The 1,153,433-nt window shown below is 43.0% G+C and overlaps 4 protein-coding genes and 1 long non-coding RNA gene across 12 annotated transcripts in view; 2 read left to right on the top strand and 3 right to left on the bottom strand.

Annotated features, from left to right (window-relative positions):
• PLCB4 (phospholipase C beta 4) overlaps positions 1-126,928 on the bottom strand; it is a 322,471-nt gene extending 195,543 nt beyond the window's left edge. For 2 of the 5 annotated variants that reach the window (XM_054022802.1, XM_054022803.1), the window contains exons 1-3: positions 125,631-126,928; positions 99,107-99,166; positions 7,977-8,046 (exon numbers count right to left, since the gene is read on the bottom strand). The gene's annotated coding sequence lies outside the window, so the exon portion shown is untranslated. Of the gene's footprint in view, positions 1-7,976; positions 8,047-99,106; positions 99,167-125,442; positions 125,521-125,603 lie in introns of those variants that run through there. The other 3 variants (XM_054022801.1, XM_054022799.1, XM_054022800.1) reach the window with 3 other exon arrangements.
• A 75,711-nt stretch (positions 126,929-202,639) lies between these two features.
• PLCB1 (phospholipase C beta 1) lies at positions 202,640-829,735 on the bottom strand. Of its 3 annotated transcripts, XM_054022548.1 has the most exons (33): positions 829,422-829,735; positions 812,777-812,854; positions 659,549-659,617; positions 434,420-434,560; positions 419,859-419,938; positions 413,886-413,939; positions 412,823-412,898; positions 403,132-403,232; positions 401,137-401,303; positions 385,832-385,978; positions 375,947-376,104; positions 370,868-370,950; positions 360,189-360,273; positions 359,289-359,466; positions 352,157-352,227; positions 351,095-351,191; positions 340,075-340,159; positions 338,797-338,921; positions 336,250-336,404; positions 333,780-333,944; positions 329,833-329,932; positions 328,091-328,195; positions 327,124-327,233; positions 319,083-319,215; positions 314,544-314,597; positions 313,123-313,342; positions 309,491-309,668; positions 299,123-299,199; positions 298,928-299,017; positions 294,562-294,619; positions 290,188-290,274; positions 239,861-239,925; positions 205,929-206,013 (listed from the first exon to the last, which is right to left on the bottom strand). In XM_054022548.1, the coding sequence occupies exons 1-32, from the start codon at positions 829,518-829,520 to the stop codon at positions 239,887-239,889; spliced, it is 3,465 nt and encodes a 1,154-aa protein (XP_053878523.1). In that variant the 5' UTR covers positions 829,521-829,735; the 3' UTR covers positions 205,929-206,013; positions 239,861-239,886. The 3 variants fall into 3 exon arrangements, with proteins under 3 accessions (XP_053878521.1, XP_053878522.1, XP_053878523.1); XM_054022546.1 differs by lacking the exon at positions 239,861-239,925 and having other exon boundaries at positions 202,640-206,013; XM_054022547.1 differs by lacking the exons at positions 239,861-239,925; positions 829,422-829,735 and adding an exon at positions 744,331-744,423 and having other exon boundaries at positions 202,640-206,013; positions 812,777-812,847.
• An 85,397-nt stretch (positions 829,736-915,132) lies between these two features.
• On the top strand, positions 915,133-973,967 carry TMX4 (thioredoxin related transmembrane protein 4). Of its 2 annotated transcripts, none has more exons than XM_054021895.1 (8): positions 915,133-915,319; positions 933,192-933,307; positions 945,118-945,163; positions 946,818-946,946; positions 948,099-948,144; positions 953,545-953,646; positions 966,126-966,189; positions 968,978-973,967. In XM_054021895.1, the coding sequence occupies exons 1-8, from the start codon at positions 915,138-915,140 to the stop codon at positions 969,280-969,282; spliced, it is 990 nt and encodes a 329-aa protein (XP_053877870.1). In that variant the 5' UTR covers positions 915,133-915,137; the 3' UTR covers positions 969,283-973,967. The 2 variants fall into 2 exon arrangements, with proteins under 2 accessions (XP_053877870.1, XP_053877869.1); XM_054021894.1 differs by having other exon boundaries at positions 968,975-973,967.
• Positions 973,968-985,814: 11,847 nt separating this feature from the next.
• Positions 985,815-1,039,979, top strand: HAO1 (hydroxyacid oxidase 1). Its single transcript, XM_054024466.1, has 8 exons — positions 985,815-986,192; positions 997,220-997,371; positions 1,016,549-1,016,804; positions 1,021,925-1,022,100; positions 1,025,707-1,025,798; positions 1,030,925-1,031,083; positions 1,031,302-1,031,371; positions 1,035,201-1,039,979. The coding sequence occupies exons 1-8, from the start codon at positions 986,056-986,058 to the stop codon at positions 1,035,269-1,035,271; spliced, it is 1,113 nt and encodes a 370-aa protein (XP_053880441.1). The 5' UTR covers positions 985,815-986,055; the 3' UTR covers positions 1,035,272-1,039,979.
• Positions 1,009,682-1,016,867, bottom strand: LOC128835097 (uncharacterized). The gene is made up of 3 exons (XR_008444571.1): positions 1,016,813-1,016,867; positions 1,011,904-1,011,978; positions 1,009,682-1,010,219 (listed from the first exon to the last, which is right to left on the bottom strand). It is a non-coding gene; the product is annotated as an uncharacterized LOC128835097 (long non-coding RNA).
• Positions 1,039,980-1,153,433: the final 113,454 nt, after the last annotated feature.

Genomic DNA, 1,153,433 nt, shown 5'->3' with positions numbered 1-1,153,433 from the left:
TTAAACTGAGAGGGTAACGGACCAAAAAAAATAGACTAAAGGTCATTAACTTTTTTTTTTTTTGGCAAGCTGCCTAGCAGACTTAGGTTTCTATAATGAAAATATATTTACACACACACACACACAACATATAAATGTGAATTAATCTGCCTTCTTAAGGACAAGTTTAAAGAAACGATTATACATTAAAAATTAGAACAGGAGTACTTGTGGCACCTTAGAGACTAACAAATTGGTGCCACAAGTACTCCTGTTCTTTTTGAGGATACAGACTAACACGGCTGCTACTCTGAAACCTGTCATTAAAAATTAGATGTCTCTGACATTTGTATAGATGCAAATTGTATGTAATATTGAATAAACTTCCATCATTGAATTTTATTCAGGGACGGTTATGAATTTCCATTGATAATTGGCATAAAATTGGCACATAATTCTTTCAGGAGATGTGAAAGAAAAGAAAAGAAAAGAAAAGAAAAGAAAAGAAAAGAAAAGAAAAGAAAAGTGGGTAGATATTTTTAATAACATACAGAGATGTAGTATGCACTGTTGTTGTAGTCATGTTGGTCCCAGGATATTAGAAAGACAAGGTGGGTAAAGTAAATACCTTTTATTGCACCAACTTCTGTTGGTGAGAGAGAGAAGCTTTCAAACTTACCCAGAGCTCTTCTGCAGATCTAGTAATACAAGTGTAGTGTTTACTTTAGCTGCACTGATTCATTTGTTTTTAGCAGCACGGAGAGGTACACAAAGAAACATAGGAGCCAATTCTGCAAGACACACACACTCACTTTCAACTAGCACTTCTCAGGATCAGGCCCTTAATTACTCAGGGCCACTCCTACACATGCTCACTTGCACAAATCATGCCACTGAAGCCAGTTTATTTAGATCAGAAGAATTTTAGGCTGGAACCATATTTTGTTCTGCTTGTACAGCGCCTAACACAGTGAGGTACTGCTCCATGACTGGGGCTCCTAGGGGCTACTACAATATAATAAAATAATTATTATTCACATCACCAAGGTTTATGGGATCAAGGCCCTATGCGTATGTAAGACTTTGTTGGCTAACAAAATTCAGGGCATACTGCAAGGCTCACCTTGTCTTCCTCACTGCTAAGGAGCTGGTTGGTAGACATAGCTGAGTGGCTGCCATATGTGACTTTGATGTGGGGGTTAATTAACTTGCTATTTTCATGATGCCACTGGGCTATATGAATTGATCCGACTGATGGGTCCACTTGTTTATCAGAGTACTTTTAAAGAGATTGTCTAGGATTCCCAAGATCATTTTAATAATGAAATTGGTTTAATTGCAGAGAAATAAAAATCCACATAAATTACAAATTCAAACACACATTTATTAATGTTAATATAAACTACAGATGTGTTTCTTATGAAATACAGAGGCCTTGTTCCTGCAAACTCTTCCATGGTCTACCACAGGGAGTGGGGCTGGAGGCCACCTGGGGCCCAATTAATATTAAGTATTAGCCAAAGTTCTTTGCATATAAAATAAAATTCAGGTCCTTCGCATGGCCACTCCCAAACTTTAATGAGCAGAAAGGGAGCAGGACGTGGGACTGGTTTGTCTGAGGAGACAGGGGCTTACCTCACATCCCCAGCAAGATGCAGGAGATAGGCTAGAGTGGGAGTGTGTGTTGCTGCATTTCTCCTGCTAACAGGCAAAGGTTTGACATATCAATTCTAAGGACTGGGTTGGTGTCCAGCCTTGTAAGAGTGTGTTTAATGGAGGGAAGTAGTCTCTCCCCTCGTGTCACTTGTGTACAAGTGCCATGCACAATCCCAGCCTTTTTGCTCATACAGGGCAACAACTGCACAAAGACAGCACCTAGAACAACACCACCCTCCCGCAAGGGGGAAGGGTCCCGGAGCTTGGGCTCCTGCTTGGGCCTAAACATCTACACCACAATTAAACAGCCCCATAGTCCAAACTCCGCGAGCCGGAGTCAGCTGACCCGGGCCAGTCATGAGTGTTTATTTTCAGTGTAAACATGCCCATGAACTGGGCGACATGTTATTATGGGTTATGAGATTGGTAAGTGTGAACTCACCCTTCACTTAACGTAGGTGTAAACATAAGCACCGTCTTCGGCCTCGTCTACACTCGGAAATTAGGTCGGTGTAACTACGTCGCTCAGGAGTGTGAAAAATCCACATACCTCAGCAATGCAGTTACACCGACCTAACACCCGGGGTAGACAGCGCAAAGCCAACGTGAGAATTCTCCCGTCAACCTAGCTAGCACCTCTCCGGAAAGTGGATTACCTCTACCAGTGGGGGGAACCCCTTCCGTCCGTGTGGGTAGCGTCTTCACTGAAGCACTGCAGCTGTGCTGCTGCAGCCTTTTAAGTATAGACGAGCCCTAAAACCACCAGGAATACGTGAACCTATCCCGGAGCTTTTGGCTAAGTATTGTTTTGGGTAAGAGTGTGAGTGTGAGAAGAGAGATCACACAGAAACGGAGGTGAGACAAAACAGATGGAATGGGAAAGGCAGCCTGAAAAGCACTGAAAGAAACCTTGGGATATGTTTTTGGGTTGGGGATGGAGGCTGGAAAAAAAAAAAAACGCTCTTGGTGCTGTGAGCTAAAGAAGCAGTTTCCTGCTATTTGATTCTTTCTGTGTTCAGAGACACACCAGATAGCAAGTGTGAAAAATCGGGACAGGGCGTAGGAGGTAACAGGTGCCTTCATAAGACAAAGCCCCAAATATCGGGACATCAGGTCACCCTAGAGACACAGGACTTCGTACAGTCTTTGTAAATAAGCAAAACTGCATCAAAGAAATACCTGAATCCCACCAATTTCTACCGCCTGCTAGAATACCCACAGGGCCCCAAACTTGGACTAGCCGCACAGGTCAAAAAGGGAAAACAATAACATAGCTAATTATCAGTACTGAGCCAGTCTGTCCTCAGATACACCTGTAACCACACTGATGTCAGGGGAATTGCATGTGTGTATCCATGGGCAGCAATTCGCCCACTGTCCCGCTTTCTACCTATACACTTTTTTTTCCCCCAAAAGTGCTCATTATTTTTATGATAGCCTCATGAATCCGAGCCATGGGAACACACTGTCTCCAACACTTGTCAAGAGTACAAAACCTGCAGCCAGAAGTGACTTGGTACATTAGATTAGAGCTACAGAAATAAGCTGCCTCCTTAGGCTTGCCTCAAACTCTGCAAATTTGGCCCACTTTAAACCACCTTTCCTTCCTTTCCTGTGGCTGTTACCTCTGGCTATAAGAAATTGTGATGCAGCCGATGCCTTGGTAATTCCGTAGTTAGCCGGAAGGAGCAAGACATTGGTTCCTTCTCCCCCTAGAGACGTTTGTAAAGTACTTAGCCGTCCCCGGCTCTGCAACCAGAATCCCAATCACTGCTTGAAGCTAAGTATATCATGGTCTGGGGGTGGAAAGAAAAGAAAGAGAGAAAGAAAGAAAGACAGACAGACTACATTACCAGGTAGCATCTCCCAACCACCACCTTAAGAAAATGGCACACCTGTTTTTGCTTTAGAACAATGAACCACTCCACATTAGAGAGAAAAAAAAGGGGCGGGTGGGGGGAGAAGAGAGAAAAATCTTCCAAACCTCTGACCATTTATAAAAGAGGCACAAGGTCCTAGCCTCAAGTTAAGGAAAAAAATTTCACAGTAAGGTGATAAATTCAGTCTTCCTAAGCAAAGGCACCGGCCGCATCAACATTTTGACAGCTCTTGGTAGGCAATCCATGCTATAACATTGATAATGTGTCACGGCGGCGTTCATTCATTGCCTTCAATTTACAGTGTGGTGGTTAACAAGCAAACGAGCATCAGACATAAAACAGCTGAAATTAAACCTTTTAAACAAGGTAAGCAATAAACCCATATGCGAAGGCTTCTTGTAATAACATCAGCCTTAAATATCTGTCATTGCTTCTAATATTTTAATGGACCTAAATATTCTGCTAAACAGGTCTCAGCCGTGATGCAATGTTGTGTATTTGATTACTAGTCCCCTACTGCAAGGAGTCAGTCTGCTTGGCAGGTTTTTACACTTTGAAGGTGCTGCTGTCAGTGACAAAAGCCTATCTGAACACAGGGGATGTTCAAACGGGGTGTCACGTTAACAAATTGGAGAGTGTAAAAATGTCAAAACCAGCTACTTCCTCCTCAGTAATGGTTATTCATAGATTCTAGGACTGGAAGGGACCTCGAGAGGTAATCGAGTCCAGTCCCCTGCCGTCATGGCAGGACCAAATACGGTCTAGACCTTCCGTGATAGACATTTATCTAACCTACTCTGCATACGCAGTCTCTTAAATTTGGTCCTCCTGGGTCCCAAAACATTGTTAAAGGGATAGCACCAGATTCAGATACACCTTACATTTCTATTTCTTAGAAATAGTTTCTATTTTTAAAAATTATCAGAAGTGATTCTATTTGACTAATCTGAATTTTAAATAATTAGGGCCAAATTCTGATCTAAGAACCACATACACACACACACAAGCCAGTAATAACAAGCAGCATTTATCTACTTATGCACCTAAAAAATGCTCCAGAAAGCATTATATCTGCCTAGTTTTCTTCAATGGTAATCTTGCTTCTGACTCCTTTTTTTCCTCTTTGCTATGACTTGCCTATTTCAACACAATTTAGAACTCCATAGAGAATGGCAGTTTGTTCTTTATATCTCCCTGCTTTTCTGAGCTTCTGCAATTTGTTTGCAACCTTAGCATAGGTTATTGCGCATCTACCCAGTCTCTTCTGATGGGGAGGCAATGTCAAAATTGGAGATATTCACTAAAGTCCTATCTTTGAAGGTGATAGTGTTAGAAGAGTTATTCAAACAATTTCAGGTTTTCAATCTCTAAGAGATTATAGAGATAAATCTAGTCTATTCAACTGCTATATAGTTATGGCCTTCAGAGGAGAAAGAGAAAAATCTGAGGTGTCAGAAATCTTTACTAGATGTGGGGGAAAAAACCACTTCTTTTGATTTCCAAATAGTCACAGAGTAAAATTTTCAAAACTTCTTACATGACTGAAATTGAAAGTCAGTCAGTGAGATTTAAATTCACTTAGGTACTTCTGAAAGTGTTATTCATAGAACTGTGGATCCACATGAAAACCAAATAACTCTGGCAGTAGCAGAAGTAGGTGTAGGTATTGGAAAAGGAACAAAAATTGTAAGTGAATATTAATTAGTGCAATATGGTATAGTGGGGGGAGAGAGGCGAGGGGTAGTGATTAGAAGAGAACACTGGTCATTTGGATTCTTGTAATTTTTCCTAGTTCTATCACATGGATTGATGTGTGATCTTGAACATGTCTAGTTAGATTGCAGGCTCTCCAGGGCAAGGATCGTGAATTCCTATTTGTTCAAATAGCAGGAGTGCACTGTGGGTGTTAATGAAAGCAAATGATTAATAATAATAAAGGACTAATATGACAGATGCTATTGATTGTCACTTGTGTAGGAGAAACTGCAACCCACTGCTACAGATTATGCTCTAACATTGCCATTTGAAATACTGAAACCAACATTTAATAATTGTCATTTATTAGAAACTCATCAAAATGCAAAGTCCCACTGATTCAAAATGTTGGAATATTACAATACACAGAAATGCAGCACAATCACATTGGAAAACGTAAGTGCCACTAAGAACGTGAATGCAAATGTGTACATTTTGCCTTGAAATGGCAATCAACATGTTTTTTCTTATTACCCTCCCTTCATTTCCCATTATTCTGGCATTCCTGGGTATCCGTGCATTTTTCTAACCTTCAGAATGCTATAGCAAAATTATAAGTCACCTACGATGTCAATGATTCTGAGAGGTAATCTGAATGGACAGGCTGGAGTGGTGCGTTTTCTACTCAGTAAAGATGAATAGCACATGGGTATTCAAGCAGTACTGCCCATCTCATCTGCTCTCTGTCATTTAAACAAGGAGAACACCCTTGGATTCCAGTGAAGTTCACTGCTCCACTAGAGCCTCATTCATTGCTATTCACCTGGTTTCTGGAAGGGGTGTATTTCATCAGATCCTACCTGAATTCAAAGAAAGACTTTGGCTGCTGTTCCACAGTGGCTGGGCCATTGCTGGCTACTTTATCTCTTGGAAGTAATTCATCCATTCACAACTTCTGTGAGAATAACGGTTTGTTGCACCCAAAGCACCGCAGCCCCAGCTGTATTTCCAGGAAAGGGATATATTTCTTCAACCCCTCCCCATTCCTGATTTAAGTGCAGAGTATCACTTGCACTGTTTGGAGGGCGTGGGTGGAAAAGAGGAGGAGACAGGCAATACAGTGGGTTGGTATTTTCTGGTAGATTCATCGTTGGGGATGTGAAATGAGAGGGATTTGGTACTGGGATACTTGTGAGGCCAACAATTTTGTGGGTGTGGGAAGGGGGTCTTATTCTATTGGCTTCCCTCCTTCAATGCCTCTTTTCCAGAGCTTTCAGCTTTGTTTGGAGTCTCCAGCAAAACACAGGTGGCAGAAAGCCATATTTAGGACCATCGCCACCACCACGACAGGAGTCAGAGATTTGTTGGAGCCAGCGGAGGTGGGTCCATTCGGACCAGGGTTCTGATGGGACTAATCATTCCATTCTATAATGTTTAGGCAGAGTGGGCATCTCCGGGGGGCAAGAGTGTCTGAGTGTGAGGGCAGTGGTGATTACTGAGGCTCTTCCTAATTGTATTAGATTAATCAGGACCAAACTAGACAATTTCATGAGTGGGTTGGGTTTATAGGGCACCTGGCCACTCAGCGTGTGGAGAGAGATCCAGGTATGGTTTGGGAACCATCAGGAAAGGTGGCTGATTCTTTTTTAATATCCTGGATTTCTTCTCTCCCTGGCTAGGGACACTTAGAGGTAATACATGGGATTTACACTTTGTCCTGGTAGTCTTTTCCTGGGCAGGAAGCTGTTCCCCTGCAATAGATACTGGAAGGTGACTGAGCAGGTTGAGTAATGCTGCTAGGAGATAAGGTCACAGCAGACCAAAGATCTGTCTGGGTGCTTGAAATTTCTGGTTCCTGTTGCGACAGGCATAGAGAGACTAGGCAATTAGAGCTCTTCCAGACACAGGCCAAGTAGTCTACATTTATTAGTCCCATGGGTTTGTCATCCTGGTAGTTCCATGATGTTCACTGTGGGGTCACTGGTTAATAAAATCGCAACCACCCCTTTAAGTACAGAGTTTGTTGGTCTCAGCCAGAACTAGATGGATGTTTTGGCTGGGCTTTTGTTAGCTCAGCTTTCACAAGGCAGGTACTCAGGTCAGTATGAACCGAGAGAAAGCTGGAGGGGTGCCCTAGCTGTGTTGCATTCCTATTGATTGAGGGGTCGTGCCCTGCCTTTGTTACGGCAGTTTGCAAACAGAGTGGTTTTCGTTCCTCAATGGCTCCACAGGCAGCACTGGTGCCCAGCATGGTTTTCCATCTGCTTCCTAATTAAACCTCTCTCTCCAAGGTGGTCATCCACACCATCCTGACCTTCTGACTACTGCCATGAGATTTCCTCAGGTCTGGCCGGGCCAGCTACTCTAACTTCTGCTGCTGCAGAATGCAGTTGCCCACCTGCTCATCAGCATCAACAATGGAGAATATATAATATCTGCAATAGCTACCTATTCACTTCCCGGTGCAATTCAAGCTATTGGCATTGTTTTATAAAGCTCTGTATGATTTGAATCCTAACTACCTGGAAACTGCCTCTGTCTCAATTCACTGATCCTTTCATTCAGTTCTACATAAAATCTCCATACAATACAATCTTCAAGTACATATTCACCTGTACACAATGATTATTCCAGAAGAAAAAGATATGTCAAACCATAAACTTAAACTTCTATATAAAACAAAAAGCAAAAAAAAAAAAGACCATTAACTTTATATTTGCAACTGCTAGTCAGTTATCATTGCTAGCCTACAAGCAGGTAACTTACCAAAGTAGCTCTCGATTGGCTGGTTAAACAGCTGGACGGATTAGACAGATGTGATGGGAAAGTCTTCCTTCTGTGAAATAATAAAACAGATCAATAAGGCTGGTGCCATCTACTGAAATCTCCTATCGAAAAAACATCCCTTTGAAAGTCCAGAAATGTATGGTATCAAGAGAAACACTTAAAAACAAGCTTTGGTTATGCCTTTGTTAAATCATGGGAAAGTATTAGCTATATGTCTCTTAATGGAAAAGAGACAAATCACAACGGATAGCGATAGAAACTATGGATCACACACACCATTTACCACTGCATTGTGCCAGGATAGATTTCAACATAAATAAAGCATCCTAAATAATTAATAAAGATCAGAAAGCAGCACTTAAATAACACTGCCATATTTGTAGTCTTTCCAGAATAAATGTTAGCTGACTTTAATTGTAGGAGTTGCCTCATCACAACGGTGCTGAGAATTTCCCCCCATAAATGAAAATTAACTTTTCCTATGGAAAGGGACTGTACAATAATTAGCAAGTCTGTCCATGCCAATAAACGGTTCCTCAATCAGGGACCTAACAACCCTTCGGTAACAGACGCTGGCATCATTGGTACCCACATCCGACCCACATCTGCCCATGCTCTAGAGGCAGCAAAATCAGCCTCTTGAGAATTTGGGGCACTGGAAGAAAGATCCTAGCAATGTACACTGACTGTAAGGAGAAGTAAAGGAGGGGAAATCTTGGGTAATCTTTTCCAGGGCTTTGGAGCGGAACCCGGAGCTGGAGCGCGGAGCAGCTCCGGAGCAGTGGAGTTGCAGGTTTTTGCCTGGAGCTGGAGCGGAGCCGGAGCACAGCTCCAAAGCCTTGATTTCCCCATCCCTTGGAAAACAAAAACTAAGCTCCAACTTTTCAGTAGAAAAAACTGCAACCACCTTTCCCCCTCCCCCCAGCTTTCTGGGCAGGTAGACAATATAAATGATAATTTTTGAAGAGTTATAAAAACATAAAAGACATATATTATATACATTATGCCCCAGGACATAAGCACATTTTTAACAATACTTCTAAATAATTCACTTTAACAATGAGTGATATGGAGGTCTAGCCATGCCCATATGGTGCTAATTGCAATCGGATGCCCAGATAAACCAAGAGGCTGTTTTGTGGCCAGCAAATGGGAATTGCGGCACTTAGTGTGTGCGTGCTTGTGGTTAACTACATCATCATAAATTAAAAGTGTGTTATTGATTTAACCAACCATGGTGGACCACTAGTATCAGGCATCTGCCTGCTGCAGTGAAACTTAATTTATTTGTCTTCCTTTTTTGCGACCAGGGGCTGCTAACAGGGAGTTTCGCAAGGGAGGGAACTCCAGTTGCTAGGAAAAGGCAGGTATTAGTATGGGGAGATTCGATCATTAGAAATGTAGATAGCTGGGTTTGTGATGACCGGGAGAACCATATGATGACTTGCCTGCCTGGTGCGAAGGTTGCGGATCTCTTGAGGCATCTAGACAGACTTATGTGTAGTGCTGGGGAGGAGCCGGGGGTCGTGGTACATGTAGGTACCAATGACATAGGGAAGGGTAGGAGAGATGTCCTGGAGGCCAAATTTAGACTGCTAGGGAAGAGACTGAAATCCAGGACCTCTATGGTGGCATTCTCAGAAATGCTCCCAGTTCCACGCGCAGAGCCAGGTAGGCAGGCAGAGCTTCAGAGTCTCAATGAGTGGATGAGACGATGGTGTAGAGAGGAGGGGATTACATTCATTAGGAACTGGGGAAACTCCTAGAATGGAGGGAGCCTATACAGGAAGGATGGGCTCCACCTAAACCAAAGTGGAACCAGACTGCTGGCACTAAACATTAAAAAGGTTGTAGAGCAGTTTTTAAACTAGGAGATGGGGGAAAGCCGACTGCTGCAGAGGAGCATGTGGATCGGACAGAGACTTCTCTTAGGGGAGAGTCTATTGATAGAGAATCTCCAGGTTATAGTCAGGAGCAGAGGATGGAAGAGGATAAAGTAGCGGCCAGATCAGATGATAAACATTCACATAAAAAAGAATCTGACACATCAGAAAAGGGCAGACAAACAGTGACAAGTTTTTAACGTTCTTGTACACAAATGCTAGAAGTCTAAACAATAAGATGGGTGAACTAGAGTGCCTTGTGATAAAGGAGGATATTGATATAATAGGCATCACAGAAACCTGGTGGACTGAGAGCAATCAATGGGACACAATCATTCCAGGGTACAAAATATATCAGAAGGACTGAACAGGTCGTGCGGGGGGGGGGGGGGGGGGGAATGGCACTATATGTGAAAGAAAATGTACAATCAAATGAAGTAAAAATCTTAAGCAAATCCACATGTTCCATAGAATCTCTATGGATAGAAATTTCATGCTCTAATAAGAATATAACATTTGGGATCTATTATCAACCACCTGACCAGGACGGTGATAGTGATGATGAAATGCTAAGGGAAATTAGAGAGGCTATCAAAATTAAGAACTCAATAATAGTGGGGGATTTCAATTATCCCCATATTGACTGGGAACATTTCACTTCAGGACGAAATGCAGAGATAAAATTTCTCTATACTTTAAATGACTGCTTCATGGAGCAGCTGGTACGGGAACCCACAAGGGGAGAGGCAACTCTAGATTTAGTCCTGAGTGGAGCGCAGGAGCTGGTCCAAGAGGTAACTATAGCAGGACCACTTGGAAATAGTGACCATAATACAATAGCATTCAACATCCTTGTGGTGGGAAGAACATCTCAACAGCCCAACACTGTGGCATTTAATTTCAAAAGGGGGAACTATGCAAAAATGAGGGGGTTAGTTAAACAGAAGTTAAAAGGTACAGTGACTAAAGTGAAATCCCTGCAAGCTGCATGGGCGCTGTTTAAAGATACCATAATAGAGGTCCAACTTCAATGTATACCCCAAATTAAGAAACACAGTAAAAGAACTAAAAAGGAGCCACTGTGGCTTAACAACCATGTAAAAGAAGCAGTGAGAGATAAAGACTTCCTTTTAAAAGTGGAAGTCAAATCCTAGTGAGGCAAATAGAAAGGAGCATAAACAGTGCCAAATTAAGTGCAAGAATGTAATATGAAAAGCCAAAGAGGAGTTTGAAGAATGGCTACCCCAAAACTCCAAAGGTAATAACAAAATGTTTTTTAAGTACATCAGAAGCAGGAAGCCTGCTAAACAACCAGTGGGGCCCCTTGATGATCGAGATACAAAAGGAGTGCTTAAAGACGATAAAGTCATGGCGGAGAAACTAAATGGATTCTTTGCTTCAGTCTTCACGGCTGAGGATGTTAGGGAGATTCCCAAACCTGAGCTGGCTTTTGTAAGTAACAAATCTGAGGAACTGTCACGGATTGAAGTGTTACGAGAGGAGGTTTTAGAATTCATTGATAAACCTAACATTAACAAGTCACCGGGACCAGATGGCATTCACCCAAGAGTTCTGAAAGAACTCAAATGTGAAGTTGCAGAACTATTAACTAGGGTTTGTAACCTGTCCTTTAAATCGGCTTCTGTACCCAATGACTGGAAGTTCGCTAATGTAACACCAATATTCAAAAAGAGCTCTAGAGGTGATCCCGGCAATTACAGACCAGTAAGTCTAACATCTGTACCGGGCAAATTAGTCGAAACAATAGTTAAGAATAAAATTGTCCGACACATAGAAAAACAAACTGTTGAGCAATAGTCAACATGGTTTCTGTAAAGGGAAATCGTGTCTTACTAATCTATTAGAATTCTTTGAAGGGGTCAACAAACATGTGGACAAGGCGGATCCAGTGGACACAGTGTACTTAGATTTCCAGAAAGCCTTTAACAAGGTCCCTCACCAAAGGCTCTTATGTAAATTAAGCTGCCATGGGATAAAAGGGAAGGTCCTTTCATGGATTGAGAACTGGTTAAAAGACGAAACAAAAGGTAGGAATTAATGGTAAATTCTCAGAATGGAGAGGGGTAACTAGTGGTGTTCCCCAAGGGTCAGTCCTCAGACCGATCCTATTCAACTTATTCATAAATGATCTGGAGAAAGGGGTAAACAGTGAGGTGGCAAAGTTTGCAGATAATACTAAACTGCTAAAGATAGTTAAGACCAAAGCAGACTGTGAAGAACTTCAAAAAGATCTCACAAAACTAAGTGATTGGGCATCAAAATGGCAAATGAAATTTAATGTGGATAAATGTAAAGTAATGCACATTGGAAAAAATAACCCCAACTATACATACAATATGATGGGGGCTAATTTAGCTACAACAAGTCAGGAAAAAGATCTTGGAGTCATCGTGGATAGTTCTCTGAAAATGTCCACGCAGTGTGCAGAGGCGGTCAAAAAAGCAAACAGGATGTTAGGAATCATTAAAAAGGGGATAGAGAATAAGACTGAATATATTATTGCCCTTATATAAATCGATGGTACGCCCTCATCTCGAATACTGCGTACAGATGTGGTCTCCTCATCTCAAAAAAGATATACTGGCACTAGAAAAGGTTCAGAAAAGGGCAACTAAAATGATTAAGGGTTTGGAACGGGTCCCATATGAGGAGAGATTAAAGAGGCTAGGACTCTTCAGCTTGGAAAAGAGGAGACTAAGGGGGGATATGATAGAGGTATATAAAATCATGAGTGATGTGGAGAAAGTGGATAAGGAAAAGTTATTTACTTATTCCCATAATACAAGCACTAGGGGTCATCAAATGAAATTAATAGGCAGCAGGTTTAAAACAAATAAAAGGAAGTTCTTCTTCATGCAGCGCACAGTCAACTTGTGGAACTCCTTACCTGAGGAGGTTGTGAAGGCTAGGACTATAACAGAGTTTAAAAGCAAACTGGATAAATTCATGGTGGTTAAGTCCATTAATGGCTATTAGCCAGGATGGGTAAGGAATGGTGTCCCTAGCATCTGTCTGTCAGAGGGTGGAGATGGATGGCAGGAGAGAGATCATTTGATGATCACCCGTTCTGTTCATTCCCTCTGGGGCACCTGGCATTGGCCACTGTCGGTAGACAGGATACTGGGCTAGATGGACCTTTGGTCTGACCCGGGACGGCCTCTTTTATGTTCTTATGTTCTTAGGGATTTTAAGTTTAAGCATCTACAAAACTTCACTAATGTATATAATGGTATGCTGAATGCTGCTGATTCTAATACACATGCCAGTACTGAAATAATGTAAGGAATGGTTTGTGATCATGGAACTCTTTTTTGGGCCTTACAAACTACTACTGTACATACTAATTATTTGCTAATTGGTAGAAATTTATGTCTGTTTGTAAATTTCATTATTATGCATTTAAGCATTTAATATCAGATATGGATTATTGATATATATATTAAGCATTTTGAAAGTCTATATAGTAGGAATTGTGCAAAAACGTGTTAATGGTATCGTTCAATTAAAAAAACCTTGCTGGTTTAACTGAGGACAAAAATTGTCAGACAAGATTAATAACTGAGATGCCAAGTACTGCATGGCATAGTTATTTCAGTTTATACTGCAAGCTTTCTGCATACAGCTGTAAGTTCCTGCACAATGCCTAAGTAAATGGACAGAAGGACTAAGAACCAAGACAAATAAGCAGGGGTTGGGCTGAATGCAATTCATCCATATTTCAACCTGAGGACAGGCCACCTTCCATAGTGACTAATCAAGCCTACAGAATAGAATAACAGATAGTCCCTCGTCACACACATATCCCCACACCATATGTAGGGACACTCGATTTCAACAAGGCACTTCCCCCCACACCAGCCTGTCTCCAACTGCCATCCTAAAATTTGGAGCCACACAGCAGGGCGAGTAGAGGTTCAACTGCTTGGCAACTTCTCCCTTCGATCTCCCTGAACAGGGTTAGAGTTAGCATTAGGTGACACCCTCTGTACTCTGAAACTCACCTTAACTGATCACTCTCGTTATAGTGTGTATGGTAACACCCATTGTTTCATGTTCTCTGTATATATATATATATATATATATATATATATATATATATATATATATATCTTCCTACTGTATTTTCCACTGCATGCATCCGATGAAGTGGGTTTTTGCCCACAAAGGCTTAATGCTCAAATAAATTTGTTAGTCTCTAAGGTGCCACAAGTACTCCTGTTCCTCTGTACTCAGTGAATTTCACTCCTGAGACCTCAGACAAAGAAATGTTTAGATACATATCCAGGATCTTCTCATTTACAAATGAATGACGGTGCTATCAATTGAGTAGGAATGATTGTAAACACGCATTTCCTACCTCTTTCTGAATACTTGAGTATTAAATTATAAAAGAAAATAAACAGAGAAAGTAAATGGAGAGATGCTTAGGTTTCTGAACCACCAAAGACAACATTAAAATCTGTCCATGGTCTCCACTGTAACTTGTCAGCTGTACAGTATGCTGCAAACGGAAATATAGTGTTACTAAGCAAACTACTGGAGGAATTTTTCAGTGGAAAGGCTGCAGCAAAATTCCAGGCAGAGCAATAAGGCGATTTCTGTAATGGTGTGAAATACAATATTGGGATGATTGACTATTTTGGAAGATTAATACAAAAAACACCATTAATCATAGCTGTGCTGGTACTGGATTTTTTATTTTTTTTTTAAAACACATTCTTGAAAAATTCTTACAGATCCTGAGAGTTTTCATATGGCCGAAGTGTTTCTAGCCAGGAGAAGTTATAATATACTGGACTTTAAATCATATCTTTTTAAACCATCTTATCCCTCTCTCCCTCCATCCCACACACACTTTAGTTGTAATATGCTGTTAGCAGCTGTCATTTCACAAACTGCTGGAGGTAGGGATTAATGCCTTATAGCAGTGGTCTCCAAACTTTTTTGATCGCGCACCCCTATCAGTAAAAAAATTTTGAGCACACACCCCCTGCTGCGCCGCAGGACCGGTTCTACCATTTTTGCCGCCCCAAGCAAAAAAAAAAGCGCTCGGACTCCCGAACACGCCCAAACTGCCGAAGCAATGCTGCTCCGGCAGCGCTCCTCCTGCCGCGCACCCCAAAGGATCCTCTTGCGCACCCCACTTTGGAGACCACTGCCTTATAGCATGTAAAAACTGGGATTTCAAGATGCCTTCTAGCAGTAAAAGAATCAATTTCTAATTTCACAACAGCAGTTATAAAAAATCATGTCCAAATTGAAGTGAAGACGAAAGATGGTATTTAAAACAACTACATTTTATTGTCGAGTATCTGGCTACCTGCCAAGACTAGAGATGAATATGGTGTGCCGATGGAAATCTAAAAATCCTAGCCATTTGCTGGATATTGGATCTTGCAATTCCCACTGGTCCCTTGGCATGGCTCAGATTTATTGCTATTGGTCCAGAAGTGATGTACAAACTCCTGGTTCAAAGGCTAGTTTACTGTTAAATCTCTAGGGTGAAATTCTGGCTTAACTAAAGTCAATAGCAAAACTCCCATTGACTTCAATGGGGTCAGAATTTATAGCCTAGTATTTAAATTCAACATGCAATTTCATCCTAACCAGTAACATGAGAAGTTTGTATTCTTCACACAACAGCTACTTTCTAGATCGGGGTAGGCAACCTATGGCACGTGCGCCAAAGGCGGCACGCAAGCTGATTTTCAGTGGCACTCACTGCCTGGGTCCTGGCCACCGGTCCGGGGGACTCTGCATTTTAATTTAATTTTAAATGAAGCTTCTTAAACATTTTAAAAACCTTATTTACTTTACATACAACAATAGTTTAGTTATATATTATAGACTTTTAGAAAGACCTTCTAAAAATGTTAAAATGTATTACTGGCACGCGAAACCTTAAATTAGAGTGAATAAATGAAGACTCGGCACAGCGCTTCTGAAAGGTTGTCGACCCCTGGTCTAGATTGACTGGCTTCACTTTTCTCAGCACGTTAATTCTTTGGGCCAGCAGTTGTCTCTTACTTGGTGTTTGTATAAAGCCTGCACCGTGGGGACCTGGATCCTGGTTGGTACTTCCGGATGCCCACTGTCAGTAATCCCATTATTCTTCAACTAAACCCAGAGGTTTGCTATAGCATCTCCCTGAACACAGCAACCTGACGGAGATTATCTGGCTGTGTTTGAGAATGCTCTATGTTCTTCCCCCACGACACACACACCTTCTTTTAGCCTGGCATAATCCAGGAATTATCCACGCAACAAGTCTCCAGCTGCAAGATGGATCACATTCCATGTAATCACCGAATTTACATGCTGCTTCCTGGCCCAGAAGACCGATTTCTAATCAGCAGAGTACACCGTTTTCAAGAGGAAAGAGCTAAATGGACTGACCCAGAGGTGGGCACGCCATTAGTACCGTCCTGCGGAGAAGAGAGGAGACCCATAAAACTCCTCCCTCTCAAAGCAGAGTGAGCTCGCAAGAGCTTCCAACCACTGAGAGAGAGAGCTGTGGGATAAGGGTGCACGTTTTGTCAGATCTTTTTTTAAAAATAGATTTCATATCTTAAAACTTAAATCCTGGTCTAACAGAAGATAGGGTAGGGGTCACCAATGGAGAGATGGCTAAAGGGAGTCACTTCTGATTTAAAGGAGGAGAGTGCTTTGGTTGTCGGGCAGCTGAAGTTTGTGCTGACTGCCTCAAAAGAGCAGCATTCAGTGCATTACCTGAAAACTCCTCTTTTCCTTTACCCCCCATCCCATCCCGCCCTGCCACAGATTGTCATTCATGATGTCATATCAATCATGAGATTCCTTTGGAGCATGGCACCAGTGAAGAAGGGAACGCATAAATGAGATGTTTAGTGGCTAGCTCAGTTTTCCTTTTTGCAATTTGGTTTTAAACCCCCTTCCTCCCCCCAACGTTTGACCATTAATTATTTTATACATTAAGATGTAAAATGAGAAAAAACACTCCAAAACCAGGCCTGTATAAGAAAGGTCTTACCTGACCCCACGCCTCCAACCCAACAAGCTTGGCATATGGCCCAGCAGAAGCCCATGGCTGATGTGGAATCAGCACTTACTGCCAAAGATGGCATTGACTCCACTGGTTGGCTGGTCCCATTCAAGGAAGGGTCTAACATTGTAAGGACTGAGGTTGTGGCTGAGGAGGCAGGGACGCAGAGCTGCCATCCCCAGAAGAGCACTGGGAAGACTGTAGATCAGGCAGATTGTGATTTATGCCTGGGAAGAGGGTGGGGATCAGAATGGAGGAGAGCGCTCCTGCCCACGCACTGAGTTTGGGCACAAATGGCGTGGAGACATAGACCCAACTTCTCTCCCCTTCACAGCACCCCATACACAGCCATGTGAGGAGAAGCAGGGAGGCAGTGAAAATAGATAGGGGGCTTCTTATAATCTAGCCCCAAATGTTAGGACTTGGCCTGCAGCTGGCAAATAAGCTAGTTCTCACATATGGAACAGAAATTAAGGGTTAGACTCCCAACTGGTGTGAAGGCAGTGGAACTGCACGGATTTACAGCCGCTGAGGATCTGGCCCTACATTCGCAGTGGCAGAACAATGGCTTAGAACTGCAAAATGAATATTTAATAGAAATACAAAATCATGTTTACTCCAAGATCATGTTCATATGTGTGCTCTAACGCGTGAAACGAAAGACAAAATTATTTAGCACCAAATGTTTGGGTTTGTTTGTTTGTTTGTTTTTAAAAATACGGGCTGAGAACAGCCAATGTGCTTGTGATGGCATAGTATAATCAACAACAAAAGAAAACAATCACCAAAAATTAAGAGGCGTGTTCCACCATTAAATAAATGTCAGACTGAAGGCAGTTTCTTTTTTATAATTTCCTCTACATAGTCTTACTCTTTCACCACACATTTCAGCAACAAAGAATACATTGACTTGAAAAACCAAAACATTACAGCTTGCCTAGAGAATGAGAAATTCTAAATAGTCATATCTATCTATTCTCTGCTTGTGGGAATAAGGGATTTATCATTAAGTTTATTTTTCACTTCAGAATCCAATATATTATGTACTATTATTTCTTACTTCATTGCAACAAAAGGAAGGCTTTGTTTCTATTATTATTCCTTCTTATATGTAAAAATATTGAAGTCAAAGAGTTACTAATATTTTTCAACAGAAATTCTGCTTTCCTCAACTTGCTTGGTGACTGATGCATTTATCTTCTACCTACCATTTATACAGATCGTATTTTATGAGTATGTAATGGTAAACAACAAGAAAACCCCAACAGTTTGTTTTTATTCTCCAGATTGAGACCCAGTTCTCCTGCTTTTACAGTCTGCATAATCTCTTTGTTATTCTCATCAAGATATAAACTACAGAGACAGCCCAAAACCTGCATAACGTTTTGATAAAATTTTAGGTTAACATTTAAGCAACAGACACCCCTGTACCGTGCTCAGACTTCGTTAGAATCATGTCTTTTTTGTTTGTCAGTTCAGAACATAGGTCTGTAAATACGGCTGTATACAAATTATTACTTATCTTGATTGTATAACCAATCTAACCAATGATTTATGAAAAGCCCAGATGCTGACTTCTTTGCAGCTAGTGCACTGATAGGTCTAAAGCTTTGGTAACATCCCTCATTAGAACGAGTATATCCAGCTGAGACTTGGCTTCCCAGGGCAATGATAGATGTCTACCATGACAACACCATCTGAGATCAAAGACCTACTACATCATGCTGTGGAGTTGCCTGTCAGCAAGCTGTAATACGAAAAGTCTCTGGTGATTTGGACTTGTGCAATAAATGTTCACTTAAGTCACAGAAACACTGTATCATTTTAGATTTTAACTATAGAGATATATCTGTTTATACAATAACATACATATGGCCAGTAAATACTTATCTAAATGCTTCTTCTACAATTTAATAATGAGGCACACCACCAGATATTTTATAGTCTCTGATTAGTCTAATAAGGCCAAGTTACTGTAATTCTTTTCTTTTATCCTGAAGAGATTAAATCCTGCAAGATCCTGAGCACCATAGCTTTGATCCAGTAAAGCACATGCATAACTTTAAGCACAAAGTAGTCCCATGGACTGTACACTCAGTCTTTAAAGGGAATGAGTAACAATTATAAGGTCATTAGTAACTCAATCCAGAAGTAATCGTGTATGTGGCATTTTGGTCAAGAGCAGCAAGACTCAGACTTTAAGTTCAGAAGGGACTATCGTGATCATCTAGTATGACCTCCTGCACACTGCAAGCCACAGAACCTCACTCACTTACTCCTGTAATAGACCCCTAACCTCTGGCTGAATTACTGAAGTCCTCAAATCACGGTTTAAAGATTTCAAGTTACAGAGAATCCACCATTTACACTAAATTTAAATCTGCAAGTGACCGGTGCCCCATGCTGCAGGGAAAGGCGAAAAACCTTCAGGGTCTCTGCCAATCTGATCCAGAGGAAAATTCCTTACCGACCCCAAATATAACGATCAAGTAGACCCTGAGGATGTGGATAGGAGCAATTGGAAATTTTACCGATGTAAAATGTTACCCGTAGATCAGTCATGCAAGTTAAGGTTGGGTCACACCTCACCAGTCAAGGTGAGAGAGCTTTTTTGATGGTCCATCCTTGGGGCTGATTGATGGAACTCGGCCATTCAGAGAGTTCTGAGGGAGAATATTGCTCCTCTAACAGAACTCTCTATTGATGTCTTTTTATGCTACACTATCAATGAAGAGGCCTGTAAGTGTCCTCTTTTCCCAGCTCCTTCCTTAAAAGTCACCATATTTTACAGAAAATGCACGAGGGATGATGGGTAGAGCTCCTGTGGCAGAAATCTCCCATCAAACCTGAAGAACTGTCTCATATATTATTTTTAAATCTTACGGCTGAACAGGTGGCTAGGAAGAGTTCCTTAGCTGCCATCCTAGCATCTGCTGAAACTCAATCAGCAGATTTGGTCCAAGGAGTGGACAGCCTGACTAATCCAGGTTATAACACCCACCAGGTGAAAGAAAGACCCTCCTAATGTGTAGATATTACATACTTCTTTTCAGGAAACTCAATTATAGATTATGGACTGAAATGTCTGCTTCTGCAGAGAGACAGACACATTTCTACAGGGTACAAATACTAAGTTTTCTCTGATTCTGTTTAGGCCAGTGATAGTCAATATGGCCCTAGTAGAGCCCCTCAGTTTAAAAAGAACTGCTGGTGTGGTGCTCTCTACCTCCATGAGAAAATTTACTCATCACATGAAGTCAATTGGAATTTTGCCACTGACTTCACACCTGAGTGTGAGTTTCCCTGTTTTTATTCCTATTCCAAGTCTACACGTATAGGATGTCTCTAAAACCAACCAGCACTCATGTTACCATCTATCACTCCTTGTACTGTCCATCTTGCTATTTATTTAAATGCCATTGTCTTTGGAAGTTATACATAAAACTATGACACAGAATGTTTTCACATGTAATTGGGATGGCAATGGTTTTGCACCTGAAGCCTTTTTATGAATAAGAGTTCAGTATATAAATCAATGTGTACACACACATACCCACGAAAAATATATAATCTCACTACAGTCAGTGGTAACCAACCCAGATTAAAACTGAAACAGACTGAAGAAACTGATGATTCAAGACCATATTCTACGTATGGAACAGCCAGTGACATTTTATGCAAAGATCAAAGGTGGAATAAAGTTCTAGTATCACAGTTTGTCCATGAAGGAACACATTTTCCATATCAGCATTAAGATCTAATTTTGAAAAGGTCTTGGCTTCGCTGAATTTGCTGGGTTTGTTGTCACTGCATAGAATTTACAGGCATGCACATGAATGAATTAAAATAGTACACAACGGGAAATAAATATAAAGTAAAATAAGGAAGACGACTACTGTAGATTGCACTAAGAGATTAATGTGTAAATGGCCAGATACGGACAGTAAACCACATGGCCTAAATGTATTGCCTCCACAGGCAAAAATTGGATTCAATTCAGTGGGAGAGTTTTGCCCAAACAGAGACTTAAAGATTGGGCTCTCTATTAAAATGATGAATGTTATTCAGCAGCTAAATGGTCTAACGAATTTTTAATCAATGAATTAAATCGCATTTAAATCTTATGTTTATCTTATTTCAGTTTGTAACCATTATCACTAAATGTCATCAAAAACTTTATGGACATCTGCTGTTTACGATTACTTTCCCTGACAAACTCACACATTAGTGCAGAGTTGCTGGAACTAGTGGCGCTGAGGGTGCTGCTGCACCCCCTGGCCTGACGGGGTTTCCATCATACACAACATCCCTGTCTTAGTGCACACTGTGAGGATACTGCAGTTGTGAAGTGTAAGCCTATAAGAGCACCTGGCACGGTAGCGGTGATAATGGATTATCAAAGCATTCTGAATTGCCCTATTTAAAAAATGGGCTGGTGCTATGTACATGGAGGTTACTCATTGTAACTGGAAGTTCTTAGAGATTTGTGGTCCTGACCTGTATTCCACACCTGGGTACACATGCGCAGCATGTGCCCAAGTTGGGCATTTCAACAAACCAGTGTACGTTGACCCACACATGCACAGCAGCTCTCATCATGCACCCGACTGAGGGTATCAGAGGCAGTGCGGGTTGACACCACTCCAGTTAGAACATAAGAATGGCCATACAGGGTCAGACCAAAGATCCATCTAGCGCAGTATCCTGTCTTCAGACCAGGGCCGGCTACAGGCACCAGCTGAGCAAGCTGGTGCTTGGGGCGGCAGATTGTTCGAGGCGGCATTCTGCCCAATCCTAGGGTGGCACGGCCGCTTTTTTTGTTTTGTTTTGTTCTTGTTCCGCTCCGGCCGCCCTCTAGGGGGCGGCGGCATGGAGAACCAGAGCGCCCTGCAGAGCAGTCCTCTTCCTTCCCTCCCCGCCGACCAGAGCGGAGCCCTCGCAGCAGGCGGCAGGAGGCGGCGCAGCGGGAGGGGCCGCGTGGCAGTGCCCCTGCTGTGGCCCTGGCCGCTCCCTTCTCTCTCTCCCGCCCACTCCCTCCCCTCCACCCCCAAGCCGGTCCCCCTGCACCCGCGCTCCGGCCGCGCCGCAGGTTTTTTTGGTTTTTTTTTTTTGCTTTGCTGTTCTGGCCGCCCCATTTTTTTTTTTTTTTTGCTTGGGGTGGCCAAAAAGCCAGAGCCGGCTCTGCTTCCAACATAGGCCAATGCCAGGTGCCCCAGAGAGAATGAACAGAACAGGTGATCATCAAGTGATCCATCCCCTGTTGCTCATTCCCAGCTTCTGGCAAACAGAGGCTGGGGACACCATCCCTGCCCATCCAGACTAAAAGCCATTGATGGACCTATCCTCCATGAATTTATCTATTTCTTTTTTAAACTATTTTATTCATTTAGCATGTGCATAGTCTAGCCAAGCGATGGCATCTTCAGTGGCGTGATGCAGTTCTTAACTATCCTGAACCTAGTCAGCAGGCATTCATCGACAATGTGCGTCATTGTCTGTGTTGTGCCGCAGCTGCACAAAGGGCTGTCACAAAGGCCCCAGCGATACTGGTTGGCTGTACAGAGAGCTTACCCGGTCTGGAACCTGTTCAACAGGGACCATTGGCGACAGGACAGGTCAAAACCAGGCAGGCAAATTGTGGGGTCAGCGACGAAGGATTGGTTGGGGATTATAACAGATATCCATTCCTCTCGCCAAAGTGTTTTCGTCCTAACATCCTGGCATGGTGGACGAGACTATAATGGGTGACGTGACGGCAAACTTGCAACTGGTGGTTTAAAAAGGTCATTGTAGCCAGGCACCTACTTAAAGTGGCCAGAGCACCTTTGGAGAAACAGGTGCGAAGACAAGTGAGGAATGAATGGCATATGTTTAAACATGTACACCAGATCAGAAGCTGCCCAGCACCATTCACTGTAACAGAGCTGGAACAGACACTGGGTAGCATCAAGTGTGGAACAGCTGCGGGCTACAACAACATATCTCCAGAATTCCTGAAAAATCTTGGCCTCCGTGCTCGACTTTGGCTTGTGAAATTCTTCACCCACGTCATCAATGGAAAGGACCCAAGCAAAGCATCAAGCTATTGTCCCATATCATTATTGTTGGTGTGCTTCAAGGCACTGGAGCGCTTGGTCCTATAGTGCATATTACCTGACGTGGAGAGAATTTTGAGCCCTGACCAAGCCGACTTTCGCCGAGGCCATAGCACACGCAACCAAGTACTCGTGCTGACTACATTTGTTGAAAATGGCTTCCAGAGAAACTTGAAAACAGGCACTGTTTTCGTTGATCTAACAGTGGCATACGATACGGTACGGCACACTGGCCTTCTTGTGAAGGATTTATATAGAGACAATATGATATTTTCTGTCTTATTATCTATCTCTCTCTTAATGATTCCCAACATTCTATTCGCTTTTTTGACTGCTGCTGCATATTGAGTGGATGTTTTCAGAGAACTTTTCACAATGACTCCAAGATCTCTTTCTTAAGTGGTAACAGCCAATTTAGACCCCATCATTGTATATGTATAGTTAGGATTATGTTTTCCAATGTGCATTGCTTTGCATTTATCAACATTGAATGTCATCTGCTATTTTGTTGCCCAGTCACCCAATTTTGAGAGATCCTTTTGTAGCTCTTTGCAGTCTACTTGGGACTTAACTATCCTGAGCAATTTTGTGTCATCTGCAAATTTTGCCACCTCACTGTTTATCCCTTTTTCCAGATCATTTATGATGATATTGAATAGGAATGGGCCCAGTACAGACCTCTGGGGGACACCACTATTTACCTCTCTCCATTCTGAAAACTGACCATTTATTCCTACTCTTTGTTTCCTATCTTTTAACCAGTTACCAGTCCATCAGAGGACCTTCCCTCTTATCCCATGACAGCTTACTTTGCTTAAGAGCCATTGGTGAGGGGCCTTGTCAAAGGCTTTCTGAAAATCTAAGTACACTAGATTCCCTTTGTCCACATGCTTGTTGACCTCAAAGAATTCTAGTAGATTGGTGAGGCAAGATTTCCCTTTATAGAAACAATGTTGACTATTCCCCCAACAAATTATGCTTATCTATGTGTCTGACAATTGTATTCTTTACTATAGTTTCAACCAGTTTGCCCGGTACTGAAGTCAGGTTTACCGGTCTGTAATTGCCATAATCACCTCTGGAGCCCTTTTTAAAAATTGGAGTCACGTTAGTTATCCTCCAGTCATTTGGTACGGAAGCCAATTTAATGATACGTTACAGACTACAGTTAGCAGTTCTGCAATTTCACATTTGAGTTCCTTCAGAACTCTTGGATGAATACCATCTGGTCCTGGTGACTTATTCCTGTTTAGTTTATCAATTTGTTCCAAAACCTCCTCTAATGACACTTCAATCTGGGACAGTTCCTCAGAATTGTCACCTAAAAAGAATGGCTCAGGATTGGGAATCTCCCTCACATCCTCAGCCATGAAGACCGATGCAAAGAATTCATTATCATCTTTGAGTGCTCCTTTAGCATCTCAATCGTCCGGTGGCCCCACTGGTTGTTTAACAGGCTTCCTGCTTCTGATGTACTTAAAAAAAAAATTGAGACTTTGGCTAGCTGTTCTTCAAATCCTTTTTGGCCTTCCTAATTATATTTTTACACTTCGTTTGCCAGAGTTTATGCTCCTTTCTATTTTCCTCACTAGGATTTAACTTCCACTTTTTAAAGGATCCCTTTTTGCCTCTCTCTGCTTCTTTTACTTTGTTGTTTAGCCACAGTGGCACTTTTTTGGTTCTCTTACTATGTTTTTTAATTTAGGATATACATTTAATTTGAGACTCTATTATGGTATTTTTTAAAAGTTTACACGCAGCAAGAGCTCCACAACCTTCGCACCACGCAGGCAAGTCACCATGCAGTTCTCCCAGTCATTGCAAATCCAGCTATGTTTCTAAGGATCGAATCGCCCATTACTAATACCTGTCTCTTCCTAATAACTGGAGTTCCCTCCCCGGAGAGGCATCCTCAGTGCGAGAGGATATGACAACATCATCTGGGAGGAGGGTCCCAATTATGGGATAGTTTATCTCTGCTCCAGTTGGATGTTCTCCTTTCCTGTGACTTTCATCCTCCTCAACAGCCGTCAGACCAGGGGTGGGACCGTTCTACTGTGTTCCGGAAAGTCTCATCTATACACCTCTCTGTCTCCCTTAGCTCCTCCAGTTCAGCCACCCTGGTCTCCAAAGCCCATACACGGTTTCTGAGGGCCAGGAGCTCCTTGCACCGAATGCACACATATGCCACCTGGCCATAGGGCAGGTAATCATACATGCTGCCTTGGGTGCAATAAACTGGGTAGCCCCCACTCTGTTGCTGGACTTCTGCCTGCATTATCTTTTTACTCCTGCAGCTGGTTCCTTTGTTGTTGTTTTGTTTTTATCAGGGGGCGTTTGGCTTTAAGTTTAAAGAATGTTAAGTTTCTCTAGTCCCCTGGCTCACACTCCTCCCTCAACTCCCTCGTGAAACTCCCGTTAGCCGCTCCTGTTCGCTAGCTCCTCTGGTCGCTCTACTTCTTCCTCTTACCGCAGCCCAACCAGATCTAAAGCAGAGGGGACTGAGGATGGGTAGTGGAATACAGACAAGGACTACACGTCTAGAAAAACCTCCATTTGCAGTAAATAACCTTCATTTCTTCTTCGAGTGATGGTCCCTGTGTATATTCCACATGTGGGTGACTGTCACGCAGTGTTCAGACTGGAAGAGGGTGCGAGGAAACAGGCTGCAGAGATGGCTGTAGTACTGCCATTCCTACAGCTGCATCTGCTGGAGTTAGAATGTCATGTAACGTGAAAGTATGGACGGAACTCCAAGTCACCACACCGCAGTTGTCTTTCAATGCAATGTCCAATAAGCATGCCGGGGAGGCAGCTTGTGCCCATGTGGAACCAGCTGTGATACGCCCAGGAGAGGGAAGATTCACTATTTTGTATTGTTCTAAGACGCATCTAGAAACCCATTTCAAAATCCTCTGTGAGGATACGGCTTCTCCCCAGGCTCTTTTTACCAAGGCAACAAAGAGTCAGAGATTTTCTAATGGGTTTGGGTCTCTGTAAATAGAATGCCAGGGCACACGTGAATTAAGTCTCTTCTCCTCAGAAGAAGCGTGGGATTTCAGGAAGAATACAGGTAACTGTATTGATTAATTATGTGGAACTCTAGGTCAAGTTGATACATTTTTAAACATCTTTTGGGTCATCATATTTCCAGACTGCCTTGGTCTAAATTCCAAATTCTTTTCTGTCAGCCTTCTGGAGAAAAGTCTTTCAGTACGTTGGGGTGCTAACAAGACAAAATTGTTTTTCTATGTGGAAGCAAGAAAAATGTTAAACAAATGTTTATACATTCCTGTGACAGACTGGCCTTAGTCTGTCAGGGATTCAGGGTTGACAAAGAATAGAAATACTGACAAGAGGAAACCATACAAAAATTGCAAAAATCCTGTCACTTTATAGGCAGACAGAGACTGACTCAGTTTAACAACTCTGGTTTTGAAGAATTGACACAGAAACCAGGAGCTAGCCACCTTGATCCTCTCAGATGACTATGGTCTAGGTAAAATCAGAGGTGCATTTAAAGTGCTAGATTTTGAGATAGTTCCCCATTTCCCTATCTCCAGAGCTAGAAAGGAGCTTGTTAGATAATAACCATTGCTCAGAGAACTGAGACTATTACACTTCCCCAGTGTAATACTGACTAAACTACAGTATTAAAATGCCACCATAACCTCGACTACTAGGCCTGATTTAATGAAATTGTGACACACTTTCAACAAAAAAGAACTGGATGCAGTGTCTCTGTGACGCTGACTTGCCAAAAGGGAGATGCTTCTGACAGGGTGGGCCTGAATGGGGGGGAAAAGAAGAAAGAACTAGATAGACATGTAAGATATTATTACAGCTGTTTATTAATTATACAAGTATAGTTATAGTCTATAACTTACAGTATATAAAATTGTGTGACTGCCTCTCTATTCTTATTAAATCTTGTTTTAAATAAGGTGACATGAGTACAGGGCTTAAAGGCACAGTAGCGAGTCTAGAAAATCACCAGTTAATTCAACATTCACCACCACACCAACCTCAACACACATACCTTACCGTCCAAACATACACACCACAACTCTGAAACATGCAGAACCACCCCTGTACACACTCCCAATTCCTCGCTCCAACACAAAACCTTCACTTTTCCCTCCGCAAGATTGATTTATCATACCTGGAGTGTTAAAGATGACATGTTTTCAAGGCTATTTATGGGATTGAGCATCTAACTCCCTTCGGAATGCAATGGAGCTTGGATGCCTAACTCTCTGAGGTTGCTCGGATATAGCCAATTGAAGTCAATAACGGGAGGTTTTTACCTGAGTAAGAATGAGGCTGGAGTTGAGGCGTGATGTTTCACTGTGATTGCAAGGAACTACATTTGATCATTGAAAGCGGTTCTGTGTTAGGATAGAAGTTGTGTTTGCTGAGTAATTGAAGATTCAGAGTCCTCCAGGTGGTGTTAATCTGGTGGAGCGATGAGAAGTGCGGAAGGATTGTGTGGCAGTGAAGAACTGGCTTGATCCCTTAACTATTCATTGCCAGGTTTTTAATGTTTGGATTTTATTTCAAAGGAGAGTGCAGTATTGTTTCTGGATGTTAGCTGGACTCCACTGTAATACACTTTCAGCCTACGCTCTATTTAAGAAAGCTTTTTCTTTATGAAGTATACAGAGTTCATCACTGTCAGAGCTTGAATTCTTTGCAAGAGGAAGCACATGGTTTTGTTTTGGTAAATCTATTGATGGTTGAAATTCCTTAGTCCATCAAGTAGGCGGGCAGTCTTTTGCCTCAAGAAAAGTACACCTGTGAGCAAAACCTTTTCATTTGTCCTCCTCCACATGATCACTATTCAAATCCAAATTTTACACTGCCTTCTGGAGCCCAAAAACCTCAACAGGCCAAGCAAACTAAACGTGCACTCGGCAAGTCAGCATGGTGCAAAAGTGGGAAAAATAAATCCCCAAGGAGCAAAGGGGTCACGTAAATAAATAACCCTGGAACACCTTCTGCCTTTTCCCTCTCCCCAGCCCTTCCCAGTGGGACAACTGAGAGTGCAGGAGTGACTAGAGCTACAGTAACTCTCATGTGTGGCTGCAGAGGTAGAAGGACAAAGAGGGAACACCAGCATCTGCAAAACAAACCTTTGCCTGGGTCCCGCTCCACTTCTACCCAATATTCTGCTGATGGGTGGTCGGGAAGCCTCCTGCTACAATCAGGGTGGAGGTAGAGGAGGTGGGCTCCATGCTGCATCACCTAACTGGGGATGGGGCTGTCTCCAACACCTCTACTTGCCACTCGGGGCAAAGTCTCCAAGGAACCCTTTCTCCTTTGCTGAGCTCTGTTCATGAGTGAAGCTGTCAACTGGGATATTTTTCATGGGCCTGAAGAGGCCCTTTAAGATTCTTCCCTGGGGAGGTGAGAGGAGAGGCACATCAGCATGCCTTCTAAGATACCCTTGGAAGTGACAGAGGTTATGACTGCTTTCTACAGCCATTGTGGCTGTGCAGCTCAAAAGGCCATTTCAGACCGGGCAGGATCCTTTACCTTGCAAGTATGTTAGATAAAGCCTTTAAGAGCAGTTGAAACAACTTTAATATTGTAATTCTGTCTCAGAACTTTTTGCTTACTATTGTTATAACTGGCTTCCATAACTGAAAGAGAGAAAAAACACAGAAACGTTCAGTTTCTTTACTTTATGCATGTAACAGCAGCAAGTATACTGTCAGCTTCACTGGTTCCTGTCTGTAGTCAATCCTTCCAGTCCCGATCCTGCAAAGACTTTTACTCACAGGAGTTATTGTGAGAAGCTACTCAAGTATGTAAATAAGTAATTGCAACATTGAGTCGTTTGCCATTTTCACCTGTTTGCTTGGGTCTTACTTCCATAAAGTAACAGGGATGGGGAAAACAATTTAAAACAAAAGGAAAATGGGACTGTAAAACATAATAATTGGCAGGGAGTCTCAGAAGTACCTGAAATAACCTTTGTCTTTGAAATGAACTGGATTCCGAGTCGATGGTGTCCTTTTAAATGACCTACTCTTCTAATCAGGGGAAGAGTGCTGAATTGTCATTTCTTATTGACATAAGGTCCAGAATCTACGAAGGAGTCAGCTAATTGGACGTGGATGTGGATAACATCGATTCATGTTGCAGAGATGGTGATGGCTAATAGTGATGGATTGCAAACTGATGCCAGCTGAAAGATCATTGTTTATGAGGCTTCCTGAATACATTTGTATTAAAGTATGATGGATAAAATTTGGGCAGTATGTTAAACAAATTTAGACATTTTTCTTTTTGAACATTAAATGACATAAAATACATATGGATTGGGCAGGATTAATTTGTTTATTCAATTCTGTATTTTAAAAGATGTAAAAAGATGGGTACAGAGTCAAAAATGAAAGCAACCTAGGCTAATCCAGGGATTCATATAAATGACCACTTTGATTCTTTCTAATCTGCAACTGAAATGTCTTGCATGTCAGATTCCAGTGCATATTTCTGTTTTAGATTGTTGCAGACAGAAATCATGCACATAAAGGTCTGTTTAGATTTTTGGCAGAGAAACACATGGCTGTATGACCTATAGACTTGTCTACTGTGGTACATAAAGGAAGCAATTACAAAAAGAAGTGTCAAGACACTTAAATTGTTATTTTTTCTGTAAAATTCTGATTTCTCTTTTCCTTATGGAAAACAACATTATAGGGATAAAACTTCTGGTGTTCTATAGAAACGGACCTAAAATCCTACAGAATGTATTGGAGAATGATATCATTTGTATAGTTCCCCCCCTCCCCCATCCTATACAATTATATAGGAGGAATAGAATTCTTAAATTCTATAGGATGGTTCAAAAATCTGCATAAAGTCTATCACTGTCTATTAAACATCATAAGACTAGTCCATAAGTGTTGACAAAACAAAACATGTGTTCAATATAAAGCAAAATAATCTTTATATGGAGCATTCTGGGGCACAAGAGAGAGTCAGGAAGTTCAGTTTAAAAAAAACCCAGATTTTTAATAGGAAAAAATACTTTGTAAAACTCAAAATAAAAAATGTTGATGAAAGGTTTAATTTAAGTACAAGGAATATGCAAGCTGTTTTCCACATGGATTTTAATTTAACCCCTCACAGTATTACAAGGTTACAGCACTTTGTCACTGAATGAGGCCTTGTCTTCACTAAAAAGTTGTACAACTTTAACTCTACCAGTCTAGTTAAAGCAATACAATCTCCCTAGCTTGGATGCAGTTGTAATGGAGCTTCACACCATTATAAAGGTGTGCAAGTCACCTTAATACCGGTAAAACTGTGTCCACATTGGGGTTTGTATGAGGGCTTGTCTACACTGGCAAGTTTCTGCGCAGTAAAACAGCTTTTTGCACTCAAACTGCAGAAGTGTACACACTGCAGGGTGGATAAAAATCAATGATTTAAAAAAAAAATTGATTTTTTTTTTATTTAAATCAGATTGTTTTGATAAAATGCTTTTTGAGGGAAAAAAATTAAGATACATTATAGCTCAAAGATATCTCATCATGGAATAGGGATTATAAATTCTAATTCTATAGTATATATTCATGTAATGTTTAAGAAAAGTTTTGTAAATGAGTTCCAATAGTTCATGGATTAGGGACCCAATCTTATGGGGTTCCAACAGGCTTCTGTATAGATTATGTAGGTTAATCTTTCTATCTACCGAGTGGGACTCAGTGCTCAGTCTAGAAGATACCATCAGAGATGCTTAGTTTTGTAGTTCTCAAACTGTGGATTTGTCTCCCCAGAGGTAACATGCTTGTTAACAGCAAAAACAAACAAACAAATAATATATAGAGGTGAGAAATAACAGACCTCGACTCTATTGTCCCTCTGCAAATTTGTGTACAGAGTCAATTCCGTACCTCTCCCTAAAAGTGCAAAGTTTCAAAAAGTTCAATGAATAGAAGATTGTTGGGGGCGGAATAGATCTGGACAAAGAGAAGAAGTCTGGAGATAAATGTGAGATGTGAGGGACATATGCTTGTTTTGTTAAATATTGTGTTTGCTGTTGAAGAAAACAATGCAGAATACTTCACGTTGTTTTAGTTAAATAAAACAATTTCAACGTCTGTCTGGTGATGCTCTCCTCCTAATACAGCCTAGCAAGAAAATCCTCCAAATATTAATGATTAACCTATTGAATTGGAGATAGTTCACCTCCCAATGACTTCATAAATATCTGCTTCAATTACCTTTGGTAAATGAAATAACCAAACAATCATTCATTTTCTGATATAGCTGTAAAACTAATCTGAAAAGTTTTCAAAATAAATCACTGTTTAAAAATGTATAGTGTGTATCTTCTAAAAATGAAACCTACATCCATCTCTGAGTTGTGAAGAATATGAATAAGAATAACAACCAACAAGAATGCACTTTTATGCAGAAAACCATGATTAAATCGAGTCTTCCTGACTAGTGATTTAAATCAAATCCACCCTGACACACTGCCAAGCCACTCTGTGCACAGAAACTCCTCAGTTGCAGCGCTGCAAAAAAAAAAAAACCACCTCAATGTGAGTCGTGAGGCTATTTGCACAGCAGCTCCAGCGCTCTATGGCCAGTGTAGACACTTGATTGCTTTCTGTAGTGTAACTGGCCTCTGGTGCTGTCCCATAATGCCTCAAATGACCGCTCTGCTCATTGTTTTGAACTCGGCTGCCCTGGAGAGATGTGCCCCTCCCCTTTCAAATCACCGTTTCTGACAGCCCTTGTGTGCTGTGCTGATCTGCTCTGGGACACAAAGAAAAGCATTAGTGTGCAATGCTCATGCTGTTGAACACCGAGGGAGAGGGTGTGTGTGTGTGTGTGTGTGTGTGTGTGTGTGTGTGTTTTCACGGTTTCTCCCTTCGCCCTGCCTCAGGACTGGTTGCTTCCTCCCACTGTCTGAACTTACAAAACAGCATGCTGACACACTCTCTGTCTCCCAAAATACTTGTGGCTCAGAAACTTGCCAGTGTAGACATACCCTCAGTAAATAATCACATCCCTAACTGATCTGAATATACTGCTATAACTTTCGAGTGTAGGCTAGGCCTGAGAAACAACATCAAAATGGACTAGAAATCAAAATGAATCTGATTAGAAAAATTCTCTTTTCCAAGCAGAGCTGAAGTGCACAAAACAAACAAACAGAACCAGTGGTGAAAAATTAAATTGATTTTTAAAATGGTTCAGCTTAAATGCTGTTAAGTGTTATTAGGTAAGGAAAAATGTTTTGGTTTTATAATATGATTCTTAACCAGACTGTCCCTTTCATACATCTTTCCAATTAAAAATAAAACAGAATAAGAGTGAATGTATGTAATGCAAAGAAATCACACTAAAAGTTCAGCTAAATGTAACAGAAGCCTAATCAGTTTCATTCTGAAATAACTACTGATCAGTGATAAATCAGTCCACTTTAAGAACCAAAACTTCACAGACTGTGCAAGGGAGCGAGGGTGGTGGTGAAATGTCTTCTAGAGAGGATGAAATGATCCTCTCTTCCCTTTCCCCAGGCTAACCAGAACCCCAGTGGCAGCTCCAAAGGCACTGCTGCAGTCCACAAGTTGTTTTAAACAGTCCCAACTGCCAATCCCTCTACACAGGGGAATTCTGCCAAAGGATCAAGAACACCCACTGCTTTGGCTGCTGCAAACGCTCTGAAATGGAGGGCATTTCATTATCATCACATATCATTATCCTCAAATATAACTTGTCTTGTAGCAAACATCTTGGAATGCTCGCTTAGCTCATATCGTTCTATCTGTCTAATCTTCATCCTCCCACATCTCCCCTCCTATTATTTTGACCCTCAACTACATCTCTACCCTGATATAACACGACCCAATATAACACGAATTCGGATATAACGCAGTAAAGCAGTGCTCCAGGGGGGCGGGGCTGCGCACTCCAGTGGATCAAAGCAAGTTCGATGTGGTGGTTTCACCAATAACGCGGTACGATTTTTTGGCTCCCGAGGACAGCGTTATATTGGGGTAGAGGTGTACTGTGCCTTGTCTTTCATTAGGCCCCAGTCCTACATTAAGAACCACACTGGTGCTGCCGGGACAGTTCTAAATTCAGGGCCACAGATTTCAAGCTCTTTGAAATAGAGTCTGTTGCTGCCTGTGTGTTTGTACACTTCCCCAGCACAGTGGGGCCCTGATCAGAGTGTAGCTTTGGGTGCTACTATATTGCTAATAAACATTGCTTTCCCAATCTAGATTTCTGTACTGCACTCACCACAGTATTATCATTTGGTTTTTCTAGATCTTCCCACTGCCTGGCTTCTGAAAGCAGCGAAGTTCCAAAAGCATTCATTTAGGCGCAGTAACAACAGTTATTTTACATTTTGATTATCAAGGAAATGCGATCAGATTGCAGGGAGTAGTTATCTGTCTGCTAAATTTGTGCGTCTTCTAATGACTAGTCTCTTCTGCTGCACGGATGAAAGAAAATGTTACACTCAGAGGCACCTGAAAAAAAGCTATACTACAGCTTAATAAAACAATGAAAGCCTTCTGATAAATGGTCTCAATGACCTATCAAAAAATTCTTTTCGAGTAATGATTAAAAGAAAAACAAAGGCAGAAAGACAGCCTGACATACCTGATTCTGCTTGACATACATTCCCTACAAGACAGCAAAATGCAGTGAAAGAATGGCATGGGATACATTTTACACTCTGACACAAAAATCCCTGTTTTTAATAAAATCAGTAGTGCAACCAGGTCATTAAATCCAGTTCTGCTCTATATCCACTACCTAGAATCGCAGAACAGATCCAGTCATATTCATTTTGTAAGTAGATTTATTTTTTCTTAAATAAAGAGGTCAATGGTAGAAATTCAATCAAGAAATACCATCTTTATCATCATCAGCTAATACAGGCCCATGTATATGGACCCCTGCGCTCATATGAAGCAGGAATGGGACCACAGACTAATTAAGCACAATGGATGACTAATAAGAACATAAGAATGGGCATACTGGGTTAGACCAATGGTCCATCTAGCCCAGTCTCCTGTCTCTAATAGTGGCCAGTGCTAGATGCTTCAGAGGGAATGAAAGGAACAGGGCAATTATCGCGCGATCCATCCCCTCTTATTCAGTCCCAATTTCTGGCAATTGGAGGTTTAGGGATGCCCAAAGAATGGGGTTGCATCCCTGACCATCTTGGCTAATAGCCACTGATGGACCTATCCTCCATGAACTTATCTAATTCATTTTTGAACCCATTTATACGTTAGACCTACACAAACATCCCATGGAAATGAGTTCCACAGACGGATTGTGCAAAGAAGTATTGCCCTTTGCTTGTTTTAAACTTGCTGCCTATTAATTTCATCGGGTGAGTCCTAGTTCTTGAGTTAAGTGCAGGGGTAAATAACATTTCCCTACCCACTTTCTCCAAACCAGTCAGGATTTTATAGATCTCTATCATACTGCCCCCTCAGTCATATCTTTTCAAAGCTGAAAAGTCCCAGGCTTTTTAATCTCTCCTTGTATGGAAGCTGTCCTATACCCCCTAATAATTTCCATTGCCTTTCTCTGTACCTTTTCCAATTCTAATATATTTTTCTAGATGAGGCAACCAGATCTGCATGCAGTATTCAAAGTGTGAATGTACCATGTATTTATATAATGGTATTATGATATTTTCGCTTTTATTATCTATCCTTATTCCTAACAGTTCCTAACATTCTGTTAGCTATTGACTGCCACTGAAAATTAAGCAGATGTTTTCAGAGAACTATTCACTATGACTCCAAGATCTCTTTCTTGAATGGTAATAGCTAAGTTAGACTCCACCATTTTGTATATATAGTTGAGATTATTTTTCCACTGTGCATTACTTTGCACTTATCAACTTTGAATTTCATCTCCCATTTTGTCACCCAGTCATCTAGTTTAGTGAAATCCCTTTGTAAATCTTCACAGTCAGTTTTGGACTTAACTGAGTAATTTTGTAAGGTCTGCGAATTTTGACCCTTTTTTCCAGATCATTTATAAATATGTTGAACAGTACACGTTCCAAAACATATCCTTGGTGGACCCTCATATTTGCCTCTCTTCACTGTGAAAACTGACCGTTTATTCCTATACTTGTTTCCTATCTTTTAACCAGTTATTGATCTATGAGAGGATCTTCTCTCTTCTCTCATGACAGCTTCATTTGCTTAAAAGCCTTTGATGGGAGACCTTGTCAAAGGCTTTCCAAAAGTCTAAGTATACTATCAACTGGATCACCCTTCTCCACATGCTTGTTGACATCCTCAGAGAATTTAAATAGTTTGGCGAGGCATGATTTCCCTTTACCAAAGCTATGTTGACTCTTCCCCAATATATCCTATTTATATTCATGGAGGTTAAGTCCATTAATGGCTATTAGCCAGGATGGGTAAGGAATGGTGTCCCTAGCCCAGGGGTAGGCAACCTATGGCATGTGTACCGAAGGTGGCACGCGAGCTGATTTTCAGTGGCACTCACATTGCCCGGGTCCTGGCCACCATCCGGGGGGCTCTGCATTTTAATTTAATTTTAAATGAAGCTTCTTAAACATTTTTAAACCTTATTTACTTTACATACAACAATAGTTTAGTTATATATTATAGTCTTGTAGAAAGAGACCTTCTACAAAGGTTAAAATGTATTACTGGAACACGAAACCTTAAATTAGAGTGAATAAATGAAGACTCGGCACACCACTTCTGCCCTAGCTTCTGTTTGTCAGAGGGTGGAGATGGACAGGAGGAGAGAGATCACTTGATCATTACCTGTTAGGTTCACTCCCTCTGGGGCACCTGGCATTGGCCACTGTCAGTAGACAGGACACTGGGCTGGATGGACCTTTGGTCTGACCCCGTATGGCCGTTCTTATGTTCTTATCTAGGTGTCTGGTAATTTTGTTCTTTACTACATAGATTCAACCAATCTGCCTGATACTGAAGTTAGACTTACTGGCCTGTAACTGCCTCTCTCACATAAAGATGTATGAAAAGGGGGAGGGCGGGAAATCTACCATGACTAGAAATTTGCTACTGCGATCCATCCTGCCCTTTGCATTGCAAGACAGTCAGCACTGGAGAAAGAACAGTCAGCACGGTTTCAAATACAAGTACAGACCAGAGATGCATGGGAAAATACATCTGAAACCCTGCAGATCTTCTCCCCATTATGACTGTGGCATGCTCCTTTGGCCTCCCATCTTAGTAATCGCAACATGGCTGGGCTGCCATTGGTCACCCAGCAGCAGCTACGCTCAGTCCCTCACAAAGCACATTGCTTTATGGGAGGCGACATGCACCAGGGCTAATCCCCAATTCCTCGCCTTCTGCACTCCTCCGCCCTACACTTTCCTCGAGTTGCACCTGATACATGTGGTGGATGACCTAATGCAATAGTTCTCAACCCGCCACCCACAGGCCGCTTGCAGCCCAATCAGCACACAGCTGCAGCCCATGTGACATGCTTAGGGCCACATAGGTAGTGTATATATATTGCGTGGATGCAGCCCACATAACAGAGACCTGCATATGTGGCCCATAATAATAAATAGGTTGAGAACCACTGGCCTAATGGTATGAGACAATCTAACTACAGTTCTCTTCCAATGACTTCTGTGGGTCCTCTTGACCATAGTTTAGGTCCAGCACTCCCTTGTGTGCCATATAAACGGAGGAAACATATGGCCTCAAGTTATTTGCAGTGCCATTTTACCCTATTGTACAGGTGGCATTATAGTATACCCAATGAAGATATAGATATAACATGTATATCCAGGTGGGAAAACAAAAAATTTAATTTTTAACCAAAATTATCTCAATGGAAAACCAAAACTTTACTTCATAATATTCAAATGTTTACAGAAGAGATAGGACAGTGTCAGCAGATGGAGACTATTTTTTCCTTATGCGGAAATTGCCTACAGCAATAAATTAACTCCCAAACCTCAAGACCCCTGACACAATCAGGCTTGAATTAAAACGCGTACACAGAGGTGCTCCAGTGCAAGGAAACAATTTATTACTGTTTACTTTAAAATATGACACCTGAAATATTGCTTGGAGGGACGGAAGGGGCTGAAAAGTTCCACGTAAGCACTCAAAAGTTTTGTTTGTCAGAATCTGTTATTCCTGCAAAAACTGGTCTGGTAAATCTGTGAATTATAATGCTTACTTTCATAGAACGCCTTTCATCTGCGGTTCCCAAAGTGCTTGGAAAACACTAATTAGGTCTCAAATCACCTCTGTAAAGGAAGCATTATTCTCTTTCTGCAGAAGGGGAAGGTGAGCTGCAGATAGGTGAAACGATTTGTTCAAGGTCACTGCAGCGTGGAGCAACACAGACTTGTGCTAGCAGGGCTCATGGTAGCATGCTAAAAATAGCAGTCTGGATACTGCTGCACCGGTAAGGATAGCCACCCTAGCCTATAACCAGGGGATCGGTAGGTCCGAGCTGACCGTGGCTAGTCCAAGCCTCCACTGGTGCTGCATCGTCCACGTTGCTACTTTTAGCGTGCTAGTTCAATCCCTGCTATGGCGAGTCTGTCTGCCCAGGCTGGGAGGCTTGTTAATAGCTGCAGTGTAGAGATAGACCAAAAAAAGGGTCTGATCCTAAAAGATGCTGAGAAGTCACTGGAAAGTCACAGCTGCAGCGCTGGAAAGAGCATTCACAAACCCTGACTCCCATCTCCTGCTCTAACTCCCATCCCTAAGCCCCGCACATGAATTCTTTGCCGGTTTGGTTTTTGGTCACAGAGGGAACCGAGACGAATGGATACTCAAAGAGGAAAAAAATAGCACTCGTGGGAAGAGTAGTTTTTCAAACCTCATAGAAGATTTGCTTCAAGTTTTGGATGGCAGTTCGGATCGTTTCTGCTTACATCCAAACTGGTTCACCCAGATAAAACTGTTTGTTAAAGCTAAAGCAAACCCTGGCTGGTATAATTAAATGTTGTGCCTGGAAGGCCGGCACATCTTATAACCTCAAAGGTTTAAAATCTCGTTTTCGGCACCGATTACTTAAACCACTTTTACAAAATGGCAATGGATTAAATCTCATTCAAAACTGATTAAATCTGTACTGAGGTAAGTGGGAGTTGTAGCATACAATCAACTTCCATTTTTCCTGTGGATATTTACATGTTCTTAAGGGCAGCTTTCAATTCTGAAAAGTAAGATGTTACTTGCCAGCCTCCTCTAAGCTTAAATCATAAACTTCCCATTTTTGCCGTCAGTCACCTGTGTTGACGTACCGCACACATGAAAATCAAAAAGGTGCATTTGCAGTAATTTTATCTTTGATATCCAATCCCACCCAGTTCTGCACGGTTTCTGAAAGACACCATTACAAAAGTGAGAGGAGGATGTGAGGCAACAAGGTTACAAAAGACCTTTGTATCCTAAGAATGGAAGTGCAGATCATAAAGACGTCTGAAGTATTTTTAAAATTATATAATCACTGTGCAATTTATTTCACTTCAGTGTCCTAGCACTAATCCTAGCATTAATCATGGACTATATGCACACACGATGTCCAGCAGGATACTTACTATACACCTGAGACCAGATTTTCAAAAGAGCTTGGGGCCAGATTTTCAAGTGGGCAGCAGCACCCACAACTCGAGACAGATTTTCAAGACAGTTCAGCTCCCGCTGAAACACCTAAATAAGGGCCAGGTTTTCATAAATGCTCAGCAACCAGCAGCTCCCACTGTGATCCCCACTGCCAGATTTTCAAAAGAGCCCAGCGCATTTCTCTTCTGAAAATCTCCACTTACTTTTGGTGCTTTGGAACCGAGCTCTTTTGAAAATCTCGCCCATGAGCACGTCTCAAACACATATCAGGCCTGATTCAGATCTCAGTTATACCGATGCAAATCACGAGTAACTCCACTGTCACTGAGTTACATTAGTGTCACTGAGATCTGAATCAGGTACGACACTGGGAAAAACCTTACTTGTTTCTTATGTAAAGGCATCAGTAGTCAACTACTAGAATGTTTCCTTTGTTTAGGACATTCCATGTTCTGTAAGAGTTCAGGATAGTTAATATCAATCAGATTATGGATATGCTGTTCTTTATATTAACAATCTTTTCTGGTGCTCCAGTACCATGAAACTCTTATCTGTTGAAGGGTTTTTACTTACTAATTCTACAGAATGGCCTTTCTTGCAAACACTGAAGAACTGTCAAACAAATTATCTGCATTTTAAAAATATAAACAAAGCAATTAAAGCTTTTAGAAAAGGAAACAGCCTTTCAGTCATTATCTAAGTGGAAGTTAAACCTGTGGGTTCACCAACACCATAAGAACAATTATTAGATTAAATCAACAAGTGGGGAAAACAGACCTGTCACGCTGAAATTCCACCCAGGGGCGGGGGAGCTTTCCATAGTCTCTACCAGCAGAAATGCACAGAAGGGGAATGCAGCAGAGGCAGGAGGTGCTGAAGCTCGAGCGGAGATACAAACCCACCTTAAAGACTTCCTGGGCACTAGCTGGGGTGGGCGGAAAGTAAAGGGATAGCCACTAGGCCCAAAACTACCTTATGCAGATCCAGAGTCCACAAACTGATAGGAGGAAAAAACAGCTGCACCCCCCCAGGCCAGGCCAGCGGCTGAAAGAGCAGCTGAGGGAGGTGCTGCACATTTGGTCCACTGCCTGCCTACCAAATGGTGAGCCTCTCCATTCCAAAAGGATAGCTCAGGGATCAGCAACCTTTGGCACATGGCTCGCCAGGGTAAGCACACTGGCAGGCCGGGCCGGTTTGTTTACCTGCCGCTTCCGCGGGTTCGGCCGATCGCAGCTCCCACTGGCCAAGGTTCCTCACTCCAAGCCAATGGGGGCTGTGGGAAGCGGCGGCCAGCACATCCCTCGGCCCGCGCCGCTTCCCGCCACCCCCATTGGCCTGGAACGGCGAACCCCGGCCTGTGGGAGCCGCGATCGGCTGAACCTGCGGAAACGGCAGGTAAACAAACCGGCCCGGCCCGCCAGGGTGCTTACCCTGGTGGGCTGTGAGACAAAGGTTGCCGATCCCTGGGATAGCTCCTCCTTGGAAAAGGTCAGAGGCACCAGTTCAGTAAAGTGCTTATTATTAATAATTTTGGTAGTATCATAACGCCTAGAAGCCCACCGTGCTAGTACTGTACAAACACAGAACAAAGACAGTCCCTTAAATACATGTCTAATCTCAGCCAGCGAGTAGTCTCATTGAAGTCAAAGAGGATGCTCAGATGTTTAAAGTCTGCCAGATTTCAACACCTTGATAATTGGGAAGCTGAGAATAGGGGAGTAATATCCTTTATTGGGCCATCTTCTGTTGGTGAAAGAGACAAGTTTTGGAGCTACACAGAGCTCTTCTTCAGGTCACTAGTTGGGAGCAGAATACTGGATCTGGCATAACTTAGCTGTCCTTTCCAGGGTCAGTGCCTATGTGCATATTCAACCACAGAACCGCCACACCCCTCCGTTTAGCTGTCTGGAATGCTCTGCCACTTGGAATAGATCTGAGACCAAACTTATTTTCACTTCTGTCCCGATTACAGGTTTGGATCCTGTTCTTCAGAGGTGAAAGGTTAAAGTTTTTCCCCCATCCTGCATTTTTAATATACAGCAACTAATACCATTAAATTGGCAAAACCATCTATTTCAAAGCAATCAATCAAGTGTGGAATACTGAAGCAGTGAAAAAGAGTAAGGAGTGAAAACACTGCAGCAAAAGCTTCACTTATAATCATAGACGGTTTTACTGATTCCATTCAGAATACTCTAGAGGACAAAAGAGAAGTATAACAGATTTTCTTGGCCTCTTACCTAGCATTTTACTGATCGTATGGTAAAGGCATGGCACCTCTGTACTAGACACTTTTAAGTGGAGGTTAAGTGGAAGTTAAAACTACGTTCTGTGTATAAAATGACAGTAAAGAAATAAGTGATATATAATTTAAGTGCTCAATCAAACAAAGACAGTTTTTTTTTTAAACAACTTATTTTCATTTATTGGTAAGGGTTTTTTATATAATCTAACAGTCTTTGTAAACAGGAATTAAAATTCTGACAGCAACATAATTTCCTAGTTGGCAGAGTTATCAGTCTGTATTTTTCTTTTTAATTCCTGTATTCTTTAATTTTACTGTTAGGTAAAATAACCCCTTAAAAGTTAATGCATCTCCCATTCTGCAGTTAAAAAAGGATAATAAAAAACTGAATGCTGCTGTATTGCATCATTTCCCCATCACAGGACAGTTATCTATTAGTTATTATTTTCTGAAATGGATACAATTATACTCCAAGGTCAAAGCAGCCATACAGGGGTGAATTTACACTACAGGTTCCATTTTATGAACTTCAGAACTATCGCGCCTCAGATTTCCTGTTGGAATGGATAACATTGTGCTGTGAAGCTCTTAGTCCAATTATGCAGTCACTGCTTTCACATTTTGCAGAATGTATATTTCAAATGGTTGAGGGGACGTAGCGGGAGAAAGGAGAAGGTGGAGACAGTTAATAAAGGGAAAGAACTGCCTCAAAACACAGAACTCAGACCAGTTTGAAAAGAAAGGTGGGGAACAGCAACAATTACTTCAGAACGAACAAACTGTTGTGTGGCTTTGTATCTGTTTGACATTATTAGAGAGGTATAATGGCAGCCTCATTTAGATTTAGATACAAGAATATGCATTTATGTAATTTTCCCTTTCCCCTGAAATATATGTATCTATTTTGTTGAAAATATGTTGGGGAAGGGAGAACTGGAATTAACTCCATGAACAATTTGATAGGATCAGAGATAATAAAGCTAGTAACTGGGGATCAATTTTTGTTCACAGTTGCTCCCAAGCAGCCCCATCCCAGGATAAGGACAAAGCCTTCCGCAAGTTTTTAACTTGGCCCATCAATACAGGAATGTGTTAAAATTCAGTTGATAATGGCGGGGGAAAGGGAAGCGCACTAAAGAACACATTAAAAACCCTTTGGACATGGCAGCAGATTTCCTGAACTCATTTGCTGGACAACCCACCAGTGCTACTTGTTTAGTCTTTCAGATTTCAAGAAATTGAAGGTAGGTGGTGTTAACTGTATAAATGATCCTTTTAAAATTATTTTTGGCAACTCAAGACCCAATTTTCTGACCATAATACACACTTTTACTGCTGTCTACAAATAGACCATGGATTCATTTCCATATAAAGAGCTCTAAATACACCATCCATAACTAATGTACTTCATGTTAAACTAAGGGCCCTACAGAAACTTTACACACATGAGAAGTCCCAATTAATTCATTAAATCAGCCGGAGCCACTCTGCAACAATCCCTTTTGGCAACCTAGAAGCATTAATAATGGACATCAAAGAGTGTTCTGTCCAGCTCTTAATGGCTGAAGGGACAATAGATTTGACTGAAGGAAAGGGATGAAAACTAGACGGCAGAATAGTGGTTCTTCTCTGGAGGGTGACTTTCTGGCTTCACTGAAATTTATGAACGGTTTGCCATTGACAACAACAATGGAGCCAGGATTTCACGGAAGTATCATATTGAAAGAATAGATGTGTGTATTATACATAGATAAGATGTCATATTTTCAAAATCTGTTTCATGTGTTACAGTCCACACACCAGACAGGGGCCACATTTATATTAGTTCATGAAGGAGTCCACTTGCAAGACCAGTATGTAAGAGGTATGCTACTTAGATGCATTTACATAGAAATGGATTTTTGTTCCACAAGGAGAAATAATACTTATGGGACGCTGGTGATTTACGAACGTACATTTTTTGACCATCTACTGGCAAAGCTACAATGAGAGGTGTTCCATTGTGATCCAACCGGCTCATTGGTATTTATGCACCTAACTCTAATTCATTTCAATAGGAGTTAGGCCCCTAAATACCTTTGAGGATCTGGGTCCTTGTTACTGGTTTTGATTGCAAGAGCAAAGAAAGGGAAGAAAAATAAAATAAAAGACTACATTAGCTGTGTTGGCATGCCTGGCAGCAAATAATACATCTCCTGCAATAATACATCTACCAAAGACAGTGAGTGGTTGTTTAACATTCACTGAAATAGAATTCTTCTAACCTGGCAAAAAAAATCACAGCCCATAGAACACTAGGTTTCTTGACGCAACACAGAGACCCTGTCCCTAGTTACCAGCACCTGGCCTGCTAGACAAACTAATCGTCCTCTGTGTTCCCTCCTCTTCTCCCTGCTTTCACTACAATTTTCTAAGACTTAGCACATGCTTAACTTCATGCACTATGAGTGGTGCCACTGAAGGCAACGGAACTGCTCAGTATGAGTACATTAAGCACATGCACAAGTCTTTCCAGGATTGGGGCCAATATCTGCAACGGCCTAGCTCTCAAAGCAACTCCCCCTCTCCCTTCCTAGCAATGAATAAGTGCAATAAAAATAAAATAAAAAACCCAACAGAATGGGTCCTGGAAATGTGGGGTTGTGGGGGGTTTCAAGCACTTCATTGTTTCCTCCACGTCAAAAATACTGCATCAACAGGGTTTTTAAATCAAGGTATTTCAGCACTTCATAGCTAAGTCAAGAAGCACAGAGAAACATGAACATTTCTCAGACAAAGCCTTGGTTCTACACAACTTTGGTGTTATACACCCCACGTGGCAGAAAATCATGGAGTCCACGGGGTGGGTGGTCCCATGCTCCTTTCGTTGCTGTATCTAAGTGATCACACTTTTAAATACATAGATCATAGATGACATTAATGTACTAACACTAGCTTTTCACCCTTCCCCCCAAAAAACACTGCAAAGTTGCAGAAAGCTATGTGCTTTCAAAAAATAACAAAAAACCTGGACATACTCACGATGCTACAGTCAAACACATACGGATCTTTATTACTGCAAAATCAAGCTTCTTCAAAGAAAGTAAAGCGCACATACTTTATTAAGCTCAACGTAACTCACACATTTCATTGAAAAAAGAAATAGGAAATATGTATGATAGTTATAAAAGAGTGCAAGAAACTATGAACAATAACTTAGCTGAGAAAAATGCTTTCAAAAGCCATCCAACAACAGGTAGAGTCATGAGTGAGTGAATGATTATTTATGAAACTTTCAGCAAACAAAGTTAACTTTTAGAGTACAGATCTAAAGTGAAATATTTGAGCCCAGGTAATTTTTTTTAGAATTTTTTTATTTGACTGACGGCAGGTGCCATTTCCAATTATGACCTTTTAATACCACGATGCTATAGTAAACTGCAGGCACAGTTTGCATTATGGGAATGTAAGTATTGTGGAATTCTAAGGACTCCACACACTGCTCACATTTTGGCCTTGGCTACACTTGCGAGTTACAGCGCAATAAAGCAGCCCTGGGCGCCCTAGCTCACTCCCCGTCCACACTGGCAAGGGCACATAGAGCGTTCTGACTCCGCAGCCACAGCGCTGCTGGTACTCCACCTCGGCGAGTTGAATAACGTTCGCTGCTCCCCCGCTGGAGCACCGCAGCGCCAGTGTGAACGAGGCGTGGCGTTACTGCGCTCTGATCAGGCTCCGGAAACGTCCCATAATCCCTTTAAATCAAGTGGCCGCTCTTGTCATTGTTGTGAAATCGGCTGCAGGAATGCGGAAATGCCCTTTCAAAGCTCCGTTTCCAAGAAGCCGGCTGCTTATCAGCTCAGAGAAAAAGCAAACATTTAATGTTTGCTTTGAGTGAGGGAGAAAGAGGCGGGAGGAGGAGAGGGGGGTCTGAACTTACAAGACAGCATGCTGACACACTCTTAGCCCCCAAAAAACCCACTCTCTCTCCCCCCACATACACACAACACACTCCCTGTCCCACTCCACCCGACCCTACCCCTTTGAAAAGCATGTTGCAGTCACATGCATGCTGGGATAGCTGCCCATAATGCACTGCTCCCAATGCTGCTGCAAGTGCCGCAAATGTGGCCACGCCAGTGCGCTGTCAGCTGTCAGTGTGGACAGACTGCAGCGCTTTCCCTACTGCGCTCTACGAAGGTGGGTTTAACTCACAGCGCTCTACATCTGCAAGTGTAGCCATGCCCTTTGTTCTCCATGATTGCAACACCACTCTCTGGCACTTACTGGGATCTCTTGGATGAATTGCAAAGAATTCAGGCACTTCTAGGTGCTTAACTGGGAGCTGAGCTCTTCTCCAAATCCAGCCACTTATTTAGGTATCTACATGGGAGTTGTTGGGTACTGAGCTCTGTTGAAAATCTGGTCCTTTGCTTTTAAGTCAAACAGAAACTGGCTAATTACGTACATAAAGTCGAATCCACTTAGCTGTGCCTGGTTGGAATTATACAAGGATGTTTTTGTTTTAATCATCATATATAGCTGTAAAAAAATCCACTAATTTAAAAAATAGAGCAGGTCCTTAAAAAGATACCGGGGCTTTAAACAAAAAAACACAATGCAGTGAATTTTTGATGTGGTGAGCCATGCGCACAGCTCTTGTTAACAGAGTATAAACGGCATGTATAATTCCTCACATACTATACTGATCATGTGTCCCCATGGTGTGTGCAAGCAGCGTTACAGGGGTGGAGGAGCAACTGTTTTTCCTAGTGTCTGGCAGATTGTGACAAGGATTGTGTTAATTAATTTTAATAGCTTTTTAGTATTTTTTTCTCTTTATGTAAAGCATTCCCTTCCAAAGAGCTAGCTTCAGCTGGCTCTGTATCTGTTCAGCTACAGGTATATTTTAAAAGGTTCATCATAAGTTATATAAATGAGTCCCAAAGATACGGTTTTGACTAGATTTTCCAGCTCTACTGCTTCTATCAGAGGGAGTCACAGAGCACCAACCATCACAGGGCCTGGACTCAGTAAATACAATTGATTTCATAGAATCATTGGGCTGGACGGGACCTTGAGAAGTCATCTAGTCCAGTCCCCTGCACTCATGGCAGGATTAAGTATTGTCTAGACCATCCCTGACAGGTGTTTGTCTAACCTGCTCTTAAAAATCCCCAATGATGGAGATTCCACAATCTCCTAGGCAATTTATTCCAGTGCGTAACCACCCTGACAGTTAGGACGTGTTTCCTAATGTCCAACCTAAACCGCCCTTGCTGCAATTTAAGCCCATTGCTTCTTGTCCTATCCTCAGAGGTTAAGAACAACAATTTTTCTCCCTCCTCCTTGTAACAACCTTTTATGTACTTGAAAACTGTTTTCATGTCCCCTTTCAGTCTTCTCTTCTCCAGGCTAGACAAACCCAATTTTTTCAATATTCCCTCATAGGTCATGTTTTCTAGACCTTTAATCATTTTTGTTGCTCTTCTCTGGACTGTCTCCAATTCATCCACATCTTTCCTGAAATGTGGCACCCAGAACTGGAGACAATACTCCAGCTGAGGCCTAATCAGCATGGAGTAGAGCAGAATAATTACTTCCCGTGTCTTGCTTACAATAGTCCTGCTAATACATCCCAGAGTGAGGTTTCTTTTTTTGCAACAGTGTTATACTGTTTATTTAGCTTGTGATCCACTATGACCCCCAGATCCCTTTCTGCAGTACTCCAAGCAGTCATTTCCCATTTTGTATGTGTGCAACTGATTGTATTTGTCCTTATTGAATTTCATCCTATTTACTTGAGACCATTTGTCCAGATCATTTTGAATTTTAATCCTATCCTCCAAAGCACTTGAAATCGTCCACAAACTCTGTAAATGTACTCTCTATGCCATTATCTAACTCACTGATGAAGATATTGAACAGAAGCCGAACCAGAACCGATCCCTATGGGACCCCACTTGCTATGCTCTTCCAGCTTGACTGTGAACTACTGATAACTACTCTCTGATAATGGTTTTCCAACCAGTTAACATTTGGCATGTTAACTAAATCACAGAGGCCTGTATTTGTCCCCAGACGTGCAATTCTATGGGCAGAACCTGGTATCAGAGGCAGAGCTGGGTTACAAAATACTAAATCCAATGGCTCCCCAGTCAGACAGCAAGAAGGGCTCTCACTCCATACTCCACTGGTATTCACTCTCACGCTGTGACTGGGTTCAGGATTCCCCTCCCAAAGAGGGAACCTCCCTACCAGCTCTCAGAACCAGGCGCTACTCCTCAAAAGAAGGAGAATTCATAGGGGTGTGGGCTGGAGCGGATGCCAGAGGAGCTATAAACCATGTGTCCAGAGTCCTGGGAGTCACAGATGTCCGTAACCCGTGTTCCTGACCCTTTCACTCTGAGTCTGAAGAAAGCTTTGCCTGGTGGGAAAGAGGGTCACTATATGGAGACAAGGAGGAAGGAGCGGGTAGGGGTTAATATTATCATTATGAGCTGGGTGAAACCATTTTAGGGGTTGAGTTAAAACCTTTTTAAACTGATGTATGAATGAATCCTCCCTTTAAGTCAGTCATGAGAGACAGTGAAGGGCCACACCTAACACTCGGCTTAATAGAATCTGCCCAGGAGCTATACGGGGTGAGCAGAGGGTCTGAACGGGTATTGTGCCCAGTTTGAGAGTGGGGTAAGAGAACACTCAGAAGCTAAAGAGAGACTAGGGCCTGGTATACACTTAAAAATTAGATCAACCTAGCTACGCTGCTCAGGGCTGTGAAAAATTTCCTGTCCTGCACCATCCTTAGGTCAACCTAACCCCCAAGTGTAGAATTCTTCCATTGAGCCAGCTATTGCCTTTGGGAGAGGTAGCTTACCTAGATCCATGGAAAAACCCCTTCTGTCGATGCAGGAAGCATCTACACTATGCTGCCACAGCAGCACAACTGCAGTGCTATAGCTGTGTCCTTGTAGTGTAGACGTAACCTGAGTGAGAGAGACAGCCTGAAGGAGCAGCTGAAAGCGTGAGGCTCACCCTGGAAGAAACCGGAGGGCAGCGGGGGTTAGGCCAGGGATGCTCTAAAAGAAGCTGGTTCCTGTTATTTGATTTCCTCTGTGTTCAGAAACACAGGACCTTGTACATTCTTTGTAAGTAAACACAATTGCATCAAAGAAATACCCATCTATTGCCAACTTCTACTCCCAACTGGAACACCCACAGGGATCCAGACTGTGAGTACAGGTCTCCCCTGCCATGTATTGCATCCATCCAGGAAACACCCTCCCCAACTCTGGGCAGCTTTACCAGGCTCCAACCCCAGCCCCAGGCTCCCACCGCTGTAGTCCAGTTTGCGTGTGGACTACTGTCTCCCATCGCAGCCAGAGTACTGTCAAACCCACTTCCGCAAGCATCTCTCCCTTCACTGTTTAACCGTGTTATCCCATTTGCCTCTCTCCCACTCCTGTTCTCTCCCAACTCTGCACAACGTCACCTCACTTCCTTCGTCCGTCCTCGCTAGGGTGACCAGACAGCAAGTGTGAAAAATCAGGTCAGGGGTCAGGAGCCTATGTAAGAAAAAGACCCCAAAATCGGGACTGTCCCTATAAAATTGGGACATCTGGTCACCCTAGTCCTCGCTCCCAAGAGCCATGCGTAGAAGAATCCTCTTTCTGAATTATTAGAAAGAAAGAAAAAACCACCGAACACCATGACATGTGCAGAACCACAGAGCTAACTCCTGACCTTGCATGTGTAACCCTGGCTCCCCCATTAGCCCTGCCTTTTCCCTCTGTTTCATCTTGTCACATATATTGTAACTAGGGCTGCCCAACATTTTCGGTCAAAACTTGGTTTTGGTGGAAAATTGGGGTTTTGACTAAATGTTTTTTTGTGAAAAAGTATCGGCTTTCCATAGAAAACTCTGATGGGGGGGGGGGGCGAAATAAGGTCTAATAAACAGAATATTTTAATGTGGATAGGCTGCAGCAATGCCTCATGGGTGCTGTAGCTTGGTTATTCCATGTCCCCATTCTCCTGGGTGAGCTGGGCTTCCCAGCCAGACGACATCTCCCATCAAAATTTTCCTTTGGGTTCTTCTGGACAGGGACAATATCCTTTGCATTTGCCTGATTGGCACCGAATGCTTTTCTGAGCACTCAGTGAAGAAGAAGAAAAAAATGCCAACAAGCACAGAGAGGGAGTTACACAGCTCCAAGTAATTATTAACTAATTTACACTTTTCAGGCAGTATAGGCACTGCGTAGGAAGTTGACCGTGCTGCATACAATGGCAGTTCCTCCATCATGCTGCACAGACATTCTTGCTTTCTCCACCGTGCCCATCTGCCATGCAGACTTTATGCAACAGGGGGTGGAACGTTATATACCGTGTGTTGTAGCACATCCTTACAAGTGCACACCCTTGTGACATGGTACAGTGTCAGCTTCCCAGCTGCTCTTTCGTTGCTTTACCCAGCCTCCAATGCCTCCTGGGTTTCAATGACTTAGCCCTCCAGATAGCTCACTTTCAGTTCTACTCCTTCCACGGAATCGAAATCCATAACAAATATGAAGCAAAATAAACTCTTCCCTACTCTCCAGGTGATCTGCTAGGTACCAGACTTGGGCCTGGCCCACCTTTTCTCACACAGCGAGAGACCCACATCCACTCCTTCTCTCTGCCTGCTTCCCTCTGACTGAGAAGGGCTCCTCCTTTTAAGCGCCTCCTGCTCCATGCATCTCAGTTTGGGCTGACTGGGCCTTCAGTAGCCCATTAATCCATTCCTGCCTTGAATGAAGGCTTGCATGCCCCATCACACAGTCCTACATACTTATGCAAGCAAGGAGAGGAACACTGCGTACTGCCTTATCAAAGGCCTTTTCGAGGCTATTAACACCTTTCTGATCTCCTCCACATCATACATAGGCCCAACTAAAATTGGTGGTCATGAAAATGTCATGCAAATTGTAGTACATAAGAAAATGATACTTAAAACTAAATGTATTGACTTTAGAAGGCAGGTCTGCAGATTATTTCATAACCACTGCTTAAGGCAAATATTGAAGGAAACTACTCAAATTACTTTCACTTCCAAATGAATACAAGTACAGATTAGATCACTCAGCTCAAAATAAGTAAACAGTATAAAAAAAAGTTTTGTTTGATGCAAAAGGCCGGAGTTTGAGATGACCCAGGAGAGAACTCTTTTCATCTTGCCTTTTATTATTCTTAAAAAAAAGAAGAACAGGAGTACTTGTGGCACCTTAGAGACTAACAAATTTATTAGAGCATAAGCTTTCGTGGACTACAGCCCACTTCTTCGGATGCATATGCATATGCATCCGAAGAAGTGGGCTGTAGTCCACGAAAGCTTATGCTCTAATAAATTTGTTAGTCTCTAAGGTGCCACAAGTACTCCTGTTCTTCTTTTTGCAGATACAGACTAACACGGCTGTTACTCTGAAACTTTATTATTCTTGTAATGTAACTACTCCAAGCAAACTCTATCATCATATTTATTTATCATACACAGTGGAACTCATAGGGCCATTACCATATCCTTTTGTTAAAAGAAAAAGTACTTAAACTAAATATCTCAACAGATCTACATGAGATATAAAATTAGGCGACCCTCTACCAAAATATGCTCTTCAAAAATCATGGACTTCCATTTGCAGACTGGTTTACCAGCAGGCTTTCCAGATAAGTACCGAGGCCAAAGAAGAGATCTATTTATTAATTTACTTATCTGTTTCGTATTCAAAGCATTTTGATTCTTGCAGTATCCCTCAACAGAAAACAGCTCGTTTCAGTCATTAGGAGTTGCAGACACTGCTTCAAAGACATCCAGAACAAATCAAGGTACCCAAACACGGCAACACTAAACAATCTCAACAAATATCATCACATCATCATCATAATGGAAAACACAGACGACTGCTGTTATTTATACTTGGATATCCATTCCCTTTTTAGCTGCAAAATATCTCAAAGAACATTATCCTTCATATGACAGCATATGCCAAAAGGAAAAAGGATGACAAAAGTCCATAAAAAGTTACACAAAAAGCAAGTGATAATATTGTGGTGATAACTGGGCCTACAAACTTACCCAACTTGTGAGCTCAACTGTAAAAAGCATTTGAAAATTCATAAGATGTTACAATAACCTGTAATAATAAATGTTGACGGAAAAAAGGTATGAAAGGGAGACAGAATAACTAAATTAGTCCAAACAAAGAGGCCAAGTTGATATAATTCAAGGACTGTGTTGAAATTATGTGCGTTAAAATAGGAAGATGTGGAGCTGGAAACTGATGCGCCATTATTGGTATGTCAGCTATTAGGCCTAATTGGTGGGCCAAATAATGAGGGGATGAGCTAGTCCACCCATCGCTCCCTTTTTGGGTCCTTAAAAGAAAAAGAGGTTGTGGGGAAAAGTACAAAAGAACAAAAAGAACAGACAAAAGAACAATCAGAGGCTACTGGAGCGAGCTTTACAATCATTTGACCGCCACACCCATGGTTTCCTGGGACCCTCAGCCTTCATCATCATGATCCTGAGAGATGTCCCGACCAGAATGGGCCAGCGAGAAAGGAAACATTGCCACTCCTACCCGGAATCCTAAACACCACCTGGGAGGACATTTAACACCATCTTTGGTACCATCTACGAGACTCCCAAACAAATTTTCCTTCTAAAAACTGTCTACAGCTAAAGGGAAAGGGAACAAGGGATGCCGTTAAAATGAAAGCCTGATTTAATGCTTTACATGTCAAATGCTTTAACTGATTTGCCTTCTTTTCTGTATCTTTAATAAAAAGTTAAAAGGAGATTTTTAATGATGTGTTTACCATGGTGCTGAACAGACTCAGGTCTCGGTAAACCAAGCCCCAGACCTCATTTAAAACTGTTTAATATTGAATAGTGACTGGATTATGTTAATACATTTGGCCCATTTATTCCATCTAAATTAATACAACAGATTGTAGAGTCTTCCGTTTATTATTTGTTTCCCGTAGTGCTCACAATACATTATGTATTTTCCAAACATATAAGAAACCATAGCCCTTGACCTAAAGAGCTTACAATCTAAAAGACAAACAGATAAAGTATAAGGGAAGAGGTAGAACATATCAGTAAAGCATACAAGATGGCAGTTGACCCTGTTCAGCTATGTTTTAATAACACAGTGGATTTTTTAAAAAATAAAACATATAAAATACCTCCCCCACCCCCATCATCAGTCAGTTGGTGTCGTGTGAAGCTGAGTCTTTAGGCTGCAACTGAATGCAGAATGCGTAGCAGACTAATGTTTAGAATAATATCTGAACATGTCACTTCCTGTTCTATGAATTGTCTAGCCAGATGCTGGTGTGAATAGGACTGCAGAGGTTATGGTTTAGGAGCCTGTATGGAAGGAAAGTACTGCATGGGATTAGCCAGATGGCACCTGGTGATGTCAATACAGGAAACTACACCTCTACTCCGATATAACGCAACCTGATATAACACAAATTCCGATATAACGCGACAAAGCAATGCTCCACGGGGGCGGGGCTGCGCACTCCAGCAGATCAAAGCAAGTTCGATATAATGCGGTTTCACCAATAACGCGGTAAGATTTTTTGGCTCCCGAGGACAGCGTTATATCGAGGTAGAGGTGTAGTATCACTGGACAGACGCTTGTATACTTTTCACAAGACATAACAATCTACAATATTGGCTTCAAACGCACCATTGTTTCTCAGGGTCAATTGGATAATAGTAAAGAGGTAGTTAGTTATGAGTTAATACGTTATCAATGCAGTCTCAAAAGGAATAGATCAGTGAGATGGCCAAACAAAACTTTATTCCCTATCCACATGCAAACTTTAAACGGTGACTATCATGAGACACGGCAAGTGAGGGAGTTTACAAAGCACAGATTGCCAGTCCGCTTCCTAGTGATCACATGTTGGCGCTGTATATACAGATACTAGAGCACACCTTCATCTAGGTGAGGTTGGCATTAACTTGCACCCAACAAAATTTGCTAAGTATCTTCTGAACGTGGATGGCACAAAAATCCTTTACTTTGGGGTTTAGTGAATACCACCACCTTTTCAAAACAGCAGCTGGTGAGACGCAGAACTTTTTCCAGGCATTGCATCACAGCAGTGGAGCCAAAACTTGATGCAGAAGTTGCCGTCACAGAGTTAAACAAATACTTCCAAATTTCAGTGAATCAGAAACGTAGAGAGGCTGCAGTCTAGTACTTAAAGCCTGGGACTAGGAGTCAAGAAGCCTGGGTTCTAATCCTAGCTCTGAGAAAACCTCACTGTCTAGCCTTGCAAAAGATACTTAACCTCTCTGTGTTTTACCATCTGTAAAATTGGGGATAAGGCCACTTCATTGGACAGATGTGAGAATTAATTAATTAAGGCTTATAAAACATTTGGAGATCCTCAGCTGGAAGGCACTATCTGCATACGTATTAGTATCATCCACAATGCAGAACAGTCAATATCATAGGACCCTTCACGGTCAACCCAAAGGATCAAAACCAACACGTGATAAATAGGTAAATTCTGCCATGCCATCATACACAAATACACAAAAGATTATGCAAATCGGTTAAACTACCAAGCTTAACTTGTTTGACTTTCCCACAGAGGTAAGCTCTCCTTATTTAAATTTTAAAACAAACCTACCAGGATATGATAACTCCTGTATTAAATACTTAGGAGCTTTCCAAGAATTTTCAAGGTTTCTGCCAAAGCCACCACCTGAATGCCAAGCAGAACTGGCAAGAATTTGTAAATAAGAGCAGGGGACTCAACCATTTTGCCACACAATGAATAGGAAAATGGGTGAGCTGGATCAGGCAGCAGGTACAGGTGACTATGAAACAAGCTCTTTTCCTTGAATGTATTGATACTGCCACCAGCCTTCCTGGGCCAACAATGCCCTTTTGGTAGAAGAGGGAATTTAGGGATGGGAAAGAGGTCTTGGTGGCCACAGCCAGAGGGACACAGAACCACGTCTGACCCGCGTGCTAATACAGGTCTGATCCACTGTGGATCTCAAGCTCATCTGGCCACTCTACTTGCCAGAGGACTCACTGCCACTACTGATCTTGCTCCCCCTTTGAGCCAGGGCAGTGCCATTGGAACACCGATTCTCACTTTCAGGTGATATTGTAATTAAGAAGTGGGCAGCATTATCTCCCGTAAATGTAAACAAACTTGTTTCTCTTAGCGATTGGCTGAACAAGAAGTAGGACTGAGTGAACTTGTAGGCTCTAAAGTTTTACATTGTTATGTTTGTGAGTTTAGTTATGTAACAAAAATCCTTACATTTGTAAGTTGCACGTTCATGATAAAGAGATTGCACTTCAGTACTTGTATGAGGTGAACTGATAAATAATTTCTTTTATCATTTTTACAGTGCAAATATTTGTAATAAAAAATAATAAAGTGAGCATTATACACTTTGTATTCTGTGTTGTAATTGAAATCAATATATTTGAAAATGTAGAAAAACATCCACAAATATTTAATACATTTCAATGGGTATTCTATCGTTTAACAGTGCGATTAATCACGATTAATTTTTGTAATCACAATTAATTTTTGAGTTGATCGCATGAGTTAACTGCAATTAATCGACAGCACAGTTTCACTGAGCTGTAGATAGCTTGTTAGTTAAGGCAATACTAATTTAACAGAAAACAATTTTCAACGTATCTGTAAATATCCACTACATTATCAATATACTTTATGCAATGAACAGTCTCTTTTGGCTCCAGTAAATATTTAATCTGGTATTTCTCAGGTACAAGTTGCTAAAACTATTCTATCAATTTATTAAAAATACATATAATAAATCTTGAAATAATTTAAAATACAACATGTGACCAGAAAGCCAGTACACTATAGATGGTCATCAATGTAGTTAGTTCTTGAGAACCCTAATGATTGATCATAAGGTTGAAAAGCTTAACTGTAATCACAGCTCTTCTCCAAAGCTTCAGTTTTATAACAAGAGAGGGCAAAGCATAGGGGGATCATGAGAGCCCAAGTACTGTTCTTCTAGCACTTATGACTAAATACTTTTTCGCAGTGTTGTAGCCATGTTATTAGAGAAACAAGGTAGGTGTTACCTCTGTTGGTAATGGACTTATTACTTCTGTTGGTAAACGAGACAAACTTTCAAGCTTACACAGAGCTTTACTTCAGGTCTGGGAAAGATGGAACAGATTGTTAAGCATAAGTAGTTAACACATGTTGCAAGAGACCATTCAAGGTGAAGTGGCCAGTTAACAGCTCTGTGGTGGTAGGACAAAGTAGGGTTAATGGGTTATACACTTTGTAATGAGCCATAAATCCAGCATCTCTACTGAGTCCATGATTTTTAGTGTCTAGCAGAGTAATGAATTTAAGATCCCAGGCTTGTCTTTTGAAGGGGTTGTGAAGGTTTTCTTTGAAGATGAGGTCAGGCAGGGAGTGATCATGCCCATGGGCGACAGGGTGTTTTTGTCTTATCGTTTTTGTGAGAGTTCATTTGAGAGCGTAGAGATGGTCTCATTTTACCCACATAGTTGTTACTGGAGCAGTTAGTGGACTGTTTGAAGTACCCCATATTTTGTGATAGGCATGTGAAGGGCCCATGGATCTTGAAAGGTGTGTTGTAGGGGGTACTGATCATTGGAGCAGTGGAGCTATGGTCAGCAGGTTTTCTGTTGTTGTGGCAAGGTCTCATGCTGCTTTGAGTTAGTGTGTCCTGGTCTGTGGGGAGCTTGCTTCTGATTATGAGATTGGTGAGTTGCGGGGGTTGTCTGAAGGCTAGAAGAAGGGGTTCAGGAAAGATTTCTTTTAGGATGTGGTCCCCATTGAGTACGGGTTGTAACTATTTAATGACAGCCCCTGTGAGTTCCAGTGTGAGGTGGTAGGAAAACAAGTAGGGGTGTGCAGTTGGAAGGGTATTTTTTCCATATTGAAGCAGGTTCTCTTGGGGTATTTTGGTGGCCCCTTTCCATAATGCTAGTGGTCTGATGTGTTATTTTAAAGCTTTACGCTCAACAGCTTGAAAATGGAAAGACATTTTCCAGAGTAAACTGAACAACAAAAATAGCAAACAAGACTGCACTAAGCACTACTGCTTTTCAATGACTTTAGTAACAAAAATTGACTCATCTGGAAGATTTTATCGTTGTAAGTGAGCATTGATAGCTGTTATTATTAAGAGCAGAGGGATATTAAGAAGGCTATGACAGCAAAACTAAACTACTTATTTAAGCAGATAGGTGGCTAGAACCCAGAGGCCAGATGCTCAGCTGGTGTAAATTGTTGTTTTATTGAAGTCAATGGTGCCATGACAATTTACATCAGCTGAAGATCTGACCCAAGGTCTATAAATACACACAGACACTATAGAAATTCAAGTATGAACTCCATGGAGATATATTGCACCACGGTTTTGTAATCATGTGTTGCATCACAATGTGTCTTGACCTCATTTACAGAAACACCGCTAAGCAGTTTAGGTCCCAAAACTGACATACTTTAAAATGGTTGCAGTCTAGTAGTGAACACCCTCTGAATTATAAATACCTTTAGAAAACAAAACTAGAGAGAAAAATACATTACCTTGTTCTTGAGTTGCCACCTGGCTGGTATTTTAACATGTCCATTAATACTATTTCAGGTACTGTTGCCAGTAAACAACAAAAAAGTCAAACAAAGACCAAAATTTGCCTCACCAACTTGTGTGTAGCTGGCAATAAGGTGCTAAAGAATAAGCTTTTAGAAAGGACTTCAATTGGTACCATTCCACAGCCTCCATGGTCACCGATCCCATGAGCTTAACAGTCTTGCTAAGCTAGGCAACTTCGTTCTCTGCCTCTACAAAGCTTTTCCTTATAGATGGATGCATCTGTACGACAAATATTTGACTTACTAAGCAGAGAGCAATGGAATGGACAGAGTCTCACAAACAAGGACAGCTAACCAACTTTGCAAACAAAACACTTTTTTTTTTAAGATCATCTCTGAGTAGTAGATAGAAAGATCGAGCAATTTTTCCTGTTCCCTTCACCATATTTTTTGGGAGCGTACTTGGGGGGAGGGAACAAACCAAAACTGATATGCCCCAGAGTAAATAACTGGATAAACTGCTGTTTATGGGGAACACATTGCAGTCACAATATAGGGCACTCAGATTAACTAACAAATCCTATTCCAAGAGATGCGTTCTCATCACTGATGACATTCCAGGGAAAACAGCACAGATATATTGGCTCATGCGCCTGATAAACACAGGGAAACAAAACAAACCTCTCATGGACTCACAGACTTTAAGGCCAGAAGGGACCATCACAATCATCTAATCTGACCTGCACACTGCAGGCCACAGAACCTCACCCACCCACTCCTGTAATAGACCCTGAACCTCTAGCTGAGTTACAGAAGTCCTCAGATTATGATTTAAAGACTTCAAGGTAGAGAGAATTCACCATTTACTCCAGTTTAAACCTGCATGTGACCAATGCCCCATGTTGCAGAGGAAGGTGAAAAAACCCAGAGTCTCTGCCAATTTGACCCAAGGGAAAATTCCTCCCTGACCCCAAATATGGCAGTCAGTTGGACCATGAGCATTTCGGCAAGACCGAACAGCCAGACCCCCGGGAAAGAATTCACTGTAGTAACTCACAGCCCTCCCCATCTAGTGTCCCATCAAGGGCCATTAGGGATAAGTGCTACTATCAGTCACAGATAGCCTACAATGGCATGTAGCCAATCTCATCATATCATCCCCTACATAAATTTATCAAGATCAGTCTTCAAGCCAATTCGTTTTGGGTTTTTTTGCCCACACTCCTCCTCCCTGGAAGGCTGCTCCAGAACTTCGCTCCTTTGATGGTTAGAAAGCTTCATCTAATTTCAAATCTAACTTTGTTGATTGCCAGTTTATACCCATTTGTTCTTGTGTCAACATTGGTGCTTAACATAAATAACTCCTCTCGCTCCGTGCTATTTATCCCTCTGATATATTTAGAGAGAGTAATCCTATCTCCTCCCTGCCTTCTTTTGGTTAGGCTAAATAAGCCAAGTTAATGGAGTCTCCTCTCATAAGATTGGTTTGCCATTCCTCTGATCATGCTAGTAGCCCTTCTCTGCACCTGTTCCAGTTTGAATTCATCTTTCTTAAACATGGGAGACCAGAATTGAACACGCTATTCCAGACGAGGTCTAACCAGTGCCTTCTATAATGGTACTAACACTTCCTTGGTTCTACTGGAAATATCTGTCCTGATGCAACCTAAGATTGCACTAGCCTTTTTCATAGCCATATCACACTAGCGGTTCATAGTTATCCTGTGATCAACCTATACATCCAGGTCTTTCTCCTTCTCTGTTGCTTCCAACTGATAAGTACCCAGCTTATAGCAAAAATTCTCGTTGTTAGTCCCTAAGTGCACGACCTCGCACTTCACACTATTATATTCCATCCCATTTCTATTACTCTAGTTTTCAAAGTCATCCAGATCTTCTTGTATAATATTCCGGTCCTCCTCTGTATTGGCAATACCTCCTACCTTTGTGTCATGCACAAATTTTATTAGCACACTCCCCCCTGTGCCAAGGTCATTAATAAAAATCTTAAATAGGACTGGTCTCAAGACTAATCCCTGAGGAACTCCACTAGTAACCTCCCGCCAGCCTGAGAGGTGACCTTTCAAAAGAGAAAAGGACAAACTGCAGGGGTGGGGGAAAAGGTGGGATTGTACAAATAGAAACCGGAGGAGAGGGGGAATGTTAAAAGTATTTGCCAGTAGCCCTTTAATAGTATCACAATGGACAAATCTTTAAAAAAGACTTTTTTTCTGTCACAGTGAAAGCACCATATAGCTCTGTTCGCAAACTATGGGCCCAGTTCTACCCTCATCTGCATGTGCAACTCCCAATGAAGTCAATGGGAGTTGTAGGTGGGCCTGATGATAGAATAGGGCCACTAATGTAGCTGACTGTGGCTTTGATTCTACAAACACAGACCCACATAAATAACTTAATGCATATGAGTAGTCCCGCTGTTGTCAATGAAACTACTCACACAAGTAGAGTTATGCCTGTGTGTAAATGTTTGAAGAACTGGGCCCTATCTCTCTCAAATCAACGATACATGAAGGAAATACACTGACAGGCCTATTTTACAAAAGGGACCTCTAAGCAAAGATAAAGCCTTTTATCCCATCTGCAAGATTAATTACCTGATTACTCATTAGATATCTCTTTTGCCTTCCCCAAATAAAAAAAGTAACATGAATATTGGTTTTGTTTAAAATCAGATCCCAAATAGAGAGCCCAACCCTGCTCCTATTCAAGTCAAAAGGCAAATGCTCACTGACTTCAAAACAATAGTGGGCTGTAGTACACGAAAGCTTATGCTCTAATAAATTTGTTAGTCTCTAAGGTGCCACAAGTACTCCTGTTCTTCTTTTTGCGGATACAGACTAACACAGCTGCTACTCTGAAACCTTCAAAACAATTGCAGCCACACACAGAGCAAAGCAATCCGCACAGGAAGAGAGATGCCATTGGCACTATTCCCCTTTTAGTCTACAAATCAGCCTAACAGGAAATAAGGCTGAGTGAATAGCAATAGATCAGCCATATAAATATTCCCAAAGCACACACCATTACAAACTCAGGGCTTGAGAGAGGCAGGAATCTAAGGTATTAAAACACCTGGCATAAAACAAACATTCTTGCTCCCAAACTAAAACCAGACATGTATACCTAAAGAGGCAGCGGAAGTATTTAAAATGTGCCTTAGAATATGCTAGAACACTTCAAACAATATGTACCTACTCAGCTAAATTGCTAACCGTGTGTTGTGATGACAGCCTTCTTGCAATATTCCACTGCCATATATAGAGAAAGTGAAATCTCTCTTTTGCCCTACCAGCCAAAAAGAAAAACACAGTTAACCCAAGAAAGAAATCTGATTACTTCATCAAAGAGAAAAAAATTAATACAAGAAACTACTATGCAAAACTTACCTTGATAACCAACAAAAATTAGGCCATGTATTCAGACTAGTTTTCAGTAGAAAATATTGACCTAAAACCACTTCACATAAAAATAAAAATCATACGAGGATGAAAATAGCAGTATGTGCTAATTAGAAATATCAAAATTATGCATCACAAGGTTGTTGATATTTCTATCATTTGAATACTTACAGCCGTGTAGTAATCAGCAATACCTAACTGATGCAGATTAGTTAATGCTCACACTGATGAAACGTGATTTTTCCATGAATTGCCTTGCAGACTTCCCAAAATAAAACAAAAACCAAATCTCATTAACACTGGCAAGCTTCCACATCCTCCTACTTTCTAAAACTTAAACTACTAATATGGGAAAGGAAAGGCCAGAGGTTCTTTCGGACTCACAAAAACAGTAGCTCAATAAACTAAACTCAGTCATGAGTTTTATAGCTGAAAGTATTACTGCCTGCTACAATAAAAGTCCTTCAAAAGACTGAACAACATTCCACTTGAACCAAGACTATCAAGAACTACTGTTCCTTAGAAGACAGGTGCACTGTAATGTTATCTCTGCAAGTGGTGGAAAGGAAAGGGTTTCTGGAGAGCCTGGGCCTAAGCCAATCCTGACTACAGGGTGTGTCCCTCCTGGAGGAATCAGGTGAGTCCAGTATAAAAGAGGCAGGAAGTTACAGCGAAAGAATGAATAGCTCAGGAAGCTGTGACAGAGTCTGAGGAAATCTCTCCAGGTAGGGAGGCCTAGGAGAGACTGAGAAGGCCTGGGAGGAGGAAGAGAAACCCTGGATTGCGTGGCCTTCTGGGTGGAATCTGTCTTGGCGTCTTAGTTGTGTCTACAATTTATTTTAGATTAATATATTAATATATATATATTATATCAGCAACCAATGACCAAGAAGCAGCTGGAAGTGAAGTGTATTTGAACAGTCCATAAATTGTTGGGGAAACTGAGGCACGCGTCCTGTACTGTGACAGTGGGCTGCAAGGGAGTACAGCGGAGGCAGCTGGCCCGATTACAGGACCAAATACGCATAGTGACAGGAATGCTGCCACACACGCTCCGAAGCATCTCCCTAGTCTGGAACCTGTCCTTCCCTTCCATACAGTGTTCCCTTCGAAAGTAGCTTTTAGGTCCAAATTTGCACTCTTAAATTAGGGACGCAAATTGGGCACTGGAACCGGTCTGCAAGTGGAAATGGAAATTGTGTTTGTCTGACTGAACTGACGGGGAAGAGTACCCTTTTCTGTCCTCAAGTGCAGCTGTTTACATTTGAAAACAGTGTTTACCTGAAAATTATTTACGTGATCAATTGGAGAGACTGGCTCTTAGAGGAACTCACAGGAGATGGTACTGCACCTGGAGAAGCTACAGCAACAGAAGGGGTTTTTCCCGAGCCTTGCATCGATCTAGTTGTGCATGTGTCTACACCTAAATTTGTCTCCCACTGATACAAATGCCAACCTAGTATCGCCACCTGCCGGAGCACTGTTGAGCCAGGATCGATGTACTGAGGTTGACGCAGCTCAGGCTTTTTTGCCGCCCAAGCAGCGAAGGGGGGGCGGCGGGAGAGGGGAAGAAAAGCCATGATCAGTGGCACTTCAGCGGCAGCTCAACCGTGAGGGACTGAGGCAGGAGCACCGGGGCAGGAGCACCCACGGGGAAAAATTGGTGGGTGCTCTGTGCAGGTTTGTGGGATTTTCAAAATAGGGACCAACATTATGGAATAGGGATAGCATTATGGGATGAAGAAAGTTGCATGATGGGAACTTGATCCCGCAGCCCCAGTCACCCCTACGTGGCTCATTAATGCCCCACCATGCATTGCCAAAACTTCCCAAAAGACAGTGCACTGGAAGCGGGCGAGTTGCACACTGGGATACCTACACATGGTGCACTGCACTTTGCATCAACACAAATACTTCTGGTGACGACACGCGGCGCCAACACAAGGAGCCAAGTATGCATGTGCACAAGCGATAGACTAAAGTGCAGAGGCTTTATGCTGATGTTCATGTGTGGTGCGTGACTAGGTATTCTGCTCCCTTAGATGGCACAAAATATTTCTTCTCCTTTCTCTTCAGAGTGGGAGCACAGGTGGCTTGAGTATGCCAGACTGTCCGGGCAGTTCTACGATGGACTCCTAACTGGGAGACCAAAATGTCCAGTAACTTGTGAAGGTTATCCTGTACTTCAGGGTCATCTGGAGTGTATCAGTGATCCTCCTCAGGAGATCCTGGAACTGCCTGTAGTCGTCAGGTGGTGATGGCAAGGCCAGCGTGACCACCTTGTCTGGAGACAAAGATAATAACCACACCAGTGTGGGCCGTTCGATCTGATCTGGTTCTCCTCCTCCCACCATTTGGTCTTGGATGGGCTGAGGGTCTTCCCTGCATGAAGAAGGTTCCCTTGATTCCCACTGGCATCTGACGGATTTGGGGTTATGCAATGTACAGATTCCATGGACCCTAGTAAGGCCAAGTGAGAGGAATTGTAGAGAAATTGGGATGGTCCCCATGGAGGAAAGTACCTCTGGTTCCAAGCTGTGCAGTCCGTCCTATGAGAATGAGACACTGCCAATAATACCCTGGATTCTTTGTCTGGGCTAGTCCCTTGTCTAGATGGGGATGATGATGCCAACCTCAACTCACTTTTCCATATGAAGAATTTTTGCAGCACTTGCCACAGGGATGTTGTGCCATCACCAAGAGGAGGAAAGCGAGAGAAAGTGAGAGACTCCATTTGGGAGGCAAGGTGTTCCATTGGATCAAGAACGGAAGAAAAGTTGGCTTCAGGAGACACTCTTTTTTAAAATGTAGGGCACACTACAAAAAAGTTCCACCACCCCTAACCTAGGGCCTGGTCTACACATAAAAGTGTGATCTCAGTTAAACTAACTTTTATTTTTATTTTTTTTACGATCTTTATTATCCGTTTATAGCAAGTGTTTCATTCTTAGAGCACCTTCTCATGAGGCAACGTCTTTTTAAAGTAGAAAAAAGGGTGTGGGAATAGACACTTTTGGGGGCTCTTTTAAAAAAAAAATCAGTAAAGACACACTTTGCATTATGGGAGAGCTGGAATTTTTAATTGCATGCATGGAGCACAAAGTTGACAGGTTCAAAGAGATAAACTTGCATAATTATGAATGGTCTTTTTGTTCTGTTTTTGTACCTCGCATAATGGGGTCTTGTTCCATCACTGGGGCTCTTAAGTGCTACCACAACACAAATAATGGTGTTAGAAAAACACTCCTGTCTCTCACATTCCCTTACTACTGATCTGAGGTGAAGTTACCTATGTTTAGAGACTTTATCATTCTTAAAGCCCCTTCAATAGGCACGGAACAGGCACAGGAAAGCCTCCATAAATCCTCTGTGATGGACTGGGGTGGCTATGCACAGGATTCAGGAAGGAAGCAGCTGCAAGAGGCTGATCTGTAGTCTACAACCTGCCTATAGGTTACTGGGATGGAGAAGGGTTGGAATTCCTTCCCTGTGCCCCATTTAGTCCCCTACATACCCAATTACATAGACCGGCTGAGTAAAACCCCCGTTTTAACAACAGCTTCCAAGTAATGGGAAAATGATAGAAATGTTTTCCAGTTTATTTTCAGAAATTTCATTTTTTAAAATGTTGAGTTGTAAAATGAATACATTTTTTTTCCTCAATATCCCGTCTTCCCTGCCCCTCCACCCCCCACTTGATTACCTCTTGACTCCACACACAGACTAATGGCCTCGCCAGTAGCTTTTAAGGCACAGCTGTGGAAAATATTTCACTGTCATTGAGCTAACTAGCCTCCTGCACTGACTCTGCAAATTAGCCTCTGGGTATATCACACGGGCGGGCTGCTGGTTGCCTGTGTGTGCTTCCTTGTTCTCTAGGAGTTCACTGTACAGTGACTTCTTTTGCACATCTATTTCTTGGCAAATAAGATGGGTATAATTTTTTTCATTAAATCTAATCCATCATCTAAATCACTAGTTCCATCGTTATCCTAGCGCCCAGCTTCTGACATCAATTCGGTTATTAAAATAGTCCCAGCCTCCTCCCTACAAATAAACACAGCATGAATTTTTGAACATACAATGAGATTCATTAAGGATAATACCATCATTATGAACTGATCAGCTGTAGAGCTCTATTTGAGCTATCAACAAAAAGCCGTGGGGGGAAGGGAACAGTAGCATTCAGCCCTGTTTTTATGTAGGGGATTGCCACATGCCTGGCAAATCACCATAATCTAAAAAAGATCTCATTACATTATTTAGATTATAGCATCTTCAGGGCAGGGACCATCCTTTTGGTCTGTGTCTGTACAGCGCCTATAATAATGATTCATAACTGGGGCTCTTAGGGGCTACTTTAGGCCCCCACGTCCTTGAATGGAAGGCTGAAATCGTGGCCCAACTAAAGACAAGGAGAGTTTTGCCACTGAGCTCAGCGGGGCAAGGATTTCACCCCCAAAGTCATGACCACCATCCTTCTTGCCAAAAGTGCCTGACCGCAGCTCTTTTTCACGCCATTCATTTTTAATCAGCCAGCACAGCTCCTTTACCGAGCATGCTCCCCGTTCTCTGTAGCTGACTGCCCAGGAATAAGAGACCACGATCAAGACATGAACGTGAATTTCTCCCACCTGGCAATGTGTGAGAAGCTGGCATTATGTGAGAACACTGTCTATATCTATACATTCTATTTTACTAACTCTTTTGTATGAAGCAACAGAGGGTCCTGTGGCACCTTTAAGGCTAACAGAAGTATTGGGAGCACAAGCTTTCGTGGGTAAGAACCTCACTTCTTCAGATGCAAGTAAGGCATCTGAAGAAGTGAGGTTCTTACCCACGAAAGCTTATGCTCCCAATACTTCTGTTAGTCTTAAAGGTGCCACAGGACCCTCTATTGCTTTTTACAGATTCAGACTAACATGGCTACCCCTCTGATCTTTTGTATGAATAACTCAACAGCTGCAGAATTGTCATATCATCATTGTTATAAGAAATTGGATCTTTCAAAAGTACCAAGAAAGAAACATTTTCATTTTAGTGGGGGGGGGGGGGAGAGTGGGAAGCCACCTTATGAAATATTCATCAACTGGAAATAATCAAATCAATGTCCAATTACAGTTTTAAAACAATACAGTATTGCAAGGAAAAACAGGTGATTATTAACTTTAATAGGAGACTGCAGAAGCAATATTACCCCAGTGCAGAAGGCCTGTGTAAGGCATTATAAGTCATGTAAGCCCTTTCATGGTGCCTTTGCATTATGAATTTCATCTCATGTTAATATCATCTGACAGGGAAAAAAAATCAAATAAAATTGTATATAATGATCAATGGTTTGTCTTCGTTCTCCTATAATCTATGAAAAATTTAATCTTTTCAAAGTAATCTTGATGTATTTAGAGGATGGCTAGTCCTCTCTTTACAATCACAATACTTAAAAAGACCTGGATTAGCAAATACATTTTTATTTAAAATATTTCCCCTTCCTTGTGCTCCTTTTAGAGGCAGTTCTTTTTTCACTTTAGCACTAAAAGATAAAATGACGATGTATAACAGAATCTAAAAGAGGAACATTACAAAACCTCTCAAAATCACAGGTTTTGTTTTAAAGAGAAAACACTGGTTATTTTTCTATTTTAAATATATTACTTAACCCTTTAGAATATTAGCATTTCGTAAATGGACAGTGAATTTTTGTTATTAATCTACCAAGGTGTTCTTAGCGCATCAAAGACTGCCCACTCTTCTCTGAATCAAATACAAGATTCTAGTCCTTACCTTTAAGGCTCTTTGCAATTTAGCCCCCCCTATTTATTGATCCCTGAGTTTCATTGTGTTGCCCCTCCCTCTCTCCAGCCTCCGCACTGTATCTGTGCCAGCCTCCATAGTCATTTTGCTTCTCCAAGAAGCACCTTTGCATTCTATGCATAGAAGAAATGCAGTCTCCAAAACTGTCCAAAAACCACTAACCCATCTCTCCTATAAACCGAAGCCCTTTCTAGTGTGATGCCCACAGGCCAATCGATAATGGCTAGGTAGATGGCTAGTAACGACTTCTGATATTTATGTTATTTAAATCTTAGGAGCTCCCGTCATGGACCAGAACCCACTTGTGCTAGGCATTGTTAAAAAAAATTAAAACAACAAACAGAACAGACCATCCATCCCTGCTCCAAATGGCTTATTATGTAAGTAAACCTATACTTTTTTTTATATAAATTTGTAGACATCTAGCTGTGCACAGAGCTAGCCTATGTAAACGCAGTTTGAGAGGGAGTTTGCAAGAGGGACTCGTCATATAACTGCTATGGTCAGGAAGGGCCGCATCACCAGGCCCACACTGCTCCTGTCTTCTCCACTTGTACCTCTATTCAGACAGAGAGCCTGACCGGGTTTGCAGAGACTGTGGCCTGCATTTCCCACTCTCAGAAAGCCAGGCTGGGGGGACCGGCCAGTGTGAGAGGTGTCTGCTGGTAGAATCTCTCAGGAAGCAGGTGGGAGAGCAACAGGAGGAGGTGGCTAGGCTGAAGAGCATCTGTGCCCATGAGGAATTCATTGAGAATATTCATAGGGAGAAACCCCAGGCTAAGGAATCTCTCCAGCTAGAGAGGACGGGGGAGGAGGATATGGTTCTGTCACAGGAAGGACACTAGCTGCCGGTTACTTCTGGCACCAGGTAGTGCTCCACCCCTACTCCCAACCCACCCACCATAGTGATGAAGAACCATTATGCTGCCCTGGCAACGAGCGATGAAGAATCACCCCCAAAGCTAGAAGAGGAGAAGCCATGTACCCCCAAGGCTGGGAGGATCACAGCCACCACTCCCAGGAGGAACTGTAGGGTAGTGGTGGTTAGTGATGCTCTCCTGATGGGGACGGAGGCACCCATCAGTCAGCCTGATATGGAATCCTGGGAGGTATGCCACCTCCCAGGGGCCCATATCCGAAACATTACAGAGGGATTGTCGAGAATGATCCAGCCCTCTGACTATTACCTCATGCTATTCATCCATATGGGCACTAATGACACTGCAGAAGTGACTACAGGGCTCTGGGAGTAAGAGCGAAGGAGCTGGGGGCACAGATGTTGTTCTCTTCAATCCTTTCGGTCAAGGGTAGGGATTCCAGGAGAGACAGATGCATCCAGGAGGTGAATGCCTGGCTGCGAGGATGGTGTTGCCAGGAGGGTTTTAGCTTACTTGACCACGGGATGTTATTCCAGGAAGAAGGACTGCTAAGCAGAGATGGGGTCCACCCATCGAGGAAGGGGAAGGGCATATTTAGACACAGACTTGCTAATCTCGTGAGGACACCTTTAAACTAAGTTCGAGGGGGGCAGAAGACAAAATCCCACAGGTAACTCAAAAACATGGAGACCTGGGAGAAGGGGCAGAATCTGGGGTGAGATGGACTGTTATAGCAGGGATAAGAGACAGACAAGAGAGAACATGGAGGGAAATCAAATCAGTATCTTAGATGTCTGTATACTAATGCAAGAAATATGGGGAATAAGCAGGAAAAATTTGAAATGCTAGTTAATAAACACAACTATGACATAGTTGGCATCACAGTACACATGACCGAAATATTGGTATAGAAGGGTACAGCTTGCTCAGGAAGGACAGACAGGGAAAACAGGGAAGAGATGTTGCCTTATATATTAATAATGTATACACTTGGACTGAGGTTGAGATGGAAATAGGAAACAGACCTGTTGAAAGTCTCTAGGTAAGGATGAAAGGGGTAAAAAACAAGGGTGATGTTATGGTAGGGTCTACTACAGACCACCTAATCAGGAAGGAGAGGTGGATGAGGGTGGTTGTTTTTTAAAACACAACTAACAAAATCATCCAAAGCACAGGACTTGGTGGTGATGGGGGACTTCAACTACTCAGACATATGTAGGGAAAATACTACATCAGGGCACAGATTATCCAATGAGTTCTTGGAATGTATTGGAGAATTTTTTTTATTTCAGAAGGTGGAGAAAGCTACAAGGCTTTTTACATTTGATTTTGACAAATAGGGAGGAACTGGTTCCGAATTTGAAAGTGGAAGGCAGTGCAGGTGAAAGTGATCATGAAATAGTAGAATTCATGATTCTAAGGAATGGTAGGAGGGAAAACAGCACAATAAAGATAATGGATTTCAAGAAGGCAGACTTTAGCAAACTCCGGGACTTAGTAGGTAAGATTACATGGGAAGCAAGTCTAAGGGGAAAAACACTTCAAGAGAGTTGGCAGTTTTTCAAACAGACATTATTAAGGGCACAAGTCCAAACTATCCCACTACATAGGAAAGTTTGGCAAGAGACCACCCTGGTTTAACCAAGAGATCTTCAATGATCTGAAACTCAAAAAAAGAGCCCTAGGTCAAATTATAAAGGATGAATATAAACAAATAGCACAAGTATGTACCCCCCAAAAAAATTAGAAAGGCCAAAGCACAAAACGAGATTAAATTAGCTAGAGACAAAGGATAACAAGAAAAAATTCTACAAATACATTAGAAGCAAGAGAAAGACCAAGGACAGGGTAGGTCCATTACTCAATGAGGGGGGAAAAAACAACAACAGAAAATGTGGAAATGGTAGAAGTGCTACATGATTTTTTTGTTTCAGTTTTCACTGAAAAGGTTAGCAGCGATTGGACATCTAATGCAGTAATGCCAGTGAAAATTAGGTAGGATCAGAGGCTAAAATAGGGAAAGAACAAGTTAAAATTAACTTAGACAAGTTAGATGTCTTCAAATCACCAGGGCCTAATGAAACACATTCTAGAATGCTCAATCAGCTGGCTGAGGAGATATCTGAGCCATTCGCGATTATCTTCAAATAGCCATGGAAGATGGGAGAGATTCCAGAGGACTGGAAAGGAAATAAGGACAACCCGGGGAATTACAGACCAGTCAGCTTAACTTCAGTACACGGAAAAATAATGGAGCAAATAATTAAGCAATCAATTTGCAAACACCAAGAAGATAAGGTGATAAGTAACAGTCAGCATGGAGCGTCAAGAACAAAATTGTGACAAATGAACCTAATAACTTTTTTTGACAGGGTAAGAGGCCTTGTGAATGGGGGGAAAGCTGTAGATGTGGTATATCTTGACTTTAGTAAGGCTTTTGATACTGTCTCATATGACCTTCTCATAAACGAACTAGGGAAATCCAACCTAGATGGAGCTAATATAAGGTGGGTGCATAACTGGTTGGAAAACCATTCCCAGAGAGTAGTTATCAGTGGTTCACAGTCAAGCCGGAAGGACATATCAAGTGGGGTCCCCCAGGGATCAGTTCTCGGTCTAGTTCTGTTCAATATCTTTATCAATGATTTAGATAATGGCATAGAGAGTACACTTATAAAGTTTGCGGACAGTACCAAGCTGGGAGGGCTTGCAAGTGCTTTGGAGGATAGGATTAAAATTCAAAATGATCTGAACAAACTGGAGAAATGGTGTGAAGTAAATAGGATGAAATTCAATAAGGACAAATGCAAAGTACTCTACTTAGGAAGGAACAATCAGTTGCACACATACAAAATGGGAACTGACTGCTTAGGAAGGAGTACTGCAGAAAGGGATCTGAGGGTCATAGTGGATCACAAGCTAAATATGAGGCAACAGTGTATCACTGTTGCAAAAAAAAAAAAGCAAACATCATTCTGGGATGTATTAGCAGGACTGTTGTAAGCAAGACATGAGATGTAATTCTTCCGCTCTACGCCATGCTGATTAGACCTCAACTGGAGTACTGTGTCCAGTTCTGGGTACCACATTTCAGGAAAGATGTGGACAAATTGGAGAAAGTCCAGAGAAGAGCAACAAAAATGATTAAAGGTTTAGAAAACATGAGCTATGAGGGAAGATTGAAGAAAATTGGGTTTGTTTAGTCTGGAAAAGAAAAGACTGAGAGGGGACATGATAACAGTTTTCAAGTACATAAAAGGTTGTTACAAGGAGGAGGGAGAAAATCATTTTTCCTTAACCTCTGATGATAGGACAAAAAGCAATGGGCTTAAATTGCAGCAAGGGCAGTTTAGGTTGGACATTAGGAAAAGCTTCCTGTCCTGGTAGTTAAGCACTGGAATAAATTGCTTAGGAAGGTTGTGGAATCTCCATCATTGGACATTTTTAAGAGCAGGTTAGACAAACATCTGTCAGGGATGGTTTAGATAATACTTAGTCGTGCCTTGAGTACAGGGGACTGGAGTAGATGACTTCTCGAAGTCCCTTCCAGTCCCACGATTCTATGATTCTTATCACTATTGCCCTCATCTTCTTCCCCTGCTCTTTCTAAATCTTATCATACCTCTTGAACCTTTTTCTTAGGCTTCAGTCCTGTAAAGACTCAGACACATGCTTAAATTTACAAACAGTTAGTCCAGAACAGATCCAGTGTGTAAAGTTAAGCATACTTCTGAGTCTTCATATGATTGGGGCTTTAGATTGCAAACTGTTCAGGAAAGAGGCCATCGTTTATTCTGTATTTATATGGTGCCTTGCCCAATGGGACCCTGTTCCTGATACACATCCCTATGCACTACCGTAAACACAAATAATTATTTTTCCATATTTATGACGGAGAGGGGAAATGCACAATGTGGTGTGGTACAAAGTTTTTTTTAGTATAAATTTGGGATGTCCTGGATAACTCACAAGTGGCAAAGCATGAGTGAGAAGCCATTCCAAGTGAATGCCAAGAAATATTTTAGGGCTTTTTTTTTATTTTTATTTTTTTAAGTTTTTGACACGAAAGGTTATCACCTACCACTTGAAAAGCCAGGTGCCAGGTCCAGGCCTCAGAGGAAAGAAAACCTCCACTAAAAGTTACCTAAAATAGCTTTCCTGGGTCACAGGTTTAAGATCTCATATCTCAGGATCTCCCAAGGCCATAAATAAAAACTGAGCATCCTACTGAAAAGCCACGTAGCATTATTTACAATCATATAAAGCTCCTGCTCTTGCCCAGATTGGTTACAAACTACTGGACTGTCAACCTGCTTGTGTCCCACATGTAAATAACACACATCCTGTACCTCAGACCAGTGTAAAAACGGCAGGGTCTAAACAGTTTGATTCTATCCAATGTCACTCAAATTCAGTTCCACAAGCATACACACTGTTCTATAGATCTGCAGCATCCAGACAGTTAATAGTCTCATAAACATAATCGGATCTCCTCATACTTACATAATTCTTCAAACTTCATTAAGGTCGAAATGCTTTCAGGAAAAAGTCAACACCCTCACCAAGCAAATATTTGCAAATTAAAACTGGTTTCACTTCTCCCATATTACAATTTGCTGCTTAGTAGGAATCATAAAAAGTAAAGTATCAAGGAAATGGAACTCAGCTGACACTTGTACCCATTCCAAAAACAGTCCCCAAAATAACTATTATAAACATTTCATAGCTCTACTATTAGGCTTTAATATCTCTCATCTCTGGTTCTACGGAAACTCAGGAGAGAACTATCTCCTTTCCCCATAGATGTCTCATTCAAAAGGGGACTTTTATTCTATGACATGGAAGTACCCCAGGAGAGAGAGCGAGAGTGCGCATAACAGTATGTAAAGTCACCTCAGAGGTAATTGGTTTAAAATTTTAATGTCCTACAGATGGAACATAGGGTGACAAGTTATTATAAAATTAGATTCCTGGATATAGTGCACATCTAATGATTGAGGTGAGTGGGACGGGGGAGGGGAAGGTTATTGCTCTATATTTGAAAAGGTGAATCCCTCCTTCAGTAGAAGAGTAGACAAAGGAAATCAAGGACTGTATTCCAATGGAGAAATTACCCACCTGACCAAAAGGATCTCTGGAACAGCAGCATAGAACATGGGTAGTATTTATTAGCACTCCTGCCTGTTCAGTGTAAGTGAAATTCACCCCAGTGCGGAGATTGCTGGGGAGGTGCATAGGGGAGTAGTGAAGGAATACTGACCCCCAGTCTACAGAGCAGACAGAGCCTACCTCAGCCAAATTTTTGAAGTAACTTTCATGGGCCCTTATACCACCTTCTCCCTCCCTCCCTCAATTCCCTTCCCAGGGGAGAAGAGTGGAAATCCACACAGCCACAGGTCCCTCAGCCCCACTCCCTGTCCAGATTTGTCCACACCGCACCCTCCTGTCACGCTGCTGGACCCCTCTATCCAGCCCTAACCCTCCACGATGCAAAGGAATACACCAGCTCTACCACAAGGGGCCCTGCCCTCTTGGCCACAGAGCAGGGTGCTGGATTTGCCCTTTAACATAGGGCTGAAAAGGTGCAGAGCAGAGGGCCTTATGCAGGCCCTCCGCTCTGAGCAAATGTCATGTCCCATGCACATGCAGGAGCACCAGTGAGACAGCAGACATATATGGTACAAAAATCGGCTCTCACCTTCCCCTCCAGAGTATCCCAGCAGACAGTGCTGCGGCACTTAAAGAGTAAAAATCCTAAACTATCAACTTCAAAGCTGAGATGGGCAGAAATACGTGGCAGGAAAAGCCCACAAAGAGATGCCCATCTCATTGCATGCTCCCCCTCTGCCTCTGAAGAGTACTGCGGTCCCACCATTCCAAGCTGGGCAGGGTTGGAGATAGTGGTGTTATCAGTAACAGGCCATTTTCCATGGCATTCTCCCCGACTAACCAGTGGAGTTATTTACAGGGTGCCAACACGGAGCTCAGCCCTGCATAAGATCAAAAGGAAGGAAGAAACCCCATTTCTAGGAGCCTCAACTCTAAATTCTCTAGCAGGTAGGTACCACAGCTCATAGAAGCAAAGAGTGGCACAGGGCCTTAATATGCACAGAATGCAGTCAACCATATTAGCTTCCTATTTTCTAATTGCCAGTTAGTACTGACATGCAATTATATACAGACATTTATTATTTTATATTGTGCCAGAAAGCACTGCAGGCACTTTGCGGATAGAGAAGACAAGTCACCATGACCCGTTCGAAGTAGTTTGTTTTCAACATCACTTATTCTAATGCTTGTGGACGGCATATGTAGAGACTTGTATGATGAAGTCTATGTATGCATACACCTCTACCTCAATATAACCCGACCTGATAAAACACGAATTCAGATATAATGCGGTAAAGCAGCGCTCCGGAGGGGCAGGGCTGTGCACTCTGGCAGATCAAAGCAAGTTCAATATAATGCGGTTTCACCTATAATGCGGTAAGATTTTTTGGCTCCTGAGGCCAGCTTTATATCGAGGTAGAGGTGTATTAGGAAATAAGCCAAACTGTTAAGATGAAAGTACCCTGCATAGATATGTTCCATTCTTTTCAGCTCTTGTTGTCTGGATGTTCTGCCACAGAACTTATCAATAGATTGGAAGGTGCATTTTCATGGTAGACACCAAACTGCGAAGAATATTTAAAAGAACAGTGCGCACACACACGCACACACACACAATCACCAAGAAGTTAAAACAAGTTAGCCGGCATTTCTTTGGCCTACTTGAAGAACTTTATGACTAACAGGAAAACCTAAGCACCAGATTATTTTAACTCCCATGAAAGACAGAAAAGTACATATAGGATCAAAACAAAACAAAACCCCAAAACCCTAAATCAATGGCTAAAATGGAACCTAAGGAAATTACCCAAAAGCTAATTTCCTCCATTTTCTCCTTTTACGATATCTTAATGAAACTCTCCCCCACTCCCCCACCCCCATCGGTGAAGAGTAAAAGACACACTGAAGGCAAATGGAACTGTGAAAAATCTTAAAATAGGTCTTTCATGGCATGCCACATTCTTTACTGTATCAAACTAAAACAATGTTACATCATAGTTACTTTTAGCATTTTAAGTGTAGACAAGCCCTTAGATAGAGACAGCGGTTACAAATTGTCAGCAAAAGCAAGAGAAAAGAATTTACCCGTGATGGAAACTATGTTAACCACCATAATGGTGGCAACTAATTGCAATGGGTCATTTCAGAGGCATACTAACCTCACAGCAGCTTCCGCAGGCAGTGTACTTCACACAGGAAAATTGGGTGAAATCCTGGCCCCACTGAAGTTGATGATAAAATTCCCATTGATATCAATAGGGCCAGAATTTTCACCCCTTGCCTGCAGAGCTGAGGGTTATGAAATTGTTGTTTCACCCTGTGACTGAGTTCAGGAAGCAAATGGGTGCGCCTGCACTCTGATCACTCAGATGTTAATTAGTTCCCCTGGAGGAAGCTGACATGGGTGATTAGACAACCAGGCTGGCCGGCCGGATGGGATAAGAAGCCAACTACCCCATCAGACCAAGGCTGATAAAGAGGCAGGAAGGAAGTCCCAAGGGGGGAGAGAGGAGGATTAGGACTAGTTAAGCCCAATAACACAAAGGCCTCAATGGAGGGAGATGTCTGTTCGCCTCAGGTCTTGGGGGAGAGGGCCAAAAAGCACTGTTGGTGCGGTAACTAGATTGTTGCTTAGGGGTTGTTGTGGAAATGGTGGAGGGAATTTAAAATAAAATAGGGTGAATGCACAACCACTGGAGTCTGTGCAGTTTCTGCAGGGAAGAAGGCAGGAGAGAAGCCACGCCCTGTGACACACTTTTTTAAAAGGGGCAGGGCATGCCCCTGAATTTGCTGCCAGCTCTGCTGAACTAAGCAGCATATGGGATGGGGGAAGGAGAAAGGGTTGAGCCACCAGCCTACTTTGGAGGAAGTAACAACTGCTATTAGAACACACTGGAGAAGTCATGGAGAAGGAACCTCCATTTACCCTCTCTGCGCATTCTGGCATATCCACCTTAGACCATCGAAACCTGGATCACAACTTTGCTCTTCACAGCTCCCAGCACTTCCACACACGGGCAGATACAACCTTCGCTGTAATTTTTATTAGTGTTGCACTGTGTGCTCCAGCTAACTCAGTGTAAAGAATATGTGGAATTTGTGGTTAACACTCAGAAAAAATATTGTAGGATGTAAGGAAAATGTTCCATGTTTAGGGGCCTGAGGGAGCTCATCTTACCAAGGCTAACATCCCATTAATTTCCAAGTAAGTCGTGAAGGATTAGGGCCTTAATCTTAAGCAATATGGCTCCACTCCTGATTATAAAACCAGTAATAAAGCAGAGAGGTAACCAGTCTCTTGACACTGAGTTGCCATGCAACCAATTACATAAGTAATGTCATTTTGCAAAAAAAGACTGAAAGCAACAGTGCATTCAGAAATGCTAAGTGCAATTTAAAATGGCCATGACCTGAACGCTTACTCACCTGAGTTATAGGATCCAGCCCATTTATCCTGGGGGGAGGGGAAAATGTGCAACAAATTGCATTTCCTACCACAAACTCTCATAACCACCACACTGAACAAAGTAGTGCAAGTTCCTATTCTAAACCAGCACCTTTCTCCAGATCGGAAAAAAAAAAATGGAAAAATTAACTTGACATGTTGAAACTTGCACTGATCCTGACCCACTGCTTTTTTGTTGCCACTTACTGTTTTGTTTAATGTCTGATTATTTTTTTTCCTTTTTTCATACCAGCTTGCTAAGCAACAAACAGAACTTTCTCAGTTTGTCAAGTTGCACAATGAGGCAATTATAGTCAGCACACTAGCTCGTAACATACATAATAACAAATGGACCGTTCAGCCAATAAACAAGAAATATACTGTATTTTCTGGCGTATAAGACTACTTTTTAACCCAGGAAAATCTTCTCAAAAGTCGGGGGTCGTCTTATACGCCGGGTGTCGTCTTATAGGGCGGGTGCTGAAACTTCCGAGCCAGACTGGAAAATCTGCGGTCGCCGCATATGGTGGGGGGAGCTCAAAAACGGCCGCGGCCGCATCCCCGCCCTATGACGAGGTGAGGGGGCGCCTCACCGGGAAGGTGTAAGTGAAGGGCGGAGCAAGCTGCAGGCGTCCGGGACGCCCGGGGTATGGAAAAAAGAGCTAGAGCGGCGCTGTGCCCAGAAAAACACGCCTCTTTCACCCGTCTGGCCCACCCTTGTATCCTATTACCGTACCTCCTTCTCTGCCTCTCAGATCTCGCTCCTGAGGACTGCAGTGAAGCGGCGCAGGCGCGCATGTGCGAGATCTGAGAGGCAGAGAAGGAGGTAATAGGATACAAGGGCGGGCCAGACGGGTGAAAGAGGCGTGTTTGCGCTACCGCTCTGATAGTCTTGGAGACAGGGAGGGCTGGGCAGGCAGGGAGAGCTGACCAATCCAAGCAGGCTTTGTATACAACAACCAGCCAATCGCTTGCCGTGATTGGCTGGTTGTTGTATACTGGATACCACATACAGTACAGCACCAGTATCTGTACCTGTTCATACAGTATAGCACCAGTACATACAGTACAGTATACAAATGTCCAACAGTCAAAACCCCATCATGGCTCCACCAGCAAGAAGAAAGAAATATGAAGCCAGTTTCAAACTTAAAGTTGTAAACTTTGCCATGGAACATAATAACTGCGCTGCTGCAAGACAATATGGAGTAACAGAAAAGATGGTTCGGGACTGGAAAGCAAATGAAAAAGCATTAAAGAGTATGCCAAGGGGTAAGTGTGCATTAAGAAGAGGCACTCCACATTGGCCAGAACTCGAAAAACATGTAGCAGACATGGTGAATGAGCATCGCCAAAACGGTTATGTAGTGACACGAAATAAAATACATTTGTTTGCACTTCAGTGGGCCAAATCTAACCCAGATCACAGCAACAGATTTAAGGCCACTGTATCCTGGTGTACTAGATTCATGGGAAGGCATAATATGGTACTGAGGCAAAAGATGAAAATTGCCCCAAAATTACCTGCAGATCTTGATAGCAAAGTAAATAGTTTCCATCGATACGTAATACAACAGCGCACTAAACATGGCTATGCGTTAAGTAGTATTGGAAATATGGATGAAACTCCAATGAATTTTGATATGGTTGGAAATAAAACTGTCCATCAAAAAGGTGAAAAAACAATTTTAATTAAAACAACAGGACATGAGAAGTCCAGTTTTACAGTGGTACTAGGATGCACAGCTGATGGCGCCAAACTGAGACCAATGATTATTTTTAAAAGAAAAACAATGCCGAAATTCAAGTTCCCTGTTGGTTGTTTTGTACATGTGAATGAAAAAGGCTGGATGGATGAAGAAGGGGTAAAGCTATGGCTTGATAATGTATGGAGCAGGCGACCAGGTGGACTTATTCAAAAATGTAGTCTACTGGTGTGGGATATGTTCAGGGCTCATTTAACTCCCAGCACCAAGCAAATGCTTGCAAGACTAAACACAGATGCGGCAGTTATTCCTGCAGGATTGACATCGTTGGTACAGCCACTGGATGTGTGCCTAAACAAGCCATTTAAAGATCGCATTCAAGAACAGTGGAATGAATGGATGGTTATCGGTGAAAAGTCATTCACAAAAGGAGGAAACATGCGTGCTCCACAGTTGGATGTTTTGTGCAAGTTTGTCATAAAAGCCTGGAATGATATTGATGCAGAAACAGTAATCAAGTCTTTCAAGAAGTGTGGCATATCAAATTCATTACATGGTATGGAGGACGACTACTTGTGGCAAGATGAAGAGGAAGCCGAAGCTGAGACCACACCATCTGATACGGAATTCTATCCATACGATGACTGCCTTACAAATGTATCACAAGATGTCATTGATGTACTTATGATATCAGATGACGAACAGGAGGATTTTGAAGGCTTTTAAAGGGAAACTGTCACGCCAGCAAAACCTGTAAAAATACCGTAGCTTGTAGTTATGATGGGCGTTGCTAACTCACCAGGGACTTGCCCGGCACTTGCTCTCTCTCTCTTGTTTGTTATCTTCCTCCTATCATCATCAGTTCCAGTTTGGTTGACAGCTTAGAAAACAAACAGCATGGCAGCTCCCATGGGTTTATTGTCTTATCCTTCCTTTCAGCTTTAGAGTGAATTAGGAAAAGTTTAATCCACTTGCACTGTTTTATGTTTACATGTTTGATGACAAACAGCCTTATGTTTATAAGTGACAGTTTTCCTGCTAAGTACCTGCATGTCATAAGCATTTGAATTAAAATTACCATATTGAAATCAAATCTGTTTTTTTAATTTTTTTTGGTGTGCGTTGGAAGAGGGGTAGTCTTATACGGCGAGTATATCCCAAACTCTATATTTTAACTGGAAAAGTTGGGGGTCGTCTTATACGCCCAGTCGTCTTATACGCCGGAAAATACGGTAATCGCTGCAGGAGATCTATCATTACACCAGAGCAACATCTCTTAGTCTGTGATGCTCGGACTCCTTGCTTTTCATATTTAGAGATGTCATGAAAATCTTGTGCGTGAGAGAAAATAGAGGTAGAAAATAGTCACAAATAAAAGGCCCATCCATACTCTGATTATTTGCATTACAGAAGTCTCCAGTGGAGATCAGGGACCCATTGTGATTTGTACTGTATAAACACATAAGAGATAGCCACTTCCTCAAAGAGTTTACAAGGTCACAGGCAAAGGAAACGTAGGCACCAAGAGATGACCTTGAAATGCCCATGGTCAGTGGCAGAGCTAGAACCCAGCAGACTTAAGTTCTGTCCCTAGGCCACTGTCCTGTCCACTGGAGCACACTGCCTCATACAGCCCTTCTTCTCATGTTCTCAGTGGATTTGCTCAGGGGGGCTGAGGGTTGTGAGGTGGTGCCCAAAGTGTGCTAATAACAACAGCTAAACTCGCTTGTATTCACATCTATTTGTGTTAGCTCCACAAACACACCAAAATAAAATATTGCCAGTACATTAGCAGAAATACCACTATCACCACTAATTGCAGAGACAATGCATTCAGCCTAGACACAGAATCTTGACTCAAGACCTCTCCCTAATCTCATATAGTTTTGCCAACAACCTCAGTTGTCCATTCCCAACTAAAACCTAAAGGGACAAGGAGGAAGGAGGATGAAATAAAATACAGGAGATGGATAACTTAAAAAAAAAAAACGAATTTATTTAGGGCTGTATTAGAAGCCCATTAAAGTCAATAGGAAGACGACTCCCGTTGATTTCAGTGGGCTTTAGAGCAGATCCTTAGATAATAATCCTTCTTATCTATTATTGATATGGGGCAGATCCTCAACTGGTATAAACTGTCATGGCTCCACTGAAGTCCATGTACCCAGCTGCAGATCTGCCCCATTTACTCCGATCCTGCTCCACTGAAGACAATGGGAGTTCTGTCATTCACTTCAGTGAGAGCAGGATCAGGCCCTAAATCGGGTTGATAGCTAAATTTACACAACTGACAATAGCCTGAAAAAATATATAATCTCAGAAAAAAAAAATGAGCTCATGAAAAATAACCCTTCTGGGATTATCAATTAAGATATTTTAGCTTTCAAATTTAAAATAAATGGAAAAATATGTCATAGGAACCTCTGTAGGTATTCAATTATTATATTTTTATTGTATCGAGACCCATAATTGCACCTGGAAGGGAGGAAAAACTGGATCACATTGTCCCCGTTGGTCTAAAAGCAGAATTACCATCAGGAGACATACCTGACTCATTGGCTCAGTGAACAGCATTGAGACCTGTATCAGCGGGCTTCATATGGAAAAAAATAATAATTAGGGCAGTCAGAAAAATTACACAATGGCTAATTATTGTATGCAGTGTTGTTGTAGCTGTGTCAGTCACAGGATCTTAGAGAGACAAGGTGGGTGAGGTAATATCTTTATTGGACCAACTTCTGTTGGTGAGAAAAAAGCTTTTGAGCTACACAGAGCTCTTCTTCAGGTGTGGGAACGGTACTAAGATATAGCCTACTATTGTAAATACGGTAATAGGTTCTATAATAGAATACCATCTTTAATCTTTGGGACAGATAAAGCTATCTTTCAACAATGCCAAATATTTAAAACTTGCAGTTGTTAGAAAATTACTGCTATTTATATTCATTACTATGGTGCACATGTACAGTATGTATAGAATTTATAGAAACCATAATTCTTGCATGCAATCCTGCCTACATTCATTTTACCAGAGTACTTTTAATTTGACAAATATGGTTATGTGCAGCCAGCTAACTATATCTGAAGCAATGCAAATTTCTGTCATTTACTCCAATCTTTATAAAGATAACTTTTCTTCCACTTCAAATTAGAAAAACCCATCTCCCTCCAGAAGATTAATATACCGTATGTGTTCATCAGTTCAAACACAACCCATACGAAACATCTCAGGCAAAAAAAAGGTAGGCATTTTTCAAAATGCCTTTTTTTTTTTTTTCCTTTTTCAAAGTCTCTGAAAAAGATGCCCAGGTGATATATCCAGATAGCTAAGCCGAACTGACATGGTGCAGCAAATATTTTGTTTACCAGCAAGATTTGTAATTCAATTTGAGTACATTTGCAAATGTTAGCTTTTGGCCCTCCTAATAATTTCTGAAACAGTACACTAGATGCACAGTAACTGAGAGTATATTAGGATAATCAGTCCCAGGAGTAAAGCATTCCATCCAGTCTTTTGTTGATTTTTATCCTCAAAATTTACCAAAAGAAAAAGCCTTTTTCAAGCAATGCCAGTCTTCTGTATCAAAGGAAATCTGTCTGATTATGTAAGTGAGAAAATGCCATACTAATTTAATTTCAAGATATATTTTGAAATATTTGTTCTGATATATAATGTTTTCAGGAGTTCTCGACAGTGGTTTAAAAATGTTTCAGTCATTCAGAACTGTGAATTCATAATCTCTTTTCAGAGAAACCACTGTACCTATAACAAGGCAGATAAAAGATCGAACAGAAAAACAGAATTTGAGATTCATTTTTAAAAATTCAGTGGTTTTGGCCACAGATCTTACAAGTTTCTACAGCTCTGGAGCTTAAAATTTGTTGTCTGATGAATCTAGAGTCCAAATTGTTTACCACCCTGCTAGATACCATTGATGTGGACATAGCGACAAAATGAGGACAGGCACATGCACGGAATTAAGTGGAATTAAGTGGCAGGCTGCAACTTTTATTAAACTTTTAGCACAAAGGAGGGGCATTACCTGTCCATCACCCATACTCTCCTATACCAGGCAGTTAATTGGTTCCAGTGCAGGGGTTACAGGGCTCGTTCCCATATAACTTGTAACTGGCGCCAGGGTTACAGGGCTCCTTACCATATACCCCATAATGCAGGTTAGGTTCTCCTCAGCCTACCTCCCTCCCCCGCTCCAGGACTCCGCTCTCTCTCAGTCCTAGCATCCTTCCCCCTCAAAGAGAACAGAGCGTGCAGCGGGGTGGGGACCTCAGCCCACGAGAGCCACAAGGTCTGACTTCAGCCTGCAAAGGCCACAAGTTCTCACCTTATCCCATGAGCTCAAGGCCCATCACCAAAATCCCAGGCCTTCTACCTCTGGGAACTGTCCATTTTATTCTCTTAACCGCACTGGAAACTGGCCGCAAGTTGCAACAAGTAAGCAACAGCATGCAGTACGTTAATTAGGTACCACGTGCGTTCCTACTTGGTTCCCTGTGGCTCGCAAGCGCTGCAAGGAAGGCAAAAACTTCCCTGGTCTTCTGCCAATTGGCCCATGGGAGAAAAAATTCCTTCCTGATCCCCAAACAGGCAATTGGCTAGATTCGCAGCATCTGTCAGGCTGGGTTCCCATTCCTAGTTTGGGTGGGCTGCTAGAACGGCGCCAAAAGAGGCTCCACATGGTCCCTGTAGTGGGCTAAATCCTGGAAGCTGGGAAACGCTGTCCAATCAGCTGTCCCTCTCCCCAGCTGGCCAATGGGTGCCAGAGAATCCTATGGGAGGAGCTACCTAGTGTCCCTTTAGCAAGTGCCTCCCTCCCTTGTTGTTTGGACTGTCCCCCTTTCACTGCTGACCCCATGAATGTCCCCCACCCATTGATGCAGGTGGGTGGCATTTTGGAGTGAGCTTATGCTTCAGCAGGGCTTAATATCAATTGAAACTGAACCCATTTCAGCCTCAATCCCTCCGCGAAAGAGTGGGAAAAGAGGATGTTCACCTGAAGGATTGACATTTCTTTTAGTAGGGGAAGAGGCCATGGAATGCAAAACAAAAAACAACGCCCCAACCTTTCCTCCAAACATCCAGGGGCATTGTTTTTTGTTTTGCATTCCATGGCCTCTTCCCCTACTAAAAGAAATGTCACACTATCATCCCACCTCTGTTTTTATAAAGTCATCGATCCCCATGATATCCAAGCACCTTACTGGCACTAGAGCAAAAAACCCCACAAAACTCCAGAAACCACAAAGGATTGGCACCGTCATTCTCTGCCTCCAGTTGTAGGCAGGAAAGAGAAGTCCTACCTTTTGCAAGGTCTACACAGAGACATTTGTTAGATGAAAACACATGTAAATTATTTTCTAGCTTGCCTCATGGAGAAGGCCATCTCACTTCCCAGTACTTACGAATTGGGTTCGGTCCCTTCCTCGCTCTCTAGTTTTGTAGCTCTCCCTCCCACATCACGGTAATACTCGCAACAGAGAGACACTGTGAAAATTCTACATAGAGCTGAATATTATTATAAGAGATGACTTTGCACATTTATGGTGTATATGTTATTATGATAGAGGATGTTGCTGCTACACTGACTTTCCTTTTCAGTCGAGATCGCCTTGTTCTCAGACACTATTCTCCCATGTCCTTTCTACATATGTATTTACTCTTCTTCCGCCATGAATCCACACATATGATCAAGTACAAAACAGCATAATGATAGATCGTCTCAACTTCAGTGTGGTCACCAACAGGGCAGAATATGGGTATGCAAGCCCCCTATCAAAATTCATTACTAGCATGTATACTCAAGCAAAAAGGACTAAACAACCCATAAACAGGCACCATACCATCCTCAACTTTTTTCTACAGACAAACTAAGTGTTCCTTATGTCTGCAATATCATCTGATCATTCCACTGGGTCATATGTTGTAAGTATAAGAAAGAGAAGCTTTGATGTCGCTTGCAACACTAGGGTATGTATGGGGTTTTTTGAATAGGTTATTATTCTAAATGCCTTTAATCAAAAACAAAACAAAACAAAAAAAAACTCTTCAGCAAAGAACCCAACTGTAGTAAAAGCATCCTTTAAAATTCTCACTAAAATGGGTAAGCAGTAACAAATGGATACCATGGTCTGCTTAACTATCTTGAACTCATTAAACAAAAGTGTATTGAAGGTGCTTTTAAAATTAGCTAAGTATAAAAAAAAAAAAAAACTTGTTTGAGATCCCAATTCATTAAGAGAATACATGCAGAAAGTGAGTGAGAGGGCGGGTTGGGGGCAGTGTTCTTTTTTCCCTTTTTCTGTAAATGACAAAATTTAATGTTATTAAATTAATATTTTTTGTTTTGTTTGGATTTCGTTGTTGTTTGACGGGGGTTGGGGTTTTTTGCATTGTAAGAGAACGTGAGGTGATTTCGAAGCTATTAAACATTCCAGTGGATCATTTGTGGTACAAGTGATTAGCATAATTGGGGGCATACTTTATTCTGAGTTTTGCAAAACTTTCATTTCCCAAATGGGATAAATATGAAGTGGTTTTATAATACCAATAATGATCATTTCCTATGGGAAACTGCCAATTATAAGTTGGAGAAACAAGCTATACCGGATGTACATTTAGAAAGTGAACACACCTAACATATAGTTAAAACAATTAAAAACTACACTTCAAATATCAGTAAAAGTTTTCATTTTCATAAAGGTAAACTGCACGTTTTAGTTTAACGGCATCATTGTTGAGTCATTCATTCCCAATAATAAATATCTGACGAGTGTTTAAATATGGTATTTATGCTGAATGTTCACCTTTCACTGGCAGTAAAGAACACCTGTGGGAATCTGATTTAACGTTTAAACACTTGACTCAAGTTCACATCATATATACTCGCTAACGTTGAGTATCAGCAACAGTAAACGGCTACAGGGGAAAAAAACAGTGATTTAAAAAAAAAAAAAGAAGCAACAAAAATCAACCATAAGGATCAGCAATAAAATGTCACGTTACGCTGTTCTATTTTGTAATACTGATTTCCAGTCATTCTGCTGAGGTCACCAGTGCAACAGATAGAGTAAGGACCACCACCCCCCTGACTACCACCACCACAACTGGATAGCCAGTTCACGCTAGTTTGTGAGACTTCTTTCCCAGGGTCAATAACTAACATGCATCCTTGGGAGGGGAAGGGAGAGACAGGAAGATGATGGCTCCTCAGATATACACCTGGAGATGATTTCTCTACATGTCAATCTCACTCTTCCCATGCAGGACCACAGCAGCATCCCCCTGACCCCAGGTATCAGCAGGTTTAGGGATCTACGCATGCTTCGGGGAAAGAATGACCAGGCCAGGAGAAGGGGACTGGTGACTAGCACATCCGCCCTCCAGCCCTGCATTGTCCTGAGGCTATATTACCTTTCCTACTCAGTCTCCTCCCCACGTTTAATCTGGGTTCTGGGTGCAGGGGGCCCTGTTGAGGGACAGAGACACAGCAGATATCAGAAAGACAGTGTCTCTATGCGGATGACCCTGGCCTCCTGAAGACTCCCATCCAGATCCAAATATACCCTAGAGCAGGGGTAGGCAACCTATGGCACTCATGACAAAGGGGGCACACAAGCTGATTTTCAGTGGCACTCACACTGCCCGGGCCCTGGCCACAGGTCTGGGGGGGCTCTACATTTTAATTTAATTTTAAATGAAGCTTCTTAAACGTTTTAAAAACCTTATTTACTTTACATAGAACAATAGTTTAGTTATATATGATAGACTATAGAAAGAGACCTTCTAAAAACGTTAAAATCTATGACCGGCACGCAAAACCTTAAATCAGAGTGAATAAATGAAGACTCGGCACAGCACTTCCGAAAGGTTGCTGACCCCTGCCCTAGAGGATCCACTCCTTTAACTGGAGACAGCTCCAGGCCCTATTCAGCGGGGAGACCAGCCTGATGGAGTCTCCATGATAGGATGTTTGTGATGGATTTCCTCCTTGTGAGGCCATTTCCCATTGGTTTTAGAATGGGAGGGTGTGATCCAGCCCGCAGCGAGTGTCCATTCCATACAGTATCACCACAGCTACACTGCCTCACGTTTAAAGGGTGTTTTCTGTAGTATTCACTCTGCTCGTTACTGATGCTTTAGCCTTCATACGTTTTAATAAACATGCTTAGGGCCTGATTCCCATTTACACTAAAGCCAATTTGCATCACCTCAGCAACATAAAAGGATCCTCAAAGTGGGAGAAACATACAATTTGCTCCCACTTTAAGACCGCGTTATGGTTCCGAAGTGATGTAAAATGGTCTTAGTGCAATTGAGAATCAGGTCCGTTACCTTTTATGACCTTGCCAATATACTCCATAGTGATACGTCTACAGTCAGTAAATGAGCAAAACTGCTCATTTGTTAGAATTTAACAGTTCAAGCAAAAGCCGGCTCTTCATTTTTAACATTTTAGCAGAGTAAAAAATTCGCTTAGGTCACTGATTATTTATCTACATAATTTACAAAGAGGAAAAATATTATTCCAAAATGTCTGTGCAATAAATTGCCTAAAGAAGATGTGGGAAAAAAAATGCTCACTGAGGATAAATCAATGAAGAAAAAAAAGATCATTAAGGGTCAGAGTTACAAAGGTATTTAGGTATCTAGGCAACTTTTGAAAATCCCATTAGGCACCTACCTGCGTCTTTAGGAGTCTAAATACCTTTAAAAATCTGGCCCTAAGAGCCTCATCCTGTATTCCTCCTGCACCCCAAACTCCCAAGGAGTTAAATCAAGAATTACAGGATTGTATTTAGAAAGGAATGGCATAGGTGTTCAGGATGCTCACTTGGAACTCAAGAAACCCCGATTCCACTCCCAGTTTTGTCACCATACTTCCCACGTGATATGCAATATTGTGTCCACACTTCAAAAAAGATGATGAAAACTTCAAAGAGGTTCAGACCCGAGCTAGCAGAATGATTTCAGGTCTGGAAAATCTGCCTTATAGCGTGAGATTTAAGCACAATCTATTTAGTTTATCCAAGACAAGGTTAAGAAGTGACCAGATTGCGGTCTATAAGTACTTACATGGGGATGAGATTTCTGATTCATCCGGGGGAAAAGGGAAACTAATGAGAGCAACTAGTTGGAAGCTGAAGCTAGGCAAATGCTCTAGAAATATGATGCAAATGTTTAAACAGTGAGAGTAACTATTGGAACAACTGACATAATGGACCTGGAAAATTCTCCACTTGCAGTCTTTAAATCAAGACTGGATAGTCTTGCTAAAAGATATACAATAGCTCAGCCAAATGTTATATGCTTGATGCAGAAATTCCTGGATACGGTTCTTTGGCCTGTGTTACGCAGGAGGTCAGACTCGATGAAAAAAACGGTCCCTTCACCTTGCATGTGACCATCAGGCATTGCATGTACAGAAACTGGGCATGAGCTTTTGATAATTCGGGGGCTTGTTTACTGAGATGAGTGAAGCATTCCTTTCCTGCAACAAAAGGTGTTTGTTCTGCTGCTCAGTTTATATATATAAGACTCATTGCATAACAAATGTAAAAGGGTCAAATTCTTCCAAATCTACGATATTTGGAAAGAGTATTTTGCATTTTTGAAAAGCAGCCCAGGCAACCCCTCGGCATGTTAATTATCTGATAACCCAGGCAGCAATTCCAAAACCATTTTTCCAACTGCCAGTTCAGAATGAAAAAAAAACCTCATTGTCATCTTGTTTATAATATGGGCTTCCAAAGCCTGGGGCTCATCAAACAGTGAAAAGATGCACTTATGTAACGTAGAATAGTTTCACTCCCCCTCCCTTTTCATTTAAATGTTTAACAAAAATTCTGAATTTTGAAAAACAAATAATTAAAAGTGTCAAAAATATAAGCACATCTGAAAGGCGGAATTTGCATGTATTTTTAAGCAATACTCAGCATTCCATACATTTTGCCTGTTTAACACAATGTAACCAGATAGCTGCCTCCCCACTCCATGTACTCGAACAAGCCAGTCTTGGCAAAGGAACATTTATACACTGTGTTTCAGACCCAATAGCTCAATATTTGCTTCTAAGATCTGGCAGTTGCTTCTTTTTGGGAGTCACCTCCTCCTTTTTTGGCTTACACAACCTGTTGGGTTTAGAAAATTTACACGTAATCGATCGGAGTGGTTGTACACAAACAGAAAAGAGGAAACTGTAAGAATCATAGTCAAAGTTTTGCATGGCAATTCACTTCGCCACATAGATATTTACATAGCCAGTAAAGGGAAATTCTTATGCTGAGCAACACTCACGGGCTCTGATTCCAATTTTCACAGGCGTTGCAATCAAGGAGGATTTGTTTAGGTAAACAGTTGCCAACAAGGCAGGCTCCATAACTACTAAACACATGCCCTGTTTTCTAATCTAGGATTCCCGTTAAATGGAGCCACAACAGCGATGTGTGAACTGCAGCAGATAAAGTGGGAATCTCTTGGGGAAAAAACAAGGATTCTCTCCAGAAATGGGCAAACCACAAAAGATTTGCGGTTAGGGACTTAGGTGCTTAAATGCCACTTTAGGGCTTACGTCCAAAATTTAGGCGCCACTTGCATTCACAAAGCCACTGTTCAGCTGCTGCCTAACCCCAAAGGCATCTGAAGTCTCTAGGTGCCAACATTTTCACTAGTAAAGTTTCCATAGTGCCTAAATTTCTACTACTGGGTATGAGCACAGCCACCTAAGTCCTGAAACCATGAGGCAGTTCAGCCTAACTCATGCGTAAGCCTCTGCAGGATTCACAAACTAGATTCTTCCCCACCTACCACACCTGTGAGACTGGATCGAGAGCAGCAGTTTTCAAACTTTTTCTGGCAACCCAGGTGAAGAAAATTGTTGATGCCCATGACCCAACGGAGCTGGGAATGAGGGGTTTAGGGTGTGGGAGGGGGCTCTGGGCTGGGGCAGAGGGTTGGGGTGCAGGAGGGGGTCAGGGCTCTGGGCTGGGGGTGCAGGCTTTGGGGTGGGGCTGAGCAGTTTGGGGTGCAGGAAGGGGCTCAGGGCTGAGGCAGGGGATTGGGGTGCTGGGTTGGGGCAAGGGCTTACCTTGGGCCGCTCCCGGTCAGCAGCGGTGCAGCAGCAGGCTTCCTAGCTGTCCTGGCACCATGGACCGCGCTGCGCCCTGGAAGCGGCCAGCAGCAGGTCCAGCTCCTACGTGGAGGTGTGCAAGCAGCTCTGCGTGGCTCTCGCCCACAGGCACTGTCCCACCCAGCTCCCATTGGCCGGGAACCATCCAATGTTAGTGCGGAGCTGGTGCTCGGGGTGGCGGCAGCGCGTGGAGCCCCATGGCCCCACCGCCTAGGAGCCGGACCTGCTGCTGACCACTTCCGGGGCACAGCGCAGTGTCAGAACAGATAGGGACTAGCCTGCCTTAGCCAGGCAGCACCGCCAATGGGAATTTTAATGGCCCGGTCGGTGGTGCTGAGCAGAGCTGCCGCGACCCAGTGCCTCACTTCCCCCGACCCAGTACCGGGTCGCGACCCGCAGTTTGAAAACCACTGATCTAGAACTCATGCTCTTAGGCAGCCTCTGAGCACGCCTACTGGAAAGGACCCAGCACAAAACACAGCCAAGGAGAAGTACCCCCTCTCCCCGCATAATCAATAGGCAGGCGGTTAGGGAACTTCACCCACAGTGTAGGAGACCCAGGTTCAAATCCCCCCTCTACTGATATGGAGCAGTGACTTGAACTCAGATCTCCCACTTCTTGAGTAAATGCCCTAATTACTGGGTATTCCAGGGTGGGGCCCTCTCAATCGCTCTTGTTGAAGCTGTTCCACTTTGTATAAAATTTAGAACTAATGTTAAGCAAACACATTTGGGCTGGAAATCTATTGAGGAACGGCATTTTGTGAAATTTTCTGTAGTGCTTGGTTCCAGACAGGTGGAAATACTGTGCAAAACAACAAAAGAGCAGCTTCTTCCCCCCCGCCCCCATTATCTCAGTCGTTTTCTTTCTAACCTCAGATGAAAACAATAAAAGCACAAATCTGCAGCTGCCACGCACACGAGGTATGAACGTGGGCCAATTTGAAGAAAAATATCCACTGGGCAAATGATCTGGCAGTTCTCAATGATAGGGCTCAGCATAAGGGTTTAGGAGGGGAGAAGAGGAGAGACAGAAATGAATAAAATATTTTATCCAAACTTAATTGCCTACTGAATGAATTCTTGATTTTTTTTCTTCGCGTTTCTTACTTTTTTTCATTTTCTCTCCTATCTCTCACATCAGACCTTTCTGTATTTTTCTTTTTCTTTCTTCATTTATTTTGCACCTTGTCTCATATCTTCCATCATGTTTTTCTTCCTGCTTAGCCAAATTCTACTACAGTATTTATTCCTCTCTCCCTCTCTCTCTCTCACACACACACACACACACACACACACAAACTCTGCCCCCACTGAAATTAGTGGCAAAACTCCCACTGACTTCAATAGTGTCATGATTTCACCCACAATCTCAGGTGACCATGAACCCAGCCCTCCACCCCACACATATGGAGAGAATCTCTCAGCCCCCAATTACAAAAACTTCTACCGTGCTAATATGCAGACACTCAAAAATGTTTTCCCTTTCCAGATGTTTCCTTGGGCACTCAGTTCAAGTGCCTGAAGTTCATGCTTGTACCCTGGACATATATATGGTGCCTAAAATATCACAGTGATGGACACCTTACAAATAAATATAATATAATATAACAGCTATATGCTCATTTCCTGATTTAGACAACATTAGGAAATAACCCACTTGTCAGAGACTAAACCAAGGGTGGGGGGTGACATTAATTGTCCCATGTTATACAATGTATTGTGACAAAGTTCCTCCTCTATCTTGGTGGGTCCTGCACTTATTGGCAGATTTTCTTGTCTCAGAGATTCACCATGTGGGTTGGGGAACAGCCCAGAGACCTTCCCCTCTGGAAGAACCCACAGTCCAGGTCAATTGGGAGGTTTGGGGGGAACCCGGGCCCGCCCTCTACTCCGGGTTCCAGCCCAGTGCCCTGTGGACTGCAGCTGTCTATAGTGCCTCCTGTAACAGCTGCATGACAGCTACAACTCCCTGGGCTACTTCCCCATGGCCTCCTCCAAACACCTTCCTTGTTTTCACCACAGGACCTTCCTCCTGGTGTCTGATAACGCTTGTGCTCCTCAGTCCTCCAGCAGCATACCCTCTCAGCTCCTTGCGCCTCTTGCTCCCAGCTCCTCACACTCACACCACAAACTGAAGTAAGCTTCTTTTAAAACCCAGGTGCCTTGATTAGCCTGCCTTAATTGATTCTAGCAGCTTCTTCTTAATTGGCTCCGGGTGTCCTAATTAGCCTGCCTGCCTTAACTGGTTCTAGCAGGTTCCTGATTACTCTAGTGCAGCCCCTGCTCTGGTCACTCAGGGAACAGAAAACTACTCATCCAGTCACCAGTATATTTGCCCTCTACCAGACTCCTGTACCCCATTGGTCTGGGTCTGTCACAGTACATACATACATTGGATTGTATCCCTCTCCCACAAACCGAACCCTTTATGTGCTACTTGTCTTTGCATATTGTAACCTCTTCAGGGCAGGGACCATGTCTTCATGTGTTTGTACAGAATGGGGTTCCAATCCTGGTTTGTGGCTCTGGGCACTACTGCAACATAAATATCAAATAAAATAATCATATGATTTAAATTCTTTACATGACATTTTACGGAACACAATAAATTACCTCTCCTTCTTAAGGACAAAAAATAACTCTGATGGAAAATTATATAAATAATCCATTAACAAAACTGCTGTATAAGAAAACCTTCTCAGCCAAAAACAATAGCTACTTAGCTTCAATTTTTGTTCATATGTACAGGTTGACAGAAGCAGCACGCAAGCGCCCAAGGGAAGCATTAGGCCTTTAAAAGAACATCAACAGCTTTAAAAAAAGATCACACAGCTGGCTCAAAATTTCTTACCTAACTATAGGAACATACAAGATCACTAGAAACACAGGAACTGCCAGACTGGATCAGACCTATGGTCCATCTAGCCCAGGAGCCTGTCTCTGACAATGGCTAGTACAGATACTTCAGAGGAAGGCAGATGCAGGGTAATCTTCCTTGCACATTAGGTCTCATCCTAATTTCTAATAGTTAAAGATTGGCTGAATCCATGAAGCACGACATTTCTTATCCCTACCAAAATATTTGTTATCATTAATTATGATAACTCTGGATAGTCTCAGTAGCCATACAAGTCTGCGACATCCTTTCCCCCCACTTCCCCGTTTCTATAGAGTTCACTGACTTATATGAGTGCATCACAGTGTCTGGACTGTAGAAATATTTCAATAAAATAAGAATACGACTTTACAGTGGCATTACTTTAGTACATTCGACTCCACCTAAGATGTGCATAAACTGTCTGACAAACAATCTGACAACCCACTAATGACTATTGTCGCAAACCGGAAAGACCGCTTTGTCAGCCCATTTTGCAGACCTCACTGTGGTTTTCTCCCTTGGTTAATGGTTCCCACAGTCCCTCCTTCTCCTTCCAAAACATCAGTTCCTGATCTTCCTCCCCACTCACTCTGCAACTTGTTTACCCTTCTTGCCTTGTATTACCCCCCCACCGCCCTCCCACACACACACACACACCTCTCAGCCTTCACCTTTTCCAATGAGGCTCTGATAACTAGATTTTGTGGTTGTTAAACAAAACATTCTTTTAGAGGAAAAGTATGGGCAGGAACAGCAGGGAGAATGTGAAAAAGAGTGTTTCCTCTGGTTTTAGGAATAGTTTTTCTTTTCCTTCTCTTTTTTTTTTTTCGTTTGTTTGTTTTACCCTGTTGGCTCCAAGTTTTAATGGCAGAAGAGAAGTTTGAGCACTCTTGACCTAGAAATGTGGTTAAGAATAAGATGATTTTTCTTATGAAAACCTTGTCCATCTGAAGAGCAAAAAGGCAGCATACACGCTGCCTCAATAAACTGTATTTGTTGCTCAGGAACAGAGGCCGACTTGTTCGAGGTAAAGAACTCCATTTCCAAAAGCCAGGGACCTCATGCACAACGGATTAGATAGACTGCAGGAGTCAATGGACCTGATTGAAAGAATAATAGAAGGATTCATAGGAAGAATAGATGCTGTAGAGCCATGGGTAACTGAGATGGAAAATTCAGCCCCAGGACAAAATTACTTAATTGCAATGCTTATTAAAGACAATAAGAGGTTATCCAGTACTGTCAGGGATATCAAGACTATACCTAGGGTAAAAAAATTCCACTATTATGCATCTGAGAGTAATGAACTGGACGATTTGGCAGAGGATGCAGTGGTCTCTAGCCAAGAAATCTTAGTAGCCAATTCTGCTCTCAGATACTTGCCGTCACTTTCATAGTGGGAGTAGTTGCCATGTATCAGATAACAGAATTGGGTCCTTAGCATAGAACTGGGGAGCGAGTCTCTTAGGGACAGATCCTGGCCTCAGTTACACCAGCATGGATCCAAAGTAACTACACTGATGCCAATGGAGTTACTCCAGATCCACACTAGTACAGGGAGTACAGTTTGGCCCAGAGTACTTCTGCAATCCTGGCAAAAGGATTACAAAGAGATAAAAAACTCATCAGACTTGGTTCTCCTCACACTTGAACTGGTTTTACACCAATGTAACTCCACTGATTACAAAGCGGGATACTCCTGATTTACACCTGTGTGAGTGAGTGAAGACCAAGCAACTTGTTTGAAATACCATCAGAGCTTTATGAAGGTGCCTCAGTCTTATTCCATTGTTCTGAAGGCTTCCAGAATTATCAATGAGTTGGCCTTCCAAAGCTAACAGGTATTTTCATGCCTGTCAAAGCAATGAAAGGACTTGCCTCCACCTAAAAAAACCCCAAAACTGAATCAGGAGACAGTTTTGTACCAAGCATGGCTTCTGGAGTGGGGAGAGAATTACTATTCTTTTAAATTGCCAGAGGGCATCATGACATTTACAAAGGGTCTGAAGCATGGGGAAGGAGCAGTTACTTCAGTACTTCAGCAGTTACTAGACAGATAAAATATATATTGAAGCACTTGGAACCATTTCTTTCATATTACTGTATTCAATGACATTTTGCCAATGCTATCGTATGGTTGAGATTAGGGCTGTCAAGCGACTAAAAAAATTAATCCCGATTAATTGCGAAATAATAGAATACCATTTTTTTCCAATATTTTTGGACGTTTTCACATTTTCAAATCTAATGATTTCAATTACAGAGAATACAAAGTGTACAGTGCTTACTTTCAATTTGTTTTATTACAAATATTTGCACTATTAAAAACAAAAGAAATAGTATTTTTCAATTAACATAATACAAGTTCTGTAGTGCAAGCTCTTTATCATGAAAGTTGAACTTACAAATGGAGAATTATGTAAAAAAAACCTGCATTCAAAAATTAAACAATGTAAAATTTTAGTGCCTGCAAGTCCACTCAGCCCTACTTCTTGTTCAGCCAGTCACTCAGAAAAATAAGTTTGTTTACATTTGCAGAAGATAATGCTGCCCACTTCTGGTTTACAATGTCACCTGAAAGTGAGAACAGGTGTTCTCATGGCACTGCTGTAGCCGGCGTCGCAAGATATTTATGTGCCAGATGCACTAAAGATTGAGATGCCCCTTCATGTTTCAACCACCATTCCAGGGGCCATGCGTCCATGCGGATGATGAGTTCTGCTCAATAACAATCCAAAACAGTGTGGACTGACGTATATTCATTTTCATTCTCTGAGTCAGATGCTACCAGCAGTAGGTTGGTTTTCTTTTTTGGTGGTTCAGATTCTGTAGTTTCCGCATTGGAGTGCTGTTCTTTTAAGACTTCTGAAAGCATGCTCCACATCGCATCCCTCTCAGATTTTGGAAGGCGCTTCAGATTCTTAAGCCTTGGGTTGAGTGCTGTAGCTATCTTTAGAAATCTCACATTGGTACCGTCTTTGCGTTTTGTCAAATTTGCAGTGAAAGCGTCCTTAAAATGAACAACATGCTCTGGGTCATCATCCGATACTGCTATAACATGAAATACCTGGCAGAAGATGGGTAAAACAGAGCAGGGGATATACAATTCTCCTCCAAGGAGTTCAATCACAAATTTATTAACGCAGTATTTTTTAATGAGCGTCATGGAATGCTAGCCGAAGCATGAAGGGGCATACGAATGTTTAGCATATCTGGCATGTAAATACCTTCCAATGCCAGCTACAAAAGTGCCATGCAAATGCCTGTTCTCACTTTCTGGAGACATTGTAAATAAGAAGAGGGCAGCATTATCTCCTGTAAATGTAAACAAACTTGTTTGCCTTAGTGATTGGCTGAACAAGAAGTAGGACTGAGTGGACTTGTAGGCACTGTAGTTTTACATTGTTTGTTTGAGTGCAATTATAGAACAAAATAAATCTACATTTGCAAATTGCACTTTCATGACAAAGAGATTGCACTACAGTACTTGTATTAGGTGAGTTGAAAAATACTAATTCTTTTATCACTTTTACAGTGCAAATATTTCTAATAAAAAATAACATACTTTGATTTCAATTACAACACAGAATACAATATCTATGAAAATGTAGAAAAATATCCAAAATATTTAGTAAATGTCAATTGGTATTCTATTGTTTAACAGTGTGATTAAAATGCGATTAATCGGGATTAATTTTTTAATTGCGAACAGCTTCTTTGAGTTAATGCGTGAGTTAACTGCGATTAATCAACAGCCCTAGTTGAGATATCTTTTTGCATCCCCTTCTGTTTGAAGAGCGGTTTTGGTGAACTTTTCATTTGAGAAATGTTTGCAGGATTTTTCTTGTTTTTTTTTTCCAATAAGCTTTATGTCATGTCTTCTCTCAGATCACTCGGATGTATGAAGGAAACAGACTGAGCTTGAATACCTTTAATATTACAGGCCAGTTTTTGAAGGAGCCTTAAGCCATTTTGCAGCCACAATTAACTGCGGATGCAGAATCTTAAACCTAGATGTCTAAGTGCCCAATTTGTGCATAAACTCAAGTACATACATATCGAAACAGTCGCACAATTAATTGCGCCAACAAAAAAAAAAAGGAGGCATGTTTTAAAACAAAAGTTAGGCTCTCTCTCTCCGTCTGTGCCTTCATCACAAGAAGTGAAGTTGGAATCCCTAATTTTGCCTTCTCCCCTCTGAAAACAGCCTGCCCTAATTTCTGCCTTCCTGTACAAAGCCTCGTAGGGCTAAATCCTGCCCTGACTTACACCCCACACAACCTCAAGGAAATCAGCTGGCGTTTGGGGCTTAATGAAGTCAGTGAGGTTGTTCTGGTGCCATGTGTAGTTATGTTTTTCATTATTTTATTCAGAAATGCCAACCCCACAGACTTCCCCCTTCCCCCTTTTGTCCTACCCTCCCCCATACAGGAATGAAAGGAAAACCCCTGATCTACAGAAAAATTCATCTCCAACTGGTTGAGCTCTCCAATTCTGCCACACCTCTATGGAAGGGCAGCCAATCAACACTGCTGCACATGCTAAATGGGATTACTGGTGCGTCTCCATCCCAAACCCCCTTCTTCTCTGTTATGTAAACAAAAGATTGGGGCTGTTCCTGGATTGTGCAGCCCTTAGATCCCAGAACTAGTTCTAATACAAACCCCCAGGCATCATGGTGCTATATCCCACACTCCACGTGGGTGGAGAACTTCTCTAGCCACTCCGTGGGCTCCATATATGACCAGCAAGAAAAAACACTTATTCCCTGGGCCAGTGGGACCTCAGACTCTTTCCCTGCCCTGAGCCCAGGAGGAGAAAGGCAGACATGGACTCCACACCAAGGAGAGGAATTCAAAGCCCACACACCACTCACAAGCATGTCAATGCTACCGCATGTAAATTTATGTACAGTTTTCTCTCCATTGGTATCTATTGGCAGGAATGGTTATCAGAACTGAATCTGAATGTTCTGTATTGAAGGAGACACTGGCCTACTGCATTTCCAAGAGGAAGAGCAGTACGGAAGAACACAAAGGAGTACCAAGGGAACTAACTCATGATGGTCTCTCCTGGATTTTAGTACTCTATGTTTTTAGCATGTTAGCTACCTGAAAAAACTGCTTCTCTCCCTATGCAACTCTGAGATTTGGCTGAAGTGTTCTGCTAGTAGGGTGACCAGACAGCAAATGTGAAAAATCGGGATGGGGTGGGGGGTAATGGGAACCTATATAAGAAAAAGACCCCAAAATCAGGACTGTTCCTATATAACTGGGACATCTGGTCACCCTATCCGCTAGAGACCCCTAGATTTGAATGCTCTGGGGGAAGAGCCAGGGAATTTTTGGCAGAAGGCCCTTGAACCAAACTCTGCTCTCATTTTCTTGATGTAAATCTAGAAACTCTGGACTTCGCTTTCCCAAAGTCTGTTGACCTTCCGGATGTGGTGTAAAACTTATACCCAAATTCAGATGTGCCCGAACAGTGGTCTAAGTTTACACAATCAGAATAAATGGGTTGAATGTGGGTACAAGTGCTAAATACTGCCATCTGCACCCATCTGTGCAAAATGAGTAACTCACACCCAGAGAGAAAAAGAAGGGAGTTTAGCAAGAACAGCAACTTATAGCAGGGTGTAAAAAAAAAAATAAAGGCAGTCTCCCCTATCTTATCTTACATCGGCAGTTAGTTGTTTTAACCACAATAGATAAGTAACTTAGCCCAGCAATTATATCACTTTTGAATTCAGTCCTGAGTCTTCACTGGGAGATATCACTTACACGTCCCCTATCCCAAGAAAGAACCTGACTCCATCTGTCTACTCAGACTTTTGCTGTGAGGGTTGTCGGGGTGTGTTTATGTTAATCGATCATTTCCAAGGAAGAGTCTATTTTTGGTTGACGTAAGTTAATATTTTTGTGTTTAATTGTTTTAGCAAAGTGGACATGTGCCCTGAGGTGAATCACAGTGGGAGCATTTTAATAATTTAGAAACAAACAAAGCAACAGCGAGAACACATTGGGTCAGAGTGCAACAGTCCCCAAAATCACATTGCACAGTGTAGGGGTACACTGGACACCAAAAGGAGCTGAAGCCAGGAGGTAGATCACCCTCAACAGCGAATGCATTTTAATTTGATGGTTCAGTGTCAGAACCCACACGCTTCTAGAAGAAAAGGATAAATGGACACAAATCAGATGTTAGGAATGGCAATATACAAAAACCTGTAGGAGAACACTTCAACCTCCCTGGAACACAATAGCAGATTTAAAGGTAGCTATCCTGCAGCAAAAAAACTTCAAGACCAGACTCCAAAGAGAAACTGCTGAGCTCCAGTTCATTTGCAAATTTGACACCATCAGCTCAGGATTAAACAAAGACTGTGAATGGCTATCCAACTACAGAAGCAGTTTCTCCTCCCTTGGTGTTCACACCTCAACTGCTAGAAGAGGGCCTCATCCTCCCTGATTGAACTAACCTCGTTATCTCTAGCCTGACTCACTCTTGCTTGCATATTTATACCTGCCTCTGGAAATTTCCACTACATGCATCCGAAGAGCTTTCACCCATGAAACCTCATGCTCCAATACGTCTGTTAGTCTATAAGGTGCCACAGGACTCTTTGCTGCTTTTATAGATCCAGACTAACACAGCTACCCCTTTGATACATGCATAGCTCTGACACTACAAGTTGTTAGGTAACTATGCCTATTTACTGAAGATCAGTATTCGACACTGTGCTCAACAATTCACATCACTTTTACAATGACTAACCCCGACGACCACAAGTTACAGATAACGACGCACTAGATCCAGTTACACCACTGCCATGTCATCTGTTCATTTACCTTTTTTTAATTCTAACTTTTTGCAAGGAGCGTCTTCAAGCATGAGGGTTCAAGCAAGGTCCCATCCTTCTAGATGTTCACAGAGTCAGAGTTTAAGGCCAGGAGGAACCACCAGATCATGTAGGCTGACCTCCTGTATGTGACAGGTCACTAAATACCGCCCAGCCACCCGCACAATGAACCCCAAAACCAGAATTAGCTCAAGGGTATTACACCCCTGACTTTCTCCTCTAATATTTTCCAAGGCCCACCTCTTCAAATAATCCCACCCTCCAATCAGAAGCTTTAAATGCCTTTATAGTCTAAGGAACCACCTCAGTATCCATCAGATGCCAGAAGAGCCTCACGGAGTGATGCTGTTACACATTTATTAACTGCAGAAACATCAAAAATAAAATATATCTATTTCACACTCAATCGCAAATATTTCACCATTCTTTGCACTGAAATAAGTTCTATATTCAACTCGCATGTGGAGCATCATCCCCCTGCTTATGTACACTGATATGATCATGGACAGACATCAAAGGGGCCCACTTCAGCCACACGGATCAGCTTATGTGGAGGAGGCAATTCCACCACGTGACCTGGTATCACGTGACCTGCTGTTACACACAGTTTGGCGACACTTGACAGACTGGTGGTGGTGGTCTGAGTTTTTGGCCTACTCAGCCAGGAACCAGTCGTTGAAGCAGGACAGCATTGCTCGGAACTGCCTCTGACCGTTGTGCCCAGATGGCATACATCTCTTGGATGTTGGGAGCAAATATGGTAAAATCCTGGCTGCTGGTGGGGCACACCAGCAATATTCAAGGCTAGCAGCACAGGTGAGATTTTTCCCCTACGTGGAGATAAAATTAACCGTCAGGAATGGCAGGTGCTCACAAGTGCACAGAGGGGGGTTAATGCCCCTTTCCTGTACATTTGACACTTGAATGAGGCCTGGTGGTTGCTTCATGAAGTGGCTTGCTCAGGCCTGGGAATAAGATGGGTCTAGTAAGCCCAGGAAATGTTAGGATGCTATGGATTTGAGAATCAAAAAAGCGGAGGAGGCACCGACAGCCTAGACAATTTGGGGACATCTGTGGCACTTGCCCTCCGCCCCCATTCACCACTGTCAGGACCGGTTGCTTTTAGGAGATATTTTAAGGCTCAGTAAATTTGCAGCCACTTTGCCAAAAAAGCAAATGGTGTGTCCATGCTCATGGAGCTTTATGGTTCTCATTTCCAAACGGCCATTCTTTGCTCTGGACTAAGTTCCATTTTCTACTAACATGAACCACATGGCATAGCCGCATTGAGCTATATATTTTGAACTGGAGTCGTCTACAAACACAGTATACAAAAATGCTAAAAAGAAGCAAAAAAAGAAAAGACATCTACCTTTGTAAACCAACGATCACTTTGTAGAGGTTTCCATGGTGGAGAAATTGCTGCTCTCCCCTAAAAAGCAAAAAACAAAAGAGATGTTTTTTCAGAAACAAAGATACTACACATGAAAGTTCTCAAAGCTGTAAATTAAATATATAATAGAACATTGTGCCTATTTTAAAAACAGCAAATTCAAAGAACAATCATCGTATATACAAATTAAAAATCTAGTCTGCGCTTATCCTAACAAAATACAATAGATTATCCCAAAACGTTTCCCCCCCACTGGATGAGACTATGTGCAGTATTGCAGTTTACATCAAAACATTGTTGATTGGTGTTAATTTTACTTGGAAATTCCCTTATGCAGTGGTTATCAAAACAAAAACAAAATACGAGCCATGGCCTATGGGTGAATCTTTGACATGTTGTGTCAGTTTTTTCCAAAACATTTAGGCCAGACTGTAACCTTATAATGATGCTCAACAGTGCGTAGCTGTGCTGACCCAGAAGCAGGACAGGAATCATCTGATTTCAACTCCGAGGTTCACAATCCCTGCCTCCCCCTTGCTCTAGGGCAGGATATAAAGTGACTGTGCAGCACAAGCAAATACGCTAGAGGGGGATGGAACTAAGGCTCCATCCACTCCCACACCTGGCAGACCACTCCCCACCAGGGCCGGCTCCAGGCACCAGCCGAGCAAGCTGGTGCTTGGGGCGGCAGCTTGTAGGAGGCGGCATTCCACCCAATCCTAGAGCGGCACGGCCGCTTTTTCTTTTTCTTTTTTTCTTTTTCTTTTTTTTGTGGTGTTCCACTCCGGCCGTCCTGTAGGGGGCGGCGGCGCAGAGGATGGGAGCGCCCTGCAGGGCAGCCCGCGTCCTTCCCTCCCAGCTGACCGGAGCAGCGCAGAGTCCTCCCAGCAGGCGGCGGGGCCGCGTGGCAGCGCCCCACTGAAGCCCTGGCCACCTTTTCTCTCTTTCCCCCACACTCCCTCCCCGTCCCCCCGCTAGCCGGGGCACATCTGCAGCGCAGGGAGTCTCCCTGCACCCTGGCTCTGGCCGCACCGCAGGTTGGGTTTTTTTTGTTTTTTTTTTGCTTGGGGCGACCAAAAAGCCAGAGCCAGCCCTGCTCCCCACCCACTTGTGCAGGAAAGGAATTACCAGCCCATAGGAATGCAGCACAGGGCAATAAAGTGGTTCACTCCACCCCCTTACTCCCTCCTACGGAGAACAGCCAGGCTCCCAACTGAGCCTTCAGTAACTACCGATCACATTTTAATAGTTTCGCTATCTGCAGTATACCCCACGCAGTAGTTTCATTGCTTACTGAGTGAAACTGACCCCTTGAACTCTCTTGCGCAAAGTCAGGGTTTAAGCGGTGAGGAGGGATTTGCACAAATCTAGTGAATTTCACCCTATACGAATATTGTAAATTGCTTTTGTTTTGTTGTTAGTTTATAAAAAAAAAAAAGTCCAACAACAAATGCACCATACTGATTTGCACATCTAAATCATGCACACGCTGGAGAGCTCAAAATACAATGAACACTCATATGGGGGTAATTCCTGGAGTAAGAAGGCAGGGAAGGAATTAAAGGAATAGGTGTGGGAAGGGGAAAAAGGAAAATCTCTTTTCAAAAAACTGTCTGAATCTGGATTTAGATGAGACCATGATGTTATCAAAAGTATCTGAAGTGATCTAGGTAAATAACACATAGTTTAGAAACTGCTAAAATATTTATTTCCAGTCATGTTTAAACAGATTAATACAGTTCACTGTAATGACTCCCAATAAATCTGTATTAATAACTCCTAAATAATTGTACAAAGCCTACTTCTTCCTCTCTTTTAATTTAATCTTTTTCTACAAAGCAAAAAAAAATTAAATCACAAAAGTTATTGTATCCACTTGGCATGTCGTTGGGCCTAATTCTGAGCTGGGTCCTTTCAAAATCTTGAGGAAAAGAAAGTGATATAAAAAAGAAGACCTATGACTGTTTATCATTTATCCTATCCAGTTCTAATAACAATTTTTTACATTTTTTCACTATTATTACATTTTTAACTATTTAACACCAAAGTGGCCAGATCTGGGAGCGCATGATGACCAGAATCTCCTCGAAATTGCTCTAAAAATGAGGCTGCTGGCTAGTCTATATTTTGCAGGCAGTTGCGACTATTAGACATCTGCCCCCACATTTTTGTTCACTATACATCTTGCTGAAATGAATAACACTGCATTCTAAGCGAATATCACTCATTCAAAACTGCTTAACCATGCACAATAGTGTAGTGGCAGAGGACCCTGGTTACCTAGTTCAATACCCAGCCAGCAGAGAGCGCCGTAATGCCAAAGGTAAAAATAACGACACCCTAAGTGGCAGAGGTGACCACTCTCAGGAGATGGCCAGAGGCTATGTGACAGCAAGAGCAGCAGCGCGGCTGCGGAGGAAAGGCTGGGCAACCTAGGAGCTGTGACTGGCAGGCTGGGCAGAGACTTCCCCTCCACAGGAGTTCAACATGGAGGGATCCCAAGGAGACTCTTGCCTTTATACCCCAGGACTGGACTGCCCCTAGAGGCTGAATGAGGGACTGCTGGGTTGACTTTTTGTTGTAACCGTTAAAGCACTGAGCCTGGGGACATCTGCACCTTTTATTTCTGGCAGCTGAAGTAAAAGTAGCCTCTGCTACTCCAAGTGTTTATGGGAAGTAGGGGCTGGAACATCATGCCCCGACTGCAGGGGGCACTAAGATACAAACCATGCCTTCCCTCCACCAAGCTATGCAACCTTGAGGGAGAACCGCAGAGAGCAGCCAGCCACAGTCTCCAGCCATAGGGATAGGAGCAGCTCCAACTCTTTGCCTCAGCTTCGTTCCACACCTGCCTCTCCTACCTTCTGCCCTCCCTCTGTCCCCCTTAGCCCCTTCCCTTCGAGCTGATCCCTGCCTAACTAAACCCACCCTACCCCCAAAAAATCATGGAACTAATATGCCATTTGCTACCATCACATTGCTCACTCTGCTTGGGTGTTCTACCGCTTCCCCTGCCCTCAATCTGTGTGGTCTATTCAGACTGTAAGGGCCACGACTGTTTCTGTACAGCACCTAGCACAATGGGGCCCCATTCTTGGTTGGCTCTTGCACCACCATAATGCACACAATTAGTGATCATAACAACGCACAGCACCTAGCACACTGGAGTCCTGGTCTTTCACTAGGACTCTAGATATTACAATAATAATTACATAATCGTGGAGTGCCTACAGTGTTTGCCTCTGGGCTGATGGTACACAGACCACCATGCCAGGTATGCAAGGAGACCTGTACCACAGCACCTCACAGTCATACCCTGCACTCGTGTTGGTTACAATGATTTTAGGCTGTATTGTTAATAACAGTAAATCACTTGATTGAAGACTACACTGAATTCTCTCCAAGCTGCCAGAGGTGTACAGCAATTCCCACCAGAATTGAAACCATTCCAGAAATATAAACTGAGTCTGAGGGGACAACTGTTGAGGGGGCTGGTTGTTCTGTTTTCACTAAATATTGACAATGTGTTCTTCCAGTAAAAGAAAACAAAAGCTTGCTTTACTTAAAAAAAAATAGATCCAATTTCTCTGCTTATCCCAATGCACCTTTATATTGGTCTCACTACTGCACAATCACACACAGAAGACTAACCCAGTTTCTACAGTTGTTTCTAGGGACAAGTGAAATCAGCTCACAGCACAGAATAATTAACTCACTACTCAAAACATGCTGCTGTGGGGAAAACGATGCAAGACATAACAATAATATCTTAATATATAAACAGATCATTCCAACAGTTTGTAAAATACATGATGGATATTTTTATTCTACATCTACAGATTCTGGGCCAAATTCAACTCAGTTATACCAGTGTAAATCCAGGGTAAATCCATCCAAGTCACTTGCATTACTCCAGACTTAATGTATATAACAAAGCAGAATTTGTCCCAAAACTCCTATCATCAGTCATTTATAGCCTTTCTGGGGGGAAATTTCTAATGGGTCTGAAATTTCTTTGGGTCTGAAATTTCTAATGTTCCATTTCGGCCCATGACTGACATGTTGGGAAGTTTAATGAAAAAAATAATTCAGCTTCTGTTTCTTTGTATAAATAGAACTAAAGTCTATCTTTCACCAGCTTAGTATTTTTCAGAAGCTTGATTCTGCTCAGAAACTCCAATGGTCTTTTTAGTGAGATGGTAAACTCTTTGGGGCAAGGACTTTGAACCAGATTCAAGACTCAGTTGCACTCATGGAAATGCCGAGTGACCATGGATTTCAGTGACTGGAACAGCCCACAGCTGCTACTTCAAGTTTATCCTCACACCACCGTTGGTTGTAAAGTCGGTGCAGACGCGGACATGACCTAAGGGTACATCTACACTACAGCGGGGAGTCGATTTAAGATACGCAAATTCAGCTACGTGAATAGCGTAGCTGAATTCGACGTATTGCAGCCGACTTACCCCGTTGTGAGGACGGCGGCAAAATCGACTTCTGCCGCTTTTTGTCGGCGGCGCTTACTACCACCTCTGCTGGTGGAGTTAGAGCGCCGATTCGGGGATCGATTGTCGCGTCCCGACGGGACGCGATAAATCGATCCCCGAGAGGTCGATTTCTACCCGCCGATTCAGGCGGGTAGTATAGACCAGACCTAAGTAAGGTTCTCAATTCTCTCGTGCCATAAAGAAAAATAAAATATGGAGGGACAAATAAGTTGACCTTATATATCTTGCTACATACCAAGCTCTTCAAAGGTGGTCACTAACTATGTGTTCCTCATTTTCTAGGCGCCTGACTTGAGACCCTAGGATCTGCATTGCAGAAGTGTTGAGCACTCACAGCTTATAAGGGAACTCAATGGGAGCTGTGCTTTGAACACATATAGGGCTATAGACACCTAAATACGCTGTAAAATTGTGTGCCAGGCATCTCAGTTTAGGCATTCAGAAATAGTGGAAACTTTTGACCTTAATCTGTCTGTGCCCTCAGCTCCCCATCTGTAAAATGTGGAGTTGTGAAGTTAAATGAATTCATGTTTGTGAAGCACTCAGATACTAGAGTGCTATGGAAAAGCCTATGAGAAAATTCATGTTCTGTCTTCAGAGGAGGGCTTGAATACTGTGTACTAAAGAAGGCACCGGGCATAGGAATAGGGATAGGACATCAGGTCATACTGCCGGGTTCTTTTATTTTTGCCTGTATGATATGGGACATTGCCAGAGCTGATTTTTAGGGTTATATATGGGTATGTGATATCTGCAATCCTTATTAATGTCCTACAGCCATAGATGTTTAGCTTGTCTGTCCACATTATCCCAGAGAAACTCTGGAAAGAATGCCAGGCCAACTGGATTAGATTTGTAGCTTTGAAGACAGAGCACACATTGTGCCTCATTAAATACATTTCTCTCTCAATCTTACACAACACATAGCATTGCATAGCTGAAGTATGAGGGTTCCCATCCCTAGATAACCAATAGCCCATCTAAGGCTCTGGAAGCAAACAGCCAACCATCGCTAGCTGGAAATCATGACCAGACCCATTCAATTTAAGCCTCCTGACAGCAGCCTATGCATCTCAGCATCTCTGGAGCTTGAATTATGAAGGGCGGCTGACTTAGTGGGCCTTGCAAATGGATCCCATGGCACACTGCAGAACTAATCCCATGATTGCACAGCGTAGCACTGCGCACTGGGCCCAGGATTTGTGGAAAAGCAGGAGGGATTCTTCCGGAAATGGAAAGGCTGGACCCACAGTAGACAGGAAGAGGGGGAGAGAGGGTTACATCCTGGTCACTTAAAGCTACAAATCTAATCCAATTGGCCTGGCATTCTTTCCGGAGTTTCTCTGGGATAATGTGGACAGACAAACTAAACATCTATGGCTGTAGGACAGGGGTAGGCAACCTATGGCACACATGCCGAAGGCGGCACGTGAGCTGATTTTCAGTGGCACTCACACCGCCCAGGTCACCGGTCCGGGGGGCTCTGCATTTTAATTTAATTTTAAATGAAGCTTCTTAAACATTTTAAAAACACCTTATTTACTTTACATACAATAGTTTAGTTATATATTACAGACTTATAGAAAGAGACCTTCTAAAAACGTTAAAGCGTATGACTGGCACGCGAAACCTTAAATTAGAGTGAATAAATGAAGACTCGGCACACCACTTCGGAAAGGTTGCCGACCCCTGCTGTAGGACATTAATAAGGATTGCAGATATCGCATACCCATATATAACCCTAAAAATCAGCTCTGGCAATGTCCCATATTACACAGGCAAAAATAAAAGATCCATCAGGTCATACTGCCAGTCCATTCCCTATTCCTATACTTGGCTATATATACGGTCAATGTTCCCAAAATGGCCAAGACAATTTTCACCAGATTCACAGACTCTTCCTTTACAGTTTCTCTGTTAATGACTTTATGGACCCAAGATACGCTCTGTCTACTCACTGCTAGTTCTTTGATAAAGTGGTGCCAACTGGTACAAGCCCGTGGCCAGGAAATCTACCTCACCACAACAACATTAAGTCGCCATTCTGCTTCTTACCAACACTTATTCAAAGATAGACACTGCCAGATTTTGCTTTCAGGGGAGCTTACGGCTTTAACAAAGTTGAGCTCCTCACAGTTTTATATGCAGCTTTGGAGAAACTTCAGTTTCTTCCTGCAATGGAGGGTTACCAGGAACATTGGTCTGTCATCTGTGACACTTTCCACACACATATATCAATTACTTCCTCCCGTTCAAAGTCTTGCGCGACTTGAGTCATTTGGAATATTTCAAGTATTAACCCAGAGACTCAGCCATGTCCTCGCCCACACACAAAACCAAAAGGCCCCAGCACAAACCAGACTTATTAGGGCATTGGGCTGGCTACCACTGGTGGCATGAGCTCTGGTTGTCCTCCAAGAAGGTAAGCAAATTGTAGCATCTGACCCAGAAAGAGAAAGACATACACACTTGCGTAACGCCAGACACTTCTTTGCCTCCTGGCCTTCACATCCGAAGAAGTCAAAAACAGAGGGGCACTTAATAGTAGCCAAGTACACAATTTGGCCTGAACCACCTCTGTTACTGGTGATAATGCACCAGGGTTAGCTATTTGAGGATACCTTGTATAAGTTCCAGTTTGGAGTGGTAGGGCACAGCTAGGGGTGTGCAGTTGGAGGAGGTTTTATTTCTGTTTTGGAGCAGGTCAGCCCCTACTCAATGACAAAAATCTTTCCTGAATCCCCACTTCTGGCTTTCAAACAGCTCCCCAAACTCTCCAAGATCATCATCATAAGCAAGCTCCCCACAGATCAGGACACATTTGCTCAAAGTGGCGCCAGACCCTGCCAGAAAAACACATGCAAAACCAGCAGACATTTCTCCACTGCTACAATGATCAGCACCCCACACAACACACCTGCCAAGATCATGGGTCCTACACATGCCCATCACAACATGTGGAGTACTTTATCCAGAGCACTAAATGCCCCAACTATGTGGATGAAACCAGACAATTTCTACACTCTCGAATGAACTCACACAGGAAAACAATAAAAGACAAAAACGCTGCATCACCTGGGGGTGAACACTTTTCACAAAGCCATCACTCGATATCTGACCTATCAGTCCTCATCCCCAAAGGAAACCTGTGAAACACTTTCAACAGACAAGCCTGGGAGCTTAAATTCATAACTTAGCTAGACACTAAAAATCATGGACCGAACAGACACACTGGATTTATGGCTTATTACAACAATCTACAACAACCACTAACACGCTTCCCTCCTCCCCCCCCCTTTTTTTTTTCCTTTCTTTTTTTTTTTTTTGTCCTGTGACTGCAGATGTGTTAACGGACCACTCCACCTTGAACGGTCCCTTAGAATACGAGCTAACTACCTCTGCTAAACAATCTGTTCCACTTTATATTTAGCTGTGATGCTCAGAATACCTTTCCTAGACCTGAAGAAGAGCGCTGTGTAGCTCAAAAGCTTGTTTCTCTCACCAACAAAAGTTGGTCCAATAAAAGATATTACCTCACCCACCTTGTCTCTCTAATATCCTCAGACCAACACAGTTACAACAACACTGCAGACATTTTTGCTAAGTCATTTTTCAGGGTTGAACTGTGCTTTACTCAATCATCCAGAGTGCTGTGTTTTCACAGGCAGACATCAATTTCATATGCAGACATCAAATTCAGTTTGTTTCACTGTATTCCTTGTATGCAAAAATAAGGCACACCTTTTTAACAGTGAAGGTGAGTAACCATTGGAACAAACTGCCAAGGGAGGTGGTAAATTCTCTATCTCTTGATGTCTTCAAATAGAGACTGGATGCCTTTCCAGATAATCTGCTTAATCAATTAAGTTAATGGACTCAACACAGCTATAACTGGGTGAAATGTAATTGCCGGTGATATATAGGAGGTCAGATTAGATAACCTAATAATCCCTTCTAGCCCTAAAAAAAAATCTATGAATCTACGCAACCTTGCATCCCTGTATACAGGATCTGGATCAAGTAATATCACGGTCAGATATTTTCCCACTTACCTGAGTATCAGTCATATGACACAGTGTAGATGACAAATGACATGATGGTTGAAGTTACTCTGCATGACAGGTCCTTTTTTACATTTCCTTGTACAGACTGTAGCTTTCTACCTCGGCAGAACCAGTTTAAAGAGTGGCTATTCTAAACTGACATTAAAAAACTGAATGTTGTCTGCTTTTGCCAAAAGGAATACAGTGATAGAATCAATAGAAAACTCCACTTTCATAAACCACCTATGGCTGTACAAAGGACATATGTGCTCAGGCACATTGTGTGAAGTAAGCAAACTGTCTTACCAGTGTAAAAAAACACTGTATAGCTGGTGGGTATTGCCATTTGGACAGCTTGGCACCGATCTTGCAATTAACATAACACATACAGCGCGCGCACACACACACACACACACACACACACACACACACACACGCTTGCTGCACATTTCTCAGAGCAGCATCAGGGTGCATACGATCGATCTGAAAAGCAAAAGCTACTCTGGATAGCTATACAGAATGGGTTATGGACTGGTTGCATGACACATCCAGATTAGTTCCACAGGAAAAAGGATTTTTAATGGCTCTCCAGATGGGCTGGAATTTTAGGATTATTCTTACCGAAAAGCAGACTGACTGTAATGACAGTGATTGCATCCTTTTTAATGACGTTTATGAGCAAACCATTACTGTCTAATGGATTTTTAATATTTTTCTAAAATAAATGGATTCTTTTTATCACTCAAAATGTAATAATTTAAAGCAGGCAATAAGTAAGATCCTCTTTTGGGTAAAATAAACAAAACTGCAATACCACAAACTCTGATCCTAATACACTTTCAACATACCTCAGAAATACAGGCTAACATTTTATTTCTAAAATTTCCCAAAGACGTATATTCAGACAATTAACGTAAATAAAGGTAAAAATAATGAATAAGATAAAGGAGCTTTTGTCTTTAGACATAAGAACTATAGGAATGCACTATTCTCTCTACTTTTCCGTATATTCCAGCCATATGTCAAATTACTTTTCTTACACACTGTACTAAAGCTCTACAGATGGGCACCAACTAGTACAAGAGTAAATAAAATATTCTATTTACATTTCCTAAAGCCAAATTTAAAAAAAAAAAAACATTTATTTTTATAGAGTATCTATAGTCGTTCTTTAGAACCAAAATTATGTTAAAAAACGCAATTCAAAAATCTATGAAATTAGTCATTGAAAAAAGAAAGTTAGGTAACAATCCAAGGCTTCACTTATGAGCACTACAAACAATCCCAGCTCATTTGAGTGCAAATACTTTAATTCTGCTTTGGCCAATGAAATTCAATATTTTTATGAAAAAACTACAACACAGCCAAGAGTGAAGTTAAGGTGACTCATAATGCATTTGAAGCAGACAGTCACTTAGGGACAAATCCAGACCCTAGTGCCCAGCCTGACTGGCCAGGTCAGGTGTTGGGGAGATGTGGACAGGCTAGGCACTAGGGTAAGTGATAGGATAGGAAGGGAAAGAATCCTCCCTCGAGGATGCACAGCCATTCTGCATAGGGCTACTTCAGCCTACTGGCCAGCCTTAGTCCAGTGGAACCACACCAAATCCATAGCACAAGGGTGCTCCGCAGCAACCGAAGTGGGGGCTGGATCCGGCCCTTGCTGTAGGAAGTTTCAGGCACTAAAATAAAGTGCAGTAGCTAGAGTTTCCCGAGAAAGCTCTGCAAGTACAGGGTAATCTTTATCTTGATCACTGCTCAGTAGTTCTGTTAGGGATGCTCCTGTATTCCAAACACTGAATGTTCATCTGGGTTCACACTTTGAAATGTAGGCCAGCAGCAACTGTAACGTGGCATGTTCTGATCTAAATTTTCCATTACCCCTACCTTCTATATAGTACTGACAGTGAAAGAGAAGGATTAAGCAGAATTATTTTTCCCTTTTAATGTTTAATGGGACTACTACATGACATTTATCATTCAGGATACATAGCACTGTACAGAGTCACATTGAACAGAAAACTGGTATGGAATACCCGTGCCTTTCTGTACCCTAAGATAATGGGCAATACACATATGACCATATTAGGCATTTTCATCCAGAGAAGCTTTAATGCTGGTGAACATTTTCAAAGGTATCAGAGAAATTCATTCAGCTTTCACTTTTTTTGAGATTATCTTTGCTAATTCTAAATTGTCGGGCTTCCTCCCTCCTGGCCCCTCTTATCAGATCACACAGTGGTGAATTTATAATAATTTTCATGCCAGCAGAATATTACAGCACAGAATTATTACTTCACTGTAGGATCCCGGAGGAGCTGGTGAAAGGAAGTTTTATTCAAACAAATATTTTCAACAACGGCAAAGGGAACGCAGTAAAATTTAGTTTAATATATGTGTGTTGTTTCCATTCCCACCCCCCACCCAACCACCCACCCCTGACAACGAAGACTGATTTCATAGGAGTCTGACTCTAAGTGACATTACTTTATAATGTCCATCAGAAGCCAGAGCTGCCAGAAATTTTTATTTAAATGGATTCTACACAAAGTTGAAATTAAATAACAACTGGGTTAAACCAAACTAATTTTCTTTTCTTTCCATACATAGTCTACGAGAACATGTCTTTTTGTATATCCAGTTCCAAGTAAACACATTTTGCTCTGGTCAGCAGTCTGACATGCAAAAAAGCAAATCTTACCATGAATAAACCACGAAAATGTGTTTCAGAATAATTTTATCGTATTACAATTGCTATTTCTGAGCCTGACAGTCATCAACCTGCTAGAAGTGCCATTACTGTGAACTAGCAATATGGAAAGTAATAAACAAACAATGTGCCTGTATTACTGCTGGGTTAAAATTCACCGAAAGAATCTTAAAGTATATTAAATATTTAGCGTGGTATTTAAATATTAAACTGTAAGCACAACACCTTTTCTTAAAAACTCTGAAGATATTTCTGTGTATGAAATCTTCAGGTCAGGTCTATCCAGCCAGATTTTCTCACTGTCTGCTGATCCCTATAAACGAACAAAGCACGAGCCATCAGTTTAATTTCTTATTTGTTCAGCAAACAGAACTGGGTGTTACATATCTATGCAGCACATCCTCACTGTGCAAACACACTGAGCTTGATCCTGAAGACGTCATTCAAACAAAATTCTTTTTTAAGGTAGCCCGCTCCAGGCAGTTTCCAGCCAATAGCTAGCCCTGGACCTAGGGATACATTTAAAGGAATGCCATCAACTTAAAATTAACATTTCTGGCTGAAATTTGTTCACATGTACTATGGAATCCAATGGCCAGGCAGCTGGTCTTCTCTGACTGCTCCTTATTACTTTTCTGATTGTCTCGTTGTTCCCTTTTGCTCCCTCTGTCCATCAGGAGTATATACTTGTTGCCTTATCCTACACTTAAGACTGTAAGATCTTTGAGGCAAGGAGTACCTATGTATATCCAGTGCCTAGCAAAATGGGGCTTTAATTCTTGACTGGGGCTCCTTGGCTTTATAACAATACAAATACATAATGTTTTAAATAGCACAGAACCTTACTGTAGCTGAAAGGGCTTTGAGGGGAAAAATATTTTTTCTAAAAAAACAGGAGTACTTGTGGCACCTTAGAGACTAACAAATTTATAAATTTGTTCTTTTTGCGGATACAGAGTAACACGGCTGCTACTCTGAAACCTGTCATATTTTTTCTAGTTTGTTTACTTTATCTAACTGCATTTTGTGCCTGTCAGTTGTACTGTTTCCCCTGTGTAGTTATTTAATCAGTACCCAGCATTTTTGTGGGTCTTTAACACAACACGGAAGAGAAAAAACATTCCTACAAAGTAGAAAAATGTGACTGTAAAGCAACCAAAATTTGAACGGGGATTCAGTGGCAGGTTCAGTATTGGAGGGTATTTTAACTCATTGTTCAAACAGACTTGATTTCAAACTGATGTTGTCCCTTTAAGCATGTGCTGCTGATTCTAACTGTCTCGTTCCTGTTGCCAAACACAGAATGAATGTGCTCCTGAGTTATGTTCCAACTTGAAAGTTTACAAAGGGAATCCTCAGAGCTAGAACTAACACTGCATGAAGCACTTTTACATTTGTGCCAGAAGCCCAGGGTCACAAAACATTCGACTGCTCCATAAATGCAATATCCCAGACTATATTTCCCAAGCCCAAAGATACTGTAGCTCTGCAATTACTGGACCATACGTCAAACCAAAATCAGGTTGGTTTCCTAATGAAGGAAACCTGTAGGGGCCTTTAGTGGCATGTGAAATGTAAGTTCAACTAGTTTAGGCAATGCCTCGTCCCATAAATTTTGCTGCACTCCTGGTACTTTGCCCAGATGTGGTATTGTTCATATCCCTGAGCCTGTACTATTTTAATTTGCATAGCATAGTCAAGAAAAAGTTGAATAGGATTCCTTTCCCTTTGCTAACATACGTGGCCATAAACTCCTGAAACCCATATGGTGCTGAAGAGGAAGTCCCAGATACCTGGAATTTCAAGACACCCAATTGTTCTGTTCATGCTGAGAGCTGCTTATCTTTAGAAGTTTCAGCTTGCTGATCTGAACAACATAGGTACTGTTATCCTTTAACTCGCACAGAATATGTGGAATCTGTCCTAAGCTTCAAAGCAATGTATTTACTACCTCTATTGCGATAGTACCTAAAGACCCCCCAAAAATAAAAAATAAAAATAAAAAGAGCAAGGGCCCTGTTCTTCTAAGTGATGTGTAATAAATAACACAAATATAGTACTTGCCTCAGAGATCTTACAGTTCAGAATATGGAATGAGAATCCTCAAGGATGATTCCAACCTACATAGCATTCCTAAATTCTGATATTTACATTGTGCCTGTACTTTAGCAAATATTTGTAGAGATATGCTGCAAGTATGTGCATCCATTTCCTTGGTCACTTCACCTTTAAGAAGACTGCTGTGCATCATATCAGTAAGTCCCTCGGCCCGCGCCCATTCCAGCAGCTCCCATGGGCCTGGAGCAGCGAACCGCGGCCATTGGGAGCCGCAATTGGCCGGACCTGCGGACAGGGCAGGTAAACAAACCGATCCAACCTGGCAGGGGCTTTCCCTAAACAAGCCGCGACCCCAGTTTGAGAAACACTGCTTTAGCAGGAATAATGTGAGACATAGACCCAATATGGAGCTGTCAAAAATACAGTACACCGCTTTCAGCAAGACACAAGTTCTGAAGGCAAAATGAAGCATTTCATCTGAACAGACTAAAGATTTCCCTCATCAGGTCTCACAAGCTAAGAAAGGTTTGGCTTGGTCAATTCTTGAGCATGGAGCCCCCAAAGGGAAACAAAAGATGCTGATTTCTTCAACAGATGGTACTTTACTTCTGAGCCATTCCTGACCCAATGCCCTGCTACAGTGTTAGAGTCATTGTGTTGTTTGGAGGCACTTACTTTCAGAGGAGAGGCAAGAAAAACATCCTCGCCTCTTGTCCTCATTACATATCGCATAGCACTTTTTGAAAGAGTCAGGTTGGTTTTCCTTCCTCATGTCTAATTGTGAGGTAGGTAATTAAGTATCCTCTATTTTTTCTATGTAGCCTCTATGTTTTCTATTGAATACAGTTCCCTTTTTTCATTCTTTGTCCTACATTCTCGTGCAGTGCTGCTGTGTATCATTAAACAGCTGCTAAGTTATTAGCAGCACTTATTATACAGATATAAAATAGTACGTACATCCAGTAGCCCCGTTCATCTGAGGCTGTTAAAGCAATTTACAGTCAAGCATTAACCAAGCCTCATGAAAATCTGATGAGGTAAGTGTCGCTATACTCATTTTACAGATAGAAAGCCTGAGGCACAGAGAGACTTCGTGATTTGTCCAAATTCACACAGGACCATACTGTGGCCTGGCTAGCAGAGCAACATAAACAGAGGTAGCAGTAGGGAAATAGAGACAGGCTCCACAGATCCACTATGTCCTCACCTCACCCTGGCACAAGTGAGCAAGAGGGGATGGAATGGGGCAGGAAATGGATGGAAACTTGGCACTACCTCCAACATGCCAGGAGGCATCGCTGCACTGGCACATCGGGCAGCATACACTGCCCTGCGTATAAACATGGGTGCGGTTTACTCCCTCCCAGAGCAGCAGATGAACCAGATCACAATGTCCTTCCCTAGACACTCCACGTACAGTGCCATACTCTGCAGCCCATTACACCGGCCTGACTGTTATCTCACAATCTAGTCCAGAATGAGTTAGTAGAAGACTCCAGAATCGAAAACGAGCCCAAAACGCCTAAAGTTAGAAATCCAAAAAAAACAAAAATAAAAACCCACAGAGGCAGCCAAAATCCATGTGCACTTTTGAAAGCTTGGGGCTAAATGAGGACGTTAGACAGAAGCGCAGATTCAGAAATCCAACCCCCAGCATGATACCAATAAACCTAAAACAAAGGGCAGACTCTCCTAGAAGTTCCATTCTTCTTAGAGCAGACATGCCGTGGCGTAAAGTTGTTCATGTCAGGGCCAAATTATGCCCGCAGAATTGGGCTACATACTAGAGCACTGGCTGAGGTTACCTGGGTATAGCAGAATGTAGAATACGCTAATCGATATTGTTGATCATATAGAGCCAAATTTTACTGTTAAAACTTTATTCATGAAAAAAGTGCTATATACCAACTGGACTTTCTGGTTGCTCAGTTCAGCAAAGTACGTACTGCTTCCTGTACAATAAACTTGATTTAAGTCGTACAATATAAAAAAGCAGTGATGGTATAGGGAGACTTGGTCCACCTTCCAGTTGCCTTTAAGGAATGATTCATTTAAATGATTTTTTAAATATTAATTGACAATTGATTTCCTTTCTTTAACATGTGTAATACGCCTCTTAAAAACCAAAGAATCAATTCTTTTCATCCCACTCCACCTGCCTGACAGGTTTGCAAACATCTGGAAAAAAAAACAACTGAGCGGGTACATTAGCCATTGGTATTCCAGTTTTATGGATTACAAAAGTTAAGCAGTTTTAGAATAGAAATGATCACCATGCAAACTCTTCCTTTTCTGGAATGAACAAGATGTTAAAAGTTTTGTGAATCCTGCTATTATTATGCTTTGCCTAACAAACACCAAAGGTCTACACCTGTTAGCAAAAACGGATCTCTCACATTCAGATAATTTTCGCCCCTTCCTACATTAAGAAATAGGTTCTACAGCTTTTCATCAGAAACTGTGTGAACCAATCCCTCTGTTACCCCAAGTTACCTGTTTAAAATATTTGAATTCCTCATGAAGGTTATTTATGGTGTTTAAATTTAAATGCAGCTAAGAGGAAGAAGTTATCTTTTTTAAACATCAAACTTTAATAAGAAAATGGAAATAGAAAATAACCCAAAAACTGAGGCTAAAGAAATGCCAAGGTAATTTTGCATGACTCAAAATCTTTATTACATTTTGCTCTATTAAAATGATTTTTGCAAAGAAAACAACCCCATTATGAAGAACAGAGTATTAATGAAAGTTTCTCTGCAAGTGCATATAGAATATTCCCAAACTAAATTAAAATGGGAGACAGCCAACTTTTTAAATCTGTATAAAGTAACATTTAAACCAGCAATATCATCCCCTGTGTACCTGTCATTGCTGCCTTTGAATATGGAAAACAATTTTTCCAGATTTCCATTGCCTGTGCCTACAGCACATAGTACTAACTAGAGTCACTGAAGATTAGTCACTAAAATTAATTATTTCAAACTATTAATTGAAAGCTACTAGAGTTTTCTCATGATTTTAGTAAATCAGACAAGCCCACCGATGGTTTCCACATACAAGACATCCCAAAAATGAGATACACTGAATATTATGAAAATTACAAATGTTTTATTGTGGGTAGAGGCGGGCTAAATGGGAACAGAAATGAAAATGCAATGGGACTCTAAGATTTCGGGGAACCCCCTCACTACTACTAGGAAAAGCCCAACTAAGGCAAAGAGGCACAAATCAGTGCACATATTCCCTGACAAATTAATTCAAGTGATTTTGATGTTTAAGTGTTACAAAGATCATTTTTAAAAGATCATCATTCCCGCCGGTAACAAGGTTTTGCCTGTTTTTAACTTCATGTAATTCATACAGAGTCAAAACTACTCAGACACATTATTTTCCCCAAACATTTGTTTTAAAATACAGCAAGAATTGCCTTTTAAAAAATACACATGCTTACATGGCAAAGAGCCATGGCACATGTCAACTTTTATTTTGCCTTGTAGATTCCCATTTTTATAAATGAAGCCCTGCTCTTAACACAACCAACTCTTGTTGCCTGTAGTAGAAATGCTGGTAGGGACCTACCCAGAGAAAAAATTGTCACAACAAAGCTCTGAAATCCCCATTTACCTGAAAAAGCAGAATAAAAAAAAAATCCAATCAAGTTCTGAAATCACCACTTATCTCTGAAAGGCAGGGGAAAAAAATCCACGACTGAGTAAACCGACCTGGTGGAATGTCAGCATTGTCAATTAAAAACTCATATTCTGAAGCCGCAGGTCAGGGGAAGGCTAGGCATGCGAAATGGAGAAGCATCAGTGAAATGGAAATCAGTTGTCAAACATGTACACTGCGATAAAAAAACCCTGGCGCCAAGTCTCAGAGCCCAAGTCAGCTGACTTGGGCTCGGGCTACGGGTCTAAAAATTGCAGTGTCGATGTTTGGGATCGGGCTGGAGCCCGGACTCTCAAACCCGTCACCTCCCCAGGCTGCAGCTCTTTTATCACCGTATAGACTGAAGACCCTCAGCAGCAAGATATAGGACTTCCAAACCTATCTAGACTCCAGAAAGTTACTTTTGGAGGCTTCGATTCCTTAGTACAGGCTTCTTCTGTAAAGAAACGCGGCTTCTTCTAAAAGAACTTACCGCTTGTACAAGATGCCAGACTACCAGCAATGCAAACTTAGATCTTCTGCTTTAGCTGCATAGTACATGCAATATGGGCAGCACAATGTAAATTTCCCAAAGTTCAGAGGCAGGAGGAAATGGTGGAAGAGATACCTTTAGAGGCAAGAATGATCGGCAGGTCTCTGTCACTCTTTCTGTGCAACTGCTGAAAACGGTTTGGTCTCATCTACACAAGCAGCTGCACTGTTTTCAATCCTAGATCAGGAAGGTCAGGGAGGGTCTCTTACTTAATGTAATGGAGCCAAAAGCTCTGGCAGCAGTAGAGAAATGTGGTGTGCCAACCCACAGCACATCTATAAAACAAAAGGAGGGAGGGGATAGCTCAGTGGTTTGAGCATTGGCCTGCTAAACCCAGGGCTGTGAGTTCAATCCTTGAGGGGGCCACTTAGGGATTTGGGGCAAAATCAGTACTTGGTCCTGCTAGAGAAGGCAGGGGGCTGGACTTGATGACCTTTCAAGGTCCCTTCCAATTCTAGGAGATAGGATATCTCCATACACAGAAGTTCCCCCAGTGTTGCACCACCATTTGAATCAGACTGGTTTCAAAGTTAACCACCATGTGCTTCTCCTCTATGCCACTCTCCACCAGTGCAATGCCAGCGTGGATGCAGTTAATTTCCATAATAGTTCGAAATCTGCAAATACTCCTCCCTTTGCCTGGCTAGGTTATCAGCCCGCATTCCACCGTAGGGGTCTGCTCTTAGTCAGAGGCCATTTACATGTACAACGATCCTCGCGCTTAGTTGCATGCTGTTTTCACAGTAAATAACTTCTACTCTTTGCAAATTAATCTGATTCTATCGCCAGCATGTCTCAAAGGAAGCCATTTCATGAGCACATTGCCAACTGGCCCAAGGCAAATGTGCAGGCTCTGGTATTGGTCTGGGGATAGAAGGGTTCCAGGACCAGCTGAATTCAGTCACATGCAAAACTCCAGTGTATGACCAGGTGGCAAAGAGACCAACTGAGGGTGGGACAATGACAGGCAGTATTAGAGTTACCATACGTGTGGTTTTTCCCGGATATGTCCAGCTTTTTGGTAATCAAACCCCCGTCTGGGGGGAATTTCCAAAAAGCCGAATATGTCCGGGAAAAATACTCCCTGGCTTACCTTAGAGCGGGCGCCGGGGCTGCTGTGCTCCCTGACTCCTGGGCTCTGTAAGAGCCGAGCTGCCCGAGCGCTACTGGCTTTGAGCAGCCCCCATGCCTCCGGCCCCTGCGCCGCCAGCCGGGCACTTCCCCTCCCGGGCTCCGGGGGTGCAGGGTCCAGAGGCATGGGGGCTGCCCGAAGCCGGTAGCGCTCGGGCAACTCGGCGCTTGCAGAGCCCAGGAGTTCAGGGAGCACAGCAGCCGCCGGAGCCCGGGAGGGGAAGTGCCCGGCCGGGGGCGCAGGGTCCAGAGGCAAGGGGGCTGCCCGAAGCCGAGCACTACCGGCTTCACGGTTTGCCGGGCAGCCTCCAGACCCTGCGCCCCCGGCTGGGCACTTCCCCTCCTGGGCTCCAGCTGTTCTGGGGAAGCGCCGGCCGGGGGTGCAGGGTCTGGGGGCCGCTGGGCAAACCGTGAAGCCGGTAGCACTCGGGCAGCCCTTTTCGCATGGCTGGGAGGGAGGAGGGGGAATGCGGGTGCTCAGGGGAAGGGGCGGAGTTGGGGCGGGGCCGGGGGTGGGAAAGGGGCATGCCCAGGGCCCCATGGAGTGTCCTCTTTTTTTATTTTTTAAATATGGTAACCCTAGGCAGTATCCAGGACCAAGAGAGCGTAAAGGGGGCTGGAGTTCCTGTGGGTAAAGGCCCAGGACAACAGCATTCAGTCCAGCTCAGAAAATTTGCCCCTTTTACGATGAACTGGAACAAACCCTCAAGACTCCCCCCTTTTCCCTGCCTGAGGCACCTGCAGACAACACAGCAGTGCCATGCATTGCACTAGTGAGAGACAGGGAGGATACAGCAGAGAAAACCAGTGGGATGAGGAGCCGGACTCAGAGATGCCAGACATATTGCCAGCTTCCCTGGATCTCGAGACAGAAGCTGAGCTCAGCTGCAGGTGGAGAAATCAGGAGATGAGTGGCCCCTCTATAGCAAGAACGCGGGGTTTTATTGTAAAATGCATTGGCAGGAGCTGATTTTGCGGCTTTAGAGCCGTGGGAAGAGCTTCCTGGGTTCTTATGGCCGCCAGCATGAGTGAGGAAGTGTCCACCTCTGCCCCAGCTCCACCAGTCCCTTCCCTCTTCCACCTCACCACCACAAAACGCAACTGCCAAGGCTTCTCACTAGCCTGCCCTCTTTGGATCCCTATTATTCTTCAGTATCGCATTCCCCTCCCCACCCAAAAAAGTACCCATCATTTTCATCTTCAGGGCGGAAGCGCACCAGTCAACAGGGCTGACCTCACCATATGAACAGACTCAAAATGGGGAGGAATGGGGGGGAAGGTTTCCAAGAGTTACATAACACCTACAACATAAACACCTATGGGAGATCTTTACTACAAGAAATTACAGACTGAGCACTAAGGCCAAAATATTTACTTCAGCCTGCATGTATCAGCTCATATGCCAAGCTGCAGCACCTAATTTGCAGGGCTCTGATATACCTGCTATCAAATTTCATCCTTTCTGTCTTGTCATTTAACGCATGAAAAACATTCCTAGGCATACTTTCCTAGCCAAGTGATGCACAAGTAACACAGGCCATGAAATAGGCTGAAATAATTACACTGACTGTTTCTTGCTGCTCTCAGACAGGTCTCTACATCCACCAGAGAGGCCAATTAAGCTTAGCCCTCAGCACCAATCCTCTAGAGTTCTATCTGACACAAAAGCTCTCATCCAGCAGTCCTCCTATTGCCTTTCAATCAACTTTTGGGGCAACGTACCTTTCCCTCCACCATCAGAGAGGATCACACAGCCTCTCCTTTCATGGATCTGATCCCCCACTATCCTTGGTGCAAACAGCTCTACTGCAAATTTATGGCTTTTTCCCCCTACGCTCTCAAAAAACAGCTTTTCTTTCCTGGATAGGACCCTCCACAGAGGTTTTTAAGGGTCCAGTTATAGTGAGTACCTCATGGTCCCTCTTCCTTCCTTCCATTATGGCATTCATTTTCAATTCTTATAAGTGTTGTGAGTAAATTGTAATAATATGTCCTTACCATCTCTGGTCTAAAAGAAAAAATGACTCGCAGAAGGCACTGGAATTCTAAACTGGAACTAAAATTGTTACTTTTATTGTACTTCATGTATTTCAAGGGATGGATAGGCTATTGCTATGATTAGAAACGCTTTCATTTCTTGTTTTTCATTTTGGTGACCACTCCACCATACAGATGTCCTGAAGCAGACATGGGGGCAGGAACCAAAGCATGGAAAAACTTCCTGAACTAAGCAAAAGAAGAGGAGGGAAGACCTGTCCCCGGATATATGTTCAGAGTCACTCCTCATATCTCTGCACAGGTGCAAAATTCAAGATGGAGAAAAAAAAGAGGCTTGAGAGACGGGGCATATTCAAGCAGGCAAAGGGTAAGCACACCGGACTATCTCCAGAAAAAGACAAACAGGAATGGGAAACCAACAAGGAGCTTTTTTAGTGAATGCCTAAGGGAAAATGCCACCCGGACTCTCTTCATTCATCCCAGCCTCTCCTGCCCAGAATTCCATCATTGGGCTGCCCCTTACTCTCCTTCTTCACAACCATTCCAGTGTTTATACCACTGTGGAAAAGAGAATTGGAACACAAATGAGAGGCTTTATATATATGTAAAGCAAACCCCAGCTTTACCAATGATTTGCATACATTTTGGTGAGGAAATACTTGGAGGAAGGAACTGATGAGGAATGAGTACTTAAGAGCAGACTATTTGATATTCAAATTGTGCATAGGCTTCCTTTTCCAGAAATGTTTTTATTAAACACACACACACTAGATGTCAGGCTGACCGCAGTGCTTATGCAGGTTAATGATGAATACAAAGCAGTTGGTCCAGTAAAGGATACTACTTCACCCACCTTGTCTCACTAATACATACAGTAAAGAGAAAGAGCATGTGTGTGTGTGCATATAAATATATTCTGATAGACACATGCATGTATGTATACTCAGACACACATATATGCATAACAACAACAAGAGTATAATCCCACCACCAAACGGTCAGAAAAAATTATTTCATATCAGCCTCTGGTCTATCAATACACCAACTAACAGGGAACTATGCAGCTTCCACAAGGGTCATCAGTCTGCACAGGGAGCAGATTTCCTTCTCGTGGTCTGGTGCTGCAACTCTGAGGGTTAGCTCAGCATAGAAGTATGCTGCACCTAAAGGCTTCTTCAGGGGTTGGGGCTGGGTGCAGGACTACTGCAGCAAAAATTCCATCAGACACTGATTTCAGTCTTGGGCTCTCTACAAGAAGACGGCCGAAGGGCAGATCACCCGCCACCATCTTGCCTCAGGTGCCTAGCAACTGTTTTTCTAAAGCTCCAGAAGACACTGTTCTTGCTGGGCAAAGAGTGAGACCTGGCCTCCATTTTGAGAAAACACAAAAGAAATGGCACCAAACTATCCTAGTTTAGGGGTTTGTACTGCCACTCACCACTGTAGTAGCTCTACATCTTCCATATCAAATAAATTAGGAAATATGATGCCCACCTTTGCTGATGGCTATGATGGAATCTCTTGTGCTTCTTCCTTTTTGGGTTATTAAAAAACACTCTGCTTTGGGTAGGTCTCTTTTTTTGGAAGGGGTAAAAGGAAGGGTTAGGAAAGGGGAGCAGTTGATGCTGTGAATGCTGTTCTGGTTATGGAGTCAAAGATTTATCAGAAAGGACGGTTTCCCAGCATTTCCCAAAGAAAGTCAAATTCTGGATTCCTCTCATCTCCTCGAAGTTTTTCAATAGATAGATGCCCTCAACTGAAATTATTTTATCTCCGCTCTCATGCACACTTCACTCTGGGCTTTGCAATCGGCATTGTTCCAGAGGAACACAGCCGTCTCTGTGGCTTGTAGACGGTGATGGGGGTCTCTGACATAGCTGGGACATGATCCATCAATTGTTCCAAGATTAGGAACAAAGACCTAGAATGGCAGTGGATAAAGGACTGGAAGCCAGTGCAGGGACAGAAGCACTGGCTTGATGTGCTCATGGCAGCATAAGCCATGGAGAAGGCAGACAGCCACATCTTGTGCCAGATGAAACCCGTGCACTGTTTTCTCTCTCTCTCTCTCACACACACACACACACACACACACACTTTCAGATGCAAATTACAGTTATCCAGCCTGAAGGTGTCAAAAGCCTGGATCCCTGGGGCTACATCCTTATCCACAAGGAAGGGGTGGAGTTTCCTAGCAAGCTGGACATGAAGGTGTCACTTTTGGTTTTTGATGCTACCTGCTCATCCAAATGCAGTAATGAGTCAAAGAGGACCCAAGACTTTCCACCACTTTGAATGAGGGCTGTAAGCCTTCAAACGAAAGAAAGGGTCAGAGAACTGGCTAGCTCTTCAAAGGGTTCCCCCCGCCAACCAGCATGACTCTGATCTTGCCTACATTGAATTTGAGCCAGCTGCTCTTCGTCCAGGAGCTGATCTTTTGTAGGTATTATAACATCTTACTAGTGCCAGTGGTTGCAATAGTGGAGAATGAGATATACAGCCAGCTGTCATCAACAGACAGTTGGCAGCAGAGCCCATCACCTCTCACTCGCTGCAAGTGGTCACAGTGGTCCAATCCACCCTTTAATCTGAGGGTGGAACTGAGCCTTTACTATTGATTAGCCCAATCAGAAATGCTGTTTTGTGCAATTTTTGATAATGGTTACTACTAACAATCAACCAGTTTGAAGCATCCTGTAATTTTATGACTTAGGAAATTTGATTTCTACCACATTTTCCAACAATTCCCACAATACTGTAGGAGAGATGCTTAAAAAATATGGAGGAAGTCAGTCTTCCTAAAACAAATGAAGTACTGTTTTTCTTAGATAGGCACTCATTCATAAGATGGTTGGCTTCATCTTTAGCATAGCATTCACTTCAGTTTCAACAGCAAAACATTTACACTAAAATTATCAGAATTAGTTATTCTGCAAATGACGACCGAGAATGGGATATAATTCAGAAGGTAAAACCACAAATGAAAATGAATCATAAAGCTACAAGATTACAAAAAAGTCAAGCTAACGCACAGGACATATTGAAACAAAGTGAATAATCATGAGAATGTTGGAAATTATACCTACAAGAGTTAGAAATATAGGGTATTTAAATCTGATTTTAAAATAAAGTCATCACTTCCTACAAAAGCAGTACCAAATATTTAAGGTACATTAAACAAGAAACTGTTCTAATATTTCTGTTATAAGTATAATGCAAATGGATTTGACAGACTCATAGTAGAGCTCTAATTGCAAGACATTACTGGAACAAATGGCCAAAATCAGCAACAGAAGTCAGCAGTGTACATCAGGTCAAAAGAACTGGTCATTTATTTAAAGAAGATGGAAGCATAAGGGTACAGCTAGTGACTGGATTTTGGGTGGTATATAACAATGAGATACACAGCAGATAGATTTGTATTTCCTGCATTTGTAAGGGAAGCCAGGATGGAATTTACCCTTTCTTCTGTCTTTATCTCTTTTCCCTCTAGGTGCTTTCCTCTCAGTTCACAAAAATATAATACACACACACACAGAGAGAGAGAGAGAGAGCTTACAGAATACATTATGCATTTTATTTTTAAATTCACTGCATAAAAAATTCTGTTTTAGAACAAAGCTCTTGTGTGTGGGCGTACACCTATAAAATAAAAGGCATTGTTACTCCACCAGATAGAAATCCATACCCAGTGATCAAATCAGGCCTTAAAATTCTGTTTTGACAGCTACTTGAAGAGTTATATTTTCACCAGAGGTTTGACTTTTAGATGAATACCGGGTGTTTAGTGAGATCATCAAAAGAAGACTCAAACCTGATATTTGCAGGCAGAGTAATATTAGCAGTTGTAAAAAAGTTTCCATGTCTGAAATGCGTAATATTTTATACTTCCCGATCATTTTGTTCCTTCCTAGAATTAGAGGCCATACTAAAATCTCATTGTAGATGGCAATTAATCTTACCTGTGACATACTATTTTGGAATTTATTTTAATTACATTATTAAATTATCACTAACAGAAAGGAATGAGTCTGTTTCCAATTAATATTTATAAACTGCCTCTGTATGATACAAAAATGCACAGCCGTATATAATAGTAACCCTTCTGTTGTATAAGGGCCTAGTTAGGTACCTGTGACCTGGAAGAAAACTGTGAATACAATAAATGTTATACTTTTAGAAGTTAATTTACAGAAAACCTCTTCAAATAAATAATATTCCTTGTCTCGGTAAACACTTAATACACTAGTCAAGTAAGCTTACATAATATGATTGTCTATTTGTAATGACACCATTCATTCTATTCTTTTGTATAATTAGGGTCTGTTTTATTTTTCTGTATAATTGACAATAACTCAGATCCTTAACCATAAATTCCTATAATTTTACACTTTCAAAGGGAAGTTCAGAGAGTACTAAGCAACATTATACTATTAAGCAAACATACTGCACACATTATTTACAAAAAAAAAATGTAAATCATTTATCATATCCTCTGCTGATTGTTTTAAAGTTGTACACACACACACACACACACATCTCTGCATGCAGCATAAACCTACCTCTGAGAGAAAGATTTTTTTTTCAGCTATTTTCCAGAATTACTCTCTTTGGAAAAATATCACCTGAAATATCCATTAATCTCCTCTGTTCTTACTGTATACCAGCATAGCATCATTTTTAGAAGAACCATATTTGTATTTTACTTTCAGAGATAAAACGATGACTAAGGTTGGATAACAATAATTGACAAGGATAAACAGGATTAAGTAACAGGTGTCTGACTGTACATAATTCAAAGTCAAATACGTATAGTATTGCTGGCAAAATGGCAACCTTAGTCAACATCTTGGGTTAAAAGTTATATTATAAAAATATTATGTTGATACATTTATGTAAATTAGACTGGACTTTTTTTTTTTTTTTTTTACACACAGAGTTAACGCATGCATAGACACATATATTCACACACGTATTCTATTTGATAATAGTAGTGCTCTCTCTCTGTATTAAAGAATATAAAAAACCTTCAAAGGGTAGGCTCCCATTGTTCAAAACTAAGTTACTCTTCGCTAAAAGAGACACATTGGTCACACACCACACTGCATTGACACAATCCGGATACCCATGAAAAACTACAGTGATCCCCTCAGCTGGCAATAAAGATGAGAAGACGAATGTAATTTAAAACAAACAAACAAACAAAACTTGTCTTGTGTGCAGCAAGTGGAAGGATCCGTTCAAGCTGCGAGTTTGGGCTTGCAAAGATGCACTCCTCCTACCTACTCTGTCTGGACAGCCAGAACCCCAAGGTTATTGCCAGTGGGAAAGGACCAGAACTCATGTCAGTATCACTGAAGGAAGGGCTTTCTCCATTGCAACAAGCCTGAAAGAGCAAAATATAAAGAAACAATCATGCCCTCCCCCCCTTCTACAATCACACGCATTCACTCAGTCCCTAGCCTAGACGCGGCGGTGGAGGGACAACGTGCGAGGCAGGGACCGAAGCGGGGAAATGCTCCCGTCTGCCTGGCGATCGCTGCGACGGGCAGCCGCAGAGGTGCCGAGAGAGAGGGGCCGGCGGCAACCAACGCATCACCCCGCCGTGCGGGGCAGCCGGTGCAAAGCCCCGCTCAGCGCCGCACACCGGAGCCTACTTCCCCTACCTGTCCCCTTGCCTTTCAGCTCCCGCTCCGGAGCGCCCGGGCTGCGCGTGTGTCGATGTGTGGCGCTCACCAGGAAACGCATCTAATGTTTGCACCGCATCCTCCCCCCCCCCCCATTCCCTTTGCCCATGCACGGAGCTCCCCGAGCAAGCCCCACTCACAGCAGAAACCCCCCCGCGTCGCCTTACATCAGCTGCAGCCGGGAGGATTCCGGAGGGGAGGAGGAGGAGGGCAGCAGCCCCGGCCAGCCCGCCCCCTGTGCACAGGATGTGCTGGGGCTGAGCCGAGAAAGGGGGCGGGCGGGTGGCTTCCGCGCTCCGTGGCTCCTTGTTTGCACCTACTCCCCCCCGCCCTTCCCCGTCTTGCTCCAGGCAGGCGCGAGACACCAGGTCCCGGGGGAGGGTGCGCGCGCGAGGCTGGAGCTCGGCACTGGACTGGCGGCGGTGGCGGTGGCTCGTCCCTCCCCGGGGCTGGTTCCTCCCCCCTCTCCTCGGCGGGCGGCGCGTGCACACGCAGGGAACGCGGCGGGCCCGGGGCTCGGGTCAGTCCCCGCAGAGTGGGGGTGCAGGGCCCCCGCGCCGAGCCCGGCTCGCTCCTGGGAGGCCTCCCCCCGCTGCACCGGCCGAGCCGGCGCATGACCAGTGCAAGTGCAGGAATAGTGGGTCTGTGTGTGCACGGGCAAAGCGTGAGTGCACGGACGTGGCAGCAGGTGTGCATGGGCTGCATCACAACGTGTGTTACTCGAGGCAGCTGCACCGTGCAACACTCCCTGCATGTGTCTATGTGAGGGCATGAGCACAGTGACGTGTGTACTGTACTTCTGTGCATGTGTAGAGGCAGTATACGTGCGTGTGTACAACACAGGGTGTTGACGGAGCATTCATGCGTGGTTCCACGTGAACAGAACATGAGTGTGTGGGGCTATTTTCCTGGGCTTCAGAGGTTTGGAAGGATTAGATTTGTATCTGTAAACACTGATTTCCACTGTATGTACTCACACTGATGAAAAATATTTGCATTGATAATCCAAATGTACTGATCAGCAAAGTAAGGAACAGCTGGTTGAGGTATTATTCGAGTTTGATTAAAGGATATTTGCTTTGTGTATTGTGACATGTGATGCTGACAACTTTAAGCTTTAATGTTTTTAATCTCAACATCGTAATTAAATAATGGTTGGGTGATCGCTTGTTGCACCCCCCACCAATGTCCCACAACTGAACATTTAAATTGATAAATAAAAAATGCTTATAATATAGTTTTTTGTAACTGAGCATTGACGTCAATAAACATTGAAAAAATAACTATAAACATTGATATCTGTCACCCTTAAATGTTTATTTTATAATTTTATCAGGCATATATATATGTTGGCTGTGCACATGTAAATATTTTTGGTGTATCCATGTGCATGTGTTTACTATAGAGGTAGTTTTGTGTAGTATGTATGAGAGAGGACTTTGACTCAGTAGTTTGCTAGTCAGGTGTTCGAGGTTACACATGTCTTTTATTCTGTCTGCCACCCAAATAAATGTAAACTCTCTAATCACAGCCCATTGATTTTTGCCTTTTAGGTAGACTATTGTTACATAATATATATTTGAGTTCAGCTAGCTGAAATTCAGCATGCAGTATTTGAGTTCAAACAGTGCTGTTAAAAGATATAATAAGGCCCCTAGTTCATAAAACAAAAATATACAGCTACAAAGGAAAAAGAAGCATTTGATTTACTGTTTGGGTTCTTCTGGAGCCTGACAAATTGAAAGCAAATAGTTTCGCCAACCCACTGTATACTACCACCTATATTACAGGAAATGGTATTTATTAATGCCTGAATTCAAATTGAGAATGAGCAAAAGTTTTGAGATGACATTTTCATGCCTGGAAAAATAACATTCACAAACTCTACTACTATAATATTGAAAGCTTAATCACTATGTTCTGACACTGTCATAAAGTGGGCCATGAACTTTCTGATACTGTCCAACTTTGATTTTTTTTTTTTTTTTATTGTGCACCAAGTTACAATACTATTTTAAATGAACTTCAGCACAATTTGCTCCTCTATGCTTGGGCCTGTCGTAAGCACAGACTGTCAACAGTGTGGAATTCTTTCTGTATTTCATTTAGCTACCTGTAGTATAGTGTTATTATCTGACTGCAAACTACAATGATTAAGATTTGCATAGAGTTGCCCATACTGGGGTCCATAATATATCCTTCACTTCCCTGCTTAGAGCAGCTGCTTTTCATATTCTCAACTTTTTCTCTCTTGTAGTTGATTGTTTACTGAAGAAAGGCTTTGGTGGAAGGGGTAGAGGGAATAGAGAATAATAGTGAGTTTTGCAGCATGCTCTGAAAATCGTTTGTTTTGGTCTTTTGTTTACCTCGGTAGATAAAAGTTCATTTACATGGCAGGGGTTGGTTCTCAACTGGCAATGCCTTCTTTCCCACCCTCATTAACTTCAGCAGTGGATATATTTGCACTGGTGTAGAACAGTTTCTTTACTTGCTTTGGGTCCACAATCCGCAAAAAGGCAACCCACCGTATCCCATAGTGGTTTATGTCACAACATATTGTGGGATTGGTTGCACAGTGGAACAAGGGAAGGTGAGGATTGATGGTACTGTGGGCAGTAGATAGAAAGGAATGGTGAAGAGTGGTGGATTTAAGGCTGGCAAGGCCGTGAATGATGCAGATTGAGGAACTGGTTTGGAGAATTGCGAAAGGCTGGTGCTGGGTTTGAGCTGATGCTGGCTACTGGGAGTGTCTTTCTACTCTCCCAAGCAGCCCTTAGCTCGGGGCAATGGTGCTCCAAGGGTACGTCTTCACTACCCGCCGTATCGGCGGGTAGCAGTCGATTTATCCGGGATCAATATATCGCGTCTCGTTAAGACGCGATATATCGATCCCCGAATGCGCTCACCGTCGACTCCGGAACTCCACCAGAGTGAGCGGCGGTAGCGCAATCGACGGGGGGAGCCACGGACATCGATCCCGCGCCGTCTGGACCCCAGGTAATTTGATCCAATATACTTTGACTTCAGCTATGCTATTCACGTAGCTGAAGTTGCGTATCTTGGATTGATCCCCCCCCAGTGTAGACCAGCCCCAAGAGGCTAAAAGGAGCCCATACCACTGCCTCTACAATCTCCACTTCATCATCTCCACTGCACTGCTGAGCAATATTTGGGGGGCTGAGGAGGGAAGTGTTGACCTGAATTTATGGGCTAGTTTATTATGGCTCGCCACTGATCTGATCAGAAGATATTTAGGTTCTTGTCCCAATTCCAGCTACAGGGTTATAGAACTCTCGGGTTGTGTGGCAAGGACACTTACACTGAGGACAATACCAAATTGATAAAATCGTTATTAATATAGATGAAAGAACAACAAATGCTATTAAACACAGAGTCACAGAAAAGTAATACAATTCTGTGACCCCTGGTGGTAACAACATCTCTATTCTAAAAGATTACTTAAACTAACATACTCACACCCTTCCCTAAGGACGTGGTAGTAGGAGACAGAACCAGCCTCGTCTCTGGCATGCTTGAGGAATTGATGGTCCAGGCTTCCCAAGTTGGTAGGGATTTGGTTCGAGTGTCAAGTAGGTAGGCTGTATTGTGAAACTGAGCCGATAGCTTGATAGAAGACAGGTAGGCCCAACGTACCATGCCCAAATCCTATTTCCTCACCCAAATAAATCTTACTCTATAGGTTAACGTGTTATGACATATATTCATATATATTAATATCAATTATCTCATCCCTGAAACCGTTACCCTTGGCCTTACTTATGACTTCCATGTTCTGCGGTGTACCCTGCGGTTACCAGTCTGTTCCAGACCTATGATAAACATATTCAGTTCTTTGTTCGGTCCCCCCCATTCAGTCCCCCAAAGTCAAGAGGGGTAGCCGGTAGGCCATTTATCTATGCCAAAGGTTACAAACACTCAGACTAACTTGCTCTAGCTAATCATACAGGATATAGGCCTGTGGGTTACTAGCATTACAGCCAACTTATGAATAACCATGAATAACTTATTATGAATAGCATGTACTGGAATTCAACATAAACAAAACTCAAGAAAATAAGTTGACTCAATAATACCAGCATATGATAGCAGAGTAATATGAATCAAACCAATGAAGAAAACACAATATGCAATATAGCAAGCTAGCAAACTAGCCTTATGGGCTACAGAAGAAAGAACTTGAATGTGATTGAGTGGGGGGGGCAGGAAGTATTAGAGCAGGGAAAGCAGCAGGAACAAGAGAAAAGGAGAACATTGCACCTTCTCTGGCCTGCTTGACTCCCATCAGGTCTTAGGAACAACTGGGTGCTCCCTTTTCTTTCTGCAGTTAGGTACTCTCCACCGGATGCTCCCTTGTGATCCACTTCTTGGTTGTAGACTCTGTCTAAAAGAATTCAGTTACTTAGCTGTGTTGTAAATTGAGAGACCATCAGCCAGGCCCTGATTCATCAAGTGCCTTATGGATTAAGACCGTATCTTGAGCTGGTACCAAAAGGAAACTGGATACAGAGCACTATTGTGATGTTTTCTTTAGAGGTTTTCTTTGTATTAAAACCAGGCTGCTGCATACTTTACAAGCTGGAATTTCACTGCTGCCTTCCTCTTCAGTGTCCTTGAATGTCTTATTTCTTTTTAAACTACAAATCAAGATATTACTTAAAGCTTTAACAATGCAACACATTTTAATAATGTTTTCCCAAAGCAGATCCTGTCTGGAGCAAAAAATGAAGCAAAACACACTCACCAGTAAGAATTATGTACATTATATATGTGTGAGCTACAAGAGGATGTGTTACTTGGGATGCGTGCATTACAGAAGTAGCAATAACACTCGTCTTCTACACCACCCCAGTGTGTACTTTTTGATGCCAGAAATTTAGCACAGAAACTATTCTGGTTGTTTGTTTAAAAAGAGTCCTAACTATTTGATTGGTACTGATTTTTACATACCACCACCTCTAAAGCAAGGCTGCTTTGGTACCATGAATCTAAACAGGACAGGCCCCAAAGAGAAAGGGAAATGATATGCAATAAGTTTAGAAAATGACAAAAATAATTTAAAATAGCTTTTCTATCAATCAGAATGTCACAGTGTTAAGGCAAACATGGTAGTGTCTTTATAACCAGTTCAAGGAAGGTGTTTCATCCATAGGGAACTATATGGAAGAAAGAGCAAATGCAAATGTGGGACAAATAGGTGATCAAGGCTGGTATCATTGGCACAAGAGGGAGGATGGGGATAATGCAACAGGATATAAGATAAATTATGAAAGCCCTTAAAGATTACAAGTATCTTGTGTTTGAGGTGAAGGTGGAGCCAGTGAAAGGGTTATAGTTAATACTATTTCATTTAGATAGAAACAAGTAAATCTGAGAGATTTCTAAAGATAAATAAAAAAATGAATATGGATCCATAAAGTATTGTACTTCCTTTTCACTGTTCAACTTGCTGTGATACTGTCACTATCTACACTCTTTTGAAATCCACAGAATATTAGGTTACATTTGGTAAATCTAAAAGCCCAAAAGTGTATTACATCTGGACATGCCTGAAATCATACAGCCATAGCAGTGATGACCTCAGTAGGTCTCCTAGTCCAGTCCCCTGCACTTAGGGTGACCAGATGTCCCCATTTTATAGGGACAGTCCCGATTTTTGGGTCTTTTTCTTATATAGGCTCCTATTACCCCCGACCCCAGGGCCGGCGCAACCCATTAGGGTGCTACAATTTGGGGGGCAGTGACCGCAGCAGCATTTCGGGGCGGGACCTTCCGCCACCTAGGGCGGCAGAAAAGCTGGCGGCGCTCCTGCCCAACCCCCTGTCCCGATTTTTCACATTTGCTGTCTAGTCACCCTACCTGCACTGAGGCAGGACAAAATATTATTTTGCCCAGTCCTGAACATCTACATTGCAATTTTATAGCCCTGTAGGCTGAGTCCCGCAAGCTCAAGTCAGCTGACATGGGCCAGCCCTGGGTGTCTTATTGCAGTGTAGACATACCCCTTAGGAACTGTTCCACTGGTCCCAGATTGCTAGAGCACACTGCTCTCTGACCGCACCCTTGATTTATCCCATTGTTGCCCTAGCATGCCCTTTACGTTCGAGCATTCACAGTTGCCTTTGTAAGGTTGGTTTAAGTTCCTTTGTCATGACAAAGAACTCTTATTGCAGTTTGAAGATCTGGCCTAATATTTTCAGTATTATAACTCCTAAAAAATAACTTAGTAAAATACATTGACTGGCAATATTTAGGTAATTGTACACATGCTATAGGAATGTCTAGTGGAATCTTAAATTCAGCGAAAGCACAGTTCTGTTAGACATACTCCTCTGTTCTTTTACAGCCTTTCACCTTCCCGTGTCTCCTTTGTGACCTGACTTCTCTTACTCACTGTCAGGAAGGGCCATCATCAAAAGACCTGTTCTGGGGAGGTTGGCTGTGGAGTGGAACTAGAGTTACTGGCAACGGCAGCTTTAACAGCAAGTGGACTCAACATTAAAAGACCGTTGTAGAGTTGTATAAAAGGGAGGCTGTACTAAGGATCTGGAACTCCACCCTCAACCTGCAAGTGACAGGGGCAATCCTACATCATTAAGATGAATTCCTGTGTCCTGAGTAACTTCCTATTTGCACATTCAGATTTCCAAACACAATACAACGGACAGTGGCAGTTTCATTTATATTTCTCAACTAACGTCCTCCTTAGGGCACAGCCATTTGGAGCTAGAAATTGAGGACGAACAAAAACCAAAACACACACACAATTTAGTAGACTAGGCATGAGATAGAGAGCCTGAAAAACCTGCGTTCTAATCTTGCCTCCGCCACTCACATGCTATGGGCAAGTTGCAGCACCTCTCTGTATCAGTTTCCCCATTTGTAAAATGGATATATTAATACTGGTCTAACTCAGAAGTGATTGCGAGGATTAGTTAAAGGAAAGTATTACATAAATGCTAAACACTATGACTTAAAAGAGGGAAGACTCAGGAAAGTAGAAGCAACGTTGATATAAATTTAGGGCTAAAAGCCTGCATTTTAGATTTTTAAATTACTCCTAATCTACAGCATTTGGGGCATATTTTGTTGTTTTTCTATTGTTCCTTTGGCTTGCCAGCCACATGTAGTTTGGGGCAAGGGGAACCTCAGGAAAAGAGGAAGCAAGTGACCTGAAGATAAATCTATAAAAAATACTTCAAAACATTCCCACGTTTACCATCTGGTTCACTTACACCTGCTGTCTCCAAGATAGCTGCTGCTATTACTGTTAGACCCCTAGATCACATGACCATGTGAGCTAAAATACAGTAGTCCCAGCAGAGGCTAACTCAATCTGCACCGTATTTAGAGCAAAGGTACTTTTTCGAAGGACATAACCTGAAGCGTTTATAGTATATAAAACTAACACTTTACACTTCTGTGGCACACGCCATCTGCAGAGCTCATGCACTTCACAATCATTAATACATTTAACCACACAGCATGTCGATGAAGGAGTTTATGTTTAGCATTCTACGTATGGCAGCAGTTCCCAAACTGTGGGTTGAAATCCCAAATGGAGTCTTGCCATCAGCAGATGGGATCATGGCGAGCCCTAGTGTGCAGAGGGTGCCATTTTGCTCCGCACGGCATGACCGGGCATGCAAGGTCACAATGCATGGAGGATTAGGGTTACCAGATAGCAACTGTGAAAAAATGGGACAGGGGGTGGGGGGTAATAGGCTCCTATATAAGAAAAAGTCCCCAAAAACGGGAATGTCCCTTTAAAAAATGGGACATCTGGTTCCCTATGGAGGATGCTGTTTTGCTCTACAAAATGGCATTGTCCATATGGCGTGACCTCACATGTACGGTGCGTGTGAGGTCACACTGTGCAGAGGAAAGCATTTTGCCCTTCAAGGTGGCATCCACCATGCTGTCTGAGGTACCATGAGGAAATAATTAAAATGGAGTTGTGCCAGCAAAAAGTTTAGAACCCCCTGACCTATGGATAACCTAAGGCACATGGAGGTAAGGCAACGTTTTCCTGGGACCTCTGAGTGCTCAGTGACTGAAACTCAGGCTCTAGTTGTTTCAAGTTGGGCATGTAAAATTAAGTGAAGAATGTTGAAACTTTAGGCTTAAAGGACTTGGCCCAGGGCCCACAAGGAATCAGCAATGCAGACAGCTTGTACTACCATATCCTGAGCTGATGTGAATAGGCGTAGTTCTGCTGACCAATTCACACCAGTAGAGAATCAGGCCACAGATCTCTTGAGTCCTAGCCCTGGGCAGCCCTAGTCAATATAACTCTATTTATTACAGTTACATATAAAAGTACATTAAGGTTGCAAAGCAAAGCACTCAAAAGTTAATTAATGCCAGCTGTAATGCTGTCTGTACAACTTTCATGTGCTCCTCTTGTGCATATGCATTATAATAGTCTTGTTCAACGTCACACGGGAAGTCTGTGACACAGTCAGGAATAGAACCCAGCTCTACTGGGTCACACTGTGATGGCTGTAACTTAAGAGCATGTCCATCCTTTGCCTCATTCACTGTCCATCCTATGTGCTGATGGAAGCAGGATCCTGTGGAACAAATAATATAGATCCCACAATTGAGACTACCATTTGATTTCAGTGGGGCCAGGACTGCACCCTGTCTGATTTTCAGAGACTTATAGTACAGCCAGATCTGAATGTATTTTAATGGGAACTGCAAAAGGCACCTTCCTAACCCCAGGGCCATCCTAATGGCAAATTCCAAGCTCTGCTCTAAATCCTGTAGACACTAGAGCTCTTCAAATAAATGGTTGGAAAACAAAACAACTTTTTTTTTTTTAAACTAACTGGCTCTTGGAAATTGCTGAACCATTTTTGTTGGAACTTTCACACAAAAAAATCGAGCAGAAGCAGACTGCAATCATAGACTATTTTAATCCCGATGGTTAAAGTTTGGCAAAGTTAAAAGGACTGAAATACTTATAATGAAAAGTAGTAGGCAGCTTTAACTGTAAGTGTCACCACCAGCTCCCTTATAATAATGCTTTTCTAAACCGATTTTATGGTTAGGGAGAATGAGGAACAATTTTATTTTTAAAAAGTCCTTCTTGGACCTTTCACTTTCCACAACTGCAAATAAACGCTTGTGCCAGACCATTCATGAATTTAGACACTATAATTTGTATAAGCTACAGGAATTTACAATGTCCTAGAAAATACTTAGACTTCAGCTGAGGTTGCCTTGTTAAATGTTAGTTCCCTGGTAAATAAAGGTTCTGCTGATATCTGATTTTTTAAGTAATTATAAAATAAAATTACCTCTGAGAAACTGTCTTGAATAAAAATGACCTAAGTAAGCATCCTAAGCAGAGCCAGGAGGGTACTCGAATGTAGTGAAGAAAAGGAGATGCTGTTCTTTCCCCTGTCCACAAACACATATCTTATTAAAAGCATGCCCATCACTTTTGCATTCTTTACTAGCAGTAAATAGCACAGTGATTAGCACTGAATTCTTTACTAATAAAGGCCCTAATTCAGGAAAGTATCCCTATTCAGGAAACGTAGGCTTAATTTTAGGCATGTGCTTAAGTCCCATTAACTTCAATGGGATTTAAGCACGGGGCTAAAGTAATGCATGTGCTTTTCTGAATTGGGACCACAGTGAGGGTGTGTGTATATTCTTTGTTTAACACTATAGCAAGAAGCCAAGCAGGAGGGGTGCTGCAAGGAGGGAGATTTTCAAAGGCACCAATCCCAGTTAGGTGCCGACTTCTCATTCAGAGTGAGTGGGGGTTGGGCACCTACTTGCCATTTGCACCTTTGAAAATCTTCCGTACAATGGAACAGAGCCAGGAAGACAAGGTACTTTTGGGGTAATACTGTTAATTCTATCAGATTAAAGCTTCTTGGTTAGTGTTAGAAGAAAGTGATTGTGAGTCTTTGCCAGTTACATGACAAGCAGTGGAGACTAGCACGGACTATTGTCTTTTTTTAATTTTTTCCCATTTGTAACAAATTTATTAGGCTCATCTTCATTATTCATACAAATAGGCATGGCATTGATCCAGTATGTGCCTGGGCAAGACACTGATGTTTTGTGTATACAGCCAGAGGAATTTATTTGTGCATCCAAGACTTGCCGACCCTGCCAGAGTGAATGATTTTAGCTTCTCCGTTATATTTTCCTTAGGAAAAATATACATGTATATGACTCATTCAGCTGTATGTTGAACTGGCCAGTATTTTGTCCATCTCTCTTTTTAAGATTTCATGTCAGTTACCAGTGAAGTTTCCTATGTAGTTCTGATGACAAAAGCTGTTCCTTGCTTTTCACAGCACCTGAATTTACTTGTACACCCTCAATTTGCTGAATATCTGGATTCATTAGTACTGAACAGGGATGTGATGAATACACAAATCAGATGTAATGTGTAGCGGAATCTTGGCTCTCTGAATGCATTTGGAGTTCCTCATCTACAGACCCTAAAAATAACTATTCCTAACTCAATTGCAAATTTTTAACAAGAAAGTTTACAACAGTCTGAAATCAAATAATACAGGAAAATAAATGAAATTAAAAATAGAACCAGAAACCCATATAAAGGAATATTACACATGCAGCCAAATCATAGTGGAATACATATATATCTGTTGCAATAAAGCTGGGTCACTGATTAGAAACTTTTTTGTTTTAATTAGTATTTATAATCATACCTCTCTCTCAATTAGTAGACCTCAAAGGATTTTACAAACAAGGTCAGTATCATTACTAGCCATTTACAGGTGGGGAAACTGAGGCACAGACTTTCCTAAGGTCATCCAACAGACTAGCTGCAGAGCTGAGACTAGAACTTCCAACTTCTGAGTCCCAGTCTAATGCTCTAATCAGTAGGCTACACTGCAGCCCCCAAGAGTGCTAGCTACTTTACAGACGTGAGACGATAGTGTTCCAAGGATTTTCTAGTCTAAAAAAATAACTCAGCCAAAAAAGGCAGTGAAAAGGATGCAATCCAAGTTTCTTTAAATTTGTTTTTAATTTACTTATTAGATATACTATTTTTTTCTGTCTCTCTGGGGTTTATTCAGCATCCATCATCACCTATGCCTCAATCCATTTTGTTACTGTATTGGTTTACAGTAACAATGTTCTGCCTCATTGTCTATTATTTAATTTTTCTAGTACACTCTTACCTAATACAATAAACCAGCATCACCTACCTTCTTACCTGCACCTCCTTCCCTTTCCAGCGCTCAAACTCTTCCCCATCAAACATTCACCAAGGATTGTTCTGCTGATGTCACTGGCTTTACCAAAAGCCCCGATCCTCAAAAGTATTTAGGTGCTTAAATCCCAGGGAAATCAATGGGAATTGGGCCCTGTAATATCTTTGAGGATCTGGGCCAGAGCTCTTTGGGTAAGGGCTGTGCCTTTACATGCATTCATATCACGCCAAACAAAATTGGACCCTGGTTCTCTTCAGGGCTTCTGGGTGCTATAATGTGAAATAAGAATACAAATGGTATCTCAATTAGCCATCTAAAGAGCTTGCTATTTCAGTTGTTCAGACACTGGCCTGATTCTCCACTGTTTTGCACCTAGCCTCTTTGCAAAAGTGGGTGCACAATGCTACCCTTCGAACACGGTTGCCTTTTACACCTCTCTTGTACAGGTGTAAATGCTGACGCGTGCAAGACAGCAGGGAATCTTGCCTGTTGCGTTTCATATGGCAGCCACGTGCCTTTTGCTCATTTCCATTTGCCTTAACCTAACAATCTGCAACAAAGCTTAGTCTGTCGCTGGCCGACAAACAACTGCAGCAAGCACAAAGCCAGATGCCTGTGCGCCTGAGAAGCGTAACTATATTAATGCCATCCACCACTGATCCATCAGCAGGATATTACACGTGACAGTTACTGGCTGGAAAGTGGACTGTTATCAAGACGAGCCACAAGAAGTCCACAGCATCGGCTTAAGCACTTTTTCTCCCTGGAAGTGCTCTTATTTATCGCATTACCTCATTTTTCTGTGTTTGTTTTTAATTCATGCACTGGCAATGATACAGGGCAATAGTCCATGAATGCATAAGCTAGCAGTTGGTAGAACCCCAAGCAGCCGGCTTTTGGCAATAAATCTGAGTGTCAAACAGCAAACCACACTTTCACAGATTCCAGAGCCAGAAGGGACCAATGTGATCATCTAATCTGACTCCCCCGCTCACCCCTTCCCCTCCCCGCACCATGTAACAGAGGCCATAGAACTTCCCCAAAATAATTTTGAGAGCAGATCTTATCGAAAATCATCCCAGCTTGATTTTAAAATTGGAGGTGATGGAGGATCCACCACGACCCTTGGTAAATTGTTCAAGTGGTTAATTACCTTCACTGTTGAAAATTTACACCTTATTTCCAGTCTGAATTTGTCAAGGCTCAGCTTCCAGGCACTGGATAGTGTTATACCTTTGTAGTTTGTTAGGGACTAGACAGTTTAGTATTTGCTTGAATACTTACGGGTATTGTACTGTATGGTACAGCACTTATTCAGACCCAGGCCGGTATAAATTGCACCCAGGAAAGCCACTTTAATGATAGGATTGTGCCCTGCTGCTCCCTGGGTCAGGGCCGGCTCTGGCTTTTTTGCCGCCCCAGGCAAAAAAGCCTCCCGCCGCCCTCGGCGGGGAGCGCGGTAGGGGAGGGTGCCGAGCCCGGCTGCGGCCCTGCTCTCCCCAGCCGGCCGGCGCGCCGGGGGGAGGGCGGCCCCACTCTCCCCGGCCGGCTGGAGCGCCGGGGGGAGGGTGGCGAGCCTGGCCGGGGCCCCACTTTCCCCGACCAGCTGGAGCGCCGAGGGGAGGGCGGCGAGCCCGGCCGGGGCCCCGCTCTCCCCGACCGGCTGGAGCGCCGGGGGGAGGGCGGCGAGCCCGGCCGGGGCCTCGCTCTCCCCGACCGGCTGGAGCGCCGGGGGGAGGGCGGTGAGCCCGGCTGGGGCCCCGCTCTCCCCGACCGGCCAGAGCGCCACATCCCTCCAGGTGCCGCCCCAAGCACCTGCTTGGTCGGCTGGTGCCTGGAGCCGGCCCTGACCTGGGTGCACGAGGGGATGAGGGCCATAAAAGGGAGTTCTCGCTTGTTTAGGAGGGGGGCCCAGCTCCAGTCCTTGTGATCAGGCCAGGAAAGAAATTACTCCTGTCCTGCATCACGTGGAACATGAGACATCCCAGAGAGATGGAGATGGACCATGACAGCAGCCCTGGTCACTCAGGCAGTGGGGGAGAATGCTGCACCCCTCTGGAGGGCAGCAGCAGAAGAGGTGCATCTCTGGCACGCTGGAGATCTCAGGGTGGGATTGAGGTGGACTGAGATTAACTGGCGTGATGGAGCCCCATGGTTGCAAACACACACATACCAGAATCAGAAAACGAAAGGCAAAGGTTCTCTACTGCCCCTGCTGTAGAAATCTTCCCTTGCGTGCAGCCACCCAGTCCCCCTCATGGAGTCTTTCGCTCTGTAAAAGTAAGAAGAGGTTGCAATTCCCACACTGTGTATAGTACTCCATTTTTAAATACAAGAACTCTCCCTGCTTGAGAGGGGATGGGGCAGGCGTTGCTGTAACAGACCAGAATATTATCAGCAATAAAGTACATGTTTAAAAGCCTAACTAATAAAAAAAAATAGTTCCTGTGTTCCTCTGTCCTTCTTCCCCCTGCTGCTCCATTACCCACCAGCTACCACCACAATCTCCCCTCTAGACCATGGTCTGTTCTCTCCTCTGCTGGACAGGAGAAGGGAAGCACCTGTCTGTGTGGGGAGTAGTACAGGGATAGGTCTTCAAGGGTGATTCAGATGGAGTTGCACACCATCTGCCTGGCTTCAGGTGGCACTACAGGGAGTGGGGGAGGCACCTGTTGAGTCTAAGTGGCAGCTGCAGAGAGAGGGGAAGGGGTGTGAACTAAGTCATTTCCAGGAACGGGAGCCAAATTCATTGGCGTAACTCAACAGAGTTGCAACAAAGGATGCAATTGGCCCACGGGGCAGAAAAATGTGAGCACGTCAGAACCAACTTTCCAGTCCCAACAGCCACAAAACCAGGCTCATGCTGTTGCCCCTCCTGAAGGCCAGCTGAGAGCTCTGAACTTCCATATTTCTTCTGCAACTCCATAGTACTGCAGGCAGTTACACAGATTAAAACCCTGGGAAAGTTCTTGCCCCCAAACCAATTCTTTTCATCAGAGAGAACGTCGCAATTTAAACATGCCTTGAAACTCCAGTAAGGACCAGCCAACTGGAAAGTTTGATTTTTCTTTTAAACAGCCACTTGGAGAAATTTGGGTGCAAAAAGAGAAAAATCCTACTATTTTCTAAGCAGAAGGGGAAAAAAAACATTTTTCGGAATAGATTTAACTCAAACCTTCCAAAGATATTTCACCGCTGTGAAAGCTGTAACTGTTTAATCGTTATGTATGGGCACAGGGACTATGCCAAGGTACTGGCCACCTGTCAGTGACTTTTTCCTTCTGGTTAATGTACTTTACACCATGAAAGATTGCAATGTCAGTTTTCTTCTGTTCACGAGCCCTAATTTGGGTCAACCCGTATTTGGTGAGAGGAGACACGATCAATATTACCTAGCTCAAGTGTTCCAAAATCACGATTCAAAACACAAAAATCCTAATTTGTTTAAAAAAAATAATAAATTTGGGGTGCTTTTCATTTACCTTGAGCCAGGGTGCAGGGGGACTCCCTGCGCTGCAGATGTGCCCTGGGCAGCGGAGTGCGCGCCCTGGCTAGTGGGAGGGGTGGGGGATGGAGCGGGGAGAGAGAGAGAAGGGGGGCGGCCAGGGCTTCCTTCAGCTGCGACGCTCGCCACGCGGCCCCTCCCGCCGTGCCGCCTGCCGGGAGGGCTCCGCACCGCTCCAGTGGGTGGACAGGGAAGGACACGGGCTGCCGGGCTTGCTGCAGACCTGACACCGGCTGGGGCAGACGGAGCACGCAGCCTGCTCCCAGCAGGGTGCTCCCCTCCCCCGTGCTGCTGCCCCCTACAGGGCGGCCGGAGCGGCAAACCAAAAAGAAAAAAAACCCTGCAGGGCAGCCGAAGAGGTGAAGCATAAATAAATAAATAAATAAATAAATAAATAAAAATAAAAAAGGATTGGAGGGAAGCCGCCCCTTAGAATCTGCCGCCCCAAGCACGAGCTTGCTCGACTGGTGCCTGGAGCCGGCCCTAGGCTGAATGAAAGCTGAGATTCACATGCAATTTCTTGATTCCAGCACCTGCGACTTTAAGGAAAAAAACTCACCAAATATCATGAGACTTGAGATGAAATCAGGAGAGCTGGCAACACTGTTTAATAAATATCGGGTATGTCTGCACTGGGAAAATGCATTGCAGTACAATACATACAAACGCTTTCTAACGAACATAGGTCAGCAGAGGGAAGTGTGGTAAATTTTTACGGAAGGTGACTCTGCTGCTACTCCTTTCCTCTGGGAGCGGAAGGTGATAGGGTGCCCACCAGGGAAGAGTCTATGGCATTTGGGAGGCATTTGGTGAGGGGAAGGCTCTGGAAGGGGAATGGTGTTGCAGGGAATTGGGGAGTGTATATCAAGCCCCACCAGATGTTAGGGCCTAATTATTATTATTAATTATTTGTACTAGGTGCTGTACAAACAGAACAAAAAAACAGACCCCGCCCCCAGGGGATTACAATCTAAGCAGTGCTTAATATTCTTTGTGCAATATCCAGGACTATTTTTCAAGACAGCTTTTGGTGCCACAAAACTTCGCGAGGTAGCAAAGATTACAATCACCAGTGGACCCATTTCAGCAAAGCCAATTGCAAACCCAGCTTTTGCCTTAGTGCAGATAAAGACAGTTCTGCTTAAAAACATATTTGATGGTGGTGGTGAACCCTAGGATCCCGAGGTTAGTTCATGTGCTTTCTATCACGGTTCCTTGTCCAAGGATGGACAAGCTCACAGAGGGAAACAGCAGCATAGAGAGGCCAGTGAGATTTCCCCTGCAACATGCCACAGCAGCATCCCTAGTGTGGTTGGAGTTATTCCGTCCACAGCCAATGACATCTCCCACAATTGCATTTTCAAATGATTTTTTCTATCCCCTTTCCAATTCTTCCATTCCAAAATTCAGTGTTTCTGATCATGCCAATCCAGGCTTCAACAGAGCAAACCATTTTTAAATTAGGGGGGAGGGATAGCTCAGTGGTTTGAGCCTTGGCTTACTAAACCCAGCATTGCAAGCTCAATCCTTGACAGGGCCAGCTCCAAGCACCAGCTGACTAAGCACGTGCTTGGGGCGGCACCTTGGGGCAGGGTGGCGCTCGATTTTTTTTTTTTTTTTAATTCGGCGGCACAGTGCTCGGAGGGGGGGCAGGGGCTTCGGGTGGCGTGGTGCTTGGAGGGAGAGCGGGGGTTTTGAGCGGCGTGGTGCTCGGGGGTCGGGGGCTGGCGCGGTGTGGCGCTCGGGGGGGCGGGGGCTTTCGGCGGCGCTTAGAGGGGGCAAGGCTTTGGGCGGCGCGGTGCTTGGAGGTGGACAGGGGCTTCGGGCGGCGCGGTGCTGCGGGGGGCGGAGATTTCGGTGGCGCTCATGGGGGGGGATACAGCAGGGCAGCAAAAAAGTTAGAGCCGGCTCTGATCCTTGAGGGGGACACTTAGGGATCGGGAGCAAAATCAGTACTTGGTCCTGCTAGTGAAGGAAGGGGGCTGGATTTGATGACCTTTCAGGGTCCTTTCCAGCTCTATGAGATATAATATAAAATATGGAGATACACCTATTAAATTAGAGATGCAAAGTAGTTTTTAAAAATCCATTCTTTGAAATATGTCATAAGCCCATTGTGGCTGTACAATACACTATGTATTACACGGTGTGTCAACCCAGCTTTTGCACTGAATCAGAACGACTTTAAAGTAATGATTGGTTATTCACTTGCAGTTTTCCCTTTTCTTTTTAAATATTTATCTATGCCGACTTGAGTTTACATACCACGTTGTTGTTTTTTTTCCTGGTACATGACCATAGGAGTTGCTGTTGTGTAGCACCGTTAAGACAGAAATAAGATGGATAGACTTTGTTGGAAGTTGAAGAAACTACCCCATTTTGCAGATGGCTCTGTGAAAAGTTTGCTGGAAATTAGCCTTTCAGGCCTCCACCATTCAGCCTTTATGCAGGCAAAACTTCAGTGAGTTATGTCTGCATTAGGAATGCAGAATAAGGTTGTAAGTGAAAATAATCTTTGATGAAAGGCCAGAGATGGAAGCTGCAAGATGGATTGCTTCTTAATGCTGCCGTTTGTTAAATAAAATCTTCGGAGATATTGCACAGATGGTTAAGCACATGGCAGTAGCATTTGCAGAAGTATTAAAGGCTTTGATGTTCCTTATGGTATGCCTTCATATTCTTAACCAGAAGCACAAAATAATACTGTTTTTATGTTTAGTACCTTAAATGTGATCCTTCCAATCGTTAATTCAATAAGTCTTCCCATAAACTAAGCAGCTGCTTGGTAACACCTTCTTTTCCCCCAGCAAAGATAAAAGGAGAAACTTGTATCTGATGTAACAGTTCCATTAAATCAGAGTTTTGCTATTGACTTCAATGGGAGCAAGACCGTAATTTGCGGTGTATTTCAAGGATAATTTTGTGTTCTATTTTTCTATCCATGTTGGCAGTGACCCCTCTATTCAGGTCACTTATGAAGAGGCTCAAGTAGGGCTGGTACTTTATAGCTTAGTATGGAGAAGATAAGGCCCCCGCTTCAGAAGCTCACAGTCCATTTGAAGGATGGGGAAGGGAGGCAAAGTGGCTGAGTGGTTATGTCTGGCATGTGTCTCGTTAGGCCCATCAGTTGGATTTTATAGAACAGTTTATAACAGCCTGTGTTCAGTAGCTTCATGGAATATGTCTGCTTTGAGGAGGGAACTGAAGGGGCAAAGAGGGTGGAGTCTTGGTGGCCCAGATCAGAAGGGGATTTCCAGGTAGAGAGGATGGCATGAAAAAAGGCACGGAGGATGGTTAGGTGAGTAGTTTGGGCCAGAATGAGGGGGAGTAATAGACAGTGTGAGAAATACCTTCCAACCAGCCCCTGCTTTCATTTACACTCATGCATCCCCCATGGAAATCAATGGGAATTGTTTGGATGCAAGACCAGAATGTATGTGGGTTCTATGCACACCTGCCCAAATACATTCTTCTTTTCTCACTCAAAAAAATCCATCCCTTCTTTTCCTTCCTCCCCATCCAAAAAAATCCATTACGTCTTCACTATTCTCCCCAACACCTCCAGTTCAAACTCGGGGCCTTCAGTCAAGCCATTCAAAGCGGATACCCCAAGCTGGCAAGCCCCAAAAGCTTATGCTATGTCAGATGGGTCATTTCCACAGAACGAGGGGGAGGAATAGGAATGAATAATATGTTTGCAGAGGTTTTATAATCCACTGACTATTAATTTCTCTCACTCCCTCTTTCTGTAGAGTTGATCTAATGAGGCCAAGGCAACCAGGCTTTGCAGCTGGGTTGATATGAAAAAATAGTTCCAATAAATGTTTTTAAAACGCCAAACCTTTCCCCAAATCAGCTTCTCTCTAAAATACTTGGCACCAGGGTTTGAAGAATCCACTTGCCCTGTCGTTCATGGTGACTGGAAAGCTTGCCTGGCTGAGTGACATCAGCTTCTTCAGAATATACGCTTTCATTAATAAAAGCTCCCAGCCCGTATGTTTGAGAAATCTTTCTAAATGTGAGCCGTGTATAAACCAGTGCAGTGTCGTCTCCCTAAGTCTGCAGACAAATCCAAAGCCTCTGGCTTCTCTTGCTGTAGCTCTGCCAAGCAGTAGCACCGTGAGTTTAACAGGACTCTGTTCAATTTCACGGCTGCTGTTCAGAATTCAGCAGAAAGCGGCTGTGGCACTGTAAAGAACTATGTCACTTTCACACTGCCGCTGCCCAAGAAAGCTTTGAGCAGGAGGGTGTCAGACACTGGAGTTAGTCACACCCAAAAACAAATCAGGGGGAGGGACCAATGGGTAAGGAATGGTGTCCCTAGCCTCTGTTTGTCAGAGGGTGGAGATGGATGGCAGGAGAGCGATCACTTGATCATCACCTGTTAGATTCATTCCCTCTGGGGCACCTGGCATTGGCCACTGTCGGAAGACAGGATACTGGGCTGGATGGACCTTTGGTCTGGCCCAGTACGGCCGTTCTTATGACCTTGTGCCAGCCACAAGGCTCTTGGAAAAGTTGGGGACCGAGAGAAAAAGCACACTTCTTTCTTCAAGAAGAAAATTAAAACTTATCAGACGCCTACTGTGCTAGAGATGAGAAAAGATGAAATCCTTACATGGGGTCCAGGAACAGCACTCTGGTTCAAATCCAATCACTTTTCTCTTTTCCAGACACTGGGAAGGCCTTGGATTGTCATCTGGGTGCTGTCCCTGGGTAGTAGAGCCCCTTATCCTAGTTTAAGCCTTTGACTCTTATGTCTGGTTCATTTTTCCAATCCTGTTTATGAGGGAACTAATGGGAGTGAGAGTTGGGGGTGGGGGCAGTGGGACTGATTAAGTGCCTATTGGAGTAGGAGAGGGATTGATGTAGAAGAAAAAGTTTTTTTGGGGGAAGGGAAAGTGGTACAGGCAGAAAATATAGGGGACGAAGCAGAGAACAGTGTCTAAGGAAAAAGAAAAAGGATATATGGAGGTAGAGGGAGAGACAAAGAAAAAAAAAAAGAGGACACTACAGACACTGAAAAGAGAGCAGGAGAAGATGTACCATAATCTGTTATGGGGAAAATAAAAGCAGTGGAGTGCCTCTAGGAAAGGAAAGGAAGTAAAACAAAGTAAGGGACATACAGTAAATTTCATTTTAAAAATGTATTAAATAGAAAGCTGATTGAAATTATCTTACAGCCAAAATCAAGCTATAATTATTCAGTGTTGAGAAATGTCCCTTTACAAAATGTATTCTGATACTGACATACATGCAAGCTAATCAAATAGTTGTTTATAGCCTTAAGTGAAAAACAACTATTAATATTTGGACGATTCTGCAATTAACATTTGTACGATCTTACAGCTTAATGTGAATATATTTCAGTGCATTTGGGTTATGCACACCAGAGTTGTGTTACTAAACTTCATGGAGATTAGACATTATAATTGATGTTTACAGAAAAGGGCCCCGAGAAAATAATTTTCTGTTCCAATTTTACTGGTTTAAATTAAAGAATTGAAATAAGACCCTTTGTTACTGGAGGAATAAGTGGTGCATGTTTTCATGGAGGTGAGTGATTGTTTTCATTTTACTTTAGATTTAGAGGGAAAACTCTTTGTACAGATGAAAGGGATAATTTCAGGCAATGAGGTTACACGGTAAGGGCCAGATTGCTATCTCAATTACACCTGTCCTGTGTAAGTCTGGAGTTATGGAGCTATTCCAGATTTACACCAAAACTTGATGTAAGTACATACAAGAACAAAAGAATAAGAATTGTTCCCATTAGTTGAATCCTACTTCTATTAAAAGATATCCACGAGAAATGCCTTCCACATTGTCAGGTTATATGAATGTATTTTTGTGAGTGATAAGGCCCACATTTTTATGAAATGTGGAGATGAACATTGATGAGCAGATATACATTTCTGTGCAGTCTCCATCCAGTCAACTAAGCTGTCGACCAAGTATTTATCTCTTCAACTGTTAGTAAATTCACAGTATGGTTGCAGGCCATAGAGAAACATCTTATGACTATGAAAGGTCATAGCATAATTGTCCACATACAGAACTTATGCTTTTCTTATTTATCAGCGTGTAAACTGCCTCCAGACTGAATACTATCACAACACTGAACCTTCTGGTATGATAGGCTTGGAGAACAGAATTGCTTTGACACCATCTTTTCTTGATGCAGACACAATCCTACGCAACAAGGTACGAGCAACAACATTCCTAAAGATCACTACATTATTATTTTTTTAATTATTATTTGTATTATTGTAGTTCATAGGAGCCTCGTCGTGAACCAAGACCAGGGCCCCACGATGCTAGGTGTTGTACAAACACCAGTTGAAAGCTTAAAGGGACAGGGGAAACTCAAAGGCCAGTTATATTTATGTAGGCCCAGAACATTATTGGCCAAATAGTCAAAGCTGTGTGAAACTTTGCACCCATTTGTCTTAGGCATGAAAATCCCAATGTACTCATGCAACCTGAGGGCTGTCTGAGTATGTACATGATGATATTTCAGTGCAGTTTTTTAATTACTCAAGGAAGATAATATTTGTGATGAGAGACCATTTCAAACAGGGATATCACAATGTAAAGCCTTTGTATGTATGTACAGTACATCTTTAGTTCCAAGGGAGCAGGACTCAAGATCATCTATAAGAATATTTTTGGCTACCAAGTCATAAGAATAGAAATATACTAGCATGGCTATACTACTGGCCTCTGGATCAGGAAAATGATTTTGAGTGCACAGTATTGAGGGAGGTTAGAGAAGCAACAAAATATAATAAAATAGTAATAATGGGTGACTTCAACTACCCACACATAATATGGTCAAAGCAATTTCTCAGCACTTTAAATAATTGCTTCTTGGAACAGCTAGTTCTCTAGCCCACAATTGGAGAAGCATCCCCTGTGGACAAGTTATTCTATAATTATCCATTATTGGATTTCTCGTACCTTCCTCTGAAGCACCTCGCCTTGTACAGGCCATTGCCAAAGATAGGATACTGACTAGCCAGACCATTGCTCTGATCTACAGTAACTATGTTCCCGAAATATGCGTTGGAGTTCAATGGCCCAGAGCAGAGCAGGGCACGCGATCATTTATTTCATTTCTACATGTTTTTATGCTTTTAACTATAAAGTTGTTTGCCCTCATAATTTGTCAAGGAACCCGCCAAATATAATGTTGTGTTTACCTGAAACATGACTAACACCCCCTATACTTCAAATTTAGGAAAGTTCATAAGAATGTGCTTAATGCTTCTCTATTTCAGAAACAGAGCAAGTTCTTAAGCTTAAGGGCATTGATTTCAATGGAACTTAAGCACAGGCTTAAGTGCTTTGCTGAATAAGGAAGTTTTCCTGAATCAGGGGATTAGACAGCCTCATTCATGTTAATTACATGTTAATTCTGAAGACTAATGCAGATACCTGCTATCGCAGTTTAGGGCAACTACACCTGTATTCCCACCTCCATGGTCCCTTGAGGGCACTCCCTCTAGGTTCCCGGCTCCTCAGCCATCACCTCTCTGGGCAGAGACCCTCCTCCCTGGGAGTTTTTCAGGTTGCACAGTTCCCTGCCTAGACTGGGATATTCAAGCCAAACTGCCTAAAAGGCCAGTGTTAGCATTTTGCTTCCTCTCCAAAGGCTATGCCTAGTGTACTGCCTGTAGTTACAAATTACCACATAGCTCTTTCTAAGTAAGCACATTTATTCTTAAGGTGAAAGCATTACAGAGAAAATATACAGTATAGAAACAATAACAGAACCTGCATGCATGTTAAAAAGCTTACCAGAGGTCACCCCCAATGTCAGTCCTTCAAAACCCACAACTAGGTTTTCCCTGAGTTTACAAGTTCAGTCCATCTCAGAACCAAAACAACCACGAATAGTTCAGCCTTTCTTTATATAGTTTGGGCCTTTGATCTTGGCCTCATGTAACAGGTGATGAGCAGGCAATGGCCCACTGCTCAGGGCGTAGCTTCAAAAGGCTGGGTTTTTGCATAACCAGAGGTGGGGCATTTGCATTTATCTCCCCCTAGATATTCACCAGGAAAACCACTTAACACTTTTTCTTCCAAAAGTCCTCTCTTGTCTGCCACATTGTTCAGATAGTCCTTTGAATCCCAGGTCTCTCATCTGTCACAACTTCCCCCTGGAGAGGTTACATACAATCCCGGCCTACAATAATACACAAATTATTCATTGAATACAGTGGACCCCAAGGATACTTACAGTTAATTCAATAAAGTCTCCCAGGGATATTGCAGGAAATTGCTGTACCTGTCACACCTTTAACACCAGATTTTCTAAAAAATATAGCCAGGCAATTGCATGTGTAAAATGTGCACCTACTGGCATGCCAAGTTTGTGGGAACAGTTATTGCAGTCGCTCATGCAAATGGCCAAAGTGCATCAAAATGACCCTGGTCCTTAAATTGCTGTGCATAATTTTTCCCCACTGATTCAAACAGAATGTAATACAACTTCTAATTAAAATTCTGCAATGCAGTCCACTAGTACAGACTCTCTGCCTGTGCACCAAAGTCAATACGACTCCATTCAAGTGGAGGGAGGGATGTGCCAAAAAATTATATTGCAGGAACAGCATCTTAGTAATTGAACAAAGGCCTTATTCTACTCTTGAGACTCATGCTTTATTATATTGTAATTTGGCTCTTGCCACCGAGTAAATTTGACACCCCTCTTCTATAGGACACGAGGGAGCCTAGAACATCATAGAAATGTAGGGCTGGAAGAGGTCATCATGTCCAGCTCCTTGTGCTGAGGCAGGGCCAAGTAAACCTAGACCAGGAGTTGGCAACATTCGGCACGCGGCTCACCAGGGTAAGCACCCTGGCGGGCCGGGCCAGTTTTATTTACCTGCTGACGCGGCAGGTTCAGCCGATCGCGGCCCCCACTGGCCGCGGTTCGCCGTCCCGGGCCAATGGGGGCGGTGAGAAGCCGCGGCCAGCACATCGCTCGCCTGCACCGCTTCTCGCCGCCTCCATTGGCCCGGGACGGTGAACCACGGCCAGTGGGGGCCGCGATCGGCCGAACCTGCCACGTCAGCAGGTAAATAAAACTGGCCCGTCCCGTCAGGGTGCTTACCCTGGCGAGCCGCGTGCCGAACGTTGCTGACCCCTGACCTAGACCATCCCTGCCTGATGTTTAGCCAACCTGTTTTTAAAAACCTCCAGTGATGGGCATTCCACAACCTCCTCTGGAAGCCTGTTCCAGAGCTTAATTATCCTTATGTTTAGGAAGTTTTTCCTAATATCTGATCTATATCTCCTTTGCTGTGGGTTAAGCCCATTACATCTTGTCCTTCTTTCAGTGGACATGGAGAACAATTGATCACCATCCTCATTATAATAGTCCTTAACACATTTGAAGACTTATCAGGTCCCCCTCAAGACTAAGCATGCCCAGTTTTTTTTAACCTTTCTTCATAGGTCGGGTTTTCTAAACCTTTTAGTATTATTTTTCTTGCTCTCCTTTGGACTCGCACCAATTTGTCCACATCTTTCCTGAAATGTGGTACCCAGAACTGGACACTGTACTCCATCGGAGACCTGGCCAGCACCGAGTAGAGTGGGACAACTACTTCCCATGTCTTACATATGACACTCTTGTTAATACACTCCAGGATATTAGCCTTTTTTTCACCCGCATCACATTGTTGACTCATGTTCGATTTGTGATCCACTATAACCCCCAGATCCTTTTTGGCAGGACTGTACTACCATCTAGCATTTGATTTTTCCTTCCTAAGTGAAGTACTTTGCACTGGTCTCTACTGAATTTCATCTTGTTGATTTAAAACCAATTTGCCAATTTGTCCCAGTGGTTTTGAATTCTAATCCTGTCTAATGTGCTTATAACCCCTCCCAACTTGATGTCATCTGCAAATATATAAGCATACTCTCCACTCCATTATCCAAGTCAGTAATGAAAATATGAACCACCACCAGACCCAGGACTGACCCCACTAGATACACCCTCCCATTTTGACAGCAAACCATTGATAACTATGCTTTGAGTATGGTTTTTCAATCAGTTGTGCGCCCACCTTATAATAATTTCATCTAGTCCACATTTCCCTAGTTTGTTTATGAGAATGTCATGCTGGACTATGTCAAACACCTTACTAAAAATCAGTATATATCAAATATATTCCTTCCCCAAACCACTAGGCCAGTAACCCTGTCAAAGAGGAAATCTAGAACTAAAACCTTTAAAAAAAAATCCTGAACCATACTGACAGCAAATGAAAGCTATCAATGGTGGAATGAAATTCTGTTTCTAGCAACATTTAGTTGAGACATTCCAAATACCCTAATGAAAATTATCCCTATCATGAAGGTCATAAAAGAGGAAGCTCCAATCATCCATATTTGAAGTAACCAAAAATAGATACGTTTTTTTGTGTGGATTCTGTAGTTAAATATTGGCAGACAGAGGAAATAATTCTCAATGAAAAGGGCAACAAAACTTTTAAAAAAATCTAATTCTCAGTTTGGAGTGGATTAAATGTTACTATAGTCAATTGATTTTCCATCTATGGATTCCTAGTACTGGCTAGCAAATTTTTTTTAAAGTATCCACCAGGTTGCATCTGGTTTTCAGATATTCACATGAAGGTAATTTTGACCCCTCAGTTATTATAAACTTTGCCCAGCATTTTCAAAAGTTACTAGTGATTTTAGGTACCTCAATTTTTGACTGAACTTGAGACTTCTTAAAGGAACCTGATTTTCAGAGAACAAGTACTCTACATTTCTGAAAATAAGTCCCCTTTAAAGTGTCTCAGATTGGGCACCAGCAAGCGAGACTCCTCAAGTAATTAGTCACTTTTGAAAGCAATGGCCTATGTTTTGATTGCATTTATATGCATTTCCTCAGGTGCAGTGATGCATAAAAACTGGAAGGTTGTAAACCTCCTTCCCTAAATTTTACAAAGTATAAACTTTGTTGCTTTCAGGTTGTTTTATTTTTTAAACTTTGATGCATGGAGTTATCCTGATACGTTTTAAAATCATTCCAAACTCTTTGGCCTTGAACATAGATAAGTTTGACTGAAATCAGTCTTTAAATTGATTAAATTAAACCGATGCAAATCACAGCTTGGACGCAACGTTGGTTTCGAATTGGCATATATCAATTTAGCTTACTTCAGTTTACAATTGATTTATGTTGATTTAGTTTAATTTGTTAAATGAGAGCAACAAAGCACTAGAAGAGTCGTTCTCAAGAAATATTACTCATGGCATAATTAACGTTCACCTCGGCTTCAGCTGGTTATATATCCCCTTGGAAATTTTGGCAGGCAATGCTACAGGAAGACTTTTTCAGTCTGGTACTGAACTTTTGCTTGGATTTGGAATGCTCATTGAGAAAGATCCTTGCTGTTGACTTGCCATTCTCCAGCTCCCGCCCCATTACCATTCCTTTGTATTTATTCACCTCTGTGCTTCCTTCAGGATCCCATGATAACATTAAAAGAAAAATGCTGGAGAACAATTGCTATTGCATGAAAACCATTTGACAACAGTTCTTTATTGTACTGGTAAGGGACTGGTGACCCCTGTTTCTCAGGGGGCAGTTGCTGTAACATGTATTCGCCCTAACGAACATTTTCTTAAAAGAAATACTGTTTTTCACAATGCACAATTATCCTGTGGGACTCATTGCCACCAGGTAACACCAAGCCCTTGAATTTAGAAGGATTAAAGAATGGGATTAGCCATTTATATGCTTAATAAGAATATCTAGAGTTTGGGGGAAGGGATATAAATCGTCATGCTTCTGACTGATAGGGGTCAGAAGGAAACTTGCGCTGGTGGCAGGTTATCTCATAGCCACCTATTGCAGTGTTCATTGAGATTGAAAAAATGGATTTGTTTAGTCTGGAAAAGAGAAGACTGGGAGGGGACATGATAACAGTTTTCAAGTACATAAAAGGTTGTTACAAGGAGAAAGGAGAAAAATTGTTTTTTTTAACCTCTGAAGATAGGACATGAGTCAATGGGCTTAAATTGCAGCAAGGGAGATTTAGGTTGGACATTAGGTAAAGCTTCTTAACTGTCAGGGTGGTTAAGCACTGGAATAAATTGCCTAGGGAAGTTGTGGAATCTCCATCACTGGAGATTTTTAAGAGCAGGTTGGACAAACACCTGTCAGGGATGGTCTAGATAATACTTAGTCCTGCTCTGAGTGCAGGGGACTAGACTAGATGACTTCTCGAGGTCCCTTCCAATCCTACACTTCTATGTTTCTATGATTCCTGTAACTTCCTCACAAATAACTGGTATTGGCAACTGTTGGATACTCGAACTGGAGTAGATGGACCAGGAGTCTGATACAGAATAGCAATTCTAATGTTCCTGTGTTTCAGATCAAAATGTTTTTAGTCTTTAAGGTGTGCTTTTAAGTCATCTGGCACCAAGGGACGTGTGCAAAATGTGCATGCAATTCTACACCTAATTTATACACGCAATTATTGTCACAGTGTGCACAAACTTAGTATTGTTCTGTGGTTATCAATGTGCTATTCGAAATACAGTTATGATGGCTGCACACAGAAGTCTTGTATGTATAAATTAGACACACAATTGCACACCCAACACAGTAACTGAGATTCCTGGCCTTTTGAAAATTGGGCCATACTTTTACGGTGGGGTTTTCACATTTTATTTTGCCAAAGTAGTTTTTAGATCTTAATATAAGTGAAAAGCAACAATTTCTTTACATTATATTTTTAGTGAAGCTCAATATTCTTCCAACCGACTAATCAGAGAACAAATTATTCTCTGCCATATCATTCTTCTTTCTAACCTAAATACACCTGTCTCTGCTCACAGACCTGTCCCCATTGATTCCCCATTTAACATCCCCCATTTTCCCTATGAGGATCATTCATGTAGGAATCTAGGTAGGAAAGACATAGGTGGGAGACCAACTTCTAATCCTTTCCAGGTATTTCCTCTCTTTGTCTTAGCATTAACCCTGCCTGTTATCTTTAATGTTGCACCAAGAGTTTTCACTTAACAGAGAAGAAATCTACATCAGTAATGAAAGAAAAAAAATGTTTATCTTAATGCAATGTTAAGGTAATAAAATCAAGCTCGTGAGGAATTCCAAAAATGTTCTCCCTATGCATTAATTTCTCAGCATTATACATCTGATGTATTTTATGGTATACATGGTTAAGTGTTCAAAAGTCAAGAAATGACAAATTAAGGTTGCATGGGCCGCCTTTAATTACATGATCACTTACTATTTCTCAGGTAAATCATTTTAATACCATACAATATTTTTTAAAACCTTAGATGCATGAGTAGCATCTTGCATCTTATTTTTTCATTTTATATACTTATTTTCCTTCTCAAAATAATTCAGTGTGTCTGAGTCCTAGACTTTTTATACAAGTTCCCTTATCTCAGGGTTATATATTTTCAGTATCTTACAGAAAAATTTCATTTTTACTATTAAATCTATACTATACATTGCGTAAGTACATTTTACTGTGTGCTTTTCCTATAAATTAGTGTTCCTCTGCTATACACAGTATAATACATAAGTATTAGATAATACACATACATATAAAAGGTTATAGAAGAAACTGCATTATACTTAAGCATGCTTGAAGAGCCTTAACTTTTAAATTTCCTGACTTTTGACTGCTACACTGTGTGACCTTAACATAGTTTTTTTGCTGGCATTGCCTACATTCTTGGAAGAAAACTAATGGGAGAAAAAAGATTTATGAAAGAGAGAAGGTCATTCGCCAGGACTTTGAAGCTCTGCACATTTGCAAAGATATGGCAATGGCATATATAGATTCCATAGCGTGGAACTATGTAGTTAGAAGTCTGCCGAATGCCATGCTTGTGGTTTTTTTCTTGTGCACCTGAGCCAAAAGACCCAGTCCTGCACAGAGAGACCCCTGCCCCTACATGTATCCTCTTGCAGGATCAGAGCCTAAGGCAGCTTTGATTTCTACGAGACTACTAATCAAGTAAGGTATTAACCATGAGAAAGGGTGGTAGAACACAGGTCTCGATACAGGTGGATCTACATTAACTATCTTGATTATGTCACAAGACACACTGATGTTCAACCATGTATCTAAGGCTGGGTTCAAGCCTGTTTTAATTTTGGAGCACAGGAAATTAGCAAAGAGGGGGGGGGAAAGGGAGACAGGGGGGGGGAATCTATAGGTTGGGAGCTTTTTTGGATTATGTAACTAAGTATCAGATCTGGCTTATTACGTACAGTATACACAATGAATTACTTAGGCTAGCCTACTTTGGAGTGATTTCCCTTTAGAAATAAAATCCCAGTGATGGTGGTGAAAATATAGTACATTTTTTTAATAATGTCAGCGCCTATAAAGAATGGAAGTGAAGCGAATATATTCATACATCTATAGCGCTCTGGTTTGGCGCCTATTGTAATCAAAATCCAATTGAACCTGTTTTTATAATACAGCAGGAGCTCACTCTACATGCATTGTCTTTTGCTTACTCTACACAACAGCAGCAGATACCTGCCTGTGTTTTTAAAAGGTAAGATAATTGCAGTTATACAAGGACTTTAATTTCTTTGTTCTGCTGTATGGTATATTGCTTTGCATAGGGCAGAGAGGCTGGGAAAATTATATTTGAAGGAACAGGTTTCACCAGCTATGAACAATAGCTGGGGGAAAGTCTAGATGATCTAATAGGTGTTTTCCATTTCTAATTTCTATAAGTGAACGGACCATAAAATTTTTCAGTCATTTAAAGCATTTTGCCCTCCCCACAAAAAAACAAAACAAAAAACCAACCACACCCTATACTGCAAATGTGTTTTGTTAGGCATTGGTTTCATTTTAAAATGTGTTGCTGTTTAATATGTATTTACCGGTGATGCAGTCGATAATATAATTTAAAATGTAAAATCATTCCCGAGAAGAGAGAGTTATTAATGTCTGACTGCTTCCTCTTTTTGTCAACATAAATAAGAAACAGAAAACATCATTCACATTTGTACCCTGGGTCAATAATTGTAGATAGAAGTTTGGCATCATCTTCCTACTGATAGATGGGAAAGCCTAATTTTCTGCCAGGAGTGAAATAGAATAGTTAGTTTTGCCCAATACATTATAAGACTCTCTCATAATGCATATGCACAAGAGGACTGAATTAAGGTTGCACTGCTTCCTAAATTTTGCGTGCTTGACTTTGCAACTTTAACGATGGTTTAACATAGGACTTTTGGTGTGTAATATCAGTATACAATACATACGCAAAGAGAATATCATCAGTGCCAAAAACTAACTATAGGCAGCACTAACAGTTTCACTTAGAATGGCCCCAATTCTGCCACATTCACTCAGGTTGCCTTTTAAATCAGGGTTATCTTCATTCAGCAAAGGGCTTAAATCCCACTGACTTCAGAATGCCTTCAGTGGGACCTCCGTGCATGGTTTAAGTTAAGCATTATATAACAACTTTCCTGAAGAGGGATGGACTTAGACATGTACTTAAATGTTTTGCTGAACTGAACTCAGCATGTATTACCTGACACTGCAACTCGTCTCAGTAGTTTCCATGGGCCTACTCTTGGAGTAAGGTGCTAGTCAGCATGAGTAAGGGTGGCAGAATCTGTTTTTTGGTGTATTAAGTATTTGTGCAAATTTTGATTGAAATATATGACTGGTAAATGGTGTACCAGGCATCCTTTCTACCCTCACTGCTTCCCTTGTTTTATTTGGAGGGCCAGACCCTCAGTTTGTGTAAGTTGTCATGGCTCAGTTGAAGTCAATGCTATGACAATTTGCACACCCAGAGGATCAGATATATGAAGTGATTACTTTCACATTGTTGCTTATTTCATTTTGCATTTTGTCTGGAGAAATTATATTTGCATTAAAACGACTTTGAAATAAAGGAGGAGAGATCGTCTACAGAATGAAAAAAAAATTCTAAACATTTTAAAAATTCTGTTCCCCTTTCTCTTGGGGAATATTCTTGTGAAACCGCTGCTGTTCCCCCCTCCCCCCGCCCCGTTTCTCAGCAATATTTTACTTCTGCACAGTACATGGCATGCGCTGCCCCGCTTCACAGCGTTCTATTCGATTCAGTAACAGATTTAAATTTAGCCAATTTTCTGAGTGCAAATAGTACCATTATTCATGTGACCTTGTACTAACTCCCAAGCTACTGCCCGGTTCTCTTGATAATTTTCCATGCACGAGGTAGAGGATCTCGGAGGTCAATGTGAAAGGAAAGTGTTACGCAACTCTACGGGATGAATCTCCCAGGAATAGGGTCTCAGAAAGACACAAAAAATTAAGTCCTAATATGGCTACAACTTAGAGAACGTTGATCTGCTGGGTATTAGGGTACTTTGTATGTACATAGTATGCCCCCTACTAGCTAGCTGCTTAGGGCTGAGCCAGCCCTTCTAGTGAGCAGCCATCTTGGCCTCTGGTCACAAGGAGGGGAAGTGCTATAGCATGAGTGACAGCAGGTTCTAACGAACTAAGTTAGGGACTAATCTGAGCTCTGGTACTGACTCCATCAGGGGCCCTGTTAGACATAGGTGCCTAACATTAGGTACTGAAATCCAGAGGGGCTAAGCAATGGAAGCTGCAGGCCACCTTTCTTTCGCTACCTGATTTTGGATTAAAGTCCCTTACTTAATAGGCCCAACTTTGAAGATTTTGACCTTGACCTCTCTGTGCTTCAGGACCTATCCCTCTAACATGCAGATAATATTAAAACATTACTTCCCAGAGGGGTGGGACAAGTACACTTCTACCCCGATATAACGCGACCCGATATAACATGAATTTGGATAGAACATGGTAAAGCAGCACTCCGGGGGGGTGGGCTGCGCACTCTGGGGGATCAAAGCAAGTTCGATATAGGTTTCACCTATAACGCGGTAAGATTTTTTGGCTCCCGAGGACAGCGTTCTATCGAGGTAGAGGTGTAGTTAATGTTTGTAACGTGATATAGACTTCTTAAAACTCACCAGAATATACACAAATCCCTCCAGTGATGTGGAACCTCACAGCCCAACTAACTTGGACAACTGTCCTTTATAACACTTGTCATCATTTACACAGCTGTGCACAGGCCCCAGCAGATGCAGCGGGGTCATTTTTTTCCTGGAGCAAGACCCTACGAGGATGGGAACTAAAGTCCACCCACACCTCTGCCCAAACACATTTTACATAAATTATTATTTGTAAGAATGTGCAAGGGATTGCCCACAGACAAGGGAAGGCCCAATCTCTGCCCTGAAAAGGTGACAAACTCTAAGGGCTCCTCTACAACTATCGGTATACCCTATTCCTGTATGGGAAAATGAATAAGCTGTACCAGTATAAGTCCACATTAGGGTGTTGTATTGGTATAAATATTTGGGTAAAAGAAAAAAAAAACAAATCACACCCAAAATCGTTATAGTATTACAAAAATCTGAGTTTCGATTAGGACTAAGGATACAAGCAGCAAATGAAGGGTGGAGAAAAGAAGGGTAAAACTAAAGCTGGCTGAGAAAAATAAATACATTTCAAAAGTATTTGCATTTTGCAGGGATGGAAACAGTCCCAGTGTTTTTTGTTTTAAATAATTTTTGCAGTGTAACTTTTTAAAATAAAAATGTTTATTGAACCCCTTATAGAAAACTTTTTTCTGTAAATGAAGGTTCAGTAACTGTTTCTATAGCAGTTTTTATAATGCTTGATTTAAAAAAAAATCCTGAAAGTTTTTGCACAAAACATTTAAACGTCTTTGTGAATTTTTCTCATTTGGTAAAAAAGGCCATTGGTGGTTTAAAAAAAAACAAACCCATTAACAATGTCAATGAGTTCTTATATAAAACAATGGCATATACTCCTCTCTCCCTTCCTCTTTCCCCCTCCTTTCTTTCTATAAGTATCAACAATCTTCCCCTTGTCCTGGTCCCAGCCTTAATTAGTCGGTTAATTTCTTATAGGCATCACAGTAGGAGTTGCTCTTGAGATAACCCTTCCACAAAGTCATACAGGGAGATTCACCTTGCAAGGAGATTAAGATTTGGCTTGACAACTGTTGTCCCTGAGCAGAGATGGGCAGACAGTGGAAGGAGTGTTAATATGGATCTCCCTCATCCCCTTCTCTGTAATGTCCCTCAGAAACTGAGTTTGTTTGAGATGTCTCAAGTAATACTTAAATTCAGAGGCATGACCCAGTGATAGGGCATAAAAATGGGACTCGGAGTTATTCCTGCCTCTTCCACAGACCTTCTGAGTAACCTTTTGAGAGTCACGTCACCTCTGGGCCTCAGTTTCCCATTGCATCCTTTGTGAGATCTTTGGGCAGGAAGTTTCTTTCACTATGCATATGCACAACACTTAGCACAATGGGGCCCTCATCTTGACTGGGGGCTCAATGAGCTACTGTAATACACACAACAAAAATGGGCTTTGGATTCGGGTGAAAACAATGTGGGCTCAATCCCATAACCACAAAGAAACATTTACTAGAACCCCAACTTCACGATTCAAAATGTTGTCCATCCATAATGTAGGGTAATGCAGTGGGAGAAAGAGAAGCACTGGAGCCATTTGTGGAGCAGAAGTAAATTTGGGTTTAAAATAGGGGACACCTTTCCTAACGAGGGACAGTCTAGATGTAATTTCCTGGTTTAACAAAGATGGCAGTAGCAAATTATGCTAATATCACATCATCCGGTTAGTTACTTATCACCTTCCAAGGTCACCAGCCACCACTTCTCGTATCTTTCCTGCTATGATCTACTTGCCCTTCAGCTTTCCCCCATCCCCTGTTCTTATTTTCATTCTTTCCTCTTCTCTCTCCTTTTCATTGCCCCACCTCTGTCCTTCTCTCTACTCTTCCCTCTAGCCTTGTTGTTTAGAGACACACAGCTTGGTGCAAGCCAGTCTTCAGTCTGAGTCAGGGGCCACCAGGGAACACCCCCAGTGCATGAGTGGCACAGGACCAACATAGATGGCCCAGCCCACTGCAGTTCCCAGCATAGGGGCACGCTGCAGGCACGGCTAGCTAGCAGGTATGCTGGAGGCAAGTAGAACTCTGGAATTCTGACCTGTGGAACAGCTCACAGGCAGGCGTCAGCATGTTACAGCACTTCAGAGGAGGAAGCTAGTATGCTGAATGCCTAAAGTCAGACATTTATGATCCAGCCTCCCCTTCTGACATTTGAGCACCCTGGCTGCACACTTGGCAAGGTCAGTCACGCATGCACAGTGGCTGACTAGCCCACAGATGCTTGATCACCCTCCTATTGTAAAGGTAGGACTGAGACCAAAGACTAGGCAGAGATTTGTGTGTGCTAGTTGACTGATCTGGACAGACAGCAGTCCCAGCACACTTAATTTTTATGAATAAACGTGTGTGTGTATATATATAACACCATAAAATGACATGGAGCTTTATGAAAAACAGATGTTTCAGAGCCAGGAGAAAAGCACAGTGACATTAAAAATGTAGACTCTTCAGTGACTATAATACTGTACACAAATACCAATCCTGTGTTTTGCTTTTTTCCTTCACGAGGAACACTATTCCTTAGAAACGTTCTGGATCCCAGCAAGTTCCTACTCACTTCTACCCAAATACATGTCCTAAAACCTTTTCACGGATATAACTGGTTTAAAAATCAAACTAACCTAAAACACTGACCTGCTGTCCCATTTCCACTATATCGGTCTTCACTTGTAAGGATGGACCATACAAATCCAGCCTGTTGCTCTGCTAGGGAGCCCTTCCCCTGCCCGCGCCCGATGTCTCAGAACCCTTCTGCACATGAAGGCTGCTCAGAGGATTCAGCATTCAGATCCTGCTATCCTACACCCCTTGAGACAGTCCACATAGATGGTGTAACCACCTCAGTTGAGCAGCTCTCTAGCCAGGAAAATGGAATCCTTGCCTATTTCCTTCTCTGGTATCCAATGTCTGGGCCTGGCTACTTGGGTCTGCCATGGGGCTCTGAATTTTGCCTGATGTGGAGTGAGACAATTCTGTCTTTTGTCATATCAAACACCCTGCTCTCACATGCACGTTAATCTGTTTGCTAAAACGAACATGGTAGCAAAAGGTAGAGATTGTGGCTATTTTTCAGGGGAATCCAACAAGGATGAATTTAAGAAGGTTGTTGTTTCATACCTGGGTTTACCAAAACAAGAAGCAAAATCAAAGAGATTTTCTAGCTGCAGCTACGAGGTAGTTTTCGACAGAGACTATTTGTCTGTTGAAGGGCACAAGGCCTGTGCCGATAGATCTTGTCAATGCAAATGTACTAGTTACTATGAAGGATCTGGAATCTCTTGATGTCGCTGAGGGTACACCTACACTGCAGCTGGAAGTGTGCTTTGCATCTCTGGTAGCCAGACATGCGCTAACTTTGCTTGAGCTAGTGCACTAAAAATAGCAGCGGTCCACGTGGGTTTGTACTTGGGCTGCTAGCCTAAATCGCTACCTGAGCTAGTACGCATGTGGCAACCTAAGATGGGACATACGCTCCCCGCCACAGTGTAGACATAGCCTAAACAGAGAGGTAGGCTGGTCTTGTGGTTAAGGCATTGTACTTGGCCTCACAAGATCTGAGATCAACTCTGCCCCAGATTTCATGTGTGATCTTGGGCAAGTCATTTAATCTCAGTGTGCCTCAGTTTCCCATCTATAATATGGGGCTAATACTTCCTTTCTCCACTCCTTGTCTGTCAATTTAGATGGTAAACTTTTGGGGGCATGGACTGTTTCCCATTATGCAAGTATACTGCTCCCAGCACAATGGGAGGTTTGCCTCAGTGGGATGCAACTGTAATACGAGTGAACAACAATAATGGAGCTGAACAGTTATGGTTTGTTTCAGAGAAATTAATTGCTGGCGAGAATTTAAGGTTATTCTATTTATGTGACTATGCTAATCTAAAATCACTTGGCTTTGAGAGCTTTAGCTTCTTCTTTGCTAAAAAGTTTGCATAATTTACATGTAAGTGAATTAGAACATTTTCTATGCTGTTTGAGGATAGGAGAGAAACAGTGAAAATTTAGCCCAAGGATGATCCTCTCATTTGTGCTCAGGGGTTAGAAAGCTTCCATAAATTGGGATTCAGCAAGGATTCTAATCACATAGGGTATGTCCTCACTGCAAAATTGGCCCAAGCTCTTACCCCGGTGATGCCCCTTAGCCCCCTCCCGTCCACACACAAAAGCCTCACATAAGAGCTTTAAACCTGAGCTCGCTGGCAGAGCTGGGGATGCGGGTCAGAGCCTTGTTCAGCTTTCACTGCTAACCAGTCCACTCTGTAGCTAAGCTACTCAAGTGCTGATAGTCCTCCGGTGCCTTCCCATAACTTCCCTCTGGGCCCAGAAGGAAAAGACAAATTCTCTTAGGATACGTCTATACTACCCGCCAGATCGGTGGGTAGTGTTCAATGTATCAAGGATCGATTTATTGCGTCTCGTCTGGACACGATAAATCAATCCGCTAATCGATGCCTGTACTCCCACCTTGGCAGGAGGAGTAAGCAGAGTCGACGGGGGAGCTGCGGCAGTCAACTCGCCACCGTGACGACGGTCAGGTAGGTCGAACTAAGATACTTCGACTTCAGCTACATGAATAGCATAGCTGAAGTTGCGTAGCTTAGTTCGAACCTCACCCCCCCCAGTGTACACCAGGCCTTACAATTCACTGGGAAAGAATCAGAGTGGCTCAGCTCACTGCATCACAAAGAACTCCATATTAGTCCCAGCAAAGACCAGCGGGGGAACTCAGCACCAGCGAGGACACACAAACTTAAGTAAGGTTTTGCAGTGTGGCTGCTCACACCTGGGTTAGGCTAACCCAGTTGGGGATCACCTAGGCTAATTCTGCAGTGAAGACATCCCATTATAGTCTCAGCCTGTTCAGGTAGGTGAGGAAGCCATTAAGGAACAGAGAGCTGGAATGACAGAATGTGTGCAGTGTTTTGATTTGGCTTCAGAAGGAATTAAGAGCTCTCCCTTTCCTCCATTCTACACTGGCCAAGATTTTAAGGCAGCTAGCACAATTAAATGCTCGGCTCCCATTGAAGTTTGGATCTTTGCTTTCAGTGAATAACAAAGGAAGTCTGCACCCTATCAAAAGTTTGGTATTAAACATAACTAGAAATAGGTTACACAAAAATTAGTCATTATGTACACATCCTCTGCGTGTAAAGAAGAATAGATCCCATTATGTTAAATGTGCCTTTGCATTTCTGGGGACATAAGGAATTGGACTCAGGCCTAAATAAAGCCTTCTCTGCAATGATATTAAAGAGGCTGGTTTTACCTGAAAAGCTGTTTTTCCAATTGATTAGATTACCAGCTCAGAATTATTGGAGTTTAAAGTAATCTGTTGGCGACAAAGCCTACACTAAAAACACATAGTAGAATGCTTGTGTCTGCAATTTGAAAAGCTGACATTCAGGGCCCAAGTCAGCAGAAAAAAGTGCTGTCCCTAGCCCCAAATGACTACTTCAAACCCAGTACCTGTATATGTCTGCTAAAATTATCAGCAGTGAAATCATTACATGTGGAATGTCATTAGGTTTCAGAGTCCATATCCTAAATTTATTAGTCTTTAAGGTGTCACGGACTCCTCGTTGTTTTTGTGGATACAGACTAACACAGCTACCCCTCTGATACATGAATGGGGTAGATCATCTCTCCTTTAAAACCAAATTTTGATCTTAAGAGACATTGCAAACAATCTTTGTAAAGGGCATGACTGATGGCCCACACTCCTGTTTATTTCAGAGAGTTGGTTAAAAAAGCACAAGCTTATCGAATTAAGCCATTGTTAGAGCTCTACAACATCTCACTTGAAACTCAAATCATATTGTTCTGTTAGATATTGTGGCTAAAGTTTTCAACTGATCTGGAAAGATTTTAGTTTTATTTGTTTATTCATTTTTTAGCTTTCTATGAAAAACCAAAGTTTTTTCCAGATGCATTTTCATTTGCATTTCATTTGAGTTGTTCATTTGTATTCAAGTCAAATGGATGGAGACATGTTATATTCTGGTTCCCTGAATGGCTCATCTTATGGCACATGCTTAGGAGAATAAAATAAGCCACGGGATAATCTGAGTTAAAAAGAGCTAGACCTAGCAAGAGACATAAAATGTAATAAGAAGAGATTCTTTAAATATATTAGGAGCAAGAGAAAGACGAAGGAAAGTGTGTGTCCTCTACTTAGTGGGAAAGGAGAGAGAATAACAGATGACTGAAGCAAAATCAGCATTAAACACCTGAGCCTTCTTGATGTCATCACAAAAAAGGTTAGTGGTGACCAAATACTCACCACTATTAACATTAACAACAAGGGAGAAGGAATGGAAGCCAAAATAGGGAAAGAACAGGTTAAAGAATATTTAAATAAAGTTTGATGTATTCAAGTTGGCAGGGCCTGAGGAAATTTATCCTTAAGTACTTAAGGAACTAGCTGAAGCAATCTCGGGACCGTGAGCAATTATCATTGAGAACTCATGGAAGACAGGTGAGGTCCCAGAGGATTGGAGAAGGGCAAACATAGAATTTATCTTTTAAAAGGGAAACAAAGAGGTCCCTGGGAATTATAGACCAGTCAGACTAACTTTGATACCTAAAAATATATGGGAACAAATTAAACAATTTGTAAGCACTTCTAGATAATAGGGTTATAAGGAATAGGAGCATGGATTTGTCAAGAACAAATCATGCCAAACCAACCCATTTTCTTTCTTTGATAGGGTTACTGACCTAATGGATAGGATGGAAGCAGTAGATGTGACATATCTTGATTTTAGAAAGGGTTTGACAATCCCATACAACATTCTCGTAAGCAAATTAGAGAACTATAGTCTAGATGAACTTACTATAAGGTGGGTGCACAACTGGCTGAAAAAACATACTTAAGGAGTATATTAACAATATAATTAACAATAGTTCACTGTCAAACTAGGAGGGTGCAGCTAATGAGGTTCCTTGGAGCTCAGTCCTGGGACTGGTACTATTCAATATTTTCATTCATGACTTGAATAATGGAGAGTATTCTTAGGAAATTTTCAGATGACACCAAACAGGGAGGGATTGCAAGCACTTTGGAGGACAGGATTAGAATTCAAAATGACCTTGACAAGTTGGAGAACTGGTCGGAATTCAACAAAATGAAATTCAGTACAGACAAGTGCAAAGTACTTCACTTAGGAAGGAAAAATCAAAAGCACAACTACAAAATGGAGAATAACTGGCTAGATATCTGTGAAAAACCAAAGGTGTACTGCTGAAAAGGATCTGGGGATTATAATGGATTACAAATTGAATACGAGTCAACAATGTGATGCAGATGGATAAAGGCTAATATTCTGCGGTGGATTAAGAGCAGTTTTGTATGTAAGACACAGGAGATAATTGTCTCACTCTATTCAGCACTGGCGATGCCTCAGCTGGAGTACTGTGTCCAGTTCTGGGCATTGCACTATAGGAAAGATGTGGACAGATTAGAGAGAGTCCAGAGGAAAGCAAAAAAAATGATAAAAGATTTAGAAAACCAGACTGATGAGGAAAGGTGAAAAAAATGGGCATTTTTAGTTTTGAGAAAAGAAGACTGAGGGGGACCCTGATAACAGTCTTGTCTTCAAATATGTTAAAGGTGGATATAAAGAGGATGGTGATCAATTGTTCTCCATGTCCACTGAATGTAAGACAAGAACTTAATCTGCAGCAAGGGAGATTTAGGTTAGATATTAGGAAAATCTTTCCTACTCTAAGGGCAGTTAAACTCTGGAATTGGCTTCCAAGGGAGGTTGTGGAATGCCCACCATTGGAGGTTTTTTAGACCAGGCTGGCTTAACACCTGTCAGGGATAGCCTAGGTTTACCGGTTCTGCCTCAGCACAGGAAGCGCGACCTGATGACTTCTCAAGGTCCCATCCAGCCTTCCATTTCTATGATTCTAAGTAACTTAGGAGCCTAAGTCCCATTTTCACAAGTAGCTCTGGTACTTAGGCTCCTAAGTCCTATTGATTTTCACTGAGATTTAAGCTCCTAAGTCACTTTAGAAAATGGGAATTATGAGCTTTTGAAAATGTTACTCCTCGTTAGTTTCTCAAGGGAGCCTGCATTTAGTATGGTGTTGGATTAAACAAATATCAGGAAAAATGCCATATTGATTGAGGTTCATGATTTGCTGAAAACCCATCACTGCTAAAGAAGTCAAGGCCTGCCCCTGATTGCCCTGATCACCTGTGGAAAAAAAAAATCAAGCCAGAAACATTTCTAGTATCTCAAAGCGTTACAATTTTTATAACTAAACAGGTGGTGTTGTGCAATGCTGACAAACGCAGCAGGCTGGTTTTGCTGAACTATAATCGTTTTGCTAGAGATAACTGTGAGACGGACAAGGCAACTGGGTAAATAAAGCCTGTGACTTAGCAGGACAATAAAACATTAAAGCAAAAGCGAAAGATGAATAAAAGAAATGTAGCAATGCACCTCGGAAGACAATGAGGATACACTTTCACCTTCTCTCAGTGTATCTATGCTGAAAGCACAGGCTGTGGGTACCTCTCAATATCTGCAACCTTCACCTATGCGAAGTTCTTTGCTTGAGAAACATTTTTATACTAGACTTGGGTAGCTCTTTAACTCTGGCTTCCTTAAAGAAACAGTACCATGATCACAGCAGCACATTGAACATAAATCCTCTCCAGAGGCCTTCTGTAGGAACAGAAAGGCCTTTCTAACTTGACTAACTCTTTAACTTGCCCAACCAACCATAGACTTAGTCCAGGCTAAAGTTTGAAGGGCATCACCTTGCCTTTTTACTACAGAAGGCTACAGACAAGGTACTTCATTCATCTATCCCCTACTTTTTCAGTTAGTTCACCAGTGTCCTCTTATATCTCAAAAGTCCCTGTTTTCAGGGATCCCTGAAGAAAACCCCTCTTGCGTTGCCCTCATGTATTATAGGGCAATCCCACCATGATCTCAAGAGCCATCCTTTACCGTACTATAGACTAGCAAGAAGAAACAACAAGGAGGATTAAAAAGAGGTGGCTGGCAAGCCAGGAAACATACGTGCAGTCTCGATTCACATCCAGCACATTCTCATTAAGTCCTGTGATCAAATACAGTTGGGAAATTGGAGCAATAGCATGGTTTTCTGAACCAGCTCCTCCCTTTATAATCCTGCCCCACCATCAGGGAAGGCAGAAGAGGAGAACAAGAGAACTCCAGCCCATTCAGCCATAGGAGTGATGCCATTATGACGCACAGAAAAGAAAATGGCTTCCACTCCCACTGACCCTGCTTGAGCTACTCCACAGAAAAGAAAATGGCTTCCCCACCTGCAATAAGCCACAGTCCTTAGCCCACAAGGTAATTATTAAGGACAAATTCTACCACCCTATTTACACTGAGTAATTTCTATTTCCACAGTGCCCACTGGCAGAATCTTGTCCTACAGAACCACAAGTAATCCCTACACACTACCCACACCATAGGGCCCAGAGTTCCATTGGTGTCAATGGGACCACCCACATGCACAGGGCTTATTGGCGCAGGGAAGGGCTGCAGATTTGGCCATATAACTTTCTCGGAGAGATCCACTGCTGCATTATGGCAGGCCAGTCCCGCTCCCATTGACGTCAATGGGAGCAGGATTGGCACCAAAAAGAAAGGATTGTACAGAAAAGGAAAAAGAAAAGAGAAAATCTCTGGGCAGAAGTTGTGTCTTCTTGCATTTGCCTGTAAAGTACTCTGAATATCTATGGGAATATGGAAATAATAAACAGTAATAAAATCCAGGATGTCCTCCTGAGTGTGTATTTATATTAGATGGTATTGTTCTCTTATCCAATTGCTGATTACCTGGCGTTACTCCTCCTCTGCCCAGCCAACAATTCTCCTTCACTGCAATATACATAATTTTCACTACGGTTTCCTAAAGGAGCCTTGTCCCAGCATCAAACAGCAACTTGGGAAAGGGCTTGATATTCTAATTCTGAAATAAATCCGGAACAGAACCACAAAAGGTAGAGAAGCAAACAGAACTTCCTGCATCTCCAAGAATTTTACTGCAATGACATGTCTGCTTCTTAGCCCATGATTCCTCTGAGATAGTGCAGTGATAAACGCCACCGAGATGCCCACAAATGAATCAATACATCATGCATCATGACTACAATTGTTCAGAGGGAATATGGGATTACAATATCCATGTTACGGACCAGAACAGCCAAGAACAATTCTCCGCGCTCAATTCACAAGGAACTTTTATAACCTAGCTAACAAAACAAATCAAGTTGTACAGTTGGATAATACAGCAGACAATACTGCGTGTTTCATAGCACAGGAGATGGCAAATGTGGCATATTTAATATTTTGCATTGAAAACATATTGCTGAGTTACCCCACAAAAATTAACCTTCTGTAAGTGGTGGCACACGAATAAAATAGCCGCCTAGCTTGATGCTTGCTTAACACTAACCTGTTGAGGATATCCTGCTTGGAGACATTTAAATCCAACTCTTAATTCTATAGGACATTTCTGATTGAGATTAAAAATTACTGGGCACAATGTTAACTCTGTATTCCATACTGCAGAGGACCAGAAGCACATGGCTCAGTCTGGAAGGAAAAGGAACTACTGTGGAAGGTACCTTAGTGTTCTGTACTACAGTTGCAAATCAATGCTAATACCACGATGGTTAGAAAATTGCTTCTTTGCTTTCCACTGGGTGGTTGTGATGTAGTCTTTATTTCAAAACACCTTTGGCACTGAACAATATCAAAGTGTCATGGCCACTCAGGAGTACGAGTAATAGACCATTGTAAGACAAATACAATTGTCTAACACAATTGTAGACAACGCCTGAAAGCACAAAAGGAGTTAGCCACCCATTTTTGGCTCCACTAAAGCACAAAACTCCTGCTGAAACCCCATAGGCACCTAAAATCACTTGGCACCTAAGTTTTTGCAGTAAAAGTTCCCTAGGGGCCTATGTTTCTGTCTCTGAGCAGGCACACTGCAGTCTTTCTCTAGACACCCAGATGCCTAACTCCCTCCTAAGCCCCAGAGCGATTCATTAACTGGGGGGAAATAGACATTCAGCTGCCTAACTCAGAGGCCTGATCCGAGAGGCATGCTCTGAGACTGCCTACTGGATTGGGCCCATCAGGTGGGTACACAAAAGACAGCCGGGGAGGACTTCTCTCATATCTTTCAGCACGGTGGCTAGGGTACTCACCTGGGATGTGGAAGACCTCTGGTTCAAGTTCTCCTTCCACCTAAGGAAGAAGAAATGCTGTAACCATTGGGCAATGCGGTATTCTGATGTGGGGTTCCCTCAATTTCTCCCATTGAAGCTGTTGCACTCTAGATAAGTAATTAAAGAGCCACGGAAGCTAGGGGACTCAATCTCCCACTTCCTGGGGGCATGCTCCAACCACCAGGCATAGAGTCACTCTCAGGCTCCTGCCCTTCCTCTCTCCAAATGACTCTAACAGAGAAAGCATGAGAATGACAATAGCCAGGTGATTAGAGCACTCACATGAGAGGGGGAAGATTCTGTTCCTTCCCATCTCAGGGAGAGGAGAGACTCGAACCAGGGGTTTTCCACCTCCAACATGTGTAGTACCCTAAACACCAAGCTAACAGTTATGAGGGAAGTCATCATCCTTCTCCTCCTCCCACCCCATGCTTCTGGCTGAAACAGCATAAGGCTCCTAAATCCAAAGAATCATAGAATAGCACGGTTGGAAGAGACCTCAGGAGGAAAGCTAGTCCAACCCCCTACTCAAAGCAAGACCAATCCCCCAACTAAATCATCCCAGCCAGGGCTTTGTCAAGCCGGACCTTAAAAACCTCTAAGGATGGAGATTCCACCACCTCCCTAGGTAACCCGTTCCAGTGCTTCACCACCCTCCTAGTGAAAAAGTTTTTCTTAATATCCAACCTAAACCTCTCCCACTGCAACTTGAGACCATTACTCCTTGTTCTGTCATCAGGTACCACTGAGAACAGTCTAGATCCATTCTCTTTGGAACCCCCCTTCAGGTAGTTGAAAGCAGCTATCAAATCCCCCCTCATTCTTCTCTTCTGCAGACTAAACAATCGCAGTTCCCTCAGCCTCTCCTCATAAGTCATGTGCTCCAGCCCCCTAATCATTTTTGTTGCCCTCCGCTGGACTCTTTCCAATTTTTCCACATCCTTCTTGTAGTGTGGGGCCCAAAACTGGACACAGTACTCAAGATGAGGCCTCACCAATGTCGAATAGAGGGGAATGATCACGTCCCTCGATCTGCTGGCAATGCCCCTACTTATACAGCCCAAAATGCCGTTAGCCTTCTTGGCAACGAGGGCACACTGTTGCCTCATATCCAGCTTCTCATCCACTGTAACCCCTAGGTCCTTTTCTGCAGAACTGCTGCCTAGTCATTTGGTCCCTAGTCTGTAGCAGTGCATGCACACCATCCTCTAGATCAGTAATGAAGAAGAGTCCCAGCTGTGACTTGCAGGCAGAAAGAGGCACCTCTCTGCAGCTCCGGCTCAGCCACCTCTCTCAGTGAGAGGGATGGGGCTTAGCACACATCCCTCTGGTTGGCATCGCCCATTGGCTAGCTTAGGCAAGCTGGCTTTTACAAATCAGAGGCTAGTGTACCTGTGTCTCCATCTTAGGCATGTAACTCAGCCTTTGTATACCTCAACAATTTTCCCAAGTGCCAGCCTCCTTTTGTGCATTCAGGCTTAACTCCTTTCAGAAGCCCTTTATACCACATTATTCCTCTTGCTATATTTGGCTGATGGTACCCTATATTATCTGTTCTCTGCAAAGAAATGCTTAGAAACTAGCACTTCCTTAGTTCAAGATTTCATTCCCCGTGTCATGCATCTAATACTGCCTAACTGGTGCTGCAACATGTCCTTTCCTTAGAATTCTCTAAACCTCATGGCGGTCTCCTATTAATTTCTGTTTTTTTCCCTAAAAATACACGACCTAATTTCTGTGAGCTTTTTTCCTTTAATAACCACTATCTCTGCATTCTTGTCCCACTCTGGTTACTCTCCAGTACACCTTGATTTCTATACTAATCTTATTATATAAGAGAACCAGACCTGCACCTTTGATTTATCCAAGGCTGTTTGGCCTCACTACCTCCCTTGAGGGCACTAAAATGATGTTCCTAATTTGTGCCTGATACCATATGTCTATTGTAGCACACCAATCAATCGTTAATGTGCCAAAGGTAGTAATCCCAAGATATTTTCCTTCCCACATGCATAAGAGTAAATGCCTTTTGTTCTGTTTCAACCAGAAAGTTACTTTAATATGTTTCTTATAAATTATACCTTTCTATTATAGACACAAATCTATTGGGAAATACAGTAGTAAGTCAAGTTAGAAATTTAGGTCCATATTATACCCTCCTGGGTTAAACCCACATGCTGGAGCAGGATAGAGAGCCCAGAAAAATCTGTGTGTTTCAGCTTGTGGAATTCCTGTCCTCATTGGGGAAGCTGCTGTCTGGGATATCCTTCCTTTGGCATGGCGCTACCACTGGCCAATCCCAGCACAGCCACGTCCCCAACATGGGGAGGTGAGGGAGCAGCACAGAACAGGAGCTAACGTTGCTCGCAGCAGCTTTCACTCCAACCCTCTCACCCCACAGTGGTATCTTCTCCAATGTCAGAAAGAGCTGGATATAACATGGTTACTCCTGGACCATGAACACACCTCCCCAAACCTTCCAGAATCCTGAGCATGTGAATTTGCTGTTGAGTTTTCTACACGGATACATATGAAGGGAGAGCTAATTGCAAGTCCTTTTGGGACTTTATTTTTTATCCTATTTGCTCCCCACCAGCTTCCCAGCACAGTTTCCAAGGGTGCTATTCTCCCTGCTCATTATAATACAGATGAACCAAGCGTGATGCTTGACAATATCATATACCGGAGCTTTAATCTTTCTGAACCTGATTCAACACCCACAGAAGTCAAGGGAGCTTTACATTGGCTTTGATGGGTTTTAGATCAGGCTCTGTTTTTCCACAGACTATAAAACACAAAAGGTGGGATTTTCAGAAGAAATTGGAGCTGACACTGCTTCCATTGAAGCCAGTGGTAAATCTCCCAACAATATCAATGGAAGCAGAGTGTTTCTGGAACCCCCCAACATTTCATTTTAACCAATACCCTATTTTGAAGGAATGCGTAGCTAACCTATATGTCACTTAGCGCTCTTCGGCTTGCTTTTGAAAAAACAAAATATTAAATTAAGTTAGCGTTGTATGACATTTTATGTACATGTAGAATTTCACATGACTGAATCAAATTCTGTTTGAATGGTTTAGTGCTTATGTTCAAACTGTACAATTGTCTTTGATTAATTCTTCATGTAGTTCTGTTGTATTCAGAGAATAGCAGGGAGCGCTCACATAGCTAATTTGAACACCTGTAAATTCCCGTAGGTCTTGGCATCAAGTGTCTGTCTTAAATTGCAAAGGCAGTGAATTCAAATAGTGTATGACTAATGTTTCATATGTAGTTTGACATTTACATGATTAATACTTTTTTCATGCAGTTATATTAAGAGATCATGTGTATATCGCTGAGCTTGTTTTTCAAGGTCCCCCCCTCCCGCAACACCTTGATATACAATACAGAATTAGCTTCTCTTCAGTCCATTCATAAGAGAACATCTCTGCTGCCAGGAGCAAAACTTGAAACAATACAAAAACAAAAAAACCCCACCCACAATACATTAGGAGGTCCAGCTACAATGACGTCTGCAGTAATCTGGGGTGGTGCTACACTTACAACTAAAAAACAGTAGGTGGTGCAATGAGATGAACCACTATAATGCTCCAGTAGCAATGAAATTTGGAAGGATGTGTGTGTTATTTTCATGTTTATGGTTCCTAATGAGTCACGGGCACATTTCTAGGCTTTGCCCCTTGGAGCCTGTTCCTGTATTGTATCATTTGTCTGTTTGAGGGGTCCCTTTTACTACAAACTAGAGCTGCAGTAGAGCACACTGCTGGGGTGAGGAGGTGTTGCTGATGATTAAGACCGTGTCCCTACTTTGAAATATCCATATGCATTTAGGCCCCATGCCATCAAAGCACTGAAGCACCTTCTTAACATTGGGTAGAGGTGTGGACCTATTGACTTCAATGAGACTATGCATTATGTGCAGTTAGGCATGTGTTTAAATGCTATGCAGATGGGGCCCTTCAAGCAGTGGGTTTCAGCCCATGTGATCTTGGAAGGAGGTGGGCATGCACTCATTGTGCAGCCTGGGGTAGTTTAAGCTGATGATTTACAGTACTACTAAAAAGAATGTGCTCAGCCTATAAACATGTCCACCATGGAAACAAAGCACAGAATAACAGGGCTTGGTTTCTTATTGGGAATGGGCTTTATTGAGATGTATGTATCCACTTTTTACTAGGAACTTCATTTACAAAATGTATAAGCACCTCAGCACCACAGTCCCCTTTTTAAACAGCAACAAGCAGGAGTTGCTTCCAGATACCACATTGATGCATAACTTCGTTAGGAACATTTGTAGGGTAATTGAAAATGGAGTGCAGGTATTGGAGGCAACATCCCAGTGACAGATACCCTCCAGAATATAATCACTGCTTCCATCCACCTTCTCCTTTCCATTGCCCAAGAGACAATGCACTCTGGTTCATGACAAGACAATTCCATCTGGTTTAAATTCAGCAGCAAAATATTGAATATAGGCAGGGAATGTTTCAGAACCCATGAGGGGGAAGGGAGAGAACTGGCTTAAGATGGGATTCCCCAAAGCATTTAATGTTGGCCTGATTCTGCTGCTATTGAAGTCCATGGTCAAAGTCCATGGATTTTATTAGGAGTAGAGTCACCTCAATACTGAGCATTTTTGGAAATCTGACTCAGAAATTAGATTTCTGCACACCCGTACTTAGGTCACTGAAGTGGGAAGGGTCTAAAAAGAGTGCCAGGAAAGTGGGAATGCAAAATGGTGTGGTTTAGAAATAAATTTGAACCAGGGTATGCATGCTTACTCCTGGGGGAATGCTGTGCCACTGTGCATGCACATAATTAATGAGCTGTGCATATTTTAATTTTTTGCACAGAAAAAGCTTCTGCCGGAAAGTTGCTGCAGTTCTGCCTATTGCCCACCAGAGGGTGCTGTGGCAATAGACCAGAGCATCAGCTCCCAGCCAGCTAGGGAAGAGAAAGAGCCTGCCTTCTTCACAGCACCTGTTGGGCCAGGTCAGGAGACAGGGGCTATGGGGAGACAGACAGCATAGGGCTGTTGGGGGGGTCAGACAGGGGCTCATAAGGGGGGAGGGGCTGAATGGGAGAAGAGGCACAGGGCCACAAGGGGAGGGAGTTTCAGGGCTACATGAGGACAAAGAGGGAGTGGAGGGACACATGGGGACAGGTGGTGCAAGGACACATGGGGACAGAGGCAGATGTGCTTGATTGAATGGGAGAAGCTAGGGCTTAGCCAGGGTCTGCATGGGGGAAGCTCCCTAACAATCTCCCCCACCCCAAAAAAACCCCAACTGTTCCATACTTTTCCCACCCACACCCAACAACCCTCCAAGTTCACATCTAGGCTCCTTTCCAGCAATTACTTCTCTCTTCCTCAGTTCCTCCATTACCCCTGACTCCCCCAAGCCTTTGTACTGCTTCTGAGGGGTGTAGGAAATACAGTTCTATATTGTAGTTTAAATGAATTACTCAGCATTCTGTATTAATATACCTAATAAGGAATGTATTTGTCAAAAAACATTTCCTGAATCTTTTTTGTTGTCTGTATTGTTATAGACCTACTTGCTGATAGGTACTGTGAAATAAATGACCAAAAATAATCGAAACTGGTGTAATTATATTGTGTTATTTTGACAAATAAAATATGCAGAATTTGAAATTATTGTGTGCAAATTTTTAGTTGCAGAATTTTTAACTTTTTGCAAGCAGAATTCCCCCAGGAGTACATGCTAGAGTGCAGAGTGAATGTAGTTAGTATGTGTCCCAGCTCTTTCAGGGATTCACTTATCCGCCCTGGACAGGACATGGCTCCAAAAATTCTAGCTAGCTTAGTAAAAGCTAGGACTGCTTGAAAATTTTCTGTCAAAACTTTTTTGACAGAAAACTTAGTTTACAACTACATGAATTTGTGTGAAAAAAGTCTGCTTTCAGTGGAAAATTTCCATGTATTGTCAAAAAACATGAAATGCCTCCAACCTAAAAAGTTTTGGGGTTTTGGCCAAAACCTGAATTATTCTAAGTCAAATCATGTGACAGTACCTCATGGGAGTTGTAGTTCAGGTCACTGTAGTCTTATTTGCCTGTATAGGCCACACTCTCTGACTAGACTACATCTCCCATAATGCACTACAGACAGGTACGCCTATGATGCTGCTCTTCCCTTCAACAGGAGGAGAGAACATAGCCACCTTTTAAAATCTCCATTGTATCTGCAAGAGAAACTCCACAAAACAGAACAAAATTAGAAAGCCTCATTATATAAGCTCTCACATCCAGATAACTATTTTTGCTGAGGAAAGTCGCTTGATCTGCCATTATGCGAGATGAACACAGGCTCTCAGACTTGTAATTTCAGCTGCTGTTCTGGCAGAAGGGGGAAATCGCACTCACCTTCCCCGAGTTCACCACTGAGCAATTTCTTAAGAAAAAAAAAATCATGACGTTTGATTGCCTCTGTCTTTGAATTCAAATAAAGATAATCCCAGTCCTTTTACTTTTTCTTCTATTCTATTAATGATTTGGTTGAAAAGTTACCTTAGCCATTTGCTGGGGGAACACTCAGCATTCCTGCATAGATATTTTCCAGTTGATTGGTTCAGTATATATTGGACCAATGTAGTATACAGCTACAGTCATCTTAATGCAATACTAACCTGCATGGGGATTGCTGGGTTTGTAACCAGTGGTGGACATCGCCTTCCACTTCTGCAAAAATGACACTCCCTGCAGGGTACTAAGGTATTTTAGGTGACTATGACGGTTCCCGTGTGTGCAGTAGGACACCGTTATTAAGTGATGTCTCCTGTAGTTCAAGCTGACAGAGTTAATTCCAGATTCACTCATGCTGACAAAGGAAGCCATAGAAAAGTGACACCTCGCTGTGGCACTGAGGCCCCTTGCACCTTCTGATGTTAACAATCTTACTGGGGACGAGACACAGGAGAGGGCAATTAGATGAGCTACCTACTGATTAACTGAATTGCCCACCGAGGGCCTGCACTTTCAAAGTGCGCAGCACCCACAAATTGGGCATGGATGTTTCATAAGAGCTCAGCTCCCACTGAAAAACGTCAATGAAGTGGCCTGATTTTTCAGAGACGTTCAGCACCCATGTCATTTAGGTCCTTATCTGACGAGCTGGTTATGCAGGTGCCTAATTGGGAGTCGCTAGATGCTGAGCATTTCTGAAGATCTGACCCTGCTCCTTCATTCCTTGTGCACACACAAATTCTGTTGTCTTTGGTGGGAATTTTGGACCTGTAAGGAATACAGAAGTGAGGCCTTGATGCAGCATTCCCATTGGGCTAACCATAGTTCCACACTGAATAGGCTATAGTCCAGTTGCTGCAGCTAGGGTGACCAGACGTCCTGATAAAATCAGGACCGTCCCGATATTTGGCTCCGCCTTCCTCCCCCCCCCCCCACCGGCAGCACTCTTCGGCCTTTTTTTTTTTGCGCTCCATCGGTGGACACCCGCCCCCCACCCTCCCATCCCGATATTTTCTTCCTCTCATCTGGTCACCCTAGCTGCAGCAGAGGGGGAAGAGTGGGTTTGCCTCACTTTTATAAGGGTCCTTTAGACTCTTTGGTAAACAATGCTATATAAGTGCAAAGAGCTTTCCACGGGGCATTAGCAAAAGGAGAAGGGAGGACTAGAGCAAAGAGGGGAGGGAAATTAAAAGGCACTTAGAAGAATGCACAGATAAGATCCCGTTATATCTTATAGTCTGGTGTATATTAGGATAATGAATGAATTGTATAATCCAGTATATGTTCATGTAAAGTGTTATTTCAATAATTGAATTAATGACCATACAGAAAGGATTCTCCAGGAAGTTGAAGTCCGTCTACATAACCACAGTACAATCATCCATTCTGTAACAGAGCAGCTTTCAATAAGAAAAACGCAAAACAAGACAAAGACAAATAAAACCCAATCCATAACCTGAGCAGACATAGACCAGCTGAAGGATAAGTCAGCACTTCTGACTGTGGATAGTTACTGCAAGTGAAAATTAGTCCTCCCCTCGTTAGCTTGTAGTTCTCTGTGAGAGAGCTGCTGCTCCTTGTTCCATGGGGCATGCAGACCCTATGAATCTGAGGGCAGCTTCTTTCCAGTTTACAAGCCTCACACTTTAACATTCCTTCTCTCTTGTGGGGGTGAGGGAGAAAGATGGTTTTCTTTTGAACTAGAAAGAAGAACAGGAGTACTTGTGGCACCTTAGAGACTAACAAATTTATTAAAGCATAAGCTTTCGTGGACTACAGCCTACGAAGTGGGCTGTAGTCCACGAAAGCTTATGCTCTAATAAATTTGTTAGTCTCTAAGGTGCCACAAGTACTCCTGTTCTTCTTTTTGCGGATACAGACTAACACGGCTGCTACTCTGAAACCTGTCATTTTGAACTAGAAGAGCTGAACAGGACAGGTGAGAGATGAGGTGAGTAACTTTTACTGGAGTGATGCCTGGACAAGGTCTGCCTGTTGTAGGCTTTGTTGGCTGGGCATGGATTTTAAAATTAAATGTTATAGCTGATCACATTCATAGTAATTAAAACATACCAAGGTCATTGCCTCTATTCTGAATTTTTCTATTGTAATGGTCACCAACACAAGATACTTGTGTGTATGTGCACAATCCTAACAGTGATGAGAAGAGCTGGTGACATTCTTGTCTGGTTTGTGTAATTACCTCTGGGCCAGGGCTCTGCTAACAGTAGCTTAAAATTCACTTTGAGAGCAACTGAGGGCGTAAAACTCCATAGCTTTGGTTGGACGTATTCCTGGAGGTTTCATCACGACATAATCTTTAAATTAAAGATTAATTTTTAATTCCTGGAGACTCCAGGACAATCCTGAGGGTTGGCGACCCTATGTTGTGTATCACAACAGGAACAACTGTATTGAACCTAACAACATACGGACAATGCCACATATTTGTGTGTGCCAGGAGATGGCACTCTTTATATTAGGTATCCATACAGACACGTATGTACTGTCCTCTCTTTTACATAGCACTCCTATAAAGTGCAGAAAGAACACAAAGGAGACATGAGCCCCGATGACACAATTTCATTCCTATGTGATTAAAGCTTTTGGTGGCATTTGCTCAGCCATGATAACTTGTAAAATAAACGTTTTGAAAAGCAATGCCTGTTATGGAGCAATGTCGCTGAGATGCCTGTCAAGCACATTAGTGATTCAGAAACCCAGGGTGACATTCAATATTTGCTTGCCTAACATCAGCCATCCTGAAAAGTTTCATTTTTGTACCTTATTAGTGCAAATTATTCTTACAGCTGAAGTGCCTTTTCTTCTAGACTACAGATTGCAAATTGGGTGTTGGAGAAATCTGTCTGCACTCTGCTATGACAGACAGGGGAGAACACAGTGAATACATGTCTTCATTATGTCAAGGGAGAGTGCTTCTTGAGGACTTCCTTGTGCTCCTGACACTTTGCTGTGTCCTTATGGTAGCACTCAAAGCAAAAGAGGACAGATTTTATCTAGGAGGCATCTTTATAGCAATTTTAAGAACCATAAAAAATTGGCATATTTAATCTCTGTCTTCTACTTACAAGACAATAATTTTGTCAAATGGGTCCACAGGTGATTAGGCCACAAAGATTGAACTGCAATAATGTACATGAAGAAGATCTCGCAGCCCATATCGCTGACAACCAAGTGTGTGCTCTGTGCTTAGGCAGGGACCTGATGTTTGTTTATGTTGCTATTTTATTCCCATCTGCTACAGCACTGAGGATATGGAATAGTTTATTTAAGGCTAAGTTTTTTTCAACGCTGCTACCCATTAGTTGTGTTAGGCGCTTCTTGCCTGAGGCAGGAATTATATGTTCTAGAACTGTGCCAAATACGCTGCTTTAGGTCTGAGAGGTATTTGCCAACCCAGATCAGCAGGTTTCAAATCATAGCAGATAAATGGAGTTTATGGTTCGCACATGTAACGCCAACAGACCTTGGTTGGCGGCAGCTAAAGTCAAACCTGAGATCTCTGGAGCTTAATGCATGAGTTTCTACTGCCTGAGCTAAATGACACATCTATTAGCCAGGGCTGTAGCAGGCTCACCACTCTCTAGCCACCACTAGAGTGGGACAGAGTGCTGCACCAAGCAGGCATGAGTTACATCCATACCCAAGATTCCAGCAGTAGACCAAGCAAAAACCATTAGACATAGAGCCTGGATGTGCCCATCAGTATTAGGAGAGAGAAAAACCCTTTATTGCTCATGGATGCAAACAGCAGGTTGCCACTACCAGGAGACTGCAGGCGCTATATCCGCTCTGGGATAGAAGCGGCACTCCTTGACCAGTGTGGAAGGAGACATTTTGCATGTATCTTCGGAAGCACTGGGGGACTGTCCTCAGTACTGTTGGCACAGGCTTTTCTGGCACCCTTACTGGGTGTGCTGGGGGGAAAAAGCACGCCCCACCACTACCATGCCCCCCTCTCCCAATTTGTGCTCTGGAGTGCTCAGACAGCAACTGCGTCATCTTTAGACTTTCTTCAGGAGGAGCCACAGAGCGTAGCAGATACGCAAAGCCTTGAACTAGCCTGTGTAACAATCAGGAAGAACCCATATGGAAAACCATCCTGTCACTTGCTAAGTCTATCCAAATGCTATTTGGGGGAGCTCTGTTACTTATTCCAGTAACTGAAACAGTGCTTCCCACTTTGGAGGGCAGGCATGGCAGGAAATGTGGCTCTGTGTCCATTTTCTCCACTCAATCCTACACTTCCGTGCTGGGGAAACCACCCTGTAAACGCTTTTTGTGCGTGCACGTTGCATGTGCTGTGGCAGTATTGTTTCAGTAACAATACTTTGAAAGGGTAGTGGTATTGAACCTTGGAAACAAACTGCTTCATGTTAAACTGGAGAAAAGTCATCAGCCTTGTAGCACATTTTAAATCCTATTTATGCTGCAAAACATCAGATTTTTATTCTTTTCTAGGGTGGCTAAATTCCAGCTTAAAAAAAATAACTGGGGCGGGGAGAGAGGGGGCAATCTTCTCTCTTGCAAATGAGATATAAGCCCTGACGCAAATAGAACTCCCATCTGAACTCAATGGAAGCCCCATTTGGGTGAGGACCTCAACACTAGGGTCATAGTTGAGGGTCTTTTGGCATTTTAAAGTTAAGAGCTCTGCAATGCTGGTGATACTTGGAGTTTGAAGAACAGCTGTTGGGTACAGCTGGTGCAGTGAACCCACATGGAGGGTGGCTCTGCTCTGAAAAAGGACTTGAAAAAGGAGACCATTAGAATACCCTTTGTTTGTTTCTAGAAGTGTGCCTTTCCCTGTTTCTGAGGGCACAGGTGCATAAGTGAAACAATATCAAAATTAACTGACCATTAGCACAATCATTAAAATACATCCCACATTTACCCTTCAGGCAAAAACCTGGGTTAGTGGATAGGCTTTGCACTGTGTCCCGTAAGGCAAGGTAAGAGAGATTGAATGACTGCACCAAGCTCACAGAGAGAGAGTCTATAGCAGACCCACAAATTAAACCCACCAGTCTTTGGCATCCCAGGGCAGTGCTTTGACCACAAGACCATCCAAACCATGACTGAAATGTTCTTTAGGGGTGAGAAATCCATTATCTGAAAGTTCTTGATTCATGTCTAAATCCATCCTGTTTCAGTGCTAGGTTCACGCTCATCCAGCCATTGGTGGCTCTGTTGAGATGCCAATCCATTCCAATCCAGAAGGAAGGGATGGTAACGTGAACCAAGAAATACATTTTTAGCATAGCCTTTAACTTTTAATTGAATATATTTCTGTCAACAGAGCTTAAAAAAATAGTCCCCTCCTTACTTGCGGATAGGCTGCTCTATCGCTGCCTGTGTATTTAATGCAGAGCATATAAGATGATAAGTATTCTTAAACAAGTCATATGAAAAGCTGAAGGCATGAAAGCATTAACATATCCGAGGGATGAGTTAGGCAAGGCAATGCTCCTCTGCTCCTATTGATTTGGCCCACTCATCTTCTGGTGAGAACGTTCCACAGACTGACCGCTGAATTTGAGGGGGAAAGTGCTGAGTGAGGCAGTCTGTTATTTAAGATGGTTATATCATTTTTGTTAATAAGCACAGACGTTTCTCTTGATTTGCCACCAACATCCTTACGCAGTAGTTGGGTAATTTTTTAATTTCTGCTGAGCCTTGTTTACCTATATCTTCAGCCCAGCTTTTATAAACACCTGCTTTTGTAACAACAGCCACTGAAATCTGCCATGTGACTGAAGTATTATTAACCTTTTGTATCCTGGATCCATGTCGGGTTGCTAGGGAAGATAAATACAGAGCAGAGCTGCCACATTCCTGTATTACATGTTTAATGCATAGCGTCAGCTGCCAAGACTTAGTTTACTTCTCTAGTGATTTTATTGTGAGCTTCATTTTTTAAAAGCCCCCTGCTCCTGGAGTCATGTGAGGATGTAAGAATCTGAGCTGTCATCAGAAGCTGTTTGATATATCACATCAAGCCCTCATAATAATGGGCTAGCAGCAAACTCAGTACAAATAGCAAATAACTTAATTTTAAAAGCCTGGCAGATTTGAGGGATTCAGACTTGGGCCTCATTTATACTAGCAAGTTGCATTGCTTTAACTCTATAATGAAGCAGTATACCCTCTCCTAATGTGGATGCAGTTATATTGGAATGAAAATGCTTTATGCCAGTACAGCTATTCCCATATGGGAAGAGGAATAAATTAGACTGATGTAAATAATTTGTATGCAGGTATAACCACGTGCACGTTAGGGATTTTACCAGCATAAAACTTTCTTGATCAACACAGTAACACCAGTACAACTTTCACATGCAGACCATGCCTTAGCCATGTTCAAGAATTGCCACACCTCACCATGCTTTACTCGCATTGTCAGTTCAGAGACTGAGTGGAGAGAGAGGACAACCACCTTGGGTCTAACATTTAACAAGCGGTATCCGGAATGCTACCGTGAGTGCTCATAGCTGACAAACTTCCCCCCTCGACGCCCCCATCCACCAAAAATGCAAAGCACGAGGAGCAGCAAATTCAGAGTACAGATCCATCTCGATGACCAAACAGGTCACTGGAAAGATTTGGACAACCCGAATGGCCACATGACCAGAAGGTCAGTGAGCTTCAGAGATTGCATTAGTTAATGGATATTGAGTAAGTGGCAAATTTATCTGTCAAGGGGAACCCATGTTGTCTACCCTGAGCTCCATCCTAGATGGAAAGTTCAGAAACAGTTAGTACCTTCAAAGAAATTTCAGAATGCACGTGTGTGTGTACTATCTTCTTCTCCAGAATCTCATCTTTCATTAAAAAGAGGAAAACAAACAAAAATAGTCTCTGACTGTTATGATTGTGGAGAAGAACCTTGAAATTGCAATTTGAAAAGAGCCACAGCAGAGATTAGCCTTCAGCAAGGCAGGAACAATAGCTGAGAGTCAGGAACTGGTTTATTCATCTGAGGTGCTCACTCAGAGGCCTGTCATAGTAATTGAAATGTTAACATGGTTAAGGATTCGGTTTTTCATGAATAAAGGAGAGGGAAGGTCACAAGTCTGTGCAGTTTACTGCAACATGTCAGTGCCACATGTTGGTGGGTGGATAATACCACCACTCCCCTCCTCCCCCCATTCTCACGGAAGAGCCAAGGCAGAGCCCATGGGTATATTCTAGTCACATTGAGAAGGAGCCATACTTGGGACCCCAGTGGAGCCCAGCATCACACGCTCATACTTGTAATATCGACAGGTTATGTAGCATACTCACCACTGTTGCACCCTCTCGTGATGTTGCAGGGGTTTTCACCTCCTACAGCAGAGGTGGCCAACCTGAGCCTGAGAAGGATCCAGAATGTACCAAAGAGCGACAGTAATACGTCAGCAGCCCCACACTAGCTCCCCATCTCGCAGCACCTCCTGCCCACCGGCAGCCCTGCCAATCAGTGCCTCCCCCACCCTCCCCAAACCTCCCAATTAGCTGATTCATGGTGTGCAGGAGGCTCTGGGGAAGAAGGGGAGGAGCGAGGGCATGGCAGGCTCAGGGGAGGGGGCAAGATGTGGTGGAGTGGGGGTAGGGCCTGTGGCAGAGCCAGGGGTTGAGCAGTGAGCCCCCTCCTCCCCCCAGCACATTAGAAAGTTGGCGCCTGTAGCTCCAGCCCCAGAGTCGGTGCCTGTACAAGGAGCCGCATATTAACTTCTGAAGAGCCGCATGTGGCTCCGGAGCCACAGGTTGGCCACCTTTATCCTACAGGGATCTTACCTTTGCACTCAGCCCTCTGGCTGAGAAGTGACTAGTTTAAACCCCCTTCTGAGGTAACAAGCATCCAGGTACAGTTCAAAGGAATCACACTATCTGCTGGGCCCTGTCTTCAACCCTTTCCGCAGCTCACAGTCCTGCCCAACCACAAACTTCCTGAAGTTTCTGGTTCTTTAGTCCTTTACAGGAGCCAGCGTTGCTTGTCTGTGCCCTATAGCTTCTCCCTTCAGACTGGACTCTCCCCTTTTAGATGAGGCACAAGCATCCATTAAGTTCACCTGCTCCTTCCTTACTCCCTTGGTTAATGAGGTACAACTGTGCCACAATTGATTAACGATTAATCCCTTTCTAGGTTCTGATGGGTTTCACCCCCTCCCACTAGGCAATCTCCTGGGAGCAGTGTTTCTTGGCAATGTGGTGGAGGTTACTCTGTGGGTCCCCGTTCCCCCCATCTGACTCCTGGTGAGATGTGTCTATTTGTATGTTAATAACTGACTATTCATTTGTGGTTGTTTTTTTTGCGGGGGGGAGGGAGTGTCTTATATTCTACTGACAGTTGATTCAGTGAAAAGAGAAAGACGCAGCCATCGGTGTGACTATCAAAGTCAGTGGACTTAGGGTGATTCAGACCAGCTGAGGATCCGGCCCATGTTTTTTTATGTATCACACCTACTTTGATTGGGAGACAGCAGGGCCTAACTCAGTGGTGCTCAAACTTTTTCAGTTGTGCCCCCCCCTTACCATTAATAGACTCTGCCCACCCCCCATCACTACACAGTCAACGCTTCCTCCTCAGCAGAACTTGTGCTGAAGGCAGAGCAGGGGACAGAACTGGGGGTGTGGGAGGAGCTGGGGTTAGAGCCAGAGGGTGTGGGGTGGAGAAGGAATGAGGACAGAGCTGGGCCTGGAGGCAGAGCAGGTCTAGGAGTTGAAGGGGGGGCAAGGCCGGGGCAGAGCTGGTCTGGAGGCATGGTGCTCCCTCTCCACTGCCCCGAAGGGCTGGTTCCCCCCCCAGTTTGGGGACTACTGGTCTAGCTGGTAGTGTAGAATGAGGGGACCTGGATTCTATTCCTAACTTTGCCACTGACCTGCTGTGTGAGCTGAGCAAGTCACTTAACCTCTGTTTCCTCTCCCACCTTTTGTCTTTCTTATTTATTTTGATTACAAGGTCTTTAGGGCAAGATATATGTATAGCACCTAGCACAATTGTGGCTGAGGTCTCTATGGGGATATTATAATTAGCACTGTCAAACAATTAAAAAAATTAATTGCTATTTAAAAAATGAATCAATTAATCGCACTGTCAATAATAGAATACCATTTATTTAAATATTTTTGGATGTTTTCTACATTTTCAAATATATTGATTTCAATTATAAACACAGAATACAAAGTGTGAAGTGTTCACTTTTATTACAAATATTTGCATTGTAAAAAAAAGAGTAGTTTTCAATGTATCTAATACAAGTACGGTAGTGAATCTCTATCTTGAAAATTGAACTTAAAAATGTAGAATTATGTACAAAAAAATAAACTGCACGCAAAACAAATGCAAAGCTTTAGAGCCTACAAGTCCACTCAGTCCTACTTCTCATTCAGCCAATCACTCCGACAACCAAGTTGGTTTACATTTGCAGGAGATAATGCTGCCTGCTTCTTGTTCACACCCGTTCTCACTTTCAGGTGACAGTGATCTCATGGCACTGTTGTAGCTGGCGTTGCAAGCTATTTACGTGCCAGATGCTGAACATTTGTAGGCCCCTTCATGCTTCAACCACCATTCCAGAGGACACGCGTCTATGCTGATGATGGATTCTGCTCAATAACAATCCAAAGCAGTGTGGACTGACGCATGTTCGTTTTCATCATCTGAGTTGGATGCTACCAACTGAAGGTTGATTTTCTTTTTTGTGGTTCAGGTTCTGTAGTTTCCGCATTGGAGGGTTGCTCTTTTAAGACTTCTGAAAGCATGCTCCACACCTCATCCTCTCAGATTTTGAAAGGCACTTCAGATTCTTAATCCTTGGGTAGAGTGCTGTAGCTATCTTTAGAAATCTCACATTGGTACCTTCTTTGCAGTCTGTCAAATCTGCAGTGAAAGTATTCTTAAAATGAATATGTGCTGAGTCATCAGAGATTGCTATAACATGCATTATATGGCAGAATGCAGGTAAAATAGAGTCAGAGACATACAATTCTTCCCCAGGGAGTTCAGTAACAAATTTAATTAATGCTTTTTTTTAAAAACGTGCATCAGCAGCATTGATGCATATCCTCTGGAAGGGTGGCCGCAGCATGAAGGGGTATACAAATGTTCAGCATATCTGACATGTAAATACCTTGCAATGCCAGCTACAAAAGTCCCATGCGAATGCCTGTTCTCACTTTCAGGTGACAGTGTGAACAAGAAGCGGGCAGCGTTATCTCCTGTAAATGTAAACAAACTTGGCTGTCTGAGTGATTGGCTGAACAAGAAGTAGGACTTAGTGGACTTGTAGGCTCTAAACTTTTGCATTGTTTTGTTTTTGAGTGCAGTTATAGAACAACAACAATCTACGTCAGTAAGTCACATTTTCATGATAAAGAGATTGCACGACAGTACTTGTATGAGGTGAATTGAAAAATACTGTTTCTTTTATCTATCATTTTTACAGTGCAAATATTTGTAAGCAAAAATGATAATATAAAGTGAACACTGTAGAAAAAACAGTCAAAATATTTAATAAGTTTCAATTGGTATTCTGTTTAACAATGTGATTAAAACAGTGATAACTCATGCGATTAACTGCAATTAAATGACAGCCCTAATTAGAATAAAAATATCAACATTAGAGTTCAAAAGAGCAGGCTTAACTACAAGAATTCTCCTCAAAGGATTTATATTATTGTTTTAAGTGTTTATAGAACAGTACTTGTATCTGGAAACCATTAAAGAAAATCAAAATATGACAGATTTTAACTGCAGCATACCAGGGAGAGCATTTATCTTGATCCTAAGTCATTTTAGAACGTTTTAGATGAAAGAGCCTGACTTCAGTCTGGACCTTAGCTATGCAAAATGCTTATTTTAAGAGTTGACAAAGCATGGAATGTTTTTATTCTTAATTCAGAACAGTACTGAAATGTTCCAAGTCTGTGCAGATAAATCCGTGTACTCTTTGCTTCCTCACAGCATGTGTTCCACAGCAGTTAACTAACAAAAAAACAAAACAAAAAACCACCACACACACATTAAAGTCACTGAGTTGACAGCCTAAGAATTATAATAGAAGGCATCATGATGTACTGAATGCTCATAAGACAGTCAGGCAAATTTTAGAAGGGACAGTTTTCAACTACTTCTTCTCTGACACTCCCCAGTTACATGCACATTGAAATCACTTGTCAAAACCTGTCAACTGTTCTACAGAAATGCCTTTGGTCATTTACTGAAAGCCAGTCCATTGGTTTACATGTCCCTGGAGGAAAATGAAAGAGTTAAGTTTGCTAAGCTGTGATATCCCCTTAATTTTTTCTCCTCATGGGAAATGTTCTGTCACAGGACTGTCATCACAGATGTGCAATTTGAAATTTTCCAGAGGATTTAATATTAAATGCTCTTTCAAAAGAGTTGTGAAATCTGTCACTTTTTAAAAAATGGAAAATGGAACTATATTACCATTAACTGCTGGAGATGGGATTTCTCTGCACTGAGAACTAATGCAGAATACACTCAATGCAAACACACTAATCACCTCCTCGGTTCAATCATTTTGCCAGGATATATAGGCACATGTCCACTGTAATGATCTTGGGGTTCATTAAATAATGTGACAAAGCTCTGACCTTGTCTCAGTGGGCCCCACACTTCCTGGGGGATTACACTAGTCTCAGAGGCTCACTGTGACCCTCCATGTGGCCCTTCTCTCTCTAGAAGCCATTTTCATCAAGCCAGCAAGGGAGATGGGAAGAAGCAACCCTCCCTTGCACAGTCTCTGTTGTCTCAGTATCAGAGGGGTAGCCGTGTTAGTCTGAATCTGTAAAAAGCAACAGAGGGACCTGTGGCACCTTTGAGACTAACAGAAGTATTGGGAGCATAAGCTTTTGTGGGTAAGAACCTCACTTCTTCAGATGCAAGTCATCTTGCCTCTGAAGAAGTGAGGTTCTTACCCACAAAAGCTTATGCTCCCAATACTTCTGTTAGTCTCAAAGGTGCCACAGGTCCCTCTGTTGCTTTCTGTTGTCTCAGTGATTAATTGGAGGGGGGGGGGGGAAGTCAGGGCCCACCCTCTATTCTGGGCTCCGGCACCCTAATAGTAACAGCTATTGGTAGCTGACTTTTGGAAACAGGATGAGAACAATTCCCTGGGCCACTTCCTCACAGCAGCCCTACACTTCCACAAAATCTACTTCAGCCTTACCTCGGGGCCACCTTACTTGTGCCTGATAGGGTTTGTATTGCCCAGTTTCTCCAGCAATGTGGCTTCCTCCTGTAGCTCCTGACATATACCCCCAACTGACGAACTGGGAGGCTTTTAACTAGTTCCAGCCAGCCCTTGATTGGCTTCGGGTGTCCCAATCAACCTAGCTGTCTCCACTGCTTTCTAGAAGGATCTTAATTGACCCCAGGTGTCTTAATTGACCTGTATCAGAGGGGTAGCCATGTTAGTCTGGATCTGTAAAAAGCAACAAAGAGTCCTGTGGCACCTTATAGACTAACAGACGTATTGGAGCATAAGCTTTCGTGGGTGGATATGAATCTGACAAAGTGAGTATTCACCCACAAAAGCTTATGCTCCAATACATCTGTTAGTCTATAAGGTGCCACAGGACTCTTGCTTTTTAATTGACCTGGAGCAACTGCCATTTGGTTACCATGATAACAGGGATTTATTTAGCCTGGGGATAATATACCTGTTTCTCACTATTTTCCTATAGCCATCTGGCCTGGCCCCATCACAATAACAAACCGGTGAATGGGAAAGGAATAAACGTTAACAAAACAAATCAGAGAGCTTCTGTAGTGAGCTGCTGCACACAGCCATGCGGTGTTCCCAACTCTGCCTCCAGCAGGGCATATCTCCAAATTCCCACACTCACAACACTGTCCCCTATGAGGAAGCATCTCCAAATCAAAGTCTTTCATAAACATCTCTCTACATCCATCAGCCCACTGACAACTGACCCAAGAGCCATCTCAATCATGTCACTTAAGATGATTGTGAAGGCCGGTTGTTTACTTAGCTATAACACTTTCAATGGACGGAAGTTATTTCATTGCCACTGATAAACTGCTTTGATATTTGCAGAGTAAATGTCTACATATATATATATGGAGAGATATACCTATTGCATAGAAGTGGAAGGAACCCTGAAAGGTCATCAAGTCCAGCCCCCTGCCTTCACTAGCAGGACCAAGTACTGATTTTGCCCCAGATCTTAAGTGGCCCCCTCAAGGATTGAACTCACAACCCTGGGTTTAACAGGCTAATACTCAAACCACTCAGCTATCCCTCCCCTGTTGGGAATTCAGGAGGGAAAGAGAAAATGGATTTTTTTGGCCTGAAATAGCTATAATCAGTTACTCTTCTGTTCACAACTAGCATAAGGGTTTGATCCTTCAAACACTTACTCACATGAGTGAGTAGCCACACTGGAGTTAAAGAATACATCTACACAGTTAGGGAGTGAGCCTCCTAACCTGGGTCAAAGACTCAGGCTAGGGACGGTCATACTAGAGCTGTAACAATAGTTATGTAGACAGCGCTTTGAAGTTGTGGTTGGGCCTGGAGTGCTGGCTCTGAAGCCTAGAGGCCAACCACACAAGCCTGCATCTAGAACTTTTTTGCAGTGTTGATCGAACTAGAACATGGGTGGGCAAACTACAGCCCATGGGCCACATGCGGCCCATGGGACCGGCCTGCCCGGCCCCTAAGCTCCTGGCCCGAGACGCTAGCCCCCGGCCCCACCCCTGCTGTCCCTCCTCCCCCGCAGCCTCAGCTCACTCACTCTGCCACCGGCGCAATGCTCTGGGCAGCGGGGCTGTGAGCTCCTGGGGCAGCGCAGCTGCAGAGCCTGGCCTGACCCGGTGCTTTGTGCTGTGTGGTGGCGGCGGCAGCATGGCCCAGCTCCAGCCACTGGTGCTCCAGGCAGCACGGTAAGGGGGCAGGGAGTGTAGGATAGAGGACAGGGGAGTTCGGGGTGGTGGTCAGGGGATGGGGGTGTGGATGGTGGTTGGGGGAAACAGGGGTTTGAGTGGGAGCAGGGGGCAGGCAGGGGACAGGGAGAAGGGGTGGTTGGATGGGGTGGGGGTACCAGGAGGGCTGTCAGGAATGAGAGGAGGGATTGGATAGGGCGCTGGAGGACTGGGGGCAGTCAGGGGACAGGGAACAGGGGGGGATGTTGATGGGGCAGGGGTCCCAGAGGGGCTGTCAGGGAACAGGGGGGTTTGAATGGGGCAGCAGTCTCGGGGGGGGGGGGGGGGAGAGCTGGGCCATGACCCCCCCTCCCTTAACCAGCTCTCCATACAATTCACGAAATCTGATGCAGCCCTCAGGCCAAAAAGTTTGCCTGCCCCTGAACTAGAATATGGAGGAGCTGGACTGCCAATCACCTACCCACTACTTACACCACCACACCATTAAATAAAGTGAGGGGATACGCCAGTGTGTTCTCATTACTACTATTTATTAGAGTTGTCTGGAGGAGGACAGTTTCATTTTGTGGCAACTTGAGGTTTCACAGTTTGTTTTCATTCAACTATGGAATGAAAACAAAACCTTTGGAATGTTTTTCTGAAACAGATGTGTGTCAAAATGGTGGTTTTCAGATGGAAAAACTGACAGCCCCCCCGCCTTTTCTTCAACTGCCAGCAGTAAGAGGTAGAAGTATGGGATAACCACCAATCCTCTCTAGGTTGCATATATTTACCTGCTATCTGTGCAGAAATGCAACCATACGTGCCAAACGGTAATGGACACTATGCAATCTGAGCAACAATTTAAATAGTTTTTACTTGCTATAGCAGATAGCACATTCATTATGTCACCTGTTAAATGATGAAAATGCTCTTTAACCATTTCTACTACATTTTGGTGCAAATGAATATGCAGTGAATTGATAGCAGGTCTCTTGGCAGAAATGTGTTTAAAGTTGTGTCAGAAGAAGGTGCATAGCCTAAATCTATGTCTACACTATTGCTGTAAGTCGACCTACGCTACACAACACCATCTACATGAATAACGTAGCTGGAGTCGACGTACCTTAGGTTGAGTTACCGGGGGGGTCTACACTGTGGGGGGAGGGGGGGCTGTGTGTTGGTCGATGGGAGGTTTTCTCCTATCGACTTACCTTACTCTTCTCATTGAGGGTAGAGTACAGGGAATCGACTGGAGAGCGATCTGCAGTCAATTTGGCAGACTTTACTAGACCTGCTAAATCAACTGCAGGTGGATTGATCTCAGAGCATCGATCCCTGCCCTAGTGTAGACCTCATGGCAGCAGAATTACCAAATAACCAAACAAACAATGCAAAGGGCTTCAGCATAGCCACATTGGGGGCTAAATGGAGAGGAGACACACTGGTAAACTGACATAATTTAATGTGAGTGGGCCTGGTCCTGCTCCAACTGAAATCAAGTCAATGGGAATTCTGCAGTGGACTTCAGTAGGAGCAAGTTTGGTGCCTGGAAGTGCAAGAGGGATTTGGGGGTGGCAGGGTGGGGAGGTGGAGAGGAGAGGGTAATAGTTGGAAAAGTATCCAGCAGGAGAGTGTAGGATAAAGCAGGGAGGTTTCCTTCATTTTACACCCTTTAGTTGATAGAGACTGTAGCAGGAAAACCAATCTAGGTACCTAAGTTGTCATGAGTTATGATTCTTGGTAATTCTTGCAGAGCCCCGGCTTTTGAAGGCATGTAATTATGTGAGAATCCGCTTTTTTTTTTTTTTTTTTTTAAAAGATAAGTTTCTAAGTTTGCAGAAAAAGCTTGAGAATGTGACCTCTAAGAGCTACAACAGAGAAGAAAAAGAATGCCAAGATCTTAAAACACTCCCCCACAAACCACACCCAACCCCCCCCTCCTGATTTTAAAGCCAAGAACATGGGATTTTGATGTTTGATTTGGGAATGCTTTGGCAGAGGGTCTGGGGGGGTGTGGAGAGGGAGGGGCAACTCTAACTACTAAAGTGTCTCCTGCAGGATCTGAGCATCGTAACCCTTAATCTCTTTCAACGTGCAAGTTATACCCACTTGTACTATAGATTCATACAGTTTAAGACCAGAAGGAACCCAGCGACCCCTCTATTGAGCCCAGGAACTTGTGTTTGTGGTCATGCCGACAATCATTTATCTAGCCCCCTAAAACTGGCCCTAATTCTCTAAAGGCTATGCTACGTGATTCATTTGATCCACCAATATTCTGACCTCCTATCAGATTTGGAGAGCTCCAGGCATTCTCAAAGATGGTGTGGTTTGGCCTAATTTGGCCAAGCACATATATATTCTTGTCCAACCCTCTGAAAATAGGCAGATCAGATGGCAATTTAATAAGTATAAATTACAATTGGCAGGAATAATTTATGCCCTTGAGCCTCTGTCAGCTAAAAATTAGACATCTAAAGGCAAAAATCTAATTCTCAGGAACGTCACATAGATTAGTAATGCACACAAGAGGATTTGGAGGTCTAGAAATGAAGGGATTGTACTGATCTATCATCGTAGTTTTGTCATTAATGACAGATACAATAATATTCTTCACTTCACAGATTGTTTCGTAATTGCCATGTGGAACTGAGCACGGCAATAGCTCAGACTTCTGCAGCATGGGAGAAATGCTAGAGAGCAGTGGTGCTCAATCTTTTTTGGGCTCAGGACCCATTTGTAAATGTTTATGGCCTGTTGCGTTCCAGGAAATAGCCTGGGGTGGTTTCAGTCGGCTCCTGCACCCTGGGAGGGTTGGGTCCTGCCCGGAACTCACCCAACAGTGATGGCTCTTATGCTGTGGGCTTGTCTGGGCTTGGCTCTCCGCTCCAAGCATTGCAACCTTTTTCAAAGTCCATTGTCTTTGCTAATGGACCATCAGGCCTGCCTGGCTTTTTGTTGTTGTTGACTAGTTGAGGGTGACACCCAAAGTAGCACATTTAAAATACAGATACATGGTCAATATTTCTAACTTTAGATACAGAACTGATACAGGCATACAAATTGGATAATCACATTCAGTAAATCATAACCTTTCCAATGATCTCTTACATGAGCTATCTTGCATAAAGTACATCTCAGTTATGTCATCCATATAATAAGCATATTTTCAAAGAGTGACTGCAGACTGCCACATGATAACCCCCTTCTACTCTCACTTCCTGGCTTTATACAAGCCCTGCCTCCTCCTGCCCAGATGGGTTCAATATTCAATTAGTGAATGTCAGGGACCATCCCCCCCCATGCAATCAACCAGGTTAATTAGCCCCTTCTGAGCCACCTTTACCCCTTCCAGAGTGCTGTGGGGGTGAACATCCCATCACAAGCTGTATCAGAGCCAGTGTGAGGAAGAAGAATACGGATTGCCCGGGTGCTTTAGCAGCACCTTGGTTTAAGTAAGTCTTCAGTTGATTTACAGACCAAACAAGCACGGGGTGGCAGGCAATTCATGCAAGCTTTCTGGGTTCTGAAATCCTGCTATGGGCAAGCTGGATGGAGTAAATGGACTCTATGGAAGTATGGCTGCCCAGAACAGAGGGGAGGAAAGATTATTTGGCTAAGAACAGAATAAAAGACAACTTATGTGCAATAGTGAGGATCTGTCTAGACTGCAGTCACTGGGTGTGACTGAAGTTGGAGCAGATATTCTGAGCTAGCTTTATTCTAGCTAGCGCTCAGATCCTGGAGCGGTGAAACCGCAGCAGTGTGAATCACAGCAGGTGGTACAAACCCACCTGGAACCCTGGGTAATTACTCACAGGGCTAGCCTCCGCTGCTCCAGGGTCACTGTGCTGGGACCCACGCTAGCTAGAATAAAGCTAGCTCAGGAATGTCTACTCAAGCTTCAGTGACTGCAGTCTAGACCTGGCTTCATGCTGACCAGAAGAGAGGGTCCTGTGGTTAAAGCACTGGACTGAAGAGTTTGGGTTCAGGGCCCAGCTCTGCCATCCATTGGCTTACCCAAAGTCACACAGGCATTTCATTTCTCTGTACCTCAGCTGAGAAATGGGGATAAAACCTCTTTAGACTGTAATCTTTGGGGAAGGAAGTGTTTCTTACTATGTCTTGGTACAGTGCCTAGCACAATGGGGCCTTGATCTTTGGTGGGGCCTCTAGGGGCTAGTCTAGTGTCAGTGACCATGCTGAATTTGACACAAGTGAGCTCTGTACAAAAGAAATATACGTTGTAGAAATGTTATCAATATTGTAAAGGAGCAACAGGAGGCAGAGGGATTCAGAGTTGCCTAGACCAGCCTATGTTACGTTTTAGAGCTCTGCTTTTCAGAAGACCCAAGCCTCCAGACTAGCAGCTCTGAGAAATGTTCACCTTCTGAGACAACAGCCATACATATTTTGCAAAAACCAGCTGGGTATTCCAACTGTAGTCAGAGAAACCTGGTAAATCTCAAGTCACTGTAGGTAGAGAACAAGCTACTTCTAAAGTTAATTTCATGTATTAACTGAACTAACTCCTAGTGGAGTTTTCCCCACATGCTTTAGGATGAAGGATGTACACTTACAAATCAGTTTAAATAGAGAATAAAGTAGTCTCATTATCCAAAGAATGAGTATACTACAGCCATGGTCTCTGCACCTAGTCCTGCCAGTAGACTTTTTTTTGAGGGCATGGCCTTTGGTGGTAAGAGTAATTTAATCTCCATGCCCATTGCATTGGCTTCTGATGAACCTGCCAGCAACAGGGGCAGCTAGTGCCAATGAAATGAAGAGCTTTTAAAAATGAAAGTGTCGCAGGAGACGTTTGAAACCTGCCCTTGGTAAGCAAAATTTAGCAGAGTCTCCTAATGGCATCTAAAAATAGGTCCTAATTATTTACATGTGTATTGGATGCAAATACAAGTATATATTAACAGTGAGTTTGTCACACTCAAACTAGTACACATTTGCTGTAATACCTAGTGTCAGTAAATAATGGACAGAACAAGCAGAAAATGTGTAAGTGTACTAATATCGGAGGGCTAGAGTCTGATACAATTACTTGTTCAATAGCACTTCAGTCTCACTAATCCCACTGACATCAGTTGGACCAATTGGAAAGTAAGATTCAACCCAATGAGGGTATCAGAATAAAGGCTCTGAACAATGGTCCTGCACTGGGATCAGTGTGAGCCCATGCAGAGCCCTGTTGACATCAGCGGTGCTCCATAGGTGTGCATGGCTGTCCGACAACATGCTGCATTTAAACAGGATTGGGGCCTAAGCAATGTTTTCATAGTAAGTCAGCTAAAAAAGAAATTCCGTTATTTTGATACCTCAAAGTTATTAAACTCCCTGACTTGCTATCAGAATGATGGACTGGGAATTTGAGAGACTTCAGTTTTGATTTTTTGAACTAAGAAAATAGACAGAACATTGCTGTTCATAAAAGGACTCCAGTACAGAGAGTGCGACACAGCTCTAAATTGGATTTCCTAGGGGGGCAGGGAGGGGGAGGGTTGGAGAAGCAATTTTATTGTTATCAAGGAGATACCTGGATGTTTCTTTCAAGTTACAGGACTCTAATATAAAAAAAAGGAATATCAGCAAGAGGTATGAATCCGAGTGAACTAGAGTTAAGTATAAAACCAATTAGTGTGTGATGGTCCAAGCCACTGGGTTATTGTCCATGCGGGCGCAAAAGGGTACAATGCCATTGACATCAGTGGCATTGTACCCGCTTACACCAGTGGTGAATTTAGCCCAAGTGAATACCTGGAATAAATAGCCACTCAGGTCTAGAAACAGTCATGGCTCTCATTTTAATTGAATACTGTCAAAGCAAACTAATGAAGAAAGTAAAGGAGGAAAATTACTTGCCCAGATGTAAATGTAATCTGAAAGTCAATGCTAACCCCTGGAGATACTTGACACATACACAAAGTTAAAGTGATCACCATATCTGGAGTTAGGAGCTGGAGGGAACTGCCTTTCCTATTGACAGTCCCACCTTCCTCTGGAGTTCTAAGTGCCAGATCTGCTAGATGGCTAACGTTCTGATAGTGCACAGGTCTGTCGGTGGTACCTGATTCTTCCTCATTGTCTCAGTTTCCGAGATTACCTTGGAGAGGTGAGGCTATTATAAAATACCAGCAGATCTCAGTGATTTGAGAGGCTAAAGCTTGACTGACTCACTACAGAGAAGCCAAGGCACAAAAAAAGTGTTCAGGGACAGGGTAGGAATTGGTCTCTACTTCCTCCCACAGATATGTGGATGCAACTGTAGAAAATTGACGCATGAAGGTATGAAGAGAAATTCTCTTGCCATCTAGTTCATATAACGGAGAGTTAAGTTCCCCCAGTTTATCACCAGCCACAGAGTAAGAAAGGTAACATTGAACACAGCAAGGTTACAAACGCAAGAAATATATTTCACCTTGTGGCAGAGAGAAATAACTATCTGTGCAACACCAGTTCTTTAACTATTTGCACACATCATGCTCAGCAACAGAGAACCAAGTTCACTATACTGATATGAGAAGCCTTTACCTCTTAACACTACATACCCAAAATTGGTTATCTTAGCCATGATTAACCTAAGACTTGGGCCTCTTATCCCACACAGAATTCCATGTTGGCCTTCTGTCATTACAGTATTTCTCTTGGTTTATAAATGGGTCACAAGACACCTTTCATGCAATTATTTCCTTGAGTCTCCCTGCAGCCCAATCTGTTTTTCTCTATACAACAATTTAAGCCTCAAAATAATTCAGAGAATGATTTGGCTGCCACATTTGGCCTCTGCAGCTTTCTTTCTGAGAAAGCAAAGCATGGGACCCCAACAGCCCCCTTTGTAAAAACCCAGGGGAATGAAACTACCTCTGAACCTGCATGGCAGGGGGGTCCCTCATGGATCTCAGCCATCTGCACTCCTTTCAACCTCTCTATGGCATTGGCAACATAGGGCAGATGTGTCATGGCACATCTGGGCTTTGCAAGCCACATTGGTTGTTGCAGAGTATGGAAGAGGAGGTCACGCTGCTTTAAGCAGCATTGACTAATATTCCCTTCTTTCACACCCATTTGGCTGGTGTAGGGAAAATGGCCATGCCAATCAGAGTGATTCTTCTGTGGTTCCACCACTCTGTTTCTTTGAGATGTCCATCCTCCCTTCTCTCCCCTCCCCATTCCCACAGAGAGGTTCTGGGAAGGGAGAAGAGCTGGCTATGCAAGGAGGGGAGGGTGGGTTTGTAGGGGAAAAAAAACCCCATTCATTGTATCTGAGGATCCAGGGGTCTTGAACTGAGGTTTGTCAGTCTCCAGGCAACCTTTGCCTCCCAGCCACTATCTAGTAGCTTACTAGTAACTACTGGGTGAAGTGGTTAATGGAACCCTAGGCCCACCTGAGGCATTGCCCATAGTTCTCCTGCTTGGCAGAAGCATCCAGCCCCACCGACTGGGCTGGCTGGGATATTTAGGGAGGCACAGGAAAGGGTCTGTGTAATTGGGTGAATTCCTGTCTGGCTTTTCCATCAGATCCTGCCTTCTCAACTAACTCCTCATCCCTGCTTCCATGAATAGCACCTGGTTCCTGCTTTCCTGCCCACTTCTTGATCCCTGCCCCTTGCCTCTGACTCCGACCCCTGGCTCAACTCCTGACTCTGACCACTAGGTCTGGTCACCCAGTCCTAATAGTATCTGTTGTTCTACTCCACATGTCCCCCACTGCCAGTTTCTACAGATTTCTGTATGTTTGTTCCCCTCCATGCCACTCAGAAGAATGACTGTAGGGGGCTCTAATACATTCTTTTACCAATGGCAGTGTTATCTAACAACCATGGGGAGGAAGAATTTCAAGGACAAAAAAAACAAACAAACAAACCTACACTACTTAAGGACAAGGGGGTATTTTGGGTCATGGTGTAGAGTATTAGAAGAAAAGCAGGACTTGTATTTGTCAAACAGTAAATGCAGCTTTTCCTATCTGTAAATGTCTCTTCCTAAAAAGAGCAGGTCTGGCCCTTCCCCACAGGACAGGGAAGCAGGCTTGAGTAGTCAACAGCACCAGGCCCAAAAGAAGCATCCCATTGAGGTCACATGCTCTTATGCAAATCATTGACAGCCTCCAAGACCATTCAGTAGTTTATAGCCAGGCCTCTTAGGCAACCTGGAAGATGAGAGCCTTCTTAGCCTGGGTGCTCTGTCTGTAGTTCTGATCTATGGCAATGGACCTGACAAGCTATGGCTTGATGACAGAGATACTTCTCACCACAGGTTGTATGGTGATCTTGATTCCCTGCAGTAGGGATAGGAGAGGAAATAGGATTCTTCTCTGCTCCCCTCAAGTGGTCATGATAACTAAGTCCAGTCAGGCCTAGTGGTTCTATATCTCAAACACCTACCTTGTCCCAGAGAGAACATTGAGACACCTCCACAGCCCCATGAAAGGATACCAATACAAAGTCAATAGGTACAGAGTTATACAGATCGTAATATTTTTATGAACTAAGACTTCCCACATTCACCACACATTTGTTGCCCAATTTTGTAAATCTCAAAAGGAAAATCACATTTGATCATCCATATTTTCAATATTCCTATCCTTTGTTTTTATTAATTCATTGAGTCCCATATCAGCGTTTCAGTTATTTTGCTCAGGATTCATGTCAGACTAACTGGTCTGTAGTTACCCTGGTCATCACACGTGCCTTTCTTGAAGATTGGCACAAGATTAGCACTCTTCCTGCCTTCTGTAATTTCCATGGCATTCCAAGATTTATTTAAAAAAAAAAATCAGTGGGCTAGAAATCTTCTCATGCAGCTCTTTCAGGACTCTTGGGAGCAAGTTATCTGGGCCTGCCAATTTCAAAATGTTTACCTCACCCTGCTCATTTCCAAATACAGAATGGAAATATTGATTGAACATTTCTCCCTTTTCTGCATCATCAGTATAATTTTATCATCTCCAGCTAGTAATGGGTCTATACTATTGCTAGGATTTCTTTTGTTCCTAAGAATAACAGGGTTGGCACCCACCTCTCACGAGCAGCCCTCTTGGCCACTGGTTTCTTCAGTGACTCAGCCTTCCGGCCAAGTCACGTATACTGTAGCTGGAACAGAACAGAAACTCCTTCCAGGGTATATAGTCTTTACCGTCCACCAAGGCTTCCTCCCAGGAAACACTGCCCTCTAGAACAACCCAAGAGGGTCCATCGCAGTACCCTTACTTGGTCTGGCTAGGTTACAAGGTCAGTCCTTGCTTGATCCCCACGGCCAAGCAGGAGTTCCTTCTTAGCTCCCCTGGTCTTCAGCAGCCCTCCCTGGGCTCAGTCCTGCCCACACTGAGCTGTCCATGGTCCTGCTGCTCTGCCAGCCAGCCAGGAGCCCACTCCTCTCTTTTCCAGCCCCAGGCAACAACTGACTGCTCTGCCATTGCTGCTTATTTTTATATGGCATTTCTGGCCCCTGATTGGCCACACCATCAGCCCCTCTGATTGGCTGCTTCCCCTGCAGCCACTCTAGGCTGCTTGGAGGATTTCTCATCTCCTTCTCTGGGGCGGGGTGAGACACAGCCGGGAGGCCTCCAGCAGGGGACCTCCGGACCTAGTCCACCCCATCACACTAATATACTTAGACTCCTTATTGTCACTGGCCTGCCCAGCTATGGATTTTTTTACTCTGATGTCTTTAGAGTCCTTATCAATTTTCTACACTTTGTAACTTCGAGTTTTATATTGATTGCTATTTCCCTTTCCCCCCTTTATTTTACTTGCTGCCTTCACTTCAACACTGAACTAGTAGGTGCTTTAGTTAAGATTAATTTCTTTTTGATTGCGGACTAGTGATTTATTTTGGTCATCTAACAAACATGTCGTAAAGAGCTCTCACTACTTAGTCATATATTGCTGTCTAAATTTTTCCTCTCAATTTTTCTCATAATTTTTCTCACTTTTAGGAAATCAGCTCTTTTGAATCATCATATATATAAAACTGGTTGGGACTGTCCTTTGTTTGCCCATAATCAGAATAATCAGGTCATGATCAGAGGTGCATACACAGCCACCAACTCTTAGTCCACTGATTAATACAGCTTTATCGGTCTATAATAAAAACCCAAAATAGTTACCTCATGTTGAGTGCAAGCCTTTTTTGTTAGAAAATCATCTATAATGCTAGTGATGTTTTGACACCGGCAGCATGTGACTTCCAATGTCTAGTTCCCAAATTGAAGCCCCCAACAGTACAATTTTTCTATGCACATTTTAAAGATAAGTACTTAAGGAGTAATTAATCCTCTTCTCTGGTTTGATTATCTCCAACAGATCCATACCTGTACTATCTCCTGAGCTTTGGAGCCATATGCATTCAGGTTCCTGTGAGTCTCAAGTTCTCAATAATTCTAAAAAAGGCAATGATGTCTTCGCTATAGAATACTGCCCACTACCTCTTTTACCCACGTTGTCCTTCCTTAATAGGTTATACCTGAACATTCCAATCTTGTGAATCACCCACCAGGTTTCAGTAATACGTGTATCAATTTTTTTCTCAACAATCAGCTTCCAGTTCTTCTTGTAGGTGTTACCCAGCCTCCTAACATTGGTATACAAGCAATTACAATGTCTTCTTTTCATATTCTGTGCCACATCAGTTCAATTTGTTCACAACATGCATAGTTTGTGCCACATTTGCCTTCTTAACACCCTCCCAGCTGCTCCAGCTAGCCTCCAACAGAGAAGAGCACCCACCGTGAGATGCAGACAATCCTGTTTGTTCAATGTCTTCTTCCATTGAAACATGGCCCAATATTCAACAAAACCTTCAGTGTCACAATCACGCAGCCAATTTTTCAACTCTAGTATTTTATGATTTTTCTTTTCTCTTGTGGGACTGGTAGGATCTCCAAGAAGATCACATGGACTTTATTTTTCTTCAGCTCTCTTCCAAGATCCCTGAAATCCTTTATGATCTATGAATTGGTTCCAGAAGACGAAAGAGATGCCCAGCTACGTCCTAAAATAACTACCAAACATGAGGGATATGGTATAGTGTTAGGGTGACCAGATGTTCTGATTTTATAGGGACAGTCCCGATTTTGGGGGCTTTTTCTTATATAGGCTCCTATTACCCCCCACCCCCATCCTGATTTTTCACATTTGCTGTCTAGTCACCCTATATAGTGACAACAGCACAGAAACAGACATTGCCCAGGTGCACTTCTTTGATGATTACCTGTCTCTTACTAACGCTTCCTACTGTAGGCTGGTTTTGTTATAGGAACTTTTTCCCCCCAAAAATGACTTTCTGAGGGCTGGCCCTTTAAATTTTGCAGAGACAAGTAGCTGCAGCTCTAAAGTGGCCATTTTTACAAGTGGCTGCTGCTGGCTGCATCTCCTTCTCTTCCAGCAGGTAAGTATTCATCTCCCTAACGCTCCCTAACGTAAGCAGAGTAAATTGCTTCCAAAGGGGGGAAAAGAAGAAAGCCTTAGGGTACAGTCTAAGAAGCAATCAACTGCCCCTCGCTCAGAATCCTGTGAATCAGCAAAGTCGTAAGGGTGGTAATACCACAACCCCCTTACAATAACCTTGTGACACCCCCCCCCCCGCAACTCCCTTTTGAGTCAGGACCCCCAATTTGAGAAACCCTAGTGTCCCCCATGAAATCTATATACTATAGGGTAAAAGCACACAAAAGACCAGATTTCATAGTCCGTGACACGTTTTTCATGGCTGTAAATTTGGGAGGGCTCTACCCATGAGAATTCTACATCACTGGACCCCAGGGGAACAGAATGTTGGTTTTTCTGCTCTCCCATGGCTTCTTTGACTTTTCCCACAGTGATCAGTGTGCTTTTCTTCTGGCCATTACTTGTGCCTTCCTCTTTATTTACTTCTTCCCCTCCTTCTTCTTCAACACCATCACCCTTTTCCAGAGCTATACTTCTTTGACCTTTATTCCCAGGCTGAGATGACACCTCCCAGCTAATCCTTTACTATTTCTCTAAACCCATGTCCCATCTATCATCCATCCTGTCCGCCTGAAATTCTCTCTCATAGTTTCATGCCTACCCATCTGGCTTCTCACTAACCTTTATTCCCACCTGCCACTCTCCCCCTTCCTGCCTCCCTTCCTCTAGACTATTTGCTCCATCTTCAGGCAATGCTTTAGCACCTCCTTGTCTTTACCGAACCTGGTTCTGTGCTTCCCACTCAGCATCTCACTTCTGTTAGTGATCTCTCCTCACCCTCTAGACACTGCCTTTGTCAAACACAGCTTACTTTACGATCTCTTCCTCCTTGAATTTCTTCATTCTGGACACCATTTGCTCTCCTGCCACATCACTCACTCGCCCCCCCACCCAGCCCATCACTTACTCCTTTCATGATCTTCTATTTATTTCTCTCCCTTCTTTGTGGCTCTCTGCCTCTGCTTCTCCCGGCCTTGTTCTGATTCCCTTCAGTCAATTCCATAGTCTCTACTTTCCCCATCTCTTTGCTCTTCTCACATAATTCTACATCTGCCCCCCTATCCCAACCTTCTTTTCCTCACACATTTGCTACTTTGCATTGTACCTTTTTGCCTTGGGAGACTATTTTAATAAATTAATTAATTAAATCAATTTTATTGTATTTCCCAGAGATTTATTTTGTACAGTAAATTCAAAGGTAGATAAATACAAAGAGGAAGGATGAATGCCATATTATTGGATTCCCTTCTCAAATCTCAGTGCAAGGCTTAGCAAATGAACATTTCATAGAATCATAGAATATCAGGGTTGGAAGGGACCTCAGGAGGTCATCTAGTCCAACCCCCTGCTCAAAGCAGGACCGATTCCTAACTAAATCATCCCAGCCAGGGCTTTGTCAAGCCTGACCTTAAAAACCTTTACAGAAGGAGATTCCATCACCTCCCTAGGGAACCCATTCCAGTGCTTCACTACCCTCCTAGTGAAAAAGTTTTTCCTAAACCTAAACCTCCCCCACTGCAACTTGAGACCATTACTCCTTGTTCTGTCATCAGGTATCACTGAGAACAGTCTAGATCCATCCTCTTTGGAACCCCCTTTCAGGTAGTCTTCTCTTCTGCAGACTAAACAATCCCAGTTCCCTCAGCCTCTCCTCATAAGTCATGTGCTCCAGCCCCCTAATCATTTTTGTTCCCTCCGCTGGACTCTTTCCAATTTTTCCACATCCTTCTTGTAGTGTGGGGCCCAAAACTGGACACACTACTCCAGATGAGGCCTCACCAATGTCGAATAGAGGGGAACGATCACGTCCCTCGATCTGCTGGCAATGCCCCTACTTATATATTTATAAGTATACATTTTAACATAATTTGAAAAACAGTTATGGGTAGAAGAAAGGGAGTCTAGTCTCATTTAACTTGCACATGCAGTTTTTGTAATTAGCTTAAGTGAACACACACACAAACACACACACCTTGAGCTGAAGAATAAATCACTGAATCATGTAATAACTGTTCTATAAAAGCTTGCCATGTAACATAATAACTTTCTTTCTAGAGAGGCAATGACAAAGCCCAGTTTCTTTCATGTGCTTTGAACTTTGGCAAATAATTTTTCTGGTGTGTGCAATTTTCTTTTCTCCTCTCTGTAAAGAGAGCACTGAGAACATGCAGGAAAGATTCATTATCTACTTCTCATTCCATTACCCGTCTAGTCACCAAAGGGCTTGGTAGTTGGAAGTGAATTCTTTGAGCCAGTAATAAACAAACATAGCAACAGTTTTGTGTTAAGAAAATTTTTATTTGTCCTTTGGATCCGTGATGAAAGCACATAAAATTACAAATGGAAGAAACATCATGCCACAAAATTGCATAGAATTCTTACAAAAATGTGAATTATGCATCTGAAACAATCAGATTGAGAAATGAAAATATGTACATGTTAACCGAAATATTTCTCTTATTTTTTTTAAAGCAAATCACCAAAGTCCAATCAATCACAGACACTATTAATACAATGTACAAGAGCAACATTGATTTGAAAGAAAGGCAAGCAATGTCCCTTTAGTTATCTTTTAATGAATACATAATAATAATTAATACATGAGCATTAATTAACATAATTATGAACATGTTAAATCCAAAATGTCCGGCATTTCATTAGAACTTTTAAAATTCTGCTTATACTGCCCAAACCAATCTATTCTCAGTAGTGTAAAGATATCTGAAGTGCACAATCTAGTTTAATATAGAGAGTTCTATTCTATACAACAGAAAGGTCCACAGTACAGCATTTCCACACATTCAACACATAACAAGGCAAATACATAAAAGGCACAAGACTTGCACATCATAAAAACCCTTTTTTCGTTATCTTATTTAGTTCAAGTAATATGAATATTAAATGATATCTGTATCACTGTAATAATCTGAACAATGCAAGGTGTACAGTATTACACACTACCCTACAACTGCAAAAAGTAGCACTGTACAGATATAAAAAATGTGAGTACAGTAAATGGTCAAATACAAACATACTGTAAAATGACTACAACTGATAGTATACTTAGTCCAACCATAAACTTTTTAAAATATAAATAAAAGGCTAATTTGTATTTGCCCAAGTCTATTTGAAAACTAATGGTGAATCCCTGGCTACCCTGAAGTCCCTGGAAGTTTTACCATAAACTTCAGCGGAGTCATGATTTTTACCCTAAGGCAATGATTACTATAATGCAATAGTCTTCAGTATTGTTGTGAACACTGCTATTCGTATATCCTTTCTATAATTTCAACAACCTATGTAATTTTTAGTTTATAAAATGCAGCATTAAATTTACCATTCTAGGTTTTTATCGAATGATTAATGCCAATCTTCAAAGTGCAAAAGTAGACTGATTTTTCTAAAATCAAGCTGAAAGTCAGACTGTTGAGTTCTATGGTCATTAAATTAGTGTAATCATCAACCAGAATAGTTTAATCCAAAATATGATCTCCAAAGAATGTGCAATTTTTCTTTTTGCCTGCTCTAAGTTTAAAAAAGAAACATCAAAATACTGTTTGTTTTCTAAGATTTGAACTTATAATATATATACACATATAGTATTTAACTCAAAACTTAAGCTTGATCGGTATTTATTGCTTAAATTTAAATAAAATAAGTTACTTAAAATACTAAAATCCTGAGGGAAAGCAAGTAAAGTAACTTAATTGCTATTCTTTATTAAAATGCTTTGCTATGCTACTATTAGACCATTTAAATTTATTTATTTAAAAATACAAATTAAGGCCCAAATCCTGCAAACATGTATGCGAGCATTATTATCCACGGAGTAGTTTCATTGAATCCAATAGGATTATTCATGTGTATAAAGTTACTCATGTGAGTGCTTGCAGGACTGTGGCCTAAATATGAGCTTGTTTCTTAGTTACACTAAGGGCCCCACGGCTCTGGTACTATAAAGGGGCCTTAAAGAACAAGTAAATTATATTTATTCTCACTTTAAAACTGCTTTACATGACGGGAGCAGTATAAAGTGGCCTTAGGGTAAATGAGAATCAGGCCATATATATGATCATACCCATATCCTCTTTTATAGGGATGCCAAAGAATAATATTTTTCTTTCCCTTTTCAAATATCCCGATTTTCTGAAAGTCTTACTAATTATTTTAATATAGATTTCTGAAAATATGCAGTTTATTTCTCTCATGCATATCATACAGTACATAAACTTGGATTGTTCTTCTGTTAAAGTATGCATATATGGATTAATAGATATTTGAAATAACAGGGGTGGGGTTTTTAAATCTGCTTTTAAACTTCAGATATTAGTAAAACTGAACTGCAGAATTAAAAATGATGAAAGATGTTCCTAAATGTTCAAATCCTGTAGTTTTAAATTTTTTTTATAACCTTATCAAATTCAGTAAGCTTAAAATATGATACTTAAAATCAATACTTTCAAGTCTGCAAAATATATATCAAATTTATTTGCTAAATGTACTTCAATTTACAACACCAACAACATAAAAAGAATCTTATGATTTAATGTTTGTTTAATATCACTATAACCCAGAGGTTACAACCTATAAAGGTTTTCTATTCACGTATCCCTGAAACTTTTCATTTTGTCACGAGAGCAGACCGACTGCAAATACATACATGCTCTGTGTGTATATGGATGTATGTGTGTGTGTGTGCATATATATGTATATGCTCAAACATATATGCACTCACACAAATGCACAACATACACACACACTCTTTCTCTACACAGACGAAGTCCAACTCTTGGTTTTAAACTTACTCTAATCACCACAGTTCCAACGAAGATTCTTTTTCAGCAGCAAATATATTTCTCTCCACATGATAAACATAATATCAAGACAGCAAGCCACCAGTGCTTGCAAAGCTAAAAAGGATCAAATGTTTCAGTGCAAATGTAACATGATGACACAGCTGTCAAGGTGCAGTTAGAAAGTAGGAAACAAAAATGATTAAGTATTGTCATACAATTCCGTAAGATCAGTATTGGTTTGGGATGCTTTGCACTGGCACTTTAAAAGGAAATCGGTGCACATTTGTCTGTGTACAATACTCTGGTCTTCATTAAACTATCTTAAAAGTGCATATGGCCTGAAAATTACACGTTGTATATTGGGGTGGGGGAGTATTAACACATTAATTCCCTATGTTCACTGCACTAAGCTTTAGTATAATAAAAAAAACGAAGAATGAGAATGAAGACCTTTGCACAATATCTTTATAAAATGTTTCTTTTTAAAATGTGCACTTCAATACAGATGCCTCCTGCATTCAGAAGCTGTTCTATGGCAGCTCACAACAGGAAAACAGAGAATGGGCACCATGGGAGTGGCATGCCCTGGCACAATAGCTGTTGCTTGTGGGCTGGCATGGGTAGTTAAAAAGGAGTATCAAACACTTTATCTGGATTATTTTCTTCTGTTTCCTCTTCATTTTGCAGAGGTTTATGGTTCAGTTTTCCACTTTCAGATGTCAGGGAGGAAGTGGCAGAACTGTGGTCTCCATCTTCACTGATTTTCCCTTTCATGGCATCCTGTACAAACTCCAGAATTTCCAGAGGGAGCCTTTTGAATTTGTCTTGATATTCCTGATCAAGTTCACCTTGTAACTGGAACAAAAACAAAACAAAAACTGTCTTAAATCATTTCTGATGGGAACAATAACCTACAGTATGGGGACACTACAAGCAGGAGGAGGAAAACTTACAAACTCACCTCCATTTGTTATTTTTACATGATTTGGGGCTAATTTTCAGTTTGTAGCTTTAGGGCTATACCTACGATACACTTAATAATGATCAGACACCTATTAATTATCACGCATCCACTGCAAAGCTGAAGGCAAATGCAACCATTTTTACATTTTTTAAATTTTGTTACGACACTCATAGGCACCCAAATCCTGCAAACATACATGTGCTTAATTTTAATTCTGTGAGTAATAAATAATAATAATACCTAGCTCTTATATAGCACTGCTCATCAATAGATCTCAAAGCGCTTTACACAGGAGGTCAGGATCACTACCCGCATTTTACAGATGAGGAAACTGAAGCACAAAGAAATTAAAGCTCAGATCCAGAAAAGGCACCTTGAAAAATCACTGGTTTAGGTGCCAAGGCTCCCTATACAATGCATGGGGAAAGAGATAGGTGCCTGAAAATGCTAGCACAGTAGGCGCCTAAGTTAACAAATATGAGATGCCGGCGAGAGGGGTGTGTCCTAATTCCTGCCCCTCTCACATAGGTCGGTGCCTAGCTCCCCTTGTGATCCATGGCTGGGAAACCTTCCCTGGAATTCTTCCTTGCAAGAATGGCAGTGCCTGCCTAACTCCATACAAAACAGATGAGGGGAGGAGAAGGCCTCCCGTATAACCTTTAGCCCAGTGATTAGGGCTCTCACCTGGGGTATGGGAGACCCCTGTTCCACTGCTCCCTCTGTGGGGTGAACAAGAGATGCCCCAACCAATGGACTACAGAGGCATTCTCAATCTCTCTCAGGCCCAAGGCATTTTTCATTATTTATCCAAAATGGAACGGCTTCAACAGGAGAGACTGAGCCACGTCAGAATGTCCCACCGCACAGGGGTTCAGCCCTTCCCTATACAAATCCCTCCCTCTCATCAGGCAGAGGGGGAAAGTGAACCAGGGTCTTTCACATCCTAGGTGAGTGAGCTAACTGCTAGGCTAAAGGTTATCAGGCAGGCGGAAAACTGGTCTTTAGGTGCCTAAGTCTCTTTAGACTGGCATGCTCAAGGTCACCAGCAGTAGAGTCGGCAATAGAAGCCTGAGTCCCAGTACAATGCTCTGTCCACTAGGCCACACTGCCTCCCTTAGTCCTACTGGCTTCAAGAAGACCACTCACTTCACTACAGTCAGGCTGTTTTTGTCAGGGATATTTTTAGTAAAAATCACGGACAGGTCATGGGCAATAAACAAAAATTCACCTGACCGGTCTGTGATTTTTACTAAAAATATCCCGACAAACTGGGGAGGCAGGAGGGTCCAGCATCCACAGCAGCTGGGAGCTCTGGGGTCGCCCCGCTGCCTACTGCAGCTGAAACACTGCAAGGTCCCCCCGCCGTGAGTGAAATGCTGCAGGGTTCCCCACTGCGGCTGGGCTGCTGTGGGGGGGCTCCACAACGACTGGGCAGCTGCAGGGAGCCCAGTCACCCATGGCGAGTGGGAGTTCTGGGGTTCCCCTGCTGCCTGGAGGCGAGGAGCTGCTTGGGACCCGCTGCCAGCAGCGTCTGTGAGCTGCGGGGTTGCCTGCTGACAGCTCCAGCCCTGGGGCAGAAATGTCATGGAGGTTTCTGGAAGTCACAGATTCTGTGACTTCCATGACCTCTGTGACATAATCGTAGCCTTAATTACAGTTAAGCACATGCTAACCTCTTTGAAGGAGCAGGGCCTTAATTCGTGTTTAGCTAAAAAGTCAGGTCCTATGAATGTTCCATAGCTTCAAATCACAAACATTTTGTCCTAAGAAACAATATTGGAACTTTTGCCAATTTATCTTGGTTGGAGAAACATTAGACAAAACTCGGCAAACTTGTCCACTGGAGTAGAGAGAGAAAAATAAATTCTTAAATTACATCTTTTATGGCTAGATATTCAAGTGATCACAGACAAGTTATATTATCAGACTAATGCGGTGTGTGTCTTGGACATGTGCTATCACAGGATGCAAAAGGCATGCGGCAGGGAGAGTGATGCAAATCTGGCTTTCTGCCTTCCGGGAGTTGTGGGACCTCTTGCCTTATTTATCTGGATTGTCTGTTTTTCAGGACCCATTCTAGGATCTGCATGTTCCACACTAATGAAAAACAACAGTGCATATAAAGAACTGGAGAAAAAGCCGGACTTTGCAGCATGGCCAAATAAGACTGGCACAAAAGGGTAGGGTTGGGGTGAGATCCAAAGCAAAGAACCCCTCTCAGACAGCACCCAGCCGGCACCCACCTGCTCTCTTTTTTAATCTGAGGGGCTCTAACTTGAGCACTTCTGCTAACTGTAACTGCAGCAATTTTCAGGGGTCTCTGAGGCGATCACATCTCAAACTATGTTTTGTAATTAGGGGATTTATAGGATGCTGAGTTCCCCTTAACCTATTCTATCCCCCTGAGCCCATCCAACAGGGCTTCTGGTCCCCTTCAACCTACTGAAACTGCTGTCACACGGTGCAACAGTCTCTTCCAACCTCAATGTCAGGGCCTCTATCTTCATCTTCCTTGACCTCTCTGCAGCATTTCATACTGTCATCACACCCTCTCTCGACCCCTTGGTCCAGCCATGTTTTCCTTGACTCTGTCCTCTCCTGGTTCTCCCCCCGTCCCTCTGACTGTCCCCTCAGTGTGTCTTTTGGTGGGTCCACTCTTCCTCTCTCCTTCTATTCAAAGGAATGTCCTGAGGTCCCCTCTTCTTCGGGTGACCTTATCTGCTTACTTGGCTTCAGTTAACTACGCTATGGCAACCTCTCGCAAATCTACCTCTCTGCCCTCAACTTGCCTCCATCATGTCCCACATCTCAGTCTGTCTCTCTGACACTTCCTCTTGGATGTCTCACCATCAATGTAAGCTTCCCATGACCCAAACTGACCTCCTTATCTTCACTCCTAAACCCCGGCCACTCCCCCACTTCTTCGTTGCTATTGACAACACCATCATCCTCCCTGTTACTCAAACCTACCACTTCCCAGCTTGAATCCATCTCTCTAACTCCTTCCTCTCCCTACATACATGCAGTGTCCAAATCTTGTAGCTTCTTCCTCCTTAGTATCTAAGATCAGTCCTCTTCTTTCTATCTCTGCTGCTAAAATGCTTGCTCTGGTCCTCATCTCCCATTTTGATTACGGTAACCTTCATCTCTGACCTCACGACAGCCATCTTGCCCACCCCCAATCCATATTATTGTCCACCACTAGGGTGACCAGACAGCAAATGTGAAAAATCGGGATGGAGGTGGGGGTAATAGGATCATATAGAAGACAAAGCCCCTAATACTGGTTCAGTCCCAATAAAATCAGGACATCTGATCACCCTAACTGCTGCTGACAAGTCTGAGGAGTAAATTATGTATCCCAGATTTCAAATATGTATTTGCATCAGTCTTATTTTGCCATGGCCAGTTACCACTTTGATCACTCTTCTCTTATGCAATGCCTCCTCTTTTTCTTGTGCCCCTTCTCCCTACCCTCTCTCTGTCTTTAAGGGACTTTCCTCTGAGATCACCTAGAAGAGTGTGGGCGCTACCTGAGATAAATTAATGAAACATATAATAGCAGTAAGTTACAGACTAACACTTTGAAACCCCCCTGGCAGCCAGTGAGGATTACAAAGCACTATTATGGTATGCTCTCTGCCTGACACACTACTTAACAACTGGGATGCTGCATTGTGTGCTAGTTTTCATTTCAGAATGGTCTCAATGCACAGCATGGTGCAGAATGCATTACAATATTCTACTCTGGAGGAGACCAAAGACAGGGATATTTGCAGCAAGGGCCACATCCTAGAGAAAAAGGACAGTCACGTTTCACCATGTGTCAAAAGTGCTCTTAGTCACAGCTAGTTATCCAAAAGCAGACCGACATCTCATGGAACTGCTAAATTACAAAACCTGTGCTGCATATGGCAGATGCCATCACTTTACCTGGTTTATCAATTCTATTGGTTGCTTCCTCCAGCCTACCAACATTCCCTTTCTCTTCTCTATATCTAGCCTTCATTCAGTTCACAGTCTCAGACAACCTCTGGATCATTTGTTCAACTTTACCTACCAAGATCAAAGCAACAAAGCTGTAGAGCTGGGCATGTTATCACAGTCCACGTCTCCTCATTAAGCCTCATACTTCTACTCAGTGGACATGATGAAATAAATCCCTGTGGTTACCCACATAAGGGACCCCTTCAGCAGAAGAGCAGCTGGCCAATACTACCCAGTGGGCCCTCTCACGCTCAAAAAAACCCTCCATCCACTCCTTCTGGGGGGGGGGGAGGGTCTCAGATATGTCAACTAAACCATGTGGTCAGTATTATGAAAGGCAACCCAGCAGATATAAAAGCAGCAGTATGGACACTTTTTTTAAATCCATAAACTTTATATCCATCCATAATAGATACTACTAGATAATACTTAGTCCTGCCACGAGTGTAGGGGACTGGACTAGATGAACTCTAGAGGTCCCTTCCAGTTCTACGATTCTATGATTATGAGGAGGAGATCACTGACTAATTCAACCAGTGCCTGGTTCATATCTAAGTCTAAAATCTGACTGATTGGTGTCAAGGCAATTCAGAAACCACTGGAGTTTTCCTGCCACGAACTTCTCAAGGATTTTTTCCAATAATAAGTAGAAACTCCCCAGAATTAAGTCAATAGCTGGCAAGACTATCAGTGTCAAGCTGTATAAGCAATCATTTCTTAAGATCCTTGTTTTATAGGAATCTCCAAAGAGGTGTAGGTGTTAATATTTGTTACAGATACTCTTAGGGATGAACTCCACATATGGAGATTATTAGCATGCATTACTTTCCTAACGCAATGCTTATTGAACTGGGACACATCACAATATTAGTAACCTTAGTTAAGAACCAGGAATCAACACATTTCTATAAACAGCAATGTGATGTACAGAACGCAAGGTTTTCAACTTAATCTGGCTATAAATAATAAAATATTTCATGTTGTAGGACCTACAATACCTACAATGATACCGCTTACTGCGGATAATGGGATTAGTGTATTGGGGAGACACCCAAAGCATGACCAATGAAATGGAAATCACGGTCACATCCCTGACAGGTTTATCATTCTGAGCTGCTATTTGTATTACTCCCAGATTTCCAGATGCCAAGGCCAGAAGGGACCGATGTGATCATCTAGTCTGATCTCTTGTACAACACAGGCCATAGAACTTCACCAACATAATTCCTAGAACTAAACAGCATCAATATGACTTATGAGTGAGGGTGATGGTGTTCAGATCGCTATTACATTTGGTGTAGGTTCAAACCCAAATTAAGACCAGGGTTGAGTTTTGGACTTAAGGGTACTAAAATCTTGTGAGATTTCTGCCATTTTAGCTCAAAACCTGGTGAAAATGACGTGTAGGATATTGGCTATAACCAACCTGGGAAATAGGCCTTTTTCAATTTAGGATCTGACCTGGAATGGAGGCAGAGCTGGATCTGAGGAATTTGGATCTACACTCCTGTGAAATAGACAAGGGTTCCAAAAAGAATTTCCAATTTTGGCCCATCTCTAATCATATCTTATGATATTCGTGGAAGTCTTACTCTTGCAGATATAAATCAAAAGGATACCTAGCATAATTACTTGTTCTCCTTGAAACTGTCTCTCCAATATCATATTTTGTTCAGTGAGCCAGGTATCTGAAAAATCATGCAAACTATAATTTTTGCAGGGCAGGTTTAAAGTTTCTGTGTGTGGTTTCTATGACTTTTATCCATCTAGGTCAATTATGGAGATCCTGAATTCTCATTTTGACATACATCTCTGAATGATTCAAGATGTAACCTAGATTATCAATAGTATTCTCAGATCTGCTCCATGGGTTCTTGCTTCATAAGCCTTTAAAAAAAGACTTCTGTTAATTCATCCTTCCTCTAGGAACTCTAGTATCTAATATGTGTAAATAAAATAGATTGACCTGTACTTTATTCATTTTTGGTAATAAAAGGTTGCTTATTAATGGCTTTTATTTATCAAGGATTTCTAAACTTCATTGGGATTTACCCAGAAAACTTCAATTGCTTGTCTAGATCCATAGCTTCATCTGCTCTCAAGCCACGGAGGGTTCCCAAACTAACTACATGACACAGGACATGCGGTGATCTGGATTCTGTTGTGAAATTTCTTGCAACACTTAGAATACATAGCCCTTCAGATTCTTCAGCTGTTTATTCTTGTGCCATGTGAATAACGTAGCTGGAGTCGACGTAGCTTAGGTTGACTTACCCCGGTGTCTTCACTGTGCTGCATCGACGGGAGACGCTCTCCGGTCGACTTCCCTTACTCTTCTGGGGAGCTGGAGTATTGGAGTCGACCGGAGAGTGCTCTGCCGTCGATTTAGCGGGTCTTCACTAGACTCGCTAAATCAACACCCGCTGCATCGATTGCAACAGCGTCGATCTCCCATGGCCATACACCAGGTTCATGCCAGCACAGGAATTATGAGCGTATGATTTCTAGCCTAGAGCTCAGTCCCTTGGACCCAACTGCCTCTCAGCTGGAAAATAAAAGTCTTCAGGGTTCTTGGTTAAAACCACTGTTTGAAAAGGGTCATGGAGCAAGGAGAGGTCTGAGCAGCACTGCCTGGGAACACAGGAGTGAAACTAACATGAGTCATTCAGCTTAAAGCAAGGAAAAAGCATTAAGGAAAGAAAATAAATGCTGTGATTTATATAGTTTATAATTTTTATGTTACGTATGCCCAAAATTAGTTTTAAACTTACTAAAATGTAACACATGCTAGGAGGCCTAAAAAAAGCTGACTAGGGTCAGACAGAATTACCAAGCATAGAAGCAGAAACTGTGGTTTCAAACTTATTCTGACCAACCTCTCTAGACCTCTGCATACTTCCAGCATGATCTAATGAACTTCTGCTTCCACCAAGAACAAAAATAACACGATCACATGAAAAACCCCAGCACAAGTTACCAGGAGGATCGTAGTTCACATGGAGTGTATTGGGTAAAGAAAAAAAGATGAATCCCCACCATGCTGAACAAGACCAGATACATAGCACTCAGAGTTATCTTGTTACTGAGTTTAGAATACTGATTTCCTGTCAGTTCTCAGTACTTGAAATCCAATTTATCCCCCACGCTCTTGCTGGTGAAACTGTTTTTCATTTCAGGTAGCGTGAAGGAAATGGCTGGGGTAATTTGTTATAGGAATCAGATCATCGCATAATAAAATACTTTAGTTCTCAGAAGCACAACATAGTTAAGAAAATCTCGGCATTAGTCTAAACACATGGTAACAAATCGGCAGCTGCATACATAGACACCAAATTCACGGCCATGAAAAACACGTCACAGACTATGAAATCTGTCCTTTTGTGTGCTTTTACCGTATACTATACAGATTTCACAGGGGTGACCAGGGTTTCTCAAATTGGTGGTCCTGATACAAAAGGGAGTTGCGGAGGGGTCACAAAAGTTATTTTAGGGGGTCATGGTATTGCCACCTTACTTTGGTGCTGCCTTCAGAGCTGGGGGGGCTGGAGAGCGAGGGCTATTGGCCAGGCGCCCAGCTCTGAAGGCCGTGCCCCTCCAACAGCAGCGCAGAAGTAAGCATGGCAATACCATACCATGCCATCCTTATTTATAATTTTAAATGGGATTTTTCCTCCAGCTTCTTTGAACTCATTTTGAAGAGCATAGAAAAAAATTCACTTCCCGGCAGAAGCCAAGCATGAAGAATGCAAGCCTTAAAGGCAAATGTTTTGAAAACTTGTGTCTAAAACTGTTTTGTATCCATAACAATTGTAGGCTCTAGCAAGCATCCCGCATAATATTTAATTCTATCCGAATGTTCCCATCTGCCTTTTGGTTGACTGATGAATGAAGCAATTAAATTAATTTCTTCCACGCATTGTGTGGGATAAACGGCATTCATTTTGAATGGAGGTGATATAGCAGTGACTATATTGATTATTAATAGAAGTGTGATTGCACCAGCAGGTGGGTATAGTAAACAAGTGGTGACTTCTGAGTGTTTTAAGTTCACGTTTCCATTTTCACAAGCCACTAGGAATGACAGTTTGTTTCCTCAACACCAGGGAGCTGTTAAAGCTGTGGATCAGGAAAACCATACGTCTGTAACAGAACTAGAGTGCCTGAAACCACTTTATATTTACCCCCACGCTTCTCTGAGCCTGCTAACGCTCCACATACTTGTTTTCATGCCTGCAAATGTTTCACCTACGTGGCCAAAGACAATTTTGAGTAGCAGATTTGGGGCTTTTATGCCCGTATCAAACAACACAGACGCACTACGTCTGCAACCTCAATTTAGCTTCCAAAATAGTGCATGCAGGACTCCCAGATTAAGGGGACAGAGAGCAAACGTGCTGCTGCTCTGCGGCTTTTCATTTTCAGAGCTTACTTAATTAGAGAGCCGTTCGAGAGGGATACGGAATTAAAGGCTGAGTAGCAAGAATTGTAAGAAGCAGATGGAGGCTCACTAGCAGTGAGAGTGAAATTGAGGACCAGAGCTTAGGGATCAAGTGATCTATAGGCAACCATTTTTTTTTTCTTTTCTATTTTGAAGCAGCAAGAGTTTCTGACTAAGGGCCCTGCTATTCCTGCCACCAAGCAGAAGCCTGTTGGCATGGCAAGGAAGTGTCATCTCCATGGCATTGTTCTCCTCCCCGGTCTCCTTCTTGACCCTGCTGAGAACCGTCTGTGGAGCTCAACCGACTTGGAGCTCAATGCTACGGCAGGTGACAGCAGAGGGTGGGAAGGGGAGAAGTTGGAGGGACAGATGTACCCGAGCATCGTATCCCACAACCCTGCAGGATTTATGTGCTCACTCACGGCCTATTCAGTCAGCATTCATTTATGCATTTCCTCCCTCTGTGATGTGGAACCTGAGAAGAGTACTGGGGCACTAGCTGGACAACACAGCTCCAGCAGCAGCCAGGCAATCAAGGCGCTGGGGTGGGAAAACTGGGACTGGCAGCAGTGGGGAGGCAGAGGTCCTGCTCAGATGACCCTTGTGCCTCTGCAGAGCTCAAAAAGCTCACTGGGGGGAGGAGAAAACACAGGGCCCCATGGAAAGGATGCAAAGAATTCACGAGGGCAAAACTCTCCTCCTTGGGCTGTGGCACTGAACTAGGGAATTACGTTAGCCTTTTACTCATGTTCATAAGTACTGTACATGGTCCCTGATCAAGAGCAGTTACTAGCTGTATATGTGCAGAGATAATTAGACCCAGGTGAAACACAGTGCTGGTGAAATAAAGAGTATCTTTTTGTAGTAAGTGCAAACTAGCACAAGAGCAAATGGGCCCCACGTGTTAACATCTGGACTTCACAAGCTACACACAGGCAATATAGATAAGGATGAAAAGAAACCATTCAGGCCACTAGAGAATCATCTCCGAAGAACCTGGTACGTGCAGTAATTAGGGAAGACGTAAAGGCTCTAACAATGATGGTACAGAGACAACTCGGCTATGCATTAGACTATGTACGTGACCGATGATACGGGCACTTCTTTTAATTGACTAGGAACAGCACAATTCTCCCGCTGATGACTGCTGCGATCCAAAGCTCAGCGGATGCTCACCACCACCCTTCCAAATCACACTCAGCGTCCTAGGAAATGACCAGTCCCAAGGCACTCCGATTCAACAGCAGCTGCAGCAAGGGTGGCAGGGGAGAGAGCAGGGCTTGTCAACCCCAGTGCTCCCACCAGGCCAACCTCCAGCTGCCTGGGAACATGGCTCCTGGTAGCGTACCTTTCCCATCGCTGACAGCATCAGTTGAGCGCACGGGCTGCCGCGCAAGCCACAACCTCTGCTCTGCTATTGTTAGCGTGCTAGCTTGAGCAAAGCTAGCACAAGTCTCTCTTCCTTTTGGGTAGTTTTGGTAGCCTGTGTTATACGGGAGGTCAGACTATATATGATCTAGTGGTCCCTTCTGGCCTTAAATGCTATGACTATGAGCTGGGATGGAGACTTGCTCCCAGCTGCTGTGTAGACATACCCTTTTGACGGGGCCAAAACACAGCAGTAGGGGCTGCTATATGAGTATCCACATCTTTGGAGCATCCGCCAGCATTGTCATGATGCCTCTCAAGTATATGTCAGTTGCCACCTGCTCCATATCCCAATGTTAATTCTCATGCAAGATCCCTCTCTGGGCCTTTTAAGCTGTATATCTGGAACTACAGTACTCTTGTTTTCTGATTACTATTTTGTGTACTTGCAGTTTAACTGTTTGCTTTTGTAGCTAGAACGCTTTCTTAAGCTGTCGGTGATTTTTTTTTATGACTATAAATATGTGACCTATGTATCTCATGATACAAATAAACAGAGAGAATTTGAAGTGGTTTGCAAGGGAAAAAAAATCCCACCTCCCTGAATATGCATGATGACGTTGGGCCAGATTTTGCTTTTTACACCATCGTGAAACTGAAGTAAGTTCACTGAAGCTACCTATGGCCACAGTCTTCTCTATTTCACTGGAGGAAATCCAGATAAACTCCACTGACATCTGCCTCTCTATTGCCACATTCTGTGCTCTGTTTCCCTGGTGAGGATCATGGGTAAGTAGCTCCTCTGACATCGCTCAACAGAAGCTGCAATATAAGCTCTGATTTAGTTCTTTCATAAAGTGCCATGCACTTTATGGCACTGCATTAAAGAATAACAAAGTGATTTCTCCATTGCCTTCTAATGATGGCTATTTATTCCCTTCCATGGAACTTCCAGTATGCCTCCGAACAGACAGCTGACTATCAGACAGCAGAACCCTTCTAAAGGGTATCATTACTTTAACTAGCTGCTCAAAAGTGCTTAAAGGTCCCTTGGAAACCCTTTCTCAGAATTAAATCTTGAGATTATGACGGAGCCAATGTATTCCAGAAATGTTTCAAGTCCCTTGCCTGCTCTCTGCAATCTGAAAGCTGAATGGCCTTACTGCAGCTAAGGTGAATGTCTCTTGAGTGCAGTGGGATCTATAGGGTCAGTTATACAGTCTCTGTTGCCTAAAAGCACTGCTGTTCTGCAGGGGGAGTGGTTTGGTTATTTCTGGAGGGGAAGAGATATGTAGCAAGACAGTAAAGCTTGGAATACTCTTCTCTGGAGGCCGGAAATTACAAGACATAATAGGCGATACAAAGCAGCAGTAGTAATAATAATACCTCGCTCTTGTATAATGCCTTTTCAACTTTAAATCTCAAAGCACTTTACAAAGAAATCACCGTCATTATCCTATAAAACTCTAAAATGCTCTGATGGCAGCCAGCCACTCTTGGGGCTCCCTTGCAATTCTAAACAGGTATCTGAGCACAATTAAACAGTGCTTTTCAGTTTTTGAACTTTAACTTCATAATGCATCATTCTAGCATGGCCTGTCCGAATCTCCGTGTGGCATGTACACAAGCCCCCATCAGTACCACTGAATATCCCCTCTGAGCGTAGCAAATGGCTGACTTCTGGTGGTGTCTGGCCACTTCCTTCCACCGTGTCATTCTGATCTATGCTATATGCTCCCCAGCAACCAAAACCTTCAAGCACCCTCTACAGCAACAAGAGCTCTCACGGCATAAAAAAACCCAAACCGCGGCAGCAAGGTCTAGAGACTTGGGCTCATAATGGTGTACACTGTTATTTTTAGCAGCATAGCACAAGCACAAGTGTGTAGACTTGGGCTCTGAGACTGCCACAGGTTGTCTGTTTGTTTGTTTTGCAGTGTAGACGTAGCTGAAGATTTTGCACCTCAGAGTGCCGTCCCATTGGTGGAGGGCACACAGCAAGCACAGTACATAATGTTTATACCTATTATTGTTGGAGAATTGTGTGGGATTTTAGTGCTTGGCTATTGTTGACTTGAATGGTAATCACGCTGATCAAACCCTATACAGCTCTTTGACATTTTCCCTGCTTAGCGGCAAGATGGGCCCTGATGTGTCACTACACTTACACGCATCACGAAGGAGACTCTGCAGCACAGAGTTTCTTTGAAAAGTCTGGTCTGCAAATTACCGAGCAGCCGTTCTGTTAATATCTTGTTAAAAATGAGTGTTTTTAGACTAGAAACCAGCCTCTCTATGACTAAAGATCAAAGTGTCATTGAAACCCTTTTCAAGTAGTTACAGATCTGTAATCCTTTGCAACGAAGGAGGGTGTTCTGAAAGGTTTCTTAACTAGCTAGCCTGGATTTTCACTCCACGTGACCGGAGTTTCTTTACTGAATCTCACCCCAGGAGGTTTCTATTGATCTGTGGCACTTTAATGGGCAAGCCACAGTTTTCTCTCACAGCAGCCAAATGAGACATTCTATTCAGAGTCTGACCTTGTACTGATCAACGTGATCTGTGAGACCCTGATATTAACCATCCAAATGTGCATGTGAGGATTACAGGTATAGCCAAATGCTCAAATCAGCTAGAAAGAACAGGGTAATGCACTTCTTTTACATGGCAATACCAATCATGTTTACAGATGGAATTGCTACAGAGCATTATTCAGTACTGTGATTCTAGCAGTGCTCCTTGATATATCTCTCAGCTTAGTGGCACACGGTAGAATTGCCACATTGATTAACAACTCCCTGTGTCCTTTTGAACCACTGCTCTCTTCTGCCTCTCGGTGTTATCTTCTATCGTAAATTCTGTAGCGCCAAAAGATTATTTTAAACATCATAAACAAGGGAAACTTTTTGATAAAGTAACCTATCTTTTCCCCATCCCTCCACCTACCTATGAGCCTTGCACTTAGCAGACAAGTCTTGGTGCGCTTTGTTTAAAAAGATTCTTTGTCACATAGCTGTTTACTAAAGAAGGTTTCTAGTAAAGTAAATATTTTTTTTTATTGAACAGTTGCATATGTTAATTGGAGATATAATTAAATGTCAGACCAGCTCTCTCTAGGACGGTGTTCACTAGTCTGGAATACTTTTAATTTTTTTTTCAAATAAGCTTTTTATTAACTTTTCTCTATCAAATGGCATAAAACCAAGAATAACTAAGAATAATTTTGCCCACTATGAAAACAAAACTACCTCTGGGACAAGACTCAACAACTGTTCAGCACCCATGGCAACACTACACAAAAAATTAGAGCGGAAACATTATAGATTTTGGGTACAATTTTCAAACATGCCTAAGTGACTTAGGAGCCTAAACACCATTTTCAAAAGAGATGTAGGCACTTAGGAACCTAAGTCCCATTGACTTTCAATAAGACTTAGGTTCAGAAGCCAAGATTTTTAAAGGTATTTAGGCATTGCTGCACTAGGCATTGCAACACTGAATTGATTTAAAACCTTCAATCTCATTTTCAAAGAGATTTAGGAACTTCAGTATCTAAATCCCATTGACTGTCAATAAGAGTTTGGCTCTTAAGTGTCTCAATCACTTTTGAAAATGAGATATAAGCCCCTAAATCAGTTAGGCATTGCAACTCCGAGAGCAGCAATGTCGACATAGCTTTAAAAATCAGGGCCCTAAGCCAGATCCTCACAGGTATTTAGACTCCTAAATTCTCTTTGGACTCCTAACTTCCATGGAAATCAGTGGAAGTTCGGAGCTTAAAGAGAAGCTAGGAGCCTAAATACTTCCAAGACTCTGGGCCTAAGTGCCTACATCACTTTTGAAAATAGCATTTAGGTTCCTAAGTCACATAGGAACTTTTGAAAATTTCACCTTTTTGTAGTATGGAATTTTACAATTTTGTATGAAACAGTTTGAAAAACTATAGCATCTGGAGCGCCAGACAGGTGCTGATAACCCGATATAAATAAATGAAATTAAATAGCCACTATGCCATGTAGTAGTACAGAATCTTCACCAGTTGAAAGTACAGGGAGATTTTAATTTTTTGAATTGGTCAGGATGTAATTACCCAAACTGGAATTTGGCCAAGACACAATTATCTCATGTGTTTAGTTGTTTGCCTGGCTTTCCTAGAGTCTGGCTGAGTTTGGATGCAAACTACCCAAGAAGCAATCCAAGAAAATAGGAAAACTAACATCTGGCTTTTCAGGTGAGGGGCATGTCTGCCTTTTGTTTCTGTGGTTTGCAACCCAAGAATCTTCTTGGAGGATGTGCTTGGATCATTGTTTCTGAAGCAGTAATGGCGAAAGTGATTTTTTTTCTACTCTGTAGATTGTTGTATATGTTTTTGTTACCTTCAGGCTGAATTACTGTAATGCAACCTGCTAGGGACTTGAAGACCATTCGGTTTCATCAGCTAGTACAGCAGGAGGCTCTTTGCTAATTACTGGTGTTTCACATATGGAGTGTTTTCCCCAAGTGCTCTACAGACTGCACTGCCGTAATTAATTCATGTAGCAATGCAAAGCATTAATTTTGACCTATAAAGCCTTTTTTAGTTTAGGTCTTAGGTATTTTAAAGACTGCCATGGCTTTCCCCATAGATGAGATCCACTCGTGTACTCAATATGGTTATCCCCATGTTGGTTGCTGTAGGGGCTGGAGGGCTAGGTTTTGCTGAGGGGCCTGTGACAATGGAATTCACTACTGCTTTTAGCCTGTTTACTCCTGGGGGAATTCTGTGCCACTGCGTGTGTGCATAATTAACGAACTACACATATTTTTATTTTTTGCGCAGAAAAAAGCTTCTGCCGAAATGTTGCTGCACCTTTTGCCCACCAGAGGACGCTGTGATACAAGAACAGCAGCCGCTCTCAGCAGAAAATAACTTCTGCAGTTCTGTCTTTTGCCCACCAGAGGGCGCTGTTGTGATAGACCACAGCACCCATGTTCAGCCAGCTAGGAAAGAGAAAGAGCCTGCCTTCTTCGCAGCAGGCCAGGTCAGGTCAGGAGACAGAGGCTATGGGGAGACAGGCAGCATGGGGTGCTGGGGGAGGTCAGACAGGGGCTCATAAGGGCTAGTTGGGGAAGACAGACTGGGGCAGGGGCTGAATGGGAGTGGAGGTACAGGGCCACAGGGTGATGGGGGAGGGGATGCAGAGCTACAGAGGGACTGAGGGTGGCTGAGTGGGGGCACAGAGACACATGGGGACAGGGGTACAGAATCACATAGGGATGGGGAGGGGGTGCAGGCCACATGGGGATGGGGGGAGTGGGTGTCTGGGTGGGGGTGGAGGGACACATGGACAGGGGGTGCAAGGACATATGGGGGTGCAGGAACACATGGGGACAGGGGCAGATGTGCCTGACTGAATGGGAGAGGCTAAGGGTCAGCCAGGGTCTGCATGGGGGAAGCTCCTTAACAATCCCTCCCAGTCCCCCTCCAAAAAACCCCCCTGTTCCATACTTTTTCCACCCATACCCAACAACCCTCCAAGTTCACACCCAAGCTCCTTCCCTCTCCCTCAGGTCCTCTGTTATCCAACTCCCCCAAGCCTTTGCATTGCTTCAGAGGGGTGCGGGAAATATGGTTCTGTATTGTAGTTTAAATGAATTATTACTCAGAGTTCTGTATGAATATGCCTAGTAAGGAATCTATTTGTCAAAAAACATTTCCTGAATCTTTTTTGTTGTCTGTATTGTTGTAGACATACTTGCTGACAGGAATTTTTAAATAAATGACCAAAAATAATTGAAGCTGGTGTGATTATATTGTGTTATTTTGACAAATAAAATATGCAGAATTTGAAAATAGTGTGTGCAGAATTTTTAATTTTTTATTGCAGAATTTTTAATGTTTTGGCACAGAACTCCCCCAGGAGTATCTGTTACAGCCAGAGCTTGCTGGCTTTCTGGGCGCACTGCAAGGCCTATTTACTCAGGCTGTTTCTAAACAGATTGGGTTTTGGTCTCCTTTCTCTGCAGTGGGATTGGGGGCCTTAGTTAAGGTAATTTTTTGCTATGATATGATAGATCCTGATCAATGCAAGGAGTGGGCTGAATGTTAGACCTTTACAGAGACCCATTAATGTCACTAGGACTTTGCTTAGACATATGGGCCTTCCAGTATGGGCCTCGTTGTGGGATTCAGGCTTTAGACTGTGGTGTTGATACACACTAGATATAAATGATGTAGTAAAACAAATATAGGGTACCACATTTACTTACGTTCCTTGAAACGAACTGAGGATTGGGTTTTCAAAAGCACTCAGCGTTGGCCTAACTCTGCTCCCTCTGAAGAGAGTGGGAGGCAGAGTAATTGTCCCTGTATTCCCCCTCCTCCCCCACCAAAAGTAAAACTTCCCTATTTTGCCCTCTGCACCTCTCAGTGGTGCAGCATTTGTGATGTTCTGTGTTTGAGTTTAGCAAACAGATAAGGCTCAGACTCCATTCACAACCTCATGTAATGGAACCTCCCTTCCCCCTACCGCACCATTCAGGTTCTTGGAACCTCAATGCTCCCATCCTCCCATCTCTACACCTGAGAGAGGCTTGAAACCAAGCAGGAGTTAGTATAGCTAGAGACTGAGGTACAGTATCGGCTGGGTGTTTAAAATACAAGCCTGACCTCCCTCAGTCAGGTTTGTTTACAAACAAACTCCGATGGCGAAAGAGGCCTTCCCACAGTGGATGGAAAATGCTCCCATCCCAGTCACAGTGATTGTACCCCTATTACTTCCACGGCCATTAGAGCACTGCAGGAATGCTGTTCCCTCATTGTGTGTCTTTGTTTTCTTCCTTCTTTTTTTTAAATCTCGAGCTGGGGACACCACCTTGGGGCCACAGTCCCTTTAAATTATTCAGTGTCATTCCCAATTGCGGAGTCTGGCTGGGCAGTCAGACCATGGCCTTGGGGAAAGGAAGATCTGGAATAACCCATTAGGCATTCTGCAGATGGGAAATTCCCCTACTTCGAATTAGGAACAGCCATCACAGCTGCCAGTGGAACTTCTGAAGCTCAGCAGTACAGAGGGACTTTATCCGCGTCTAGTCACCTGTACTTGGGTACCACTGAAGAGCAGATGAGCAACCCCATAAGGGCCTGATCCAGCACCCACTGAAGTGGATAGAAATCTTGTCATTGACCTTAAGTATGCACTTGGTATGATGTTTCCCCATTCAGACTCCTAGTTCCATTTTGAGAGGATTTTAGTCTAGATCCAATATATTTATGTCCCTTCATCATATACATCCACAGTTGACATTACACAGCATATTCTATGCAAGTGATGGGCTGCATACATGTAAAAAATGTCTGCTAAAATAATCTTGCCTGAGAGAGCTGTAAGACTTTTCTTCTCTACTTAGAATCCAACTCTGATGTCAATTACATGTGCTTTACGCTGGTGTCATGCTACCAAGCTGAATGGAGTCTCTCCTGATTTACATCACCATAAAGGAGATAAAAATCAGGCCTCTAGACTTTGCATTCTTTCTGAAAAAATAGAAGTCTCTGAATATTTTAGTTGGGTGTAGTACATGGATAAAAGGGATAATGCATAATGGCATTCTACCTTCTGCTTTTGTCAGGTAAGCTATGCAATTCTAGATTGATGTAAAGAACAAATGTAAATTATACTGAGCCTTTAAAATGGTTTTAAAAAATAGCATGACAATCCATTCCCTTCTAAAAGATTTCATAAAGCCGATTCAGGACTTAAAAAAAAAAAAAAAAAAAAAGCATTATTTAGCATGAAAAGACTATGATAATTTCATTACATTAACCTAAATTCTTCAGGTTCAGTGTTGTTAGCTTTTAAAAGGGAATTATTCTTTTTGAAACAAATCCCACCAGAATTCTTCAACCCTGATGGATTTGGAAGATAAGAAGAGTGAGCTACAGTACTCTCAATGCCCTGGAAGGAGGAGGAGTACCTTACCATACATGGATATCCCCTATGAATTGTACCACGTATTAGTATCGGTTGTATTATTTATGTCACCGTAGTGCTTACAGGTCCCTGCTGAGGGGAAGGGTTGCTCCTCTGGAAAATGGTCCCTGGCAAAAATGTTCAAATACCGGCAATGATGCAGTTTTTGGGCCCAGAGACTTCATTGAAGTTGGACCTGCTTCCTCCAGCCTGCACTAGGTTGAAATTTGGACCACTTAGGCTATGTCTACACTTGGACCTGGAGGTGTGATTCCCAGCTCAGGCGGATGTGGTTGTGCTAGCTCTCATTAAGCCAGAGTGCTAAAAACAGCAGCGTTGTCGCAGTAGAACAGGCAGCAGCAAGCAATGGTACAAGCTAGCCATGCCGAGTGTGAACCCCCTTGGTATGTACTGGGGTGGCTAGCCCATGCTGCTGCTCGCCACCGCCTGTGCTACCCCAGCTACATTTTCTATGCTAGATCCATGAGCATGTAGCAGGGACTCAAACTCTCAGCGCATAGTGAAGACAAACCCTTGGCATAAACCCCTCAGCACAGTCATTATATAATCAAGCCAGGAATAAGCATGGACACTCCACAGACTTGAGTGAGTTGCCAAGTGCTTACATTAGATCTGGATTTGGCACCCCTGTCTCTGAAGGTGACTGAATCCACTCACCTGGCCACTGCTGCTGCAGAACCAGTATTTGTGTGATGCTACACTTTGCAGTAGCGGCCCACCCATAGGCTCTGACTTTTATTTTCCCCTGGGGGTGCTTCACCCCCACTGTGGCCTGAGGCCCTGCCCATTCTCCTGAGGCTCCATCCTCACCCCACCTCTTCCTGACCCTCCTCCAAAGCCCTCTGGCTGCACGCTTCTCTCCACTCTCCCCCATGTGCTTCCCTCAGCTACCAAACAGCTGATCAGCCACGCCTCCGAACAGCTGATCTATGGTGACTCTGAACAGCTGATTGTGGCACCACCGAACACAGCTGGTAAGTGCTGAGCACCCACTATTTTTTCCCATGGGTGTTTGAGCCCCGCAGCACAGACAGAGTCGGCACCAATGGGCCCACCAGTCACTTACAGGAAGAGGTGCCCTGGCAAGCACCAGTTTAGTACAACTTAGTGATGCCACAATGGTGAGTGGATTAAAAATCAACAGGGATATATAACAACATGTAAAACATGCAAGTTATGCACAGGGCATGTTTACATAATGTGTTCCCTTGTCTTCCTGTCCCTTCAGTTCTTCCAAACGTCATCTCACCCACCCGTTTTGCCTGGTCTTAGTTTGTAAGTTCTTTGAAGTAAGGACTCTTTTACTGTATGTTTATACAGTGTCCAATATGACGGGGTCCTGATTCTGATTGGGTGCTATTACCATACAAAACTATTAATGACTAATTAACACATATTTGATACTAATCATTAATAACAATTCCTAGTTTAAAGGTAGAGAATGCTGGAATGACAGAGGGAGAACTGACAGGGAGGAATATGAACAGGATCAAAGAGAGTCCCTGCATGTGCAGAGAAGGAAAGGGAGAATCTTTAATTCAGCTGTACTTTGATTGACAGCAGCTTGCTAATTGTTCAGTGATTCAGACAGAGGGCAAGGGAGTCTATCTAGCTTTTCTCTCTGCATGCAAGTCAGATCCCTAAATAATTCACATTTGTTTGCAAGTTATTCTCGCAGAAGGTGTTGAATTGTAACTGTTTAAGGGCAAGTGACAGCTTGTATTTTATTTTCTGAACAGACAAAAATTAGAAGAGACAAGGTAGACCTAAATATATCAGGATAACCCCAACATGAGCAGGCTAAATATTATCCCTTCAGGATATTATCTGAAGCAGATGTATGTCTGGAGTTGAAGTGCTGCGCATATTTTGCTTAAAATTTTTGTCAGGGCTTAATGCCCATATTATCCAGGAAAGTTCAAAAGCTGAAAAACATGTTTTTTCCCGAGCAGATCTTATAGTTTCTAGCAGAGATTAAAGTTGCAAATTCAGATCGAGATAGCAGTAGAGAGGACAATCACACCCCACACATCCAGTAGTTTGGAGATTTAGATTTAAGGGATCTCTAATTCCCCTGTGCCATTATCCATGCGGATGGGCAAAGAAGCATAAAATGAGGTGGAAGCCCCAAAAGGAGCAGAAAGGGGAGAAACAGCGGTAAGGCATGACTCCCCCACTCATCCCTGGGACCTGTGGAGGCCCTCTATGCTAAATCTGTGCATGGTCAGTGCTCAGCGGCTCATGAGGGTGGAGGAATAAGAGGGTGTGTCAGGGGAAGGGATAGAGAGGAGGAGAAGCTGCTTTGTATGGCGTACTCCCCTCTCTGACTGGCAGAATTTCGGTTACAATACAGAGGTGAAGCTACTGCTGTTCCAAAACGTTTTACTGCCTTTTGCTCCATGCTGTGTTCACTCACCCATGGAAGGGGAGAAGAGTTTAGGCACAGCAGGCTGGCCAAGGGCAGCATGGATGCCAAGGGAGAAAGAATGGCTGCTAGACATTAGTACAGAGGAAATCCTCCATGTCGTTGGGACTTTCTTTCTCTACAGATCCATGAGGTTCAGAAGCCACCACTCCTGCTTCTTCCATGGTCATCCAGGTACTAGGAGGAACATGTAATACAGATCCTCAGCTGAGGCCTGATCCAAAGCCTATTGAAGTCAATGAAAATCTTTCCAATGGTTTCAATGGATTTTGGATTCGGTTCCTGGAGTAAATCTGGCATATTCTCATTGAAGTAGGCCAGGTTTACTCCAGCTGATTAGGTGGCCTGATGTGAGGTGAACCCTATGGAGTTTCTCCAACTCTTCTGTCCCCTTTGTCCAAGATATACCACAGGAGGGTACAATGTGGTCCCTAGGAATTTCCTTTGCTTTCTGTCTGAATCTAATTTCTATTCTTGACTATTTGTAACTTTAAGCTTGTTAAGTTTTGTTCTGATCAACCCCTCCCCTGCTTCTGTGCCCCCCTTTTTTTCAGATGCCAAGAATGTCTGTTTGAAGAGGAATTTATTTTGCTAGACCTCTGTTACTGTTATCACACTTGACATCTCCCAAGTGCATTTAAAGGCTCTTTTAAGTTCATGCAACTTTAGAATGTATTCTGTGATGACAATTCTGACCACAATTTATCTGGAGACAAGTTGAATGAATACTAAAAAAAAAAAACACAACCTGCCATGATCACGTTATTTTGGGAATTTTAAAATGTTGGTTGGTTGGTTGGTTAACAGCTCTATTTAAAATACACCCAGATTGCACAGTTTTATTTAGGATACCAGAGAGTTATCTTTTTCTTCGGGAAGAGCTCAAGTGATGATAGGGAAGTATCAGCTATAAGATGAGTGTAGTTGTAAATTTAAAAAAGCCCCTTTTTTTAAACTATGACATGTAAAACGTTATCTTGGCTGACCCATCCATGAACATGAACTTAGAAATGTAGAAAAAAGGCATGCAGTATTAGAAGTAATAATTATGACTGAATAATTAAATTATTTTACTACTTTTACAATAGTGATAGGATTATTCTGAATTAGTTACATAAATTGTTCCTAAAATTTCCTAACTCTTATGTTATTTAAAATTTCTTACACATCAATTAGTTTGAAATAATAAGACTTTAGGCTATCCATTAATTGCAGCACTGTAGACATGACCTGTATTTAACGTTTTGCAATGAAAATTAAGCTGAAGTAACAAAGAATCTTGGCTAACAGAAAAGGTTTCTTCAGCCATCAGATAACAAAGAAAAGTTAATGGGAGCAATGAATACACAAGAGACTCTGTCATTTTACCATTTCTGCTGTTACATGCTAAGACAGATTGCTTCAGCTATAAACTTTTATCTATAGATGTTTAACAGATATTGTTTATTTTCCATGTATTCTTTCCAGATTATACAGTAAAACTACTTTCAGCCAAAAGTCCAATGCTGAAAGAAATATATTATTAATGTAAAGGGAGGCCAGCTTCATAAATAAGTCCAAGGACTTATTTGTTTGAGAAACATCACTTAGAAGATCCTGCAATAGATTACTCCTGGGAGAATTCTGTGCCACTGCGTGTGCGCAGAATTCATGTCCCCTGCAGATTTCTTTGCTTCCCTGCAGAAAAATGACTTTGACAGGGAAGCAAAGGGAAGCTTCAAGAGCAGTCACACATCACTCCCTAGCAGCACAGATACATTATTTCAGGCACCCGGAGCAGCCTGTGGAGAGGAAAATCACTGTGGGGCTGGGAACACCCCAGCCAGTGGCTTCTACCCTCAGTCAGCCTCAGCTGCTAGTCCTGGCTGGGCTGGAGGCAGGAGAGGACTGGACTTCCTTTTCCCCTGCAAGAACCCATCCCCAGAAACATCCCCCAGCTGCAGGAAGCTAGGCATCCTTCCCTGCTTCTTGCCCCCATCACTCCTCAGCTGTGGGGAGATGGGTCACTGTATGGGGAGCTGCTCCCCCCATCCACCCCAACCCCCATGAATCCCAACCTCCCATACCCAGACACCCCTGCCAAGCCTCACCCAGTACATCCAGAACCCCCCCCCGAGCCCTCCATACTCAAACCCTACCCCACTGCACCTCAACACCTGCCTCCAGACCCCCACTCTTGTACTCAGACCACCCCCTACTGAGCTCCCTGCACTCAAACCCCCACTCTGACAAGCCCCACACCCCTGCACCACCCTGAGCCCCCACATCCAGACCCCTACACCACTGACCCCCAATTAGCTGCACCCAGACCCCCACCCCAGCAAGGCCCACTTTCCTAGCATCCAGACACCCCCGCTGAGACCCCCACACCCAGACCCCTCTGCTGAGCCCCAACCACCTTCACCTGGAAGCCCCTGCAGAGTCCCATTGCCCCTGCACCTGGACCCCCCACTTCCAACGAGCCTCTGTGCATCCAGATCCCCCCACACCTAGACCCTTCACTGAGCTGCCTGCACCCATATTGTCCCACACAGAATCCTCTCACTCCACCCCTGGATCCCCCCACACTGAGTCCCTCCACACTTGGATCCTGCCTGGTTGAGCCTGCCTGCCTTACATCTGGTGTACCTGGCACAGAGGGGCAGGGCCCCACGTTGCTTCTGGGTCTTGTGCTGTGTCAGGGTCGGGTGCAGCCTCACTACTGAGTCTGTGTCCCAGGGTGGGGTGGGGCTGCCGGGTGTTCTCCCACCTTTGTGCAGCCAGTGGCCTATGCTCCCCACTCCCATGCTGGAGCCTCCTCATTTATTTATTGACAAATGAAACTCACAGAATTTTGCAGAATTTTAAAATATTGTGTGCAGAATTTTTTATTTTTTGGTACAGAATTTTTAATTTTTTGGCACAGAATGCCCTCAGGAATAATAGATATGTAAGGTAAATGTGGATAGGGGATCTTTAAATGGTTCAGTCAGTGTACTTGCTTTTCTGTTAGCTAACAGAGATGGGTTTATTGGAGAGACACATTGTCTACACACATGGGGAATTCACAGTTCTTAATTTTTATCTGCCTGCTGTTGTGACTCACTGAGAAGCTTTTAAACTGCCTTGATCTCTTTGAAAAAGAAGCCTTAAGACAGCTTAAGTTCTCCTTCCTAGCCAGCCTTCTGCTTTGTTCATGTACTGAAGCCACATTCTAGCATCTGTGACATCACAACTGGTTTCAGTCTAGCAACTTGTAATGTCACACCCCATGAATTGCAGCATCAGTCATCTGGATCTGACTGCTTACACAGAAGGGGAATTGGAAACATTAAAATATTATAAAAAGAAGAGAAACTAGCTCAAGATGAATGATTAGGAAGGCTGGAAGAGGACACATGAGAAAACTGCTCTCCTCTCAATTATTTTAAAAGCAGTGTAATAGAATATGTTATAATCAGGGCCACTTGTAAGCTGGCCATGCAGAATTCATCCTGTGCCACAGAACTGTGCTTGAGGATCTCAGCTTTCATTTTTAAAAACTGTTTCTAGCACTTGCTATTGCAGATATACACTCAGGTGATGTTTTAAGTTAAAACCTATGCAATGATGCCTGTCTGAGTCTGCAGAGAGCCTGAAACAATTGCTCTAAGAGATGTGAATTGTCCCAATTCCCATGGACTCTGCTACTACAATTGGCATTCTCCCAAGATACTGCGGAATTTGCAGTTTTGTGCCTGTCTCCTTGCCCAGCCCTGCCAAGATCTGCCTTGTCTTCTCCAGCTTTGCCCTCAAAGCAAATTAATTAAATTACAGTGCATGCTTCCTGCACTGTTTGATGGAGCCAGGCTTTGGGGAACCAGGATGGGAGTCCAGCTTGTAGGCAGGGAGTGTGGGAGCCAGAAGGGTAGACTAGTGAGCTGGGCCTGGGAAGCCAGGGAGATAAGTTGATGAAGTTGGCTACCAGCATCCCACTTCTCTGGCATACATGAAAGCAAAGAGGTAGTCAGCCAGGCCATCTGGACAACACCACAGGAGCCAAAGCCTAGGGAGTGGAGCTGGGTCGGAAAACACAGCAAACAAAACCCATCTTTAAAATAAAATCACGGTCAAAAATAACCGTGGATGATTTTTTCACCAATGAGTATTTTCAAGCATGTGCCATGGTTGGTTCGGTGGGGGTGGGAATAAATGGTGATAGGGTAAGTTAACAATGAAGCAGAATTTAGGGATTGTTGCCAGAGAATTTGGTCCCATTGTGCTACTGAGGACCTTGTGTATTGAGAAAGTGATTGACGGTGGGTTATCATTCTCAGAATGTTCCCTCGCCTCAGCTCCATTCAACATTCTATACTGATACCTCCAATGTGTTTTAACAGCCTTTTCTGCAGCAGTATCCACTATATGCAATAAAAGGCACATTACTAAAAGGACAGTGGAGGAGTTTAATTCCCGTAAATGTCATTAGTTCTAACAGGAGTACTGACTCTAAGTCCTAAACGCTGCACTGAAAATTTAGCCTTTGTAGCATTTCCACAGAAAGGACTATTTTAGAAGAAGGTACCTTGGATTGTGAATTCTCTAGGGCACCGACCATATGTTTGTTCGGGTTTGTACAAATTGTGGAATGGAATGCTCATTCTGATTGGTACCTCTGGATTCTACCGTAATGTACCTATTGAATAATAACTACTGTAAGATTTAATCTTTACTAATAACTTCTGAAACACTGAAGTTCAGTATCAACTATTTGCAGAAAGAATCCCTCCTACATATTTCATGGCATGAAATTTATTGATGTGTTTTTAACACCTACTTCATGAAAATAAAGATGTCAGAATGTGATCTGCCAAGTGCAATATTATTCCCATAAGCCATGCTGTAACTAGATATAGAAGCTGACACTACACCAGGCAGACTTCCAGCTCCAAACAACAGCAACTGCAAATTTTAGCCTGCAGCGCTGATTCAGGGAAGCATCCTGATGCAGAACAGCGTTCAAGCTTGTGGTCAAAACCCACTGAAGGACTTTAGAATGTGCTTAATGTTAAATATGGGCTTCAATGCTGTCCTGAACAGAACTGATTTATGCATGTATGTAAAAGCATTCCTGAAACAAGGCTTCTGGTATGAGTAAATTATGGCAGGACTCACTAGCTGCTAGTAGCCAGGCTCACGATACGGGCTCGATTCTTATGAGACCCCATGTACAGTGCAGACTTGTGACTGTATCTCCTCCTATTCTTTCTTAAAATCATCAAATTAGCCCTCTTACCACAGGCATCTGTCAACCACAATGTCGTTAACCTGCGGAAAGAAAATTCCCCCTACACCTATGTGTAGCAGAATACAGTGAATCGCTGCATGAAGTTGTGCAACTAGATCTGATGAATTCAGCCAGACATGCCTAACTACCATCAATGCTAACGAGAGTTATACATTATATTATACATTATATATACGAGTGGGCATACACTTTGGCCATGAATTCTGTTGAAGCAAAACCTGATGCTATCTCATGTGGGAGTAAGGGCCATGTGATCCCCTGAAAGGATTCCCATTCCTCTCCCTCCTTCTGTATAGCTTGTCCTCTTTCCATCTTGCAGAGAAGCTATTGGGGAGAGGGTGAGCTTGGGGGCTCAAAATGACCCTTACCCTTTGGTTGTGGAGGCCTGGGTGGCCCAAATTAGGAGATACAGATCAGGGTTTGGCTCGTGTTTGGGACAGTACTGAAGACAGAGAGAGAGAGAGTCTAAAGGAGCAGCTGAAAGCACTGGGGCTATCCGTGGAAGAAACCTGGGGAGAGATTTCTGGGTCAGGGTGCAGGCTGAAAAGAATGCTCTTGGTGTTGAGAGCAAAAGAAGCTGTTTCCTGAAATTTGATTACTTTTGTGTTCAGAAACAGTTCAGTTAAATGCTGGTACTGTGACAAAATTGGCCACAAAAAGAAGGATCCTTATAAATTTATGGCTGTCACAAGGGTCTGGTGAAAACCTCTCTCCCAGTTTGGGAAAGGGGGGAATACCAATCTGAAGGGGCAAAGCTTGGAATACAAAGATCAGTCCCAGAATTTTTGTTTAAATGTGGGCCATTAAACAACAGTAAAGGGAGTTGGACTATCGAGTCTATAATAGGATTTGTAATGGTATAGGGGTAATTGATACAGGCTCAAACATAACAGTTATTAGCCCAGATGCTAAAAAGTCTAAGAATCCCAAACTGAACCCCCTAATTGGTCTCCAGTGGAGACAGAGACTGGGGTCAGGGAACCAGTTCGAAAACTGGGTTTGAAGATTGGACCTCTGAAATTGGAGCAAGAAATCTGGATGGCAGAAACAGTGGGTGAGCTAATAATTGGCTTGGATTTCATTGTGGCTAATAACTGCGCAACCAATGCCAGGCATTGGTATCTTACAAATGGGTATCTTACAAATTCAGTCTGTGGAAATTCCCTATAAAGATATGGCCCATGTGAGACAAATGGTTTATAAGCAACTGGTTTGCAGTGAACTAATTGTCCTGCTCCAAAGGGGCAGGAACCATTGTAACAGCCACATGCTGTGGGAGCTTTCCAGCAAGGGCAAGATGCGGAGTTTTGAAATCTGTTTTGAGACCCAGGGTCTTGGGGGAATCTTAGCTGCTAAAGCTCTTGTGGCTCTGAAACAAGAACTGAGCCCCGCTTGTTTGTGGCGGGTTTCTGACAAACAGCCAATTGTAAACAAAGGGATGCAGTTGCCATATGTGAGAGATCGGGTAAACATTGGTAGAGAAGATAATTACAAGAGGAAAGGGAATAAAGGTGAACTCCAAGAGTTTCTATTGGATTCGTTCCAGCTCAGTATAACACACTTAAATGGGGACGAGCAGAACAGTCTACAGTACTTTCTGGTAAAGAATCAGGAGTTGTTCTCCTGATCTAACAAAGATATATGTTGTATTGCACTGGTCAGCCCCAAGAGTGATACTGGGGGGAACTAACCCATTAAACAGCAACCTCACCTACCTGTAGCTACAGGGAAGGAGCACTACAGGGCATCAAGGAAATGTCTCAGGAAGGCATAATCAAGTCTTCAACTAGTGCTTCGGCCTCACCCATCAGCCTCATTCATAGTTCTGGTTACGAAAAAAGATGGCACCCCAGTTTCTGTGTGGACTACAAAAAAATATCTGAAGTCACTTTAAAGGATTCTTATCTATTATCATGAATGGACGATACCCTGGATGCTATAGCAGGTTCAAGCTGGTTTTCTCACACTGACACTTAAAAGTGGGTATTGAAAGTGGATCCAGAGGAAAAAACTGCTTTCACAGCAGAACAGAGCTTGTGACAATTTAAAGTGATGGCTTTTGGCTTGTGCAATGCACCAGCCACACTTGAGAGGCTAATGGAGAGGGTGTTACAAGACTGTCCCTCTCAGCTCATCCTGTTTTACCTGTAGGATATCCTGGTGCTTGCGAAAACATTGGAGCAGGAACTAAAACATTGACAAATGGTCCGTGATAACCTGAAGTTGGCCAATTTGAAACTGAGCCCAAAGAAATCAGAGTTGTTCCAAAAAGAGGTCCTCTACCTTAGGTACAAAATCAGCGAGGGAATTTCCACTGATAAAAAGGGAAACTGAGGCTGTATAGAGCTGGCCAATGTGCCAGACACTCACAGATGTGCCATTCTATAGGGCACTGCTCCTATTATAGAAGGCTCAGTGGTGGGTTTGCCTGTATCGCAAAACCACTGCAGAGGTTGGGTGAGAAAGGGAGCCATTTCAGTGGTCAACAGGGAGTGATGTAGCATTCTGAGAGCTGAACCATTGTTCCTGCTCCTGTCTTGGCCTAGCCATGTTTCAAAACCCATTTCGTATTGGACACGGATGTTGGTGCTTATGGTCTGGGGGCAGTACGGATGCAAGAACACAAGGGACTTAAGAGGGTGGTAGCTTGTTACAACAAAATCTAAATTCTCCTGAGAAATTATCGCACCGCCTGAAAGTGGTTAAATTTATAGACCATTTCCCGCACTATTTGCATGGGAGGAAGTTTATAGTGGCTCTTTAAAGTCACAAGTCCTGAGGGATAGCTTGCCAGGTGGCTGGAGAAACTGCAGTACTATGATTTTACAGCCACACACAGGCCTGGCCATGAGCGTGATAATGCTGCAGCCTTATCCAGACAGCCTTGTTGGGAGGCTCATTACAAATGCTGGCCCAAGCAGGTGAGCAAGGAACTAGTCGCTCAAGAAGATGGGTGTGCCACTCTTCCTCTAATTCGCAGAAGTACTCATGTTCCTGTTTCATCCACTAGAACAACTGGGATGGGGCTAAAGTATGCATCCCAGAGCAACTGAAAACTTCTCAGAGAGGACCCTGATATCAGCAGGGCCGGCTCTAGGTTTTTTGCTGCCCCAAGCAAAAAAATTTTTGGCTGCCCCCTAACCCAGCCCTGGATTCCGCCCTGCACTTCCCTGCTGCCCCAGTCCTGGGTTCTCCCCTCTCCCTCTCCCCCACCCACACCCCCTGCTGCCCCAGTGCTGGGCTCCCCCCTTTCCCTCCCACCAGTGCCCTCCCCCCACCCTCCTGCTGCCCCACCCCTGGGTCACTGGTAACTCGCTCCCAGAGCGGGTCATTCAGCAGGAATTTTGGATGTGCACAGAACACAGACAGGATTGGTTCCCGCATGGTTACAGAACTGCAGTAAAGTGGAACAATTTTCAGCTTGTGTGATTGGAGGATATCTGGATGCATATTATAAGACTGTCCTACATAAATGAGGAAAAGTTGAGGTGCCTTTATTATTCTTTTGTTCCACTCTTTCTTTCTATGGGGAATTTGCCAATGCAATATCACTGTCTTCCTTTTAAACAAATAAAACTGAAAAAAAAAAGGCAATGGAACCGGGGCCCGAGCCGAGCCGGAACCGCTGGGACCGGGGCTGGGGGTGCTTGGCCGGAGCTGCTCGGCCGGGGCTGGTGGGGCCGGGGGTGCTCGGCCGCTGGCCGGAACCAGGGCCCGAGCCGAGCTGGGCCCGAGCAACTGGGGCTGGGGGTGCTCGGCCACCGGCAGGCGCCGCTCGGCCATGGCTGGGGGTGCTCGGCCGCTGGCTGGCGGCCGGAACTGGGGCCTGAGCTGAGCCAGAGCGACCGGGATTGGGGGTGCTCGGCTGGCGCCCCAGGGCACGAGCCGGGCCAGAGCCGCCGGGGCCAGAGCCTTTTGGCTGGCCGCCGGAGGAAGCCGCTTGGCCGGGGGGGCTGGACTGGGCTGCGTCTCATCGTGCCCCAGCTTACCTGCTGCCTGCCTGTTTCAGGCTTCCCGCGAACATTTGATACGTGGGAAGCAGGGGAGGGGAAGGAGCAGGGGGCGGAGCGTTCAGAGAAGGGGCGGGGTTGGGGCGGGGCAGGGAAGGGGCGGGGTTGGGGCGGGGCCTGGGTCCCTTGGAGTGTTCTCTTTTTCAGAGGCTCCGATATGGTAACCCTAGGATAGTGTGTGATTGGAAAATCAACAAATGCATCTACCCTGGAATGTAATGTCCCCTCACAATATCACAGTAAAAGCTGTCTGGTCACAGTGGGAAAGCTAAAGCTTTAAAGATGAAATACTCTATAGGAGATGGGGAAAAACAGCGAGTGATGGACACAGGTAGCAGCTGGTGTTATTATTATTAGTGTTATTTCTGACTTTCTAAATGTTAGTTGAGTTATTTAAAAAAAAACTGAGCTCTAGTCTAGCCCTTCAGGTTTTCAGGAAAGAAGATAGTACATCTCCTAGAAGCAGAAATCAATATCCTCATGACATTTGCATATAAACAAAGAACTTTCAGCTCCCTGGCAAACTGTTGCCAATTTATTGCTGCCATCTCCTGTAAATCACCCAGACTGTTCCTTCTGCACATCATCAGGATACCGAGGTATTTATTATGCTCTCACAGTACCACTTGCTTTTGTTGCAATAAGTTTGTACATGAAAATGCTTGTTCAGTGCTTTCCTGTATATCGATAGTTGAACCTAGAGCTCATGACAAGCAAGAACCAGCCCTAGGAGTTTTGTGGCCTAATTCTGCCAAGCTGAGAGAAGAAAACTAAGCACTATTTAGAGTGAAATGTCTGCTTTAAACACATTGTGTTTCACAAGTTAATTATTCTCTTTGCAAGAGATCTTACAACAACTAAAAACATTCAAATAAGAGATTATAAGCATGCAACAGTATGTATAGATACTAGGGTTGCCAATTTTCTAATCACACAAAACTGAACACCCCTGCCCCGCCCCTACTCCAAGGCCCCACCCCTGCTTGCTCCATCCCCCACCCACTCTTCCCCACCCTCACTCACTTTCACCAGGCTGGGGCAGGGGGTTGGGGTGCAGGGGGTTCATGGCTCTGGCTGGGGGTGGGGCCAGGGATGAGGTGTTTGGTGTGCAGGAGGGGGCTCTGGGCTGGGCCAGAGGGTTGGGTGCGGGGAGGGTAATGGCTCCAGCTGGGGGTGCGGCTGGGGATAAGGGGGTTGGGGTGCAGGAGGGAGCTCTGAGTTGGGCCAGGGGGTTGGGGTGCAGGGGGGGATGCAGGGTCCCGGCGGCGTTTACTGTGACTCCAAGGAAGCAGCTGCCAGATCCCTGTGCATGGGCGGCCAGACGGCTCTGTGTGGTGCGCGCTGCCTTTACACCCGCAGGCACCACCCCACACAAGTCCCAATGGTCGTGGTTCCTGGCCAATGGGAGCTGCAGAGCCGGTACTCAGGGCAGGGGCATCATGCAGAGCCTCCTAGTCCTTGGCCACCTGAGCTGATGGCCAGGGACCTGATGGCCGCTTCCGGGAGCAGCACGGAGCCAGGGCAGGTAGGGAGCCTGCCTTAGCCCTGGGACCTTGCTGTGCCGCAAGCCAGACTTTTAACGGCCCAGTTGGTGGTGCAGACCGGAGCTGCCAGGGTCTCTTTTTGACTGGGCATTCTGGTTGAAAACCGGATGCCTGGCAACCCTAATAGATACGTGAAGACTATGGTAGCATCCATGTGGTCAGAAGACAGATCATGCACATCAGAAAACCAATGTGACTCAAATTAAGGTGACATTTTAAGCATCAATAAACATATACATTATTTATTATTTCTATTACAGTAGAGACTAGAGGCTAGGGCCCCAAACTGCTGTCATCATGGCAAATCCCAAAGGGATGTAGCCACCTTGCAGACTGAGTGCTACCTGGATCGATTTCTAACTAGTTCCTGAAGATGGTCCCAATATGGTAGGCTCTATATGAACATATAATATCCTCTACTTCAAACAGGAGTTAATTCATTGAAGTCCTATGGCCTGTGTTATACACAGATGACTCAACTGGTCCCTTGTAGCTTTGTAATCTATGAAGCTGTGAAGAGACTGTCCCTCCCTCAAAGCTTTTACAATCTAATTGTAAGTCAACAGAAAACAGGTGGATAAAACAACACATGGGGGAGCACAAGGAAGCAATGAAATGATAGTGGCCAGCATGGAAAACAGATCAAAGCAACCAAGATGTCTAACCACTATTGACTTTGTTGTAGCCACCACAGTAGAAAGGAGTGTAACTCTAGATCCAAACAAGATGTGATCCTGAGCTACTGATAGCAAGGATTATGAATTACAGAAAGTGAGAGGTATTTATTTTCAAGGCGCATAAGAATCTTGTGTTAAAAATGTTTGAGGAGAGCTACAGAGATTGCAGTAAATTACATCTTCTCTCCCTCCACTACTGCCAGACCACTTCCCCATCACAGATCTCTGTCTCAGCAGTACCACCTTGTGTGGCCCAATCACCTCCTTCTTTAAGATTAGATGTCTGAGGTCCTCCTCCAAATATCTGTAACCATCAATTGCAATGCCCTGCATTTTTAAAGATTACGGGATAATTTGTGGCTTTGCCAAAGCTCTGAGCAAGGGGCAACAACATGTGGTTGTGCTTTCCCAGAAGCACACCAGTAACTAGATTGTGACTTAGAGTCAAAATCGGCATCTTGGAGGGCTGGGGTGAGGACCTGCAGAAGACTGACAACTGGCACAAATTGCTTCACTTGTGTGTGTTCCACTCACTTCTCAGCCCTCCTCTTCCTCTCTGTTTACCTGTATGGAAGGAGGAGAAGTAGCGGTTCTGTGAAGGCTGTTGCCCCTTAATCCTCCGCCACCATCTGGCCCTAAGACACTGAAAATATCTATTGTATGCAAAAAAAGGTAAGTGCCTTCCTAGCGATTATCTGAAATCCTTTACTACGGGAACTCTCCAATGGGAAATTATGTTCTGTTACAATACTTAGTCCACCCCCTTGCTAGTCCCCCCCAAAGCGACAGCACTTCAAAAGAACTTGTTCTTATTCCATCAGCAAGACACAAAGCATATTAAAACATTCAGAAAGGTAGAATCAGTATGGCAAAAGATCAGCACAAAGCAAACTAAAATGACTGATTAATAATCAAATCAGTTTATTTTCATCCCCTAGACAGAAGAAAACCTGAGATCCCATATACATCCGCATCTACAAGCAGCTGTCCCATGCTTCTTTCCTCCTACACAATCATATCCTCACTGCTCTGTGACACACAATCAAACTCTTATCCCTTCTGCTAGGGCATTTTTGGCATCAACCCTTCTATAAAGCAAATTTAAAGAAAGAAATTATTTTCTTATACTCTACTTTCATCTTTCCTGGTGGGTGTGCCTGTCTTTTCCTCAGTCTTCTTCATTTCCACCAGAATAATTTCCCCCTTTTGTCTCTTAATCTCTCCTTGTGCTCCACTAATTTCCCGTTCCTTCCCTTTCACTGACGTAAATTCATTCTGCTTGCCACAATTTTCCCTACCTCTCCCATCCCCTGGTTACCTCTCTTCACCTCCCCCGTCCCTATGACCTGTTGCCTTGGCACTCTCTTCTGAACCCTATTAGCTTGTGCTCCTCCCTTTTTCCTATCAACAAGGCTTGAATCTCCCCTTCCCTCACGCCTCTAATGCTTTTCGTGCCCCACTCTGTCCCACTTCCCTTCCCCTCTCTGATGCTGCCAGTCCTTGATGCCCTCCTCTGGAGACTTTAAGTCCCCTCTTCTCCTTCCCCATAATCTCTCTTTGCTTTTTCAGGGGACTTTCCAGTAGTCTATGGGAAACAGGGCTTTAGCCTTCTGTGGGTAGTCTCGGGGGAATAGGATTTTGGCTCTGACTTCCTACAGTGGGGTAGGCTGAGAGATGGAACAGAAGATGCTCAGATGATCAAAAGGGCAGTGGAGATGGCTGCCTGAAAAACTTTTATAGTCATGCTGCTACATGCATCTCCTGATCACTGCATTAGAGGTGAGGCAAAAGCATTACAAACAAAACAGTGGGGTGGGGCGTGATGCGAAGAAGCCACAAACTGCTTTCCCAGTCTAAAAAGAATATAACCACCAGTGGCAACATACATTACGCAGCCAGCAGATAATAAAAGGGCTCAAAACCGTCAGAGATTTCAGTTATCAGGTGAACCAATGGGAAGTAAACTGTGGATCCTACCAACTCATGTTTTGACATGAAAAATGAAAACAACATTAGCATTACTAGATAAGAAGGGGAACGTTTCACTCACTTTCACTATAGTCTCATATTCCATTTCTACTTCTGTTTTTCCTCTACTTCTTGTTCTTCTATGCTCTTTAAAACAAAACCAAGGATCATTTCAATTTTAGGTGATTAGCAATTACTCTAAACTAAAATTACATAATTTTGTGCAGTACAAAAAAGTAACCTCTCTTTTATCTAGGCACTTAATGAACAACAGAAAGATCACTCTGCCCTTCTAAGTGCTGGCTCATTAATATTTGACCAGTTGGTAGGAACACATTAGGCAGTGAATTTGACCAGTTGGTAGGAACACATTAGGCAGTCAAACCAATCTAGGAAACATAATCTGTCACTCTTTATTAAAAGAGGACAATGTTTCAACATGCTTCTGTGTGGGAGATCTGAGCCTGGGTGCAGCTGGAGCTCAGACACATTGAAGAAAAAATAATTTCCTCAAAAAAGAGACATATTCTTTCGATGGGGGGGGGGAAGTGTATTTCCATAAGGACAATGGCAACCAGCCATGCCACCTCTGGTTCCTATTGGAAGGAGTATCTAAGGTCACTACAGAGATATCACATCAGTCTCTGATCATGCCAGATTTCTTAAACTAAGCGGGATTGGCCTTAATCAGTTCTTAGATAGGAGATCTTCAAGCAAAACCCCAGAATGCTTCAGAAAGTGGTGCTAGAGAATCAACAGATGGAACACTTCCTTTTGAGTCATTATTGAACCAATGCCTGAGCAGAGGGAGCTTCTGGGCATGATGCTGTTGGTGGTGACGTTTTCGGGATAAGGTATAAAACCAATATTCTGATCCACCAAAAACAAACAAAACAAACTGAAACAAAACCACCTAAATTTGCATTTGATTTCCAGTGTCAAAATTCATATTTGGGTCATTTAAAAGAGTGGCAGGATTTTCATATTACCCCACCCTCTTAGCAGGCATTGGAACCCTCCAGAGAGCTGCAGGTTATTTATTGTTGACTCTCTGGGACAGGTGTAGCTCATTATACACCACCCCGAATGTAAAGGGGGTAAAGGTAGCCTTCAGTAAGAGAGTACAGGCCTGGGTCAGAGAGGCCCCGAAGGAAAGAACTCTAGCCTAGAAGCATCCAAAAAACTCCAAGGGGTCCACGTAGGACAATTACCTTGAAGGTTATCTTTTTGTTAGTAAAACTATACTTCAGAAAGGTAACTTTTTGGTGCTGACTAAAGTGTAGCTTTTATTTGGAGATGGATTAGAACACCATCAGTTTACAAACAAATATATGTTCCCTACTAAAATTACTTTTCCACTTGCGATTGGCAGTATATTCTTCATCTATTGTCCTAAACTGTTGTGTAGCATTGCTGTATGGTAACAGCTGATATTTTACCCCAGCAGAGATTGCAGTGGTGAGTGATGTGATTGCTGCATGTTGATGGGAGCTGCATGAATAAGGACTGCAGTTCTAGTTCTGTTTGTAGGAGTTAAAACTTCATGGCTATTTTCGCAGTACAGTGGGTGCTATTAAAACCTTGGTGTCTACCACACCATGGCGTACATGGTGCTCCATATATTCAGAATAGGAAATATTACCGACACCACTGTATATTTTAAATACATGGTGACACTGGGCCAAAGTCAGCCCTGGTATGATAGCTGGGCACAAATTAATGAAAGTCAATGATGCTTGGCCCTAGATGGTTGTCTGTTAAGTTTGTTAAGAAAGCATCGAAAACAAACTTTTCAACTGAAATAGAAAGAAATGAGTAGCACAAAGGTAAGAGTTTTCATGTTCTATTATAATGAAAATAATAATAAAGTTTCTGTAACTTAGCAGCTGAAGTAATACTTAAATTTTTTCACAAAATGTTTCCCCTTAAAGCATTTTTGTAAACTGATCACAATGACCAAGTCACTTCCTGGGCAATGGTGAAGAAGGAGAACAATGCATTTTATGCATTGTGTGCTCATCTTGCATTCATTTGGATTTATAAATGTCTTGTAATTGAAACACAGTGGAGAAAAAAATCATCATCAACTAACTTAATATGGCTGGATTTGAAATGAAATTAATATGTAACAGAACTTACAAACCCTCCTATATTGCATCACAATGAAAGAATAAAAACACTTTATCTGTTTTCCCCTTGAACTCTCTTTCACCTTGGGCTGTAAAGTTACTACATTAGCAGTGACATAGATGGTGTTGTAAGTTACATGTTGGGTATAAGTTGGTCAGAAAATGGGCACTCGTGATAGTGGAGTTTGCAAAGTAAATCCATAATATATGCGGAGGGAGCAGAATGTGGGGATTACAGCAGAAAAAATGTAGCAGCGAGAAGGTGAAATGTACAGTGGGATGAGACGGCTGCTTTATTGTACATATTCCCTTGTTACTTTTCCTGGGGCACTTTAATTTCTGGCCCTTTTGGCCTGGAAGTTACACTTGTTTTGCATACCTGCTGACGAATAAATCAGTTGCAGTTGCATTAGTTTAGCACTTGCACCAGTTTTATGCTACAATTATATGTGAGGTTTAAGTTACATTACCATTTTGTCACTGCAGAATTTGGCCTAATTGCTTCCAGGAGAGTTGCATCCATTACATAAGGTCTGAATTTGGCCCCTGGAATTTTCCTTAAAACAGACCTTGCAGCACACTAACTTCCATCCCAGGGCTAACTTATTTACTTTGTTTAATACTCTTCCTGTTCCTTACTTCAAGGATCTTATTTTTAGCCTACCTCCTTGTAAGCGCACATTTGCGTTTGTGAAAAGGCGTGTTTGCTTTGCATGCAAGCGATCCCAATTTTACATACTCACAGGGCTAGGTATTCCTGTAGCCTTTTTTGTTCACAGTTGGGGATCTGGGGTGTGCCCACGGTGAGGGGCGTGTGCAAAGTATGTGCACATTTGCGAACATGCAAATAACACCTAGCTGGAAGCTGAAAATCAGGTTCAAAATGGCTAATCACTTCGAAAAAATAATATCCAAAAGTGACAATAAAACAATTCTCCTCTGCCATACTTGGGATTTTCACCTTCCTTATTAGCAAGTACCCAAAACACAGTCAATCAAATGTAACAGAGATATCTGTATAGCAGCTGTAGCTAACTGACAGCCTGAATTCCCTCTGTGATATAAAGTTACAACATATGACACCCTAGTTCAAATTAAGGTGGACATAATTCAAATTCTACAATATTTTCAGAACTTATATTATGTATGTGTTCTGCCACTATTGCTATTTTTTTAATCCAATTAGCACGAGCATATCAGACATTATAAATCATGTGTTGCACACACATATTTACCACAGAGTGCTCGCTTGCTATGGAGTTCCAGTCAGCGAACAGAATTGTCTTGCAGCATAAGAAAGAGATAGTCAGGAAGAAACACAAGGATTAAAATGAACTCCGAATTTGAAGCTCTTGATTTCATTTGTTACGACTACATTTATTGTATTGTAAGTTACATGGACCTTGTCTTTAAAAACCAGCAACTCCTTTATTCTAGCAAGGAATAGATTTTAGATGCCTTTGTGCATGCACAGTAGTCATGTTAAATGGCTTTTGGTGAAACATTTTAAATCTGCAGATAATTAATGCAACACAGACAGAACGTACTGCTTCCCAAATCATAAAAATGCACCTGAATAGCTATTAGTCACAGTAATGTTCAGGGAACATCACAGAAAGAAGACACTATGCTTCTGAATGACGGACTAGCTCTTAGGAGATCAGAGTCAAATGAGTATATTTTTTCTGTTATCCATAATTAATTTGCAATGCTGTATTTTCCCAGCATTTATGTAGAGAAGCCCTACTACTATCAAGTACAAAAATCATTCAATGCAAGATAAGCATTTAAAATGCAAAGGTTATAAACATGTTTCAATTTATCTGACAATAGTTAATGTATGGATGTCCTGTACTGTCCCAAAGTCCACCAAAAAGAGTGTTTTACATTTCTGGTCTCAAAGTCCTTCTAGTGGTCCACCCTCCTTCTCCTCTCAGACTTGTCTGAGATCTGAGACTGAATACATTGAGTTTATGTTCGTAACTGCTTTTTATAACTCATGTTATACAGCAGATGGGGAGTACAAATCTGTCAAAGGCTTTGTATGAGTACCTTCATTGTTAAGCATATTTTTTTCATCATATTGATTAGAAACTTGATTAGGCTTTTTGTAATTTTTTCTTTGATATTAAGTAGAGCTGAATCATGTTCATTATAATCTAAGCTCCAATCTTGCGAATATTTACAACACATGCTTAACTTTAAGACCATGTCTACACTGAGCAGCATGGAACCACTCGTGCTTCAAGTCAACCTCGTGCATGCTGTCTTTGTAGAACTGGGGCCTAAAACAGCATTCCAGGACAGCTCAACCTCCCTTCGGTTCATACTTTAAATTGTTTAATCGTTTTGCTGAGCAAAAGTTTTGTTTTCAATGAAATTGAATCATTTTCCTACATAGTTAAATTTATCCAATTGTTTGAATTTTTTTTTTAAATATAATTTTGCATGGCCTGTTTTCTCAGTGTTTGGATTTTTGCAAAAAAACCTCAAATCTGGGAATAGTCAGTGTTTCTTGGGAGGATCAGCGGTTCTAAGTATCCTGTGAATGGCATGGTGGATCAAGTGCGAGCCTAGAAGCCAAGTGGTCCTGAGTTCTTTTACCATCTCTGCCATCATCTGCCTCTAATAATACTCTTCAGTAAAGAAGCGCTCTACAAATGTTAATTTGAAGTAGATAAATCGCCTCATTTCTAACAGATGAGGCTCAGAGGTGAATTAATATGCCTGTGGCCATGTAGAGGGGTTTGGCTCTCCAGGGTGGCGGGGAACCACACCGCCGCGCTACTTCCTTTCAGTTGTGATGGGGAATTAGCTTGGCTGCAGGAGTCTCTCGCCGTGGTAGCAGTAGAGGCAAAACACAACAGTTATTCACGCCCGGTTGGCGGGCAGTAGTGTGTCATGGGCTCAGGTCCTCAGACAGTCAACACACTGACATAGGCAGCTGTTCCTCTAGTGAGCTCTGGGGTTGGGCTTTTATACTTCCTGTCCTGCGCCTTGACCTCTGTGGGGCGGGCGCAGGATTCACTGGCTCCGCCCACTTTGGTGTTAGGAGAGGCTTGTCCTTTTCTGGGGGGTCGGGGAACTACACCGCCTCTCTACAGGCCATGAACCAATTTCTCAAGAGAGTCTGGTGGGCCTAGAAAGAGACACATAAAGGGCTAGATGATCCGTGTGTGATCTAGACCAGGATGATGTAACGCTACCACTGGAGCAGCACAGGAGGGTGTTTGTTGTGATTTGGGGCGGCACAATCTCTCTCCCACTCACCTTGATGCTCCAGATCCGCATATGCTCCCTGACACATGGGTATAAGTATGCTGTCAGATGGGCTGGGGGAGGGGTGGGGTGGAGTCAAGGCTCCTCCCGTTTCTCAGCCACCTGTACAAGGGCAAACATAGCTGTTCTGCAGTGCCTACTTCCCCTCCTGTATCTTATGCCCACTTTGCTCCCTTGTGCCAGTACACACGACAAGCCACAATCTGGCGTTAAGTCATTATTGATACATAAGTAATTTCCTTTGTTAGCTGTATATCAGCCTGTGTTTTATTAGGGCCTACCCACAAAAGAGGGAAGAGGTGTTCCTTGACAAGAAGTGTAAGAGATCCATGGGTAAAAAAATAAATAAATAGGGTGTCCACCTGTGAATGCAGTGTTCCAAGACATGCTGAAAAAGCTGATGGTCAGTATCACTATCCCCATTTTACAGATGAGGAAACTGAAGCATCTGGTGGGGAAGTGACTTGCCCAACATCACCCAGCATTCTAGTGGCAGAGCTGAGAATTGCACCAAGGGTTCGTAAGTCCCACACCAGGTGTCCTAGCCACTAGGCCACAATGGCTCCCAAACTTACTGTTTGAGCAATTTTAAGGTCAAAGAATTCACACAAGTAGTAACTAATGTGGGGAACTGACCCTGGGAAATGGGTTTGGGCTTTGGTTAATTTGTTCTTATTGGAATCAATTATTGTTAAATATTATTTTTCTGGGTAATAAACTCAGGAGTTCTCAAACTTCATTGCATCGCGACCCCCTTCTGACTACAAAAATTACTACACGACCCCAGGAGGGAGGACTGAAACCTGAGCCCGCCTGAGCCCCACCGCCCTGGGTCGGCCAAAGCCAAAGCCGGAGTCCCACCGCCTCAGGCAGGAGGGCAAAGCTGAAGCCCATGGGCTTCGCCCCAGGGAGGGGGCCTGTTACCTGAGCTGCGCTGCCCAGGGCTGAAGCCCTCAGGCTTCAGCTTCCGCCTCACGTGGTGGGGCTCAGGCTTCGGCTCTGGCCCCAGCAAGTCTCAACCAGCCCTGGCGACCCCATTAAAATGGGGTCGCAACCCATGTTGGGGGCCTGACCCACAGTTTGAGAACCGCTGGGCTAGAGTGTAAGTCAAGTGCAGTGCATAGCTACGCTGCCCCAAGAGCAAGACAGGAACTGAATGTGACTCCAGGGATCACAATCAGCTCCCAAATTCCCCCTTTGCTCCATGGGGGAAGTCATTTGTTCAGGCCCTTTAGCTGGTACAACTTACTTGCCCCTCTGGGCTGGCTACGTACAGGGAGGAATGTGACTCTCCCCACCTATGTACGTGGAAAGTGGAGCAACAGCCCAGTAGCAGCTGTTGTCTCTCCCCGCTTCTCAGTGTGATGTGGGTAATCTACATGGGGATGTAAGGAGATCCATATGCCCCATTACTTCCCTGCTTGGGCATGCAACTCACAGCTGAGGCCTGTATGCTTTGATCTCCAAATCAAATCTCCAATTTCCCCTGCTATCTCTATGATGAAACAACACATTTTGATTTGGAACATTGGGGTTCAGAAATGTTGCTCGCCCTACCCAAGATCCTGTTCCTGTGTAAATCTGGAGTGACTCCACTGATATCACTGACGTGACTCCAGGTTTACATCGGTGCAACTGAGATCAGAATCAGACTGGACTGAGGACGCAACTTGTCTAAGAGTCTCCATGGTCTAGTGGATTTGGCATAAATTTAGCAGTCTGACATTCTAACAATCCTGCCTGTGCTACTGTGTGACTTTCAGCAGATCTCCTGACCTCTATCAGCCACAATTTCCCCATCTGTAAAATGAGCTGAACTATATTTACCGACCTCAAACTTAATATGGTTTGTAAAAAGCTGAAAGTTAAAAGCATTGATAAGGCCACTATGCTGCAGAGGTGGGGCTAAAACGCAGCCTTTCTAGATCATTATCTTATGCTCAAAATGCACCAGACCATATGGTGTTGCTTTTTGGGGGGAGAGGGGTAGTGGGAGCTTCTTCTGTGAAAGGATTTAGTCCAATGCACCTCCTCAATGAGGTTGTACCAGAAAGAGCCTTTTGCAGTTCTCAAATGCCGTATCAAGAAAAATGCTGTCTCCTCAAATCAAAATTTGACGGTTTCAAAATCACAAACCAAATGAACAGAAGAAAAAACTTATATGCAAAAGATTTTTCAGCAAATCATCATTATTTACTTTTATTTTGCCAGATTTAGTATATAAGCCAAATTACGGTTTTCAAGGTGCCACATGGGCAAGTCCCTTCTCCATTCTATATATTGTATAAGAAGCGATTTTCTTCGTTTTTAACCACACATTTTCAGCCGCATTCTCACTGAAGCCAAAGTTAGCCTCATTCAGATAATATATTGAACGGATTCTGGTAAACTCATGCTGACTTAATATCAATTTGCGGAGTAGAAAATCCTGCTAATATTGAACGAATTCAGTACAACTGTGCCTATTTCAGATCAATTTACAATAAACAATTTCCTGTCAATTTAAAATCACAGATTTCCCAATCCAAGCAGCATTTAATTCTAAAGAATTACAGCACTCCACACAAATGGTTTTCAATTAACCCAGCCAGTGGTATATAATTCTATGTTTACAGTCTAGTTCCACAGTTTGTATGAACAACAAATCTATACAACAAGGGAATTTGCGGACTGAATACCTCCACACAGCCAATTTCACTTTTGAGTAATAGAGAATCAAAGAATGACACACTTACACTTTTATATACAGTCCAAGGGAGATCTGATTTCTTATTGGGCTGGAACCCCGTGGGACACAGGTGTGTATGTACCTCCCCCTTCCTGGATGCCCCAATTCCAGCTTCTCCCAGCCTTGCAGCAGAATAATAAACAGTTCTGCTGCCAAAGGGAGATCTGCAGGTTCAGAGGTGGCATCTCAGTTTGACCCTCACTGGCCCACGCTTTTGGTCTCAGGTTTCAACAAAAATACTTTCAACTGACTGAGTGTTTTAAGAGAACACCCATCCCTTTCTTTTCAGTGTTGTGTTAAGCAAACAGACTCAAAAGACAGTGGAATAGAAACTAGAAAAAAAGTCTGAACTTTGAGATCCCTGCCCAGTGCTTTGACTGTATTGTCTCTGCACATTCACCCATATAAGATATGCAGCTCCCGCTTAGTGTCAGGACTTTGGGAACCTCCAGGACAGAGAACCACAGAAAGGTTCTCACCAAACTTCCAGAGCAGAATGTATAGAAGGGCCATGCTATCCTAATCATATTAGCTCCTTCCTCTAAACCTCAGAGTTCTAGGGAAGAGCTCTGAGGAAGAAGGGACCATAGGCAGGTAGTGTGGACATGTAGGAGTAATACCTGAAATAACTAGTTAGTGGTGAATAAGCTTTCTTCCTTCTCTAATTATTGCCTCTGCATATTTCCCACTGCAGAAGATGTGAGGGAGATTCCCACACTTGAGCCATTCTTTTTAGGTGACAAATCTGAGGAACGGTCCCATGTTGAGGTGTCAATAGAGAAGATTCTGGAACAAACTGATAAATTACCATTTGGTCCTGGGTGACTTATTAGTATTTATTCACCCATGAGTTCTGAAGAAACTCAAATATGAAATTGCAGTACTAAGTGTGGTATGTAACCTATCGCTTAAATCAGCTTCTGTACCAGATGACTGGAGAACGGATAAGGTTATGCCAATTTTTAAAAAGGGTTCCAGATGCGATCCTGGCAATTACAGGCTGGTAAGCGTACTAGGCAACTTGGTTGAAACTATAATAAAGAACAGAATTATCAGACACATAGATGAACATGATTTGTTGAGGAGGAGTCAATGCAGCTTTTGTAAAGGGAAATCATGCCTCACCAATCTAACAGAATTCTTGGACGGGGTCAAACAAACATGTGGACAAGGGGGATCCAGTGGCTACAGTGTACATGGACTTTCAGAAAGCCTTTGACAAGGTCCCTCACCAAAGGTTCTTTGCAAAGTAAGCTGCCATGGGTAAGAGGGAAGGTCCTCTCATGGATCAGTAACAGGGTAAAAGACAGGAAACAAAGGGTAGGGAGAAATGGTCTGTTTTCCAAATGGAGAGAGGTAAATATTGGTTCCCCGAGGGATCTGTACTGGAACCAATACTGTTCAACATATTCATAAATGATCTGCAAAAAGGGTTAAACAGTGAAGTGGCAAAATTTACAGATAATATAAAATTAATCAAGATAGTTAAGTCCAAGGCAGCCTGCAAAGAATTACAAAAGGATCTCACAAAACTGGGTGACCGGGCAACAAAAAGGCAAATGAAATTCAATGTTGGTAAATGCAAAGTAATGCACATTGGAAAACATAATTCCAACAATACATATTGTGACAAAGTTCCTCCTCTATCTTGGTGGGTCCTGCACTTATTGGCGGATTTTCTTGCCGCAGAGATTCACCATGTAGGTTGGGGAACAGCCCAGAGACCTTCCCCTCTGGAAGAACCCACAGTCCAGGTCAATTGGGAGGTTTGGGGGCAACCCTGGCCCGCCCTCTACTCCGGGTTCCAGCCCAGGGCCCTGTGGACTGCAGCTGTCTATAGTGCCTCTTGTAACAGCTGCATGACAGCTACAACTCCCTGGGCTACTTCCCCATGGTCTCCTCCAAACACCTTCCTTATTCTCACCACAGGATCTTCCTCCTGGTGTCTGATAACGCTTGTGCTCCTCGGTCCTCCAGCAGCACACCCTTACCCGCTCCTTGCGCCTCTTGCTCCCAGCTCCTCACACTCACAACACAAGCTGAAGTGAGCTCCTTTTAAAACCCAGGTGCCTTGATTAGCCTGTCTTAATTGATTCTAGCAGCTTCTTCTTAATTGGCTCCAGGTGTCCTAATTAGCCTGCCTGCCTTAACAGGTTCTAGCAGGTTCCTGATTACTCTAGTGCAGCCCCTTCTCTGGTCACTCAGGGAACAGAAAATTACTCATCCAGTGACCAGTATATTTGCCCTCTACCAGACTCCTGTACCCCTCTGGTCTGGGTCTGTCACAATATGTAAATTAGCTCTTACCACTCAAGACAGAGATCTTGGGGTTGTTGTGGATCGCTCTCTGAAAACATCTGCTCAATGTGCAGAAGCAGTCAACAAATCAAACAGAATGTTAGGAACCAGTAGGAAAGGGACAGATAATATGTCAGAAAATATCATAATGCCACTATATAAATCATGGTATGCCAACACCTTAAATATTGTGTGTGGTTCTGGTCACTCCATCTCAAAAATATATTAGAAATGAAAAAGGTACAGAGAAGGGCAACAAAAATGATTAAGGATATGGAAAAGCTTCTATACGAGGAGATGTTAAAAAGATTGGGGCTGGTCAACTTAGAAAAGAGACTGCTAAGGGGGACATGACAGAGGTCTATAAAGCAAATTGATTCTTATTTTATATACATCTCTACCCTGATATAACGCGACCCAATATAACACGAATTCGGATATAACGTGGTAAAGCAGTGCTCCAGGGGTGGGGGTGGGGGCGGTGCTGCACACTCCAGCGGATCAAAGCAAGTTCGATATAACGCGGTTTCACCTATAACGCGGTAAGATTTTTTGGCTCCCGAGGACAGCGTTATATCGGGGTAGAGGTGTATATATATCTTTATATAGTTTATTTACTGTCTCTCTCTCTCAATATATATATAAGGAAAGTAAATATTCTCATTATTTAGGAGCTTTCTGATTTTTTCAGGGATGACTTTGCACAATTGTCCAAGACTTAGGAGAACTAGAACAAACACTGGATTCCTTGTAGGTTGTGAACGCTGAAAAGACAGTAAGATTTTGGGCCAGATCCTCAGCTCTGTTCAGGGCCCTTTGTACTGGCTAGGGAAAGAGGTTGCTCTGGTGTCAGGAAACTTTCAAATGGAATAGAGCCAGCTACAGCAGCACAGGGACCACATTGGAGCAGGGCTGGGAAAGGTGGCAGGTGATCTCTAGTCCGGAGATCCGTATAACTGCTCCACTGGGACTGGAGCCAGATGGCACAAGTTAGTGCAGTTTTAGGCTGCTCTGCCCTGGGCTGGAGCCAAATCATCCAGCAGTAGCATCAGGGTTTGGAGATGCACAAGGGTGATAAAGTGATGAGTTATATGTGGTACTAATGCAGATACATTTTAGGAATCGTGTTTATTTCATTTGACTTAATCCATTAATAAATGCAATTAAATTAAGCAGAAGAAAAATTAAATAAATATAAAAGGCTTGGTGTGTGTGTGTGTGCACCAGTGTGAATTGAGTTGTGGAAGCAGAGAAAGAACTGACAAAGGGTTTTTAAAAATGTCAGACTGAGTGGCTTCCCTTTCAGGCACTCAGATATTTCTTATTTTAAAAGTGAAAGTTAATCCTGATGGAATTGTAAATTGGATGACTGAAAACCCACCAATGTTCTCGCTTCAGGGAAAGGGTCTTGAATAGAGCTGCAGAAGTTCTAAGAGCCCCTACACCCAACACTAAAATAAAAGTGTTTAGGTACGTTTGCTTGAATTCTGAATGATTATTCAGTTTGGCAATCTGTGGTCCATTTTATTGTCTATTTGTGAACTTTGCTTTGTGAGCAAAAATACTTTCCCAAATGTTTGAGAATGGCTGCTCTTTATGGCCTCTTAAGGACAGCATGTGCTTACATTTAAAGTGCTATCTTGAATATGAATGCTTTCTTGAACTGAAGTCTAGATGAATACCCATCATTGTATGTCAATTTGTACTTGAGCATGAGATTTTGTTGGTCAGTACTTGCTATTCTACTGCTTAAAAAGTTGCAGTCATTCAGGGTGAAATCCTGGCTTTGCTGAAGTCAATGGCATAATTCCTATTGACTTCAATAGGCCTATGAATCCCCCTCCCTGACCCCCCAGAGTACAATCCACTTCTGACTGAAGTCAGTGGAAAGTCTTTTAACTGACTTCAATGGGCGCTCAAGGAGGCCCATAATGCCATATGATTGGGGGCAAACTCACAAATAACAGTAAATAATCTAAGTGAGCCATTCACAAATAAATAAGAAGCTGAAATTTGTTCAAAAATGGTTAGCTGAACAATTAAAAATAAAGAATAAATTACTAAAAAGGTCTCTTTCCAAATTAATTCCAAGCAGAAAAATGGTAAAGTTCACTGGACATTTTATTCCATATGAATAACTGGGCTGCTTGTTCGAGAGGAAAAAGTAAATCTGGAAGCCTTAAATAAAACAAAACCAAAACCCCCATAAAATTTAAGTCTAAAGCAACACAAATAAAATGAGAGTATCACTGTCATTACACATTTTATATTTCTGTATCAAAAATATTCCACGAGGCATTCTAGACTTCCTCTGAGCCACATCCATCAGTAATTGATATGAATACATTTCTCAGTGGTTTTAATAATGAAACAGATGTTTACTCTTCTTAGAAGAAACAATTATCCCTTATATTTGAAAAAGTGACCTCCAGTGGACAACAATGCCCCTGAATATTATAGTACAGTCTTTGCTGCTCTTTCCCTGTTTAATTCCAGACTGCTTTCAAAGAACCAAATTCTATTCACTGCCCTCATGTGAGTAGTGTCATTGAAATTAGTGTGTGAATATGGTAGGAGCTGTTGGCCTGATACAGGGCTCCAGCAACCTTTCAGAAGTGGTGTGCCAAGTCTTCATTTATTCACTCTAATTTAAGGTTTCGCATGCTAGTAATACATTTTAATGTTTTTAGAAGGTCTCTTTCTATAAGTCTATAATCTATAACTAAACTATTGTTGTATATAAGGTAAATAAGGTTTTTAAAATGTTTAAGAAGCTTCATTTAAATTTAAATTAAAATGCAGAGCCCCCCAGACCGGTGGCCAGGACCCAGGCAGTGTGAGTGCCACTGAAAATCAGCTCACGTGCCGCCTTTGGCATGCATGCCATAGGTTGCCTACCCCTGATCTGATATTTAATATACGACAGTGTTTGTTGGCAGTGAATACATGGGTAAGGCTGAGTTCCAATTTCCACTTCAACTTTCTTGTAACCTTCTCAGACAAATTCTTTTTCAATGCTTGGGATCAGCATAAAGGAGATTTTATTTATTTATTTTTAATTGAGTACAATTGGGTCAAACATTTTTTAAATGGGAGAAAAATGTTTTCCCTTTATGTTCCCGTTGAAATGTTGTGCTTTCATCACCCTAACAGAGTTGAAGCTAGAAACCCTGAAATGCCTATATTTCATAGTCATCACTGGCAAAGGAAACACGATCCAAATTTGAAGACAATTAGCTTATTATAGTTGAACACACATTTTTCAGCCAAATAGTCACACACAACCATCTGATATTTTGTATTCTGTTTTTGTAAGGGCTTCCTTAATGAAGTGGATTAGATGGTTGGGAAGGCAGAATTCAGGAATCCGCATGGTCTCTTCAGTTACGGGTGTAGGTTTGCCAAATGGTAAACCCATGATATGGATGGCATGGAACCTTGGAAACTTATAAATCTGCCCTCTCTCCTTTATATTTTCTCCCTAAAAGTTTTTTATTTCTTTTTAAAGAAGCATTTACTCTACCAGTGCATTCACACTGTGAAAGGCTCAACAATCTCCATAAGAGATTATGGGATCTAGTGTTTAGTGGACAGGCCTGGGAGTCATCAGAACTGGGTTCTAATCTTGCCACGGAAACTATGTCCTCTGTCACTTATGGCAAAAATTCCAAACTTGGGCACCTAAAGTTAGATATTCAAATACAGATATAAGACTCCATTCCAGCATAACTCTTAAGCACACATTCAAAGCGGTGACGTTTGGGTTGGAATCGACATAAGGGAATTCTATTTTTTAAAACTGATTTCTTTTGGCATTAAAAAAACTGAAACATTTCTATTGGTCTTAGGGTTTGCAAAGGCTTTAAAAAACAAAAAACGTGGGGCAGGATTTGATCTGAGAGTGTTACGGTCAAGTTAACGGTTTTAGTTATAGGTTTTCTCAGATTTCAGTGAGTTTCATGGTTTACGTTTCAAGAGATGAGTTACTTCCCTGCCTCCAACAGTGAGCTCTTTTTTTAGTCCATTACTTTTCAGTGTTCAAAAGAACGATGGCTTTCACTCTAGAACATGTCTTGGATAATACCTGGAAATGTCTCTCTCCCCACACCCTTTTTTATTTAAACAGCAATCAAACACAAAGGATAATTTTCATCTTATTTGGTTTCCTTGTGCTTTTTTGTAACTCACTTGAATTTCAGTGAGCCCTTGAGGCATGCACTGAAAATCCAGATTTATGACTATTGGTTAAAGCAATTGCTGATTTGAAACTACAGATAGTTATCAATGAAAAACTGCAGACTGTTTAACTGGTATTGACAGTTGTGGCCATATATCCTGAAGGTTTCCCAGCATTAGAAATCGTGCAATGCCACTTTCGGTTTTATCCTTAAAATGTACTTGTGAATGCAGGTAACCCTCCTGTGGTCTCTGCTCAATGGACCAATACTGTTACCAAGGTCACCTTTGCAGAGTTATATTTGCATCCAGCTGACGTTGATTCATGCTGCCAGATGGCTAAGGACAAAGCACAATCGTTCAACACAATGTGTGACCTACTTACATGCCTAACAATCTGCTGCTTAATACTTAGTAAAAGCGTGAAGGCTTTGATTAAAATTTTAATTTTGTTTCTTAGTTAGCTCACATGTGGCATGTACAGTTTGCATGCCGGATGCATCTGTCCCAACAGGGCAAAGATATGGGGTCTCCAACGTATTTCTAAAGCAGGAGGATACGAGTTCCGGAAGCAGCTGAGAGGACAATGAGACGGAAATGAAAGCAGTCTCTGTGAGCAGTGAGCATGTGCATGAGGCAAATCATGGGAGGGGAGGAGGAGAAGGAGAAGCAGAAGAACCTGGCACTGAGCAGCAAAGCAGAGGAAAGTGCACTTGTATTCTTTCTCCCTTTCCCCCTGCATAGTGTTTGCAAAGCAAATTCCAGAAATACAAAGCACTGGCTGACTAGTGAATATTTTTACTTATTAAAGTTTTGTGAGTCACAAACACTACTTGAAAAGGCCTAATTTTTCTCTCCACTGACTTTAATGAAGCTGTCTCCATAGCCTTGCAAGCACTGAAACCATCTTCCCAAGAAGCAAGTGCAGTTGCCAGACAGGTTTCATCTAAGCCACCCAGCTCTAAAAAAGCTTTTATTTCTTGTACCTTGTCATTTACTGTCAGCTGCAACCTCTGATGTATTATTTCAATGACACCATTCAAGGAAGCTATAAAACATGTCATTTTGTGGGGAAGGTAAGGTGATCTTAAATTATTTTTTTACCTAAGGTAGGTATGGAACATGACAATCCATCTACTTTGGATACTTCTCACTAGTTCTGAGCTGTCCAACGTACTGTCTATTTATTGTATATTTATTTATTGATAATGAAGAGTTCAGCACAATGAAAGGGAATCTACCTGAAATTAGACAGATGGTCTAAAATCTAGGATCTTGTTCAATCCTTCCCTGGAAAAGCTCATGGGAGGAGGTTTAGGATTCTTTGCAAAGACAGCCTTGTGGAATTTCCAGGAAGTTGTCTGGTTAGGGCCGAGAGGGTATGCAGTATTGCCTTTCAGACCTTAGAAAAATCATAGATTCACAAAGGCATTCATAAAGGGTCTGATCCTGCTCCCACTGACTTCAATGGGGCAGGTTCAAGTCAGACACGGTTGTTATTCTGTGCCTTGCAACTCCGGTCTACCCTTTCCCACTATTTGCAGCGCTTCCATAGAAGGCATGCTGCCATTGGCTGAGTGACCTGTGGTTGCCCAGTATCAGTGACTGAGTGGACTTCATGGGGGCTAATGCTGTTGAAGCAAGTTACAAGAACAGCAATAAAATAATCCTTTTCCTAAAGTGCGCGGGAGTGAGATATAGCTGATTGTATTTATGCAACTCCTGGACACTCATCAGATGAAAGCATGCTCCAATACTTCTGTTAGTCTTAAAGGTGCCACAGGACCCTCTTGCTTTTTACAGATTCAGACTAACACGGCTACCCCTCTGTTACTCATCAGATGGTAACTAAGTCATGAAAAGTCAACTTACATTACTGCATTAAAGCAGCTTCTGTATTGCTTTAGATATTGAGTTATCTTTCATGCATATGTAAGGTACTCCTCTAGGACAAGGTTAAAACCATAGGGAGAATGGGGAGCAAAAATGGAATGTACATCTCATTCATGCTGTGTACAGAGACAGGCGGGTGGACAGACAGATACAATGGGAGTGATAATTCTGAGGTTTAAAAACATCCCCTATCCAGTATTTAAATTTTCACTCTTCCAGCTTCCTAGATGCAGAGCCTTTTAGATCTTTGAAAGGCGACGAGATGTCCCATATGATCAGAACATTTATATGCTCCATATAGATGATATGCAAGGGAAATGAACAACAGGCTATCAGTAAGCCTGGCGTAAAGCAATGACATTCCAAATCTATATTGTGAGTCCGGTTTCAGTAATCTACAAAGATCGGTTAGCCTGAGGCGCTTTACACAAAATGGAATGACTCTTCCCAGATTAAATCCTACTTAGGGAAATGGATTCAGTTGCTAAGGTAAAATTCATCTCTCCCCCCTATGTGGTAAAGGCAGAAAACTGAGCCAGAATGTACTGTGTGATTCAAGAGATGGTTAAATCCTGTGCCACTGCAACGAGTGCACAGGGGTGAGCAGGACGGGGTGTGCACCCCTGGGTGACGTGCTCAGCTTTGTGGGGGGATCAGTACATGACAGCGCGGGGTTGACGGCAAGTTATGCTGGATTTTATGACCCCTACTCAGATCCTCTCGACCTTCCCCCATTCAGTGAGGAGGGAGATGGTGAGGCTGTGGCAATGGGAGGACTCCTCTCCTCACCCTCCCACTAGCAACCAGCTACGGGATGGTCTTCACTGCAAAGTTAACTTGAGTTGTAACTCACAGTGACTGGCCCAAGACCAGGTACAGGTTAAAACTCGAAGGAGCGCAACTTGTCAGCTGCTAACAGGTCCGCTCTGTAGTATGAATGCAGACTAGCAGCACTAGTCCTCCAATGTCATCCCGTAATTCCACTGATGTTCCCAGAAAGGACAGACTATTTCTCCCACAGTGGGAGAGAATTCATAGACCATGTAAGCTCACTACAGCACTAAGAACGAGGAGCTGGGCCCTTAGAAGCCTTAGCGCCACACATAAGAGAATGCAGTGTCATTGTAGACACAGCAACTCAAGCGCTATGCTGCAGCTTAACTAAGGGCAGCTTGAGACCCCCAGTCTCATGGAGAACAATGGGAGATGGTGGCCATTTCGAGTAGATCAGCGTGTACAATGTAGTCTATGTACAAGATTTCAGGGAGTTTTAACTATATGGGAAGTTTAAAGGCTCTGCATTATTTTGTTACTAAGGTCATTTTGGACAAAAAGAACATCTGACACCACGTGCTAACTTTCTTAAAGGACACATTTTAAAATTAATTTTAACTAGTAAGCTTATTAACAAATTCTCAGAAAAGTTATTCTGTACTCGAAGTAAATTTGTAATTTTGTAATTTTGGGGAAGATATATTTTGTTGTTTCACATATAACAGAGTATGAATCCCTGTTTTAAATACAAAACTAAACTCGCCCTCAACTATGGAATGGCAAGTGCCTCCGTAGTTAGTGAGGTTTGCTGTCATTTTTTTTATACAGCATCACATGATTTGAAACTAACATATTTGGTTAATTGTAGTGTGTAGCTGTGTTGGTCCCAGGATATTAGAGAACAAAGGTAGTGAGGAATCTTTTATTGGACCAACTTCTGCTGGTGAAAGAAACAACATGCCTGAATATCTTTAAAAATCTGGGCTTTAGGCAGTAAGACACTCAGTTTTTTCAATATTTTGGTCTTTAGAACATAAGAACGGCCATACTGGGTCAGACCAAAGGTCCATCTAGTCCAGTATCCTGTCTTCCAACAGTGGCCAATGCCAGGTGCCCAAGAGGGAATGAACAGAACAAGTAATCACCAAGTGATCTGTCCCGTCGCCATTTCCCAGCTTCTGGCAAACAGAGGCTAGCGACACCATCCCTGTTCATCCTGGCTAATAGCCATTGATGGACCTATCCTCCATGCACTTATCGAGTTCTTTTTTTTGAACTCTGTTATAGTCTTGGCCTTCACAACATCCTCTGGCAAGGAGTTCCACAGGTTGACTGTGCGTTGTGTGAAAAAATACTTCCTTTTGTTTGTTTTAAACCTGCTGCCTATTACTTTCATTTGGTGACCCCTAGTTCTTGTGTTAAGAGAAGGCATAAATAACAGTTCCTTATTTACTTTTTCCTTAACATATTCTCTGGTTACTGTATAGCAAATATTGCCCCTTTTAATTCGTAAGGGCTTTTAACGTTTTAGACTTGTAGCTTGATATAAATTTCCTTCCCAAACAGCTGAAAAACATGCTTGAAAGACTAACGAAATGTGTTACTCAACCCAAATTAATTTGCCTTATCTCTAAATCATCTGACTCCAACTTTGATTGAATTAGAATTCATCTGATTTACAAAAATCCACCAGAAAAACAACAGCAGATGTGGAGTAAGGACAGCACAAAAAGTATAAACAGACTAAAATATACCAGGACAACAATGCCCCTTTGTACTGCTAGTTAGCAACTGGCACCAAACTATAACAAGCACATTGCAGAACGTGCTGCACTCCCATGTTACTGTCTCTACTGAGGTCTGGAAATTACAAAAGAGTGAAATATTACCTGCTTGTTGATATTTAATCAGGATCTAATTATGTAATAGAAATTACCCTTGAGAAACAATGCTGAAAGACTCACTAGTACAAAAGCCAGGTAAAAAAAACAAAAGTTTCTTTACAGATACTTGTGATGTATAGCAATGTCCTAGTGACAAAAAATTCCAAAGGAAGAAAGGCTAGGAAGGCATGATTTCAACCACTTAAAAAAGTTCTTATGAACACAGAACTAAAATGACTGCAGTCCAAAATTCTCTGTTGGTTACATTAGAAGTATTGCAAAAAATCAAAATTGCTAATATTCAATATTGAGCACCAATAATATTGCATATAAGTATCTAGAAGTGATTTTTTTTCAAAAGTATATAAAATATATAGGTGCTTTGCAAAACAAGATTTAAGCTTAAAATGTTATCCTCTTATCTGTTCTGTTATTACAAACCAAACCAAAACATTACAAGAAAATAGCCATTTATCATTTGGTATATACTTAACTATAAAAACACATGAAGAATTTATAATCTGTGCACCACAAATTTAGAGTGATATGTTAAAAATTAATGTCAAACTCTCAAACTAAATGAGCAAGATTATCCCAAGTCCTTTCTAAAAGTCTGACCACTGGTTTACATTTTTTCTAAGAATTACAGAGTAAAATACCAAATATAGCAGACATATGTTTCACACAATAATAATATCACATGTGTTAAAAACACTTTTACAAAATAAGGTAAGACACTGGCTTGATAGTTAGTCTTGTAATATGCTCTATATTTAATAAAAACAAACAACAACAAAACAAACAAAAACCCCACCCCTATCTTTCTGTCAAAGAAGTAAAAACCAGAAGAAGTGCTGTGATGTCTCCAGTAATTTTAACATACATAATTCCTCAGTTAGGGATTGTGCAAATGTCATGAATTCTGAGCCTGTTTAACTTTAAAATCAACAAGTACAAAGCCTCAAGGGATATTAGTGCTACAGTCTCTCTGAATTGCTATTACTTGTTACTGCCAGATAGTCTCCTAGCAGCTTTTCTTCATTCACATGTTTTGCCTTCCTCCCAAGAGAGATGACTGTTCCCAGCATTCCTGGAAGCTTGGTAGTTTGACACCTCAAAGGCAGTACACTACGCTTCTCTTGAAAGTGAAAAGCTCACATTACAGCCCTGAGCTCAAGCACATTGAGATATACCTATCTGGTTAGAAGTAACGGAATTGGTTAGAAGTAACGGAAGAGGAGAAGGACCTAGGGGTCCTTGTGGACCGCAGGATGACTATGAGTCGGCAATGTGACGTGGCGGTGAAAAAAGCCAATGCGGTCTTGGGATGTATTAGGCGAGGTATATCTAGTAGAGATAGGGAGGTCCTGCTTCCGTTGTATAAGGTGCTGGTGAGACCTCATTTGGAGTACTGTGTGCAGTTCTGGTCTCCAATGTTTAAAAAAGATGAACTCAAACTGGAACGGGTGCAGAGAAGGGCGACTAAGATGATCAGAGGAATGGAAAACCTGTCGTATGAAAAGAGATTAGAGGAGCTTGGGTTGTTTAGTCTGACAAAGCGAAGGCTGAGGGGGGATATGATTGCTATCTTTAAATATATCAGAGGGGTTAATACAAGGGAGGGAGAGGAATTATTCCAGTTTAGTACTAATGTGGACACGAGAACGAATGGATACAAACTGGCCGGGGGGAAGTTTAGGCTTGAAATTAGACGAAGGTTTCTGACCATCAGAGGGGTGAAATATTGGAACGGCCTTCTGAGGGAAACGGTGGGGGCGACGGACCTGTCTGGTTTTAAGATTAAGTTGGATAAGTTTATGGAGGGAATGGTTTAATGATAAAACATAGTAGCCAAGGAAAACCAAGCAATGGTACATGAACAGCATAATGGCCAACAAGGGTCAGGCTAGAGACTCTTGCCTATATGCTCGGGGTATTACTGATCGCCATATTTGGAGTCGGGAAGGAATTTTCCTCCAGGGTAGATTGGCTGAGCCTCTGGAGGTTTTTCGCCTTCCTCCGCAGCATGGGGCAGGGATCACTAGCAGGAGGGTCTCAGCCGATTGAAGTCACTAAAACACAGGATTGGGGACTTCAACGGTAGAGTCCAGGGAAGGGTCTTGTGGCCTGCAGCATGCAGGGGGTCAGACCAGATGATCATAATGGTCCCTTCTGACCTTAATGTCTATGAGTCTATGAGTCTATGAGTCTATAACTCTATTTAGGCCAGTTGCTTTGTGGCATATTCAGCTTACTTGGGAGTTCAAACAGACTGGCATCTGTAGTCATGAGTTTAGAGAAATTTGGACATGGAAGCTCCTCTAGAGAGCTGGGATTTCTATAGCCACCAGATTAGAGTCAAATGAGAAGATGAATGAGCAAAATATAAATTCAAACAGGTGGTCTTGCAGTGACACATATCATCACATGCAGCTGTAGAACTTGGAATCAGAAGCAAGGAAAAAACTGATGCAGAATACTTGAAGGTGAAGTCTTTGAGAAGGTACAGTACTGCTGATGGCAGAATCCCTTAAGCTTTGGAGTTATTGTGTATGTGCGAATGACCTTCCCCTTTGTCATTCTGAAATTATATCCTGATAAGGACAACAATCAGCCTAGGCATCATAAACATGTCGGCTTGGTTTACAATAACCTTATCTTTGGAGTAAGCCCTGGATTTTCACCATGGCAGTCTAGGTGTACAAGTCTGCTGTCGGGAGCCATATCAGTATTATAAATCAGTACCTTTGAAAAAAACGGACCGGCATGGTTATTATCCAGCTTCTCCTCAACAGTAAGGGGCAACAGTCATGGACAGAATCAATAGAGGTGAGATATTCTTAGTAGTTTTGCCACGGTCCAACATTCAATGGGCAAGTCTTTATCCAGCTTTGAATCAGGAGTTATCCTTTAGCGTCGTCATCTCAGAAATCAGGGTCACCTGTATTTATGTCCTCTGGAGGGTAGAAGTATCATCTCTAATAGCCAAGGAGGTTTTTGACAAAAGTATATAAAGAACCATGGGCGATGGGGATAGATGGGGCTAAAACTAGCCAAACTATGGTAGGAGGGATTGGCAGTGGCTTAACAATAAGACTTTGCCACTGGTGGGCACGGGGGGGAGTGGAGGGTGGAAGGAAGACTTGTCAACTTGGGCCTCCACAAAAGCTTTGGTAATGAAAGAGTAAACATCAAGGAAGAAGAAGGGAAGGATGGACACAGACTATGGGGTACAGTGAACACACAGTGTTTAAGCTGTTTGCAAGAGCTCCACTTTATTCAGCATCTGGTTCCAATAAGCATAAAAACAAGATCATCAGAGCACCCCGTCCAGACACTTAGCCCTTAAAGGCGCAGTCCCTGATACCCCACAGATAAGGTTTGGACTGGAGGCTTGTAGGCAGCTGAGAGAAGCAGCTCTTTTCCATTTCCTGACCTTCCAGCTGATGGGCTGATAATAAGGGAAGTCCTAGTCTTCAGCCAATTATGGTTTGGAGCCCTTAGAGCAAGAGTTATGTAGAAAGCCTGTGTCATTGGGCTGCACTGCCTGACCACAGGCAGAGGATTTACAGGATATCTTCATCTTCTCACGTCAGTCGGTCCTAAAAACTGAACCAACTGAGAAATGCCTAGCCAGGGTACAGAAAATTCTAGAATAACACGGATGGGAGAATGAACTCCTGCTCTCCTCCTTGTCTAGACAAGAGTGAGAGAGATGCGTCTGTGCCCAGCTCCGTGCCAGAAAGTCAGCTAGTTCATTCCTGCTCCCTATTATTTATTTGTATTACCCAGGACCCCTAGATGTGACCCAGGACCCCATAGCGCTAGGTGCTGCACAAACACAGAACTAAAAGACAGTTCCTGCCCCAGTGGTCTTTCAGGCTAAGCATAAGACAACAGACAACAGATGGATACAGACAGATGGGGGACGTACAAGAGCTGAAGAATGACGTGGCATTGCTTATTTTTACACAAGGTTTGTATGCAGTATCATAGCTGTGTGTAACACTGGACAAATAAACAGGAACTTGCATTCTAATTTCTCATAGTTGGATAAGATTAAAAAGCCCAACACCTAATTAATTAAGGAGTGATGGAGAGTTACGGACAACATTGTAGTGGGCGTCTTAATTTTGTATTTGACATCTAGATGTAACGAAGGAAGGTGCAAAAGAAATTCATAGGCAGAAAAAAAATCAAAGAAAATAGTGGTTTTTTTGGTCATCAAAAGATTGATTGAAAGCATCGCTTTTGTTTACAAGCCACATGGGATTCTCATGGGCTACAAAATAAAACAAGGGGCCGATAGCATGCTACTATGACCAAATGATAGAAACGAACCTGTGAAAAATATGGCTTATTTTTACATAACTTTATAAAATTAGGTAAAAAAATAAAATAAACCATATTTTCACAGCGTATACAATTTTATAAAATAATACTGCATAATTGCTTCCAAGTACACTCTCTTTCCTCTTGGGAAGGGAGCATGACATAGGCAACAGGCTTAACCTCCTGGGAAGGATTTCACAACAGCAGAACACTCAAGAGCAATCCTTCTTTTTCTAATGAACTGTCCAACACAGCAGCCCTTCCAAGCACTCTTACTGAAGTCAAACCCCAAAGAGTGGCAGTGAATCTCTGACAAGGAAAGAGAATAATAGCTGCAAATTGGCTTTAAAGAGTCAAATGTGAAATGTTGGGGGGTGGGAAGATGAAAGGAGGAGAATCTCATATCTCTGGCTGGGACAAGGAGGAAACCCCAGGAGAGAATATTGCACAACTATTGGCACAGAACATTTCACTCTCATCAAGATATCTCTCATCAAGAGGGGTATAGTCGGCAGCTATCAAGAGGGGTATAGTCGGCAGATAGATGAAGTGGAATCTGTTAATCTGTTTTGCCCTGAGGGCAGATTTTGATATGGGACCTAAGCATGTGTTGTCAACATTTGTGCAAATGTACAGTGCGTTTTAAGGGTTTTATATTTTCACAGGCTTATGCCACAAACAGGAACTGGGTTTCCTTGGCACAGACTTGCAATGGAAAAACAGGACCTGCACCTGTAAAGCCGTCACAAAGCTTAACGGAGAACATTGTTTTCAATGCAAGATGTGCAAAGCTGAATACTACTGGGAGAGCAATCAGTAAGTCCACAGAGAAAGAACCCTCATAGGTGTTCTCTGCATAATGGACAAGTCTGCCAGCAGGGCGGACAGTAGAATTAATAGAAGAGTAAACGGGGCTGAGGAATATTAATTCAATGTGCCATCAACACTCAGAGCAGAGGAGAAGAGTGACTGCAGAAATGCAAGAGTCTTGCAAATCTTTGAGCCAACCATAGAGCGTACCAGAATTAGATGATTATCTGCACAAGGTTAGGGGTAGCATTTGATAATTTAGGAATGCAAATACGGGAAAAAGACATGGGAAGGGGTCAAAACCACTGGGGTGAACACTCATTGCCAGCAGCACTACTTGTCAAGGTGAAAATTAGGAAAAACGTGTATCCTGCTCTACAAGATATTTAAAGGCGCCAACCTTTCAGCAAAAGCTAAAATTAAAGGTCAAATCCTCAAAAAGGGCCTCAATCGGCCTGTAAGTCTACATGCATGATTACTTGCAAGTGCAAGTATGATGTGTAGATACAAATCAAATAGTTTGGGCAGTCAGGAGTCTAACTACTGATGCGCAGACATATACCTTGTCTGTGTGAGCAAATCTGTATGCACAAGTTATTGTGCATATGATACAGTGTGCCCAAATCGAGATGCTGTGGTAGGAAAAAAATGACTCTCCGATTTAATAGAAAAGTAATCTAAAAATAGAAAATATGTTTAACTACCATTACAGTCAAAAGAGAGATTGGTGTCAAGTATCAGAGGGGTAGCCGTGTTAGTCTGAATCTGAAACTGTAAAAAGTAACAGAGGGTCCTGTGGCACCTTTGAGACTAACAGAAGTATTGGGAGCATACGCTTTCGTGGGTAAGAACCTCACTTCTTCACTTCTTGCATCTGAAGAAGTGAGGTTCTTACCCACGAAAGCTTATGCTCCCTATACTTCTGTTAGTCTTAAAGGTACCACAGGACCCTCTGTTACTTTTTAAAAGAGAGATTGTTAAAGTAACCAACTGTTAATCTGAACCCTTCTTATTAGAAGTTCTGAGTTAATCAAAACTTTACGAATGGTCCCACACCCAGGAATGGCATATGGTAACCATGGGTTGCTGGGTGGCAGGGGTTGGGGAGGCCGGGAGAAGGCGGTAGGGGAGAGTTTGAAGTATGGGGGTTAGGTGGGGGTTCTGGGCGTGGGGTGTGGAGGATGGAGGAGAAGCAGCTCCGTAGCAGGCAAGGTGTAGGGGCTGAAAAGCGGATGGTGGGCTTTGAGGGAACTGAGGCTCCTTCTAGTGCTGGGCAGGATGCCATGTGGTTCAGTCCAGCAGCAGGAGCACAGCCACTTGGATTGGATTTCTGCTTTTCTGCCCTAAAAACAACAGCCCCTCTTCTCCAGGAGAAGGGCTACTGGCTCTCTTGCGGGGCCCAAGTGTCTAGTTTCAGCTGAGGATGGAGATCCTACATGCTACTGTCCCAATACACAGGCCAGGACAGCAGCACCACAGAATGCCTGTTCATAATACAGGGGTGGCCCAGCCAAACCAGACTAGTGGCAGGTATGGGGAAGCAATTCCTGGCAGCTTCTCCAATTACTCCTCTGCTTACTCCAGCTGCTCCCCATTTCTCTGCTGCAATCCTTCGTCAAAGCTCCCTGCTGTTGATCGGTTTAGCTGGAACATCGAGCAAGTGAGATGGATAAATCAGACTTTGCCTGATTAGTCTGTCCTAAGCCGCTTGCAGGGTATTGTCAGACATTTACTGAGTGCTCATATTCTTTTAGAGACACATTTACCCTCCAGTAAAGATCTAATACCTGCAAACAGTGGAATACTTTATTGCATTCACCCGTTGCCAACACACTACCCTACAAATTCCTCTTCAAAGCGATAGTGACAGCCTGCTGGGACCCAAATCTGACCCATTTAAAGTTACTCTAGAAGCGTGGAAAAAGGCCTTTGGATTGTAAGAAGATTGCTTCTAGGGACCTGGAAGTAGGATAAAGGGGATGGATGGTTTGGGAACCATGTGACTAGTGCTGGCTTGGAAGAAGAGGGTTTGGTAGGACATGACACTGACTGAGGGGACCCCAAACATAGAGTAATAGACTAAGACCAGAAGGGACTATCATGATCATCTAGTCTTATCTCCTGCACACTGTAGGCCACAGAACCTCACTCACCCACTCCTGTAATAGACCCTTAACCTCTGGCTGAGTTACTGAAGTCCTCAAATCATGATTTAAAGACTTCAAGTTACAGAGAATTCACCATTTACACTGGTTTAAACCTGTAAGTGACTCGTGCCCCATTCTTCAGAGGAAGGAGAACCCCTCCCCCGCCCCCCCACAGCCAAAGACCCCAGGCTCCCTGAATCCTCTGGGCGGCCCTGTGTACGACTAGCCGCTCTTCTCTGCTTCCTTGCCCTCCCGCCTTCTATTACTGCCTCCTGGGCTCCTTCTTCATTTTCCAACTCAGTAAATCTGTTCCTGAGCTCTATTTCTCCTTCACTAAGTGGTCACTTCCTCTGTCTTGTTCTCATAGTCACATGCTTCCACTGGCCACTTTCCTCACCCATTGGTCTATCCTGTTTCTCCAGTCCAGCTTGCATCCGAGAGTCTTGACTTTTCCCTCAAGCCTCCTCTCGCCTTCCCTCCATCATCTGCTCAAATCCCCTTCAAAACTCAACCATAGTCTCCACCTGCATCTCCAAACCTCGGATCTCCTCTTCCATCAGCTCTATCATCAGGCAGTACTTCAGACAAATGAAGCTCTTTTTGGGCACCCACTACAGGATAATGTAAACCCCACAGCTTCCACATCCAGTCATCTTCATTATCTCCTCTATTCCTTAGGTCACTACCACTGCTGCCCCTGTATCTGCCATAGCCTCCCTGCCTAAACTCCTGTCAAGGAAAACAAAAAACAAACAACACCCCGCCCAGCTGCACAACAAAAACAGAACACCCCCCCCCAACTCCCCTGTTTTTGAACATTCTAGCCTCTTCCTCCTCCCCTGCCTACCTTGACACTGAACTTGGGCCAGCTGACTCCATGCTAAGCCTGAATGCATCTCCTACTCTTCTTCTCCTTTAATTCTGTGGGCAAGGGAGAGCAAGGCACAATCTGCGATGCCCCCTATCTCCTTGCAGTAACATGTCCAGAATTTGGATTAATATATTCCCAAGGCCAGAAAGGATCATTAATCTGATCTGCTGCATAATACAGGCCATAGAACTTCCCTGAAGTAATTCCTGCTTCAGCTAGAGCATAAGGGACCATAAGATAAGGGAAATGCGGTGGACCTAATATACCTGGATTTCAGTAAAGCGTTTGATACTGTACCCCATGAGGAATTATTGGTTAAACTGAAAAACATGGGGATCGATATGAAAATCCAGAAGTGGATAAGGAATTGGTTACTGGGGAGAATGCAGCGGGTTGTATTAAAGGGTGAACTGTCAGGTTGGAGGGAGGTTACTAGTGGAGTGCCTCAAGGTTCGGTTTTGGGACCCATTTTATTTAATCTATTTATAACTGACCTCGGAACCGATTGCAGGAGTGGGCTGATAAAATTTGCGGATGATACGAAGGTGGGAGGCGTTGTAAATTCGGAGGAGGACAGGGATATCCTGCAGGGAGACTTGAATGAGCTTGTGAATTGGAGTATCAGAAATAAGATGAAATTTAATAGTGAAAAGTGTAAGGTGATGCATTTGGGGATGACTAATAACAATTTTAGTTACAAGATGGGGACGCATTGGTTAGAAGTTACGGAAGAGGAGAAGGACCTAGGGGTTCTTGTAGACCGCAGGATGACTATGAGTCGACAATGTGACGTGGCGGTGAAAAAAGCCAATGCTGTCTTGGGATGCATTAGGCGAGGTATATCTAGTAGGGATAAGGAGGTCCTGCTTCTGTTGTACAAGGCGCTGGTGAGACCTCATTTGGAGTACTGTGTGCAGTTCTGGTCTCCCATGTTTAAAAAAGATGAACTCAAACTGGAACGGGTGCAGAGAAGGGCCACTAGGATGATCAGAGGAATGGAAAAGCTGTCGTATGAAAGGAGACTAGAGGAGCTTGGGTTGTTTAGTCTGACAAAGCGAAGGCTGAGAGGGGATATGATTGCTATCTTTAAATATATTAGAGGGATTAATACAAGGGAGGGAGAAGAATTATTCCAGCTTAGTACTAACGTGGATACCAGAACGAATGGATACAAACTGGCCGTGGGGAAGTTCAGACTTGAAATTAGACGAAGGTTTCTGACCGTCAGAGGGGTGAAATATTGGAACGGCCTACCGAGGGAAACGGTGGGGGCGACGGACCTGTCTGGTTTTAAGATAAAGTTAGATAAGTTTATGGAGGGAATGGTTTAATGGTAAAACATAGTAGTCAAGGAAAGCCAAGCAATGGTGGGTAAATAGTATAATGGCTAACGGGGTCGGGCTGGAGACTCTTGCCTATATGCTCGGGGTCTTACTGATCGCCACATTTGGGGTCGGGAAGGAATTTTCCTCCAGGGCAGATTGGCTGAGCCTCTGGAGGTTTTTCGCCTTCCTCCGCAGCATGGGGCAGGGATCTCTAGCAGGAGGGTCTCTGCCGATTGAAGTCACTAAAAACAGGATTGGGGACTTCAACAGCAGAGTCCAGGGAAGGGGTAGGGATGGTTTTATGGCCTGCAGCATGCAGGGGGTCAGACCAGATGATCATAATGGTCCCTTCTGACCTTAAAGTCTATGAGTCTATGATAACCTTTAGAAAAACATTAACTGAGGAGGGGGTGTCTGCAGTCAGAGAGGTGGCAGGCAGTACAGCAAATCCAGGCCAGAAACATCTGGACCAGAATTCCGAATGAAGGAAAAAGAGGCAGGGAGCCACAAGGGGAAGGGGAGAAAGGGAGAAAGCAAACAAGGAAACTGTGGTGGAAAGGGGGAGCCACGAGAGAAGGCTCTAAATGTGTCAATGGCTGATGGTAATGAAGCAGGGACAAACCCATGTTTCAATATAATTCAGCCAGAGCGCTCAAAAAAATCCCCAGGAACTAGGATATCAGGTTAATCTAATAAACACAGAAGCTCACAAAAGAGCCTTATTAGTTTCAATTAGCTAAATAGAAAAGGACAGGACTGGACGGGAAAGCAGATTTGTGTTCAAGCCGCTAAAATGGCCTTTACAAAGTACAGGAGGTTTTTTTTAAATTAAAAGCTATTGTTAAGCAATACAGTTTATACGTCTGAGAGATACACAGACATTGCATGGGGGGGTGAGATATCTATATGATAAACTGTGGAGGCATGCGAGAAATGGATTTATCGTGTACTTTTGATGCCTCACCTGTCATCTCTCCCACAAAATCGTTTTCTTGTGACTAAGTCTTACATTGTTGATACGGCTCTGGTCCTTAGAAGTAGATGGAAATGGCTGGGTAATTATTCAGACATTCCAAAGATCTCTCATGTGGGGTCAATAATTACTTTAGCTTTATGCTGGGATAACAGAGAACAGAATTCGGCTGATAGCTAGTTGGCTGTGGACTGAGGTCCCCTTTAGAAAAAATAGGGTTCATTTTACAGATGGGGAACTGAGGCACAGAGCAACTGAGTAACTTGCCCAAGGTCACCCAGGAAGTCTGTGGAAGAGCAAAGAATTGAATGCGGGTCTGCTGAATCCCAGTGGCCTAATGAGTGGCCTGTCCTTCCTTCCAAAAAATAATTTTCACTTCTGCCACCAGGTCTTCCCCATAATTTTAATCCAGAACCTCTGGCACTATAGATGAGTCATATTTCAAGAGGACTAGGCTAGCCATATTAGTTAAATTGTACACGCACCACTAATTGATGGTGTGTGACTATTAATTGTGAAAGAAGTTTACAATTTAGGGATATTGTACCCAAAGCTGCTACTCTGACAGCAGCTGTGTTGAATATGGTTTTCCATCTGCGCTTTGTAAGGAAGTGAGGCCTTCCATTTCAGATGTGTCCCTTACTAAGGGTTTGGCTACACTTGCGAGTTACAGCACATTAAAGGAACCCCATGCACACTAGCTCACTCCCCATCCACACTGGCAAGGCACGTAGAGCGCTCTGACTCCACGGCTAGAGCGCTCCTGATACTCCACCTCGGCGAGTAGAATAACGTTTGCTGCACCCCCGCTGGAGCGTTGCGGCGCCAGTGTGAACGAGGTGTTGCATTACTGCGCTCTGATCAGCCTCCGGAAACGTCCCATAATCCCCTTAAGTCAAGTGGCCATTCTTGTCATTGTTTTGGATATGCCCTTTGAAAGCTCCGTTTCTGACAGCTGGTTGCTTATCTGCTCCGAGACAAAGCAACCATTACTGTGGAATGCTGTGTGTGAGAGAGAGAGGCGGGGGGTGGGGGAGAGAAGGGGCGGTCTGCTGCAGTCTGAACTTACAAGACAGCATGCTGACATGCTCTCAGCCCCCCCAAAACCCACTCTCTCTCCCTGCACATACACACAACACACTCCCTGTCACACTCCAGCCCACCCCCCGCATTTGAAAAGCACGTTGCAGCCACTTGCATGCTGGGATAGCTACCACAATGCACTGCTCTCTGTGGCCGTTGCAAGAGCTGCTAACGTGGCCACACCAGTACGCTGGCAGCTGGCAGTGTGGACAGACTACAGCGCTTTCCCTACTGCGCTCTCCGAAGGCTGGTTTAACTCAAAGCGCTCTACACCTGCAAGTGTAGCCATGCCCTAAGTTTATTCATGCCTTTGTCTCTTTAAGATTAGGCTACTGGAGTGTGCTCTTCTTTGGGGTTACACACTGAGACCATTCAGAAGCTGAAGATAGTCTAGAATGTGGCACCCATTTATTAAGCCCTACTTTACATAGGGAGCACATGACACCAGTGCCCAATGAGCTGTACTAGTTGTCTGTGGTCTTCAGAGTGGAATTCAAGGTGAGGCTATTTATCAGTAAAGCCATATGTAGTATGGGTCTCAGTTTGGGTTACCTGAGGCTATCATATTATTCAGCTTGATCTAATTAATGCCTTCTGAAACTCTAGTCAAGACAAAGCGATTGATCTTTAGTGTGTGACAAACGGGACAAATTAAATCTAGGTTTCCCTTTAAGCTTTAACTCAACCAATTTAGCATGTGCTGCAATTAAAGTACAATTGCTGGGACTTGTCAAAAGTTCTAGAAGGTGTCAGGTAGATGGAGCTGGATAACTTCATCTGACATCACACCTTTAAATCCTCCTCTAGGCAAAGCCTAAGAGACCACCCCTCTCCTCATGTTATTCTGCTGCAGTTGTGGTTAGTGAACACGTTGCTCCTTCAATATAAAAGAGATCCATGAGAGCCCACTGACCCTAAAATGTGCTTTCCCACTGAATACGCCACAGTCTGGATTTGTTATTTCCTGGACATGCTGCAAAGCTCATCTCTTTTCCCCTCAGGTATTTGGGGAGGTTCAGAAGTAGACAGGGTTGTTTACTGGAAAGAGATAATTAAATTGTGGGGACAGTGATAGTGATAGATTTAATTGACTAATGTCATTTTCTGATTGGGAATTTTTAAGCCTTCTAAGGGGTGCCCACGGCTGGAGATGAGCACTTCTATTATTTCTTTCAAAATTAATCTAAATAAATAGCATCGATAGCATCTCCACACGCATGGCATATATATGTGTTTATATATGTGTGTGTGTACATGTATATACACACACACGTATATGAATGTACACAGAGTATATACAGTAGATATTTTTTATACTCTTCCTTCTAGCAGGCTTTGAGACACTAAAAAGAGGGGTTACCAAGGTTACAGATAGCAGAATGACTCATCGACAGTGCTTCAGCTATTAATCTTTAGCAGGTACAAGATGCAAGCAATCTGAGTTTTATTGTAGTGGATTAAAACTCCCACCCACAAATCACAAATGGATAGTTCATTCAAATCATTCACGTAACAGCTGCTCTGGAGCTCACTCTACTGAAACTAAAGAATCATTCACTGGGGAATTCACAAGGATTTCTCTTGCGTTTAGGCTATTCACAGTCCTAGTAATGTCTCCCTGCCTCCAAACCGGTTGTGTTGTGAATGAACCCCAAATGCATGCTAATATTTCGTTAGTGTCTTTTATTGTAGGACACCTTTGTAATTTTGTTCATTCATTTTCATTTGGTACTTGTATCCATGGCATGTAAATAAAATGGGAGGAAAAAGAGCAAGGGTCCTAATACTGCATCATAGATATTTGCTTTGCTGTTTTCACCTCACCTTAACTGAGATTGTTTTCTGTTGCTAAGCAGAGTTTACTAGGTTTCCCCTATTTATAAGTCAAGTGTATTTGTTCCACTGACGTCATGGTGCTACTGCCTGTCTGCCCTCACCTTTGCTTTAAGGAAGGAACGAGGGAAACAAAACAAAATTTATTATTAGACGTAGTCATTGTCTCTAAGTTGTGACATTATAGGGCCATGCCTTTGAATCTAATCAGCCTTGCTCTAGCTCATTTTCAGTTAATATTCTTGCCATTAGCTACCAGGTCCCATTCCCAATCTGTCCAGCATACGATCAGCAATAGAAAGCAGCAGAAATCCTCCGAAGTAGACTGTCCAAAATGGATAAACAAAAGCAAATATTTTAATTCGGAAAAAGAAAACAACAAGACTGCTTTCTGGCAGCAGCTGGGATTTTTGGACGCTGAGGACTGAGTGCCCTAATGACTGGCAGTAGGGCCCTAGACTGCCGTGAAATATAATATGAAATTACATTTAAGCTGTAATTGGCAATTTCTTTTATCAGCATGACATCCAAAGCTACTGAGCAGAGCTTCCAAGCCCCCTGTTGTCACACACACTCTGTTGCACATGCCCACCTCTCACATGTATTTGATACACATTCCATGAGTGCTTTTCCTTATATAAGCCCTATCTTGCATACCCTGAACAAAAGACAGCAATTATCACAAGGACTCGGCAGTTCACGGCTAAGCCACCATCAAATCTCAAAGCCAGACTCTAATTGTCCATTTCCTCATCTTGTAACTTTGACTATAACAGCAAAACATCACCAATCAAAATCTAAGCAATAATAATAATAATGCATTAGCAGAGTATGTTCACCAAATTGCATAAACTCAAATTAAAACTGTAGCCAGGGTAAAGCCCAAGTTGCTCAAGGCTCACAGTCTGCAGAACAGAGCAAGCAAGACTCAGAGGTGCTGACTCCGTGGCTGCTCCAGGCCTTGAGCACCCACAGAAAAATAAACACCCACCAGCCACAGCTCTTCAGTAGCCCTGCCGCTCAGCTGTTCGGCAGCTGGCAGGAGGTGTTTGGGGGAGGGGGCAGAGCGGGGATGGGAAGAGGTGGAGCGAGGGTGGGGCCTCGGGGGAAGGGATGGAGTGGGGGTGGGGTCTCGGCGCAGAGCAGGGGTGGAGCACCCGCCCAGAAAAATGAAAGTCAGCGCCTGTGGCGAGACTGGCTGTACGATAGGAGCAATTACGGTGTGTTTTTTCTGTGTTGGATAGCTGACATAAATTGAAATCTAGGGTAGTAAAAGAGCAGGGATGAACAAAGCAATAGCAGGTATGCTTCCCCCATAGGGTCAATCTTGTGTAATTTTTATAACACTCAATCCATTTCTCCTTTGCTGTCTAAAGTCTCTGCTGATTTGCAGTTCTAACCTGCGTCCTATGTTCAAGGTTCAACTCTGTGGTTTCCCCTCTTTGGTTTAACCCCCATTTCAGTCCTGTTTTCCCTTCCAACAATTAACTGTTGCCATAATGTTAAATATTTCTCACCTCGTTAGAGCTGGTAATTCTGGGGATTCGGTTTCTTCTTTTTGACTGACAAGTTTTTCATGGTAGGGCTCTAGACAGAATTGACTGATCGTTTCCTTGATTTGATAAGAAAAGAGACTCAGGAACATGTTGTACTCCCATTGTCATCTTTTCACTTGGCAGTTCTTTATGCATCTCCTCCCTTTGGATTTTGGTTGCAATCTCTTTGAAAGGATCTATTTGGTTAAATTTCACTAAAGGGCTACACATTAACGATTTAGGCAAGAACTGCCAGTTTCATATACGTATCCATCATCTGGTGGCCTTCTCAATTCGTTTGACTGTGATCAGGTCCCCTCTGCATCTTTAAGCTCCAGATTCTGCTGCTCTCAATCACGACTAGTCACTTTCTCTGTGTGTAGTCCCATTGAAATGAGGCTCAATCCATTTCTCCTTTGCTGTCCAAAGTCTCTGCTGATTTGCAGTTCTAACCTGCGTCCTATGTTCAAGGTTCAACTCTGTGGTTTCCCCTCTTTGGTTTAACCCCCATTTCAGTCCTGCTTTCCCTTCCAACAATTAACTGTTGCCATAATGTTAAATATTTCTCGCTTCGTTAGAGCTGGTAATTCTGGGGATTCGGTTTCTTCTTTTTGACTGACAAGTTTTTCATGGTAGGGCTCTAGTCAGAATTAACTTTATTTGATAAGAGACTCAGGAACATGTTGTACTCCCATTGTCATCTTTTCACTTGGCAGTTCTTTATGCATCTCCTCCCTTTGGATTTTGGTTGCAATCTCTTTGAAAGGATCTATTTGGTTAAATTTCACTGAAGGGCTACACGTTAACGATTTAGGCAAGAACTGCCAGTTTCATGTACATATCCATCATCTGGTGGCCTTCTCAATTCGTTTGACTGTGATCAGGGCCCCTCTGCATCTTTAAGCTCCAGATTCTGCTGCTCTCAATCATGACTAGTCACTTTCTCTGTGTGTAGTCCCATTGAAATGAGGCTGGAAAGACTGGGCATTCAGCCTGCTGGAAAGTGCTATCCTGCTGGGTTTGTATAAATTGTTTACATACCTGTTTCCAAGTCACAGATAACTAGGAAGAAAATGATCTCAAATGCTTACGGATCAATGGCCTAACGTAGTTTTTCTCAAACTGGGGTCTGCAGACCCCTGGGGGTCCGTGAGGGTACTTGAGAGGGGCTGGCAACCCTGCTGATCAACTCCTCCTCCCTCCCTCCCAGTGCCTCTTCATGCCGGGGAACAGCTGCTCAGCGGCGTGCAGGAGGCACCCGGAAGGAGGGGGAGGAGCAGGGACAGGGTGCGCTCGGGACAAGGGGTGGAAAGAGGCGAGGAAGAGAAGGGGCAGGGGTGGAGTGGGGGTGGGAAAAGGTGGGGTTGGGCATTGGGGGAGGGGTGGGGGCAGGGCCTGGGACTGGAAACAAGATGACTGTCTAGGGAACAAGATGACTGTCTCCTTACACACCTATCTATAATGTATGGGGGGGGGGGGAAATGTGTGATCATGGGGGACTTCAATTTGAGTGACATGCGGGAGGCCTCATGATGTCAGTACTAAAACATCTTTGGAGTTTCTAATTATAATAGATGACAATTTCCTAACTCAAAAAGGGTTGCAGCCAACATGAAGGAATTCTACATTTGACCTTGTCCTAACAGATAAAGAGGAACTGATCACAGAACTAAAAGTTAATGGTAGCTTAGGTACAAATGGTCATGACTCGATCACATTTATAATTTGCAAACAGAATAAAGTAGATCAGTCATATATATAGTTGGTGCTTTAAGGGGGCCATTTTTACAAAGATGAGCCAAATCAGATGGGAGGAAGAATTTAATATGAAATTGTGATTGATAATTGGGAATCATTTAAGAACACCTTACTAGATGCCTCAAAAGCCACAATTCCACAATCAAGGAAGATGGCTGTGCTGATTAAAAAAACAACCTGGTTTAGAGGAGAAGTGAAGGCAGCTGAAAAAAATAAAAGTGAAAATAATATATAACAAATGGGAAAAGGGAAAGTTGATAGTAATGAATATAACTCAGAAGTTAAGAATTGTAGAAAATTAATAAGGGAAGCCAAGGGACACCAAGGAGAAATTTATGGCCACCAGAATTAAGGACAGCGAGGAGTTTTAAAATATATTAGGAACAAAAAGAATCCTCACAATGGTATTAGTCTATTACTAAATGAAAACAGTAGAATTATAATGCTGTAAAGGCAGACATTTTCAATTAACATTTTGGTTCTGTATTTGGACAAAAAACAGATGCTGCAGTCTCCTGGTAAGAGTGTTACCATTCCACTAGTATCTCCGGAGGATGTTAAACAGCAGCAACTAAAGACAGACGTTTTAAAATCAGCAGCTCCAGATAACTTGCTTCATACAGTTTTAAAAGAGCTGGCCGAGGAGTTCGTTGGACCATTAGTTTCAATAAGATTTATTTTCAATAAGTCTTGGAGCACTGTGGAAGTTACAGAAGACTGGAAGAAAGCTAATGTTGTTCCAATTTTTAAAAAAGGGTAAACAGGATGACAGAGTTAATTATCGCGCTGTCAGAATGACATCAATGCCAGGCAAGGTAATGGAGTGTCCGATATGGAACTCAATTAATAAAGAACTTAAAGGAGGGTAATGTAGTTAACACAAATCAACATGGGTTTATAGAAAAAAGATCCTGTCAAACTAACTTTAATTTTTTTTATGAGATTACAAGTTTGGTTGATGAAGGCAATCGTGTTAACATAATATACTTAGACTTCTGTAAGGCATGACATTTTGATTAAAAAACGAGATATAAAATTACACATTACGTGGATTAAAAATTGCCTAATTCATAGGTTTTAAAATACAACTAAAAGGGGAATTGTCATCGAGTGGGTCTATTTCTAATAGGGATTGGCCTTATGCTATATAACATCTTTATCAATGACCTTGAAGGAAACACAAAATCATCATTGATAAAGTTTGTGGATGACACAAAAATTGGGGGAGTGGTAAATTATGAAGAGGACAGGTCACTGATTCAGGGTGATCTACATCTCTTGGTAGACTGGGCACAATCAAACAATATGCATTTTAATATGGCTAAATGTAAATATACAAAGAACAAAGAATGTAGGCCATACTTAATGGATGGGAGACTCTATCCTGGGAAGCAATGACTCTGAAAAAGATTTGGGGGTCGTGGTGGATAATCAGATGAACATGAGCTCCCTAAAAGAATGAATGTGCTCCTGGGATGCATAAACAGGGGAGTCACAAGTAGGAGTAGAAAGATTATTTTATCCCTATATTTAGCACTGATGTGACCCACTACTGGAATACCATGTCCTGTACCCACAATTCAAGGAGGATGTTGATAAATTGGAAAGGGTTCAGAGAAGAGATTAAATGAGAATGATTTAATGGTTAGAAAACATGCCGTACAGTTTGTTGAGCTCCTTGAGTCTATCTATTTAGCTTAACAAAGAGAAGGCTATGTGTGACTTGATTACAGTCTATAAGTACCTACATAAGGTACAAATAGTTGGCTCTTCATTGTAGCAGAGAAAGGTATAACATGATCCAGTGGCTAGAAGCTGAAGCTAGACAAATTCAGATGGGAAATAAGGTGTAAATTTTTAACGGTGAGAGGAATTAACCATTGGAACAATTTACCAAAGGTCATGGTGGAGTCTCCATCACTGAAAACTTTTAAAGCAAGATTGAATATTCTTCTGAAAGTTCTGCTCTAGAAATTATTTTTTGGCAATTTCTATGGCCTGTGCTATACAGGAGATCAGACTAGATGATCACAATGGTCCCTTCTGGCCTTACAACTATGAATATTTTAACTAGGGAAACAAGGACTGGTAAAAAAGGGATAAAATTGAGGAATCAGAGCAGAGAAGAAAAACATAATGTAAGGATAGACAACAGGAGAAAACAAAGGAGAAAGGGTGAAAGAAAGAGAAGAACAAAGGAAAAACAGTATAACTGATGGAGAGGCAAAAGGTTGAAACAGAGGAAAGTCAAGGAAAGATGAAGATGGTCTGCCTGTCAGCACCAGCATATACCTGTTACAAACAGGAATCCTCCCTTCCATTTTTACCTGGTCAGAAAGCTAGTAGTCACCGCTTGAGGCCTCCAGAATGGGTGGATTAAATCAGGTGGTAAAAAGGAGAGGTACTTATGCCAACTATCCAAGGAGTTTGAGGTGAAGATCAAAACCCAGAGGCTATCCACCCACCCTTTTATTTAAGCATTGGAACACTTTCAGGTTGAATCTGTTTCACAGGAATCTTCCAAGAGACGTTCTTTGGACCCCTCACTAGCTTGGAAATTTTAACTCTGCAGCAATTTAGCTCTTCATCTTTCCCATCCTTGGTGCAGAGTCCATATCTACCCGTGTCTGAATTAGGCCTGCCTCTCCTAACTGACACCATCTTCTCCAGGTGAAGATCAGAAACCTCCATGTCTATAGGCAAGAAATCATCCAGTGGTCCATCCCAGAGCCTTATGTGCCCAGTCACATTCCAAAACTTCTCTGAAGTTAACTTTCCTCCCCCCGCCCACCAAAAGGCTGTGGAATCGAAAGTGTAGGGAATCACTAAGACCACATCAATCATCACTGAAATGTCAACTTTCCTCCCCATCATTCCCACAGATCCCCATCATTCTCTGTCAGCCTCTGATGGAAGAAGCAGACGGGAAGAAAACTTGACTATAAGTGATGAAAATCATGAGCCTATACCCTGGCTGTGAATGAAAGAGAGAAAACTCAATTCTAGCAGCCATTAAACCCTACCTTGCCAAATGATTTTGACTATCTCTAACAAACAACAACAACAACAGCAAAACCCTAGTCTCTGCAGACTGGCGTGGAAAGAGAAAAATACATAATTAGGTGTACATTTCCTAATTTTGTAAAATGTTTATATATGACATTGGTGGGAGCTGCATAAGAATCTAAAGGTTAGATACCCAGTGTGTGCATTTATCTATATCTATATCCTCTATACAAATATAGATAGGTATAGATGTAATTGTGTGTGTATTTTATATATATTTTACACATATATATATTACACACACACAATTTCATTAAAATAACATTATTAAAGTTGCAAAGTCAAGTGCTCAATCATTGGAAATGGCAGAATGTTGCCTGTGCCACCTTAATGTGGACACGTATGCATTATGATACTGTCTTTAACTACATTATCACATTTTACTATTTCCACAGGCCCCTGCCTCATTCAATGCACAGAACGCACTGTACTTACTTAATGAGCATCTTCAACATTTTTTTCTCCTCATTGTTCAGTGTGTGACCCAGGCCTTTTTTTACTGCACACTATTCAAACCCTGCTCTGATGACAGAATTATTTATTTCTTCATGGGGTTTTCTATGGAGCTCATCACTATAGTATCGGAGTGCTTCTGCGTATACTAATTTACTTCCACAATACCTCTATGAGCTGAGGGGATGAGGCCGAGGGGATGAGGGCGAGAGATTAGGGTCAAATGTTTCCACTAATCTTAGGTGCCCAATTTCAGACAACTAGGACCTGATTTTTCAGACTACTCAGCATTATAAAGTACTTTATATGGTCAAAGCCCAGCTGCCAAGACATTGGTGACAGGTGTGGGTGCTCAGTAGAGCCAGTTGGAAATTTTCTGACGAAAAATATTTCTGTTGGAAAATGCCAGTTTATCAAAAGCGAAACCTTCCACAGGAATGTGTTGATTCTGATATTTCTTTTGCAGGAGCCAGGAAGTTTCCTGCTGGCTCATCTGCTTACCTTCCCAGCTCCTAGCAGGCACCATGATTTCTGGGGCTCCCAGATGCCAGGCACCATGGCAACTTACCTGGAGGCTCCTGTGGAGCTGAGGAACTCAGGGCTTCCAGACTCCTGGCAGGCTGCTAAGCAGTCAGAAAACCCTGGGAACCTCAGCTCCCTAGCAGGTCAGGTGCCAAGCTACCAGGGCTTCCTGGGAAGCCAGGAACCTGGAAGCCCTGACTGAGCCTTGCTTCCCAAGTGCCCCAGCTCCTTGGTGAGCCAGAGCTCCCAGCTGTGGGGAGCTTGGAACATGGGGACCTTATTTCATTTTGGAAACACTAAATTGTTCTTGCTGCAGGTGTTTCCATAACAAAATATTGCAGACTTCCAGCTCCATGAGAAATTCTGAGGTTTCGGATTTTTGTCTCCATTCTATGTGCAAGTTTTAATGGACTTATAGCTATGGAAATGTCACAATATTCTTGATATCTTTAGTTAGCCTTAGTTTGGGGAGTCTTCATTTACTATGATTTTTAGCTTATTGGAGTGTTTCCTTATATATATATCAACTTAAAGCTACAATATATATTGCCACGGTAGTACTTATATAGACTACCTTAGATCTTGATTTTAGAGAACTGCCAGATTTACAAAATCCAATCATTCCAATTCCTTCCTCCTCTTTTGGGGCCTGATCCTGCAGACATAAGCATATGCCTAAAGGAACTACTTACATGCATAAATTATACGTGTGCTTAAGTCTCTGCAAGATTTGCATTGATTTCTCTATTAGTTGATTATGCAGTATTAGTCTATGTATTTTTCCTATTTCACCTCTGTTTTGATCTTTTAGACAAGGTTACCGTAATAAATATTAATATTTATTAAAAACTATGGCCATTAGTTTTGTAATTCCTAACCAGCCATGAAGTATTGTGCTTCAGTCCTTGAGTTTACCTCACAGCAGCAGTTAAATAATACAGATATGGTAATTCTGATGCACAGGGATGGATATAGCAAAGAGTTCTGTATGGTTGCAGGGGTCCGTCTTTGTGGAGCTCATTCTTGGAGCTGCACCATGGTTTGAGATTACAAAGCGCTTACAATATATGGTACTTATTTTAGGGGTAATAAACACTATGTTAATAAACACTCGGTTCCTGAGCTCCACAGGGAGGATGGGAAAAGTCAAGGGTTTTGAAACAAAAGGCAAGATTAGTGAGGAAAATGATTTCAAGTTTCAAAGAGGGATGTCATAAAGAATGGAAAGTTAACAGTGAATATTAAAAACTATTCAAACATTTCCTGTTAGGGCCCTTTCAATTATTTAGCTTTGGTATGCAAAAGTAATCCCCTTTGGAGAACTGCACTTGTTCTTCTCTCATGAGGCTTTCCTTCTGGGGTTTAAACATCAATGAGGTCTAATTCAGTAATTGGAAGCTTTTGTAAACATTCTGTCATGAATCTCTGCAAACTCATAATCATGTTGTCATCGAGTTTCCATATCCTCAGGGCAGCCCTTCACCTCAGTTTCCCCAAATAAACTTCACACAGACTTTCTGTGGACAATAATACACCCTTCTTGGGGCCTGCGTTTATTCATATAAAAATAAACTCCAAATAAAATGCCAAGTCCCAAATTAAAGTCCAACTAAAGTCCACACAAAGAAAAATTTCTCTTCCTACTCCAAGGCCTTTCTGCCTGGGCCCTTTCCTGGTTTGACAGGCCACTCCCAGGCCCTACCTGCCTAGAGTCTCAGCCTCAACACCCAGGACTCTCTGCCGAGTCTGAGCACCCCTACTTCATGACGGCCTCTTGCTGCTCTTTATAGGGGGATCGCCTGATCCATAGCCGTGATCAGGATTGGCTGGCCCCTAAGCCTCCAGCCCTTGTTGGACAAGCCACCCTGCTACACACATCAACTCATTTTTATCATTTTCAGTTCATCTTTCTCCAGAGGTAGATGCATTAACTTCCATGCAATGTATTACACAGAATAGAGATCCTGGCTGCTTTGGATAAACACGGAAAATTCCACAGAACTTTTTTGTACAGCCAAGTGTATGCTCCTGAATTTCAATGATGAAATGATTACTATATGTACATAGCTTCTAAAAAGCTTTGAGATTCCTCAGTGTAAGTGTGAGATATCTTTATAGCATTATCCTGCTTACATCAGTTGGGTATTAAATAGGCAATGTTTCTTGACCTGGGATCACCTTAGCAATCTACAGCCCCTAATCGTATTGCCCACAGAAACAGTTTTGTGTTTGGGCACCATCACCAGCCTCTCTCTCTAGGATGTTATCTATTCTTGGGATGGGCTTTGGCAGGAAGAAGCTATATGTCCACCTTCATGTCTCCTTCCCAGTCTGGTTTTCTCTTGAGTGAAGGGCAAGGTGAGTTTCATCATCTTTTCCTTTCTATGTCAGGGAGACAATAGTCTTGGGAACAGTTAAACATGCACTAGCATCAAAATCAATAATTACTTTATATACCTTTTAACAAATCTTTTATTATCACGTTTTTATTGCTGGCATTTGCTAGGCCCACCACTGTGAGAAAAGATACCTGAGAACTTACGTAAAGATGAATGTTGGTCATTTCAAAGGACTGGCCATTAGGAAGAATCAGCTATCATCAGAGGAGATCTTTTTGTAAGTAACTGCATAATGCTAAATAGCAGAATGCTCGCTGCTTTATCCCTTACAACCAATGGAGCGGATTCTGGCCTCCAACCCAACCCCTATATGCTACTCTAGTGGCATACAGGGGCAGTAAGGCACTGCATTGTCTGGCGAGAACTACCCTACTGCAGGAGCTAGGAGGGCTGAATATGAAGCTCTATGCTGTCTCAGTGGAAACCCCCAGTGTAGGGGGCGGGGCTGGATGTGTGCAGGAGGACCAGAAGAGGGAGTCTCCATGGTGTTGTAATTCAGCACTGCTCTAGTTGAAACCACGGGCTGTGTCACCCCGAGTTGTAATTCAGATGGTACAAAGATGGCTTAGTTACCTTTGCCCTCAACTCCTCCCAAGCTGCAGCATCTGTGCTTGGCCTCCTGTTGGACACAACATCATATCTGTTCCAATGTTTCCAGCAGCGGACTGCTGCCTAACGCAACTGATGAACATTCACCTCTCACTCAGAAACCGCAATTTACACATTATAACAGAGACATCTTTGGGTTTTGATTCAGAATGTTATTTTTTAAAATTTGGAATAGGAGAAGTGAGAATGCTTAAGAAAGACTTCAAAACCCCGGAAGGGGCTCAGAAATATGTTAGGTAGCCAGTTGAGGTGGACACTGTCTAACTTGCCTAGACCCTTACAAAACAATGACCTTCACAAATCAAACTTTTCAACTACTTGAAATATACTCTGGACCACATGCTGCTCTCAAACTCACCAGTGCATTCAAGAGTGAGTCAGCTGAAATAAGATTTACATTGGTGAAAAATGAAAACAAACTTTGGCCTTTCAGTCCTCTCAATCTCAATTCCTTACAGCTCTCAAAAAATTAGATTTCCTCTGGCACCTACTACAAGGAACACTAACACTAAATACATGTCTGGAAAAATGTCCTCTGTGGAAGAAAAACAGTTTTCTTAACATATCCCTTCTCTAGTTTGCATTAAAATAATTACTTATATTTTCTTGCTACAAGGGGTCTGTGACATCCTTATTAAAAATAAATGAAGTTGCAAGTCATTAAAATAAAAGTAGAAGCTTTTTGCAAATTTCCATTGGAAATTTGTTGTAGGCATTTGGGCTATTTGATTTGAAAGCTAGAATTCCCAAGTGACACATGTGTGCACAGTATCATCACAAAAAGAGATTTAATTAACATACTGAATATCACTTCAGATTGTTACATGTATCATTTGTGACCTGTTATCCATCTTTAGAACTGTAATGTATATTGTGCTGGAAACATAAAGTTATTAAAAGAGGGGATCTATATGAATAAAAAGCATATAAGAAAGCTCCAGTTTTCACTCTTTTCACTTGTGAAGGCCTCTCTGCTTATTTGTGACTGAGGCTGAAGACTATGGGCAGGATTCTGATCCCACACTGGTGACGATTTGGAGTCATTCCACTGAGTTTTACTTGAGCAAAACCAGTGTGAGATCCAGACCAGCCTATTCAATGACCACAACACGTAGGAAAGCCTACGAATTTCACCCAAATGTAACACAAAACTACACACAAACATCAGAGCTGAGATATTCAAAGCTGCCTAGAGGATTTGGATGCCCATTTCTTAGGGCTTGATCCTGTGAGCACCTGAGAGCAGCTAAGCCCATACTTTGCTTTAAGTTAATGAAATCAATGGGACTATTCATGTGCTTACAGTTAAGCATGTGCTTAAGCACATTGCCAGATTGAGACCAGAGTGCTTAGCACCTTGCGGGACCAAGCCCTGAGGTGGCTTTGAAAATCTCAGCCCAGGGAAATTTCTTTTTGTAAAAATATTCTTTTAAAAGGTTTGCAGTTCATTGAGACTGAGTAAATGTCATGCATGCCTCTGTGCTATTGCCTACTTAAGAAGGCATAGAGACCGTTAACTTGTATGACTCTGACGGATTTAGATTTACAAGCCTAGAAAAAAAGTTGAACAATGAAAAAAACAGTACATTATTTTAAATCCTCTTTATTCCTTCTGTGTTTTACTGCTAGGCATTGGTATAATTCATGTACTTTAAAAGCTGCAGGTTCTTAAAAGTTGCGAAATGTCTTTTTCAAATCTGGAGGGATTAAAACTATCCACTGCACAGCAAAGACTGTTTACCTCTGGGAGTGCAGGAAGGGGGGATTAAGATGGGGAACACTTTAAGAAGGCCGCTTCCTCCATGTCAATATGAGTCTATAATATCCAAGGTCTTTGTGAAGCCCTGCAAACTGAAATCATCACTTTGCAGAGCTCTATCCCTAACATTTTTGAGTGATCCCGTGCAGTAGAAACTTGAACGGGTCTGACAGGAGTTGGATAGAAGTGTGTCTAGCCCAGCTGGTCCTGAAAGGAGGATTGGCTTCTTACCAGGGCACTGAGTGGAGAAAATGGGGTACGGGTTTTTGTGCAAAGTGCAATGACCTGAAAACATATTGGAAGAGCCATAAAACTCCCTGGGAATTGCTTTCTTTCCCCTGAATTGATTTAAAGTCGCAATCCTGGGCTCTGAGAATGGATAAAGACGTACCTAAAGTAATTTCAAAAGTTCTGTGAATCATATTCACTGTACAGTGACTATTCTCAAAAATTAGAGAGAGAATCCTGCTGACCTAACTTTTATGAACAGCCCCATTTAATTCACTTACAGTATTTGCAGAAGTAAAATGAATGATTTGAAACAAAAACCACAAAACGGGTATTAGACAACCAAGCTGTCGTCTACAAAAAAGATATTTTAAGAATGTCTGTGACTGCAGGAACCTTCCCCCTTCATTGTGCTTTCAAATAATTGAATTTAACTACTGCACCTGGCGGGGGGAAGAAGTCATCCATTGTTTTTGCAAGGCATTGTTTCAACAGGATGATGACGCTGGAGTTACAGGAGGATTATTATTTCAGAGTTGGAGTGGCTCATTACTTTGCTCCTTGAAAACGTGTCATTTTAAGTCCCCATAAATTTTTCAGGCACGGCCCTGGTATAAATTATTGATTAGGTATAGCAATGTATACACACACTGGGCGCAATTAATAATGCATAACAAACTGTGAGATAATAAGCTTGTGTTTTTAAATTATTTAGCATACATCAGATTCTTATACTAGCCTCCATTTATACACCATTTTAAATGAAAAGTACATTTGCTTTTAAGATGTTTTTTGAGGAAAAAATCATAAATGTCGTAGGTGAAAGTCATGCAAAGCAATTTAGCAAGACACACTAGGTCATCTCTCTCTCCTCTGATTCATGTAAACTGAGCATAAGCTGTGGGACCATGAACAGAGATGATTACATCCTCCTTACAGTGCTGGGACTTCTTTCCTCCAGGCACTGAGGTTGCCACTGAAGTTAATGGAAAGATTCCAGTCAACTTCAGCGGGAGCTGGGTCAGGCTTTAACAGGACAGGAGTCTCTCCTGTTGTGCTGCCATTGGATTTCCTCTGGCACGGCAGCATGGCATATGTGACTCCTACAATGGTGGTGAGAGTGGCAGCTGGTCGTAGAGCTTATCGGCCATATTGAAGTGGTTTGCGGCAGCTTTATCTTGCATAGAAAATGTCCAGCTCTTATAGAGGGAATCATGCCATGCAGAGTGACTGCTCTCAGACTCCACCCCCCCATTCATGTATGAACTATGGCATGTCATGAGAAAATACTGCTTAGCTGCATTTCTCTGCTATATGGCTTCCCCAGGCCTTTTCTACATAATCTATGGCTATTCACATACCTCCTAAGTAAAAGGGATATAGAGCCCACTGTTTGCATCATTCAACTAGCTTTTGGGGTAAGTGCTATGAATTGAAAGGAAAAAGCAATAGGAAAAAAGAATGCTCCAGTCTGAGACTGGGAGTCTGGAGTTCTAGCTACAGTAAGTGACTTGCCCAAGGTCATACAGAAGGTCTGTGGCAAGGCCTTGCCTTCCATATGACCTTGGGCAAGTCACTTACTGTCACCGTGCTTCGGGTTTTTCCATTTGTAAATAATAACAACACTTACCTACCGTATATACGTGGGACCGAATGAGTTAACGTTTGTCAAGTGCTTTGAGGTCTTTGAATGGAAAGCACTATAGAAGTGTAATGTGTTAATAATAATGTGCTCTACTGGATTGAGCTAAATGTTGCAAACTGGAATGGGCCTGATTCTGAACCTGTCAACATCCATGACAAACCCTCATTGCCTCCAGTGACAGGGTCCATTTACTGTAACAATCAATTTTCATGCAAAAGAATTAATTCCTTCCCATCTCTCACACGGATGGAGTTTTGCCATTACAATGCAATGTGAGAGGAGGGGCTGGAAATGCACTTAATTTAGGTTTAAATGGATGAACAGATTATCCAAAGCAAAGACACCGAGATAAAATGACCATGCCATCCTCAAGTCCCTCAGTTATACTTCGATATCACAGTACCACACATGCACTGCAGTAAGCGTCCCAGATCACTCTTTGCCCCGAATGTACTGAATTCCATACTGAAGTGTAATGAGCTGTGTTCCTACAGTAGCCCTCAAGAATTTACAAGAGAGGCAGCTGAAGGGGAAGAAGAGAGGGGCAGAAGAAGGCTTAATGTAAATGAATGAAATAAGGAGAGAAGACAAGGAATGAGAATGGGGAGAAGAGAAGAGGGGTTGATGAATAGGAAGTGAACAATAGAAAGCAAAAAAGAGAGCAGGTGAAGGAGAGAGGGGAAAAAAGGAGCAAAAAGAAATAATTGGACTGATGGGAAATGGTACTGTCAGGGAGAAGACTGTGGAGGCAACTATCACATAGGACAAAGGTGAACCACCCTCAATTGTTATAACTAATCCACCTGGTCAAGTTATCTACCTGTTTTCAGTGGTCAACATCTGATGTTCAAGAGGAAGGCATCAATTAGAAACCCTAATGGATTCCAATTGCTACGTGGCTTTCAGTGTATGCATTTGTAGGAGAATCCTTTGAACAAGCTCTCTCTGACATGCGTTCTATCACATAACACTCAAGTAGAGGGCAATCAAGGAAGGATAAGGCTAGGATATTTACTGTTCCACACATGAGCACATAGTCTTTGAATTAACAAGTGAATTAACATAGTCTTTGAATTAACATTGTCCTTTGCCTGGAGGCTCTCCCACATTAGCTTGTTGGAAGTGTTTGGTATGTCCTCACACACACATATATTAGAAAAACATCCATGAGATTATTAAATTTCTAGTCTCTGCAAGACCAAAGACGAATTTGTGATCAGAGGGAGTATGGTATTATACAGATACAATGTGAAATTCTGGTTCCATTGAAGCAGAACTCCCACTGACTTCAAGGGGAATATAGTATTCAGAGGGACCGCTCCCATCCCTTTCTGCTGACAGCATCAGTTCAGGAATCAAACAAGAGTAGATGGGAATTTCAAGTTATTTTCAACTATAAACCAAGCAGCTGAAAAAGTAAAAAGTAGCCCTGTGTCTAGGACTTGTTTAGGGGAAAAAAATCTGCACTGATTTATTATTCTACCGACTTCAGTGGGGTATTTAAAGGTGTAAATCAATGGTGAATGAGGTCCCTTGGTCTAGAAAAATTAAAACCCAAAAGGCCATTATCTGTGGCATACCTTTCTACAGGATTTCTGCATTTTTAAAAAAGATATAAAACCTCAGCTATTTAGGGCAAAGTTCTCTCCAGTTTTCTAGAGAATTTACAATACAGGAAATTACAAACTTAGCAAACTACCAAGCCCTGCTGCAAACATAATGGCTAAGACTGCAATAATCTTTTTGTCTATGACTGGGCACTGCATGTAAAGTCATAATACAACAAGTTTTGTGAGTCACTGCTAAGTAGCCAAGTAAAATGATGCATGGCTGAAAGGGTGTCCCCAGTGATATTATTGGCAGGAGCACTCAAAACTAATGCTATCCCCTAAACATATTAGACTGTTTAGGGACTGATCCTGCATTGCTTATGTACCCATAAACTCCCATGGACTTACATTACCATTAATTTTGATGGGAGCTTTGGATACACAAATAATGCATGTCGGGGTACTCAGAGAAATACATCTGGAAAGGTTACAGAGTCCATATTTGTGTCTGCACCTTTCAAACATCTACAACTGGGGAAACTTTTGATCTACTACATATTAATGCCCTACTAATAAGGGAGCTTGGCTTTGAATACAAAGCAAAAAATAAACTGTTTATAAAATGAATTGTTGTTTTGCACTAAATCTTTTGGCCCAAGTAAAAGCTATGCACAGTCCTGAAATCATTTCCATTATGCGGTAAGGGGTAGGATGCAGATTCCATGGTGCACTACGGAGCACAACACTATGCAGGCTCTCAAGGCAGGACCTTGAAAGGGGAGGTTACAGTCATTGTCAATGGGTCACTGACTACAGAGAGGATCTAGCCGAAGCCCATATAAAGACAGAGTTGCCTCGTGCCCTACCCTGAGGTTGTGGATATGAATGTGTGTGGGAGGATTCCAACCCTGCCAGGCCTGCACATGATCCTTCTCTCTGCATGCAAGTCATACACTTGTGGTAGGGAGTGAGTCCAGATTTCAGATCTGCTACCGCTTTACTAAAAAGTACAGTAGCAGCCTTGAGATTAAAAAAGGAAGGAAAGAAGTTAATTAAGAATTTGTATTTTCGCATTATATTTGTGCACTTAAATTCTATTAATGTAAAAAAAAAGTTAGCGCTATTCCTAAAGAGAAGCTGGTGATCAAACACAAAAAGGAAGCATTTTGAACGTTTAAGGAAGATATATATTCTGATCCCAGATACCATGGCATAACTAACTGTTATCTGTTATTATTATTGTTTTTATAAAGTTTATTTTTAAAATCAAAGTAGAAAATTACATGAACAAAAATATGTAATTTTTAGAAATGTACTAAGTTTATCATTTATCACCCATTAGCTGTTAAGATAGTTACTTGATCTATTCTTTTGATATTTCACACAAATGGGAGGCCAACACTGATTAACTACCATCAAAATTAAAATTCCTTATTACTGCCAGTTTAACTGTAATACAAGCATTGAAACATTAGTCTGTAGACAGACCAGAAATTAAAATTGAAGTCTGTAACATACTGGATCTAATATAGGAAACATGAAAGCAGAGATGACCAGAATGGTCCATGAAGAATTAGACCAGGAAGAACACTCTGTTGAATGACACCGTATTCATGTACAATAGCCTGTTGATATAATTATGACTTCCTGAAACAAATCTTACAACATTTTGGGGACCTGAATATGCTCCACTGGAGTCAATGGATTCCCATTGGCTTCAGCAGTAACAGGATCCAGCCCACAATCTCTAAAACAAAATGAACGAGAGACACAGAGAAAGAGATTTCAGAATACTACATAATCTTAGCTGACATGAAAGAGAATACAAAAGATTCAATGCACAAAATCCAGTGTAGAAAATTCAGCAAATATGCCATGTTCAACAACAGCGTTTTGACATATCTCATTGTTTTTCCACAAATGGAAAAACATCTATGATCATCATCTATTTTTACAGGCTGTCATTACTACCAAGAACGCTTTGAGCTAAGCAGGCTAAAAAGATATCTCTTTTTTTTATGCAAACTGTGTTTTGTTTTTGTATTGCTAAAGAACATTACAGCAAAGGGCACACTCTGCTGGTCAGAAGCACCCTTTATACCAGGTGTCTTTTACAATGACTCAAAAACAGATCTAACTACAGGGGATCAGGATCTGAAGTGGTTAATCACTAGCAGGTTGCTATCTGACTTTTTTCATAATCTCAAATATTGGGGAACTTGTCTATGACACTCTCACTATGTGCAAACTACATCACACTTCTCAAGTATCAGATTGATTGGTGCATACAGTAGGAACATTTGCTGAAAAAAGTTTTTAAAAGCATTATGTCACTGTTCAAAACTCTTTACCTTGGGCTTTTCATCCAGTATTTGCTGACGAATCTCCTTGTGTTTTTCTACAAGTTTCTCCTGTCTTTTACTCTGAGCATCTTCTAGCTATAAGAAAAGAGCAAAAAGTTCTGTTTCACCCAGTACACAAATCTGCTTTTTTCCAATTAAAAATATTACAATTCTCTAATGACAACTGTAAACCTTTTTAATACAGCTGTGTAATCCTCTTTTTGATATGCACCAATGACTGCTGTTGTTGGCAATAGTTCTTCTACGCAGGAGCGGCGCCAGGGTTTTTGGCGCCCTAGGCAGGGGTCCTTCCGCGCTCCCGGTCGTCGTCGGCAATTCTGCGGCGGCGGGTCCTGGAGCAAGTGAAGGACCCACCGCAGAATTGCCGCCGAAGACCCGGAGCGCGGAAGGACCCACCCCGCCGCCGAAATGCCGCCCCCCCAAATCCTGGCGTCCTAGGCAACCACCTAGGTCACCTAAATGGAAGCGCCGGCCCTGCTTCTACGGGTGCCTACACCGCACACTTCACAGGAGAGACAAGGTGGGTGAGATAATTGGATCAACTTCTGTTGGTGAGAGAGACAAGCTTGTCTCTCTAATATCCTGGGCCCGACATGGCTACAACAACACTGCATATAAACTTCACAGGAGGCATTCAGAGTCAGACTGCAAAATATCCGTGACAATGCAATGCTCCTAAAAATAATATTTTATTGCAAACTTTGATCCCCATCCTACAAGAAGCCTTGTATGGCTAATTCCTGCACCCAAAAGGAACTCTTTGCAGGACTGGGGCCTTGAATAAGGAAACATGTTCACAAATTTTTGGCTACAGTCCAGAACTTGGGCCCTGGTTCAGCAAAGTACTTAAACATGCACTTGCCTTCCATGGAAATGAAACACATGCTTAAAGTTAAGCATATTCTTAAGTGGTTTCCTGTACTGGGGCCTTTGTGAGCAAAAATGACCCAGCTGTTGGATTAAAATAGTTCTGCACTGAAGACCTAAAGAAATTCATGGGAGTTTATTTTGCATATTTTTTATTTGAAAACATTTTAATCCACATTTCACAAAGCAAAATTTGGGGCTCAATACAACATAAAAACAGTCAAAATCATAAAATAGCTAACATTTTCTCTTGAATTTCCATGAAACAAAAGTATTTTATTTTGCAGAGCTCTCCTTTGAATACTTATGCATTTCAGCAGTTCTACAAACCTAATAAGGAATAAGGCATATGCTGTAATTAATTGTTTTTTGGTTCTCAGAGTTATTTAAGCCATCATTGCATTCTTGAGACTGCAAACCAATTTACAAAAATGTTTCTCCAATACCTGAAGGCAAGAGGCCGTACATGGTTTCCATGAATAAAAACTGCACAAAGATCAAAATAAATCTAGATTCAGATAAGAAAAATAATTTAATTCCCCCGGTCACTGATTGTTCAAAAAAAGACATAAAATTCTAATTTCATATACAGTAATATACAAATAATCTGTATGGCAGATGCACAAAAAGTTGAAATTTTAAAACCTTCATTTAAAACTTTAGAAAAAATGGTTACTCACCTGTACAATAACAATTGTTCTTCAGGATGTTTTATGTACTTATACATTCCACCGTAGGTGTATCTACACCCAATGCACTTAAGTCAGAGACTTTTGCCAGCAGTGCCACTAGGCAGTACATGCCTAGTGGTACCTCTATTGGAATCAGGATATAGTGGGAATAAAAGCCTTTCCCTCTGTGCTGATAAAGAGCTTCCTCTATTGCGCCCAGATCCAAGAGACTGTACGTCTTGCATTAATACAGCCTCGTGAGATGGGTCCCTGGAAAGGGATGGGGAAGGTAGGGTGGGAAGTGAATTGGCCGAGAAGAGATTTCTGTCCATGCACTGTAACAGGAAGGTAGGCAGTTTCCAAATAGGCAGCCGAAACTTTGGAGATGATTTACTGTCAGTATGCTGTCTTCGACTGTGATGCCAAAATGACTGTTTTGAAGCAGAGGTCTGGTGAGAAAGGCCTTCTGTGGACAAAGCTGATGGGCAACATCTAGAAGGCTTAGATCTCTGTCTAGAATGATCTTAAAGTTCATATTGTCCCTGTGGTCTAAAATATTTCCTCTTCATCACTGGGGTACAGATATTGAGAGAGCAAAGAGTCGCACAGGAATCTTCACACGCACAGCATGAACATCAGTCTTTCGAGAAAAGAGCTTAGTGCCCTCAACTGGCAAGTTTTCGACTGTATTTTGAAGTTCCCTTGGGATGCAGGAGGCTTGTAACTAACAAGAATACCTCATTGAGATGGCTGTCACCATTGAAAATGAAGCCATTTCAGCTGTGTCGATAGCCATTTAGAGATGTCTGGGCAGTGAGGTGACCTTCAGAGGCTATAGCCAAGAACTGTTCTTTATAGTCCTCTGGCAACTTATCTGTGAATTTAGAAATTGCCCTCCAATTAATAAAGGAATTCTTGGCCAATAAAGCCTGACAGTTTGACACACTAATTTGAAGGCTTATGGAGGTATAGGCCTCTCTACTGTATAAATCCAGTCTCATAAATTCCTTGTCTTTGGGGGTAGCCTTGGGGAGCAACTGCCTCAATTGTTCATTCATCACTGTGACAACTAAAAAATCTGGGGTAGGGTGAGTGAAAAAATAATCGTGTTCTTGCTGGGAAACCTGATATCGTCTATCCACACATTTGGCAGTGGGTGGAAGTGAAATGAGTGTCTGCCAAAGGGTCTTAGCAGGTTCCAGCAGGGTTTCGTTAATGGGAAGGCTGACCTTTCCCAGTCTGCAGGATATCTAATAGCTCATGCAGATTATCTTGCAAAAGTTCCACCTGTGCTCCTAGGGAAGCAGCCACCCTCCTTCTAAAGTCTTGAAAGACCTTAAAGTGCTCAGGCAGAGCTGAAGTTGACTCAAGTGCGATGGACTCATCTGCAGAAGAGGAGGAATATCTTGGAGTTCTTCTATTGGGTCCTCTTGGTCTGGGTACTCCAAAGCCGGGTGACAGGATTTCGTGGTTCCACAGGAGCTTCACTAGTGGCTACAGGAGTTGGAAGAGGTGACTTCCTCCTGGATTGTGTAGCTGATGGAGTCCAGAGGGCCTGAGAGCAGTCTAAGAGGCCAAAGGGACTATAGCAGTGTTTGCAATGTCTGTGGTGGAGGGCACCATACCAGGGCATCTGTATGAATAACTCATCTTGCTCCATGGGTCATGCATGCTTAGAGTGAGATCCGTACGGAGATCCGAAAGACCTCAGAGATAAAGGTCTATCATTGTCCGAGTCTGATGAGGAGGAAAGATAACTCTCTTTTCATTGAATGGACAGGAAAGTCCAGTGGTTACTGGTGGAGTCCTGGGCACAGGAGATACACAGTGCTGCACCAAAGGTAGGATGAAGTATCTGACGGTGCTGGTGGAAGCAGACAAGCACCAACAATGAAAGTAAATTTTCTGTTGCTGGAGATGGTATTGGATCCACCAGTGCTGGGGTTAAAGATCTCTCCAGTAAGGGAGAAAGCACTGGTCTTGACAGCCCCACTGGAGCTAGCATCAGCGGTGCAGCCTCGGATAGTGTACAGGGAGTGTTGAGTGGGCACCGGCGGACTTTTAGCACCATTGTTTGAGATGAGGGGTGCAGCCTATCTGCCTCAAAGTTCTGAACCTGTTGAGGAGACCGCAGGAGAGGAAGGAGATCTATGATTCTCACCCGAAACTAGCTTTGGAGCCATGGCAGCTGGAGGGGCCCTCCTTGTGGAGGAAATTTCTGCTCTCTCGTCATAGGGATCAGGCACTGAACAGGGATGCATTGCCTTTTCAAGAAGATACACCTTAAATCAGAAATCCCTCTGTTTCTTTGCCCTCATGGGGAATGAGGTACAGATACGGCATTTGTCCCTCACATGTCCCTCGCCTAAACAAATTAGACAACTATTGTGCCTGTCAGTGATGGGGATAAGGGCCCTGCATGCGGCACATTTCCGCCCGGCAAAACCCCCTCCACAAAGCCTAAGTAACTAAACTATAACTATACTAAGTGAACTATAACTATGTACAAAGTGAGGAAATCCTTAAGTTGGCTAACCAAGGCTCATGAATGCTGGGGAACTCTAAATATCGCCATGGGTAATGAGAGGGAACTGAGAGAGCAAGGTGGCGTCTATGCCCCTTTTATGCCCTTGGCTCTGTGCATGGGGAGGGAATGCGCCCCCTAGTGGTACTGCTTGCAAAAGTCTCTGACTTGAGTGTGTTGGGTGCACGTACACCTACAGTGGAATGTATATGCTCATAATCCACGGATAATTTCCAGTCAAACGGTAATCTGTAAAAGCTGAAGTTTTACAAACAATATAAATACAACAGACTAACGTACCCTCTTTATGTACTGCACCACTTCCTGGATATACGATCGAATCATTTCCGTCTTCTCCCTGGGGACAAGGGATTAACAAGTTATTGCAGTCGACAAAATTACATCAATACGTTTGTCAGTTCAGATAAATCAATACCCAATGTGATAGACTCTGCCTTGAAGAGACAGTTCTGTCTGTCCGTCCATTTCTAAAGTGTCAAATATGTTAGAATCAGGGTGTTGGAGTTGTATCTTCAGAAACATCCCGAAATGTCCAGATCTGTGACTTCCTGCAATGAAATTATTTTCTCTTGCTTGCCTTTAAGCCCTGATAATGTCAGGCAAGTCCTGCTCTCAGTTAGTCCTTCTGCTGTAGGATATCGTTCCTGCTGTGGCTTCTATGTGGCAGCAGTGTTCGTTTTAGTGTGAAAATGGAATACCAAAGAGAACACACAGGGCATCGCCTGGTACATGCTACCCAACATGTTATATTATGCAGCGTTCCATGTCAGCGAGCAGGTACTGTGAATGAAATCCAGCCTCACTGAAGTCAATGACAAAACTCTCAGCGACTCCAGTAGGGTCAGGATTTCACCCCATAACTTTATTACATAAGCCATGGAGTTCTGGATTCAGTTGAAACATTTGAATTTTAGAGGTGCCTATGAATATACTACAGTCAAACCCCGCAATAAGGCGCCCCGCCATAATGCGAAATCGCATATAATGCGATCACAATTTGGCCCCAGTTTAAGACATACAGTAATACAGTATGTACCAGTGGTCCCCGACGCCATGACGCCTGCCGGGACATTGATGTGCCCCCACCTAGTGCCAGGCATGGGAGAGAAGCTGCGGCCCCGTGCTTGCCGGGGACAGAGCACCGGCGCCTGCAGACCTGGAGCTCTCTGTCCCCGGCAGGCGTGGGGCCGCGGCTTCTCTCCAAGCCGGAGCAGAGCCGCGGCCCCACGCCTGCCGGGGACAGAGAACAACAGGGCTGCGAGCGCTTCTCTCCCCTGCAGGGCATTAGGTACTAGGGGCACTAAGCAGCGCACATCAATGCACCGCCTTGGGGACCACTGAGGGTTTGAAACCCCGCTATACTGCGACCCCGCATTTAGCGCGATCTAATTTTTTGGACCCCAAACATCGCGGTATAGCAGGGTTTCACTGTATGTAGGCATTGGATAGGGTCTAACTCTACAATGGCAGACAGCCTGGCAGGCCAAATGACGGCTCACAGAGCTTCTCTGCTAACGTGATAGTTTAGCTGGTGATGTGCTGCAATATTTTAGGGGTAGGGCACGGCTGCTTGTCTTCTGCTTTTGAACTGCATTGTCTTGTTCTGCTCCACAACAATGCTGCCGTGCCCTGTTGGTTAACCTCTCAGCTGCCACACTGACTGGGAACAACAAAAAGAGGTTTCTACTGGCCTATTTCATCGGTTTTCTTTACAACTCCTTTAAGGGAAGGCAGGAGAACTTGGGCAGGAACATCTTAGCAGCTTCATCTGCAGTGACCTTTTAGACAGATTTTTTTCAGGACGGCCTGGCCAGAGTCAGCACACACTGCCATAGACACGTGCACCATAGCAGGGGCAGTGCACATACATTAGAAGTCAGTGGGACTTAGGCTCCAAAGCCACTTATGGGCCTTTGAAAATTTTACCTGTTGCAATATAGGCCCTGATTCCGTACCATTAAAATGAATGGGAACTTTGCCATTGACTTCAACGATCGCAGTATCAAGCCCACAATGAACATGCAGCTTATTAGAGATGATGGCATGTAGTAATTTGAGTATATAGTGTAAGATGTTTCTTTATTGTTTGTGAAGTTCGCAGAGGGGGGAGAAAACTGTCCCCAAATGATGGCGTAGTTGCAATATTTCAATAAAATCAAGGAGCACTTAAGAGGTTAAACAGAATTTTGAATGGCTTGGTAAACCTATCTATACATAAGGGACTAAAATATGTTGCTTCCAGGCAGCTATGCAAACCCTAGAGACAGGGAAAAATTAAGGATAATAGAAAAATTAAAGCCTGCAAAGCTTGGCACAATATATTAATCTGGGCATGTTCTGATTTCCCACATTTGCGAGAGAGCAGCCTCAAATACCTACTTGCACAGGAGGTCTTGATGGGATCCACTGGGTTTGCACACAGGTCCTGCTATCTCTTTCAGTGGGGAGGGCAAACTGTGTCCACTTGTTGGAACAGCTGGGGAGAAATATAACGAGTTTCCTGCTCCTTTTGCTGCCTCCACTGGATTTACCTGGGCAAGGAGTTTGAGGGAGCCTGCTCAGGGACTTTTGTCTGCCTCCTTTTGAACACCTACATTGATATTTCAATAATCTCTCTACAGGCAAATCATTTCACGTTGCAATTGATTTTACTGTTAGAACATTTTTCATAATGTCTAACTGATTTTTCCCAATTTTGTTTCCGTGCCATTATGCCAACTTTAACCACCTTAAATAATTCTTCCCCTTTTACACTATCACTTATTATTCCCATTTTGTCATCTTCTCTTTAGGCTGCTTATTACATTCCTCTAATGTCTGTTCTCAGGTCAGGCGCGGTAGTCCTTTTATCTCTGTAGCCCATCTTTCATTTCTATCAATAAAAATATGTATTTCTTTTCCCTACAAGAAGAAGCTCCAAACTATACACAGTGGTAACACTATATTAAACACTGTATAATCATGGCTTTGTGGAAAAGCTTGGGGGTTTGTTTTGTTTTTTTGTTTGCATGGGTTTTTTAAATTCTTTTGCAGTTTTTTTTTAAAATTTGGTTTTAAATATTACAAAGCATCAGGATCTTGGGCAGAGTTAGGCAGGACTAATGGCAGGAGCTCAGTAGGCAGAACAAACACCGGAGTTCAGAGTCAGTATCAGAGTCAATAGTCAGGCCAAGGGTCCAGCTGTGGACAGAGCTAGGGACAAGTCGGAGATCAGGCTGAGGGTCAATACTGGGTAGCAGGGTCCACGTGGGAGTCAAGGTCCAAATCAGAGCAAAAGTCAATACCAGGACTCAGGAACAGGAAATACAAAGTGGTCACAGTAGCTAGCTAGTAACCCACACTGGACACTTCCTGAAACACCGCTTGGGTTTATATAGAGCAGTGAGCCAATCAAGTGCCATAAAGGTGCCACCTCACAAGCCCCTTGAGGCGGGACTTCCTGTGGTTGGTGTCCGGAGCGGGTCATGGGTAGGGATACACAAACTAGTTACAGCTGTTCCTGGGTAGCAATGCAGAGGAGTTTGCTGTCTAGCAACTCTACAAGCCTGGGTTTGAGACCCACTAGGCCCTACACAAAGATTGATAACTAATAATAAATACAGTAGTGCAACCTAAAATGTTCTATTCTCTCTTTGAATTATTTGCCAAAAAGGAATTGAGGAAAACAAACAAATCCTATGTACTGCACACTAGAGGAGGATATAGCCCACTTACCCAGATATATTCTGTGCTTATTTGTGAACCACAAATCAAATCAATATTTTTGCACCTTTTTACAGATACTGCACCCACAGAACCCAATTCTTCTCACTTCCACTGTTGAAAAATCAGGAGTAACTGCACGTTGGCTAAAGCTAGCATGAAAGAAGGATTGATAGCACAGGATCTGAGGTGACATTACAAAACTACCACAAACCCTCCATTATAACTATGCTCTTTGTTTCATTCAGAAATGAGTTAATAATAGGTAAAGTTAAAAAGAAAGGAAATTCCTACCCAACAAACTCTGTTAAGGTGAAATGAAAGCCTCAGGAACTGTCAGTAGTTTGAGTGCATGCTATCATTCAATAACATTAGAATTTTTTAAACATAGGAAAAGATAATATGCAGGTAAGGTTGCATTTCTCAAACAAGGCACCCAAACTACTTGAACCCTGCACTCATGGAGGGGCCAGACTGCCACATTCCTTTCCTTGTATGCTGCATATCGAAAATGGCCCACAGAACATTCATTTTATAGTGTGTTTTAAGGGTCTCTCTCAAATCCAGGCCTAATCCCACGAACACTCCCACACGAGGCACTTTACAATGTTGATTTGAAGCCAATGGGCTTATTCACCCATATGTAGAAGTGTTTGTGGGATTGGGGCCTAGGTGTGCCATTCTGTCACCACACTGACCTTGGCTCTTTTCATGAGGATTCTCTCATTTGACACGGAGTGCAGTGCAAAAGCGCACCCCTTCAGCTCCACTACATGTGGAGGAGAGGTTTGGATTCATTCAATAGGAGGTGGCCTGGTTCCTTTGGTGATCCCTTACTGCCTGCATACTGATCATTTAGTTGAGGCTTTTCTTTTGATGTCACATGGACCAAATGTCCTTGAACCTCTTCATAAAATCGAACACAATTTTAGAATACACTTACTCGTCCACTTGATTTTTATCCTTGGATTTAGCTTCCGTGATCTTCTCCTGTCTCTTCTTGTCCATTTTCTTCTTTAACTCCTTCTTTTCTCTACAGGAAAGAGAAATAAAGATAAGCCTACACACACATACATATTTCAACCAGAAGTTAGATGCTGAAGAAGATTTAGTTAGTTATATGAGAGTAGCTTCTTACTTTTCACAAGTCTCTTTCAGTTTCTTTAACTGGCTGCTCTGACATTCCTCTGCCACATCTGTCAGCTTCTGAATGAGCTGAAAAAAGCCAAACAATGGTGAACACGTGCAAATGTTATATCATCACCAGTATGTATATGTGATTAAAAGTTAGTAGCAGTTCTATCAGTTAAGCATGGATTGTCTTCTTGAGGACTGTGGACTTACACATAAAAATTTCATTAGCTTTCAAGTGTTTTCCTACTTATGAACAAGAATAATTGTGGTCATTGATAAATTACAACTGAATCTCCGTGCCTTTGTCTAGTTCAGTTTCTCTGCAAGTGTGGTATACTGTTGCCATGAACAGAACGCTGTTATTTGTAACAATTTTGATTTTGGTGTGGCCAGGTAGAAGTAATAGATTCATGCACATTGGGTTAGAAATAATAGATTCATGCATATTGGGTCTTTGCTCATATCTAGGAAGCAAGGACTACAGGTTAAAACACAGGTCTGGGAGTTAGAAGATCTGAGAGCTGGCTCTGTCAGAGACCTGTTCTATGACTGTGGGCAAATTTAAGGCCAAATTCTGTTCCCACTGAAGGCAGAAACAAAATCTCTATTGACTTCAGTGAGAACAAGAGTGGTCCCTATTAACAAAAATGCCTCAGTTTCCCCATCTGTAAAAGGGGGAATAATACTTTCCTACATCATATGAGACTAACTTCACAATATTATGAGTCATAAAAGGATCACTGATATATTTCACTTGAAGACCACTATAGTTTAGGAATAATTCAGTAAAATAATCAGATACTATACAGAGAATGTATAGTAAAGGGTAGTTCATAGACTCATAGACTTTAAGGTCAGAAGGGACCATTATGATCATCTAGTCTGACCTCCTGCACATCGCAGCCCACAAAGTCTCACCCACCCACTCCTGTAACAAATCCCTAACTTATGTCTGAGTTACTGAAGTCCTCAAATCATGGTTTAAAGACCTCAAGGTGCCAAGAATCCTCCAGCAAGTGACTCGTGCCCCACGCTGCAGAGGAAGGCGAAAAACCGCCAGGGCCTTTGCCAATCTGCCCTGGAGGAAAATTCCTTCCTGACCCCAAATATGGTGATGATCAGTTAAACCCTGAGCATGTGGGCAAGACTCACCAGCCAGCACCCAGGAAAGAATTCTCTGTAGTAACTCAGATCCCATCCCCTCTAACATCCCATCACAGACCATTGGGCATATTTACCTGCTAATAATCAAAGATCAATTAATTGCCAAAATTAGGCGATCCCATCATACCATCCCCTCCATAAACTTATCAAGCTTAGTCTTGAAGCCAGATATGTCTTTTGCCCCCACTGCTCCCCTTGGAAGGCTGTTCCAGAACTTCACTCCTCTGATGGTTAGAAACCGTCATCTAATTTCAAGTCTAAACTTCCTAATGTCCATTTTATATCCATTTGTTCTTGTGTCCACATTGGTATTAAGCTTAAATAATTCCTCTCCCTCCCTGATATTTATCCCTCTGATGTATTTATAAAGAGCAATCATATCTCCCCTCAGCCTTCTTTTGGTTAGGCTAAACAAGCCAAGCTCTTTGAGTCTCCTTTCATAAGACAGGTTTTTCCATTCCTCGGATCATCCTAGTAGCCCTTCTCTGTACCTGTTCCAGTTTGAATTCATCCTTCTTAAACATGGGAGACCAGAACAAAACATAGTAAAATCCAATTTTTATTTCCTATTTGCAGAGAACAAAAGGAGGGTATTAGGTATGAACCCTCTCCTAGAACTACAGAATAACAAAGTATACAACTAAGACAGAATTCTCATTTGTCTATGAAGCAAATTTTCATCAGAAAAAATAAAGCTCAGAGGAAACTATCAGCATGTTTCTTATTGAGAAAGTAATTATCATGACCCTTCAGAACTGAACAATTCAGAAAATGTAACCAAGCTTGGGGAACCATCATTATGTGTCTTGAAATGTAAATGTAAGCAGGAAAATGAGTTTACAGACAATATGAAGCCCCACAAAATAATTACATACTAGTCCAAAATGGTTGTTTGTATAAAAGTAATACAAATTTTACATTCCAAATAAAAAGATTAGACACAGCCCATTTTAGACATAGCTCATTACCGAAACCAAGGGCGGCTTCCTGAGGACTTTGGAATAATTATATAACTGCTCATCAGTGTGAACAAGGGGTTTGCTTTCTGGTCCTCCAACTGCAAACATAAAGGCGCATTGCATATTACTCTGCTATAGTTAACCTGCGGTATGTTGTGTAGCAAGGGTTCATGGTGTATTTTTCACATACATGCTTTTTTTGCACTATTTGTATGGCAGGGACACAATACTTCAAAATGATACGGATATGCAACTAATGCTACAGGAAAAATGGTATGATATGACTTTGTGTTATCTGAAAAATAGCTAGTGATCACATAAACACAGACCAGACTATAAAGCCCAAGGGGGTAGTGATAAGGATCTGAACGCCTCCTTAACTTTGGCATTTCCTCTCTTTGAGTGCGTAACTGTGCAATGTTCTCCTCACATCTTCTTGTCAGTGGAATGCATCACACAATATTGGGAATTCCAAGTTCTTACCAAATCCTCCTGTCGTTCAATGATGATTTATCTCTTAAGAGTGTGGGTGTGAGGAAGAAAGAAAGGCGAAGGCAAATGAGATAGAGAAATCTTGAGAGAGAAAGCGAGAGCCAGTCTTGTGTCTGGCCTGGAAAGGAATTAGAATGCTGACTCAGCTTCAGGACCTATTCAAACCTGCCATTAGCAGAAAGTGCCAGTGAGAATCAATTCACTATTTATCTTGAGAGATAAAGAAATATTGCTTGGGCAGAGGTGATTCCAACTTTTAAGATGACCTCAAACCGGCCAGGAGAAAAATCAATTGGAGAGCATTTCAGAAATAGCGAATACCCACAATGGCTAGTAATCGTCACCAAAAGCAGTTAAATTCCTCTTGACCTAGGGGGAATGACTTTCCTCAATAGTTTTTCCTATGCAGTATATGTAACATGACAAAATCAAGAGATAAGAGAAAATTAATGACGACAAGAGAAATAAAATCAGTGGGCGAAATTTGGTTCCTGCTCATACCCAGGCCAGCCCACTGGGCTTAAGGGCAACAATTGGCCCCCGGCCAGGAAATATTTATTTATGGGTCAGTTAAACATGCTGGTATTTCCTAACAGGGATGGCTCCAGGCACCAGCTGAGCAAGCAGGTGCTTGGGGCGGCCAAGGGGAAGGGGCGGCATGTCGGGCTCTTCGGCAGCAATTCGGTAGAGGGTTCCTGTCCCTCTCGGAGGGAAGGACCTGCTGCCGAATTGCTGCCGAAGAAGAAAGCGGCACGGTGGAGCTGCCGCCGATCGCGATTGCGGCTTTTTTTTTTTTCCCCCTTCGCCACTTGGGGCAGCAAAAACCCTGGAGCCCGCCCTGTTTCCTAACATTTGAATACTTGACTTGTATCCTTAACATTTGTTTAACATAGTTTCTTTGTTTTGTTTTATATATTGTTTTACATATATAGCCTATGCACAAAATTGTAACCATGGTACCTAACGGAAAGTTTGAAGAGCCTCTTTTATTAAGCTAATTGAGGATGAAGAAAAGACTGGGACATGCTAAATTTTTAATTAACCTTAACTCAGTTAACCTTAACTCAGTTAACCTTAACTCAAATTAATTTAGAGATTTACTTGTAAATAGGGCTGTTGATTAATCGCAGTTAACTCGTGTGATTAACTCAAAAAAATTAATCGCGATTAAAAAAAAGTAATCGAGATTAATCGCACTGTTATACAATAGAATACCAATTGAAATGTATTAAATATTTTTGGATGTTTTTCTACATTTTCAAATATATTGATTTCAGTTACAAGACAGAATACAAAGTGTACAGTGCTCACTTTATATTATTTTTGATGACCAATATTTGCACTGTAAAAATGATAAACAAAAGAAATAGTATTTTTCAATTCACCTCATATAAGTACTGTAGTGCAATCTCTTTATCATGAAAGTCCAACTTACAAATGTAGGTTTTTTTGTTACATAACTGAACTCAAAAACAAAATAATGTAAAACTTTAGACTCTACAAGTCCACTCAGTCCTACTTCTTGTTCAGCCAATCTCTAAAAAAAACAATGTCACCTGAAAGCAAGAACGGGTGTTCGCATGGCACTGTTGTAGCTGGAGTCGCAAGATATTTACGTGCCAGATGCAATAAAGATTCATATGTCTCTTCATGCTTCAGCCATCGTTCCAGAGGATATGCTTCCATGCTGATGACGCTCGTTAAAAAAATAAGGTGTTAATTAAACTTGGTTGTCTGAGTGATTGGCTGAACAAGAATTAGGACTGATTGGACTTGTAGGCTCTAAAGTTTTACATTGTTTTATTTTTGATTTTTTTTTTGTACATAATTCTACATTTGTAAGTTCAACTTTCATGATAAAGAGATTGCACTGCAGTACTTGTATGAGGTGAATTGAAAAATACTGTTTCTTTTGTTTTTTACAGGGCAAATATTTGTAATAAAAAATAAATACAAAGTGAGCACTGACCACTTTGTATTCTGTGTTGTAATTGAAATCAATATTTTTGAAAATATAGAAAACATCCAAAAATATTTAAAAATGGCATTGTATTACTGTTTATCAGCACAATTAATCATGATTAATCTTTTTAATCACACAATTAATTACGATTAATTTTTTTAATCGCTTGACAGCCCTACTTGTAAATTCTCAGAAAATCCAATCTATACTCAGAGAGTACGCACTGAAAGTTTGTTGAGGATATACAAAACAAGGCTTCTTTAAGTGCAAAATCAAACTCCAACCTTAACTATGGAGTTCTGAACAGCATCTCCGTAATGTGAAATGAACAACTGCTGTCCATGAATGCAGCATAAACACTTTCTCCGTGTAATCACACATCTCCCATTCACCAAGACAAGTTACGAACAATCAGATATGTGAGGGCATTCCATATGTATTTCACACAATGAAAGAACAATGAAGAGACAACATGTTTGAACTCGATAGTTTTAGAAAATGGCAGTGTCCCTGAGAGCCTTTAGGCCTTGATCCTGCAGAGAGTTTTGTAGGCAGATCCCAGCACTCACACAGAGCTCCTAATAGGGATGGGACCTTAATTTGCACAGTGTGACCCAATCAAAATCCCTGGTATTACAGCAAGCAAGGAGTTAGCTTCAGAATTAAACCTCACACAGTTGTAACAGGCAGAGGGCATGTCCACACTACAAATGCTGTATCGGTGTAGCTGCACTGATCCAAATGCAGAGGGGAGAAGAGCTGAAGCCGTGGGAGGATGGGGGGGAGAAGTAGATTAAGCCAAGGAGATGCAGAAAGGAAACTGGGACTGGAGGCTGGCAGTGGAGGGGAGAGAGAAACTGGGGCTGGCTGAACAAGGAGACTGGGACTGGCAGTAGGAAGTGGAGCCTGGGATTGGTTTGCAAGGAGACTGGGACTGGGATCCAGGGAGAAAACTGGGATTGGCCTTGTCTACACTACAGGGGAAAGTCGAGCTAAGCTATGCAATTTGAGTTACATTAATAGCGTAACTCAAGTCGACGTCGCTTAGATCTATTTACCGCAGAGTCCACACTATGCTATGTCGACGGGAGAGTGATCTGCAGTCGATTTAGCAGGTCTTTACTAGATGCACTAAAGCAACCGCCGATGCGTCGATCATCACATGTCGATCCCCTGGTAAGTGTAGACAAGTCCTAAAGTGTCTTTGGGTTTCATCGTATTAAATGCAAAGTTTATTTATTATTGTGGGCCAGGATTCTATGTTACCTCTGTAGGGGGGAGATGTGATGTGAGGCATGGGAGTTTAAAGGACTATCCTAAAAATGTGCCAGACAAGAATGGACAATAAGTGTTAAGTGGATTTCCTGGGGTACGCCTAGGGGGAAATTAATGAAAGTTTCCCACCTCTGGTTATGCAAAACTCCTGCCTTTTGAAGCTATGTCCTGTGGCTAAGTCTTTGTCTGCTGATTGCCTGTTCCCAGAGACTGGAGATCAAAGGCCCAAGGGATATAAAGAAATGGCTGAACTGCCCAGCCTGGCTTCTGGTTCTGAATCTGAGACAGCAATGACCTTGCAACACTGGCGAAAACCCAGCTTTGGGTTTTGAAGGACTGACATCTACCAGAGTCCAATGTTGGAGTTGGGGGTGACCTCTGGTAAGCTTTTTAGCAGGTAGGTTCTTTTATTGTTTTTAATATGTTTTCTCTGTAATGCTTCCGCCTTAAGAATAAATGTGCTTGGTTAGAAGGAGCGGTGTGGTAACTCATAACTGCTGGCAATCACACGGTTCATAGTAATCAGAGAGAATGCAAAGTGCAGACCTTGGCCTGTTTAGGCAGTCTGGCTTGCTGGGGATATCATAGTGTAAAGCAGGCAACTGTGAAGCTTTAAAAAACCCTGGTCAGAAGAGAGTCAGATGCAGGTCTCTGCTCAAGTTAGGTGACGGCTGGGAGCCAGAAGCCTAGAATGGGTGCCACTGATGGACCATGAGGGGGGAAACAGGTGCATCTGTCCTGAAACTGCAACAGAGGGAACAAAGTAAAAGGGAAAAGGAGGCAGATCAGACAAGGAACTCAGGTGGGAGGGGAGAACTGGGATAAGGGTCGCAGAGATCGGACGAGGAGCCCGAGGAAGGAGATTGGGACTGGAAACCATTTGGGATGGAGAAAGAGTCACACAGAAGGCCACAGTGAGAGAGAGACAGACAGATTGGATGAGGAGCTGACAGCAGAGAGGAGGCATCGCTAGGCAAGGAGTCTGGGGACAAAGTGCTCGGGGGGAGGTGGAATGTGGGTAACTGGAAATGGGTAAATAAGGAGAATAAATAAGGAGATTGGGACTTGAGGAGACTGGATGGATCAGAGTAGGACTTGATGGGCCAGGAGACTGGGATGAGACACCTGAGGAGTGGAGACTGGGACGGGTTGGAGCAGATGAGTCAGATAGAGTCATGTTTGGGGAGAAAAAAAGCAGAAAAGTTTATACCTCTCCCCCATGAGACACTCCCTTCCAGAACTCTGAATGGAACCCAAGATTCCTGAGTCTCACCGTTTCTCGCCTGTCAGCAAATATCTGTGAAACCCATTCATGAAGGGTCCCATTACCTCTAGTGCTGGGCCGTACACAGCACGACAACCCACTCTGTTAGCTGAAGTGGCACAGGTCTGTAGCATGAATCTAAAAGTTCCAAACCTGCTGTTGATCCATGTGGTGTCAATACGATGGAATGTCTGCTTTTTCGGTTTGCTTTTTTTTAGAAAACTTGGGAAATTACACTAAAAAAAGCTACATTCAAAGAACATTATTAAAGTTGAAAAGTCAAGCACCCAAAAGTTAGGAAATGCCAGAACTAAGGTTGCTTGTCCAACCTTAATTTGACCCCCTTTTACATATGCATTATGATACAGTCTTTAATTACACAATTACATTCAATTTTTTCCACAGGAAAAAATATCTATATCTTCCTGAAAGGTATGAACATATCAACAAACTATAGCAAAAGGATACATCAACACGAAAAGTTCCCACCTAAACTTTTATAGAAAATAAACTGAAGACATTTTATAAATGAAAACTACTGATATTACAGAAGGGTTGTTTACGTTGTTTTTTGACAGATGAATATTAAAAATTACAACAGCTATCTGTACTGTATAGAAGCAGCCAAATTCTGTTGGACTTGCACTTCAAAGAACCTTACTGCATTCGCTGGGGTTCCGGGGCAGCCACTCAGTGTTTTTAAGCACAAGTTTTTTCAAAAACTATTTTTTAAACAAGAGTCTGCATTACAAACTGCCCAAGGTCTACAGTGCAAAATACAAGCCAAGTCCTTGATCCAGCAATCCCCAAAAGTGGATCTCTGTGTGGACCCAATTGCAAGTTAGGGACTGAGGGTGAAATCCTGGCCTGGTTAAACACAATGGCCAAATTCCCATGGACTTATATGGGGACAAGATATCTGCCCTAACTTTGATGATAAACTACAAAAGAGGCAAAGATGACAAGTGCACTCCTACCCTTTCTTGCTTTGCCAGTTAATTTTTATTAGCTCTGTGTTTTTCAAAAACATATAAGTATTCAGTCACTCTATTAGACTTACGTATATAATCAAAAATAACTCAGTATATTAAATTGTGTGGATTTTTTCACATCATGCAACATCATACATTTTTTGCTTTTCATGACATTTGATGTATGTTGGAGTATGTAGAGCTTTTCAGGTACAAGAGAAAACTTATCTCTTTGTGAGGAATGAACAGAAAGAGAATTTCTCAATTACTTTAAAGACAACGTATTGCTTTGAATGCTGGCAGAGAGCCAAGACAAAGGATTTTAAAAGTCTTTATCGCTAACATGTTATATCAAAGGGAAATTTTCTAACTGCAATTTTTTCTAAGCCTGAGCACTGTAGCTACTTGAGAAATGATGGCAGACTAGGGCATAAGTGGAATACATCTGTAGCCATTCTTATGTTGGGCTATGTCACCTTGAGGGTGAGGACTTGAGATAGGAAATTACAAAGTGTAACTGCAAAGACTACAACTTGCTGATTAGCTGCTAGCTGGAGCATAGAAGGAAGCTAGAAACACATAGTTTCTCAACGAAACAAAGAGATGGAAACAAAGAAACAAAGGGATGGAACAGACAACTAAATAGGTCCTCTGTGTAAGATACCTAGATAGTTCCCATCACTGTAGTATCTGATCAGCTCTCATCTTTAATGTATTTATCCTTGCAACAACCCTGTAGGTAGGGAAGTTCTATTATCTCCATTTTACAGATGGGGAACTAAGGCACAGAGAGGCTAAGTGACTTGCCCACGCTCATACAGTTAGTCTGTGGTATAGTAGGGAACCCAACCTGCATTTCTAGAGTCCCAGACTAGGGCCCTAACCACTGGACATTCCATCTCTCCTTCTTTTGCCTCTGTTTAACTTGTATAAGTCTATCAGTCAGAATGTTCCACCCACACCATAGACCTGCCAGAGCTTAACTTCTATTCTTGTTTTGCTTACTGCTGACTAATAAGATCATTGTGTGCCTTATCAAAATACCCCGTGTGGTTACAGTTTTCTTGAGGCTTCTCCATCTCTGGCCCAGTCCTTTCACTGATAATACAACCTACAGAGGCAACTGTCAATCAACGAATAACTAAAACCGCTAAGAAATTTTTTTTCCTTTTCCTATGTCACACCTTGTGAGCAGGATTTTCAATAATAGTAAATACCTAGCTCTTATATAGCACTTTTCATCCATGTGTCTCAAAGCAGTTTACAAAGGAGGTGTGTATCATTGTTCCACTTTTACCACCGGGGAAGCCGAGTGCTTGTGGTTGGTATAATTCTGCTCTGGTTGAAATCAGTGGAAATTTTACCATTGACTTCAAAGGGAGCAGAGTAGAGCAATGCTGAGTGCATTTGAAAATCTCCCTTGGTATATTTATATAGCTTATACAAATATTCTTGGAAGCCATGGAACTGCTTTGGCATTCCATTCTCTATCTTCTGCTTGCTCTAAACGTTTCATAGAAATCGATACACTTCCATGAAAAGTTTTAGTTTTGACAAACTGGCATTTGCTGTAAAAAATCCCTGACCAACTCTGCGTGTAAGGCTGGATTGTCAGTTTACAATCCACCCCGAGCAAGAATCAGTGCATAGCTGTACAGCTGCAGGAGTAGACCAGCCTATCAGGCACAATTCCCTCCCTGATCGCTCCCTTGCTCCACAGTGGAAGCAGTAGGTTTACATTCCCTTCAGTGCTCACTAGGGTGACCAGACAGCAAGTGTGAAAAATCGGGACGGGGATGGGGGGGTAATAGGAGCCTATATAAGAAAAAGACCCAAAAATCGGGACTGTCCCTATAAAGTCGGGACATCTGGTCACCCTAGTGCTCACTCAGCTCTGCTGGCTGGAGTGTTCAGGTTGGTGAGGAGGGACAGAGTTTGGCTTCACCCATTTCTGGGTGGTCGGAGGAGAAGCAGTGGTCTCTTTCCCACCTCCCTGTGATGCTGGTAGCCCAAGCAAGTGAGTAAGAGTCAGTCTTACGTGTGGCGTTTGACTAGTTTATTTGTGTGGTTTCATGCCCAAGTCACCATCTATCATTGGCCACCGTTTTGTTTTCACTGAACACAGAATGCACACTGTGGATCTGGATAAATTAAGGCTCAGAACTGGAGTCCGGGAAGGGAAGTGCAGGACAAAATGCAACTGAATTAATAACAATACCTAACTTTCATTAATGACTGAGAGAGCCTCAAAAAAGAAGTGTAAGCCGTGTGTCTTTACACTTACCAGCTTAATATGTTCTCGCTTCTGATACTTTTCACTATAATACTGTTCTTGTCGGAGATTGAGCAGCTGCTGTTGTTGCTTTTCCTTCAGTTCTATTAACTTCTGGGTCATTTCTGAGTCAAGGGCAGCCAGTTCTTGTTCAATAGTTGAACTGTGATCCGGGCTGCCAGTTTCACATCTGCAAAGACATACGGAATACCGATAACTCAATACAATAGGGACAGTTAGTACAATTCCTATTTTTTTCTTTCTTTTTCTTTTCTTTTCTTTTTTAGCCATTGTCTAAAGTAGTAGCTGTAGCCATCAAGAATGTATAAGTCTCTCTGTGCTGTATATGCTTACTAGTGCAATTATACGATTTACCACACACTTAAATGATTGGCTGGTTTCTCCACTGATTTCCATTTTCTATGCAAAATGAGTGTAAAACATGTAATATTGTGGTGGTGGTGGCGATAGTGGTTTAAACTCAATTTGCACAAGGTGCATTGCAGTGCAGTGGAGAATCAGGATCAATATCAATAAGTAATAAACATAATCGCCAACATTTTCCCAAACTGCGTGTAAGTTCACATTTATGCACCTAAATAAGTGGCTTGATTTTCAAACTAGCCCAGCCCTCAATGAGAATAATGGGAGCTCTTGGGTGGTGAGCCTTTTTGAAAATGAAGTCACCTATTTAGGTGCCTAAATGGGGATTTAGGAACCTAACCTGAGGCCTGCATTTATAAAAAGCCTCACCGGTGTTTGTTCAGGAGCTAGGAACATCCCTATATCTGCTAACTTACTCTCCTTTGGAAGTTATGTACAGTGAATGTGTGCACATTTGTGTGGAAGTATTTAATGAACTGCAGAACTGTGGACTTCTGTGAAAAAGGAAACTAGCAGAGGGGTATGATTCTGAGTAAGGCAGCACACAGAAGCAAAGGAAAAAATAAAAAAAGAATCTAAAAACCAAACTCCCTAAGAAGCAGAATGAGATTTTGGTCTTGGGAAAGAAAGATAAACGAACAAGGGCAGGGAAAGGGATTGATGAGGGAGCAGTGAATGGTGCATGTGAAAGTGAGATAAACAGTGCATAAAGTTAAAGGATTAAGGTAAAATAATAACAATCTAAACAAAAAAAAATTAAACATGAAAAAATATGCCCTGATCCATATTCCTACAGATTTCTGTCCTGCATGTTGGCATTGGACCATACAGCAGATTACAAATTTCTGCATAACACAGCTGACAAACAGCGCTAAAGAATTTTATCGACTCAAACTTTGGCTGTTCAAACTTTGGCTGTTTTCAGAATGTTCAAATTCTAAGTCACTTAAATATGGGGAGGCTGCTTTAGAAGTACAAAATTCCTATTACATTGAATGAGGGTTCTGTCATTGGACAATCATAAATGGCCAAGTTGCCTTCTGGGAACGATTTGTGGGCTAATTCACTGCCAGTTACAATCAGAGGTGTTGTTATGGACGTCAGAGGCCAGAAATCACTCCTGGCTTTTTCTCTCTGCTTGTCTCCCAGAGATTTTTTTGTTTAATGTTCATGGTTTTCATATTTTAAAAGCTATGATGAATTGCAAGTAGTAAATTGTATGAAATAATAAAAAGGACTTAGAATGTAATGGTGATTATTTGAATTAAATGAGTTGCAGAATGATGCTGTAATGTTTACTACATTTAAATAAATTATAATTAAATGAAAATGCTGAATAATTGGGATGAACTGAAATCTACCAAAAGGCATCCCTGATTAAGCAGCTTCAACTGTGGTATTATTAGCATCTAATCCTACATAAACTTAGGCACACGAGTAATTATATTTTGCGTAAGTGTTTGTAGTCGTTGTTTTTAGGGGTTTTATTGATATATAGTTCACTGCTACATGCACAAGCTGAGAGTATTCGAAAGATTTAGTGAGTCATAGTACATTTCCCACATCAAATTGACAGAAATAACTACACTGCCCATACCCCTTTATTTTCTAACAAACTAAAAAAAAAAAATCACTTTCACAGAAACAAAAAAATACAGGGCAATGGAGGATTGAAAAGTAGATGGGGCACAGAAAGGGACTGCATAAAGGGAAGGGGCCATAACATCTTGCCCAGATCTACTTACAATAAATCAATCATCACCACTAGAGAATTCATATTTTGAAATTTATTTGAGTACTTTCCGCTGTTAGTAAATCTATCAGGTGTTCGATTCAAGGAATAGGTCTAATTCTTAGTATTCTATTAACAATTCTTTCCAGGGTTCCAGTTTGGAGGCAGACACAAGTTAACAATGGCCCTCCTTGCCACAAATAATAAAACAGGACCAATTTTGATTTTCATCTCTAGGGTTGCATCTTTAGAATTCACCCTGTGGGACCTAGAGCCATTTGTTTGCTCGGGTTGGGCCAGAGCATGGGTTGTCCTATTTGTCTCTGCAGGAGAGTAAAGGGGCATAAGGTGGTCTCTTATCTCCCCCCTGTGGACTACATGCATGAGTTACAGTATAAAGGAGAGGGGGCAACAGCAGTTTCCCCGGGGATACTCCTCCTCCTTCCCTGCAGAAAAGCAGGGAGGCATGGGAAGCGTGCGGCACCTTGCAAAAGCACATCAGCTAGGACAACTGTGCCTGCTAGGAGACGCAAGTCATCTGTGCCAGTAAAGAGCTGATGCAGATTACCTCCTGCCTGCAGCAAGGAGGGAATCAGGGATTGAATTGTGACTCTGTAGTTATGAATTGGTCCCTGGTCTGCTCCTGCACCTAGGTGCAGCCTCTTACTCAGGGCATGTGGGAACTCCACAATCAAGTGTGTGCTATTTGTAAAAGAATTAGGGTGACCAGGTTTCTGAAAGAGAGAACGGGACACTGCACATGGCTGGTCCAAGGGCCTCTCCTCCACTCCCCCCGTGTGGGCGGCACCAAACCACGCGCCTGACCCCGCCTCCTCCTCCCTCTCCCCTCCTCCTGCACAAGGCTATCACTGGTCATTAGTGCCCTGCTTGCCTTCCCTCCCTCTCCCCTCCCCCCCCCCCAGCTGTCCTTGGTCGCTCCAGCCTTGCCTCTCCCCCTGCACCGGGCTGGCCTCGCCCCTCGCCCCTCCGCATGTTCCTCCACACCGCACTTCTTTGACAAATGTTGGCCAGAGCAAAGGGGTCAAATGCCCACTTTTGCCACACACAAAAAGGAACGGCTGGGGCAGGGTTTAAGAAAGGGGCTGTCCCGGGCAAAACAGGCCGTATGGTCACCCTAAAAAGAATGGATTATCAGAACAACTGAATCCCAGGAGAGCACCATACAGATGACAGTGGGTTTCTCAATACACAAGTAGTGTGTCCCCTATTGTATAGGGAAGGTGATATATACAAGCAATCTACCATGTAAATTGGGACAGTCTTCTCTGGTTGTGAGTAGAGAACAAATGCATCACAAGGGGGGCTTCTATCCATTGTTGCAGGTCCCACCTTCATTTCAAGATCTCTGCCCTCATTCAATCTATGAATGTCATGGCCTTTGTTTTTCATCTGTACTCTTGTGCTATCTCCACATACTTGTTATGTTATCAATTACGAGTAAATGGATAAAGATCTTTTGTATTAAAGGAGAGGACACTAACATACCTTCTCATACCAGTTAACATACCTTTTCCTACTTTCCCTTTTTGTGTTTTTTTCTAAGACTGCCCTACGACGCAGGTAGTCGTTCTGGATTTCGTTGTATTTTGCAGTGTGCTCTTTGATCAGATCAGTGGTTTTCTTGTGGTGTTTCTTTACAAGGTCCTTCATTTCTTTGTAGTGCTTCTTCTGAAGTTTAACAAATGACTTCTGTTGTTTTAGCTCCTCAATAGTCTGTGCTTCCACTTCTGCAACAATAATCACGGAAACTGCATCATTTTTCTCTGATTGAAATCCTTATGGAAAAGAAGCCAAAGCTCTGGATGGGCCTCCAATTATAAAATTTTAAACAGTGCAAGCCACTGTATTTAACTGAAATCCAAAGATAACCTCAAATGCAGTTCTGTCCTAAGGTACGATGCAGTCCATGGGTAAATACTGTTACTTGTTCCTTTCCCACTCCCTTCTCTAGGCAACAGTTTGCATAAGGACACATTTCATACCAGTACACAAGGCTTTAGCTGTGCTACACTTTGACAAATTACTTCTATTTTCAGTTGATTGTCCAGGAGAATTGCAAAACTAAAGCTTCATGGACCAAATTGAAAATATACCTCTTACTATAGCAGAATCAATGTACCCTTCAAAGAAGTTGAACTAAAGGGCTTCTCAGCTTTGGAAGTGGAGAATGGACTTGATGTCCTCAAGAAACTAAGCCAGCAATGACATTCAACTAGGTACGATGAAATACAAGCGGTGTATCTTATTTTTAGGAGTTATGCCATTGACTTCAGGACTGGGCTCTACATTGCACTGATAGCTACACTATCATGGGTGCATCTCCAAAATCTCCAGTAAGAGCTCTAGTGTATGCAAGGCGCTGGCATTAAGCCATCTAAGTCTGCTCAGAGCCAATCTAGATGACACGGTGGTCAGAATACTGGTTCCTTCTCTGCATTCAGACTCCGAATACGGATGCTCCCCGGGTTACGCAAACCCGACTTACGCAAATCCGGACTTATGGAAAAAGTTCTGTAAGTTCCGTAAGCTTTTTTTTTTGTGTGTGTAATTGTCGGGTTATACGTTCCCAACTTACGCAAAATTCGACTTACGCAAGGCTTTCCGTGCATAAGTTGGGAAGTGTCTATACTCCCACCATTACTGGCATGGACGGTAGTGCAACAGTGGGAGATATTAAGAAAAAGCTCCCTGTAGGGACCCAATCCTACTCTCATTGTAGTCAATGGGGGGGTTGCCATTCAAGATGCAGGATTGTGTCCTAAGGGAACAAGTCCTGGTATGTACATTTGCCACAAAGTTCTTTCAGCAATAATCAGACAATGAAAAGTCTAAACCAGGTAGCCTATTTTACGAAATGTACGTATCCCTGGACAAAACCGTAATATTCATTCAGAATATGCTACTGCATAACACCTGTATTTTTATTACCTGTTAGGACACTCTGAATAAGATCTTCTGTTTTTGCAGGTGCTTTCACAGAACCTGGAAGTAAAAGATAGTATTGATTTCCATTCTTTTTAAACAGAAGTCACGTGTTGCCTGTAGAAAATTTATATATATTCTATATCATTATCGCAGTTGACATAGCATATACAGTTGTGTAAACATTCTGAATAATGTGAGGAAATATATTTTTAGGTACCTTTCACACTGCCCAAGAGTAGCAACATGGATGTGTATCCCAGTTCATAGATTATGTATTAATTATATTGATTACTTAAGAATTCCAGTTATCACTTTGAGGGTTGACAGGTTCTTGTCCCAAGATCAGGCTCAGTATTAAAATTACTGTAGAGTTGGGAACCCTGATGTACACAGTTGCAACACTCACACTCTAGGAAAACTTCTGTATTTACAATAGTTTATTAATACATTTAGCAAAGTCACAAACACTCCAGCTCAGTAAGGTAGATGGATATAGTACAGAATGTCCATCTGCACATCCATATACTCACACCATTCCTTGCAGAACAACCTGAAATGTTAGCCATTATCTTCCTCATCACCATCACCTTCCTCATCCTCACCAGTGCCATCATCCTGGCATCTCCCAAGGACTACACCTCTCTCTCCTATTGCCCGCAGGCTGGGATGCAACTTGTATAATATGTTACGCTGACGCCACTATGCCTAATGCACATTCAGTAGGGGTTTCTCCCCTCTTCCTTATTTGTATTTCCTCACCATACTAATGTTGAGGTGCCCTTCTCCTATTGGTTAGTATACTAATGATCTCAATTTATTATCATATATGTCGATTCGTCGATAGGGCATTCTTGTGGTCAGACATCTGCGAATGTTAGCTCATGTTCATGTAGTTTTGGTAAATTCTGAGAAAATTTCCCCTTAAACACTTTATTCTCAGTTCCCCAAAACTTGGGGGGTTACCACTGGGCCATTTATCTGTGCCAACGTTCATAGGCCTCAAGCATTATGCTAAGTGCTGAAGCTAATGTCGTACAGGCCTTTAGGTTCCTTGCATTACTGCTGAATATAATGAATGTGGAATGTAATGAAAGCAAGACAGTGAATATAATAAAGGCAAACTAGCCGTATGGTCTATAGAGGCAACACTTGTATCAACACCAAACAACACAACACAACATAAAACACCCTAGCCACCTCACTTTTCTTATGAGAGGGATGCCGCTGAATTCAGTGGGACCAATCGTGTGAGTAAGGTAAACACGATTTGGCTCATGGTTAGTACAACACTGGTACTTTAAGTGACAGTTCAAAATTGCTTTAAAAGGGTCTGGTACAACTCCTCTGAAGTTTGTGGAAGTTGGATGGGGCCTATGATGAACAATCAATAATTAAATTGGAAATAATGTAGTTTTAGAATTCTTTTAAAAATAGATATATCAATACAAATGTATACAGGCCTCCATTTTCAAAGAATGAATTTTAAGTGTACAGGAAAAGGTAAATACATGCACAAATAACTGGAAATATTTTTGTAAAAGCAATTTAAGAGTCTACCGCACTTGGACATAAGGAACTGTTGTGCAAACGACCTTGACCATAATGGAACACTCAGCTGCACAATTACAGAATACTTTATTATTTTCAAAACTCAGGAAAAATGTCTATGCTTGCATCTGTGCCCCCTTCTTTATTAAAATACATGTCCTCTCCTATTTAATTCTTCCTTTGTGTGAGCAAATTGCTTCTCAAGTATCATAGGCCCATAGCTAAACCAATAAAAGTGTAGGCGTGGGTGTTGAGATGATGGGGCAATTGTTTTGGAAGACCTGAGACAGGAGTAAAAATGTACATTTACCAGGATAATGTGCATGGGGGGTATTATTATTTATTTAGCATTAACAATGCTTGTGCTGTATTAATATATGAAAATGAAGACAACCCTTAAGACACAGCAATTTAAGAGACAGAGGCATGTAAATATTCAATAACAGAAGACTGGTCACCCTGGGACATCCAGAGGTTGGGATAACAAACTCACTTCTGGAAGAAGTGAGATTTTAGAAAGCATATGAAGCAAGGGACATGTGTACTTTACTGTAAGACTAGGAGATGTTCAAAACATATTGCTATTATGCTTATCAACATAGAGCCAGGTATCAAAAAAATGCTCAGCACACAATATCGGGGTCCGATTTTCTACACAGCTCAACTCCATTTAGGCACCTTCATGAAGTGGCCAGATTCTTCAGACGTGTTTGGTATTCCATGGCCCATCGCGTTAAGTGCTGCACTGGTACTTACAATTCACAAGCAAATTCCAGAGTAATGTTCATACTGGATTCTGCTCATTGCCTCTCCAAAGTTCAAGGAGCCCTTGTCTATGAGTGTGTTTTATTATTATTATTATTTTATTACAGCTGTCGATTAATCACAGTTAACTCATGCGATTAACTCAAAAAATTAATTGCGATTAATTGCACTGTTAAACAATAGAATACCAGTTGAAATTTATTAAATATTTGTGGATTTTTTCTACATTTTCAAATATATTGATTTCTATTACAACACAGAATACAAAGTGTACAGTACTCACTTTATATTATTTTAGATTACAAATATTTGCACTGTAAAAATGATAAAAGAAATAGTATTTTTCAATTCACTTTATACAAGTACTGTAGTGCAATCTCTTTATCGTAAAAGTGTAATTTACAAATGTAGGGTTTTTTTGTTACATAACTGCACTCAAAAACAAAACAATGTACAACTTTAGAGCATACAAGTCCACTCAGTCCTACTTCTTGTTCAGCCAATCGCTAAGACGAACAAATTTGTTTATATTTATGGGCAATAATGCTGCCCGCTTCTTATTTACAATGTCACCTGAAAGTGAGAACAGGTGTTCGCATGGCACTTTTGTAGCCGGTGGTGCAAGGTATTTATGTGCCAGATATGCTAAACATTTGTATACCCCTTCATGCTTCGGCCAACATTCCAGAGGACATGCCTCCATGCTGCTGATGCTCGTTAAAAAAATAATGTGTTAATTAAATTTGTGACTGAACTCCTGGGGGAGAGAATTGTATATCTCCTGTTCTATTTTACCCACATTCTGTCATATATTTCATGTTATAGCAGTCTTGGATGATGACCCAACACATGTTCGTTTTAACAACACTTTCACTGCAAATTTGACAAAATTCAAAGAAGATACCAATGTGAAATTTCTAAAGATAGCTACAGCACTTGACCCAAGATTTTAAGAAACCGAAGTGACTTCCAAAATCGGAGAGGGATGAGGTGTGGAGCATGCTTTCAGAAGTCTTAAAGGAGCAACATTCTGATACAGAAACTAGAGAACCCAAACCACCAAAAAAGAAAATCAACCTTCTGCTGATGGCATCTGACTCAGATGATGAAAATGAACATGCGTCGGTCTACATTGCTTTGGATAGTTATCGAGCAGAACCCATCATTAGCATGGACGCATGTCCTTTGGAATGGTGGTTGAAGCATGAAGGGACCTATGAATCTTTAGTGCATCTGGCATGTAAATATCTTGCAACACTGGCAACAACAGTGCCATGAGAACACCTGTTCTCTCTTCCAGGTGACAGTGTGACAAGAAGCGGGCAGCATTTTGTTACATAACTGCACTCAAAAACAAAACAACATACAACTTTAGAGCGTACAAGTCCACTCAGTCCTACTTCTTGTTCAGCCAATCGCTAAGACGAACAAATTTGCATGCAGTTATGTAACATTTATCTCCTGCAAATGTAAACAAATTTGGTTGTCTAAGTGATTGGCTGAACAAGAAATAGGACTGAGTAGACTTGTAGGCTCTAAAATTTCACATTGTTTTATTTATGAATGCAGTTATTTTTTGTACATAATTCTACATTTCTAAGTTCAACTTTCATGATAAAGAGATTGCACTACAGTAAATTGTATGAGGTGAATTGAAAAATACTATTTCTTTTGTTTTTTACAGTGCAAGTATTTGTAATAAAAAATAAATACAAAGTGAGCACTGTACACTTCGTATTCTGTGTTGTAATTGAAATCAACATATTTGAAAATGTAGAAAACATCCAAAAATATTTAAATAAATGGTATTTTATTATTGTTTAACAGCGCAATTAATCACACAATTAATCATGATTACTTTTTTAATTACACGATTAATCGTGATTAATTTGTAATCACTTGACCGCCCTATATTTTATTATTATTATTTATTATTTCTGTCTTCAACTCTTGTATAATCATGACCTGTTTCACTCCAATGGTGACTGCTTTTCAGGCATAAGTGGATACAGTATGTGAAGCCTACAGATATACTTCTGGAAGAAAGAGGCTATTACTAATGCTGTGAAATAAATAATAATATGTGTTAAAACATAGGACAATTTTCCCCTACTCATTTTATATAGCTTTTTTTTAAATGCAAAGCACACACAGAAAGTGTTATTCAGCCATTTCTTGGTTTTGTTTTTTAAATAATTAATGTAGGAAAAAAGCGTTTAAGTCTTTTACCCGGGGCTGGTTGACTATGGACAACCTGAGTTGCTGGCTTCGTTGTCAGAGAAGTGGAGTGACTTAGTCCATTTTCTGCTGGTGTTGGTCTGGGCTCATTATTAGCTTCTGATGGTGCATCCCCCTGATCAACCTAAAGATACAGAATATTTTACATTACTTTTCCAAATAGGTATATACATAATAAATACATGCAGGGGGAGGGGGAGGGAGTTATTTATTTCCAATCCAACCGTCTTGCCTCTTTTGATCCTGAAATTTCGTACAGGTTTTAAATACACTGCTCTAAAAGAAAAATCTGGACTTAGTAGCTTCAGTTTTCCACTGTATTGCAGTTCATTTTTGCAAGTTAACTTTCAGAAATACAGCACATATCTTTCTGAACAATTATTCTGAGTGTATTTTTGTCTTGTATAACCTCAGAAAAAATTTTTTTAACAGGATATAATTCAGCTGAATAGTTTCCAGCCACAAAACAGACAGGTAATTTACCCATTTATAATATGTATTAGTTAGCAATATCAGAGGTAAAACTACATAGAATCAGCATTGTGCTGCATCATAAAATCCTTCTAGAAGTAAATAGAAGATAGCAGGAAAATACCATTCAGATCCCTATTATGAACAAAATATGTGTATGGAATGGCTGCTAAATTTCATAGCTAATTTTACTAGACAGTGTAATTATTCATCAACTCTCAAGACATGCACACATACTTCTTATCCCCAGGATATAATATTCTCATAACTACACTCAACAGAGAGCATATAAACAATACCTCCATCCTGCTGAACTCTACATAAATGTGTCTCTGGTATCCAACTCATCTAAGCATTTTCCACAGCCTTTTCCTCCTTGCCAGTTCCCTTATGAATCCCTTACAGTTACTCTTGTGGACGTTAGGTTTACAAAGACATACAACCACTCCATGCTCAGGGAGGAGGAGGAGGGACTCACAGCACTGGTAAGCTATTTGGATTTTCAGACGGCCAAAAAGAGTACGAAGAACTGGTTGCCATGGCACCAGCTGAATACAGTCCTGGCTTGTTCCACAGGCTGCTTCTGTTTCACTCTTTGAGGATAATCAAATTACAAGCAGAAGCAGGAGACAGCTGTCAGAATATCCGTCTGCCACTCTCTCAAGAGGCAACACAGGTTCTGGTATAATTGTTTTACGCTAATTACACGGCCAGTTTACTGCAACCTGGCTCAACAGTCATATACCATAACACTTTGTGTACTGTGAAGGGATCTCTGCCTCAACATCTTAGGGTAGGTCTACACTTACCTCCAGGTCCGGCGGTAAGCAATCGATCTTCTGGGATCGATTTATCGCGTCTTGTCTAGACGCGATAAATCGATCCCGGATCGATCCCGGAAGTGCTCGCCGTCGACGCCGGTAGTCCAGCTTGGCGAGAGGAGTACGCGGCTTCGACGGGGGAGCCTGTCTGCCGCGTCTGGACCCGCGGTAAGTTCGAACTAAGGTACTTCGAATTCAGCTACGTTATTAACGTAGCTGAATTTGTGTACCTTAGTTCGAAGTGGGGTGTTAGTGTGGACCAGGCCTTAATTCTAACACAGCTATACAATGGGATACAAGGATATCACCGCCATTGTGTCTATCAGGAGATCCAATCTATTCCAACCACTTCGTTTATCTCATGCATAAGCAAAACATGATCTGAACAGTGATGTGCATGTCCACTTTCATTCTAGAATGATCCTGTTTTTGGTAGAAGTCTTGGCTGGTTTTATTTTTTTCTTCTTTAAACACTGTTAAAGGAAGTCACGTTCAATAGTTTAATAAAAAATGCTCTGCTAGTGAGAACTTACACTGCATGAATGATTAATAAAAAATAAAGCTAGACTTACAAGCTTGCATCCCAGCTTGCAAATTCATGCCTGGAAAGTAAGGAGCCAATTTTGTGTGTGCAAGTGCACATTTTCTTTTTTGCCACCAGGTTGATATATGCTAATAAAATTCAAGTAGCATTGCACCTTGTTTTCAAACGATTAACATGGCTGATCAGTTTTGGGCACCAGAGATATTTGCTTCCAGAAACTAAATCGCAAACATGAGACAAGTTCAGGTAGAGTTACCATACGTCCGTTTTTTCCCGGACATGTCCGGCTTTTCGGCAATCAAACCCCCGTCCAGGGAGAATTGCCAAAAAGCCGAACATGTCCGGGAAAATGCCGGCCGGGCACTTCCCCTCCCACGACTGCTCTGCTCCTCCCCTGACTCTTCGGCTCTGTTTAAGATCCGAGCTGCCTGAGCGCTATGGGCTTCAGGCAGCCCCCCCCTTGCCTCCGGACCCCAGCCGCCGGCCGGGCACTTCCCTTCCCGAGCTCCGGCGGCGCAGGGTCCGGAGGCATGGGAGCTGCCCGAAGCCGGTAGCGCTCGGGCAGCTCAGCTCTTAAACAGAGCCGAAGAGTCAGGGGAGGAGCAGAGCCTCCGGCCGTGCCGGCTCTGCTCCTCCCCTGACTCTTCGGCTCTGTTTAAGAGCCGAGCGCTACGGGCTTTGGGCAGCCCCCATGCCTCCGGACCCTGCGCTGCCGGAGCGCGGGAGGGGAAGTGCCCGGCCGGGGGCGTAGGGTCCGGAGGCATAGGGGCTGCCCGAAGCCCAAGCACTACCGGCTTCACGGTTTGCCGGGCAGCCTCCAGACCCTGCGCCCCCGGCTGGGGGCTTCCCCTCCCGGGCTCCAGCTGTGCTGGGGAAGCACCGGCCGGGGGCGCAGGGTCTGCGGGCTGCCCGGCAAACCGTGAAGCCGGTAGAGCTCGGACAGCCCTTTTCGCGTGGCTGGGAGTGGGAGGGGGCGGAGTTAGGACGGGGTTGGGCGGGGAAGGGGCGGAGTTGGGGCGGGGCTAGGGGGTGGGGAAATGGGCGGGGCCAGGGCCCGTGGAGGGTCCTCTTTTTTTATTTGCTAAATATGGTAACCCTAGTTCAGGAAGTGAACAAAGAGCCATGTTTTGTGTAACAAGCAATTGAATCTTGTTACAAAGCACTTCCTCTTCTCATAATTCATGACTACCCACAATTCTTAAGTGAATGTGATTTTCCCTTAATGGAGAATATCACAGGTTATCTTTCTTAATACATTATGCATTCCATCCTCATATTTTACGTTTTAGTAGCGAGGTATAAAAGGAACATTAGTTTACAGGGGGTTGGCAACCTTTCAGAAGTGGTGTGCCGAGTCTTCATTTATTCACTCTAATTTAGGGTTTCGAGTGCTAGTAATACATTTTAATGTTTTTAGAAGGTCTCTTTCTATAAGTCTATAATATATTACTAAACTATTGTTGTATGTAAAGTAAATAAGGTTTTTAAAATGTTTACGAATCTTAGTTTAAAATTAAATTAAAATGCAGAGCCCCCCGGACCGGTGGCCAGGACCCGGGCACTGTGAGTGCCACTGAAAATTAGCTCGCGTGCTGCCTTCGGCACGCATGCCATAGGTTGCCTACCCCTGGTTTACATCCTATGCTTTGTCATGTCTTCAGTAAAAGACTGTGCTTACTCATCAAAGGTTAGTGTTCAGCAGGGAAGAGCAGTCTTATATAGATGCATAGGATTGGATTTTGTTCTACTATACACCAAAAAGTGGCACTGTAGCTACCTTCCACTCTAACCACACCTGATGTAAGGAGGAGGGGGGATCATCTCAGAAGATCCCCTATGCCTGACCTGATTCTTTCCTGTAAAAGGGACTTTATGCCAGCAGCATATGTAAAGGCAGGATGCCTTGTGCTCTGACTTATGACAAGGCTGGGTGACTTCGAATCAGTTAGCCACAATCGGCTCCTTGTAGCCACCACTCTCCATCCTGTCTGGATGTAGTGGAGATTTCGGGATTACAGTCTCTGTTCACTCATGTCTGTGCATGTCAATAGCAGAGGGGTCTTTAGGAAGGATCTGAATGAGGAGAGAGTAGCGGCCGGGGTGCCAGCTCAGAATGGGTATTCCACGAGGCGGTGGCAATGGGCAAAGACACAGAGATAACCATGAGAAGTGGGCAAACAGGACACTGAGGTTGTTATCATTGGCAGAATGCCAGTTGTGGGAGTGTGGGAGGGGGCTCTGGGCTGAGCCTGGGGCAGGGGGTTGGGGTGCAGGGTGCGGTTTCTGGGAGGGAGTTTGGGTGCAGGAGGGGGCTCAGGGCTGGGGCAGTGGGTTGGGATGCAGGAGTGGGTTCGGGGTGCGGGCTCTGGGAGGAAGTTTGGATGTGGGAGGGGGCTCAGGGCTGGAGTAGGGGGTTAGTATGCGGAAGAGGGCTGGGGTGCGGGCTCCGGCTGAGTGGCGCTTACTTCGAGTGGCTCCCGGAAGCAGCCGGCATATCCAGCTCCTAGGCTCAGCGCTGCCCCAGCCAATGGGAGATGTGGAGTCGGCGCTCGGGGGAGGGGGAGCAGCGCTCAGAGACCCCCTGGCCACCCCTGCGCCTAGGAGCCAGAGGGACGTGCCAGTCACTTCCGGGATCCGCGTGGAACCAGGGCAGATAGAGAGCCTGCCTTAGCCCCGCTGCGCCGCCGACCAGCCTTTTAGCGGCTTATTAAAATCTCCTGGACTGGTTTCAGTAGCCACAGAGAGATCGATTCCGATTCCGGGAAACTCCCGGCCAATCCGGGAGGGTTGGCAACCCTACCTGTGGCATGGCTGCAGGGAGAAAGGCACAGGGACTAGTTACATGGCTCTACACCCGATGAGGACTTCCTCATGCCCAGGAATCTCCAGCTAGGGACCTGTGAGTGACTTCTGCTCCCTTTGTGCCATATAAGCAAAGGGAATGGAATGGGACAGAGTACCCATAAAATTGCTTCCTTACAAACTATTTTACACAGGCACATAAAAAAGTGTACTGGACTTTTATAGCTGTATAGCTACAATGCACAATTAAAGTATTAAAATGCTTCTAATTTTACAAAGTTTTTTTCTGGGACACAGCATTTTAAATATAGTAATTCTAAGGTTTGCAGTGAAGGAAGATCTGGACTCATGTAGCTGCCCGTGATCCAAAATTGAGAATTCATATCATGTTCAAATGTGGTTCTTTTCTGAAAATAAAGTGCTACATATTGCAAAAGAAATGATCAATTCTGTAGCTAATTCCCCTACTTGGCTGGTTTATTCCTGGATAGTATCATTCCAAACCTGTATCTGATTCAAACTGAGTACAATTAATTATTAAGTAATTTCTGTGGTTGCTAGCTTATGATTTTTCTGATTTTCACACCTGAAGGTTAAGCTCTAATATCTCATTGAAAATTTGTCTATTTTCCTTCATCGACTGCTGGCAAGAAGCCTGATTAAATACATCAAAGGGAAAAAAATTCTATGCTAGGAAACCACTCATCTTTGGACATAAAAGATAATCTTACAAATATAGCCTATATATTTGAAACTCCATTTAACAAAATTGAGTGTATACACGTGTGTGTGCACAAATCTGGAAGTTCGACATAGAGTTACCCTTGCAAGTGTGATTTTTATGAGCAAACATGCACGTAGAAAAGTAACATCCTTCACTCTGAAACCTTTGCCCAAGAAATTGAAAACAACAAGAACACAGTATTAAAAATACACAAAAGTTCAGGAATGAGAAAAATACATTTTTAGTGCTCAATCCATTTCAGATTGATTACCCAAGATGTATGTGTACCAAGACATGGTAGGAATGGGACACTTAAAATGAAACTTAATGTTGCAAATTTGCATGTATCTCCTGCCACTGCATCAGTTTTGCTAGTTTTACTGATAAACGCAATACCACAATCATGCCATTTTCCTCCTAAAACATACTTCTCTCCCACTGTAAAGTAAGTGCCTTTGCCCGAAGAGATTTCAAGCTGTTTGAAGTATGAGAGCATTCACCAAAACTGTTTGCAGCAATTTAACTTCCCATCTTCCTGTTTGCCTTTAATATGTACTTTCTGACAATATTTTTCTTAGACTAACAAATAAGTGATAATCTTGTCCAAATCAAATGCATATTCACTTTTTATGCAAAAACTTACCTCTAGATGTGCTTAACAGATTATGTTAAAAAAAGAGTTTTCTACTAAAATAGAATCTAGTATAGTATTGTCCTAGATAAACTTCTGAAATACTATTGAGTATTTCAATGTCCTCATTCAAGCAAACTTGTGAAACTGTACATAATAAAGAGACAAAGAGGCAAACTGTTGGCCAAGGAACTGTAATGACTAACTCATTTAATCTTATTTGGGGAGTGTATTCTTGGTTACAAAAGCGAGTTCAGTTGAGCTTTTATACCTTTGAGAATGAAGGATCCAGGAAATAGGGAAGGGGGCAAATAAAGGACTGTGGAGACCCTGTTTCCCTGTCTTCCAGGAATCAGGACTTAACTGCTTGTGCTGAATACCCTTTAACTCATGTGACGGACCTAGAGTATGACACAGGAATTGTTTAAAATCTAATGTTGGGATTTTCAAAGCCATTCGGGTGCCCAATTTCTAGTAACATTAATGAGAATTGGGAAGTCAAATTCCACAGGTGGTTTTTAAACCTCAACATAAATAAAACTATAATATGCATTTACCACTGAAAATCAGTGCATAATTGTCAGAGGCCCCCAGGCATGCACAATAATGGACATATGTCTACATATGTTTGTACAATGACTGCACCTGCACAGGCAAATGTGAGTTTAGTCTTATAAATCCATGGTACACCCACATCTTCAATACTGCATGCAGATGTGGTCACCCCATCTCAAAAATAAACCATATTGGAATTGGAAAAGGGCAACAAAAATGATTAGGGGTATGGAACAGCTTCTGTATAAGGAGAGATTAATAAGACTGGGACTTTTCAGCTTGGAAAAGAGATGACTAAGGGGGGATATGGTAGAAGTCTATAAAATCATGACTGGTGTGGAGAAAGTAAATAAGGAAGTGTAATTTACTCCTGCTCATAACACAAGAACTAGGGGTCACCAAATGAAATTAATAGGCAGCAGGTTTAAAACAAACAAAAGGAAGTATTTCTTCACACAACGCACAGTCAACCTGTGGAACTGTATGCCAGAGGATGTTGTGAAGGCCAAGACTATAACAGGGCTCAAAAAAGAACTAGATAAATTCAGGGAGGATAGGTCCATCAATGGTTATTAGCCAGGATGGGCAGGAATGGTGTCCTTAGCCTCTGTTTGCCAGAAGCTGGGAATGGGTGACAGGGGATGGATCACTTGATGATTACCTGTTCTGTTCATTCCCTCTGAAGCACCTGGCATTTGCCACTGTTGGAAGACAGGATACTGGGCTAGATGGACCTTTGATCTGACCCAGTCTGGCCATTCTTATATGTTCTTAGTGATAAGTGCTTATGCAAACAAAGGCACAAAGATGAACCATTGAAAATCTGGCTTCTACAAAATTACAGTTAAACTAGAGTAATAGGTCTGAATTCTCATTCACACAAAGGACTCTACACCACTCTGGTAGTTTAATGGAGCCTTATAGTGGATGTAAAGGGGCCTTTGTGTAAATGAAAATTGGGCTCATAATGTGGAGACATCAGAATTTGTGCAGCAGGTGAAGAGAAACTCTCCTCCTGTGAAGAGAATACAATTTTCAGAGACCAAAATAGAAAGCCCTCAAAATTCCTGCAAAATTTGTAATATTTTCAAAGAAAGCGAATGATATAGTCCTCTCACTGGGAATTGGAAAACCACACGATCAAAATGATAAACAACCATGAGGGTCTGTGGTTGGTTGTTTTTCCCCCCCCCCATGTTGTGTGACATCCAACACTTTTTCACTAAAGATCAGATTCTGATACCCTTACTTCATTTGACCATGCATAATCCTATGGACTTGAAGAGGATCCCACATGGAGTACAATGGACACAAAGTAAGTGTATCAAAACCTGGCCCTTAGATAATGGGTGGGATTTTGAAAAGTTCTTAAGTGACTGATGAGCACAAGTCCCACTGACTTTCAATGAAGTTCTAAATCATGTAGATGCTTTTGAAAATCCCACCAAATATGATGAATTTTCAGTGACTGAAGTCTCCCTTACCTCTTTCTTTACCTCTTCTTCATCCTCCAGTGTGAGTGCTGCCAGCTGTTTAGCTCTTTGTTCCATCAAGTTTACGTATCTAATTGGATTGGATAATGCTTCAATCACATCTGGAAATGAAGTAAACATTTCAGGTCAAAGTTAATCTATGGTTTTAGAGATCATTAAGTGTTAAGAAGGTGCATAGTTTTTCTTGAAATCTATTATTCAAAGTTATCACTTGGACATCAGAATCTTCAGTGAATGTGTGACTATGCCGTCATACCAAAGGCATTAACCGTGAAACCCCATTTATGGAAATATACATTCCGCACATGTCTAGGCCAATATGTAGGTGAGAATTTTAATCCCTATTTTATTACTGTGAGAGGTATTGGGGGAAGAAAAGGTAGGAGAAATGCTGCTGCTTTGAATGAGTTTATCTCTCCTATGCACTGTGTTTTTAAATTTATGTCCAAAACACTTGGAGCCTGGGATGAGCACTCTTTGGGGGCAGTTTTAGGATGGGATTTTGTAGCCTGTTCAGCATTGGCCCAACTCTGCTCCCACTGAAGACAATGGTAAATGGTAATGTTTAGTTAGGACAATGCTGAGCGCTTTTGAACCCTTACGTTCACACTAATATTTTTTTAATTGCACATTTGCAATATGATCTTGAAAAAACCACCCAGGTTTATAAATGACTCCAAAAATTAAGTTCATCATTTTACTTTGAATCTCACAGTCACTGCATATTGTTTAGATTACAAAATCCCAAGACTCCTGGCTTCTTTAGGGCTACCCAAAGTCTGCTAGGAAATAAGTACTTAGGCCCCGATCCTTGACTGTGATCCGAGCAGGCAGCCTGCAGACTGTTACACCAGTTTTATACAGTGGTGTTTCAGGCTCTCTGTCACAAACAGATTGAGAAGGTTCCAAAGACTTGTGTATTTAATTTTATCTCTGTAGTTCATAGTTTAATAGTTACCTGCATAAGTATCGGGTACGTAGTCTTTAACGTCTATGTACACAAAGACTGCTGGCAACATCAAAGGCTGGTTCCGCTCATTCCTCAGACAGATGTAGTGATACCCTGGAACATAAGAGCAGTCCAGTCCAGAATGTAAACTCTGTCCAAGGTAATTATATTATTATTCATTATTTATATAGTGCCCAAGTGACCTAGGCGCTTTAGAGACTGTGGGAAGGCAAATCCTTACTCAGAAAAGTTTACAAGCTACGTAGACAACATACTGACAAGGGAGCAGGTGAAAGGTGCAAGACAGCACTATTAAAAAAAATCTTTTCCCCTTTATTTTTAAACTATTGACTAATTTCTTGTTCTTTGGCTCATGTCAATCTGCAATTTGATTGGAGCTGGGTGCATTTTTTATGGCGAATATCATCAAATGAAATAAATTTGGGAATTTGACATGAATTTGCCCAATAGTTTCAGCCAAAAGTAATTTGGGGATACCAAGATGCCATTCACAAAATGGCTGGAGGAGGAGGAGATGGTGGTGGTGCTCTCCTTATAACTTTTAGCTAAATGCTTAGGGCACTCATTGGAGATGTGGGAGAGCCAGGTTTAATTTTTCCCTCTGCCTGACGTGGAGCAGGGATTTGAATGTGGGTCTCTCATATGGCACACAAATGTCGGTGTTAGTGCTAGCCTCTGTCTAACCACCATCTGCTCCTCCTCCTCCGGCTGTTTGGTGAATTCAGCCCTTCACACATGCTTGAAACAAAATGTTTTGGGTCGAATGAAACTTGGTTTCTTTGACCTTAAGTGATTTTTTTCAATGTGCCCAACTTTTTCCACATTTTTTCATTTCAGTTCGACCTGGACTGAAATGATTTTTCAGAAGTGCCAGCGAACAAAAGAAATCAGTTATTTCCCTAGCTCTAATTTACATAATTCTTTGAACTTTTCGTATTGTTTTCCAGTTAGTTTGGATTGATTTGGCTTTGTAACCCTACTTTATTTTCATTTAAAATCTTTATATGTACTTCCGGTCAAGATAGTCAAAGAGCTGCAAAGTTAATTAAAAGGAATCAGGATGCCGTAATATGCACACAACATGAATACCTAACAATAAAAAACCCAGAGAACACCAGAACAAATGACATGGCAACATATTTAAAAAGACTGGGGAGGGGGGATGAATCCTTCACATTGGCTAAAAATTAAAATACACCTACAATATGAGCATTTGCAGGCAATTTTGAAAGTGTGAAAAGATGAGCCAAGCTGACTATCCCGTGAGAGCATGTTTCACACCCTCAGTGTTTCCACCCACCACTGCTAAAGCTCTCTGAGCAATCGACCTCAGAAACAATGACTGAAAAGGAGAAATGTCAATGAGGACTGTCACTCCCCTTCTTTCGAAATGGCTATAATTGACCAGTAAACGCCATCAACTGAGTTGTATGTTTTAGTTCTGTAGGTTTTCTTGTTTCATTCTAGATTTAACTTTGGAGCGATTTGGGTGTTTCTCTTCTCATGGATGGTAGAAACATATTCAAAATTATTTACTTTTTTTTAAAATGCAAAGTTATAACTAAAGCTGAAATAATACAGTACCAAATTCGGTGACTTTCTCTATCGGCTGCATATGCTGGACAGAGCCTCAGATGCCATAAATCAACATAGCTGCATTGAAGTCAACAGAGTCACGCTGAGGGTCTGCCCTGTTGGTTCTCTTCACTAAAGAACAGCCATAATCTTACCTGGTCGAATTGCTGAGACAGGCAATATCCGATGTCCAATAAACTTTCCTCCTTCTTCATATACGGCTATCCTCAAACATGCCAGAGAAGGCAGAACCACCTACAGGGACACATTTGGTACAGTTATCGGTTGTCTGCTATAAATAAGGCCAGGTCTACACTAACCCCCCCAATTCGAACTAAGGTACGCAACTTCAGCTACGTGAATAACGTAGCTGAAGTCGACGTACCTTAGTTCGAACTTACCGCGGTCCAGATGCGGCAGGCAGGCTCCCCCGTCGACTCCGCGTCCTCCTCGCGGCAAGCAGGATTACCGGAGTTGACGGGGAGCACTTCTGGGTTTGATTTATCGAGTCCAGACAAGACATGATAAATCGAACCCAGAAGTTCGATTGCCAGCCGCCGAACCAGCGCGTAAGTATAGACAAGCCCTAAGAAAAGCTCCTTCTGCATACAAGGCATATAGCCGAGCAGAAAGATAAGGCTCTAGTGAGCTAATAAAGAGTTCTATAGCCATACTAGGAGTTTGCCATAAAACAGGTCAGAGGGCATATGACCCGGGTATGAAAAGAATTCTGAAATGATCATGCTTCAGTCAAGTAACAGGTGGCACCACCTCTTCTTTACAGGCGAATAACTCATTGATAGGGAATGTCTAGAACAGCCAAATCTGAAGCTGAGAACTTACCTCTACATTTTCAAAGCAGCATGTGACTCTTTCGCATCATGCCTCTCATTAGGCCTGAATGAGGCTTTGAAAATGTAGAGTTTAGTGACAATGTAAGAGGTGAAATCATGAGTGTCACTCCGAACCGATGTGTCCTAAGGACGCCTTAATTAATTAAGCAGGGCAGTGATAAGCACATTAGTGCTGCTAAAACCATCAAATAACAAATCCATCAATTGGTGCGTTTTAAGAGGGAAAAGTCTGAACAGGTTGCTAGACCTTAGTTATTTAATTACATAAAGCATCCTGACAGGCTGAATAGATTGAGGCAGTTTAGCATGTTTGCATAACGCCAATAACAGTACCCTTCATGAGTGCTTTCCCTTGCATGGCTACACCTAACAGAGCTCTCCAGTGCTATAGCTAGTGCTTCAGAACACCTATGCTGCCTTTCACGGATCAGGCAAACGATGTTTACTGGACAGGTGAAGCCAGGGCAGAGTTGGGTATGCCTGGGATGCTAACCTTAGCCTCAGGGCACGTCTTCACTACCCGCCGGATCGGCAGGTAGCAATCGATCTATTGGGGATCGACTTATCGCGTCTAGTGAAGACGCGATAAAATTGATCCCCGATGGCTCTGCCGTCGACTCTGGAAATCCACCGCGGCAAGAGGCAGAAGCAGAGTCGACGGCGGTGCGGCAGCGGTCGACTCGCCGCCGTCCTCACAGCCAGGTAAGTCGACCTAAAATACGTAACTTCAGCTACGCTATTCACGTAGCTGAAGTTGCGTATCTTAGGTCGATCCTCCCTCCCCCCGTAGTGTAGACCTAGCCTCAGTGAAAGGATGGAAAAGTCCTTCAGGTTTGTACTAAGTTCCCAGGGTTGCTACAATGGATGGACCTTGGCGGTGGAGGAAGAAATATATTAAAAGACTATAATAGTAGTAGGCCAGAAAGGAACCTGCACTAACTTCATAAACAAATACATGATGTGATTTCTTTCGAAAGAGAGATTGCTCTGGTGATATATTAAATAGCGTGTCTTTCTCCAGGAGGACGGGTGATTTGGTAGGAAATCAGTCTGCCTGTGCGAGAAGGATTAATCTTTTCCTTTATGAGGTAAGATAAGTGAAAGAACTGAGCTTGGAAGGCCTGTCCCTTTCGAAAGCACTTGTTCATGGGGATCAATATTCAAGAGAGCGGGAAGGCCCAGGTGAGCTAGGGCCTAGATTTACAAAGCAGAACGCAGTCAAAGAGGAGCTTGCAGCTCCCGGTCCAACAAGGAGTAATGAGACATTTCCTATCACCCAGCTTATTTCTGGCAACAGACACATCCCCCAGTCCTTATCCCCGGCCCATGGGGATAGTACAGGGTGTGTGTCACAGAGCTGTTGAGCACGACATCATCAAATATTAACCCTACAGGACTCTCCAGTGGGATGTAGTCTTTTGTCGATTGGCCATGACCCACGGCTGTTTTTTCTGCAAGCCATCAGACAGAAGGGCTTGCTTGCTTGAGTAGAGTCCTAGAAAGGCAGTCTCTGATTTCATCCTCAAAAGCTCTGTGCCACTGGACCTTTTCTGCTGACAAGAACAGGGACCCAGGAGTCTGGACTGTTCATGTCCCAAAACAAGGCCTATTTGAAACCAAACGCGTGCTTGGCTTTGAATGAACATTCTTACATTGTCTTAAATTTTAGTAAAGGCCCAAATCCCACAAGTAACAGACTCTACCTTAATTCCTACCCAACCAAATGGTACTGTAAAAAATATGCATCATATCTCATTACTGTGTCGTAGAGAAGCCATGTATAAATAAACATACGTGTTGTAAGGCTGGTTAAACATGCATCATTTTCTCAGAACACACTATCTAGAAATCAGTGTTTTATTTACTGGATGTTTATATTTCACCTAAAAATATGTAGGCACTTAGTTTAACCGCCCACTAACAACAGATGATATGAGTTAATCTTCAAATCACTCCGAATAATAATCCAGGCCCATTATGAGCCTGGAGGCTCCCAAACATTATGGTAAAACCGGTAACAGAAATAAAATATATTAATTAAAGGCCCATAAGAACAACAACAACAAAATGCTAGTGCTGTTTCCAAAATCCAGCCCCGGCAGAACGCCAAAGGGAAGGAGATCTGCAGACAGAGCCTTCAGGTGAGGGAGCCCTACTGCAACTCCTAGAAAGCTGAGTTTCAGGCACTGACTGTGCAAGTGCCTCCATGAGCTGTAATTGCTGTCATGGGACGTCAGGAAAAGGCAGTTTCTCTACTTGATCCAAGACTAATTAACTGCATTATCCAGTAAACTAAAAATAGACAATACTACAGCTCTCTTTAGGAAATTGGCTGCATTCCCATTTATAAAGCACTGTGAGATACCAATGCTGCAGGGGCATGATTCTGAAAGATGCTTAGCACCCTCAGCTCCCATTGACTTTGCAGGATTGGGTCCTCTGGGTAAAATTTTCCAAAGCACCTAAGTAACTCAAGAGCCTATGTCCCGTTGTAAGTGAATCGGATTTAAGCTCTTAAATCATCTGGTCCCAAATTATTAAAGGTATTTAAAGGTGTTGCTGTGCTCAGCATTGCAATGCTTAATTGATTTAGGAACCTAAATTTTCTAATCAAAAGGGATTAAGGCACTTAGGCATCAAAATCCCATTGACAGTCAATAGGATAGGCTCCTAAGTGCCTAAATCACTTTATAAATGAGACTTTGGCTCCTAAATGCAATGCTCAATGCAGCAACACCTAAATACCTTTAAAAATCTGGGTTTCATGCACTTTGGAAATTTTTGCCTGGTATGTACAGAGGCCCAATCTTGTGTCAATGAAGCCAACAAAGTTACATCAGTTGACTCGGGGGAGGGATAGCTCAGTGGTTTGAGCATTGGCCTGCTAAACCCAGGGTTGTGAGTTCAATCCTTGAGGGGGCCACTTAGGGATCTGGGGCAAAATCAGTACTTGGTCCTGCTAGTGAAGGCAGGGGGCTGGACTTGATGACCTTTCAAGGTCCCTTCCAGTTCCAGGAGATGGGATATCTCCATTAATTATTATTATTATTATACTGATTTCAGTAGGAGCTGGCTTGATTTCACTGGAGCAGCAGGGGTGGGCTCTACAGGATAGCGGTTTCAGAGTCTCTTAAACTATCTCTTCAGCAAATGCAATCACTCTGATTTTCTGTAAAACACAAAATTAACCTAGTGGAAAGCAATAAAATAATCACTGTGCTCTGTAGGGAAATAAACATCACACCAACCTTCTTAAATACTATGGGTTCTTCTTCCCATACAGGATTAACAGCATTGCCTTGAGAGGTCTTTGTCTTTAAAGCTTTTCGTCTTGTATCCACAGGCAGGCCAAACATGTCTACTTCTACATAAATACCAACTTTTTTATCCGAAAGAAACTGACCTGAAATTATCTAGAAAACAAAATAGGTGTGTTTGTAAGTGATTAATAAAGACAGCTTAGTGGATTCTGAAATTTCTGGCTGAAATTCAGGCTGCAGTCTTTCTAGTGATGGTATAGTTCTCTCCTAAATAAACCCCAAACTCAAAGCAAGCATTCTCTAATATTGCAAATACAGGACTGTAACATAACGTTATGGTAAATAAAAAGATAAGGTTACACCAGAGCTATGTCTAGTGATGTTGCAACAAAGGCAATGATAAAAGAGCAGATGCACTTGTTTCGCTTTTGTCTCCTTCCAGCCTTTTTTTTAAAGGTTGTTGATGAATTCCCTGAGTAACAAGGAACAGAGGGATATTCAGCCAATGTCAGGGGATCTTAAAGAACCTTGGATTTGCCCGAAGTATGCCAGCTCCCATTCATTTGTGAGGCCTCAGCATGTACCATGCCATGACATCACAACTAGCACAATCGCTACTGGACAGTCAGAAGGAGCCAACTTCTGGCAATTGCCACATTGCTCTTAGGGACTCATTCCTGCAAAGTGCTGAGCATCCCCCGAGAGCTCCTGAATGACCTCCATTTAGATGTGGTCTCAAAGCTGCCAGCCATCTCTTTAACACATGCCCTCACACCTCTGCTTTGCCACCGCTGACTTGTGCCTGCAGCCTCAAGGTGGATATCAGTTCCCTCCTAGTGAACAAAACAGGATATTTTGTGGGTGGCTTCTGGACAGGAGAGATGGTTTGGCTGAATAGACCTATTAATGAAATAAATTGGTTTTGTAACTCTGGGTACGAAACCATGACTTTTATAACTTCCTGAGCTCCTTGCAAAAACAACCCTATTATTGTATTAATTGACACTAAACAGCATGCTCTGTTGCTCATCTCAGTGCAAGTTAGCATTTAGCATGGACTAGGGATGTTTTCAAGGTTATACAATTTGAAAGACAGCACCTCATAAACAAAAGCTTAAAAATCTTCAACCTCTTCTTAACTACATCAGTTTCCTGGTAAGTCTTATGCGATGGAAAAGAAAAGAGTTTGGAAAGGAAGTTAAAAACAAAACACAAGAAAATTTACTTAATAGGCAATATTCCTTCAAAATTTGAGCGTCTGTTTTTTTAGGAATTTAGATACCGTGGAGTTTAAAAATGAACTCTGCCCCACTACAAATTAAACGTATCTCATTGTCTCAATTTACAGTATGTCTACACTGCAATTGGAGATGTGACTGCAGCACATGTAGACATGAGTTAGCTCTAATCTAGCTAGAGTGAGTACCAATAGGGTAGCCATGGCAGCATGGACTTCAGCGGGGGGCTAGCTGTCCATGTAAGTGTCCAGGGTTCTGGGTAGGCTTGTACAGGCTATGCTGAAGCCTGTGATGCCGCACCTTCTTGTGGTTGGTACCTGCGATGGGGTGTACAAACCCCATACTGGAAAGGTACAGGTTAAAGAGATGCCCTGGGCCCAGGCGGCTCTGCTGCACCACACTTGCAACACCCGCACAGGCTGGAGGAAGAGCTTACGAAGGGGAACACAGTCACTTAGTGGCACTGGCAGGCAGGCTGTGGAGGTGAGCTGACCTATACTCTGAGCTTGTGAGAAGGGGCACCATGGAGCTCTTGCTGCCTGAGACCTGGCTATGGTGACCTGACCGAGCCTACAGAGAAGGGACCGGTGACTCTTTGAAGGCCAAAGACTTTATTTTTGTGTTTTAGTTCTTTACTTTAGCTGGTGGGAAAAGAGGGGCCTGGTAGGAAGTGACCCAGGGAGACAGCCGCATAGCATTTTAGGGTGCAGGATTTAGCTGCCTACCACTGGGTCCTGGATCGGAGCCCAGTTGACAGGGTGGGCCTGGGCTTCCCTACAAACCTCTGCAGAGGGGCAACTACAGAAGCCTATTCCTGAGGTGGGGAATTTACTTGGGGGGGGGGAGAAGCCCCTGAAGATAAAAGGGTCTGGCTGTGCGATCTTGACCCAAGGGGTAGAGTCCTGAGCATCCTGCTTAATCCTGAAGGCTCCCCCACTGTTGGACTCTATACATATCCTGAAAGGGACAGACTTGAATACATGACCTGGCTGGAGGGAGGAGTCACCAGAAAGCCAGACGACTGCAGGGTGAAGCAGCAGTAAGAAAGGGGGATGCCCAGAAGACAACCTGCCACACCCTGGCCTGACCACTAGGCTGCGCTGGTGATGAGCGTCCCTGCAGTGTGGACACACCTAAAGGAGATCTGTCAGGGCTCCAGATAAACCAGAAATATGTCCAGGTTCTAACATAAACAGAATTTTCAACAACTGTGTACATACCTTCACAGACAAGGTGTTGGCTACTATTCCATCCACAATACTTTCAGTAAATGGGTCAAAATGTTTGTCTGGTCTTCTCATAAACTCTGGCTTTAGCCTGTAACCACTTTTGCCATTGTATTCATACATCCCCATGTTTATTTGCATAGACAAATCTAAGCAATAAAAATATCATGAGGAATTAACTTCTGGATAAGTATCAAATATACAAAAAGAAGTACAGCTGCAGTAATATGACTAAGCACAGTGTGAATAAACAGCTATTTCTTGAGCACTGCTGTCACTTAAACCTAGGGTTCAGGAAATCTTTCACTGGAAGACTGAAGTTTCACTCACACAATCCTCAGTGGCCACCATCTTGGATTCTCTCTGTAAGAGGAGGGAATTCTCTAGAGATGTTCCAGAAGATGTGGAGTAACATTTTCAAAAGAGCCTAAGGCCTAGATTTTAAAGGTATTTAGGTGTTGCTCTGCTCAGCGTTAAAGAGCCTAAGGGCTGGTCCACACTGGGGCGGGGGATCGATCTAGGAAACGCAACTTCAGCTATGAGAATAGCGTAGCTGAAGTCGACGTTTCCTAGATCGAACTAAGTTTACTTACTGCGGGTCCACGCGGCGCAGGCAAGCTCCCCCGTCGACAGTGCTTCCTCCTCTCGGCGAGCAGGAGTTCCGCAGTCGACGGCGGAGCGCTTCTGGGATCGATTTATCGCGTCCAGATGAGACGCAATAAATCGATCCCAGAAGATCGATCTCTACCTGCCGAATTGGGTGGGTAGTGTGGACCAGAGGTAAGTGACTTAGATGGCTATGTCTCCTTTTCAAAAGTGAGTTAAGCTCCTAAGTCCTGTTGACTTTAGGGTGACCAGATGTCTGGTTTTTGACCGCATCACCTGGTCGAAAAGGAATCCTTGCAGCTCCGGTCAGCACCGCTGACTGGGTGGTTGACTATCTGGTTGGTGCTGCCGCACAACGAGTCTGGCAGGCTCCCTGCTAGCCTCCACACTTCGCAGCTTCTGGGAAGCAGCCAGCATATCTCCACTCTGGCTTCTAAGCATGGGGCAGCCAGGAGGTTCCGCATGCTGCCCCCACCCCAAGCGCTGCCCCCGCAGCTCCCATTGGCCAGGAACCGCAGCCTGTGGCTTGGACTCCACACTAAGCCACCTGACCCACCTCCACGTAAGAGCCGGAGAGTGGACATGCCGTTGCTTCGGGCAACTGCTTGAGAAAAGCACCACTCAGTGCCTGTACCCCTGACTCCCTCCTAGGCCCCAAGCCCCTGCCCCAGCCATGATCCCCATTCCGCCCTCCAAATCCCTCGATCCCAGCCAGGAGCACCCTCTTGCACTCCAAACCCCTCATCTGCAGCCCCACCCCAGAGCCCGCACCCCCAGCCGGAGCCCTTACTCCCCCCACACACATTCCAACCCACGTGCCCCAGCCCTGATCCCCCTCCCGCCCTCTGAACCCCTTGGTCCCAGCCTGGAGCACCCTCCTACCCCCAAACCCCGCATCTCCAGCCCCACCTCAGAGTCTGCACCCCCAACCAGAGCCCTCACACCCCCACGAACCCCAACCCCCGCCCCACCCCAGAGCCCCCTCCTGCACCCCAAATTCCTCATCCCCAGCCCCACATCAGAGCCCGCACCCCCAGCCGGAGCCCTCACCCTGCCCCGGATCCCAACTCCTTGCCCCAGCCTGGAACCCCCTCCAGCACCCTGAACCCCTCATTTCTGGCCCCACTCCGGAGCCTGCACCCCCAGTCAGAACCTTCACCCTTTCCCATACCCCAGCTCCCTGAACCAGCCAGGTGAAAATGAGCCAGTGAGTGAGGGTGGGGAGAGTGAGCGACAGAGGGAGGGGGGATCAAATGAGTGTGGGGTGGGGCCTCAGAAAAGGGGCGGGGCAAGGGTATTCAGTTTTGTGGGAGTAGAAAGTTGGCAACCCTAGTTGACTTTCAATGAGACATAGGCACCTAGATGTACAATTTCCCTTTTGTGCACGCACATGCAGGTGTTTGTGGGAACAGCGAGCATGCATTTCACGGGATGCACCCATTGGGCCCGCCTACGAAAATCTGGCCTTGTCATTATGTACTTTGCCAAGAACAGTTGAATCCAGGTGTTATTGCAATAAAAATGATTAATAACAATTATCTCTGGAGACTGAGGGAAAGTTAGTTATATTTTCAGTTCATTACACAACATAAAGGTGCTGCTTTTAACATGCAAATATTTGCAGGCCTACATATGAGATACTTTTATTTTTTCCAATACACAGAAAACCATTTTTACATTTCAGAAACTGCAATATGGTAACGGTTGGTAAATGACGGCTCTTTAAGATGACCACTGTGTGCATGTTGAACTACAGTATAATATGCTAATGAATTTGAGAATAACTTGGGTTCAGTGATAGGAATGAACAAACAGCTTTCTAGAATTGGTCAATAGCCCAACATCTTTTATTGAACAAAACAACTCTCTTGGCTTCCAATCACAAAACCTATTGAAAAAGTACAGCCACTAAACCAAGGAAAAGCTGAGACTTACCTACAGTTTGGAAGTTAAGAGCAACCAGTTGACAGCCAGCATTCCAGAAGACTTGTGGCATGTAGTTTGAGGAATCTACACGTGTTCCCTTTGGATAAATCCTGCTAAGCTGCCTTTTGTTATATCTAGGTGGTGAATGGTTAAGATATAGAACATTTGGCAAAATAACTATATATACTTTCAGTCATTAAATGTAGATGTTCTTTACAGAACAACAGTAGGTTGCTTAGTGGAGTTCTCCAAACATACTACATCCACAGATTGACGTTCTTGGGAGGGCGGCTAGCCTATACACATACTCAGGTGTCTAAGTTGAGGTTATAAAATGATACATGACATACTTTTCTTTTGTTCCTGTGAGGGCTAACAGACTCTAAAGAAGCAAGGGAAAAACATGGACAAGTGTGGATCTTAGAAGACAATATATTTGTAACTACAGTTACACAGTAAAAAATCGAATATGGTCCTAAATTGCTTCTACAGAAACAAACCAAAGCTGGACTGAGGAAAGCCGAGTTAAGAAGTAACTGCTCTCCTCACATGAGTTTCAGATCTAGCCTCCACATAGAGAAAGCAATGGTGAGTAAACTGATGTAGCGAGCCTGAGCTTCAAATGGCCACTGCACAAATTTTGGATATGGGAATACATTGCAGTCTAGATGTAGAAGTTGCTCTCAGTTAATGTTCCGTAAGGCCATGTTGTACCTGGATCCCTCTTTGTGAATTGCAGGCTTCAAAAGAGACAAGGACATACACTGAGAGTTGTTAAACTGAAATGGACTCCCCTTTGGTTATTTTTCTCCAAAAAAATAAAATCAGTGTAGTTAGCTCCTGGTAATCAGGGAAGAATCAACTGTGACCAGGAATCAAACTCCCATATGACTATGCAAAGTACTGAGTTACCCAGATGATCTCTCTCTGACAAATTGTCCTTTGTTTCAATTTATCTTCTACCATTTTATATAACAAAGTACCATTGCTTTGTTTTCTCACCTGCTCACTAATGATTTGACTCACTCTTCCTCCCCAGATCTTGAATCTGTATTTTAAGATGATCCCTTTTGCCCCTAATCCACATCGCAAGAATTCACTCTCAAAGCTCAATAAGGTCTCATCAGATGCCAGCTCCCTTTGCTAATGGAAGAGGTAATCAAGTTAAAGTTAGGCTAGGTTCCAAACTTCCCAAACTCATGTCTCCAAAGCCCAATGAAGAACCATAATGGCTTTTATTCAGATTTACAAAAGCACAGAATGCATCTTTCTGAATGCCAAGGATACTCCACGAATTCCACTGGAGACTTCGTGAGTTGCTCAAGCCCTTTGGTTTCCACAAAGGAAGACATTTCAAAACTCCTGTTGCGTTCTGTAGTTCAAAGGGGGAAAACAGTGATAGATTAGAACATTGTTGTTTGCTAGGTTGTCGTAGCCATACTGGTCCCAGGATATTGTAAGACAAGGTGGCTGAGGTAATATCTTTTATTGGACCAACTTCTCATGGTGCAAGAGACAAACTTTCAAGCTGACATATAGTAGAGCTGCAAATTAATGGGTTCATCGCAGTGCCTATATTCCATCTGCTATTCAATGACTTACCTATTTCACATCACCATTCATATCATCAAATGATTTCCAAGATTTCCTTTTTCCATTCTTTTTAAAATATATTTAAAATTAAAACGCTTGACAAAGCCACATGTTTGGGGAAATTAAAACCACAAATAAAAGGAAAACAAAACAATGTTTCTGAGCCAGTGAGCCTCCAGAGTTTGAAAACATTCATTAGGTTAGACACAGCTCTAACCCCACACTTTAACAGCTGCCAACCCCAGCTTTTACTACATGGAGTGCTAGGGGGATGACTGATCTCATGAACGGGGAGGGGAAGCGCTGAGGTAAAATGCAAGCGCACACCGGGGTGCAAACATTGTCCAGTTCTCTCCTGCTTACTGCAGGGCTTTGCTAGCTTTTCCAGTATTTCTTCCGGTGGCATCCAAGACGAGGATGGAAAATGTCAAAGAGAACAGTCAGAAGTACAGTGACCTGTCAACTATTTTAATCGCCCATTTTCTTGCTGTTCAGGATGAATAAAAAATCAGCACACGCTGAGCGGCAGTGGCAGTCATGCTATTCCCATAGTTATGATTTCCACGACATGAAAAGCAGAGTGCCGGCCTTGTTTACTGAGGGACAGTAAAGGTGTTTCATTCTAGGCAGAGTGCAGCATTAGTAAATCTTATCAAGGACTGGGAAAATGGTGCAAAACGATAATGATGCAGAAACACAGGCAGCAAAAATCTCTGGGAATAAATCAAAATACATCGTGGCTGAAGAAATGCTGCTAGAATTTGGGTAGTAAATTAGGGCCAAACCTTTGGATTAACATCTGGAACAATATACCAAAGGTCATGGTGAGTTCTCCATCACCGGTCGTTTTAAAATCAACGTTGGAAATTTTTTATTTCTTAAAGATCTGCTCTAGGAATTATTTTGGGGGAGTTCTTTAGCCTGTCAGACTAGATGATCACAGTGGTCCCTTCTGGCCTGCAGATCTATGAATTTGAGAAGGATGCCTTCTTTTCCTCTGAAAACTTTTAAAAGTTCTCAGAGATCGAGATCATTTTAGTTGTCCAGGCATCTCATGAGGCAATTAGTTGGGATGGACACATGAGCTGCTTAAAAGTTAACACATTTCTCTACTCGGTTTGTGCAAGGATGCATTTTTAAACATCCCTAACCGTCAAACCAATGCATTTGTCAATATATTTGATACACTCATGATAGACCATGGCCCAGACTTACAAATGTATTTATGTACCAAAAGTTGCAGATAGACATCAAGAGGGATTTTCAGAAGTGCCTAAGTGAGTTAGGTGCCTAACTCCCTTGAAAGTCAATGGGAGTTCTGTGCCTAACCTGCTGATGCCCTTTTTGAAAATCCCACTTGATGCCTATCTGCAACTTTTGGTACCTAAATATCTTTGTAGATCTAGCTCTATGCATTTATAGCAAAAAAAAATAAAAAAAGTTCAGGCTATAAGGTTCAGAGGTATTTTCCTTGGATAAAAGCGTGAGAACAATTGTTTTGACATGGGAACATGCAATTCTTTTTCATTCTCTCAACTCAAATAAGACTCAAAGTGTGAACTTTAAAAAAGAATCACCTAGACACACAAACCAGGGACAGTTTCACTTTGAAAAAATGAATGTTTTGTAAGGACAAGAGCGTATGAAAACAAGGTTTAAATAAGGAAACTGTTTCCACACCTTAGCCACGGCAGCATAATAGTGAGCACTAGAATAAAGAGCTGTCAGGAATAAAAAGGACTAGACTTCTTTGCACAGCCCTTGCTCATGCTATGGAGTTTGCTACCGCAACAGCCCACAGGTACAACTGCTGACAACTGGGTGTTAAAAGTGAGAGAAATGTCATGATGAAGGGTATGATTTTGGCATGGCCATTGTTAGTAAATTTCACAGCAGAGGTGTGGGGAAAAAATGGTAAGTCATGGAAAGGTTACCAAAGAATGCAGTACACCTTGATATAGTGGGAGTGCTGAAAACTGAAGCCCAGAGCATGGGGTTTGGAGAGTAAGTCCACCCTGGATTCATTCTATTCCACAAGGCTGGGTCCAGCTCCCCACTACCGGCATTCTGACCTGGCACATAGGGTCACAGTGCCACTCTGGTTTGGCCCATCTGCTCCTCCTTCTTCTGAGGGGTGGATGGGACAAATCCAAGTGATGTAGCCTAGCACAATGCCACTAGGTTTCGGGCCCAATCAGATGTGTTCTTACAGCCATTGCCAAGATTCCTTGGAGTTTAATCAAATCCACCATTTGCGTGACTGCCGTGACAAATCTGTAGCCCAAGTTGCGATCCATTGTATAATGGATATGACAAATCTTATGTTGCTACGTTCCTACAGCCACAATAAAGAAATGGCTGATAAAGAAAGTTTGCTTATGTCTCAAATAGGAACATGGGAACTGCCATTTAGAATCATCCCAGTACACTCTCTAACCCAGTAGGCTGTCTCCTACGGTAGGTGTGCCAGATGCTTCAGAGGTAGGAGTAAATAATCCTGTAATGTAATAATCTGTCCATATAAGAAACTTCTTCCCAACTCCAGGCAGTTAGAGGCTGGCTCATGCTCTGAAGCAAGAGAGCTTATATCCCTTCTAAACGGTTTGCCTAATATAGTTGTGGATGGTCTCACTTTCCATAGAAGTATCTAGTGCTTTTTTAAAAAAAAGTTCCTGGTGTTATTGGTAGCTGTGGTAACGAGTTCCATAGAGACCATCAGGTACCCATCCACCAGGAAATGCTGGGCATCGTAGAAAGAACATTTCAACCATCAGCTCATGCACAGGAAAAATGCATGAGCCTGACTAAAAAGATTGCCCCAATAACCCAGTAAGGGTGAGATTCTACGCTATCCCTCTAAGGCAGTGGTGCTCAACCCATGGCCCAATCAGCACACAGCTGAGGCCCAGGTGACATCCTCAGGGCCATACAGATAACATATATATTGTGTGAATGTGGCCCACATAACACACAGAGAGCTGCATATGTGGCCCACAATGGTAGATAGGTTGAGAACCACTGTTCTGAGGGTAAGTCTACGCCACAAAAAAAGACCTGGGGCAGCAAGTATGAGAGCCCGAGTCAGTTGATCTAGGTGAAAGGGCTAAAAACAGCAGTGGAGATGTTCGGGTTCGGCTGAAACCTGGTGAGGAGGGAGGCATCTCGGAGCCTGGGCTCCAGCCCACATGGGAATGTCTCTACACTGCAATTTTTAGCCCTGTAGTGCGAGTCCCGAGTCTGCTGATCTGAGCTCTGAGACTCACTGCCATGGGGTTTTTTTTGGCAGTGTAAATATACCGTGAGAAGCAGAGCACAGAACTCGCAGCACACGAGTAGGAGGCTTCTGGTGGCTTTAAGCCACCTTTGCATACAGTTGATTTTAGACAGTTGCAGAGACTGGAGAAGCCCTCAGTGTAACTTAGGTCATCCTCAGAATCTCTCCAAGTTACAGCGACCTGGCAATGCTGCCTAGAATCTCTGCAATGCTATGTGCTGTGGCCCGGTCCCCATTCCCATCCCATGGGCTGACCCAGAGTTTTTAGGGATCCTTTACACTGCTCCAGACCTCTGACCTGCTGTAAAACAGTCACAGCGGGAGGGGAGAGACAGCCTAAGCTCATGGCTTGATTGGGCTAAATGCATAGAGCTGGCTGCAATTTGCATATTTAACTTAAAAGGAATAGCTCCCTTTTGTGTCTGTTATTCCCTCTAGTGAGACGTGTGCACAGCGTTTCTACGCACCAGAATAGCATCCTGAAATGGAAAAGCCGGGTCAAATCCCCTGTGGCTTAAGTAAGTTCTCCTTTAAATTTTCCCCAAATTCGTTTTGCACGAGGCATGGACCCCTCAGAAAAAAAAGCCTTTCATTCTCGCAAATTCCAAGCCATGTTGCTTGCACAGAGGTGGCTACAGTATTGAGAGCTGATTCCCATTCACCAAATGCCTTGGCACCTCTCTTGAAATGAAGCAATTAGTGAGTGTCTGTGACATCTGAGTGAGCTCTGTTGCCTCACAAAGCTCTCCGAGGCAAAATACAAGCCAGAGGCACAGTGGAGGCCAATTGACCTAGGTTGGTCTTAGAAGTAATTTTGTTGCAGTCACCCGTGGATTGAAGAGCCTGGCCTGCTCTGTGCAGTCAGAACGAGAAGCCAAGTGGAAACAGGCAAAAACTGAACAGGAGTTTTCCCTGCTCCTGCAGAGAGAGAACAGAGTAGGAGAGAACTCTCCCCATCCTTAGAGGGAGCCAGAAGGTGAGCACCACCCCCCACAGGTGAAGGAGCTGTATTCGCGAGCACAGCACAGGGGAAAGAGAGCTGCTGGTAAGAGAAGCAGCAAAACCAGATGGTGGGAACTATTCTCGGGACAGCCTTATAGGCTCAAAGGCACCAGGATCACTGCAGTTTCCATCGGGTGTTAAATCTTCACTGAGTCCTCACTCCTTTTGCAGTACCGCTGCCTGCTGCTTCACCACACCCCTTGGTTTCTTTCCACACTTAAATCATTGTGGTTTTTGCCCACGCTGCCCCAGGCCACCACCTTCTCTTTATTCAAATCCCTCCTTAGCACCCACTGCTTTGGTGAAGGCCAACAACGCTAATGCAGCTGGCTGAGAAATGCTCCCACGCACCTGCCATAAAAAACAAAACAAAGCCTGGCTGTGCTCGGGGTAGAGACCATCGTACAAGCTGGATTGTTTCAGCTCCATGCTCCTTGCTGCTGGGATGGGTGCTTTGTGCACTGTTCAGCAGCAAGCTACTGGAACTCACTGAGGTCTTCTTCCAGCACCCTCTTTCTTTAGGAACTACTAGCCAGACACCCCGAAGGCCTCTCAATACTATCAGTCACAGCCTTTAGCTTCTAACGGGGACAGAGTCCCTGTCACGCTCTGTAGATGTTCCCCTCCAACAAGAAATACCTTCTCTGCACTCATCTTCAGCAAGCCGAGTCCCATTGTAGTCCCTATCTTATATAGAGATGGAGGCCTTGTCTGTATTAGCATTGCGTTTCACATTTCCCACCCTTGCTCCAGCCCTATCGATGGGAACACTGTGGAGTGTGTGTGGGGTGGCTAGTGTAGGACTAGCCACCGGTATTGTCATCGAGGCAACAGAACAGTTTGGGAATCTGAATAAGCATCCAAATATCCAAGCCCTTCGAAGTTCCTTCTTTTACTAGTTAGAATATGGGTTCTGTATGAATCAAACAAGATGAGTGAACTGAAGCCTGTGAATCTCTATGCCAGTGGTTCCCAAACTTGTTCCGCCACTTGTGCAGGGAAAGCTCCTGGCGGGCCGAGCTGGTTTGTTTACCTGCCACGTCCGCAGGTTCGGCCGATCGCGGCTCTCAGTGACCGCAGTTCGCTGCTCCAGGCCAATGGGAGCTGCTGGAAGCGGTGGCCAATACGTCCCTCAGCCTGTGCTGCTTCCAGCAGCTCCGATTGGCCTGGAGCAGTGAACTGGGGCCACTGGGAGCCGCGATCGGCCGAACTTGTGGACGCAGCAGGCTTTCCCTGCACAAGTGGCGGAACAAGTTTGGGAACCACTGCTCTATACATTCCACACCGGGAAGGTTTCCAGAGCCTTCATGATAAAACATCATTCCTTTTTATTTTATTTATTTTAAAGCTACCCCCATGTGGCTATTCAACTTCCATATGACCTCAATGGAAAGTCTGAGAAAGACAGAGCCTTCAGGTTCTAATGCTCCCAGGAAAGAAAAGCAGCATTTCTTTGTCTTCTATTTAAAACGTGTTGTGTTAGGGTTTGTGGCATTTGGCATCTTTTAGCCATGCTTTACCAAAGGGAAACGCCCATAGTAATGGAGGAGCTGGCAACTGCAAATGATGTTCGCAGTTCTGAAATGGCTCGGCATTTAATCAGCTGTACAATTAATAAGAAAAATGATGATGATAATAATAACAACAGGTATTTTTGGTCAAGTTAGGAAGAATAGAAATTGGCCATATAAACAGGATAAGTTCTGCGCAGAGACATTTATTTCCGTAGGGATGCTTTGCACTTTAGGGCAAGGGTCTCAAATCACTTGACAAAGTTTAATTCTGCTTTACATCACCCTTGGGAGATAAGTATTATTGTCCCCGCTTTTATAAATGAGGAAACAGATATGCAGAGGGTAAAGAGAGCTGCAGTGTGAAAAGGAGTGGGTGGGAATGGATCTGTGCTGTTCTCGGCAGGGTGCAGCAATGTAAACCATCAGTTTAAATTACTGTACTTTTAAAGTTTTAGTCTGTTGAACATTAATATCCTGTTGGATTGTATGTGCTGTCATTATATGTGATTTTATGAAGTATTGCTCTATGTATTACTGACATATATTGTGAGGTTGGGAACATCCATAACCAGTCAAAGGAGTAGCCATCAATAGCCAGACAGCATTAATAGCTCATCAATATCCATCAAGAAAAGAATCCACTATCCCAGAGACTCCTATAGCATGTAGGCAATGGAGACTGCTTGACCAATGGGGACTGCCTGATCCTTCCGTCATAGCAAAGATCTTTCCAGCAACCTGAAAGAAAGTATAAGAGAGGGGAAGTGACATCATCACTTGGCATCTTCCCCCCGGGAAGAATGTCTGGAAGACAAAGACTATGAACGGGAGAAGGGTGGTCCCAGGCTGGAATGTAGTCGTAGCCGGTGTATTGACAAACTGTACCTGCTTGTACCATCTGTCAGGATGAGACATTGTTTGATTCAACTCTTGCTTAGACTAAAAGTTTAGGATTTAGAATGCGTATTTACTTTTTATTTTCTTAAGGTAAACTATCTCTGACCTTTATATGCCTATCACTTATAATCTGTCTTTCTGTAGTTAATAAATCTGTTTTATATTTTACCTAAAGCAGTGTGTTTTGGTTGAAGTGCTTGGGAAAACTCAGCTCAGGTTAACAAGGGCAGCTGCAAGTCCACTATCCTTTTGTTGGAGTGGTCAATGAGGTAATGAGCTTACATTGGCCAGGCTTCTGACTAGTGCAACACGGTATAGTTCTGGGATACAAGACTGGGAAGCTGAGGGGAATTGGCTGGAAGTTCCTTATTGAAGGATCATGAGTGACTAGGAAATCATGTAACTCAGTTGGTGTGTCCCTGCTTGTGGATGGCTGTGTAAGTGCAGTGCCTATCAGAGGTTTGTAGTTTGACATCAGCATCACAATGTGAGAGGCAACCCAAGTTGGTGGGTTCAGAGGACTCAGCTAGTCACAGTCCAGGTTGCACCCTGGAGACCCCGTCACAGATACATGCTGGATTTTTCATAAATGTGACTCCTGGTGCGGTATCTTATTTGAACTTTAAAAATCTGCTACCGGCAAAAAACAGAATATTGAAAATTAAGACCTTTACCCTCCTCTATCGCATCGGGACCCCGGAACTCAAGAAACCCAGACCCAGCTGACCTGGTGTTACCGGTGTGCCATCTTGAAACTGGCCCATGACATCCCCGCCGAGGGCTACCTGGGGCACGAGAAGACCCTGGCCTGAGTCCTGATGCATTTATTTTTTTTGGCCCTGGGTGCATCAGGAGGTCAAAAACTGGTAACCCATGCCTGAATGCCATCTGGCAGCCCAGTGGGGGGTACCAAAGTCTCTCCTGGTCTCCTTGCTGGTGATGGAGGTCCCCTTCGAGTGGGTTGCCATGGACCTCGTTGGACCACTCCTGAAGAGCACTGTTGGGTTCCACTACATTCTGGTCCTACTACCACTGAGGAGTACAAGCTCCTGACCTGCTGGCAGGGGCCATACGAAGTATTCTCTCAGATGGAGCCGGTAACGTATGAAATTCGGCAACTGAACTGACGGAAGAAAAAACAACTATACCATGTCATCGTGGACTATGCCACCAGAAGCTATTCCGATGCAGAGCACCACGGCCTGGACCATTGCGGGAGACCTCCTGAAGTTTTTCGCCTAGGTAGGCTTATCCCGAGAGATTCTCACCAACTAGGGCACCAACTTCATCTCCTGGCTATTCCGGCAAGTGTGTGGGCTCGTGGGGGCCACTTCCGTCTGCCACCCCCAGACCAACGGACTGGTCAAACTTTTCAATCAGACATTAAAGGAAATGCTGCGCAAATTCTCCCTGAGAGAGCTGAGCTGGTGGGACCAGCTAACTCCACCCCTGCTGTCGGCCCTCGGGGAGGTGCCTCAGTCCTCCGTGGCGTTCCCCCATTCAAGCTACTCTTCAAGTGCCGGCCCCAGGGGTTGCTCAACCTGGTGTGTAAGACCTGGGAGCACTCACCGTCGCTGGCCCAGGGACTCGTACAATATGTATTCCAGTTCCAGGAGCGCCTGAACCATGCCAGGACTCTGGCGAAGGAAAACCTGCAAGCTGCCCCAGGGATCCAGGAGTGATGCTATAACCAGGGGGCACAGTCTCGGATCTCTGAAGCTGATGAACAGGTCCTGCTCCTACTACCTGCTGAGGAGTACAAACTCCTGGCCCACTAGCCGGGGCTGTATGAAGTAACTTGTCGGGTAGGGGCCAGTAATGTATGAAATTCAGCAACTGGACAGGCGGAAGAAATAACAGTTCCACCATGACAACCTCCTGAAGACTTGGCAAGAGCAGGAGGGTCTACTGATTGCCCCTTCCTCTCCTGAGCCAGACCTGAGCCTGCAGCTCTCTGTGGCAATCAGCCCCGAAGAACCACGACTCGGGGATACCCTCACCAAGGAGCAACAGAGGCAGGCTTGAAGCCTGTTGAAGGACTTCCGTAAGACCTTCACTGCCCTATCTGGCCAGACCACTCTTGTCCACTAAGCCATTCTGACCAACTGGGGGGGGAGGGGTGATGGTTGTGAGGTGACACGGTACCTCCCGTGGTGTGACCCTGCACTTTTGAATTGACTTCCAAAGGGTAAACAGGATCTCTAAATTCGATGCGTACCCAATACCCTGTATCAATGAATTGCTTGACTGCCTCGGGGAAGCTCGCTTCATCACCGCCCCTCACAAAGGGCTGCTGGCAAATCCCCCTTAACCCAAGCTTGAGAGAGAAGATGGCGTTTGCCATGCCAGCTGGGATCTACCAGTTTATCCGGATGCCCTTCGGTCTCTATGGGGCCCCGACAACCTTCCAGAGGCTGATGGATCGCCTCCTCCTGCAGCCGCAAGATTCCTACGCTGCAGCATATCTCAATGACATGGTGATATACAGCCAACGCCAGGAGAACCATCTCAACCAGGTGGTAGCTGTCGTATGGGCCCTGTGGGCCTAAATGCCTGCCAACCCAAGGAAGTGTCGATCGCATGGCAGGAAATGACATACCTAGGATACACACTGGGCTGAGGACAGTCATGGCCTCTCATTGGAAAGGTCCAGGCCTTGCAGGCCTGGTTACCACCCACCATGAAGCAACAAAGGCATCAGTTCTTGAAGCTAGCCGGCTATTCCCTCTGACGCTGACAGAGAGGAACCGCTCAAAACCTCTACAGGGAGTATAAACGTGCATCCAAGAGAGAATTTAGTATTAGAAACAGGCAACTTGAAGACAAACATCTTATTATAAGTTGGACCAGTACACACACACACACACACAATGTTAAAACATGTTTTCAATGTTTTATAATGAAGCCGTGAAGCTGGTTCAAGATAGAAAGTGATGTAAAGACTTCTTGCAGCCCTATTATCGCTGTTGAGCTGATGGATGGGAATCAAAGATATATAAATATATACATACATTGACTGAACAATGACGTTTTAAATATTTCAATACATTTGTTTGGGGGAGTTACTTAATTTGCTTCTGATGAAGCACTTGTCATCACACTCATAGCAACTGCAATACAAGGATCAGTAGATGTAAAATCTTGTATAGAGATAATGGATTTAGGCACCCATAACCCTGGTCGTCAAGGGCCTCCATAAATCCAGGATTTAAAAATTAAAATGCGATACACTGCTTTAACAAACAAGAAATGTCAAGAACATGTTGTCTCCTGTCAAAACCTCATGAAAAAGGGCAGGGAGATGGTAGGGGGTTCTGCTCTTAGACAGGAAATGCTGCTGCTCTGTTTATTAACGATGCTGCAAAGTGCATTCCCAGCAAGACTTATCAGTGAAAAATCAGCAGGGGATGAAGTTATAGCCCAGACTGTGGCAGAAAAGATAGATTGACATGAGGGGTGGGCTCTGTGTTTATACTTTATCTGTTATATGTGCAATGTGGGCACAGCGTAAAAGCACTTGCTGTTTCACACTCAATGCTCACGATCTCATTGTTCAAAAGTCAACACTACGCCTTGCTTTTCTGACACTGTTTATTCATGGACATTTAATTTGATGCGCAAAGACTTTTTCAGTTCCAGAAACTTTGTCGAACCTGCCGCACACACTGCGTACCAATGTTTACCATAGACAAAACTGAATGTTTAGACCAAAGCCTATCTCAAAATGAATGTGGATCTACTGTTCCTTGATACATGTGTGTGGTTCCTAATACACTTAACAGGATTTATGCAATGCACTAAAGAGAGAAATGCAGAGAGTCATCAGTTCTCTAAGCACTCTTCTCCTATACCTATCGGGACAGATCCTCCAATGGGGTCTACTTGACTTCCATGGAGATATGACAACTGAATTTACACAGGTTGAGGATCTACCCCATATGTTCAAATAATTCCAATTGAGATAAGAAAGCGACCTCCTAAGTAATTCCCAGTATAAAATGATGCTATGGATATTTAGATTACTTACTTTTTGATATCTCAAATGACTCAAACTTCACTGGCTGTATGTAGTTCACCAGGTTAGACATTTCTTCAGTGGCCATGGCTTCTCTGCCAGCAGTGCCCTAGAACAAGGATACAAGGGAAGGCTTTGTGTTTAGTGCATATCAAACGTCACTGGTGGGATTTCTATAAAGTAGACTTTTTATATCTAAGACTCCAAGTGCCCGTTACCTGCCACAGCAAAGTCAATGGGAGCTTTACCATTTACTTTAGTGGGTGTGGGATCAATGTCCAATAGATCATTATTCATTTGTATATGCAGATTATCTGGCCTATTTCCCTTTGATATGTGGCTTGGCTTATCCCCTGTAGGCTCCTCATCTAGAGGAAGGGAGTCATTTTTGTTTGTTTTTGTCAACAGGATGTTAGCCAATGAAATTCACGCTGAAAGACGTGAAACTCTGGGAGGGAAGGAGGAATTTCAAGGGGACAAAAGGAAATACATGTGAAATAGTCTTAACTAGCCTTGTGTTAGTTTCACAGATTTATGAAGAGGAGACCTTACCACTCTATTTAAAAGTTAAATCACATAGCTGATATTTTAAGACTTTATAGATGCCTGTAAGATCCCTTGGGAACAGACTGCATTATCTTATCTTCTGAAAAGTGCTGAGCACACTGTGAGCACCCATATAATTGAATAATAATAAATGTGTCTCCTACAGATTTCAACACAGAGCTGTCACAGCATAGTTATATATAAGCTTGTATATATAGAGATATAGGTATACACATATACACACACACACACGCACACACACACACATATAATAAAGAAGTAGCTGTTTAAAACTGATTAATTATATCTTATTTTACTAAGTTAAAATATGAATAAAGTGAGCAACAATGTACATGTGTTGTTTAAGAATCCTTTTAAGATTATTGGCAAATATTTCTAAAGTTCGTATTATGTTTTAAGTGCATGTTTTCCTTTTTCCACTAGATGGCAGTCCAACACTTAGTAATGCAAGCCAAATTAAAGGATCAGAATCATTCCAGCAATATTTCAAAATATTTAAATCCTTACTTCATCCGTTGACGATTTTTTGCAGTCATCATCATAGTCATCGTCATCATCACTCTCGATCTCTGCTTCTCCTGCAATATTTTAATTACAACACAATTGTTGGCTGAAACAATGATTATAATACCAAGACTACTTTCAAGTACTGTTGCATTTTAGGGCAGGGATTCTCAAACTTCGGGTTGGGACCCCTCAGGGGGTCGCGAGGTTATTACATAGGGGGGTCAGCTGTCAGCCTCCATCCCAAACCCCGCTTTGCAGCCAACATTTATAATGGTTTTAAATATATAAAAACATTTTTTTAATTTATAAGGGGGGGGGTCGTACTCAGAGGCTTGCTATGTGAAAGGGGTCACCAGTACAAAAGTTCGAGAACCACTATTTTAGGGGGACTGCCTCTTATATAAAACACCAAATTCACTGTCTTGAGTGGTTTAGCCATCCTCAACATCGCTGACTTACTTTGGGGAATTTGCCTATCAAACAAACAATTCCTTTGTATCTTAGTAAAGGACTTTTGTGGTCAACAAAACAGTGATTCAGAACAGCAGTTTAGATGTTAGAATAATGAACTAAAAAAAAATGCTGCATTGTGATAGTCCGTGCATATACAATATCCTATATTATTAACCAAGGATAGTCCAATGGTTAGGACTTGGGCTGACCTGAGTTCAAGTCTCTCCTCTGCCACAGATGTCCTGTGTGATGTTGGGCAAGTCACTGACCTTTTTCTTTATGCCTCAGTTCTCCTTCTGTAAAATGGGGATAATAGCACCTCCCTACCTCACAAGGGTGTTGTAAGGATAAATACATTAAAGATCCTGAGGTGGTCAGAAACCATGGCAACGGAGACTATATAAGTACCATTACTTAGACTGTAACCTCTTTGTTTGTACAGTGTCTAACACAATGGGGCTGCATTCTCCATTAGCCCTTATGCACTACTGTAATAAACTTTGCTAACAACAATGTACTTATTCAGTAAATAATGTTTTGGGTTAAATTAAAACATTTAATATTTTTATTATCATAATATATTGAAAATTGTGAAGCAGATACTCAGTGGCTATAAACTGTCAATAGTTCCTTTGATTTCAATGGAGCTATTTCACTGTTTCTGTCCCTGCATGACAAGTTTCAGAGTATGTTTTCCTAGCAGTCAGCTCTGAGGTGGCATATCACGTACATACCAGCAGAGGACGGTGCAAACTAAACAATGTGAAGAAGCTGCTCAAATAGCATTCTTTTACTCAAAAAGTACTGGATGAGTAGATGAGACTGAATCACACAGATTTTTAAGCCTTGTTCGCAGTTATTTTATACCAATCAAAACCCTATGGGCAAGACAGATTAATTTGTTACTCAATCAAAGAAACATTTTCCCTCCAAATAGTGCTTTCAGGAAACAATCACGTTCAACAAAAAACGCAGCTTTATCTTTCTTCCTTAGAAATTTCTACTGTAGGTTTTACTTTCAGAAAGAAGCCATCAAAACTGAGCTTTAACTTACGCAGCAGATGCCTACATGGACCTGCTAGGACAATATGTTTTATGACAGGCTGCATAAATCTGTTTATTTCACAACCTTTTGCCCACGGTTTTCACTTTTCTCGGTTAGCCACGGCAAAGCAATTTTCTTTTGGCACCAGGAACGGCTAACATCTTTGCCTGCTGCAAAACCAAACTGCAATGTGAGAATTTATCCACAATGCCACAATCTTCCTCCTTGGGGGGGGAAGAGGTAATTCAGTCCCGATTCTTCGTCTCAATTCATGGCCTGATTCAAAGCCAACTGAAGTCAACTTAATGACCCTATTGACTATGTAGAACACATATAATGAAAGCAACATGGGCTACTTTCTCAACTGAGCTATGATTCCCCAGGCTGGGTTTCCTCCCAGACACTGGTGTTGATATGTCATGTCTTTATTCACAAAAAAATCTTTGTCTTGAACATTTCATTGAAGAAAATAACATGATTGCTCAACAGTCTCAGGGGATAGCTTGGGGAACTTTAATGTATTGTTAAGAGCCTGAAGTGTTCTCACTGGATTTCCAGTAACAGCCACTGGCGATGAATCTCTTAATTTATTCATTTAGATTAGCAAAAAGCACTTCCTAGAGTCCATTAAAAGGGAAGACGAGGCAGATTATGGCAAACTTGCCCTGCGGAGATTAGTATATATTGGTGGCACCCATTGGTTTGCAGCTTATTACTACCAGACGTGTCCATGGAGGGAAATCGGCAACATATTACCGATTTATTTTAAAAGGTTTAACTGAAAAATCCCCGGTTAGATCAATTCTCACTTCCAAGGGTTCTCCTGGGACAGCATAAGCTGCAGCTGTGGAACACTCTGTTTGCCGGAAGCTGGGAATGGGCGACAGGGGATGGATCACTTGATGATTCCCTGTTCTGTTCATTCCCTCTGGGGCATCCCCTCTTAGGTACATGTACGGGTCTACAAAAAAATACTGCAAATTAATACAGCTTTAGAAACTCTGGGTCAAATCCTCAGCTTGCCAGAGCTCCACTGACTGTTGTAGTTCTACTGGAATTTACAGCAGCCGAGGATCTGGATTTATGACGTTAGACGAAGCTACAATGAAAACCATGGCCGGGGGGGGGGAGGGGGGAGGATAGTTGAACAGAGTCTGACTACAGATATTTGAGCACCATGTATGCAGTCAGATAAGAGACGGTGCTAGATACTGGGGTTTCCAAAGAAGCCTAAGAGAATTAGGGGTCCAATATTGAATGAAATTCAGAACCGCTTTAGGCCCCTTTGCAAATCCCTGTCTCAGTGAATAAAAATGTAAAATTTGCTTGTGCAGCTCTGTTAGCAGTCTAGACTGCACCAATATAGCTCAAAAAATTGGAAAAAGTCCAGCGGAGGGCAACAAAAATGATTAAATTAGCAAAAACAGGGGGCTGGAGCACATCACTTATGAGGAGAGGCTGAGGGAACTGGGATTGTTTAGTCTGCAGAAGAGAAGAATGAGGCAGGATTTGATAGCAGCCTTCAACTACCTGAAAGGGGGTTCCAAAGAGGATGGATCTAGACTGTTCTCTGTTGTAGCAGATGACAGAACAAGGAGTAATGGTCTCAAGTTGTAGTGGGGGAGGTTTAGGTTGGATATTAGGAAAAACTTTTTCACTAGGAGGGTGGTGAAGCTCTGGAATGGGTTGCCTAGGGAGGTGGTGGAATCTCCTTCCTTAGAGGTTTTTAAGGTCAGGCTTGACAAAGCCCTGGCTGGGATGATTTATTTGGGGGTCCTGCTCTGAGCGGGGGGTTGGACTAGATGACCTCCTGAGGTCCCTTCCAACCTGACATTCTATGATTCAATCAACCGAGGACCTGCAGCAACACCTTGTGCGGGAGAGCACCTTTTATTTACTCTTTGGATACCTTTCAGCGCTCACGTACTTTTTAGATTTAGGAGCTCGTTTTATTTAGCTTGTACATTTAAAGCGGTCACTTGCTGACAGCTGGCAATGGGCCAGCTCCTCGGTTGGTGTAAATCGGCAAAGCTCCGCAGACTACAACAGCACAATGCTGATTCACATCAGCTGAGGAGTTAGTTCTAAAAGCTTTAATCCATCTTTACTCAGTCACCCAGGGAGCCCATATGCCTCCTTCATCTTCCCTTAACACTCCTGCAACTTTCCATGAGTAGTTCCTCTGCAGACCATAGTGAATTTCACCCTAAGAGGGAAGGGTTAAGAATTTGCCCCACGATTTTTAAATGTTAGCCAGGCACTTAGCAGTTATCCAAACTTTGGCTGCTTTGAGCTGTCAGTTGCTTTGGGCCTTTATACTAAATAATCCGTCCACATCAAGCCCATGAAAAACAACCTACCGCCAATGCACGAACAGAGGTAATATGGAAAGGGAACAAAATACCACGATGCTAGGAATGAGATTTTCTTTTGCCAAAATGAAGTTCTAATCCAAACCAATTTCTCAAAGTCTGATGATTTGGCCAGCATACAATGCTGCAGTGAAGCTGGTGGGATACACGCATTTTCAACTCAAAGAAAAGCGACTTTAAAAAGTTTATAAACCAACTTAGTGAATCAGGTGCAAACCCTTGTGGGAACACACTTATTTTGGGTTATTAATAATAATATTTTGCTGCTATATTTTGCTTATAAGTACATCCAAGAGTCATCTTTAAGACTGTCCCAAATCACTTTCAACTAAAGCCTAGCTTAAAATGAAATACAAGTCTCTGCACCTTTTGCATCAGTTTGAGTAAAATGGTTTTAAATTGCACCTGTAATTAAACGGGCACAACTTTCTCGTGTAATAATAATACCCAGCACTTATTCAGCACTTTTCATCCACAGAGCTCACAAGTGCTTAACAAAGGAGGTCAGAATCATTATCTCCATTTTGCAGAAGGGGAAACCGAGGCACAAGGCAGTGACGTGACTTGCCCAAGGTCACCCAGCAGGCCAGTGGGCAAGCAAAGAATAGACGCTAGGTCTCCCAAGTCCCAGTCAAGTGCTTTATTGACTATGCAACACTGCTTGTCAAGGCAAGTCCTTATTCTCACAAGTCCTGTATACCGCTATAAACACATTGAAATAATAGATTTTTAAAAACCTACATTACAAGAACTTTAAGCTTGCAAAAATCACACAATCAAAAGTTAGGAATTTAAGTTGCCTGTGCTACCTTAATTCAGCTGTCCTGTGTGTATGCATTACGATAGTCTTTAATTACATGACAGGCTGACACCTGGCATAGAAAATGTCACCCCTAATGCTTAAAGTTTGGCAAAGTTATAAGCAACTGTAAACGGGGTCTTATAATGAAAACTGTTAGGCAACCTTAATTTTGGGCCGTGCTATCTGCCTATAATAACTGTTTAGGTTGCAAGCTCTTCAGGGCAGAGACTGTCTCTTATGATGTGTGTGAACAGTGCCCTGCACAATGGGGCGCTGATCCCACATGGGATTTCTATGCGCTATCATGATACAACTAATACATGATGATAACCTTCCTGTTTTAAATCTGCATTCAAGAAATCAGCTAGTGACCAACAAGAAATGTAGTATTACCTACTGCTTCCCATTGGCTAAGATCCCTATAATCACCAGTTGCCCAGGGCTATGAGGTCCAGATCCATGCCCTGGTCGTGGGAGCCCTGGGCGCGTGGGACCCTCACAACGAGCCAGTGCTGAGAGCGTGCGGAGTCGGTTGACGCTACACCCGGCTCATGAGACAGCTCATGGTGTCCGACATACACCTCTACCCTGATATAACGTGACCTGATATAACATGAATTCGGATATAACGTGGTAAAGCAGCGCTCCATGGGGGGTGGGCTGTGAACTCCGGTGGATCAAAGCAAGTTCGATATAGCGTGGTTTCACCTATAACGCAGTAAGATTTTTTGGCTCCTGAGGACAGCGTTATATCGGGGTAGAGGTGTATACATGGAGCACATCACGGGACATCGTCAGTACTATGTCGAGTAATCGAGAACGCCAGTCAGGGAAATAACCGACTCCCTTCCTTCCCTGACAAACCAAGGGACGCACCCCACCCATGTACTTATTCACTACACCAATACTGACTTGGACTCTAAATACATTCGATGAGTGGTGTACCCGAGATCACTTATCCAATCTGGGTCTATGCTGGTTATGTACTATGTATATGAACCTTGTAACCGACACTTGTAATCCCTCATAACCGAAGCCTGACCCCAGAGGTACAGTACCTTCCTTCTTAACTTGTGTAAATTTGATTTTAAACATTAACTTTAATAAAAATTTTAAATCTGTTCTTACCTACTGCTTCCCATTGGCTAAGATCCCTATAATCACCAATTGTACTGGATAATTAGTTTCAATATTATTTTACCTGTTTCTCACTAGAACACAGGAACTTAAAAAAACAACAATTTAATGTTGTTTGTTATCGGAATGCAGAACAAAACTTAGTGAACTCGGGTAGATAGATGTATTGCTCTCAAATCAAAAGCAGATAGAGATACTTTTATATATTTTATTTATTGGAAATTGCTCTTCAACTTAGTTTACCCAGTTTTAGCCTGGAGCAAGTTTTTTACCTTCTTCAGCACAGAAGGTTTACACTAGAAAGAGTGTAAACTCTAGCTGCATGAACAGTAAGTACTGTGCATTGCGTGTGGGTGGGAGCAGCTACGGGTATAAAAGGAAGAGCAGAGTGTGTTGATAATTAGAGAAATTGAAGCTAAGTAAATGCAAATAATCTACATCCGTGTATTGGTAACTGCAGTGTCTCAGGAAAATGAATCCGTTCTCTGCTCAGAGGAACGTACAGCCCAGGCTAATCAATGTATTTGTTTTATTTAGGTGAGTAAAATGGAAACAGAGCAGTGTATTTTCATATAGAGGAGTGGGAATTAATGGGAGTCACATGGTTAAATATTGGTGCATTGAGCTGAGAATATACCATGAATATACACAAGATGCAGGTCCCGATTTACCCTTGCCCTGCACCTTGTGTAGTCATTTTCCCCAACGCAAAGTAAGTGGATGCAAAATGATACCATTCTGATGTGCTAGCATTTTACACCCACTTTGCACTGGTGCATGTGACCCTACTAGATGTGAGGCAGCAGTGAATGGGGCTCTGGGACTTTGAGAGCCAAATCCCCCGCTACATTCTGTCTTAAATACAGCAGAACCACTGCAGTTTCACTGTGCACAAAGCTAAGATGCAGAAAGGCCCTTCAAGGGATGTCATTTCCCTGCTCTGCTCTATGGTGCTTCCCTTTGCGTTGAAGTTTGGGCCAAGTTTGGACAAGCTGGAGGAGCTAACCATATACTAAACTCTCTAAGCATGTGTGGGGAGGGTGGCTAGAAACTATTGCACACAACACAATGCACCAGGTCATTAGATTAGCAGGAAAAACTCCTGAGCCTCAACCCAGCTTAGACTACTTGAGCAAAGCCCGTTGACTTGCCTTTTGTCAGGGGACAGCACTTTGCCCTAAGTAAGTAACATACCAGCCATTGGGCTAGACCTACACTGAGGCACCTTTACATTTACAGGGTGCTGTAAACAGGACTTAGTGTCAATCACAATTGGGCTCCTTAGGTTTCAGGCAGTAATGTGTTTGGGAGATCAACTTTTACCTGCTCCAGGAGATGAGGGTTCAAACCCACTGGACGTATCACTGCACGTGTTGGACGCCTGCTCAGAGAGCTTCTTTTTTGAACTTCCGTCGGCAGACTTTTGTGATTTCTTTTTATTCTTCACCAGAATTTTGTACATCAAGTCCATAGGGCTTGGAAGGGGAACGCCACTTTCAAGCTTAGAGGAAAGAAGGAGAGATGTGTAATAAATAAAAAGGTCCCATGCCAGCTTCTCATTCTCCCCAGGATACAATGTACAGTTGTGCAGTCCAAAATGTAACCCCATTTTAAGATGAAGCGTGGTTTGCACAACAGGTAGGCTCTGTGCTAAACAACACAGCACCAATGGAGGTGCTTTAGAAGAAAAAGAAAAAAATGCACTATGAAATAGTTACAATAAAAACCACAAGAAGTATTATTTCAAATGTAACAGAGGGTCCTGTGGCACCTTAAAGACTAACAGAAGTATTGGGAGCATAAGCTTTCGTGGGTAAGAACCTCACTTCTTCAGATGCAAGAAGTGAGGTTCTTACCCACGAAAGCTTATGCCCCCAATACTTCTGTTTGTCTTAAAGGTGCCACCGGACCCTCTGTTGCTTTTTACAGATTCAGACTAACACGGCTACCCCTCTGATACTATTTCAAATGTGAAAGCCCAGATTATAAAAGAGTAGATGTTAGAGCCAATTTTGATTTAGAGGATTAGATCACAATAATCTCCAGATCAGAAACCATATGCTTAAACCAATAATAGCATAAATTACTTTAAAAAACCCCAAACCCCCAAAGGTAGCAGCTTCTATCTTTTAAGGTGGTATATGAAGAACAACAGAAAACTGAAATATGCAAATAAATATTCATACATATGTTTATGATCAGGGAAATACCAAACCGTCTTACTGGGTATTTTTCCAGTGGATCCATGAGCAGTGCATCCCCAAAAATTAATCGGCAATATTCTGCCATTTTGGCTTGCTGCTTAGGGCTAGAAGGGGGGAAAGGATAGAATTAAGTGAGACTTATTCCTACTGCAGGCTGAAAGCAGCTGTAATGGAAAAATCTAATATCCCTTAACTAGATGAAAGGATAATTTCCTGATCCTATCATTGTAAATTGTTCACAATGATCTAGATTCATCATGCAATTATTCTGACTTCTCTGACAGCTCTTATCACAGGGATTATACATGAAATAGTATAATAAAGGCACTGGCCATGTGAAGTCATAAATAGTGAAACTGAACTTGTCACATAGAGACAAATATTCACATGCAATTTACAGAATATAAAAATTGAATATATCAGTTGTGGGAGTGATAGAAATAAATGGTTCCACATGTTTGGCTCTTGTAGACAACCTATTGAAATATGTTTTCCTTCATCATACTTTTAGGTCACATCAAGGATTTTCAAGGTATATCTATGCCTTTACTCTCCCTCCCACCCCCATTGTGTTTTACAGTCTCAAGTTAAAAAAAAAGAAAAAGAAAAGTGGAGGAAACAAAAAAGAGAAACGGGATTTTCCTTTTTAATGGCACTTCCAACATTTTGCAAAGAGTCACATAGAAACCTTCTCAAACATGGTCACCCTACGGCCAGTTCTACACTAGAAACTAGCTAGCAATTTTTTTTTTTTTTGTACTGCCAAAGCTTTGTCAGCAAAAGACCTATTTTCAGCGCAGTCATAATGGCATAATTCTGCTTAGGCTGATATAGCTTATATGGTGTGTGGAAAAAAGGCATAAGCACACGTTTTTGGTATAGGAGAGTTTTGCTGGTATAGCTATACTGATCAGCAACATCTTCCGAATGTAGACCTGGTCTTAGCAACAAGCTTCTGGAGCAAGTAGCTGGATGATTATTTTAGCCTGTAGGGTGGACCACTGTTGAGATTTCCCCTTATCAGATGCTTGTCTACCTATATTATATTGTACTACAGTAAATTACTTGGGTGGTTTTCATGACATCCACTAGGGATAAGCCAAACTGAGCAGACTGTGCTTACAGCCAGTTTACCCGAAGTGCAAACCAAGAGTGAAAAAATGTCTAGATATCATTGTGATGGGAGTTTTAGGACTACAGATAGGTTATAATAAATGCCACTTGCATAGCCTTAGAATGCAGCCTACGGCTGCAGTTTTTTTATAACTACAGGAACAGGTTAAAACTGTTCAACTACAGGTTTGTTTCCCTAGTGAAATCCAACAAAAATCAATTTCTATTCACAGATCATAGACGACATATAGGCACACCAAGCAATTATAGTTGCATCTATTATTCATAACAGAATTATCTATATAAATGAATATAAAAGAGGTGAGGTCCTAGGTTTTTTCTGGCAAGTTACAATCCTGTGTATCAGAACATTTGGGAACCCCTCTGTTACAATTATATCTCTTCACAGAAGGTTGAAACTCAAGCTGGGTGGAAAATAGTTTTCTCGTCTTGTGAATATTTTTGAGCATTGTGGGTTATTTTTTTTTTTGGCATCTCAATTTGGAGAAAAAGTTGAAAATTTTGAAAATATTCATAAGCCAAAAAAAGCCAACCCCCCCAAAATTCAGTTTTGGTCATTGAAATGTTTGGGTTTGGTCATTTTGAAACATTATATTTTCAATTTTGACATTTTTTTCTTTTATAAAATCTCTTTAAAGGTCATTTTGAACAGGAAAACAGGATTTTTTATTTTGAAAATACTGAAATAACATTTTTTCTTCCCCATTTTTTTTAGTTGGAAAACTCATCAAACCCTACCCTGTTTCATGAACAGTTTGGATTTTGATGAATCTGCATTTTTCAATGAAAAAGAATTTGTCCAAAAATTCCCAACCAGCTCTAGTTGAAAGGACAACTGCCCAGGTGACAGAAAGAATTTTTAATCTACTTCTTGACTAACCTTTTACAAACACAAATAAACTGGTGCATCTACTTAAAAGCCCTATTGTACTTTAGGGCAGCGTGAAAGAGCCTTAATGTAAATGAGAATCTAGCCAAAAGTATTTGGATAAACTCGCAGTTCAGCAACATACACTGTTCACATTACTAATACCCCATTCAGTTGCCCCACTTGCCCTCTTGCTATGATTACTAATTATTCATTGTGTGCCAGCAGTGTACTCAAGATAGCGGATGACACAGTGAGTAAATCAGAGATGGGACCAAGCCTGGATGGCATTTAACTCAGCATCTGAATCTCCCAAGGTTCAGCATTGCTCCCATTTGGGGGATTCCAGCATTAGCAGCCAGAGGTTAAAACAGTCACAAACTTCAGTTGTCCACAATACATATGGTTATAGATTTTAAATGATTCCACAAAGCTATGCTGGGTTTTAAACTGCTGCATTTTTAATCACTGCAGTGTTTTGTTAATGCTGTCGTTTAAAGTTAGCCAGTTCTGCAAGAAAGTTAATACGCAGTTTCAGCCTCAGGCATAATATTAGAAAGGTGCGTAGGAAGCCAAGAGAGCTAAGAACCCTCAAGGGAATGGTTGGTGGAGAATGCAGTGACTTGGGGGTGAAGGTAGAATGTTGTAGTCCTTATTTAACTGGCAAAACAGACAGGGTGCACAAAACACCCCTAGCTCTCTGTGCAAAGTGGGTGGGTGAGTGGGGATTTGTTATAACTCTGGCCTCCCTGGGGAAATTATTATAGGCAAATTCATCTTCATTTTCTCAACTAGTATGTATTTTTAATGGATCCACACTCCTAGACAGTATGATGTTCAAAGCCTGTACCCTTTAAACCAAACCCCACATTTATCTAAAACTTAGGAACAGGCATAAGATTAGATTTTAAAAGGGCACATCAACGGAAAAAAAAATCACCCAGATGTCTGGAGGTAGTGAGAATTTCACTCCTACACAACAGCGAAATCTTACAGCACTTCAGAGAGAATTTAGGTTTAGAACTATCCTCACTAGAAGTAGTAGTAGCAGGAAATTGTACCATCCTGTCCTAACCCCACATCTAACTCTACATATATCTCAGTTCTCAATGTGTGAAGAACTGACAGTTTATAACATACTGAGCCATGCAGTAATGATCCGTACTGTATGGAACTGTACCAGCAGTATGGGAAATGGAGAAACCCCCAAAAGGTGCAAAGGCAAAGGACTTTATTTACAAGATAAAGGAGGAGCATAATACCTTTGAACATTCAATATGCCCTGGTCTACACTGGGGGGGAAGAGGATCGATCCAAGTTACGCAACTTCAGCTATGTGAATAACGTAGCTGAAGTCGACGTACTTAGATCTACTCACCGCGATGTCTTCACACTCACGGTGCTGGAGTACAGGAATTGATGGGAGAGCGCTGGGGGTTGATTTATCGCGTCTAGAATAGACGCGATAAATCGATCCCCGCTGGATCGATTGCTGCCCGCTAATCTGGCAGATAATGTAGACATTCCCTTTGTGTTAAGCAGGAAATACACAAACCGATATTTGTCCCTTTACTTAGATTGTGAAATTCTGGGAGAAGGACCATTCTTTTTGTTTTGTGTATGTACGACGCCTAGCACAATGCAGTCCTACTCTATAACTGGGTCTCCTAGGCATTACATATAATAATAGCCTATTATTTGTGAACTGTTACCAGCGTGCCTAATGCTGTACCAGACATGCATAAAGTCACAGTCCTTCCCCAGAAGAGCCTACAGTCTAAAAGATTGTAAAGAGGATGCAGAAAAAGAAATCTTGCTAAAAACACTCTTGTATCTCTGGCAAACCAGGTGCCAACTCTTGCCAAGAGTGCAGGTATTAGAAGAGACTCACAGCTGAAGACCAGAAAAGTTCACCTGTATGTTAGTTTTGCTCAAAATAGGCATTAGTCTTATAAGAATGTATTTAGTGTTTTTTACTTGATGAAATGCTTGTAAATTGCATGCATTAATCTCACTTGTAATGTCGATATTCCATGTGATAAGAAAATCTGTAGATTTTACTTTATAACTTTGAAAATGTTTGCTCTGAAGTAGTGAGCCCAGGCGTGGGAATCGTCCCCCACTCCACCCGCCCATCCAGAAGAACTATCAAAATCAGATGGGCCATCCAGGAACATCACCATAGAAAGGATTGGTTAATGGCCACATCACAGCTGGGAAATGCTACATGCAAGGAAGTTCCTCCTGTGGACTTGAAAGCTGAATGAAGGAAATAAAACAAAAAGTTTCCATCTCACCCTTCCCTGTTTGAACCCTTACAGGGCCAGAGACTCTCAACAGAGGCAGAAGTCTCCAGGGTTCTCCCTGAAAGACACTTTGAATTGACAGATCACTACAGCTCCATCACTCTTAGGATTTAGCTGGTAAGCCATTTGTGTGTATATGTTTACTAGCTTTAACCTGTAAATAACTCTTATTTCTTTTTCCTAGTTAATAAACCTTTAGCTAATTTATTACAGGACTGCTAGAGATGCTGTCTTTGGTGTAAGATCTAGGGTACCAGTTGGTCTGGGGTAAGTGGCTGGTCTCTTGGGACTGGAAGCAATCTGAATGTGGTGTGATTTTTAGTGTAAGTGACCATTTATCACTACGTCCAGTTTGTCTGAGTGGCAAGATAGACTGGAAAGGCTAAGGGGACTGCAATAGTGATCCAGGAGTTCACATTTGTTACTGGCTTGGTGAACTCTAATTTTAGAACACACCATCAGTTTGGGGTGTCTGCCCTGAGGTAAGCATTCAAGGCTGTGAGCCACTCCGGAGAGCATGACATCTATTAATATTTGTAAAACTAATTCTAGCAGAAAATGGCAAGGTGAGTTTGCCTTTAATTAAATTTAATCTTAAAATGGGTTTTAGAGGGATACTGTCCAAGGATTACTTAACCTTTTAGCTGCTAGGTCATGAGTATGTTTCTAATTATAGAGATGTCTGTCTTCAGATTTTTAGATACCTTATATTAATCTCACTTCAAAACTCAAGGTCTTTCTGAGGCCTTTCCAATGCTTTCAAGGGTCTAAATGTTTTACACACACCCCCGCTCCCATTTTGTGGGTCCATTTCTTAGTGCTGTTTTTTTCAGTATGCTGCCTTTGACCTCAATATTCATGACTGAATGATGATGTATCTTAACATTATAATTATTTTCTACACTGTAAAATCTACACACAATACTGGATGCCTTAGTGAATCATTAAAGATATTCCATTTTTATGATTATTATCATCAGTGCCAAGGACCTAGTCATGGACCAGAACCCCATTACATAAGAACATAAGAATGGCAATACTGGGTCAGACCAATGGTCCATATGCCAGGTGTTTCAGAGGGAATGAACAGAACAGGCAATTATCGAGTGATACATCTCCTGTAGTCCAGTCCCAGCATCTGGCAGTCAGAAGCTTAGGGACACCCAGCACATGAGGTTGTGTCCCTGACCATCTTGGCTAATAGTCATTGATGGACCTATCCTCCATGAACTTATCTAGTACTTTTTTGAACCCAGTTATACTTTTATGCATCCCCTGGCAATGAGTTCCACAGGTTGACTGGGTATTGTATGAAGGAATACTTCCTTTTGTTTGTTTTAAACCTGCTGCCTGTTACTTTCGTTGGTGAACCCTGGTTCTTATGTTATGTGAATGGGTAAATAACACTTTCCCATTCACTTACTCCACACCATTCATGATCTTATAATATTATCACATCCCCCTTTAGTCATCTCTTTTCAAAGCTGAATAGTCCAAATCTTTTTAATCTCTCCTCATACAGAAGCTGTTCTATACCACTTATTTTTGTTGCTCTTCTCGGTACCTTTTCCAATTCTAATAAATCTTTTAGAGGTGGGGCAACCAGACCTGCATGCAGTATTCAAGATGTGGGCATATCATGGATTTATATAGTGGCATTATGATATTTACTGTCTTATTATCTATCCCTTTCCTAATGGTTCCTAACATCCGGTTAGCTTTTTTTAACTGCTGTTGCATATTGAGCAGATATTTTCAGAGAACTCTCCACAATGACCCAAAGATCTCTTTCGTGTGTGGTAACAGCGAATTTAGACCGCATCATTTTTGATGTATAGTATGTTTTTCAATGTGCATTACTTTTCATTCGTCAACATTGAATTTCTTCTGCCATTTTGTTACCTTGTCACCCAGTTTTGTGAGATTCCTTTGAAGCTCTTCATAGTCTGCTTTGGACTTAACTACTCTGTATCATCTGCAAACTTTGCCACCTCACTGTTTACCCTGTTTTCCAGATCATTTATGAATATGTCAAACAGCACTGGTCTCAGAACAAATCCCTTGGGAACCTTGCTATTTACCCCTCTCCATTCTGAAAACTGACCATTTATTCCTAACCCTTTGTTTCTTCTCTTGTAACCAGTTAGAGATCCTTGCGAGGACCTTCCCTCTTCTCCCATGACTGCTTGCTTTGCTTAAGAGTCTTTGGTGAGGGACCTTATCAAAGGCTTTCTGAAAGTCTAAGTACTCTGTATCACCCTTGTCCGCATGTTTGTTGACTCCCTCAAAGAATTCTAATAGATTGGTAAGGCATGATTTCCCTTTACAAAAGCTGTGTTGACTCTTCCCCAACACCATCTGTGTGTCTGATAATTCTGTTCTTTACTATAGTTTCAACCCGGTACTGAAGTGAGGCTTGTCAGCCTGGAATTGCCAGGATCGCCTCTGCAGCCTTGCTTAAAAAAGCACTTATCCAGGCCTGTCCATTGTGCTAGGTGCTGTACAAACATAAAAAGACAATCCCTGACCCAAGGAGCTTACGATATAAGACAAGAAAAAAACAGGTTAATACAGACAGACGGGGGAGGTATGAAGGTACATGTTTGAAAGTTTAACAAATGGGCACGGCAGTTTGGCATCATGGGCCAATCAGAGGCGAGCTTTGACAGTTTGACAGTGAAAGAGAGATGATAAGTAGGGTGGGGATTGACGATGAAGGGCCTTGAAAGTTAATACAAGCAGCCAATGTTTGATGTGATAGAGAAGGAGGAACCAGTGGAGAAATGCAAAACGTGGCCAAAGCATCAGACTAGGAAAATTATCTTAATAGCAGCATTCTGAATGGATAGGAACAGGGCAAAATTGCCTTTGTCAAGGCCAGATAAAAGGTTGTTGCCATATCAAGACACGAGATGATGAGAGCCTGGATAAGTGTGTTAGCTGTCTGGATGAGGAAAAAAAGCTGTCTCTTAGAGATGTTGTGCACAAAGAATCATCAAGATTTAGACATAATCTAGATCTGTGGAGCAAGAGAGAGGTCAGAGTTGAAAATGACACGCAGGTTATGGTTCCACATGTTGGAATAGTGGTAAGGAAAATGGAGGAGCTAATTCAGATGGTATCAAATTCCATGAGGTTTAAGTCCTTCTGGAGAAAATGTTGAAAGGTAGTAACAAATATTTACCTCAGGTGATCTAAAAGTCACTAAGAAAAATGACATGACCAAAGCATACAGGGTAAAATCATGTACCAGCTGAAGTCAATGGCAAAATTCCCATTGACTTTGATGCAACCGGGATTTCACCCAAAATTTTCAGTGAAGACAAATCTAATAGCTGAGAATTATAGGGAAAATTCTGGTCCCACAGAAATAACTGGGAGTTGACTTCCATGAGACCAGGATTTACATAAATTCTCCGGAAGTGGAAGCTATAAAAGTACTTAGCATTATGAACTGGTATTTAGGCCTGAATGATCATGAACATCTAGAAGAAAAATAATGTTCTATCTAAATGGAAAGGCAGAAGAAGCATTCCATGAAATTAGATGAGGGATTCTCTGACTGGCATGACTAATTGCCGTATTCTCCAGCAACTTGTGAAGAAATGAAAGTCTAATTATAACATGCAGTCAAAGAACTGTAAGTGGTATTTGGCCAAGGCAAAATTAGAAGTTGCACACATTAAATGCACACAATAATTTATTGCAGCAGAAAGTTAACAACAACCAATACCAATAGTTAATCACCCTTAAAGCCAAATAAAACAGAACACATTTGATATTGCTTTCCCAAATATCCTTTGTTAATAACTTGTTATTGTCGTGAAAGAGCACTGCAGATAAAATAATACATCTAGGGCCTGATTCATCTCTCTGTTACTGAAGTTTTATGACGGTGAAACACCATTGATTTCTATACGGTAACATTGGCATAAAACTGGAGTAACACAGTGGTAACTACGCCTGATTTTTCATCTTCCTGGAATTTTACACATATCTAGTTGTGATTAAAATTTAATCCCATTTTTAAAAGATATTTTGGCACTTATTTTACTTCTGAAAATAATTGTTTTCTTTCTTGCAATTATTGATTTCTTTGTTTCTCTAAAAAAAAATTAATTTCTTTGTGTCTTTAAAATAAAGTGGAAGCTGGTGCTCTGGAAAAGATCTTATGCTTAATGCTTTTTGTTTAATCTTTAGACCTGAACAATTGAGATAATAAATAGGTCATTATGCTGCCTTTTCTAAACAAAGTTTGTTGATAGTTTTAAAATACAGATTTGAAGAATAAGGATCAAGACAAGCATATTCCTTAAAGACTCTGGGTCAGATTCAGATGTGATGTGTAAGGTGATGCAAATTATACATTAATGGGCACGTGTAAAGGAGTCTAACTGAGTGTCAGCTGGTGTAATTTACATAGGAGCCAGAAAGAAAGAAAGAAACCAGTGAAAGAAACTAACAGGTGTAGGATAAAATAGGTCAACCCCTCAACTTCAACTTGCACAGTACGTTTCTCCAGTCTCTCAGAGTGAAAGTGAGAAACTGAGATTCCCTTCCACACCCTTTGTTACCTTTAACCACACCTTTGAATTTAGGTACATTTCAAATTTCTGATCATCTAGGGTTCCTGATTTCTTTCTCCAGTGGAAGGAGGGGTTGATCCAAAGGGGTGATTGGAGAGGGAATGGTAGCAAGACTGACAATCAGCATAGTTTCAGTGTTGTATGGGTCAACTGCAGATGAAATGGGATCCAGGTGATGTTTCCCTAATTTTTTTGGTGACTGTTTTGCTATGATGTAGAGACACCCCAGTTCACTATAAGACAATGGAATCTTAGATTTTGCTAAAAGGGAGGGATGAGTAGCCATTTCTCTATATTCATTTTGTTCTGTGACTCAATCAGTGCGGGCAATGAAGAACAGTGCATTAGTATCCACTGGTAAGCAAATCCATCCCTTTTTTATTTTATCTTTGTCTAATAGCACAAACAGTGGAAATCCCAAAATCTTTCCTGACTCCATGACTAATCATATATATATATGTTAGAGTTCAGGGGAGGGGAAGTAGGGGTGAGGGGAGAGAGAGTTTTTCTTTCACAGGAAATTTTTCAAGATTTCAAAATTTTTCCCAGCCAAATTGGCACAGAATGTCAAAAGCTTGAAAATTTGCCCAAACCAAAAATGTGAGGGAAAAAGTTGGTTCCGGTCAATTGAAACATTTTGTTTTGCATTCAACTTTTTTAATGAAAAAAATCACTATTAACCTAAATTTCTAAAGAAAAGTCATTCCAAACCAAACAAGCAGAACTTCTTGTGTCGAAAATGTCAAAGTGAGACATTTCAACAATTTCAACACTTTTTCCCCCAAAGTTTTTTAAATCGGGAAATTTGTCAGAACTGACCCTTTCCTGCAAAAAAAAAAAAAAAAGTGTTGGTTTAAACAAATCTGCATTTTTTGCCAGAAAAAGGTTTTGTTGAAAAATTACTGACCAGCTCCAATACACACACACACGTTAATATCACTTTCGGGCTCTCCACTAAGGGCTTGTCTACACTACCTGCCGGATCAGCGGGCAGCGATCGATCCAGTGGGGGTCGATTTATCGCGTCTACTATAGACCCCCACTGGATCGATCGCTGCCTCCTATAGACGCAATAAATCAACCGCTGAGCACTCTCCGGTACTCCACCAGAACGAGGAGCACAAGCGGAGTCAACAGGAGAGCGTCAGCTGTTGACTTACTGCAGTGAAGACACCGCCATAAGTAGATCTAAGTATGTCGACTTCAGCTATGCTATTCACGCAGCTGAAGTTGCTTATCTTAGATTGACTGTGCGTGGTAGTGTAGACAAGCCCTAAGACACACACTATGGACAACTTCCACTCTTATTTAGACATGTGCAACCTCGAAGGAAATAGCTGTGTACATTAAAACAGATTATAGAGCATATTCTCTAACTTGTTCTCTCTTTCATTTTTGTCATGTTTACTGTCAATGGGAATTTCACATACTCTGCTGGAGTAGAACCTTACTCCAGGAGTAAGCCCATTAAAATCACTGAGGCTACTTGGGCAGAAAGATACTATTGTACCTGAGTGCAGGTGGCAGAATTTGGCTAATAATTATTAAAACATTCCCCCCTCACATGCAAGGCTCCAATTCAGCGAGGTACTTCAAGAAGGTGAGAAATCTCATTGAAATCAATCAGACTACTCACGTCATTGAAGTTATGCACATGTTTAAGTACCTTAAGGGCTTACATGTAGGATGACAAATTCAGTAATTACGATGATTGATGATAATGCCAGATAACAAAAATGCTAAATAATCTTGTGTCTTGACATTGTAACACTATAATAAACATTGCAACACTGTAATTACTTACGAATCCACATGGTTTTCAAAGGAAAGGAGGATCGGAAAAGGCGATGTCTTAAATGCACACTCAGCAATAGCTTCTATTACTTCCTAAAGAAATTAGGACACAGATAGGTTACAAACCCTTTATGTCTAAATGAGGTATATTTTGGTTCCTGATCTAACTTATCTATCTGTAAAGCAAACACAAAAGAGCTCAGTGCCTTCCAAAACCATGCCCAGACCTTTTATTCTGAATAACCTGAAAGCTCTGGATGTACTTTTCAGTCTGATCTACAATCTGATCTCCAAACAGTTATAAACTTAAAGTGTTATTTCACTCCAGACGTGTTTTTGTGCCTCTCTGTGACTGAACCAAGAGCTTGTTGTAGAACTTTTTGCAGGTCATGATTCATTCCATGCCTAAAGTTATACCTTTCATGGATTATTTTGAATAATTAAAATAATCATGTTTTATTTGACAAGCCTGTTGTATCTTCTAACTAGCACCTTTTTCTTTTCTCGTTTGCTTCTTTTTTTTTTGTAAAATCCGTAGTACTCTGATGCACAAATTTTCAGACCTCTCCTGTTTGATGTGGGAAAACCCTTCAAGGCACAATATAAAAAAGATTGTTTCATTGAGTTTTAGCATCCTAGTGTGTAATAATCTATAAAAGATATGATTCACAAATGGAACCATTTATTTGTAAAGGCTGCCTTTCAGCTTTGACTGAAGATGGCAATAGTTTATCTACCGGAGGAATCATTTTATAACACTAATTTTAGCTGTGTGCCCATTTTATCCTATATCAATGCACTTATTGTTAGAAATAATTCACATTTCTCTCTTGAAATACAAACCTGCTTCCAAATGAACGTGCATTAGCATCGAAGGCTATTATAACCATACAGTGATAAAAAAAATCATGAGTCAAGCACCGAAAATCACACAATTGAGTTCAAAATAATGAGGCGTTTTTAATCTAGTGAGAGTTCTTTTTATTTGCCTTCTGGCTTTTGAACTTTTAAGAAGTCACTTTCCCAAGCTAATCTATACAACCACGAGGGTTAGCAATTAATTTTATTTTAATGAAAGCTGAGATTCCGGTGCATTCACACAACTCTAGGGCCTAGGGCTTTAAGAAAAAACAGCAGACATAGCGAGAGTTGGCAACATTGAGTGTATATCCTGAGATTTATATATTTCATGTCTCTACAGAGACATCAAATTATATCTATACTGTATGGAGCAGATCCTCAACTGAAGTCAATGGAGATACAACTATTTACACCAGGTGAAGAACTGACTCTACAGGTATATGACTGTATAAATAGGCATACACACACACTCTCCATATAATAAATAGCAAACTTTACACACTTAACTACCTCACCGGCACTCTGACCATCTCTACCAAGATTACTTCTCACGCTCTAGCCTCTGAGGAGCTTCAAAAGCCATTTGTTTTTCCCTTTTCCCAAATATGGAATCTTCCTCCTCAGGGCCTAGCCTGGGTCAGTTCTATCCAGCAATGGGTTTCTGGTTGCATGTTTATTGGCAGAAGTAAAACTGATAAATAAATGATACAGAAGTAAGCAAAGTCAGATATCTCGTGAACCATGAGAGCTAGCAACAGACACTGCATACCATTGCACAGTCCAAAATAACTCCTTCTAGATGAAACTTGCTTCTAGCCTAGGTAGATCACAAAAAATACTAATGTCACCTTACATTTGTGACATTGGGTGGGATTTTTTTATTAGTGCCTATGCGAGTTAGGCACATAAGTCCCATTGACAGCCAATGTGACATGTGCACCTAAGTCACAAGGATCTTTTGAAAATCCCACCCATTATGATCTACAGAAAGGTTAGTTTAGATCTTTAAGATGTAGTAGCTCTACTTTTTCTTTCCCTTTAGACTTCACCACTCTCATACACAGACCGCAAGAGCCCCTGAAAGCATAATAAAAATAATCAAGCTGCAAGCTCTCAACCCTACTGCATAGATCTCTTTCTTATTTTGTAATAGACTCGGGCCGAGTAGCATTCTATGAAATGTTCTTTATAAGAGATCTGAGACTCATGTCTGGGTGAAAAGGTACAGCATGTGTTACATTTTAGACACCTGCTAGGGATAGTGAGCAAAATTCTCTTCTCAGCTCCGCACAATAGTATGGATAGCAGTGGGAGCTCTGCATGTGTAGGGAAGAGCACAGTATGAAAGATAAGCACCCCATTGTGCACTTGGAAGGAGAACTTTGCTCCAGTTATGGACTAGTTCTGTATAGTCATATGAAACTACATCCTCAGCTGTCAGTGCAACTCCTAAGATGGGATGAAAATACTGAACCCGGGGGAGAAAATGAAGTGGGGGGGAAGTCAGCTTGAAAGGACAAGAGCTTGGACACCCTACAGGATGGGCTGAATCTGTAGATGTGAGATTCAAACATTGGGTCAATGAAGTGATGGGCCCTTTTTGAGACACTAGGCTTTCTGCATCTTCAAATTTATACACAGATCCACTTCAGTCAGTGCAGAAATGATGCTAAGATCCATGTTTCATTGCAGCAGGAGCATGACTCACTTGAAATGATTCTCCAAAGAATAGACACAAAAAGCGCGTATATTTAGAAAGCAACTCCTAAGTTTGACAAGAGGAATATGGTTGGTTTTGCTATAAGGTCATATACCTGCAGTGGCTCCCAATCTGCAGCAGACAGAAGCCTCACAAATTGCTCTGAGTCATGAGAGGAGACAAAAAACGAATGAATGAAGTTGTCTCGAAGTGAATTCATATTACTTTTTGTCTTTACACTTCAGAAAATCTATTTATGTCAGTCAAAAACGACAGTCTGAGCAAACAGCATTGCCTGTGACAGTCACGCCAAACGCACGAACTGTTCAATGCCTTAGCACTCAACAGCCAGAGCCAATGATCGTTCAGAACTGAGTCAAACACCTCTGACGTGTTCTATCTACGGCTTTGCTCCTTCTACCTCAGCCAGCGTACACTTTAGAGGCAAAAAGAGAAGTGGCAAGAAATAAATACATACATGTAAAAGGGACATTTGCAGTAGGGGTGACTGAAAGGTTCTGATTATACTCAAACTTCCCTCCCACCCACTTCAGATGCCAGCAAGACGTGAACTGGATCCGGAAATCTCCTGGGCCCAATTCTTGTGTATGCTTAAAAAGAATCTGACAGATTTTGCTTTATACTCTTGTACATGGCTGAGGAGAGGTTGAGAACCACCTTATTTAATTAAGCAACGTTCAGAAACCAAACTCTACACCCAACAGCATCAACTGTTTTCTCAACTGTGAAACAGGAAGGTTAGTGATAATAGTGCCAGGGGTTGTATTTTACAATTTCCTGTGACTTAAATCTATCAGCATAGGGTTAGAGAAAAAGAGTGAAAAAAGCAGAGAAGCAGTGCAGTGCAAGTGAAATATAGGTACTTTGTTGTTGTGTGACTTGTTTTTTAAGTGAATGACTATCAAGACAAGAAAACCCTTGTCCCTCACAGTGAAAGAGACACACACAAAATCTGTAGCTGTTAAAGTGGCCAAGCCTATCACCAGTAATACAAGTTTACCTCATAGAAGGATGATATTTTCCCAAATGTCGTCCGCCTATTAGTAAACCTAGAAATGTATTTCCACGGAAAAGAAGTACCTAAAGTTAACAGTAGGTATTTCTTTCAGAACTCTAAAATGCTGCCCTTACATAGCATTTTAGATAATGTACTATTACCGCTATCTAGCATTTGTGCTGGAGGCACAAAAACTGCAGATCAAATACATACTGTAGACTGAAAGTGAGAGAGCATTTTAGCCAATATACATTACTGCTGTGGACTAACATTTACGATTGATGACAAAATGCATGAAATTCAGAAGCCTAGAAATTCTCTCTCTCTCTCTCTCTCACACACAAAGATGTTTTTGGTAATACTTGCTATACTTCACTCCCATCCCCAAATACCAGCTTTATCTTCATGAGACGATCAAACACATTACTGCTAACTTTTTAATCGATTATGACAAATGCTCAGGTCCCACTGACACTGTTAATGTCTCACTACCTGGATGGGCAGTCCGTTGTCACGCTAGTTCTTGGAATTTACAGTTTCGTTATTCCTTTATCTACAGTTACTATCTTGCTCTGAAGTTCTAAGCCTCAGCATTTTTGTTTCCTGCTTTCCCCACTAACCCACTGATTCCCAAGCTGTGGGTACCAGACTGTTCAGGGGAATCATGGGAATAACATCTCAAGTGTCACTGAAAGTGCCAGGGTGTTGGCAGCTTTTGAATGCCTGGAGGGGAAGAGGTCCTCTGCCATGCTGTATGCACTCCTGCCTCCTTTCTCCCTCAAGGGACGCTATACAGAAGTTCTCCCTGCAGGCCTTTCTGCAACCTTGGTGCTAATAGTCAGACCTGCAGGGGGAAAGGAACGAGTAAAGCTGCAGGCCAAGAAAAGGAGATAAAACACATGACAGTAAACTTAGCAGGGAGTTAAGAGTCTCTGCCAGACAGAGAAGAGAGGGAGAATTGGAGTTTTGCCTCCTTTTCTGTCAAAATCCTCATTCAGGCCTTCTTCTCTTGCTTGGACTCATTTTGTCATGGCTTCAGTTCCAGCTCTTCAGACTCCAGCCTATGCAGGATTCCCCTGCTCGTCTTGTCACCTGTCCTAAGAAATGTGACCACATCTCCTCTACCCTCAGACAACTCCACTGGCTCCCCATTCACCTCGAGATTCAGTTCACACTTGCCCTCTTTGTTTATAAAACCTGCCACGGACTCCATACGTGTCTGTCTGCTCTATCATCTAGCACTGGTCTCTTTTCTGTCCGAATGTGGCATCTCTCCACTCATGATCTTCTTCTTCCAGCTCTGGACTATGGGAACATCCTCCCTCTATCTCTCCGTTTCAGCGACTCTCCACCTGTTTTCAACACTCATCTGAAAACAACTCTTTGTCCCTCAATTTCTCTTTCCTTCTACCTTCGCCGTATAAAGGTGTTTAACTCTGCCATGTGTTGGGACACATTTTACATGCAAGGAACGACCCCAGATAAAGTGACACTGTGTTGCCTCATTATACCTTGAAGGATATTTCCGTTGTCATGGTGAATCCATGTGTAATGACGGGCTCTTCTTCTGCTGTTCGTCCTTTCCAGCAGTCCAGCTCCACACAGCGGCAGCCTGACAAGAGCACTTGGCGATACATCTCTACTGAGGAGTTACCAGCCAGCTGTCCAGCTGCAACAACATAACAAAGACATGAAACAGGAGGGTTCATTCTGGGCTGCTGGGGTAATTATAACAAATCTACTTCTAATGAGTGCTAATAACATCATTCCCCCTCTGGTGACAGGCAAGCTGTCAAAGACGTCTTAAGAGCATCAGATCTAAATGAAAATGATTTAACACAAGACAATGCCATAGCCCAGGATCTGTCTTTATTTACAATGGTGTAAATCAGAACTAACTCCATTGAAGGCAGTAGAGTTACCCTAATGCAAAGCCACCAGGAGACTCGAATCAAGGCCTGCACAGACAGACAGACACACAAGTCAGAGTGCCTCATTATTATTCTCCTATCTTTTAAATGTTTTCATATTTCAAATGGCTGATAAACATGCATCTTTGACATCAGTGAGATTTTCCGTAATAATGGCAAGACTTCATAAACAAGGTTTTAAAAAGTTCCTTGCTACCGTTGTTTTCAAAAGGAATTGCTAAGATCCCCAATTTAGCCTGAATTCCACATGAATAAAAAGCTCTTTTTAAAGTCTCAGTTCTAAAGCACGTGTTACACTTTAAACAAGCAACACAAGATACAAAGGGTGCTCCACAACACTGGGACAGTAGACCTCTTTTTGTCGTAACACACAATACAGTGTAGTGCAAGAAAAAATCAACAGCTGTACAGTCACTCATGGATCAACAGTAGCTCCCAAATCAATACTTATCATACTAATCACCACGGTTATTTGGTTAGTTAAATTTCCCGAGGTGATGCTGCACTATGTATTAAAAATTTAATTATATTACCTGTTTGCAATCCTGATGTATTGTAAAATTAAAAAAAAACAACCAACAGCTTTTTCTCAAATATGGAGACTTTAGAGGAAAAAAATGCCCTCTCATTTAAATCAAATTTTTGTGTTTATGAAAAGTTCTGGGCTTCCAGCACTGGAAACCTCAATCTTTACAACAGGTTTAGCTCCAGTAATGGCAGTGCAAATATCCTGTGATGGAAGACTAAAGATAATGGAAGAATGGTCCAGTGAGCAGGATGTCAGCCTCAGACTGGGAAGACCTGGGTTTAATGCCCTGCTGTGCTACCGACTGCCTGTGTGACCTTGGGAAAGTCATTTAATCTCTTTACACATCTTTTTCCCGTTTGTAAAATGGGGACAGCACTTCCTGACCTCGTGGGGTTGTTGTGAAGATAAATACATTAAACACAATGAGGTGCTCAGATACCGTGATAACAGGGGTCATATAAGTATGTCAAAGAGATATATAATGTACCTGTCGATGAATGCACTCCTCATTCACCATTTCTGTAGTCCGCCTGTGGATTAGCTCTCTGTCGGGAGCTCAGCTCCTCGGGCAGCTCCACTCAATTTAAATGTCTACTTTCTATTTTCTCTACACGTGTATCTTATTTTAAATCCACTTTAAAAATAATAAAAAGCCCTCCTCTTTGAAAATGCTTATTTAGGGCTGGTGCCTGGGATAGAGAACCGAGGATGGGATTTTCAAAGGTGCTCAATGCTGGCCTCACTGCTACTGAAGTCTGAGAGTGTTTCTCTCATTTACACGTGTTTAATGCATTTGGTGTTTATATGAACCTGGCTCCCTTCAATTCTTTCTCCCTGCCTCACTGTTATAACCCCCATCCCCACCCCCACCTCCACCCCGCATTTCACATCTCCTTTCTGTTTTCTTTGAATGTTTTCCCCTTTGATTCTGCACCATAAGTTTTCAGAAGCAGATGGATGCACATGCAGGTAATCTTGCTTGCAAACATACACTGTGCATGCAGCCACTCCGTCTGTGATGCACAATTATCCATTCCCCCTGCAGAATGCCTAATTTGCACAAGCACATATTTGTTTGCGGCAGCATGCACATTTTGTGCCTGCATCTTAAGTGTCTGTTTTTGAAAACTCAGCTCTAAATGTTTGGGTCCTCTGATCTATGTTGACTGAAAAGCTGTATGTCTTTACAGCTGTTTTCTCATAGACTCATAGACTCATAGACTTTAAGGTCAGAAGGGACCATTATGATCATCTAGTCTGACCTCCCGCATGATGCAGGCCACAAAGCCGTCCCAACCCTTTCCCTTGACTCTGCTGTTGAAGTCCCCAAATCCTGTGGTTTAGAGACTTCAATTAGCAGAGAATCCTCCAGCTAGCGATCCCTGCCCCAGGCTGCGGAGGAAGGCGAAAAACCTCCAGGGCCTTTATGTTTTCCTTTATGTTGTCTTTGTTTTCCCTCAAAGCAGTCTGAATTTTGATGAATGCTACTGGATTTCTGAGGAGAATATTGTCCATCATCTACTGGTTTGCACAAAACATTTTGGACTTGTGAAATCCTTGACCGCGGAAGTCTCTAACTAAAGCATCACATGCACTGCTTGCCATATGACACTTATCCACGTTGCCTTGCTAACATGACTCAAACTCTCTTTGGAAGGATCACCGCTACGGGTGAGAGGATGTTCAGTGTCCAGGAACATTCAATCCTCAGCAAGACTGCCAACCAATGTGCAAAAACAGTATCAATTGGTTTAGTGCTTTGGATGACTAATTTTTCTAATACATGAAATAAAAGCAATATTCCAAATAATTAACATATATTATTTATTCAAGGGATGGCACTTGATTCTGCACCTATTCCAAATAATCCCTCTCGCAGATGAATTCTAAAATGTACTAATAGAAGCAATTATGGTAATACTTTCAATAGGGTAGTCTGAGTATCATGCTACTACAGCACAATATAATACTGAAAATTGGAAGTTCCCTTTTCAATACATGCAATATCTGCTTTAGCACCATAGTACTCTAGTTGCTACTGACTTGCATTGAATAAGGAGGAACATAGTATTGACAAAACCTGAATTTCCCAGTAAACACAGGACCAGATGCTCAGCTGGTCTAAACTGGCATTGCACTATTAAAGTCAATTGAACTATGCCGATCTATACCAGCTGAGGATTCATAGATTCCAAAGCCAGATGGGACCGTTGTGCTCAGCTAGTCTGACGTCCCGTATAGCATGGGCCACAGAGCCCCCCCAAAATAATTCCTAGAGCAGGTATTTTAGAGAAAGACCCCCAGTCAAAAGCAGCCCCTCACTGTGAGCAGGATTCAAAACTGCACGGGGAAACCCCACTGATTTTGAATCCAATGTGTTAACTACTCATCCATCACGGCTGTTTTGGCTGTCAGGGCACCTAGCCTACTGTCTCCACTGCACTTACAATTACCCATTCTGCCGGCAAACAACACGATTTGCAGAAACTTTCACTCAGTGACGCTAGTATGCGTGTGTGCACATATTTGCACAGCAGTAAGCTTTATATCTGACGCGTAAAACATCCAGCATCAGATCTGATATGCCCGAGCTGTCGGATTGCCAAAACCGTAACTTCAAATCTGAATTTCAATGATTTAAACCAACGAACAACTGAAGTGTCACCCGGCGTAGGACAAAAGCCTGCACTTGGGTTTAGCCTCTCTAGAGGTGGGATCAGAGCAAGTCAGGTGTGAGGCCCTGATTCATCCTTCCTGTGCAAGGCAGACTGGCTCGGGGGCGGGGGAAGAAGGTATCCTGAAGTTCAATTAAGTACTGCACAGTGCAATCCAGGGGAGAAATCCTGACTTCATTAAAGTCACTGGCAAAAATCCCATTGACTTCATTGGGGCAGGATTTCACTCTAGGTGTCTGACTATACTCGCTGGGTGTCATGGTCAGGGCCAGTGCTTCCACTAGGTGACCCTAGGCGGTCGACTAGGGCGGCAGGATGTGGAAATTTGGCGGCAGGGGTCCTTCCGCTCCGGGTCGTCGGCGGAAATTCGACGGTGGGTCCTTCACTCGCTCCAGGACTCGCCGCCGAAGTGCCTCGAAGACCCGGAGTGGAAGGACCCCCACCGCCGAGAACGCAGCTTCAGAGGAGGAGCTGCCGCCAATTACTGTGGAGGAGCGCTGCCGCCTAGGACGGCAAAAACCCTGGCGCCGCTCCTGGTTATGGTGCATGAGTTGGTGTGCTGGTTAGTTTTCCCCAGTATATTTTTAAGGGACGAGGTGTGGAAACATGCCACAGCACATGGATAAAGAGTCCAGGAGACTAGCACAATGTGGCCATGGGGCTCAAAGTTGGCAGCCTGGATGTATTTGCCCCGGTACTCCATTCAGAACAAGGGACAGTACCAGTGTATGTAAGTGGGACTTTGCCCTCCTTAAAACAGAAGCTGGAGGACAACTCTTTAATTTTGATGCACTCTGCCCCACAGGCTTCTGAGCATTGCACTAAAGGATATGCCCAAACCTAGGACATTTCAGTTCTGGATGTTGCAATATAAATGCTGTGTGGAGGAGATGGAGTGGTTCCTGTACCTTTCTTGGTAAGAGGTGAAGTTACCAAGCTCAATGTTCCAGCTAACCTTAACCGCTGACAGCCAGTCCTTTTTCCCCCTCCTGGGTAACTTGGATGGGCTTTTGTGGTCTTCCCATTGGGGGCTTTGGAAATGGGGAAGGCAAAGAAGCACCTCCACAAAGCATGTCAGAGACTCCCCTTGGGATAACAAGCCTGGTAAATATCAATTTCTTTGTTACATTGATGAACTCATATAAGCTTGTAGCATCCAGTGGGCATAACTGGACACTGTAATACGGTGGTTCTTAGGGTTGTGTCTGGGACCAGAGATATTGGCTAGTGTCATTTGGTTGCACAATCCAAGGAGCAACTTACATGCCAGAGTCTGTGTGCGAACAGCCCAGGAGTGGGGATTCTCACAGCAGAGCAGGGTAAGGCTGGCTCGCAGAGTTGAGGATTGGAGTAACCTAGAAGATCACCGGGCCAGATAACACCAGGGGAATGTCACACAGCGATGGGCGGGGGCCAAGCCTGCTGTAGAGTGGCCCCTGCTACCCTATTGCCTGGTCCCAGAAGCTCAACAAGTGTTCAGCGGCAGTAGGTAAGATGGTGACTGGAGAGGAAAATTAGCTTAGTGCTGCTACATAACACAGCAATCTCAGAATAGCCACTGTCCCGTCTCATCCTCCTCTTCCTCAACAGCACATTGTTGTCTCTTGAAATTGTGAAAATGGAGCATCATGGTGTTAGGTTTTTGTTGTTGTTTTTTTGTTTGTTTTTTTGCCCACCTGTAATTTCCTTCCCACCCCTGAACCCCCTGGTAACCCACAAGCTGGGAAGATCTATTCTGCTTGGAAAAGTTGGCAAGATCCTGTGCAAGGAGGAAGGTGGGCTCAGGGGTGGGGTGGGAAGGATTTAGGGAAGTGTTGAAGGTTGAAAATAAGCAATGCAGGTTGTGGACTCAGGATTTGAAGCAGAAAAGCAGATGGGTGGTGCAGGCAAGGAATATTGTTGCAATAAAGAACAAGAGAATGAACTTGTATCCAAGGAATACTGCCTTGCATTCTTCATGGGAGATCATAGAATCATAGAATATTAGGGTTGGAAGAGACCTCAGGAGGTCATCTAGTCCAACCCACTGCTCAAAGCAGGACCAACCCCGACTAAATCATCCCAGCCCGGGCTTTGTCAAGCCGGGCCTTAAAAACCTCTAAGGACGGAGATTCCACCATCTCCCTAGGTAACCCAGATGCTCAGTGGCCTAGGAGCACAGGTGAAGGAGGTGAAGCAGGGTTGGGAGTTAGTTGGGTAGACTTTGCAGTCTATACACACACACTCAACCCAAAACTGATGAGCTCTGCATCCTGCATTTGTCTTTCCTCTTAAAAGGCAACAAGGCAGATGGCAAAATACATTTTAAAGGTTAAATAAGTGTGTGAAAACGATTGTGATAGATAACAATCATTATTGCTTGGCGTCCAGTGCTGCAAGGAACGCTGCAGCAGTGTCACTCCCCATTGTGACAATAGCAATAACCTCAGGCAACTCTGGAAAGAAATCAGTCACAAAACAGGACTGGCAATTAATGTCTGAAGGATATTTTTTAAAAAAATCAGTGGTGAGAGAAATATTTTTCCCCCAGAGAGAAGATTTCTTTAAACCAGGTTCGAATTAATAGAAATTACTTCTTTCCTGATAGATTTTACCTTTGTTCTTAACTGTTGCATTTCCTTAAGGGGGTGGGGGAGAAAGCAATAGCGCTTCTAAATAAATAATCAGGACTTGATGTACTGCCAAGTGTTTCTACTAAAGGCTAGAAAAATGGTCATTACAATTAAAAATAAAGTCAGACTGTGCACATGTTTCTCTTCGTGTTGGAACAGTGTTTCTTTGGGGATGCCTTTTTCTTAGCTTAAAAACTAACAAAAGGATTGATAATTAGTAGGGCAATAACTGTAACCATAATAAAGATGGATTGCTAGGCTGAATGGTTTCCCTACTTCCTTAATAATGATTACATGATTGGTTGCTGTTGCCATTTGCACTGCTCAAATGAGTACACAGATGTTCCTGAAGCTTTTGTTCCCAACTTCCCAAGCCTTTAACCCCTTCAACATTCAACAAATAAGATAACAATCCAGTAGCATTTGTTTACATGTTAAACTGAACGAAGTGTTTTCTGAACGAATGCAAACAGCAACACGACTGTATCGGGTCTAGCTTGAAAATAAAATTTATGGCTGTCAGCTTTTGTAATGAAGCTATAAAATCTAATTATTAAGTCCCATTCCAGGCCAGTTGTCTCAGATTTACTGAGCACAACGAACCCACAAAGAAATGGGGCACACATTTTGTATCACAAAAGTTAAAGCACTCAGCATGATATTGTATTTTTTCTGGTTTAAATTATGACAACTTTTTTTCATTTGTTCCGTAACAGTATTTTAATCATACTGATCCACAAATGATATGTTAAATAGCACTGAGGACTACATTTGAGTCAATAGTGTAACATTGTTGCAAAAAAGCAAACATTATATTTTAGCAGCAGGAGTGTTGTAAGCAAGACACGAGAAGGAATACTTCTGCTTTATTCCACACTGATTAGGCCTCAACTGGAGTATTGTGTCTAGTTCTGGGTGCCACCGGATATGGATGAATTGGAGAGAGTCCAGAGAAGAGCAACAAAAATGATTAAAGGTCTAGAAAACATGAGCTCTGAGGGAAGATTGAAAAAATTGGGTTTGTTTAGTCTGGAGAAGAGAAGACTGAGAGGGGATATGATAACAGTTTTCAACTACATAAAAGGTTGTTACAATGAGGAGGGAGAAAAATTGTTCTCTTTAACCTCTGAGGATAGGACAAGAAGCAATGGGCTGAAATTGCAGCAAGGGCTGTTTAGATTGGATATTAGGGAAAACTTCCTAACTATCAGGGTGGTTAAGCACTGGAATAAATTGCCTAGAGAGGCTGTGGAATCTCCATCATTGGAGATTTGTGAGAGCAAGTTAGACAAACACTTGTCAGGGATGGTCTATAGTACTTAGTTCTGCTTTGAGCGCTGGAGTCTGGACTAGAAGACCTCTTGAGGTCCCTTCCAGTCCTACAATTCTATAATTTCCAAGAGTAGCTTCTGAAACTATCCCAAAATGCACGTCAAGTAACCTGCTGGTGCAATTTGGTAGGAATTCTTTTCGAATTTGGTCTGACAAACTCATAAAAGGCAAGGCAAGTTTGAAACACAATTGGTAACTCACTCCTTCGTGCTGTGATATTAAGGTGTGTACTGTAAGATTATTTACTGTCCTGAGACATTTACGATATCTAAGCAGAAATTTGGATTTCTGCCAAAGTTTCATCCTTGATTCTGTATTTCCTGGCTTCTGTTAGTTGTTAGGTTTCAGAGTAGCAGCCGTGTTAGTCTGTATCCGCAAAAAGAACAGGAGTACTTGTGGCACCTTAGAGACTAACAAATTTATTAGAGCATAAGCTTTTGATGCATCCGAAGAAGTGGGCTGTAGTCCACGAAAGCTTATGCTCTAATAAATTTGTTAGTCTCTAAGGTGCCACAAGTACTCCTGTTCTTTTTGTTAGTTGTTAGTTAGTTGTCCATTCTGTTGGTTGCTTTTAAGTTAGACCTTTAGGGCTTCATCATGTTCTGAGCTGCACCTATGTAAATCTAGAGTAACTCCACTGAAATCAAGGGCAGGACTGCATATTTATCCTGCCATAAATGAGAGCAGAATTTGGCTCTGTACTGCCTCTCCCACTTATGAGCCTATCCACTAATGTAAGAGACTTGCCACATCTCTACAGCTCCTTGGACAACAGCCTTACTATTGAAGTGACAGTTTCCATGGATCAGGAATTCTTTGTAACACTGCAACATTCTAACTAAATAGATTCTTCTGTATATCAGTAGGGCCCAGACCACATTACAGACAATGGGCCTGCAAAATATCACCATAAAAACAAAGCTGCTTTTGTATTGAGCATGCTTGAATTCTTCTAAAGATCATACATTTCTGTATATTAGAATCATAACTTTGAAGGAGCCAGGCTGATGGTTTTTTTTATCCAATTTGCAGAAACAAAGCTGAGCAGAGCATGACAAGTTTTAGGCTAAAACACAGTTTACAGCCAAGGTATAAAACTCTGCAATATGGGGGTCTAATGGAAATACTGACAGTTCATTAATTATACAATAGCGGTAGTAGGAAGTACTATAACAGATCCAAGTTAACAACCACTTGCCCTGTTTAGATTGGGCTTCTACATGGAATTGTTGTGTTTGAATCAGTGCTCCCTGGCATTTTGCAGAACTAAGGCATGTCTGCTCAATCAGTAACATTAAAAAGACCATAAATCAATTATACGAGCCAGATTTTTACTACTTCCTTGTTTAATATAACACAAGACGATGCTAACATAAAATCAGATGTAACAAACAAAATTCCCCTAGGCAAGTGTGCTTAAAAATGCTCAATCTGTATATAATATAGAATAAAAACATTTTACAATTGTGAATTCACAATTCTTTCCCTGGAGATAAACCCTACGGCCAAGATTATAAAAAAGGAGAGACAAAAGTTAGGCTCCTAAATCTTTATGTAGCATTATCAGGGTAATGATCTGCTCTTGCAGTCTTGAGTGTTTTAAAGCCCCATTGACTTTAGTGCATAAATAATATAGATTAGGTCCTTAATTTAATTATGTCATGGGAGCTACTAGGAGCTCAGCATTTCTGAGAATTGGGTTGCACCATCAAAAAGCCTAGATGCTGAAGGCAGTTAGCAGCCCAGATCTTCCCTCCTTAAGAAGAAAGGGGCAGAAGGGCAGGAGACTCATGGGCCATTCTGGACCTCTCTAATCTCTCAAACCAAAGCAAATCTATTTTGAAGGTTGATCTCACAAAAGCTTCAGGTTCAATTAGTTTCAATTAGAGGGGGGGAAATGAAGTAGGTGCAGGGAGGTTCTTAGTATGAGGATTTTACCATATTGGTTCACCTATCACTAATTGTAATGAAATATTGTCTTGTACGCTAGACAATGAACCATTTCTTTTCCAAATTAAACGTCTGCCCCGGAGCCTGTTTAAGTTCATGGGGATCTTTCAATGACTTCACTAGGCTTTTTGGATCAGGCACTGACTGAACTATGTAACTTCCAATGGATGTTCAATATTAATAAGAGTAAGGAGGTAACATCTCTGTGAAGCAGGATAAAAATCACTGGCTGTGTTGTCCCTACTTTTCAGAAACAGTAAGCGTGTGGGATCATTTACACATGGGTGGTTAGTGCATCCATCCAGTATGACTGCAAATACACTATTAATGTTGCAAAATAAGAAATCAGATCTTTCCCGTACTATACCTGTGAGGTAGGTGTTGTGTGAAGAATTGATCAAATAGTGAGACAATGGCTGAGACATATCTTCATTCAAATCCAGTTTCTCAGGTGGAACAACGCCATTCTCCTCTCCACTCAGGTATCGCATAAATCCATCCACTGATATCTGTCCTGGGAAAGCACAGATTCGGGGGAATCACACATTAATTCTAAGCACAGTCCCCTCGGGACATACATTCAATGCATATCTAGAATAGGGAATATGAGAAAGGCCACGTTATAATCACATTAGACTAGTTATGAATATGGCCAAGATTTATACCATTTACTGTAATGTTTTATTATTATTACCCTTAACCTCTCAGAATTGTGTGTAGGGATCTAAACACATGACATCAACTGTACAGTCTCGTACAGAGAGACTGATCTGCCACACTTTTGATCTCATTCCATTCACTGCAATGAGAGCCAAGCATCAAAATTCCCCATATGTGGCCCACGCAAAAAATGTCCTAAATAGTACTACTTTGCCATTTCATTTGGTTTGTTCATTGACTTTCTAATTGTTCCCATTCCCTCCGGTTCCCCTAGAGCCAAATCCTGAGGTCCTAATTCAGTTTGCATTCAATTCTTTGCACTGACTGGGAATTTGCCTGAATAAGGACAGAGAAAAAAAACCCCACTGCTGGGGGAATAAATATACCAAGAATCTGAGGAGCAGCAGGCTATGGATACAAACCAATCAAAAGGAACTGATCAATTCTCTTTTGTCAGTATGATTTCAGTATGTATATATGAACTCAGACTAACCAACCCCCTTAGCAAGTGTGAGTTAGTGTTTTGTTTTGTAATTATTTCATTAATTTTTATTTCCCAGGGTGTCAGGACTAATGCAATGTGAACACTCCTTTGAAACTATGGGGCCAACCTCAGCCTGGGCATAACCGGGATCCATACCATTGACTTCAGTGAAGCTGTGCCTACTTACAGAGTGGCAGAATTTGAGCTATAAACCACTAGGCTTTGGCTTACTCTGTATCTGACACACACTGATCCACTGGGCCAAGCCATAACATTTCCTCTCAACGTCCCCCCCCCTTTTTTTCCTGATTTTATTTGTCTAGTTTTCCTCTACAGGTCTGTTTGATGAATTGTAGTAATCCAACAGCTTCAGGCTGTTCCCTCAGTGCACTACATAGTTATTCCTTGTAGATAAACATAAATAAATACTGACTTCTCTGCCTTTGAAGAACCCAGGATACAGTGAGATAAGAATGATGTCTCCTAACAAGGCCAGGTTCCATGATGGAAGAAGATGTGTTTTAATTGGCCTCTCCAAAGTTTCCTGTACAATATCTCTAACTATAGGAGCTAGCGGACTCGGTACGTGGCTAGGACGTGGAAGATCTGGGCTCTATTCCTAACTCTGAGACTGTCTAACTCTGTGATCATAGCAAAAGTCACAAGTTCTATGCCTTGAGCAACCTGACCCATGAAAAGGAAATAGCACCTGGTCTTTATAAAGGCCTTTAAGATTATCAGGTGAAAATGTGCTCGCTTGCTCTCCCTGCATAAAGTAGTTATTTTAAGTCTGAGCCTGGACTTCAGGATTTGGCTTTGATCAGAGAGGAGGATGTGGCCAGTGAACAAAAGCATGTTAAGTGTGTAACAGATTTAAATTCTGATGTCTTGGTCTCATAACCACCAACGATCATCACACCAAATGAATCTATTTCCGCGACAAGGAGCATAGTGAGAATACAAAATAGCACCATCATCATTCTTTCCTCATGACAACAACCGTAAGACGGGTAAAAGGGAAAACAGCAAGCCCATCCACAGCTTGACCATGGTAATCTGACTACACAGCTGGATCAAAACAAGTAAGGAAACCTTCCTCAGGTTTCAAGCCCAGCGAATCATCAGACAATCAGAGGGCTGGACGGTCTGGTCAGCACAAGGACCTGCCTAGTTCAGGTCTCATGGAGCTGTGCTGTTATTGGCTGCATTTCTATGGCTGCACGTTACTACCCAGTGAGTACAGACCTGATCCCAAACACATCAAAGTCAATGGAAAGATGCCCAGTGACTTGGATCAGGCCCTTCGTGACATAAATGCAGAGTTAATGGTATTCTGTTACAGTTTCTTGCAGAGTTAACACCCCTCTCCCACCCTGGGACAGGGTGGGGCTTTCCTTGGCCCCGCTTGGGTGTTTGCAATGTTTCTTCTCTTCCACAGTTTTTTCTCCTTTGGGAATCTTACTTCAGTCTTTCCGGATTTCCAGGTACAGGGACCTTCCTATTAAGGACATTCAGTCTGAGTTTTCCTTTAAGAGAATCCATGGAGGTCTGGCTTGTTTATAGCAGTTAGGTATGGCTAAACCTCGGGCCAGGGTTTATCTTCAACTCCTCCCTGGAGCGATCGGCTTGTATCTGGTCTGGTAAGTCCTTGTGGGTGGCGGAAGTTTACATGCTGTCTTCCTCCCAGCAACCCTGTTGTAAAGCAAAGCAGCTTTTCTCCTGACTGCTGCCCTTTCTGAGACTCGTTGCTTTCTCCAAGTGGAGCAGGCTTGCTCCAGAGGAGCTTGTTAGCCATCTTGACTGGGATGGAGGCATGCCCCATCAAACCACCACCACAGCTCCCTACCTCATCACACCTCAAATACCTGTGGAGCCTTAAACAGGTGGTGCCAATGTGGATTTAGGGCTGCAGAGGATACCGATACCAAATCACAGACCAAGGAAGTGACAATACATGTCCTCGATCATACCAACACTAATGCACATGCATAACCTTAATCATGAGAGTAGTTCCATTAGACACATGAGCTTAGAGGTAAGCATGTGCTAGAAGTGTTGGAAGGATCAGGGTCTATATGTCAGTGCCGAGTCTGGACTCCTCACTATCACAAAGGTATCTGTAAACTGGATATAATTTAGAGAACAGCGACAGAAATTATTAATAATACTTTCATAGAATCATAGAACTGGAAGGGACCTCGAGAGGTCATCTAGTCCAGTCCTCTGCACTCATGGCAGGATTAAGTATTATCTAGACAATCCCTGACAGGTGTTTGTCCAACCTGCTCTAAAAATCCCCAATGATGGAGATTCCACAACCTCCCTAGGCAATTTATTCCAGTGCTTAACCACTCCGACAGTTAGGAAGTTTTTCTTAATGTCCAACCTAAACTGCCCATTGCTTCTTGTCCTATCCTCAGAGGTTAAGAAGAACAATTTTTCTCAACAACCTTTTATGTACTTGAAAACTGTTATCATGTCCCCTCTCAATCTTCTCTTACCCAGACTAAACAAACCCAAGTTTTTCAATCTTCACTCATAGGTCATGTTTTCTAGATCTTTAATCATTTTTGTTGCTCTTCTTTCTCCAATTTGTCCACACCTTTCCTGAACTGTGGCGCCCAGGATTACACTTTCTATGCAAGCATCGTAAAACACTTTAAACAGAAACATAAGCATTATTATTTCCATTTCATGACAGCAATGGAGCTATAACAAGATTATATGACCTGGAAAAAGATCTTAGGTCTCCTGATTCTGTGTCTTGTGCTCTAACCACTAGATGACATTATCTCCCTAGAGAAATAAGAAAAATGAGAGAGCTCAATACATATAACCTGTGTAAACAGTGACTAAGGAGGAACGTAATAACTGTCAGCAAGGATCTGAAGCATAAACCACAAGGATGGAGAGGAATTGTTTAAGGTGGCCAAAAGCAAAAACAGCTAAGACGAATGAGACCAGAATAAGCAATGGAAAATTTAGGATGGAATATGTGAAAAAGTTTCACAACAGTGAAATCTATTAAACTGTGGAACAGTAGTGCAACGGATGTTGATGCCCCATTGCTTGAATCATTTAAAATGAGACTTGATATTATAATGGAGAATATACTGTCATACTGAGAGTAAAGTGACCACACTTTGGATCTTTCCTTTTGTTAAAGATAAAAATAACACACTAAATTCTACTCTGAATTACACCTACTCAGCAATTCTCACACTTACAGAGACTGTAACACTGCTGGAAAAAAAGCAGGTTCACTATAAAATTTGAATCTTATAGAAGAATCTTAGCCAGGGGAAGAGCAAGATTTCTTGCTGTATTGCTGCCTTGAGGTATTGTAATAAAGACACAGGAATGGAGAATGGTATTTTCTAAGCGATTTCCAGAATAAATAGTTGGTGAATGACAAGTAGGTAGGGAGAGAAAACATAAGGCTGGAAGAAAAAAGGTGTCTGTGCTTTAATTGAGTACATAAAGAAATTGTTCAATATCAGTTAATCCCTGTGGAAATACGACCCCATCAAGGACGGTCAGATCTAGGATGTTTTGCTGAGTGAGGGCTAGTCAAACAAAGAAAGGAGTATTTGCCTTGTTTGAGTTAGAAATCTTTGTCATTATAATTCGAGCTGGGCAACATTTTTTGGATGAAATTTATTTTGCCAAAACAATGCAGATTCAGGTCAACTGAAAAATTATGTGAATGTGTGTCAAATTTGCTGATCAGAAAAAAAATTCCCCAAAAGTCAAAACATTCCCTTTTGCCATTTTTTAAATGAAACGTTTTGATTTTTCAATTCAAAACAAATTTTTGGTTCAAATTTTACAATTTTATTTACGAAAAGTTGAAAAACTCAAAACCACAACAAAACATTTTGTTTCAGTTTGAACAAACTACTTGGTTAGGCCCCAAACTATTTTTTAGTTTTTAGTTTAGCCAGCAAAACAAAACAAACAAACAAAAATGAAAAAAATCAGCTATTCGCACATTTAAAATGAAGGCATCACCAACTTTTTATCATTTCAGATGCTCTCTATGGAACAGGGAAAACTAACATTTGATGTCTCAGGATAGTTTCTGCAATAGGAAAACAATATATCCTCCACTCTACTGCTTGCGGTAGAGGAATTTAGAACCTTAAACAATTTACGCTGCATTTATATAAGAAACCTTTCCTCAACTTACTACCATTCTTAAGCTGTATATGAACCAAGCAGAAATGAACTAGCAAAGTGAATGTCTGCTCGATAACATACATGTGCCTCTAGTATCACAAACCTCGGAAAATCTCCAAGAAGAAAATGGCCACCTCAAATGTAAAAGGAAGACAGGAGAACAGAAGAAGTAAAGGTTCCAAAATTTCTCCAAGATGTGCCTGGTTCATGTCAATAAATACAGGTCAAGGAAGTATGCAAGTAACATTACAATTTATTTAGTACTATAATTATTATAATTTATTACTAATGATTATTTCTTATTTATTATGCACATTAATTGGTCCATGTAGACCTTGTTGGTGAGAACTAAAAGTTCCCCAGTACTTTTAGGTAGTGCTGTTTTAAAGGTTAAAATTAATGAAAGTAATAGTGTTGTTGGAAATTCTGCATTAAGTTTTTGTTGTGGGATCGACTGTAAAGAGATAAAAACAGTCCGCGCTGGAGAGAAGCCGATATTGGTTGGAAAATTCTTAAATAACTTACCAAAGTAGAAATGAAAAACTTGAAAAATGAAAGAAAAACTAATGTGTGTCCTGGTTCCAATAGCACAGGACCGGGGTTAGTGGGGTGGGCCTCCTCCTCCTATGCAGATTAGATAGGACAGCAGCCAATGGGAAATAGTTATTTTAGTGTCACTCAGCTACCCGAGCTCCTCCCCCTTTCCTCTTCCCAGTGTTCCTCTTGCTTCCCTGGAAAGAGGAAGCAAATCCCAGCTACTCCCATTTTGGGCAGTTTTACTGTCTTTTTTGCTGGCTGTTTTAGGATTTTTGGGCCACCGTTCTCGTTTTCTTTAGGCACCATGAGTTCCTCCACGGAAGAGGAGAGGAGGAGCGCAGAGTACGCTGTTTGTGCTGAAATGCATCAGCATTCACTTAGCAGGTTCTTTCCACGCTGCCAGAGTCAACAAAAGATTGTGGCCCCAGGGGTAATTGCCTGGGTGAGCCAGGCCTTTTTGCTACTGCTTCGGCCGACTATGGTAGAGATTCCCTTGACTTCTGAGTGAGAGAGAGTGAAGGAAGAGGCCTGTAGGAGTCTTGACGCCTGAAGCAGGCTTGTTAAATGAGCCAACCAGAGATACCTGCACAGAGAAGGAACCTTAAGCAGCTGATTCCTTATCAAAGAGCTGAAGCAGTTCCAGGGGAAGAGAAAGAGAAAGAAAAGGTGGAGGGGACTGAGAAGCCAAAAGGGAGTCTGCTTAGGCAGGCCAGCTGGAAGCTGATAAGACAGCCTCTGTGAAGGAACCCTTTTTGCTCACCTAAGCTCTGAGGTAAGAGCCACACCCTGGGACGCACTTTTGGGACATCTGTGAGTGATCGGCGAATTTCCCTTTTTAAGTTTCATTAAAGCTTTTTGGGATACATCTCCATCATACTATCACACGCTGATGACACAAATTCAGCAATATGATTTTGGTGGAGGCTAGACTGGGATGAGAAAAATTTGATCGTCACATATGGACCAAGAAGACTGGAGATATGCTTCCATTCTCAGTTGCACCAGTTTTATACTAGTGTAACTCCTCTGGCTTCAGTGCGGTTACTCCTGATTAACAACTGAGAGCAGAATCAGGCTGAGAACACCTGTGTGGAAGACAGCTCATATTTCGATACAAGTATATGCAACAAACGTAACAGAATAGGGAATTTCCCCTACAACCTAAACTTTAATATTATAAATGTAGGGACAATGGACAAAACCTAACACCACAAGTATTGTTTAAAAAAGGGTTGCAGAACCCACCCTAAACCTTGCACTTTCAAAATACAGCCAGTGATTAAAAAGCAAAAAACCTTGCATTATCAAGTTATATAAAGCTGTATTTTCCCACTGCTGTGTTTTTAAGTTAGCACCTACAATAATAATAATTATTAATGGAGATATCCCATCTCCTAGAACTGGAAGGGACCTTGAAAGGTCATTGAGTCCAGCCCCCTGCCTTCACTAGCAGGACCAAGTACTGATTTTGCCCCAGATCCCTGAGTGGCCCCCCTCAAGGATTGAACTCACAACCCTGGGTTTAGCAGGCCAATGCTCAAACCACTGAGCTATCCCTCCCCCCCGTCCATTGGTGCTAGCCTACATCATTGCTTTGTTTTCCATTGTTTATTTATTATGTTGCTCCAGTTAATAATTCAGAAAGTTGAAGTGCTTCTACTGTAACATATTTGCAAAGTGGAGGTTACTGGATCGAGGGTGCAGAGATCTCACATTTCAGTAGGAATTTTAGGGGCAGGGGCTTCATTTAAAATAGACTCTTGTTAGCAAATGTGCAACCTAGTGCAAAGCAATGAATTTTACCAATCAGCAAGCAAGTCAAACACACCCATCTAAAAAGAAAGGAGAGCGCATTACAAAAAAGTACTTGGCTCATTTATTTTGACAAGAGCAGTTTACGTGATTATTTTTGATAATACAGAACGCGCTCTAAAATTTGCCGCAGCTCTGTTTGTAAAACTAATGAAGTCTCAGTAATAAGAGAACCTAACTTGAGCACTCTATGAAGATTTTGCAGAGAAAGGGGGGAGAAGCCAGATTTTTTTCTGTGAATTACAAATTGGGAACATTAGTGAACTGCAGTTTCGGTGGGTTCTGTGGTACTGTACTCATTAAACAACGGAAACTGCTGAAAGGTATTCTGCTGTAACGTGGGGTTATGGCATGGAAAATGTCCAGAACCCAGGAGTTAATATAAACATCTCTAATTTCTAATGTCAGAATTAAGAGCAGCTTGTAGGACGTGTGTAGCACCTTGGAAGATCTGCCTCCATGACCTCTGGAGACAGGAAGCCCCACCGCTTATATGTCAAAAGTTAGGCTTTAAATAGAATTGCATTATTAAAGCTCCTTCAAACTGTAACAGCAGGGCCCTTACCTGCTTTGTACTTGTTTGCGCCAGTAAACACTGTTGCCTAGGAAATGACCCCATCAAGTCATCAAAGGACTCGAATGCGACTATTCTTACATGCAGTATTACTGTCGCTGTGCTGGTCCCAGGATATTAGAGACAGAAGGTTGGTGGTGAGGTAATACCTTTTATTGGACCGACTTCTGTTGGTGAGAGAGACAAGCTTTCGAGGTTACACAGAGCTCTTCTTCTTGGTCCAATAAAAGATATTACCTCACCAACCTGGTGTCTCTAACCATTCTTAAGCAGTTACTGAAAGGTGATTTAAAGCAGTGGGACCAAATTGTATAAAAACATATTGATGTTTAACAGGGGGGGGAAGTACATTCATATTCAATGAATACTGCACAATGTGTTAACAGTGCTCTGGAAAAAAAATCCATGTGCCAGGCATTCTATAAAATAAGACATATATAGATCTATGACAAGGAGTTCATTAGTTTCCCGTATTGTTTAAAAAGCAAGCGTAACAACCAGGAAACTTGCGCAAGAAAATTAGAATGGATGTTGAAATTAAATAGGAGTTGGACACCTTTTGTAGAGTCCTTTGAACCCCCCCGCCTAACTATCTATCTCCCTCTCTCCCTACCAGTGACACACACACAATATTTATGAGGTGGTTGATCAAGGAGCTGAGGGGAGGAACACTCGTTGCTGTTGGGGGAAGGTTCTTTTTTCTTTGAAGATTAAAGGGGGTTACCCTTGTGAGTTTTAGAATTGCTCAGATTTTTGGCTTATGGAGAATGTGGTAGTTTCCCTAGAAAGGGGTTTACAATAGGCAGAATTAATATTTCAGCATGCCCATATTTAAGACATAGAAAAGTCTAAAATCTTTATTCCATCTCATATCTCAAAAATGTGCTCGGGGGAGCTGGTGTTCTGATTCACCAACCAGGGAAGGAGAAACTGCAAGGCACTGCAAGACTCCATCCCCAGGGCTTAAACTATTCTCCCCCTTTGCTTAGGAACGCTGAATTTATTGAATTCACTAAGTGTAGGGCCTTGAGTTATGCTGGGTGGCTGATGGAAAAATGATTCGCTTCAGCAGCAATAAACTTCTTGGTGTTATTGTGCAAAGATTATAACTTTAATAAAGAGTTCTAGACATAAAGCTGGGTGAAGTTTTTCAGTTTTTCCAGAGGAAAAGGCAGGTTCCAATCAACCGAAACAATTTTGGGTCCATTTCGCCAAATTGTTATGGTTAAAAAAACACAACCTAAACAAAATCTGGAAAAAAATGAAAATGAAACGTTTCAGTTTTTCTACTCCAAATGACTTTGTTTCAAAATTTACATCCATTTTATTCAAATACATTTTTTAAAAAAATGTAAAAGCTTAAAACTAACTGAAATGTTTTGGGTCAAACAAAAAATTTCATTCAACTCCAGATGTTTTTACTACTACTATTATTATTATTATTTGGAACAGCCAGTGACCTGAGAAATCGGATATTTGCACAGCTCTACCTGCGCATTTTATAAGCTTCATATGATAGTTGGCAGAGCTGGGCTGGGATTCCTGCACAGCTTATGAGCAGACATGCCAAACCCACGAAAAAAACTCAAAAATTGGGCTTGTTTTTGGCTTAACTGGCTTGTGAATTGCTTGTTGGCTAGTTTTTTGCTTGTAGCTTGTTGCTTGTTTGGCTTGGAGCTTGCTGCAACTTGTTGGCTCCTTTTTTTGGACCAGCTCCCGGCAAGGGGGGGCAAGCAGGGACAAGGGGGGAGAGACTCAGGGGTGCACAATGGGCCCACCACAGTCCCAGACTGCACGCCGGGGGGATCTAGTCACATAGAGTGTTGGGGTTCTTAGGGATTGGCTTGTTTTGGCCTTGTTTTAAAATGGGATTTGGCTTATTGAGAAAGACGGGGTGCTTATTTACCGCGTGAAAGTTGGCAACTGTGCTTATGAGCACTGCAGATTTTCCTGCAGAGTTTACTTAAACTTGCAGGAACTCTTGCGGAACTTAATTTTCACAGAAACACAGACACACAGGGTGGGGTTCTTGTGGAGTTTCTAAATTCCAGAGGCAGAGACAGAGAGCGAGAGAGAGACAGGACCCATACACCTGGGACTCAGGATACAAGTCTCACCGCTCTCTGATCAAAATTGGAACAAGCCCTTTGACCAAAGGTTTTTTTAAAACCCAAACAACTCAGGCAATTCCCACATCAAATGTTTAGCAATAAGGTTATGGTTATTATTTCATATACACAAATTTCCTTTAAAAGGGATTAAGGTTGGTCACGTGTGACATCTATTTTATGCAAGCCCTAAACAGCACGGAAATACCATCTCAAGTGCCCGCATAACATGTTTCTGCTGACTGTGATAGACTGCACATCATCACAAGGAACTTCCTTCTGCTTCCAACAGATAAGGAAATACTACACACATTAATCTCCTTCATAGTTATCATGCAAAACATTAGTCACAACCTCAAACTTCCTCCAGAAACAAATAGCACACGATATACTTGACCTATGTGCATTCTCAACCATAGGTGTCTGCTGATATTGCAAAACCTTAATTCTAACCTAGCAACAGACTATGTTGTCACAAAGTGTGCTAGGTGATTTACAGATATGTAGGAAGACAGCCCCCTGCACCCTAAAATTTACAATCTAACTGATCCTGCATGTATTTTACTCATGTAAGTAGTCACCATTGACTTTAATGGGGCTCTGGCTACTCATGTGAATAAATTAGCCCAAAGACTGGAATGCTGATAGCTGCAAGAAACCCCAGACAACCATTTGCTGACAAGGCTGAAGTGTTTGGAAAAGAACTGAGATGGTACCATTCTTCTCAAGCTCTGAAGAATTCAAGTGACAAACACACACACACATACTACATATTTAAGCCATCAGAGATCATCTGTGAAGGAAGATCAGAGGCGAATGTGTTTATAGTAGTATTAATGTAGTATTAATGTATACAAGTGTAAATGTTATGTTGAAACCTTTCATTGCAATACACGTAACAGCAACGAAGTGGTGGAAGTCTGTAGAAAGAGCACCTAAAAGCTTTTGTTTTAAATGTTATTTACGAAATAGCCTGAATACTGTTTACAACATTTCTGTATGTATCAAATGTCAGTTTATTAAGAATTGTATAGAACTCTCTATTTGAATAGGACTGGAAGCAGCTACTCCCTAAATTCAGGGTTTTGCATACAACAGTCCCAAGGTTTAACTCTATAATGCCTTCCGAAGTGCTGAAAATAGAGAACTGAGCTTCAACACAGTGTATGTCTACACTGCAATCAGGAGGGGTAATTGTAGCTTTGACCAAAGCTAGCTCAGATATGTCTTCTTGTGCGGCAATCACACCTCCTGACTGCAGTGTAGACATACCTAAAGAGCTAAAATGAGGAATAGGAAAATGGAATGTAATAGAGTTGTCCATAATATTACCCTCAACCATTATACTTAAACTTAGGTACATTGGATTGGGGTCAGAGTGCTCAATACCTTACAAAACTGAGCCCTCATATCCACCCCATAGCTGCACAGGCAAGCTGGAAGCCAAATGTTTTCAACCATCTCAAAATTACAGGTACCCAGCCTAAATCAATGTCTTGATGTGTGTTATTACACACAGGAAAAATGAATAAATGCTGTACTCTTTTGGTTATCTTTGTAGGAATCCACTAGAAGTCTAGACCTTTATGGGATACTTGACCCATCAAAAGCTTTTGAATTTGATTCCAGCTTTGTAACAGCTATTTTACATGGCAATTTAAATCAGGGAAAGAATGTCTTTAAAAGTTAGAAATGCAAGAGAAATACTTGGCTTGGCTTTCAAGGGGGCAGCGGAGAAGGTCCTACTGACCTCAGTGGAATTTGCGGGTACTCAGAACTTCTGAAAATGACACCAATAATTCACATAAATATATAATGATATTCAAAGAAAGGAAGGGGACACCCTTCACCATTAATATCTATTTTTTCATTTAGTCTCTGTTTCATTTTATGCATTTTTTCAACCCATCAGTTAATCTGAAACAAGACAATGAGCACAGTTGATAGGTTTTACAAAATCGAACGGCAGTGACTGAAAACAAAAACAAATCCCAAAACAGCTGCACATGTTTAAACTCTTTTGAGAAATTTGAGGAAGGTGCAATGTAATTTGCTCTAAGGCTAGCCATTTAAGTCAACCTATTGCTAGTACGCAGTCTTTAAAGACTCTCTAATGCCACCACAAAGTACTATATGTGTATACTGGTGTGATTTAAAGTGGTTGAAATCACTTGATTGAAAAAAGCTTTTGATTTCTTAGGGGTTTTCTTTTGTTCTGGGTTTGGATTTGATTCAGTTTCAGTGGTGTTGGTTCATTTCAAGCACAGTGATATTTTTTTCTTTCAAAACCATATAACGCGATCGGCACATTGACACTAAGGGCTGGTCCACACTAAGCCCCCAGTTCGAACTAAGATACGCAACTTCAGCTACGTGAATAACGTAGCTGAAGTCGAAGTATCTTATTTCAAACTTAAAGGTACTTATGGCGGGTCCAGACGCGGCAGGCAGGCTCCCCCGTCGACTCCGCCTACTCCTCTCGCGGAGCAGGATTACCAGCGTCGACGGCGAGCACTTCCGGGATCGATTTATCGCGTCTAGACAAGACGCGATAAATCGATCCCAGAAGATCGATTGCTTGCCGCCGAACCAGCGGGTAAGTATAGACGTACCCTGACTTGCTCCTGGGGGCTCCAACCCTGAAACTCCTGTCACTCCCCCTTTCCTCTCTCCTGTCTCAAATATGCACTTATTTCAGTAAGATGTCCAGACTCTACAGTGATGAGCTCAGTATAAGAACCTGCTTACCTAGGCCATGTGTGCCCCTCTGATCCATGCTCATTACACCATCTCCCAATGTCCCTTCTCCACCTGTCTCTCTTGGCATGCTGCTTCCTGCCTTCCTCATACCATCGCTCTGTTTCTTGTTGTACCTCATTAATCCTGGCAATGGTCTCTCAGGTCAGGCCCTCTTTCTGCCTCACAGTAAGGTGTTAGAGCAGTTTTTCTACATGGCTGCTGGGGAACATTCAAAGCCCCCGCCCCTTAGAACGGCTGCTGCCATGGTCCCTGTGGAGGAGGAGTAAGAGGCCAAATATACCAAATGAGGCCTTCAGCTCTGTTCTTGCTTGTCTCTTTGGCCAGTCTCAGGTATGTTCTGGGAACTTTAAAGCTTCTCCATGTTCGTAGATCTCCAGCTGGCAAGTGATTGGGCCAGGGGGTTAAAGTTATTTAACTGCATGGAAGGAGAGGAAGGATCATACTCTGAAGAGCTACCTATTCTACTCTAATCGGGCACTCATTTTGGCACCCTGAGTGGGCGGGCTTGAGAGATACCACCTCTTATGTTTTTCCCCAAATTGAAAAGGAGTGAAGCCCGAGAAACCCAACACGTTATCTGAGCCACACCCAGAAGGAAGCCAAGCTGGAAGAGTCCAATGGTGAATTAGGGGACTGGAGCCCAGACAGCAGACATGTCATGGTTTGAATTCCTGCACAATCTACTGAAAGTTCATTTTGCGGGCAGAACTTGGAAAAGTTACCAGTACCTTTTTATTTCCTTTTCCAATTCAACCTCTGCATAATCCCTTGCAATAGCACAGAGAATGTGAAGCAAAAATTCAGTTTAAAGGTTAAACCATGACTCTGGACTCACGCCATTGATCGGTGTTCATTTCAGGTCTATTTGTATCTTTTTTGGGCTTCACAACCTCCCCAGCAAAGAGCTCCACAGGCACATGTGCATTGTGTGAAGAAGTACTTCCTTTTGTTTGTTTTAAATCTGCTGCCTATTAATTTCATTGGGTGACCCCAAGTTCTTGTGTTATGTGAAGGAGTAAATAACATTTCCTTAATCACTTTGTCCACACCAGTCAAGATTTTATAGACCCCCCAGTCATCTCTTTTCTAAGCTGAAAAGTCCCAGTCTTTTTAATCTCTCCTCATACGGAAGCTGTTCCATGCCCCTAGTCATTTTAGGTGCTCTTCTCTGTATCTTTTCGAATTCCAATATATCTTTTTTGAGATGGGGTGTCCAGATCTGCACACAGTATTCAAGATGTGGGCATACCATGGATTTATATAGAGGCATTATGATATTTTCTGTCTTGTTATATATTCATTTCCTTGTTAGCTCTTTTGCTGCCATTGCACATTGAGCAGACGTTTTCAGAGAACTATCCACAATGACTCCAAGATCTCTTTCTTGAATGGGTAACAGCTAATTTAGACCCCATCATTTTGTATGTTTAGCTGGGATTATGTTTTCCAATGTGCATTACTTTGCATTTATCAACACTGAATTTCACCTGACATTTTATTGCCCAGTCACCCAGTTTTGTGAGATCCCTTTGTAACTCTTTGCAGTCTGCTTTGGCCTTAAAATCCCTTTGGCAGTGTAATGGGGCATTAAAATTGGCACCAATGTACTGGACTTAGTATAAATGGGGATCAGGCCATGAGAGTTTCGTTAAACTGAGGCTCCAAGGCTTTGTCTCTTTGATGGCTATTTTGAATCTGATCCTTCGAAGTGATGAGGGTGTGGAATTCAGGGTACTCAGCACCTCTGAGGAGATGTTAGCAACTTGTAGGACTGGGTCCCATATCTGTGAATTAAACTATGTTTTTTCACATCAGATCTGCTTTTCAGGATATTCCCACACCCATAAAAATTCTGTGATATAAACACAATTGAAAATGAGGTAGACAATAGAACATATGAATCAGAATAAAACAAGATGCATGTGTAAAATCAATGTTATTTTAAGACTCAGGGTGGTAGTAAAAGTCTATCTGCTGAGAGTGGAATAGGGATTTCACTGAGCTTTTGGCAAAATGCCCAGCTGAGCCCAGACAACGTTCAAGATTTTTCAAAAGAGAATTTTCTGTGATTATGACAAAAAAGCACATTCTGCTATAACCAATGCCTGCTTTGTATAACCACCTTATCAGCAAATAGATGGCTGTGCTATTATGGTTATTACCATTATCAGGCGATAGAATTATTTGTCTCAGATTCAATACCACCGATTGTTTTAGAACGTTTTGCATTTCCCAAACATCTCATATGCAAGAAAATAGTTATTGGTCATAGTGCTGCTTGTGCTGAAATTTACATATCAGAGGAACTGTTCTGAACTATCAATTATACATACTGAAAAGCAAACGGAAACTAGCCCATCCTTCCTCACTTCAGTTCCAACAAAATTCATTGGAATATTAACTACAGCAAGTCTCACAAGCCGGCAAAGTCTAAAATCAGCCATTTGGAAATGTGATTAGACTCTGAACCAATGTCTGCTCCAGTGTGTTGCTCTAGTATAATTTGTTCATTGTTTCAAACCAGAAACAGAATACAGCAAGACTATCAAACTACTGACCTTTCTTTGCTAGAGTATTATTGGGTTCATATTTCTCAATCAGTTGTTGAACTTGCTCCTGTTTCATCGGCGGATAAAGGATTTCATTTAACCGTGGATCACGTTGCTTATAATTTATAAACTCCATCATCTGATCAACAGTAAGGTATGGTCTGCTCTTGGCACCGCTAGAGAAAAATGATGGTTTAAAAAAAAAAAGAAAAGAAATTAGAATATTTTCCCTTGCATTCTTGTTCAATGGTTTGCAACTTCCCATGGAAACAGAAACAAGATTCAAACTACCAGGCAACAAAAAATTATGTTCGGTTAAGTCTCCAAACTCATTTACTTTACGACTATGTATGGCAAACTTTCTTCATTAAACACTTATCAGTGAGAGGGCTCAGCATTGTTGATGTCAGTGAAAGAAAATTAGGCCAATGCTGAGAGCTTTTGAAAATTCGACTCCTAGATTCCTGAACTGGAAGTATTTTTTTAAAGGAGAGGCAATGAAATGCTGTATTACTGAGCCTGTTACCTAAGTTCCATTGGCATTCCTGGCCTAACTATTAGGTTTTGCTGCTGGAGGACAGAAGCCCTGATTTGATTATACCATTATTTGCTTGTTTTACAGTGCCCTCAAAGGGTACTTTACAAAACAGGCAAAAAAAAAGGCAGATCCCAACCCAAGAAGCTGAAAAATCTCAGGCTATGACCCTGCAACAGGCTTTGTGTAGATGGACCTCTGAACACACCTACGGCCCCGATGAGCACCATATGGATACCAGGCTCTATGATGTGCCTGCACGAAGGCAGGATTGGTGCGTAAGGAGATTACTATATGTGGCATTTTCAAAAGCATTTATTGGTGGCCTGACTCTGTTCCTATTGCAATCAGTGGCAGTTTTTCCATTAAGTTCAATGGGAGGATGGTTCGGCCAAAGCTGAACACTTCTGAAAATCTCACCCTATAGGTTGGGGCAGAAAAAGACGAACAGAGCAAGAACACATGGGTTTCAAATATAAGCTCATGAATTTGCTTTGATGGGCTCTTGGGATGTGTTTTAGGTGTTTTGGGAACTAACATCACACCCACTTGGCTACCATCTTACCCCATTTTTCTGCTCCACTAGTAATAGGAGAAGAGGCTGAGTTGGAGCAGAGAAGTACAGTAAATCGCGGAGGAGTACCCATACTACCACATGCCATTGTCCGCTTGCTTGCCAGGGGCCAAATTTAGCTCTGGAGTAAGCAGGTGTAACATTTGGTGAAATCAAGGAGTGTTGCATCTACTTAGTCTGGGGTTGTATTTATCTCCAATAGTAGGGAGACAGCAGGTTGCTGCAGAAGTAGTCAATATCTTGTGGAGGACAGAGCTGTACACAGGAATGCCAATGAAACCAAAGCAAGTTTTTTAAATCTGAAAGGTTGGTGAGGTTCGCCAAAGAAACAAACAAAACTGTACTGACCCAATCCCAGAAAAAGAGGATGTGAAATAGTTCAGCTAAAGTTGTATGGCTTTCAGGTGTTTAAGAAACTGAAAATATGAAATGACAAAAGCACAGCTGTTTGCAAATTTAATTTACACTGTAATGAGGCATATGATCTCTAACTGCATCATGCATGAATCCTAAACGCCATTGTATTCTTACTCCAACTCCTAATTAATCTTCAAGTGGTTTCTATACACTGATATCTAATGCCTGTTCTCATGTTTATCATTTCCCCTCCTTTTTTCTCACTGAAGCTTAAACTATCATAATCCATATTGAGAAACAAGTCCTGGCAGTTCTATTCCTCTAGGAATAAATTACTGTAAAACTCTGGCCATTAAAGCTAAAGCTTGGAGGAAGGAACTTTTGATCTACATTCACCTCCTAGGTTAAATAACAATCCTGCTTGACATGGAAATCTGTTCTTGGCAGTCGTTGTGATGCTGTAGCCTAAATAACCTACTTTGCCGTCGCTACCAGAGAAAATCAGCAGAGGAGGGGGAAAAAAAGTGTCTTTTCTTACAACTCAGAAAAGATGTGGTCAATTTCAGGCCGAGGGCAGAGATTGTTTAAGAATACTCTGTATGCTTCTGGGGTGAAGTCCTCTTGAGGGATTGAATCATTCTGTGAAATAGGGGGGGAAAAAACACTGAAGTAAAGAAATAGCACATTTTGTTTATAAGCAGGTCATTACAAGATTATTTCCCTTTGCAGAATAATCAACTCTCTTTAATAACAGAGCAGTTTTAAGAATATATATCTTTTGACAAAAAATAAAATCATCTCAGTTTCAATAACTGGGTGATTTGTTGTATGACTATGTCTTCCCTTAGACAGGATTATCTTTTACCCTATGCACCCATGCAGAAGTGTAAGAAGACACAAAACTTTCCCTTCTCCCCCTATGTGAGCTACCCACAGAATGGGTGAGGGAGCAGCCTCCATGTAGCTACTAATTCCAACACAGGTGAGTGGGGAGTGGTTAGGGGCAGGGAAGGGGTGGAACCCAGGCTGCACCTCCCAGCCTTCCCAAGGGGAAGCAAACTGATACTTTTATAGAGCTGCAACAGGTTACTTGACTCCTTGGAGCATGTGAAGAACCAGGGAATGAACTGGAACCCTGAGCAAAAATTAATACCCTGGTCTTGTCCAAGGACGGCACAAATACTTCCTGCTATTTACTCAGGACACACGGATAAATATTATTCTTCTGGAAAAGTCCTATGGAATTTAGCTTTTCTAAAAGTTTTTGTTCATTTGTTTGTTTTAACATCCAATATAATTTAATAGAAAATACTACAGAATTCTGCAGAATGGTTCCAAAACCTATGGAAAGAAAGATTTCTTAAATTTTATAAGTCTCTAGAGTAAATTATATATTTCTATTTCTACATGGTATTTTTATAATCTCTATTCTATTCTATAGAGCTTTTCCAGAAGAATAGGATTATTGTGTTTGCTCTTATGCATGGGGTATTTTATTACAGTACAGAAGATTTGAGCCTTATTACGATTGGCCCTTGCATGGGACTGACTCAGATAGATGCAAGAGCTTTCTTCCTATTTGACACTTGTCTAAGAGCCCATCCAATCACAGTCCTTGAGCTCAGCGAAAAGCAGGGGCTGCTCCCTCCATGCACCCATTGGGGCAGGGAAAAGGAGGTCTAAATGATGATGCAAGCCCCAATGCAGGCCAGTAGCTTCACACCTTTTGACTTTTGCCTTTGCATCAGTCCACTGAACTCTTCTGAGAAAGGAGGAGGACATGCAAAATAATCATTGTGTAGAGGACCCTCCTAAGGAGCCAGAACAAAACTGAAAATGCAAAAATGTGGAATAGACATATTGAGGACCTGATCCTGAATTCCCTTCATGCGAGCCACCCACATGGAAGGCACTGGGTGTTTTGCCTGTGGAAGGACTACAGTATCAGGTGACACTTTTCCATACCTCCAAACTAAGGATCGGATGCAAAGCCATTTCCCTGGAAATGCTGCGGAGCCCACTTGTGTCAGAAGCAAGCAGCCGACAGAGGAAATCATTGCTATTATTTATTCTGCTGTTTAGCACCGTTTCCAAGGGAACCGGAAGCGTCTATTCAAGCTTTTGTTAGAAGGAAGGGAACTTTTCAATATGTTTCTGGTAAAAATGTGCCACAGGCATGATTGTCCTCCCCTCCCCTGCACTAGTGGCATCCATTGAGTCCCAAGGGCAAGTCACCTATGGGTGTTTGTATCAGCACCATCCCTTGATGTTTCTGCTGGGAGAGGAAACATTCAAAGCTCAGCACCGCAGGCTGCTTAGGGGATGTGCTGACCAATATATTCCACACTGTCTTGGCCACAGCTTCTCTCTACCCAAGATACCCACTTTTAGGGTTGGCTGGCTCAGGGTTCTGTGACAAAAGAGGAACTGCCTGCACCTTGTACCTCTGCAACCCTCCTTTGGGTTGGCTTTCCACCACCCAGGTGCCTGTGCCCTCAGTTATAGTAATAAGAGTCCCAAGCTCAAAGCTCCTAGTCTGTGGCGCAGTGAGGCTCAGAACGAGACGCCTCTCTCCCCAACACACACTTGCCGTGCCCCACCACGTGTCTGCCTCAGACCCTGTAATCCTCCAGTCAGTTCCACATGGTATGAGCAGCAAAAGCACCTCAAAATAAGCCAATTATATAGACAACCACAAAAAAATAACATGCTTTTATATGCACATATAGTTGCTGAGGAAACTGGAAATGTATTTCTCTCTCTCTCTCTCTCTCTCTCTCTCTCTCACACACACACACACACACACACACACACAGAGCTATTTTCATTATGCTTAACTGGCTATTAATTTTTTCCCAACTTTTTTTCATTTTTGTGTCCTTAGGTTTCCTGAACTGTTCCTTCCTGCTCGACGGACACCTTTTCATCACCAGTTTGTGGCCCCACAACCACCTTCAATGCATTTTCTATTATAAACCCCTAAGTTGGGTGTATTAAACGGTCCTCAGTGTCGTTTTTATAATTGCAAAGGAGCTAAATGGGGCTGCAGGACCAAGGGAAAGTGTGGATCTTTGAGGGACTGGGATGTTTTCTTCATCTCCTTCACAAAGGCCTCCTCTTTTCAACACTCCACTCCTACAATGTCTGTGTGACGGCCCCCATTCTTGGAATTTGAACAGTTATAGGCCTCAGGTGCTCGAAAGAGCAGAGGAAGTGAGTAAGCCACCACTCACAGTGTGTGATGTGTCCTGGTCTGTCTCCAATACACAGAGGATATAAGTCTGTTATAAATACCAGTTAGCCTGGATCTTTACCACAAGCTGTAGAGACTCCTACTTATAGCTCTGGAGATCTCTATTTGAATCCCTGCTGTCAGCCAAGATGGAGGTCATTACATAGCAACAGGCCCACATTCTCTGTGGACTGGGCAGAGGGGGACACAGTGACCAGTGGGTTAAATCTCCTTCTGTTATATCTGCCACTAGGTATCTTTCCCCCCTTATCCACTTCACTCTTCTCAGTGATGAGGTTCCCTCCTACATACTACCAGGTATTGGTGCACAGGCATGTAGCATTTTGATCAGCACATATGACCAATCAGAATGTGGCTTTGGACAATCAGTGCCCAGAGTCATACGCTAGTTGAATTCAGGGCAGATGGAAAGGGAAGTAGAATAGGAATATACAAAAATCTATACAAAACGATCCAACCCATTGCTGAAATGGAGGCAAATCCTCACCAAATTCATACTCAGTGCAGCTGGGATGGAGGTATGGGGGTGAAATGTAGCTACAAGGGAACTGTCCATCTCCCCTAATCCCAGAGGTGACCAGTGGCCAAACCAGCTCCCCCCAACATAAGCTAGAGCAGTCACCCAGCTGCTCAAAATTATGCTGGCTGGAACAGTCCAACAGTCCCCTAGGAACCTGAGATAGCTAGAGCATGGAACACTCCAGCCTCACCCAGCCACAGGAATCCCCAGCTTCCCCTTTAGAAGATGGAGTGGTAAAAGAGTGACTTGAATTGGGACAAAGATCTGACCCAACGGCTCTGGGTGAAACCTTGTCGACATGCACAAATCCCCAATGCATTGTGGGGACAGGTGCACAAGGACAATCTTTTTCGCTCCCAAATTCAGTGATCATTTCAACGGCATGTTAATAAGTAATCGCCTCCCCAGCACGATGGTGGGGCATTGGTGCACTACTGAGTCACAGGGAAGAGAATCTAGTGATCACCCAACACAGCCACCCAGAGTTCTGCCTCCAATCAAAGAACTGACCCAAACTGAACCTGTCTAGCTGGTGAGACTAAATGAATTGGCTGTATGTGATGCATGCTTACAGAGTGCAAAGCTTTCTCGATGAAGCTTTTGGGTTTCTTTTTTTCTGGATTAAAAAAATCAGTTGTTTTTCACTGCTAGGTACAAAATGTTTTATGAATAGCCAAAGTTGGACTTTCTCATAAGTTTGCTTACATTGTGGGTGACAAATGGAGACTCAATTATTTTCTTTGTTAACGAACATTTGCGTTTCCATAGCAAGTGGAGAAAATGCTTCAAATGAACTCATTCAGTCTTCAGATGTAGTGACACCCCTATTTAACTCTAAATATTGTGGGGCGCAACACATCACAAACAGTGACAATTCTTGAAAAATATGGTTCTACAAAGCTGAATAGCTAAAAGCTCTTTACACTCTTTGTTTTGGCACACTATAATATTTCTGAATGCTTGTGTGGGCATAATCTGTAGGCAGTTGCTACATCTAATTATGGTTCTTAGAGAGAACCAGGCAGAAAAATACCTTACCAGCGGTATGCGCAGCGTCTAAAAAGAATTGTACCACAGCTGACAATAGGCATTTCTCCCAAATCTGACTGCTATACATTCGTAAAAAAACAGAACAAAGCAAGTCTATGTGCAGTAAAGCACGTACCTCAATTTGCATTGCATCTGAAAACTCGCTAGACAATGGATAATTTCAATATGCCATTGCTTCACTAAATGAGTCAGTATTTCTCAGAGGGGCAATTTTGACACCAGTGTTGTGATTACTGAGGGTCTTGACATTCCCATAGATTTCCATTCCTACTGGCTTTCATGGGAGTTTGAGAGCACTCAGCACTTTGCAGGATGGGGACCTTTCCTGATGACCAGAGATCTATGTTTCTGTCCCCTTTTGCATGTAATTTGGTTCAAATTCAGAGATGCATTTGAATTTCCATCCATTTGCGGCCACAACCATACAAAAACCTACCTATGCAAGCTGCTGGGTAGAAATAAAGTAGGAAATGTATGTATTATTTATTTACCACCACCAATGTGCAGGGGCGGCAGGTTTGTATAATTTTTGGTGGTGCCCAGAATGGGTCCAAGTCCCGCCCCACCCCACCCCCACACCTGCCTAAGGCTCTGGGAGGGAGTTTGGGTGTAGGGTGCGGGCTCTGGGCTGGGGCAGGGGATTGGGGTGAAGGAGAGGGTGCAGGCTCTGGGAGGGAGCTTGGGTGCCGGAGGAGGTTTCGGGTGCAGGCTCTGGGAGGGGGTTTCGGGTGCAGGAGGGGGTGAGGGATGCAGGCTCTTGGAGGGAGTTTGGGTGCGGGGTGTGGGCTGGGGCAGGGGGGTGAGGTGCCGGAGGGGGTGAGGGGTGCGGCACATACCTTGTGCAGCTCCCAAAAGGCAGCAGCTCCTAGACGTGTGGGAGGGGTCTCTGCGCGCTGCTGCCCGCAGGCACTGCCCAGCTCCCATTGGCTGCAGTCCCAATGGCACTTGGGGCGAGGGCAGTGCGTGGAGACACCCACCCCAGCGGCCGCAGGGACATGCCGGCTGCTTCTGGGAGTGGCGCACCGCGCAGAGCAAGGGCGGGCAGGAAACCGCTTTAGCCCCGCTGTGCTGCCGGTGGTGGTGGCGGTGGCCCCTGGGTTCTTTTAAATCACCCGGGGACGGCAGGCGGGGACGAGAGACACTCCGGGGGAGGTGCGAGGGGGCGGCAGGCAGGGCCGGGGGAGGGACCCGACCCCGAACATTGGTAGAACTGGGCCCCTGTGCTCTGAATATTCCTGGGGCGCGGGTACCACGGGCCCAGACAACTCGCCACCCCTGCCAATATGCTCAGTATTCCACATGACACAACGATCAAGACAGGAGATAAAAGCTTAGCCCAAATAGCTTCTACAACCCAAGGGACAATTTTAGACACTCGCTAAATTTGGACAGCAAAATCCTCATTGCCAAAAACATTTAAAATATTTTGTCCCTTTGAACATGCTGGCCTGAGAGCCAGCCAGATATCAGTGGAGCCACCCACAGACCTTTGGTCCGAAGCTCTTTCTGTGTTCTCTGAACAAACTGCCCTACTTTTTGCACTGCAGAAAAACATTCCTTGTTTCTAAATTTGCTGTATATTTGGCATTCCATATTATTTTGTTATAGGCCCTCTATTCATTTCAGGCACTGATAATTTATGATTTGTCTGGAATCCCACTTGCTTTTGCAGCATCTGTATCATTCCCCTATTAATTTAACAGCACAACAGCTATTCAGATGATCGGATTCAATAGCCAGTTGTTTTATTTTTGGGTGAATATTTACATTCATGGCCGTTTTTCATGCTAAATGGAGCATAGAAAACAATCTCCGTGGCCAAGATTTTCAAAAACAAGTGCCTAAAATAAAGCTATAAACTTCATATTTGAAGCATGCTTGGTTTGCCAAAGTGCCGAGCACTTTTCAGCTCCCACTGACTTCAACAAGCCTGGTTGAGATTTTAAAAAATGCCTAGGGGAGTTGGATGCCCAACTTCCAGTTGGACACCTAATCCCTTCAGGCATTTTTGAAAATTTCACTCCCCTGACTTCAATATTTGCTGCTGGATACTCAAACATTTGGAAAATCAGGCCACAAGCATATAACTTGGGCAGTCTCCTAAGGCGGAGGCTATGATTACACTACAGCTTATGTTGGCAGGGGTGTGAATAAAGCTCAGGGGGTGTGAACAAAGCACCTCCCTGAGTGACATAAGTTACATCGACATAAGCACCAGTGTGGACAGCGCTATGCTAGTGGGAGAGCTTTTCCCACCGACATAGCTGCTGCCGCTCATGGGGGCTGGAGTAGTAAAGCCGATGGAAGAGCCCCTTCCTATTGGCAATGCCAGAGGGCTTGCATTGGTGCAGCTGTGCTACGGTAAGCTTTCCAGTGTAGTCATAGCCTAAGTTACATGCCAGGGGCCATATCAGCCCCTGAAGCAACCTAGAATCAGGATGGTGCAAAAGTGGCTTAAACCCACTTAATCTCCTTTTCCCCCAAGGCTGCAGGTTTTAGGTTTTTGTTGTTGTTGTTGTTGTTGTTGTTGTGCCTTAGGGGCTTTTACAGTCTTTTAGAAGTACAGCACAAAATCACACTCTCACTTTGGAAAAATCTCAGCCCATGAGTCCTATGTTTCCCTAGTGTATATCTTAAATACTCTTTCTATGCAGCTTGGAGAGACATCTTTCTTTAGAGTTTTAGAAAATATATAAAAACCCCACTCATCCAATGTTCTGGGTGCCCCATCAACCTTTGTAAAAAATACACTAAATAAGCAAATTCCACTTTTCCAAGGAGGATTCCATGCTATTTACATATCTGAACGAGAGACAGTATCCTGTACTAGTTTCAACTTTACCCTGTACTAGCCTGAACTTTACATCTACAGAACACAAAATGGGTTAAAATATCACAGAAATTGGAAGTTGAGAGCCCAGAATTCTGCTTGTTCAAATAAATGGGAACACAGGTGAAAGAGCAGAAGTCAAAAGAGTAAAATTTCCCATCAACTCTGTGGGATGTACTCTTTCATGGAGGATTTGGTCATGGAACATTGTTTCTTTTAAAAGATTTTATTTCCAGGATAATCAACTGAGTTTTCCTTATTGCATGTAACACATCATTTTTTGTCCTGAACAAAAAGATCTACCTTATACTATGAATAATTTTCCAAAAGATGTCCCGGCAAAAAATATACAGCAATCTCTAGATAAAATTGACTACTGACTTAAATAAATAACAGAAAGAGCTTGTGGTTTCCTTCAAGTACTCTAACAATGTTTATGTTTCTTTCAGTGAGAGTTAAGAAATCATTTTTATTCTTATTACCACTCAGTAAACAGATACATTAAATCAAATGAGATAAAAAAGCATGCTTCGGTGACTCTTGAATCTCTCATCTTAAATGCTAAGTGCACTGCCAATTAAATGTAAAGCAATCCTGGAAACAAACCTCAAACATATTTCTTTTCTAAGAAACAAATAAGAAGGTAGAAAACCAATCACATATCTGTTGTTCGTGGTAAAGTATACGGTGCATTATTTTCACCATCAGTTTGGATTTCCATAATCTTTACATATGTTTTGCAAATATTTACATAAATTGCTTGCAAAAAGCTCCCAAAGCCTCTTTCCATCTTTTTCAATCCATTTTTCCCTAGATTTCTGAAATATCTGAGGGTCTGATTGAACCAGTGGGAGATGAGATCTCTGAGCTTGGCTTGTGGAGTTTTGCCCTGTTGCTGTTCTCCAGATTTGCCCTTCCCACAGGAATCAGCTGTGGAACCAGGCCCCAAACACAGTCTGGGTGTTCACAAGAAGTCTGGGCCTTCTGCAGGCCAGCTCTGTGCTTCTGCAGCAGATCTGTCTCCACTGGAGCTACGCTGCTAGGGACTACCTTGGTGGCAGCTGTTCCTGGCATCCCTCTGTTAAAGTGGGGTCTCTTCTACATTGAAGAGACTACAGGCTTACCATCACTGCAGAGTGAGCTGGAGTTAGCCACACTTGAGTTAACTCCTCTTGAGTTATCCTAGCTCAAGTGAGAACAAATCACACAGCAAACACCCCTGGAGATGCACAAAGTGTTTGGATTCGCAGCACAGAGTGAGTGCATTTACAGCTGGGTGGGAAACAGTTTTCCCATCCTTTGAGAGCTACTGAGATTTGGGATTTTTTTCCCTATCCCGAAATGGGATGAAAAATCAAAATCCCAACAATTTCTGTCAACTGAGCATCTAAAAAACACTTTGGTTTGGGGCAATCGAAAGGCTTTGATAATTTCAGAATGTTTCATTGAGATTTTGACTTTTTTAACAAAATAACATATTTAGTATACATTAACTAACATTTGGAATAAATTAAAAACCCAAAATTTCACTTTGAAAACATCAGAAAGGGATGTTTTGAATTTCTTTTTCAAAATGTTTTCAATTTGGGAGATTTGTCCACATCAACCCTTCCTCGTGAACAGCTTCGGTTTTAACACATTGCTTTCTGACAGAACAGTGCTTCGTCAGAAAACTCCCAACCAGCTCTAGTTATATTAGCAGTGATTGTAGAATGATTGTATTAGCAGCACAGAGTAGCTGTGTCCCTACCAGCTCCAGTGTCAGCTGTACTCAAGATTTTACCCAGGTCCCCAGGCTCGCTAGCTCGAGTTTAAAGCACCACTTAACTTGACCTAGAGCCTTTTGTGTGTGGATGGGAGTCATGTTCTGTGCAATGTTCCAATTATACCTTGAGCTAACACTGCAGTGAAAAGTTTCAGAGTAGCAGCCGTGTTAGTCTCTAAGGGCTGGTCTACACTGGGCGTGGGATCGATTTAAGATACGCAACTTCAGCTACACTATTCGCGTAGCTGAAGTTGAAGTATCTTAGTTCGACTTACTTGGCCGTCCTCATGGCGGCAAGTCGACCGCCACGGCTCCCCCGTCGACTCCACTTACTCCTCCTGCTGAGGTGGAGTATGGGCGTTGATTCGGGGATCGATTTATCTCGTCTAGATGAGGCGCGATAAATCGATCCCCGATAGATCGATTACTATCCACCAATCCGGTGGGTAGTAATCGAGTGAAAACTAGCAGTGAAAACTAGCCCTGAAGGTCTGTAATAGAGTCAGTGACTGTATTATATTCTCATAGCATCTCCACGGTGGATGGCACACAATCCTATACTCTTCCCTCCAGCTCACTTACACTCCCTTCAATTCCCTTCCCAACTCCTCAGCAAAGATACTCAGACTTGCAGAGAGCCATCTGTGGAATCCAGGGGTATCTTCTGTGCAAGAGAGGAAGAGCCACTGGCTGAGGGCTGTTCGTTGGGCAGATCTCAAGGAGCGCGATCAGCCCCTGAGAAAACACTGATGGAATCACCTATGAATTGGCAACATTTCAGAGCAGGCCAAGAAGATATTTGAATGCTTACCCTGGCAGATGGAAGGCTACAAGCTTCTAATGCAGTCTCTACTCGCTTTCTGTCAGCGGAAAACAAGCGGTATATGCTGCAAAATGGAAATAAACAAGCAGGGGTTTGTTGACAGGCACATTGCACCGTTCTGTATTATATGGGTACAAGCTGTGCGTGGCTAATGGACTGCAGAGCAAAGTGACGTTTCTGGAAAACTTGTGCATTCATCCTTTGTTTCATAGCGAGGTCTTGAAAACAGAAACACTTTAACAAAAAAGAAAAAGAAATCAAAATATTCCAATCAGATAAACACTTAACACTGGAGGCCGGGAGTTGACGGGAAAGTAGTCATAGAAGGGACAGAAAGGATAAGGACAGAAAGAGGCCTGAAAGGAGAGTTCACCTCTAGGTCACTGGTTCAAATCCAGTCCAGAATGGTAGTTATCAACATTACCATTTGTTGGGTGCTCAGTGGCATATATTAAATTAGTTGGGTCATGTCAGCCCACTTCCCAGCATTCCCACCAAAAAAGCCATCTTCACAACAGGTATCTAACACAGTTATATGGCTCCCCATCCCTGCAGCATTTGAGCACATCATAATCTTTAATATATTTATCATCACAACAACACTGAGGTAGGGAAGTGCTATTATCCCCATTTTACAGATGGGGAACTGAGGTGCAGACAGTCTAGGCGACTTGCTCAAAATCACACAGGCAATCTAGGACAAAGAAGGGACTTGAACCTAGTCCCTAACTGCTGGACCATCTTTCCCTTTTGGTATTTTAACCGGGTAGTCTTAGCATCAGATACAGAAGTGCAACCTCCATAGACTTCACCCATAGCCCATGAAGACAGAACTGGTTCCTACCCCCCAAAAGGGGTCTGGTTAGCTTAGGGTGGAGCACACTAACACAGGAGTGAGGAAGTAGCTTGCACTGCCAGCTGTGCTATATACATCCTGCGTGGAAAAACAGATCTCAGTCAAAGGGGTGACAGTCCAGCACCATTCTAAAGATTAAAAATCACACTCAAAAGTCTGAAAGCTCCAATGTAATAACAGGAGAGAAGAACTTACCTCTTCAGAGGAATACGTCCTTCTTGAGTGACTTGCAGCTTCAGTTTTGTGTAACTGTAAAGAAAAAACTAAGGGAATGTCTTTTTCCTTTTAAAAGCTTTTCAAACACTCTTACAGCTCAACGCTATTGTTTCTATTAGTCTGCTAGTTTTACTCGCTCATTTTGCACTATCTGAAAAATTTTGCAGGACATCATTAACAAACATCGACGGTGAGTGAGAAACATCGCCTGCCTTCATATGGAGCGATCCAAAAACCAGCAGTACACATGAATACAAAACAAAATCCACAACACTGGCATCGAAAAGCTCAGAATCAGAGGTTCTCTCTACGCTGGAGCTGGAAGATGTCATTCCCAGCTCGAGGAGATGTACCCATGCCAGCTCTGATCAAGCTGGTGTGGTGTAGCCATGGTAGTGGGCAGGGCTAGTCATCCTAAGTAGGTATTTAGGGTTTCAGATGGGATAATATTCAGAGTAGCTAGCCACTGTGGCTACATTTAGCAAGCTAGCTCTGACCAAGCTAACATGGGTATGGTCTCCTCAATACAACATCTAGATCCAGAGATGACATATTGTTAGATTAGGAATGGAATGACCCAGCAGATCAGCTAAGAGTCCTGCTAAGCGAGGGTTGCTCCCTACTGATTTGCTGAGTCCATGTTTAAGTAATGGACCCTTCCATCACCTCCTTTGGAAAACTATTCTACAGCCTGATGGCTTTCTCTGCTAGGAAAATTTGCCTGATATCCCGTCTAAATTTTCTTGTGCTTAATTGCATCTCGTTACTCCTAATTATAACCCCCTTTAAGCACCCTAGAAATAATTCCTTTCTTGAGGCAAATTGTGGGCTTGGTTGCACTGGGAGTGGTGCAGAGCTAGCCCATCCCAGGGAGAGGGGAAGGAGAGAATATGCCTCAGGAGGTACAACTTCTAGCTCACTGATGCACAGGGATACTGAGCAAGCAGCCCCATTCCTGAAAATGGTGTAGCCTGCTCCTTACTCTGTACCAGGCCCTCTCCATGGGCTAGTAGGGGGCATGCTCTCCGCCGAGTGCAGGGATTGTAACTGTCCCTGGCCTGTGTGTGCTTTTGTCCCTGGCCCACTCCACTGCACACCCATGGAAGAACCAGGGATAACGTGGACTTTGGTCTTCATACCACTAGTCAGATGAAAACAAGTCAAACCAGAGCCAATTAAACATCTTGGGACCAGTGAGAGTGTGAGACTGATGAAGTGGGTTGTAGCCCACGAAAGCTTATGCCCAAATAAATTTGCAAGTCTCTAAGGTGCCACAAGTACTCCTCGTTCTTTTTTCTCAAAGACTTAGAATCAATGTGCTAAAGGAGTCTGACTACCAGTCTGGCCACTTAATTTGTGTCAGCCTGAAAGCCTTGCGTGATGATCAAATGGGATAAAGTAGCACTGATGCTTTTCTGGTGCACAGATCTATTAATTATCTACCAAAGTTGCCTACATACATGCAACTAAGTGCACTACGTGGACTGACCTTTTAGAGTATATTTATATCCCAATCCTCACAGTTTTTCCCATGCCATGCCCATTGGAACATAGGGATGAGAATACATTTCTTTTTTTCCTAAGCCATGCACATCCTCACTCACACAAACAGGGTCTGATCCAAAGCCTGCAGAAATCAAAGGGAGTCATTCCATTGACATTTAGATCAGACCTTCCTTGGATCCGGCCCATGTGAGTGAGGGCTACTTGCGTAAGGATCTATCTAACGCATCAGCCCTTTGTCTGACAATAGCAGAGCTTTTGGGGTATACTTTTGGGTTTAGGGTTTTTTTGTTTGCTTGTTTTGTAACATAAAGAATATAATTAACATTCCTGCCCCCGCTTTTCTGGGGTTGGCATTTGCAAGATCAGAACATTAGCAGCACTGTCAAAAACAGAGCAAGTTCTAATACTGTAGCCTGTGTAATAATTGTTAGGAGTCTTCACAAATCCTCGCCTTTAGAGATATACCAAGGAAGCCAGACCTCCTGTGCTACACAGTACTGCCAAACCCAAACTTACAAGATCATGTGATTGGCTTAAAAATCACAAGAATTTTAAAAATATGTATACATTTGGGGTTCTTTTCCATTGCCTTCTGCTTTTGCAGCTTTATGGAGTCCTGAGTTCACATTTACAAGCTTTTCTGTGAAACCAAGAAGGCTAGAAATTTACATTTTAGTTAAATGAAAACTGAGATTCTCAGCTGTGTTCTTTATGTAAAGCTTCAACTGTTGTGATGGTATCACAAGAATGAGCAACACTGGTGTTATAACAAGCCTGACCAATCCTGATTGGGATTCCTTCTCCCAGGACTTCTCAGTACGTTTTATGGAACACCTGAGGACACACCATTTTACCTTGCTCTAGAGCCACAATTCTTCCTTCCTCGAAGGTCTGGATGTTAATCCTGCTCCATTACTAGCTAGAAGGGCTGCTGCTGAGAGATATTACCACCCTCAAAAGCTAAACATGCTACTTCAATAGCTCACTGCTGGCTCTGAGAATGATAGACCCAGGACTCGAAACCAATCCCAGGTCTCCATGTCGGCCCTTGTTAAGCCTTTGCTATGTACTCCAATAATAAAGGCAAAATTGTACTGCACAATGATAACAAAGACAACAGAGATTTAAATCCAAGGTGCCTGTTTTGTACACCACAGTCTAATCCTATTTTACCTCATGTGACCTGATCACAGGAAAACTGTTCAGTCATTTTATTAATACACCCTGGACATTATGAAAGTTTGGATGCCAAAAAGAGGAAAATGCCTTTCTAATTCAGATCTAATGCAATCATTTTAAAATTGGATGACATGATTCTAATAGGACTATGATCACCACTTTATGCAGGACTGTAATTATAATGGTGGGGGGAATGTTTAATCTTCAAAGTCAAAGATACCTTGAGTAACTCTGATTTGGCATCTGTGCTTCAGGGTCCTGGATATCCTACAGCACCTAAGTGAGCTATTAAATAGTGGAACAATAAAAGGCATGGAGATACCATGCTTGCCTGCAATTCTACACATCTTAGAGTTGTAGCAATTTGTGTGCCCTTGTACATACACACACGCTGTGCTTCCCCGAGAGCCAGTGCATCTCTGCTCTGTCCCCAACACAGGGTTGTGTCTACCATGTGCAATTCAGTCTAGTGTTAGTAGTTTATGAGTTAAAAGCTGAAAGAAGAGGTGACTTACCTGTCACTGGAGGTTCTTTGAGATGTGTGGTCCCTAACTGTATTCCACTGTGGGTTACGCATGCACATCATTAGCCTGGAGTTGAAGAATTTAGAAGTAGTGTCTGCTGGTTTGTGCATGCACCCTGATTTGCCTTGTGCTTCCGTCCAAGGGGATAAAGGGCGGGGCAGACCAACCCTTGTCTTCTTCTTCGAGTGATAGTCCCTATTGTATTCCAGTGTGAGTGATTGACAAGCAGTATCTAAGTAGGAGGAGGGTGCAAAGATGAGGATGGAAGGGTTGTGCAGAGAACCGCCATGCCATAGGAGTCATCAACTGCCGAGTCCTGCACCAAGGCGTAGTGTGTTGTGAATGTGTGGACAGAACTCCACATGGATGCTCTACATATGTCTATGAGAGGCACATCTTGAAGGGATGCCGTGGTCATTGCTTGCGCTCTAGTGGAATGAGCCCATACCCTCCGCGGGGAGCAGAGTTTGATGTAGACAGAAATCCATTTGGAGATTCTCCAGGTGGAGATGGTGTGTCCCCTGATTCTCCTCTCTGCTACCTCAGTAAATGGTCTAGGGGACTTCCTGATTGTTTTTGTTCTCTGCAGGTAAGTGGCCGAAGCCTGTCATACGTCGAGGGAATCGAGTCTACGTTCTTCTGTGGATGTGTGTGGTTTCGGGAAGAAAACAGGTAGGTGAATGGATTGGTTAATATGAAATGGGGAGTCCGCCTTTGGTAAAAATGTCGGGTATAGGCATAAAGAGACCTTATCCCTGTGGAATATTGTAAATGGCGGGTCTGCCATTATAGCTCCGAGCTCACCGACCCTTCTCGCCAAAGCGATATCAACAAGGAAGGTGATCTTCATGAATGCCAACAGAAATCTTGAATTGTTTCTTTCCAGGGCACACAGCAGGGCAGACACCATGGTGTCGTTATCAGATTCGCAGTTCATGAAATACTGCAAGATCAGCTGCATTGTGTTCATAACGCTCATCACAAGACTGGAGAGCAGTGCAGGATCCATGCTTTCAGGCAGAGATGGCAGGCGCACAGTTTACGGGGCTGTTCAAAAGTGGTACAAAATGAAGTCAGAAGCCCATGGAATGATGGGACGGAAAGAACTCCATAATGGGACAGTAAGTCCCCATGGTGAACTGTGATCCATTCCCAGATCTCCCAGTGGCAGAGGGCAGCGAGTTGCACGGTGGGATAGCTACCCATGATGCAATGCTCTATCTGTCAATGCAAGAGCACCAACCATGGACATGCTCTGCCAACACAAGGAGCGTTGTGTGGACATGGACAACCAATGTAATTAAAGCAACATATGATCGTCAACGTAACTTAAGTCGACTTAACTCTGTAGTGTAGACAAGGCCTTACTGCTCAAACTTCTCAGGTATGGCTGGGGAAAGTTTGACACATATTGCACCCAGCGGTGATGTGAGATTCTCCCAGGCAGTAGAGGCTGTGTTGGTGGTTGTCGCTGACTCAGAAGGATTGAAGACCGGCGTTCTGGGCATAGTTCGGTACCCAAATTCTACTCTATTCTAAACTGTTAAAACTGGTAAACTACTAAAATTAGGAAAATAAGTAGAACTATTAAATCTATAACTAAAACTGATAAACATATGTACAATTAAAAGTATTAGAGCTGCGTCGGAGATGGACTCTGGAGGTTTCAACCCAGACCATGAGGCAATGAGAAGGAACTGAAGACGCAGTCAGTCCATCCCGCCCTTTATCACCTCAGACGGAAGCAGGAGGTGAGTCAGGACACATGCACAGACCAACGGACACTACTTTCAAATTCTCCGACTCCGGGTGCACGATGCGCATGCATAACCCACAATGGAATACAATAGGGACCGTCACTCAAAGAAGAATCAAAATGGTCATGTTCTGAGCCCTACAATAACAACCATTTCAGTAAATGAACCAAGCGACCCTCTGGGGCAAGCTCTGGAAAACAGGAGCTGCATTTCGCCAGGGACTGGTATGCCTGAACTTTGAATGCAGTTCTCTTTATAACAGGATAAAGCAAGTAAGGTAACACTGGCCAGGAATCATCATCTTAATCTGGCAGGCTCTATCATGAAGTTTTCAGCACTGTCACTTAAACGAAACTATCTCTGTCTGTGCATTCATCATCCACATGACACCTGGTAATCTTGGATTTATTCAACTATTTTTCTTTAATTTGCGAAGTGCCTGCTATTTTTATGAACTTCTCATAAACACCCTTTGTACTTTGTCCTACAACACTCAGAATCAATGTATTTTCTGCCAATGAATCTAGATGAACAGATTCACAGTTTCTCTCTACTGAGTACCGAGACCCGAGGGATCAGACGGAGGAAAATGGAAATCTTGTACTTCTCATTCTTTGACTAATAATAGATAGCACAGAAAAAAACCAGAGAAGTGGGTCAGTCTGAAATTCATTGTTTTTAACCCTGAGCAGCAGTGCCAAGACCTGACGTCACTCCCTGTGTGTGTAGCAGGAAGAATGCAACGGCATTCAAAAGTGTATTCCAGCCATGTCTCCTAGGTAATAGTTTGTGAAAGGAATCAGATTTCCCTAGTTTTTTTTAGATATCAGTTTTTTGAACTCAGCAAGAGAGGAAAATCCATGTTTACAGAACTGACAAGCCAACAAAGTATAAACAATAGATGGTAAGAAGGCTGACAAAAGAAAAAGGAAAATGACTCAGAACAAGGAGTAACACCCTTGGCAATAAATATTACGGCTACTTACGCTTTTTCCAGAAATGCATCCCTTGACATGTTGTGTGCCAGCAGGTTTGTTGCCAAACTGAAAACTTCGTCCGTCCATTCCTAGGGAGATATAAATTACAGTTGATGTAGCCCAGATGCAGTTTCTCAAAGGTGCTTGTTTAGACCTTTATTTTCATGAAGGCAAATAGTTTCAACATGAGTATTATTAACAGAAAGTGTTTAATAAAAGCCTGAACATGCATTTCCCAGCACAGCTTAAGTTCTAGACTAAGGGCCTGTCTTTTTCATTATGCATAAATCACAAACTTTGCTACGGACATTATCTTTAAAAAGGGTATTATTTGACACCCGTGTGTTTCAAAAGAGATTTCAAATATGATCATATAGGGCCTGATGCAAATCCCACTGCAATCAATGGCAGTCTTTTCACTGACTTCAATGGACTGTGAATCGGGCCCACAGAAAAATACCTATGACTGTGTGATGGCCAACATCGTAGTGGAAACATCACTACAAACCAATGATCCACAGGGAAGTAATATATTTAGGCAACAACAGTGCACTTTCTCCTTAAGATATGCAGTCAAAACGTATCTGTAAGCAGGGTCGGCTCCAGGCACCAGCTTGTCAAGCAGGTGCTTGGGGCGGCCACTCTGGAGAGGGGCGGCACATCCAGCTATTCGGCGGCAATTCGGCGGACGGTCCCTCACTCTGGTTCGGAGCAAAGGACCTCCCGCCGAATTGCCGCCGCAGATCGCAATCGCGGCTTTTTTTTTTTTTTTTTGGCTGCTTGGGGAGGCCCAAACCCTGGAGCCGGCCCTGTCTGTAAGTATAGATTTCGCATGGGCCACTATGCATTGACCTGAGAAATATGCAAAAGAAACCCACAGCAGCAGAGAAATACAGAAGTGGCTTGATTATTTGACTATCCTGGGGGAGAGGAGAGGGGAATGAATATTCAGTTAATCAGTTTCCAGTAAGAATACTTCTACTGCGATTAACTGAGGTTGAGAGACAGGATTTTGTTTTGGATAGACACAGGCATTTGGATACTATGGATTCAGTCACATTAATAGTTCCATCGAAGTCACAATCATATGGTTAATTAAAATTTTGCATGCTCTGGTGATGTGTGATGCTGGATGCACTGAATCCATCACCACACATGCAATATGTTCTTCCTTTCTCCATCACTACTGACAGCTCTGCTAACTCCCTGTCATTCAAGTTGGCAGTTGGCGGGTTATATTTGATACTCCGTTTCCTTTTCTTCTCGCAACCAGGATCTTGCCCAATCTTGTTGTTTTTATAACATTTCCAGAATCGACCCCTTTTGTCTCTGCTTCTAAAACATTCATTCATACCATAATTTTCCCTTTCACCAAGACTACTGTAACCTCCTCTTCTCCAAGCTGCCTTCTTGAGTCTATCCAACAGTGAAATAATATTCCTCTCCTGCCATTCTGAATGTGTCAAGATTAAGAATGGCAAAGTATTCCGATACCATACCGTTATACATAGGTCTCTAGTCAAATAGCCCCAAAGTTGATTCTGGATCTCAGGTTACTCCAAGTTCAGCATGAGGGAGCCCCAAAAGCTCAGATCTTGTACAGTCCCAAGTCTGCAGCTGAGCCAACAACTTTCTCCCCATGACTGAGTTTTCTGGCACACCCAACAGCGACAGCAGACACCTGGGCTAGATCTCAGAGAGAGACTTCTAGCCCTGCTGGTCACAACGTTGTTCTGGATTTACATACTCTTTGCTGAGAGATTTTGGACCTCTGTCTCCTACGATAGATTGTGTTGTATTGTTTTTCTTGACAGTAACCTTGTAAGGTCTAACCTTAAGACACAAGGGATGTGAGAACAACAAAAGAATAGAGCCTCTAACATCATTACTTTCCTGTGACTATGTTTTTAGCAGAAGCATATTAAAGATAGCATTTTATTTCATCCTGGCGTCTCAATTTTCCAGTCTCAGAATAGCCACATTCTGTAAACATTGCTTTGTTTAAGCACGAATAACAACAACAGTTTAAAAAGTTCTTTGTGACACTAACTGCTGCAAAGTTTAACAGCAGCATAAAATGTTATTTGAGCAGCTTAAGATACATATTCTTTTAAGAAAACCTGGTGGGCTCTGTTTTGGTCAGGCAGAACTATACCACTTCAAATGCATCCCAAGAACTGAGAGTGGACATGCTGTTACTGTATTTTTATTGCAAGCATTTTTTATATGCAGTTATTCTTGTCAAGATATTTTCCCTTCCTAACTTCTCTATGACATTTGCAAGAGAAGCGGGACTCGAGCCACGCAACCTAACGCCAACCCTCAGATTGAGCAATAACTGACCCTGTCAAATATCTGAGTGAAGCAATGCGTGAGAAATAATACTTGATCACTTCCCCTCATTTTCAAGGGAATTCATTTAAATCCCCCAAAGCTCCAGCCAGTAAAGCCAAGATCAGGAAAGCTGTCAAAGGTCACATCATCCTGCACTGTCTTTGCACTGAAATCAACGAGGTCTTTCTATTGACTTCTGTTCGGATCCGACTATGAAACAAAGCAGAGTCCTGTTGTTTAAGCTACCGAATGGACACCCGCTCTCTTTGGTTAAGCGGTACTGTATACAGTCAATACTGAGATCTGGAATTATGATGCATCATATAATTAAGGCCCTTCATTCTCAGGTTATTTTAGTTTAAAAATTCCTGGAAATGTACCAGTGTTTAATACCAAAAATTAAAAATCAGTGCAAAAAAATCCACTTTGCATTTTTCTGGGTAAATATTACTCTCTTCTCATGTGTTTCTTTTTTAACTTAAAAAAACAAACCCGTATGTTCTGAAATGTAGTTAGACACAGGTTTTCATTTTTGAATCATTTTAGCATGAAAAGTAGTTCACTAACTTTTATTTACTTTGAATGCTGCTAACTATCCAAGCTGTCTGTCAAGCTGCTAATGTGTATGCGGTGCGCATAGGATTGGCCAATTGTACACCAGCGCTCAAATCATTCCAGTACTTCTAACCTGGCTCCTTACTCCAGAAGGAGAGACAACAGCTCAGTAACCTGGCACAGGTTATCGAGCCATCATCTCTCTGGAGCAGGGAGCCAGTTCCAGGGAGATCTGGCACTTCCAAAATTCAGGTAGAAATTGGTTAAAACAACACCCAAATAATGCCTTTTGGAAAATTTTCAGTAAAAAAAAAAGGGGGGGTAAAAACTGTAAACCAAGGTCTTCCATATAATACACAGTGGTAGCCCACATTACTAGCAGCATAGGTTTTCCACAAGGCAAGCCATGCCGAGAATACTCTATGGGATGAATAGCTATTATATATAGAAAGAAAACAGCTGGTATTTTAGTGTGGGAAGATTACAACAGACTTAGAATCACGGTTGCTTAATGTGGGGTTGTAACTAGGAACACTTACCCATAGACATAATGCAAAAAGAAATGATAAATCTGGAGATTTTGAAGTAAGATTTTGCTCGTGCCAACAAACTGCTCTCCCAAGTTGGAATCCTCTGAGCTATGGTATTTTTTAAAAGCAGAAAAATGGAATCTTGCAACAAATTTTAATTTCAAGCAAACTGGTTCCATCATAATAAAAGAGCCATATGTTCCTGCTCTCCTTTTGGCTTTGTTCTGTTACCATCATTCATATTTATGTCCTATTAACTTTACTAACAAATCAGGTAGCTGTTATGTGCTCTAGTCAGTAAGTAGCATACAATGTGCAGTATATTTTGAGAGCTCTTGCTCAACTAACACTTTTCTTTCATATATTACATGAATCAGAATTTATACCTACAGGCATTTATCTCAATCTGAAAGATGAGAGCTATTTTTCATGGCAAAAGACAGTACCTAAGTGCTACACATTTTTGAAAACATTTAATTCAAATCAGAACTGAATATGAGTGAAGACAACGTTTTTCGCATGTTTGTTTTTGGCTCAAGATTACCATCAGATGTTGTTGAAGTCGCATGTTTCAGCATCCTCTGGTATGAAATATCTTACGCGTTTCATTTTTTTTTTTAAAGCATGTCTCTGTACTGCTTATTTTATTATTTATTTTACTGCTTATTTTAACAGAAAAGGAAATTTGGAAGAATAAAGAAGTATACTGAAAAACATATCACAGACCATATGGTATCTGGGCACATGCTGTAGATAAACCACTTAAGGCTTATCTACTAGGGGACATTAAGGAAGGTTAATCCAAATTAATGTTTAACATGGATTAGATAAACAGCATTAAAAACTCATGTAGACACTTTTATTCTGAATTAAAGTGGCCTTGATTTGATTTCATTTAATGCTTTTACACACCTTTAGTTAATTCAGATTAACCTTCCTGAGTGTCCCCATGTAGACAAATGAGGGACTGTCCCTCATTTATGGAGGAAATGACAAACTGTTAGCTAAAGGCCTGATCCAAAGGCCAATCAAATGTAGTGGAGTTTTAACACTGACTTCACTGAACTTTGGATCAACTCTCTATGACCTTTCCCTAAGTCACCTTAAATGGGACTGAACAATCAGTGGACGAATACCAGTGCAGACTATGAAACACAAGGAGCTGTGTAGACCAAAGCTATGTGTAGAGTATTTTCTGAAATGTTATTGAATCTGCAACTCCAAGACGAACCACGGTTCCCTATCAAGGGCGGGATTCTCTGAGGAACAGCCTAAGCCAGGTTTACACCACACACTTACTTCGGTATAACTACGTCTCTCAGGGGTATGAAAAATCCACACCCCTGAACGACATATGTTATACTGACTGTAATCCCCCCTATAGACAGTGCTATGTTGGTGGGAGACCTTCTTCCACCGACACAGCTACCGCCTCTCACTGAGGTGGAGTAACTAAACCAACAGGAGAGCTCTTCCTTCAGCTTAGAGTGTCTTTGGTTATGTCTACACTACAAAGTTAAGTCGATTTAAGTTATGTTGACGATCCTCCACTGCTGTAATTAAACTGCTTGTGCATGTCCACACAACGCTCCTTGTGACAGCAAAGCATGCCTGGAATTGGTGCTCTTACATTGATAGAGCAGTGCACCCTGGGTAGCTATCCCACTGTGCAACTCGCCACCATCTGCTGCTGGGTTCTCTGGGAAGGGATTCCAGTGCATCATGGGGGTGGGCTCAAAGTCCCATGATGCAGTTTCCTTCATCCCATCATTCCATGGGCTTCTTGCTATGTTTTGCACTGCTTTTCAACAGCCCATGCAAACTGTGCGCCCACGATCTCTGCCTGAAAGCATGGATCCTGAGCTGCTCTCCAGTCTTGTGATGAGCATTATGAACACAACTTGGCTGATCTTGCAGTATTTCATGGGCTGCGAATCTGACGACACCATGATGTCTGCTCTCTGTGTGGCATGGAAAAAAAACAATTCAAGATTTCTATTGGCATTCATGGAGCAGCTGCACATAGCAGACCATTGATACTGGGCTTGGGAAATAAGCACTGAGTAGTGGGATCGCATTGTGATGTAGGTATGGGATGATGAGCAGGGGCTGCAGAACTTTTGGATGCACAAAGCCACCTTCCAGGAACTGTGCTTGCCTCTGCCCTCTGGCACAAGGACACCAAAATGAAAGCTGCCCTCACGGTGGAGAAGTGAGTGGCGATTGCTGTATGGAAGTTGGGAACTCCAGACTGCTACCGATCAGTTATGCATCAGTTTGGAGTTGGGAAGTTCACCATGTGGGTTGCAGTGATACAAGTGTGCACGACCATTAATTGACTCCTGTTACGAAGGACTGAGACTCTGGGCAATGTGCGAGAAACAGTGGATAGCTTTGCAGTAATGGGATTCCCTATCTGCAGTGGGGCGATAGATGGCACACATGCCCCATTTTGGCCCCAGACCACCTTGCTATGGAATGCATCAAGAGAACGGGCTACTTTTCTATGGTATTGCAAGAGCTGGTTGATCACTGGGGTCATTTCAGTGACATCAACGCAGGGTGGTCAGGGAAGGTGCATGACACACGCATCTTCAGGAACACTGGCCTGTATAGAAAACTGCAAGCAGGGACTTTCTTTCCAGACCAAAAGATTGTGATTGGGGATATGGAAATGCCAATTGTGATCTCGGGAGACCCAGTCTACACCTTGCTCCCTTGGCTTATGAAGCCTTACACTGGAACCCTTGGCAGCAGCAAGGAGCGCTTCAACAACAGGCTCAGCAGGTGTAGAATTAAAGGGTTGCTGGCGCTGCCTTTCTGGCAGGCTAGACTTCAATCCAGAAAATATTCCCATGGTCATAGCAGCCTGCTGTTCGCTGCATAACATTTGTGAAAGTAAGGGAGAAAAGTTTCCTCAGGGGAACAGCCTTGAGGTGGATTGGCTGGCAATTGCTTTTGAGCAGCCAGTTAGCAGGACTGTTAGAACAGGGGGGGGTGGGGAGGCAAAGGAGGCTATTCGAATCAGGGCAGGTTTGAAGGAGCATTTTGACAATAACAATATGTCTTTCTATAATGCATTGAGCCAGGCATAGCATTCTTGCACTGTAGTAGGACCGCTGTAATGATTGCTATGTGTGCATGAAGTTTCCTCTGCAAATGCTCTGATTGCCACTGTGTATGAATTTCAGCAGCAACCATCATGAGTAGGAAACTAATAACGATTCATTTTCTTTCCATAAGTACATTTTTATTCAACAATTATACAAACATTTCTATTACATACAAGGGACATGACAATGAAGAGCACTTTTTACAGTGAGGCTCTCACAGCTGGGTGTATGTCCAGCTGTCATTGTGAAACATGTCCCTGGGGTGCAGTGCATGGGGTACTGTGGTGGATCAGGAACATGTGAGACATGTGTGTGGGGAGTTTGGAGGAGGGCATGGAAGGCAATTCTGAATGGGCTGCAGGAGGAAGTGGCATGGATGTGTTCTGCCTGCAGCGCAATCAGCGACCTCAGCATGTCCATTTGATCCTTGAGCAGCTGTATCATCTGCTCCTGCCCGTTTTCTCCGCTGGCTATCCATTCACTGATATCCTCCCTCCAAGCTCTCTGCTCACTATCAGTAGCATCAGACAATTTCAGCACCTCCCTGAACATGTCTTCCTTACTCCTCCTGGTTCGTCTCCTTATCAGACGGAGCCACTTAGCCGGAGGAGACTCTCATGGCCACATCTGCAGAAGCTAAAGAAACAATAGACAGAGGCACTATTGTGAGTACAATCACAGCCCTGATTCATACAAGTAACATACACCACTTTCTCACATTCCCTTGCCAATCAGACTGCATGGCAAGAACCCTAACCATGGTAAGTTGGGCATGATGTGGAGGGAGTAAGATGGGACAAAGCATGAGGAGGTCTCAGAGGGGGATCATTACAAACTATTTTGAATACAGGCACTGTTTTCTACAAGCTGATATCTCGCTCCTCAGGGTAACCGAGGATGCAAGGGTGCAACTCCTGCATGCACGTGGCTGCAGACTGGGTCCGTATGCTGCTCGCCGTGCGCTGCTTTGGTGCTTGCAGACATAATTGCTGATAGGCGCAGCAAAGTTTCCTACCCTGGGGGGAAGGGACAAGGCAGCCCTCCAAGGAACCTTTGGCAGAGGATTGCAGAGTACCTCCACGAAAGTTTCCTAGAGGTTAGTATGGAGGATTCCCATGACATCCCGGTGTGCATCAACAAACTTTTCTGCAGGGTCCCCTCTGTCTAGCTACATAGGGGAATGAGAGACAGATGCATACGGTGCTACTGTTAGTTATTTCTATCTGTCTTCTACTCTGGGGAAAAAAACCTTAGCTCTACCTCATTTCTCCCTGCAGTATCAAAGCATAACGAGTACTTACCGCAGCTCCCCTCTCCTGTATCAGGCACACCAGAGCTGGATTGCTGGGACTGGCTAGACACCTCTGGAGTTAAAAACAGGTCCTGGCTTGCCACATCATCAGACGACCCTGTCGCCTGACCCCCATCCTCCTCCTACTCCATTTCCTTGTCCACCACTTCGTCCTTGGGGTTCACTCTGCTGGCCGTTGCCGCCAGCCCCCCTGTAGTATCCACAGGGCTCTTGGCAGTGGAAGTGGGGTTGCTGCCAAGGATGGCGTGCAGCTCCTTTTAGAGGTAGCATGTCTTTGACGACACACCACAACGATTGGCTTCCCTTGCCTTCTGGTATGCCTGCCTCAGCTCCTTGATCTTAGCACGGCACTGCTGCATGTTCCGCTCGTACCCCTTCAGCTCCATGCCACGAGCAATCTGCCTGTAGGTATCAAACGTCCTGTGGCTGGAGCAGAGATGCGACTGTACAGCTTCATCTCCCCACAGACCCAGCAGATCTAACAACTCCCGCGTACTCCAGGAAGGCGAGCATTTGCTGTGTAGAGTCACCATAGCTGGCTGGGAAGATGCTACGTGAGCTGTCCATGCTGAGCAAACAGGAAGAGGAATTTCAAAAATTCCCCGGGCTTTAAAGGGGGAGGGGAGCATGTGTACCATGCCTGTGTACCTGTGAACTGATGACCAGAACAGTCATGATGGACATTGTGAGACACCTCCTAGAAGCCAATTAAGGTGACATAAGCAATGCAGTATCTACACTGACACTGTGTCGCTCTAACATCGTCGCAAAAAGCTCTATGCATTCTTGTCCAGGTGTTTTTTCTAGGTCAGAGAATTAAATCAGTGGGAGGAGCATTGCAATGTATACACCTCCATGGGTTTGTCGACAAAAGCTGAATTTTGTTGACAAAACTGTGTAGTGTAGACATGGCCTTCGATAAAGCACTACAGCAGGGCAGCTGCAATGGTGCGGTATTTGTAGTGTAGATCTGCCCTAAGAGAGATCAAGATCACAGAGATAACAGTGAATAATATATTGATGGAGCTCTCTCTCTATGGAATGAGGGCTGAATAATGGTTTGTTATAAACACATCTTGGTCTGAAACAAAAACAAGAATGAGGCAGCTGATACATCTGCCCTTCCTCATTTTGGTATGGTACTTACTCACATACTAGAGCAGTATTATATTATGGCCCTGGTTTTCTTTACATTCAGATCCCTTTTAAACCTCCCTCGCAATGAAAAAGGGCCTAGGACAGAAGAGGGTAGAGTGAAGTCCTTGCCCCAGTCAGTCAATGGGAGTTTTATCATTAACCGCAGTGCAGCCAGAATTTCAACCAAAGTACCCACCAAACAGGCAGATATGATATAAAGGATAACAGCTCAAGCACAAGAAAATGCGGACCACCATCAGTGGAGAAATCATCTCTGGGGATTCCAGGAGGGAAATGGATTTTAAGTAGGAATTTGATGGAGCAGATGGAAGGCATCTGAAGTAGGAGACTGTTCCAATCAGAAAAGACAGCGTGGAAGAAGTTACAAAGCTAAAAGTAGGAGGAGGATATGAAGGTTCATAGTTAGGAGTGAGAAAATAGAGGGAGACGTGAGATCCATCTATCTCTATAGGTTCTTATGTGGTGCCCACCACTGTGGTATTTGAGACGAGAGAAGAGATTATGTGTGAGGCATAGTTGGAAATAGCTCTGAGGATGAGGAACTTGTGAGCTCGATGAAGAATTGAAGTCAGCAAGGAATTTGAGAAGATGAGTGATATGATCAAGGTGACAGATAAGGAAGCTAAATGTAGCAGCATTTTGGACAGGTTGTAGCTGGAGGAGTGGTGGAAGTGAGTTGCAGGTGGATGAGGGTCACAGAGGAGGTTGCATTAATCAAGGGAAAAGATGAGCAAGGCTCTAGCAGTAGGAGAAGGAAGAAAAGGAGGGATTTATAAGATATTGTAGCGAATTTGTATTTGGGGATGGTAGGGAGGTAAACAAGGACAGAGGAACTGGGATACCTCCAAGCTTGTAACATTGGAGACAGCTGAGAGACAGAGAAGAGAGGGAAAGAAAAGGGAATTTAGTGTTATAAATGAGAAGATCAATTTTGGACATAATGAATTTGACACTACAGTGGCATATCTGGGAGGAAACAGAGGGGAAGAGGCTTAGGTTGGAGAGGAAGATTTTGGAGTTGTTAGCATATCAGTAAATCTACTACAAGAGATGGTAGCTCAAATCACCTGGGGAGTAACAAAACTAGCAAGGGAAACAAAACTGCACACAGACATAGAATATACAATCCTTGTGAGAAACAAGAAGGGCATAATGGAGTTGTTAAAACGTGGGCAAGCCAGCAACCAAGTCAGCATCGTAGAGCTAGGGGAACATATGTCATTTCAGATATTAACAGGACACCAACCCCAACATGCCGGCTCTTTCACCATTTATGTTCATTGCTCCTTCCTGCTCTGTCTCCATAACCCTTAAGCCTCTTTCCCTCTAGATCCAGTTGTTCCTTGAACTGCCACACACCGAGCACATGATCTAGCCCTGTCTCAGTTCTCTTTCTATTGGTACTGTTCATTTCCCCAATTTTTATATTGAGGACCTTCCTTTTTGAGCTCCTTATCTGTATAAGTGGGCTGTAGTCCACGAAAGCTTATGCTCTAATAAATTTGTTAGTCTCTAAGGTGCCACAAGAACTCCTGTTCTTCTTTTTGCGGATACAGACTAACACGGCTGCTACTCTGAAACTTATCTGTATAAAACATCTAAATCTTTCTCTTCAACATTTTCTAAGTAAATGGAAAAGAAGGAAATGAAGTTCCTAAAAGATGTAGCACTAGACAAAATAAATTAGGATCTGTCACTGGGAAATAAGAGAGTTGGGAGCTTTGTCTGTCTGGGAAGTCTGATACTGTATAACAGTCTAATGGATGTAGGATAGATGAAAGAGGAATGCAATGGTCAGAGTTGTCTTTAAAAAAAGGTAAGGGAGTCTCTTTCAGACCAGACTGATGATACTTAAAACTCATGTATCATATCAATCACACTAGTGGATGAGACCTGCATAAGTTCCTACGTGAAGAGAAGGAATTTTTGATAGCTTTGAAAACAGATTCCGGAAGAGGAGCATAAAGATGAAGTGAATGCAAGAAATGAAGACTGAAACCATCAGAAAAATAATGATGGGAAACAGCAGGTGTCTGAAGGGGCAGAGATTAGGTTACTGGAGAAAGAAAAAAATGTTTTGAAGACAGTTAATGGAGAGGAAGCCAGAAGCTCCAAGGGTTTTCAAGAGTAGTTCAAATGGAAAGGATCAGACAAAACTGGGCTGGGGAAACGTAGCCCTTGATCATATAGGGAAAGGAGAAAAATAAACAAACACAGAAGGGCTCATTCTCATCTCAATTTCACTGGTTACAGCAAAGCTACTTCTGAGTTACATCAATATATGTCAGAATCAAGCCCAGATGTTGACCCAATGTGTCTGGAATCCCCTGCAAATTCTGCTCCTTGATACACACATACAACTCCTATTTAAATAAACAAGAGTTGCGCTACTAATCCATTTCTTGGATTCCTAACAAAAAAAGGAACAAACAGGCACTCTCTGCATTAACCAGCATGTCTGTTACCTTCAACTCACACCTAGAGAGCATTAAAACTGATTTATTTTACCTATAGAAATGTGAGCAAAACAGTGTATTGTGACTTCATTTTAAATTTTCTAGTTCTTTATTCAAATCATGTAAAGCACGATCAGTATAAATGCTTAGCTTTAGGCTCATATCCTCAATAATTCTATCACAACTCAGAAAACGGAGGTGAGGAACTGAACCTTTTGAACCGAATGACCAGTAAAAGGCTTGAAAATATATTAATTTCAAAAGTTGAATAATAATAAACTCAGATCCTACAGAACTATAAACCTACTCCTGTAAGAAAAAAATTACAATTTGATTATTTAAACTGCTTTGTTAAGATCTTTTTCAAATAATTTTAGTTTACGTTTTTCAGAGTGAGGGTTTTTATCTTGAAAAATAACATACACAGGCTTTAAAAGATTAGATTTTATTGGCAAATGTCAATCAACGTCAATTTCACTGTATGCACAAACCCACAAAAATGTTTCCTTCAATAATAATTGAAATTTACAGCTAGGCGAAATGAGATAAATGCATCTTGAGATCTTTTCAGAGTTTGACTGAAGGATATTTACTTTGTATATTTGACATGTGATGTTGTCAATATGTGTTTTACAGTTATAAAGCTTTAACTTTTTGAATCTCAACATCTACTGTCATTAAATTATTGCTGTCTGACACACCCCACTGCCTAATTCTGCCCATGATATTCCACAACTAAAAATTTAAATCAATAAAAATAAAAAGGCTTAAAACCCATAATTTTTCACAATCTTAAAACTTTACATCAGTACAAATCTAAAATAAGTGCTTAAAAATAAACATAGACGTTATCTGCAGAAAACAGCAAAAAGTAAAAATTGAATTCTGCCAAGCCCAAACATAGGACAGGTGAAAGGTAAAATAGCAAATTGTGCATGCCAGTGACTCGGGGGAGGTTTCCAAAGGCACATATGGCAATTGGGCACCTACTTCCCTTGGAAAGTCAATGGGAGTTAGGTGCCTAATTGCCATCTGGGATTTTGAAAATCTCCTACATTGATAAGGCCCTGATCCTGCAATGAGGTCCACATGAGCAGACCCCATGCCACAGTGAGGCTTTATGTGCGTGCACAGATCTATCTACACTTGTGGAGTTCATTGCACGAACTGGACCTGTGAAAAATTAGTACGGTGTTGTATATACAAGCAGGGGGGGATTTTCACATTGAAATAAGTGGGAGTTTTAGCATGACTTTAATGAGAGAAGAGCTATGTCAGTGCTGAATGCTTTTGAAAATCCTCCTCTCAGGACATACTGCCTGACACAGATCAGTAACAAATGAACTCAACTGGTTTACGTATATGTCAGATTATCAATAAAGATAAATTAAGGGCCTGATTCAGATCTTAGTTACTAAAATCAAAGGGATCAACTCTGGATTTACTGGAGCTCAACCTACACAGAACCTAATTTTATTTACTGTATTTTCACTTTCCATCAATAACTAGGAGATGGGCACATAACAGTATTTCTGAATTTTTCCTTCAGATAGCAAACAGATCATGACTTTGACCCAGGATGGCTAGATTGGAAAACAGAAAAGAAGGGCATACAACTCATCCTGTGTTAGTTCATTTCCACTTTCTTCCAAAGAGTGAGCAGATTTGCGCAGTTCAGCTTTGTTATGCCTTTACATCTTCCTTCAAATTCTTTTTCCATTTATTCATGTTTATTTCAAGTGCTTCCTCCCATGAAGAATAAAACTGTGTTGGGTTTCTTAGCAGCCTAGCTGTACAATGTACCGCGAAGTAACCGTTCTGCATTTTTTATATACTCCAGACCGGTGTTCCCAAAGAGCGCTGCATAGACTACTGTTACTTGTTTTGTTTATACTTCTGCATAACCCAGAAAGGGAGGAACCTGTGGTTTGGCTGAAGGCTTAACCAACCAACCAGCCAGAGGGAGTTTGCAATTGCAGCTGCATGGGAAAAGGTAAGCCATACCCTCACAGGAACAAATGGGTTGCTGCTCAGGTCCTTTCCCACATGGGTTGATGCTCTGCTCAGGTGGTGGGTCTCTGGTGCCAAGGCTGCCCTCCCTCAGAAGATGGTTGGCTGAGTGGCAAAAGGGTGCTGGTAAGTAATGAAAATATCCCCTTCCCTAGACAAAGAGCAGGAGTCTATAAAGACTACCATCCCTGGCCAGTCTAGCGGACTTCATGATCTGCTGGATGAAAAGAATAAGGAACCCTGTTGAGTCCGTGGAAATCTTGGAGCTGAAACTCCATCAGCAGAACAGACTGTCTGTTTGTGTGGAGGTGGGGGTGAAGAATAGCCCTTAATTCCAGTTTGGGGGAAAGCCCCTTGAAGAAAAAAATACTATAATTATAATGAAATGATTGTAGGCTTTTAAGAAGTATTTGAAGACAGGGAACTAAAGCATGTCTTAAAAAAATCTGTTGTATTTTGCTGAATACACACGTTAATTTTATACAACTTGCCTGTACTGTAAAACTGTACAAAAATAGTGTTTACATGTGGTAATGACTAAGAGTGGAGAAAAGCTATGCTAAAAATGTGTGCAGTGCTAACCTTTGCACACACAAGAAAGGTTAGGGGTATAAGCCATGTGCCATTGCTGGCATAACAGTTTATAAATAGGCAGGTGCAGATAAATAGATTCTCAAACCTCAATTCATTACTTGGACCTAGGACAACATTAAAAAGTCAACAGTTTTCACACTGTGGTATCATGGATATCCCAGAATTTCCACAGAACGGGAAATAACATGTGATGGGTGTTGATAAATATTGAATTATTATTGGAAATGCACAATGCATTCTTTGATGCGGAGGCAATCATTCTGGCAGCGCAAAGAGAATAACCAGCAATGTTCTGAGGATAAAGACACCAATGGCTTACAATTTCCCATGAATACTCTCATGAATACACTTTGCTGCTGTGATGCAGTACAGTATATTTCTCTAACAGCAAGCTGATTTCATCCATGAGTGCATCTTAACAATCCCCTCCTTTTCTCTATTCGAATAATAAATAAAACAATAATAATACTCATAAATGTAAATAATGATAACATTGAATGTACAGTACCTTTGCTATTTCGTCTTGAAATGCCACTAAGTTCAAGTATGATATATTGACCAGGTCTGGACCATAGACAACAGTTATCATTCGATTCTCCAGCCGACCTCCTAGGTTCCCAGCATCCAACAGTTCACGCAATTTTGGATCCTGCAAGTAAATATATTTTGAGACAGTAAACATCTGATTTGTAAAATAACTTGCATTTTGAGAGACGTGAACGTTTTAAACATCATCTAAATTTCTGGCCTGGTTCATTCCTCACTGCAAATATCCCAAGTTATCACCTCTGGGAACAGTGAAAGACTTGACCTTGATTTTCCAATAAGCCTGATCTCTGGATGGGTGCAGCGAAGAGGACAGATTATCAGGGCCTCTTAAAGTTTCCCACACATCTGGCCCCCTTAAAGTTAATCATGTGCTTATAAGTGCTTTTTTTAATCACAACCATAGGGCCTGATCCAAAGTCCACTGAAGTCAGTGATTTTAATGGATTTTGGATCAGGCCCAAAGTGGGAAGAAAAGGATTTCAACTGATTTCTTCCCCCACAAAGAATTCAAGCAGAATAATTGGAAACGACACCATCACGTATAACAGAACAATGTACTTTTACTCCACTCCCTTTCCTCCCCCCATGTCCCAAGAGACCTTTTAAGAAAATAATAAAACATATTATTTTAATTGAAAGTTATCATTCAGATATATTTAGTTTGCAGGATTTCCAGTCTCATACTCTTATAGCAATATTAATCTCTAGGAGCAGCGTTGTACAAACAAATGCACACCATTTCTGAATAGTGAAGAGATATTTAATTAATCTTGCAGTTAAATATAGTAACTGAATTTTGGTACTGGTAACACAATCTCTAGCAAGAACCTGTTTCAGGATATTTGTTTATCTCTTGGCTTCCGATGATTTAGACTCCAGCAGTGCCAACCAATGTGCTAGGTCAGCATTTCTCAAACTGGGGTCTGCGGCGCAGGGGGGGGGTTTGGGGATCCCTGAAAATTTTTAAATCAAAATGGGGGTCCTCGGGCTGCTAAAGTTTGAGAGCCTCTGTGCTAGGTGCTTTCCAAACTCAGAACAATGCCCTGAAGAGTTTACAGTCTTTAGACAATGACAGCTGGATGGAAGAATTTTTTTGAAGTCAAACAGGGTGACATTCACCCCTTTGTAGAGGGCTAGCACAATCTGAAAGCGTACGCTTCTTTCAAAGGTAAAATTTTTCAGAATGCTATAGATATAAAAATCAGCCAAGCGAATCAGATCCCTATTGGGTTAAATGAAAACCAACAGTCACATTCCTTCAGCAAAGTTAAGACACAATGAAATCTCTCTAGTGAATTGAATCACTTGTGATCTGTGAAAGACAGATATAATAGCAGCTCCCTTTAGCTCTCATGTAAACTTTTCCCCCATTAAGTAAATGCAATTATTATTCATGCTACCGTTCTTCAAAACACAAATACCCTCTGAGTGACAAACTAAGTGCTGACTGTCCTATATAAATGGGGTTTATTATAGCAGGATGATGAATGTCAGAGTGTGAAAATGACCATTTATCTTGGAAAATAGGGAGATCTCAGCACAGGAGGAATATCAACATGCTAGTAGACATTAATCTAACAAGGACATCTTCTGATAGGTATTACATGCATTTGCATGCATGGCTTATATGTATCTACTGAATGCTTACCCTGGTTCGAAGGAATATTTTGAAGCACCACATGTTAATTGGAAGGAAATAGAAAAACTGTCTTTCACGGGATGCTGAGCTTCTTTAAATATTGGGTACAACGGTAAATTGCGTAGGAAAGGAGACAGAATAATAAGCCTATTCAAATATGTTGTAGATGAGGAATATTATGGTTTGTGCTCTGAACCAAAGCAGACCTCATGGATAAACAAGTTAATGACAGGTTTTCACACCTCAGACACAAACGGCAAAGGAATATAAAAGCAGGAGGTGTGGCCAATGGAGCGTGACGGCAAGAAGAAAAACACAGAGATGATGTCAACTCGCTGCTGGAAGTGGAGAAAAACAGACTGAGAAGAAATGTAGACTTTTCAGTCAGAACACAGGGTGTACAAGGTTTACTCAATCTTTACCGAAGAGTAAAAATAATGCAGGCTGAAGTCCAGCAACAGAGTGGGGCCTATCCAGTTTATTGCACTGAATGCAGCATGTATTAACATGCCCTTGTGGGCAGGAGGTATGTGTGTGCATTCGGTGAAAGCTACTCAGAGCCCTCAGAGTGCAAATACAGGCTCTCGAGACCAGTGGGTCTGAACTAAGGACCTAAGGAAGACAGAAAGGTACAAAAAAGAGACTTTTCAGGACATAGTAGAGCAGTACCTCCCCCAGTTTGACAGCCTCTGTGCTGCTGAGGAGGATAAAAGTCTCAGTGAAGGAAAACATCAAGCTAGAACAGAGGGAAAGAATCCTATCGTTGGGACTCTCCTTACAACTGATGTCATGGTATCCTCTCACACTGAGGATACCCCTACAAGGAAGAGGGCCTCAGTTATTAGGAAGAGACAGGGAACAGTAATGTGGGATTCAATTATTAAAAATATAAATAGTTGGGTTGTGATGACTGAGACAACCGCATGGTGAATTGCCTGACGGGTGTGAAGGTTGTGAGACATCTACATGGTTTTTGAGACATCTAGATAGACTTATGTGCAGTGTTGATCAGAAACTGGAGGTCGTGGTACATGTAGGTACCAACGACAAAAGGAAAGGTGGGAAAGAGGTTTTGGAGTCCAAATTTAGGTTGCCAGGTAAGAGAGTAAAGTCCAGGACCTCCGTGGTAACATTCTCTGAAATGCTTCCAGTTTCACATGAAGAGACAGTTAGACAGGCAGAACTGGAGGGTCTCAAGGCATGGATGAGGCGATGGTATTCAGAGCAGGGATTTTGCTTTACAGATGCTCCCCGGCTTATGCAAGAGTTCCGTTCCAGAATGCCTTGCGTAAGTCGAATTATGTGTAAGTTGGGAATGTATCTCTGACAATTACGCAATTAAGCTTATGGAACTTATGGAACTTTTTCCGTAAGTGCAGATTTCCGTAAGTTGGATTTGCGTAACCCGGAGAGCATCTGTATTAGGAAGGAGGAACCTTTTGGGAAAAGAGGAGCCTACACAGGAAGGATGGGCTCCACCTAAACTAAAACAGAACCAGTCTGCTGGCATGTAAAATTAAAAAGGCTATAGAGGAGTTTTTAAACTAAGGACTGGAGGAAAGCTGACAGGTGCAGAGGAGCACACAGTTCACACAGAGATATCCCTAGGGGAAGATTTATTAAAGGGCATACTGTATATCTTAGTAAAGATGAGAGGACAGTAGTTGATAAAGTACAGGTAGAAACTGAAGAGACGATCAAATGAAAAAGAGTCCCATTCAATTACATTACACGAAGGCAGACAATTAAATATTGACATATTTTATAATGCTTGTATACAAAAGTCTAAGAACTAAAATGGGTGAACTTGAGTGCCTGGTATTAAATGAGGATATTGATATAATAGGCATCACAGAAACTTGGTGGAGCAATGATAATCAATGGGACCCAGTAATACCAGGGTACAAAATATCTAGGAGTGACAGCGTAGGTCATGCTGGCAGAGGAGTGGCACCATACGTGAAAGAAAGCATAAAGTCAAATATAGTAAAAATCTTAAATGACTGAAACTCTACCATAGAATCTCTCTGGATAGAAATGCCGTGCTTCAATAATAAGAGTAGAACAGTAAGAATGTACTACAGACCACCTGACCAGGATGGTGATGGGGACTGGGAAATGCTCCGGGAGATTAGAGAGGCTACAAAAACAGAAAACCCAACAATAATGGGGGATTTCAACTATCCCCATATTGACTGGGTACAGGCCACCTCAGGAAGGGATGCAGAAAAAAAAATTTCTAGACACCATTAATGACCACTTCTTGGAGCAGCTAGTCCCGGAACCCACAAGAAGAGAAGCAATTCTTGATGTAGTCCTAAATGAAGCACAGGATCTGGTCTAAATGGTGAATACAGCTGAACCACTCAGGAATAGCCACCATAATGTAATTAAATTCAATATCCTTGTAAGGAGGAAAATACCAAAGAAACCCACCATGATAGTATTTACTTTCAAAAAAGGAGACCTACACAAAAATGAGGAAGCTAGTTAATTAAAAGGAACAGTCACAAGAGTGAAATGTCTGGAAGCTGCATGAAAACTTTTTAAAAACACCATAATAGAGGCTGAAACTAAATGTATACCCCAAATAAAAAACAACAACAGTAAGAGGACCAAAAATAAAATAAAATACCACCATGGCTATACAAAAGAGTAAAGAGGCAGTTAAGAGACAAAAAGGCATCTTTTAAACATCAGAAGGCAAATCCTACTGAGAAAAATATAAAGGAGCATAAACTCTGGCAAGTCATGTGTAAAAGTGTAATTAGGAAGGCCAAATAAGAGTTTGAAGAGCAAATTGCTAAAGACACAAAAATTAATAGAAATTTTTCTTTAAGCACATCAGAAGCAAGAAGTCTGCCAAACAATCACTGGGACCACTGGATGATCAAGATGCTAAAGGAGCACTTAAGAAAGACAAGGCCTTTGCTGAGAAGCTAAATGAATTCTTTGCATCAGTCTTCACTGCAGAGAATGTCAGGGAGATTCCCACACTTAAACCATTCTTTTTAGGGGACAAATCTGAAGAACTGTCCCAGATTGAGGGATCAATAGAGGAGGTTTTAGAACAAATTGATAAATTAAACAGTAATAAGTCACCAGGACCAGATGGTATTCACCCAAGAGTTCTGAAGGAACTCAAATGTGAAATTGCAGAACTATTAGCTGTGGTATGTAACCTATCATTTAAATCAGCCTCTGTACCAGATGACTGGAAGATAGCTAATGTAACACCAATTTTTAAAAAAGGCTCCAGAGGCGATCCTGACAGTTACAGGCCAGTAAGCACACCGAAAAACATAATCCCAACTATACAGACAAAATGATGGGGTCTAATGTTTGTATCTGGTTATTATTCCTAATGTAGTACATTTATTTAAAAAGTTTATTTTTGATTTTCTGTCAGTCTCAGGCAGAAATAAAGTTGATTTAGCTCTTTGGCAAACATTTTTTTACTGATTATATTAGTAGCACCTCCGCAGGTGAAGCAAGTTAGGCTCTCTTTATTCATCTATAATTTTCTTGTCATGGACTTTCCTTAATTAGCAAAACACTTTAACTACCTATATTTTTCATTATGTTTATTCATAATGTGCTATGAGAGTGCAATAAGGCATTAGCTAATTGCTTCTAAAGTTTAAATCACCAGTTAATACTTCTGCAGAAGAAAACATTCAGAGAGTTCAAGTCCAGGGTTACCAGAAGGGTGCACTGCCATGGGAAAGATAGCTTGGTTAGTCTTAGGCAAGCTGCAGATTGCGTACAGAATCTGTTAAAAGGATAGATTCATTGAAGGTGGGATGTTGGATGAAGGGTCATGTTGGTTGGTTGATCATGGTATTTTTTGCTTTTTGTTTAAGAAATATAAGTGGTGTAAAACTTCCACTTGAGAAAATTCTTTGTGAATCTAATTTGAATGGTATCTGCAGTCTAACAAACTTGAACATTTCATTTAAAACAAAAATGAAGACTATAACCGGTCCTGTCATTGGAGACATTTCTAAACCGGGCAACAAACACCCTCAATAATAATAATGGACACTGTATGAGTAGTATGTTTTTGTGTACATATTCTTCTCAACGTTATTTTTATTTTTGAAGTGTACAATGGAGCCTATGCCACCATTGAAAAAGGCCCTTGAAAATTATGGAAATGAAGAGCCATCTTTGAAAAAGAATTGTGGTAATAGTGACCTGCTGTCAAAACATACTGGATGATAATCCTAGTGGTGGCCATACATCACCAGTGGCCACCACCTGCACACATCAGGAAGCCGCCTGTGCCAGTAGCAGCAGTGCAAGGTTGTGTTAGGCAGGGTTTGTTACTTATTCATGGTGGAATAATAATAGCACCCTTTACACCTGTAGATATTTCATTGGGCAAAATTGGCCAATCGGTGCAGCCTAAACTGAATTCATATTCTCTTACAAACGGTTGGTATTTCAAGTGTAGTTGGTTTTCATTGTACCCATTACCTGAATACTCAGCTGTAATGCATTCTGTCCTTCGCTTTCCATGATGTCACTTTGCTACTCAAAGCAACATGAGACCAGGAGAAAAGACTGGCAACGGAACATTCCTTGAGAGAGGCTTTAAGAAATGGAAAGGTTTTCAAAGTTTGTTCAAACCACATGCACTCAGTTCTAGGCGTGAGAGAGCATCCAGTGGTTCAGGATGAGTTACGGATATGCTCATTTCCAGCCATCATGATGGCATCACTGAAAATCGACAGCACGTCGAAATACTTTTAAGGTATTTCATACTCTGTGCAAGACATGATAGTGCTTTTCAGGCACACGATGAAACACACAACTCCAGCTTTAGAGGAAATTACACTGAAATTCTGGAGCTGGTTGGTTCTACTAAACCCAGCCTTTTGAACTAACTGACAAGCAACTAGGGACATTATACAGCTCACCAGTCCATAATACATTCTACTGCAGAAGTCCTGAGAGAAAGCATTGTTGAAGAGGTCAGACAAGTCAAGTATTTTTATGTTCTTGCTGACAAAACTAAAAATGAATTTAAAAAAAAACAACTTCTGTGTCTCCTAGTGCATAACCACAGAAAAGGAATAATTCAGGAAAGAGCTTGAACGTGCTTCCACATGGAAAACCTAAATGCTGGATCGGTTTCTAACCTGATCCTACAAGAACTACAGCATTTGAAGCTTGTTATCAATTACATTGCTGCCCAGTGCTCTGATGGAGTTTCTGTGCTGAGTGGTCATTTAACAGGAGTGCACATTCGAATTCTAGAAAATGTTACATGTGCTATTTACGGGTTTAACCTTGTTATTGTAGAGACATGTTCTAGCATCACCTAGTATCAGGAAGTCTTTACATTTTCTAAAGGAGGTCCATATCTTCCTCAAGAGTAGTAACAAGCGCCATGAACTTTTCGTTAAAGCACTACAAGAGCTACGCCAGAAGGCACTTAAGCTTGAAACTAGTTGGTTTTTCCATTATGATTCCCTCTAAAAACGGCAAGCAAGATGTGGCAAAGTACTGGAAATATTAGAGGCTATGGAGCAGCAGCTAGCACTGCAAATGGCCTGTTGGAGAGATTGAAGAGCTACTTTTTATTTATTTATTTTTTTTGCTAAGGCGCTTAGTTTGGGGGGGAGGGGGGGGAATAAAGATTTTGAGCAACATATCCTCCAAGCTGGCACAGTTCTTTGTTCCTGGCACAGTGGGTCAGTCATCTGCATATGACATTCCCAAGAGCAGTCAAGAACATATCAAAATTGATTTCTATTACCCTGCGTTGGCCAGAATTCTTGATGAGCTCTAACCTCTAACTCTAGCTTGCTTTCTGCACTAAATGGCTGTAATTTAAATAGTGACAGTTTTCTTGATTATACTGCTCTAAAGACAACAGTAGATCGCTTTGCACCAACAGGCACCCATTTTCACAGTCTTGATGCAGAAGGTGAAGCTGCCAGGATGCAGAGTAGACACAAAAATAATCGAGATCAATTTCTGAATTTTGGAATGTTCTGAACGAGTTACCGAGAGACTATTCGTCTTCATGGTCAACTGTGGACAATGTGTTGAGCCTCTCAGTTTCTATAGCATCAAATGAGAGGTACTTCTCTGGGCTAAAGAGAGTTAAAGATTGCTTAAGATCCACAAAGGCAGAAGAGTGCCAAAGCGATTTGGTGCTTTGGGCCTCTGAGGGTATGTCTACACTGCAAACAGACACATGTGGCTGGCCCATGCTAGCTGACTCGGGCTCGCTCAGGTTTAACGGACGTGTAGACTCTCGGACCCGGCAAGGAGGATCCCGGAGCTTGGGTTGGAGCCCGAGCCCAAACGTCTACACTGCAATTAAACAGCCCCTTAGCCTGAGCCCCCCAAGCCCAACTCAGGTGGTATGGGCCAGCCACAGGTTTTTAAATGCAGTGTAGACATACTCTCAGGGTATGTTTACATAGCCCGTGGCAGCAAGCCTCCCAGCCCAGGGTGAGAGGCTCTCACTGTGATGCTAAAAAGCATCTGTGTAGGTATTGCGGCTTGGGCTGGAGCTCAGGCCCTGAAGGGCCAAGGGGGGAGGGCTTCCGAACCAGAGCTACAACTTAAAGCTACACAGCTTTTTTTTTTAGCATAGCAATGTGAACCCAAGTCTGTCAACTTAGACTAAGGGGTTTGCTGCTGGATGTCAACAATGCCATACGCTATTCTGACCATGCCAAGGCCAAGATGTTATTCACTATTATAGAAGATGTCAGAAAATTTTTTGCGGCCATGTCCTTTTTTAATTTTTTTCCCTTCAAACAGTGTTGTTGTTAGTGAAAAATGCTCCAGCTTCAATCTCTAAAATATATACCTCAGATTCTCACACCTCCACCATGCCTGTCATAAATAAATTATTTCAACAGTACTGAATGAATTGCTTAAACAGTAATAAATCACCAAGACCAGATAGTATTCAACAAAGAGTTCTGAAAGAACTCAAATGCGAAATTGCAGAACTACTAACTGTGGTATGTAACCTATCACTTAAATCATCCTCTGTATCAGATGACTGGAGGATAGCTAATGTGACACTAATTTTTTAAAAGGCTCCAGAGGTGATCCTGGCAATTACCGGTCGGTAAGGGTAACTTGAGTACCAGGCAAACTGATTGAAACTATAGTAAAGAACAGAATTATCAGACACATAGATGAAGATGGTATGTTGAAGAAGAGTTAACGTGGCTTTTGTAAAAGGAAATCATGCTTCAGCAATCCACTATAATTCTTTGAGGGGATCAACAAACATGTGGGCAAGGGTGATCCAGTGGACTTAGTGTACTTGGACTTTCAGAAAGCCTTTGACAATGTACCTCAGAAAAAGCTTTAAAGCAAAGTAAACAGTCATGGGATAAGAGGGAAGGTCCCCTCATGGACCAGTAACTGGTTAATACACAGGAAATAAAGAGTAGGGATAAATGGTCAGTTTTCAGAATGGAGAGAGCTAAATGGAGGGATCCCCCAGGGGTCTGTATTGGGACCACTGCTGTTCAACATATTCATAAATGATCTGGAAAAAGGGATAAACAGTGCAAAGTTTGTAGATGATACAAAATTACTCAAGATAGTTACGTACAAAGAGTCACAAAGGGATCTCACAGAACTGGGTAACTGGGCAACAAATGACCGATGAAATTCAATGTTGATGAATGCAAAGTAGTGCACATTATATAAAATGGCGCGTTCTAAACCATCTGTTATCACTGAAGAAACAGATCTTGGATTCATTGTGGATAGTTCTGCATTTATGTGCGGCAGCAGTCAAAAAAGCTAACAGAATGTTAGGAACCATTAGGAAAGGGATAGAGAATAAGACAGTAAATATCATAATGCTTCTATACAAATCCATAGTACAAATCCCACCCCTTGAATAGTGTGTGCAGTTCTGGTCACCCCATCTCAAAAAAGATATATTAGAAATGATAAAGATACAGAGAAGGGCAACAAAAATGATTAAGGATATGGAACAGCTTCCTTCTGAGACAGATTAAAAAGACTGGGATTAATGAGCTTGGAAAGGAGATGACTAAGGGGGCATGTGATAGAGGTCTATAAAATCAGGAATGGTGAGGAGAAAGTGACTAATGAAGTGTTATTTACCCCTGCACTTAACATAAGAACCAGAGGTCACCCAATGAAAGTAATAGGCAGCAGGTTTAAAACAAATAAAAGGAAGTACTTTTTCACAGAATGTACAAACAGCCTGTGGAACTCATTGCCAAGGGATGTTGTGAAGGCCAAAAATACAACTTTGTTCAAAAAAGAATAAGATAAATTCATGGAGGATAACATCTACGGTATTAGCCAAGATGGTCAGTAACCCCATGCTCTGGGTGTCCCTAAACCTCTGACTGCCAGATGCTGGGACTGGATGACAGGGCATGGATCATTTGATGACTGCCTGTTCTGTTCATTCTCTTTGAAGCATCTGATGTTGCCCACTGTTGGAAGACAGGATACTGGGCTAGATGGACCATTGGTCTGACCCAATATGGCCATTCTTATATTCATTCTCCTCTCCACAATCTGAAATATGATTAACTAACTACTAAAACACTCATTTATAAACAGTTTAATGGACCGACTTCAGAAGTTCATTATGCATAGAAAATGTTTTAAATTAGAATAAGGAGAGCTATGAAACCATCCAGAATTATGCTTGGATTTGAAACCACCAGGGACTACACCACAGACTGCAGTAAATGTCATCCCGGCCTTATAATGGGGAATTACCTATATGGGGGTAAGTACCATTTTTAAAGTAAATCATTCGATCTTTCTGTACTAAAAATAGTAGCAATGTATCATGCTGCATGACTACACTGCTTGCGGTGCAAAGACTAAAAGATGGATACATCAAGGCCAGGGGATCAATAATATTTTACTATATTTGTCTCCTGTGTGTTTTGAATTTGTTGTTTTATAAGCTTGAAAAATCGGTTTTATTTGGTACTGGGTCTGCATGCCACAGGTGCGGATTACTTAGCTTTAAAAATTGCCTGTCTGGCCTGTGTTGGTTAATTTTGTTGTAGTAAATCTATATGAATTGTTATAAAAGATATAGGAAATAATCACAAGAAATGCTCCTGAAATAGACTGACTTATACATTTTATCCTTCAAAAATGTCCAAGATCTTACAGGCTCCTGGACCTGACCCTCCTATTGAAAACTGAAATGACCCCCTGAATCACAGGTGTAGATACCCACCCCATTCCAGCTGTGCATTTATATTTGGGGTGGCACAGAGAACTATAGAAAACTCATTACCACCTTCCCTGCACATTTTTTTGCTAAAATTATCACCCCTGGCATATATGAAGAAATTGGGATGCAAGTGATAATTCTGATAAATGGCAAAATACTCCCCTTTTAACTCATGCCCAAAGAAGGTTTGGCCTTCCAAGGGATGTGCTCTTAGCCCCACCTGTGACCAATTAGCTGTCTCCCCAATGATGGGTCTGAGGTCACGAAGGAGGTGATAGTCTAAAGTCATCTGGTCCTTAGGCCAACAAGCAGTTCAGTGGGGAGGAAGACCTGCAAGACACCCTAGGTCATAGGAAAGGACCTGGAAAGGGATCAGGCAGCAGGACCTGATTTATCTGTTTGATTTATGTTGGAATGTTCTGGGGTTTGGTGAAATAAACCTTTCCCTAAAGAAAGGGACTGAAATTCTGCTGCTTAATTTGATGCACTGGCTGGCAAGTGGGCCCACCTGCTTACAGTCTTGATCCATTGAAATCAATGGAAGTCAGGAGCCTGAATGCCTTTGAGGATCTGGGCCTAAGTGATTTGCTGGATTGGGACTTTAGTGAGGACCCATGGAAAAAGAAAAATCACCCAGCTCTTTCTGGGATTCACAGAAAACCAGCTAGACAAGCTGATAAAGATAATATTTGTGCTCTAGATCAATCTTTTGGCACCAAACACTCAGGAACGACCATTTAGATTAGAAGATATCTCTGCGCATGCTTGATAAACAGCAGATTGTCAATGTTGGCATCCACGTAAGTCTTAAACATTGGTGCTAACATGATGAAGACTGTATTCACAGCTGATTCAAGATGTAGTGACCAGATAAGATTTTACTTCCAATATGCTTAGATGTTTGCTGCAAGAGATAAACAGCCTGGGATAGTCTTCTATACAAAAGGTCTGATGGTGGCTGACTTCACCCCACTGGAGTCTTTCACAAACTACAGCTCTCAGACTGCAGCTATCTGAAGACCTAACTCAGGAGATGAACTCGCACAAAGCCAGCATTTCTGCAGTGACACCCTTGTGGCTCAAGTACTGACAGATGCCCAGGGTGAGGTGCATTTTAAACAGACAAATACAGAAAGGGTGACAAAGGATGGTGTCAGCAGGAGGAAAGAATTTAGAATCCATCAAACTGGTTCATCCATGTTGAACGGGGATAGGACAGGTGCCGGTGTTGCCATCCCCTTATGTAAGAGCTGAACTATTTCATTCTGCTTCCTCCCTGAAACTGGTAAATGAAAATATGCCCCAAACTGAAGAAGCCAAAATAGAAGTGCAGGGCAGAGAAGAAATCCTCCAGCAACATGAACAGAAAGCCAGCATAGTGAAGTGGATGGGATGGATGGGAGAAGTGTATTGATGGATTGTCCTGACATTCATGAAACTGTACTGAACATTTGTTAGAACTCACTTAGCCCACCGAAAGACTGATGGAAATAAGTTCCAACTCCTTCTCCAGTTGTGATGTCTTTCCTGGAAGTCTGACCAATAGCATGTCCAGCAATGTCGATGATCGCTTCTCCAATCTTAGGGTATATCCACAAAGCAAAAGTGGGGCCTGGGCTAGAACCTTGCATCCAGCTACTGCAGATAACAACAGCAGTGAAAACAGCCTTCAATGCTGGCAAGCCACCCAAGCACCTACCCAGGGTCTGTGCTAGGCTTGCACTACTTGCACGGGACCATCTTCACTGCTAGTGTGACCTACATTAGCTGGATTCAAGCTAGCTTGGATAAGCGCGCCTATGCACAGTTACTGCTGAGTAGACATACCCTTAGATTGCTCCCAGACAATGCAGAAAGGCTAGTGTTCTTAAAATGTAACTTGCTGGTATTTAAATTCCAACTAATAAACGTTCTTCATGTTACAGTCAATGCAATATAGCCTTGTAATAATATCACAATTTGTTTAACCTATCTCCTAAAATGTGCACCATCTTTAAGAGGAAATTTACCATGCTATTTTTGTTTCATACTGCAGCCTGTGTGTATAAAACATTGCTATGTAGTTTTATTGACTTTTAAAGCCTGGCTGGGATATGTTTCACAATTTTTCTCCTCAGAGATTAAAGGATATATTCCCCCTCCCCCTCCCGGATTCCTATTTGCTATCCGTGACATTTGGGGAGCTGGAATACAGTATCTAACAAATCTGAAAAAAGATGGATTCTTCACACACTTATTGGACAGTGCTTTTCACCCTCTAAGCTCCGAAGAGGTATTTTACAAAGCTATTCTTTAGATACAGAGACTGCAGTGTCTATATTGCTATGGCAAATGTTATGGATCAGATAACAGACCACATACCACCTTGGATATAGGAACCTATTTTACTGAGCGGGGATGTTGCCAAGGCCAGTAATGACAAAATGAATAACAATGAATAGTCATTGGGCCAGGGAAAGAAGAACTAACCTAGGACATGAAAGACCCAGGGACTATTTATATACAATGGTTCAGCTTGAACAGGAGAGACTGAAAGAGTCCCCCATCAGGATACCCCATAGGCCAGTGGCTCAGGCACTCTCCTGCAGTGTAGGAGACCCAAGCTCAACTTGCTGCTCTGCATCAGCAGAGTGGGGTAGTGAACCTGGGTCTCCCACATCCCAAGTGAGGGCTCTAACCACTGGGCTAAAATTTATAAGGGTGCTTTTGTCCTCCACTGCTCCTGCCACCCAGCAGTGAGTGTCAGACCCCAGATCTATAGCCTTGGGCTTGTGCTAAGACGCTAAAGGGTGTGTAGACATCTGAGCTTGAGCTCTGAAGCCCAAGGAAGGGGATGGGTTTTAGAGCCTAAGCCACAATGTCTAGACTGCTGTTTTTAATGCTGTATCACACGCTCCACATCTCGAGACTCTGAGACTCACTGCTATGGGTTTTAAAATGCAGTGTAGCTATACGACCACAGCCACATTTTTTTGGTGAATAAAATATTTGTGCGAAAAAAATACACCCGGCTCTAATAAGCAGCATGCATTTATTGCGTCTACTAATCATACTTCACTCTCAGGGGCTGTGTGTTGCATACTGTACATTGCCCAGCTAAGCCTCGCTTTCTCTGAACCACGAGGATTAATGATTAAATTATCCCATCTCTGCAGAACAGATTTCTGTGTTTATTAAAGCGCAAGCACTGTTTTTCTCTTATACACATCAACGGGCAACAGACCAGCCAAGTCTTCAACTTAAATATACTGCGACACCTATCTTACTAAAGCCTGTCAAAGCTTCTGCACTTTTTTTTCCCCCTAGAGCAACTGATTCTCCTCTGAGATCTGTGTCAAGCACTTGGAGAATGCGCCAGATGCTAAAGATTTTCTCAGGACTGAACAACCAGGGGCCAAATAAAATGAGTCTCAAAAGACTCAACAAGAATACACTGCTTCTTAAAAACAGATGCACAATTAAAATATTACAGCAAGTCTCATTCATTGAAGTCATTCATTTACCAAGCTTTTAGTAAAATTAAAGAAATGACAGTGGGAAGCGTCTTTCTTTTTTGTTACATGTTTTGTGTATGTGGGTGTGTATAAGTTGCTTAAAAAGAAATGTTAGCTATAACAGGAAGGTATAAATACCTTCACAGGCTCTTTAATCTAGGGGAGAAAAGCATAACACAGAATCAATGGCTGGAAGTTAAAGCCAAACTGGAAATAAGGCATACTTTTTTTAATTGGGTGATTAAGCTTTGAAACAAACTACCAAGGCAAATGATGGATTCTCCATCTCTTAAAGTCTTCCAATCAAAACTAGATGTTTTTTCTTGAAAGATGTGCTTTATTCAAACACAATTTATTGGGCCAAAACCAGGAGTACCTGGATGAAATTCTATGGTTTGTGTTATACAGGAGGTCAGGCATGGACTAATGGTCCCTTCTGGCCTTAAAAATCTATGACTATATGAATAATTTAATCTATCAACACAATAGAGTTTTCCTAAAGACCTCTTTGGTAAGAACTGTAACTCCTGTTCCTGTATTGATCAAGTAACATTTACACTTTCACCTACAATAACATATATTGTCAAAATGTATCTTATTTCTATATCTGAGATATTACTAGAACTGGTCAGAGAAACTGACAAAGCAATATTTCACCAGAGTATATAGTTCTATTGAAATCAAAAGGCTTTGCAAAATTGGGTCGATTTCAAAGGAATTTCATTTAGGAAAAAAGGGAGGGGAAGTTCCGACAATGTTGAAATGTCCCATTTTGACATTTTCAGAATGAAATGTTTCGATTTTTTGGTCTGAAAGGATTTTTTGTTTTGAAAATTTTAAAATATTGTATTAAATTTATTATATTATGCAAAGAAAATTTAAAGAATCAAAATCCATCTGAAATGATTGACCTGAAACACTTTTTTTTTTTTTAAATTTCCTTCCTGCAAAATTTCAAATTTTTGGGTCAAATCAGAACTAAACCAGATTTCAAAAACTTTAAATCCTTCACAAAATGGAGCTCCCATACTCTTCCCACCTCTAGCTATTAGGTTCATATTGTTCCAAGACTTAAAGAATAATATCCTTAAAATGAGCAACGCTTTCATCTAGCTATAATTTTGATCTCACTATAAACTCAGTAATTTATAATATAGTAGGAATGTGAATATTTAGAGGTGAAACTGACATTTATAAAGGTATATATTTAAATAATTCTCACACAGTGCATGATGCATCTCCCATTGTAGTCAACTGCAGTTTTTCCATCAAATTCACTCGAGGCTGGATTGGGTCTATACTGTCAGGACCACTCTATCAAGGCTGGGATGTAGGCAGCCAGACCTAGTGGTTAGTGTTGGGGGAGGCAGGTCCCCACGCCAGCCAGGGTTCAGAACCAGGAGGTCTGGAGCTGAGTTCTGGAACCAAGAGTCAAATAGTAGGAATCAGGCTGAGTCAGGAAACCAGAAGGCCAGAAAAGGGGTCAAACTGGAGACCAGGAATTATGAATCAGATACTAGGAATCAGGGTTGAATAAGGAAACCAGGAGGTCAGGAAAAGGAGACAAACCAGATATCAAAAATCATGAGTCAGATTCCAGGCATCAGGCTGAGTCAAGAAACAAGGAGGTCTGGAGTAGAAGACAAGAACAAGTAGAGCTGAGGATTCAGGGGGCCTGGGGTCTTCGGGGCACTTCGGTGGCAAGTCCCGGAGCGAGTGAAGGACCCGCCGCTGAACTGCCGCCAAAGATCCAGAGTGGAAGAAGCCCTCACCGCTGAACTGCCGCCTAAGACCCGGAGTGGAAGAAGCTCCAGGTCTTTGCTCCAGGTGTGTTCGGCAGCACTGAAGGACCTGCTGCCAAAGACCCGCCGAAAACTCTCGTGGGGGCCCCTGCGGGGCCCGGGGCAAATTGCCCCACTTGCCCCCTCCACCCCCGGGCGGCACTGGTGCTGGGTGAACAGTCCAAAGCAGGGCAGAGCCCAGTTGTTTCTCCTTTTTGATGAAGTAGGGAGAGTTTGCCAATCAGAAACTCCATCGTTCTTCCCCAGAGGGGAGCCTTTGATCTGGGCTTCAGGGAGTCCCGATTCTAGCTGAGAGCGATGACCCCCAGTAACCCTATAGATCAGAGTTTGAAACTGTGGGTCATGCCACCATCTTAGGGCCAAAATCTCCTCTGTCATCTGCATGATGAAAGTCTTCACGTCTGTTCTTCTGTCTCTCTTTTGTGTTATTCTGATGGATTTAAGAAGAACTTTACATAGTGCACAGGACTTTTGCTGGCCCTTTGCACAGGGGTGAATTTCACACGCAGAGCAGAATGGGCATCAAGAGATCAGCTCTGTGGCCCAGACCAGAGAGAATTTAGCCTTTAATTGCTATCTAAATCTTTCAACCTTTAGTTCTTTATTTAACAAAAGCTATCAGGGTGAATGAGAGCAACTCGAAGAGGAGAGAAGAAGAAAAAAGGCATAGGTCAATGTATGCCAGATCGTGACCTCTGGGCAAAGCCCAGGTGAACAAGCCATGTGCAGGGGTCATAAGGCAGACAAACTACTTCTCTCAGAAGTAGCAGAGCAGCAGTGGAGCTATTTGAGAGCCACCACAGGCAAAGCAGGTGACTAAGAATTGCGCAGGTCCTATTATTTTTGTTACCCTGCCTCCTCTGCACTCACCCCGCTTGTTTATCTCACTGACCTGTCACATCTGGTCTTTTAGAGTATAAGCTCCTCAGGGCTTTTCTATATGTTTGTACAGCGTCTAGTTCAATGGGACCCTGGCATGGCCGAGGCCTGTAGGCGCTACCCGCTATCTAAACATTGAATAATGACAACAGGGTTGCCAACTTCATCATATTTAAAACCCGGACACTCCAGCAGGAGTGCCAGAACCTCCCTCATCCTGACTCTTCCCGCCAAAGCCACAACCCTGCCCTGCCTCTTCCCACCAAGACCCCGCCCCTCGTTTGCGCCTCTTTCCCCCCGCACATTGCTTGCTGCGATTCCCCTCTCTCCCTGCCGGGGTTGAGAGGGAGTCACCTGCAGAGCTGAGGATAGGAGCTGCAGCTGTCTGACGCAGGTAGGAGGCAGCCCCGGATGAGTACGGTTGGGTGAGGGTGCTCCTGCTTGCAGTAACCAGACTTTGCGTGTCCAGTCAGTAGATATGACCGGACACTGTCAGGTCCCCTATTCAACTGGACTTTCCGGTTGAAAACCAGGCACCTGGCTACCCTAACAACAGTGTCTGCAATCCTTGTACTCCCCATCCATGGAGGCCGTATTAATTATTAATTATTATTATTAACTTCATCATCATTTGTATGTGGTAGCACATAGCAGCGGCAGTCCTGGAGCAACCCCCCACTGTTCTTGGTGCTGCACCCACACAGAACACAAAGACAGTCCCCGCCCCAAACAGTTTACAGTCTACGTCGTTCAAGTTAGAGGCTCACATAATCACATCCTTGTGGCTTCTACTAGCCAAAACACCTGCACAGCAGTGGCAGAAAGCCTCATTTCAAGAATCTCGACCACCATCATGCCCCCAACTAGTCAGAAATCTTCCATTCTCTCTGTCACAGTATCACACAGAGGGCACCACAATGCGTAGGGAATACTCGACTTTTCTTGTAACAGCCACCTGAGGGGTTGCTAGTTTTGTAAGAATTAAAACGCGGCGGAGGAGTGGTGTGGTGATCTCTTTATACAGCATCATGGCAATGGATGCAGAAAAGACCTATTTGATCATTAAGTTAATTGTCCTGGAAGGGCAGGTTGCCATTTCTGGAGAGAGGAAGTATCCGTTGTTAAATTAAAATTGTCTACCTTTTCTGTAAACCGTCATTTCCATGTTATGGTGTTTATTTAATGGAGGGGTGAATATAAAAATTGTGTGGATGATACGTTAACTGCTACATTCTGCTTCTCAGTGTATCGGCATCTATAGTAAAACACCATGGGACTACGAAAAATGTAAGTCAGAGATTTACTGAAAGCTGGTTTAGCATATACACAGAAGATTAATGAATTCTGCCCATGTCTCGTACCTGTATGGCAAATTTACAGCACTGATTCCCTAATTCTAACTTTTCAGTCTCTTAGAACAGCTCCAAAAAAGGAAACATGTCTCTCACAAGAACTACTTTTTCCTTTAGATACTATTCAAGCCTTTGAGAAATACCAGATTCACATAAAACCCATTTTCTCTCTAAAGGGAAGTCGATTTTGAATGTCATTTTGGCAGAAAAATGTACTAAAGTTCTTAGCCGCTTAAATATTATAGCAGGACTTGTTACAGTCATGATTCTACATTACCATATAACATATATTATTAAAAATGCTGGACTGTTTGAATGGCCACATTTAATTTAAAGACATTTTGACGCATTATCAGCTTTCAGATTCTTTGTTATAAAATTATGAATGCGACATGAGAGTGTTGTAATATATGTGGAGTGAAAATCCAATTACAGTAAAAGCCTGGATCTTTATAGGCTGCTGCTGTGAAAATACCAACTTCACATTGCCAGTATATGCACATAAATCAGCTGCAGCCTGACTCACGAAAACATCCTTATTCAGGACAGCATTTAAGCACATGCTGAAACCCCACTGTCATCAAAGCGAGAAAATGTGAACCCCAAAGGCACATTTGAAAACTGAAAGCCAAGAAAAAGAACCACAAATGGGTGGGTTTTTAAAAAAAAAAAAATGAATAGGGCTGTCAATTAATCACAATTAACTCACGTGATTAACTCAAAAAAATTAATCACAATTAACCGCACTGTTAAACAATAGAATACCAATTGAAATGTATTAAATATTTTTGGATGTTTTTCTACTTTTTAAATGTATCGATATCAGTTACATCACAGAATATAAAGTGTACAGTGCTCACTTTATAATATTTTTGATTACAAATATTTGCACTGTACAAATGATAAACAAAAGAAATAGTATTTTTCAATTCACCTCATACAAGTACTGTAGTGCAATCTCTTTATCATGAAAGTGCAACTTACAAATGTAGATTTTTTTTGTTACATAACTGCACTCAAAACCAAAACAATATAAATCTTTAGAGCGTACAGGTCCACTCAGTCCTACTTCTTGTTCAGCCAATCGCTAAGACAAACAAGTTTGTTTACATTTACGGAAGGTAATACTGCCCGCTTCCTATTTACAATGTCACCTGAAAGTGAGAAAAGGCGTTCACATGATACTGTTGTAGCTGGTATTGCAAGATATTTACACGCTAAAAGATTCATATGACTCTTCATGCTTCGGCTATCGTTCCAGAGGACATACTTCCATGTTGATGACACTTGTTAAAAAAAGAATGTGTTAATTAAATTTGTGACTCAACTCCTTGGGGGAGAATTGTATGACTCCTGCTCTATTTTACCCTCATTCTGCCATATAGCTCATGGTATAGCAGTCTCGGATGATGACCCAGCATATGTTGTTCGTTTTAAGAACACTTTCCCTGCAAATTTGACAAAATGCAAAGAAGATACCAATGTGAAATTTCTAAAGATAGCTACAACACTTGACCCAAGATTTAAAAATCTGAAATGCCTTCCAAAATCTGAGAGGGATGAGGTGTGGAGCATGCTTTCAGAAGTCTTAATAGAGCAACACTCCGATGAGGAAACTACAGAAGCCTAACCACCAAAAAAGAAAATCAACCTTCTGCATTATCTTCTGCAAATGTAAACAAACTGTTTGTCTGAGAGGTTGGCTGAACAAGAAGTAGGACTGATTGGACTTGTAGGCTCTAAAGTTTGACATTGTAGAAAATGTAGAAAACATCCAAAAATATTTAATTAAATAGTATTCTATTATTGTTTAACAGAGCAATTAATCACGATTATTTTTTTAATCGTTTGATAGCCCTAAAAATGAATCTCATAATATAATTTTAAAGCCAATTTCATGATTTTGGATGCCTGACTCATGATTTCTGAATGCTTGGGATTAGCAATCATAAAAAACCCGTAACCCTACTTTTAATAAAGCATCCTGCTTAATACTTTCTCTTTCAGTTTCTATAACTCTCAAAGGCCATGGTGCAAAGGCTTCTTTTAGTAAAAAGGGACTGGCCAAGACCTCTCTGTAAGAATGCAGAGTTCATTTGATCAAGGGCTAAACATGCAATTCTGAGAATCGCAAGGGACTCTTATGACTATGTATTGAGTATTAAAGGTAAGGTAGGTGGGGTAATATTTTCCATCGGACCCACTTCTGTTGGTGAAAGAGTACTATTATGCCAGTGGCAAACTGCCAAAGTGCTACATGATCAGTACTGCTAAAATAGCAACACACAGCTTACAAAAGGGCTGGTGGAGTGTTGCTGGGAATTTATTCAAAACAGATGCTGATATTTTAATAGTGCTTTAATTTTAAAAAAGGTTTGGAAGGGGACCAGGTGGTCCAACTGCAGTGTTTGCCAGTACCATTAGGACACTTGCACCATTCTGGGACAAGCCTTCTCCAGATATCCAATTTGATTTTTATATGGGATGGTGGGCTTGTGCTAAATGAATAGTATTGAGAGTCGAGTCATGAATTCTCTTTCCAGCAGTTCTAAAGATTATCCTGAGTGACCACAGGCAAGTCACTTAACTTCCCTGTCTCTCAGTTCCTCCATCCATTGCATTTACATCTCGGATAACAATCTGTATCTACCTCACAGGAGTGTGTTAAAATAAGTTCAGTAGGGGCCTTAACCTGTGCTTATTATAGCCCATACCACAGGCCCCATTGACTTGGAGGGGCCAAAGATCAGGTCCTAATTCAGTAAAGCTTTATAGAAAACTACAGCAGTGTTGTTATAAAACTTAGGAATAGGTATAAAAAGGGTAAATTATTAACTGTTTCCCTATGCAGAACAAATGTCTGAATGTAAATAGCCATTAACAATAATTGCATATGTACATACCTGATGATACTCTGATCATAAACAGAGGCCGTACTTGTGTGTGAACAAGACATTGTGAGAGTCTGTTTCCCATGCATATTTTAAAGCTTAACTGCCACTAAATCAGAAACAAAAACCAATCACTGAAGAGATTAAATTGGGGCTCACAGGCATCTTGCATGAGGTTTAAGAAGTGTAACGGCAAGGTATGCAAAGCTGACAGCATACCCTTATAAAGATTAAACAACGACAGTAATACATTCCCAGTTCTGTATGAGTCCTACTGGGTTCTATCCCATGATTCTCTTGACAACTATTTTAGGAGCACTGCCAAAGGACCTCCCCCAGCTCTACCACAAAAACTGAACACAGCGGCACCAGCAAAGTTAGGGGACATCTTTGGGAGTTCCATTGTCATGTTAAGTATCTCATCTGTCTCAGTCTGAGTGAGTCACAGAATTCCGTTATCACTCCAACTGATAAAACGGTGCTATCAGCCTTATTGGAGGTAGTGTAAAAAGACATCCGAGCAGAGTAAGAAGTTGCGGGTATTTGGAAAAGAACCACTCTAGACAAATCAGACATGTTATTGTATGGCTAACACTTACACAAGTACTATCTAGAGTTGGTTAAGCTGGCTAACGTTGCAAAGAGAGTTCTCAAAGGCTCTGATCCAGCAAAACACTTACGCACTTGTTTGATTTTATCTGAGTTCAACGTTCAGCACAGGCTAATTATTTTGTTGCACTGGGGCCTTAAAGCTTGATTCTGTTTACTCAGAAGTCAGTGGCAAAACTCCCATGATGCAGGATCAGGCCCTTACTTCACAAATACCTTATCAAGAGTTTGTACCCATTTTAAAAAAAAAAAAAGTCAAAAATTTTGAAACTTTGGATCCCAAAATTAGGTACCTATTGAACCACATAAATAAATAGTCTAATTTGGGTTCCAACTGTCAAATGATGTCAAAGACTACAAACCTCTGAAATCAGGGCACTTTTATTTCGGTGACTACATATGGAATTAGTTGCCTTTCTTTTCCTGTCCCTACCTGCACTGACCTATGGAGTGGTCCATCTCCAGCAGAGAGAGAGAACAGGCTATACTACCCTGGCATGTACCATCCAGTGCACAAGGCCATCCAAGGAAGCCCAATGCCTGTCCAAGCTCCTGATGGGGGTGAATGTCTCTCTGCTGCCCCTAGTGGGCTAATGGCAACACTGCTCATTAAGACTTTTTGTGTAAGTTTTCATGAGTATGAGTAAAGGTTCCACACCAAGATCTTGAAGGGACAATCATTCAATAATACCCCATAAAAGGCTGCGGACTGCTTTAGTGGAACACAGTAGCACAAAGGTATGAGATATCACAGATAGCTAAGTGGAATTTATTGCTTTTACCTCAAATATAAATTTCAAAGCTGGTTCAAAAAGCCTTTCTGTCACACACCATCAAGCAATAATACAGGATGGAGGCCTTCCAATCAAATAGACTGACAGACTCATCTTTCACGGAAATCAATGTTTCTTTTCTCAGTCTTTTCTTTGCTGAGACCAAAGTCAAAACTATCAATATTTTATCTGTCACTAATCCCATCGCACTGATTAAAGAAAACGTCCAGGCATGGGAATCAAATACAACAACAAACCTAATTGAAAGGATTTCATGTGTTTTTCATTCCTGACAGACATTATTGGCAACACCAAGGATATTCAAATCAGCACTTTTTAAAATCCCCCTTTTCATGACTATAAAAATGCAAATGTATTTTGATTTTTTTTAAATGTATCTATTTACATTGTTAATTCACTCTTCTTAAATTTGCTGCTGCTAACTGTCAGGCAGGGCTGCTCGGTGGTACCCGCTTGAGGGCCATGCATAGTACTGGAACTGCTCCCCACTATGGTTTGCAAAGTTTGGCCACCTGCTTGGGACAGGGTAGCCCAGGCCATATGCTCGGCATCACTCTCTAAACAAAAATAGTAACTCAGGATTCGGCTGCCTGAGCCTTGAAACAAAGAAGAAGAAAAAAATCCTTCAAAATGCAAGCACTTAGTTGCAGTATTTAAGGCAAGGCCCTGGCCTGGGCCAGCCCTGAGGAGCTCCTTCTCTGTCCCCATCTCAACCAGCTCTGCCCCAAGCAAACACAGGCAAGCTGTCTTAACTAGCCTGCTTGTTCTTGATCGGTCAGTATTTCCTCCTGGTCCTTCTAGGCCTCTGGAGAATTCTCTTGTTGGTCGCCAGGTCTGAGTGGATTTCTCCTGGTTGGAGAGTTGTCGCTGCTGATGTGTCTAGCAGGAGGCAGAGAAGGGCTGACAGCCCCCCATCATGCTAACCCACAAATTAATTTAGTCCAAGAAAGCCAGAAAGCTGTGTAATGGGTTTTTACAAAAACAATTTTAACACCTTTTTTATAAAAAACATTTGAACAAAATGGCAGATGACATTCAACACTGATAAGTGCAAAGTAATTTACACTGGAAAAAAATCCCAACTATACATATGAGTTCTAAATTAGCTGTTATCACTAAAGAAAGAGCTCTTGGAGTCACCGTGGACAGTTCTTTGAAAACGTCAGCTCCGTGTGCAGCAGTCGTCAAAAGGGCTAACAGATTGTTAGGAATGATTAGGGAAGGGATAGAAAATAAACCAAAAAATATCTTACCACTATATCAAATGCTGCTCTATAAAACCATACTGTGTCCATTTCTGGTCTCCCCCATCTCAAAAAGGATATAATGGAACTGGAAAAGGTTCAGAGGAGGGCAACAAAGATGAGCAAGGGTTTGGAATGGTTTCCATATGAGGAGAGACTAAAAGATTAGGGCTGCTTATCTTAGAAAAGAGATGACAAAGAGGGGCATATAATAGAGGTCTATTAAAATCATGAGTGGTGTGGGCATACAGAAATGAAATGAATAGGTAGTGGGTTTAACACAAACAAGAGGAAGTACTTTTTCACACATAGCACAATTAATGTGTGGAACTCATTTGCTATGGGAAGTTGTGATGGCCAAAAGTATAACTGGGTTAAAAAAAAAGAACTAGATCAGCTCATGGAGGAGAGGTCCAGCTGTGGCTATTAGCTACGATGGACAGGGATGCAATCCTATGCTCAGGAAAATGATGAACCTCTGACTTCCAGAAGCCGGAAGTGGAAGATGGGTGGGTCTCTTCAAAGTTTCCCTGCGCTGTACACTCTCCCTAAAGCTCTGGTACTGGCCACCATTGAAGATAGGATACTGGGCTAGATGAACCATTGGTCTGACCCTGTACGGCAGCCCTTATATTCTTATGCACCTTTTACAAAAATATCAAATCAATGAGTTGTTGAGCATTATGCAGATACTTTTTAAGGGAAAATACTACTGAAAATACTCATCTTTCCTACGGCATCAAACTATATTTTAAATGTGTGTGTTTAATTACTGCAGTGGTGTACGTACAGAGAGTAGTTAGGGGCCCAGCTCCTTGATTTGAACATCCAGGTACTTGTTTGCAAACGTGACAGTTGCCCAACCCAATTTAGTATGCACAAAATGGACTCTAAACGTCCAGAAATCAAAGGCTGACAGTCTACAGTTAGGAAAGTCCAATATCACTGGACTACAAGTATGGCTCCCACTACCAGACTAGACAAACAGGAGCTGGAAGCACATTAGAGGAGGATTTAGTCCCCGTGGAACCAGATTACACCTTGCATTGCCCTCTAACACTGTTCTTTTTGGATACATGAAGCAGGCTGAATGGCTCAGATGCACACAGCATCTACATTTCCCTTGGCATTATGAGACCGGGTCTTTGAGAAAGGGAGAATAATTAGAAAAATGTTTTATGAATTATATGCATGCCAATACAAAATGAAGTGGGTTTTTCCAATATAGAGCTTAAATGCTAAACAGATTTCATATGCCTGTCTGAGCAAAATTCAGCTTTGAAAGGAAAATGCAGTGATTCCATTTCCAGTTCATTATGAAAATCACAACATAAGATAAAATCAGGTTATGAGAATTATAACGTATTAATAATTAGTATTATTGCTATTACTGTAGGACCTACGATCCCCAGGCTTGAACCAGAATTCCATTGTGCTAGGTGCTGTACAAACACAACAAAAAAATGGTCCCTGCCCGAAACTGCCTACAATCTGTATTACTTGATTCCTATATCGTATATCTGGCGTGGTTATGACAGGCAAGTGTAACAGTACCAAGGACATGGTATGCGTCACCTACAGATAGAATCTCAGTAGAAGACCTGACTACTCTACCGTTTTTTCCTGAGAATAAAGCACTTTTGGCCTATTAGGTAATATGGCCAATTTACTGTTTAGTAATAAGCCAAGCTCTGTGCCGTGATGGGGTTCCTATGATTTTTCTGTGTGGTAAGAAAGAGCCCTGGCTCTGAAAATGTTTCAAAATCATCTTCTGTTTCTCTAACGTCTCTCATAATGTAAGTAATTGAAAAGCAGATTCCCTGTGCTCGCCCATGGCATAATTCTAAGCAAATCTCTCTCTCACTCCTTTGTTTTTCCTTATAGTGCCCAGATTTCTCATTCCATGCTCTTCGTGTTTGAAATTTATTATAGGCAAAATCCTGTGTCAATAATAAGGTGTGGTGCATGACTGCACTGCCCAGGAGCACCCCAGGGGCGCAGGAAGACACAATTCCCTCCCTGTTCCTCCCAAGCTGCTAGGGAGAAAAGGAGTGAGTAATTTGCTGCTGGCCTTTCCCCCACACATGCTCAGCTATACTGGCCAGAGAGCAGGGGATGGACCCAGGGCTCCTGTCATTCCCAGCTGCTCTCTGCCCCACTTTCCTAACAGCTGCTCCAGGGAGGGAATAAATGGTTGCACAGCCCAGATGACTCCTTCTTGCCTGGAACTAAGGTCCCAGATAGCAACCTTGGAAGTTTTCAGGTCATTCCCAGAGATCAGACAGCAGGCACGTTTGCAGAAACAAATTAGGGATGGGTTTCTTTTTGGATCTTTGACCTTCCAATGTGCAACCTTTCAATGGTTTCAGAGTAGCAGCCGTGTCAGTCTATATCCGCAAAAAGAACAGGAGTCCTTGTGGCACCTTAGAGACTAACAAATTTATTTGAGCATAAGCTTTCGTGGGCTACAGCCCACTTCTTCGGATGAAGTGGGCTGTCGCCCACGAAAGCTTATGCTCAAATAAATTTGTTAACCTTTCAATGCTACTACTAGTACTATCTATCCTTCTTAGATACTTAGTACTTAGTTACTTAGATAGGCCCATCAATGCAGTATCACAACCATTAACACATTTATCCTCACAACATTCTTGCGAGGTAGGGAAGTACTATTAGCCCCATTTTATAGATGGGGAACTGAGGTACAGAGAGACTAGGGTCCAGAACTCCAACCGTATTTAAATCGTTGAAATCAATGGACGTTAGGAACCTAAATACCGTTGTGGATCAGGGCCTAAGTGATTTGCCCAAAAAAGTCTATGCAAAAACAGGGAATTGAACTGGTGTCTTCTAAGAACTCTGGTGACTTGACTTTCTGCATTTCCTTTTGACTTTTTTTAGATTCATTGATAAACTGAGGAAATTCTAAAAAAGGCAGGGTAGTTTCCTACATATCTGTACACCTCCTAGCATGTTTTGGTTGTTATTGACATAAATAATAATCATAATCATACCAGATGTTTTGTTTGGCATTCCATTTACTGTACCCTACAGCTATATTACACTTTCTTTTATTCTTCCACACCTTTAGTGTGGCAGCTTTTATTTCTTGAAAGCATTTCTTTTGCTAGATACTATACCATAGTAACGCCACCCCGTTCACACCTGTAAAAACACCCTAGCAAAAAGGACTCTAAAACGTAAGAGCAAGAAGATGTTTACCTCAGTAAAACTGAACAAAATGTGAATATTATTTTTTTCAATCCATGCTATTTTGGGAGTATGCCTACAGGGAAAATAGCCCAATACTAAGAATAATCTCTATCAATTGTCACACTCAACTGTGTTAAAGCACATCTTAATCCAAAAGATATTTTACAAAAAGCCTTAACTCACAGAAGAAAGCAACAATCCCATTTTAATGAACAACCTTTCTTAAGATTTTTGAAAGCAGCAAAATTGTATCAATTCCCATCAGCTGCAGATATTTCACTGTTAAAAAAAAAAAAAAACTTGGGAACCTAAAAATCTTTCGACTCCTCTCTTTTTCAAACATTTTATTTTATTTTTCTGCAACGGAATTTCAAGGGTAGAGAAAGCAGAGAAAACCAACTTGACGTTCAATTTTTTTTCCCAGCGAAACCCTTGCTAATTCATTCACTTTGGTCCAGTGTGGAGTATTGTAATCATAGCCATCCACTGAAAAGATTTCTACAGAAGAAATGATTTCTACAGCAGGTTGCATGGCACATTACATAAGAGCAGGAACATTTGTCCTGCTGTCCTGGCTCAATTTCCACCTACCTACAAATAAAATATACTTTTTTCAGTCCTGAACTTCAATGCAGAGTTACTTTGTTTGAAGGCTTTATCTCAGATGTGGCCATGCATTTAAGCGACTTCTCCATATACAGGTTGCAAAGTCTGTAGACTTTCTGAGATCCTTTGGATGAAAGGCACAATATAGACGTCGTTTATGCTTTGAGAGCTCTGCAGGGCTTGGAATGTGAATTCCCACAATCGGTATTGAGTATGCTGCAACTTTTATCTGGTGCAAATTTAAACCCAGAACATCTAAGGTACTGAATGTAATTGTTGCCTACACAGCATCAAAATAGCCACCTGGAACAGACCATTAACAGTTACTGTTGAAACGTATGAATTATAAACTTCTGAGTTAATACATATGACTTTGACAGTTTGATTAGAACTGCTGGAAAATGACAATGAACATGAAAAGAACAGGAGTACTTGTGGCACCTTAGAGACTAACAAATTTATTACAGCATAAGCTTTCGTGGATGTAGAAGTGGGCTGTATTCCATGAAAGCTTATGCTCTAATAAATTTGTTAGTCTCTAAGGTACCACAAGTACTCCTGTTCTTTTTGCGGATACAGACTGACACGGCTGCTATTCTGAAACCTGTCAATGAACATGAAGTATCCTATTTGGCCACCTTATCTCCTTCCACCATAACCACTGCCTATAGGGACCAGCCTCACAATGGTCAGAAATGGTTACAAATGTAGATTACAATTACTAATACTTCAATTATGAAAGAGGTTCTTCCTGGTACGATCTCAGATTTACCAAGAGAATGGAAGATGGAAAAGACATAGGTGTGGCAGTACAAAAAAGAAAGCAGATGAAGGAAGGGAAAGCCAAAAACTTGCGAGTAGACCTCTACCCCGATATAACGCTGTCCTCGGGAGCCAAAAAATCGTACTGTCTTATAGATGAAACCACGTTATATTGAACTTGCTTTGATCCGCCGGAGTGCGCAGCCTCCCCCACCCCCCCCGGAGCGCTGCTTTACCGCGTTATATCCGAATTCGTGTTATATCGGGTCACGTTATATCGGGGTAGAGGTGTAATTATTTCTTCTTTATGATTTTGAGTGTTGCTAAATACCTGCCATCCCCGCTGACTTTAAGCGTTCATTGCTACAGAGCATATGTGAAAGGAGAAGAGAATTACAGCGATGACGTGATGGCCGACACAACCAGGACTGAACTGGAGACCTCCAGAGCTAAGAAGTATAAGCTTGAGCTAAAGCTCCGGAGCTTGGGCTGTAACCGTCTCATATACTCTGTGGATACGGCACAGAGGGGGACATATAACACACACTCACCAGTGAGTTACGACACATTTTCTCCTGGGCTACTTCACGCTAACCACAAGTTCTCATGAGAGGTCATGGAGTGCAGTAACTTCAGAAGTTAATTCAGAAGTTATTCTGTGACTTTTATATTAACTGCAGTAATTTTAAAATTACCTGGTAAGTTCTTAAAACAGACTGATTAACTGATAAGTTATTTTATTATGGAAAAACCCCTGGGAAGCAGGGCCGGGTTAACTCTCTTCTGGGCCCGGAGCTATTAGCTTTTATGGGGCCCCTGTACAGAAGTCGTTTTCCTGGGAGGGAGTTTGGTGCAGGAGGGGGCTGGGGCAGGGGATTGGGGTGCAGGGTCTGGGAGGGGGGTTTGGGTGGATGAGGGGGTGCGAGGTGCAGGCTCCAGATGGGAGGTGCTTACCACAGGCAGCTCCCGGCCGGTGGCACGGCAGGGCTCAGGCAGGCTGCCTGCCATAGCCCCATGCTGCTCCTGGATGCGGCTGGCTCCTAACACATCTCTGCGGCTCCTGGGGAGAGGGGGACAGCATGTCTCCGTGCACTGCCTGCGTCCACAAGCGCCACCCCCGTAGCTCCCATTGGCTGGTTTCCTGCCAATGGGAGCTGTGAGGAGGGTGCTGGGGATGGGGGCATCATGCGGAGCCGCCTCCCCCCGCCCCCCTGCCAGGGGCCACAGAGACCTGGTAGCAGCCAGCCGCTTCCGGGAGTGACGTGGGGCCACGGCATGCAGGCAGCCTGCCTGAGTGCCCCACTACACCGCAAGACTTTTAGTGGCCTGGAGTTGGAGATCGCTGCCTGTGATTTATTTTTGTGGGGCCCCCCTTGAGCTGGGGCCCTGGGCTGCAGCCCTTAAACCCCTGCTTTAATCCGGCCCTGCTGGGAGATTGGTGTGTTAGAAGTATATTTAAACGTAATGTATGGACATATCACTGGGAATGAACAATTCAACTTCACAAGGCAATGTGACTTTGTACTGATGCAGCCTGTATATTGAAAAAGAGGAATGAAATATACCAGGAGTATGAGTAAGAACTATGAAAATGTTCTGAGACCTTGTGCATCAGGAGAGAGAGCGAAATGAAGAATCAGTGAAGAAATTGGATTCAGGTGGTTAAATGATAAATGAATTTCAATAGCTGAGAAAGTGCATAGTGCTGTCTCCCAGTAACTATTAGAAAAAGAACATTCCAATGGCAATGTTTTTGGCAAGTGCTTGGAAGGAGAAGAAATTTCTCAGGGGATGTCATGAAAATCATTGAAAACGGGTTGCTTTGAACTGTATAGTGCTGAGAGTTAATCAATGAAGACAACATAAAAAGTGTGGCTGGATGCATTCGAGATAGGTTTGTATGGAGAACATAACACATCAGCTTGGAAAACAGAGTCATGATGGAAATAATGAGAAGCATAGATGTGTGAGCAGCACAACAACATGTCAGTAAGAAAACAAAAATAGGGATGATGGAAAAATCAATGTGTGAAGGAGGTGATGGAAATGGTTCCAGCAGAAAATGGAGTGTACATCATTAGGAATGCGTCTAGGAAAACCCAGATGGAATACTAACGACAACCAGAAAACAAGGGATGAGGAGAGCAAAATCAAGAAGAGTAATAGTTTGTGTTCTTGAAATAGGAGACAATATCCAGTGAACGTCTCTTCTGATAAAAATGTTACCGTATGCAAGATTCCCATTCTTTCCATGAATGGAAACTAGCAAATAGCAATTAATTTAAGCAGGATTTTTCAAAGGATCCTAAGGGAGCTCAGAGCTTCAGGTCTGGGAAAGGTACTCAGAGTGTTACAGCTAAATACAAGTGGAACAGATAGACCTGAAGAGCTCTGTGTAGCTCAAACGTTTGTCTCTTTCGACAACAGAAGCTGGTCCAATGAAAGATATTACCTCACCCACTTTGTGTGTCTAGCAAAATTTAAGATGTTTGGGCAGATTTTGCTGTCAGCTATGACAGCATATATCCAGAATAACTTTATTGAATTGAAAGGAGTTATTCTGGATTTACATCAGTGTAAAATGGGCAGAATTGGGACCATTTGTTTAACAGTCAGACATCTGTTAATTTTTTTTTAATTGACTTCTTCAGTTAGATCATGCCAACTTGCAAAGAACTTTCAATTTCTTACAGCGGAATATAGGCCAGTGTTTCTATTACTATCACTAAATAGGCATCACAGAAGATTTTACTTATTCAAGAATTTCTTTGAACTACATCCAGTAATTTAGGACCGTTTCATTTAGATAAGAGCCTTATCAACTATATGCAAAAATAGCATCCCAGGAATGTAGGACTGGAAGGGACCTCGATAGGTCATCTAGTCTAGTCCCCTGCACTAAAGCAGGACTAAGTATTATCTAGATCATCCCTGACAGGTGTTTGTCTAACCTGTTGTTAAAAACCTCCAGTGAGATTCCACAACCTCCCTAAGTAATTTGTTTCAGTGCTTAACTACCCTGACAGGAAATTTTTCCCGAGGTTTAACTTAAATCTCCCTTGCTGCAATTTAAGACCATTACCACTTGTCCTGCCCTCAGGGACAACAAGAACAATTTATCACCCTCACAACTACCCTCATCATTAGGGGGTACTATGGTGCAGTATGGGAGATCTAGTCCTACAACAGAGCCTGGCTTATAGGGGAGAATGGGAGCATATGGCACCACTGCAGCATTTCCAAATCAAAATATTTAGATTTTTTATTTTATGCTGAAAAGTCAAAAGTTTCCAGGGGAAAAAGGCCATTTTCTGACCAGCTCTAGCGAGCAGGTAATTCCTGCCTAGTACAAAGTCAGTTTGGGGAGCAGCCCCGTAGCCCAGTCATAGCAGGAATCATTATCTAGCAGTGATGGTAGTGTCACAGTCCCCTCAGAGCCATTATTATTTTAGGTTTGCTGCCAACCACCAGCCTGTAAGAATTGTAAAATACTTGAACTACACGGCAACTGGATACATTGCAAACAGTAACTTCCTGTTCCACATTACGCACTGCTAGAAATTGTTGTAAGGACATTTAATCTTTGGACAATGGCAGAACCACTCAATCAGTTTGCTGTATTGTGTCATTTTGCTGAGATCTTTAGCAGACATTTCATACAATTACCTACTTCTGCGACTTAAAAGGAAAAGCCTTTGATCCATCAGAATCTTTTGGGAATCAGTCTAGTCTGGGATAGCTCTTTTCTCTCAGCATTTAAAAATGCTGCAGAATCATCATTTTTTTTTTTTATGGAGATATCCCATCTCCTAGAACTGGAAGGGGCCTTGAAAGGTCATTGAGTCCAGCCCCCTGCCTTCACTAGCAGGACCAAATACTGATTTTGCCCCAGATCCCCAAGTGGCCCCCTCAAGGATTGAACTCACAACCCTCGGTTTAGCAGACCAATGCTCAAACCACTGAGCTATCCCTCCCCCCCATCATGCCTTGTGGTCACCTTTGCTCAGCTTTCAAATGTGAGAAATTTTATGTGATATGACTTTTTCTGACACTGAGTCTAGCTTGTTATGTAACCCAGAACACTGATCTATCAGAACGACCTACAGAATACTATGCCCAGTATATATTTTCAATGTGCAATTTTCCACAATATTCCCGTTACTCATAGACTTTAAGGTCAGAAGGGACCATTATGATCACAGTTGCACCAAGGGAGTTTTCAATAGGAAAACTTTGAGGATCACTGGTTGTAGGGATCTCTGCCAGTGCTGTTAGTGAAGGCAGCATTCCTTTACTGGTTGACAGGACCCCATTCCTGGAAGCTACAGACCTTCAAGCCATTGTGAGCAGTGATTGTCCTGTGATTAATGAATTGGTTGGTTCATAGTCCAGGAACACAGTGCAAGAGTGGAATAGACCAACAGTTCATAAAAGCTGTGGCTACTCTAGAAAATCCTGCCGTGCCTGATAGTGGGTGTCCGACACATGAGGGTTCACTCAGGAGGCCCTAGAAGGGAGAGAGACTTCTCAGAGTAGCTGATTAGCGCGCTCCCTAGGAAAGGAACTCCAAGGGGGAGCTATACTCTTGATGGAACCTGCAAGCGAAGCTCTCTGTATAACCGGTGACAAGGTCCCTTTACCCAACTGAACCATTTCACAGGATAATGAAGGACATGTTGAAACTTTAAGGTTACAATCTGCTACAGATTTGAAAAAAAATGATAAGCCTTTATTGAAAACGTCATATGAACGTGAGTATTTAGAAGGTTGCCTTGCGATCACAGAAGGCAAGTTAATATTTTCCCAGCGTGCAATTTGGGGGAAGAATATAAAAATGGAATATGAAAACGATCACTTTTCCAGTATAGTAAACGTATCAATCACTGCATCAGACAATTATAATCTAGATATGCCAGACATACACCTGCCCCTGCGTGAGAGAAGGCACAAGAAGTCTTTTCCCCTCTGCGCTTCTGTTCCCTCCTGCAAAATGCTACTGCAATATTGACATTTACAGCGAAGTATAGTTCACCAAGGCAGTCTGTCTGGAAGGCAGCGTGATCCAGTTTATTCTGCCAATGGCTAAGACACAGGAGAACCGGGTTCTATTCCACTAGTCGGGTGGGTGATCTTGGGAAAGTCGTTCAGCCTCTGTTTTCTTATCATACTGACCTCCTGTGCAAAGCACTTCATGATCTACAGCTGAACAGTGCAATGTAAGCCCTAAGTATTATTAAATGAGTTCATTTGCAATGTTCTAGTGAATGGCTCTATTATTCCACCATTTTTGACATATGGTGCATGGTGTCTACTAATCTCTCTATAATGGGGTGGCTTGCTCCTTAAGGGCTGGGGTTAGCCAACCCGATCACAGAATAAACCAGATCTGGGACAGATCAGAGGGATTGCCCTATAAAGAGCAACAGGGGCCTAAAATGAAGCTGGAAAACTCAGGAAACTATAGCGAGACTGCAGAGAATGTGAAGTGCTGGGAAGACTCTGAGACCAAGGGAGCTGTGAAAAAAAGAGGCGCTCGGGGAGCAGGAAGCTCCTATGAGGAAACCATGATAGGGTTTGGGACTAAACATTTGGAGGCCCATTGGCCAGAATCAGAAGACTGAGCTCCAGGTACGGAAAGCTGGGAGAATGGGCTATGAGAACAAGATTGGGCCAGAGGAAGAGCGCTGGCTGTGAGAGAAGACCCCAGCGCAAAGTGTGGACTTTATGTGGTGATGAACTTACTTTGCGGATACTGAGGACTGTTAGAATTATTTCTGTTATTAAACTGGGCCCAGGCAGGGGTAGTGTTATCCATGTGTACAGTTCTTAAGGGGGCCCTGAAGAGGGATAAGCAGAAGCGGGGTGCCTACAAAGCTTAGTAAGCGACCACCTGCTACACTCTCTGACCTCTCGGAGCCTCTTCGTGGTTCTCTCATTGTATTTGGCTTTTAAACTCTTTGGGGCTAAGAATACAGGTTTAATCAGTTTTGTAAAATGCCATGAACATCTATGGTCCAATTCAGAGAATTGCAGTGTTCTGAGAGCCCTCAGCTCCCACAAAAGCTGAAGATGCTCATCACCCTACAAGAAGGACTAGGTCCTTGTGGCGTGACATCAGTCAAGTCACTGAAAAGTGGTTCAGCAACCTGCAGATGTGTAATAAGCTTTTATTCCAGGAAAATCATCCGACAACAGAAAAAACTTGGAGGCATCCAGTTAAAGCACAGAGGGAAGTTGGAAGATTCATTCCTCTCTTATGGAATCCCTATTTCATATGCAAAAGGGTGTTGAATTGTGGACTATAATTCTAATAGAAAGTTCAGACCTGCTCCAAAGACCATTGAAGGTATTGGAAAGACTCCCACTGACTTCATGAACAAGGAGAATGAAATGATAAACCGAACAGATTTCAGCTAACTTGGAGATTTAGGAGAAAACTGAAATCTAAAACCGTGGCAATCTACCTCAATGCAGCCTCTTGGAACTCTCATATTCACCACTGTCATGTAATTATATGTTTTGTACAAAGTATGTCATGTAAGAGATCATAGGAAAGATCATGATCTGCTGAAACCCACTGTTCTGTATGTGTGTGTATATATATATACATGTATATGGTTGTTATTGAAATATGTTGTAAGATTTGGGAGTCGTCCCAGGCTATTTCTCCAGTGACAACAAAGGAGATGACCACACCCAGGAGGGTGTTAAACGACCAATAATCATCAGGGTAGTTGTAGACAGGGGATTTGAAATTCTGGAAGAGAAGCACCACACAATGGGGATTGCTCAACTCTGTGACTCAGCAAGGCCCACCGGGCATGCCTGGGCTAGTTTCTTTTCAGGGATATGGATTATGCTTTTTGAGTATAAAATAAAGGACAGCAGCATCATGCTTTTACTTTTCTCCTCCCTCATCTATGCTGGAAGCAACAAAAATGCTGGGAAGACAAAATCGTGAACTGAGGAGACTGGTCCCAGGCTTAAAGGGACAGCCTGTGTATTAAGGACTATAACCTACCTGCAACATCCAGTGGTGTGAGATAAACTACTTGATCCAAATATTGCTCAGACTAACACGGTTTTAGACTGCATGCTTACCTTTTATTTTCTTTGGTAATTATCTCTGACCTTTTGTGCCTACGACTTATAATCATTTAAAATCTATCAGTAGTTAATAAATCTGTTTTATATTTTATCTAAAACAATGTGTTTTAGTTCAAGTGCTTTGGAAATCTCAGCTAAGATTACAAAGAATAGTATGTGTCCTCTCCGCATCAAGGGAGAGGCAGACTGGGGAATGAACTTACTCTGGTCAGGCCTCTGACCAGGGCAAGATGGGGCAGTTCTGGGGTGCCAGGCTGGAGGCTTGGGAGATTTGTCGGTGCCTTTCTCTGTGTGATTTGAGAGTGGCTCAGGCAGCATTCATGCAATCTACCCGGGTGCCAGGCTCCACATGCAATTGTGCATAACAACTCATTTGCGGCTTGGGGTTTGCGGCTTGTCACTAGCAAAGCATTCTGAGAGACAGCCCAGGCTGCAGAGTTAAGAGAGCCCAGCAGTACCCCAGGTCTAGGTTGTACCCTGGGGATCCTGTCACAAAAACCATCTCCTTTTTCTCTCACACATCTAAGCAGAGAAAAGTTGACTCTTCAAACCTGCTCTGAGATTCCTTCCAGATAATGTAGTCTGTTTAGTGTTTCAGAGCAACACAATTGTCTATCAAAAAACAAGTTTGTATCAAAAAAAAGCCCAGAGCTACTGAACATGTTTTTCCCCCCTTGGATCAAGTGTCAGCAGCAGTGGAGAAAATATTTGACAGTGGCATATTTTATTAGATCAGCTGTCAGATCAATTCTTTTATTCCTTTAAATAAAAGCATTAAAAAAGCAAATTTATAAGGGAATTCTCTGTGTAGAATTCTATGAAACTCACCTACAAAAGTCTGCAGATGTGAAATTCTATACATTTCCATATGAAGTCATTATGAATTCTACCTGAGTTAAGACTGAGTAAAAACTAAGTAGGAACATAAAAATGCAGCCCATAGAATGAGCTAATAGCAAAATTAAAGTACATCAGTGTATTTTCTGTTTCATCCCCCTTCTGTAAACATTAATGGGCAATTTTATAAGAAACATTCATGTAGTAGCATAAGAAAACCTTATGAAATGAGATGTTAATTCAAAGCTTTGTTTAAAAAAGTGATGTGCCTTGTGGCTCAAATATAGAGCAACAAACATGGCAGTATCTAGATGTTGCAAATGTAAACATGTTAACATTCTAGCTAATGGACATGAAGGGCTGTGTTTATGACCTCAGCAGAGCAATTAACAATACTTTGATAATAACAAGAGCAAATAGATACATGATACACTGTAGGGGTTCTGTTTGAGCAAGGAATTTGTCTTGGCCAAATCATGCTGGCCTTACTCACATGAACAGTCCCATGGATTTTAGTGGTGAAAGCCTGAATGAGTAAGTCCCATAAAAGTGATGAGGAACAGCAGATACCCACAGAATGTGCATAGCGGAGAGATCTGGGGCAGGGTATATGTTGGGTGGGCTGCTTTAATGTAACATTCTCTTGGTCAGCTTTACAATGGTGGGGTGATTGCTTCCACCAATACAAGAGTAACCGGATAATGCTGTATCCAACGGGAAAAGAATCAAAAACTCTAACATGTCCTAGTTCTTGCTTCAATCATACTAATTTCTCTCATTGTCTTTAATGCCTGAGACCTGGTCTACCTTTAAAATTAGGTCGATGTAGTGACATCACTCAAGGGGCTGAAAAATCCACACCCCTGACTGATGTAGGTATGCCAACCTAACCCCCAGTGGGAGATGCAGCTATGCTGACAGAAGAATGCTTCCATCAACCTAGTTATCTTCGCTTAGGGAGATGGTGTTCCTACACCCAATGGAAAAACCCCTTCTATTGGTGGAGTCTGCGTCTACACTACAGGGTTATGCTAGCACATATACGGCACCATAGCTGTGTTGGTATAGTTCCCGTAGGGTAGACATGGTATGAGAAAAGAGTGAGGTCTGGTTTACACTACAAAGTTAGGTCAGTTTAATTACCTGGATCGGGACTGTGAAAAATGTCATGCCCTGTGCGACATAATTAAGCCAACGTAACCTGGTGTAGACGCCACTAGGGCTATGGAATAATTCTTCCATCAACCTAGCAATAGCCTTTCAGATATTGTTTTGTCGCTGCAGTAAGTGTCTATACTGCAGCGCTGCCGCTGTAGCATTTCTAGTGTAGACCTACCCGAATACCAAGTGCAGAATAAGGATCCCACTGAGGTACAGGTGTATTAAGTATTTTGACTTTAAGTTTGTCCTTTGACACATGCCCCAACTCCCACTATACATACGCATGCTTAAGGACTGGATTTGGGCATTTGGGCCTGTATTCAGCAAAACATTTAAGTATGTGCTTAATTTAAAGCACACGAGGGGTCCCATTGAAATCAATGTACTGTAGCTTCACAATGACGGACATTCCGAACATTCATTTTGGGTCTGATACTTCTTTAAATTTCTGCCCCTTTAAACCAATCTGGCAGTGTGAAGGGGGAAAGTATGGTAAATTATATTTAAACTCATTTTACTCTGTCAGAGTGGTGTGAAGGGGGCTTATCGTAAATAAGAATCAGGCTTGTTCTGTTTTGATTTTACATAGGTGTAATATATGTCATTTTAACACAAACTTGTAAAATACAAACTGTTATTCAGGCAAACATATCAATTTTTTATAGTTACAAAAATAAAAGGAAACTGGAATTTTGTACTTAGGATTTGAAATTTTCTAAGCATTCCACTGTTTAGCTAAGAAATATTGACTGAGAAATTTGATTATCTTTTGCAATATAACAGAAATGAATAGTGGCTTTGACATTTATAAGACGAGGCAATGATTTGAAAACATCAGCTTTTCACTTTCCAAGCCTTGTTTCTTGCTCAGTTAATATATGAATGTTTGAAGCTTTTCACATATGATTAAATACACACAACAAAGAATTTAATGTGAGAAACAGAAAAGTTTTTGTCTTAACCCACAAGCTTGATTTGAACTAAACAATGACAACAAAAAACAGTTTGTTTCATGCCTGAGACATTTTCCCCAAGAAGTTCTTTTCCAAGTATATTTTTTGGTTTTTATTTTCAGTATGCCTCATACAAACATCAGACCCAAACCTGCCGTCTTTTGGTGCATGAATGGAAGTTTCGTATGTGGAATTAATATAGATTATAGCCCACCTCTTGAAATCAAATTAGCGATGTGCAGACTGTTTAAAGAAGATTAGATATTAGAAAAGAATTGTTCTTCTCTAAGATTTGACATTCTAGCTAGCATAGCCTTGTGCACAGTAAAGGTGTGCTGGAATTACAGACAACAGTATCTTGGAGGAGTCTATAGGGAACACACAGCAGAAGACATTTTCAGAAACAATAAAAAAAACAACCCTTCATTTGCAATCTGTGAGTCTGATCCTGCATCCCTAATTCATTCCTGTTTGTGTCACTGTGTAGCAAGATTTAAAAAAATAGCTTTAATTCTCTGGAGAAATGTCTGCCTAAGGATGCATATTCCATGGATTTAAAGTACACAAACATAGCGCCTGACTTGAATTATGCTGAATTCAACAGCAATCCTTTCACTGAATTCAAAGGGCTTTGGATCAGGCCCACTGTGCATAATGGTCCTTCATTTTCATTTTTTATTTTCTTTCAAATTTCCCAGGAATTTATGGGTGTTTATTAAAAAACATTAAAAAGGATGAAAATTGGTAAAACCTGAAAACGAAGGGCCAGTATCCAGGGGCGTATAGTGGTGCCTGGTATTCACAGGAGGCCACATGCAGGGGTGTGCGATGGGTTGTGAAGGCAACCTTCAGCTCCTTGTGGGCCTACTGCTGAAGCAGGCAGGTGGTCTCAGGACCCATCTCCCTGCCTGTTTCATTCCCCTACTATGCAGGAGAAGCAGATGGGGCATGGCCCAGGCTCAGGGGGACTTTGTCTGGCAGGGAAAGGAGACGGGGACTAATAGCCAGCTCCTTGCCCATCTTGCGTCCCCACTGCACAGGGAACCGGGTGATAGGGGAGTCAGACAGGAAAGGAGCCCCTCTTGACTTCCGGGACCAGGCTCCCTGCTTGTCTCACTCCCCCACAGTGCAGCACCCGCTGCCAACTCCTCTGCACACTCGCTCTGGGCTGTCCCGCAGGCATTCTGCCAGGGGAGCAGCTGGGTCCAGGGAGTTTCAGCGTTTGCAAAATTTGAATAAAAACAAAAAAATTGGTAAAACTCGAATGCTTGCTTTTTCAGAAGGGATTTTTCAGGGACATTTGTTAAAAAATGAAAACAAAAGGTCTTAATAATACAGTAAAGTTTGTGAGCTGTGTGAAAGAGTCCTTTCCCCAGCAGCTCCACAACCTCCCAAATCCCTTCCCTGCTCCCTCTAGTCCATGATAGCTAGGGTTATCTATGGCTATATGTATTATTTATGTATTTGTTGTGTTTTAATTATCAGAGGGGTAGCCGTGTTAGTCTGAATCTTTAAAAAGCAACAGAGGGTCCTGTGGCAACTTTTGAGGTTCTTACCCACGAAAGCTTATGCTCCCAATACTTCTGTTAGTCTTAAAGGTGCCACAGGCCCCTCTGTTGTGTTTTAATTGACATATACATGCCCAGAGAAATCATAAGGGGAGCATGGCAAGAACTGGATGGTTGTCGAGCCGTTTGGGAAATGAAAGCTGATATCAGTGCAGAAAATACAAACTGACTTTCTATACAGCGAAAGCAAAATGACACCAGAAGCAAAAAGCTGAGTTGGTCTGGAGAAATGGCTCTTGACGCAGCTGTCTGGCAGGCCAACTTCCAGTATGTATGATGCTCAATGTTAGCATACTCTTGATGTGCTAAGTATTAAAGAATACTAAGTATTCTCAATAGTGTAGGCTAAAGAAGAAACATTCTAACACTTGTAGTTGCCAACCTTACAGACTATGGGGTATCATCCGAAGACCACGGAAGACAATGGATACTCCCATTAACTTCCTTGGGTTTGGATCAGGCTCTACATCACTACTTAAGACTAGAAGACTGGACTAGGCTTGGTGGAGAGATTAAATAAATTTAAATGGAAAGAAATACAATGAAATCAATACAGTGCCCAATTCAAAGCAGTTCAACGTTTTTAAAAATGATCTGAGCATAGAAACTAGTGGACACCCAACCACCTCACAAAGCCAACAAGCAATTTGATCTGAAAAATCTAATATGGGAATAGCAGGTGAATGGCATAGGTCAAGGAGATTCATGGCAGAACTTAATGGGAAAGCCTAAAAAACTTGCAGAACTCCTACCTCTATTCTGTCAGACTCCACACAAGTGCTACCCAGCAGATCAGTTTCTCACATTCATGAGCCCCCACATTCAGCCAGAATTGTCACACTGAATAAAATGACAAGTAACACATGGTTATTGATATATGTACTGAGTACTCAGTACATAAATCAGTAACCTTGTGCGCCCTGTCTTTTTAAAACACTTGGTTCATCAATCCTCTGCTGAATAAAAGACTCAAATGTCCTAATGCCATGATTTTACTTTAAATGCTGCATGTGCCATTTTCAAATGCTCATGAAAACAGATCACAGAGGTTATGAGTTAGCTTACTTGAAGCGCAATAGTCATTCTCTGCATACTCAGGGTACTTTTCTCACACAGCTTAAGCTTTTCTTTTATCATCTTTGACCAGCATGCATGCCTCAAGTAGGGTGTCACGCAATTGGACTGAAATTTTGGCCAGTGGCTGTAACACTCGATTAATTTTCAGGCACGTCCGCATTTATCTGCAAAGTGGAACAGCGCGTGATTATACATTCTACAGAGTAGCTGCCATTTAAAAGTCAATATTTGCCATATAGTTATTTTCTATGCTACATATGGGGGAAATGGTGGTATTTCAGATACCATTGTGGTAAATGTTCGCAAACAATGACTTTTTAATGTGACAGCTGTTTTTTTTCCCTCAGTGAACTTCCATACTTCGAAAGATTCTAGCTTGTCAGTAAGCTCAGTGTTGTACATTTTTTTAAACAATATTTGAGTTCATTTGAGCCACAGTTTCCCATATTTTTCTTACAGCATTGTTTCAGCATGGTGTAGCTCACACTTATTTCCCTCTTCTGTGAACTCGAACAGCTGACAACCTTGGCTTTGTTTGGATGAAGGAAACATTAAACATAAAATATCGTAACACACTCCATTAGATTGATCCCTTATGCTGTCAGACTATAATGTTTGTCTTCTATCTGCAGTGAACAACCGTATACTTATTCTTGTTTAAAATAATTTAATATTGTTTTGATTCCAAAGATGGAATCAGATGAAGAGACGAGCTCAACTAGATAAGTGAACGCTGGCTAACTTTGAACCAGAGGACGTTCAGTAGCTCTGGGCTTCCCAGTCACTATCTGTTGGATTTCTAGAGGTAAAGAAGGAGAGTGTGAATTTTAAAAGGATGTAATTAAATTATAAACTTCTTGGAATGCACTTTCATTTATTTCTTCACCTGCCCATAGCCTCCTATTAATGCTAGTTATTTTAGTTCTGTATTCACAGTATTGCCAATCCCATGCATTCAAAAATTGTGAGACAGGCCCCCAAAATCATGAGATTGGTTTGAAAATCATAAGATTTTAAAAAATAATAGTAGTAATAGTAATAATAATAATAGTGTCAGGTTCACTTATTTGGCCTTCTGGTTTCTGAGCTTGTAAGGGTTCATGTTTTCAAGCTTTTCTCCACAACCACAGGTTTAAGAAACTTACTATTTTTAAAATGAAAGCTGAGATTCTCATGTATTCCTATGGATCCAGGAGCTTGGACTTTCAGAAAAGAACCCAATATCTCATGACTAACGATAAAATTACAGTAGTTGGCAACACACATCAGAGGACCTAATTTGCAGACCACAAATAAGCCTATGCTTTGCACATGCACAACTGCACCTCCACGTTGTCGATACCGCAAGCCTGAGGACAAATGAGAAACCTACATGTCTATTTAGATCACCTCTGTGTTTCATGTGCACATCCACAAACCCAAGATTTGTTTGAGCGACGCCTCATCATAAATTAGTCACAAATTATTGGTCATATTTACTCTCTGATTTCCTTTTTCTCTCATTTGCCTTCTATGCTCCTTTGATATCTTTTTGACAAGAACAGATCATATAAATACAAATGCAAACAGAGCATACAAACATTTTGCAACTCACTAATTAGCGGCCATTTAAAAAATATAGATAAAGAGGGATGTTTAGGGTTTTTATTTATTTTATGCCTTTTTTTGTTGTGGGAACTTTGTTAATATGGCACTGGTATTATTCTCTGACAAAGGCTACTGAAAGATGGCCATGGTTACAATTAAGGATAAGTTTATGTCACGGATTCCATGACTTTCAGGGACCTTGTGACATTTCCTGCTTCAGTCCCGGAGCAGCCAGCAGCCGTGGGGGCCCCGGAGTGCCGAGCTGCCAGGACTGCAGTGGGTCCCTAGCGCAGCAGGACTCGGGTTCTCATCCTCTCTCCCCCCCCACCCTGGCTTCAGTTGTCCCCCATCACCTCCTCTTCCCATTATTTTTAGTATAAGTCACAGGCAGGGTCACAGGATTCTGTGAATTTTTGTTTATTGCCCACAACTTGTCCATGACTTTTACTAAACATAACTGTGACAAAATCTTAACTTGAGTTATAATGTATTTATCTAAAGGGATGCAAACATACAACAGATCTCTCCAATACAATCAATACCATTAAAATTAAATAACTTGATTCTTGAACAGACAAGACTTTTTTCCAGCACAGGCACAAAACCTATTGGTTTAGTTATGGTTACCATATTTCCATAATCAAAAAAGAGGATACTGGGGTGTGTGTGTGTGAGCCCCGCTCTAGCCCCGCCCCCGCCCCATCCACTCCCTCCCACTTCCCATCCCCTGACTGCCCCCCTCAGAACCCTCGATCCCCCCCCGCTTCTTGTCCCGACTGCCCCCTCCTGAGAACCCCCCACCCTAACTGCCCCCCTAGGACCCTACCTGTCCCCTGACTGCCCCAACCCTTATCCACACCCCCACCCCATATCCACACCCCCACCCCCAGACAGACCCCCGGGACTCCCACGCCCAATTCAACTGCTCCCCGCCCCCGGCAAGACCCCCAGAACTCCCGACCCATCCAACCCCCTCTGCTCCCTGCCTGCCTCGACCCCTCTTCACACCCCTGCCCCCCTGACAGGTCCCCCAGAACCCCCGACCCATCTAACCCCCCCTGCTCCCTGTCCCTGACTCTCCTAACCCCTCTCCACACCCCTGCCCCCTGACAGGACCCCCAGAACTCCCGATCCATCCAACCCTCCCCCTGCTCCCTGACAGCCCCCCCAGGACACCACTTACCATGCCCATGCCGGTCAGATGCTGGCTCCACGTGGAGGCAAAACGCTGCCGGGCTGCCCTCTGCAGAGTGCTGAGGCAGGGGGAGGGGGGAGCAGGGGAGGGGCTCTGGGTGCTGGAGGCCAATGGGAGCGGCTCAATCAGGCCCAGCCACCCAATCAGCCACGCTGCACTCTGCATGGAAGGGAGGGAGGGAGAAAAATCCCGGACTTTTTAACCTTATTACCAAATCCTCGCGGACGGCTATTTAAAGATGAAAAAGCCGGACATGTCTGGAGAAATACAGACGGATGGTAACCCTAGTTTAGTAAACATGTGTTTCTAAAAATATCTGGTCTTCCATCACATGAGAAAAGCTGCATCTCTTTTGCCCCCTTGCCAACTAGTTCTACCAAATCTTTACCCCACTGTAAATTCATGTCTCTAGCAATGAATGTCTCCGTGTAGAAAAAGGATTTACTTCTAATCAGCATCTGCCAGAGACCATGCTACTACTGTACAGATATGATACTTTGTTGCACAGGTAAAAGTTGACTTTGAATTTTTTTTCTCTCAACACTTATTTGCTCTAATTAAGTCTTGCACTTCATTTATCTAGCATCTGTAATACAGAAGGCTCCAGTGAGCAATGTGAGAATGCATATCTCCAATGAAATACAGTTCATGTCATCATCTTCCTATTTCTTGAGATCATACTGTAAAAATGTATCTAAACTACTGCACAGTAAAAAGGTTTTCCTCAGAGGCTGCATATTGTCTCCATTCCTCTTGGGAGCACAACTGTATTTATTTATTTATTTATTTATATACAGAAGAATTTATCATCTCCTTGATAGACACACGTAACCCATACTTATGCAAACGGAAGGTATACATGCACATCTGGCAAAGACTATTATAAATAATTTAGGAAAGGCTTTAACATTCTTTCTGAACATGCTATGTTGTCAGTGTAGCCAACAAGGTCAATAGCAAAATCTCTGAGATTGAATGCAAGCTTTTAACATCTCATTTCTTTACATGATTGGAAATGTGCCAACCACCCACAAACTCGTACAGATCTGATTGCAATTTCTGGTCTCGAATACAACTAGTACTTCCTTTTTGTCCTCCCCCCCCTTCTGAGTATTCTAAATGATCAACTTTGTGCCAAAATTACAATGACTCTTATGTCCATTTAATCAAAAATGTATTCTTGTCCTCTCCAACTGCCTACTCAGAAGGCTGCCGTCTTACCCTCATCAGCTAAAGGGTTACAAAGTAGTGTCTTAAGGATTCTTCTTGCTGGAGCAGACCATGTTAATTCAAATGCAGATGCGAGGATGGTTACAACTCCTCAAGCAGTTACTCAGTATGCTGATGGTCCCCTTTTCTGATTTTCCCAGACATAGAAGAGTGAGCCAGCATGTTAAGTAACGGAGACTGGCAGAATGCTCCTGCCGCATTGGTATCGGCTTCCTCCGCGTGATTTCCCTTTGACCCACATGGAGTCAGCTTGGACTTTATGAGGATATTTCTTTGCTATTTCCATACCACACAGACAGTTGAAAATCTGGTCTGATGCTAAAATAAGATTTAAGTAACATTTTATATTCTATTGTCACACTCTTTAGGCAGAGGAAAAAAGACACACACTACAACAGACATGATCCTAATCTGGTGCAAACAGACATAGTTCCATTGAAGTCAGAGCTACACCACCAGTGGATTTGACCCTATCCTGTATTCCTTAGTCTGCAAGTGCAATTTTCTTTGGCTGCAGCTATAGTTCTGTGCAGGGAGTCTAGTGAAAGTTCTCCAAACAAAACATGGCTTCTAGAACTCTAGAGGATTCTTTGTTGTTGTTGGGTTTTGTTGTTCCTTTTTTGGGGGTGGGGTTTAAACTAGGGCCTGATCCAAAGCCCATTTAACTCAATGCAAAAGCTCTCACTGACTTCAAGAGTCTTTGGATCACGCCCAAATTTCCTACAAGCGGTAGCCATCTGTAACGTTCTTTGATATCAGCAGCAGGACTCCGCATTGTTTCGTGCTTGTAAAGATACATCTCTATGGTTCTTGGCGTCACAAAAATTACAGCCACGACACTCAGAGTGGGGAATAATAAATAACACTTCCACAACACTTCCACAACCCATGCTCAACAGCAGAGATGACCTGTGCCTGCCTATGAGGGGGAGGGGGCAGAGTGAGGGCAGCCGGCTTCAGCAGTGTTACTGAGCATGCTCAGCCTGTGTGAGTATGCTCAGTACAAGCCAAGCAGCAAATTTGGGGGGGGGGACACAACACGTTACCCTGTATGCCTCCCCATGTGTCGCCCCTCTGTTGAACAGAACTGGAGAGGGAAAAATAACGAAGCTGAGAGACAATCTGACCAAACTGGTAGGGCTCAAGAGCCTTGCAACCACTATGCCCTTTTAGCCGGCTGGCAAAGCTTTATCACTGTCAAGGAGTGTTTGGCCAGGCCATTTTGGCTGTGCCAATGCTGTTCTCATTCCAGAAGCATCCTGGAAACTCAACGCAAATTTCTACACCACAAGCAGCTACAATACTCCGGTCTCCAAGGGGGCTTAATGCAGAAAAAGAAAATACAGGAAGTAAACAGAGAAAAACCATGACTAGTTCTAAGGAAGTGGGAGAAAGAACAGTATCATCCATTATGGGGTTTAAGAAAAGGTTGGTTTGTCACTCCTCCAAATTTACGCAACACAATCCATTTAGTTTGAGTGCCAGAGTGCACTTTATAACACAGACAAATGAATCCGGAAAAGATTAACAATATAAAACAGTGGTGGATAAGGGCTCTAAATAAAGCATTAAAATAATATTACCAAAGCATGCTTAGTTCACTATTTTTTTCCATTTTATTTAATTCTTTAAAGAATACTTGTATGCTACTATATTTACTTTTTGGAATATTGGGCGGATCTCTCCAAGGGACATCCTTCACACAGGATTTTTTTCATTCAAACGGCAAGAGCAACCTCGCTCAACAAATTCCTGGAATTTCGTTGAAGATTCTCCAAAAACGTCTGACTAGATCAATATTTTTTCTATCTTTTCTCCAACAGCGTTCATAGCTTTTAAGGCCAAAAGGGACCATTAAATCATCTAGTCTGACCTCATGTATAACAGGCTCAAATAGACAGCAATTAACACAATTTAACACTATTCAAGAGTCACTATTTTCTCCCCAATATATTGTACAATCAATAGCATAATAAATATTGATATCTCACTCTTAAATAGGACCTGGGTGTACCAACTTGGTCCGGTGATTGTGTTTGGGCAAAACATTGCATCTATCTTCCCAGATGCTCTTATGGTCCAATCTTTCTAGACTCTAACAGGCTATCTTATAATCCAGTGCTTGTTAAACAGCATACATATAAATGAAGCCACATGTATATAAATGACTATAGCCTTACTGGATTCTTATTTCAGTCTATGTACACCTCTACCCCGATATAAAACGAATTCTGATATAACGCGGTAAAGCAGTGCTCCGGGGGGGGGGGGGGGGGGGGCTGTGCACTCCGGTGGATCAAAGCAAGTTAGCAAGTTCAATATAACACAGTTTCACCTATAACGCGGTAAGATTTGTTGGCTCCCGAGGACAGCGTTATATCAAGGTAGAGGTGTATTTAACCATAGGTAAAATATTGGACCCTTGTTGGAACATCATCTAACCAAGCACAAGGCAAAAATTAAGGTAAAAGGAAGAGGGAAATCTCATATGTCATAAATTGCTCTGATGCCCTTTTCCCTAAATCTACCCAATGGAATTTATTGTAAATCTGTTTAATCTGGTACTGATATTGGTATTTCTCCCTGATATTAAATACATTAATTCTGCCTGTTCAATCATGCTGATTTCACAGTTTGTATAAGCAAAGTGCTGTAGTATTTTGCCAATAAGTTAATAGACCTGCTGCAGTTTTGTAGGTCTTCAAGAGTGAATTTTACATGTCTGATTCCGAAAGATTTTGCATGTTTTATTATAGTCGAATCAGAAAGTTGGATAATTAGGACCTTATCCAAACCCTACTCAAATCCAACCATTTTCTTTACCAATTCCCACCTTAAAGTTACTTGTTTTCTGGACAAACCTCCGAGAAATTGTTTTGCTGCTAGGTGTGACCATTTTGTTTCATGTTACTACACTAGTGGCTCAATTTTCCTTTCTCTCCGAGTCTCGCTAGAAAGAGTAAGAGGAGGGACCAAAAAGAGTTGATCACAGTTCCCTGATTCAACACATCTGACATTTGTGGAGAATCAGGCATAGCAAAGCTCCACTCCACCATGACTCCTTCTTCTCCCTCCCTCCCATGCCATGACTTCCCCTTACCTGGGGGAAGGGTGAACAGCTGGCACAGAAGGTGGTGAAGATACTGGTGGAAATCTTGCAGAAGTGGCAAGTTGCCCTGCACAGGAGAAATTCTCCATTGGCCATCTTAAACTGCTTTAAAACCACTTAGCAGACCATTTATTAAATATAAAGAGGTTGATATTAAATGATTAGTGTGATGTTACACTCCATATTCTTCATGGAAATATTGTTATGATATGAATATGGCATAACTACGATATGTTTCATGCAAGATGGGTCATGTGAGATATCACTGGAAAGGCTATGATTTACTGAATGTGTTTATCCAATTTGTATGCATGTATCATTTCTGTATCTAAAGTTAGGAATATTGGCTATGTAACAATTACAAGTGTGTGTGTACTTGGGAAACACCCACCAGACAACAGGCCATCAGCCTTGATGGGCAATTAGGAAGAAACAATAAGTCTGCGAAGATATTAATCGCTCTCCTTCCTGAGAAGGTCCTGGGATGTTGCTTTGACACCAAAAGGTGGTCCTATCACCTGGTACTAAACGCCATCTTGGACTTCTAGTGATTTTCCACTAAAAGAAGGGGGAGGTCAAGATTGGGAAACAAAAGGTTCCCGCCTTATGTAAATTCTATTTAAGGCTGGGGAGTAAGTTGATCTTGGTTCACTCTTCCCTGAATCCCTACCCAGGATGACAGCTGGAAAGAGCTGAGAAACAAAGACACAGGAGGGAGAGTTGATGAGCCCAGACTGGAAAAGAGATCTGGTCTGTGAATATGATGTCTTAAGATTTAAGGTGCAAGCAGGGTAGCTAACCTTCAAGAACTTCTGCATCATGCACAAAAGCAACATTTAGGGTGAGAAATTATTTCTTGAAACCAGTCTTTTTAAGATCTTAAGCTTAGTATGTGTGTTTTGTTTTATTTGCTTAGTAATCTGCTTTGTTCTCTTTGTTATCCCTTATAATCACTTAAAATCTGCCTTTTGTAGTTAATAAACTTGTTTTTGTTTATCATAAAACCCAGTTTGTGCAATTTATAACTGGGGGGGCAAGAAGTTGTGCATATCTCTTTCCACATTGAGGGAGAGGGCGAATTTTTATGAGCTTGCGCTGTGCAGATCGTTCTATACAGTGCAAGACAATATTACTTTGGGTTTATTTCCCAAAGGAGGTGTGCACGGGAGTGCTGGGTGAATCGCCGAGCTGAACCCTCTCACACAGAGCTGACTTCAGTCTGTGTCTGCAGCCGAGTGTGGTCATACCTGTGTGTGTGTGCTAGCGAAGGCTTGAAGGCTTGGCACAGCATAAACAGGGTGAGGAAGCCCAGGCTGGTGGAACGGGTGGTCTAACTCGACACAATTAGCTCCTAATTTCATCTTGTAATGATAACTTGTGGGTTGGTAGCAAGGCTTGGACCCAGGACCACGGAAACTAAAAAGAGGAATCACCACTACTTGATCTAAAGAATTAGCCCAGAGGCTGCAGCAGACTGATAAACTGCTATGGGAGCTAAAGGCTGAAAAAGACCAATGCACTGGTATCAAGGTAGACTGTGATCTCATTGAGGGGTCTGCAAATTTTAGCACTATTATAAAAGGTACAGTTGTTTCTAACATGAAAAAGACATAGACAAGATGCTAATTATGAAACCGGTTCTTCAATTCCCAATGAAATTCCCAGATGTACAGATTCCAAGGCCAGAAGAGACCATTGTGATCACCATCTAGCCTGACCTCCTGGAGAAACACAGGCAACAAGATTCCATAAATTAATTCTTGCTTCAAGTCCAACAGATGTGATTGAACTAGAGCACATCTTCTAGAAAAAACATACCACCTTAATTTAAACATGTCCTGTGCTGGAAATGTTACTGCCAGAACAGGGACACGAACTCTGGATTCACAGATTAAATGTCTCATGATGCGTCACCTCAGCAATTGTGGCAAGTTGACTGTGCCTTCATCTCTCCCTGACTTCAATGGAAGTCAAGATTGCTCTCCGCCTCAGAGGTTCAGCCTCAAAGTTATTAAAACACAGACACAAAATCTTCAAGGTCAAGAAATAAGCATCTAGTGATTTCTAAAGGTTTGTTTTCCCTCAACAGGACAGCATCCAAGAGAGAGCCATGCCCACAAATCAACAGTGTCCATTAAATAATAAGATAACAAAAAAATATATTAAAAGCATGCTGCTCTGACACAAAGCCTACAAAAGGCAATAAAACCATCCATTGGCCACAAATCAGACTCTTTGTACGTCCTGGGAACCAGTGAGAGTATGGCAGGACTTGCTACATGCCTGCCAACTTGCAGCTAGTGCTTTTTCCACAACAGTCCTGCCGAAGCATGGGAAGGGGCATGCCCTCTGCGCTCCTAGCTCTGTTGGCAGTGCTAGCAACACTCCAGGAGCTGCCAAGCTCCAATTATGTCTTCCCCCTGCATAGCACTGGGGGGTGGTGGTGGGGAGAGTTTAGCCATTTAAAGGAATTGGGATTGTCATCTTTTTTTTTTCCTTTTTAATGTGAGGCTATGGTACACTAAGAACCTTTTTACAAAAAACCCAAAGGCTTCCCAACATAGAATCCTTTCTGAGTTGCTTGACTGTGCAGATTAGAGCCTTGCATCTTTTAGTTGAAAGTAAGCAGCCGGATTCTCACCAGGCTTTAATCATGGGGTGGCTAAAGGAAATCGCTTCAAAGCAAGGCAGCATTTGTTCCCATAAATACATACGCTTCGTTTTTCAATGCACATTTTATTCGGCACCTGAGTTGTACATGCAATGGGCCAGATCCACTGCCTGGGTTCTGCAGTCCAAAAGAGTAGGGGGGCTGCCATGCAATCTCCCTCCCCCCCTTTTTCCCGCAATCTACCAGGATCCTGAAGCAACAGCATAGCCTGGCCATCTGGAAGGTGCACTACATCAGCACTTTTCCCAGAGCGATTCGGCTGGCAGGGTTCTCACTAAGTGTAAAGCTCATCTCCCCAGGCGGAGGGGAACAGTGGGCTGTCTCCTTCCCTCCCAATGAACGAATCCCAATGCAGGTGCTGCTACCCCCATAGGTACAAATTGCTCCTACCAGCACTCAAGGGGATGATTCAAGACTAGTAAGCGCAAAGAGGACAGGTTTGTATGGTCGAAATGGAAACAGATGAGGAAAACTTTAATGTGCTTGCTTTCTGCAAGCAAAAAGAGGCCTCTCTCAGAACACTTTGCCTATGGGCGATGAACTATAATAGCATCTTCTGGTATTTTGTGGCTTGAATGGCTGATATTAATTCACAGAGATCCAATATAGCAAGCCTGGTTCTGCAAGTGCTCCTCCACATGCAGAACCGCTCCCTCCCATGGGATTTCTTCATGCAAATCATTTGTAAGATGAGGAGCCAGCACTTAGGATCTTTTAAAAGAAAACTGCGCAAGCTTTCCGCTGAGAGACGCTTTTATTGCTGCATGTTTAAAAATGTATTTGCTGTGGAAAATGGACAGCTCTACAAACCTTCAAATTCCTCTTAAAACGGAGAGGATACTTTCATTAGGGACAGAAGATCTGAAACCTTAACTGATCACCGATTCCCTTTAAAGTATAAATTTACTTCAATGCTGTAACTTTGGCTTATTGCTTCTAGAAAGCTGCATTTAAATTAAACCAACACCAACTTTTAAGTGAGTTCAAATATATGTTTCAAAACACTACACTCTGTAAGAGACCTTGAAGCAGAAGTACACAAAACAATACAATGAATAGGTGTAATTAAAACAAAATAGGGATACTTTCTTGGTATACAGCAAGATTTAAAATAATGTTAGTGATCTGATTTATCTAAGGAACATGCTTTTCTAAAAGCCTTTCTGCTCCCTACCAGACCTTAAGTCTAAACCAGGGGTAGGCAACCTATGGCACGCGTGCCAAAGGCAGCACACGAGCTGATTTTCAGTGACACTCACACTGCCCGGGTCCTGGCCTCTGTGGGGGGGGAGGGGGTCTAGGGGGCTCTGCATTTTAATTTAATTTTAAATGAAGCTTCTTAAACATTTTAAAAACCTTATTTACTTTACGTACAACAATAGTTTAGTTCTATATTATAGACTTATAGAAAGAGACCTTCTAAAAACGTTAAAATGTATGACTGGCACGCGTTAAACATGTATGACTGGCATAAATCAGAGTGATAAATGAAGACCCGGCACACCACTTCTGAAAGGTTGCCGACCCCTGGTCTAAACAGATTATATATTCAAACAGAGAAAAAGCAGCATGCATATCGCCAAGTTTGTTATGTATAAGGTATGACTGACATGGCTCTCTATACACCCAAGCTGTGCCTCCCTATCCACACACCAATTTTAGCAGTGTATCCAGCTGCCTTTTCTCACCGCATGCAAAGGCTCCAGCAGCGTGGAAAGGCTCTGGAAGGGGAATATTCCCACTGCCTCCCTGCAACAGAGCCTCTCCTCGTTGCAGTGAAAGGCTCTGGCAGTGGAGAGCTTCTGACGCCTTTCTCTGCAGAGTCTGCTGCTCCCCACTGCCAGAGTCTGACACGTATAGCTACATACCTCAGCGTGGATGTGGCTTGCTTTTCACTATAGAATGTAGCTATAAGTATACAATATGCTGCCCACACTGGTATGTAATGTAGACATAACCTGAGAGGGCAGATAAACCAGTAAACACTTAGGGTATGTCTACTCTACCCACCGGATCGGCGGGCAGCGATCAATCCAGCGGGGATCAATTTATCACGTCTAGTCTAGACGCGATAAATCAACCCCCGAGCCCTCTCCCGTCGACTCCTGTTCTCCAGTGCTGTGAGAGGTGCAGGCAGAGTCGTCGGGGGAGTGGCAGCAGTTGACTCACCGCCGGTGAAGACCCCACGGTAAGTCAATCTAAGTACGTCGACTTCAGCTACATTATTCACGTAGCTGAAGTTGTATAACTTAGATCGATTCCCACCCCAGTGTTGACCAGGGCTTACTCTAGGTGGAAGAATAAATAATCAAACAGAGCTATAGTAAAGGGACATTGTCCAAAAAGGTCAATTCCAAGGGAAGCGGTTTAAAAACAGAACCCAATAACTATTACCTTGCAGAGTTTTCCACCCAGACACTGCAATACTGTGCCAGTGAATGAGTCCCTGAAAGTGAAACTGACTAGAAACCAGTGTTGCCAATCTTAAGCATGCAAAAATTCATGAGATTGGCTTAAAAATCAATGTTTTAAAATGTTATATTTGGGGTTCTTTTTGTTTACCTTCTGGATTTTGAATTAGGATCCATATTTTAAAACTTTTAGCTGCAATCATGATGGCTACAAACTTAGATCCAACATAATCACCTGACTCCAGCAGCTGGAGCTTTAAGAAGAACACCAAATGTTGTGAGACTCTCAATAAAATCAGGAGAGTTGCCAACACTGAGAAATCGACTACTGTATTTTTGTCTAAATTAAGAGAAATCTCAAAGCTATAAACAACAAAATATAAATAGGACCAAACAAACATGTCTAATTGTGTTGCTGCTGGGCCCGTCTAAATACAGACCCTTGTACACACAGTAAAGAGTAGAGGGGAAATACCAAAACCATCCACAGCACCCTATAAAATATTTTTAACAGATTTATTTAAAAAAAAACAAAATCTATCTCAGGAGCGGCGCCAGGGTTTTTGGAGGTTCCTAGGCAGGTTCCTTCCGCGCTCCCGGTCTTTGGGGCACTTCGGCGGCGGGTCCCGGAGCAAGTGAAGGACCCGCCGCAGAATTGCCGCCGAAGACCTGGAGCGCGGAAGGACACCCCCACCGCTGAATTGCCGCCAAGGGTGGCAAAATGCCCCCCCCCCCCCAAATCCTGGTGCCCTAGGCGACCACCTAGGTCGCCTAAATGGAAGCGCCGGCCCTGGGTATACTTTGTCAGTCAACTGAATTATGTGAAATTAGTTCATTTCAAAGTTGATACTGTCTTTTTAGTTAGAAAACACATCAATACTCAGCAGAAATATAATTGTTACATTTGAAGCATAAGATATTCCTAAATATACCTAAATTTCCATCATGCAGTTAGTAGCTGACAAAGATGAATAACCTGTGAACCTTTTTGGCTATATAGAAATGTACAGCACATAAATTCTCTTAAACCATAATAAAAGCAGATTATCAACGAGCACTTCAGTGATGAAGGAAAATTAACAACAACATAGTCACAGCTTTCCAAAGCTCTGTTGATTCTCTCCGCTAAGCCCCACATATCATCCAACCAAAGGAAAAAATAGCTTGCTATAATGCAACCCAGGGCTTTTGGGTTGGCAATAAAATCAAAAAAGCCCCAAGTCTTTGCTATGTGGAGCTTTCAAAGGTCATACTCTGGAGATTTCCCTTTATTTCCTATTTCCTCTACATGATTTTTCTTCAACTCTCTGAGGATGATTATGCAGCAAATTCACTCTAAACTGGGATGGGTGCAGGGCCACAAATTCCAGGCACTATTCTAAAATTTGCTTCTTTAGCCCTGAGCAATTTTCTTCTTTTGATCAGATGTAATGATTATTTGGATAGGAACAACGGCATGAGAAGAAACCTGCAGTTTTCTGAGAAGTTTTCAGTATTGAATTTCTCATTGGAAAAAAAAAAGAGCTCAATTTAGGGCTTACAACGGCAGAGGATTCAGCCTTACAATAACTAAGCATTAAGCAATAATCTCCTACCAAGAGCTGAGACTAGGAACAGTAGTTCCAAAAAAAGGGGATTTCACCCTAGAAAAATGTCAGTGAATTGACAAAACCAATCAGGATCCATCACTTGTTGCAGTTTTCCCTGCCACCTCTTAGAATATCAGGGTTGGAAGGGACATCAGGAGATCATGTAGTCCAACCCCCCTGCTCAAAGCAGAACCAATCCCCAGACAGATTTTTTTTACCCCAGTTCCCTAAATGGCCCCCTCAAGGATTGAACTCATAACCCTGGGTTTAGGAGGCCAATGCTCAAACCACTGAGCTATCCTGAGCTATAAATGTACCAAAGGGTTATTGGGCTTACATATTGGTCAATATAGAAAGGCAGATGGGAGCCATGGCAGCAGACAGATTTGCAAGAACGGACAGAGCTGGGCAATATTTTTCAGGCAAACCGTTTACTCGCCGAAAAAATGCTCGTTCGAATCCACCAAAACTATCTGCAAATTTGGGTCGAGTTTGCCAACAGTTTTGACCCACCTGAAAAAGTTGAAACGTTTCAGCAATGTGGGGAACAAAATGTTTACTTACAACCCAAAACATTGCATTTCGAGTTTCAGGCGGTTCGACAAAAGCAAAGGAACAGAGGACTAGATTCACCAACCAGCTGGAGGAAGTGGTAGTGCTGCCCTTTTAAGTGTAAGCTGTGTGATTAGAGCATTCACCTGGTGTGTGAGAGATGCAAGGTAAAGCCCCCCCGCTACCTGATGTGGAGAAGGGATTTGAACTTGTGTATCCCACATTACAGGAAAGCAACCCAGCCAGTGGGTTATGGGATATTCCGGTATGTGGCTTTCTCAGGATCTCCCATGGAAGTTGTTTCACTTTGTATAAATAATTAAAGAGTCACTAAAGCAACGATCTGAACTTGGATCTCCCACAGCTTACTTGAGTTCCCTGACCATCAGGCTATAGATTCATAGACTTTAAGGTCAAAAGGGACCATCGTGATCATCTAGTCTGACCTCCTGCAGATTGCAGGCCACAGAACCTCACCTGCCCACTCCTGTAATAGACCCCTAACCTCTGACTGTGTTACTAAAGTCCTCAAATCATGATCTGAAGACTTCAAGTTACAGAGAATCCACCCTTTACACTAGTTTAAACCTGTGAGTTACCAGTGCCCCATGATGCAGAGGAAGGTACAAAAAAAAAAAAACCCAGGGTCTCTGCCAATCTGACCTGGGGGAAAATTCCTTCCCAACCCCAAATATGGTGATCAGTTAGACCCTGAACATGTGGCCAAGACCCACCAGGCAGATACCTGCGAAAGAATTCTCTGTAGTAACTCAGAGCCCTCCCCATCTAGTTCCCATCTCTGGCCATTGGGGGATTTTTGCTACTGGCAGTCGCCGATGGGCCACCTGCCACTGTAGGTAGTTACATCAGATAGTCCCCTCCATAAACTTATCAAGCTCAGTCTTGAAGCCAGTGAGGTTTTTTGCCCCTCACGGCTCCCCTTGGAAGGCAGCTCAAGAACTTCACTCCTCTGATGGTTCGAAACCTTTGCCTAATTCCAAGCCTAAACTTGCTGATGGCCAGTGTATATCCATTTGCTCCTGTGTCCATATTGGTGCTTAACTTAAATAACTCCTCTCCCTTTCTGGTATTTATCCCTCTGATGTGTTTATAGAGAGCAATCCTATCTCCCCGAAGCCTTCATTTGGTTATGTCCTCGTGTCCTGCACACTTACACTCCACTATCTCTTCTCCCTGCTCCCTTACTCTGTGCTGTTTTCCCCATTGAGACCTCCAGCCTGCCTGGAGGTGGTAGGGACAGGACAGAGACTGTTGTCACTGCTATTTTTGTAGCCTCTGGGCTAGAGGAGATTTCATTTTTCCTGCTGACTGCTGCTGAACATTCTCACTGCACGGGTTCTCCTCCCTCACGGTTACTCCTGGCTTCCTGCTCAGTGCAGCCGATTGAGAGATCACAAAAGGAGAAGCCAGAAAGAAAGACGTGCCTTTGTGACGGGCTCCATGCTGGCCAACAGCAGGGAAGGAGCCAGGCACGTCTAGAGCTGAAAGCAGGAGTCTCTGCAGTTTGAACTAGAAAGCCAGGCTCTCATGCTGAGAGCTGTAGCAGAAACAGGCCAACTTCCTCTGTGGATCGGGCACCGGTCGAGCTGCAATAACACATGCTGACTGGTGGATTACATACTCAGCCGCCACAACCTCGATCAGTCTCCGCCCTCTCTGCATGGGTGAATGACTGCCTTTGCCTTCCACTCCAATCTTCTCCTTTAAACGCTGTGCCAAGCTGTCCTTCCTTTCCTGATAAGAACTCCTAAAGAGGCTTGTGGTGTGTCCCCTGATCAAAAAACCCCAGCATGCACGTCAGAACACAAGAGAGCAGCAGAACAAGATTGAGACTGTGATTGTGGACTGAGTAGTTTATTCATTATTATTATTTAATCAATTAGCCACAGGACTATGGTGACAAGCTGAGGTTATAGGAGAATCTAAAAAGGAAAGAGAATTTGATTGGTAAAAAGGAACAACTATTGGGTTGGAGAGCAGACGTCTCTCAGTGAAAGTCATCTCATCTACAGGACATCAATAAGGCATGCTTAGAATGAGATGAGGTGTGCAGGTCGTGATGGTGGGGAAAATGACACTGAACATGGGCTATGTTTTCCTATGTAAACTGAGTCAAATTTTCAAATTCAGATGCAGCCTGGATAAACTGGAGGGACAGGGTCTAGGCCAGGAGGCTGGATTTCAAAACTAGTTTGAGCGTCCCTAGTCAGTAACAAAGCTGTTCAGAATGCATCACATTTATTCACTAGAGTTTTAGAAAGTAAAAGTCATGTACAGCAGACAGCTGCATGTGCTAAGTAAAGTAGTGACATTACATCACCAACAGCATTCAAAGGAAATTCAATAACTCCTATTTATTAAATTCAATATCCTGATTACCTAGCTCCAAAGCATGACAAAACTGTAATATATGCTGTAGAGACTGTAGCTGTCAGAACAAAATGATGTTTATTCAGTATTATTTAAATTATGATCCCAATCTCATTCATATTCTCCCTCCTTAAAAGAAACACATGTGCTTCCTTTCATATCTTCAGCCTAGTTTAACAGAACCACATCAGCGTCACATCTGTACACACTTGACTGTTGGTTTAGGCTGTCCTGAGTAGCAAAAACAATCGCCCCAGCCTCTTTTTTCTGTCTGAACTGAAAAGGAATTTTTTCTTTTAACTTGATTTCAAAGTGGATGAAACAATAGTGCCAAAAAAAGAGGACTATATTAGACTCGCTTGTAAACATGAAAAAGAACAAGGTGAGAGGAAGAAGCAAACTACAAAGGCAATTATGGATTACCATCCTGCATCAGAACAGTGATCCACTTAGACCAGTATTTGCCTCCAGCACCAGATGCTTCAAAAGAAAGTGCAAGAAACCCTGCAGTAGACAGTTACAGGATAACTTGCCCATGGGGAAAATGTCCTCCTCCCCCCATTAGCCCTGGATCATGAAGGTTTCTATCCCTTCAAAAACCATTAGTTACATTTTAAACCCTTACTGCTACAGCTCTAGATATCATTGTCATGTCTATAAATGTCCAATCCTTTCTTGAATCCTGTTAAGCTCAGGGTCTCAGTGATATCTTCTGACTGTGAGTCCCAATACCACAGCTTAATATATTTTGTGCTAGCCTACAATTGCCAGATCAGATTGTTATTATTCATAAAGATGGAGGAAAGCAGACCACATAACCAGGACATTCTAATGTGTCATGTTTTGCATGTCATATTTTTGCCGACTGAAATCCAAGAGATAGCAACTGAACTCCAATCCCTGAAATGCCAAATAATTGGCGGTGTCACCTGAGAAAGATTAGTTATTGCTTTAAAAAAAGGAAGGGCTGAAATCCCCATTTGTCTTGAGCAGCAGAGATCCACAGGGAAATTGATAAATCACTTAACCTGGAGAGATGTGCAGGGTTGCAGTGAGGTCAGTTTTAATGATGGTCTGTGAATTAAAGACAATATTCAGGTTGCAGTTTAACCACCACTTGTTTGTAGTGACAGTACTTGACTTGCCAACCCCTGGAAGGGGCCTTAGAGTCCGGGGCAATTCGTCACCGATGGAGTTCTGGTCCATCCAGCATTACCTACCCACTGTGCCATTGCGGCTCACCACTCCCCATGCACCAGGTTGTATCATGCTGCGGTGACACCACTGTACACAATCTAAGTGGCCATATAGGAAGGGAAGCCCAGTAGCCATACAGAGGTCCAGACTGACTACCTGCCCTTGGTTTTCACTTTACCAAGAGATTACCAGGCCTATACAGCCTTTTCCTCTTTCCCGTCTCCATGAGCCTGGGAAAATGGAAGTGGAAAATCTGCGGCAGGAACCAAGCAGAACCCAGGAGGAGGCAAGGCAGTGCCTATCCCATACATTAAAAAGTCACACAATTAAAATGCAGTTCTAGGGCTGCCCATAACTGTATCCACCTTCATCCACACCCGCCATAACAGCCTTAAGAAACAGGTGGGGAAAATTTTTTTGTTGTTTTTCAGCTGGTGTTAAACCAGGATTTTGGAATACCTACCCTGCAGGAAGTTATGCAGGATTCTGGGAAGGACTGACTAATACACTTTGAATACATGTTGATTTCAGCCATTTTCTCCAAACACACATTAAAGACTGACTTCATCATTTTAAGTCAGATAAATTTCCAAACCAATTTTGTCAAATTCAATCCAATATTTATATTGACCTAAAATAATAGCAGAAGCTAACTGGTAAAAATAAAATGCAATAAGCCGGGCTCAGTCACTTCCATTCTTGGATGGAGCATCTGAAATCATCTCCTATTAGTAATTAAACTTCCACACACTTGAGGGATTTTAAGCTGTGAATTCTATCTGCATTTGCTATGGTATATGATGCATAACAGTTTTTATATTCAATGGTACCGATGGCCAAGAATGTTAAATCACAGTTATGTGCAAACATCAGTCCAATATTTAGGCATCTTAGAGATGTGTACTATCAAGGAACAAATCCTGCAGCCAAACTCCCACTGATGTCAATAGGATCTGACTCACATGAAATGAGAAAGCAGGACCAGGGGCAAAACTGCCATTAATTTCAGTGCAAGCAGGATCCATACTGCAGGAGTCTCTGAGCCTGATTCTGGTCTGACACTGCAAGTTACTCCACTGACATCAGCCGAATTACACTGCTCTAAAATAAGCGTGAGATCAGAAACGGGCCCCTCGTCTCTGGTAGATGAACCTTGGTCTGTATGACATAAGGGCCTTAGGCTGCTTTACCACTCGGACCAGGCCAACACAGTATCATGGAGTTCTAATGCTTCCCCTGTCGGGTCCCCAATCCCATTCTAAACAGAGCTGAGACAAGGGACCTGAAAGTTTTGCCTCACTAGGAACTTCAGAATCAGGTCCATGTGAAGTAGAGGCAGCTAGTCCTCTAGGTCCACAAGAAAAGACACAGTATTGCCAACCCCAACATTAAAAATCGCGAGTCAGGGGCTAACAATCATGAGATTTAAAAATAATACTAAAACTGGGATTTTTTTATTTGCCTTCTAATGTTTGAGTCTTTAGGGTGCACTCAGGCCACATTTTCAAGCTTTCCCCCATAGCCATGAAGGCTAGATTTGAATTTGTGTGAATTTGAGGTAACATGCTTGTTAACAGCAAAAATGTTTTAAATAAATAAATAATATATAGAGGTAAGAAATAACAGACCTCAACTCTATTGTCCCTCTGCAAATTTGTGTACACAGAGTCAATCCCTTACCTCTCCCTAAAAGTGCAAAGTTTCAAAAAGTTCAATGAATAGAAGATTGTTGGGGGCAGAATAGATCTGGACAAAGAGAAGAAGTCTGGAAATAAATGTGAGAACCGAGGGACATATGCTTGTTTTGTTAAAATATTATATGTTTGCTGTTGCAAAAAAAAAAGAAATCCAGAATACATAATGTTGTTGTTTTAGTTAAATAAAACAATTTAAATGTCTGTCTGGTGATGTTCTCTTCCTAATACAGCATGGCAAGAAAATCCTCCAAATGTTAATGATTAACCTGTTGAATTGGAGATAGTTCACCACCCAATGACTTCATAAATGTCTGCTTCAATTACCTTTGGTAAATGAAATAACCAAACAATCATTCATTTTCTGATATAGCTGTAAAACTAATCTGAAAAGTTTTCAAAATAAATCACTGTTTAAAAATGTATAGTGTGTATCTTCTAAAAATGAAACCTACATCTATCTCTGAGTTGTGAAGAATATGTATTAAGGTTATTACAACCAACAAGAATGCACTTTTATATAGAAAGCCATGATTAAATCAAGTCTTCCTGACTAGTTATTTAAATTATGATTTAAATCAATTTGATTTAAATCAAATCCACCCTGTGGAAAACTGTTCAGTCGGAAAATTTTTGACCAAATCTAGTTCTTATTCCATCTACCAAGACAAATCATTTCACTATGGCACTTTACCATCACTTATAAGCAGAATTTCTGTATTGGTTCTAAAATGACAGTACCAGTTATGCAATGAAAATGAGTCACACAGGTGAGCATAAAATTTTCAGTAAATTTGGGGCTACCCACACATTGCTGCAGAAAATTAGTCGTCATGTCAAACAGCTACATACACAGAGAAAAATATTCCACTCATTTTTCTTTACCTCTTCACCTTCTCACTCTTATATGCTCTAGTTAATATAACAAACATAAGTGCATGCAAAACATGTGTAAGTGAAAGTTACTTATCGGTTTTAATGCACTTATTGTTATGTAGTTAATCTAAATAGTACTATACATATCCATAACACCACAGTCTTAGGAGAGCATTTGTGTCTGTCACTTTGTGATGTATCATTTCAGTTTAATACTGCACAGCAGCCATTCATTGGGCTGCTCACTTGAATTTCTTAAAGAGTGTTAGTCAATTATATTAATTGGCTGTCTTGTTGATCAATTAGCTTGTTGATAAAATATCTTTCTTCCATAAACTACACATTCTAATTGCCACGTGCTAAACCAGAAAACTGGTTTCATGCCACTAAATGAGTTGCAATGTTAATATATGAGAGCCAGAAGAATAAAAATAAAACCAAAAAGCTGTATTTCCCCATGTTTTTGGGGAAAGATTTATTTTTCATTTCATTTACTTCCCAGTATTTATTTTGAATTCAGATGAGTTTGCAAAATGGAGATCAGAGTTCAGGTTTAGATTTCAAATGAAAGTGGTCTGAACTGTGTTTCCAATTTGGCTCATTAGAGAGACAGTGTCACATTTCCAAAAGCACCTGATTTGGGAGCCATGTTCACAAGTGATTTAGGGCCAGATTTCCAAAGGTATTTAGGCACTTAAGGATGAAGATAGTCACCTAGAGGGGTTTTCAAAAGCACCAAAGCAGGTTAGGTGTCTAAAGGCTTGTCTAGTCGAACACTTAGTTTGAGGCAAGTGGGGGTGTAAGTCTATCACACACCAGTCTCCCATCTGGACTCTGCTCCCATGTACTAAAAATTCCCCATTCTGCTTTAATCTACTCCCGTATCAAAGCAGGGTACATCAATGTGCACTAGGGAACTTTTAGTGTGTGGCAACAGGGTCCACATGGATGCTTAGTGCGTGGCAGGCTACTGCAGGGTAGATTTACACCTCAGTTTGCCATGAACTGTTTGCATAGACAAGCCCTTCGACACCTAAGTTGCTTTGGCACTTCAGAAAACCCCACTAGGTGCCTATCTGAATCCTTAGGTACCTAAATACCTTTGAAAATGTGGCCCTAAATCACTTGTGAGTGCGATGGGACTTAGGCACTTTTGAACCGATAGGCTCTAATCACCCTATTCAGATATAGGTTCAAGCCCAGATTTCACACATACACAATATCTGGGGCCATTTGGGATTTTGAATTGTGGTGAAGTCTTTTCTCTTATTTGGTAATATATAACACATGCATTTTAGTCTCCGTGATCAAACAGAAAAAATATATGAAGCTTGCAAAATTAAAGAAAATTGTACTCTCGTATTTTCATGTTTCTAGCATACTATACTTTTGGGACAAAACAAAGGCATTTGACTAGAGCTAGTTGCTGTGGTATATGTATCAGTAAACACTGTATAGCAAACTTGTCTTCATAGATCAGCTATTATTCATAGCATTTCTAGCAATGGTCTGAATGCAGTTATGACTCTGTCCATATCACTAGACAAACACCAAACCCTGATCCTGAAACCCATATAAAGGCAAAACTGAGAGAAGCGAATGGGAGTTTTCTTGGCATAGGCGCTGAGTTTAATTGGTACAGCCTGACATCAGTTTAAAGGAACAAGATAAAAGTTGCAAATTTATTTGGGAGATAAGGAAGGAGCCAGTTAATGGCTGAAATCCACTCTTCCTGTTCTTCCTTCTTTTTGTAATTGTGATGTTCCAGGTTTTGAACCCAAGCCTGGGAATCTATGGACAACCACCACCTTCTGGCTGCTACCCAATGGCTGCTGAAAGCTGGTAGGTCGAGAAGCTAGTAGGACTACAACTTCTGCCAAGGCACCACACACGGGAGCCCTGATTGGAAGATCGCCTGCTCCATTCTTAAGTGCCGACTGGTCCAACCACGCTATTTAAGCTAGAAGGAGGCACAGGAAGCAACAAGGTGATTTCCTGTTGTGGCTGCACTGGAACGTGCTCACCCCTGCCTTCTCTCCTGTTCCCACCATGCTCCTGCTTTGTATCCGATCCTTGCCTCTCCTCCAGTTCCTGCCCTTACACCTCACCTCCAAGTTACCAGTCCTGGCTCCAACCCCGGACTCTGACTTCTGACCCTGACTCTTGCCTGACCCTTGGCTCTGGCATTTGGTATCTGACCTCGGCTCTGACCCTCAGCTTCGATTCCTGGTTCTGACTCTGGTTTGACCTCTGGCTCTGGTAATTGGCAGTTGACTCAGGTGCTGATTCTTGACTTTGGTCCCCAACCTGGATGCCTGCTCCACCCACTAGACATGACTCCTGCTCTGACTACTAGGCCACGCTGCCTACATCCTGGTGCATAACAATAATTACAGTCTGGGGTGATCATATTTCTGAATTTTCTCATCAGACATAAAAGATAATCGCTATAAAGTATACATGCAAATTATGTTTTTTTTTAATGAATGGAGTCCAAGATGTGAATAGCAGTGCTCTTTTCACACCTTCAGTTACAACCCTCCCCCATCCCATACTACTTGAGTTTTTGTAGCTTTTCTTTCCTCCTAGTGACCTGTGAAATATCGCATAGTAAATGGAATGATCATCGTATCATTCCTGCCGTTAGCAGGAAGAGCTTGCTAACTTCTTTCTCTCTGATTCAAGTACAAGCGCCACAGCTTTGCTGGAGAGGGAAGGGGCGATCACCTTACTGATCAGTCATATGTAGAAGAAAGTAGACCCTCCCCACCCATAAAGATAAAAATAAATAGCTATTAGAATCATAGAATCATAGAATATTAGGGTTGGAAGAGACCTCAGGAGGTCATCTAGTTCAATCCCCTGCTCAAAGCAGGACCAACCCCAACTAAATCATCCCAGCCAAGGCTTTGTCAAGCCGGGCCTTAAAAACCTGTAAGGATGGAGATTCCACCACCTCCCTATCCATTCCAGTGCTTCACCACCCTCCTAGTGAAATAGTGTTTCCTAATATCCAACCTAGACCTCCCCCACTGCAACTTGAGACCATTGCTTCTTGTTCTGTCATCTGCCAACACTGAGAACAGCCTAGCTCCATCTGGCTCTGGCTCTCTTCAAAGGAGGATACTATCCATTTTGATGAAGAGTGGCTAATAGAAATGCTCTCTAGATCTTGAAGAGCTCTAATTATTTAGAAAGACTTTTGTCATGTAGCATTTAACAATATTAATCCTTCAATATTTGTTGTTATGCTGCCTATCCAATCCATTGTCTAATCTGTAATGAAAACTACCAGTTTCATCTGCCACACCGAATATGCTTTTAAAGTTAATAGGCTTGATAAGTGGTGCCTCTTTCCTCTCAGCCATCCTTAACCTGACACGGTGATCACACATCTGTCTCTCTTCTCCTGGGGAATATTCACTGTTGTTACCTCAAAGCCCCGAGAACTCTACCTGCCAGCTAATATTAACCAGCCGACAGCAGAAGAAACAAAATAAAACGAGCCTGTCTAATGCAAGAGTTTCCTACAGAGCAATGGCTATCACAGTAGTTCCTGATCATAAAATGCTACGTAGAATATTTTGCACTATGGGGCCCTTGTCCTGCTAACACTTAGGCCAGGTCCACACTAGGAAAATTCCTCATGTTAGAATACATGATAACTAACATGATGCTAAACATGCCTTGGGAAGAAAGGGACAAGTCATGCTTGATTGTAACCCTGGGGCCTCTTGTGGAATGCTGTGCCAGCAAGTGGTTTCACTGATGCCCATTGGAATACTCAAGTCATTAAAGCTACGTGTGTGTGTGTGGGTGCGCGCAGATCGGTACTGTAAGATGGTACATCAAAGGGCAAGTATCCTCACTGGGAAGACTGGGACACTTTGAAATGTTAAGCGGTAATGGCTGAACAGTCAGCTGAACGCTTGGAGTGGCCTCTCTTAGCCCACCAGTTACAAATTAAAGAAAACACAGTTATACACGCGGGTCCAGATTTTCAGAAGTTCTGAGTGCCCAACAAAATCCCACTAAAGTCTATAGCCCCAATCCTGCAAGGTAATAAGGCAGTCAGATCATGCATTGGCCCTTTGAGGTCAATATACAGGGCCTGCGTGGACCATTTTTCAGGCCCAGAGTTAATGAGTGCTTCAAAGGCTCAGGATCTGTGAAATTCAGGGCGATTCATTTCTCTGTCAAAGACATGGGATTGAGGATTCTTTAGGGAAAGTCAAAGGGACACTGTCAAGGGCTATAAAGGTTCTGCTAAGTGGGTTAAAAATCCCACCCATATCCATCCCATAGCTGGGATGGTCAGAAAACCCAGCCAGGGGGAATGTGGTGAGGTTCAGCTGGAGCAATTTGTTCTCCTGGGGGACTCTACAAAACGTCATCTCTCTCGGACTTGCCCTCAGAATGAGCTTAAGTTGAGCTGGTAACTGGAGCCATCCTGGGACAAAGGAAGCCTGACTAAGAGAAATTCTTTTTCACATTTCCTTTAGGATGAAGCTTACCCAGGTGTGGTGGAGGAGCCTGGGGGCAAGGTACTCTGAAGTAATTAAGCCCCACAAAGCTGCATCCAGGAGGGCCTCTGAACTCCATGCATGGTGCTGAGGAGATCTCTGAGCCAGCTAGGAATAGCAGAACTGGCTGAACAGTGTTAATGTTCATTGAATGTTAAAATGTTAATTGTTTTGCAGGAAATTTAAAAACGTTTGTTTTGAGTTTTTAATTTTCCATGACAAGTTTACAGCTTTTTGATGAAAACAAAACAAAACATATAAACCTCTCAGTTTTCAAAAACGAGTTTTAGTAAAAATGTTTGGGTTTTAGTAAAAAACTTCAAAGGCCAAAACTTGAATTTTATTTTTTATTACAAATCCTTTTTTTCAATTTTAGTTTTTGTTTTTCATATTCGTCGAAACCCCCCAGAAAAACGTCAACCAAAATGAAAATGTTGTTTTGATCGAAAAGCTGTTTGGGTTTTTTTATGTGTTTTTGACTAAACATTTAGCCAACTCCCCTGACTAGGCCGGAGTAGAGAGGGCAGTTTGGGTGCATGTTGGAGGAGAAGCTATGGGATCTGAGCTGCATAGGAGATCTAGTACAGCAATCCTTCACACATTTATCAAAGAGGGGTGTATGGATGGGCAGAAGCAGTTATTAAATCCTCTGGCTGGGACAGTAGCCAGGAACAGGCTATGTAGAAACACAATGCCCAACTTGCATCCTCACTTCATTCTTGATTCATGCTTTGTAAGGCGACGGGTGACTTTCCTCCATGTAAATTAACACTGTGACAAGCCTTCTTTCAGCTGACCTAGGTACATCCTCGGCCGATTAAACTCAGCTTCCCTCAGGTTACCTCACCTCAGAGACACACACTAAAGATTTTTAGATCTCCAGGAGGGAGATTTTTAAAAGTGTCCAACAGTGAGAATTTCACCGTTGATTTAGGTGGAAGCAGTTAGGCCAGTGCTGAGCGCTTTGGAAAATGGCACCCTAACTATTTTGATCTGTCAGAAGAGAGGTGGCTAAGAGGAATTCTACAGATCTTAAATGTATCGCTGCTGTAAAACAAACCCCAAACCCCTGTCTTTCCAAGACAGATACATTTGGTCAGTTTCCAAACCACGGTTTGTGCTTTAACTACTAGTTTTGCAGCAGCAGCAGCTGTTAAGTAACAAATCCTGTTTCCCAGTCTCTGGAGCTATCAGTGAATGGTGTTGGTAGACAGCTGTTTTGGCAGGATAAAGAGATATAAAAAGTTAAAGTTATTATCCAATAAAAGCAGCTGTGTTACTAACACCATTCAAAAACACAGGAAAAAGCAATGCTGTCCAAAATGGGTGCGGAATGAAACAAACGGCCAGAGGAAAGAAACATTTTTGAGCTCTTAACTATGTTTTACAAACAACGTAGGGTTCAAATACCCTCTAATATGCTTGAGCAAGACTTTAAAGCTAGCTAATTTCTCCTCTCCCGTTTGGCCTAGTGAGCGTTGGCTGGGAGATCCGCTCAGCAACGAGAGAGGGCACAAATGTTTCCCTGCAGCCACATGGGGTTTAAATGGTGCCAGAGGCTCCTGGGTGAATTTCATCCTAAATGTTGAAAGAAAAACAGCATGTTTTAGCCTATTTCTCCTTGCCCCATGGTAGTTCAGGTTCCCAAGCCACTCCAAGCTCAGGATGAAGGAGTCTCAAGAGCTCACATTGCACAGTTCCCAGACAGAGTAGTCCTCTGCAGCAAATCCAACCACATTCTTCTCATGACTGTGTTTTCTGGCACACTCAACAGCGACAGCAGACACCTGGGCTAGATCTCACAGAGAAACATCTAGCCCTACTGATCACAAAACTGTTCTGGAATGATGGGACTTTAGTAGTATATGGAGATATACCTATCTCACAGAACTGGAAGGGACTTTGAAAGGTCATTGAGTCCAGCCCCCTGCCTTCACTAGCAGGACCAAGTACTGATTTTGCCCCAGATCCCTAAGTGGCCCCCTCAAGGGCTGAACTCACAACCCTACGTTTAGTAGGCCAATGTTCAAACCACTGAGCTATCCCTTCCCCCCCCCCTCAAGAGTCTGGACTGCAATCTCCCATGTGGTGTGTTTTCTGCAGTGTTGTTATAGCCATGTAGGTCACAGGATATTGGAGAGACGAGATAGGTGAGGTAATCTTCTGTTGGTGAGAGAGAGACGCTTTGGAGCTTACACACAGCTCTGCTTCAGGTCACTTAATGTAACTGATAAGTTCTAATATCTATTGTATTTATAACTTTGGGGTAATTATTTAGTCACAAAAAATGTTCAATACACGTTACATGCTTTTTAAAAAATTACTCTAGGTAAAGTACTCTAGGTATTCCGTGACATGAAGACGAGAGCTGTGTAAACTCAAAAGCTTGTCTCTATCACCAACAGAAACTCGTCCAATAAAAGAGATTACCTCACCTATCTTGTGTGTTTTATCTAATGGTAAGCAATCCCTTAGACTGGTAAAATGGATTTATCACTAGTCACTCCATTTAAGGCACCTATAAATGCACTGTAAAACACATACAATATAATCTAATGTTAAAAAAATATTAGTTAGAAGTTTAAAAACAAATCACTTTAACATTCATTCAGCATCCCTGAAAATACCCAATCACTAGAACATGGGAAAATTATTGTAGGGCTCTTAAATGATAAATCGGAATCTAAAAATACTTACACAGGTGAGTACATTCCACAGGAGTAGTTCCACTGAGTTAATAATGTGTTTGCAGGATCAGGGCCATAGACAACATCTTTTTCAACTAGTTTGTGCTGTCACTGTAAGGTCCCAAAATACCTAATCCTGGATTATTTTTTTTTTAAAATATGTAATGCGGACTGAACATTTTTTCATAACTAAACAATTACCCCAAGAGATATAAATACAACAGATATTAGAAGTCATCAGTTACATAAAATGAAAATTATATAAATAATATTTTCCAAAACAAAAATAAGAAAACAATTTAATAATTAACAATGTAAGATTTTGGAGGAGATGCTATACTGAAAATTACAAAATAGAGGTGTCCTGTTGCTTTCAGTAACACAGGAAGCTGATGAATAGAGTATGTTTGACAATTAGGCCTAAACAGGCATGCACGTTTATTGCATGTCCCACTGGTTTCCATGGGACAACTCATTTACAAAGTTAAGCATGTGCCAAAAAGTGTTTGTAGGAGTGGGGCCTTCTTGCAAAATGCAAATAAATGAATCAGTTCAGTCAGAAAACAGCGAAGAGAGGACTTGGAAGATAATAAGAATAAAAAGATAAATGGAAGGATAATGTCTTACTGTAATCTTCGTGAACAGTATTGCTTGACAAGTTTATGCATAATATCTTTCCTCATTATAGTTCATAGTTGTTTGAAGTCATATCAAGCTTCTATATGTGTCAGCTGAGTATCATTCCATCTAGGAATATATTCCGCAAATGAAGCAATTTCATTTATGTATAAAGACTAATCTGGCAAAGTTGCTGGGGAAAAAAATCTGCCAAATTCAAAGCAGATTGTGCTTAGTGCACAGCGTGGCAACAGCTGCCCAAGTTCTTGTGTGTTAAAAACACTCTTCATTTCACTAAATTCATGCAATACTGTACATTTTGATCAGTTAGATTAATTGATATTTTAAGTTTGTTACTTGCCACGTATACAGCTCCATACATTTGCATATAATGTCAGCATCGCCCCAAAATAATTCATTATATCAACCGAATTTGCATAGAATGTGAACAACACCCCTCCTGTCCAATTATTTATTATGTCAAGAATTTGCCTCTACGGGTCTGTCTATACTGCAATTAGATACCCGCAGCTGGACTCAGGCTCACGGAGCTCAGGTTGTAGGGCTGTTTAATGCAGTGTAGACTTCTAGGCCTGGGCATTAGGGCTCTGCGAGGTGGATAGGTCTGATGGGGTCAGCATTACCGTTGAATTTGTCATGCCCTCAAGAGCAGGGCAACTTTGCTACTAACTAGAAAGCATGTTTACAGCCCAGTCATGCAGAAACGTGTGTAAGCAGTGATGCCACCGTGAAAAAAATAAATATGGAACAAAATCGCACGTCTCTTTCAAAATCTGTTTAATCTAATCCGGGTCGACAAACTCTGAAATGTCTTAATCATAATCATGTGGCTATTGCATGACATCATTACAGGACTGAGTAAGGGTTGCGTGGCTGCCTTAATAGCATATTTCTTCCCTTTCACAAACTTGGATTTATTTTAAATGAAGTCTTAACTCTGAATTTCCCTGGGTTTATGATGAATGGTTCTGGGAAAATGCAACATCCTTGTAATCTTTTTTTTTATTATTCTTATTCTTATTCTTAAATCACTGATACATCCTTTCAGCCTTAACTTAATGGAGTTTTTTGCCTGGGATCGTCTAGGAGAAACATGTCAGTAATGGACCTGTTTGTGCTCTTTTGATCTGCAAGCAGAGAGGGTCCCATTTCCCAGGCAGAAACACGACTTGACTTCCTCTGTAGCAGTCTCTTTCACTTCCCTGGAAACCCGAGGAAGACTTTTTGTGGGTACAGGGGTCTGTGCTGAGTGAGGGCGTGGGCGGCCGGCATGCAGAGGGAGGACCGAGCAGGTACTGCCCAAGCAAGAGTACGGACAATATTCTAATAAGAGGGTTATTTCATTTTAAGTTTTAATTAACATCTAAGCCTTGTCTTTTAAGCACACAGTGTCTTCAAAAGCTTATCAAATTAGGAGAAGTTAAGCAACTGAGTGAGACATACAGTAAGATTAAAACCATTGCTAATAAATAATAAAAACAAAGGCTGGAAGAATTCAAAAGAAGAGTTCATTTGCTACTATGATAGTCCTATTTTGGGGGGAGGGAATCCTAATTGAGATTTTGTGCTGTTTTTTCAGTGGGACCCTATTAAAAATGAAATATTTCTTATTCCCTAGAAATGTACACATGCAGTAAGAACTGCATGAACAAAAAGATAGCAGCTTCTGTAATCATCATATCCTTTACTGGCTTTCCTGTGGCTCTGGACAGGGGGAAAAAAAAAGAAAACAAAACTAAACCTGCATCTTTATTCTGAAGGTGCTAATTTGAGGGCACTGTCTTTTAAGAAGAAATAAAGTGGTTGTACAACAGATGTGTATTAATTATAAGCTGTTGTGTTGTGTATTAGTTTGGCAATAATTGTTTATTAAGAATAAGCTGCCAAGCGTTTGATGCCATACTGATGAATTGATGTGTTCAAAAAGATTCGGAAGCCAGCAGAACTAGGGAAGAGGTAGAATAATTTATAGGATTTTTTGGAAGCAAGTAGATCAGTGTAAGAACACTGACCCTGCATTTATTCATGTGCTATGTCTGAGACCTTTAGATTCTTCCCTGAATAAAGTACATTTTGATCTACAAACTTTTTCATCCACTGTTTACTGGAATGACTGAGCCAAACATAAAAAACACACCGGAAGGATACAGAATAAATACCTTGGCAACTCCGACAACTTGTACTACACATATTCATTCTTTCCACTGCTGCTACATAAACACATCTAGTAAGGCAGATAGCTTGTATGCATCCAGTTGCTTTTCCTTTATCTGCCTAAACTTTCTTTGACTTGTTGACCAGTGCAATACTTTTAAAGAAATGTATGAAATATATATGACACAACTTCACTGAACCACTATAAGGAATTTCAGTGCCCCGTTCCAAGTAAATACATACATATATTTCATGATTCTTGCAATGAGTCTGCCAACATTGAAAGCTATAATTCATTATCTGTTGATGGGGAAACAGTTGGTGCTAAAATTACCTGAATTATATTCTGGATTCAGAACCACAGGTGTAGCCAGCTACAATTGCCTTAGTGAGAATTCCATACACATAAGGATTTTGATGAGAATTCTGTATCCATAACCGAAACCACAATATGGACTCAAGTCTAATTTTTTATGATTATTTTACAGAACTCACAAGCATGCTAGGCATCTTGCAGAACAAATAAACAGCATGCTGTCCCTGACCCAAAAAGCTTGCAATCTAAACCCTCAATTCCTGCAATGAACAACACTTGGAGGGGCACCTGTGCCCATACAGCGCTCACTGAACGAATGGGACTAAATTTTACACAATGCAATGAACGGGCAATGAAAGAGAGCGTTGTGGTTCCAGGGGGAGAGACAGCAGACACAGTAACCAGTTTATGTAATTGCTCGGCCAAGTCTTGTGTGGTGGAATTTTTTAAATAAGTATAGTTAAACAAAATAAATAGCGGAGAACAGGAAAGACAACTGTTTTGGCTGACGTGTTTTGGGTGGGTGTAACAGCAGAGGTAGGTCGGACGGTGGGATTTGAATGAGGGAAGGGTGGTAGGTCGGCGTAGGAGGCCTTTGATGCCTAGGATGTAGCATGAGGAAGAAGTACAGAAACAATTACTGGAAAAGGGGATTGTGTGGCCAGATTTCCCAAAAGCTCGGGTCAATTTTTCAATGGCTCGGCACTCACAAATAGGGAAAGATTTTTTCGGAAGTGCTCAGCACACAGCAGCTCTCCCCTGGTGACACTTACAGACAGATTTTCAAAAGAGCCCAGTACCCAATATGCTTAGCTTTTCTGAAAAGCTGGTCCACACAGCATTGTGGCTGGCTTCCCTGACTGATCTGAGTGGGTGTAGGTCAATGAGATAAAAGCCTAGGTCAGATAGATTGGCGGGGCACAGTTATTCAGAAACTTGAAGGCAAGGGCAAGAAGCTTGTGTATAGTGCAATGAAGCGAAGGTGAGAGGTAGAAAGATTCAAAGAAGGGGTGAGTGGACCTGGTTGATGGACAAGGAAGATGGTGTGTGTGTGTGTGTGTGTGTGTGTGTGTGTTTCAGGGTGGGCAGAGAAAAAGAAGCTACAACAGTTAGGGGAGGAGACACTAAGGGCCTGGGTGACAAGTTTTCATGCCTGGACAGAGAGAAAAGGTCAGACCTTAAAAATGTTGTGAAAGAAGGAGTATCAGGATTTGGACACAGCCTAGATGTCAGGGATGGAGAAGAGGGAGGAGAGACAGATGACGCTCTGGTTATAAGCCTGCATGACAGGAAGAACGGTGGTGTTGTCAGTGGTGACAGAGACAAGGGAGAATGATGAGGAATATGCAGTAATTTGTGTCCACGTTAGGACTACGATTTAATGTTTAATTTATTTAAGATACAGTCGTGGTTATGGAGTTAGCTGGGTCTCTGCCCTCTTTCCAGTGTAGACGCCTCAGGTCTTGCCCAGACTTGTCTTGGGGTGGGAAACTCTTAAATGAACACCCGGGTGCACTATCAACCCTGCAGGACTGACTGGATGTTAGGCACCTACATTTCTTCCCTTTGGTGATCAGTGATATTGTGACCAAAAACCTTCCAAAAATAAAGCGCTTTATTTAGCAGTTGGAGCAAAGTTTTGGGGAGAAGGGGATTTTAAAACAACAAACAGCCTACTGTCTTTAGTCTCACCTAATGATGCGCTTTACAACAAGCTAAGTTAGACAGGATTTCTTCTTAAGTTACAGGAACACCAGGGAATCGACTCACGTTCTCTTAGACCAGTGGTTTTCCAACTTTTTGAGTTGAGCCTCCTGCTTTAAGTCACAATTTTCGGTTTGCACCCCCCTCCCCGAAGCAGAGACAAAAATAGACAATATCTGCCCCTCCGCCCTCAGGTTTTCATGGTGGGGGAAGGCGCATGCAACAGTCTCTGGGGAGTGGAGCCAGCACTGGGCAAGGAGACTGCTGGGAGTGGAAATTGGGATGGCCATGACGAAAGTTGACACTGATCCACACCTCCCTCAGCCCCGCCACTGCGCAGGGCTGGCCAACCCACCTGCTGCCGCCGCTTCTCCAAACGTTCCTCCGCGCCCCCATAGGGAGCGCGCCCCACAGTTTGTAAACCTCTGCGTAGAACCCACAGAATGATCTTCGCTTTATAAGGCCTTGTCTTCACTGGGAAAAAGCTGTGTTCTGAAGTCATGTCATTTAACTTGAGTTAAGAAACTTGAGGTAAAATCCAAGTGAACCCAAGGCAGTTTGTAGATTTAACATGAGTTAGCAGGTTGAGGTTGTTAACTCGAGTTTTCCCCAGCAAAGACAAGGCCTTATAAACAAAGATCCTCCTGTTTGTCTGTGGGTCTCTCAGGGCTTGTCTATGGCACTTCAGTGTAGACATTACCTATACCATCAGCAGAGGTAACCCACCTCCCCAAGAGATGATAGATAGGTCGACGGAAGAATTTGTCCATCAAACTAGCTCTGTCTACACTGTGGATTAGGTCCACTTAATTCCATTCCTCAGGAGTTTGGATTTTTCACACCACTGAGCAATGTAGCTTTTTAGTGTAGACCAGGCCTCAGTCTGGTTCTTTAAGTCCCATCCCTATTCAAAGTGGTTAGGGGGTAATTAGCCATTAAGGCTACTCACTCTAGCATTGTCTTTTAACCGCCCTGGAATGAAAGCAGCTAGTCAACTGTTAGAAAGGGCCACTTCCTCCTTCTCTAGGTGGGCAGGCTCTGCTATCCAGACAGTCTCATAGAGTAGACCCACATGCTAGTAACAGATCCAGATACAGTGTTAATAAGTATTAAAAAGCACATCCACATTTGTCACAGACTCTGTTACTTACATACGGATTTTGATTTAGAACTTGGGCAAGAAATTGCCAAGTGTGTCCATCTGGTGCTTGTAGTAAATATTACTTTTATCCGTAATTTCAGAGCTGCCTGGGACCCATAAATATATGATTCTTAAATGTTGTATAGTCTCTAGAACAATGATGTATTTTCCCCCAACAGGTCATTGAGACAAAGGAGAGAGAATGACACTGGATAGAGGGATGGGACCTCTTGGGAGTACACCTGAAAGACTACAGACTGAACCTATTAGTCTAAGGCAGTGGCTCTCAACCTTTCCAGACGACTCTCCCCCTTTCAGGAGTCGATTTGTCTTGTGTACCCCCAAGTTTCACCTCACTTAAAAACTACTTGCTTACAAAAGCAGACATAAAAATACAGAAGTGTCACAGCCACTATTACTGAAAAAAACTGCTCACTTTCTCATTTTTACCATATCATTATAAAATAAATCAATTGGAATATAAATATTGTACTTGCATTTCAGCCTATAGCACAGTGTTTCTCAAATGGGGTCGCCGATTGTGTAGGGAAAGCCCCTGGCGGGCCGGGCCCCTTTGTTTACCTGCCCCATCCGCAGGTCCAACCGATCGTGGCTCCCACTGGCTGCGGTTCGCTGCTCCAGGCCAATGGGAGCTGCTGGAAGTGGCGCGGGCCGAGGGACATACTGGCTGCCGCTTCCAGCAGCTCCCATTGGCCTGCAGCGATGAACTCCAGTGGGAGCCGCGATCGGCCGAACCTGCGGACAGGCAGGTAAACAAACCGGCCCGGCCCGCCCCGCGCGCCAGGGGCTTTCCCTAAACAAGTGGCGACCCCAGTTTGAGAAACACTGCTATAGTATATAGAGCCATAAAAACAACTCATTGTCTGTATGAAATTGCAGTTTGTACCGACTTCGCTAGTGCTTTTTACGTAGCCTGTTGTAAAACTAGGCAAATATCCAGATGAGTTGATGAACCCCCTGGAAGACCTCTGCATACACGTACCCCAGGTTGAGAACAACTGGCCAAAGCAATACCCTTCCTCTGCTCTACAGACTAGGAGTCTGCCTTCTTTCCAAGAGCTGGTTTCCATGCCCGTTTCCTCAGAAGGACTTGCCTCAAAATGACCAGCAATCTCACCTGGTCTGTAAAAATAGGGTAAGTAATGAAAATTAACCTTAAATCTGGGAGCACAGCAGAAGCCAATGTTTTCCCTAATAAGCTGGCACTGTGCTTGCATTCTCTGCTAGGTCCTCAAGAGCTTGAGCAAACGGCCTCTCAAACAGGAGATAACTGGAGTACATAAAGGCCAGACGTGTGCATTTAGCTTCAAGGTGCCACCTCGTTCATGACCTGAGCCATTAGGCTTGGAGACTACAGCAAGGACAGCAATATTAGGAGTTGAGACTGTATGTTATGATACCACACCCAGTAGGGCAGAGCTCCTGGAGAACCTTTTGGTGATTGGTCTCTGTGATGAGGTATTCACCCCACACTAGCTCGGAAAAGGTTAAAGGAGTTAAGTGACCTGATAGGCCACACCTGAGGGAGAGTTAGGCTTGATGGGCAAGCACTGACTGAGGATAGAGTCCAGCTGGGCGGGGCCAGGCGGTGCTGGTAGTGAGGCCAGGAAGTGAGGCTACATTGTGGAAGTTTGCAGTCACTTTCTGGTCTTAGAGAAGGAGATGAGAAAACCCACGAGGAGAATAGGAGCCCTGGGATCTTGGTCCCAAAGGAAGGGTTAACCCAGAAGGGTGGTGGAGTAGCACTGATAGAGGTTGGAATAGCAAAAGGCCCAGGGAAATGACAGCACCGTTTGGGAGGGTGCAGACCTTGACCATTGATTTGAGGGTCCCTAGGATGAAACCTGGAATAATGGGCAAGTCTGGGTTCCCCTACCAGCCACTGAGAAGGATTGAAATGAATTGATAGCTTTGAATTGGATGACCGCTGGGAACAATACCCGGTCAACCAATCCAGTGAGACTTTGATGTTCCTGAATGGGAAAACGATAGTGACCTGGCTGGAGGGCCAGGGCACTCAGAGGGAGCATCCTGACTCTCAAAGAGGAAGCACTGCAGCTCCTGGAACATGAGAGGGGTTGCAGCATGAATGAAAGATGGAAGGGGATATCAGACTGGGCAGAGCTAATCCCCAGACGCAGCCCCAAGAAGGTGCCCCAGTGGTGAGTAGGACTCTGTTACAATCTCTCTGCAGAGATAGCATTATCCCTAGCCTTTCGTTAAGAAATCTTGCAGGAGCATATGGAAGTGGCAAGCTAAATGGTACAGAATTCATATGAGAATGTATTGTTCTCTCTTTAAAACTCTACAATTCTTTTTCTGTCTAGGGTCCTCAATAGGAATTTGTTGCTCTTTAGGAAGGGAAGATTTGCTGGACAACCTGGAGTGCTGGAGCCCACAGCTTCACTTTATCTGTGAACTATATTTATCTTTAGAACTATAAAGAAGAAAGGTTAGATTTTGGATCAGGAGTGACCCAGGTATTACCCACTAAGTTTTTCACTGCTGGACACATAGAAATGGCATGACTAAGTTTATCCCTCTTCTGTTAATGATAAACCCTAAAGCAGTAGTGTGAACAGAAGAAGGCATCATCTATTTTAGCAGGTTAGCCATATTTCTACAAAGACTGATCAAATCTTCAATGGCCAGCCAAAGAGAAACATTTCTTGAGACAATAATTCTAAATAATTCCGATTTACAGCTCTGGGATCAATATGAACCAAAACATGCTTTAAAAAAAATTTGAGGGAAACATTTTCTGTTGGAACCAAGCACCTTAAACTTGGCAGGAAGGGCTGCTGAGTGCTTTAACAATAGATGTCTCTTTTTTTTAAGTAGCAAGCGTTATTCTAAGTTTAGAAGGAGTGGGAGTCTTAACCAACGCTGCGTGAGCTTGAGCTTCAACAAGGTTTTGTCTGTCAGAGAGAAGAGGTGTAACAGAAATGAAGGTAGGAGGAAGACATTAGGTAGCAGATAAAAAAGTGCCCTTACCTCTGCTCTGCACAAAAATCTTCTCCCCAAAGAACCTGAATTCAAAAGGCTGGGTATAAATAGATCTCTCAGCAAATTGCAGAACTGATAGTTCAAGGGTCTGAACCCTGGGGGACAGATGAACAGAGACCCAATGGTCTCTTCACAGTACTATTATCTCGGCCATATTTTTAAACCAATAAAAATATTAAATGATAAGTTTTAAAACACTGAATAGAGAAGTAGGAGACACTCCAGCTGTTTAATTTTTGGAAGGCAAGAGATACTTAGGCCTGAATTTTTGAAACATTCTCGAATATTGTAGGCAGAATATTGTAGGCAGTTGGCCCCAGAACCGCACCCATTTTGAAAACTAAGTATCTAACGGCACCTGGATACTACATTTAATTTTGAGATGAAATTTTCTACCTTAATATTGAAGGCGGGGTTGTGGCCCACCTAAATATCAGGACCTCAGTCCACCTTCCAATATTGTTGCAATTTTGTACCCACAGTTTAATACGAATGGAATGAATTGTGCCCACAGTTATACCCATAGATTTTGGTCTATAAAATCTGAGCCTGTGATAGAGTAGTAATCTCTTCAACGGGCTTCTCTTCACTAGAGGTATTTTACCTCTAATTAACTCATTGAAAATTAACTCCAAGTAGTAACACTTTTATAAAGGCTAGTCTGGATGCTCCCCAAATGTTTGCTCCAGACTAAAAACATGTGTAATAGGGCTGTCAAACAATTAAAAAAATTAATCATGATTAATCGCAGATTAAAAAAAATACCATATATACTCATTCATTAGCCCGTTCGTTTATAAGCCGACCCCCCCAAGATGGTTAGGTAAAAATAGCAAAAACTGTATGACCCTTTCATAAGCCGACCCTCTATTTCAGGGGTTGGCAAACTTTGGCTCCTGGCCCGTTAGGGTAAGCCGCTAGCAGGCCTGGATGTTTTGTTTACCTGGAGCGTTCACAGGCACGGAGCCCCTCAGCTCCCAGTGGCTGCGGTTTGCCGTTCCCAGCCAATGGGAGCTGCTGGAAGTGGCGCGTGGAAGCTGAGGGGCTCCGTGCCTCTGAACGCTCCAGGTAAACAAAACAACAATGTATTAGAGATTCAATTTTAAAAATCATCACATTTTGGTGTAGACCCGTTTATAAGCTGACCCCTGCGCTTTGATGCGTCACGTTTTTACCAAAATATTCGGCTTATGAATGAGTATATACAGTAGTCATGATTAATCGCAGTTTTATTTGTTAAACAATAATAGAATACCATTTATTTGAATGTTTTCTACATTTTCAAATATATTGATTTCAGTTGCAACACAGAATACAAAGTGTACAGTGCTCACTTTAGATTATTTTTTATTATAAATATTTGCACTGTAAAAAAGATAAACAATAAGAAATAGTATTTTTCAATTCCCCTCATGCAAGTACCGTAGAGCAAACTCTTTATCATGAAAGTGCAACTTACAAATGTAGATTTTTTTTTACATAACTGCCCTCAAAAACAAAACAATGTGAAACTTTAGAGCCTACCAGTCCACCCAGTCTTACCTCTTGTTCAGCCAATCGCTCAGACAAACAAGTTTGTTGACATTTACGGGAGATAATGCCGCCCGCTTCTTATTTATGTCACCTGACAGTGAACACTGACGTTCGTATGGCACTGTTGTAGCTGGCATTGCAAAGTATTTACGTGCCAGATATGCTAAACATTCATATGCCCCAACATGTTTTGACCACCATTCCAGAGGACATGCTTCCATGCTGATGACACTCATTAAAAAAAATCATGCGTTAATGAAATTTGCGAATGAACTCCTTGGGGGAGAATTGTATGTCTCCTGCTCTGTGTTACTCGCATTCTTCCATGCCGATGACAGGTTCTGTTCGATGACGATCACTTCGTTCATTTTCATCATCTGAGTCAGATGCCACCAGCAGAAGGTTGATTTTCTTTTTTGGTGGTTCGGGTTCTGTAGTTTCCGAATCGGAGTGCTGCTCTTTAAAGACTTCTGACAGCATGTTCCACACCTCGTCCCTCTCAGATTTTGGAAGGCACTTCAGATTCTTAAATCTTGGGTCGAGTGCGGTAGCTATCTTCAGAAATTTCACATTGGTACCTCCTTTGCGTTTTGACAAATCTGCAGTGAAAAGTGTTCTTAAATCGAACAACATATGCTGAGTTGTCATCTGAGACTTCCAGAAGATGATATATATGGCAGAATGTGAGTAAAACCATGGAGCAGGAGACATGCAATTCTCCCCCAAGGAGTGCAGTCACAAACCTGCAGGGCTCCAGTACTGTTTCTAGCTTTTGCAGTTTTTCAAATCCTACCTGTCGGCACTGATAGATTGTGCTTTTGAAGAGCTAATGTGGCTGTGACAGTGGCTTTACTGAAAAGCAGGCGCTGAACCATACCCGCTGTGGAGTTCCATCTGGTTGAAATATCTTGCACATCTTGTTCGGTCCATTTGCAGCTTGTGCTATTCCCAGCTCTGTACTGTTAGCTGGACTGTGTTTGAAATGGCCCACAAGTTTTCTACATTTTGCCAACACATTTTCAAAACCACCATCACTGAGCGCTACTGTAATGGATTGCTGCAGACTGTGAGTGATGCCTGTCATGTGTTCAAAAGGCAAATGACTGTCTGCTGCTATCATTTCACGTGCACTGGCAGTACTAACGGTTGTTACCTTTTCTAGAATATTCCATTCTTTCGCAACATCCAAGAAACGCTCTGCGCATGCTTCAGCATAATATCTCTCTTCAGTACGTGTTATCATTAAAAGAAACTATTGCAGTGTCCATGCAGCTTCAATCAGGTGTGTCGTGCCTTGAAGATCGCTGTGATTGCTCAAGGATGTCCAGTAATCACCAGTCAAAGCAACAGCGAGTGCATTTTTCAGAAGCTCCAGCTTTGTAGTCTGCTCATTGTTATATAGGTCATGTATTCCTGATTAAATGGTTCCTCGGGAGGGCAAGGTGTATGACTGATTGGAAGATGCAATTTAAACAACATTTCTCAGCCCTCTGTTGCTTACAATATTGAGCGGTCTGCAGTCATAGTTATCCACTTCCAATAGCACTGGTTAAACTGTTGTACTTTGTTTGATCCATGGGGTTGTAGCAATCCTGAAACTCTGTAAGCGTACTCTGTCGCGACTGGTGGGATTCATTTGCTGTCGCGGGGTTATCTGGAGCACAAGAACTGGAGGCGAAAGCATGTTTAGCACCTAGCCGGTATTGCAGATTTGAAGTACTTCGATGGTATTGGAACTCAGCCTTTCAATAGCTAAAGATAACCATCTCTTTATCCAGAGAACCATCCGGAAGTTTTTTAAAAATAAACTTCCGATTCAAAAGACCTAAACTTTTGCTGCTTTGCTCCATTAACTTTTTCTGATATTTAATCACTCCAGATCATGAGAACACAGCAGAACTGTGCCAATGTCCGCCAAGTGACGAAGTACAGTAAGTGAAAAGGGTCAAAACAGAGATGTGCGATTAATGTTTGGTAAAAAATGCATTAATCGCTTGCGTTAACTGTGATTGACAGCCCTAACAAAATAATTCGACATTTGTAAGTTGCACTTTCACAATAAAGATATTGCACTACAGTACTTGTATGAGGTGAACTGAAAAAATATTATTTCTTTTGTTTAGCTTTTGTACAGTGCAAATATTTGTAATAAAAATAATATGAAATGAGCACTGTACAATTTGTATTCTGTGTGGTAACTGAAATCAATGTTTTTGAAAATGTAGAAAAACAAGCAAAAATATTTAAAATAAATTGAAATTGGTATTCTATTATTGTTTAACTGCTATTAATCGCTACTTTTAAAAATCTAGTTCATTTGTTTTGAGTTTATCGCTTGCCTTAACTGCAATTAATTGACAACCCTAATTTGTAATTATACATGGGGTTTGGTAGTGCCACCAATAATTAAAGTTGCCTGACATTTCCCATTATAAGATGCTGTTTTCAATTGCTTATAACTTTGCCAAACTTTAACTATTTGGGCTGAACTTTTACATGGCACGTGTCTTCCTCAAGCTATTTCTTTTCCCTTTTTTTTTTCTATTTCAGCCAAAATGGTTCATCTGTTTCCAAGAATGAGGCAAAGGAAAAATATATTGTTTTGCCCAGGTTAAAATATTCGGATTATCTTTTCCTTTTGGAAGCTCTGGCGCCCCCATGATTTGGAACCAGGACTTGAAATTTGGCGGGGGGTGGCCTTTGTGTCAGGTATGTGCCTGTTGCTATTCCTATGAAAATCCAACCAAATACTGTCAAGTATCAGGGGGTAGCCGTGTTAGTCTGTATCTACAAAAACAACAAGGAGTCTGGTAAAAAGCAACAGAGGGTCCTGTGGCACCTTTGAGACTAACAGAAGTACTAACAGATTCTGTTAGTCTTTAAGGTGCCACCAGACTCCTTGTTGTTTCAACCAAATACTGTGGCCAAGTGATAAGCCTTTGAAAAAATTCAGTGGGCACATGCTCACTAGACGTTTCCTCTGTTTTGGAAGATAAATTCCCTGAAGATTCTGTCCACACTGAGCTCATTCAAATGACTCTCAGCTCCTAATGCCTGCGTGCCATCTCTATCATCCCCTTACAGCTCCTATGTGTGACCCCCCCTGAGCATGCGCCATCTCCACAGAGGAACTGAACATTATCCTTCCACACAGGGAACCTTAATTCTGGTATTTCCTAACTCTCAAGTGCTTGACGTTGCAACCTTAATAATGTTCTTTTAATGTAGGGTTTGGAGAGCGAGTGAGAGAGACTGTGATTTACCATAAGATAAATCACGCAAACCTTTGTAGCCTGGCACAAATATTTGGACTGCATTTTCACTAAGGGTTTGGCTACACTTGCGAGTTACAGTGCATTAAAAGAGCCCCGAGCTCACTAGCTCACTACCCATCCACACTGGCAAGGCACGTAGAGCGCTCTGACTCCACGGCTAGAGCGCTTCTGGTACTCCTCCTAGGTGAGTAGAATAATGTTTGATGCACTTGGAGTGCCCAAGCGTCAGTGTGAACGAGATGTTGCATTACTGCGCTCTGATCAGCCTCCGGAAATGTCCCATAATCCCCTTAAATCAAGTATATATATCTCCTCAATATATGTTTCACTCTATATGCATCCGAAGAAGTGGGCTGTAGTCCACGAAAGCTCTAATAAATTTGTTAGACTCTAAGGTGCCACAAATACTCCTGTTCTTTAAGTCAAGTAGCCACTCTTGTGAATGCAGATATGCCCTTTGAAAGCTCCGTTTGACAGCTGGCTGCTTATCTGCTCCGAGACAAAGCAACCATTACTGTGGAATACTGTGTGTGTGAGAGAGAGGCGGGGGGGGGGGAAGAGGGGGTCTGCTGCTGTCTGAATTTACAAGACAGCATGCTGACATGCTTTCAGCCCCCCAAACCCACTCTCTCTCCCCCCACATACACACAACACACTCCCTGTCACACTCCACGCCCCCACCATTTGAAAAGCACGTTGCAGCCACTTGCATGCTGGGATAGCTACCACAATGCACTGCTCTCTGTGGCCATTGCAAGAGCTGCTAATGTGGCCACGCCAGTGCACTGGCAGCTGTCAGTGTGGACAGATGGCAGCTCTATGAAGGCTGGTTTAACTCAAAGCACTCTACATCTGCAAGTGTAGCCATGCCCTAAGAAAGAAGGTTTTTATCTCCAGTTAACTAACAAAGTAACCAGCATGAAGCAAAATCCCAGTGAAGACAAGGAAGCTTGGAGTTTCCACACAGTGTTAGCAGGTCAATTTAAAGATGAGGGAGGAGCCTAGGGTTTACCTCAGCCTACTAACTCATGTTAAATCAACAGTTTGCCTTGTCTTCACTAAGATTTTACCTCAAGTGAAGAACACACCTTTTTTCCTAGTGAAGACAAGGCCTTACTGAGTGTCCATACTTGTCTTTACCCAGTGGTTAATTACCTTTAGTTAACTGACAATCAGCTAATGTGAGGTAAAAATAACCCTGTCTAGATACATCCAGTGGGTGCACTTAAAAAGCCCAATTATTTGTTCCCACAATCGTAAGCAGGTTTTGAAAGTGTAAGCCATATGCTGTACTTTAGAAGAAGACCAGAAAATTCAGCACTTTGACTGGTGCTCCCACACGTACATTTTATGTTGTAAAGGAAAAACCCTTTCAACAAGTATCAAGGTTAATGAGTCAAAGAACTGCATTCACGAAGAAATAGGAGTATTTTCATTTACTGCAATTTACGTCTACAAATAAATCCATCTGTGTGTCTTTGCCCCTAAGAGCCTGCTTAAAGTGAACCCCGGGCTAAACTGAGTTACACAGGTGCCTCTCAATGAACAGTCCAGACACGGGTGCCACTTACTGCCAGGTGTGATGACTGTTTTATTTTTAGTAGTGAATGTGCCCGGCCTATACACAGAATACGGATAACCAGGACAATAGAGTGGTTACATCTATAGACTCAAAGAAAGATAATCCAGGAAAGTAGCCTGACTATTGTCGTCTGCATCATTTTGTGTAGCTACATCAGAACACCTGATTAGCTATACCTCGAACTGTTCCGACCTAGATGGTAAGGTTGCAACTAGAGCTGGTCGGAAAAATTTTCGTCAGAATGATTTTCCAATGAAAAATGTCCTTTTTTGCAAAACCAAAACGTTCTGCATGAAAACATCAGTATTGCAAAAAGACAAACAAAAACATTGTGTTGGGAAAATCCACGTGATGGCTCCCTGTCTACCTGCCAGGAAGGCTCTTGTGGGCCAAAAATAAAATTGACAAAAGCATTTCAAGGGGGCTGCCAAGGCTGAGTATCCTGACTCTGCCCTTCTGCCTCCCCCCGCCACGCCATTCTGGGGGCCAGAGGGTATGAGCACCCCAGTTCTCTGCCTCACTGGCTCCTGAAGCTGTAGGGAAGCAAAATGAGCATCTGAATCTCTGGTCATAAAGATGTTGCGGGTGGGGGGAAGAGAGTCAGAGCACCCCCACTCTCCGCCTCTCCAGAAGCTGGACTAAAGGCACTGGACAATTTCACTTAGAAAGTGGCATTGACAAGAGCCTTCCACGTGGGCTGCTGGGAAGCTCAGAAGTTCCATTTCAGTTCTCCCTTCCAGTGATAAATGTCATAGTTGCAAAAATTCCACGGGAAGGGATTTCCATTTTTCAACCAGCTCTAGTTACAACTTGCCCTGAGTAAAGGGCAATGCGCAGCTATGCCACCCCAGGAGTAGACCAGCGGATGCATGTAGATTCACCGTTCCTCCCCGCTGTCCTTGGGAGAGAGAGGGAAATAAGTTACTTCACCTGTTTTCATGGAGCTGCTCGCTCCTCCCTGTCACAAACAGAGGCGGAGCTCTATTCACTCCCCACCCACTCTCTCGTAGCAGGGAGGATCAGGTAAGCTGCACCCACTGTCCCTCCCACAGCCAGAGTCACAATCTGAGAAGAGAGGGCAGCAAAAGGTGGTTGGACTTACTTCTACAGACAGCCATGTAAGGGCTATGACTAACTACCCCACAGTGAATAAATGCAAGTTCCATTTTCACTTGGCTTCCCCTACACACACACACACACACACACTTACCACTACTTCCTTTCTCCCGGTGCTGCTAAGAGAGGCACACAAGCTTGACTTTAACGTAAGACTCATGATAAACCCCAACTAAAAAGGCAACCCAGCTTTATGACTGTGTGGTCATGCTTTGCATCTGCACTGCTTTATGGGAGACCCATCTACATTCAGTCTCTACCCTTGCTCTTTGAACTGCCATGGACTCAGGAGCGCTGCTGTAATCAGCATGCTAAAGTCCTCCTTGAACAGGGCATGGTTTGTGTTGTTTGACAGAGATCCCTCTGGCCAGTTAAGTCACATCACTGACAAGCTCTTAAGATGTTCTTATTCAAACGCGCTCAGTCAGTCTGGTCTCAGGGATGCAAGGGTGTGCATTGACCAATGTATGGGTGTAGCTATAGAGATGTGGGGGGAGGAGCAATTCCCAGGCTGGTCAATGGATGCAGAAGAAAGAATCACAGTGGGCGGATGGCAATATTTGGGGATAGAGATAGATTAGTGGTTTATTAATCTTAGTCCATCTATTCGCACTGGAGTCTAAAATGGAAAGCAAAACATTTAAGCCTGATCATTCATGCCGGTTAGCTATCTGAGCTCCTTACCAAGTAGCTGAACCATACTTCTAATGACAGTACTCCCGCCATTAGACATGCTCATTTTATTCAGAATGCTGACTCTTCTTGGAGTGAAAATTACAAGCAGCTGTGAAGCATATTCATCAGAATCTGTCTTCTATAGATAGACTTCCCTCTGTTCCATTGTAGATGACATTACTGTCTCTACAGTCTTATGAAAAAGTAGTAGAAACAAGTCTAAAAGCAGGTTATTCTTCATGCCCTGTAACCACTGTCATAACATATGTACTGCTAGAAGAATTCTATCTTAGCATCAGTTTGGGTGCGTCTCAAAAAGTACTTAACCTGCTTCATTTAGAAACCGTGAGAATAAAGTATAATAATGTGTTACATGCCACTATGAAGAAGATAATCACCTAATCTATGACTGGCACTTACCACTGAATGGATTGTAGAAATAATCTGTGAGCAATGGATCTGAAATAACCCAGACAAAAAAGGAATAGCTAGAACCATGCATATATATCCACGATGAATGTTATCTTTGATCTGTGATAGAGTCAGTTAGCCTGGATCTATGGGATCAAGTGGATCAGTGAAAGCGATGGACCCATGCAGTACTATTTTTCATTAACACCAAAACAGCACCAGCTATCACCTATGCCCTTATACTATTCTAAACTTTATGCCTTATCTTTCTATAACTGTAAATAGATTCATAGATTCTAGGACTGGAAGGGACCTCGAGAGGTCATCGAGTCCAGTCCCCTGCCCGCATGGCAGGACCAAATACTGTCTAGACCATCCCTGATAGACATTTATCTAACCTACTCTTAAATATCTCCAGAGATGGAGATTCCACAACCTCCCTAGGCAATTTATTCCAGTGTTTAACCACCCTGACAGGAACTTTTTCCTAATGTCCAACCTAGACCTCCCTTGCTGCAGTTTAAGCCCATTGCTTCTTGTTCTATCCTTAGAGGCTAAGGTGAACAAGTTTTCTCCCTCCTCCTTTTAGATACCTGAAAACTGCTATCATGTCCCCTCTCAGTCTTCTCTTTTCCAAACTAAACAAACCCAATTCTTTCAGCCTTCCTTCAAATATATAACAATGCCTTTAGAAATATTCCATACCACATTTGGTAGTTCATCAGAGTATGTAATGTGTATTGAATTGTATCTAGGGTGACCAGATGTCACGAATTTATAGAGACAGTCCCGATTTTTGGGTCTTTTTCTTATATAGGCTCCTATTACCCCCCCATCCCCTGTCCTGATTTTTCACACTTGCTGTCTGGTCGCCCTAATTGTATCGGTTTCTAGTATCTGGCTTGCTAAGTGGCTAGGAGAACATGCAAATACTACCCGCTAAAAGTTCTCCTCTACCTCATATGACAGAACTGTTGGCTTTTCATGCCTAAAGTCTATGGTTGTAGTCCTAGCTCACACACAAACGATTTTTCTACTAATTGTGTCCATTGTCTGCAGCATGTGGAGTCATTACAATATTAGTCTTAAATTATTGCTAGGTACAATCATGCTTTAAAGGTGGAAATAGCTCAGAAGACTAACTGAAACAGTGCATGGTTCTTCGGAAAAAAACAGAAAAAGTTGGTTTCTCTTTCTTTTCACATACCTACTCATACTTTTCTAAATGCAATATCATATTCCAGGGAGAGTATCAAAGATTTTTCCTAATGCTCAGAGCAGCTAGCACAGCTAACTAGTATACAGTAGACTTTCATAGAGTAGCTCACAGTTTCCTGCTGGGTCTAATTTTAATTTTTAATTTATTTAATTTTATGTTGTATCATTTTTGTTCTTCCGCAGCTGAACAACGAAAAGCATTATGAATATACGGCTTCTGAGGTTATGTCTTCACTACCGAGTTAATGGAAGTTAGATAGCATGAGAACTCTTCTCGAGTTAGCCGAGCTCAAGAGCGATGTACTGCAAAACAACATTCGAGCTGCACAGAATGATTGTGTTAGCAGCTAACAAGTTGCGCTAACTCGAGCTGATCCTGTACCCCCCAATGAGCCAGCCAACTTGAGTTAAAAGCACAATCACTCGTGAGTGAAGGGTTTATGTGTGTGGACTGGACTTGAGTTAGGGGCAACACTCAAGATATAACTTATGTTAACTGCAGTGACAAGAAGCCCATAGAAAGACAAATCGCTAACATATTCCCTGTAAATGGTGTAATTTTTTTTTATTTCAACAGATTTACACCAGTTGAGGATCAGGTTCCAAAACCGTACTTGGCATATATGTCTGAGAAAAGCTTTATCCCTCCAGAGAATATCAATTTGACTCTAAAAGGAATGGATACCTCACATGCGTAAAGGCTGCAGGGTTGGATGCTTTGACATTTCTTGATCTATCCCCAATTAAAAAAGAAATTCCAGGCAACAGTTCTAATGTCTTTTGTAAATGTAGCCCTTTATGTTCTTTCAAATAAGAAGAGAAAAATTCCCTAACCTGTGTGGAGCACAGCTGTTAGCAGAAACTGACAAGACTTCCTTTGATCACTGCTGAGATATGCACTCAGAACATGTCTTTGGAGCAGGGCCTAGGAGACTACCTACTAAAAAAACAAACTTTCTTGTTCAGAACCTCTCTAGAATTTTTAGACAGAAACAGAATGTTCAGCACTCAAACATTTTTTTTATTTTTAATCAGAATATCGTCTTTTGAATATATAGGCTCAAAGCCTCAATCTAACTTCGACATACAGAACAGCAAGGGTCCCTTAAAACTACTATACTATTAAATAAATTTTATTTAAACTACAAAAGTTAGACAATTCCAGACAAAGGCTCTTATCCCTTCTAAACTCGTTCTGTTGTGCCCATGTATGAAAGTACATATTGTATGCCATGCAAAGTAGATTTTGGCTAAGCTTGTAAAGCATGCAGGTAAGAAAGACTGCACTATGTCTATTTGCGAACCTGACTTCATCTAAGTAAATGAAAGGAACAGTTAAGTAGACTTTTGGGGTGAAATCGTGGACCAACCGAAGTCCATGGGAGATTAGCAATTGATTTCAGTGGAGCCAGGATTTTCATCCTTGGTCCACCTGCATTCACAATTTTTATACCTGGCTGTACCATCAGTTTTCCCTCCTAGCTGGAACAACCTGTAATACCCTGAATTTGGCTAATTGCTTGAGTCAAGAGGAGTAACAATAGCATTGCTTCATGGCAGGACCAAATATGGATAGGGTGCCTTTGACCACTTTGGTGCCTTGTAAACATTTGCTATTTGACCAGAATCGTGGTATTTATACAGCTCAAAAGGCAGCCACTAAATACCTGAATAGTCCATTGAAGTTTCACAAAACATGTCAGGTGCCTTGACACACCATGTCATCATGAGTATACACTTTTTATAGCATTTAAAGAGTTAAAAAAAAACCTGACAAGACCCTTTATTCCACCACTAGCCCTACAAAGGGCACAGGAGAACTCAAGCATTATAAGTAGTGGGATCGTCCTTTACAATGGCCACAATGTGTTTGAGAAGGGTAAAGTAGAGCTTGCATGAACAGAATCACTTGTAGGCATTGCAGGGGTTACAGTCAAAGTAACTGCATGCCTAGAAACCACCGCTTGGCCAAGCAGCTGCCTAGCAACAAAACGTTATACATGATCAGTTTTTAAATAGAAAAGAATCTATAGTGGTTGTATTTAATAAGTCTAACAAGAATTCCAACGCGATACATCAGCTTGCTACTGATGCAACTGATTTTATAGCAATGGCTAAATGTTACTTTTATAACGTCAAACTGCGTTGTTATAATTACAGTTCCTTTCCATTTCTTTAATGGAGACATCTATATGTCTATAAATAGTGTATCTTTCCCCCTTTTTATTTAGGATTTGTACGTAAAACATTAAAGCAATCTGATGTTATATGCAGGTGGCACTCAGCGGATTACAGCATTTCAAAATCTAACATGCACCATTAACAGATGAAGATGCCAATCAAACTATAGGGGATTACATATCAACAGTTCCATCGAACTACCAGTACTATGCAGCTAGAAGCAAAAAGAAAAGCATGAGGCATATGGTAAAAAAGAATATAATGGTTAAAATTCATCCTTGGGGTAACTCCACTGAAGTTCACTGAACTTGAGTAAGTTACAAAAGGTGTGAATTTGGCCTATTTCTTTATCTCAGGATGATTCTCCTGAAGAAAGAGAGGCATGATTTAATCAATCATTGCAAATATGCACATTATATGGACTAGAATATTAAGTAGACATAAAACCACTTCATACTTTGACAAAAATGTATTGCTCCTTTCTAGATATAAAAGTTCATTGTTTATCCACATTTCCTTCCTTTTCTTAGAGGAATATACATATGTAACAGTTAGAACTGGGATCTTCTTTGTGGCTACATGTTCCTCCAGATTTGGGTGTGCATAATCCTTATTGAAACAGATGTTACAACGCCATCAGAGGAAATTCAAATGATTAGGGAATAACAGGAATTTTTATGGAAAATTCTATTCCACACTTGTTGTTAGTTAACAGAATACAATTCATGTACAAGTAGTTGCTATTAAAAAGTGAATATTTGCCAAACATGAATAAAAATGTCCTGACAATTACAGCAAATGCTGACTTCTATACACTATTTTATTAAAGCAGGTGGAATCAGAAATTTAGGGAAAATGCAACAGAACACATAAATGGTCAGAAATTAACACCCACAAAATCAAAAAGTATGCAATCTGTATGTTAAAGAAAAGGAGTAGTAATACTGAATGAATGGAAAAAGAAAAAAAGTACAGGTTATAACTGCATTAGCAAAGTGAAAAAATGAGATTTTGGCTCCAACCCAACAGTTTACAGTATTTGGGTGCAGCAGTCTGTCCATAAATTGCAATATAAGAACTTAAAAGATTGGTTTTTTTGCACTTCCATGATATAAAAAATAAAATGGTATTTTTTTATCCATATTTAATAAGCGTTTTCAAGGTATAATTCCTAATACCGTTACATTTTTCAATTGACAGGTTATCCAGTGATCTATTAATAGGGATGTTGCTCAGAGACTTCCACTTAGGCCTTGGCTACACTGGCAATTCACAGCGCTGCAACTTGCTGCGCTCAGGGGTGTGAAAACGCCCCCCCCCACCCCCCGAGCGCAGCGAATGCAGCGCTGTAAAGCGTCAGTGTAATCAGAGCCTGCAGCGCTGCACGCTCGCTCGCAGCGCTGCAAGCTATTCCCCTCGGCGAGGTGGAGTACATACAGTGCTGTGAGAGATCTCTCGCAGCGCCGGCAGCACGACTACACTTGCGCTTCACAGCGCTACCACAGCAGCGCTGCCGCGGCAGCGCTGGGAAGTCCCGAGTGTAGCCAAGGCTTTAGAAGCTGTAGCGAATTAGGATATGATGATGTTTTAACAGCAACCAGTGTAGGTCTTCTATAGAAGGCCAATTTGCTTAGAGTTTGAATGCGAACCTATATTTGGACTACAGCAATAAGCTACATTCTGTGGGCTACATTGTGCCATCTTTACTGATGTTGGTGAGTATTTAGGCTATGTCAACACTGGCACTTTTGTCAGTCAGGGGTGTGAAAAAAACACCTCCCTGACCGACAAAAGTACTGGCGTTGGGGGTGGTTTAATTATGCTGGCAGGAGAGCTCTCTCCCTCTGGCATAGAGCGGCTACACAGGAGACCTTACAGCTGCAGCGGTACAGGTAAGGTCTGTCGTGTAGACATAGCCTAAATCACAGAAGGAGATTGCCCAAGTTAGCCATGTTCATTAAGTAGATATAGTAGCCTAAGAATACAGTACATTAAGGCTGTATTTTCAGATGAGCTCAGCTCCCATTTCGGCAATAAAATAACTTGCCAGAATTTCAAAAGCGCTCAGCATGTTGTATTATACTGAACTCATTTGAAAACCTGGCTATAAACATTAGAATGGGAGTGGCTGGGTGCTAAGCACTTTTGAAAAGTGGCTCCAGTTTTGAGTGCTGTGTATCTAAAAATCTGGCCCTGAACTCTTTTAAAAATCTGTCCCTAAGAGGTTATGCCTTTCATATTTTAAGTGGACCGCCGCATCCATACTTATATTATTAACAACTATTTAAAATGGAACTTTTCCCTAGAAAAAACAGGAAGTATTTGAATTTTATCAACTCCATCTCCCAAAATATATTACAGCAATTATAACTAAAAACAGCACATTTAAAATAAATAATCTAAGCTAATTTTATATTTATATGTAGATATATACACCAGTAATACTAAACATACCTAATACACAGATATAAAGTCTGTGTATGGAAAAATGAGCGTGCGCGCGCACGCGCACACACACAGTTTCTCTGCTGCAGTAAATCAGTGTAGTGCCACTGATTTGCACAATGCTATGCTGCTTCTGCACCACCTGACAATCTGTTCACCAGAATATTAGGATAATTGTTTTAACGTTAATATCCTACTTTTTCTATTGTGATACTTTCTATGTCATTTTCTACTCAACTGCCCTTGAAAGAGTTTGAAAATATTAGCAGGCTGACAACCATCCAGTATAGTAGTTGCCTAAACATATTCAAAGGAAAACAATCATTTCTTTGTAAATCATGTCAGGCTAAGAATAAACATATGAAAGAAAGTAGAGTGTGTAAATAGACAATTTTACAATCTCTGATGTTTACTGCCTGAAAAATCTAAGGAACTATTTTAGTAGGTCTTAGTAGCTACAAAGTTAGAACATCCTTCGGCTTCCCACTACACCCAAATTTACAGAGAGAATCCATCATAAAAGATACTACATAGGAGAAGTACTTAACCTGTTTACTGAGGATTATCCTATCGGAGCTGAAAGAGCACATCAAGTGCCCTGGAAAAATCTGTCAAAAGCCACAGATAGCCAGAAATCTATAATTTTATAATTGCATTCATTCTGGGAGTCAAAAACACTGTGTCCTGAGATTGGAGAGGGTAAGGCAGGAGATACTGTATCTTCTATGAAACCAAATTTATGTTACACCCACCCACACACCAGCTTTCTACTGCCTATAGAAAGAAACTGCACTAAGGTTGCCAGGCCTCTAGGATTGTCCTGGAGTCTCCAGGAATTAAAAGATTAATCTTTAATTAAAGATTATGTCATGGGACGAAATCTCCAGGAATACGGCCAACCAAAATTGGCAACCCTAAACTGCACCCTAATACTGATAAGCAGGTGTGACAGGGTATATCAGGTCTTTGGTGGTCCCCTTCTTGAGGCCTTGGGTCCTACCACACCCCGCCCCAGGAGAGGAGCAGTGAAGGTGGGTCCTCCAGGCCTGCCTAGAAAGGCTGCAGGGAAGCAGCCAATCAGAGCGCAGCAGGGTCAGATAAAAGGAGCTGCAAGGGCTGAGCAGGTCAGTTACTGGCTGGGACCAGAATGAGAACAGGCTGGAAGACAGAGCAACTCTCCAGGTAAAGAGCCTTGAGGGAGACCCTGCTCAAACAGGGAACAGACGGAGAGAAGCCAAGGACTGTAACCCTAAGGTGATGGGACCAAGTGGGAAACAGCCCAGAGAATGCAGCAGCAACTATTAAGGGAAGCAGTATGTGGCTATTGTTTACAGGGTCCTGGGTTGGGACTTGGAGTAGTGGGTGGGCCCACGTCCCTCCACAGGCCACTAGTGAAATGGCCTAAGCCCTGAGAAGGCTCTGTTGGGAAGCCCAAGTGAAGGGCAGGACTTGAAGGGGCCCAGAGGCAGGGCTAAAGACCCTGGTCAGAGTAGACCAACAGTTCCAGCTGGACTCTTTACTAAAGGGCTGAGAAAGGGGCTAGATTTAAAGGGCACAGAGACAGTGCTGAAGACCCTAATAAGGGCAGACCATGTGTTGAACTCGTTAGTCTGGAAGGGATTCATTCATCAATTTTGATGCTATGATTTAGCAGGAAGGCTGGGCTATTGGAGAGCCACCTAGTGAGGCCTACAACCTACAGAAGGTGCCAAGAGAAAAAAGATTGCAGCATCACACCTGGCAGACGGGAGGCACTCACAAGAGGCCAGTGTCCCTGTCACAGTAGGATTTTCCTGGAGGAATATGAAAACACCTCTAGTGTACCCAGCTTAATTACAGATACAGTATCAACAGAATGCATCTCCTTTATCATGACTGTGTGAAGCCAGTGTTCCAACCTAGAGACCTCTCCTTTCTCCCTGCTTCACCCTGGCCTAAGCTCACCTCATGCCTCCCTCACAATACATTCATTTCTCTCTCACCCCCCAATATTTATCTTTCCTCCTTGCTCCTCCCCACCACGTCCTCATTTCTCCCTCTACAGGATTCCTTTGCATTTCATCTACTGGCCCACAACGCCCTCCCAGTTTCTCTCTCCTTCTCCTAAACCCCTCACAGTAAACAGCCCCCACTGCGCTTGCATTCTTCTTCTCTCTCCATTCTACACAGTGAAATACACAAGTAGCATGGTAGGGGAAGAGCCTCTTCTGGCAGGAAAGTGAATTACTTCTGAAAGGGAAAAAAACGGCAGCAAGAGGCTGTGATGTGTGTGGGGCCTTCAGGGGTCCAGTCCTTCCTCCTAACCCCTATCCTTCAATGGCATGAGCTCCACGTATTAGTCTTTCAAACACTATTATAGCATATTACCTAGATCTGAGAACACCAGCATAGCAATCATTAACCCTCGATTTGAATGATCATACGAACAAGAGAACTGAAATCCAAACACGCAGTAGGAGAGGAAACACCCCATAGTCAGACACTCAGCGTTTTACTTGTTAATATGATCGTCTGCTCAATTTAACATTCACCCAATTGGCTTTATACGTATTTTATTGAATGTGACTGCCTGGCTGAGAATAAAGAATTAGGTCTGACACAAAAGGTTGCAATGACCTTGAGAGAAACTATTACAAGAAGCACTTTGTCACTGAACCAAGCAGACTTGAAATACATCTTGTGAGGCAAAAAGGGTTCTGAAAAATAGCAGCAAATGAGCGATACATTGCATTACTGATTAAAATTGTACCTTGTTTTCCTCAGTTATATAAATACGACAAAGTCCATTTTTTCCCCAGGCATCTTGACTTGTCTATCTAACCACGCATTATTACCTCAGTTATTTTAGTAATTGTAAGTATTTCTTCCACTTCCTGCATAATGGTAAGTTCATAGACTAGAAAATATTATTTCTCAGTGAGGCCCGTAAAAAATCACGTTAACATCTATTTTAAGGCAGAACCTATAATAATTCCCTGCCCAAAGAAGATGATCCATCACAGCTACCCTACAGTAGAGCATGTGAAGTTAAGAATCAGTTTGCACATCAGTTCCGAAACCCCAATGTCGCTCACTTGTAGACTTTCTCAAAAAATCTCCCTTGAACTGAAAAAAAAAAAAAAAAAAAGGTTACCTACCTTTCATAACTGTTGTTCTTGGAGATATGTTGCTCATGTCAATTCCATTACCTGCCTTCCTGCAGTGTTGTCGGCAAGAAGGAACTGAGAAGGCATAGGGCTGGTGGCGCCTGATATACCACCGTATGAGTGCAACACTCCAGAGGGCACCACAGCCGGCCCTATGGATACTGTTAAGGCAAAAGTCTCTGACGACCGCGCACGTGGGCATGCGCACACCGAGGATGGAATCGACGTGAGCAAGCACTCGAAGATCATTTTATCCTTATTCTTAGCACCGTAGTGATGACTCTCTTTGAAGTTCAGTCATTAAAGTTATCAGAGTGTGAAAAACGTGAATCTAACTGGTATGATAAAATGAATTTGGTTTTGACACATTAGATTGCTCACAGGACAGGTGATGGGACGTAGAGCCTTTCATCTAACTTCAACTGCGTCCTTCAACTCTCTGAGCCCCAGCCCTTCTCTTCATTCTGAGATTAATAAATTAAAGTAGTCACATTACACTGAAATTTAAGAACCAGTGGCTTGGTGCTTCAAAGAGGGCTAGAGTGATTGGAATGTTCCTTATTTGATCTGGTTTGTAAAATGTAAGCACAATCATGTCTGGATCTAACCAATATGGGAGCCATCCACGGGCTGTGTGCGGGACACACTAACTTTTTGCTTTCCAGGCCTCATATATGGCTCCTACTGACACATAAAGAAGATTCCCCATTGATTTCATGAACTGTATTGGCTTTGGGTGGAGAACTCCATGCTGGAATGATTCCTCTCAAGTAAGGATAATCCTTCATATAATATTTACCTTTCTGCATTCCACAATGTCCATGACAGGCTGTGGAGTTTTTATTTATTTTTGCTGGAGTGCTCTTTTTGTAAGGCTCATGGCTGAGCAGGCACTTTCATTCTCAACTCTTATTTCCAATTATCTATCGGGATGAAATTTCTCATGTTTATTCCCAGCCCAACGACGACGATTTTTTGTGCTAATTTGAATGTCTGAGCCTCAAGAATCCTGCTAGACAGTTTTTTGTTTCAACCTTTAAACAAGGACATTTGGTGACAAAATATAATGGGCCAGATTCTCCCTGTATTAGGGCCCTTTCACGCTGTTCTGCCAGCATAAAGATGTGCCCTGAAGCCATGTTAATTGGCCACCGGAGGACTATCCCTGGGTGACGTTGAGTGATGCAGAGCTGCTATAGTGGGTCCTAAATCACCTCTCTCCCTATTGGCAGTGCAGTAGGCATGGCAAAGGGAACGAGGGCTACCGGCTACTCAGCTGATCCCTTGAGACTACTGGTTAGGATCATCCTTCACAGCTGGTCCACGATCAGGAGAACACAAGGTCAACATTCTGGTATGGAATCTCATCATCTGCTCTCACTGAAGTTTGCACTATGCAAATCAAGGAGGGCGTGGGTATGTTTGTATTGTGTGCGCATGCAAAGGGGGATTTAAGCCACCTTGTGTTCTCCTGATCGTGGACCAGCTGTGAAGGATGATCCTAACCAGTAGTCTCAAGGGATCAACTGAGTAGCCGGTAGCCCTCATTCCCTTTGCCAACAGTTATGATAGTGCCCTCTGAAATGCCACAATTTCACTTTACTTAGCATGATTATTTCCTATTCTGTCTCACCCACCAATTTCTGATAACCGTTGGCAAATGTTGACTTCTTAATGGCACGTGTAAGCTTTACTGACTAAAAACCCATTGCTGACAGCTGACAATGTCCTACAAGATGGGATCAGTGCTCTAAGCCTTGTATAATACTTATAACACATCCAGATACATATATTTATTCCTGATCTTCAAAACAGATTAACACTTGTCATACTGAAGTTTGGAGAGGGACAATATTTCTTCCTTACCACTTCCAAGATAAACCCAAACAAAAGATTACAAAACTAATAGCAGATGATAGCAATACCCTTCAGATGTGCTCCCTTTGGTTTAAATGAATATTTAGCATGTTCAGTGACAAGTCAGACATAATCAGCTGGAATCGCTTTTACTACTGAATAAGAATCTATAATAAAACACTAATAACCATGTACACTGAAGAAAATATAATTGAGACAGTATTTAATAAAGGAATATTTTGGGGTGAGATTCTGTGCTGTGCCACTTACAGGTTTTTTTATATTTAAATGTTGTGACTATCATTTTTAATAAGCTCAAATAATGCATAACTATACTTTTGATTATTAGTATTGCTTTGAAATTCTTTTGAAAGAAAAGTACTATACAAATTAATTATATTACAATAAACTTAACTGAGAGACTTTAACTTACCTAAAAATATCTCCCCTACCTTCCCATGACTGATTGGTTACGGTAACTCAACACAATTTCAGTATTGTCAACATCAAGCATTCAAAACAATCATAACATTGGCTTAAATTCATTTTTTTTAAATGTGTATTCTGATTTCTGAGCCTTTAGGTTACTCTCAGATCATATTTTCTAGCTTTTCTTTGTACTTGTAAGGACTAGAAGCTTTTTTCTTTTTAAATGAAAACTGAGATTCACTTCTAGCCACATGAATCCAAGAGCTGTGGCTTTAAGAAAAGCACCACATACCATGAGACTTATGATAAAATCGCAAAAGCAGGCAAAACTCAATTTATTCATGTGTGTATTCCTGAAGCTGCAATTCCTGATGCATGAAAAGCGTCTTCCTCCAGATTCCTTGCTGCTGGTGGCGCCGATGCTTGGAAAGTACCTGAGCACAATATGAATCTTCATGATACAAGAGCAAGAGACTCCGCTACCAAAAAAAAAATAAAAATAAAAAAATGGAACTACCATGACAAACATAATCACTGGGTCTATAGCCCTGCAGTCTGGAGACTGACTTCCTCAGAGGGATTCCTTCCTTGTAAAGCAGACAGAAGGGTGAAAAGATTTCCCATGCTCCATCAGTGACATGAGATATTGCAAGATGGATTGAGTGGAATATATGATGGGATTTGCAAGAGTGCTTAGCACTGGCCTCACTCTGCCTCTGCTGACATCAATGGGAGTTTAAGCACTGATGTCAATGGGAGTAAAGGAAAACTTTTGAAAATTCAACCCTTAAATGACAACCACAAAACTGAATGTTGAGATTTTCTTAAATAAGGTAAATATTCCAGTTGAAGTCAATGGGTGTTTTCCCATTCTTTTCAAGAGGACAGGGTCAGGAATTGTATGTCTGCTGTGTTTGAAAAAAAAAAAAAGACGGAAAGAAAAGAGAACACAAAAAGGCCTGTTAGTGTCTAAATCTACAAGCATCAAGTACACCTCTATCCCGTTATAACGCGACCCAATATAACGCGGTAAAGCAGTGCTCCGGGGGGGCGGGGCTGTGCACTCCCGTGGATCAAAGCAAGTTCGATATAATGCGGTTTCACCTATAACGCGGTATGATTTTTTTGGCTCCTGAGGACAGCGTTATATCGGGGTAGAGGTGTATTAAAAAGCTGGGACATGGAAGAGAATTTTGGAAGTTAACATGTAAATAAGCATTTAAACTATCCCAACACTGCCTTGATAGTTCAAATGTGGGAATGAATTAAATTAATTAAATTTTACTCAGTTTTAACAGCCATACAATTTGGGTTTGTTTCCATTACAGCAGGCTACTATAGCAGGTGGACCAGCCTTAATTAACATTTTGCATGTTGGCTTTGCTGCCAGGAATAAAGAGTGATTGTTTAGCTCAAGAAGCATTTGTGGCAGTGGCATTTTGAAGAAAGTGGGCTACTGGATGTGTATATTTGAATATAAGAGGACACCTCACACTCAGGTGTTTCACAGTGGAGTTAGTGTCTAAGATCAAGATTGGATGTTTGTATAATTAACATTTTAGCTAGTACACCTCTACCCCAATATAATGCGACCCGATATAACATGAATCTGGATATAACGCGGTAAAGCTGCGCTCCGGGGGGAGAGGCGGGGTTGCGCACTCCGGTGGATCAAAGCAAGTTCGATATAACGCGGTTTCACCTATAACGCGGTAAGATTTTTTTGGCTCCCAAGGACAGTGTTATATCGAGGTAGAGGTATATAGAAAAAGAATCCCAGACTTGGAAAATGTCTGGGATTTCTTTTTCTATACTAGCTAAAATGTTAATTATACAAACATCCAACTTTGATTTAAAAATTGCCAGTGGTGGAGAACCTACCATGACCGTTGGTAAACTATTCCAGTGGTTAATTACTTGCACTGTTAAAAATGGACTCCTTATTTCCAGTCTGATTTTGTCTAGCTTCAATTTCCAGCCATTGGATCATGTTATACCTTTTTGTGCTACTCTGAACATTATCAAATTATTTGTTCCCCATATAGGTACTTGTAGACTGGAATCAAGTCATCCCAACCTTCTCTTTGTTAAGCTTAATAGATTGAGCTCCTTAAGTCATTCTCTATAAGGCATGTTTTCTAGTCCTTTAATCGTTCTTGTACATTGGTGCTGCAACAATTTTTATAGCGGGGGTGCTAAAGGTGGGAAGCATGTATTTGGGTTGTTATTACTACTTCCTGCCAAGATGTGCACCAGCCTCGTTCCAGCAGCTATGTTCTTGTGGCTCTTCTCTCATCCCTCACCAATTTATCAACATCCTTCTTCCATTGTGGAAAACGGAACTGGATGCCATATGCTAGGAACACTAGCACCAGTGTCAAATACAGAGGTAAAAGAACCTCTCTACTCCTACTTAAGATTCCCACGTATATGCATCTCATCAAATTCTGGGAAGGAAAATGCAACATTACATAAATTAAACTGAAGCCTAAACTAAGCCAAAATACACATCTGAGGAAAAGGCCCTCAGTAGGGATTTTTAGAGAATTTGAATAAAACCTTGCTCTCCTAACTCAGCAGAGTAGTCCCATTGATTTTACTAGGACTATTCAACTGAGCAAACAGAACATGATTTAGCCATAAAAATCTAAATCTCGCTACTCTCTTGAGTTTATGATCGGGGTAAATTTGTAATAATTTTCTTCAACACTGGCAGGTTTATTTCGGGCTTGAATTATAAAAGCATTTTTTAATAATATAGTGTGCTTGTGAAAATGGCTATTCCATAATAAGAGCACTTCTTTAAGTGAGTTGATACTATCACAGAAACACTATTGCATTTAAATAACAATATTATAGAATCACCTTTATCATAAATGTGTTAAGATAACCCAAGAGAACTTATTAAAAATTACTGAAAGTTACTTAGGCTGCCTCTTCTCTTAGAAAAATGAGCTCTATCCCCAGGTGTGCCTGGCAATCGGGCAAACAGTCCCAAAATGATGACAGTAAGAAAGACCTTCTCTGAATTACGCATTTCAAAGCTGTCTGAGGAATTTGGACACCCAATTGTCAATAATTTCCAATGGGAATTGTATGTGCAAATCACTGAGGCAGCGTAGAGGGTCTCAGCCTTAAAGGAGTGCAAAAATTGACAACATTAAAGTGAGAGCAGATACCAAAGGCTATAAAACTAACTTGATTTAGAGAGATGATCTGAATCATGTTCATAAAGCACAGTGAACATTTATGAAAAATGCCAAGTTGAAAGTTCTGGAGCCTAAAGTTGTCTATACACCTCCAAATACCTCCATCAGCAGTGCAACATTCCCTCCTAGCCTGCCTTGATCCTATAATGGAGGAACCAGCTACAGAGCTGAGTGGGTAATTTGGTCTCCAGGTCGGTCAGTTGAGGTTGACCATGTTCCAGTTAGCACCAGCTACGATACAGCTGTGTGTTCACAAAGCACCAGACCCATCCCACTCATGCTCCCCAGGGAAAAGAGATGTTTCCGCTGAGCAAGGTAGATGTGCCATCGCAGGGAACTAAGAGAAATAGGTGAGGCAGGGCACAAGCTATTCAGATACTCTTTCTCCCCTCTCAAACCTTTTGCAAGCAGGAGCTGGGGGGGTTACTTCAGTCATTGGGCCACAGTAGCTTCTATGGAGTGAGGTGGGGGGAGGGGAGAGGAAGAAGTGGTTCAGAGGTCATATGATAGCAGGTAGCATGCATTACTGTTCATTCCCTCCAGGTGAACTTTCCATCCTTGTGGGGCAGCTGAGGGGGGTCAGAGGAAGCTAAATGAAGATTTCAGGCTGAGGCCTGTTGCTCTTTGATGGACATTAACCTTTTCTTCCTAATTATATTTCTCTTAATGCTTTTGATACTCCCGCTGTGTGACTGGTGACATTTCTTGTTTTAAATCTTACCACCTACTAAAATGTCAGGTGGCATTCAAGGCTGCAAGTCAAAAGTTGGGAGGATGAAGAAAGAAGGCCAAATTGTCTCCTTTAAATGTGAATCTGTCATGGAAACTTGACTTTTGGCCTCCATATTGTAGCTCTTATAAATCCCTCAAATCCTCTTGAAAATCTGGCCCTTAACTATTCTGTGAATCTTAGTTTCTCCATCTTAAGTGGGAGGTAATAATAACTTTCCTGTCTCACAGGAGTATTGTGAAGTTTAAGTCACAAGTCTGAATAGATACATTGTACAGCATTTTAAATATATAATCATGCTATATAACTGCTAAATATTATTGTCGTTCAATATCTTATTTGTTTCTGAGATTTTGTAAGGCTATCCAGTACTTTATAGCTATCAGTAGGTCATTAAGATATGATCAGTGAGATTAAATTTCAAGCGTGAACTTTGCTTGAGGATAGTCTAGACTAAGCAGGAACAGGAGAGTCAAGTAACTCAAGCTCTGGGTAAGACAGTTGACAATTTCACTTTTCATGTAGAAGTCTTTGTCTACATGGTGTCATAGGGAAAATGCTGGCTCTGGAAAACTGACACGCATCTGCTTTCAACCAAAAATAATGCTTGGATAACACAAATGGTGATAATATTTTATTTTTCATCCTAAATCTAGCAGTTGAATGGCTGCAAGTTTGACGGGTTTTCCAATTAAAGATTAGAACCTCCAGTGAAGAGTTAAATGCAGTTTCCCTCAAAAGGGTGGTTGACCAATCCAAAAATTATAGCATGCACGATGTGAGGCTAGAGCAGGATAATTTTATAATACCACTGAATTATCAGGCCTTAACTACAATTTCTATCTGGGAGGAAAGTAATTAAACAAATCAATTGGCTGCTAAGGAAGCTGGATAGTTTAAAACTGCAGCCCAGACACTAGAATATTGCACAATTTGGCAAGCTCTCTTAGAATCATAGAACCATAGGGTTAGAAGAGACCACAAGGGTCATCTATTCTAACCTCTGCCAAGATTCAGGATTCGTTTTGTCTCAGCAACTGACTATCCAGCCTCCTGTTGAAAACCTCCAGTGAAGGAGCTTCCACAACCTCCCAAGGCGTCTGTTTCATTGCCCTACTGTTCTTACCGTTTGGAAGTTTTCCCTGAGATTTAATCTAAATCTGCTCTGCTGTAGTTTGAACCCATTGCCTCTTGTCCTGCCCTCTGTGACAAGAGAGAACAATTTTTCTCTATCTTGTTTACGGCAGTCTTTCGAGTATCTGAAGACTGGTATCATGTCCCCCCTTAATCTCCTCTTTTCCAAACTAAACATCCCAGTTCCTTCAGCCTTTGTTCTCGTGGCTTGCATTCCATCCCTTTGATCATCTTTGTCGCTCACCTCTGTATCCTTTCCAGTTTCTCTACATCCTTTCTATACATTGGTGACCAAAATTGGACAGAGTACTCCAGCTGAGGCTTAACCAGCACCAGTCGAGAGGTACTATCACATGCCATGACCTGCATGCTATGCCTCTGTTAATGCAACCTAAAATTGCATTTTCTCTTTTTGCAACAGCTTCGCATTGCTGACTCATGTTGAGGTTGTGATCCACCACAAATCCCAGATCCTTCTCAGCAGTGCTGCTGCCACGCCAATTAATATGTCTACATTTCTTCCGAATTTGAGATGAAAACAGGTGTCAAAATATCAGAATTTCCAACAGAATGGGAATTCTGATTTTCAACCAGCCCTAGTAAATAATAATAGTCATTTAGTTTTGTCATCGCTCATCTGCTACAACTGGGACAGCTATAAAGAATTTCAGAAAGTAACTCATAAAAATCTCACCATGCCCTTAATTAATCTGTTGCCCTATTAGTTTCCTTAGTTTTTTCCTTAAACTGATCCTGGTTCCATTAAAAATCCTCAGGGTTCTCTTCTGAATTGAACAATCTGAGTTTGTTCTTAAATCATCAAATTTCCAGTTTCACTTCCCTTAGAGGAATGTTAGTCTTGTTGATAATTAAAAACATTCCTCCCTTGCCTCCAACAACGCAAAGTCAATGTGATTCCAATGAATTATTTCATTCATTGTCAACGTAACAGGAATGGATGTTCACCCACTACAAGGGGATTCAACCTTTTTAGAGACATTGGGACAGCATTCTAAGGCCTGGGCTACACTAGCAGGAGGGTTCGAACTGAGATATGCAACTTCAGCTATGCTATTTGCGTAGCTGAAGTCGAAGTATCTTAGTTCGACTCACTTGGCTGTCCTCTTGGCAGCGAGTCAACTGCTGCGGCTCCCCCGTCGACTCCGCTTACTCCTCCTGTCGATGTGGAGTACGGGCGTCGATTCAGGGATCGATTTATTGCATCTAGACGAGACGCAATAAATGGATCCCCAATACATCGAACAGTACCCGCCGATCTGGCGGGTAGTATAGACGTACCCTAAATTACACTCTGATAAAAAGAGTTGAAATGGTGAGAGGTCTGGTTTCTATCATGGCAGTTTAAATCCAGAGCAAACCCAATTCAGCCAATGGTGTTACTCTGGATTTAGACCATTATAACCGAGAACAGAATCTGGCTGAGTCTAACGAGAGACCAAGTTGGTGGAAGTTAGAGAGTGGAACTGGAGCAGAGAGAGTGAGGAATGATGTACAGAAACAGAAGCCGGGAGAAGCTAGGAGGTGGGTGAGAGGGACCCTCCTCCCTTTCCTGTAGTGGACAGTAAAAGGGAAGGAGAGATTAAAGAGAGGGCATAGCAAATGGCGAACACAGGGAATGTGGGAATGGCAAATGACACTTGTTAGGAGAGGACCACCACACCCCTCAACTCTACTGTGCCTTAAACCTCTGAATAAACTAGAATCAAATTGTATCCTGCACTGGAAATAAAACCATCTTAAGTTCCAATGTCTTAGATGTAAAAACAGCTTTTGTGACTCATGACAGCAGCCTCAATGGTGAAATTTTGTGCACAATGATTGAGTGCATCTCTGGAACAAGGTGCTTATTACCAGAGGACTGGCCACGTAGGATCAGCTGTAGCCTCAACATCTGCTTATTTTTTTTTTTGAACATTGCTTTGTTCAGTCCTTATAAATTGAACGCATTTTGGTTGCCAGTAGATGGATAGGAAGCAAACTTTTGCAATGTGTCTCAAACCAGTAGTATCTCAGCTAACACCTGCAATGTTATTGAAACCAAAAACTGTTAATATAGTTTTAGAAAATGCTCAAAGAATTTTTTTTTAACTTTTACAACTTTTTATTCTACAGAAAATTGCTACCTGTACCTTCTTTTCGCTTCATAATGCTTAGACTGTCGCTTTCCGAGCTAGAAAACAAATGAGTTTCTTTGCTTGCAGCCAAGAATAAGTGAGCAGCATGTTCTGGCTCAAATAGATGAGTGAAGAGAATATCCTTTCCCTCACGCCAATAACCGTTGTCAACTTACTAAGGACCAAAAGATTCAAAGAGAATAAAATAGGTCTGTCATGCACAAAGTTGCATTAAAATACCATATAAAGCTATATGGTAATATAGCTAAATACAAAGGTATTTGTAAAGCTTTTTTTCCCTCTCGCTAGAACACCTTAGTTTTTCTTAAAACTACTATGTGTGCCACTGAATGGATCCACATGCTACAGAATTCAGTCATCAGTACTTTCTATTCCAGCCTATGACCATATAGTGGAAGGTTGCTATGAGTGCAGTAAGCCCTTTGTTTACTCCAGAAGCAACTAGCCTGCCAGCAATCAGCAACTGTGAACTTCTGTCAGCATAACAGAGGCTTTTCTATACTTGCTACTAAATTGCACAGAACAAAACTCATAGCACGTAAGTAGTGCAGAGAATCAGACAGGGTCACATAGGACAAAGGGATAGACAAGCTCATGCTTTAATTTACTGAGTCATGCGGGCTGTCTCCTGGAGTTTGTTCTGTATACCTCTCAACCCTACATCTCTAGTCCTTCCTGTGGCTGAAAGTGCTACCAGCTTATATGGTGCTCATCACTGTAGTATCTGCATGCCTCCCAAGTAATTAGTTTTGTAATTATTTGTATTTTTTAAAGCTGTCTCTCTCCTTTCCACACCTGTAGGAGGATGTTGTTGGGTTTTTATTTTAATAAGTGAGTTTAAGAGGCTGTGCTAAGTAGGAAAAACGCGGGGGGGGGGGGAGTTACTTGGTTCTGAATGCTATGAGGTCAGTGATCAATTTGATCTCTTGTGAGAATGGTCTGTCTCCATTTCATCTAGATGTTGCATAGGACCGGGGAAAGGTCGGAGTCTTACGGGACACCGAGTAAGGGGACCATACTGACCACTATTAGTTCAGTGGGGAGGACTGTGGGCGGGGAGGTTAGTCTAGTGGAAACCTAGGGCCAGATTTTCAAAAGAGTTCAGCATGTTAGCCACAAGCATCCCAATGGGAGCTGCTGAGCACTGAACTCTTCTGAAAACCTGGCCCTCCAGTCTATGGATGGGCCCAAAGAAACACCTTGGATGTGAACAATCTAGGTGTTTACATGTGGATCAACATTTTGTGGCTTAGTCCCTTGTGCACTGCTAATTGCAGCAGATTAGTGACCGTGTACACAGAGAAGCCTGAAAATATTGGTCTAAAAGGATCTGAACCTCCAAAGAGCTGCAAATCTCAACAATAGTATTATTAATAATAATACCTAGATGCTGAATGCAATCAACTCCTTCTTAAATCCGTGTGAACCAAGGGCACTAAACACCTTGCAAAAGGTGCACAGGATCAGTCCTTTCCCTTCTGTGAGTTCTTCCCCCATTTTTTAATAAGAATATTATTTTTTCTAAAAGAGCAACATTAAAAATCTCCAAAAACTTATTTCTAAAATTTTGTGCTCCAGTGTGTAGAAAAAGAATGAAAAGTGGCAGGGCTTTACTGCATTGAGATCTTCTGCCTAAGTGAGCGCCACACAGTTTAAGTGCAGTCAAACTGTTTTATGACAAACAATTCTTACCAACTGCTGAATTAAGCCATTACATTCCCTCTCTTGGACATTTATAGGGCGCCTATTCCTATGCAATGATACTGAATGGCAAGCACTGTTTTTGAGATTTGTCATATTACAGACGCTTTTAAACTGCTGGGTAAATAAAGCAACAATGGGGAACATGTCTGACAATTTTAAATTATAAGAGAACCATAGACAATATGGACAAGTGCACAAAAATGAAAAGTTAGGCTTTCTACACGCATAATTTTCATAGCAGGTCTGATGAGATGATATTGGTGCATCATACAGATGTCTGAAAGTGCTGGCTCTGCAGCACGTAGACTACTTCAGTGGAAAGGTCAGCCACCGTAGAGAGCAACAAGACAAAGGGAGGAGTTTGTGTAGAAATATCTGTGTCTATGATGTCTCATTATGGATATCCCACTGCCAACTCAACCTGAAATGTGCAATAGCTCAGTGGTTCTCACCCAGGGGTACAAGGAGCCATGGGGGTACTCAGAGGTCTTCCAGAAGGGACATCAAGTCCTCTAGATTGTGTTTCTCAACGTGTGGGTTGCAGCCCCTAGAGGGGTCGAAGGACAGGTTGGCGGGGGGGGGGGGGGGGACTCACAAGTGCAGGGCCAGTATTAGGGCGTGTCAAGCAATTGCCCAGCGTTGCCTACCACAGGGGGCCCAGCGAAGCTAAGTTACATGCGTCAGCCCCACTGCCTGGCTTTGGGCTTCAGACAAGGCTCACGAGGGAAAAACAGGCTCAAGGATCACACTGAAATATAAGCACAATATTCGTATTCCAACCAATTTATTTTATAATTGTATGGCAAAAAGGAGAAAGTCAGTGCTTTTTCAGTAATAGTGGGCTGTGGCACTTTTGTATTTTTATGTCTGATTTTGGAAGCAAATCGTTTTTAAGTGAGGTGAAACTTGGGGTACGCAACCCAAATCAGCCTCCTGAAAGGGGTACACTAGTCTGGAAAGGTTGAGAGCCACTGCAATAGCAGACTTGGGCTTTCCTTCATCACTCACTCACTAACTATTCCAAAACTATGGCTTTTGCCAGTTTTGACTTTCCTCTTCCCTCCCTACCCCATCCCGCCCGCCCACCCCAACATCCAGTCCCAGTGGTTTTCTTTTCCTATACATCATCTCCAATACCACTCCTTTCCTTTAGCTAAAGTAATTGTCTTGCCTTGATTACTGCAAATCCATCCCCCTTCACTCTGCCTCCCTAGCCAGCATGCTTCTATGCAAATCCTCCGCCTTCCCTAGCTTTCTGGCCATGTGTTTGAATCCCTCTCCTGGCCCCCTCTCAGTTGCTGAATTAAATTTACCCTCCTTTTCCTCCTGGGCAAGTGTCTGTACAACTGCTCCAGTCTACAGTTTCACTCCCATTTCTTCCTATGCCCCCATTTTCTCTTAACTATGCCCCTTTAAATCTTTCTCTCTATTTCATATCTGTGCCTTCTGCCAAGGTTCCCTTATACTGGACCTCCTCCTCCTTCAGCCCGTCCTCAAAACCGTCTTCTCCCATTATGCCCAGAGGTCTTAATCTATCTCCAGAAAAGAAGTTATCTGTTTACTGGAACTGGTTGCAAAATAGTAAGCAGTTTGCCTGAATTAAAAAAAAAAAAAAAACCTGGAAAAAATAACATTTAAAAAAAATTTTTTTTAAGTATTTCATAGAAAACTGACATTTTTCAATTTGGAGGGTTTGTTTTTTTTCCCTTTTTTCTTTTATTCCCCTCTTCTTTCTTCCAGTTTTCCTCTGGAAAAGGAGGGAAAAGGAGAAAAGGAAATGGAGGGAGGGAGCGAGAGAAAAGAGGAAAAAAAACACAAATGAAAAAATATCAATAGAAATTCAATTTATTTGTGAACATATTCATTCTGTAAAAAAGCAATTTTTGGTTGAAAATATTTTTCAATGACTAGTTTTTGACCAGTTCTATTATACGGACTAAAAAGGATTGCTTTTTGGAGCAGCTAGTCCTGGAACCCACACATGATATTCTATGAATTCTTGATTTAGCCCTAAGTGGAGAACAGGATCTGGTCCAAGAAGTGAATACAGCTGAACTGCTTGGTAATTGCGACCATAATGTAATTGAATATAACATCTTTGTGTGAGGGAAAATACGAGAGGAAACCCACCACAGAAGCATTTGACTTCAGAAAGTGAAACTGCACAAAAATGAGGAATCTAATTAAACAGAACTTAAAAGGTAGCGTCACAAGAGTGAAACTTCTGCAAGTTGCATGAAAACTTTTTAAAAACACCAAATAGAGGCTCAAATTAAATGTATACCCCACATTAAAAAGAATAGTAAGAGGGCCATAAAAGTGACACCATGGCTAAAAAACACAGTAAAAGAAGTGGTTAGAAGCAAAAAGGCTTCGTTTAAAAATTGGAATTCAAATCCTGAGGAAAATAGAGAGCATAAACTCTGGCAAGTCACGTGTAAAAATATTTAGGCAAGCCAAAGAAATTGAAGAGCAACTAGCAAAACACACAAAAATTAAGTACATCAAAAGCAGTCAGCCTGCCAGACAATCAGTGGGGCCACTGGATGACCGAGGTGCTAAAGGAGCACTCAAGGAAGATAGGGACATTGCATAGAAGCTAAATGAATTCTTCACTGCAGAGTATGTGAGGGAGATTCCCACACTTGAGCCTTTATTTTTAGGTGGCATTTAGGGAACCATTGGGAAGAGGATAGATATAAGACAAAAATATAATGCCACTATATAATTCCATGGCATGCCCACAGCTTGAATGCCACATGAAGTTCTGGTTGCGCCATCTCAAAAAAGATATATTAGAATTGGAAAAGGTACAGAGAAAGGCAACAAAAGTGATTAAGGGTATGGAACAGCTTCCGTATGAGGAGATATTAAAAAGACTGGGATTTTTTTATGCTGGAAAAGAGACAACTAAGAGGGGATATGATAGAGGTCTATAAAATCGTGACTGGCTTGGAGAAAATAAGTGTTATTAACTCCTTCACATATCACAAGAACCAGGGGTCACCCAATGAAATTAATAGGCAGCAGGTTTAAAACAAAACTTCTTTACATAATGCAGAGGCGATGTTGTGAAGGCCTAAACTATAATGGGGTTCCAAAAAGAACTAGATAAGTTCATGAAGGATAGGTCCATCAATGGCTATTAGCCAAGATGGTCACAGAGGCAACCCCATTCTCTGGGTGTCCCTACCTTCTGATTGCCAGAAGCTGGAAGTGGACGACAGGGAATGGTTCACTCAATGATTGCCTGTTTTTTCATTCCCTCAGAAGCACCCAGCATTGGCCACTGTTGGAAGACAGGATACTGGGCTAGATGGACCATTGGTCTGAGCCAGTATGGCTACCGTTCTTATGAAACAACCACCCAAACACTGCTGGATGATGATTTTGGGGTTCTGTGTCTGCATGGCTGATTGTCTATTTACATTTAAGCAATTGAGGAAGGGACCAGGTCTTGTCATTCAGCCAGTGCTTCCTACACTATCAGCGCTGACAAATGAGGAGGACTCCCAGTTCTTGATCCATTGCCCCTAATCTCTGTGGTTCCTCACTACTGCAATCTTACAGCCTGCATGAGTTGCTCCAGCAATATTAAAATAATCATTACTGAGGAGGGACATGTCACTGCAATCGCGGTTGTGTTATTTGCGGTGTCTATTGATACCTATTGGATAGTTCTAAGAAACATCTCTCCTGAGAGGATGGCAACCATTGGTGGTGGGTATCAAAGGCAGGCGAAAGCTAAGCCTACTCAAATTGCCTGCGTGGCCCTGTCCAAACTCCACCCACCAGGCCCTCTCCTGCTTCCTGCCACGCTCTGCTGTGACTCCTGCTTCCCATATTGCCGGGGTCCCTTCCTGCCCCTTCCCATCCTCTTCTCCCCGCGACCCTGGTCAGGCCAGGCCAGCCTGGAGCCCTTTGTTGCCATTGAACGGCTAGCTGTGGGCATCTCCCAGACTCACAACATATTTCAGTAACATCCCTACAGAAAAACTTTCTAACGTCACATACAATGGCAATACATATAATTCAACAGCCTGGTAATGTTCAACAGATCATGACTTTTCAAATTACACCTCGTAAGGCATACTTAATACAAAACATATGTGGGTATGGGGTGTTATTTTGAGGTACAATGTGTCACACGTGCCTCCAAAAGACAATCGTCAGCCAGGGCCAGCCCAATAGTTGGGTTTGTGGTCCCTTTAAAATTCTTTAGTTAGTTACATTCAGTCGGCAAGGGGTCACCTTAGTAACTTTGTCCTGTAGTTTGGCCTTACACCCTGTAAAAACATCAATTAATTTTTCTTTGCCAATACTGTGTCTGGTAAGACATTTGTATTGTTGGCCCAAGTACAATAAAAAGTATTAAAGTAAAAAGATTGGTTCTTCTCGCAGATATAAACTAGGGTTTTATTTTATTTAAATGTGTTCAAATACAATAAAAACTTGCCATTTTATTCTCAAAAATTAGGGGAAAGACCTGTTTTTGTTACAAGTAGCAATGCATTCAAAAAGACTCACCAGAAAAGGGTCTGATGAGATTCACAGCCTACATATCTGCCTTATCATTGTTCCACCATTGTACAGCAACATGAAGAGTGGGCAGCCATTAATGGCTTACCTTTATTACCTAATTAGACAAGGTTGACAGGATAAAGAGTATCAAAGTACTGCTGTGTCAGAATTGGACATTTTAATTAAGCAGATATCATTCTCTTCAAGAGAGACTTCTTCCCAACTACAAGTACTTAAAAAGAAAAAAAAGAAAAAAAAAAAAACCTACTGTCAAGTACTCCACCACAGATTACATTGTGTTTTTTCACACACCATTATTTGTAACAGCTCCTTAGAACCTCAGAAATAAATGCTAGTTGTAAATCCCTTTTTATCTGGCAAAAATTGCACCACCACCCCGCCTCATTCTTAAGGAGCGCTCACGAAGGCCTTATTTACACACGCAAGTCAGATGGCTTACCTGTATTTGTATAAGTTGTGTACAAGGATGCTTTTATAGTTAAAGCAGTACAAGACACCCATTTTCTCCCCGCCCTCCCAACAATAGAATCGATGTGCTTATACAGGTATAGCTTATTCTCATATGGGAAGGGGAATAAGTCATACTGGTATAACTGGATCCTCCCTAGGGGTTGTACTGACATACCTATATTGGTAAAATATCAAATCTGTATCAAAGAAAGCTGAGAATGAGTCACTGCAGCCTGGGGCTTGTGAAGCTTATAAGTTCCAAAGAGTTGTGAACCACTGGGCCAGGAGGACTTTAGAATAGTCGTAGAGTCAAGAAATTTGTGGAGGCCTACCAGAGCCTAATCCTTCTCCCAAGCATCTTCTTTCTACAATAACAGTATTTAACTTGACCTATTTCAAGGACGGATATATATATACACACAATAAATCCATCAGGAATAACAAAATACTGAATTCTACATCTGATCAGTCCAAGAAGAAGGGGATGAAATCACATTTTTAGAGTCTGACTTTAAATGAGTCAAAACAATACAGGACTATTCCAATATATTGTACCTTGTCAGACGATGTGAATATACACCATGTACAGTTGATGCCACCACTGCTTAACCTCTGAGTACTGCTAACAACAAAAAAGGCAACACCACTTCCTGTCGGCCCCCAAGGAACAAATAGAAGTGTTGGTTCTTTTTCTGCAATGCATACAGATCACTTTGGAGACCACAACCAATATCAGGGCAATAAGATACTGCCTCTGCTCCAAAGAGGTTATGATCTAAATTGGCAAGACAGATAAGGAAACAGGCACTGGTGAAATCCTCACCACCCCACTCCAGCCCCTTTAAACTAGGTTTACGGGACAGAGCAGCATAAAGAGTCCTAAAAGCCCCGTATTTAGCTGGGGGTAGATTCCCTAGTGCAGACACTGTGATGTAAGGCTGCCTCCCGAGGACCCATTGGTGTAGAAGACACACCAGGGGTAGGGCTGGGGGCAGGAGGAGTAGGTTGGGGGCAGGACCACAGCACAGTGGAGATTCTGAGCAGCACTAGAGTATCCTAGCGAGGCTGTAGTAACTTAAAGAGACCCCAAGGGCTGTCTAAGTTCTTCTGGAGGCCTCTCTAGCCCCAGGAACAGCACAAGATAAGGAGGGCACAAAAGTGGCTTAAAGTCACCTTGGCCCCACCTGCCCTGGGCTGCGAGTTCTCACCCACAGAGAAGCGATGTGACTTTCCCAAGATGCAGTGGCTAAACTCACAGGAGTGCCCAGATCTCCTGGCTCCCAGCCGCACGCAGAAATAGATATGGTGTTGTGACACCACATTACATGAATGCTATCGTTTCATACCTACTGCAAGTTTATTATGGAAATACCAAGCAATGCAATCTCTCTTTTTCCTTTTGGTCTCTGGGGAAATATAAAAGGCTATAATCAAAGATGAAAAACATTCTTCGCATTTCTGTAAAGTCTTTATTATTAATTTTTTTTTTAAAGTCTGGTCAAATACTAAACTGAAATACAGAAAAGGATGATGGAACAAAATGAACATCTTGCTATATTAATTAGGCTATTAAACACAAATGCAAACTGTTTTATTATTTATACATGTGCTAATTACTTTGTGCTCTTAATTCTTGAGCATCAAAACACTCCTCTCCAAGCAGCACTTTCCAGGGCCCTAGCTTTAAATGCAAATCAGTAAAAATGACTCATTTTGTAAGAGAGGTCCCTAAATACAAGGCTCTAGGTACGTAAGGAGAGTGAGAGCAATCACGAGATTCAAGCTTATGATTTTAGGGGCCAGATCCAAACCTCACTGAAATCAATGGAAAGTCGCCATCAACTTCAATGGAATTTGGATCAGGGCTCTATATTCACAAAACCCATGGGACCATAATCAGACCTAGAATAACCAGGCACAAATCCCACTGACCTCAGTTTCTCTGAAGCTGGTTTAAGGAAAATGCACATGCTCAAAAGAGGGCTGAATTCATTTTATATTTTCTACTCTAATTACCATTCAGTAGCAGTAATTAGTTCCATAATTCAGGAATTGGGAATGTACACGAGGAAGAAAAAGCACAGGGCCCCGATTCAGGAAAGTACTTCAGCACTTTAAGAATATGCTAAAACTCCTTTGACTTAATTTAATATTCCCAAAGAGTTTCTCACAGCCTGGAGCTGGGATCATCCTTTGTCAAAGTAATGTACATATTAAAACATTTGTATCATTTTTGGCAATGTTTGATGAAGCTAGGTAATAAACATTTATGCCTCCTGGGGAAAAAAATATTTTATTTAGGCAAACAAAAAGTTCTATTTGAAACTTAAAATCACCAAAAGACATTTACTTGTTTCAGAAATGTGGATAACTGAAGTCAAACCTGGATTCTCTAAATATCCTAGGGAGACACTGATTAAGTCCTGATGAATTGAGGTTTTGGGTAATCAAGGTAACCTTCAGAGTAATGAAAAAAATGTTAAGAAAGATGACTTTGTATCACGTAAAAGGAAATGCTTAAAACTGAGTTTTGAAAAACTGAATTTGTACCATGTACCTGCTTATAACACTCGTCAGCTGTTAGCAACCCCATGTCATAGAAACAGAGGTAGTCAAGCAATTAAGTTCACCTTGTTTTAGGAAATCCACAAGTCCCTCAAATTATTGAAAAGATGTTCTCTAAATTGTTTAGTCAATAATATCCAGTTTGCTTTTTTGCCCTTTGAAAAGCCTCCCATATTTTCAATTCCATGTATGGTACCAAGAGATGATTTGAAAAATGATCACCTACTTTATGTCAGAGGTGGAACTTCTGATGAAAGTGCACTAATAGTTTAATATTTCAGAAGAAGAATACTGATCGTGCTGTATACACAGATACAATACACAATGGTTTGGTCTAAAAATATCACACAAATTGAAACTGCCGGTAGAATTTCAAGTAGGCTGAATGCAATATTCCACACTGCAATTTGCCCACTTTGTTTGCATTAACACGTCTCTGTCAAAAAGTTCCTTGAGATCTTTAATTGTCACTAATCTTTAATCTGGGAACTCATTTTTACATTTTTATCCAAATGACACAAGCACGTATGGACAAAATTTGACAGGCCAAGGCAGAAATTGAGATTAAACTAGCTAGGGACATAAAGGGTAACAAGAAAATATTTTACAAACACATTAGAAACAAGAGGAAGACCAAAGACAGACTAGATCCATTACTCTGATGTGGGAAAGACAACAACAGAAAATGCAGCAATGGGCTAAGTGTTAAATGACATTTTTGTTTCAGTTTTCACCAAAAAGGTTAGCAGTGATTAGACGACTAACATAGTGAACATCAGTGTAAATGGGATAGGATCTGGGGTTCAAATAGGGAAAGAGCAATTTAAGATTTACTTAGAAAAGATAGATCTCTTCAAGTCATCAGGGCCTGACGAAATACATCCTAGAATACTTAAGAAACTGCCTGAAGAGATCTCTGAGCCATTAACGATTATTTTTGAGAATTCATGGAGGACAGGAGAGATCCCAGAAGGCAAATATAGTACACATCTAGAAAAGGGGGAATAAGGACAATAAGATAATGGAGCAAATAATAAAACTATCACTTTGTAAGCAGCTAGAAGATAACAAGGTGATAAGTAACAGTCAACATGGATTTGTCACGAACAAATTATGTCAAACCAACCTAATATCCTTCTTTGACGGAGTAGCAAGCCTTGTGGAAAGGGGAGAAGCTGTAGATGTGTTATATCTTGATTTTAGTAAGGCTTTTGATACTGTCTGACAGGACCTTCTCATATGCAAACTAGAGAAATATAGCCTAGAAGAACCTACTATATGGTGGGTGCACAACTGGTTGGAAAACTGTACTCAGAGAGTAGTTATTAATGGTTCACTGTCAAGCTGGAAGGGCATATTGAGTGGAGTCCCATAGGGATCTGTCCTGCATCCGATTCCATTCAACAACTTTATAAATGGTTTGTACAATGGCACAGAGTGTACACTTATAAAGTCTGCGGACAATACCAAGCTGGGAGAGGTTGAAGCACTTTGGAGTATGGGATCAGAATTCAAAATTATCTTGACAAACTAGAGAAATGGGCTGAAACAAACAGGATGAAATTCAATACGGACAAATGCAAAGTACTGCGCTCAGAAAGGAATAATCAACTGCAACAAATACAAAATGGGAAATGACAATTTAGGAGGCAGCACTGTAGAAAAGGATCTGGAGGTTATGGTGGATCACAAACTAAATGAGTCAACAATGAAACACTGTTTCAAAAAAAACCCAACATCATTCTGGGATGTATTAGCAGGAGTGTTGTAAGCTGGACAGGAGAAGTAATTCTTTCTCTAGTCATCACTGAAAAGGCCTCAACTGGAGTATTGTGTCCAGTTTTGGGCACCACACTTCAGGAAAGATGCGGACAAACTGGAGAAAGTCCAGAGGAGAGCAACAAAAATTATTAGAGGTCTAGAAAACATGACCTACGAGGAAAGATAGAAAAAAATGGGTTTGTTTAGTCTGGAAAACAGAAGACTGAGGGGGGACATGATAACAGTCTTCAAGAACCTAAAAAGGTTGTTGTAAAGAGGAGGGTGATAAATTGTCCTTATCCACTAAGGACAGGATGAGAAGTATTGGGTTTAAATTGTAGCCAGGGAGATTTAGGTCAGAAATTGTTTTTAACTGTAAGGGTAGTTAAGCACTGGATCAATTTACCTAGGGAGGTTGTTTTGACTAAAATCCCCCATCCAGGTTTTTTCTGGTCATCAGTCCATTTTTATTTCTTACATTAAACTTTTGTACAGGACTGTTTTCTGCAGTGAAAGGTGTCAACATGGACATTTTGAAAATCCCAACTGATAGAGCCCCCTTCACACTCCATGTCATTTATTTATTTTTAATTCCTTTACAAAATTTTATACTTGTTTTATTTTTCCCGCTCTCCAGTTGGGTCTTTGCAATAAGACAGAAACTGGCTGACTGTAGGGAAAACAAGAGAAGTGACTATGCACAGGGTGTTGCAAAATGCACAGAATAAACAAATTTTAAAAAATTAAAATGAGAAAAAAATATTGTTTTCCACTAACTGATTTCAATTCTAATCCACTTAGGAGTTCCTGGCTATTTAGTATGGTACAGAATTTCTTGGACAAAAAAATGTGATTTTCAATGTCCCTTTAAACAACTGCAAAAGATATTTTAAGATGACATAAGTGGTGACTGAATCTTGGTGCTTGTACAGGGTTTAGCCTTCTCCTCAGCACTAAGACAATAGGATCTGTGGAGATAGGAACCCCCTCAGCATAGCTGACAAACTCTGGCATTGTATCACCAGGGCTTTGTTTTCAGGGGGATGCTGGGCCGGCGCAAGGCAAGAGGCGGCGGAGGGTACTGCAGTTTTCTCCCCCACTGGCTGACAGACCATCAGCTAGCCAAGCGGGTGGAGGTAATATTGTTTATTAGACCGACTTCTGTTGGCGAAAGAGACAAGCTTTCACGCTACAACACAAGTTGGTCCAATAAAAAGATATTACCTCCCCCACCTCATATACCTGATGGACTGTCACCCAGCTGAGGAGAACCCTGCAGGCCCCCAGCTCTTGCATTGCACCCACACAACACTTCCCTGAAAACAAAGCCCTGGAAATGCAGGGCCAGTTGCTTCTTCTTCAGCAGCAGAGCTCTGTGTGGCAGAAAAGTTTGTTGCCTTCACCAGCAGAAGTTGGTCCACTTATCCTGGGACCAACATGGCTACAATAACACTGCAAACAGCCCATTCGATAGAAATTTTAAGCAGCAATCCCAGGTGACCACTCCTAATTGCAATTGTTGACCTAGCAGAAGGGCAATCTATTGATGAAGAAAGTCCCTTCTCATCTGATTAGGGACAAGGTAGAAAAAAAAAAAAAAGGTGCCTCCTCTCTTTTTCCCTGAATCGTGAATTCTAATGACTGTTCTGAGTTAGAATTGATAAACTGCATCAACTGCTCGACACCGCCGCCTTTTCTTCAGAATAACAAAAAAGGAGATGAAATCTGTCAAGCTGAATTTCTTCAGTCACCTAGTTTTAAAATATAAAAGAGTCCACAATTACTGATTTTAAATAATGTATAAATGCTACTTGCTATTTCACAAAAGTGATTTCTTGACTCAAAATATCTCCCAAATTCACAAAAAGAAAAATGACTTCAATTTCCTTCTGTATTAAAGGCACAGGGACTCTCTCTCTCAATGAATGATATATCTGTCAAAAAGTATTGTTTCTATTCGCATAAGATTATTCCAAGCTGTCTCCAAGGCAATCAGCCAACCAGAACTGATCCTTTTGGTGGAACACTGAACCTTAGGACTGTTTCAATCAATTAGCTTCTAATTGTTCATTAGCAGCGCTTTAATAAATAAAAATATTTTTTCTAGCTTCTGATAAAGCTGGGTTTAGATGGGTAATCTGGAGTTCGGTTTCTCCACAAAGCGTATTTCATTATTGCTGGCACGTGTATGTTTACAGCATTATCTTCTGAGTGACTCTCCAAAATTATTTTTAGACAGATGATATTTATTTAAAGCCCTATACATCATTCTGAGTTCTGTAACAAATATCAGATGGGTATCCGGAAATATAAAACAATTCAGATTATGAACCATTAAGGGCCAGATCTTTCCTTGCTATAAGTAGGCCTAATTGCACTGACTGCAATGGAACCATGTCAATTTACCCCAGTGGGTAAGAATTCTCCCTTCAGTATATCTAGCTGGCAGGGGAATACAGAAGGGGCATTCTGCAGTCTTTTCTTATTTCTGCCTTTTGAATAATGGGTCATTTATTGTTCATCTGCTTCTAATTTGTAAGCATCTAAGCAGAGAGAGATTACAAAAAAAAAAATCCATTTAATCATACCGTATATCTGTGTCAGTCCCGGCTACATAATCCCAGAAACTGTTCATTGCTTGAAGTTCACAGACCAGAATAACAGAACAAATGACACATTGTTTTACCTGTGTGCACTGTGGTGTTTTCAACAACAAAGATTAGCTGGCAAGTGTATATAGCATGTCTAATAAGAAGGCTTTTAAACGGGAACTCTTGCTAAGTGTTTCATCGCCTAGTACAGTGTAAATCATGAGATCTCAGATACAGGAAACTGTCTTTGTTAGACATCTCCATTCTGATCTAAATGTGCCGCGCAATAGGCTCCCAAGAAGAAAGTCTCCATTACATTCCCATTACCACTCACATCCTATGTACCAAAGAGCTAAAACTAAAGTTTTGAGTGGGAAGGGAAATCTTAAAGGGGGCTTTGAATGGAAACTATAGTAACAAAGTAAGAGGTGAAATGGGTTTCCATTATTTCGAATTCAGATTTGTTCATAAAAAATACAGAGTGCACAAAAGAGCAGTTGTTCAGTGAATGCCTAAACCTCTGGAACACCTAGGGCTCAACGGTACCCTGCCTTATGTGGGGGTGGAAGGCACAATGCTATCAGGAGCTCCCATCAGGGCAGTGCACCTCCACACCACACTCCCACCTTACTGGCCTGAGGCTTAATTGCACAACACTCAATGCACAGTAATGACCTCCCAAATGCATACAAAGGATCAAAATTCATAACACTTATCTTGTGTGATGGATCTCAGTGGTACAGATCAGGGCCAGCTCAAGATTCAAACTCTTACAAGTTCAAGAGTGTTTGGACCACTGCCATTTTGTGTGTGTGTGTGTGCACGCGTGCGTGTGTATATGCACTCTAGCACAGTGTTTATATACTCTAACACTGTAAACGGCAGCTACCAACTTTCCCATTTTGGCCAGGACTACCCTCAATGTTTTTACCTATTCTTATGTGTCTGCAAGTCCAGCCAAATTCCCAAGCAGTAGGCTCAGTGCTTGAAAAACAAACAGACAAAGAAATTGGCCTCCAACCAGAAGCTGCTGTGGAGAAGAAAAGGAAGTTTCGGTCTGCCCCTGTTCCCCTTGATTTCCTGCCTCAGCCACCCCTTCGCACTTGGGCAACAACAGACAAATAAGGCAGGGGGAGGGCAGGGAAGGCAGGGGGAGGGCAAGGGGCACCAGCACAGCAGGAGAGTCAGCCCCCAGCCAGCCAGAGCCCAGCTGGTGGGGGAACAGGAGGGGGACGTATGGAGCCAGTACAGCACTGTTGAGCAGAATTTGCTGGGCAGCAGGACAAGGGAGAACTGAGGGGAGACAGACAAATGGGGAAGAGCAAGCGAGAGGCTGAGGCAAAGAGTGCATCTAAGAGAGAAAGGGTTGGTGGGAAATAAAAGGAGAGGTGGGGGGAGTCGGAAGGGAGGAGAGCAGAGACGTAGACTGGGCCAAGTCAGAAGAGAGGGAAATGATTTTAGCAGCTGCAGTTTGGATTAATTGGAAAGGGGAGAGCAAAGGAGGAGGTCACAGTCGGTGAGGCACAAGCTGGCAGAGGCATAGACCAGTGCTTTATCAGTGGCATGGCAGGGAAGGAAGAATGAATGTAGAGACATTACAGAGGAAGAAGTCATGTGGTTTATTAAGCACCTACATGTGAAGAAGGCATCAGCGATGAGCCTGGAAGCCTTGATGCTGAGAACAGGAGAGCGCTCAGTGCAGGGCTCAACCTCAAGAAGTGCTAATGTCTCTCAGGGGTACATTGCCACGAGGGAGTGGGCTGTGGCAGGAGGGGGCCTCAACGCCTGGAGATGAAAAGCACCTCGGTACTGGAGAAGAAAGCAGGGTGGAAACATTAGTGATTCCCTGATCATGACCCCCTGTGGTTTTTCTGATGAGGGGGCCACTGCTGCTGTGACCCAGAGAGGACTGTCAGGGAAGCTCAGGAGGTTCATGGGAAGAGGAGACTGAAAACAGAGTCGTTGGAGAAGAGACTGGGGCAATCTGCAGCTCTCCTGAAGTCGACACATTGGGAAAACACTCAGTGAGGCTCAGTAGGCTTGGTGTCCTACCTCACAAGGCTTTTTTGGGGGGAGTGGGGCCGGAGAGGAATTTTTTCCCATGACAACCCTCTCTGGGGACTGACTGGTTCACATTTTGAGATCGATCTTTGCAAGACAAAGGGCTCAAAAGGTCTAGGGTCTTATTCCCACCCACTCTCCCAAATAAAAGTCTAGGTCTCCATCAGCCTCTTGCTTTGCTATACTATTTTATGAGTTAATATAACCTTTGAAATTAAACTTTAATCAACTAAATTTCGGTCCTGGGCATTAGATCTCAATAAAGGAAGTCCAGTAAACTAACTTTCACTTCTCTCTTCCTTTCATACAGCTGCAAAACAAACCAACAAACCAAAAACATGTTAAAGACCTTTTGGATTGTAGTGAGCACCTGCATTTTTAGGGTGTCATAATTCAAGAACCACTTTTCTGGTTAATTTCAAATTTGGTAGAAAAATGCCATCTTGGCTCCATATGTAACCCACCAAGACCAACTTGATTCTTTTGTCCATTTTAGATACGGTACACCACAGCAGCTGTGCTAAGACTTCGAAGGAGTCAGAAGAAGAAACACACTTTAAACTGAATAACCTACAATGACCTGTGGCCACAGTAGATTGAGAAGTGGATAAGATGATTTCTCATACAAATGCAGGTAAGTACATAGAAATGTAGGTGGGTACATAGAAGATAACACACTGCTGAGCACAAAAGTGGAAGTGTTCGGGAATCAAGTAGTCATGAGAGGCTCCTATTCTGGGCATTGCAAGCAGTAGACATCTACAGGTTCAGCAGGCAAAATTCACCACTGTTTTTTGAAAAGTGCCTATTGAAGATTGTTGATGTAAATACTTAGGAGGGCACTACATGTCCCAAAGGATCATATTGAAAAATAAAGAATTGAATGGGGCTTTAGCTTTCTGCTCTGGGCCCCAGCAAATCTAATGCTGGCCCTGCTTGGTGGACCCCCTGAAACCTGCTCACGGCGCCACAGTGGGCCCCAGACCCCTGGTTGAGAACCACTGCTCCAAGAGAAACAGCACAAAACGTATCGCCTGGGAATGGAGCAGAGGTGGTTAAGCCACCTCTGCACCTTCACAATACTGGGCTTCTCCAAAGTCCTTGGCATAATCTAGAGAGCCCCGGAGGCCTAGAACTGCGCTACCTGGAATCTTCATACTGCTGCATCCACAGGCCTGTGCCTGGCACAGCTCCCATGCCACGACATATCCTTGGCAACCTTACAGCTGCCCACTGCAATATTTGCATTAAGAGAAACCTCCCCTGGTCAGAACCTGGGCTTTTAGATCCCCTTTAGCTGGTTGAGGCCCTCTTAGGCTGCAAGAAGGAGCTGGAACAAAGGTGAAGATTTCACCCAGGGATTGTATTGCAAGACAGAGCAATCCTGCTTAGATCAGCAGTTCCCTAACTCCTCCCTCAGCCATGCTGTTTTTTTAGTGCTTGAGGGGCACAGGAGGAAAATATTTTGGCAAACTGCCTTTCCCGCATGTTTTTTGATATGTTTATGCCCCCCGCCCCCAGAGCATGCAAATATGCTGACTTGCAGGGAATAATACTGAGCACAGCATGTGTTTGTATGATTTTTCCTTTCACACTTATCAGGGAACGGCTATTTTGATGATCCTTTTATGGGTATCTTTTTAGATTATATCTAAATTCCAAAGGCACACAAAAATGTGAACAAAACAAACTGAGCACACATAAAAGCTCTGAATGATTCAACGTTGTTTTATAATGCAAATGATACAGGGCACCAAGATTGGTAAGAAAGTTTCTGAAGACATTTCAGCAATACTAAGAAGTTAACATTAATCTAGCCTATTGCTGGTTGTCTTTCCATTCTGTTCCCAAAGTGCTTTTGTTCACGGATGCTCAGATCTTTTTGACAAAAAAGCATGTTAGCTTCACTAATGAAAGAAAATCTTGGAGTGTTTGAAATACATCAAAAGTTTTAAAATGTTATGATTGATAGAGGAGGTTTTTCCATCGCGGAACTGTAAGAAGTGGTTGTAAGAGACTTGTCTTGCTAAGAATATGTACTATTGTAGCTTTTTGTGGCTAGTGTAGGACAAATATATTGAAAACAAATTACCTGCAATCCGTTAAATAAGCACTGATTTGATCTAATATAACCTGCATGGCTGCCAAAGAATGCCTTGGGAAAAGAGTAAATGCCTCCTATTTCACTAGCTTGAAAACTTTTCTTTTTAATCTTAAGATGATACAGAGCATATCTTTCACTGTTTTAACACTATTTCCCCTTTACAATGCCTTAGCGGTAGCAGTAGTAGCAGTCAAATTTTCTATAAAATAGTCCCAATCTCTACTGAAGATCTTCTGGGCCAAATTTTCTGCTGCATTCAACTAGCAGCACTGCATTTAGTTACTACATGGAGAGCTATAGCTGCCTGTTCACCTCCCCTGAGTGGCTCCCCCTTCACACCTCCTTGTCCTCCCTCTCTGCCGCACTGCTTCCCATGGAGAATGCTACCGCTGCTCCTCTGCCCTGCCCAACTAGTCCTGCAGTGGCAGATGGGTCTCTGCACCCCCAGCTCCACATAGATACAAAGAGAGGGTAGAAATCTGCGAGGCACTGAACACCCAGCTGGGGGATTGGAGTCTGATTTGGTTGCCTGCCTCCTGCCTGCCCTACAATAGCTGGGAGAGTAGCCCAGTTCCCTGTCCCGAAATGCACTCTTCTGCCGAGGACATGGAGGACGCTAGCAGAGAATTCCCCTGCACAGTGGGAATTCTCCCTTGGCCATCTCTAACCACTCAGACTTAAGCGTGTGTTTAATGTTAAGCATGTGCTTAAGTGCTCTGCTGAATCTGGGCCAAAGATTCTGTGACATTCTATACTTTGGGGGAGTGCCCTGTAACTCTTATATTCATCACGCTGCAAGCAACAAGGACACTCGGAAGACTGAAGATTCCAACAGAGGGGACTGGCCCAGGTTTCAAGGGTGAAACCTGTGTACTATGAACTGCAATATCCAGTGGGGTGAGAAAAACTGCTTAATCTAGATGTTGCCCAGCCTAATAGGGTTGAGAGTTTAGACTGCATGCTTATATTTTATTTTATTTTGGTAACTAACACTGACTTTTTGACTGTCGCTTATAATCACTTAAAATCTATCTTTTGTAGCCAATAAATTTGTTTAACTCTTCTTCTTTACCAGTGAGTTTGCCTGACATGTTTGGTAAATCTGCTCAGGTTTGCAAAGGCTGGTGTATATCCACTTTCCATTGATGAAGTGGTGAACCAATTAATACATTTGCACTGTTCATCTTGAGCAGTACAAGACAGTATAATTCTGAGGTACAAGGCTGGGAGCTGGGGAGATCTGGCTGGTGCCTTTCTCTGTGTGATTCGTGAGTGACTCTGGGAGCATTCATGCAATCTAGCTTGGTGTGGGGCTCCACATGCTGTGGTGCTGAGAGATAACAGCGCCTGCAGGGGTTTGCTGCTTGTCACTAGCAAATCACTGTGAGAGACAGCCCAGGCTGGAGAGTTAAGGGGGCCCAGCGGTCTCAGGCTGGGGATCCCATCACAGATCCCATGCCATTCTTCCTAACAGTGGTTTGCTACATCTTCACCCTGAAAAATATCCCCTCTCTGGCACGGCTGTGAAACGTCCTTTGTCTCTCTACCTGGATCCCTCTCATCCCAGGGGTGGAAGTAATTCAGGGGTGGGGCGACAACCCCTGCACATATGTAGTCTGTACAGCACTTTGTGCTGTTATCATTTGTTTTACAGCACCGACATGCATGCTAAGCGCTCTATAGGAAATGAAAAAAGACGTGGTCCCAGCCCCCTAAACATCCCAATCATAGGCCATGATCATGCAAACCCTGCCACACACAAGTAAAGTGGTTTTATACATGACCCATTTTATTAGGCTCAGTGGGTGTATGCATGTACATGCAAGATTGGGGTCAAAATGTTAGCCATGACAAAAGCTTAGATGCATACACATCTTGACAGGTTTGTTATTTTTTAATCTGTTTTAAATACTTAAAAAGATAAAATATAGAAGATATAAAAAATAGTGACTATTTTTGATTCACTTGTGGGAATGAATAGATGATTTTATAGATTTATAGCTAAAAATATATAAGATCTTTAGAGAGAGAGAGAGAAATTAGTTATGTTATTGCATTTTTACTTCTTACAATATATTTTGATTTCTTTCTAAACAAAGATTCTTTTTATGTTCAGAAATTTCATTTCTAACACATAAATACATACATTGCAAAATACAATGGGAAACATATTTCCAGGGAGGGAATTAAGGACCTAAAAAGATATCATAGCTACTACACTCAAAATCTAAACAGAAAAGGCAGTTTAAATATCTGTCAAATAGCAAGGCTGACACTAAGGTTCATGGAACATGCCCATTTTGAAAAGGAAGTGGAGAAATGTTCAACAAACAAAAACTAATTTTTTCAGGATTCATCGGTGTGATGGAATACACCCCGTACTCCACCCTACACACTATTGTAATAATCTTTGTACAGAGTATGCCTTGTAAGGTATCGTTTGAAAACTCATAATTTGCTGATCAGTATTGTCCTGATAAAATAAGTGAGGCAACATCGTAGGTTGAGTTACAAGATTTCCCTGTATGGTGTATTAACCCCACAGCCCTGCCCAAACCAAAGTTGGCAAACAGGTCTGTCCTAAACAAAGGAATGAGTGCTTGCCTGAATTTGCATGTAAGCAGTAAACAGAGTCATCAAGCAGGAAGGGAAAAAAACGGAAGCTCAAACAATTGAGGAAAAAACAGCAGGGAATATCCTTCCACACAGATGCTGTCTCTTGATTCTCAGCTGGGAATTTTTTTTTCAAGTGGGGGGACTTAAACTATAAAAAGCAGAGGCAAATATCCCAAGACATCCTTTTTTATCTCCCTGCCCACTTCATTCTCCACACCTGGGAAGACAAAGGGAAACAGCCGCTGGACTCAGGGGGAGGGGACCTGACCTGAAAGTCTGATCAGTAGTCTGCTGGAGCACGTGGTGAGAAAGTTTGCTTTGCAACTCAGATACTTTCTTAAGTAGATACAAGTAAGCCTTTTATCTTTATTTCTCTCATAACCATTTCTGACTTTTATGTCTCATTACTTATACTCACTTAAAATCTCTCTCTTTGTAGCTAATAAACTTGTTTTATTGTTCTATCTAATCTTCGGTGTTTAAGTTTAAGTGTCTGGGTCACTCTATTTAAGATAATAGCCTGGAATGTTAGTCCCTTAAAGGAATAATATACCAGCCTATTATCTTAAATAGAGTTAATATATTAGAACTGTCAAGGAGAGGGCTGGGCAGTACAGGACATACATTTCTGGGGGAAGATTGGAGACTGGGGATGTATTGGGGTCACCCTGCAATATAACCCAGGTCAGAACCAGGGTGTAGCAGGCAGTTACACAAAGACACTCAGGGTGTGACTTGCATGCTGGAAGGCTGTTTGTGAGCGACCCAGGTGCAAGCTACTACAGCGAGGCATTGTAAGGCCCCCAAGGTTGCAGGGCAGGGGTGACACAGCCCCCCACTGTCCTGAATTGTGCCCCAGTATGTCACAATCAGACAATTGATTAATCAGTTTGAGATAGGAAAGTGTCTAGTTCCTCAAGGGCAAAAATACTGTTATAGTTAAATGCAACTCTGCATTTAACTAGGCTGTTCTGTCTTTCACACAGAGACACACTCACTGACTGATCAAGAATATTTTACCTGAATATTTTACTCACTGGTAAATTTCAATATAATTCATAAATAGAAACTTTGGGCCCGAACCTCAGCTGGTTTAAATCAGTACAGCGCCCCTGAAATCCACGGAGCTTTGACAATTTTCATTAGCTGAAGATCCTGCCTTCTGTCCCTGCTGCTGAACAGATTTTATTTTTTAAGCTGTAGGTTTCAGTCTACCTAGAGCCCAATCCTTCACCATTACAGTCAATGGCAATGGTTCTTTGACTTCACTGCTGCAAACGCAGGCCCTAGCAGAACTAGAAGTACTGACAAATTAGTTGGGACCATGCTAAACTTACTCAAATTTCACGTTTAGCCAATTATAAAGATAAATTCAAGCTATGAACTCTCATCCACACCCACGGTGATATTGGAGATTTTGGTCCAGACCATCTCTAATAAATAAGAGGTGCAGGGAGAAGTTCCTTAGACGAAGAAATAGTAGTCACAGTCTACTGCATATCATATATACCTTTTTTATTCTTTAGATGTCTCCCATCCAAGTACTGACCAGGACCAGCCTTGCTGACCTTATGAGACCGTGCAAGATCACAGTGCTCATACAGTCTGTCTACAGGTTAGGGACTTTTTTTATTAATAGAAATAACAATGTTAAATTTATGTTTGCAGTGTTGAAGTCGTGTTTGTCCCAGGATATGAGTGAGATAAGGGCCATGAGGTAATCTCTTTTATTAGATCAACTTCTGTTGGTGAGCAAGACAAGCTTATACAGAGCTCTTCTTTGGGTCTGAAAAAGCTGAAGAACACTTTTTCAGACCTGAAGAAGAGCTCTGTGTAGCTGAAAAGCTTGTCTCTTCCACCAACGGAAGATGGTCCAATAAAAGAGATTACCTCGCTGTCCTTGTTTCTCTCAATGTTTTATTAATATTGTTCTGCAGTTGTTCAGATAGAAGATTCATAGTGTGGGATAACAAGTGCAGGAATCAAACCAAGGGTTCCACATAAGAACTATTTCAGAACACTATCAGAGAGCCACAAGAAAAAACATCAATATACGGTCAAGGGAGCTGGTAGCAACCCTATATTTAGGTCACCTAATACTTTTTCACATTAAAGATTCTTCTGACCTTTTCTTTGACAAAAGCAGGCCTTTGATATTCTGCAGGGAGATGCTCCTCAGGCTACAGAAGTGTGTGTGTCTATATATATATACATATATTGTCCTATGAAATAGGGTTACCATATTTGAACATTGAAAAAAGAGGACACTCCACGGGGCCCCGGCCCCGCCCCAACTCCGCCCCTTCCCCTCCCCCGCCCCACCCCTTTCCCCGCCCCTGGCCCCGCCCAACTCCGCCCCTTCCCTGCCCCCATTCCAACCCCTTCCCCAAAGTCTCCGCCCCTTCCCCTGAGCACCCCACATTCCCCCTCCTCCCTCCCAGCCACACGAAACAACTGCACCAATTCTAAAGTCAGGCACTCCACTAGTATAGACTCCCATGACTTTAATGAAGCTGCTCAGTGGAGGATCTGCCCCAGCGCTCCATTTTTGGGAGCGGTCAGGACACGCAGCTCACACTGTTCTGTTTCCCAGCTCCCCAGATGCCTTGGAGCACCCAGTTCTCCTCCCTGCCGGGTAAAATCCCGGACATTTTGAGCTATTTAATTCTTTAATTCTAAAACGTAATTCTTTATATGTAGTGAGTCCTTTCCTTTCACCAGTTCTTCAGTTTTCTTTCTCCTCATGTGCCCACGCATACTTCTCTGCAGATCGCATTTTTCTCAGCAGTGGTTGATTGCTCTTTAAGAAGGCATGAAAGTCTTTACAAGAAGTTTGTCTGAAGTTGTACTGTACAAGTAGAATTCCTTTCAACGACTCAACATTCAAGTTGGTCCTTTCCTTTGTCCACTGGCTTTGCATCAGTGAAAAAATTCACTCTACATTTGCATTGTGAGAAGGAATAGCAAAGAAAAACTGTGCAATCTTTAACAGTTCTGAATGACACTCAATGTTTTTGGATTTCTCAAAATATTTGGTCCACTTCTGGTGTGCTAGCAAATTACTGAACTCTTCATCACTGTTGCAACTTTCTGTAAACTTCTTCAGGTTGCTGAACTGATCAAAACACTTCACGTCATCAATTTGCATCCCCTTATCGGTCAGGTACTTGATACAAGGTTCCACATCACTCCAATTCGGTGTCTCACTCAGGGTAATCCACCTGTAACAAGAGAAGTCTTCAAGGGGTCTAAGCCACATCTCCAAATATTCTAAGCATCTGCTGTACATATTATTCACTTCAGCACAGAATTTGTCACACTCTTCATCAATTCGCAGTGATCCACCACACTGCTGTGTCTCATCACAAATGGGGAGCTGAGTGCCATACAGCACACTCCAGCCCCAGGAGCTCTGATCCACTTGCAGGCAAGGCAGCCCGATGCCCATCGCAGCCAGAGCTCTGATCCCTCTGCACACTCCTGCCTTTTTCACACTGCCCTCCCTTCCTCCCCCACCAGTCAGTGCTTTTTGGCGACTCCCCGGAGCAGCTCCCCCAGCGCTGCCCCCCACCTGTGCAATCAGCGGCGCATGGTACTCCCAGCTTTGCTGGCATCCCTGGCTTACCTTAGAGCAGGCTCTGGCGACTGCTGCTGCTCCCTGACTCTTCGGCTCTGTTTAAGAGCCGAGCTGCCCTAGTGCTACCGGCTTCAGGCACTTCTCCTACCTGGGCTCCAGCTGAGCTGCTCCTCCCAGCTCAGACTGTAAGAGCCGAGCTGCTGGCTTCTGGCAGCCCTCCCCTACCTCAGGACCCAGAGCTAGCTGGACACGTCCCTTCCCCGGCTCCAGCCGAGCTCGGCTCCGCCCTCTCAGACTTACAGAGCAGAGCTGCAGGAGCCAGCGTTACCGGCTTCAGGCAGCACCCCCCCTGCCTCTGGACCTTGCACCGTGGGAGCAGCTCAGCTGGAGCCGGGTAGGAGAAGTGCCTGGCTGGGGGCTCGGGGTCCGGAGGCGGGGGGGGGGTGCTGCCTGAAGCCAGTAGCGCTTGCTCGGGCAGCTTGGCTCTGTAAATCTGAGAGAGGAGGAGTGGAGCAGAGCCACAGGGGGAGAGGAAGTGCCGGCCATTTTCCCGGACATGTGTGGCTTTTCAGCAATTCCCCCCGGACGGGGGTTTGATTGCTGAAAAGCCGGACATGTCCGGGAAAAAGAGGACGTATGGTAACCCTATATGAAATTGCACTCTCATGTAACTGATTTCAGAGTAGCAGCCGTGTTAGTCTGTATTCGTAAAAAGAACAGGAGTACTTGTGGCACCTTAGAGACTAACAAATTTATTAGAGCATAAGCTTTCGTGGACTACAGCCCACTGAAATTTATTAGAGCATAAGCTTTCGTGGACTACAGCCCACTGAAGAAGTGGGCTGTAGTCCACGAAAGCTTATGCTCTAATAAATTTGTTAGTCTCTAAGGTGCCACAAGTACTCCTGTTCTTTTTTCATGTAACTGAGTTACAATGTGTTAAAAATCACCATTTCCTATTGCTTTCCTTGGGAAGACTTAGGCAGCCTCCCCAAATCACTAAATATGCTCTCAAGAGCAACCTTAATTTGGCCATGGTGTGAGCATGTATTATTATCCTTAAGTACATGATAATGTATTATTTTTTCCACAGGACCCCCTACTTCATTCAGTGCACAGAGTGGATGTACAAGAGGGCCAAATTAAGGCTGCATGGACAAATATAAATTTGGCATTTCCTAACTTTTGAGTATTTAATTTACAACCTAGATAATGTTCTTTTAACATAGTGTTGTTTTTTGTTGTGTGAGCGTGTTCATGCAGCTGTGTGTAATAGACTATAGAGAACATTTAAAAAAATAATATTACATGTGTATAAATATAAATCCACTGGGAAACTCAGGCATTCATTTCCTAATTCCCATGGGGACTTGAGCACCTAAATACCTTAGGCTCCTTTGAAATCTCAGCCACAATAATTAAGATCAGCCATTGCTATGCCAGAGAAGCAACATGTCTGCAGAACATAGAAGTATTCTCTGTAGATCACCCATCTAAATACTAAACAGGACACCGTCTGCTTAATTTGTAAAAATCAGACAAACTCAAAACCAGTCAGAATATTTGTTCTCAAACCTGCAGCTTGCTTTCCATTCAATTGTGACTGACTATGCCCTCAGTAATCTGGTCATCCTAGGATGCACTTGTGTAATTTGAGTTTCTTGTACAATCAGGTATTTGAAAGTCAGTTTAACAACTTGTTACACCATTAGCTTTCTAGTTTTATAAATCATTGAGATGGTGACTAGTTGAAACGTCCTGGCGGATTCCCGTTCTGGAAAAATAGCAAAGAACGCTTTAAAATGTTTTCAGAAAGTAGGGAAGGCCAGAACATAGGGGCTCCAATTCAACAAAGCACTTATGCACATGCTTAAGTTCATTCCTATTTAGAAAAGCATTTATGCACATGCTTAATTTTAAGTATTTGCTTAAGAACCATTGGCTTAAAAGTTAAGCACATGTTTAGGTGCTTTGTTGAATCGGGGCCTTAGAACAGAATGGCCATATCAACCAGGTGTACAGTGGACTAGATTTTCAAAGCTATTCAGGGGCCTAAAGATGCAGAAAGGCATCTAGCAGGATTTTCCAGAGGAGTTTTAGGCACCTAAACTGCGTGGAAGCTGGATCTCCTACTACAGAGCAACGTATTACTCTCCATTATGCCCATTTTTTATGACGGTTTTTGTTTGTGAAAGTTTCTTCTTATAAAGCTGATTTCATTTTGTTACAACTTGGTCATGATTGTGTTTTAAGTTAAAAAATAATTTTCATAATAAAGGAAAAGATATATAAAATGTGTGACATAAAAGTAGATGCAATACATTCACCAGCATCAGCAGTATACCATTTAATAGATATATACAAATTTTGATTGTCGTGAATCCGGCAAAAGGATTGAAGATCTGCAATATTTTCTGCAATTTTGCAAAAATAAAAGTAAAAATATGATGCACATTTTGATCATTATAGTAGAACTCTATGATAACAGTCTAATTAATATTACAGAATTTCAGTTTATTCATTATTAGCTCTCCACTGCATTGCTTTAATGCTGCCCCTGGATGTGTGGTGTTGCATAAATATAATTACGAGAATCAATTCAATAGACTATGCTATTTCCATATTATTATAAGGAGACTGCAATATGAAATGACCACACAGACAGCTTTGTATTTTTCAATTCATAGTGTAATTAAGTTTAATACTGATTCAATGAATCTGGCCATGAATGAAATGCAAATTCTGGACATCATTGTTCTCTGCTTATATGAAACAAAGGTCATTCACGTAAAAGTTAGCATTAACAGCAGTTGCCCATTCATATGGGCAATTAGTAAAACAGGGTTCTCCACCAGCAGCTCAGGTTCTCTGGATCATGAACAAAAGACTCCATTAGCAACTATGACTTAAAAAAAATACAAGCATTTTGAAACAGTGGTTTTCTATGTTTTCTAGTTAAAATATTATGTTAAAATAAATAAAATGTATTATGTTAAAATAAATAAAATAAAATAATATGTTTTCTAGTTAAAATATTCTTTGAACATTTTCATATTTCTCTTTTGCTGTTTGGCTTTATTCCTATTGTAACAAGTACACACCTGGAAAATGCAAATCCGTAAGACCCCACTGTCACTTTCTGCACAAGTACTTAAGGCTGGATTTGATTCTGAGAATTTTAACTTCCCTTATTCTATATACATATGTGCCCAGGTAAGTGTCTAAAACCTAGATATGTGGATTAACGTATCTGAAATTATCATGCCAACACATAGGCATGTTTTCGACTTTACTACGGGACTGCTCATGGAAACAAATGAAGTGTTTAAAAGATCAGGGGCTAGGTTTAGAGAGTCAGACAGATGCCATGTCTGTTCATGAGTTACGCTGTTTTTATGTATAGTAACACCTGGCAAATACACACGTCTGATTATTTTCCTTGTGTACATTTATCAATTCCATTTCATAGCAACAGGACCATGTTCCAGGCACTGTATTTATGGGAGACTGCATTTCCCAGGTAGTTAAATTCACTCACGCTTCAGCCTCATGACCAATAGTACCAGCTAAAGCAGCAATGATTGCCCCAAAATGCCCCGGTCTGTCACTTCTTTTTGCCTGAGTAGTTAGCATTTAATCAACCTGTAACACCTCAAGCAGTAACCATGTAACAAAATCAAATCAGATACAACTGATACCCAGAAAAGCATTTAACAATATTTACATTCAGTGTTTGAATGAAACAACAGGTTTTTTTTTTCCTCTTGAAAATGCCTATAAACTGACAATGGGCCAGATTTTCAAGAAAGCTCTCACATTAGGGGCTCTATTTTCAAAAGAGCTCCCTTTTACACATTAAAATAAGCAGGCAGATTTAAACAAATAAATAAATAAGACAGGCTTGTCTACTCTCCACTGCAGTGCAGACTACAGTGGCGGTGGGGTGACTTGCAACATGCACACACACAATCCAGAGTACAGCTCTTTAGGGTCCCTCTCCCAGCCCATAAAAATGCAGCTTTGGTGCTGAGCTCTTTTCTGTGGTGAGAAGGTGTTCGTTCACCTGCTCCCCTGCTCAGTTCCTCAGCCTCTGTCCCCCACTGTATAATGCTTTAGTAAGAGTTACCTTGTGAATTTGACATGATAGATTAAATTCATCCACATGGGGGGAGTGGATTGCTCTTTTTATAGTTGAGCTTTGCATCTAGAATCACACAGGTTTGAACAGATCCCTGGAAGATAATTTCCGAGGCAATAAAACAAAGCCTTTAATTCCTTCCTTTGGATTTCAGTGCAACTCAACCAATGATACCATAGTTAAAGTGGAGTTTATACTATGACTTCTCAGTCTACTGTATGAGCAAAATAATGGCTTGGATATTTTATTTCTGCTCAAAAAACTATACAATTACCTAACTGTCCTTTGGATAATGACATAAACAGAAGTTTTTATTCCCCTTTGTGACTCATCCATCTCAAACATCAGACACCGTGGATAAAATATAAGCTGACTCTAAAAGGGGAACTTTCAGGAACAAGTCCCCATTCCTGCCTGCCTCTCCTTTCATTGTAGATATTTGAGAGACAAGGTAGATGAGAGCATATCTTTTATTGGACCAACTTCTGGGAAAAGCATGGCTACAAGAACATTGCACACTGTAGATATGTGACATTTCTTTAATGCAATGACAAAAGGAAGCTAAAAGGCAGCCACTTCGGCCATGTCTACTTACTGGAGATCGACGCTGCTGTGATCAATGCAGCGGGGGTCGACTTAGCGGGTCTGGTGAAGACCCACTAAATCGATGGCAGAGCACTCTCCGTTCGACTCCAGTACTCCATCAGAACGAGAAGAGTAAGGTAAGTTGACGGGAGAGCGTCTCCCATTGACGCAGCACAGTGTAGACACCGTGGTAAGTCAACCTAAGCTACGTCGACTCCAGTTACGATATTCACGTAGCTGGAGTAGCGAAACTTAGGTCTACTTACCGCGGTAGTGTAGACAAGGCCTCAAACTTAAAATGGAAAATGGAGTTTAATACAGCCATAGCACTTATAAATTCTACCATTTAGGTCTTCTGTTTTCAGCACATATAGTAATGCTGTGTTTAGCTGCCCCAGTGACCTAGTAATAACTCGCTACATTCCCATATGGGAAGTTTGAGCAGGAAACCCTTTTTTATCCTGGATTGGCACTTTCAGGTCATGCTGGTAAAGCAACGAGCCATATTCTCCAGGGTTGGAGTAGTCAGGAGAGTGTTAAACTAATAACAAAAGGTGAGGATAAAAAGAGGGAGATATGAGCACTCATTTAACACAAAATCAAGATGCTGAGAACAAAATTAATCAAGGAACCAAAGGACACGAAGAGAAGAAATTCTTTAATTGCCTATACACCAGCGCTAAGAGAATCTGGGTAACAAACAAAAGGAATTCTCATTTATAAGGCTCTCATTCTGTCATGAAAGTCCCAGATTCTGTGACTTTCCGAGACCTCAGGGACTTCTTCTGGGGCAGGGCTGGAGCAGCTGGAGCCCCAGAGCTGCCAGAACAGTGATCCATGACCGGAACAGCTGCTGGGAGTGGATTAGCCCCTGCCACAGGAGCAGCCTTGGGGCTGGAGTAGCTGCAAGTCTCAGCAGCCCTCTGTTTGTCCACCACCAGGGTATTTTTTTGTAGAAGTCAGAAACTGGTTGGGGGCTTCTGAGAATTTTTGTTTATTGCTCTCCATCTGTCCCTGACTTTTACCAAAAATAACCATGACAGAATCGTAGCCGTACTCATTTATGAGCATACATTTGATTTCGTTGGTATTACTGAAACCTTGTGGGATGATTTGCATGATGGGAATGTTAAAATCAATGGTTATAACTTATTTCAGAAGGATTCCAAGGCAAAGGGGGTTGAGGTTGACACTATATGTCAAAAAATGGCATTACCTGCTTCCCAGTCTCTGATAACTTGGAAGAAAATGGACCAATGTCCTAACAGATAGAGCACAAGACGGGGTATTAGTTGGTGTCTGCTACAAATCACTGAATCACACTAGGGAACAGGATGTCTCTTTATGCAGCTATCTATAATGTGTAGTCAAAAAGGCTGCTTTACCATGGGGGACTTCAATTTGAGTGACATCTACTGCAGGTCAAATGATGCTATTACTGAAATATCCTTGGAATTTCTTAATAGTATAGATATGACTGTTGAATCCAACATGGGATTGGAGGATTCTATATCAGATCTATAAAGCCAGAATGGGGTAGGCAGAGTTCCTGCTCCACACTGCTCCTGCTGGCAGCAGGCTTCCAGACAAGTGGCCAGGCCAGAATTTAGCCCACAGGTTTGAAGAAGTTTGTCTAATTGATTTTATAACAAAGAATCCAACACATCAACCGGTACCTGAACAGCCAGCATTACAAAGTGTATATAAAGTACTGCTAGAAAGAAATAATGGATTCCTTACAGTGTTCTCCAGGTCATGGGGTCAGATTCTGATCTGGCTGCCTGTCAGTGTAAATCTGGAGTAACTGACTGTAGCTGAGATCAGAATCTGGCTCATTGCAGGTCAGATTTCACTTGGTCTTTGGAAGAGAACACCAAGAGCCTTCAACCATCTTGCAACCCCACGCAAGTGCTAGGTACAAGGAGAGCCCTTGAGATCCAGGAAGTGCAGAAACTTCTCTCTCTTTGCCCCTAGGCACCCCAGCAAAGCAGAGAGCATGCTGCACCATTTAAAATGGAGACTGCAACGTGTGCTTAGGCGCTCCTCTGTGGGCAGGGAGTTTTACACAACTTATCCCGCGTTATTGCATGCATAATAATCATCCAGCCAGGAGGTCCATCTTTCTCCCATTCATCTTCATGGCAAAAGGGACCTGTTTACAAGACACAGAGGCATTTAATAAGAAGCTCAGTTTAGAGGAGGAGAGAAATAGTGAGATGGACTACAGCACAACGCATTTAGGGCTCGATCCTGCAAGGTGTGCCAAGCATTCTGGCTCCGATCCAGCATTTGATCACCTACTGAAGTTTGAGCATCTGGATAGTTCCACCAAAGTCAATGGGACTGTCACACACTGAAGGCAAGGCACTTTGCTGCATCAGGCCAGAGTGCTCAGCGCCCACACTGCTCAGAGACCTTTAAAGCACAAGGCACAAAAATGAATCTAGCAAGTAAGAGAGAGTTCAGCCTTTACGCACAGCAACACTTATCTTTCAGTTCTAACATGACCGTTCAGCATTTAACTTTTGAAATGTCTATAAATAACCTTTGAAAAGACTTGTGCTGAAATTTCAAAACTATTCCACACACTGAACACATGCCAACCACAAAAACATCGCAGAGAGCCAGGGAATCCTTTGGAGGTATTTTATTTTCAACACAAAATCCTCCTCAGTTTATTATACAAATACTGACTGTGATTTTTTTTTCATGTAGGCTCCTCCCAGTTTTTTTCCTGGCATAAACTTTTCACCATGACCTTTGAAATCTGAATTCATTTTTGCTTCTTCACCATAAAGTGGTGAGAAGGATTAACCAGTGGTTATGGCACTGGATAGGGACGAAGGTGATCTGGGTTCAACACCTAGCTCAGCCATTGACTTTTTTGTGTGATGTTGGGCAAGTCGCTTGATCTACCTTGTGCCTCAGTTCCCTATCTGTAAAATGGGGATAGTATTTCCTTATCTCACAAGGGTGTTGTGAGGATAAAATCCATCAATGAATGTGAGGCACTATGGTGTTGAGTGCCATATAAAACATGTCTATTCAGGTGTAAAATAAACTCACTTGGGGGGAAAATAAAGAAGTCTCCAGAGAAAATCTTGCTACAGTGGTTTTAAAACAATGTCATCAATGTACTACTTAAAATTGTTTTATTTCCCCATTGCCACCTGGAAACTAAATTCCTCTGGGTGTTATAATTTCAGGTTACCCTTACAGTCTGCTTCCAGTTTCATCTGATAGAACATAGTAAACAAAATCCTACCAAGACTCATTCATTCATCTCAGATGCCAAAAATATGAAAGCAGAACTGCTGAAAAGTTTTCCAGAAGCTATGAATAGTGCATGAAATTTCATTTGTGAGGGTTTTTTTTTTTATAATGGTGGGGGAGGGGAGCCTCAAAAAATCTTTTTCATTCTGCAGCATGCAATACAAAGAGATGTAAACTCTCCCCAGGCATTAACATTTTTCACAGTGCTACCGAAATCAGAAGGGGGATGAAAGTGGGATGTCTGAAGAAGTGTGGAATGCTACAGAGCATATATATATTGCTCAGAAGTTGACAAAAATTGGTATTCGCAGAGAGAAACAAGTATGGAGAGAAAGTAGATGAGACTCAACCCAAAGGGGGAATTTGATGAGTACAATATAGCACAGCACAGCGGAAAAAAATAATCTGTAAAATGGATGTGATTTTATACACAGCATAGCCAGTAACCACAGTGTGACAATTATTCCAAACTGAAAAAGATAAAGGGATGGGTTTATGTTCTCAGGGAACATTGTCCAACAGAACATGGGCCTGACCCAAAGCTTACTCAGGTTAATACAAGATCTTCCACTGATTTCAAAGACTTTTCATTAGTGCCTAAGAAACCAGCTATTTATTATACTCCTACTGATCAGTAGATTCTCCTTTTTAACCTTCCCAAGAGACATATTGATTCTTGAATTGACTAGGACATACTCTATACGTTCTGTAGCATTGGTCCCCAAACTGTGGGGCGTGGCCCCCTAAGGAGGCACAGAGGAATGTTTTGGGGGGAGGGGCGCAATGGGGCCAAGGCCAGCCCCCATAGGAGGCAAGGAGGGAGCGCCACCCAGCCGGGCTCTGTCCCCAGCCCAGCTCCGACCCCAGCCATGGCTCCACTCTGCCCCTAACCCAGCTCCAATCCCAGTCACAACTCTGCTCCGGACCCAGTCCAGCTCCAGACCCAACTGCAGCTCCACTCCATCCCCTGCTCTGCCCCCAGCTTTGCTCTCATTCCCTCTCCACCCCCAGCCCAGCCCTGCCTCTAGCCCCAGCTCCACCTTTAGCCCCAGCTCCTCTGCTGAGAAAGCCTTGTCTGTGCAGTAATGGAGGGTAGGCTCAGACAGATTCCATTACTGGAGGGGGGAGAGGAAAAGTTTGGGCACCATTTTTCTATAGTGTGGCAAATCAGGTGCGATATTAAGCTCATTTGAGACCACACCGCATGGGGGTAACGTCTACTCTCCAATTCAGATCCTGAGCCATAATTTTATTTGCTGACAGACAGTCTCATGCTCTCAGCGACTAGGAACACTAACTTAATCTCTCAAGGCCACATTCAATAAGAGCTTCATCCTGCTTTGGCAAGATGGATGTTTTATTTGAATTTAGTTTAGTTTCTGCAGGCTTTGTCGGAGCAGAATCTGGCTAATTGCGGAATACAATACTGATAGAAACCCAGGCTACGTTTAATCTAGTATCTTGTAACCAACAGTGGCTTTAAAAAGCTATTCCAGAGAAAGGAGGAATAATCCATAATACACCAGGCTAATTGCAGAATACTATGGGGAGAATTTTTTCCCCTGCCCAAGTGATTAGCACCGTCTTCCTGAAACTGGAGGATTAGTGGATAGCCCTTGCAATTTCTAACCTAGCTAGTATAATGGCAGATGTTATTCTTATTCACTTAAGCATGCTTTATATAACCCTACATGCTTTATGAAACATAAAAAGCAGGCAGCCAGAGGATGGCCAGTGAGATCATATGCAGTAGCGAGATAAAAATAGCATCTGATTCAATCTCCTCATATAGAACATAATTTCTGAAGCATGTATATTTAATGAGGAGTTACAGCAAAACAATTTCTTCCGCACTCCCAAGTCGCGTTTAGTTCACAGTCTAGTAATAGGGCCTTTCCCCGTTTAGCTGAAATAAATAAAAAAAACTGGACGAAGAAAGGAAATTAGAAATTGTCACTTTAGATTGATTGAAGTGCAGGGATAAGTGAGCAAATGTGAGCAAATATTTATTGGTCTGATCCTCTCACCTGTTTTCCAGGCACCAAATCAAATGATTCATTTTGGGCGAGTTGAAGACCTATGATCTTCCTCTTTCCCTAGCGCACTTCCTTTTTCCTCCCTCCTCCCACCCCCCTTGCCCACTTCCCACCTGCACCTCTCCTTTTGAGTTCTTGCATACCATGGCTCAATACTGAACATGGAATGTACCAGATCCCTGGGAGTGCCAAAGCAGACAATGATGCAAAGCAGAGGCCTGGGACCTAGTGGCAACTTCTCTCTGAAAGTCAGCAGCTGGGTCCTGAAATCCAGATGGATATCATTGCCGGGCATGTGGGAAGAGGCCCTTCTTTGCAGTCTTCTGCCCATAGAGTGTAAGGTCTGGGGCTTCCCAGAATGCCTCATTTCTTCTTGTCAGAGGGAGGAAGCGTCCCCCAGGAGGCCAGGGAAAGATGACCATGTCCTTGGAGCATCAGTTTGGATAAGCATCCTTCTCTTTTTTCTTTTTCAGTTCTTTCTTCCCTTTACCCCTCCTTTTCCCAGCTGCCCTTACTTTAATATTACCTCCATCCCTCATTCTCTACTAAAGAAGAATCCTCTGCTTCCATATAGGGAGTGGCCCACACCCCACCCTTCCTATCGAATGGGTCAGGATCTGTAGAATCTGCTCTCCACTCATCTCAATGTGCCTTGCCCTTCTCAGGGTGGTCGGTCAGCACTTCTGAGTAGAAATGCCTGAACAGCCTGGGGGGAGATGCCACTTTGCCGTAGGAGCAGAGAAAAGCAGCAATATGACCCCTTCTCACTGCCTCAGCTCCCAGAGTCGGGTACTTGGACCCTTTGCGTTGCCCCAACATGGCTGAAGCGGGTATGCTTGGCTTATGTCTGGAGAAGAGAATAAGCGCCAATAGCGCGACGTGTATTAACTGATCCAAAGCCCACCGGAGTCCATCGGGAGTCTCTCCACTCAGTTCAGTGGGTTTTGGATCAGGCTGGTAGTGAAAACCCTGTGAGTTTTTACCGAACACTATGAACCAAGGAAAATATAAACTAAAGTTCATCCCGTGACTGGTTCTATTAAAAAGGAGACAAGAGAGGTGGAAGGAAAAGAGGTGGGGAAAATATTGCCCTACCACAGCACGGGGAAGATAAAACCCAACCCATGAATGACTGAAGGACACTCACACACCATGGTGATGACAGCCATATAAAGTGCCTAGACAGGCAGAGCCTTGTCCTTCCATTGCCATTTCTCCCCGTGCCATGTCAGATTTAGATGGTCAGTTCCTTAGCTCAGGAACCATGTCTGCAAAGTGCCATGTGTACCAATAGCAAGGTGTCAACAGTTAACAGCAATGAGATCAATCATTTTGATGATTTCCTCTTGTGACTGAGCAGTTTTTAGCAAAGAAGAAGGAGGAATGCATGGACTGAATTTGCCTGACGCTACTCGATATTGTGTTCAAACAAAACAAATTTGGAAAGTGCTATTTAAACAATGGAATCGAATCGCTTGCAATCTGCTGTAGATGTTACATTGCTTAACTCAGTTAATGGATATGACTGCTGGATTAGGAGAGCATGGACACGTGAAGAGAGAGGAATATGAGCCAACATTCAAGTGGTGTGTTGCAGATTAAGAAGGGAAATTATTTAGAAACACCGCGAAAGATAAAATCTGTCATGAAGAGGGATAAAAAGCGCTCACCTGTTGGGAAATATGATTTTAGAAAGGATGCACAGAGTAAAACCTGCATGCATTGTAGAAGGAGCTGTGGATTCCACTTGGCAGCAGAGCCCCTAACAATGAGATGTTGCAATCCTGAGTCTAAGTCCCCTTTTCTTCCCTACTAATAAGTGATTTGCCCAAGGTCACACAGTAAGGCTGTAGCAGAGCAGGGTGTTGAAATTGGGTCCCTAACTTGTAAGCCAGCACCTTAACCATTGGACCATCTCTGCTGTATCGCCCATGCCTGACCACAGTTATATGTAGTGGTCAGGTCTGGGAGAACTGGTTGCAGTTCCCTGATTTAGAGCTGCCCAGCCCTTAGGGCAGCCGTTAGGCTACTGGTGTAATGTCCCTCCCCAGAGAATGAGTAATTGTTGATTTTTTCCACTCATTCCTTTTAGCAATATTGCTACCCTCTGCCCTAAACGTTTAAAAACAGTGCAGATGGTAGCCACATAACTATTAAATACAACTCAAAATGTCCTGCAGAATCTTTATAAATATGTGATCAGCACCTAGTCCTCATTGTCTTCTTACAGTTTAAAATGCCTTGGGTTTTCTCCCCCCTCCCCATCCCAAATCTTTACAAAGCATTTTAAAATTCATTAGCTACAATATCACTTCCTCATGTGAACTAGACTATGGCAGAAATTAACTGCACAGATGAAAGGGCTATGGATAAAATTCTCATAAGCACCTGAGTGATTTAGGAGTCAAAGTATCACTTTCAAAAGTGACTTAGGCACTTAAGGCCAGATTTTTTTTTTTTTTTACAGGTATTAGGTGCCTAGTGGAGCTTTAAAAACACCCAAGTGTCTAACATCCATTGAAATCAATGGAAGTTAAGTACCTAGATGCTTTTGAAAATCCCACTTCGGCTCCTAACTCCCACTGATTTTCAGTAAGACTTAGGCTCCTAAATCACTTTTGAAAAGGTTACCCCTAGATACCTGGATGTAGCCAAGTACTGCATAGGACTGTTCAGCAGGCAGAACACAAAGGTTGTATAAAGCTCACTTCTGTGCTCCTCCAGTTGGTCCCATGAAAATCTAGAGCAGCCTAAAGGCTGCTCTAAGCTACACCATCTGCCAACAACTCCAGGGCTGATACAGCAGACAGTCCTGGCTATCCCCCCTTTCTGCTAACTATGCCCATTATGTCAGCAGCAATGGGCAAGCGGTTGGAGCAAAAGTTATATGCTGGCTCTGTGCCACCAGAAGATTCTCCCTACACTTCTGAGTCTATTTACACTAGCTTTGAGCCAGCAGCATGATACAAAGCTGTCACACCATAGTGCACAAACGTCTCCCTGTTTGTTCCTGGATTTTTCACTTGTTTTATTGTAACTGAATCTGAATATACTACACGCTTTTACTACCACACTGGAGTTTAAAGTATGTATCTGTTCTCACGATACTGCCAATTTAAATCCTTGCTATACTCCACTGGCACGTCTTTTACATTTTTGCTCATTTCATTGGAGAAATTCAGTGTTTCAAAAACTGGATTTCCAACTGAACAACTTTCCCCTTGGTTGGCACTATGCCTTTAATGTCTTCATAACTCATTTCCAGTGGGGGGAAATACGCCAAATAAAACTGCTGACTATTGAAGCCATTAATATTTTGGGGCCAGATCCCCTTAGTTATCCGGCAGTGGTAGAAAAATGCAATGTTATGCTCTTTGAATGGGAACTGATTTTAAAAAAAAATCTTTAGGCAGGATTTTTTAGTTTTTATTAGACTTTATGCAAAAACTGTGTTAACAGACATTTATTAGCACAAAAACCTACAGCAAACTGATGACCAATGATTGCTATAGTATTACTACACACTTTGAGATATGAAAAGCACATGAGGAAAAGTAATCAAAATTGCCCTCAGAGAGCACTGCATGACTCAGTGAACTGGCAATGAAGTATGGAGCCTTTCAGCTCTGCAGTAAGTCACTGGTTTGTCTCTAGCTCATGGGTGGCTGAAAATAATTGAGGCTGCGAAACGGTATACATAATATCATGGCATCTATATGATGCCCTTCACAGTGACGCCTGAGTACCACTGTCTATTGTTTCGCTACAGTTCACAGTAGACTGACGCTCCGATCATAATTGTCCCTAATTAGCTGCCTTGATGGCAGTCTTGGGCCTGGTCTACACTGGGGGAGAGGGGGTCGATCTAAGATACGCAACTTCAGCTACGAGAATAGTGTAGCTGAAGTCGACGTATCTTAGATCGAATTAAACTTACTTACTTCGCGTACTCGTGGCGCGGGATCGACGGCCACGGCTCCCCCCATCGACTTTGCTTCCGCCTCTTGCCGAGCTGGAGTTCAGCAGTCGACGGGAGAGCGATTGGGGATCAATTTATCGCGTCTACACCTCACGCGATAAATCGATCCCCGATAGATCGATCGCTACCCGCCGATCTGGTGGGTAGTGTAGACGTACCCCGGAGTCTGAATACCCTGTGGGTGTGCCATAGAGAATGAATTCTCCCCACATCTCTAGAGGGAGGTCTCTACAGGCCAAGTTCCAGGCCCATAGTTGGTGCAGAGTGCAGAAGCCATTGCCTGTGCAGTGCCTGTTTTGTGGCTTCATGAAAGACTTTTTGTCTCAGATCTGACAATCTGCACTGACTTCATACGCACAAGTTAATAGAAAGAAATTAAAAATGCGCCTTTGAGCTGATTATCGAGTTGTAGTAACAATTCCCTCTGCTCAGCAACTGCTTGGCTCCCATCACTGCCCTCCTGAAAAAAAACGAGGGTCTCCTGGCCACATATATTCCCTCCCTCCCGTTCTGCTGGAGCACCTTGGGGGAATCCTGTGACTGCAGGCTTTTCAGTCTCTGCGAACTGTCTCTGACTGGCTTATGGAGTTACATTTGTACTAAAGAAGAACAAGCAGATTGCACAGTCCTGTTCAATTCTCCAGCACCTGCAGTACACATCCAAGTTTTGTCTTCCTCAACTGCCGTCTCAGAGGGGACAAGGCTGTGATCTTTGGGGCGGGACCATCTTTTTGTTCCTTGTTTGTACAGCACCTAGCACACTGGAGTCCTAGTCCACAATGCGAACTCCCAGGTAGAGGTGGGCAAAACTTTTCGGACAAATAGTTAATTCACTGAAAAATGCAGTTTCAGTTCATCTGCATATTTGATCCAATTCGTTTTGACTAGGGAAAAGATTTTAGGGCTAGAAGAGAAAAGATTTGACTCTGCAACTTCTACCTCCCAACTGAGAGCCTTAATCACCAGGCTACAGAATCATTCTCACTCCCACTCTCTCTCTCTCTTTGGCCCAATTAAAATTTAAATATTTATACGAAGTGGAACAGCATCAACAACAGAGATTGAGAGTAACCCACCTGACAACAGCCTGGCCTGTGACAGAGGAGACTACAGTTCAATCCCTGCTCCAGAGTCGGGATTCAAACCTGAGTTCAAATATTATTTGTGAAAGTAAAAATAATCTAATGAAAACAATATTTGAAAGGAAATCAGTTCTATCAAAATTACAATCAATTTATAGCAATCGAGTTCTGCTACCTTGATATTTAAATGTTTTGGGACAAAAATCTGCTCTTGTGTTAATGGGTGCAACAGTACTGACTACTCTAGAGTCTTAAAAATCATGAGTAGGGCCCCCAAAACCGAGAGATTGGGTCAAAATCATGAGATTTTACCCCCCAAAATAATTTTTTGCCTCCTGATTTTTGAGCTTTTACAATACACTCAGTCACGTTTCTAAGCTCTCCTCTGTAACAGGAGGGCCAGAAACTTTTTTTTATTTTATTTTTCACCTGAAAGTTGAGATTCTCACATAATCACCTGTCTCCAGGAGCTGGGGCTTTATGAAAAACATTAAACATTGCAAGACTCATGATAAAAACACAGGAGTTGGCAAAACCAGCTCAGCTCCATTGACTTCAATGGACCTTTTCTCATTTACACCAGCAGGAAATTGGGTCCATTGAGTTCTTGAGCTGTCTCCAATAGATAACTGCACAGGTGCTGGTCCAATAACCATAGGTCTCCCCCTATTCTGCAAGGCTAGTTTCTAATGAGTTTTCTTATCCCACAAACTCTGCATTAAGGGTTTCGAATGGGGGAGAGGAGGAAAGACCGGGCACCATGCAGTAGGTTGGCATGTAGTCTATGGATACTAAGGGTGAGATTTTCAAAAGCATTCAACAGTGGTTTAACTCAGCTCCCACTGAAGTTAATGGTAAAAGTCTCACTGACTTCAATAGGAGTAGACAGAGTAAGACCAAAGCTAAGCCATTCTGAAGAGCGTACCTTCAAACTAGTCTTGTTTTCTTGAAATTTTCCACATTTGCAAATGTTTATAAATGCAGGTAAAAATTAACCCACTGTTATTATTCTAGCTAACACATAAACCAGTCTGTGTTCTACATGCTGCCCAGGAAAGAAAAAGAAACTATTTGTTCATAGAAGAAAAGAGAAAAAAAAAAACTAATTATAGATCCTGGATACTGTCATTATATTATTTGTTCCTAAATTAGCATAATCGCAAAACAGATAAGCATAAAATAACTGAGTAATTAGCATTCGTAGTTATTCTTAAAGAATGTATGTGCATTTGTAAGTTTATTAGGCATTAGGCAGTTCCACAGAGCACTGAACGCAACACTGTCTACACTGCATCTAGAAGGAGTAATTGTTCTGAAATGATAGTAAATAAGAACGTTTGCATAATTTTAAATATATATATACATTATTTTGAATTTTACCTTCTAGGGTACAAATGTAAAATGAAGTGTCCTCGCTGCAATCCGAATAGAATGAGGGACACAGATTTTATTTGGATTATCGGGAGTTTGGACTCTTCTCTGTCCCGCCAGGACCACTGCCTTCCCTGCACCCTGCGCCTGCAGGGATGGAGTGTCACCAGTTGGGGGCAGCGCAGGGCACCCTCTGCAGTTCCACAGTCCTGCCCAGGGGTCTCCGCTTTGTTATGTGAACCGCTGCATTATCCAAACCCCTCTCTTGTCCCCTAGTACAAGATACATGCTGCAGGCAGTGTTTGTCTCATGCTGGGGGACAAGGAAGAAACTTGGACAACGCGGAGGTCTGGATAACAGGATTTTGGATAAACAGGAGTATACTGCACACAAATGTATTTCAAATATAAATAGGTTGTATGCTAACAAATGTTTGTGTTCTATGAGCCAAACTCTACATACAGAATTTTTATCTTTTTGACTTGAAAACAGCATATTAAATGTTCTGACACAAACAGCGGGCCAATTTCTGTTCTCAGTTCCATCGACATAAATCAGATTTGTAGCCGTGACCAACATGTGGCCCAGTGAGTGAAAGGAATCCTAATAAAGGGCCCAATTCTGCAAGTATGTGCAGAACCAGAAGAACTTGTGACAGGCGTGAATGGGAATGTACTTTTCAGAGCCTGATAATGGAGTCAATGGGAATTCAATTTCTGTCTAAGTGCAATCCAGTGGTGAGTGGCTGTCACAGGTACAGCTGATCGGGAATATTTCAACTGCAGTGTTTCCATCAGAAAATGAATTCATTGAAACCAAAACTCTTTGAGTGAATGCTGATGGAACTTTCATCAGGAAAGATTTCTCAGGTCTAGGATGGAATTTCTGGTCAGAACAAACAATAGTCAGGTGGTTAGAACACTCCCCTGGGATGTGGGAGGCCCATGTGCAAGTCCGTGATCTGCCTCCCACATCCCCGAGGCAGATCACGGGATGTGGGAGGCAGATCATGTGAAAGAGGGACTTGAGCCTGAGTCACCAAGATCCCAACTGTGTGCTCCAATCCCCAGGCTATCAGCTATTCTGGGGTGGGTCATTCTCAACTTCTCCTGTTGGAGTTGTTCCACATTTTTAAAGCAAATAAATATTCATTCAGCCAGAGAGAAAGAAACAGATGGATTCTACAGTGCAGTAGTTATGGCCCACCCCTGGGATTTACGAGGGGAGGGGCAAACTGTTTAAAATCTCTGAATTTGTCATGGGATTGGTCCAACTCCAGTTACAGGTCCCTGTCTGTGCCAAGTCTGCAGAGTATAAAAGTCTGTAACATCCGCAGCCAGAGCGTGTTAACTCAAGCTGTAGCAGTTCATACTTTTAGCCAATAGGGCGGCCATCACATAAGGTATGCCGCATTGTTGTGTGTATAACAGAAATGCCAGTATTCTGTATCTAGAAGAATCTGTACGTCTTCCAATGGGATGGATCTAATTTTAGCACAGACTATTTAGAGTATCTATGGGAAACCAACTATAAGGGGGCATGTATTCTGCATATGAAGGACAAATCCTGCAGTCCTTAGCCATCAAAAAACTTCCTGTTAAAGTTAATGGGAGCTTTGCCAAAGTAGGGACTGCTAGGTTGCAGGATTTAGTCTTCAATGTGGAAAACTCCCTTGGACATCAGTGGGAGTTCTGGGTACAGAATTAGTGCTGAACATGTCACCAAAATGTTTTATTAAAAAAAAAAAATCTGTTTCCATACAAGTAAATAAGCAGTCCAGGTAAAACTTAGCCTCATGGAGGCTCTCATCTCATTTTCATCATATTTAATCAGTTGCAATAGGATGCTCAAGTGGAGGTTAGGGATCAATGTAGCAAGCAATTAATAGAAGATAGAAATTCTCAACTTCACAATTAATATTTAATCAGACTTTGCAATCCTGCACTTTAGCAGTCATTTAAAAGTGCATGGAGTGGCAACACTCTTAAATCACTAAAAAAAATAAACAAAACTCCAAATGGCTCCTGAACAAGAAATCACGCTATAATGTTTTTGATAAATATTGATGTGCAGTTTTACAGAATCAGTGACATTCCCTTCTCTTTATTTAATATTTTGAGAGGGTTGGAGAAGAAAAACTGGTTGTAGTGTAATTTCTAATGCTTACCATTTAATAGCAATAATAAATGAAAAAAGAATAAGTCATTGGACCAAATTATAGTTTTTCTCCCTACATACTACACTATTCTTTTTGCCATTAGTAATTAATGCTCACTGATATTCAGGATGCAAATACAAGGAGTGCTTTGCCTTTTTGAAGGGAAATGGACCATGCTGAGCATTACTGATGAAGAGATAGAGGAACAAAGAAGAATCCAATTTATTTAAAGCGCGTATGTCACTGAATCAAGAACAGAAAGGGTATCACTATGAAGGAACTCTCTGATTCTTCACCAACACGTCTTTGCAACAAGTTAAAGACACTGAAAAATCTGAGCTAGGGGATGGATGACACTTGGGGGGTAGGAGGGATGGAGAGGGCTGATCTCAGTGCACACAGGATGTGTGTACATTGAGCAGTAGGATTACAAAAGTTATAACAGTATGTAATCATGATAAATTGCAATATATGAAAGAAATCATCCCCGCACGTAAAGCCACATGTCAACCAATTAATATAAGGTTGCCAAAACTTCTGTGACAGCCTGTAGCTTCTAGGGCAACTGGAAGAAAATTTCTACCTAGAGAGAAAAATAAATTATTCTGGAGGAATGTCATGGTAATAAAAACTCCAACTTTTCTGTGCACCAGGGAACAGAGTGAGGTTACATGAAAGCAGTCAGACCCACAATTATATTTCCTTAGGTCATGCTTTCTCAGTGAGCTGGACTGCATCAGTTTGACACTTCCCATATAAGGGCAATGTAGCTGTATTCTGCAATATGTAGGCATGAACTACTGTCAATTACTGGGAGGCCATTCCTTTCCTTGTCAGGTTTATTGGCCCTCTTCAACCAATATGTGGGGTTGGAATACAGACCAACAATAGAAAGCTGCAGACTGCGGCCTCAGTTCATGGCAGCACTCAATTAGCTCCTTAACTTTGAGCATGTGCTTAAGTCCCATTGAGTTCATTAGGACTTCAGCACAGGTTTAAGGTTAAGAATGTGTTGAAGTGCTGTACAGAATAGAGATGTTTTCCAGACTACTGTGACTGGCAATATATGGCCAGTCTTGCCATTGAAAGTGTATGAGTAGCCCTCTGTGTCTCTATGCAACCCCATTAAAGCCCTCATTAAGCTCCCAAAGATGTCTGTCAAATTCAGGGTCGGGCCAGTGAATGTTTTACAATACCATTTACAAGATGCAAAACCTTTATTTACTCTCTGCCAAGGCTTCTCTGCTTACAGCACAGGACAATGCGCTCCTCGCTCCAGAGCCCCAGCAGGAACTGTGGCAGCCATCTTGGATGTCTGTACGTTTAAATTTTAACTTTATGTTTCCTGTCCCTCACACAATCACGCTGAACGTAAGATTTTAAACTTACTCGGGACTTTGTTGTATCTGTCGGTGCCCAGCGGATGTATTTTGTAAAAACCATGCTTGCTGTGAGTTAAGAAGCCTAATTAAAGAAAAAAAAAAAGCCACAAAACTGGGCCCCGACCACTGAAGTAAGTGTGGAAAAGGCTTTTTGTTTCAGACGTATGTCCTAACAGCTCGCTCCAAATGGCCTTAGAGGCACTATTTTGGGTCACAGGTTATGTCAATTTGTTTCTAACTATTTTACTGCTAACTGAGTCACTGAAAATAATTAATCAGCTAGTAAAGCAATAATACAAATCTTCTAGAACACTTGACCCTCTCGGCCAGTTGGATAGCTTCTGGCATACAGACATTTATATACAGACATATCTGCATTTCCAACAGGCTGTACAAAATTATTTGGTTTCATTGATGCCAATAGGTTTTAAGCACGTGTGAAGAGTACTTACTGAATCTATGCCTTGGTGTACAAATCTATGAATGCACATACTTTAAAAGCATCAATAGTTTTACTGCGTACTATTGCTGGGGGGTTAACCTGTTTAATATCAATCTGAGTAAATGACATGCATTTTGTGCAAATGAGATTAACCATTTACTATTTAGGTTCTTGGATTGTATCCTCCTTTCAGAATTAGGTTGCCAAATGAGTAACCAGCTTTAACAGGACATTGTGATGAAAAATTCTCTGACAGAGGAGTGGAATGGATACAGAATGCAACAGAGAGTTCACTCTACAAGAATCTTCTCGATGGAAAATGACAATGTCTTGACTGGTCCCAACGAGGCATTTTTATACACTGAGAAATTCAGACTAAACAAATTATATGAAATTATTTTCCATTCTGAAGATGCTGCTGCATTGCCTTGATTGGCACGTGGTATCCATTAGTGTTCTCCATCTGCTTCAATGTTCTGAATCCACATGTTAAGGATACCTATCAAAATAATACTAGTAAACAAGGGTGGATTGTCAGATACAATTTTTATCAGCACTGGTTCCATAATGACTTGATCTTTACTATGCTGCCTAACTGCAAACCTAATATTTGTTTTGTTGATGCATTTGATAATGTAATACTTTGAGTCCAGGGAAGGGTTCAAGAATTTGTGAATAGAGTTTTCTATATACTTAAGACTTTTTCTCAGTGCAAACAAGGTCAAATAAGCAAAGCGACGGAGCTCCAAGTCTTGACACAGCAAAACGTCTAAGCATTTATACACCCAGAAAAGAAAAACAGAGTTATTGATTGAGGAATCCCTTATGGGAGATCCCAGGGGACAAAGAAACAGATTCTGGCCAGCTTAAGTGCCATGGGCTCAGAGAAAGTGGCTGGCATTTCCTGCTCCTTTTCACCAAGGCGGTAGGAGGCGCAGATTGGTAGATGCTTCTTCCTTGCCTTCCCACAATATACAAGGCCTTTGAGGGGTACATGTCCCTTTAAAACTCTGCCCATCCTGGTGGACAGAGTTCACAGACAGTAAAGCACTGTGGTCAGGCTGTATTTCTCCTAGATAGAGCTCTTCTATTTATAACACAAATGAATGTAGAAATATGGGAAATTATAGTCTCTGTCGCTCACGATGGATGTAACCTGCATTAACTACAGCTGGAGTAACGTGTAAAGTCAAGAAAACACTTTAAATCAAAGCAACAGATTCCCCACCTCACCTCAACCCTGCCAACTAAAATGAAGCAACTAAAGCAGGCTTGAATATAAAAGTTTACAATGTGAATCCACTAGCTACCACATCCCAAGAGGCCCAAAAAAGCATTCAGGTAGGTTGGAGTACAACGATTGTTTTCTTAACTCCAGATGAATTGGGACAGTCACAAACACAAATGATCCATTCTGAACTGCCAGCAGTGGTCTGCAGAGGTGATATGAGATGAACTCACCAAGGATGTCCCTTCCTGTCTTCTCCCACCTGCACTGTCTATAGAAGTATCTCCAACCAAGGACAGTGAAAGCTTCCTAACAGTGGGGGGGAAGGGGGAACACTAGCGTCTGAACCATGGCCCCACCCTCCGCATCGCCCCTTCCCCTGAGGCCCCGCCCCCATGCCGCCTCTTCCCTCCAAGACCCCATCCCCTGCCCCGTCACTTATCCTTACAGCAGTAAAAAGTGGGAGGGCATAGCCCTCCTACTTTTAAAAGTGGTGGGGCCATGGTCCCCTCGCCCCTCCCTTTTCCGACGCCCCTGTCTCCAACAGGCACTGAAAGCTGAGAAAGTGCCAGATTCCTGGGGAGATTTAACCTTTTTTCTCCCAATTTAACAGGATCCAGGCATTGGGACTTTCCTCCTTTCCCTTAGGAAGATGCCATCGGGCCCCACTGGTATAAAAGAAACAGAGGAGATTGCCAGAGACGAAGCCATAATGATGCAGCCCTACCCTGTCCCCCTTACACATGCTCTTCCAACCTCACGGGGCAACGGGAAGTGTAATTTAGAGCCATTAATGAGGAGAACGAGCCTGTCAAATCTAATTCATTATGCAAGGTGCCAGACTTCAGCTAATATAATACGAGCACTCTGAGCAGTACCAAACTTGCTCATCTCCCTCACTCTGCAGCCCTGCTCGTCAGCTGTCTCTGTTTCCTTTTAAAGTAGCATTTAACAAAAAATGTTTGAGATCACTTTAACAGCTGGGGCGTAAAAAGGAATTCCATACTTAGCTGATATTTCTGCAGATAACAGAGTAATAGGATTTTGGGGGTTTTGGGAGACTCCTTAGATAGTCTTGATTACAACCTGTCTAAAACTTTCAACATATTAAGATTTAAAAAGTACATCAACCCTCAGCTTCTTGGATCTCTGACTTTGGGCTTTAAAACTCAAGTCCTTTCCACCTCTATAAAAAAGCAAGGATTCAGTAAACAGAAGCACAGCAGAAGAACAGTTAAAATACACCACAAATGAAAAACCGTGGCTGTTTAAAGTGCAATATAAAAACTAACACAAGACCCTGAAAGTACAAAGAATCATAGAGGTCTGGGTGCTTCTGTGTTCAGAAACGGATGGCCAGGAACATCTTATTAAGTAGGAAGCTGTATCCTAGAGAACAATACTTTACTATAGAGAAAATGTGCATGTTAGTGAACTGGGTCTTTGAAATACTGTGGTATTATTTATTAGGCACCAGCTAGGCTTGAGAATTTCTCTCTCTGCTGGAGAGTCGCAAAACAAGAACGAGATCTAACTCCATGTGCTTTGGCATAGCAGGAAGTTAATTGCACATAAATTCAGGGGATGAAATCCTGGGAAAAACTGAGATCACCTTAGATACCAGAATACCAGCCAAATCACCCATATGACTTCTGATTTATATGTATGACTTCAGGGACACAGTCCTAAAGAATTAAAAACATGGTTAATGGAGGCTTGCCTGGCTGTTCTAACTGAACAGCCTCAAGTCTGATATCAAATGGGCACTCAGCACGTCACCATGAAGTCTCAAGCCCTCTGTTAGCAGTGAAATGAATCATACTGAGATACTACACAGACAAGTCACTTCCAGCTGAGCATGAGTAGATTTCATCCGTTACCCGAATGGCAACATAATATATGAGAGAAGGAGGTTCAGGCTACAAAACAGGTCGGGGTATTGACAACCCCTGGAAATGTTCATGAATATATGAATAAAATGGCAATTGGAGTTTTTCAATTGCGGTGGCAATAGATTATAGTTAAACTGAAAAATAGTCACAACTGCCCAACATTTTAAAATAGGACCCACATTCTAACTCCCTTGATGTGCATTGGTGCAGAGGCACCTTTTGGAAAACGGTTGGGAAACATTATTTATAATCTGTTAAAATCAAGAACGTGTCCCTCCTCAGTAGGGAGATACTGTGGTTGAAAATATCTTTTATTAGACTTAGAACAACGCTTCCTCAGCTCTCGTACCCTAGTGCCCCTCTTCTACTTGCACTACACAGATGACATCTTCATCATATGGACCCACGGGAAGGAGACCCTTGAGGAATTCCACCTGGATTTCAACAATTTCGACCCCACCATCAACCTCAGCCTGGACCAGTCCACACAAGAGGTCCACTTCCAAGACACTACAGTGCAAATAAGTGATGGTCACATAAATACCACCCTATACCGGAAACCTACTGACCGCTACACTTACCTACATGCCTCCAGCTTCCATCCAGGACATATTATACGATCCATTGTGTACAGCCAAGCCCTAAGATACAACTGAATTTGTTCCAATCCCTCAGACACAGACAAACACCTACAAGATCTGTATCAAGCATTCTTAAAACTACAATACCCACCTGGGGAAGTGAGGAAACAGATTAACAGAGCGAGATGGGTACCCAGAAGTCACCTACTACGGGCCAGGCCCAACAAGGAAAATAACAAAATACCACTGGCCATCATGTATAGCCCCCAGCTAAAACCTCTCCAGCACATCATCAACGATCTACAACCTATCCTGGAAAACGATCCCTCACTCTCACAGACCTTGGGAGGCAGGCCAGTCCTCGCTTACAGACAGCCCCCCAACCTGAAACAAATACCCACCAGCAACTACACACTACACCACAGAAACACGAACCCAGGAACCAATCCCAGTAACAAACCTCGTTGCCTTCTCCGTCCCCATATCTACTCTAGCGACACCATCAGAGGACCCAACCACATCAGCCACACCATCAGGGACTCATTCACCTGCACATCTACTGATGTGATATATGCCATTATGGGCCAGCAATGCCCCTTGGCCATGTACATTGGTCAAACCGGACAGTCTCTACGCAAAACAATAAATGGACACAAATCAGACATCAGGAATGGTAACATACAAAAGCCAGTAGGAGTATACTTCAATCTCCCTGGACATTCTATAACAGATTTAAAAGTAGCCATACTTCAACAAAAAAACCTTCAGAAACAGACTTCAAAGAGAAACTGCAGAACTAAAATTCATTTGCAAATTTAACACCATTAATTTTGGCTTGAATAGGGACTGGGAGTGGCTGGCTCACTACAAAAGCAACTTTGCCTCTCCTGGAATTGACACCTCATCAATTTTTGGGAGTGAAACTACATCCACCCTGATCGAATTGGGCCGGTCAACACTGGTTCTCCGCTTGTGAGGTAACTCCCTTCTCTTCATGTGTCAGTATAACAATGCATCTGTAATTTTCACTGCATGCATCTGAAGAAGTGGGTTTTTTACCCATGAAAGCTTATGCCCAAATAAATCTGTTAGTCTTTAAGGTGCCACTGGATTCCTTGTTGTTTTTGTGGATACAGACTAACACGGCTACCCCCTGATACTTTTGTTAGACCAACTTCTGTCAGTGAGAGAGGCAAACTTTCAAGCTACACGGAGCTCTTCTTCAGGTCTGGGAAAGGGACTCCCAGCATCACAGCTAAATACAAGGTGGAACAGATTGTTAGACAACCTTCACTCTGTGGGAGCCCATGACCTTAATACGGCTCCAGAACAGGTGTCAGAGTTTACTCTTGTGGATCAGATTGCAGAATCAAGGCTTCATTTTGTCAGTCTGTTAGTAGGGCAGCACTCAAGGCTACTCTAACTAGTGCTGAGGGACAAATTGTACTGTCAAGAAGGTGCAAACCACCTCCCCACTTCGTTAAAAAATTAATCATCTGCTTTATATTTCATCTACACAGCAGAATATGCAATCCGTTGTGAAAGGGCATGAATACCTAAATCCTCAGTAATAAACTATATTCAGACAGTGCTGGGGTGAGGTTTTTTAATATATCATAATGAACTGATTACACAAACCACTTCAATTCCAAACAGAGCCCCTCAACACAGCTGCTGACGCTGCTTTGAGTCACGAAACAGACGCCAAAGTGCATCTTATTCTTTATATCGCTTCTCAGCTCTTTGAGCTCTGGTCAAGTGTAGTGAAGATGATATTTTACGAGGGAGAACAAGTGGCATATCTTCGGTGGGTGTAAATTGCCCGTGCTCCATTGAGCTAGTTCCACTGAAGTTATGCCCCAAGTGTCTGCCAGTGAAGTGGGCTATGGAATTTGTATGGCAGGCGATTCTGAAGAAGAAGATTTCTCAGTTAACAAGGTACTTAGGAAATCAAATATATGAAAGGTATCAAGCAGGAAAGCTGAATAAAAATAAAGATCAGCTCTCTAGATATGGTGACACACAGTGAATGGGTATTCTTTCACCATGAGAAAATTCAGGAGAGCTGGGGTGAAATACTGGCCTCACTGAAGTCAGTGATAAGATACCCATTAACTTCACTGGGCTAGGATTACACATGGGGGGCAGAAGGGGAAGGGAAGTAGGGAAGGGGCCTTCAGATGGAGGTGGTGGTGTTTGGTTGGTTTTGGGGGGGGGGTGTTCTCTCTTTCTCTCTCTCTCTCTGCAGGACAAGGACTGCATTTCAGCTATATGTTTCTACAGTACCTAGTACCGTAATTAGACTCTCTAGGTGCTATTTAAATATAATATAATGACAAACTTGTGTGGTCTTATAGTCATTTGTGGGTGCTTATATGTTAAATTGCTCCCTTGTCGTTTTTGCTAGATTTTCCTCTTTCTAACACACCACAAGCTTCATCTCAGTTTTCTCGCTGCGTGGAATTCAGAATTCCAGAAGGCCTGTGCAAAACCTGATGCACACCTTACTCCTGACTTAGGCCCAGCAGTTAGGATGGGTTTCTTAAAAGCACTCAGCTTTGGCCTTAACTCTGCTCCCACTGAAATCAGTGATAAAGTTCTTATTGACTTAAATGGAAATTGAATTGGACTGCCAGTAAATGTCTGTGAAAATCCCACCCTTTGGGTTCAAATGTTCAAAAAGTGGCCTCTAATCTTGCATGCTTCTGTTTTTGGTTGTTCTACTCAAGTCACCTTGAGCCTGATTTTCAGAAGTGTTGAGTTTGACATACTCCAGCTGCTGTCAATGGGAGCAGTGCGCATGCAGAGCCTGTGAAAGTGAGCCACCCAAAAGTAGAAGCCACTTTTGAAACTGTGACCCTGTATAGCAGGGATCGGCAACTTTTGGCACGCGGCCCGTCAGGGAAATCCACTGTTAGGCCGGGACGGTTTGTTTACCTACAGCGTCCGCAGGTTCGGCCGATCGCAGCTCCCACTGGCCAAGGTTCGCCGCTCCAGGCCAATGGGGGCTGCGGGAAGCAGCGTGGGCCAAGGGATGTGCTGGCTGCCGCTTCCCGCAGCCCCCATTGGCCTGGAACGGTGAACTGCGGCCAATGGGAGCTGCGATCAGCCGAACCAGTGGACGCTGCAGGTAAACAAACTGTCCTGGCCCACCAGCAGATTTCCAGCGGGCCACGTGCCAAAGGTTGCCGATCCCTGCTGTATAGGATCTCTGCACGGGAGTGTATTTTATTTACTGTATTGCTGGTAACAATTCTCCTCATGAGTTTCTCCCAATGTTGTTGTGAGATACTTTTATTAAAAAGCCAGGTGCCAGAGTTATGTAATTACATGAATATCTCAGCTTTAATTTTCTTTTAAAAGCAAGTTTCTAGCCCTCATGGTTGCAGAGAGAAGCTTGTAAATGTGGCCTGGGTATACCCTAAAAGCTCAGAATCCAGAAGATGAATAAAAATAACTCATTTTTAAGCCAATTTTATGATTTGTGGGGGACTTGAGTGTTGGGACTGGCAATGCTGAAGTACTGATGGCTCCCTGGGTTTGTCTAGGACTAAAATAGAGAAAGTTGTATGTGCTACAGCTGAAGCCGGTGCTGTTTATTATTATCGTCAGGCAGCAGTATGAGTTTAAATCTTACAGAGAAAAGGCAAGTGAGGTACTACTTTTTATTGGACCAACTTCTATGAAAGAGACAAGCTTTCGAGCTACAGGCCCCGAAGAAGAGCTCTGTTTAGCACAAAAGCTTGCTTCTTTGTGAAGTTAGGCCCTAGGAAGCATTTAATCTGCATTTTTCTTGTAACCATTTCTAACTTTTATGCCTCATTGCTTGTAATCACTTAGTCTCTTTGTAGTTAAATAAACTTGTTTTATTCTTTAATTGAAACTAATCCAGTGTGTTTAAATTAAATTGTCTGAGTAACTCCACTTAAAGTGGCAAGTTGTTGTGTATTGTTTCCCTAAAGGGACAACAGATCGAATATCCCTGGACTGCGCAGGAGCGGGCTGGGCAGTATAAGATATAAATTTCTGAGGGAAAATCTGGGACTAGGAGTGTGTTGGGGTCACCCTGCAGATGCAACCCAGGCTGGTAAAAGACAGAGTGTAACCCAAGTGTGGCAGACAGCCTGAAGTTACACAAAGACACTCAGAGTGTGGCTTGCATGATGGAAGGCTGTTTGAAGGTGCCCAGGTAAGAGCTACTTCAGCAAGCTATGATTAGGCACACAATGTTGCAGGGTCAGGGTGACACAGTTCCTCACTGGTCTGGATTGCACCCCGGAATGTCACACTCACCCATCTTCTCTCTTTAGTATCCTGGGACCAATACAGCTACAACACCACTTTAAATCTTGCAGATACTTAAAGTTTATAGGTTCACATATATAAACTACCAAATAAGGTTGGCCACAGTGTATTTGTTAACATGATGTGCATCCATTTTGTTGTATGCATACCGCCGTGACTCATCTGAATGGAAGATGGCTTTTGTCTTCTAGAGCTGGACTTTGGCAGTATTTGTAAAGCTATGGGCTATTACAGAATAGGTATATATGTAGAGGAAGAAGCATTCCTTGCTCTTAGCTAGCAGTAATGAATTACCAGAATTAAATCAAGGGACCCTAGTGCTTGTATAGATTATAATAGTATATGCCTTAGTTACAACTTTTAGTGGTCATTAATTTGATCAGCCACGCAGTGTCCATTTCAGTTTAGCATTTTATATCCTCACTAAGCTCCCATCTTATTTCCTTTAAAAAAAATCTTTTTAAAGTAAGAATACAGCATCAGTATTTTAAAATTAAGGCAGCATTCATACCTGATCAAAATAAAGCTGAGTCAAACGTTTATCAAAGGAACATTGGCACATGCAAGAAGCTGAAAGAAAGACAGCGTGCAGATTGATTTTACAGTAAAGACTGGCCTATTAATTACTTTCTACATACTATGTTTTGCATTTAGTAAATGAGTAGCTAATAGAAGCACCTAGTGCAAGGATATGTACACTGTCACAGGAGAGGGCTGGAGAGAGTCCTACAGTGAAGGATAGAGAAGGTCCTACAGTGAAGGTCCTACAGAGAAGAATGACACTTTTAATGTTCTCATAAAGTTTCTTGTTCACTGTTAGCAAAAAGAGACTCTGTGATTCTTTCACGGACACACATGAGATTGGGTCTTGCAGACTGATTAGCCCCACCTGACTGACAGAAGCACATCTCTGGATTCTGAACTGCAGCAAAGCTGAATGGAGAAGTGCAGGTAAGCTCATTGATAGACGCAATAGGGATCAAATCTGAAAATAGTGATAAGTCATTTGCCTTTGCTGAGGGAGGAAACAAGAACAGTGACATTGCTATTCTTAAAAAGCTTAATCAGCATTTCCTTCCAAAAAGAACAGAGTTTGGGAATGGGCACTCTTTTACCAAAAGGCCCACAAGCCCAGGGAAAGTATGGGAACCTTTATAAGACAGTTATATTAACTATCGGATCATGTGACTTTAATATAAACTGCCACAGTTACAGGGCTAGCTGCACCTCTGTCCCATCCCCGGTCTCTCTAACTGCATCCCCTCAGATATCAGGTTTCGTGTGCCTTTTCCTCTCCGGGGGTGAAATCATGCTATTCTCCCAATCTTGGACAGTGTCCTGGAGAATAGACCCACATGTATGCTTACCCAGCAGGTCTTAGTGAGTTAGGCACTTGCAGTTCTTCCTTTCGGGAGTCACTAACCAGTGGTAACAGTCTACATGCATGTCTATCTTACCTAAAGCCCTACCATCCTGTAGGCAGGTCTACCTCCTTCAGACATCCCCAACGGTTCTGGTTGTGAGCTTGAACTGCTCCCCCTCAGAACAACTGCCTGATCTGTGGACACAGACTCTTTTTAAGTCTTTCTAGTCCTTTTTGATTTGGTGGCTCCCAGCCTTGACCCCATGTGACAAAACACATTTGGGAATTTAGCTGGAACTCAGAGATAGAACTGTCACATTGTTAACAGGGGTGACTTATCTGGAGCCATTGTTTTACTTCCTGCTTGGTTTTCCAACAGCGCTGTTGATTTAACCCAATACATCCATACAGTAAACATCTCAACAGCAGGGTCACCACACAGCATTAATAAATTATAACACAACGACTCCATGTCTGTCACATAAGCAAAAAAAAAAAGGGCATAAAAGAGATATTCTAGTAGCTAAGATTTTTAAATAAGAATGTTTCCAAAAGTTACCGTTAATGTCTGAGTTAACTCGGGGGGGGGGGAGGGAGAGAGAGAAAAGCAGGCAGGATGCCTAGCTTCAGTGATATAGCCTTTCGCCTTATTCTAAGAAATTCCTTGGTCAGTGTTAAAAGAAAGCAACTTTCTCTGATCCTTTAATTATTGTCACAAATATAACAAGAATCTTCCTGCCCCTGAAAACCTAATTTTTTTTTCATTACCAGCAGACATGCTGTCGGTACAGCAGCTTGGTTGCTTTTGCCTGCGGGAAAGTGAGTCCTTAGAACTGTCACCAACCCTGTAGACAGGTGCCATCTCAGCCTGCTTGGCCAATATTGCTCTATAAATCTGGTAAGTCTGATTATGTAATTTGCACTGCCTCCGATGGAGCTCCCCAAAATCTACAATCAGCCTAATGGAAAAGAGCACAATTAAATTTAAAAAAGCAATAATATTTAGACATCTCCAAATGAGGAGCTCTGCATAAAGAAATGTATGGAGAAGATAGGTGACCATGATTTATGAAGACCTCAGGAATCATATGTGAAAAATTAATCAGGTTTTAAGAAAACAGTGGATTCTCACATCACTTGAAGTCTAGACCAAGACTGGCTTTCTTAAAGTTATGCCATCACTCAAACAGAGGTTATGGACTTGAAGGTTCTTTGGCCTATGTTGTGCTGGAGGTAATAATATAATATAATATATGGAGATATACCTATCTCATAGAACTGGAAGGGACCCTGAAGGGTCATTGTGTCCAGCCCCCTGCCTTCGCTAGCATACTGATTTTGCCCCAGATCCCTAAGTGGCCCCCTCAAGGATTGAACTCACAACCCTGGGTTTAGCAGGCCAATGCTCAAACCACTGAGCAGGGCCAGCTCCAGGCACCAGCAAACCAAGCAGGTGCTTGGGGCAGCACATTTTCAGGGGCGGCATTCCAGCCAGCCTTTTTTTTTGCTTGGGGTGGCAAAAGCCTAGAGCCGGCCCTGGCAGCAGCAGTGCATCGTGCGCGGGGGGGCGCCTTGGGGCTGCTGCGGTTCACGCCGCAGGGGAGCAGCGCCTGCACCTTGTGGCTGGGCCGGGCAGGCTCCAAGCGGGGGACACTCCTTACCCATGTCAGTTAATGATTTGGGGGATTGTCAGGCTCATTTGAAATGAGCGAAAGTAGCAGAAAGCGCTCAGAAGCAGCAGCCCAGCTCCCAGCAAGACTGAAAAACGGAGCGTGCCCAGGAAAGCCAAGGGCTGTCTCAGGAGATACCTGTCCCCTTTTGAGGGCTCTCACTCAGCCTCCGATCGCGGCTGCACAATCCCGTAGCCTTCCTTTAAGAGACCCAGGCGTGACACCGGGGCAGCAAAGCACGCAGGGATTTAAGCCTCTTGAAATGTCCCTCTCTAGTCTGTATTTCCCCTCCGCACATATCACAGGCGGCACGAGTTACCCAGGCGCTCTAGTGGCCCATGGGCTTTTCAGCTCCTCTGTCTCAATAAGAAATTCAGGCAGATACACCCGGCTCAAGCAGATTCAGATGCAGTCGTGGCCCAATGCTGCATCAGTACCGCACCCAGTCAAACAAAACAACAACATTGCAAAGGGAAAAGTGTAAAAGCCAAAAAAAAAAGGGGGGGGGGAGCAGCCAAAATTTGTTTTGCTTGGGGCGGCAAAAAACCTAGAGCCAGCTCTGCCACTGAGCTATCCCTCCCCCCACAACATTTTAGATCGTCTGTCTAGATGATCATAATGGTCTCTTCTTGCCTTAAAAATCTATGAACTGGTAGTTTTATCCTATGCAAAAAAACTGCTACCATTCAGGGAAAGGAGGTTTCCAGATTTTCCGAAGAACTTTATGAAAACAATGGTAACTAGCCATAACAGATGATTAAGACTATACCATTTTGAGAGGGTAGGTTAATGCATCCAAAATTACTTTTAAATATTCACCCTCCACAATATGTATAATTATCCATTTCTCCTGTTGGACTGCACTAACTATAAGTCAACTACCCTCTTTGTGTCTGTGCGCGCCCGGGTGCGAAAGGACTAAATAGATAAGTGATGCGTGTTAACACAATATAGATAGTGAGAGCAATTAGGAAGTCTGAACTGAAATGATGTTCCCACGTTTTATGCCATCTTTTCGAATAGACAGGTGCATTGTCCTCTTAAAATTAGATAATTCATGAATGTCTTTGATGTTCAATATTTTAACTGTGCTTCAATTATCAGCTCTGGTCTTGTGAAATGGATTTGAACCGATCGTAATTGTAACAGGAATTGATTTCTTACTGAACTGGGATCAAACCCTACCCTTCACTCCCCTGTACACCCAGCAGAAACACAGGGTCAAGAACTGATGAGGCAGGACAGAGGATTTATCCTCGCAGTGAACTACAGAGCACAGCTCTGCGGGGGGCTCCCCTAGGGGCAGGCCAGGCCAATGGTTTCACAGTTATATGGCTCCACTAGTAATTCCCTCTCCCCCATCCACTGAGAGGGGCACAAGAACCACAAAGCTCCTACTGTTGGTCCAGGAGCTGTGGGAGAATTGTTGTGTTGCTGTGAATAGGACTGTCCCACTGGAACGTACAAGGGATAAAAGGCACAAAGAGAGCAAAGCAGCATTTGTTACACAAACATGAGCCTGGGGTAACTGGTCCAGTGCCCACTGAACTCAGCGGAAAGAGTCCCTGCACGGCACTTGGCTTATGGCGGTGTGTAGAGTACATACACTGCGCGCCCCCCGTGGCATGAGTATAAACAGCAGTGTAAATGGTGAGGCACTGATCAGGGGAGTACAGAAAAGACACACCTGAATGCTCTGGGTATGTTCCCTACTCCACACAAACACACCGTTCCTCTCCCATCTACACTGCTAGTTTTAGCAGTGTGGCGTCCTGCTGCCTTCCCACTGTGGGAGCATTTCCCAGCTGTAGTGAAAGATTCCAACAGCAGGAAAAGGCTCTGTGAGCAGGGAGGCAGAAGGGAAAGGCTCCGGCAATTCCCCATTGCTGGAGCCTTTCCCCACTGCAGGGAGCTGTCAGAGCCTTTCCCTGCTGCTGCGGTCTTTCCCCATGCCTCCCCCTGCCAGAGCTTTTCACTGCCGTGTACAGCTACATGTATCCTACATACCGCCACCAGTGGGGTGCAGTGTAGATGTACCCTGGGTATCAATGGGTACCTGGTCAGGACCCCAATGGACAAAACAGCTAAGAGGAAATCAGGTTTACATGGTATAGCGGTGTCTGCGGCTTTCATTGCCAGAGATCCCAAACTGAAGGAGAGAGAATCTCTCTCCTTTATTGAAATGAATTACATTCAGCATTTTAATTTGCCCTCCCATTCTAGTTACCACATCTCACCCTCACTGCTTCTAATGCTGAACACACTACTGCTCCTTCGTTTGTGAATTACTGAACATTGGCCCTCTTCTGGGCACCGGCTCCAATGATGCCTAACAACATGGGAACCAAAGACAAGTTCACCATGGGAATGGGCTGCACTGTAGGTTTTACTGAACAGAAAACAGAAAGCAGCTGGCACTCTGCAACCTACTATGTAATGTTTACGAAATGATAATCATCTAAAAGAACTGGCAACAGGAGCTTAACACAAGTTAAACAAATCACCTCCAAAGTGGCACTGGGACACAATGGATTTAAAACGCATTTCCTTTCTTGTTGGAACCACCTCATTATTTCTTACCGGCTAAGGGGGGAAAGGGGCAATTTTAAACCATGGAAACAGTGGAAATGTACAAGGAGACAACTGGAAGAAAAGAGCTAGTGAGCCAACAGTGAATTATTTAGGGTGAAATCCTGCAGTCCTTTCACAGGCAAATGTATTAAAGGAAATGAGAGTCTTTCTGATTACAAGATTTGGCTGAAAAGGTCTCATCTCATTCAACGTTCACTAAAGTCAATCGAACGTCTCCCACAGACGTCAATGGACTCTGGATCAGGAGGCGTCTTAGGAAGGGAACAGAGTCCATGATCACGTTAATAACACGGTGTCAAAACTGATAGGCAGGCGCCGAGATTGCTTAAAAGTCATTATTTTTTCTTTATTCCGAGAACAGCAAGAGCAAAATTATACTGCTATCACTATTGACATAAGAAAGAATATAATGGAATCATATATCAAAATACGTAAGAATTAATGAAGTTGAACTAGTGGTACCATAACTGACATCCTTATTTTCCCAGGGGTTGTTGGATATGTAAGGAGATTGTGTGCATGTTAATTATTAGGGGATGCTGGCTACTTTTTATTCTTGTAGAGCCACCTGCCAGCCAATTATTATTAATCCCAGGCTACTCTTTGAAGCGCTTATTCTATATGAGTCAAAAGGAAATAGTGGTGATATTACTTGCTTACAGAGGATGAGAAGGGATGGGAGAAAGTACTTGAAAACAATAGTCAAATATGGCATATCTCCCATCAAAGATAAATGAAACCAAAAAGGTAACAATGGCTTTACATTTTGCTTTCCCTCCCAAGCAGCATTTCTATTTATCATTAGCAGCAGCCTATATTATAGTTCTGTAATGACTGTATATTACACAAGGTGTCAGAGATTTACCCACATGCAATGGTTGCATGTTCATGCACTCAAAAAACATAGATTTATAGAACATTAGGACTGGAAGGGACCTCGAGAGGTCATCTGGTCCAGTCTCTCTCTCTCTCTCTCTCTAATATAAATGTGTAGAACAGCCAGGAAAATTGATCAGCACACAATCCAGGCCCCCCATCCGATGCCTTGTTCCTTCATGCGTACTGCCTCCCCAACAGATGTAGGACGAAAGTATGGTAGAGAACAACTTTTTTAAAGGGAATTGTGTTCTTTTTAATGCATGTAAAGTGGCTACACAGGCAGGACTGGAACACCTTGACAAGGAAGAATCGGAGAAAGGAGCTTCATCTAAATATTTTACTCTCTTAGCTGAAGCAACTGTTATAATCTTGGAGACAAATAAATTGAGGCCAACATTTCAAAGGACATTCTGTGAGGGCCTGTACAAACAGGCTAAAGTGCTACTGATTTACTGATTCCTTTACGAAGCGTCTCTCGAGTGAGAGCTTAAAAGAAACTGATGTGAGGGTAGAGCAGAAAGTGGAGGACCGGCTTGTTTATCAGCTGCCTCCAAAATGAGCATATTTCCAGCACATATCGATAACTCTTTATACATGACCAGCACATGCATCACACAATGATATTCATGACCAGCATGTTACCAGTTTTTACATGATACCATGAGACAGTTTGGCTAAATATTTTAATAACAGATGTGACCTTCGCCAGTTGGCATAAAGAGATTCTTAAGTTAGAAGATGTCTGTGACAGCCTTTTGGGGCAGATTTAGGCCAGGGCCTATGTACTTGTTGAAAAAATGCTCGAAATCTTTTGATATGCTCAGGCTGTGCACGGTTTCTGAGACTAGCTCAGGGGAGCATCCTTGTTGGAGGATCGCTGTCAAATTCAAGAGTGGTTGAGGTGGCCTTGATGAAAACTGGAAGTATTCGCCATTATCAAACTTGCATCTTTATGAACCTGGGTAGCTATGGTTTATGCTGCAAATAGTCGTGTTCTGAGCCACTCAGACAATGGGAAGAAAGTCATATATTAGTAGATACTTGCACAGGAAGGAGAAAGTGTCTGTCTTACATGACCCCATATGTCAGTGCCAAGAAAACCAAGGGAGGCAAAATGGCTGGCCAAACTATACCACTCTGACTCAAATACAAACTTGAGAGTCAAATGAAGTGCAGGCCCCGCACAAAAGATCCTTAAGCTGCCAAATTCCCAGCCCTTTGAGAGAGGAAATTCTCATCCTCCCAAAATCTCTCCATTGTGGAGAGCAATGAGATTAGCCTTACTTTCTCTGATGAAAGGTGAAGCGGGGTCAAATGTGGTGCTGCAGCAGTTCAGCAGAGCGAGTCTGAACTCAAAGTAGGGGAAGGACGGGAAGCTTAAGGTGTGCAAGTTCCTGTAGAATGGGCTTGTCCCACAAAGCTGCACTGTACAGGCCAGTGGCTTGAGAAATAATGTAATTACATACAAAAATCAGCCCCTTCTGGAGGACGGTGGAAATGAGTTGTGAACAAAAATAGACCCCTCGCAGTGCTCACCCCTGAAAAATCATATTTCTGCAACAGTTAATGAAACATTGACACGCAAATTACCACAAATTCCCCTTTACTTGGAATTAACACTAGTTGTAGCAACAGTAAAACATTATCTCTTGGCAAATATTAATTTTCAGTGGAGAGTGTGGTGATATATATGTGTGTAAATACACACACACACACACTCAGCATGGTATGGTTATATATTGCCCAGAGAAAGCCAAGTTTAGAAAAAAATCACCATCAAGTTATAGCAGTAACCATATATGCAGTGAGCTGAGATCCTTTTATTAAAAAGAGTTACATATAGAGAGAACAAATATAGATCCTAACTGGGAACTTCAGGAGGCATCTTATGTTCTTATTTTAAGTGATATGCTGCAAAAATTATTAGGAAAAAAACTATATATTTTTAAAATGCTTGTTATAATCTCTAGAGTTGCTTCCCTGCATTTTAAATTAATATAGGGTTAGGTTGTGACTTGGACTGAGGTGGTGAAAGAACCCCTCTTGCACGCCCACACAGTTACCCAAGCCTTGGGTCTGAGCACACAAGAGTAATTGCAAGTTGCCTGCAGGTGAGCTGAGAAGAGAGAACAGAGCTTGGCTTTGCCCATTCCCTCCTGCACCAGGCAGTGCAGACTAGAACATCAATTTTGTGATTTGCTGTTAGTATAGCAGCAGCAAATCACTACATTCCCAAAGCCAGAGGAAAGCCGGGGAGGCACACGGTGCTTCAGAGGGATATCTGGGACACTGCAACTTACTGAGGTCTGCGTCCAAAGCCTTCACCTAAGGGTACGTCTTCACTACCCGCCGATCCAGTGGGTAGCAATCGATCTATCGGGGATCGATTTATCGCATCTCGTATAGACGCGATAAATCAATCCCCGAACGCACTCCCCGTTGACTCCGGAACTCCACCAGGGCGAGAGGCGGAAGCGGAGTCGACGGGGGAGCCACGCCCATCGATCCCGCACCATGAGGACAGGAGGTAAGTTGATCTAAGATATGTCGACTTCAGCTACGCTATTCTCCTAGCTGAAGTTGCGTATCTTAGATCGACCTCCCCGCCCCAGTGTAGACCAGCCCTTTCTCTTACAAGTCAGAAAGGATTACAACTCTTCCGTCTCCAACTCTGACTAGCAAACCAACCATTAACATGTCAAGATTCTGGACTTTTTAGCAGGCTTCTGTTTTTATTAACCTTAAAATATGTTGACGATTGTCTAATGCGATTGAATCATTCCCACAAGAACAGAATGCAAGGCAAGTATCTGAAGTGCTTCTTCTTTAATTTAAAAATATACCCACCATGCTACACACTTCAAAATGACAGATCATTTAATAGCCTCAGTGACAAACGGCCTGTTATTAAATATGATCATTGAAACACAGAGGACAATGGAGACAATATCCAAAACTCTTCTACACTCACAAGAACGTTAAACGTTTGAAGAAGAAAAAACAAAGAAAACAGATTAATTTGTTTGAAAGCGGGCATCAGTGAGTCCTCTGCAGTATACAGAGGACTTCTAAACTTCTGGACCGAGTACTCTGACAAATATCCAAGGAAATAAATTCACTGTCTTATGATCCGAAAAGGGACGAGGCTCATCGGAACTGCACTGCTGCTTGGTCCCAAGAGCTAAGCAGAGTGGCTTTGGACGCAGACCCCAGTGGTAATAAGGATGCAGGAAGAGGGAGTTGGCGTGGCAGCTGTTGCAGGACCAGATTAACATCAGCCTCAACTTCTTACCCACCAGAAGGAAGATATGAATGGGGCACTTTAGACAAAAAAGTATGTCCAAAATTCTAACACAAGTCTCTTCAAAGAGCAGCACTAAGCAGAGACTTTCTATTCACTGATAATAATAATAATAATAATAATAATGCCCTTGTAACACAATACTGATTTTTTCCTCTTCAGCTTGCTCAAATTTCTAACTTCTAGACATCTCTATATTTCTATCGAGATAAGAGTTCCCGTTGCAGAATTAAGTCCTTGTATTTTACAGATGTGAGCACCTTATTTGTCTCTAGTGGCATCCCGGCTCAGTAATTAACCTGCCACCTTTCACTTTCTTCCCACTTTCTAAACAATGCTTCTACAGGTTTGCTCCCAAGCACATCAACCACTGAGCTACACAAAAGGGATTTTTTTTCCCTTTCCCAAAGAAAGAGAAGTCAGATCTGCTGAATATTTGAAAAGAGGTATAATTACCAACCATTAGTAGCACGCATACAAAAAAAATGTTCAAGACTGATGTTCATTACAGGGTTTTCAGAACCCTTTTCTCTTGGTAAAAATATCTGGCTGGGGTGAAAAGAAAAACACAAACAGCATGACGTTTCTTTGTGTAATACATTTCTTATTCTGATCATGGGGGAGGAGGAGAGAGAGAATCTGCACTTCCTAAAGTAGTTTGTTCCAAAATGTTGGCTCCTACTATGCAAAAACACCACCCGCTTTCCCTACCCCATCCAAGAGGAGCACTCAATCTTTGCAGCACACTATCCCATTGTACTTCACTGAATGCCTCATTGGCGGTGTAACTAGTGGGAAGGAGGGAACACAAACCCTTCTTTGCCCTCCTAGTGTTGCCAGTAAGAGTTTGGGGAAACATGATTCACAACTGTTGCCAATGTGTTGATTGGAGGGAATGAAAGAGAACACCCTCCCATAAAAGCACTGACAAGCACACCACTCCATTTTCTTCTTTCAGGAACTAAAAAGATCATGGGAGGAAGAAGAGTCTCTTGATAGTGATAAGCAGCAAAGACAAGCTGTAAACCAAAAACATTTCGGTACTTCGATAGAATATCTATTTCTGTCCCTCTCTGTTTATTGACATACTTGAACTTGTAAAAAGTGAACTTGTGAGAATGTAGCGGTTTTGACAAGCCTCTTTTTTTATGATCCTGGAGCTAGAATAAAAATGAAAATCATTCATATCTCATTGGCACACACTCAAAGACGGAATTATTTCATGATCGTTAACTGATAGTTCCTCAAGCCCATGCTTCTTTGGCCTTCTATCTGCTACCGTGATGTCGAACTCACTCAAGTATACTTATCTGATGAGCTGACAGAGGGGTTTAAAAGAGTTTCCCACATACTAAAAGTCACTCAGCGATCAGGACACTCTCTTACAAACTCGAAAAAAGGGCAAAAGAAGAGAAGCGTGGTAAAAAGAGTTCATGGTGTGATAGAAAAGGACAGATGGAACATAATTAAGTGGAAGCCACTTTTATCTGATCACCTGTACTTACTGAATACTTCTGACCGTTGGGACGAAGTGATAAAAGAGAAAAACATAATATTAATGCAGCGGAAACCAAATGCACAAGTCAATAAGATTGTGCTCCTAAATCCCTTAGCTGCCTTTGAAAATCTCCCCTGGGGGGGGGAAAAAAGCCAACAACAGGTCACTTGGATTTCCATCATCAACAATTCCGTCATCAAGAGGTTCTGGTGACAACATTCACAATGGTGAAGCTAATGCAGAAACTGAGCCAAATTACTACTAGAAATTTTATAAACATTGCATGCATGAGAATCTTCGCATGGGCCCACGGTGCTCCTAAATGGGCTGAAAGCCTCATTTTGCTATCTCCAGAGCCCCTTACTGCTGCTGCACAAAGCCCCTCACAGAAACCTCCTTCTCCCCTTTCTTTTTCCATGGCTTTTCCTTCAACTCCACTAGCTTCTCCAGTAAAGCTTCAATGGAAATGTACACCAGCTGAAGGCCTGGCCAGCATTCAGAATTCAATTCGTGGCTCTATTTAGGCCAGGCTGCTTTGGAGCACCGCTTTGTAAAACCGCTGTTTGCAAAGAGATAAGGCAAATTCTGCTCAATTTATTCACACAAAGCTGCTCGTTTGCATCAGTGGAATGGCCTTCACGAGTAACGTGAGCAGGATTGGGCTCAAATTCTGGAAAAGTGATTTTACAAATGGTTTTAGCAATGTCGTGTTCCATCCACCAAGGCGGGTGCAACTATGTTTGCAATAACCATTTTTGCACCCATTTTTAAAAGATGTTTCCTATTATGAGAAAATGTATTTTAGATGGGCAGTAAAATACTAGGAAATTCTGCTTGATTTGCAGGGACTGAGCTGGTGGAATACATAGTGGGTTTTGTATATGACACACATCTGCTAAGCACACTGCAATCCTTCTGGAAACATTGGGAAACGACAGGCACTCATTCCAATGAAGCTGTGCCAATTTACTGGTAGATTCTAAGGCCAAAAAAGAGACCATTGTGGTTATCTTGTCTGACCGCCTGCACAAGACAAGCCAGAGAATTTCAGCCAGTCATCCCTGCATCAAGCCCATAACCCCTAGTTGAGCTAAAGCATCAGACCAGCTGAGAATCTAGCCTGATTTTTCAAAGCCTTCTACAAACAGTTTCCTAACAAGGGGAAACTGCAGCACAGAAAGGATCTCAGGTTTAGTTAGAAACATTTATGATAGTAGGAACACAAACAAGAAAAAGATTATGGTACACTGAGGCTACGTCCTCACTACGGGGGGGGGGGGGGGGCGGTCGATTTAAGATACGCAAATTCAGCTACGCAAATAGCGTAGCTGAATTTGACATATTGGAGCCGACTTACCCCGCTGTGAGGACGGCGGCAAATCGACCTCCACGGCTCCCCCGTCAACGGCGCTTCCTCCAACCTCCACTGGTGGAGTACAAGCGTAGATTCGGGGATCGACTGTCGCGTCCCAACGAGACGCGATAATTCGATCCCCGAGAGATCGATTTCTACCCACCAATTCAGGCGGGTAGTGTAGACCTGCCCTGAGTGCTTTTAGAGAATATATTAAAAATTCTGCACGTCAGAACTGTTCAGATACAGCAGGTAGAATTCTACCCTCATATCCCTCCATTTCCTGTCTTGGGTAAGGTCTGCAGTGCATAACTTTAAATTCTGTTTTATTTTTAGTATGTTATTTAACCAGGAAAGATAGGGCATATTTCAATTATTTAAAAAGACAGTAACAACTATGAAATAATAGTGAAGAGTTGGATCACTGAGGCCCAGACTCAACTATCCTCTCAAGCACGTACCTTAATTTAAGTATATGACTAGTCCCACGACACATGTGTACAAAGTTGGGCTTGGGCATAAGTACCTTGTTTAATCAGAGCCTAAATTAAGAGACACTAACATATTACTTGGAGCCTGATTCAAAGCCCTTAAGAAAGACTCCCATTGACTTCAATGGGCCTTTAATAAGGGCCTTGGTATTGTGGTTTTTACTCCTATGATGTTAAAGACTAATTTTCTTTTTTATATGAATTTATATTGAAATCATTCATTTTATTGCCCAATACTGTGGACGATGACATTCCCTACGTAAACTATAATGTGCCGTAATATAGAAAACACAGTATACTGGATCAATATAATCGAATGACTACTATATGCTAGCATTTACTATATTCCTAATAATTGTAGCCATTTCCATGCTCTTATAAAGTGTACCTTTGCACAAACAAGTTCATTTAAATTATCTTACAAGAACTCAGACTCTCCAAACTTAGATGCAGCATGAAAGCTTTTAAAAGAGAATATTCTTCTAATTTACAACCGCTCTCATAACTCTTTTATAATACTTGTCCATAAGAAGGTACACAGTCGACTTTAAAGCACCTCTAAATAGATATTTGATATTATTTTTTTAAAATGGCTGAGAATCATGTAATGTTGACTTCCAACAGCATGAGAAGAAGTCTCTCTCGTGGGCTACCTTGGGAAATTCTAATTTACAAAGTTAGACTGAAATCAGAAGCACTGTCCACCCACAATTCCAACTCAAATCAGTAGTAGCTGTGGATGTTCAACTCTTTTGAAAATCAGACCCTGGAAGTTTTAAGCTGACTTCAGTAGGAGCAGGACAGAGCCCTATATGCAATTGTTTTGACTTGGAATAATTCATTTAAACTCTTTTGCAAAGACAGTATGCTTTGTGAAATACATTAATGGATTTTAATCTTACCGAGAGCTAGACAATTCGATGGTTCAGGCCCCAAACTACACATCACCCAAGCAGGGTGGCACAGGGCAGTAAAGGGGAGGGTGGCAGGATGGTAAAATTGATGCAGTAAAAAGAGTGGATTTTGACAACAGCAGGGAACAAAATGCCTTCACAGACTGAATGTTGCTCTTTGCCCTGGTGTTTAGTAACAAAAGTAGTAAACATATAAGTGATTGCAATTGTGTAATACATGCAAGACACAAAATATGTTCCCAAATCAACCATCCCCAGGATGTCAAGGGGATGTTTGCATTGAATGATAATTACATTGATGTGGGTCTGGGACTGGTTATAGTTAGACCAAAAAGCCCTGCGAGGCTGACGGAGAGGTGACAGTTTTACTGCCCCAAGCCTTCCAAACCATCAGGTTCAGAAATATACGTCTTATATGGTGACACTGGAGAACTGGGTTTTCAGCACTCATTTCTGTCTTTGTCAGGCAGTGAGAAATATGTAGCAAATACTGATGCTTAAGATCACATCATTCCGAAAACCAACTTGCTTCATTCCTGCTTCAGTATCAGGTGAGTCAATGCTTTTGCTTACTAGCCCCAGCAGTCCTTATCAGAACTGAAGTGGAACACAATGCAAGAGGTTTTCACACAAAGGCAAAACAAGATCAGATGACTGGAAATTGAAGCAAGACAAATTCAAACTGGAAATAAGGCACACATTTTCAACTAATCATTGGACCAATTTACCCAGGGATGTGATGCATTCTCCATCATTTGACGTTTTTAAATCAAGATTGGCTGTCTTTCTAAAAAAGGCACTGTAGCTCAACCACAAGTTATCTGACTCATTGCAGACATCACTGAGTGAAATCCTAAAGCCTGTGTTATGTAGGAGATCAAACCAGCTGACCAAAAGGGTTCCTCTTCCAATCTTAAAATGTATTATGCCATTTCAGGGTGCAATATCTTTCCATGTGACACTTTGGTGTCACACCTTGTTTAGAAACATTTTGGTGAACCAATACAAATGCTTTCAAGCGCACTAAACTTTTCACTGTCCTAATCCTTGACAAATAATCAGGAAGAAAACAATTATAATAATAAAAAGGCATGATGCTCTTGGTGTATAAAGTTCAATAACAATATTTCAAGGTTTCAGAGTAGCAGCCGTGTTAGTCTGTATCCACAAAAAGAACAGGAGTACTTGTGGCACCTTAGAGACTAACAAATTTATTAGAGCATAAGCTTTCGTGGACTACAGCCCACTTCTTCGGATGATATGCATCCGAAGAAGTGGGCTGTAGCCCACGAAAGCTTATGCTCAAATAAATGTGTTAGTCTTTAAGGTGCCACAAATATTTCAAGGGTAGCCACCGTCATTGTTTAAAAAAATAGATATTTTGTGTTCTTGTCTCACAAAGCTTACTATGTACCAAGAAGTGAAACTAAGAAACTATGAAGAGAACCATGAACAACAGAATTTGAAACTAGCACCATAGCTGCTGGAAGTAGGGGTGCCGGGGGTGCTGCTGCACCCCCTGGCTTGAAGTGGTTTCCATTATATACAGGGTTTGCAGTTTAGTTTAATGGCTCTCAGCACCCCCTCTATACAAATTATTCCAGCTTCGCTGAATAGCACTGAATTACAAAGCTCCAGTATTTCTGACACATATCTTCCAGCAATGTAAATATAAAGAATAAAATAAATCCCAATTGTGAACTTTTGCCATTAGCAGTGGCAGGTCAGGTCACTCATCTGAACTAAGCACATTATACAGTTTTACTTCTAATAGTTTGGAGACAGTTACCAAAAAACCAAACAAGGCAGAGAAAAAAGAATAATGGCTTAATGGCTAAATTATGAGCATGCTGTTGCTTATATCAATAGCATGTCACCAGCTCCAACAACTTTATGAAATGAGATGACCTATTGTTATTGAGCAGAGACAGTGTTAAAGTACTGTGCAAAGATTAAAAAAAAACAGGCAAAAATGCTGCTGCAAAGAAAGGCATTTGTAAAAACTGCTTCTCTGGAAAATGAATGGAAGTCTTGAGATTATTAAACCCCAGCCTCCAGCAAGAAAACAACATGTTACTTCCACTGTCATAAAAAAAAAATTAGAATTAGGATAAACCTGGCATCTATTTCTCTGGCAATTAGGGAAACATTGGGGGGAAAAAGCAGGCTGAAAAATATTCATTTAGTAAGAGCCTTCAGCTCCAGCAGAAAGCACTATTCCTTTTAGGTTAAAAGAAAGCCAGCTAAATTCACTTAGGCAGGTTTTCTAGTAATAGTCATTTACTGATATCATCTGTGCCAGCCGTCTTGGTTAGTACACAATTAATGTCTCTCTCTCTTAAAAACGGAGTCTGTCACACTGGTTTGTGCTCATTTTAATGCATGTGGAATTCCACGCACACATGCCCAGATGTAAAGTGCTAGATTCCAAAGCCCTTTATTCACACTGAGTAGCATCTTCCTTCAGAAATTGCCCCAACAAAGTCACTGGAGATACTTGTGGAGTAAGATGCTATTCAACACAAGATATGGGTATCAAAATCTGCCCACAGAGATTAAAATAATTTTCTTAGTTTCATAAGCAAAGATCTCAGCTGGTTTAAATCCACTGAACTCCACTGCAATATATTAGTATTACACGCTTTATATTAGCTGAGGATCTTGCCTTATATGTGGTCATTAAATCAGACAGGATTATTTGTACATTGCATAAAGCCATAAAGATATCTGCCAGAATATGTAGAGATGATTAATCACTCATTTTCAGACTTAGTTGGTCACTTCAAGCAAGTGATATTTTTATCCATATTCAACTGTATTATTCATTTATTTTCTCATATTGGAAATATTGGATTGCATACAAAGAGATGTAAAGACAAGACTGATATTGAGTTTACATATATTAACATTGTGGGAATGATTAACCGAAGCCCAAAACATTACTCATTTTGCTCCCAGGTGTCCTTAAAATCATGTCAGAGCAATGGTGACTTTTCCCTCGATTACATGGCAATTACTGGATACATCCCATTCTTACGATATTTTTACACAACTAATCATACAAATTTGAATGTAAGAGGTCAGAATAATTCCTTATTACAAAGAAGAATAGAGGTGCGGTGGCTGAGTGATTAGACCGCTTGACTACAATCCTGGAAGTTGTGGGTTCAAGGCTTGCTCAATCTCACACTGAAGGCTGTGTTCCATTAGCAGCCAAATGGTACCTGACCCATAGGATTAGGGAAAATAAAGGGAGTCGGACATGATGCTGGCTATATTGCCCCCTTTTGTACCATTGGCTATGGAAACCGATAAGACATAAACTGTGTCAGACTGAAGAGCCATCTGTGGCCCAGAGCAGACTTTGATAAGGAATGATGGAAATAATCTCCTACACTAAAATGTCTGAGGAAACATTAGTTAGGGCAAAGCCAGTGCTGGAAAACATATATAATTTTCTATTGCTTAGATACAATGAATGAAACCATATGGTAAATTTTACATTTGTTCAACCACAAAGTGACCTAACTTCTGGCTTCTGAATATTAGCCTTCAGGAATAAAAGGCTATTTTATGCCTGGCCATCTATTCTCAAGCACTACCTGAAGCTAATGAAAGTCAGGCATAGTCAGGGTGGATAAAAGTCAAGGATTAAAAACATATTTTTTTTATTTAAATTGGATGGTTTTTTTACTTAAATACAAGTTTGCTTTTTAAAACTAAATCTATTTAATATTAAATTGGAAATTGACAATATATGTTAGGCATCAATTAATTATAATCTACTGAAATTTTATTTAAATGAAATTCAAAAAAATAATATTAAATAGCACGTTTGCTACCAAGTTTTAAAGAAAGTCAGACCACTGAACTGGTGGAAGTCACCGACTAAGCACCTAAAACCAGAAGTTATTGAATTTTAAAATGGCGTTTGACAGCAGTAGCCTCTACTGCAGATACCGAAAGAATATTTTCTTCACTTCAGATTATTCAACTGGATCAGTTAAATTACTAGTCATTCAAAGTTAAGAAACCAATTGGTAGTTGAAAAAGCAGGACAGCTTGTTTTCCTCTTCCAATCTATGAATAACAGCTATGTTTGAGAGGATGAGATCTACTAGTTCTAAAATCTTGAAGGACATGGTGACAAAAAATTATCAGTTCAATTTACTAACTTTCTTTGTTTAATTGATCAGTTAGTTTTAAATCCAAAACATGTTTTGATAAACTTTTTGTCTTGTGTTTCCAGCACATTTAAAGGTAGATTTATTTAATTTAAGGGGGTAATGCAGTTTTTGTGTATTAGTAATTGAATTTGAACTTCAATTCAAAGAGAGCTTGATGCAAATCACAAGTAAAAAATGAAGCATAATCTAGTAAATAAGAGGTATCATTCACCATTTTCTAAAATATTCAAAAAATGTAAAAATTAAGAATCTGAACAAATGCAAATTAAGCTGCATAACTGTTTAAATGTATATAAATATACCGTATACTCCTGGTTAGCAAAAAGAAGCACCAAATTTAGTGTAAAAGTTATACTTGCAAATGTCTAATGGATACCAACCAATAAGAATCCACTTTTCTTTAGGAAAATAACTAAAAAACACAAATACAAAGAATAATTAAAATCTATTATTTAAATCAAGGTTTTCTCCCTGTTGATTTAAATCACTCTGATCTAAATCAACCCATCCTGTAGTTACTCATGCTTCTTAAGGATATAAGGAGCTAAATATTTACATCAAGATATATTATTGAGATATTTACATTTTTTTTCCTGAGGCTTTTATTCACAGAAGTCTATGATAGATTGGTAAGTAAATGAGGTTTTTAATTTACTGCACTCTAAAATAATTGATAATAAAGAAAAGAAGAGAAACAGAGTGACAATTTATGTTAAAATTTGCCTTCAAAGCTAAGACCTCATTCTAGCAAAGCACTTAATCATATGCATAACTAGAAGTTTGTCAGTATTCCTATTGACATCAATTTCCCATTGAAGACAAGTTCTTAAAGTTAAACACCTGCTGCTTTGCTGGATCAGGGCCAAAGCAATTCACAACAGATCTTTATATAGATTTCAGCCAAAAGTTTCAGGGAAGATCTCTCTCACAGCACTAGGGCATTACTTGGCCCTTAGCAATAACAAGAAGAAGTCGCCCTGTGTCACAAAACAGGTGAGAGGTTTGAATCACAGTTCTAAAAGTTAGACATTGTGATGGGGCAAGGCCAGATGGCTACAGTAAAGTAGTGAGGAACAGGTATGTTAGCCCCAGGCTAAACAAATTTCTGGTACCATGGTAACCAAATGGCAGTTGTTCCGGTTAATCAAGACACCTGGGGTCAATTAAGATCCTTCTAGAAGGTAGTGGAGATAGCTAGATTGATTGGGACACCTGAAGCCAATCAAGGACTGGCTGGAACTAGTTAAAAGCCTCCCAGTTAGTCAGTGCAGGGTGGGTGTCAGGAACTATAGAAAGGAGCTGTGCTGTTGGAGGAATGAAGTAGTATGAATCCATATCAGGTGCAAGGAAGGAGGCCCTGAGGTAATTGTGAAGATGCTATTGAGTGGGGGCTGCTGTGGGGAAGTAGCCCAGGGAATTGTACATGTCCTATTTCCAAAATGTCAGCTTCCATAGCTACTAATTTTAGGGTCCCTGGGTTGGAGCCTGGAGTAGAGGGTGGGCCTGGGCTCCCCCCTCCCCTCCCTGATTAATCACTGATACTGGAAGACAACAGAGACTGTGTGAGGGAGGGTTGTTTCTCCTTATCTCCCTTGCTGACTTATGATGAAAATGGCTCTGTAGACTGTGACCTTTCTCTCTAGAGAGAGAAGGGCTATGTGGAGGGTCACAGTGAGCCTCTGAGGCTAGCAAAATCTGTAGGAAACTCAGGACCCACAGAGTCAAGGACAGAACTTTGTAACAACATACACAACAGTGCCACAGTGGACTGAGATGATGAAAAATAATGCAAAATTAAGGCAAGTAGTCCCAGTTAATTATACAAAGTCATGACAGATTTTAAAAAAAATGGATTATTTATTATCAGATGGGTAGCCATGTTAGTCTGTATCCACAGAACAACAAGGAGTCTGGTGGCACCTTAAAGACTAACAGATTTATTTGGGCATAAACTTTCATAGGTAAAAAACTCCACTTCTTCAGATGCATGGAGTGAAAATTATAGATACAGGCATAAATATATTGGCACATGAAGAGAAGGGAGTCACCTTACAAGTGGAGAACCAGTGATGACCAGGCCAATTCAGTCAAGGTGGATGTGGTCCACTCCCAATAATTGATGAGGAGGTGTCAATACCAAGAGAGGGAAAATTGCTTTCATAGTGAGCCAGCCACTCCCAGTCCCTATTCAAACCCAAATTAATGGTGATAAGTTTGCAACTGAATTGTATCTCTGCAGTTTCTCTTTGAAGTCTGTTTTTGAAGTTTTTTTGTTGAAGGATGGCTACTTTTATTTACTGTTATTGAATGTCCAGGGAGATTGAAGTGTTCTCCTACTGGCTTTTGTATGTTACTATTTCTGATGTGTGTCCATTTATCCTTTTACGTAGAGACTGTCCAGTTTGGCCAATGTACATGGCCGAGGGGCATTGCTGGCCCATGATGGCATATATCACATTAGTAGATGTGCAGGTGAATGAGCCCCTGATGGTATGGCTGATGTGGTTGGGTCCTATGATGGTGTTGCTAGAGTAGATATGGGGACAGAGTAGGCAATGGGGTTTGTTACAGGGATTGGTTCCTGGGTTCGTGTTTCTGTGGTGTGGTGTGTCGTTGCTGGTGAGTATTTGCTTCAGGTTGGGGGGCTGTCTGTAAGCGAGGACCGTCCTGTCTCCCTAGGTCTCAGAGTGAGGGATCGTTTTCCAGGATAGGTTGTAGATCGTTGATTATGTGCTGGAGACGTTTTAGCTCGGAGCTGTACGTGATGGCCAGTTATTATTTATTGTCTTTCTGCATTGCGAGAGTCTCCTCAGCATTTTTTGCACAAGCCAGCAAAACAAATTTTCCCCACACCCCCGAAACATAACCAGCATCTCTCTCCCATGACTACACCACTATGCACAGAGGTGACCTGAGGATCAGCGAGAAGCTTAACAAGAAGATTGTTTGAGACGCCTCAAAGGTAACTAATTAGATCAAAGGCTGTTCAGTTCATACCAGGTCTCTGGCTACAGTAGTGAAGCCCACCAATTGTTCTATGGTCTATGTGTATTTGCCAAGAACTAAAGCAAGTTTTCCCAAAGTGAATTGGGAAAATAAACTCCAGGTCTGCAGAGCACCAGGCTCCAGTAATTGTATAGTCTAGTGAATTTTAACACTGAGCATTTTGCAAGCAAATCCTTGCACTAACCCAGGGGTTTCCAAACTTGGTTCGTGGCTTTTTCAGGGTAAGCCCCTGGCGTGTCGTGAGACGCTTTGTTTACCTGAGCGTCCGCAGGTGTGGCTGCTCGCAGCTCCCATTGGCCGGGAATGGCAACCCGCGGCCACTGGGAGCTGCAAGCAGCCATACCTGCGGACGCTCAGGTAAACAAAGCGTCTCACATCCCGCCAGGGGCTTACTCTGAACAAGCCACGAACTAAGTTTGGGAACCCCTGCACTAACCTAACCTTGATTTGCACTTTGGAGACCAGATTCAGAGTTTCTTGGCCCTGAAATCAGGAGAAGACCGATCGGCTTAGAGCGGTGGTTTTCATCCTATGATCCACAGATCATGGGTGTCCGCCAACTATATCTAAGATTTCCAAAGGGGTCTGAACCTCCATTTGAAATTTTTTAGGGGGGCTGCAAATGAGAAAAGGTTGAAAACCACTGGCTTGAGTGCCTAAGGAACATACTGAATCAATGCATACATACCCCTATGCTCTCTTTTGGGTCTTTGAAGACTGGCACCAATAGCCCCTATTCCCCACCCCAAAACTCTGTAGATGAATTTAGCTCTTGGCATTTTCACTCTTCAGATTTGTTATATACCGTGTAGTAATTGTTTAGCCAAGTATCGATATTTACCCTCTTTTAATCTTTCCTCATAAGTCAACCACTCTAGCCCCTTAACTTATGTTGGTCTTCCTTGAAGTTCCTCTAATTTGTTGTACAATATAACATGGAAGTCTTTATCAGCATCACTGCTTTCTAAGTTGCTCCCTTGCTATTGAATATTTATATGTTTTAGATAATGCATTTTTAACATTAAAAAGTCTCACTACTAGTCATAAAAAAGACTACATGCAATTAAATCCCAAACAGAACTCTGATTTTATTAATCCTGGTACCATTAGGGGTTTATGTCTCATGTGGATGTTTACATAAACCAAAGTGAGAAACAGCCATCTTTTCTTCACTTTAAAAGAGACTCAAGCTATGTATAATTTGTGCTATACGAGCATAGGAAAGTTTTGTGTAATAGTGCTTGCAAATGCTCATCCTCGCTATGTTTGAAAATAAGCTAGTGGAAATTCTTCTGTTCAGTAGTCACTTCATGAATTTTACATCATTATTTTTGCCTTGATGAATGCAGTGGCTTTTCTCTCTAGGGAGACTAGCAGTATGATAACAAAGCACTTCCAGATTTAATGATTTATAAAATAAGCCAAAAATGTCAATGTACAGCGTGGTCCCCACAAACTGAATGTTTTAATCTTTTCACACCAGTGATTTCTGGTTCATCCAAGAATAAAACTGCATAAAATATATTCTCAGACTTGGCTTTAAGAGCTGCGCATCTACCTCACTGCGCAAAGATGTGATATTCCCCTTGACATGTAGGTGCTCAGCCAGCAATAAGCATGATAGACAAGAGCTGAACAGCCTGGACTATGAAAGAAGTCTAGGGCATTCCCTCTGAAACAAGGCCAGAATCTGTGGAACTTGTTGGCTGCAGCCTGTTGGAAAGAAAACTGGGATCTTTCTCTCTGACTTTCCCTTTGGAACATGATCATACCAAGTTATTTCATTCTATGAAAATTACATTCTAATTTCTAAGGCAATTAAAATCACAGGAGTACTGTGCCAGCAGCACTGACTGCTGCTAGCAGGTTACTTCCTGCTCTCACCCATGGTATCCAGCCATGACACAAATGCTGATGCTACTAGGATAGCATGTGTATGTGTGTGCCCGGTACACAGCACCTATACACATGAGTGCCCAAACATGGCTTCCTGCCCCAGGTTGTAAGATTCTATAGCTAGGACTATCAAGTACTGTTGTGCAAGCACTTAGATCACTGTGGCAATGGAAGAAGAGCTCTGCAAATTCATTATGTCCTTGTTGGTTATCGTGGCTTTTATTATTTTTTTCTTAGTTATATTTAACTATTTTCATTTTGGTAGGAGGTCCTTCCAATTATGGCTTTGCACAGTTCGTGGATGAAGAGATCCCTCCTGGTAGCAAGAGTCATTTGGGGCTAGATGCACAGACACTTTCAGGGATGGGAACATGTATTAAATCACCAGTCCTGATTTCATAGTTGAGCTTGTGTGGGAGACATCATGCTAATATAAGCTGGTGCTTCTATTCAATATTCTCATGAAAATTCTTGCTGTCACAAAGGCCAGATTAAGAAAATAAATGCTTGAAAATTAAGAAATGTGCATGCTGGTTTGCATACAGTAAGGACTGACTTGAACATTCACCCAAAGTGATTTTTTTTTTCTTTTGAGGTTCTGTAAAATCTAGACACTCATTACTTGTTGTTTTTACATATCTCTGCATTTTTAGAATTGAGGTCATCTAGTCCAGTCCCCTGCACTGAGACAGAGCCAAATCTAATCAGACCATACCTGACAGGTGCCTGTCCAACCTGTCTAGAAACCCCCAATGATGGGGATCCCACAACTTCCCTTGGAAGCCTATTCCAGTGTTAATTTATCCTTATAGTTAGAAACTTCCCCCCCCTAAAATCTAACTTTCTTGCAAGTTTGAGCCAATTTCTTCTTGTCCTACCTTCAGTGGACATGGAGAACAACTGATTATCATCCTTTTTATAATAGCCCTTAACGTATTTGAAGACTTATCCGCTCCCACCTCAGTCTTCTTTTCTCAAGGCTAAACATATACCCAGGTTTTGTGGGTTTTTTAAAATCCTCCCTCAGAGGTCAGGTTTGCTAAACCTTGTACCATTTTTGTTGCTCTCTTCTAGACTCTCTCCAATTTGTCCATGTCTTTATTAAGTGTGATGATCAGAACTGGGCTCAGTACTCCAGCTGAGGCCTCACCAGTGCCAAGTAGAGAAACACAATTACCTCTACTGTCTTATACGTGACATTCCAGTTAATACAACCCAGACTGATATTAGCCTTTTTCTGAAGTGCACCACACTCTCAATTCTTATTCAATTTGTGGTCCACTATAACCTCCTGATCCTTTTCAGCAGTATTACCGTCCAGCCAGTTATTCCCCATTTTGCAGCTGTGCCTTAGATTTTTATTTCCATGTTCTATCCCAAGGTCAAAAAACTGCATTCCCTGACCAGGCTGAAGCAGTAAGTGGTACCAAAAAGTCTTCTGAGAGAACCTTCTTCTTGCAAGATTTTTGCCTGTTTTTGATGGCTGAAGGAGGTTTGGCTCAACCCATTTTCTGAAGTATTTATCTGAACAGAATGCCTAATGTCTTCAAGGTTCAGCTATTACTACTGGTAGCATATTAGTTGTTAACTACAGATCAACCTGCAGACATATCTCCATTGCTACAAATGATAAATGTCCCTCATAAAACATCTTTCAAAATCCATGAGTAATATGCATTCCTATCACAACATATGACATACCTCATCCAGTGCATCAAATGCCCCAACACCTATGTGGTGAAACCAGACAATCACTACACTCTCGAATGAAACTCACACAGAAAAATGATGAGACAAAAACACCACATCACCTGTGGGCAAACACTTTTCACAAAGTGGTCGCTCCATATCTGACCTATCAGTCTCATCCTCAAAGGAAACCTGCAGAAGGTTCCTGCAGAACACTTTCAAAAGATGAGCCTGGGAGGTTAAATTCATTACTGTGCTAGGCAGTAAAAGTCATGGTCTCAACAGGGACACTGGTTTTATGGCTCATTGCAACAATTTGTAACCTACTAATCCTCCTTTGTCCTGTGGCTGCAGAGGTGTTAATTGCCCACTTCATTTTAAGTAGTTTCTTGCAACATGTGTTAACCCCTTATTCTTAACTATATGTTCCATCTTGTATTTAGCTGTGACACTCTGGTTACCTTTTCCAGACCTAAAGAAGAGCTCTGTTAAGCTCAACAGCTTGTCTCTTTCACCAACAGAAGTTGGCCCAGTAAAAAATATTACCTCACCCACCTAGTCTCGAGCTCTAAAATGTGCATTTGTGTCCAATCTGAGTCACTCAAATTTGAAAATTGAGCCTTGAAATGATTACAGGTGACGAATATACTTAGAAATTAATTGTTCCCAAATGGCCTTTCATAATCATCACCACCACAGGACTCAAATTTAACAGCTCCAAGACTTACAACTTTACCTACCTATCTACTGTAGCATCAGGCTTTCATTTGACTTTGACACTTATCCTTTGCCAGAAAACTTAATAATCCATCCATAAAGACACCATTCATAGGTAAATCAGACTTCCAGCTTCCTTAGACAGGGCTCCTTTTTCCTTAAAAAACAGAACCAAATTTCCTTGATCTACTGAGAGCAATAGTTATATTGAAGCAGAAATTGTCACAGGGTCAGCTACATAATCTCTTCACTTATAATTCTCAATGGCCGAATTCCAGCAAGGCGTATTGCCTTTGATAGACTGACTGCTGTCTTCACTGTGTTCCATGTTTAAATATTTTATCCTGCTGGTGATTTACCAGTATCATTCTAATTTCTTATTTGGAATTCTGAAAGTTTTATCTTTCTCTTCCAGCCCCTCTTTCTGTCCAGAGATTTAACTAATCCATGAACTTCATTTCAGAGGTACTTAAAACTAAAAGATATGGTTTCCTGCAGAAGTTCTTGATTACCAGACTGATTGTAAAAGTGAGCTGAGGGGATCTTTTTAATTAATTCAGATGATTGATTAAGCAGGAGGTCATTATAGATTAAAAGTGCTTTTACTTATGAAAGTAAAATGCCTAAGTGGGTGGTAGTAGCTATCTTACAGAATTTGACTGACTACAGGAACAAAATTTATTTTAAAGATGTGTACTGGTCTTCTGAAAACAGTACTACATCTGCAAATATTTTGTGACCTTTCAGGTCATGGGATATGAGTTGGTAAGCCTGGCTATCAACCACCTAAAATAAAATGTGCAATATATAATCTGTTTAATGCAAACATCTTAAAACTTCTCTCTACTTTCACAACACTTACATAAATATTCCTATTTGTAACTCTTGATCTTATGCACGTGGGTCATTGTTTCCTTTTTCACATACAAGAGAAGCTACATAGAAGTTAAATGGAGAAATATTTAACCTAAAGAAATAAGGAGTCCAACATTTTCTCCACTTAATTTTATTTGACAGTTGAAAATCCTCTAAAAGCATGGAAGAGAGAACTGTTTCATGGTAAAAAGATTTCAGAAATATGCTCTTAACATTTTTGGCTCATTTTGTAACCAGTTACAGAGCTGCTTGAAACATTTCAGATTTCGACAGATTGGAAAGTGAACATCCCATTACTTGAGTAGCTCTACCTAAGTTGCATCACAGGACTGCATTTCTCCCCCACCCTAGTCTTCAGATGTCATAGGGAGCAAGAGCCATACTAGAGTGAATATTGGGCCAGATCCCCAGATGACAAATTCTAGTCATTGCATTCACTACTTCTATTTAAGTTTTGTGGAATCATTTTATTGGAATTTTGAGCATTTATTTTTATTCCTGCTGCTTTACAAAATATTCAACCTTAAGAGTGTTCAACAGACAGCAAATGCCTTCTTTACCAAAGCTACAAGTCTTAATATAGCAAAACCCAGACTTTGGACCAAAGACAATTTCTATTTATTGTATTCTCTTGGATAGGGAATTTCAGGGAACAAACTAAAAGCTTACAGTATTTTAACAAAATCTCCTTATACCATGCACAAGAAGCTCATGGATCCCCACACTTACCTTCATAGATCCAGTAACCATCCCAAACACACCAAGAAATCTGTCACCTATAGCCAGGCACTCAGACACTGCAGAATATGCTCTGAGGAGAAAGTCCGGGATATAGACCTTAACATGCTCAAAACCATCTTCACCAACCTAGGACACTCCAGAGAAGTAGATCATATTATGCGACAGGCTACCCAAATACCCAAGAGAACTTGCTTCAGTATAGAAATAAAACCCCTCCTACCGCACACCAAACTTGTCACCTACCATGCCACACCAAACCATTACAATCCATACTTGATGGGGACGCCATCCTGAAAGAAATCTTTCTTGAGTCCTCCTCTTCTGGCCTTCAGACAACCTCACCCTCCCCCAACTTCTCCAAGCTCACCATCAGAAGCAAGATCCCCACAGACCAGGACACAGCAACTCAAAGCAGCACCAGATCCTTCCAGAACAACAGATGCAAAACCTGCAGATATAGCTCTGCTGCTATTATGATTGCTCCCCCAACACATGTTTTCAAGATCCATGGCTCTTACACATGCCTATCACACCATGTGGCACGCCTCATCCAGTGCACTAAATTCCCCAACAACAACTGTGTGGATGAAACCCGATTCTCTCGAATGAACTTATACAAGAAAATGGTAAAAGACAAAAACAGCCCATCACCTGGGGGTGAACACTTTTCACAAAGGGATCACGCTACATCTGACCTATCAGTCCTCATCCTCACAGGAAACCTGCACAATACTTTCAGCTTACGCTACTTATGCTAAAAAATCTGTTCTATTTTGCATTTAGCTGCTATGCTCAGATAGGGTGACCAGCTAGCATGTGTGAAAAATTGGGACGGGGGTAATAGGCACCTATATAAGGTGCCTGTCCCTATAAAATGAGAACATCTGGTCACCCTACACTCAGAGTACCTTTCCCAGACCCGAAGAAGAGTTCTGTATGGCTTGAAAGCTTGTCTCTCTCACCAACAGAAGTTGTTCCAATAAAAGACATTACACCTCACCCACCTTGTCTCTCTACTCTCCTGGGACTGACCTGGCTACAACTACACTGCATAGGATGATCCAAAGACTTCGTTTCTAGTTTTTGAATCAGAGGACTGGAAGGGATCTCGAGAGGTCATCTAGTCCAGTCCCCTACACTCATGGCAGGACTAAGTATTATCTAGACCATCCCTGACAAGTGTTTGTCCAAACTGCTCTTAAAAAATCTCCAGTGATGGAGATTCCACTACCTCCCCAGGCAATTTATTCCAGTGCTTAACCACCCCGACAGTTAGGAAGTTTTTCCTAATGTCCAACCTAGACCTCCCTTGCTGCAATTTAAAAATTAAAAAATTGTCTTACCCTCCCTGGATAATTATATGAATAGACCTTCCTGGGTTTAAATTAGTATTTTGTCTAACCCCAGCTGATCATTACAATTTCATTTAATCTGCTCGCTAAAATAGATATTTTAAATCCAGCCATGATGACAGAATTGCAAGTGTACAAGTACTATATAGCAAACAAGCAACTACATTTAACTACGGACCGGACAATTTTTACTCATAAATCTGATTTCTGCATTAGAAACCCATTTGTCCAGATGCTGGGAGATTCTTCCTCCTCGTGACAAGACAGCAGACTCTGTAGCTATACCAGCAAACCCTCCTAGTGGACATGAAACTTATACCAGCAAAAGAGGGTTTTTTTTTTTTTTTTCTGACAATATAGTTTAAACCATTTCCCTATATTAAATAAAGTATATTGGTAAAAGTATGTTTTTGACAGTCTAACTGCATCTACGCTAGGGCTTTTGCCAGCATAGCTTGGAGTCTTCAAAATGAGATTAGATAGATTTCTAAAGAATATTTTGTAATACAGTCCCTGGGAGAAATTGTATAGCCTGTGTGTGCAGTCAGTCAGGACCACTATGACCATCTAGCCTTTCTGGCCTTGAAATCTGAATCTGTGAATGTTGTTCATCATTTCTTTCACAGGTCACGGAGAGAACAGGAAGTTCTGCACTAACCTCAACATGATGCTACTAACACCTGCAGCCTCTATATTATAACAACCACCATAAATCTCAGGCTTAAGTTGGTTACCTGCAGGAATTATTTTCCCCAATGCACAACTGGCCAGATGCATTTTGGAGGGCTTTTTAAAAAACAAAAAAACCTTCCTCTGAAGCATCAGAGATTGGCCCCAGCTGGCGAGGGAACCCCAGACCAGAGGGACCAGTGCTCTGAGGTAGTACAGACAATCATCTTTCTTAGATGCCTGGCTGGTGTCTCTTGCTCACATGATCAAGCTGGTCACCAGAATTGGGGCCAAGAAGGAATCCCCCCAGGCCAAATTGGCAGGACCTTAGGGGGGTTTTGCCTTCCTCTGCAGCATAGACTGTTGATCGGCTGCTGGGAACATCTGGGCCTATTTTACCTAATCAATTCCCTGTCATCGCAGGGGCCTCAAGCCTGTGGCACACAACAGTTCAGTCTCCTGAAGACTGAAATGTTTTAGTCTCAAGTTACTGGGCTCAATATAGGGGTGAAATTTAAATGGCCTGTTATTTACCGGTCGGACTAGATGATCTGATGGTCCCTTCTGCCCTTAAACTCTTAGGGGGGAGCTAGGTTGGCTGGGGTCTTGTTTTTTTTTTTCCCCCACTCTCCTAACTGACAGAGCTATGCCAGCAAAACTTTTAACAGTAGACCAGGCCTCAGTTGCAAAGAAGCAACAGGACCTTAGCCCGACTTTCCTTAACAAAGGTAGAATAGCAAAGGTTAGCTGTTAGCGATGAAAGCCCAATGAGGAGTCTTCTGCAAGCATTGAACTCTTTGTAAATATCACCCCCTGGCCTCTTTAGTGTCCACATAGTGACCTATTCATAGCTCAGATAACAGTTGGGTAAAAATGTGGTGAGCACATTTCCAGGTTCACATGAAGGGCAGATTTTGCTTCGGACACCCCACGGAAGAATATGCTATGGCACTCACCACTACCCTGCAGCTAATACAACTAATGCAAAGTCCTGAACACATGAAAGGGTCCCCAGTTTGCCAATGGAAGTGATAGCAAAAACAATACATTCAGGACCAAAACAATTAAACGATCAGTTGCTTAGGTTTTCTAAGGTGTCCAAAAATTAACAAGGAAAGAATTCACAATGCAGGGAGGAATCACTGCACTGATTTACAGTATGGGATCCGACTGAACAGCCCTGGATTGATTTCTCAGTGCACCATGAATGAGTTTCACCTTTCCCTATAAATAAGCTTCCAGAAACAGGCTTCATCCAGAGACGAGCCGTACCTGCTGGTAATGAGGGGGCAAAGTGAGGGCAGCCGGCTTCAGCAATGTTACTGAGCATGCTCAGTCCGTATGAACATGCTCCGTGCAAGCCAAGCAGCAAATCCGGGAGGGGGGGGAAAGGAGGAGGAGAGATGTGACCTTGCATGGCCCCCACATGCATCACCTCTGCATGGGAGGAGTGTAAGGCAACCTTAATCCATGGACCGGCCACATGGCTGTATTCCAGCCTCCTCCACGGTTATGGGCTGGAATAGTCGTTGCTGTCAGGGTTACTAGGTCCTGCATCTATGTGACTACAGATGCAGTGGACTCCTCCTGCTCAATGCTCCTCTGTGCCCGTTCATTGTGAACCCATCTCTACTACCCATGCATGGAAGCTATCGCTCTGCCTGCCTCCTCTCGTGCATGGAGGATAAGCATCACAGAAGGCCTTGGACAGACTCTCTGTACCGGGGTGAATTTCATTGTCTATAAGAGCAATTATATATATATTGTAATAAGCAAGGGGAAATTCTGCCATCGGTTGCATCTTTGGAACCGCGTTAAGGTAAATTCTGCCTTTATTTTTATAGATGCAAGTCCACTGGGCCAAATCATGCCTTGGCACAATCCACAGAATAGTGCCTGCTTACTACAGGGCTAAAGTTGGCTCCTCAGTCACACCACCACGGCAGTCTAAAGGGCCCATTGAGTGAGCGTAAATAATGTATTCACACTTTATGGCCCATTAAAACTGCCAGAGCAGTGTGGGGGAAGAGAGAGGGCTTAGGGTAAATGGGAATCTAGACCATGGTGTTTAATGATAGCCTCTTAACTAAGGCTAGGTCTAAACTCCGGGGGGGGGAGGGGCGGGGGGGGTCAACCTAAGATACGCAACTTCAGCTACATGAATAGCACAGCTGAAGTTGCATATTTTAGGTCGACTTACCTGGCTGTGAGGACGGCGGCGCGTCGACCGCTGCCGCGCCGCCATCGACTCCGTTTCCGCCTCTTGCTGCGGTGGATTTCCGGAGTCGACGGCAGAGCCATCGGGGTTCGATTTTTATCACGTCTTCACTAGACACAATAAGTCGATCCCCAATAGATCGATTGCTACCCGCCAATCCGGCGGGTAGTGAAGACGTGCCCACAGGGTTGCCAATTCCTGCAAATGATATAAGATATAAAGTAGCGATCGCTTCCAATATTTTCTTTTTGTCCCAATTTATGTGAAACAGAAAAGGAGAACACCTCAAATCCTGTACTGAAGGTGACCGATATGCCTTTAAAATAATAAACAAACAATGTTAACAGGCTATGGGTAGAGAGGTAGGAATTACAAACAAGCACAGCCAGACACTGTTTCCCACTAGTTCCCTCTTTACTTTCCTGCCAAGACTCAAGTTTGGTCTTCTCTCTACCAGAGCTGGTGACCTCTCTAATCCCTAAAGCTGTGTGAATAACATAGTCGCTTGTTGTACTGATTAGATGCAAGTGTCATCAGCAGCTGCTGCAAGACCCACCGTAAACTTTCAGAGCCGTCACTCAGGACATAACAGGCAAAAGTCTATCAGGTCCCCTGTGAAAGGCATTTATTTGAATGTGTATGTGCTTATGTGTGTGCTCTTAGGATCAAATCTTGCCAGGCTCACTCAGACAAAGCTCCCATTTGGTTTCAGTGGGAGTTTTGCCCAAGTGAGATGGGCAGAATTTGTTTCTTGATGTCTTGGGATGTAAACAGGAGTTTGTTTTTGTTTTAATTATTTTTGCGGGAGGGTTGCCAAGTGTTTCAATCCCTAAAGCTAGTAATCCATCTGGCCGTCCGGAGAGAAGCAATTACCTGATAGTTCAGATGTAGATCAATACTATCCTAAAAATGCTTATTTATCAGATGGCAAAATAATGAGATCAATAAAAAAATAACCAGAAGACATACAACATTTCATTTGTGGGAGGCTGAGAGGATGAACAGCACATAGTTTTATAACAGATAACAATAGGAAATAGAAAGGGAAAGCTAGGAGTGAATGAACAGCTGTGAAATCCATTAATTTAAAAAAAAAATCAAAGCAACCGAGAGAGTACAGAACTGGTGCAAAACTGAGTCTAATAGAAAAATAATTCCCAAAGGATTCGCTATTATAATTCTCAAATGCAAATAATAAATCTCGGTATTTTTCCTTAAAGCTAATAAACTTAAAGTTACACCTCTTAGGCCCTGATCCTGGAAACTGTTGCAGAGACCAAATGTAGCGTTTATGCAGAGCCCCTCTGTAGTTACTGGGGTTCTGTGCAAGTGCAGTGGCATGCCCTGCCCAGAGGTAGAAGGTCAGGCCTTCAATATTAATCAGCAGAAGAACCGGTATTCGACCTAGTGATTAAAATATTTTTAAAAGGCACATGACTTAATATTTAGTGTTGCCATTCTACAGTGGATCACAGTAAGGCCCTAATCCTGCATAGACTTAGGGTACATCTTCACTACTCGCCGAAACGACGGGTAGCAATCTATTTATTTGGGATCGATATATCGCTCTCGTTAAGACGCGATATATCGATCCCCAAACACGCTCATCGTCGACTCCGGAACTCCACCAGAGCGAGTGGCGGTAGCGCAGTGAACGGGGGAGCCGCGACCGTCGATCCCGCGCCGTGTGGACCCCAGGTAACTCGATCCAAGATACTTCGACTTCAGCTACGCTATTTGCATAGCTGAAGTTGCATATCTTGGATCGATTTCCCCTCCCCTCCCCCCCAGTGTAGACCAGCCCTTAGTCACGTGCTTAAATGTATGCACTGTGAGTAGTCTAAATGAAATCAATGCAGTGCATAAATTTAAGCAAGTCTGTATAAAGCTTTGCAGGTTTGGAGCCCTCTTTAAAACTCCCCTTTACCGTGATGCCTACAAAACACTTGACAGTAATTAGGCCGCTGGTGTGCTGAAATCATTGCTTACTATGCTGCTCGATATTCTCTCGTTTCCTTGTACTGTCTATCTGTAGCTATCTGTTGCCTCTTGTCTTATACTTAGGGTTTGTCGATCCCCTGGTACATGTAGACTAGTAGTGATTGATGCATCAGAGGTTGAGTTAGCAGGTCTAGTGAAGACCTGCTAAATTGACCGCAGATCACTGTCCCATGGACTCCAGTACTCCACCGGAGCGAGAAGAGTACACAGAGTTGACGGGGAAACATCAGCAGTCGACCTACCGCAGTGAAGACACCACGGTAAGTAGCTCTAAGTATGTCCACTTCAGCTACGCTATTTTTGTAGCTGAAGTTGCATAACTTAGACCAACTTAGCTCGCTGCCTTTCCCGCCCCCCCCACCCCCCCAGTGTAGACCAGGTGGCCTATGTCTATGCAGAATCAGGGCCTTAGTTCAATCCACTGTAGAATGGCAACACTATATATTAAGTCTCCCATCAACATAGAGTAGTGTGGACCCCGTGGTAAGTAGATCTAAGCAACGTCAACTTCAGCTACATTATTCATATAGCTGAAGTTGCGTAACATAGATCGATCTTCCCCCGTTATGTAGACAAGGGCTTAGATTGTAATCTCTTTAGGACAGGGACAATATGAACTGCAACTAGCAGTACTTAGGGGTTCTTATGTGCTATGCTAATACAAGTAGTAATTAATCCTGCTCATACAAAAATAGTGTGCCACTCCGAAAATTTCATGTAACGCAAGGCAAGTACATGGCTTCGTTTAGTGGTGGGAAATGGTTTAGATAGCCCCAGTATTTTATGTACACACATTTTAATTACTTTGAACTCCTTATTCTTAATCACAAGGAGTTTAATTTACATTTCTGCCATATTAACTATCAAAAGCCCATATTTAAAACTAGAGAAAAAATAATGATTTAGTTTAAACTATCTTGTGTAAGTAATACTGTTTGACTCATTAATTCTGAGCTGGCAATTCATTAAAGAAAGTTCTAAAACTTCCATTTCCATTATTTTTATAGCACTTTTTGTCCATACCCGAAGGGGCTGATCTAAAGCCCATTGAATTTAATGGAATGACTCCAAATGACTTCAGTGGGCTTTGGATCAGGCCCAAAGTCCATTACAGATGGTATATACAGGGATTACTCACAAGCAAAACAGCAGCCACTCTGCACCACCAGTAATGAACAATTATTTTTAAGTGGGGATGTGCAGACACACATTTACGTGAGTTTCATGAATGATCTGGGGAAAAAAACAATCACTGATAAAGTGTGCAGATGACACAAAACTTGGGGAAGTGGTATATAACAGAGCATGGATCTCTGATTCAAAGTGATCTGGAACGTTTGATGAACTGGGCACAAGCAAACAGTATGCATTTTAATACAGCTAAATGTAAATGTCTACAGCTGGAACTAAAGAATGTAGACCCCACTTACAGGATGGGGAAGACCCTCCTGGGAAGCAGTGACTCTGAACAAGATTTGGGGGTCATGGTGGATAACCAGCTGAACAGGAGCTCAACACTGTGACCAAAAGAGCTCATGTGATCTGAGATTCATAGACAAGGGAATCTCGAGTAAGAACAGAGAGGTTAGTTTACCTCTGTTTGACATTCGTGAGACCACTTCTAGAACACTGTGTCCAGCTGTGGTGCCTACAATTCAGGAAGGATGTTGATAAATTGGAAAGGGTTCAGAGAAGAGTCACAAACAATTAAAGGATTGGAAAGCATGCCTTACAGTGATTGACTCAAGGAGCTCAATCTATTTAGCTTAACAAAGACGGTTAAGGGGTGACTTGATTACAGTCTATAAGTACCTGCATAGGGAACAAATATTTGATAATGGGCTCTTCAGTCTAGCAGAGAAAGGTATAACATGATCCAGTGGATGGAAGTTAAAGCTAGACTGGAAATAAGGTGCAAATTTTTAACAGTGAGAGTAATTATCATTGGAACAATCTACCAAGATTCATGGTGGAGTCTCCATCACTGACAATTTTTAAATCAAGATTGGATGTTCTTCTAAAAGATCTGCTCTAGGAATTATTTTAGGGAAGTTCTATGGCCTGTGGCATACAAGTCGTCAGACTAGATGATCTCAATGGTCCCTTCTGGCCTACCAGAGTATAACTCTCCAGTTGATGTTGCGGTGGGCACTATTTCACTATTGACTCAAAAGGAGGACCACTGCCTACTGATTTGCCAACTTCCTGAACCACCAGGGTTTTCCTTTATATCTGTCATTTAAATGCTGATCAGGGCTACCCCTGCTTAGCTTATGAGAACTCAACTTGATGTAGTAGGATTGATTCAATAATTACTGATGTGGAATAAATGATATGGATATTACTGCTTATGCCAGCACAAGCATATAATCTCATAGTGCAAATTTCATTGCATGATGGTACCGATATCTTCTATCTTAAGTATTGTTAATATGCTCAGTCAACACTGAAGCCTAGATTTTATATTTGTATATAATACACACACACACACACACAGATACCATTCTGAATATGCCCAGATGCTAGACATCAGATTTATACATACACGTATATAAAATATTTATACACATACACCCCCCCACACACACAATATTAAATAAAAAAAGAGTTCCAATAATATTTTTAAGATTGCAAAGTGCAGCACTCAAATGTCAGGAAATGCTACAATTCTAGCATTTACGGGTATGCATTTTGCTACTTTAGTTACATCATCATATAATACTTTTTCACAGGATCTTGAAAAAGGGGTATTAATTTACAGAAATATTCATCATACAGTCTAAATGGTTTGACACTGCAATATGCCAAAGGACGGTATGTATAAGATGGCTGTTTGCATGGCCTGATGTGTAACCCTGACCTCAGTATCCTACTGATGAATTAAGCGCAATCACTCAGTGTTATTCCAGATAGCAGCTAGACTGAAATTAAATTTGGAAAACACATTTTAAAAATTGAAGTGTTTATGCAATGTATCCTTCCACTAAGGAAAATTAGTCCCTAGGAGAAGAAAATAGAGCAAGGAAAAGTCGAATAAATAAAAATTAAAAAGGTATGTGTTTGTTTGCTATTTTTAATATTATTTTCTAACCAAAGGAAGCTACCTCAAGGCATTAACTGAGCAGAGCCAATGCCATCTGAAATTATTTAAAGAATGCTGCTTTCCCTCTCATGGCTCATAATGCAGGTGACCTTGAATTTATCCTATTATGCTGCCTATCTTCTTGCTTTTTATAGCTTAACTAATGGCCTTTATTACCGATGTTGCTTCTAGTATATATCATGTTTAAGAAACCAAAAATGCAGCATTAAAATTGTACTGTCAGCTCTGCTTCGTTCCTTCTAAAACTATCAAGCAATTACCTTCAAGCTGGCAATACCAAATTATTTCTAAATGTATCGCCTGTTGTCTATACTTTAGAAGATGATAATGTGCAATATAAATAGCTGTGCGCTACATAACTTACATTGCTCAGAAGAGCTTCCTTGCAGTACATGATACATACCCATAGTTTTTTATTTCCATGAAGACAAAGTTGCAGCATCTGAGTTGGTTGTTGCTTTAAAAGCCTGATCTTGCAAACTGCTGAGCCAGGCAGGATAGTGTGGAACAACTTCAACCTCCAGTGACTTATAATTGTTTAGCACAGACAAAAAGCTTTATTCTGATGCACAAGTTAAATTTTGAATTACTTATTTGTAGTTATTCAAATCTTGAATCACTCAGGTGTCTAAAAGGCCTAGCACACAGAGTCGTGCTAGCAGTCTAAAGGTTCAACTGCAAACTTTTAAAACTGAAATAGCTGTTTGCACTTCCAAGATTTTTCCTTAATTGTACAATATCTTAATCTGCTTATAGCCTGTCTGTTTTTGTTTATCTGGAGCAAAGCAGCTTGCATGAGTAAGATAATTCAATTTCAGAAACGCATTCCATGTAGATGTCTCCAATATGCAGTTTTTAGTCACCAATATTTTTCATATATGATGGGTTCCTCTTTCTGCAATTAAGCCTTTCCTTTAAAATATTAATAATGTTATGGCGATAAGATGCATGAAAGGGTTCTCTCTCTTTTTTTAAATACTGTATTGTAAATCTGGATTTCTTTGGCCCTTCTGTGTGTGCAAATCTTTCCCACAAAGTATTAGTCATACTTCTGGTGAGCTAAGTTCAGCTGACTTAGTAGCTCAATAAAACATAAGACTGGTTTGTAGACACTACTGCTACCTTTAGTTGCTAACATAGCCTTATCCATTACAAGCTAAATACATGGATAATTTGCGTGAAAAGATCAGGGAAATACATTTTATTAAATGTTTCATCAAACAACATCAAATTAAAAATCAAACCGGGGGGGAGGATCCAGAGAAAAAAGCTGTAAAGAAAATAAAAAAGCAATATGGAGTGTTATCTGTTCCAGCAGCCAGACAGTGATTTTGCAGTGGCTTACGGTAGTATTACTGTATATAGAAATCTAGACTCTGGGAAAACCCAAACCGGCACCAACAGGCACATTCTGAAGGAAATAAACCATTGCAGAATGAAGATCAAGGATGAAATCCTGACTCTACTCAAGCTAATGGTAGTTTTGAAGTTGATTTTCATTTGACTTACACTTGGTTTAAACTAATGCAACTCCATTGATTTCAATGATGTTACCCTTGATTTAACCCAGTGTACGTGACAGGGGGAATCAGGGCTTGTATTTCTATTACAGAACTTTCTTCTCGTACATCAACAGCACAGAGCTGGCATCAGCTCCAGTGAAAGTTGTTTCACCATCCTCCTCTAACTCTCTGGCACTGTAAATGAAATCTTCATGTGAGGTCTCTCAATCCCCTTCCTTACTGACAACAGAACCAAGCGGTCAGATTTTTACCATAGCCCACTCCCATGCATGCCAAGGACTATAATTTTGAACACACGTTCTACATAGTCCACTGAATTGCCATTGTGTCCTGCCCAGTTATCACCTGGTGGAACATCCTACCACCCATTGAGGATCCCTGTTTGATTAAGTGAACCCTCATCCAGATATGCCCAAATAAATCTGTTAGTCTTTAAGGTGCCACCGGACTCCTCGTTGTTTTTGTGGCTACAGACTAACACGGCTACCCCTCTGATACTCCTCATCCAGAGGCCACTCAGAGATCTGGAGATTGCTCTGTGGAGACACGTACATAGATGATCAATTACAAAAAGATTGCTGTTGCCTGACCTTTCTGCATAGGGGAGGAGCTGGTGGGACATGTGCATAAATCTGCAATCTATTCCACCTCATATAGTTCTGGGTGCACCTCCAACCAACCTTTTTATTTTCTGGTGCCCTCTCGCTAACTATCTTTTACGACCTTCTCAACGACCTGCTTTGGATTGTTTTGGCCTAGCCAAGCTAACTATTAAATAAGCTTAAGCAGCATATAATGGGAAGGGAGGGACTTCTCGGCTCGGGGCCATATTTAGAAAACTCTTCAAAGCATGTGAATGAACTAAGTGCCATCTTAGATTGTAAGCTCTTTGGAGCAGGGGCTGGCTTTTTGTTCTGTGCTTGTACGGGGCCTAACCCAATGAGGTCCTGGTCTGTGACTGTGCTTCTAGGCATCACCACAATGCTATTAAGTATTAGTATTATTTATTAGTGCAGCACCCATTAAATGGTACAATTTTTGTGGCTTAATGTGCACCAACATGGAGTTCTCTCTTCAGTGACCTCAGACAGTAATTTGTTTTGTGATTAGAAAGAGCTCATCCTTGTTTCCCCAGCTTACCATTGCTTTCATTTGAGTTCTGTACTCTTTTAGCCTTGTAAAAATAGAGGGACCAATATTGATATTTGAAGATCATTTTGCTTATGGTCTTCAGATGGACTCTTCCCTTATCCCACAAATAGAAAAGGGGCAGACAAACAATGAACAAATAAGGTACTGTTATGAACACAGAGCAAATATGAACAAAATACATACATTTAAAAATAATAAAAATCATCCTGAATATATTTGGTATCCTTTCCTATAAAACAATACCAGGGTGTTTGACATCTTTAATAAACTGACATATAAACTATGCACAAAGTTCACTTCATCCACCACTGAAAACGTAACCTCTTGTAACGCAGTAGCTATGTAACAGACTGTAGCAAAACGCCACAAGAGTTCATGTCAGGAAATGAAAGATAAGCCACTTTGGGATTTGGCCAGGACACTAGGGTCAAACATCACTATACTTGCAAAACACACTACAGGGTCTTTGGTTACCACAAGAAATCAAGACCTCCATTTAACCTACCTCCAGCATTGCAGTACACCTAGCACTAGGTCATTTTTTAAGTATTTTGGAAACAGGACTACCATCACCTGTTGAATAACCAGCTCCATACTTTGCAGCACCTAGACTTTGCTGATCCATCTACTGCCCTGGCCTGACCCAGGTTTGTTTATTTGATCTGATGGAATCACAGCCTAATGGAGCAAGGTTGTTGATATGGGGTAATGTTTTAAAAAGAGGGATGTCTGTTTGAATGATATTAAAGACATAAAAGGCCAATATGTTAGCAATGTTATCTTCTATTTGTTCGTCAGTTGAGGGGTCACTAAGGTGAGAGTTCTGTATGTTTTTAAATATCTTACCTCCTCTCACAGTTCCTCCAAACAGCTCCCAATTATTTAATAGTAACTCACTGGTATAAAGAAGAACAGGAGTACTTGTGGCACCTTAAAGACTAACAAATTTATTAGAGCATTCACTGGTATAGAGAGCACAGAAACATCACAACTTGGTAATGAAGTCACAATGGCAGCATTGCCAACTCATGATATTTGGTCTTTTTCTTAAAGCCCCTGCTCCTGGAATCAGGGGAAGTCGCATGAGAATCTCAGTTTATATTATTAAAAGATAGTTTCTAGCCCTCATGATTGCAGAGAGAAGTTTGACGCCTCAAAGCTCCAAAAGCAAATAAAAAGAACTTAACATTTATTATTTCTTAATAATCATGAGATTTTTTTTTTTAATAATCAGTGTCATGAATATTGAGAGCCTGACTTATGGGGTTTTTTTATTATTACTATTTGCAGTTTTGCTGTAGCCATGTTGGTCCCAGGATCTGAGAGAGCCAAGGCAGGTGAGGTAACACTACTTACTGGACCGACTTCTGTTGGTGGAAGAGACAAGCTTCTGAGTTTCACAGGCTCAAAAGCTTATTCCTGTCACCAACAGAAGTGAGTCCAATAAAAGGAATTATCTCACGTACGTTGGCTACCATGATTTTTCAACTTTTAAGATTGGCCTCCTACAATGGGCTTGATCCACTAGAGTGCAAAATAATTATGATTCGGGTACATTTTGGCCTCATCGTGTATTGGTGAGAATGACCTACACAAAATGCTGGGCCAGTGGAGAATCAGACCCCACATATTTGCCTGTCCATTATTTATTTACATCTCTGATGCGCCTGATCACTGTTTTAGTTCTCAGAAGTACAGCAGGGCTGGTCCCTGGGCATCACTTGGGCACATGGCATGCTGCTAAATAAGGCAATTTTAGAAATAAATAAAAATATTAACACCAGAAAACATCAGTAGTGACATCAAACATCTCCTCTTTTAATTAATTACCCTTAATAATAAATAACCTAAAGACAAGATTTTCATTAATAGGTTCACAAATACCATTTTCCCTGTATAAAATCCTTGAAACTCTAGGCACTGGTTCAAAGCCCACTTTTTGAAGTCAATAACGAACCAACAGGTTGAACTGAAAGAAGAATCTCGAGGACATGGTCTGGAAAGGGAAGGATTAAGAGTGAAATCTGGCCTGCTATCTTTTAATTTCTCCCAGGAAAAGAGGCCAGAACCTCCGCTGTTGTAAATCATAGCTCTTCTGGCTCAGGGACAATATTAGCTCCCGTTTTTCTGTGACAGTCATTAACTTCTAAATGTATGCTTTCAAAAATGCCTTTATATTAGCCATTAATTAGGCAAGGAGTCAGGCGAATCAACAATAATTCAGTTACATCAGCGATGTATCATTCTTTAAGTAATTTGCCTGCTGGGAAATCTACCAGTTGTCATGTGGTTCATTTTCATAAACCAAACCTGTACATTGCATAAGAGATTATTTAAAATCAGTTCTAGATATATTTTGTGGTCTTTTCTGAGTAGTTTTAGAAACTTTTGGCTCTTGTGTTTGATGCTGCTTTGATTTTTTTATCTTTATCAACAAGCCCTATTGTTCCACTAAAAATGATTGACAGTGCTGAGGTGCACAATTAGATTACATATAACCACATCGGAGGATTTAAAGCAAAATTAGCACGTGCATCGAATGTGATAGTTCTGTAAAGGATTAATCCTAGATTTATGCAAACAGATGACATGTTATATAAATTCCCTGCTGCTCATTTTTCATCTGTTAAACTGTGCTGTAGATGGCCAGTTTAAATATTTGATCGTTCCAATATTACATTTTCACTTCACGTCTGCAAATATTCACACTCGTGTCCTAGAAGCATTAATCACTCGTGTGAAAAAAGGGTAAGTAAAACAGCTTTTCCTTCTAAATATATTCTCCAGCAAAAAGGAAGGAGAAAGAAACACCTCAAAAACGAACATTTTCATAAGTTCTGTTTCAAATGTTCATTGTTTCTTCCTCAGATTCACAAAAACAGGCTATTCCAAACTCACTGTGAACAGAAAAAGAAAGCAAATAAATATTGAGGGCATTGTCTAATTCAGTTACTACTGTGAAATTGCATTAGGCACAGATCCCAAAATAATAACCATTCTGTGCCTTGGCATTTACACAACGGATACACATTTGCAAACACACTGTACGCCATGTCTTCAAGCCAGCAGGGTAAAAAGGGCTGTATTCCTAGAGATGCAGATAACAATAGCTTGATCTGTAAGCCATCTCGTTCACCAGTTAAACCATTTCGATGAATGGCCAAGGAAACACTGAAACAAATGGCTTAGCTTTTAGATATATATTGGGTTTCTCTGAAAAGTAAACGATGAAGATGTATGAATTTACAGTGATGCTAATATTTGGTAGTAGTATATCAGGATAGAAGGAAGCCATGGAGACAGCTTTGGTCTGTCCTACTTAGCTCGTGTTTGAACTGTGTACTGTGCACTGGTAGAGGTTAATAGATTGTTAGTTGTTATTTCTGCGGGACATTCCAGACAGCACTCTGGACGGAGGCTTTTTTCACTCATAAAAACATGAGATAGATTTCAAGGATTAGACGGATTTAATTTTATCTCTCCAATAACAAGTACATTGTCAGCCACAATTTATTCTTCCAAGAAACATGTTACAGAGAACAGGACTGGAATTGTACATCTTACTTAAACTGATTATAGATTAATGCATGATCCTAACCAAAGATATGTGGGCATGCAGACTGCATAGCTTCTGAAATCAGCTACCGTGCTGATCATATTGCATATGATGAAAACATGCTTCCACTTTTCAAATGGTAAGAGCGATATATTAAAACAATTACAGTAGAAATATAGTTGTCTCCGTTAACAAACCAACATTTATACAAAGTGGTATGTGAGATAACACAATTATTTCCCATTAACATTCACAAAAGGTTGTGTAGGTAGATAGTTTCTGTCAATGTTTCTATATATACCCACAATTAGAGAGTCTTCATGCGGCATTGTCATGCCATTTCAAACAAACAGGTAAATACCTTGATCCACACCTGCAGTGAATAATTATAATTGCAGAAACGAAAGGGTCTTTCCTCTACATGCCTCTTCTAACGCTGACTGAAATGTTTTTAACACTGAATACAGTAAGAGAGTTAGAGTTAATTCTTTTTGCAACCTCATGCTTAAGGAAAAAAGTTATAATTTTGTTGTTCATCTGTTAAACCCACATCTCAGTGGCCTTTAATTAAACAATTTATAAAGCCATGGAAAACAGATCTTCCATAGAAATTATATTAAAAAAACACTGAAGTATTAATAAGATTTTTGAGCGCTCAATGTAGCAAGCATCTTTGTCCTAATACACTTGTCACGGTCTCTTGGTGTGGTCTTTCAAGGACTGACCACTCCCCTTAGCTTGCCTTCAGTCAGATCTATACCTGGACTTTCACCTCTAATAAAGGCTAGTAGCCCTTTGGTTTTAGGGCTTGCAGTCTGCTTCAGTTTCTTGTTGGTAGCCTGGTGTAGGACTGTCTCCCCTTTGCTGTCCCAGGCCTTTTTGCCTCCCTTTCTTTCTCTGTACTCCCTCCTTTAGAGCAGGCCCGGTTTCCTCTATTGATTGCAGCTCCTGTCTCCATGCCTGGGGTGTGGTGAAGCAGCTTGCTTGTAAACCAGAGAGGTTCTCCTCCCCACTCTAATTTCAATATGTAGACCCCATTACAACACCAGTAACTGCAACATTATTTAAAACCGAGTCACAGCAGGCATTGATGTCCACATCACTTGTCTTTTTATGTCAAGACTGGGAATCTTTTCAAACAAAACTAGACATATTTCCATTTCCTCCTCAGTCACCTTACATAAGTAAGTTATTTATTTATTTTATTTCACACACATATTAATGAAGAGTCAGGCTCATTTCCTTGCAGTTTACCAGGGATCATTTTTCTCACATCTCAGAGGTAATTTATCATCAGTAATCAAGAATGAGCTTGAAAAATTGCATACCAGGAAAACAGCAGTGATGGGATCAACTGGGGTTTCGAAGCCAAGGAGTTTCGTGTTCTGGCACACCGGAAGACGATGATGGACAGGAGAGAAAAAGGAAAGGGGTGGAGACGGAGAACATGTGGACTGGTTCTCCTGTCTGATCAAACACGGATGTGACCAAAATATTTCGAGCTGTAGAAAGTGTCAACTACTTAATTTGTCAAAAATGAGGCAGTCCCCTAAAATCATGAGATTGGCTTAAAAACCATGAGAGTAAAAAAAAAATCAACGCTGTGTTCTTTTTATTTATCTTCGAGAGTAAGAACGTCTTTAGTATCCTCAGGTCATGCTTTCAAGCTTTTCTCCATAATCACAATAGCTAGAAATGAATTTCTAGGTGCTGATGCGTTAAGAAAAAAAAAAACAGCAAACATATTGAGACTCTCAATAAAAATCATAAGAATTAGCAACACAAACACCTCTGCTAAATAGTTTCCTCTATACATAAATCTTGTCCTTACCTAAACCTCGCCCCCCCCCACGTTGCCCCACACACTTTCCCCAAAACTGCAATAATACCTTGCAACTGAGAAAGAGGAAAAGAAAACGTAATTCTGAACAACAGGGGCATTAAAATGTTTGAGTGGGCACCAACACATATTTGTAGCAAGAAGGGATTTATTTATTTATTTCAGCAGTAGACTCACACAGCCATTAAGGAAATTGAAAAAACACATGGCAAACACAGATAACAAAGAGACCTATAAATACTTTGCGGTTTACTGATTGTAACAGGAAACCTGATTTATGACAATTGAAATGAACAGTACTCCACCTTTAGCACTCTGGCACTCGAGAGTGTGAAACCTATCTTGCTGCCTAAACAAGGCTCAACATAGGACAAGTGGACATGAAATCCATCCCCCAACCTGGGCTCGGGTCTTTGGGTTAGAGTTTCTGCCACCTCCCCTTTGCCGCACATGCTCAGGACATTGAAAACATGGTTACTATAATACCATACATGTGATGATCCTTGCCCCACCCCGCTGCTGTTTGCCACGCCAACTCCTTATACCGTGGTGTGAAGAGTCTTTCCATTGTGTATGCAAGTGCACCCCTGTGTAGGTATGACAATCAAAATCCAGACACCCCAACGGGAGAACAGGTGGTCTGAACCCCAAAGAATAAGCAATTGAATCAACTGATAATATACAAAGTTACTGTGTATAAAAATGTCAAGGAAGGTCTTTTATGAAAGCTTAACAATGTTCTGAACTTGACAGTCATTATAAAATATGTATACACACTGTGGTTATGAATCTATGTATTTATGTATATAGAAAACTGTGCTCATAGCCTGTACCACAATTTCAACTATACCTCACAGCAGGGAGGGGCACCTCCATGGAACCAGCTCCAAGTAATGCCCGATTGTCGAGCCAGGAAGAGACAATGGTGGACCATTAAAGTTAATGAAAAGACATTGAGACACCCCAGCTCTCAAATTGAGAAGGGGTTTCCATACTCTGAATAAATAAGAGTCACTATGGACTAAGAGGGGGAAAAAAGCCTTTTAAAAGCAGATTTGTATCTGAGGTGTAGCATCCAGAAACGGAGGGTAGTGTACGTGAAGGGCTGGGTCCCTTTGTGACGGGGGTATACTGGGAAACAGTTCAGAGGCAACAGGTAACTTGTATTACAAAAGGGAGTTTATTTAGTATAAAAGTGTAAAGCCTGAGGTTGCGACTTTATGTTCATCTTCCAGGTAACCTGTATATGTCTGCTTTTCCTTACTATTTTATCTTCCAATCTTTGATTTTTCTATTAAAATAACCCCTTTGTTTATTTTTATCTGACACAGACCACAGACTGTTGTGCAAACTACGTTGAATGGGTACCAAAGTACACTGACATCTGGGGGGGGGCTGGTTTCACGCCTTTGGGGGTGACAAACCAGAGGAGAAATGTCAGAGGGTCTGGTAGTTAAGAACTCTGGGAGGACAGATTTGGGTAGACTTGGGACTGGAAGGGCAAATGGTATCACCCGGCATGGAGTAATTAGGCTGTGGAAACCAGGGTGAGACTTTGTGTTGGTGGGCAGATTCCTGGTGTCAGGGTTCTGAACCAAAGTTGCACAGCATAAAGGCACTGCAGGTTACAGGGCAGGCAGTGACAGAACCCCTACTGGTCTGGGTGATCCCCAAAACATCACAGTCGTGCACTCCACTTATACAGCTCAGGTTATGTAAAAGGCCCTCTGTGTCATGGGTGAATTTCAATGCTTGCTAGATTACTTGAGATCCTCCTAGAGGTACCTTTCATCAAGTCAAAATGATGTACCTAATTAGTGGTGCATGCCTGAGTTCTTGTAGCGAAGAAGCCACCGACACAGAAGTGGGAAATGGATTTTCCCAATGTAACATGAATGCCCACTGTGTATGAACTATGAACCACAGACATCAAAGGATTGAGATAAAAATGACTGGTCTTTAAAGTACATATCGATCAATTCACTGAAGTCAAAACATTTCAAACCCAAATATTCACATGGGTCCAATGATCCTAAAACTTGTTCCCACTCTCTGTACTTCGAACCCTACTTGAAGTTATTGTTATAGAAAAATAAAGTGCTATACTAGCAGCACAAATGGTCTTCCTTCCATTCCACAGACACGCAAACTATCAGTTTTTTGATGCCCATGGCTTCGTGAGCTTCTCAGAGAGCACAAGTTTCCAAGTCTTTTATTTGGTAGGATTTCTGAAAGCCCCATGAGATATACCTTAATTTATGTTAGCTGTTCTCTTATTCTCAGGAGTAAACAGTCTCACAAGTGATCAAAAGTTCTACAGGCCAGGATATTCTTAAAGGTTTTTTGGCATCAGACAACATTTTCAAATGGAAATGTCGCCAAGAATGTAACTAAGTCATCGGGTACAGATCCCTGCTATGTGACAGGGTATAACCTTTTAAAACACAACCCGTGGCATATGCCAGGTCTTTGAAATAAATATTAGACCCTCAATACTACTCTTGTGTTTCACATCTTTGTAACACAGGAAATGAAAATACAAACTGCAATTGTAAAACTTCAGAGGAATTGCCAATAGCTGGTAAATTTAAATTGAAACACCCCCTTCTCAATTTTCCTACAGAACAGAATCTTTAACCAAAGCACATGTGCCATTAGATATTTAGCAGTTTGAACAAGAGCATAAGATTTACCAAGGCAAATCAGACCACTGGGTTCATGAAATTCAGTATCCTGTTTCTAGAAGTGACCAGTATATTACTCTTGTACCTAGACTGCCAGGCAATGCTACGGTCAAAGGAAAATATCCTCTCTCCCGACACCTGTTACAGCTCAGGTTAAAGTCATACAGCTATCCCCTATATTTAAATAAAACGGTTTTATAATCAATGAACTGCTTGGCATTAACTCCAGAAGTGAGTGCAGATTATCTTTTTTTCCCTTATAGATTGTTGTCAATAATCCATCAAAATGGCTGTGAATTTATCTTTAGGCTAACACATGTTAATACAGACAAGGTGGTTTGTCAATGGAGAAGGAGCTGTGGATTCCACTGAGGCAGAAACCTTTGACTAATACACTGATTCTTAACCGTCACCATATTTTGGACTGTATCTCAAGACCAAGATCCGTTCATACTCCACCGCCCCTCCTAGTTGCTCAGTCTTGATCTCAGACCTTCCCTGCAGCTATTATACTATTTGGCTATGTGCAAAAGAAATATTAGGTCATTTAGGCTTTGATTCGGCAAAGTACATTCGCACACGGTAGGTGCTTTGCTGATTTGGGTCCTAAAAGTTGACATGACGACAATGCATTTCCGTTAACGTGATGTATGTGGCTGCTTGTTTGTCCATCTAATCGCATCTCAAACAATTATTTGTCTATGCTTGTCATTACCTCTGCTGAACCAAATGCATACTGGATATTACACCAGGGATGAATCTTCTTGTTACTGATTCACTCCATAATAGACTGCAGCCTAGCTGACCAGACAGCAAATGTGAAAAATCGGGCGGGGTTGGGGGTAATAGGAGCCTATATAAGAAAAAGACCCAAAAATCGGGACTGTCCCTGTAGGACCAGGACATCTGGTCATCCTACAGCAGGCCCTATTGCTCTAATCTTTCCAGGTTACTTTGCAGTTGAGTTCTGCCCGCCTGTGTTTGCTGCTTCTCAAACTGCCATGTCCTCTACAGATGTGACCAAGGTTGATTTTACAACAGAGAAAGACATGGGGGTGTAGGAAAAGTATTGGTGTTGTTCTTATTTGTTTCTCAGAAAAGCCTCCGTAAATCTTTAATGAGCCCCGTGACAAATTCACGGTAAGCCTGAGTGGAAACATGTAGAAAGATCTACTCAAGTCAATGCAGTTGAATCAGTTTACAGTGCTGTTAATTTGACTCCTGAACCAGGCTAAAGCGAGCACCAATCATTGATATTCAAAGACTGGTAGATGCTGCACCAATGTGACAGAATCCACTTCATGAACAACAGTTTTAAAACTGCTGGATTACAGATCAGTAACTATGCATGCAGCAAGTACATCGCTGGCTGCAAGATTTTTCTTACTTAGAGAGTGTTTTTTTATTTGTTTAGTGAAGAGAATAACTCTTCTGCTTGACTGGGCTTGATATGAACTGTATCTCATTTGACAAGTAACACATTCGTGCGCTCTTTTGACTAAAACAAGCATGATTTTCTGTGCACAACCTGCCTTATTTTTCCTAGCTGCTGAAACTCTGTGGCAGAACGGCTAAGGCAACATCAGGGAAGATTTCTGGAGCCAACCCTTACTGTTATGGTGCTTCAAAAAAACTGTCTGTTCGTTTTTGTGGGGGGGAGCACAGTTAACTGAACAGACAATATGAATGATAGCATTGTCATCTGACAGTTACTTCTGTGAGATTAAAATCACTGAACAGATACATACTCTCAGAGACACAGTCGCAAGCCACTGAATCATTATGTTACAGTGCTGAGATAGTAAAATGTGGACGTTTGATAAGAACTATTTCCAGGATATGCTCATGGAAAACAAAGTATGCTGTCTGACAATCAGTCGTTTAGCACTGTGACAGAAGTCAGTAACGGACTCCACGACCGTAGCCTGTACAGTACCAGGGGATTTGTAAATAATACAAAGAAGTAGCATATAAACCCTACTGTAAACAAAACATCAAGAAGTTGAACAGATACATACATTGCAGGTTTAAACTAGCGTAAATGGTGGATTCTCTGTAACTTGAAGGCTTTAAAATCATGATTGGAGGACTTCAGTAACTCAGCCAGAGGTTAGGGGTCTATTACAGGGGTGGGTGGATGAGGTTCTGTGGCTTGCAATGTGCAGGCGGTCAGACTAGATCATTATGATCGTCCCGTCTGGCCTTAAAGTCTATGAGTGGGCAGAACATGCCTGACAGTGCAGCTCCGCCGGCACATCAAGAAATCTACGCTGCAACAGATACAGACCTCTCGCAGTTTGGGCCATGCTTAGTGCAGTGAAAAAGACTGTGAGCTGGGCTGCTATTGGGTCAGGACGACAATGTACTGCCCTTTGCTCCGGGCTGTATTATAACAGAAACCACTGATTACAAAGAAAGCATCAGAATGAGTTGTTGGGTAGAGTAAAGGGTGGTGCCGAACCCATCCCCAGAGCCACTGGAGTTGGAGAAAGAGGTTGCAGTTCCAAACACATGCTCTATTGCAGCGATTCTCAATCTGTGGGTTGTGACCCCTTTTGAATGGGGTCGCGAGGGCTGGCTTAGACTTGCTGGGGCCCAGGGCTGAAGCCTGAGCCCCATTGCCCAGAGTCGAAGCCAAAGCCTGAGGGCTTCTGCCCTGGGCGGCAGGGCTCAGGTTGAAACCCTTGAGCTTCAGCTTTGGCCCCTCTGCCCAGAGCGGTGGGGCTCGGGCTTCGCCGCCTTCCCCCGCACCTGGGGCAGTGGGGCTTGGGCGGGCTCAGGGTTCGGTCCCCCCTCCTGGGATCATGAAGTAATTTCTGTTGTCAGAAGGTAGGGTGATCAGATATCCCGATTTTATAGGGACAGTCCTGATTTTGGGGTCTTTTTCTTATATAGGGTCCTATTACCCCCCCACCCCCGTCCTGATTTTTCACACTTGGTGTCTGGTCACCACATCAGAAGGAGGTCGCGGTGCTATGAAGTTTGAGAACCCCTGGGCCATTGGGTTTCTCGGGTGATCAAACAGCACACAGCCCACAAAACAAAACACAAATGGGACACCACCAAGAAAAGTTAAAGAGAGAGTTTTGAATAAAGTCAGTGGGACACAAAAAAACAATTGACCGATGTTTTGTGTTATTCATTTTTCTGTTTGAGAATCACTGATGGGATATTCACAGAAACAAGTAAAAGGAGTAAATCAGGAAAAACATGATTTTCACTTTTTTTTTTTTTTTTTTTTTTTTACCTACATAAGGATTACTGTGAGTTAAAATAGCAGGGAAAATATTTAAAATATAAAATGCTTCACTAACATTGCTTAGCTGTAGAGTGAATTTCTTGCCCCAGTGAAGTCAATGGCAAAATTCCGATGGTGTTCAAAAGGGACCAAGATTTCACCAGGTATCTGGCTGATCACCACGGGGCTAACTATGAATCTTTGATTAACAGTTTTTGCTGGTGATAAATGCCAAACAACTGATTGCTCCAGAAACCATATTACACACACAGAGAACAAATTGTAAACCTACCTACATCTACTCTGAAGGTGAACCAGGATAGCTTGTCTCCATGTGCATTCACACTTTCCTCTACCTTCTAAGCGTGCCAATACAAGTGCTAGTTAGTGCTAATGGGAAAGCTGGGTTTGGTGATGTGAAGATGTGCACTGGGAATTGAAACAACTAATTCATTTTACTTAAGCTACAAAAAAGCCATCAGTTGGTACTGACTACTTGGAATCTGATACAATTCCCATCATTTCAGCAGAAAGACTAACAGTGACTTCAGTGAGTCAAATTAAGCTGTTAGTCAAGCTCAAGTTGAACGGTCTGAATGTGAAATCCTGTCTGATACCCAGTTCCACCACCCTGATAGTCAGGTTTTGGTTACTAAATATTCTTCTCTCGGAATTGATTGCATCTAAATCCTAATGTATCAGGGGATATTTAACTGACTTCAGTAGGGCCAGGATTTAACTCTGCATTTTTAATCCCCAAAGATTGCCCCTACTGCTGTCCCGTTCTAATAGACAACAGCAAAGCCGTCAAAGTACCTCAAAGGATAAAACTATTGCTAGTAGATCAGGGCACAGGAGCTGTCTTTCTCAGTTGCCGGGGGTGCTCGACCTCTGCTCTGCTGCAGGCCCTGCCCCCCACTCCACCCCTTTCCCTAAGCCCCCACCCCTGCCCTGCTTCTTCCCACTCCCGCTCCGCCCCACCTCTTCCCACCCTGTTCTGCCCCATCCCCCGGACATGCCCCGCCCTCGCTCCTCCCCTTCCCCCTTCAGTGCCTCCTGCACACCGCTGAATAGCTGATCACCAGCGGGCAAGAGGCACTGATGAGGAGAGGGAGGAGCTGTTCGGGGTGGCTGCCAGTGGGTGCTGAGCACCCACTATTTTTTTTCTGTGGGTGCTCTAGCCTTGGCGCACCTGTGGAGTTGGTCCCTATGCTCAACTCCTTTTATAGAAGTCTCTCTGCTCTCCAGTGCCAGGTAATTTTTTGTAATATACGCGGAGCACTTTTGTCTTGCCAGCTTGGCTTCCATCGACCTAGGTATTGCCTCTCAGAGAGGTGGATTTACTACAGTGACAGGAAGATCCCCTCCGTCTCTGTAATAAGTGTCTACACTACAGCAGCAGAGGTGCAGCGCCGCAGCTCCGCCGCTGCAGTGGTTTTAGTGTAACTCAACTCCCATGGAAGTCCACAGTCTCACCAGTGACTTCAAATGGAGGTGGGACCAAGCCCCAGACGAGACAAAATCTGCCCCCCTCTCCTGATTTCTGCACCTCTCTAAACTGCAGGAGGTAGGTGGTTCAACCAAAAGCCAAAGGTTCTGGTACAGATATGGGCCGAACTTAAAAAAAAAAAAAAAAAAACACTTTCAGGCACAGCCAGAGCCTGGAAGCACTCACCCCTAAAGAGGAACGTGTCTGAGCATGAAGTCTTAGTTAAGACTGGTTTCAGAGTAGCAGCCGTGTTAGTCTCTATCTGCAAAAAGAACAGGAGTACTTGTGGCACCTTAGAGACTAACAAATTTATTAGAGCATAAGCTATCATGGACTACAGCCCACTTCTTCAGATGCATAGTTAAGACTGTTGTCTTAATTCACTGTTGTTGCCACTCCCACGCTAATGCAATGCAAATCAATAGATGTCACTGTTCCCTTATATTTAGAGCTGGTCAAAAGTGCTCTGTCCTTTAGATTAACCTGCTGTGACAATAACCTTCTAATACAAATGTAAAATTAGTTTCAGATCATGTGCCCCCTCCTAAGATGATATTCTATGTAGATTCAGATTCAAGAATAACTAAGGAACACATTCTCGGTATTGCCAACTCCAAGTGTTCAATCATCATGAATTGGACCCCAGAAATCATGCAACTAGTTTAAAAGTCATTAGATATAAAAAAAATCTTTTTGGTACGGGAGTGTTTAAGAACCATATTTTCAAGCTTTTCTGTGCATTCATGAGGCTTGACCCTTTTCTTTTGTTTAAATGAAAGCTGAGATTTTCAAGTAATAACCTGATTCCAGCAGCTAAGCCCTTATGGAAAGTCACCAAATATCACTAGATTTGTGATAAAATCATAAGAATTGGCAACACCGCATTCTAAAACCTGCAACTAGGCCTCGCCTCCCTAGAGCTGGGTTTTTTGTGTTGTTGTTTTTTTTTAAACAGCCAATGAACCACAACGCATTTTACAGCCTGCTGGTCATAACTGGCCAGGTTAACGAGACACTGTTTCTGTTGCTGGGGGAGAGTGTGTGTGTGTGTGTGTATGTGTATATATCACCTTACTATGTTGGCCAGGTGCAACCAGACTCACCCTGGCCTGCAGCTAGCCACCCACCAACAGCAAAGAATCCAGCTTGTATTGACTAATGTAATCATATTTCAGTAGAAATGCTCATTCTGTTTTAGAAATGTTGCAATTCATGCAACACAGAGTATGTTAGCATTCTTACATTATAATTAAATATGTGTTTTAAGATTATTCATGGAAATACTGAGGAAAAGGCACATCCTTTTTTTTTTTTTTTTTTTTTTAAACACAGGATAAAAGTGTTCTGGGTAGCAACAGTCCCAAGGAATTTGTATCTTGACAAACAACTAACCATCTCTGCATATTAATCAGAGGCAATGCAATCCCAGTATATGAGAGGAATTAATAATGTTAGCATGACAAAGAATATCTTCCACCCACTCTCCGTTATAGCTGATTCTATTTCTAAAATTGTATTGACTAGATGCATAGTTATTTTGACAAACACACATACACACACACACACTAGAAATAGAGCAACTTAAACATGCACCAGTTACATGACAACTCCCAGAAACAGTATTTCTATTGTCCCAGAATTAGAGGTGTTTTTTTTTTTCCAAAATTTCCCACAAATAACAAACAAACCTAAACCATATGGAACCAGACCTAAAGATCAAACCATCCCACTAATAAATTAATGTATGTTACAGTTACACACTTTGATTTTTAGTTTTAGATGTAGAAGTCGTTTTCTGATTACCAACAAAGGAAAACTCAGCCCTGGACTGAATTTGGCCTAAATGCCTTACGAGTATTTTTACAGCACTTCCTAACCTTGGTATGGACATTTGACAATCCACCTGTGCTGTCTAATGATCAGATCACTGCCCTTGATCCACTCATGCAACTATTTGACTATTAAGAGTAGTATATGGCCCTAAATGGAGGATCGTGCTGGGGCCGGGCAGACCCTGGATTATGCTGCCTCCCTATTTCCCCGGACATGTCCGGCTTTTTGCCAATTCCCCCCGGACAGGGATTTGAGTACCAAAAAGCTGGTCATGTCATACCCACGGATGGCTCATGAAGGCCTTCTGAGTGAGCAGGGTGGAGGACTGTCATCAGAAGGCAAGTAGCTAAATTCGCCAGCAGCAACAATGGATAATTTTGTTTACTTAATTAGGATTAGGCGGTGAGGCAGCTGAGCTGTGGAAGCCCAGAGACATAGAATTCATACCGAATAAAGCTCTAAGGTATTTTGTTATCATTTCTAAAAAGTGAGGTTTGGACATGCCTTAATATTAGTGCACTCCTGTCTATGTTTTAAAAAAATATTTCTTACCGAAATGTCCATTGGTATAACAAGAACAGAGGTGTGGATGCATTCACCTCCATTCTCTCGCACACAAGCAGAATACAGTAACATAACACCGATGTAAGACATACATCCTAGGCGGAGTACAGGGGCTTGAAAACATATTCCCACAACGAGGGAAGAACAGTGTACTGCAATTTCAGGGCACATACAATGAGTATAGTCTACTCTTACAATAAATCCCTTCTCATCTTGCACATGAGGATGTAAGAAATCCAGAATCACCCAGTGAGCCATCTAATATTTAGACTCCCAAATATTGTTGGAATCCAATAATAACTGAATCCTAGTAAGGTGCATCCCGTCAAGTAATTAAACTCGCTATCTTCCAGAGTTGTATGCAGTGTTGTAGCCCAGGATATTAGACACACAAGATGGGTGAGATAATATTGGACCAACTTCTGTTGGCGAGAGAGGCAAGCTTTCAAACTTGCACGGAGGTCTCCTTCAGGACTGGGAAATTTTACTCAAGGCTCATCTTCACGTACAACACTATGGCGGTGCCGCTGTATCGCTTTAGTGAAGACACGACTATGCCAAGGGGAGAGCTTCTCCTGTTGGTGTAGTTAGTCCACCTCCCCGAGAGGCGGTAGCTATGTCGATGAGAGAAACTCTCCCGCTGACATAGCGCTGTCTATATGGGCTGTAGGTCGGTATAACTACATAGCTTGGGAGTGGGTTTTTCAACCCCCTCAGCAACGTAGTTATACCAGGTCTGTAGTGTACACCTGGCCTGAGTACCTCACAGCTAAACAGAAAGTGGAACAGATTGTTTAGCACAGGGGTTCTCAAACTGGGGGTTGTGACCCCTCAGGGGGTCACTAGGTGGTTACATGGGGGTTGTGAGCTGTCAGCTCTGTGGGACTGACAGCTCCGAGCCCCCATTAAATTAAATCCCCCCCATTTTTAATTTATAAGGCAGGTTACATTCAAGGGGCTGGCTGTGTGAAAGGGGTCACCAACACAAAAAGTTTGAAAACCTTTAGCATAAGTAGTTAACAAGGGACCATTCAAGGTGAACTGACCTGTTAACACCCCTCCAATCACAGAGAGGAAAGGAAGCGGGATGCGGGGGTTATTGATTGTTGTAATAAGCCATAAATCACTTTTCACAAAGCAATAACTATATCTGAGGTCCTTCTCCTCAAAGGAAACCAGCACAACACTTTCAAAAGACGAACCTGGGAGCTTAAACTCGTATCTTTGCTAGACACTAAAAATCATGGTCTTTAGTAAGACACTGGATTTATGGCTTATTACAATAATCTGTAACCCACTAACCCCCCTTTTTATCCTATGACTGGAGGAGTGTTAATGGCACAGTTCACCTTGAATATGTGCTAACTAGTTACGTTGAACAATGAGTTCAATCTTGTATTTAGCTGTGACCCTCTCAGTACCTTCCCCAGACCTGAAGAGCTGATCCATGTAGCTCGAAAGCTTGTGTCTCTTGCCAACAGAAGTTGGTCCAATAAAACATATCACCTCACCCACCTTATCTCTCTAATTTTTACTCAGCTTCTAAGTTATGAAGTTGATCAAAGATACTGTTTAAAACGTGCTTATAGTCAACTGCAAATTGTTTACTTCCGTTTGATTTATCCCAAAATTTTCAAATCAAATTTTAGGATACATCACAGCTCGGAGGCTGCATTGCACAAGGTAGATAATGACGTACTGATTCTCCGGACTCTTACGTCATTTGTCAATTTTTTGCATCACTGGACTTCCCAGCAGCAGTTCATGCTACCCATCACGTCATTTTTCTAACACATTTAGTGTCCATTGCTGTCCTGAGTAATACAGCTTTCGCACGGTTAAAATGAACAGAGCTCATTATTTGGTGATGGTTTCTTTGTGTCTGCAATGTTCAGATTCTGCTGCTCTTTACTGCGGTGCTCCACAGGGAGCAGTTTTCAAACTTCTAAGTGTTTATATGCTTCTACTTGCTTCCAGCTCACCGAGGTACAGAATAATCTGCTTCTCATTAATATGCTGATGACAACAAATATATCTAACCTTTCCAACTAATCGTCCACGCTGCAACTTCCACTCTGACCAATTGTTCACAAGACATCAAGCTATGGGTGTCATGTAAATTTCCTAAACTGAATTATAATAAAACTGGGAAGGTTTAATTATTTGTTCTAACTGACTGCTGAAAACGGCTCCCACTTTGGCATTTTCATTTTATAATGCACTACTGACTCCATCTTCAAGCATCCAAAGTCTAGGTCTATTTCCCATTGATAGATCTGATGACAGTGTATTTAAGGTTCAGTCTTCTACTAAAATATTTTATTTATTATAATATTACAAGGCTGAGACCATTGTTCAAGCAAGAAGGGATTACATATGATAGTTAATGCCTTTGTTTACAACTGATAATTGTAATTGTTTTCTGAAGTTCATGATAGAATTACTTAAAATGCAGTATCAAAGGGGTAGCCGTGTTAGGCCTTGGCTACATTGGCACTGTACAGCGCTCAGGGCCGGCTCCAGGCACCAGGCAACCAAGCACATGCTTGGGGCAGCCCCTGGTAAGGGGCAGCCAATCTTGGGGTGGCGGAGGGCAGCACGGCGCGGCCTTCCGCGGGGGGGGCTGCTCCGGCGGTGCGGCGCTCGGCAGGGGGGCAGCGCGGGGCGCGGCGCTTGGCGGGGAGTGGCTCGGCGGGGTGGCGCTTTTTTTTGCTGCTTGGGGCAGCAAAAAAGTTAGAGCCGGCCCTGACAGCGCTGCAACTTGCTGCGCTCAGGGGTGTGAAAACGCACCCCCCCCACCCCCCGAGCGCAGCGAATGCAGCGCTGTAAAGCACCAGTGTAATGTTGATCACTAATTTGGCTCCTGAACCACTGAGGTCTGAGTATCACTGCTGTAGATCGTCTGGATTCATCACGCTTCTCATCACCTTGGTACAGTTCTGAGGGAGATTTTCACAAGTGTCTAAGGGATTGAGGAGCACAAGTCCCACTGAAAGTCAAAGGATTCCAACCCATTGTGCGGAGAGCTGAGGTAAGCAAGGTGAACTCCCCAACACAGACTCATCCCTGGGCAGACTTAGGCCATGTCTACACTTACAAGCTTACAGCGGCACAGCTGTACCGAGACAGCTGTGCCACTGTCAGAACGTTCGCGTAGCCATGTTAGTCAACATATTAAAACCAGCTCAACAAGTGGCGGTAGCTAGGTAAGCAGGAGAGCGTCTTCCGCCAACAGCGCTGTACACACAACGCTTATGCTGGCAAAGCTCATGTCACTCAGGGGGGGCATTTTTTCCACACCCCTGAGCGACAAAAGATTTACTAATATATGTGCTCGCGTAGACATGGTCTAAATCCTGCATTTCCTTTTCAGCTCTTCCTCTAGTTCACTATCAGTTGATTGCACCTTCCTAAACCCATCTCAAGTACTCTGTCCACAAAGACCTCTCCTCCACACCTTGCAAAGAATTCACAAGCAAGGAATGTGTTCTTCTCCAGGGAACATGCTCTAAAGGCAAACTTCCTTTGCTGCACTCCAATTATTTAAACTCCAGTGTCATGTGACTGGGAACTCACAAGGTAAAAATTCCATTCAGGTGTAAAGTGTACCAGACAATTCCAACCCATAGCAAAAATCACACTTGCTTTTGTTTAAATCAACATCTCCCTCCAAAAAACACACACAGCATGGTGTGTATCCGACTTTCTGCAGCACAGGAAAGACTTCTTGACATCTTTATTTTGCTTTTTGAAGACAACTCTCCTTTTACAGCTATGCCAACTACCAGAGGGGGGAAAATAACAATAATGAAAGTTAAATGTAACGTGAAACTGAAATGCTATGCAAGAAAAGAACAAATAAGTTTGTTTTTTTTTTTAAAGATGCAACTGTTGTATTTAAGTAGAGTGAATTCAAATGAACTTGGGTGAAGAGAAGGTGGGAAATGTGCACAATCTGCTTTTATTTATTGTTGGCAGAAATCGAGCCCTACTAAGGTGTAATTTACATAAGAGTTTCTAACTTAACGCCAAGGTTATTGAAGGGAAAAATGGCATGAATTTATCAAGGGATATAAATAGCAGCAATGCCAACATTTGAAACAGGCAGCAGAAATCTTGCTGGGCTGCAAAACTAGGGCCTGATCTACCTTCCAATAAAATTCTAGTCGGGAGCTAACTTTTCTAGGGGATTTATGGCATAGAAAAAAAAGGCAATGTGCCATTTCCCTCATGCTGTCTTATCAGGGAGGCTATTAAACACAGCATAATTGCCCTACTTCAGCCTTGATCACAAAGAAAAGAACCACTCCGGCTTTCAAATGTGATAAAGACAACAAAAGCCTCTTTTGTTCAAATGATAAAAATATAACTTGACTATTGTCACAGGGCCACCTTGAGTGGTGGGTGTGGCCTCCACACAAAATAAGTCACAGGTGCTTTCCCTCTCTCCCTAGAGGGTAGAATACAAGTTTTATTTGTCCTTCTCTGAGCTGGGAGAGGACACATGCCAAAACATTTCAAAAACATCCCAACCCAAGCACAACGCAGACTACCCATGATGTGCTCTAGGAGTTATTCTGGGGAAGTTTAGATCATCACAGTTGCCCCTTCTGGTGGTTTTCCAGCCTACTGTCCTCCAAGGTTTCAGCTCCAGCCCCCGCAGCTTAACTGCCAGGACTTGGACGCAGGAGGCCAGTAGCTTCCAACATTTGAATGGTAGCTCTCCTGAAGCCAGCGGAGCTGATTTTATCCAGCCCTCTCTGGTCCTGATTGGCCCGGGAATCTACTTTCTTCAGAGGCCAGGTAGGGCTCGTTGAGAATTTAACAAGGACAATTATCCCCTATCTTTTTGGGTCAATTGGTGGTTCAAGCAACATGACTGATTCCTAGGCATCAGGAATCTGGGTATGTCTACTGTGGAGCTGGACGGGTGTAACTTCCAGCCCAGGTAGACATACCCATGCTATCTCTGATCAAGCTAGCACGTTAGAAAGAGCACTGTAGATGCAGCGGTACAAGCGGCGGAACAGGCAGGCCACCGGAGTAACATGCTTGGCAGCTTGCCATACTTAAGTGACTGGCCCCGTCCTGCCACTGTCACCGCCACAGCGATATTATTTTTAGCCCGCTAGCTTGATCAGACTTAGCGCAGGGATGTCTCGTGGAGCTGGAAATTATACCTTCCAGTTCCAGTGCAGACATTTCCTTCCTGGCTCTTTTGGGAATCAAATGAACATCAGAGAGTTAGAAAGAGAGAGAAAGAAACATCCCAAAACAAGACGAACTTTCATATTTCATTGGTATCACACTCACTCCCTTAAATCAGACCCCATTCAACGTGAGGCTATAGAAACTTCCCCCAAAGTATACACTCCACAAAGCACCAGACCATGTTTGCAAACATAAAATAGTGGTCAAACCCTGCTTCAGGACAGGGTTCACACAGAAGTCAAATGCCTCAACTATATTTACTATCCCGATGGTTTCTTGTAATTCCTATTTGATCATCTGTATCAGAAGTTAGGACCTTATCCATAAGTTAGAACAACCATGTGTTATTTATTTATGCATGCTCTGAATGAGTCTGAAACAGTGCTCTAAAATCCCAGTTTCTAAATTCAGAAGACAGGATTAAAAACAAAGAGAGAGAGAGAGAGAGAGACTGCTAAAGAAATCTCAATACACATCTGGCCTGATTCTTCACTCCATTACACTTGTCAATGACAAAAAACGGTGCAACAGAGTAGAAAATCGAGTGCAGTAAAACCCCCAAGCATTTCAAATTCATGAGTGACCCTGCCCAAAAGTCATGAGACTTTAAAAAGTAATAAACTTCAGATCCTTTTTATTTGCCTCTCTGGTTTTTGAGCAGGGTTCACATGTTCAAGCTCTTCTCCACAGGCACGAGTGCTAGAAACTTCCTGTTTTTTTTAAATTGAGAGCTAGAGATTTTCCCCAGGTCACCTGACTCCAGAAGCTGGGGCTTTGAGAAAAATGCCAAATATTGCAACACCACAAGAGTTGCGAACACAACCCCACCTGACATTTCAAAATGTTAACTACTGCATTTAGTGGATTTTTACCATGTTAACTGGAAATACGTTTGCAGGGCTGAAAATTTGAAGTACTGGGGGTTGCCCTGTTTATTTATTTTAGGATTTCAGAACAGTCCCTTTATTTATTTATTATTTAATTTTCTCAAGTTTCTCTATCATCTGTCATTGTAAAATATTTCATTTCCTGTTGAACGATCAACGCTGGTGTGAGGGAAAAAGCAATAATCAAATGCATCAAAAGTTTTAAAAGGTGAACATTTGCCAAAGGGATTCTTCCTGAGCCCCGCCAACTCGTCCTAATATTTCTGTTTGCTACTGAAACCCTTATATAGTTACATGAAGATTTCAGTTTCCATAGAAACTGTTATTGTCTCAAGAATTTCAAAATGGTAAAAAATAGTGTGTATTTTACAGTCCGATCAGCATACTGCAGATGCAAATTCTTCAACAGTTAATCGTTCAACTGATATTTAGTATCTTATGATATTATTAATGTTCCTACATTTAAGAATTTATAGATTATTGACACATCTTCACCTCACATCGGAGCATATGAATGTTCACAGCAATGTCTGTTTTATTGCACAAGAACCAATTTTTCTCTTCATTGCATGTAGATATTTAATTTTCTTCTATAGTCATGTACATGGAACATTCCAAGTAAAAGAACAAAAACAGGCCTTTCCCAGCCCTCACGCTGAAATAAAACTGCAGAGGTTGCTACCAGGTAGATGGGATGGCAAGAGGAAATGAATAAGGAATTCAAAGGCATAACTATTGATTTACAAATCCGCTTCAGCATTTCTGAAACATAAATAGCTTGGAGCCTGCCCTTGCTGGAGTTCTAATCTGGCTGACGTCAACGGGAGTTTTGACTGAGTAAGGACTACGGGATGAGGCCCCGAGCATTTCATGTTTCAGAAATGAATCTACATCAACAATTATTCCTTCTGGTTTAAAGATGAATCGCTTATTAATCTCCTGCTCCCCAAATTACTTTTGCTTCCTTCTTAAATGATTCTAATAACTTATTAAAAATCAGAGGTTATCATCATCATATTATTATTCCCTCGGCCCTGTATATCTCCCATTATATTTGGAATCAAGACACTTCTCCTAATTCACAATTATAAAGGTCTCTTTTGGGTTTTTGTAGAACATTAGTTCAATTTATCTTCTCATTTGCAAATTCACTGCAATGCTGGTGGCGCTTGATGTTTGTCCTTGGTTACCAGCACCCTCTAACTAAAGCATAAGACTTTGCACAAACACCACAATTAGGTGGGAAATATTGCCATAATTTCTGAGTCTGGCGTTTTGAGGTTGAAGAGAAAAGAATAAATCCTTTAAAAATTGGGGGATAGGAATGATTGGCTTGTGGTTAAAACCCTCTACCACAAAGTCAGTTGGGGCCAGATTTTTAAAGATATTGAGGCTCCACTAATGGGATTTTCAAAAGTGCCTAGGTGCCTAACTCCCATTCAAAATCCCACTAAAGGTCCCACTAAAGGTCCACATCTCTAGGTGCCTAAATACCTTTAAAAATCTGGTCCTTGATCTAACTTTACCTCAGTTCCCCCATCTGTAAAATGGGGATATCACTCCCTTCCTCTGACTCTTTGTCTGTCTTCTCTATTTATTATAGGAGGCAGGAGCTCTGACTATGTGAATGTACAGTGGCCATCACAATGGCCAAAGATCTCGGCTGGGGCTTTTAGGTGTTGTTGAATTGTAAATAACAGTACAAACAATGGGCCTCACTTCCATGTTTACCTCCCCTAAGTTTCACCCAGTTTCTTTACATGTAGGGACTGGCTGAGCCCTCTTTCACCTATGTGGAACATTCAGCATACGCCGCTAGTGAAGACAATGAACAGGGAAATTCAATGAAAACAAATCTTTCTGTTTCCTTGCCAGCTGGAGGTGCAAGATCAGGCCCATGTTTAGGGATAAATCATGACAGGGTCCTGTGGACACACATCATCCGAAAAAGGGGGCAAAAAAGAATGGGGAGGGGTGGGTGTGACACTTCCTGGGGGTACCCATGGCTATGAGAGCACCTCGCTACCACCTGCCCCTTCGTTTGAGGAAGCCTTGTCTGTGCCTGCAGGGGGTGCTCTCCCCAACTTCACCAGCCACGAGCAACACAACCCCTCCGCTCTAGGCCTGCACAGGCCTCGCTCTCCCCAACTTCACCAGCCACGAGCAACACAACCCCTCCGCTCTAGGCCTGCACAGGCCTCGCTCTCCCCAACTTCACCAGCCACGAGCAACACAACCCCTCCCCTCTAGGCCTGCACAGGCCTCGCTCTCTCCATGGGTCAGTGATAGGCACAGCCCACCTACCGAGCCCTCCAAGTGTCCCATCCCTGTTCCATGGGACATTCACAAATTCGCTGCTCCCAAATGAACGGGACAGCCCAACTTACCACCCGGGCCTCCAATCCCCACTCCGCTGCACACACAGCACTGAGTTCAGTTCATAGTGAACACAAGCAAAAATGTATTTAACGATCTAGAGAGACGCGAGTGATAACAAGTAGAAGACTGGAAACTAACGGTTACATATAACCTAAAATGGCAACACGCATTCTACAGCCTAGGCTTAATTAACAAGATTTTCTCATGTCTAATAAAGTATTGCTCACAAGAGCTTTCCAGCCAGGCAGGCTGTGATCCCTTTTTCATGAGACAAGACGTGTTGTCAGCTTGTCCAGGTGAAAGACCCAGAGTGGACCTATATCTGCTCTCCCAGATAGACCCCCCATAATCCATTACTTTTACTCGTAAACAGGATTCCCTCCAGCTGTTTATTTCTTCCTGGCAATGTCCTCTCTTGTAGGGTTGGCAATCTTTCAACTGGTATCAGGCTCAGTATGCAATGCCCAGTACACGCATAACCAGACAGAGAGAGAAGTGTTGGTTATCTCCTGCTTAGAAGGAACCTATCCAGTGACCTGCCTTACCTTAAGAACATAATTTTCAGTATACATTCATACCTTGGTAAATATTATCTATGCATATACTCCACAACGATTATGATGACAGCAGAGACCCTCCATGCCACCTTTTAGTGATCCAGGGGATCTGATCCAGGGGGAGCTCCGTAAAACTCTATGCACCCCATGTGCCCTCTGCCAGTTGGCACCAAGAGAGTCATAAGTCATAGTTGGCCAGGTGCATCTGGAGTATGGTGCAACCTACAGTGTCCCCTTGCATACTAGGAGAGATTATTCCTGAAGCACAGTCCTTCCCCTGAGCTTTCCAGGGATGAGACTCGTCTGCACCACTCCTACTTGAGCAAGTGGTCAAATACTGCTGTTGGAGTCTCAGTGAGCAGTAGTTCCAGATACTGGATAAAATTCTGGCCCCACTGATGCCAACCAAAGATCTGCCATTGACGTGAGTGGGGCCAGGATTTCACCCACTACGCTTGCAGAGCACATTGCACGTGTGCGAGACAACAAAATGCTCAGTCGATTTCTGGAGAATGAATGAGATGGATCAAGAAGTTGGTATATTCACACTCAGCAGCTGATGCTGAGCCTAGGAAAACATGAAGGTTCAAATAGTGCTTGAGTGGGTGCTCGGGAGAAGCAGTGGGTGTGAAAGGGTCCCTTCTTTCCTCAGGCACCCCAGCAGAGGGGAGCCACAAAACTGGGCTGCAGTGCTCGGGAGTGCAGACATGGGGAGCCCATCCTGCTGTCTGCAGCGAAAGGAAGGAGGGTCTAGTCATGGACAGGGCATTAGACCGGGTCACAGGGAACCTAGGATCAATCCCTGGCTCTGCAACTGACTTCCTGGGTGATGCTGAGAAAGGCATTTAACCTGCCCTGTGCCTACACCTGTAAAAGGGGAGTAGAACTTCCCTGCCTCAAAGGATGATGGGAGGAAAAATACATTAAAGACTGTGAGGAGGCTTAAATGCCATGATGATGAGGTTCATATTGGTACCTGAATGGAAAGAACATGTCTTGGGGGACCATGTCCAGGAAAGTGTCCTTTTTATCACAACTACCGGGGAGTATAAAAGGTTTTACAGATTACACCTTCCCAAGAGGCGTAACAGGCACCATACATTATGGTCCTGGCAGGTATTAAAACGTCCACCTTCGTAATATTTCCTTTCTCCAGAGCAGAGGCTGCTCCCACCCTACCAGCCTTCCACAGCACATAAATCCATGGCTTAGCTTTAATGATTGTTATCAGAGCAAAACATAGGATGATCGTGTGAGACAGGTTGGCAGAAAGACTAGCAATGTTACTTAACCCACTATAAAAGAAGAGAAAAGGAGTTGAATATTTTCCCCCTACGGCTAAAAATGACCAAAGGAAAAGAATATTCCTTTTTATATCAATTAAGAAGGCACATTGGAGATTACAAAACACATACAAAACAATTCACAAAATATGGCTTTTTTGACCGGTGGAAGACAATTGTTGAAAACAATACACACAGACGAGTTTGAAATAGGCCTAGAAATGAGCAGTTTTGCTTCCTGTACTTAAAGATGCCAGCACTTACTACCAAAGATGAACTTTATACAATACAAGGACACAGTAATTAAAGGTGACCCAAGAAACACTCCCGTTTTGTTTGATAGGGGTTCAGATGAGGGTGGAGGAAGAGCATCCCGGAATAATGAACGGGTGCAAAGGAGGTTGGTTTTTTTATATGTGGGTGGCTGTGCCTCTTTTCAAATAATGATTTGAATGCTGCGGGGACTTTGTTGCAATACTAATGATGTGTTAGGATACCTAGTGCCTTGTATAGGCATCTTTGGTATTATTATTTAAACACAAAAATAAATAAATCAATAGGACCTTCGAAAAGCTGGTGCTGGATACAGATGATCACTTTATTTCTGTCCGCCTTTGAGCCTGATCTAAAGATCACTGAAGGTGGTGTAAAGACTCCTATGGACTTAAATGGGTTTTGGATCAGGCCCTTGTAAGACAGAGGCCCAATCTACAAGCATTTGTAATTCTGAACACACAAAATTAAATGAGCTTACTCAAACTGGCAGGACACAGTCACCAAATGCAATACCCAAAATCATCAGAAATTAGAGGAATTAAAGAAAGAAACGTTATTTCTACCCATTTAATGAATCTTCCATCCACATCCTCTTTCCGATACAAACTGTTGGACCTTGTGCCATGACTTAAATATCACATGGTCTCTAAGACAGCCAGGACACAGATCATACAGGCTTACCACATGTCCCTGGTATGGAGAGTGCCTAAAGCACTACATATACAGCCAGATCCTCAGCTGGTCTAAGTCAACTTCAATGAATCTATGCCAATTTACAGAAACTGAGAATCGGGACCATAATACTTATATATCATACATTCAGGAATGATGTAGGATGGGCAGATTATGGGTGCTATGCCTTTACATGGGTGCTAAGTGCAAGGAACTTTCTCCTCTGAATAGGTTCCATGCAGGGGCTGGCCACAATTACAGTCCTTGACCTCATCTGAATGCAAGGATTATTCCCACTAGTACTTAATGGTAGGGAAGTAGAGGGTCCATGGGCAGAGCACACCGTGACCTGGTAAGGAGGGTAGCGGTGGAGAAGTGCTTCTGCACATCTGGTAGATTTGGGAGTCAGTACATCTCTCGGACGGCAGCCATCTGGGCCAACGCTCCTGGGGTTGAACCAGTGATGTCAAGATCTCAAAGAATGAGCTGCTATTGTGGATCTGTCACACAGTGTCTCCTGAAACATACACTCACCCGTGATTTACATCTCTTTACCCCTAGTGCCCAAAACATGGACCGGTGCATAATGGGCACAACTGATCCCAAAATGAGCATTTCGCTTCAGCAGGTAAACATGGGCCTGTCACACTCCCAACGCAGGTGCTGCATCTATTGTGCCATGCAATCAGCGATCCCACGCAACCAGCAATGAAAGGCAGGCTGATTCACACAGGTGCGAGGCATTACACCAGGAGGGAAGTCCTGGTTTTCTGGTACCCTTCAATTAATGCCACTGCACTCGAGCTGGCACTACACGATAACAAAAACAGCCCTTATGTAACCTAATCAACAAAAGCCCCCAAATCAATGGCTGCACATAAATCTTAGCTAAAAACATTTTTGCTAGAAGATCTTCAATGCCTTATAGAAAGGTGGGTAACAGTTTAAAAATAATGTTCCAGCCCTCGTTAATTTTTTATTACTATTCATCATAAAACCATTAATCATGGTGAACTAATTTGATATTAATGTGGATGTCATACAGTACTTCTGTAGCATTTCAATTACAATTCAGCCTTTCAAATGCTGCTGGCACCATATGGAAAGCTTTGAAAACCAGATTTAAATACATTTGACGATCACCATCAGATAGGTTCAAATACCCAGAACCTGCCACTCATGCTGCTAAAACGTATTCTGACAAAACCTGAGCAGTTGATGGGAAAGCATCCTGCAACTCAGCTGGGTGGAGCACAGAAGGACTGTGGAAGGAGAGGATCAACTGCAAATCAATCATCCACTTCCTCCCCTGAGGCCAGGGTAGGAATTACAACTCCAGAGGCTGCTGAAACCCTGACGCTTCGGCAGCAGCTGTGAAGCAGCAGCGATTCATTTCCAGAGCCCTGGAGAGATTTTCTTTCCTTCTACAACCTCTGTGGATTTCCCTAGGATACAGTCCAGTTACCCGAACTGTGCACTAGGGATTTTCCTCTCAGATGTGAATTATCTGCCCAAAACCAACACTACAGAAAACATATTTCTGCCAGCAACATTCAACAGGAAGGTACAAAAAAACCACCAAACTGGATCCATAGGGACTGATTCAATGACCACTGAAGTCACATGAAAAAGACTAATTGGCTTCAACAGGCAGGCAAACATCCAGTACCAAACGCAAGGGAGAACTTAAACTAAACACTCAACCAATAGGGAAGTTAAGAGCTTCCATCATTTTGACTGGATCTTTAGAAATAATGCATGAGTTTCCAATTTTTTGTTTATTCACTGCAAATAAAACATTCATTGGAATTGTACACACAGGCTCAACACTCAATGGCCCAACCATCTCAACGCATCTTCTCACAGACTGTGTAAATGAAGAAAAAAGCAAAATGATATTTATTGTGTTGGGCAACTTTTCTAATTGATGCATATCATTTCCAAAGCCGTCTTATCTAAGTTATCAATGCAACACCTGGTATGTACACAACAGCAGTTCCTACCTTGGGAGCTCTGGCATGTTTCCCACATCTGGCATCTCTGACGAAACTGAGATCTAGCAGCTCTGTCTCCTGTAAGGAAAAGTTGAAATACACATTGTTACCCATTCATTGAAAATGCACACTTTGCTAACTGCGCTTTTGTTCCCTAGTAATGCTACTTTAGACCTCAGCCTTTAGTGAGCTCTGTGCGGGTTCTGTCCTGCACATCGCATACCAGTCAGGAGTAACAATTCCTCGTTGCAGTATTGGAACCATTGTCATATAGTCCGATTGTTTCCTTGCATATCTGCTTTGGCCTTTCCCTCCCCCCCCACACCCCATCTCCACCACCAGTTTGATATATTGATTTTCCAGGGACTCATTTCAACCCAAAATTATTTAGCCTATTTCTTGTGTTGCCAAGCACTCTACTGTGGTTCACATTTTTCAACAAAACCTCTGTGTATTGTTTTTTATGTATCCCCTGTCTCGCAATAATTAGCTCCTGGCTAACATCTGCAAAAGAGAACTTCACCAAACAGAACATCCTAACCTCACAGTGGAAAAATCTACATGATTGTGGATGGGAAAGTGTGTGTGAATAAGAAGGATGCTGTGCACTCAGTGATAACTTGCACCATCAATTTTATGGCGACTATTTTCCTTACTACTCAATAAAAATCATGTACTTTCGACCACCATCTCACACTTAAGTGCAATATGTAGAAGTCATCTGAAGAGAACAAAAACGATGTGCTACGTGACCTCTCCTACATAGGGAAACAATTACAGAGAATATTGTGTTGTATTTTCCAAAGGTTTAATCTTACTTTTTAAACATAGATTTAATAATACCACCTAGCTTTTTATCAGCTATCAAGGCACTCTACAAAAAGGAGTTCGGTATCATTATCCCCATTTTACAGATGGAAAAACTGAGGCACACAGGAGTGACATGAGTTGTCCCAGCTCATCAAGCAGGCCAGTGGTTGAGCCAGAAATAGAACTTAGGTCTCCTGAGTCCCAGTCAGGTGCTCTATCCACCTTAATACTGGCCAAACTTTAACTCTCCTAGGGCCTCATTGTGTCCAGTCCTGCACACCCATGCAGAGGTGTAAGGTATCTCCCCATTACCCTGCACTGACTACCCATACCATGGGTAGCAGTGCAGCATGAGATGCACCCTCCGCAGGGCCAGTACTCCCCCATCCTGTACGGGTGGGTAGAGAAGGATAGCTCAGTGGTTTGAACATTGGCCTGCTAAACCCAGGGTTGTGAGTTCAATCCTTGAGGGGGGCCACTTAGGGATCTAGGGGAAAATCAGTACTTGGGCCTGCTAGTGAAGGCAGGGGGCTGGACTCGATGACCTTTGGGGGTCCCTTCCACCTCTATGAGATCGGTATATCTCCATATGATTAAGATGTGGAGAATGAATGGAACCTTGGCTATCTCCCTCACCACCCCCAATGAGCAGGGCATTGCTGCTACACCATTGTGCTGGGAAGTGTACCCATCACCAAATCAAGGGTTGGCCTTATTGGAAAACCCGGGAGGTGGGTCGGTGCAAGCCCGCCCACTTCTAAAGGCCCCTTCCCCAAGCTGAGCGGGAGGGACTACTGGACTCAGGAACCAAATGAATATGGGGGACAACTAATGAAAAACAGGGAGCAGAGTGATGATGGTCTAGGGTTGGCACAAAGGACTCCCACCCTCTTGGAGCAGGGGGAAACCAGGCAGCAGATTGTGACTCAAAATCAATATCCTCTTCCCTACCTGCTCTTGGGTAGGTGTAACTGCACATCGTGGGGTTTGGAGGAATGTAATATCTTAATGTATACAAACCCCACACTGGGCAACAAGAGGTTAAGGGGCTGCTCTGGGCTGAGCCAGCCCTGCCCCACCACACCTGCAAGGCATGCACAGACTGGAGGAGAAGTTAAAGGATGCAGAACAGCTCCGTTGGGGACAGAGCGGGAAAGAGAGCAGATGTGCCCCTCTCAGCTCCTGAGAGAAGAGCTGAGGGAAGGCAAAATCTCTCCCTACCAAAGGTCCCTCCCTGAGGGAAGGGAGGACCTGCTTCAGGGACGCCCTCAGAGGGAGGTATTCCCTCCCACACATGGACTCAGTTTATTTATTCCTCTTGCTTTCTTTACGGACTACCCCAGCAGGGAAGAGAGTTGGAACTAGGGTGACCAGATTTCCCAATATTATAGGGACCATCCCGATTTTTGGGTATTTTTCTTATATAGGCTCCTATTACCCTCCACCCCCTGTCCCGATTTTTCACACTTGCTGTCTGGTCACCCTAGTTGGAACTGACCTGGCTGAGGGCCAAGCCACCAGACGAGACGGCTGCTGCCCCGAGACAGAGGGAGCTACCACGCCATGCGTGGCCACAAGGAGGTGCCAAGCGGTGAGCTGACCACCTGCACATCTAATCATAGACAGCAAGCTTTGGGCAACTGTGGGATGGTAGAAAGTGGCCCAGGGAGGGCAACCCTGGCTACCAGAACTTTGATAGTCCTCACAGGGCTCTGGGCTGGAGTCTGGTGGAATGGGAGAGCCCGCGCTCCCCTACCAACCTTCCCTTCACAATTTGAAGGCCCTAAGCCTGACCACTAGGCAATGCTCTCCACAAGCGAAGGCCATCACATATGGACATAGCTGCTGTGGAAAGAACAACAGTGCTTGACGAGACATTTATCTCCACTTGTATGCTCTTTGCAAGCACACAGCACATATTTCCCAAGTAGCAACACAAACTATCCTGTGAGATTCAGGCAAATAACTCTGATTTGACTGGACGTTGCTTAAAGATATTAAAGTCCATCTTACTATTGTCTGCCTCATTTACACCTTGATGAGGACTAACAGTCCATATTAGCATAAATCTGTTCATTTACAGGTATAAACAATGCTAAAGCAAGAATTAGACCACACTATCCACAGAGCAACACTAGTTTAATAGAATTTTTATCTTAAATAATTACTGTGTTGATGCTCAGAGAATTTGAAATCTATGTACAGTATAAAGCCACTATACCGTGAAAAGCAAAACCAACTTCCTAAGAGAAAATACAGTTTTTCTCTGTGACCTATACTATAGTAGCTGTCAATTGGTTTCTTTTTCATTTTTTGTAGGCCAGATCTTGGGCCAGTCAAAAGAGAGTGAGAGAAATACACTTGTGTACAGTGGAAAAAATATTCACCCAACAGCACCAGTTCCTATCCTTTTCACAGCTGGCTGCCTGTACCATCCTCCGAATCAGTGTTCAGGAGTATCTGATTCTTAACAAAACAGCCACTGTGCACCACTTCAGTTCCAGACTGAAGATCCACTCCCAGACAGACCCACACTGCTCCCGCGCCCTCCCGTCCCTTGCTCCATCAGACACACCATCACAATTGAGGTGAATATTGATTGGATCAGATTCACGCATACACCTCTGCTGGGAGCAGAAAGGCCTTTGGGCATCACAGGGGCTTATGTGTTCAATTCCAACCCCCACCAAGCATGAAGAGACTTAGGACATGGAAATGAAATGGGTATTGAAGATAACAGAACCATCCCCCAAACACCAGGGCAGGCCACAGCAGTGAAGCACAGCCCCTCTGCATCAGCGCACGATGCTGTCATGGCTAATACCCCAGCTGACAAGCCTGAAGAGTGGATGCTGCTCCTTGGTGCCCCTCACGTGAAGGTTCCTAGTTACTGGATCTACTTAGGTCTAGGTAGAGCAGCTCCTCTTCTAAATCATCCAGGTGGGTTTTGAATTGGCTGTGGGACTCACCCGCTCCTGGTGCAAATGTGCTGCAGAAGCTCACTTGCATGACACCTTCTTGTCATGTAGGATCTAGCAATGGGCCCAATACCAAAGCATGAGCATCATCCACAGTGCACAAAGACTGCAGTGTGCATTGTGTTTCGTTCTCCAGAACCCAGCATGACTGGTCCCCAGGTTGGGATGGGGCCAGATCTTCAACTGGTGTAAGTCAGCACAGCTTCACTGACTTCAACAAAGCAATGCCGATTTACATCAGTTGAGGATCTGATCCTAGGTCTTACTGTAACATTTCTACATTCTCTTCACATTTTGTCCATCCTTGAGCAGAATTTTCTTCCAGACCGCAGAGATGTCAGATCAGTGCAAGAACGCCTCACATACGTTTTTATTTCTTCTGTAATTTATTTCATGCCGTATTTGCATACCACTGTAAATGCATCTCAAAATGCAGCATAATGTTTTTAGTGCAGACAGCCAGACTAGTCTTTGTTAATTAAAGAAGTTCTTTTTCCCCCTAGTTCTGATGTAAGAAAGATAAAAATACAAGTTATTTATTTTTTCAAGCTGTTCTTAGGAACCACTCTAACGCCTGTTCTATGGAAGTCCCATTTGGGATGTATCAAAACTAAAGGCAGACTCAACGATGGAGACAGGAAGAAAAACATCTGAAACAAACGAAGCTAATTGCAGCGCTCTATTAAATAGCTGCATGTTCAGGGCTGGTAGCAAGCTTGACTTTGAATACAGCAAAATAAGGACACAATGTGGAGTCTCTCTGTTGACTTAATGTCTGAGAGACACTCAAATATGGGCAAGAACAAAACTAATGAAATATGGAAGAGTCACATTAATGTTTATCAGACTGACAATGGGAATAAGATTTAGAATGGGAAGAGGAGCGCTAGCCTGTAGATGTAATTACAGAAAGATGGAGAAGAGAGGACATTTAACAAAAGGGAGATACGGTAAGCAAGAAACTGAAAAGAGAACCAGGGATTAGAGAGTGAAATGGAAACTAAGATAGTCTTTCTCTTTCTTTGAAGTTCTGCTCTATCAACAGAACTGACCAGGGTAAAAAAAAATACTATACACAATGAAGCATGCAGATTATTTGAAATTAAGGGTTTTATCCTCAACTAGTGTCAATCAGCATAGATCCATGGACACTAGCCTAGTATCTAGACCTAAATGTTAAGGATCACATGGTGATCCCCTTTGTCTCACTGAGTAATACCTTCACCCCACAAGAAGTCCCACTAACTTCAGTGAGACTGCTTGTGGGATCAGGCAATATTCAACATGTGTTCGGGTATCCACATCGCATTACTACCAACCCCAAGAGCTCAAAAGTAATGAGAAGGGCTTAAAAATCAAAAGACTTTCAGAAGATGGAAACATTTTGGGTGTTCTATTTGTATTCTGGTTTTTGAGCCTTTAGGGTTCGTGGTTTTCTATTTTTCCCTGCAGTTATGAGGGCTAGAAACATTTTTTTTTAAATGAAAACCAAGGTGCTTGTGTAATCACAGGTCTCCCAACACTGGGACTTTCCAAAAAACACCAAATATCACAAGATAAAATCCTGAGGGAGGGCAACATTGTGCCAATGTGGCTCTAAGCAACCTACAGACGTGAGGAAAGACATTCCGCTTACGCAATCAAAGAAGAAGGATTTAGAAAACTGAAAGGATTGACAACTGCTAGAAATAAATGGTTGTAACAGCGAGAACTTGAGAGAGAATGAAAGAAGTAGAAGAAAAAGGGATTACAAGAGAAGATGGAAAACTACACACCAGGCAATTGTCCGAAGCTTGTTATTGTAGGATTGGCCAAGTATTTTATTTTAAAAAGAGAATCAATGGCTAGACCACCCCTAACACAAACATATAACAAGAGCCTTTCAACTCAAATAATACACATCAAGAATAAGCACGAACAACAAAGAGCCAACCAAACCAACACCTCACAAAACAATGAAGTCAACATTACCAGCATTTGTATCCTAGAGTCGGGGCTCCCTCTAAGAAGGGGATTGTAAGAACAGGGCAGTGAAGTTCTAGGCACACTTTGAGAGGTTTACAAAACCTAGGCCATCTGAAGAGGGGATGTAATTAGATCCCTACTTTTAAAGAGTGGGATCTGTGAATCCTTGCTGAAACCTTATGCACATTACCATATTTTGGGTCTGGCAACCTAGCACATAGGAGGTTTTTTTGGCTAGCACACAGACTTTTGAGGCAGGTTTTGTGGGAAGCAGCTACGCGAGCCATGGGAACATATGCCCCATAGTCCTTGTTTATTAACAGATATTAGAACTGAACGGTACATTTATAAAGACAAGGTGGGTGAGGCAATATCTTTTATTGGACCAACTTCTGTTGGTGAGAGAGACAAGAAACAGAAGTTGGTCCAGTAAAGATATTACCTCCCCTACCTTGTCTCTCTAATGTCTTGGGCCCAACATGGCTACAGCAACACTGCATACGGCTAGGGTACATTTATGCAATTCAATTTTACGTGTGCCTCCTGAATTGTGAAAAAAAACCCTTATGCCATTGTAATTTGCCATCTAAAGGCAAGAGAATGAGGTAAGGACACCCACATAAATGTCACCGTAGCCTGCATTCAGTAGGGTCTGGATAAGTCAGAATTCATAATATAACATTTCTTAGAAGTTCCTAGGTTCAAGAATATCAAACCCTTGGGAACTTCGTGACCTTTAGTAATTGCTTTCATCTTCCAAATGACTCATTAAAGAGGGAGAGGGCAATTTCCTAATATTTTAGTATATATTTTAGACAGGTTTTTTGTGAAGCCAAAATATGCTTCCATTCTTCACTACTTGGCAGAAAAATGCTGCGGTTCAAGTGCTGCAAAATTGACAGTCTAAAGCCTGCTGCTACAGAAATCAATGGGCACAGGATTGGAACCATACTGTGTGCTAGATGAGCCATGGAAGCCCATGGCAACTGAGAAGCAAAAACACTGTAAGTCCAGCCTTGCATTGAGTAGACACCTGTAACCACTGTTACTGTGAGCTATTAATCTTGCAAGAGAATAATGTCTCTTAATTCAGCTACCACAAAAACGCTAAGAAATGAATATTAATCCTGCTACGTTTGTTTTCAACTATCCAATGAGACAGAGACCCATCCATATAGGGCTAGATTGTGCATTCTCACTTTTCTGGGTAAGCACGTTCTCACAGAAACAGCACATTGTGCAACCCTTCCTGTGTTGGGGAGCATTTACTCACACAAGCCGTCTCATCTGAATTCAGTAGAGCAGGGATTGGCAACCTTTGGCACGCAGCCCGTCAGGGAAATCCGCTAGCGGGCTGGGACGGTTTGTTTACCTGCAGCATCCGCAGGTTTGGCCAATCGCAGCTCCTAGTGGCTATGGTTCGCCGTTCCAGGCCAATGGGGGCTGCGGGAAGCGGCGGCCAGCACATCCCTTGGCCCACGCCGCTTCCCGCAGCCCCCATTGGCCTGGAACGGCGAACTGCGGCTAGTGGGAGCTGCGATTGGCCAAACCTGCGGATGCTGAAGGTAAACAAACCATCCAGGCCTGCCAGCGGCTTTCACTGGTGGGCCGCGGGCCAAAGGTTGCCGATCCCTGCAGTAGAGCAACACCAATTTATATCTGCCCAGGATCTGGTTCACTCTTACTTTTATTAGTTAATTTCCACCTCCCAAAATTGAGCGAAGCACATCACCCATTGTGCTAGGTACTTCATATTAACATAACACTAGTTAACAAGGCAAAATTCCTCATTGATCTCTGTGATAAATGAAAGGTTGGGGGTAGTTCCCTTTTAGGGACACCCAGCCAGCCAGTTAGCATAAATCCCTCTTGGTGGCTGTTCTCTACTTGCTTTACCTGTAAAGGGTTAAAAAGTCTCCCTGCATAGGTAAAATGAAGGGAGTGGGCACATGACCAAAAGGGCCAATGGGAAGGCTAGAACTTTTTAGAATTGGGGAAAAAACTTCCCCTTGGTCTGTCTGTGTTGTTTTCCGGGAGAGCAGAGACAGAGCTGGAACAATGCTGTAAAAAGCTTTGGGCCAGGTATGAAAATCATCAAATGATAACTAGAAACTACTCATTTGAAACCCCAGACAGGTAAGTAGATCAGGAAATGTCTAGGAAGATGCAATTAGGTTTCTCTCTTTTATTTCTTTATGGCTTGTGGACTCCTCTGTGCTAACCCCAGGTGCTTTTGTTTTGCGTGTAACCTTTAAACTGGACCTGAAGAAGCTATCTTGATGCTTAATCCTTGTAATTTTTTTTTTAATTTAGCAAAAAGCCTAAGTTCCAAATGTATTTTCTTTCTTTTTGTTTTTAATAAAATTTACCTTTTTTAAGAACAGGATTGGATTTTTGTGTCCTAAGAGGTTTGTGCACATGTTGTTTAATTAGCTGGTAGTAATTAGCTGATTTCCTCTGTTTTCTTTCTCAGCTCTTCCCCGGGGCGGGGGGGGGGCGGCTTGAGGGTACCCCACAAGAAGGAATTCCCAAGTGCGCCTTCCTGGGTTCTCAAAGGGGTTTTTGCACTTGGGTGGTGGCAGCATCTACCCATCCAAGGTCAGAGAAAAGCTGTAACCTTGGGAGTTTAAAACCAGCCTGGAGTGGCCAGTATTAATTTTTAGAATCCTTGTGGGCCCCCACCTTCTGCACTTGAAGTGCAAGAGTGGGGAATCAGCCTTGACAATCTCTTTGGGGAGTTTGGCTTAAAAGTGGATGGCACCGTACAGATATTTCTTTATATATACACCCTATTTACCAATATGAGGAACTTTACATGTATGTATATACACATTATGATCATGTAACAGCATTTAATGATTATGGGTCAGATTGTGAAACCTTTACTCATGTTGATGGACAGTTACACGTTTGGTTACATACTGATGCATGTTAATAAATTTTATATTAAGACCCAGTACTATGTTTCTCATAGTGGGGATTTACATGTAAACAGTATACATAAATAGAAATAAGGAGTGTGCCATTCGTTTGTGAACTAGAGTTCCCCAATAAGATCAATGGCTCATAGTTTAGTTTGTGAAATTCTGCATGACACTTTAGCCCCCTATCTCAAGATTACACAGCAAATGTAGATGTCTGTTTTGATGTCTGCATGGAATGAATCAGCATAGGTATGTACTTATTTTATAAATAACCCCACCCCACTCCCCCAAAAAGCCACAATTCTACTCCACCATGTGGAGTGCTAGCCTGTTGAGAAACCATGTAATCTTACTGCTATAAACTACATTTCATCCTTCCTCCTTGCAACACGTCAGACTACTGCTGTGAAGTGCCTAGCACAATTCTGGGCAGATTTGTCTTAAGTGGAGCTATGCCAACTTGCGTTAGCAGGGGATTTGGTTGAGTAAACCCCACCGTAATCTGCATTAAATTACATGATAATGAAATCATGTTGTTTCCTGATAATTACAGCCAGATGAAAATTTCTGAATCAGAAATGTCAATTCCTTGACATTGAAACTTTCCACAGCAATATGTTGGCTGACAAAATTTTGTTCAGAAAAAAAAAATCAAAACAAAGGGTTGTGATGTCAGAATGTTCTATTTTGACTTTTTTGTGATGTTTTGATTTTGTGCATCAAAACGACCTGTTTCCATCTCTTTTAAATCGTTAAAAGTATGAAATAGAAAGAGTCAAAATTAAAATGAAATATTTCGATTTTATCAAAACAAAATGTTTTGACTGACCTGAAGCAATTTTTTATTTTCTTGGAAAATTTTGTTTTACGGGAAATTTCTAAATTTGATCTTTTGTTCTGATTCAGAATGAAACCAAATTTTGAAATCAGAGAATTTTCTGTTAAATGGAAATTCTGCATCGCACAGTTACTGTGTCAAATGTTTTATCAATATACCCTGGCCCAGCCTGAACATACTAAACTAGATTCTTTTATCAGTAACAACGATATGAATCTGGAGTAACTGCTCTCTATTTCCACTCAACTTGACAAGCAAATGAATATGTGATTTCTTTTTAGGTTAAATAACCCATTGTGGGAAAACGTTGTCCACTGAGTGTAAAAGATTAAGGGAAAATGAGTTTGGCGAGCCTTAATAAGGCAAATTCTTATCAAGATAATTGTTTTTGGACCAGATTTTTAGCTTGTATAAATTGGTGTAGCTGTATTGAAGTAAACAGAGCTATGCTGATTTACACCAGCTAAGAATCTGGCCCTATATATTCAGGACTAAATATATATGCAGATTTTGTGACTCGCACTCATCTCTAGAGTGAATATGGCAGCCACATTCAGGATTACAGATTTCAGTAGAAAGCTCCAACTTCAGTTACATCCAAACTGTCCCAGGTATTAAATTCCCTGAAATGACCAATGAACATGAAAGGCTGAAATAGAAATGTTCTTTTTCAGTCAGGGCTACATCGTGTACTCTTCCCTTCCTTTTCTCTTTCCTTTAGTCACTTTGCAATACAGCACACAAAATTAATGTCATCATCCCAAAAGGAAAGCTTTATGGGAGAACAGGGTTGGGGGGGGGTGGGGGTTACAAGCTCTCAGCATTTGCCTAACTCCACTGCAGTGTTGTTCTAGCTGTGCTGGTCCCAGGATATAAAAAGAGACAAGGTAGGTGAGATAATATATTTTTCTGGACCAACTCTGTGGAAGTGACAAGCTTCTTCAGGTTGTGGAAGCATGAAAAGATGGATACCAAATGGTGTGTTGTCAAGCATCATACAATCAACTCCTGGGTCAATAATGGAATTTCAGGGTGAAATCCTGACCCCACTGCAGTCAAGGGCAAAACTCCCATTCGGGTCAGAACTTCACCTGGGATTCCAGGGGGCAGGGATTTCACCCATAGCATACGCATAGATGGGTTTTGTGGTCAGAATCTAGTCTGTATTCTCCATTTTATCACTAAATCCGCTTTTAAAAAGTACAGGTATTACCGATAATAGTAAAGGATCTTTATAAGTTATGTTTTTCTTTATGAATCCTAACTGGCAATTTTCTGTGTCAAATTCTTTATGATCTTTTCATCCTCCACATTTTTTCCTCTTAGCTCCTTAAACAATGAGCCGTTAAAAACAACACCACACACATATTATTGCTCTCATGCTAAGTCTGGCCTACCTTTTCTGACTGCACAGTTCCCTTCTAGCTCCTTGTATAGGATTCAAGTCAATTATGGGATCTCCTTCTGCTAGCAGACATTTGATGTGGCAATAGCTAGGTATTCAAATGAAAGGAAACAAATGCTCCTTGTCAGGTCATAAATACCTAAAACTTGTTTGTGTATTGGCACTGAACGTGTAATTGGTTTCCAGAAGGGTAATCAAAAGATGTCACAAGAATAAATATATTTATGGCAATGAAAAAGCTGTGCGGTTCTGGTTTTGTCCTCATTTTCTGCAGAATCCAGTTAGCAATTTACTTTGGACACGATTGAAGTCTCTGCTTGACAATGCCAGAAGGACCCTCTGGTAAAACTGCCCTTCCTGTTTATTGTAGTCCGCACCGTAGGAAAATATAGCAACCGCTTCAAACAGTGAGTTAAAGCTAGTGAGCTGCTAAAACATCCTGAAAATCTGTTGTGCATAAAAAAGCCAAACCCCGCCATCTGCTGTATGGGTGCACTACGCAGGGAAGCTAGGGGGAGAGACCCTCCTCTATTTCCGGTAATGCAGCAGGGCAAGATTCTAACCTAGCACGCAAGTGACACGCTGGGACACAGGCTAACATCCCAGCTGGTGCGTGGCAAGACAAGGGTTATCTACTTTCGTAAGGACATGGCGAGACTTCTCTGCATATGCAACTGCCATGAGGGGGGGAGGCCATAATGGAGCTGCATAAGGTACTCCTGAGGGCACATTCCCTCTCCAAGCCTTCCTGCCCTGCACTGGGAGTTCAGACTTCTGCTTCCCACCACAGCTCAGAAAAAGGCAGGATTTTACTTGAACTCTGCAGGCAGGCATGCAATTCTCAGGTCCAGTGGAAGGATCGCTTAGATTGAGGTGAGGAAGAGGGGGTGGATCTTGAAGCAGCACTGCTGTGGGTACCATTTCTATAAAAACGCACGGACCAGCTTCTATGAAGGCACATTAGTGAACATTGCTATTCCTGTATTCTAACTCCTCTAAGCTGGCAAGGAAGAAATTCTGAATTTTCTGCCTCCAAACACCTCTTGAAAAATCAACGCCCACCATTCTGGCACCCAGGGCTTCAGCGTTTCTGAAGTGCTGCGAACGACAGAAAATCCTCGGCTGCCTCCACAGCTTCAGTCGACTGACAATGGCATATTTATTTGCAAGCTCTGCTTGCATCGCTGACAATGCTGACACGAGCCCTCTACAGCCCTCCTCCACTTCAGTGCCGTTTAAAACCTAAGAACCAGCTCCCACCTGCAGGAGGGAGGCCACGGAGAAAACGACGCTGCGAGGTTCTGAATTCTCACCGAGTTTCCCCCAAGTTCCTGAGCGCCCCCCAAAACACCAGCAAGGCCAGCCCCAGACAGAGCCCCCCAGGGATCCTCAGCAGGCCAAGGGCCATCTTTGCAGAGGCAATGTGCCTCCCTGTTGGTCCCTCAGCCCCCTGTGGCTCTCAACTGTTCCCTGGCAATGGAGCTCCCAGTGTTTCTTCCACCTGCACATCCCACGGAGACGGGTTCTGCTCCACAGAGCGATATCAGGGGGATGCAGAACAGGTAATACAGTCTGGGGTCCAGTGCTAGCAGAAAGATGCACATTCACCCCCAGTGCAACCCTAGGCCTGCTCCCCATAACCACGTGCATGAATACAGTGGAACAAGCGCATGGAAATCACTGGATCCCTCTCCATGCACAGAAAGTCCCCTCCATGTGTGGATCTAGGGAAACAATCCCCCACCTGTGGAGCATAAATCCACATCAACCACTGTGGCAGGGCGGTCCTGCCTCAAACCCCCTCCAGTGTCAGGTCATGGCATGACAGGTGTGCCAAGCCTCGGTTTCCCTTTCTGTCCACCCATGAAAAGAACAGTTTCTCAGTGTCCAATACAAATTCATTCACATACACTAGGGCTGTAATTCCCCAAAATCCTTGTAGTAAAACCATTCTCCAATTCCCATATAAACATACGATTTTCCCCATTCGCCTCCAAATCACCCGCCCAAGAGGGAACAGCAGCACTTTGTTCCCAGTCCCTTTTGCCCGGATCCAAGGCCCCTCTCTTCAGACCTCCCTCCATGACAGCGACCAGCCTTCCTGCAGCCCTGGTCTTGGGCCAGTGGACTCGCCCTCCTGCAGCATTCCACTCCTCCAGGCCTCCCTGCCAGGGCGTCCTACACCTGCCCAGAAGGAGCCAGCCAGCCTCCCACAACAACCCTCTTGTTTCTGGGCTCAGTCTCCCTGGACCAAGCTGGTTTCTCCCCTTTGCCCAGGCACCTGTGCACAAACCTTCCTGCAATTCAGCAGGGTTTCCCAGATATGGCCAGTCCTCTCCAACGTCTTTCTTCAGCTCCTATTCTGCCCTTGGACTCAGCTCTTTCTAATGCTCTCACCCAAGCAACTCCTGCCAGTATTTTCGTGCTGCTTCCTGTCTCTCTCTCCGAGTCTCAGGGAGCTCTCACCCACCCTGCCTGCGTCTGACTCCTCTGACTCTCCAAGTCTCTGATTCATACAGTCTCCTTCGCTCTCAGACTCAGGTGCCCGCTCCTGAGCCCAACTGGGAGCCCCTCTTCCATCTTAAAGGGCCAATGTCACCTTGTGACAACCGCAACTGAAAGGGACCAGACGTAGGCGTCCGACGACAGTCAGTGACCCTCAGTTGGTGTAAACTGTCGTAGCTCTGATGACTTCAATCGAGTGAGGACCATTTACACCCCAATGGGGGCAGGATATGCTGCAAGCAACGTTGTTGAGTTGCTTTGTTTTCACTCCTGCTAACTGAGCACGGTCGCTGCACAAGATGTAAGCGGCGAGGGGGCTCCGTGTACAAACCAATCTGGCCCAAAAGATGAAGCACATTAAACAAGCCATATACAGACAACGACTTCCCATAGAAAGCGGAAAGTATTTTGCAATCAGATAATGCCCCTTTTTACGACTCAGGAAATCTACCACAATCCTTCTGACCCCTGATCTACATTGGGGGTGGGGGTCGATCTAAGTTACGCAACTTCAGCCATGTGAATAACGTAGCTGATGTCGACCTACTTAGATCAACTTACCGTGGTGGCTTCAGAAGTTTTCATGGACATTTTCCATTTTTTTTTTTTTTTTTTTTTTTACTAAAACACTAATCTTGAGTTTTCATTTTTGTTGTTGACAAACTGGACATTTTCAAAACATTTAGTAAAAAGGCCCCGTATATCAAACATTATTTTTGGACCGAACAATGTAAACTAGCTGTAGTTAGGAGAATTTAAATAGCAACCTTTAACTATTGTAGAGATTCTGAAATCAAACAAACATTGAATCATCTCACAGAGGCCCAATAACTGGCAGATGTGACCATATAAAAACACGTGTTTCAGCTTCTGGTTTTCAGTTTTAACTCATAAACATCAATAAAACACTCTCAATACAAAAAAAATATGATGTTGGTGTTTATTCAATAAATTCCAGAAAAAGCACCAGAGATTGTATCTTGAATCTAGGCTTGGAAGAATTAGGGTTGTTTTTTTTCAGTAAATGTCAGTAAACGTCGATTTTGCTGCAAACTCACAAATCAACAAAACAATTATTTCCTTCAATAAGAATAAAAATGTACAAATAGGCAAAGTAAGAAAACTGTGCTTGAGAACTTGGAGTTTGATTTAAGGATATTTACTTTGTATATTTTCATATGTGATGTTGACAACGTGTGTGGTAATGATTACAGAGCTTTAACTCTTGGAATCTCAACATCGACGGTTATTAAATAATGATTGTCTGACCCTCCTCCCATAATTTCCCACAACTGTGAAAATGGATATTGATTGAAATAGAAAAAAATGCTTAAAAATAATCAATATTATCTGTCAAAATTATTAAAAAAACCCCACCAAATATTGACTTCTATCCAGCCTTCTTGTACCTAATGGCTTACGTATATGGACCAGTAATGCTCTCTATGGGGGTGTGATTTCTAAAGCACACCAATGTGCTGCACATTAATTGGTCCATGTAGATCCTGCTGACATGCTCTAAAGGTTCCCTAGTGTGCTTTAATATAGAGCTGTTTGAAACACTGCATTAAAGTGCAGTGGGGAACATTAGAAAGAGATTACTCATTACAGTATATATAAAGAGAAAGCCCTGAAAAACCTGGTTTTGGGACATTTATATAGAAAATGCCAAAATAACCCCCCTCCCAATGAAATTAATAAATCCCCCCAAAACCAGAAGCCCTATATACATTTTATGAAATATGTCAGGATTTCTTTTGTGCCTACACCCTGGAGAATTCTGCACCACTTGCTTTCAGCCCATGGCATTTAGTGAAGGATGGCAGAAGTCTATATCACGCTCCAACACCCTGTAGTGACAGGTCATAGAGTGGCACGACAGTGTCAAATATATTGTTTCATTTAGGGCCTGATTCCAGGGGAGTCGTTCCACTGATCTCAGCGCCCACCATGCATTAAAAAGTCTACTCGGACTTCCTCTGAAGTTGCTCATTAAAAGACTGGAATTCAAAGAGCAGCGCCTAACTATAGCTTTTAAAAAAATCAGTCGAGTTGCATTACATTTGCAATGTATGGGTATCCCTTCTCGGTTACAGCAAGGGGGCTGGAGGACAGGAGTTCAAGGCTCTAATCTTAGCTCTAGACTGACTTCCTGTGCAAAGCTGAGCAAGCCAATTAGCTCTTCTGTGCACCACTTGCCCACCAGTAAAAGCAGAAGATATCGTACAGACTCCATGGGGTGAGGCGTAATTAGGGGCAAACCCTACCCCCAGGATCCAAGGATCCCACTGCAGGGGGAGAGAGGGCAGAATGCCGTGACCCCTCACAGGGGGTCCAAACCCCTGCTTGCCACAGAAAGAGGCTTCTTTCACCCTCATGCACAGGTGGTTTTTTGGGGAGGGAGACAAGCTAGGAAGGAGCAGATGCAGTGGATCCACAAGGATTGACCCACTGCGTATTGCTCCATTCCTCCATGAATAGAGTTGGTGCAAGGAACCACAGGCTGCATTAGCAGCCATGGAGCGGCTACACTGCTCCTCTGCGCAACCCACGTAGGGTAGGAGCCATTCCCCCACTTGTTCTCCTGGAACACTCAGGCTCTGCACCACGTTTAAGATTTGGTCCTTAGTGCTTGTAAAGTGCTTTGAGCTGAAAGCACTATACAACCGTAAAGCGTTACTAAATTATTACAGCATTCTGATGCCTTATTATCCCTGCGTACAGACTGTCCTTTCTCCCCCATTTGTAGGAATGTCCAATCCCATTTCTTGTTATAAAACACTGAGTATTTTGGCCAGCCAACAGGCTGCTTGCTTCCTTGGCTGTGTGCTTAGGGTTTTGAGACCCTGCAAGCTGCTGAGCAGGAGCGGCGCCAGGGTTTTTGCCGCTCTTGGCGGCAGCGCTCCTCCTCAGAGCATTCGGCGGCGGGGGTCCTTCCGCTCCATGTCTTCGGGGCGCTTCGGCGGCGGGTCCCGGAGTGAGTGAAGGACCCGCCGCCGAAGCGCCCCGAAGACGTGGAGCGGAAGGACCCCCGCCGCCGAATTGCCGCCCCCTATATCCTGCCGCCCTAGGCGACCGCCTAGAGTCGTCTAGTGGACACGCCGGCCCTGCTGCTGAGGTAGCAGAAGAGGAATGTCCATCATAGAGAGGAGGTGAAGCTTGAAGGGGTGGAAGCTTGCAAATTCAGCCTGACCAACTTTATGTTCAGTGTCATTGTCCGGGGCAGAGGCGAACCCCTTAGGCATACATCTTTGGTCAGGACATTGGAAGAGAAATAGTCCATCGTCTGGTTCCTCCATCGTGCACACACACAGTTAGCCTGGGGCAGTAATTCATTGGAAGCATCAGAGTGTTCTTTGCAAGCAGTGAAGCCAGGTATTATCATCTCAAGACTTAACTGTGGAGCTGAACCTTCAAGGGCTGAGCAAAGAGTTGCTGGTTCTCAGCACCTGGCAATTTCAGGCACTGCAATATTGGCAATATAACTTAACTTTTGCCTAGTGGGCATTGCCCAGGAATAGCTACATGTGAAATAGATACATTGAAGTTATGAATATTGACTGATACAAAAATGATACGTGCATACAAATAGGATATTCGTATTCAGCAAACTATAACCTTTCCAATGACACCTGACATGCCTCATCTTGCATAAAATACATTGGAATTATGATATAATTAGATCATACAAATATCAATATGAAGAATATGGGGTGCAGTGTTACACTTATCTTCTAAGCAGTTATTCTTAAAGTAGTGCCCAGTGACTGCTGTAGTGGTTTCCTTTACTGGAAGGCCAGAGAAGAAAAAGAACCACTGCTGACTCAAAAAAAGTGTTTGCCATCGTAATGATGTGTAATCTCTAAAAATATGTCCCTGGAGACATAGAAACGACAACATTTTCAAATAGAGAGGAACTAGGTTGCAATTTACAGGATGCACAATGCCATTAGGAGAACGAATGCAAAGAGATTTCCATACGAGAGTACCCTTCTGATAACAAAACAAAACAAAGCAAAGCCAGCCCTTGTGGATCTAGATCTTCAGTTCCTCACCTCTACATTAAAAAATAAATACGTTTGCTTGGATTTACAGTGGCTGAGCAGACTGGAAATTGGTCCGTGGGAGCTGACTGCAACTCAATTCCCAATGCCAAAAGGTAGGGTCAGGAATCTCTGCCATTGTCACAATCTGTGATTGGCTCCCGCTCCCAGGAACGGAAACCCAGGAACATGCTCTGACCGTAGTAACAATTCTCATTTCCACCAGTGGCACAGTGAACTGAACCGTATTGATGAGAGAATCACGTGCCACACAGTCAAGGCTATTGTGCTAAGCCATCAGCCCAGGTTCAAACTCTCAGTGTATCTGAAAAACATGAAATTTGGACTAAGATTTTTTTTAACCTGTGTTTTCTTGTACATGTCAGAAGCTATGGCTATATTTCAATATTGCTATAGCATGATGAGATTAGACCTTAGCGGGGTAGAGCAAGATAATTGTTAGCAAACGTATTGATCTGACGGCAGCCTACGTCACTGTCTGACACGTTGGGCTGAAAGCCAAGCTGCTGTAAATTATTCCTTCTAGGTCAATGATACGGTTCATCCAAGAAATGTTTAGTAATTGCAGTTTCATCCTGCAAATTGGGGAGGAAAAAAAAAAGCACTTGCCTTAAATATCTCTGCAACAGCCTTCCACAAGGGTCCGTTTTGGTTCCCTTTGTTCAATATACACATACAAGATTCCTAAAGGGCGGGTTGAAAAGTACGTGTATGCTGATGACATCTGTATGAAAACAATTTCCATAGGATTGAAGGGAATCTCCTCCAAGACGTGACCGCTTACTTCCAGCAATGGAGACGAATTCTTAATGAAACCGAGACAGTGCCAACTACTTGCCATCACAACCATCATTTTGCCAATTGACCCAGCTCAATCCATGTACTAGGATGGCTACCGCTATTCCAACCACTTGTCACATAAAACTCAACCATTGCCTGACATTGAGCCTCACCTGGAGCACCTGAAATGAAGATCTCTTCCAGTATTGCCTTGATAGAAAAACTCTCTGGAGCCTCCTGGGGAGCAGACCCTTTGGACCTGCATACAGCTGTACTGGCCCCGGTGTTTGCTCCAGCTGAATACTGCACCGTGTGAATGGGGGTGCAGTCACCACATTCAGCTTGGTGACTCACTGCTGAACTTGTCCACTTGTATTATGAGAGGCTGCTTGAATTATACATCAACCTCAAGTCTGTATGTGCTAGTGCACGTAGCTCTGCCAGACAGTTGACGAGATGCCATTGCTGTTACGTTTGCCTGGAGAGCTGTGACAGATGAAACAGACCTCTTACAACTCCAGTTGCCCCATTATCAGACAGGAGGCAACACACTGTGCCAACTCAAAAGTCTGCTTATAATCAGGCAAGGAATCCCACTGCTGCGAACCAGGGCATGACATCAGAGCTGATTTTTTGATACCCCATTGCTACAACAACTCCTGCACTCTTGCACAAGAGTCTTCTGTCCCTTTTCCATGCACGGATGAGCAGCAATGCCAGGGAGCTGAAAACTACGTTCTTATAGAGTGGAAACATCAGTGGGATAAAGTCTAACACACTAAGTAAACTCAGGAGCCCATCACTGTACCTGCCTCTGGGTCCACTTGATCACAGATCCTGGACCAGGCTCAAGAAGCTACTCTCAGGCTTATCCAGAGCTGCCACAACATGCACTGGCTGGTTTCCTCTCCACGCTGTGATTATGGGGCAGGCAGAGGCCGAGAGAGGAAACAGTTGTGAAGTGATCTGCCCAAGGTCACGCAGCAAGGAAGTGGCAGAGCTGGGAATAGCACTCAAAGGCTTCCAGTCCATTAGACCGGGCTGCCTCCCCTCCAAGGTGGATGAACTTGCAACTGCAAGTATCCGCCAAATCCAGGGGATCCACTTCCCCAGGAATGGGCCGGAAAGCCCGGGCGATGTTTGAATGCTCATGCACTAGTGCTATGTGACATGGAGTAAAGAGCTGCTACATAGTGGCTGGGAGCTCTGTGGTGGTAGTAACTTGAATTATCTGGGGAATTGACTATAGCATCATACCAAGCTGATGAATTATCATTACCTTCATTTCATAGACAGGGAAACTGACATCAGAACATGCCTACTGGATTGGGCCCCACAGGCAAGATGGTGGGGGAATGCCTCACGGGAGGATCCCACCAGGGTGTAAGTGGCTACATCAGGATTGAGAAGCCTTGATAAGCTACATGGTTGTCTTCCGGCTTTAAATGTTCCAATGAGCATTTCCGAGGTTTCTTTGAAATCAGGGCCGGCTCCAGGCAGCAGCAAAGGAAGCAGGTGCCTGGGGCAGCCAATAGAAAGGGGCGGCAGACCGTCTGTAGCTGGGGCGACACATCCGGGGCGGCGGCGGCAGTTCAGCAGCAGCTCAATCGGTCCGCTTCAGTCTTCGGCGGCAATTCGGTGGCGGGTCCTTCACTTCCTGTTCGGCGGCAGCTCAATCAGGTTTTTCTTTTTTTTCCCCGCCACTTGGGGCGGCAAAAAAGCTGGAGACGGCCCTGTTCGGAATCCTCAATTCTGCACTGCTCCGTTGGCTCACATGGCCGTGGTCTCACTAGGAGAGAAAGTTTTGCTTCCTGCACAGCTGGGAGTCTGCACATAGTAGGAGCTATTTGCTCAACCACAGTGCAAGACAAGTTGACTTGATTATTGCAGCTAGAAGTTGCATCCAAACGGCTTTTTTTTTTTTCTGCTATGAGCAGTGAGAGTTTGCACAAAGACAGACACTACTGATATACCAATTCGATTAGTTCAGTTCCATTGGAGCTGTTCTCTACGGTCATGACCAATGAGTAGCAATGGTAGAACTGATGGAGGTGGGCCCAGAATAGGAGTCACGTCTGCCTTTCATGCAGCAGACAAAAAGCACTATGTCTGTTAAGAAGCCTGTCTCTCCAAACAGTTATAATCACGTGAGTCCATAATGATTAAATGCCGTCCCACACGAGACACCTATCATCTTTTTGTGGGATATTTCCTGCCATTGGCTCATGCTCTAAGGGGATCATTAAGAATATGATTTAGTCACAGAGCTCAGGGAAGTCAAGGATCCCGTGAATTTACCAGACCACCGTGACTTTGGCTTCAGATGTCAGTGGCAGGACTGGGGCTGCGTGCCCCCCTCTATCCCCCGCAGCTTTGGTTAGGTCTGTGCACCCGCCCTTCATCCCCCAGGGCCTCCGCCCAGGCCAGGGCTGCTGCTGCGTGCCCCCACCCCACAGCTTTGGCAGGGTCTGGAGCCAGGGCTGTAGTCCCGCCGTGCGGCTGGGGCTCTCAGTGCCCCCCATGGGGATCCAGGTGTCATCCCTCCCCCCCCCCCAGTTATTTTTAGTAAAAGTTATGGATAGGTCAGGGCTCCCATGAATTTTTGTGTATTGCCCGCAACCTGTCCGTGAAGTAAGTGGAAGAGTGTATTATTTCCAGAGTGCCCTAGATAGTGGATAGTTGGAACACAGGCTGTCACCTAATCCAGCCACAGACTTGAACGAGACAATGCAGAGCTTGCTGCTTGTTGCAAAGCATGATATGCCCATGTAGGAGCCAAGACTGCTGTCCTTAATCATGCAAAACTACCTTTGATGGCAATGGGAGATCTGTCCAAGTACGGACAACAAGCTGAGGCTTTTTGACCTACTCTACATGATTCTGTTTTATGCAGCCTGAATGTGTTGGCATTCAGGGCAGGCTCCATCTTTGTTTGGAGGAGACGTTTTGGAAAGGACTCCAGGGGATGGGAGTGTGGGGTTTTCACAGGGGACTTTGCTCTGCAATGGTTTTCTTGCTGACTGGTTGTTTTATGTGGATGGGGATATGTCTGTAAGTTTAATTGATGGCAGGGTGCCTAGAATCTTCAATAGGTACCTTTGTGTTCAATGTGTTATCTATGATTCTATAATTATAATATTTCTTTGATGCCTTTAAAGCTAGCAAGAGTAGGGGATTAGACCCTTAGATCTGTTCTCTGTCTAAATACATAGTTTATGGAGTTGTGACAAAACTAAAGCTTAACGCAGAAACCCAGATCCTACTTACAGGACCAGCTCTGTAGGGCTACTCAAGCAGGGGGAAGGCATAAGAATTCTTCACTGCACACTATACAAAGGCTGGGAAAAGTTCATTGGGGAGTGCATGTGTTTCTTACAGCTAGCCGCCCCACCCCCCACTAGCTACCCAGAAAAGGGTAGGGGTACGGGTGGAGCCATATGCCTGCCAAAATTCCTAGTGGAATCTCCCACTGCAGCATGGTCTCTAAGCACTGCCTCCTTCACAGACAATAGTTTAAGAGCTATAAATTGACCCTGTGTAATAAACATGAGCTAGAGAGAAGATGATAGGATCCAGGCTTGACTTCAGGGCTGTGGTTTGGGTTCAAACCATGCCAAAAAAATTGCTCTCTCAGAATTCCAGCCCCGAATACAGAAAAAATTCACAAGATCAGTTATTCTGGAAAGATTTCTGCCATCTCGGGATGAAGATTTGTGCTGCATCAGACCTTGCAAGTAAGTCACTTAGGTTTTGGATACAACTCACAGCAAAGACTGAGGCAGGTTCAGATCTAGGGATCTGAAACTCTGTCCTCCAACTATTTCAAACTGTTTCCATTAAACATTCACATTTTGGCTCATCTCCAGCCTATAGACTACGGAATAAGCAAGTGGTGCATCAGAGAACAACCGGCGATAATTCCAATAACACTTAACAGTAGGGGTTTTGGGAACTGACTCTCTATTATTACTTTAGCAAATATTCTTCCTATCAAAAAAGTTAAACACAAAACCAAAGGCAAATCTTTACCATATAATCCTGTTACTTCTAAACACAACTGTTAAGACATTCCGTGGTGTTATAGGGAATCTGTAAACTTGAGAGATAGGCTTTGTCTTCACTGCAGACTTAACTCAGGCTCCTATTCAGGTAATAACTCTAACTCCCCTCCCATCCACACACAAAACCCTGTCACCCTGGGCTAGCTGACACAGCTCAGAGGATGGGTTAGAACTTGGGTGTGCTTTCACTCGCCCAGCAAGCCAGTCCCATCCCTGGTGTGGCAGCAGCAAGCCCGTGCCTCCTTAGTGCCTGTGTGCAGAGCTGGGGCAGGTGCCAGCGAGGGAAGGAGTGAGCAGGGAGGAGAGGAAAAAGGTGCTACAGAGACCAGAGCCAGATACAGGCAGCTGAGGTCACCTGCACCACCACACAGCTCCCTGTGCTCTCAGTTCCCCTCCCTCACAGCTCCTCAAATAATGCCACGACAGACTGCCACCCAACCCCCCCCCCCAGTCCCATCCAACCCCCTGCCACCTAATCCCCAAATAAACACACTGCAGTTCCCCTCCAACCTCCCCAAAATAAACCCAAACCCCACAAAACTCCTCCTGCCAGAGCCCTGCACCCATCCCACCAACTCCCATCACCCCAAATAAACCCACCCCATCACACAAACCCTGCTAAAATATCACCATGCCAAAACTCCCACAAATCCATTCCCCAAAGCCCCACACCCTCACCCGCCACTGCTCACCATCCCCCCAACCTTATTCCCCAGTAAACCCAGCTCTTAACACCAAGCTGAAAAGTCCCAGTCTTATTAATCTCTCCTCATATGGCAGCCGTTCCATACCCCTAATCATTTTTGTTGCTCTTTTCTGAACCTTTTCCAATTCCAATAGATCTTTTTTTGAGATGGGGCGACCACATCTGCACATAACATTCAAGATGTGTATTCAGCAATTTTTTCAGCACCACTGTTGATCAACTTTATATCAAGGAGATCAAGCCAGTCAAAGACAGAAGCAGCATCCAACATATATATATATATATCCCTTTCTACATCTTTCCTTGATTATGGACATACACATTCTGGACTAATATGCCAAAGAATTATTTATGAGGAGATAACAAATACCACATTGGAACTCAACTTCCCTGCACATTTTATCAGCCTTTCCTCGCAGGGATGCTAGACCTTGGTAATAAAAGTGCTTTGGTGTTTGGGTCTTTAATGAGTCATTTAAGAAATTCATAATGTAACAAACAAGAATCTCATTATCCCATGTGGAATAAAACTGTCTTATTTTACACATTTCATATAAGTATGGATTATTGATATGATACCATAAAAAGAGACTATATAAACAGAAACACCCCCCCCCCACAACAGCAATTACCGGGTACTTATCAAATCTAAAGTTACCAAAGGATAGTTAAGGGAGGATTAATTTAACAATAGTTTATACTGTGGGTCTGATCCTGCAGTGGTTTCAATGGATGTTTTCCCTGTGTAAGGGCAAAAACCTTTTTTGCAGGTTTAAGAAAGAGCCAATATACGTTACACAGACTTAGAAAAATGAAAACTTATTGAGCCAGATCTTCAGCTGCTGTAAATTTGCACTGCTCTATTGAAGTCAATGGAAATGCACCAATTGGCTCCAGCTGGGGACTGGCTCTTTATATCTCAATATAACAGATGAGAAGGGTTTAGGTGAGTGCATAATTGTATACAGCAATCAAATGTGAGCACAGGAAACCATCATGTTATCACTGGGCAAATCTCATTTTCCCCTCTTGGAATATATATAGTTTCTAGTGTAATACCTCAGCAGACACTATCACTGACATATTCTCCAGCAACAGATGACAGATGATGCCACTTGTCAGAAGTAAATTTATTTCCATTTCTTTTTCTCTTAACATCCGTAGTTGACATCTTTTAACCTGCCCTGTTTCTCATTTTCTAGCTCCTAAACTAAATTTCTTACTGGTTTGTTTTGTACAATCTGTTCTTATTTTTACTGTATGTGGTCCCTGAGTATGTGGATAAGTACGTTTTAAAAATCAAAGTCAAAAACATAAAGATAAGCAACACATAAGAATCTAAACAACAAGGAGTCCGGTGGCATCTTTAAGGTGCCACCGGACTCCTTGCTTTTGTGCATACAAACTAAAACGGCTACCCCCTGATGCTTGACACCCCATAAGGATTTAAATTACTAGTGGGTGAATCTCTAAAGATTGAATTTACATTCATCCACTAGAAATCTGAGTGCATAATTTCCTTTATTATTATTTTATGAATCTTCTGAACACATATGGGAAATAATTATTTTTATTAGTGTATTTGTAGTGGTATGGCTCATGCTCTCATACTGGGGGGAGGAAGTTACACTTGAAATTAGAATTCTACTGCATAAAGAAGTGGGTCATTCTGGAATCTCACTGACAGGCTCATTAACTGGCTACCCCAAAACTTGAAAATCTTGGATTGCTTTACACTGTTAGCCCATGATTCAGCCAAGCACTTAAGCGGGGGCTTAACTTAAAGCAGTGTTTCTCAAACTGGAGTTGCCGGTTGTGTAGGGAAAGCCCCTGGCGGGCCGGGTCGGTTTGTTTACCTGCCCCGTCCGCAGGTCCGGCCGATCGCGGCTCTGACTGGCCGTGGTTCGCCACTCCGGGCCAATGGGAGCTGCTGGAAGCAGCGCGGGCCGAGGGACGTACTGGCCGCCGCTTCCAGCAGCTCCCATTGGCCTGCAGCGGCAAACCGCGGCCAGTGGGAGCTGCGATCGGCCGGACCTGCGGACAGGGCAGGTAAACAAACCGGCCTGGCCCGCCAGGGGCTTTCCCTGCACAAGCGGAGACCCCAGTTTGAGAAACACTGACTTAAATCCTGTGTGCACTCAGATCCCATTAACTTCCCTGGGAAGTGAGCAGGAGCTTTCATGAATAGGGATTGACTTAAGCACACACTGAATTTGGGCCTTCAAGCCTTTAAATGCCTCTTGCAGGTGGAATGTCAATGGACAACACCAATTCCCTGTAAGCGTTACTCCGGTCCACAGGATATGTGGACCTTTTAAAAGTACAGGACTGTACTTCAATGAAATCTGAAGAGTTAGACCATCCTGGGGATTTCAATCATTCATTTTCTTATAATGTTTTTGATCTATTTTTATCTTTCTATTCAAGTAGCCATTCTCTGCAAACAAGATGAACTGGCATTGTACAAAAGGCTGTCCCATTGGGCAGAATTTTTCATACCATATATTAGGAAGGATTTGAATAAGTGACAGAATAAGAGAGAACCTCAGCTACAGCTCAGTGTCACATTGTCTATCTACCAAACAAACAAACAAAATTTATAATCCTACCCAATAAATGCAATTTATGGACATTTTCCTGGCTAAAAAATATGATCAGTTTAACTAGTAACATCAGATGACCTTCCTTACTCCTAGCTGGATGGCTTGTACCAGACATGACTAAGTCACAGAAGAATTTGTTTTGTAAATTGTTACCTTTAGTATACATGGAAGGACACTCATATGGTTGAAATCCAAGAAAAATGACTGAGCTTTTAAGGTGGGATTCACAAAGGTACTTAGAGACTGAATTAGCTTACGTTTGTGAATCCCACACCTACTGACTTCAGACAGAATGATCAAATTTCAAATCATGTATTTTTTCAATAATTTACATCACATTTCAAAATTCCCACTTGTTGAAAACATGAGAATAAACTGTGCTGTCTGTTACAAAAGTCTGTTTTGTAGATTCTGGAGTATAATTGTGGGTTTTTTTCCAGTGCCCCATTTGGTCATTTTGTAACACATATTTGCTATATTTAGATAGTTTATTGTCTTGATCTCAAAGGGTTGGGGTTGGTTTTTTGTTGCTGGGTTGTTGTTTTTTTTGTGGTTGTTACCATTTTATTTGCACTCCTTACTACAGAAGACTGAAGTGAAACTTTTCCCAATTAATGCATTCTGCTACCTTTCATGTTTCTATTGTTTACATGTGAACACTGTTTGGAGTGAAACACAAAGCAACAAACCCAAGGCTACCTCTGTTAACTAATGCTATTACTACAGTTTCCATATTTAGCTCTTGACTTTTTTTGAAGTCCTAAATTCCAACCCACAAACACTTTAAATCCCCACTGTCTGTTCTATGACCACCAGTCAGCTCCCTTCCTCCAATAGTAGCATATTACTACTTCCCAGCTGTTCACTGAGCGGCTCATCTTTTAGGGGATTACCAAGTTCTCCATGCCAGTCTCAGGTGTCTATCATCAGGCTGAATATTTTTTTAAAGTTTCAGCTAAAATGGTTCAGCCAAAAAGGGCTAGATTCTAAATTCTACAACACAGTACTGTCATCCCCACAAGATTTTAAATCTGGCTTGGGCAGGGATCACCCAGTTTTCAGAGATGTGCCTTTTGCATATGAAAGTACATCCAAATTTGGACAAATGATATGCCTGTGAAAAACCTCAATTTTGCATATGTTAAGTAAAAGTCCTGTGGAAAAGACAGAATGGGATGATCCAGTTAAAGACGGTATCATAATGCATATGCACATGGAGACCGAATTAAGGTTGCACATGCAGCCTTAGATCTGGCCATTCCTAATTTTTGAGTTCTTGGCTTGGCAACTTTAGCATTATTTAACATTGGGGGGTTTTTTTTGGATGTAAGTTGATCTACAGTCAAGTTACAGCTAATTCTTAACACTAAGAACTGCTGTATCTTTAAAAACAGACACCTCCTGCCAAAACCATTAACATGCAAAAGCGTGCTAGTGAGGAGAGAACAAAGGGCAGGCAGCCTTTAGAGGAGGGATGCTTATTTTGGTAATAAGATATTCAAGTCGACTGAGATACAGCTATTGTGTGGCTAAACCTTCAAAAGGAACTTTAAGTTATGGAAAGTAAACAGGAAGAATTCATCAGGAAGCTAAATGGTGTCTCCAAGACAGCGATTACAATGACTAGTAAAAACAAAGGGAGAGCCAGAAAATATCCCTGAGGAGAAACCTGAGGACACCATTTTGCGTGAGGGTGGGCTGGGAGAAGTTACATGGGAGGATATGAATTCCTACACCAGTGACCCCAGGAGTTTTACCACTGACTTCAATAAGAGCAGCGTTAGGCCAGCACTGAGCACTTTTGAACATCCCACCCAAAGTCTAGCTAGGGTATGAGTCAGTCAGAGCAGGGAAGATGACACCAGATACCTGAAACTAGAAACTGTGTTTCTGACATACAGGATTGTTGAAAGGCTCAGATGGGAGAAAAGCAGGCACTCTAGGAAGGCAAGACATTTCTTCAGTGTAATGATACCATGCAGTGTTGCCAACTCTCATGATTTTAATCACAAGTCCTGTGATATTTGGTATTTTTGAAAGCCCCAGCTCCTGGAGTCCTGTGATTATAGGAGAATCTCAGCTTCCGCTTAAATAAAAAAAGTCTATAGTCCTCAAGGTTACAAAGGAAAGATGGAAAAAACGACCAAAGTGTATGCTAAAGGCTCAGAAACCAAAAGGAAAATAAAAAGACCCCAAGTTTATATTTATTTATAGATATACACTCACCCGTTAGTGTATGCACAGACTTACCCGCCCCCTTAAAAATCTCATGATTTTTTCCAAGCCTGACTCATGATTTTTAAATGCTGGGGTTAACAGCGCTGTGTACCTATCTTGCTGAACTGTTTCAGACTAGCTGCATTATCCAGTCTTTTGTTTCAATCTGATCAACTCTATTCTTCATAAAGCTCATTTTCAATTAGACAAGTCTCAGGTTGTTTCTGAGGTAAAGTGGCTGCAGAGTGTCTGTGAAAGGAAAACAACTTTCTGATTTCTCGAGGAAGGAAACTGGGGAGAAATAAACTTCAATCAACTTCACACACAGGTTTCTCTCTGTTGCAACACCCCTCAGGGTCCGGATCAATTACTATCAAAGCTACAAACAAAACTCAAAGTCCCAAAATAAAGTTCACAAAGTCCCATTCAATTTCCTGCTTTTAGGCAGCCACTCCCTGGCTGGGGGCTTGTGCCCCTGGCTGCTACCTGCAGGAGTCATCTAACTCTCTGCAGCTCCCCCTGCCACAGCCACCTCTCTGGGTATGTCCATCCACACAGCCATTAAAAAGCCGCAGCTGGCCCAGGCCAATTGACTCAGGCTCACAGGACTTGGGCTGTGGGGCTGTTTAACTGCAGGACAGACTCAGGCTGGAGCTCGGGCTCTAGGACCCTGTGAGGTGGGAAGATCCCAGAGCTTAGGCTGCAGCCTGGGTTAGAATGTCTACACTGCAATTAAACAGCCCCACAGCCCGAGCCCCATAAGCCCGAGTCAGCTGGCAATGGGCCAGCCACTGGTGTCTAACTGCAATGTAGACATAGCCTCTGGCTCTTTATAGAGACCAGCTGCCCTCTATCAAGCCCCATGATGAGGCACCGGGGAGCTGCACCAGCTTTCTCTTAAAAGGCCCAGTCCACCCTGGGACCTCTCTTGTGCCACAAGTGGTCCCATTACAGTCAACAGACCCTCTCATGGAGTAAGCGGCTACTTGACCTGATCGAGGGGATGAGGATCAGGGGTTTAGTCGTTTTATCAAGTGTTAAATTACCTGGCTAATTTCGTCAACCAAGTGACTAATATACCCAAAGTTATTGTGCAACATATTCGACTTGATTAGTGAGTTTTTGCAGATCAGCGTGCCTGTGCCAATCCAAACTTAAAACACAAGCCAACTTGGCCTCGTCCTGCTCTTTCACCTCACTGGTATTATATCCCCCAAATACACAAAAGGTGCCTCAAAGCAAAGACACGCAGCTTTTCCCATCTCCTGAAAACGTACATGCTGCCTGAAAAGGTTTAAGTGAAAGCCCTGCTATAAATTTGGCCGTCAATCAGTTTATAAAGACATTTCACTGTGAATTTTTAACCTTGTTTTTCATCATTACGATCTTGCCTCCGGTGCTTTACTCTCACTTTGGTCTGTACAATTACATCAGTTTCACTGCTTTACAGACAAGCCAAGAATGTTCATGCACCAGCTACAGTAAAAAACAAACAAAGCCTAAAAAAACCCAAAGCATCTGAGACTTAACTGCCATTCTAGAGGATATGGATTGAAAAAGTTACTTTTGCAGGTTAGCTACCGATTTGGGATAAATCCGCACGCAAGCATGGTCAGAATATGCCTGGAAGGCACACGCCAAGGACTGAAATCATTTTTATACCAGCGCAAAATAAACAGCATCCATCAAAAATACTGACGAGCGAAAACAAAACACAGATTTCAATTCTCCAAGCCCAATCCCAGTCTTTCCAATAGAACGGTCATGGAATGAATCATGAAATACAGAAAGCACTGCAGGAAGCTTAGTTTTCCTGTTAGGAAGTTTGGCTCTAAAAACGTGTAGCTGTATGATGTTTTAGCACTTGATCAAAAAACTTATTTTTAAGACTATGGGTCACATTTTCCAAGGAACCTCCTAAATTGTACTAGAGCATAAATTATGTGCATGCACAAACCTGTATTTGTGCATGTAGAAAGGTGTAATTGGATGAATATGTTTTTGCTTGCATTCACAAGTTCTTCTCCACTCAAATTTGACAGGTGCAATTTAGATGGTTTCTCTGAAAATGTGGCCGTGTGCATCAGCATAAAATCAGAGTTCTTCTATTATAATACTCAAAAAGAACAGGAATACTTGTGGCACCTTAGAGACTAACAAATTTATTAGAGCATAAGCTTTCGTGGACTACAGCCCACTTCTTCGGATGCATATAGAATGGAACATATATTGAGGAGATATATATATACACACATACAGAGAGCATAAACAGGTGGGAGTTGTCTTACCAACTCTGAGAGGCCAATTAAGTAAGAGAAAAAAAAAAAACCATCATGTGCCAGCAATGCCCCTCTGCCATGTACATTGGCCAAACCGGACAGTCTCTACACAAAAGAATTAATGGACACAAATCTGACATCAGGAATCAAAATACTCAAAAACCAGTGGGAGAACACTTTAACCTGTCTGGTCATTCAGTGACAGACCTGCGGGTGGCTATATTACAACAGAAAAACTTCAAAAACAGACTCCAAAGAGAGACTGCAGAGCTAGAATTGATATGCAAACTAGACACAATCAACTCCGGTTTGAATAAGGACTGGGAATGGCTGAGCCATTACAAACATTGAATCTATCTCCCCTTGTAAGTATTCTCACACTTCTTATTAAACTGTCTGTACTGGGCTATCTTGATTATCACTTCAAAAGTTTTTTTTTTTTTTCTCTTAATTAATTGGCCTCTCAGAGTTGGTAAGACAACTCCCACCTGTTTATGCTCTCTGTATGTGTGTGTATATATATCTCCTCAATATATGTTCCATTCTATATGCATCCGAAGAAGTGGGCTGTAGTCCACGAAAGCTTATGCTCTAATAAATTTTAGTCTCTAAGGTGCCACAAGTACTCCTGTTCTTTTTGCGGATACAGACTAACACGGCTGCTACTCTGAAACCTGTTATTATAATACTGTAGGTTGTATATTAATTAGTACAGAGATCATATATTTCTTATAAAACAATACTCTAGGGCCAAAGTCACGTTTACTCTGAATTAACCTTATTCTTTGAGTAGGTCCCTTTTTTGGAGTAGATCCAATCATTTCAAATGACAGGTTTCAGAGTAGCAGCTGTGTTAGTCTGTATCCACAAAAAGAAGAACAGGAGTACTTGTGGCACCTTAGAGACTAACAAATTTATTATGCATATAGCATATGCATCCGAAGAAGTGGGCTGTAGTCCACGAAAGCTTATGCTCTAATAAATTTGTTAGTCTCTAAGGTGCCACAAGTACTCCTAATCATTTCAAAGAATCTACTAGTGGGTAAAAAGATATTACCTCAGCCTCAGTGAGAATGGTATAATCTGGCTCCTAATGGTTAGTAACAGGAAGAGCTGGGATTTTCCTTACTGTTAAACTTGAAGCCACACGAGTAACTTTGGTTATGAGTCAAAGCCAGAAGTGCAAGTAAGCCAGTCCGGTCCGGTCCGGCATACCGCCAAGAGCCAATACACAGCTGACTGTACCGGCACCGGGTAGCTTCCCCAGGCCGGCAATTAAAAGGGCCTGGGGCTTCAGGCAGCAGCCGAAGCCCCAAGCCCTTTAAATTGCTGCCAAAGCCCCACCGCAGGGTAGCGGCGGTCGGGAGCCCCGGGGCTCCAGCAGCGATTAAAAGGGCCTGGGGCTCCCAGCAGTGGCCAGAGCCCCAAACCCTTTAAATCGCCGCCAGAGCCCCAGGGCTCCTGGATGACAACGCAGCTACCGCTACCATGGGGCTCCGGCAATGATTTAAAGGGCCCGGGGCTCCCAGTCGCCGCTACCGCAGCCGGAGCCCCGGGCCCTTTAAATAGCTATTTAAAGGGCCTGGGGATTTAAAGGCCCCACCTCTTCCAGTTGAGGCCCTGCCCCCTTCTGGTTGAGGCCCCAACCCTCTGCTCAGGACCCCGGCCCTGCATACCAGTAAGTCCTTTAAGTTACTTTCATCCCTGGTCAAAGCATTAGCTCATTATACCAAATCATTTGAGATGAATTATAAAGTATGGTGGATTCAGACTTCTTCAGAAACAGACTCAATAGCAAACTAATTCTGGAGAAGTCACAGGGCCAAAATGGCTGATCTCTTGGGCAGTCTCATAATACTGTGTGAGATTTAGCATTTCCTTCTCATTGTGACATTTCCAGAAGTATATGGAATTATATGGTTCATTCTTCCAAGCCTTTTCAGGTTGCAGTACCTCCTGTGATTTCAAATGTCCATATCTTTAGAGCCATGTAGCTGTTTTAAACATTGCTAGGAATGGGATTCCTATCTGTGATATTAAGGGTTTGCACATCAAACTCACATCATTTTTTAACTACTCATTTGTGTTAACTTGTTTAACTAAAATCTTATAAATGCTTGAGTAGATTGTCTAGCCGTTGGCAAAGAAACCAAAGAATCCCAGTTTGGATTGTTTAACTAGTTTTCTATCTCAGATAAATTATAAAGTATCTCTGGAGTTCAGAAGAATCTTGAAACAACCACTGTCAAACAAATCCCAAAGTTCTAAAATATTCTTATCAATCTATTTCTGGCATACACTTACAGTCCCCCCCACCCCCTCATTTCATAAACTGAAATTGTACCAAACTTCAACTTGTGCAAATCAATGGGTTTCAGTAATATTGGAGACCAGTTTTTAATATGTTTCCATGTTCGTGATGCAGGGATTGGAATTTGCAATTTTTCTCAGTAAGACTGCGGTGCAGAGATTGGATGCAGACAGAGATGAAAAAAATCAGATAGTTTATCCTTCTGCCCCATCAGGGTTTGATGTAGATTAAATGCTATTTGGCACAAAGAGAGATCTGGAAGACCCAGCTGCCCCCCGCCTCCCTCCAACTAATTAGAAAGGAGAGTTTTGGGAGAGTAACTGGGTAACTTCTGTACATTCTCCCTATGTAACTCTCCCTACAATGTCACGGAATACAGAAATCTCCTTCATTCCTTGTCCTGTAATCTGTGTAGCACTGCTGTGCATTTAACAGTTGCTATTGAAATGGCTGCATTTCAGTGTAAAACAGCAATTTCCCTTCATACACACAATATAAAAACATGCCCACACTATTCATATGCCCCCCCCCCCACACACACACGCACGCACTCTTGAGACAGCTGCATTTGGGAAGTTGCCAAGCATGTGATAAATAACATCCACCATAAAGTCTGAGTGGCCTGAATTACCCTCCACCAATCCATCTCCAGCGGGACTTACAACATTAAACCTCTGAACAGCTTCAGATGCCATTAAAACAAACACAGCTCACTCATCGCTTCACTACATGCGAACAAGGTAGCCAACCATACACTTGCTAATAAAACCATGATATAGTATGCAAACGCATAGTCTCTCTCTGCATATGTATATAATATATCTGATTACACGCCCCACACAATATAAGTATGGATTGTTCTAGAGTGCTTTGAAATGAAAGACACTATATAAAAATGTAAGAAGTTATTATTATGATTAATTGCCACACTGGAATAGACCAGTGATCCAACTAGTCAGGAACCTGACTTCTGATATTCGATAGGAAAATGTATATCTGTTTTATTCGTGGAATATACACAGAGAAGTTAGATAAAAGCAAAGTACTGTTTCTGCAAAGTTGAATTACTTTATTTCTTAGAATTCAGAATGATAACACACAAGACCCCAGAAACAGAGAGAGACAAAGCAAGCTGTTTTCTAAAATAGAGAGGCACACCTCACTTTTTTCTAGGGTGGCGTTCTACAGACTGACTGTTACTAGACCTAGATAGCACACTTCCCTACAGAGCCCCCTAGGCTGCAAGCAGGACCAGGAACCCGCCCTGATAAAGTGATAGTTTTCAATATACCATAAAATCCATTAAACTATATCTGAAAATTCTCCAGGTGTACAGCATGGGAGCGGGGGTACCAGCCAGTGATCATCTTACACCCTGAAACATGCAGATTCTCATTCACATTAGCTGTCTAGTTCCATTCCAAACTGGTTATCCTCGTTGTTTTTCTCAATGATAGCCCACAGCAGTGATTTTACTCAGACTCTGTATTGCATAAACAATTCTGAATTTGTTCCTATCATTTTCATACAATGTAAAATGGAGCAACCAGATGGCCCATCATTCATTACTTTATATGGTTCTATCCTATCGCCTCCAACAGTACTCTTTTCTTTCCAGATTAAAAAAGCTACGATTATTTAAGGTGGTTTGGTGTGGAACTTCCTCTGCCCTATACCCCACTGGCAGTGTTGCCTTCTCCCTTCTATTTCAAGCTAAAGATGGTTAATGAGCCTTTCCTGAACCTAATTCCATCATGGCGAGCCCCTTTGGCTCACCTAGGCCCCCGTGGAGCCTCTCACCTCCCAACTGGGTCATCCTTCCTCTTGGCACCCATTTGCCTCTCTCCGTATGCCCTGAGAAATGCAATGCTGGCTTATGCTTAACTGTTTTTTAACGGTTGCCGGGCAATGTGATGCAACGTGCTGACATGAGCAGTGGGGATATCTAGTAGTGACTGCATAATGGAAACTACACAGCTAGGGCACTGTGGTCAAAAATTGTGTAAGAACTCTGCACCAAATCGAGCTACGACAAAAGGCAAATGAATGAAAACCAGCGGGGATTGTTTTTATTTTTAAAAGAACTTTATAGCAATAACTGCCACTGGAAATTGCATGGCTCTCGGCTGTGCATAAGGACATCCTCTCCACCCAGAAAGAGTGGATTGTTATTGCTGAAGTGTTTTCTTTGGCTGTTATGAAATGTTTTAACAAATGTCTACTGTGAATGTGGGTTAACATATACCCAGTATACCAGAGCTGTTATGATGTGTCCACCTAAAGCAAATCTCAAAGTGCAGCATGCCTTCAGTGAAAGGCCATAATGGCTTCTAAAGGAGACATTACAGTCTCTTATGTCAATAATACTTACACTGGAGGCCATGGTTATAATCTGTCAAATCAATAATCCACTAAATAGTCTAGCTAGGCTCAGTAATGGCTTTCTCAGAGCTACAGAAGAAATGTTACCCATTTTAAAAGGGTTCATAATTATATATTTACAGTCGTCCATAATTAGCTCTGGTGGAACCATTCCAGATAATCAAATAAATACATATATTACTTTCAGGTCCTTATGCATCATGTATCCAAATACCTTTGTGGAATAACCAGAAAATGATACTCATTCTATAATCCCGTATTTATTCTGCGAGAGCCAATAAGCATCGTTGCATTGACTCCAGTGTCTCACTACAGCCTGACCCTACTTCACAAAACCAAATTCTCCATGACAGCTGAGAATCTTCAGGTCTAACGCATTCTGTTGTCCCCTTTAACCGTAGCACAGAGCATGTAGCGAAAAACCACAGCCAGATAGCTAGTGTTAGACGTTTGTCAGTTTGCAAACAGGTAAAGGAACAAAAGGCCCAATTCTGAACTCACTTTATGCAGATGCAAATTGGGAGGCATATCTGCTTAAACCACAGACCAGTAGATCACCTAGTCTGATTTCCTATATATACAGGCAGGGCCGGCTCCAGGCCGGCCAGTTTGTTCTCCCGCCTCCCCCTTCGCCGCTCCGGCCGGGGGCAGGTTTGTTTCCCGGCCCCCCCCCTTTTTCCGCTCCGGCCGGTTTGTTGTCTCCCCCCGCTCACCCCCGGCTGGGGGCAGGTTTATTTTCCTCCTCCCCTTCCGCCACCCCCCCACCCCACCCCACTGCTCCGGCCAGCCGGGCATTTTTTGCTTTGGGCGGCCAAAAAGCCAGAGCCGGCCCTGTATACAGGCTACCAACACCACTAAACCCAACAACCTAAATGAGACCAAAGTAGTACAGCCCACAGGACATAAAACTACAGGAGGGACCAAGATGCTTGAGGCTCTCACAAGGGTAGGGAAATAATTACACTAGACACACCTAGATGATCCTGGCGAGTGCCCCACGCCCACACGCTGTAGAGGAAGGCGAAACCCCCTCAAGGTCCCGGCCAATCTGATCTGGGTGAAAATTCTTTCCTGACCCCACATATGTGAAGATGGAATTAGGCCCAGAGGTAAAATTAACCACAGTGCATAGGGCAACACAAAGGTGTCTATACATTAGCACTCATAATACAAAGTAAAGATTCCAATATTCAGGCTTAAAAGCATGCATACCAAGTGGCCAAAATGTTAGTGTTAACTGTCACGTAACTGGGATAGTACAGCATGTGTATCTGTATTAAAGGACTTCCGTATGGTAAAACTATGTAGCCAATTACCTCCTCTGCTATATAAATAACTACAGTATTTCTGTTTTATCTTCCCAAATCCAATGCGCTGGCTTGAGTATACTATTCAAAGCTTCTAATTTTCTTAGGTATAAATTCGGGGGGGGGGGGGGGGAATGAATAGGTGGGAAAAGTAGATGTACGGCTATAAATGCAGTTCAATTTACACCACATACTGCTCTATTTGTTTTGGTTAATCCATGTGCCTGGAGCAACTGACACAGGGCAGGTCATTGTCTAACCATTACTTACAACCAAGCATCATATGGGTTTTTCCTGTAGCGTCTCATTCTAGCTGTCAACCCAGAAAAGGGCCTTGTTTAAAACAAAACATAGTTAAGTATATATATGCAATATTATGGAAGTGAAATGAACAATCTGTATATACAAGCAGGAAATATATGGAAGGTTAATACTAGAGGTGAACTTTAAAAGCCATGTGTGTTCAAGATTTTTTTCCTCTTTTTCCCCCCCACTTACCTCCCTTTGTTATGTCTAACATAACGCTAATTTGTTTGTACTAATGTATCTGCGGATATCGAATCTGTATTATCTTTACTTTAAACACAGCATGGAATTAAAATTAAACTTAAAAGAGGACACCAGCTTGAAACTCTACCTGATTTTGTTTTAACTCCTATATTTACCAGTAACACCTACAATTCCTAAGGCTGAAGGAGAGAGGAAACTGTTCACCCAATCCCCAATCTTTTCAGTTTATTTACTTTGCGGATTAGGCAGCACCTTGTGAGGAGTCAGTTTCGCTGTTTTGCCAAGGTGGGTGTGGTAATCTCTTTTATTGGACCAGTTTCTGTGGGTGAGAGAGACATGCTTTCCAGCCACACAGAGCTCTTCTTCAATGGTCAGTTACACTTCTTGTCTCCTGAACCAGCATCATGACACTCCTATGCACTGCTGGGGGTGAGGAGCAGGGGGGGAGAAGAACTGTTGTGCATACTTTCTTCCAGGCTTTGCAAGAAGGTATTTAGCAGGAATACCACCACAGTTGCTGCTGAGTTTGGCTCCAGGAGTCTTTCCCCTTTGGAGGCAGGGAGCAACAGGAACTGAGAGGAGGAATAGCCTGGGGCAGGGATAAGGGTGTGAGGAGTGAGCAGAACAGGTTTGGTGTATTGCTCTGGAACTTGCCCACTCTCCTTTCCTAAGAGACCCTAATAAGCATCCGCAGAAAAAGCTTTACATGGTATTTTAAAAGGAATAATTATCAGGGGTCCTGCACCCGAAAAGAAATTTTTCCTTTTATTTTTAAAATGGCTAAATTGCAAAAAATTCAAGTTGACAGTGTCTCTTTAAATAAAAGAAACATGTTTTTAAAAACGGAACTAAAGCCAAAGAAGGGGGGGAAGGGATAGCTCAGTGGTTTGAGCATTAGCCTGCTAAACCCAGAGTTTTGAGTTCCATCTGGGGAGGGGGGAATTGGAGATTTATTGGGGGATTGGTCCTGCTTTGAGCAGGGGGTTGGACTAGATGACCTCCTGAGGTCCCTTCCAACCCTGATATTCTATAAAATCTGCCATTCAATGCACACTCCTTGAGCCCACTTACACCACTAGGAGGTGCTCTTTACATCCCAGAGCAGAATTATAATATAGAACAGATTTAAAATTTTTATTAAGATGATGTTAAAAAAAAGTGAATGGCACAGAGTTTAAGCATAGAAGTTTCTGGTTATCAGGGAATAACATACAGATTATCGAGGGTGCAAAGTTCAGTTTAAAATCGGGTGGCATAAGGAATACATAATCTGCAATATCCCCAATTGGGAGTAAAAGGTTGATGGGTCAAAGTACAGGCATTGAGATATGAGGGTATGAAGTTCATAGAGTGGCTATGTTCGGGTGGGGAGTATAATGAGTGGATATGATGATGAGGATGGATTGACCCTCATTTGGTGAGATTTAATGTTCGGGGAGTTTATGGTTCCAGTTCATATGATCCAACGGAGAAGGTCACTTGGTCCCTTTCTCGTAGTGGGAGAACGATGTCACTCCAGCTCACACACCTCCTGGTACTGTCGGTGGCCGGTGATGTGTTCGATGTAGATGTCCCTGGACCATCGGATGGCGTCTGAGACCATGAGACGCCGCATTAGCCGTGCATAGCGTCGACCGATCCCACAGGTCCGCAGCACACGCTCGTTGCAGGGGTCCCAGGCACCAAGGGCTCCGACAATCAGGGTGTCCATCTGCACCTCGTAGCCCTTTCGCTCTCAGGGTGTCAGCCAGGAGGGCGTACTTTTCCAGCTTACGAGCTCGGGCTTCGCGAAATGTCGGGGTCCTGTTCTCAAAGGAGACCATGACGTCGATGAGGATGATTTTTTCCTGGGCCTCGTCGGTGACGACCACGTCAGGTCGCAGCTGGCTGTTGGTACCGGGGACAGTGCAGTTCACCGAGATCTCCCCCAGGCGTGGCGCGATGGTTTTCACCAGGCGGTTCTGGATGGAGTTGTGGCGCAGCTGCCAGGCTGTGGAGTGGGGTTTGCAGCTGCACAGGACGTGAGGCAGGGTCTCGTTGGAGTAGCTGCACTTCCTGCAACGCTTGTCTCGGTTCCCGTGGTGGACGGCTCCGTTTAGCGGGACGCAGTTGAGCCGGGCACGGTGGATGAACCGCCAGTCGGTGAAATGGATGAAGCCGCCCCCGACGAGGAAGTGGTTGCTGGCATCCCACTTGCTGGTCAACTCAAAGGCTTTACTCTGGTCTGGTTTACACTTCAGGGTTTCCACGTACAGCGAGTGGATGGCGGCCTTCAGAGTCCTCTCCAGCAAGCCCCTGGTGCTCGGAGTGACGATGGTGTTGTCGTCGGACCTGATCTGCGGCACCCAGACTCCCAGCTCCTGGCGCTCCTCGCACCACTCCCAGCGGCAGCCGATGCGCTTCCCTAGGTGACGCGTGGCGTTGCGAATGCGGGACCACGGTGAAGCACTCTCCCAGGGTGGCAAAGATGTGATGGTGGGGTATGGACCCAAAGGCGTTGGTTAGATCAAGCCATGCTACTGCGCACTGCCTCTTGGACCTCCTGGCCTCCTGGATGGCCTCTGAAGGATGAAGTTGTGCTCGTAGCATCCCTCGCAGGACATGAAATCCTTCCGTAGTGAGCTGACGGCGCCCCCGCACACTGACCAGTCTGTGATCCTTGCCGCGAGGCAGCTGGCATACAGCTTGTAGATGGTGGAGCAGAGGGAGATGGGCCTCCAGTTGCCGGGGTGGTCTCGTTCGCCTTTTTTGTGAATGAGCACGGTCATGGACTTTTTCCAGGAGCGGGGAACGCGATGGAACTGCTTGCATTTTTTGAAGATGGCAGCGAGCACCAAGCAGCCGGGGTCTCGCTTCTTCAGCAGGAGGTAGCGGATGCCATCTTTTCCAGGGGCGGTGTTTTTGGTCCTCGTCAGCCTCGCCTGCACCTCCTGCGGGGAAAAATCTCGCTCCAGGTCCTCCGTGAGGTCAATCCGGGGTAGTGGGGGATGGCACTCTGGGCGTCGCAAGTTGGTCTGGGCCTCGTGATCAAACACATCCTTGAAGTAGGAGTAGAGCCTCTCGGGCTGGATGGCACAGTAGGAGGAGGTCCCGTCGAGGATCTCCCTCATGGCTTTCGTCCGGTTCATCCTGTATAGTTTCTGAATATGGGATGCAGCCGCCGGATCGTAGTGGTGGCCGACGTCCCCTCTCCTGCCTTCTCTGGCGGTGTTGTTACGGCTCGGCGCAGGGAATCTGCGAGTGGCCCGTGCGGCCTCCTGGGGTTCCCTCCTTCTGGCTGTAATTTCTGCAGACAGTTCTGCAGTCAGTCTGTCCATCAGGGTGTCGAACTTCTCGAAGTCCTCAGCCTTTGCCAGCTCCTCCATTCAGGCGGATTGCCATGGCGTGGCGACCCTCGCTCGCGGCCGTCGCTCCTCCTGCTGCGTTGTCTCCGCAGGTTCAGGTGCTGCAGGGACGATCTGCGGCCTCGTTGTCCCTCGGACTGTGGAGCGGTGTTCAGGTGGGTCTCGAGGCAGGGGTCCTGGTGGGTGGGGAGGGCAGCTCTCGGTGTCTCCGAGGCAACGCTGGATCTTCCGGGAGGGAGTGGGGTTCTGGAAGCACCAGTGCTGGGCTTTGTGGGGGCACGGTCATGTTTGGAGGCGCTGGGGATGGTTCTGGTTCTTCTGTGGGCGGCATCCGGCTGGGGGGTCCTCGGTGGGGCATGGGGTTTTTGGCGGTCGGAGGCTCATTGGGTAACCTTAGAGGAGGTGTTGGGTCTCTCCATGTTTTTTATACAATGGGCTGGATACTCAGCCTGTGAAAATTGAGGTATTACATGGGAACTGACACCAGCTGAGGCTCCCATGTGTGGACCTGTTGCATTCATAAATTACAGCTAGTTCAGCAACATGGGGAGAATGTAACTGACTAGTATAGACCTGAACATTGTGAAATTAGAGCTGATGGACTTGGTGACATGTGTCACGCTTCCCAGCAGAGTTAAAGGCTGTTTTTTCAGCTTGCCTTGGTGGCACGCCTCAGCTGAAAGAAAGTAGAGCATGGCATAGCTTTCGCTAACCGCAAGGCATGGCACATGCCAGAAACCACAGCAGTCCCTTCTCAACTGGCTAAGCAATTCCAATGCCATTATTTTTCCAATGCAGTTATATCTACATGCATGGAATCCCAAAGGATTTCTCACTTCCACTAGGGATTTGTCCAGAATTGCATATTCTGGATGTTTATTGGTGCTTTTGATTCCTGCTCATGCCATCCCAGGCACTAGCTCTCATGTCTGTGCAAGTCAAACTCTTCCCAGCCCACATGCAGTGACATAAATCCGCTCACGGTCCACAAGAGCTGGATTTTGCTACTGGGCCTCTAGATTATTCAACAGGCATATGCAGTGTTAGCACCTTATTACGTACCTGCACAGCTCTGGCTCCATCCTGAATTCCTTATACACCTAAACCTTCTGTTCTCCTCAGCGAGAGGTTTTGGTGCACAAGAAATGCCAGATCAGCCCCACGACCAGACAGCACGTTTTACGAGCACAACATTTATCCTTCGTTGCAGACAACAGCCCGCAAATAAGCGATGTCTAGGATTTACACCTCTTGCTTTTAGTCATACAAGGCTCTTTTCCCCCTCAGGATCTTCCAGCTGATGTGTATCGCAACATTTCACTCCGTGTTGGTATAAATCTGCTCCCATTGAAGTCCATGGTAAAACTCCCAATGGCGTCAATGGGAGCAGAGTTACACCTACGCTGAGTGCTTTTGAAAATCCCAGCTGTATCATGTATGCGTCCTGCTATGGCCCTTGGAGGACTGCAACACCGCACTACAACTGCAGCTGATCTCCCCTGACTACACCAGCTAAAGCAATAGAAGATGTGACCTTCTGAGTGTAGTCTAAAGTGTCATGCCCCACCTGCTGCAAGGTATACAGAGAATCCTGAATGCAGGACTTGGCATATAAAAAGCCTTTTCAGTTTAACTTTTGCTATGCTGCCAGCATACCACATGTGCCGACACTACACCCAGGCACTTTGCTTTCAAGTCAAATCCAAGAAGTGATTGCTAAACCACCATCCAAAAGCTTCTTTCTTTATGAGTCTGTTTTAAATATTAAGGATCATGTGATGTCTACCTGTTGCAATCCTGGAACAAAATGTTTAGGGATACAAGTCACTATGCAAGCAACTGAACAAGGATCTACAGTAGCAGCACAACGCAGAGAGAGCAGTATCAAGGACTCTTTCAATTCAGTACCTAATAAAAAAGGGTGGACTGTTTGCAGAGTTATTATAAGAACTTGGGGCTTTGGTATTGTGGAAATAAGAGCTCTTATGCGATTGACTCCACCAGTCTTCTTATTAGAGCACGTAGCAGACACTGAGTGCTCTAATTAAAATAATAAGCTCTCATAATTTAGGTTTGTTTCTCTGCAAGCACTGGAACGGATTAGCTATTATCATCTTAAGAACATTTTCTGACAGGAGCATTGGACAAGTCCTGCTTATGCTCCCCCAAGCCACCAGGAGCAGTTGGGCAACTAGATTTGGCGATTCAATAAAATATTCTGCCATTTCATGTCTATAGGTCTACTTGATGTTTTTATGCCTGGCAGCTACAATCCGCTAAATGCTGCAGAACCCCAATGACACTGAAAATGGAACAGGCTTGAAAACTATGCACTCAGATGGGAGGGGACGGCTGAAAAATGTGCCATAGGGAATGGAGTGGCTAGGGTAAAGCAGGCTGACAATGCAGCCTGTGCTGCCACGCAGTATCTGTTCTCTGCATGACGAGAGTTTCGGTCTCAAGGGCTGTCCATTTTTTTCTTCTTCAAAAAATGGGCAAAGTCATTTGTGACCTGTCAAGCAAAGGGCTTATTGAGCACAAACACACACACAGATACTCCTCTAAGGGATGCCAACCGCGGTATCTGCTCTGCTTCTCATTTTAATAGACATCAGCTGCTGAACGCACTGTATGCATTTCTTATCGGAGGAGAACGGTCAATCAACTCCAGAAGCTATGGCGTGAATCCACAGAGACAACTGACTAAATCGGACAATTCAAACCACGGCTGATATGATTTAAGATGCCAGGTGCTGGCAAAGTGTTAGATCTATTTCTGCTCTACATTGTGTTCTCTATAAACATTAAATAAGTAAATAAATAAAGGAGCATTCATTTGTGTCTTGTGTTTGAAAGACCTCGGGGCACCTTAAGACAAAAATAACTAAGAGGCAAAATCTTTATGCCCCTCCATATAGCTCAGAACATACAAGGAGGAGGTCTGCAAGCTTCACAAAGCTAAATTTCTCTATACAGTCTCAGGAACAAACAGCGCCCTCACTGAAGTAGCTGTCCTTACTTACTTACTTATAACTCCAGGGAGGAATGGACTGTGGGTCTCAGCAGTTACTATCCCTTCCTGCCCCCCGACCCAAAACCCCTTCCTCTGTGGCATGAGGGAGTTCATACTCCATACAGCAATTTGCCAAGGAACAATATGTGTCAAATAGACTGCAAAGAGGAGTGGAAAAGAAACATTCCCAACATCTCTTCCCCCATACCAGTACATGATGCAACTGCATAACCCGATGACATCCATACAGCAACATGGAAAACAAAGAGATCTAGATCAGTGGCTCTCAACCTTTCCAGTCTACTGTACCCCTTCCAGGAGTCTGATTTGTCTTGAGTACCCCTAAGTTACACCTCGCTTAAAAACTACATGCTTACAGAATCAGACAAAAAATACAAATATGTCCCAGCACACTATTACTGAAAAAATTGCTGACTCTCTCATTTTTACCATGTAATTATAAAATAAATCAATTGGAATAGAAATATTGTACTTATATTTCAGTGGATAGTAGTATATAGAGCACTATAAACAAGTCATTGTCTGTATGAAATTTTAGTTTGTTCTGACTTTGCTAGTGCTTTTTATGCAGCCTGTTGTAAAACTAGGCAAATGTCTAGATGAGTTGATGCCCCTCCCCCCCCCGGGAAGACCTTTGTGTACCTCCAGGGGTATGTGTCCCCTGGTAAAGCACCACTGATCTAGAGTCTTGCTCTGAAAGTTGCCACCAATAGTCTTTGGTGTATAATGAATGGAAGATTTACAAGCCTTCAAACAAAAAGACAGCCTCCTGTCCTTCCAAGATTATCCCTGGAATGGTCAGTGGTTCCAAAGTGCTGACTTAGGCTGCTAGGATGGGATATTGCAAGTGAAAGTATACAAGACGGAAGCTTGTCTATTAACATACTAAGTATATCTGGGGGTCCTCAGGCATATTTGGGGTCTGTCTACCCAGCAGCCAGGAGGCAGGGCTGCCCAGAGGATTCAGGGGGCCCGGGGCAAAGCAATTTTGGGGGCCCCTTCCATAAAAAAAAAGTTGCAATACTATAGAATGCTATATTCTCATGGGGGCCCCTGCGGGGCCTGGGGCAAATTGCCCCACTTGCTTTCCCCCCCCCCCCCCAGGCAGCCCTGCCAGGAGGTATGATTTCGACACATGTAAACATACCTAAACTATCGGATCTAGCTAGCTAGTAATAACAGCGCTCAAGTCACAGCAATACGGGTGGCAGCCATTCGAGTAATATCCTAGGTCCTGGGCAGGCAGGGCTAGTCTATGCCCAAACTAGCTAGGATATGTGTGCGTGTGTTGCAATCACACTTCCCAATGGCCATGCAGACATATCCTTAGACTGGCTGACCACATTTACCTTATAGTGACAGTCCACACGCTGCACAGTTTCTCTCTGCACTTAGAGTAAAGAACTAACATCTCCTGTACAGCTGTGCGGTAAACGTGGATAATTATTTATTTTTCAAGGCAACCCCTGTGCCTTACGCAATACATTGCACTTATATAGTGCCTTTCATCTCAATGTGCTTAAGTATTAGTTTCAGTGGGAGTGGTCGGTGCTCTGGATAGCTGGATCTGACATACAAAATCTCTCTTGCACTGAGTCTTGTATTCATTAGAGAGGGGAGAAAATGCTCTTCCAAAATTGCTCTTCTTAAATTAGCTTCAGAGCTGCGTATCTAGCTGCATTAGTCTGGGCAAACCATTTTAATCACAGACTAGTATGCCCAGCGGCTCGATTCTCCACTCACTCACACGCGTTTTACTCCGGGGTAATTCCACTGGCTTCAGTGACGATATTGACTCAAGCCAGTGAGGGGAGAATCAGGCCCGCTGCATGTAGTTGTCTTTGTTTTTGAACATTCAGAGACGTCAGTGGTGCTTCTAGTCACACATCACTTCAGCTCTTAGTCATATGCACCTTCAGAGGAAAGCAGCAGAACGAATCGATAATCTTTCCCTTGCGTCGGACAGAGCCAGCCCAGTGCACCGATGCATGTTGCAGGCTATAGCACTCCTAATACGGAACACCAGCTGAGAGGGAATGTTGTTTAGTAACTACACAAAGAGAGTGGGAGTCAGGGCGCTTAGTTTCTATTCCTGACGCTTTTACTTATTTGCTAAAAGTTGCATGGTATTAGAATGGCCTTTTTAGAGGCATTCCACACACACCCCTTTATGGAGTAAAGGAGCTGTTTCTAACACAACACTAGGCACAGAAGGATCTGACCCACACGACACATGTCAGATCTGCGATTCAGAAAGAGTCATTTTATTGCCCTCTGTTGGATGTGGTGGGTTGCACCCTCCTGCACGTGATCGCTGAATTGCTTGCAGGATTAGCTATGGCGATCTCAGTAGTTTTTAGATTCCATTTCACTGCAGTGAGTTCCCTTCTATCAAACGTTCAGGGTGACAGTGTGGCTGCCTCAGTGGCACAGCAGAGGGCACCGCCATCAGCTTCCCCCTTTAACGTTCCTGCTCAGGATGTTGCAATAATGCACATCCTGAATGTAAGAGGGAGACGTGGGGACTTCTAGCACTAGGGTGACCAGACAGCAAGTGTGAAAAATCGGGACAGGGGGTGGTGGGTAATAGGTGCCTATATAAGAAAAAGACCCCAAAATTGGGACTGTCCGTATAAAATCAGGACATCTGGTCACCCTATCTAGCACTGACAGGAGTGACTGCTGCTGCTCCAAAGGGGCTGTGTCTTGACAAGATGGGTGGGTGGGGATAGCCCCGCCTCCTGCACATTGACCAAAGCTAAATGAGGAGCAGCTCACGCTACACCTGAGCTGGTGATGTAGTAACTGTCCCTGGTGAACATGATAGTTTTCCCTTCCCCCCTACCCGGCCCAGTGCACCTGCAGGTGAAGAGCTTGTTCCTGGCTACTTCAGGCATAAGGCCTCCAGACACCAGCACTCCGGCAACATATCTCCTTCATCCACACAGCACAGCTCTTAGTGCTAGACTCATGCACTCTCATGGACTTTGGATGAGACCCTTCGAGTCGTAACTCAGCCCTGAGCATGCTGGTTTTTTAAAGGCAACATTAGAATGGCCCAAACCAGCCAAACAGATTAACTGGGAGCAGTTCCTGCCCCTTCGTTATATCTTATGTACCTCCTCTGCCAGCAGAGGCCAACCACACATATTCGGCTACAGGGTATATACGTGGTTCTGGTCACCCCGTCTTTATCATCCAAGTATGATGATGTTCCAGGTTCAAAAATTTAGCTGTGACCTTTGATCGGTGACCAGGCATGCTAATAGGTTTGGGCATGGGATTTTTCCTCCACAATTCCTTCCACCTCAGGACAAACATCTCCAACCATAACCAAGTACGTAGGGTTTGCTTAGCAAGCCAATATGCACTAGCATATAACAGACACATCATTTGGTTGGCTACAACATGTGAGTATGAGAGACGGAAACAGGAGGCTAAGATCTAAGGGCTAGAAGACCAAGCCATTGCTAAACGTCCTGTATAAGAGACAGCAGTAGGCCCCAGAAGAAGTCTTCAAAATGGCACAATCCCTTCTCTGTTCTACCTTTGCTCCTAAGGGGAAGTGATCTATGCCACCCCTTTACCATGTGCAGATTCCTTCCCCTGGTGCCCGCTACCTACTCTCCACCAGAGGAAGTACCGGGCATGCAGCCTTTGCCCTCCCTACACACCCAGGCACATATGTGCAGAGGCTGCTGGGAAAGAGGGCAAGAGGAATACCTCCCCACGGGTGTCTGCACAGAAATGGTTCCGCAACCTGAGCACAGATGTATAGAGCGAGGAATTGACAGATTTAGCAAACACTGGATTAAGAAAAGGCCAATAAAAAACAAAGGGCGGAGGGGCAGATTAATCAGCTATTTCAAGTGTTAGCTTTTAGATTTAAAAATAAATATCCCTTTTGTGCCTATGAAAAGAAAAGAGAGAACGACTAGAAATCTGGGGACAGATATTGACACAGCTTGAATAGAAATGAAAAACTGTCCCCAAATTTGTTAGTCTTTAAGGTGCCACAAGGACTCCTGTTCTTTTTGTCCCCAAATCATTAGTCACTGTTAGAACTGCTGACATTTTTTCAACTGAAACTCCCACCCCCAATTTTAAAAAAAAGGTGCTTTTCAAAGCCAAAATCCACTTTTCCCAAAATTTTCTTTTACACTCAAATAAAAAGCTTTACAATTTTGAATGTCCAGGTTTGTTTCCTCTCCACCCCTTGCCAGTTCCCTCTCTCCTTTTTTACCTTTCTGCCACTGAATGAGAGAGAGACTGCATGAGGACAAGATAGTTGGTTTTTTCCTTTAGTTCCCAAACAGCCCCTTTGCCACTAATGTTTCAGACCTTCAAATTTTGAATTAAGTTCCTGGCTCCACCCACTGCCCTCTCCAGATCCTGCTCAGTCTTGGGCCAGGCAAGACAAAGATGCCCAACAGCTACACTTCAGAACATTCACACGGGAAAGCGGTGGGGTGAGGCGGGAAGATAGATAGGCTCCTGTCATATGACAATGGTAAAGAATCGAATGAAGAGACTTTATTTGAACACTGAACCAGGAACTTTATTAGAATAAAGGGAACAATAGTAGCCCTATTCTCTCTCTCTCTCTCAGCCTCATTACCAAGCTACTGCCAAGAGCTAGAACACATATCTTCACAGGTCAGTTATGTCATAAAGATATCACCATGTCTTTAACATGTACTTCAAATGACAGCATGCTGCTATATACCTCTTAGAAGCTGAATTCAGAAACAAGATCAAGATCTTTGCTCCATGGACCAGCCAAGACTGAATACCTTATGGTTTGTTTCAACTACATACGTGTGGGCGGTACACACATCTATACAAAAGTATTTAATGAAAAATGGACTTTTCATCTATTTGAACTAATGGGGAGTTAATTAACCAAGTTACAGATTTTGCCAGTTTCAACTTATTCTAGACATTTTTGTGGCTTGTTGTTTAGGCAGATGGAAGAATAGCAGGAAGTTTCCCATGCTGGCAAAAAAACAAAGAAAATTAAATTAAAAAAACAACAACATGAAAACCATAAAATTCCTTAAAATATATTGCCGTTGAAGAGAACGTCTTGCAATCTATCTGAAATGATAAACAAGAACATTAAACCGATACCCCGCTCTCTCCCTTTAGACAAATAAAATGTGGGGATGCTGTGCCAGTAGAAAGACATCCATCAACAATAAGCAAAGTGGTTTTCTTTGCAGAGATCGAGGTCAACGTATGTTTATTCTACCATCTTAAAGACGTTCAATCAGTTTTAAAGATGGCTCAGCTCTGCACGAGTATCATGGCAAAGGTTCGTGTTTGCTAACTCTCCCAGATACCATTTCAGCGTTGTTCTGTTTGCAAGCATCAAGATGTTTTGGTTTCTTTTCTAACTGCCAGTCTTGGGTAATCAGTCATGGATGGATGGCCAGCATCTCCAGCAGCCCTGTGGAGATCTGTGCACTTCGTGCTCCTGCCAACCCCAAACATTCGAAAATCATGAGACTGGCTCACAAATCACAAGAGTTTAAATGGATAATAAATCTGGGGTTCTTTTTTATATGCTTTGGGGTTTTTTGAGTATTTAGGGTGTGCTGAGGTCACACGCTCAAGATTTTCTTGGCACCCATAAGGGGTAGAATGTTTGTCTTAAAGGAAAGTGGAGATCCTCACACAATCACAGTGCTCCCAGAGCTGGAACTTTCAGCAAAACACCACATGTTGTGAGATTCGGGATCAAATTACCCACGTTGGCAACACTGACAGCAGAAAAAACCTGTGAAAACTTTGTGGGTGAAATCTTGGCCCCATTAAAGTCAATGGGAGTTTTCCCATAGACTTCAATAAGACCAGGATTTCACCCTGTCAGTCCAAATTCAGACGTTCCAGCCCCCCTGCATTCAGAAGATGATTTTAAGATCTTTCCCTCCTTTTGGGGGTCAGATCTCCAGAGTGACCTTACAAAGTTAAGAACAGTAAGGACACATTGCAAGAAGCAAATGGGTTCAGTGACAATTCTGCCAAGAGTGCCACGCGTTAGGGCATTGCCCCAATGGAGAAAATAAAGTCAGAGGATAACTTGTTTACCTTCCTCCCAATTCACAGCATGACAGTATAGCTATTTAACAGCTAGTTCTCCTGGACAAAGGACAGGTACATCAGCATCCTACACTATACATTCTGGTATGCAGAGCAGTGGTTCTCAACCAGGGGCACACAGAGGTCTTCCAGGGGATATATCAACTCATCTAGACATTTATCTACTTTTACTACAGGCTACATAAAAAGCACTAGTGAAGTCAGTTCAAACTAACATTTTGTACAGACAATGACATGTTAGGACCATATTTATATTCCACTTGATTTATTTTATAATGATATGGGGAAAATTTGGAAGTCAGCAATTTTTCAGTAATAGTGGGCGGTGACGCTCTTACATTTTTATGTCTGATTTTCTAAGCAAGTTGTTTTTAAGTGAGGTGAAACGTGGCGGTACGCAAGACAAATCAGACTCCTGAAAGGGGGACAGTAGCCTGGAAAGGTTGAGAGCCACTGTTGTAGAGCAGGAGCAGAGAGGTCTCCTTTGACCAGTCTGACACAACAAGAGGAGGCAGAGTACTTTCCAAAGTGCACAGAATAATGAACTAGCGGCTAAGATAAATGACACGCAGCTGCCACTCTAGATAGTTGGGCCAGACTTGCAGCTGGTGTTAATAAAGGTAGCCCCACTGAGTTGTTTGAGCTACCCTGATTTACACCAGCTGAGGAGCTGTTCCTAGTTGTTTTAATTTAGGAAAGGGAGAGGTAAGATTTTACCACAACGTTCATATTCTTCTTCCACAGAAATGGAGTAAATGATTGTCTACAATGGATGAAAAGAAAAACAATACCTCTTTCCTTCTGGCAGAAAGAACTCGTAAAATTCAGAGGGTAAACAGCACTACGTCAAATCAAGCACATTAAAAAAATAGGTGTGCCTACCAGGAGAATCATCATCACGCAATGTCCCAGAAGCAATCTGGAGTCGCAGCTCACTGTCTGGCTTGGCAGTAAGGTTAATGAGAGTTAGGTGGATAATGTTTTCACTGAGTGGAGACTAGGAGCCTGATTCAGCTCCTTTGAAATCAATGGGCGTCTTTCCACTTGTTTCAAGGGGTGTTGGATCAGTCTCTAGAATGTGAAAAACCTTCATTCAGTCTAAATATAACAGCTAAATGCTAAATCTGAGCAGTACTTCACTATACCAACAACAGCATAATACAGGGTCAAGAAAACTGCATATAGCAAAGTTCTTTCGTACATAGGTAGGCTACATCTTCTGTATTATCATTACATTGTCTTTGTGGTATTCAAGGTTATCTTTATACAAGCTAAGTGAATGTGATCTTAAATCTGACCCTGAGGGGTTAGCAGAGAGGCAGCATGGCCTGGTCAGGGAATACATCCCATCTATTACACCTGTTCCAGCGCTGGGTCGCGTCTGACGTTTTTACAGCAAGCAATTTTTGCATTGTGAGCTCATGAACAGAGAAGATCATTTTAAAAAGAATGGAAAAATCCACTACTTTTTCAAAGGCTTGTAACTCAGGAACAGCTCATCTGATTAGCCTTGGGCGTTCCTTAAAATAATACAATTCTGCCTGGGCAGGAAATGCAAATAATAAATTTAAAAATAGACAAGGTGGGTGAGGTACTATATTTTATTGGACCAGCTTCTGTTGGTGAGAGAGACAAGCTTTCAAACTTACACAGAGTTCTTCTTCAGGTCCGGGAAACTTACTGAGGGTCACAGTTAAATAAAAGGTGGACCAGATTGTTTAGAGTAAGTAGTTAACACATATTTCAAGGGACCATTCATAAAACCAGGGAGAGAAGGTTGGCCGATGGGGTCTCCTGTGACTGTAGGGCCTATTTCCGATCCTCGATCTGCCCACGCATCCGGACACAGTTCCTCTGGGCGGCGTCCGCTAGCTTCCTTGACGCCTTCGAGGAGCAGTGGGCGCTGTCTGAGGTTCTCTGCTCGGTGTCCCAGTCAGGTTCCCTTCGTTTGACCCTTTGACCTCACTCCTGTCCCTGTTATCTCATTAGTTGTCCCCCGGAATAATTTGGCTTCCAGGTCCTGTGGATCTTCCCCTTAGGCTGGGGGGAGGTCCTTTAGCAGTGGGCTTCTGCCTGCCCACTTCCTGGATCCCAATAGGACCATTCAAGGTAAGGTAGCCCAATAACACCCTGCCAGTCATAGGGAGGAAAGGAAGCAAGGTAGGTTCAGGAAAGATTTCTTTCAGATGGGGTCCCTATTGAGCATGGGTTATAGTTGTTTGATATGGGTTCCAGTGTGAGGTGGTAGGTGACAACTAGGGGTGTGCGATAGGAGGGGGTTTTATTTCTGTATAAGCAGATTTTATTGGGGTATTTGGGTGGTCCATTCCATGATGCAATCTACTTCTACGGTGGAGCGTCATTTGGTGAAGGCGGTTTGAGTGTGTTAAGGTGTATATCCCAGACTTTCTCCTCAGAGCCTATTCTGTGGTATCTGAGTGCCTGGCTGTAGATAAGATTTCTAGGTGTGTTTGGGGAGGTTACTGTATCGATGAAGATAGGTGTGGTGATCTGTGGGTTTCTTGTATATAGTTGTCTGTCAGGTCCCATTGTTGAAGCTGATTGTGGTGTCCATGAAATTGATGATGGTGTGCAAGTGCTCCAGAGAGAGTCTGATGGATGGGTGGTGGTTCCTGAAGTTGTGGTGGAAATCTATGAGGGAGTTTAAGTTGTCTGTCCAGAGGATCAAAATATCTTTAATGTATCTCAGGTATATCATTGGTTGTGTGGTGCATTTGTCCAAATATTCTTCAAGGTGGACCATGAAGTGGTTGGCATATTTGGGAGCCATCCTAGTACCGATGATGTTCCCATGGTTTGGACAAACCATTTGTTGTTAAATGTAAAATTGTTATGGGGGAGGATGAAATGGATGAGTTTGGCAATGTGTTTGGGGTGGATATCTGAGGGTTGTCCATTGTCATGTAAATATTTGAGTCAGGCAGCTATGCCCTCATTGTGAGGGATGTTGGTGTTTAGGGAAGTGATATCCTTGATGGCGAGGACAGTGTTCTGAAGGAGGTTGTTAATGTTGTGGAGTTTGTGGAGGAAGTCAGTTGTGTCCTGGAGGAAACTGGCCCTTTGTGTGGTGAGTGGTTTGAGGATGGTTTCTATGAGTCCCAATATTCCTTCAGTAAGAGTGCCGTGACTAGATATGATGGGCCTGCCTGGGTTCCCTTATCCTGGGAAGCGTGTAGAAGGAACCTAGGGTGGGTTCATGGGTGATGAGTTTGTGAAGTTTCTCTTGGAGTTGTTTGGGGAAGGATCCGATGATATCCTTAAATTCCTGGGTAAATTGTGGTGTGCCATCTTGTTTGAATTCTTTATAACAGGTGGTGTCAGAGAGTTGGCTGTTGGCCTCAATAACATATTCTTCAGGGCTAGGGACTGTAATGGCACCCCCTTTTTCTGCTCCTTTGAACACTATCTGGTGGTTAGAGTTCAGGGACTGTATAGCTGTCCTCTCAGCGGTGGAGAGATTGTGGTGCATGTGATGTTTGTTAAAAGATTTTACACATTTTTTTCCTGAGGCAATCAATGTAGTGATCATCTGCTCTGCAGTGTCCCTTGAAATATCTGTTAACTACTTATGATAAACAATCTGTTCCACCTTTTATTTAGCTATGGCACTCTGAGTACATATCCCAGGCCCGAAGAAGAGCTCTGTGTAAGCTTGAAAGCTTGTCTCTCTCACCAGCAGAAGTTGTTGCAATAAAAGATATTACCTCACCCACCTCGTCTCTCTAATATCCTGGACCGACACAGTTACGCCACCACTAAATTTAAACAGGGCAATAAACTATTTTCAGCAGAGGCACAAATGGAGCGGACAGTGGATCCTATCCAATGACCTTAACTACATAGTCATGTGCCTCCTGCTCAGTTCCAGGGCCACAAACCTTTGAGAGCAGCCGGCAGCACCACTGCCACAAGATGAACTTTTGCCCTTCCCCATGGGTGACTCCGTGGCAGCGTGATGGTGAGGGGAACACATCGGGGCCCATAGAGCATCAGGAAATGCTAAGTGCTCTACATACACATAGTGAGACAATCCCTCCCTGCCATGAGGAACATGGATGGGATTGCTCTGGTGCTAATTTAACAGTTGCTAGTGATGCACAGAATTAGGAAGAAGGTGCATTTGTTCGGCTTTGACTTGATTTTTTCAGGGGGCCACAGCCTGAGCTTCTCCAGCAGTCTTTGAAATCTGTCTGGGTCTTTTCTGGACTGTACTGGCCACGTTAGCCACCTCGCCAGTCCTTTGGTAATGCTGCCATTCATAGGATACAGTCTCTTCCTGATGAATCTAAGTTGAATGGGAGCTAGGGGGTGTACATCAACACTTCTTTTAGGGAGGCGTTTCTATTTCCTTTAGCATTCTGGGATGTGATTCCTCCTGGCCTAGCGCTTTGTCAACTTTAAACAATTCTAATTACCTCGTTATCTGCTTCAGTGCACCAATAAAGACTTTTAGCATTCCATTTTCCCTCCCAGGAACATCTCTCTCATGCTGGGGAACATTTCTTTCCACTTTGTGTATATAGAAGCAAGCAAACTACATGACATTCTCATCCGTGTATTAACTTTTCACTGATTCTCAAGAACGGCCCTGCCATCTCTTGCCTGTCTCCAAGAGTGGAGGCATCATGCCAGGGGGATATAGGAGAACAAGCCCATCAAACCACATCTGATCCCTAATATTTTTCACTCTCCAGCTAACTGCCCCCTTCTCAATATCTTAAATCCTCTGTGCCTGCCTTTGCTGTTCAGGAGGACAAAGGTGCTTGGAGGATTCTTTTCGGTAAAAGGGATTAAGAGAAGGAAGAGGATCAGATCAGACTTGAGGGAAGGAAAGGAGGGATGGGGATGAAGGAGGAAGAGTGGGAGGGATGGAGGCTCCAGAGTCCAATCTGCAGGCTGCAATGGTTAGAGACTGTAACCTTCTTAACTGCAGTTATTTTCAAAATACCTTATGCCAGAGGTCCCCAAACTGTGGGGGATGGAGGAACATCCAGGGGGGTAGAGCAGGGCCTGCACCAGCTCCTGCAAGGATGGGGAGAGAGCATCACCCAGCCCCTCCCCATGCCCAGCTCTGCTCTGGTCCCAGCTCTAGCCCCTCCCTGGCTCCCATCCCCAAACCTGGGCCAAGGCTGGGGGCGGGGCTGGGAGAGGAGCCTCACCTGGCCACAGGCCCAGCTGCCAGCTCCCACCACAGCCTGGCTGCAGCTCTGCTCCCACCCCCCCAACCCCCAGCCTTGGCCCCCTTACCCTGTCTATACCTCCCTCCCTCCATCCCCTCCCGTGTTGCAGCCCCGCTCCCAGCCCCGGCTCCGCGGGAAAGGGGTGCAGACGGGGCAAGGGGGGGCTACTCTCAAAAGTTTGGGGACCGCTGCCTTATGCATATACCAAACTGTATGGTGCTGCCAAAGTGAAAAAAAGGATAACAACCTGGTGTATCTGCTAGCGGTCGGTAAAGTACATTAAACACCTTGCAAAGCAGAGGGCATTTGTGTTCATTTTATCCCCAGTGTCCATCACTCCTCTTAGCTCTGCACTAAGGGTTAGCAAGGTGGATTCCACATTCTGTCAGACCCCCCAAGTAATGTCTTTATTTTTTAGTATATCATATATACAAAAAAGCACCTCGTCAGAGCTCAAAGCACCCATGGCAAGGATTAAAAATGCAATCACGTCAAAGATAACAAAGTTCCAAATGCATACTCTGCTTGAATTGAAGAAAATTGTATTGACCCAGTGAAACTAAAGGCAGAATTTGGCCTGGGGAATCTTAAATACGTGCTGAGTTTGTATTAGGATTGCCACTTTTCTAATTGCTGGTAACTAGGCTCCCAGGCCCCACCCCCTGCCCACCTCTTCCCTCAGGCTCCCCCCCCCCTTCTCTGCATCTTCCCCCAAGATCCCGCCCTCATCGCTCGCTCCTCACTCCCCTTCCCCCATCACTCTCTGGATCATCTCCACCTCCCTCTCCGCCCCTCCCCAGCCCCCAGCTGGGCTCCCTCTGCTCCAGGGCTGGGACTGTTGCTGCTACAGCCTGACAAGGAGCCTGCCTGCAGGTAGGAGGTGGCCCCAGCTGAGCAGTGGCTGAGGTGGGTTAATGACCCAGTGCCTCCCTCCACCCCCCGGTAACTGCCAAGTGCCCTTTTCAACCTGACTTTCCAGTCAAAAATCGGGCACCTGGCAACCAAATGGCACCCGGACACAAAAGCCAAAAACGGGATTGTCCCAGTACAGCCCAGATGGGTGTCAACCCGAGTTTGCATAGCAGTTAGGAAAAGCATCTTTTCACTTCCTCGTGGAGCCCCTTTGATCTGCCAGAATCAGTGAGACACAACAACCAGGAATCCCCACAATTCCATAGGAACAGGGTCACTTTTCAGAGGAGATCTGCACTTTAAAACATTGCCCATTTGCTGCAGGCAAAAGCTAGTGTGTAAATAAATGATGCCCAGCATGTGTCGCGTACAAAGAATACATGCTTCAAAAGGGGCTACATCACGAGTTCTTTATGACAAGCTGTTCAGGAGCACTTCAATCTTCCAGCCTAGAGGAGTGACTCTCCAGGGCAGAATCCTGGCAGTCCCACTGGTCACAGGCGGGTTGATTTTCAGAAGAGCTCAGCTTCCCTTTAGACACCTATACAAGGACCAGGTTTTCAATAGCGCTCATCCAGCAGCTCCCATTGTAACACTTATGCCAGATTTTTTTCCAAATATCTCCGCACCCACCAGGCCGAGCTCTTCTGAAAACACGGCCGCTTATTTTGGTGCTTCTGTAACCCGCTGTGAATGTGTGTAACAGGTCTCCCTCTGCACCGGATCCACAGCAGATCGGGGTCAGGGCCTCAGGGGAAATGGGGGCACGAGAGCAGGGGCTCACTGAGAAGGGGTGGCGTGGGGGGTCAGGGCCACAGTTTGGGAGCCCATGGCTCCTCCACTTTTAGGGCGCTTCTGCTGCTCCTGTCCCTGGTTCCCTCCCCTCCCTTTGTGAGTGCTCAGCCCTTCTGAAAATCCTGGCCAGGGCAGATGAAGCTGTGGAAATATACCCTTTTCACGTCCTCCCATTCTCAGTGCTGTCCCGCACTTCAGGTTTCTTGCAGGTTCTGCCTCTGAGCCTATGTTAGCTTCCAGGCTATTTAACATCCAGAGTCTCTTTCTTTACATTATTGCCACTAGGACTGTATTAGTTACTTTAGCATTTGGACATGTTTGTTGCATCCATTACTTCTTTCTGCCATTTACCTTTTCATTCTCTTCCTTCCCCAATATTTTAGGTGTCTCATCAGTTGTTTTCTTTCCATTAATTACATGGTGAACTTCCTCTCACTCACCCACACACTTCTTTTTTTATTCCCCACTATATTTATTACTCCCTAAAGCAAACAGCCTTTTTTTTTTTAACATGCAATTATTATTTTGCTTTACTCACCTTTCTATTGCACTAGGGCCAGATTTTCCAAAGTACTCAGCACCCACATTTGACTTCACATTTTCAAAAGACCTCACCACAAAACCTGACCATCCACATCACAATGGGAGTTAATTGTACAGGTTGAACCTCTCTGGTCCGGCAACCTCCGTAGTCTGGCATGATTTTATTTTATGTTTTCTTATGCTTTATCTACTTATTTCCTTGTGCCAATACAGTAAAATTGTGTAACAGCACTAACGCTTTATGAAGAGAGCCAGTAAGCCTTGGCTAGGTGGCGTTGCAAGCGTTGTTCTGTGTATTCGCTCGATGAGATAAAAATAAAAAGAGACCCGTTCGCTACAATATTGACCTCCCGTGGTTCAGCAAATTCTCTGTCTCAGCACCAGTCAGGTCCTGAGGGTGCTGGATTAGAGACGTTCAACCTGTAGATGGAAATCTGGCCTCAAATTGTGGATATCGGCCATTTGAAAATCCCCTTTGAAGTCTTTTGAAATGTCTGGTGTATTTTTTCTCCCTATATGCACACACCTTTTTCTTTTATTTCACTGATTAGATCTCATGTTCTGTCAAAGTTTGCATTTACATGTTTATTTTTGGTCTACCCTACATTCCTATGATAGCTCTTTCACTTCTAACCTCACATCCTTAGTCATATTCTCTGTCTTACTAGTATTTCTTCCTCCGTTGTCAGTTTGCATGCATACTGAATTGGAAAGTGGGCCTATGCTAGCTGCACAAGCATACCTCCAGATTGATTTCCTTCTTAATACACCATTAAGAAGGTGCTTCTGCAGAGAGAGACACTGGGGCAGATCAGGGGACGTCAGGTACTATGGGTCTTGAATGATGGTCCACAAGGCTTTTTGAAGCTAGCAGGTTCCACCCTGCCACCCAGGGACCTGCTAACTGTTGTCAGAAAAGGAGCTGAACTCAGACAGAGGACTCCAGTCCTGGGAGCTGATTGGCAGAACGCTGGGGGCCCTGATTGGTTCACAGCCCCTATATAAACCCAGCCCTGAAACAGAAAGTTGTCCATGCAAACGGTATCCACTGGTTATCGATCCATAGTTCTGCTCTCACATTTGTCTCCTGAATCGGATCTCCTGGTAACCTGACCCTGCCTGCCTCCTCACACTTGAATCTCAGTTGTGCCTATGGCCTCTCTCAGACTCTGACCTTCGGGTATCTGACCCGGCCTGATGCTTTGACCCCTAAGTCAGACTGCCCATGTCCCAGTCGTGACATGGGAGAAGCCAGGGCAATAGCTGGTAGATCTATGATTTTCGTGGGCTCCCCAACCAATCCCAACCCCCATAACCCCACACAGGTGGGAAGTAAGAACAGCAAAGGCTACTACAGCCACTGAACAACTCTGCTTCCACTTTACGGCCCGATGGGGAAGGATTTCTCTCAATATACATGCACAGGTGGGCAACTAGATCCCATTATGGAATGATTCCATGGAACCTCTCTGAGATTCAAACCACAGAGTTTCCTGACTCCTGGCCTTTCCATGCATTTTTCAGGGAGATTGTGAGCAGTAATTGGCTGGCTGCAGTACTAGACTCCTAGGCCCTAAGCCAGTGAGATGATCCTGTGAGGTCAGTATCTTTAATGTCTATTGAAAAAGAAGGGTTTGCTTGTGGTGAAGGCACTGGTTTTAGACTCAGAAGATCTGCATTCATCTCCTGGCTTTGATATCCCATCTCCTAGAACTGGAAGGGACCTTGAAAGGTCATTGAGTCCAGCCCCCTGCCTCCACTAGCAGGACCAAGTACTGATTTTGCCCTAGATCCCCAAGTGGCCCCCTCAAAGATTGAACTCACAACCCTGGGTTTAGCAGGCTAATGCTCAAACCACTGAGCTATCCCTCCCCCCATCTTGTCTGACCTTAAGTAAGTTATTTCATCTCTTTGTGTTTCAGTGCCTCATGTATCAAATGAGGAGAACACTTTTAAATTATAACCTCTTTAAGGCGGGGACTATATTTTACGCTGGGTATACAGAGCCTAGTTGGGACCTAATCGGGACTAGTCCTGGCTGGGACCTCAAGGCACTAACGGAATACAAATAATGATCATGATTGAAGTCAATGGTAGTTGGGGGTAGCTCTGTACCAGCGTTTCTCAAACGGGTGGGTCCCGATTCAAAAGGAGGCTGCAAGCCTATTGCAGGGGGAGGGGTCGCGGTATTGCCATTCTTATTTCTGCTGGGTGGCTGGAGAGTGGTGGCTGCTGGCTAGGTGCCCAGCTCTGAAGGCAGTGCTGCCACCACCATCAGCGCAGAAGCCAGCGTGACATGGTATGGGGAGGAAGGGGAGTTGTCACAGCCTGAAATATTTTCAAAGGAGGTCCCAGGAAAAAAAGTTTGAGACCCCCTGCTCTATACCTTACAGGAGTGGGCCTTAAAATGGCAGACACTTCATTCTAGTGCTGGATTATGAACGTGCGCACTATGGAAACGTGCCATGATGCTCTGAAGATGTCCCATTCCTATGCAAGCTTTTGGTCCTGCAATATTAACTAAGGCTTCTATTAAAGATTTAACACCACCTGTCCCTCTGGATCTGGTGGCTCTGCATTGCAGCACTGGAGAAGAAAAGCAAAAATCAAGTAGCTGCTGCAATGCCACCCTGGCTTCCTGCGAGTTCCTAAATATCTCCTCCTTCTCGAGCTCACAGTGTAACAGAATATAGAGCTATTTCTATTTAAAACTTGTAATGACCCAGGAAACGTGTGCGTGGAACAGGGAGCGAAGGGGCTGGAAATGGACTGGCTATTTATAAACACCAAGCTGATGTCAGTTTGAACGAGATGAGTTTTCCAAATCTTGCATCCAGTTAGGGAGATGACAGATCTGTAACACTAAAAAATGTACCAAAGTGCAGTGGGGCTTTCTACTCATAATACATTCATTCATCTGCAGCATGTGACTAGTTCTTTCTCTGCTCTGTATGTAATTACCTCCTTAAGTTACTGAGGACCAAGCAGCAAACGAAACAAGACATATGGGGTAAAGTCAAGTTAACCCACACCTAGGCTAGGCGGAATCACAGTGCCTACTTGAGGTAGGGCATAAACTGCTCCTCTGGAGGCACATACCCCTCTAAGGACTGGGAAATCGGAATGCCTCCACTTCTCCCCCAGGACAGTACACAACGCAGTGAACACATACCACAGACTAACCCCATAAGAAGAGTTTCCTTTTTATACAAATCTCTACAGCAGATTTTCGGACGAGGCTGAATCAGCTCATAATGCTGGATAGAACCCACCCTGGATTCTCTGGTAGGACGCTAAATGGTGCTACATTATACCTGCTTACTTACAGAAGCAAGATGCAGGGACACAGCTGGAAACACTCCTGAAATGCAGTGGGCGAGGAGGGATTTTTGGAAAGAATTTTAACAGTGCCCGCTGCTGTTAAATGGGGACTGTCCCTTTTCAGGAGGGGAGGTGCGTTCGTGATGGATGCATAGACAGAGTAGGAACCGGGGTGATTTAGTAAACAGGCTTTGGGATCGCACCACAGTTTTTCTATTTGGGAAGGAAAAACCATGCATCTACTTCAATGCTGAGATTTCCCAGCAGAAAACCCAGAAATTCTTACTTGGGCGATATTCAGCATCTTCCAGATATCAGTAAAGGGTGTGAAGTGTTTTATCCTCAGAGCAGGCACACTTGCTAGGAAAATAATTGTTAAAAATCTAGAAGTCAGCAAACAAAATTAACGGGGCTGACGTAGCAATTATGGGTATGACAAGTATCCTGTCATATGGGCCCATCTCTTGTAAGTCTATGATTGAGCATGGCGATTGTGGCCAACCATCTGTTTCAGGTATGTATGGTTGCATACATTTCATATCAATTCAGTGAGACTGATTTGTCCCTGGCATCAGTGCCCTGCGGCATTACACAGGGTTCAATATGGGTCTGTAGGATTTCTCTCTTACAGTGGATTTGTAGTGATATTTTGTTTTCCGTTGAGAAACATGCACGTCTTCTTCTTACTCTTCATTAAAAATACTAAAAACCTATTAACCTCCCCTCCAAAATTCATGTTCAAAATTACATGTTTATAAAAGGGGTTGTATAAAAGGAATCTTAAATCAGTAAAATTCCATTGTGACTAGGATGGAAAACTGAATCTGCAAAGCACTTCCCGCTTAACACCAGGGGACAACTTATACCATCCCTGATGAGGGGCAGTTTGTGCCATAAGGGACAACTCTGAGAAAGGGGATAGGTGAAGCTGCACTGTCCAAGAGGAAGCACCGGCTGGCCAGGCTATGGGCTCGGAGTGGGAGTCGCCCATGATCCTGGCTGGCACTCCATGGGGGGAGAAAGGGTAGCGGGGGAATGTATGGATTGCAATTGTGCCTGAGCCACCTGCGTAAGTGAGACAAGAGTGGGCAGTTCCCACACAAGGACTAGCCACATGCTGCTACTTCTCTCTTTAGGTCACTACATGTTCGCATCACCACAGTCACAACGAGACTCTCGGTCATTCGTGGATTTTATCCTAACACCGCCTTTGGAAAGTATTATTCCCCTTTTACAGAAGGGGGACTCGGAAACAGAGCAGGCTAGAGGTAAAATTTTCAAAAGCAACCATGTGGTGGCTTTCAATAAGACTCAGGAGCCTAAGTCTCGTAGGATACGTCTACACTACCCACCAGATCGGCGGGTAGCGATAGATCTATCAGGGATCGATTTATCGCGTCTAGTGTAGATGCGATAAATCGATCCCCAATCGCTCTCCCGTTAACTGCTGAACTTCAGCTCGGCGAGAGGCGGAAGCAAAGTCTACGGGGGAGCCATGGCCGTCGATCCCGCGCCACGAGGACGCAAAGTAAGTAATTCTAAGTTGATCTAAGATACGTCGACTTCAGCTACGCTATTCTCATAGCTGAAGTTGCGTATCTTAGATCGATCTCCCCCCCTAGTGTAGGCCAGGCCTTAGAGGCTTTTGATATTTTTACCCTAAGGGACTTGTTCAAGGTCATGGAGACAATTTGGGGGATCTGTCTGTTCAACTTGTAAATTCTAGTTGCTACAATGAAGTTGTTACTATGAAAACTGGTGTATCAGTGAATGCCTCTAGGTAAAGGTGAAATCCACCATGAGCTGGCAGGGCTGTCTCATCTCTGCCAGCCCAGGGACAACAGTGGGTCATTAGAATTTAATGACCAGACAATAGGTACACAGAAGAGGTTGCCTGAGCAGAGAAACCAGTTCTCTCCAACTTCTCTCACCACCAGTCTGAGGGGTTTGGAGAGTGGACGCAGAACAAAGTCACTATGGGGGTGACGCTAGCCTTTAAAAAGGACTCTCAGGAGGAAGACTGCAGGAGGCACACAGGAAGTTTGAGGCAGGACAGAGGAAGGGGACAGAGCGGACAAGCTCAGAGAAGGCGAGCTGGTGGGAGAAAGCTCCATATTTCAGAACGCAAGCCTTGCACTGCAGCAGAAGGTACCTGGATGCCCCAGATGACTTTGACCCCAGCCCAAAGAATGCCCCAGAGAGGTGAGGAAACTAAGGCAGGAACATGCCTGGAGGGTTTATTATTTTTGTTTAGAGCGGTGTATTATTTGCGTGATTAAGTAAAGAGCAATGGAGTCTGAGGTTCAGCGCTGGTTCCAGAGGCTGAGCAGTGGGCCATGGGGTTGCAGCTCTCATGACGGGTGCTAGACATTGGGTCTGCACCTGGACAGTGTGCCTGTGCACCCCAAGACAGGTCAGTGCCTGGATGCTGTTCGGACTCCAGAGGTTTAAAACATACAGGGATGCAGTCTGGTCAGTGACCAAGAGGGGGCACTCAACCAGAGCAAATACAGTCACATCAGCCTGTGGCAGAGGTGGACATTTTAACCCAAGTTCTCTAACCCTAGAATAGTGTCCAATCCACTAGACCGTCTTTCCTCCCTACTCATCCTATCTCACTTAAGAAAGGAGGCTATTTTTAAAGCAGCCTGTTAACATTACATAAAATCCCATATGGAATAAAAAAGACAAGCACCAATATAGCATGAGCTGCCTTTCAGATTTACATCCATTGCTTCCAGCTGTCACTTGGCATCCTCCGCATTGTAACGACTGAAGGAAGGGCCCCCCTGCGCTGATTTAACACCTGTTTAACCACTCTTGACACTGGCCACACGCATTCCTGATAAGTGGGATTTATGGTGCTGTCTTGATTAAGCAACCGTGATTGCCATTGATTATCATTAGGCTAAGACGGCTCCCTGGGAGATATCCCAGTCAAAGTAATTGCCTCAATTAACCATATCCCAATTTGGGGGGCTAAATGGTGCGAACATAGAGATAAAAAAGGCCGGTGTTTCAAATGCTCATTTTTTAATTGGAGCAATGTTTAATACAGAGCTTTAAAATTAGAGGCCTGTTCTCCTCCCTAGGAAAGCAGGAAATGTGGACTTTTCTAAGGATCCCTCCTTTGGGTAGTTGCACACTCTCACACCAAAGAAGAAGAGAAGGGCAAGGATTCCACTTCCATAGAGTGGACAGGGCTCAAGTGATGAGCAACTATCCAATATTCCGTTTTATCCTCACTGCTCCGTATGTGGCCCCAGGCCTTATTCGCTGCCCAATATCCACACCCTGCTCTGAAGACAGGATTATTAAAAATTTCCTCACAGGCTTTTCTCATCACTATGCTAACCGTGTGCTTCACAAATATTAATTGGCTTCACAACACCCTGGCGAGGTCAGGGCATATTATGCCCATTATACAGATGGAGAACTGAGGCCCAGAGCAAGTAAGGTCCAAAAGCATCCACTAATTTTGGATCCCCAGTTTGAGAGGCCCAAGACCTGATTTTCCAGAGAACTTAGTATTATGTAGTGCTTCATATGTTCATTGACTTCAGTCGCAACTGCAAATGCTCAACACTAAGTCTCACTGAATGTCACTCCCACATGCATATCACTGTTGAAAATGGGATCTGGGCTTCAAGCCACTCAGGTGCTTTTGAAAATTTCACCCTAAATTCTTGCCCTGAAGAGCTTGCAGTTTAAGGCCCACCCCTGAATGGTGTTGGCTTCAGGTAAAGAGTGGGAGGACGGCAGGAACATGCAGTGACCTGGGGTGCTAAGAACATTTGGGCCCCCCACACCTCCCTCACCAAGGGGCCCCGCCCCCTGCTCCTCCTCGTTCGAGGCCCCACCCCATGACCGGGCTGGAAGCCAGAGCCAGGCCATGGTAAGAGCCATCCAGGGAGCCCCAAACTCTCCACCTGCCCTAGGTGGTGTGCCCCAGCAGGCAGAGACACAGGCCGGGGCTGCCCTTGGACACCCCAGCCTCCCACCCAGCTCCAGCTTCTGGCCTGGCCAGGGGGCAGGGCCTCAGGGGGAAGAGGAGGAGCAGGGAGTGGGACCCCCAGGGAACAAGGAGGAGTAGGGGTGCGGGGCCACAGTTCTGGCACCGGAGCCCCCCCCCCCACTTCTACACAGGTTCCAGCACCCCTGCAGAGGCCTGTTAATCTGGAGGAAGGAGGAAGGCTCTCAGCAGTTTTAAGGATGGACCCCATAAAAAACTCCTTTTCCATTTTCTATGGCACTGCAGAAGCCAGTCACCCAGCCAGCACTCTACCAATGCAAACACGTCCTGAAGAATTATTCGCCCACGTTTTCCTTTTGGCAAACTCCCTTTAACAGTAACAGGCTTATCCTTTCCTCGAGGAGAACAGTTAACACCATAAATGTGTGAGCCACCCAAGCACATGAAAATGCAAGGACTAGTTCTGTATGCAAATCAGTACCATGGAAACAAAGAAATGCCAGCGCTGAGTTAAGGGCAATCAGCCGTCACCAGAGGAGCAGTGAATCAAGGGCTAAAGAAAAAGGCTGTCAACAGGATTACTTAAGAGAGATAGCGTTTCACTGTGTCGTTTGCATTAATACTGAACTATGGTATTTATATTCAACACGTCAATTGGTAACTTCATCACCAGCTAGCCCGTTATCGCTTGCATTGCCAGATAACAAAGAGCTAATAATTTGACCTGTAACCTCTGGAAATGAGGGATTCAATTTTGTTTTTTTTTCTTGTTTATTTTAATGACAACTGCTTTTCATTTCCAAAGGTTCTGAATTTTGCATATTCTTTATAAACGGTTTCCCGAGCAACTCTAGCCATGAAAGAGTTTCTCCTCCCCTTTGCTTTCGCGTGGAAAGGAAACAGAGAGGCTCATGTATGTTTTCCCTATGTCATTTCTTTCCTTTGGGGATTTAAAAAAAAGATTTTTAATAAAATTAGTGATGAACAAATCACCTGTTGCAAAATAAGAACTGGTGTAAGCATTAGCACTATCAAAAGCAAACTAGGAAGCTACTCTGTTTCCTTAATAAGTCAAGCAGTGAGCCAACTAGCCAGTCACCCTCCACCTACAGACAGATCCAGACAAACCCGCTCGGCCGCCTGTCCAAAGATTATGGGGTCCAACTGTCCACTGCCTTGCACTTTGTGCAGTTACAGCAGTGCACACAGGGCGTGAAACGCTACCAGCTCAAAAGGGCAGGGAAAGAGAGAGGATGAAATAACAGGGGTGTAGGGGAACAGAAAGAAGGAAACAGATACTGACGTAGGCAATGACAACCAAGTGATCTGTTCTATAAAAGACAAAGGGGAAAGATGGTATAAACTCCCACTGATTTCAATGGGCTTTGGATCAGACCCACAGTAACTAGGGCTGGGCAAATAATTTGAGCTATCTGGCCAGCTCTGTAACTGGCTGACTGCTAGTCAGTAGTACATTACTCCAGAAACGTCAGAGAAATCAACCAAATAATATGTTCTGCCAACCTTAGTAGAACGTCAAATGTACTAAATAGAATCCTGAACACACTGATGTCACGTTGAAATCTACACAATAAAGCTGCAGAAGGGGGGGCATTATAGGTATTTTTCTTCCTGGAAGCTAGTATTAGACGTAGAGTATGTACGTGAGCAGGGAACTCATGCTCGTAGCTTGTAGTGTAGACCTAACCTTAGTCTTCAAGCCAGCAGGTGCTGGGTAAATTTTTGAAGCCCTTTTTCTTAGCCTTGTTCTGCTTTTAATGGCCTCAACTTTCAAAAGTGACTTGTGATATGTTTGGGGGGGTACCCAACTTGAGACACATCAGACGTGCCTGATTTTCAGTAACTGGCTTGTGAATATCAGCTCATTTCAAGGTGTGGACCCAAAAACTGAGCAACCCAAACTCACCATTTGCTTTTCAAAATTTGTCTGAGCATGTGTAACGGGTGAGAGGCTTTCTGAACCAAAGAGGGCGCCTTGTGCAGATAGGCGCCGATTCCGTGGGTGCTCCAGGGGAGGAGTACCCATGGAAAAAAAAAACACTGGATGCTCAGCACCCACCAGCCGGAACAGCTGATCGGCTGGGCTGATGATCAAATGTTTGGTGGTTGGGAGGAGTGGTTTGGGGGAGGGTGGAGAGCAGCTAGAGGTGGGTGGGGGGTCTCAGGGAGGGAGCAGAGCTGGGGCAGGAAGAGGCAGAGCGAGGGCAAGGCCTCAGGGGAAGGGGCAGAGTGGAGTCAGGGCCTGGGGGCAGAGCGGAGGTGGAGCACCCGCAGGGAAAAATAAAAATCAGTGCCTATGTTTGTGCAGAGATGCATGCTATCTGGTCTGTCCCATCATCCTGTTTGATAAAAGGAAATAATTATTAAGTTGTTTGTTGCTTTACGTTCGGCCACCAAGAGCTGCGAGTACTCTTCCGTACAAGAAGCACACAAGAGAATAACCAGTTACAATGCATGTGGTTCAGCTTATCTAGCACGGAGCGCTTATAAGGAGCAGAAGACAGATTGCAGAACAAAATCCAATACATGCACACCCAAGATAGCAGGATAAAGGAGGAAAGTACTCCCTTCACCAAAAAACAACTTGAATTAAAAAGGATTAAAAAAATTCCCCTCCATCCTGCCAACAAAATTAATTTCCCATGCCTATTCATTGTATTTTCCAATGAAATGCTCTATTTAACTACTGTAATATGGATGCCTTTAAACATTTCTACTTAATGACTACACCGAATGCCACTTCAGTGGCCAATGACCCACTTTCAACAATTGCTCAACAGATTTTGAGTGCAAAACAGGAAGTAACTGATTCACTACAGGCCCAATGAACACTGAAGACAAAGGGTAGATTCCCCACTAATTTCAATAGGCATTGGGATCAGGTAGATACCCCACTAATTTCAATAGGCATTGGATCAGGTAGATACCCCACTAATTTCAATAGGCATTGGGGTCAGGCCCTCTGCTTCAAACAGTAAACAAATAAAAAACCAGAAATACTACTACTGATATGCACATTAGCTGAACGCACAAGATGTATCCGAAAAATATAAATCCCTTTTTTAAAAAATCCCCGTTCATTCTATTTTCTTCCAAATGTGTTGTGTGATATGAGAGTTGCAATGGGGATTCATCTTCCTTATTTAATGCTGGAAAAATATTTTCAGCAATAGAGAGAAAAAAATTCATTAAAGTCATAGCAGAATGTTATTGGTATTCTTCCTGTAACCTTTCGTACTGATGCAAAAGCAAATAGAATTAATGCTCCAATTCTATTTTAAGAATGTTTAGGGTGTTTTTCCCATAAATATTTTAATGTGCCTATCTATGTTTTTTCATTGTATCCAAAGTATGGGAATTTTATATCACTGGAAATTGTAGCCTAGATTCTAACTCAAAATCTGCCGTTTACAATCCTGCATTCTTCCAAAATTCTAAGCTCTTTCAAGAAAAGACCAATGGACATTGAACCTCTGAGGTTGGAGTCCCACCCAGCCCATCTGAAGAAGTTTCAATGTAAGCGCTATTTGCCAACTTCCTGCTGCAAATCAATTGTGCAGAAGACCATGAATTGGTTTTTTTGGGGGGTTCTGATCATTTAAAACAGTTCTGCACATTCAGGAACAGCCAGGGATATTCTAGAATCCAATCCACAATGGCTCCACCCTCCCATTCTTTTGCCCCTCTTTCCTATTGCAAGGACTGCCCTGCTGATCCTCAGCCCTGGCTCTTCCCAACATCTACTTCCTCCCTCCTGCTCCTCTGCTAACGCCTCTATGCGGATGATTCACAGATCTACCTCTCTGCTCCAGACCGGTCTCCTTCCGTCCAAACTACAATCTAAGTCTGTTTCCCTGACATCTCCCCAGGGATGCCTAGTCATCAGCTAAGCTTTCCCACCTTTCTTGATCACTGTGGACAACACCACTTTGCTGCCCATCACTCAGGCCTGTAACCTGGGCGTCATCTACATCTTAGACCTCTCTTTAGGTCCTCACCTTCCGGCTACGTCTGAATCTTGCAGATTCATTCTGCGTAACATCTCTAAGGTACACCCTTCTTCTCCAGCCACACAGCAGGAGTGCTCATCATCTCACATCTCGATTACGGCAACCAGGGCCGGCTCCAGCTTTTCTGCCACCCCAAGCGGCAAAAAACAAAATAAAGAAGACAAGCAGTGGCGCTTCGGCGGCAGCTAAATCGCGCCATTTCTTCGGCCGCAGTTTGGTGGCGGGTCCTCCCGCTCTTCCTCTTCGGCGGCAAATTCGGGGGAAGAGAGGGAATGAGGGACCCGCCACAGAATTGCCGCCGAAGACCCGGACGTGCCGCCCCGATACCAGACCGAGTGCCACCTCTTTGAATTGGCCGCCCCAAGCACCTGCTTCCTACGCTGGTTCCTGGAGTCGGACCTGACGCCAACATCCTTCTCTCTGCCCTGGACAAATGCAGCCTGGCCCCTCCCATATCCACTCAGTCTGTCACTTTGCCCATATTGCTCCTCTCTTTGCATCCCTTCACTGTCTCCCCCTTTTCTATAGCATCAAACATACGGTACGCGTCTTCCCTTTCGACGCTGGTCATGGTCTATCCCCACCAGACAGATCATCTCTCATTTGCTATCGAGAGGTCAGCTCCTACCTCCAATTGGCTCACGATGCCAGCCTCCATCGTCAACGTGTTAACTTGGCAAACAAACCCATGATGCTCCTCGTGTTTGAGAAGAGCATCCCCATACGCTACCTCGTTATCCTCCTTCAAACTCTCCTCTGCCGTGATGCCCAGAAAAAAACTGACACTGGTTCAGGTGCCAGGGTGCTGAGGCCGCTGCCAATCACGCGGACTAATATTGTCTCATTGTTTCCTTGTAATCCCCCTTTGTAATCTCTTGTTTTATGCTTAGATTGTAAACTCATTGGGGCACAGACCATCTTTTTGTTCAGTCTTTGTACAGCACCTAGCACAGTGGGTCTGGTCCATGACTGGGGCTCCAAAGCACTGCATTAGTACAAAAAATAATAGTTACTCACTGCAGCTAATTCAACCCTAATCTAGGAGAACCTGTCACAGCCACAAACTGTGGATTTAAGTCTTTAGGCAAAGCAGCAGGGCACTAAGATATCGACCGCTGCATGATCCCCACAGAGCCCATGAAGACTTTATGCCAGATTACCACTTCCCCTACAGCCCCAGGAACAGTTCTGGAGTGAGCCTGGCGCGTTAAGCAGCTGTTGTCCCTTCCTTGCTGCCGCTGCGCAGCAGGTCCCCTGCTGGAGAATCTGCCTAAGTGTGATTGCAGTCCTTTGACTTTTATAAGATAATGTTTGGCCCCCAGGCTGTAATGGCTGGGCATCACTGCTCTGCCTAATCATGTCTGAATGACACTCTGGCTACATGAACTCACCTGCTGACCATCCAAAATCACAGCATGCACTGTGACTCTCTTCTGTCTCAGGGCTCAATCCTGCAACACGGCTTCAACTCCCACGAACTTCAATAGGCGCTGAGGACGCTCACCCTTGGAGGAACCACTCTGCACCTTGCAGGATCAAGGTCAGTGTCCAGAGGCATAAAAGGGGCAGGAGTTTTTTGTTGTCTTCCCCTGCGCCTCTGTCACCTACGATACAGAGTGTACCATGTGACCTCCTCTGTGCCCAATCCACAGAGGGTGCAAGTCTGGAACATCTCCCAGTTAGGCTGGTACTTTAGTACAAGCTGTAGAGACTGGTGCTTTTACTCCTGGAAGTGCCTCAGGTTGGCCAAGATGGCAGTCATCCCACATTCCCCGAGGAAGAGGACATGATCAAACCCAAACAGAACTGCATGAAAAACTCTAGCCATTATTTCAAATATGACTCATCCGCTTTCCAGTTTAAAAAGCACATGCCGATATAGATCTTGGATTTCCCTTGCTGCCTTCACAGTCAATAACTTCCCTTCATAAGGCTTATTTTATTTTTTCCAAACAGACATTAAATCTCAAGGTGTAAGTTGGGAACAGATGGTGTGGGATGCCAGGCTGTCAACTTCCCTTAACAAACCACAGGGCTTGTGTGCCCAGCTCACCCCTCACGGCGGCACAGATCCTTTCATGTCATCTCTGCGAGTGGAAAGCCACTTGTATGATCTAACGCAATCATAGGGATAGAGAAGAGTTGAAACCAGCTGTGAGTGCACTGATGGGGCGCCAATTCCTATTACAGTCTTTATTTACTCATAAATCATTACATAACTCATTTACATCACTCATTTTTAAAGTGGTACAGGAGTTTGTAGCATGGCTCAGTGTTCATGTCACACTCCCCATTAGTACCCGGCCTGGGCGGGGAAGCGAACGATCCAGCCAGCGGACCAAATTCAGCGATGAATCCTGCTCACATGCCAACTGAGGCATGTTGCGCATACATTAAAAAGCAGCAGAGCTGCCCAGTCACATGATTATATTGTTCCAAATTGGCACTTGGGAAATCGCTGGCAAATTCCCTGCCAGCCGCTCCCTCCTCCCGTCAGCTGCTGGGTGTGCTGTCAAGACAGCATGTTTGATGACCGGGGAGCCATACAATGGTGGGTTGCTCAACGGCTCCCCATGCAGCTGCGTAAACAGAAGCAATATGTTGGCAGGCTCTGGAGAGCTCCCTCCAATTCTCTTAAGCCAGAGGGAAGGTGGTTGCAACAATGTGCCTCAAGCATGCAGAGTAGATCAAGGGAAGGAGACAGGAGGGGCCCAGTGATTTCCTCCTATTCCTAGTCTATCCATTATGGGAGAAGTCTATGGAGCACATAAACAGAAATAAAATGTATAATGAATGCCCAGCAAAGAACTCCTGGAGGCACTTTTATTATTTTAGACACCGTCATGTGGCTTTCTCTAGCTTTTCAGCATACTTAGAAAACTTACCCATAAAAACAAACAGTGCACGGGTGCACAGGACTCCAGCACAAAATACCCATTACTGACTTCCTTCTGTATACTCTACATCTAACTAAGACCCCTTCCCCCCGCCCCGCCCATTCTGCAATGAACGACATCTCTGTGCAGAGCCTCATTGACGTCAATGGAACTCTGCCCTTGCAGAGTTGGTACTCATTGTACCAGCCAGCATCCACCACCTATTCAAAAGCACACCTTGTAACCTGCAATGGAGCTTGGACACAACAGTAAGACTGGGGTTGGGAACAGACCAAATTCCATTGCGATTTAAGGCATGTGATGATGAATGAGTGGCAGGGCAGGTAGCCAGGTTGCACAAGGCCCAGAAAAAAGGTTCAGGGTTCCGTCAGTCTTTAACTGCCTTGCAGGATGAGGTTCTAAAGCAGTGGTGTCTAAACACATGCCTAACTTCGACCATGAGAGTAGACCTGCTGGGCCAGATTCACCATTGTTCTGTGCCTTGTGCAGCCATTTACTCCTGTGAAAAATGGGTGTAAATCGACTAGCATGTAGCATTCACTTAGCACTGAAGAAAGTGACCATGCAATGTACAGGTCAAGGAATCTGGCCCACTGACTTCAAGAGAATTCATTTGATTACTGTTACGTATGCAGTTGAGCGCTTTGGCGGATTGGGGCCTGCAGTTAAATAATTTCTGTGGAGGCCTAGACACTCTGAATATAGAAATGAAGTGTTAATTTGTTCTCAAGTGATTTGTCTGTGCCACTTCCCCCTCTGCTACTTCCTGCACAGTCAGTGATACACACGTAGGCTTCTTGTAAGTTTTGCCATCAGAAGAGCAATGCATTGCTTTTATAGATACAATCAATACTGCAATCCTTGAAAATAAAATTAAGTGAAATGATAGTCCTAACCCGAGTTCCTATTACGGCCAGGCAGTTAAATTAAGCTGCGAAAAAAATCACATGTTCTAAATAACTCTTGAAGTTCCATCCCTCATGTTTGTTTACACGTCTGCAAAATTAACAGCAAATGCTTTGGCAGAAATTCAGCGGCGACATGCTCACTCCTCCAATTTCAAGGTGGAATTAAATGCTTTTATTTAAAGGTAACAATAAACAAAATTATTTGAGCTCCTAAATCATTGAGGTAAGAGGACGCTGGGGAAGAATACTGTTGAGCCAACAAAGAACTCTGCTGGTAGCGTGGTATGACACGCATCATAATCTCTCTAGTCCTTGACAATTGAAAAAGTGGGCCCTTGAGCATCTGCTGCCCTTTGTCAATATGATATACTGATTGCTTGTGACAGGTGAATAAGGAAGGAAGAGGGGAAGAAAGTCAAGGGCAAACATCTTTTGCTGAATCTTGCTGATTGCAGTGTAAACTCTTTCTGAAATATTATGCCATCGTTTTGCAGGTCTCAAGGAAAGTGATAGCATCTGCAAAGTCAGGACCAGCTGAACTTTTCGGGGTGATGAACAACCTGGTTAATTAGGGCTGTTTACATACTTTGATAAATCCAAGCATTTTGGGAGTGGTTTCATCTCGGGTCTCCTTGAATTTGTCAACTTGGTTTCAAGCTTGGGGAAGGCACACAGAGTTTATTAGTTGCATACGTCCCATTATGACGATGGATGAAGATTAGGTGTCTACGTAGATTCTTTTATACCAATCCACTGCCTTTAATGACAATGACCATGATGTGTTGACATCCCATGTGAAAAAAAAGTTAAAATAGTGCAGGCTGATATAGGCAAATCATTGTATATCTTCAACAGCAATATCTTTATCTTAAGTTAAGTTCTGCCCCAGGTCTAGCACTCAGGAGGAAAATTGTTGGGAGAAATGTAATGGATTTATTGATGCCAAGAAACATTTATTTAAAAAAATCAGCAAGCTAGAATTTACAGAGATGTGTTATAATGAGTCAGACATGTAAAATGGGAGATTTTCAAAATAATTTAAGATTTGCAAGTTTTCCTACTGGCTCGTGTTGCTTTTGCTTGAACAGCACCATAAAGCAGGCAGCGCCAATATGCAGGTTCACACTATGTTTATATACAAGCACTTCATAGGGAATGCACTGTGTGAAACCGCAGATAATTTTTTAGCAGAAATACGGACTCGCTGCAATAATTCACCTAAAGTAAAATGCCCAAATTCACCTGGCTGTTTTTCTCTGTGGTACCATCAGAGCACTTTTGAGGATTTAGGAAATTCCCTGGAGTGGCTGAATATCTGCAGCTTTAGGGAAACTTTAGGTAAAATAAGAATGATGCAGAGATAAAAAAGAATAATTAATTGAAATCTGACTTAGAAGTACATTTTCAGGGGGAACAGAAGGCTCAGGGGATTAATAATGGGCCACAGAGCTTTTTACTTCTAAGTCATCACTACTGATCCAGATCAGAGTGGCTGTTACCAAACATTGTTGCTATCTGCTAGCTGTTTGGTGGCTTACAATGGTTACCCATCAACCTTGCGGGAAGTTTTACAAGAGGCCACGGTAAGATGATCAAAGAGACTGACTTCCCTCTCAACAAGAAGAGCAGGGATGAAACACATTGGTTGGAGACTGGAGGGAAGCTTGTGCTGTTGCTTTGCATATTTTATCTGTTCTGCAGATGGACAAAGGACTTCCATCTCAGGGACTGTCCGCATGACCTCTTACCTAAGCACTAAATTCACTTTAGCACTACAGAACTTATCCTGAGCAAGTGAGCTTCATTTACATAACAGTGTGCTGCAAAGCCAGCAAGGCTGAGGCTATGTCTACACTACCACAGTACGTCGACCTAAGTTACGCAATTCCAGCTACATGAATAATATAGCAGGAGTTGACGTGACTTAGGTCAACTTACTGCGGGGTCTACCTTACTCCTCTCATTCCCAGTGGAGTACCAGGGTTGACCGGAGAGCGCTCTGCCATTGATTTAGCGGGTCTTCACTAGGCCCGCTAAATCAACCCCCTGTACATCGATCGCCGGAGCGTCGATCCCACGGTAGTGTAGACATAGCCCAAGGGAGTGAAACCTCAGCTTTAATGCGTGTCACAAGGCCCAGCCATCACTGTCAGACAACAGTTAGTTTAGCAAAGGGAGAAGCAGATACGGCCTGCTGCACCCCTTCTATCATAGGTGAGATTTTCATCATGAAGTCCCTCTGAGGGCTCAGCACCGATTCACCTCCCAATACATAATACAGAATTCCCTCTGCATAAGGTATGCATGGTCCCAGGTACATGGCTTCGGTACATAACCCCATGTGATGTGGATATCTGCCAGGCAACTTTCACTAGCAGGAACAGAAGTTTTCTGGACAGCTTGATATGAACTTCTGAAGAGGAGGAGACATTTTCAGGGAACTATCAATGGCCCTTTAATGCCTGAAAAGCAATTTTGGACTAGTAACGAAACATCCTCTGAAAGCTGTCTCAGCCATTCTGCAGATCAATAGTGTCTTCTTCCAGTCATCATTCAGCGAGTCTCTTTATTACTGCATATTCGTTTGCCTTTGTTTGTCCATCCTCTACAGCTTTTCAGTGTTTTATCAATAAAATCTTAATGAGGTGCATTATTCAGAGGTCACTTTTAACCATTTGCTTGTCAAATCCCTGGTTAACCTGGATTGCTCTGGGAGAATTGGACTCAATGCATTATCACTGCACTAACATTAGGTAAGGGTCCATCATACGACAATGTTATCAATAAAGGATGCACCAGTTGTCGTTATTTTGCCTTCCAGGCCACAGTTCTGTACTTCAGTGTTTGTGGTTTTGTGTTGCTGTAGCTTTCCAGTACCTTAGCAACCACTTAAGAGTAGTTATTCTCGGCTCTCAGCAATTACCAGAAAAAAAATCAAATTCAATCTGTTTCCACCCAAAGGAGAAAACGAACTGAAGGAGCTGACAGAAACCTTCACTCACGCAACACTGATTGCCGCCATCTCTAACTGTGCTTCAGAAACCAAACTCATGCAAGTGCCACAGAGTAAACAAACTGGCTGCCAGGTAAGAAAACTGATTGCCTGTCACTCAGAGCACTTAGTCACCAGTTGATCAAATGGAAACATGGAAGTCACTTTTTGACATTCAGATGAGATTTCATTTGTCCTCTAACACTTCCAGATCAACTGAGGAGGGGAAGCAGTATTCTGACAGACAATCAGAGGAGAATGAATTTTATTATAAGGTTTGCTGTCCAGGCAAATTAATGGCCTAGCTCTAAATTTTGGTTTCTAACAAAGGCTATAGATAGAGCTGTGCAAACCCTTCCAATTACAATTCAAAACTGACTTGGTACATATTGTTATTACAGGTTTCAGAGTGGTAGCCGTGTTAGTCTGAATCAGCAAAAACAACGAGGAGTCCTTGTGGCACCTTAGAGACTAACAAATTTAATTGGGTATAAGCTTTCGTGGGTTAGAGCCCACTTCATCAGATGCATGAAGTGAAAAGTACAGAAGCAAGTATAAATACATGAAAGGATGGGGGTTGCTTTACCAAGTCTGAGGTCAGTCTAACAAGATAAACCAATTAACAGCAGGATATCAAGGGAGGAAAAATAATTTTTGAAGTGGTAAGAGAGTGGCCCATTACAGACAGTTGACAAGAAGGTGTGAGTAACAGTAGGGAGAAATTAGTAATGGGGAAATTAAGTTTAGGTTTTGTAATGACCCAACCACTCCCAGTCTTTATTCAGGCCTAATCTGATGGTATACAGTTTGCATATTAATTCCAGTTCTGCAGTTTCACATTGGAGCTTGTTTTTGAAGTTTTTTTGTTGAAGAATTGTCACTTTGAGGTCTGTTATTGAGTGACCAGAGAGATTGAACTGTTCTCCTACTGGTTTTTGAATATTATGATTCCTGATGTCAAATTTGTGTCCATTTATTATTTTGCGTAGAGACTCTCCAGTTTGGCCAATGTACATGGCAGAGAGGCATTGCTGGCACATGATGGCATATATCACATTGGTAAATGTGCAGGTGAACGAGTCCCTGATGGTGTGGCTGATGTGGTTAGGTCCTATGATGGTGTTCCTTAAATAGATATGTGGACAGAGTAGGCACCGGGGTTTGAAGCAGGGTTTGGTTCATGGGTTGGTGTTTTCGTTGTGTTGTGTGTAGTTGCTGGTGAGTATTTGTTTCAGGTTGGGGGGCTGTCTGTAAGCGAGGACTGGCCTGTCTCCCAAGATCTGTGAGAGTGAGGGATCGTCCTTCAGGATAGGTTGTAGATCCTTGATGATGCGCTGGAGAGGTTTTAGTTTGGGGCTGTAGGTGACGGCTAGAGCCGTTCAGTTACTTTCTTTGTTGGGCCTGTCTTGTAGTAGGTGACTTCTCAGTACCCTTCTGGCTCTGTCAGTCTGTTTCTTCACTTCACCAGGTGGGTATTGCAGTTTTAAGAACGCTTGATAGTGATTCTGTAGGTGTTTGTCTCTGTCTGAGGGATCAGAGCAAATGCGGTTGTATCGTAGAGCTTGGCTGTAGACAATGGATCATGTGATGTGGTCTGGATGAAAGCTGGAGGCATGTAGGTAAGTATAGCGATAGTAGGTTTCCAGTAAAGGGAGGTGTTTATGTGACCATCGCTTATTAGCACTGTAGTGTCTAGGAAGTGGACCTCTTGTGTCGACCGGTCACATTTATCTCATTAGACTGACCTCACACTTGGTAAAGCAACCCCCATCCTTTCATGTATTTATACCTGCTCCTGTATTTTTCACTTCATGCATCTGATGAAGTGGGCTCTAGCCCAATTATTACAGTAGCACCTAGTGGCCCTAATTGTGGTAGGCACTGCAAAAACAGTGTCTGCCTTAAAGAGCTTACAGTCAAAACAGACAAGAGAGATAAAGGGTGGGAGAAAGGAAGTATTATTACCCCACATTTTACAGATGGGAGAATTGAGGCCCAGGCATTAAGTGACTTTCCCACAGGAAATCTTTAGCAGAGCTGGAAACCAAATGCAGGTCTCCCAAGAACCAGTCCAGCAGTTTAACCACAAAACCATCCTTCCTCCCAATTAACAAATATAGGTTTGCTATATGGGTGTGAGTGTACAAGTCTTGAAGTCTGCATATGGGTGTGAATGTAAATAGACATGTCTTACCTGTCAAGGGGACGGAAAGGTAAGGTAGCAGCACAAAAAAGCAACTAGCAGGAATAGATAAGAAAACTAGCCTCCACCCTTCCAGTTAACTGCTTTTCCTCCTTCCCCTTCACCACCTCTTTGTATAAAATAAATTATCTATTCACCAATGTAATGCACATGCAATTTACTCCAATTACACAACTATTTACATCGCTACTGAATTTGACTGCACCATCTGCACAAAGGTAAACTGCAGTCTAAAAACGGTCGTTAGAAGAAAGTGAAATAAAATGCAAGCGACTGAAGTTGTGAGAATTAGTTTAAGAGGTTACAAGAAGAGGTTAAAGTGGCTGAAAAAACCATCCTGGGTAATTCTGGGCTTGGTCTACACTACCCCCCCTAATTCAAACTAAGGTACGCAACTTCAGCTACGTGAATAACGTAGCTGAAGTCGAAGTACCTTAGTTCGAACTTACCTTGGTCCACACGCGGCAGGCAGGCTCCCCCGTCGACTCCGCGGTACTCCTCTCGCCGAGCTGGAGTACCGCAGTCGACGGCAAGCACTTCCGGGTTCGACTTATCGCGTCCAGACTAGACGCGATAAGTCGAACCCAGAACTTCGATTTCCAGCCGTCGAACTAGCTGGTAAGTGTAGCCAAGGCCCTGGAGATTGCCAGCAAGAACTTCCCTTGAGAGCAGTATATGTAATTTTAAAAGAAAGAATTTGACTTTGTTTATTCATGCAAATATTAAACCCTTCTGGCATCTTAACAAAAAGCAGCAACTATTTTTAGAAGTAGATACTATTTCCCTATGGCTGTGGTGCAACAGAGACATGTTACGAGAGAATACAGGTCAAGAAAGGGCACCCTAAAGGACTATAAAAACTTACTGTGCGGTACTAGGATGCATTATAATCCCCAACAGAGTAACTTCCAATGCATTTCTTAGCCACAATATGGGATGACAGGTTTGCACTGGCTTAAAATTTTCCTCAGATATGTGATTTAAACAACACTCAGTGAATGAGTCTGTGTGTGAGGGGGGGCGGGATGTAGGTATATCCATCTCCAGTCATTTAATCAGTGAGAGCTATTTGTAAAAAAGAAGAGTAATTGTTATTGGTTGTCAAATTAAGCAATTTCACTCAGGCTAGGACAGAAATAAATAAACCCATGTTAGTTTTAGTGTGGTCAGATTTCCACTTGTACCCAGATGATTCATCAGTGTTGTAGGATTACAGCACACGCTTGGCCGACAGAAGAAGAAAAACAAGGATTGCATAAAGCATATTCCAGGACGTTAGCACTATTTTAACTCATGATGGGATTGATACCATGGTCTCTGGCAAAACACCCACAGGCATCAGTGAGCGTGTAATCTGGATAAGGACTGTAGGATCAGTCACAGACTGATCTGTATGCAGACTGTGATAAGTGGTGATTTTATGACAAAGCTGAAACTTAGAGGGATACATTAGACAAGTCCCAATTATTGGTGACATGGTACAACTAATCTCCTCTGTAACATGTTGAAAACTTTATCCTAGAGTAACACATGAAGGACTGCTGGGTTTATTTATATATGCTAGGAACAGTATCCGGTCAAAAATTCTCAGGTCTCAGATTCTCAAAGAACATTTACTTAGTTTACAAGAACACCTTAGAAAATTCTCTCAAATTAGACAATGAATACACATTAGTCAGTTTCAGTGTTGTTTTTAGTCCATTTTTAGTAAATGTCACTTTCAGGTTCTCAAGCACTGGCACATTTCTACCACTAGCAATGTTTGGGTTGGAAGTCACAACAGAAGGTTTATTTGGAAATGTTTCTATTGGTCTAAGAATAGGTAAAATGTGGGAGTTTTTCTACATTTTAAGCAAATTTAACCCACCAGCACAGTATATTAAATACTGCATTGGAAGATCTCTTCTCCATAAAAATGGGTATTCTGTAACAGTTTAAAATAATATTCTAACTACATACTTATTTCAACAAAGGAAAAACTACGAGCAAGATAAACAGATGAGTCAAACACTAAAGAGGAAAAATTTAAATATATTCAAAATAAACTAACAATTTTCTACAATCATGTACTATCAATTTTTTTTTCTTTTTTTAAAGGCAACAACTTGAGCAGAATGAAATCTCTGCCAGATTCCAAAGTGAGTTTTAAACAAAAGCTGGTACCAGTATTCTAAATCAGAAAATACATTTGAGAAGAGATACATGGCAGCTACTGAGATGCTGAGTCTGGGAACAGAAAAGCATGGATCATGCTCCATTTCTCTGAGTTCTAGTTTGGGCACTGGGGCAGGTAGGAGGGTTTGCATTTGACCTGATTGCAAACAAATACATTCTTAGCTCGATTTGCCAACATGCAGCACCCAGAATTCCAGCTGATGTCCCTTGGAGCTTGTAACAGAGCGCACTCCGCTCCTGCTCCCTGGTACCACAGACACCTGCTCCACCGGCCAGTTAGGTAGCAATTTTGTGTCATTTATTTAGGTTCCTCCACCAACACTTTTACAGTTCTGTGTGGAAGTACAATTTAAAGTGCCCCTTGTCTCGTCGGCCCTCTCCCCAGGGCCCAGGAGTAGAAGAGGTCTCCCTTCCTCCAGGGCCCTCTGAATTTGAACTCAGCTAGACCTACTCACTATCTTCCACCCACACTTCTTTCCTGTGCCTTTTGATCAGTCCTCAGAAGATGGGCTAATTAATCATCTAGCACCCCTTAGCCTGCCAGCTTGATTAGATAATTACATCCCTATCCCCAAACAGGCCACTCTGTGGGACCTAATTAGTACCAGAGTGATCAGCGTGCTGCCTCACCTGCTAACTCCAAGCATTCTGCCACTGAGCTGACAGTGCCCAAACACCTGTAAAGCAATTAGACCCTAACATTGGATCTCAGTGCAAGGGTTAATTTCAAACAGCACTGACCAAGAGCACTATCTGCCGTGCCGAGTACAGATAGGTTGGGATCTCTAGGCACAATACAAATAGTAAATCAATCAATCTATAAAACTTGCAATTAGTAAAGATAGAGTTCACTTCTGAACGGGCCAATACCAAGTGTGTGAAAGGCTCTGTACATTTCTCTCAGAACAAATCAGACTCTGAAGCACTGAGACTGGAGAACTTACATGCAATCTGATGCTACATGGCGCGGAAGAGCTGGGAGGTGTTGAGATAAAAATCTCTCTGTGACAAAGGGAATCTTATTTGTTTTGCTGTGACATCAATAAGGGCTTGTCTACACTCAGGGCCATCCCTAGCTATTCTGGGGCCTTACACAATCCCCTCCCCCCTCCCCCCCCCCGTGGGCTATAGTGCAATCCTGACGTACACTCTCAGAAAGAGGCAATTAACCTAGCCAGTCATCGATGATTTACATCAAGGGACTGACTGGATTGCTAGTATGTGGTTTATTATTTAGATTTATCCTACCCTACATAAAAGAATGCCTCTGTGGAGCTTTGGGAGACCTTGATAAAAACTCTTACATCTATAAACGCAACCAAACAAAAAGAGACTCAGGTATTTATCCATAAATACTACTATGGTGGCAGCAACATGAACGTAACAAATACGGACTAATCTTCACCTCCCACTTGGCCACAGAATAACAGACGGATGGAAGTCCTTCAGAATTAAGTGGCTTTCAAATTGAACAAAAACCAACAGACAACTTTCTGGATAAATCTGGGTTTTGACATAATTTATTTTTACATTTTTAAATGCTAGTTGTCGGTTACAAAAATAAAATGTAGCCAGTGCCTCTTTACAACACATACCATCACATTTTGCATTTTTTTTTCATAATCTTCTATATTTACTTTTGTCATCAATCAGGATGTGGGAAACCACACCACCGACAGATTCTCTGGACAGAAGCAGAGATGTAAGTGTGGTGAATTATTTTCCCTTCTCTTGTCTTTCTCCATCAGTTGTAACGGGGAGGAAGAGAAAAAGGGCCTTTGATACTGGCAAGCTCTAAAGGAAAAAAATAAAACCCGAATGAAAGTGTTTGGGGATGGGTTGCCTTGTTTTTTAAATTAAAAAAAAAAAAAGTTTCATTTTCAGTTGCCGAAAGTAGAACAATTTTCAGGTTTTCAATGTAAGACTGAACATTTTCAATGAAAAGGGAAATCTTTTTTGCAGAGAAATTTCCATTTCTGTGGAGCAGCCATTTTCCATCAGTCCCCTTCCCTCCCCGTCAAAAAAAACACTGACAGAAATTTTTATACAGGGCTTATTTAAGAAGGGGCGGAATAAAGGACCAGCCTCAGAGAGTTTGTGCAAGAAAAAGAATAGTCCGTGAACATACAGTGTTTGATAAGAAATTTGTTGTTTGAAGAATTTGCAACTAAAACATTCGGTGCTCCTACATTGACAAGGTATATGCATTATCCAGCGCAGTAGGAGACGTTTCATTACGTGGCACTGTGTTGAGGTTAGGATTGCAGGTGTTTTGAAGAGGAAAAAACTTACTACAATGGAGCTGTAGGTTAGGCCCACTCTTTGTTGGAAGGCATGACAGCAACTACATAACACCACTTGACTGATGAGAGATAGCCGCTCCTCAGTAGCAGCCAATGAGATCATCTGGATTAAAATGTCTCCCGTGAATATCAAGCGGATACGTGACACATACAGAGTAACGGCTGTCTCACGGCAGTAATTTTTCCTGAAGAGCAGAATGCAGCGGTATTACATGACACATTTGGGATAAGGATTGTTGTGAAGCGTTTTGAGATCCCGAGCGGAAAAGCATTATATCCATGCAATGTACTATTATGATGATGTATAGCTAAATCACAAAAGAATTTAAGACGGTGGTGCCCAAACTTTTCCTGTCATGCCCCCCCCCTTACCAATAATGGAATCTGTCCGTGTGTCCCCATCCATTACAGCACAGCACAGGCTTCCTCAGCAGAGGAGCTCGGGCTGAAGGCAGATCTGGGGGCAGAATTGGGGATGGGGGAGTAGCTGGGACTAGAGGCGGAGCTGGCCCGGGGGCAGAGAGGGAATGAGGGCAGAGCTGGGCTGGGGCCGGGAGCAGGAGGTGGAGTGGAGCTGCGGCTGGGGTGGAAGCTAGCCAGGGGGAGGGCAGGGGCTTGATAGCGCTCCATCCCCGTGCCCCCTCCCCGCAGTGGGGGCTGGCCTAGGCCCTTCCATGTACCCCCAAATATTCCTCCACACTTTCTAGGGGGGCGTGCCCCACAGTTTGGGGACCACCGATTTAAGAAAACATTGGAATAACAGAACTGGTCTACAATGTGGATTTAGAGTAACAGCCGCATGGTCACATCAATACCACCCTATACCGGAAACCTACTGACCGCTACACTTACCTACATGCCTCCAGCTTCCATCCAGGACACACCACACGATCCATTGTCTACAGCCAAGCTCTAAGATATAACCGCATTTGCTCCAATCCCTCGGATAGAGACAAGCACCTACAAGATCTCTATCAAGCATTCTTAAAACTACAATACCCACCTGCTGAAGTGAAAAAACAGATTGACAGAGCCAGACGAGTACCCAGAAGTCACCTCCTACAAGACAGGCCCAACAAAGAAAATAACAGAACACCACTAGCTGTCACCTTCAGCCCCCAACTAAAACCTCTCCAGCGCATCATCAGAGATCTACAACCTATCCTGAAAGATGATCCTTTACTCTCACAGATCTTGGGAGACAGACCTGTCCTCGCTTACAGACAACCCCCCAACCTAAAGCAAATACTCACCAGCAACCACACATCACTGAACAAAACCACTAACCCAGGAACCTATCCTTGTAACAAACCCCGATGCCAACTCTGTCCACATATCTATTCAAGTGACATCATCATAGGACCTAATCACATCAGCCATACCATCAGGGGCTCGTTCACCTGCACATCTACCAATGTGATCTATGCCATCATGTGCCAGCAATGCCCCTCTGCCATGTACATTGGCCAAACCGGACAGTCTCTACGCAAAAGAATTAATGGACACAAATCTGACATCAGGAATCAAAATACTCAAAAACCAGTGGGAGAACACTTTAACCTGTCTGGTCATTCAGTGACAGACCTGCGGGTGGCTATATTACAACAGAAAAACTTCAAAAACAGACTCCAAAGAGAGACTACAGAGCTAGAATTGATATGCAAACTAGACACAATCAACTCCGGTTTGAATAAGGACTGGGAATGGCTGAGCCATTACAAACGTTGACTATCTCCCCTTGTAAGTACTCTCACACTTCTTATCACACTGTCTGTACTCGGCTAGCTTGATTATCACTTCAAAAGTTGTTTTTTTTTTTTTTTTTTTTTTTTTTTTTCTTAATTAATTGGCCTCTCAGAGTTGGTAAGACAACTCCCACCTGTTTATGCTCTCTCTGTATGTGTGTATATATATCTCCTCATTATATGTTCCATTCTATATGCATCCGAAGAAGTGGGCTGTAGTCCACGAAAGCTTATGCTCTAATAAATTTGTTAGTCTCTAAGGTGCCACAAGTACTCCTGTTCTTCTTAATGTGGATTTAGCCGCTTGTCAGTCTGCATCACTTGGAAATGTGGGTCCCTCTTTTTTTTTCTCTCTCTCCACGTGTGGATGGCTGTGCAACCATTGCCTCTTTTACTAGGAAAAAACTACAACCTTGAAAGCTAATATTGCTGCCGCTGTATTTCTGGTCCCTTTCACTGTGCTTTTCTTTAAATGAGGCAGTTCTACTGCTGAGAAGATTTTCAGAATGAAAAACACTCCAGGCACAGACAGGTTGAATACTAAAGTATACTAACTCTATATAACTTTACCTGCCACGTCCACAGGTTCAACCGATCGCGGCTCCCACTGGCCGCAGTTCGCCGTCCCAGGCCAATGGAGGCTGCGGGAAGCATCGCAGGCCGAGGGATGTGCTGGCCGCCACTTCCTGCAGCCTCCATTGGCCTGGGACGGTGAACCACGGCCAGTGGGAGCCACGATCAGTCGAACCTGCGGACGCGGCAGGTAAACAAACCGGCCCGGCCTGCCAGGGTCCTTACCCTGGCGAGCCACATGCCAAAGGTTACCGATCCTTGTGTAGACGCTATCTACACCAATGGGAGGAGTTCTCCCATCACTGTAGTTAATCCACCTCCGTGAGAGGTGGCAGCTAGGTTGATGGAAGAATTCTTCCAAAACCTAGCACGATCTACACTAAGGGTTAGGTCAGTTTAACTACATCGTCCATTTTTCACATGCCTCAGCCACATAGCTGGGTCGACCAGCCATGAGTAAGGTAAAGCCTGCACATTAGACACCTAGGCAGGGAACCAGCTGCAAGACACGAACAACTTTAATACAGGAAACAGAGTTAAATTTTCCAAAGCACCTAAGTGACACAGTAGCCTAAGTCCGATTTAAGTCAACAGGGCTTTGACATAGAACTTACTCCACACTATACAGACTGTGCCAATACAGTTACGCTCCTACAGAAGGAGTTTCTCTCAGGATAGGGACGCCACTTCCCCAAACGACATTAGGGGCTTGTCTACACTACGGGGACTATAGCGGCATAGCTACAGCCCTGCAGCTATGCTACTGTAAACCAGTAGTGTGGATACACACTACAGTGATTGAAGGGCTTCTTCCACCATGTTAGTACCTCCACCTCCCTGAGGGACAGTAGCTAGATTGACAGAATAATGCTTCCATGGACCTAGCCACGTCTACACTGGGGGTTTAGGTCGGCATAGCTCTGGTGTTCCAGGGTGTGGATGTTTTACACCCTGAGTGCTGTAGCTATGGCAACCTAATTTTTCAGTGCAGACCAGGCCTAGCTATGCTGGCAGAAGCAGTCTTCTCTTGGCATAGTTGCAGCTACCCTGTTTCCCCGAAAATAAGACATCCTCCGAAAATAAGGCCTACTTACAGTTTTGCCTCTCGTTGTAATATAAGGCATCCCCCCGATAATAAGACCTCCCTGATAATAAGGCATCCACCGATAATAAGGCATTTTTCATTTCTGAAAAATAAGACATCCCCTGAAAATAAGACCTAGCGCATCTTTGGGAGCAAAAATTAATATAAGACACTGTCTTATTTTCGGGGAAACAGGGTATACTGGGGGTATCGCTGGCACAGTTATATTGACTAGAGGGTATTGTTTTTTTTCCCACACACCAACAGACACAGCTATGCCAACAAAGTTGTGGCATAGCTTTGCCTAGCTTTAAGCACCTATGTCAGTTAGTGGCTTTGCAAAATTAAATTCTGTGTCTTTTTTCACTGTTGCACTCGCCTCTGCCCCCCCCCCGCCCCTCAAATTGTGCTAATTATGACAAAACGGCTGAGAAACTTGTCTCTTCCTGCATCATTAGTCCTTGTATTCCCAGATTTGTCTTTCTGATGTTGAAGAATAACAATAATTTTTCATTTTATTACAGCACACTAAAAGCATTTCATCTAACAACTTTATTAAAGAAACTGTGTCTCCTATGTGTTTCTAAATGATAAAAGGCTGCACTAATTGTGGAGTCTCTCTGCTTTAGGTTTCATAAAGATTTTAGGGGGAAATTTTCAAAGGCACAAAGGGCAGCTAGGCAGCCTACTCCTACTTGAAGTCAATAGATGTTGGGTGTCTAAGGAAGAGATTTGCGAGGGCACAAATCGGTGTTAAAGAACTGACAACAGATGATCTCAGTCACTGAAGTATGGAAGAGTTCCATGACATGAGCAATTACAAAATTGGGCTCAGCAATAAACAGGGCTCTGATCCTGCAAACACTTCGGCCTGCAATTATGTGCATGCCCTGACGTCAAAAGGACTATCCTTTGGTAGTCAAGTGAAGTGTGAGTATTTGCAGAAATGGGACCTAATTGAGCTAAAAATATCACATCAAAGCAAACAAACCATGCATTTTAAAAACCCCATAAACCACTCTGTTTTCTGGACTAATTCTAAACATGACAAATTTCAAAATGACAGATCATGTGATTTTTAAGAAGTTTAGAACAAACTGAGTAAAGAGAATAATACATCTTAAACAGAATTCCTACGGCATCGCTTAACTGGGAAATGAAGATGTTATTGCATAAACCTAGTAAATATTCATTCTTACAGGGGATGAGAAATATATTTCCAGTGCAGATAAAATGGCTTGAAGAAAAACCAGTTACTTCAATACTTTTCTTGCCTCATTATTGTCTTAAAAGAAGAAGGAACTACATAACATGTTAGCTATCTGACTGATGCTAAACATGACGCAAGCCAAATTTTATCAAACAACGATGAAGCTAAATGTCAACATCAAACAGCTGTTCCTCATTATGCCTTAAAAATCTTCTTATTTTTCCCTGCATTGCTACACTGTCAGGATGGAATATGTGCTGCTTGCTAGAAATGGAGTCTAATTATTCAGCCATGCTTCTTGTCCTACACGTACATATGATCCTCAGGTCAGCACTGACCCTTGTCTATGTTATATAGTGAGGCCACAGGGTCCATATTCCTAGGACACCTATATAAATATTAAATTAGGACATTAATCTTATTTCTGCTGCTTGCAATTTACAAAATTGACATTAATCAAACTTACCATGAAGTGGAATGACCAGGTGAAATGTATTATTTGCCCAGTCATTATTTTAATTTTGATGTTAATTCCCAATAAATATATTTAAACATTGTTAAATATTATAGACCTGATCTTGAAGTTCCTATACCGGTAAAACTCTCGCTGGAGTATTTGGTCTACATAAGGGAGGTACAATCAGTGCACTAGAACCTATGCAAATCAGCTCAAACACCAGCAAGTGAAAAACAAACACCCACCTTCAGTATCGCTTAGGGTAATGCCATGGCAGCAAAACTTGGGGGCTGTATTACATAATGACTCAATGGCTGTTAATCTAATTGTCAACCTGCCAGTATTTCCAATCAAGGAACTTATGATGACAAATAGCCTGGGTCTAAGCCTTGAAAATGTTTTAGCGAATTAAAGCGGCAAAGACCTGGGCGCTTCAGTTAAAGAAAGGAGAAAACATATCTATACATCTATTAGAAGAACTGGGTTAAAACAGATGATGTCTGAATTATTGAATGACACATCTACAGCTAACTCGTCGTCTATATGAGAAAAAATCGTAACAAATGGGAAAATCTGCATTTTGACTGGCAGCGTTTCCTCCAAACTGTCACGTTGTGGGTTGCCCTCCACATCACAGGTGGGGTACTGCCCCACTTCTAACCCCATGGATTTCAGGACATTGATAAAAGAGATGTTCAGTATCTCGCAGGATCAGTTCCTTTGGCAAACAGACATTCTTGGTGAAACACTGGCCCTAGAGGGTGTTTTGCCTTTAACATCACTAGAGTCTGGATTTTATGCTCCCTCTTTACAATAGCTAACACATATATAATGGTCGGTGACTGAATTAAAGAGTTCCCGGGCAGGACCTTGTTCATTCTTTCACTTTTCTTGGTAAGTGAATATTCCCAAACGACGGGATCATTGTTCTTACTCACGGTGTAGTAAGCCCAGAAGCTTTAAGGTGGAGCTGTGAAATCCAGTTTTAGAAATGAGAGCACAAGACCGCTCTGGTGAGCTAAATACAGCAGGTAAGTACAAAAGTCATTTCTACAACCTAGAGGCTTTGGTAAGGCAAGAGGCGATAACGTTACAAATACTAGTGATCCTATCTCAGCATCTCTGTAGAAGCGGCTGCTGGAGTTGAAATAGCATGGAAACCATTTTCTCTTCAGACTTCTGGAGAGTTTCCAGCAGAACTAACAAAGTCCCCAATGGCGTTATCTAGCATGTCTTCTCTCTCATCCAGGCAAAGGCAGGCTATGCCTACCTACAAATTACTTTGGTATAATTTACGTCACTCAGGGGTGTGAATGATCCACACCCTTGCACAACGTAGTTACGCCGACATAAGCACTGATGTGGACAGTGCTATGTTAGTGGAAGAGCTTCTGCTGCTGACATACCTACCGCCTCTCGTGGAAGCAGGAGTTATTAAGCTGACGGAAGAGTCTTCTCCCACCGGCTTAGACTGTCTTCACCAGAAGCGCTACAGTGGCGCAGCTGAATTGGTGCATCAGTGCCACTGTAGATGATGTAGTAAGATATAGCTGTCGAGAATGCTAAGCATTTTTAAAGACTCCAGTCCAACGTCTTCTCTCTGTTACACCCGTACAAATCTGGAGCAGCTCTGAAGAAGTCAGCGGAGTCACTCCCGATTTACGCTGGTACAAATGAGAGCAGTGTGGCATGGTGCCTTCCCATGAAAGTTTTCATGAATGACGTGTGAATGCAGTACCATATTTTCATGAATGACGTGTGAATGCAGTACCATATTGTTTGCCTCTAACAAGAGTCCTGTGTCACAGCACCCTGAACTATGGACTTAACTGGCAGTTACTAGCACAAGGGTGTGTGCAAACTGCACCTTTTGTACTAGCAGGGGTTGCTGAGCCGCAGAAGGATTCACTTGTGAGGTTATATTAACATCCTCCAGAAGCTGAAACTTGCACAGAATGCGATTGCCATCTTAAGTGGAACATACTAACACGGTACTCCAGGATCTGCCCTGCTTGCCGGCTGGGGACAATTTAAAGCCCTGAAGAGCTGGGATCTGCCAGGTTGCATAATCTGCCTCCTTGCCCCTGCAATACCATCAGTGATGAAGCTGGAGAGAGCTGCCAGCAGGGTGCTTTCCATGAGGACCCCTTCACTTTGGATTTCATTCCCCTGCCTGGTCTGAAATAGCCAAATCTACCGACCCTTTGGACACATTGCAAAGCCCGTCTGTTTTCACAGGCTTTTCAAGAGGGTGGAAATATAGGAGAAGATGGGTTGGGTCTGATGTGGAACGAGCTTAATTTTTGTGCGTTAAGAATCCCTGGATAATGTTAAGGGATAAGGCCAATTAGGGTGCTGTTATTACAATAAGGCCTCGAGGCCTTAATCAAGATCAGAGCCCCATCAAGCGAGGTGCTGTACAACTACTTAGGCCAGGTGTACACTTAGAAATTTTGCCTGCATAGCTATACCAGCAAACCCTTCCAGTGTAACCATGCTGGCGTAACAGCGCTTCTGCTGGCGTTGTTTAGTGCAGTTTGGTGAGCAAAACGAGTTATACAGGCACAAACACTTTTATGCTGGTATAGCTGAATCTACTCTAGGGCTTTTGCCAGCATATCTATGGTGAGGAAAAACAATCACACCCCTCAGTGACATAGACATTAGATGTAGACCAGGACATAATGAGAGAGAGCCTCTGCCCACAAAAGCTCACAATTTAAATAAACAAGACAAACACAGGGTGAGAGAAAGGAATATTGTTACCCTTATTCTGCAGGTGGAGCGCAGACGCGCAGAGAGATTGAGTGACTTGCCCGAGGTCACACAGGAGCTTTGTGGCAGAGCTGAAAAGTAAACCCCCATCTCCCTGAGTCTGCCCCAAGATCATCCTTCCTCTCTGGACTGTGCTGTATAATATTGGATAGTGATTTGAAGTGACGGCAGGGGCCCTAATGCTTTAGATACGTGCCTTTTGTTTTAGAAATTAGAATAAATAGATAAACGTATGAAGTTATGTGACAGTAAGTAAACACTAAGAATGAAGAGGGAGATAATCAGCTTCTTAGAAAACAGTGAATCATTGGCAAAACACTCTTCCCCTTTAGAGTTTTATGGGGGAAATTTAGCTTTCCTGGAAATAATAGTACAAGAGCATTTATAGTAGTAATGGCAGTGGGTTCGTCACAGGCTCCTCATCTTGCGAATAACAGCAAAACACAAAACATTGTACCCCACATAAACAACCAACCAACCAACATCTATTAGCTTCAGTCCCTATTGTCAGATTGCCTTGGGCAAGCCATCCAAAAAGTTTGTACGCTGAGTTCAAACTGATCCAACCGAAGAGAAATTCACGAAGATATTTGAATCCTCCTCCAGCAACTTTTTTTTTTTTAAAAAAGGATTTTGTAATAAAAACAAAAATGTCTTGGACTGCCTCCATCCGTCCAAGGGAGACAGGGGTGTTGCCCCTTTAAAAACTGCCACATTCCCAGCACTACCAGGGACATCAGCAACCAGGGCTAAGTACATCACAGTTCCAGCCCGCCTAGCCCTCACTTGGAATGGATTGTCCTCTTAAAAGGGGGATGCACACCATGAGAGGTGATAGCAGCTGGAATTGGGAGCCGCTGTTCCATCATGGCTCCAACCTGGCCTAATCCTTACTAGCTAGGACTCTATGAGGATGGTGTCCTGATAAGAGGCCCTCCCCTCTATCACCCCAAATGAGATCCCATAATGTCTGCGTACGGCTAAAGTCCGGTTGGGACAAGTTCTGGTGTACACCTCCGCCACCTCGTTATGAAATCCATGACCACAGGAGAGGAGGGGAGCCACCACGGCAAACAGCCATGTCAACACACATAAGTGATGAACCTTCTGATCCACCTCAGTACTTCCTGGCCAATGTGACGACTAGGGGATATTCCTGCTAGTCCATGTTCAGGATTTGGCATTTGGATTAAGATTGGAGGGTTAGATATTATTCCCATGGCCCTGACCTAACACTGACTACTGAACTTTGCTCCTGTTGGAAAGAGGGACTTGTTTTGATGGTTTATCCTCAGAGATGGACTAGGTCTCAAAGCTTCTGCATCTTTCCAGGAGGTTACGGGCTTTTCTTTCAGACAGAGTCTGACAGCTGCGATCCATGCCTTTGTCACCTTTAGACTGGGCTGCTATGCTACCATGTGCTCTAGATGGGGCTACACCTTAAGGGCTAGATTTTTAGAAGTGTGCACTCTTCACTTCCCCCTCCAATAGCTCCCCCGCTTAGGCACTTAAGTGAAGGGACTGGCTGCTCAGAAGTGCTTGGCAAGCAGTGTCTCTCCGGAGGTGCTGGATGCTGAACACTTGCAAATCTGACCCTCAATCCATTTGAAGTTGGTGGTGAAAGCAGCAGTATCCTGTCTGTGCATATGACACCTGAGCTCCAGGAGTGCCACTGGCTGCCAAGTGCCTTCCAGGTGGAGTTCAAGATGCTGGTTTTGAGATTAGTAGATGCGCTGGAGGTCCCTTGGTATGAAGAACAAGGAGCTGCTGGCAGGGTGATCTCCACGAGAGCCTTTCGCTATTGGAATCAATATTCCCTGAAATTCCCTGAACTGACCTTTGGGGAATGCTGAAAAGCCCGTCTTCTGCAGCAGATATCTGGGGAGGGGTGAGGTGGCAGTAGGGTGACATTGCTTCAGGAAATTAGAAGGGTCAGAAAGTTTTGGAACGTTATATGGGGATTGTGCATATCAGAGAGTGTGCAGCTGTGTTTCATTTAGGAGCAAGGTTTGTTTTTTTTTCAATTGATGGCAATGGTGCCTAGAATTTGGAATAGGTATTCTTGTGTGTTTAAATTTTAAAGTATAAATCCAAATATAATTACAAAATTATTTCCGCTACCTGGTTAACAAAATCTACTGTGACGTACATTATATATGTTCCTGTACAATACGGATTTTACCAACAACTGCAATGCATAGTTTATTCCAGTTTAGTTTCGGGTAGGATTAATATGGTCTTTAGGCATATGCAACCATCTTAACAACTCACAGAATTAGGGATGAATTTTAACTCTGATGCAGTAGCCTGTGGTTACTACTACACACCACCTCTTCACGCAGAAGCATCTAGTGTCTTGATATTATTGTTGGCTTGCATCATGTTTGGGAAGAAGTACGGGCAGGAGATCCAGCACTGAACAGATCCTTCCATCCTTGCCAAGCATGGGGAAGGTCTGTATAAAGCTCTATGCGGGGCGGGATTTAGGGGCAGGTAACTGAGGCAACTGCTTGGGCACCAGGCTCAGGGTGCTGTTTTTGAGGTTAGCAACAAAAGAGAAAATATAAAGTTGGAAGTAAAGCGTTTCAGCTTTTCCGCATGTGTATTCATGAATATAATGAATAAATACAGATTTACAGATCCTAGTGTGCCAATTTATCATCTTATATGACAGGGATAAATCATGCATGCAAATCGTGCATTAACATGATGAAATGGGCTACAAATGCAATAAAAAATAAGGTATTCAAAAGTTTAACAAATGGAGCGGGCACTGAAGACACTCCTCGCCATAGGCACCGACTCCTTGGGTGCTTCAGGGCTGGAGCACCCACGGCTCCCCGCCCCAGTTCACCTCCGCTCCGCCTCCTCCCCTGAGCACACCACGGCTCCGCTTCTCCCCCCCTTCCTCCCAGCACTTCCCGCCACGAAACAGGTGATTCGCAGCAGCAAGCGCTGGGAGGGAAGGGGGAAGAATGGGAACGTGGCACGCTCGGGGAAGAGGCGGGGATTTGGGGAAGGGGTCCAATAGAGGGCAGGGAAGGGACCGGGTTGGGGCAGCGACTTTGGGGAAGGGGGTTGGCATGGGGGCAAGAGGGGGTGGGATAAGGTGGAGGCGGGGCAAGGCCAGGGGTGAGCACCCACTGGTGCCTGGAAAAGTTGGTGCCTATGCTCCTCGCCTGGGGTGCCATTCGGTCTAGGGCCGGCCCTGGCTCTATGGAGACTATTCCAGTTATTGGGCTGGCTGCTGGAAATAGCTTCTGCAGATCAACTCTGCACCTACTACATTGCCTGGAGACCTATAGAGAATGATTCCATGTCCTATCCCCCTACAGCAGCCCAGTGCCCCACATGGTTACTTGGCACTGAGCAGAGGGTTTGGCTCAAATACAATCTCATTGAGTCTCTACACAGATTCACTGGTTCCCAATAACTGCAGCCAGTGTTGGGCAAGAGAAAAAGACCTGGGAAATTATTTCAGTGAGTTGACAACAAATCTGTACATTTGTTCTCCTTTGTCTCTGTTAAAGTAGAGCCTACTGACAGGGAAAGCATTCGGATAAAGACTCATCTCATTCTTATTTGCAAACCTATTATACTGACTGATGAAGTCAATTATGCTTATTCTAATTGAGTCGATCGAATCTGGGTCTGTACCCATAATATATTTGCTAACAAGGTTTTTTGTCCTGATTATAATCATTAAAATGTCAGTGCACTTTAAGCACTTGTGTGCTCTTTTTATTTCAGAAAGTTGCAGTATTTAATATGCGCAAAGATGAAACAAACTGTTCCATAAAATGCTACTTGGGTAGCTCATTTTTTCAGAGCTTCATTAACTCAACAGTTTTGAGCAAAATTAGGACCTATTAGATGCATCTACAGGGTTTAAATTAATGATTTATATTAGCATTTTAATCACAGAGCAACATTATATACTTAGGGCCATAAACTGCCCTTGATCTGTGGCTAAATTTCTGTTGATATCAGTGGGAACTGTGTCCACAGACAGAGAAGTGTATATAGCTCTAAAAAAAGAATACTAATACTTTGGCTAAGTAAATTTCTGCTTTATCAGATGAGAGAGTTCTGCCTGGTACTCAGAAGGATTAAGTCTAGCGCAGTGGTTCCCAAACTGGGGTTCGCAAAATGTTACAGGGGGTTCTCAGGAAAAAATTCCCTAATGGCGGACAGAGCTGTCCATAGAAACCCCTGACAGCACGGGGCCAGCAGCCCAGAGCCCCTGGGCTCCCAAGAGCTAAGCAGATCAAAGCAAGCATATCTATCACACTGAGATTTAAACTTCAAGACTCCTTAAAAAAAATGGAAAGGGAGGGGGGGAGTATTGTCACTGTCACTGGAGTATTGGGCAAACGGATACTGTATTGTATAATCACCATTGATCAGGACAAAAAGGGAATTGCAGATACATCACTATTCTCTAAGGCTCCCACGGTTTTGATGTGAATGAATATAATAAAGGGAAGGTGTTTTATTGAGAGATGCAGAAGTCTGGGAATGAAACAGACAGAATACTTTTGTTATCTTTAAGTCTGATATGCCTTTCAGGAAAAAGGTGTTGATTAAAAAGGACGTTGTCTGTACAAAGATAGCCTGACATTATTTTAGTGAATATGTTATGTATGACACACAGGTACGGCACACTCGGAATGCTACAGAATTCAGTAGGGATTTTAAGAAGACTGCTACTTATATTTACCTTACCCCTTCTGTATCACTTGGTATCCATTTGATATCATGAGACAAGCTGCGACTTTCAAAAGACCCTAAGGAAGTTGGGCAACCATCTCCTGTAGGATTTCACTGAATTGATGAATTTAGACTCCTTTGAACTTCCCAGCCATGGCGCCACCCTCCCTCTGATTTAGAGAAGTGGTTGTAGGAAAGGGAGATGGGACTGTAAAAACCATGTATTGAAAGTACTGTACACCAAGCGTGTGCTTATTATACAAGAGTGTTTGAAAAAAGCATGTTTTTTAGTAGGGATTTTCAAAAGTGCCGAAGGGCTGCATTCAAGGTACTTCAGCATATACCACCTTAAAGCCAACGGGACCGCTAGCTTGTTAAAAGTTAGGCAGGTGTTTAAGTACTTCGCTTAACTGAGGCCTAAGTGAGTTGCTAGACTAGGGGGATGGATAGCTCAGTGGTTTGAGCATTAGCCTACTAAACCCAGGGTTATGAGATCAATCCTTGAGGGGGCCATTTAGGGAACTGGTATAAAAATCTGTGTGGGGATTAGTCCTGCTTTGAGCATGGGGTTAGACTAGATGACCTCCTGAGGTCCCTTCCAACCCTGATATTCTATGTGTCAACTGTTAAACTGGGGCTGTGTTCAACCACAGAAATTGCTGCATTTCAGTAATTACTGAAGTGATCCTTGTATAATCACTATCAACCTCTTCACGTGGATGGTGCAAGGCTCAGCTAGTTAACATCTGTAAAGTGCTTTAAGATCCACGGATGATAGATGCTAAGGAAGTAGGGTTGCCAACCCGCCAGGATTGTCCTGGAGTCTCCAGGAATTAAAGATTAATCTTTAGTTAAAGATTATGTCATGCGATGAAACCTCCTGAAATACATCCAACCAAAATACATCCAACCAAAACTGGCGACCCTATAAGGAAGCCTGCTTGAAAGGCATAAGAATTTTTCAGCTAGACTGAAAATAGAGGGCTTTTTCAAAGTGGAATAAATTCAGTCTTCAAAAGTCTGGCTGCCTGTCTAGCAAAGACTATAAAAAAAGATAGATGGTTTTGTAGTACTTCGCACCGCTCATTTCATACCATCAGCCATCAACAGGCATTTGCAGGGAATTTAAAGCATGGTGGAGAAAGCAGGCCTTGCTGTCCTCAGGCCAATTTGTCAGCAATGACCAGCTGACGGTATGGCGGTAGTGGGTTCCACATGGCAAATCTCTTTGGCGATGAAAGCAACGGAAGTTCCTTTAGCAGCAGATTTCAGTTTATTAATCCCCCTCAAAATTAACTCTGTTTAGAGAACACGTGGCTGCTGAACACATATCAATGTTTTAGTTGAAAGGAATGTACACTAACATTAGAAGGCACATACCCAACAAGGCCTGATAAGTTACAGAAGAGGCTGCTGACAATCACGTCTAGCTATCTAAGGTGTATTAGTGTAGTGTCAGTGTGTCTCCGAATCCTTAATATTTAACAAACCTCACACACCCTTATGAGGTAGGTAAGTGCATTTTACAGCTGGAGAACTGAGGCACAAAGGCCCAGATAAAATCAGTGGAAGTCTGGAGCCTAAATACCTTTGAGGATCTGGCCCAAAGAGATGAGATGCCAGAAATGTAAAGGTATTTGGGCATCTAAAGATGCAGAAAGGCGCCTAGTGGGATTTTCAAAAGTGCTCTGCTACCTAACTTCCATTCAACCCAGGACACCTGAGCCCCACGCTAGCACCCCAACCACGACATCATCTTTCCTCTCCTTCTACTCTTAGAAGAAAGGGGAATGTGTGTTGACATTAAAAGGCAGCACTGAAGAAGTAGCCTGAATGTCCTATGACAGAAAAGTAGCTTTGTCAAAAACAAATTAGATATTTACACAACCGTGACTATCTATTCTCTTGCACACAGTGATTATAGGGCCAAATCTGGTTGTGGACTTTAGGTACTGCCACAGCATTAAATCATCATAATTCTACACTAGCATCTGGAAGAAGTGGTGTATAATAGCGTGCAATTAGGTGCATTACAGAGGTTTATTCTTTCCTTGAATGAATCCCATATTAATCACTGTCAAAAAAAAGGTATCAAACTAGACGGATCATTGGACAGGTCTTTATGGCCTGATGAGTGCCCTCCAGAGGCTGTCAGAAGTTGGCACAGCTTGTACCGAGTAGGAAAAATCAGCAGACTGCAAAGAGCAGAAAAAGAAATGTTATAGAACAATAAGACTGGTAGGTTTCAAGCTTTCTTCCATGGTTCAGCACTGTGGAGCAGAGGAAGAGAGAGAGGGGCAATTAAGCTTAATAGCAGTTTTTAAAGCATGAATGTTTAGGATGCACAGGATGCATTCCCAATTACTACATGTTTCAAATAGGTATCAAGATCAAAGGAAAGCAATGTTAACTTTAAAAGTCGCTCTGAGGCTGCAATTAAGAACATGAACTCCTGGGAAAGTAGAAGGAGTTTGCCTTGGTGGTTGAAAATGTAATAATTATGTACAGAACTAAGATTAGTGATAAATGGTTTTATGTCTGAAGAAAATATCCTACAAAAGGAGTAGCATTAGGAATTGGGGATTTGTAATGCCGTATACTGCCCATCATGAGAATCCTGGAAATGTTGGGGCCTATTGGTTCCACCTTGTCCGATCTAGCCAACACTCCCTTTTCCTGGCAAGGGCGTACAAGAGGATTCGGCAGGGTGGAGCACATGAAGCTGGGTTCTGTAGTCTACCAGGCCCAGTGACTAGATTCTAGAGAAAGAAAGAAGAACGATGTTTGGGAGGGGTGAGGTTAGGCTTACGGAAGAAGAGAATGCAGCTTGAACCCCAGACAGGGAGAACTTTTATTTTAAAACTTTGGGCAAAATCCTAGAAATGGAGGTTGAGAGCTGGGAGAAAAAATTAAAGTGACAAGACCTTTCCAGATGAGCAGTCGGCGTGCCGAAATAGTCTGTCTTGGTTCTCCCAAAAAGAGAATTTTTCTGGAAATCCCTCCTCACAAAAATTTTACATTTTTGACTTCTCATCCTGATTTGGGATGAAAAAAAAATCTGAGAAACAAAGTTTTTCCCACAGGAAGGAATTTCCATTTTCTAGCCAACTCTACCTGTGAACTGTCTGAAGGAAATCTTGGCTACTTTATTAGTTACAGAATTAGGGAGAGCCGCTGTCACTAATTAGTCTGACCTGCTCTTGTGGATCCATTTATTTCATTTGACAAGCCAATTTACATGGTCAAGTCACAAGACACGTCAAGAGGTCCTTTATGGCAAGCACAGTTAGAGATGCTGTTTTTTGTCTGCTAGCATATTTTTTTTTATCTGCTAGGAATTAGTCATGGGAAAAAAAAATTCCCCATAAAAATCCATGCCCAGGGGGTATGCTTTCCTTGCTCCATGTTAGAATCAATTAGTTCTCATTCTTTTCAGTACATGTTTGTAAAGTGGGCAAAGATAGATTTCTATCATTTTAGATCGCACGCCAAGAACTATTACAGACCAATAAGGAAGCAATGTAACTTGACTTTGGAATCCCAGGCGTAGAGTTGCCAACCAATAACCCCTGCAGAAATTAAAACATGTGCCATTCGATTTGGGTCTAAAGGCTCTAAGCAGGCACTGTACAATGAGTTTACAACCTAAGCAAAAGACAAGAGACATCAGGTGGATGCAAACAAGAGGCAGGAAGCACTAATAGTCAGACATTGATAAGTGTGATAAGTAGCAGTCCTAGCATACCAGCTGTCTAGGTACTGATAACTGGTAGGCATTGTAGCAATTTTTAGTAGTTTTAAGGAGAGATTTGGAGGAGGACAATGTAGTGGCTTTGCAGATATTTATGTGGCACTTATCCCATATAGAAGGGGCGACAAGGGAGAAAGTGCAATGGTGTTGGTGGGAAAATATGACCAATCGACAATGAAGGCCGGCATTATTGGTGGAGCAGGGGTAGTCAGCTAATGGCATAGAATAGATGATATATGGGTAGGATAGAGTCCTCTCTGTTAGATGGGGGCACCATAATCCTTGCTTTTAACACTCTGCATATGCACTCCAATCAAGCCTAGGGACAAGTGACTGACACATTCAGCTGAAATGGGATGTTATTCCCCAATATAGAAGTTAAAGCATCTATAGTGCACGTTCAGAAATATTGGTCCTCTTGGTTGGTCTAAAGTCTCATTCACTTTGAAGTAAAATGTTAGTCCCTTTGAAAAATGATTGCCCCGCAAGGGGGAAATGATGTTTTTGTTATTTAACTTCACATATTATTGGCATCACATTATTATGTGACTAAAACACCCCGCCTTCCTTTCTCAATCTGTGCTCTTGGCGCAAGGTGTGGAAAGGAGAGACTGTGGGATCCTACCTCAGGTAGGCCTTGTCTTAATAAGGGGGAAAGAAGGGCAGTGGAAGTATTTTACCACCCTGTATTAGCTAACAAATGGTAACAACGTGCGGTAAAATCCCAGGGTAGACAATGCAGTTGTAGTTTTTACCTTGACACACTAACACATGTTGTCAAGTAACAGAGGGGTAGCCGTGTTAGTCTGAATCTGTAAAAAGCAACAGAGGGTCCTGTGGCACCTTTAAGACTAACAGAAGTATTGGAGCATAAGCTTTCGTGGGTGAATGCCCACTTCATCAGACGCAAGTAATGGAAATTTCCAGAGGCAGGTATAAATCAGTATGGAGATAACGAGGTTAGTTCAATCAGGGATGGTGAGGTGCTCTGCTAGCAGTTGAGGCGTGAACACCCAGGGAGGAGAAACTGCTTCTGTAGTTGGATAGCCATTCACAGTCTTTGTTTAATCCTGATCTGATGGTGTCAAATTTGCAAATGAACTGGAGCGCAGCAGTTTCTCTTTGGAGTCTGGTCCTGAAGTTTTTTTGCTGTAAAATGGCTACCTTTACATCTGCTATTGTGTGGCCAGAGAGGTTAAAGTGTTCTCCTACAGGTTTTTGTAGATTGCCATTCCTGATATCTGACTTGTGTCCATTTATCCTCTTGCGTAGTGACTGTCCAGTTTGGCCAATGTACATAGCAGAGGGGCATTGCTGGCACATGATGGCATATATAACATTGGTGGACGTGCAGGTGAATGAGCCGGTGATATACAACCGCATCTGCTCCAACCCCTCAGACAGAGACCAACACCTACAAGATCTTCACCAAGCATTCTCAAAACTATGATACCCACACAAGGAAATAAAGAAACAAATCAACAGAGCCAGCGTGTACCCAGAAGCCTCCTGCTACAAGACAGGCCCAAAAAAGAAACCAACAGAACTCCACTGGCCATCACCTACAGTCCTCAGCTTAAACCTCTCCAACGCATCATCAGTGATCTACAACCCATCCTGGACAATGATCCCTCACTTTCACAGACCTTGGGAGGCAGGCCAGTCCTCGCCCACAGACAACCTGACAACCTTACGCATATTCTCACCAGCAACCACACACCGCACCATAACAACTGTAACTCAGGAACCAACCCATACAACAAACGATGCCAACTCTGCCCACATATCTATACCAGCAACACCATCACAGGACCTAACCAGATCAGCTACAACATCACTGGCTCATTCATCTTCACAAATATTACAGAGGGCACAGCACGTGGATATAACCGCGAGGATGCTGCTTTCGGCCAAGTCCAGCTTCCCATACAGAGATCGCCAGCGGGCTTTTAAACGGCCAAAGGCACACTCCACAGTCATTCGGCACCGGCTCAGCCTGTAGTTGAACCATTCCTTGTTGCTGTCAAGGCTCCCTGTGTAGGGTTTCATGAGCCACGGCATTAATGGGTAAGCGGGATCTCCAAGGATCACAATGGGCACTTCAACTTCCCCTACAGTGATCTTCCACTCTGGGAAAAAAGTCCCGGCCTGCTTCTTCCTGAACAGCCAAGTGTTCCCAAAGATGCGGGCATCATGCACTTTTCCGGGCCAGCCTGTGTTAATGTCAATGAAATGCCCACGGTGATCCACAAGCGCCTGGAGAACGACAGAGAAATACCCCTTCTGATTAACGTACTCGAATCCTAGGTGGGGTGGTGCCAGAATAGGAATGTACGTCCCAGCTATCGCCCCTCCACAGTTAGGGAACCCCATTTGTGCAAAGCCATCCACTATTTCCTGCACGTTACCCAGAGTCACGGTTCTTCTGAGTAGGATGCGATTAATGGCCTTGCAAACTTGCATCAATACGATTCTAACGGTCGACTTTCCCACTCCAAACTGGTTTGCGACCGACCGGTCGCTTTCTGGAGTTGCCAGCTTCCAGATTGCAATAGCCACCCGCTTCTCCACTGGCAGGGCAGCTCTCAATCTCGTGTCCTTGCGCCGCAGGGTGGGGGCAAGCTCCTCACACAGTCCCGTGAAAGTGGCTTTTCTCATCCGAAAGTTCTGCAGCCACTGCTCGTCATCCCAGACTTCCATGACGATGTGATCCCTCCACTCGGTGCTTGTTTCCTGAGCCCAAAAGCGGCGTTCCACGGTGCTGAGCATATCCGTGAATGCCACAAGCAATTTCGTGTCGTACGAGTTACGCGGCTCGATAACATTGGACTCAAGTCACCCTCAGTCACTTTGGATCTTAAGGAATAGTTTGACAGCCAAACGTAACATGCTGGCGAGAATCGTCAGCATACGCCTCAGCAGTTCGGACTCCATTTCCCGCAGACAGATCGCGCTGCACAGAAACCGTTGAAAGATGGTGCCAAAGGTGGATGGAAACAAAGGGACTTCTGGGATGCGAAGCGATGCATCACGGGGCATTGGGACAGGACCCAGAATTGCCCGCACCCACGCCCCCTTCCCACAACCCACGGCGCCAGAATGGGAAAAGGTGCTCTGTGGGATAGCTGTCCATAATGCACCGCTCCCAATAGCGCTGCAATTGCCACAAATGTGGCCACGACAGTGCGCTGGGCAGCTGTCAGTGTGGACAGACTGCAGCGCTTTCCCTACTCAGCTGCACGAAGTCAGGTTTAACTCACAGCGCTGTACATCTTCAAGTGTAGCCAAGGCCTTAGGAAGTTTTTCCTAATGTCCAACCTAAACTGCCCTTGCTGCAATTTAAGCCCATTGCTTCTTGTCCTATCCTCAGAGGTTAAGAACAACAATTTTTCTCCTTCCTCCTCCCTGTAACAACCTTTTATGTACTTGAAAACGTATGTCCCCTCTCAGTCTTCTCTTCTCCAGACTAAACAAACCCAATTTTTTCAATCTTCCCTCATCGGAAGATTTTATATGTGGTAAAAAAAAAAAAAAAAAAAAAAAACAACACTTCTCCTAGTTTGGATGCACCCCCCGAGATCATGTTTCATCCTTGCCATTGATGCATATCTTTCCTGGTGAATGTATTTCCTCATGTTTTAATCATTTTTTAAATATTCTGATTGGCTAATACAGATGGGTCTTTGCCATCGACCTTAGTGGGAGTCAGACTGGGCCCTAAAATTGAAGAGTTTTGAATGTTTCAGATATAATGCACAAGAATTATGACCTAAGAACTTGTTTAATTGTTAGTTAGACCAGCAGACTGGGGTTAAATTCTTGGCTGCATCACAAATTTATGGTGTGGGAAAGTCTCTCTGCCTCAGCTTCTCACCCGTGAAATGGAGTGCTGCCATTCCCCCATCTTGTCTATTTAGGGGCAGGGGCAGGAACTGTGTCATACATATGTTTGTAGACCACTGAGCACAATGGGGTTCTGGTCTCTGTTGGACCTCCAAGTTAATAATAATAATAATAATAATGCATCACCGCCAAGACCCCACCGTGCCCTTAATTTCCATCACCAAGAATTCCATGGAAGCCTCTCCTCACCCTTTAAAGTAATCTAAAATTACATCACAGTACGTCACTTATGATGTATTCTCTTTAAAAACATTCACACACCACCCACATCGGGGGCTCAATGATCAAAGGAAGGGATGTTGAATCTGACCGTAGATTGGAGGCTACAGTAAAACGTCAACACCAGGGAAAATCCTGTAGAAGACAGAAGCCATTTGATGGAGAGACCAGAAATGTTTCTAAACCAGGAAACGGGATTTTTAATAAATGTAATTTAGCAGAAAGAGCTAGGACCAGTCATAACACGTTTTTGTACAGCTCACTACTACTACCTTGACTTTACATATGTCCTAGGAAATGACCTATTGAACGGAGAGATTCAGCAAGATCAGTGATCAGAACCACTGGCAGAAATAAAGATTATAATTGGGTAACTCATGCAATATTGGCTGCTGGCAGTGACAATTCTCATTTTGGACACAATGCTGTAACAAATTACTTTAAATGCAGTCTTACACTCCCAATACCTGGAAAGCTACTAAAACAAGGCCGACAACATCTTTCGTGCACCAGGAGCTGAAATCAGGGCCGAATTAAATTTGCCACGTCTTCCAGGTGTGCCTGAATTCTTCACTTATTCAGATAAGACTTGCAATGGACTTAAAGGTAACAAGTGACAGTAATCACCATTATAATGGTATTTGAAATCTCCCCCTTTGACAAAGGCATTTTCTGTAAGGGCTGATAACTAAATTCCATACTTAATATGAAAATGCAGAGGAGACAAAAATTATCGGAGGAAGAGAACTAGGTCATACCACCCTGCACATCCCCCGCCTTCCATTCAGAGCACATGTAAACTTACCTATAACTTTATACTATTGTTTAGTAGAAGGAAGTACATTCAGCAATAAGGACCATGAGGGCATGCGGCCCCTGCTCCTTCCATATGCAACAGACCCTGCTTGTGGAATCTAAACCCAGGGACTTCAGTGCAGAAAGCCTGAGGCTCTACCACTTGAGCTGAAAGACTAAACCCTATAGCAGAACGCAGTAGCAAAGTCACTTAAGTGGACCAGCCACTAGAGGGAGAGACAGATCCACACTCTTCCCCGGCCCTGGTTAGGAAGAGATGGAGCTGGCTCTAGATTCAACAGATTGGGGCATGGTTCTACTATGCAGGAGTTAGTGACTCGTATAGTAATTACATATCTCTGTGCACCGTGGAATGTACCTTAGCAGAGGCTCCCTTGCTGAGGAGGATATTGGGATTTTAAGTGTGGGGTTACGGCTTAGTTGAGATCGGCAGAACATGGTTGCACAGATCTGTGCGTCAAACCCCCAATGCTTGGAGAGGTGTACTGGGATTATATAGGCTCCTATAGCCTCAGGCCCCCAGGAACGGCCACAGTGGTTTGGGGGATGAGGAGTAGGGAAGGTGCTTTTCCTTTTTTGTAAGGAGTTCCTCAACATGCAGCCAAGATCTGCCCTACGGATAGAGCTTGGCCCTAACTGTATGACTGGTACAGTCCCAAGACAGCTTCCCGTTATCACAAATTTTAAAAATAATAATATAGATGCTGATAATTCATCTATTTTATAATCCCAAATAGGAATGGGCATTCACCCAGTGCACAGGTTTCCCCACTGCTTCCTAGCCAGAAATTCAGATCACATATACCTCATCATTTTCAAGTATTTCACCTGAGCATTTAATCAGTTTTTGAGTCAGCAAATTTGAGTTTCCCCAAGCTCTGATTTAGTTCTGACAAACACAGCACATCCTGACAGGACTGGGATAGGTTCTCCATCCTGCTCCACTCCTTTTGTGCAGCAGCAGATTTACCACCCCCAAAGAGGCCTCTGGTAGAACGTCCCCCATTTGGTGTAGAGCAGTAGATCTGGCCATAGGACCCTCATCTCTCCTCATAGCCCGGAGCACAGAGGGCATGAAGCGGGGGTGGGGGGGGGGGGAGCGAGAGAGAGAGAGAGCGCGCGCACAAGCACACATTACTGAAGCATGATGCATTCTGGAAATTTTAAACAGGTGCAAGGTCCCTTGGGGACAATTGCCAGCTGGTGCATTTTAGAGCACCTGACAGGCTGGGACTGGGCAGAGCTGTAATCGCTCTTTTAATGTCCTCTTCTCTCCCATGCTGTCCAGCCTGGGCCCAGAAGAGCATTTGCTTCATTACATCAGACAGTGGTACAATAGCACAGAGATACTTGTATTTGTTAAAAAGTGACACACACTTAAAAAGAACTCAGGTCTCCAACGTCCAATAGGGTATGGACCTTAATAAGTCATTTTAATTTAGCTGGCTGTCTGATGTTGTGCATGTTGTACAAAACTACCCAGAATTCAAGTAGTGTTGGTTAGTTCTGACTGGATACCAGTCCCATAACACTGTTTCCATTCCCTGACTGGGTAAGCATAACTCTTAAAATCAAATTTCCAGAGCGCATATTTGCGCTTACCTGTTCAGACCTCACTTTCTGAGAATATTCTGTAGTAGTCAGTTAAAGTTGACCATTTCCGTTAACTTTCTCTACAATATTCTTGGAAAGTGAAAACAAAAGAGGAACAAATGCAGGCCAAATGGGCATCCATATATGGTAAAAAAACTTGCAACAACGAATAGTGTCCAAAAATTATCCCTTTGCCAAAAGCATTTCCCAAACGTAAAATTACAGGCCTGTGCATAGCTTTCTTTTAATCTGAAACTCCCAGGAAGTCCTTTACTACAAACATGTTTTATGATTTAGAAATGGTATTTGCATGAGTTCAGATAAACATAGTTTATTAACTGATATTTTTAAGGTGATACAAATTGCCACACAGTAATACATTTAAAGATAAACCTATCAAGTGAAACTAGAATACTAAGCAATTCTGCCTTTACACACATTATGCATCACTGAGTGGCTTGGAGAGTCATTTAATAATGCTTGCACTCACAGACATGGTTTTGTATACAACCTATAAAGAGGCAACCTCAAGCCAGACATCTAACTTCTTCACCTCTAACTGTATTGTCCATTTTGAAGTTCACATTATTCTCTTCCTTATTCCAACTACATTCAGACACTAAAGGAATCAGTCTAGCCTGCCAGATTCTGATAGCTACTTCAACACTTTTCACTTGTTACGGTTACATTAAATTTCACCGTTTATTGCATGCAGGCAACACCACCTGGCCAGTGTCAGCTGAGACATTTCTTCTTAGGTCACTGATTCTCAGACTTCTATTAAGCATATCCTTGATCATCTTAATTAATATTTTTTATTTAAGCAATAAAGCACAAGGGGAAGAGGCCTATGAAAAGGTCATCCACTAAACACTGGAAGCTGCAACTTGCAGCTAAGTGCTTTCCAGAGACAGGACTGTCTAATAATGTGCCTGTAAACTGGATTTGCCATATGTCCACTGTCAAGAAAAATGTTCAGCTTTACATACTTAAGGAAATTACTTTCATATGTAAAAACTAAGATTTCAATGCGTCTGGCATGACGGTTGATCACAGAGTAAAATGGGTTCCTAAATTTGTACGGTTCATGCGATCAATCTGTTTATTTTCAGCCACTTCTGCAAGCCTTGTAAGTGCATGACTCCAACCCAAGCCAATAAGAGCTTGGTGTGCAAAAAGAATGAAGACTCTTCAAATAGACAGATAGATAGATCTTAGTACAATCATTTTAAAACCAAAGTTATAAGGCTTCCTATAATGCTAATCTCCAACAAAAAACATGTTTGTAGTAAAGGACTTCCTGGGAGTTTCAGATGGAAAGAAAGCTATGCATGCAATTGCCACCACAGTGTAGATACATACCTCCGTTTATTATAGCAACTTCTTGCATATACTATGTTAAAAAAAACCCTCAGAACACCGGCCGGTACCAAGGATATCCAAAAGATAACAAATGTAAATGTAAAAATATTCTTACAGCAGTGAAGCTAAGAGGAATGCAAATGTCACAAGCAGATTTTGTCTTAAATGAAAGGATTTTAGATTTACATGTACCTGTACTGTGATTTCACGGGGCCTGATCCAAATCCCACTGAAGTCAATGGAAAAACTCTCATTGGCTTCAGATCAGGCCTATGCCATGTAACTTCAGAAACAGAATTTAAACCTGCAAAATCTTTTATTCCTGGCGCTCATTCATCATCCAGAAAGACAACAGCTTGACTTTCAGAGACCAGGTTTAGTCTGCAGGAAGGGGGAAAAGAACCAAACTAACCACACTATACCTGTGAATTTAATTTCCGTATCAAATTAGCTCAGGACGCTGGAACCCCAAGATGCCACTCTCACAAAGATGCTGCAAGACTTTGATATTGTTGATAAAGCACTTTCCATCCTCTACTGAAAGGCGTTATGGAAAGGCAAATGGCAAGCTCATCACCCCAACTCCGACTCCTTTATGCCACATAAAAGAGTCAGAGTAGCGAAAAGGGGCCCCTATAGAGCCTGGGGAGGGTACCCCAGTGCAGGCTCTGCAGGAACAGCTGTAAGGCTGCCTCTCAAGGGCTCCCTTCACAAGCTCTGGCATAGGGGGCTTGTTCGGGAAATGGCGGAGAGCCACAGCATGATATGGGGAGTCCAGTCAGCACTACCGCCCATAGGGTGGCCCAAAGAGGCTACAACTGAGTGCCCCAGAGCTGTTTTTCCTATGCTGGGGGTCTCTTCAGTCTCCAGAACAGCCTAGTATCAAGAAGGTGCAAAGATGGCTTAAAGCCACCATTGGCCTTCCCTGCCACTGCATCGCAAGTTCAGTGCTATGCTTCTAAGGGTATGTCTACACTACCCGCCGGATCGGCGGGTAGCAATCGATCTATCAGGGATCGATGTATCGCGTCTCGTCTAGACACGATACATCGATCCCCGAACGCGCTCCCCGTCGACTCCGGAACTCCACCAGGGCGAGAGGCGGAAGCGGAGTCGACGGGGGAGCGGCGACCGTCGATCCCGCGCCACGAGGATGCAAAGCAAGTCAATCTAAGTTGATCTAAGATACGTCGACTTCAGCTACACTATTCTCGTAGCTGAAGTTGTGTATCTTAGATCGATTCCTCCCCCCCCCCCCCCAAGTGTAGACCAGGCCTTAGAGGCACAGCACAGAATCTCACCCCAAGTATTTTAGTGGTTGTTCCGGTAAAAGCTTCCGTCGTTAATGATGAAAAGCAGTTTCCACTCAAACACATTTTCACATGCTCATATCTACAGTTAATGGAAATGCAGTATCTCACTCTTTGCTTGAATAAAAACGTGAACTGGCTTGGCCTGCATCTGTTCCCCTTTTCATTAATGTTCGAAGAAAAGAGTTTACTGGCAGGAAAGATAATAGAAATGGTGAATTTAAAGTGGATGTTATAGAAGATTCTCGGTAAGTGAGTTCTGAACTTGTAAGTGCAAGTATTCGCACTGGGACTAGATTCTAGGAGCTACACTCATCCAATTGGGGAACTAAAAGAATACCATTGGCTCTATGTGTGTTCAAAGATAAGACAGCTTGAAGTATATTGTATATTAAATACAAACTGTTAATTAACAATCTACAAGTAATTTTCAGAAATTATCCATCCAATTTAAGATACATACATTTGATTCTCTCTAACGCCTCATGTTCAATTCACAAACAAGAAAAGAGCCTAAGTGTGCTGAATAAATTAGTTGCTATGAATTATTCACACATGGGTCTTTGCTTACAGGTATTTACAAGTTCAGCTACTGGAGCAGGAGAAGTTTGCAAGCTCAAAAGGGTAGTGGTTTTGGAGCAATCAATCAGGTCGATGCACAGTCAACCTGTGGAACTCTTTGCCAGAGGATGTTGTGAAGGTAAAGACACAAGCAGGGTTCAAAAAAAGAACTAGATAAATTCATGGAAGATAGGGCTAATAGATCCATCAATGGCTATTAGTGTTCCTAGCCTCTGTTTGCCGGAAGCTGGGAATGGGCTACAGGGGATGGATCATTTGATGATTACCTGGTTCTGTTCATTCCCTCGGAAGCACCTGGCATTGGCCACTGTCAGAAGACAGGATATCTGGCTAGATGGACCTTTTGTTTGTCCCAGTATAACTGTTATGTTCTTATGTTATGTTAGCAATGGGCGGTGGAGCTTGTATACACAGCCAGCTGTTTATTGATACATACTGATAATCCTCAAGCGCATTAGCTCCAGAGAAAGGTGGCGACAAGCTTTGTGGATGAACCTGGTAGGTCTTTAGCAGAAGAGAGCCACAGCTGCCACAAACATATGATATTTGCAGTGAATGAAGCTATTGTATCTCGAAAACTCTGGAACTAACTATATCTGCTGGAGAAGTTGGTAGAGGCAGTTACCGAAGCAAATGAGAGACCTGAAGTAAGCCAGGAAGGCTTTTACGTACCCAAATGTCAGTCAAATCTGGGGATAAATGTATTATCTTCAATGGAGCAAGAGCAATAAAAAAATCAGAGTTCAGTCCATCTAGGTTTACTGCATCTGTACTTGAAGGAACGTCCAAGATCTCATGGTAAAGCCTGAGCAGCTTGACGGAAAGTTGTGGTTATGCTACATGAGCTACAGTCAGCGACTACAAAGTTCCATGAGCTAACATCCTAAGTCACTAATAAGCTTAATATAATAAAGGAGTTTTCCTTTGTTTCCCCCAGAAATAAAACTTTACCCTTAAATGTTAACTTGTTGATGTTATATGCATGTAGTCTTTCTTATTACTATGTTCCCATCTCAAATGTATACTTTCATGTGTTCATTATTGGGCACTAAAATACATGGGATGGGCAACACAGTCAAGGTCAGCATTACAAGAGACATCTTCCTCCTGGAATCTCCTGACTTTTCAGGGCTTGTTTTTTACAACTTTAATGTTGCGTTAGCACTAGTACTTCATGATTTTTTTTATTGTTATCCTTTTGCTTTCAAAACCTTCATTGCTCTCTTAACGTAGCTGGTCACAAATCCCCAAATGCAAAAGAACAGATTTATTTCTAGAGAAGCACAGTTTGTCTTTTTTTGTTAGTAATTCCATTACAAACAACATTTGGACCCAGGTTGTGCGTAAGTTACTCATTTATAGTTCATGGTCTCCTACCATGGGTGACGTTGGATGGGATTCTTTCATACCTTCTTCCTTTAACCCTTTCAGCTCTGAAGCCAATACCCATAGCCACAGGCAAAATATATTTAGCAGCTTCAAAACAGGTTGCCATGTTTTAGAATGATTCTTGCCCTCCACCCCCACTCCCCAAGCAGCAGTATTACATGGCTCTTTCTGCTTCTAGATATGGCTACTGTTGAATCAGCTTGTTCATTGCTACTGGACATTTTGCTGCTATAGCATCTTTTCCAGACAAAAGGGATGTTCCTACCATCCTTTCTTAACTGGGAGGATTCTAGTTAAAGTGTTACTCATTCTACACTACAGCTGCTGGTCGATCTAAGCTACTCAATTTGAGTTACGTTAGTAGCATAACTCAAGTCGACATAGCTTATATTTTCTTACCATGGGGTCCACTCTATATTATGTCGACGGGAGACGCTTTCCCACCGACATTGCTTCCGCCTCTCGTTGAGGTGGAGTAAAGAAATTGATGGGAAAGTGCTCTCCCATCGACTGAGCTTGTCTTCACTAGACCCGCTAAATCGATGCCGCTACATCGATTGCAGCAGCGCTGATTTAGCTCTGTAGTGAAGACAAGCACGTGATGTACAGAAAACGTGCTCTGCTTTCAAAGCACTCATCCAGCTTCATCACTCATTTGCACTGAGGGGACCTTGTGGACCTAGATCCCAGTCCAGCTTCTAGTGAAGTCAAGACAAAGCTCCCATGAATTTAAATGGGTTCAAGAATAGGCCCTTAAGGAATTGGAAGACTAGGCCAAATTCTACCCTCAGTTATACCCATTGCTCTACCCTCACATACTCCCACTGCTTTCAGTGGCACCAACACCTGCTGCAGTTCCACATGTGAAGAGGCTGAGCTGCAAGTTAAAACGCCACTTAGCAGCTTTAACTTGTGACTTTTTACATGAAGCTCTTAGCAGGGGTCACCCTGAGTACAGGGTAGTTGGCCACAGCTTTTTAAAAGACCATGCCCACTCTGAGTGAACAAGCCATGTTTGCGCACCAAGGTTATGCTCTCACTGGTCTCTCCTGGGTTCATAAAACGACAATGTGCGTGTGGCACACTTCTGAGTGCATTAGATATAACCAACACCTTTTTGTCTAATGTGCGCTACACACAAAATGGGGTGTTTGGATCCCTGGAATATCACCACCATTTGGCAGAAGAAAAGGAAAACAGAAGACAAAACTAAAAACTGGATGAAAATGGCATCCTTTTAGATTTCAAGCTATTTGCAAATGTAGCCACAAAACTGACTGTACCTATGAAATTACATTGCTACCATTAAGAAAATATAAAATGTTGGCCTCTTCACGTTCAAAATGGAGTAGTTAAGTGAGAATAAAACAATTAAGCTAGCAATATTAGATTCTTGCTACAGTATATGGGGCAAAGGTTCTCATTTTATGATACCATATAAGCTCATTATACTGCATTACTTAATGCATTAAACGTTTTATGAACAAAAGTAATTTGTGTCCGAGAGTTAAATAACTCATACGTCAGAATTTAAAGTTAAAAATAGTAACAGCTGTGAGGAGCGCATCTGGATTCTTTAAAGGTTCTATTTATATCCCTGTAATGATATCCATTAAATGGCAGTTCCTCTTGAGTTAGCAGCAAGCAATTGAGAATCCTTTTGATGGTTTACAGCAGGAGCGCAATTGGCTCAGCAGAGGTGGCCAGTGCAACCAATTACTTGGTTCTGGGAGCTGTAACTGGATGGGTTAAGAGGAAGTCCAGGTCCAGGACTGGCCACTGGGCAAGTCACCAAGGAGTAATTGGGCCCACAGGCAAAGGCGGGAAGAATCGGGTTTTATTTTGTATCTGTGGCATGAAGCATTGTTCTTTCCCTTCTCACTAGTTTGCCATGCCACTGAACCAAAGATCTGGTAATGGTACTCGACCCACAGCACTTCCTTTCTGGTGGATAACCATGGCAAAGACGGGATCAGACTGACTGGCTGCTGGGTTAATCAAAGCCATCAGTCATGTGTTATGGGACATTCACAGCTGTAGGGTAAATCCTTTAGAAAGCATAGAAAACAAGTCCATTGCACCCAGTGGAATGTGAAAGTTCAGAAATGGGTTCATTGTGCCTTAGTAGTCCTCCCTAAAACGACCAGACTAGCACACTTTCCTACTGCCACGGCACTAACATAAAGGAGATCAGAATCAGGCCTTTGGTACTAAACAACTCTACAGTGTAAGGATAGAAAACCCAGCAGAGAAATCAAGGTTACAGGAATTGTCTCATTCTCTTACAAATTATGTATTTAGCTGAAACATCCGTTTGCTTTTGTAATGCAGTGCTTTATTTTTCTTTTGCTTCACTTATATCTCACTTTTATCTTTTGTTTTCTTCACTTCAGGTAGGATATCTTGACATTTGATTTCATGGGCTTTCAGACTGTGCTTTAAAGAAAGCACTAGACATTCTAAATGGAGGAGCATGAAAACATTAGGACAAGCTCAGCAAATATAAACTGGAGACACACACACACACCCGGATGCACATTATCCTCAACTGTTTGCTGTTAATTATCAGGATGGGCTTTGAAATACAGTATAAATCTGCACTGCATCCTGCTGTGAGGAATTCCCCCAATATTTGGGGGACAAAAAAAAAATCTGAACTACTCTATATTCCTCCTAAAAAACACTCCCTGAATTTAGTTTAATAATAATAATGCTAAAATGGAGTAGCTGAAAGAGAGAGAAAGAAAGAAAGAATTTGTATTGAACAGTTGTTGGTAAACATACATGACCATTTAATATTTCCCAATTAAGCAGAGAGCTTAGAAATGCCATAGATAACAGAAGTGCCTCGGGCAGTGTATTACTTGTACATCATATTTGAAGGGTGTACCTGAAACTCATCTCCAGTATTCAGCCACTGCTTATTACCGATATGCTAAGTAGTCTGTGGGAGGTATTTGAACATGGGTGAATGGGAGGATTCTTTCCGGCATTGTATTTGATACCGTGAACTTAATTTATTTATGGTGGAATATTATGCAACAAGGCCAGCCATATTTTATATTAATTGGCTACAGGTCATGTAAATTCCAGCAGTGTATATTCCTTTGGTGGATATGTAGAAAGCGAAGTTATAGAAGCACAGTCTGGGTTAAAAAGGTAATCTTGTCCTCGAGTCCACTGTTGGATTGTTTCTCTTAGGACCTATTGTGGGCAGCATACAGTAACAGGTGATTGCACACCTAAAATGCATGGACAGTAGAGATCGAGATTTAGATAGAGCAATCAAATGTTCCCTCATGCACATGTGATAATGTTAGTACATTTTGAGTGTGTGCACGCACACACACACCATTTACCTGCAGCTGACACTAACGTATAGATTATACAGGCTTGAGGATGGGGACTTCCTTTTCCAGGAGCTTTGCAGGTGATGGCAAGTCCTACAGCAGATATTTTGGGAATAACATTTGATAATGATTCAGAAGCAGAGCTGATTCAGGATAAGAAGACTGCCACTTCTCAGGCTAAGGGGATGAGGTGGAATGGCTAGAACCGACACTAGCGGATAGATGCTTATTAATAAAGACAAACCTATTCGCGGTCTGTATTTATGTGGCTTATTTGCATCCTCTCCTCTGGAACTGGTATTTCAGAAGCTTTCAGGCAATGCATGTAATTTGGTTAAGAGATGTATAGTGCACTAGCCAGTCAAAGAAATAAGATTGGGGGTGACGTGCCCAGAAGTTTTAACTTCCATTGGTTCAAGTGTCAGTGGTGAGGAATGGTCAATTATTTTTCAGTATTATTGGGCAACAGTAGAGGGAAACGAAATGGGAATTCAGCACCGAAGTTCTATTTTCCCAGTAACTGATCTGTGGGCTCCTTTTCACGTCTCAAGAGCTTAATGGTATATTTCTCAACTGCACATTTCTGCAACAGCGTTCCAACACGGAGATTCACACTTTAGGAAAACCCTTTCTGCACGACATTCCCTCAGAACTCCCGGATGATACCAAGAGAAAGTCCTGAATTGTTTGAGTGGAGCATTATTGTGCCTACATAATAATAATGTTTTGTTAACTACAGGGCTATTCGGAATATTCTGGTAGTCGGTGGTAAACCGTACGCTAAATGCCGACTATTCAAGATCCCACAGAGCTCATCACTAACTTCTATGGAACAACACACCTGCTTAAAGTTAGGTTGGATCAGGGTCAGAGTGGCCAGCATCTTGAAGGACTGAACCATAGTGAGTGAAGATTGCCTAAAAGATGGAAGTTTGAGACATTTAAGGAATGATTCTCAAAAGTACCAAGCACCCACAACTGAAGAGATGGCTGCCTGAAAATAAGGTCCTCTAGTGCCGTAGAACTATTTTTCCTTGTCTGCCTTTTTAGCATGTGACTATCTGGTGTTCAGTGGTAAGAAAACTAGGAGTTCTACTGCTGCAGAGCCAAACCCAGCTACAGAGTTTTTATTTGAGTCGTCCGTGGGGGCATCCAGGAAGAGGAGACATGAGATTTCCCTGGAGATTTTCAGTCAGTACTGTGATTCTGTATTAGCTGTGCCCATGAAAGCATTCAGCCTGTTTCCAGGCACGAGAAGAAACACCTGCAGAACTAGTCAACTATTGGTGTTGCTCTTCAGCATGTTGCAATGGCTGAGAAGCCCCAAGGCAGTGCTGGGAGATGGCAGACAGCCTGGTGAGAGCAAAAGATGATTTTGAGCTGATTTTCGGTTGTTAAAGGCGTGCGGCACTAGTGTCGCGACTTTGGTTTGTCTCTGTGTTACTCTATGTTCTTACTGGAAACATAGCGTTCCATTTTGCGTTTAAAGTTCATATGCAACAGGAACAGAAGGTAATGCAGGCAATCTGATCGCAGACCAGGAGCTAGGATCTCAAGTTCTAATCCCAGGTCTGACAACAGTCCTCCCCAAAGCCTTCGGCAAGTCACCTGAACTCTCAGCCTCTGCACCCTATCTGTAAAACAGGAAGAATTTGAACATACCTTCAGCATGCTCGTTAAGAAATAACAACAAATTGGACTTAAGAGGCACAAAGGCTGAGTCGATAATTTAGCCCACAGTATGGTTAAGAGGAAGCATTACAAGTTGTTATTGTGAAACATGCACTCCATCTTCTATTTTATGCCCTCAGAGTGGCTCCTGTTAACACTGCTGCTCACATAATTCCTTGTTTACACGACCACAAGAAATACGGCTACCTAAACTGTATTCCCTCCTCACAAAACCCCAGTCTTCTCAATCTATGTCCCAGCTCCTCAGTGCCTCTTGAGGAAGGCTTAGTCCCCCACCCACTTCCCCTCACTAAGAGCACTTCCCGGGGTTCGATTATGTGGCGCAATGGGGAGAAGTTGAGATAGCCAAACGTTCAGATGGTTATTAGAGTGCAAGGAGCTGCATAACTGATGTAAGTATGCAACTGTAAGTATGCAACTGTAAATTAACGATGCAGGTTCCCGGTGCACCGAACGATTGGGGCAATGCCACTTACACTGTGAGAATTAGTCAATTAATGTTAATACAGCACCTTGATGACGAAAAGAGCTAAGTGATATAATTAATGTCGTAAGGGATGAAACAAACATGATGATTGAATGGAATCAGGGGCTTGCTGCATTAGTTAAATCTGCCTAAGGTCCTGGCTCACCTCAGGAGCAGAAGTTCTTTGGGTTTAAACAAGGAAGAACATCTGTAAGTTATAAGAAATCCTTAAAAGAGCAGAACACAGATGACCAGAAGACAAAGTAAATGAATATTTAACCACAAAAATGACATTGATACTATACAGCACTTTAATAAAAGAAACAGATACAGTACCTAAGGACCTGACATGTTCAGGCTGAATCCGCGAGCTCTCTCTTATGCAAAATACATATCCCAGAAAGGACACCCTAAGCCTGGGTATTCCTTTGAAAGCACACATTACAGGGCCAAGTTTCTTGTTGCTGGCAAAGGCTACTGGGATTTATTTCAATAAATGTTAAAACTTCAGTTCCTGTACAGTTTATTTCTTTAACACGACTCCTAGTCTAAACATAAGGTTAAGCAGAGTTGACATTTTAAAATTCACTCTGCTTTAGCAATGGCATTTAAAGTCACGTGGGAAACAATTTCATTACTAACATTTATTGTATGGGACGAAGAGCAAGGCTGAAAGGCTGTGATGCCTCAAATGGTTCGACGCGGTGATTAATGAACGTACAGGGCCACGTTTAAAATGAAGGCAGAGTGACAGATTTAGTTAGCAGGCACTTGTGATGGACTGATCTTCAAGCAAATAAAACCCCAGCTATTGTTTAAAGGCACTTATGGGTATGGATTGTAGACCTTAAACTTGTACTGTTCAGAATCACACACATATTTGGGGGAGGGATAGCTCAGTGGTTTGCGCCTTAGCCTGCTAAACCTAGCGTTGTGAGTTCAATCCTTGAGGGGGCCACTTAGGGATCTAGGGCAAAATCAGTACTTGGTCCTGCTAGTGAAGGCAGGGGGCTGGACTTGATGACCTTTCTGGGTCCCTTCCAGTTCTAGGAGATAGGTATATCTCCATATATTGTGATGGCCACAGCATATCCTTTAAAAAGATAAGGGGAATATTGCAAGGCTCAATATTGCTAATTTGAAATGTCAAGTGCAAATGTTCAGGGCCACACTTTCAGCTACCATCTAAAATCACATCAGTTAATCAATGAAAATAGACAGCTAGATGCCCAAGTAGCCAACACACTCCAAAGTGCGGGACTTTGAGCATGAAAATAGATACGCCATCAATTACTTTTTACCACTGAATGATTCCCGAATGCCTAAATCCCTTTTGAAAATGAGTTTTAGGGTCCTACATCAGTTTGGCATTATGACACTGAGCACAGTAATGCCCCAAAAGCTTTAAAAATCTGGACCTACATGTCTAGCTCATGTTTGAAGAGGAGACTAAGGCACTGATGAGAAACAGTACCCACAGTACCATGCTGCCACAATTTGACACTCTCTTGCATACTATTAGCCCACAGTTGAGATGTGCCACCCAGGATAATTCATTTTAGATTAATCTTTTTCATATAGTTTCTTGGGACACTTATCTCTGAGCACCTGTATGTCTGAGCACAGTCTGGAAGAGGATCACTGAATTTTTCCAAGAACCAAAACTACTCAGAGGTCCATTCTTTCTGAAAAATACTTGGAAGGGCATCAGTGAGAATAAAGCCAGGAGTCACGAAAAACAGATCTATGAAAATAAGGGGGCAGTTTGCACGCCACTCCTGCAGGAGTTTTTCTACCTATATACCATGCGGAGAGCCACCGAAAAGTTGACGTAAATGCCTTTTTTCCTTTCAAGGGCAAACTCTGATTGCAGTAGGGTGGCAGCCAATGCATCCCTAGAACTCCAAACATTCTGGGATTTCTGGAACCGAGGCAACATACTTGACACCACACAAAACCATGTCCAGTTTTGTCTCAGTACCAGACGGGGACAAACCTTAGAAAAGCACGACTGTTGGGCTTAAAACTAGAGGAATGGGCCAAGGTCGCAGAGCTGGCGTTTGGGGCCTACCCATCACTCAGCCTCTGCCACCCCCACATTTTTGAGCCCCTGTAAGCCTGAATGCTGACCTCAGCTTCCGAGGCATTTATTTTTAAGCCATGTGGTTGCAAAGTGTACGCTTCAAAATGTAAAATGGGTCCAGGACTGAAAATGGGTCCTGACAGTTTCCCCTGAATCTCACAGGTTATTCACAGTCTCCATCACAGCTGCCCAGGGCCAGCTTTTGTAGCCCAGGAACCTCAGACACAGGCTCTCCAATTTTGGGGGGGGCACCTTGCAGGAGCTGCTAAAGCAGCCTCTGGGGGCTCAATGTAGGCATCAGATCATCCAGTACCCTCACAGAGAGTGATGTAGCTGCAGCCCCAGTGTGCACTGCCTGGAGGCGGGGGTGGGGGCGCAGGAGAAATTCTGGCTAACTCAGAACAGCAGTTCTTACATCCCCCTGGTGTTCTTAAGTGCATGAAAGACTCAATGTATCCCTTAATTTCCAACACTCATTGGGTCAATTAATAAATCAAGACAAAATTTAAACATAACACATGCCATGTTTTAATGACTCTGGAGAGAAATGGCTACTCGTGACTGCAGCTTTTGTTTATCCTGTTAGAAGTGCTTGCAAATTTAACGTTTCTTAATAAACCTGGACCTAATTTGAAAAATAAAACTCCCTGTTTAGTCTGAATTAAGCCTCTCTGGTTTGTTTAGGTGACCATTTCTCTTTTTAGCAAGTGCAACGGAAAATGAAAACAAAGGCTAACCTTAAGCGGACATTTCCTTTGAAATTTCAAATCAGCCTTGGCCATGCCAAGTCTTGCTTTATTTATTGCCTGATTTTTCTAGAATGTAAATACACCTCATCCAGCAAGTGACAAAGCCAGCTTTCATGAGATAGTCTGATGTGCATTTTATTCTGGTGGGGGAAAGTATTTTGAAACTCCAGCTTAGAAAAAGACATTTCCTAATCTTTTAATACAATATTCTCCCTAGAGAAAGGGACATGTACAAGCTCCATCGATGTGTTTGACCCCAGCAACTTTTAAAGACAGTGCCTGCTCTTCCTGAGTTCTAAAAACACTTGGCTGGATGATTATGTACCGAAAACACAATCCTTTCCCATGAAATTTAACCAGTTTTGCATGCCCTGGGAAGTGAAAAGAGCTGGCATGAATTCAACACAAGCAACTGTACAGAGTAAAACAAGCTTAGGGCTCAAATGCCAAATTTCAAGAGACAATACGTCCTTGAATCCACAGCAAAGAGGTTTTTGTTGGTTTGTTTTTAAGATATTTATAATGTAACATGTGTTATAACAAAGGATATATAGAATCTTGTAACACCTGACATTATTGGAGTGGGGGGGGGTGTCACATTTCTAACAATAAGTTATGTGACCTTTGGAAAAAAAATATTTTTGCTGGTGAAATGGCATGATATGGGTAATTATAATCTGGATAAGTGTTAGATCAATAAAAGAACTCTTTTCTCAAATTACTGTGCATAATTTCCTTCCACCTCTTCCCAAATAATATAGCCTAGGATACATTTTAGGGCTGTGTTAATATTTCCATCCAAAGTTTATTCATAGTTTGGTGCTGTAAATTGGCACACAGGCTATCAGCACATGTTTTTGCAAAGTGTAAAAGATCCATTGGGCTGTCTGTTTTTCATTTGTTTGTTTTAATTGTTTTAATGGGTAAAAAGGACTTCTACTAGTTTCAGATCTTCATAGTGCTTTTCTAGCAAGTTAAGTTGTTTAAAAAAAACCCGACATTTAGTTGACAATTATAGAAGGGGATCTGGTTTAATGTAGCACCTTTCTTACTTGAGGTATAGTGCAACAAAGCAATTTATAGTGTATTACTTGTACTACTGTAGTGCCTAAGAGCCCTAAATAGGGACCAGGACCCCATAGTGCTTGCATATAATTAATTTACTACTAGGACTTCAATAGCTGAACACCTCCACAATATCTTGTGCACAGCCTGGAACATCAGCTCCTGACTGAGAGGGGGAATGTTGGCTAGAACACCAAGGTTCTGACCTGCAATTTCTAAAAAGGACATTTCTTAATCGGTAAAAGGGACCTCGATTCAATATTTCAGCTGAAGGACAGAGTCTGTATGAGGGCAAAGGCCTAATCCTGCTCCCATTGAACTCAGTGAAGGTTGTACCATCCATTTCAGTGATCACAGGATCAAGCACTGGATAGTTACAATACTTTGTATCGCACGGGGGTATTAACACTGGGCGTGAGCACAAGTTCTGAAATCATACGTGAAACTAAGACCAGATGCCCTAGAGGCAGGAAAAACCATCAACTGAGCCATGGAGGCATTGTTATTTTGAAACAAGAGTAACATGAGAATAAGGAGTTTCCATCTGATACGGTCCAGAGACAAAAGGGCACTGAAGACAATGGGAGTCTTACCATTGATTTCCACAAGCTTTGGGTCAGGTCCCGTTTATACCTGTGCAGAGGGAGTGCAAGACATTGCCAAGTCTGAAGGACAACACTTTAGCCCCCCACTCTCCATTGGTATAAATGATTACAAAGTGAAGGATCAGGCCCTAACGTCTTAACAGTGGTGCATGCAGAGCAACTACGTTTTCCCATAACATTTGCTTGACTCACGAACTCTTCTAAGCTAATATAAAAAGAGGGGGGGGGGAGTTGTTCCAATTGATCACGTTTAAATGTATCTAAAATGCGCGCGCGCACACACACACACCCCCCTACCTAGCTGCAGAGCACCCCTTTGTGCATTATTATCTGTTTCCTATGTGGAACTCTACACTGCTGAAAAAAATATTTGAAAATTTCCCTGCACTTTCAATTACATATATTCTTAATTTCCTATACTAAAGTATTGGATGGTGTTTCACTATTAAACAGTTTCCATCATTTCATCCCAGCGGTGCATATGAACTAGGGTGACCAGATAGCAAATGTGAAAATTCGGGACGGGGTGGGAGGTAACAGGTGCCTATATAAGAAAAAGTCCCAAATATCAGGACTGTCCCTATAAAATCGGGACATCTGGTCACCCTAATATGAACATAGGAGATACAGAGATCTAGTGAGCGGGGATTTTAAGCGTTCCCTGATATAAATTGAACTGAGGTATTCCAGAATTGTTCTTAGGGGGGTTACTTGCACCATGATCCGTTACTGGCCAGTATCAGACACAGGGTGTTTGACTTACCACACTCTGAATGCAATCAAGTGTGGGAAGTCAAACACCCTGTGTCTGATACTGGCCAGTAATGGATCATGGTGCAAGTAACCCCCCTAAGAACAATTCTGGAATACCTCAGTTGAATTTATATCAGGGAACGCTTAAAATCCCCGCTCACTAGATCTCTGTAATAGCCTAGAGGTAATGTTTCCAACTCAAACACAAAATGTAAAGAGATTCAAAATGTCAGGCTGGTCTTCACAGTTGAGACAGATGGAGCATACAAGTTGCTGGGGGGGGGGGGAAGACCTCAAGTAATGTGTGCTGTAATAGCTGTACACAACCAGACTAAAAGAAGTAAGCTTCAACTTTAACCTCGAATTTCCTTGATTTTAGGAGTTTGAGTTACAAGATTACTTTAATGGACTTTTTGTCTAAATCCTGAAGATTTTTTAAAAGAGGCTAATAAAAAGCAGCTGGAGAAGCATTTAGTAATCATGGATTGATGAGCCCAAGATTAATGATATAGGTTTTGTATGAATATGATTAGTGTTTATTTCTGTATTTCAATCACAATCTCTAACAAAGCCACCAATGGATTTGGCAAGAAGTCAGATTATAGCTATTACCTTCAGACTTAATGATTTAGATTTAGATCGCAGTGTATTCTCTAGCAACAGATTGCCTTTACACTTGCTTTTACTACTTCCTAGTCACCACAGTACAAATAAGCGATGGCCACATTAACACCACCCTATATCGAAAACCCACTGACTGCTACGCCTACCTTCATGCCTCCAGCTTCCACCCCAGACACACCACACGATCCATCGTCTACAGCCAAGCGCTGAGATACAACCACATCTGCTCCAACCCCTCAGACAGAGACCAGCACCTACAAGATCTTCACCAAGCATTCTCAAAACTACGATACCCACACAAGGAAATAAAGAAACAAATCAACAGAGCCAGATGTGTACCCAGAAGCCTCCTGCTACAAGACAGGCCCAAAAAAGAAACCAATAGAACTCCACTGGCCATCACCTACAGTCCTCAGCTTAAACCTCTCCAGCGCATCATCAGTGATCTACAACCTATCCTGGACATTGATCCCTCACTTTCACAGACCTTGGGAGCCAGGCCAGTCCTCGCCCACAGACAACCCGCCAACCTTAAGCATATTCTCACCAGCAACCACGCACCGCACCATAACAACTCTAACTCAGGAACCCACCCATGCAACAAACCTCGATGCCAACTCTGCTCACATATCTACACCAGCAACACCATCACAGGACCTAACCAGATCAGCTACAACATCACCGGCTCATTCACCTGCACGTCCACCAATGTTATATATGCCATCATGTGCCAGCAATGCACCTCTGCTATGTACATTGGCCAAACTGGACAGTCACTATGCAAGAGGATAAATGGACACAAGTCAGATATCAGGAATGGCAATATACAAAAACCTGTAGGAGAACACTTCAACCTCTCTGGCCACACAATAGCAGATGTAAAGGTAGCCATCTTACAGCAAAAAAACTTCAGGACCAGACTCCAAAGAGAAACTGCTGAGCTCCAGTTCATTTGCAAATTTTACACCATCAGATCGGGATTAAACAAAGACTGTGAATGGCTATCCAACTACAGAAGCAGTTTCTCCTCCCTTGGTGTTCACACCTCAACTGCTAGCAGAGCACCTCACCCTCCCTGATTGAACTAACCTTGTTATCTCCATACTGATTTATACCTGCCTCTGGAAATTTCCATTATTGGCATCTGAAGAAGTGAGGTTCTTACCCACGAAAGCTTATGCTCCCAATACTTCTGTTAGTCTTAAAGGTGCCACAGGACCCTCTGTTGCTAATATCTTTAGTGTTCTCTGTTAGTTATTTGGATTGCAGTAATACCCCAAATTTGCTAGAAACTTTCCAAAGACAAAGGAAGGCACAGTCCCTGCCCTGAAGAGTATAAGCAGTCTAAATAACAAAAGGGATCGGTTTGAGGAAAGGGTACTGGATGCATGAAAATTCTCTGGCCTGTGTTATACAGGACATAAGACTAGGTGATCATAATGGTCCCTTCGGACCTTGAAGTCTATAATATAAAAGCAAAATGTTCAAGAGGCACACACCTTACACATTTAAATGAAACGTATTCAACTCTTCTCCAGCCCCCTTCCTCCATAATTCAATCCTTTGGCTTTCTCCCACACCAGCTCCAGTTGCAGCGTCCTCATGTACCTCCCTCCATATAGATGGGCAGGTTACTCACCTACTTGTCTATTTCATTTTGTAATGATTAACTTTGTGCGAGCGAGAGAGAGAACAGACATTCTATAAGATGGGCCAAATCCTCATCTGGTTTAAAACAAAATAGCCCAAGTGACTTCAACAGAGCTATGCCAATTTATAGCTGCTTGGGGTTTTGACCCAGTAAACGTTGCTGTGAATAACAGACTTCTTTTAGAACTGTAATGACATTTTTTATTACGTTGACATTACAAAAGTAATTTTCAATTTCTAGCTTACCTCAGTCAAAACATGCACTGGAAAAAAACTTGTTGCTTTTTATGTCATTAATTCTAGTGATCACCTCATTCTGTTACATACAAGGTTCAATTCCCAGTAACTCTATAACTAGAAACGACATGGACATAAAATAATGCCATTCACTTTGAAATATAAATATCTGAATAACAGAACACATGTAAATTCTGCTGAAAGTTTTAACCACTACTCGCGTGTATCATGAATCTTGTGATCTTTAACCATTCCTATTCCAATTTAGAACTACTCAACCCAGTTTTACAATCACGCTAATAGACTAGAACACGAGCCAATTTTAACAGGCTCTTAAGAGGGTTTTTTCCCCCTCCAAGTACCTAAGTGGTTTCCAGAACTTTACAAATAAATATTCACCAGACAGTGAAAATGCAGAAAATAGATTTGGGTTCCTATTTATTGTCTCTCTACTGCTCTTCTAAGCCATTAGTGAAAACGGATGTTGTCAGAATATTAATCTTTAATAATAAACAATCATAAACTAAATAACAACAACAACTTTTCATTACTGCATTCTCATTATCATTCATTAAGAAAACAATGTATGTCTCCAAAGTTCTGCTAACAAGATTGCCCATTGGCGAAAGCATTTGCATCTGGGATACCCTGATGCCACAGAAGCCAGAATTTCAGCATGTGAACCAGTACAGGCTAAACATAAGTGGTTAGAACCCATGAGTTATTCTGCTTCTATGCCAGAGAACTTACAGTATCCATGCATGCAGCTTTTTATGAATGTATTCCTAGATCTCACTGATGAGAACGGAAGATGGTGATAGATCGATCTGTTCACACTGCTGAAAAAAACATTACACTATGGAAGTTTTCATTTGAAATAAGAAAGCAGTAGAGGAAAAAAATGTAGATCTAAAAAGGAGGTAACAGTCACAGTTAAAAGAACAGGGATATTTAAGTTCTCTGTTCAGAGCCAAACTGTTGATCACTTTGTACCAAAATCTTCTGGGTAAGCACAACATGGTTTTTGGAGGCAAAAAAAAAAAAAAAAAAAAAATCCACCAGAACAAAACACAAAACCCCCCACACAAACTTAGGAATATATATTGCCTCCAGCAAAAGCTAAAAGTGTTTTCTCCGTTTTAACATGAGGAGCAGAGTTTGGGAGTTTTGTTTGTGTAATACCCTCCATATTGATAATAGTTTCCGGTTACTTTGTCAGAGTTTAAAAGACCAAGTTAATATTTAAACTAGTAGCAACAGGTGTGGATTTTATACAGCATGCAGTCACCCTTTCTTCTGCTAAATTATGCTTCATTATTATTCACCTGCAGACCACTGGAAGTTAGATGCCTTAAGGAGAGATTTAGTAGCAACAGAGCTAATGATTATCCACGTTTGCCCACTTGGTGAGAGTTAATATACTAAACAATAGCACAAAGCCCAACCCTTATGAAGATTACAAGGCAATTATTCGATTTCATTGATTACCCAAATGTTATGCAATTTTTTTCACTTTATAAAAACTATCTGCATTCACACTTTAAAGGTTGACTCATCCCTGCTCACAGTGGACTATGCAAGTTGACACTACAGTGAACCGAAGACGCTGAGCTCCTTCCTTCTGCAAATCCACCTACCTTTGGAGATCCCATTCCAGCATCCAGCATCCCTGCCACTTTCTTTGCAGAACTACGGATGCTACACCGAGTTCAAATCTCACATACCTGTGGGGCACACAATGGGGGCCAGCAGAAATAGAACCAATGTCAATGGAAGCTTCAAAACCTGTAGGTTGTTGAGTGAAGGGCAGGGGGGTGATTGGGTGCGACAGGAATGAGTTGTTGCCAAGAGCAACTGGAAAGTCGGGTGGCGAGAGGACACAAAAAAACAAAACAAAACACAGACAGATTTAATCCATTCCTTAGAAAGTGGCATGGGAAGCCTCAAAACATTCAGGTAAGCATTCAAAAGACTTGAGGTTTCCTCCTCACTAACAGATTCAGATGCAACTCCAGCATTATCAGCTTAACTGGCTACGGAAGCTGCCAAGGAGAGAGATGTCGCTGCCAGGGGGATAGCTTCCAGAGAAGAACCTCGGAGTCTTATGACAGCCAGCTGGATACCATGGGAGCTGAACCAATTGTTGCAATATCAATTAGCATGAGGTCTTGCCCATGTGCAGAGCAGGTAAGACACAGAGGTAATGCCAGGAAGAGTAGGGTTAAATATCAAAGAGGATAAGTTTGGTGGTGGGGGGCGGGGGTGCTGCAAAGTTTATGGTGCATTTTTCAAGGGGTTTTGCGTTACATCCACTGGTTAGACACAAGACAAGAATACATCTGTAGCACAAAAAAAGATGGTTGTTGTTCAAGTATAAGACAAGCAGCAGAAAGAGGGGCAAAGAATCCATTTTCCTACAGGAGACAAATCCAAAAGCCACCCCCTGCACCTCCCCAAAAAAATCTCCAATTGCAAAAGATATTCTTCACTGTTGTATTTTGAATGCAAAGCAGGATCAAAGGCATGATCCTCCGTGGAAATGGTGCAATGTGTTATAGCAGAAGATAAAAAATTGATAAAGGGCAGCACAAATACAATCATGCTTTAATGAACACTGCTGTGCAGGTACAGAGTTACTCCTTCCTAGTAGAAATAAGGCATAGCTGCCACATTTTGTACAGCTCCATGTGCAATATTTTATGCAGGTTATTTAATGAGCTTGTTTGCGTCTAGAACTATAAAAAACTGGATTTAGCGTTTGAGAGGCATCGGGCTAGACATCCCAGATTATTACTTGTATTGCAGCACCTAGAAACTCCAGTCCTGAACAATTGTGCTAGGTGTTGTACACAAAGACAGGACCAAAAGAAAAAAAAAAAAAGAAAAGAAAATCAACTGTTCCTGCCTAAAGAACCGATCATTTAAAAACCTTTGTTTCACGGGGCAGCAGCAAAGTAATCCTCCCACATAAACTGTCCTGCCAGCAGGCCTCATTGATTGGAAGGTAAAAAAAAAAGCAAGGACTTCCTCTAATGGTAGCTCAGTCTCCATTGCCTATGCAGTCCTTCGCCCCTCTGTTTAATCTGCCAGTTATCCCAAATGTGCTAATGAGAGTGTGGTGTGGAAGCTGGAACCAAGACCCAAACTCATCTCAGAGGCCACTGAATAGCCACTAGATGGGAACAACTTTTAAACCCTACTCAGCAAGGCTAGATTCAAACCGGTGAAGCACAGGTGAAGGCTCTGTAGCTCACTAGCAACGCCTTGAATCATTCAGGCCCTCAATAAGTGCTAATTTAAGAAAGAGGTCCCACAGCTATAGCCATGAAAAATAAAATCTCATTACGTTAAGGGCAAAAAGTCAAGCAATGGAAAAATAAGAAATGCCAACTTTCAGGCTCAGTCCTCCTCCTATTGAAATCCATCAGAGCAGATCCTTATTTTGTATAGTGGGCCAGACTCCAAGGGCAGGGATGGGATGGAAGATAGGCTAGTTAGGGTAAAGGCCCCTATGTGCAGGGCAGGCAGGTATCCCTGAACTTTCACTACGAAGCAAGTCGTATATTGGGAAGGGGCCTCCCAAACAAGACGACCTTGAGTCAATCCACCAACCTTGAAGAGCCAGTTATTTTACTCTGTGTTCACCAATTCCTTACTCCAGTAAATCCTCAATGAAGAATGCTGAACAAACAACTCACACACGGCTGCTCATTTCAATAGCCCATTTAATTTGAAGTCACAGCTAAAGGGGGAAGAGGGAGGGAAGTACTGTGCAAGTTAAATAGAATACAATTCTGTACTTGTCTAAAAATAAAAAAATTGTCTCTCTCATTTCTCTGTTATAACAGAAGAGCTTGGCTGTGTTGGGCTGTACAAACGCCTCGCTCTTGGAGCTATTCATTTTATTCTGAAACCTCTGACAAACCCCCAAGGTTACACCACACTGTGTAGCCAGAATCCTTTGAAAAAGTTCTTGTTCTTTTGCCTTAGCACTTTAATTAAAGAAGCTACTGGAGTTCAATGGCTTCAAGCTATCTCCTTATGACAATCTTCCCTGTGCTCGGCAGAGGAAGGGTTTTTTCCTTCTTAACGCTATACTCATTACTCATTTACCACCTGATCAAAGATTTCAATTGCCAAAAGCTGTTTACCATCAGCACAACACTTCAAAGTGGATGCAAAAAAAAGGTCTCTTATCAATGTAATTGCTATGTAGCAAGCAATACTTCCATACCTCCCCCTATGATCTCCCAGAGCCTTCATTTACATCAATCCAATATTTTACCTTGTGTTACAGCAAAACCTTGACATAAGATTCCAATACATCCCCAGACATCACTACCAAGTCACTGAATACAACAGACAGGAGGAATATGGGATAAAGATAGAGAAGTCCTCATAAAAAAAAGGGATTCCATGGGTCAGAATAGCATTCCCCTTACTATTGAAAATAACTGCGCCGAGTCCGCACCCAGAAAAGAGCCCTACTGTGGCAGATGATATACTACGGGTAGGATATGTCTAAAGAACTGGCTCCCACTGGAGGCAACAGTAAAACTGCCATTGACTTCAAAAGGAGCGGAGGTGGGCCAAAGCTGCGCACTTCTGAGAAACCCCCATCCTCCAGCTTTACTTTGACAGCGAGTGCACAAGATTATAAATAACTGTACCAGCAGAATGTCCTCCATGAAAGGCAAAAAGTTTACACATCAGCCGTAAAACACAACATTAAGGGATGACTTATTGGTAGCTGGTGAGGAGAAAACCAAACACGTCTGCATTCCTCATACTCCGGCTATACTCCCATGGTCTAAAGGTTCCGAGACCCCCAAGTGATATCACCTGATGAAAGATGAGAGGACTATAGTAGCGTTTGGTGTACTCTGTACCGGCTCAGGGACCAAACGTCTCTTTTCCTCCCCAACCCTGGAAGAAAACTTTACACTTGGGCCTGGCTTCCAGAAACGTAGGTCACTGTCTCTATGTCATAAGAAAGGATGAGCATGTTACCATCATGCTAGAATCTTCTGTCAAAAGGCAAGTGAGGGGAGTATTTTCCAATCTAGCTCCTATACTTATAGGGAAGCCTAGGCACAGCTGTGTCGACCCACATAAAAGCGCTGTAGATCTATGGGAAACCTTTGCCACTGCCCGACCCACTAGAATCCCCCTTTGCATTCACTCATTGCTCTTGGGTGCTGTAAAAAATTGCACATATTGTAGCTAAAACCTACTTAGTTTCTAACCAACCCCCTCTCTGCCCCCCAATCAGGTGCAAATGTGTGTCCAGGAACACATACATTTAAAATATAACAATGTCTAGACTAAAATAGAGCAGGAAGTCTATTTTTTCTTATACAAAGCTGTGCAGGAGGAAAGCAGGAAGATAACTCTGCAATCTAAGGGACGAGCCTTGTAGTGGATAAATGTACGTATGAGTGCCCAGTAAGAGGTGCTTTAGAAATGTACAGGAAGAATAAAACGAGACAAAACATTAGCTCTATGGCTCTTTTTCTTGGCAGGGTCTTATCTAACAGGGAGGAAAACGTACACTCCTAATTCCAAGAAAGGAAATAATATATCGCACGACTCTTCATAAGCCTCTGCTACAGAGACCCCAGCTACTCCAGTGAAATCCTGGTGTATAGTTTAATTTAACTGTTCATCCGAGCAGGAAAATGAAAGCAGCACCAGGTACTCTTAAATAATGCAGCATATCTGTGCTCGGGGTTTGCTAAGTTTCCCCTTGTAAGTATGTGATAAATATTCTTTTATGTGCCATTTTCAATAGAGAAAAAAGATCAGCAGGGAAGGCTTTAATCAGACACCAGCCATTCAATTTTAAACCCAGGTCCCTGTGGTCAATGGGAGTGGCAAATCAATGACCCAGCAATCATGCTTTGCTAGTGATGAGCCTTTTCCATCATGCTGGATTAGGCGTATGTCTCTTTCTCCATTGAACAGCAAAGGGGGCCCGATCTTTCAAAGATGCTGAGCAGATTCCAGCCCAACAGATTGCAGGATCAGTCTCTATATGAAGCCTTGGGTATGAGCTATGACAGATGCGTTTATATTCAGCCGGGAACCTTTTTTGATACATCAGGGCGAGTTGTTCTAAAATAACCCAGAAAGATATCTAACTCTGCGGGTATGTCAATGCTACAAACGCCGTAGGGCAGCGTGTAGAGAACAGACACTACATGCCCCTCTAGCACAGGTAGAAATAGCCGTGTAGACAGCGAGTACAGACATGCACCAGATCCTTCGGGTACGTACCCAACACGGCTCTCCTCCATACGGCCAAGCCGTGCCTCCCCATCTACGTTGCTATTTTTAGCAGCACGGTGTCCCACTGCTTCCCCGCAGCAGAGGAAGGCTCCAGCATCAGGAAAAGACTTTGCCGTGGTGGGAGGCAGCAGGGAAAGACTGTGGCAATAAGGAGCCGCTGGGGCCTTTCCCCAATTCTCCCTACGGCCAGAGCCTTTTGCTGTGTTGTGTAGCTACAGATGGACGCAACCTGCTTTTCACTCCAACGCCTAGCTACATAGGTTGGTGCCTGGATCCTACATGCCGCCGCTAGCATAGACGAGCCTTGGCTGTTAGCCTAAGGGTACATCTACACAGAGGAAAATAAAACACCCCATGCACCGAGTCTCAAAGCCCATCTCAGCTGTCTCGAGACACACTACAGGGCTAAAAAGAGCAGTGTAGATATTCAAGGTAGGACTGGAATCTCTGCTCCGAGGCCCTCCCCGCTTGCCGTGTTTCAGAGCCCAGGCTTCAGCCCGAGCAGGGACATCTCCACTGCTCTTTTGAACCCCATGGCATGATCCCAAGTCAGTTGATCTCAGGCTCGGAGACTCCCTGTTGCGGAGTAGGGTTCTGTGGTTGTTGTGTAAACATAACCCAAGTGGCTTTGCAGCTGCTTCAGTTAACATAAACCATTGGCTGGAAGCTGAAGCCGGACAAATTCCAATTAGGAATTAGGCACCACTTAACAGTGAGTGTGATTAATAATTGGAACAAACTACCAAAGGAAGTGGTAGATTCTCCATCTCCTGCTGGCTTCAAATCCAGACAGGATGCCTTTACTGGAAAATATACTTTTGCCAAAAAGGTTATTGGGCTCCATGCAGGAATAACTGAATGAAATGGCCTGTACAAGAGGTCAAACTGGATGTCCTAATGGTCCCCTCTGCTCTTATAATTTAAACACCACAGAAATCTTTCCTGCCAAGATCCCAGATAATCCTAACGATGAACCTTACAATTTTTTAAGATTTAGGTTCCTTATTAAAATAAAACTCGTGAAGTCGAGTACATGAACAAATCATCTTCCTTGCCGACCCCTGTGTGTGAGTCGAATATGTGAAAAGTTAACAGAGGGCAGCTACATCCAATAAGCAGATTTAACCCACAACAGTAAGTTAAAAAGTCAGAGAGAAGAAGTGTGATTTTTCAATTGAATGTGTCCCTTTAACTTGGGAAAGGATTTTAGGACAGCTAAAATCCAGACCAAAATCACCCCACGCAACTGCTCATTTAGAAGCATACTAATCTCACTCATTTTCATCAGTTCATGAACCAGGGTGGATACAAATCAATGATTTTTAATATATATATATATATATAAAAATTGGATTTTTTTATTTAAATCCGATTTTTTTGATAAAATGCTTTTTGAGGGAAAAAAATTAAGATACATTATAGCTCAAAGATATCTCATCATGGAATAGGGATTATAAATTCTAATTCTATAGTATGAGACAATATATTCATGTCCTGTTTAAGAAAAGTTTTGTAAATGAGTTCCAATAGTTCATGGATTAGGGACCCAATCTTATGGGGTTCCACAGGCTTCTGTATAGATTAGGTAGGTTAATCTTTCTATCTACTGAGTGGGACTCAGTGCTCAGTCTAGAAGATACCATCAGAGATGCTTAGTTTTGCAGTTCTCAAACTGTGTAGATTTGTGTCTTCAGAGGTAACAGCAAAAATGTTTTTAAATAAATAAATAAATATATAGAGGTGAGAAATAACAGACCTCAACTCTATTGTCCCTCTGCAAATCTGTGAACACAGAGTCAATCCCTTACCTCTCTCTAAAAGTGCAAAGTTTCAAAAAGTTCAATGAATAGAAGATTGTTGGGGCCGGAATAGATCTGGACAAGGAGAAGTCTGGAGATAAATGTGAGAAGTGAGGGACATATCCTTGTTTTGTTAAAATATTATGTGTTTGCTGTTGAAGAAAAAAATCCAGAATATTTAACTAATATTTAGAAATTGTTGTTTTAGTTAAATAAAACAATTTAAATCTCTGTCTGGTGATGTTCTCTTCCTAATACAGCATGGCAAGAAAATCCTCCAAATATTAATGATTAACCTGTTGAATTGGAGATAGTTCACCTCCCAATGACTTCATAAATATCTGCTTCAATTACCTTTGGTAAATGAAATAACCCATCTTTCATTTTCTAATAGAGCTGTAAAACTAATCTGAAAAGTTTTCAAAATAAATCACTGTTTAAAAATGTATAGTGTGTATCTTCTAAAAATGAAACCTACATCTATAGTTGTGAAGAAGATGTATTAAGGTTATACAACCAACAAGAATGCACTTTTATGTAGAAAACTTTGATTAAAATCGAGTCTTCCTGACTAGTGATTTAAATCAAATCCACCCTGTCATGAACACAACTCCACATTTTATCAAGCTAAGATTTAATGAAAAAGCCCAAAAGCATATTGGAGACAGAGCTTACTAGCCTAATAGTGAACTTCTTGATCCTGTTGTTCCATGTCAAAAGTTAAATGTGATTCTAATAACTGTTTGAGAGGAATAGAATACCTGGATAAGCAAGACACTCACCTGAGCTTAGACAAACGAAAGAAAGAAAGAAACATTGTCAAAGCTCTCCTGGGGAGGACAGTCACCAAACATTAACTTTTTCCCCTCCAGGTAAATACCAATAATAGTACATTATGCCGCAGTATGTGCACCAGGTCACCAGTCTAGTAGCGGCAGATTAAAGCTATAAAGCTTGGTAGTAACGAGGTTTCTGAGAAGGGGTCAGGAACAAACAGAAGTCTTATCCTCAAGTTAAACAAACAGAGCAGAGGCTGTGTTATGAATCCAGTCTGGAACATGTGTATTTCCTGTTAACACTGCCTTTATGTTTGTTTATAAAGTGTCTTCTAGCAATGTTTACCATATGATGATCACGTGCTGAAATCGTCTCAACCAAGAGGTGGGTTATATGAAGATATTCTTCCCCTTCCACCATTTCCGTACAGTTTTATTACCAGCTACGCTAAAATTACTCCTTGAACATAGTTGTTTCTTACCTTTTGAAAATGGACTTCTGTGAAAATCTCAGACAGAAAACGCTTTGGTTTAGCATCTTGGAACTGAACCACTGAACAACTTGACTCCTGCTGCCCTATGAGTTGATAATGCCCTGGAAACGGTCAGGCCTTTCCCATCACAGTGATGGCAGCTTACCCTGAGCCCAACTGTCTATGGCTCCCAGTCTTTGCGTCTTCGTGTGCAAACCCATAGCATGGGAGAGAGCACAGATGCAGGCATTATTGAAGCCATAGTGTTTGTGTTCAAATAATCCAAAACTCAAGTGAACTTGGATTTAGACCTGAATTGCTCACTCACCCCTATATTTGGCTTGCTATATGCTAGTCTACTCATTCTTATATCCATATGCACAGCTAAAATGGTAGACAAGGGCATGCAGATTTTCTCCAAAAAGAGTTTCCCCATCTTGTAGGTGAAATGCCTTTTGCATACCGACTAATGTCTCTGAATTTATGGATTATCTAGTTGCAATGCAGTCCTGAGATTCTAATTTTAAGACAAGCTACAAGAGCAAATGATAGTAGGAAAAAAGTCAAATGATCCCAATAACTGTAATCCATCCCCATTCTCCACTCGATACTTTCTTTCTAGGATTAGGATACAACTGTGTTAATGTTGAGCAAGGTTTCTGAAAATCTTACACAGACATTCAGAGTGTGGCTTGCATGCTGGAAGGCTGTTTGTGACCAGCCCAGGTGGGAGCTACGACAACAAGGCCCCCAAGATTGCACGGTACGGACGACACAGCCCCCCACGGGTCTGTGTCCCAGTTTGTCTGTCACACACACACACACACACACACATCCCAACACCCCTTTCATTATTAGTAGAATTGTAGTGCCCAGAGAGCTCAACCACAATCCAGCCTGCTAGGCATTGTCCATACATACAGCAAAAACTAGTCCTTTCCCCCAAAGCGCTTATATACCGTCTAAATCAGTGGTTCTCAAACTTTTGTACTGGTGACCCCTTTCCAATAGCAAGCCTCTGAGTGCGACCCCCCCCAACAAATTTAAAACACTTTTTTATATATTTAACACCATTATAAACGCTAGAAGCAAAGTGGGGTTTGGGGTAGAGGCTGACAGCTCGCAACCCCCCCCCCATGTAATAACCTCATGACCCCCTGAGCAGTCCCGACCCCCAGTTTGAGAACCCCTGGTCTAAACAGACAAGATAGATAAGGGGGTGGGAGGAGGAAGTGCTATTTTCCCCATTTTGCAGATGGAGAAACTGAGGCATGGAAAGATTAAGTGATTTGCCCAACATCACACACAAAGTTTATGGCAGAGTCCCGAACTGGATGTAGATATCCTGAATTGCAACCCATTTCCTTAACCACAAGGCAATCCTTTCCTTTTGCTTAGTTACACTGGTTCAAGTTCACCCCTGGTACAACTTATTAAAGTAACCCTATGGATAAATATGGCCTTTCGTTTTTAAACTCCGGCTCAAGTAATGCTGTTTCATTTGCTTGGCATATTACCTAGTTAGACTAAAGTTTGTTATGCTCTTGTCAGAGTAGACTAATTTGGCAACTCACTTACTGATGAGTGGTTTTGGTATTAGAGGGCATTCAAACAGCATAACAATCTGCATTCCAAACACAGGGCGAGCAACCGAAACAACGTGTTTAACAATGTTAGGATATCATGCTAATGCAGTAGATTTTACCATTTCTAAAATAATCCGCTGAAGGATTTGCATTTGTGAAATTCACGTTCTGGATTCCTCTGGAAGAACTCACTTTGTTTGTTTGTACCTCAGTAGCACCAACAGGCCCAGTCATCGAAGCCCCTCTGTGCTAGGCAATGTACAATCACTGAACAAAAAGATGGACCCTGCTTACAATCCAACTATCACATTTGAGTGAAGTTTGCCTTCATCCCTGCAACCCCCTTTAGTGCTTAGGCGGTTAAGATTCCAGTCACCCATGCAACTACACCAGTGCAACACCCCTGCTTTAGGTAGGATTTATACCTTTGCAGCAACTTTGGTAGCTCAAATCCCCAGTGTTGACACAGCCGCACTGCAAACAAAAACAAGGAAATCACACTTCTAAATTAACAATTCAGAATTTGGGTCCTGTGAACTTCTACCTCTACAGTACTTATAGCCCCCAGTACCACAATATCTAAGCACCCCACAATCTTTCCATGGATTCACCCTCACAACACCCCTTGAGGTGCTGTTATCCCTCATTTTACACGTGGGGGAAACTGAGGCACAGAGAGACCAAGTCACCTCTCCATGGTCCCACAAGTCCCACTCCTGTAAACACTTATGCCTATGATTGACTTTAATGGAACTATCCATATGCTTAAAGTTAAACATGTATATAAGTGCGTACATGAGTGGGGCTTAAATAGGTTGAAGATGTTTCGGAAATTTGTTGGAGGTCAAGCCCATGCTCTACTCTATGGATAGGTTAGATATGGTATATTTTCTCCTGAATACATCTGGGATTGGTCTGGGATGATTTAGTTGGGGATTGGTCCTGCTTTGAGCAGGGGGTTGGACTAGAGGACCTCCTGAGGTCCCTTCCAATCCTGATATTCTATGAAATATGTGATAAAAATCCCATAGCTGTGACATACTTCACGTGAAGTGATTCTAGAAAGTATTGATTGGTCGGTTTTTCTATGGTGCTCCTCTCTGTAGTATCTGTACACCTCACAAGCACTAACGGATTTAGCATCATAGCATCCATCTAAGGTAAGGGAAGTGCTGATCCTCTTTTACAGCTACTAAACCTGTGGTGCAGAGACATGGAGTGACTTGCCTGATGTCACAGAGGAAGCCTGTTGTGGAGCTAGAATTAGATACTAGATCTCTTAATTCCTAAACCAGTGCCCTGACCATCCATACAACCACGTTTCCTCTCCATTACGTAGCACCACTAGATGGGACCACTGTGATAACTTAGTGTGACCTGCATAGCACAAATCATAGGGCTTCCCTGGCTTAATTCTCCTTTGAATTAGTTTGCCCATAATTCAAGTTGAAGCTAGTTTCCCATTATAAGACGGCACTCTCACCACTGCAGCACACCCAGTTCAACGGACTTGAAATGTCACATGCTACATCTTTCCTACGGGCACAGGTTTTTTCTCAATTCATTTTTCACAAGAATACTGAAGCACATGCATTAAAAAAAAAAATACATGTCATTAGAAACTTCACTCTCGTGTTTAGGTTGCAGATGCATAGCAGTGGGATGGATGCTTTGGAAAGTGCGTGTGACTGATAGCAGATAGCCATGATCAGGTAGTGGAAGGGGAGGAATCTCATTCTGGTCACCTGTATTCAAGAAAAATGAACTCCAAGTGGAATGGAGAACCTATCTTACAAGAGGAGGCTAAAAGAGCTTGGCTTGTTTAGCCTAGCAAAAAGAAGGCTGAGAGGGGTCTGATTACCCCCTGGATGTATTTATAGACAGCAAACACCAGGGAGAGAGAAGAACGATTTAAGCTAAAGGACAATGTTGGCACAAGAACAAATGGGGATAAAGTGGCCATGAATAAATTTAGGCTAGAAATTAGAAGATTACTATCTGTCAGAGGAATGAAGTTCTGGAACAGCTTTCTGATAAGATTTCTTGCCCACACTACTCCTAACTTGTTTTAAGATGGAGCTTGACAATTTTATGAAAAAGGATTCTATGATGTGAGCTGATGAAAGAGACTTTTGAAAAAGCTTCTCTCCTTTCCACGAGTTCAACACAACTGTTTAAAGACATACTAAAATATCACTAGCATGATGGGTTTAACAAGAAAGTTTTCTCAGGCAACCTTCACCATGAACGATGTTTACACGTTTCTATCTTAGTGAAATATTCTCAAGAATGGAGTGCATGGGGCAAGAAGTGATGGAGTACAATATCTCCCCACGCTTTGTTCAAAAGACCCCATCGAGCTTCATTAAGTTCCCATCGGGAGCTTTACTCAGGAAGATGGGTTAATGTGCTGAAATGCAGAGCTATAGATGACAGGGTGCAAGACTTATAGACAGTTGTTTTCATGTATATCAAAAACACAAGTAGCACAGGATGGAGTTTATGAAACTGTATAAATGATACAGTACAGAGAAGGCAGAAATTATCCAATCTGTAACTGTGTATACAGAAAATGCAAACAATAGCCACTGTATTTATGCAGATTGCATTACGACACATAAGCCATTTAAAACACACTGTGCAAAACTTCAATATTAAAGCATTATTTATATGTTGTATAACAAGTGTGCATGGCACTACAGACAAACACAGAGGAAAGGCGGCAAATAGGAGGCTAAAACGTATGGACTAACTTGGGACTTTGACGACATGACCCCCACAACGGTATACTCAGTTGCCCCCTTACGCTGCTATGTGGGTTACAGGAGCCAGGTGCATAGGAATAAAGTGGGGTTACTGACCAGCGCAGCTGGATGGGTAGTCAGGGTAGCCATGGTTCTGCACCCCTAATCACTGGTCAGCACAGCAAAAAAAAAAAAAAAAAATCGGTGCAGAGAGATGTCACAATTTGCTGGCAGCACAGACCATGAGGAAAACACTAGCTCCTCCTCTCCCACTCGGGGGAATTCTGACCCAGTCACAGTACCTCCTGGGGTGATGAGGTTTCCACCACACCCCTTACTTGGGCCAGGCCAATCCAGCGCTACAGCATGAGCCTGAACTGAGGAAGTTAGGAGCAAAAGTCCAGCTGATGGCAATGAGAGCAGACTTGGGTCCAAGCCTGCAAGATGCAGAAAACATCCGCTCAGCACCTCTCACACGCCAATGTCCAGACGTCGCAGTGAGTAATGACCGACATGGGGCAGTGAAGGACTTGAGATCACTGTGAGAACAAGGAGGGGGACTGGCCCTGGAAGAGCATTGTTTACAAAGAACGCAGATCAAGTCAGTTTCACCTCACATCTATTTGGGGGCGGAGGTGGGCTCTTTTGTTTAAATTAAGAGTCGTCCAGGCTGCAGAGGGGTAGGTGGTGGTGGAGCAGAGAATTTATACTGGAAGACTAGCCAGTAGAAGCGAGTTGGGAATCGGATTTGAAGGGAAACATGATTGATACACAGGCCAAAGTCGAGATAAGGACAATTTGTTTGATGTTTCAGACAGACAGTCCTAATTGGCCCTGAGAACGGTGGTGTACAGAGTTACATGCTTTTACATCTACCCTGGGAAACAACAACTGTCAATATTTAGCAGGTAGGTTCAGGTTGCCAGCATAAACAAACAGTCTTTGTAATTTGTTAGATGAGTTATAGAGCATAGCTGCTTCTTAAGACAGACACACTCTGAATGTTCCTACAAACACGCAAAAAGAACAGGAGTACTTGTGGCACCTTAGAGACTAAGAAATTTATTTGAGCATAAGCTTTCATGGGCTACAGCCCATTTCATCAGATGCATAGAATGGAACATATAGTAAGGATATATATATATATACAGACATACAGAGAACATGAAGAGGTGGAAGTTGCCCTACCAACTCTAAGAGGCTAATTCATTAAGATGAACTATTATCAGGAGGAGAAAAAAAAACCTTTTGTAGTGATAATCAAGATGGCCCAGTTTAGACAGTTGACAAGAAGGTGTGAGGACACTTAACATGGGGAAATAGATTCAGTGTGTGTAATGGCTCAGCCATTCCCAGTCTCTATTCAAGCCCAAGTTAATGGTATCTAGTTTGCAAATTAATTCCAGTTCAGCAGTTTCTCGTTGGAGACTGTTTTTGAGGTTTTCTTTGCAAAATTGCCACCTTTAAGTCTGCTGCTGAGTGACCAGGGAGGGTGAAGTGTTTTCCTACTGGTTTTTGAATGTTATGATTCCTGATGTCAGATTTGTGTCCATTTATTTAAACAGAGGTTCCTTTTATTAGCAATAAAGCCTCAAAGGGCTAACCAGCATAGAATTCTGTACTGAACAAGAGGGATAGACACTACATTTCACCTGTATTCCTCCTCCTTTCAATCATTATTGGTGTCATTTGTGCAACTTTGAGGTTAGGAAGCACTTACTTAGGTAGCCCCATTGACTTGAGCAAGGGCTGCATGACTGAGCTCTAAAACATTAAACAACTTCCGTATGAAAAGCGGAGCTTAGAGTTTCACTGCTATTGAACAGCTGGGTAAGCCAGCATCACTTATTTCTTGGCACCAAGCACGCACATGCCCATTAATCAATACTTTCGTTAATATTGCACTAGTTAAGCAGCAATCATTGTCACTTGTGAACACCAGGCTTAATCAGCTCCCTGGGAAAATGTTCCCCTAAAGCAGCTGTCCCGGTTACCCATGTCCCACTTAAGAAGAATATACTTTAGAGATACGTGTATTGATAGGGTGACCATCTGTCCTGTTTTTAAAGGGACAGTCCCATTTTGGCGGACTTTTTCTTATATAGGAGCCTATTACCCCCAACCCCCATCCCGTTTTTTCACAGTTGCTATCTGGTAACCCTATGGACTGACATATTTTGGTCAGCTTATTACCATGAGCAACACAGCAGACTGGGACAGTGGGCATAGATGGGCTATGCTGCAGAACTACAACCTGCGCATAAGTTGTGGGGGAAGGTGAGATCTTGCCCCCCCCCCCCCAAAAAAAAACCCTGTGGAGTCTGTTAACTCTAAAGGGTGAGGGGAGAGGGACACTGCAGCCCATTTAAACCACAGTGCTGTGTGCACCTCCTACCCGTAAGTTTTATTACCGTGCTAACTGGACATGTTAGAGGTTTTAAAGATGCCCTGGAGAGTCATAATTTAGAATATGTTCTTTAGCAACCGTTCACTGAAATCTTGCACAGTAGCACATCCTGTTCATCTTACAGTGCAGCGCCTATTCTGAATACAGTTGCGCACCAGCTTAAAAGTACGCACTGGGGGAGGGGGGGGGGTCCTCAGGCTGAATGTTGCTGCATCTAACTTTTAAAAAAGGATTCACAGAAGCCAGCACATTGAGTGGGGAGCCACCTGAGCTAGCCAACAGAAACTGCTGAGCAAACGGGTGAGGCCTAAGCCCTCTCACGGAGCTGGGCACCTAACTCCAGGTGGAAGGATGCATCTCCCTCTGCTCGGGATTCACAGCCTCAACCGTCTCGTGGAGTCAGGCACCAACACCAGCTCAGCCCTATTTCAGAAAAAATGCTGTCAGTCATCGTGCCCACTTTTACTCAAATATCCCACTGGCTAGGGCACACCCCAAGGACGTGGGCGACCTAGGTTCAAAGCCCCACTCTGCCTAAGGTGAATGGGCAGAGACTTGAACTCAGGTGTCTGAACTCCTAGATGAGTGCTCCAACCAGTAGGTTCAGGGGTATCCTGGAGCAAGTATCTCTTAGTCTCTCCTGCTGAAGCTGTTCCACTTTGTATAACAAGTCATTGGCCCAGAGAAAGAGTGACTGACCCCATAGCCCCGTGGTTAGGGTCTTCACCTGGGATGCGAGATCCAAGTTCAAGTCTCTGTGCCAATCACTATTTAAGTATTTTATGCAAATGAACAGCTTCAAACAGAGGAGATCCACCTCAAAATACCCCATAGGCCAGGGGTGAGACTTCGGAGGTGGGAGGCCTGGGTTTAAGTCCATGCTCTACAGCAAGCAGAGGGGGAAACTGAGCCCACGTCTCCCACACTTGGGTTGAGTGCTCAAACTACAGACCTCTAGCATATAAAGGGGACGCCGTCTCCTGCAGCTGTGTTTTATGGGGGGCCTATCAGAGACCACTTTAGAGCACGTCTACCTGAGCTCGTCTAGTGGATATGGCCCCCACAGGCAAAACAAGTGGGGCAGACCCTGTTTTATGAATCCGGACAGAGCTTAAGCAGGAGTTAGGTGTCAAGCTTGGCAGCAGCAGGATGGAGGAGGCTGTGCGCACGCACGCCAGCAGAACGTTACGTGGCTAAGAAGTTAGGCGTCTACAGGATAGGGCAGCAGCTAAACAGGGATTTTGAGGATCTAAATTTTGGATTTCGGAGCCTTAAAGTGCAAGCTAGGCACTTAGGCTTCAAAAATGGGTGCTTATCTTTGTAGAAATAATGTAAAGAGTTACTTGTGTCTGAATGTCAAGTGGATGGAAGCCAGTAAACCCTTTTGTGTCCCAAGCGCCGCTCCCTCACACTGGTGTAACTCAGGAGGAACTGTTGACATCAATGGAGTTACACTCCACAAGTGATATTCAGAGCTGGTACTTATTGGTTTTCCTATTAAAAGGGCGCTGCCATCAGTGACCTGCCCAGAAACGGAAGACGACTTCTTTCCAACAAAGCACTATAGCTAAGGGGCTGGTTGACAGCAAGAAGTTGACTGGAATAGCTACTGCAGAGCCAGTCCGGTCATCCCACCTACCCCCCACCATGTAAAAAAAAGCCCTACTTCTGCAGAATCAGTAAGGAAGTCTCTCTGCGCTAATCAAGGCCCTGTCCTTGCAGGGGTCTTGAGCATTGGTGGCACCTTGCTCTTGCCTGTTCTCTGCAGCAGTTCAACTGCCTGAGGACTGAAATACTTGAGTTTAACCCAAATTATTGGGCTCAACATAGGGGTAACTGGGAGACATTTACTGGCCTGTGATGTGCTGGTCAGACGATGATCTCATGGTCCCTTCTGGCCTTAAATTCTATACAAATTTTGAAATCCCTATTTCAGCACAGGCCCCAGGCAGCCTCTGTTGGTGACGCTTCTTCCACAGAGTCACAGTCTTCTACCCCAGCAGAATGTCTGGAGGAGGATGGTGATGCGTGCTGCCCCTCCATAGTTATAAAACACTTAAAAAATAATATTGTGGGACGAAGGTGTGAAGAACTTAGCGCTGAAGGCTGCTGTGGGAGGGTGTGCCTGCATGGCATCTGATCACTGGGCATACATAGCACTCGGAGTTGGAGCAGTGGGGAACATCAAGTACTAAAGAGCAGAGGCAAGGTTAGAGGCAGGACAGATGTAGCTGAATGCTGCTGTTGCTGTCCTCTCTCTAGGAGGACTGCCTGGTACACTACTGTCCACTTGCTTTGAACAGTTTGTGGTATAGACAAAACAGAATGTTGCAGAATAGATCATGTTCTTCCTAGCACCATGGAGACTTGGGTAATCATCTATAGCTATACAGAGTTCAAGCAAAATGCTACCAGATCAGCACGATGACACAAAGGGTATGTCTACATATCCTTGCAGGGTCCCAGAGCTCAGGCTCCAGCCTGAACCTGAACTGCAATTTTATAGTCCCGTAGCCCAAGTCCCACAAGCCCAAGTCACCTGATATGGGCCAGTCATGGGTCTTTTATTAAGTGTAGATATACCCAAAGATGCAAGGCAATGGGGGCAAGTGAATCGTCTCAGGGCTTGATCGGTTTTAAAGAAGTGCAAGTATTTGTTCAAAAATTATGAAATACCCAGACTATCCCCCAGTTAGTTATGTGCAGCCCCATATTTCCGCTAAAAACCTTTTTTTGTTTTTAATTTGTCTTATTTCATATTAGTAGCTGCAGTGAAGAACACACCTACGCAGGGAGATGACATGCACAGAAATGGAACATATCCTACTTGGAGAAAATGTGTTTGAATGCATACTTTCCCTCTCCCAAAAACAAGAATAGAGATTTAAAAGCACAATAGGAAAAATAGTGAGTAAGAAGAGCAAACATGAAAAAAGAGATAGTAGAATTTGAACTAGCACAACTGCATGCAGAGAATCCAATTTAACAGACATCAATTGCTTTTTCTCATAAGTACGAAGGCTGATGTAAGAGCAGCATTCTTTCCAACCATACTAACAATAAGTCAGCTAGCAAAATCAATGGCACCTGTGCTAAAGCACCCGTGTGCCATAGTGAAGGCTATGAACGAAGAAGAGAAGTGAAAAAGAAAGAAATGGAAGTCTGACTTCCAGCTGATCAACCCGCTGCTGTGTTCAATTATTGCACGTCTTTACGCAGCTGAGGGATTTTATGTATGTTAGCAATTCTGCTGCCAAATTATTTGTATTACAGTAGACTGGAGCCCCATTGTGATATGCACTGCAAAAAACACACAGTAAGACAGTCCCTGCCTTGAAGTACTTAAAGTCTAAATAGACAAGACAGACAAAAAGTAGGAGGGAAAACGGGCACAAACAGAGGAAATGACTTGCCGAAGGTTCCACAGCAGAGCTAGGACTATAACCCAGATCCTGTGGCCCCCACTCCAGTGCCCTTATCCCTACACCATGCTACTCCTAAATTTGTACACAACGGTTAGTGGAATCTTATTATCAATGCTACTTGAACTTATTGTAGTGACAGAGATAAAGCAACACTCAGAACAGCTCACCGATGTATGAATTAACATGGGCTAATCATAGAAATAAGGTGGGTGAGTTAATATCTTTTATTGGACCAACTTCTGTTGGAGAGAGAAAGAGAGAGAGAGAGAGACAATTTTTAGCTACACCGAGCTCTTCTTCAGGTCTGGGAAAGGTACTAAGAGTGTCACGGGTACATACAAGATCAATAGTTCAAAGAGGTCATATTTGCAGGTACCAAAGCCAGAAGAGGCCCCTGTGATCATCTAGTCTGACCTCCCATATCTCACAGGCCATAAAACTTCCCCAAAATAATTCCTGGAGCAGATCTTTGAGAAAAACTGCCAATCTTGATTTTAAAATTGCTAATGATGGAGAGTCCACCATGACCCTTGGTAAGTTGTCCCCTTGGTTAGACAGAGCACAGCCTATTCTCCATAAAGCAATTTGCCGGAGATACTCTTGTGCTCCAACAGCTACATTAGGAAAACACTGATTTTAGCGAGAGAGAGAGAGAGAAAAAAAGCGGTGCTCAGCATTTTCTGCATAATTAGGCCAATTTAAGAAGTCACATGGTGGGTTCCAAAAATTTAGTCACCCCACCAAAGCAGTAATACCCTTTAAAAGTTGTGGTCTTCTCTCATTTTAAGTACTGAAAGACAGGCCCATAACTGTGTATTAATAATTTCCCACACTTGTTTTACAAAGCCTACATCCTACACAATAAGAAGTTATATTTACCAGTGGCAAATGCTTATTAGTGCTCCTCTGTCTTTGATGTAGTCCCATTTCCTTTACAGGTCCTGAACAATTTCCATGTTTTGAAAGTTGAGGGATTTCCTCTTAAAAATAAAATACAATAGCAAATGACGGGAAGCTGGCCTCCATGAAAGATTTCTCTTTATTTTCACTTTCAGCTGCAATCCCTATCACAGCCCGCTCACTTCCCTCCCACTCCACATGCTGATTTTAAAGTAGTTTGGAAAAGAAAAAACACACACACACACACACACACACTCAATATCTGGGACTTACAGGTGACTACAGATTGTTACTAGATTGCCTCCCCTGTTGTGTTAACTGCTAAGCTAGAAAGCTGCTACACTTTAAATATACAACAGATTCTTTTTCCTTTCAAGAGATCTATATAGCACACCCTAGGTAAGCAGGGGGGCTCGCTTCCTAACTCAAAAGCCAGCAGGGAAGAAAAAGGTAGCCCAGTCAGTTTCCAGTACAGCGTGAAAGTGTCAGTATTGGTGTTATTGCTGGTCTTATTTTTGAGGGCTCTGCTAAGGAGTAAAGTCTTAAATATGCAGTAAAAAGACTAACACTGCTTCTACTCTGAAACCTTAAATATGCAGTGTGGCTGTAGCTGTGTTGGTCCCAGGATATTAGAGAGACCAGGTGGGTGAGGTAATATCTTTTATTGGACCAACTTCTGTTGGTGAGAGAGACTTGCAAGCTTACACAGAGCTCTTCAGGTCTGGGAAAACTAACTCAGTGTGTCCCTGCTATGAAATGTGTCCACATACGAAATGGAACAGATTGTTTAGCATAAGCAGTTAATGCATATTTCAAGAGACCATTCAAGGGGAAGTCCCACTTGGGCTGTCAGCCCCAGGGTGGCAGGGCTCCCGCTGCCAAAGGCAGCAACAGGCAATGTGAGCAATGCAGCGTCTACAGGGACACTACATTGACCTAAGTGCTAGGTCTCTCGCGGAGGTGGAGTTATTAGGTTGGCATAGTGGGCAACTTACATCGGTGGGAACAAGTTGACTTGGAACATTTGGTGCCATAAGTGTCAGTGTCATGAAGCCACTGAAATCAGTCTGCTTGATATCAACTAACAGGATTCTTGTTTCCCACATCTATGCACTAACTCACTACTCACTCAGATTGACTTCTAGGAGTTTAAGTCAAATTATAGCTGAAGACAACAATGTTCAGACAACAAGAGGCTCCTTCAATAATTAACAAGGCCACAGAGCTCAGAAGAAAGGGATTTTGGACTTTCACCATTCATCCAAGGGTTCCGATGAGGCTCAGTTTACCAGAGGGGATGTGGAGATATGGGTTAGAGGTCATATCTATATCTGCATCCACAAGAGTCCCACTCGTACAAGATTGCTAGGACTATCATAAAACATGCTTTCTAAAAGTGTTCACTACTAACAAAACAAAGAACTCCACTGATACAAAAATGTTCAAGTCGTGTTCAAAGCACGTAATGCACTGAAATACTCTTCAGTCCATGTGTCTTGGCTCTCGGCTTCTGTATGGATTATATCTTGCAGTTGCAGCAAAAAGCTGTTTGAATGGTACCTATGAATTGATAGAATATCTTTGTGACTAAGGCTCACAACAGATTAGTGCAGACTCACTGTAAGTGTTTGTTTGCTGAAATGGTAAGGCTACTACCAAATATTTACAAATGGGGAAAAAAAAAAAAAAAAAAACGAACTTTTATTTGATTTAGCATGTTAAGATGATCACTTAACAAGAGAGGCATAAACACTTCTTCCCATTGATTCAACAGTATTTATAATCTTGATCTTCTAAAAGCCTCAGTACAAAGGGTTTGTTTGGCCTTCTTTATGGAGAGAGGGAATAGGCAACTGGAATGTTTATAGAACTCCTGCCAAAACCTTCTTAGCAGTGAAATAGACTGCACAGTATACTCTTCCTTTAGTAAACTAAACAAAACTATTTCAATGTTGGAGCAGGTTTTTTTTTTTTTTTAAAAAAAAGCCATATGACCCTTTAAAATTCTGTGTGAAATTATATTAGTTATGTATTAAAATATATATAAAAATAAAAAACAAACACCCCTTACCCATTACTACACACTTTCTAATCAAATCCACTGTAAAACATAAGGACTTAAAGTTATTTTGCCTGTATATCACTAAGGAATGCTCTGCTTTAAAGCAACAGAGGGTCCTGTGGCACCTTTGAGGCTAACAGAAGTACTGGGAGCATAAGCTTTCCTGGGTAAGAACCTCACTTCTTCAGATGCAAGTCTGCTTTAAAGCCAGATTTGAAAATGGACACAGAGTACGATAAAAAGATACTGGCCCAAACCCCCAGCAGGTGCAAATGGACACAGCTCCTTCAAATTGAATGGCTCTATGGCAATTTAACTAGCTGAAAAGTGACCCGCTATTACAGGAATGCTGAAATTGACTCTGATCCTGAGCCTGCAGGATCCTACATACTCTACTCCTCTCTTCCTCTAGATGTAGCACTTTGGCCTCATGACATAGCATATCAATTCTCAAATCACAGATTTTAGGGCTAGAAGGCACTATTATGATCATCTATTCTGACCTGCTGTACGACATAGGCCACAGAACCTCCTGCATTGATTCCTGCACTACCTGCTGATTCCTGCACCAAGCCCATATCTTATGGTTGAGCTAGATTTCAAAAGAGATGCTCTTAACCCTGTTGACATCAATTGGAGCTTTACCATTGACTTCAAGGGGGCCAGGATCTCATCTCGTGCTTGCCTCTCTCTGCAGCCCACAGAGAACTCTATATCGGAACCTCCCTATCCCCAACATTCCACGTGCCATCAGGGGTCAGTGCACTGCCCTTACCACTCCACTGGGGGAAGAGGTCAGAGGGGAGGGACATTAAAGATAGTCACAGCTTCTCATACACCAACCGTGACTTTCATAGGTCACTGTATAGGTATCTGAAATGGAAACAACTGTTCTTTCTCTTTCATAAGGTCTGTTCCCTAAATTTATTAAAACTGTTATCAAGTACTAAATGTTTTTAATCACCTGGTTCATGTTACAGAATAAAATTCTATTGTTTGGAACATAATTCATCTTTATTAGTTCACAACATCTGCTGGCTGGTACTAAGCAGGTCTGACAGCAACCAATTTCCTGTTGCTGCACTGTGTTACAGAACCCATAACATAATTCACAAACAATATTAATAGGTGCATGGACATTGTTATATTCCTACATACACAGCAATCACAAGAGTCATACTAGGCCACAAAACAACAAGGTCAGGTAGAGCACACTACACTATTAAAATCATCTTTCAAAGCCTCCCTGAGCTGTATAGCTCCGCACTGAGGTCTTCTAATAGCCCTTGTAGCTAGATGTTCAAAGTCAGCAGACAGCCACTTCCCCTCCGCCCTCCACCCCCACAGAAACTTTTCTCCTTTGCTTCACAGATATTATGCAGGCCACAGCAGGTGACTATAACCATTAGGATATTTTTCCTCACTGGAGGTCCAATCTGGTAAGTAAACAATGTCAGCGACCCTTCAGATGGCCAAAGGCACATTCAACTGTCATTCTGCACCCACTGAGCCTGCAGTTGAAGTGCTTCTCAGTGCTGTTGAGGTGCCAGCGTACGGCTTCATGAACCACGAGCGCAAGGGGTAGGCTGGTCACCCAGGATCACTCTTGGCATCTCAATATTTCCAATGGTAATCCACTAGTCAGGAAAGGAAGTCCCTGCCTCTAGCTTTCTGAACAGTCCTGTGTTCTTGAAGATGCAGGTGTCATGTACCTTCCCTGACCAGCTCACACTGATGTCAGTAAACTGTTCCCGGTGATCTACCAGCATCTGCAATACCATGGAAAAGGAGCCCTTTCTGTTGATGTACTGAGGCAAGGTGGTCCGGAGCTAAATGGCATGCATGTCCCTATTTTATCACCACATTGCAGTTCAGGAACCCCACTGCTGCAAAACCATCCAGCATGTCCTGCACATTGCTCAGAGTCACAGTCCTGCATAGCAGGAGGCGATTAATGGCCAAGCGCACGTGCATGACAATGGCCCCTGCAGTGGATTTCTTGACTCCAAATTGATTCTCAACTGACCAGAAGCAATCTGGCATTGCAAGTTCCCACAGTGCAATTGCCACTCACATCTCAACTGTCAGTGCAGCTCTCAGTTTGGTGTCCCTGAGCTGGAGGACTGGGGTGAATTTGGCACACAGATCCAGGAATGTGGTCTTACGTATCCAAAAGTTCTCCAGCCACTGCTCACCATCCCAAACCTACATAACAATGAGATCCCACCTGTCAGTGCTTGTTTCTCGGGCCTGGAACTGGTGCTCCACCATCTCCCTACAGCTATTCCATGAATGATACCAAGAACCTTGAATTGTTTCTATGTCCCACAGCAATCTAGCCTCCAAGAAAACATCACATTCCCCACGGCTCCTCTTGTGCCTATGCAAATGCAAGCACAGGGTACCTGATCCTGCAGTAACGCTCATGACAATAGTGCAGAGCTGTGAAGGCTCCATGCTTCCATCAGAGATGCCAGGCAGCAAGGAAGGCCGCATGGGTTTGTGGGTCTTTGAAAAGAAGGTGCAAAATATTATGGGCTGCAGATGAAATTATAGGATGGAGAGCATGTTATGGGAATTTGACCACATGCTTCCAGTCACTCCTGCGTAACTCGTTTCAGCCCCATTAGGCACTGCAAAAAATTCCCAAAATAACCTGCACTGGATAGTGGTGAGTTGCACAGAGTTGCACTGCACTCTGCATCCATACAAGCACTCATGGTGAAGATGCGTACTGCCAACACAAGGAGCCCAGTGTGTGCACACACAAGCGATTTAATAACTGCAGCGGCTATATGCATGGTAATTTAGGTCTACATAATTTTGTGGTGTAGACATGGCCCTAGATTTAGGCAAGGGACACACATACAGCAGGGGGAGAATTTTTGAGGTCTTTACTGTGACCAGAGCCAGTATTCTGGCTGACTTTGCATGGACCTGCCAAAAAGAACTTTTCCCCTCTACTAAACACCTCTATGTAGGGGGCCACCTTCACCATGGTAGGAGAGCACAACCACAGCTCGATACTAGCAAAGCCAGAGGGCCTACCCTTCTCAAAAGGGGTAGGGTGAGGGCTGGGCCATGGCCCCTCCCGCACTGCACACTGGCCAACAGAGCTGAACGTGTTCAAAAGGTGATCAAGCTGCCACTTCGGCATATGCTGCTCCGGATCCCCAAGAGAAATTCTGTCCGAGTCCACCATAGTTCCAATTAGAGCTGCCAATGAAATGCAACACGTCTGCACCGTACCCCCAAACACAGGCCTGTACTGTCCAGGCAAAAATCTTGCTATTCATTTCCGCATGGAGGGGCAGTAATATTAATAGGTCTCCATGATTCCTAAAGTATCAATGTCTATTTTCATTGTCCGAAATTTCTTTAAAAAAAAAAAGAAAGGGGGGGGGGGCGCAAATGTATCCTAATTTTGTTACAGGCAGACATTTGCTTTTCTTTTAGAATGGTACAAAAGCGCAATTTTTGTGCTACTTCAAAACAACTGAAGAGCACGGCTGAAATTTTTCAAAAATTGCCTAGGGCATTGCGAGACACTAGGTGGTACTTTTTCAGAAGCAGCTAATCAGTGGTTCTCAAACTTGGGCCGCCACTTGTCAGGGAAAGCCTCTGGCGTGCCGGGCCGGTTTGTTTACCTGCCGTGTTTGTAGGTTTGGCCGCTCGTGGCTCCCACGGGCCACGGTTCGCTGCGCCAGGCCAGTGAGGGCTACAGGAAGCAGCACAGGCTGAGGGACGTGCTGGTCGCCCTTCCCGCAGCCCCCATTGGCCTGGAGCAGCGAACCGTGGCCCGTGGGAGCTGCGATTGGCCGAACCTGCGGACTAGGCAGGTAAACAAACCGGCCCAGCCCACCAGGGGCTTTCCCTGCACAAGCGGCAGCCCAAGTTTGAGAACCACTGAGCTAAATGACTCAAGGAGACACATGGAACTAGTGCTTCTGAGTCACTTAAGCACATATGAAAATCCCACCCATTAATCTCAAAGGGAATTGTGCGCATCTAAATCCCCAAGGCAACTTAGGAAAAAAAAAAACAGTCACTTCAAATTTAAATATAATTAAGTTAGGATTGAATGATTACAAATGATAGCCCAGCTGTAAATCAAAGGCAGCAGTGTACTTTGTGCATGGGCGCCTTATAAACAATTACTACAAGAATTAGAGACAATTAAAATACAAGACATCTTATGGGTCTATAAAATTGTTATTTTGTAAATGTTCAAATGAAGGCCCAATCCTGCAATGGATCGATCCCCATTTTGTCTCTATCCGGTTGCAGGATCAGAATGCAGGTGAGCTGGTCTCTAGGATCCTGGTCAGAAATTGTATGCATTTTTGCCTGGGACTGCTTTCTCCTCCAGATCAAGCTATTCAGAGGAAAACGTACCCAGCCACCTGTACAGCACGCTTTTTGAAGAATTCGATAAATCATCATTTACCTCTCATGCTGGCTGGACAAGAGAAATAGTCCAAAAATCTCAAGCGATCTGAAGCTTCTGTATTTAAGCTCGCTTCTGCCTCAGGCTAGCGCAGGAATGGGCGCAGGGCCATATTAGAATAGTACTTCGCCAGCTTCTCTAGCTTCAAAACATCTTATCAAAGCAGCAGAATTCAACTGATCCAAAACTATTAATCAATAGGTAACCTGTATCTTGAGTTATGCTGTTCTCCCATTGCACACAAAGGCCGTTCTTAGAGAAAAATGCGTCACCACTACGACAAAACCCTGAACGTCCAGAAATGTATTGTTCACCATCTATTTTGTATTCGTTATGAATCTTGTTAGGCAGGGCAAAGTGGAAGAATACTGTGCCAGGAGGACAGTCCTTGAAATAGTAGCCGCATCCTTCATGTATCATCTTCTCTAGGAGAGGGTCCATGGGTTGCCAGTGTTTAATAGAGCATCCCAGTCCAAGCTGCAGGGAAACACAACAGAGCAGAGCTCTTGAGACCAAGGTGGGGACTCCAAGGGTATGTCCACACTGCAAGAACAAAAAAGTAGCAGTGTAGACATTCCTGCTAGGGCTCGGAAACCCCCCTTCCTCCCTGGGTCTCAGAGCCCAAATGGGAATGTCTACGCTACAATTTTGAGCCCCAGAACATGAGCTGAGAGAGCTGCAAATAGAGGACCCAGGCTCTCAGACATACTGCCGCAGGGTTCTTTGTTTTGCCATGTAGTGCACTCTGCCTCAAGAATGGAGCAAGGCAGAGCCCTAGCACCAGAAGGTCTGCACATGACCAAGTCCAACCCTTGAAAGTCGCAGGCGCAGCTCTCACCTTTGTGGGGCTCACCCATGCCAGTGGACAAGCCACATCCCAAGGGCCTACATGCATGATCAGGGTCTCAACCATCCGGGTTACCTTGGAACGGAGCAGTATCTGCTGTCAGCAGCCTTCCAGGAAAAGTTCAGAGGGTGACTGCCATGACTCACTTTGTTCTAATGTTATGATTTATATTGGGGTAGCACCCTGAGACCCTAATCACAAACTGGGCCACAGTGTGACAGAACTTTACACACACCGATAAAGGCCCGCCTCTGCCCTGGAAAAAAAACAAACAAAAAGAAAGTACAGAAAAAAAGAACCTAAGAGCTAATGCCACTTTCCAGCTCATTATGAAACTCCCACTTGCTTTCCTCCACTGCCAAAACCATCCATCAGCCCTGACCTTATACCAATCCCTTGATTCTTCCAATTCATAAACTGCTGGGACTCCACAACGTACACATCACCTGGCATGCAGACGTGGCAAGCCATACTCTCCGTTCCTCATTCTGCATAGTAATTCTTAATAGAATAACCCCCAGGAGCTGTAAATTGGGAGTCAGGTTATCAACGGCTATCTAGTCTCTCATGCATCTTACTCATATCATCATCATCATCATCTTCAGGGCGAAAGGCGTCGTTTTAGATCCTTTGGAATATTACTGAATCCTTGCGCGGAGATGTTCGATCTTCTCTCTTCTCAGCTACAGAGGACCTTATTTTTGTGTGAGTGCTCCTAGAGAGGAAGGGAGAAATCTGCTGGCATCTCTGGACTCTGGTTTGGCTGTGAAGAAGGGACAGATGTGACACTAACGGAATCTTGTTCTTTTGTCAGCTTCACACGGTCCCTGGAGTACGAGCATCCAAGCTCCAAGGCAATAAACACAGCGTCTGTAAGTACCAATTTTGTACATTTTCCTCATCTCCTTTTACGATGAGGTCTCTTCTTTCCCTTGCCCCAAAACCAGCTATCCTAGATTAATTAATCCAGCAAAAAAAGTTCTTTATTGTGGTTTTGCTATTCTGAGCAAAGTTGGCTACCTTAATACTTCCTGTGTCTTTAAATCAACAAGATATCAAACAAGCACCATTAAAGATAAAAATCAATCTGTACCTCAGAATTTGATTGGAATGAGGTATTTGCTCTATCTTGTGCACACAGAACAGGAAATACCACAGATGCCAGGGTAAACTGAACTACCACTGGCATAAGTGCAATTTATATTTGTACCAACTGTGCATTATCTCAAAAAACCACCACAGAGGTCATGCACGCAGAATTTTCTCATTGTTAGATCTACCCTTTCCTTCAATTCTTTTGATGAGTGGGTATGTGCACACACATCCCTCTATATCAAATTCTAGTGTTTTAGTTATGGGTCATAAAAAAAAAAAAAAAAAAAAAAAAGGATGAACAGTGAAGAGATGCGTGTCTCACTGAAGCTTTAATGTTATCAGATGTGTATAACTCTGGATTTAGACAGAGGTTTTGACAAACTGTAAGGCCAGCTGCACATACACATTTTAATTAGCACTGATTACACGGAATGAAGCCAGACTCTGCATTTGCTTCTTCCAGTACACAAGAGGAAGAGAATGGTTTCATGCAAGTCTAAAATGTGATTGAATTCATAACTCTCTCCTTTTTTGAAGAGAGCAAATTAACCCGTGATGGTCGACCACCTGTTAGAAACATGACAGCAGTGCTGTGAAAAATGTCTCTTAGAAGATCTCTCGGTGGTTGTAGGTGTGTAAGCAAGGTTACTGTTCCTTCTTTGGATTTCCAACCATAAGCTGTAAAGAATCACCTTGAAATATCTCACCTAATACTTACCCAGAATTTAAATTTAAAACAAAACCTTCAATAATTAATTTCACAATAAATATAAATCAGAATATTCACTGCATAAGCAGAAAGTGCTCATCCCCGAAGACAAACATTTTAAATAAAGAGACCTTTAGGATGGGTTTTGAAAACAAGCTTTACTTAGTTGTCATGAATTATTAATCAGGCAAAATCTCTTTTGTTGCCCTTTATATACACATTTGATTCCCCAGTTTCAAAAATCAAACTGACACTTATGTCTCTTGTACAAATACCCAACCTTTTAAAAAATGCTCTGGGCATTATAAATACATTTTTTCATGAATATGGAAACAGCAATTCTATACATAGCCATTTTAGAGAATTGCTTCAAGTCATTGTAAAACAGACAACAGTAGGAAACTGAGTGGAATGTCATTATGGCAAACCTCTTAAAAATGGAATAAAAAAAACTCTCCAGTCAACTTTGGGTCATTTTTTCTCCTCCAAACTTAAGTGCATGCTTAAGTGTTTTGCTGAATCAAAGCCTGAAAGGGACATTATGTTTAAACAGGACCATGTGGTATAAAGAAAAACCAAAATAAAGGCCTTTTTTGCAACTCCAAAGAATTATTTCTAAAGACTTGAGGGTGCGGGGGGGTGTTTTGAAAACTACATTTCAGCGGCCTTGATGCTACAGCCTTGTATATTCTGAACCCAGCAAAAACACCAACAGAAAATGAAACCTGAAACACTACAGTACACAAGCAATTAGAGGATTCTAATATATTCTTTTGTAACAGGGAATAGATACAAGAGAAGGTTACTTTATAACAAAGTACTACCACAATCCATCTTTGGGGACAAGAGGAACTAACTCCTTGATAATACTTGGATGACGTTTTTCCATTGCATCGCTGGGACAGCACATTGACAAGAGATCAAAGGCCTGATTTGCCACTGCATTGCCCCATTTTCACCCTGGTGTAAGGCCATGGAGTCTGTCAGCTGGAAACATGACGGCATTGATGTCAGTGGAATGACACTGGTGTCAAACAGGAGCAATGCAGCAGGCTCTAAGCCTTCCCAACAAGTGTACAGGAACATATGTCTCCAACATGGAGTAATAAAAACTGAGAAGTGCAGAGTAACTCAGCAGGGAGGTTTAACTAGGCAGCTTTAAACTCCAATATTGCACCAACCACACAGCAAGGAAAAAATCCTGTTGACTTGAGTGGAGCCAAGATTTCACTCCAGACTGGTCTCCAGGTGTAAATTGGAACAACTCTGTATTATGCCAGTAGTGGCCAATGTCCACAAGGGGCCACTAAGGCAGCTGAGGATTGCCAATCAATCATTATTCTTCTTCCCAGTCACATGCCCTGTGCAGCAGGGGCTGGGGAGGAGCATGTATGCTTTCTCTACATCACAGAGGAGCTTTCTGCACTGCGGTGTTCCTTGGGCATCCTCTACGCCAGAATTAGAGTGCAAAGCTTCCTGCCCACAGTCCTATCACACCGGCGGGTACGCTTGAAATCAATACGAAAAAAAGGCGTTTCTTCTCTTACCTTATTCTGATCTGTCCAGTAAAAGAAAAATCCATGTGGATCTGTTCTAAGAAGAATTGGAGTCACAACAGTTGAATCCTACAAAGAAAGGGTAAAAAATATGAACATTAAACTTGCAAGGCAGATACTACAAGGCCATCCACCTTATCTTCACTGTTAACCAATAACAGTCCTAACAGCCACCAATCACAGAATGTCACTTACACAGTTTAATCCCACTTCCCAAATCTCCATTTTGATGTCATAATATATTTCTAAGTAGTTTAAAATGTTTTCGTCTTCTACATTCTGTATATGTGCAAGAGAGAGAACATGTGCCCAATAATGCTCAGTTATACATATTAAATTACAGTAGGAATCTTATTAATTCTGTTTTCTATTTAAATACTTCCTATTTTTGTCTGTTATTCACATATGCGGTATTTATAACTATATACATTTTTCTGAAAGCAGTTAAAAATCCACTTGTGAAGTCCATATGTGGAATCATTGAAAATTTTATAAAAATTATCCTGAAAGCGGATGTATGTTTCTACTAGCCAGTTACTGCTCATGTAAAGCTTTGAAGCTCACCCATTTCCCACACAACAATAAATAAGGCCAAATTCTACGTATCTTTAGAAAATATGGCTCTGATTGATCCAAATTAAAATCAAATGTGCTGAAGATTTAAAAAAAAAAAAAAAAAAAAAAAAAAAAGAACCACACCCCACACACCCCATAAAACACAATTTAATCATGCAAGTTGCAGTCTGATATTACTCAATGTTCTTTTATTCGAAAAACAGATGCACTACACATAAAAATGTTAAAAAGCAGGAGAATGTTGGTCTTAAATACTTATATGGCCCCTTTTACTGTAGTATCTGAGCACCTCACAATCTTTAAACAGGTTTATCCTCACAACACCCCCCACGATGTAGGGCAGTGCTATTAACCCAGTTTTACAGATGGGGAAACAGCACAAAGAGGTTAACTGATTTGTCCAAGGTCACACAAAGTCTGTGGTAGAGTAGGGACTTGAACCCCAGTGTCCCAATTCCTAGGAGAGGGCCCTCACCACTGAAGCATCCTTCCACTCCATAGACAAGCTTTTAAACACTGGCGATCCTGTCTGGCCTGGAAAGGTATTACATTTGCTGCAGCAAATACTATCTTAAGAAAAGTGATCCAACACTGACCATCTCAACAAGAGCCATTGGTCTTGAGAAGATAACCAGTGGCCTGGCCACCATGGACCACAGAATGGGAGCCAGATGGCAAACTGATTTGTTGGGTCTTCCCATAGGGTACATACACATGGTCTGCTTCCTGCAGTGTTTACACAAGAACACCAAGTGCAGCAGTGGCAATCTGGTCATGGGAGTCAGGGTAGGCCTCATGTGGATGCTTTCCTCAGGGGTGGACTGCACTTCAGGGTCCAAGGTTTGGACTGTCATCACCATTTCCCCCCCCCCCCCCCCCCCCAACAACAACAAGGGGTGGAACAGTGGTTTTCCTGAGACAGCTGCCTGCCTGTAGCAACCATGTCACCATATTTCCCTTGGTATCCACCCTGACAAGCACTTATTGGTCACACAAGGCCAATGCTGTACCAGTTTATAATTTGTTCTCACTGGCCTCTGTGGGTCAGGACTTGAAGACCCATCTTTCTGATTCAGTCCTCACCAGGGCCACCGCATGGGGAGAATGCACGATGGGCACTGGCTCAGAGGCATTTAGCTTGCTTTCTGACAAGCGGGCTGCGGGAAGGGCGGCCAGCACATCCCTCGGCCTGCACTGCTTCCCGCAGCCCCCATTCGCCTGGAACGGCGAACCGCGGCCAGTGAAACTGCTTGTCAAAAGCATAAACAAAACACTGGAAACATATTTTCTCTAATCTCTTTCAGTTACCTTAACTTTAGCTGTCATTTGTATCAACAGTAGGTGCGTGGGGGGAGGGAGGAAAAATCAGAGAAGTGTGAAGAAGTTTTCATCCCGGCATGAGGACATATACTTTATAGGACCAAACTATGTTTCTTGTGGACGTACAAGGAATGCAGCATCAATCCTTCATGAGGATTATCTGACAAAACTAACTCACATGTGACATTATCTGCTTTGGAGACATGATTATTTATGGAGTACTTTATGTCAGCTTTACAAAGCACATAATGCCAGATTCAAATACTCTTACTCATGTTCAGTAGCACTTTACTGCACAAAACACTTTAATTCAACAGATAACAGGTAAAGGTATGAGAGAAGCCTATGTCCTTGCCCTGAAAGTATTACAGTTCAATTCAGAGAAGCACAACACAGGTCACCCACAGTTCAGATGTAAGATCAAGGGGAAACATTGAGGGTAAGAAGCTACAGAAAGGTGGACAGTAATAAGGAAAGAAAACAAAAACACAAAATGCGCTGGCTAGCATTTTGTTAAATGAAAACCAGAAATTCTCTCTCTGAACCTTAAAGTCATAGACCACAAGCAGTGGAATTTGTCTGGTAAACTATACTAGGACATTAAGTGTCCTGAGACAAGTGTTTTGACAGTCAAGTGAAGGGAAAGTCTGATCCATTAACAAAACCACTAGTGGTAGTGTGTATGTATGTGTGTGTGTGTGTGTGTGTGTGTCAGCAAGAGAGGTCATAACAAATTACAAAAGTATGGACGGAGACAAGATATTTTGCTATGATTCAGCAACGCACTTCGGTACCTGCATGTAGTGGCACCGAGACCAAAAGAAAGATAAAATGACACTGCTCTACAGCCTTAGCTAAGAGCCAGTTGGCTTTTAGCTCATGCAGTAGAGACTCATGCACTAAGTTCCAGAGGTCCCAAGTTCAGTCCCGCCCGCCAATAACCAGGGTCTGTCTGTGTTCCACATGTACTAGACACAATGGAAAATAAGTGTAAAACAAACCTAATGAAGAAGAGATTGAGTGGATGTCAGTATCTGTAAAATGTTCTGAAATCTGTTCCTTTCCAAAAGAAATGATTCATATCCCATGACTGCCTTTCCTCAGCCCACCTCTAGACATTTTTTGTGCCGTCTGTACGTAAACTGACAGCACAGGAAAAGAGAAGCAAGTTGCTCCTCTGAAGGATGAGGCACAGAGGACATTTGGAGGGGGCGGAGGTGTTGGGAACGACAGGCATAAAGAGATTATGTCTAGGATTAATCAGTTTTGCTGGTTAATCATTTCAAATCAACTGCTTAAATCCAAAAGCTGTTTGGATGCATCTGTGCAGACGACATACGGCTGTCAAAGTACGATTTTTCAAGTCTCGGGCAGTGGGATGCCAGCTATATTCAGCAGACTTCGTAGTGCCACAAAAAGAATTGCACCAAAGCCTCCAATCCCCATAAAGGTGACAAAAGGGAATCTGCACCATGCGATGCATAAAGAGGAATTATACATAGTCTCTTTAATTAAAGCTTCGGAGTAAAGTAAAAATTTTACTAGAATACAAAATCAAAAGCTGTGCTAAAGCGGCAGATTTTTTTTTTTTTTTTTAAGTCAGGAAATGCAAAAGCAAGAGTTGCTACAAGAACATTATTTCTGCTCTGTTACTAATTTATAACCATTTCTACTCTTGTTTTTCCATGTTAAAAGCACTGCTCTGATATGACAGACTTTATTATGTGTATTACAACAGAACATAAAAGTCCCAACCAAAATTGGTGCCCCACTCCGCTAGAGCAAGAGAGACAGTACCTGTCCCATAGAACTTTTATTTACTGTATTGGACTTTTAAAAATTTTTGTCTACAGCTCTGTCACCCTTATGTCAGCTGTGAGAGACAGCAGCAATGGCTGGGTTCAGACTGTCTCAACGTTCTTGTTTCTAAAATAAGAGCTCTCATCCAGAGCCATACTCCTATTTCTGGTCAAGTATTGACTCACAAGTAGCTTTTTATTTGGGGGCAGGAGGGGAAAAAAAACAAACCACACCAATCAAAAAACCCATGAAAACTCCCTATATATTTACATATAAGAAAACGAGGAACCTAAATCAGTGCATCAGGAGCTTGGCCAACCCCATGGGAGGGACAGCTCAGTGGTTTGAGTATTGGCCTCCTAAACCCAGCGTTGTGAGTTCAATCCTTGAGGGGGACATTTAGTGACCTGGGGCAAAAATCTGTCTGGGGATGGGTCCTGCTTTGAGCAGGGGGTTGGACTAGATGACCTCCTGAGGTCCCTTCCAATCCTGAAAAAAAAAAAAAAAAGTCTGACTTAGAAGATAAATATTTCATATACAATTGTTGTATTATATTTACAAATAAAATATTATTGCACCCCACACTGCTACAAGTCATCCTGAGGAGTATCTTCAAACTCATTCATTCAGTTTACTGGCCCACTTCCCAACCTCCCCAAATGGAGCAGTTTTCCATCTGCACCTACAAAGACAACAAAACAAAGGAGACACAAAAGCACTTTAGGAGTGTACAAAATACAATTGGCTTCCATCCAGGTAAACAAGACACCCCTACAAAGGAAAAACACCCAAGGACAAACAAAGAGGGAGGGGGCAAACTCATGTCTTCCCCACCCCAATTGAATGCAACACACAAAAGGAAGGACAGAGAATAAAGCAACAGAAGGAAAGACGAGGCTCGCTTGACTATCCTCACACAAGTGAACAAAGAGGCTGTTCTCAGCACAGTCTCTCAGGACCAGATTTCTGAAGAGCTCAACTCCCATTTAGGCACCTGATTGTCAAAAGGTACTCAAAGCCCAGCAGTTCCCGTTGAGAGCAATAGGTGTCCCTTTTGGAAAGCCAAACACGTCTTTAGGTACCTAATATGGGAGCTGGCTTCTTTTGAACATCTGGCCCGAAATAAACAGAAGAACCAATACATTGCATGCTGACACATTCATAGAGACGTTCCAAGAATACAATCAAGATGTGGGATGGGGAAGAGAGACGAGGGTGGAGAAGAAAAAAGAGAAAGGCACAGCAGCTCTGCAACGTCTAGCCAACAAGTCCAGGCCACAAAATGACCACAAAATTGTTAGCAGCTTCAAATACCACCCTCTGCCTATTATTGCCAAGCAGAGCTCTGGCTTCTGATGGACTTCCTCTGCAAATTCCTGAAATAAAAACCTCAGCAGCAGCATGGACCCAATCTGACAGATCAGTACATACAACATTGGAGGGATTAAAAAAAAAAAAATCCTGATTTTTAATTAAAAACAGATTTTTATTTTATTTACATGTCGCTAGTTCTTTACTCTCTTCCAATTTTATAGCCTTGAATTGCTCAGACATTTTGGACTATTTTCTTTAAGTAGTTTCTGAACTGTTAGTATAAATTTCACATTTTGCATCGAGATATTTTCCACTAAAAAGTTTCACACTTAAAACACTCTTCTATTCCTGTGCTGTATTTGCAACCACCACCACCTCCTGACATACTGCAGTTACAGAAGTCAAGAAAGCTGAAATGCACCAGCCAGGCTACATGCCTCCATCAAAGTTTGAAGTTAATGGGACTTGTGCTCATAAGTCATTCAGGAGACTTGAAAATTCCCCCCTTAGAAGCATAACTTTAGGCTCCCATTTTGGAAAATTTGGGCCTGAGTATATAAAAAAGTTCACTGTAATTTTTAGTGTACTGAAAAACCTAAGTGACTTTTCATTGTTGTAAAGAGATTTTATGCCTCTGAGGCACAATCAAAGACAGTGGGATGCCTACCCACACTGCACCACACACTGCCCGATGCTGGGTGGATATGCTGAATGGCACAAACGACCCAACATGAATGCATTCTGCCAAAACTTTTACTGGTGCAACTTCTGTGCTGAGACATCCTATGAGAAATGCTACAAAAGTGGATGGATGGCTTTAAGCACAAGAGCAGCAGACAGAAGATCAGGAGTAAAATTATGCACCTGTTTAAGAATCGGCAGGATCAAGGCTTTAATCGCCCAATATTTTGGTTTTCGCCTATAGAAGTTTTGTAAGGGCTTGTCTACATGAATGTTTAGTTCATTGCAAGCTCGGGTGTGAACCTACTCTGCACTCACCTGCTGCACTGTCTGTATGGACCCCGCTGATGCCCTCCCAGTGTCAAAAAGCACTAGATCAATGCACTTTAACGAACGGTTAATGCAGGTCTCCAGGATTCCCAAGGACAGAAGTGTGCAGCAGGCTAGTGCGGGGTAAATTCACACTCCAACTTGCCACAACCTAAACATTCATGTAGGCAAGCCCCTCAGATTCCGCCAAAGCCAGGCCCACATACCGCATTTGTACGGGTATAATTATTACAGTCATCAGTGTAGATTTTTTTTAAAGCCAAAATAGTTATCCCATTATAACCTCGAATGTGGATGCAGTTAGAGCGGTATAGAGGCACCTTATACCAGTATAATTAACTCCCCTTCCCGTACAGGAATAAGTTATACCACTATAAGCACTTTTATACTAGTACAACTACTAGGATTGCTCCGCTTTAACTGCACCAGTACAGTCTAGCTAAAAGCAGGCCAAGTTTTCTATGCGGACAAGCCCTAAGATACTGCACCAGGAAGGGCATTTAAAACTATATGTTTAAAAACATTTTTAGTGCATTATAAATTTTCCTCTAACATGTGTCCTGCTGCAACTTTTAAATGACTTCTAAATAAATTTAAAATAAATCCCTGATTTAAATAAATGATTTTTTTAATCAATGGCAAAATCGTCACAACTTCAGCTGGAGAAGGAATGGACCCTACAATACAGGCTTTCAAACCACGGGGAGGGGAAAGATGAGCTATCTTCGGCAGAGTATTTTTTTTTAAAAACATACAAATATGGAGTAACTGAGTGGCGGTAAACAAAATGGAACAAACCTGCACTACTGAAGAAATGTGTTTTTTATTTAATTGTTTTAAGAAGTGCAATATTAAGAGTAGGATTTTTAAAGATGCTCTGTATTGGCCTTTCTCTGTGCTGTTGGAGTCAGTGGGAACTTTATGGAGGACTTCAGTGGGAGCAGAGTTAGGGCAATGCTCACCCTAGCTTTCTGCAATGTCTGCATGTCAAGGAGGGGGTGTCATTCCCAGCTCAAGGAGCTATACTTGCGCTAGCTCTGAGGGAGCTAGCACACGCAACAGAGAGTGTAGCCATGGCAACGTAAATGGCAGAAGGGGCTAGCTGCCCTGAGACAGAGGCGCTGGAACGGAACAGGGGCATGGCCCCATCACCTTTAAACCGGCCGGCCATAAGGGTTAAAGGAGCAAGTAGAAGGGGCGGAGTCTTGGGGTGGGGGAAGTGGCAGTGTAGAGGCAGGACCTTGGGGAAGGGGCGGTGCAAGGGCGGGAAGAAGGGGCAGCACGGGGCCACGGTTCAGGCACCGGTGCCCACTCCAGGATGCTTCCATCGCTCCTGACCTGAGTCCATGCCTAGTATCTCCAGCGGGTACGTACTCAGGACAGCTCGCACTGTTTTTAGTGCACTAGCTTTGTCTGAGCCAGCTGAGAGCTAGAACAAGGATGTCTCCTTGAGCCTGGCATCACCCACCCAGCTCAAAGTGTAGACATGTTATTTTGCTAAACAAGTGTTGGGGATGGGGATTGAAATGGGAACAACACACCCTCACCACATAGGGGCACTGTGAATATTAATTCATTGATGTAGTATCTGAGTGCTTCAACAACACTGAGGAGTGCCACAGAAAAGCCCTTGAAGAAACTAATAATTGTGTCGTCAGCGCAGGGTTTGAACAGTACGCAGTAAATAAGCCACGGAGCCATCCACTGAACAATGAGGACTGTTGCTGATTTATTCAATCTTATTACCATCCATCCTGTGCAATGAATGAGCCGGGAATCCTGTGGAAAAATAGTATGTGATTATGCAATTAAAGACTATATCATAATGCATACGCACAAGGGACCAAATTGCACTGACAATCTTAATTCTGGCATTTCCTAGCTTTTGATTGCTTGATTTTGCAACCTTACTAATGGTCTTTTAATGTGGTCTGACTGTAGTAACAAAAAATTCACTTAAAAAATTTTTTTTCTTTTAAAGCAAAGTTTTGTATAGAAGTAGAGCAGGTCAAAACTTCCTTAACTAGAACTTTTTTCAAACAAACTCTCTCTAAACTGCAATTTATTGCATAAAAATGTCAATGTTATCAAAACTTTTATACAAGTTTTTCATTTAAAAATAACCCATCTTGTTTCAGTAAATAAAAAAAAATTCAGTGACCATTTTGAAGTGTTTTAGCTAACAAAAAAGATGAGGCTGACACATTTTGACAGTCAGTTTTTCTCTGTTTTTTCCCCCAACTCTAAAAGAAAGCATTTTTGCGCAAAGAACATAATGATACATCAAATTCTACTGATGTAACTTTTATTTTACCAGATTAAAACAGATAAGGATTTCAGTCCTTTCATCATTATTTGGCATAGCTGTTTGAAGGATAGTCCAGTGCTTAGGGCACTAGCTTGTGACTTCAGAGACCTCATGTCAAGTCCTTTCTCCGCCACAGACTTCCTGTATGACCTTAGGCAATTCACTTAGCCTGTCTGTGTCCCAGTACCCCCTCTGTAAAGAGGGTAAAATAGAACTTGCCTATCTCACATGGATGTTGTGAGAATAAATATAAAAAGTGATTGTGAGGAGGTCAGATATTAAAGTAGTAGAGGCTGTATCTGGAATTAAAAATCATTTTCATATCCTTTTGGGATAAGAGGCTGCTCATGTTATACAAGATAACCTTGGGGCCAAATCTCTGTCCCACAAAAAAGTCAATGAACGCTTTCCAATGGAGTTGAATAAGATCTGAATTTATCCTGTGATGAAATATTAGCTGATTGAACATTTGAAATATGATTTTTTTTAAATTCAGTATCCAATTATCTTCTTGCGTTACAAGACAACTGTTCTACTACATTTTCCCACTAGTTTAGATAACAGTGTATCCTTCCCTAGTTGATTTTTGTTCATTATATTTGGTCCGATCATTGCAGATTAAATATAATTTTAAAAAAATAAAATAAAAAAACCTGATCATGTTGGGCTCAAAAAAGCTCCAAATCCAAACCAGATGGAAAAAACAAAGATGTTCAGTTGAGTATATTCTTCTTTTTTGAAAGAAGGAAAAGTCTAATCTCTGAATATATCTAAGAGCAGATTAATGTTGCTTCATTTCTGAGACCTCAGAAATATACAGTAGTGACAGATTTGGACAGAATAAAAAATAAAAATGCCAAAATAAAACAAGCTATATGAGAGCCAACAATTTAAACCACATATGAAAGTTTCTTCGAGAAATACATTCTCAGGCAAGTATTCACAACTAGTTTGTTTTATTTATTTCTGCTTAGCCAAACTGATAATACTTGATACATGTACATATTTATTTGGATGTTTATAAAGTATAATAAACACATCTAATGTTCTTGATAATCTTCTGAAAAAGACTCTAAAATAAACAAACAGGCCCATGAATTCTCCCAGATCAAAATCACACAGCACTAATCACCAACCAAGTTCAAAAGCATTTTATAAGATTGGGTAAAGATAATCTAGCACAGTGGCTCTCAACTCTTCCAGACTACTGTACCCCTTCCAGGAACCTGATTTGTCTTGCGTATATGCAAGTTAGACCTCACTTAAAAAGGACTTGCTTACAAAATCAGATATAAAAATACGGAAGTAAGTGTCACATATCAGGGGGTAGCCATGTTAGTCTGTATCCACAAAAACAACAAGGAGTCCGGTGGCACCTTAAAGACTAACCGATTTATTTGGGCATAAGCTTTCGTGGGTAAAAAAACCTCACACTTGTTTATTACACTTGTGAGGTTTTTTTACCCATGAAAGCTTATGCCCAAATAAATCGGTTAGTCTTTAAGGTGCCACCGGACTCCTTGTTGTTTTTGTGGAAGTGTCACAGCACATTATTACTGAAAAATTGCTTACTTTCTCATTTTTACCATATATTATAAAATAAATCAATTGCGATATAAATATTGAACTTACATTTCAGTGTATAGTATGCAGAGCAGCATAAACAAGTCATTGTCTGTATAAAATTTTAGTTTGTACTGATTTCACTAGTGTTTTTTATGTAGCCTATTGTAAAACTAGGCAAATATCTAGATGAGTTGATGTACCCCTTGGGAGACCAGGGATACGCATACCTCTGGTTGAGAATCATTGGTCTAGCAGATGGGTCCTTCTGAAGTCTACTGCAGTACTCCGGGTTCAATTTCGGACTTCGCTAAGAACGTCCTGGGTGAGCGTGGGCACTTAGTTTGTCTACACCTCTGTTCCCCACCTGTAAAATGGGAATAACGTTTCCCTACCTCCCAGAGGTATTGTGAAGATAAAATCCATTAGTTTTGAGGGGCGCAGGTGCTACTGTGATGAGTAGATAGGATATAGATATTTACCCCATTTTACAGAGGAGGGTATGGAGGTAGAGAGTGATTAAGTGACTTGCCCATGGTCATAAAACAATGACATGGCAGAGCCCAGGGCCAAGATTTAAGAGTGAGTCAACCTGAGACAAACTGAAGAACCTCATTTTCAGAGGTGAGTGCTCAGCCCTTCCTAAAGATAAGACCCCTTTAAGGGATCTCAATTTGGGCACTCAAAATTCACTTGCCCCTGACTTCCCACCTGGTGTCCTAGCCCCTGGATGCTGCTGCGCATGGAACAGTTCAATTCTGATAACTACATTTTTAGTTCAAACTGGGTTCCAGTTTTATGGCCAGAAAGTCATCTAATTTAGGCAGCATTCCCGGTAAATATAACCTCTCCATTACTTATTGGTAGACTACACTTGAAAGCGGAAGTAAATAGCGTAAGCAGCAAAGACCCGGTCAAAGCCTTTATATAAAGTACATATTATCACTCGGGAAGATAAGAAACTCTTTAAGTGAGAATTGAAAACAAATACACTTTGTAACATAGAACACTCCATTAACCTGCCTTGGCATGCCAATTACCACCACTAGACAATACCAGTTAAACTGTGTCCTAGCTCTGGGGCTGGTGCTACCTCAGCTATGTCAGTGCTGTTCCTGCTGGGGCCACACAGCAGAAACCATTACACACAATCAGGGATGCTAGAACAATTTGTATATAGTGGGGGTGCTGAGAGCCATTGAATCAAACTGTAAACCCTGTATATAATGGAAACCACTTCAAGCCAGGGAGCGACCCCAGCTCCCCCAGTTCCAGCAGCTATACACACAAAGCCAGGGCAGAGCTCTGCCTCCACCAACCCCATGAGAAAACAAAAACAAAAACACTCCTTTGTACTCCGGTTTCTTTAACTCACCCAGCTAGTAATACATCTGCCTTTATCATGCCCCTCCCCTTGCACTATCCCTAAACAGAGTGGACTTTGGAAAGCCTTACACGGTCGTTTTCCAGTGAATGTAGTTCTTTTGAAGACTGCTTTAAAACTCTCCAAGGAAGAATTATTAAAAACCTTGGGTCTGATTTACGGTTGAGTGGCCCAAGTAAATTCAGTTTGTAAACCTCCTCTTCCTGAAACGGTAACTGTCCAACACTGGGAACGAAGGACACCAGCGTGTCTACAGCACTGGCAGTCAAACCAATGCTTGACTAATCCAGACTTCTTTCCCCACTACGAAAGGCTAAGATTTTCAGTGACCCGTGATTCTGCTCCCCTTCATTTTTGGAAACCTAGCTTGAGACAGCTTAAAGGATCCCAATTTCGGACGGCAAGGTGCTCAGCCCTTTCTAACAATCAGGCCCCCCTATAATGAGTCTCAAGGCAAAAAAATCCTTCAATGGGAAAGTGGATGGCTATGGGGATATTATAGTCACCTGCAATCCTGGTGTATGAGAACTCCACTTGTATCATAGGATAGAGGCATAGTCTCTTATTTAAATAAGATTTTAATTGGATTTCAACATACAGGACAGGAAATCCCCTGCAGAACACATGGAATTTCCAGAATTTACAATTGTGTAGACTGCACTAATTTAAACTTGGTCTAAATTGACAGATTATCACTGCTCAGAGCACAGTCCAATGAAGTCAATTGAGATCACCTACACACTTCACACAGACATCAGATCAGACCCTATCTGGGGCGTGTAGGTGACCGATTTGCACTTACGAGTAGATGAGGGTCCACAGCACACATTTAGCACTACATGCGTTGCGCTTCTTAGCGGTCTCAGCGAAGTTACTAGATGGACATAGAAGCGAACTGCCCTCTGTACACCTAGGAATAGCTGCTCCAAGCCAGGTTCCAAGCACCCTGGTGGGTGAGTTTAAAAGCCTGCATTACTACTGCTTCTGCCAGCAATCCAGCACCATTCAATCTCACCCCAGCATCATTCAAAGAAGTACTAAATTAATTCTTTAAAAGCTATTGCTTTAGTCTTCATCCAGCGCGTTGTGTGACTGTGTTACAGCCAGTAAGTGCTACTCTGGGTAAAACCCTTTCAGCACTCCCATTTGCAGAAAGCTATTTTCAGTGGCTTATAACTCATCAGGAAAATTTTGCTCTGGGCTGAAACTTGGTACAAGTCACAAGGTTTCGCTGAGGAAGAGCCTTTGTTTTATGAGATGTGAAAAGAAGTCAATAGGGTCATTTTTCTATTCGAGAAATAAAACAGAAGGAAAATGTGCTGTATGGAAAAACCATAGGTAGGGGATAATTCTGTCTTGACAGAGGAGTGGATCAAATCTTTTCCAAATCAGATTCCTAGGGTTGTACCAAACAAAAAAAAAAAAAAAAAGTTGTTTTCAGGTGCTTTGGGGAGGCCAAAATAACAAACTAAAATTCCAGGACCAAGTTCTGTTGACTTGTGAATTCAGTGAGAATTTGTCTCTGCTTACAAATAGGACCAGTATTCATCTATGGGAGGAAGAAGGGGGTAAGAGAGAGGAATAGCTAATTATTTGTTTAGTAAGAGATTTTCAAAATCACTTAAGGGGTTTAGGAGCACACATCCTGTTGATAGTCAAAGAGGCTTGTGCTCCTAAACCCCTTAAGCACCTTTGAAAATCTCCTCCTACAAAAGCTGATTATGAGAAGTATTCTCCCCTGCCTCCACCCAACAAATATTTCATAAGGAACCTTGGTGCATGAGCTTAACTTCTCTGCACATCCACTAAGTTTAGACAATGGATCCAAAGTAGCTATAATGGTCTATTATGTTTTCTTGTCATGGTAAGTTTAACATATTATGTATCATCATTATTATGGCCTATTGTTTCACAGAGGCGCTCCTATATATATACACACACACACACACACACTTTAGACCATAAAGCCTCAGGTCAATGATGCTCATTTAAAAACAAAATAAATAAATAAATAAATAAAAATCTGAATACAGGCAAACCGGCTAGATGGAAGAGACTCCAAAGTCTCTGTTGATTGGCTCAGTAGCAGATACTTTAAGTTGCCACTAAACATACATTTGCATGAAATGTCCCATATTACTGAGTGTCAAATTAGGCTCACTTCCACTAAAATGTTTTTTTCCCTGGGATAATTCCATTGCTGGAACGAGGCATTGTGGATAAAAAAAATTAAAGGGGAAAAAAAAAAAAAAAAAAAAAAAAAACCCTCTCATGCACTCATAGTAAGTAAATTGCAATTAAATAAATCAAAAGAAAGTTACAGCTCAAAACTATTTCACAATGTTATGCCCATGGCAGGTGTCTCAGTGTCAGATAATCTCAGCCAGATTCCTACATTCATATACATTCGAGAGAACCCTCACCACCCTGAGAACCCCACTGATAAAGAATGGGGCTGGGCATGGGGATCCATTCTTGCATAGGAGGTTGCAGGATTGGGGGGGGGGGCCATATGTGCCAGATATAACAGGGAATCTATGACGATAATCTTGATTTAGGATTTATATCCTTTGTCAGTTTTTGCTAACAAACCTCATGCTTAATATTGTGGGCGGTTTCATTTAGTCTATATAATATTAATACATAGTTATAATTAGATAAAAACACCTAGTAAGTTATTTATAGAGGAAGACTCCATTTTCCACAGAGTGCATCTCTTCACCTATAGACATTTCTGAATCACGGTTCAGTAATAGCCTTCACAAATAAAAACGAAGGACCAAATTCTCTGCAGACTTCACTCCATCCGCTAGTTTTATCTGCAGATAATCTAGCCCTATCTTTCAAGGTAACAATATCAGCAAGATATTGCAAAGAATTCTGTTCTTGCCACAGTTACACATCCGAGGGTCAGGAAAAGAGGCAAAAACACATAATCCATGTTGGAGAACTCCTCGGATTCTTCACCTAGAGAGTGTAAATCACTGTTAACTTGCCCTCAGCGGATATGTGGTTTGTGAATTTGCTGGCAAGATTGCTTACCAAAAAAACCCAAAAACAAAAAGCCACAACAGTAAGGCTGAGACTGTGCTGTGATCTACAATATGGCAAATCTGATGAGTTAGAACTCAGAGGTGTCAACTCAACCTGAATAGCAAGTGAATTATTCATTTTAGATCCAAATCTACCTCAGGCACTATGTGACCCTGGTGTTAGCTCACTGTTTATTACTGTAAATTATTGGCACAGCCATGAAACTCAGCGTCTAGGAATCCCTTAATAAGTAAATCCCCATTGCTTCAAGACTTCCCTCCTAATTTTTTGCTGTTGCATCCCTCACTGCAAGCGTTTGTCACACATTTCTGAAGGTCAGGATCACACCTTTGGTCTCTTGACAGGTTGAGAGCAATGGTAACGTGATACTGCGTAACAGAACTGGAACGGTGAACTGCACTCTCTCTCGGCAGTCCCACTAGCTGTTACTGTGCATGTCTCTAGAGAAGTAAACTTTACAGCAAGAATTTTTTTTTTTTTGAGAGAGAGAGATTGCTGAGCTAGTATAAAGGGAGATCTCGAAAACTAGTTCTTCTCAACGACTCTTGCCTTTCAAGCTGTGCAGCACGTCGGTCTTCTCCTTTATGTCCAATCCATAGACTTTCATCACAATGCTGCCTCTGTGCATACTTCAGCACCGACCCTGGTGGGGTATCCATTTCTCTAGCGGTGTGTGGAGGGCAGGGACCGTTGAGGTTTTACCACAGGAGCAAGCACTGAGGGATGGGATTGGCAGTGAACCTGTCCCCTCTGTTTCCTTCCACCCGGTGTTATATCCTCCCCACCCATAACTGGTGGCCCAATGGGGATGGGGAGAGGAGAATGCTATCTACCCGGTCTCTGAAGAAGTCCCTGGCATAGCCGATAGGGAGAGAAAGAAGTCCCAACTGCTAAATGGCTACCGTGCAGGGGGCAGCACAGAGCTACCCCTCTCCCACACAATGTAGCAATGCTAAGATGAAGAGACAGAAGAAGTATCGGATGTTTCAGGGGAGGAAGGGACCCTGCCAGGGTGTGTGATTTTGTATTGAAGGGATGTGTGTGTGTTTTGTGTTGCAGAAACAAGAATGCACGAGAAGGGGGGCTTGTGGGGAGGCTTGAATGCATCTAGATTTTGGGAGGAGTCAAGGATTGTGGAGAGACGTTTGCAGAGGAAGGCAGGGGAATGGGTACCGGTGATGTTCTTCATGTAGGGGATGCAAGAGTGTGTATGCACAGGTCGTGTGATAGAGGGTGCAGAGGCAAGTCAGGTGAGATAGTAGCTTTTATTGGGCCAACTTCAATTAGTGAAAGAGACAAGCTTTTAGCCTACTTCAGGTCACAAGGTGGAAGGGGAAGAATCCATAAAGAGAATGGGAATGAAGAAGACAGGAGAAAGCAGCGAGGGGCTGAGAAAGTGGTCATTATGGAAAGAGAACACAGGGAAAGAAAGAGGAAGGGAATAGAAGCAAAGAGAATACACTTTATATTACCATATATAACAACATAGGGTAATACAGGGTGAATTAGATGGAATACAACACAACCAAGAGACACAGGAGAGGGGAAAGATAACAGTGAATGAAGTGAAATGGAAAGAACAGATAGATGCAAGGGAGACAAAGTTCAGAAAAGTTTTAGTAGATGAGACAGTTTAGATGTCAAAGGGTTACAATAAATAATATATATGAAGGTGCACACACTACCGTACATGTTATGCGAATATTAATAGGAACAACAATTCTCTGCCAGCATGGAAATAAAGCCGTACTGTCAACCTGCTCCCTCTCCATTTTAAACTGTCCTCTTTTCCTCCCAGAATCATCCTCCAACTTTTTAATGTGTGCTTGCACCTGTGTCGACTCCTGGACCACACATTCGCTCTGCCCTCTGGAAACAAATCCAGTCACTCCGAGGCAACACCACACACGGGGGTTAGCGCCAAACCCAATGCATCCAAATGTGGATTCCCCTTTTTTGGAGGAATAACCCCACCCCCCAAAAATATATGAAATTCAACACGCTGCAAGGACGCGGGCCCCGCTCTCAGCTCTGCCCCAGAGGGTTAGCACACAACAGGTTTAAAACAAGGTGAGGCTGCTCCCGTCTCCCCCATCCCCATCCCAGGGCGGTACATGGCAGCTCGCTCCATGTGCGGGTCGGAGCCATGGATCGATCAGCTCTGCACGTTGCTTTTCCCCCACCGCCCGAGGGCAGCCCTGGGGGGGGGGACGCGCGTGGGAGTGGGCTGGGACACGCGTGGGAGCACGGGGGGGGGGGACGCGCGTGGGAAGCGGGAACGGGGGTGGGGGGAAGCTCCGACTTACATCGTCCCACTTGACAAATTTGGTGCCTTTCTTCAGGAGGTCGGAGACGCAGACGGGTTTGAGCTGCAGCGCGTGGACGCCTGGCTGTGCCCCGGCCATGGGCAGCGCATGGAGGCTGCCCGCAGGAGGGCAGCCCCGGGGAGGAAGGAAGGACGGACGGGCAGGAGCCTGGGCTGCGGCAGCGGCGCGGAGAAGCCGGGCGAGGGAGTCACCGGCGCGCAGGGGCGGCGAGCAGGCAGCTGGCGCGGCCGCCGGCGGACAGAGCCATGCAGCGGCGGCACATCCTATATACACGCGCGCCCGCCGCGAGCGCGCTGCCCGCCCGCCGCCGCCGCCGCCGCCGCCTCCTTCCCCAGCTGACTCGGCCCCCAACTTTCCTCCGCGCTCCGCTAGGTCACCGGCCTGCCCGCGGGGCGGCAGCGCCACCTACCGGCGCGAGCAGGCCGCTGCAGCGGGAGGAGAATGGGGGCGGGGCTGGCTTTGCAACCCCCAGGCGAGGTTAGGGGCAGGCCAGCTCGAGGGGGGAGAGGGGGGGTAGCACAGCTGTGCTGTTCCCCTCCCTCCCCGCAACTCCCGCGCTTCCAGTCGTCCACAGTATTTCATGGCCCTTTCCCAGCAGGCAGCTGGGGGCAGGGCCCACCTGCAGAACAGGTGAGAGTCTGCTAAGCATGAAGGAGGAAATCCTGGCCCCACGTGGCAAAACGCCCCTGGGCCTTCAAGCAGAGGCAATATTGCACCCAGGAGTCTTATAGCTAGGGTGACACCCGTCCCTCCTGCCCAGGGACCGGTGACGAGCATCCCCGGGAGTGCAGGACATACAGGAGACAGCCCACATGGCAGCCACAATTAGGGTGACCAGATGTCCCGATTATAGGGACAGTCCTGATATTCAGGGCTTTGTCATATATAGGTGCCTATTGCCCCCCCTCCTCCCCCCCGCTCTGTCCCGATTTTTCACACTTGCTGTCTGGTCACCCTGGCCACAATGATGGGAAAGATTCAAATGTCGGGGTTGGTTATTTGTTTTTTAAAGCCCAAACCTCACTGCCCCAGGTGGAGGGGCCAGAGCCAAAGCCCAAGGTCTTCAGCCCTGGGTGTTGGAGCTTAGGCTTGGGCTTCAGCCCCGGGCCCCAGCAAGTCTAACCCCTTAAAACTGGGTCGTGACCCACTTGGGGTCCCGACCCACAGTTTGAGAACTGCTGCTTTATATCATCAGTAAAACATACGGGGGAAAATTATCTCCCTAACTTTCCTACATCTGTCCTTTATTTCCTTGAAACGTAGCTCACCCTACCTATATAGAACACCATGCTTAGACACGGGTTCTATGTCCCGCTCTGCCATTGGCCGGCTGCATGACTTTGGGCAAGTCATTGCACAGTCTTCTGCCTCAGTTTCCCCATTGTACAATGGGGATAATGATACTGACTTGCTGTGTCGAGCACTTTGAGCCCTATGGCTGAGAAGTGCTGTATCAGAGCTAGGGATTATTATTAAAGTAATCATTAAGCATTTCTCTTATTCCCTAACTTACTGTAACAGATGGTGTGAGAACTCTGGGTTTGCAAGACCCAGGGGAAAAAGTTGTATCACACTTGCTATTCAGTTACAGTGTGACAGAGAGGGTTGTTAGTGGTTACAGATACCTCTTCAGAGAGAATAAAGGGCAGAGAAAGTTGAGGGTAAGTCTGGAAAATGTTATTGGTGCTGTTCAGACAAAGAGGAAAAATTCATTAGTCTGGAAATTGACAAATGAAGTGATGAAAGGGTAAAGACAACCCCTAAAATCATCAACTCCTTTTGGTCTCTAGTTATAATCTCATAGCACTGGTCTCTGGTGAGCCACAAAAGTGTATAAGAAAGGGGGTTTCAAAAGTTTTATGCTCTCTTCCCACTGAGAGGTTTTCTTGGAATAAAGACCATTTTAGGTATCCTTTTCTCGATTAATTTAAACACAGAATGTGCACTAACATTCGAGTGACATTCTAAAACAAAGGTTTTTAAGAAAAAGGTTTTTGAAGAACAAAATCAAACATGCTCTCGCACTGACCTTCTGCCTGTTGAAGAGTCACTGCAGAGATAAAGTGTCAGATGACAGCACATAAGAGTTTGGATTTCCCTGTAGAGGTTTCTGGCTGACCCTTAAAATTTAAAGGCAGCTGGTCAAACTTGTTCTAACTTGGCCGACGCAAATTATGCAGAGGGAACAGCCTTTGAGGAAAATAAGTTTGGGGGTTGAGGATTGTTATTACAAATAATTCATTGGGTGTAGGCATATGTTTTTAGAGACGTTTTAAAAATAAAAACAATTTACTCATTTGTCTGTTATTGTTAGTTCCTGGGTTGTTAAAACGTATTGGGCTTTCTCCAACTTTATTGACTTCAATGGGATACTTTCCATTGACTTCAATGGGAGTTGAATCTGGCCCTTTGTGATAGTCTATGCAGACAATAATCAGTGTTCCACTACCAATGAACCCGTTTGATCTATTTTTTATTCTTATCAAGCTTGCATGCAAGAACGAATGTCACATTAGTCAGGATGAAAGTCTGCTCACTCACTGCAGTGCTTTAATTTCTGTTGATTTGCCATGATTTAGGAGAGACGATGCCAAATTCGGTTTTCAAATGCACCAGCGTAAAGCCAGAACAGCTCCATTTTATGCTGGGGTAGCTGAGAACAGAATCTGGGTGACAGTTGTCAGGATTGCCTTTTCACCCAAGCATATAGTGCATGATTTATGAAGAGTTTGGGTTGGAAAAAACAGGGAGGTGGGAGTAGGGGCAGTAGAATGATCATCCTTGATGACTTAATCTCTCACATTCCCAGAAAGCTACTGAATTCACCTGTAGGGAAGACACCCATGAAGGAGTTTCATTGTGTGTGGATCTCCGTTCAGGGTAATGAATACCCATCTTGGTTATTCCATCTGCTTATTGGCTATACATGTGAGACTTCTGTGTCCCTTTTTCTCAACAAGAGAGAAATAACCTAGTCACCTGAGCTAGTCTTTACTAAATCCAGCATCAGGACAGACACTTCTGATTCACTGTGCTAAAAAGCACCTGTTTCTCCACTATTCCATCCTCACACTCCATTTTGGGAATGCTTTAATCTTAAAATCTAAGAGGTGCACATACAGCATATACCTTGCTACTCACCCGCACATATTTCAACCACAAACTTCTTCAGTTAAGTCACTTATATATGAGATGTACCTGATAATAGAATTTGGCCTCAGAGAAATAGGCCTTTTATAGCACATATATTAAAGGTAATGAATTTTGCATCCAAATAAGAGGAACAAAGGAAAATATAGCATGTTATTTCAGTAACTAATTCTTAAAAGAGATGAGTGAGGAGATGGCATCAAATAAGTATATGAACATTAGTAACGTTAGCATGTGTCTTGCTTCTTTGATACTGTGGACCCACGATGAGATCCTGGATCCATTGAAGTCAATGGGAGTTTTGCCATTGACTTCAATGGGACCAGGATTTCACCCCCAATCATCAGGTTGTGTCGCTCCATTGACATTTACACCAGCTGAGGATCTGGCCCTAAATAGACAATGCATGTTGCAAATAAAATAAAAATGCACAATTAAAGTCAAGCTTTTATAGCCACAAAGTTAAGGTTCTTGGAGAAGGCTGGAGTCAGCAGGAAGGAGGGGTGAGGTGGTCTTATCTCTAGCTGGTTGGAGCAGTTCAGGGAAAATAAGAACCCAAAGTCTCAGGGCAAGTCTACACGATAAACTGAAACTGACCTATGTTACTTGGATGTAGAACCACTGCAGTATTTACTGCAGTGGTTCATGTCCACACCACTCTTCTTCGGTTGGTAGTGCGCGTCCTCACCAGGAACGCTTCCACCAACTTAAGAGGGGCAGTGTTTGGGGCTGCGAGCCAGGGCTCTCAGCTCCATGCGCAGCTCCCCACCAGTAGCCCGGCTCCCCTGCGTCCCCTACCCCGGGGCTCTCTGCTCCCTGCTCCCCACTGGGAGCACGGCAGCCAACCAGACTCCGGGCGTGGAGCTTCCCACCGGATGCAGCCATGCCCCCCAGTGGGAAGCAGGGAACCGAGAGTTGGGAGGGCAGTTGGGCTCTTGGCGGGGAGATCTGCACTGGGTGTGTAGTCTCCTGCCCCGTTCCTAGCAGGGAGCAGGGAGCTGAGAAGCCCAGTGCAGCTGCCTCATTCCTGGCAGCAGGCAGGGAGCTGAGAAGCCCAGGGTGCAGCAGGGCTCCCTGCAAGGAGCAGCCTGAGCCAGGAACCTAGGTGCCAGCCTGGCTTGGAGCAGAGACCAGGCAGCATTCTGGCTGGGGAGCCGGCTTTCTTGTCAATTCACTGGCGCCGTGAAATTGACAAGAATGACAGCCAACAGATGTAAGTAACACATTATCTACAGGGACACGGCCTCACCCTAACTATACTGACATAACCCTACGCCTCTTGTGGAGGTGGAGTTATTATGTCAGTGTAGTATGGAGCTTTCATCAGCTGGAGCAAGGCTGCAGTGTGTACACTGCCGTGATCTAGTAACAGAAACCGTCATCTAAAATGCTATGTCCCAAGTTGCATTTGCACCATGACTGAATTGATTGCTTCAGGAGCTCGCTTTTGAACGTCTCAACGTTTGTGCATTCACAAACTTACTGGCCTTACTGGTGTATTAACATAGATAGTGTACAGATATATTAAATGCACACTGTAGTTTTATATTGTGTGCGCATGTGTACATATATTTAATTTACAGAGAGAATTCAATGTACAGTGTGTGTTAGATTCACATATGCTTATGTATGTAGACAAATACAGATAGGGGAGTCCAATGATTTAAATAACAGATGGCATTGTTCTAAGTAAGATTAAATAAAGCTATAAGAAATATATTGAATGACTCTGCCATAAAGTGATAAGGAAAGTATGTGAAAAATAGAGTTCCTTTATCCTGATTTCAGAAAAAATAAATGCAAAATATCACCCGGAAATGTTATCCTGAGTGTATCAGAATTTTAAATGATTTATTCTGGTTAAACTCTCTGTAAAGAACCAAGTTATGGCTTTAGTCTTGCTTACACACACACACACACACACACACACACACACACACACACAAAACCAATGGGTCTATTCACATGCTTGACTCTAAGCATGCACATAAGTGTTTGCAGATCAAAGGTGAAAGACACATTCAGTTAAAGAAATAAAAATAAAAAAATGCATCTTAATTACATTGTGAATCGGGGCAAAGTATGTTTTCCTTACTAATACATTCCTTCCTTACTAAGACTCCCTGGCTTCAGTAGGACAACTTGCAAGATTTGGCCCTAAGTCTCCTAATAAAAACAAAGTAATGCCAAGAAAATAGTCTAGTAATTTCATGAGTAGGATCCACATCTTACCAATGTTTATTGCAACGTGTAGTGAAACCCTCTCACAGATGACTGTCTTGTGAAAAATAAACCTAATAAAGGTAAAAATCCCCATGAGATCTTTTTTCAGTCAATCCCTCTGACTAAAATAATTCACACCTGTTAAATGAATAACCTTATGCACCCAAGAACAGTGCATGGTGGAATATATTTATGTTTAATTTGATCAACTCACTAGATGTCATATGTAAATAAGATCTGATGGCTGAGGTCTGATATAGGCTTTATCTTTGTAGGAGTGAGCAGACAGAGTGGCTGTGCCATTTAAGTTATCAGGTGACTCAAGAGTGAATATAAAATTCTGGCACACAAAACAACACCATAGCAACAAAGACAGCCTGACAACAGCTGCAGCTGCACAAAGGAAAAATTAGAAGGAGGGGAGGAAAGGGAAAAATAAAAGAGCAATCTGCCACAAACATCTATTCCCTGCCAATAGAATTTAAAAAAAAAACACGTTTTCTTCATAACCTGTCATAAAACATCTTTAAAAATCCTGGGAGAATATAGACTATTAGAAAGCTTAATGCATACTGGCTGAGATTATCTGTGACTTCATCAGCACCTTCATGTGTATGAAGTGACCCAATCACTCACTTCTGCACTGAGCCCACCATTTATTCTGGATGGGCTGATACACAGCTGGCACACGTGTATTTCCACACCGCAGAAAGCTGCTAATTTCTTCTGAGCAGGACGCAGGATTAGGTAGATCTATTCCCCCAGTGATCTTTAGAGCAAACGTTGCCTATCGGAGCTCTACAGCCAAGGTCTTTGAAGCTCCGTGATTCTATATATCCTGGAGATTAATTCATTCCACTGGGAAATCGTATAGCGCTATGCTCACAGTATCCTTTTCTGTGTCGCCTATATGGGATCAGCAGCTGAACTGGAACAGCTAGATACTTTTTTGCATTTACTCAGACAAAATAAAGCACCTTAAGACACTATTAAGCACAAAAAACTCCATTAATGCAATGTTACGACTGCCCAGGTAAAAACAGAACAAGTCGAAAGAGTCAAAAGGTCGGGTTGGGGAGGAATAGCTCAGTGGTTTGAGCATTGGCCTACTAAACCCAGGGTTGTAAATTTAATCCATGAGGGGGCCATTTGGGGCAAAAAATCTGTCAGGGACAGTACTTGGTCCTGCTGTGAAGGCAGGGGATTGGACTTCATGACCTTTCAAGGTCCCTTCCAGTTCTATGAGATAGGTATATCTCCATATTAAGGGTTCCCAGCGATGTCACTTTCCCCCTTGTTGCTGTATGTCATACATTCTATTCTTGCTTCTCTGATAAACATGTTTTAATATATTTTTTGTTTATCGTTAACTACGCACCATAAGAACTGTACAGAATGTACAATAATGGCTAAAGATCCAGTTACAGACCAGATCCTCAGCTGGTGAAAACAGGTACACAACTCCCTTGACTTTAATATTGCTGCGCAAATTTACACCAGATGAGTTTCTAGACCTTTAGCATTTGCTTTCCTAGCTTTTTTTCCAAATCATTAACTCTCACTCTATTCCTGTGTGGCAATGCTTTGTGCAGGTGCTGGCAAAGTCATTAATGAGAGCGCAGCTCCAGCGAGAAACAAGGAATTCTGCAGAAGCACTTTAATTTTCTGACATTAGAGCAGAATTTTCATCACCAGCACTTGCCAAGGGAAATCCCAGGTTGAGATTTGTTGCTCTTTTGAAACTGCCTCTGCCACTGTCTTGGTTTTATTTTATTCATTCCAATCTCCTTATCTAGCCACTGGTTACTGAGGAACTCTGAGGAATCCAGCTAATGCCCCGGCTGCTTCGAACCTCTTTCTCAGAGAAATTAGAGACAGGTCTTCTCATCCACTCTCCAACTTTCTGTGGGGGTTCCACAGGGCTCCATGCTTGGTCCTGTTCTCTTCTCCCTCTACACTTTATCTCTGGGCAATCTCATCGGCAGACACAAATCCAACTACCATCTCTGTATGCTGAGGCCTTGGAGGTCTACCTCTATGCTCCAGACTGGTCTCCTTCTGTCCAAACTAAAAATCTCAGCCTGTCTCGGATATCTCCTTGTGGATGTCTAGCTGTTAGCTCAAGCTCAACAGAACTGTTAGTGTTCCCTCCCCAAGTCGACCCTGCTACTCCTTTCTTGATCATTGTGGACAACACTACATTTCTGCATGTCACTCAGGCCCATAAGGTGTCATCTTCACCTTGACCTCTCTCTAGGCCTTCATGTCCAGACTACGTCTAAGTATTGCTGATTCTTTCTGCATAACATCTCTAAGATAATTTAAACTCTCGTCCAAGCCCTCATCATCTCAAATTTCATCTTCTGCAACATCCATCTCTCTGGCCTTGACACATGTAATCTTGCTGCTGCAAAGATCATTTTCCCAGCTCATCACTTTGACCATAATACCCTTCTCTTTGAATCCTCCACTGGCTCCCCCTTCTCTATCCCATCAAATACAAGCTTTTGGTCCTTACTTTCATAGCCCTTCAGTCAATTCCCACTCTACCTAACATCCCTCATTTGCTATCAATGCTTGCCTCTGATCGGCCCATGATACCAATTTCCACTCCCCATGGGCAGCGCGTGACTCCTCTATTTGAGGAGGTTGGGCGCACCCAGACCATGGGCCCACCTCAAGGCCTGGCCCTACTCGAGCTCCTCCCTCCAAAGCCCCACCCACACTCCACCCCCAGCCCCACTCGGCCCCCTCCCCTGAGACCCCCTACCTGTCCACCAAACACGCCTCTTCACTCCCTCCCTCAAGGCCCCCCATAGCTCACACATCCTCCCCCCCTCCCCCAAGGCCCCCCCTGCTTGCCGCACACACCTCTTTGCCCCTCCTCTGAGGCCCCCCCCAGCCTGTCAGCTGCTCACCCCTCGCTTGCACATGCCTCTTCATCCCCTCCCCCAGTCCCTATGTGGGCTGTCAAAGTTAGACTCGGGACTCACAGTTTGTCAGACCACTCTGTTTTATTAGCACAGCGGTCTGCTAATAACACCCAGATAATGTGAGCACCCTCCAAGACCCACACTACCTTATTTTATACAGATAAAAAGGGCGCGAACTTAACAGAGGACAAAGAAAGCAGAACTGACACATTTACCCGAGGCTAGATATACATATTCAATTTTCTTACTAACTTTTACAGATCTCCAGCTGATGTTCCACCATTAGCTTAAGAGGACTCATTCATTGCTTATGCCTTAATGTTCTTTTTCCTGACACGTGTATTTCAGCATTCCTTATTTCTGCTTAAAGGTACATACAGCATTTCTTTAATCCATTCTATTTTTACAATATAATTCATTCTACTTTCACAGGGCGGAGCAGGGATGGGACGAGGTGGAGCGAGGGTGAGGCCTTGGAGGGAAGAGGATGAGCAGGAGTGGGGTCTCAGGGCGAAGAGGCCACGGCCTGGGCACCCTTTTGGTGGCAACGCACTCCAAAGGCCGCAAGCTGGCTGTTTGGGGAGGTGTAGACTCCCCTGGCTGCTTATACCCACCACTCATGCCACTCCCACTTGTTAAGTTTTTGAAGAAAATCCTTTGTACTTTCTCCATCATGCTTGGGAGGAACAAACTTCCCATAAATACCTGTAAAGCTACATCATTAGCCATCTTCAAATCCCTCCTCAAAACTGTTTTGCCATGATGCCTATGTAACACCGACAGGCCCCGGTTATCGGCAGGCAGGATCAAACCAGGGACCTCTAGAGCTTAGTGCACGAGCTAAACATCAACTGGCTGTTAGCTAAGGCTGTAGAGCAGACTCATTTTATCGCTCTCTCTAAGTGGTCTCAGTGTCACTAGATGGGACAGAACCCCACACCCAGGAGGTGTGTGGGTTACACCCTACAAAAACTTGACAATGGCTCATCTGCTGGTGTGCCAAGACCACTGCCTATCATTCAGGCCAATATTGTCTTGTTTCCTTGTAGTTTCCCATCTGTCTGTATCCATCTGTTGTCTCTTGCCTTGTACTTATGCTGTAAGCCATTTGGGGGCAGAGACCATCTTTTTGTTCTGTGTTTGTACAGCACCTAGCACAATGGGATCCTGGTCTATGACAGGGGCTTTTAGGCACTATGGTAATACAGATAATAAAAATAATAAATAAAAGGGCAATAACTGGTAAGACTGTCGGTGTCAAGAGAGTTGGTCTCTTAAGAACAGACCTAATAATAATTTATTTAGAGGTGTCTGGAACCCTGCCCCCCACTCCAAGATCTACTGATAATCTCCACCAATAATGGACCCAGTGTGTCCCAGCATGCTTTCACCAGCTTGCAGAGGAGTGGCCCACAGCCCAGAGATCCCTGAGTCCCATAATTCATCAAGGACAAATGGCCAAAACTCAGCCAGAGATGACTTGACCCCTACCCCTTTGTCATATGGTTCTGCCTCCACTGAAGGGACTGGCCCAGTCTGAATCTAGGTGATCATATTTGTCACATAGATAGGAAACATCACAGCAAGTAATTCCAACTTCCTTGCTTTATGATTCATCTGTTGCAGGTTGTCTGTGTGCCAATGACCTGCGAGAACAATACAAAATGGAGGTTGGGGGCATTTGAAAGACACTGTATCAACTGTATTTAACTAAAGAAAATGATAATTTCTAATCTGACTATTAGGTTTAACCAGTTGCATTGTATTCTCCTCAGAGCAGTCTCCGGAACAAAACCAGTTCCACTTCTCTGGGACGGAGGATCAATACAATAGGTCCTGATGAGAGCAATGAGATGTGAACTTTGAAGGAAAGGAGGTAATGGTCAGACCATGACAAGGTTATAAGTCCGTTGGCATTGTATTTTCATAACAAAGAGCAGCTTTTCCTCTTTTGTTCCATGTTGTGCTGATTAAGAGCTGAACAGGGAGGCTGGCCTGCATAACCTCAGGAGATGTATAAGGTCAGAACAATTGAGAAGGCTGTGCATCTGGTGTGGACAGGGGATTGGTTAGGGGCATCTCAGCATCCTGGCTGATGCTTCTTTGGTGGAGCGGTCAGCTAGATGACTGTTTTCTGAGACCTTACCCCACTGGTGGGAGGGGCCATCAGGAAGGCAGTATGCATGCTCAGTGTGTGCCTCGGTATTATTCCCACAAGCCTGACTGTCTTGTATGTGTCAGCCAGGTCCGGGACTCTACCAGTGGGAAGGAGAATGGGGAGCAGCATAATCCGCACATAGCTACTTCAGAGGTGGTTCCTGCCTTCTCAGTATGTGTGGTAATTCCATGGCTGCAGAGGCCAAGTGGACCAAACAGCTCCTGCAAGCTTTGTCCTGTGGAAGCGCATGAGTTCAGTCTCGAGCACCAAGTTTTGTGCAGTTTTACAAGCACCCACACATCACAGCACACAAGGCAGGGTGGCCTAGTGGTTAGGGTATTAGAGTGGGACTCTGGAGGTTCTATTCCCAGCTTTGCCACTGACCTGTCATGTGAATGTGTTCAAATGGCTTCATCTCTCTGTGCCTCTCTTCCCCTAGTCCCACGTCCTTTGGACTGGCTTGTCTATTTAGATTATAAGATCTTCAGAGCAGGGACTGTCTTTGTTTATACAGTGCCTGGCACAATGGGGTCCCAGTCTTGCTTTGGGTATTGCTACCATAATACAAATAAGTAATAAGGAATTGTTGGCTTAAATAGCCAGAAACAAAAGAGAACATTTAAGATATTGAAAAATGTACATCATCTCAATTTAATTTCACAAAAATAGTTTGGGGTTTCTTTTAGATCATTCCATACTACAGGCAAATTTGGGTTGTTGTTTTCCAAACTTTTTGAAAGTTCCCAGATGTTTGTGTGTTTTGATATCTCTCTCAAGCGAATACAAATAGATTATGATTATGCCTTATCATGGAGCTAAACATCTGATTTTAAAATTTAAAGTCTTGTTTATAATCCCCTAATGTTGCTTCTCTTCTCCCTTTTCAGAAGTATTTACTTCCACTTCCCCAAAGCATTTTGAAATCAGCGCAGGCTTCCCATGTCCATTCTGGCTATCTTACAAAACACTGTTGTAAAGACTGGAATTCCATGACCAAAAAAATTAGTCACAAAACAACAGAACACCATTTATGTAGTTGAAACAGAAGAGATATTCCAAGATTTGATTAATTGTGTTTCTAATGACGTAAACCCTGAACCACAGTATCTTACAGTGATCCTTCTCGTTTTTTAACTCATTCTCCTACAAGCCAGTGACATGTTTCAAAGAGCTTTCTTTACATTTTAAAATCAGTTCTTAACATTCTTTAGCATCTATAGAGTAGCAATGTTGTGTCTGACCACTTATACCCAAGTATATGGAGTAGACAACCAATTAATCTCTTTCCCCCCTTGCTAAATACAACATATGCACAACTGCTAAACTGAGACCAACCTAGTATTTTCCCCCTTGATCCAAAGACTGCAGCTTAGCTAAGTAACCTAAGGGCTATTCTGTTTTATCCAAATTCTTAAGCTGATGAACCACTAAGAGCTGTGACAAGGTTTTGTGAGTTACAAATCATTCTGTAGGACACATAGAGGCATCTATTAATCAGGGACTAGCCGTAATGGACTCTGTGACCTAGAAGTGAGCTAAGAACTCTGAAGCCAGAGATCTGGGTCTGAAGAATGTGCCCTGGACCCGGAAGATTCGGAGCCCTGCTGAGGTGAAGCACTGAATTCTCAGGGATGTAATCTGCTCTGTGGGGACACTTGCTGGGCAATCAGAAGCAACGTTCCCTGAATTCCCACCTTGGAGACAGTATTAGTGACACAAGTCATGTTTAGGGGAAGGGAGGAGGTTAAATGAGAAAGGGGAAAAAAAACCTTTATGAAGGAGCCAGCAGCCTGCAACTTGGTATTTATGATCTAACCACGACTGGCAGTAGGGGTTGGGGGAAGGAATGAGCAGCCACTGTGTGTCTGTTGTATAAGAGTTAGACAGCACTGCGGGATCACTCGAATAATGCAGAACACTCCCCTTATTCCCATTTCCCCCTCACGCTCCCCATTAGCAATCCAATCCCCCTCCTTGTCCAGAGAGTGAGAGCCAAAACAAAGCATTATGTCACACTGAAAGTGATTACCAAGGGCCCGATTCAGCTTCTGTTGCAGGCATTCCATCAGCTTCAATGGGAGCTGGAAAGGGCCCTAGGAAAGCAAACAATATAAGTGATCTTGCAATGATCGTTTTATGAGACTATGCAACAGTTTCGATGAAACATCCAAAGATTAATTTAGGATTCAATGTTCGTTTTCCCAGGAGTCTTGTAAATATTTAAAGATCGTGACATATAATTTGAAATAAAGAGCCGTTACCATAAAGGAACCTCAGCTTCTCATCAGCAAGCAGAAATAAAACTTAGAGCTAAACAGAACTCCAATGAACTACACAGAATATAATAAGGGATATATCTTGCTTTCTCTAACCAGGGTGAGATTTGCAGTAGTCATTTGGAATAGCTGTCATATGCATTGATTTTATCTGAATGTAACCGATGGTCATCCAGAATGGACCCATAATACACGAGCATTACTATGCCTGCCAGCAACATGCCCAGCATTATTTCATAGATCATTACTGATCTGACTGAGTGCTTCCAGCATTAATCTGAATGGGTATGCAAATTAAAGACAGTATATTTTGCTGTTTCTTCATTTGGTTGGGGATTGGTCCTGCTTTGAGCAGGGGGTTGGACTAGATGACCTCCTGAGGTTCCTTCCAACCTTGATATTCTATGATTCATCAGAAAAACCAAGAACAATCAACATCTTTCATTTGTTTGACAGTGCCCAGAATGTGCTAGGTGAGGGGTCGGCAACCTTTCAGAAATGGTGTGCCAAGTCTTCATTTATTCGCAGTAATTTAAGGTTTCGCATTTTACATTTACAGGGAACAGCAAATGGAACCCCAGTCTGGCATCAGGCTGAGCAGACCGGCGGCTGGGACCCCATGCCGGCAGTGGGCTGAGCGGCTCAGCCCGCTGCCAGCCCGGGGTTCCGTCCATCCAGGCCATCAGTGGGCTGAGCAGGGCCAGCGGCGAGGACCCCAGGCTGGCAGCAGCGTGCCACAGTAAATCAGCTCGTGTGCCGCCTTTGGCATGTGTGCCATAGGTTGCCGACCCCTGTGTTAGGTTATTGTTTATTCATAATACAGTAGTGTCAAGACGACCCAACAGCTAGGTGCTGTACCTACACATAGTAAGAAACAGTCCCTGTCCAAACAATCTAAATAGGCAAGCTGGACACAGGGAGAAAGTAAGCAAGCGCTATCAGCCCCCTTTTAGGGAGTTGATGGAGGCACAAAGAGATTAAGAGAGACCTGGGAATTAAGCCCAGAGGGCCAGAATCCCAGTGGAAGGTTTTACTCACCAAAAACCAAACCACCTCTCATTTTCTCTCTTCCCAGGTGCCTCACAATACATATATTTGGGGGGAGGGATAGCTCAGTGGTTTGAGCATTGGCCTGCTAAACCCAGCATTGTGAGTTCAATCTTGGAGGGGGCCAGTAGGGATCTGGGGCAAAATCAGTACTTGGTCCTGCTAGTAAAGGCACGGGGCTGGACTCAATGACCTTTCAGGGTCCCTTCCAGTTCTATGAGATAGGTATATCTCCATTTATTATATAAGGAAACACAGATGTTCTAACCAGGATGCAGCATTAGGGGTTAACAAACCAGTAGGGAAAGGAGTGGGAGAAAGGACATGAAAGAAACTGGAACAAAGGACAGTAACTACAGGGGGTGAGAGTGATTGCTGGACCCAGACTAGAAGGAGACTAGTCTGTAAATGGAAGCTTACTGGAATTCCTCTAAGGGTGAGGTTTTTAATCTGTACTCTGTAATCTGTTTCTTACTGTATTAGACTCAGACTTGCATGTTTTATTTTATTTTGCTTGGTAATTCACTTTGTTCTGTCTGTTACTACTTGGAACTACTTAAATCCTACTTTCTGTATATAATAAAATCACTTCTTACTTATTAATTAACCCAGAGTATGTATTAATACCTGGAGGTGGTGGTGGTGGTGGTGGTGGGGGAAACAGCTGTGCATATCTCTCTATCAGTGTTATAGAGGGTGAACAATTTATGAGTTTACCCTGTATAAGCTTTATACAAGGGCTTAATTCCCAGTTCTCTCTCTGTATAAGCTTTATACAGGGTAAAACGGATTTATTTGGGGTTTGGACCCCACTGGGAGTTGGGCAGCTGAGTGTTCAAGACAGGAACACTTCTCAAGTTGCTTTTTAGCTAAGTCTGCAGCTTTGGGGCACGTGGTTCAGACCCTGAGTCTGTGTTGGAGCAGACGGGAGTGTCTGGCTCAGCAAAACAGGGTGCTGGAGTCCCAAGCTGGCAGGGAAATCAGGGGCAGAAGTAGTCTTGGCACATCAGTTGGCAGTTCCCAAGGGGGTTTCTGTGATCCAATCCATCACAAACATCAGTAATGATAAACCAGTATAATAAAATGTTGGCAATAGAGATGCTGGTGAGTGTGGCACTAATTCTGGGCCAGATGGTGGCCTCCTCTCAGAAAACTTGTGTGTGTAGAGGTTTTTTTGGGGGGGAGGGTAAAAACACTCCACAAAATCTTCCCCCAGCTCATTTTGTGGACGGATGGACTGTGTGGATGGAGGGGTGGGGGAGTGGGTCGAGAGTTCAGGACTGTATTCCTCTGACTGCCACATCAATTCCAGAGGACTTGGTCTCCACCTCTGAAATGCTAATTACACTGAGTCTCCCTTCTTACGAATCCTATATCACAGATTTCAGTATAGAAATATTACACTTAGGTTAACAGCCATAAGCAAGGGCACATAAAATATGGTTGAAGTTAGAATATGTAGCAGCAAATCACATGCAGAAAGGGACCAGATTTTATTGATGAGAGGCAGCAAAACAAAAACATCACAACACTCCTGGCTGGGGTATGAATATCAGGAACAAGGAGGAAGATCTCTAAACAGCCCAAAGATTACCGTGGTATGTAAGCAATTACTAAAAGTCTGGCCAGTTAAGAGAGCAAAAGGACAGACATAGGCTGACATTTATGAAGTTTATAACCATTTATAATGGTTGACATTTATGAAGTACCTCTTATCCAGAGATACCAAAGGGTTCAAAAGTAACATCATTCAAATTGTGGAGAACGTGTGTTCCTCTGTGAGCTCCCTTCCATGCAAGGATGACATCATGGTCTCACCGCTTCCTTTTCTTGCAGAATCCTTTGGGGTGGAGGGCATTGGAGTGGGTGAGGAAAGATGTGTCTGGCACCGTATGGATTCCCTTGTCCCAGTCCTGTGGGGGAACCCAGCTCAGGTTGATACAGCCTGGAGTAGCATTCACTTGTTCTGTCCCCATCCCCTGTGAGGTGGAATTTTGCAGATACATTGGGGAGATCCTGGAACAGTATAGTATCTGTAGGATCCTCGTAGTCCATAAATAGGTGTGAGTCATAAGGTCCTGGCAGCCAAGGAGAGGAAGGGAACATCTGTGTGAATGTCCCTTGGTTCCTGCAGATTCCCTGAGGTCCACTTTATTCTCAGAAACTGCTGGATTCTTCAGGGATGGATTGAACTACGCCACTGTAATGGAAAGAGGATCTTTTGAGCTATACGTTTTGTTCCTGCATGGAGGAGAATGGGGCTCTTTATTATACCAGACAATGCTTGCGTCCAGCATAGCTAAGGTTGCAGAAAAATTTCTATTATAAACTTCTGCTCTCCTATATTTGTGACTTTCAGTAACATTGGCATTTTTGAAATAAATTTTTATACGCTTGTTCTCTGCCTGAAAATGGTTTTCATTTTTCTTTGTTAATCTGAAGTTTGAATAAAATCGAAGCATTTTTGAGCTACAGGAAAGGGAATCTGCTTTTGCCACTTTAAAAAGAAAAAATATTGACCACAGATTTAGACCGAATTATAGCAAAACCAGGTAAAGTCTGAAACTTGGAATGTGACATATATGCTGCTAATTGAGGACTGGTCCCTTTGCTTAATTGGATGGAGAATGAAAAACAATCAGTAGAAAAATCACTTCCATGGACCTGGTTGGGAAATTATTTTCTCTCCTGATGAATATTTTCAATTAATTTTTCCCTTTTCATTTTCCTCAAAAAAGATTTTAAAAAAATATTTTGGAGTGGACAGAAAAAACAATATTTGGTTTTCAGCTGCTGAAATCTGACTATTTGAGGGAGGAGGGTTGACAAATATCAAACATTTTTCAATAAAATTTTTTGTGAAAATTCCATTTTGTAAAAGAAAAATTGAAAACATTTTTGACCACCGTGACTTTTTAAACACAATCAATGTGCGTTTACTAAGATTTTGTTTTAAAGTGATTTCCCAAGGAAGGGCCTGTTTGTATGAGGAAACCTTTACGCAAAGTCGTTTAAAAAACTTGCCTTAATGGCACTGAAGGAGAAAACTGCAGTTTTTGTTCTCTCTCTAATATTCTGCAACTTCCTGTCTATTCATCCAAAATGAGCATCTCTTTTCCTAAACATCTGTGCAACTGCGCCGTTTTACAGAAAACCATCTCCAACCAACCAGACAGTGGTACCAATGGGGGAACTTACCTCTCCCTCATGCCAAACTGAAGTTAAGCACAGGCATCTTTTTTTAATCTCCATTGGGTACCCAGCAGTGGTGCAACACGGCTGAGTCAACTCTGTTGCTGGAGTGGAAACTGAATTTTTCCATTTCCCCACTTTCTGTGATTTCAGCTGTGCAACTGTAACCCACAGGCAAGTGCATGTGTGTTATAGGTCCCCCTCTGTGCCAACCCACAGAGGATTGGAGTTTTACAGCCCATGCCTATAGAGTCTGGGTGTGACAGGTTGCCTCCATTAGGAGGCCACCTGATGTACTGAGATACCACTGAACCTGCCAGCCTGGGCACCCTTTTTACCTGTCTTGCTGAGCCAGGCTATTAAACCTTCTCCAGCACACACACGCAGGCAGAGCCACACCTCGCTGCAAAACAAAACAGACACTGAGATCAGCTCTGGGAAGACTCAGTTTAAGGGACTTGCCCCAGCACTCAGGTGTCCACCTCCCTTGGAGTGCAGACCCAAAGGTATATTATGAAATCCACCTCCTCCCTCGATGTGGAGGAAGATATGCACAGCCTCTTATCCATTATAATATAACCCCCATTATTAATTGTACAAAAGGGGTTATATTATAAACAAGAAATAAGTTTATTACCTACAAAAGGAGAATTTTAAGTGGTTAAAGAGATAGCAAACAGAACAGAGCAGATTATTAAGCAAATAAAACAAAACACCCAAACTAAGCTTGTTTCACTAAAGAACTTGGTTACAAATAGAAATTTCTCACCCTAGATATTGTTGCAGGCAGATTACAGACAGTCTCGAAAGGCAGCTGCGCTGGTCTCCAGCTTGAGACCTCAGGTATTATTATTCACAAGCTAGATGCCCTTCCAGCTTCGGCTCAACCCTTCTCCCCCCGGTTTAGTTCTTGCTTCCAGGTGTTTCCCAGTGTCTCTTTGGGTGGGGAGGCAGAGGAGAACCACACTGATGTCACTCCCCTGCCTCATATAGCTCTTGTGTAAGGTGGGAACCCTTTGTCTTGCAGTGGAAAAACACTGGCATTCCAAATGGGAATGAGAGGTATCCAGTACCAGGTGACTTAGACCCATGTCTATGCATGGCTGTGGCAGCCATTGCTCGTAGCCTGTCTCCAGCGTCCACAGGAAGACTACACTCTTTTGCAGTCCATTGTCTTTGCTAATGGGCCATTAGCACTGTCTGGCTTTCTCATTGTTGTACTTGAAGGGCTAGTTGGAGGTGACACCCAAAGTAACCCATTTGAAATACAGATATATGGTCAATATTTCTAACTTCAGATACAGAACTGATACAGGCATACAAATTGGATAATCACATTCAGTAAAACAGAACCTTTCCAATGATATCTTACATGAGCTATCTTGCATATAGTACATCTCACTTACGTCAAATCCATATCTAGCAATGCGATGACTCACCAGTACGGCGCCTCCTGGTGGTCGGTTGGGAATTAGCTCTTGTCCTGCTTCAGAGTGCCTCCTTCTGTCCGGTGGCTTGCCTGCTTTAGGCCCCGTGTCCCTCCCGGACCCCAGTGCCCTTTTCTCAGGGTTCTGCCACCATCAGTACCCCCACAGTCTGGGTCTCCCCTCCCAGGGGAACCCCCAACCCTCTATGTCCACCTTGCCTCAGTGGCTACTGCCAGTCATCATCTAGCCCCCTCTCACTGGGGCAGACTTCAGTCTGTAATGGACACTCATCATTGGTAAGAGGGTTGGACCTGCTGCCTTTGCTTATCCCCAGGCTGCCTCTCTGCAGCCCCAGTACCTTTCGTAGGCCTTCAACAAGGCCTGAAGCCTGTGGGTTTACCAGGCTAGAGCTCCCCAGCTCCCTATTGCCCTTCCCCTGCACTGCTCCACTCCAGATACTTTGCTGCCAGGCATCTAGCCCTTCCCACTCCAGGGCTAGAGTGAGACTCCTCTGCTCCTGGCCCGCCAGCCCTCTTATCAGAGCCAGCTGGGCCGTGACTGGGCTGACCACACCTGTGGTCAGCCACTCCCTCAGCGGTTTTCACTCCTTTTCCTAGCTGCAGTTCTCTCCAGGGCTGCTTTTAACCCCTATTCTGCTCGAGTGGGGCAGTCGCCCCACTATACCATATCATAAGCATAATTTCATAAAGAATATGGAGTGTAATCTCACACAGTGCTCTTTACCTCAAGCTGTAGCAGTGTGTACCTTTTAGGTCTGGAGGTCTCTAGTTCAATTCTTAGTGTGTTGGCCAGCCAAGATGGCAGTCATCACTGTCTCAATATATATAGTTCTTTAGTTCTTTCATCAGATAGACTGAGATCACTTAGCCAACCAATATGTAAAGAGATGTAAGGCGGGGGGCGGGAGGAAGAGTAATTTAACAGATGACAGGAACTTTACACAACCCTATAGGACAGAAGATGAAGAGGAATTAGTCCAGTGGAAGCAGCTAGGAAATTTTAGATAAACAAGATAAAATTGCACCAATTTGCCAGGATGACAGGGCTAGCAGTTGTCTTGCAAAAGAGCCATAGGATCTTTAAAAATTAAGAGGTCAAGATCAGTCCAGTTTGATATCCCATCCGAAGTACACAAAAGCAGGCATAGCATTGTGCAACACTATGGAAGTCTTCAAATCAATATAATGTTTTAGCAAGAGCAAGTGGAACACATAGGTCAAAGATGTTAGATGGGAACATCTTGTACAAGTCAAAATCAATTTGGTGGAGCAAAATTCCTGTATTACTGATACAACACTTGGTGCCTAGGGACTATGGTGATTGGTATTTACAAATGTCTTGTTTATTATTTAATATATATAAGCATAAGCCCTATGTACTGAAGCTTTACAGCAGAAAAGACTCTCTGCTCCCAGCAGTTAGTGCACAGGAACATATAAGGCTTCAACTAGCTTCATTTGCATAAGCTTTCTACCCAGAATCCTCCACTGATATTGTGAGAGTCGCCATAACTATACACAAACTCCAGACTGGTTGGATAGAGGTATGGCACTAAGGAAGGGGAAAAAGGTTCTATCTGAGGGCAAGGGGTGTGCTCATAGCTCCTATATGCTACTGGTTCTTCTCTCCTGCAGATCCTGTGCTCCTGAGAGGACCTCATGGCGAGAGATAATGCAGGCTAAGGACTTTGCTATGGGAGATGGTAGAGGCGAGGGATCATGTGCCCCCCTCCCTCAGTCTACTCCTCCATTATTGGCAGGCATGGGTCATCTCTGCACGGTGGATCCTTGACAGGATGCAACATAAAGAGGGCTCTTTGCTGAAGCCACAGAGCTGAATGAATGCTGGTGAGGTCCCTCCTATCCAGCCATTAAATAAAGCTGAAGTAACTACCACTGGGTTAGGTAGTGGAGCCTCCAGACAGGACCAGACAGCACTGCACACGGGACTAGAAGCAAGTCTCCTGGAATGGACCTCAGGATTCTAGGACTACTCTGCTCACTCACACTAAGTTATTGGGCAGAGGGGCATGGAATTGATATGCAAAAGGCACGTTTTCCGATTTGACGTTCACACTGGTGGCGGAAGGAACTGAGTTAACAGCCTACTGCCAAAGACACCGTGAGAGAGGGTTTTACTTATCATTCACATAGCTATAAGGGTGCTGTGTTTTCCCAAATTGATGCTGTGTTCCATTTTCCCCTAATAAGTTTTCCTTGTCTCATACACAGACTCAGTGCTTGTGAGTGGGGATGTATTGCCTGTGAGAGGCACCTAGGGAAGGTATTTAGTGAGCCCAGAACTTCTGGGAGGGGGTTCAAGTGACTGGTGTTTATTGGTTGCAAGAGCTATTTAATCCAGCCCCCTTGTTGCTGCTGACAACACGTGGCAAAAGGGTTACACAGAAATGCCTCTATTTCTTTAGACTTCTATTAAACAAAAAACCAAAATACCAACAAGAAGTTAGATCCTGGCTTTAATTTATTCTTTAATGAAGTGTCTAGTCGATCTCAGAGACTTGCCTCTTTCTAGCAACTGTCCACCTCTAATGGTATCATTTTTCTAGTCTGAGAAAATGTTATTAAGAAGACACTGCCTACCAGTGTTATAAAAATGAGTTAAAACCTGTTTCAGTGTTAAGTACTTTCTAAGCACAACAACTCAGAAGGAAACGTGTAGACCCCACTGTACATTTTAGAGAAGGTAAATACATACACCACTTCTTTAGAGATAAAAAGTAATGGATGCTTTATATTGACAGACTTCAGTATATGAACATGTTATTTTATATTTGAAGGGGTTTATTTGTTTGCCATCGTAGCAAGTGATACGAGATCAGCTGTGCACGAAAAATGATAGCATTAGGTATCAAAATGGGCTAAATACATTGAAAGCATTATGCCACTGTGGCAGGGATGCTGTTGTTGAGGTTTAAGAGGTGTTTTCATTCTAAGGCCTTGATTTGGGGCACTTGTAATTTTCTGAACTAAACACCATTTGGACTGAAATTCCACATTCATCTGCCCCCCGTAACAGCCAAGCTTCCTGACATGCCCGTCGTATATGCAGGAAGACACTCTCTTCTTGTTTACCTCTTTGGTGACTTTGTTATACTGCATTATTAAATCTCCGGAGATTCTCTGGGCTAACTAGGTTTGACAGAGGGGCAGAGAGAGGTACTCTGTCTGTGCCATTGCATACAAATGAGTTTCCCTGTAGGCACAAAGGAATTGCTGCCCTGTATTCAGGACCATCCCTCCCTGACATTAGTATCTGTGCTCAATTAGCTCTGCCTCCTGTTAGTCGGACAGCATTGCCTGTGACATGCTTCACCTGTAAACGTTTGTTTCACAGCTAGGGAAATCAACTTTGGGAATAGGTAATGTTTGAAGTAAGGCACCGACCTCTGATGCCTGGATTTAAATCTAATCCATCCAGTGGTCAAAGCCTTTGACTGCCTTATAAAACTAAAATATAGCAGAATTATGGTACAACATATAGAATGTGTTTATTTTATTTGGGCGTTTTGGCGTGATGGAAGAATTATAATCAGTGGGACATGGTAATACCCTGGTACACAATACATAGGAATGACAGAGTAGGTTACAATGGTGGGGGAGTGGCACTATATGTTAAAAAAAGTATAGCAGTAGGACTGTACTACCGACCACTTGACCAGGTTTCTAACAGTGACTGGGAAATGCTCAGGGAGATGCCAAAAAACAGGAAAACCCTAGGAATAATGGTTTAAAAAACTTAATTCTGTTTTGAACCGAGTTATACTTTTGGCCTTCACAACATCCCCTAGCAATAAGATCCACAGGTTGACTGTGAAGAAGTACTTCCTTTTCTTTATTTTAAACTGGCTGCCTGTCGGTATTGGAAACAACTGGGAGGTGGGTGGCTGCCCTACTCCCTGAACTTGGACTGCAGCAGGCCAGTGGGCCTGCACAGACAGGAAGCCAATCAGGGAAGGCCTTATAGGGAGCCAATCAGGACCCAGATTAGAGGGAGCCAATCAGGGCCAGGCTCAGCCTTATAAGAAGGCTGCTCAGGACAGGAGCAGGGAGTCTGTCCCAGGCCTTTGACAGGGGAAGGTCTGTCTCCAGGCTGGGAGACTAGCAGCCAGGACAGCGCAGTGCTGGGCAGGCCTGGGGGAGCAGAGGGTAACTCCAGCCCGGAGTCCGTCAGGCTGCAGGCCCTGAAGGGAAGGGCCTAGCCGGTGCAAGGGGCTGAAGGGGAAGTGGCCCAGGGACGTGGAGAGAAGGAGGGCAGGATGGCTGCCACTAGAGGGTCCCCGGGGTTGGGACCCAGAGTAGTGGGCGGGCCTGGGTCCCCCCCTTGCCTTGCACCCGGTCGACGGAGCGGCCATCTAGAGCTGCACCAACCCCCTGCCAAGAGGGGAGTGACTTTGAGGGTGCAGCTGGCCACATCGGCCAGGATGCAGAGAGGCAGCTGATTGGTGTCCCCCCACCCCCCGAAGGGGGCGAGGCTGGACTAAGGGGCACTGCTGGAGGGCAGTGGCTCGAAGAGGATGCCGCGAGCTTGGGAGCAACGTGGGTCTGGACATGCCAACCGAGGGTGAGACGATGAGCGGAACACCACCAGGAGGGGGTGCTCCAATGCTCAGAACTAATTCCCGAGACAACCAGTCGGAGGTGCCAGGTGGTGAGTCCCAACCCCGTCACACTGCCTATTAATTTAATCTGGTGACCCCTGGTTCTTGAATTATGTGAAGGGGTAAACAACATTTCCCTATTCACTTCCTCCATACCACTCAATTGTATAGACCTCTAGAACATCCACAGATTTCTCTCTCTTCTCTCCCTGTGCATTTAGATGTCTTTCCCAAGCTGAACAGTCCCAGGTTTTCTAGTCTCTCCTCATATGAAAGCTGTTCCAAACCCCTAATTATTTTTGTTACCCTTCTCTGTACCTTTTCCAATTCTAATATACACCTCTACCCCGATATAACGCGGCCCGATATAACATGAATTCGGATATAACGTGGTAAAGCAGCGGTCCAGGGGGGCGGGGCTGCGCACTCCAGCGGATCAAAGCAAATTCGATATAATGCAGTTTCACCTAAACCGCGGTAAGATTTTTTGGCTCCCAAGGACAGCGTTATATCGGGGTAGAGGTGTATCTTGCTTGAGATGGGGCAACCAGAACTGCACACAGTATTCAATGTTTGGGTGTACCATGGATTTATATAGTGGCATTATGATAATTTCTCTCATTTATCCCTTTCTTAGTGGATCCTAAGAGTCTGTTTGCTCAATGTGCAGTAGCAGACAAAAGCTAATGCTTTTCAGAGAAGAACTATCCACAATGACTCCAAGGTCTCTTTCTTGAGTGGTAACAGTTAATTTAGGCCCCATCATTTTGTATGTGTAGCTGAGATTATATTTTCCAATGTGCATTCCTTTGTAACTTTTCAGTCTGCGTTGGATTTAGCTATCTTGAATAATTGTGTATCACCTGCAAACTTTGCCACCTCACTGTTAACTCCTTTTCCCATATCATTTATGAATATTGTGACAAAGTTCCTCCTCTATCTTGGTGGGTCCTGTGCTTATTGGCAGATTTTCTTGCCTCAGAGATTCACCATGTGGGTTGGGGAACAGCCCAAAGACCTTCCCCTCTAGAAGAACCCACAGTCCAGGTCAACTGGGAGATTTGGGGGAACCCGGGCCCGCCCTCTACTCCAGGTTCCAGCCCAGGGCCCTGTGGACTGCAGCTGTCTATAGTGCCTCCTGTAACAGCTGCACGACAGCTACAACTCCCTGGGCTACTTCCCCATGGCCTCCTTCAAACACCTTCCTTAGTCTCACCACAGGACCTTCCTCCTGGTGTCTGATAATGCTTGTGCTCCTCAGTCCTCCAGCAGCACACCCTCACCCTCATCCTCTCACTCTCAGCTCCTTACGCCTCTTGCTCCCAGCTCCTCACACTCACACCACAAACTGAAGTGAGCTCCTTTTTAAAACCCAGGTGCCCTGATTAGCCTGCCTTAATTGATTCTAGCAGTTTCTTCTTAATTGGCTCCAGGTGTCCTAATTAGCCTGCCTGCCTTAACTGGTTCTAGTAGGTTCCTGATTACTCTAGTGCAGCCCCTGCTCTGGTCACTCAGGGAACAGAAAACTACTCATCCAGTGACCAGTATATTTGCCCTCTACCCGACTCCTGTACCTCACTGGTCTGGGTCTGTCACAATATTTATGTTCCAGATCATTTATGAACAGCACTGGTCCCAATACAGATCTTTGGGGGACAGTGGTATTTACTTCTCTCCATTCTGAAAATGGACCATTTATTCCTACACTTTGTTTCCTATCTTTCAACCAGTTCCTGATCCATGAGAGGATCTTCCCTCTTATTCTGTGACTGCTTTAGTCTACTTAAGAGCTTTTGGTGATAGACTTTAACAAAGGCTTTCTGAAAGTCCAACTACACTATATCCACTGGCTTACCCTTGTCCACATGTTTGACCCCCTCAAAGAATTGTACTAGATTGATGAGGCATGATTTCCCTTTACTAAAGCCATGTTGACTCTTCCCTAACAAATCGTGTTCATCTATACATCTGATAATTTTGTTCTTTACTGGTTCTGTTTTTTGCTTGGAACTGAAGTGAGGCTTACCAGCCTGTAATTGCCAGGATCACCTCTGGAGCCTTTTTTTTTTTTTTAAATCGTTGTTACATTAGCTATCCTACTATCATCTGGTACAGAAGCTGATTTAAATGATAGGTTACATACCACAGTTAGTAGTTCTGCAATTTCACATTTGAGTTCCTTCAGAACTCTTGCGTGAATACCATCTGGTCCTGGTGACTTATTACTATTTAATTTATCAATTTGTTCCAACCCACCTCTAATGACACCTCAGTCTGGGACAGTTCCTCAGATTTGTCACCTAAGAAGAATTGCTCACATCCTTTGTAGTGAAGACTGATGCAAAAAATTCATTTAGCTTCTCCGCAAAGGCCATGTCTTCCTTGACTGCTCCTTTTGTGCCTCAATCCTCCAGTGACCCACTGACTGGCAGGCGTCCTGCTTCTGATGTAATTAAAACCTTTTTTTTTTTTTTGCTGTTGTCTATTTGCTAGTTCTACAAATTTTTGGCCTGCCTAAATACTTTTACAAGTGACTTGCCAGAGTTTATGCTCCTTTCTATTTTCCTTAATAGGATTTGACTTCTAGTGCCTTTTTGTCTCTAACCATCTCTTTTATTCTGTTTAGCCATGGTGGCAATTTTTTGTTTCTTTCTGTGGTTTTTTATTTAGCGGTATGCATTTAGTTTGAACCTCTCAAGTTGTTTTTTAAATAGTTTCCATGCAGCTTGCAAGCATTTCTCTTGTGACTGTTTCTCTTAGTTACCATTTTAACTAGCTTCCTCATTTTTGTGTGGTTCCTCTTTTTGAAGTTCAATGCTACGGTGGTGGGTTTCTCTAGCATTCTCCCACCCCTTCCCCGCCACCATGGATGTTACATTTAATTAAGTTGTGGTTGCTATTACTGAGTGGTTCAGCTGTATTCACCTCTTGGACTAATTCCTGTGTGCCACTTAAGACTAAATCAAGAATTGCCTCTCCCCTGGTGTGTTCCAGGACTAGCTCCTCCAAGAAGCAGTCATTTAATGTGTGTAGTCTGTGCATCCCATCCTGAAGTGACATGCACTCTACGGATAGACATTACATGCTTGAATAATAAGAGTATAGCAGACAGACTATACAATAGACCACCTGACCAAGATGGTCATGGTGACTGTGAAATGCTCAGGGAGATTACTGAGGCTATAAAAATAGAAAACTCAATAATAATGGATGATTTCAACTATCCCCATATTGACTGGATACAGGTCACCTCTGGATGTAATAGAGACAAAATTTCTAGACACCATGAAGCCAGGAGGCAGCCGGGAGGAAGCCTGCAGTCTCTCTCCCCGAGGCAAGGGGAGATAGCAACTCCTGAGGAAAGGGATAGGAACCTAGGAGGAAGGATTTACCTAGTAGACCTAAGAGAGAGGTAGGGTAACCAGACGTCCCGATAAAATCGGGGCCGTCCCGATATTTAGGTGTTTGTCCTGCATCCCGACCGATCTTGGGTCGGGACGCAATTTGTCCTGCTATTTCGACCGTTGTTTTTTTTCCCTGCTCCACTGGTGGACCCCTCCCCCCACATATGTCCCGATATTTTCTTCCTCTCATTTGGTCACCCTAGAGAGAGGTGTCTGACTAGGAAGGCTGGAGAACGAAAAGCTTGGAAAAAAAACGTAGTAAGTTCAGGGGTAAAAGCAGTAAGGTAGATCTAGGTGCAGACCTTAGCTGCTCTCTATAGAGTCTTGGACTGGAACCCAGAGCAGAGGGCAGGCCTGGGTTTCCCTACCAACCACTGCAGAGTGGTATTGCTAGGACTGGTGAATAGGAAGACTGCCGGAGTCACCGTGGGAGTGACATAGGGCAACGGGCATGAGGACTCTTGACACTGCCGGTGCAGAAAGACTTTGAGAGACTCCCTTGGAAGGGGAAATCAGTGTGACCTGGCCGGAGGGCTGAGTGACTCTGTGGCAGATATACCTATCTCATAGAACTGGAAGGGACCCTGAAAGGTCATCAAGTCCATCCTCCTGCCTTCACTAGGGGGACCAAGTATTGATTTTGCCCCAGATCCCTAAGTGGCCCCCTCAAGGATTGAACTCACAACCCTGGGTTTAGCAGGCCAATGTAGAAGAGAAGAAAGGGGGTGCTGAATTGGGCACAGCTAATCCCCAGAATTGCCAGAGAGGTGAGTAGAACACCCTGTGACAGACCCATACCATTAAAATTACAGTAAAATAATTTGCATGACTAATATATGATGGCTGAATAGACTGACAGACACACCATTTGTCATCAGACCGAGCAGAGAGTAAGACTGCACTTCAGTTGTGACAAAAGATCCAAAATATTGTCAGAAGTCTTTCATAAATTGCTAGTACAAAAGATACTCCCCGGATGTATTCTGATTTTCCTAGTGCAACAATGACAAATTTAAATGTAAACCGAGAGAAAGCAGAATATCTATATTAAAAAATAATCTGATCAGATGCAAGATTTTCTTCTGGTACACCATCTTGTTTTCTCAAAGGGATGTTGTATAAAAGATGTCAGAAATGATAGCGACAGTACATCCTTCTTTCAAGACTGCAATACCTCAACGTAGTCACTGACCCATCTTATGGGATGTTATTCCTGTTCGGTATTGTTTCAACAGTCCACACAACTGGCCTAGGAACAAAGGTCTCGGTATACACATTCCTCTTACGTTGCCATTAGCTAACAAGAATATTCATTTTCACTCTCTGCTTTATAATCCTGCGCTAATCCACATAAAGGAGACACTCCTTCCAACGCACAACACGGAACTTTAGTTTAAGATTATTGACTTTGTGTCTTTAAATGAGAATGCAACTTATCCACATTATCGCATGTATAAGCTTCTTTGTAGATTTGAACCAAAACTTTGCCACCTGACCGGTATTTAGTAGGATGCTGGAAATATTTTACAAAAATTAACCTATACTGTATAGGTTAATCAAACACACAATTAAGGGCAAGTAACAGTTATTCACACATGTGAGGACAGATTTTCAAGAGAGCGCTTGGGCACATCTTCAAAAGTGCTCTAGTACCTATCTAGGTACCTTAAAAAACCACAAACTTTCAAGAGTACTTTGCACCCAATATAGGCCGTACTCATCTGAAAAGATGGCCGCTTACTTAGGTACCTAAAGGGGAGTTGAGCTCTCCTGGAAACCTGGCCTTGATTCTGGATGCGGAGTTCTTTTCAAAACATGGCCCATAAACTGTGTATTCCATGTCTATTTTTTCAGCCTAGGTTCTATAAATCCTGAAATTGTAGCCAATTATGTTTAAACATGGCTGCTCCCAGAGTAGTGGGTTCTAGAACAATTTCCCCCCAACTTGTACTTGACTGTGCCCATTTCTTTAATCTCCTCCTGTGACAAAGAGGGTTTATGTACGGCAGTCTTACATTTCCTATTTATGTGGGAATGTTTCAACCCCTGAATGTTGCAGTGGGTGGGAGAGACAGGAAGAGGAAAAACAAACAAAAAAACAAAGCTCTTCAAAATGACTGATTCCCGCCCCCCTTGACCTATTCCAGTCTGTAATGCCCTTCTGAGCACACAGTGTGACTTCCTGCATGAAACACGGGCCAGAGGGTTCTTCCTGTGATTCCTGCATCTAGCCCAAATGACCTTCCTTATACTGGTCAAGGAGCACGGAGTAGTGCCATGCTGCTGTATCACATCAGATGAAAGGCTTCACTGTCCCTCGCGCAGAAACCAAAGTGACATCCATAGATCCTGCACCCATTCCTGTAGAGTGCCAATATGCAAGGATTGGAATTACTGGAGCTGGTTGCAGAGTCAGGCCTTTAGTTACTCATTTGCCAGGGAACGTTTACTAACCATTTTAAGACTCGAGCAGAAAACATGCCTTTCCTTCAATAGGTATTGCGAAAAAGTCAGACCTGAGTTATGGGAGGGTGGCTGAAGGGAGGTATTTGTCTTAGAATGACTAAAGCCCTATCCCCTATGAACTGAAAGAAGTTGCCTCAGGTTAGTTATGGGCACCTGAGTCTAATTAAGGGCAGCCTGTGACCTTTAAAAACCTCTACCACTGAGAAAGGGGAGGAGAAGTGAGAAGCAAGGTGTAGAACAGTTGTGTGTAGTAAGGGGAAAGACTCCTCCTAGGTAAAGAGCTGTTTTACCCTACAAGGGGAAGCCTTGTATTTGGGGAGGGGGTCTTTGTTCCCAACATTGCTGGACCAAGAGTGGTTAGACAGGGTGGCTGGTGATCGGTAGCTGGTATAAGAGTTAGGAAATCTAATTTTATTTTTGTTTATGTTTAAAGAAGCCCTTTGGGCCTACACTGTAAAATATTGTAAATAAGCCAATGTGAACTATTAAACCTCTCGAGTGGGACTGATTTACGTCAGGTCCCTTCAACACCAGAGAGGCAACGCTGAATCCTGCCATGATGAAAGAGGTATACCGTCACAGTACGCAAAAGCTAAGAATCCAGGAAATTGTTTTCTCAATCAATCAGCTCATTCCCCCTCCTACCACAATTTATTCTAACACCTAAAGCTACCGTGTGCATCATCCCCAGAGAGAGTACTTGCTTCATCACACAAAAACACATGAAAATTGTTAACGCTAAGTGGCATCTGAGACAATCTTTGACTAAGATTAAATCAGACATCTCTTCAGAAGTTCAGAGCCTTATATAGGAACAGATATGAAATGTGTCAACCCTGTCTACAGTGACCGCTCATTCGTGCTAACTGACTTTGATCTCTCAATGGTTTTTTAAATGCATCTTTACAGTGTTTCAGATGCATTATATGCCTAACAGGGTGAGCATTCCAAATGATATCTAGATGAATTATGCTTTAACATTAAATCATAATTCTTCATCTCTTTATAACTTTAAAAGTGTACTTAGCGGTAGCGTGCACTCAAGTGCAAATCAACTAAGTCATTTCATGATTCCATTAGCTTTGATTTTAACTTTGTTTATTCTGCAAACAGATTTTAAAATTGACTCTGTAATGAAACGAGGATTAGGGTAAGACATTTCTAAGGGTATGTCTACACGACGAAATTAGGTCGAATTTATAGAAGCCGGTTTTATAGCAATCGGTTGTATACAGCCAATTGTGTGTGTCCCCACATAAAATGCTCTAAGTGCATTAAGTCGGCGGACCGCGTCCACAGTACCGAGGCTAGCGTCGACTTCCGGAGCATTGCACTATGGGTAGCTATCCCACAGTTCCCGCAGTCTCCGCGGCTCATTGGAATTCTGGGTTGGGATCCCAATGCCTGAATGATGCAAAACAGTGTGGCGGAGGGTTCTGGGTACATGTTGTCAGGCCCCTCCTCCTCCGTCAGAGCAACGGCAGACAATCAATTTGCGCCTTTTTACCTAGGTTACCTGTGCAGACAACATACCACGACAAGCATGGAACCGGCTCGGCTCAGCTCACCGTCACCATATGTCCTCTGGGTGCCGGCAGACGTGGTACTGCATTGCTACACAGCAGCAGCTAATTGCCTTTTGGCAGTAGACGGTGCAGTATGACTGGTAGCCTTCATCGGCGATCTGGGTGCTGGCAGACGTGGGGCTGGCAGACGTGGGGCTGCATTGCACACAACAGCAGCCCCTTGCCTTTTGGTAGAAGATGGTATATTATGACTGGTATCCGTCGTCGTCGTACTGCCTTCCCAATGACGATGATGGCTATCAGTCGTAGTATGCTATTTTCTGCCAAGCGCCCAGTATTTTCTGCCAATCACCCAGAAGATGCTGAGGGCTATCAGTCATGCTGCACCATCGTCTGCCAGCTAAAGATGTAAAAAATAGATTTATTCTATATTCATTTTCTCCCCCACCCCCTCCATTAAATCAACGGCCTGCTAAACCCTGGGTTTTGAGTTCAATCTTTGGGGGGGCCATTCTGTGTGACAGTTGTTTGTGTTTCTCCCTGATGCACAGCCACCTTTGTTGATTTTTTTTAATTCCCTGTACCTGTACGCCATGTCGTCACTCGCCCCTCCCTCCGTCCATCAGATACCAGTTTCGTGCCTTTTTTCAGACCAGACGCCATAGCACTGGGATCATGGAGCCCGCTCAGATCACCGCGGCAATTATGGGCACTATGAACACCACGCGCATTGTCCTGGAGTATATGCAGAGCCAGGACATGCCAAAGCAAAACCACGATCAGCCAAGGAGGCAATTGCAGTGTGGCGACGAGAGTGATGAGGAAATTGACATGGACATAGACCTTTCACAAGGCACAGGCCCCAGCAATGTGCAAATCATGGTGTTACTGGGGCAGGTTCATGCTGTGGAACGCCGATTCTGGGCCAGGGAAACAAGCACAGACTGGTGGGACCGCATCGTGTTGCAGGTGTGGGACGATTCCCAGTGGCTGCGAAACTTTCGCATGCGTAAGGGCACTTTCATGGAACTTTGTGACTTGCTTTCCCCTGCCCTAAAGCGCCAGAATACCAGGATGAGAGCAGCCCGCACAGTTGAGAAGCGAGTGGCGATAGCCCTGTGGAAGCTTGCAACGCCAGACAGCTACCGGTCAGTCGGGAATCAATTTGGAGTGGGCAAATCTACTGTGGTGGCTGCTGTGATCTAAGTTGCCAGGGCAATCAAAGACCTGTTGATATCAAGGGTAGTGACTCTGGGAAACGTGCAGGCCATAGTGGATGGCTTTGCTGCAATGGGATTCCCAAACTGTGGTGGGGCGATAGACGGAACCCATATCCCTATCTTGTCACCAGAGCACCGAGCCACCGAGTACATAAACCGCAAGGGGTACTTTTCAATGCTGCTGCAAGCCCTGGTGGATCACAAGGGACGTTTCACCAACATCAACGTGGGATGGCCGGGAAAGGTACATGATGCTCGCGTCTTCAGGCACTCTGGTCTGTTTCGAAAGCTGGAGGAAGGGACTTTCTTCCCATACCAGAAAATAACCGTTGGGGATGTTGAAATGCCTATCGTGATCCTTGGGGACCCAGCCTACCCCTTAATGCCATGGCTCATGAAGCCGTACACAGGCAGCCTGGACAGTAGTCAGGACCTGTTCAACTACAGGCTGAGCAAGTGCCGAATGGTGGTGGAATGTGCATTTGGACATTTAAAAGTGTGCTGGCGCAGCTTACTGACTCGCTCAGACCTCAGCAAAAAGAATATCCCCATTGTTATTGCTGCTTGCTGTGCACTCCACAATATCTGTGAGAGTAAGGGGGAGACATTTATGGTGGGGTGGGAGGTTGAGGCAAATCACCTGGCCACTGATTACGCGCAACCAGACACCAGGGTGGTTAGAAGAGCACAGCAGGGCGTGGTGCGCATCAGAGAAGCTTTGAAAGCGAGTTTTGTGACTGGCCAGGCTACGGTGTGAAACTTCTGTTTGTTTCTCCTTGATGAACCCTCCGCCGCGCCCCCCCCCCCGGTTCACTCTACTTCCCTGTAAACCAACCACCCCCTCTCCCATCCCCCCCTCGAGCACCACTTGCAGAGGCAATAAAGTCATTGTTACTTCACATTCATGCATTCTTTATTAATTCATCACACAACTAGGGGGATAATTGCCAAGGTACCCCAGGATGGGTGGGGGAAGAGGGAAGGAAAAGGACACACTGCAGTTTAAAACTTTAACTCTTATTGAAAGCCAGCCTTCTGATGCTTGGGCAATCATCTGGGGTGGAGTGACTGGGTGGCCGGAGGCCCCTCCACCGTGTTCTTGGGCGTCTGGATGAGGAGGCTATGGAACTTGGGGTGGAGGGCTGTTGGTTACACAGGGGCTGTAGCGGCGGTCTCTGCTCCTGCTGCCTTTCCATAAGCAGCTCAACCATAAGCTGGAGCATATCAGTTTGATGCTCCAGCAGCCGGAGCATTGACTCTTGCCTTCTGTCTGCAAGCTGACGCCACCTATCATCTTCAGCCTGCCACTTGCTCTGTTCATCCCGTGATTCAGCCCGCCACCTCTCCTCTTGTTCATATTGTGCTTTTCTGACATTGACTGCCTCCACGCATTCTGCTGTGCTCTGTCAGCGTGGGAGGAAATCTGGAGCTCCGAGAACATATCATCCTGAGTCCGCCATTTTCTCTTTCTAATCTTCACTCTCCTCTGTGAAGGAGAAACATTTGAAGCTGGTGGAAGAGAAAGGAGAGGTGGTTAAAAAAGACACATTTTAGAGAACAATGGGTACATTCTTTAACGTTAAATTTTGCTGTTCACATTACACAGCACATGTGCTTTCATTACAAGGTTACATTTTTCCTCTTATATTGCGGGCCTGCCGGTTTGGTGTGAGAGATCACGCACGCAGTGCCAGGCAACAGATTTTGGCTTGCAGGCAGCCATGGTAAGCCACAGTCTTTTGGCTTTTTTAACCTTCTTAACATGTGGGAATGGTTTCAAACAGTAGCACCCTCATTTCCCATACCAAGCACCTGTTGGGTTGGCCATTTAAAATGGGATTGCAATGTAAAAGGAGGGGCTGCGATTTCCAGGTTAACATGCAGCACAAACCCAACTAACCCCTCTCCCACCCCCACCCCCAATTCTCGGATGATCACTTCACCCCTCCCCCCCACCGCGTGGCTAACAGCGGGGAACATTTCTGTTCAGCAGAGCAGGAACGGGCACCTCTGAATGTCCCCTTAATAAAATCGCCCCATTTCAACCAGGTGACTGTGAATGATATCACTCTCCTGAGGATAACAAAGAGCGATAAGGAATGGATGTTGTCTGCATGCCAGCAAACACCGGGACCATACACTGCCATGCTTTGTTATGCAATGATTCCAGACTATGTGCTACTGGCCTGGTGTGGTAAAGTGTCCTACCATGGCGGACGGGATAAGGCAGCCTTCCCCAGAAACCTTTTGCAAAGGCTTTGGGAGTACATGAAGGAGAGCTTTCTGCAGATGTCCCTGGAGGATTTCCGCTCCATCCCCATACACGTTAACAGACTTTTCCAGTAGCTGTACTGGCCGCGATTGCTAGGGCACATTAATCATTAAACACGCTTGCTTTTAAACCATGTGTAATATTTACAAAGGTACACTCACCAGAGATCCCCTGTGTGCCCTCAGGGTCTCGGAGCACGCCTTGGGTGAGTTCAGGGGTTACTGGTTCCAGGTCCAGGGTGATAAACATATCCTGGCTGTTGGGGAAACCGGTTTCTCCGCTTCCTTGCTGCTGTGAGCTATCTACATTATCTTCATCCTCATCTTTCTCGTACCCCGAACCCACTTCCCTGTGTGTTTCTCCATTGAAGGAGTCAAAGCACACGGTTGGGGTAGTGGTGGCTGCACCCCCTAGTATGGCATGCAGCTCCGTGTAGAAGCAGCATGTTTGTGGCTCTGCCCCGGACCTTCCGTTTGCCTCTCTGGCTTTGTGGTAGGCTTGCCTTAGCTCCTTAATTTTCACGTGGCACTGCTCTGAGTCCCTGTTATGGCCTCTGTCCTTCATGGCCTTGGAGACCTTTTCTAATATTTTGCCATTTTGTTTACTGCTACGGAGTTCAGCTAGCACTGATTCATCTCCCCATATGGCGAGCAGATCCCGTACCTCCCGTTCGGTCCATGATGGAGCTCTTTTGCGATCCTGGGACTCCATCATGGTTACCTGTGCTGATGAGCTCTGCATGGTCACCTGTGCTCTCCACGCTGGACAAACAGGAAATTAAATTCAAACGTTCGCGGGTCTTCTCCTGTCTACCTGGTCAGTGCATCTGAGTTCAGAGTGGTGTCCAGAGCGGTCATTGAAGCACTGTGGGATAGCTCCCTGGGCCAATAACGTCGAATTCCGTTCACACTACCCCAATTCTGACCCGCTAAGGCCGATTTTTATCGCTAATCCCCCTCGTCAGAGGTAGAGTAAAGAAACTGGTTTAAAGGGCCCGAAAAAAGGGACTTAGCCGTGTGAATGTGTCCAGGCTTAATTCGATTTAACGCTGCTAAATTCGACCTAAACTCGTAGTGTAGACCAGGCCTAAGGGGGACACATCCTCTTCCTTCAGGACACAAACTAATCACGGACTTCCCAGGATTGGGAGGAAGGTTGGAATGTTGAGAGAGATTCTCTTCCCTGATACACTACTAGGGTGACCAGATGTCCCAATTTTATAGGGACAGTCCTGATTTTGGTGTCTTTTTCTTAGATAGGCTCCTATTACTCCCCACCCCCGTCCCGATTTTTCACATTTGCTGTCACATTTGCCCTATTCATTACCAATATAGGATTAATGGGCTGAAAGGGAACAGTAAAGAGGGATGGCCTCTTGGAGAATTCTCCAATGCATGTGGCACGCAAGATGGTTAGGGCCAAAGCAGGCAGCTTTAAACTAACTTGTAAGCCCCCCACTGTAGTGGCATGCTAGGGTGTGGCCAGGGCTCAAAAGCTCAGAACAGCCAATGGGTAGTTGTGCAAATTAAGGAGATGAATAAGTGATTTAATGTCGTCTTTCTAGCCCCTTAGCCTGGTCTCCTGCTGCAGCATAGAATCTGGCCCATTATTCATAATGGGCCACAAGAGGTTCCCCCCACCTTCTTCTGGAGTGTCTGTATCCTGAAGACGGGATAAAGGACTGAAAAATGAGGCATCCAAAATCTTTACCTAAGGCTACAGCTGCTTTTTAAAATTTCGATTCTGCAGGATAGGTACACGGAAAGCCATTGCTACGTGTCACAAAACCAGAGTAGCTTTTAAAAAAAGGAAAAGGTGGACTAAGCTAATGGGAAGGAGAGCCCTTGAGATAAAGGTAGTCTGTGTGTGTGTTTAAAATTCTTTGAAGGGTTTGGCAAATCAGGACTACAATGACTCATAGAAAGTAGCTTTATTTCAGGGGGTTTCCCCATATCAAGCCATCTGCCCCTTTTTTTTTTTTAAAGTCCAGAGTGGCTAAAAGTTTGGCCAGCTGCGATTGTGGGGCTTAAGGTTGCATCATGTCATGTGGATATGGAGTTTGAGGATCCGAAGCTCTTCAGGGGGAGGTGTAAGTGCCCAAGAACTAACTGTGGTATATGACACCCATCAAAGGGTTAATTCATAAAAACCACTTCTGGGAAACTGCTAGCCAACAGCATCAGCTAGCCTCATAATTGGTTCCGATGTGATGCTTCCTTTTCTTTGCTCCATGTCCTCTCACACTAACTTCCCCGGGGAAGCAGGGTGGTTATTGTGGAGAGTTCTGGAATACACCAGAAGATTCCAGCATTCCCCAAGCCCAGTCATTTTTATAAACTCTTAATTGGAGATATATGAAGTGCCATGATCTAGCAGATGGATCAAGGAACCAGGACACTGAGTTCTAATCCTGGCTCTGACACCGCCTTCTGAAGTCAGAGACAAGTCCAGATCCTCAAAGGTATTTAGGCTCCTTGATTTCAGCCAGTGGGAGTTAGGAGCCTAAATTCCTTTCAGGATCTGGGCCTTAACCTCTGAATCTGTTTCTCACCAGGGCCACCCCATGAGAATATAGTATTCTATAGTATTGCACATTTTTTTTTATGGAAGGGGCCCCTGAAATTGCTTTGCCCCAGGCCCCCTGAATCCTCTGGGCAGCCCTGTTTCTCACTTGTAAAATGGTGATAACACTTGAATACATGTGAGTGTTGCAAGGATTAGTTAAAATTCCCCTTGCAAATATAAAGTGCTATATAAATGCTAAATACTATCACTTTAATCATAATAAATTGGCATAATTCATGGTCCTGATCACAACTTGTCCAGAGAACATGCATAATGCACAGACACTCAGAAGGGTATATCATTCATTATAATGACTTTGTACAGTCTAGGGAAAGGATATTAGTCAGTACTAAATATTTGTGCTATCTCCAGAATGGCCCACAATTAGTACATTGTGAAATACGTTTCCTTTTCCCTACTAGGTTTGTTTGCAGTTTGTATTCTGCAGTAAAAGCTGTTCCTTTTAATACAATATGACTTATGGGAAGATAGAAAATAACAGCATTAAGCAGACTTGGCTTTGGCTCTATTGGGACAAGAATTATAGCTAAAAGAAAGTTACAATGCTTCTCTGAGTTTATTTAAAAACAAGTTCTATCCCTACAGTTTTTGAGCACCTGTCATGGGGCTTATTGCTCACCCTTGAGGTCCTGCCGTATGGCTGCATCTGGGGGTTAGCTCCTTTCTGGTCAGACGCCCCCTCTCGATGGTTGGTCACACCACATGCCCCCCTTGCTCTCCAAGACTCGTGGTGCTCCCTCTTCATGACTCAGCACTCCAGCCCATTCACTGTATAGTTCTCCCCTTCCAGGGTATCAAAATCCCACTCTGTCCTCTGCTCTACACTGTCTTCCGGGCCAAGACTAGGTCTGTACCACTTTCCCAAGGGCTGGTAGGGGAAATTGGGCCTGCTGTTTACTCTGAGTTCCAGCCCAGGGACCTTGTCCAGCAACTACTGTCTACTGGCTCCCAGGCCCTATTGTGATTTCCCAGGACTCCTTCATATCTTCTGGCCCCCTCCTTTGGGTTTACCATCCCAAACTCCCTCATCCCAGGGAACAACTGAAGACTACTTCCCCTGCAGCCATCTTCTGTCATCAGCTTGCTGGCTTCATACAAGCTCAGCCTGCCCGTGCCCAGCTGGGCTCCATCAAGATGGAGCCTACCAAGTTAGTTGCCCCAACAACCTGCTTTGCCTTGTGTGCCATGGATAACCCATCACAGAGCCTCACAATCTTTAGCGGATCTGATCTATACAACACCCCTGTGATGTATTATCCCAGTGTTACAGATGGGGAGTTGAGGCACAGAGTGGAGTAAATTCCTTGACCAAGGTCCAATAGGAAATCAGTGGCTGAGACTAGAAACAAGGTCTCCTGAGTCACGAGCCAGTGCCTGGTCCACTGGACCATCCAGCCACACAATCATCAAGACTGGAGATGAGCCTCCACAAACCCTCCCAGAGGGACTCATCCTAAAAGAGAAATTATCCTTTTAACGTGGCTGAGGAAACAAGAGGCCGGCTACTAGCACCACTGACCCATTTCCCTTCTGGTATTTCTACTGCTCTCTCTTGCTATTTATCCGTTTTCCTCCTCTGAAGGGAGATGATATTTTCTCCGTAGCCCCTCAGGTCTGAGAGGCTTGGTGTAGAGGAAGTAGCTGTTGGGCATGGCTGAGGCAGGTTATGGCATGTAGGAGAGAGAGGTGAAGGAGTCCAGGAAGCTGGACAGTGGAGTGAATTAACAGGAGCGAGCAGGGCAGAGGGGTCAGAGTGGCAGACCAGTCATAGACACTGATAGACTAGAGGGCGATGCTCAACAATATGAGGTGGTGGGCACCTAAATCCTTTAGCGCCAAGAGTCTATTTCTGTACAACCTGGTGCGTCAGTTCTAGTTCCCCATGATTGCACTGCAACCTCTCCGTTCTGAGATTTCAGCCACTCTCATTTGGTTTTCATGGCTCCCAACCCGGGGCCTGATCCTCCTGCCAGTGGGGCCTGCCTCAGGGCCCTTGTTTCCTCAGCCATACTAAATGATAACTTCTCTTTTGGAATGCAAGTCCCTTGGGCAGGGTTTGTTTGTGGAGATTTTCCCGGCTCAGGCTTTTCTCACCAGTGAAGCAAGCCTGGAGATTTCTTTGGGACTCTTCTGTTGAGACAAGGAGCACAGGGCGACAGAGGATCATGTGTCAGCTTTGCTACTTCGACGCAGCATTGTCTGATATATTTGAGTTAGTAAACGGGGTGAGATGCTTTAAATGACACTGATCACAGCACAGCCCCTCCCCCCCCCCCAAGTAAGGAAATAGGACTAAGAATGTGTGTACTATCCCTTCCATTCTTCTCCAAGAGACAGATTGCAACTTTGCTATCTGCCCTAGTTATATGGAGATATCCTATCTCATAGAACTGGAAGGGACCCTGAAAGGTCATTGAGTCCAGCCCCCTGCCTTCACTAGCAGGACCAAGTACTGATTTTGCCCCAGATCCTTAAGTAGCTCCCTCAAGGATTGAACTCCCAAGCCTGGATTTAGGAGGCCAATGCTCAAACCACTGAGCTACAACCTGGTCCACTCCAGATAGATGTACCCCAGGGTCTCCCTGATGCCGCAGAAGGACAGGTGTCAAGGAGGGTGGTGAACCACGCCTGTGCTCACAGCTCCATAAAGGAGCTGCAGGCCGTAGGACTCATTGGTCCCAGTAGCTAAGCCAGCACTGGGGCGGGACGGTACTCAATCACTGCTGCTATTGGCCAGGAGTAAATCTCTACCCGCTGGGAGCTGGTGTAATTTTGATACAGGCGTGTCTGAGTCACAGCACCCCCCACAGCTGCTCCTGGGGCAGTACAGTTTAAAGTTGCCAAATACATGGAACAAATAAGCAGGGAGCAGAGCAGCCGCACAAGCTTTCCCACCCTTTTTGGCAACATGCCTCAACCCTGACTTGGAGAGACCGCCACTTAGCCTGAATGGTAGTGTAGCCTCCATGGTCATTTGGTCTTTGGCCTCTCTGCTAGGAGTGCCCACAGGGCAGCAGTTGGTGGCAGCGGTGATGGTGTTCTTTTGTGTCACGGTCACTTGTCAACTAGGGGCTTGTCTTCACTACCCGCCTGGATTGGCGGGTAGAAATCGATCTCTCAGGGATTGAATTATCGCGTCTTGTCGGGACGCGACAATCGATCCCTGAATCGATGCGCGTACTCCACCAGCCCAGGTAGGAGTAAGCGCTGTCGACGGGGGAGCCGCGGCGGTTGATTTGCCGCCATCCTCACAGCGGGGTAAGTCGGATCAGATACGTCGAATTCAGCTATGCTATTTGCGTAGCTGAATTTGCGTATCTTAAATCGATTTCTCCCCGCCCCCAGTGTAGACCTAGCCTAGGACAGTGACCTCAACACCAACTAATTTCAGAAAAATCAGATAAAGATTCATTCACTTGGTTTCAGATTAAAACCAGTAACCTAGAGGGGAAAAAAAGTCTCCCTAACTCACTCTCAGCCCTGACTGTCAGACTGCTATAAACCCTACTTCAGACGTAGTTATACATTCCCACTTTATTAATGTGCAACTGGTGAGAACCTGGCTTGCAATTTCTTTGTCCAGTGACAAAGCTGTATTTAATCTTTAGCACATTTGCAGTTTCCAGACTGCGGGCCAAATGAGTGATTAGCAGGACAAGCTGAATATGCATTTGTTTGCTGTTTCCAATGGGTTAAACTTAGGGGCAAGATCCAATTATTAAAGTCAGTGGAAATATTCTCAATAACATTGGGGGAATTGGTTCAGGCCCTAAATCACTTAATCCAGTTTTTAATTAAACAGCATTTAATAAATGGGAGGTCAGTTGTTTTAGATGTTAACAATAATGAAAGCTTCATTTTTAAATGAAATTTCACAGGCTCTTTGCCCACAGTGCAGAGGAGGTTATGCCATGCCTTACCTTACATTAGAAATGCAGAATTCACCTTATTGTGATGTTGGCTGTGGTGTGAGAAGACGGAGCTCAATGGAGCTCCAGTGTAGCAGATCAGACTCTACCCCAATATTTTTCCTATCCCTAAAATGTAGTGTTGGTCTCAGTGTCATAAAGGAAAGGATTCCTTTTCATACAGTGAGTTTCAGTATATTTTAGAGTTCACTGCAAGAAGTGGTAACTGCTCTCCACGTCACAAATGGCCTGTTCTCTCTCTCTCATATGATACACTTCTGACTAAGGGTATGTCTACACTAGCCACTGGATTGGCGGGCAGCAACTAGACACGATAAATCGACCCCTGAGCGCTCTCCCGTCGACTCCTGTACTCCAGTGCCAGGAGAGACACAGGCAGAGTCGACAGGGGAGCGGCAGCAGTCGACTCATCGCGGTGAAGACCCCACGGTAAGTCGATCTAAGTACGTCGACTTCAGCTACGTTATTCACGTAACTTAGATCGCTCCACCCCCAGGGTAGACCAGGCCTAAGTGTAACTACACTGCAGTTCAAGGCGTGATTGCAGCCTGGGCAGACGTACCTGCACAAGCGCTGCTAAAAGTAGTGGTGTAGCTGCAAAGGCACAGACTAGAACCACGAGTACATACCCAGGGTCCCCAGCATGCTACAGCAACTACACTGCTATTTAGCCAGGCTAGTGCGGGTCTGTGGACCCATTCTGCGGTCACCCCTCATATTGCACTGTAGCCATACCCAGAGTGTCAACACAGACATCTACCCAGCCATTTTAGGTTTGTTAGAAGACAGGGTTCTGCTGGATCTTCCTGAAAATACATTTGTCATAAACAATGGTTTGGCCTAAAAACATAGTATAAACTTCCTGACAGGGTGTGACATGTTGGATGTCTGTATAAGGCCAGATTGGGATACTCCCGGTGCTGCTGAGTAGTACCTTACTCCATGATCGCTCCATTGAAGTCAATGGTGCTACTTTGAGAGTAAGGGGGTCAACAATCGCATCCTTACATTTGCTAACTACCCCAGCCCCTATGAGAACATAAGCCCTCCTTTCCCTCCCAAGTCATAGCTACTGATATCAGCCGTGGGTCATTGCCATGGTCAGCTCTGTGAGGACGCTAACGCATCCATAAAGGAAACAGATTGCTGTGCCAATATCAGTGTGCAGCTAGGCCCCAAAAGCTGACATCACAGTCTGGCATCCATATACATACCCAACCAGCTCAGTGATCAGCCTCACAAGTGGATAGTAACATTTTTAGTCCACAATACCAGCATACATCACAAATCCAACGTCCTTGAGACATCAACTTCATGTATATGGTTTTAAAGGGGCCACAGCATTCCTTTAAAATGTTAGCAAGAAAATATACAGTGTTGTTGCAGTCCTGTCAGTCCCAGGATATTAGAGAAACAAGGAGGGTGATGTAATATCTTTTACTGAACTCACTTCCATTGGTGAGAGAAGCAAGCTCTTCTTCCTCATCTCTCACCAACGGAAGTTGGTCCAATAAAAGATATTACCTCACCCAGCTTGTCTCTCTAATATCTTAGGGCCAATAAGGCAACAACTCTGCATGCAACAACGGAAGATATCACATTTTTCCTCCGAAAAAGCATTCCACACTGTTAAAATACAGAAAATTAAATTCAAAAGCTCTTACATACTGCTAATGTTTATTAGACCAAGTAAAACAATGATGTTCAAACATTGGAGCTATATTCTGTGGACTGACTGCATATTTGCTGGATCAATTACTGCTCTGTAATAACTAGGCATGGAGCACAGTGGCATTCTATGAATTTTCTGCCTTTTTCCAGTTAAAAAAAAAAAGGGTTTTAGTATTATCATATGTCACAACTTCTGCTAAGTTACAGGGAAAGGTGCATTTTAAACTATCTCCAGAAAAAATAAGATGAAAGCAAGAAAACTAATAAGAAAGAGCTGCAGGCAGGGTTGTGTAGTTTCCTAAGGAGCAAGGGGTTTCTTTTTTTTTTAAAAAGGAGCTGTTTTAAACTGCAAGACACTATTACTGACCCACTTCCAACCCTAGGATCTCAATACTTTGCTTCATTTGAAGATTTCAAAGCTATTTTACCCTCTTTCATTTGTGAGTGATACTTAATATTTCTGTTTGTATCAGAGGGGTAGCCTCTGTTAGTCTATAAGGTGCCACGGGACTTTGTCGCTTTAAACAGAAATATTGTGGTTTGGATTTATGGGATCTGGCCCAGCTCTATAGCTGCAGATAAAACAGCTATTCTGGAATTACCATCATAACCTCAGGTAGAAGCCATTCGGTTCTGGGGATAGTCATCTTTATTTTAGACTCTGGTCGAAGGGGGCCGAGGCACACTTGAAAGGATTGTGCTTGTTTTGATTCCATGGGGTCGTAGCAGGGTCTTTTAAAATGGACGTGACAATAATAGGCCAATTTCTGCTTGCCTTACTAACACTGAAAACTTTCACTCAATGTACATGCCTTATGAGAAAGTCATGGAAGATTTGGCCCAATGTCAGTAACAAAGTTTTCCTAGCTGACAGCATCAGCATCTGTGAGCCTGTCACTTACCTGAATTATTTGTACCCCTGAAATGAGCACGGGCATTGAACATGTCCTGTATCTAGAACGAGATAGGCAAGTCTCATAGAAAGCACGGCTCAGGGTTGAAAGCTGCAGCTGCAGACTTCGCAAACCGAAGACCTTTGCCTAGCACTGCTACAACGCTGTTTAACTCACTTTGGAAATTGAAGTGCTTAATCATAGCTGAAGTGGTTCAATAAATGTGGAGTTCTTTAAAGAGCACATACCAAAATCATACACCAAGTACTCTAGGTGCCTCTCTCTGCCAAACAGGAACACTTCTATCTTACTATAGATGGAACTTGTAGCAACACCACTGCTTAACACATTCAATTATAAAATCCAGTTTTCAGTTGCTTGTGACTTTGCCAAACTTTAACCATTTGGTCTAAATGTTCTGGAAAACGTTCAGCAAAAGTGGTCGAGCTGTTTCTCAGACTAAAGCAAGGGGAAAGTAGGTAGTTTTGCCACAGTTATATTTTTTTCATACTGTTTCTTGGCAGAGCTCTAGCGCCTTGATGCTTTGGAGAAGGAACTGGACATCTGGCAGAGAGTTCGTGCTGGGTTCACAGAGGTGTCTTTTTACTGTGGCCAATAAAATTCGCCCAGATTTCACCAAGTAATAAGTCTTTGGGAAAAAAATCACTATTTGTACCTGTTCAAGAAAGCCTTTTCAAGTCTTGTTCTTAAGATCTCTGAACAGTTCAGCTGCACTGAGCATATGTATTTCCAGGCCCGACTGAGGAAACTCTCTGGTCTATACACAGGCAAGCCAACAGTTCCTGTGTGTGGCCTTAGGGAAGCTCTGTTTTATTATGAGCCGGGAAACTACCATGAGTTCTCACCTCAGCTCGTGCACTGACCAATGTTAGTAGCTTTGTCCACTTCAGAGCTCTTATTGAGCAAAGCCTCATACCCTTACTTTAGAAAGTAGACAAGTATCACTCCCCCCTCAGAGGTTGCCTAAGGTCACTTTTAGTAAAGCAAGGAATAGAAGACAGCTCTCTACCATGGCACACTCAAGTACCCATTGAGCCACGCTGTCTTTTATACCAAACGACCAAATCTAAACATGGGGCTCGGCTGGTGATCCACCTGACAACACTCCTCTCCAGAGCCAGGATTTCTGATTCCATATATTCCCCTAGGTCTAGCAAATAGCTATGGTAAGCTACTGGCAGGGCACGGTGTTCCATCTTCTCTTCTAGTGGAGGTTTCCCACAGAAGACAACTACCACTACCATTACTCCTTGAACTTCAGTGGTAGAAGTTTGTGCTGTGGGTCTAAAGGTCCTGGGTTGAAGTCTTCCTGATGACCTACACAGCAGGCTGATATTGTTCCACATGGTGGCATTAGGATTTTTTCCAGTTTTTTAAATAAGATACAGGGAGCTATATTTTGTTTAAAAAATGGTATGTTATAAGAATGTGGTTATAAAGTCAAGCACTCTAAACTCAGAAAGGGGCATAGGTAAAGTGCATATTACATATACACACACAGAATGCAAGCATATGATTAAAAAGACTTCAGTACCACATTTGCTGGTTAACAAAGAACATTTGAAAGAGCACCAAGTATTCAGTTTTACATCTAGAAGAACTTCGTAGAAGACTCGTTTATCAGGATGACATTCATGCCCACTGAAAGCAAACAAACAGACAAGCCAATCTCTCAAATATATCAGGAAAACATCGTTTTTTTCCAATGTACTAGTACTGATATAGTTTCTGCTTGACAAATAGAGTTTTGGTTACTGTAGAGCCACTGGGGCGTTTGGGATTAGCCTCTAGACATGCTAGGCCTCAAATCCTTTTCATTCTGTAAGAGGTGGTTCTAAAATGAATCTTAGCCAGCTACGTATTCACCCATTATAGAACGATATTCTGATTTTTCCTCTATATCGTAAAAAACCCCACACCTAATTCTACTAAGAAGACAACACAAAGGCACACAATGTTACAGAAGTTATTTCAAAAGCAAGTTATTCTGGCACATGCGTTTATTTTTCAGAGTTCCTGTCCAGTTGTTTATGCTCCGACAGGTCCTCTGGAAAAAAACATATTTAAAGAATTTCTAAAGAATTTAAAATCCAATGAAATCTAATTGCATAAATACATAATATAAATCCCAGGCTTAGTTCAGCTGCAGACGGCTCCCCCCGTCCTCCACTTCAACTGCTAGGAAGTCAGGAAATTAGTTTGAAACCTGCTGCTTATGGTTCAGTTGGGATTTTAGGATTTCAAGGCAGCTAGCGAGTCTTAATAGACCAAGCAGGGGACTTGACTTGAAGTGATTAAATATGTCCATCAAAAGCAGCTCTCAGTGTTGAAACTGAACTTTAAAACTTGGAAGAGCTGAGATCTAAAATATGTAGATGAAATATTTAGTGCACTTATATCTTCACACAAATAATTTATTAATATATTGCCAGCATAAGACTTTTAATCAAACACAGCTGCTTGCATACAATATTTTGGGATATAGGTTTGCAAGATACATTGGCCTTCAGATCCTTGAGTATCAAGATTAACAAAGGTCAGGCTAAAGACATTGGCACCGGAGATTTAGCAATTAGTATTTGCATTATTGTTCAGCAGTTATGTGCTTCTAGGACAGGGGTGGGGAAACTTTTTGGCCTAAGGGCCACATCTGGGTATAGAAATTGTATGGTGAGCCATGAATGCTCAAGAAATTGGGGGTTGGGATGCAGAGGAGAGGGAGAGGGTTCTGGCTCAGGGTGCAGGCTCTGGGGTGGGGCTGGGCATGAGGCGTTTGGGGTGTAGGACGGTGCTCCGGGCTGGGACCAAGGGGTTTGGAGGGTGGGAGGAGGATCACGACTGGGCCAGAGGGTTGGGGCGCGGTGGGGGGAGAGCTCAGGGGTGTAGGTTCCGGGCGGCGCTTACCTCGAGCAGCTCCCAGAAGTAGCGGCATGTCCCCCCTCCGGCTCTTACGCGGAGGTGTGGCCAGGTGGCTCTGCACACTGCCCTGTCCACAGGCGCCACCTCCGCAGCTCCTGGAAGCAGCAGCATTCCCCCCTCTGTCTCCTACAAGGAGGCGTGGCGCTGTCCAGGCAGCTCTGCACACTGCTCCATCCGCAGGAGACACCCCTACAGCTCCCATTGGCCGTGGTTCCTGGCCAATGGGAGCTGCAGGGGCAGCATGTGGAACCCCCTGGCTGCCCCTATGCGTAGGAGCTGGACGGGGCGGGGGGGGACATGCCGCTGCTTCGGCGAGCGGGGTTGGGAGCTTTCCAGCGGGAGCTCGAGGGCCAGATTAAAAATTCTGAGGGGCCGGACACGGCCCGTGGGCCATAGTTTGCCCACCCCTGTTCTAGGAAGAAATGCTAAAGCGCTATGGTAGCTAATATTATCAGTATGCACGCTTTATCTTTTCACATAGAAAAAATAGCAGTTCTCAAATAATAAAGTCAATGCTTAAAAGATAAAGGTAAAGCGGCAGAGAAGAGCCAAAATCCATTAGTACAATGAGTACTTTCAATGTTAGTAGTAACAAGCAGAGCCAGTTCATACAGAGGTTAGCTAAACAGTTATTTTAAGGACTCACTGTCCTTACTGGAAAATTAATACTGCAAGTGTCAAAAGCCTTCCATGATTTTAAAAATTAGAACAGTCAGTCTCCATTGGGTATTTGTCCTGCATAAACAGCCTTCACATACTGAAATTTAGAGTGTGAAGTTTATTCAGCTTCTAGCACTTAGTGTTGTCCTGAAATCATAATAGTCACTTAGCTCAATCACACATGGCATTTGATGAGCAAGCTGGTTACCTAGAGCAATACAGTTTGTCTGCTCAAATCATTCATGTCAGTGGGGAAACTGAAATAGGAAACTGAGAATAACTGGAAGACTTTAAAACACACTATTTAAAAAAAGAGGTAAGAGTCTAAGCCGTTATTGCAAGTGCAGAATAAAAACCCAAGGAAAAACATGGATGCTTTGCCTAATTTGATTGAAATACAAAAAACAACAGGACTAACTTGTGCATGCCCACGTTATTGACCAACTTCCCTTGGGATCGTACAGGGGTATGGGAGGGCAGCGCTAGACCTGTAGCATTTAGAAAGGAAGAGAATCACTTGGAGCTTGTTCCTACGCAAGTCAGTGCTAGCTTTCACCACTGACTTGAAGGGGGAGCGAAATGGGCCATCTTACTGTGGTCAAAACTGGCCATTCAGCATCACGCACTCAGCTGTACTTCTGGATTGCAACTATATTTCGGGGCTAGAACTCGTGTCTGTGAACATCTCCAACAATAGTTAAGCTTCAATTATGTCACGGGAGGTCACAGAATCCGTGACTTCCATTGACCTCCGGGACATTTTCTGCCCTGGGGCTGGAGCTCCCAGCCAGCCCCACCCTTGCAATTCCTAGCCCCCAATCTGGTGGGGGACCCTGCAGCTACCAGCTGCCTGGGGTGAGGGGACCCTGGAGCTCCCACGCACCGCATCGCTGGGGGACCTGGGAACCCCAGCAGCCACATCAACCCCTTTTGTCGGGGATACTTTTAGTGAACGTCAGGGACAGGTCATGGGCTGCTGTGAATTTTTGTTTATTTCCCGTGACCTGTCCCTGACTTACTAAAAATATCGGTGACAAAAACTTAGCCTTAACAATAGTATATTCAGCTCTACTTCTGACAGGGGCCTTTCCTGGTATCTAACCTGAGCCTTTTCTTGTGCAGCCTCCAGTCGTGAAAACATGGGGGAAGATTCTCTTTGAGGAGATCACACTGGCAGAGGAGATTTGGGGGTGGGGGGAATAGGGGAAGTGGGTCCCTCAGGCAGTAGCTTCCTTGGTGTTCCAAGGGGCCATATGATAGCTGAGAATTTATGGAGAGGTGAAAGACTAGTTCCTCCCGTTGGAGCCAAGTAACCCCTCCCACATGCTGCAAGTATCTAAGTAATATTTCTGATACAGAGAGGGGCTGTGCTACCAGGACAGTGGGCTGGAAAGCACAGGGGAAGGGAGGAAGAGAGTGGCCCATTCTGTGGATACTCAGAGGATGAATTCCTTGAAGATCTGTGTGCTCAAGAGATTTGGAGGCTCACGTCCGTGGTGTGACTCCCAAAATCCATTTCTAAGAGCATTCGATCTAGGCCCAATCTTTCAACATACCTACGCACAGGCTGTAGGAATTAGGTCACTCAATCCCTTGCAGGATCAAGCCCAAGGTGAATTGCTAAATATACCCATAAACTGCTGCCTCTGCCATTTGCAAATAACATTCTCTTACCACTGGAGTCTTAGCAGCCCCCCTGCTTTAGCACACAGGAGCACCATTGCTGTGCTCTGGCAGTTGGGGTTACAAGAATCTCACCATTTCTCTAAAATTACAGTCAGCAGGCTTGCCCTCTGATCTCCATTCAGTATTCTGGCCCAGAACACCAGAGTGCAAGTTATTTATTTGCTGCCAAAGTTACGCTTGTTGCATTATAATGAGAGAGAGTGTGGGCCAGATTCTGATCTGTCACAATGGTGCAAACTCCTCTGAGTTTAGTGGAATTGCTCCAGCTGTGTTCTTGAGAGTAAACTCTTCCTCTGTCTTGCGATAGAGCTTGCTTCTCTGACAAGGCTCATTAAAGCAGTTCATCCTGGATGGAGTCCAGTAAAACCAGAATAAATTAAAAAAAAAAAACTTTAATAAGGATCATTTCCCTTCTCTGGCAGAACTGTTGAAGAGTATTTGACGTCCTTCTCCCTTGATAGCGGTTATGAAGTGGACCAACACTGCTTAGCAGGACCGGCTTTAGGAAGTGCAGGGCCCGATTCGAATACCCGGCGGCGGTCCGGGTCTTCGGCAGCGGGTCCTTCACTCGCTCTGGGTCTTCTGCGGCACTGAAGGACCCGCCGTGGAAATGCCGCCGGAGACCCGGATCTAGTGAAGGACCCGCTGCCGAAGTGCTGCCGAAGACCCGGACCGCTGCCGGGTGAGTAAAAATTAAAAAGTTAGGCGCTCTTCTTTAGGGCACAGGGCCCGATTCGGGGAATCCGGGGAATCGGCCTAAAGCCGGCCCTGCTGCTTAGTTTACTAAAAAAATCAGAGTAATTTGTAATCCCCCAGTCTAATTTTAAAGCCAACATTTTAGTGAATTTTCTTAATGGATTTTCCCCTTCTTTGCTTTTACACTCACGTACATATTAAACAGTAAGAAGTATCTGAAACGGAGTGAGATAAAGATATGAAAGCAAGGTATACTGACAGCATGCTTAACTTAGCATTCATGACCTGAGAGTCTTTGCTTAGCCTGACATACTTGTGGATATGTCTTAGAAGATCTTGTTATACTTTGCAATAGACTATTATTTATTGTCACTTGTCCACCTCTCCTCCCATCCCGCAGAAGAACCCCCCTTCTGCTTTAGCTAAAGTTACATGGCACAGGTCAATAACTGCCGACCCCAGAGGATACGTTCTAGGGTGCAACTCAGGCCAGCAAGGGGTTGTGTCACTGCCTGCCCCATAACTTTGGTTGCCTCACCAGGCTTTGCTGTTGTAGCTCCCAACAAACAGCCTAGCAGCGTGCAGGTCACACCCTGAGTGTCTGTGTGTAGCTGCAGCCTTGGTCCAGCAACTCTGACCCCAGCAGCCTGTTGGTAACTCTCCAATCACACGCTGGCTTCCGCCGACCTTAGTTACCTCTTGCAGAGGGACCCTAACACACTCCCGGTCCTGAATTTTCTCCAAAACATGTGTCCTGCACTGTCCAACCCTCTCTTGGGCAGTTCAGATGGTTTGGTCCATTGCCCCATAAAGAGTGAATATTTGACAGTTTGTTACTTTAACTGAAGTTCAGTTTGAATACACCACTGGATTGGTTTTAATTAAAAAATAAAACAAGTTTATTTAACTACAAAGAGATACATTTGAAATGAGTACAAGTACAAGGTATTAAAGTCAGAAATGATTACAAGAGAAAGAAAGATAAAATGCTTCCTAGTGGCTAAAACTTAGCAAGCTAGACTTGGTTCAAGATAAAATCCTTACCATAGGTTCTCAGTAACATCAGGTCAGTATCTCCCCCCAAAGTCAAAAGGCTGGTTCCTTTGTCATCTTAGGTGGGAAAAAATAAATAAAAGAGAGTGATATCCTGGGGTGTTTTTGCCCTCACTTTATAGTCCAGTCACCCTTTGAAATGCATTTTCCTAAGGGTTATCCTTGGATAAAGTTCATTCCAGCTGTGAGGATGGAGACATGGAGTCTCGTGGTGAAAGAGGTTCCATGTTGTTGTTTGCTAAGATGCAGATCGATCTGTTCCTGCCCCTCTTTGTTGCCACTTGACCAGTGATTGCCAATCAACTTTGATGAAACCTGGCAAGACGCATCAGCTTGTCCTTTGTCTTTGAGAAACTGGTTTACCCTTTTCCCAGACTTGTCTGGTAAACACGTTGTATGATCATTTCAGCTTGTTTTCATAAATTTGAATACACATTTTGTAGATACATTACACAAGAATATTGATGATCAATGTTATTTGGTATTATGCACAAAGATTACTACAACAATGTGTAGGCTGTGAATACAGGGGTGCTTTTGGTTGTAACTACATCTCAGGATTTTGACTTGTAAATTGACATTACTCTGTTTAGTTTTGCTATTCTCTCCATGGGCTTCCGCTGATGTCGTTTCAAAGCATTTTGACTTTGCTGCACCATCTCCAGAGATATGCAATCGCATTATTGGAGTTTTGATGTCCATAGACCACTAATGACAATTTTACAATTGCAATTTGATATTCTATTGCTGGAGCAAGAAAATTGTAAAATGAAGTTAGTTTTCACATCTGACTGAAATAATTACTGTGAATATTCAGGATCCAAGTTTCAATTTTATGCACATTGCCACTTCAAAGTGGTTGTGATGTTTTTGGTTGAAGTTACTCAAAGGCTTTAAGTCCACTTTAAGCCTTTGTCTGTCTTAAACTCGGCATAAAATTGATTACCAAAGTTGGTCCGGAAAACTGTTTTAAACCTGATTTTGAAGAAATTATTCCTGCTTAAACAAACAAAACTCATCTCCTGGATGTGATGATATGGGAAGTGTGGCATTGCTTTGGCAGAGAAACATGATCACGACGTGAAATGAGAGAGCCTCATGAAAGCTGTTGTGCAAAATGGCTACGGGGGGAGCAAGAGGTGGAAACAGAATAAACTTATTTCTAGTTGAAGAAAAGCAACAGCACTGCCTTTTTTCAATAGAAAGGAAGTTCTTTATATCACCCACTCCTTCAGCATTTTGAAAAGCGGACTGCACAAGCATGTGAAGACTTATACCACAAGAACAGTGCATACATTCCTTGGGATTTTAAAATAATCTCCCAAAGGAACGTTATGGCACGTCTTCAGGACTAAATACTGAAGGAACTCCAAATAAATTCTCCATGCACTGACTAATCCATTAGTTGACCTGTCACTATGCAGGCTTGCTTCTAATTTCATCTCCTCCTCAGTTTTCTTGGCCTGAATAACCACACAGTGGCCTCTGTGTTGCTGAATACAGACACTGAAGGGAACAGCTTTTGCTCCTGGGGATTCCTCTACCGGGGGAATTATGAAGTGGCCCTTTAAGCTGGGCTTAAGGGATTCCCATAGCACAACATACCCTTAAAAATCCTTTAATGAGAGCGTCTGCTGAAGCATGGGGTTCCAGACTTACTGAACTTGACTCTCAGGTGTCCTGCACTTTGTGGAATCCTTTACACCTGTGCAAAGTGAATGCAAGATACACAATGCACACCTGGCCTACTACTAGAATTTAGGCAATGTTTCTAACAACACAGAAGCCAGAAGAGAATCCACTTCACTCTCCCACTCCTGGTTTAGTTCTGCAGGGCTTACAATGGTTCAAAATAAACCCCACTGGTCATACAAGCACGTAGCTATGACTCTGACTGTACAAAGGAAGCAGATACATCAAGGTGCCTTTTTTCACAAAGCGACTCTTCTCAATAGCTGGTTGAAAGTTTTACATCAAGAGTGTTTTCCCAATGGAAAACCAGATTTTCAACAACACACAGACTTTCATGAAAAGCGTCTGCTTTGTGGAGAAAGTGCAACTTTTCAATCAAAAAACTGATCACCTGAAAACTGAAAAAGTCACTCTGAAATGAAACTTGAAGACTTAATCTGAGCAGTGAGCCAAGGCTAGAGAAAAAAATAGGAGCATGAGGGATCCAAACTACAAACACTCCCATAAGGCACCAGGGCGGCATTTCAGAATCAAAGTAAGTAATCTCCCCCCTAAAACATTGATTTTTTTCCACCCAAAACTTGGTGTTTACTTCCACTGAAAATTTCATTTTCTGACCCACTCCATTTGTCACAGTGGAACTGTACTTTAAAGGACTGAAACCCATCTCTCCTACAGCTACTTTTCCACTATTTATTTCCCCCGTTGTTTTAAAACAAACTATCCCAGAAAGTCTTTCCTAGGATAAGTCTAACTGTGCAGAAGATGATGCTTTTGGCCACAGCAGTTTTAGTTATGGTACTCTTAAGTATGATAATGTCTATGCCAGTTTTGCCAACAATAGTCAAACTACTGAAGTCCTTGAACGATATTTTGTGCCCATGATTTGGGCATCTTATCAATTCTAGTTGATATTGAGACGTTACGATGAAATTGCTGAATCATGGAATGCCTTTCTGTGTATGTGAATTCTACCATTGCTGGCAAGGCTGGGCACATGTCTCTCAGACCAGATACAATGGTGAGTTGTTAGAATTCAACAATCGCCTATTCAGATGGGAGTGAGCACCACACAATGCTTTAGAGAAGTTGGGTGAAGCTGGGAGAAGCAGTTTTCACATGCCATCAACAAGTGGATGGCATTTGGAGAACTGTACATACCTCAGTGCAGGACAAAGACACCAAGGTGTTGATGCTAGTCTTTGAAAAGCACAGAGGCTGGGTGGGCCAGGCAGGGCCGCTCAAAGGGGGGGGGCAAGTGGGGCAATTTGTCCCAGACCCCGCAGGGCCCCCACAAGAATATAGTATTCTATAGTATTGAAACTTTTTTTATGGAAGGGGCCCCCAAAATTGCTTTGGGCGGGAATCCTCTGGACGGCCCTGGGGTTAGGGGAAAGATGCACAAAGCCACACAGGAAGCTTTGGGCAGGAGACAAGCAGCGTATAGACCACCCAAAGTCAGAAGGGGAGGCGGAGAGAGGGCTCCATGTTTAAAAAAAGACAAAGCCTTTGGATAAAACCGGATGTCTGACCCCACTCCAAAGAGCGGTGAGGAAACCGAGGCAGGGAAATGCAAGCAGGGTTTATTATTGTTGTATAGATCTGTGCATTTCTTGTGCAATTAAGTAAAGTGCCAAGGTGATTTAGAATCCGGTGAAGAGTCTGTCGTGGTTACATGTTACATTTATTACGCGCTCTTGAAGAGTTAACCTGTGGACCCAGAACACCCACGCGACGGAGGTTCTGGGCGACAGTGTGTACATTGCAGGAAGGAGTCTGAGGGGGTCAGTACTGATTCCAGAGCCTGGGCAGTGGGCCACATGGCCCCAGCTCTACAGGAGGGGAACGAGACCCAAAAGTGAGCCTCAGGCCTATGAAGGGATCTGCTCTCCACAGGTGCCACCTAGTGGTCGGGCAAAGGTGTGACAGGTACTCTTGTCTCTTAGCGCTCCCTATCGATAGATGCTCTGGCCCGGCCCCTTCTGAGACTCATTCCTCCGACTGGGCTGCAAGTTGTATCCATCCCTTCCAGGGTATGGAAAGAGTTCAACAAATGCTAGTTCCACTGCCCAGCAAGGGGCTTCAGGCTTCACCCAGCCACAGCCAGGACTCTGTGGGATATGGGCTCTTAGTCCCCATCCCTAGTCTCAGAGCTAGGTTTCTTGCCTCCAGCCCCAGCAGAGGTGGGTAGGGGATCCCAGGCCTAATCTCTCCACCAGGCTCTGATCTGAGGCCCAAAGGTAGGCAGCTGAGTCCTGCATGCTGGATTGCTATGCAACAGCCTCCCTGGATCCCTTCCTACCAGCCTCCCCACACACGAAGGAAAAGCGAGGACACACAAACAAAATAAATCAAAGAAAAATGTCTCCAACCTTGCACGTGTCCAGAGTCCTTTTTCCCCAGCAGGTCAGGCAGACCATCAATAATCAGGGGCCCTCCCAGCTGTGCTCCTTTTGCAGAGCTTAGGTTCAGCCCTCCTCCACTGGCTCTTCTCCTTTAAAGCTCCCCTTCCAGTCTGGGCCCTGTTCCTTCCTCTCTAGAGGGGTTTTTTTCACCCCATCACAAGGCCCCAAGACAATGTTGGGTTGGAGGAGAGGCCAGGAAATAAATTCCCCCTTCCTTCTTACTACAAGCACCCCTTGATCTCTATCTGATCACTGGTAGCAAACCCCTTCCCTCACCCCCAGACCTTCCCACCAAAGGCAGAGCACTAATGGGGTGCAAACAACAAGAAGATTTATTGAAATAACTTGGTAGTTAACACACAAGTTGGCATGAAGCCAGGACCCCAAATTGTAAGTGGGCTAACAAGATAAACAGGTAAAACTGTACATCACCATCTCACAGGGATACCAGAAGGGGAGCAGGCATGCCATAACAGGATCGGGGCCTCGGGTGGAACAGGGACGGAAGAGGACCACGATGAAGAACACCACAGACGGGTCGACGAGGACTAGGAACAACGACACCAGATCAGGGACTCACGAACAGGTAAGTTGATCTTCTTTCTTGATGGTATTCTGCAGACACTGGGCGGCCTCTGGGATGGACAGCACGCTTCATAGGGCGTGCTGGGCTTTTATGCTCTCCTGTTAGTAGGCAGTCTATTCCCAAGTCACATGACACAATTTTCCCGCTCTTACTGAAAAAGGGCAGCAACTGGTGAACACGAAGGGGGTCAAACACAGAGGGCAAACAACCACTTATATAAAACCAAATGGCAAAAGCCAAAAACAAGCCTTACAACAACAGCAGTGTCTGTGCTTCATTCAGACCCCGGAGGCTTAAAACACACAGGGTCCAGCTGTTGGATCCCCTCAAACAGTCTGATGAGTGGCCAAGAAGCGGGTATCTGACTGGAGCTGTGACACCCACACAGGAAGATGGTCACTAATTTCAGCTGAGGTGTATTAATTCTGCAATCTCTCTTTTGTACGAATAGCTGCTTGGTTCTACTCCAGTTAGAAAAATGATATTCCAACCCAGCCTATTTGGATAGTGCAATGTCTAGTGCAGTTTAGTGCTGGGAGGGCCCAATCCAAAACCCAGGAATAGTAATAGGATTATGTGCATTTACTTCAACGGGCTTTGAATCAGGTCCCAAGTGAACGTTATCTACAGTGAGGAATATTAATAATTAGTGGGTAGTGAAAAAGGAAGTGCTGTGCTGGGTAGATTAATCCGATTCCATTCAGAATGACTCTTGTTCTGCATTCCTGGCAAAACAAGCCTAATGGTAGAATAGATGTGATTTAGAAAGGAGTGACCCATTTAGAAAAGTCAGACTTAGAATACTTTAAAGTGCTTTAACACTGAGAAGTGCATCCGATGATAGTGATTTTTGATCTCCCATGCTATTTACCAACACTTTTCTCTTCCCTCCCTGTCAATGTTAAAGTGATTCTGCCGGCTAGGAGGGTACGAGCTAATGCCTCCCAAGGGTAAATAAGAAACTGAAGATTCCTATTGCAGAAAATCAGATAAGCCCAACAACTGAAAAGGTAAAACTCTTTAAGTGCTGAACAATTTCATCTTGCCTGTGCTAATTCATTTTAAATTGTACTAACTCCTAGGGTTACATTTTGAAAAGAATCCATGTTTTAAGTTGCCATCTCATTTTTCTTTCCACTTATGTAAACCAGGTAAATCTTAAACCACCTCTCGCATCCAGCAGTCAACTCCAGGATGGCTGACCAGTAGGGGCCAGCTTTGAAACAGCCTCCAATTTTGCCCATGCAAATTCTGAGCCACGACTGAAATCGATGGGACCTTTGCCAATGTCTACAGTGGGGTCAAGATCAGGCCCTTTTTACCGAAACAAGTATTGGGTCATTTAAATCGGGCAGTGATTTATACTTGCAAATGTCCATGTGCGTGGGCCAATGCTGATTTTGTGCATGCGAATGAATATATGCAAGATTAGAATAAGAAGCTACTTCTGAAAATTGGCCTTTATATGTTGCAATATCTGCGCTAGTGTATTTATGTTCCACTGCCGTCTACTAAGCAGAATCAGATCTGCTTACCTGGGATGGTTGATTTCTACTGGACAACCTAGGACAGGTAAGACAGATTTTCACCATTGGCCTCTATTTCTCTCTGCATATTCATGAACAGTTTTCCTCTGATATTCATTCTATGTGTAAAAAGCAACAGAGGGTCCTGTGGCACCTTTAAGACTAACAGAAGTATTGCAGCATAAGCTTTCATGGGTGAATGCCCACTTCATCAGACGCAAGATACATATTGGTAGATAAGCGTATAAGAATCTGTTCATATCAGTAGGTCAGGTATAACTGCTAATATTTGCATCTGCAGCGAAAGTTGCAAACAAAAGTGCAGACACAAGCATTTGCAGGAGCAAAGCTGCATGCACAAAAGAGGAGATTAGACTGAGCCCTACCCGAAAGTCGGGCTCTAAAGTGGATTAGCTTTAGTGTGAACAGAGAATCAGGGAGGAGCTTGAGCTAAATTCTGCCTTCAAATACATTGACACAATTTCCACGTAGTCAATGGGAACTAGGGTGACCAGACGTCCCGATAAAATCGGGACTGTCCCGATTTTGAGCTGTTTGTCCTGATCTCTTGACTTGATGGCCTTTCAGGGTCCCTTCCAGTTCTATGAGATAGGTATATCTCCATATATATATTTATATTTATACAGACTCCTTCATGTATTACATGTGATCCCATAGTAGCATTTCTGTGGTTCAACCATTTATTAAGAAAGAAGGAATTCCTGAATATGGTGTGTCAAAAATGGCCACAAGAAGAAACACTGGGAACCTGTCCATACAACAGTCAAGCTACTTTTTTGAAAAATAAATTGCGTATCTTGTCTGAAAATGCTGAACAACAGTGTGTTGCAATGAGAAACTGGAAGTCATCTTTACCATCTCCTAACCCTCCACTCACTGAACCCGGCCCCCGACCCTGAATTTGAGTAAGAGTCCGTGTATAGTAGTAGTGAAATATATCCATAATATAAAACCTAGCTCTTATCAGCAAATCTCAAAGCACTTTACAAAGGAAGCCAGTATCATTATCCTCATTTTACATATGGGGAAAGTGAGGCACAGAGCAATGAAGTGACCTACCAAGGCCATCCAGCAGGCCAGTGGCAGAGCTAGGAATAGAACCCAGGTGTTCTGAGTCCCAGTGCTAGCCCCTAGGCAACACTGCCTCCCAGGGAGCAACCCAGATATATTAATTTCTACCAGCGGTGGGCCAAACTCAGTCAAATCTCTTTCCTTATTTAAATGGACATTCTTTTGAAGACTTTACCATTTTCTTTGTTGATTATTTGTAGGATTAGTTCGGTCAGCAATGATTAACTGCATAGTGATATGTTGTGTTCACGTTTGTTTCCTTGTTGTAAGTAATCAACCTTAAATGAATAACCAGGAAGGGTCAGATTCTGCTATTCTTACCTTCACTGAGTAACAGCTTACTCTACCAGTTGTCCCACTGTATTCAATGGGACTCCTTGAGGAGTAAGGTGCTACTCAATGTGAGTAATGCTGGCATAATCTGGCACAATGAACCTCATATTTCACTCCTTTATATCAAATCCACACCAGTGAAACTCCACTGATTTCAGCACATTGTATGGCATAAAACTGGAGTGACGACATGGAAAAAGCAAGCACATCATCTGTAACTTCTCTGTACGTATTTACAAAGGTTTTCTCTTGGGAGAGAGTCCTATACAATTTAACGAGAATGAAGCCAATAAAAAAACTGAGAATATGCTCTTACATTTCTTTGGGAGCAAATGCTAAACCTTTGTGTGCAGGTTTTTGGGACAGATCCTGGAGGATTCTATTACAGGGACAGAGTTCTCTCTCAAATTCTAAAGGATAGTTTAAAAAAATATATATAGAAAGGCTCTTGCTTTCTATTTAATTCTATGAGCCAGATTGAGGTTTTAAGACCAGCCCTGAGCAAGGCGTGGTGCATAAGATGCACTGTCTCAGGAGTAGTTCCTGGAAGCTGTCTGGCTCAGATCCCTCCCCGAGTCTTAGTATCTCCCTGGAGTTACAGGATAAAATTCTCAAGAAGTCCTTAAGTCCCATTCTCAAAAGTGACTTAGGCAGGTAGGCTCTTAAATCTCACCAACTTCCAATGCAATCTAGGTGTATAAGTGTCCAAGTCACTTCTGAAAGCGGGACAGGCTCCCAAGTCACTTTTGAAATTTTACCCATAGTAATTTACTACGGATTCACCTACTGTGGCACCAAGGGGTGAGGTGCTGAGTGAAAGTTCTTCCCATTGCAAAATCCTACCCACCATGACCTACTGCCCAGCTGCTCCAGGAGTGGGCATAAGCAAGCCTATTTCCCTGCTTACTACTACGCTCCCAAGATGCAAGTCTGTGTAGCCAAGTAAGAGCATAGGGGGAGGCTTTCTAACTACCGTGTGGGAGCGTGTAGCAATCCAAATCACCGTCTCGCCTCTCGGATTTGGGGGGTTAAATGCTGCTTTTTCTAAGTTTCTCTCATCTTTGTGTTTATTTTTATGAAAGATCAAACATAGATTTTGCATTTTAAAAAAATCTTTCCACAATAAAACCAAAGAGACAGCTGTGGGTGGGCTCCTACTGAAGTAATGGGCAAAATTCTAATGCACTCCAAGGGGAACAAATGGGGCTCTATCCTGACCACTAATTTAGGCTAATGTGGCCATTTGGATTTATGTCTGAGGTCAGGGGATGATAGAACTTGTTTTTCATAAAGCAGTCAAGAGAAAGCTACTGCGTTTTCTGCTAAACTGTAGCCAGCTTGGTCTTGAAATGTTTAACACTGAAGTCTTGGAGGTGTAATCTTATTTCCTATCTTTATGTGTAACTGAATTCTCCCCAGGGCGCAGAAATAAGCCGACTGTCAAAGGACAGCAGCTGCGAAATCCAGACAGTACATTTTGTCATTTTCAGTTTTATTTCCCTTGTTTCTAAAATGAGAAAACGTGGCGAATGGTTTAGCAGGTGATCTGACTGGGGTCCTATTTGGCTTCCTTTACTTTTATTGGGATCCTCATCTATCTCCTATGTTTGCAGAAAGGTGTAAGGGTGACACAAGTTCCTACACAAGATAATATACCTCTACCCCGATATAATGTGACCCCATATAACACGAATTCGGGTATAACGCGGTAAAGCAGCACTCCCGGGGGTGGGGGGTGGGGGAGCAGGGCTGCACGCTCTGGCGGATCAAAGCAAGTTCGATATAACGCGGTTTCACCTATAACGCGGTAAGATTTTTTGGCTCCCGAGGACAGCGTTCTATCGGGGTTGAGGTGTAGTAGGAACATTAAGAATCATTGGTTTGGAGCAACCCATTGAGAGTCCAATAATAACGCCAGAGGTAGATGCTTAAAGAGCATCACCAGATTATTATCAGGCTTCTTTTCATGCTTTCTTTTAAGTTCAATGTCAATAAGATTTTGATATCTTTCACTCACACTGCAACTTTCCCCTGCACTGCTTCCCACCCAGTTCTTTTATTCGGCATTTCTTGCTGTGAAGTCTACAGCTTCCCTCAGAACTACGGGCCTTAGAAAGCTTTGGTTCTGGGCCAAATAGGGCAGTGCTGGGCCTGTAGTTTCCATTCAAAGGCCAATGTCCCCTGTTAGAATCACCTTTTTTTTTTTAAACCTCACACAGCTTCTCTTTCCGGCACTGTTGTCCAATGCCCACCAAAGTGAAATTTAAGTCCAACAAGGTGAGTGAAATACAAAAGATAAGCAAAGGGCATAAATGGTGACAAAAGCATTTAGATTTTAAGTTTCTTTCTGCATTTAATCCTCTAAAATCAGAATTTGCAACATGCTGGCGGTGAGGTTTTTTGTGCTGCACCTCTAGGGTTTTAAGCCACCTTTGTGCCCTCCTAGTTCTGCAGACTGGAGAGACCCTTGGCATAAGGTTCACAGTTTTATAGGCTAAGTACCACCTAGAATCTCTGCAGTGCTGCAATCATAGAATATCAGGGCTGGTAGGGACCTCAGGAGGTCATCAAGTCCAACCCCCCCTCAAAGCGGGTCCAATCCCCAGACAGATTTTTGCCCCAGCTCCCTAAATGGCCCCCTCAAGGGTTGAACTCACAATCCTGGGTTTAGCAGGCCAATACTCAAACCACTGAGCTATCCCTCCTCCCTTAATGCTGCCCAAGTGTGCACTCCACATCATGACTTTCATCAGGGGTCTCAGAGAACAGCCTTATGGCTGTCTACCACCATATGTGCCCTAAGGCAAATCCTCACTGGCCAAATACTGAGCTTTTATGGGCCCTTTATGCCATTCCAGCCCTTTTACCCAGTATTAAGGGGCCAGAGCAGAAGGGGAGGCTCTCTCCCTGTGTCTGTGCACTCAAGCAGGTGACCACACACCCTCCTAGCAGATGTGATTTTTCAAAGGGGATTTTAGGCAGGCATCTCTTTCTGAAAACATGATCAGATAATTGTGCTTCAATAGCCTCATTCTCCCCTGCTCTGCACCTGGTACAGTTAATCACACTTGTGCAAAGCGGGTGTAAAATGCTGCCATTCTCCTTTGGAAGCATTTATTCCCACTTCACACTGGTGTGAATGACTGCCGAAGTGCCAGGCACTGGAGAACTTAGATTGATTGAGAGTTGTGCAGGCCAAGGCTAAGTGGGAGATGGAAACTCCAAAAGACTCGTCTATCTATTCTTTAAGACGCTTTATGCATCCATTTGTCTCTTGTTCTGTGCGAAGGGAATGTAGAGCCAGTAACCTTATCCATGTCTACCCGGCAAAGAATGGAATGAGTTAGAGTGCACCTGAAATAGTGCAAACAACAAGGTGCTAGCAGATAATTTGATCAGAGTGGACTCCAAACTGATTGAAAAAAAGGCTGGACAACTAAAGGGAAGAAGGTAAAACAAAAATGTAACACATTTTAAACTTTACTCCAGTCACTGGCACATTTCTGAACATGGGGCTTTGGAAAAAGGATTTATGATGGAGGAAAGAAGCTAGTACGTGACTGAGGTACAGCTATATTTCAGGTGAATTCTTAGGGTACATCTATACTGAAGCCACAGGCAAGGGCGCGGGAACAGTTTTTATAGTGGGGGGGCTGAGAGCCATGGAACCAAACTGTAAACCCTGTATATAATGGAAACTACTTCAAGCCAGGGGATGCAGCAGCACCCCCAGCACCAACACCTATGGCCACAGGTGTGATTTGCAGCTTGTGTAGACATAGCTATGCTAGCTGCACTCTAGTGATCTCACTAAAAATAGAAGCGAGGATGCTGTGGTGTGAGCTTCAGCGCCGGCTGCCCAAGTGACTATGTACCCCAGGAACGGGTGGGGTGTGTGTGTCAGGCAGGCTTGTGCAGTCCCTGCTGAAGCCCGCACCAAAGTGTCTACACTTCTATTTTCAGTGAGCTAGCTAGGATACAACTTGTGCGGATATGTCTTCATGAGCAGCAAATCACACCTGTGGCTGCAGTGAAGACAGGCCAAAGGACCTGGCTGCCCTCTGCTTTTCAGGGTTTTTACTCCCTAACCAGGTGGGGAACATTTGGGACTGGATCTATGTTGAGACGACATCAAGGGGAAGTGGGAGTACACAACACTTGATAAGAGGGCCCATCATTCCAGTTCTGCTGTCAAAAGCCAACCTGCCTACACATCCATACTTTATAAGCAGTGTTTTTGTTGCCATGTTGGACCCAGGCAGGGCCGTCCCTAGTGGGGTTCAGGGCCTGGGACAACCCCCACCCCAAATCCGGCCTAGGCCCTGCCCCAACTCCACCCCTCCAGCAAGTCCCCTCCCCGCCCCGCTTCTTCCCACCTCTGCTCCGCCCCCTCCCCACCTCTTTCCACCCCTGCTCCACCCCCATTCCACCTCTCCCCGCAAGCCCTGCCCCGCTTCTTTCCGGCTTCCGCCCCCTTCCCTGAGCAACACTGGGAGCCGGTGGAGCGGGCTGGGGCTGGATCGTTCACTGCTGCCAGCTCCAGGCTCCCTGCTAACCCCCCAGGCTACCCTGGACCCTGCGTCCTGAAGCGCGGGGCCCTGGCTGGTTGCCCCGGACTGTCTTATGGATGGGACAGCTCTGGACCCAGGACATTACATAGACAAGGGTTTGTTGTCTTTCTTACCAACAGAAGTTCATCCAGTAAGCGATATTACCTCACCCACCTTGTCTCTCCAAGGTCCGTATGTGTCCTGTCTGCACCACACACAAATCCACATCGCAAGCGGAGGAAGTTCAGTGAAGATGAATATAGCCCTGTCATGGGGTCCGCTCACCACTTGAGGGGCCTCTCCCTGCTCACTCAGGGCATTAACGCTTCCAGATATTGCACCCTCCTCTGGCGGTGTCTCTCCCATTGTCCTCTTGCCCTGCAGACCCCTCTCGTTCCAGTATCCACAGACTCCTCCTCGTGACTCGGCCCTCCGGCCAGGTCACTCCATGGCTCCCCCTTCTGGGGGGATAACAAAGTCTTTCCAGAACAAATCATCCCAGGCAGTCCACTGCCCTTTGCCTAGTCTATGCCACATCCTCAGTGGCTGACAAGGGCACCTAGGCCCACCCTCCAGGTTCCAGCTCCGGGGCCCTCAAGTGAGCAGCCCAGGCCTGCACTGCCCTCCCTTGCTGCTCCCCCCCCCGAGCCTTTTCCTACCTCCCACCCCATTCTGGGTTTGCCAGCCTCCCAACGCCCTCCTCCCAGGGAATGACTGTAGCCTACTCCCCGCCACCCTCTTCTGCTGTCAGATACCTGGCTTTATACAGGCCCTTCTTGTTCTTGTCTAGCTGAGCCTCACATCTGACTAATCAATCCCTGCTCCCTGGCTCCTCCTCCAGCTGCTGCCTATAAGTTAATTGGGCCTAATTTACCCTCTCAGGGTCAGTGTGAGGAGTACAACCCATCACAAGCCCCCTTTTCCTTTTGTGAAACAGTCGTTTTCTGCCCTATCTTATGGTGAGTCAAGGCTTGACTGTTTGCTAAGACTCCTCAGGGTAGTGCCAACTACCTGTTGTCGGTCAAGCTGAAATATCACAGAGAAATGCTTCAGCGCCTCAGCGTGCGGAGCAAAGCTGCTTTTCACACTGCGTGATGCTAGAAAGAGGCTTGGCCTCAGAATGGCACAGCAAGAGAGGATGGCAGTGCCTACAGGGGCAGCACGCTCAGCCTGGTGACAATGTCCACAGTCCAAATCCACTTACGAGAATGTTCTCCCTTGGTTTGCTATGCTGCAACCAGCTGCTGACACCCAGTAAATTGGCTGGGGATGGCATCCACCAATGCAAGTGGATGCTAAGTGATGGTTCCCGCAGCGGGGCTGGCAGAGTCAAACTCCACCATAAGTACCCAATCAGCTGCGGCATTTTCAAAAGACAAGCACATGACTGACTCCATGTACCGCCTCTGGACACCACATCTTCCCCAAACTGTCTTTAGCGTAGGAGAACCCCAATTAGCTGTTCTACTATACAGGAAAGAAGTCAATGGAGCTACGCCAATGTGACTCTGGCCCCATGGGGTTAGTGGAGTAGAACATGGGGGGGCCTCTGCTTAGGTTTGCAGAAATGAGTGAGGCTCCTATCCAGAAAGTTAAATACGGGCTTAGGGCCAGATCCTCAAAGATAGTTAGATGCCTAACTCCCATTGGAGCGGCCCTGGATTTTACCCTCAGCTCATTGGACTCATGGGATGACTTCTGTCACTTAAGATAGCTGTCTCAATTTTCTATTTGCAGAATGGATATAATAATGCTAAACTCCTTCTGTCCTCCTCCCGCTTTCCCTCCCCATTAGTGAATGTAACAAAACCCTATTCAAATGTTGCTGTCTCCTCCATGCTGAAAGTAACATTTAAAAACCTGGCTGTTGAATGAAAACTTAATAGGATGCAAACAATTTGGTGGTGTAATGTTCTGCAAAGCAAAAAAAAGGTATTTGCAACACTCAAAAAGGAAGAACCCCCACTCTGACAGACATTTTAACTGGTGGCTGTCCTCCTGTTGTGGGAATGAAGGACTGTATGTTCCATCCTTTTCTAAACCCTCAGGAAAGAGCCCAAACAATCCCCCTCTAATCTTCTTTTCTGCTCCCAGCTTCTATTTTAACAAACTCTCTTCTCCTTTCTTCACCACAAAGTAGGTTGACACTTCTAGTTGTGAAAGCAGCAAGTCAGCGTTATTAAGTACAGGAAGTTTGCCATACTAGAGAAAGAGAACACACATCAGCCTTTGGAAGATAGAGAGCAGCACTGCAAAGTGAAGGCTTTCCTGAAAAAGATAAGTGAGAATGTTGCTGTGAATTTAAGAGATAAGTGAATAAACTCAAGACTTTCGAAATGAAGCAGGCCAAAATACCGACCAATGTAAACAGGAAAGTTTTCCTTTTCTTGACTTTGAATTAGTCCTGGTCTCCTCTTTCCCCCTCTTGACATTTATTTTCAGTTCATGGCTGTAAAAAATAATCTTAGTGGGCATTTTTCATAGCACAGCCCCATGGACATCAATGGGATTGCACTGGTATAGGTGGCAGGAGAATTTGACGCACAAAATATACCCTGGTTTTATAGTGGTGGTTAAAGACATTCTGAAAAAGTTGCTGATTAACATTAACTCCTTGCTACTGAATCTGAAAAGTACTTGTTATTTATCAGTTGTATTATGGTAGGTCCTGGAGGGCTCAACTGAGATCAGGGTTCTGTTGTGTGGGTTTATAAAAATAGTAGGAGACAGTCTTTGCCCAACGAGCTTACAGTGGACATAGATAGGACAGACAAAAGGTGGGGGAAAGGTTTATTATTATCCCTGTTTTACAGGTTGGGGAATGAGGCATGGAAATATAGGGTGGGATTTTCAAAAGCACTAGGTTTTGACCTAATTCTGCTCCTACCGAAGTCAATGATAAAATTCCCAATGGGAGCAGAGTTAGGCCAATGCTGAGAGCACATTTGAAAAATCCCACCCTAAGTGATTTGCCCAAGGTCACACAGTAAATCTGTGGCGGGCGGGGGAAATGAACCCAGGTCTTCTGACGACCAGTTCTGCATCTTAACCCCAAGCCACCCTTCCTCAGTTACACAGGGATAATTACCTCCTCAGAGCAATAGGTTGTCAATCACTTTTTTGTAATGTATCTGAGTTGTACAGAAATGACTGGCCACTCCAGCTATCATTAATAAAATCATACTTGGGGTGGGACTGCCAAGAAAAGTAACTGGAAGTACTCTCTAGCCAGTAACCAGGTGTCTTCAGAAGATTATTTATTTGTTACTCTGGTCAGCCCGTTTTAACAAAACTATGAACAGATGCTGCTCTCCATAATCACATTAATTCCTGTGATTTAAGGAAGTGACAAGCATGCCTTTTATCTTACCGAAATACTGTGCAACATCTTCCAGTTAAGGAATTTTACTCCCTCCAATCCCACGGGTGATTGGAACAATCAACTCTGGGAAGTGGTGGTTTTTCCATCTCTTGAAATCTCCAAATCAAGCCTGGGTGCCTTTCTGGAAGAGATGCAAGTTATGGGGCTCAATTCAGGAGTAACTGGATGGAATTCTATGGTCTGTGCGGCACAGGAAGTCAGACTAGTTGATCGAATAGTCCCTTCTGGGCTTATACTCTATGAATATCGTGGACTTTATCTGCTTATTGAAGTGTTTTCTATCAACCATGTCCCCGTTTCCTTCGTGCTCCATTTGTTGTTTCCCATTTTTTAAAAAGAAACGCAATCGTTTTTCTAGCCTTGGGGTGCTAAGAATCTGCAGCACCTTTTCTCCTGCACGTGCATGGACGGAAGCACTCAAAGCCTAATAAAATGGCACAGAGCTTTCTTGAGCCGTGCAGTTTCTGTGGCTGTGAGAGGCTTGGGCACATGAACCAGTGTCTTCCCTTCTTGCAGTAACACTGATCTTTTATTTAGATTTATCTGCTAGTATCCAGACTTGTACAAAAAGAAACCAAAACCAAAAAACCCCTAACAACCCAGCCATCAGCTAGTTCACTCACTGCATCATCAGATAGGTGCATCTGGTAATGTTCTCACCTGATTTCCTTATTCAGCTCTCATGAGCCTAGGTATCACTGCATAGGTGCTAGAATTAGGGGTTCTGGGGGTGCTGCCTGGCTTGAAGTTGTTTCCATCATATACAGGGTTTACAGTTTGGTTCAATAGCTCTCAGCACCCCCACTACACAAATTGTTCCAGCGCCCCTGTATCACTGCCACTGTCCTCTGCAAGCATTTTCCAATCTCAAAATCTCTTCAGTCAACCAGTCTCCCAGTGCAGCTGAAAATTTTTGAGGGCTATTTACGAGTATCTCTATTGGTGTTCATATTTTATATTGTGTTCCCAGCACCCAATCAATGAAGTGCATCTGGATATTTCTCTTACTAGGTCATCTGTCATAGCTTGGCACCGTACCTGAGATGTTTACTGCTGTCGATACCAATTTAAGATCCAAGCATGCTTTGAGACCATGTATTTATGATGTAAAATTGTAGACATTGTGCATCATTATTACATTTATATGTTGCAGTACCTGTGTGTCCATGGTGCACCTCCATAACCAGACAACTTCTGGGTGAAGGAAGCGAGGGATTTAAGAGCGATAGCAGTTTGTATACTTCAGTGGATATTACACTAACTTGTACACCACTGTTCAATTTAAATTTAGCCTGGCAATCTCCCCCAACCCTCAATGTTAACTCAGCAGTGTTGCTCACTCTTATGATTTTATTGTGAGCCTCATTATATATGGTGTGTTTCTTAAAGCCCTAGCTGCTGGAGTCAAGTGAAAATGTGAGTCTCTGCTTTCATTTTTAAAAAGTTAAGTTTCTACCCTTCATAACTGCCTAGGAAAGCTTAGAAACTGTGACCCAAGTGCATACTAAATCTGAAACAATTCATCTATGTCAGTTAATGCACAGTTCTTGAGCAGCAATTCTTCTACTTTTCCATGGATTCACTTGGATCTTGTACTTTTACGATAAAATTTATTATGTGCAAATGATGGGTTACCCATTGAAATTACACAGTTCATCAAAACTACTCTAATATGCCCTCAGTCCTTTTTTCTCTTTGCTGACATATTTATCCAGGTATTAGAAAGCTCCCTACCTTTCTCTATAACTCAGATTAGCAGATGATATTTCTCTCATTTTTAGATTTCATAGGGTCATTGAAAATGAGTTCTACATGCTACTGAAGTTCTTTATACTTCTCAGAAGCATTCCCTCCCTGTTCATCCTGGGCATCTGGACTTCAGAACACTAAAATACTGGCCAGAGCTGTTTTTTGTTAGGCCATTTTTTTTACAAATACAGTGCTTTGAAAACCACAAAATGTTCTAGGATTTTTTTTTTTCTCTCCTGCAGATCTGATCTGTAAGCAGCTACTCTGCACCCAAGGTCTTTAAGGTGCCACCAGACTCTTTGTTGTTTTTGTAGATACAGACTAACACGGCTACCCCCTGATACTTGCACCCAAGGTATTATTTTAGTTGAAAAGTGGCTCAGGCAGAGAGCTCACACATTACTGGTGATGCGTTCACCTTCTAAAAAGAATTGCACCATGGCTGTCTAATAAGCATTACTGGAGGATCTAACAGTCTATACAGTGCATTAAACAGTAATAGTACTATCTACTGACTCTCAATAATATTAGAAGATTTACTGCAGTGCACAGTTCCAGGGTGTGGTGGTAGGACTATGAAACCTCTACATAAACATTCTGCTTCTTTGCTGCCTTATGACCAGTACCTTGGTAGTTCCATTTAATTCTATGCTTTCCATGATTGAGAGGCTGCTCGAAAGATTCGATCATTGGATTGAAGTTTATTCTTTTCTAAACTCTACTAAACTAATTTTTTTCTTTTTCAGCCAGAGCTGTAACTTTGTTTCTTCACTGAAGTTTGTAAAAGCACTACGAGAATAGAGTGCTACAGCTTTTTTTTCCCTCAAGCTAGAAACTGTGATCTTGGGCTTGTCTATACTTACCGCGCTGGTTCGGCGGCAGGCAATCGAACTTCTGGGTTCGATTTATCGCGTCTAGTCTGGATGCGATAAATCGAACTCAGAAGTGCTCCCCGTCGACTCCGGTAATCCTGCTCGCCGCGAGGAGTACGCGGAGTCGACGGGGGAGCCTGCCTGCCGGGTCTGGACGGGGGTAAGTTCGAACTAAGGTATGTCGACTTCAGCTACGTTATTCACGTAGCTGAAGTTGCGTACCTTAGTTCGATTTGGGGGTTTAGTGTAGACCAAGCCTTAGATGGATATATTTGGTGCGTGTGAATCTATATTCAGGCCAAACAGAAGAGGGTAATTTATTGACATGTTGTAGTTAGTTATAGGTACACAGTCTCATTACAAAAAGTGATTTTATTATTATGGTCAAGGCCCTGACGGCATTTCCATTATAAACCGTGTTTTTCGGCAGTTTATAACTTTGCTGTTTCAAATCATCTGAGACTGCAAGTGGCATCCAGCCTGTCAGCCCTGTGACTTGTTCTTAAATAAGTGAAATTAGTAGATCTATCTTTGATCCAGGCAGCAGTAAATATGAGTAACAGAAGTTTCATATTAGAAATCTTCTGTTGGTGGATGAGACAAGCTTTTGAGCTACACTGAGATCTTCTTCAGGCCTGACCTGTCTAGTTCGAAAGCTTGTCTCTACCACCAACAGAAGTTAGTCCACTGAAAGATGTTCCCTCACCCATCTTGTCTCTCACATATCCTGGGACCAACAACAACAACACTGCAAACAACAAGCAGGAAATCATCATTATATGAGCCTCATGTTTTAATTTTCTTTTCGCTGTGAGCAAATGGCCTAAAATACTAGGAAAGCAGATTTGAAATATTAACACCACATGAATTATCTATTATGTATATTGCAGGCATCAAGCTGATCAGGGCTCCGTTGTGCCAGGCACTGCACAGATGCATAATAAATGAACTGATTATGAACAATGGACAATTACACCCAGTTATCACTCTGAGCCAAACACTGCTCTCAGTTAGGCGATGGTAACTCTGACTTTCACATCTTCCATCTCACAATGCACATACATTTGCCTCCACACACATTCTATCATGGCAAATTCAGCCCCACTTTGCTGAGGGAGTCTCCCTGGAAGGGCAGTACACCCATGGCCACTAGATAAGAGTGCATTGAGGGAGACTATAGTTTGGCTGGATTTGAGGGAGCATACAAACCCTGCACCAGCAAGGAAGGGGTTAAATAGCTGCTCTGGGCCCAGGCAGAGCCACCTCACCACACCTGCACATGCAAAGCATGCATGGCTTGGAGGAGAAGCTCAATGGGCAAATGAGCAGACTAGCTCAGCTGGGCAGCAGACAGTGGAGGTGAGGTGACCTACATTCTGAGCTCCTGAGGCTCGATTGTGGCAATGTGGCCAAACCCTATAGGAAGGCTCTTGGGATTCTCAGAAGGTCTGAGACTTTGATTTTGATTCCACTTATTTAATATCTTTGATTCCACTTATTTAATACCGAATCCTGTTGGGAAAGAGGAGTCTGGTAGGAAGTGGCCCAGGAAGGCAGTGATATTGTACTTTTGTGGCTTAGGACTTTGTGGCTTACACTGGGGCCTGGAGTGGAACCCAGTGAAGAGGATGGGCCTGGGTTTCCCTACTAGCCCCTGGGTGCCAAAGGCAGAAGATGACCCCTGATATGGGGAGTCTAAGGGAGAGAGGGCCCTGCAGATTGAAAGTTTAAGTCCCTGAGATCTCAACCCAGAGGGAGACCCTTGCCTAATCCAGAGGGCTATCCCATTGCTGGACTCCTTATATACGTACCCCCAAAAGGGGTGGACATGAAGCATGTGACGTGTCTGTAGGACTGAGGCACAGAAGGGACAGCTATTGCTGCGTCAGAGCAGCTAGTAACAGGGATGCCAGGAAAGAAGAGGCCCTGCCTGACCACTGGGGTGGGGCCAGTGGTGAGTGATCCTCTTCACACTGGGCCATGCTGAGGCATGTATTTGCAGCATGGACAGCGCTGTAGGGGGAAGCTAGAGGGTGGTAGGGCTAGAGGATCCAGTATGGCATGAATCTACGGTCTTCTTGCCTGCCATGGGGATGGATGGGAGCCACAGAGGACCACTTCAGCTAGCTGGCTTCTGCTTAGCAGCTCTTCCCCAGCCTGTGAAGATACCCAGTGCCTAGCCCATTATGGGATTGTGCACTGGATCCTGGGATTTGGCCATCAGTGATTTGGGACTCACAGGATTTTCTATGCACACATAATCCTATTCAGGTTTCCCTTTAGGAGACAGGGAAGAGGACAATGTTTCACAGAGAGAGAAAAAACAAACCACCGCCCTAATTCGCTACAGTGGCAGAGAAAAAGAAAGGGAAGCTAAGCTTGAGAGCTAATAGACACAGCTGGAAGGCCATCAGCAACTACCATGAAGCTATCCACACAGAATGTCCTTCAACTACCAGCTAGGAAATAACCACTGGGATCAATAAAACTGAGCTTTAAATACTGAGCTCTTTTAGGATGTGCCATTGAAGTTTGTGTACCTGCATCTGTTAAGGTGCTACCCAAATGGACCCTTCACCATGCATAATGCATTTATTGATTATATCTATCTGAGGTTATTGTGACCCTGGTGGACCAGGTGCCACCTCTTGCCCAGACTGTAGGCATCAGCTGAGCACTCACAAATTCATAGCTGGAAACCAGGGCAGCTCACCTGGTATTGTTCATGATAGGTGTTAGACATGTAAAGGTGCGTTTAGACTCTACAAAATGCTTGTAAGTTGCTTCACGCATTACATCTCGCTGTCTGGAGTTGCTCATGACCATGATTGTCTATCTCAGAGAAGACTGTCAAAAGCAGGGCAGACACTCCAAACCGGTGGTGTGTTCTACAATTAGATTTCACCAAGCCATTACCAGATGTGAATTCCTGGATCACTATAGCAGTCTTACCATGGAGTCACAGACAGTCCCCTTAGACTCTCCAGTCTATCTTGCCACTCAGACAAACCTAACTTAGTGATAGATGGTCAGGTACACCAGTCTATCTTGCCACTCAGACAAACCTAACTTAGTGATAGATGGTCACGTACACCAAAAATCACAAAACATTCAGGTTGCTCCCAGTGCCAAGAGACCAGTCTCGTACCCCAGATCAATTGGTAACCTAGATCTTACACCAAACGCAGCACCAAAGTCCTATAATAAATCTAAAGGTTTATTAGCTAGAAAAAAGAAATGTTATTTACAGGTTAAAGCTAGTAAACATATACACATAAATGAATTAATATCTAAATCCTAAGAGTGATGGAGCTGTAGCGATCTGTCAATTCAAAGTGTCTTTCAGGGTGGACCCAGGGGCAACCCCTGGGTATCTCTGCCTCAGTTTAGAGGCTTTGGCCCTGGCAGTGTTCCAACAGTGAAGAGCGAGATGGAAAATTTTCCTGTTCCTATTTTCTTCATTCTGCTTCCAAGTTCACAAGATGAGCTTCCTTGCATGTAGGTGTGATGTGGCCATTAACTAATCCTTTGTGTGATGATGATGATGATGATGTTCCTTGGTGGCCCATCTGATTTTGATAGCCCTTCTGGAGTACGGGGGAGACGATTCCCACGCCTGGGCTCACAAGCTCAGAGCACACATTTTCAAAGTTATAAAGCAAAATGTACAGATTTTCCTATCGCATGGAATACCGACATTACGAGTGAGATTAATGCATGCAGCAATTTACAAGCATCTCAGAGTTTAAACACTAAATACATTCTTATAAGACTAATACCTACTTTGAGCAAAACTAACATGCAGGCAAACTGGTCTGCTCTCCAGCTATGAGTTTGTTAGTACTTAGCTAATGCTTGCAGCCTGGGCGAGAGCTGGCACCTGGTTTGCCAGGGTCACACGTTAATCTTACTTGTAATGTCTGTATCCCATGCTATAAGGTGGGATAAAAATACTTGCTCTGGTTGTGAACTCAGGTGGAGGGTTCCCCCACCCATCAAGAAGAACTATAAAAAACTAAATGGGCCACTGTTGAAGCATCATGATACAAAGACTGAGCTAATGGCCCTCTCAGACCTGCAAAGGAGTCCCGGGCAAGGAAGCTCATCCCATCAGCTTGAATTCTAGAAGTAGAAAATAAAGATAGCTTTTGCCCCAGATCCCTAAGTGACCCCCTCAAGGACTGAACTCACAACCCTGGGTTTAGCAGGCCACTGCTCAAACCACTGAGCTATCCCTTTTCATCTTTTGGCTGCTTGGACTCTCACAGGGCTGGAGCTAGGAAAACAAAAGCCGAGATCCCCAGGGTCAACCTGAGAGTAACCTGAATATTTTGTGACCTTTGGAGTAAGTGACCTTTTATTACTGAGAGACAAGGTGGGGGAGGTAATACTTTTTTAGTGGACCAACTTCTGTTGGTGAAACACACAAGCTTTCAAGCCACAGAGAGCTCTTCAGGTCTCTGAAAGGTACTCCGCGAGTCACAAGGTAGAACAGATTGTTTAGCATAAGTAGTTAGCCCATATTCTAAGGGACCATGCAAGGTAGAGCTGTCTGGTAACACCTCTGCAGGCATAGAATAAAAAGAGGGGGCTAGTGGGTTACAGTGCACCCCCCGCTTTTGTCCTACGCCTGTGAGAGTTGGTCCAACAAAAGACTACCTCACCCACCCTGTCTCTCTACTATCCTGAGACAACACCGCTACAGCTACAATCCATTCATTTATCACTGAGTCCAGTTGACCTGGGTGGCAAGATAGACTGGAATGCCAAGGCGACTGCCTGTGATTCCCTGGTAAGACTGTTACTGTGTTCCAGGAGTTCATATTTGTTATTGGATTGGTGAAATACCACTAGTTTGGAGTGCCTTCTCTGATTTTTGTTAGTCTGCCCTGAGGTTGGCACTAATGGTTTGAACCACTGCAGACAATGTGACAGTTATAACCCTGAATGGATATCTCAATACAGCATGGCCAATGCCAGATGACTCATGCTCACGTGGTTCGGGCTGTGGGGCTGTTTCGGTGCTACCTAAACTTCCAGGCTTGGGTTGAAATTTGAGCTCTGGGTCCCTCCGACCTCACAGGGTCCTAGAGCCCAAGCTCCACCAATGAAACAGGCCTGCAGCCGAGTAGGCTAGCATGGGCCAGCCAAGGGTTTTTCTTTGCTGTGTAGACATACTGTGAATCTCATTGGGTATTTGCTTAAAGAAACACGTGGTTTCTTGCCCAGATCAGTCATGACTTAATGAGTAGGAAAAGCCTGCCAGATGAGATGCAAGGTCCAACATTCATACTCTTTTCAGAATATTATAAACTCATTCCCCATGGTGCCTGCTAACGCAGCCTTTGGCAAAAGGAGCTTCATCTCAGTGGTACCGATTGTTTTTTCTTTAAGTCCTAAGATCTGTATTTCCTCTTTGCTCTCTCTTCTTTAATTTCAGTGGGAGTTGGATTGGGCCCATGATAGGCTAACTTAATCCCTGCTGTAACTCTACTAAAGACTGTGCAATTATACCAGGATGAAACTAGCCCAACATCTTTATCTTTAAAGAAACATTTGGGTTAAAGTATCTGCTTGTTTCTACCACAGGCGTTCCCCTTATCTCACAAGGCTGGGTTCTGCAAGCCTTGCACTCCTCGAGAAGTCAAGCAGTGTTATCTCTGTGGAGAGCTTCCAGGAGCAGGTCCTTAGTTTGACAGTGCACAACTCGATTTATCAAATATTTCCAAAACAGTGTGTTGTGGTTATAGTAGGTTTACTTGCAGGGTGATATTGAGTCACTAGATGTCTCTGTGCACTATAGTTCCATGCAGATTGTGGCCTCTAGCATTTTAAAAAACAAAATCAAACCCCAAACCAAGATCTAAGCTAGATGGGAGCTTGCCTGTTTGTCTGTGTAACTGGACCAGCTGTCTCCCACGCTCCTCCTCATGGCTAAGGTCATGTGACAGGCAGCCTGCCTCAGCTTCCCCTCTCAGACTGTTCAATAAACTCAATACTTTTTGTCCCTTCCAATCCCTTCTCAGGTTCTACCTTTCATAAATTAACAAACATTCAAAATAAAGCTTTCAAGTCCCTCTAAAAGTGCACCCAAAGCAAAGGTTTCTGTTCCTCCTCCCAGACCTTCCTGCCTGGGCATCTTACTGCCAGTGGCACTGGAACATTTTTAATAGTGGGGGTGCTGAAAGCCAGTCCCCTTTCCTCCGAGCTGAGGCTGGGACCCCAAATGCACAGGGCAGGCAGCCAGGACCCCCCACACCTCTAGTTTCCACACCTATGCTTTCTGCTTTGGCAGGCCCTACCTGGCTGGACTCTTAGTCCTAAATCCCAGGACTGTCTGTTAGGGCTCCTGTTGCTATAGGGCAATCACGGTGATCTTTATCTCAGATGTGGCTTATTCTGTAATCAGAGTTGACTGATTCCAGCCCATCAGGGGTGAGCCAGCCTGTTACAGGCTGGCTGTAGTTTTTGTTTTTTAAGCACCTCCTGTCTAAGAAGATCTGTGCGTCAGTATAACATTCCAGTAGGAAATGGTTTCACAATACAACATTCTACGATCTGATCCAGCAGTAACTATTCAGCCAAGATTTCCATTGAAGGCAAAGGAATGTTGTCTGAGTAAGGACGGCAGGATTGGGCCCTTGATCTCTGTTCTATTTACCATCTGAATGGCATTGCAAACCCAGGATGCCAAGTTGGTGAAAAGCTTCTTCCAACAGCAGCAGCCCTGTCTGGGCCCTGGCAAACATCACAAGGAAACAGCCTGATGCTTATGCATCAGATGTGTGACCAAGCTATGAATGGGGTTATCTAGGTGGCTCATTCTCTCTGTACACCGAAGGCTTTGTGACTCTTGGTTCTGACGACTCTGAAATCTTTCTGCCCACCCTAAATATTTTCTTGCATGAAACTCTTGAAAGATTTGTGCACCCTCCCCTTTGTGGTGCAAAAAGGAACATTTCCATGGCTGCATAAATTACTATGTAACCAAAACACTCTCCTCATTCCATTTTGCATTCCTCTTGGAGAGAAAATCCAGTCTCTCGCTCCACAGCAATAAAATCCCCTTGTCTTGGCATGCTGTGCACTTCTGGGCTTTTTGTTGCTGACTAAGAATCATGCGCTAAACATGCTTTACATTTCAATGTTAACTGAGCCGAGAGTGCATTTGGGGCCAAATCCTTTATTTTACTTCCACGAGTAACCCCCCCTTAAAATCAATGGGGCTAACTGTGTGAGTAAGGACAGCAGGATTTTGCCCTCTAGTATTCCCCTCCTATCTTCTTGTTCTTACACTGAAGTGAGCAGACTTGCTAAGGGAGAAGACACTTGGTAAGCAAAGCAATTATTCACTGGGAAGTGACTGTTTCATTACAACACTGTTTTTCTTCTTGGTGCTTTGGTGGAGTGGGGGTGGCAGGAAAAGCTGGCTATCACATGAAAGATAAATGGGCTGGAATCTCAATTTGCCATTGTGGTGGTGTGGGGTAAGTGATATGATAATGAACTCTTGCTGTGGGTAACCAAGAGCTTCGGAAAGAGGAATTGGATTCAATCAGAGTGTATTGCTGCTGCCAGCGCTGATCTAAAAGCACTGAACCATTTCAGTACTTTGTGGACACATCGCCAATAGACTTCACATTGGACAAGGCAATTCGCCTACTGCAAAGCAAAACAGGTCTTTCATTTGAAAGAAATGACTGGAAAGGTTCTAAGGATAAGAAGCAATCGTATCAAATCTCAGGACTTGACTACAGGGGGAAATTGACCAGCAGAACTATAGCAGTATCATTATGCTACTATTGCTATTCCAGTATAACACCCCACTGTGGGTACTCTATTCTGGAATAAAAAGGACTTTATTTCAGTATAGGGTGATACATATGGGGAGTTATGCCAGCATAGCTTATTTATACAACTCTCATTCTGCCAGTCAATTTCTCCACGTGAAAAAGCCCTTGGGTCTGATTCTCCACTGCCTTGCACATCATGCAGTTGTTACCCCATTCTTAAGTGGACATAAAAGGCAACCAGATCAGAATGATGGTGTTACACTCACTTTGGCTTGATGTAAAAGCCTACACAAAGCGCAGAGCAATGGAAAATCAGACTCACACTCTTTTAATTAACCACCAGTTGACTAATTACTCCAGAACAAGGATTGCACGTTTGTTGACAGTAGTGATGATGAGGATGAGCAAATATTACTTTATTCCAGGTCGGGAAGGATGAAAGTGGACTTCTCAAACAGCCATCAACAGCTTGGTAATACTGGCAGGACATCAATTGCACAGGTGTGGGTTCGAGGTGCATTAGCTCTCACTGCATGTGGATGAAGGCATACTTTCTTGCTGTGACGGTGACAGACTGACAGCCATCAGGAATTTGCATACGCACAGTGGTGGGGTAGGAACTGGTTTCTTTTTATCTGTTTATCTTGTTCCTTTCTTTCTTCAGCAGTATCTGGATTTGGAGATTTCATTTGGCCTGTAATACAGACAGGGGCCAACTGCAAAATTTGTGGAAGCCTGGATTGGGATTTATTTCCAAAGTTCAAGAATGTTTGCTTCTGGGGTTTTGGTTCAGGCCCATTCTTAATACTTGTGTGTCCAGATACAGATTGTGAGCAAGAACACGGTTTACGATGTATCCGTTTCCATTATCACAGACATGCCGTTTTTCATGTGAGCGTTTAGCTTTTCTATTAATATGAAGTCTCGAAGCATTAGGTGACCTTTTAAAAAAATCTAATTTATACAAGTGCAATATGCCTGCTGTATATTGCTGAGAGCACCGCAGATATCATTCTGCTCTGCAGTGACACCCATGAAATCAGTGAATTTACTACAGATTTACACCAGTAGCATTTGGTCCAGTGTAATTTACTAATAGCCTCTTTTTATGTAAAATATAAATCCCTGAGGATGTAAATGTGAATAGTGACTGTATACAAAGCTGGCTGTTGCTAGAAACAATGTGATGGGCCTGTCTCACCAGCTGAAGCAGAGGGCATAGCCGCTGAACTGGCAGCATCTGATTTTGCCTTCACATATCTGATCCCTAGGCAATTACTACTAAAATCAATGAGAGCTGTCCATGCAAATCTGGGCCCACAGCTGGTTTTGCTTACCCTAAACACAGTCTCTCCCCCGCAGATTCTCTAGCAGCAAAACGTCTCTGAAATGGCAAAGTGTTTAAGGGATTGATGCGGAAACACTCACACTATAGATTCATAGATTCATAGATTCTAGGACTGGAAGGGACCTCGAGAGGTCATCGAGTCCAGTCCCCTGCCCGCATGGCAGGACCAAATACTGCCTAGACCATCCCTAATAGACATTTATCTAACCTACTCTTAAATATCTCCAGAGACGGAGATTCCACAACCTCCCTAGGCAATTTGTTCCAGTGTTTAACCACCCTGACAGTTAGGAACTTTTTCCTAATGTCCAACCTAGACCTCCCTTGCTGCAGTTTAAACCCATTGTTTCTGGTTCTATCCTTAGAGGCTAAGGTGAACAAGTTCTCTCCCTCCTCCTTATGACACCCTTTTAGATACCTGAAAACTGCTATCATGTCCCCTCTCAGTCTTCTCTTTTCCAAACTAAACAAACCCAGTTCTTTCAGCCTTCCTTCATAGGTCATGTTCTCAAGACCTTTAATCATTCTTGTCGCTCTTCTTTGGACCCTTTCCAATTTCTCCACATCTTTTTTAAAATGCGGCGCCCAGAACTGGACACAATACTCCAGCTGAGGCCTAACCAGAGCAGAGTAGAGCGGAAGAATGACTTCTCGTGTCTTGCTCACCACACACCTGTTAATGCACCCCAGAATCATGTTTGCTTTTTTTGCAACAGCATCACACTGTTGACTCATATTTAGCTTGTGGTCCACTATAACCCCTAGATCCCTTTCTGCCGTACTCCTTCCTAGACAGTCTTTTCCCATTCTGTATGTGTGAAATTGATTTTTCCTTCCTAAGTGGAGCACTTTGCATTTGTCTTTGTTAAACTTCATCCTGTTTAACTCAGACCATTTCTCCAATTTGTCCAGATCATTCTGAATTATGACCCTGTCCTCCAAAGTAGTTGCAATCCCTCCCAGTTTGGTATCATCCGCAAACTTAATAAGCGTACTTTCTATGCCAATATCTAAGTCGTTGATGAAGATATTGAACAGAGCCGGTCCCAAAACAGACCCCTGCGGTACCCCACTCGTTACGCCTTTCCAGCAGGATTGGGAACCATTAATAACAACTCTCTGAGTACGGTTATCCAGCCAGTTATGCACCCACCTTAGGAGAAGCTAGATTCAGCTTGTGTTGATACAAAGGGCCAGAATCAGTTTTACACTGGCATAACTTCATCAGCATTAATGAAATCATTCCTGACTTGACATGAGTGTGAGATCAGAAGCAATCTTGCACCTAAAGGTTTGTGTATGGAATAAAACATGCTCTCATTTACCCCTGTGCCACCACACTGATTTCAAGGAAGGCTTCTACTGTGGGGGTAAAGAGGAACAGCGTTGTCACTGGATGGGGACAGATGTATGCGGGCAAAATTTGGTCCTACGCGTTTGCAGCAGATTTACAATTTGATAAGCACAGCCATCTGGGGCTTGCCTCATAATCTAATAAAACCATTTTATCTAGTTTACACAGCAACATATAGCAGGCTTCAGAGGTGTCAGGTCCACAAAGAGAGAATGGTATCTCTGCCTTAGAGAGGTTTTTTTTTTAACTGCAGAAAAGAAATAGATTGCTAGGAACACTTCCTCCCGTGGAAGGAGAACGCCTCCTTCTTGAAAAACTGAAGCAATAAAAATTCACACTTCTTGTCAGTGCTGTTCTGATCGGATCCACTCAAGGTGGAACGCTTGCTCTTCTATCTCCTGCGCACCGCCATCCTTCATGTCATGCTGTTGTAGAGGCTAGACAGGCATGCTGAGCAGACTGTGAAAGTGAACAGCAGCAGTTGGAGGGGTGAGGCCTGAATCCTGCAAAGAGACAGCTGCAGGGGTCTGTCTGCATACAGACTTCACTGGGCACTGGAATTCCCCTGCATGGCACTGGTTCTCAGGACTGGATCCTCACTAAGGAGCACGGAGCTATGATTCTATTTTCTGGGCCATGCACTTTTATATACCGTGAGGTCAATTGGCCTAACTCCAGTGACTCCAGTGAAGATATGCTGAATGCTGCCAGTTGAGGACCTGTCCCAGCATGTGTGCCTGCCTGTCTGCTAGGGGTGGGTGGTGAGGCAATTCTAAATGGAGGATCTGGCAACATGAGAGACACTGCTTTCTCTCCTGTGAGGATTTTATGTTGCTGGTTTCCCTTAAATATGAAGTAAGTCACCTAGACCTAAATTCTAGTCAACTGTCTCTAAGCCCACATGAGGGAGTGGCTGGGAGCGCTGTGGTCCTTACACAGTTGGTAGTGCGCTGGGTGTATAATGCAATTGGAGGTAAGTGTTGTAGGCTCTCTAAACACTAGGCCTTTTAGGCTCGGGCCATGGTGAGTTCCCATAAACACCCAGAGGCTGATGAATAACCAAGGACTGCCAGGTACAATCAGTGCCATTACCCTATGCACGATGGCTTTAAGTCACAGACAATGAACCTGCAGTTCCTGCCCCAGGCTTTAGGGATGGCCCGATTAAAGAGTATGAAAGTGGATCTCTTCAGGCCTAGTGACAGGATATGCACTTCAGACCGCCACTTTCTTCTAGGCAATAACATGGTGCTCTGTAGATTCCCCCCAGCCAGAATTCAGTCCTTTTGTCTGCACCCATCTGCATGGCCCCCTTGTTTGCAAGCTGTTTTTCAAACATCCGCCCGCCATTGCTACCACTGTGTCCCCCCCCACTTTTCAGCTTGGGTCTCCTCAGCCTTTCAGTCCCAGCTCCCCAACTGCCTCTGCAGTCAGCTCCCAGACCCAGCCTGCTGCTCCTGCGCCCGGTCCCCTCGGTCCTCTGGTGATACTTTCCTTTCCTGTGCTTTGTAGCCTGTGGAGTCCTCGACTGGCAGGATGTTGCACTGGGGGTTAACACTGTGCTCAAATGAGCCAGCAGGTTCAGTACACTATTAGGTTTTTCTACTACACCCCTCACCATGGAAGCCACATGGCTTCTGTAGTTAGACATTCAAGGAAGATGAGAGGGTGCATTATTTTATGCCTGGTCTATGAGAAAAGATAGGTGCTGCACATCCTTAGCTCCCACTTAGGTACCAAATAAGTAGTCGGATTTTCCAAAGAGCTCAGGATGCCACTTGAAAAATCTAGCCCTAATTCCTTTGTGTACATATATGCAGGATGGTGTGTACTGGAATATAAATTCTTAACACCCTATTAAATTAAATGTATATTATTAATGTAGCAAGTTCCCTCTAGCCCTGTATGTATTACCAGGGCAAAATGTTACCATGCAATGTTCTCTTACCATTTTATCTCTAATCTACAGTCCATAATAATGGTTTAGCAGATGCTCTGGTGAAGATCCCTTTTAATGCATACGAACAATGAAATGCTTTCCAAGTTTACTGCTGTACAGAAGTAATGATCCCAGGAGTATGGTAGTCTGACTCATGCAGGACAGAAGCAAACGCTGTCTGTTTGTCATCTGGCACCAAAACTGGAACTCTGCTTTTTGTGAAAAAAATTTGGTTCAGTTTAAAAAGATACCAAGATTTAGTGCAATGGCAAATTGTTAACCAAGCGCCTGCTAGTATTATAGAATATGGTGAAATTAATTTAACAGAAGAAAAACGTTAATGTTTAAAAACTAAACATTCTGCTTAAATATTACACGTTATGGTTTTCAAATCAGGTTTTAAACACAGCAGCTTGTATGCTGTTATGTAGGTGATATCACAAATGTTATTACTTTCTACCAAAAAGTTTGCCTCCATCACTAGGACTGGAAATGCAAATTGTAATTTGTAATTTATACAGGGTGAAATATACTTCTTAACATGTATTTCCCCATACAGTTGGGTTGATCAAACCAGGTGTAGCTTTCCTCCAGCAAACAATCAACAGTGCTGTTGTCCATGTGACAATGAGGCAACTGAGTGCAACAGTTACTTTTCTATTAACTTGAACATTAAACCATAAAAAGGGAAAATTTTTGCTATTGTACTTTAGCTCCCAGACATGTTTTTACGATATGCTCTTGAAAGACAGCAACAACAAAACCCAAACAAACCATGAAACTTTAGAATGACAGCTCTGGAAATTCAGTATTGACCTGATAAAATTACATAGCTGATGCAATTAGGTGTATTTTAGGAAAATGAGTGTTACAATGATCTATTCTGCTCCAAGGCAATGTCATGAATCTGTCATGGCACATAGTGAAAGAAGCCACTCAGATTATACATTCCTTACCATAGGACATCCACCCAGCCTAATAATAGGACAGTGTTTAACAATGTAGAAAATAAACTTGATAGAAGGAAAGTTACAGAAGAGAGTTTCCAAACACATGCTGTACCATACACCGTTGTATCTAGAACTGAGTGTTCTGTTAGCCCTTTATTTGACAACAACCAGGCAGACAGAAGTCCAAATTCTGGTCCAATGAACAAAGCATAAGTAAAAAGCCTTTACCCGTGGGAAAGACGTGGTACTCTGTGTTAACACAGCTTTCAGTACAGTGGACCAGAGTGATCTATTACTTTAAATTGTCAGGGATTCTCCTGGTCCTGTTTGCAGCCTACGGGTCTCTGTAAATCTGTAGGCAAGTGTGTGATCTGTCTGAGGCAACAGAGTTAGTCAGCAGACAGCCTAGAATAAGATGGGGATGAATTTTGCCACTCTGTTTTTAGAGAGCAGCCTGCTTTCTCTCTCTCTGGTTTTGGGTTCTTGTGTGTTATTGTTCTGAATTCTAAGAGATAAAATAGTGTTACGCTGCAGCCTCCCAGCAAGAGTATTTTGTTTGTATCTAACTTCTCTGTGTGTATGCCATGACCATAACAGGCACAGAGGGCAATCTTCCTCACAAACACCAAATGGGACCTGAGAACTCATGGAAATAGGTCATTACTACTGTGACAGTTTATGAAAAATGGCAGGCTGTCTGCTGTTGTTCTCTTTGCTGGTTAGTGGCTATGTGGCATATGGGTACACGGGTCCCGCACCCAAAACACAAATTATCCCCTCCATTCCAGCGCAGAGAGACACTGCGGAGCTCTGTACTGTGTGTAGAGGTTGCAGATTCTTACACTGCAGGCTCTCCAACATCCTACAGTAGAAGTAAGGAACTTCTGCTGTGCTTAGGAACTTGTGCATGCCTGTTGATAGAGATGCAGCATTTGCTCCATATTGTCCACCAACACTCAGTCTGCCCATGCATGCATGTGACTTACTATGGACCAGATCCTCAGCTGGTGTAAATTGGTGTAGCTTTGCTGAAGTCAATGGAGCTGCACCCTCTTAGAGCAGTTGAGGATCTGTCCCAGTGACTTCACATGTGGCTATAACCCACTTAATCAGATACAAGCTTATGCACAAATAAATTTGTTAGTCTCTAAGGTGCCACAAGGACTCCTTGTTGTTTTTGCTGGGAAGTCTGTCACTTTAAGTATGCCAGTATATTTAAAGCAGCAAAAATGTAAGTGTAGACAAGACTGTTAGCTTGTGTGTGACCTTTACTCACATGAACAAACGTATGCACAGGCTTAAGCGTGTGAGTTATCAGGGCCTGAGGTTTTGTCTGCATGGGAAAGTGTTTTTTTGTTTGCGGGTGGGTATTTCCTAAGATGTGAATTTAAAGCATTATAGTTATTCCAGTATAACCCCCTGTGTGGACAGTTATTCTGGTACAAGCCTAGCTTCCCAAGTGACATAAGCTAAAGAGAAAAAAGACATTATTAAACCAGAACAAGAAGTCCAGAGTTTGGTGAGGGGTGGGGGTTATACCAGTATAATTATATCCACATAACTAGTAGGACTTCTGTGTAGACAAATCCCAATATTGTAACAGAAGATTCACAGCCTAGAACTTCCTGGCTGTCATAAGAACATAAGAATGGCCATACTGGGTCAGACCAAAGGTCCATCTAGCCCAGTATTCTGTCTTCTGACAGTGGCCAATGCCAGGTGCCCCAAAGGGAATGAACGGAATAGGTAATCATCAAGTGATCCATCCCCGTCACCCATTCCCAGCTTCTGGCAAACAGAGGCTAGGGACACCATCGCTGCCCATCCTGGCTAATAGCCATTGATGGACCGATCCTCTGTGAACTTATCTAGTTCTACTCACACAACTTCACTCAGGCCTTGCCTACATTAGAAAGGTTTGCTGATACAGCTCTATCTACAGCCCTGCAAATCTGCGGATATCCGCTTTATATCCACGTCTGCAGACGAGTTTTGCAAATCGGATGCAGATACAAATTTTGTATCTGCCCAGGGCTCTAGCTATATCAGTGCAACTATACCCACAAATCCTCCAAGTGTAGATGCAGCTTATACCAGCATTGCCAGCATGGCTTATACCAGTTCATTGAGTGTAATAAGCTATCCCAGCCAAAAGACACTTTTTTTGCTGGTAGAACTGCGGTGACAGGAAGCCTTTTGCCAGCATAGCTATATCAATTAGGAGGGACTAGGGTGACCAGATGTCCCGATTTTATAGGGACTGTCCTGATTTTTTGGGTCTTTTTCTTATATAGACTCCTATTACCCCCCACCCCTTCTCCCAATTTTTCACACTTGCTGTCTGGTCACCCTAGGAGGGACGGGGAAATCACACCCACAACCAACATAGCTACGTCAGCAAAATATTGAAATTTAGACTAGGCCTCAGGTACTGTGGTGATCTGAGCCATATAAGTACCTACAGAGAAACTGCAGCCACTGCTGAACTTGAATTAATATGCAAATTAGATACAATTAACTTAGGTTTGAACAGAGACTGGGAATGGTTGGGCCATTACACTAATTGAATCTATTTCCCCATGTTTAGTATCCTCACACCTTCTATGGGTCATCTTGATTATCACTTCAAAAGTTTTTTTTTCTCCTGCTGATGATAGCTCATCTCAATTGATTGGCCTCTTACAATTGGTATGGCTACTTCCACTTTTTCATGTTCTCTGTATGTATAAGTATGTTCTTCTTGCTGTATGTTCCAGTCTATGCATCCTATGAAGTGGGCTGTAGCCCACGAAAGCTTATGCTCAAATAAATTTGTTAGTCTCTAAGGTGCCACAAGTACTCCTGTTCTTTTTGCAGCCACTCACAACTTCGTGAGGATAGCAGAGGTAGAACTGTACCGTTCGTGCTCAAAAGCTCAGGCCCTACTGCTTGACATAAAGGAATTATTTTGTAGGAAGGTGGTTTTCAACCTTTTTTTCATTTGCAGATCCCTAAAAAATCTCGAATGGTGGTGCTGACCCCTTTGGAAATCTTAGACACTGTCTGCGGACCCCTGGGGCCAGGGACCACAGGTTAAAAAGCCACTGTTCTATGGTAACGACAACCTTTCTCAGGCTCCTTAGACATAGTCAGTGGAACCTCAGCGTCCACGGGGCACAGGTTAAAAATCACTGTTGTAGAAGTATAGGAATTCAGCAGTCCTCTTTCAGTGGAGGGCATTTCCACTATTCAGTGTGTTGCACTAGATAATTATAATTGACTTGAATCCACCCTGCCTGGTATTAGCTGCATCATATCCCATTTGGAAAGAGGACTCTAACATTATGGAACATTTTTTTTATGGAATGTGATAAAATTATATACCCTCTGTTACTAGATTTTACAGTCATATTTGTAGTAGTACCTATACTTGCAACTGGTATTTACTATACCATAGGAAATGCTTTTGGGGTGTTATTTTAGTCACAGTGTAGGGACTGCTTGGGAGTCACAGATTCAAATGCAGTCTCTGCCCAGTTCTACTGGAAAGTCAGGCAGTCAGTCCATTTACAATGGCGAATGGGGGACTAACAAGGCCGAAGGAACACACATATGCTAGAACATGGGTACAGAAGGGTGTGCACACGCACCAGGCAATGGATGTGGTGGCATGTGCACTAGCGCTAGGGTGACCAGACAGCAAATGTGAAAAATCGGGATGGAGGTGGTGGGGGGTAATAGGAGCCTATATAAGAAAAAGACCCCCAAAACAGGACTGTCCCTATCAAATCGGGACATCTGGTCACCCTCACTAGTGCACACATGTGACCACATGCTCACAGCCCTGCCACACAGGTGCCCAGGGCACCTAAGCCCCCAGACACGTGGTCTGCAGCAGGCCTCACAGCAACTCCCGCCTTCCGGGTCTGCCTCTGCCACGTCCCCCATAGACCCCGCCCCCTCCAGTCCCGCGGAGGGACGCCCCGCCCAGTCCTCCCAGGCCCCGCCCCCAGGCCCTGTCCCACTGTCAAAGCCCCGCCCAGTCCTCCGAGGCCCCGCCCGTCTCTGTGGCGGCTGGGCTGGGCCGGGCCGGGGAACATGGCGGCGGGCGCGCGGCGAGCCGGGCTGGGCGCCGCGGGGACAGCGCTGCTGGCCGCCGGGCTGGCGCTGGCGCTGAGCCCCTCCGAGGTGGGCAGCCCCGGCGAGCAGCGGGGCCACGTGCGGGTCCTGAGCGCCGCCAACTGGAGCCTGGTGCTGCAGGGCCAGTGGATGGTGCAATTGTGAGTAACGGCCCCGCCGCCGGCCCCTCGCCGCCGGGGGGAGGGTCCGTCCTTTATAGCGCCCCCCCCCCCCGGACAGTCCGTCCTCTATAGCCCCCCCCCCCCCGGACAGTCCGTTCTCTATAGCGCCCCCCCCCGGACAGTCCGTCCTCTATAACCCCCCCCCCCCACCGACAGTCCGTCCTCTATACCCCCCCCCCCCGGACAGTCCGTTCTCTATAGCCCCCCCCCGACAGTCCGTCCTCTATACCCCCCCCCCGGACAGTCCGTTCTCTATAGCGCCCCCCTCCCCCCGACAGTCCGTTCTCTATACCCCCCCCCCCGGACAGTCCGTCCTCTATACCCCCCCCCCCCCCCGGACAGTCCGTTCTCTATAGCCCCCCCCCCCGGACAGTCCGTTCTCTATAGCCCCCCCCCGACAGTCCGTCCTCTATACCCCCCCCCCGACAGTCCGTCCTCTATACCCCCCCCCCGGACAGTCCGTCCTCTATAGCCCCCCCCCCCCGACAGTCCGTCCTCTATAGCCCCCCCCCCCGGACAGTCCGTCCTCTATAGCCCCCCCCCCCCGGACAGTCCGTTCTCTATAGCGCCCCCCTCCCCCCGACAGTCCGTTCTCTATACCCCCCCCCCCCGGACAGTCCGTCCTCTATACCCCCCCCCCCCCGGACAGTCCGTTCTCTATAGCCCCCCCCCCCCCCGGACAGTCCGTCCTCTATAGCCCCCCCCCCCGACAGTCCGTCCTCTATAGCCCCCCCCCCCGGACAGTCCGTCCTCTATAGCCCCCCCCCCCCGGACAGTCCGTCCTCTATAGCCCCCCCCCCCCGGACAGTCCGTCCTCTATAGCCCCCCCCCCCCGGACAGTCCGTTCTCTATAGCCCCCCCCCGGACAGTCCGTTCTCTATAGCGCCCCCCTCCCCCCGACAGTCCGCTTCCCCCCCTCCCGGGACACTCCGCCCTCCTTAGCCCCCCCCCCGGGACAGTCCGTCCTCTATACCCCCCCCCCCCCGGACAGTCCGTTCTCTATAGCCCCCCCCCCCGGACAGTCCGTTCTCTATAGCGCCCCCCCCCACCGACAGTCCGTCCTCTATACCCCCCCCCCGGACAGTCCGTTCTCTATAGCCCCCCCCCCCGACAGTCCGTCCTCTATAGCCCCCCCCCCCCCCCCGGACAGTCCGTTCTCTATAGCCCCCCCCCGGACAGTCCGTTCTCTATAGCGCCCCCCTCCCCCCGACAGTCCGCTTCCCCCCCTCCCGGGACACTCCGCCCTCCTTAGCCCCCCCCCCGGGACAGTCCGTCCTCTATACCCCCCCCCCCGGACAGTCCGTTCTCTATAGCCCCCCCCCCCCCGGACAGTCCGTTCTCTATAGCCCCCCCCCCCGGACAGTCCGTTCTCTATAGCCCCCCCCCCCCGGACAGTCCGTTCTCTATAGCGCCCCCCCCCCCCCCGACAGTCCGTTCTCTGTAGCCCCCCCCCCCCGACAGTCCGTTCTCTATAGCCCCCCCCCCCCCGACAGTCCGCTTCCCCCCCCTCCCGGGACACTCCGCCCTCCTTAGCCCCCGCTCCCCCACCCGGGGCGGGCTGTTCTCCATAGCTTCTGCCGCCCTAGGAGAGTGCCCCCCCCCGCCTGACCCGAGGCAGCCTGTGCTCCCCATGAAGAGTCTCCCCTCCCCTGTGATAGTCATCCCATAGTACCCCACCCCCTGGTACCCCAGCTCAGGGTGATGGGATGGCTGTACCCTCCCCTGCCCCCCAAACTCCTGTAGGCTGATGGGGTGACCACACTGTGCATCCTTCCCAGCCCAAACACCTATCCAGAGGAGGGACAGGGTAGGGGGCCAGGAGAAGAAATAATGCCCTGCTCCAGATAACTATCACTCCCATCCCTAGAGTGATATTTTAACCCCGTGTCTACCGCCTTAGAGAGTGTGACTGCATTACTTGGGACATCATTATTTTTGTTCACGGGTGTAGTAACTAATGCCCCTCGAAAACAGTGTGTTTTTTCAGATTAGATAAGCACGTTCTGAAATACGGGCCTGATCCAGCAAATCTTTTACATCGGGGGTAGTCAATAGGCAGACCGCAGGCCAAATCTGGACTGCCAGATGCTTTTGAACAGACCCTAAAATCTTGTTATTTACTACTTGTTGTTGTTGTTTATTTTCTTTGGAGTCTGGACCTTGACTAAGAAATTTGGACCTTAACAAAAAATAAGTAACTACCCCTGCTTTACATGGCCTATACTCTTTTCTACTGCTTCCCATCAACCCTAGGTTATAAACGGGAAAAAAAAATTCCTGTGACAAATATTATCTACTGTTATCTCTTTCTTCAACAGGGAGTGGGAAATACACTAAATAATGTTTGCATAATCAGGGCCAAAAACACTTAGGAACATGCTTAATTTGTTGTACGTTAGTAGTCTCATGGACTTCAGTGAGACTATTTGTGTTTGAAAAGTTAAGCACGTGTCCTGCATCTTCTTTGCATTCAAAGCTTCCATTGAGTTGTGTTGGAGTAAGGGATGCAAAATTGGGATACAGTGGCACCATACATGACTATAAGTAATTTTTTTTTAAGCTGATAACTACAAGTTCGAAACTACAAAGTCCGTCCCCCTCCCTTCTTACTTCCCAGCAGGGTGTGTCCAATTCTTCTTGTCTTTGGAAGATATGAAGCACACAAAAAATGTCTCATGAGCGTGTTCTTTCTCCCATTGGCATCCATAGGAGTTCTGCCATTGACTTCTGTGGAAGTTGAGTGGATCTCACATAAAGCGAAGTTCACTTAAGTCAATGGAAAACTCCCATTGACTGTAATGATGCTAGGATTTCACCCAGGATATCAGACCATTCAAGGGTCTGAAATGCAGATATTTTGAACTTACAGGCTAGCCCAGCTGTATTTGTTTAGCAGCAACAATTTTGTATTTCCGCAAAACATATTATAAACCCTTTTTAAGGCTTGTTTTTAAAATTTCCCTGGTTTTGCGTGCAGGGATGCTGTAAAGTGCAATTTGTATCTTGGCATGTTTGCTGCCTTTCTGTAAAAGTGCTCTCACAGCTTGAATAGCCAAGCAGTTAAAAACAAACTATGAACTACTAGTGATGTCCTTTGCAACGATGTTATGAGGAACGTTCACGTGTACTTGTTTCTTAAATTTTGTTTTCTAAAAAATGCTCTTCATAATAGAGAGTAAAGAGCTTAGTCCGAAGCTGAAGCAGTGAGTTCGTTTGGATGATCTAATTCTATATGCTTTATTCCTAAAAAGTCTGTGCATGTTTAAATAACATGACTCAAAGTTGATGGTTGTGGGTGTTAAACTTCAGTAAATCCTTGGGTAAATTTAGGATGTAAACTAGCATTGAGTCTATGAAAGCTGCATTCAAGTTTGTTGTTAGAATATTTCCCTAGGCTTGCTTCTGCCTTGTTATTTTTCTTCTACTGGGATTGAGTCACCCTGCATTGGGAGGTGATTAAAGGGAGGGACTGTCTAGCTCCACTAGGAATTTTAGATTTCACAAGCCTATTGGAGTCTTAGTGATATCAGTACGTAGTCAAAATAGACATTATGCCTGACCATCTTGAAGGCCCTGTTTTAGAGACACTATTGACTTACTATTGTGAATAAGGTTTTATAGGGCTTGATTTTTCATTGGTTTACTGTATATTCTTGTCTATCTTAAATGCAAAAATGTGATATGAAAATGGAAGGAAAGTTTCTGATATAAATAGAAGGAAAACAAGAAAATAGAGTTGAGTTCATCAGGTGGATAGTGTCTTGCCTTGTTACTGCAGTATGAAAAATATTATGAGCCATCAAATGATATATTAATGATTTCCTAGTACCTTTTTCAGTAACCATAAGTCATTTAGTATTTTGTTAGTTGGAGACAATCTGTTAGTTTAGGCTTAAATGTAGGATTTAAATAGAAGAGGTTTTGCACAGTGTAACAAAGCTTTTCATTCACTTAGACCTTAAATGGTTTAACACAAATTTTAGACTCTTTCTGTGAAGGTTTATAAATTAAGATTTTTATATGAAGAAAGAAAATGATTCACTAGCCTGTGTATGAATAATAACTTTATACTAAAATCAAGTGGGTGGTTCATGGTGGTGGCTCCTCACTTTCTCTTGGCCATAAAAAGTAAGTTGGAAAATGTTTTAAGCAACCAGCCCCCCCCCCCATAACCTGCCAAAAAAAAGGGGGCAGGGGGAAAGGGAGCATGCAAAGATGGTGGTGAATGTCTAAAACCAAAAAGTGGTGGAGCAAAGACATTATTGGGTTAGTTTTCATTCCGTAATAGCTCATTTTGTCAGAACTCTGTGCTGGTTAGACCTCAGATCTTGTTTCAGTCAGATGCGCTCTTCTTCTCAAAACTGATGCTTAATTTAACTAAATCACCTGAATTATGTGACACTGGGACTTTTAAAGACAAATTAATATACTACTTATGGTATTTTAAATTTAAAAATGAAGGCTCCTGATTTTTTTTTATAACTAGCAACAAACTCCTCCGTTGGACTGATGTCTACAATGTTTTTTTTTTTTTTTTGGCCATTCCGCTAACTTCATGAATCTGAAAATCATATTTTTCACACTACAACTGTAGTGTTAACTCTGCTTAGAAGTGATGAAGATAAATGACCTAGTGATGCGTGGCGATGGTAGCATGGGAAACCTACCAACCCAGGTTTTACCACTAGCTAAGTATGGGGGACATGACAGGACTCGACTTGCCTAAATTCTTTTCCCTTATGGTAGTTGCACTCTGTTTATACATAGACACTGTATATAATATGAAATAGCTGCTTAAGTTTCCCCATGCTCTCTGTCCTTGCACATCCTAAAGTGCCTCTGACTTGACCTCAAGGGGTCATCTCTCTAAGAGAGAGTGAACTTCAGACTCTGTATCCGTTTTGTGCTTGGCCTCTGCTGAAGGAGTTAATCCACTGGTGCTGGATTTGTGATGTCCATCCTCTACAGCGCCGTGTCCCCTCCAACCCCCCCCCCCTTCCCCCCCCGGGACAGTCTTGATGTCTTTCTACTACAACAGGGGTGGGCAAACTTTTTGGCCCGAGGGCCACATCTGGGTATGGAAATTGTATGGTGGGCCATGAATGCTCACAACATTGGGGATTGGGGTGCGGTGGGGGCGTGAGGGCTCCAGCTGGGGCAGGGAGTGCAGGAGGGTGCTCCGGGCTGGGACCGAGGGGTTTGGAGGGAGGGAGGGAGGGGGACCAGGGCTGGGGCAGGGGGTTCAGGTGCAGGAGGGGGTCAGGGATGCAGGCTCCAGGCGGCGCTTACCTCAAGCTGCTCACAGAAACAGCGTCATGTCCCCCCTCCGGCTTCTATGTGGAGGCACGGCCAGGTGGCTCTGTGCTCTGCCCTGTCCGCAGGCGCCGCCCTTGCTGCTCCCATGGGCCACTGTTCCCGGCCATTGGGAGCTGCGGGGACAGCGTGCAGAGCCCCTTGGCTGCCCCTATACGTAGGAGCTGGAGGGGGGACATGCCACTGCTTCTGGGAGCCATGCAGAGTGGGGCAAGCCCTGGACCCCGCTCCCCGGCGGGAACTCGAGGGCTGGATTAAAACGTCTGGAGGGCCTGATGCAGCCCCCGGGCCGTAGTTTGCCCATCCCTGTACTAGAAAGTAGTCTGAGAGCCACTGGTATTCATAGAACAGCCATTAAATGATGAAAACTGTTTGTCATTGCTTACTTTGGCTGGATTTGAACTGCTGACCTGGAGGTGAGATTCCCACCCAGTTACCAGTCTCTTGATCCAGAATTTAGTCCAATATACTCCTCTGAAATTGTTGCAGTATTTGACATAAAAATCCTAGCTGGTTGGGAGGCCTGGCATTTTTTCCAACTCTTTTGGTGTCTCCAGAGTTTTTTCTACACTAACACATGAGTTCTCTTAGCACTTCTGTGGCAGCCATAACTACACTGGAGATCCCTATTTAAAGGCTGTAAGTTCTCTGTCATATAGTAAGGGCTGCTGTCTAGACCATGTCAACCTGCATATCTGAAAAATGCTGTCATTTGTTCAAAATGATACAATGGCAAAGACTTAGGGAATAGTGTAAATTTAATTGGCATAGTACTGACACCATTTATAAGCGGCAAATAGAAAACAGAAAAATCTTGAATGTCAGCCTTTCAATTTTAACTTTTTCTACACAATACCAGATGTGAGGAGTCAAGTTCTTTTTCCAGAATAGTACAGTGTATCACTGCAGAACTCACCAATAAAACAAAAATCCATCCTAGAACTAATTTTTAACTGTTCACCCATTCACAGCTGGCAAAGTTGTAGGGTCTGGAAATACTGCAGAACATTTTATCAATGACATGTAGGATGACTGTCTTTGAAAGAAATTATAGCTTTTTTTGGTCTTCTGTTTGCATCAACGTGATAAGGAGTGTGCTGAAGTGTGTGAGATCCAACATTTACAAGAAATGGTGATGATAGGCTAGTATGAACAAAATTGTAAAGGCTTTTTAATCGACTTCTATTTTTTCTCAGCTTACAGAGTAGAAAACATACATTCCACAATATCTGAGAAAATATTTTGATTTTGGTTTTATGTTGTTTGTATTGTTGTTGGTTTTGTGTTATATGAATACATTGCTGACATGTCTGTGCCAGCTTGAACCACTTTATCATGTACTTGTGGGAGGAATGACTTGAGAGTCAGAAGGTTGTCCCTGAGTTCTCTCACATTTATATGCAAGTGTGACTGTTGACAACTGCACAGGCCTTGAACACTATTCCAGGTCTAGCGGTGGATTGAACGGCCTGAGAGTGCCTGGTTTACCTGTTTGTTGGCCATGAACTCTGGCCCAGTGGAGCATTTGTTTTGGACTAGGCCCCAGTTGAACTAATGGTGTATGTTAATGAGAGTAATGGTTGAAGAACTAGCAGAAGATGCGGAAGGGCTTTGGCTTGGCATAAGTGCTACCCAGACAAGTGCTTCACTCCCTGTGAACAAAAGAATACCTATTACTTTGGGGATGCTGTTTGTAGATATCCAGTACCACTTATTTGTCCTCCATGTATAGTGTAGGCAAGTCTACAGTGTAAGCCATTGTGCTAACGGTCTATATAGCAATAGAATCCAGAGATAGTGTTTACTGTTGAGGGTTTGAGCATAGTTAGGGTATGTCTACACTGCAATTAAAAACCCATGTCTGGCCCAGGCTTGCGGGATTGGACTAAGGGGCTGTTTAATTGTGGTGTAGAGTCTTGGGCTGGAGCTCGGGCTCTAGGACCCTGCAAGGTGAGAGGGTCCCAGAGATTGGATTGGAGCCTGAGCCATATCTACACCACAGTGAAACAGGCCCTTAGCCCGGGCCCTGCAAGTTGGAGTTAGCTGGCATGGGCCAGCCTGGTTGTTCAGTTGCAGTGTAGGCATATCCTCTGGGCCTTCTGCAGCGATAATGGACAAATTGACGGAACTCACGTATTTCTTTTCTGCTCATAGCCAAAAGCATCAATATATCAATCTTAAAGTCAACTCCATTGTGATATGGGTGTTAGTGGATTACAGAGGTTAATTCCTGGATCTTTATGTTGACTGGCCAGATGAAATGCACTCGAGACTTACTGAGTTTTGTGAAAGGTGACACTCTTCTCACCTCCTCATAGAAATCAGGTCTCTATTCCTGCAGAATCTTGGTGAGTCTACTTATCTTTTATTCCCTTGGAGAATGCAGCCTGCCCTGGATTAACCAACACAGAGTGTTGAGGCAGCTGTTGTAAAAACAAGATTTGAATGGTTTACTCCCGAAGAGCAGTGATAACACTACCTGCATTCCTGATGTTTTGAGTTGTGTACTATGTATTTGCAATATACATCTCCCTTGCTTCACAATGCATGGATTAAGGAGGTTAAAAAAAACCCTTCGTCATCAGCCTGAAACTCCTTGAATGCCAGGCTAGTGCTGCTGTGCATGTTAAGAAACCTAACTTAAGTGATACTCTTTGCAATGCTTTGCCACTGCAACAGCAGAAGAGGAAGAAAACAGTGCCAATAGTAGCTGCTGTGGGTATATTAACACCGTTAGTCACCAGCTTCCTGCTTAAGTGAAATGCTGGATTATTTTACCATATTCGGCTATAAAGGGGAGGAAATGCTTTTAAGAGCATGATTATCAATTCTTTTTATCTCTCTCTGTTTTGGACACATATAGTCAAAGATTTAAGGTGTGATTTCCTCTCTCTAAATGGTGCCACACTTTGTAACAGGCATGTTAATAGACAATAAGTCTTACATACATACCCTGAGTGGAGTTCACTGAAAGAATAGACTATAGGTTCATGTAAAGAGGAACTGTAGCATGAGGCTAATCTGAGGAAAATCTAGTAGGGGAATGGAGAGGGTGCAGAAGATGATGGAAGGAAGAGCAGTATATAGGATATGAAGAGGGAGATGCTGGCCTGTAAACTATTTGGGGCTGGTGGAAAACAGTGGTAGGTTCCTGCACACAAAAAGATCTCTGAAGTGAAATCCTCATTCCATTGAAGTTAATGAAAATTTTTCCAATGATATCTGTTGGGCCAGGATTTCCCTCTCATAATAGCATAAAAGCCCTTATTTATCTTCCTGATCAACAGAGTCTGGCTTTCTATCTTCACCTTCCTCTAGTATGGATTTTGGGTTTCATATGTTCCTTGTCTCAGAAAGTCTCTTTTATGTGTCTCTGGGCAGGTCTATGCGACCACTTAAATTGATCTAACTTATGTTGCTCAAGGGTGTGAAAGAGACACTCCCCCCCCCCCCCCCCCGCCACCCCGAGCAGCGCAAGTTACAGTTTACAGTGACAAGTGTTGTCCATACCGGTGCTATGTTGGTGAGAGACACTCTCCCGCCAACATAACTTCCTCCTCTCACGGAGGTGGAGTAATTATGCTGATAGGAGAGCAGCATAGAGCGTCTTAACGGTACACACTACAGCGGCACATCTACATCGGATGTAACGCTTCTAGTGTAGACCTGCTTTCTTTCTCCTTTAGCTCATCCAGGTCAGCCACTCTAGTGTCAAGAATCTGTACTTGGTCTCTGAGGGCCATGAGCTCCTTTCACCGAATGCACACACGCACACCCGCTGCCCACAAGGCAGGTAATCATACATGCTGCATTCAGTGCAATAAACTGGATAGCCATCCTTCTGCTGCTGGACTTCCGCTCGCATTCTGTGTACTCCTGAATCTTTTTTTGTTTGTGTTACATCACGTTATGTTTAATTATATCTCATAAAGGCAGCAGCTTCCTTATGTGATTCATACTGTTGCTAGGACCTAATGTAGAAGAAATATACTCACACAGTTGCTTCTGGGCTTTGAAGTGTATGAGTCTTGCAGGTTTCAATCCACAGCTGTTCAGTGGATAAAACTTCAGAAAGCCCACTGTTAAGTGGAGTCTCTGAGAAAGTAAATATAGAGATTTTTTTTCCCTTGAAACCATTAATAAGTTTTAAAAACAAGGTGAAATATTCTTGCTTAGAGCACTTGAAAGGGGGAGAACCAGAATAGATCATTATAATAAATATACATTTCTAAATATTTAAGGCTCTCTGTCAGTCTGGGCCTTGAAAGACTGACAAATTACAGGCAAAATGAGGATACTCTACTGGTGGTGATAGGCCACAGATGATGAGTATTCCTTCCCCCTTCTTTGAGAAAATCTTTTGCATATGATCAGAGGCTGGCCTGTCAGATTTGGATTTGAACTAAAAAAAAAAAAAGCTAATCCCCTGGTGCTGTAAAAAGGCACATCAATTTTGATAGGACAGAAGGGAAGGACATTCTGCCCCTCAGCCGTGTCACTGAGCTGGATGAGTGAGTGTATAGTAGGGAGTCACTGCAGTGGAAGATGCAGGGAACCTCACCATCGGGCCCCTGCCCTGTGAGCCCCCTCGGCCCCTCCTTCCTTAAGCACCACCTGAGCCGGCTGCGAGACTTGCAGCCAGGGTGTCACCAAATCTCGCCCAAGAAACCGCTGTACATGCTCGTGCTCCTCACCTTTAATTTCCTCGCAATCATGTCCCTCCTCGAGACCAAATGATGGGACCTTTCACCACCCAAGTAGTGCGAGGAACCCTAGTGGGCCAGTCTGTATTCCAGCCTGGTCCTATGGCCCACAGGGATGTTAGTTGGCTTCTCTTTCATGGAGCTGTAAGCATGAGTGTGTACTTGGCGTGGTACATGACCTCCCCTGACATTTGTCCTTGCTGTGGTGAGAGGGAGATGCAGGCACACATTTACATCGAGTGTGCCAGGTTGTAGCTCCTTTTCCAGCTCCTCCAAAACCTCCTCCTTAAGTTTTGGCTGCACTTTTCCCACACCTCCTGATTTATGCACACCCTATCCGTGGCTCCACAAAGTTGCGAGACCGCCTCGTCAATCTCCTTCTGGCACTGGCCACGGTGGTTGTCCATCATACCGGTAGGAGGAAGTTGGATGGGGGCTGGGGGCTCTGCAGCTGCAGGGTCTATTTCTGATCTTCCCTCAAGTCACACCTCCAGGCAAAGTTCCTCTGGGCCACGTCCACTGGCTCCCTGGATGCCTTCAAGGAGCAGTAGGCGCTGTCCGGGATTCTCTGCTCTGTGTCCCCCTCTGGATCCCTGCTTTTGAACCTGTGCCCCCGTTTGTCCATTTTTTTTGTCCCCTGTGATCTTTTGATGCCTGGGTCTGGTGGCTCCTCCCCTTGGGGGGTGTGTGTGTGTGTGTGTGTGTGTGTGTGTGTGAGCTTTAGATGTAGGCCGGTTTGAGCCTGCCCATCCCTGGAGCCTCAATAGGTGCAATGGAAGATGAACTCTAAGATAAAACTTAGGTGTGTTAAATCTCTGTCCTGATCCCAACTACCACTGTTGATATGATCACTGTTCAGATTAGATTCTTCTGTCTCCCCCGCTTCCTGGGCCATTTGGCCACTTGTAAAATTTAGCACAACAAATAGTATAGCTTTAATAAAGTTTAACTCACTGTTTTGAGGCTAGTTTTGTTGCCATATTTGGTCCCATCTACAGTGTGTTTCTCTGTGGGTATGTGGTTGGATGTGAGGCAGAGAAGAGCAATCTAAGGATTTGTTTTCACTAGTGGCCTTTTCCACCCTTACAAATAACCTCAGTATCAGCTGGTTGCTGGCTGTACCGAGAGTGACTGCAGAGATAGCAGGGTTGAAGCAATTAAGATTCGTGTGGAGGGTCTTATTGTGTCTGAACAGTGCTTAACCCAGCTGGGTCTCAAATCTTGCTTTGGCTTTTGGGTGCTACTGCAGTATAAATAAAAACAATTTATAATTTTATTTTTAATAAGGGCAAAACCACAGGAGGATTTGTGTGGTTTTGCTGGCCTCTAGGAAATTACTTTTACATTCCGGGGTGCCCAGAATTGCCGATTCCTGTGCTCTGTGAAAATCCACCTTGTTCCCCATGTGCTCAACAGCAAAATACAATAATTTGATGATGCAATACAATCAATAATCATGGTTGTCTGATATGTCCCTTTATCAGTTGGCTTTCTCTCCCTGCTACTGTTCTGACTCTGGCACTCTTCTCAAAGGCATGGTAGAGAAGAGCTGTCCTTATAGCCTCAGGTGACTTAGCATCCAAACTTGAAACTTTGACCTCAGTGATTTCACCTTTCTGTTTCAAACAGCGTATTGTAGCTAAGATTTGGAAACATTGCCTTTATAACAAGATTGTAAATGTTTTAGTTACTGAATAAATACACAATTCTATACTCTTGCATCAGTGAACCTCATAGGCAGTTTTAAAAAATATAAACAAATACACTTCAACCATATCTGTTTGTGATTGCATTAGAGTACATGTTTTTGGCCCTGTTAACAACCTATGGATGTCATTGTGACGTTGACCTGTTCTAAAGGAGCAGATTCTATCTAAGGAGTGGTGACCTACAGTTCTAGTGCGAAGCATTTCGTTGAGGTTTTTTTTCCCTCTCTTGGTTGGTGCTCTCATTTGTTGCACTGATCTGAAAAATTTTGTCTACTGCATTGGTAAAATATTTTGAATATTTTCTATTTTAGCATCAATATAAAAAAAAGAATCTGTTATTTCGAGGTTACCTATAACTTAATAGACTTACAGGAAACCAGTTATCTGTCATATTTCTTCAAATGGTTTTTATACCTTTACTTTTATAACTGGTAGGCATGAAAAATGTCATTATCTAGGAATCTTATTTTAAGACCAGATTGTGACATTTTGGTTTAACCCCCCCCCCCCCTTCCCAACTTTGATCTTGTAAATATTGGAACTCTTGTGATTATCTTCTCAGGTAACACATTTGTAGTGCAGCTGGGTTTATAAAATTCCTATCAATATGTCCAATTATTAGGTTGTAGGGGCATAGGCTGGCTTTAGCGTCTTTATTAATCTGTTACCCATCCCACTGTTATGTAACTTGATAAAACCTAAATTCTTTCAAGAGCTCAGTCTTTGCTTTCCCCTGAGCCTCATCTTTTCTGTAACTTTTATTAAAAACCATTGTCATTTTTAAAGAGGAAGAGATGTAGACAGCGGGAAATAGGAGAAAAAATAAAAATATTTTTTTGTCCTTCTCCTTTCCATCCTTCACTTCCATTCTGCATACACATTCTTAGTACTCCTTTCCTCCATTTACCATCCAGTTTAATTCTTGATTATGTTGGGACTTACATACTACATCGTTTTTTCTGTACATTCTTTAATTTCACTGCATTCTTGTGACGTCTGATCACTACTGGACTGTAGTAGTTTTAAGGTCTGTAACGCTGTGTCTGGGAGTGACTTGCGAAGAAATGACTCAAAACCAGTTGACTTAAGGTGAATAAAAATATGAAGTGAAAAGATGACCAGATAGCAACTGTGAAAAAACGGGACGGGGGGGGGGGGGGGGAGGAAGGGGAATAGGCGCCTATATAAGAAAGTCCCAAAGAACGGGACTGTCCCTTTGAAAATGTGACATCAGGTCACCCTAAGTGAAAGTTAAAGGCAGGTTGCAGCTTCTCAAAATTTTGAATAGTGCCAAAAGATGATTTCAGCTATTAGAGCTCTTGCTCACTGTTCTCGGAACTCCTGGCAGAAGTGCCTACATATGGATATGCAATCCTGTAGCCCACTGAAGGGGAAAGACTGCCATCGTATGTACTGTGTTAGCAGGTCTATGTAATTGTGGCACAAAAGCAGCAGCACGGAGGAGGACTGAGGGTTCTCTGAAGCCTGGTCCTCACTCAGGATCCCTTGCCATTGTTCTTAACATGTTCAGTAGTGTCACATTCATAATGCTTGTGACAGGTGCACATAGATTGCAGAATGTAGTAATAGTCTCCTCTTTAATAATTCTATCCTGATCTGCAATGGGGAATAAAACTAAATGTAAATACTTACTGTGAACACAACCAAGCTACACCTAAAAGCATTTGATAGACCAGCACATCTATATCTATTAAAAAAAAATAGCATAACTGAGGTCAATGGCAATGTTCCAGCTATATTCCCCTTCTTTTAAAAGAATGGGAAGACTGTTGGCTGAGCCTTCTGCATGAAGTCCCTGTCTGAAAAATTCAATGTTTGACTTCCTGGCATGCTGCAAAAGGCATCTCTTTTCTCAGGTTTGGGGAGTTAGGAGGGAGGAATAGCTAAGGGATGGTGTCTGGGAAAGATGTTTTGTTCAATCTCTTCTTTGTAAGTTGTACCTGATTATTTTTGCTACATAGGAAAGCTTGGCTGCTGGGTCAGTCATATTGTGTAATTTGTTTTTAGTGTTAAAGGCACCTGTAGCCTGTAATAGGCACTTTCTTTTTTTACAATTCTACGCATATTACTTACTACTGTATAAGAGCACACTGTGCACCATCTCCACATTAATAAAATTTGTAAACAAGAAACAGTTAAGGCATGCCGCCACTTCAGTCATGGCATGTTGTTTCTTTGTTTACTATCAACCCAAGTTATGTGGGTGGCCCCTCTTTGGAGTCAATAGGAACTTATGCTGCCTGGAACCCCATTGACTACGATGAGGGTTCATCCATGTAAGTCCCTTATTGGGTGAGGGTCTGCATGAGAGATGAGGTGACATAGGATGTTGGACATTTATGAGAAAGAAGGCTGTGGGGTTGCTTATATTACAGGTTGCATTGTATTGGGTGGTATGTGTATAATAGATGTAGGCTGATGTGTGAACAAGGGTCCTCTGGTTGTAAATGAAATTCCCATTGCTCTCAATGCCACTTGCATATCTTGGGCAGGGTATATTGTTATGTAATATAAACAGTCTTGTATAAGCCTGCTCTAGGAATCAGTGTTAAGTTCATCTTCATCTCCCTTTTTTGTATTTAAATATTTATATGTTGCTTATTTTATTTTATATTTTCTTTTTTGTGGTTGGAGTGGAGACTTCACGTTCTTGCCCAAAACCCTCCTCTCAATAAAACAGCTCTCCTTTATTCAATATATTACTTTAAGTTGTGCCTAGCTTTTTAATATTGTCAATTTAATTTAGCCTACAGTGACACAATCCCATTTAGCCTTTCCTATAAATCTGGTTGTAGTGTAAGAGAGGGTTTTGCTTACATTTTACCCTCACATCAATATAAAATACGTCTGCTTTGTTGAACATTTCTCATTTATTTTTTTTCTTTCCCGTAGTTCTTAAACTTTACATTTTCAACTCTCAGCAAACAGGGAGCTTTGAATTCTAAAAGGATAGCACATACTTAATTCTCTTACTATTCTGAATGTGGAATGCTTTAGGAGTATTCTTAAATCCCAATTTTGCTTGCTTGGATGTATGCCTCTGGATTTTTTTTCAATACTCTTACTATATTTATCATAGGTCTCACATCAGCTGTCTGCAGTGGCTTTATCTCTCACCTTCTGCTTTCTCATTAAATAGTTTTTCTTCTTGTCTTTTGTATTTTCTGACTACTCTTTTATTTCTGAATGTACCTCAGGTGATTTATTCTTTTCTTCATAGAGCACAGGGTTATTTTGCAGACTTTTTTCTGTTAATATTATCTGCTTTATTTGTCAGAAGCTCTTTCTCTTAGGGAATCTGACTTAAAAAGTACAGTACAAAGATGTGTTGCTTCTCTGTTAGGAAATGCATTTCTACAATATTATCTGTAAATGTTTGTTCGCTCTCAGGATATGTTATTTTTGTGTTTTTAAATGATCTCATACATATGCCATTGCTTCATAATTCCACTATATTCGCTTTCAAGCTAAGGCTTCCATTTCTAATTATCACAAGCAATACAAAGTTTTTTTTCCAATCACAATTTCCCTTTTAATTTCTAAAATGACATCAAATTCTCTCATATTATGTTATTAGTGGCATTGAAGCAGCTATAAGACAAATTTTTAAGCAATCAAACTAAGCAAAATTCATAGGTTTATTTTTCCCCCTATGAAATTGCCCTGGTCACCCATTCACTTTGTTCCAGATACATAGTTATATCTAATCAGAAGAAGTCAGATTTAAGAATAGAAAAGACAGCATCTTTCAACTAGAAATATTGTTGTGTGTGCCATCTTCGCTCGTTAAAGGAGTCTAGTTTCTTGGTAGTCAAAAGAGAAAAGACTTGAGAAATATATCTGACACCTGCTAACCTAAGGGCTAAGACTACTAACAGAGATTAAAAGTAATTCTTCTTCATTTGTGCTAGGGTCCACAGATTTGTTAAAATCCTGCTTATCCCTTGGGGGCAGAACCAGATCTGTCAGTCACTGGCAGCAAAGGGAATGCCCTGCCCCCTGGATTTTACCTGTTTTATCTACCTCCACAGTTTTGCTGGAAGCTGAACCAGACCGCCGAGCTGAGGAAAATGTCAACCTTTTATTTCAAATTTCTAATTAGCATTTTGACTCCTCATTAGTCCCATCAGTTCTGCATCCTCTTCGGAGATGCTTGCAGTAGATGGTGCCCCTTCAGTCTTCATGAAGAGAGCTAAACTAAGGAAAACCTGTGGCAAAAGGAAAGGGGTCAAGCAGGGGACAGACGTTATTAAGTGCGTCATTGGGGATCTTGGCTGACTTAGTGAGCAGGATGAAGTTTGCTCCTCAGAACCTAGTTTGGGGAGGGGGGGACCTTGGACCCCTCCCCTGGGGCAGGAAAGGAGCCAGGCAGGATTGGAAAAATCAGGTCCAGGGACAAGCTGTTCCCCCATCTCCATGAGGGGAGTGGCGCCAGAAGGGCAGTGTACCAAATGAAAGATAGTGCCTAAGTCCGTACAGCCCACATCAACAGCTACGATTGTAGAGCTCTGCATCTTTCCCTTCCTCCAGTTCTGTCTGAGTCATGGATGGAGGGCACCAGACGCAACATGCACTTTTTTAATGCCAGAGGGTGCACTAACAGGGCAATTTAGCACAGCTCGTTCCTTCTGCTGCCTCCTCTAGAACATCCCACCCCCTCACTCCCCAGGGGATGCCTACTCCTATCCCAGGCTGAAACCTCCAGGGAAACACAGACCCATCTGGTCCATGTGACTTCCATGGAGCAGAAAGGGGTAGAGCTTCTGGGGAGCCCTTCGTTGACACCCAAAAGGAGCCCAAGTGGAGGAGAGGAAAAAATAACCCCATCTCGTAGAAGGCAGTGGAAGTACTAGTCACTGGAAATTATTTTGAAAACAACCTGAGTCCAATTTTGTGCTTCCCTCCCAATCCCCCCCGCACTCCAAAACAGGATCATAGTGACAAATTGTGAAAGAGGAAATAAATAAAATAACACTTTCCCTTTCTGACCTAGAGAGCACAGCGTGGTGTTTTTTCCTCACCGCTCTCCTTCACAGAGTGGAGCACAGGGGGATCAATGCAAAAAGATCAGGCCACAAACATGGTGATTCGGTTTGGATGTGTGTACATGGTCCCACACAGGGAATCTTCCTCCTTTAGAGGAGGAAGGCCAGCTGTCCAAAGCAGCATTATAGGATCAAATAATAAATATTTATTTAAAAACAAATAAAACTTTCAGACACAGAGTACTGTAAAACTATCCTTAGCTCAACAGCTGCCCTAGACAAGCTATCGCTGTATATCTCCCTCATGTTCCTTGGGAGAATATAATATAGGGCTGGGAATTTCCTGCCAGACCTTAAACAAAGTGTTGCCAGCTGCCACTATCGGTTGCCATGTTCTAATGTCCAGGTTGTTATTCCTAGCTTCTGTTGCAGGTTGCGGTGCCTCTCCACTTTCCCAACCTCCTTCCTCTACCAGTTGGCTGTGGAAACTCATTGTTTCCTCTTCTGTTTAAGTTTCCCACTTTTTCATATCAGACGCCTACATGTAGTCTCTATAGGTTCTTGTTTGCCTTTTTCCTGTTTGATGAACTTTATTTTGTCAGGGTGCATCTCTAAAGAATGTTGTCAAGACAAATATGCCTTGATAGCATAGGTGCCCTGCCTTGATAATATCAAGTAATAAATTAGAGTCAATGTAATTTAGAGGAGGGCCTGAGATGTATGAAGGTGATGTAGAATGTCATCTTTAGGACATAATTTTTGAAGATACACCTCGCTTCAGTAACTCTTGACAGCTTCCATGAAAATTAATCCATTTTGTGTGTAAATGGAGTTATTTGTGCTGCATTGTGAAGGATTTGGAAAAGATGATCCTTTCAAACTTGTGAATTATTTAAACAATTTCTATAAATCCACAGGGATTTTTTTAAAACTGGTTGGGATTTCACGATTTTTTTCCTAATCCAGTAGTCTTAATAAGAAAAAATTAGAAAGTGTCTACTTATCTGTGATCAGTACTTTTATATTTCCATTGTATCAGATGTGCGTTTTCTTGAAAGCTTGATTAAAAAAATATTTCAGTGTGTGTATATTAATCTAATACATTTTTCTCTGTTCTTAGTTATGCCCCTTGGTGTCCAGCCTGCCAACAGATTGAAGCAGCATGGGAGAATTTTGCAAAAGGAAGTGAACATCTAGATATCACTATAGGAAAAGTGGACGTCACTCAAGAACCAGGTACGCTATGAAATGGGCACTATATATAAGTATTTAAAAGGAACACTCGAACCTGTGTAGCTCTTAACTACTGGGAAAATGCTCCATTTTACTGGGTTTCAGAGTAGCAGCTGTGTTAGTCTGTATCTGCCAAAAGAACAGGAGTACTTGTGGCACCTTAGAGATTAACAAATTTATTTGAGCATAAGCTTTCGTGGCTACAGCCCACTTCTTCAGATGCTGGGCTGTAGCCCACGAAAGCTTATGCTCAAATAAATTTGTTAATCTCTAAGGTGCCACAAGTACTCCTGTTCATTTTACTGGGGCAACTGAAAAATTGGCCAACTCAGAAAAATTAGATTATTTAATCAAAATAAATGTTATTTCCTTCCATTTCTTTGTGCTGTTCGCATTGTGAATTTAACAGCATAGTGTTTCTATCTTCTAAATGAAGGATCAGTGTGGGTCTTCTGCTCTAGTGCCCTCTGTAGTGGACATCCCATAGAAGTGTTTACCTACAGTAACAACAAGGAGTCCGGTGTGTTGATCTATCTCTGCCATGGAAGGCTATTACTTGACTGAGATATTTCCACTGCCTGGTAGTAGGGTGACCAGGATGTCCCGAATTTGGGGGCTTTTTCTTATATAGGTACCTATTATCCCCCACCCCCTGTCCTGATTTTTTATACTTGCTGTTTGGTCACCCTACCAGGTAGTAATGGTTGGGGGAACAAGGAAGTTGAAAACCAAGGATTATTCTACTTGGGGAAACAATCTTGAAGTCTGCTCAAGCTAAATGGAAATTTTTATAAACTCTCTCTATTAGCTGGCTGCTTTATTGCATTATCTAGCTATAGTAATGCTTTTAAGTACTTTGAAAGGACCAGTTTAATTTGTTTCTTGTAAATGATGTATAGAAAAAAGCTTTTACAAAACTTGTTCTATAAATTATACTTTCAAATAGGCTATTTCCTGCCTTTGGTTTGTTTTTTGAATAAGTCTGACGCAGATAAGTAACATTTTGAAACCAAAAAAGCTTTGTTAGATTTATAAGTGTGTGCAGATAAATGCAATATGTTTACAATTCTATCCTAGCTGCAAAGGGATGAAGTTTATTATAGTTAGGCTTGGAAGGATTAGATTTTTATCAGTAAATGTTGGTAAATGTCAATTTCTCTGTAGTCATATAAACCTATGAAAAAATATTTCCATTGATGATGATTGAAACTTTACAGATGGGCAAAGTAAGAAAAAAGCTGCTTGACATCTTTTATTAGCATTTGATTTAAGGATACTTTGTGGTTTAATGGTTATATAGCTTCAACTTTTTGAATCTCAAAATCTACTTTTAAATAATTACTGTCTGTCTTCCTATCCCCTCCCCCCAAATTTCCCACAACTATGAAAATTTATATCAGTGACAATAAAAAAAAATGCTTTAAAATAAACATCAGTATCATCCATTGAAATTAAAAAAAAAAAAAAAAATGAATTCTGCTAAGCTTAATTATAGTAATGATTTGCGATAAAAGTGGGAGGAAGTTCTAGTTACATCCAAATCAGAAAACCATGGCTGATGGTTTTGCTTTATCAAACCGTGGAAGTGCATACACACTTTAAGGGTTTATTTCTCAAGTGCCGGTGATACTGCAATTAAGTTAACTCCATACTGTTAATTTTAACAAGTTCAGACTTAATTTTCTGTACCTGTGAAGCTGAACTCTAATCTCAAGGACAAAGAATACTAGCTGTTCCTAAGGGCTCACTGTGTGCTTGTGAGTTGTATTATTAGAAAGTTGGAGGAACACCAAAATTCTCTGAAATTGAAAGGCTAGCAGTATGGGTTCTTCAGTTAGCGAATGCACAAATTGTTACCAGATTAATAAATGGATGAGTTTGAAAACAATTCTTCTTTTCTCATGGGCTAAACCTTAATTAAAAGGAACCTCTGCTTCCTCATATTAAAGAAACAGTGAGCTCCTAACTATTGCAATATCAACACCCTAGTTAAGATTGCAACCAGTGTTCCATTGTGAGCCTGACCTTTCAATCCCCATTAGATTTTAAGCTCTTTTGTGTTTGTACTGTGCTAAAACAATGGGACTTTGATCTTTATTAGGGCCTACAGGCATTTATGTGATGCATATGTTTTTTTTTAAGAAAATGATTCTTTCAAAAATAAGGCTTTGACAAGCAGAATTGTTTGGGGAAATTTCAAAGAAGTAGTCTTTCTGATAAAGAACTTAAAAATTACTGGTAGGATTTTCAAATACAGTAACTCCTCACTTAAAGTCGTCCTGGTTAACATTGTTTCGCTGTTATGTTGCTGATCAATTAGGGAACATGCTCGTTTAAAGTTGTGCAATGCTCCCTTCTGACGTTGTTTGGCAGCCGCCTGCTTTGTCCACTGCTTGCAGGAAGAGGAGCCCATTGCAGCTAGCTGGTGGGGGCTTGGAACCAGGGTGGACCGGCAGCCCTCCATCAGCTCCCCCTATCAGCTCCCCGCTCCCCTAAGTTCCCTGTGCTGCAGCCGCCCAGCAGGCTATCAATCAGCAGTTCAGCTGTCCCTCCCCCCACTGCCATGTGCTGCTCCTGCCCTCTGCCTTGGAGCTGCTCCCGGGAGCTCCTGCTTGCTGTGCGGGGGGGGGGGGGGGGAGGGGGCCTAATGTCAGGGTGTCCCCCTCCCCCATGCTCCTGCACCCCGCTTACCCCTTCTCCATATAGAGCAAGGAGAGGACACGGAGGGAGAGAGACAGAGAGAGCTTGGGGCAGCAGCTGCTGTCTCAACTTCCTGATCCACTTAAAAAGACAGTGCACTTAAGAGTGGGTCAGCTTACTTAAAGGGGCAGTGTGCATCTCTCTCTCTCCCCCACACACCTTGTGTGTGTCTGTCTCTGTCTGCTATGTTGTCTCCCCTCCCTCCTGTCTCTGTCTGCTACGCTGTCTCCCCTCCCTCCTGTTTGAGCTGCCTTGTGTGAGAGGCTACATTAACAACCCTGTGTTAACCCTTGAGGGCTCAGCTGAGTGCTAGTTCGTCATTTAGCAGCAAATGCATTTCCTGGGAAATATCCTCCCTCTTCCACCCTCTAACTTCACCACCTCAGCCAAGCTTCACAATCATCATAGCTGTGAACAGTATTACATTGTTTGTTTAAAACGTATACTGTGTATATATATAAAAAAAAAAAAAATTTCCCTGGCACCTAACCCCCCCCATTTACAGTAATTCTTATGGGGAAATTTGGATTCGCTTAACATCATTTCGCTTAAAGTCGCATTTTTCAGGAACAGAACTACAATGTTAAGCGAGGAGTTACTGTAGCCTAAGTGGTTTTGGCTCTCTGTGGTTTATTATCTGATTTTTCTTTTAGTAGATAAGTTTACGATTACCGTGTGCCGCATGTGGGAATTCAGTTGACCATAGGCTTCCATGTTTTTTGTGCTCTAGAAAGTTTTTTGCAAGGGACCTGTTAAGGTTACTTTAGTTTAGTCAGTTTTGGTTGTAACCTAAGTTGAAGTATTTTTCAATCACAGGGGCAATCGTACTGGGGGCTTTGCCCATGTCAGTGGACCCACTTCTTGGCTGGAAGGTGTGTGCTGGGAAAGATCATTGCTGGAAGTGGGAACTTGGTTGTAATCAACAGGTGGGGAAGAAATTGTCAATGCCCTTGCCCTGCTCTCCCCAAGAAAGTCTCCATTCAGATGGATTGGATAATTGGATAGGGACGGGAATACTTAGGGATAGTGAGGGAGACTTTCAAAGGCCTAAATGGTTTTCAGGTGCTTAACTCCCATTGACCAGTGGGAGTTAAGCACCTACCTCCCATCTGTGCCTTTGAAAAGTAGACCTGTTAATGGTCATACCATTCATTTACTGCATGAATGCCTTATGCATGTCTCCTGGGATGATTGCCACCATGGCTAACCAAGAGAATAAAAGAAATGGTTAGAGGCAAAAAGGAATCCTTTTAAAAATTGGAAGTCAAACTGAGGAAAATGGAAAGGAGCATAAATTCTGGCAAGTCATGTGTAAAAGTATAGTTAGGCAAGCCAAAAAATAAAATTTGAAGAGCAACTAGCAAAACACACAAACTAACAGCAATTTTTTTAAAGTACATCAGCAGTAGGAAGACTGCCAATCAATCAGTGGGGCCACTGGATGATTGAGATGCTAGAGAAGCTCTCCGGGAAAAAAAGGACATTGCGGAGAAGCTAAATGAATTATTTGCATCAGTCAAAGAATTCTCTGCATTTGTCAGAGATGACAAATCTGAGGAATTGTCCCAGATTGAAGTGTCAGTAGAGGTAATTTTGGAACAGATTGATAACTTAAACAGTAATAAATCACCAGGATCAAATGGTATTCACCTAACAGCTCAGAGGGAACTAAAATATGAAATTACTAATTGTGATACGTAACCTATCACTTACGTCTTCTGTGTAGATGGCTGGAGGATAGCTAATGTGATGCCAATTTTTAAAAAATGCTCCAGAGGCAAACTTTGCAATTATAGGCCGGTAATCCCAACTTCAGTACCAGGCAGATTGGTTGCAACTATAGTAAAGAACAGAATTATTGGATACATAGATGAACATGATATGTTGAGGAAGAGTCAACATAGCTTTTGTAAAAGGAAATCATGCCCACCAATCTATTAGAATTCTTGGAGGGGGTCAACAAACATGGACAAGGGTGATCCAGTGGGTATAGTGTACTTGAACTTTCAGAAAGCCGTTGACAAAGGTCCCTCACTAACGGCTCTTAAGCAAAGTAAGGAGCCATGGGATAAGAGGGAAGGTCCTCTCGTGCATCAGTAACTGGGTAAATGATAGAAAACAAAGGGTAGGGATAAATGGTCAGTTTGCAGACGGAACAGAGGTAAATAGCAGTGTCCCCCATGGATCTGTACTGGGACCAGTGCTATCCAACATATTCATAAATGATTTGGAAAAAGTGGTAAACAGTGAGGGGCAAAGTTTGCAGATGATACAAAAGTTACGTAAGATAGCTAAGTCCAAAGCAGACTCTGAAGAGTTACAAAGGGATCTTTCAAAACTGGGTGACTGGGCAACAAAATGGTAACTGAAGTTCAATGTTGATAAATGTAAAGTAATGCACATTGGAAAACATACGAAATGATGGGGTCAACATTCGCTGTTACTACTCAAGAAAGTGGAGTCATTATGGATAGTTTTCTGAAAATGTCCACTCAGTGTGCAGCTGCAGTCAAAAAAGCTAACAATGTTAGGAACCATTAGGAAAGGGATAGATAATAAGATAGTAATTACAATAATGACAGTATATTAATCCATGATATGCCCACATCTTGAATATCGTGTGTAGGCCTGATTGCCCCATCTCTAAAAACATCCATTAGAAATGAAAAAGGTACACAAAAGGGCAACAAAAATGATTAAGGGTATGGAACAGCTTCCATATGAGGAGAGACAAAAAAGACTGGGACTGTTCATCTTAGAAGAGCGATGACTAAGAAGGGATATGGTAGAGGTCTATAAAATCATAAATGGTGTGGAGAAAGTGACTAAGGAAGTGTTGTTTACCCCTTCATATAACGCAAGAACCCGGGGTCACCCAATGAAATTTGATAAGCATCAGGTTTAAAACAAACAAAAGGAAGTACTTCTTCATACAATGCATGGTCAATCTATGGAACTCATTGCTAGGAGATGTTATGCAGGCCAAATGTGTATCTGTGTTCAAAAAAAATTAGCTAAATTCATGGAGGATAGGTCCATCAAGGGTTATTAGCCAGCATGGTCAGGGATGCAACCCCATGCTCTGGGTGACGCTAAGCCCCTGACTGTCAGAAGCTGGGATTGGACAACAGGGATGGATTACTTAAGATTTCCCTTTTCTTTTCATTCCCTTTGAATTATCTGGCATTGGCCACTGTCAAAAGACAGGATACTGGGATAGATGGACCATCTGTCTGACCCAGTGTGGCTGTTCTTATGTTCTAGAAATTTATACTACTATAATGGGAACTGTTAGTATGCAGATATAATGAAAATGGTGGTGTAGAATAATTTGACATATCAGTGCTTTACTTTATTGTTAGGACTTTGAAAAATCTTTTTTCTAGATCAAATAAAATCCCGTAGCACTAGATTATAAAATTAGATTATAATCTAAAATGATAAAACAGAATATCTGGCAACTGATGTGAAAAAGTTAATATCTGTTTAAACACCAGTTATATTTAAGAAAAAAATGGAATTGCTAAGCATGAAGGAGAGTTATAAGTTCCTTTGATGATGATGATAATAGAAACAGCAGGAGTTAAGTACTGCTAGGTAGAAATTTCCAAGTAATCTAATGCAACTTGGTAAATCAAAAAAAGTTCAGTGACTCCAGAATGTGAATTTCCATTTCATTTTCCATTTCAGTGATTATATTTTTAAATGTTCTGATGTGCTACAGGTTGAATTAGATCCCTCGATAACAAGTAATACATAGTTTTACATCTCACATTGTTTCCTCCTTATTTAATCTAATTGCTTTTCCTTCCTTTGTTCCTCTCCCACTTCTTCTTTTTCCTTTTTTTGGTCTTGCATTAGAGGTGAAATAAGCAGCAGGTTCTTAATTCAGTGCCGTGTCTTGCTGATTAATATGAGATTACTCTGATTCCCTCTTACCCAAAAAGCCCTTCAAAATTGTTGCAGTATTTGAATTTTCACTTCTAGTTGACCCATTTAGCATCTCATTTTTAACAGAGATTTTGGTCTAGGGTAATGCAAGAGTCACAGAATCCTTATTTTAAGCATCATTTAACAAGACCTAAAAACCCCCCAAAACATATTTTTCAAATCCAAAGTTTTTAAAATCCAAAGGGGAGGGATAGCTTAGTAGTTTGAGCATTGGCCTGCTAAACCCAGGGGGCCACTTAGGGATCTGGGGCAAATTCAATACTTGGTCCTGCTAGTGAAGGCAGGGGGCTGGACTCGATGACCTTTCGGGGTCCCTTCCAGTTCAATGAGAGAGGTATATCTCCACATATTATATATTATTATTATAAAGTGCTGGCTAAGAATAAACAAAGCAAAATGCTTCTCCAAGTACTTCCTTTGCCAAGATCAGGGAGTTGTGGGGATGCAGAGGTTTGATCCTTAAGCCTGGGGGATATACAAGTGAGTTGGCGTTTACACATAAGGCCCTGTACCTTCTGATTGGCATTTAGGGCCCCTTGCTACTGTCTCTGGCTTCCTGCCAGGCTGCCTTGTAGCAAAATTTTATAGACCTGTGTGAAGTTGCATGCCTGAATTAATGAGTGATAGTGAAGTTTAGAGATAGCAGAATCAGTAATTTCTTCTTGAAGTATTCATCCACGTGAATACCACTCTAGAAGCACATGTGCCTGACGTGCACAAGATCTGAATCTTTGAATGACTAGACATCTCTGTTGGGCTTTGTCTGTGCTTACTCTCCTCCACTGGAGGGCATAAAGGGCAGAGTGGCCACAAGTCCCTTGGTTCCCTCTTACTGCCCATAGCTGAACTTTTCCTTTCTCTTGCAATGTCTTCACCTAGTTAGGGTTAATTTCTGAACAAAATTCCTCCTTTTAAAAAAAAAAAAAAATAATTTCTCCATGGTACTTTGTGCCACTATCATAATCCTAAAATAGCAAATTTTGAAGCCTTCGGGCTTCAAACCTATGTTCCTCTTGCAACAAAAGCATTGCCCTCACAGACTGTCGAAACCAATACCTTTCTTTGTCTTGGTGAGAGCCATGTACCAGGCTGCTGCTCGGTTTGCTGATCTTTTCAGCCAAAACAAGAAAAGCCTGGAACACTCAGTACGTTTTTCAGTAGTTGAAGAGAGGCACCTCAGAAATGAAGAATGGACATCAATTTCCAATATGGGACTAGTCACTTCTAAATCCCAGTCTGCTGGTGCCCCTGTTAGCCAGTATGCAACCTCTGAGGTTGATACCCACAAAAGATCTGCCCCAATGCTGTCTGATAAGGATCTGAGACTGCCGAGCCTCCCTGGCAGTATGGGCTAGCACCAAAGACCAGTAGTGCCTCCTGACTAAAACAAAGGAGGTCAGAACATCATTCCTCGTGCCAATCTTCTCATTCCCAAAGAAGCGTAAACCTTTGCTCTCCTCTTGGGATGGAGCATTAAGACCACTCATGTGATGGGACAAGTGACATGGGCTTAACTTCAGGCTCAGACCTTCATGGGGCCTGCACCTGACATGTTGGCAATTGCTGGTATTGGCACTGGCACCGATAATAGCAGCATTAATAGTGCCAGCTGACTTCATGATAGAATTCCACTGTACGGGTTCTCTCAGACACAACAGTAAATAACTATGGAGGTGCTTGTTCATCACTCTAATGCCTGGAGGCAATGAAATTATGGACATGCTGCCAACAATCCAGGATAGTTCTAATAGCTCTTCATTTCCCAGGAGCCGGTAAGAATGTAATGGACTTCCGAAGCAGGAAATCCATCAGCAACAACTAATGATCTCTGAAGAGCTCCATCATCATGCCTGTATTTCACAGATTTATAGATTTTTAAGGCCAAAAGAGACCGTTGTGATAATCTAGTCTGACCTGTGGTGTAACATAAGCCATACAATTTCCCCAAAATAATTCCTAGATCATATATTTTATAAAAACATCCATGGGGAATCTTATTATAGTCTTGTTTGCCACCAAAGAAAATAGTGTCTGGTCTTTTTTGCTTCAGAGGATTCATGAGCCTGGGATCCTTGAAAGATGCCTGTATCATGCTGTGGAATCACAGTATTGTGTGTTTCTCCACTGATCTTTCTGATAACCTGCATGATATGGAGAATCAGACAGGATGAATCTGTACTTATCTTGATAGTGCCATATTGGCAAAGAAAATTCTGGTTGCTAGATCTTAGTCTCCTCCTACTTAGCTTCCAATCGCACTTCCAAACTGTCCAGACAGATCACAGAACTAATATAAAGTACTTCACCTAGAAGCAAAATTGCTACACCTGATAGCCTGGATATTCTCCAGTTGACTGCTACTGAGAGATTCACTGTAAGTCCGAGAAATCCTTCTGCCAAGCAGAAAGCTATTTACAATGATAATGTACTCTGAGTGGAAAAGATTTTCAATTTGGGTAGCCCAGAACAACCGTGCTACATTGGAGGCTCCCAGACCTAAAATCCTTGATTTGTATTCTACATTTGAAACACTCTGGACTTTTATTTAGCTCCATTCAGGTCCACCTTGCAGCTATTTATTCATGCCATCCTATCCAGTCATATTCTGTCTTCTCTCACCCCAGATTTCTAAGAGTTTCTATAGCTTTCATACTTACCCACCAAAAAGCCCCCTCAAATGTAGGATCTTAATATTGTCCTTACAAGCATCATGGGATCTCTTTTTGAATTTCTCGTGAATACTGTTTACACCAACTTACTCTTTAGATGTTTTTTTTTATTGTGTTACATCAGCCAGAAGGTAAACTTCAAGCGCTCTTGGCTGATGATCCTCACACAACATTCCACAGAGATAAGGAGATGTTGAGATCCCCTCTAAAATATTATTCCCAAAATGGTCTGATTTCCATTTAAAACAGTCTGTTGATCTCCCTGCTTTCATTCAAAAACACCATTCCTCTCCAGGGGAAACAAAACCTCACACTTCGGATCTTTTTCAGAGCCCTGTTATAATATTTTGATAGAACAAAGTCCTTTAGATAAGCTCCCTGTATTTGTTGCCAAAAGTAGTGCTTCTAAGGGGCAGGCCACTTCTTTCTAGAGTAACACTGGGTAATCCAGTTTGAATCTATCACATGGCGTGAATGTTCTTCCTCTGCCCTTGGCTACACTGGCAATTCACAGCGCTGCACTTGCTGCGCTCAGGGGTGTGAAAAAACACCCCCCCCGAGCGCAGCGAGTGCAGCGCTGTAAAGCACCAGTGTAATCAGCGCCTGCAGCGCTGCACGTTCTCTCGCAGCAGGCGGCGTGACTACACTCGCGCTTGAATCCGTGACTGTAGCCAAGGCCTAACCATCAAAGCTCATTCCACTAAACCACAGTTTCTCCTCTGCATGCTTTAGAAACATCCCCATATCAGAGATCTGCAAGATAGCACCTTTGTTTAAACACTATGTCCTTGACTTCACTGCAAGATCAAGTGCCAGATTTGGTAGGACAGTGTTAAAATCACTTTATTTACTGGTAGTTAGGATTGCACAATTCCACCTTCCATAACGGCATTGCTCATCAGTCACCAGGAGAGCGGGATCTCCGTGGATGCATATTAAGAACAAACTGTTCTTCTTGGAGTGATGGTTCGCATGCATATTCCACACATGGGATACACATGTGTGCCATGTGCCTGAGTCCAGAATTTTTTTTGCAAGCCGTGTCCATTGGCACGCATGTATGCTGTAGCTCTCGTTGTGCTCTGAACCGAGGGCATAAACGGTGGGGCGGGCTGACACCTGTCCAGTTCCTTCTTACTGCTGCAAGGTCTGAGTTAGAATCTTTGGTGTCTTCAGCACCTTTTTTAGTGCATCATAGCTGTAACGTATTGCATCTAGTTAGTTTTTTAGTAATTTTAGTAGCTTTAGTAGTCTTTATAGTATAGTCCAGCATAGTATAGTGAGATAGCTTTCCCCCATTTCTTCCCCGCCCCGGGGCTTTTTCTCCAAGACATCTGGGATTATGCCCAGGGTCCCGGAGTTCAAAAGCTGTGTCTTATGCTCTCACTCCTTTTTGGGAAGCGATGAACATCAATGCTGCCTCTATTGCTTGGGTGAGGCTAATGTTTTGGCCAGCTGCAGCATCTGCCCTCCCTCCACCCCTTCCCCAGAACTCATGAGGGTTGGGAACTGAGATTCAGAAAACATCTCTTTGAGAAGGTAACAAAAAAAGTCTTATTTTGTCCCCACCCCAGATTCATACCTAAAATAGTTTCCGAGTTTCATGAGTCACCTTTCATCTACTTATTATTTTTTTCCTACACCACATGCCTCATATGAGGAGAGATGGCTGCATTCTCTTGATAAACTGGCTTTGGCCTTTTATCTGCAAAGAACAAAGGATATTAGAAAGATGCCTAAAGTATTTATTTCCATAGCTGAGTAATCAAGCTGTATCGGCTCAGAGACTTTCAAAATGGATTTTGGATTGTATTGCTCTTTGTTACCAACTAGCTTGTGTTCCTCCTCCAGAGTGGGTGGGTACATGTTGGGTACAGATAGGGACTACACATCTCTAAGAATCTTGTTATAAGTAAGTAACCTCCATTTACTTAAGTTCTAGTAACTAGTAACCTTTAGATGTTGTCATCCGCCGGATCCCCCCACCCACCCTCTCTCTGCTTTTTTTGGAGTGTTCGTTAACTGTAATTCTGAACTAGCAAGTAAACTGAGGGACAGTTGCAACCACTCTGCACTTTATGCCCTCGGATAGGGATGGGGAGGGGACAAGCACATGAATGTCGCAGGCACAGCTCAACAGATGCTGCTATTCAAAGATTCTGATCTTACATGCCCACTTCTAGAGTGGTATCCACACAGACAAAACTGCTCAAAGAATCAGTTACCATAAGGTAAGTAACAGTTTTTCATAATTTTTTTGCTATTATGCTAGACAATATTTTATATTGAATAGCGTTGTCATGGATTTACTGCGGTATTCTCTAGAACAAAACAACTAAACATTTTATTAGAGATGTGATAACCCCATGCATGTTCACATTTTGTTCTGAGAAGACAAATGTTTTAGGTATCTTTAGAAAATCAAAATAGAAATTTATTTTTCAGAAGTTGAGCTGAACAAATGTGATTTGTATTTTTTTTTCTCTCTACCAGGTTTGAGTGGCCGTTTTTTTGTCACCACACTTCCTACTATTTACCAGTAAGTCTGTATCATACAGGAATCAAAGCTGTCAGTTTCCATACCGATGAAGCATCATGCCAAGCCTGTGAACAGATGCAAATTAAAATGATTCCTCACATACTGTTGTTGATAGCCACCACCTGTGGAACATAATTCTGGCATAGCGTATGTTATGTAACATAATTCTCCTCACCTTCCCCAGAGCATTAGCTGTTGCAGTGGCTAAGAACAAGACTTGCAGTTTATTTTCCTTCTCTGCTAAGGTTGTTGGAGGGTGTGGGATGAGTGGATATTGCTATAAGTAGTCCTGTGTCTGTCTGTTTTGTGTTTTAATTTATGGGATAAGCATCCAGAACCCTGGATAGCTGCTATAGTTGTGTTTTTTTTTTTTTTTTAAATTAAAGAAATGCATTTTAGAGCTTAAAATATCTTTTAAAAAGTTTTTTTTGTTCCAAGACAAAATAGCTTTGCTCTGCATATGTAATTCACATTAATATAATTTAAATAAGCTATTTCTTAATCTAAAGACAATTTTAATTGCATTTTTACCAACTAATGCTATACTGTAGTTTAAATTTGCACAAAGATTTTCCTCTGTTCTCACTTGCTCGTGGTTTTCCTAGAAATTTTCATTTTGAGTTGAGATTTATTGTGACCATATCATCCCAAAGTCAGAGTTTTCTTGGAAATTTATGTAATCGTGAAGTCTGAAGGGAATTATTTGAGCAGGAAAAATACGAATGTTAATATAACATTAAGGTTGCAAATATAAACATATCAGGAGACTGAAGTCTGAGTTTTCAACTCAACAATAACTTGCACTGCATATATGTAGTACTGGATTTTTTATTACTAGATTTTTTAAAAATGTATAGAACTTAAAAATAACTCTATCTAATGTGTGCACATACTGTGTGTGTGCACGCGCGCATTCCAAATTCTGCTTGCAGCTTTGGTCTTAAACTGGTATAATTGAAAGCAGAATGGGGGTATGAATGGACAAAGAGAACACTCTAATTCTCTGAAATGTAATTCAAGCTTTGGGCTAAAACTTTTGTTTGTGATAACACAGGTAAATTCCTCACCCGAGGTTGTTTCCAAGAAAAATAGTGTCTGTAAATGCCTTGTTTATGCATAACATAATTAAAAACATTCAGGGAAGAGATTGTAAGGTGTACACCCCCCCCCCCCAATCCTTCCGCTCCATTATGTTGTAAGAATCCTTCAGATAAATGCACATAAATAATATGTCACACAGTTAGGTCTATTACAATAAACTAATTTTAAAAAATAAAAAAGCTAAAGGCTATTTTAGAGGAGCCTGAGGAAGTCAGGTGCCTGAATTCTATTGAATTTGAATGAGATTTGGAATCCCAACTTTTTTAGGTTTCTCAGAAAATCGCTGCCATAATGTATATGTATAGGTGGGTATAGTTCTTTGTTTATATGTTTAATCCCTCAGGATTGTTTAGTTTGTAAGTGTTCATCAAGTGAAGTATTCATAATTCTTTTGGAACCCTAATTTACCGTCGAGGGTCTCTTTGTTGGAGTGCAGGTCAAGCTTCATAAGTGGCACCAATACCTCTTAGGATGGATAATTCATTTTGGCTGCAGAGGCAGTTTCTTATAATAAGGGGCATTATTGTAATTACCATGTGTCTGTGCTCCTCAGTGCGAAGGATGGCGTATTTCGCAGATATCGTGGCTCAAGGACGTCCGAAGACCTTCGAGGCTATATCCTAGAGAGAAAATGGGAAGCTGTAGAGCCCGTAGCTGGATGGAAATCCCCATCTTCTATAATGTAACTAGAGTATAATTTTAACTTAAAAATAAATGTTTTTGATGTCACTAATAAAAAGTGCTAGACTGATACCATTAAAGACTGAAGTCCTTGTCCACTGGACAAGCATAGCATAGGTGTTGGCAATCTAAGCTTCTGCAAGCTACCTTGCTATGGTGCCTCAGCCCTGACCCTTTGGTGTGCGAGCAGTTTATTTTCCATGCCTATTCAGTCCTTGACATCTTTAAGATTTGTACATTTTAAATACAGAGAGTTCTTTGAAGGTGAAAAGCATAACTGCTCAGCATTATTATTAACAGGAATGGCAGTTTTTATGTCCACTGAGTACTGGGATGAAACAGTTTTGTTATGCAGGTCTGCCATGTAATGACTTCTGGTCACATGTGCCATTTGGACTCACTAAAAATCCCTATAGTTAAGTGACTAGCAAATACATTTTGTGCAGTTTTCCTTTCTTTGTTGCTGAATGGTAGGAGATAAAACGTAGTGCTAGAATAAAGTATTTTCCTGTAACCTGCTGCCTTTACATAGAGTTTGCATTAAGGGAAAACCACACTTTTACCGTTCGAGATGGTGATGAAACAATGAATCAGAGATTTGTATTGGACCCCTTTTTTACCTTAGCATAAGAGAGTCCTTTAGTCATCATGAGTGAAATTCACATGAGGTGTAGAGAGCCCCAGCATAAGCCCTATTGCGCTGCTTAAGAGCTGGGAAGGCTATAGGAATTCTACAAGTATAAGGAGCCTCTCCTACTCCAAATAGGCTAGTGTATCTTTGAGGCTGGGCTGGTGAAGAACCACCGGATCCATGACTGTGCCCTGCATGGGGGTTATAAAAAGGCAGTAGTGGCTGTTCTGGCCTATTGAATGAATGTGGACAACTGTGTCTGTTTGAATTTCTTCTCCCAAGCCTCTACTTAATGCCCTCTACAAAGCTTGGCTTAACTCAGGCTAAGTGCAGGAGGGGTGACTTTCACCCTATGTTCACTAATGGGCGATATAAATTTCTGTTTTGAAGGTGTGAACGGCTGGATGTGATGGATGTTGGAAATAGTACATCCATCTCTTCCATCAGTTTTCATTCAATTTGTACAGTATGTCATGCATCGAACTCTTAATCTTATCTAGAGTGTGTCCCTTTCTTTCTTAGGATGCATGGAATGGCAGGTCTTTTTCATTTCTCTGGATGGATCAGAGTAAGTAACACTAACCACTATTACAGCGTTAAAGATCTGAGGAAAAAGTATGTCAAACAATGTTTAAACAAATATTTATCAGCCTTATATATAACTTACATTTTTCTTATTGTGTCTGGCTATGCCCTTGATGTATTTCTGTGTCCTCCTAACTGAAGGCAGAAATCGTGCCCGGCTAATGAATTGTTTGCCAAAAATGACATTTTAAGGTTATAGATAAGATTATGATCAATGCCAAAGGTACTCTCTGTTCAGTGCTATCTTAATATTGGTTAGCAGCTCTAATAAAATGAGCCAGCCTAAAATTAATTCTGTACTGGTACAGGGAGTCGTTATAGTCGGATTACTACCATATTACAGAATATATTTTGCATTCACAGTGGAGCTAGGATGCCATCACATTCTCTGGATCAGTGGTTCCCAAACTTGTTCTGCTGCTTGTTGAGGGAAAGCCCCTGGCGGGCTGGGCCGGTTTGTTTACCTGCCGCGTCTGCAGGTTCGGCCGATTGCGGCTCCCACTGGCCGTGGTTCGCTGCTCCAGGCCAATGGGAGCTGCTGGAAGCGGCACGGGCCGAGGGACGTACTGGCTGCTGCTTGCAGCAGCTCCCATTGGCCTGGAGCAGCGAACCGCGGCCAGTGGGAGCCGCGATCGGCTGGACCTGCGGACGCAGCAGGTAAACAAACCGGCCCGGCCCGCCAGAGGCTTCCCTGCACAAACGGCGGAACAAGTTTGGGAACCACTGCTCTAGATGATTCTCTTCTTAATAGTTATATTTTAGGCATGGATAGGTGAGATTCTGTGGCCTGCAGTGTTCAGGAGATCAGACTAGATGATCATGATAGTCACTTCTAACCTTAAAGTTTGAGTCTATGAGACTGCTTTGTCTTTGGAGGGTCTTGTGTTGGCCCTCTGCACCATGGCCAGAAAGAATTACTTTATACATGAGCTTATTTTAGTGTCATATCTTTCTCTAATCATACAAAGCTGGGAGTATCACTTTCATATAACGCAAGTTCAAATTTAGAATTTCTTGTCCTTTTTTCTGTTGTAACTTATAGCCTTTTTTATAACCATTTAAACTTATCCCATTATTATTAACCCATTTCAAACTCTCTGGCTGTCCCATACTGTGTTTTCTCCATTTCTGTAATGCCCTTATTAAAATAAGGTGGTCAGAAGTAAGCGCAACATTCTAAATGTAGCCTCAGTAATTTTTATGTTGCTAGAATAATTCCCTTTTATTTGTCAGAATAAGCATTTTAAACATTCCAGAATTGTACTGTCTTTCACAAGGGTATCACACATTCTGTCCCCTTAATCCATCAGCTGCTGTGTACTTCTAGTATTTGACCTGTTGTGGATATAGTGGCCTTTTGCTGCTTTGTCCCCCAGTTCATTGCCTTAGATTTGTTTATACTGAATACACAGTTTATCTGTCAAGTGCTCCTAGTCTGTCAGTCATTCTCAGGAGGGTTGTGTTTTCTTTATTGGATTCCAACCCTTATTAATATTTCAGCAGTACATTCTATAAATCTACTTCATATGCCTGTCTTGCATTCTTATTTATACAGGTAAAAAACCTTGAAAAAGAAAATAGAAATGAATTTGGAATTAGAGTAGTGACACTGTTGTTAATGTTGGAAATAGTTTTCTAGTATATGCCTATCTTAGACTTCCATCTTTCTAGGGTCATTAAAAACAAATGTTTTCCACCTAGAATTTCTCATGCGTGGTGTCTAGCCAGAGAAATGTTTTTCTTAAGATTACTTTACTTAAATCTGACTTCTTATAGGTGCAGATTTGAATAATGAGATTCTTCACTTCTGGAGAAGTCTTAACATTTATTTTTGGAATATCTCCTCTGAACTGATTTAGTTTAGAAACTTTGAATGTGTCCTCAGTTGTCCTCCATTCAGAGGAGTACCTTTAAGTGCTTTTAGGAACTGTAAAAAGAACAGGAGTACTTGTGGCACCTTAGAGACTAACAAATTTATTAGAGCATAAGCTTTCGTGGACTACAGCCCACTTCTTTGGATGCATATAGAATATATATTGAGGAGATATATATACACACATACAGAGAGCATAAACAGGTGGGAGTTGTCTTATCAACTCTGAGAGGCCAATTAAGTAAAAGAAAAAAACTTTTGAAGTGATAATCAAGCTAGCCCAGTACAGACAGGTTGATAAGAAGTGTGGCTCATTTTACTTATTCACTATAGGCCAAATTCCCTGAATGAAGTTTCAATATAAAAGTTGTAGAATCTGGTCTTATGAAATTTTAAACGTTCAGACATCTTTTTAATCTAGGATAGTGTAGTATGGGGCTACGTTTTAAGGCTGTTCAGAAGCGGCAACCCTGAAGAAGGCAGCTGCCTGTTGGAGTGAAAGGTTTTATGAGGTCACATGACATCTCTAATTTGTAATCTGCAATGGTTGCTGTTTGGCTTCTGGGTGGAGATTAAAGTGTGTTTTGACCTAGGAAGCTCTAAATGGTCTGTGACCTGTCTGCTTCACAACTGCCAATACTGTCACAACTGCCATTATTGGGGATGTTCAAACTATAGTCTCCTTGATGTAATGGATTGAGCTGTACCAAGGTGTCCTCCATGATGAGAGCCCCAGACCTTCAGATTTCATCCCCTCACCTACGTCCTGGGTCATTCTGAAATGGCCCGAATTTGTTGATGTTCAAGGCATGTCCATCTGTTGGGCCTTTGAGGAGAAGAATTATATATGGATTAGATGTGTAGGGGTAGGATTTAAGGCATTGTGGGAATTTTGTGCTGGATTTGAAGTTTTGAAGACTGGGTTATTTGCAAATTGGTGAAGTTGTTTGGGATATGGGTGATAACTTTTGTAATGCTGAATAATGACAAAGGGTCCAGAGTCTTGGATGGACACCCTTTTATGTCCTAGACAGTGTTTTTTAAAAATAATTTTTTAGGCTTGTTTGAATGTAGTCTTGGAAAATATAAATTAAATGATAGAAAACTGCACAGCTCATTCACAGTCCTTCCCACAGCCATCCCCATACCTCAGCTATGTTCCTAACTCTTCTTTCTGATCAGCCCTTGGATGCCACAGTGCCCATTTTTAATTCTTGCTTCTGTCCACTGGCATCTACTTAAATAACTTTAACCACAAAGGACAGTGGGGTGGAATCTTCACACAACCACATGCTCCCCAGAGGCTCTTCCCCAATAGAGCTACTAGGAGAAATTCTGAGCCCCTGCCATCTCTACCTCCCCACCAATTTGGTAGGTGAGTAAGGAGGTGGCAAACTCTTAAGCCCTGTGCATGGGTGGGAAGGCAGGTGATGGCAGATGGGAATATTGCTTAAAGAGCACCCTTTAGAAGATGGGATGGCAGAATCCAGTGCACAAATACACATACATTGAGCACTCAGAAACACGAGTCTTTCCTCCCTGTGAGTCTAATGCACATGGTATTGTGAACAAACCAGGTTTTTTCTAAAAGGCTGAAGATAACAGAATCCTTGATTTCCCTAAGTCCCATGGTACTTGCTTTCTATTAATCAAGCAAAACTAGGTTGATCAGAGTGCTCTATCAAGCATGCAGATGTAATGAAGTACAGAGCTGCTCATAAGTGTGTCACTAGAGCACAAGCAGTGGGCTTCAGCTTCCTTTGAAGGAGAGGCCACATATACCAGATTAACTTGCGACCCCTAAAGAAGGGAGGCAGAAAAGTGGGCTTCGCAGCAAATTAGAAGAGTGAACTGAAGGGATGGGAGGCTGAACAGCTGAATTCCACGAAGGTAGGTTGAGCTACTCTTTAGTTGTGCCCTGGGATGGAATAGTGAATGGCATAGCTTATTGCTCCTTCTCATTCCTTTCTTAGTTGGTGCAAATCTTTTCTATGCCATTTTACAGAAGGGCACTTTTAAGATTGAGTGGTTAAATGACTTGCACACTGTTGTGCATCAGTGCGTTGTACAAGTTGAATTGGACACTTGGATGGATGACAAGAATATCCAGAGTTTATGGAATATTTTTTTTTTTTTTAAAAAGAGAGGTTTCAGAAGGAATATAAAACCTTTTATTTCCTGCGTTAAAGCCAGTCTAAACTATAAGGGATTAGGAGGAGACTTTCTCTTGAGGACAGTAGATTATCCTACATCTATGTATTATAAGGTTTCTTGTAGCTTCCTCTGAAGTATCTGCTGCCAGCCAGTGTTTGAGACAGGGTAATGACTATGGGTCTGAAGCACTATGGCAGTTCTTATGTTGATTAGAAATTGGGGTGGAAGTCCCCTGAATTGTAAACATCCTTGTGATGCTAATTGCCGCATGACTATGCGCAGATCACATAATGAAGTTTGTTATTTGTTTTCCTAGGGCCCCTAACGTTGCTAACACTGATGGATCTGCATGATAGTACTGAGCACAGGGATCTGATCATTCGGATCATCCGAAGCGTTAAATTTGTTAATATTGTCCTCTTGCTACCTGGTTTCTGAGCAAAAGTAGATGTCACAGGGCTGTGTGCTACAAGAGCTAGGGAAGAGAGTGAAAGAGATTCCAGTCAGTAACGTGAAGATCACTATATGTAATTATTTCCTTATGACATGGCTTTCTTTTCTTTAATATAAAGCATTAGGTTTACCCTTAAAAGTGCATGCACAACTTGAGTACATATTTTTGCTCATATTCCCTCTTACAAATGTAGGCCCTGTCTCTGTCCCTTCCAGTATGATGAGTGGCGTGTGGAAATTGCACTGTAAATTAGTCATGGAGCCAATATGAAATTTCAATTCAGGCAGATTTGATGTTGTAGCACTAGTCACTGCAAGTATTACAGGAAGGAAAAATTGTAGTTTCCTTCCTGAAACAGCTTTTACATGTAGCATTATTAAATAAGAAAAACAAATGGTTTGATTTTTATCACTATGATTTTATCATATGTCTTCTAAGAATTACAGTATCAGTAGGCTTAAGTATAGTGTGGAAGAGCATGCGGGCAAAGGGGGAAGATTCTTTTAATGTAAATAACAAGTTTCAGAGTAACAGCCGTGTTAGTCTGTATCCGCAAAAAGAAGAACAGGAGTACTTGTGGCACCTTAGAGACTAACAAATTTATTAGAGCATAAGCTTTCGTGGACTACAGCCCACTGCATCCGAAGAAGTGGGCTGTAGTCCACGAAAGCTTATGCTCTAATAAATTTGTTAGTCTCTAAGGTGCCACAAGTACTCCTGTTCTTCTTTTTAATGTAAATAGTGGCTGTTGCATGAAAGGTCTCAATTGGGAATTGAGAAGAACAGTTTACAGAATGGGTGGTGGCTTCAGAATAAATAATTAGCCTTCTTTTCTTACAGCGCAGAGTACTAAGTATGTGTAATACAAGCATATCTAATCTGTTTTTTTTTCCCTCTCGCAGCAAATTCACAGCTACTTCACAGGCACTCTTGGAATTCATGTCTGGGGTTCTTACGCAATCTTCATTTTATCCACCCTGTTGATTGGCCTGATCCTGGGTTTGGTAAGAAAGCATAGTACATTTTAATTTTCCTCTTTACAGCCAAATGTGAACTCATTGCTTTAAAAATTATCTAGAGATTTTGCTTTACAGTAATTGCTGAAAAAGAAACAGGAAGGGTATTTTATTTTTAATGAAGGGCCGCAAGGTGGCTCTTTTGTAATACTTACAATTAAATGTTTGTTTTAATGTGTACATAGTATATATAATGGCTAAACTGTCTTCATAGGGCTGCAGAGAAGAAAACATGTCCCATTAATGGCTGTATCTACCGTCACAGTAAGATCTTGATACTAAATAGCATCAAGGTACTTCTGTGACTATTCCTCACCTTGGTGGTGTTGCTAGCAGCTGTTTTGTGGGATACTCCGCAAACTGACCTCACCCCCTGCATCCAAACTTTCTGTATGGGTGGAATAAGAGACACCCTGCCACCAGCCCCTGAACTAGCTCCCATTCCCTAAATTGGTTGCATTCATGAACAAGATGCTACTGTCCTGTTACCTGGTATGGTGAGGTACTAGCTTTAAAGTTTTACAGTAGGTGGGGATCAGACCTCTGCCTACTCAGGCTTGGTCTACCCCATAGAGTTAGGTTGAAGTAAGGCAGTTTACATTGAACTAACTATGTCAGTGTCTACACTACAGCCTGCTCCTGCCAATGTAAGTGCCCTACTACACTGACATAATAACTCCACCTCCACGAGAGGCGTAGGGCTTATGTCGGTATAGTTAGGGCAATGTTGGTGTAGACTCTGGGTTACTTACTGCTGGAGCCATGAAATTGACGAGAAAGGCTGGTAGGTTCCCTGCTGAGAACCCTGGGCCTGGCCCACAGCTCGGGCTGTCACCCCGTGGTGTCTGTGTGGCTCCAACTAGAGCCTGGCTGCCCCCCGGGCTCCCAGCTACCTGCTCCCAGGGGGCTGCTGCCCTGGCTCTCCTCTCCCCGCTGGGAGCCCTGCTGCCCTCCAGGCTCCCAGTGGGCTGCTGGCCCGTGGGGAGCCCTGCTTTCCCCGGCTCTCTGATCCCAGTCGGGCTGCTGCCCGGGCATCCTGCTCCCAGCCCAGCTGCTGGGTGCTGAAAGCCCAGGCTCCCAGCTCTGCAGGGAGTGCTGGTAGGCGTTGTGCTGTGAAATTTAGCCTGCATGGGGCTCAAAGCGGGGCTGTCACCCCAGGGTGGATGGGGGGCTCCAGCTGTGAGCCCCGCATGCCTGTCAGCGCCTCACACTGCCCCATTGCAGTCGGTGCAAGTGTTCCTGGTGAGAATGTGCTCCACTGGCAGGAGAAGGGTAGTGTGGACACCACCAGCTGATTGAATTACTGTGGTGGCTGTAGGTCAACCTAAATTAAGTCGACCTCATATGTAGTTCAGCAACTAACCCTTGAAACAGAGACCATTGGTTAAGTACTTCCCAGGAGCCAGTATCTCATAGCAGGCTATGGAGAATGCCTGGTATGACAGCGAAGCTAACATTGCCCTCCTACCATGGTTATAATTGCTTCCCATTACTGTTGATGTATATCTGGAGAACAAAAGTATAAGCACCTGTATTTACACCTATTTAATCAGTCCTTGCTTAGCACTCCCCCCTCCCATTGCTGCATTCACTACACACGTACACACAGCATTCCCATAGGTGGTGCTCTGAGCTAGCTTATTTCCTTCTCTCGTAAGTGAACAGCCAAGTATTTCTCACGTTTTTAAGGATCCTAGTTAAGTTACAGAATGGATGTGAGTTTAAAGTTTACCGCTTACAAATATACTTACCTTTTAAACAAAAATCCTTTAAAATTAGTTCCTCTAGCTGCAGTGTTCTGAATTCATTTACCCTGCTGATGGCATCACTAACATCAGAAAACTCTACTGTAAGCAAAGCTTTCTTAGGGCACATTCCCACTCTGGGTAACAGAGCCCAAACTTCAGCTTGAGCCGAAATGTCTATACAGCTGTTGTTAGCACCATAGTGTGAGACTCGTGAGCCGGAGTCTGTAGACCTGGGCTCTGATACTTGCCACATCAGCGTTCGTGTGTGTGTGTGTATGCAGTGTAGACATACCCTTCGAGCCCTGCGTCGAGCACTCATTACTCAGACAATGCTCAGTGGAAGATTTGCTTGAATAAGGGGAGTTGAGTGGAGGCCTTGTGTGACCACAGTCAGCAGCAGTAACGTGAGGATCAGAAAGTGGGTTATACTAGTTAAACAAGGAGGCCAGTCTTCAGATAACTAGTTTACATTTTAAAACAAGATTTTTTTTTTTTTGAACTCTAGTCTTCCCCACCATATTTTGTCAGCTTCTTTTCCTTAGCCTCTCAAACTTGCAATCTTTGACTTTTCTTTGTCCTTCTCACCCCTAGGATTTTGCCAAATCAGTCACTTATACATAATCTTCAAAATCCGCTCCTTCCTCTGCATCCATCTTGCTAAAACTCTTGTCCGTGCCTACGTCATCTCTTGCCTAAACTGTTGCAACTTTTTCCATTCCGTTCTCCGTAGTTCCAGTTCATGCAACACACTTCCTTGCCAGTAGCTCTGATCTTGGTCCTATGTTTGAGTTCCTTCACGGTGCTCCTATCTCATTCGAACGTCTCTTCCTCAGATCCAAGGCTCTTCATGATGGTGCTTTTATGCAGGACTTTGGAGCTGTGCTCCGGGGCCACTCTGGCTCCAGGCAAAAACCTGCAGCTCCGGGCTCCGCCCCAAAGCTCTGCTTTTTTGTGTACCACTGATTTTCTTTCAAGACGTCTCCTTATACTCCGCTTGCCTTGCCAATCCCAATTATATAATTTTAAAATGTATTACATTTTTAAACTAGTCTGCATGTATGTTCTCTTACTGGTTTAAATGTTGCTGTATTGTTCGGCTTTCTCAAAAGCTAAGTGACAGAAGATGCATCAATACTGAATTAGAACAGGATAGATTGTTCACAATTTGAGAGCTGTTTTTTTCCCCTCTACCGTTTTCCTGTTTAGAGGTTTAGTTTATTTTCCAGCTCTCTACTCTGAGAGAGGAAGTTATGGGGGTAATCTTAGTTGTCTTGGTTATTTGACAAACCCAAAAAAAGATTTGCAAAGAAGTGATAGACATTTTTAATTGTTTTTAGTTCTTTTAATACTGTTTCAAAATGTAATGATCTCATAAATAGCAGTTTATTAAATAATCAAGCTCTTCTGTTCTGTAAGTTGTCGTGTAATCACACACCTCTTCCCTACTTTAAAAAGGAATCACTGATCTTGTGTGTGACCATCTTGCAACACTTGTAGAACCTACAAACACTTTCCTCCCTTCCATTCCTGTTGCAGGTTTAAATATTATCCATTCTAGAGCAGAGCCTTCTTTTGGCTTCAGTAATTATCTTAGGCAGGGATCAGGGCTCATTGGTTAAATCAGGTTAGTTTTTTCTTTGACCTTTTTGTCTTCGTGGATGGAGTAAAAATATTCTTTTAAATTGACTAAAATTAAGTTCACCTCTACCCTGAATAACGCTGTCCTCGGGAGCCAAAAAATCTTACCGCGTTATAGGTGAAACCGCATTGTATCGAACTTCCTTTGATCCGCTGGAGTGCGCAACCGTGCCCCCCTGGAGCACCGCTTTACTGCGTTATATCCGAATTTGTCGTGTTATATCGGGGTAGAGGTGTAGTAGTAAATACCTTCACAGGATGTACTATTATATTGAAAGTTTCCATGTTTACAGGTAAATATTTTGTTCTTTTCCATATCCATCTGATTCAGTTTTTCTGTGGAAAAGATTGTGTATAATAGGTGGAATGGAGGTATATGTAGCATTGGCGTGCTTGCAATGCCAGTATCTACCCATACTGTTGCTCAAAAACCAGAAACAGTGAAAAATAATCTTATACTAATGATCAGTTATAGTGAAAGCATAAGGTCACTTTGCACTCTGTGATGTTATAATTCATTAAATTTCAAGGTTTGACTTTTGGTCTTTTTTGTGGGGAGAGGGAACCTAGATTGAAAGAGGCTTTCTGTAATTTCATTGTGTATGAAGATGTTTGCTTTTAAGAGTGGTTCATAATTTCTGTTTTGATATTTTAGTCTATATTAAAACTTAATTTCCCACTGTTTCCTCTATGTGTTCCATCCTGGTTTGAGTCCCCCTTGGTGAATCAAAATCAAGCATCTGTGACATTGCAATCTGTTGTCACTAAGCAAAACTGACACCCAAGAGTATTCTGAAATCCCCAGATGGTCTCAGAACTACAGTTGCTGAAAAAAGTACTTACAGTAGAGACTTGTACAACATTGGTAACATACCTGTATGCTGAGGAGCAGATTCTAGAGTCTCTTGTGATAACTGGGTATTCACGTTTATCTTAATTGTGAGCTCAACATAAAAAGTATGTGAAAGTTCAAAAGATGTCACAATAACCTATAATGACAAATATTGGTGGGAAAAGGGACAAAAGGGAGACAGACTGAATTAGTCCAAACAAAAAGGCCTAGTGATATAACTCAAGGACTGTGTTAAGATCATGCCTGGAAATGAGAAAATGTAAGACCAGAAATTAATCAAAATCGGTGTGTTGGATTATAAGGCCTAATTGGTGGACAAAAGAATGAGGGGATGGGCTGTTCCACCCACCATTCCCTTTTGGGGTATCTCCTGGGACCCCAGGCCTTTGTTATCCTGATCCTGAGAGATGTCCTGCCCAGACCAAGCCAGAGAGAGGAACCCAGATGACATTGCCACCTCTACTGTCCCCAGCTGAATCCCAAACAACATCTAGGGTGAAATGGGATTGGATTTTAACAGTAACAGCTCCAGCTCATCTTAACTAATTTCTTCGCTTTTCTCCAAAAAGACAGTTATTTTACCAACTTTGGTATCATCTAAGGGACTGTCAAACAAGGATGTTTTTCTTCTAAAAACTCTCTCCAGATAAAGGGAAAGGGAGCGAGGGATGTTGTTAAAATGAAAGTCTTACTTAGTACTTTACATTACATACATAACTGCCTTTCCTTCTTTTCTTTATCTTTAATAAAAAGTTTAAAAGATTTTTAATAGTGTGTTTGCCATGGTATTAAGCAGGCCAAGGTCTCTGTATACCAAACCCTGAACCTTTTTTAACTCTGCTCAGCGTTAGACAGTGACCGGGTTATGTTACACCTTTGGCTCATATATTCCATCTAAATTAATACAAGCCTTTGCAATTCTTCAGCAATGGAAAGAGACCATATAAAACTGCCTTAACTGGACAGCTGAGGATTCACCTGTCCTTCCCAAGATGGTGTAGCCAGCATCATACATACTCACCTCACAGCCCCTGGCATGGGGAGTGTGGCTGGAGTAGGAGGCATGGCTGTAATGTTGTTGTTATACTCCAGTGACCCACTGGCATAATAAGCTTCGTGCCAAGCTGCATCGGAGCTGTTCTAACTTGTAGCAGGGGCTGAACTAGATCCCTGTCTGGCCTAAGAGATAGTTTAAAGTCACCTCTTGGGCCTTCCCCTTAGGTCCTGAGCACAGATTGCTGGGATTGGGATTGAATAAAGGGCCCTGAGAATTTGATTATAAACAGAGCAGTAATTGTATCGAAGCGATGTATGTACAGTACAGACCTGTTTACGCACCAATCTGCTTAATGTGCGGTAGCGCCATGCCTCCCAGTGCTACCTATTTAACACGTGAGACTCGTTAACACGTGGTACAGGAACATGCTATGTAGCGCTACAGATTTGCTCACTAACTCACTGACATAGAAATTGCGCGGAGTGGAAATGTGTTGTACGTCTTTACCGCCAACGGGGGGGAGGGGGAGGGAAAGGAGCGGAGCTTTAAGGACAGTCCTCAGCTGCGGCAGTGCTTTAAGGATCCTCAAAACGCTGCTGCGGCAAAGGACCGTTGTTAAAGCGCTTTAGCGTTGCTGCCCCTTTCCCTCTATTCCTCCTCCTCTCCCAACCCCCCCCCCCCGTCAGCGGCCCTGCCGATAGGGACTGTACTAGCAGGGCTGCCGACAGTGGAGGCAAAAAGGGCAGGGACATTAAAGCACTGCCGTGGCCGCCGCGGCAAAGGACCCTGCAGTGCTTTAAGATCCTTGTCCCTTTTGCCCCCTCTTGGCTGCTGACGGGTGGGGGGGGGGGGCAAAGGGAGCAGCTGCCCTGGGGTCGGCGATTTAAAAGGGCCCGGGGCTTCGGACACCGCTACCGCAGCCTGGAAGGGCTGGCGGGGGGATGCTGACCCCTAGCCCCGACCCTTCCGCTCGAGGCCCCACCCCGTAAGTGTCCTGAGTTACTTTCACCCCTGTGTAGTAGTAGTAATATTTTTATTAGATTACACATTTGAATTTATATTCTTGCAAAGCGCCGTTAACAGATAGGCCTGCAGTATTTGAAATGCTGTGAGTACATATGTAATCCTAGATACACATGTGTGTGTGTGTATATATAGATATCTTAAGATATTTCAGCATGGCCCTCTTAACCCGCGGTCCATTAACACGCGGTCATGACGGCTTGACTCCTAACATCTGCGCGTAAACGGGTCTGTACTGTATTGTGTGTTTCTCTATCCTTCAATATTTACAGCACATTGGGGGCACCAGTGTATAACTGTGCAAAGATGAATGTCCCGTATTATAATTTTTATAACATTTAGATGTCTGCATGTTCTTCTAAGTAGTAAATGCACCCTTGCTAAATGGATGGGAATCAATTGGGTGTTTTTATGAGATTCACAGCTAGCAAGAAACAGAATACATTTATTACCCCAAAATGGATGAAGATGAAAAGTTTCAGCTGGTGGATCGCTTGTTTGCAGTTACTTCTAGAAAAACTTTATTTTGTGACTGACTGGAAGATCTGTTTCTTGAAATATATGGTACCATTTTCTTGTTTTTCTTTTTCTACCCTTTATATATAAAATTTTGGTTTTAGCACTTACATGGTGCACTTTGCAAGAAGTGATAAGATGATGTTTGTATTTAAAGTCACAACTTACTTTGACAGCAAAGCCTTGTTTAAAAAAACAAAAAACAAAAACCCATAGCAGGAGGTGAAAATACTCTCTGCAAAAATAACTTAGATAATTATCCAGTGGATAGAAAAACTTCATAGGCATTGCAAATAAATAACCCCCCCAAGTCAGCTCTTAAATGTAAAGAGCCTCACTTATTAAATGGCAATTGTTGGACATTCCTTTTTCTCCTATCCTAAGGCATTTCAACATGCCATACATAAAGGAAGCAAGAGGAGAGGAACTGTCAGTATAAATACCTTGTCTCCAGCCACTTCCCTTCAGCATTTTTTAGCTTCTTTAGAACGAAAACATGGAATTCTCACTCATTCCTTAACTTTGAACAAATATTGTTTCATACTTTTTACTGTGAATCTTAAGGGGGGGGGGAGAGAGATCATTTAGATAAAGGAAGAGGATGAGGGGGGAAAAGAGGTTAAAAAGAAAAACATTTAGCTTGGGAATCACCACTGACGCTGCAGCTTCCCAGCAATAGGAGGACAACTGTCTGAGTCATGACCCTACTGTTTGTGTTCCTTTCATGGAACATGGATTAAAGTCTCATGCTGAGATTCACTGTAGGCTTGGACACGCGGCTTGCCTTGTATACTAACTTTACAACTCTTTTACCTCCAGAAAACTTACTGAAATAATGACTGAGAAAGCACTGCAATGATTTGATTGTGGGAACCTCCATTGATGTTGCACTTGACATTTTGTCTGAGGCGAACATGCCATTGCCCTTGCAATGTAGCCACAATAATTAAGTAAGTTCTCGAGGCCTTTCAGTGGTGCATCAACATCATTCAGGAGCCTTCTCAGTGCATGTTTGCCATCCAAAAATAGCGAAGAACAATTAGCGATTGTCATAAAAACTGAGTGGCAAAGCAGTGAATTTGATAAAAACGTTGCAACTGTCATTTCTGCTAACTTGGCCTTCAGTGTAGCACAAAACGAGTAATTTAAAGACATAACTGAAGTGTTTCTTACTGGATAGACTTCTCCAGACAGATTTAAGCTTGTAAATCCACTTCTAGATACTGCTAGTGAAGAAATAAAGGGAAAATGAAAGGATTAAATTTATCAACACGGCATTATTGTAAGATGGTTGTTGAACGGAGAAATATGTTCCCACTTACTGCTATTTATTCTGAGTCTGAAAAGTAACTTGCAGAATATTGTATCAAAATTGCTGATTGTAGCCCAGGAATGCAGCGAAGTATAAAGAGGTCTTTGCTCACACAACAAAAAGAAAATGAGAAAGTTGGTAACTTCTTTGATGCAAGCAACCTAAACTTTTAGTGTGTTCAACATGCTACTCAAACCTCTTTGAGGAAAAAGTAACATTAAACACTGCCCTCTACAGCACATTGTGGAAATTAGAAGAGTCTTTGGCCATCACCCATTATTGGCTTATTGAAAGAGGAGGATAAATACCGCAGCATCCCAGGGATAGGAATCTCAGGAAGTTGTCTGTTTGCATCCCATTCCCATAAATATGCACTGAGCAGGAGGAGGTCTTTGATGAAAACATAACTTGCATTTTACACCCAGCCTTTCCACAGAGAAGCAATGAACTTACAAAAGCAACTGAAGACCTGAAGAAGAGCTCTGTGTACCTTGAAAGCTTGTCTCTTTCACTGACAGAAGTTGGTCCAATAAAAGATATTACCTCATCTGTCTAGTCTTTGTAATATCCTGGGACCGACACGGTGACAACGACACTGCAAAAAGCAACTGAAAGAAGTTTGTGAGGGAGTTGACAGATTACAGGCTGATACGACTGTTACCTTGTCAGTGGAAATGTGGCTTGATTCACCAAGAGCCTTCATCTCCTGAGATCACAAGTTTCTATGTCTTTAGTCCCTCTTCCAGCTCTGAAGCTCATATGTCTATTAGATTCCTTTGCAGGATAATAGTGGTGCACCATGTAACCCGGCCAATGGAACAGTCATGCTGCTGTCGCTTATACCAGTGTGCCAGTTACTCCTGGGGGGATTCTGCGGGACTGCACGCCTGGAGAAAATGTCCCCTCTTCCCCCATAGATTTCCTGCAGAAAACAGCAGGGAAGCCGCGTAGGAATGGGGAGCGACCATGGGCGCAGTTTTTTTTGGGGGGGGGACTGCCCCCTCCAAACAGAGGCGAGGCGTGGGGGGCACATGGGGTTACATGCCACTGCCCCCACTCATTCCGCAAGCACAGAGCTACCCAGCCAAAGGAGTTTGTGTCTGGGCTCTGCAGCTGAACGCTGCCGCCTGGGTCTAGTGCCAGTCGTGCTCCCCGTGTGTGTGCTGGGAGCCTTCCTCTTTTCTATTCTGTGCAACAGTGGCGCATAGGGACAAGGCCCCGGGGTGTTTCTGGGGCAGGCCCAGCCCTTGCACTGAGTCAGGGTCAGGTGCAGCCTCACTGCCGAGTCCCTATACCGGGGGAGGTGGGGGCTTCAGGGGGATCTCCCACCTCAATGCAGCCGGTGGCTTGTGCTCCCCGCTGCCATGCTGGAGCCACATTCATTTATTGACAAATAACATTTGGAGAATTTTAAATTTTTGGTGCAGAATTCCCTCAGGAGTAAGGCCTGTAGATTTGCCAAGGCATTGTGTCTCTATCTACACATGCACACATTTCATTCTTGAATGAAGATTTCTTGCCCGAAGTGTCCAAATGTCTGCTAATAGCAGATGATGATCCACTTTGTTGCCTTTAAAAATGTTACCCTAGGTAATTGAGGACCCTTAGTCTCGCTGGAAGTCAATAGGATTTAGCCTCCTAAGTCATTTAGGTGCTCTTAAAAAAGAGTAAAATTTTCAAGGTTTGCTTTTTCAACAAGTTCTTGATTTTTATTTTAACAGGGTTTAAAGGCCTGTCTACTCTAGGTAATTTCTTATCCATTTTTCTGCACTGGTGTTAATAATGTTAGCACTCGGGTAGATGTGATGTAGGTGTCTTTTGATATTGTCCTGTGGTGTAGATGCACCCCCAGCATCCTGGGCTTATCACTAATTGTTCACAGCTACTATTTCTGCTGTTTGGTATTTCATAGAGGAATGTGCCTTTTTGTTCAGATCGCTTTCCTGTGTTTTTTTTTTCTCCAGAACTTAATGATTTGCACAGTTCAATAAGCACACTTATTTTCCCTCAATGGGACCAACTTTATGTTTAAATGTGGTATTTTATGGGTTGTCTTTTTAAGACTCTGGTAAAGGCAGCCTTTCATTTTCTTTCTGCCCAAATAGCCTTCTTAAGTAGAGCTGGTCATGAATTTTTCCACAAACCGTTTTTCTGTTTGAGTTTTGACAAATCTGCCTAACTCTTCAATGGAAAGTCAATTTTGATGGATTTCCCATGTCAAAATTATTTTGTAAAGTTTCAGAATTGTCAAAACATCCTGTTTGGCATTTTCTAAATGAAAAGTCTGCTTTTTTTTTTATTATTACATAAGAACAGCCATACTGGATCAGACCAAAGGTCCATCCAGCCCAGTATCCTGTCTTCCGACAGTGGCCAATGCCAGGTGCCCCAGAGGGAGTGAACCTAACAGGTAATGATCAAGTGTTCTCTTTCCTGCCATCCATCTCCACCCTCTGACAAACAGAGGCTAGGGACACCATTCCTTACCCATCCTGGCTAATAGCCATTAATGGACTTAACCTCCATGAACTTATCCAGTTCTCTTTTAAACTCTGTTATAGTCCTAGCCTTCACAACCTCCTTAGGCAAGGAGTTCCACAAGTTGACTGTGTGCTGTGTGAAGAAGACCTTCCTTTTATTTGTTTTAAACCTACTGCCCATTAATGCAAAGTTAATATACAGTAAAACATTTTTAACAAGTCAAAATCTAAACAAAACATTTCCAAATTGTGGAAACAAGATGTTTAGATTGACCAAAATAGATTTTTTTTCAAGATTATCAGTTCACAAACATTTGAGATTTTGACTGTCCTGATATGGGACAAGAAAATGTTTTGAAATCTCAAGTTTTCTTGGTACAGGAAAATCATTTCCTGTCCAGCTCTATTTAAGTTGTGATCTCTATTGGATGAGGGGAGATATTGGACCATCTCACCTACAAGTGTTTTGCATAAACTTCAGGTTTCTTGCACACTTTTCATCTCAATGTTGGCAGCACACGAGTTTTCTATTTCTCTCTGAACTATTTACTTCAGTGCACAGAAGAAATTCTATAACGTAAATGTTAAGGAGACTATCCATGCTAAATCCAATTTGATTAAGCTTCTCTGTAAGTCTCTCTGACTTCGTTACATGGAAAAAATGTTGTTTTTAATTCGCTTTTTAAAAGCCACTGTTGTTCAGTGGATAGAAGGCAAGAAGACCTGTTAATAGACACTCAAAAAGAATGGTGTTTTTTAGGAAGGGAGGATCCGCTTCAGGGCTTGATACAGACGTGTCTGCTTTGTAGTTCTCTGTTCAGTCATTTACTGTGAACAGCCGGACCTGCTATTGTCCTTTGAGGTTGTAGTTTTTCTAGGTTGCTATTTAGGGTCAGATTAACTCTCATTTTTTTGCACTGGTCTACTATCTAGTTGCTTGTATTAGAATTATTGTAGCATGAGAGAAGCTGCGCATACAGCAATGGAAAGCTAGTATCTTTGTCAGCACCATCTCCTATTCTGCTTCCTCCCTTCCTGTGTATTTAGTATTAAGGTTTCCCCATCTTTGTCCTCTTTATAAATTAAGGCGAGGGGTTTAAGCGTGGATATTTATACCGCCAGTCACTGGTTGTTTTTTGTGCTCTGCTTCTTGGTAAGTGAGGCTATCGGAATTCTTATTGTAGTATAGGAGAAGACGAAAATGACCCATAGAATTATTTGTAAGTAGTCATTCCTTTCTGAAAGAGGTTTAACAACAGCTACCGTAAGCGGAACCAATCTGAGCCTGGCCACTGCCATTTTTTCCCCCTCTGCTTTTGAAGAAATTCATCTGTGGCATTTGCCACTTTACCTTTGTGTAGATATTTGTCAGTAACCAGATGCGGAGTAATACAAATTCCAAATATTGAAATAATCCTTGACTTGATATTAAGGGTATATTTATATTTATAAATGGTTAATAAATTATTACTACATGTTCTAAGCATGTTAGATATGAGTAGAATGTGTTATAGGTGGCTATAAGCAACCCTACTGATGGCTAATTGTTAGATTGTAAAAAAATAACAGTTTATTAAAATGAACTAATCATTTATTAACCTTTTATAAACATTCTTAATACAAAGTGTGACCCCTTTCCTAATGTAAAATTAATCAATTATATAGAAAAAACATTAGAACTATGCCCCCGCACTGTGGAGGACCAGCACAGCCATGACTTAGTCAGGTTGGTGCTGTCTTCTTCAAAAAGTCTTCTCATTACACATTCACCAGTTACATTTACTGTAAGCTCATAAACCCAGTTCAGTGGTGCAACTGGACTGATATATTGCAGGGGCTGCAAGACAAGAAATGCATCCTGGTTAAGTCACTGAATTACATTTTTTCTTCTTCTACTCAGATATTGGTTTTGATTGCAGACTGCCTTTGCCCTTCCAAGCGTAGGTACAGAGAAGAAACATCCGGTAAGCACTCGATATGCCATGGATATTCTATTTTTGGAATGATTTATGCCCACTAATGTACATTGTTTTTGTTTTTTTTTTCATGATAAAGCTTTCCTCTAAGATTCATTGATGGCAGCTGACTAATCCTGACAACAGGCAATTCCTTCATGGATGTCTGACATGTATTTGCTGTTGTAAACAATACTGTGATTTTCATGTCCTTCCATCTGAGGAACTCAAAGCACTTCGTAAACACCAAAGAGTTTAGCCTTGTAACAGCCTTATTAGGAACAGTAGTAGTAATCCCATTTTACAGACACACAAGCTGAGGCTAAAAAACATCCCAAATCAATCAGGAAATCTGTGTTAGAGCCAGAAATAGAAATAGTTCTGCTGATTCCCAGTTTTATGCTTATCCACAAAATTGTCTAATTTAAAGGTACAAGCAGTCTTGCTCTCTAACAGGATTTTTCCAGTTCCTAATGCACATTCTGTATACAGGCAGACATTACACACTACACTTTGGATCCACGTGAACCTCCCTCTGCAACACTTAAGTGGAAGTTATGTTCACATATGGACTACAGGTTTGGGTATTGTGATGATTAAAGTCACAAAAGGTGTAAAAAAGTTGGCGTAAAGTAGTTTTATAGTAGTTGATTACTTCCGTATCCAGTATGCCCAATTTACAAGTTGGGAAGTTTTCTGCCTCTTATCTCATTACCAGAGCTAAATATTTTGCTGTCGTATCTTAGCTGACACTTTTTTATTGATGCTTAGGAGAGTTTATCTCAATCATCGCTGCTAAAATAGAAGGAGAATATTCTTTTTTTTTGCGGAGGGGCCGGCTCTGCAAAGGAGGCAGATGTACCTCAAAACATACTTGGCACAGATTTGCCGTGTAAGATATCCTCAAAGGCATACAGTGAGTCCATGGTGGAAGGACAACTAGAACTAAGGAGTTTCTGGCTCCAAGTCCCTGGGACAATCCAGTAGACCAAGCTGCCTCTTACAGCACAAAGTGCACCTTTAATAATCTAATATTATTTCATTATCTTTGTCAGTAGTCTCAGCACATTTAAGGCCGAATTATCCCTTCCAGTATATTTAGATAGCTTCATTACTTTAATGGAAAGCAATATGTGCATCTGAGGGTTGAAACTGCCCTTTCAAAAGGTTCAGAAACATCTATACAGTAGATTCCACTTAATAGCAGTCCAGATATCTGGTTAATAGCAATATTTTGCTGGGAGCCAATCCTGTCCCAGTGACTTTAATGTTAATGGGATTTGGATATTGGCAATGGGCAGGCTGCTTATTAAGAACATTTTTTGTTGAAGAAAGGACGCAGTTGCAGGCAGGTTTGCAGGGCTGTAGCCAGGGAAGGAAGTGCTGGGACATGTCTTTCCTGGCTGCAACCCTGCAAACTTGACTCTGGCCAGTGCTCAGCACTTCCTTTGGGGCTGCAGCCCCGCAAACTTGCCTGTGCACAGGGACCCCAGAGGAGATAAGGGGCTATGAGCTGAGAGGGAGGGAGGCTGTGGGCAGGACAGTAGCACGCAGGGGGGCTGCTGCATGGTACCTCTCCCTGGGCTCTCTGGGCTGTCCCTTGCCGGAGGGCTGCACCCAGGGAAGGAAGTGCTGGGATGTGTCGACCCCCAGCCCCCAGAGAGTGCAGGGGGAGGTACCGTGCAGCACTGTGGGCCTGCTGCACACCCTACTCCCTGTAGAAGGCCCCAGCATCTGGGATGCAGCCCCTCTCCCCTCTGCTTCCCTGCCCAGCACTTCCTTCCCTGGTCGCAGCCTTGCAAACCTGCCTTCCACTTATTGACAAATGCCAGATAATAGCAACTTTTTGCTGGCAACTGAGGGGTTGCTAATAAGTGGAATCTACTGTATATGGTTTATAAAGAAGACAGTCCTGCTACCTTGTCAGTGTGAAGATTCTTACAGGAAGGTTCCACTCCACAAAAGTAATGGTGGTAGCAGTGGACGCAAAGCAAAAATCTCAGTCCCCAATGAATATTTAATCATTAATGGTGTCTAGGTCTAGGTTTGATTCTGGAGCACCATATTCCATGAATCTTATCTTGACGTAGTTGTACTGATACCTGGAGGTAAAAACACTGATTTGTATATATGTATATGATTTATGGAATCATAAATATCTCTGCAATGTTTGTTGGTAGGTTTTTGTGTTTGGTTCAGTAGTATTGAAAATAACGAACTGGGTGTCTCAACTGCATCATTTAAAGTGATACTGCCAAGTAATTAGGTCCCACTTTGGCCAAATTTAAAACTTGTGCAGAATATACTTCATGTAATATTAAGACATTTGTCACTCCGAGAAACAATGGGAATAGTATATTTATGACGGATTTACACAAATATGTGCTTTTTGTGTTTGCTAGATTGGCTCTGTAGCTGCAATTACCTAAGAAAAAGCTGCTTATGTTCCTGCTAACGCTTTTAGGATGATGGTGGACATTCAAAGAACTAAATAAAATTGAGCTACTGTTCACTTGTAATCCATTAGACACAAAATGAAAACAAATATTTTCCTAATAATAAGACCAATTATAGGAAGGTGGAAATTATACCTAGGTTTGAGAGTACAGAGAAACAGAGTAAAATAATAAAATGAGAAGATGATGATGCTACCTTAGAATTACACCAAGGATTTTTTCATAAAGAATATTTTGCAATTTTTTGCACTCTTGGGGTAGTGTAGTAACTAGAAAAGAGGCTTTAGCAGATGAGTTGTCCTATGATTTATACATTTTCAATTTGTATTTTGTTTCAGTAGAGTTGATTGAAAGGGAGAATGCAGAGCTTACAGCAGTAGAAGAGGTGGAAGAAGCTGAAGAGTTTTCAGCAAATGAGTTAGAAGAGGCTGCAGAGGAAAAGGAAGACATTTCAGATGGGGAAGATGGAGCCAAATCAAGTGAAGAGGCCAATTCAAGTGAGGATGGCTCAGAAGAGGACTCTGCCGTTGATGAAGGATCAGGGACAGAGGAGACAGAAGACATCTGTGAACAACAGCCAATTGATTCGGAGACCCAAAGCTCAGTACGGCAACGTAAAAGCCAGGTGGCTGACAATGGACTATAGTTTCCTTGGTGTTTTCCATAAACTGGACCAAAGAAATATCTGGGGCCCTTCTGGTCTGCAGCTGAAGCCAAACACTTGATTTGTAATTTGTGTTTACCTAAAACAAAACCTCTGCTCTGCATCAGTTGGCTTCTTTCTTCTTTCTTTTTTCTAAGCCAATGTTTGCTCATAGACTTTCATTTTTATAAGCACGCCTTTATATATTATGTTAGCCATGACAATCAAAATCATAAGTATGATTTGATCTGCTTAGAGACTTAAGGAGTGGGGGACATGACCACGGGGATGAAAGACTTGGTAATGAGATGCTTGTTGTTCATGCTTGTGCTCCTTTATAGACACTGCTCTAAGCAAGATGAGGCAAGAGAATTTGAATTCACAAACCTCAAGAAGTAACTTAGCAGGAGTCTTGATTTCCTTTTCTTTCTGTCTGAATATGTTCCTTAAATGCCATAAGACCATCAGGCACATCATAAAACAGCAGACAGAGGCATCTTAATTGTCTTCCATTAAAACAACTTTGTGTTTGGTGATTTTGCGTTCATCAACTCAACTGAAGCACCTTCATTATGTTGCTTTTTTTCTCGTTTTTTTTTTTCTGCTGAATAGTTATTTTGAAACTATACCATAATATTATAACAGTGACTAGTTTTATTCTATGCTTGAAGAGCATCCAAAGCTTCTCAACTGTCGATTATTCAAAGGTATAGTGCACAAGTCAGGCTTATATCAGCTGGTGATTTTAATCATTTAAGGGGTTTAGATCATCAAAAACCTTTGGCTATGGAACATAAACAACTAGATGCTTAAAATGACATTTTTGAACCTTGGTGGTTGAAAGGGAAATGATTTAGTGAGAGCAAGGAATTTTTGCCAAAGTGTAGCCTTTTTCCTTTAAGATGTTGCAGTGAGAAGTAATTGTGTCTAAGACAGTAAATGCCATATTTCTCACCAGTACAAGCTAGTCATATACAAAGAACTTCAGTATTATTTTTTTGCTGTTTCCAGCCCAGAGTAGTTGGCAGTCAGAACTGCTTTAGTAATATTAACTGAAAAATCACTTCTAGTTTCACCTCTAGTGTGCTGGCTTTAATGACAGAAGTAGTGGGAAAAACACATCAGGAAATGAAAGAAATAGTTTTTGGTTACACGGCTATCTTTTGTCTACATAGACATGCATCTGTCAAATTGCACAAAGTGGAAATGGCTCATTAGCTAATCTGCTGACAACATCTCCTGCTGTCGAGTTTATTCAAGAAATCCGCATTTTATTCATTTTAATTGGCATGATTTATATTAAGAATTTTTTTAAATAACCACATCCCATTAAGTGAATGAATATCTGAAGGATAATCCTGTACATTCCCACTTTGGCAGCATGCTGATCCAGATTGCACGATAAGAAGCAGAAAGGTTGTTTCCATCTTTCGTACTGCATATTTAATTACCATATTGCATAAACCCGGCCATCTAGCATTAGTCTCTTCATTTCCTTTTGTGAGAAAAAGGAGTATTCTGTGAGATTAATATGGTTGCCTCCTGGTGTTAGAAAAGGGATATTACCAGTGCATAAAGGTGATTTCTTGGAGACAGTCAGTCTTGACAGGGCCAGTTTATATCTGTCTTGGGAGTTGCTTTACTGTTAATGCGAAGATTTTATTTAGCAGAAAGCAATCTAACTTTCTGTGTCTCGCTGTTTTTTAAGTGTTTCCAAATGTACAACATTTGTTAATCTAGTATAAATCCTACTGTCATAGGGCCTGATTCTGGTCTGTTGTACAAGTGTAAAGCAGGTGTAACTTCACTGAACTCTTGAGCATAAAGGAGATCAGAATTGGGGCAGTACTTCGTTCTGCATATACTCAGATATTTAGACTGTTCATACGGCCATGAAGATTAGACTCTTTTCTCCAGCACTCAGGATTATAGATAGATGCAGCGAAAGTTCTTAGATATGATGGAAATTAAATTGTTGCAATGCACTAAAATGAGAACGGATGGCTTGGCTTGCCTGGACACAGTCCCCTAAACTTTCAGAAGTGGGGCTAAGCTGTGCAACCGAGGTCCATTGTCTTTAAAGCGATACAGTCAATGTAAAAAATTACTTTTTGCCTACATCGGTTGCAAGATTACTGTAAATGGAAAAGATTGGGGGGAGAAAAACCATGGTCGTGCATTTAACAGAACTGTATACTCTATTTCACTATTTCCTCTATGTAGTCAGTTTTCCTTGTGTGTGTCGGTAATTCAGACAGCGAGATGGGAAAATATTTTAAGAATAGGAAAATATTAAAATCACCAAAACTGGCTAGGACAAGCAGACCAAGTGTCATATCTTCAGTGACCTGACTAGGATTCAAGTTGATGACATCTTCAGTGAGTCATGGATTTAAAACTCTGCTTGACCCTGAAAATATAGGGGATTGTGTCCATCAGGAATTCATTGAAAACATTGACTTGTGTTGTATAAAAAGAAAAGGGCATTTCCTACAGAGTAGAGTCCTGAGTTGTTCCCAAAAAAGATTTGGAGGGAGAGAAATGTCCATATTAAAAATGTCAAAAAGTGATGGCAAAGATTTTAAAAAAATAAGAGCTTAAAGTTGGCCTCATAAAGTCTTCTTGAGGCATCTAAATTAGAGGTCTAATTTTCAAAAGTACAGAGCATCTAGCACCTCCTAGTGACTTCAGTGCAGGATGCTAGGTGTATAGCCTTTAAAAAATCTTCCTCTAGCTTAGCTGCCTAAGAATTAAGTGAGGAGTAACTTTATAGGCACCTGTTTTTGAAAAGCTTGACATCCCGGTGTTGAAAAATCTGTTAATCTTGTGAAGAGTTACACCTCTGTTTGCGTTAACTAAGAGATCTTAACAAATTATATAACAAGCTTATTGCCATACAAGACGCAGGGATTACAAGATGTCCTGAGAAACAGCAAAACGTTAATTACATAAGCTAATTTCTGGAGTCCCTTCTGTTCAAGTAACTCCCGTTGAAGTCAAGGAGAGTATCACATGTTGTTTCAGGTTTGGGCTGTAGAAAGCATTCAGTGAAAACCGAAGTCTAAAGAAGACATGAAATCTCATGAGGGTAGGTCTACACTTACCTCCGGGTCCGGCGGTAAGCAATCGATCTTCTGGGATCGATTTATCGCATCTTGTCTAGACGCGATAAATCGATCCCGGATCGATCCCGGAAGTGCTCGCCGTCTACGCTGGTACTCCAGCTCGGCGAGAGGAGTACGTGGCATCGACGGGGGAGCCTGCCTGCCGCGTCTGGACCCGCGGTAAGTTTGAACTAAGGTACTTCGAATTCAGCTACTTTATTAATGTAGCTGAATTTGCGTACCTTAGTTCGAAGTGCGGGTTAGTGTGGACTAGGCCTCAGTTCTGTTGTAGATGAAGGGACATAAAGCAAGTGAGACTCGTGCCTGAACAGCAGATCTTTAGGCACGTAGCAAATGGCAGCTGTTAATCTCCCCCCTAGTTACGTTTTGTGTGAATCTGACATTCTGTTTGAGTGATGATACATTCATTTTAAGGTGTTTCAAACATCAGGCCCCATAAATGGTGGCCCCTTTATTTCCACACTCCCACTAATAAGGAAGATTAGTGCTAACTTGGGTTTGACAGTTGATCTCTTGTATTGCAAATGGAGTTGAAGTACAGTGGGTCTGAATATTGTATTTATAGAACACTTCAATTCTCAAAGTGCTGTACAGACATTAATAACACCTCCTCAGCTTTAAGAATGTCATTTTTCTTTGTCAAATAGACTTGCAACAAAACAGTAGTGACTCGGCTCATGGAGGAAATGTACTGTTTGGCTTAAGTAACAGGTGGTATTAAAGGGCATTATAAAGGGCAGATTTCTCCTTAATGATTAATGTGGTAACCGTGCAATAATAGCAGTGTCAGTCCTGAATAATATATGGAGGGCTTGTACCTTTTCACTGAAAAATGTCTTCTTAACCTTAAGTCATGTTGGTATAGTACTGAAATGTTTACGTCAGTATTAGACTTGCAATTTTAGCATCGTCTGTGTTTCTGGGTTATTTAAAGGATTAATACCTCTCATTTGTGCCAACTGAGAAGACCGTTTGTCCTCTCATCACCTCCGTCCTCTGTTCTGAATCATGTCACAGAAGTAGAATTTGTCCTTGCATTTGGAATATAAACAAAATGTCTTTGAAAATAAGCTGTTGTTCACACAGTTGGCTGAAGTGGTTTGAGTAAATGTAGCACCGTTAACGCTGGTAAGATCTGCCGATAGGGAAGGCAGACTTTCAAAGGGTGACTAGTGATTTTGGATTCCCAGTTATGAGACTTACTTTTCAGAGACTGGTGCCCAGCATGTTCTGGAAATCGGACCCCCTGAAAGTGTCACAACATGAACATCCAAAAAGTGAGGCATCCGCAAACCAACAAGTCAGTCTTGAAATGTTAAGGCTACATTTCTAAAGAGGGAACAAATGAAGCTTTGCCTTTTCTACTTATGCTTCCGATAACATTTCAAGTGAAATACTAACCTGTGTAAATCTTCGACTATAATTACTCTGTTGGACAACATTTTTTGTTACATGGCTTTTTCATGGAAATGTTATGCAAAATTTCTTTTTATACTAAAAATTCTGCGAATTTAAGCCATGGGTATTTGTACTGGAATTCCATATAAATTTTTTTATTTATGATCTGGTTGTGGCTAGTTTTTATTTTTCAGCACAATTACATTTGATTGAAGAATCACACTGTCTCTCAAGGTTGATTTGTAAGTAGTTTATAAAGGATTAATAAATTAAGATGTTTTAATAAATGTTTAATCAGTTGTTAGTTTTACAACACCTGCTGATGTTTAAAGCCATCTATAACACATAGTGGTGGTTATAACATGCTTGTAACATATTTATACATCATTCTTAACCATTTAGGCCTTTGTGAAGGGGTTTGCTATCTTAGCTAAGTTTGGTTTGAAGTAGGGTGACCAGATGTCCCGATGTTATAGGGACAATCCCGATTTTTGGGTCTTTTTCTTATATAGGCTCCTATTACCCTCCACCCCCCTGTCCCGATTTTTCACATTTGCTGTCTGGTCACCCTAATTTGAAGGGTCTCAAAGTCAAATGACCAGTGTGTGTGTTTGGTTATAAATCTGACATCAAACGCCTCTCCTTCATTTTCCCCCACCAATCCATGCTCCCTCCCTCTTTGACTTAATTGACTTCCAGAGAGACTTTCAAATCCAGGTATCCAGGCTAAAGGTGTCTGCATTTGCGGTTCAGTGTGAATATTTTGTATAGCTCCACGGTTTGAATCTCAACATCAAATGTTAGAATCTTGTTCTCCACTATAATAAAAATGTAGCTAGCTGCAATGCCAAAGGCCAGTGTGGAGTCAGCCTGAAAGCACTACCATCCTAGACATTAATAGGGAGCCATTACCATTTATTCAGAATCTAAACTCTGAGCCTAAGTGAAATATCGAGGACAAAGATCTTTTCAGTTTGGTAAGTGGCTCAGTAGTGCAGGAAAGTGGGGATTTCCTCACGCTTCATCGTTGCTCACCACAGCTTCTCAGGCACTCATTAAACTATCCGGGGCCCAAGAGAGAATACTTATTGAGTAACTGAAGCACTCTCAACTCTTTATCAACACTTATGAAATATTAATTCAGTATTCCCTCAGTGTTTCATTAGACAGGCCTGCTTTGTGGAATGGAGAAGGCAGTATTTTTTTTTAAATAACATTTTTAGTAGCTGGTTCCTTGACTGGTATATGATTATGTGGCTTTAATATCTATATCTATATATATATATAATCACAGGATCTCTTGGACAATTGGAATAGCAGATTACAAATTCCTATCAAATCCTAAATTTTCCTCTTTGGGAATTATGTGGGGGTTTTAGTGGATAAGGATTTAAACCAAGAATTATTCTGTTTGGAGAGTGTCTGTTGGAAATAAACCTGCCATAAAAGCTTAGTTCCCAGTAGTCATTTGCGAGCACACTGTGAATGATGTCAGCTTTGTTGTTCTCCCTTCTCTGTTACCTGAGGCACAGTCTGTAGAATTTGCTGTCTCGAGAGATCATGCAAACGCTGGCTGGATTTTTATGATGGTCTGGATAATTTTCCGACTATTAGTGTTCCGACTACTGGAACACGTCAAAAGATGGAACTTCCATCCCAGAAGAAATTCTCATATTCCAATATTTATTTGTTCTGAATAGGGCCAAAAACTTAAAACATCAAAACTTTGTGTGGAACAAAAAATTCCAGAAAATTCAGAAACTCGGGATTCAGAAACACCAAAGCATTTCAATCAAAATGAGACATGATGAGATTCCCCAATTGAAACATCACATTTTTGGTTTTTCGACCCAACTTGAAACATTTAATTTTGGATCCATTCAACTTCAATCTGGATCCACCTGAACCATGGTGCCTCGTGCCCCCATTCTCCTCTAAGGGCTGGACTGTTCTGCCATGTTACACCTCCCACGATGCATCCTAGCAACTCAGAGAGGCCAGTCCATCATGGGAGGTACAGTCATGCCAGGCAGCCTGGTGCTTAGTTTAGAATGAGGTGTGAGTCTCTTCATGGTGGCTCAGGTAGAGGTGAGGGGATTTTTTTGGCTGGAAAATCTAAACAAATTTCATTCAAACCAACATTTTCCCAAGGAAGACTTAGTGTCTGTGGAAACCAGACCTTCTTGTGAGAAATATTAGGCCAGAAAATTCCTGGCCAGCTTAAAATCTATGCTACTGATAATAGGGGAGATCAAACTTCAGGGCCTAGGCTGACTGCTGCAGAGGGTCAGTAAGGAGGTTTTTCTCTTGCCTACTAGATAGCACAATTAGGTGTATTTTTGCCTTCCAGGTAAGCATCAGACATTGGCTATCATTGAAGGTGGGTCTCTATTTAACCAGCTCTTTTAAATATGGCAGGAGGTGAGATAATCTGAAGGTCAATGGACAAATGTCTGGCTCATTTCAGTAGAGTGTTACTGGAAGCAGCTCAGACTGGTTTACTTTAATAACAGGGTGACCTTTGCCATGGTACAAGGATGCATCTCGCATTAAAAGCAAACATCCTGATTTCTGAGTTATAATCAACGAGTTATAATGGATCCGTCAGTAATCAATTTATCCATGTCTGAGGAGTGTACTTCCCTGGAAGTTGAACATGGTTTTCCTTAGCTGTGTTGGTCCCTGAAAGTGGCTACTTTGTAGGATGGCTTGCCAGGTGGCACTCGTAGAGAAAGTAGCCATCCCACTCCCTCCCCACCTCCTTGTCTTGGGCCAGTATATTCCTCCATGACACACCCAGAATCCATTGGCATGGGGAGTGAGTGAACTATTGCAGTTTCTCTCTGCCTGGATTTTCTAGATCTCCAACACAGAGCTACAGCAAAACCACCTGCCCAGCTAGTGAACTGGGCAGTAGGAGAGGAAATTAAAATTGCGACTCGCTCCAGCAAAAGTTTCAACTCCAAGAGGGCCTCATTCCCTTTCCTTCCCCATCTTGAGTGTTTAACTTGGCTTTCCAGTTCTTCACGCTCACTATAGGCACTGTCCCGAGAAGTAAGCAAGGGGCTCCTGGTTCCCAGCATAAGTAGTTGGGCTGCAGGGGCACATGCCTGGGATGTGGGAGAACCAGCTTCAAGTCCTTGCTCTGAATCGGATGGAACAGGGACCTGACCCGGGTCTCCCACATGCCAGACAAACGCCCTAACCACTTGGCTATCAACTCTTCCAAATAGCGAGCAACTCTGTTGAACTGCGGAACCTAACCCCCAATGTGAAGTATCTCCTCAGAGTTTGTGCAGTGAATATAGCTGGAGCGGGGGAGTGGCGTAAGCCGTTCAAGGTGGGCAAAGAAACTGGGCTGTTTTCATGGAGAATGAAGCCTGTTCTCGCATTCTTTTGTTGGTGTCTAGAAGAATGCTAATGCTCTAGGCCAGAGGTTCTCAAATGATGGTGCACAGACTTGATCTCCAGAGGACCACAGAGTCTTGGGGTTTGGGAGGAAGGAGGGAGGTGGAGAATGCACAGACTGAGGCAGGCGCTGGCTGAGAATCCCAAAAGGCTGTTCCTCTTGCAAACCAGCGTGTGAAATGGAGTGGCCCGGGGAACCTGTGCTCTGACTACGCGTTTCAGTTTGACAAATTTTGTGCCCTGCCATGCTTCCCAGGACCAAATCTCTCCGTTGTAACGGGAGTGCAAAACTTACACCTGGGATGGATGCAGCTTCTTTCTAAATCACCCTAGTTAAGAAGTAGGAGAAAATGCTACATTCATTTTTTTTAATACCCCCTGTCTTCATGACAGAGTCCTGCAGATTCTGCCAGAAGTCCCTTTCCTGTACTTGTCACTTCCACCCTCTGGTCTCCAGGTAGAGCTCACCGTGTGTGGCTGAATGTTCTCTCTTCAGAGCTCATCAACTCCACCCTGCTATCATCCACCGTTCACTGTACCTGGCCAGGAAGCCACCCTTTCCCCTATCACTGTCAACCCAGCACTGCGCACCTGCCCTCAACTCATAGGTTGCCACTGGGGAAGGTAAAATTTGTGCATCAGTCCCTCACCTCTCGGTCATTATTTTAATTTCAGTTTGCGACTCTGGTCGCTGCTGAGAAAGAATTTTCAGACCCAGGCCTTATCACTGTTACAGTCTGGCAGAAAAAAGATCCATATAGGAAAGTGATTTGTTTAGATAGGCATGGAAGGGAGGATATACATGGTAGCCAATGTTATTAAGGGCCTGGCCAGGCCAGGCCAGACTTGAGAGGCATGTAGCTATGTAAATAAAAGGAGATATATCTTTCTGATTGAAATGTAGAGAAGTCCCCCTTCCTGACTGATGCGCTGGTGCAAATAATGCATATCCAAATGCAACAATGGATCAATATCTGGACACTGGAGCATGTAAAACACTAGACTTAATAATTCTTTGCCCTCACCAGGAAGGGACAATTTCCAAAGACAACTACACCTCTACCCCTGATATAACTCTGTCCTCGGGAGCCAAAAAATCTTACCGCGTTATAGGTGAAACCGCGTTATATTGAACTTGCTTTGATCTACCAGAGTGCGCAGCCCCGCCCCCCCCGGAGCACTGCTTTACCGCGTTATATCCGAATTTGTGTTATATCGGGTCACGTTACATCGGGGTAGAGGTGAATAATATGGAATGCATTGCTTGGCTGGGGTAGGGAGAGGCCATCTTATCATGAAATTGAACATTACTTTTTTTTTTTTTTTTTTAATGTCTTCACATGGCATAGTGACGATCTTACAACGGAGGAAGGATGTTTTGTGGATAAGACGTGGGAGTGCTGGGTTCAATTTTCAGCTCTGGCTGTGTGGTCTGACTGTGTGACCTGGGCAAGTCACTTAACTGCCATGTATCAGTTGCCCAGTTGTGATATGGGGATAATCACACCTGTCTGCCTCTCCGTGCTTCTGAGCATAGATTCATTAATGTTTGCAAGGCATTCTGATGGGGCCCTAGAAAAGCTTTCACATAAATAAGTAATTTGGCTAAACAACTTGCTGCAATGCTTTTAAGGAAGCACTGAGGCATTTTACCAAAATGTCGGAGTACAATTACACTTTATCCGTAGATGGTAGTTCATCTGAGAACAAGCAAGTGAACCATCAAAGAACACCCCATCTGATTCTAACTCTTAATCACAGGATTGTCTGTAGAACTTGTCCTCTTTGATTTGCTTCATTAAACAAAGAGCTAATTGGTCCTATCTTTCCAGAAGTGGTATACAGAACACCACCTCTCCCTTTGCTAGACTTCCTATTTAAAAATGGACTTGCCTGGCACTCTGACAAGGGTGGAAGCAGTAGGAACCTTTCTATGGTTGGCCCCCTCCTAGCATACATCTGCCCCTACACTAAAGGCTGATCAGAGGAAGGGTGTGAGAGTTGGTGGGTGAGGATTGTTTAATCACAGGATAGCTGCCTTCTGACACAAGGGCTCCTCAGGGAGCCCTGCTATTCAGAAAGAGTCTGGGGAGCAGCACAGAGGTGTTAACTCTCTGCAGGACTGTGGGTTCCCTGAGCCCCAAGACCTGTGGAGTGGCAGCTGCACCCCCTGCAGAGCCTGCATCCCCAAGTGGCTGCTTAGACGAGGACTCTGATGCGAACCTCGCAAAATTTCCTGACCCTGTCTCCCTCCCCCCGCTTCCAGCAGGTGCTATCACTACTGTGCCCAATTTGGTGCTTCATCCCATCCACGCGGGCTGAACTAAACCATGCTCTAACCTAATTTGGCCACCTCCAAGGTTGAGAGCTACTGCCAGACTCAGCGGCTTGGCTGTGTGGATCAGACCTTGCTTTGGGAAGCCAGCTTCGCAGGGGACCTGGCGCGATACTTCATCAGCCTTGAAAAAGGAAAGTTCAGCTTCTGCCGAAAAGTGCTAGAACGTAGGGTATAACTCAGCTACTATACTGTTGTAAAAGCATTATATGCTCTAAAGGAACCAGGCCTGTCTGACTTCATAGCCAAGGTGAGTGAAAAGTAAACAAAGAGCATAAATGTGGAAAAGTAGGGTTAATATCACTCTGATTCAGTGATCAAGAGCCCTCTGTAGGAACCTGACTAGAACATCCTCTCCATTTTAATCACTGAAGGTGCTTGTAACACAGATAAAGATTTTTTTAAAAGAGCGTCTGATTTCTGTCTTCATTGTCTCTCTAATCCTGGGAAAGGGCAGGGTTCTGTGGACAGCCTGGCTAATCTTTCACTGCGGTGTCACTACCATGGTAACTCTCCAGGGTCTGCCAGGGGAGCAAATGAGAAGCAGTGGTAGCTCCAGAATAGGATGTTAACATTGCCTTGATTTCTATCCCTTCGCCCCCTTCCAATTACATTTGAATGTTTCAATTGGATTCCGCTTTGACTTTGATCAGTTAACTTTGCCCTAGTCATTCCAGCGCGTTCTTTGCTGTGCCTCAAAATGCCATTGTCTTTCCCCAAGGTGACAGCTCAGACCGCGGAGGGTCTCATTAAGCAGACAGAAGGAGACGTTCATCCTGCAGGACAGCAATTGCATAGGTTCATTAAAATAAAGGAGCCAATTACTTGTAAGGAAGCCGTGTCAGAACTAGCATATATATCTTTGTCAGATGCAGCGAGAAGGGTGTTCAGTGTACTGGGCTGTACCTGCAAGAGGCCAAATGATCAGACCCGTTTTTGACGTGCTTTGTAATAAATTTGGAGGTTCCCCCGGGTCAGAAATGATCAGGCAGCAGTAACCACACACTTTATGCATCTCATCGGTAGCCTAAGAGGACAGCTGTGCTGCTTAAGAATGAGTGTGGATGGGCAGGCTCATAACCCCCCTGTTCTCATGCTCTGAGAAGCGGGATGGGATAACGTGTTCACAGCCAATGCAGAAAGCTCACTGCAAAGCACCTTTGCTGGGCAACATAAATGTATCCTGCCTCGCTGGCTTGAGCTGCCCCACTCTCTACTTGATGGTCTTGGGTTGGTCCCAGTAGGTGAAGCAGACCCATCTTGATGGGGTACATGACAATCCGATACGGATCAGTACTGAGCTGCCCATGGCATCTGGGACACCGATGTATGATCTCGCCTGCTGCTTTCCCAACGCAAGACATAAAATGAGCCCCTATGTGTAGAGGGCAATTGCCACCCTAAGCTAGGAGGTGATGTCACTGAAAAAGCTGCTCATCCCATCCTATCTCCATCCCGGCCTGGTAGTGCCCAACAATGCTATTCAGAAGCATGTCTATGGCATTCACGTGTGGTAGTCTGAGTGTGCTGTCCAACATTCACAATATATCAAACTCCTTCTGAAATTAGTTGGACCCCTTCTTCTAAGCCAGTTCCTTATAGCCATAGGGCACAGGTACTTGATGCCTTCTGGACCTGACATCATTACAGCATTGCTGTTTGGGGAAGGGCGTGTTTAAACAGTGGTGCCTTGTGGCGTGCTCTGTAGGTGGTGTGAGTGACATCTCTAACATCTAAATCAGTGAAAGCAGTGCTGCTGGGGAGAGAGAAGGAGCACCAAGGGCAATTATACAGTTAGTACATTTTAAAAAAACATTTCATTCCACCTTCAAGGCAATTTGCTTGGATTATGGCATATCTTTTCGCAGTACAGCAGAGCGAATTATTTGCTATGAAAACGAATGTGGAAAAAATGTAGCCATTCTTTTCTGCTTGCTGAATGTTCATCTATAATCAAAAGATGTACACAAAGGGTATGTCCACACTACCCGCTGGATCGGCAGGTAGCGATCGATCTATTGGGGATTGATTTATCGCGTCTCGTCTAGACGCGATAAATCGATCCCCGAACGCGCTCCCCGTCGACTCTGGAACTCCACCAGGGCGAGAGGTGGAAGCAGAGTTGACGGGGGAGCCGCTGCCATCGATCCCGCGCCATGTGGACCCCAGGTAAGTTGATCTAAGATATGTCGACTTCAGCTATGCTATTCTCATAGCTGAAGTTGCGTATCTTAGATCGATCCTCCCCCAGTGTAGACCAGGCCAAAGATGTATAAATTACGTCTACATCAAAAACATGGGACAAATTCTGGCCTATCAGAGAAGTAGCTCCATAATGGAAATGCGTGGATATTGCAAATGCAACCTTTGAAATAGCAACGTGCTACTGGATTGTGACCAGTAGTGACCCAGCCCTACTCACTGTCCTTCCTTACCCACCTTATCTCTGCTAGGAACATGAATGGTCTGTTTGAGGTGGGTTCATAGTCACCATTGCTGGGTCAGGGTGGCCTATGCATACAAATGGGTGGACCACGTTTTCTTAGACTGAGACTCCAACCAGGAGTGTCCTTCCCTGGTCGCCTGTCATGGGACAGCCGTGGAACAGCTTTCCCACTCGCTTTGGGAGGGGGTTGAAACTGAGGTGGAAGGTCTCTCCCGTTCCTTGAGGATTTTGTGGCATATGGCACTGTGCAGAGAGCAGCCAGAATTTGGTCCTGGGTTTACCTTCTTAGCCAGTCTGGACTGAGTGTGTGTGTGTGTGTGTACGCACGCCGTAGTATGGGAGAGGAAGCATTGGTTTGTGCACCAAATAACTACTTAGTGGCATAAAGCCCATCTCATTTATGTGAGTGTGACTAATGAACTGAAGTAGTGGATGAGGGAGGTGGCATGAACCGCTTGGGAAGAGCGAAGCAGCTAAGCCAGGGGTGGCCAACCTGTGGCTCCAGAGCCACACACATCTCTTCAGAAGTTAATATGCGGCTCCTTATAGAGGCACCGACTCCGGGGTGGAGCTACAGGCGCCAACTTTCCAATGTGCCGGGAGGTGCTCACTGCTCAACCCCTGGCTCTGCCACAGGCCCTGCCCCCACTCCACCCCTTCCCACCCCCTCCTCTGAGCCTGCTGTGCCCTCGCTCCTCCCCCTCTCCCCCAGAGCCTCCTGCACACCACGAAACAGCTGATCGGGAGATGTGGGGAGGGAGAGGAAGGCGCTGATCGGCGGGGCTGCCGGTGGGTGGGACGTGCTGGGAGCGGGTGGGTGGGAAGCTGATGGGGGGCGGCTGATGTATTACTGTGGTTCTTTGGCAATGTACATTGGTAAATTCTGGCTCCTTCTCCGGCTCAGGTTGGCCACCCCTGAGCTAAGCTACCTTCAGCAGTTTTTGTGCAAATGATCAAGATTATAAACGGACGTACAAAGTAGCTTTGAATGCAGCTTGCCTGTATTAAAATGTCCGGCTATCACACAGTATTTGTTTTCTGGTGTGCATTGGAATAGGTAGCCTGTTTAGCATAGACTGTATGCTTCTGAAATAATAAAAGTAGGATACAGCCCCAATTTTGTATCACGAGGGTGAGAGAGGTCAATTAAACCATTCTGGATTTTACTTGAAATTGACATGGATGTGTGACCTGCATTCCTTAGATAAAATATCTCCTGGTATAATTACACCTACGTTAATATTCATCTCCAGTAATTCCTCTCATGAAAGTTCTCAGCAGATGAATACCCATAAGAAGCATAAACCTCTCTCTTGCAAGCCTCTTAGACTAATCTTCCCTTCATATGGGAAAAGCAATTAGAGACATACAGCTTTCTCTCTAAGTGCTGTAGTTTTCTTTAAATGTTTCCCAAGGCTGACCGTATGGCCAGCACTACCCGTCCTGTTCGAATCCCTACGGTGTTTCTCAAAAGATGTTAGAAAATCCCCACTGAATTGTAAGTGTTTTTCTCACTCATCATTGGACCTTATACTCTGGACAGTGTATCCATAAAACAGCGATGTACCTTTAAAACAAGACACAGGCACTGTTTTAAAAAATAGAATCTGTATCGTGTTACAGGGCACTAGGATGTATTGTGATTCAGTTTTTGTTTGTTTGTTTATTTACTCTGCAGCCTCATTAAAGAAATATAAGCCACTCTAAAATGCAAATGGTCGGGGGACTGGTGGATGGCTTTGTTTTTTGATTACATGCAATTCCTGATTGGATAGCACATCACAAGTAGCTAGTGGAGCCTGATTCATCCGCACGTTACTCCAGTTTGAAGCGGGTGTAACTTCAATATTGGAGTCATGGGGTGAAAAATCAGGCTCTGTGTTGACCTGTGGTGACCTAAATGTGACCTACAGAGCTTGTAGGTAACCTTCAAAGTTCTACTGAACCTCATCCTATGGCTTGGAAGGATTAGATTTTAATTAAATTCTAGATTTCTCCCTCTACCCTAGTGGTTCTCAAACTTTTGTACTGGTGACCCCTTTCACATAGCAAGCCTCTGAGTGCAACCCCCCCTTATACATTAAAAACACTTTTAAATATATTTAATACTATTATAAATGCTGGAGGCAAAGCAGGGTTTGGGGTAGAGGCTGACAGCTCGTGACCCGCCCCATGTAATAACTTCACGACCCCCGGAGGGGTCCTGACCCCCAGTTTGAGAACCCCTGCTCTACCCCAAACAGCAATGGAAAACATCTGCATCAATAATGACAGGTTTCAGAGTAACAGCCGTGTTAGTCTGTATCCGCAAAAAGAAGAACAGGAGTACTTGTGGCACCTTAGAGACTAACAAATTTATTAGTCTAAGTACTAAGTACTATTAGAGACTAATAAATTTGTTAGTCTCTAAGGTGCCACAAGTACTCCTGTTCTTCTTTTTGCATCAATAATAATTGACACCTACAGAGCAAGAAATTTGAAAACGTAAGATACATTGTGCTTGTAAGTTACAATTCTCTCTGGCAAGCTGGTAAGAAGAAATTAATGTTATATAGTCAAAGTACTATGATTTAATTTCTAAATCTTGACTTGTTTTACAGTGATTACATTTTAGATAAATAATAGCTATTAGGTGAGTTCATTTTATTTCCAGCTAAGGCATAAATCTCAGTTGATTACACAGTTTCAAAAAGACTTTGCAAATCATTACTTGTAGACAATGTCTTTAGGTTTAGTTCTAAAATAAATTCAAATGTTATCTGTTAAAATGCATAAAAGCGAAAAGTAGAATCCTGCCTAACCTATGCATCTTTATTTTGGGACTGCAACCATATAGAAACCACTAATCCCATCATGCACTGCTCCTCCCAGTATGGAGAGAGATTTAAGGCTAAGGGTCGGACAGGCAAATGAACTGGGGTTGGTGAGGTCTTAATAAATATGGGTGAACATGGAGTTTGGGTATGGGGGGAGGGAAGACCCAACCAGGAATTGATGGGGTGGGGAAGGGGAGCTAGTGAGAGAACCAAGATCACCCTCTATCTCTTCCCCCCCCCCCAAAAAAAAACAAACAAACCTCCAACAACCTTCCACTCACTGTTCTGATCCGCTCAACAACCTCTCCTTTTGCTGGGGCATTCAGCCTTCTTCCCACTGGGGTTCTTACAGGGCTGGCCCCCACCCGCTGAGCTTGTGTCTGCAGTGGAGGAATGGGCAGAGGCTTCCGCTGCCCACAGCCCCTCCTGCAGGGGAAAAGAGGAAGCACAGCACCATTGATCTAGGTGTTGATCAATGAAGCAGTGAGAGGCCAGTTTTTCATGTTACGGGTGGTCAGTAGAGGTGGGATTTATTTACATTACAGAAGTGGACTCTGCTGTGCTTGGTGCCGTACAAACACACAGTAAGTGCTTTGGGGCAGGTATTGTCTCTTACTGGCTGAGTGGACAAGACAGGGTGGGAGAGAGGAAGGATTATTATCCCATTTTACAGAGGGGGAACTGAGCCACAGGGAGAAAGTCACTTACCCAAGGACAAGGAATCTGTGGTAGAACTGGGAATTGAGGCCAGATCTCCTGAGTAGGGGCCTTAACTGTAGACATCCGAGACATCCTCTACCTTTGTGGGTGTTAGAGCAGAATTTTTTAGTCTTTAGCACTGACAAGATCTAGAGGTCTGAACAAGACACACACAGACACAGTCCCTGACCTGAGGTACTAGCCTAGGTTAAGCTTTAATTCATACATCCCTATAGTGCCAATATGTTTGCTTATTTATTCATTTGTATTTCTTGTTTCTCCTTTTCCCTACATTGTACAGCTTTACATCCAGGATCTGCCCTGAACCCACGGAGCACATACCTCAAACTGTGAATCAGAATAGAATGGCAAAGTCCAAAGAGAACGTCCAGATTCATGCCAGGATTGTTTGCACATCTTTAAAAGTCAATTCAATTGATTCAGATACTTGAACTTTGGAAAAGTCCCACATTAATTATTTACAGGCTGAAAAATAGAGCTTAAAAAGAGTGGGATGTGAGAAGAGACTTATCCTGCGGGGTCTGCAAAATGTCTGGAAAACCAGTCTGTGTTGGTGATTTTGAACAATACGCCAAGAGAGTTCTTCCAAAAGCAGTGTACGACTATTACCGATCAGGAGCAGACAATCAACAAACATTAGCAGATAATGTAGCAGCATTTTCAAGGTAGGAAAAAGACAGTCACTCTTTAATATGTTGAAAGTCTTTAGTAGGAGTAGAACCGATTGGGGAATAATTTTTTCCCTGCCCCCCCCCCAAAAAAAAAAAAACGGAAATGAAAAATTGTTCACTTTCATCGACATTTTTCTTTGAAAAGAGAAAATAAATTAGTTTCAGTAACATTTTTTTGTGAACATGGAATTTCTTGAAAATTTCATTTAATAACAAAAACCAAAAATATTTTCCATCCAAAGATGGAAAGTATTTTTGGCAGAGTTTTTTTTTTTTTTTGACCAGCTCTTACTGGGAGCCAGATCGATTTTCCACTGAAGTCTGTAGAAAGACTCCTATTGACTTCAGTGTGCTTTGGAGCAGACCTGTTATAAGCAATATTTAATCTGCCAATTGAGATTTTAATTTTTACACTCGTCTTCACACATCTGCGATCAGGGTATGTTTCAGCCTCCCCATTTTTTCCGGGGGGCAAGTTAGAGATGTGGGAAAACTTCAAAACCGGATTGCACTCCAGCAAATTTGCAACCCAAGGTAACTGACACTCATGTTTATTGACTCAGACAAATGTACTAGCAGCAGCAGGTAACAATCTTTTTAGACCAGTTTCAACCTTTGTCAGATTCTCTTTGCGAGGATGAAATTCAAGGGGATTTATATCATATCTCAAAATAGTGAATCACTGCTCCTCCACTCAGTTATTCAGACTGCCAATGCCGTGCATTCTTGCAGGGCTGCTGAATCAAAGCTGTGTCCTATTGGTCCACCCAGGACAAACCATAATACCTAGTGCACAGTCTGAATGGCTAGGTTGCATGCTAGACATCTCTACTAAGGCCAGCCATTACTGGTGGGCAGTCAGAGGACCAGACTAGTTCTGTTGGATGGAGGCCTTTCTCAGGCCTGGTCTACGCTAGAAAATTCAGTGGTCTGGAAAACGCACCAGCACCAGAGACAAAAGCTAAAAAAATAAATAAATTAATGGAGATATCCTATCTCCTAGAACTGGAAGGGACCTTGAAAGGTCATCGAGTCCAGCCCCCTGCCTTCAGTAGCAGGACCAAGTACTGATTTTTGCCCCAGATCTCTAAATGGCCCCCTCAAGGATTGAACTCACAACCCTGGGTTTAGCAGGCCAATGCTCAAACCACTGAGCTATCTCTTCCTACTACTGAGCTATACCACTGAACTGCTTTTCTATCTTTGCTGTTTTCTTTTCTTTTCTCTTTTTGAGCGTGTGTGTGTCATATTGTCTTAAAGAAAACAGGATCAGACTTCAACGACGGCACCAGACCATTTAAACTAACATTTCTCCAAAAAAGGCCAGTTACTACCATCTTTTATACTGTCTAAAAGACAGAGGGATATTCCCAATAAATAACTCTGTGCAGCTAAAGGGAAGAGAATAAGGGATATGGCTAAAATGAAAACCTTACTCTTAATATTTTGCATTTCTAATGCTGAAACAGTTTTTTCCTTCTTTTTCTGTATCTTTAATGAAAGGTTAAAAAGATGTTAATGGTGGTGGTTATAACCGGAGAAAGCCAGCCATAACTTGACGTGAAATTTTTGGACCACACTTAGCCATTTAATGTAACAGGAAACAAGGGTTTCATTAACATCTTGTCCCTTGATGGGTTATCACTACGACATATAGAGTATAACTGATGCCTATGGAAGACATAACAGGTGTGACCCTGCCTGTTACAACATAGGACAATGCAGATAGCTTATCTCTATTACTGAAAACTAATTATTTTTAATTGTAAGTCCCCTTTGGATGTTCAGCCAAAAGGCTCACTCAATTAACTGCTCAGTTTTTTCCTTAGCAAGTGTTTATTGGCCTATTCATATGTGACAAATATTCTGCATTATATGGGATTAATTACCTTGGATGAGTAAATACCATTATATCAACTTTTAGAAAGGATGAAATGCAAACACCCATTAACAATGCGCATTTCCACTGAGGTCAATGGGACTTCTGCCATTGACTTCTCTGGGAGTGGAAGCAGGCCCAGTATATTTTTTCAGTGTTACTTTTTATAGGGAGGAGTCTTTACTGTTGGGAATTATTATTGGAAAAATCCAAAACAGCAGTTGTGGTTTAAGACTAAGAAAAACTGGCTTTGTTATGGTGCTATTCAACACTAGACCTCAAAGCACTTTACAAAGAAAGGTAGTAATCCTTGCCCACCTGGGGAAACTGAGACACACAGCAAGGTGAAACGACTTGCCCAAGGTCACCTAGCAGATCAGTGGCAGAGCTGGGAATAGCACTCACATCTTCTGAGTCATAGTCCAGTGCTCTAGCCACTAGGCCATCCTACCATATTATATTTAATATGTGCAGCTAACAAAGTCCTTTCTATTTGAATGCTCATTCTCCATTTAGGTGACTGTCAGGTGCTTACCTGCTCCTGTGACACTGTAAAATCAAAGGGTTTTTCACTGGTTGGGTGCTAATATATATGTAATTGTTAGAACTTATAGAGGCACCTTGAGAATATGCGATACTCCCATTCCCTTATCCAGGGGTTCTCAAACTGGGAGTCGGGACCCCTGAGGGGGTCAGAAGGTTCTTACATGAGGGGGTTGTGAGCTGTCAGCCTCCACCCCAAGCCCCACTTTGCCTCCAGCATTTATAATGGTGTTAAATATATTAAAAGTGTTTTTAATTTATAAGGGGGGGGGGTCGCACTCAGAGGCTTGCTGTGTGAAAGGGGTCACCAGTACAAAAGTTTGAGAACCACTGCCCTTATCTATGCATAGTATCAGGAAAGGTAGTCGGTTGGCATTTCTACGGGTACAAATTTAATGTAGTTTGGGTGCTTTGTTTGAGAAGTGCAACCTTAACTGCATTCCTGGATTTCTAGTGCGTATAAGTATTTTTAAACGCTAATGTTTCTGAAAGGTGACGTGCACTCGAAACATGGATGAGTGTCTGTAACCTGAGCTTCACCGCAATGATGTTTTTCTGCGGGATTCTGGAATGATTCTGAAGAGCGCCTGACACAGCGTTGACAATTCACCTCAGCTAAGGTTCTGCCCTGTTGTGTTTTGAAGCCTATGGAGAAGGCTGCCAAATATAGGGTGACCAGATGTCCTGATTTTATAGGGACAGTCCCGATTTTGGGGTCTTTTTCTTATATAGGCACCGATTATCCCCCAGCCCCTGTCCCAATTTTTCACACTTGCTGTCTGGTCACCCTAGCCAAATATGATAATAGATTTTAATTTTCCAAGCAAATGCTCTCACGTTGTGACTCAGTATTAATCAGGCCAGAGGCCCATGGTGACATGTTGAGAAGGGATGTGCAAATAGCACAATTGTATTGTACATGTTTAAAGCTTTCACTGTACTTTGGGTTGTCATGTGTGGTTGGGTGAGTACTATCTCCAGTCAATATCCTTCATGTTTCTGCCACAAGGCTGAATAAGGACGGATGGTAGTATTGGGTTCTGCTCCTGATTCTGCCACAGCTGTCATGGGAGCAAATTATGGGCTGTGCTTCAGTAAACCACCCATTCCGGTCGGGGGGGAAAAAAGGGAATCCTACTTCTTTAGCTCACAAAGTCAGTGTTCCAAAGATTCATTAACGTTAAACTTTACTTATGAAACCCCTAAACCTCCCATCGCCTTCAACAGAGGCAGAATTAGGCCAATACTTCTGAAAACCCTACACTAAAAGTCCAGATGTCACTTATACCTTGAAGACAAAGGAGTCTGGACTGACTGGCTTTAAAATTCAGGTTTTTTAAACTGCAAAGTAACAGCACAAAATTGAGACTGAATCAGCACTTGGAAAGTGCATGGGAAATGCACAGGTTGCTGTTTTGGTACATGATGCAATTATTTAGGTACATGCAGGAAATAGTTTCGGTGCCTTTAAATGTGAATTACTTTGTTGGATTAGGTTGGGTTTTTTTTTTTTTTTTGGTCAACTCCATGGCTGCATTAAGTGACAAATGATTAGAATGGTTATCCGTGAATGTCCTAGCAAGAGAGCGATTACTTTGGGATGTGACACAGCTAATTTGGTATGTACTATGTATGCTTCTGGAGGAGTGGCAAGCACGTATAATGGATTATAAAATGCTAGTTTTAGCTTTTAGGCAATGAGAAGTTTGAGTAACTTCAAATGCTCTTAACATATAATCAGTTCACTAGCGTATAAATGTCCACGAGAGACCAGTTTTTATGCTAGTCATAGTAACTTTCTTGTATTCGTTGATTTTTCAGTGATTGTTAACACCGATCAAGAACACGAGTCCATATTGCAATAAGAGCCAAGATTCACATTCTAATGTCAGGACTTTATTGCTAACAGTAGAGCTGTGGGATAACATGGTGGTGATTGTTGTAAAGATGAGATTTTTAAGGTCCGAGAAGATTTTGGGATGTCAGAGCACGTCATCCCTACAGAACATGACCTTGCTCACCTTGCATTTGTTTTTATCTCATGTCCTTCCAAGGCTGTGCTGCCTGGTGATTAAATTCACTCCTAAAGTTTTCTAATTACCAATCGGGGTGAACAGAGAATGGATTTTAGGACAAGGTCAGGGTGTCTTTGGCTTGATGGTACTCAAGAAATCAATCTGAAATCTCTTCTTTCAGCATTTTAAATGAAGAGCGGAGGGGGAGGGGAATCAAATCTCTGATAACCTGTTGTGACACACTCTGCTGTGGACTTTCCAAAGGCATTTGGAACAAGAGACGTTATCCTCAGGGACACGTACATGGAACAATGACTGCTCGTTTACCAAAGACACAGCAAATGATCATTGCCTTGTGGCTAGGTATTAAGGTCATTCAAATGACTGGACATATATATTGGGGAAGATTGAGAATGCAGTCAGGTTCAAGCAGGTATTTATATTCAGTTAAAAAAAAAAAGCCAGGAATGTTTAGTATTTTATACAGAAGTTCAAAGGAACAAAGAGGAACATTGCCTCTGGAAAGCCAAAGTACTTCACTGAGTAGCAACAAGTCACCTCATTTGGCATCTTCCTCTCCAAGAGGTGTGTTTGAACTGGGGGTGATTTATGGCTTGCGCTCACTTACTCTGGTCAGCATCTTCCTTAAGCCGGTCAGGTGTAAATTCTCAGCACCGAGTGCCTGCTGATGGAGGATAATCCCATACTGTGTAGAGCACATGTAGGAATTCCATCACACTGCACTGGGAGACTAAAGAATCTACTATGAACACGTGCATCATGCTATCACCCCATCGATAGCAAAGGGTGAATGAAATATTTTCTTGTTTCTACTCCAGAGGGATCTTCAGAGAAGCGGGTGGATGTACCCATTATTACATGGCTTGTTTGAATAAATCTATGGAAATTTCCACCGGTCTTTCCCCAAGAGGTTTATAGGTTTTTAATGAGGATACGCTGGCTGCATTTCTATGATGTCTGTCATCTAAGGATCTCCAAGTGCTTTACAAAAAAATTAACGGATTCAATTCAAAACAGCCTGTGAGATCTAATACGTTTCCTCTGGGTAACTGCTGAACCGTGCACAGCACCAGCCGCGACAGTTTAGGACAGGAAGTGCAGAGCTGTAGAGGGAAGTAAGGTAGCAGAATGAGTTAGAATGTGCCTGGGATAAGAAGCTTGATTTCACAGTATGTTTATCTAGCAGCACAGAGCTGGGACACTAACTAGCACTGACTCAGAGGGAACAAAGGAGAGCTGGTTAAAACGTATTATATTTAAATATTTCAATGAGATTTCAAATACTTGAAATTTGAAATCAAATAGGGGGAAATGCCAGTGATTCCCCCCCCCCCCCGTTATAAATCAAATTTAGAACTGATTGAAATTTTTCAAGTTTTGAAATTTCAATGGAATTCAAATGTCAAAATTTAAAAAAAGGAGGGAGGAGGAATTTAAGGAATTTCTTTTCTCTCCCCCCTCTCCATCTTTTCTTAAAGGAAGAAAGCCACTGTGACAGTCCCCAGGGTACAATCTGGACTGTTTGAACAGCTGTGTCCCCTAAAATCTCTACCCTGGAATGCCTCTTGGCCTGCTCACACTGACTTCAGCATGCAAATTCACTCCCAGCTAAATACATGAGCCCTCTGACCAGTCACTCATGAATTACATACAGGCCCACACCCGCTAATTCCCAGCCCCGGATCTTCCCCCAGCAACGTGCGTCTTGTACTGTCCAGCGCACTACAGAACAATGCACACTCAGACAGTCCATCATTTCATCAAAGGAAATCATGTATGCGCCAGCCTTGCTATTCCCAATGGAGTTTTCCCCCACATTCTAATCCAAACACACTGGTGAAGATAAAACAATAAGATACGTTTATTAACTACAGAACGATAGATGTTAAGTGATTACAAGTGACCATCACAGCCACTGAAATCACAAAAGTTACTTCCTGCATCACTTACATGCACCATGGTGGTTTTCCATCCCAACGACTGACCATTTATAACAGCTGATCACAGCACATGGTTACGCAGGCTACGTTAGCTTGAAAAAAAAAGTGGATGCTCAATAGATGATTATTAAAAAAAAATATACACGGTCTTGAATATATGTCCAGGAAATGCTATTGGTCCAGGGCTGGAGGAACCAAATGTGTCCTTTTCTTTATTTCATAAGAATGGGTGACCTTGTAAAACCGCTGCTGAAACATGAGCATTGGTCCAACATCTGTCTAGAACTTGCTCCGTGAAAACGTTTGAAGGGGAGAAGTATCAAAAAAAGGAAACAAAAAAGAATATTTTAGGAGCCATATATTAGTGATAGTAGAGGTCCAAGGGGCTGGGAACTGAGGTTGTTTTATTGGTTATTCTCCTAATCTGTGGATGTTTATAAACAACAACCAAACCTCCTGATTCTGCAAATTTAGGCTGGAAATCTCATGAAAACTGTCTTTTTTTTAAAAAGGATTTTGGTACGTCTGCGTCTGTTCCTGGTGAGAGTTGTGGTATTTTGGCACCTACAGCTTGATCCTCAGTGGTGTCCTTCAACAGAGCTACATTGGTTTACACCAGCTGGGGAATCTGAGCAGGGGTGCTGAAACAATGTGAATAGAAGTGGGGCTGAGAGCCATTGACTCAAACTGTAAGCCCTGTAGATAATGGAAACCACTTCAGGCCAGGGGATGCTGCAGCCCCCCCAGCACCCCTACTTCCAGCACCTATAGATCTGAGCCTGACAGAATAAAGCACGGCCAAAACCTGAAAGTAGAAGGTTGGGGGGTGGAAAACCTTTCATAGACTTTAAGGTCAGAAGGGACCATTGTGATCATCTAGTCTGACCTCCTGCACATTGCCGGCCACAGAACCTCACCCACCCACTCCTGTAATAGACCCCTAACCTCTGGCTGAGTTACCTCAAATCATGGGTTAAAGACTTCAAGTTACAGAGATTTCACCATTAAAACTGCCAGAACCGTAAGGTTTTATTTTAAGTTTGCCTGGAAAAGTGAGCAAAGGTTTTAGAGGGATTTACATTTTATGCCCTGTTTTATAAGCACTGGGAAAAAAGCACTCGGAGTGTCAGAGGAGACCAGTTGCAGTAAGGCAAGGAGTAAGTGTTGTTTGGTGGCAGTAGAACACACAGTTCACACCAATCTTCTAGTGTCTGCCCAGGCCAGAACAGAAACTGGACCTATGGCTTCATATAGGAAATCTCCGTGAACTCTAGTTTGTAAGTGCCGGAATAGAGAGGATGATGCGGGGGGAAGCAATGTCCCCTTCCTTGCAACCCTCAACCTATCCTTCAGCAAAACACAACAATCAGATAGGACAGGGGGAGGTCTTGATGGGAGTGGTAATTCCTTATTTAGTGGGTTGCTAGGCACAAGGCTGAGGGCCATGTCTTATGTGAATGTAGTGGATGAGAAAAAAGATAGATTGTAAACTCTGTGGGGCAGGAGCCATCTTTTTGTTCTGTGTTTGTACAGCCCCTCGCACCCTGGGGTCATGGTCCATGACTAAGGCTCCCACGCGGTTCAAGAACACAAATAATGCTCGCATAGTTAAATCACACTGCTACTTATTTACCTATTCCTGAGCACAATCTCTTGAAGAAAAGAAAAGGTAACATATTTCTCTTCCCAGGGGAGCGCTTTCCTGGAGAAGGAGGATGGTCTCATGGGTAAGATACTGCATGGACATGCAGGGAATCTGGGTTTAATTCCTGGCTCCGCTGCAGACTCTGCCTGTGTGACTTGGAAAAGTCACTTCATCTTTCTGTGTCTCAGTTTCCCCTCTATAAAACTTGTTGTGATTGTAAGTTTTCAGGATAGGGACCCTCTCTTATTATGGTTTTATAATGCCTAGCACAGGGCTTCTCAAACCGGGGGTTGGGACCCCTCAGGGGGTCGTGAGGTTATTACATGGGGGGGTCGCAAGGAGTCAGCCTCCACCCCAACCCCGATTTGCCTCCAGCATTATAAGGGTGTTTTTAATGTATAAGGGGGGGGGGGGGTCGCACTCAGAGGCTTGCTATTTGAAAGGAGTCACCAGTACAAAAGTTTGAGAACCATTGGCCTAGCACACTGGAGCATTTAGAAGGTACCCTCATATGAGTAATAATAATAATAGATGTGGTGCTTCAAAGGGAATCCATGACTCATAGCAGCCTGGGTGGCTGGACTCAGCAGTGGGAGCCGGGCAGCTTTTACTTACTGTTCTTTAGTTAAAATTCAGGCGCCACAATCTAATAGCAAGCAGCCATCCCTGTGTGTGCATTAGCAAAATACTGATGTGTGTCTTGTCACTGCATGCCAAAAGCACCCAGCCCTCCCTCCTTGTGTCTCACAATGCACTCAGGACATGCACCAATACCTACTAATGCACGCCCTCTTGTGGCCGGTCGATCTTTACTGTTGTCTTTCGGAACTCAGCCTGTTGCTAGCAGTAAGTGTGACTTGACAGACAGCCCAGCGTTAACGTCACCACATGCATATTTGTTACTTATATTGTGATATCACGGGGAAGGAGGGGGCGAGGCAAGGAGGGACCAGGACCCCACGGTGCTAGGTGCTGTACAAAGACTCCCTGTCCTGAGTTGCTTACTGTCTAAGCACATGATATTCGGCTTTATTGCGAGGCAATACATGACTCTTCTGGTACCTGTTCAGGAATACCGTTTCATGGCATCCATTTTGGGAATCTGGCCCTTATAAAGAACCAGAATGGTGTGCTCTGCAACGATGTTATTTCCAGGTGTTGGAATGGATGGGGCCCAATACAGGGGCTGGGATGGTAAGACGGATTCTGTCAGACTCATTCAAGGAGTAGAGTGTAATTTACCCATCAGCCCTGCCTAAGAGGGAGTGCGTGGCTGTGTGTAAGCAGTCCATGCAACAAACGGAGCATTTCAATTCATTCCATCCCGCCCCACTTGCTCCAGGAAGGAAGTAATCTTGTTGCTGGTACAGATCAGTAGCAGGTGACTTTCCCCTCTGCACTGGGCCATTGCTTTTAAGTGGGAGAGGGTGAGGGAAACCAAGGCTCTGCCCATTTCCTTCCCACCCCCCTGCTACTCAAACTTCTCCCCATTGCCTGAAAAATCAAAGAAGCATTTTACAATCCAATGCATTTACATGCCACTCCTCTCAAAATGTGCACGGGGCGTACCCAGTTAATTGTCACATAATCGCTCACCTGCTAGGATATTCACTGATCACCTGTCTACTCATTTGTCACTTAATGCAGCCATTGAGTTGACAAAAATTAAACTGTCAAACTAATTCAGCTAATCCAACAGAGTAATCTTGTGATTTGCATCTAGAGTAAACCCGGTGGAGAATGTTTTCCCCACAAGGTCACCAACGATGATGCAGTTAGCCCATGCCATGGAATGAAAGACTTACCTGGGACTCCCTAACTCCCCCGACTGGGTGCGAAGGGAGTAAGATAGCATAGCCATAAGGAAATAACATATTATAGACAGCCAATGCATAGGGTGTCAGCCACATAGGGACAAAAGTGCATGAGATCACTGACCATGCTGTACCATTTTCCATGAAATGCTTGTTTCCAGAGGCTCGCAGTTCCACAGGGAGAAATAATCGAGGGACGTCGAGGTGACCAATAATAACTTTTCTTGCTATCTGACATTGACAGACACCCATTTCTGCTCTGGGATGGAGACTCGTGTAACTGTTTTGCATCTTCTGGCTGTTTTTTTTTTAATACTGTATCAACTGATAATGTTCTTAGGCAGTGGGTTCTCAACCAGGGGTTGAGGTCCACAGAGGTCCTCCAGGGGGTACATAAACTCATCTAGATATTTGCCTAGTTTTACAATAGGCTACATAAAAAGCACTAGTGAAGTCAGCACAAACTAAAATTTCATACAGACAATGACATGTTCATGCTGCTCTGATACTATACACTGAAATGTAAGTACAATATTTATATTCCAATTGATTTATTTTATAATTATTATGGTAAAAATGAGAAACAGCAATTTTTCAGTAATAGGGTGGCTGGGACACTTTTGTATTTTTATGTCCGATTTTGTAAGCAAGTAGTTTTTAAGTGAGGCAAAATTTGGGGGTACGCAAGACAAATCCGACTCCTGAAAGGGGGACAGTCGTCTAGAAAGGTTGAGAGCCACTGTTCTAATGCTCTTCACCTCTTTCCTCCTTTATTGATTCCTTCCCCCCTTGCTTTGTGCATTTCATCAGCGTCACAGAAGCTTGGGATAGTAAATTAAAGCTAAAAGAACAAGGAGTCCTTGTGGCACCTTAGAGACTAACAAATGTATTTGAGCATAAGCTTTCGTGGGCTAAAACCCACTTCATCAGATGCATGGAGTGAAAGATACAGTAGAAAGGTGTGTATATATATATACACAGTTAAAGCTGTGTCCCTCCCTAGCTTTTAACTACACCCCTGCCTACCTTTCAAATAGCTCTCAGGGCTTCCTTCTCTTCTCAACCTGTCCTGACGATTGGCCCGATGAAAGGAAACCTGATCTCATTCCTTGTGAGCTGTGAATAATAGAGTTCATTTTTTCTCCCCCGTTTCCTTTCTGTCAGATTGAGGCTGTACCCACGGATGCTCAGGGATGTGTCTGTTATGGACCTGTCCACCTCTGTCTTCGGGCAGAAAATCAGCATGCCAATATGTGTCGGAGCAACTGCCATGCAGTGCATGGCTCACGTGGATGGAGAAACAGCTACCGCCAGAGGTAAACCACCACAGCAGAGAAACCCCTCTAGCAAATCAAAGAGATGAATCTTTGCTTTGTTGCTTGCTAGTGATTCTTTTCTACAGATAGCTTTTAGTTGTTGCTGTCAAGTTTTTTTGTTTTTTGTTCTCCCTCAGTGTGCAACAGTGATGAGAAGTCCACCCTACAATGGGGAAGGTTTCAGCAGCTAAGGCAGAGGGCCCAAGTTAATAACCATTTCATAATCCCGGTTTCAAAACAGCTACACATAATTGACACAGAAAAGCTGTAAGAGTGTTTTGAAACCACTGATCGTTAAGCCCATGAACAAGCAGATAATAGCCTCCGCTCGTTTGAGTCATATGCAAGCCTAATCCTCTGCTAGTCTGAGTGGGGTAACTCCACAATGGAACTACACCAGTTCACATCAGCTGAAGATCTGGCTTCTGTGGAGTATAAAACTGACCCAACACCAATTGGAATACATTTTGGTGCACAGGAACTTGTTTTGGGTCAGAGAGGGGGTAAGGACAGCAAACGTTTCTCTGTCCCCAGAGAATGACATTTTTCAAAGAATACAGATGCCTACATATTAATTCTATCGTGGATGGGTCGAACTGGGACACTTTGGGTGATCAGCATATCTTCCACCATATTCTCTTTCAGCCAAGTAAGTTCTGGGCTTGGTCTGCTATTCCTAAGGGAGTCACCACAGTTGTGCCCGTGTGGTGGTGGGGGGTCCCCTTTCTGGGGAGTTAGAAACTCCCACCTCTTCTCTTGAGATGGAGACCCCTACATCAGTCTTTGGGGAGGCAGGAATTCACCCATAATCACTCCATCACTGCGGTCAGTAACAACCTATCATCAGCAAACAGCCCAAGTGCCACTCCAGCATCACTCCCCCAGTCACCAATCGGGGCACCCCTTTCCTTTGGGCTAAGGCTGATTCTCTATGCAGTGCAGTACAACCTCACCGTGGACAGACAGACTAGCTGCTCCCTGGGCCTGTCCCCGTCCCAAGCTCAGAAACTCTGTTGCTGTGTCCCTGCAACAACAGCAGGTGTCCATCTGCAATGACCCTCCACCGTTCCTTCCATAGTAACTTTCTCAAGGTTATTTCCATCTTTTAATGTGACCAAACGACATCCATTTGCATCTGTTGATTTCTGACATCAGGGCCTGTTTCTCTCCAACAGTATCTCTAACGCAAGCATTTGTCTTTTTTTCCATCCAGGAGATACGCAAGAGTCTTTGCCAGCACAACATTTCAAAAACTTTAATTTTCTTCTTGTCAGCAGCATTAACTTCCCATGAGTCACATCCATAAATCGCTAGAGAAAAAATTAGGCTTTTCATCAGTTGTACCTTGTTACATTCCGATACACCACGGTTTCCCCACGCTTTCTTAAAGGAGACTATGGCTGAGCAAACTATCCCTAGCCTTCTGATTTCTTCGGAACCGCCTCCTTGGTTGGTGTGCATGATCCCAGATAACTGAATTCATCTACTGCTTCTCCAGCTTGTCAGTTAATTGTGGTGTCCATTTGCATCCTGTTTTGTTAAAATGCATGTACATTGACATGACTGTTTTCATTGCATTCAGGAACAGTCTGTATTCCTCACAAACTGTTTTTGCAGACTTGTTGCATTGCAGCCGTGTTGTATCAAAGGCCTGGTCCCCACTAACCCCCCACTTCGGACTAAGGTACGCAAATTCAGCTACGTTAATAATGTAGCTGAATTCAAAGTACCTTAGTCTGAACTTACCATGGGTCCAGACGCGGCAGGGAGGCTCCCCCATCGATGCCGCATACTCCTCTCGCCGAGCTGGAGTACCGGCGTCGACGGCGAGCACTTCCGGGATCGATTTATCGCGTCTAAACCAGACGCGATAAATCGATCCCAGAACATCGATTAACTGCCGCCGGACCCGGAGGTAAATGTAGACGTACCCAAAGAGAATCCATCAGCATATCTGAAGTTGGTTAAGAGGAAGATCCCAGCTCCTTCTACTTTGTCAAAACCTTCCAAGGCTTGTCTCATAATAAATTCTGTTTATACGTTAGAGGCTTGGTTACAATATACACCCTTGTCTCACATCCCTCCCAGTGGAAATCCACTCATTGTCACCGATTGCTGTTTGCACTGTGGAATGTTGTTCATAGCAGAGACTTGCAGTGAGTTCATTGGTATGCTTTGAAATCCATAGGTCTGCCAGTACTCTCCAAAGGCGGTCGTGTTGGATGGAGTTACCAACACGTGTTGGTCTATTCCTAAGGGAGTCACCACAGTTGTGCCGTGTGGTGGTGGGGGGTTCCCTTTCTGGGGAGTTAGAAACTCCCACCTCTTGCCTTGGGATGGAGACCCCTACATCAGTCTTTGGGGAGGTAGGAATTCACCCATAATCACTCCATCACTGCGGTCAGCACATGAAGCACATGATCAAGGGATGATTGTACCCATTGCATTTTTCAATGATGTGACGGATATTCGCCATTCAGTTGCATGTGCCTTGACTCTCTCTGAAACCAGTTTGCTGTGGTGGAACTTCTGCTTTTATCCGTTTCATGTGATCCTGGAGAATATAAACCAGAGCTTTGCTCACGCGTGATATCAGGGAGATGGTATGATAGTTACTACACTCCCTATGTCTCCTCGTTTAGTAAGAGCAGAAAAACTCCTTTTGTCTGGTCCTCTTGCCAATTTTTGTCATCCGTACCTCATTCTAAATTTTCAACATTAGATCAGTTCAGTACCCTGTTTGCTAATCTCTTTAAACAATTCTGCAAGCACATTATCTACCCTGGTGCGTTCCCAGCCTTCATTTTCAGAAGAACATAAGAACGTCCGTACTGGATCGTAGCAATAGTTCATCTAGCTCAGCATCCTGTCTCTGACAGTGGCCAATGCCAGATACTTCAGAGGGGATGAACAGAACAGGGCAATTTTGAGTGATCCGTCCCCTGTCATCCAGTCCCAGCATCTGGCAGTTGGAGGTTTAGGGAAACCCAGAGCATGGGGTTGCACCCTTGACCATCGTGGGTAGTAACCATTGATGGACCAATTTGCTATGAACTTATCTGATTCTTTTTTGAACCCAGTTATACTATTGACCTTCACAACTTCCCATTACAACAAGTTCCCCAGGTTGCCTGTGCATTGTGTGAAAAGGTGTTTGTTTTAAACTTGCTACCTATTAATTTCATCTGGTAACCTCTAGTTCCTGTGTTATAGGAAAGGGTAAATAACAATTCCTTATTCACTTTCTCCACACCATTAATGATTTTACAGACCTCTAATATATCCCTCCTTAGCCATCTCTTTTCTAAGATGAACAGTCTCCATACCCTTAATCATTTAAGTTGCACTTCTCTGTAGCCTTTCCAATTCTAATATCTCTCTTTTGAGATGGGGCAACTGGAACTGCACGCGGTATTGAAGGTGTGTGTGTGTACCATGGATTTATATACCATGGATTTATATAGTGGCATTAAGGTATTTTCTGTTTTATCATCTATCCTTTTCCTAATGGTTCCTAACATTGTTAGCTTTTTTCACTGCTGCTGAACATTGAGTGGATGTTTTCAGAGAACTTTCCATAATGATTCCAAGATCTCTGGTTTGAGTGGTAACATCTAATTTTGACCCCATCATTTTATATGTATAGTTGGGATTATTTTTTCCAATGTGCATTACTTTGCACTTATCAACATTAAATTTAATCTACCATGTTGTGCCCAGTCTCCAACTTTAATGAGATACCTTTGTAATTTTTCGCCATCAGCTTTGGACTTAACTATTTTACGTAATTTTGTATCATCTGCAAATTTTGTTCATCCCCTTGTCCAGATCATTTATGAACATGTTGAATGGCACAGATCCCAGTACAGATCTTCCAGGGACCCTGCTGTTTACCTCTCCCCATTGTGAAAACTAACCGTTTATCCCTACCCTTTGTTTCCTGTCTTTTACCCAGTTACTGATCCAGGAGAGGACCTTCCCTCTTATTGCATATGACTGCTTATGAGCCTTTGGTGAAGGATCTTATCAAAGGCTTTCTGAAAGTCCAAGTACACTATATCCACTGGATCACCCCGTCCCCATACTTGATACCCTCAGAGAATTCTAATAGACTGATGAGACCTGATTTCCCTTACAAAAGCTGTATTGACTCTTCCCCAACAAATCATCTTCGTCTGTGTGTCTGATAATGCTGTTCTTTATTATACTTTCAATCAGTTTGCCTGGCCTGCAATCACCAGGATTGCCTCAGGAGCCTTATTTAAAAAAAAATCAGGGTCGCATTAGCTATTCTCCAGTCATCTGGTACAGAAGCTGATTTAAGTTACATGCCACGGTTAGTAGTTTTGCAATTTCACATTTGAGTTCCTTCAGAACTCTTGGGTGGATCCCATCTGGTCCTGGTGACTTATTACTGTTCCAAAATCACCTCTCCTGACTCCTCAATCTAGGAGCGTGCTTCAGATTTGTCGCCTAAAAAGATTGGCTTGGATGTGGGGATCTCCCTCCACCCTCTGCAGTGAAGAATTCATTTAGCTTCTCTGCAACGGCCTTATCTTCCCTGAGTGCTCCTATAGCACCTTGGTCATCCAGTGGTCCCACTGATTGTATGGCAGGCTGACTGCTTTTTTGTAGGTTAGTTTTTGAGTCTTTAACTAGTTGCTCTTGAAATTCTTTCTTAGCCTGCCTTATTATACCGCAACACTTGACTTGCAAGTGTTCATGCTCCTTTCTATTTCCCTCCGTAGGATTTGACTTCCAACTTTTAGAGGATGCTTTTTTTGCCTCTAATCACCTCTTTTACTCTGCTGTTTAGCCACGTTGGCATTTTTTGGCTTTAAGTATTTGGAGTATACATTTGCAATTTGTAGGCACTTCACCCTTGTGACTATTCCTTTGAATTTCCATTTCATTAGCTTCCTCGTGTTTGTGCTGTTCTCCCTTTTGAACTTCAATGCTATTGTGGTGGGCTTCTTTGGTATTCCCCCCCCCCCCCCGCCCCATAAGCGTGTTACATTTAATTACATGATGGTTTCTGTTACCAAGCGGTTCAGCTATATTTATCTCTTGGACCAAATCCTGTGCTCCACTTAGGACTAAATCAGGAATTGCCTTTCCCCATTTGGGTCCCAGGACAAGCTGCTCCAAGAAGAAGTCGTTGAATGTGTCTAGAGATTTTATCTTTTTCATCCCTTCTTGAGGTGACTTGTACCCAGTCACTAGGAGGACAGTTGAAATCCTCCATTATTATTGCGTTTTCTTTATTTGTAGCCTCACTAATCTCCCTGGGTATTTCACAACAACCATCATCACCCTGGTCAGGTGGTCTGTAGTATATTCCTACTGCTAGACTCTTATTATTCAAGCAAGGAATTTCTATCCATTTCTATCTACAGTACAGCTTGATTCCTTTAAGAATGTTATTTGATTTGATTCTATGCTTTCTTTCACACATAGTGCCACTCCACCTGCTCTATCATTCCTCTATATCTTGTACCCTGGTATTATCAGGTCCCATTGATTATTCTCATTCCACCAAGCTTCTGGGATGCCTGTTATATTAATATCCTCATGCCAGGGACTGTAGTTCATCTATCCTAGTATTTAGACTTCATAATAGCACGCACCGCTTCAGCTTGAATCATTGATGGTTCTGGCTCCATACTCTCTCTTCTGTCATCCTTTATTATGAGTGGTTCTGGTGAGGGATACAGAGTGGCGCAGTCATCTCTACAATTGCATTTAATATTACCTGCCATCATGATCTTTTATTATATTTGATCACAGGGAAAACCTTTGCATAAGAAGTCTGACCACTGCGAGCGCATTACTCTCTTTATATTTCTCAAGTTCCATAATTCTGCCTTTACATATTCCCTCTTGTCTTGTCTAGTCAGCCTTTGAATCTGTCTGCTCAGTTGCTTATATTCTCTCCCATGTTCTTCCATCTCCAAGCCATTTTTTTTCACCCTTGTGTCATTTTTACACTAACTCAAACACCTTCTTAGTTAACTATGGTGTGGTCTGACACTAACTTTTCAGAATATGTGCTCTGATGGTTTCAAGCGTAATAATTTTCATTTTGTTTCAAAGGTCATTTGGGTTGTTCTCCTCTTCCCCTGGTGACAATGCCTCAAACCCATTTTGGACAGAAGCTATATAATTTTTGTTGATTCTGGACAAGTCCAAGTGCAGTGCACCCGTTGAATGTCATATCTTTTTAAGTTTTAATTTTATTTTTGAAGCTAACAGCTGATGGTCTGACCCACAGTCTGCACTCAGGACAGTCTTTGTCCAATGGACACTCGATCTCCGGTATTGCTACATCATTACATAGTTGATTTGGTTCTTTGGCATACACTCCCATGTGTAAATATCTAGGTTGTTGGGTGAAGATGGTGTTTGTAATGACCAAGTGAGCAGAGGAACAAAATTCAGCTAAACACTTCCATCTTTCATTTTGTGAACCCAGACCATTTTCCCCCATGACTATTTTATGAAAGCTTACAGCTCCAACTTTAGTATTCAAGTCCCTAATTACAGCAATGATATCTTTAGGTTGTGTTTTAGTGAGTAGCTCTTCAAGTTGTTCATAGAACTCATCCATCATATTGTCATCCGCTGCTGTTGAGTAAACAGGCATCAATCTGTATACTCAACTTATTGGCAGGCTACTCTCAAAGATGAATTGTAATGATTCTGTTGCTGATTGGATTTTATCCAAGCATACACTTGGATGTTTCTTCCGATGACATAAAATGCAACCCCATTTTCTCAGATCCTGAATAGTACTCTTGTATCCATCCATTGTCATGAAATGACCCCTACCCTTCCAATGTAGCTCTGAGATTCCATATATTTCTGTCTTATATCTTTCCAATTCTTTGGTCACAATGGTGAGCTTTCCTTCATACAGACACCTCACATGGGATTTTCAGTCACCTGCCTAGCCAACTGGGGGCTTTGAGCACAGACGGCTGGCCCTTCCCACTGTTGATATGTGGAGAGGAGAACTCCACACCAGCACAGAAAACTCAATTCCTGGTGGGTTTACACTGATGTAATTGGGAGCAGAATTTGGGCCAGAATTTGGGCTCAACTAGATGCTTCAGCAATAGTTTGTGGCTAGACTGTTACATTTATGGGAACAAGGCTAAAATATTCTCTAGTACATTTCAAGGATGAGGGGGATGAACTTATCAGTTCAGTGTGGCCAAGATCTCATTTTAATTTTTTTTTACTTGTATTGCCCTTCGGAGCACTTTAGCATTTAGCCATGCACTTCCCATTACAGTCAAAGGGAATGAAAACATGCATAACTCTGGAGATGTACCTGTTGTTTCTTCCCTGCATTCCATACACTAACACAATCCCTTCTGCTCAGAACAACTTGCTCAGCTACAACAGAATTATTTTAGAATTAGGGGCCAGATCTTCAGCTGGTGCATATCACTGTAGCTCCACTGGAGGAGCAGTCGAAGATCTATCCCATTGTTCTTAGCACTACGTATTAGCAACAATTCCTTTTCTGACTCCAGTTCCTGAAAACGGCAGCCAGATAAGATGAGCATTGGTGGGAAGGGAATTGCCATATGAGTCAGTTCTTCAGGGGGTATAAATCAGCATAGCTCTGCTGAAGTCAATGGCGCTGAACCAATTTAGTGGCCTGCCATTTTTACTTCTTCTCTTCCTTCCGGAAATAGGCAAGTGCTGAGACACAGCATAAACTGTGGCATGTTAACTGCTGTCTTTATTTCTCTGTAAAAAAGAGAAGGGACAAATCATGAAGTAATTATATTCTTTTATACCAAATGAGTCCCATTTCAACAGCAACATGGGCCAACGTCTGCAAACTTTGGGGATCTAATGTCAGGCACTAATTTAATGTTTAGGGACTTAAATCAAAGTGGCCTTCAAAGCTACTGAGCATGTGCATTTCCATCTGGCTTCAGATGAGAACTGTGTACACCCAGCACCTTTGAAAAGCAGGTCACTTTGATTTAGTTGCTTCTCTTTAGGCACGGAGGTGTGAAAAATTTGGCCTTTAATTTAGAAACATTCTTCTTTAAAAGAACATCTGTGGGGGCACTTGCAGCCTGATGGCGCTTCAGTGTAACAATGGTTTGCAGGAGAGATAAACATGGAAAAGTGCCATCAGCTTAAATACATGGCAAGGAAACAGGAGCAAATGACAGGTGTTTGCATTGTCGGTACTATGAAGTGCAGATGGTTGTATAGAATCCCCGCAGAACTCCTTGAGATTCTGGCAGAATCTCACTGGGTGTCAGTCATCTGTGAATCAATTTTGCTTCTATGTTGCACCCTTTTCTCTAACCCTTTGTCTGTTTTTCTTTTGTAAGCTTACTGGGACAAAGACTATGACTTTTGAGGTGTCTGCACATCATCACATGCTTTTTGGAATCAACTTGTAATATAAATAATGCTTTATAGATTCAGCGATTTTAAGGCCAGATGGGAACATTCGGATCATCTACTCTGACCCCCTATATAAAACAAGCCAAAGAACCTCACCCATTAAGATCTGCCCCAAACCTGTAACTTCTGCTTGGGCCATAGCATGTCTTTTAGAAAGACACCCGGTCTTGACTTGGACTCTGAGTGATGGGGAATCCAGCACGTCCCTTGTGTGCCCGATTTCTAGTCTGAATGTCTCTCGCTTCAGGTTCCAACCATTGAATCTTGCTATGCCTTCGTTTGCTAGACTAAAAAACCCTCCACTGCCAGAAGTCACTTACAGAGCTGGAGCAAATCACCTCTTAACCTGCTCTTCAATAAATTATATGGATTGCGCTAATTTAGTCTCTCAATATAAGGCATGTTTTCCAGGACTCTAGTCATTTTAGTTATCACTCATGATACCTTGAGGTAGGTTAATGATTCATAACAAATAATTAATTCAAGGCATTTTGCCTCTTTTTTGTTTGTTGGCAACTGGCTGTAAACCGGTCACAATTTCATAAGAAGGGCATAGTGCATCAGACCAATGGTCCATCTAGCCCAGTATTCTGTCTTCCGATAGTGGCCAATAGCAGATGCTTCAGAGGGAATGAACAGGACCGGCAACCATTGAGTGTGATCCATCCCCGATCATTCACTCCCAGCTTCTGGCAAACGGAGGCTAAGGACACTCAGAGCATGAGGTTGCATCCCTGACCATCTTGGCTAATAGCCATTGATGGACCTGTCCTCCATCAACTTATCTAGTTCTTTTTTTGAACCCTGTTATAGTTTTGGTCTTCACAACGTCCCCAGGCAATTTCCTCAGATTTGTTATTCAAAATTATCCTCCCAACACATTCTATGAATATTTTTTTGGCTGATAGCTTGCTTGCAAGCAGCTTATGAGGGGAGTATTTGATATTCAGCATTTCAGTTGTTTTCATTTACATGCCAGTCATGTGGTATTGTTTCTGTTCCCTGACTGGAGGAGCATAATCCTCAGAATCAGGTTTCTAGTGTTTGATTGTGAATTCAATGTTTACTTGGCTCACATGTTCTGGGATCATTCCTCCTGGTAAGGTCCTTTGCTAGAATACTTGCACGCAGAAGGGTGTGTGAAAGCAGTCAGTACAACAATTCAATACAAATAAGTCCATAAAAATGCCAACACAAATTAATGGATTGTCTCCCCGGTATTACGCCACCTCTACTGGCAGTCGTGGGTCTGTTTACGTACAGCTACGAGAATCCATGCCTTCGTCTGTAGGAGTCAGGAGCCTTTGCTTCCGCATAACAGTGCCACCTGCTCAAGGAATTGAACCCTTTGAGTACATATTAACGTTTCACATTTATATTGCGGTCCTGCCAAGGAGTCGGCCAAGCTGGGGCCCCATTGTACAAACATATAGTAAATGATGATCTCTGCCCCAAAGAGCTTACAGTCTACAAGGCTGTAATATAGAGCTAAAGTCCAGGGGCATTAACCATTATTCAGTGTCCAGCTTGGAGCTACTTCTTACTCCTTACTCTGGGCTGTGTGTCTCTAGCTCAGCCTAACCCTATGGAATTACAGAGAGCACCCGGTGTGTATCTCAGAGGCCAGGCAATAATTGTACATGAAAGAGGACCAGCCAGTACCTTTAAATTGTAATGTGACAATAATGAATGGGGCTATAAAATCTGGGATAACAAGGTAAAAGACCAGCACTGTGTGGGAAAGGTGCATGCATAAACTATACGTTTAGCTACATCTCCCATGCTAGAAGCAGACCAATGCCAGTGTCTGTTCCTTATTAAGGGGCAACTTTGAGTCTGGCTCTATTCCTATTGGAGGATTGAGTCCTACATGAAAAAAGTGGTTTGAGGCACTGCACACAGGGTCTGCTGGGGTGAATTGCAACACAGCTCACCACGGTGTTCAAGGACTCGATCGATCGTAGCCCTTCGATTAAGACTAGCCTTCATCGCTCGTTAGCCTTCAGCCTGAATCAGAAACTCTGTAAGAGCAAGTTGCTTTGATGAAGATTTATACCATGTTTAAAGATGCATTGCTTCCATCCTGGGAGATTTATTAGCTAGTTAATGGTTTTTGAGATCTCTCTATAGTTATACAGATATGTTCCACATGATGGAGCTCTAATACCTTTAATAGATAGTCGTGCTCTTAGAAATGGCTGGTCAGCTGATCTTTTTGGCCTTTGTTACAATGATAGGACATTGCTGAGGAAACTGAGACCCATAATGCTTTTAAATGCAACCACGGTAACTCCGTGTTATGGCTGAGATTTAAAATGCACAAAATTCAGGACATTCCATAACTGATTACCACAGAAACCAGGACCTACGCGCTTTTAAGGCATACATTAACTGGCATATACAGTACAGCGATACAAACTACTATCTGCAAGGGTTGAGTTGTGGTTGTGGCAGTATGATATACCTTCATTTTGGAATGTCCTGGCTTTGGTGCACCTAAAATTTCAAGCTTAACAGATGATCTGATATTTAACGGTCTTGAGTTTTAAATCAGAAAAGGAAAAAGCATGATACTTGCTGCATTAAGTGCTTTGAGATCCAGTGATGAAAAGTGCCATATAAAAGCTAGTTATTAGCGGATTGTATGCTCAAAAAAGCCTTTACCCCCATGGAAGCCTGAGCGGTATCCCCTCCAAAAGAGATCGCCAGTTGGTGTAAATCAACATGGCTTCGATGGAGCTACAGTGATTTACACCAGGTTAGGACCTGGGCCGGTCTCTTGGAAAATACAACACTGTGTAACCTTGCATTCCCTGTAAGATATACAGAAAAAATAGATTTCATATTCCTCTCCTATTGTGAGAACGTACTCTTTCCAGCAGGAGAATGGCTGTCGTGAGGGTCTCAGGAACCACCCACCTGCATGGGGCTCTCGGCTGGAAGAAGGATGCCCTTTAGTTCCTTGGCGAAGCTGTTGCCTGGGGACTAAGGATGCCCTGATTTGATCTCAGTGAGGAATGGGGGAGGGGTGGTGGTCAGGTTGCAGGCACAGTAAGTCCAGCTTCGAGATGTAGCAACTCTGCTAATTAATACATCTACTTTGGGTAGCTGGCCACCATTCACCAGGCACACCGTCATCAAGGATTGGACCCCAAGAGACAGCACGATGCTGACTTTTCCAACACAACAGGTTGTATGGTTTGTAGAATGAGCAGTCTTTCCCCACCTCTTTGTTTTTCAAAAGCATGTTTACTGTGTCTGAGTTGCTCAGTGAGTTCCACTATGCAGAGCATCAGCCTGAGATGGGGAATAAGTCATCTCCCAGTGACTCTGACTACTGCTAGCTAATGAACCGCTCCTCACCCCACTGGCTCAGCTGGACAGGCATGTGAGGTGGGGGCGAGCCAAGGTTCCATCCATGCTCATCTCTTTCTGCCCACCTGCATGAGGTGTCGTTGAGCCAGTCATGCAGCATTTCTTTTTCTCCCCCTGCATCTGCAGCAGGAATATGGGAATGCTGTGCACAGGCGGCGAGTTGCTTATACTTACTTAGGCTCCTTGGAGGGTCACTTATGGCCGGGCCATAATCTGGCACTTAAAAAACAAACCAGCTAGAAATCAAGGTCAAAGTTTTCCCCCTGCACTCTCCTATTTCGTAGGGAAGGAGGGGGGTGTATTCCTTCAGCATCTGTAGAGAGAACAGATCTTACACTGTTTTTGTGTCTGACTTCTCCTACGTACTTCCAGTCTACTGCAACTGGCAGATCTGGGTGCTGCATTCCCCTTTAGGTCACTGGCTTCTCAGCTGTACTTCTGGAAAATCTCAATGGAGTCATTTCATTTGTTTAACAAACAATGTCAACACTGGCAAAAATGGCTGGTCTGAGCTAATCAGAGCTCCGGCAGCAAACAGAACCATGGGAGAGGCTGACGCAGTCCGTGGCCTTCACGGTGCACATTTGTGGAAATGCTCCGGAATGACAACCCTGAATTTTTTAGATCAACAGAAATCATTTTGTACTTCGTCATTGCATATTTTCCCCACTCCATAATGACTTCCTGCACAGATGACAAAATTCATTTAGTCAACAAAATTATTTTAGGCACAGCTGGCACAGAGTGTTTTGTTGAGCAAGTCATTGCAGGGACCTTCTTGGCCAACTGTGTTTCATCAAGCAAATAACTTCAGGCACTTCAAACAATTTTATTTCTTAGAAAATACAACTTGGAAAACATGGTTGTTTCTCTCCAAAAATTACTGCCAAGTTTTAAGGGCATCATGTTGAACCAACATAATGCATTATCCCGTGAGCTAGAGATGATATATTTAGTGATGGATTTGGGTCAGACTGGCAATTCAGGTTGTCATTTCCAAAGGGTCCCCCAAGACCAGAAATGATGGGAGAATCTCCCTGTGAGAAACAAAGAAAATTTAGTCAACCTCCCAAGAAACATACAAGGCAATGAACAACCTGAGTCACAATATGTAAGCCAACCCCAGGGAACCTTAAACATGCTTCCCCAAGGGGTCTGAACGTAGAAGTCCTGACCTACCTATCTTGCCCCTACGGCTAAATGGGATTGGGATCCCAGCTAGATCCTGTCTAGGTGAGAGGAGGAAACTGTGGAGGTGGGCTGCTAGTATGGAAAGAGTTAAACACTGTGTTACCTCTCGCCACACTCCTTGGTGGGGTTTTGGCCCCGCTTCTTGGTTGATCTGGACTCATTAAGCTTTAATCTGTCCCTTTATCCCATTTTTAAAATTGAATTCCCCAGCAGAATCACAGTTGATTATTATTTATCATTTATGTTGTGGTAGTGTCCCGAGGCCTCTCACGGCCTTCAACTGGATCAGAGCCCCTTTGTGCTAGGCACAAACATACAGGGCTCTGCCCTACAGAATTTACAGTCTGAAATTTACAGTCTGAACCTGAAATGACCTTAATGCATGCCTAACTTTAGGCAATTTGAGTAGCCATTTTGCCTTTAATGGGAGGAATCAACATGCATCTAGTTAAGGACATGTGTCAACCACAGTAGGATTGAGGCCTAAAAGACAAGAGGTAAAAGGTAAATGAAAAACAAGAGTGGGTGGGCAGGCTAGCAAAATTAATCTGATGTGTAAGCTCTGTCCAAATGTCTCTTGCTAATACAAGAGTGTCCAAAGTGGGTGTGGATCCAGGAGTAGTTTGCGTAACTAAGCAAATAAAAGCACATTCTGAAATTTAAGGATAAAATATGGTTGCTGTAGTAGCTAATTTCTTCTCTCATAACACTGTTGCTAAAATAAAATACTAGAATGGGGTGCATATTTCCAGCAACAGCTAGATTATCAGACCTGACGGACCATTGCAACCATCTGGTCTGACCAGTTGACACAGGCCAATATGCATGTGCGATGGGGTGTACAAGCCCCACACTGGGGAGGTGAAGGTTAAAGAGCAGCTCTGGGCCCAGAAAGCCCCTCCCAGCCACCCCTGCTGGCCATGCTCACAGTGGAGGCAGCTCAGCTCAGTCAGGGCAGATGGAGCAGGGGAGCCATTGTGTGGTGCAGGATTCTACTGAGAAGCCATAAAGGCCCCACACGGCTGGGCCCAGGCCTCACTGCCAAGGGGCCCCAGGCCTTTGATGATGACGAGAAACAGTGGCACAACCTGGTTCTGTATAGACTTCAGAAAGGCCAATACGATATCATGCTTTGATGCCTACCCAATGCACCGGGTGGATGAGCTATTAAAGAGACAAGGGAGCACCAAGTACATCTCCATGCTGGACTTAACAAAAGGTTATTGGCAAACGCTGCTGATGAGGGCATCCTGGGAGAAGATAACCTTCCCAACACCTTTTGGCCTCTATCAATTCATGACGATGCCCTTCGGCCTGCACGGAGAGGCTACAATCTTTCAGCGACTAATGGACTAGGTGCTGTGACCCCACAACCAGTACGTGGCTGCCTGTTTTGATGACATAGTCATTTATAGTAGCAGATGGGAGGACCACCTGCATCACATCACCGCGGTCGTCCAAGCTCTCGAGAATGCAGGGCTTACCACAAACTTGGACAAGTGCTGCCTGGGGCAGAGAGAAGTGACATACCTTGGGTACGCAGTGAGGCGGGGCTGACTACACCTCCTTTTGGATAAAGTCCAGGCACTGACTGATTGCCCAGCCCTTGCAAACAAAAAGCACATTCAGTGTTTCATCAGCCTGATTGGCTATTATAGACGTTTTGTGCCTAGCTTTGCCACAATAACTGCCCCTCTTATGAACCTTGTAAAGAGGACCCCACCCAGGAAGGTGCAATGGACGGAGCCATGTGACAGAGACATCTAGACTTTGAAGGACCAGCTAATCCAGGGGCCAGTTCTCTTTTACCTTGATTTTTCCAAGTCATTTATCCTACAGACAGATACATCAGTGGTGGGCCTCGGGGCCATGTTGTCCCAAGAAACAGACAGCGAAGAACACCTGGCATTATATTTGAGTATGAAACTATTCCTCCAAGGGACAAACTCCAAGGTGCTCCACTGCCTCGGAAAGGCACAAGCAAACATTGATTTTTTTCTCTCTGGATGGGGGAGAAGAGCAGGAGAAAGATCCACCACTGGGTCCTAGCTTGAAGGGGAGGCTGTGTGATATAAGCTCCACACCAGGGTGGAAAGGGTTAAGGAGCAGCTCTGAGCCCAGAAAGCCCTGCCTAAGCACCCCTTCTCGGCCTGGTCACAGTGGAGGCTGAGATCCAGACCTTTCAATCATGGAGGTATTGCCTGGTGCGGACACCAAGCCCCTCCCTCAACAGCATGCTACATCATCATTAAGATTAAGATCAGTGGAGTTATTCTCATGGCCATTCAGATCGCATTAGCCTGGGATTCATCTAACAGTCTGTTCTCCATTATCCAGACAGTAACTCCCAGGAAAGTTAATAGTGCTTATGAGGCCACATAACTTTTAAGGAGCTGATTCTTCCATTACCGGATCATTTCACTATTGTTAACAAAAATGGTTTAAGTATCTGAAGTTATTTTAGAACAGCCACAAGCATCATAGTTTTTTTGGAAGGCTAAAAAGTATTGTTTTCAAATGTTTTAAAAGGGCCAAGATATTTAAAGTGTAGATCAGCTAAAATGGGAACTTAGAATCCGAACAACTTTGAATTTGTGTGTGTGTGGTTTGACACTACAGATCCAAAATGGATGCCTATAGTTTTGATTTTGGATTTGGCCCATAATAACAGGCAACCTAAACAAGCATGTCTTTGGTGACCCCCAGTGCAAGGGATGGAGAGGCGGATCTAGAGGCACATTCGGTAGCACAGTGATGGGTGGCGCAGCCTTACTACATCTGAATATAAAAGAGCTGGAGAAACAAGCCCAGGAATAGGGATGGTTTGCACCATCTGGCTTCTGCGTTATGCACCTGATGGCATGGGAAGAATGATGATGATTTGGTCAATACCCAAAAGGGGTTAATTTTCCATATATAGTTCAGATGAGGCTGAAATTTTGTGAGAATTTGGCTCTTTTTAATCCAATTTGGCACTATTGAGCCCGGATTCAATCCTGAACTCAAACCCCAACCTAAATCTCATCTGGATCCAGATGTAAACACGGTCTTTCCAATTCATTTCCATATATATAGTTGAACTGAAATGTTTATTAAAAAAATATCCAAGAGCTCCTACTATTAACAGAATATACATGAATGTAATAGGGTAGATTATGTCTCATTTACTCGTTTGCAGTTACACTTATGTTACCAGGGTTACAGAGGTTCAGCTACGGGCGTGTCTACATGGTAGGATAATGCGCTTTATGGGAGGTGGGGGGTGATTTCTAAAGTGCACCAATGTGCTGCACATTAACTAGCCCATCTACACTCTGCTGTGCACTACAGGTTCCCAAGTGCACTTTAATGTAGTATTGTTTCAAGCAGCATTAATTAAAGCATGCTAGCAGAGTCTACACGGTCCAATGAATATCCAACATGTTAATGAGCTTGAGAAATCAATACCTCCATAGAGCACATTACTCCACCGTGTGGACAAGCCCTAACAGTAAATGAATAACTATCTAAACACATCTGAATGCAAAATATTTACATTCTCTGCCATTATTAGATTTCAGGTCTGCTGTAGTTGAGTTACCATCATTTACAGGCCATGATTTTGCAAAACACTTGGGTGCTTTTCTGTATCCCACTATAAGTGATTTAGGTGCCTTACTCCCATTGATCTCAGTCGATTCTTTGCAACTTGAAGTCTTTATATCAAAATTTGAGGACTTCATTAACTCAGCCCAAGGTTATGGGCCTATTACAGGAGCGGGTGGGTGTGGCACTTTGGCCTGCAATTTGCAGAGGGTCAGATTAGATTATCATACTTTAAAGTCTGTGTATTTATGAGGTTAGCCTGCTTAGGCACTGTTGATTATGCCACTATTAAGCAATTAAATATAAGCATGAGCGCAGTCCCATTCATGGCAAATTAAAGCATGTGCTTTAGTTCTTTGCTGGATCTGGTAAAAGCTGATGATTTCTGAGAGATTCCCTCATGATTTGGTTAGCGCATGAGTAAAAAGATTTTTCTTTGACTTGCCAGTCACGTGAAATCAAGCTAGGATCTTAAATCAATCTGGATTCTTTCTTACACCTTGGCTCAATTTAGACATTATGAAAGTGTTGCACAGATGTTTCTTTCCACAAATATTGTCATTAAGGTTTTTGGTAGGAATATTTGTTGACATGGTGAGTTTCAAGGTCATATTGCAGCATATTTGCTGAAAGCGAATTTCAAATATGAGAGGATTCAAGCCAGACACCTAACTGTTAAAATGATTCTCATCTAATCATGTGACAGAAATGTACCAGGTATCGGGGGTAGCCGTGTTAGTCTGTATCTACAAAAACAACGAGTCTGGTGGCACCTTAAAGACTAACAGATTTATTTGGGCATAAGCTTTCGTGGGTAAAAACCTCATCTGAAGAAGTGAGGTTTTTACCCACGAAAGCTTATGCCCAAATAAATCTGTTAGTCTTTAAGGTGCCACCAGACTCCTTGTTGTTTTTGTAGAAAGGTACCAGGTTACTTACATGTTCAACCAAATCAACTTGATTTCTAAATATTTTCAAGGAACTGCTTTGTGAACCACCTGTCATTTAGACCAGGAATTATTCAGCACGTAATTTTGGGCAATGGATCCATTGGCAGAAGTCATTCTACGGTTGCTGCTAATTTGTGAAACAAATAAGAGGCAAAGTTTTTCAAATAAATGATTTGCAATTTACAATTTTCTGGGTAGGCCAGGGAGTGAAAATGTTCTCTATCGTTTCTCTCACTAGTACAATGTAAACCAGTGGTTCTCAAACTTTTGTATGGAGACCCCTTTCACGTAGCAAGGCTCTGTGTGCGACCTCCCTTTTAAATTAAATATGCAAAGAAGTTGTTTTTAACACCATTATAAATGCTGGAGGCAAAGTGGAGTTTGGGGTGGAGGTGCACAGCACGCGACCCCCCATGGAATAACCTCGTGACCCCCTGAGGGGTCCTAACCCCCAGTTTGAGAACCCCTGGTGTAAATGCAAGAGATCCATCTGTTGTGGTTCACTTTATACAGTTGTCCTTCTACTGAGTTAAGCAAAAGGAGAATATAAATAAAAACAAATGCTTAGAAGAGTCTGATGCATCATAAACGCCTGTCTGATAGCTATATTTATCCTGCTTCATGGATTCTGTAATTTATGCGTCCCTCTGTCTGTGCTTCATGGAGTAGCAAAACTTGCAAGATAGAAGCCCAAAGCATGCTTGTTTCACTGATTGAAGGCTGCCCAGTGGTTGTGGGAGGGTGTAACCAATTTGTTTGAATAAACTGTTCATAAGATTCCACTTTGAGAGATTTGTAATCCTTATTTAATCAAACGTCGTCATAAAGACCACTGTTTAGGGCCTGGAAAGTATGGAGATGAGGTTTGTAGACAGAGGCCCATTTACATGAAAAATATGCATGCTGTGGTGCACCCAGAAAAAAGCAGGCTTTCTCTGATATTTTAGAGCTTTACTGTGTGTTTCCTTCTGTTTTACATTGTGATACATTGCCCTGTTAGAGTCTCAAAATATGATTGTGCGAGGTTAGTTAGTTTGTCAGGCACCCTGGGGTGGAATTCCCCTCTGTGCAGAGAGCTAGCACACAGCCTGGGCACCACTGACCCCCTATGTGGAGCTTTTAAATGATGCATAACCCTATCGCTAACTTTCTGCACAGGAGGGATTTTTCACCCACAAGATATTTAAGTTCTAGGAGGAAAAAGCTCAAGAGGCACTGCACTCCAATAGACAGGGAACTAGATTGGGAGGCAGGAGACCTAGGTTGTATTCCCAGCTCTGCCACTGACCTGCTGTTTGACCTTGGGCAAGTCACCTCTCTTTTACCTCCCACCCTTTGTGTGCCCACTATTCAGGGTATATTTTCACTGCAGGAAAAAAAGACGTGTTCTTAGTCCAAGTGAGCTAATTTGGGGGACAACCGCAGTGAAGACACGGCAACTCTGCTTTTAACTTGGGTTAGCCGCTTTGAGTCCAACGCCAGACTTCCCTACCGGCTTTAACTTGAGCTGCTAACCTGAATTGGAAGCAAAGCCGCCGTGTCTTCACTGCTGTTTTAACCCGGTGACTCCTGCCAAGTAGCCAGCTCTGAAGGGGTCCCACTTATGAAGAACAGGCACAAATCTAACTTCTGCGTCTCAGCTTGCAGGTCGCTGGGGACAGGGATGATGCTCAGCTCCTGGGCCACCTCCACCATCGAAGAAGTTGCCCAGGCGGCTCCTGATGGCCTTCACTGGCTACAGCTTTATATCTACAAGGACCGGGAGGTCACCAGGTCACTCGTGCAGCGTGCTGAGAGAGCAGGCTACAAAGGAATCTTTGTGACGGTGGACACGCCGCTCCTTGGCAAGCGCTTTGATGACGTACGCAACAAATTCCAGCTCCCCCCGCACCTCAGGTACTTACCAGCCTGCTGCTCCGGAAAGTCCATTTTCAGCTAGGACATACACACCTGTTGCTGCTGCTCCTGCAATGTTATGTGTGGTTTTGGGTTGTTCCCTTCGGGGGCGGGGAGGGGAGGAGGAGGTTCTTCCAGGTTAAGTGCCTCACATTTTCCTTTATGACTCAGGAGCTGAGCAAACTTACTTTGTCATGCTCTCACCCCTGCCACCTCCAGGAGTGTACTTGAGACCAACACTGGGATAAACAGTCTTGAGTGTCAATGGGAGCATTAAAAGCAGTGGGGAGGGAGGAAGGGGAACACCTCCTGATTAAAAACAAATAAATACAAGTACATAAAAGGTTGTTACGAGGAGGAGGGAGAAAAATTGTTCTTCTTAACCTCTGAGGATCGGACAAGAAGCAATGGGCTTAAATTGCAGCAAGGGCAGTTTAGGTTGGACATTAGGAAACATATCCTAACAGTCAGGGTGGTTAAGCACTGGAATAAATTGCCTAGGGAGGTTGTGGAATCTCCATCACTGGGGATTTTTAAGAGCAGGGTGGACAAACACCTGTTGGGGATGGTCTAGATAATACTTAGTCCTGCCATGAGTGCCGGGGCCTGGACTAGATGACCTCTCGAGGTCCCTTCCAGTCCTATGATTCTATGAAATCTGGATCTTTAGTGTAATGAGTTGGACTGGAGAAAGGATCCAGTTGCAGGAGGCACCTTGTTCAGTGTGCCACCAGGGGATTTGAGGAATCCACGCTGAGTCAGGATTGCTGGCTCTCAGCACATAACACGAGTCACTCAGCGCTCATACCCAAGATCTGTTTCCTACAACTCTTCCTGTCTGCTGCGTCACTTACTGCTAATGAAACAAGTCTTACCTGTGAGTCTTTGCGTGGGCAGACTGGGTAGAACGTTTCTGAAACAGTTTTGCCCAAGTTGTGGAATTACCTTGATGACAATTTGCTTTTTCACTGAATTAACCCTGTAAAACCTTCTAACACCAGGGAATTATTTTAAACACTGAAATAGTGTAATTCAAATGAAAAACGCAAAAAGACATCCGTGTAGCTTTTTGTTTCAGAGCCATAGGTGAAATTCTCCAGTATGATGCTTTTGTCAAGTGATCTGATAACTTTTTCTTGGCTTCAGACTTTCAACAAAGTTTCTGAGTAACAACAAGGTGCCATTGTGCACAGAAATGTATGTAAGACAACATTCATTCAAGCGTTGATCTGCATTTCAGAGTCCAAGAAAAACAACAGTTATTGCTATAATCGGCTCCATGGTTCTGTTTTTTCCTATCCGCCCCACAAACCAAGTGCTAAAAAGCTGGACCTTACTTGGAGAGGGGAGGGAGGACGCAGACTGTTCCCTTCTCGTTTTCTTCTAATGCTACGATTAGAGCGGCACAATGAAAGCCTAAAAGCAGGTGAAATTCAGCTAGTTTCAGGTACGAACAGAGAAGTGAAACCAGACGGTTTCATGTGAAAATTGCTTGGTTCCTAGAGCTGTTCATTGAAATTCAAAATGAAACTTCCTGCCATCAGAGAATGGGCCAAGTTTCTGAAAAGGCAGAGTTGTTTGGTAGAGAGGGCACTGGAGTGGGCCACAGAAGAGCTTGGTACTATTCCTGGCTTTGCCACTGGGTGACTTGGTTAAGTCTCTTGTCTATTAAGACAATGAGCTCTTTGGAGCAGCGCCTGTCTCTTACTAGGTGTATGTACAGCACCTAGCACCACTTAGCATCTCTGGGTGTTACCACAATACAAATAACAACAGTATACTTTCTGGTATGGAGTGTCATGGATTTCTTTTTTGTGTTTCGGAAGGAAACTAGAATCAACTGATTTGATGTCATGCTTGTTGGACAAATGAAATGATGAATCTTCACAACCCTTTGCAAGGCTTAAGGACTGCGAACCTCCTATACCCATATGCAAGGCATAGAGCTTAACAAAGCCCAGTGTGATCCTCCCAGCCTGTTTTGGAATGCTAAACTGTACAATAGTGTTCAGCCACTAGGTGGCACCCTGTGCAACATCCCTTACTTGAGTTAGTGTAGCTATAGGCAGGAGTGCTTTAAAGGATGGTTATGAAAGACACACCTCTGGTGTATCTCTCAGTGAAAGAAGCTCTGTAGCCGGCCCATATCTGGTATAAGAGTCTGACCTGCTGTTCGTAGCCCTGCAACCTACTGTGTACAAGAAGTACATGACACACCTCTTTTCATCTTACTCCAAAAACAGTGGAACCTTCATTTGCTCAAACTTTCCAAAAATATTCACCTGCAAGGAAAATTTCAGTCCAAAAGATCTGCAGTGTTGTTGTAGCCATGCTGGTCCCAGGATACTACAGAGACAAGTTGGGTGAGGTGTTGTCTTTTATTGGACCTACTTCTGGAGAGGGGAGGACTTAGTACAATAAAAAAATTTACCTCAGTCCCAAAGGTAAACATTTCAGAAAGTTACGTACAACTGTAAGAAGGGGTGTTTGAATGGAAACTGTTAAGCAACCTTGATTGTTAGCAATTGCTGCCACTCCCACTATAATCCTAATGAGGCCTTTGTGAGCTCATCTGATGAGCCAGACTATGAAGATTGCACTGGAGAAAATCCCCTTGATATCTCTCTTGCTTCAAATTAACTCTTGAAATGTAAGTGGGTTAACTAAAGACTGGTCTACACCTAAAACTTAGGCTATGTCTACACTTCAGACCTTACAGTGGCACAGCTGTACCGCTGTATGGTCTCCCTCTGTGCCTATGGGAGAGAGCTGTCCCCCAGCATAATTAAACCACCCCCAATGAGCGGTGGTAGCTATGTCGGCAGGAGAGCGCCTCCCGCCGATATAGCACTGTCCACACAGTGGGTTTTGTTGGCAAAACTTATGTTGGTCAGGGGGTGTTTCTTTCACGCCCCCTGACCGACCTAAGTGCTAATGTAGACAAAGCCTTAGGCCGGCCTAGCTGTGTCCCTCAGAGCTGTGAGACGTTTAATGCCCTGGGCAAAATATTTAGGATGACCGAACCCCCACTGTATAAGGAGCTAGGTTGAGGGGAGAATTCTTCCATCGACTTAGCTATCGCCTCTGAGAAGTGGATCGCCTACATTGATGGAAAAAAACCTTTCCGTTGAGGTAGAAAGCGTCTACACTACAGTGCTACAGTGGCACAGGGGCAGTGTAGACATGGCCTCATTGTCTACACTACAGTGATGTAGCTACAGCTGTGCTGCTGTAGTGCTTGTAGCATGGATATACTCTTAGAGATACCTGTGGGCCAGATCCACTGGGTGAAATCCTGGCTGCATTGAAGTCAACAGGTGTTATGCCATTGACTTCAATGAGATCAGGATATCACTCATTGTGATTAATGGGTTTTGGATTAGGCCCTAAAGGAGCAGCTCTGGTCCAGCAGAATGAGCATCTATGTCTTTTAGGTACTTATATGGGCCCTGTTACCATAGTATCTGAACTCCTCACAATCTTTACTGTATTTATCCTCACAACATCCCTGTGGGAGGCAGGGCTGTGGTGTTATCCCCATTGTACAGATGGGGAACTGAGGCACAGAGAGACTTGGTGACTTGTCCAAGGTCACACAAGAATCCTGTGGCAGAGAAGGGACTTGAATCCACTGTCCTAACCACTGGGCCATCCTTCCTCTTCATAGGTTCTATTCCTGACCCTAACACCGACTTGCTGTTGGACTGGGGCCTGATCTTACTTCCCTTAAAAGCAAGGGGAGTGTTGCTATTGACTGCAATGATAGTAGCATAGGCCCTTTGTATGCAAGCTATGAGACAAATGACTGGCCGATTTTTTTTTTTGGTTGATATTGAATACTACCCTAAATGCGAGGATATGTGCCTTTGCTAACTGTGTGTGATGGGGTGTATCAGTCCCTGAGGCCCCCTGCTGGAGGCCTCTCAGTCCTACCATGCCCCATCCCAGAAAAGGAGCAGCAGAGGTGACTCCTTCAGGCTTCCTAGAGCGGCAGCATGGAAGCAGCCAATTAGAGGCTGCAGGGGTAGTCAATCACAGCCCATCAGGCTGGACAGATCAGACCAGTTACTGGCTGGATCCTGAGGAGCAAAGAAAGTGCTCCTGGCTGGTTGCAGCAGTTCCAGGACTGGACAGAGCACTGCCAGCAGGGACCTGGGGAGCAAGGAAGGTGCTCCTGCTGACTGCAGTGACTCAGCAAGACTTCATTCCTGAGCTAAGGGTGAAGGTACAGGTGAAGGGACCTTGGGGAAGTGGCCCAGGGAACATTAGCCACAGAGTTAAAAGGGATGCAGCTGGTGGCTACTATTTATAGGGTCCCTGGGTTGCGACTCAGAGTAGTGCGTGAGCCCAGCAGGTACCCCTCCGCCAGCCACAGGCAGAGTGGCCAAAGCCCAGAAGAAGGGGAATTTACACAGGCCCCAGGGAGCGGGCTGAAGACCCCAAAGAGGGTCAGCATTTGTGGACTTTGATAACCCCCCAGAAGGGGACTGAACTAGTGCTTTAGCTGAAGAGCTGGGGCCAGTGAGCCTTGCTACCGAGCGAAGAGTCTCCAGGGAGGGAGTCCTGGGGGCACTGCTCTATAACAGAGCAGGGAGTATTGAAAGCTAGCCCAGAAGCGGCTGAGAGACAGTTGAGAACCGAGCCCAGAGGTAGGGCTAAAGAGACCAACTGAGGGTACTGGGTTAGGCCCTGTTGGACTGATTAAGGACTGAGCCCAGGGACAGGGCTAGCGATAGAGACATAGCTAATGGCACTGTGAGAGGCCCTGTTGGACTGTGTATCCCAGAAGGGGTTGGCTTGTGTTACACACCCACAGACGGTGTGTGACTTGGCCGGAGGGCTGAGTCGCTGAAAACCTGCTTGAGAAGTTAACAGCCTAACAGGAGTCACCACAAGTGACGCAGCTAGAGAGAGAGAGTGCAGGCACACACCCGCCCGATAGGAGGCGCTCACGGGAGGTGACTGGCCCCATCGCACTGTGCAATATGAGCCCCCGAGCCTGCCATAAGATGTGTGCCAGCGAAGGGATCCGCTGGCATGGAACTCATTGCAGGGCAAATGCGGGTTTTTAAATGTTTCTTTTTTCAGTGTAATTTTCTTTTGTCTCTGTGTAACGTTAGAATGAAAAATTTCAACACCGACACTTTGGCATTTTCCTCCGAGAAAGGCTACGGTGAAAATAGTGGACTGGCTGTTTATGTGGCCCAAGCGATTGATCCGTCCATCAAGTGGGAGGATATTAAATGGCTCAGAGGACTAACATCTCTGCCGATCGTCGCTAAAGGAATTCTCCGAGGTTTGTAGCAGTGAAGGTTCAGCAACAGGCTTTCATAAGGCTACCTTTATTTAAATCAGCTACTGATAGTAATAAACACTTTTACGTTGCTTTATTGGCACAGATTTTTCTGTAGGATTAAAGGCAAAAATTTGTTCATAGAATAGACATAGGGAGCGCATGATTCTCCTTTATCTTTTAAAAAAATCTTCTTCTAACATAGGCCACCATAACTTTAAGCAAATGCTGAACTTTCATGGATTTTAATGGGGATTACATGAATGCTTCAATGATGTGCTGAATAGGGAGGAGTTGCCCAACTGGAGCCTAAACCAGCTGAAACAAACGGTTTCTTCTTCCTAACTGGGGACTGGCTTGGGAAGTGCTAACTGTCTTTCCGTGCCAACCGAGTTCAATGGGAGTTGAAGGGCATTCTCTCTGCCTTTCTTTCTCATGTAAACTCTTCTACGGCATGCCTCATTGTGCTATGGGAGTCTCTTCCAATGTTATGAAGCATATGCGTAGATGTATCTCTTTGTCCTGGTCAGCAGGGGCTGGACATCATTATTTTTCCGGTTGTGGGAAGGCTAGGGCAAAGATGTGGGTTTTGTAGTAGGCATTGTTGGAGGTCTGTGGTCATCCTGGCCAGGAAATGCTCATCGCCTTCAATGATTGGGCCCTAGGAGAGTGTGAGCTAACAAAAATTATATCCTGCTTCTCTATCACACAAAGCAGCGATGCATGGTTTTTATGGGCTTCTGATGTCAGTGCAGTTACAGAGGTGTAACCTGGGTAATGGCAGAGAATTAGCACCAGGCCTGGCTGCCTTGCATAGTTACAGACCATCTCACCACTATTATTAAGCATTTACATGGTATAGAATTTTGTGGACCTAATTCTGATCTCACCTATGCTGGTGTAAAGTGGGTGTAGCTCCCTGGAAACCAATGGAATTAGACCAATGTCAGTGACGTCAGAACCAGGACCTTAGGTAGCTACTCCTCACATTACTCTTGCAATGAGATGAAGCGGGCTGGGTTGTGTTTTTGCTCGCGCAGGTTTCCGATCACCGTAACTCTGCTGACCTCATTGTAGTAACTCCTGATTAAGTAAGTAATTGAATCAAGCATGGAGATGTTGTGGCTAGCCCAAGGTCTCATGGCAAGCCAGTCACAGAACCAGGAATTAGCATTCAGTACTTCCCTATTCCGAGTGCTGTCCCGGGTGCTCTAAATCACACTGCCTTCCTGAGAGATCTCCACCACCTGCAAACAAATCAGTGATGTATATGGGACCCTTCATCTCAGCTCTCTTCACATAGTGCTCTGCACACTGGACAGCCAAAAGTGGGCTTTGTGACAAAGTTCCTCCTCTATCTTGGTGGGTCCTGCGCTTATTGGCGGATTTTCTTGCCTCAGAGATTCACCATGTGGGTTGGGGAACAGCCCAGAGACCTTCCCCTCTGGAAGAACCCACAGTCCAGGTCAATTGGGAGGTTTGGGGGGAACCCGGGCCCGCCCTCTACTCCGGGTTCCAGCCCAGGGCCCTGTGGACTGCAGCTGTCTATAGTGCCTCCTGTAACAGCTGCATGACAGCTACAACTCCCTGGGCTACTTCCCCATGGCCTCCTCCAAACACCTTCCTTATTCTCACCACAGGACCTTCCTCCTGGTGTCTGATAACGCTTATGCTCCTCAGTCCTCTAGCAGCACACCCTCACCCTCACCCTCTCACTCTCACTCTCAGCTCCTTACGCCTCTTGCTCCCAGCTCCTCACACTCACACCACAAACTGAAGTGAGCTCCTTTTTTAAAACCCAGGTGCCCTGATTAGCCTGCTTTAATTGATTCTAGCAGTTTCTTCTTAATTGGCTCCAGGTGTCCTAATTAGCCTGCCTGCCTTAACTGGTTCTAGCAGGTTCCTGATTACTCTAGTGCAGCCTCTGCTCTGGTCACTCAGGGAACAGAAAACTACTCATCCAGTGACCAGTATATTTGCCATCTACCAGACTCCTGTACCCCACTGGTTTGGGTCTGTCACAGCTTTGAGTTATTAACTATTGCAGTGGCACTTAGGAACGCCATTCATGGGGCAGAATCCCGTTGTGGTAGGTGCTGCACACCCACCCTGAGGGTTGTTTTCTGTGGAAATCAAGTTTGTATTGCTTTGTGCATATCCTGTACAGTACACCATGTATTATTGCAACACAGTTCTGCCTAATGTCAGAGATTCTCACAGCTCATTTACATGCATAAGGGAAGGGTCATTGTCCCGTGCACTTGGAGTCAGGATAGTTGGCTTCAGTTCCTGACTCAGCCCCTGTCTTGGTGTATGGATAAGTTGTTTGATCGCTCATGCGGTGAACCCATCTATAAAATGTGAACAGTAATGTTTTGTACGTCACGAGGATGCTGCGGGACGTAATTAGCATGTGGAAAGGACTTTGAGATCCCATTAAAAGGTTTTTTAGTTTGTGTATGTGCATGAATGCTTAGATACTATGGTAGTGGGCACCATGTAAGTACTATAAATAGTTTTACATGTTTACCTACTTTAATATGTCAAACTCAGTATGAGTCTATCTATAGTACTTATAATGGCCCTCAGTGCCATAGGAGCTGAGTCTTTACTATATTTATGCTCACAATAGCCCTGTGGGGTAGGGAAGTGCTATTATCCCCATTGTACAGATAGGGGGAGCGAGGCACAAAGAAGCGTTGGGTAAAATGGTCAGAAGTATTTATGTGACTTAGACACCTAAGTGCCTGTGTCACTTAGGTACTAAGTCCTATTGACTTCTGATGAGACTTAGGCTCCTAAATCCCATTTTCAAAAATGACTTAGGCACTTAGGAGGCTTAGTCATTTAGGGTCATATTTTCAAAAACGCCAGAGTGACTTGACCAAGGTGTCACAGTCTGAGCCAGAGCAAAGACTGGAATTCTAAGTCTTAGACTAGGGCCCTAACCATTACACCATCCTCCCTCTGTCTAAGTTCTAGAAGACCCTCATTTTCCATTTTAACTGATATTCCCAAATCAATAAAATCCATTTTCCATAATCGTATAAGCATTCGTATGTTGGCATTAATTTAGGGTGAATCTGAAATCTGCTATGACAGGAAACGGGAACAAATGGATGTATTCTACCCATGGCACGTACAGCTCTGAGTTACACGCTGCATGTGTAGAAGTGAGAATGGGACTTTTTTTGTTTCTTTCCGAAGCTTCTGTAATCAATCAAAAGCCAACTGAACATAGTGAAGTGATTACACTGTAATGACATTAATAATTTCAGACTACAGTAAAACACACAGCAGCAGGATTGTCTTAAGGATGATGAACTGCAGATCAGTGTGATGAAAGTACATGCCAGCCACCAGAAGAGATGTATAACTGCCTACTCAGAGCTACTTATCTCCTCCAATGTTCCGGGTGATACAAATGCTAACTTTAATTCTGGTCAGGCCACAATTTATGGACACAACTGTCCGCAGGCTGGTGCCAGGCTCAGCTATTAGAAGCCAGAGCCCTGGGTAGATTCTCATTAACAGAATGACGCTGTCATTGCTACATGGACAGCCCTAATTTAGTGCAATGTCTGAAGGGCCAACTTTTGTTTCTTGCAGCTGATGATGCTAGAGAAGCTGTGAAGCATGGTCTAAATGGAATCCTGGTGTCCAACCATGGTGCGCGCCAACTGGATGGTGTGCCAGCAACTGTGAGTATTGGTGAAACCACTTAGGAATGGCACTTGAGAATCTATTTAGTAACTTTAATTGCATCTACAGCTGCTTGCTAACTTGTTCTCTTTCTCCGTCCCCCCCCCCCACCCCCCGCTCCTGCCCTGCCCCTTTTAAGTTGCACATGTGGTTACTGGAGAGGAACCATGTAAATGTGTGCTATATTTTTTAAGCTCCAATGGGCTGTTTCTTTCAAGGCCCCTTAGAATTTCACAACGGGCATGTAGGCACTCGTAGCCTCTTACTGGTGTGTCTGAGGGCAGCCTGTGGGTTTCTTTCTTCTAAGAAATCAAACCAAAAGCCACAGAAGGATTAACATGTGGGCTGTTGCCGCTGGGAGCCTGGGCAGCCTGCCCTGGCTGCAGGGCTCAGGAAAGCAAGCCAAAGGAGTGGTTTCAGGTTAGCTCATTTAAGAGCCCAATAAAAGGAGAAAAGTAGTCCTGGATGCTTGGCATGCCGTGGATCATTCAAAACTTTAACTGCACTAGGAGGCGCAAGTGGGTACGTGTCTTCTGACACGTTGAAACAATGTCTTACCTCATGCTACCTGGTGGCAATACAACCCAATGCAATGTGGAATAAATAGTGTAGCAGGAGGCCAGAGGTCACATCTAAAGAATTGGTTGACTGGATTAGCCAGGGTGAGAAGCCAACTATAGCTGAATTAACTCCGATATCTCCATTTTACTGTAAGCAGAAAGTCTGCATTTGTTTGGGGGTTGAGCCTTAGTGAACTCCTTCCCACGCCCATCTGTCTCTGTTCCCTCTGATGTCCAAGAGCCCCCAGGCTTTGGTGATCTTCCACTTCCACTAAGAATGATAGGGCCCAGCAACTTCTGTACTGTTACCTTCTCCTAACCATACCAGTTAAGCATACCTGGAATTCTGGGGATTTTAGGCTAATTAGACAATATTCTAACGTGCAGATTTGAATATGCATTTCCTCATTTGAATAAACTTTCCTACTATCAAATCTATCAAAGGTCTCCTGCTCACCACACCTAGCTTTCTTCTCCCTGGAGTTTCTCTACCATTTCCCCCTTCCTTTCTAGTTTCCCCGATTCACCCTCTCTCTGGCTCCTTGCTGCCTGAGATTCCTGAACTCCTGAGAGACTGCGTGACAAGCAGGAGATTCAGATGGAAGCTCAGGTGGGTGGGAGAGGTTGCCCAAAATCAAGAGTCTTACAGGAAACCAGGAGTCTTAATAGAACTGGATGAAAATGTGAAAAAGACTTTGCAAAAAAAATTCAAAGTTGTTGTACAGGATTGGATCAATACAACAAAACTTGCTCCTGCTCTCCTCCCCCCCCGCCAAAATGTACGGAATATTATTTCAAAGTTTTCTGCATTTTAAAAATTTAGAAATTCTTAGTATTTGTTTCCATTTTCCTCCCTACCCCTCTTTTTTACCACCTAGTGCAATAAACTGAATCATGTCCAGACTTGTCCCCCCGCTTTTCCTTTTGATGTGCTAAAACTTTTCAAAACCTACCGAAAAGCTACGAGGCAGCAAAAGGAGAAATGAAAATGCCAAAGTCTGACACTTTGACTTTTCACTACTTCTCCAACTTTGGAAACCTTGCAGAGTTGTTGAGGCCGGGTCTACCCTACCACTTACTTTGGTGTAACTTACATTGCTCAGGGGTGTGAATAAGCCACCCCTTTGAGTGACGTAGTTATGCCTACCTAAGCACTGGTATGGACAGTGCTATGTCAGTGAGAGAGCTTCTCCTGCTGACATAGCTCCCGCCTCTCGCGGAGGTGTATTTATTATGCCAATGGGAGAGCTCTTCCTGTCGGCATAGAGCGTCTTCACCAGACACGCTACAACGGTGCAGCTGCATTGGAGCAGCTGCGCTGATGTAGCGCTTCTAGTGTAGACTAGCCCTTCGTGTTTCATTTTTCCTTTTGCTGCTCTGTAACTTTGTAACTTTGAAAAGATAGTGAGTAGAGTAGAAAAGAAAAGACGTTTACCTGGGGTGAATAACCATACAACCGGTAATCAGCCATGCTTTTGCATTCAGTGGCAGAGAAGAGTAATTGGGGAAATTGTTGCTTTTGCTGAAAAACTGGAAAGCTTGATAAAAATGTTTTCACAGTAGCTCTCAGTCCTGAAGCACACGCTGTTTTTCACGGAAAAACATTATGAATGAAAAATTTCCAGGATTTGTGTTAGAACATCCCTTCCTTCCCTTAGAACCCTTTGATCTCTTCCTTCCTTCCTCTCTGGGGGGCCTGCCAATTCCCACCATTAACCCTCCTCCCCAGATCCTGCTGGTGTTACACAAATGACCTTTTTCTAGTTTTTCAGAAGAAACCTTATCTTAGCTTTCTATTCTAGCTATGATCACACGTATTTCCTAAATGTTACACAAAGCAAGGAGCCAGCCTCTGATTGGCCCTAGCTTGCCATGTGTCTCAGGCAGACCAAGGACTACAGATGATTGAGGGGTGGGAGGAGGAGGATGGGGGAAGGCAGCTGTGCAGTGATACTCATCCTGGGAGAATGTGGATATGTCAGCTAGCAACTTGGCTCAGTTTTGACATGTAAGGTAGGGGTCAAAATTCTACTCTTGGGTCTTTCAGTTCTCAGATGTTCTCTGAATACTAGTATGGTTCTCCCATTACGTCACTAGGAGACTTACTCCTATAGGGAGACAAGAACATGCATTGCAATAAGTCACATGAACAGAATTTAGTACTTGTTCCTTCCAGCTAACTTCTGTAATTAGATCAGAGTCAACAACAGGAAAATGTTTGTACGAACGTTTGTTTGCATTCAAAATGAAATTTAACTGTGATCATGACTTTTTAATATTTGCTTTCTGCAAACATTCACTCGGTCTGGCGTTACCACCTTGAATGGTTGCAGAAAGCAAATGTCAGATGATATACGTGATTGTAAAATTCCAAATCTACATGGCGTCAGGCAGCACTTAAGACCCTCAACTGGGGAACTAACCAATACCATGTGACTTGTGTTTACTAACCAATGCTGCACGGATTCTGAAGTTTAAATGTAAAAGGGGATTTGCAGTGAACTATCACTAAAATCTTCAAGAGTGCCTCATAGACTTTTAAGTCAAAGTCCCATTTTCAAAAGTGACCTAGATCAAGATTTTAAACGTGTCCAGTGATTTTTTGTCGCCTCAATTTTCAGGTACCCAATTTAAGACACCAAAAAAAGGCCTGATTTTCAGAGGGTAAGTGCTCAGCTGTTTCTGAAAATGAGGTCTTTTTTTAGGTGGCTGAAGCTGAGCACCCACAAAATGAGGCACATCTGAAAATCTGCTTGCTCACTTCTGAAAATGGGACTCCTAAGTCACTTGGGCATTTCTGAAAATTTTACACTGTATGTGAGAGCTATTCTGAAATGAACCATTCATGAAGAAATTAACAAATGATTTTGAATTCAAGAATGTTGATGTCTACTCACGTTTTGCCAACTGAAATAGAAGAAAAATTGAACTGAAAAATGTACTTGTTACAAATTATTTGCTTGTAATGTTAACTTGAAGGAGAAGAAACCGTTAAGTTATGTATTTTGAATATTCTGGTCTGTTCACTGGATTTCATATTGCAACAGTGGGGTATATTTTATAATACATTTTTCATAATATATATTTGTACCAGATCATAAAGTGTTTCTATTTCTGCATCATAATCACATGTTTTAATTTGATGGGTTTTTGAAATCTGAGTTGAACCCAAACTGGTTAATATTTCCTAATGCCTAATTACACATTGGGGAAATTGATGCAAACCATAATTAAAACATTTTACTTTAGTAATTACAGCCCTTGTATGGTGGTGCAGTTTGCTTGGATATAGAAAGAGGGTGTTATTTTGATTCTTTAAAAGGGAAATTAATTACATCCCTGTTTGAAAAGGGATGAATTTGGAGCCCAGCTTGCCTTCCTAGAGCATGATGTTGTCAGCCTCTTTAGCATTTTGCTTCTAATCTAATATCTCTCCTGCTTTGCTGACATAGTAAAAAGTTAGGCATGACAGGAAGAGTGGTCCTGTAGTTACGGTAGTAGTCTGGGACTCGAGGCATCTTGTGTGATCATGGGCAAAATACTTAATCTGGCTCTGCCTCGGTTCCCTGTTTGTAAAATAGGAATAATCCCCCTTTCTTTTTTCCATCCTTTCCCGTGGCTAGTTCGATAGTAGGTTGAGTTGGCTGGAAAGTGAATGATTCTCTCTCTCTCCACCACCCCCGCAAAAAAAAAAAAATTAGACAAAACCATTTAAAAAAATTGTATTTTTAGTTTTTAGGTTTTAGTTGAAATACTGAAAATGTTTTGGTTGTCAGTGAATGCTGACATTTTCCTTCCAAAATTGAAAATTAATCACAAAAATGTGCTCACTGAAAAAGCCATTTTCACTGGAAAAAATGCTTTGATGGAAAATTTTCTACCAACTTTAATAGTAAATTCTTCAGGGCAAGGGCTGTCTCTTGCTATGTGTATGTACAGAGCCTGGCACAATGGGCTCCCAATCTCTGATGGGCCATAACACACACAAATGATATCATGCACAGGAAACTTGCGTATGTAGCCATTGTGATTGTGCATGTAAAACAGGATCTTTATGCATGTCTACTAGCACAATTAGAGAGACAAGGTGGGGGAGATATCTTTTATTGGACCATCTTCTGTTGGTGAGAAAGACAAGCTTTCAAACTTGCACAGAGCTCTTCTTCAGGTCTGGTGTATCAGGTTCATCGTGACTGGTCACTGGACTTGGTACATCCCATACTGCACTGTGCTAAGAGAAAAATGAGTTTAATTTGGTTCTAGGTTTCATGAAAGGCGCATATACAGCCCTAACAAGGACCTTGCTTTTATATGTCACGAGAAAGACAGCATCTCCAACAAAGTGTCCCCTAGCACTGCACTGGATCAGTACTAACCTCTTCTTACTAGTATGATTAGTCACATCCATATTTGTACACACAACTGCATTATTCGTGCACATTCATTAGGCACACAATTCATGCTTATCTTCATTAAAGACTGGTTCCTACATGTGGCAGTTGGCTTAAAAATTCAGTAGTGTCACAAGTGACTGAATTGCCACTGTCCTGTTCTTGCTTTCCTAGATTGATGTCTTGCCGGAAATTGTTGAGGCTGTGGAAGGGAAGGTAGAGGTGTTCCTGGATGGCGGAGTGAGAAAAGGCACGGATGTTCTCAAGGCATTAGCTCTTGGTGCCACAGCAGTGTTCATTGGAAGACCTATCATCTGGGGGTTGGTTTATCAGGTAATTCATCAAAGGCTGCAGTCCAAATTTTGACTATTAGACTAGCCTTTTAGACATGCACTAACATTCAGAAAATATGACCAGGGACTGTTATGGGTGCAAACTCAAGCCTGTGAAATTTATGAAATGCCACAATTAAGATTGTCCATAAAACCTTAATTCAGCCCCCGGGTGCATATGTACGTTGTAGTACACTATATTGTCTTCCAATCTATTAGGGTGAAGAAGGGGCAAAAGAAGTTCTCCAGATGCTGAAGGAAGAATTCCAGCTAGCAATGGCACTTTCTGGTGAGACACCAGCTTCCTTTCCATAGTCACAGTCCTTCCCTGTATGCTGCAATTGAAAGTATTATTGGCAGCCCAGCTAGACCAACCTGTGCTAGATTTAATCTAGCGAGTGAGGCTAAAATAGCTCTGAAGATGTAGCCGCGCAGTCTTCAGTGCAGGCTGTACAAGCCTGCTTGGGTACCCAGTCAGGGTGGTAACCTGAGCTGGGGATCCGTGGCACCCTGTCTTCACGGCTGTTTTTAGCGGCACTAGCTAGATTAAAGCTAGCATGGATATGCTGCGCTCACCTTGCTGACTGCAGCATAGACCCAGCCGCTGTCTCACATTCGTATAACACCTTTCATCTCAAAGGATCCCCAGCTGTGGACAAAATCCGTCCCTTTGTTTCCATGGGAGAGACAGTGGAGGGAAACGATATGCAGACTCTATTGTTCTCAGTGCTGTAAGATGGCAGATATTCCATACCTGGCCCAGTTCGGGCATCATGGGCCCCAGGAAGTGGACAGCACCTGCTGGTTTGGGGGCATGGTCAGACCCATGGCTATTCTCTGCATGTGCAGCAGTTAAAGATTCACAGTGCCTCTTTTTTAAAGCCCCTCTGGCTGCCCTAAGTCATCCTGGTCTCAGCAAGCAGAATTGCTCTGGGACAGTCAGTACTCTTTCTGCCTCCTTTGCCACCCATATGCATGGCTGTGCTGAGATTGCCCTTATGGAAAAGTCTTATAGGATTGGAAAAAAACCCCAAGGTTATAGAAACTGAACAGGGTTCTACAGAAATGGCTCTTCGATTGAGAATGATCTTTCTAAAGGTTCCTCAAGCCATCCTCCATAAGAAAGGAAAGGTAGGAAGTATGGCAAGAGATCACTCTGGCTTAACCTGGAGATCTTCAATGATCCAAAACTCAAAAAAAAAAGAGTCCTAGAAAAAGTGGAAACTAGGTCGAATTACAAAGGATGAATATTAACAAACAACACAAGCGTGTAGGGACAAAATTATAAAGGCCAATGCACAAACCAAGATGAAATTAGCTAGAGACATAAGGGGTAACAAGAAAACATTCTACAAATACATTAGAATCTAGACAACAGGGGAAGGCAATAACAGAAAATTTGGAAATGGCAGAAGTGGTAAGTTACTTCTTTGTTTCAGTTTTCACCGAAAAGGTTAGTAGTGATTGGGCATCTAACACAGGGAATATCAGTGAAAATGAGGTAGGATCTGAAGCTGAAATAGGGAAAGAACAACTTAGTTAGATGTCTTCAACTCGGCAGGGCCTGATGAAATACATCCTAGAATACTCAAGGAGCTGACTCAGGAGATATCTGAGCCATTAGCAATTATTTTCGAAAACTTGTGGAAGACGGGAGAGATTCCAGAGGACTGGAAGAGGGCTAATATAGTGTCCATCTATAAAAAGGGGAATAAGTACAACCCAGGGAATTACAGACCAGTCAGCTTAACTTCAGCATCCGGTAAGATAATGGAGCAAATAATCAAGCAATGAATTTGCAAACACCTAGAAGATAATAAGGTGATAAGTAACAATCAGCATGGATTTGTCAAGAACAAATCCCATTAAACCAACTTAATAGCTTTCTACCTGATCCGGCGGGTAGTGAAGACGTACCCTTTGAAAGGGTAACAAACCTTGTGGATAGGGGGTAAGCAGTAATTGTGATTATCTTGACTTTAGTAAGGCTTTTTTGATATTGTCTCGCATGACCTTCTCATAAACAAACTAGGGAAATACAGCCTAGGTGGAAGTACCATAAGGTGGGTGCATAACTGGTTGGAAAACTGTTCCCAGAGAGTAGTCATCACTGGTTCACAGTCAAGCTAGAAGGGCATATCGAGTGGGGTCCCACAGGTATCAATCCTAGGACCAGTTCTGTTCAATATCTTCATAATTGATTTAGATAATGGCATAGAGTACACACTTATAAAGATTGCGGATGATACCAAGCTGGGAAGGGTTGCAAGTGCTTTTGAGGACAGGCTTAACATTCAAAATGATCTGGACAAACTAGAGAAATGGTCTGAAGTAAACAGGGGGAAATTCAATGAGGACAAATGCGAAGTATGCCACTTTGGAAGGAACAATCAATTGGGACCACATACAAAATGGGAAATGACTGCCTAGGAAGGAGCACTGTGGAAAGGGATCTGGGGGTCATGGTGGATCACAAACTACATATGAGTGAACAGTGTAACACTGTTGCAAAAAAAGCAAACATCATTCTGGGATGTACTAGCAGGAGTGTTGCAAGCAAGACACGAGAAGTAATTCTTCCGCTCTACTCCATGTTGATTAGGCTTCAGCTGGAGTATTATGTCCAGTTCTGGGCACCACATTTCAGGAAAGATGAGGACAAATTGGAGAAAGTCCAGAGATGAGCCACAAAAATGACTAAAGGTCTAGAAAACATGACCTCTAAGGGAAAATTGAAAAAAATGGGTTTGTTTAGTCTGGAAAGTGAAGACTGAGTGGGGACACGATAACAATTTTCAAGTATATAAAAGGTTGGTACAAGGAGGAGGGAGAAAAATTGTTCTTGTTAACCTTTGAGGCTAGCACGAGAAGCAATGGGCTTAAATTGAAGGAAGGACGGTTTAGGTTGGACATTCGGAAAAACTTCCTAACTGTCAGGGTGGTTAAGCACTGGAATAAATTGCCTACGGCGGTTGTGGAATCTCCATCATTGGAGGTTTTTAAGAGGAGGTTAGACAAACACCTGTCAAGAATGGTCTAGTTATTATGTAGTCCTGCCTTGAGTGCCGGGGACTGGACAAGCTGACCTATTGAGGTCCCTTCCAGTCCTACACTTCTATGATTCTATAACACAGATACATTTTCTATTAATTGATATAAAATGGTTAAAAAACCATAGAGAATGATTAATTTCTCTAAGACATTTTTATAAGAGGAATGGGGACAATTACGTCCTATGGTATTACTTACCCGCCCCCCCTCCACCCAGCTCCTTCTAGGATGGAAGATACAATGTTTAACACTACACAACAGTTGGGGATAGGATGGGAAGTAGCATCCCATATCCTATTGGAACAGCAAGGGGAGACTGAAGTAGAATGAATATTGGAAGTGGGAATTTGGCCAGAATATTGGGGTTCATGCCTCTGTACTTGCAAAAAGCACCAAGTGATCTCTAATGCTTCTAGTGCTAGTGAGGAGTAGAGCCATCTGACAGTCGCCAGGTTCAGTTTGCAGGAGCCATCAGCAAATGTGGGTCTCTTTCCCCCCCCCCCAGCGATGGGCTTGAGCTGCAACATTTGGATCCTGATCTACATTTTGAAATCCCTCCCTCCCCCTAGTGCAGAGGGGGTTAGTGTGGGAGACCAGTTTGGACCAGTATCGAGATAGGGGACCCTGAAGAAACTCAGAGCTGGCTCCCAGTTCTGTGGTGGTTAGATCCAGGGCTTTGGTTTGGGCTGATGCATTTTTACCCCGAGTTTCAGGTTCAAAGGGGAACTTGGCAGAACACGCTCTCCTCCCAGCAGGCCCCTGCTCTGTTCCTTTGTAGATGCTTTCTTTGGGGGCTCCTTCTGGCCTGGAGGCTCCTCCAACTCGAGCATGATCAGCGGGGAGAAGGTTGGACCCTTTTCCCCCTCTACATCTTCAGGGGTGGCCGACAGCTTTGTTCTCCCAAATTCCTCCTTCAAGTGGACTGTGAAAGCAAGCTCACTACTTGCCAGGGCTGCCCGGGGGAGGTGGGGGTCAAGGGTCATCTTTCGCTGGAAGACCAGTTCCTGAATAATGCTGATTATTCTTCTAAGTATATTCACATTATACGTATGTAATTTCTCTCCCAGGATGCCGGAGTGTGAAAGAGATTGACACGACATTGGTACGAAGAACTTCCTCTGCTGTGTCCAAGATTTAGCACAAAAAAGGTGTGGCTCTGGACAAAACCACCCTATTCACTGTGGCCAGATTGTTCTGTTTGGGCCCCGTCATGAAACCCTTACTTAGGAGAGTAGCCCGATTGGTTTATAGGGGGCTACTTCTGAAAGAAGTACATGGGCCAGGTTTTCCTCAGTGCTCAGTAGCCCACACTAGCCCCTTAAAAGGAGCAGAGCACTTGTGAAAATCTGGCCCCTGGTGCGAATAAGGATGGCAAGAGTGGGCCCTAATTCTCTCCCAGTGCACGCAATTGTAGTTGTTGTCCAGCTAACCAGAAACTGCTAACTTTTCAATATGTGTACAGATGCGAAGAACTTTTCTCAGATGTTAACATGCATGTCTGGAAGTAGCTTAGCTGTTAAAACGAAACTATAAACAGAAATGTTTTGATAGCAAACAACTACCAAAATATCAAAGTTTAAAGGATACCTCTTGTTCACTGTTTATAGAAGCTACACTTCAGATTGTCCAGATTAAATATTCCTTTCGTATCAACATGGCATTGTTTCCCCTAGCAACTACATGACTGTGTAAACAGCGTAGGCTGGGAGCTGTGTAAGTATCTTGGCGGCTTTTGAGATGCAAGGGATTGTACAGCCAATCCGGAGTTTGGAGGTTCACAGTCTTAACTGACACAGATCTCTTTGCACTTAAATTATAATAATATAAGAATACCGACCATAAGCCAGATCCTCAGCTGGTAGAAATCCATGTAGTCCGAGTGACTTGAACACCAGCTGGAGTTCTGCTATATTTTTACCTTAAAAAAATTAACATTGGTTTAGATGATTTCTTGGACAAATTTCACTTCCCTGAAGTATAAATACAAAATAATAGTAATGATGCAGGAAGTGCTGAGTATGATGTCAGCCACACATCTTAAAGCATTTCGCACGAGAAGGGTATCTATCCATTATTCTACAGATGGGGAAACTGACATGCAGAAAGGTAATATGTAAACTGCTAAGAAAGTAAGTAAAATTGAATGTGTCTCTCTTATTTCCATTGTATGAAGAAGGCCTGGACATGCGTTTCTGGTTTTTTGGCTTGATATTTAATTTAGGAATATTAGCGCTGACAAGTATTCATTTTGCTGGAGGTCCTCAAGCTGTGTACTGGGAATTTTTACACCTCAGAGAAAGCAGGAGGAGAGTGCTTAGATAATATGCTAGTGCTCCAGCCTAGCAGTCATAAATTGGCTGATATTTCCTATAGGCGTATAAATGGCACTCTGCAACCGTTGGGACAAATCACGTTCCATTGACCCTAGTCCCGTTAAGCTCAATGTGGCTCCTTGCGCGAGTAAGGAGAGCAGGATTTGACTTATCAAGGACTTCATTGAAGTAAATGAAAATACTCCTGTTGACTTTAATGGCCTTTGGATTGGGTCCCCAAGAGGCTAATTCTTCCAACCCTTGCTTACATAAGTAGTCCTTTTTCAAATGACTAGTCCCATTGTTCACGTGAGGGCCATAGCTATTTATGAACAAGTGCAGAGTCCTGTACTTAGGACGGAAGATTCCCATGCACCGCCACAGACTAGGGACCAAGTGGGTAGGCAGAAGTTCTGCAGAAAAGGACCTAGGGGTTACAGTGGACGAGAAGCTGGATATAAGTCAACAGTGTGCCCTTGTTGCCAAGAAGCCTAACAGCATTTTGGGCTGTATAAATAGGAGCATTGCCAGCAGATCGAGGGATGTGATCATTCCCCTCTATTCGGCATTGGTGAGGCCTGATCTGGAGTAGTGTGTTCAGTTTTGGGCCCCACACTACAAGAAGGATGTGGAAAAATTGGAAAGAGTCCAGCGGAGGGCAACAAAAATTATTAGGGGGCTGGAGCAAATGACTTATGAGGAGAGGCTGAGGGAACTGGGATTATTTAGTCTGCAGAAGAGAAGAATGAGGGGGGATTTGATAGCTGCTTTCAACTACCTGAAAGGGGATTCCAAAGAGGATGGATCTAGACTGTTCTCAGTGGTAGCAGATAACAGAACAAGGAGTAATGGTCTCTAGTTGCAGTTGGGGAGGTTTAGGCTGGATATTAGGAAAAACTTTTTCACTAGGAGCGTGGTGAAGCACTGGAATGGGTTTCCTAGGAAGGTGGTGGAATCTCCATCCTTAGAGGTTTTTAAGGTCAGGCTTGACAAAGCCCTCGCTGGGATGATTTAGTTGGGGATTGGTCCTGCTTTGAGTAGGGAGTTGGACTAGATGACCTCCTGAGGTCCCTTCCAACCCTGATATTCTATGATTCTATGGCTTGATCTTCCAAAGCTTTACTTACATGTGTATTTCAATCAAATAAGAACTACTTGTGTACTTGAAGGATTGATAGCCCTTAGATCGAACACCATCTGAGGCAGGACCATAAGTATTATTGACACTATTTGGTATGAGGAAACTAAGACAAGGAACTTGGTCCTGTATGCCTTGAGCAAACTAGACTTCTCAGGAGACGGGAATGAAAATTTAGCCTAGGTACAAAATATGAGAATGGGCACAGCAGTGTTAAGTGATCTCCCCCAATCCATACAGGCAGTCAAGTTAAGAATCTAGTAGTCTCTTTCAGCCTAAAACCAAGTCGGCTCTTGATATCTCACCTCTCAAGTGAACACGAAATACCAGGACTAGAGTTTTGTAAAGTGATCCCTGTTGACCTAACTCCACTCCCTTTGAAGTCAATGGTACCGTCAGTTGGAGCGAAGGTAAATCAGTGCAGAATGCTTTGGAAAAGCCTGCCCTAGAAATCTAGTGATACTTTTAAAAAAAAAAAAAAACAGGAGGTAGGGCTCTATCCCATTGTTCTGCATTCATTGAAGTCCTGGGGCATTTTGCCATTGATATAAATGGGTGTAGGCTCAGACCCATAGCCATTTTTCTCCCATCAATCACATAGGAATGATGCATCTTCATCCCCCCGATCCTCCTTCCCCAACTTCCCTTATGCACTATTTGAAATACCCCGGATTGAGCTTCACTCATTGGGTCATTTTTTGCCGAAAGCTTGAGTTTGCAAAAAGTTTTAGAATAAAATGATGGAATATTACAGCATGAACATAAGTTGGGACTTGAACTCAAAGTGTGGGGGAAGGGAGGAAACAAAAGGCCACACGCTACCCTTCAGTTGTAAAATTCTTACTCGTATTTACTGCCGAGTGTATTATGTTGCATGACGGTTGCACAGCAACAAAATAAAGTTTATCCGTTGAAGGAAATATGAGTGTTTCTCAGAGCATAAGGAAGCATAATTTCGACTGTTTACTGCACTTATCATATGTGTTGCAATGTGGACTGTGTCAGATGTCAATTACAGAGCAATTTCAGAAAGACTGTTTATTTTAGATAATATAAATGTTACTCAAAAGATAGGGGCATAGTATCTTATGTTTACATGTTTAAGATCTATTTCTAAAGTTTAGAAGATGCAGTTTCCTGTCCTTAACCTAACTTAATTTGAGGAAGGTTCCGTAGTGTTGTGGCCCAGAGTAAATTTTGATGGTGAGGAAATAGACTTTATTCGTTGGGTTTAATTAACCATTTCTAGGTTACTGCTCCGATGGGATAATGAACTTGCTCTGCTTATCTCCTAACTGACTGACTCTCCAAGTTCAAAGCTGATAAGCCCTCTTCATAAAGAGTGATTTCAGAGCCAAATGTTAAAAGGCTGCAGGATGAAGTTAATGCATTTGCCTTAAATCTTTCATTTTTTTAAAAACTTTCATGGTGAAGTGGAATTTCCCTGGATCTTGTGACAGACTAACAATGTTGTTTGTGAAAATTAATGTGAAAAGACAGGTGTTTTGTATCTGGTTTTTGATTATGGGGTGGGAAAGCAGGGGTTGGCTCAATAGATCACAGAGGAGCACGCAGATTTATAAATACCCACACAAATCCCCCCAAGACTCGTCCCACCAAAATAAAAACAACTTACATTGCATACCCAATTTCCCCCCTGGGGCTAGGATGAGTGAGAACGAGCCACATGCGACAGATGTTAGTGTGAGAGAATGTACCCCTGTATTCACAACTTACACACTATTGTAATAATCTTTGTACAAAGTATGCCATGTATGTATGTATCATTTGAAAATTTGTCGTTTACTGATCAGTATCATCCTGATAAAATGTGTGGTATCGTATGTTAAGATTAGATTTCCCTGTATAATGATGATAACATATGCTCCAAACCACAGCCCTAACTAAGCAGGAGTTGGCAGACAGGTCTGTCTCAAACAAAGATATGTGTGCTCTGCTTGATTTGCATTTAAGCAGTAAACAGAGTCATCAAGCAGGAAAGGAAACCCGGTGAAGAAAAAGCAGCAGGGAACATCCTTCCCCATAGACTTTTTGTCTCCTGGTACCCAAGAGGGGCATGGAAACTATAAAAAGGAGGGACAAACACCCCAAGGCAACCATCTCTCTTCCTCTGCCCATATTATTCTCTACATCTGAAGCAACAAAGGAAGACTTCATTGGATTCTGGGAGAAGAGGTCCTGATCTATAGGGTTTGGTCAGTAAGACTGCTGAACACATATGGTGAGAAATTTTGCTTAAATCTGATACAGTTTAAGTTAGGCACTAATAGCATTTTAACTTTATTTCCTTCTAACCATTTCTGATTTTCATGCCTCGTTTCTTGTACTCCCTTAAAAATCTTTTTCTTTGTAGTTAATAAACTTGCCTTATCTAATCCAGTGTGTTTGAATTGAAGTGTTTGGGAAACTTAATTTGGGTGGCAAGTGTTGTGCATATTATTTCTATTAAAGAAATAATGGACTTAATAGAAACTTGTATTGCCCTAGAGAGGACTGAGCAGTACAGGACAGACATTTCTTGGGGAAAATTTAAGACTGGGAGTGTGTTGGGTCCCCTTCAGTATTACCAAGCTAGTAAGAGTCAAGGTGTGGCTGGCTGGCTGCAGAACATACAGAGGCATAGCTAGGAGTAACTTGCATGCTGGAGTCTGTTTGTGAGCAGTCCAGGCTGGAAGTGACTGCAGCAAAGCATTGTCCAGGGCACCCCAGGTCAGAGGGCCGGGGTGACACAGCTACTTATTGGTCAGGTTTGTACTCTGGTATGTCACAGTTATTCATGTAACTTATTGCATGATGATGAAGATGGGATAGGACGCTGTATAGAATAGACTGTGTCTTAGGCTGATAAGTTCAATTGTTCAAGTAGGGAAAACAGAGGTAATTGGCAATGTTGCCCCTTAACCAAAAAGCACAGAGGAGGATGTAAATGTGCACCCTTGCCTCTAGGGTGCCCCTTCACACCTGGGCATGCAGCACTGCATGGGACTTCGCCTCTTGCGCACACCACCAGTGGCCAGTTCTTTGGCCAGCAATAGCTTTTCTCCGTCTGCATCTTCTCCCCCCCCCGGGGTGTTCCATGGGCCTTCTCGTCAAGTCACCTAAAAGTCTAAGCTCTTCCTGGGATAGCATGAACAAGTCCAAATAAAGATGCAAACGAGTCTTTAAGTTAATAGCCCTTCTACTCCTCTTGGGCTTCAGTACAGTTCCCTTGTTGTATCCTATCGGTTAAGCCCTAGTCTAGAACCTTCTCCCCCAGGACCCGTCTCTTCTTCAGTCCCTCCCTCAACATCTTATACAGCCTAGCCTTGGCCAGGAGGCAATTAGATAATCACCTCCCATGTGTGAAGCATAATTAATTAGGATATTTCCCTTGCTTTACAGGTGATGGGGATTAAGCCCATCACAAAGGGTGATAACCATCAATCGAAGGCACAGGAGTTGTAGCAAAGCAAGAAGCATACTGGGTATTTCACCCTCCAAATTGTATTATGTGGACAAGGAGGTAAAGGAAAAGTGAGGAATTAGGGGGTTCCAAAATCTTGACAACTTTTCTGAAGAATTCAAATAACTAGTCTGAGCCTTTGAGATGATGGATTGGGCCAGTCGATGTTAGGAGACCCTAGCGATTGTTGGTACTATCTGAACCAAACAGTGTGACTTACAGGGGTGGTTCTGCAAACAAAATAAATTTGCCTTTGTTCCAACGATAACTTTTTCCAAAATGTGCCTTGACAAGTCTACTGCCCTCACAATCATGTATCATGGAGAGGGATTTCTCAGGTTTTGTGTACTTGGAGTTTTCATGTGGCTTTATTACTTGTGGAAGGTCTTGGCTTGATGGCCCCAGGGACTGAAATCCTTATTTCATCTAGAACCTGATCCAAAACCCAATCAAATCAACAGATTTTCAATTTACTTCAATGGACTTTGAATCAGGCCCTTACAGATCAGGAACAGCATAGACGGAAGGCACATTAGCTTCTTCATACCACCAATGTGCCTCAACCCAACCCTGGAGAGTATTTGATTTGTCCCCTTCAGTCCATTCCAAATGCAGCCCCTAAATGCATCTTCCTGGCATGACCATCTGATCATGTCACTCCCTTCTTTTATTGGCTCCACCTCTGCTATTGCATCACATTAGAGCTTCTTGTCAGTGCCTTCAAACTCTGCCTGTTCCTCCTTCACATTGCTCCCCATCCACCAGCGCTCCTGACTTGACTGCTCATTTTTTGGCTTCTTGTGTCATCATCTTCATGGCTCCTTCCAACTGATCTCTACGTGGTATAACTTCACCACCGTCTACCGGTATGTCCCTAGACTGAACTCCTTGAAGGTAAATCATAATAGTAATCTGACAATCGGGAGCTGAAAGGGTGTTACAGGGAAAGAGGTGAAACCACCCCCGGGAAGTAGGCGCTGTGTTTTTTTGCTTCCCGAATGGTTTTCAGCCCAAAGTCAAATCCTAAGAGCATGGGAAAAGCTGCCTTTTGAAGTCGTGAACTTCACTGTAAGGCTCTCTCTTATAAAACTACTTTTGATGTGGACATTCGGCTCCAACCCACACTGAAGACCATTATAAGTAACCACTGCCTTACAGGACACAGAGAAGTTGGTGTCCTTGAACACTCCTAGAAAGTAGGTTTAAAGTTATTGGGCCAGACCCTCAGCTGGTATAAATTGGTATCACTCCAAATAGACTGTCAATCTACACCAATTTACAGCAGCTGGGCTCTGGCTGCTATATTGCAAGATGTCACTGCTTTCAAATTCTATCACAGTGGATTGAGCAAAATTGTTTTGAAAGCAAGTTTGCCAATCCCGATTTAGATTCTAATGAAATGGCACTGTAATTATTTCATGATGCATACATGCTCCATTTTGTTTTCATTTTGCTATGCTTCTGTTTATCTTATCTCCTGCCAAACAGAGGGAGAATACCACATGTGTTACACAAAGAATTTCTCAGTGTAGCAAAACTTTTCCTTCAGATGCAAACTGGCTTGGTGTCACAGTTTAGCATCTTCATTTTCACAGGCATTGCGTTTTATAGATTTCAAGGGACAATGCTTAAACGGTTAATATAAACAGCAAGTGGTCAATTGTGCTTGCAGAAACACAGCATTTGCACGTAGATACCGGTACCTGTGGACAGACAAAACTAGTACTTCACAATCTGCCAGTTAGGTGGTCACGAATTCACTTTGCAAGCATAAATTCCAGCTTGCTTGGGCAAGGTGAGTGCATTCATAACATTATATTAATTACTATATTAGTAGCATCTACATGCCCTACTGTGCTAGGCACTTACAGAAACCTAATAAGATGCTGTCTCTATCCTCAAGAGTTTATGATCTAAATAGACAAGACAAATAGTTGGGGAAAGGATCTATTATTATCATCCCCATTTTACAGATGGGGGATGGAGGCAAAGGGAGATTAAGGGCCAGCTTTTTAAAGTTTTTGGACACCTAACTTCCATTGATTTCAATGGGAGTCAGGCACCTAAATACCCTTAAAAATCTGGCCCTAAACGACTTGCCCGAGATCTCTCAGAACCCAGATCCCCCACATTCCCAATTGCAGAACCCAGATCCCCCACATTCCCAATCTGATGCATTACTGACGAGTCCTCGCTCTCTAATGCACAACTTTGTGGATGTGCATTTGGGGTGACCGCACGATGCCACAAAGCTCCATCAACCATTCTGAGGGCACGCAAGCAAACCAACAGCTACAAATCAGAGCTGGGCTGGTGCCAGAGCCATTTATCCCTCTACTCTTCCTCATGGATGCCAGCAGTTCTGGTGCAGACAGATCTGAAATGCTACTGGTTTGTGCTTTGCCAAACAAAAATATGATTGCTGTGGTTTTGCAACCCTGTGGGGCCGTTTCTATTTTAAATGGACTAAAGCAGGAATAATTGATCCAAACTCCTTATCCTTCTCAAACGTCTTTGAAGGTTTGGCTAATGTGGCAACTGCACAGCTCCCAGGAGTCCTTGCTTGGCCAGTTCTGATCTGGGTTTTCAACACCTCTCCTGGGGAACTGGAGGCCTAGTCCATATTTCCATCTGTGGAGCTGGCAGCCCTGCAAAGCGGTTTTGGGGTGGGGAGGGGATCAGAAGAATTGTTTGATTTGGGGAAGAGCAGAATAGATTTGGAAGAGAATTGCTGGGGGATGTAAAATTGCCTTATTGATTGTGAGGGAGGGGGAAATTAATTGATTTGTTTGTTGGATTTGGGGTGAAGAGAATTAACTTATTGGACTGATCTGATTTAGTGGTCTGAGATCTGCTTTAAATTTAAACAGAGATGCCTGGAACTTTAGGTTCCTGTCCAAGCTGCATGGATTCATGCTTTCAAGTGATATGAACTCTGTGTATGCAGTGGCGGGACTTTTCAATGGGATCTTAAGTGAGGCCTCATTTGCATTGACTCTACGGCCAACTATTTTATAAAGAAGACCTGCACATATGCGTGTAGTTACGTGCCTACATTTTCATTCATAAGGACCATAACCGTGAGCACAAATTGCAGACCCTCCCGCAGTGACAGCCCAACTCCTTGGCTTACTTGGAGACATGTCTCTTGCAAAAGGTTAACAGGTTGAAAACTATGGAACTGAATTTGTAATGTGCCTGATTTGGGTTTTATAAAGCCCACACCCCATCTTGATGTTCCCCATCTAAAGTAAACAGCTGCCATTTGAGCTTTCAGGAGAGCATTCATGCAATAGAACCGTCCCCACAGGGGCGTAGAACATTCTTTAACAACAGTTTTCAAACTGAGGGCCCATCTTGGAAACCCTCATTCACTTGACAAGGGAGTGCAGGAGCAGACTATAAAGACACAAATCCGTGCAGAAAATTTCAATTTTTAACTTTCCTTGTTTAAAATAAAATAGCAATAACAGTTCCGGCAGTGTTATCATGCTAACTATAGGCTGAGCATGGGGTGGGAGAGAGGGGTGTTTGGGGAGAAGGGGGAGGATGGTTGGAGGAGGTGAGGGTTTGGTGGGAGGGGTGTTTGATAGGAGAAGCTGGACATTTGGAAGGAGGGTGTTAATATTTGGGGAGAGGGAGGCATTTAGAGCTTCATTGGTGGTGGGAGTGTAGCAGGGGATTTATCCTGCTAGGGGGCACTCAGCACTGAAGGTCTGTGCCCATTGCCTTGCCCAGACTTTGCTGACAGTTACTCCACTGCTCTTCATGCCTGTTTTGTCCTCTCTGGCCTTGTCTATCCTAGGAATTTCCCACTACAGCACTCTACCATTGCAAACCCTGAATCCGCTCCTCTGCTGGTAGCAATGGTGACAGTGCGCGAACCTGCAAGATGCTGCTGGTGCTTTAGCCAGAGTCTTGTGCAGGCCTGCTTAAAACTGCAGTGGCGGCTTGAAGCATCTTCTGCCCCAGGCTACCTCTGGTGGAGCTGCAATGGTGGAGAACCTTAGGAAAATATCCCTCGTGTAGACACAGCCCAAGATGTGACAACCAACAAGTTTGCAAGGTTTGGTGATGGATGCAAAATGTATTTACTAAGTGGAACACTGAAAAGCCACCAGATGGTTAAAATTTTCTGTTTCCAATTGCCTGGGCTACACTGGAATTAACGACCCAGCGGGGAAAGGCAGTTAGCAGTCCCCTGAGTCATTCGGTCCCACTGTACCATACAATCATAGTCCAGGGAATCTAGTCCAGCCCCTGTGCTGAGGTGGGACCAAGTAAACATAGCCCATCTCTGATAGGTATTCGTCTAACCTGTTCTTAAAATCTCCAATGATGGGGATTCCACAACCTCCCTTGGAAGCCTGTTCCAGTGCTTAGCTATCCTTACAGTCACAGCGTTTTTCCTAATGTCTAACCTAAATCTCCCATGCTGCAGATTAAGCACATTACTTTTTGTCCTACCTTCAGTAGCCGTAGAGAACAATTGTTTGCCATCCTCTGTATAGCCCTGAACATATCTGAAGACTGTTATCGTGTCCCCCTTCAGTTTTCTTTTCTCACAACTAAACATGCCCAGTTTGTTTAGCCTTTCCTCACAAGCCAGGTTTTCTAAACCTATGATCATTTTTGTTGCGCTCCTCTGGACTCTCTCCAATTTGTCCACAGCTTTCCTAAAGTGTGGCGCCTGTAATTGGACAAAGTACTCCAGCTGAGGCCTCACCAGTGCCTGGTAGAGAGCGACAATTACCTCCTTTGTCTTATATACAACACTCCAGTTAATATACCGCAAAACAATATTCGCCCTTTTTCACAACTGCATCATTGTTTACTCATATTTCATTTGTGATTCACTAGCACCCGCAGATACTTTTCAGCAATACTACCACCTAGCCAGTTATTCCCCATTTTGTCGTTGTGCCTTTGATTTTTTTCTTCCTAAGTGCAGCACTTTCCACTCATCTCTATTGAATTTCATCTTGTTGATTTCAGACCAGTTTGCCAATTTTGTTAAGGTCCTTCTGAATTCTAATCCTGTCCTCCAAAGTGCTTGCAACCCCTCCCAGCTTGCTGTCATCGGCAAATTTTAGTAGCATTCTCTCCACTCCATTAACATGTCATTAATGAAAATATTAAATAGTACTTGATCCATGACTAACCCCTGCAGGACCCAACTAGATACACCACCCCAGTTTGACAGCAAATTATTGATAACTACTATTTGAGTATGGTCTTTCAACCAGTTTTGTACCCACCTTACAATAATTCCATCTAGACCACATTTCCCTAGTTTGCTTATGATAATATCATGTGAGATTGTGGCAGGCTCCTTACTAAAATCAATATATATCATGTCTACAGCTTCCCCCTATCCATTAGGCAAGTAACCTTGTCAAAAATGAAATTACCTTGGCTTCATATGATTTGTTCTTGGTAAATCCATGTTGACTATTTCTGATAACTCTTTATTATCCTTTGTGTGCTGACACATTGATCGTTTAATAGTTTGTTCCGGTATCTTTTCAAGTATCGAAGTTAAGTGGATTGTACTGTAATTCTCTGGGTCCTGTTCGTTCTCCTTGTTAAAGATGTGTACTATGTTTGCCCATCTCCTGTATTCACCCCTTCTCCAGGAGTTCTCAAAGATAATTGCTAATGCTTCAGAGATGGTTTCAGCTAGTTCCTTAAGTATCTTAGGGTGAATTTCATCAAGCCCTGCCAACTTGAATACACACAACTTATCTAAACAGTTTAACTTGTTCTTTCCCTCCATGTTAATATTAATTGTGTTAAGTATCTGGTTACTATTAACCTTTTTAATGAAGACCGAATTAAAATAGGTATTGCACATCTTGGCCATCTTGATGTCTTCTATTTTTAGCTTTCCTTCCCCTCTAAGTAGAGGACCTACACTCTCTTTGGTTTTTCTCTTGCTCCTAATGTACTTATAGAACTTATTCTTATTGAACCTTCTGTTACTCCAAGTTATTGTCCACTGATGTGATCAAAATCCCTGATTCACCTAGAGCGAGCAAACATTTTGGATATAGTTCCAGGCATCCAAATCCGTCACTGCATATCATAGTTGTGATCTTCAGAGCTACAGTTTCAGCCCGGTCGTAGAGAAAGGGAAGTAAAGGGACTTAACTACTGCCTCCCACTAATAACAAAAGCTGCATTCTGGCTGAATCCTCACACGTTGCATTGAGTATTTTACCTCAGAGTATTTTTATTGTCATTAATAGTGACGTACTAGTAATCAATATAGGAAGAGCAATGCACTGGGAAAATGCACAGCTACATTCATTGCTTTGACTGGCCAGCAAAGCAGAGTGATTACTGAAATGTTTCAAATTTTGGCCATTTAATGAAAGCTTTCTGAGAAAAATGTTTGCTCTGTCTCAAAGGGCTGTAATGATATGGCTGACTGGGCTGTATTCTCAGCTGGTGTAATCTGGTGCAGCTCCATTGGTTACGTTAGCAAATATTACTCTTAATGCACCCAGGGAGCAGGCTTCTTCATCACCGCTTGCTCTCACTCTGTCATTCTCTCTCTCTCTCTCTCTTACTTCCCCACATGCCCTCTCTTTCACTGTGTGTGCATAAAAGAGAGAGAAAGAGAAAGAGGGAGGAAGGGTGAGACACTGGTGGCTGGAAAAGCGGCATCAAGCAGTCCTTATCCCTCCACCCCCTCTTCTGCACTGGTGACAATGATAATGGCCCACAGCCTGGAGCAACAGTATCAGAAGTGGTCAGGGGATCCCTGGAGGTATTAATAAGTAAGACACTCCTCTACCTATTAACTCTATATAAACTTGAATGAATTATTCGGGATTTGGTTAGAACAATTCTAAGGAGGTAATCCCTACCTAGACCACAGAGGGCAAACAAGGGATGGGAGATGCTACATTTCAGGATCCAAATTTCAAGGCGTGCTTAAAGGAGTCTTATTAAAAATGTTTTCCAATGCATGTGGCTTCCTGTGACAGCACCTAAGTGGTTAAGAAAACAGCATTACAGATTAAAGCTGTTTCTCTTTTCCGTACAACAAATCATTCAAGTGTCTGGTGTTTGACTCAGAAAGGAGACCTGCAGCAGTCATGTCCATTGAAATAAACCAACCAAGATTTGAGCTGTCAGCATTTCTGTCCGTTACATCAAGGCATCCCAAAGCATAGCAAAGTAATATTTTTTCCCCTGTAAATCCCAGGGTAAATATTAGGCAGACAGCATTTCTGCTTTGCACATTAAAAACCCGACCGAATTTGAAAAGCCTGCAAGTGCACTTTGGGGATTTTGGAAAGTGTCGTTTGGCAATGAGCTAAGATCAGAAGCTGCCATTTTGCAGACAGGGCAGGCGGGAAAAGCGTTTGGCCTCATTCATGACTTCACAGCTATGGCAAATATCAGCTGATGAATATTTATGTTATCCCTGGCAAAAAACCTGAAAGGCAAACGGGGCGTATGTATGTGGGGAGCTAAAGTTCGGAAAAAGATAGTCTGAACGCTGTGGGATTTCTTTAGCAATGCTTTCCATGCTTCAGCAGTAGCTGCTGAATGAAATCATTATGTGCTGAGACCCCGCACAGGAAAACAGTTTGTCAAGTCTCTGTTCATTAGCACCTCGGACTTTGTTTGAACCTTGTACGTGTGCTGGGCCCTGAAAGGGGAAACCCTCTTCCTTAAATCAAAGGCTGTGTATCTGGAGTCACATTTTAAAATTGGTATTATTAATTGCAAATTGCTCTTCATCACACAACAGCTCAAAGGGCTCAATGAAAGAGAGGGTCAGGAAAGGAATATAAAATGCTACTAGGTGTGTGGATGAAATCCCTTTTTTAACGTGCATTTTAGGAGATGGTATATTAATGCCAGCACTGACTGTAGAAATGGAGGTGCGCAGACAACTGGCAATAGGAGAGAATGGCCATTTATCGCCACACTGTATTCAGTTCTACCACTTTGTCTGCAGTGTTCTGTCTGATTAAAATGATTATTTCTGTTGTTTGTGTTACAGTAGCACCTAGAGGTCCCAACCGAGATGGGCCCCCACTGTGCGAGGTGCTGTACAAAGATCTAGTCAGAGAAAGTCTGTGCTCTGAAGAGCTTGCAATCTAAACAGACAAGACTGACAAAGGGCAGGAGGGGAAACAGAGATGAAATGGCTTGCCTTAGGTTACGAAGCAGAGCTGGGAACAGAAGCAGTTCTTCTGATTCCCGGTCTGCACTATCCACTTGATCATACTGTCTCCCAAATTAGGAGCTACCTCAAATATCACAGTACATTTGACTGCCGTGGGTGTTAATTGTCCAGTTTACATAGTGATTATGCTACACTTCTAAATAAGAGCCTGATCTTGCTTGCCATTACTTCTGTGCTCGCCCTTACTCACGTGAGTAGTCCCATTGATTTACACTGTGCTACAGGAATGAGTAAGGGTTTGTTGGATCAGGTGTTGAAGGCAGTAAAGTAAATTATTTTCATCTTCTGTGTATCAAAGATTTCATAATCTAAAAACAATATTACTTTTTGCTTGCGGGTGGGAACCCAGTCTCCTTTGAATCTGGATTGTTTTAAGTAGGCAAAAGAAACCTACTCAGAGAAAATAAAAACGACCAAGGGACCGTTGGCAAAAATTCACATTTTCTTTGTATTCCTCTGATGGCTTGTTTAAAAAATAAAAGTCCATTTACTAGCCCCGGCAGATCCACCTGGTAGATGCTGTAAATATATTTGACTGTGTGTGTCTGTCTACTGTGACAGCGACATTATGTTCCTTTCTTAGTCATTTCCCCAATTTGCTCAAGTCTTCCCCTCTTCAAAGCCACTCACCTTTCCAAGACACTCACAGAGTATCGCCACGCAAGGGACTGGGATCAGAATGCTACTCTCAACCCCCAAGCGGTTATAACTTAACTGCAAGAAGCAACTGTCAGTAAAATTCATGAACATGACTGAGCCATTATGGTGAAGCAAGCCCAGCGAGGCAACTGCCTGGAGTAAATAATTGCCAGAGGCCAGTGAGGATTTTCTAAAGCTTTTGGGTGGGACCAATTTCAGACACCTTCAAAAGCCTGATTTTCAGAGGGCGGGTGAAAATCAGGTCCCTTTCAGGAGTGTCAAGTTGGACACCCAAAACCCAAGGCACCCAGAGTAACTAATTGCATTGCAAAATCATAGCCAAAGAGTCTTGCAAAAGGCACAAAGTTCAATTTGGGGGACTAGCAGACTGGGTGGATTTTGATCATTATACCATTTCTGAGAAGGAACTCCTGGCGCACGCCCTTTATAGATAATTATTTTATTCACCATCTTTGCTGACCGTTCCTTTTCCTAGAGATGGGTTACGCAGAACTCTTTAGGTTTCTTTTTACATGTGGAACTTATTTGTAGAATGTTTTTTTTTAAAAAAAAAAGCAACAACAATTATTTGAAAAGACCAAGAACTAGAACCTTCAGGTTAGCTGTGAAGTGTTAAAAATATTCTACCAGTCGGTTTTTTTTAAGAGATGTCAATCTGTTTAATTTATAGGAGCCAGCAGATGGTGCTGTGATACATCAAGTAAGTTGGGGGAAATGCACCCTTATGTAATAGGCTACTAATTCTAACCTGACAAGCGGCATGACCGTATTCTCAGGAAGGGCTGTGTAATTACTAACAGAACAGTAGTGAAGTTCAGATCTCCATGTCCTCAAGGAATAGAAATCGGAGTGTACAGCATGCTGTCTAAACTGTTTACTTTTCCCAAACCAGGGACGTTGCCAAGTTATGGAGCCTTTCAATGAAGGGAAGAGGTTTTTAATGTGCCTCTGCCTCGGATGCTATTTGATTTGGCCTTTCATTGTGGAACAACAAAACAAGGTTGCTAGGGAGACCAAGATGAGAGGGCGGGAAGGTGTGTTTCTCTTGTCCAAGCACCATAACAAAGTTGTTTTGTTTGTGGGAGTCGAGGCCAGCTGGCATGGCTACTCTGGCCAATGCTAGTGTAGACAACTATTCATGGGGAAAGGAGGATCAAGGAGACAGAGATTCCCCCATAAAACCTTCTAAGGCCTAGTGCTGCCATGAGCTCTGTGTGGGAGGCAGCAAAGTCAATGGGAGTCCACCCCCACACAGTTCATTGCAGGGTCAAGGCCTCTGGAATCACGAATGATTGAACAGTAGAAGGGTCCCCACTTGAGCAGCCCCAAGGATTCCGCCATGATGGAGCGCCCGCTCTGAGCCAGCTGCTGCGGCAATCCACCTCCTCCTCCTCCCCGCAGTCATGGGATGCTCCTATTGGTCTGGAAATCCAGCCGCTATCTGCTCTGCTTCCTTCGCAGCCACCTGGAGCATGCTCCTCGGACAGCCATCTCCTGCTTGCTTTTGCCTCCCCCCACAAGGAGGGGTTCTGTTTTCAGTCTCCAGGTAGGCGCTAAGCATGAGCCTAGAGTGGGTGGCATGTTTCCGACCGGGGCACTGCAGGCTGACAACCTTCTGCCCTACCTTCAAGGTAAGGGTGTTAACCCCAGCGCTTAGTTCCTACCTGCTCCCCTTCACCACTTGAGTTCTCAGTCTTCCTTCCCCCTCTCCATCCCATCTAGTGCTGCCCCCCTACCCGTTCCTCAGCCCTTAATGCCTGTTTCCCTATTCCTCCTCCAATGGCAGCAGCTCACTGGTACCCTTATGTGAAATTAATGGGCAGCAGGTTTAAAACAAATAAAAGGAAGTTCTTCTTCACACAGCGCACAGTCAACTTGTGGAACTCCTTGCCTGAGGAGGTTGTGAAGGCTAGGACTATAACAGGGTTTAAAAGAAAACTGGATACATTCATGGAGGTAAAGTCCATTAATGGCTATTAGCCAGGCTGGGTAAGGAATGGTATCCCTAGCCTCTGTTTGTCAGAGGGTGGAGATGGATGGCAGGAGAGAGATCACTTGATCATTACCTGTTAGGTTCATTCCCTCTGGGGCACCTGGCATTGGCCACTGTCAGTAGATAGGATACTGGGCTGGATGGACCTTTGATCTGACCCAGTACGGCCATTCTTATGTTCTCCCACTCATCTTTGTGGCCCTCTCCTCTAGACGTGCCCCCCTTCAATCTCATTCCTTCGTTTCATCCCTTCACATGCATCACACATCTCTTCTCAGTCCACCTGCTGCTTCCTGACAGCTGCTTTCCCCCCGCCCCCCCTATTAGCATCACCCTTCCGTTCTATTCCTGCCCAGCTTTGCCAGGCCCTCTCAGCCTCCAGGAGCAACAGCCCTAAATTATCCCTGTGGCTCACCAATATCAGACTCCCACCTCACAGTGGAAATTAGGCATGTCCTATAGGTGCGCGTGTGAATATGCAAACCCAGGGGTCTCTCTGTGGAACGAAATGTTCAATGAATAATACAGTCATGTACTGCTGGTTATGATTCCATCTAACGCTTGGTTTTCTAGCTACAGGGAAGGGCTCACCGACACCTCCACATTTCGATCAGTGTAGGATTGGACCCAATGCCCTATTGCCCCCTTGTGGAAACTTGTCACTCTTTTGCAAAGTAACCCCCCGTTCGCAAGAGGCCAGTGCCTCTGGCGAGCTGACAATGTGCTGTCAAGGGAAGAGGCTGGGTGAAATACGCATGGCAAGGAACGTAAATAACCTCGAGCAGCTGGTTTTGTTATCCTGCAAAGCTGTAAAGCTGAAAAAGGAGTTGAAAAGCAAGAAAAGTGGACTCAGTACCATCCTGCCCTGCTTACTGGCACTTGGGACTTTGAGTCAATTTAATTTTGTTTTTTGTTTGAAGTTTAATAGCTCAGCAGTGGAAGGAAACAGGGACACCACACTTTGAACTCCAGGTTTCTCTCTTGATCCTGTGGTACCTAGGCACAATGAGGTGAGTTAAGGACAGAGTTAAAGCCTATCAGGTTCCTGCCTTTTAGTTGACCCTTCAAGTAGTGTTTTGTGTGACACTGCCCTTTTATTTTATTTTATTTTCCAAATGTGTTCGATCTGCTAAGCAGGGGACTACAACTCCCATTAGCTCTCTCCCCACTACACGCCTTTTCCACTTGGCCAGGTAGGTCCCTGAGCTGGAAACTGTCTGGGCTCTGTTTGGAAGCAACGTGGGCATGGCGAGCCAGGAGCTGCAGAGAAGCTGAAGTGCATGGCAAGCAGGGAGCTGGAGAGAAACTGAATTCAGAGTAGAATCGCCAGGACCGTGAGTGGAACAATCCATGGCTACTGGGTGGGACTGCAAGCTCCTATTTGCTTGAATGGAGACTGGACTGGAGTGCCCCAGGGGCCCAAAAAATGGCTCCCTTTGCACTGTAACTGTTGAAGCCTCTAGGGTATCTACAACCTTTCCTGCCAGCCCTAGGAAAATACTCTTTCCCTCAACCATGTGTCTGGGTGGTTACTGGGACCCACCAGGGCTAGTGTTTAAGCACTTACCTCCAAGTTGTGGTGCACCAGGCACATGACTGGCCCCCTAGGGCAGTGGTCCCCAACCTTTTTCTTCTGGCGGGCACCAGAAGACGAGCCACGGAGGACCGTGGCGGCGGATGAGCATCTGCCGAAATGCCGCCAACAAGCAGCCTCATCCAGAGGCATTGCCACCGAAAATCAGCAGCATTTCGGCGGTGACGCCTCTGGATGACGTTGTTTCTCGGCGGCATTTCGGCAGATGCTCGTCTGCCGGCCAGTATGCAGGCGCACTTAGACACCCCGGCGGGCGCCATGACGCCCGCGGGCACCGCGTTGGGGACCCCTGCCTCTGCATTGGGGTGAAAGAGCAAATGAGTGTCAGATCACCTGGGCTTAGAACTTCAACTCCCCCTTTGCAGATACATCGTTTGAGTCTGATCTTTCTTTCCCTTGAGGAATCGCTGAATAATGAGCAAGGATACTGGTGGGTTCAGGTGTTCTGCAGGAGAGTCCATCTAGAGACACCCATTGGTTTTCATTTGAAAGCAAATAGGGCAATGTGTCTATTGAGGTGAGTTATGCATTTTAATGAGAGAAAATGATGGAAGGGCAAATGCCATGACTTGCAACTAACTCCAGTGTGTGATTCAAAGTGTTAGTAATGCTGACGTGTTACTCTCTGTTGAACTGTGGGGGGCGGGGACCCACTAATGCAGTAGGAGACTCTGTGCTCCATAGATCCAAATTGCACCCTCAGCTACACGAGTATAATCTGAAGGAGTTCCACTGAAGCCATGTTACCCCAGATTTATATCCAAAAAACTGAGACTGAAATTTGGGCCATAACCTTGTTGCACAGAAACTGGATTCGTTTAACAGATTTATTTCTTCGACAGACATACCTTTTAAAGGACTCTTTTGTATTATTCTCTGTGTGTTTTGATTCAGTGCACAGAAAATGTATGTTATTATTTTAACAGATCTACTCCAATGCGTGATCAGCTTTTCCTTGTGCCTGGGTCATACAGAACAAGTGTTTGTATGTTTTGTAGCTGGGTTTCATTGGGTAAGGTGAGTTTGTTGGCACCATGCTGTATGTGTATTGATACTTGTCACTGATCATTTCAAAGAGAAATTGTAAATATAGCATAATGAGCATACATTAAAGAAAAATATAACATTTTATACTTGGGTCTTCATGCAGCACCTACCAGTGACTACTTCTAATAATGACGAGTCCCAATTATTTACCATGTCTATTATCGTTGTGCCTAAGAGCCCAAGTCATGGGTCAAAACTCCATTGTGCTAGCTGCTGCAAAAACAGAGATCACATAGTCCTTTGGCTATTACTGCAATACAAATAATTTGCATTGTGTATTTCAAAGGATCTCAAAGCACTTCCCAAACTCTAGAAGCACATACTTGAGTATCTCGCTGAATCAAGGCCGCTGTGAATAACAGTTGTGGCTATTTAGGAATCCGAAAGCAGTGAGGAATTCAGTTGAACACTCAGGAAGCAGACCATTTTCATGATATCAGGGTGGACAACCACTATGGAGGGTGATGTGATGGATGCAGCAAGTTCTTCGAAGTGAGCTTCTCTTTTTCTCCACACCAATATCATTTCACTCTTTCCTGGATTCAACATCAGCCTATTATTCTTCATTAATTTGCCGATTTCAGTCTGGCCCTTGGGAGATGGTTTTGTTCGGGGCTGAGATGAAGGTGATGTAGAGCTAGGTTTTATGTTTCTGATGTGTCAACCCTTGCAGTTTCATACTGTGCTCTAGGGCTTTGAATCAGAGAGGAAGAGGCTAGATTCTTGTAGCACTCCCCAGGTGAGGGGTCTGGTGAGACTGAAGTAATTTGGAGGCTGAAGGATAGAGCTGAGCAGAGGGTACAAGTTCTGTTTCTTGGAGATTTTGAAATCTGGCGACATTTCAAAACAGAAGTTTTCAAAATTCTTGGCGGAATTCTGATATTTTTTTTTTGTTTCAGGTGGATTGAAATGTTTTGTTTTGATTTTGACTTTTAAAATGTCATATTCGATTATGATATACAATATAAATTCAAAACAAACAATTGAAGTGTTCAAGTAAGAAAAATGTCATAACAGGATGTTTTAACATTGTCAGAATTATTGTCCCCCACCCCTCCGAATCCCCCCTTCCCCGGTTTTCTTCCTAAATGAAACGCTGGTGAAATCAGCCCTGCTTCATATTCTGACGGGATATGGTTCTGTCAAAATTTCTCTGACCAGCTCTACTGAGGAACAGGTGCCCATTGTAACTATGGACGTAGTGCTGCCCCACTAACCGCTGCCACATCTTGAGGCAGGAACCTGTCATTCCATGGTTCACTGTGTTAAACATTGTGAAAAGACCCAGCACCATGAGTAGGGATGTCTGGCCCTTTCCATAGCCGAGAGGAGAGGTCATCAACTAGAACCATCTCTGTATATAGGGGGAACCCTTGATAACCTTCTTTGGGTATGCCTACACGGCAAAAATGCCAGCAGCAGCGTCTCTCAGAGCCTGGCTCAACTGATTCGAGCCTGGGAGGCCCATGGTACAGGGCTAAAAATAGTAGTGTGGCCTGAGACTTGCTGCTGTGTTTGATTGTTTTTCAGTGTAGACGTACCTTTCTAATGAACTTGCTAGGCCTAGCTCGTGATAACCAGAGGTCCTCAGGGCCGCCCAGAGAGGGGGGCAAGTGGGGCAAGTTGCTCCAGGCCCCGGGTCCCGCAGGGGCCCTGCGAGCCCTGGCCAAGAATCCCTTTCCCTTTACTCACCCGGTGGTGGTCCGGGTCTTTGGCGGCACTTCGGCGGCGGGTCCTTCAGTGCTGCCGAAGACATGGAGCGAGTGAAGGACCCGCCGCCGTCGCTGCCGCCTCAGAGCGCCGCCTGGTGAGTACAAGCGCTGCTTTGCCCCAGGCCCCCTGAATCCTCTGGGCAGCCCTGGAGGTCCTCCTTGTTTTGAACTGTCTGAATGCATTTGGTCTCTCTCTAATAATAACCTATTATTCTGGCTGCTAAAATTTTACTTTTAAAACTGTAGCTGAGGCAAATGCCTCCTGCAACATGAACAGTTTCTTAAAATCTACAAACTCCAAATGGCAGTTTTAACAAAGATAAATAAATGCCTTCCCCTACGCCCAGACAAAAATAAACACATAAACGTACGTACATAGAGAACATACATAGAAAAATAAGTCAATACAGAAACTCCACCCCATACCTTCTCTCCTCTTCCCCCGATCCCTCCTCAGGGCAAAGGACTGGGAGGACAGGTGAGTCTTGCACCCGGGATTGAAGTTCAATTGACTTGGACTAGGGGGAGGTGGGGGCGGAACAAACTCCAGCATGGAGGCCTTCCACTGAAAATATCCAACAGCCACATATTCAAATCTAGGGGCTGTAAACTGGAGCACAACAGCTGGCTTTAATTTTCAGGGCAGGATGTGGGGAAGGAAGTGGTATTTCAGGTAGCTGGGACCTAGGCCATTTCTTCTGTGGGATGCTGTCATCCTGGTTTAGTGGCCGTGCGTTGCCAAGCAGCACTGGGACTCCAGAGAGAGCCACAGCTATATCTTCTTGGCTAGGGGGATGGCTCCCTTAATGCAAAGCTTTTCAGGATGTGGTTTAAAGGGGAAGGGGGAAATGTATATTAATGTGAATCAAAGGCGAGTCCACCTGTGAGCTGATATTCCGCAGAAAAGGGCATGTTTCTTTCTGGCACGTCTCATTTGTGACTGTATTTGTACACTCACCCCAAAGCCAGACACATGATGCAACACAGGCATATGACAGTGCTGTAGGCAATATTGTTTTTTGTTTAAGGGTCATTTCCTTAAATACATTGTGCTGTGTTTTGCAACACAATGCCAAAAGTTGCTGTGACTGTTGACTGTGGGATGCATATAGAATGTATTGTAGATAGTAAATGATTCATTACTTAACAGGAAGAATTTTCATTTGTAAAAATCATTTCTTTAGAAATATATCAAATATCTCTTGTAGACCGCTATACCTCTTATCACTATGGTCTTGGGATCAGATTAAGAGTAAACCTGTGTATAACTAAGCAGTTGCTCTTCACATTTTCTTTCAGTTTTGATTTGAGTTTTGAGTTAAAAAATATCTGAATTTCAAAATGCCATTCAGTCCTCTGCTTCCTGTGCTCCAACTGGTTTTGTAAAACCGTCATTATCCCAAAGATTCAGAATCAAGAGCCGTAAAATAGTTCAAGTTTGCTTGAAATAAAATGATCTCAGGTTTGCTCCCAAAGTGCATGAACCTTAGCAGATTTTTTCAGGACAAACCTGATTTGAGTTTGCAATGAAACCGCAAACCAGGCCAATTTTGTGTGGTTTGGGGTTTTGTTGCAAACACTGTGCACAGCTCTAGTCAGGACTAATCTGTACGTAAATGGGAGACCTTCAAGGGAAAACTGAGGTGCAGTAGGAAGTGGTGTTGGTGACTCAGTAGGTGGTACGCTTCCTTATGAGTCAATACTGAACAAGTGCTCTTGTGTGGTGTTAGGAGGTGCTGTCTCGTCTATGTACTCCTTCTTGGATGACACATGAATACCATGGTCATAACCAAGTTCTTGTGGACTCTGCAGTAAGATGACCTGATTTCTGTAGCAGATTGGGAATTCAGTGTCAGGATCATTTTAAATAGAGGAATGGACATTTTTTAATGGCTGGGTGCTATTTGTGTTACAATAACACCTACGGGTCTCAGGTGAAACCAAGGTCCCATTGTACCAGGCACCGTACAAGCATCTAATGAGAGATGGTCCTTGCTTCAAAGACTTTACAGTCTAAATAGACAAATGAAGTATTGTTTTCCTACTATACAGATGGGGATCCGAGACTCTCAGAGATTGAGTGGCTTGCCCAAGGTCATATACAAAGTGCAAGGGAGAGCCTGAAACCAGATCTCCAGTGTCCTAGTCCAGTACTTTAACCACAACAATATCTTTCCTCTCCACAAACATGCCTATAAATGATGCAGTCAGCACAGTAGCACGTGTGTTTTATATTTTGACGTTGACATTTTCAGTTTCTTTTATGCTGTCCTCCAATGTCCAGTTTGCTACAGATTTTTGTATTGATCACACTTTCTGCAAGACAGTTGTGTGAAGGGGGATTATCGATGTTCTGGCAGCTAGGTTGGGCACAGATGGCACTTTTGGGCATCTGAGAAGAGGCAGGAAGCAGTTTTGGATTGTGGGGCAGGAACATTAGCTGAGTGTTTGTGCTGACAGGGTCAGCAGGAAAGCGGTCAACCATGTTGACATTTAAACTGATGGCTTGGCTTCATTGTTAACACTCCTTGGAAGTGAACGGGAGCAGTTCACATGTCTCCAAGAGCTACTACTTCAGGCTGTCTGCAGGTGCAGGAAGACAACCGTATATCCCACCCTTCAACCCTCTTCAAGCAACAGAGGTGTCTGACAAATGAGGAAAGCCATGTTTTTTTGCACATTGTGCCATAATAGGTTATATCGGGGTAGGCAACCTATGGCACACATGCCGAAGGCGGCACGCGAGCTGATTTTCAGTGGTACTCACACTGCCCAGGTCCTGGCCACCGGTCTGGGGGGCTCTGCATTTTAATTTAATGTTAAATGAAGCTTCTTAAACATTTTTAAAACCTTATTTACTTTACATACAACAATAGTTTAGTTATATATTATAGACTTATAGAAAGAGTCCTTCTAAAAACATTAACGTGTATGACTGGCACGCGAAACTTTACATTAGAGTGAATAAATGAAGACTCGGCACATCACTTCTGAAAGGTTGCCGACCCCTGGGTTATATAATGGTCGTCCACTCTAAAACCTGTTTTAAAGGCTGTTTTCTCATTGTGTGAATTAAATAAACCAGGTTTTCCAAAACAGGAGTTTCATCCCATGCAATCCTGAGGATCCCTCCATGGATTGGTAGAAGGGTTTGCATTGACCCTTCAAATCTCGAGCACAGAGCTCTGCCACTGATCTAGAGGAGAAACTGTTATTAAGGTGCCACCGGACCCCTCGTTGTTTTTCTGGATACAGACTAACACGGCTACCCCTTTGTAGTCCACGAAAGCTTATGCTCTAATAAATTTGTTAGTCTCTAAGGTGCCACAAGTACTCCTGTTCTTTTTCCTCTGATACTTGTTATTTTTCAAGTCGACTAGCCACTAGAGGGGGATGTAACACCCACTTTTGCTGCTGGAATCCACACGGCTGTTGAGCAACAGAGTGTAGGTGATCGGGAATCCTAGGTTCTACTCAGGGCTCTGAGAGGTTTGTGGTCGCTTGCATAGAGACAAGCTAGCCCATTCACATCAAAAGGCAGTATAGCTGGATAAATGAGCTTTAAGCCTTTTGTATTAGAGACTCAGGTTCTAGTCTCAGCTTTGCTGCAAGTGACCACGTGCAACTTTTCAATCACCTTCATTATAAATGTGGCAAATACTATTTGACGGTTCGCTAGGGTAGGGTTATGAGGCTTTGTGCATTAACAAGGGCTGTAGGTTCACAACAAAAAAGCAGAAGTTGGTAGCGGTGAAGACAGACCTCAGTGTTCCCTGGCTCAGAATTCAGTGCACCTTCACCTTGATTAAAGGACATATGGATAAGAAGGCTCACTCGTCTCCCTCACACCTGGAGCATAATCTGATTTGGAATAGGGAGTCAAAATCAGCTAGAATGGCCTGCAGAATGAAGTACCTTTGGCACACCCAGTCAACAGTAAGATGATTTTCTTTATAATCATAAAGGCTTAGAAACATAATTGTTTGACATGAAAACAGATTCTGGAGCAGTTTTGCAACAAGTGGCAGATTACGTATCTGCAGAATTGTAACGTATATGGCGGGGCCTCATCTTAACTGTAGGGTCTTTAAAGAATGCATGGTACTTTTTTCAAGAGTGGGGAATCTAGCTTTGGTGTCTTTGCCAAAAACTGCAGCTTATCTACATATATTCTCCGACCGTACATAAATGCCACCTGTGTTTTCAACTTTAGTGCTTTGCTGTACTAAACTGTTACACAGGATTGCTACACTGCAACTTAAGAATGGCTGTATTTCAGTCGTGGGCAAGGGAATTCCTGTAGAACTGCATGGTCTTGTTGCTGTTGAAGCACAAACCTGGGAGTTTCTGGGATGAAGTCAGTAGGAGTAAGGCGACTAACCTGCTTAGGCACATTGAAAATCCCTCTAGGTGCCTAAGGTAGGCCCTGCTGGAGCCCTTGGCATAACTAATAGCATGAACCAAAGGCTGTGAACCAGAGGAGGCCTGGCTTTGGCAAAATAGCAACACATCAGGTAATTGCTAACACCACATTAGCACATTCCTGAATGGAGAGGATGGTACAGGAACACCCAGCAGTCACAGGACTAGATGACCTCCTGAGGTCCCTTCCAACCCTGACATTCTATGTTTCTATGAAGTAACTGCGTGAACACATTCCTAGGAGGTGGTACAGGGACACACAGATAAGGAAACATAAAATAAAGAGAGAATGTCAGGATCACGGATGAGGATGTTTTGTTCAAACTAGCAGGTGTATGTTGATCTTTCTGTCTTTGTCAGTATCATTGACATTTCATTCTAAAGCCCTAGGTCTGGGACTAGGGAAATGTCCTAAAGGACCATAAAACAATGATTGTGTAGTACACCTGGCATCTTTCTGCTGGCCTAGGGGACTGCATCCTGGTGTGCTAATGGAGCTGGTACCATTGTCGTGGGCATACATGTGTTAATGTACCTGTAGCTCCTATGGGGCACTAGTACCATGCTTTGTCAACAATAAACCCAGCCGAGCGCCGTCGCCACCAAACCGAGCCCGGGGTCTTTCTTTATGGACAACATTGAGGTCTGCTGAATGGGCAAGCTGAACTCTCTGCTCGTGCAGCTAACACCAGAGCTCCAGAAACAGCAGCACTAGCAGCATTAACAACTTAGCAGCCTTAACCACCTTCCCCAATACAAATAACACTTATCTGCATCTCTAGGCCCCTCAGTGCTATTGACTATCTGGCCCTTAGTCTCTCTGCACCTCAGTTTCTTTGTTTGCAATAATTATGAGGCTAAATTTGATGTTTGCAAAGTGCTTTGAGGTCTTCAGATAGAAGCCACTATAGTCACACTGCAGTGGGGCGGCTGCCCCACTCCTGGAGAACAGGGATTGAGAGCAGCTGAGTGAGTAGGTGACCACCGGTGTGGCTAGCTCAGGCAGGGCCCAGCTAGCCCTGATAAGAGGGCTGTGGGCCAGAACTGAGGGAGTCTTACTTTAGCTCTGGAGGGGGAAGGGCTAGCTGCCTGAGAGTCAGGTACCCGAACTGGAGCAGTGCAGGGGAATAGGGCACGGGAGCTGGGGAGCTCTAGCATGGTAAAACCCCAGGCTGCGGGCCTTGTTGAAGGCCTACAGAGGTACTGGGGCTGCAGAGATACAGCCTGGGAATAGGAAAGGCAGCAGGTCCTAGCCCCTTGCCAATGATGAGTGGCCATTACAGACTGCCGTCTGCCCCAGTGAGTGGGGGCTAGATGGTGACTGGCAGTAGCCACTGAGGCAAGGTGGGTTTAGAGACTGGGGGTTACCCTGGGGGGGAGGAAACCCCGAGTAAGGGGGTACTGCTGGGGGCAGAGCCCCGAGGAAAGGGGCACCGGGGTCTGGGAGGGATACAGGGGCCTGAGGCAGGTGAGCCACCGTCCAGCAGAGGGTGCTCCAAGGCTGGAAAAGAGCTAATTCCCAGGATGACCAGCAGGAGGTGCTGCACCAGTGTGTCTTGACCTTGCTACACACACAAAGTATTATATTGGGTCAGTTGCTGCTGTCCTTCCTCACCTAGAGTGATTAGCACCTGTTGACATCAGTGAAGCTATTCAAGGAGTAAGGGGCTATGAGGCATCATATAAATACAATGTAACTTTACTTATAAATGTCCAGGAGAGGTCTCCTGAAACTTTCAGGTACTTTAAGAAAAGAACAATAGCACCCATAATACAATACTCACAGTTATCAGTGGGCCCTCTTATAATAAGGAAGGGTGATCTTCAACTTTCCTCTTTTTCCTCCCTATGACTGGAGAGGTGTTAATAGGCTACTTCACCTTGAATGGTCACTTGAAATATGTGTTAACTACTTATGCTGAACAATCTGTTCCACTTTGTATTTAGCTGTGAGGCTCTGAGTTAGTTTCCCAGACCTGAAGCAGAGCGTTGTGTAAACTCAAAAGCTTCTCTCTCTCGCCAACAGAAAAAAGAACACTTGTGGCACCTCTTGGGGATACAGACTAACACGGCTGCTACTCTGAAACCTGTCACCAACAGAAGTTGGTCCAGTAAAAGATATTACCTCACCCACCTTAATCTCCAACTGTCATTTGTCATCCCCAGCGCAGCGAAATTAGCAGGGGTCCCTGGTGATGGGAGTTCAGTGACAATAGCCTGACTTACAGAGATTTGAAAAGTTGTTGATCCGTTCATGGTATGTAAGGGAATGTGAGTTGTCTAAAAAAAAAAAAAAAAATCATTGATGACAAACCAGAAAAATAGGCCACACAAGCACTACCAGTTTCAAAACATGGAAGTAGTACATAGGCAGCGTGTAATGGAGGCTGGGGGAGACTAAGCCTCCCCAAACCTCATGCCGCCAGGCAGTGGGGGGGTGGGGGTGGGGGGTGAAGGCGGTGCAGTGGCAGATTGAGGGCCCCAGGAAAAATCTTCCCTCACCATGGCCCCGGGGCTGGAGGAGCTGTCGCTCCCCGCCACGGCCCTAGAGCTTTTCTGGTCTTGGGGCTGGGGAAGAAGGCTTGAGCGGGGTGGCAGGGCAGGGCTGGGGAAGAAGTGGAGTAGAGGCAGAACGGGAGAAGGGGCAGAATGGGGTGGGGCCATGGGCAGATGGGGTGGAATAGGGCTCCAGGCTCAGAGCTCTAGCCAGGGTTAAGAGCGCTCCGCCATGCTCCCAGCAGAGCCTGAGAGCTTGACCCTGACCAGGGCTGAGCTCTCAGCCCCCCCACCGTGGCCAGGGCCATGGGGGGAAGGGGCAGGGGGGAGACGAGAGCAGTGAGCGGGCAACATGGCCTTGGCTGGAAGAGGCGGGGCAGGAGGCTAGCCTCCCCAAGGGGAAGCGTCAACCGCCACCCATGAAGTTGTACTTGATACATTGCTGCTGTATTATTATTTACAACTGGTACTTTCTAACTGCAATGCAAACATAAGGGGGGGTCTGTGTGGAATGGTCCTCACACTACACACTAGCTATGAATTATGATGATCCCTTCGGTTATTGGCTTCTAACTGTACACAATTGTTCGATAAACCACACCTAACCAATGCCACCACTTAGTGACCAACTGCTAAAGCCTAGCATTAAGGAAAGGAGTGTACCCATAGTCTTTTCATTCCGGAGTGTCATGGTTATATCTCCAAGGCAACTTGTATTGGACTGTCTGAATACATCTCCTGACTGGAAACATGAAAAATACATGGGGCAGGTACTGGTACCTGGGAGTAAAGGATGGAGAGTGGTCGTCCCCTCACCCCCCGCTTTGGCACTTGCTCACAGGGGAAGCCAGAGTCCAGGTCCTTGTGATTTCTGAACTCAAGGACAGCTGGCTGATAGCACAGCAAACCCCACAGATACTCCAGAGTAGGTATGGTGGGCGGATCTATAGACTGGCCCCTCATTTTGCATTGGCTGGCAGACTGAAACTGGCACTGGGAAAGGGTGGGGGGAAATACATGACTAGACGTGGCTGGAAAATGGGATTTTTTTTTGTGTGGGTGGGGAAAATTTTGTGTGTGTGTGTGTGTGTGTGTGTGAAAAAACAGAATATATTTGGGATTTTTGTTTATCTGCTGAAAAGGTGAAATTTTCTGTGGACAGCAGGTATTGTCCAGAGAAATGTTCACTTTGTCCAAAACTCAATTTTCTGTAGCAAACCAGTTCTGACAGAAATTTTTCTACCAGTCCTTCCAGCAACACTTTCAAAAGGGAGGAGTGGGGTCAGAGCCACTTCTGAATATTCTTCCCTAAGAGACATGGAACATATTCTGCCTAGGTCCTAGGCAGGCAGTGCCTCCTGGAATGACCACCGGTGCTGTGTCTTCTTGCACCTTCCTTACATGTGGTCTGATTATAAAAGCCATAATACTGCCCTAAATTTCCCTATAAAACAAGATATATTCCCCCAAAAACGAGTCCAGTGGTACTTTAAATACTAACAGATTTATTTGGGCATAAGCTTTCGTGGTTAAAAAACCTCACTTCTTCAGATGCACAAGATATATTCCATGAGTCTTCACATTGCAGAAGAACAGCAACAACACCTTATTTGCAGTAATGTTACTATTATTTATAATAACTACAGTAATATGATGCATTATATTGAGCTATGCGGTGTAGCAGCTGAAACTGCTTGTATCCACAATAAACAAAGAGCTAGTGTCTGTGCAAAGAAAGAGACCAATTCATAACAAAGTTGCATGCACCACTAACAGAGTTTTTGTGCACTTTACTATGGGGTAGGTTTGAACATAGCATGTGGGATTTCAAGCCCACTGAAATTCAGTCAGCTCCACCAAACTTCCTGCGCAACCCGTTTTAAAATTTTGTTCTGATAAGGACATGGTTTCTTTAAGGTTTACAGGCAATCGGCAGCTTGAATGATAGTTCAATGATTGTCCTTCTACCATCCTTCAACATGTTGGCCACTTGCAAGGTCTGTTCCCTTCTTCCTTTAGGTTCCTTCTGACACCACCTCAAACAGATGCCTTTGATCTCATATTTCTTTTTCCACGGACACCTATGGGCTAGAATGGATCTCTATATATAGAGATCTAATTATAACAGAAAGGAGTTATAATTAAACAGTTGCACTTTTGTAGCACATCTGCACTTTCAGATGCACCTCAAAAAAGAACGCTCATTAGAAGTCAACTTTACAGTATATTACATACACATCTATCCCATGAACTTAACCCTAACTACACCCGTACACATTGGAGTGGAGACTAGCACCTAATCCTTTCAGTGCCCTGCAGAAGCAAGCCAAGGCACTGCTTCCACACAGGATGTGTTATCTCCACAGGGCATAGTCCCAACCACCCTGGGCTGCTCAGGGTGAACAGGGATCTCAGTGCAACCAATTTTTACAAAAGTCTATGAAAAGAGAAAGGGTTGAGTTTATGCTTGAAGTAACCCCATCATGGAATCCAGTGGAGCCGGAGCAAGAATGGTCCCCGGTGTATTGTGAACCTGCATCAGACTTATTTTTTGAATTTGGTAACAGTGTCAGCTTAGCTGGAGATAGGCTTTACCTTGCAATACAAAGTAAACAGTGTCAGTTGAACCAAAGCTGGGGTCCTTGCAAAGCTGTTCAGTTGGACCCTCAAGTACACGGTACAAAATTCAATGTCTGATTGTGATGGGGTGTTCACCCCCCCGACTAGCCTGGAAAGCAGGGCTGGCTCCAGGCACCAGCGAAGGAAGCAGGTGCCTGGAGCGGCCAATATAAAGGGGTGGCACATCCGGCTCTGCGGTGGCAATTCGGCGGCGAGCCCATAAGTGCCTCGCTTCCTCTTTGGCAGCAGCTAAATCACTCCACTTCAGTCTTTGGCGGCACTTCGGTAGCATGTCCTTCACTCCCTCTCTTCCACTTCGGCAGTAGCTCAATTAGGTTTTTCTTTTTTTTTCTTTTTTCTTCGCCGCTTGGGGCGGCAAAAAAGCTGGAGCCGGCCCTGCTCTAAAGGATTTATGAGGCTCACAAAGGGTTAAGTAACATGATCGTCCATACCTGGGGGAGAATTAGGCTTGGTAAACAATCCCTGACTGAAGGTGGAGACCCTCTGGGCAGGAGTAGGTGCAGGCTTGTAGGGAGCCTGGAAGGGGAAGGGTGGTGGAGCAGGAAGCCTGATAGAAGTGGAGTTGGAAAAGACTCAGGGAAAAGGCAGCAAGGTTTGGGATGGTGCAGACCTTGGCCATTGATTTAAGGATTCCCTGAGCTGAAACCCGGCGTGGAGGGCAGGCCTAGGTTCCCCTACTAGCCACTGGGGAAATGGCATTGCCTTGAATTGGAGGACTGCCTGGAGCATTACCCGGATGGCTAGTCCAGTGAGACTTTAATCCCCTGCTGGGGGAAACCACATAGTGACCTGGCTGGGGGGCCAAGTCACAAAGAGGGAACTTCTTGGGTCATGAAGAGGAAGCACTGCAACTCCTGGCGCCTGACACAGGAGGGGGGGTCAGATTGGATGGAGAAATTCCCCAGCCACGGCCATAAGGATGTGCCCCAGCAGTGAGTAGAAAACCCCCATTACAATGACCGTTTTCCCAACCAAACTCCCACAGAAGGGCTCTAGTTACCTCCAGGTTGGCTTGTACTCCATACTAGATACTTGAGTGTTAAATAACCTGCTGTCATTCCAACAGCTTCCTGGTGGGATGGTCCCCAGTTACTCAGAGATAGGGTGACCAGATGGGCCCATATTAGGGGCTTTGTCTTATGTATGCAATTATACTCCCTCCCCCCTGAAAAAAGTGTCCCGATTTTTCACACTTGCTATCTGGTCACCTGACTCAGAGGCGCCCTTACAGCTGTATGTTTGGGAACTTGTGTCACAGAGGTCCCTTGCTCTGTATAAACAGCTCTCACCTCAGACCTGATACACTCATTACATCAAATACCTATCTTGCAGGGTATTGATCCATAAGGGATATCATGAGAGTCATCTACAGAAACTCTCCAAGACTCATAATCATTGCAAGATGTATGTACTGGTAATATTTAAGGAACAATGTATTTATCTTAAAAGTATGCTTTATGGACTTGGAGTAAAAGTTAAGTCACCAGGAAATATTAGATCTTGGGTGATGGCCCATTCAAGCAAGGGGCCCTAATCAGATGGCGAGGTAATGCAAGGCTCAACCGACCAGCCTTGCTCCCTCCAAAAACTATCCATGGAAAGCCCTCAGAAGCACCACCAAACAAATGGAACTTCTTAGAGGTGAAAAAGGAACATTAGGACAGACCAAGCTTTGTTCTGGCAGTGAATAGAAACAAAAGACTTCTTTTCAGTATACCAGAGTATAGGGAAAGATACTCTGCATCCATTCACTGAGGAAATCCCTTGGGGAGTGAGACGCCTTTCATGAATGTTTTGGATCCTGGTTATTAAGAAACCAGCCTGCTCTGCAATAGACGAAACTTGGAAAGCCGGGGGAGGAGAAGCTACTTGATTAGATAGATATGGATAAGTGTAGATCCAGGTTCACGTTTTATGATTTTCTTGAGCATTGTAACCACTTGTTTCCACCACTCTCTTGTTTCTAGTTAAATCTTTATTCTTTCTTAAGTAAACCTACTTTTGTTTTGTCATAACAGCTCACAAGTATTGTGTGGTTTACAGGAGCAGTGGTTTAAGGTAAAACTGGCGAACTGGGGTACGCTGTACCTTTAGGTGCAAGGGATCTGGGATTTCTGTAGTTAGTGTCAAGGGCTGGATATCACAGGAGAATGATTTAAAGGGATTTGGGGGTTGGGGTGCAGCTATTGTTTACCTTCAAAGTGAAGAAAGGGGAGGCAAAAACCCAGAGGGGAGTGCTTGAGTGGCTGATGGGTTGGCAGTGTCAGGGAACTGACACCCACCTACCACAAGAGAGACTCCCCCCCACTGGAGGCAGGGATAACAAGATGACTCACAGTCCCAGGCACCCCCAGAACTGTCACAGGGCCCTGTCTGAATCCTCTCTGACAGCAGAAAACAGCTATGTGTAGTGATGGTTCTCATGATCCTGGAATCTCTCAGTAAAAAGACAGTTGTAAAATAATTGCTATCAACAATGTAAATCTCAGACCTAGAGACCTCAGTCAGTCAGTTCCTCCTGGATGCGCCTCCCCCCTTTCCAATTTGGGGCTTTGCCTATTCTAGACTTTTTTCCTTTAAATTTCCCATGTTTGCTTCCCACTTGTTCATGGCCACCAGGAGTGGCAGGGACACTCCAACAGACAAATTGGTGGTGGCTGCTGGCATTTTAATCACCCTGCCCTCCGGACTAGTTTAATCACTGTTGAAACAATGGAGGGAATTTTTTTAAGAAAAAGAAGTCTAATGTATTTAGCCTTGGACCAAATTAACTTCAGTGGAGTGGCCCCTAATTGTACTAGTGCTAAGTATGACTGAACATGGCTTAAATATTCTAGTAGATTGTAATGTATAGCTGAAGTACTGACTAACAATACCCCCTAGAATTAATAGATATTGACTCCTGGCCTTTGTGGGGGGGTATTATTTTTTGTAACTCTGCCCAGGTAAGGTGACTGTGACCCAGGCAGGAAATAAAGTTAATTTGTCTTAGTGTGACCTTTTTCAAGAAAACTGATAGTTCTGAACAGTTGGTTTCCAAGAGTAAATGTCATGTAACCACTAATTTCTGACCAGGGAAATAGGTTGGAGGTTTTCTAACAGAGAGAAATTCTTCTTGGGACAAAACCAAGTAATATTTTTTACATAGATGTTATAACTGAGTAATACGGAGCTCATGACTGCATGTGAAAATGCTATACTCACTGAAATAATTAAGAACTGAGATTTCAACTAACTTTTGCTCTGGTTGTTGCTTACTCGAAAAAGGAAACACCTTATGCTTAACCATCTGTCCCAACTTGTATTTAGTTCAGACACTCTGGTTGCCTTCCTCAGACCTGAAGAGCTCTGTGAAGCTCAAAAGTTTGTACCTTCCAATATACCAATTCTGGTCCAATAAAAGATATTACCTCACCTACCTTGTGTCTCTTATACAATACAAATGTGCATGGGCAACATTCTTGGAAATGTACATTTCCGGTACACAAAATACTATGAAATTGTGATGACTTTGTTACATACACCACACATTATTAATGAAACTGCTGTTGTAGGCCAAAGATTTTGGTTTAAAGCATCTCTGTACAATTAAAAATTTCATTCTGTTACTTTTGAAAACAGGTGCCAAAATTCTTCCCTGATGTAAGACTTTTAACCTTGCCAGCAGAAAGGGCCTCTTCCAATTGCTTGAGAGAATTGGGCACCCTCCAATCCTCATTTAGATGCAATGTTCCCATGATGGCATGAAGGCTACAGTCCAGCATGACAGTGATCAGTCTGACAGCTCTGAAATCCACTGAGGTGTCAAACAGGGATGTGTTTTGGCACCAACAGTCTTTGGTATATTCTTCTCTCTGCTGCTTCATCATGCCTTCTCATCTAGTACTGAGGCTGTACCTCTCCATAAAAGACCATATGGAAAACTCTTCAACATTGCGTGCTTAAGAGCAAAAAACAACGTCAAACACCTGACTATATGAAAGCTTCTTTTCACCAGTGAGGCAATGCTCATCACACACCGTGAAGGAGAGCTCCAGCAATGTTGGAGTAGGTGTGCACTAGCTTGTTATGAATTTAGACTATCAGTATACAGAAGACAATGTTTATGGCACAAGGTGTGTTGACTGCACTGGAAGTTTTAATAGCTAGTGCCACATTAACAGTTGTGCACAAGTTCTGCTCTCTAGAATCAATTAATCTGTCTTAATTCTTGCATGGGAAAGGCAGCCACCTCATTTGGCCAGCTGACTAAGCACATGTGAGATAACAGAACACTGACAACACAGGTCTACCAGCTCTGCAATTTGAGCATGCATCTGTATGGTGGCAAGACCTGGGTCACATTCAGCGAGCATGAAAGAAGCCTAGCACCTTTGATGGCTGCTTTCTTCACCGTACTCTAAATATCAAGAGGGCAAACTAAAGTTCCTGACAATGAAGTATTTGAGAAAGAAAAATTACCATGTTTAATCACTACCCTCAAACACAGACACCTCTGTTGGCTTGGTCAACTGCACCGCATGGACAATGGATGTATTCCAACTGATCTCCTCTATGGAGAACTTGTGGGTCAGCCCAGTGGCCTTGGAGCATCGAGGCCAAAGTTCAAGGCGGTTTGCAAGAACAATTTGAAAACTCTCAAAATTGACATTACCATCTGGGAAGATGCAGCAAGTAACAGGCTACACTGGAGAGCTGTTCTGCATCAGGAAGTTAAAGAGGCTGAAAATTGGTGTCTGAGAGAGAGGAAAGTGCAACAGGCCTCAAGTGCTAGTAGTGCTTTACCCCTGAATTATTTGTGGCAAGGGCTGCCCCTCAGGAATTGAACTTTTTTATTCCTTTATGATGCTGCAGCATGACACATACTAACTGAACAGCTTTGGTGTGTATGCTATCCTTTTCTGAGATGGACGGCTGCCACATGTGTAAGTAGGTGCAACATCTCCTTGCACCAGGTGTGAGATTAAATCATAGCTTCTTATCTGTTACAAATAACATCTTAGATTATTAACACTACAGCCCATGTATCTCAGCCTCTCTACCAATCACGCAAGCCTTGGAATGTGACAAATTGTGACAACATGAAATACTTGTGTTTTGTGTATGTGTGGTGTTTTTTTTGTGCCTCGCTTCCTCTTTGGCAGCAGCTCAATTAGGTTTTTCTTTTTTTTTTTTCTTTTTTCTTCGCCGCTTGGGGCGGCAAAAAAGCTGGAGCCGGCCCTGCTCTAAAGGATTTATGAGGCTCACAAAGGGTTAAGTAACATGATCGTCCATACCTGGGGGAGAATTAGGCTTGGTAAACAATCCCTGACTGAAGGTGGAGACCCTCTGGGCAGGAGTAGGTGCAGGCTTGTAGGGAGCCTGGAAGGGGAAGGGTGGTGGAGCAGGAAGCCTGATAGAAGTGGAGTTGGAAAAGACTCAGGGAAAAGGCAGCAAGGTTTGGGATGGTGCAGACCTTGGCCACTGATTTAAAGATTCCCTGAGCTGAAACCCGGCGTGGAGGGCAGGCCTGGGTTCCCCTACTAGCCACTGGGGAAATGGCATTGCCTTGAATTGGAGGACTGCCTGGAGCATTACCCGGATGGCTAGTCCAGTGAGACTTTAATCCCCTGCTGGGGGAAACCACATAGTGACCTGGCTGGGGGGCCAAGCCACAAAGAGGGAACTTCTTGGGTCATGAAAAGGAAGCACTGCAACTCCTGGCGCCTGACACAGAAGGGGGGGGGGTCAGATTGGGTGGAGCAATTCCCCAGCTACGGCCATAAGGATGTGCCCCAGCAGTGAGTAGAAAACCCCCATTACAATGACGTTTTTCCAACTAAACTCCCACAGGAGGGCTCTAGTTACCTCCAGGTTGGCTTGTACTCCACACTAGATACTTGAGTGTTAAATAACCTGCTGTCATTCCAACAGCTTCCTGGTGGGATGGTCCCCAGTTACTCAGAGATAGGGTGACCAGATGGGCCCATATTAGGGGCTTTGTCTTATGTATGCAATTATACTCCCTCCCCCCTGAAAAAAGTGTCCCGATTTTTCACACTTGCTATCTGGTCACCTGACTCAGAGGTGCCCTTACAGCTGTATGTTTGGGAACTTGTGTCACAGAGGTCCCTTGCTCTGTATAAACAGCTCTCACCTCAGACCTGACAAACTCATTACATCAAATACCTATCTTGCAGGGTATTGATCCATAAGGGATATCATGAGAGTCATCTACAGAAACTCTCCAAGACTTTTTTTTTTGTTTTGTGTATGTGTGGTGTTTTTTTTGTGTCCCCCCCCCTTCGTGTGGCACGACATGCCACCATGCACAAAGTATAATGGTTTAATGAAAGCTATTAATTGCTTTTCTAATGGGAAGTCAACTTAATTACAATTAAAATGTTGTCTGCCATGCCTTTCTCCCCCCCCCCTTTGTGTGTATGATTGGTTTTACTACAATTATTACTTTTGCATTTTGTTTGTAGAGAGGAAGCCAGGACTTTTCCAATTTTAGGCCAGGAAAAGCTACCAGACTTGCGTGTGAGTAACACTTTCTTATTGTGCTGTAACTTCTGAGTCAGTTTTATGTTCTTTACAACTACAGTGACAGGAGTCAACAAGTAGGATCCAATACCAGTTAGTAGGAATACTTTGCACACTTCAGAACAATACATCAATCCGTATCCAACATGAAAAAATGCTATTGCTTTAGATCAAAGCTTCTCTGGACCTCAAACCCTGGACCTTAGCCTCTTTACAGAGGACAGCTTTGGAAATCCAGATCCAGACCTGGATTTTGCTGCTCAAGCCCATGCTTTAATTTTAGTGTGTCTGTAGGGAAATAAAGGCTGAAGTTTGCAAAGCCACGTAAGGGATTTTGATGCTTACTTCCCATTACAATCAATGGGAATTGGGTGTCCAAACCCTGTAGGAAGCTTTGAAATTCTCTGACAAAATCTTTTGATTTCTCCATTTGACTGTTTGCTTTTACCCTAATGGAATTTAAGCAGCTAATCTGTGTAAAAATTTAAATTCATTACTAATGTTACATTATGGTTTCAGAAATTAAATTGAGCCAAATTCACTCAAGGAATTCAACTCCCCTACTAACCTAATTCTTTTCTCTCTGGCTTTAGTATTAACAAGATGTTTTGCATTCTAATTGTAAAGCTTGGGCAAAATTAAAATTAATAAATTTTCTCTCTGTAGATTCATGGTCATATTTTTGGATTACCTCTATTAAGTTCAAAGATCTCATAGTCTGCCTCAAGGCTACACACAGCTGTTCCTTTTATTAATTATAAGCAGGACTTCTATTCAAAAAGTGCCCCAATATGTGTCTCTTAAGCAAAGTCAGCTTTTATTTTTTTTAGTAAAATCAATTGCACATACGCCATTGTTCATCCCTTGGGCTTTTTTCTGTATGTACTCTGCTTTTAAGTCAATTGCTTCCATTCTTAACTTTTCCACTCTTCTGGTCTTACACTGGTTTTACACTGCTGTAATTCCACTGATCTCTATGGAGCTACTCCTGATTGACACTGGTGGAAGGAAGGTGGGAATGAGGCTCAAAGGGACAGATTCTCACTAGTTCAAAGTGAATGTAAAACACTACTGTTGTGCTCCGAGAGCATTTCGCACCTCCAGTGCCCAAGTTTAAATGACTCTACGGACTGTGGACAATGGTGGCTAGAATTGGAAGACATGTTTACACTGGCAACAAGTTACAGCTGAAACTCAGATTTGACACCAAAACATTTCACAAATGTATGTTGGCTTCACTGATTTGTTTTGCTTAGGGGCCCTAAAAAAATTCTGAAATCAAAATGTTTCAATTTGAAATGATTTTTTGGTTTCATTAAAAATAAAAACAATCAAAATTGTTAAATGCTCAAAACTGAACCAAAACATTTAATTTCAGGTCAAATGAAAGGTTTTGTTCAACCTGAAATTAAATACTTTTTAACTTTGCAGTTAACTAAAAATTTCATTTTTCAGTTCAACACTAAAGGTGTGTGTGTGCATGCGTGTTATTTTTTGTTTTTTTTAATTGCCAGTGAACTGAAAAAAACGCACGGCTCTACATCTGGCCTGGTACCCTATTTTTGGTGGTGTAAGAATCCAGAATGGAGAAAATAGGTACTTGTCTGCCTGTTCTTTCTCGGATATATTTGGTGGGTTTCTTTTGTTTTTTAAAAAAACCTCCCTCTTTCCTTTATTACTCTGCCCACAATTTTTCTGTCTAGAGGCAGAATCTGAGGCAACCAGCATGGGAGTTTTGTGACTCATTCGAGACTCTTAATGACAAGTCTAGAATGCTAAGCCGTAAATGTGGCTCTTGCTCTGAACCAGTTGAAGGGACAGACCTGCCAGGATAGTTACCTCTTGGAGATTAGAAGTGTAGGGGAAAAGTGCAGTACCAAAAGACAGACAGACAGCTGGACCTTTCAGAGGAAATTAAAACCAATAGTAAGAAGTTCTTTAGCCATATAAATAAAAAAGAAGGGGGACTGCTAAGCATTGAGGAGAGGGTGGAGATTAAAGATAACTTCGGTATGGCCCAACACCTAAACAAATACTTTGCCTCAGTTTTTAATAAGGGTAATTAGGAGCCTTGGAGGCAGCGGCAGACTGGCTAATGGGAATAAGGATATGGAAGTAGAAATTGCCACATCCAAGATGGAAGCCAAACTCAAACAACTTAATGGGATCAAATTGGGGGGGGCTGGATAATCGCCATGCAAAATATTAAAGGAACTGGCACATGACATTGCAAGTCAAATAGCAAGGATTTTTAATGAATCTATAAACTCAGGGCTCGTACCCTATTGACTGGAGAATTGCAGAGATAGTACCTCTATTTATGAAAGGGGGGGAAGTGATCTGGGGATAATACAGGCTTGTTAGTTTGAACTCAATTGTATGCAAGGTCTTTTTGAAAGGGAGGGTGGATAAACACATCGAGGTAAATGGTAACTGGGATAAAATATAACGTGGTTTTACAAAAGATAAATCAGGCCAGACCAATCTGATCTCTTGCTTTGAGAAGATAATAGATTTTCTACACAAAGGAAATGCAGTTGATATAATCTGCCTGGATTTCAGTAAACCATTTGACACAATTTCACATGGGAAATTATTAGTTAAATTGGAGATGATGGGGACTAATGAGAATTGAAAGATGAGTAAGGAATTGGTTAAAGGGGAGATGACGACGGGTCATACTGAAAGGTGAACTGTCGGGCTAGAGGGATGATACTAATGGAGTTCCTCAAGAACTGGTCTTGGAACCAATCTTATTTAACATTTTCATTTATGATCTTGGCACAAAAAGTGGGAGTGTGCTAATAACATTTGCGGATGACACAAAGTTGGGAGGTATTGCCAATATGGAGGAGGACCAGAATATCATATAAAAAAATCTGGATGATCTTGTAAACTGGCAATAGGAATGGGATGAAACTTAATTGTGCATTACTTTGCACATAGGGACTAACAAGAAGAATTTTTGCTATAAGCTGGGGACCAGTTGGAAGTGACAAAGGAGCAGAAAGATTTGAGTATATTGGTCAATCGCAGGATGACTATAAAACATCAATACAATGCAGCTGTGAAAAAGGCAGTTGCACCGTATTGGTGGTTCATAGTCATCTTGTGATTGACCCATACACCCAAGTCTTTTTGCTTATGTCAGTAGTGCAATCCTAGGATGCATCAGGTGAGGTATTTCCAGAAGAGATAGGGAAGAGTTATTGCCATTGTATAAGGCACTGGTTAGACCTCATCTGGAATACTGTGCAGTTCTGGTCTCCCATGTTTAAGAAAGATGAATTCAAACTGGAACAGGTGAAAAGAAGGGCCACTAGAATGACCAGAGGAATGGAGAACCTACCTTACAAGAGGAGACTTAAGGAGCTTGGCTTGTTTAGGCAAATAAAATGAAGGCTGAGGGGAGATACGATTGCTCTCTATAAATACATCAGCGGGATGAACGCCAGGAAGGGAGAGGAGTTATTTAAGTTAAGGGCCAATGTTGACACAAGAACAAAAGGATATAAACTGGCCACCAATAAGCTTAGGCTTGAAATTAGACCAAAGTTTCTAGCCATCAGGAGTGAAGTTCTGGAACAATCTTCCAATGGGAGCAGTAGGGGCAAAAACCTAACTTGGTTCAGGACGGAGGTTAATAAGTTTGTGGAGGGGATGGTATGATGAGGTTGCCTATAATGGCATATGGCCCATCTGTGACTGCTTTTAACAAATATCTCCAATGTTGATAGGTGGGATGCTAGATGGGGAGGGCTCTGAGTAGCTACAGAGAATTCTTTCCCAAGTGTCTGGCTGTGGGTCTCACCCACATGGTCAGGATCTCACTGATTTCCATATGTGGAGTTGGGAAGGATTTTTTCCTCAGGTCAGATTGGCAGAGACTCTGGGGACTTTTTACCTTCCTCTGCAGCATGGGGCCTGGGTTACGTGACCTGAAGTCTTTAAATCAAGATTTGAGAACTTCTGTAACTCAACCAGAGGTTCTGGACCTATTACAGGAGTGGGTGGGTGAGGTTCTGTGGCCTGAGACGTGCAGGAGGTCAGACTAGGTGATCATGATGGTCCTTTCTGACCTTAAACTCCGGGTCTCTAACCAGCTACTATTCTTGCCAGATAAACTAGGCTGTACTACTGGTCAAAACAGGAGGAGTAACACGTTCTGAGAGTGGGAAAGGAGTATTTAAAAAGAAGTGGTGATTGAAATATCTAGTCTCCCACCTAACCCAGTCTGACTACTGTTGAATCATGGCCCTGGCATAGTGAAGCTTCCATTGTATTCCCTTGTGGTTAAATGGATTGAAGTATGAAAATACTGTCTCCTTCTGAAGTAGCTTTTGGGTCTGCTTCTTCCTGAAAAATATTCCATTACTTGCTCTTTCTTTATGGGTTATATCGTAACTGGTGCTCTTATTATCTGGCATAACAGATATGGTCCTGCGTTTTGAACAGTATTCTTGCAGACCTGGATTAATCTTTTGTGGGCCCCGGTGCCCAGACTGTGGCCTTGTCTCCTGTTCTGCCTGTGCTCCGCCCTGAGGCCCCACCCCCACTTGGTCTTTTCCTACCATGCGAGCAGTGGGCAGGGCCTTGGGGAGGGGAGGGGGCTGAGCAGGGGTGGGGCCTCAGGGTGGAGAATGGGGATGGGGCCACAGTCTGGGTGCCAGGGCCCCTTCTGAGTGTAGGCCCAGTGCCACAGTAAACCTGGTACTGTACACTTGTAGCTCAGAGCTCATGACACCCAAGTATGTCTCTTCAGAACAGTCTCTATATATAGGATTTATGTGTGATTGTCGGGGGAACTTTTTCACATCTGATATTCTGTAGTCTACTGTACTGCAATTGGGAATGACAACTGTAAAAAGAACGCCAATTCAGTTTTCCAAAGCAAGTGATAGATGCCCTGTTACCTGCTGAAGAGCTAGGTATTGTGAGAACGTGTCTTTTGCTCTTCTGGAGAGATCTGTGTTTGTTTGATATGTTCATTGATGATCTGGAAGCAGGAGTGGACAGCACATTAATGAAATTCTCAAATGATAGCAAGGTCTTGAGCCTCAAATCCTTGCAAGGTTTTTGCACTATGATATGAGTGGGTATGAGGGAAAATTGCGAGTAGGCATGGTGCTCTGTGCTGAGAAGGCTCAGCATCTTCGCCTGCTCACTCCCTTCTTCTCAAGAGCACAGGGTGAAAAAAGGTACCTGGGGAGTTACATAAACAGAACATGAGAATAACTTAGAATGTGGGCTACTACATTCGTGCAACATTTAACCGAAATACAGATTGAAAGCAGTAATATCCTGAGAGCCTTAAGACTAATATTAGTGGAGAGCAAATTAGAAGCGAGTTTGCAATGTAATATGGTAATGCAGCTTTTGACTGCATACATAAAGCCGTCGCATTGCAGAGGGGGGAGGTGACTGTCCCTCTTTATGGCTCTAGTATATAATGGAATACTGAGTCCCCGGCAGGCACTTTTCTTTACCTGAAAAGTTACTGGAAAATTGGAGGTCAGCTCAGAAGAGCAAGAAAAACAGAAGGGACTGTGTTTTGAGAAAAAGAGCCAAGCTACTGATTTTAATAAGTGATGACTAAACAAGGGAAAGTTAGAACAATCTGCAAACAGAGCTGGTAGAAATGTTATGAATTATTCACACCTTGATTGAAACTGGCATGATTTTTTTTAAATGGCCAATTTTTATTGCTTTTTTGACCATCCTCATCTGGATGTTGTCCCAAAAGTCACTATTTGTAAAGGTGGAAAAGCAGCAACCTCCATGATCTTGCCCTGGGTAAGTATTTTCATTATCGGCTTACTGTGAATTTAAGTCTAAATAATGTATGCACAGGGCCTCGGGGACAGGCCAAAATAGAAAGTATGGTGTAGGGGTCCCTCGCTCTCCCACTTGGAGGGAGGCCACTCCCTCTGGCCCAGTCTGGTACGGACCAGAGTCTGCAGGGTACGTGGGAGCCCACAATAGGGCTGGGTAATCAACTGTCGCTACCAGGCTTCGGCCTGTGCTGGGGTAGCTCAATTAGTCAGCCCTTCAATGTCTATCAGGTGGCTCTGGCCTGGGCGGGGTCCAAGCAGCCCACAAACAACCAGTCTTCAGGGTTGGGCCCTGGTCTGGGTGGAACCCAGGCAGCCAGCGAGCAACAGTATTTAGGGGCTGGCTGTAGCCTGGGCAGGGCCCCAGTAGCCAGCAAACAAACATTCTCTCCAGGTGGGTGATAAGGGAGCTCCTGTCCTGGGTGAGAGCCTCCTTGCACCATGTAGGGGGTCAGCCACCTGGGATGGGGGACACGGGCCCATCCTACTCCACCGCGTCCCAGCCCAGGGCCCTGGCAGGGGCAGGATTGGCTGCCCCTGTGTCAGCAGGGATCCAGCCGCAACACGCCGAATGAGCCACGCCAGGCTCTGCAGCCAGCTGCTCCGGGGCTGCCCCTGGGCTACTTCCTGCCTCCCCGGGGTTTGGTACCTGCGGCCTCCAGGACTCTTCTGGTTCCTTGGGGTAAACCACAGTGGGTACTCCGGCCAGTCCTCGTCCACGCCTGGGGATCGGGAACAGCCAAGCGCAGATTCCTCTCGGGGCCTCTGGAGAACAGGCTGAGCGTCGTCCTCCATTGCAGGCTCTCCCCCAACTGTGCTGCAGGGCCGGCCTTTTATACTTGCCCCGGTCCTTCCGGTGAGGGGGGCGGGGTGATCTAGGCCCCGCCCTCCAAGGGTCATGTAGGGGTCCCTCGCTCTCCCGCTCGAAGGGAGGCCACTCAGCCTCACTACCTATGGGTATTCGAAAGGGTACAGAATGACAGCCACCATCAAGAAATGTAATTAGTTCTGCAGTGATGCTTCCAATTATTATGATGTGTTATTTGTATTCTTGTAGGAGTGCCAGTCATGGACTGGGACCCTATTGTGCTAGGTGCTATAAAATCACAGAGCAAAAAGACTATCCCTGCCCCCGAAGAATTCACAATCGCAGGCTAGATCTACTCTGGCACTTTTGTTCTTCAAACTTTTGTCGGTCGTGTGTGAAGAAAAATCTCCTCTGACTGACAAATTTTACTGACAAAAAGCACCAGTGTGGACACCGCTTTGTTGGTGGGAGAGCTACCGCCTCTCATTGGAGGTGGTTTTATTTTGTCAGCAGGAGTGAGATCTCCTGCCGCAACGAGTGGCTACGCTGCGTACCTTAGAGCAGCACGGCTGTAGCAGCACAGGCTATGTCTACACTTTGCACCTTACAGCGGCAGAGCTATGTGTTAGACAAAAGACACTATATGGTTACAGACCGACCAACAGAAAGGAAAGGGAAACAAATTGATCAATGTCCTCAGCAATGGTTTCAGTGCATCAGCTGCCTGTTAAGTTTTATTTTTTTGGTAGGCCTCACCGCACAGGCGGATTTTGAAGCAGGATAATTAATTAGTTTTGAGAATCTTTATGGGGAGTTTCTCCCAAGCGTGAGGGGCAGAGTGGGAGAAAGCTTCCAATGAGGAGAAGTGAGTGATGTCCAAGAAAGGAAAGTCAATGTTTATAACTGTGTAAACAAATACTTTGTTGCCCATGACGAGAAATAAGCCATCTTATCTAATCCGACATCTTGGTGGGCTTTTTCATTACAAAATCCATCATGTTTCCACTTGAAAACTGATAGAAGGCTATGCAAGAAATGTTTGCTCAAAAATAGTAAGCCACTACCATATCCATCTAATCCAGAACTCTTCCATCAAAACCTCATTCTGACCTTTTCTCTTACCCACCTTCATTTCTTCATCATCAGGTCATCTGGCATGACTTGATATTAGGGTTGGGTTGGGTTATAACCTGTGTTGGGTTATAATCTGATTATTTATTCTGCTGGAGATTATGGGATAGGATGAAATAGAGATCAAAAATCCTAAACACAACATGCTGTGTCAACACACACACACAACATCTTATGATGTAAAATGTCCAGTTTTGTCTAAAAAGTGAATCTTTTCTTCATCCTGGGAAATAATGTCCTAATGACATCAGAGACACACGTACTCTATTGTCCTTGGTTCATTCACAATGGCTTCAGCTCAGTCTTGTCTCAGCCAAAACAATATCAAAAAGCAGGATAATGTTCTTATACTGGGAAGGCCACTTTTGCCTAATATGTTGGTTGTGCTTAGATAAACCCCAAGACTTAAAATGTGAGAAACATCTGATTAGCTTGGATGGAGAACAAATATTTCTATAGGGGGTACTAATCCTGTTAGGTTTTCCAGGATGTTTCAAGTAACTAAATCATAAAGCTCTGGAGGGATGACAAATCAGAAGGGTGGGGGGCGGTGGAGAACTCTAGTGAGCTTGTTCTTTACAAGAGGTTTTGTAAGGACAGTCAGAAACATAACTCCTCTATTTACAAGAGGGTGAGTGAGATGGTATTATGACAGTGACTAAGATTGACAAACCTTCTAAAGGTTGGGAAAAGAGGTTTACACACTGTTTCTATGATGTAAATAAAAACATAAAAACCAGAACTGGATTCTTTGCATATCTGGTCTCCTGCTACATGGAAATATAGTAACTAAAACCAACCAACAAAGCCCTCACCTCTCTTTGGCACTTTGCAATTAGTTACATATTTTAAAGAGACAAGGTGGGGTGAGGTGATATCTTTTATTGGACCAATTTTCGTTAGTGACAGAACAATTTCAAGCTTACACAGAGCTCTTAAGCTTGAAAGCTTGTCTCTTTTCCCAACAGAAGTTGGTCCAATAAAATATATTACCTCACCTACCTGGTGTCTCTAATATCCTGGCACCAACACAGGTACAACTGCACTGCAAACAGCATCTTTGAAAGTGAGTTTATGCCCAGGAAAGGCACTGAAATCACTATGGAGCTCTAAATCAATTTTCTAGCTGCAGACTATGTACAGCAGCTTTGGAAGGTTCCCCCCACTGCCCAGTCAATATGCTTCAATGCTGATCTTGTGGTACCACATCTAGAGACGGGGAAAGAGTTCATTTGCTGGGCTAATAGATAATATCATCCCTTCTACATGTCTTCATGCCCCACCTTGGGCAGCAGATGCAGGGAGTAGAAGTCTTGTAGTAGAAGATCCTTTGATCATAGTGGGGTGTGATGGTAGGCAAGGGCCCAATGAGAACTCAGTTAGTCCACCTTGTCACAGCTGGAGGCTGTCGGACTTCATTCCTTATCAAAACCAGCAGGGGAGGAGCTGGGACTGCTTCATAAAGGAAGGAGTGGAGTCCCAGAAGGGAAGAGAGAGACTGAGGAGAAAGGGGGTCTACATTCCCTCTGCCTGGGGTTCAAAAATCTCAGGAGTATCCCTGAGAGAGGCCCTGAAATAGGGGTAAGGCTCCAGCGAGGTAGCCCTGTGCATTGGGGTTCTGGAAGAGGAACAGAGAACTGGGGAGAACCTAGGGGGACTACTAACTCACACCTGGGATGGGAAGAAGAAGCTTAAATTGTGTTTCTGTGTCTTTAGTTCTGCTGGGGGATTCTGGGAGCTACGGTTACCACCTTTGAAATGCAAAACCCCCCCAGCACCCACGCACCGGCCCCCACAACCACAAGGCAATGCAGCAAACCCCCCTTTAACAGCCACTTATAGAATTTGAAAAGATAACATATATAGATAAGATTGATAACATCTCACTCTCGTGTAACTCAAATACAAATAGTAAGCAGTGAATAAACTTAAGCTTTGGGGAAACACAGAGCACGCTAGATTCAGGAAACTTTCAGGCCACACCGGGATCAGCGGAAAAGGATTGATTCCACATGAGCAACTGCACCCAACCAACCCAGCTTCGGACTCAAACACTGAATTCACATATCTGCCAACAGTATTCACGATCAGCCAGCATCAAAAAAGCATCCTCCCTTTGAAAACATTTGCCATCCAAGCACATTCAAAAACAAAAGGCAAATTTTTGCCAAAGTTCAGTTCTAAAACTATTTTGTACAGCTCCAAGCATTTTGAGGGTGTCTACATTGCAAAGGAAAACCCCTGGTGCCGAGTATCGGAGCCTGGCTCAATTAAGTCAGGCTTGCAGGGTGGGCATGGCCTGTGGGGCTAAAGATAGCAGTGTAGATGTTCCTGCTTGAGCAGGAGCCTGGCCTTTGTAAACCAGTGAGGGGGGAGGGTCTTGGAGCCCGAGAGGCAATATCTACACTACTATCTTTAGCCTCAGAGCCTGAGACTCTGTGCCATGGGTTTTTCTTTGCAATGTAGACGTGCCCTGAGTGAACTTGAGTCCAGGTTTCAGTGAACCCAGACTCATTTCCAATATCTCCTCTAAACCATGTTGCACTGGTGGTTGGGCATAACTCTGACGGGAAAGCACAAAGTGTGGAACGAATCAGTCATCTGTTTTCAAGCTTTATGGGCTTATTCAGCAAGATGCTGGCACCTGAGCATAACTTCCAGGATGGGAAGGGCCTAATTTAACCCCATTGTGGTTATTTGAAACCATGTGAATTAAAATTGCAGCTCCACAGAAACCTTTCCTAACCAAAGCCGCTGGGTGAAATCCCATCCCCAGTGAAGTCAATGGCAAAATTCCCATTCAGTTCAATGGGGCCACCGTTTTACCTGGTGAGCTTTCTCCAGCTGGAATATTGAAGCCGTTTGTGTTGTCTTGCCCCATTTTATGCCTGCAAGGTGAAAATAGTTGGGATTTGTTGTGTAGGTGCATCATTTCTGGCCCCCACGGCACTTTGCCTATAAAAATTGGTTTTGTTCAATGCTGGTTTCGTCAAGCCAGCTCCGTTTCCAGACATTGAGGGATTATTAACAACGTTGAGGGATTATTAACAAATATCTCATTAATCCCCCCACCGTGCCAGCAAGCAAACGCTCCATCTGCAGTATCACAATTCATGGGGCTTCAAGGTATAGATGAGTTTGTCTACCTCTTCACAAGCTTCTTTTTCTCTCTCGTCACAGAGCTGCACTGTTCAGTATACCACACACGCAGGCTACAGCTGGCAATTTTAATTTAAGACCCCAAAGGTAATAAATTCAGCAGATTAATATTTGGCTGGGATTGAGTGCTCAGATTGTTCAACTGGTTATTATGGAAAACACATCAACCAACCTCATCGCTGACCAGCAAGCAGTGGTTCTATCCCCTACAAACAAAACCTTTGTTATACCTTCCTTACGCTGTCCCTGCTAAGCATTTGGTTCCAAAGCAAAGTAATGAATTCATAATCCGTGGCAGTTTTGATAAGTCTAGCTGGACTTTCCTGTTATACAATTGACCTAATAGCTGATCCAATATAAAGGATAATATCATTGCAATGAAACTGGGGTTTTTTTCCAGACGTTTGTCCTTGTTCATTTCTGCAGGGGTATGCCCCAGGCCTTGCACTAGAGAGGGGCCCAAACCCTCATAATTCAAATGTGGATTTCAACCAACTCAAGGGTTTGGGTTTCTGGATATAGCCTTTTAGGAAAAAACAACTTCCTCCAGAGGGTGGTGGGAAAATGTTTAATGTATTTCTTGTTTTCAAACATAACTAGCAGAAAACATGTACTTATAGAATTCAGTGATTCTCAAACTTTTGTACTGGTGACCCCTTTTCACATAGCAAGACTCTGAGTGCGACCCCCCCCTTATAAATTCAAAACACTTTTAAATATATTTACCACCATTATTAATGCTGGAGGCAAAGCAGGGTTTGGAGTGGAAGCTGACAGCTTGCGACCCCCCCATGTAATAACCTCATGACCCCCTGAGGGGTCCCGACCCCCAGTTTGAGAACCCCTGTTATAGATGTATAGATTTCCAGCTAAATTGTTGTTATCCATCATGTTAAAAAAATCACATGCGTACACATACACCCCCCCCTCGCTATATATCTGGTGTTGATATTCGTGTGAGACACGGTTCTTCAATTTGGTAAACAACATTTATTAAGCACCTTTGATTACTTCACCTACACTGTGCACATTATTCCCTCTCCTCCAGGATTACTTAATAATGTTCCAAACCTCTGAGTAGCGTCAAACAGCTGCTATTAATGAACCAATTTTTTTGTATCATGTTTTAAAAAAAACGAATTCATTGTTTTCTTCTTTCCTCCAAATGTGCAGATTTTCCACCCAAATGACACTGGCTTGAGCAGCAGGATGGGCACTGTTCATTCCTGCATCATCGTCCGGTTTCAGGTCCAATATATTGCAACCCTTCAGGCTGAGGGTGAGCTGTGTTATACTATGAGGGGGAGATTTTCCAGTTTTACAATGTGACCCACACAAAACTTGCATCTAGGCCTGGGAGGAGGGGCAGAGAATATCAGTCTAGTGTGACTCTTTTTATGTACAGTTAAGATAGTTTAGGTCACTTTTAGAAATGTTTTGAAGCCATTCCTCTTAAACTTCACATTATTCCCATAAACTAAAAAGCATACTCCAAAGAAACACAACGTTTATGTATGGGAATGCAGGACACTGTGAAAAGCTGGAAGAGAACATACTCCGCGGTGCTTTTCTGGTTTTGTTCGATGACCGTTTAGTGGTGTTTTTTTTTATCAACAATAAGGGCAGTATGTGACAGAGTAGCTGGAGCACCTTGTTCACTGAGGTTCCTGCAGCACGGAGAAGGCTGCAGGCTTAATTGGAAGCAATTACCCAGTTTCTGCTGGGGGGATTGACACCCTGGGTGGTAACAGCTGGGCTCAGGACACAATTGGCTCAGTAACTGGGAGGATACAATATTGGGAGGAACAGGGTGAGCTGAGAGACGGTGTGTGGCAACCTTCTGTGTCAATGTGCCCGTGTCTTGTTCTGTCTGGAAAAGAATGGTGGGATAATAGGTACAGGTGGTAAAAGGGAAGCTGCCTGAGTGTGTTTCTGAGGCAATGGAAGCAGGCAAGGCAGTGCAGCATAGTGGTAGGCTGTCGACTTCATAGACTCATAGGATATGTCTACATTGTAATAAAAGACCTATGGCACGGCCGCAGCTGGCCTAGGTCATCTGACCTGACCTGGGCTCCGGCTGTGGGGCTGTATTAGGCTGGACCCTGGGCTCTGAGGCCCTTCAAAGGAGGGAGGGTCTCCGAGCCTGGGCTCTGGTCCCAGCCTGACTATCTATGCTGAAATCTGTAGCCTGGTGAACCTCCGTCAGCTGACCTGGCCTCTGACACTTGGTGCTGTGGGTTTTTTTATAGGCCTGTAGACATGCCCGTAGACTTTAAGACCAGAAGGTACCATCCTGATCATCTCATCTGGCCTGGTGCACAGCGCAGGCCACAGGACCTCATCCTCCCATTCCTGTAACGGGTGCATAATCTCTGGCTGAGTTACTGAAGGCCTCAAATTTTGATTTAAAAGCTTCAAGTTACAGAGATTAATAGGTACTCTTCTTTGTTTGAGTGAATACCGCAGCAATATCAGGCCCACCGGATAATCAATAAATGACATTCATTTTAAGGATGACAGCACTGCATGAAGCTAAAAGTTGATAAAAAGGAAGAAAATTGAAAGAGTGGTAGACAACACAGACAAAGAAACTGAGGCAGAGAGAGGTGAAGTGATTGGCCCATGGTCACAGATCAAGTCTATGCTAGGTCTATGCTAGGACAAGGAATAGAGCTTAGGTCTCAGGCCTGTGCCCTCTCCACTAAAGTATGCTGCCTCCAGTGATAGATAATAGGCGAATGGAATCCAAATGTTGCAATAGACTTCTCTTTTATAATGCGAGTGCATGCCTGGCCTTTTGTGAAATTGTGAAATTGACAATACCGCCTTTTGTCATTAGTTTGCCTGGCAGTGCAATTTTTGTCTGAGTCTTACCCCTCGCCTATATTTCTCATTGGTCTCAGCACGTGACACTCCTGTTTCAACATTTCTCTCTGTGTGATGACTACCCACTCTGATACTTTGGCTTTGTTGTTTTATAAGTTAACGCAGATGAACCGAATGTCTGCCCAAGAATAATATTTCAAATGAGGGGACCTTTGTCTCATGCGTCCTTAAATTGTGTAGTGTTTGGAAACTTAAATCTTGGTGTACACGATGCAAAACCTATGCTCTGACGTGGCCCTGGCCTCTGTTTGCTGGAAGCTGGCAATGGGCGATAGGGGATGGATCACTTGATGATTACCTGCTCTGTTCATTCCCTCTGGGGCACCTGGCACTGACCACTGTTGGAAGACAGGATACTGGGCTAGATGGACCTTTGATCTGACCCAGTATGGCCGTTCTTATGAAACTGAAAGTGAAAGTGATGCCCAGGCTCCGGCTGGTACAAAATGCGGCTGCCCACTTCCTCCGGGACTCAGGCCACTATGAACATGCCAGACCCGTGCTCCTGTCTCTCTATTGGCTCCCAGTTCTAGTGTATTTTATTCTACATTGGTTTAATACTGCGCTCATCAGTGTCTCATCGGAGCACCTTTCAGCAGTGCATTAGGCAACGGGACTACACATCTGTCACATGTTCTTTGTTCTTTCCCTTCTCCCCCCCCAGAGGGGGAAGTGTGTGGAGTGTCTGGTCTCACCCTGGTGCAAAGCTGGAGGGACTCCACTGGCTTCGTGACACAAGCAGCTTTCTCTCTGCTTTGCCTGTTGCATATTGCAGCTCCAACCCCCCTCCCCCCCCCCGGCCCACAATTGAGGCTCAGCAACTCCATAAAACGTGTATTTTTTTTTTTTAATTGCCAGCGAAGCTCATTGACAGGATACCGCCAGGAGAAGACCAGTGAACACAGACTCCTTAGACATTGGGTACGTTCCAGCTTTCTCCCTAGAAGGATGTGCAAAGAGTAACATGCAGAATTGTACTAGGGCTATTTTTCTGTGGCGCATATGCGAAGGGCCAGTTTCTGGCTTTTCCCCGGGGAGGCCGTGGAGATGTCAGAGCGGTGGGGTGCTTCCCTGAGCCAGTCTGTCTGCACAAGGCAGAAGTAGGGAAAATTGACGGAGAGACCCAACCTTTACCGCTGCTTCTGAAATGAACAGGGCGCTCTCCCGCAGCGGCCTGGTGTGCTGGGTGCCCTCTGCTCCCATTATGTCCAGGGAGCACTGGTGGTAGCATTGCACCTGCGTCCTGCTTGGCTGTGCCAAGGGAGAGAGAGGGTGCCTGTGTTCTCTGCCTCTCCTGCACAGGCCTCTGGTGACTGAATATCTGCCTGGGCATGATACCAGCATCGTGCAGACATACTCTACTCACATGCTGCCGGCTAGGTTCTGTGCTGCACCTCCTGATAGATGCAGCGCGGAAGGCACAGCCCAGGGAGAGGGTTTTGGCACCAGGTTTGCAGCCTGTGGTCTCTGGGCAGCTGATAGGGCCCAAATGGCCCTTTGTCTAAGGACTGCTGTAACTTACGGTACCCTTTCTGGGGCTGCCCGTAGGCTGTACCACAGCCCAGAATCCATGTGGTGCTCAGTGCTGTATGTACTCCCTCTCCCACCAATAGCCCACCTTACCTCGGAGCTGGGGGCAGGGCATGGGGCTGAGTTCTGGGATTTCTCCTTGGCCCAGATCAATGGGAGTTGGGCACCTAAGTATCATTGAGGATCTGGGCCCTTCCGTCACCTCTGTTGCCCTTATAGCTACCCTCAGTGGCAATAGAGGGGTCAGAATGGGGGCTTTAATCAGCCCTGGCATATAGTACTTCAAGTTGGCTCGTGCTTACTTGTCTGGGCAATTGCACGTAGGTCTCTGACTTCTACTGTTTGCCTATTCTTTGCTCGGTGTACCCTCCTAGCATGCCTCCATTGTGTGTGTGTGTTTGCTCATTGAAAATAGAGAAAGGACAAGAAAGGATAACTGTGTGGCTTTTTTATTTTTTTTTTAAAAGTCTTTGTAAGTGTTTGGAGCGCTTGATTTTTGCCAAAATAAATAAATATTTAGCCTGCAACATAAATGATTTACCAACAAGCTGGAATCCTTTACTGGATTGTATCATGCTGTCTGGTGTCATGATGTGACCCATCAAAAATGTTTGGGAGGAATGTCTTCCTGGTTTGCAAGTCTGCAAATAAAATTTATGCCAGTGATGACGGGTCGAAACGGCTTTGGCAGACTGAAAGCCAGGAGGGTGGTGAACAGCTGGTCGGGCTCGCAAGTGTCCAAATACCCACCGTTTACCAGGGGTCGCGTTATACTGTCTTTCTGGGATCAGAGTGGATAGTTGTGTATGATAAAATAAAAAGAGGTGGGAGCTGGGGGATTCAAAGCCAGATCTTAAGTGAAAAAATGCTAAATTGTTAACCTAATTGCAGCTGATATTTGGTTTGTCAATTAGGTAGCAGAAGCTCAGGTTGTTTTATATTGCCCTGTGAGCATTAAACACCTGGCTAAGAGCCATATCCCGTGAAGACTGTACTATCCTTTTGATTTGAAAAGCAGCATCCCAGTTGTTGTTCCGCTTATGTAGTACTCCCCCCCCCCACCCCTTCAGTTGCTTTTGGGAGCTTTAATAACAAATACAAGTATCTTTCACCAGGTGTGCTCTGACTATAATAAAAAATGATTGCGCAGAAGTATCCATGGTTTTCCAAAGGCTTGTTAACATGCACGGCCATGCCTGACTTGACCGTGATATGTGCTCCTAGACGGAATGAGAGAGCTGGAAAAATGAAGTAAAGGAAACGTGAGCTGGTTTACTCTTTTATGTGTGACAAGCTAAACCTGGATCCAGTGCAATCCGTGGAGCAAAGGGCTACTTCTTCAGTGCCACCATCGAAAACGTATGAGGCGGGTGTGAATTGTCTCAGTTAAGCCCTTGTATTCTCGAAACGTAATTAAATATTGGCAGCCATTGTGGGTCCCAGGCTAAAAAGTGGGCTATTTAATTGGATGTCAAAAATTCCACATTTTGGAGGGTCAGGTTGACCTTCAGTTACAGAAACAAGCATTAAAGAGCTTACTGTGAGTGCCAGTTTGTGTGTCGAAAATGCATGATTCAGATGCCCTATTGGAAAACTGCCCTCCTTAAGCAAGGCATACCAACAGTAAAAGGCCTCAGTCCTGTACTTATGCACATGATTGTGATTGCTACCATGAGAAGTCTCATTGAAATCGATCAGCTGAAATCAACTCATTCTAGTCAGTGGGACTACTCACAATAATACAGTTAAACACATGCGCAAGTGGTTGCAGGATCAGGGCCTAAATTGGCATTTTAATTCCTTTTAGAAGCAGAGATTGAAAGTAAAGTTGAAAACATACCTTCATTTCAGGAATGAGATTTCAAAAATGAAAGCAGAGATTTTCAAATAATCAAATGACTCCAGGAGTTGGGGATTTAAGTTAAGCACCAAATGATAAGACTTATGATGAAGTAATAGAGTTGTCACTACTATGACATCGAGCAAGTTCACCTCATACACATTACAGCTTCCCATTCATTGGTTATTTTTTATTGAATCTCACTGAAAAAACATAGATCTAAATTACAGTGGGAAATAGTTCACAAACTCTAGTTTCCCAAGCCCTGTGCACTGTTTGCAAAGTTCATGACACTTAAAAGACTATGAAATTTTTCCAAATCCAGCCCACGCTATATCTAATATAGACTGGACCGGTACGGCCAGATTCTCAGCTGGAGTACAGCAGTGTGAGGCTGATATACACCCACTGCGGATCTGGTCATGACTACTTCTTTGCTCATTTAAATTAACAAAATGAAACTTTACTCTTAAAGATGTCATCAGCAAAATGCATTGCTGTCTTGGTGATTACTACTTTGCAAAAATGAATACACAAGGCCATCAGTTTGGGTCATTCTGGAGTAATATGCAATATAAGCTACAAAATCTAGCTAGACACCAAGGTAATATTGCAAAAGATTTCTTTTGTTTGCTAATTCACAGGGGATGTAAAAATCTGTTGTTAATGTCTCTACTTTAAACAAATGTTCTTCCTTTTCTGGACATAGTTCCTAGCTGGATCGACATTCCATATATTCACTACAAAACAAAATTGGTTGAAAACTGAATTGTCAGTCAATCAGCAGTGCTTCTAAAACGGTATCAGATCCGTAGTACTTGCTAATGCAACTATTGATGTGTAATATATTAACTGCGCTAGCAAACTGAGAATTCTCCAAGGGAAATATTTTTGTCTTTAAAAATATCATTATTTATTGAGTTTGTAACAAAAGGTTTAATAACTAAAAAAGAGGACATTTCAAACTATGCAAGAGAAGAACTCCTTATTAAATAATGTGTGAACCTGGGAAATTCTAGTGATCTGGGTAATAGACTTGTAGCGTACTGGATTGCTAGCTACATTATTGTAAACCCTAAACATTCTAAAATCATGAATCCGGGCCCACTAAATTATGACCTAGTTGAAAAGACTCCCATTGACTTTGGTAACTTTGGATCATAGCCCTGTGTTTGGTGGAGCACCTTGTAGTGAATTGAACCATTATAGCTGTAATCTTATAAATGCCTGTTTGCTGGCATAGAGCGTTTCCCAGCACTCCTTCTCCCAATTCTTACATCTTGGCTACATTCTAGTTGCTTTGCGAATATAGCAATACCGGCAGAGCCCCATAGTATAGATGCAGGGTCTGCTGACAGAAGGAGTTTTCTGCCAGAAGAGTAACACCACCTTCTTGAACGACATTAGCGTAGCCGACTGAAGAATTCTTCCCACTTACGTCTACACTGGGGATTTTGCTGACATATCTATGTTGGCCAGGGATAGTGTTTTTTTACAGCCCGGCCCCCAACCAACATAGCTACGCTGATACAACTTTGTAGTGTAGACGTGTCCACAGGTCTTTAGTTCATCCATTTTTAATTCTTGCCGAGTGAATTTCACCTTGGGCCTAGAACCAGCATGAAGCTTAAGCAGTGCTGTTTTGCGGACTTAGTTTGTGCATTGATTGTATGTTGGCCTTCTGAATGGGGTTGCATTTCATTCATAATTCTTCTGTCAGATTTTGATACAAAACTACAGTAGGAGGATCATGCATGTCTATTGTTAGAGAGGAAAGAATCTGGCTACAAATAAAGACGTATAGCATTTGATTTTTTAGATCCACACTCTCTGCCTAAACAACGAGGAGTCCTTGTGGCACCTTAGAGACTAACAAATTTATTTGGGCATAAGCTTCATCAGATGCATGGAGTGAAAAATACAGTGAGCAGTATAAATATTACAGTGCATGAAAAGATGGGAGTTGCCTTACCAAGTGTGTGTGGGGGGTCAGTGCTAACCAGGCCAATTCAATTAAGGTGGAAGTGGCCTATTCTCAACAGTTGACAAGAAGGGGTGAATATCAAGGGAAGGAAAATTACTTTTGTAGTGCTAATGAGGCCAATACAATCAAGGTGGATGTTGCCTATTTCCAACAGTTGACAAGAAGGTGTGAGTTTCAGCAGAGGGAAAATTACTTTTTGTAGTGACCCATCCACTCCCAGTCTTTATTCAGGCCTAATTTGATGGTGTCCAGTTTGCAAATTAATTCCAGTTCTGCAATTTCTCGTTGGAATCTGTTTTTGAAGTTTTTTTGTTGCCACATTTAAGTACTTAGACATCATGCTGTTGAATGTCTTTGTAGAGCAGGCATGGGTTTTGGAGTTCTAAATTTTACAACTCTTTTGAAATAGGTGAACTTTGTTATAAAAGGTTTTTGATCTGGTAGCATACAACTCTCAACTGATGTTTGTATAAAAGGCATAATTCGTGGTCATGTTTTTAATAGGAAATAGTGCAAGAATGAGAACGTTGTTGGGTGTGTTATTTCTCTAGTTGGAAATATTGGACAAAAGTATTTTTCCTGCTTAATTTTGTATTAGCGGAAGCTCGACAGGCGGCACGTTTTGCTGTATATAATAGACAGTGTCCATTGTGTTATTACGTCAGTCGAGCAGAAAGTCTAGGTTAGGAGTGGAATTCAAATGCAGGGTTAGATTTATGGTAGTTTATACAATGCAAATAAATGGAGGAGGCAGGCTCACGGAGACTTATTGAGTGTTCTCTTTGTAGAGCAAGTTGTGATTTTTGGCTGTGGAAGGAAAGTAGGGGGCAAAACAAAGCAAAAGAAGGTTTTTTTTTTATTTTCACTAGGTTCTAGGTCTCCTTTGCCAAGAATATAACTTTAATGTACAGTGCCAAACAGAAATCCAATTACACACAACTTCACATTGAATGTCAAGTGACAAAAATTCCATGCGAGTGGCAGACTTGTAATCTTTTTTTTTTTTTTTTTTTTTTTTTAAGTTCCATTTGAGATGGAAACTGGCTTTTGTGGAGAAAAGGGCTAGGGGAAGAAAGGGGGAATCGATAAAGGGAAAGGAAGAAATGTGTTGACACTGCTTGACAATGCCATCCATTTCAATCCAACAAAAGAGACACTAAATAAACATGTAACTTTAACCGACAGCCACTTGCTAAATTTATTTGTTTTTTCCCCCTCAGTGTTTTGGTTAATTTTAAAGCTGCAGCAGCAAGAATATTTCATGTGTTTCATTGGATCTGTGTTTTTCTGGGTCGTGGTGGTGAAGTAACCAGTCACTTTATCCCCTCTCCATCTAACTATGGGCCCTGTGATGCTTGAATCTCTGTGGAGTTTTACATAGACCTCCGGAGCACACTTAGGACTTTGTCTGCACGTAACAATTGTACTGTTTTAACTATACTGGTATAGTTAAAACAATATAATAACCCTCCCACCCAGGGCAGAAGCAGTTATACTGGTATAAAGTGCTTATACCAGTATAGCTTATTCCTGTATGGGAAGGAGAATAAACTATGCCCATGTACGGCTCATTTATTCTGCTAGAACTGTGTCCACGCTAGGGATTGTGTAACTGCAGTGCCTTTTAGTTCTGCTTGTACGGTATCTAGCACAGTGTGGTTGTGGTCCATGCGCTGGTAATACAAATAATAAAGAGTAGTAATATTAGTAAAATAATCTTACCCCTACTGACCTAGCTGTGCCGGTACAAAGCTGTGTGTGGACCAGGCCACGGATTCGATGGAATGTTCTTGTTATTTATATTACAGTAGTGACTAGAGGCTGACATGGGAAACTTACTGTGGTAGGTGCTGTCCAATCATGCACCCTGCCCCGAAGAACTTACATGCTACATAAACAAGACACTCAAAAGGAGGGAGAGAGGGATTGTACATGAAAGCAAGCGATTGGAAACTGGGGCACAGAGATTTCAATGACTTACCCAAGGTGTCTGTGGCCGAGCCAGGAATTGAAGCTGGAATTCTTTGGTCCTGGGTTAGTGCCCTAACCAAAATACCATCCTCCCCACTACTCAGCGTAGTTATAAACTAGTGGCACCAGGGAGCATCTGCACATAAGGACTCTGACCCCTTTATGGAACCCCACTGAAGCCAGGAGGGCACCTGCCTTGCCAGTGTGACTCAGCGTGAGAGAGAGGGTCCACCGGAGAGGATGCTGTTGTGGGTTCAGGCACTCAGAGCGCTGCCCCACTGACCGAAAGGATGGATTCTCTGAAAAGCAAACAATGAGCAGACATCTGTTTTCCGTGCCTGGGCGAGGCACAGAAATCTGCATCTTTGCCACGCTGACAATGCTGTGTGTTTTCAATGTCCGGCCCGCGGCCCCCACGGGCGTGACAATCGCTGCACTGAACATCCTGTTATGTTCCCCACGCTGCACGGAGGTCGAATCACGCTGAACTGTAGAAATGTCTCATTGGGCTGCTCCACTGAGAACAGGCGGAGGCGGATGTTCTGCTGTTAAACTGGGGTAGAATTACCTGTTCCCCCAGCTTTACTGAATAATGGGCCAGATTAATTCCCCCATTGATATGGCTGCAGAGCATCTGTGTGGAAACCACCCCCTTCCTTGCAGAAAGGGGATCGGGTACCTCGGAGGCACCTCTCCTTCTGGGAGACTTATCCATGCACTTCAGGGTCCCCGGTGTGAAAGGGGTTAGAGAAAGAGAGGTTAATATAATTTGGTGGGGGCTTTGGTCAATACTCCCCTTCTCTAGTCCTATGGCAACTGCCATTGCCTGCAAAGGTAACACAGCTCTTAGGGAGATAGAGCACTTCCCTGACAGTGCGGCTCCATACCAGGGAATGTTTGGGCTGCTGGGGAGGTTGAACTGGTGCAGAAATATAAGACGTCTTGGCATCTGTCCTGCTGACGATCTATCTTAGAGAGAGAAGTCTGAGCTGGAAAGCTTGGCTCCGGATCCTGATCCAATCTTCTCCACGCTTCAAAGGGGTTTGGGTCTAATCCTTTGGTTTGGACCCATCTGTGCAGGATAGAGGGGTGCAGATGTGCTTCACAAAACACAAAGAAAGATAAGATCTGAGCCCAGCTGAATTCATATGGAGGTAGTTCGGGAGCACAAACCAACATGAAAGGGATACACAGGCGTGCTACAACAGTACAACGGCCAACGGCCCATTGGATACCAAGTCCACGATCAGCCTGTGAAGGTTTTGCCCAACATGCGGTGGGGTAGGGGTTGGAAGAAGAATTTGAAGACGACCAGGAAGGAAGTAGGTTGCTCTTCCAAATGCAAGGAGCAGCTGTGAAAGAAGATGCAGGGCACATAGCTGGTGGAGACAGAGAGCGTACAATAGAAATTGTTTTGAACACATTCAAGTTATTTGCCTTTTTTTTTTCTGATTATTCTTCCTCCTTAGCAAGACTGTTCGTCTGCTCCTTCAATCTACCTCTTCTGGGGTTTACCGTCGGTTTAGGAAGCTTAATTAACAGACATGTCGACTGTTACTTTTGGTTCCAGAAAAAATCGTTGGGCCAGATTCCCTTGGGAGTTCTTGCCCTGTTGCTCCTCTCCAGCAGCAGAGAAGTGCTAGAAGGCTTCCAGATCTCACCAGCTGAGTAAGCCCCCAGGCTGATGCAGAACCAAGGTAACTAGCTCCTATGCTACTTTCTCCTGCATCCCCAAATATAAAGGATTTGTCAAAAGGGGAAAGGTAGGGAAGATGCATGGGTGGAGCACTACTAAGCTCTGGCTTTTCTCAGCTGGCATTTGTGCCAATGGCACCCTAGCCAACACGTGTACTTTAGAGTCACCTTCGGGCTGCTCATAATTATGCAAATGCCAAGGCTGGCATTGAACAGGATGAAGGAGCCATAGTCGGCTCCTTTGCACTGCCCCCATCTGCAGACCTTGGGCACAGCGGCAGATCTAGTCCAGAGCCTCTGGGGAGGTGACAAGCCCCAGATCCTCAGATATTTAGGTGCCTAACTTCAAATCTGTGGAAGTTAGGAGCCTAAATACCTTTGGGGATCCAGGCCTAGGACCCTTGGTGACATGAGCAATCCTTACTATTCACGCAAGCAGTTCCACTGAAGTCAATAGAACACCTAACCATGTAAAGAGTAGTGGAAGCCAACAGGGCTGCTTGTATGCATACAGAGTTCACATAGAAGAGCTGCAGGGCTGGACACATGAATTCCAAAAACAACTTATGGCTCCATCACAGTTGAAAAGAGTCCATTTATGGTTCTTAAACTCCACTCTTATCTGTTGGCAAGAGCCAAGGCATAAAGATCTCACTTAGGAGATTATAATTTTAATTACTGGTTTATTGATTTATATTTTTACTGCAAAAAGTAAAAGTGGCTTCAACAATTAAGAAGTGTGCTTTGGCATTGTCATCAGGATTTCCATTAGTTGGTCAAATTCGGGGTTAGAGGATGTTATTAAGAACAGCTGTTCTCATTAAATCCGTCTTTCCGAAAGGTAAACAAATGGGCTTTTTATCTTATCCACTGATAGTGAGAAGTCAACAAGTTCATTGAGGGAATTACCAACTGAGCTGAAATGTGCTGTTACTGCATATTGGTTAGTTAGCAGAGCCAAAACGAGGTTATTTCAATCATTACCTCGGAAATATCCCCCAAGCCCTGAGATGCCTCCTATCCCAACCTCTTTCGAGGTTTAATATACCGTACACACAAGTAAAGCTGCGTAGGCTTCAGACAGTCGCGGCTTTTGCTTATGAATGTCCTAAGGCAGATTTCAACTGGTGTCCTGGGTCTTCACCTCACTATCAGTTCCCACAACCATCCATTATCTCTGGGACTGTGGAACTTGTTCATCCTCGACGTGGTTCGGAATTTTCCACTGAAATCTTTTCTTGACAGAAAATGTGGTTTCTGGAATATCGATTTTCCATGGGAAAATGTTGATTTTAAAAAAAAATTAGAACTGTTTTTATTATATGATTATTTAATGCTGCCAATTGGTTGACATCTGCAACTATAAATCTAACGAATCATTAGAGCACCTAGTACTTTTTGTACAGGGGCTTTTTCATTGCTGCTTAAATCTGAACAATTACCGGCAAATTAAATAATACCAATATTGTTTTGTAAAGGGCAGCCAAATTAAAACAGGCATTTTTTTTGCCTCCTGCTAACATTGTCAGCTAAAATATCAGGGTTGCTTTTATTTTTAGAATTCCAGAACCAATGCTTAGAACAATAACTGTGGGGTATAGAATTATTCTGATTGGAAGAGTTAACGGTCAAATAGCTACTGGTTCGGTTGTCCTGTCTTTTGGGATCAGAGTGGTGACCCCACTGGCAGTTCCACACACTCAAACCCACAGTCCTGGAATATTTGGTGGTTTCTGCTAAAAAGATCACCACGGAATTGTAGAATCATAGAAATGTCGGGCTGGAAGGGACTTTGAGAGGTCATCAAGTCCAGCCCCCTGCACTGAGCAAGATCAAGTAACCTAGACCATTATTGACAGGTATTCGACTAACCTGTTCTTAAAAACCCCAGTGATGGGGATTCCACAACCTCCCTGGGAAGCAAATTCCAGTAAACACCCTTATAATTAGAAAGTTTTTCCTGATATCTAATCTAAATCTCCCTTGCTGCAGATTACCTCCATTACTTCTGTTCAGTGGACATGGAGAACAACTGATCACTGTCCTTTCATATACCCCTTAACATACATGAAGACTGTTATCAGGTTCCCCCTCAGTCTTCATTTCTCAAGGATAAACATGCCCAGTTTGTTTAATTTTTCCTCACCAGTCAGGTTTTCTAAATCTTATATTTTTTGTTGCTCTCCTCTGGTGTCTCTCCAATTTGTTCACATCTTTCCTAGAACTGAACCCAGTTCTCCAGCTGAGGCCTCAGCAGTGCTGAGTAGAGCAAGACAATCATGCCCCGTGTCTTATATATAACATTCCTGTTAATACACCCAGAATATTAGCCTTTTTGCAATGGCATCACATTGTTGACTCATGTTCAATTTGTGATCCACTGCAACCCCCAAATCCTCTTCAGAAGTCTTATTTTCTTGCCAGTTGTTCCCCATTTTGTAGTTGTCCTGCCTAAGTGTAGTACTTTGCACTTGTCTTTATTACATTTCATCGTGTTGATTTCAGACTAAACCTCTAATTTGTCAAGGTTGTTTTGAATTCTAATCAGCTAACAATGCTGACATTTAGATTTCAATGTTCAGTTCCATTTGAGGAGAATGGGGATAGCTCTCTACTGCCTTAGAGTTTCTGTTTCTTTCTGTCTGCAGACTCAGTAAATCAGCATTGCATCACTACATATTTGAAGGGTTTTCTTTGGACTATAAATGTGTCTTAACCCCACCGCCCCTTCCAAAAAAAAAAAAGAAAAAAAGACCACGCCTGAAAGCTCAAAGATAGCAGGAATATATGAGTCACTAAAGAAAAACTGCTGCTGAGAATGTACCAGCGCAGTCTGTACCCTGACTGTTTTTAAGTAGTGTACAAGATGGATTGAACACCTTAGTTCAGTAGTTCTTGGTCTCACAGTCTATGCAACACAGAACGATCAAATGAAATGAAATGAAACTCAGCTAATCCTTTGCATCCCTCTAGGTTTTTAGAAGGGCGACCATTGCTATGGTGTCTCAGTGCCTGTCCAGTTCACAGAGACTGTTAATCTGAATGTTAACACCCTGTTGGTTCAAAAGAAGCAGATGCCGATCTGTTAACACACACACAAACAAACAAACAAACAAACAAAAAACATCCCACACCACTGGAAATGGATGTTTCTTTAGTCTTAGCAGCAGCTGGGTGGACCTGCTTCAAAACATTTAACTATTATTGAAGATAAGGATGAACACTTGCTGGTAGTAACAAAGATCAGATACAAAAAGCTGTGTTATATCCCATTAGTAAAAATGGAGATTCACCCTGTGACAGACAGAGTAGCTTTGATAGTCCCATATCATTAATGGTGTTTCTTATATCTAATGACAGGTTTCAGAGTAGCAGCCGTGTTAGTCTGTATCCGCAAAAAGAACAGGAGTACTTGTGGCACCTTAGAGACTAACAAATTTATTAGAGCATAAGCTTTCGTGGACTACAGCCCACTTCTTCGGATAAGTGGGCTGTAGTCCACGAAAGCTTATGCTCTAATAAATTTGTTAGTCTCTAAGGTGCCACAAGTACTCCTGTTCTTCTTATATCTAATGATCACCATTTATAAAAAAACAAATCTGTTCTCTACTTATTAACTGCGTCTGTATCCAGTCTTACTCTTACATTTTTTTTAATTCTTCCAGGAAGAGGATATCTGAGGTTGAGTCATGAAAACAAAGGAGCAAGGACTTTGTTGTATTTTTCTCTCTCTCTCTTTAGTAATAAAATACTTCAGTCTGTAACCTAGGCAAAGTTTCAAGCAAACCTGGGCTAAATTGGAAACTATGCAAATCTTGGTGGTTTCCGTCTGAAAGCTGTCAAAAATCAGCAGTTTGGGTTATCAGAGGTTCACTAAAACCTGAAATGCAAACCAAAAATTAGGGGATACAACAGAGCCAATGCTTTGCAATGAGGATTTTAGTTTTCTTGTACCATTGCTACTAGGGCGCAGAGCAACACTTTTGAACAGTGCTAGTAATGTATTATTCCAATGACACTGTGACGGCATTCCCGGGATGCAGCCTGGGACCATGGGACCGCTGTGTCCCCTTAACTCTCCAGCCTGGTCTGCCTCTCACAGTGCTTTGCCAGTGACAAGCAGCAAACCCCTCCGGGGGCTGTTATCACTCAGCACAACCACATGTGGAGCCCCACAGCCAGCCAGATTGCATGACTGCTCCCAGAGCCACTCATGAATCACACAGAGAAAAGCACCAGCCAAATCCCCCCAGCTCCCAGCCTTGTACCTCAGAAATATACCGTTTTGCACTGCTGAAGACAAGCAGTGCAAGCTTGTTAATTGGTTCACCACTTCGTCAAGTGGATATACACCAGCCTTTGTAAGCCTGAGTAGATTTACCAAACCAGATGATCATTTGATGTTGAGGTACAACAAATGTATAACCATTAAAACACACATTGCCAACATCACGTGTAAAAGCATGCACGGTAAATATCCTTTCAGCAACTCTGATAAGTCTCAAGCAGCCGTTTTCTTATTTTGTGTATCTGTAAGTTTCGATCAGTGGGGATGGAAATATTTTTCCATCGGCTTGTGCGTGTATAGTGAAATTGTAGATTTACTGACATTTCCAAGCCTGTTTATATATTTGACGTTTTACTGTCTAGGATAATATAAAATATATTTAAAACATTCATAACACTGACCACGTTTGGTTAAATTATAATCAGTGCCATTAACAAAAAACCCCACATAAATATGTATAGAAATATTTACCTGTTGGGGATGGGTCATTAAAAAAATTAAAAAGATCCAGAGATAGAGTAAAAAGGGGTATACTTTTCAATTGAGTCTGTTAAAGCTACTTTCACACTGGTCATCATGACAATAGGTGGCACCTTTATGCCAATAAATATGAATGTTGTTCAACATACTTTGCTACATTGTTTCTTTCTATCATGTTAAATTTACCAAATCTCTTGGAACTAAAAAAAATGTAGAAGCTGAACCATTCATCAAGTAAATGGAGACCTGAACTGAACCCATAAATTACACATTTGTGTATCATCCTGTTAGAAATATCTGACAGTGCTTAGTGTGTGCATGTGTTGAGAGATCTCTATGTAAGTGTCTGTCATAGCTGATGTCCATGTGTTATTTTGACTTCATTGGTTTTACTTGAGTAAGCAAGACAAACAGGATTTGCCCCTTACTTTCATTTCACATTGGTACCCAAACATTAGGATGCATCCAAGCTATCTGAATCCTTTGGGTCTACAAAAAGTGAGATGGAATCTCATGGGAACAGGCTTTTTCCTGGTATTTTGTCTCTTTTGTTTCCATTATCACCCAGCACCTGGAAAGATTAAAAACAATGAAGAAAAATATTGTAACCAAAGTGTTTGTGGTTTGAAGAATCATAGAATCATAGGATATCAGGGTTAGAAGGGATCTCAGGAGGTCATCTAGTCCAACCCCCTGCTCAAAGCTTGCTTCTTGTTTGGTTTGAGATTTAGATTAAGATTTTGGTCACTTTTTGTGTCCAGAAAGGACCTTAGCCACCAAATCTGTGCTGAGAGGGCAGTGGGGAGAACGGGAAAGAGCTCAGAGGAAAACCAAGGGCCTCCGGTATGTTTGTCACAATTTCACTGTGATAAAACTGGGTTGTAAGAGAAATTTCTGCAAAGCATAAATTTTACCCATTATTTCATTTAAGTGAAAATAGGATTTAAAGATCTGACATAACATTTCAAACATAAATTGTCTATGGCCTGCAGATGTCCCATAAAGTCTGCAAAGCCTTGACCATTTATTGGCTGGAATTGGATCAGAAAAAGCTTCAGGATTCATTGAGCTTTGCTAGTCTCGGCAACTACTCTGTTTCTCTTTTACTGGGGCTAGGATATGTTTCATCCTTACATTGCAAAATGAATGTCTTATGGAAGTAATGAAAAACTTAAGAGAGAAAAAAACAGATTTAAAAGAAGTTGATGGATCTAATGAGATACCATCTTCATTTATGGGACATTCTTAGTGCAACTGTTCTCTTAGCGAAGGTTTTGCTGAAATGGCTGTGATGTTGCACGCAAAATTAAATTTCCAGTATTCCATGAAACGTTACTTGCTTTGATCGGCACTATTTCCCCCGTCAATCTTCTTCCCGTTTTGTTCTTACCCAATCTGTGTGTGCAATATAATTCCTGGCGAATAAAATTAACACATCATGGTCTATTTGCAGGATATGATGCCTGAGTCGTACTGCTGTTTTCTGCTTAGCACTAGCTATATCACAAATTATGCTGGTAGCTTCTGGGCAAGATGACTAGACAGCTCAGAGGACAGGTGGTGGGATTGGGGGGCTGTCACCAGTATGATAACTGTTACATTGCTATTAAATAATGGCACTCTGCACTCTTATAACACTTTTTCCATTGTGGATCTCAAATTGTTTTCCACACAATGGATTAAGCTTCCATACGCCATTGGGAGGTAGGTAGGTATTATCTTTGCTCCTGTTTTATAGAGGAGGAAACTCGTGCACAGAGAAGTGAAGTGTCTTGCCCAAGGTGTCACAGCAGGCCAGTTACCGCTCCAGAAATGGATCATAGCATCATAGAGCTGGAAGGGACCTTGGAAGGTCATCTAGTCCAGTCCCCTGCGCTCAAGGCAGGACTAAGTATTATCTAGACCATCCCTGACAGATGTTTGTCCAACCTGCTCTTAAAAATCCCCAGTGATGGAGATTCCACCACCTCCCTAGGCAATTTATTCCAGTGCTTAACCACTCTGACAGTTAGGAAGGTTTTCCTAATGTCCAACCTAAGCCGCCCTTGCTACAATTAAGCCCATTGCTTCTTGTCCGATCCTCAGAGGTTAAGAACAATTTTTCTCCCTCCTCCTTGTAACAACCTTTTATGTACTTGAAAATTGTTAGCATGTCCCCTCTCAGTCTTCTCTTCTCCAGACTAAACAAACCCAATTTTTTCAATCTTCCCTCCTAGGAAGATTTTACATGTGGTAAAAAACCCACCTTTTCTCCTAGTCCTGATTCCTGGTCGCACTCTCTAATCACTGCTCTATGATCCCTATATAGGAAATCAGGTTCCTTCTGTTGAGGTCACTAAGGCCTGGTCCCCACTAAGTCCCTACTTCGGACTAAGGTACGCAAATTCAGCTACGTTAATAACGTAGCTGAATTCGAAGTACCTTAGTCCGAACTTACCGCGGTCCAGACGCGGCAGGAAGGCTCCCCCCGTCGATGCCGCGTACTCCTCTCGGCGAGCTGGAGTACCGGCGCCGACTGCGAGCACTTCCGGGATCGATCCGGGATCGATTTATCGCGTCTTAACCAGACGCGATAAATCGATCCCAGAACATCGATTGCGTGCCGCCGGACCCTCCGGTACGTGAAGACAAGGCCTAAGGGTACATCTACACTACAGGGGGGAGTCGATTTAAGATACGCAAATTCAGCTACGTGAATAGCGTAGCTGAATTCGACGTATCGCAGCCGACTTACCCCGCTGTGAGGACGGCGGCAAAATCGACTTCTGCGGCTTTCTGTCGACGGCGCTTACTCCCACCTCCGCTGGTGGAGTAAGAGCGTCGATTCGGGGATCGATTGTCGCGTCCCGACAGGACGTGATAAATCGATCCCCGAGAGGTTGATTTCTACCCGCCGATTCAGGCGGGTAGTGTAGACCTAACCTTAGTCTACAATTTTGGATTAGATTTTCCTTTGAGAGGACAAGCCAATAGTCTAAGTGTGTGTATGATTTTCATGTTCAAAAACACTGTTTTGCATCTGCAAGCCCCCGCCTCCCAGCCCAGTTTGTGTGCATAAATGCTCATCTGACAGTGCAGGTTTCATATGTGAGGACAGATGGAGATACAAATTATGTGCATGTGCAAATCAGAATCCTGATAATTTGGGCCTTTCATAATTAAGACTATTATAGCCCTGTCTGAGACTCTTTTCAATGTAAAGTGAGTGCTCCACGGGTAGAAGTTGTGTACTAAGTCTACCAGTTGTGTTATACAGCTTTTGGAGTTCTAGGCCAGGGCTGTGCAGAAGGTGGAGAAATGTTTCTTTGCCTTCATTATAGCATTAATACAGCTGGTTGCAAGCTTTTTTTTTTTTCATCTAAATGTGTTTCTGTGGAATATGGCTTTCCGATCAAAAGCAAATTTCACAGAACATTTTCATTTTGATCAAAATGTTCTGGAAAAAATGAAAACTTGGAAACAAAACATTTTTCGATAATGTTTTTTCTTTTTTTAATCAAAAGGTTCAGGTTTTAGCTTTTGAAAAGGAGAAAACCTTAACCATAAACAGTTTACAAAAAAAAAAAAAGGCTTGTTTTCTGATTTCTCCTGAAACAGTGGAACTGGGCCAGAAGAGGACATCCTGTTTAATCAGAGTTGTTTGCACTTTGTTATAGAGTGTCATTTACCTTGCTGAAGGTAATCTTCCAACATCTGGACTAAGCTATCTACCTGTGGTGGCAGAACAACATTATAAGGGGACAAATACCAAGTATTCATTACTTGTGCATGGCTAGTGGAAGTTGATATTGGCACAGATCCATGCTTGTCCTTGCTTGCAAAAGATACCATGGGAGCAGTAGGCACTGAGTTGCTGGAGAATGACAGCAAGTCCCTCCTCCCATATTTGGGTGGTGCGAGAAATTGCTGGAAGGTTTGTGACAAAACAACCAATATGTGGAGTTGACCCTAGTTGAACTAGTTTCACTCTTGAATATGGTAAAGTAACAACCGTGCTAATTTCATTGATGAATCATTTCCTACTGGGAATGGATGATGATCAGATGACCATGTTGATTCTTTCAGGTCTGCCAGCTGTTGACCAGGAGGTGGAGGTGAAATGTCTGTGGCTCCTTGTAAGAGTAGATGGAATATGACTCTGTTCTTTTCTTTCTGAGAGGTTCTGAGGGGAAGTTGCTAGTCTGATGGGAGCTAGGCAGGGTTTCTCTCTTCTAATGTCCTAGTCAACATGTATATGAAGCTGATAGGAGGCTTGGTGAGGCATTATGAGCCATAATACTTTTAATATACTGATGTCACCCCTGGTCTATGTCTGGATCTTATCTCACCCAGCTGGTGAAATTATTTATCTATCTACCCTCAAAGAGCACATGTATCACAGGCAATTGTAGATCAGAATTCTCCACCCTGTCCTGTCAATACGTTCCTGGAGGCAGTGAGAGGATGCTAACAAGGATACCAGTTGCAGCAGTAATTGTCAATACGCTTCTGGGAACTGGACCATGGTGTGTCTTATTCAGTGTCTGAATGTGATTGACTTAACCCATTGAAGTGACTTACCCATGGTAATACAGCAATGTAGTGTCAAAAGCAGGGTTCAGACTCGGTTTCCATGACAACATAGAGGGCTACATTGGTTGCCATGAAAGTCACTTGCCCTTCCTGACTGTGAATTTCTAGGGACTAGATTGAGGCAGTGAGGCAAAGCCTTGCTCGGGCAGCAGGGTGGAACCGTACCACAGGAACGGGAGTCCAGAGCAGGATTATGCTACCGGATGCACTCTTGCTACTCCAGTACATAGAGTGAGCAAGATGCACTGTCCCTTGGCACGACTGTAGTCTGTTTCCCCAGGATGACCAGCGAGCTTCGTGGGCTGGCATATAGGAGTGGAGAGCCATTAATCCCCTTTCCCTATTGGGGGTGTTTAATCTCGTCTATGGGTTTATATGGATGGGGCAGGCCTGTGATTGTTCCCGTTGCACAAAGACCAGGGCTGTCTATCTCTAAATCTAAAGTGAAATCCAGAAATATACAGGATCTTAATTGGCCACGCAGCTATTGAAGGTAGCTAAATATTAATATGCTTGTTGTGTGGATTTGGAAAGGTCAAGAGACATTCCTAGTCATGGCCATTGTTCTCTGATGAATCAGGCATATGACTGGTAGATCTAATCCTGGGTCCGACTTGCCTTGTAACTTAAGTTCTCAGAGGCTCAAATTTCACCATTTGTCAGGAAGGATGATTGTTAATATTGTTTACCTAGCAAATAATATTTGCAAATTATTCTAAGATCAACAGTATCCTAAAATCTCCCTGACCTAGTGAATGCAGCTAAGGGTCATTGGCACAAGGAACTTCTAGATTCTGTCCCTGCCTCTGCCACTAACGGTATAGAATGTCTTAGCATTTAATCCACTGGACCAAGCGCTGATGCCACCTTCTACTTTTCTTTGAGTTTTCAAAAATTTTCAGTAGAGTTTTTGCATGAAAGTGAGTTATTTGCAATCGAGGAGGAAATAATATTTTGCATAAGCATTCGGTGGCCATTTTCAGAAGATTGCTCCAGATTTATAGATGTTATAAATAGAGCTGGATTAAACTTTTGGGCTGAATAATGAAGATTTGGGTCAGCCAACACCTTTTGTAAATTTGTGCTGAGTTTGCCAAATTATTTCGGTTTAAAAAAAAAGAGAGAGAGAGAAAAGCCTGAACAGAAAAAGAAATGCTTAGTTTTGACATTTTAAAATAATGTTTGTATTCAAAACTTTTGATTTTGAAATTGACTTCAATTTTATTTATATATATATTCAGTGACAAAAAAAAAAGCTTAAAACTAAAGCAAAACATTTCTTTTTGGGTTTGCGACGGGGTATATAAATCCCACGCTAGAACTGAAGGGGTTAAAGAGCAACTCTGGGACTAGATGACTCCACCCAGCCTAACCTACAGAGCATGCTCCAGATGGAGCTTAAAAGGAAGCCAGGAAGCTCAGAATGGAGCTGACGAGGCAGGGAAGAAGTCCTGCTCTGCAAGATCTTGAGGAGGGGTGCTGCAGAAGCCTTCTCTTGGAGAAGAGGCACCTACCTGGTGGGCTCAGACAGACTGAAGGTGCAGTTAGCACCTTTTTCTATTACCTTTTCAGAACAGACTGCAAAACTCTGATGAGAGACTGGGTGGTAGGAAGTGGCTCATGGAGGGCCGCCTTACGGCACTCCTGGGTGCTGGAACTTTGGTAACCCTCACAGGGCCCTGGGTCAGAGCCTAGTTGAATGGGAAGGCCCTGGATCCCCTACCCACCCCCCTCTGCATTAAAAGGGCCCAACTATCTAACCACAAGGTGATGCTTCCAACAATTACAGACCATCACAGGGTTAAACAAAACATTTGGTTTGACCTGAAACATTTTTTTTTAACTTTGGGTTCACTAAAATTTATTTAAATGTTTTGTTCAACCCAAAATGTGTGGCTTTTTTATTTTTTCTTCTTCCAGGACCATCAGGGAACCCCAAAACCGGTTATTCACACTATTATGAACTCCAAACCAGAAGTAAAAAAAATTTGTGTAGTAGTAATTACCATGCTGTGTCTAGCACTCGAGGAGTGGCTCGTCACAAGAGAGAGAAAATGAGGTCCAATTTACAGCTCATTTATGCATTCCAGATCACTGATTGTCTGGCCAAATTCTTTAACAAAGCCTCAAAAAAATAAAAATATGGATTGTGTGGTTTGCAGTGAGTAGAAAAACTAAATGAAGCGCATTTAAAAAAAATATACTTATGTCTAGAGACAGACCGAGTTTTCCATTTTCCAAATCCACACAGAAAGCATAAATATAATAGTCTAGTTTTCAAAACCAACAATGTTCTCTTTAAATTATGGTACTCATCATCTTTGTTTTTACAGCATTATGAATTTCCATGCGTTAGGCCCATATTTATGACCCAGACTTGGGTGTGGGTATTAGCACACTGACCTTCAAGGGGAGCCTGAAGGGGCCCATAGAATGGAGTGTGACGTCAAGATCAGAGGTTGTGTCCACAGATGACTGTTTTATTGTCTTAGCAATTATGGACTGAGTTTGTCTTTGTTTCTACCGGTGCAATGTTATTGACTTAGAGAAATTGCACAGATGTAACTGAGGGCAGAATTTGGCTGTGTTTTTCTCTCTCTCGCTCGACTATATAGATGACAAAGAAATTACCTTAATAAAAATTACCTGGTCCTGGAAGGGCAGGCTGGGTGATTAAGGCACTAGATTGGGATTCTGTAATACTGAATTCAATTCCCAGCTGTGCCACCGACTTCCTTGCTAAAGCTTTTAACCTCTGTGTGCATCAATTCTTGCTTGTGTATTGTATCCCTTTCTCTGTCTTGTCTGTTTAGATCAGTGGTCCCCGAACTTTTTACTTCGCGTGCCCCTTGCCGGTCTGCACGCCCCTGTCCCCATGGAGCGAGGCTGTGACTCCGGGAGGGGGGATGCGGATGGGGGTAAGGGAGCAGAAGCTGGGGCCACAGCTGGGGGTGGGAGCAGGAGAGGACCCTCAGCCACGGCTGGGCGCGGGGCAGGCAGTTGGGACTCCGGGTGCAGATCCCTGGGTGTGGGGCTGGAAGCTGGGAACTCAGGCGCAGGACGGCAGCCGGGGCTGGGGTCAGGAGTGGAGCTCCCCCAAATATTACTCCATACCCCCTAGGGGGGGAGCTCCCCACAAATTGAAGACCTCTGGTTTAGATTGTAAGTTCTTCAGGGCAGGATCTCCTAATACGTATATATACGGTACCCAGCGCAATGGTGCCCCCATCTCAGTAGGGTGTTGCTGTAATACCAACAATACATTATAACTGCAGAGTGCCTTCAACACTCAGTGAAGTAAATGTGAGAGTTGAAAATGTTCAGCATTTCCCAGGAGGTGCACAGCTCCTAGGATGAGGCTTGTGGCCAGAACAGACAAAATATGAAACTTCCCCTACTTTATTTCCAACAGCCAAGTTGAGATGCTAAGTGTTCAACTGACACAAGAAAGCAGGTCACCGACTGATATTTTCCCCCCTTTTGTATGTCCACATTCACCAAGAGATGGTGTTAGCCAAATGGCATAATAGAGATGATAAACTTGAGACAATCCCAGTGGCTCTGTGCATCAGACACTTCCCCAGGGCTTGTGGGGGACAGAACTGTAGGGTTGACCATGAAAATGAGCTATTTTATTGGACATGAACAAACAAGCTTTTGATGGGTTTGGGCAAAGTGGTTAACAAAGGCCAAATGCCAGGCTGCTTCTTGATTTTTCCCAGTCAAATACAGAGTAGTCTGCTGTGGGCTTTGCTGTTTGGATTCTTTAGTTAATGGAAGTTGCATTTCACTCGTGAGCCTTCTGTGGGAGGTTAGAACAAAGGAAACCTCCTAAACCCATCTACAAGGCTGCTAAACAGAGATTTGACATACACAAGCCACTAGAGAATTTTCCCACCAAGTTGACATTAGCACCAGCAGCCAGATGTACAATTCAGATCAGAGAGACAATGAAAATAGATTGTGGTTCACAGCTAGTTAAAACAATAAACACTGCATACCCAAGAATCCCCCCAAAACACGCTTTCTTTGTACAAACCTACATGGTTTTATTATTCCAGTGTCTAACTTTAAAGCATTGTTATCATTTTTTAGGGAAAAAAATTAAACAGCTGCAGATCCCTGCAATGACAATTACCAGTTGATGATGATTTGCAGGGAACTGGCTGGGTTTGCTGTCGAACCACATCCACCCCAAACAGATGGCCTGCCTATTCAGCAAAATCTCTTGGAGGAAGGAGCCACCTGCCAAAATCTGCTTTCTTCACTGCAGAATGAATTTTTATAGCCACCCCGTTTAGATAGGGCTCTATGACTGCTCTTCTCAATGCACATGGGCAAATTCTACACATGATGTACTGGAGGACTGGGATGATGTTAACGGCTTGCCATCTACTCAGTAGTATGTCCAGGTGACTGGCTCAACAGGATAGAGATGCTGTCAAAAGCATATGGTACAATAGTCTCTCTTCTCTCTCCCTTGCCCCCCACTCCTCTTCTGATGGTGCTCTCATTTTCATCAGCTTCCTTCTTCTCCATACAAGCATGCTTTGGTCTCCCCTGACTTAAGATAATACTATTGACCTCACCTCACCCTCAAACTATCAACCAGTCTTTCTTCTCCACAATCTTCAAACATGCTGCCTGGAAGAATGGTATCTGGAATTCTGCCCTTTGATTGCATCCTGGACCCTCTCCAAATCTGATTTCCACCCTGCATGCTCCTCTGAAGCTATACTCCCCATGGTCTCCAGTTACTGGTCTCTGGGCAAAGCCTCACCGCCCTGAACCACGCCATGACTGTGCTTGTCTTCTTGATGTCTATCCCTCTCAGCTTTTATGACTCTGTCCTCTCCTGGTTCTCCTCCAACCCCTGTAATTTCATCTCTAATGTTTCATTAGGTGGGTTCTCCACTTACCCGCTCCACCTATCAGCGGGGAATTTGAACATGCTCCATCCTCTCATCACTTTTTGCATTCAGTCCCTCTCTCCCCACCCACACCAAATTACCCCTCTTCAGCCCCCATTCCCAGAGGGTGCCTTACAACTATACACTTCCCAGATTGATGTTCTCTTCTCTCCCCACTCCACATTTAAAAGAATGGGCCTAGAGTCTATAGGCCTGATGCATGACGGTCCTTGTGCAGTCACTTATGCTGGGCAGTGAGTATACATGCTGCTCCATCCGAATGCTACCATTTTACACTTACTTTACATCGGTGTAAATTGCTGCACAAGGTGTAAGGCCAGTGTGTGTGACAGTGATGAGGGTACCAGCTGTGCATTGCTGGGAGCTGGCCATGGTTTTGACATCATCAGAAATGCCTATCTAGCCATTCAGAATGTGGCTTTGGCTAATCAAGCTCTATAACTAGACACTAATATAGCAATATGCCATGACAGGGTGCATATTAGATCATTAACACACCTCTCTGTTGCGTTGTGAGGTACAAGTTTGAAGGCTACACTTACAGACAAAACAACAACAAAACCAACAATCTTAGCCAGGCAAGATCGACTGGAAGAACAGGAAAGCTACCAGATCAGCCTTAAACTGAAAATGAGCAAAGCCCGTGCTTCAGCTGGCTTTTGGTCTGTATTAATGTAAACCTTTAGCATTCTTCTAACTTCCCAATTTCGTTGACATTGAAAGATGTTTCATCCTCCAAAGCTCATATCACCTTACTAGAAAAGCTAGGCAGGGATTCTCCTAATGTTTGCAATTATAGGCATATATCTTCCCTCCTGTTGACACTAAATTCTTTGCTAAAATTCTGGCAACAAAATTGGATAAAATTATCCCCTAAATTGTTTCAGCTGATCAAGCAACATTTGGAATTCTCTCTACGTCCACAAACTCCAGAGAGTTAACAGTCTGTGTTAGCCTGACTTATCCGAATCCTTGTTGCTTTCCTGGAAGCTTTGTGGTATTTTTACTTTTGCAGAGCTCTGCAATCTGCTATGGAACTAAACAAATCCTATTTGCACTTCACTGCTTCTGACTGATTCTCCTTTAACCTCTCCGGCTGGAACAGACGGAAGATAATGGTTCTCTGATAAATTCCTTGTCCTTTACCCACCACCTCCAAAGTTACTGAAAACAAACTGCCAGCCTACAGATAAGTTTTGATTTTCAGTGAGCCAAACCATCTGCTGGTAATGAACTTCAATTTACTAAATATTTGTGTTAATTTCACCAACAATTACAATTATAGCCCTACGTAGCCTTTATAATAAAACCAGAAGTTCCAAAGATTTCCTGCAGCCAAGAGTGGCCAGTGGGTATATTAATACCACCTTGCTTCAGAGAGGTCCTGACTTAGGAAAGCATCACTATTCAGGAAATTCTTTAAGTACACCTCTACCCCGATATAACACGACCCGATATACCACGAATTTGGATATAACGCAGTAAAGCAGCGCTCCGTGGGGGCGGGGCTGTGCACTCCGGTGGATCAAAGCAAGTTCGATATAACGCGGTTTCAATTATAACGCGGTAAGATTTTTTGGCTCCCGAGGACAGTGTTATATTGGGGTAGAGGTGTATATCAGAAGCAGGAAGCCTGTGAAAGAATTGGTGGGTCCATTGCATCATGAGGGGCTAAAGGTAGCAATTAAGGCAGATAAGGGCATTGTGGAGAAGCTGAATGCTTTCTTTGCATTAGTCTTCACCACAGAGGATGTTGGGGAGGGACCTACCCGAGACCTGCTCTTTTCTGGTACTAGGGATCAGGTAGTCTCAGAGAATGAGGTGTCAGAACAGGTTCTGGAGCAAATAGATAATTTTAAAAAAGCAGAAAGTCACCAGGCCCAAACACTACATCCAAGAGTTCTGAAGGTGCTTAAGTGTGAAGTGGCTGAGCTGCTAGCAAAAATATGAAATCTCTGATTAAAGACAGCTACTGTATCAGAGGATTGGAGGGCAGCAAACATTGTACGGATATCTAAGAAGACTCTAGGAGTGAGCCAGAGCCATGCATAAGGGCGTTAGTGTAAATGAGAATCAGGCCCATGAAATCTGAAATCTTTTGGTGCCGGTTCACCAGTGTAAACATGGAGCAGGATAGAAGTGACCAAAGTCAAATACCATCATTTTCAGAAGATGCAGTATAGTTGCACAGGTGTCTACATCATGAAATCTACCACTACAACTGGCACAGACTGGCCATCTTAGTAGAAAAGTGGAGAATGTATTAGTATTGTTCATTGTTTGTATTACAGAAGTGCCTAGAGGCCCCATCTGAGATTGAGGCCCCCAGTGTGCAAGGTGCTGTACAAACACAGAATAATTGATTTAAGATGTACCGAGAGTTATCCTGAAGTTATCATTAGCGCTGCAGGTAATTCAGTATCCTTTTCCAGTAGCCCCCTCACCCCTTGCTACCAGTCCTGATCCAATACAATTTTGTCAGAGTGAGAAGGGGGTGGGGGGGAAAGGGGATGCTTTCCTAACTCACTGGATATTCCTTACTCGCTCCAATGGATAAGCTCTTGTGGTCATGGGATTCAAAGATGACAAGCTTTATTTGGAAACAATGACCCCAGGAATGTTTGCAACGACTCTTTGTGCAGCAGTTTCTGATTTATCTCATGTTTGGTAACCACAGTTTCTAGATTGCAGGACAGCTCACGGCTTGGGAATTTCCAAAGCGACTGTTAACTGGAATGTCAGTTTATATGATTTGGTCCGTACGAGTTAGAGTTTTGCCCTCTTCTAGGTGGCGGAGGTGGGAATGTTGAGGGAAAGACAGTGGGGCTCTTCTAGTTCATTTTGAGTGGGTGTGGTGGAAATTCAAACTTCATCTCTCATCCATTGAGTCTGGAATGAATCTGTCTGGCAAGCTGAGGGTAATAATTGCAGGAGAGTATACTTGTTACAGTCATGTCTTTCCCAAGGAGCCAATCCCATTCCTTTTACGGTCAATGGAAAAATTTGCATTGACTTTAATGGGATCAGGCTGAGTATTTGGTCTGCTATGCACTAACTCCCACCACCCCAGGTCTTCTGTCTCTGGGAAGTGAGGTAATTTTGACCCAAAATATTGGAAAGGGACAAGACAAGTTTTCTTTCTTTCAGGTTCCCTCAGATGGCAGCCTGTCTCCCGCTATCCATGCTTGCCCCCAGCATTACTATCCTACCCTCTGTCTCCCACAGCGGTCTTCATTTGTTTTATCCTTTACTGGCCTTGCCTCTCCACATCCTATCACAGTGTTCTTGCTATAGCATGAGTCGTCTCACTGCAGTTGTAAGTTAGACTGTAATCTCGTAACCCATGTGCTTAATTGGGAGATATCTCTTTAAGGGCTCTATTATGGGGGTGGGTCGGAGTGAGTTGTGTCTGGGTCGTTGCAAGGCAGATGCACAATTAACTCCACACCCAGAAGTTTCTGGAATTGGGTGTGGCAGTTTTGGGTATGCTCAATAGGTTCCCTGTAGCTGGACTCAGACTCCATGAGAACAAGCAGTCGAAGGCCATGTGCCCTGAGTGGGCTGGGAGAAGCGGAGCCCAGGAGCAGAAAGCAGGCTGTTTTTCCATAACTCTGAAGCATTTTGCCGCAGGTTTTTTTTAAAAAATTAAATCCATATACTTCACTGAGTGGTTGGTTAATCAGTTAGCTGATCGGCTAACGGTGATTTTGGCAGAGGAGAAGGAAGAGTCCACATGGAAGATTCCTACGAGTAAGTGGAGGGAAGATGTTGGTTTTGACTCCCCAGACAAATAAAATTAATGGAGATATCCTATCTCCTAGAAGGGACCTTGAAAGGTCATTGAGTCCAGCTCCCTGCCTTCACTAGCAGGACCAAGAACTGTTTTTGCCCCAGTGGCCCCCTCAAGGATTGAACTCCCAACCCTGGGTTTAGCAGGCTAATGCTCAAACCACTGAGCTATCCCTTTCCCCCTCTCAGTGATGAAAGCCTCTGAGACTCAGGTGAACTCAACCGCAGCTTTTGGGAACTCCGAGTTTCCTCTCACTGTGTTTCTGTGGGGACTGACCTGTTTAGATGTAATTTGTTTTCTTCATTTATGTTGAGGCATAACTGTGAAAATAATGTGTGTGAAGTAGTCATGTTCTGTTGTAAAAAAATTATGATTATGTTTCTTTATCATAAGATTTTATAAAATTGGTACTTAGTTAATTTCATTCCTTTTTGTTCTTTTTGGGACTTGAATGTGGGGAGGTTGACCCTGGGCAATCCTTGCTGAAAATCCTTAGAGACTGAATTCTGGGCCTCCAACTGCTTTTCTAGGGGAGTTGGGGTTTTGGGGAGCATTGGAGAAGGGCAATGAAGTGAATTCCAGCCCACAATACCACAGGTGGCCCTCATTAGCACCTCCAAGCAGTTTCTGTTCTGTTCTGTCACTCATCTCTCCTTTTTTCTTGTGTTCTTATTCTGTTCCCAGCACACAGGAAGAGCAAACGCCCCTATGTGTTAAGGCACACAGTATTGCCAACTGCAAGGATTCAGAAATCATGGCAAGCCCCTCAAAATCATGATATATGCCTAAATAATCATAAGATTTTTTTTTTTAAAGGAAAGCTTTGGGGTACTTTTAAAATTAGCTTTCTGGTTTGAGCCATCACTTCAGGTTTTCAAGTTTATTCTCCACAACCATGAGGACTAGAAACTTACTTTTTTATAAAATGAAAACTGAGATTCTCATGTTATCATCTCTTGATTCTTAGAAGCGGGGTGTCAGAAAAACAATCAATATTGTAAGACTCGATGAAATTCTGAGAATTGGTAACACTGCAAAAAATTTCCTCCTTTTTAGTGTGATGACTGAATACTTTTCCTTTGTTAGGAGACTCCAAAGGACCTACAGGATACTGTAAAATCACTCTTGATGTCCCCTCTTGCACCTCAAATCCCTCATCCCTGGCCCCACATCAGAGCCCACACCCCCAGCCGGAGTCCTCACTAGGGACTGGTCAATAGTTTGCCATCAAAATCATGAGAGATGTAATCCAAACAATGAGCCCAGCCGGTAGAGGAGAATGAAAGCATGAGCTAGCAGAACAGTTCCCATGAGGCAATGCAGCAACATTTCCAAATTGAAAAACTTTCAGGTTTTGAATTGTTGCTGCAAAAATTGAAACTTTCAGTGGACATTTTTGAACATTATTTTTATTTTCATCAAAGCGTCTCACAACAGGAAAAAATATTTCCCAACAGCTGTACTGAGGCGTTCGTCTCTCACAAGCATGTTTGGCAGAGATTGCAGACATTCCAGTCAAGGTTTTAGCCCAAGAGGGATTTTAATATTAAATATTTTGGAGATATCCTAGCTCCTAGAACTGGAAGGGACCATGAAAGGTCATCAAGTCCAGCCCCCTGCCTTCACTAGCAGGACCAAGTACTGATGTTGCCCTAGATCCCTAAGTGGCCCCCTCAAGGATTGAACTCAAAACCCTGGGTTTAGCAGGCCAATGCTCAAACCACTGAGCTATATTTCTTTTCATGTAAGATTTTGAGGAGGTTGGAATTCTGCTTAGACATTTTATGCAGTTGGATAAGATAGCAAGAAACAGCAACAATAACAAAAAATTGAGTCTTTTTGCACCTGTATGAACGGAAAGCAACTTTGGTATATATACATGGAATTGTATAGGCCAGGCCTCTCTAATGTGCATTGACACCCTTGGGTATTTGAAAGAGAAATGGTAAATTATGTTCTTTCATGACAAATGGCAGTGATTGTGCCCATTTTTGAGGTAATGGGATCAATAGAAAATGTATATGGATTTTTAATCCATAGCTGTTGGTTGAGAAGATACACAAATTCATAACAGTATTAAAAAGCCTTAATAATTAATTGAGCCAAGTCTGTGCAAAGCAAAATGAACCCAAACAGACCTTGGTATTACAAACAGACCGTAATATATAAGCGCAATACATAAATACAGGTTATATGGACAGTAGAATCTCATTTATAAAGCACTTTATTACCTATAACTAATATTCTGATTCTTTTTTAAAGTCCCTAATTTATAGATTCATGGATTCCAAGGCTACAAGGGGCCATTGTGATCATCTCAGTTTGACCTCCTATATAGACAGGCCATAGAATGTCCTCTAAATAATTCCTAGAGCAGGTCTTGTACATAACTGCTCTTCCAAAAACGTGTGCAATAGAGTGTGCTTTGAATACTCCACTCCAAAGACTTTGCCCAGACCTGTTCATTGGTGGATAATCAAGAAATATAAATGCCATATAAAAGAGCATAAGGATTCGGGGTGCATACGGCTCCAAAGAGAGTAGGGAGAAGGTGGGACTCTGGTTCCATCTCTACATGCCAGCTAGTGGAATTGTCCAGCTTCATGGGTTGGACATAAGCAGCACTCCATAAAGGGTGTGGAAGCTGGTGCATAATTATGTTGTTACATTCTAATGTAGTACCTCTCTAGTGTGTTTATTGTGCACTACTTTTGTGCACTGTGGCAACAGGTGGTCTAGGAGGCATCCTGTGTGCCTGAGACTTTGCAACTTCCCCATTACTTAGATTGTAAGTTCTTTGCTCTATTTGTACAGCACCTAACACAATGGGGTTCTGGTCCATGGCTGATGATCCTAGCACTATGATAATACAAATATAGGGCTGTGCCTGACTGGCATAATCTAGCCCTCAGAAGACTTTTTTTTTTTTTTTTTTTTAACCAGTAAATGGTCATTTCTAGAGCTGGCTGGAGGATGACAAGTCTGTTTTTGACAACTTTTGAGGTTTTGAAATTTGGTTTTTTTTTTCACATTGGAATGAAAAAAAAATCAGGTTTTTGCAAGTGGCAGTGGAGATGGGCATGAGATGCAAAATTTGAATCTCAATTGAGATTTCCAAGTTTAGGAGAGATTGACTCTGCAGTTTTGGAAGGAGGGACAGTAGGTTTATATGGGGTGTGGGGCCAGTTAGCTGGTGGACAGTTAGACTCCACATAACCCTTCTCTCACACGTAAGGAGCAGTGGGTTGCATCCATTACTCCTTTTATGCCAGCAACAGCTACCAGCTGTCTATCTGGGTCACCTGGCATTCACTAATGCACGTGCTGGAGTGCATAAATACACTTCTGCAGTCAGGCTTTTCTTACCATCTCAGGAGCTAGCCTTTTGGAGAACTTGGTGATGTACCCACAAAAACTGAACTGGGTGATAGTTGAACTATTTAGCTAATTATTTTTTTAGGAAATAATCTACTGCATCATGAAGCACTAAAAATGAGATTACGTTGCTTTTTTTTGCCTGGAGTAACCAAGCCATTGCCCAAGAGCCTAATCTGTTACACCGCTGTAATATCACAGTGGCTGTACTGAAATCAGGGGAGCTGTTCCAGAATTACACCGGCCTGTGTCTGGAACAGAATTATCTCTGTATCTACACAGGGGTGGTATTGGCTATTTTTTGAGACCTTAAATGAGGTTAACTTGATTGAAAAGCAGCTAGGACACTGTCTTTAATGGGCTTTGGATCAGACCCCAGGTGAGAGAGGCACTTTAACTATTTGCTGGCTCCACTTGCGAAAGCTCATCTCCAAGAGATGGGAGTTAGTCATGCATTGCTATTGAATCCTACAAGGCTGTGACTGGAATTGGGCACCATTTTTTCCCCATCTGGCAGAAGTTACTGCTTTTATTTATCCTAAGCAAATAGATGTAATAGAAGGGCACCGAGACACTTACTTCAGATTACTCAGACTGCGCCCACTCCAAAGCCTATTGGAGTCAACAGGAATCTTTCCAGCCACTCCAGTGGGCTTGGATCCATCCCACAATGAGGGACAGTTTAGTGGAGATCTCAGGGAAGCACTTGAGCTGTGTTTAGCAATTGTGAAATGAGCTGCTCAGGTTTTTTCCTTGTCCTGTTATGTCCTGTGTTGTAACTTGTGCCATTTGCAACTGTTCCGGGAATACGTTCTTTCTCTCTAAGCACTTGATAGCTCCATGATTATATATTACTACCTAATTCTTATAGCGCTGGGTCTTGTAGAGCACTTTTCCTCAGTCGCTCTCAAAGTGCTTTCCAAAGAAGATCAGTATCTTATCCCCATCTGTAAAAGGGGGAAACTGAGATGTAAAGAGACTTGCCCAAGGTCACCCAGCAGGCCAGTGGCAAAACTGGGAATAATACCCACGTCTCCCAAGTTCCAGTTCACAAGGACACACTGCAAGTGCGCCCTCCTTGTAAGCACTGGCGGGAACCTGGGACCATGGAGGTTCGGGGGTGCTGATGCTTCTGTGTTGCCTTGGAAGCTCAGGCTGGGTTTCGTCTGGGACATCCTGTGAAGCTAGACATTGCGGGACGTACTGCCCAGCAGGGCCAGAGTGGTGGACCTCCACAGTTCCTTGATTGGACCATGCCGGTACATAAACCAGGAAGTCATTACAGGGAGCTGTCTGGGCAATGATGCAGACTGTCTGCTTGCTTCTGCTCCAGACCTTGGCTTACTCTGAACCTTAGATTCCTGCTTCTGATCCCAGTTTGTCCCCACTACTGACCTCCTGACTGTAACCTGGTGCCTGACCCTGGTATCCTGACCTGGCTCAACCCGACCCCAGCGACTTGCCTCCTGCCTTCAGCTTGGTGCCTGTTCCTGGTATCCTGACTTGGCTTGATTCCAACTCCGCTACATCTCTTCTGATGACAACTTGGTAACTGGGCAATGCACACCGGCCGGCCGCTGTCCAGCCCTGACACTCGCACAGAATTTAGGCTCACTTGCCTGTGGGCAAGGGTGTTGCCTTCTCTAACATGTCAGGTACCTGCTTAGAAGCTGACTTTTTGTTTTCCCAGTGAGGCAAATACAAAAAGTTCTCCACAAGACAAAATGCCTGGAAATTCTGCATGATAGAGGATTTCTTAAAAAAAATCTGCTATTGAAGCCATCTGAGGAGTCTGTTCACCATGCCTTTTGAAATAAGCAAAACCTAACCATCTGCACTGCCTCCTTTCCGTAAGACGTCAACCCGTTGCCTGTGCTGGCCCTTGCAGTACTATTAACGGGCCTTTATGCCTCTCACCATTTACTGTTCACATTCTTTTGCTTCTCATTGTAACATTTTACAGCAATGCCTGTTGCTGTAATTGTGGTGCAGCGTGAGATCTATGCATGAATGACACGTTCTACATGTAAACAGAATTCTGTTCTAGTGTATTTTTAACGGCTCCCAAGGGGGTGACTTGCAGCTACAGGCTTTCAGCAAAAGCAACTGCCACTGTAAACTTTATGGTAAGTCAGACCCAGAGTTAGGAATCAGAGGCCCAGTTCTCGCTTGCACTGGTGTAAATCTGGAATAACTCCATTAGAGCGACACTGATTTTACCCTGGTATAAGAAAAGCTCCAAATCAGGTCCTGCCCCCTCGATTTTGGGGAAATGTTCCTAATTCACGAGGCACGGTTATTTTGGTTTAAACTGTAACATCCGCAGCAACAATGTGTCATGCTTTACTATTCCTGGGAGCTTTTAGAAATAAGCATACAGCAACTCACATGTGATAGCTGGAAAAACAAGCTGCACCCCAAAAGTGTGAGCTATTTAAATGGCCAACAGACAGAATTGTCTTCCATCCTAGGATTAATTCAGCCCACATATGAAAGCAGGCTAGTAGAGCGCCAACCATTTCTTAGGTTTCAGAGTACCAGCCGTGTTAGTCTGTATCCGCAAAAAGAATAGGAGGACTTGTGCCACCTTGGAGACTAAAAAATGTATTTGAGCATAAGCTTTAGTGAGCTACAACCCACTTCTTCGGATGCATAGAATGGAACATATAGTAAGGAGATATATATACACATACAGAGAACATGAAAAGGTGGAAGTTGCCCTACCAACTCTAAGAGGCTAATTCATTAAGATGAGCAATTATCAGCAGGAGGAAAAAAAAACTTTTGTAGTGATAATCAAGATGCCCCATTTCAGACAGTTTGACAAGAAAGTGTGAGGATACTGAACATGGGGAAAGAGATTCAATATGTGTAATGGCTCAGCCATTCCCAGTCTCTATTCAAGCCTAAATCGATGGTATCTAGTTTGCAAATTAATTCAAGTTCAGCAGTTTCTCGTTGGAGTCTAGCACCTCAGCAATGCCATGTAATAGAACCTGTCACTTCTTGTAGTCAAGAGAGGGGACTGTCACTAGTTGAACGGCAACCTCTTTTCAAGCATGGCTAGTCATACATCAGGTGACATTAATTTATGCCGCTGGGGAGCTGGTATCTCCAATGGAGCTATAGCTTCGATCAGCTGAGGATCTGGGCCCATCTCTTTGGATGGCTGACTTTTCCCTCTGTCTAGCTGGATTGTTTTTCTGCACAGAAAGATCCTATCCAAAAGCTTTCCTCTTTTTCAGTCAAACCACTTCTATTCAAACTTCTTGGTTATGCAGGTTTCCTCCTGATGACATGTTAGGCAGCAGGTCCCTTTACCCTGGCAAGCGAAGATCATGTGTCAATCATAGGAAGCTTTTTTTTTTTTTTTTTTTTAAAAAGTGGTTTGAACCACAAAAGAGATTTCCAAGACAGAAAATCAAAAATAGAGACGCTGTCATATGGGATGCCAAAGTATCCACACCATCTGGGAAGAAGCTGTTGGGCAAATCAAATTAGAAACTGCTGTGGAGATGTAACAAAGTAAGAGCCCGTTCCAAAGTCCATTGAAGTCATTGGGAGTCTCTTTCCACTGACTTCAATGGCCTTTAGGTCAGGCCTTGGGGTTGATATTTGATATCATAATTATTTCTAGAAAAATTCTTACTACTTCCCACTGTTTCTTAACTTCTGTTCACGATAGCCACAAAAATGCGCCTTGCTTGTCTGTAGAGAACGACAGTACTAGCAAATGTCAAATTTAAGATATTTCTGTTCCACATCTCTGCCTTCCCATGCGGGGAAAGAAATAAAAGATAATTCTGGTATCCAGCTACCTCTGTGGCGGATTTCTGGGGACTGACCCATCATCAAGACAAGGTGATGCATCTGGCTGGCTCAGTGCGGTGGGTAAATAGAGTTACTCAAAATGACCGTGTTATTCAAGGATTCCGACTGAAGTTCTGTGATCCATTTTTCTCTTCCATCTGGAAAATGTTGTTATGAGTCAGGCCCTATCTATATAGCTATGCCTCATGCTTCAGCTGTGGCAGCCAGGGCCGCCCAGAGGATTCAGGGGGCCTGGGGCAAAGCAATTTCAGGCTCCCCTTCCATAAAAAAAAGTTGCAATACCATAGAATACTATATTCTCGAGGGGGCCCCTGCAGAGCCCAGGGCCTGGGGCAAATTGCCCCACTTGCCCCTCCCCTCTGGGCGGCCCTGTGGCAGCCCACTCTTATTACTGAGGAAGACTATTCTCAAGGTACTAGAGTGTCTCTGACTTTGTCCACTTTATGGCCCCATACCTCTGCCAGAGTGGTGTAGCGATACCTTAATGAAAATGAGAATTGTGCTGTGGCTGTCCATCCCAACCACGCTCTGCCCTCACTAGTTCTAAGCACTGGTCTTTTATACATCAGCGAATATTCGGATAACATTATTCAGATGCTAAATAGATTTTTTTCCCCCCCTCAAAATAATGTTGAATCTTAAACTTCCAGGAGGCCTCAATCTTTAAGGATTCAGATGAGGCAATCTAATGGAAACCACGCAATCCTTGGCTAAATGGAACTGTTGATGTAACTATGGGAAAAATTCCATACCTACAGCAAATTTAGATGCAACACCATATCATTGCATCTAAAAAGCTGGAGTGGTTTGCAGCTCCTTTTTAGACCATTAGCGCTTATCTGGCTGTTTACAAGTAAAGGCCAGAGAAGCAGTGTCATCCAGGAAATCAAAACACTCAGGTAAATGAGAAAATAATTATCAGATTGGCTTATAACAAGAAGGAGAGGACTGTGCTATTGAAGTCAAATGGAGCAGGATCCGGCCCTAAACTTCTGGGATTGAATTCTTCTTTCAGCCACACTTGAATCTCTGCACCATTGCACAAAAACACATGAAATGAGAACTTGGCCCCCTTACTTTATGCTTGGGGTTTTGTTGGTTTGTTTATCTGGGGCTATTTTTGGTTTATAGAATAATAAGGGCTGCTCAAGTAGTATTTGACTACTTAAATATGACTAGTAAACTTCCTTTTTTTTATTTGCTTGAATAATTACTCACTTTGTTTTTTCTTTCTGGTGTTGAACCAGCTTTATAACAATTCTATTATTCTATTTGAATTCTCCTGGGTGACTGTAGCTTCAATTCAGGAACACATCCTTATTCAGGAAGTGTGATTAAGTTTAAGCATGTGCTTAAGCCCTGATTAAATCAATTGCTTGATGAATTTTAGTGAAATTTGTTGAATATTGTATTTGACAAAGACTCTTTTTCTGTTTCTCAATCAGCATTAAGTTACTTCTGTAGTTAAACCCCTGATTCAGCGAAGTATTTAAGCACATGCTTAACTTCAAGCATTTGAATAATTGCATCTATCATCAAACTGCTTAAATATGCACTTAAGGGTTGCTAATTTGGGGATTAATTTAACTGAAAGCACCAGGCAATGTGCCATTAATGTAAGCCTAATAAAGTGAAATATTGAACTCTTATTAAAATGCACAAAGATTTCCTATCCTGCAATGTGAATTTGAAAGAACTCTGCTAATAAGAAGCTTAGCGTCTGCTTCTGCACCATAGCCAGTGGGAACCTCGCCACTGACTTCAGTGACCCCTTGGTTAGGCCCTTGGTAAGGAGGACACCCCCTCACCCTTCTTCCCCCCCCCAAAAAAATCTCCAGAACATCTTAATTTCCAGTATTTTATTACTGTAGCCTATTTCAGTCTTTAGGTGATTTTGAGGTGTGCAAACAGAAAAGCTCAGGTAACGGTTATAGATTTTCATGTAGGGCCTGATCCAAACGTCGCAGACTTTGATGGAAAGACTCCCTTTGGCTTCAATGGGCTTTGGGTCAGGCCTTTATTGAAACTGATTTTATTGGGTGGCTTAAAGTCATGCTGGCTGTGGGCTAGGACCTTAGGTGTGCCTGAGAACCAGTGGAGCTTAGGAAGCAGGCGCAAATGTGGCAGACAGCTCACCTTTGCACTGCCCTCAAGGGAGTTTCAGTATCTATCCAGTCGCTTTTCTATGTCACACTGGCTACTATTGGCCCTAAGGAGCCAAAATGGCAGTAGGAGATTGGCAGGTTGTGAACTGGGATTATCATGGATAGTTCTCTGAAAACGTCTGCTCCTGCACATTGAGCAGTCAAAAAAGCTAACCATGTTAGGAACCATTAGGAAATGGATAGATAAGACAGAAAAGATCATGCCACTATATAAATCCATGGTACACCCACATCTTGAATACTGTGTGCAGATCTGGTAACTCCCCCTCAAAAAAGATATATTAGAATTGGAAGGGGAGATATAGAAAATCATGAAGAAAGTGAATAAGGAAGTGCTATTTATCCCTTAGCATAACACAAGTACTGGAGTCACTCAGTGAAACTAATAGGTAGCAGGTTTCAAACAAACATGAGGAAGTACATCAAACAATGCACAGTCAACCTGTGGAACTCATTGCCAGGGGATGTTGTGAAGGACAAAAGTATAACTGGGTTCAAAAAAGAATTAGATAAGTTCCTGGAGGATAGGTCCATCAATGGCCATTAGCTAAGATAGTCAGGGACTCAAGCCCATGCTCTGGGTGTCCCTAAGCCTCCGTCTGACTGGATGACAAGGAAATGGATCACTCAATAATTGCCCTGTTCTGTTTGTTCCCCCTGAAGCATCTGGCACTGGCCATGGTTGGAAGACCGGATACTGGGCTAGATGGACCATTGGTCTGACACAGTATGGCCGCTCTTATGATATTGTGCAAATCAGGGTCCCTTTGTGCTGAGGTGATTCTCCTGTGGCCAGTTACACCTGCTCTATTGACATTTCTGAGGTCTGCACAAGAGCCTGCAGTCTGGCCTCATGTGTGTGAAGGAGAAAAACTGAAATGCTGGCCTTTTGCTTTAGCATTCAGGAGAAATATGTTATTTCTCATCAAGAAGACCATTGCTTTCAGGAGTATTGTTTTTTTCATCTGAAGACCCTTTCAGAAAGAAAGGCAGTAGGTTAAAGGAAACAATAGGACCGAAAATGGCATTTAAACTTCTACATCTGCAATCCATTCTCTGCTAAATGTTTGGAAAGGTTCGTGTCTAAAATATTGCCTTTTCTTTTTCTTTCTCTACTCTGACTGGCTCTCGGATTGTTCTCCGCTCCATAACTGAGACAGAGTGCAATGCTACCACTGTATCGTTGCTGCATATGTCTTTCACTTTCAGATATCAGCTCTCACAGAACAAATGAGCTGCTCTGGCTTGAAATATACAGGTGGAAGCTTCGGCAAAGAGCCCAGAGCAGAAACTAAATCATGGTGTACCCAGCCCCAGCGGAGTACCTTTTGGTCTGGAAATGAGACAAAGGCCTTAGGCAGACCGTTTGTGAGATAGTGCTACAGAAACAAAGCCAATGTAAATAGCAGAGAACTTTAAAGTGCATTTGTTTGAATCGTGGGTTAACTTTGCTCTGGAAAGGTTTGGGTGTTCTCATTTTTCTTTAATGTGGCCACTTCCAAAAGATGTCAAAAGTCATTTAAAAAAAAAAAAAAAAAAAAAAACATGAAATGCTATCATATCTTTGGGAGGTTTGTATTTGGGTATAGTTCTAAGAGTTGTTTAGTGTTATTTGTTTCAAGTACAGTAGCACGTTGAAGGCCCAGGTTGGATCAGAAGAGACAGTCTCACCTCTGAAGCTCTTACAATCAAAACAGAAAAGGCAGACAGGCTCGGAGAAAGGAAGGATTAGTTTCCACCATTTACAGATGGAATACAGAAGTACAGCAGATGCAGTGACTTGCCCAAGCCCACCCAGGAACTCTATGGCAAAGCTGGGAATGTAAACCTATTAGCTCTAATAAAGTATCAGACTAGTCTCAATTTCAGGAGTGTCCAGTTTCAAGGATAATCAGAATATCATTAAAATGTAACAAACGGAACTGATTTGATGTATGTAGAATCTTTTAGGCCCACACTTTAATTTGTCTCTTTTTATGGGCTCAGAAAATGTATGGAGGCTGCTGTTGTCACAAACAGCCACTCCGTTTGCAGTTGCAAACCAGGAGACTATGGCCCCGGTTCCCATAGGAATTTAGGTGCCTAACTCCTATTGAAATCTATGGGATACCTTGGGGCCTATGTGCCCTTCTATATAGGTGCACGAATGAGTGTGTGTGTGGGGGGGGGGAAGAGGGGTGCAGGCAGGTCAAAGCCTGCTGAAAACATTGGCCTTAATATTAGTTTTGAACCCGTATTTTATTACTCTTCCGAAGGTGAAGGCTTTGCAACCAATTTTACTGTCACACCTGGGATTTTTGACATATCCACTGAGTACTACAATGATAATGCATATAGACTTCTTTCTGGACACATAGCTATCCATATGGTAAAACAATCTCCTGTATGTTGACCCACTGCACTAGATTCTTTCCCTCACACCTGCAGGAATGTTTTCCTGCCTTAGTTACATGCAGACAAGTGGAGAAAAAGTCCTAGCCTGTGGGGGGAGGTAAAAAAGAAAAATAGTGGAGCTGAAACTCCCTTCCATTTTGAGCCAAAGACTTTCAAAATTAGTTCTTGAACTCTTGGTGGTTTGATATATTCTGTCCTGCCTGATTCCGTACTTGCAAAAGTGTGAGGATTGTCCCAAATGACAGCCAGTTGCTGGGAAAACAGAAGAATGTATATACCATGCAAAGACTCTAATATTCTGTTTTACAAAGCATGGGGGTTCTTAGGTTTGTAATCCGCTGTTGGAGCATCAAAAGTCCTGCAGGCAAGTAACAGTGTCATCCTGTGCTAGGCACAGATTCTTCTTGTGGTCACCTGGATTCAGCTGTCCCCTGGAGAAATGCTGGCAGGTGGCAAGGGCAGCAGCAAACAGAATAAGAGAAAACCTGTTCTCACAAAGAATGAACGAGAAGGCCAGCCACCTCAGTTACCGTTTTTAATGCTAGAGAAAGGGATTGAGATATTGAAGACACGGGAAGGCTAATGTCTTCTGTCATCTTTCATTTTCGATAGGAAATATGGCAGAATGGTGTTAGGATAGTATCACCACAGACTTCCCAACACAGACTTTCATTTAAATTCCAGGGGAAAATGGCTGTTTCTTAAAGGATTAGTTATTACAGACCAAGCCTGATCTAATGCCCATAACATCAACTGATAGACTCTCATTGGATTGGGGCTGTAGCTTGTTTCAGTGGCACAATTAAATGAGGTTTATTGTACAGTACAGTTGACTCTCCCTCCATGTTTTCCCTTTCAGCTGGAAATGCACTCAGACAACTGCAGCTCTATAAATGTTCTCTTTATTCCCCAATGTTATTCTATACTCACTGATGGGATGGAAAATGTGTGATGGCATCTGACTGCATCAGCCTGCTAAGTGTTCACTTATTGCAAACTACAGGAGCTTAGTACTGAAGCATGAGCTGACAAAAATGACACATACTGTATATGCACCGCATTAACGATTCACGCTGTAATTAAAGGAAAATACGCCTGTCGGTGCTAAAACTAGACAAGTAGAGTTCAATCCCATGCGCGGGCAAATACACAGTGTTCGTTGCTATCTAATTTCCCCCTGAACTGTTCAGCACATTCGTACTTAATCCTTTACAGATGTTAAATAACTGAAATCCTTCAATCTGAAAAAAAAAAACATGCCACCTGCGAGTCATTTTCATAGGCATGAATGAGAGGGCCCTCTAGCATCTACCAGATCCTGATACTGGGCTTGACTCTGAGCTCAGCGCTACTGATATAAATCAAGAATGACTCCAGTGAAATCAGGGGAGCTGATGAGAACAGAATTAGGTCTAATAGTATAGGGGGACACTATCCCTATCTAATAGTATGGGGGGAGGGATAGCTCAGTGGTTTGAGCATTGACCTGCTAAACCCAGGGTTGTGAGCTCAATCCTTGAGGGGGCCACTTAGGGATCTGGGGCAAAAATCAGTACTTAGTCCTGCTAGTGAAGGCAGGGGGCTGGAGTGGATGACCTTTCAGGGTCCCTTCCAGCTCTATGAGATAGGTATATCTCCATATCTATCTATCTATCTATCTCCCCCATCTTCTCTATACAGCGCTGCCAATGCAATGGGATCTGCAATGCTCCGGTTGTATCGTTCCCTGTGGTGGAGACCACAAACAAGCTGGATTGTGTGGCCTTGTGCACACCTGCATAGGCAATTGAAGAGTAGGCTTCAGGGAGGTGCCAGGGGTGTTTTAGGTGGTCCCCAACTGCCTTGGAAAGAGCCTGTCTGCTCGGGGGAAGGCCTTTGGTGTCTACCCATCACCAGCAACGTGCTCCTTACCAGCTCCACATGGCCATGTCCCAGCAGGGCAGGAGTAGCCCAAGACAGGCTGCTCCAGCAGGTAACTCTCCCCTCTGGGGCCCCTAGGAACAGTGGCTTACCTATATTCCTCTCAGCCTGTGGAGTAGCAGTTCTCCTTGCAGTGGCGGCTGCCCTCTTGCAACATTTGCCTGAGCCAGTCTGGGGCTTGCGTTCCTGACCAGCGCTGTGGATGCAGGCCAGCAACACAAGCACCGGACCCATCCCACCCTGTCCAAGAGCTGGAAAGGAACCACCAGGCCAGCCCAGAGTTGGACACACATCCCAGGAAGCCAGGGCCTTGGTTGACGCCCCAGGCTGCAGCCAGCAGGAGACAGTGTTTTTTAAAATGACCTGCTCTTCCCTCCACCCTGGGCAGCTCAGTGAGTCTCGCCCTAGCTCCCGGAGGCCAGCCTCTAGCGTTTGCCTTTCACTGACGGCCACTGTGCGGTGGTTGCCCAGAAGAGAAGCAGGTGCCAGCTGCTGATGCTGTTGAGAGAGCTAGCAGGGAGCTGGGCAGCCTGGGACACCAAACTGCCTGGAGTGGTTAGGCCCTTCCCATGAAATCAGGTCAGCCCTGTGGAAGGGGAGGAAAGCGTCATCTGAGGAGAAACCCTTAGGGCTAGAGAGAGCCAGGGGGAGTGGAAGCCGCTTTATCAAGGGCTGATTTTTTTCATACTGGCGAGAGGCCTGCTGCCGCATTTCATATACATCACGGTGAGTGCCAGGTTATTTTCCCTCTCCCCCCAGGAAATCCTCTTAGCGGCTCCAGAATGCACACCTGGGCTCTTCGGCTGGAGCCCTGACGGCTCTTGGGTACCCCCGTCCAGTGGAGAACTCCGCCAAGCAAATCTTCACTTTGAACCAACCATGTCCTCTGACACCCCCAGAAAAGGTGAATCCTGGGCTCCTGCCCATCTGTCTGGGGCAGTTTCCTCTGCCTCAGGACCCCACCCCTCTTTTCTACTTTCCCTGAAAGCCCCTCCCTAGTCCAAACTTGCTAGGATAAGCCATTCCACTTGATTTCTACTGGCGAATAGACTCTAGAATCCGCTGGTAGAAGCTGTCTCCATTAAAACAAAACAAATAAACGAGGCTGGTTTATAATTCTGTTTGAAACTTGATCCTTTTGTTAAACTGATGGCATATTGTTTGGCCAACAGCTGCAAAAATAAAACGCTTATCAGAATAGGCGGCAATGTTTTGATTTAAGAACCAGGAAGCTGATAAAAATCTGGGTATTATGGGTTCAGGAATAAGTGACGTCATTTACAGACATGCTCTTTAAGCAGTTTGTATGTAATCCACAGACATTTATTGGTCCAGATGTGCTTACCAAGTGACTGATGTCTGACCTGAAGTATTTGCCCTTTAAAGAATTAAGGCAGACACTGGTACGGGCTTTTATATAGGCGAGAGGAGAAAATGGACTTTTAAACCCTTTGTAATAAAATTGTAATGAAACATACATCATAGGACAAGCTCTAGCTACAATCCATCTCTCATAACTCTTTAAATATCAGCCACAAAGAGCGTATTAGCATGTGCAGTATTATGGAGCATTGGTAGGGGCTTGTGTGGCACCCCTACTCCACAAATCAGCAGCAGCATCCCATGCCCTAATTGATGAAGGGCTGGACAGAGAGGGCTGTGGCCCCAGGTGCTTTTGGCTAGTGAACTGGAAGGAAATCCCTCTCCTGAGGAGAGGAATGTCACCCAGCCCTGCCCAAGTCGGGTGGTGCTGGGTTGCCTGTCAGATGATTGGCTCTGAGCCAATGGGCTGGTGTGGATAGAACTGAAGAGGGACACCTGCTGAAGCCTGCCCATGTGTTTGCTGCTGCTGGAAAGCCTAAACACAGCTGGAATGTGGGGCTAGGAGATTGGCCCAGGCAGCAGCCTGGCTCCAGAGTGGGAGTTTCTGACAGGCTCGGTGATGGAAGCCAGGCAGCACAGCAAAAATTGGGATTCACCTTTGAGTTTGCAGCACACCCAAGCACTGGTGACCAGCACAAGGGACAGAAGGTACCCCGTTTGGCATTATGAGACTTGGGATTGTTGGGGGCTCTGCCTTGGCTTAGAGAGCATCCCCCTGTATATTTAGGTGTTGGGGATTTGATACAGGGTGCTGTTGCTAGGGTGAAGGTCTGTGTGACTCCCCGTAAGAATCCCTGAATGGTCCCTGGTATTACCTGAGGGTTTGTCTCTGCCCAGACATAGGTGTAATCTGTAGGTCAGTATAGGACTTGTTTGTGGGTTTAATGCCTGACTCTCAGGGATTGCAGAGGGGAATGGTGGGAGGTCTACATGGTTCTCTCAGGCATGTGGCTTAGGATTTGAGCTCCACTCAACAGAGCAGGGTGCCCTCACCACACATGGTTTCCAATCTACGTGCTGTTTGCAATCACTCCACTGCATAAAAAACTAACCTCTCCTGAAATGTCACATGGCAGATCTCATTCTGGGTAGAATGTTTCTTGGGGGGAGGGAGAAGGGGCGGGGAAACAGAAGAGGGTTTTAAAGCTACAGGGCTTGATTCTCCACTCACTGTTCTGAGGTGGTTATAAAGCAGGGGGCTATCAGGCCAGTGCTCTTCAAACCATATTCCTGGCTGGGGCTTTTTGAAAATCTTCCTAACATTACTTTGGCTTGTCCTAGCTCTAGAATGGCTATAAATGCTAACGCGTTTGGTCTTGATGGGGTAAAACATCTTTTTGCCTGGGATTTTAAGAAGGGTCCAAGAGAGTTGAGAGCCCAGCTCCCATTGAAAGTCATTGACTCTTAAAGGAAGCTGCATGCCTACTTCCCTTTGAAATGCCCAGACTTAGTGTTTTTGGGTGGGGCAGGGGGAAACCACAAAGGGAGACAATACAAAGAGCGTGTGATGCGGTGTTTATATTTCATACCGAGGTTGAGTGAGGCTAGCTAGAGGTTTGTTAGAGCAAATGTATAAAGAGGAGGCACAGGACTCCATTGAAACTCCCTTTCAAACTGAAGTCTTTTACAAAGTTTTTAAGTTTTGTAAATAAACTGTGCCTAGCCTATAGAACCAAGGTTGACGCTATACTGAAATATGGTACATAATATACAGTACGAGAGGCTCAGTGCTGTGAAACAGAGCCGTGCTGGGGATGGGGGGAGGGGGAGAAGGGAGCAGCATATTAGGGAGGTGGCTACAGGAATGATTCCTACTGAAGTAGGAGTGGGTACAATGACTTTTGAGGGGTGTGGGGGAGGGGGTATTCTTATTACTGTAGCTGCAATTAGTACAAGTGCATTCCCCACCGTTCAGCTTTGCAAATGCTGGTTAATACTAGGGGAAAGCCAGAACCTCTTTCTTACACTCAAGCGGTCTGTTTTCTCCATTACCCTATGTCCTGTGCCGTCAGCTAAGTCGTTGCAAAGTGGGTATAAACTATTAAAAAATCAGAAGGGTAATGAGTGCAACTATAGAAGGTATACGGCAATGGAGAACCAGGCCAAATGAATGCAGGCAACTATATTATCGCTTTCTGTTGCTCAGAAGAATTACGTGACTTGGGGATAGGCCTCTGGGTCTCTCCCCATGCTGGCGCAGTCATAATTCATAAGTCCTATATTGTGTGGTGACGTAACCTTTCTACTTAGCATGTGCATTATGTGCCTCAGGTGGCATGTGACCAGGATTCATCACCAAATTTGGTCCGCTGGTAGGATCATTAGCTTGCCCACACTGGGTATTGATAGGGAGTGTGACATGAATGCTGATCCATGCCCCCCAACTTTCTACTGGGGGCCTCCCTACCACTTAGCCTAAATAGTACATGCTCTGAAGTTGGCACATGCCAGACACTTGGAGTAGATAGCCGTAGAGCACAAGGAATTTGTATTTGGTGGCTTTGGGTTTTATTACAAGAGCTGTGTGTATAAAAAGTAATATCTGCGCATGCATGTACAGGCTTTGTCCCAGATTCTCAAAGGTATTTAGGCACCCAACTGCCATTAATTTCAATGAGTTAGTCCCCTAAATACATTTGGAGGACTTGGGTCCGTTGCTATTGATTTTGTTACATGGTAGGTGCTTGGATACTATGGTGTTGGGTGGCAGTATAAAACCCTAAGACTGATAACTAGAATATCCAGACTTGTAATAAGACTTTTAAAAAAGAAGAGAGAAATCTCTGTGCTTCAGGGCATAATCCAACTAATGGAGGTCAGGAAGAAACTTTCCCTGAGGGCAAGTTGCCCTATAATATCATACTTTGGGGCAGCACATTCATCAGAAACATCTGGTATCAGCCTCAGTCAGAGACAGGCTATGATAGCCCTGATCCTGCTCTCATATGCCAGGGTATATCCAGGTATATAAACTCTGGATTTAACAAGGAAATTATGGATTTACACATCCAGGACAGAATTTGGCCTAAGGTTTTCAAAAAATAAACTATTTCAAAAGGCATTAATTACTTCTGAAAATCACTTTTCCTAGTGCCTGATGCAGCAAAAAACAATCTTTAGAAGGGTCAAATAAACTTTAATGGCAAATATCAGTAACATTGGAGAGCTGTTACTGCTGCCACTGAACTCCGTGGCAAACCTCCAGTCCGCTGACAAATTCTGGGAACCACATCCTAAGCATGGGTTTTGGTACCTAATTTTAGGCATCCGAGTTTGAAAATATTGGCCCAGTTCATCATTTTACAGTAGCAAAACATCACACCAACTAACCAAAATTGCTTAGAACATCATAGAAAAATGCCATATTTCTGTAGTGTTTAAGTCTTAAAAGCAGATGTTCCAACAAATACAATAAAACCTGGCCACTTTTTCTTAACTAAAGTCAGCAAAAGTTAGTTGTCTAGAAGAGGGACTTTGACCCTGAATTAAACAAAATTGTACTAGAAATTTGGGATACCATCAAATGATCTCGAACAACAGATTGCTAATCTGAGAGTGCTTGTTAGTGCATGTTTGACAGTATCCACTGTTGCAAATCCACTAAATATTTTTAGTGCCAGATTCTGATTCCTTACTCTCAGAGGACTTGTCTACACTGGAAAGTTGATTCAGATTAAGGTAGGGTGTGAATGTAAAGTACAATAGCTATTCCTGAATAAATCCATGTGTAGATGCTCTTAGTCTGGAATAAGTGTGCCTTGTTCCTTTTTACTTTAATCCAAAACGGACTAGTCGTTCTGGAATAACGCCCTGGGTAGATAACTGAATAATACCTTACTCCACAAGTGGTCTCATCTAAATCAATGTGTCACCTTGTGATATAAAGTATTCTTACTCTGTTTTAATAGCATCAGCATTCAACAATATTTAGAAAGCTATATCAATGTTATCATATTTCAGGTAACATTTTATATGGGGGAAATTCATAAATGGTTTATAACAGGTTATTAAGGATACAATTTTCAAAAGTGCTTAAGAGTCTCAGTCCCATAGTCAAAAGTGACAGGCTTCTTAGTCACTTAGGCACTCTTGAAAATTGTATCCTAAATGATAGCTAGCTGTTACAAGCATTGTTTGAGACATGAGTAACAAGTGGCATAGATTGTTATAAGTACACATTCAGTAGATGGTTATCAATAAGTCATCATAAGCAACCCATTAACCTGTTGGACTCTGCTGATGAATTATTTATTAACACATCTATTAATTCAGTATTCCTACATAACCTATCTGTAAATGTACCCTTAATATAAAATGTGACAATTGATGAAAACTGGGTGCTGCCCATATCACTGAATGCGTCAGAAACCTGGACCCTCCTACACGCAGACTTGAAGTGGCTAGAGGCATTCCATATGTGCCAAAGCCGGAGCGTGACATGGCTTGACTTTGTGGGAAATGTCACAATCTTGCAAAAGAGCTGGCTTCCCGTCAGTCACTCCTCGTCTGCAAAAGCAGCATTGTGTGCTCTTTGGCCATATCGCTAGGATGGGCAAAAACATGCCAGCATAGTTTGCTTTCAAACTTGCCATCTGCCCACCTCGACCCTACTTGGTGCCACCGCTGGGGCCACCCCAGAGATTCATGGATTTGTAGGATTGAGCCAGATCTCAGAACTCTACGATGCTGTTGTAACGGTCCTTAGCAGACTATGTGCGTGTGGATGTATGTTTCAGTTGGTACGCTTGTAAAGGAATATTGCATAGCAATAAGCAGCACTTGATGATCTTAGTTGTTTTTGAAAACAACTATCAACAAACTAAATTTAAAATGAGTAGTTAGCCAGAGGAACCAAAAGCGAGTATCTTTTTGTCTAATCTAGTTTTGAATTCAGTCTGCTGCTGCTTGTTGTGACTCCTACTGCTTTTTGGATCAGCCACAATCAATTAAGCCTCTCCCCACCCACTGTGTGGAATTCTAGAGAGAGTGGTCTATTAGAAGGTGTAGGTTTTTTTCCCTCTCATATTGGTGACTTGGCATTGCTACTGTATTCTCTCTCCACCTTTGGTCATACATAACTAACTGGTAAAGCAAAATTTTCTATCTGTTTATTATGTATGGTCAAAGTCACATGTCAGCATGCACCAAATAGACTGATTTGTCTATGTTGGTTGATGTTCGGGTATAGAAACATAATCATGAATGATCTTCCTTCTCTTTGGAGGGGATCCAAGTTGTCCTTTTCATATACATATAAATGCTCTTTCTCTCATGTATATGTATAGCTTCAGAAGGAACATTAACCTTTGGGTTTGATACAGTATATTTTTAACATCACTCCAGCCAAAATCCTTCTATTTGCCACTGTTCTCCCCATAGACTTATTTTATGAAAACTGAGTTACATGTAAGCAAGACACTTAAGTAATTTTTTTGCATATGTTTTACAAATAGGCACAACTTCTCTTGTATCTGCGTGTGATGGGGTGCAACTCACGACTGCAGCACCTCCTGCTGGCTGTTCTGGGGATTAGCTCTGCTCACCAGAGTGCCCACCTCAGTTTTGTTCCAGGACCTGCACCACTCCCAGGATGGTGGCATCTTCTTCAGTGACACTGTCCTCTGACTGTGCCACACTCTGTGTCCTCTCCCCACCCCTTCCAGGGGATCTGCAATCTCTGTTCAGTAACTCCCTCAGTGGCAACTGCGGTCCATTGTCCCGAGGCCACTTCCCATGCAGCTCCAGCACCCTCTTCTGCCCTTACCTCAGGGCCTCAGCCTGCAGGCCCTAGCAGCCAGCCAGGAGCTCTCTCTAGCTCCTCTGGTCCCTGCTTGCAACGCTCCTTCCTCCTGCTAGGAGTCTGGTCTTCTGCCCTCAACCTCCAGTCAGCTACTGAACTTTCCTCTGCCCTGCAGCCCTTCTTATATGAGCCTGCCGGGCCATGACTGGCTGCTCCTCTCAGTCCCTTTCTAATTGGCTGCATCCCTAATGCTGCTTTTAACCCCTTTTCTGCAGCCGCCCCATCACACTGCGAGAAGCAACCTCTGCCAAAATAATCAGCTTCCTGTCTTTGCCAAGCATGCACAAGTTTTGCCCAGTTTCATAAAGTGGCTGCTGTTTCTCAAATGTTGTCAGTTTTTTGTTGTGTTTTTTTTTTTTTTTGGTGAATTTCTCCATTGAAATGAAAATCTGCCTTGAAACAGCACCAGAAAAAAGGAAATCCTCCAGCAAAATGTTAAACTACAGCTCAGTATTTTGACTCTGCTTTATTGTGTGTGTTGTGGTAGCACTCCTGAGCCCGTTATGGGTCAGGACCCCACTGAGCTCGGCACTGAACAGACGGACAGTAAATAAATAGGTGATGCATTATAAGCAGGGCTATAACTGAAGTAACTGGGGATCTGTAAGAAATCTTGTCAAATTCTTCTGAATTTCCCATCCTCCTCGAGAAGGGGAGTAGGGTCAGTGGGTTAGACAGTGGGGTTGGCAGCCAGGACTTTTTGGGTTTATCCTGGCTCTGGGAGAAGTGGGCCCCACTACCTGTCTCTGCAAATCCTGAATCTCTTCCTTTAACTCCCCTCTCTACTGTCTCCAGGCTCTGTCAAGGTGCCTGTCTTTGCTGCAGTTAACTGTTCCTGGGCAACTTGATTTTCAGACTGTTCCTGCCAGCTTAGCTTCTCTGCTTCTTTCTGGCTGCATCGTGACTGACAGTCTCCTCCTTTGTCTTTTATCTTTTCCTTTTTTTTTTCTCTTTCCGATGTGTATAGAGAACAACCCTAATGCCAGAAGTCACTCTTATCCATCATGTACCACACGAATGAGGCATTTCGGTGATGTTACATATTTCCTTATAGGAAAAAAATTCAAGAGCTCACTTTTCCCCCCATAGTTTATATTTATAAATGGCATTTTGCCAAGTAAAGCATTTTGCAATAAGTGCCTGATATCAGTTATTTAAGGCAGTTTGTTGAAGTAGCACTATTATAAATGTCTCCCCCATCCTTCGTCTGCTGGCCATGCTGTGAGATTATATTTAGGATTCATAATCACCAAAGTCCTAAACTCTGTGTGACTATTATCCAAAATCCAAGTGACCAGATTGCTAACCTGTACCAAATGGTTTGGCTAACACTGGCTAATGGCTTCTCATCTGACTCTTCCATTATAGAACATGAAGGAAAATCTGGAACTTTCTCATGTTCAAACCCTCTCCTTTCCTTTTTGCTTGTATTGCTCATTTGGTTCTGTTGCTTATACTTCTCGAAATGTCCTTGCAAAGTTAAATAATATCCCTCCGTACCTTTCTTCCTCCTGTCTTCTTTCCTTCCTTTTGTTTTAAAAGTTAGTTATTTCAGAGACACCCCTCATAAAAAGACAAACTGAAAGAAATAAAGAAATTATCAAATGCCGAACGTATAAATAAGTCCAATAAATTATTTTAACCTTTCAGGAATTCAACAGATAATGAAGATGTGGTTGCCGAGAACAGAATGCTAACTCTGCTTTTGATCCTAAAACTCTTGCATTTTTAAAAACTAGCCATTAACATTATGTATAAAACATTGGCTTTTCTTTATACCTTAACTAATTGTTTAATTCTTTTGTTTAACTTTTTTTTTATTTTATAGCACATATTTCCATAGTAACTTTAAGCTATTCTTCATCTTGTATATTTAAATATGACATGTTTGGTATCTTAGTCTTTTAATCGTAAGTAGGTCTATATGTATGTCGTCCATGTGCTACGTTTCGTATTTAGATTTTTTTTTGTAACAACAAAAAATAAATTTTGTGTGCATAATTGATTTACATATAGATATATGAGAAAAAAACATTCGTAGTACCACACTATTTTGATACCATGGTTGCATTTCATAATACCAACTCACTTTTTCTGCAAAGCTCAAAAGGGCCTCAGTTATAAATATATGTACATATATTTCTGCCTGAATGAATAATTCAGCTGCAAACAAACAAGTTTTTAAAACCGTAGAGAGAAGACCTCACTACTAAAGCAAAAATTACATTAATAAGGTAACTTTATTGGTGGTTAAACCTGTTTGCACTTTCATTAAAAACTAAAATATAGTTATATTTTAAACATTTTGGTTATAACATTATCATGATATATAATATCTGGTTAGCTTTAACACTTTGTAACCTAAACAAACACATTTCGACACACTTTTTTATGTCTCACAAGCATAAGCCAATGACGTAAGTTTATCCTCCGTGTTTATATAGACCTGCATTTAAACTTCATTTTACTTTAATTGTATACTATTTTCCATTGTGCTATGTTTTTGAAAAAATATATTGGTTATTCAAGTTTTTGTGCTTTAAAATATTTAACATTAAATTGCTATAACAAATTAACTCTAAAAGCATGGATAACAATTCTGTTGATAAAACAGTGCTTGGGCACAGGGGAGAGCAATACATTTTCTCACAGAAGGTTGTGAGCACCAGATTTAGCAGTCAAGCAAAAAGAAGAACAGGAGTACTTGTGGCACCTTAGAGACTCAAGCAGTATATCTATTATGGGAAACTAGTAATGCTTATGTTAAGGAAGTAAAAATGAATGTCTTTATGCAAAAACCTGCAAAAGCATCTAAAACAGGTATATTCTAAAGAATTGGCGAAGTCAAAACATAAAGCAAAAAAAGTATCTTCTCTTATTCCTTTCTTTTAAAATAAAGAGTAGAAAACCTGTTTGTACATCTGTCATATGCCGTATCCAAGCACAACTGCTGTCCTAGATGGCTTGGTCTCCATCTGGTTGTGAACACATTGAGCTCAGCTGTAGATGAGTTTGGATTACTGGAAATAAAAGAAATATGAAGACGTTTATCATGTTAACCAGCTTAAGTTTTTCAAGGGTGTATCCCACACACCGGAGACACAAGAATATATCAGTACACAGTGAAGAGATCCCTGGGTGTCAGCAAAAGAAAAGGATAAAATGCTTTCTAAATAAGACAGGGCAGTTACACTTCAACTTACCATGAATTGATAATTGAGTATGTAACTGACTACAGAGATCTTATAAAGACCACTACCCATGCCAGGCGTAACTATCTAAACTGTATACTACTAAGCAAGGTGAGGTTATGCATATACCCCTTGTTTTAAATCTCACTAGAATATGGCTAAACTCTTTTTATTGTGTAAAAGCAAATCTATCTTATTTCTTAATATAATATCTTATTGGAAATATGCAGGAAACTCAACGGCTGGGCAAGAGGCTATTTCACAATTTGGTATTTTAGGAGACTCCAGTTATTGATATCTTTTATTCAGTGGAATTTTTAGTTTCACAACGTGCTTGTTTTTCAAAAGGGGGGGGGGAATCTTCCCAGCAAACAGTGATTTCATTCTGCCTTGAAGACTTTTTCAATCCTCTTCCCTTGAGCTCTTAGTATCTGCTTAGCTCATCTTCTCTTTTCCCTTTCTAGCCTATGATGAGGATTACGGACTTGCTCCAAAGTCCCTTGAAGCCAGTGGGAGTCTTCTCACTGACTGTTCTCTGCATCGGGCTACTAAACAGCAACATTGAGTTATTTGTTAGAACATTGTATTATTCACAGCGTAGCAATTATTAACCTTCTCACCAAGCCCTGATGCTCTCTATTTCTGCATAATTTGGGGCCTGCTCCTGCTTTTATGCAAGCCAATGACATGGGCTTTCAATAGGCGAAGGAACCAGCTCTTCATGCTGTAATAAGGGTGAAGTGCTTTCAGGTTGCATCTATTTCAAAACAGGGAAGCAGGTGGTGTGTGTGGTGTGTTTTGTTTTTTAAATAAAAACAAAACACGTATCCAGGAGCTGTGCTATTTGAGAAGATTTGCACAGAGCATCTAGCGTTAGGGTTTGAGTGCAACAACTGCTCTGTTTTCAAAGTCACAAAGAGTTAGATGCCGATCGCTCATTAAAACCGAATGCCACTTGGGCACCCAACTGTCCTTTGTGCCTCTAAAAATCTCCAAAAATATAGGGTCGGCTTATGAAAGCGTCATACAGTTTTTGCTGTTTTTACTTATCTGTTTTGGGGGGTTGGCTTATAAACAAACGGGCTAATGAACGACTATATACGGTAATTAAAAAATAATCTAAAATGAGCAACAATTACATGATGCTCTTGCTCTGTACCTCATCGGTCTTTCAGCCTCCCACTGTTGATACAGCAAACTTTTGCCTGGCTTAGAGACCTGAATGGTGGAGGACAGCTGCTCTGTCTTAGGTGTTTATATGACCACCATTGCCATTGCATCTGAGCACGTCACAATCTTTACTTCGCTTACCCTCACAACACCCGTGTGCAGAAGGGAAGTGCTGTTATCCCCATTTTGTGGATGGAAAAATAAGGCATGGAGAGACCAAGGGACCCAGGGTTATGCAGAAGATACAGGGAGAGCAGGAATTTGACCGTAGGGCTACCAAGATCTAAGTGAGCACCCAAACCACTGAGCCATGTTTCTTTGTAGGCCTCTGAAGAACTTCTTGCAGTGGGTGAGTGCATTCGACACTGGGCAGACACATACCTCTCCTTTCCCAAACACTATTTCAGACTATCCCCGTTCCTGGAGTCTCACTATTTCAAAGACATTTACCAATTACAAAACACTTGAATTTTAGCAGCAGTGGACAGCCTGGGAGAGCAGGGTAGTAACCGTTACAGGACGGCAGTCAGAAACCTTTTTCCTTGAGCACGTGCATGTGTGTGCGCTTGTCTGAGGTAGGCTGGCCAATGGTCTACACTCAAGCCAGGTGTAGACCTAGTGCCCAAGTCTGGCTCTGTCTCAAGCCACCGTCTGTAAAAGAGAATATTCCTACATCTTCGCTGGCAGTGTGCAGTGTGGCCGCTGCTTTTACAGATCCAGTCCTTTAGCCACTGTGAACTTACACTGTACGCTAAAAGTTACCACAAAGACAACCAATCCAAGAAGGTCATGGAAATTGAAATTAGAGAATAATTTAACATCTTTTTAAAGCAAAACCAATAATTTAATGTCTCAGCAGTTACCAGCACTGGCAGCTCCCAAGACTTGGCTAGCATTTGGCCTCGTAGCATCAAGCCAAACCCATGGCTGGGCTCTGGCTTGGCTCTCCGTAAAGTCTGCCTTTATGAAGTCTAGTATTAACAGCGATACACACAAGCACAGGCAGAGGCAGACACGTGATGATGGCCACATGGCGGGCAAGTGGGGCATAGGCAATTGTGGTGAGTAGCAGGGTTCAAAGTGAGTGATGCTGGGCAAATATTAAGACGCTGCTCTTCAGCTTTGAGAAAATAAAGGAAAAAATAAGGCCAAAATTAAACCCTGACTGGGCAATGACCTTGCCTTCTTGTGAATGTTGTGATGTTCCTACACCTGACGGTGTCATAATTGTACAAATCCTCAGCTGATGTAAAGCACCATTGAAATCACCGGAACGAGGCCAATTTAGATCTGTTGAGGATCCATCCCAATATGTCAAGCGTGAAAAACTCCTCATCAAAACTGCGGTGTTCTAGTGGTCCAGCTGTGGCGCTCAATGGCATTTTTGTTGTTAAAGTTCACTTTGTTACAGGATGAAATCCTGGCTCCACTGAAGTCAATGGCAAAACTCCCATTGACTTTAATGGGGTTAGCATTTCACCCGTATACTCGAGGGGGAAAAAAATATTTCGCTCACCCTTGAGTCTAAAAGCAGGAAGCATATTTCCTTGAAGGTCACCAGGTTGCGGTAGTGGATACTGTCATTCCAGCCTGTTTTCTCTTGTGGGATGGGATGGAGGTATTGCAATTTCAGAGTTAAAAGGAAATTGGATGCCTCGCAGGGAGACACCACTATGGAGGGGCAGCGTAGCTCACAATGCCCTGTGCACTAGAAGTGAAATTCACCCCTGTGTAGAGGGCCTGCGTGAAAGATGCACCATCACTTGAAGCCTGTTTTTGACAATTTAAGTGAGACTTAAACATGCATAGGCCTTGTGGTAGCTGTCTGCCCAGGGGTGAGTTTCACTCTAGGACAGTGTTGTGCAGACTCTTCCAGTCGCTTTCTCTCCCCCACACCATTAATGAAATTTGTTAGCGCCTCCCCCTCCATTACTGCATAAGCCAACGCTTCCTCGGAAATATGGAGGGATGTCCTAACCTGGGCTGCGTGAGCCAGAGTGATGGCAACAAGCAATATAGTGCAGCATCAGATATTGCAATTAATTGTGCTCAAGAAGATGACTTGCGAGCTACTTCACAAGCAATAAAAAGCAGCTCCTATGGATAATACACAAAATGAAACAAGACCAGTAAATTTGTGGTTGCTAGGGCTGTGCTCAGAGCAGTTTTAGCCAAGGTATCCATGTGGTGATATGTAACACATGGTTTGTGTGCGATACCAGGTTGGCACAAGTTACCGGAAGTGCTATAGAACGTTGCATTGCAGGATAGCCGTTGAGAACCTGAATGGGCATGTGTCATAGGATGTCATGTCATACTCCTGATTGTCAAGGAGACTCCCAATGTAGTCTAGAAGTTTCTCAAAGGGAAAAGGAAGGGTTAGCTGAGCAGTCTGGGTAAAGGCTTTGTTAGGAGTGAAAGTGAAGTCCATGGCTCATCTCTTGAGTGAACTGCTGGTTGAAACCATGTCCCTCAGAGAGTGAATAGCAGGTCAGGCTCTAGGCTTAGCTGTTGAGGTTCCAAAGAGTGGGCCAGACCCTTCATTGGTGTAAATCCGCAGAGCTCCATTAAAGATCTGACCTTTATATCTCCAGTTCTCAAGCAGGGCCGGCTCCAGGCACCAGCCGAGCAAGCTCGTGCTTGGGGCAGCAGATTCTAAGAGGCGGCTTCCCTCCAATCCTCTTTTTTTTTGCGCTTTGCCGCTTCGGCTGCCCTGCAGGTTTTTTGTCTCTTTGGTTCGCCACTCCGGCCGCCCTGTAGGGGGCGGCGGTGCGGAGGAGGGGAGCGCCCTGCTGGGAGTGGGCTGCACACTCAGTCTGCCCCAGCCAGTGCCAGGTCTGCAGCAAGCCCGGCAGCCCGCGTCCTTCCCTGCCCGCCAACCGGAGCAGCGCGGAGCCCTCCCAGCGGGCGGCACGGCGGGAGGGGCCATGTGGCGAGCGCTGCGGCTGAAGGAAGCCCTGGCCGCCCCCCTTCTCTCTCTCTCCCCCTCCCCACCGCTAGCCGGGGCACGCACTCTGCTGTCCAGGGAGTCCCCCTGCACCCTGGCTCCGGCCGCCTGCGCGTTTTTTTTGCTTGCTTGGGGTGGCAAAAAAGCCAGAGCCGGCCCTGTTCTCAAGACAGCAATTCATGGGGGGGGGGAAAGAGAAACCTAGTTTATGATTTTAGTAGGGCCAAACTTATTGCTCACCATTTAGTGTAATTTTTAGTTTGATAGTATGTCGATACAGTATTTAGGTGTTTTGGTTCTTGTAGTAGTTTCTTTTCTTGTAGTTCATTTCAAGCCTTATTGAGTTTTCCTTTCCTGGACTTGTACATTTGTAGACAACCCATTGCTCGTGCAGGACTGTGATCTGTTTCCCCCTACTCTGTGGAGAGTAGGGTGACCAGATAGCAACTGTGAAAAAACGGGACAGTGGATTGGGGGTAATAAGTGCCTACATAAGAAAAAGTCTCAAAAAACAGAACTGTCCCTATAAAAATGGGACATCTAGTCACCCTAGTGGAGAGTGCTTTATTTAAAGTAACACTGGCATGCACTAATGGAGGAACAGAGTCTGTGATTGCCTTTCAAGCATGTTAGTCTCTACTCAGAGGTATCCTTGGAGATCACTGTGACCTCCAGCAAACTCAAATACTAAAAATAAGAGTTAATTTATTGGAAGCAAAAGCTGATTTATTTGACACTTTATTAAAAAGACTAATTGGAGTGAGCGAGTGGTAGAACAGATATGGATCCGAGGTCATCACAGTCATTAGAAATGCAAGGCAATATAGCTAGCCGAGTGGATATAGCAACTCAGTAAATCGCTTGTGGGTAGGATGGGATAAACCAGCAGCCGAAACTTTATTTTTACTCAGCTGGCACAAGTTTAGGAAAGCTAAAAGAAATGTCTTTAATAGTGGAAAGAACAGTTTTTCCCTTGCAAGCTCATTACCAATCGATCAGTGTATATTTCCTTAGGAAGATGCTCCATATTTGAAGAGGAGTGTGTGTGTATGTGTGTGCCAAGTACTGCTGCAATTAGAATAGTAAATATTTGCTTTTGATGGAAAGCACAGTAAATATTTGCATAAAAACCATATAAATGGCCAAAGGTCATTTTAGAGCGGCAGTGAAGCAGTCTTGGCCTCTGCCCTGGCCTTTTCCTTTCTCTCTAAGAATACATATCGTTTTGCAAGACGGAGCCAGGAATAGCTACTAGCCTCCTCTTCTCTCCCAGCATCAGAGATGGGTCCAGATACGAAATGTTCTTGAAAACCTGGAGAAGTTGGATCTGGAACCAAACTTCTTTGGAATGAGTCAAACTGGAACTCTGGAGTCAGACACCCCCTGAACTTTTGAGACGAGACCAGCTTCACATCTGAACCTTGCAGTTAAAGCCTCTCTCTACTTGAAATGTTGACTTGCCCTGGGTAACCTGGGTGTGGCCCATAGTACTGAAGAGCTGCAATCTGGGGAAACTGCTTAAAAGCTAGACTGTGAGCTAACAATTTGCCCTAAGTAAGGGGTAGTACATAGCTACACTGCCCCAGGAGCAAACCAGGGGTCAAGTGAAGTAATTTTGAGTCACAATTCATTCCTTGGGCAATCTCCTTTCTACAGGTTGGTTGTATAACCTACTATTGGTCTATAATCAGATTAAACCTTATCTACAAACAAATTGTACTGGTATAGTTAAAGTGCTTCAACATGCCAAGTGTGGACGCAGTTTTATTGGTAGAAAGGTGCCTTATACTGCTACAGCTAGGGAAGGGGAATGAGCTGTACAGATAGATGGCAGCTTTATACCAATCTAACTATTTATAGTGTTGGGGGTAAAAGTTGGGAAACTGAGTCACAAATTCACCCAATTTAGGTTTAATCAATTGTTGCCTTTATTTATACAACTTCAGATATAAATATTGTCACTTACATTGTCTGGACATACATTTTTATGCCAGACAAATAATAAGACCAGACAATTGGTAAATGGGCCCAAGTTACCACATTCAGGGGCACCCAGAAATTCTTCCACCTTCATGCTAATCATCGCCTTCTCTAATCCTTTTGGTCTGGTCCGTCAGGCCCATTCTTCAGTTTCTGGTTCAGTGTTTCTCTAGTTTGGGCCCATGTTCACTTAAATCCTTTATACATTTCTACATTACAGATGACTTAATCTTTACCCAATTGACTGTTACCTAAAATCCAAAAGGTTGATGTGCAAACCCATAGGTTACACACACATAAGCTTTGGTTACCCAACTTCTGTATTTTTCCAGGTGGGTTTGCAGTTCCAGGGTCAAGGTTTTTGTGTCACCCTGCCCGGGATCTTCCCAGATAAAGGGGTATTTTTATTTATTGTTACATGTTAATATATCTTTTACTGGTATCTTCCAACACAGCATGTTACCTTTGTTCTTTCAGCAATAACACTTTCAGCAGATTAGCAATTCTGAGTTTAAAAAAAAAATTGGCAAAACCACACTTATGCCAGCAAGGAGTACCTCAACTTCACTAATTCACTATCCATAATTATAAATCATTAAAACCATGGCAATCAAAGCTCTTAATCTGACCATTAACAATTCCTCATTTTATATTTCACTGTTAGGAGTATATTATTCAGTGCTACCCTTAATCTATTCGAAAGAAAGGGGAGGGAGAGTTATGGAAAACAGGATGATTCTTTGAATTAAAAAATATAGAGAGAGAAATGTTGCTATAAAGTCCAACTCTGTGAATCCCCCAAAGAAACTTCATTAGACATTTTCCTGTGAATGCATTTTGAGGGGTGTCTCAGTTTTCGGACCTTGTTTTTAATGGTACCTCAACAAAACAATAGCTTTAACTATTTTGGTATAAAAATTGCTTCCCTACCTGAAATAATTAAACCCGTATAAGAACTGTACATAGACAAGGCCTTTCTCCTCTCCGCTCTGCTGGCGAGTGTGTGTGTGTGGGGGTGGGAGGAGGGGTAAGCTTAGGCTCTGTCTATGTCCCACCCTTGCCTATCCACTGTCTGCCCCCTCTGCGGGAGAGGGAATAGCCACAATATAGAAGACTATTGCCCCTGCTGCACAGCATTTGCAGTTGCAGGCAGAGCCTAATGGCTCTTTGCATTTGGATGTGCAGGGCATTAAAACCTGGGCTTACCTTAACGGGGCTGGGAGGTAAGAGAATGTGGAGAAGTAGGATGTTCTACAAAACATTTCAAATCCTCGGTGAAGAGATTGGGAAACTTTAGATAGGGGACAACTCAAAAGGGTATGGGATTGAGCTATAAAATAATGAATGGTGCAGAGAGAGGATAGCTCTCCCCCACCAGGTAGCTTTCTCAAAAATCAAGCAGATATTTTATGACCGTGAAAGATGGGGCATTTTAAAAATGGTGGTAGAATAGAAAGTTCTTGTCTACAGGTGTTGCATTATTAACACAGGGAGCTCATTGCCACAAGCTATCACGCGAGGTCAAGAGCTTAGTAAGACATTTGTATGGATAATGAGAACATTAGATAGAAGGGGGAAAAATACACCCTCAGGTGTCAGGATGTAATTTCTTCCTAATTTTGTCATTCTTCATAGAATATCAGGGTTGGAAGGGACCTCAGGAGATTGTCTAGTCCAACCCCCTGCTCAAAGCAGGACCAATCCCCAGACAATTTTTGCCCCAGATCCCTAAATGGCCCTGTCAAGGACTGATCTCACAAGCCTGGGTTTAGCAGTCTGATGCTCAAACCACTGAGCTATTCCTCCCCCCTCCCTCCTTGCACGTGGTAACCTTATTCCATAGTGGTCTGCCATGGGATTTCCTGGACATTCCTTTGAGGCCTATGGTCCTGGCCACAGGACACTGGAAAAGATGATCTGGTATGGAAATATCTACCATATGCTCCTAAAAACCATGAGACGTACCCTAAATGTTACAAGAGTATCCAGGGTAATAGTAAATGACAAGCAAGACGACACCAATTTTATAAACACAATATCCAGATTAACTACCAACCAAGACAGTATCCTTTCTTTCACCACAAATTTAAAAATAATGTTACTATAGTCAGCAGGATATGAAGACAGTAAGTTAACATGGGTACCAGTGACTTACGTATTCAGTATAGTTTTTATGAACATCTGCAGAGGCAACTGAATTTCATCTGCTTTCATGGAGCATATATCTTAAAAGGTTTCATTCCATTGCCAGTTGAGGCCACAACAATGTGTAGTTAAGTGATGACATTTGGCCAAACTAGTACTTGCAATGCTAGCTCTAATATTTTAAAAGGGAAAAACAAAACAACAGAAGTCCATGGAAAAATTCATTAGCACACAAAGACTTTCAGATCATTAAACTTTTAAAAAACATCCCCAAGGCAAAATGAAGAGATCTTAACAATGTAAATTGTACATAAACAGTTCTGATCAACACTTCCTGACCCTGTCCAGCTAGCGTTGAAATCAATGGGAATCTTTCCATTGACCTCAATGGGCATTGGCTCAGGCCCTGAAGGTCAAGAGAACTGAATAGCAAATTAAATATTGCAGTTAAAAAAAGGTTGAAGTGCTGAATAACCTCTCGTGGCCCACAGGAAGAGCCAGAAAAGTTGACGTCTTCAAGTTGATGTAGCCAAAGAGTTTCTGTAACACCAAAATTCACCATTCCAGTAATTGATCATAGTGGTGTTTGGACTGGCAATGGGACAAATCCACATTTGGAATCACTCAATACTACAGCTTAGCTAGAAGGTTTGTAGGATATGGAGTCAAGATCCATGTGAATAACAACTGTTACTCAATTTATACAAAACACTTAAGTCCGGATTCTTTCCCCCCTTCAATCGTATTGGGTAATACCATACTCCACGGGCCATACCAATATAACGCCTCATTCCAGATGTTTGATGGCATCCAAGTTTGTCTGTAAGAACTCAGAAAAGGTGAATCTACCGGCACGGGTCCTCATTACATCGGCAGAAAATGATTGCTTCGTGCCTTAAAAGAAATGCTGGGGAAAGATATAGGATTCTCACTACCTTGTTCCTTCTGAGAAGTTAGAGAGGTGCATACAATTGTGGTCATATTTACTATTTGTATTACTGTAACACCTAGCAGCTCTAGTCACGGACCAGGAGCCAATTGTGCTAGGTGCTGTACTAAACACAGAACAAAAAGATGGTCCCTGCCGCCAAGATCTTACAATCTGTGCTCTTTAGGAACACCCTTTGCAAGGACTAGAAGTGACGCCAGCCCCTTGAATCTCTGAATGGGGCACTGACAGATCTGTTGTTTAACTGTGTTTTTTGCTAATGGCCACGTGACTAAACATAGCAATTTTCTTTAGTATGACAGACCTACTTTAACCTGAAATCCAAACAGCAGAATGCCTGGTGAGTCACAAAAGCACAATCTGTTTGTTGCCTTGTTTTGTATTTGATTGATGAATAAGTAAATACTGCTGCACACAAGACACAATTAGCCTGGGGTACTTGCTGCCAGAAGAGGACTTTAAGGCAAAATGCTTAGCAGGATTAGAAAAAGGACCAGACCTTTACATAGATAACAAGAACTTCCAGCATTATCAGGAGTGAAAATAAAACCTTCCAAAGAGTTCTGGAAGGGATAGAAACCCTGATGCTCTGTGGCAGATGCCAATCTCTAACTGATGGGGTGGGAGTAGGAAGAAGCTTGCCCCTTCCTGTAAATGTTTGGTACTGGCCCACTGTCAGAGATGGGTCCAGAAATGAACCAGGGGTCTAAGGCAGTCTGGCAATTCCTATCTCAGTGAGAAACTCTCATTCTTACAATCCAGCAGGGACTGTGATCATATTACTCATCCCTGATCGGTGAGTTGTCAACTTGAAATAGCCACACGGCAGCGGGGTGCTTGAAAACCAGCCACAAGGAGGCAAAGCAGTCCCTAAAATAGCCACGGGGATAAAGCCACCTTCAAAATAGCCACAGGGAGGAAAGTAAACCTTTTAAATAGCCACGGAGAGGCAAGTAAACTTTCCAAAAGCAACACAGAAGCAGGTGACCTGCTATGACTTTTGGGGAGAGACTGGCATCTGAGCCAATTAACTGTAAATGACTGTTTGGGGCTACTCCAGATGTCCCCTGCCTGCCCCATAGCATTCAGCACCATGGCCAGAGTAGGAGGGAGAAGGGAATTATGGACCCATGTAAAGAAGGGGAAAGACTATTTGTAATTGTGCCTTGGACTGTGGGGATATTGGAGACCCTCCCCCTCTTAGGGCAGCTCCTAGCTTGGGCCAGGAAGGGAACAATGGTGGTTTAAAAAAAAAATTCCACAGCTGGGTATGTGGGGCCTGCTTCCCAATTATGTCTGAGCTGAGTGGTGGAGGCAGGGAACTGGTTATGGCTCCCTGATTCAGGACCGCCCCAGTTAGTTAGATTAACACTAACTCTGCCGAACTGCTCTAAGGCCCAGATTTTTAAAGGTATTTAGAAGTTTCTCTCTTCAGCTGTCTAAGTCCTGTTTTCTAAAGGGATGTAGGAGTCCTGTGAGATTGTTAGACTCAAAGCGCCTCAGCCGCTTTTGATTTGAATGGAAAGAAGCACTTAAATATCTTTTTTCAGAGTAACAGCCGTGTTAGTCTGTATCCGCAAAAAGAATGCATCCGAAGAAGTGGGCTGTAGTCCACGAAAGCTTATGCTCTAATAAATTTGTTAGTCTCTAAGGTGCCACAAGTACTCCTGTTCTTTTTTTTAAATATCTTTGGGATATGGGCCTTAGGCCTTGCACTTCTTTTGCCTAAATATCTTTTAAAATTTGAGCCGGAGTGCATATTTTGTATCAGTGCAACTCTATATTAGAGGAGTGTGAGATTTAAGTGCTTTGTCTTGATTTATGCTGCTGGCGTATGGTCCTTTGCACCTCGTGACCATGCCCCCTCCTGTCCCTATGTTACCTCCTGCTCCCCCTCTACTCCAGGGAAAGGTGAGGCTCTGTCAGTTCTGTGCTAGTGGAAATTCTATGCCTGGGGAATTTTCTGCTGTGAATCGCCAGACTGTTTAAGTAGCCTCAAGTGACCTCAGCAGCCTGAAGAATCCGGCTCAGGGTCCAGCCGTTGGGGTTGACTAGCCAGCCACATGCATTTCCTCACTGGCTTCCATTGCTGAACAACAACTTCTGCCCTGAGAAAATGTGTTGTGTGTGCCCAAAGCCCTTCATTTATGGGGATTCTCCGGATGTGAGGGGGTGTCTATCTCTGTCTCTCTCTCTCTCTGTCTTGACAGCAGAAAAGATCCCGTCACCTCAGGCTGTTCTTGATACACTGTTGGGTGACAGAGTCCTACACAGTAGAATTCCTCACAATTTGTTAGGGAGGCCGAACTGGCTGGCTGTTCTGTGAGTAGTATGTGGTTCTGAAGCACGTTCCCTGAATGGAAGGAGATTAATGGTCCCCTGAAGAGCTGTCCTGAATGGGAGGCACATCCTCCATCTCAGGGCTAACGATCTACTGAGTTTATCTATCAGCCTAGCCCCGGGCAAAATAACTCATTTCTATGTCTCATTGCCTCACTGGACACACTTTCCACAGACTATTGCTGGATTAAAACCTTCCCCACTCTCTAGTGCAGAGTAGTACCAGGGAGATATGCATTCACAGAGCAGAAATCTGTGTTTTCTTTTTGTTTTTAAAGTTGGTTGGTTTCTCGTTGGCACTTCAGGAGAGCCCCCAGGAACCGAATTCACACATTGGGGTCCCCTGGGTGCTGCCTCTATCTTGTGTATGGGGAGTAATACCGATACCTAGCTCTTAGATAGCAGTTTGTAAAGCGCTGATGAAAAGTGGGAAGCCTCACCTCCCTGTATGGCAAGTTGGGGTGTAAATCTACCAGGCTCCAGATGAACATCAAAGTGCACTAGGGAACTTTTAGCATGCAGCAGCAGAGTCCACGCTGACAGCATGAAGTAGGCTACCGCACCACGGAGTTACAGCCCAGCTTGCTGTGCAGTGTTTATGTAGACACCATTCTCCCCATTTTACAGAGGGGAAAACTGAGGCCCAGAGAGATGAAGTGACTTGTCTGAGGTCAGCTAGTAAGCCAACAGCAGAGCCAGGAATAGAACCCAGGTCCCCATCTGGTGCTCTATGCACTAGACCGCACTGCCTCTCTACTCAGGCCCTTGCACACAGTACCAAAGTTAGATTGTTCCAGGGGCTGCCCTGCAATCTCTCCCTGGTCATGTAAACGCTCCTGAACTGGACCCTGGCTGTGCCCTTTTGCTGACCTAGTTCTTTATATTTGTTTATGAAAAGGATGGTCTTGTGGCTAAAGCTCAGGAGTGGAGGCAGGAGACCTGACTTTTTCCCAGGTTTGCCCCAGTCTTGCCTTGTGACTCTTACGGCCTGATTCTCAGTGATGCTGAACACCCACACCTCCATCTGAAGTTGATGGAAGTTGCAAGTGCTCAACACATCTGAAAATCAGGCACTTAATTTCTGTGCATCTCAGTTTTTCCATAGGTAAATATTGTTGTCCCCCCTTTACCCATCTCACAGGGGTGCTCGTGAAGCTAAATTCATTCACGCTCGTAAAATGCTTTGAGACCAGTGGATGGAAGGCGTTCTGTATTTTCAATGTTACTATTATATTAGGCGATGCCTCAGATGATCAGTTCATGGATATTGAAAATAGGTTAGAGGCGACACCTGAACACTCAGGGATGATCAATATGAGGAATTTATTCGTTGCGCCGAAGATATTGCGAACGGATCATCCCTGAGTTCTCTCGTTGCAAAAGGTTGGGGTGACAGCTGACTACTCAGTGATGGCCAGTATGTGGATATGGTTCATTGCATAGTTAGTTGTGGTTGCTCTCCACTCAGAGATAGCAAGTTTGCACAAGTTGCTCATTACAAAGAGGTTGGGCATGACTGCTGACCGTGCAAGGATGATTGCTGCATGGCTATCTCTCATTGCGAACCGTTCAGGGGTGAATGGTGACCACTCAGGGCTAATCACTTCCTGTATGTTAATTGGAAACCGGTTTGCAATGACTCCTGATCAATTAGGGACAATCAATTGCCAGATATTTCTCATTGCAAACAGTACAGTGTTGACTGCTGACCTCTTACAGATGACTTCTCACTGGATATTGTTCATTGCAAAGACGTCTTGGCCACTCAGGGGTAACTGGTTTGCAGCTATCTCTCACTGCAAACAAATTGGAGTGGTGACTACTAACAACACAGAGATGATCGGTTAGCTGATATCTCTCGCTGCAAACAGGCTGGGGGTGATTGACAACCAGTTGGGAATTATCAGATGGATATACCTGGTTGCAAACTGGTTGGGGTGACTTCTGACCACTTAGAGATTCTCTGTTCGCGGATATTGTTCATTGGAAAGACATTGGGGTGATTCTACTCAAGGATGACCGACTCACAGATCTCTCTCACTGTAGACAAAAACACTACAGACTTAAAACTGTAGACTTAAAACTACAGTACCCTCCTGGGGAAGTGAGGAAACAAATTCACAAACGAGACGGGTACCCAGAAATCACCTACTACAGGACAGCCCCAACAAGGAAACTAACAGAACGCCACTGGCCATCACGTACAGCCCCCAGCTAAAACCTCTCCAGCACATCATCAACTATCTAAAACTTATCCTGGAAAATGATCCCTCACTCTGAGACCTTGGGAGGCAGGCCAGTCCTTGCTTACAGACAGCCCTCCAACCTGAAGCAAATACTCACCAGCAACTACACACCACACCACAGAAACACTAACCCAGGAACCAATCCCTGTAACAAACCCTGTTGCCTTCTCCGTCCCCATATGACACCATCATAGGACCCAACCACATCAGCCACAGCATCAGGGACTCATTCACCTGCACATCTACTAATGTGATATATGCCATCATGGGCCAGCAATGCCCCTCTGCCATGTACATTGGCCAAACCGCACAGTCTCTACATAAAAGAATAAATGGACACAAATCAGACATCAGGAATGGCAACATACAAAAGCCAGTAGGAGAACACTTCAATCTCCCTGGACATTCTATAACGGATTTAAAAGTAGCCATCCTGCAACAAAAAAACTTCAAAAACAGACTTCAAAGAGAAACTGCAGAGCTACAATTCATTTGCAAACTTAACACCATTAATTTGGGCTTGAACAGGGACTGGGAGTGGCTGGCTCCCCTTCCCTGAGACCCCACCCCTGCTCACTCCATCCCTCCATTGCTTGCTCTCGCCCACCCTCGCTCACTCGCTCATTTTCACGGGATTGGGGCAGGGGGTTGGGATGCAGAAGGGGGTGAGAGCTCTGGCTGAGGGTGTAGGCTATGGCATGGGGCCAGGGATGTGGGGTTTCGGGTGCAGGAGGGGGCTCCAGTCTGGGGTCGAGAGGTTCAGAGTGTGGGAGGGATCTCTGGGCTGGGGCGGGGGTTGGGGTGAGGGCTCTGGCTGCGGGGTGGGGCCAGGGATGAGAGGTTTGAAGTGCAGGAGGGGGTTCTGGACTGGGGAAGGGGGTTGGATATGGGAAGGGGTGAGGGCTCTGGCTGGGGGTGGGGGCTCTGGGGTGGGACCAGGGTTGAAGAGTTTGGGGTGCAGGAGAGGGCTAAGGGTTTCAGAGTGTGGGAGGGGGCTCAGGGCTGGGGCAGAAGGTTGGGTTATGGGAGGTGGTGTGGGGCACAGGCTCCAAGCAGCACTGATCTCAGGAAGCGGTGACGTGTCCCTCTGGGTCTTAGGCAGAGGGGCAGCTGGGGGCTCCGCCTGCAGGTGCTGACCCCGCAGCTCCCGACCCCGCAGCTCCCATTGGCTGCAGTTCCCAGCCAATGGGAGCTGTGGAGTTGGTGCTCAGGGTAACTCCCACCGGCAGCAGCAGTGTGCGGAGCCCCCAGCCGTCCCTCCAATTAGGAGCCGAAGGGACATGCCAACCACTTCCTGGGAGCTGCACAGAGCCTGCCTGCCCCGCTAGCACTGCGGCCAACTGGACTTTTAGTGGCCTGGTCAGCTGTGCTTACTGGAACCGCCAGGGTCCCTTTTCGACCGAGCCTTCTGGTTGAAAACTGGACACCTGGCAACCCTAGCTAAGAGCAGGGAGTGAGAATGCATAGGAACTAGCGGGCAGAGAGGAATCTCAGCGTGAGTGGCACAGCCTGTTCATACTGGTCCTGAAGCCATGTGGGTTCACAGGTTCTGCATTGACTGTAGGAAGGACATTTTGACACATCCTGCATGCCTTATCTGCAGAGGCGACGGGTGGGGCAGTGACATGGGGAGGTCAAGTGCCCCCCCCCCCCAGATTGGCTTGCTGGGGATGGGGAGGGACTCTGTCCTTCTCTCCCTGACCCCAGCAGCTCTCTGTGGGAAACAGGATGGAGCCGTTTCTGACTGAGAGTGTGTGGCTGGGAGGAGGCAGCAGCCCGCTCCTTGCCCAGACTCAGCTGCTGGGGACAAGGGCTGAACATGCCGGGGGTGGGGTGGGGAGGGGAGAGGAAGTTTTGCCAAAAAAGTGGGGCATGCTTCCCTAACAGGCAACTGAGGAACGTTCGGGGGGGAAGGGTGTGTGGAGTAGGGATGCCAGCCCCTGTGCGGTGGGCCTCAGAAGGCTTGGACCAGCCCCAGTGGGGGGGCTTCTCAGGTGAGTGGCTTGGGCCAGCATCATTTTCACTTTGAGAAATACGGTCACCCTACAAATGAGCTTTTGGCTGGTTAGAACTCTTCTCCTTGCCCCACCCAGGAGTTAGAGTTGATCTGCTGGTCTGTGTGCCATCTGTCAAAGCACATTGAATATTTTGCCAATCAGAGGAGGGAATTCTTACAATTAAATGGGTCTCTCTCTTTCACCCCCCTAGTCAACACTCTTAAATGAGATGCAAGTCCAAAAGCCATCTCAGGCGTCTATCACCGGCTGCTTTTCTCCATCTTGAGGTTTGTGACGTGAATAGGCCAGAGCACACGGAGGGCACTGGGAGGTTGAGGCCTAATCAGGAGAGCCAAGTTCAGT

The sequence above is a fragment of the Malaclemys terrapin genome, chromosome 3 (genome assembly GCF_027887155.1).
Source record: "Malaclemys terrapin pileata isolate rMalTer1 chromosome 3, rMalTer1.hap1, whole genome shotgun sequence".
NCBI lineage: Eukaryota > Metazoa > Chordata > Testudines > Emydidae > Malaclemys > Malaclemys terrapin.
Note: the sequence above shows the minus strand (reverse complement) of the source record. Positions and strands in the feature narration are given on the sequence as shown.

Coding starts and splice junctions, on each gene's coding strand:
- PLCB1 (XM_054022546.1), bottom strand. CDS start 829,520: ATGGCCGGGGCACAGCCAGGCGTCCACGCGCTGCAGCTCAAACCCGTC. Junction 412,899..413,885: donor GGACGTATTCCTCTGAAGAG/GTAAGTTCTTCT, acceptor TCCATTTTGCAG/CATATACCGCTTGTTTTCCG. Junction 290,275..294,561: donor TGGTGCAGTACATAAAGAGG/GTACGTTAGTCT, acceptor CTTTTCTTATAG/CTAGAAGATGCTCAGAGTAA.
- TMX4 (XM_054021894.1), top strand. CDS start 915,138: ATGGCGGCGGGCGCGCGGCGAGCCGGGCTGGGCGCCGCGGGGACAGCG. Junction 915,320..933,191: donor GGCCAGTGGATGGTGCAATT/GTGAGTAACGGC, acceptor CTCTGTTCTTAG/TTATGCCCCTTGGTGTCCAG. Junction 966,190..968,974: donor GTACAGAGAAGAAACATCCG/GTAAGCACTCGA, acceptor ATTTTGTTTCAG/TAGAGTTGATTGAAAGGGAG.
- HAO1 (XM_054024466.1), top strand. CDS start 986,056: ATGTCTGGAAAACCAGTCTGTGTTGGTGATTTTGAACAATACGCCAAG. Junction 997,372..1,016,548: donor AGAAACAGCTACCGCCAGAG/GTAAACCACCAC, acceptor TCTGCGTCTCAG/CTTGCAGGTCGCTGGGGACA. Junction 1,016,805..1,021,924: donor CAGCTCCCCCCGCACCTCAG/GTACTTACCAGC, acceptor GTGTAACGTTAG/AATGAAAAATTTCAACACCG.